This window comes from Falco punctatus, assembly GCF_963210335.1.
Source record: "Falco punctatus genome assembly, chromosome: 5".
Taxonomy (NCBI): Eukaryota; Metazoa; Chordata; class Aves; order Falconiformes; family Falconidae; genus Falco; species Falco punctatus.
Genome location: NC_137584.1, coordinates 62281418 through 63434850, shown reverse-complemented (window position 1 = coordinate 63434850; position 1153433 = coordinate 62281418). Strand labels below are relative to the sequence as shown.

Sequence of the window (1153433 nt, the reverse complement as noted above, 5' to 3'; positions counted from 1 at the left end):
TTATTCAGTTTTCATCATGCTTCCTTTCAATTTAAGCTAATTCATCCCTGTTTTATGACATTTTTTTTTTTCTGAAAATATTTTACTACTGTTTGACATTTTAAATCCAAAATAAATAAACATTGGCTGCTATTATCAGCTAGGTGCCCTTCCACTGTACCTGGCTTGTCACTTTCCTGACGGGGCTATTTCTTTTTAATCTCCACTTGGTTGCTAATCTGGTTTGTCATTCTTCTGTTTCTATCCCTTTTCACTCTGGATCTGCAATTGACATAAAGTTTCATCGACTTGCGTTTCTTTGCAACTTTACCTAAGGACATTTCACCTTGATTTCTGTGTCGGGCAAAGTTCCCAGGACTGTGTTCCCTCTTGCACGATCTCTCTTTCCCTTTAAAAAGGAAAGGAAAACTGAAGAATACACCCATGTAAATCACTGCATTAAAGTTCATACCATTTTTTTCCTAATAAAATCATTATTAAGATATTCCCTCCTTAATGTTCATTGCCCTTTAACGTTTCCTGTTGTCACAAATTAAGACAAGGAAAATTTGTCCCCAATGTGTTAGAAATCATAAAAACATGAAAAGCTTTGAGCAGTTCAAAGTCAGGAAAGGAAATTTTATTTTCATATAATTTTTAAATATTACAAATGTGTTACATACAGCAGCATCTTCCAAAGGTCATTCAACTGAGTCTTTGTAAGCAAAGCATGGTGGATCCCATTTCGTTGCTGGCTAAGATCTCATTCACCATTACCCCACAGCAGTGGAAGTTGATGGAGCTAATCAGGGGTGTTATCAGCTCTGACTTTTATTGCTACCACGTAGCAAACCAGGCAATAAAGAAAACTGTAAATGCAGGATTTATTCTTTACAGGGGTATACCTCATGCTTGGAAGATTAATGAAGAATTCCTGGTTCACTGTTTACTAAAGACACCTCTGTTCTATAGTATTTTAATTGTAAATCCCTTATTTGACATCCTAACTAATGGTTCCTGCTGAATTAATAAAAGCGACATATTAACTTTAAATCCCAGATAAAGTAAAGATTGCCGTTTTAATATCCCATCCATATCCTTTATCTTTCTACAGGGGCTTTCAGGCCAGTAGTTTTAATAACATGCATGAATGAAGATGCTCTTTTTTAACACAAATGGTGGCAAAGAGTTTTTCCTTTATATTAGCAGGCAATCAATTCCAATAGCTTTTTAATGCTTTCTTAAAGAATCAATTTTAAAGCAGAAGCTCTTCAGGGGACCCTCTTAAACTTCTTCACAGCCAGTCTCCTAATTTTCTATTACAATGCAATCTAAAGCAGCTACAAAAATAATGCAGATAATGTTTGCTGGGTAATGATTTCCAATTTCCCCATTCCATGTACCCTGTTATTAGGAGGATCATCTTAGCTGTGTAAATTAATTTTCAATTCACTTCAGGGGAACATTACAATGATTTATTCAGCACTGGTGCTGAAGAAAGTGTTGGGAGGATTTTAGCAATCTTAGGAACAAAATCAATTTGTTCTGATTATCACCATGTTAAAAAATGGTAAGACAAAAGGTTCACAGGAATATGTTACAGGTAAGCATACATCCTACAAAAGCAGTCAGAGTGATCATGGGTATAAGTCACCTGACCAGTAAGGGCAAGTAAAATGTCTGAGACTTGCTGGTTTCTGCCCATGCTTCAACGTTTTGGAAGGACTGAGCAGGTTCTAGGGTTCTTTGTGTATTATACAACACAAAAAACCAGACCAACATTTCGGTTACTGTAACTGTCTCTGGTCAGTGAGGAACATGCTTGCTGTAAATTAGGCAAGGAGCAGACTGTTTCAAAAACAGCTGTATTGTTGGTAATGATATGCAGGATTTGGGAGAGTTCCAGACTGGGAAGAAGGATGAGAGGAATTTCCAGTTTTGCAAATAAAAGATCTGTTGTACAGTGAGCATCTGGTAACTAGTGCTCAGGGGACTTACACCGAAGTGCTCATACACTGTAGTGCTCATAGCAAATAAACTAGCACCTGTAAGTATGCGTAGCAGCTGAGATCTGAATGTTTGGTTATTTTGATTTACCTGTTGCATTTTTAAAAGTGAGACTCTTATGTCACTTGACTTTGAATGACCACAAAATAAAACTTGAATCAGGTGAGAGTCTCCCTGGAGGAAAGAGAAAGCAGAGAAAGTTTGAAGCCAATATTTCTGATTTATTTATGTGCCTCTAAGTCAAGCTCTGGCGTGACTACTTCTTTCCGGTCCCTCAGGTGATTATTTCAGACAAAATAGCAGATATCGACATAGAAGATATTTACATTTGATTTACTAATATGTTTTGCAGTGATACCTATGATATTACAACAATTTCTAGTAGTTAAAACAAGAGATCAAAGGGCAATATTTTTTTCCACATGAAAAGCTTTGAGAGGGCAGTTGGAATCCCCTAAGCCTGTCAGCATCAGCATGGAAGAAATTGCAGTTTTGTTTAGCACATTTTTTTAAATGAAAGCAAGTTTATTAAAAAATTCAAGCCCACATCCATGTAAAATAGAAGCTTGTGAAATTGGTTGGAGATTTTAGGAATGACCACATTCAATTACAGAAGGAAAACAACCAATACATTCTGAACTGCCAAACTGAAAAATGCCACTTTCTGTGGTTATAGTGGTAGGAAGGATACCCTAAACACAATGAATAGCATAAAATCAATTGGTCATGGCCCCAAAAGAATTTTTGAATTATAATTGTGATCTGTCACTATTGTTAGTGTTCTCACACATCATGCAATATAGAAATATTTAGTATTGAACTACTGATGCAGAATTTGATGCTGAAGAAAGCTTGATTTCATTGAGAGCTGTGAAAGATCAAGACAAAAGTTCTGCAAGTCCATTGCAGTAATGACTTCCAGGATTTTTCTTCTGCATTGACAGTATATTGGAAACCTGAAAAAGAGTTGTCCTTTTTGTCATGGGGCCATAGTTGGGTATTAAGAATATCACAAGTTATCATGCTTCCAGCATGCTAGTAGCATAATTGCCCAATTAAGTTTCTAACAGTGTGTTGGCAGGGGTCTGCACTGACATAATTTATTAAAAATAAGGAAGAAAAAACATTCAACAAAACAGCAAGTGAAGGTACTCTCTTGTAGGGTACGTATCTAGGTTGCCTGATTTCAAAGAAACTGAAGACTTTTCTGATTTAGAAAAAAAAAAAAAAAAAGAGAGAAAACAGTTACTGTGAGCCATAGCAAATTGCCTGTTACCAATGGAATGTGACTGGTCTTTAAAACATTTTCTCAGCATCAGTGAATATGGCTACTATTCTAAGTTTGTAATTGTAACATACTCAAAATGATATCGACCTTTACATTTGAGGATCTAGAATGCTCTGTGGTCACCTGAACAGTTATTTTTAATCAAACCATGTAAAGCTCTAATTGGCTGAGCAACTTTTTCTCTGTAGAGGGTCTTAGGAAAGTACACATGAATAGGACAACCATATTGTGAAATGTTATCTGAAATATCATGAAAGCTTTTGACAATGAGACATTCAGGGACTGAATGTGGAAGTGACTGTGTATGATAGACTTTGATAGATCCAAATACTTTCTGAGTCCATAAAAACATCTGTCACCTGCACCATCCTGTTGCAAGAGGTCTACTATTTCAAACAAGATAGAATTACGAAGTATTCCCTTTTTCTATTTCCAGCTTTTTCCCTAATGATCTCATTCTATTCCTCCAAGAAATGTAATCACAGGGAGCAATATTTAATTGCTCACTTCTTACTTTTCCATGTTTGTCATTATTCTCCATCATATTTGTTCCTCAGGTTGGAGAGTAATGATCATTTTAGTCTCTTCTAATATGTAAGCCATGCCAAAATTTTGATCATCCCTATTGCTCTTTTTGATACTGTTTCTGCTTCTAAATAGCTAGGAACTTAATGTTAATAAAAGGAAACTGAGACAAAGATAAGTAAAAGTCCTTTAGCTTTCGTGCCTCCCAGATCAGTGCCCAAGTTTCTGTTGCACTTTGTTATTCTTACTTCAGCAATTATTAACACTGTACTTTATGTGCATTTTTCATAGACTAATGAAGCTCTACAGCACATATTCTCACCTTGAAGGGTACTATTGGAAAGAACATTTCTTCTTTACCTGTAAATTAAAGTAAGAGATTAATTCAGTTTAATTACCTTGACTTTATTTGACAGTGTCAATAATATGAGGCATTCAGAAGGGAATTAATTTTACCTAAATCTGTCTGGGCATCCAGACTCTCTCTTACCAGTGCTAGGTGTCTACTGCTTCCTTTACAGTCAGTGGAGAGAAAGGGGGCATCTCTGGAGAGCTATTCATTCCATTTTAAGAGAGATGTTTGTGTTTTGTGGTCTGAATTGGTCCCTAGAGGATGGGAATAATTGCACTACAGAGGTCCCTCTCTTTCATTTCTCTAGCCTCTTTCAGTCATTGATGGTAAGTAATAACTTAGTTTGATTAAAATGGGAACTTTCAGGCAACTAATTAGATGAAATACTCCTATTTTCAGTGTCTAGGTTTGTAGGGGAGAGACAATACAACAAATACTGTGATTTGGTGTCTTCATGGACAGCGAGAGGCAGTTAAAGGGAGAGTAGGAAGGATTCCCTTCCCCCTGAGCTCCCAGAGTCTCCTCATAGAAGAAGGGGAGCTTTTCCTCTCTGTGATGTACTTGTCTTGCAGTGTGCGATCCTTCTTTCCACATATTTTAGTAATACATCCAGATGAGATTGCTCCCTACCTGCTTCCAGAACACACATTGCAGCGGCAAAAGACATCCTCTTGGATCTTGGTAAAGAGTTTATTAAAACATGTCCTCCCTCCCCAGACTCTACTACTCCTTCCCCAGCCTCTTGCAATTTCCTCTCTTTTCCTTTCGTGTCAGCAAAACAAAGAAATCATTTTTAGCAAGGCACATCCACAAGTTGGCAAGGATAACATTCTTAAATATCACAGTGCTATTATGATAAGCACAGCACATTCCAGGCAGAAAACCCGCAGATTATGGCAACCTTCAGTAAGTATGGATGATATTAAAAGTTCAATTTTTTTTTTTTTTTTTTTTTTTTTTTTAGCGCCCGAAAAGCCATTAGCAAGCCTGTCAAAAAACGAAGAGACTATCAGGATTTCAAATAAGAGAAATGAAAAATCCATTTATGAATACTTATCTCCCAGATCCTCTGTGCATCTTAAGCAGAAAACGATATATACTGACTTCAGAAATACAGTTACCATATTTGAACATCTGAGCTATAAGAAAATACCAGAACTACATATTTTTTTACTTTTCTTCTAGTTTTATTTGAGAATATGTAGGTGTAAAAAGAAAAAAATGTTAAAAATCTATCATGATCTGTTCCCTTCGGAAAAAGGAATATGACCTCTTCATTACTCCAGCGAAGTCCAGTCTTTTCATAAACAAAACCCCCATACATTCCATACTACGTGTGAATAAGGAGCGATGTATAAGAGAATCTAGCACTGTATTTATCAAAGAATATTGAGAAAGAAGAATTGACACTGTGTATTTCTTTCTGAAGCTAACTGAAAACCTGTTACTACTTAAATTCTTGAATGTCTTAAATCTTAGTTCTTTATTGGTTGCCCTCAAAAAGAGCAGGTTAAACAAAGAATTACTAACCGACAATTACTCAGTAATGAAAGCTGAGCTAATAATAGTAATGAATAATACTTTTATGGCTTTATAGTAGCTTGTAAGTCAGTAGACATTGAAGCCTTCATTAAGCCTAGACTATGTCAACTTGGTGTGCAACGGAATACCAAATGAAGTAGGACTGACCCCTTCTGTATAATTCCCCTCATGTACTCATCTAAGATATATCTGAAGCTCAAAGGTTTGCAACACCCAACTCATAGAATTGCATAGGTTTGGATGAATCCTAGGACACTATCAAGTCTGATCCCCAGCTCAAGGCCAGTTTAGAAATTGCATGAGGTTGCTCAGGGTCTTATTTAAGCTTTTCTAAGTATTTCCAAGGATGAAGATTCTACTGCCTCCCTGAACAGTCTCTGCAGATTTTGACCACTATCACTGTGAAGAATTTTTTGGTTTGGAAATCTGAGCTCAGCTAAAGTTCTCATTACCTCAAAACCCTGTTGTGCTATGTGATACTAGGTGATCTCCAGGACAAAACCTTCAGGAAGCACCAGATCTGCCTTGTCTTCCCTTTGATGGTTACATGGCAATAGGCCATCAGCCCAGGAACAGAATGCCAAAAGTCATTGAAAGGCAAAGCATAAGTGAAACACAAAATCTGGACTATCTCCAGGTGTCTTCTTTGCCCCCACAGCAGAACCTGGTTTATCTTCCAGAAGGCGGTAGAGAAGATGGACATTTCAGGACTTTAGAAAGAAGTATTGATAGTGTGTTCCTATGCTTCCACTTTTCTAAAGTTTTCTAAGGATGTTCTTGAAAACCTCCGCATCTGCAAATTACTGGATGGATCTTATTTCAGAGAAACCTATACAGCTGGGGAATGTTGGGGTTATTAAGGTTATAAGGTTTCCTGCAATGTGAGGATACGTTAAGGCTTTAGAGAAAAATGTCTCCTGGCCGAGTCTAGAAGAAAAAGGGGAAATGTCATTAATGTAAAACTTCATGCTGACTTAATGATTCATCCTAAATTTTTTTCTAAATATCATTCCATTTAAGCAAATTATGTTAATTTAATGAAAAATAAATCTTTAGATAAAGACACTGCAGATCCTAAAATCAATTAATAACCAGTGATAAAAATGATACTTAGGTTGTTTTTTTTGATCACTAGCCAGTCCAGTGGCGTCTGCCTTCATAAACCCTGATTATGTATCTGTGAGGTAAAAATGACACCTGTTATTTTGTTGTTAACCAACAAAAGGATGTCAAGTTGCCCCCAAAGTAAGGTACATTTCAGCCAGAGGAAGGAAAAGAGAACACTGGAAAAATGAAGCACACTCTGTCTCTAAAACTTTATTTTCATTTATTTATGACTGGTAGAGCAATCTCCTGTTGAATCAGATTTAGGCTTTGTTTTGTGTTTATTTTCTCACCTATAATCATTACTTATTTTGATAACACTTCTTTACAGTAATCTAGACAACACAAGATATATTTTATTTATAGCAAAACAAACCATAACAATATAAAGTGCATTTTAACAATGATGCAACATTTTTAATTCTTTAACTCAAATTCTGAGATAATAAAATAAAGCCTTACAAAGATGGCTTTGCTGAAAAACTTGTAACTGAACCTGCATGATTTCAAAATACTCAAAAGAGAATACAAAATGAATATTTATTTTTTTAACTAAAATCCCACCAAAAAACCTCCTTACTATATCCTTATTAGCATTTTGCTAAATAAAAAGGATAATTATAGTCTTCAATTATGTTTTTTTTTTCAATAAAAATAAGTAGGGTTTAGTTCTAGATTAAAAAAAACCCCACACCCCACTTAAAAAACTATTTGTAAGCATAGCTCAGGATACTACCATTTTTCTTGAGACTCTCTTTTCAAACCTGGTTATTTTTCTTTAAGAAAGTCAGTTTGGCAGAGATATTTTAGTATGTAAAAGGTCTGGCAAGCTAATTGTGAAGGATGGATAGGCTGACTTTCTTTTCCTATTTTCTGTGCAATGTGAGATCACAGCGTGTTGCACTGGAGATGATGGCCATGAATTCCTGTTCAAGAAAATTTAAAAGGAGCAGCATCACTGACGTTTCCTGTCTACACTGGGCTTTTTATTTTGCAATGAAATGCTTTTACTTAAGGGCTTTCTCTAGTCCTATGTGCTGATTAATTATTTCAGCTTGTAACAGTATCTGTCCCAAATAATTCTGGGCCTATATTTTCGCAACGCTCAGTGAACTAACAGAAGTACAACTGATGGATAAATAGATTAGATTTAATAATAGAATCATATGTCTGGAGTCAGCTAGCAGTTTTCTCGTTTGATGAAATTAAAACATTAGATGTAATCATTTTTTTTGTGCAAGCTTACACAACAAAACCATTTTGTCATTAAAATTACAGTTTGTTTTCAACTCAAATTGCAGCAGTATCACAGCTGTGTTTTATGGGAACACGCATAAATTCTTTGCAACCATTTTGGGCTGGATTGACAAATGTCATATTTCTATTTCTCTTTAGAATGATGCCATTACAGTTGATTTTCCATTTTGACATGTAAGTGATAAAAAAGGAAGCAAAAAAGCCACACAATATAAAATGAAGCATTATGAAGAACATTTTTGGTTATTAGTCTTGGGACTTACAGCTTTTGTTTTCCATGGACCTTATTCAGCTATGCTGTCATTCTAAAAATCATTTCAGATGCAAAGTAAATGGAAGCTATTTTGTAGCACAAAGACCATTCAGTTAGTATCTGTACATTGTAAAGAAAGTGGCTTGTTTTCCATCTGTTTGTTACTATTGTCACTACCTTAAAAAAATTTAAAAAAAACCCACAACAAAACCCAAACCCAACCCAAAAACCTGTGTGCTTTTGCTTTGTTTTTTACTGCACACTTTGTGATGGTGTTTAGTGACTGGAATACGACACACTGGGAATGGTAGTGCTAAATTACTTTGACCTTTATAATGTTCTTAATTTTGGTTGGCTACTCATTCCACTCATCAGCATTTACAGCCGTACTCATTTCTGGGGAAGGCAGAGCTAGGTACTAAAATGGAAAATGTCAAATGCTCCTGTACTCCAAGGACATGTTAGACATTCAAATTCTCATACTTTATTATCATAGCAAAAGACTGCAACAAGAGTAGGAAATAACCTTACATTCATCTACACACATGACAAATGGTAACAAAGAGGACAAATGGTAACAAAGAGGACAAATGGCACAAGCCAGCCTGTTACAACTTTAAGATACTAATTTTGTGGCTACATTCAAATGCTGCTCATTCTTTCCCAGATGAGTCGTAAACAGTGGGGTGATTTCTGGTCTGAGGCCACTCTGCTGGTACTCCTGCAGTCAGACCTGGAAGCCACAGTGCAGGCTCCCAGCAAGACTGCGCCTGCTGCACATTGGTTACTCTGGCACATCTGGATCTGCCTGCGATTACACTCCGCTTCAAGTGTGAGCGCCGTTTCACTTGCACTTTCCTGTCCACTTGTCTCTTCAATTCTCAGTTTGTAACTTGTTTTCTTATCTTCAGCCCCATCTTTCAAAGCTTGCCTTGTTTCTTTTCTCCTGTCCTCATTTATTAGCACGAAAATACTGGGGTCACATTCTAGCAAAAATGAAATAGCTTCAATGGCATTATGCATATTTCACAAATTAGAGGGGGAAAAAGTCATGTAGGAAGAATCAATGGCAGAGGATTTTATTCTAAAAATTTAAAATTATATATATATATGATTTTAATACACTGATTAGCCAAATACTTAGGAAGGTAGTAACTTTGAGATAGCAGCACACATAATAACATAGATTATAAAGGCTATTCCTGCCTGAAAGAAGATATAGCAGACAGATTATAAATTATGTTGGGTTTAAAAATTTCATATTGATTGCAAGTAAGCAAAACCTTTTTGCACACCTCCCTCCTGCCTCCAAAATGTATAATATATGCACTGAACAGTAATGACGTAGTCAACATAGAAAGGCAAGGGGGCAACAGTATATCAAATTCAGCCAGGAGGGAGTGCAGTCTGTAATTAACAGTTTGATCTAATTATTTATTTACTTTCAATGGCCACCTTATTTGTTCTGTCATGAAAAAGTATTAAAGTGGAAATAAACCTCAGTAATTTATCTTGCTGCATCAGAGAATGCAAACTCTGTATCAGGGTACTCAGTCTCTGTCAGACCAGTACATTATTTCCCAGTCATCTTGATATTATTCTTAGCAGATAAAACTGGATGAATATACAGGTCCTGTTATGAGTTCATAAGATTTTCACAAGACAACAAACCTCAAAGAACAGGGAAAAATTGTCAGATGAAATGCACCTTAAATAATGAAGTCTGTATCATCACAGTAAGTGTTACCACATCCAGTTTTAACACAGGATGCCTTTGCAGTACATTATATTGCATTTTGTGAAAAAATGATGTTTGTTTACACAACAGATATGCTGTACAGAAATACAAATACCCTCTGTACAGATACAGAGAGTGCACATACAATCTCATGTAACTGTATGCATGCAGTTACAGAATCCCAGAACGGTTGTGTTTGGAAGGAACCTCTGGAGGTCATCTCGTTCAACCCCCTTGCTCAAGCAGGTCCACCTACAGCCAGTGGCCCAGGAGCATTTCCAGTTAGGTTTTGAATATCTCCAAAGATGGAGACTCCACAACCTCACTGGGCAACCTGTGCCAGTGTTTGGTCACCCTCACAGTAAAAAAGTGTTTCCTGACACTCAGAGGAAACCTGTTTCAGTTTGTGCCCATTGCCTCTGGTCCCATCACTGAGCACCGCTGAAAAAAGCCTGGCTCGTTTCCCATTGCACCATTGCACTCTCCCTTCAGGTATTTATATACATTGATAAGATCTTCCTGAGCCTTTCTCTTCTCCAGACTGAACAGTCCCAATTCCCTCAGCCTTTCCTCATAGGAGAGATACTCCAGTCTGTTCATCATCTTCAAGACCCTTTGCTGGAGTCTCTCCAGTGTGTCCATGTCTCTCTTACACTAGGAAGCCTAGAACTAGACCCAGCACTCCATCTGTGGCCTCACCAGCACTGAGTAGAGGGGCAGGATAATGTCCCTTGACCCACTGGCAATGGTTTGCCTAATACAGCCCAGGATACTATTCACTTCCTTTGCTGCAAGGGCACATTGTTGGCTCGTGTTCAACCTGGTGCCAACCAGGATCCCCAGGTTCTTTTTACTAAGCCGCTTTCCAGCTGGGTGGCCCCCAGCATGTATTTGTGCATAGTGTTGTTCATCCCCAAGTGCAGACCCTTTCCATCCTCCTTGTTGAACTTCATCAGGTTCCTTACCTTGTCGTGACTGCCCTTTTTGAGTAATTACACATAAAATAAGCACAACATTTGGCATACATTTTTTCTGCAAGCTGATGATTAAATTATGACATACCAGAATAATCATATTTATGAAAGGGGTATAAAATATGATAAATATGTAATTTGTCCATATGGTATTTACTAGGGGCCTGCAGTCTGACCACCTTAGTTTGTGTTCTTAATAACTTTAACAAACCAAATAAAGTTGAATTGATTTGTTATTTTCCTATGGAAAACTTAGAGAGCTACTTTATTTTACCAATGGATCTGAGCTAAAGAAAGTCTGGCAAGCACCGTCTTAGGCCATATGTTTCCCTTCAGTAAATGTTCAGATATTTTGGGGGTTAATTCTTCCCTTGTGCATCAGTTTTGCTATCTAGAAGTCCATTGATTCAATAGAATCATGTTTGTGCAAAACCAGAAGTAACCATGGGAAAATCAAGGTTTATCTGTCATTCTGTTAAGGCGACTTTTTCTTGCTTGCCACAGGGCAGTCACTTACATACAGGCAATAGTTTTGCCACCATTAAACATGCAATAAAGCTTTTCACAAGCGTACAGCATTAGCCAAATTGTCTTAACCCTGTCGAGTGTTTACATGAGGCTTATGGAAGCTTTCCTTTCATTCTGAACAATGTGTTAATCTTAATTTATTCTCTGAAACCGTTGTGTGCACAGTCAAACAGCTGCTGTGTTCCACCCCAGGAGGTAAAGAAAGTGATTCTTGACAAATCCCAGGGAGGGTAAGGGTGTTAGGATGTACAAAATTTATATAACTCACTCATTAAGATTGGCTCAGAGGAGATTCTAGTTTTGCAAGATGGTTTGCAGTATAGAATATGGTAAGCTGCTTAGTTCAAGTTTTTTCATTTAAACAGAGATCATATCTGCATTATATTACAGCTGTAACTAGTTCTGTAATGTACTGAGAAAATCATTGATAGAGTAAATCTTGAAGGACCCAAATAGTATTACACTTTTATAGCCACATCTCTTCTGAGAATCAGCATAAGCATTTCTTATTGAACAAAAATGTTCTCTTCACATGGTAGAGTTGCAAATATTCAAGCAGTGAAATATATGTCACATTTACCCATAACTTTTCTAAATATTGGATCCTATCTTATGGTAAGCGACTTTTAAACATCCATCTTTAGTTTAATATTGAAAGTAGAGGAGAATGAACATAGGGTTGAAACTAGCTCTTACATGGAAACAAAGTGAACACCTGGCATATATTGTACAACAGAAAAACTATACAGACAGCCATTTCAGGAAGAGTGAACAGTCTTGTGAAACTGTCAGAGAGTAAGGCTGGTTCCCATGTGAAATCATGGCCCTAACTACAAAGGACTGGTTGAAGTACCTACCATGTCACACTTTCTGTACTACCTCTTCCTTCCAGACTTCCCCAGAGAGGGAATAAAGTCTCATTTATTTCCTCAATGTTTTTCTGTAGGGATAGTAATTTGAAAGATTGGGTTAATAGCTACAGCATTAATTTGGCAAGCTAGCATTCATTAGAAGCAGTCTTCTAATGATGAAAGAAACTCTAGCCGTCTAACAACTTTTTAGCTCTACTAAAGAAATTTTTTTCCATGCCTTCTGGGGAAAGACTTTCAGTGTCTTTTTGTAAGCTCAGTTTCTCCATTTCAAATCTCCTCTGGGGCATGTAGGAATAGAAACAAGAAAAAGTTCGGCAACAAGAGATTTTTCTAGTCTTTCATAATGTCCTTTGTGAAAAAAACTTGGTCAAGAGTGAAGAATTTCCACATCTATCAAAAGAGAAAGAATGTACTGAGGGACAAGTGATGCATCAAGAGATCCAGAGGTAGTGCAATCTGTAAAAGGTGAAGTTCTAAGCATTAACTTCAGTAAATGGCCTGGGGGAGGAGGGGCTGTATGTTTGGCTGGTTTTTGTTTTGTTTTATTTTTTAAAAAGGAAAATGCACTAGTGAGTAACCCACTGTCCGTGCCAAGGGCCCATCTGAGGATGTTTTTCAGTTACAAATCTTTATCTCCCAAACACTTATCTCCTTACATCTTTAAGCGTATCTCCCTACATTTTTGTCTTTCTGAACCACAAACATCCATGCTCTCTGCTTCTTTCCACCTCTTCCGACCTCCACAAACTAGGGCTTCAGCTTTGAAGTACACACTCACCTGCCACAGCTTTCCTTGAGGCCTCTGACTGCCAAGTCCTTACCTGGAGGAGAGGATCCTGGCACGTTCCTGTGTGTTGAGCAGAGAGAGACCACATATGGTCATGGGTACTAATAGTTACTACGTGGGTTTGGTCCCATGCACAGGTTGGTTTGTTCCAAGCCGGGGATGAAGGCTGCTATCCCTGCCTATCTCCTTACATGCTACCATTCCTATCTTCTGAGGTCCTGAACTTCTTTAGGAGGAGAGTTTCCACAGTCTCTTGCACAGTGTTCCTCTGAGGCAAGCACTAGTAATTAGTAATGAAGGGTGATCAGACATGGGCATGTGAAGGGGAAGAAAAGAATAAAGGAACTAGAACTGGGGGTACTGGGGGGAAGTGGGAGGGAGCTGCTCACTAAAAACTGGGTAATGCAGTCTCTCCTGGATCTTCCAGTAATAGTTGCTCTGAGAAAACATAGGGCTTTGAAACAGCATTAAGCAAATAAATATAGATGCAGACATTCACACTGGGAAGTGACAGAAGTAAATAAAAATTCAAAGTCAAAGCAAGATGTTATTTACTGTAAAAATTACTTCTGGCCATTTTTATGCTTCCAATGTCCTAAGTCAGGCTTTATTTTTTTAATACTGAAATTTGTTAGTAAAACCAAAGATCATGAATTAACCCATAAGTTAATCATCTGGTCAATTGTCTAAGAACTAACAGGACTCAAGGTACAGTTCCTGCAATGAGGAGACATAAGTTTCCATTCATCTGTTCAATCTGAATGAGATCAATTGCCAGATGTCCTGTTCTCTTTTTTTCTTTGTTCTTAACAATGAAATAAAGTTTCAGTAGATGTATTTAATATTCTTCTTTATAACACCAAAGTATATTAAGTTCCAAAAGTGTATCATGTTCACTTTTGTGAACCTGGTGCTCAGTTCTTGCTTTATTGGACTTAGCTGTGTCATTCAAAAGTTATGAATTCTGAATTCTGAGTGACTGAATCAGCCTGACTTACTGTTTCAGCATCTGAAATTAATTGTATTGTTGATTTTCCCCCCTCTGTTGGAAAGTCAGTAAAATGCTCAACCAAATTTTCAGCCATTGTAAATTGACAGAACACAAGTAGAAGTATGTGGGCTTGCACTAGTTCAGACACAGGCATACCATATATTTTTCTGTGGGCAATGAGAGAGAAAATAAATTTTGAATCCCGGGTTCTATTTATTGATATTTTTACTTTGTATGAGAACACCACAGAAATATCAAACCTACTCTGTTCTTTCTTGTTTAAAAGGCTTCCTGCACTCCCTCTTGGACTGTAATACAGCTGTTGTAACATATAGTTAAACTTCAGACTTAACTGTAGTGAGTGTTGTGGTCAATTTGGTGTGTAGTGTTTCACAGTTGAATTCAATATTGTTTTTCCTCAAGTAAAAAAAAAAAATCTAACCTTTCATTCAGGGATGATCAGACTTGTTTAACTAACAGCATTAGGTGCAGCCAGGCACTAGTTCTTATTTTCTCCCTGAGTGAGTTCACTGAAACTTGTCTTGATGTATAGAAGATCTGAGCAGAACAGCCTTCCTTTAGTGCATCCCCCAGGCTTAGCACTGGTGTGACTCACAGTCTTTGCTGAGGACTAGGAATTAAAATAGGATGGCTGCTGAAGTTATGGCTGGTGAGCCTTGGAGCAGGAGAGATTATTTGCTACCAGGGCCTGACCTGTGACCTATCAGGGCTAATGGTCTTTTGCTTTCCTTGGCTTGTGCAAACAGGAATCTCAAACAAGGATAGCCCAGGGAATGTCCATGAGCGCATACACTTTCCTTGGACAGATATTGAAAAGATTTAAAGACATGATATAGGAGATGTTTTACAGCCTTCCCCAGAGAGTCCATGGAAAGACTAGAACAAGCAGAAACAGGTTTCTTGGTTTGTGCTGTTACATGGAGAATGTGAAAGCAGAGTACTACTTCTTCCAGAATAAACAAGAGTATTTTCCCTTCCTTCATTCCATTTCTTTTTTAAAATGCTTGGGATCAAAATGATGTCATGAGAACAGTAATGTTGTGTTGCAGTGTCCTTTTACAAAATTACTCTAAAAATCAGCTATCATTTTACTTATCTAGAGTGAAACTAAGTTGCTCCATTCAGTGAAAGTATCTAAGCCTCAGAGAGATAACCCTGGTCCACTGGTCCACTGCCTTTTTACTCCATGCAATGAAGGAGAGCAATAACATGGTCCTGGATTTGGCACAGAAAAAGAGCATCTGTATCCACCGTTTAGTGGATAGGAAACCTGAGACTCCCAACTAAAAAGTCTCTGGAGACCCCCAAGACCAAGTACAGGAATGTAGTTTAAAAGGAACCAAAACAAAACCACACACACATATCCCCCCCACCCGCCACCCCTCCCACCACTTGTTCCTTTTAGGCAGTGAAGGGTAGAACTGTAACAGTCTCTAGGGTCAGCTTGGTACCATGAAGTAACACCACCACCACCAAAAATCTTGGTGTTGAACAGGAAAGCTTCTCACAAGGACAGATATTAAAGACTCTTTACCTGAAATAAAATCTATGGCACGTGAGGTACAAATCTCCTTCTAGGAAATGACAAAACTTGAAAGGTAGAAGCACTTGGTAGGCTGACTGAAGCTGGCAAAGGCTTAAAGAAACTCCCAGGTGCCCTAAGCCAGTGATGCTCTCCTCTCCTGTATAGGCCACATGGGTCCAGGGTCTGATTCTTAAAGTTCTGCAGGAGATGACTAAGGAAAACAAATGTATATAAACTACAAAGGAATCTGAAAAACCTCTAAAGGAGTCACAGCTCCATGGGAAAAAAATTAAGGAAAGTTCCCAAATCCAAAAGTGGCAATTACCAGCATTGAGCAATAATATCAGGTGGAAATAGAAATGTTATTTGATATTAAAAAGGAATATGTGGATAACAGCATGTAAAAAATGATGTATATCTAAAGATATATCCAGTTAAACTGTGAATGTGAATATTTGAGATCCCTTCAGAAAGACTGTAACAAAGGGGAAAGAATTAATTTCCAATATACAATCACCTAACATTTGTTTCAAGGAGTATTACCTGCCTCCACTGCTGTGAAAACATGAATCACTTAATGAGAGCAATTAGGATATGAAATGTTGGATTGTAAGTGCAGAGATCAGTTATTCTTCAAATTTTTTCCTCCCTCACGTTAGAAAACAGTCAATGAAGTGCTCATATAATCTAATAAAATACATTGCGGGTGGTTCCATAGAGATATTTGCCCTATGATAAAACTGGAGATTATGACACAGAACTTTGCTCATAGGTAAAAATTCCTGAAAGGCTGAAATTATACTTTGAGATGAAAGATGCTAAAGACATAAATGATTTCAGCCTAGGATCTCTCCTGACTTGGCAATAGGTCTTATCTCATCAGAAGCCTCACAGCTAGAAAACATTAAAACGGCATCTTCTATAGGGAGCAAAAGGCAAAGGCAAAAACGAGGACAAGCAACCAAGTGTAAAGGAGAGACGATAATTAAGGGGAAACATTAAAGGCCTTCTAGGACACCTGCAATTCTATAACTTTTCTTTTTAAAAAAATAATTTATATAAAGCAGTGTCAGTACATGAGTCTACAACAGTTTTATGTAGAGCAGGTAAGAAAACAGTGCAAGGATTTATCACATCAGTTGGCAAGGTGAATTCAGACTCAAGAGGTAACTGCAGGTAATGTTATGTAGTATAACAGTAGGAAGGGATGTACCACGATAGTTTTTGTTATCCTTATTCTATAAACAATAATGTATTTCTGCTGCTAATCTAAGACTGGACACATATGGGAGAAATAGATTCCTATTGCAGAGCGTTGTTTAAACAGCCCGTAAATAAAAATATTTATTTGCCATCTGTAGCATGAGACAAAAAGAACTTGTCTGTTTATTTCAAAGGATGTTGATTCCCTTTAAAATAGCAAATGTTTTCAAATGTAACTTTCAAAGCTGCTAATAAAAAAAATCTCAAATCTTGGGGAAAAGTAAAGTTCTCTGGAGCATGATTGGCAGGAAAGGATGGTAAATTTTCTGAGATGGATGTTTCTCTGAAGAAGGAGTGAGCTAAGAAAATGAAATGGCAAGAGGATGCTCAGCTAGCATACCACTAAAAATATGGCTGGTCTAAATGTGAGAATGCTATAATTGAATTAGCACTAAAGGGAAAAGAATCAGTGAAGACAATAACTTTGTGCTTGATAAGAGAGCATTATGGCATCTGAACAAATACAGACCTAGGTTAGTGACAGTCTGTACTCCTGTATTTCAGTGTATCAGTTCAAACAGCCAGGACTGTTTTTTTTTAAAAAAAACTATAAAAACCTCTTTTTTAAACAGATACACCATCTCATAAGAAAATAAAAAATATATGATATGATGGTTAGCATAAGAAAGAACTTTATGTATCTCAAAGTGATAAAAAATATACAAAAAATAATTTCATTATGCTGATTTAAAGATAGTTTCTATTTGGAAAAAAACCCAAAAAACCCAACCAAACAACAAAAAACACCCTTGTGAAAGGTAATAATGTTAAAATTTATATAGATGAGTGCACAGGCAAAACCCCCCAACAAACCACCTAACCCCCATTATCTTGCAACAAATGCATAGATCTGAATTTGAAGACAAAATTTTTGTATATGAGATATATTAGATATTACACTAGACAGATACACTTTGCTGCTAGTAAGAGATAGCATAAAGTTTGGGAGTGGAAATTCTACATCCTGGGAGGGAAAAAATAATCCTGATTTAAAAGATTTCTCCTTATTTTCCTACACTGTTGCAATAAAGATTTAATGCAGTAATACGTTCACTCTTTCATGGCCATGAAACATTTAACAGCCACAGAAGAGAAAATGAATGCTTTTCTAAATGATACACTACAACAAATATTTAATAGAATATAACCAAATCTAACTGTTTGATGAATAATAATGTGACAGTCACATTTTCAAAGTGCCTGTAAGACAGTTTCTTAAAGTTGTTTGCATGTCTACATGTTTCATGCATTGTTTCAATTCATTTTGGGAGTGTTTTTTTGGGGAGTTTTGGATTTGTTTCTAGGAGTTTTGGGTTTTGGAAATTCAAGCTGCTGTTGTTACAATGTCCACATTGTTACCAAAATTATAGAAACGCATTCCACACAAAGCTCAGAGAATGTAACTTGGGTAAACTCTGTAAATCCATGATTTTTTTTCAAATAATTCCATATATTTCAGAGACATAGGGAAATAACTCAATCACCAAAACATAGGAATAAAAGGATATTTTAAAATTTATTTGACTTCTGGAATTCTAGTGCACCAGGCAAGACACCACATGATATTAGAAGCAAAATTCAAAAGTAAGAAAGGGTATTAATGTGAAGAAAAATAAAGATGACCAAACAAAACCTGTGTATGAGATGTTTCCTTGTTTGTTTTTATTCTCATTTATTCCTAGGGGAGAAATTGTCTAAAGAACACTATTTACCATGGGCTAATAAGTAATGAGGTGGAAGATAGTGTGCACCAAGTCAGGCAGAAAAGGACCTTTTTGTAAATGGCACGACATCTATTGTCTAGACTGTCGTATGTGTTATAAAATGGTTCCCAAAACTGCCCATTTGTTTAATAGTTTCCTAGAATCCTCTCAAATTCCAAAATCAATGAACAATTCACTGAAGTTGAAATCCAACAAGACAAAATTGATTGCACCTCTCATGCATCTGTGTCTGTAATAAATACTAATGCCCAGCTATTTGCCAAAGTCTTGCTAATAGCTTCAACTCTCAGTTGCTGCAATTAATTGAGACCCAAATAATTTATTCCAGGAAATCCTGAGTGAGGGATAATAATAATATCATACAGAGATAGAGATACTGTTAGGGCAAATTTGAGAACTTCAGTGGCCCATCTATATGCCTTTTTAAGAAGCCATCCTGAGGACCATAATTCTGCTTGGACATGCAGCAGGAAGATATTGGCTGTTGAGAGCTGATCATATCAGACTCTCTCAAAATGTATGTGGAAAGTAATTTGATTCCTCCAGCACAAGCAGTAGCTTGGTGTAATCTCATCTTCTATTGGATAGGAATATAGGCATATAATGAGCTCTGGAGATAATTAGGCAGCAGGAAATATGTAACCAGGAACATTGCAAAAAACTTTAAATGCAGTTATTGTACCAATGTAGTATATGGTTATTTATAAGTGATTAAAACAATGTATATCAAGAATGGGAGGGTATAGGAAGCCATTCATAGATTTCAAAAAAAAGCAGTAATGAATTCTCATTATATTTTTTTCCAGTTCTGTTTAATATAAAATTAACATTCTTTTTCTGTGTTCCACTTCAAAATAAGTTTCGATAGATGCGAATTAAAAGAGGATAGAAACCTCACTCAGGACATAATGGGTGAACTATGAAGATTCATAGAAGCATAATTATTACATTGTGCCAACCAAGACAATGACTGCCAAACCCACTTAGGTAGAAGGTTTCTTAATCAGTCTTTTGAGATGCTAAAAAAGAGGGCAACAGCCAGCCCTCCCAAACTGGGAGGAAAAGAACATCTGCTTTCCTTTACTAAATACATTAGAGTCCTGCTATTCCTCTTCTGAAAACAAATATAGTGTATCTAGAAGGACATGTACCAATTTGCCTATGGAATATTAACACTAACATTAATAATTCCATTACTATTATTATCATGATTACTACTGCTACTACTACTACTACTACTACTACTACTACTACTACTACTACTATTTTCTGGGTTAGAAGTCTTTTAATTCGGTTCATGTGGGCTTATTTCTGGAACCTGAACCTACCATTCTTACCAGGCTACCTATTATTTCAGGTCTTCTCTGGACCCAAACAGCCTGTCAGAACTTCTATCAGTGATATATTTTGCGTAAGTTCATTTCCCATCTTCTACTTGACCTTATATAAATCTATCTTCCGATGGGCTTCAATGAAGGTCAAGCACAAAGTGTTGTGTTTGATGTATTTAACTCTTGTAACATCCAATACTGTGCACTTCTAAAAGCCTAATAAAAACCAGATAAATATTGTAATCAAAACACATAGGTATCCTAAACTAATTGTTACAATAGCTGAGGAAGAAATAATGGTAAATATCTTTAGATGGTAATTATGAATTGGATCATTACAGTTTTAATCGTAAATTGTTATTATATTACTATTACTATTGGTATTCCTTGTAGTCTATTAAGTGTAAAATTTGCTATGTCTAAGAAAAATGATGAATATGAATCCATTTGCCATAAAAACCCTGTATTAACTGTAAAAGTCTATACTTTGAAATGCTTTCAAAATGTATCTCTTCTGAACCAAATGGCTAGAATAATTCCACTTCTTTAAGTAGGTCTAGCACACTACTGTAAACGACAGCACAAACTAGTTCCAGATGATTACAGTTATCTCCAGACTACAGATTTCTACCGGGCTAGAAGATTTTATGTAGATTTATCTTCTTATTAGTTAAATAAATAAAAATCCCTCCTCCTTCAATGTATCTAGCTTTAAAAGGAGCTATAAAATACAAATTTTGTTAATATAGAATTAATTCAGGGTACATAAACTATCTATGCTTCTTAGAATCTGTGTCCTTTTGGATATTTTTCAATACTTGACATTGAAAAGTTTAATGGAGAAGAAAAACTTTGGGAAAGCAGTACAGATTTTTATATTTGATTTCTTTAAATAACAACAGTCAGCTCAAAACAGAATATTGATTGCATGAGAGGGATCACAACTTGATTCTACTGTACTGTAAAACTGTTAGAGTAGATTTTATTGTATCATGCTTTAGTAAATACATCTTGGAGAAAGAGTGTTTAGGTTCCTGATGTGGTGCCAATTGCCATTTCCAGTGCCAAGAAGTTTGTGTAAAAGAATGAAAGAAAAAAAGAAAGAAAAGGGGGGGAAAAAAAAAGGAAAAAACCCATCAGCACTCTGATTTCAGTGCCAGTCCTTTTCTCTTTCTTTGGTTAGTATGACAGTCATTCGTATCTATGTCATTTATCTCTCCACAGTTGACAGATGCTGTAGATGCTTGTGAGGTCAGGAAAGAAGATAAATTTTCCAACTGTATCAAAAAAGAACTTAATGCAAACACCAAGCAGTGAAGCACTTAGTAGATGCAAAGCCAAAGGTTATAAACGATTGGTATTCAAGGAGATGCTTATTGTGTTTGAGGGCTAGGTGGCATAGTGGGCCAAACACACTGCTCACATGGGAAGACCCAGGTTCAGATTGCACCGTTCTTGCCCGATACGATGAGAATGCTGCCAAGAAAGCACCTACAAACCCAGGATTTACATATGAAAGATATAACTGGGCTCAGCTAATCAACTGTCATAACAACAGAAAAGGAACATATACAGGTTGTTAGAGTGTCTCATCTGAGCAGCAGCAAACTCCAGCGGTAGGAGGTATTTTCATTAAACAAACTCACTTACTCACTTGGGAACACGTAAACATACCCTCAGAAACAAGTAGACAGAAGTTAACTCAAACTCTGAGTAACCTAAGCTCTGATGCTTGATGTGACAGTTGAAGAAGATGAAGAGAATAAAAATGACTCAGAGTTTGGAACTGGAGATTCTAAGCACTTGTGGAAGGATAATAAAAGAGGGAGGAATGGGGAAGAACAAGAAATGTGCTGTAGTGATTCATTATGAAAAGTAATGCTATCCATTCCACAGTTTTACAAATGTCATATAAAAATTTCTAAGGCGAATACAACTCCTTCCATAAGTAGTGATACCTTAAAACAGGAAATTCCTAGGTTTGCCTAGGCAATCTGCAGGATGTCTGTTCTAAAACAGCCTGTATCTAAGAAAGCAGAGCATTCACCATGGACATGAAAAATAAATAAAAATTCTATGAAAATGTTATTTTAGGAAAATTTGTATTTCATAATGGGGAAGAAAACCAGGCCTGAAAACACCTTATGATTTTTCCTGGATGAATCCAAGTGAATAAAAAAAAAAATTAAAAAAATCAACCGCTAACATAGATGGGGTCTTGGAAAGGTCAAATAGCGTTGAAAGATCAAGAATCTGAGAACACTTCCATAGAAGACAGTGTTGCTTACTGACTGTGGTGGGTTTTTATTTAGATATCACTTATGATTGCAACTAAAGTACTCAGATCCAGAAAGAGATGAGTTTCCAATGGGAGATATTTCTTAGGAAGAAAACTAGGCATCTGACAATGCCTAGTCCTGATATCCAGTAAAAAGTATTTCCCCCCCATATCTGTCTAGCTTCTATACTGAGACATAGTACTGGGTTAAAATTCTTTTTTAGAAATTTAGAAATTTCTCAGATCTTCAGAATCACCTCCAAAATTTAGGCAGCCTGGCAAGGAAAGGAAAAAAAAAAAAAAGAAAAAAAAGAGGAAAAAAAGGAAAAGATGGAGCAAAGGATTCTGTCTAGAGAAGCTATAGATAGACCAGGCATTTATTATTACTTCCCCTTTCAATGATTAATCCCAATTCACGCTACAGCAGACATTCTAGAGGGTACTGATGCAAACAAAGGTATGAATCAATTACTGAATGCACCTCTTGTTTACACATAATGACTAATTCTAATTTAAACCAGGAGTTAACCTAATAAGCTTTTGCATTTTCCATATAATAACTGGTTGAAAAAAACATTTGGTTTTCCCCAGTATTCACTGTTCCCTGTAAATGATGCTAAACTTTTTAAAAAGTTTTTTATAATGTGCATGTCTACACAGGTGAGCTCATGTGAGTCAGTCACTTCCATTAGTGCTCCAAAGTCATTGGATTCAGCTCCTTCCCAGTGGTGTTGAGACAGCTGTATTGTCTTCCCACTTTTTAGCCAGATATGGAGAACTAAAACCAGCCTGGAAGGAATTATTAGGTCAGTTCACTACTATCCTTACATTCTGAAGTGCTCATGCATAGTGGCTAGCAGAACTGGGTCTTTGATTTTGATGCATTCATTATTGTCACATTTATGGAAAAGTTGACAAAAGCACAAATGAATGGATTTTTTAGGTTCCATCTCACCATGATGGAGGGAGCACAGTCCTGACAGAGAGTTAAGATAAATCAGTGCCTTGTACATTCAGCTTTGTTTGTGTGTTTTCATTAGACTGATAATTTCCATGTGTAACTTCATGAAAAGCGTCATTCAAAAAGTTAAACTTTTAAATCACAGAGCATGTTAATCTCTTTAATGCCTTTGCAGTCTATTGAGTTCTAATTTAGGTACAAATCTAGCTGCTTTGTAATTAAATTTCATCTGGAGAGCTGGTAAGAAAAAAAAAAAAAAAGAAAAAAGAGTATCCAATATACAATAGGTGCAAATAATCACAGCCAAAAGTCTGTTTTGTACAAGAGCTTAGGCAACTACCAGTTCCTCAGAGCCTGTCTCTGACGCTTGCTGCTAATCATCATCAGGTCATGCTTGTTCTCTTCCCCTTTGAAAAGAATGAAGTGCAGCAAATTATCTTCTTAGGTCTATGTCAGCATCATACCTTTTCCCGCTGAGCTAAGCAAGGTGATGTTTGTTTTTCTCTCTCGAATAAAGCATTCCAAGATCATTATTTGTACAGAAGGCTTTATATAGATCCAAGTTTTCTACTGTGTGCTTTTTGTTTGTCCATTTTTTTATGATTATCAATGCAGCAGTGCTTTGGATTAATGCATCATCACAAAGCAAAATAATTTTTGCTCCAGTCTTTGAAAATGTCAGGGCTTTTGCATTCCTTTTTGTTAACAAATTGATATATAACCACTTATAAACAAAATAATCAGTATGTGGGGCTTTGCTGGTGATCTTCCTATGGGATAGAAAACAGAGGCCAGACTCAGATATTTCTGCAGCATACCTGTGTATTTGCAAGGAGTGTACAACAGTGTCCTATGATTTCCTACACAGACTCAAGCACTCCACAATGCACCTTCTACATGAAATTTGCTCTCCAAAATTTTTGTCAAGTCAAACTATTTCACCCATATCTAATTCTTCTTTCTTCCTTCTTTGGGAAATCCTTGCCTGTGGGATTTTCTTTCCCTCTTTTTCTCATTTCCACATAAAAATCCTTTTTCCTGCTGCTTGAAGCCAAACATAAGAGGTAGCCAAATCAACTGCATGGATCAGATTCTGCTCCAGCTTTCAACGGATCTAATTATTTTAGCAGCCAATTGTATGAAGAAATGTAACTGCTCTTTTTATGTTGATCCTGCAAAAAGTGGTGTACCATGAGGAGGGTTGAAGAGGGAAAAATATGAGACAAAAAGATTATGCTCCTTGGTTTCAACAAGTAGGGTAGCAGAAAATAAAATGCTGAGGAAACTCACTCTTTTCCAGGACTAACACTGAAGATGGTAAATGCTCTTTAACCTGTGTTTAACTTATTTTTTTGCTGTGGTTTCAAGAAAATGTCATTCAGCTATATACATTACAAGAAATAAAGCAGTCCTGCCTTTTAATATCCCACTATATAACCCAAACCTCTGTTTGTAACTAGTTAGCTGGACCAGACCTATATGAAAGCATGTAACCAGGTAAATGAGCACTGAAAGGCACTGAAAGAACAAATAATTTTTTTAAAAAAAGAAGAAGTTGCAAAGCTGTTTGTATGATCTCAGATCTCAGCTGTATGGAAACCACACTCATAAGATTCAATGCATGTGACTGTAAAAATGTGCTTCCAGAGAAACTAACACATTCTGATAATTTCAAAGTACAAATGTACCTCTGTGCATTCAAAAATATAACCTAACTAAATCACAGGCCTACTGAAGAAGTTGTGTCACCGATTTAAACAGCACTGAAATTTCATCCATTTTCGGAGATTTAGAACTGGAATTGACCCCAGAAAAGAAATTATCTCCATTTTCACCATGTCTTTCAGAATAAAAAATGCTATGTTCTTTAAAAATTGTTAGCTTTACTATCAGAATACTGTATCTCAGAATATAAAAAACTAATTCGGAAAGTTACTTCATTCATTCATGTAGTTGTTCTTATATTTTTTTAATTTGATTTTTTAATTATTTAATTACTTAATCCCATAAGGCAGATGGCAAAACCAAAAAAAATCAAGCTCGCATGTTCCACTTTAGCACTTGCTTTTGCCCAAAAGGTATTATTGTGACTTCAAAACCAGAATTACGTTGTGATTTAATTAACAATTAAGAATAAATAAAACTACAAATCTGATATATCTTTAATTTACACAAGATTTGTGATCTCTTTTATATGAAAGATGCGATGAGAGAATATAAAATATTCTCAGCATATCATATCTAGATGGGAATTTTAACTGGGAGGTACTGGTGTTGCAAAAACTAACTGTGGGTTTCTAGGTAAACTGAGTACCAGATTGAATCCTTGGGTGCCATTGTGTTTAGAAACCAGTCAAACTCTGAAGACTTTTACAAATGGGGACAGCTAGATGATAGCTAAAGCAGTATGACTTAGGTATAGCTGCCTTTGTCAGATGTTTTTCTGTCTTCTGGCAACAATGATGCTTCCTACAGAAATCAGGCCTAGAAATACAAGGATGGTTCTGTGCCCAGGAAAATGTGGATGCTGGATAAGAGTCAGGCTTCTCTTTCCATCAGGATTTCATTTTAAAACTAACTTTTCTTACATCTGGGATCTGCAGGCACAGAGACTGTGCATTTGGTCAGAAGAGTCTTCTTACAGAAGAAAGAAAGAACCAGTAAAAATATTAGTTATGCTGTTGTGCTCACATTTAAAGAACATGGAAGAAAGGACTTTTTACAGATTCAACCAGTAGTCAAGTACTGTATGATGCAAAAGGGAAGGAAACCTTGGCTGCCTCCAATAGAAAGAGGTGGGGGGGTTGGTGTGTTTTTCCACTTTTTTTTTTTTTTTTTTTCCTTCTGTGTGGGTGGGGGTTGTGGGATGGTGGTATTTGCATTGAGTTACAGTACCAAAGTATATTCTATTGTATACACATATACTAGAAACACAAAACATTTTCTCACAAATGCCGATCTTCAGAAAATCCCTCCAGAAGCATTTTACCACTGCAAGACAGTAAGAATTTCTGTAAAAGATCACAATTTAATGAAAAATGTTACTGTACCTAATGATTCCTAATTTTTTTCAGCTCTTAAAGCTTCAATTTTACCCTGCACAAAAATTTTTGAGATTTAACCAGGTATTTTTCCATGACTCATGAAGTCTTACACTGTCACTCTGTCTACAATACATGCATTTTACTTCTGCCTGTAGCTTTCTAGCTCTGATTCATGTATCTACAGAACAGCACAGTACACTTGGAGGTGGCCCAGGAGATATGCCCTGGTCCGTTCTTAGCAAGTAAATCAACCACCCAGGGAAAGAGATCACCAGATGCCAAACATACATGCATTACTGTACCATAGGCCCACTCATGTAATGCTGACTAGTGCAAGGAATCTTAAATGCTAGGACTAAGGAAAACTGAGTCTACTGTACCAACAGAATCAGCAAAAAAAACTTGTCCAGAAACTCTTCCATTTGCTACTGTATCAATATTAGACAATATCTGGAAAATCAATTTCCATTTGTAACAAAACTAAAACCGTAGGGGAAAAAAAAAAAAAAAGATAAAAAAGTCAAAGCGCTCTCTCAAACAGAATTTCACATTGTGTCAGATAAAATTCAGGAATGTGTACATAAAGGAAAAAAGGGCAATTCAGAGAAATGATGAGTGGTCTACCAGAAAAAGCTTCATAATGTTTAATCAAGGTTCGGCATAACCTAAAATTCCCTCAAAACCAAGACTTTTTTTAAAACCTCTGTGGAAACAATCCCTTGCTTGACTCATTTTTTGAAGATAAATAATGGCTTTCAGCATTTTTTTAGGCAGGTACAATAATTGTGAAAACATTCCCAGCAATTCTATCAGCAATTCCATCAGTAATGGCAAAAGATGGACTAGATGACCTTTAAAAGTCCCTTCTAACCCCAACTGTTCTATGATTCTATGAAAATCCATACCGGCAGACATTGTTTTTTCATAATTTCTGCTGGGGTTTGCCTTTCTTTACATTGTAGAACCAAACTTGAACAGTAGAAAAAAATGTGCACACAGCATACATTTGCAGTAGTGACCTTGTCCCAACTTAGAAGTGTTGCAGAACCGTAAAAAAACTTTAAAGAAAGACTGGACTGTAACACTGGCCTTTGTGCAGACACAGCACAAGGTCATGAGTCAAGCAAAATGGCTATCAGGGTTATTCCCACTATGATAATTAATTATTCAGGTTGTGATGGCTGCAGCAGAGCTGTGCTTTGTCTTGTGCATGGCCAGACATGCATGGCAAGGAGTAAGGGAATTTCCTTCGTTCTTCTAGCATGCACAAAAGGGACAGGTACAGTTCTAGGTCCCATTCTCAGCTGAGCACCAAGACTTCACACTTTCTGGAGAGCATGTGGATTTAAAAAAAATAGACGTGCTGGTTAGGGGGACCTTGAGGGAGTGATATGCTTAGTAGATAGAAAGGGGACGAATCTGCATGTCCTCTAAAGTAAAGAACAGGTATGGTTGGATCCAGTGCAATGCTACGTCTTCCAACTTTCTGCATTATTTCCCTGTGAAGCTCAAGAAAAGGAACAGTCTGTGCCCCAGTGAGTATCTAATTTAGGTGAAGACACAAAGTCAAGTTGTTAACAATTAGAAGAGGAAAAAGGTGTCACAGAAGAAACTTTATGACTGCATGGTTGCCTTGGCTAGTATTCAGTTACCTATCTAACCTGAATTATAGACTAAAACGGGACCAAGATAACAGGTAAATGAGCAGTAATAGAGGATGTAATAATAAGTTTCCATCAGTAAGAAATAACTTCATTTTGTTTGGCGGTTATTTCTAATGACAAATACAAGAATAAAAGCTTTTGTGAAAACTTGCACTCTTATTGGCATTTCATCAGTACTTTTTACTAAAGACAAAATCTGCCCTTTTTTTCTGGTGCTATTTTTTATTAACCATCAAAATCACACTTTTAATGAGAAGTCACTTTTTTCATAATAATGTCATTGGAAAAAAATATCATTATGTCAAGTATGGCTAGAGTACAGGATTTCTATTTTCAAAAATTGAACTTTAAATTGATTGTTAAAATGTAAAAGTGACATATGACTTTTTCAATATACAATTCAAGCATATGTGTTGTGTGTTAGTAGGTACAGTTTGTCACCTGCTATTGGCACTATTACATCAGCTGCTAATAGCACGGTCTGGCTACTAGAGCATGGGCTGGACATGCTTCTTTTGGACATGGATTGGAGATAGTTCTACCTTTGCCTCTGTGTCCTAAACTAGTGTGTTGCAAGCCATATGAGTAGTTCTGAATTCACAGCCAACAGGAACTGTTCTGCCACTGTGTCAGTTGAGAGGATTTCCACAGCTGAAATCTGGTCCTGTGGATTAAACCATGCTAACTAAAACACAGCATGTGCTCGCGTTTCATGAATTTTTAACACACTGACTCTACATTAACATTTAATTAGAGCTTGATTGTATTTACTAGACTTTAGAGTAAAGCTTCTAAACAATGACCAGGTAATGTTTAATAATAAGTACATGGGAAAATAAACCTGCTTCTTTAATAAAATTTTGTCTTTTTACTTCTTTGCTTTTTCCCAAAAATGCAATTTTTCACTGAAGAGAAAGGAGTCATTGGCTTGCACCCTGTAAGTTTACATGCATTAGCCTCAAATTATCACAAATAAATGCAAAGTGCAGCACTGAACTTCCAGAAGACACATAATTGAGTCCTTCTATAGATGATTTGTAAGACTCATGGATCTTAGCAGTGAATCAGGTATTCATATCTCACCTGATCTCGGATCTTCATGTATGAACTTCAATTTCTCCCCCACTAATCTTCCTCTGGACTACCTGTTCCATTTTTTACTTGTTGGGTCTTAAAAATCTCCAAGGATGGAGTTTTCCCACCTTAGTGAATCTCTTCTTTTGCACGATTGGTTTGGTTCTTTTTTTCTTCTTTTCCTCCACTCTTCCCCTCCCTCAATTCTAAAATTCTTTTGTTTCAATTCATTGTCCCCTACCTTCGTACCATGCACTGCAGTAAAGAGCTGCCTCCATCCTCTTAATACTATCCTTACAGATACTGGAGGGCTGATGTTGGATACCCTGAACTCACCCAGTTTATCAATGTCTTTCCTGGATTAGAAAGCCCAAAACTAGATGTAGTAGTCTAGACATGGCTCAACAAGTATGGAGTAAAGGGTTACAATTGATTCCCTCAGTCTACTGGCTGCAGTCCTTGCAATACAGCCTAGGATGCTGTTAGACTTCTCTGCTCCTGGGGTGCAGGAAGCTCTGTGTAGCTGGGGTAGCTGCCTCGCGGGTTGTCCAGATCAAGGAGCATTGACACAGCTCCTTGCTAGAGAGAGTGCAGAAAGGACTTCACCGAGAGGGTAACCTCACTTTCTTGAAAGTTCTGTTATTTCCAACGTACTGAAAAATGCTGATGTCGTCACCCACATTCTGGCATTTCACAGAATGCATGCAGTTATTTTTTTCTGGTCAGAGCTGTATTCTGGCAGAATACAGACTTGGTGTGGTTGGATGCTGGCATGCAGCCACAAGACTTGGTAGGTAGTGCCCTGTCTGTTACACCAGGAGGAGCACTGGGGGATGGCACTGATAGTGCTGCTGCCTGGTCAGGAGCTCTGGGCTCTATGCTCATTATTAGGAGATGTGACAGGCTGCTTCCCAGAGCGGTAGTACTGTCTGGCAGGTACAAAGGCTAAACATGATTTACCCTCCCTTTTTAGCTGCAGAGGAAGGTAGAGATGAACAATAACTCACGTAGCACAGTGTTTTCTATTGGAAGCTACTCTGGGATACTTGGGAAAATGTAGTTTTGGATGCCTTGGATGTGGCCGAGGGAGGATATTATACAGTCCAACTGCAAGTCAGTACAGATTTTCTGCCCTGTAATCTCAGTAAGGATTCAAATTATGCAATATCACCTGTGTGATAGATTTGAATTCTTGATTATTCTTCATGAGCAAGCCAAAGATGATGAGCTTGCTTGTGTGAGTCCAAGAGCCATCCCTCACTTCTCCAGCTGCAGAACAAACCTGTGATTCCCACCATCTTTTTCTTTTGTCCCTGCACTGTGTCTGACTCCCACTGAAGCACTGCTCAGCACCACCTGTTCATCCTCAACATTCATTCGAAGGCAGAAAAGATGACCAGCTAAGAACTATGTCCATATTCCCAGAAGAAAGAGAAGTTGTCGCATTAATCATAAGAACAACGAGTGGTGTAAAAGTGCTGGCAGTGTGAAAGAGGCAATCACATGGGCAATGTAACCAGGCAGACGGGGCAAGAAAGGGCAGTTCCTATCAACTGAGATGTCTGGTTTGCACTCAGACTGATCTGTAAACCTGAACATCATACAGGTAGATGACACCCATTAACCTTCACATTACTGTGAAGTAATGAGCCACTTTCTCCTATGGAAGCACGCAAGTTACTGCAAATCAGGTCTGTGTGCAAGATTTCAATCTGTATTGCACTTTCTGGAGAGACAGAGTGAGACACCATAGGGAGAGTGTCACTAATTTATATAAATATGATGCACACTCCTTTATTTGTCTGATAAAAATCTGTTTTATTAGTAGTACTCTAGATGGGGGGAAATGGTATTTCCTCTACCTGCAGCAAGTTATTCTTTCATATCACAGTAATGCTAAATTTTCCAGAAGGCATTCTTCATGGTTCTATAACATTTTGTGAAATGTGTATACAAGATTTTCATTTGCATTTCACCTTAATACAGTATATAAAAAAGCAGAACTACTGCATACCAAGAAGTCTTTACATTTCTTTGTTATTTGGGGTTGTTCCACACCCCCCCACCCCACCCCAAGTACACCCCACCACCACTTTTATAAAAGATAAAAAAAATAAAAAATTTTTTATGGTAACATGTAGAACTGTCACCCAGTAATCAGGACTCCACAACAAATACCTGGAGATACACACTGTAAATACCTCTCTAGGTATACATGCACAGGTGAATGATATGAAGAGCTGGACTAAAATCTAGTGCAGCCTAGTTTAATGGTGAGAAACCTTTAGCTGTCTGATATTCAGAATTCTCTGAATGATACAGGATCTCCTCTCTCTCTCACTTCTTAATCCTTAAAAAAACCACAAACCCAAATCATTTGACTATGATACTTTGCAATTAACCTCTGTAAGTATCAAGATATTAACAGATTTGACTGCAAGAATAAGATGCAATGGGATGATATGAATGACATTGCTAGTGATCTTGTTAAGGTCTGGGGCATATGGAAACCCAGTAAAACTATGTTTATAAAGATAATGAAAAATGCCCTATCTTCACTGCTGCCAGCCTGATGTCTGAAAACTTTGCATCTTCTCCATCTCTATGTGATAAAGAGGTGAGTTGCTGAACAGATGGTGAATAAATGACTCTCACTTTTGCTGCTTTCACACTTCCCAGAAGCAAAGCTGGCAAATTGTATTTGGAGCCTGGAATGTGATTTCTTTATTTAAACTACATGCTTAGCACTAACAAGGGAGCACTCAGGAACATTAATTCAAACATGCCGAGTGTCTTACTCTGGGAACTGTGTTCAGCCTTTTTGAGAATTTATTATTTCCAGAAAATAATTTTTATTGCATCCATGTGCTAAAAACATAGTCACAGCCTCTTCATTCTAGTGTCAAAAATTACTAAAGTCACTGTATGTGTATACACGTGTGCATAAATAAATAGAAGTATGTATGCATTATGTATGTAGCAGATAACTCTTCAGAAAAATGACATTTCTATGCTTGAGAATGTAGCCCCAAAAACTGCAATACATTAATGTGAACAAATAACCTAATCCTTCAGGGAAATGCATTCTAACTTTTTCCTCTGTCTTTATTATAATGTCCTATTTTATCCTATGCATATTGTACTGCCTCCATCCACACTACAGCGAATTCAGTATTCTATCCCTTCAAACCATTAGCTTAATAATGTTATGTTCTGCCTCATTCCTCTTTACAGTGCTGCTGTTTTTACATTGTGTTTCATTCCTCTTTGCTCCCCAATCACATTCCTCAATGCATATTGCCCTGTCACCGAATCCTGCTTCATCCATCACCTGTCTAATGTTTTCTATTTCCTATCTGCAACAAAGAGCTTTTCCTCATCTTTGCTACTTTTGTTACCAGCTGAGATAATTGTTGTTTAGATTTCGGAAGTGCTTGGCACCATGTAAGGCAAAAGACTGAACTAGGAAGAGAACTTCTGCCACGCTTCTCTGTGGTACACTTCTCAGCATTACATTATTCCTGCTGGAAAGGTATTGGGCCGTGTAGAAAAGAAGCAAAACAAAACAAAACTTGTGTTGTGGATGTTTGCTGGGCTTGACAGTTTTCTTGGAAGGTAGGTATTTTAAGGTGCTGTAAGTCTGGTTGCAATGCATTCTTCTCCATTCTTCTCAAACACACAGACACTCCTGGATACAATTTCAGAAGTTTGTGTATAGTAAGTCTCTGCTAGAACACCTTAGTGCCATCAAGGCTTGGGTTCTTAACAGACGTGTGAAAGTAGAATGACACCACAAATTACTAAATAATCAAAACAGAACTCTGTGACCATAAATGTTTGTTCAGAAAGAAAACAAATAGTAGAGACATATCTTTGCTGTTTGCTTTCCTTTTCTACTACACCACCCATACAGTGATTGAAGTTCAGACTCCTCAAAACCGATTATATTCAGGTTTCCTTGTGATAGTCATAATTCAAAGTAAGTTTGTTTTCTCGTTTTGATGTATTCTCTTTTGCTTGCTTTATTCTATTCTGCTTTGCTTAATAATTTAAAAATTCCTGTAACAGTACTATTTTGAAAGCTAGTCACTAGAAGCTTATACTAAAAACTATACTTACTTTACTTGATCATGTGGTCATTTAGTCTCGTTTCTGCTATCTAGTAATGGTCAGAACCATGAAGGGGTTATTTTTAAAAACCATAACAAAGCTTAAAAAAGCAACTTGCCAGTAACTGGCCCTTCTAGGATGTAAATAAAGCATTTGCAGCTGCTGGATGTACATACCTGGGAAATATAATAATACCAGGGATATGGGGAAAATTGCATGTGTTTTTTCCCGAGCAACAGAACATCAAAGATCACCATCAGTGATTTGGCTACAGGGATGATCAGTTACAGTCTGTAAAACCTTGCGTTGGGCTGGAGGAAGACAGACCTTCAAAGCCAAAGCAGTAGAAAAACAGTATTCTCCCCAGTCTAGCTATTCCCAAAGAAATACTCTTTCTGTACTTCCACTTACCTTCCTTAAGGTCACTATGATAGTTTTTTTGCTATCTTTCTTAAAGGCTGGCAGAGTGCTGCAGGTGAATGCTGTCAAATAGCCAACTATTTTTTTACTGCATTTATTGCTATCAGTGCCACATAATAAAAGATTAATAATAACCATTTCCTCTTCTTTTTTTCTCCTCCCCTGCCCTGGTTTACTTATTGAGGCATTGGATCAGACCTTCAGATGATGTAAATCAATGTATGTCTGCTGCTTTTAACTATAACACAATAAAATCTCTTACATGACATTAATTAGCTCTAGCAGGCAAGTACAGTTATAGGACAGATGCAGCATAGGACTGTGCATTGCACTGACTAGGGATTATATTTAGTCTGCAGCTCAACAAATGGTAGTTGTTAAGAACATGTTAGGAGCTGATGTGAAAAATCTCTTAAATGGAGAACTTGGAAAATAGCTGAAATCTCTGGACTAACAAGGTAAATTGACTTTATTAAGCAGGTTTCCTGCTGCTGTGTGCGTTACCTAGAACTCTGCGGTTTTAGTGTATAAAAGGAGGAGGGCTGAATATTCTATTTATAAAATGCCTATAAGTGAATGAGCTTTTAAAGAAAGACTTCTGTGCTTTTTGTGTGCTTTCATGTTCCATAATATTCCACATACGCTGCACATCATGATTGATGGTGACATTCTCAATTCTGAGAAAAAAAGTTTGTGCTCTAATGAACACTGCAAAGAGTTATCTTAGAAGAGAAAAACACATAGCTATTAGTTTTTGCTAGGATGTACCTGTTAAACAATATTAATTCTGGCGATTGAGAAGGCTATAGTTTAATAATGGGATTTTTTATTTGGTGGTTTTGTTTGTTTGGTTGGTTGGTTGTTTTTTTCTTTTCTTTTTTTCCCAGAATGCTTTCTTTCTTGTACTAGCATATTACACAGGACCTTCTCCCACTAACCATAAGGTGGCACCTCTTCAGGGCACAATGACATCTGGAAGAAGTCCCGCATCCAGCCTTCCATCCCTCCTGCTTTCTCGCCCTCCTCTCAAGAGACTTCTCAAATCCACTGCCAGGATAAGTGGTTAAACTTTGAGGCATATCACCCCATGGCACTGTCCACTATGGCTTAGGAAGGAGGAACTTTTACCCCACTTCCAATAGCCATCCTGGTCAATGTAATTTCCTTGGATGTTTCATTTCAATCACATTTGCGTGGGCAGCTCTAATGATACCACGGATAATGTTTGCAGCGGGTTCTCCTAAACTAGAGTACAAATGAGCTATCTCTTTGCTGCTTCCTCCAAATCAGAGTTAAATTAACAGATTTATTTTTTTTTAAAAAAGAGAAAATACATGCTGAAAAGAAAATTACTCAGTCTAACAGGTACAACACACAAAGAAACAAGTGAAGACAGGGACAATAAAATATGCAGATATTAAAGAGCAGAGACATTATAGTAGGGGTTATAAAGAAAATTATAGCAAAATTTATCAATATATCACCTATGGAGCCAAGAAGATTCTGTTGCTTAGTGTGCATAGTCAAAAAAAGTGAAGCAGAACTGCACTCAGAATATATAGGGCAGTTTGCTCCCTTGGGGCTAGTTTCTTTGCATTAAAGGCACAGTTTTGCAAATGTGGCTTGGATAACTTATATGAAAATAATGCTGCATAGAAGAGCACAATACCATCAGAAACATGTAAGAACAAAATGGCATTTGATGAATTTGTCAAACAGTAAATTAGATTTGATCTTGAAGTGTAATACTGTGTAAAAGCCTGTGATTTCACATGCAAGGCAGAGTTATTTCACATCCTGAATGGCCAAGAAAAATGATCAGACTGGTCTAGCTTGGCAAACTCAGCAAGCACCTGAGAAGTACATGTACAAGGGGAGAGAAGACTGTGTAAGTTATTGCAAAGTATGTTATTATAGGAATGAAATGAAATAAAGCAAAGTAAAATCTGACCTACATTATAAAATAGATCTGGTATGTCTAAGGATGTAATGGAAATAGTAACAGATCAGCTGAATAATTCAGGGTTGGACTGGACATCACACTAAAAACAGTATATCACAGACAAGCAATATTGCTTTGGCAGAAGAGTGGACAAATGACTTGCTAGGCCTCTTCCATTACTAATTCTTTTTATTCAATGCTCTTTTCAGACCAATGCTAAGTACCTCTAAAAGGCACTGGAAAGATTAGACCTCCATTCACTTATCCTAAAAGCTAGTCTTCGATCACAGTGGTGAGATACCATGTCTATTAGATACCTTTGTTTACTCTGGAATGAAAGAATATTTAAAGGCAATGGATAAAATAATAGTTTCTAAACAATCATTGTGAATTACTCCAGGAGTTTATGCTGACACACTAACACCCCGTCACTTATGATGAGTGACGTTTTAGAAACAATTATGGTTGCTAGGTTATCACTTCATTAAGCAGTATCAAATGAAAAATGAATCCTCTGTCCTGGCTTCAGGGAGAGTTAAAGCAGCAAAATTTGGGGTTAATTCTATAGCAAAATTACAGCCATCTCAAGGTAAGTATAATTAACAGGGCACTTTAAGGCAGCATAAAAAATCATATAAGGTGAACTCCAAAAACTGCGTGGTGTACTTCAAGATCAACTCAGATTTATATATATATATATATATATATTTAATTTAGAACATTTCATAGGGTTTCTTACAAGAAACAAACTAATTAGCTACATCTGATATCCTAAAATCCATGTTAAGAGAACATATTTCCCTGTGTTCTGCAGTCACTCAAAATTTACTTCTGATCTATCACCCAACCTTGTGATTTATGTAAAATCTGTAAACTGTATAAATTTTTTATTTATTTAGCTGTTGTTATAGTGTGTGAGCAATTACAATGGATTAATAATTAATTTAATGTGTAGACAAAATCAGGCATATTGTGTTTTATCATTAATTGCAAAGGATTTTTTTTCTGGGTAAATTATCAATTAATGTGTTAAGTATTTTGTTATTTGATGTATTTCTTTCAATCTGCCAACACAGAAATTTGAAAACAGTGCTTTTGTGTATGCATTTTTAAGTATCTATTCCTGTTTGTCTTGATAATGAAGCCTTGTTTCTGAGTGTAGAGACAAACATAAGTGATATTTTAACATTGCTTTGACTAATGACAAATAACTATACCTTTGCTCCCTGAGGCAGGAATTGAGTTTAGTACAAGCTTTATACATACAGCAAAGCAGAGGGTAACTTCTCTGACCAAGTACCACCCAAATTTTAACACAGATCATCACAGACTGTTTTCCTATTTCCTTTTGTTTTGGAAAAGAGAAAAGTAAATTCTACACTCAATGCGTTCACTCCTCCCAGAGCTGGGTGTTTAAAAGGAATAAACAAGTTATATTCTTCATATATATTCTTCATATATACAGCAACCTGCAGCTGTAGTACACCAATTTTTGTCACTTTAGAGGAAGAACTCTCCTTTTCAAGATTCATTCCAGTGCTAAGGTTTGCCTTACAACCCCTTACTCCCTGAGGTAGGTCAGAAGGCTCTTAGGGACCTTTCTGTCAAGAATGTGTTTATAACATTCAAGGGAAATTTTCATCTTAGTGTACTTATTGAGACAAGATTCAAGATGAACATAATTGTCTCTGTTCATTTGGTTTCATAGGAACAATAAGGCGGATAAACTATAGCACTTTGTAGCTATGCTAGAAACATGTAAGTTTTGAATAAATTTTTGCTCTGTGAGCTAAGAGAACTAAGAGCCTGAGGCTGGAAGTATTTTATTTACGTGGAGGTCACATAGTGTTGAGTGTCAATTAATGTCAAGTTAGATGACCACTGGCTGGATCTTCCCCTGTTCTGTGTAGGCCATAAAATTAAACTGAAAAAGAAGACTAAAAAAAACCAAAAAAATACTTTGGAGAGAATTTTAAATCTGCAGTGTGTTTTTGTTTCAGGGCAGTTATTCTTTTATAAATTTATTGGTCTAATGTTATATACCTAATTTTCCAATGTGTTACTTCATCAAAACAAATGTAACATTTATTACTTTTTTTTTTAAATCCTTAATAAAGTCTCTCTGAAAGTTATCTAAAATTCTGAATGTCATGGACTTTATATTGCAGTTCTTAAAAAAAATCCCATTGGGAATCCTCAAATATCCCAGGGAGTGGGGGGAATTGTGTTCCCTATTGTATAAACATGCATACATACACAGGCACACTGCCATACATATGTGTACATATATGCAAAACCAGAAGTTTTGTTAGCAGAATGAAAACATAGACTGGAAAATATAGTGGACTTTTATATTCAGCAGAAAATACAAAAATAAAAATACATTTTGAACGTGCCAGGGTTTTTTAAATTATTTTTTAATGAATCCCAATTTCAGAGACTGAATTAAATATGCAAATAAAACAAACTAGTGAATAGCTACTATAAGACTTGTCCTGGCATGGGATTACCTAGAACTATATGCCAGTGCAAGCAATAAATATGAAGGATATATAGATACTAATCTGACTAGGACAATATTTTCTTTTAAAAAAAGATATAGAAAAGCTTGTGTCTCATTCCTTTGGGAAGTGAGAGTAAGAAACAGGTTCCTTTCAGGTTTGCTCACTATTATTGCATGAAGAAGGAAGTTGCCTACAGTCACTGATTTAAAAAAATGCAAGAACTTGACAATTGACTATCGCTCATAAACAGAGTAAATTTAGACCTAAGGAAGCACAGTCATTACTCACAAAACAGAAACTCATCCATTTTCAGGAAAGAAAAGGTTTAACCTCCTAAGAAATTCTAAAAAGACCACAGATCCTTCTAGAAGAGAAGCAACTTCAGGAAAGGATGTAATCCATTAAAGATTTCCAAGCCAATTTGACAACCCTTGAATGAGTGAGAACAATAATAATACTCGTTTGCAAATGGCTTAAATTATTATTTTTCAGTCTTACTCTAGAAAGGAATGGAAAGAAACTCCTGAAATCCGAAATATTTTTTCTGGCATGACACAGGATTGAACTGGGCTTTTAAAACAGAGTGAAGTGTTGGACCATTAGGCTTTGGAAAATGTCAAGAGAAGAAACATTGTACTTTCTGTGATATTCTGTTCTCTGCCTGTTTGGAAAATATTCTCTGTGCTTTCTCAGCTTTGTTACAACAGCATTTCACGTATTTTGGGACCTGTTTTTTCTCCTTTCTGCATCCTGTGTACCTGCAGAAGCTAGCAGGACCCTTACCCTTCATGAATGAAATATTGCTGGTATTTAAGCTAACACTTGGCTCAGCTGCAAGCTGGTGTAAAAAAACCAAACAAACATACGTCAATGAAATCTGATGATACGGTATTTACTAATGTATTATTAATGGGAAGTTGAATGGCTTCAATAATAATTCTTAGTATTTATCATCCACTACAAGGGTAACACAGACAGGTCCCCCATTAATCTGGGTTATTTTAAATGAGCTACACAAAAGAGCTAAGTGGGCCTCTTATTTCCCTCACATCATCCCATAGCAAGAAAATAAAAGGTGACAGGGATTTGCCTTGACTTATATCATATGAAGAACAGATCTGACGTAGAAATAAAACTGCCTGTATTTAATGTCTTCTGATTGTTTCAGTGAATTTATATTGCTTTGGAGCATTAATAATCAGTCTTTGAGAATTCCTTGATATATCAGCTAGTTGTCTCCAAGGGACTTCTGTATATCAACCTTGCAAGTACGTTAGCTTGTAGTAACTTTTATGTGCTTAGCTTGGAAAATTAATCTTAATTTTTGATGTATTTACCAACCATGTGTCTAGATTATTTTGTAATCCTGGGTATAAACTAAATTTACAGTATTGTTCGTAATATTTACAATGTTATTACTACATGATGTGAGCAGGGTAGAATAATCAGAATTCCCAGGCTGACTAAAACTTTCCAAGAGACTAATTCTGTCTGTACCTGACCAGCTAGACGCTTGCTCCTTTACGAAAGTTTTCTGTTTAAAGTGTTTGTTTATGCCATAGATACACTCATCATTTCTTAGAGTAATACAAATGATGGAATAAACTACGGTAACTTCTTAGGCTAGATTCTCTTGGGTTTAGTGCTGAACAGAAGCTCCACTAGAGGCTGCTTTAGAGACGAGAATCCTATAGTGAGAGGGTCCTCTGCCCACCGGATTTTGTTGACACTGCAATTGCATGTCCACGTGGGTTTCTAGGAGGACTAGAATAGTTTAGGATACCAAATATCGTTTACACTCATTTGATGACTTGATGGGTCACAATGCAATTGCATAGCTTTTCAAATCACACTCCAGCTTCGGCTTTAGTTATACTTTAGCTTTTAATGATACAGCTATCAATTAGGAATGAGTAAAAAGAAAATTTGGCTAGTATCTGGGAAAAGATTTTGATCTTAAAGCTTCACAGTCTTATGGGAAGATTTCCAAAAATATTTAACCCCCTTGAAGATCCATCCTTAAAGTAAAGCAACAAATTAAGTACTTCTATTTTTATTTTTCCAGATTGGAAACTCAAGCACAAAGAGAAAAGACACACTTAGAGAATCACACAGAAAAGTCAGAACTAACTTTGGAGTCATAAAGAGTTAAGGACAAGGCAGGTTGCTCTGCTCCACAGACACTCTTCAGCTTAATGGGATTAATAATAGTCTGGCATGTTAGAAGACTGGAATTTATTGTGTACCGTCGTGGTATTCTGTAAGCTAGAGCTGGCTGCAGACTACAAAGGATGGCAGACATGAAACAGGAGAAAGTACTGAATTTCCCCATTTAGTATCCAGAAAAGTGTTTTCTGTGGATTTCTACAATCAATTTAGTTTTATCAGTACTGCTCTGCATAACCATGTCATTGCTCTGACTGATCTCTGAAGGACTCTTCACTCCTGGTGAGTCCAACCTGAGCCTACAAAGTTACCAGATCCTTGGCCATGGGGCAGGTGAGGATGAAGGGCCTGGTTACAGAGGCCCTGAGTGTGTCTCATAGCTATTCAGTGAAGTGCCGTCACTGGTATTGACTAAAAAACCCACAACATGCCAGTGTGTGTGAGGAGGTCCTGGGCCGAGAACTTCTGTTTGCTGACAATTTCAATACTTTTTTAAAAATTTTTGAAAACAGTTTCCTACAAGCCAGTATACTTGCTGTTTGTCCCACTCTAGTTATTAATATATAAAAGTTCCAAAATCCAATAACATTTAATTTTAGAAAAAAGACAATGAGCTGGCAGGATCTACAAAGTGAATGCCAGATTTTCAGTCCTATCAGTAACAGTAAGAAAATCTCTAAGTACAGATTTTCAGCCTGAAAATATATAAATAAACACATAAACGAAACAACAAGGAGACTATTATCAGTTTTAGTAGCAAAAGGTCAAAGTCTTCCAAATGAAAAGCACTGATACATCAAGGACAAACAAACAGACTGCCTTGCAAACCATGTGGATTTCTATGGCACTTCAGTTGCGTATATCCTGGGGGATCTACAACATGTTAAAAGAATGTATTTGATCCTTGTATCCTAAATAGATGTTTCTGTTGCTAGGTGATGTAATAACCCTGTAACCCTATGAACTCCAAGAACGATGACATTCAATGACATTTCTGTTGTCAGCAGCAAGCTGCTGGAAAAGTGGAATGGAAGCATTCTTTTGTTGACATTTGTTCTGCAAAACTTTTCAATTCAATATATTTCAATTAATTTGCTAGATTTTTAATATTATTTTTCTGCTAAAAGCATAGCTATACTCTTTTCACTCTTGAAATGTTAGCTTTATTAGCCTTTGGAAAGATTCAGCATTTAGTTTTAACCCAAACTTTATTTAATCCCATATTGGAGGGAAAACAGGCTCTTGAGATACAGAACTGACATCGGGAGGAGTTATTCAGCTGTTGGCTGTGCGGTAGGCCATCCACTGCAGTGCTTCAAAGGTCCTGATTATTCTCCAATGTGTGTGCTGGGAAGGGAAGGAAGTGGAGGGAAGAGGATGTTAGAGAAGGAATGATAATAACAGAAAATGAATGTTGGCAAGGGAGTCAAATTTAGTTTAATGTTCCCTAGTATGTGAATTAAAATATATTAATCAGCTTTGAATTTGTCATTTCACAGGAAGAAAGGCAAAGAGCTGCAAAATCACAGTATGCTATTGGAGATATCAAGACCACATCTGTATCATAGTATCACAAGTGGGAAGAATGTTGAGTGAAAACACTCACTTAAATAGGAATATGAGAGGAAAATGTGTTAGTGTTAATGATTGGATAGAGCTTATTTTACATTTTTGTTGTTAATTGTTATAATATTAAAACCAAAGGGAATATAAATTCCTTAAAAAAACAACCTTTGCAATTCAAGTATGGAGGAATGTCCTTTTTAGGATGTTTACTTAAATTTAGTCTGAATTGTGGTGGTTAAAAGACTTCAAAATCCTTTGGCAAGCAGCCTCTGACATTTCTGCACTTTGTACTGTGTCTGAGCTGGATCCAAGTGAACAACAGGAGGAAAATGCAAAGTAAGGGTGGAGGAATTTATTTTTTCTAAATCTTTACCAAGTTTCTGTTGGGTTTGATCAATCTTTCAGCACTTCTGTTTTACTAAACCAGTTAGTTGACCTTACTGAAAGAGAAAATCCAGACTGAGACATTGCCTTCCATGTCACAGAACCCTCAAGTGAAATACCTTAGTTTTTTAAACAAATGCTACAGTCATGTTCAAATTACGTGATATACAGTAGATTATAGACATCAATGAGAAAATAACAATAAGACTCAGATTTTCTTCAGTTAGAGACAGTTCCTCCCCGGTGCAAATACCACCCAAACTTAAGGCTGCTCACTCAATTTTTATAATGCTACTCTAATTTACAGATTATTTTAATAGTCTATGACTGCTGCCAATAGCTGCTTACTTTATTATATTCATGCACTAGTTTCTTCTTTCCTTCTTTCTTGCAAAGCGTAATGTGTTGAAGTGGGTTACCTCTTTGGATCAGTAATAATTTGTTCATAACCAATAAAAAATGTAAGCCCTAAAGTTTTCTTAGATGAGTACCAGATCGGCTATCTGCCCTGTTTTCTTTAATTAATAATTGCAGCATATTAGATTTCCTCGGTTTGTTTTCTGTATTCCTTCTGAAATACTGGCTATCCTATGCTTCTACAGAGGCCTGGGTGTGAAGGACTGTACTCAAGACTCTTCACAAGGGAAAAGTACAGTTCAAAAAAAGTCCAGACTTCTTACAGGCATTAGAACATGACCTGAGACATGAGCATGATGCCTACCTGTCTAATCCTGCTATTTGGCATTGTAAAACCAGAAGCTTCAGAAGCATGGCTCTGGTAAAATGGTCATGGAAAAGAAAGTAGCAATGCTACTACTGAGTAAAATATGGAAAGTGTAAAATTAAGCAACTGTGTAAGACATGCCAGCCTACTGGAAACCAACTGGTGATAACAGCTTTTGCCATCTGTGATAGGTAGCGTAACTGTTCAATAGATTTGTTTACTGTTTATTGTGGCCTCCTGCACTTCATTGCCAACTGCATTCTGGTCCAGGTACACCCTCTTGGGATAACTGCTTCTTCCCTGAGAGCAATGCAAACTGCTCCATTTTGGAGAAATGTCTGGGATATAGGAGGGCAGAAAGGGGAGGATTAACACAGAAAATTGAGAGACTGCAGGACTGGAAATAGGGAGGTGGTGGGAGGCATAAGGGATGTATTAGCTCTGGAGACTGTCTCTATACCAGTCCTCAGAGGTGGTGGAAAGAATTACTTTCCTAGGAGGTCAGCACAGCCCTTCTGCAGGTAAGAGTGTAAAGGGTAAGTCAGGCAACATCTGAATACTGTTTGACTGAAAAATAAATCTGGAGAACAGGAATGTCTCTGCAGAGGGATCTAACTGTGGTTAAGAAAGCAAGATTTGTTTTCTGAGTTGGTTTTTTTTTTTCCTCCCCATTAATGTGCACCATATCTTGTTGTTGCTTCCTTATGTTTTTGGATTAAAAGTTGGGGTTTTTTTTTCCATTAATAATAAAACCTAATTTTAGAGACTTCTGGAGATATTACACTAGAAGACTCCAGAAAAAATATGAGCTAATTGTACTTTGTATCTGTCACACAGTCCAGTGACATACTACAGCAAATAAGCCAAATGAAGAAACCGTCTGCTAACAGTTGAAATCTGCGAATCTCTTTCAGTTATAGCAAACCACAGGCTTTTTTACAAAGCATTGTTTTTCTAAATTTTTTGGCATCTGAAGATGCATTTTTAGCTATCACTTTTACCAGAGGAATCTAACAGTAGAGAAAATCTATTAGAGAATAGAAAAGGGCTTTTCATATTTATGCAGCACACAGGCAGCACTCCTATCTGCTCCAATAACAACTGTGCCACATCTACATCTCTCAGATAATCACTGCCCTTGTGCAATGCCACCTTCAGCAGCACTTTTAATCTGTGCCAAGCTATTTCTTAGCACAGCACTGGAGGTACATGGATTCATTTATCCCACTCCAGCTAATGTTGCATAATCTTTGCATGGAGGCACAGAAGCTTTGCTGTCCAAGCCCAGCAGTTTTCAGACAGGAATTGCTCTAGCTGGCAGGGAAACTGCAGAGGCAAGTGTGCAGGTACCTGCACTGCACAGCTCACCAAGAGGGTCATGCACACCAATGGGACAGCTACAAGGAGGCTGGATGCAGACATGTAGATGGACTTGGACATAAAAAGATGCCCCTTTGTGGGCCAGAAACAGATGGATTCAGGAAGAAGAGTTTATCGTTTGCACTTTATAGCTTTGTTTGCATATATACCACAAAATGAGAAAAAAATATCCATTTTCTTCTGGCTGCTTAAGCTTGTATTTCTATTAAGTCAAAAACTCTCAGAAATAGGTGTTCTGTGTACACCAGGGTAAACACTATGAAGGCAGCAGCAATAAACAAAACTAAACAGACATTATCTGAAGAAGCATTTTCTGCCTTTCATTTTATTTATATACTATGCAGATATGTGGCACAAATTCTTAACTCATCACCACTATGCTGGTAAAAGCTTTCTAGTTTTTATTTATTACACATCTCATTCCTTTTAAAATTTTAGATCTGAGTTTGCAGAAGAGTAGTGACACTGACATTGCTTTATTTAATTTATAATTTTTCAATTATTGTAATTCAGTTAAAAAGATGATGGCCTGAAATGGAATTTGAGCCATTATTACAACCCAAAACTTAGGATTTCAAGATCTACATAAAAATAATGTTTCTAAAAGCTTTGAGAAAGCTACATACTACTAACCAGTTTTGACTAGCTTGGTGAATCATATTCATCCTTGACATATCCTTAGTGAATCATTATATTAGGAGAAATCTGAATTACCATGCTCTAAGAATTTTACACTGTCTAAACTAATTTCTTCCTTAATAAGTAAAAAATGTTGCCAACATGTTGCAGAGGAAAAGCCAGTGCCTTCAGCTTGTCTCAAGATTGTACTTGTCATTTATGACCACACACGGATTTGGGAATTTGAGTGCTACTTGGAGAATGCTGTACATCTCTGCTGCCAAGGCAAGGTAGGATCTCCTCAGACATCTGTTTTCACTGATACTTACTCACTTTACAATGGGAAGTCTTTCAGAATTCTCAAAACATAAAAGTTGATTTTTTTTTGTACTTTATCATGTTTGAGGCAGAAGCGTAGAAAACCTCTTTAAATCAAACTTCCTTCTTCTGACCAGTATCTGTATTCTCTGATTTCAGATAGTGCTGATTTTCATTTGAAGCTTATGATAATAATCAAGTTTATCAGGCATTGATCTTGCTTTCCACATACAAGTTATTGGGCAGTAGTGTAATAATTCTGTGCTTTTGACATAATCTGTCTTATAGTTGTATTTCATTTTCTTTCCCAAAGAATCATAGGATGATAGTGTTCCAAATGATGACTTAGTACCTTAAATATTTTCAGGGTGAGGGGAAATACGTCACTATATTTTTAGGAAAATAACACAAATGCAATGACACCTTTCCACGATGCCGGCTTAATCCCTACAAGTTTACATTAAAAAAAAAAAAAAAAGTTTTATTATACACACAATGAGAGTAACTGACACAGTTTGACCATTTGCGTATTTTGATATGCAGTTGTATAGTTAAAAGTGACATTCTAAGTTGCTACTATTGAGTTTCTGAATAAAAAGAGCGCTGAAACATCATCACTGCTTTGGAATTATTGCTTTGTGTTTTGAACATTCAGCAAGTTCAAAGACAATGGTTATAAATGAAGATCAATGCAATTCACCTTCAGTAACAGACCAGCTACAAAATGTTGAGACAGCCATGCATATCTTCAACTCTCTATTTAGAAAGGGAATTCCAGGAATCCTGGATGAATTCTACAGGGCAGCCAAATGCAAAAGTCTAAGAGATGACAGGAAGAAAACCCCAGCTATGCTGACTGTGAGAGCCCAGACCTATGAGCGGTGCAGAGGAGCATTACCACCTTTCATTCTCAGCAGGCTTCTTTCTAGAGTTCACACTCTTTAGCTTGAAATAGGATGTAATGGATGACTGATTAAATACATATTCCAAGAAGTATACAAATCTTTTCTAGTTAGGAAGAAAAGCAATGTAATATTACTACCATGGGTGCAAATGTCACATGCCCCTATCACAAATTCCTAGTGAACTTCCAATGCGTTGATCACATCTTGCTCAGAAATAAATGATCTAAGCAAACACCTAACCTTTCTCCAGTCATCCCTTAATGAAGTAAAAGCAAGTCAATATTAGTTATTTTCTAATTTCTTAGATTTCTGCTGGCTAGGTTCCACATTTTACAAAGACAGTAATGGACTGATACCACATCTGTCATCAGCCTTTAATACCAGAAATTACTGTTTATGGCATGGAATGCTACAAGGGGAGGATATTCCAATTATTTTTCCTTTTTCTAGCAGCTAATGTTCTGAGTAGCTCAACTGAGGTCAGTTCCCATGAGGTGATTACATTCAGAAGAGACTACATTCTTTGGCAGCAGGAAACACTTGGATGGACTACCAAGGAAAATGCATGTCCCCTCCACTGAAAACATGGGACAAAGGCCAAACTCCTCTTGAATGAAAAGTCACCAGGTGCTTGGGTTTTTATCCCAGTACAGAACTCTGCCTTCTTGGTTTACTGAGCCCAAGCAGGTTCCAGGCATCACTTCTAATTTAGGGTGTATTGTCAAGGTTGCAAAGACAGCTTGACTTCACAGTCCAGCTATCTCTGGCTGAAATAAATTCTATCACCCCTAGATTCTCAAGTGTTTAAAAAAGGAAACTAAACACCAAAACCACAAAACCTTTTCACACCTTAAATATTAGATTGATGGTTTATTTGATGGTTAATCCTTCAGATATGCGTGATAGATTTTGCATGGGATTTTTAACACATATTGCCTATTTAGCATACCAGCACAAATGACACAACAAAAACTGTTCCTGTGCAAACCCTGCCTTGGAGATCAACACCAAACAAGTCTCTCTGTTTGGTTTTGTGAAGGGCAGCTTGAACGTGTTTCCTTTCAGCCTTCTGGGCCAACTTTGGATTTTCACTCCAGTAGTTCAGCCTCATATTCTGAACAATCAAGTCATTCTTGAGTCAGCACCCCGCACCCCACATCCCTTGTTGTCTGACTTTTGACTTTTCTGTCAGTCCCAAAAGTTTCCTTTCACTCCAGCAGTTTGTCTTTCTGCTTCTCCCTTCCTCCTCTTCAAGTACAGGAGTGTTTCTCCAGCCTTAAGCATGGGAACAAGCAGTTCTCCTGGGGAATTATTCTGCTCCAGCTTCTGTAGGAAGAAGACACATCTCCCCAGTATTTCATCCACTCTGTTCCAAGGCACATTCATATGAAAGACAGGCATTTATTCTGATGACTTCAAAGACTCCTTTGTCCCCATAATACCAGTCATGTTGGCTGATTGTTGACTGTGTACTCTCAGGCATGACATGGCATCACAAAAATCACACAACTGTCACAACTCATGTCAAGCTGTTACAGAATCCTGGAGACTTCCCAGCTCTTCTGTAGTGAAAACAAATGGAAAGAAATGCTTTCCCTTTTTCTGTTCAAAACAACATGACCTTCTGTTTCAAGTTCAGATTGCAAGATATTTGTCAATGCTTTAGGTCTGTCCAAGTTGGGACTTTCTCTCTGACTTCCTGAGACTTCTACCCAGACTTTCATATGAAATATAGTGAAATCTTGCTCTTCAGAAGCTTGGAAAATAAGGCAATATAATGTTTGATCTCCAGAGGTTTTTATTAGGTTTTAATTTCAGATAACCAGTCCCTGTTATCTTAGGGGTATATGTCATTCAGTTTCTTTTCACAGCATCTAGAATCATTGTACCTTGTTTTGAAGCTTGTAGGTGTTCAAATTTCATTTGCATGTCCTGGCCTTCATGTACTATCACTGTATTTGCTTATAAATTTCTGTGGAGCTCTATGTTTTAAAAATATGGTTTGACTTTTACCTTTTCAACAAATGAGGCATAACACCATTCATAGCCATTAAAACAAGAAGTCAGGCTCCCTTCTCACTTTCTTTTACACAGCAGTTGCAATGGAGATTGAATGTAGTATGATTTGTTAAAATATTTTTTCCTTACTCTTCATGAAGTTAAGTACTTCGTTTCCCTTTCTCCTGACAACAAGATTGATTATTTTAGTTTTTCCCTGGATCATTAATAATGCAATTATGAAATATGCTATTACAGAGGAATGTGGGAAACGATAAATATAAGAATAACATTCACCGGAAAAAAACCCCAGACTTAACCATAGGCTATTTGATGTAAATCAGTTATGTTGTGAGTGGAAGCACAGAAGGCACACTTTGGTGCATAGCATACCAGCTCTTTCCTTCCTTAATGTGCTTTACAGATCTGGTGTTGGCAGAAAGAGAATATGTAGTCTTTGATGTTGCTGAATCAGGCTGCCTGGCTTTTCCATCTTGCAGTGTTTGTATTAGACCTGTGTTACCAAACCAATGAAAGTTTTAAATCCCCTTGCCTGACCAATTTTTATTAGATTTATCAGACAACATTTGCATCTGGAATGGAAACCTAAAGTGATTTTATACAGCCGAGATACTAAACTTTCAAAATAAAATTTCCAAATGCATAGTCAAGAAGTAATGTGGTAATATACTTCATGAAATAATATTCTAACCAGAGGATAGGACACATGATCAAAACCAAATTTTCAAATCTTAAATTCTGTATTGCAGTAATTTTCAAATTGAAACAACCCAAAGCCACATTTCATGCTACAATGTGACAATCTTTCCTCATTTCTAAGCATGAAGATCTTTACTTTAAATTTTTTTTAAAAAGAGGCACAAGTCACAAAGATTATAAGTTTATATTTTCTAACTGTTCAGTAACAATTTATTAACCACAAACTGAGTTTGCATATCAGCTGAATACTTCTTTCATGAGGAGGGGAAGATTATATACTTTAAAAGTATATCAATCTACACTATCTATTTTTGAAAATACAGATTCACCAGGAATGCTGACAGACATTTTGCCTCAAGGCAGCGAAGTGCTGCTGTATAACATCTCTATAACATGACTAAAGGCATCATTTAAAGCACATTAAGAAAGCGAATCAGGATACTGCTAAATAATGTTGTATCCTAAACAAATCACCATTTTAATGATGTTAACTATTAAAATGGTCAGCCTTAATTCAAGTTCAAACTAGTTACTGTAAAAGTTGCAGTCTAATCATAGTTATTTATAGGATGGAGGGTGCGAGTTCTTTTGCCCATCCACACAAAGATTAAACGTGTCCTAAAGCGAATCACATAATAACTATTCAAAATAAACTATACTCGCCTCCGTCTAGGTTTTACTGCATTGTTCAGAGAAAACATTGGATTACCATTTGTGCTTCTTGACATCTTGTGGAGACCAGACAGCAGAAAATGCTTCAAGACCATTTGTTCTTAATGAAAGCAATTTGTTACTAGCTGAAGCAAAGTGTTTTTTGTCCTTCTGCCAAAACCGCCTTGTCTATTGTCTATGTTTGCTGAGCTCACACACAATAATGGAAACACTATGAGACTTGCTTAGAACAACAGCATTACAAGCAGGACACACTTCATTGTTCTAAAACAATAGACATGAGTATGTTCTTCTTCGTCATACTTTTATCAACCATAGAAGTTTATTGACACAGTGGAGGTTCAACATTTCTTAATTGCCTTTTTAATTTAGTCCACTTTTTCCCCAGGGCTGATACACTGATTCCTCTCATTCCTCCCTCACTCCTTCTCAATAGAGCTGCGTTTACAAGATACATTTGAAAAAGGCTGCTTCTTTATTACGTTCACATATTCTTATATAACTATATTTCTTTATGAATTTAAGAAGAACTTTGAGGCATGTGTTAGGACTACTTAAGGGAAATACAGATATCCTGGGAGTAGAAGCTTTTTAAAATGAGGCAGGACTGAAATTTAAAACAAAACAAAACAAAAAGTAATAAATAACCTAGGAAAGAAAAGGATAGGTGAGTCATGAAAAATACAGATACCAGAATGGTTCTCAGCTAATCCCGTTACCACAGGCAGCCTTAGGAGAGAAAATTCGCACAATTTCATATATACGGCCTTTGTACAGAGACAGCACTTCACAGTGGCAGCCCAAAAAGAGCAGGATTTGTGGACATAAGAATATGTAGAGAACAGATCAGTTGTCTAATATAGCCCTCATTTCCTTTACCATGTAACTTTTTGAGTGGTCTAACACAGTTTTTTAAAAATTATAGGAAAGCTCTTCAGAGATCATTAAGTACCTATAGGACACATGAAAGGGTATATATGAGGGAGTTCAGACTGGTAGAATTAAGAGTATGCTTCACACTGCTGTCTTTCCATTATGAATAAAAGGAAAAATATCATATATTGTAGAAAAGGAAGTGCACAGGAACATGAAATATTCATGAATTTCACCCTTTGAACAAGTGTGGTTAAACCAGTGAGTTAACGTACACAGATAAGCCAAAGAAAATGTTATATACTACTGAAGAATTAAATCATAAAGGAAGGTACTCTATAAGGTACAGTGGGTGTCAGTTGTATTAAAACCCACAGCTTGTGCTGCAGTGGAGTATCCATTTTCTGTGCATATGATATGCTTGAATCATACTTAATAGAAATAGAAGGGATTCATCCAGATGTTGCCAAAAGTAATGTAGAGCAATTGGCCGCTGATGTATGTCACACATGGCATTATTAATGACAGTATACCTAAAGAGCCATTTTTAAATGAATCAAAAAAAATTCAGATTCTTGAAAAACATGAACGAAATTATTCATATTTATATATTATGTATTTTGGGAGAATGAGAAAATATTGTCACCAATATTGTGAAACTTCTTTATCTACTGCAATGAAAGCCAACCATGCTTAAAATACAGGTTTGCAAGATTAGTTAAATGATTAGTGCACTTTGAAAGTGCTATTTAGTACTTACCAAAGATGCTGACTAAACTAGAGTCACCACACCATGGGACAATGCAATACTAGTTTTTAAAAAGCCCCTACTAGCTGACTTGCTTTTTCTCTGAAAATGCTGCAGACTGAGTCAGCTTGAATCCTTTCTGTATCGCAGCTGCTAAGAATTAAATATCATCCCTGCATGTCTGTGAGTTTACTCCTTGGTTACAGAAACCAGTATGCCATCACAGGTCAGCTACAACATCTATAACGAAGAAATGTAAGGTTCAGGCACCTGTCAATGAGGAATGAAACTCCCTTAATTTATTTCACATGGGCTACAAAATGGCTACAGTATAAATTCATCACTGAGTTATTGTCACTGTGAGCTGGGTTTGAGTCTGTGGTGTATGAACTTCTGTATGTGTCTTTGCAGGTAAGTGACAGGTTTGGTTCCCTACCATAAACAGGAATTAAAATTAGCTTTCAGATTGTATCAAATAAAATTACATAAGGGTTTTCTTTCATTAAAAGAGTTCTTAATGCATCACTGTTCTTGTTTCCTTCTATGTGAACCTTCTCATGATCCTCCACACATCTTCCATGTTACCTGAATTAGAAATAAATGCTGGGTTACCAATAATTTTTAAATGTCTACACAACATGGAGTAAAAGGTTATAGAATTATTTGTTAAATTATGGTTTTTGATATGACTACATGCTATATGTATACCATAGGTTGTTACTCATCCCTGCTTCTCCTTCTTCAGCTGTCATTTCCTCAAATACCTGCACATTTCACTTTCATTTCCCTGACCTGAGCCGGTAACCTGTTCAGAAAATAGAAAATATCAAGGTGCTACTGCTCTAAAAGACTGGTGCCTTTTGAATGCTGCAGTTCTTGTCCTTACAGCTGTAGATGAATATGGCAGAACTAAGGAAGGAATGGAGGAGTGCAAGTGGAAAGACCTTGTCTGCAAAGAAAGCGGTTCAGCAGGTGATACCTCCTCAGTTCAGGAAAGAGGCATTTGAGGAGGAATATCATGGAAGTTAATGAAATCTTTTGTAGCATGGAGAAGGAGATAATAAATTGTGGAACTTGCTGCTCTGGGGTGTTGTGAAGGCCAAAAAGATAATTAGCTTTGGAAAGAGATTTTAGAGCTACGTGGAAGATGTGCTTATGTGTGTATATATATAGTGATTTACATCACTATATATATATACTGGTGGCTATTAAACATCATGTTAAAGATATATTGGTGATAAAATGTTGACTGCTGGAAACTGGTAAGGTGTGCCACCAGTGAGATTGTTCTTTTCTTGCCTTGATTATTGTATTTTTTTCTTAGAGACAATATTAGCCACTGTCAGGCCAGAAGGTTAGGTGGACTTTTGGCCTGACCCAGATTGCTCAGCCTTGTCCTGTTGTAAATAACATACCCTTCTCTCTGCACACCCCCTATTTCTGACTTAATGTCTGTACCAGGTCATGCTCACTCCTTTCCAGACTATTTTGCTCAGTCATTAATCCCAGTAACCTTTTGCAGTGGACCCTTTAAGAGTCCTGCTTCCACTGTTTTTTTTTTTTTTTCTTTTTTCCTCCTCCCACTCATCCATGCAAAAGTTAATTTATGCAAGCTAAAATAATGCCAGCATTTTAAAAATGTGAACTGTTATGTAAACATGTGAATATGGTCCTGTTTGTGTTCCCCTGAGGCCTGGCCTGCTTTAACAGAAAAACATGCACAGCAAAAACTGCATCCTGTTTCTTTTGTGGGATTTTTTTTTTTTCACTCTAGTCCACTGTAAAAACTGTATTTTTTGAACCTTTTGCAAAAAAGGCTGTTTTTTAATGTGGAGGTTTGAATGTTTACAAGAGAATGACCATTTTGCTGAAGGTTTATACCAAGCCTGGTTACATGCACAAAGAAAAAACATTGTTTTGACGATGTGATGCTATCTGTAAGGTATTACAGTAAAAACGGAGATGGGAAGGACTACTGGCTTCCAGATTATTTTTTTTGTTTATTTGTAGTACTCAATTTGCTTAGTCCAGGCAGAAATGTGAGTACTTATGAAAGGCTTCCTGTGGTTTCCAAAGTGGAATCCAGTATACTCTAAGGCACATCTCTATTGGAGCTTCTGTCATGATAAGGTTGATTCACTTATTGAAACCACCCTTATTCCCAACTGTACCTTCACTAGAAATAGATCCTAATCGCTGTCAGTTCCCTCAGGACTTGAAAAAGCTGAAGCAATACAAAAGTGTGTATAAGTTTTAGATAATGTAGTCACATTTTTCTAATCATATTTCTAATTTCACTAGCTTGTTACACAAAAGCACTGATTGGGGAACAAGATCATAAAAGCCTAAGAGATAATACTGAATCACTCACACACTGGAATGTAATAATAGTAGAGTTGCTTAAAGAGCTGGCATAAATATACAATGAATCCCCAAAGCTGCATTTGCAGGGTACTTCTAAAGAGGAACAAATAATGCCCAAGGGTGGGGCATGGGGAAGCTTGTACAAAACCAATGATTTCTACAATAATTAAAATTTTAATCAAACCATTGATTCCCTTCCCCATCCTGCAATACATGCACATTTCAGTTCAAACAGGGAAAGGGCTGTTTGTCAAGAGGCACCATGCAAGTGTGTGCCCATGCACATGTGAAATAAAAAACAAGTGTACTGTAGCTGGAAAACAGATGCCTTCTAATGAAGGCAATACCTTTATAGTTTGGTTTTTTTTTTACATTTTACATGTCTTTAAAGAACTGGAGTCACTTTGAAGCTTAAAAAAATCGGTGTGTTCTGATTTCTGAAGATTGCCTAATAAGATAAAGTGCCATCTTTGATAGTTCTGTATTTATTTTTTCAACACAGTATTAAATGGAACTCTTATGTATTGAGAAGGGGGTTGGAGACAGTCTGTCTTTATGTCTCTGTTTTCAGGATAAGACTGTGAAATGCTTACTGGCTCTCAATTTTCCTCATTTTCGGTGTGTATCAAGGCATGTATTAAAGGACGTGATGGGTCTAGCACTCCAAGTTACACGAAAGTGAGGATGCACAGTACTATGTGGCATCTGGAGGACATCCTTTGTGTCCCTTCTAGTGTGAAACCCCCAAAGAAGTCACAGGTCTCATGAGAAGTACAGAACAATGAACTCTTTCCTCTCCCACTGCCCTCCTATTCCAGGCACAGCTGCTCACCAGATCAGGAAATGTAATGGCACTTGCATGACATGCAGAAGCACTGCAGCACTGTAGTGAAAAATGTGAGCAGGACTTCCAGTCTGGGAGAACCTGAGGCAAGACCATGCACACAAGGGCATGAGGCTTGTGCTGAGTGCGCAGGCTGGGGGAGGTTCATCCTCAGAGCCAGGTTCCCAGGTCCAAGCTCTTGCAGCAGCAGGCTAACATCAGCAGTCTCTTGCTGCAAAAAGAAAACTCCTTCTGCCTTTCCGTGTAGAAAAGCCTGAAAATACAACCTGAGCGTGTCTGTCTGGAGCTGCTGATACCATTAGTGTAATTATTAAAAGACTTGGAGCCTGAACAGATTACTTGTGGCAGTTGAAGTTTTTATCACTTGGGACGGATGTAGCATTTCAGCTTGATGGACCCAAATGGGAACTGGGAGGTTAAAGCAGAAACTCCATTAATTCATTTTTATGGGGCGGGTATATTTCCAACATCAGGGGATCTGAGGAGGTTTCACACTTCCAGTCTGCCTTCTCTGAGGTATAGCAATATTCCCTAGAAAAGAGGTGAAATCAAATAACTTGAATCAGTGACACAAAGCACGCCATCCATGACATTTACATAATGTCTGTCTATGAGTTAACTTACTTTTTTTTTTTTTTTTTTTTCAAAATTCAGGCCATTACCTCTATATCCAGTGGGTAAAAGTAATATTTATTTTCATCTTTTTTATATAAAAAGACAGATGTTATGTCTTCACTCTTCTTTGGATGAATAGACGTTTTTAAACCAACTCAGAACTGATTGCTTGCTTGAACAGGGCTCTGTAGTTAGCCACCACTGTATGAATGGCAATTTCCAAGAAGTAAATGATAAGAGCCTTGAGAGGTACATGCATGGCTTGTTCTATTTTGTCCTACTAAAAGTCATTACATGCCCCCCCGTTAGTGAATATCTGTATATCTGTCTATGCAAGTATTTAATGGACTCTCCAATGTACGCAAAACTCACTGTTATGAACCAAATAATAATGTTTGGTATGGGTTTTGGTTTTTTTTGGTTTTTTTTTTTGTTTTTGTTTTTGTTTTTTTTTTGTGTGGGTTTGTTATTTTGGAAAAAAAAAACCCACCAAACAAACAAACAAGAAAACTTTGTCCCCCAAATCACAGGTCTTAAAGGCAGACCTACTGGTAAGTTTGGAGTGCCTTCCTCAAATGAGTATTTGCTGTTCTGGAATGAGATTGCTCAGACTTTTTGCTACACTCTGGTGAGCTAAAGGCTGTATGTTTCAAAATCAAAGCAAAGAGTCTCATATAATTGTTAGACTGTAGGAGCTAGTTTAAAAAATAGATGACAAATACCCCAACACTTCTGATAGAATTGCAGGAGGTGACCAACCTTGAAACTCAATTCATGGTGTGTAATTGCCTTGGCAAGGCACAAAGTAGTAAGAATGTATATTTCTTGTACCATATGGGGATGCCTTGAATTCTTGAATTTCCTACATCTACACAAGCAGCACAGTGCAGGGAATTGTTAGGTAGAGCTCCTTTGAAAATGGAAAAGAAACCCTTTCAATGTGCTTTTGTCTCCATATATAGCCTTTACAACCTACCTGCACATCACAAATGTCATAAAATCAAAATCTTCACAGGTAAAATGCTAGCCTGTCTCTAACATAGTGCAATAAAAGAAATAATCAGTAATTTTACTGTGAGCCTTCATTACACCATTTGTATGGATCTCTCCTAGATAGCAGTTGGACTTATTGCCATAACTTTTTCAGACGACTGGTTTGCATTATTTTCTGTATACAATGTAGAGGAAACAAACATTGCCTCTATACAGATAGGAAAAAGGCTGTTATTTCTGTAGGTTTAACAAGATTTGAAAAATGTATGGTGCCTCTCACAGGATTTGGGGTTTTGTACACAACTATTGCTTAAACTTTTCAAGGATGAATAGTACTATAAAAATTCATGTTTGTTTAAAGGTATAACAAATCAAAGTATGTTTTAAGAAAGCTAGAGATTAGTCTTAAATGTATATTTTTCTCAATTTAATTAAATTATAGAGGATCTATGAGGAGGAATGGCTTGTGTTTGTGCTGTCCTGAACAGCAGGAAGCAATTCTCCAAGATGTGTTGAGATCAGTGATACTGACACATAGCAAAAGAGAAAAATGACAAAAAAAAATCCTGTTAGTTTTATGATGGACTAACACTTACAGTAAGATATGTAGACTGCTCCACTTGCACAATGCTAAGGTGCTGCAAAGGCAACGGTAATACCACAGTAAAGAGAAAATTAAAGTACTTGTCTTGGACTTCTCACCATATTAAAGGCAATATTTGTTTGAACTTAACGGAGGTCAAGTGATGAAGAAAATGCAAAATTGAGAGTATTGGTGTCATTAATATTTAAATGTGCATTGCAAGTGGATACTATGACTGCTATGAAAACCTATGGAATCCAATCAAGTCCCAGACTTTGGGTAGGGAATGATTAATGTAGCACTGTGTAAACTGATATTAGCGAGTTCCCAAAGAAGGCAGTGTTACTTTACACTGACTGTTACACCTTTACCATAAGTCTTGGTAGTTCTACTCTTGTTCTACAGAGGTGTACATTGTGCACGGAAGAGTATAGAGTTGTATGTCGAACTGTTTGAGATCTATGCTTTCATTTTATTATAATGGATAAATAAGTTTTCTCAGTCTACTAGACAATGGAAGACATTTTCTGCTATGCTAACCCATATTTGTGCATCCTGCAGCCTGTTTTCATGACTGTAGGAAAACCATCAAATGTATTCTGATACTTCATTGGATTAGGCCTGTTTACATGATCCCTCTTTTAGAGCATGCCTGAAGACAGACAAAATAATGACTTCCCTAATGATCTGTAATTTCTTCAATTCCTTATTGAGGCAGCCAGCTGTTGGAAAGGCTAAAGAAGAAGCAGCACATGGACTGGCTTTAATTACAAGTTCCAGTTGCTTTAGATCTAGATGAACTGTCCCAATGTCCCTGGATGGTTGTGTCACTGAAGTTCCTAGATTTGTAACCACATAACAAGGATTTTATGCCATGAAGTAAAGTTTTGGGGTTTTTTTTGCAACTTGTTTCTGACCAGAGCTAACAGAAATACATGATGAAGCAATGGATGTACAATAAAATTTTCATGGAATTTCAGGTTTCTATTTATTTTTTGGCTGGGCTTAGACCATGTGTATTTACTACAGATTGAAAATATGTAGTCAAGTAAGGATGTCTCACTAGTCCAGAACAATTCCTTTCTTCCCTAAAGACCATAAAGATTTGGAATAATCTATTAGAGAATGGAGTTTCTATTGGTTCAAGGAAGCTCCTCTTGCTAATGGAGAAAGTATTGGAAAAGAAGACATCCTATTTAACTTTATCCAGTGGCTTCTGGCCTTCCCTCGAAAAGACTATTGATTTTTTGGAAATAGATAAAGTAAACAGCAGAACTCAAGCCCAAGGTCTGTTTCCCTAAAGAGGCTACTATGCAGTCTTTTCTTCAGCTGAGCTGCGATGTGTCTCTGAGGATCTGTTCACAGACTTCCAGGCTCAATAGGTGCAGTAAATTGCTAGAGCTGAAGGAGTCTTTTATTTGATGGTGAAAAGTATTTGGTGGGTGTACTCGGAACTCTCCATCCCTTTCTGAAGCTTGGCTTGGCGTTTTTGCTTCTCATTTAGTACTATGAATTCCTACAGATACTGTTAGGGGTTGCCAGATCCAGGACCCCAACAAGAAATAGGCTGTTCCTGCTCCAAGCCCTCAGCTCCAACCAGTAATGTGGCTGATCTTGTATTCCTTAAAGGTATGCATGTGAAAGCACACCTATACAGCACATATATACAATGTGAATCCTCCAGCAACTGGGCTTAGACACAGTCTGCCCACTCTCCCCAGTTGCTTGCCGGCATCTGTGCATGCCAGCCCAAGGTCACAGGCTGCAGCCGCTAGTGCAGACCCTCACACACACACAGATACGCACTGTGTGTAACCTGGGCCTAAATATGGAACCAGGCCATGGGTCATCCAGCAGCTGTCCTGGATCCTCACCCACTGCATCCCACAAAGACGTGTGTGCGCACACACACCCACAACGGGGTCTCTTAGTTGACCCTCAGGCCCCATGGTCTCCTCTGCAGTTGGCCAAGGTGCTCTGGTCCCCCTGGTAGCCAGCTCCTCCAGTTGTCTGTCTCCCAGAGACAGGCATGCACAATCACAGGCTGACCCATGGTGTGCACGCTCCCCAGCTGCTCCAGGAGCTGGTGCGTGGTTGCTATGACCTCTGGTCCTGCTCCAGTGGCTGCACTCAGACCCCCTTGCACACACACACACACACATACACCCTTGCACACAGAGTCACTCATGCAGGAAAACAGGTAAAAATCAAGTATAAAAAGAAGCCAGGACTGACTGGAGAACCAGGCACAGGGCATGGCCGAACAAGTGTACTGACCTGCCAGTGGTTCACACTCAGCCCATTGCCTCTGTTTTCCCACACCTGATTCTTCCTGTCCCCTGCTTTCCCCCGCTCTGATTCCTCCTTGAACATCCCATAACGACTTTTATGCAATCTTCCCAAGCACCCCATAATAAGCCTATACCCCAGACCCTGTAGGTGACCTTAGAACAGGCTCTCCCACTGGCTCACAGTGGTGGGTCTCGCCCCTGGCCCATGGGGCTGATGCCCTCCTAGGGTGCCCTGGGTTGACCAGGGCAGGGGCTTATGGCCCTGGCTGCGTGGTTGGGTTTTGCCCATCTGGCACTGTGCCTCTCTGCTCTGTGCCTGGACAGATGAGCCTTTAATCACACATCCTAACAGACACATCAGCTGTTACTGACAGGGTCATGAAGGAAATAGTCTTCTGCTTCTGCGCTGGCTGCTCCAGGAGAGTTTAAGGAGGGAAACGGCCACACCTCCGCCATCTGCTGCAGTGCACAAAGAGCAGGGATGCTCAGCCTGTGCTGAATGTCTTGCTGTTGCTTCAGACCGCCTCTCCGCTTTAGTGTGCCCAACCCCTAGTCAATGGCCTGATCAGTGCCAGGGACTGTGGAAGGCTTCTCAAGCTTCTGCTAGCTGTCAGCTGCCTCAAGAAGCTGTTACTGTCCGCCATGAATCACTAGGAAATGGGTAAATATGGCACTTGAAGAGAAATGAAACAGAGTATTTTTCCCCCTAATGTTATTCTGTGACCATTTCAGTTACACTTCAGTTCTTCTCGTAGTGATGCCTAACTCTCACCAGACTTTGTGTAATCAGTTATTGAGAAATGCTTTCTCAACCCAACAGCTGAAAGAGACCCTTTTCAAATGACTTGATATCTCCCTACCTCTTACAACAAATGCAAAAAACAAAGGACATTTGGTCGGCCACCACAGCAGTTTCTGGAGTGTCTTGTGAGGGGCAGCCTGCCAGAGATCCCATAAAACCCCGTAGAAAACACCAGGAGGGATGATGGTCATTGATAAGAAGAGTACAGATCAATTAATGCTGATGAAAATAGTGGGTTTTTGACCACCATTTTCATCAGCAGGAACTGATCTGTATTCATACTAAGAGTGGGTTTTATCACGGTAAGACAAGGGGGTACCCCAAGTAGTGTCGCCTGCTGCACTACATGCTTTTCAGGTTATATGATAATACAGTCCCTACATCTAAAAATGGAATTCTATCTGTTGCCTGAAAAGCAGGTTATTTACTCGGCTTTCATTTGTTTAAATATACATACGTCTGCATGACTATGTGATCATTCTTGTGGTCTCAGCTGAGCCACAGCATGTCTGACAATTAACCACATTTTCAGTTCTCTCTATTGCCATGTTAGGACACAAAACCCCTGACTCCAGATTTCCCTCAGGTAATGTTTATGAAACGGGAGGCAGTAACTAACAGGAGAGAAACAATAAACACCTGATTCTTAGGTCTTTTCTCTGTAGTCACTGGCTCTGGATTGATTTCTCATCCATTTCAGAACAAAATCAAACAACTAACAGAGTGGTGAGGGTAAGTATAGTTATCAAGTTTGTGCTTGTGATGTGCTGTGTTGCTGGACAATGTTCACTAAGTGCTTTGCCTTCAAGAATTATTAGTATAAAGTCCATGGCAGATCTGGACACAGAACTCAGGGACTGCTTATTTAGCCATGAGACAACTAGACATCTACCACAACTGACAAAAATCTACTAACAATCACAATTGAAATGAAATATGCAATTTTTTTGTATTTTTTAAAATTTCAGAAAGATGTTATCAATACAAACCTGGTGGGTTTCACAGAGAGTTCTCTATCAACAACAACAACAACAACAAAACCAACAACAAAATACTTTAAGTCTGTAATTAAGAGATATTAACAGAAGTATTTAAGTATTGTATATTTACTCTATATAAATGTCCTTCAATGTTATTTAAAATATTTGTGTTTGGGACTTTTTTTTCAAAATATAATATAAAAGTACAAGGAAAAATAAATTCTTCAGCAATGTAAATTAGCTTATTTTGATTTGCATTTGAACAAGAGTATACACACAGAATTTAACAAACCTGATTCACTCTCTCAGGACAGAATAAAAATTTAATTCATTAATTGGTTTTCACATTATTTACAGGTTAAAACTCCACTGAGACACATCATTTCACACTTAGGAGATTCTGGTTGCATGGCTATCAACCAGCTGTACAAATTAGTTAAGCATATAAAAATTACTTTTACATTTTTTTCTCCCAGCTTGCTGAAAATATTCAGCCACAATAAATAAATCAAAACATCCATGTTTTGCTCTGCATAATGTGACTTACAGCTGTCAGTAGCCTCAGAGCAAGCAGGACACCTAGTTAAAGATAAATTAGTCTTCAATCAAGTGGCAATGACTGTCTGGCACTTTCTGGTAGCTGTGTGCACTCTGTGGAGTGCTGTACCTGAGTGAGGTTGCTGAGTACTTATCTTGATTTTCCTTTTTAAAATACACAGACTTTTTTTCCACAGAGGCAGACTTATCTGCAGGTAACTCAGTTTTGCTTGGACTTCAGCTGAATAAATCCTACCCCTACTCATGTTGAACTATGTCATTGACTCCATGATCCACAAAAAGGTGAATAGAAGATGAATTCTTGCTTTGTTAAGTTTTAACTAACAAAAATTAAAAAGATCACAGGACTACAACAGAGATGTAGTAACAGAAATCTAGGACTAATGAAACCAGGACAACCTCTTGGAGGAAAAGTATATTTGCAGATGTAGCCTGAAGCCTTTTAAACTTAATGATACTTGAAATTTAGTCTGCAGGTAACCTGGACCTTTGTATAACTCACCCTGACCAGCAACAGAGGCAGAAACATATCATGATAGGAAAGCTTTGGACAATAGAAATGAGATTAAGAGGAACAGGAGAAGATAGGAAAAAAGGTACTCAGCTTTCTAATATTCATGTGTGTAAACTGCACTGCTGCTGATTAGTTTCATTACACAACAATTCATGTCAATGCATGATCCCCAAATATAGGTACAGAAAGGAGAATCACAGTGTTTCTTCCATCACACAGCAGCTTGAAGGAAGTCAGAGACAGGCGAAAGCATCCATCAAGTAGGGCTTCACACAAAGAAACTCAGGCTATAGTGCAGGCGGGAAAGGTTCCACCAAAGGTTCTGCAGGAAAGGGCACAAGAATCATCAGATGTGTAATGTTTTCATTAGGTGTAATGATGTGGAATGGGTATATCATATAAATCAGCAGAATTATGAATGGTCTGGGAAGATTAAATATGAAGTTTTCGTTTAGTGGTTCATAATAGAAAAGTGGAAAAGGAATCAGAAGAAATGTTGAAGCAGGAGATTTACAATAAATGAAAAGTAGTAGGGTTTTTACCCACGTGAAACTGCACTTTAGATTTCATTACCAAGGATAGTTGTGGAGACCAAAAGTATAAATGGATTAAAAAAACAGCTAGGCAAATTTATGAAAGCTATTTCCATAGTAAATGCAAAGAGGAGAGGTCCAAATACAGCTTCTAGTTCTCAAAACCTAAGCTGTATCTTTCCATTCACATCCTGTTTTAAATCTTTAGAAGTCTCCTGTTAATTATTGAGAGATGGAGTTTTGGGTCAACCCTTACATTCTCACATACTGGGACGGCAGCAAGCGGTTTGACTGTGTCATGCTGGATCCTATAAGAAAATGCTTTTATTATCAGTAGGAACACTATTATAGCATTTAACTCAGGATTCAGATGCCGTTGTGCCAAACAAGAAATGCAGAAGCCTCTTCTTAAACCACAGTTCACAAGCTTTTCTTTAGTAATGGGGCATATTTTACTTAACCACGTGCAAATATAGCAGGGGCAGTTATCCAGAAATTTAATCACAAGCAATTTGTCACCCTGGTTTTGTAGTCTCAGACTTCCAGTGTGAGAGCAGAGCTGTAAGGATGAGAAAACAGCCACCTTAGTTTCAATGTCACAGGCATCTGAAACGGGAGTAACAAGTTGTACAAATGCTGAGGACTCCAAATTAGGTGCTTGAATTTATTTCAGTTTTAATAAATCAAAGTTCTTGCTAGAAGCTCTGAGATAGAATTTTAAAAAGTGTGGTATTCCTTTCTCAGCATAGACTCCCTCCCCTTCTGAAACAAGAATGCATAAATTACAAATGGAGGTCTTCTGGGGCAGCACCGACTGTTATACTAAGAGAACATTTTAACTAGACTTGTCAACAGGTTGAGATCAGCAATTTTTACAGGCATATCACTTCTCTTGCTATAAAGCTGGCATAATAATTTCCTTCACAGTTTGAAAAGTATTTAATATTTGCTTCCCTGAAATAAACTATACCTATTTGAAATGAAACCTTAGGTGTTCTTAATAATATGAACCTTAAATTGCAGTTCCTTTTTGGCTACACAGGTAGTATGAAATAGATGAATTCTACTGCATGCCAGGAGATGAGTAGAGAAATGCTAATTTTCAGCTTTTCTCTTCTTTTAACAGTTGTGTATTAAGAAATACTATCTGTCCCTCTTCTCCAGCCAAGATTAGCATTCTTTTCAAATCAGGCCAGATAACTTGCATAAACACCTCATTATTCCATTGCACTAAGGTGACTGAGTACCAAATTATTCAGTCCAGAGGAAATACTAAAAGCATGTTTTATGTCTATATAGATGTATATATTTCAGATGTGGAAGAAGTACCAGTAGATGGTGCTCAAGAATATATTGCATAAACAGTTATATGTTGGTTGAGAATAGAGAGAGGAAGTAATGAATAATGCCTTTCTGAAGCAACCTTCTAAACAGCACAGTAGAGTCAAGTAACCTTACCTATTCCAAAATGTAAATGGGTAAGAGTGAGGAAGGTTTTGTGTGACAGAGTAGGGGAGATCCCGCATGAACAATTTTGTGGTATGAGGCTTAATCTGAAAAAATTATCTAACATACTTTTACCACAGTGTCTAGATCAGAGCTTGCTGTTCAGACTCCCTTTATACACAATGGGGAAAAATAAGCAGTACTAGCAAAAGCCACTTTTTTTTTTTTTTTTTTTCCCTAAGGTGGTCTTCTTGGATTTGTAGGCTCCATTGAGCTATGTTGTGTGCAACCTAAGGCCTATGTGCACAACAGTTCACACCAAATACTTGAGAAAGTCTCCACTGGCTTCCCTCCCCAGGAAGACCACAGACTGGGTATTGTCCTGTACCTCATTTATTTCTGGCTACTATAACAGCTCTTGTGTTTGACAGGGAGCCATCATTACTGTAATTCTGAAACCTCTATTGGATATAGAGATTGGAGAACATGTAACACAGATACTTCAAGATCAAAGAAGTTCAAAGAACTTTATGATCATCAGAGGACTCTGTACTCCATTTATTCCAGCTGTTCTTTGGACATGTATGGGCTCAGATGTCCATATTCTTATAAAAAAAAAAATAATGGAAACTTTAAATATTCCCTCATGTTTTCAATGTTGAAAAAATAAAATGAGCCTCTAAATAGGTATTTGGGTTTTTTTCAAAAAAATAAAAGTAGATTTGATACAACATTTATATGTGTATGTGTAGAAATATATAAACGCACACAGACATATGTGTGTCTCTATATATGTGTACGTATAAAATTCCTTCACTTTGCTGAATTATACAATTTAAAATTAATACCCCAAACATTTCTAATAGGAAAATAGAATGGAATTTTTTACTTGATTAGTCTTTTTTACTTGGCATTGCCATGGGATATTTGACACCTGGAGCAAGATGCTGACTTGGCATTCTTCCCTATTTTAATAAAGGATTGGGAGCAGGATTGTGTTCAAAGGAAAATTGCATTGGGAATCACTCATAGCTGGCCTCTTGTGGAATAGATATTAAATTGAAATTCTGTCTCTGCTGGTATATTGCCTCCTTTTTCAGAATCCTTTTACTTAAGACGTGTTGCAACCTGATGAATTCAAGAAAGAAATCCCTGGAACAATGTTTACAGTGACCTATATATGGATTCTTGCTATACCTTTAAGTTGAATGTTGCAAGGTGATCTTCCTGCTTTCCACTGACTTGAAACACCAAGGTGATTTCTGCCCCAGGACTAATAAATATATTTCATAAAGAATACTAATACTCTTGAGATTTCATTAAATACACAGGTCTACAAAGGTTTTTCTTGTTTATTGTTCTGAATCATTATCTGGTGGCCACCCTATGCAACCTTTGCAAAAGAAAATCTCTCTTGATAGCTCCACCCTATCAGAGTCTTCCAACTAAGCATTTCTGATGGGAATTTAAAGATAGAAATTAATTACAAGCTTGAATTGTTTCACTGCAGTGTGCTGCCACGTTTGTCTCATCACTTTCAGCTTCAGTGCTTGCTGTCACTTGTCTCTCAAGAAGTATTAGATATTAGTAATTTTAAAAATATGTAAAAAAGATGTATCTGGAGATGCATTTCTGGAAATTGGAGCTCTGTTGGTGGGTCATGGTCAGGGGAGATCTATTCAGGTTTTCAAAACCCTGAATGAATGTAATTCCTTTGAAATGTGACACTTCCATCAGTGGCCAATGAGACAGAAGTATTCAGGAAGAGGAAAAAGCCAGCTGGCCTGTGTGATGGTAGCACCATGTAATTCTTGTTTTTGAACATTCTATGAAATTTAAGTCATTCTTTTCTAAATGCATAGTTGTCACAGACTTTAAGCATCCACTATGGTTGTGGAGATATGTCTAAACGTATGGCTTGCTTAGCCTCTGCTCAGCAGCTTTGCCATTTATTTTGACCCGGTTCATTTTTATGTTACTACTAGTAAGGGTTGCATGAATTGTAAGCCCAATCTAACGTGATTTTTTAAAGAAACAGCATTGTGGGGCTCCAAGTTAATTTCTGACACAGTAACCCAAACCTCAAAACTACTCTCATATGTGTTTCAAAGGAAGAGAGGGAAGGAATGTTCCTTTCCATTCCTCCTTGCTAATGTTTTTTTTTTTTTTCATTTTTCCTATGTTCCCTACTACATAGATTCTGCAGACTCAGCCTGCAGTCTAGAAGACAAACTAACTTCTTTCTTTTTTGTCACCATTAGTTAAATAGGATTCACCAAACCAAAAGTTAGGTTAGTTTAAAACTTTTTTGTATTTAGTTTATGAATAATTCATAGACTGTTTCCAACATTTTGAACATAGACTTTGTCATTCTTGTTTGGATGTACCATCAATTTTAGGGTCAGTTCATTGTGATTATTTACTAATTTTGATTGTGAGTTCCAGTGATATTGGCACTTCCGCAGAACTCCATGTCTAACACTTTTTCATGGAGAGACGAACAGTAATAAATTATTCTACAATATATTATTATCCCCTGCTTGGAATTCATGAGGCCTTATCTGAAGTACTATGTCCAGCACTGTTCCCCACAGTACAAGGGAGATAATGCAAATGCAGCAAAAGGCCCTGAGATGATTAAGGGGCTGGAGCACAGGGTATTAGAGGAGAGAAGAGGAAAGGGGATAAATGCCCTCTGCCTAGAGGGGATTTATAGAGAGATCAGAGCCACATCAGTCTCAGAGGTCCCTCCTCCATGCAAGGACAAGAAACAATCTCCCTATAGGAAATTCTTGCTGGATATAAGGTAAAAGATTTTTTCATAAAGAGTATGGTCATGCCCAGGAGCAGGATCCTGGAAAGATTTGGACCTTCATTGCCGGAGATTTTAAAAACTTAACTAGACACAGCACTGAATAATCTGCTATAACTTCAAAGTTGTCCTTGCTTTCAGCAGAGATTTAGCTTGATGATCTCCAAAATACCTTTCCAAACTAAATTATCATGTCAGTCTAATGACTACTCATTTTTCTCCCTTAGATTTCCCCTAAATAATTTCCTCTTTCCCTTCCTCTGTCCTTCCCCTTTCCTTCTCATTTGGTTCTTCCTTTGTTGCTCCCTCCCTTTACTACTCTTCCCATATTTCTTCTATAGCATTACTTCTTCTTTTTTTTTTTTTTCCTTTTCTGTTGCTTTTGTCATCTTTCTACAACACTCTATTTGCCTGTAAAACCTCTGCAGGCAGGAAAAAAAACCATCCAGAGAAAAAACACATGACAAAATACAGGGAGGCTGATTATAAAAGGATGTACAGGTCTCTTTTTCCCTTCTTTTATGGGTAGGTAACTTATACAATAGCCTGTGAGTCTGACTATTTCTCTTCCATTTTTCTTCTCTCCTGTACTTAATAGGTGCCCTCCTCCTACCTTTGGTAACCTGAACCCCTCTGCCCAATAGTTCCAGTACCTAACCCCTATACCCATCCTGATATTACTGTTATACTTCACTCAGTTTTTGTCTCTGTGTCCTTTCCCCTGCAGTGCGTTCCCCCTTTCAGGTCCTTCTTTTAAAGTCTCTCATTTTAACTTTTCTGGCCCATTAATTCTTATTTAGTTTCAGGTATTCCTTCTCATCCAGCTTTGCAGTAGTGAGAAATTCCAGTCAGCATTTGCAGTTTTTCAAGTAAAGCCTCCTTACCAGACTTCCCTTATTAGTCTGCGTGCTTTTCCAAAAACTTTTGACAATTCCAAATGTAACTTTTTTCATAGAAAAAAACAAGAAAGTGACCATATAACTTGCAGAAAAACAGTTCTGCGAAACATCAATGCACAGCATGGAAGACCAGAGCTTGAAAAAGTGAAACTTTTCCAATGACATAGCTGTAAAAATTTGTTATCAATAGCGAAATGACATATTTTCTCATTCTCAGAAATGGCCAGAGTGTATTTATGGAAACCTCATGAAGTGAAGTTGCCTCGAGGCAGACACCTGGCATGGGAAATTGGAGCAAGAATACTCAACCTCTGTAAAGTCTATAAATAGTTGAAAAGTGCATGTCAACTAAAACGGTACTGCATAGAGGAGACATTTCTAATTTGACTTATAATACATTGTTGCACAATTCTATTTTTGTTCAAACACAATGTGGTGTTTTGAGATTCTATTCCTTCTCCCATTTATTGCTAATTTCATACTGGACACATGCCAGTATTAAGTCTTGATCAATATGTCTAAAACCACAACTGTTAATTTTCTTTTTCTTGGTATTCTGATACCATTCCAAATTCTATTTTTATGTCTTTATCTCGTGTGATAACCACATTTTTCTTTTTGCATCAGTCATGTCATATGTATGTCATTTGATCAAGACATACTGAGACCACAGGTTAATATATGGAAACATTGCTAACTAGTCATCAAAAAGACTCATAATGAAACCCTTTATTTCACCTGTTTGTTAAAGATCACAGAATAGTGACAGCCTCACCATGTGGCTAAATATAATTCTATGCTTGGAGTCCTTCTCATGGGCTTAAAAGCGTTTGTAGGATTTGGTCTCATTGCTACACTTATCTGTGGTATGTGTCCAATCTGAACACAGCAATTTGGTTTTGAATTTGCTTGTGATTAGCAGTGCACTGAAGTTCTGTTCTGGATGGTCAGAATATGTGTGACTGCAGTAGACATACTTTACATTTTATCTTTGCCATACCTCACAATGGAACAAAGAGCTATCCTTGCTAATGCTCTATAAGTCTGTGCACAAGACTTCACACAGCACACGGCTCTGCCAAAAATATCTTACATATTTAAGAACAGTAGTATATGGATATATACATAACTTCCTTTTGAAGTTACAATGGAAGGTAGTCCTGTAGGGCACTTAAAATCTGAGACAATGGGAGCTGGGACTAGCAAGGAAGGCAGAGAGAAAAGTTACAAAGGAAGCAGAAGCATCCAGCTAGTGCTTATTCTACATAGCAGGAGATGTCTTCTGCGAAAAGTTGGCTTAGGTAGCTGTTCCTTTCTGGATATGGCTGAATGCTGTTTCAACTTTACTTGTAAGGTAAGCACTCCACTAAACCAATAACTGACCTAAAATGGTTTATTTTATAGATCTGGAGGGAAAACTGGTGAAATCTATCATTATGTAGGGATGAGGCCATAGATAGGCTAGAGATGGGGGTTTTTTACTAGTAAAATAAGTAGTCAGCTTTAATCTGGAAACTGAAATGTTGGTTACCTAGGTCATTTGGTTCCTATTGAGCTTCTAAAGAAAGTGTTAGGATCTGTTGTATGCTAGGGAAAACCCTACACTAAACTTCAGGATAGGTAGATATTGTTTGTATTTTATACACTTTTAAAAATATATTGTATATGTTTAAATTTTATATACTGATTTTTTATTGTATCTGTTCCCAAAGTCTACACACTTCTTATCCATTTAAATTGGTCAACTTGTTGTTGTTGTTGTTTTGGTTTTTTTTAACTGAGAACTGAATAAGATATGGATACGTACCTTAAAGGAATATTGGAGATGTCCCCTGCAGTAGTCAATGTGATTAAGCACATCCATAACTGTTTCTTCTAGACTATAGCTGTACTAGGGAAACAAATGACTATTATCTGAGATCATTGATGCAAAATTACAGATAGATTAGGGCACTCCTTATATTCTTTATCCACCCAGTCACCACTTACCTTTGGCCTAGACAAGGTAGGAATCTACTTGCTTTGTGAGTCAGCTGTTTTCCTGTTTACTTTTGCAGACTGAGACATTTTTGTATTGTGTTTGTAAAACACAGAAACACAAAACCATGTGCAAGACAGATCCACACTGTTACATCATTGTGATTTCATTCAAAATGTTGTTCCCTTATGATGTCATGCAATATTTTTTTAACATAACTTTAATTAGGTGAATGATTTAGATGTCTTATCATGCTAATCTAATGTATAAAAAGCTGTCATAAAATATATAAATCTGTAATATTCTGAGTATGTTCCAAAGCAAAATCGGTTGCATGAGCAAAGAAATAGCTACTGGTATGTTTTCCGGAAAAGAAGAACTGTATATTACAAAAACCAAAGTAGTCCCTATTGGAGTATTAGAAAGTCTGGGATTTTATGTTTGGTTCTTATGACTAAAGCATTTATGGCATCATAAGAACTGCTTAATGAATGTACTGCCTAGTAATATCCCACAGGGCATACTTCATTCTCCCCCTGTTACTGCTTTTGTCCCTGCAGATAATTCTACAAGCTCACTGTTAAGAAAGCAGAACTGTTACAGATCATGTATGTTTATTAGAAGTGGTTGGTCATGGAGAACACCAGTGGCTTGAATGATTCAAACTTATCTCAATATTTTACAGGTAATTACACACAAATGAGAATTGATGACTGCTGGGATTTTCTGCATTTTGCATATTATACTTGATAATATATTGGTATGCATTGAAAAAACACTGTACCTACTCCTACAATGCTCCTGGAGGTGATCCAATGTATAAGCTCATGTCCTTAGATTTTCCTCAAGTTGGAAATTTATAATGATTGATTCTTTTAGTTCTCCCAGGAATGTCTTTCTTTTTTGATGGTTTGATTGTTAAATCCAGTATTGTAATTTAGTTAATAATCTTTTATTCTGTCTTGATTTAAGTTTTATGACTAATACTTGAGTTTCTTTCTAGTTCTAATATATTACATGGCAATTTAATAGCTTTAAAGCATGGCTAATTCTGGACTAATTTGCTACCTACGTATTAACATGTAGGACTGATCAACGGGAGCAGTTCGACAGTGTGAATTTTATTTAAAAGTCTAAGTGCACAGATTACATGTGCAAATAATTTGGGAATCAGGACTCCCATCCTCTGTTAATTTTTTTTTTTTTCCTGGCTGAGGTTATTCTACTGTTTCATTCTGTGTCTCCTCAAATTTATGTTAAACATAGCTTCTTATTTTTCACACTGTATTATGGAGAATAGTGCTGACTCCTGAGTGTAAAGCTTCTACCAGCAGTAACATGGAAAATCCTTCTTTGCTTGCGTGAAAGAAATGAATATATAGTCTCAACACAGTCCCAACTGAGGTCATATCGGTGGCAGGCCACAGGGCATACAGTATGTTTGCTAAAACATCAGCAACAGTGTTTCTGTTTGTTTGTAGATAGGAAGAACTTTTATTTTTTCCCCCTTAGTAACAGCAGGGCTTTTATTTGGCTGGTTTGCTACAACACAATAAATCATGCTTTCATGGTCCAAAATCTGATCTTTTTAAAAAAAGCTATTTTGAAATATAGTTACATATATGCGTTCTTTAAAATGTACTGATTGGAAGATACTTACTGTCAGTGAGCTTCTCTCATTGACAGGAAGAGCCAAAATTTCAGGCTGGTGACCAGCTAAAGGACAACACAGTACAGCTGAGTTCAGCTGGATCCTAAAATAGTCAATAATGTAGTGAAAGGTGCATGGCACTCTGGCCAAATTTTGAAGAAAACCATTGAGTTCTTCTCATTTCCTCATACTGATTGGGGTTTTGGTTTTTTTTTTTGTTCTCCTTTTCTAACTTCTATTTCAGGAACACATCATCCATGCAAAACATACACACATGTATACATGTACGTACTGACATAGAAATACTTGATTGTGTACATCTTACTTGATGGATCTGCGAAGCTATGTGGAAAGTTACTGTAGGAGTATCTCTGCAAAGTTGCTCTGGGTATCATTAATTGGAGAGCCAGGATGGTGTTCCTATATATTAGAGCAGAAATACTAGAAACTTTTACTGCGTGAACAATTTGCCAGCAATGCAAGGACTGAAATATATTGTATTAAACAGTTGATTCAATGGTCTGTATAAATCTTAGCCTCTTTGTACACAAGTTGATGAGATCAAACATCTAAATTTGCTGTATAAACTACTACTTGTCAATTATTCACCCCATATTCTTGAGCCAGTGTTTCACAGCAGACTTTTAAATTATTTTCTTTATATGGTCTGCTTGTGACTCTTTGGAGCCTGAGGTAGTGAAATATACCTGTTTGTCCTTTACAATAATATGGCTTTCTGGAAGACTGCATTCCTCCAGCACACAGAACCACCCTTCCACCTTTTCTTTATCTCTTAGACAAATTATACCCACCTCAGAGGAGACTGCAGTTATGAAAAATATCCTAAAAAGTTTTTAGATGATCTTTGGTGACCTCAAAGTAAATAACAAATATTTGTCAAGCTTTACAGATTTCTTCCTGTGTTTCTCATTGCTATTTCTCAGTGAACCTTTTTCATGCTTTCAGGAGTTTACTGTCATAAAGATGCTGATCTGTGGGTATTAGGCGTAGAGCTTCTACTTTCTACTCTCTGTGCCTGTTGATCCATCATCCCGGGAAGCTGATGAACACCACTAGCAAGTGTAGGAGCACAGAATGAAAGGGGAATTTATGAAGGTTGTGTTGCCTAAGCAGTGTTAGCAAAGGGAAATTTTTGTATATCATGATATCCAAGGAGCGCGCACATGAGCTAAGATAAATTAAAGCAGTCCTTATTAATGAGGACACAGCATCTTGTATGGGGAGGATCCTCATGACTAATGTTGCTCTCCAGGAGGCTGCAGTGAGCTTGCCACACTGTTGGTCAGTCACTCTGACTGTAAGGAATAGAATTTGGAGGCCTCAGCTTAGGTAACCTGTGCATCAAAGCATCATCACTTTTGGCTGAAGAAGTGAGTTAAAAGCCATCTCCAGCATGAAGTAACTTTGCAACACCAAAAAACACCCCAAAACACAAAACAAACCCCAGCCAAAACAACCAAAAAAACCCCAACCAACCCCCCCCCCCCCCCAAAAAAAAAAAAAAAAAAAAAGAATACAATAAAGAAATACTAGCATAAACTAGGAACAAAATGTTAGAATGATTTAATTCTAGAAAGTTTTTTTTGCTTTAAGTTTGGACTTGGGTTCATATTCTAACATGTCGTGTGCATAAATACAGTTAATAAACAGGATACAATGTGTTGAAGCATGAACATGGAAAGACCTTAGGATCATTTTAGCCAGATTTAAACTAGAAATAGAAAAAAAATATTTAAAGAGAATGTGCAAAAATGCCAGAAAACTTTTTTTTTTTTTTTTTTAAATTAGCAGGGCAACACCTACCAATTGGTCAACACAGGATATCCTGTAAAAGCACAGATCTGCAAACCAAACTTTTCATTTGGTGTTTCTCCTTCCTTGTAGTTGTTGATCAAGGACAACATCTCTTCAGATGCCTGACAGGTAGAGCTTTGCCAACAGAAGTCAGTAGCTTAGACCTGGCCATAATTACCTGATGGTATCCCTATTAAGTGGAATTACTGTCCCCATTAAACAGCAGTTATTGCCATTAGGTATCATTAGTCTTAAATTGCTTCCTTGGGAAACATCTCAATTAAGCAAATTTCCCTGTTAAGTGCATCCTGATTAACTGAAGTGCACCATGCTGCTTTGTTTCTTCATGTACCCTCTTCAGTAGCCTTCATCCCTCATTTGCAACTCTCACACAAATTAGGTCTGGCCTTTCTAAGACTCGCTAGAAAAGTACACCCAGTTGAAGTACTGACTGCAAAAGACCCTGATTTTTACTGTCTTGCCACATTTTATTAGTTGTATTTGAAATCCAGGTTCCACTTTTCCAAGGTGTTAATCTTTTTTCTTTTTTCTTTTCTTTTTTTTGGAATTGTGTAGTCTTTTTAATTAGTGTGTAATTCTCCTGTTACAGAACAAGGGCACATTCCAATTTCTGAAAAGGCTGTGAATTATGGCCATGCAAGAGAATTAGTGATGTAATTTTACTTTCTAACTTATTTATAGAGAAAGGTATAAAAATAATGCTATTGCTAAAATGATGTCATTTTTCCTCCTCTGCAATGCTTGTGCTTCAGAGGTCAGAAGCAGTGGTTTTAAAAACAACACAGCAATGAATCTCACCACTTTTATTTGTTGAAAGAGCTGTTTTATTACAAACATGTTAGAGGTGAAAATAGAGCCAGATGTATTTAATGTGATCATTAATTCAGAGTTCAGTTTTTAACAGTTAGCATAGTCCTGAATGATGCTGAGGAAAAAAAATATCCAAACAAACCATTAAATCAAATCAAACCTTTCAGTCAAATTCAAGCCCATGAATATCAATGTGCTTTCAAGACAAGTTAAAACTAGAACAGCATTCTTTTAAGAAATTACTACGTTTTCAAAGTTAACATTTTTTTGCTTATGTAGCAACTTCTTACAAATACAAATTAAACTCAAATTATATCAATAAAAATTAAGACACATTAATAAGTCACATTATTGAAAACTGACCTGCTTTCCTTCTACTTGTAACAATAGCCTTCCAGAGTGGTTGAAATGCATTCTTAACACTAAATAAATTTTGGTTAGAATTTCTTGCAATCTGTCTTGTCACTGAATTCAACTCAAAGGCACCATACCTCTATGATTTCTCAGACCTAGTCAGGCAGAAGAAAAGAAAATGTCAAATGTACTTGTTCAATCCTTGCAGTGATTCTTTGTCATGCTGGATGTCAACCTAGAAATACTACACAATTTGATCTTTCTGACTTCTGAAGTTTTGCAATGGTGAGCACACACATATGCACAAACATTCCTGAGAATATTTGGGAATGCTATCTATTAAGAACCCCCCTCTTCCTTGCTGGGAAGCTGGCAAGGCAGTAGATCAGTATCTTCCATGAGAAGACTTTTCAGAAGAGTGGTTTTCATATTTTTGTAACAGTATTGTATTTTATCTGGATATTTTCATAACTCTTCCTAGACGTGCTTAATGCAGTCTAATATGATTTTTAATCATTTTTCACCCTAAAAGTCAAGATGTACCACTGCAGTCATCTCTTTTCCTTTTCAATAAAACAGATGGGAAGGTGTCCATAAAAATAAATTCCTTTTTTAAGAAAAATGGAATTCAAAGTAAAGCAGACGCTTCTGAATCTTAAAATTGCAAGTGATGGAGAACTCATTGTAAAACATGAGAAACTACCCAAGTGGTCTCACTCTTCCAAAAGTAGATAAGAATATGCATGTGTTTTTGCTTGGAATTTATTTTCCTTCCATTTCTAGTCCTGAGTTTTGTTTACTGAACTGAAGAAATGTTGTTTCCTATATTTAAAGACTGTACAAATACTCCTTGATTTTTTTTCATGTGACATCTGTCTGATCTATATGAGTTTTGACAATTATATTGTCAAATTTTTTAATGACTTTCATAGATGTTTGAATTGTCTCCAATATTCTTCATTATGTCTGATTAACAGAATTGGACAGTAAAAAAAAAAAAAAAAAAAAAAAAAAAAGCTGACACTACCACTCTAAGGTTATCTTTCTTGTTCAATCTTCAGACTGACAAATTTCATTTGAGCAAAACAGACTACTACTTTCCCTCCATCTACCAAGTATGTGTGTCTTACATCCTGTATTCCCAGCTGTAATGTGTGCTAGGTTGTAGAAGTACCAGTTGAGAGCTTTTCTGCAATGCAGATGAAACTGAGGTAAGGAACTTTGTGATAAACACGCACAACAGGGACCTTGTGATAGCCATGTAAGAACTGAGGAGGTAACCTTTGGCTTTCAGCCATTACCTCAGCCACCCATCCCTCATCTGTCTGTGTCTGACCAGGACCTTGTATGCAAATCCCATATTGCCTGTGATCACTGAACTTCCACCTAATGTCCCTTTCTTAGCCAGTGGTGTTACATATAAGGCAAAATACTGACCTCCTACTGGGCTTGTGAAATCATCTTCAGCAATGAATTAACTGAGAAATAGTCTACTTGGCCTCTAGGTGTGGTCAGCCTGAGTATGTTATTTGCTTGCTCCCAGCCCATGTGGCAATTCAAATGTGCCACATGCTCTTGTTTCATACTATTTCTAAACTCAGGCAGTATTGACTTTTTTTTTTTTTTTTAGGTTACTGAAGGAAAATAGATGGTGTATGGCAAATAAATGCATTGGACTTCAGTAGACCTGTCTCTAATAAATCATGTCATGATAAATCACTTGAAATTGCTTTTAAGGGCCCATCCAGATAGGATCTTGCTGTGTCATGTTGAAGTTGTTCATTTACATACTTTTATCAAAATGTCATGTGGTAATTTAAATTTAACTATAACCTTTGTGTGAGAAAAATGTTTAATCAAGAAATGACATCAGCTTACTTTGACAGGATCTGTTTTCCAAACACATTAATTATATTTCCACCTTTAATTCTTTGCTAATGACTTTCAGATTGGCCATTCTGTTAGTTCATCTGAGACTGACAGCTGTAATACAGCTAAATATTTATGCAGGTTTCTTCCTATGTTTTTATTTAAGAAATTGTGTTGTGTAATACTTAGAAAGTTTGTGGATGTTTTCATGGCAGCAGTCTGAAACATCTAGTACGTAACCTTGGACTGAAGTTCTCTATGAGCAGTAACTTTCTTCCAGACCTCGTTTTCTGCTTTTATCTGGCAGTTTCATGCATGCTTTATCTGTTAGGATGTGGATCCGTAAACATTAATTGTCCTGTTCTCCTGAGTCAGCCATAGTGCAGAAAAAACCCCACCTCTCTTGACAGAGGTCCATTCTCCATTGCTTATTTGAACCTTCCTTAAACACACGTTGAATGCTGCAAGGTTATTCCATGTTTTACCTAAAAAGAGAATTTTTCTTTTTTTCTTCTCTGTTTGACATATTGATATGAGACTTAGAGAATTTTATGTCTACTTTGTACCTCTCAGAATTTATTCTTTTTCTTACTACACTTTCCATTACACTCGATCTTTAAAGGCCTTCTACTGAGGCAGAGGACATTTGAACTGTGAAGTCTATCACCATGGAAGGTAGTTAAGCTTGTAAACCAGACTGTTTTGATTGCCTTTTTCTACTGTAATGAAGGAGAAATCTAGGAGGGTCCCTGGGCATTTATTTCTTTGCAACATCTTTGAGTTCAGTGAATTTTTCTGAAACCTGTAAGTTATGCGATTGTCTGCATGTACTTGGCTTCTGACAAAGTTATTCATCACAAATTCTGCTTTGGCTCAGGTGATACCGCTTGTGATACAGTCACCGGTTAAATCAAGTTATTCAGAGCAATTGTGAACTATTTCTGACACGTTTTAGCTTCCCACATCAAACACTATTTAACATAATGCACCTCAACTTTATCTTTTAAAAACTCAACTTGCGACTTGGCATTTAATTACATTGTACAAACCCATGATTTTTTTACTTTTATTTTCCTGGATGACCAGCCTTGCACTAATATGAAATGTTTTTTGGCTCAGACTTCTATTAAGTCCGCAGTTATAGGACTTAATAGGAAAGATGCTGTGATCAGAAAAGCAAATCACTCAGTAAAAGACGAAATATAGAAAACAGTTAAATGACCTTTAGTGGTAGCTGACAATTCTGTTTCTGTACACTGGAAAAAGGCTGGGAGCTGAGCAGTGGCGAAACATCAAGCTTCAAGGAAAAGGATGAAAGACTCTTCCTGTAGCTTAAACCTTTAGTTCTTCTATTCTTGTTTAGTACACACATTTTATTGGATAAAAGCTTTTCTGCTTGAATAAATTAGAAGAATGGCTGTACCATGTAAACAGTTGTGAAAGTTACTGTAAAAGATACAAAGAAAACCCCACCTTTCACTCATTCCACAAACAAATGAAAATCCAGAGATTGCTTATAAACAGAGACATAAGTCCTTGATCGATTGCTAGGGAAGTACACAGATATCAATGAACCACTACTGAATTGTTTTGTATGAATTACAACATTCCTCATAAAGGAAACACTTGAAAAGCTGGCTAGCATATGACTTAAATTTTAATAGCAAAAAATATAGATAATTAAGAACAGAGGCTGGAGGAAAACAGAAACTTACATTTCCCCAGCTATTAATCATTTCACATTGAAGGTTGTAGGTTGCTGTATGTCATCTTAGGACTCTATAAACCTTAAATTCTTTCTACAAATCTTATTAGAAGTTTACAGAAGGTAGCTTCTTAATGAAGAAAATACTAGGGAAAGCTTCTTTGATCTGTGAAAAAGTGGGTTAGACAGACAACAGCTTTCTGTTCTGCACTCAAATATCCATGTCTTATGAGGAGCACTGTATAGATTAGCATGTCTAATATGTATTTGCATTCTGGTGCTACTGTCGTCACAGATGCCTGAGGGATCTGTATTCCACTACCTAGGGAGATCTGCCTGACACTCATGGCTGTGACTTGCTTTTACAAGTACTAGGAAAGAATGATTTTTATTTCTTTACACTTTAGTCAGATATAGTTGGGCAATGCTACAATATACTCAAGAAAATGAGGAAAGGAAGGGGCAGGTTTAGAAAGCAAAGGCGCTGGTGAAAAGTAAGTGCATTCTTGCATGTCTTAGGCTACAAATGTCACTTTAAAATTGCATTTGCTATGTTGTCCCGAGAGAGAGGGAAAAATGATACCTTTCCTTGGTTTTAGGGTGGCACCGGGGCTTGTGGGTGATTTCACCCCTTGAACATTACCTGCAATTTTTAACCAGCAAAATCACTTTATTTATTTATTGTTTGTCAGTTTTAGTTTCTTTGGCTGATCTTGTGAAAGTGTTTAATTGAGTCTTGCCACCTCAGAGTGGAATAAAAAAAAATGCTGTATGCTTTGTTTTTGTGGGACAAATCAATAATGCATTTTCATTAAGTTTTTTTTAGGTAGCCATAGAAGATATATTTTTGCTTAATATTATTATCCTTAATGGGTCTTGTCCTTGTGGCCACTGTAGTAAAGTTCACACAGACTAAATTCCACTGAAACCTCCACATTTACAAGCCTGCTAAGGGCAGCTTCCTGCTGATTACCAGTATCTTTTCAAAGCAAAATAATAAATTTCCTTAAAGAAAAGTTTGGCATGGTCTGAAGAGCAGCTCACTGCAGAATCTACTTCAGACAGACTGTATGGATGCATAGCATCAAAGATATGAATGACTTCCCTAGAGAGTAAAATTAACTGTATGCATATCGGGATGCAAGTAGAATTTAAGCAGTCTGAACCTAGTCTTATTTGCTTGGTTACTAAAGGTGACGATCAATGGTGTTCATATAGTTCCTGGGGAAAAAAAAAAAAAAAAAAAAAAGATCACTGCAAAAGGGTTAGTGGTGTTATTTTTGTCTAATCTTCCTGCAGTTTTGTTTAGATGGAAATATGTATCATGACTGTGGAAAAGGCAAAAAAATATAAATGAGTGTTGCCACACGGACTGACATTTAAAGTAGGTAACATTGTTCGTATCTTCTCTGTGTTGTGGCTTCTCTCCATAGCTATCCTTACTTCAGTTAGGTGCTGACAAGTAGGACTTAACCCTGGACCCAGCTGTTTTTTTCACTTGCAGCAGTAGCAGAGAGATCAGACAGTACACTTGTATATAATTTCTGCTCCTGATTTCTGCATGTCTGAACAAAAGAAGGTGTGGAATAAATGAAACCTTGTAAATATTTGGAAGAGATGAGTTTGCAGAAGGAAAAGCAATTCAATTTTTGATTCTCTTTATACTGTATTTTGTTCAAATACTTGCAGGTGATTGTAATACTTTCATGGTACGTCAGTTACAAATGCACTTTTTCCTTTCCATAAAGGAAGACGTTTGAGGCTTACCTGGAATTTAAAGCATTTCAATTCCTTTAAATCTCTGTCTTGGTTACCGAAGAACTACATTAGTCTTGTCAGCAATGCTGAGCACTGTAAGCAAAAAGCTCATTGGCAATGTTTAACAATTTTATTGACTTTAATACTTTATAGATGGTACCTACTGGATTTACATGCAGTTATGTAGGTAGTTATATGAGTATTTTCTGCATAAACTTTCCACAGTGTACAGGCATATCCTTTTATTTTATTATTTTTATCTTATTTATTTGTTTTAGTTTTGTTTAATGGCTCATCAAGGAAAGAAAATCACAGACTGAATTTTAAATTATACACTATTCTTTTACAATTTGCCTGCCCCAGAAAACGACTAAAACTGGAAGGATGTGATGGAAAGGCTGGGTGTTATGCATTTTAAACCGTTAATCCACTGTGCTACAGTAAAATGACCATGAACATGGTTCTAGTGCATATTTAAAGACATATTTTGCTACCCCTACTTATTATGAATAATAACTTTGCTTTGCAGCTGACCTTATATAAGTTAATAGGGCTTCTTGTAGAATTAGACACTGCTTAACAGAATACGATCAAAATTTCATGGTTATTGAGGTTAATGAAAAATTCATTAGTCATGGAATGGAAATTAAAATACTGCACAGTTTAGAAACTGGGTAAGACAGAAAGCTAAGCTTGGGTGGAGGAAAGAAAAAAGAGCCCTCACCCCCCCCCAAAAAAAAAAAAAAAACAAAAACAAACCCTGGAAATTATTATTAAAATAATCTCTTGCTGGACCAGCCTAGAAGGTAGAACTGCATAAATGAGAAAAACTCTTCTGAATTATCTGTCTTAAAAGCTGTATCTTATTGCTTGGGCAGATACCTCAACAACATCGTAGATCACACAGTCAAAACATTAGCTCATTGTGGGACAGTAGCTCAACAAGTTGATAAAAAATTGTGAAACATGAATAGTATGCAAGAAAAGTAATGAAAAACACAATATTATGATTCACTGATGCATTATTATTTGTAATTGTTATTCACTTAGACTTGGATTAGCAGAATTACTTAATTAGTGTCCAAAATATCTTTTAAGAATCTGGGATAATACCTTGGTAGAGATAATCCAATAGCAGAAATCACTATTCAGACATAACATAAAAAGAGTAGCTATAATAGAGAAATTTTCGTAATCTCTCATCTGATGAGTTTAAATAAAAAGAAAGTGGTAAGCAAAGGATGTTGCTGATTAACTATGTGAACATACACTCTGTTATACTGGGGTGACTTGCAATGAATTCATACTTTCTGATATGAGAAGCTTGATTCAGTGGCTCAAATACAGACAGACAGCCACTGGCGACACTGTAGGATACCTGAGACATTGCTGTGGGACCAGCAGGAGTCAGGTAGATCTACTGTGAAAACCAGGCACCACTGTGGTGGCAGCAGGAAGCTGGGAAAGACATCTTGAAGTACCCAAATTGCGATAGGTGTTCATGGGTGCATGCTGAATGTAACTGAGCACATAATGTTCTCATTAGGAAATTATGCATTCTGGTTTGCAAATAGAGTTGGAACTCACCTGAAAGAAGTTATCTAAGTGAAAAAAATCCAACATGCCGTTTTAATATAAAATATGGTTGTATCTTTACTAAGGGTGTATGTCTTTTTTTTCTAATGCAACTAATCACTTAGCCAACAGGCTAATTTGCTTTTAAAATTTAGTCAAAACTTTAGAAAGGAATCTAATTAGTTTATGTGTTAATTAGGGGAAAATAAGCAAGACATGAATATCACTTTTAGATTTTTTGACATGAGTGAAGCATTATGTTAATCTAGTCTTGACCTTTATATCAAAAATCATGGAAATACTTTGAGATCTCAACTTTCTAAATGATTGGGAAATGTGCATAAATATTAGCCCAGTCATCTGGAGCCTGACATTTAGTTGTTGACAAATTAGAAAAAAAAAGCTGGGATATCCATTTTCTTCCTTATTTCGTTTTCCATTCCAGGCACATGAAGACATATTTATGAGAAATTCAAAAGTAGGAAGGAATAGGATTTGCAAAATTTGTGCCAGCTAAATATTGCTCATAAATGAAGGACATACTTTAAACACTTAACAGATGTAGTTAATTTTTTTCCACATAATCTTAAGTATGTTTCAAGTTTGAAATAATGAAGAATCAAGGGGCCATAATGATTACAAAAGTGGAATTTTTATATGTAACTCATTGTATCATGCAACTTGTCACACTTAAAAGGTGATTCTCAATTAAACTCTTTCATCTGAAACATGATCCAGAAGTGCTGAAGAAAAGACAGCTCTCCCTTGAGTACGCTTTCCTTGTTACATTTCTAAAGGTATAATGTTTCTTAAAAATCAGCAAAATAACTTCTAGTTTCAGGAAGAGGAAACTCCTGTTCCTGCTTTGTTTCCTTGCTATTATTCAAGCTTCAAACTTCAGTATTTATATTGTTATGCTTAATTTTGAGAGAAGCATGCATTTCCTAAGCCTTTCGGGGTGAGTTTATGGGCTCCCATCGGTTCAAAATACTATTTCAGAGGAAAAATTAATATTTATGATTTGTTATTGGGTACTAAGACCCCAGATTATTACAAAATGAGTCAAATGTTTGATACTGGATTTTTTCCTTTATTAGATGAGACAGTACATTATTGATAGGCCAATAAATGTGTTTTGCACTTGAAATACTGTGCAAGTAGGTCCTCTGGGAAACCTCTACTTATTTATAGTTGAAATGATCTGCAAATAAACTCAATAGGAAATTTCAATATATTAAGCAGAGAGAGAACACTGAAATGACAGCCTCAGACTATATAGAATTTTGGATTTAATTTCTCAGGTCTATAAAACAATTAGAGAATCAGTGATGTGGGTCTCACATTTTACTAATGGGAACAGCTACACTGCCATCAGTGAGATATTTTAGGTTTATACCAGCTGTGTGTCTGGCTTATTTATTTACTTATGTTGCAAAGCTGAGATAACTTCATCTAAGGGAAAAAAAAACCCACCCTTATAAATTCTCTAATATGTGATAAGGGAAACGGGACATGAATTATTATGCACTAAAGGCAGGGTTTCCTGTGTTTAATGTTGCTGAAGACTTAGTAGTCCAGACCACGATGCCAATAGTTTTGCAAGAGTTTAATTTCCTATGTTAGGTATTCCCTGATAAATGGTTATTAAAATATGAAAAAATGCACAGACAAAAAAATAACAACTGGGGTTTGGGGATGGAGTAGAGGAATAGCACAAATTTTGGGAAGAAGCAGTGGACAGGAACAGTAAGGGGACAGGATGACAGAATGTCAGGGTACAATTAAGGTGTCAGAGTAACTGATACAGTGCTTAAGATCAGGCATCAGGATGGTGTGATGCAGCAACTAAAAAAATGCACTGAAAAGAATATAAAAATGACAGCATTTGACTCTGAAAACTGAGTATAAAACCCTAATTTTTTAATGAAGAAAAACTTTTTTGTATATATGAACTCACAAAAGAAAGCAGACTCCAAAGCAGGGGAGGGTTAGGTATTAAACTAAAGCAAAATGAGCAACGATTCTCAGTGGCCCTCCACTGTGAGCTAGCTCAAGAGGCGATGATGAATTTACCAGCATAGCAGCAGGGACAGAGTGAATCTTGGGAATCCTGATTTCTGGAGGTAAAACAGCTCTGCTGAACTTGCTTTCATTCTCCACATGCATGGCATTTCCTTAACTTGGTAAGGTACAAAGTAGTCCAAATTATTTTCCATCCCATTCACCATGAAGGTATTAGATAGGAGTTGATCTGTTATAATGAAAGTAACTAAGGTAAAGAGTGCATTAGGTGCTCAGTGCTAAGTGCATTATCCAGATCAGGTTTACAGATGAACTCTTTGACAGTAGCGAGACATGTGTGCTCTGGTCACCACTGCTAAGCCATCTCTGAAAGGGCATGGTTTGGGATGTGGGGCAGAGTGAAAGTTATACAAAATGATGGTAGGAAGGCAAGGGAGGAGGGACTGGTGTCCTGTTGTGAGGGCTGGGAGGTGGTGGAGTGGGGACATCATAAACAGAAGAGGAACATGGTACTGAAGGCTTCATTTGTATGGTAACAGCAATATTGAAAATGGGATTTTAACAAAATTTGAGAGTAGGAAAGGGATAAGTAAAGTTTTCCATAAAATAAAAACAGATAATCTTATCACCAAAGCTTGCTTGGGGTCGCATATCGATGTATAAATGTATAGGTCTTTAGATGTTCCACAAGCTGCAACTTGACTGAAGGAAAGCTTGATGACCTTTTACCAGAAACGAGAGACTTCTTGAGAAGAGAGAAAACCAAAGTTAATTCTTCCTAAGCACCCGATTTCAAGAAAGTGGGAGGTTATGTCAGCGCTACCATTCAGTTCATACCCAATTCTTACATTCTTTACTTAAATGTGTTTTATTGCTTGTCGTTGGAGGAAATGTTATTAGGATATATGCCACTGCAGTTTTTCTTAAGTTTTAAAGCCTTTTTGGACATCCTTTAACATTTGTGCTTGTTGTGATGATGTGTTGATGCTGAACTTCCTGCCTCAATTCCAATCTCTTTTTGTCTCCACACTTTGGGATTTTAGACTTCATAGCTAGGCAGGCTTAGATAAGTCTCTAAGTCACGTATTCTTTTTCTTTACCTTACGGAAAAATCCCGATATCTTGCTGCAGAGAGCAGTCCTTACTGATGCTCTACAGGCAGCGGTGATATGTGCGATACTCTCTCTCTGTTTCACACAAGGTTAACTTAGTTGCTTTCAGAAAATCCTTCGTATTTTTTTTTAAAAAGAAGACATCTGCTTTTCTGTTTTGCATAATACTAATAATTATGTAATTATAGTTCATTAGCATGTACACGCACATGGTGTTTTGTTCTGTTTTGTGGTGTGGCATACATAAACCTCACTATTTGGAAGATCATTTAAAAATAAACCATCATTGAACAAGAAGCCAGAAATATGTGACAGGCTTTATTCAGAACAGGATATTCAAAATTTGTCTTGGCTGAGGTTTAGCTGCTGTTTAATAGACTATTAGCTCCAATTTGCTACTGCTTTATTTGTTCCAATGCACTCTGATCTGAGCATTTTTGTGAACTCTTTTGCTCTGAATATAGCTAGGAAAACATTCTAAAAATGGCATTCAGTGTGAGATGCAAGTTGAACTTTTACGTGCTTAGCAAGACTTGCATGCCATTAATTGCAAGACACTTTCTACCTCTGACTGAAAGCTTTCAGATGAACCATTTTTAGTGAGAAAAGGGAAAATATGTAGCAATTCTGCAGGACGATGTTGATTCCAAGTTTTCACTAGAAACTTCCAAATTATTCAGAATTATGCTAATAATTTTTCTGATCCTGATCAATTCTTTACAGCCTTAGTATATTTAAACATTATGTCTTTGTTATACTGTTTGAAATAGTTTTCCAATTTTTTCAAAATTAAGCTTTTAAAAAATGTTTTTGTCCATTCTTTACCAATCTGACCCCACCAGAGGTGACACCCTCCCCTCTCTTTTGGTCTGCTTTGTTCCAGTGTTGAGCCATACCTTAATTTTTACCCAATTTTTAAATCTTTGAATTTCTGGTGAGAGGCAAATATCATTAACTGACATTTGTCAGTATATTCTATTATGGCTACTTCCAAGTCAGTTAGTCTTGTCTGTCCCCTCAAGAATCTGTGCAGGATGCTAGGGAGCACAGGAGATGTAATCTCTTCTAATATACATCCTGCATAAAAGGGTCTTATGCATTAGCTTGCTGACACAGCTCCCAGACAGCAATTCAGTTTGTCTACTTTCCTAGGCCAGAAAGTTTCCAAAGAGTCTGTGTGAGTACCATGGTGCAAGTCAGAGTAGTCCACCCTCCTGGTGGACAACACATATTAGGAGACCAGAAGAGCATTAGGCGTGAGCAGTTATGTTTTTATGGTACTTGTGCTTGACCTGGTGTGCTTGAACTGTTCATAATTTCTGATCCTGGGGTTATTCACACATTTTACTGTTGGTCACCAAGGGACAAAATCATACCAGGGAGCAGCTGTTACCCTTCTTATAGCTGAGACATCTAGGTAAGTCATAGCAGGGTTTAATTCAACTCCTAGTTTGAGTATGACTTCAGCATCCCTGTCCTGCAGAGAGGATAGGTCTCAAAAAAAAAATAATAAAAAAAATCATTGCTATCACTCAAGATATAATACTCTGGTGGACAGAACAGGTTACTGGACAAAGTAGGTTGACTCTTCTTCAGGAAGAATAAAACTTAAAATTCAGGCCCCAGCTTCCTAGCAAAGTTCTTGAACTGTGAAACTGTTCTGAGAAAGTGGACACAAAAGACCTGAGTTAACTGACTCCTTTGTCTACTGGGGTACTTAGTATCTGTAGATGTTTCCTTACACTCTCAACAAACTGACAGATACCTCAGCGTCTCTTAGGTGTCTATTAATTACATAATTGCAGTCCCTGAATTAGCCGTGCTGCATGCTGCATTCAGTGTTTGAGCTTTGGGTGAGCTACACATGTAGTAGGTGAATCTGTCATTTAGAGTTTTTCCTATCATTTACTTCTCTTATTGCCTCTTAAGACTCATAAAATAGTAGGCAAAATTATTTACAGTACTCAATTTGGCATCTGAATAAGACACTGCGTCTAAATCTGGGTTTGGAATTTGCTGACAGCTGTGATTATTTCTGTAAAGTGTCGGAATCATAGACAGAATTGGAATAATTTAGGTTGGAAAGGAGCTGAGGGAGTTACCCGGTCTAATCCCCCTGTCCTGGTTTTGTCTGGGATAGAGTTAATTTTCTTTGTAGTTGATAACACACTGATGTTCTAGTTGTCGGTAAGTAGTGCTCACTCTAAATCAATGACTTTTCAAGTTTCCCATGCTCTGCCAGGAAGCAGGTGCACAAGAAGCCGGCGGAGCAGAGCCAGGACAGCTGACCTGAACTAGCCAAAGGGATATTCCATACTGTTGAACATCATGCTCACTGTATAAACTGGGGGAGCTGACCAGGGCTTGCCAGTTGCTGCTTGAGTGAGCAGCTGTATTGTCCATCACTTGTTTTTTGTTTTCCTTTGGGTTTTATTCCATTCTCTCTCCTTTTCATTACAATTACTTGTTGTTGTTGTTATTATTATAATTATTATTATTCTATTATATAATGATTTCATTTAAATACATTGTTCTTACCTCAACACACGGGTTTTATTGAGTCTCCTCCCCATCCTGCAGAAAGGCGTGAGGAGCGAGTAAGCAGCTGCATGGTACTTAGTTGCTGGCTGGGGTTAAACCATGACACCCCTGAACACTCCCACCCCCAAACAGAGGTGATAACAAACTCTGCTGTAACCTGCCTGCATGTTACCACAGCTGAGACCTGTGTTTCAGAAGACTGGAAATCCACTTTGTGCCAGGGAACCACCCATTATTCTGAACAGCCAAGACCCTGCCTTCCTGCTTTTCAGTCTTCTATACCAAAGTCTAAAGAAGACATCGGAGTTAGTTATCCTACCCAAGAACTGCTGGTGATTTTACCACAGAAACGTTTAAGGAAACCTAGAGTTTCTCATCTCTGTTCCTCTTACACAACCTGAAGAGAAAAAACAAAACCAGTCCAAAGATAAACAAGCCTTCCCTGTGAACAGTTAATTTCAGACCAGTGTATCCACTTTAAATTGCTTGATGACTGTCTGACAAACATACAAGTCCTTCTTGAAATTGGAGAGGGAATTTCTAAAAGCATCTCCCACCCAGCTCTAGTTTTAGCTTTGCATAGGCAACATGATCCAAAAATAAAAAAGAAAAGCATTCTATTTTTTGACTGTTCTGTACCAAGTTATAGATGTAAGGAAGGCTGCAGGTAGCTTTAGGGAAACAAGTTTATCAAGGATTTTGAAACATTTCTTGCTGAATATAAAAGCTCAGTGACTCTATACTATTTAAATAGAACTTTATGAAGGTCTGGACTTTAGCCAGCTACCAGAAAATTTTATTAAAGAAGTAAATGAAATGGCAGAGAAAAAAATATTATATTCCTGTGTTACTCAGTAAGAAAGATGAACATGCTATTTATATATTCATACCAGAAATATGTGTCTAGTTATTAGTAAGCTATTATATCAGTGTGCATTATGTGAATTTATATTACAATTTAAAATAGTTTCTTAATCACCTTTTTAGAAAGACACCTCATGGATTAATTAAGGGATGTCTTACTTATAAGTTTGGAAATACTTCTTCATTGACCACTGTGCTCTGGAAAAGTCCATTATTGGTATTTTCGTTCAGCTTTTACACTGACTGTTCCTGCAATTACACATTCACTTTCTTCTCTTTCTTAACTGAGGTACAAGATAATATCAGCAACAACTTTAATCCATTGACCTATTTCAGGCTGGAATGTTATCTGTCTTTGACAAAATACTTTCAGCATGTCTCTGATGGTATCCATAAGCATAGAGTAAATCAAATCACAAAAGTGCTCAGAATCTTGTTTTGGCCAGTCTAACCTAATCCATCGATATTGGTGTCCTTCTGTGTTATGTGATGATTGCTCCAAATTAGAGTTCCCTATGTTCACTTCTAACAGGAAACTTAAATTATTCTTTTAATTCTGATGGAAGTGTTAGTGTAAATGGGTTTTACTTGAAGTGAAGCAACCACAGTGACAAGTTACCTGTTACTTTCCTTAAATGCTGCTGTCACCGTAAACTGTCCTTAACTTCAGGAAGAACCAAAAAATGTGAAGCTGTAAAAGGCAAACATCATTACCTGATAAATAAGCTGTATGTACTTCTGTTTGCCTACAAGAATTTCTGCTGTTTGAACACATTGAAATAGTAAGTTCTTGATATTACATTCTAGTAATTTATGACTAGTGTATTACATCATTTAGAATACTGGTGAACATTTTTGCTTAAGCCAGTCTGTTAAATTCTGAAAATAGAAATCAGAATGGGTGGAAATAGATCATTCCTCTGCTATGTGACTCAGACTTCACTATTAGTATTTTCAGATTGATTACAAACAGATATGAAATAGAACATACCTGTTTTCCTTGCCCCTGGAATTTTTTTAGGGATATGCATAAATAATTTCAATAAATTACATAATGTTTTCCAGCAGCATGGAGGGGAAAAAAACCCCAACTTCTCAAGGGTTGGTTAGTTGGCTGGCCTTTTTCAAAAGTACACTTGTTGATTTTTTTTCACAGTCATTGGCAAAAGTTCCTCCCCTCTCTCTTCCCCTGGACTCCTGCTTGATGAAGGTAGCTTACACAGGCTGATCATCTTCTACGAGAGGAATAAAAAGGAAAATATGAAAGGGCCTCCCAGGGTTTGGTGGAGGGAAAAACATGTAGAAAGAAGTGTGGTACTTTCACTGTTAATCTGCACAGTAGCTTTTCCTGCTTATTACTGCACCCAGAAAAAAAGATCATTGAGCCAGAACACTTAAATGAAAGGCACAGACATCTTTTCATTATTGCTCCATCGAAACAACCCTTCTACATAACACTTGGACAAGTACATCAAGTGGTGTCAAAACTGTAGCAGATTTACAGTTCTGTATAAAGTACTGCAACTGAGGACACTTTACCTGTATATTACCCAACTTGTCAGATAAATATTAAGAATGTTCTCATGGCAGCACCCTCTGGGATACTCTGTGGAGTCTACAGTCTCAGGAGCATTTAAGTAACTCCTTCCCATGCTACTGTGCAGTAGCGATGTGTAAAGGGTGCTTTCCCATTCACTCCTGGATGTATCACTGTTGGAGAAAACATTATCAGCCCATGTTTGTCCCTACCCTTACCCTTTAGTGCCCATTAGTGCAGAAAAGATGCAAAAAGGAGCTTAATATTTGCATCAGAAATCCTAACCAAACCTCTTCTGGGAGCAATGCAGCTCCAGACAGACTGTCTCCTGGAAACTGGAAGCAGCAAGATTAGTCAGAAATGCAGGGCTAAAAAGAGTTGTCTATCACAAAGAGGGGAGAGGGATGTGGGATTCAACATTTCTTGGGCAATAGAGCTAACCATTGTGACTACCCCTAGCATTTTATGCAACAAAATCCAAGAACATGAAGAGCTTTTGAAATATGACGCTGTATGGGGGTTTTACTGGTAGGGTAGATGTCAGAAATTGTTTTGCAAGCATTTGCTGCCAGGTTTCTGTGTAGATATCACCAGTCTGTTGGGATACAAAATTTACAAATTTGAGTCTGGTGTAATACTGTCTACCATCTACATCTGTTCTTTCTACAAGAATGTTATTGAATGAGTATGGAAGCTCTTACTCTGAAACACTTGCTACCTTTCATGTCCCCTTAGATTAAGAGAAAAGCACTTTCCTTACAAGTAAAAAACTTGTAAGTTTACTTTAGTAAGTAAACCTAGAAAGCTTATCAGAAGTCTTCAGAAGATGTATTAGAATTTTTATCCTGTTGTTTGTCCTGGTTTCATCCTTCTGAGATAAAAATTTCCAAAACACTGCAAAGTTTCTCTGTCATGAATATTAGTTTTGTGAGAAAGAAGGAGGAACATGATAACCATCAATCAGACTGTCAGTTTGAAGGAAACAGGTGAACAATGATGTAGCAAAACACTACAGGATTACAGTTCAATGCAGTATATTGTTAGAAATAACTGAAGTAGTAAAAAGTTGGCCATTTATTTCAGATTATAAGCACTTCAGAGTGGACAGCTGTGTTGTGTTGAACATATTTATGTTGTGCATTGCGTGCATAGATAAATAGTGATATTACCAGATCAACATAAAGAGGTAATGAGAAAAAGAAGTTTTAATAGACATAGAGTAACCTGTAGTGACATAAAACTTTTCTGTAATATTATTATGCATATCCAGCATTATGTAGTATTTGCAGATGAGCTAATAATAACACTTCCATGATTTATTTTGGATAAATCTGTATATATCTCAAAAACACTCTCAGCAAAGCATCATTATTACTTTATTAAATACTACTTTTGCCTACTTGAGCTTAACAAACAAATCTAATGGTATGAAAGAATTTAATTTCAGAGCTGAATGATAATTTGTCAGGCATGGTTAATTCACATAATTCAAAGTTAATTATGTTTGCAATATTAGAGAGTGCTGTAATTTTGTTCTGTTCAGCTGCAGCTTTTATTAAATCTTACATTTTGATTAGGAAATCCAGGCTTTAAGAGTGCACAACAATTAAAAAAAAAAAAAACCAACAAAAAAACCAAAAAACCAAAACCAAAAAAAACCCCATACAAAAAAGGCAAGGTATGGGAAAGGGGTTTTTAAGTACATGCTTTTGTGCATGTTCACACCCCTTCTTGTGTTACACCACTTTGTCAATCCAAAGCTGACTGAGATACACTAAAATATTAACTTACCCTTCATCTTATATGTGTTTTCTTTCTGTTTTTCAGCATTTGGAAATTTTACAACTAATGTTCCCAAACCAGTTGATATACTAATGTACAGTAGGTTCTTCAGCTCTGCTTTTTGTACCAAGCAATACTTTCCCAGTTACATTCCTGTGTGGAAAAGAAAGGCTCCACACAACAGAAATTTACAAAATCAATTAGAGTGTTAGAGACCTTCTGGCACTGGATCAGCTCATTTCACTATTGTATTTGTGGCATTGATTAGATATGGCTACACTTGTGTTCAATAAATACATTTAAGTAGTAGTAAAGGTATAATATGCTGTATAATCTATATTTCCAGAACAAGAAAGGTAGGTGAATGTGTGAAATTGCTGGGTTTTTACAATCTGAGAACATGTGGGATCTATCCAGTTTTGAAGACATTCACATGGGTTAAAGCAGGGGTCCTCAAACTACAGCCCCCGGGCTGGATACGGCCCCCCAGGGTCCTCAATCCGGCCCCCGGTATTTACAGACCCCCCCGCCGGGGGTTGGGGGGAAACCAAGCAGCCGCAGATGACTGCCTGCCGCTGCATCCGCGCCGGCCCCCTGGTTAAAAAGCTTGAGGACCCCTGGGTTAAAGCCTCCTACTGAATTGCCTTCCTGTGTAATTTTGATTATTATTTTTTAGACTGATGTGACTAGGCTAAGGTGACGGATATGAATGTGTTATGTTCATTTGAAGTGAAATGATCTTCTTTTTCATATATGCTATAGAACAGGAGCAAAGTAATTGTCCTGTCTCACAGCAATGCTATGATACTAAATACAGCAAGTTGCTCATGTTCTCCAGTCATGCAACAACATTAGTATTGTAGATAGCTACTGCATCGAGGTGTAGCAAAAGCATGTTTGGTCTCACACTGTGCTAGAGGTGATACAAATTTCCGACTCTTCATTACAGGGGCTGATCCAAGTTCTTCCCAGGGCTGGTTCCATTATCACTGGGCTTTATCTATGGACGAATACATAAAACATTAGGCACCTCCAACATAAATTTCTCTCCTTCTCAATGTGGCTTTGAACTTCTTTTCACTATGGTGCTTTTTTTGTTTATTCATTTGTTTGTTTTTCTTAAAGTAAGCTTTTGCATTACAGTTTTTAGTTTTGATTTCCTTATTTAAAAGGCTACAGATGTTTCTATATTTGCTCACATGAAAAACAAAACTACGGCAAAGAACTGTAGGTTCTTAGACTTGAGTACTTGAAAGGAAGAGGTGAAGAGCTGCATATACTAAGAACTTACAGAAAATAATCTTCCCTAAGCAGCTTCAATTAATCACAGAAGCCCACCATGCCCTGAATAAGGCAGGATCCTACGACAAAAGCAAAATGGAACCTATTATTCATTAGCTGAGAGTTCATCACATACTGGTGGAGTCTTAGCTACATCAATAATTCTTGTGTCAGGGGAGGAGGGAAGCCTGAGTAAAATCTTGAACACGTAGCCTTAATTCTGGTATTTCTTATCTTTTCCTGTTCTTCTAGTATAGTATTTCTGTGCACATTGTGTACTTATATTTGGTCTTGGAGTTAATTGCATAGAGTGTGTCATCGCTGCTGTCAGACTGCAGGAAGCTGAGAAATAAACCAGGGCTCTGAACCTAGCAATTTTATGAAAGTGTTAACAACCAGTGAATATCTGTGGACACTGAGGACATAAGTCACTTAATGACTGTTAAAATTCCAGGCCAAAAGATTTCCACAGACCTGAGAATCCCTGCTGCAAGGAGGATTGTTATTAGGATGAAAGCCATTTTCTCTCCTTGTGCCAAATTTAATCACATAGAATTTTGTTCTCTTCTGTTAAATCTTTCTCATGCTTTTGACAAAGCAAATGTAGTATTTGATTATGCTTGGGAAGAACGTTAGCAGGAAAAAGGAAAACTTCTGAAGAACGGTGAGATCATTTATGTGTAATTACAGCACAGTGTCAGGCTCTGTGTTGGCTCTGAATGGATTTTCTAATGCAGTCATCATCTTGTTGTTTGTAGTCAGAAGCCATGCTGCTTCAGCTGGAGCTAGAGTAATAATAAAGCCACAGATATTTTTTTCAGAGGAAAGTTTCCCAGTGTCTGACATGTCACTGGTAATGACTGGGGTAAAATGTCAATGCACTGAGCTCTCATGGGGTGCAAATATTAATCTCCAGAAATATGAGTTATTACTTTTCTTTGATTTTATATATATATTTTTATATCTATATATCTTGACATGAACATGAAGAAATCACTGGTGTAAAGGGATTGTCTGTTTAAAGCAAATTATATTGTCTTCTTACTTAATATATCTTTGGAAACAACTTGTGGACAAGTTTTCATTCTGTCATGGCTTTTCCAGAAATTTAGTGTCTGCCTTTCAGCAAAACGGCTTCTCTCCAGGTACTGAATGTTTTTGAGTTTTGAATATTTTTCAACTTCGTTTATTTTTTTTTAATATTTTTAAACTAATAAGAAGTGATACCTTGAAGGCATTCTTATGGCATTCCTACACTTTTTCCACACTGGTGGAAACAAGGTACAAAGAATCTATATTTATTTTCATCACTTTCTCAGAATTGCTGCATTTGACTAGTGCTGCCACATTAGGCAGGGGGAGAACTAGAACACAAATAGATAATACTTGCCAGCAGTGCACTTTCTGAGAAGCTGAAAGAGGAGTTAATTGGGAATGGAAAAAACTGAAATCCAGAAATTGGGTGCTTTGAAGTAGTATTTTTATAAGAAATCCTAGCATTATAATAGTGCTTGCGTGCTCCTCAGCTGTGATCCACAGATGCAGGGGATTACTCCCCTATCATCAAACTACACACAATTTGTTGCTCAAATTAATGAAGTTCATATCTGCTGGGAAGTCTCTAGTGAAGAAACTTATCAAAGTCCACTTTTTCCCTGCGAAAATATCCACATCTTCTTTTCTTCAAAATAAACACATAAGCAAAGAAGCAAGAAAAGCAAGAAAAGTAACTTACCATTTCCACAATTCATGTTTGGGTAGAACAGCAAAATGATACCCTTTGGCACCAGAAAATGTTTTAAAATCTGAGAAGATGAAATGTTTCTCCAACAGAATGTGGTGGCGTTTGATAAAGAGTGCCTTACACTGCACAAGCCCGCTGGGGTGGTGCCTTCCAGCTTCACTGCTGGGTTTTCACTCACAGAATTCATGCTGCCATTTCCCTGGCAGCATGAGCAGAGGAGAGCTGTACTATGCTCAAGAGCCCATGTTATTGCACTACTCGAAAACTTGCAAATCTTTGCTTTTGCTCCTGCACTACTTGCATAGCTACCCATGGATGCTCAGAAAGTCTAGTCTATTGGGAAAGCTGGTTGCAATAAGTTGAGGCTTTGTGCTTTTTATTGCTGAATTGGCCAGCGACTTACCTGTGAGCTTAAGCACACTGCTCCAATTTACACATGTCCAGTGCTGACCTGCTTTGTATGATTGATAACTTCAAATCTTGGATTAATTCTGCCAGTCGAAGTTCAGCTAAAATCTCTGCTTTGCTTCTAATGCTCCAGACCTCCAGGAGCTCTAGTTTATCATCTGGTGACATGTAATAGCTGAAACAAATGGGAACAGACTTTGCAAAATAATTTCCAAAGCCAATTGTTTTTCACATTACAAAGTGTAAGAAAAATACACATCTAAGCAAAAATAGGAAATGCCAAAAGATCTCCTACTGCAATTTTCTGACTGTTACTGGGTGCTCTTTATGTTTAGTCAGAATGTGTTATGGAGTCAAACATACCACAGTAAAAGGTATCTAGGTCTAGAGTGGCTTTGTGGGTCACTGAATCTAGTTTTCTGCTGATGGGGACAAGGGGCATCCCAGTTTAAAATTACTCAAAGACTATCCTGAAATGTACTAAGAGGATGTTCTGGAACATGAGTCCTCTCACAACTATAAATGCCCTAAACTGAGGAGCACTTTATACCTTTATTTTTTCATCCAATGTGTTCATTAGCTGGTTCTTTTCCTCACCTCATATTTACAGTCATCTTAGTGTAGAAATAGTTAAGATATCTCCATTCAAGCTGCGTTATGCTATAGGTTCTGGTATAAAGGATTTTGTTAATACATTAGTCCCTTTATCATCCTTCTGAGCACGTAGTTTTCTTATCTCCAAAGATCTGGGAAAAGCTATTTTCTTGCAAATTTCAGCCACCCTATTATTTCATTCAGGTATGGTCTATTATCTTGCTGGTAGCACTTAACCTTCTTTTTCATACTTTCCCTGCTCCTAAACACAAGAAGTGGGTAAAAATGCATCAGTAACAATCATAAAACGGCAAATATGTAATACAATTCTAGATACAAAATACAACACCTTTTGAATTTTATCAGCAGCTTGTCAGAATTTTCTCAAGGAATACAGGCTTTCACATCCTACCCTGTTCTGATGGGTTTTCCTATATATTTTTTTGTTTTTTTAATTATTCCAGAAAAACAATGCACATGGAGATTCCTTGATACTGTTTCTTAAATTCTTGATCTGAACACAGTGAAAAGGATTTAGGTATATACAGAAATATGTAATATCTGAAAGCGTAATTTCCAAAGGCAAGGAAAGATGACAGCCGGTTAGTCTAGGTTCTCACTATTTGGGAAAAGACTTGTAGAAGTTATTGAAAGAATGTTAAATTCTGCTTATTAAACTAAGCAGCTGGGAAGCTAGAAAATAACATTCCCCATTTTTAAGAACTCTTTCCATTCCCTTGATAAAGGAGTTATTTGCTCAGTAAGAACTGAAGTACTTATCTAAGTAGTGTGGAATGATAAAACTCATTGCTATTAATTATGGCCCTATCCTCCCACACCGTACTCACTTCTGAGTTTGGGCTGAAGCAGCAATTCCAATAACAAGTATTAGATTCATACTATTCTCTTTCTCTTTTTTCGTTATACAGGAAGCTTCACTTGGTAATGCTTTTGCATTTCTTATACAAAGTATAAAAATAGTATGATGGGATGACGTAATAGTCATTTTTGCTCTGTGAATCCTCACTGAGGATATATTTTTTTTCCCTTTGGTGACTAGATGCCCCAACTAAAATTAAACATCTCTCATAGTAGAGACATATATATGTTGAGAAGGCAGGTCTAATGAAAGAACAGATCTAAATGGGCAAAAACTAGGAAAAAGGGAACCTGATTATTTCCTATTTTATAAAAGGTTCTGCAGCTCAGTGAAATAGCAAGCCAGATTTTCAAGCATTTAACAACCTAAAGATGCAGATGGTGCCTTTGTGTTTTCAAAAGCACCTGTCTCTGCATTAATACAGCTGTGTGTTAACTGGCTTTAAAAATCTGGGATGGAATTGGTTGTCCAGCTTATAGGAAATCTGCAGTAAAATTAGGAATCAAGCTCTAAATCAGGTATTTTAACAGTGATCTTATCTCTCTCTCTCTTTTTTATATATATATATAATGCATGAAAATGCATGAAATGACTCTTCAGCTGACACAATCTCTGAACAGAGTTTCTGCAATTAAAGCTAGCATTCACACATGCTGGAGTGCTGGAACATTTTCTCAGATCTTTCCTCCTGCAATCCTGAACTCCTTCCTCAAAGTTCCCTGCGGGCTGCACTTTTTTCCCTGCCTTGACTAATCCCTTTTAAGCTTGTCTTCCTCTTATACCCAGAAAATGGAAAGTGGAAGTACATTTGTATGAATTCTGGAGGGCTGGTTTTGTTGCAACTCATTTTTAAAAGGTCTAATTGCATTTGCTTACTAAAAGCACATCAGGAACATCATTATAAATCCAAATGTACCTTTAAAAATTAAACATGACATAGTGCTTATAAACGGGTTACTTCAAAGACAGGGAAATGCTACCTTGGAAAAGGGCTGAGAAAGCTCTATTTCACATGTATTTTATTTTTGCCTGATTCCAAGTTTTGAAGACACACCTTTACATCATCTCTTCTTTCCTACCAGTGTATATGTACAGGTAAGTTCATTCTATTGTACCTGCTTTATTTTTGGCGATTTTTTTCTCATTGTTTCTTGTGAAGGAGACATCAGGTAAGTGCTCTGAGGAGCAGACCAGTCTCTTGAGTGTCCACTAACCCAGCTCTGATTACTACTAGCATTGAATATTGCAGATGGGATAGATACACTGAAGCTACAAGCAGTACTATTACTATAAACGTATTATTCCAGGACAAATCTGTAGGCAGCCAGTATGAAGCATAATATTGTGTGTGTTAGAAGAATGAGGCAGAATTTTAAAGGCAGAATAAAGCTTACATCTCCACTAATTTATCTCAAAGTTTTAAATGCAGATGAACATTTATAGAAGTAACCCCCTGGGTACATCCCAACATTTGCTATAGATAAAGGAGCTTTCCACTGAAGCACCATACTGTGTCCAGACTCCATATTCAGCTGTGTCAGCAGGTTATGTTTAAAATCCACTTACCCAGTAAACTTGGGGTCTAGGTATGTTTTCCTCTTAATTAACCTGCATAATCTGTTTTTTTTACATAATTCATCCCTTCATTTGCATTTTAATTAGAGAGTGTGCAAAATGTCAAGTTTAATTGGCTCGGGAAGGCTTGGTACAACAAAGCCCTGGACTAAATGTAGCTGTGGGCAGTGCACCGAGCAGCTGGCTTGGAGTTCAGGTTAGGACTTCAGTAGACATCAGGGGTTTTCCCCACCTAGCTTTCTGTGACTAAGTGTGTCAACACTAATTTCCTGAGAAGGAAAACTGGAGACCTTGCGGACCCCCTGTTCCTGGTTTTGAATGACTCGTAGCCAGTTTCTTCTTGCACGTGTGCATTCCAGATGCAGCCCTCTGATGGACTGAAATCCTGGTCTCCTCTGGGTTTCTGAATCTGTTCCTTCTCAGCCAGTTCTCACTGGTAATCTTTACAGCAGATGCAGAAAGGGAGAAAAACTTGTATTGTGCTCCCTAATATATTTTAATGAAATTGTCACTTCCCTGCTGGCTGAGAGATGATGCTCCAGGGTCCTCACAGTGGTTCTGCGCTACCTTGACCCATTTAACCTTGCCATGTCTCTCCCTCATGAAGGGATCCCAGTAAGTCATGTTACCCTTGCCCTTCAGCAGAGATATCAAGAAGGGTCACAGGTTTCACTGCTAATACTGGGGCATAGCAGTAAGCAGCATGCAGAGACGGAGTGCTGCTGTGAGCTGGGAGGAAACCACAGGCTGCCAGCACTCCAGGTTTGTGAGTCTGGGACAGGTCTGGTGGCCAGCAAGCTGCAGGCAGACTCCACCTTGTGAGTACATTTTTTTGTGGAAGTCTTCAGAAAAGAGTTTAACCCCAAGTGCACCCTGTTGTCACTTACTAAGGAAGTTAGAAGTTTTAGTTTGTATGAATATGGGACAGTATCTGGTTTTCTGTTCATTCTGAATTTTTCTTCTTTTCAGTTTACTCCCTTGTCTTCACATCTCTTTATTCCCTGCAGCAGCTTTTTTAAAGTAGATACCATCTAAAATAATTGTTTATACTTTTGAGGTTATATTGAAGTATTTTCAGTTCCAGGTGTGGCAAGCATAAGGGTTTGGTAGGTAGGTGTAAAGTCTTTGAAAGTAGGAATGGAAAATATGTTACAGATTTGTTTCTACTATACTTTTTTTCAGATGTCTGGAATGAAACATTCTGTGTGTAGCTGGAAAATAGAGAACACTCAGAGACAGCCCTTCTTTAGTTAAAATATTTCATCAAAGGTTTCTCAGACTGAAAACCCAGCATGGTGCTCTTACAGTTTTGTTCTACACTACGTTTTTTCCTTAGTGCATATTATTATGTGATGGTGGAAAATTAGGAACAAAACTGGGACACTCACATTATTTATACAGTATTTAACTTTCAACCTGATGAAAGTCTATAAAATATTTTATATTTTACTTGTTTTCTCTTTTGTTGTAGATTTTGATTAAGGGATAGATTTGAATCACCTCATTTACTTTTTATCTTATTTCTAGAATCACCTCCCCAGTGTGAATGAAAAGGGCTGAAACTGAGTCTGCATATTACTCATTCATGCCCAGTACATTCTTACCAAATCTCTTAGTATGTTCATATACTGCCGCTGATATTTTTGACATTTTAATTGATGTTGTTCATGTTAATATATTAGACCTGAATAAAAGCTTAATAAATAAAGGCTTCCTTAGTAAATATCAGGTCTTAGAAAAGAAGGGTTTTAAGATAGGTTTTCAATTAACTTGGTGACAGACACAGGTGGGAAAGAAATTGATTTAGAGTTGACCAACATCATAGGCAATTGCACTGGGTCAAAAAGATCACTTTAAATTTTTAACTAACTTGTACTATCACAAGTAAGTATGTCTGAGCCTAAGTATCTCTGCTATCATACCAGGCCTGTGTTCTTCTACAGCATATCACCAAGCTAGGGCCATAAATCTTTCATTATGTGTAGAGTAACTACTTGTTACTATGTTCTATAGAGAAAATATGGTTATAATCTATAAAGATAAGCAAAAGTAAAACAGATCAGCCATAGCCACCTCATCATTAAAAAAACGTCTGCTCTTACAGCTAAGCAAGCTAAAACAAAGCTCCAGACAAGCCAGTAAAAGATTAGACCAAGCAAACCTGACAGCCCTCAACCCTGAGGCAGTGTAAAGCTACCACAGAGGCTGTGGCCTCTTACGAGACATAGCAATACTTCGTGCACTGGGCTACAAGTCTACAACGTCAAGGGAAGGTACAGCAGTTCGGCAGCTTTAGCAGGTCCAACATCATCAGCAGTACTTGGCTGTTTTTTATTTTTTTCAATTAGAAACTACCTAACAACACATTTTATTTTTCAAGCCCTTTTGTATAAACTGCTTGTCACAGTCCATGCGCTATACAATTTCATATGCATGTGCAATTCACAGTGGATATTATAAAATTATCTGCTTTCCCCTAACTTATTACTGAAAATAATGCAATACACTTGTTCAGTAATACCCAGGGCAGTTTAAAGGTGTGGAAAGCTTGATATTAAAATTTCTTACAGCTGCCTTCACTAGAAGAGGTTCCCCTGGAAACCCAGTTGTTAACCAGATATTTTTTTTGGAGGGCTACTACAAAGACATGTTTCTATTAAACAATTTTCAGCTGTCAGAGCACACATCAAGCATCATGGTGTTGATTTTAGTTACTGTATTGACAAATGCTTTGTAGTGGTATTAGCATAATAAAGCTCAGTGCAAGATCTTATGGATTGGAAAGATGCCTTTATTTTCAAGGTTTAAAACAAAGTTGATTTTATGTTTTCATATTCTCTCACTCACATACTCACAAGAAGCAGCATGTGTGTGTCCAGGCGATCTGACCAAGATCACTTGTGCACAGTACAGAAGACAACACACATTATCTGACAAGGCTTCTGCATGTCAGGAGCTCTTCTTGACTGGTGATGACAAACGAGTCTTTGGACAGATCCCCTTCAGGAGCCATCAGCTATTTTGGGGTAGATCTTTGCTTCAGATCTTGCTTACTTCAGCTGCCTCAAATCACTGTGCACTGTCTGGTTTTCCTCTTTTGGTATATGTGTTGAACACGTGTCTCTTGCCTGCTGTCCTGGCAGGTGGGCAGGGGAAGGCGCGGTGTACGTGGTGCTCTGCAGCCTGGCTGCTGCCCTGCCAGTGCCAGAGTGCTGGCCCTTTGGCTGAGCAGTCGTCTGCTTTTCAGACTGCAGGCTTTCTGGTTTTGACATCAAGAACACGTTCCTCAATTTTGCTGATGGAAACAGTATCCCTTATTATCTAGCCATTCTTTTAAGCCTTTGTTCTGCTCTGTTTCATGCTTACATACACACATTTCCATTTGGACATCCTTCATGCTGATCTTAATGTTTCTTACGAAACTCTACTGTGTAAATAAACAAAACTCCACTTTTCTTGGGTAAATCCTTTTTCCATAAAACTATTTCAGATTTATGAAACCAGAAACTACTGTTTGGTAGATACTGCTATGTGGCAGTTTTTCAAGGGTTGTCACAGGTAAAATAAAAACAGAAATTACCACAGAGATAAACAAAATTCATGCCATAGTCAGCCCAGGCAAGTCACAGATAATCGAATCTCATCATAAACCCACAAAAATGAGTGTCCTGCTAAAACACAACCTTGCCTGTAAGAAAAAAGCTAATCCAAATATTGTATGATGGCTGTCCAGTAGCATTCCTGTTGCTGATTTCCTCTTCCTTTCTTAGTGATTGCAACCATTTGTTGGGCCTTGACTTAAATTAGATTGTGAAAGGTCTCAGGGCAAGGTCATGTCATTCTATGCATTTGAACAATGCCTGGCACAGTGTTACCTCACTTTTGACAGGTTTTCCAGGAATTGCTGTAATAGGAATAATAAGAAATAACATCAATAATAACATTTGACCTAATAGGATTACAACATAACATGTCATAATATGTATTTGTTCTTTTAATCTCTTGTAGTTTGGTCAATATGGGATTCTTTATCTTTAAAAACCTTAAAACTTTAAGCAATTTTGGCAACAATAGCACATATGTTTCCTAATGTTTCTAGCATTGAAATTGCTCCTTTATTTTACACAAAATACCATTGTACTTAATCATTCTGCAAAATCAGTGTATAGATAGCTACACATCTATTTTCTGTAGTTACTTGCTCTTCCTATTGATTGCTCAGACCAGAGGACTTATGATAAACTTCAGCTTCAGCTTGCTAAGGAATAGAATATTTCTGTTATAATCTTCTGTTCAGTTTTCCATAGGTTGGTACATTCCTATGTATGACACCAATTCAGCTTTACAGCTGGGGAAATCCACATTTCCAGTTTATACCTGTTAGAGACTCATGTGTGACTCTGGTGCAATGGGATTTAAATAAAATTGTGCCCAAAACCTTTTATGTGAATATGTTGTTAGATTTCAGACCATATGAAGTCAGAGTTAAGAGGCTATTGCACTGTAAAAAGAGCTTGAAAAATTTCATAAAAATATAGTGCATGAAAGAAAGAAATTAACAGCTATGCTTTCAGCCTACTGAGAATAAAAGACAACTATTATTAAATGCTTTTACACCATTAATATTGCTTTAGTTGCAGAGATGTAATCTGCAAAAAGAGGAACGGCTTCATAGGGGCTCTTTTCTTACCTTTTTCTTTAGCAAAAGCTAAATACTTATTACTATAATCTGTAGCTGTACTCTTGCACCATACAATCAACTCACAGATCCTCCAAACGATTTGTTTTCTCTGTTTCTAAAGGGTTGTTCTATTAATCCTTTTGGTTCTTAGATTGTTGTCCAATTGAAAGTTATTTTATTTCTGTATTAATTAACTCAGTAGGATTGAAGAGAGACACCTCCACTGAGCAAAAGCGATCTGAGATTCCACTGTGCACTTGTAAAGACACTACAGATCCTGCGATCATTTAAATCATTTGAACTTGCAGGAGACAAAGGAGGGTGATTATCATCAAAGTCCAGGGATAAGCAGCAAAACAAACCACAAAATAAGCTAGCTGAAACCCCTACTTGTTGTAGACTAGTGTAACATTCAGCAAATGGCAAGTTTAAATCTAAAACATAAGTGTCAAAATACCTTCCAGGTGTTCTCTGCTGCTCAGACAGAACACAACAGCTGGAAAACATGCTAAATAAAATGCGTCCCAACCCCCCACCAGCTTCAGCCTGCTAGCTGGTTTCCTACTCTGAATTTGGCTTGCCATTTTACAAATATCGCTATTAATCAAAGAAATACACATTTTCTCCCACTATTTGCCACCTCTCTCCCCCTTACTATGATACTGCAAAGTCAGTTTAGGACATCTAAAATGTCCTATCTGCTTTGACCTGCCTAGTACATTTTGCTGTCTTCAAGCAACAGTTCACTGCTGTTTTTACAGAATGACACAGAATATCTGTGATCTTTTCAATCCCCTGAAATTCCAGCCCTCTAGTATGGTTAACAGATGCTCTAATGGTTTTTACCACGCCACAGATTTGCTTCAGTTTTAACTCCACATAAGCTTGAGGGAATACATATCACTTGCAGATCCCATTTAAACCAATGGGAAAGTGTTAGACACAAGTTGCAAGCATTTTAGTAATAGAAATACTTTTAAACCCAGGAAATATTAAATTAGTATTTAATTAAGCTATAGTTCTCCTGATCTCCTGGAAATCTGATCGTTATCTCTGTCACATAGATAGGTGTGGGATAAACATTGCAGGAACACTTCCAACCACTTGTGTTTTTCTTTGAAGTAAAGCAGATATTAAGGGAACATATCTGAATAAAAGTCTGAAGTATTTGCTTAAGTCTGGTACCTTTGTTCTTCTGGAATTGAAATGGGCAGTACTAAAATTATGCAGGATGCAATTCTTAAGTTCTTAGGATCAGCTCCAAACGTGATAATGTAAGCCCCGATCTCACACAGAACTTACACGCAGACTTAATATCTTTCAAGCAGTTTTCCTGGTTTTGGCTGGGATAGAGGTAATTTTTTTCTTAGTAGCTGGTACAACGCTGTGTTTTGGATTTACTACAAGAATGATGTTGACAACACACCAATGTTTTAGTTGTTGCTTAGTTCTTACTCTAAATCAAGGACTTTTCAAGTTTCCCAGTGCACAGGTGCACAGGAATCTGGGAGGGAGCACAGCCAGGACAGCTGACTCGAACTAGCCAAAGGGGGGTATTCCATACCATAGAATGTCATGCTCAGTATATAAAACTGGGGGAAGAAGAAGGACAGGTGGGATGTCTGGAGTGATGGCATTTGTCTTCCCAAGTAACCATTACGTGTAATGGAACCCTGCTTTCCTGTCAATGGGAAGTGGTGAACAAATTCCTTGATTTGCTTTGCTTGTGTGTGCAGCTTTTGCTTTACCTATTAAACTGTCTTTAATCCAACCCACAAGTTTTCTCACTTTAACTCTTCTGATTCTCTCCCCCATCCCACCAGGGGGGAGTGAGCAAGTGGCTGGGTGGGGTGTAGTTGCTGGCTGAAGTATAACCACAACAGAAGTCTACTAAATCAGTGGGATATTCAAATACCGTACTGTTCAAGCATGCATGTCCTGTGTGAGAGCCCTGAATTAACATCTGACCATACTGTGAAAGTAAAACCCATAGGTTTCCTTCTGTGCACTCTTCAAAACATCTCAAGCACTGTTTCATTCCATCCAGCCCTGGAAATACTAAAAGATACACTTGGGTGTTGGCAGAGCCTTTGGCTTTAAGGTTCCTTTCATGTTGATCTACTCCAGTTTTAGACTTCTGTAACAGACAAGATTTCTCAGATTCCTTTGAGGAAAGGGTTATGTTACAGCTTTTCCTAGGCATATTTTCCTTATGCTAAGATAAAATTCCGCTATTTCCTCCTTTTTTTTTTCCTTTTTTTTTTTTTTTTTTCCCTAGAGTTAACACAATTATCTAATGAACCCATAGAGAAGTGAATGCTGGGTTTTTTCTTAGTAAAATCACTTACATTGAGACTGTGAACAGTACTGCACTGGGAAACACTATAGTGCAACAAATTTTTTTGTTTGTTTTCTTTAAGTTCTAGTTCTAGCTTTAATATATATATCTCTTTCTGCATTACTTTTGAACAATGCATTTCACCATGAATGTTGACAAGCAAATATTCAGCAACTCTACAGGAAGGATAAAGAAGGAAAAAGCCAGCAAACAACCACCTTCCTGCTGCTATCGGTTATGAGTTATCGATTTCCAAGAAAAGAATTAAATGACAATAGAAATATGTGCAAACAGAGAAAGAGCTGCTCCCCCTTTCCTCACCCACAAAATATATTCCAAAGCATTTGTCCAGCACACAATCACAGCACTTACTGCCTTAAAGAAAACCAAATGCTTCTCCAAATAAAGTCAAGGTTTTAGCATAGCACAGTTGAATTAAAATGTCTGGACAATTACACTTTTTTTATAGCAAAGCATGAAACATTTAATAGACAGACTTCTTTTCATTCAGTACCCTGGGGCACTCTGATCCTCTGCTGAAGTCCCTGGTCTCATCTGCTGTAATTGCATGTGTCACAGCCTTCTTTTAGCTTATTATGTATATTACAGGGGTTGCTACAAGGAATTTGTACTACAGGAGTTGAGACTAAATCTCTTTCACCAGTTTTACATTTTAGTCCATGTCAATGCTGCCAAAGCAGCAGCAAGTGGAAGTGGCAGCTGGACCTTTTTTCTTGACACTGCATCTAGTCACATGCAAAGACCCCTGTAGAAGGTGGCTGTATTTATGCTAGATAAAATTTGAATTTTATGATATAGAAATTCAAAACTTTCCCCTGTCCAGAAGGATTTCAGATCATCATTCATGGACCAACTAAATGTTAAAATGCTGAAAATAACTAGCATTCAGCATCTGCAAATGTCTTTTCAGCTTAAGTAGTCATCTTCATTTGTATTTATTGCATATCTCTCAAAAGTCATATCATGCCAGAAATCTTGTATATTCATAATGAATACAATAAAAACCTATTTCTCCCATGCATGAGTGCATTCATTCATGCTGACAGAAGAAATTTACTGATAAAGGAAAGAGTGAGGTGATTATTGTTAACAGAAGAGGGACCCTGCTTCAGTTTCCTTTTGCTTCTATACTCTGTCTTATGTTACACTTCAAGCTTCCTGAGGGAGAGAAATCACTGTAAACAAAAGGTGCTGGTTATCACTATACAGCCAAACCCGCACTCACACAGAGTTTAGGATCTTTCAAACTGTTTAAGTTACCCAATTGTGTAAGTGAGCAATGTTTAAACTTCATAGTAAAGGACTGACCATCCCATAGGCTTCATAGGTAACCTATGAAGTGGGAAAAGAACTCTAAATACATGTCCTGTGCTCAACAATGATTTTTTCTTAACACAGTAGAAAGATTATTTTTTTTTGTTGTTAAACTAATGCAGTCAAGTAATGTCTAATGTTTACATACATGCAAAATCAGTTAGATTTTTAAAGCCTAAGAGAAAACTCCACATCATTGCCTAACCTGTTTGGTAACTAAGCTCTTACCAAAAATTGTCTCTAAGTACATAAAGCAGTGTTTTTGTAAAAGGCCATCTGCTCTTTTTGAAAGGCTGAGCATCTGGGTTCCCAACTTTTGCTACTTACCACCCCCAAGCTAGACATTCCCCCATTTAGGTCCCCTGAGAAGGGCCCAGTCTGGTACGTCTGCTTGCACATGCCTAATGCATACAGACAACTACAGACTTTACATAAGCCACGTCGGTCTTGGTCGTATTTTATTAGAAATTCTAGCAGGACAAAAGAAGGGAGTGCTGCTGCTTTTCTTCTATTTTAGTTGGATTTTAATTAGGCCGATTATCTAACTTCAAAATAGACAAAGCACTGAAGCAACTCACGAGGATACTTATGATGATGATGATGGATTATTCCGGTACTGCATTTTGTTATTTTTACACAGTTATGACTTTTTTCTCTATTAGTAAATTTGACCTGTTAACATCAGTTTGTTTTTCAGTAAATGTACTATTTTAAGTCTCTCTTTTCTTAAACCAGTAGTCTTGTTTACACTGAAAACTGTAAGTGACAAATCCATAATTCAGGTGTGGACTAATCAAATTCTTCCAAGTCCGTCCTCCACCAGCTTGGTTTCTGAAAAGTTTTTAAGACACCCACAAGTGGGTTGTACCAGTCTGGCTGCAGGTGGCAACAGATTTGAACGGCATTTCTTTTCAACCAGAGAATAAGATAAAATAGGGACAGCCTGAAACATGTGTTACTTACCCTGTGACAAGAGTGGTACTTATAGCACCTCCCCAGGATTATCTCCAAAGCCTCAGGGCATTTATACTAACTTCTTGGACCAGAGACTAGTCAAAGTGGGGTTATTTGCCATTATTTCTGTCAAAACTATGCAATTAGTTGCAAAGAGTTCAAAATTCATTATGCCATTGTAAGAGTGACGGATTAAATTAGCTATGTGGGATATTCCTTAGGAGAGGGAGTCTCAATTTTATTTCAAAACAAAATATTTTTTCCACTGACTGCAACACTCGGACATCCAACTGTGACCGGTACCCCTACTCCTGGTCCCTGGTAATATGGTTAGCATAACTAACACCATTTTATAAGGCAAATGGCCATTCTGTGTGACTCAGATGGTCACATATCAGCCCCCTTTCCCTTCCTCATCAGGCCATGAAGGTCCTGCATACCAGGCAGACTTCTTCCCCTCCCTCTTAACCTCAAGGATCCTGGGTGTCAGGCTGACTTCTTCCCTCCTTACCTGCCTTGAAGGTCCCAGGCATCCAGCCAACCAGGTAGTGGTGATGGCCCCATCACAGAACAGGGAAGCATAACAGCACATACAGCAATGTCTATAAAATTTAGCAGTAGCAAGTCCTAAGTGGGACTTGTACCAGAACTGCTGCTGGATTGCAAACCCCATGATCCCGCAGTGGTCATGGACACTTCCACTTTCATCTGCTTCCTCTGAGAACTGAATGAGTGACTCATACTCTTTTACATGTTTTCAAGTCCAGATTATGATATTTATGTTGATAGGGCAAGCAAAGTATTAAGAGTTGATCCAGTCTGCAGATGGTCCAGGTGATTGGGAACCATAAGATAAGCTGTGCTATACATTCTGTGCTATGCTACTTACAAAATTCTGCCACACTGATTCTGCATACTCTGATCATACAATTCTGTGATGTGCTAATCATAAATTCTGTTAAAAAATAAAGCTTTAATAGTAGCTACAACTTAGTGCCATCATCATTCTGCCCAGGATCCCCGAAAGAACCTGTCTGTCCCTGTAGTGTCATCAGGTGACACCGAGTCTTATCTATTGGTTATATATTTCATGAGTCTTCTGTATGGTTGTAAGAAGGAACTTAAGATTCTGCAATGCTTTGAGCATTAGAAATATATACTTTGGAAAATGTTACTGTTGTCCCCAAATTCTCTGTTTATGAATGGGTAAGAAGGTGCATTGGTGATTATTATGTGTGGTACTCTGAAAGGCGATATTAAAAAAAAAAACCAAAACAAAAAAAAACCACAACAAAAACCAAACCACAAAAGCAAAACCAAACCCTTTAATTTTAGCATGTATAATCTAATGCTTTTCTTCATCAATTAAAAAAAATGCCTTTTCTTTCCTGCTGTCTTCTGAGCAGATTCCAGAATCTGTCTCCCTGTTGCTATTTTAGTGACAAAAGATTTTCTGAGTTTTGCAATTCTTGAGTTCCATGTCAATCACCCCTTGTATTTCAGTTCTAAAGTTAAATGTTCATGAGTTAATTGCACTGCTCAGAAGACCTTCTACTGAAAATAAATGGTTGCTAGTAGGTGTGCTACCTTCTGTGATTTATAAGTAGGTTTTAGAACTTAATCCAGGCAACTCCAGTTGTTATTTGCAGATATCATTCTACCTGTTGATTAATACATACTTACTTAATAGTTCCTTTACTGCAATTATATATTACCAGATATAATACAGGTTAAGAAGTTAGCACTTAAGCATCCTTTATATCATGCAAATCCTAAAATTTCCATCTATATTAAGTATCATTTTAGATGACAATAAAAATATGCTCTGAAGCACATTGTATCTGCTCTGTTTCATGTTTGGATATGGCTAGGTAAATAATGAGATACAAGTCTGCTTATTGTTCTTACAGGAGTCTAGGCATATTTATGCCAGACTTTGTTCTGTTATTCTTGTAGTTTGTGTCAAGGTAAGGCAAGCTCATGATGCCAAATGTCCAGCATGCAGATGTAGCTTTTCAAGCAAAAGTGGAACAAGTGTCTCCTCAAGTACTTCTTGCAGATACAGTTATTGTTTATCACAAATGTGAGTTTTGTGTATCATCTGCCTTACAGGAACATTATACAGGTTTAGTTTCTAGACTTCCACTGAGGTTATTCTTGAGGCAAACAGAAATCAATACTTTTCTATAAGTCAAAGTAACTGCCCAAAGAAGAGTAATATTCAACACAAAACTTCTTTCCTACATTACACAAGCAAGCTCTTTGTTTTGGGGAGTCTGCAGAAACTGAGGTTTGTTGTAAAGAATTTAAGTCGGGTCTCAGTTATGTTCAGGATGCATGAAACTGTGCATTGTCAGAGAGCCCACCTGTCTTCAAAAGCTGTTGTGAAGTGTTGTGAACTTCCTGAAAGTTTGCTTCTGTGGAGTAATCATCAGCATATGGTGGATGCCAGAGGCAGAGGAAGCAAAAATGGACATCACATATAGGCAACAGGGGACACCTACCAAATACTTTTGGGTTTTTGGCATTGAAGGAAAGCAACAGTATCTGCCTCTAATTCTATTTATTTGACCTTGCATTATGACAAGGTTTCTTGTTGACCAGATTTTCCTAAACTCTCTGTTCTTCTGAAACACTGTTGTCTGCATTGCTTTGATGCTATCACTGCTATTCTAGTCATGGGTACAGTGCAGCGTCGCAAAATCTGTATGCCGGAAAATATTCTTAGATAGATGTGAAACAATGGCCCATGCAGTTAATAATTTCAGCCTGCTGGGTAGGAATACAAAATATTATTTCCAGTTCAAGCATTGGCATACTTACCAGTTGTGTAAACAGAGTAATATCACATTTTTTTGCCAGATCTTTGTCCTGCTCTTTGGTGCTGTATGAGGGAACACAGTGATGAAACAGTGATTATCTCTGCAAGATGATAATGCGTTTGGACAATCAGATTCAGTATGCTTAAATCATGATGTAGACATGGCTCATTACATGATTCTCTCAATACCTAGTGAAGGAGTCACCAGGTCCTTTGCTGCTGTGTACCATTTTTATTCCTTTTTAATTTACTAGTAATGCCTAATTACTCTTGCATAGAAGTATTTCTAAATGACATCATTCTAGACTCAGTAATATGTTACCTTTGCTAGTACTTCATTTAAGTCCCTGTTTATTCCCTGCCTTATACTCCCCCACTGCTACCCTCCCCCCCCCCCAAAAAAAAAAAAAAAAAAAAAAAGAAGAAGCACAAAGCGTGAACTGTGTTGTTAAAAAACAGTGACAGAAACCTTGAGGGCTGGATGCATCCACATGTACTGCACACATGTGTGTACATAGTTGGTAGGTGGACCTAGGGACACAAGAGACAGTGAGCTGGATTCTGGCTCTGGCTGAACCACCTGCAGTCTTAGGGGGGATCTGCAGATGTTACTGGTGCACTACTGTTTAGGAGTTGGGCAGGGACAGACTTGTCTCTTTCATCACCACTTTTGTTTCTTCCAGTCTGTTTCTGCCAGGGCCTGCAAAATTAGTGTCAGAATGTTATCAGTGAGGTTGTGCTGAAGTGATTATACGCTACAGATGCTGGGGTGTCTTTTTTCCCCTGAGAACCTGCTTCCACGGGCTTCATGTAAACAACCATGATCAGAGTGGCTGTTCTCTTGTTCACTTGTTACAGACCTGCACCACCTCCTCTATCAAAGTGTAAAAATTCCCTAGTTTGTCATTTCCCACTTAATAGTATCTTCAAACATAAAACTAGCTACCAGTGAAAACACTGAAACCGTATATATCTCTGTGAACTCATGAGGGAAGTACCACACTGCTGATATGTGGTTGCTGTTAAATCACCATTACACTTCTACCCTTGGGCCTTTTTTCCAGTCTTTTTGCCTTGTAGCCATCAATCACAGAGCTCAAATCAGGACTACCTATGACACAGACTTTTTTCTTTTTTTTTTTTTAAATCTCCCTTATGTGGCCAAGATTATACAACAGATAACAAGTTACACTAATATGTTAGCCCAAAACCAAGTTAGGAGAAATCTTTTAATTAAAGAAAGAAAGCAGTTTCAGGTTGTGCTGCTATTTGGCAATGACATAGTTATTATGCTGCATGGATGCTATGATACTTATACCAGTTTAGTCACATGATGAGATATTACTATATTTAGTAATTTTATCGTTAGAAGCTTTGGCAGTTTTTCTCATCTATGGAACAGAAGTCAATGAAATGCTCCCAAAGGAAGATAAACCATTGTATAGAACATTAAAAAAAAAAACAAAAAACAAAAAGCAACAGATGCAGGGAAGAGCTGTGCCACTTATGGTCATCTGAGATTCTTGGTGCATTTTTTTATTTTTCCAGTATGTTTAATAATAATAATAATAATAATAATAATAATAATAATAGTTTTGTTTAAGAACTTTATTCTTACTGTGACTTGTACTATGACTGTTGTTGCTGGTATCCTCAATAATGGTAATTTCTTTTTTTCATCCTTGTTTAGGCTTAGCAAGCTTTAACCTAGGAAGATTTATTGATGTGTTGTGATGTTGAAGTAAAGAAAAAAAGGGAAGCTACCCATTAAACAAAACATTTGCAGTGACCAGTAACCCCTCTCAGTTCTTCAATCTAATGTTAATGTTGCATTAAATTTGTACTTGTCTTGAAGATTAAATGAGTTTTTTCTGAAGTTAACATTTGTTAGATAAGTTTTACACTGAGATTTTAGAAGCCTGTGGATTTGCATTCCATGTCTTCCTCAAGCTGTGGGTCTCTGTCATCTGCTTAATGGATTTAAAAATCTGTCCTGATGTTTTATTGTTTTTCAACAGCTGAACTTACTTGATAACAACTGTCTTTTTAAATGGTACATCTAAAACAGTGGTACAGAGCACCCAGCTGTTAGTAACAAGGACTTAGTGCTCTGTGTTGTTCTGTATTCTGTTTTGTAATATTATGATCACAAATGTTAGCTATTACTAGCATTAGCAGACTAAATGGAACAAGTAAAACCAGAGCCAAACTGCAGGTGTAAAATAGTTTATGCTATCATCCATTCCATGGTGCCCTTCTCAGATGAGTTGTATAAGATCACTTGGTTTGATGCAAGGTACAGTATATTGTACTAATATATATGTGTGATGTACTTCTGTGTACAACTAAAACACCCTAGAAAATTCTAGTACAAAATTGGAGTCTGAAAGTATCTCAAACCACAATGAGGATGATCTAACACAGAAACTTGGCATAAGTGACTGTCGATAAACCAATGACATGTTTTTGTTTTAAAAGATAATACAACTGTAGTTGATTGTAATTGTGTCTCCTAGGGATCTGGGATACACTTTTTTTCTGCCTTATGTTTAGTATTATGTCTATTTTCCTTTAGCTATCAAGTAGCATGAATTCGTCAGCTCTTCCATTTTCTCTATATCTGACACATCAAACAACAATAGGTTAAATTTGGCAGCTGTGGTTATATACTGTAGGCTACCATTCTTTAAGAGTTCTTTTGCATGCTTTCTTCATTCCTTTTGTCAACACAGAGGCTTGTTCTGATGCTCAGACAAATTTTTTAGTCATCCAGTCCATAAGATATCTGTGCTCTGAAGCAAACAGATGTTTTCACTTGACATTAATGCCACCCCAATCGTCCACTGTTCTCTGTCAGTGCTGTATCAGACATGGCAGAAGTTGAACAAGAACTGTGAAATGTAGCTGTTGAACCACGGTAGACTTACTTGAAGTCAATCTTCATCTGTGATTGAAATAAAGATCTGGACTGTGAATGGCAATGCTGAGCTGTGGGAGTGCGTTTATGTTTGTCACTTTGACAGAGTGGTAACTTGCACTGGACTAGGTGGTTGCATGGGAAGGTCCTGCACAAGGTTAGCCAAAGACCATCTACGAGCAGCTAGTCTCCTAAGTAGCCTGGGCATTATAAGAAAAGGTAAAATCTAAGCACTATTACATCTGGGTCTTAACTATTCTGATGGGATGTTTTTAAAAAACTTGGCTGTTGGTAGTTTATTCAAGCTCACAAATTTTATGGTAAGGAAGGGCACTGAATCTCTGTACTGACTTACCGTACCTTCAAATATTTAACCAGCTTCCTTTACAGAAAAGTGAACACATTACTTGGAAATGTAATACTGATTCATCCGTTAATCATAGAATAATAATCTGAACTATTTCTTTGTGAGAAGATGAAGGCACCTGAATGTGCTTTGACCTCTTTCCTATCAAACCTCCAAGATCTCTAAAGCTATGTAGACATCTCCCCATACTCTCCTCATTGATTTTGGCTGGTTTTAAATGGGCACAGTAACTGCCTGTATGGATTAAAATACAATTCTCCGAGTCACTACAAATAACAGGAACCTAAAAACAGGCAAAAGCCTTCAGCAAAAGAGAAGGAGCAGAAGGTATATTTTGGGGTTTTGAAGGAAAAGGGAAACTGGTCTGTGTTTTCATGGAAGTAATTTCATATCATTTTGTTTGTAATAACTCTAAGGAATTTAGTAAATACACACTCTAACACATTAATAATTATTTTCCCCCACATAGTTCACTGGCTCTGAAGAATAGCGAACTATTTTGTTTTTTCTCTCTGATAGCCACTTGCCATGGCCAAAGGTAAGTATTCTTAGATTCTTTTCAAGTCTGTGTGATATGTTTGCATTATAAACATTTTTTTCATGTTTATTGCCTACCTGTCTTTGTGTTCAAGCAATTTTCTTATAGTGGAAGGTTAAGATCTTGGGTAGAGAAGCAAAAGCCCAATTTAAGTTCATGAGGTTTTGGTGAAAGCTAGAAACTCATTATTTCCTATGATGTGTTGAGCGTTATATCATTATCTAGCAAAGTAAAATTGAAGCCACTGAGCAAATGTTTTTGCCCCTAGCCTGTATAAATGCCTTATTTTTTTGTAACTGAAGACTGAAATTAATTTCAGGAGTTGCTTGAGTAGTCTGGTAAATATATATGACTCCCAGAACCCAGAAATGCCATGAAAAAAAAGTGATCTTCAACTTTTAAACAGGACATCGCTGCAATTTAAATAATTTTATTATAAATGTTGAATGCATTTTAGCAAAATACGACCGAATACTTCCCACCATAAGAAGCACTTTTTCATCAGTAAAAGATGCATAACATGCATAGCTAATATATTTTCTGCTGTGAAGTGTAAAAGAGAGCACTGTTAAATCTTTTTTTGTTTTGAGAGAGCACTTAGCCATTTAAGATGTAAAAAGGAGCAAACCCAGTAATATGAGCTCAAGATAGGAATCAAGAGAGATCAATTATTTAGACAAAGCTTCCTCCAGCTTGCTTGACATCAGCGGACTAATCAGGTAGTCCTTGTGCACCTTGAGTATCCCATCTGCAAAGTGGAAATTGCCAAAATGTTCACCTTAGCAAATTTTGAGATCTGTGACTGAGAAAAGGCTATGTAAATGCAGTGTAAATTTTGCTGGCTTTTGGTTATATATTTCCATTAAATTAACTGCCATGACTTCAGGAAGTCTGCCTGAGTGTGTGTCTACTCTAAATCAAGAAAGATATCATAACTTAGACAAACGGCATATTCTAGTGTGTTTATGAACTTCTTTTCCAAAGACAGTACTGGACTATAAAAAAGACAGAGAAGTGAATTGTTAGGGGTTTTTTTTGACACAGGCTTAGCAGAAGAAAGTTAGAGGTTTTTCTCTGTAGGTCAGTATCTCTTGTGTTGAGGTCTCTGAAAAGTAAAGTAATATAATTTCTGGACTAAGCTCTTTATCAGATTGAAGACTTGAGTATGAAATAATTACAGTGTGCTGGTTCTGTACTTTCAAAACACTATTGTGAAGGAATAGGTTCATTTATTCTCGTCAGTAGATTTGTTACGTGTTTGCAAAATTCTTTTTACTGTCTAGTCCGTGTTTTCTCTAGTGATTGCTTTTGCTACATCTCTGTTTATTTTATAAGTAGTGGTTCAAGAGTTTTGTAGTTTGGGGGCTTACTGAGCTTGTGCCTGATACATTCCAGTAACATCCCAAACACAATAATGTTCACATGAGGCTTTGAAGGTGTCCTGTTTTGCATGGGACCTAAACAGCATTTTACCTTTGGTTTGCTAAGGATAATACAAAGATTTCCTTTCCTCAGTAGACAAAAACTTTAGGACTGTAATCCAATTCCCTTTTGAGAGCCAATTTCAATAGAATATATGGAAGAAGGGCCAGAATTGCCTCCTCCAGGTTTACACTGCTGTAACTCTTGATTTAACTGTGTTTCATTAAAATAATAAGGAAGTTCCCCAGAGGTAGTGGTGATTAGAAATATAGTCTGGATTGTATAAATATCTGAAAATTCATAATCAGTTTGGACTTCCCCGAAAGAATTGAAGAGGAGTAAATGTAATGCATCCCATTAAAACTATCCTGGTTAAACAGAATTCATGTGGCATGCTGGGTACACCATTTTGATATAATTAACACAAGGAAAGCTGTTGGAGACAATGATTTTCTATACAGAAGCTGACATGAAACCTATTTTAAGCTGAGATAATGGTCTTTCTTTTATGGGAAAACTGGCTAAAAATCAGAGGTCTGATTTAGCCCTACAGGTGTATCAGGGTAAGATCTCATGTAAATTACAGTGAAATCTGGAGGGTATGTGGGAAAGCATGAACATATTATGCCTGTAAAAGATGTCTAGGCTGTGTCTCAAAAAATGATAATACATTTGTGATCTCAAAAGGCTTTGGCAGAAAGTAATGTAAATTTTTCAGGTTGCTTAAACTTCATTACTGACACTTGCAATATCTCACATGATGACTTCTTAAAACATTGCTAACTGTATCATGTCCAAATTGTTCATGGTCTAGGGTGACTCTTTTTCATTTTCTGGAACAAACCCACAGTTGATCAAACTGATAAAAAGCATTTATGTTAACATTTTCATAGTGTCTTGAGACAAGATGTCTTTATCAGGCAGTCAAAATAAACTGTTTCACAAGTAGTCTTAAAATGTAGAAGGTCCATAGAAATGTTAATTATTTTCCCTTGACCCCACACCTCTGTAAGGTGCCATCTCACTGCACCTGACAAGAGTGAGGTACTACACAAGTCTTGTCACCCCAATCAGCTACTGCGAAAATAATAAAGTATCAATACCCGCTTCTTCTGGACACATAGAGATGTTAGCTGTTCTTCCACCTGCCAATGTCCAGCATAACTTTATAGATATTTTCAAGGATATTTATAGGGATGTTTAGCACTCTAGGGAGTAACCCTAACAGAGCCATGATTTAGGTCTCTGTCATAGGACTGTTCAAACATTTTGATGTTAAAGCTCATGTAAAGTAGACTGTACTTTAGGCTCACTTGCCAAGAACAAGTTAGTGACATAAGCTGCCGGGTAAGAATTATTGACATAGACTGCAAGTATCTCTTCTTCCCTTGGGCAGTTTTTTTTCTCCCCAAAAAGTTAAGAGCCTGGCCAGTTATAATCAAGGCGAAACAGTACTTTTCATGTGATGAGTGTGTATAGAGGTAACAAGTTCTTTCAGAAGCCAGTGAAAGGTTACTTGGTAATTTCTGTTCTTCTATAGAATTTGGCCCTTTCACCTCAGTTCGCATACTTGTTTGACCTCCTACATAACCTGTTTGTGAGGAGATTTGGTGCTGTTCAATGTTGCCTGCTTCATCTTATCAGAAAAAAAGTATACTTTTAACCAAACTTGATTGCAGGTAAAAGTCCTAGTTGAGAAAATAGCTTTGTAGCTTTGACATAGCACAAAGTTGGCATGGTCTGTGCCTAATTTGTAGGGAAACCCTGTGAGCACCCCACATTACGTTTCTCTCCATCGTGTAAATAGGGCAGGGGAATAGGGATGAGACAGGGACCTTTCTAGAGAGTCTCTGTATGCCCAGCTTTTCATTTAATGAAAACCAGGGCACTTGGGAAAGACAGTGATAGATGGAGAGTGGTCATCTACCTCAACTCGTAATATAGGCGGCAGGGTTTATATCCAGATCCAGAAGTTAGGAAGTACTTTCAGATCCAGCAACTTAAATGTACTGTTAGAGATTAAAATGTAGCGAGACTGCTAGATAATATAATTTTTCACAGTTGGATGCTTGCAGTCCTGAGATTCCTATCTGTCTTCTCATTATACACCTTGGTCGGGAGGCTGCTGTACCTGAACTACTATGAGTGGTATTGAGAGGCAGGACACATTAGCTTGGACACAACCTTGTGTTTCCCCAGCTACGTGGTTTCTGAAACTAAAATGTTTAACCAGTTTGGAGGGCTGGCAGTTGTGCTTTTGTCTACTTTGTACCCATTCAAAAAAAAGTGACACCAAACTATTCATGAAGAAGTAGATAGATGCGCAGCCTGAAATTGCTTGCCTTGGTTGTACACTGGAAAAATGTAGACTTATATAAAAGTAGAAAATGTAGAGATTCTGTCTTGGCACACATAAGACAAGAAACTTCATTTTTCTCTTAGAAGCTGGAAATGAGATGGAAATCATTCTATTTTAAGAACAAGCAAGAAACAGGAACTTGAAATTTACCCTGATGTCTAATACAGAAATTAGAAGCATGTCAACTTATTGACTAGAGTAACCTTGCATCTTTATTTCCCTTTCTTGGCAGCTTGAAGCCTGCTAATTTCTTGGCTTCCAAAGCCTATAATATCTGTGCCATGTTTTCAGATGCCTATTGCCCATTGGGATTAAAAATGCAATAATATTTGTTTAAAAGATGTTACAAGCAGTGATTGGAATTATATAGAACCATTAATATGTTTAAAGATGCTTTGGAATAATCTAATTTATAGTTTATTGTAGAAAGCTGTACATTATGTCTTCACAAGCTTTTCTATTCTAGCAACTTGGACATCATGTATTAAATATTGTTATTTAGCTGTCATAATGTTTTTGCTTCACTTAAGAAGTGAGAAAAAGATAGCTCATTCACAGTTCTCCTGTTCATGAAGTATCATCATAAAGGGCAGGGTTATCTTTAATATGTGATGCTACTGTCAGACTTTAAATACAGTATATTTTATGTTGTTGGTGCTAGAATCAGTCTTGAAAAGATAGTTTTTAATTCTCATTACATGACTTTACATACTTACAGTTTCTCATAAAACTTCTTAAATTTGTTTCCAACCTTGATTGTATTTTTAAGTTTAACAACATTTATGCTAGTTAACATGACTCTCTCAGGTAACGCTGCATGTTATGTAACTCAGCAAAGCCTTTCTTTTAAATTTCAAGTTCAGATACACATTATTTACATCTGTAGATGGTAGTATAAATAAGTCTAGTAATTTTCCCAAGAAACAGCTCTTGGATCCAAAATTACTCTTATTGGGAATCTAGCAGTGAGGATCATACTGAAAGAAAAATTAAAATGCAAAAATTTGAACAGGTGCCAGAAATGTAGATTAGGATTTTTAGTAAAATTACAGTGCAGTTCTCAGCTACTCATGGATTGGCATGAATAAACAAAAAAAGCTGAATTATATCCCTACATCTAAGTAAAAATAATGTAAGCTAAAACATAGCAGAGACACGCAAATGTTTGAGCACATTTCTACTTACTTTTGGCTGGGTTTGCCAGCCTAGCCCAATGCCAACCTGATACCCTGAGAGCCATTTGGGTACATCTGCACTGTGATCTCCAAGAGCCTATATCACCCAGCTTTTTAAGTTACAGAGCTATCTCTGCTCATAATAATTAAGCCCTAGCCGTACCTGCATTGTGGTGGTGTCAGAAGACATGGCTCAAAGGGGATGCAATGAGGGGTTTGAATTTTGAGGATGAAGAAAAGAGAACGCCAGATTTTTCTCTTTGAACCAATGCATGGAATTGCAAATAGGTCTGGGAGTTAAAACGGAGCTAGGTTGGATACAAGCTATATCATTTGAGGTTTGGATGGGAATTGATCTCTTTGTAAGCCAGGAAAGCACAGACAAACCCTCAACAAAAAACAGCCTGGACCTGATGTCTGAGGCAACAGGGAGCGAATGGATGCTAAGCAGTACAGGTTAGCCCAAGGCAACCATCTGGAAACTGTGGATGTTGAAGTATGTTGGGATCCAGCAAATAGTAATGTTGTAGTCTGGCCATCCTGTAAATATAACACAAACCCACATTATAGTCTTTGTAGAGATTGTGTGATTGAAAGCCATGTTAGACTTGCATAAACCATAATTTCAAAACTCTTTTGAATTTTACATGTATATGTTAAGAGTAAATATGCCTACTGAAGTAAATAATCTCCCCCTCACCCCCAACCCCCCCATTTATAATAGGATGAGATGGCAGCTAAGGCTATGAACACAGTTGCCTTCATTATTAACGCAGTTTAGCATTTTCTAAGCAAATCTTGCAATTTTCCAGTAAAACTTTATGAAAAAATACAGTGTTTTTCCACATTTTGTAGCCATTTTTATTTGGGGACTTTCAGCACATAGTTGTGTTGGGTAAGGAACTTACCATTTGGAAGGGACATTTTGTTGACAATAACTGGGTCTTCTAAACCTTTGAAATATTTAGTATGGCCGTTCTCAGTAAAGCTAGTCAGCACTATGCAGGTGAGCTTCCTTATCAACTAAACTGTTTCAATTTCAGAGGAGTACAGGGCTTATACTAACATTTATCTTCCCATCCTTCAAGTTACCCTTTGTCAGGTACCCCAACCTAGAAAAAGGAAAAGGAGTACTGTCAGGATGCTTCCCACTGATGAGCTGAAGAAAGCAGAAGCTGCCTTCTGAGAAAGCAAAAGAAAAATTGGGTCAAGGAGACAGGGGAGGGAGCAGGCAGTCACACTTTTGTCCACACTGAGGATATAAGCACCAGATTTCCTATATGTGATATTTTTTCATGCCTAGTGGAAACTTTTTGCAACTTGCTAATGCATTGCAGTTATAAAATAAGTAGAAAATCATGTAAGTACTGGCATTATTGCAATTTAAAAGTATACATAATAATCACTTGGGAACCAGACAGCATGGCCTTGGGTCTTTTTGGTTGCAAGATCATTGAGTAGATTGTTTCATGGTACATACTTTAAGAGAAATCAAGTGCAAGAGAGAGTAATTTCAGTGCACTGATTAACACAGAAGAGCTTCAAGGTATCATGATTTATTCAAATGGCATTGTCAGCTTTATCTGTATTTGTCAAAGTTTCTGGTCTGAAAAGTGAGTATCAATCTATATTTCATTGAATATGTGCTATCAATTTCTTGTTAAGATTTCTTTGATATGACCAATGGTATTTCAAATTGTATGTAGTTGTTGCGTTAGAAAGTCTATTAGTGTGATTCTTCTAATGAGCACGGTACTTCCAGACTATAGAGGAGTGGTAGGAGATACATCCTGTAAAATAACAGACACCGTTATTTATAACCTTTGTTACAGTTTTTGGTGTGTTGCCTGTAAGGATGCAAAGGTCCTGTTGGGCCCCCTGCCCACCGCCTCCCCCCCCCCCCCCCCCCCCAACACACACACATTTCTCTCACTAAATCCCTTTTGCTCCATTGGTTGTGCCTCGTCTGAAACTTTTGTCTATTTCCCATTCAATTTCTTCCTATTCTTTCAGCTTTGTGGTCTCTTTATGACAAAAAAAGGAGGTCTTATTTTATGTGGTGTTTTCAGTGAGGGAAAAACAGATTATCATCATTCCCACTTGACACAGCTTCTTTCTTTTCTATTCATGATGTGTTCTCCACTGTCACAGTTAAAATAGTTTCATTGATTTGTCTTGTTTACCTTGCCTTCTTTAACTGGTTAACTAAAATTGTGTTCACCATTGTACCAATTCCACTAAATGTTTATACTGTTACTGAAAATATTTGTGAGAAGAGGATTAATGAATTAGCTCATGATGCCATTACAGCTGCAGTATTATATCAGTCTACTGAAATATTATTAGGCTTCTGCAAGACAAGGAGGAGGGCAGAAGCCAGTAAAAATCTCCAACACATAAAAATTTTAATAATTGTGGCCATATGGAAATCTGCTGCCTTATTCTTGTAGCAATGTTGTAGATATGACTTCTCTCAGCTTTTATTATCTGCAATGAACTTTTTAATAAGCAGTAACAGAGGGATACTCTAGTTCATTTGTTACTTAGAAGTACAGTTTCTGGCTAGTATTACATTGAAAATAATTGATTTATATTTCAAAGAGGTACACTGAATGCATTATTACACGAAGATGATCTACTGAAGTGATCTCAACGCAAGGATGACATTGCAAAATTTATCCCTAATATGCTGTATAAAAACTAAAGTTAGAATTTTTTAATGTTTTGAAATTCACTGGAATATTCTTATTGAAGACATGTTTTGCTGACAATATTTTTCAATATAAAAGGTGTTCTGCAAGCATTTCAAAGCTGAATTTTTCAAGAGATGGTTTTGAAAGAAGGCATATCTGTGCTTTTACACTTGCTAAAATAAGTTTCCAGCTAGCAAAGTTTTTACCATCATTCAAATTGGTTTTGTCAGCAGTTGCTTTTTAATAGACTATTTTTGCTATTATCGTCCTTCAGACTTACAGTGGTCTTATTTAACAGCTCTTCAGGCTTTTACAGTTGGGGCAACCAAAGATTTCACATATTCTGTACTATAATTAAAATATGTTTTCTTCAGACTTCAGGGATCTGAACTCATCTTTAGTAAAGGTTGTCTTGTTTTTTTCTCACAGCTTTCCCAACACATCAAATTGCCACTCAAAGGTCACATTTACCACAGAAGTGCTAAATGCCCTTGTAGCTTAGGTTTGAACAGACACTTAGTCCTTTCTCGGAACATTTGTGTTCTTACCACCTGAGAGCCAGCAAGACTCTCAGTGTGGGGGAGAGGAGCTAGCAGCACTATAGGTGGTGAGATGCCCTTTCTTGCCTACTCAGATCCTGCCGTTTGGCAGAGCAGAGGCATGGATGTTTCCTAGAAGAATGCAGGCTGCAGGATCCAAGTATGAAAATTAATTGTGTGCCTGTTGGGTGCAAGAGGTGAAGGCCCACTCAGCTAAAGATTTGCTGGTGAAATTAAGAGGGTTTTAAAATAAGTAGGTTGTAGTAAGACCTAACTAGATAATATTCTGTTCTGTTTTCTTTCATGACACTTGATTTAGTCAATTAATCCTTTATTAGATTGTTTTACTGAAATAATGATGACTTTCATATGCTGTGTCATAGGATATTTGTGCTGTCAAGATTTGCTGTCTAAAAGAGCATTTAAATGGCAAATGTGATTTTAATTAGGTCTAGGAAAAGAATTACAACTCTAGATCTAAACGTGCAAACAGCTGAGATAATAAATCCTCTGCAAGCTTCTCCCTACTTTATAGACAGTATGGGTAGATCTGGCAAAGCAGTTACTTGGACCTAAAGACCACTTCCACACACAGGTTTCCATATTCCATACTCCATAACAGGAATACAGAAAACCCCAGGGGGTATGGCATAATTATTGCTGTGGTGAGGTAGGCTTTTTATGTGATAAGGAAAGGACTTAAGCTTGTAAAGCTCCATCATTAGCACTGAAATCAGATTAGTAGCCTAGCCAGTTAGGAAGGTGGCCATCACTAACCTACACCACTTGAAACCATTTTGACATTCGCTGTCTTCAGCATGAAGGCTCTTACTGACTTCTGGGATTTTGAAACAGCCTTTCAATCATTTGGTTTAAAGTTGTTTGAAGCTGATATCAAGAACATGTTTAGTTATTTGGTGGTGAGAGTTTGGATCAAGGAAATTCAGTAAACTGAAAAAAAAAAAAGTTAAATTGGAAAGACTTCTCCATATGTTAATCACTGCATACTTGATATGGTATCATTGGAGTTCAGTGAAATTTCAAAAGTTAAATAACCCCAAGGACTTTGGATATCAAATATTCTGTCTAAAGCTCATTGCAGTGATATATTGTTGCATTCACTGACTTTTCATTGCAGGCAAACTCAGATTTATGGCTGACTGATATGATTCAAGTGCCCTTTTCTGGCTATGTGCCAAAACTCAATTTAGATTTAATTATATTGCTCACCTGAGGCTTGTTACGGATGTATTTAAATGTTTGCATTGCAGAGGGGAAGGAAAACATAACTGTGTTAACAAGTAATCAGTGATCTTGGGCTTCTAAAGATGTTTAGTGTTTCTTATATTTATTGAAATTATGCAAAGACTGAGGTTATTTACTCTGGCTTTGGATAAGATACTTCCCTTAACTAAAGAATTTCTAAAATATTTTGTTCCTTTTTTTTCCTTCCCTGCCTCCTCCTTATTTTTAATGTATTGCTTTCCTAAATTGAAATCTTTTAAAAGTGCTGGTCTGAGAAGCCTGAAATAGAGACTTTATCCTATATTTGCAAAGCAAATAGGATAGGTGATCTTCTTCCCAAGTCCCTGTCAATACCAGTTACAGACTTCCCCCACGCCCCAAAATATACATTTACAGATAGAGGTTTCTTGCTTTTTCTGTTTGTTCAGTCTTTGTGTTCTCTTTCACATTTGCTAACCAAGAGAATAATTTGAAATGTATCATCCTGGGCATTTGTTGGTATACTTCACATGGCTAAATCCTTGTAAACTGGTGAAAAATTGTACTTTCTCTGGTCTGAATAAAACAGATTGATTTCAAGGGAAAAGTCCCTTAGCTCTGTCAAATTTAGGTAACTCACTCTGAGTTTTTGTCTTAATTTTTCTTGCTTTGGATTGGAGCACAATTATTTAAAATTTACAAGTTGGTTCAAAAATATTTTGTTACAATTCATATTCTATACCAAAAGGAAAACTTTTAAAAGAAATAATTCTTACCTTCAAACTTCCTCCAGAAAGTTCTACAGGTTCTTCTGTAGAAACTTTGTTTTAGAATTTACTGTCATGATACAGGTCTGGAAACTATCTCCATGGTCAGTGAATCCAATAATGCAACCTTCATAAGTTTATCAAGTCATGTAGGACTTTCCCACCTCTCCTATGCTACTGGAAACATGGCTTTAGGGCTTCATTCATCTGATGATTAGAATTCTTTTTATGTGAGTCTAATTAAATGTATCTATAGAGAGCTTGTTCCTGTGAACAATGCTTTTTAGCAGAAGTTCGTTTCCTGGGTATTCGTGCTTTAATACTTTTAAGGTGAATAACCTTATCCTGTACAATTGTATTTTTCTGAGCTAACCAAGATGAGCTAGTCTTGTAGGCTCCTTACTATGGTTCCTGTTATCCCACCCAACTTACTCTTTTATTGCACTCAGTTGCAGCTGAAAAATACCTTTTCAAGCACACTTAAGCAGAATTTTGCACAATATTCTGTGCAAAATCTCTGGGTTTCCTCCTGTCATCTTTGTTCATCAGTGTCGTCAGCAGCTTGTGGACTTAAGTAAACTAACTTGCAGGTCATTTGTTTTCACCATCATTTTCAACTGACGGACCTGCCATTTAACTACACCACTTTCTATCATTCTAGTCCTCACTGTTATCTTGCTCTTTCTGTCTGTTATTCTGAGTCTACTGAGTTCTGACGTTACCTCTTAACAGTGTGTCAACAACAGTTTCTCTGTGCCAACCTCATTTATGAAAGCACCAAATAGTGTGGTCTGGCAATCAGTTTCAAAGCCGTATCACCGGTGATAATATTTCAACTTACTTCCAGCAACTGTTTAACTCCTTTCCAAACACCTAGATTTTAAGTCTTATTCTAATCATTGGTTTAGCTTTTTTTTGTAGCTAGATGTGGTCTGAGCTCTCCACATGCCTTTTATTTTCCTCTTCCCTTCCTTTTTTCCAGCAAGATTAATAGACACTCATGGCTGCTGTGCAGTGCTGCAACTCTTCTGTTTCCTCTGCCTCCTTTGAGCACACCATGGCCCATGTTCTGTGGCCCAGCGTAGGTACATGACCCAATGCCAGGGGGCTAGTACAAACTAACCTGTTATCCTTAGGGTTGTACGAACTCCTACTGTATCAAATGCTTTAATGTAGCCCTTGTTCACAAAAGACTTTTACTGGTATAAATAGGTGTGTTACTTATAGCATTAGAAAGTGAGAACAGATTCTGAAAAAAAACTTGCACTTGTAAGCAGTTATCCAACTCTGGAATGAATTCATAGATACAGCAGCTGAGTAGCCAAGCTTTTGGATTTTATATTATGGGGACAACTTATGTTTCATTTCCTCTGCCATCTCCAAGTATGATCTATATACAATACAGTGATACAGATCTCACTCAGTTTGTCCACTGTTCAGGTTGAAGACAGTGTTGAAAAGTCTGGGAAGTTTATATGTATATATATATATATGTATATATATAGGGAGTAAATTAAATTACTGTGAGTCTGTGAAGGACTGAACAAGATCTAATAACATCAAAGAAAGTTGTGCTTTATTGGGTTTGGAAATTGAATTTTAGTCAGACAAAATTAGGTTAAAGGATCAATAGGGATGGATTATTTTAGACAGAAAACATAGATTTATGTTGGTTCTCACGCTACTTAGGGGAATGTTCATTATCTAGTTTTGGCTGGTTTTTTTAGTATCCATTTATTTTAGCGTGAGTTTACACTCTGATGGGTAGAATTAAGATAGCACATCACCGTATCTGTAAACACTGTGCCTCTGCCTTCCAGTGACAGTCTGGAAGCACATCCTCTCATTTGCAAAGTTAGTTAAAGAGCTGTCTGTACTTGGAGAATATCATCCCTGAACTGATGAAAAGCCCAGCATTTCTTTTGTTTCCAAAGACATGAGAGTCAAAATTTGCTCCTACGATGTAATAAGTTTTGGAAAAAAATTTGGCTAAACTAGAAATAAAGATTTTGCTTTAGCTGTGTTTAAGAATACTGTACATGGAACAATTAAATTATTTGAACTCAATTTGATATTTGACGTTTATCTGATTTCTCCATGAGGTAATTGTTAATGCAATCTAGCACATCTTACCCTGTAACTTTGTTATGCTTCTCTTTGATAATTAGAAAAAAATATTTTGCTTTTATGGACTGCATTTTACAGCTATATATGAGAATTCTTGTGCAGTACTTTTATAACTTGAGTGGCCACTAGCTATCACAACAGGTGTTATAGAGCAGCATCATAAGTCACTCAAGCCATCGTAGGTTTATACAGTAATTATAATTACTTGGCACTGGTGAGATGAGACTGCACCTTGAATATGGTCTTCAGTTTTGTGCCCCTCAGTACAAGAAAGACATTGAGGTGCTGGAGCGTGTCCAGAGAAGGGCAACGAAGCTGGTGAAGGGTCTAGAGAGCAAGTCTTATGAGGAGCAGCTGAGGGAACTGGGGTTGTTTAGCTTAGAGAAAAGGAGGCTCAGGGGGGATCTTACCGCTGTCTACTACATGAAAGGAATCTGTGGTGAGGTGGGTGTTCGTCTCTTCTCCCAAGTAACAAGTAATAGGACAAGAGGAAATGGTCTCAGGTTGTGCCAGGGGAGGTTTAGATTGGATATTAGGAAAAAATTCTTCCCTGAAAGGGTTCTCAAGCATTGGAACAGGCTGCCCAGGGAAGTGGTTGAGTGTCCATCCCTGGAGGTATTGAAGAGACATGTAGATGTGGCTCTTAGGGACACAGTTTAATGATGGACTTGGTGGTCCTGGGTTAACAGCTGGACTGGATAATCTTAAAGTTCTTTTCCAGCCTAAATGATTCGGTGACCCTATGATTCTATAACTTCCTTTCCAGAAAGAGATATCCCAGAATAATTTGAATTACTGCCTAAGTACATTGCAGAGATAGCACTGTGCAGTACCCTTTATGACATCTTTGATCTGTATCAGATAAACCACAATTTTCTTAATGAGACAAGGTGTTTATTCATTGAAAATCCTGCATTAAGATATTAACAAAAAAATCATGCCTAAACATGGATAAAATGCATCCTGAGTTCTAAGACTTTATATATTTTTTATTTTTTTTATTTTATTTTATTAAAATTTATATTTTAAAAAATGTTCTATGTGTATACATGGGCACACATATAAGAAAGACTGAAAATATATGCAAAATCATACTCTATTAAATATTTGGGCAAGTGCTGAAATGCCACCTGTTTGCACAATGTAAAGGTTTTCTTTCTGCATGCCACTTTCCACATTTCCAAAGATTCTTTACACGCTACATCAGATCCAAAACATTATCTGAAGGGCATGGGCTTTCTGGCATGGGCTTTCTTAAAGGTTTGTTGTTTTGTCACCTAAGCAGATAACTGAGCTGAATGTAAAGCTCAAGCTTTGCAGAAGCGCCTTGGATGTTGGCTACCCAATGAGATTTAAGGATCTGAATTCGCAAGGCACCTCTTTAAATTCCCTGGAAAAATATATCAACCCTCCCTTCAGCTTCTCTATGTGTATTTTCAATGTCTCAGCAGAAGTGACAGTTTGTAAAATGAATCTTTCAAGATTTTTGGTTTTCCTTACACATTGCCCCCATACATACCTGTTTGAACAGTGCTTAGACTGTTACAAATAAAAGCTTACCTATATAGAAAAATAAGCCTTTAATGTGTGTAATAAACATTTGAAATTAAAGCTTCTGTAAAACGAGATTCTTTCAGTGGGGCAAGTTCTCTTGAGTGGCAGTATTAACAGGACTTCACACAGGCCTGTTTAAAAAGAAAACAAAATCTTCTGTCGAGATTATCAGACCACAGTAGTGTGATAATGTCAGTAGTACGAGGGTGATGATCACCAGTAAAGCTGTGTTGGATGAACCCTAATAGTTTTTAATTGCTGTTTTACCAGGAAGAAATATTTTTGGTGTGTTCCAGTGCAAAGCATTCACAAGTCCCCCTGGATTCACTGGGGTGTTGGTGTGGCTAACATTTCAAGAGCTCTTAATGTAGCGTGGAATAACGTAGTGTCTTGATTTCAAAGCATCTTTGAAGTTGACTAGTATTTGCTTGGAATCTGCTCTTGAATTCAGACTAGCAGATAGGAAAAAGAGTAGATTCATATTAACCAAAGAGCTATTAGATGAGATGGGTGCCACAAAAAATTCCTCACCAAGGCAGTGGGAAGGACAGAGCTTTCCGTCAAAACAAAAACAAATTAAAGCAATGGTGTTTTACAAGTCCTTAAAAAGCTGCATTAAAGTAGTTGTGCTCATCTAGGCTAGAATGATGCAATAGTTACAGAGTTAAGCAGCTTGCAGAATTCAGAAAAATTTCTGACCCGGTAAGCAGTGTCATCTTGTTAGCAATTGAGATTAAAGACATAAAGATAGGTTATAATGTCAATTGAAATGATTATTGAGTTTTCCTTCCTAAAAAAGGCGAAAATGCACCTTTTTCCCAACTATCTTTTCCTGATGCCTCCACTCTTCTCATTTCTGTTAGCCACTTATATTGCTGTATATAATAGACATAGGCAAGCTGTGTTCAAATAACCGCTTGCCTTAAATACTAGCTGAGTTTTCAGTGCCTAATTGCGGAACCACAGAGTGCAGAGTTTAGGGACTTGTCCACTTTCCTGATATACTGGAGACAAGAGCACTCACAAAACACTTTCAAAATTATTAAATCCACTTATCCTCTTTGACTGAAACCTGTACTTGCTGTCACAGCAGCTGCAGTAACCTTTTCTTTTTTCTTCTCCCCCCCCCCCCCCCCCCCCCCCCCCGCCTGCATCCTTTGGCACAGTTTAATGCTGAATGGGGAATGTTTTAAAAGAAAAGAAAAAATAACTAAAATCATTCCCTCTGCTGTGGAGGAAAGGTTCTTGGAATTCAGAATAAGTACTCATGAGCAAAAGGTGCATTAAACAGAACATAAAGTCAGTCAGCAAAACACATTTGCTGTGCCCTGCAATGGACTACAAAAGCACTGTGTCTTCTTAACCCCTAGGCATCTAAATGTAAACTTCAGAGGAAAAAAAAAAGGTTTTTGTTGGGGAATAAACTTTTCACCTGTTTTTCTCTAAAAATCAGAGTTTTGTACTTTGCCAAGCAAGCTTAAATGAAGTGCTTTTTCCTCCTTTTATACAGGAAATGATGAAAAGTGTGGAGCACACCTTCAAACTTTAGTCAGAGAACCTCACTGAGTACCAGGACACTGTAGAAACCTTGGCTCCTTAGCTTCACAGTCACCTGAAAAAAATAAGCAAATAAGTCTTATGAAATAAATTGCCTGTTTTCACAGAACATCAGCTTGCTGTAAGCTTAAATATTTTGGCCTTTGGATAGCTTTTCTGTACCTTATAAAAGACAGTATAGTTTCCCATGTTTTCCTTCTGTTCTTTTGTAACTGCAAGGCTAAATGAAAGTCTTATGGAAAGCATTAGGATTTTGAGCAACCATTGAATTTTTGAAGGCAGAGAGGCTATTCAGCATTTCAGTTGGCATTCTTTAACTTTAGGGCTGGGTGGCCATGCAGGGCATTGTTGGGAATTGTATTGATCTGCTAACTTATTTGCTAGAACCATTTTTTCCCCCACTTGTCTGAAGCACTTTGTCACTGCTTTGGAATTTTTTCTCTGGGCCAGAGAGTACCCTCTACACCACTGACACATAAGGAAATGGTGTTTCATCAGTGTAAGGCAAGAATACTTGAATGTGCACTTGATAAAGTGAATCTTGCAAGTGGAATTCCCCACCGTTCCCCCCCCTCCCCCCGTATTGCTGTTTCTTATTGTTGTATTAATGTTTTCTCTGTGTACTGTTTAATGCTATGCAGTAACAAAAGTATTTTAGCCTTTCACCTTTTAATCTGATGTGGTTTCTTGTGGTCTAATATAACACAGCAGCAAATTTCAGACTGGAGTTCAACCTTTGTTCAGCTAATTCACTTCAGCTGACGGGAAAGAATACTGAAAAGGAAGGCGCATCTGTAGGCAGTAGTTATCCACATAAAGTGAAGAAAACAACAAAAATCAGCTTGCTTTGGCAATCTTATTTTTCAGTATTCCATATTACACTAATTCACAAAATCTAACTGGCTGAGGTGACAGACACAAGCAAAGTGCTTTTCTTTAGTGATCTTGCTTATTATTTTTTAATAGGTAAGATTTTGAAATGTCTGGGGTATTTTTCTTTGAAACAATAATGACTGAAAAGTCTTTATTAGGAGCTTGGGAACTTTACTATTGATGTAAACTGATTCTGATAGGAAATTAGTTCCAAAATTTAGTCCACAATCTGAAAACAACATTTCTTTGTATGCTGTTTCTTTCTAGACTTATGCTTTGTGATGCATATGTTACTGAAATCTCGGAATGAAAAACTTATCGACACCAATGTGATGTAGATAACCAGACACTTCTTTATTAACGGTCAGGTGCGTGAGCGAGTCCTCTCACGATCAACGCACGCCAGGTCTCAAAATCAGACACCATATATAGAACTTATTCATACATATTCATTAAGTATTCATGCATAAACATATTTCTCATAAATCATTAACATATTCTCCTCCTATATCCGATTCTGCGCAGTAGAGCTTAGAAAGGTCTAGAAATGGGTCTGGGGTACGATTTGGGTAGGTGGTATATGAGTCGGTGGTCGCGATCTCCCCCTGCCGGAATTACCTTTTACTAAAGTTCACTATTTCTTGGCAGGTAACTACAAGCTGTTCCAGTCGCCTCTCCCCGGTTTCCATTAATCTCATATTCTGACATTTCAATACACTTCTACATACAGAAGACTGGTCAAATACAAAGAAACCTTTCAAACCCTAAAGTTATTACCTAAGTTTTAACAATGGTTCTAGCCCCTTCTTCTAGCGTTGGTACAGGATGTACAAAAGATCTCATAGCAGCTTTTACTGTGCAGCTATAAGTTTCATTAAAAATATTTCTTATCCTTCTATTTTTCAATTTTATAAAATGATTTTATAAAATCAATTAATCAATCAAATAAAGTCAATCAATCTTAACTTATTAACAAATCGATAACACATATGCAAGTATGTTGTCATATTTTGCATTCCTTTCTTAGCATGAACACCAAAAGAAGTAATACAGTCTTTAAGCATCTAAATGAAAGTTTAATTTCATATTAACTAGTTACTTCAGACCTACCATTTTCAATAGTGTGCAGTGTAATAGATTCAAGCATACATCTTTTGCTGGAGTCCCTCACGATTCTACTTGGAAGGACAATACCTGGTGAATGAGGAAGGAAGCACCAGAAGAAAGAAAGTGCTACCATGATTGAATACTGCAGCAATAATACAAGCTAACACTTCCTGAATGTACTGGACAGGTCACTTAATCCAGACTTTATGCAAGCAGTCAATAGTTACATGCTCATTAAAAGGCAATTAGTTTGGAACAAAACATCCTGACGTGCAGAGAAAGCTGCTGCCCACAGTGGTGCTCTGAATAAATACAATCATGCTGCAAGGGATCACAAAGAATTTTGTACTGCCTTATGCATAATATTGTAGCGTCTCCCTGTGAAAATTTAAGGCTTGGATTTACTTGGAGATGGGCTCCAAGTTTTCTTCTCAGAAACTTTTTTTAAAGGTGATTATATGAATTATGTTTTCTGGAGTCAGAGGAATTGTCACCAGTTGACAGGTAGCTCTAAAGATTTGATTATGCTTCTGTGTTTGGACTTCAACTCCCTCCTAATTGGTGCATACAAGTACAGATAATGTTCCCAGGTGCTAGTAATTTCTTCAGGCTAGTGTTGTGAAGCTTCTAGGTTTTGCTACTAACACCTGAAGTCATAAACCAGAGGGCTAAAGGAGAGAAATGGGGTTTGTAGTTTAAGTTTATTTGCACAAACTAATGGCTAGTTTTGGAGACTGCGGACACAAAGGAGATGAAAATCTTGGAGATGAGCATGCAGTTTCTCGTTTCCACCATCCCATCATGATAACATGTGTACTCATGATTTCAGTGCCAGGACTAGTATTTCCCTGCTGTAGGAACTGCCAGCAACAAGGCGTAGAGGAATTTAATAGCCTAAAGGACCAAACATGAGCTGAACCTCTTCCATAGCCTAACTACAGAATAAATATTCTCTGGACTTCAGCATTCAGACTTCATGACATAACTTCCTGCAGCAGCAAGGGAGCTTACATCAGCAACTGTAATATAGTAGTTTCAGACACTCTGTCCCTGCAGAAAACAAAAAAGCACTAAGAAAAAATCAGATTTTTGATCATGAATGGTTAAATCTTTTTTCAACTTGTTTTGTCTTTGCACTTAGTTTCTAAATGATGCTGGATTCTTTGTAACAGCAATTACAGTGTCTAAAAATCTCTGCATTTTTATTGCCGTTTTTTATCATTTGTCCTAATAAACATTGCTAACAAGTTGTCTTCATGTCAGAGGCTTTGTGAAAATGAATTAACAACTGTGAACCAGCTGTAGTGATGAGTGTTATAGGAAAGCCCACAAGGAACTGCATAATGCTGTAGCTGGGTTGGGGCACAAACAATAGTCAGAAAATAAAGTGTAAGACCTCATTTTGAGCTATGAATTATAGAATCATAGAATCATTTAGGCTGGAAAAGAACTTTAAGATCATCCAGTCCAGCTGTTAACCCAGGACCACCAAGTCCATCATTAAACTGTGTCCCTAAGTGCCACATCTACATGTCTCTTCAATACCTCCAGGGATGGACACTCAACCACTTCCCTGGGCAGCCTGTTCCAATGCTTGAGAACCCTTTCAGGGAAGAATTTTTTCCTAATATCCAATCTAAACCTCCCCTGGCACAACTTGAGACCATTTCCTCTTGTCCTATCACGTCTTACTTGGGAGAAGAGACCAACACCCACCTCACCAGAACCTCCTCTCAGGTAGCTGCAGAGATGACATGATCTCCCCTGAGCCTCCTTTTCTCTAAGCTAAACAACCCCAGTTCCCTCAGCCACTCCTTGTAAGACTTTCTCTCTAGAACTTTTCACCAGCTTCGTTGCCCTTCTCTGGACACGCTCCAGCACCTCAATGTCTTTCTTGTACTGAGGGGCACAAAACTGAACACTTTTTGAGGTGTGGCCTCACCAGTGCCCAGTACAGGGGGACAATCACTGCCCTATCCTGCTGGCCATGCTATTTGTCATACGAGCCAGGATGCTGTTGGCCTTCTTGGCCACCTGGGTACGCTGCCAGCTTGTACTCAGCTAGTTGTTGACCAGCACACCAGGTCCTTTTCTGCTGGGCAGCTTCCAGCCACTCTTCCCCAAGCCTGTAGCGTTGCATGGGGTTGTTGTGACCCACCGCTTCTCCTTTTTGAATGTCATACAACTGGCCTTGGCCCATCAGTCCAGCCTGTCCAGATCCCTCTGCTGAGCCTTCCTACTTGCAAAAAGATCGACACTCCCACCCAGCTTGGTGTCACCTGCAAACTTACTGAGCGTGCACCCAATGTCCCCTCGTTCAGATAGTTGACAAAGATATTAAACAGAACTGGGCCTAATCCTGAGCTCTGGCGATCATCACTTGTGACCAGCTGCCAACTGGATTTAACTCCATGCACCACCATTTTTTGGGCTTGGACACCCAGTCACTTTTTACCCAGTGAACAGCACACCCACCCAAGCCATGAGCAGTCATTTCCTCAGGAGAATGCTGTGAGAAACAGTGTCAAAGGCTTTATTAAAGTCTAGGTAGACAATTTCCACAGCCTTATCCTATTGGCAGGTCACTTCATAGTAGAAGGAGGTCAGGTTGGCCAAGCAAGACCTGTCTTTCATAAACCCGTGCTGGGTGGGCCTGATGTCCTGGTAGTCCCGCACATGCTCTGTGATTGCACTCAAGGTGATCTGTTTCATAACCTTCCCCAGCACCAAGGTCAGGCTGACAGGCATGCAGTTTCCTGGATCCTCTTTCCAGCCCTCCTTGTTGATGGCTGTCACATTGGGTAACCTCCAGTCTTCTGAGACCTCCCTGGTTAGCCAAGACTACTGAGAAATTATGGAGACTGGCTTGGTGAGATCTTCCACCAGCTTTCTCAGTACCCTTGAGTAGATCCCATGCAGAATGAAATGATAGTAGAAATGGAACAGTGTAGAACAGTGCCTTATGGTCATTAGGTGCATATATCCATACACTGACTGAAACAAAGGGTAACGTAATTGATAAAAAATTACCAAGAACAATATAACAAAAGAAAGAACATAATGTAGAGTTCTGAAGACTACCTGAACTGAGACCAAATATGTAATCTTAATTAAATAATTTCCTTAAAATTTTAGGGTTTGCCTTTGCAGTGTATTAATATCCTTTTAAACTTCCTTTCTCTAAGAAATACACTACACCTTCATAGAAAGAGAAAAAACTGTGTTTGTTTAATATTGGTAATAGCATTTTAAGTTATGATGCTGTCCATGCAGGACAAGTCACTCTGTTGTATCTCCACTTTCAGGCTATTCTGATAAATCAGTATTCTCAAAATATCTAAAATAACACATAATATAACTTAAAAGAATAATTAAGTATTCTTGCAAATGTCATGACAGACAATACTGATAGAGCCCTAAGCAGAACCTGATGGCAGGAGATAGATTTCTGCTATGTATCATAACTTATTGAATTGCTAAAGAGAGCTCATAAATTTAACTAAAATGATGGATGGAAAGTTAATAAAAACATAATGGCTTTTGATTGTATTAACTTCCCAGGTGCTTATATTGCCCCAGTAGCCATAGAAGAGGTTCACCTCTCGTTCTGCTATTAAGTTCCATGAGAAGAGCTTTCTGAGTTAAGAGGATATAACCCTTCTATCCTTACTGTTTGGCAAATGGACCACCAATGATCAAGCTATATTGGATAAATAACATATCTGGGAATGAAAAGCCAATTTTGCCTCATCCAAATAAGAATCTTAATCTCTTCATCTTTGAGGATCAAAGATATTTCAAACTAGCAAAGGATTTCTGAACATTTTTTTTAATCAGTTCAGTTTCTGCCTAAAATTATGACTCACCAGGGGAGCTGAGATTTGCGTTACTATGTTAATATTTGCAAACTGATTCTTCACTTGAAACCTTCCTGATACTTAATATAGTAAATTTAAAAAGTTTAATGTCTTTTAAAACAATCCCTCTTTGTCTAAATAAATGTGTTTCTTTCATAGAAGAAAGCAAATAGTTTGAGTCCTGCTGGTGGCATGATGGTCACATCAGCTAATAATTATCTTATGATATGAGAAGTATTGATGTTGTAGCTGATGCTGGTACTAAGCAATTGTAAGGAAATGGACAAATAAGGAATAAAGGATATTTCACATTAAATTCTGCAGCAGGTTTGCAAAACTAAGCAACCAAAGTTGAGTAAATCAAATAAAATTGAAAAGATTTATATTTCACTCTAATTTCCTGAATATAGAACAGACATATGGTATCTCATCATCCACTTTTCCTCTAAGTTACTACATAGAAAGCCATAATTTGGGTACTTTGGGGTGGGTTGTTTTTTTTTTTTTCTTTCTTTTTTTTTTTTTTTTTTAAGGATACTTACTAGTAATATTTTGTTTTAAATTAAAGCTCTAAAAATTACCTTTCCACTCTGTGGACTGCACTTCTTCCCATGGCTTATTTACCCTGCAGTGCTATTTCCATTCTTGATGCTGTACTCCAGGCTGAGACTGTCAGTTGTGCTTTCCTTTCACTGACAGAGAGAGAAATCCCATGGTTGCCACTGTCAAGATCATTTCTCTGCCTTCATTCCACAGGGACATCAACAAGATGTCTGATCCCTCTCTGTGCACTCCTCTGTCATAGGGGTGATCACTTGAGCTTGGGCTGCCTTTACTTCTTCCTTCCATTGACAGCCACTGCTTGACATGTTATCATGCATGCAGAATCCTGCTCTTCTCATGTGCAAAGGTCTAACTGAGCAATAAAAATCTTCAGTCAGTCCTTGCACCTCCTAGGCATTGGGAAAAAATAAATAAGCGATAGCCAGTGTCTCAGAATCAAACTCTGAGATGATTTCTAGTTCTCAACAAGAAGGAAATAAGTTTAGAAAAGTAACCTAGAAGAAACAGTAATACATTATGATACTTATTTTATTTATATGTGGTCCAGCATGTCTTAATTAATATGTACTATTTCCAGGATAAAGGTAATGTTGTTTTAGTTTACATAGACTTCCTATAAAACATTGTACAAAACTGTACCAAAACTAAAAAACAATCTGTCAAGATCAAATTCATCCTATAAAAAATGGTTCCACTCCTCCCGTTTACACTCAAGGCATTCTTTTATCATAGTCTGGAATAGGACTCACCATTGAATATACCTTTTAAGTTCTAGTATCAGCTAATTCTCCATCTTCCATCCCTGCACCTTTGCCCTTTTCTTCCCCTTCTTTCTAGCAGTATCCCACTAGTTCATCCTTACTGCCTAACTGATCTCTCCCATCTCCCTTTATTTCCCTGAGAATATAATATTTCCCAATATGGATAAGATTACTTTTTGAGAGATCCCAGCAAAAATATAAAGCTTGGTTCAAATTCAAGGACTTCACACTGAGCGTACTTTGCCATCAGCCTCCTCCTGTTCATTTATTACCATGAAGGGGCTTTTAGCTGAAGTACCTCAGGTGACTTCAGCTGTGCAGGAGACATAAAAAGAGAAAGTCTGATTCTTACCTAGATGAATCCCAAACCATTTTAAAAGTTATTTAAGAGGTCAAAACAAACTACTTTCTACATGAAATGCTACTAAAACAGTGGACTAGGATGTTCTGCTCCATCTACACACTGCATCTTGAAGGCATACCCCATGTAGAAAGCATTGCAACAATCTTTAGTTGAGGCAACAAAGGTGTTGTGAAAAAGGGGATTGTCTCCTCACCAGATATTGAAGTAATTCTACTTGACAGCCATTGTTGCAGAACACAGTATGACCAGGCAACCAAGTGCTGTTCCCTGAACGTGGTACCTCACAACAGTGACTGAAAAAACACCAGGCATTGTATCAGCACTCAGATCAATGTACCTGTACAAATAATTCAGTTCTGTTTCTTTTTGGCTATTTGTATCATGACCATGTAAGCAGAAACTAATCCTATAATTGTTTTCAGGTTAGTATCTTTCTATTAATCTTGCATTAATTTATATTTAGACTTTTCTTTCCACTGAATCTGTTTAATTTTCTCCTTGTGTTTTTTTTTGATTGCTTCGCATGAAGCCTAGCTTATTCTTTTTTTTTTTCATGCTCTATTTTATCTTGTGGGTTTATTTCCTTACTACTTTATTTCTCTTTGTTCCCCCGAATCATTCCCTTTCTCTTACTTTGTTTATTCCATTTTTGCAATTTAGCTTAATCTACCTCCCATTCCCAGTCCATGCATTTCTTCCCCTTTGGTATCCATTCAGCCCACCAGAACTATTCCCTTCTAATAGTTCAGCCCAAATTACTCATTTCCTTTTCCCATTCTATTTCATTGATAGTGAATAATGCATACCTTTGCAATTGCAAATCTTGCCTATTTTAGTTTACTCTCAAGTAGTTGAGACTGAGCAATAAAAAAAGAGAAATAAATTGCATTACACTGGAATCAGAATACAAGCAACTTAACAAAACTTGGAAGTGTAAAAGTAGCAAAATGGAATGAAATTCAATGAGGTGAGAGATGGACTAGAGAGCAGTAGTGGGTAAAATTGCGCACACACTTGTATGAAAGGGCTACACAAATACTTGGCAAAGTGACTGAACTAGAAACAGACTAGGGAATTAAGTCCAATGAACTAGAAATGGAAAGGAGTAAATATGGTCCAAATTCAAACTAAGACAAGAAAAAGATCTCCACAGGAAAGGAACTGAACCTGGTGAGATGAGGGACAAAAAATACAAAAGGCTTTAATATCTTCAATTCCCACTGTGAGCAGTGTTTTTGTTTACTACCTAGTGAGTGATAACTCTGCAGCCCAGTAGAGAGAAAATGCTTCATTACAAATATAGTCAGTGTGTAATTAGAACTGTAGCACAGCTAACGGTAACATAAGCATCAGCTTGAGGAGCGGCTGTGTTGCTGCTAGAACAGGCATATGTGAACACTTAATATTTCAGCTTAGTGAGGAAAAGACCTGAATATCTGATTATTCGTTGATCTTGTTCCTATCAGTTATATTATGAAATCTGCCTTTTCTTCAAACTACAGATAATTTGACTGTCATAAACTGGCAGTGTAGTTTTGATTACATTGTTGCAATAAAAATGTACCTAAATTGGTTTTAATGGAATTCTGACACGTTTGTTAAATATTGTTAAATATCTGCATTGAGTCAAAAGGCTGAGAATTATTTCAATTGAAGCTGACTCACAAATCTTCGAAAAACTAAAACTAGCTGCTACTGTTGTAATAATGTCTCCACTATGTACATGGACTACATTGTTGTAAGGTACTCTGTGTACCTGTTTTAAATATAGCTTGATGAAAAATTCAAGGAAGGTACCAAACTGACCCAGAATTATCCTTAGTGTGTTCAATTTACAGATAAGCCACTAAAACAGTCAGGTTAGTAACACTTAAATACCTACAGTATATTGGACCCTTTTGGCAAAGGTGGCTAATGGTATCCTGGGCTGCAAGAGGAGGAACATAGTCCATAGGTTAAGGAAGGTGATCCTTCTCCTCTACTCAGCACTGGTGTAGCCATACCTGGAGTACTGAGTCCAGTTCTGTGCTCCCCAGTACAAGACAGACATGGGTGTACTGTAGGAAGTTCAACAAAGGGCCTTGAAGATGATGAAGGGACTGAAACATCTCTCATATGAGGAAAGACTGAGAGCTGGAAAAGAGAAAGCTTAGGGGCATCTTATCGATGTATCTAAACACCTGAGGGAAAGGTGCAAAGAAGATGGAGCCAGGCTCTTTTCAGTGGTGCCCAGTGACAGCACTGACCCAGCACTGAGTTCCCCAGGGAGGTTGTGGAGTCTTCATCCTTGGAGATATTCAAAAGTGGTCTGGAACAGTCCTGGGCAACAGGCTCTAGGTGGCTTTGCTTAAGCAGGAGGGTTGCACCAGATGACCTCCAGAGATCCCTGCCAGACTCAGCCATTCTGGGATCTGACCACAGTGTTGAAGACCTGGGCTCAGTACTGCAGTGGAAACAACTACTAGGTAAGACCTCTGCCTGGATCTCTCAAGCATTTTGACTGTATCTGGAATATTTTACTACTTGCTGTTAAAAGACAAATAATTTGTTTGTTGCCTTTTAAAGTAACAAATCTAACTTAAAACATTTTAGAAGAGATAATATAAATTGTTTTTTCCCCCTTGTTTTATATCGATATAATTTCTGAGTTAACCATCAATAAACAGTATTTTTATACAAAACTGAGAACTTCCATATGGGTATATATTCATATTTTTTTAACCTTTATATGGATACCCTTATCTGTCAGTTTACAACCAATCTTCTTGGCTTGTAACAATCTTACTGCTTCTCAATTAATCATAGAGTAGCAAAGACTAGGAGAGGAAAAAGAAAAAACCTGAAAGCAACACTAATCATGTCTTAAATGCCTTAAACCTGTGAAAAATAGTATTGAAGCACCTCTATGAAGTGTGGCACATTCACCATATCTCTGTTTCATAAAGTACTCTTTAGGCATCATGTTTTCTAAAGACAGTGTTAAATGTGTTAGAAAGTTTCCTAAAGGGAGTTGAAGCTTAGCCAAGATTTGCCAAGATTTTCAAACAGAATGGTTTGAGGGTTTGGGTAAGCCCCAGAAGGATTTAATCTGAAATTTGGGTTTCAGTGTACATAAAGTAAAAATTCATGTATGAACTTTGGTCCTAGATCAAAAAAGATTCCTTGTGTGGATTTGTTTTGGTTGGGTTTTTTTGGGTGGTTTGGTGGGTTTTTTTCAGACAAAAGCTTAACCTAAATTTTTCTCATCTATTTCTACAGTAGCTTGGAAAAAAGGGGGAGGATGAAGAATTTCAAGACTTGTCAAAATCCTCCCCCTCACTCCCACTCCTACTAAATAAATAAATTAAAAAATCTAGGTAAATTTGAGCATATTGTCACAATGATAAATAAGCCAGCAAAGAGTTGCTTTTGCCCATGTCTTTCCCAGATGAATCCCTAAAGTCCAGTCACAAACTTTCATGGAGAAGTGGTATATTCCTGGACAGATAATCTACAGATAAGACGTTGCAAAGCAAGGACATCATATATAGCTTGCTGCAAATTCTAACCAGTGGTGGGATTTCATAAGCTGCACTTACAGAGAAACTCTGTTCAGGATTCTGAAGAAGATACTAAGACACAGGATAGTGGGTGGACAGCTGCTGCAGTGTGATAATTGTTGAAGCATGGGTTTGGGCCAATGTTAGGAACATGACTGCCTGAATTTTGAACTTGTTTGACTACAGTCTAAAATGTTTATTCATTTCAGTTCAGCTGTACTTTTGGGAGGAGTTTGGTCAGATGCCCGATAACAACTGCAGTACAGCACCATAGCTGAAGCCAGAAAAGAAAACTCATATGGAATAAATATCACTTAAATATCTGTAGGCATGTTGTGTAGCCACCAGAATAGCATGAAAAGCCAAATTCCCCAAAGTTCAGGCAACAGAAAAGTGTAACTTACAAAAATACAATAAAAATACTCCACTGGACCTCTGAAAGGTGCTTTTGGAGTCAAGGATTTCTTATAATGGTGCTGTGGGAGTGTGGAGGGAAGTCCCTTGCACCCACCTACCAGCCAGCTACCTACTGGCCTGTGTCTGGGCAAAATCCCATCACTCTCAGCACAGCTGCTAGGCAACAGCCAGTCTTAAAATCATGGATAGGTTTTTGAATTTTTTTCCCTTACTCTTACACAGGTGAAATACTGTATTTTGTTAAGGTGATATTATAGCTTTAGGATTCAGACTTATTTTCAGCTGTGTTGTTGAAATAACCATGAAACAAGCTTAAGGAAGGTGAAAATGTACTTTGATATGTAAGCACTGAAGAATGTAACTTCACACTCAAAATATTTGTTTGCTTCCCTGTATGCCTAAACCAGTATCATACATAACATGCAAAAGGATATGGTGTACTTATTTTGAAATTTGGAAGTCTTGTTCCAAGTTTTAATATTCAATAAACTCTTATAAATGGAATATATTTTTAATTAATTTAGCTACGGTCATAGATCCTGTGATGTTAATTTTCTACAGCTTTGTCCCTTACAAGAACCCCTAAGGTATTCTGCTAAGGTCTCAGATGTGCAAATCTGAGTTTTTTTCAGGTGAGGAAGTTCAGTCCTCTGCCTCCAGACTTGAATTTACAGTCATGGTCCCCTTATCCTCCCACCGGACCTTAAGATACCTAATACAGGTTGGCAGTTGCCCTGTGGCTCTCACAGCAACATGGTAGAATTTATCTGTGGTCAGCCAGCTTTCAGAAAATTTAGTGCTATTTATTTTAGGGTGAAAAAAGACAATGTAGAAAAGTATATCACAAAGCAATCTCTCTGCGGTTATTGCACATCAGCTGCACATTTTACTGGCAAAAAGAAATAATTTGTTTCTCTAGTCTGTGTTGCCAGCTTTCCCCACTTTGACTCAGATATGGGCTGACTTTTTTAGTCCTTTCACCAGCTTCTGTGTGATACTTTTTAAACTGAAGCAAACTATTTCCCCAGGCTTCAGGAATGGACTGCTTTGTCTCCTTCACCTTCCTGCAGTAACCCAGGATATCAAAGCTGTGTATCACATTTGTAGCCGTGATACATTTTGGCAAAATCATACGTATAAGTCTGTAGGTATAATTCAAAACAATAATCTTCAAAGTGTTTGTATTTGCAAAATCTCCCCTGTCAAAAGCATCAAAAATGTTTTTTAAAGGCTTTTTAAATTAGTGTCAGAAGTTGAGCTTTGCATCACTGAAAGGATGAATAAGTTCAACAGTTTACATCAGTTCAGGAAAATTACAACATCTCTTTGTGCAAGGTGGGCTAAAAAACCTGGACAATTGATTTGGACAAAAAACCTTGTCCCCGATTGATTTCCTTAGGTTCCAAGAATGGTAGGTGAATGGCCCTATGTATCAGCAGAACTCAAAGGTTAGAAGTACATTCAGGTTTAGGTTCCCCATGAATCCCCATGCAAAATGTATCAGTATGTTCCTGTCTTTTCAGAGCTATTCCAGAGGTGTTGACCTACCAGTGAATAAGCTGAATTTAGGCCCTAAGTGCACACATATCTTTAATTTACAGGTAGTATTTTGGTAAAGGTTGTGAGCTAGTCATCAGCTGGGTTACAATGTGTCCCCAAAATATCACTTCCTATGACAGATGGTACAGTGGTAGCTTCCACATATAGCACTGTCTTAAACTGTGACAGAAATCTCTTCTGAAACTGAAAAGTTTAACTTCACCTTTCAGAAAAAATGACATTTGTATCTTGCCTACTGTAACAGCTAATAATAGTTACTTGTCTGCTACTGGATGACAAACTTGATTTGCAAGTTGCAAGACAGCTCTTTTCACATGAGTCTTCCTAAATCAGCTGCTTACCCTAAAAAGAAATTGTAATGGGTTTACTACTTTGGGGCAACAGAGGGGAGATGACAGGACAGCTTTCCACTGAGTGAGGCCAGAACTAAAGAAAAGTCACAGTATTTTTATCAATCATGTCAAGATCAAATGGAAAAAGAAATATTTTACCTGTAACTAAGCAGTGTTTTCTGCGGCAGCAGTCTGTATGTAGTACGCACATCACAGTCAATTCTAAATATGTAATCAGTTCATTCCTTTTGGGTTACTTGACTTATCTAAATATTAATCTTTTATTCACGTACAATGTTGCAGCATTCATAATTATATTACCTTCCCACTCAACCCCTATAAAGACACTACAGACTGAGGGTGGAATTCATTACTTAGTACTATCTTAGCCTCCATTTATGCAAGTCTTCTACTGAATTTACCTATGTCAACAAGTAAATAAGGAATCTAATTGTTTGCATTTGTAAACTGCTGTACTGGATTAAAGAAGATTTCTTTTATAGTGAGGTGAACAAAGACAGTTTGTTGCAGTACAGGATTAAAGAAAAGCATGAAGTGAACAAAATTTCACACCTCTTCAACATATTTGATTACTGATTAAAAACTTTTGATTAAACTATTGTCAATGGCTGTCCAATTGATAGCACAGAGATACTTCACTTCTATTTTTAAGTAAAGGAAAAGCTGAGTTGTTTAACTGTTATAACCCCACCACTGCTATGTTAATGACAGGGGGGTTTACATTGCATCATATAGATAAAATAATATTATGACAAGTGTCACTACACCAAGTGTCTGTATTTAAGTACATATATGAGAAGCTGCCTCTCACCTTTACACTGCAGTGCTGCAGTGCAGTTGCTGAACAAAATGGAAGTATCCTACCTCCTCTGCCATTTTCACACCACTTCTGCACACTCAATGAGCTCAAGCTAACTTGCGTAATTGTTATTATTTTTTCACAATAACTGCATAATATGTAGTACAGTTGGCTTCTAGGAATTATTGGCTCAGGCATGAGGCAAGGCAACAGAAATGTAATTTTTCAATAGCTGCTATGTGATGAAGTAATTGTCTCAAAAATGATTTGTTGCTTGAATCCTAAGCCTCTGATTTGGATGCTTTGTTTAGAATTTAACTTAATAATTCTCCACAGAAACTGCCTCAGCTTCACTACCTGGTTGATGAAAAAAAGGAAAAAAACCCAACCATCAGACAAATCAATCACAATTCCCAGACCTCTTAATGTTAAAGGAAGTGAATTTAAAGATGATACCCTTATTTCTACATGTTAGTAAGTGAATCTTGAGAAAAGGCTGTGTTTCCAACTCTTTCTTTCTCCTCCTGGGTATTTGGGAATGCTAATTGCTTAGCTGATTTCTCTCTTCTCCCCCCACCTGCTTTTGTTTGTTTGGTTGGTTGGTTTGGTTTGTTTTGCTAGACCCATGCAAAACATTACTTTTCATAGCAACATCAGAGTTGTGTTGGTATTGTTCATTGTATCCCCCAAAATGTCTTGAAAGTGTCTTAGGAAGGATGACATAATGCAGGTATTTAGTTTTACAGTAAGTGTTACTGAAACCTGTAAAATGAACCAGCTGTTTCAACTTTTCAATCTCAAACTGTTGCATCTTGTCAGTATTTTCCAAAGGCCACATAACGTGCCCAGCTCTTTTCAGGACTTAACATCACCCATGCAACCCTGTCAGCTTGCAGAGTAGCATCTTTGTTTGCCAGTCTGAAGCCTCAACAGGGTGGGTCTGCAAAGCATGGCTTCAGGGTTGATCCTCAAAGGCTGGAATGTTTGTAATGTGCCTTAGCTTGGTTGGCAAGCCCTTTAAATTTCATTTCTTCTCATTCTTAAGGTGTTTGCTGCAACCATTACTTTTGCTGTTGTGTCTCCTCTTTGCTGTAGCTGCTCTCTGTGAAGTTGCCTGGTAAACAGCGCTGAGCTTACAGCTTCTCTCACATCCCATTGCATATGTTTCCTTAGAAACAGGGAACCCAATTGTTAACAATATTCTGCAAAATGCAGCCTGAGATAAGGTCCTGAAAATATACCAAAATATTTAAATATTATTTTAAGACATTTTAATAAATGTCCAATCATATATATTTTTAATATATATATTGCAGATTATATATTAAGTAAATACAGACTTTAAACATTAGGTCAATATAGTTAAACATTAAGTGAATATAAAGAAGGTGGAAGAGTAAGGAGAAAGACTGTGATATGTTACCAGTACCGTGTCTGAAATAAATTCTGAAAATATCACCCAATTTTTGCAAGATGATTTCTAATCCAAAACCTGAGCTAAAGTTTTGTGAGTGTAAGGGGTAAAATCTTTTCTGTCTAAAGTAAGTAAAACTGACATATAGTTCCCTCAAAATTTTAATGGGTACTGAAATACCTTATTCTCCTTGGAAGAACCATAGTCACACATAGTAATTTCTGAAAATGTTACTGAAATTGCTTCAGCTATCATACTTTGTGAAACATGATCTTCCTCTGTAGGTCACTGAGAGTTCTTTAAGATATCTTGATTTTCAGCATGACTTCATTGACAGTTGCTGGATGAGGTCATACAAAAAATACAATGAGGAAGTTTTTTTCCTTTTATAAACTTCTACTGAATAACATAAAACAATCCATAGCAACTTTAGGACATTTTGATTTTATTTAATGCTGTTACGTAATCAATCTTTTCTCATCATTTCTCACTTCACACCCTCTACTCACTCCACCTCCCTCCACATTTCTACAATTCTCTTATTTCTTCAGTACCCAGTGAAACAGAATGTGTTCATATTTCCCAATGGATTTTTTTTTTTCCAGACAGCAGTAATCTATTGCTACATAATATGAACTTCATTATTTTTCCACTGTGTTAACTCAAAGTGCCTTAAGCAGAGTTTGTGTATCATGGGACTAAAATGGCTGGAGTTTATGAAACTGTGTGTGTTTGTACAATATACAAATATGTATGTGTTTGTATGTTATTGACGTATTAATTTCATAGACTTTTAGGTATATGAAAGATTTCCCAAGGAATTTTGGAACTTTGCTGAGCAAAGCAAAAACCACTGAACAATGATTTTTTAAATGGATAAAAATTCAGTCTAAAAAGTAGTAGTAACATTCCTGTACACGATTTTGTGACCTCATTATTTTCCCTTTATTTTTACCTTTTAAATCTCTATAACTTCTCTGACAGAGCAGTAAATAATTGTGCAATTTATAGAAAATCAAGAATTTTACTTCTGTAGATGCAAGATAATAATTTCTAAGTGTATTTTGGTTTACTTAAACATTAAATCTTATTATTAAATTCTATTCTTAATATCATCTTTCAGTACTGTATTTGAAACACACTGCAAAATATTATTAATAGAGGGGATGTCATTAGAATTTATGTAAAAAGAATTTAGCATATTTTTGCATCTAGGAACAGTTTAGATTATAGTAAAACAGATAAATGGACAAATCTGTGCTCTTACAAGTCACATAAAAAAAAAAAAAAAAATCCTAAAAAGTCTTTTAGCTGAGAAACACAGGTGAATGACATGCACTACCTGCAGGTGGGAGGCGAAGGCACAACCGCAGGTGCCGCTATTGCGGCAGGTGGGTGTTGTGCTGCTTGGAGACAACAGCTTCTGGCAGAATCCCATTCTGTTGCAGTCAGAGATCTGTGTTTCTGAGGAGTCCTCAAACCTGCACGTTACACAACACTAGCATGAGAGTTTCACTTGATCTGCTTGTGAGTTACATATCACTAGAATCACATTCTCCGCTCCACTTAGAGTAGCTAATACAGTCTCTGTAAAGACTAGATTTATAGCTAAGAACTCAAAAGTAAAGAGAAGGCTGAAGGAACACTGATATTTGCAAACAAGACAATTGAAAAAATGTAATTTCTTTTGTTGGCTTTTTTCTTGTACTTCTCTTTGTGCCCTCTTGAACTTGAACGTGAATAGTTATGTTGCTGTATGAAGTTATCTGTAATATTGCAGCTCAACATAGGCTATTGATATTAAATATTCAAGATCTGCCTTATTTTGAACAGACACAAACCATATATTAGTTGGATGAATGTAATTATCAAACCAGGTTTTTAGGGCAAATAGAGCTTCATCCTGGACTTTCCTTGAATATTTCCTCAAGATTTCTGGTGCAATAAGCACAGTCCTCAGAGTATAACTTGAAAATGAGCACAAAGCAAATTAGTTTATTAAATTTAGATGATGACCATGACCAGTATTGATCCTGTGTCTGAATTAGACACTTAACTTTTCTAGGAAAATATAATTGAACTCCAATGTATTGATAGTAGGGGTAGATTATTATTAATATTTTTTAAAAATATAAAAAATTAAACAAGACAGGTTTGAGGGAAAAAAGAAACCCTATTTTGTCTGAAGATGTGGGGTTTCCTTCAATTTCTTTCTTTATTTGTGTTGTGGTAGGCTATCCAGGCTGGATGATAGGAAGATAGGATGTAGAGATTTATAATACCTGAATGCTGCTCTAAAAGATTTGTCACTGTGAACTTTTTTCTTGTGTTTACATTACTATTTTCCAGATGAAGAACTGAAATAAAGATGAAAGACATGACTATTCCAAGGTCAGAAAGACAAGAATAAAAAAAGCTTCCATTTCTACTGTTTCAAATGTTTTAGCCTCCCTTTCAAATATTAATATGCTCCCTCTCTTTCTTACTTTGCTGAATTTTCAGCTTCATTTGATTTCTCAACGGTGGCAGAGACACAATGAAGGATTATATTTAAACAGAGGAGAATGTGGTATTTCATTCATGTACACAACATTCTGGGAGTGCAGATTTTTCTATGAGATATGTAGAATCTGTAGAATCCCCAGAGCTGCTAGGAAAACCAGATATAAGCATTTTTTTGTCAGATGCTGAGAATGAGCCTAACATCTTTCCTGTCTCTCATTTACTAATAGCATAGTTTGAAAATGGCTACCAGACCCATGCAATTTTCCTATATATTGGATAGCCTGTAATACTATCTGTATTTCAGCTGGACAGTCTGGCATACTGGTAGTAGAAATCATTACTGGCATCAACTAACACAATAATGACTGCAGCTCTATTCAGTTTATCTTCCGTTACGTAAAAAGGTGCCACTCTTTCTCAGTTGATTTCAGAGTTTTCCAGATCCCCAAAAGCTTGCATGAATACAAATAAGTAGTGTGCTCTATACCTTAAGGCGAGAAGTCTAGGGATATTTTATTGTTTTTTTTATTTTATTTAAATCTTTGAACTAGTGAAGAGAACATTACTAAATCAAAATTTCACATTCGGTGCCCCGGACTAATATTACACTGACATCCACTTGGAATTGGCTACATGCAGAAGCTAAGAAATAAAAGCTGTGAAGAAACAAGTGTTTGATTAGTTTTGCTTCTCCTATTTTTAAAATTAATCTCAGAAGAACACAAGACATACGTTGCAGTGCCATGTGCAATACACCAAGGCTAATAAACTTCTCAAATAGGGCTTACATTTGCTATTCATTTTATAAAATAGTGGAGCGTATGCTCACATTTTGTTTGAACAGAAAAGGGTTTTTTTAATATCCTTTTTTATATGTGTTTTAATATTTACCAGCTAACAGTGTGCAGGTAAGGCTATTTACTGAGTTGCTCTATGTGCTGTATAGCTCCATAAGGTAGAATGTTAGTTTCTGAAGGGGTTTTGTTTGGATATATTTTTTTTTTATCATTTGGGGGTTTAGTTGTTGGTTTTGGTTTTTTTTAATTTTATTTTTGTTAGTTCAATTCTCATTGAGGAGTCTTTGGGGTGTTCTTAAATATAGTGTTTCATTCTTCTGCTTCAACGTTAAACTAGATTTTAGAAAGGAAGGTGTTCACACACCAATCATAGTTATTAATTCCTCTTGCCACCCTCACGTTTCAAACACACAGGGACTGCTTGGGAACTCAGTCCCAAGGCCATCTGAAATATTTGTCAAAGATCAACTTGTTTGATTAGACTTTTACTTCATTACTTTCACATTTGACAAATGCTTTATGAAGCACTTGATGACCCATATAAAGACTTTTAGGATAGGTTGCATTCATGTGCAAAGATCCCCTGTGACAGGGGAAAGGGAAGGCTCCTTAAATGAACAAAGCTAATTTCACAAAACTTCAGGCAATCCACATCCTTCCTCTCCCCTAAACGAACCTATTTGGTTCCCAGTCTCCACTTTGGAGCAGTCCTGGGGGAACTCTGGAGAGGTGCAGACAACACTGAAGGGGTTGAAACTTACTATTTACAAGAGCTGAAAACTTTTCCAGGTACAGGTTCATGGAGGTAAACATTATTGCTGTAATGATCACCACTGAAACGTGATATTTATCAAATCTATAGGCAGCAGGTTATTTGTATTGCATACAGTAATGATTCCTTATTTACTTTGTATATGAAAAACTGGCTGATATTGAAGATATTACAACACAGAATATATGTAGTCCATTCTCCAGCTTGACCTGTCACCAAAGAACCTTGAACTCCTAAAGCAGGTAAAGGAGATATAGCAGAGGTATATGCCTGTATGCTCTTATCTGTGTTACCAATGTGTTATTACTACTACTACTATCCTTCCATTTCACTCAGAAATTTGTGTTAGGCAAGCTAATACATTATCGCTAAATTGTTATAGGGCTAATTGAAAAATAGCATTTCAACATTTAGTGCTACAGTATTCCAAAAACTCTCAGTGTAATATGTAAGGTATCCTACTATGTTTAAAAACAGTAGTTGAAACTCCACTTATTTTCAAAGCTGTTTTCTTCTGTAAGCTAACTTGAAAGTTTTCTTCATGACGACTGACTGATGCAAAACAGTTCTGAAAAAATCTGCAATTATTTTTGCAAATGTTGATGCTATGAGCTGTATTTGTCAGTAACAATCATGACCACATCTGAGAAAAAAAACAACCATCCATTATTGAAAAGACAGTTATTCCTTAAAAGCTGCACTTCCTGAATAACTGAACCAATTGCAGTTATTTATCAAAGTTAATAATTTTTCCTAAGTGTACATCTAAGTGTATATTGGAAAACACAAAATTTGATAGAATAGGATAACACATTTGTCCTTATGAGCTTTGGACAGCTGGTTCTGTTTGTTTGGTTTTTTCCCTCGGAACTGATGAAGCAGTGAGTGAATTATGTAACTCATTCCAAAAGCTAATAAACCTTTTATACTACCCCTGTGTGTATTCTGCTTAAGCAAAATACTGAAAAGAAGTGTATTTTAGAAGTGGTTTGGGTTTTCATTATAACCATTTTTCAGATCCCTCTGGCTGTGTTCATTTCTCTAAGAAATACAGACAGAGTAGGAGGAGAAAAACAATACATTAAAAAGAAGAAAATATCTAAAACTTACCAGCGTTATTTTTCTATTGCAGTACTTTCTCTCTCAAAAAAAAAAATAAAATCTGCCACAGCTTTTTAGGTGGTATTTATGGGTAGTTAGACTATCAGTAAATGTTATTTCCTATAAAAAGTAGGTTTTAATGTTCTAGTAATTTCACATGGAGGACTGTGTTACTGGACTTTATTCAGCCACTGCTTCTGGAGAAATTGTACTAAGCTTGCGTAGCAGTCTACAGTAACTTTGGAAAGACAACTGTACTTTGAAGAATCAAATAAATATTTCTTTGGGGTTTGGCATTTGGGTTTGGGTTTTTGGTTTTTGGTTTTGGGTTTTTTTGGGGGGTTGGTTGGTTGGTTGGTTTTTTATCTGTTTGTTTGGGGGTTTTTCCCCCACTCCTTGTCTCCCTATGAAACAATGTTCTTCTGGACATGATTTGATGAATAGAATGAAAATGGAAATTTAGGATAATGTGTAATGCATGAATCTGATCAACTTTACTGTTGTAAACACGACTACGCTTACTGAACTGTGAGCAATTAGCATTATGGTTCTTTTTTGAATGTTTTTAATTTACAGTTTTATCTTAAATATTACTTCAGAAGAGAGGGATTTGAGAATGGGAGAAATCTGACGGGAGACCACAATATGAGATATGCAAGAGAGAAGATTTGAAACCAATCACAAAATTCCTTTTTACAGGAATCACTCCAGGGAAGCATCTTTGCTTTAACAAGGCTGGATGCACTGAATTTGCAGGGGAAAAAAAGGAAAAAAAAAAAAAAAAGTTCATGGACTGAGAGGAGAAGAGGATAGGGTTTTGTCAATGTTTTAAAATATAATTTTTCAGAAATATGCCTGTTGAAGCCATAAACTGATTGGCTATCTTGGTTTCACATCAGTGTAATTGCTAAATATAGACATAATATGTGCAGCAAGGAAAAAGAGTTGAAGCAGAGCTTTTAAAAAGTTTCTGTGTCCTCAACAATAGTCAGTGTACTCAAAAGTAACAGAATTTTAAATGGAAGGTAAATACTAACACACTTGATTGGCATGAAAGAGTGGCAAAACACAGCCTCTCAAGTTATTCATGTCTAAAAAGGTAAGACTAGGCCAAAGATGAGACAGAAATGCTGTTTTCTCAAATATGCTCAAGCATACTCAAAAACAGTTCCATGTTTGTAGAACATAGTCATGTTCTTCTAGAGAGGAAGATGCCAGCCAAAATCAGAATCTTCACAACACAATAGAACAGTGCAAGCTGAAAGGATCATGTTCAGCTTTCTCAGGAGGAAGAAAGGAGGGTCTTGAGTAGTTCTATCCAGGTAGGAGAAGAAGCTAAAGAAATAACAAGTTGTGTTTTGTACACTTAATTTGTTTAAGTTGTTAAAAACAAACTCTAAAAAGCAGCAGAATTTGAGTACAAGCTGAAAATAATATCAGAACTATCATGCTTGCTGACATGCTACTCCACTGCATACAATGAATTAGTTATGAAAGATTTATAAATATTTCTTAATGAAAATCAAGCACATACAAAAAGACTGAAAGCTTTGGGGAGATGGTAAAAGACATGAAGTGCTGACACTGGGCTTCTAAATGTGTATAGGCAACATTAGACAGACCATCCTAATCTGTTTCTATTTTTAAATATTTTTTTTCTTTAACAACCTGGTCTTATCCTTGGTATCTACATTACAAAGGGCTATATGTAATTTTGTCATTCAAATCGTGCTTGTAAGTCTCTGCATCTGGATACTGCAGCATCTTGACACTGTTATCAGGTTAATTTCTGTATATGCATCAGATTCACTTACCTCCTTTTTCTGCTTTTGTTGTGAAGGAAGGAAGCCCAGACATTTGCAATGAAAGGATGCCTCAGCACACTCTGTCCATATCTCTGACCTTGATAATGGAAAACTAAAATCCTGGGACCCACAGTGAGATACACATATGTGTATGAGCGCACACACTGCTTGTTCTAGGAAGATGCCATGGTGAGATGAACACTCTCTGAGGGTATCCTTGCCAGAAGCAGCTGTGCTACAGATATTAAGAAATAAATCTGTGAACAAGTTCCCCAAATATATAGAAATCCGTAGATTCTGTATCAACAGCCTTGATGAATGAATTCTTGGTTTTCCAATCTCCAGTTATCCTTATTGAAACAACTTAAATGAACTGGAGGTGAAAGTGAGGGGGAAACATGCTTAGTTCTTACTGAGTCCACCAGATAGCATGGCTTTTCTCTGCTTCTACCCTTGTCCATACCCCAGCATGAGTTAGCTAGCTGTCACGCTCTGTGCATTCAACAATCCATTCAGTTCTTTGTGAATCGGTTCAACTCTACTGCAGCACAATGAAGTGTGCAACAGAGTTGTCAGCTGCTGTATGACTGTCACACTGCTTTGTGATTGGAATACTAAAACATATCTGCTACCTTTTCAAGGATGTCTTCGTGTTTGACAAGAAGCTTAAGATAAGATTGCAAGTGAAAGGTTAATATCTTCCAGGGTATTTACATTTAAAACACTTCCAAATATTTATACTACTGCTAGTTTTGGTAACTGTTAACATTTTAAATTCTCCTAATTGATTTCTAGAAATACTTTATCAAATTTTTAAACAGCTCAGAGATGACTGTGTTTGGATTGCAGTACTTGTAACAGCAAGAAAGTGGTTGCTTATGTTGGATTTTTATTAAGCCATACATTACTGCATCTTCCTACTGTGAAAGAACCCCTGCACAAACTTTCTAAAAAAATTAAAAAGTCAGCAATTATTTGATCAGTCTTTACATTTTTTTCCCCATCAGTTCACTCTCTGTTGGCTACACACTTTGTTCATAGTCAAGTGCTTCATTCAAGGACATGACAGTGAACTACTCAACAATACTTATTCCATTACTTGTTCATTAAGTGGTAATTTCAGAGATACAGTGTGAAGGAGTATAGCTTTCAACCTTTAACAGTGTCCTCTAAGATACTTTATCTTACAGGTTTTTTTATTCATTTCAACATATTAAGTGCAAAGCTATCTTCATGTTGAATTCCTTGGAGGGAGGGGGATTTTTCAAGGTATAAAAGTTCATATCTCTCTCCTGAATGCAATGCTATTTACTGTCCTGAAGACTCTCCGGAGCACCTCTTAAGGAGCCTTCCCATAAATGTCTCTCCTCCCTCAGGAAATGAGCAATCCTTTCATCAGAGAGGTGACAGGCACGCCTCTGTCATTTCTGTAGTCAATAGAAATGTGAGGAAACCCTCACTCTAACAAAAAAAATTGTCTTGCGACCAATGCTTCTGCCAGGTTGTGAAGGCAGGATCAGGACCTTTTTCCAAGGCCCTGGGGGCACCCTCATGCTTTCTCCTCCAGCCTATGGCTCAGGACACCACATCAACCCCCAGGGCTGTGAGCCCCTGCCCCAGTGCTGCCACAGCAGGGCCAGTCCCCAGCTCCCCATAGCCTTGCCTTGCTAGGCTCACCCATGGGCCCACATCCCAGCCGCAGCCCGTCCCCATCCCTGTGGAGGTGCTGGGTGCCCAGGGCTGGGGCTGCCCTGGTGCCCCCGGCTGCCTTGCTCCTGGCTGGGGCAGCGGGACAGGCCCTGCCAGCCCGGCCCTGTCCTGGAGGGGCTGCCACTGCTCCTGGCCCAGGGAAGCCCCTGGCCCTGCTGTGCACTGGCAACTGCTGCTTTCTCTGGTGATTCCTCCCTTTCTATATTTTGAATGCAATTATCTTCTTTCTTTGTTTGCTTTACCCTTTTTAAACAGAAAATACTGCAGCAATGAGAGAGCAGGCAATATGGCAGCATCACAAACAGCAATGCACTGCTACCTCCCAGCACTGCCACCTTCACCTGCCTTTCCTGCACCTTTATAATTTTTACCTGCATGTCTTGTTGGATGCTCACTCTGTTTCCTTTAACACATTCCCTCTTGTCAGTGCAAAGATTCTCTGTACCTCTTTGTGCCAGCCAGGAGTCCTGCCGTACTTATATTTTCTATGGCCACTCAGGGAGTTTGTTTTCCCTACCGCATAAGAGCACTATGTTAACCGCTGCTTTGCACTACATCCAATGGACAGCTGATGAAGAAAAATTGTAATGCAGGTATTTATTACCCAGGGATTCATCCCAAAGGATCACAAAAGTTCCCTGCAAATTATAGGCTTTGTGCTGCTGGGCTTTCTCATAACCCCTGAAATTTAATGGCTGCTCTGTACAAAGCTGTGAAAAAGCTTTTTATTTATCTATACATTTAGTCTACACTAAGCTGTGATTCTCCAAACAACCATAAATAGGTTGGAATTGTATTCCTTGCTAAATGAGAAAATCTGTACCTGTTTCAAGAAATTTATTAATAAGCTATTGTGTAGGGAGTCCACTAGGGGAAAAAAACAGGGCTGCTCAGAATCAAGATGTTTAAAATGGAGTTGAGTTAGAAAGAGTTATTCTCGCCCTTAAATCCAAAATACATGGTGCCTTCAAAGCATTAATTAAAAGCAGCTGAAGGAACAGATAAAGACACAAAGCCCCATTGGAAGAGAGTTTTATACTAACTGAACATGAACAGCCTATTTTCTTTTCTGCTTAAACAGGCTGTTATATCTGAACAACCAGATCAAAAGCCAACTGACTGAGTGCCAGTTCAACAGCTTTAGAGGCTTCTGCCATCTGCGGATGAGAGGCTGACAGGTTTTTTAATCGCAGTGCATAGGCTGGGAGGGCAATACATCCCCTAATGGCAGCTAGAGTGGAATGACTTGTGGCTTCCTACTACTGCAGCAAAGTGGAATTATGACTCTGAACAACAGGCCATAAAGTATTTTATTACGTGGTCATGACTGTAACTTTCTATGAGGAACAGAGTGGTTATTTAGTGCCTTAAATTATCACTTTGTGAAATCACATGTAACAATGAGCTCTGAACTAACTTTAATTGAAATGGTCTGAAACTATATGATGCTTTACTGTAGGCCTGTTTGTGTATGTCCACACACTTGCAAAATATTCATGTTTAAACTCCATTCACATCTGGACAGCAAGGAAACTTGGGCCCCTTGGTGCTCATAGTGCCAGAATTCCACATGCTTCCTGGAAAATAAGGGGGGATGTGGGGTGGGTGTGGGTGTGGAAGAAATCCCAGTATTAAGATTAATATATTTGGGTTCTGAGGACAAGGTAAAAAAATCAAAGCCAAGACCTCATTACATAAGCAGAAATTATCCTTTCTCCTTTTTCTCTTAAAAACAAAATACCTTCGGCTTTTCATCTGGTGAGAAATGTAATTAATTTTTAGGGGTCTTTTTTCCTTTTTTTTTTTTTTTTTTTTTTTGTTAAAACTACCCCTGTCTTCTTGAACACATGTAGCAAGATTTTTCAATTAATAGTTGTCTTTATGCAATATTTGTAATCCTTTTGTGATGGCTCTGTGCTAGTTCTCCAGTTTATAAACCAGACATCGATACATTACCAGAGATTAAAGTGGACAAAGAACATGGATAATGAAAAAGCATTTTGTCAGGTTTTCAGACTTTTCACAAAATCAAAATGATTTATCAGTCTTTTTTCAGTCAGATGCAGTGAAAATAGATTGTCTTTCTACTTCTGCTGCATTTGGTATACACTTATAACCCAATGGAAGAATTTAGGTTGTGCATGTGTGTCCCAACTCGCTTTGTAATGTGAACTGAAGATATAGACATTAAAGCTTTCCTAACTCCTCTTCAGTTCCTTCTCCGTTCTTTCAGCTAACAGCTATAGCAACACACAGACTGGTTTGTCTCCAGCACTGCAAGCACCTTTTTTCATTCTACCTTTCATAAACAAGCAAACAAACAAATACGTTCTGGGGAAGTGAGAATTGCTTTTACCTTTTGAAACCTGAAATATCTGGCCCCAGGTGTGAATTGTGAATGCCTCTTGATTTCAAGCTTTTTTCCTCCTGAGAGGTCATCATGCCTACTAAGAAATCTTGGCTCATTGCTGATACAGAGTAGTGCAGCAATGGGCATAGCAGATCATGCTCAAACAGATCTTGAAGGTATACATGTTTGAGCAGCATCCTTATCCTGCTTTTTGAGATATAGAAAAATAAATGTTTCCACTAACATCTCTGGTTCTGGTTGAGACCTTAAAGTTTGAATAGTGGTGACACTAGACTTCCTACACAAGTGGCAGAAGGAACTGTTCTTCTCTGTCAGAACATTTCCATAAAATCATAAATGCTGTAAGAGCTTTAAACCAGCTAGTAATGAGATCCAAGAAAGGTATCTCGCAGCAATAAATGAGATAATTTTCCTCATGAGTTGATCAATATGAACTGACATCTGAATGGGCTGCTGACTGACAAAGAAAGAAAAAATTGTCCTTGATTGGTACCTCCTTGTCAGGTGGTGGCCAACTAGGTTGGTCTTAGTGCTGCCCTTACTCATCCCAGTGGCATTAGGGACCTTTGCGTTTCATACAGCAGAAGCATGTCTCTGAGTTCCCACTCTGCTTTAGTGCCTACCATCTTTGCTAGCTACAGCTTTTCTTCCAGTGTTGTCGACTGTCTGCTTATTAGCAATGACCATTACTCTGTGCACTGAACTATAATAGAATTATCATAGATACTAATGAGGGCAGTCTCTATTTCATTCCCTGCCACAAATTTCAAGAATTGTCAAGTGCTGAAACTAGACTATGCCTGTTAAAATATCTGTTACCTCTTTCTCCTCAACATCATTCCCCTGACACAGACCTGCAAGCCAAGAAGGGACATCAAGAGGAAATCCTTAATTCCAGCTTAGGCACAGCCAAGGTTGTAAGTTTGAAAATGAGTCACTGGGTTGCCATATATTTTCAAATGTCAATGTCCCTGGCCAAAAACATTCCATGTGCAGTCTTCTTTTTCCCCTAAGCTTTTCTGAACAAATTTTATGGATAATGAACTCTGCCCCTCTATGTAGATTTTTATTGACTGTGTACGCTCTGAGAATGTATGTCAGCAAACAGACTTTAAGATTTTTCCAAAGTTTCCAGAAGACAGACCATGCTGTTTGGAATTTGTGAATATGAATGCTCATCAAGCATTACTTCGAAATACTGTTATATTCGTTGGGCTATCAGATCCTGTGTAACTCAAGAGGAAATCACGACTGATTCTGAATACTGCTGTCTGTCCAAGAAGTACAATTAGGCTGACTTAAGTATTTTAAAATAGAAAACAAAAAACATGTGTCCTATTTTCCATTTTTCCTCTTTTTCAACAGTCGCCAGTTCTGAGTACAGTCATTGAATAGATAAGAAATATTTTTCCTATATTTTACCTCGTTCTACAACAACATGTTTTTAAAAAGCCTATAACTTTGAATGTGCCTTGAAGAACAAATTCCTACACAAGGAACAAGCTACTTTAAGCTGACTGCAACTTCTACACAGACTTTTAAATAAAATTTAGAAATCAAAGGATTATGAAATTGTATCACAAATGTGGTGTACAGGTTACCTCGGTCTACATCTTCTGATATTAAATAATTTGGATCATTTTCCTTTGTTCTTAACCATGTACTTCAAAACTTCAGAATGCCACTGAAAATTTGCTGTTTTTTTCTGTTCATTAGTTGGTTCCAATATGATGACATTGTGCAATTTTACACTTTTTAATAGCATATACTGCAGCCTTCCCAGCCCCTTGCCCACCCTTTCACCCCCACCCCCACCCCCAATTTGTTGATTCCTAATGTCCTGATACATTAATATATTTACTTGACTTGTATGTGGGTGCTGAAAGGGGAATCAAATTCTCCCTCACCTTTTTCCCCAGCCTCAACATGATCCACGTTGTATGAGGCCGGCTGTGAATCTTTCTCCTTCTTTCCCTTACCCTTCCCTCTGTATAACCACTGTATTGCATTAGGTTGCAGTATACACATAAGAATTATGTGCTTCACTAAATAAAAAAATCACACTTAGCCCATCTCAAGAGATGAGCTAATAAATGTCTATACAGGAATAATGTGAGAACAAGTTTGGTATACAATTTGAAGTGAAAAAAACCCCAAACACCACCAAAAAACCCAACAGATTAACCACAGAGCCACAGAATAGTTGAGCCTGGAAGGCATCTCTGGATATGTCCTGGTTTCAGCTGGGATAGAGTTAATTTTCTTATTAGTAGCTGGTGCAGTGCTGTGGTTTGGATTGGGTGGGAGAACAATGTTGACAGCACACTGATGAGTTTGGTTGTTGCTGGGTAGGGTTTGTACTAAGTCAAGGAGTTTTCAATTTCTCAGGCCTTGCCAGCCAGAAGGCTGGAAGAACACAAGAAACTGGGAGGGGACACCGCCAGGACAGCTGACCTGAACTAGCCAAAGGGGTATTCCAAACAATATGATGTCATGCTCAGTATATATAAGCTGGTTGAAGAAGAAGGAAAGGGGGGACATTTGGTGTTATGGCATTTTTCTTCTTGAGTATCCATTATGTGTGATGGAGCCCAGCTTTCCTGGAGATGGCTGAAAACCTGCCTGCCGATGGGAAATGGTGAATGAATTCCTTGCCCTTCATATATACTGTTAGGATAGGCGTATAGGCATTTTTCCTATCTGTATGATATCTAATTTTACAGGAAGTTTTCTTCACAGCCTTTGGCAATAATTCAGACTTTGAGAGATAAAGAGACGAATGAGACCTCTGACATTATTATAGCACAAATGGCATTTCTAAGTTATGATCTGTATGTGATTTTGTAAATGTTCTTTGCAAGGTTATAGACCGTGTAGGAAAAGTCCTCTCCTTTCTCCTTCAAAAGTAAGATATTAAACACAGAATATGATGTCTAATTAATAATCCAGTTGTATTTGGATCTAAATCTCTATGTCTGATTTAGAAACCCAAGATATTTAAGTTTCAATATAAATATTTCCAAGGTGTTCAAACTTTAAATTACATTAGATTTTTGAGATCCTATATTATCTTTTATTATATCACAATAAAACATAGTATTTGATTGCTGGAAAATAAATTCTGGATCACATCAGCTACAAACTTTCTAATAACATATCAATAAAATAAAAAAATAGAAGAAAAGCAAGCTACTAACTGCAGATTTGAAACACCAATGATCACATTTTATTATTGAAAAGCTGATGCTTTAATATATTAAGTCTTTTTTTTTCTCTTGTTCTTGTCATCAATAAATACCTAGTTGGTCATTATCTGTTGGTAAGCATCATTTTGTAGAGGTTTATAGTTTACACTGAATTGTTTGGTTACCTCTGAATTTTCACAGGGACTATATAAAAATGGCTAAGGAGAAACACACTCTGGAATACAAAAAAGTGAAAAGAGAGTTTTCACAGAACAGGAAAAGTTGAATGGTAGTGAATGAACATGTGTCTATTATGAGTGACCTCAACAGCTTTAAATAAACTGCATGTTGAGAAATAAAGAGGATATTGGGACTGAAATGAGGCCAGAAATGAATAGCCCAAAGATACTAACAGAAAAATGAAATGATGCAGGCCTGTCTAACACAAGTGATCAGAAATCATTTCTGTTCCTGTGTGCATCATCAAATTGCTTTGTAATCATAACCTTTCTGCACAGCAGCTTCTCCATCTGCAGAGAGATAGTATTTCCTTTAAACATTTACAGGGTGCTTTGAGATATGTTGATGCTACATAAAATGTGAAGTATTAGTATAGCTAGCACTGCAGTAGTAGCTGAGATTTTTCAAATCACATCATAAGTGTCACAAACATAGGGATAACTGTGCCACCTATGCCCATAATGTCTTTGTTTTTCTGCAGTTTACTGAACTGTTCAGTCCAAGAGAAATATTCAGATATTGAACTATAGCACTAATTGCATTTCCCCACCAAAACCTGTCAAATCTTTATTATAAAAAATAATCCAGTAGTTTATATTACAATGCGTTAAATAAAATAACATATCCTTTCAAGATATAGCAATCACTCTTTTTAAGTTACTTCAGTTATTTCATTCTTTTTAGAGTTCATATTTATATATTTTCATAAATAAAATTATACATATATTATTTTAATATATTTATTCCTATATATATACACACATAGACACACACAAATATATAAAGTGTATGTTTTATATATATAATAGAATTTCTGCTTATCTCTTTGCAAACTGGCCTAACAATAAGCCAGAGACATAAAGGTATTGTGATAGCTCTTCTTGGCAGTGACACCACATTTATAATGTCATTGTAAAAAAAACCCCAACAAAACAAAATAAGAACACCCCCCTGTACTGAGTAAACCTTCTTATATTCCAAAGATAGAAACAATGGTAAATTCAGAAGAATAGGTGATGGGAGTATGAAGGGATATGAGAATTACATTGATATAAAAAAGCTCTTCCGTTTCTTTTTTCTTTTCCTTCTCCCTTCTCAGTGTCTCTCATTCTTTCCTCTTTATTTCTCTGACGTACTCTTTTCCTCACAAATCACCCTGCATATTCTTCTCTTTCTCTAAGTCTTCTATAACCCTATTTCACTATCTTCCTTCAAACATAAGGACAGCTGTTTTCTTTTTATTCCTGGCTTTATTATAACTTTATATTCTCTATGGGTTCCTAATCTCTCCCTTTCTCCCGGCAAAATTCAGCTTACATGCCAAGATACCAGTGTTGGTACTCCAGCATTAATGTTAAAATGAAATATTTCATTTAGTATCTATAATTCAGACTGGCTCTGGCCATTTCTGGTTTTAACCAATGAAACTTTTATGGTACCTGCCATAGGAAGTTGATTAGGAAGGAAAAAACAGCCAGCTGTTGTCTCTTGACTTTGGAGCTACTGAGTGCATGACTTGTCATTTCAAGCTAGTCAGGATTGCTCTTCAAGTCTCAGATTATTATCATTACATTAGAAGACCACCACCAATCAATCATTAAGGTAAAGTCTGTACATTAAAAGACAGATTGCTGGAGCATTTAACTTACACATGACCTATTCTGTAGCTGCTGCAGCCAAGATAGATCAGAAGAAAAAAAAAAACCCAAAACAAAAAACAACAGTAAAACGAGAGTACCATTTAATATTAGAAACTAGTACTGGAGTAGATTGCTTTTTTTTTTTTTTTCTTTTGTTTTTTTGGACAGACATCGGCTAGAAGGCTTAGTGATATTATAACTTCAATAATTTTTGGATGTGATTAGCATGTATCCTCATCCTGAAGGATAGTCTAGGATAGCAAAAAGAGAACCATTTGTTTTATGGCACATCCAAAAAACACCCATTAAGTAGTTCCTAACCAATTCACATTGTTTCCTGGATATATATGTGCACAGAGGTTGCTCCTTCTAACATGTATCTACCCATACTGTTTCCAGGAATAGACAGGATGCTAGCACTTAACAAACAAACAAATAAAACCCTAAGAAGACTAATGGTCTGATAGTCATAAAATAAATTAAAAACTAGCCCAGAGTCATAGTATGTCTCTTCTTAGAAAAGTGCAGAAATGTGAAGCTTTTGGCTTTCCTCGAGGATAGCTAAGGGTATCTGTGTAGCGTGTATAGGCATTTTGACAGTGGCCAAATATTGCAGCAATGCCAGCTTTTCACAGAGATCATCCTTTGGAAAATGACCAACCTCAATAACTCATGCTGGGCAAGTTCCCACGTCATTAGTTCAAGCACATCCTTGCTCACAGTCCTGGTGAAGAGAGCAGCTGTTTTGGTTTGTACTCTTTCTGCCAGAAATTCCCCTCCCAAATTTGACCCTTTGGGCGTGTTACTAGTCATATGGCTGAGGAGCAGCGTCATGTTGATGTTATTCCAGTCTCTTTTAGAACTCTTTCATTAGAAGAGCTAATAAGAGGAATTGTGCATTGTTGGTATTCAGCATTACCCCACCGGAGAAGAATATAAAACACATCGGACAGAGAAACACATCTCCTGCATCAAACAAACCAACTTGTATTGTTTCATTTACAGAGGAGAAAAATGGGATTGACTACTATCACATCTCAATGAAGCTGGCAGTAATGAAGCTTAGATCCACAAAAGACTCATTCTACTTTGAGGAATGAAAGTGGAAGGAGAAATGGTGCAAGCAGGGGTTGCAATGCTGGGCTCACAACCTTGACAGCAGGCACATCAAAGATAAGAAAGGACTTCAAGAATCCTGAAAAAAAAATTAAAAAAGAAACAAAGAAACAAACAAACCAAAAAAACCCCAAACCACAGGAACCTGAGCACTGTCTACAGCACAGTGATAACTAGTTGAGAGCACACAGCTACTGAACTCTGGTGGCTATTAATTCTGCCAAGAAGCAGGGAGCAACCAACGTAAGTAATTTAAATTGAAGCAAATGGATGCACACTACAAATGGGGCAATTTGTCCAAAAGGCTTCTGAAAAACATTAATGAAGATTTTCTGCAGGGCAAGCCACTATAATTGCGCTGCACTGTATATTGATTATACAAGAGATCTAAGCTAAGACTTCATGCTGATAGTATCTTGTCAAAAAGGACTAAATGTTGTTTCTTGGACTATTTATATTGAAAATTGAAGTACTGCTGCCATTTTTTAATGCTTCTTTTCTTATTTCTTTTGGGACAGCAGTTAGATATAACCTGTAAACATCATCTATGTTGCTGGTTGATTTTACAAACAAAATTATATATCATTGTCAAGATGTAGCTTTCATAGCTGGAAAGAGAAACTTAAACCATGTAAAATCATCAGAACTTCAATGGTAAATGGAAATTATACTACTCCACTTCCTAAAAATATATATTCAAAGCAAGTGAAAAGAATCAGTATTTGGGGTGATAAAGTTCTATAAACATCTTAGAATTAATCTCTTTAAAATACTATTATCTTTTGTTTGTTTGAAGGTGTTTAGTTCTTTTCTGTTGGAATACTCTGCTTTTTTACTATACAGAAAGGAAAAAAAGAGGAAATACTGGGATTGTGATCAGTGGGTGAACTTGCAATCTCTAAACTGGTTAACAACTGTTACACAATCAAGGTGCAAGACATATATGTTGATCCCATCTAGATGTTTCAGTGACAGAACAAAACATCTGGTGTAAGATTTCTTACACTAAAACAGTCCAGTGAGTCACTAAAATTCCAGATGTTATTGCTCTTTAGTCAAGTAACAGGAGACAACCCTTTGGCCTAACAAGAAGGTATTGTGTCTTCAAGGAAATAAAACAATTTTTATTATAATTAAGATATATGGCCAGCCTATGATTTCAACAAGGAGAAAACAGCATTATTATCAGAAAAATTAAAATCTATCTGACTTTTTGGGGCACTTCAAAGTGAAAATTGGCTTAAAAATTAAGGTGTTCCATTAAGATGAAGCATTTTGCTGATGAAGGCTCTCTGACAGGCAGCAGCTGGGTTCAACTTGTTAGGGCAGAATAGCATCTGGATCCTAGTGAGACATCTTCTGACCTAACAGGAAGCATGTGTTGTTTAAACAAATTTTCTCTTTCACTTTCTTACTCATATTACAAAAATGTCAATAACTTCTTCAATTAGTAACAGTGACACTGCAATAAATTATGGACATTGTATCTCAACCTAAGGCAAGTGCTGCTTAAATTGATAACAGTAGAGACTTCCTAACCACACACAGTGGTAATTCCATAAACTGTGCATAAAACTTTTTAAATACTCAGTTCTCCAGCACATTCCTTCATTCATTTAAAAGGCTGCAGTGTAGCCATAGTTCAATACAGGGGCTGGAAGAGGAACTAATACTATAGTCTTCAAGAAGGTAAGTGTCTTCTAGTAAAAAACACCCAGGAAGACTAGCATATCGTTGAGATCAGAGTGGAAACTTGAACTGCAAGGGCTGCCAGGGCACATGCAAGCTGTGCCTCTATGTCTCTGGACTCCTTTAGCTCATGTGCTGGCAGAGGTGAAAGAAAACACAAGTTCTGCTGTTTTTCTAAATGCATTGCTCACATTCTGTATGCAACCACTAGAAATGTTTTGCAGACTATTCTTTGGTCCAGGTTGAGTGGAGAGCTCTGTATACGGCATAAACAGCAGCATGTCAAACACGATCACAAATGAAACTGCATCTTTTCTGCTGCAAGACATAGAACGGGATAGATTTCTTACTGAATTCATGAGAAATGCTCACCTGTGACTACTCTAGCCAGTCAGGTACACTGTATAGGATATTTTTAGCTTAAAATAGAAGCTCTTAAGCAGAGATCTGTACTCTGAAGGTTCAGCTCAGATAAATACCAGACTCTAGGTACTCTTCAGAATTTCCTGTTGCTTCTTCTCTGGGCACTGTTATTGAATGATTACCAGGAAGAGAAAATTCTGGTCTTTCAGTAAGGACAAAAAAATCTTATTTTTGAAGCCTGAATTTAATAGCTGCTTCATCAGTCGTGTTTTCTTGAAGAGGTTCTACCTCAGTCAGTCATAACAAGGCTTTTAATAAAGCTCTAGATTAGAAGTGGACATTTATGCAACTTGAACAGAGTGCAGTGGCTGGACATAAACAGGTGCAAGTCAAATTGAAAGAAAGAAATTATAGATGTTAATATTAATATGCCATGGAATCTTAATACTAATATTAAAAAGCCATGGAAAAGAAACAGACTTTATAATGAAGTTGATTGACAACATTGGAAGGAAGCACAGTAAACACAATTATAGATTACCTTGTTATCAGATAGATCCTAAGACAATTTCAGCAAAGGTAATGAGCAATGGCGGAAAGCTACAGCTTGTTTATTAAATGCAATTAAAACAAAAGCTCCAAGTTCAATACTTAAAGTACAATAAAATTCTAAATATTTTGGGACTTAGCCTGGAGAGTTTCCTGTAACAAACACGGTACAGGAGGAATTGAGCAGAGCAGTGTGGAGGAAGCAGAAGAGAATGGAGAGGTAACATTAAAAACATCATGCAGGTAGTAAGAACACAGAAGCAGTACATGGAGGGGGGAACAAAACAGGATGCCATTTAATTGATTTAAGTTACAATAAAACTGAGCAGACATGGTGTAAACCAAAAATTTAGGAGACAAAAAAACAGATGATGACTGTAGAGTATAACATACAGTAGCAACTACATGTGAGTTTTGCTGGTAAAAATACTTTAAACTGAGCAGTACTAGAACATGGGAAGGTGGAACTCAAAAAGACAGAACAGCTTTCCATACTAGAAATATAGCCTTTTATCTTCGTTCTCCCAGTCCCTTAGACTAGAACATTGTAGTATTATAAACTGTTACTTCCATGCTTATTCCTTAAGTAGAGACTACAGGATCCATATGTACTGAGTAATAGTACCAGAAAAGATACAATTCATCACAACGGAGACAATTACTCTGAATTTTCATGATTTAAGAAAAGCATTTGTTTATTGCTTTGCTCAGTTTGTACCTTTAAACATAACGGAACATGAGTCCTCCACAGACGCTGGTCCAAATAAATGGGGTACAGCAGGCAGCTTGAAGAAGGGAGAAAACTTTTAAAGACATTTGAGAACTGATAAGTTGCATAAATTGGTCAATGATTTGACTTCATTCTGTACTCCTAAGAAGGCTCAGGGTCTGTATTCTACTTTTATTCTGAATATTAATCATGTAGAAGAAACTGAAATACAAGTCTTCTTGCACAAGCTGTGTCCTGATTACTGAAACTCAAGGCCACATTAAGAGATGCAGCAAGCTACAACACAGTGATTCCTCTCTCTGCAGGAGATGAGGTCCACGGCCAAGATACTTCAGCATGCTGAGGCTTGTGAATGCAATACACATGCAGAAGAAGCAGATGACCAAGAGAGATGCATTATGCTGATAAAGGCTTTCTGGCAGAAAGGATCTATCAGATTTAAACAATGCATACGTTTGGTTGTTGTGGTTTTGTTGTTGGTTTTTTTTTTTTTTTTTTTTTTTTCACAAAGAGGAAGCTTTGACTGCCAGCTTGTCAGGAGAGAACAGCAAACCTCTGAATGAGAGATTTCCTGATCCAACAGGGAGCCTATGTTGAATTGGACTGGCAATGTAAAGACATGACAGAATAGAGATGCAGCAATAGGTTGGACTGAACAAAAAAGATTTGTGGTAAGATCAGAGATTAAAATGAAAGCAAATCTGAATGAAGCTGAAAAAATAATTAGAAAAAAAAAAAAACAATAAAAAATGTACAAGTGTGATGTGCCTGCCATTACAATAAAAGCTACAGTTTGCATGGTCCTTGGGAAGGCTGGCTAATAATACATCCATTGATTACAGCAATTCAGCAATCTCAGTTATGGCAGAGGAAAACTTGAAATAAACAAATAAAAGGCAGAGAGAAAATTGCTCCAGAGGTTTGCTTCAACTTTACCAAGAGACAACTCAACTCAGGTTTTTATGTTTCAAATTCTACAGCCAAACTGTGCTATCCCCCAGCAATGTTGACAGCAATATTGTGACAGCATCCCAATTTACTAGAGCAGAAGCAGCTCTGATCATGTAGTCAATCAATGTAACTAGGACCCCAGCATCCCTTAGTTTCACAAATGAAAGCAAATAGGTGTTATAGCCTTGCCCATTCCTAGGGCATCAATGTACCACACTGAGATAATTCTCATCCAGCTATTCATACAAGGTAATACAAAATGAAGATACTTAGTTATAAGTAGTTTTCAAATGAGTCACATGGAAGAAAGATATTCAACAAAGAGGTTTCATAGTCCAAGGCCCATTGAAGTCAATGGCAGCCTGAACTGGGCTGTATACAAAAAATATATACAGGATTTTGATTCTTCTGAGCAATGCATTCCATTCATCTTATGAATACACAGATCAAATTTTAAATGAAATTTAGTAGTTGAATAAGTGTCAATTTATTTGCAGGCACAGACATAAGAAAATCTGGATATTATGAGATTTGGTTATGGTTAGATTTTGGGATTGGACATAAATATATTGATTTGTAGATAAACATGTAAACTAAGGGTAAACAGGTATTATAACTCAGGGCCACTGGTAATTACATCAAGATTAAAGAAGTAAATATTTATTAGCATATAATATTGAGAAATTAATGGGGGTTTCTTCTTTTGTTCTTTATGAACAGGGCATAGAAATTGATGAGTGTATCAATGTGATCAATGGCATACAACAGTGATGCTGTTTCTGTTCAAAACATAAAAGTTCCCCCAACATTACATAGAGTTTCTCTCTCTTGCCATTTTACTTTGTCCAAAGCTTTTAAATTCAATGTGTATAACCTTCTATTGACTCTCTATATAAGCAACTGTTATATAAACTTTGTGTTCGAGTATTTATCTTCATTTGTATGTTCAACGTTTAAGTAATTTTGATACCGGGAATTACATTTCTAAAGGATTAATAAAGCCAAATGCTTACTTGATTGCTTTTTAAAACAAGTTAGGCAAAGAAAGAACTAAGGAAAATTTTACAGAGGTGATAACTTTGCCACTGTACCATTAAAAAATAGAGGTCAGAATTTGCAAAAAAATATGAATTTAAAATATGAACCATTACCACAGGAAAATGGTTTGATGATCAAGTGATGAAAACACTATAAAAAATAATTCTGCACCCACAGACCAGCAGCGTGAGAGGTAATCTAGCAATGTTTCAAGGTAGATGCTGCTTTCTTAATTTTAGAACTCATATCATTAAAGTCTCAGTTTGGACATATGTCTCAGTTCCAAGAAAAAAATCATGAAGCTCAGTTCACTGCACATGTTTTTAATATGATCACTAAGATTTAGCTGAAATTCTCCAACATGCCATTTATGAAAACCACTCAAACCCTTAGTCACCCAGAGTCCAAGGTTTCTCCAAGATGCAGCTAATTTCTTCCATCAACTGCAAAATAGCTTCATGCCTTTCTGTCCACTAATATCGCTTGTAACTTTGTATAACTTATTCTGTCCTGACCACTTCAATATTTACAGTACAAATTCAAAAATGTTATTATTATCATTCTTTTCATCTTTACGAACATCTTTACTTTCAATAATGAACATGACCTCTAGATAACAGGCACAAGACTAGGCCAAATTCTAATATGCCACCTTGGAGAGATTTTAATATAGTTCATTTGTTATGTCTATGTGATACCTAAAATACCCTCAGGATTTATCCTCTTCTGGATTAGAAACCTTTTCTGTCCTACTAATTTCCAAACCACAGTTTATGACCCTTTATCAAACAGGTTTTGTAATACCACAATATCAAAGTTACTTTCCTTGACCATGCTCATAATAAGTGGCAATTTGCAAACCACAACATGCAGAAAACTCAAAGCCCACATATGTTTCACCCTTATAAAGCCAGCAACCATCTTAATTTAGCCAAAAGAAAGTACAATGCGCAGTCAGAAACTCAGATCACATCACATTTCCTCTCAGGGAAACAGATGAGGTACACACCTCCACAATCTAAAAAAGCTCATACCTAGTAGGAGCATTCCACCAGAGAATTAGATAAATATTTTAAAGGAGTTTTACTGTTTTGAACCACATTAGGATTTAAATCAACACAAGAGGAACCCCATGTCCTCACACTGCTACCACTTCCCCAGACACAGGCCAGAATCTGTGCTGGAAAATTAATTTTTCCAACAGCCTTATCACTAAATTCATCTTTCAAAAGAAGATCTCCCAAGTCTGATGGGCACTGAATGAATCTAGGTTGTGCCTCATGTCATAACATAACCTTGCCAAAGACCTCTGCAACCATCACAAAATACTCCCTGCAGCAGAGCCATCAGAATCCTCAGATTCTTTACTTTAGTTTCTTGAAGAATATTCTATTTTGTCGAGTGTAATAAACAACCATTATGCACCAGAATAAACTCATACAGACAATCAATAAAGAATGGGATGGCCAAGCTACTAGTAGGGAAAAAATGTTTCTGAGAAAATAATTTCTTGATCATCTCAGTCTAGATCTTGACAAAATAGCTTCCAAAGATGAGCTTCAGAACTATGTTCCTACTTTTATGAAATAGCAGAAGTCATGGGTTCAATAGGAATACTGGTTCTAGGGTGCAAGTACACACACACACAGCAGCCACTCCCCCCCCCCCCCCCCCCCCCCGCATGCATAATGTACAGCTAACCTGTATTTTAGCTGCTTCTTTCTCCCCCTCTTTGGCAGATAACTATCTTATCTCACCTACTTCCATATTGAGAGCTCCTTTTCTCTCAGGTCGTCTTGATGATATAATATCCAATTGAATCTAAACTAGTTTGTTCATAAATTGTATTTATCTTTAAAGTTTACTTTTTCTGCTTCAAATCTAAAAGGCCTGCATGCCTGAATGCTTGGTTTGCTGTATAATATACTATGTACTTACAAATTTTGGCTGGTGAGAACAACTTCTTTCCTTTTTGAAACTCTTCCATTTTAAATGATCCTTATAAAAACTGAAAACCAAATCTCTTGTAACTATCACATTTTAGGTGTCTGGGTATACTGTTGCCCATTCTTTACCTGACCTGTCTCAGTATCTCATCCTTGTTTGTTGGTAGAAGTATACTGAGCAGTGTTGTGCATGTCATTGATGGCTAATGAACCACCCCATAAAGCTCTTGAATTAAAAAAGGGATTGTTATTGTCTAAGCAGACTTTTTGCTAACAGATGGCATAGTGCATTGCATCCTCATTTCTGCGAAACAAGATGGTTTTGTTTGACTTATAGTATATTTTTAGGTACCTCTCTTGTGATGACTTTGGTCTATTTCATCTAACTATGGCTACTTAAAAATCGGGCACATAATCTAATTTAGTCATGCAGGCTCCCCTCTGGCTCTTGTGGGCTCTGTATTCACTGGTATCACAGACTTCTTCAGAAGGTGATTCATCCCATTCTGAAATAAATTTTAGGACAGGTGAGAAGATTGATCCCACAGGATTGGGAAGTTACTACCTCCCTTACTAACTTTTTTGAGTCATTGGTTATGGCCTCAGTTTACAAATAATTCACTGTATTACTGATCTGAATATTCTAGTGTCAGACTTCAACCTTTATGCCACGCCTTTGCCAGATTATATTTTTAAAATTTTATTGGGAAGATATTTCTATGTAATATGTTGATAATAAAATTGTTTTTATTTTATTGGACTCCAAAACTTTGTTATGCTCAGTTAGAAGATTAGCAGTCTCATTCTGATACCTGGAAACTCAAAGTTTTACAATCACTTTCAACCTGAATTCATAGATTCAATGAAGTAATTAATTTTCTTCATTAAGAACACTGACAAGATGGATATATTCACAAATAATCCTTTTTAGACCCTTAGAAATCTTTGTACAACCTTCAGGAAATTGCAACTTGGGAAAAAAAAAAGTGCTAACCCCTTTATTAAATAATAGTTTTATTCTGGCTACTTTCCAGTCCCTGCAGACTTATTCAATCAGTGGGAGTTTGTCTAACATTTTTTATGGTACTTCATCCTGCTTAGAACATGCCGGGGAGTCCTTATCAATTAGCCAGTTCTAACATTTTGAACAGTCATTCCTGGTCTACTCTGTAGACTTCTTATTTCCTTGTGCTGTAAAAGTGATATTGGCAAACATCCATTTTACTCATTTGTTGGAATAGGAAAAGAGGGAGTATAATTATTTGACCCCTGATATGGGTCACATTTCTTTTTTTTATTATTCTCAATAAATGAGCTGCATAAAGCATTGAACAAACTACTTTCTTACCCTAGGGAAAATCCTGTATTTTATTAAAGTTATTGACTTAAACTAACCCATTCTAATAATGCTAAACATAGTAGAATAAGAAATAGTCTCATTCATGTAGTGAATACATCTGCACAGAAATGTTTATACGCAGACGAGTTAAACAGAATAGTTGATCAGTTTTCTGCAGTAGAAGTCTTGATCTGTACCCATTCCAAACTTCAGCTCTATGCTAGAAATTCAGGACAAATACTACAGTAAAAGCTCTAAGAAATCCTGATAGACATTGTTCATCCATTACCAGTTGGTCATTTTTCCCTTGAGGTTTTATGCTCATTTCATCTTTTTGTCTATTCTTTGCTTTAAAGATCTGGTATAGAGGAAACAAAGCCATAAGATGTAGGTCTACCACAGGCTGATCAGAATGCCTGGGCTCAGTATTTTGACATACTACCTCAGCAGATCAAAGTGTTCTTTCTATGCCTCTTTGTGTTTTGCACAATAAATGGATTTTGCTTCAATTGTAAAATGAATGTTTGCAAAATATGCAACAAGGAGTTACATATGCTTGTGTACAGAACTTTTTGTTAAAGTTGATGGAATTAAATAATCATAACTAATGGGACTGTTACATATTTATTATTTAACTTTTTATCTGTGCACAATCTGTCTCTCTTCTTATCAATAAAATAAACAGCAGAATCTTTTTTGGTTGATAACTTTCCAGCTAAAGGCATTTACTGAAGCACAAAAGCTACCAAGCCCACAGGTTTACACAGCTTTAATCATCTGTGTTCCTTCCTGCTTCTCACTCTTGGCCACAGGTGTAATTAATATAACTTGAGGGCATTGCTCCTACTCTTCTTCATAGGATCGAGTTCAAGTATATAGTCAAGATCTTTCTTCTTCACCTCCCTTATTTGAGTATAATACAAGCATAACATTTTGGGATGGCATGGAGTAACTTCAGAGAGTGGACTGAACTGAAGAGCAGATGAAATTTTCCTTGTATAACAAATTAGGAAGGTACACAATTTTTTCCTTTTGCTTTTTCTCCCTGCCCTCCCCTATTAGATGGAAAAAATACATGTGGGACCAGTAAATAGGGCAGTCAACAAATTTTTGTATTGTAGCTGCCTTTTGACTCCATATGTGAAAACTTCTGGAGCACTTCTTTTACTGAAATAAGAACAAAAAAAAACCCTCGTTATGACTTGCACACTAGATTGTAATGTCTATGCAAGTTTATAGCTAGACTTGGAGAAAAGAACACTGTTTAATAGGTAATGATTGTATTACTATATGATATTATGAAGTGATTTTACTGCTGGTAGAAAAGGTGGTAATTATTTTGACCTAAACTGGTTAAGACTTCTTAAGAGCTAATGATAATAATGTGATTGATATAGTTTCATTCTTTGTCTTAATTTCCATACCCACTCAAATATTCACCTAGTTCCTGTCATTGTTCATTGAAAAAGTAAAAAGTAGAGTTGAGTTATCACTATAGGCTACCTTCCCATAAAATTAATGCTAAAAGAATGTGGTGTAGGAAGTCTACAGAAAGAGCAGTGCTTAGAATTAGCTGTTTCTGGGGATGCTGTATCTGCTGCTGAGGGTTATTTTGGTCCTTGCAGCTATGTGTATTCCAGTCAACACAGAGGGAAACCTATAGCTAGGTTAGGGTACCTTTGGTGTATAATGGATAAGCATCAGCTGAACCATTGCTTTACGAGGATCCAGACTGATATAGTAGTATAGTACCTCTAATGTTTGCAAAAATAATTGGGAACTAGACTGCATATCTCCCTTGACCTCAGGAATTTAGCTGCTTCCTCAAATGTAGTGGTCCCCAGTTCTTGCAGAAGTCTTGCTAATACAGATTGCCTGCACAGGGCTAGGATATCAATCATTGACTAACTGAAAGTAATTTTCTTTAAGACAGCAGCTACCAACCCATGCCACAGTATATGCAGATATTCAGCAGAAAACCTCTACCTGACCTTAATATCCCTCAACTATGGGAGTTGCTGCAGGCTTTACCATTGAGGATGAACCAAAAGAAACAATGGCACCATGCTACTTTGGACTCAAATGTGGCAACACCTCCCAATGCCCGAGACCATGATAACTCAGCTTCAGAAAGTCTTGTAGCTCAGGTACAGAATTTTTCAGATGTCTGTGGTGTTTCTGATTGCTATGCTAGCTTATTCTATTCAGCTGCAGTATCTTTGTTTTATTAATGTCTGAGCCATTCTCCTCATGCCAACAGTTAGTCCATGTTGATATTTAACGTGTTATTGCATTTGTATATGAATATTGGTGTTCTCTGAGGCTTAAAAAAACATGGAGCATGGCAAAGTGAAGGAGGAAGACAGTTCTTACCAGAATATGAACACACACTTGAAACTGCAGCTGCACAGTCCAGTGCTCACTGTCTACTTGCTGTCCCTCGGATAAGATATTCAGTATATCACTGTGACGGGCTAATTCAGGACACAATGTAGTAAATAAATCTAAAGATCTTTATGATCACCTGTTAGATTTTGTCCCAGAATGGATGAGAAGTACTTTCAAGGTCCAGTTCCACAGAGAGATGGTATAAGAAATTCTTCTTGTGCCTTTCAGCTACTGTCTCCCAGAGCAGATCTAGTAACTGACTTCACTGATAAATCTAAATTTGCTTGTCCTCTCACTGAAGTGTTTTTCTTCACTATATCATCTTTTTTTTAGAAGATTAATAACCTCTGTAGTGACAGTTTAACTGTATAACCTTGTATTATTTCATGCTATTTACAGTGAATGGACAGTTAAGTACTTATTTTCTTCATTGTTGTAACATTTTATGCTACTCCGGTTGTGTCCTGGGGGTTCAGTTACATTTCACTGGTAACCTTTGAGTCAGGGCTAGTCAACATTCACTGGGATCTACTAGATACTTTTACTCAGGTTAGTTACAAAACAGTGCTGGGTATTTGTACCAGGGTCTGCCCAGCCAGCTAAACTTTTCATGGCGGGGAACCATGTGCTGCCATTATGTTCTGCAGCCAGCTGCTCTCTGCATTGTTTGCTTGTTTCCCCTGATTAAAAATAAAGGTAATCTGAGTTCTTGTTCAAGCCTTCCTTTTTAATCAGGTGGAGTATAATCATAGAAGCGTTTAGGTTTGAAAACACCTTTGAGATCACCAAGTCCAACCATTAACCTAACACTGCCAAATCCACCACTAAACCACATCTACACATCTGTCTTGGTTTTGGCTGGGCTAGACTTAATTTTCTTCTTAGCTGGCACAATGCTGTCTTTTGGATTTGGTATGAGAGTAATGTTGGTAATACACTGATGTTTTAGTTGTTAAGTAGTGTTTAACTCTAAATCGAGGACTTTTCAAGTTTCCTATGGTCTGCCAATGACCAGGTGCACAAGAAGTCAGGAGGAAGCACAGCCAGGACAACTGACCCGAATTACCTAAAGGGATATTCCATACCATAGAAAGTCATGCTGAATATATAAACTGGGGAGAGCTGGCTAGGAGCTACTGATTCCTGCTTGGGGACTGGTTGGGCAGTGATCAGCAGGTGGTGAACAACTGTACGGTGCATCACCTGGGCTTTTTTTTGCTTGCTGGCTTGCTTGGTTCCACTCCACCCCACCCCACCCCTTGGATTTTATTCGACTGTCTCTCTTCTCTTCATTATAATTATTATTGCTGCTGTTGTTATTTTTACTTATTTCAGTTATTAAACTGTTCTTATCTCAACATACTGGTTTGATCTTTTTCCGATTCTTCTGCTCATCCTGCTGGGGGTGAGGGGGAGTGAGCAAGCAGCTGCATGGTACTTAGTTGTTGGCTGGGGTTAAACCACGACAATGTCTTTTAAATACCTCCAGGGATGGACACTCAACCACTTCCCTGGGCAGCCTGTTCCAATGCTTGAGAACCCTTTCAGGGAAGAATTTTTTCCTAATATCCAATCTAAACCTCCCCTGGCACAACTTGAGACCATTTCCTCTTGTCCTATCACGTCTTACTTGGGAGAAGAGACCAACACCCACCTCACCAGAACCTCCTCTCAGGTAGCTGCAGAGATGACATGATCTCCCCTGAGCCTCCTTTTCTCTAAGCTAAACAACCCCAGTTCCCTCAGCCACTCCTTGTAAGACTTTCTCTCTAGAACTTTTCACCAGCTTCGTTGCCCTTCTCTGGACACGCTCCAGCACCTCAATGTCTTTCTTGTACTGAGGGGCACAAAACTGAACACTTTTTGAGGTGTGGCCTCACCAGTGCCCAGTACAGGGAGACAATCACTGCCCTATCCTGCTGGCCATGCTATTTGTCATACGAGCCAGGATGCTGTTGGCCTTCTTGGCCACCTGGGTACGCTGCCAGCTTGTACTCAGCTAGTTGTTGACCAGCACGCCAGGTCCTTTTCTGCTGGGCAGCTTCCAGCCACTCTTCCCCAAGCCTGTAGCGTTGCATGGGGTTGTTGTGACCCACCGCTTCTCCTTTTTGAATGTCATACAACTGGCCTTGGCCCATCAGTCCAGCCTGTCCAGATCCCTCTGCTGAGCCTTCCTACTTGCAAAAAGACCGACACTCCCACCCAGCTTGGTGTCACCTGCAAACTTACTGAGCGTGCACCCAATGTCCCCTCGTTCAGATAGTTGACAAAGATATTAAGCAGAACTGGCTCCAATACTGAGCCCTGGGGAACACCACTTGTGACCGACTGCCAACTGGATTTAACTCTATTCAGCACCATTCTTTGAGCTCAGCCATTCAGTCAGTTTTTTACCTGGCGAACAGTATGCCTGCCCAAGCCATCAGCAGCCAGTTTCTCCCAAAGAATGCTGATGGGAAAGAGTGTCAGAGGCTTTACTAAAGTCTAGGTAGATGACATCCAATAAATGGGTCTCCTTGTCAAAGAAGGAGATCAGGTTAGTCAAGCAGGACATGCCTTTCATAAACCTATGCTGACTGATCACCTGATTGTCCTGTACATGCTGTGTGATGGCACATAACCTTCCCCAGCACCAAGATGAGGCTGACAGGTCCACCAAATCATCCTTCCAGCCCTTCTTGTAGATGGGCATCACATTTGTTAACCTCCAGTCAACTGGGACCTCCCCAGTTAGCCAGGATTGCTGATAAATGATTGAAAGTGGCTCACTGAGCACTTTAGTCAGGTCCATCAGTACCCTTGGGTGGATCCCATCTGACCCCACAGACTTGTGTGTGACTGAGTGGTCGAGCAGGTCTCTAGCCATTTCCTCTTGGTTTATGAGGGCTTCGTTCTGCTCCCCATCCCTGCCTTTCAGCTCAGGAGGCTGGGTACCTGGAGAGGTACCCATTGGGGCGAGAAGCCCTAATTCCTATGTGACCATTCTCAGGTGCTTCTGTGGTTTCTAATATATCAATAACCCTTGTATCTTTGTTGCCTCATGGATCTCTTTCCCCTGCCTCTACTGAGACAGCTGACTGAAGGATCTTGTTAGCATACTATCGATCAAATTGACACAACACCCCTGGGCTTATCTCTGATGAGCCTGGCTTTATCCCTTTCCCCCTTCAAATCTATTTTAAAGGTCTTTCAATGAGCCCTGCTAACTCCTGTGCAAAGATCCTTTTCCCCCTTTGAGATAGGTGTACCCCACCTGTTTCCAGAAGAGCTGGTGTCATGTGAACTGAGCCATGATCAAAAACCCCAAAATTCTGCCAGTGACACCAGGCTCAGAGCCAGGTATTGATTTTCTGGCTCTTCCTGTTCCTTCTGTCACCATTCCCTGCAACTAGGAGGATAGAGGAGAACACTGATTGTGCTCGTGATCCCTTAACCAGTATCTCAAGTCCCTGGTCTTTAATTATTGCCCTCAGACTTCTTCTTGCAGCTTCATCACTGCCTAACTGAAAAATCAGTGATGGATAATGAACTTAGGGCTGTACCAGGGTAGGAAGCTTTCTCTTCACATCTTTAACCCAGGCTCCAGGGAGGCAGCAGGCTTCCCTAGAGGAGTGGGACCGGTCTGCATATCGGGCCTTTCTTCCCTTCAGAAGGGAATGTCTCCCGTGATATTGACCTGCCTTTTTTTCTTTATGGAAGCAGTTTTGAAGCAGGGCATAGATCAAACCAACCTCGGTGACACTCCAGAGCCAGATGAACCATCATCCTCGTCATTGTTCAGTTCCACTTGCAGAGCCTCGTACTTATGCACGGGCACCCGGCCCGGTGGGGCAGTCACCAAGGAGACAGCCTGCTGCACCGGGCAGGAACCTGTCACCATTGCTCCCATCCCTTGAGTCACCACATTCAACCAAGTGGAGAGAGGAGAAAGAATCCTCCGTATCATGTGTCATGTCTGCCTGTTGGGCCTTCTGTATTTTTTTATAAAATATAAGCTCAGGTGGGTAAGTATATGTATATGTAATACATTTAACTGAAGTATGAGTTTATATGGAATACATTCAACTCAAATCCTGCAAAATAAGCACTGATGTGAATAAAACAAGAAACAGTAAATAAACACAAGATCATTGGTAGGTCTTACCATGCAAAGGAAGTTCTATCTTTATTTACTCCATAATTATAAATAAATTGATACTGCTCAAAGCCAGAAGCCAGTATAACAGATCAAGGTGCACATTTTCTTTATCAGCCAGGGGCTTATTCCACTAATTAGGCTTTCCTTCCTTTTCAGTTCATATACCAGTTTTGTTGATGGCAGAGAAAGACTGAAGCACTTCCTTTTTTTTTTTTTTCCCCTTCCTTTCCCACTCCCCCCAACCAAATAAAAAGAAAAAAAAAGAACAGGGAACGAGCTAATCAGTCATTAAGTAAGGACTTTGCCCTGCTTTCATCTGGGAAATGTCTGCAGGGACTTTTTCTTCCTACCACTTGGGAAGAGTATCTGAGGATACTTAAAGTCTGCCTCAGGATAAAGCATGTCCTCAAGTCAGATTACAGAGATCTTCTACTGAAGCCACCCTGTTGTTGTAATATATTCATATTCTGTGCTTCAGTTGTGAAACTGAATCACTTCAAAGGTGATTGAGGGATATGGGCAAAGAAAGAATTACACTAATGAACACCTTCGTCACAGAGACATTAATCAGAATTTTAGTCCCTTCCTGATTAGGGGATAAGAAGTCAAAGATTTGAGATAAACTGCACACATGAAAAAGAATATCTGACATTGTTGTCTAATAGTTTGATCAAAGGAAAAATTAGCAGAGGTGAGCAAACTCAAAGGCTTTGTAGAGTCTGCCTACTTTTGACTGCAGTCTGCTGCCCTCCTGCCTTCAGATGAAAAGCATGTGGATGAAAAATAATTGATAAGCTTGTTTTTGAAACACTTATTTAGCAGTGATCAACAGTTCAGGTTTAATTAAACACACATAAAGTAGAGGGAGTGGTGAAAGAAACTTTAATTTTTCAGTTGTATTTCTTACCAAATGCCAGTGAAGTCAGTGTAATAGGTTTTACTACATGTGTATCTGCATATTTTTGACATTAAAGATAAAATCCAATAAAGCAATGGAAGTAAAACCACAACATAAGTTGTTTAATTTTTTGAGAAAATAAGGGTAACTTTGTCTTTAAATTCTTCAGAACAAGAGGTAGGAGAACGACTAATAACTTTTGATGCTTGGGGTGTTTGCAGTGCCACTGTTTGTTATTAACTAAGACAATGGGCACAGCAGTAAGTAAAATTTCCAAACTTGTTTAAGAAGTTAGTATCTCTGAGAGATTTACTGGAGTTAACTTGTCTGCATTCAGATTAATTTTTAGGCTGATCAGTTATATCTACCACTAATAAAACTTAACCACTTGTATTTTAATTATATTAGTCTAGTTGGCTAAGACTTGATGCAACTTTTTTTTTCTTAAATCTTATTTGAATATGTTAGTACGTAAAAAAAATACAGACATCCTAGTAACATAAAGCAATCTCTCACACACTGATACAGAGCTTGAAAGTTATGAATTGTAGGTGGAGCGTTACCTGAATTTGACAGTCAGGAAGGCAAAAAAAAACCTGAAAATGAAGCTGTTGAATTGATTGGTAAACCCAAGAGGAGCTTGCAGCAAAGCCTTCGAAAGGCAATTTAGTGGGGTGCCCCATACTAATGAACATTGTTCTTGCTGAGTGTATGCAGTTTGTAATTTTTCTAGTCTTATTCAAAAATAACTCTTTAGATTAACTGGACACCTACCTTTGAGCCACTGAAAAGCAGCTGCCTTATTGAAATGTCAGGATAATTGGACAGTGGTATAAAACAAACAGTAAGTCTCACTATAACTTCCTATTGCTAAAGTACTACTCATCTAATTACATGGAGGTGTACTTATGCTCAGTGGTTAGCATTCATCAGCATACAAAGGGAAAAAATATCTCTTGACTCTCAGCTGCCACAAATAAAGCACATAAACAAATAAATAAAACATTTACCTGCTATGCTGGTCAGTACATGAACTTTACTTTCCCCGCTCTCCCCCTCACCCCCCACCCCCCAAAAAAAGCCCCACAACAACAAACCAAACCAAAAAACTTTAGGTGAGTGAATGCCTCTTCAGTGAAAAAGGTAGCTTGCCCTGCATCACTAACATTTAATTTCTTACATATTAGCTAGTACATTTTAGGAAATGTTAAAAAATCTGCAATTTAGCAAGGAAAGTCTCTCTCTCACACACATACACACACACACACACACAAACCAAAAAAAAAAAAAAAAGCTGTAACTCATTGGAAGACTGTTCCCTCCTCTGTGTAATTGCCAGATTTCAGTTCTTTGTTGCACATATATTTAGGTTAGTAACTTTATCATTCAACTCCCGGTAACAAGTTTAATGTCTTATTTCCTGCTGTCTTTTGTAAAGGCAAATCTTTTTACAGGGCAAAGTGCAACCTACTAGTCAGCTTAATCTCTTCTACTTTCACCTGCTTCTTTGCTTCTGTGACTGAAAATATGGCCTCATTATTGTATTCTATTCAGATAAAATATTTCGCTCTGGTTTAGGATTCTTGAGTGGGAAAACATAGTGCAGATGTCCTAACAAAGCTCTGCTTTTCATACTGATTTGAAGCTACAGAATCTACATGTAAAGCACATAGGTTATTATGCTGTGGACATCCCATGTTTACTAACAGAAAATAACTTGCTATAATGGGTGAATGTGGAAGAATTAAGTTCTTTGAGAGGAGATGGGTTTGCTTAAAATTTTAAAATGATAAGTTGCAGGAACATGTCCCACTTCAGGTTAACAGATCTATTGACCTTAACATCTTCTTATGATGGTTTCCTATTTCTATTTAACTATGATTTTTGTCCTGAAGAAAAGAGATATTGTATATGCCACTGTGTGTGTTGAATGTTTCCTTGGTGCCATTCTGTGGTATTTGCAGCCCTCTTTGACATTATCAAATGGATTGACATTTCAAATATTTGCAGTGCTCAGCGGGTACTAATTCAGTGAAGGTGAGCCATGGGTTGCTCACATAGTGGCACAGCAAGTGATGTGTGTCTATTTAATCACAGCTGCTGAAATGAGATCAAAAGGCACTGTGTTGTTAAACCCTTAAAGCTGCTGTCACAGCAGAGAGATCAGGAGGTGCCCACTGCAGGAAGCAAGCAAAGAAGAAACTTGGACTTGCTGCTAATGCAATTCCACTGCCAGCTGTGTCTCAGTCTGCTTTAAGTGGAGATGACTAAGGGAGAACATTCAGGAGAGCAGCTGTGCAGATGAACTGCACCTGGCCAAAACTCCCACATGGATTTTTCCTGTTCCAGGACAAAGAGACATTTCTTTAAATGAATTAATGTGATCCATTCTTCCCTAGATAAATGATGTTTTTAACCTCACTTTCAGTATTATTTAATTTTTTGTTTTCTCTCTGAAACAATACTTGTTCAGCTTTTAGCTGGTATCCTGCACCATGGCAAGGCTTCCTTCAACCACAACAGATACTTCTGTGCCCTGGACTGAGATCTTCCTGGTTGATTTTTTTTTTTTTTACTTGCTGATAGCATGCATTTAGTGAGCAGCTGTGCTGCACAGTTTCTAGCCAGGAGAGGGCAACAGCATCCACCAGCTACTGTGCAGGAGCAGAAGGCTTAGAACAGTTGGAGTAGATGATGGCACAGTGTGGGGAACGAACTGGTAATGCAGTAAGTGTTGCAGATGATGCACAACAAGTGTGACAGCTCTTAGGTCTGCTCAACTGTTTGGTCAAGATGCTGTTACTGCTTCAAGCTGTATCTTGGGTGTTGCTTATTTAATATACTACCACACATTAGTAGATGTGTTAGCACCAGCAAACAGAAGCTGCACTAGATAATTTATAAGAGCCCTCCACTGAATTGCATTAATTCAAAAGATCATGTTCCTTAACCTTTGCTGGAGCAAGCAGGGATAATGATACAGAGAATGAGGTAAGGTTTTCTATTTATCTAAAGCCAAATCACCTTGTTTTTAAGATTAAATATTGAAGACAAAACTTGACAGTGAAACTCCTATGACTTATGACTCCACACTGGTTATTTGGCTCAGCACAACAGTCTCCGCACAATGTTTTATGATTTGTGTTACATAGAAGGTCAGAAGAGATGATCTAATAGTCCCCTTGACTTTAAAATCTTGGAATCAGATCTAAACTAGACTGCAGTGGAATTATTTCTGTATGTGTGTATGCATAAACTAAATGTGCAAAATTTAACAGGTTCTGGGCCCATAACCTTTCAGAAAATGTCATCTCATTCTTCACACTAGCAGCACCACTTTTTATTCCTCTGAAAAGTGAGTCCCAAGTGTGGCCTTGCTGGTTTTTTTTACCTTCCTTTCCCCCCATGACTCCCATGCCAATGCCTTCTCATTACTCAGTTATACTCTGTCTTCAGCTGTGAAATGGCAGCCGTTGTCAGTCTGGGTGGTTTATTTGAGAACCACTGTGGTCAGGGGGTTCCTGCTCTTGCGATGACAGACCCACATGAAACTCTGAAGGACTTTCTCCTTTTTTCAATTAATTATAAACTACTTCTTTGTTACCTACCCCCACTGCAAATGCTTAATTCAGAGACTTGGATTTATCCAATGCAAAGCATTTTCTGTTGGTTGGTTTGTTTGTTTTTTAATCATTCTAATTGCCAATTATATCAAGGAAAACCCTACCGCAGGCCAGATCATACCATGAAATATCCAGCACCATTTTGGAAAGAAAAATGGAACTACACACACAGAATCATACTCAGTGTATTTGCCTATCCTGGCAATACTCAAGAAGTTCATGGAGCTCTTATTCTTTCTTATTCTTCATAGAAAACTGTCTCACTAAGAACTTGTTTGTCCCAAGTCTCTAGTGTTTTCAGTTTCTTATTCCTGGAAAATATAGCTGCACAGGTAACTAACTATTTTATTATTTTTCAACATTTCCTCTGGGATTTTTCTGCATCTTTTTAATCTCCACTGACAAACACCATCACACTGCATGTAGTATTCATTGTAGAATTAAATGAAGCATGTGCTGCAGCACCTGAGAGCAACTGAAAATAATTGAAATGAGCTGTAAACCCACATTACTCCCATTAAGGTTTATTTTTCATAAGAAACATTACTGGGGAATTTAATGCCAACCCTCTCAGTTCCTCTTGTGGGCTGGCACAAGACTGGTGCAGAAGACATCAGAACAGAACACAGCAGAAATGGAAATTGTTGGTGGTGTTGCATAACTGAGGGTGAGCTAGTAAAGGAGCAAGAATCAGAATGAAGCTGAAGAAGAAACATTGCTTATGTCTTTGTGTGGGAGGGGACTGAGCCCTCCACTCTCTGCCTTTGCAGCTGCTGCCTTATGAAATAATAAAGAGACACTTCCATGAATATGCACATAAGGTCTTTTCATTAATAATTCATAAGGCCATCAATCAAGCAGCTGCATATTCAACACAGGAAATTGAGGTTAGGCCTGTTTTACCCTGCTTTTTGAATTACAACTGGAAGCACAACGAGGGAGGGTAGGGGAAGAGGAGACAAAATGTTTATCAGGAAAGGGGTGGAGGGAAATGAGACATTCCCACAGTTTCTTGAGAAAATAACTGAGAAAGAGTATTTGAAATAAAAGTATTTTGACAAGTGTGGGGGAAGGGGAGTGCGAATGCAAGACAAAGTGCAACTGATCCCTTATACTGTTTGTCATACAGTATGTATTTGAGATGAAGATCAGTGGTGGAAAGCTACTCTGATCCTCTCATAGCAAGAACACTTTGTACTATCTGCACCTTGAAGAACTATTGGGAATATGGAAGATCATTCATGTCTTGCTTTCTAGCTATTTTTCTCTATTTGTTGGAAGTTAGCTTTAAAAAACCCCAACAAAACAGTGTGTTGAAAAAAGTCCAACCCAACGCAGTCCAAACACATCTTCACTAAAAACTGTAATTCTGTGAGTAAATCTGTGGATAAAATAATCAGCAAGTTTAAGAGACAAAATAAAAAGTGACTGAGGTTATGAATCTTCCTGCAAAACAGTGGTCCACTGAAAGATGAAAGCTTATTGGAATTAATCTATTGTACAACTCATGCACATAATAAACGCCTCCAACACTGGTCTGGCTCCACACACTTCTCGGTTCCAAAAGAATCAGATTAATAAAGGATGTAGAGGAGTTTTAAAAAAATGTAATCTTTATATTATCTGTCTTTGAATATCTGACCCTTTTTTTTTTTCATGCCACCACTTTCTGCATTTCCTCTGCTTGTAGTGCTAAAGCAGCAGGATGCAACGTCACATATCACAACACACTATGTATTGTTTTGCTACGTAGTACAAGTCATTAGGCACCAAATGGCAGCACACACCATAGCATTCTGGTAATGTCAGTTGAGGCTGTAGCTCATGTAAAGCACTGAAAGTTATCTGTCAAGTAAGGAAATATAGATTTAATGTAAAATAATGTAAAGCATGAAAAAGAAGAAGTTTTCAGTTCTTTTTCAAAGTCTGTTTTCTAATAGTACAGTCTAAAGTATTAAATCTGTTTGGCCTTGAAACTTCTACCCGCCACAGCTTTTAATTATAGAAGAAAGCTGCTTATTGAAACAGGAGTCTTTTGAGTTTTAAAATATTTTTGAGAATTTGAATGCAAACTTTCCGAGAGTTGTATGTTGGACTCAGTAAATTCTGCTCAATGTTAATATAACTGATTGGAATTCAGAGTTAGAACTTAAAGCAAGTTGGATGATCTCATTCTTCTCTGGCCTTCAAAATCTGAGTTGTCGATAACATTGCATTAAATAATTTTGACAGGTACTTACACTTGAAAAATTTCTGGGAGATTATGCTAGTTTGGATACAAATTGTCTGACTACTCTTATTCTTGCTATGATGATGGTGAAGAGATGGTAGGTATTCAATGTTTTTATGTGACCATTAATTACATGCCTGTTTTGACAAGTAAGCATTTGGATGACTTGACATCATAAGGAAGGTTGACTGCATATGTTAATACTGATGAAACTAGTTCTAAATTTGCCCTTTCTAGCAATTATTCCTTTTAAAATATTCACACTTTTGTGGTATATGTAAAGATAAGGAAGCTTCTGACTCATTGTGCAAAATATTGTGCTATTTTAAAATGGAACATTTACGTATTTTAAATGGTAGGGAAAGATATGTTACAAAGCATATTTCCTTCATTTAAGATAAGTATTACAAAGGTTTTTATTAAATCTGTTTTCTACTTGTGCATCGAAGAACACCATTTCACCCTCTTCTCTGCACCAGAGCTATATGCAGATTAAAAATAATTCAGCCCCTTTGGCAAATAGTTCCTGTTTCCCTGTCCTGTGGCTTTGTTGGCCAAGATATCCTTTATGCTCCCAGCTTGACGAAACTAGCCAAACAGAAAAGTAAGAGTGTAAGCTCTCTGCTACTGTTTGAGTTTCTCTTTAGATGGGAATGGACCTGGGAAACACCAAAAGCAAGCCAAGTACCTTAATGATTTTAAAACCTCACTTTGATTTCTTCAGCATTATTTTCCCAACAAATGCAAGCAGATGGAATTCGCACTTGTTGCCCACTAGGAGTGGAGAATTGAAAGTGGCATGCTTTCCTTTGTAAAGCATTACAATAAAAAAATGAAATCATCCTCACATCAAAAATAAAACTGCAGGGAAAGAAAAATGTGTTCTCATGTTATTTAATTTGATTTGATATAGGTGTGATATGGGGGAGAGGAGATGCAAGCTAGTTAATGAGATCTGCTCTTCTATCTTTTATGATAGTGACAGTGGGGATCATAGTAAAAAGTTTTGCACACATACCAGGTCTTTCCCCCTTTCCTCATGTTCCTTTCAAACGTGATGTGCTTCAGCCCTTCTGGCTCCTTCCAGTAAGTTTCCCTACACAACTTCAGCCCATCTTTCCACGTTATGGCCACAGCAACTCCACGGGCCTTGGCATCTTGTACTTTTTCATCCTGACTTTTTTCTGCTGACTTCTTCTGCACAACACAGCCAGAACCCTCGTTGCTTGGATGGATTATATCATTTCCAGAGGGAAAATGATTACATATGCCCACATTGCTATTGACAACTTTCCGATTAAATTAACATAGAAGATTCTACTTTGTGTTTGGTCAGTGGCCTATTTCTGAGGCTTTCCCAGGCTTTTCTGGTCTCTCAGATGGTCACCTGAGAAAGGTTGCATTCTTTATGCATAAGTCATCAATGATTTAGAAGTTGTATTACCTACAAAAACACAGGATATGTCTTACTGATATATTTGATAAGTTGAGGCCAATTGGCTGTGCTTGCATACTTTCCACCTACAGCTGGCTGGTAAAGTCAGCAAAATTTTTCTTTTCATTGTCACCTTTTGCAGAAATGTCTGTCGAAGTAAGCCTTTCTTTTCTTTCTACAGGACACCTTTCGTGGGAAAGCCCATAGAATCATCATCATTTTCCAGGGAGAAGAGCTGGGGCAGAACAGTATTATAATATCTCTGGCATGTGAAGCTGCTGGGAGCTAATTCTTCCCGCTAAATGACCTTACATGCTTCAGTAACAATCTGATGCAGGAATCACTGACATGGATGATTGTTCTTTGACTTTTAACCTCCAGATAATAGAGATTAAGTGCTACTTGGATGGAGACAGTATTTTCTAACATTAAGTTTCTAATAACTACACTATATTGCATCACCAAAAAAAAAATAATAGGGTTTACAATAGGTAGCTAGTGCTTCTTTTCTCCCTATGTTATAAGCTCCATTTGCCTCTGGAAGAAATTTATTCAGATACAATATCCACAGAGTCTGCAAGTTTTTCTGTGTTTTGTCATCACAGATACAAAGTAAGATCACTTAACACTCATGAAGCGATACTGTTGTTATCAAATCTCATTTAAATTACACTCCAGAAATTTTACTAAGGTTAGATGGCAAAGGAAATAATATTCTTTTTTTCGTGTAAGGAATATATAGAAAAAAAAAAACCAAACAGTTGGTGAATTAGTTATTAATATGCAATAGGGTTTTTTAATCAGCTAAGTAATAACTTCATTATACTGTAAACCCTTGTTGCTCTTTAAAATTCATTTTCTACTGAAGCACATACCATTTCTCCTTAGCAGCTGCTTAACTTTTTCTTTTGATGAATATATTATTTTCTGAAATCCTGGTTAGTCTTTGTCACATAGCAGAGCTCAGCATTGCTCTCTTCCCATGATTTCTGTTGTCCTCAGTACTCCAATGGAAGTATTCATTCTATGGGGGAAGAATGACTTTACTTTTTCAAGCTGATCAGTCTTTGTCTTTCAAATGAGAAAGGTGGACAAATACTTTTCTTTGTGGGCTGAAATCTCTGCAGTCTGTCCTGAACTGATACAGCTTCCTCACATCACACAGGCCAGAACAGCCTTCACGAACCATGGTAAATTAAAGATCCATGATACACATTTTATTGCTTACACCTTAGTGACCTTATATGCACTCTGCTAGACAGACGCAGGCCATACCTAACTGTAGCCTCATGCTGTGGTGCAGCACATCCAGTTACGTCATGCAGGATATTTTACAGCAGGTGAGATGGGTTGTGCTGCGACATGTCACCAATAAAGGGCTGGGGTCTGATGGCTGCTGTCCTTCATACAGTGAAAGCTCCACCTCTGGCAGACAAGCTCACCTGTGCTGTAAATCATCCTCAGCTTCCACAGATCAGAAGAGTACACGATTGCATTCATTTTCCAAGGGATGAACACACTTATAAATGTCTTCTTTAACATCTAGAGCAGCAATACCTAGAGGCCACTGTTTGCTGTAAGGAGAAAAACTTTGTATGCTTAATAACCTGCTCACTAGCTCTAATTAATGAAAACTCAGACTACCTCAGTTACAACTAGCTGTCCCAAACTAAGTATTTGATAAACAGCACCAATAAAAAAGCTGTTATTTCTGCATGGGCCAAAAAAGAACATCAGTGATCAGCTTAGATGGCCTGGGGAGCCTGGGGGGAAAAGTAACACAAACTCTAAACCAACAGTATAAACTAGGTGGGACAAGCCTACGAAAAAAATTATTTAGCCCTGGCTATGACCCAGAGTAGCATAAATGCTGTTTCTCAGGGAGGAGATGTAATCTCTTTTACCTGCTTAAGTGGAAGGAAAAAGGTATACTACTACCAAACTTGAATATTTAGTAGTAGTCAATGACTTCCAACAACAATCTTAAGCTATAGGTATATGTATGAGGTAAACACAGACTTTATTCAGCATAAGGTTTTCTGAGTTTATCCAGATTGCTGCACTGATCAGCGATTGACTCAGTCTTGCACTCTGAATGGAGGGATCTTTATGTGAAGTGCAAGTACCAGTAATTACGATAATATTTGACCCCACTAATGTTATGTTGACACCACATCTACAAATCTGTACAGGCAGGAAGGAACTTAAGGGGAAATCTAATAATTGTAGAGAAGGACTAGATTAAATGAAGGGCCATAAAAAATGCATGTAATATACCAAATAAGGAAAAAAATGTGTCCTTTATTTCTTTTTCTTCTTTAACACACCAACACATTACGGATTATAGAAATTTAATGTTCAGGTTTAAAACCAAAATACCAGACATCTGACTGACTAATTACAGGGCATTTGTGGATCAGACACTAAGGTGATGAGGCCAAACATTTATGCTCAAATAGAATGAAATTTTCTTCTTTGACAGTAGATTCCAATAAGGTTACAGCAGATTTATCTCATTTGGAATTGTGACAATGGTTTCAGTATTGGCAATACATGAAAGTTACCTAATACTTATTAGCACTTTTTATTTAACATATTCACTGTATCTTACTGACACACACACCCCCAACTTTCTTTCCAATTTTATCCTGACATCCGTGGCTTTATATAAGGAAAAATAAGAGGAAAAGCTAGCATATCAACCTAGATTGTAATGAACTGAGATGATCATGAGGGTGTGAGGCTTGAGATACAAACTAAAACTTTCAAAAGCATTTAAAAGAAATTGAAAGTTACTTCTAAGTCAAGTGTCATTTTCAGAAAAATCCTAGATAATTAACATTAATTTTATAAAAAATCAATAGGAGATAAATATCAAGTGCCTAAGTCTCACCTGATGATGGGCCTTAAATATTTAACTTATTTTGCAGAGTTATTGTTCCTCCCATGGTTCTCCATAAGACTGCTTTGGACATAAGGTTCCTACCTGTGTGTACAGATCTTGATATTTCAACATATAAATACCCATTTGACTCTTTAAATCACAAGTAGATGCTTACTAGGGTTTATCTTTACAATTTATTATTTTCTTGGGAGAAAAAACCCATGCTTTATTAATTCTCAGCAAATTCAAAGCATAAGACAAGGTTCATTCAAAAAAGAGAAAAAAAAATCTTAACAATTAATATTGCAGTCCTAAAGGAGCAGGTTGGATAGTTTTAAGGTCAGAGAAGAATGGAAATGGCAAACAGATGTATGAGCCATCTTTTTAATTTTTTAACTCACTGATTACTCTCTCTCAGGAGAAATGATGAGCTCTGCAAAAGGAGAAGAAAAGCATACAGAATAAGCTCATTATCCTTCTTTACAGCTTTCTTCTCTCTACCTTCTTGATATACTGCAGTATCTTGTTGAGAAGAGAACATAAAATTTACTGTTGACTTTTCTATCAATTCTAACAATTTAAGTCCATATTATTTTTTTTTTTTGTACATGTAACATTTATCCCCAAAGTTAATTGTTTTCTCTACACTTTCTTCTGTCATTTCACATTTCCTTTCCTTCTGCTGCCAGGGACAGTCTGTTGTTTCAGTCTTGTAAATTACAGAATCATAGAATGGTTTGGGTTGGGAGGGACATTAAAGATCATCCAACCCCCTGTTATGGGCAGGGCCACCTTTCATAGACCAGGTTTCTCAAAGCCCCATCCAACCTGGCCTTGAGCACTTCCAGGGATGGGGCATCCACAGCTTCCCTGTTCCAGTGCCTCACCACCCTCACAGTAAGGAATTTCTCCCTAATATCTAATCTAAATCTGCCCTCTTTCAGTTCCTCCTTGTCCTATTACTACAGGTCCTTGTAAAAAGTCCCTCTCCAGCTTTCTTTTAGGCCCCCTTTAGGTGCTGGGAGGCTGCAATGAGGTCTCCCTAGAGCCTTCTCTTCTCCAGGATGAACAACCCCAACTCTCTCAGTCTTTCTTCATAGGGGAGTTGCTCCAGCCCTCTGATCGTCCTTGCGGCCCTCCTCTGGACTCACTCCAACAGGTCCATGTCCTCCTTATGTTGGGAGTGCCAGAGCTGGACGCAGTACTCCAGGTGTAGTCTCATGAGAGTGGAGTAGTGAGGGAGAATCACCTCCCTTGACCTGCTGGTCACACTTCTTTTGACACAGCCCAGGATACGGTTGGCTTTGCACAGGTTACTTAACATAGCGGTTGCTTAATATGTGCAAAGAAAAATCTTTTAAAAGCTAATATATCATGCAAAAAGTAGATGAAGCTGCTGTGTGCTCCCTAAGGGATAATGGACTTCTCTTACACTGCACAGAAGATCATGGTGCCTACATTAAATAGTAAAAGAATAATATATTTTTTTATCAAGTGGAATAGTCAAACTTCTTGTTGTCTACCTCATCCGTAAACAATTGCTTTAGAATTCATGTCAGATAGACAAAGAATGTTTAAAAATCTACTGAGTATAAGAAATTATTTCCATCTTTTCTTCAGTTTTAATAATACACCTGACGATGAAGGATACAAAGAGAAGACAGTTTCTGCCCTATGTCCCATTAGAGGCAGATGTGAGATACCATAAACTTCCTGACAAATTAAAACTAGTCTTTCAAGATAGAAATATATAAAATGTCTAAGCAACCTGACAGGAAAGGAGAGATGATTTTTCAGTTCCTACATGAAATAGCAATACTTCACAAACCTAGATCCTTCCCATTTAGTAATGAACATCACTCTTTAGAGTGGAGAAGGACCGTGCCTTCTGAAAATACAATTCATTTTATCCACACTGACTTTAATCTGTATTGTTGCACATTTTCTACTAGCAATTGATATCAAATGCACATATTGGCTTTAAATACGGAAAAAAAGTTGCAACAGGGAAGTATTGAAGCATAAGGGTGTTTTTGCATGCCTTTTAAAATTACCAAATGATTATGATTTTAAGAATGATAATTTCATTCTTGCACTGGTTTTTTTTTTTTCATTCATTTGATTCTACAGTTCTTTCTGAATGGTTTCTTTCTATCCAGGGCAGTCAGTCAGAAGGAGAAATCACCCTTTGTTGTTTCTAATACACACTGTGCACTTAGTCATCAGAACCAGCCAGTCAGTTGCCAATGGTTGTCCCACTGCACTGGAGAATGAAAACTTTAATGCTAAAGCCATAAGTTTCAGCTTGAATCCTTGTCTGGGGTAAAGTCCCAGAACAGAGTGGAGGTCAAACTGGACAAAGATCAAGTACTTTACACCACAGCTGTTTTGCATGGCTTTTCCTATGTAGTTGATTTTCCAATACTACATTTTTCAGAAGAAGCGGTGTTGGAACAGCATGTCAATGAGCCTCATAAAAGGCTTTGCTGCATGTACTATTCAGTGTCCCTGGGTAGGTCTGGTCTCTTTGAAGTGCCTTTGTGGGAAAGGAGAGAACAGTCTTCAAATAAAGATGCAATGTGGATAAATAAAGCCTTTTTCTGGCCTAGTGCTCCCATGTCAGAGGTAGCAGAGAGGAGACAAGCACAACATTAGGAAGGTTCAATTCCAGATTACTTTTCTGCATGATGTCTTACTGTATAGTTTATATGGTCTCACTCCCTCAGAAGCAGGTGTTCCAACACAAAAGAAACTGGACCTCTTTGGTTAACCCCTTATTTCTTCCACAGAAATGTTTGATTGCCCATCAGTATTAGTGCTTTAGGCTGACTCATCAATACTCGTCTCTTTTTCAGGCCCTAGTAACTTCTCTTTCTAAAAAGCTGTTTGCCAGGGAATTACAGAATTAATAGAAAACATACAAGAGAATGTGTAGAATACCTCATAAATATCTTAAAAAGAATTCATGGTGAATTTACAGAAAAATATAGTTTTATCAATGATTGCTGCACTTACTTTAAAGGAGGTTAATTTCATTATAAACTATTTTGAAAATAATTACAGAGTTCTGTTACCTGCATGATTTCTTGCAATGGTTTATGGAAGAGTTGTTACTGCATGTGGAACTGAGAGTATATTTACCTTTTTTAAGGAGCATGCATTTTGTTATAAAATGTTTAATAAGAAAAAACACTCACCCATTTGAAATGAACTGTGAAAACCTGGTTTAATAGTAAAGGTATTTGCAGGGGACCTGTGACCTACCCTTATAAATATATAAATATAAGCAGTGATTTTGTTAGAAAGGAGAAAAAATCTGACCCTTCACTGTATGTGTGGCCAGAAACCTCTGGTATTTAGAAAAATACAGATAGCTTTTATTATGGCTTTTCATTTTTAATTTCCTTTTATTCTTCCTGGACCTCAAACTAAGACAAGGAGCCAAATCACTCTAACATGACAAGAAAAATTGTTCCTGATGTCTTTACTTGAAAAAACCTGAAAGAATGAGAAATCATGTTTGGAACTTTTGAATTACATTTTATTCCTTCTCCAAGTGTATGATTAAAACAGCCAGTATTTTTACTTTCAAGTTATAAGAAAAAACTGTTTTCTTTGTAAAACTCTCAACAATCTCTTTAATCACATAGGTGACCTTCACTGATCCTAAATTAGTTAAGTCTCTTACAGATATTCTTTCCTTGATAATATTTTATTATAAGACCACCATTTTTTGAAATTACTAGATTTGGACGAACAATATTGTTAAACTGTTTGCTGTGGAGTGTTTCTGCAAGTGTACCTAAGGATGCATTGTCCAGCTCATGTTTCTTTTCACAAATCCATGCAATAAAAAGACTTCCTACTTCATTTGACATTCATTCTGGTTTCTAAAGTAATTTTATTATTTTCTTTAAAAAAAAAAAAATATTTCAGTGATTACTGGTGAAAGCTTTTAAAAAGTTATAAGAAAATGTTTAAATACAATATTTAAACTAAGTAATGGAAAATATATACTTAGAAATATCAGCACTGGAGATTCTGTTTTAAGTATCTGAATTCTAAAGCCAAATAATTGTTAGGACATTTTAGTTCAAAGTTCTTTAGAAGATATTTTTTTTTCTCCTTAGGGCTGAAATATGAATTTTTAGTATGTTGAAAATGGGGATGGAAATGAACATTCTCCTTCAGCTTGAAAGTAAAGCAAATATTTGTCATAAGGACAAAAACAATATTGAAGATGAATTGGATCAAATAATTTGAATGCATGCAAGAAAAATGTTATTAAAAAGCCCTTCATTGTGCTGATTTACTGATTAGAAGATATTGTTACAATAAAAGCCGTTGCCTGCACACTGAAGGGTTGTGTAATTTATGAGCAACAGTTTTCTGATCACAGACTTGGTAAGTAGTTAGTCTGTGCAAAAGCTGTAGGGCCCTGAAGTCTCAGTTGCCTAGTTCCATTTAAAAGTAGTATACAAGAGAATTAAAAAGTTTTGGTGTCTGGGATAAGCTTATTAGCATAGTAAATTGAAATGTGAAGCGAGAACGGAAAAGACTCATCATACTTTCCCTGATTCGTGATTTTTTTCAGGAAGAAAATGGAAAAGAGAACGTAGATAGTAACATAACCTACAAAAGCATACAAAATCCTAATAAATGGTTTCAAGTAACTGTAAGTTAAGTCTAGTGAAGAACTTTCATAAGTAAAAAATGTGGACTTAAATTTCCTGGTTTATATGAGTAAAAAAAAAAAGATAATAAATCACATAGGAATCAAAAGTGGAAATTTTATGTAGTTGGACAGCTATACAGATTATAGGTGTGTGTGATTGAGGGTAGATGCATACAGGTTATATAGTAACAGCTGGTCATCTACTAAAGCTAAAGGTTAGTGTCCCTTGATACATTCTCCCATAGCACCCTCATAGACAAACCGACAAAGTACAGGATATGTAAGTGGGCAGTGAGGTAGACTAAAAAGGGGCTTAACTACCGGGCTTAGAAGGCTGTCATCAACTGCTGAATACTGGAGGTCTCTACTGGGGCATATACTGTTTAAGATCTTCATTAATGGCCTAGATAATGGGACAGAGGACACTCTCTGCATGTTTCAAACTATATAAAACTGGAAGGAGTGGCTGGATATCCAGGTGAGTTTTAAATATCGCCAGGGGTGGAGACTTCACAGCCTTTCTGGGCAATGCATTCCAGTGTTTAGTCACCCTCACAGTAAAAAAGTGTAACTGCTGTACCCACAGGGTTGATACTGTGGTCAGTACTGTTTTGGTTGTGCTGCTATCCACAGGGACCTCAAGAGTTAGAGAAATGGGCTAACAGGTACCTCATGAAGCCCAACAAGGAGAAGTGCAAGGTTCTGCACCTGGGAAGGAGTAACTCTATGCATCAGCATTGGCTGGAAGCAGACTGTCTGGAAAGCAGATATGTGGAAAAGGCCTTAGGGGTCCTGGTGGACACCGAGTTGAGCATAAGCCAGCAATGTACCCCTCTAGGAGGGAAAGCCAGGTCAACAGCCTCCTGTGCTGCGTTAGGGTGAGCACTGCCAGCAGGCTGAGGAAGATGACCCTTCCCTGGGAACAGGCTGCTCAGAGTGATTGGGGAATCTTTATCCTTGGAGATACTCAAAACCCAGCTGGACAGGTCCCTGAGCAACCTGCTGTAGCTGACCTTGCTTCAGCAGGGCACTCTGACTACATGATTCCCAGAAGGGCCTTCCCACCTCAGCTACTCTCTGAGTCTGTTGTTCTGCGATTCCTAACCATCAACAGTTTTCTTTAAAAACAAAGCTGGAGGAAAGTACACAAAGGAGCAGGAAGAAGGTTGAAATGGGTCACTCTCTGTCCTTCATCTTAATGCTGTTTCATTGTACCAAAGGAATGCAGACCGATAGGCCATAGAAAGGGTAAATAAAGGGAATTGGGACTGTATTGCCTATCAAGGTGCCCATCAAGGACAGGAATCACTGTGGTTTCATTCTTAGGAAGAAGCTTGAAAAGATACACCACTTAATCTGCTGTATATTTGCCCTGACACAGTTTAATGGTACATGTCTAGAAATCTGATGATGATAAGGTGAAATTCCACAGACAGTCTAAAATCAAACAGTAAAGGAACAACTCCTGAAGTACAACATTGAAAACCACTGTGCAATATGTCTGCAAATTGATAAAATACAAAATTTATACAGGCTGCCCCAGGTTAAGGTTATATGTAAAGTCATTGTTAGGGAATATGAGGAAACATTTGAACTTCCCTTAGGTATTAAATTTAATGTTTTAAGATATTTTAAAATCTATATACTCCAAAGAGCACATGACAGTTGTACTTAGAAAGCTTTGTGTGCATTGTATGATCTGTTTCTAAGACAGCATAATCCTGCATATAGAACCAAGTACAGAACAGTAAAACCAGACTAGAACAATAATTCCATCAGCCAGCCCTAGATGAATAGATAGAAAAGTTGCCAGGAGTGGAAATGGCAGGTGTGCATTTTCAGTGCTAAAATTTAGCACTTTTCGCCTTCATGGCAGTGAAGGTAGCTCATCTATAACTTCATATTCATAAGCCTCAATTTTATTTCAGCAATTAATTTTTTGCACTACTGACCTGATTTATTTTCCACACCTCATTTTCACTCCCGGTTTATGTTTTAAACCTAGTACATGCCAATAGTTAAAATTAGCACTCCTCATCCAGCTTTTCTTTGCCTGTCTGTGTTGTAGTTACCCAATGCTATGAGAGAGAACATATTTTGGTAATTTATATGTGCTTATAAATTAATCTTAGGAAAATACAATGTGCCCATGTTACTAACTCCTATTATTATTAATGAAGGCTTTCAATAGGAAACTTCATCATTATGAAGAGGATGGATCTGCTGGGGAATATCACACAGAGTAACTCAGCATCAGACTCAGAAAAGAAGGCTTTAATAAGCATCCCTACGTGCAGGAGAGGGGAAAGAAAAATATGAAAACAGTATTGTTGGATTTCTGGAAGAATATCAGCAAACAATGCCCCTTTGTGTGATTATATAGTGTGTGTTTTTCAGGACTGCAGTCCGTGGAGCGGGTTCAGCCTATTCGATTTCCTTGGATTCTTTCTTCTTGTTATATTGCCTGTGGACAATACACTAGAAGAGTAATGGGGTTTCTGAATGCACTGATATATTTTCATAATAATTTAACATTATATTTTTCTCTGTCTTCTTTTTTTTTAAAAAAAAAATGCATTTTTAAAGTTTATATGTATAAAGAATGCATGCTTAGCTGGAGGGAATTCTAACTAAAAATTAGCTCCTTCTGCCTCATTATCCTACTATTTCATGCATCTCTGAAACTCCACATTATACTCTAAAAAGCTTCCTAGAGGAAATTTATTGCCATAAGGCATCAATCAACATATCTTGTGATTAACCTCATACTACAGAATAAAAATATGTCAAAATCTTTTCAGGAAAATGCCTGGTTGTGTACAGCATAGACTTTCAGACATTTACCATGCCAGATTCCATGTATATTTATATTGATCTCTTATCTGTCCTGGCACTGTGAATGGGGGAAAAAACCTCACAAAAATCTATTTCACTGAATACATTATGACAGACTGTAGTAAGTGTGAAAAACCAGACCACAATCTCTTGGTGCTCCGATTTCATGTTGCCTAGAGTCACTACTTCTTCAGCATTATGTTTCTGTGTTTGGACATGTCTGGGCAGCTGGCTTTCAGAGAAAAGGCAAAGTCACAGTGAAGAGAACAGCTTTAGGAGGAGAAGACGCTAACTGCAGGCAGGGAGATGACTACAGGAAGAAATGTGATTCCTATCAAGCAGCCAACAGAAAAAGAAAAAAGAAAATTCCCAAAGACCTGAAGAAATCATGCATGGAAGAGAAAATGAACAAGTAGATTAGGACAATGTTGGATATCATTTTCCAGAGCCTCAGGATAAATGAAGTAATCCTTCTTTTAATACGAAATACACATAATTTACAAAGAAGCAGAATAGATTGCTTAAAGCATTTTTAGACATTTTTTTGAATATCAGATGAAAAATATGTGGCTATAGTTAGGTGCCCTTTAAATTGTGCATTTCCAATAAGTATTTAATTTATTTGAACAGCTTTGATAAGACCTCACAGGAGACTGTGAAGAAAACTTGATAGACCTGGGGTGAAAGGTAAATGCTAGTATAGTTTAAAACTGGGTAAGTGAGAGATGGGAAAAGAAGCCAATATTAGGGATAGCGCACTGTTAAATTAAGGAAGGAGTCGAATAGTGAATTGCTGCAGATAATTGCTACAGTCATTGTTGCTCACTGCATTTATTGATGATGGGAAAGACTCACCAGCGGTCAGTCAGTTTGATAGTGTTATTTTTGTTTCCTACTGGTTTCTTCTTTTTTTTTTTTTCCTACTGGTTTCTTCTTTTGTGAAAGATTGGGGGCGGGGGGGTGGGGGGGGTGGGGCGGGGCAGTGCACGGCAGTCCTCAGGAAATGTTTATGCTTTGCTCTGTTCTCTGTGTTATGCTTTGCTCTGTTCTCTGTGTCTGCTATGTGGTCTTTCTTTGTGAAATGGCATTTCAATTTTCTTTTGATTTCCTTAGTGTTTGAGATTTACATCTGGAATACCTCTTTCTATGTAACTGTGCCAAAACCAAATTTGTACTACAGAGGCAACTGAACAAACTTTCCCTTCTGATATCAGAAGAGATAAGTACTGCTGAAGTAATAAGCATTGTACTGTTTTACATCCCAAAGAAAACAATAATGACTTCACTGATTCAGACAGGACATTTGTTTGGCCCACATTCTTATTTCCGTAAGTGAGCAGTAGCAGATGGACAAAGGAAAGAGCTTAAGAACAAGGCATATTTGTGGTTCTGCTTCTCCAATATACTCTTTCATGACTTGTGAAGTGGGATTTTGATTGAAAGTAATATATTGAAATATTTAATAATTCTTGATTATTTTTTTTTCTTTTAGTTTGCTCAGTTGCAGAGCTAAACCTAAGGTAAATACTTTCATTTATGTGAACTACATCATCTGGGACGGACAGATGCGTTATGAACCCTAGATAATTGCTGTTGCCTGGGACTTGAATTTTGGCTAGTTCTAAGTCTATGCAGAACTCCATTTAACAGTGAGCAAGAAGCTTTCAAATGGGAATGCAGTGTGTATTAAAGCACTCTTTGAAGTTCAAGAGTGACTAACCTGGCTTTCAACAAGTCTCAGGCACAGCTGCTGGCTTACTGAAGCCACATAGCCACACATGGCAAGTTCTCAACTTGAGTAAAGTCACCTGCATCTACTTGGAGAATATGCCCTAGACCTGGACGTATCTTCGAGTCAATATCTGGCACTCTATCAGATTTCCATTCATGCAATAGATTTATCGTTTTCTCTTTGTCTTCACAAGTACCATCCAAAAGTCAGAAATTGAGAAGGCCAATTTCTGTATTCTGTGCGTGTCCACAGTCTTTAGCAGAGCAGGACTAAATATTTAGAGGGAAAGATGCACAAAGCTGTTTCTTACCTTGAAAAAGTGTACGTCTTTTTCCATCAAATATATATTTAAATGCAAACAGGTATCTCCAGTGCAAGCAGAAGTTCATCAGGCTAAGTTACAAAGTACAAACAGATTACAGATCTGCTCCTACATGTTTCTGCTTTAGATTCACATATCAATACAAAATACACAGCATGCCATTGTAAACAATTTGTGACATAAAGCTACAAAAGGTTGTAAATAGTGTTTGGCATACATGCCTCCAAAACCCCAGCACTCAGGGAAGACCCTGCACTGATTATCATGGTGACATTTTTTATGCCTTCATATAGTGCATGTTATGATTTGAGTATTAGTTTTCATGATCACTACCGGTTTTGATTTTTGTGCATACTCACTTTTTATGTATCTGTTATTAATAGAGGAGTATTACAACCTGTAAAAAGCATATTGAAGTGGTTTATATCAGGTACTTCAGTTAAAGGCTCCCAGATCAATAGGTTTGTGTGACTTGACCGCACAGGTGTGTGCTTTTGTGCATGTATGTTTACAATTTTTCAAAACCAAAAATCAAATGGAAGTCCTTTCACCCAAACATGAATCTTATATGAAATCTTTACCAAAACAGCACATTTATGAGTCTGTTAAACAGACATTTCTAGATCATCTCTCTACTATAATTCTGTGATATTTTCTTCTTACTGTTATTCCTTTTTTCCTACTGACATGTAAAAGTACAAACCAAACATTGTTCTGTCCTATGGATGCCATGAAATAAGAGTGCTGATGAATGACTCATGTAGTTGCCACATTTTTTTTAATTTTCTTTCTACATTCTAACACCTGAAATTTTCTTACCTAGTCTTAGTCACAAGCATTCTCCCCCTGTCAAATTCTACTTGCAGAAAACTCTGACTAAACCATTTAGTTGTACTAGTTAGATCTGATGAGACACATTAATAGAATTTGATGTAATCCATGTATTGAATGTATTGCACAAAATGGATTCCTTAGCTCTCTGGAGAATATTTTGCATGTATAGTGAGCTGGGAGTGAGAGAGAGTGAAGTTTTCAAGACCAACAGGCATTAATCCAAATCCCCCTGTTGACTTCTCTGGCCATGAAACCCTGGCAAGCAAAACATTATCATCTATTTTTGCCATAGGCTGCAGCCATGTCAGCAGCTTTGAAGAGAATTATATGTTACATGGGGGAAGGAATTAATGCAGGTTCCTGTATTTGTCCATCATAAATTACATGAATCACTAAGAAACATAAATGCATGTAGCATTTACATTAGAACTTGCAGAAAAAGAAATGCCAGACTTCCAAAGGGAACCTGCAAAGTTTCAAACAATTTTTGTTTCATGATTTTGGGGAACACTTTTAAGATGGCAGTTATCTGAAATGGGATTAAAATTTGGCTTCAGGTAATAATCATGATCATGTTTCTCACTTTTTTCCTATACTTCTCCATGATCCCTTTTGCCCTCTTTTCCCTTTTTCTTGTAAGACATTAGTAATAGATGGTTTAATTTTATCAGGGAATGTATGTATATTCTTTAAAACTTATGCATTCAAAGAATAAATGTGTATAAAAGAAAATAAAAATTCTCAAGTACTTTAACTTGAGAAACTTTTGAATTCAGTGTTTTAAAATGTTTGTGATCTATGTGCAACTTCTTGACCAACCTACTGAGAAATCGTTAGCAGTGAAAAGAATTAAAGCCAATGATCCAATTATTCGCTACAGATAAATCCCCCAGCCCTAGGCACAAAAATAACTGATAAATTAGATAATATACATAATGCAGATATAGAGATGAACAGTAATTCAGCTACTGCTCAGTTCTATATTATATAGTACAAATCAGAGAGAATTAAATCAAGTTTCTCAGCAGCACAGCTTTGACGAGGTTTGTGCATGTATGTAGTTTTGCTTTTGCTAATACACTCTTATTCCATGTTAATTTTATCTGAAAATGTGTTTTTTCCTTTGGTGTCAATTTCTATAACAAAAATGGCTATAAATTTTGCTTTTGCCTCTCAAAATCTTTGGTGAAAATCTCATGTAAAGACTTACAGTGCTTGATTTTAAGACAACCGTTCTATAATATATTATTTTAAATCTATTGTTTAAGAAATTAGTAATATTTTTAATTGAATTTAGTAGACAAAATCAGTGACTGAAATCCAGCGTAAACTGCCACCTTATTTTTTCATATTCATACATATCCACATTCTAAATGTGTGCCTCTTCTGAATTTCCTATTTTAAAAGTACATTCCTTACTTCAACATTAATAATTCTGAATTTTTTTCTAAGTATTTCTTATTTGTGAATTGTCCTTCAAGTCAGTATGTTTCTTTTCCTTGACTGTGTGCTTGAATCTTTTAAAAGGTGAAAAAATTAATTAGGATTAAGGTATAATTGTTGGTATTATGCATATGGGCAAGGATCTGTACAAATAATACATAATAAGCAAAGTTTAAGGGAGAAATTAATCCTGTAACTGTTCAGAGAGTTAAAAAAGAAGGTAAGAATTAAAAATTAATTTGTTAGGAAGATCATGTGAACTACTGAGGTATATATATTGCTGTTCTGTGATAGCTCTAACTTGCATTCACTGAGAAGTATGTAATTATTCTTGATTCTGGTTTCAATTCACCACTGTTTCACCCACATCTGGTCACTCTCAAAACTTCTGGGCTTCCTGGAGAGTTCCTGGGAAGAAACGTTACTCCGCTTTGCTTTCCATGTTCTACTTTCCTTCCTGAGAAAGGAAAAGGGAGCAGTGGGAAAAGAACTGGTGGGAAAAGGGATGTTGCTGTCCTTGCACGATGAGGAAGTTTGCTGCAACAAAAGCATGAACTTGGGATGCAGGCAATGGAAGCTGAAGACTACTTCTGGGTTAGTGTCTGTAAAATCAGGCACAACTCTGTTTTCAGCAAGCAGATGAAGCTGAAATTCCCACTAAACTTATCTACAGACAGAACTACTGTACCCCTTTGAAAACACAGTATGACTTTCAGCTTTGTTGTTGCTGTGTGTCTGGCCCTTTTGATCTTTTTTTTCCCCTTCATTGTGAAGCTGTCCTCTCCTGACTTCACAAAAGTCAAAGAAATCAGCAGAAGGCTTTCAGATCTAATTTGAAACATTTCTCATTTTGAGTTTCATTGTTCAAATCCTCTGATCTGATTTTCTCATCCCTTAAGACTCTTCACAATCTCAAAGGAAAACAGCTCCCAGGCCACAGGACTACATCTATAAATCTTCAAAATCCTGTGTCTAGGGCTGTTTCATCTGTTGTAAACCTGCAGCTTTGCACAGGCGAGTAATCATCTCTGCCCTAATAAAGTTAGTAATGTCGTTTAGAATGAAATTTGGTTCCTCCCTTTTTGGAAGGAGCAACACTATTTGAAAATGAAATAGCAGGCCATTTGTTTGACGGCTACTCCATTATATTAAAGTCATCCTTCCTGTAGTCATACAAAAAGCAAAATATCTTTTCCAAAAAAAAATACCACTTGGTAATTGCACAAGGAAATGTCAAACCTAAATTTTTTTAGGTGATATTAGTAAGCAGATTCTTTCTGAGAAACAGCTTTCCTGACAAAATCAAATTATACTGTTGCATTTCATGCAGGTCTTAAGGAGACAGTACCATAAGCTTAAGGGTAACTACATATTTGATGTTTCAGTTCAAGTTGATATTGCATAATACAGACGCTTATAAATAAACTCTTATTCATGGAGCAGTAGTTGAGTGTATAATTAAATCATGAAAATTCCTACATTTCCTAAGCTGCCTTTAGTGGATTTGTTAACTAGAATTTTTTCACTGCCTTGACATTAAATTTCTTTAAGGCAAAGAGTTTAGAAAAAAAACTATTTTTTTCTAGCACATGTAGAGACATTGAAGTGCAACAGGAATCAAACCCACCAATCTACATCTTTGGCTGGTGCAAACCACTGGTAAGCTATTGGCTGCAACCTGCAAGTGCTTATTTGCCCTATCTGGGTTGAGTACTCTCCAGCCACATTGCATTCTACTCTACAAGAGCCTCTCAGAAAATATTCTGGCTCTATTTGTTTCTGTGTTTACTAATGAAATTTATTTATGAAGTATTTCAGTGAAGAGTACCGTCCAATGTAAACTGAGTAAACTCCATTGACATCAATGGAGTTTTGCTAAGTGTACACAAACTGAGGCTCTGGGACTATATGCATGCATGCTGTGCTGATTTCTATTTGCACATGATTGACATTCACTGATTTCCTGAGCTGCAAGAAAACACCCAAACCTCTTGCAAGTGTTCAGAAAGTCCCTTTTTCCTTTATTGTGCCCTTCCTGTATTTTCTTGTAACAATTTCAACAATGGACTCTTTTTAATATTTAATTATTATAAGATAAACCCTGCCTGAAAGATCCAAGCAATAGATTTACCCCCCTCCCTGTCTTTCCATTCAAACAGAAAAGCTATTAAACCAGGCAGAAATCTGATTGCAGTCTCTGTTTTGAAGCATTGTGGGAATTGGTAAACACATGATATTTATTTCTGTGACTTGGGGCAGGGGGTGGGGAATATTAAAGTGTACATAAAGTAAATCTAGGGTTTTTTGGGGGGGTGAGAAATATATTTGTGCAAGTGCTCTGGGCAAGAGAAAGTAATCATTTATTGCCCTTTCAGTTCCTCCCTCTTGCTATTTCATCTCCTCCAGTCTATTTACTTACTTTCACCATCCCTCTCCAAAATACTTAAAGATTCAGCTACCTTCTCAAGCTTCCTTTCAAGTTATTTTTGTTAGATGAACGAAGTAGGATGCTGAAACTGTACCCTACAGTTGTCAGTACCCAAAGACAAAGAATGATTCAAATATCAGACAATGGGTGAAGTCTGAATATAAATTTGGCTAAAAAATAAACCTGAATAAATATTCAAGTTAATCATGGACAGCCTGTGATTTTGGAAAAGAACCTAAATGAACTGAGTATATTATTTACTCACTGAATTAACTGCTCAGCACCAGTTACAAAGGCATGCAGCTGGCCTCTCCTGCTGTAGCCAGAACACTTGTTTGTGAGATACCTGGTTATTCCAACAGCACTGAATGCGCAGGTTTACTTCAGGGAATATATAACAAATTCAGTATGCATTCTTGAAACACAGTCATATTAATCACACTTACAGGTACACTGCCAGAACAGAGGCTCATCTAATTTTTAAGGATTCTTCAATATATTCTAGAATATGTATTCAGAATTGCTCTACTTGTATGATAGAGATGCCCCAAGACATGCAGGCAGGCTTTTGAATACTGTATAATCTGATTAATATTTAAGATCTAAAGAAAATGGATAAGGCAGCTGAAAAAAAAAAAAAAAGTGAAATCAAATATAGAGAAACATTTCCTTCCCTGGAGAGCTTTTGACCAACGGAGCTCTGAGCATTTTCTTACCAAATGTGAATATATCAGGCTCTTTCAAGGTAGTTTTGCAGCAAGCATTCAACTGCATTTGATGAGCAGCTGTTGGGGACATTTTCATCTCATCAGATTTTGCTTCCCATTTCTAAATAGATTTCATAGTTTTCCTCATTGAAAGAGAACAAAATTACAAGGGATATAATTTGCAGTAGTATTTTAAATGGTCATGCTAAAAGATATTTACAAATTCATAGCCTAGATAGTACTGAGCAGCTGTTCACCCAAGAAAAAATGAGAAGTTGCATGTTTTAGGTGTAATAAAGACAAATCACAGGTCTGCAGTTCAATCACCTTGAAATCCAGTCAATGTATTTAACTTCATGATACAGATTTTGTGGTAGTCTATGGAATTTAAGGGCCCAGATACTCAAGATTTATCCAAAATGTTTTAAGATGATCTTTTGTTGGGAAATTTCAGCTCATGGATGCAAACACCTGCAAGGATTTCTAAAGGTTCTGTAGCTGTACTGTTTGCAATCCAAGTTAGTATTAAAAAAAAGAATATTCAATAGACTAATATTTCATTTTAGTCTTGCAAAACCCTACAGACAAAAGATGAAATTGCTTTTGAAAATAATTTCATACACTTGTGCTTTTTCTGCACAAATATGTGTCATGGTACTAGTAATTTTTTCACATGAATATATGTTTATATTTTTTTCTCTATCTGTTAGGAATTGAACACTGGTAAAATCTCCTCCTCTGAGAGAAATTAGCAGAGATACTCAGAGGCCCCCAAAGAATGCTGTGGAAAGAATTTGTAAATTAATATCTTCTGTAATTGCTCCTTATTTTTCTGGTTATTTGCTTTCTGGAAATGCATTTCTGTTTCCTTGAATAGGCTCCTTACAGCCGTACACTATTTTAAAGAGTTTTTAATTTTCCATATATGAACAATTATCTTATATGTATTGGAAGTTTTCTTGCTTTTGGACGCAGAATAGTCTAGAGTGTATGTAGGCAGGGCAAGTTCTTTGGGACAGTGTCTGTCTTCGTAATGGGTTTCTGTAGTGCTTCTGCCATAATGAGGCTGCAGGCTGGAGGAACTGTAGTAATGAATCATCCTCACTGGTACAGGAGCCTGGATAGGTGGGATGAATCACCCCCTGGAGATGCTTGCCTCTCCTCATTAGATGAGCACTAGAGGAGAGGTGACAGCATGGACCAGACAGCTAACTTTCAGAACGTTAATGTTAAATGACAAATTTAAGAAAAATAGTTTTAAATTTTAAGTAAGTGCTCAGAATATTTTTTATTTTCTCTGTCATTGGCTATCTGGAGAATATTTTTTCTTTCAGTAATATGCATTTACTGCATAGGAAGTACTCTTCACTAGCTCAGAATTATTCACCTTAAAATTTTAAAAAATAGTTATTATTGTCAGAAAGTTTGTTTATATTAAAGTGTAAAATATTTGCACATGAAGTCTTAATTAATTTTAATTCACCAAAAATTAACATTTTGCTAAAAGGCTTAGGCTTCATCTGTTGCCAAATGAAAGAGAATGACACCTCACAGAGATAGTTCATCCCAATGTGAGCTCAATGGAAGGTTTTTTCTTACACCTAGTATTTGAATGATATGAAACTGGGTGTTCTGAGCCCTACTCTCCATCATGATAAATGAGCTCAGATAACCCTTCTCTCTTAATTGCAGATTATAAAAAGAACCAAAGATAACTAAGCTTCAAATAATGATTTTTAACTATACACTTAAAACTCAGATGTAGATTACACTTTTATGATCTATTTATCAAATGTGAAACCCACAGTGGAGACTTTCAGAGAGGCAGAGAACTACACAAGTATTCCCATGCAGCCACCCATCTTCCTGCAGGTACAGCTCCTGGTGTTTGCTACTTTGGCACTTTTACAGCAGCTTCTTTTTCTAGGAACTGCTTTTTTTGGTAGTTGTTTTGCAGGGTGCCATTATTCACACAGATTTTTCTTAAGAAATAACATGTCTCTCAGTCTTTGGAAAACCATAGGAAAACAGTTCAGTGAAATCACTTTAGTAAGTGCCATGTAAATAAACGTATAGTGGCTGACAGGTTTTTGCATGTTGTTGCCTGGACCATTTGTTTGCAAATGTGGAAAGCATGTGGTAAAACAATCCTTCTGCAAAAAAGGACCGCATGAATTAGCAAAGGGTAATGCATTAAATACAAATATAAACAAATCCTAAATTTCTTCCTTTACCCTGATTCTTTCTCCTTGACTTTTGGCCTACACAAAACCCTACTGGACTGATATAAAATCCTTCCCTCATACAAAAACTTGTTGAATCAAACTTGCACACTAAACAGAGAGATGCCCTTGAAGGCTGATTCAAGTTGATATAATACAGTACACTCTCTATTATATTATTCAGTATCAATTTTTATCATATTATTCAAATACTCTTTTTGTTACCTGCATAGTCAACCCCTCAAAGCAGTGCTCTAACCAGTAGACAATGAACTAAAACTATCAGAAAATAGTGGATGTAAGAGCATTCCTGCATAGATTTGTGCCTGGCTACACGATAGTGATCCATTTGGTTTTTAGAGTGTTGAGCCCACATAAGTTCCTCTGAGATCACACAGCCCTTGGTTCTGGGCTCACTATCCAGTACCTTTTGCTTGTACGTACTGTCCACTGACTCCTAAATGGAAAATGTATCATAAAACCTTCAAACAAGAAACAGAAACCAAACCTTAGTCTGTTTCAAACATCCTAACAACCAGTCTTATTTCGTATAAGGTCATTTCCTGCAACGAAAAAGAAAACAGGTTTTTAAGAAGTATTCCAACATTGACTTTAGTACATATGTCTCAGATTCTTGTAGGATTAAATGTATTCCCTTTATACATGTTAATAGGATATGAGGTAGAGCCTATGCAGGTATAAATTAGTGTTCAACTAACATGAGTTTTATCACTTTAAACACTAAAACCACTAGAGAAGTGATTTATAAATTAGTACCATTCCACTGAAGGCACTGGGAAGATGCTGAGGCTTTGGCCTTGATTGCTTGAAAAGATTATTGTTGTTGTAATTCATATATAATGGGAATTTGACTGAGGTGTGAAGTACGGTATTGACAATTCCAAACATGTATTCTTAGTAAGTGTATGATTTTTCTTAATGCTTTTAGAGAAGGAGGACAAAAGTATATGTCTATTATAGCCCAGAAAGCAGGTGGCTAGAGAGCAGAGTTGTGGTACAAAATTCGGTGCTTGTCACATATTATAGCAACTTAATGCATTTCTTTTACTACTTTGTTCTAAATACAGCTTATTTTTGCTAATTCTCCAAGATTTAGATTATGAAGAGGCAAAATCTGATCAGTTTCAGGAATGTTAAATTTGCAAATGGATACATTTTATGCCTCCTTAACAGCTTTAAACCTTTCATTTTCTTTTCAGCTATAAATATTCTATAATGGAAAAAGAAGAATTTAAAGCAAACTCAAATTCACTAACGCAAACCTTTTTATGAATAACACTTGCATTTAATGATACATTTAGCTGATACTGAATTACAAAGGAGTTCCAACAGAAGTACATATGACATCTACATTAATATCAAATTAATCCTTTATGATCGATGCTATTGTAATGAAAACTAGACAAATTAATTAAATAAGTCACTTAAAATAAAGAGTTTCTTCTTTTATGTAGCTTTCTAATCCTATTTGGGTATTAATTACTCCTTTTCCTGGAATCAGAAGATCCATTTGTTTCCATTCAACTGCACTCATTGAAGAGGAACTTGAACTGCAGTGTACTCTGGTGATGGGGAGCACATTACATTGGTGGTCAGCAAAAATCAGAAGTTATCCATTATTAGCCACTATTAGAGCTAGTGAAATGCAGTAAAAACGGTAGTGAATACTTTTCAAAACTGGAAATGAATTTTCATTAGGCACTCCTCAAAATCAACACCTAACAGCCAAAACTAATTAATTTGTGATCCAGTCTTTTTAATGATATTACTTGTTTTTTTCTGAGATCTTGGAGCAGATAGAAAGACTACCTTTCTATAGTAACAACTGCAGGACATATGACTTTATCTCTGAAAAAAAACTTTCAAACCAGTGTAATACTTATGCATATCTTGGGGTGTGGGACCACACATCAGAGGGACAGAAGTAATCTTAAAAGACCTGTGAAACCGACCATCTCTCTGAGAATGCCTAGCATGCTTTGACATTGCTGCTTCACAGAATTCAGGTAACACAAATCACCAAAATACAGTGAACAACAGCAGCAACATCAGCCGTTGCAAATCCACCACAGATATGCTTTAGAGAGCAAAACATGTCCATTGATCTAAAACCCACATAGTTCTGTAAATTTCACTGAACATAATAACCTCTTATCTTTTAGAGATAAGGCTAACTAATATGACTTGCAGGCAAAGCAATTTTTATGTTCTTAATTTATTTTATTAACTTGGCTGTGATTGTTATTACAAATGGCCAGAGGAGAAGTACTGAATTCCATGTCAGTCATCAAGGTACCAGAATGTGATTTTTCATTGCAGTGAAAATGAATAAAAACTTTTTGCTATTGCTGGGGCCTTGATTTGAGCTTTTCCTTTCTTCGCCTTTTTAAAAAATGAACCATGCTGAAATGGGTAACTTCAGAAATAAATTTACATCTTTTCCTAGGAGAAAGCTTTTAGATTACAGCTTCTTTTATCACCAGAGGAGTTTTTAATTTTTTTTTTTTTTTTTGTATCAGTGGAAACACTGGCTTGAGCCTTAGCACATCTCTATTGTAGCTGTTACTATGCTTCAAAGCATTTTGAGGTTAGATTCCCCTAATCCAGCAGTTAAGAGCTTTAAACATAGGTGTACCTCAGGTGTGGAACATGTGGAATGAAGAGTCCAGAATCAAATCCTTCTGAGGGAGGTTCCAATAAAGCTTAGAGAGCCTTTGCAAAGTGTTTCAGCATTAACTATTAACAGTGTTCTAGTGAAAAGTTTTTTCAGCTGCAAAGTGCTTTCAACACTGACTTATTTCAATCAAAATCAAAATATTGCTAAAGTGTTTCAGGCAAATGTAATTACTATGTAATATTTGCATTTGATTTTCATGAAAGAGAATATATAATAATAGATTGTAATGCTCAGGTATCCCAAGTCTGACAGCTAGGAAAAGGTCATCAATTGACCCCTATAATACAGGTGCAGTCTTCAATAAATATATATAAATCTTGTATCTTATTGAAGTTGCAATATTCCACTCTTTAGGCTAGGCTAGGTTGAAATAACTTTTCAAACTACTAGTGACACACAAGTGTCTAAAGATTCATTCTGTGATAAGATACTATTATAAATGAGAATGAAAGCCAAAACAGCTTTGTAAAGCACATTAATATATTTGTAGCATATCCGAGCAATCTATTTTAATAAATTGTTTTAGGGGTACATTTAAACTTGACTCATGAGTTAGAGTGGTGAGTGTCATTCCAGGCTTTCCTAAGCCCATTTAACTAAACTGTTTTTGTGGGAGGAAGTTATATTTATTTGGTTCATTTCTCCAGCAGAAGTTTCTTGGACATTTCTATTACTTCATATGTCCAGGAATACTAAAATCACCCAAAGGCTCTTGAAGTTGCCCATTACTGAGTCTTTCCTTGGAGGAATAGTAACTTCATCACAGATTATAGCTTAAACTCAATTTTCCACAACATGATGGTTTATAAAATTATAGCATGTGTTATAACATTTGTTGATTCACACTCAGCCTGAGGCAGAAACTCTGCTGCCTTACAGGAGAAAATTATGTTTCCTTGAATGAGAACGGTAGATGACAACCATAAAAGCAGGCACTAGCACTTTGATTTCAAAAAAATTGTTTGCTCTTATCTAAATATTCTGCAGATCATGAAGCTACACAACTATTAAGTGACTTAACATTCTAGGTACCTTCATAGAGAGTAGTAACGTCACCATGCTATTTGCTGCAGTATGTGCACAAACAATAAATTCTGTGTTAATGGTGGTTTCATGCACACCAATACCATTCCAGAATAACAGTACAAATCAGTAAAGCAATTTCTCTGGAATTAATCAGGTTGAATACATTTGTGAGGGCAGAGAGTTTAGCTCCACCATGCACTTTTTCAGTGTCCTTTTGGCTCCAGAGTTCTGTTTACTGATTAGATACAGGGAAAGGGGATGTAAAAAGAAAGTGCAAACATAGTATTAAGCCTTTAAATAAACCTGGAGTAGCTATGGTTATATTGACTTTATCAAGTACACAGACCCAAAAGTGTTTAGGAAACTATCAATGTTTTTTTTGTATGCATGCTGCTGTGTGAGAAAGAATGTGGTATGGAAACGTTCAATCATCTTTCAATCATCTTGTCTTCTTTTCAGGCTGAGAAATTGAGGGTCTAAGATTTACATCAGACAGCTTCTGAAATAAATGATATTAATCTCATCTGAGGGCTTAATTTAAAATATGAATGTCTGAAAGAATGAAGGCTAGTTGTAGGAATTTATCCTAAGTTTAACATCCAGAGAAGGATTCATCCTGTGCTAGTGTGAAGAAATCGCTTCATATGCTCCAGGGTATCAGAGACATGTCAAAGGGCTGACAAATATGACCTGGGACTTACTAAAGACTCATGCTGCCGTAAAGAATCAGCTGAGAAGGAATGAAAATATCCTGGGGCACCTAAACTGCTATTATTCGCCTATATATGGGCAATTGAAACCCTACCTCTCTTAAGTGAGTTTTAGACATTTGATATTTTTAAGTGGAGGTAGTTTTGATTTGATTTTTGACATTGTAATGTTCAAAGAAGGTTTGACTTTACTGAAATCAACTTATTCTAATGACAGGATAATATTCTTGGGTAATTCCTTCTAAGGCATAAAATAAGGTGAAATTACAATGTTTTCTAAGTAGTTAAAGGCTACATTTCACTTTGCATATTAGTTTCAAAGATATTTGAGAGAGCTCAGATTATCTAAAACCCCACAATTTCTTTGTTTCCAAATTTTACATAGGAGTTTTATAAATATAAGCTATCTGACAGCTTGGGCAGAAATTTAGCAATGATCCAGACATTTCAGTGTCATAACTCTAAATCCTGCAGCGATTCTAAACTCCATTCCCTAATCTGAATTTAATTTCTGGATTTGAGCACTGCCTTTTTAGCTCTCATCTAGATTGTGAAGCAAAATCATTCTGTCTACAAAGCCTGTTTGAACAATTATGTTTTATCTTGTTGTTTTCACCATTAGGTATGAATCTGAGTAATTCAGGACATAAAATTACAGGATGGGCAATTTAAGTTGAGTTAGCACTGCATACCTTCATATTTTGAGTCTCCTGACTTGCGCATGTCTGATTACTCAGACTAAATGTTACATTAATGTTTCTTTATTTCTATTTAATATTAAAAAGTACGTCCTCCAAATCCCATAATTGTGTGTTTACAGTAAAACTGGCAAATATTGTTCAGTATATTAATGTGAATATAAATAGATTCATTGGAAATATGTACTGGTTACATTCCATATGTTGAAAGTAACTGTCAAAGCAGTAAGTACATCTCTGCATGCTCAAATAACGTCTTTGGATTAAGTGTTTGATGTAGGAAGATTAGATGGGAAAAATTAATTGATATGATCAAGGAAAATTAGCTTTAAGAAATAGCTCTATCTGAATAATTCTTTTTTCTCCCCATATGCATGGGAGATTAATGTTTCTTGGACTCAAAAACTGATTTCTTGCAACCTTCTGGGGAAAACTTAGAACATTCTTTGAATATCTGTAATCCTTTGTAGTCTAGGTTCAAGGTCTATTTTAGGACTCTTTCAGGACTTTTCAGTCTTGAGAATAAGAAGTATAGATTTTGTTTAAACTTTTTTTTCTTTTTGCATTTGTTATAGTCTCTCTAAGCAGTCAGATACTGTAATAAAAAAATGCCAACTTTTCTGTAGCATGAAAAGAAAAAAAATAACAATAAATGGATTTTACTAGCCATAAAGGAAGAAATATATATAGTTTTACACATTCTAATCATCCTATTGTAAATTAAATCTATCAGATGAAGGAGTTAGGTCTTTTCTCCATAGACAACATAAGGATCATGGAGGGGGCCCTCATCACAGTTTTCCAGTACTTAAATGGTGGCTACAAAGAGGATGGAGTTTCTGTCTTCGCAAGGACCTACATGGAGAAGACAGGGAGCAATGGGTGTAAGTTGCCCCAGGAGAAGTTTCATCTCGATACAGGAAAGAAATTTTTTACAATAAGAACAATCATTCAGTGGAACAACCTGCTGGGGGATGTGGTAGCGTCCCCATCACCAGAGGTTTTCAAGACACAAGCGGACAGGGTGCTAGGTAACCTCACCTGGGCTCCCTTTCCCATGAAAGATTGGACCAGATGACCGTTTGAGGTCCCTTCTAACCTGGGCTGATCCATGGTTCTGATCTATGATTCTGTGAACTGACATGATCAGAAAGCATTTTGAATCAAGAAAAAGAACTTTGATTGGAAAACTATTAGGGGAACACTTAGCAAAGTCCTGGGGAGAAGGATAGTCTATCTTGTGAGATTAAAATATATTGGTTTATCTAGCCTAGAAAGGGGTCTAAATGAGCTATAACTGTTGTTTTTAAACAAAACAGAAGCTAAATGCGGGAAGATATACAAAAAGATAATTGTGGTGCAAAACCAAATGAACATAGACTATCCTGGATACATTTAGGCTGAAAGATTTAAGAGGGTTTTTAACTGCAGAATAAATTATATTCTTCATGTTCCAGTAGCAACCAGAAGAGTAGGTACATTTACAGGTGAACCGTAGCAGCAGTAAAACAGAGGAGGCTATAGTGAGAATATCTGTTGTCAGAGGTCAAGTAAATAACAGGCGTTCTAACTTGATCCTCATAACTAATCAAGTAAATAAAACAACCAAGCCCTCAAAATTCCAACATAAAATATGATGTGCCCTGTTTTTAGCTTTTAATTTAATTAAAGCAATTTAAAGGAAGCAGCTTTTCTTTTTTTCTAGGGCTTGTTATTTTTACTCCCTGAAGGTCATCATGACGCACCGCTCAGTGCCCTGCAGGGGGGCAAAGTGCCACACAGTAAAGGGGTGCAGTTCCACACTTGCAGCATGATTCCATGACCATTCACTTTGGATGGAGGCTGAGTGGTGTGTGACCAGCCTGGGTCTGTCTGTAAAAATTCCCAGGACTGGTACTTCACAGAGACATCTGGGGACTGGAATGGCAGAGCCCAGAACATGTGATGGAGCTGCTGCAGAGAGGGAAGTCAGGGAAGAGCCAACACTTCTTTCCTCAGGAATCACCCTACTCTGTTCCTCAGCCAGCACAATACTAGTCCTTTAGTAAAAGCTGGTTATATCACGTCATCACAGCCCGTTGTACCCCCGTGAGTGTCTTTATACCCTGGGAGTCAAGAAAAGAAAAAGCCTCCAAGCATAGAAGGGTCTCAGTGCCAGAAAAAATCATTAAAGAGACTCTCAGGGTATGATGAGATTCCCATTTTAAAATGCCAAAAAACAATGCAGACAGTTTGAATCTTAACCCACAGATAAAAGAATCTCATTTCATATTTCCGATGACCCAAGTTTTGAGCTTCTGCTCATCATTCCGTATTTCCAGGTATTGGAGAACAGAGCCTCCAGGGCTAAGAGGGTGAGAGAATCAGGGGCATTCAATGGAAAGCACATGTTTCATTGTGTGTGATGGGGGTTAAAATGCTGCCTTTTATTGAAGTTACATTTCAATAGCATTACAGTTTTTGTTATCAAATACAGTATTTTTGTGTTTCTGTTGCAAACTTGAGTTTAGGTTCACTTTCTGCAGAAATGAAACTTTGAATCGTCTCAGGGAAAAAAAAAAAAAAAAGTGATTTTAATCGAAATTCTGTCTGCACAAAGCTTTATTCATTACAAGTCCAGAAGCCAAGCACAACATATCTACAACATTTGATTAAGATCCACTGAGAATTAAGTATAAATTTACAAGCATAAGTTTCCTCCTGCAGTGCTGCTGCTAAGATGTTGAATGCTGATCTCTTCCTTTGTTCTGAAAGACACTTCTGTCTCTCTGGTATCCTATGCTAAAAATAAATTCCTTTTCATGTAAAAAACCCTAAATCTGTCATAAGAAACTCTGCTGAAATAACTTACTGCAATACATTAGAAAGAAAAATCCACTGAGAGAGGAATGGTATAGAGGTAACCTAGAGGATTAGGAGTGACAGAGCGTCAATCAGCACTTAAAGCCGTTACAGATGGAGAACTAGCAGAGGTATGAGTAAGACAGTTATGACAATTGTAAGGTTCACCGAGATGAGCAGGTAACATGAGCATGAACAGACATGTGAATTCTCAACCACTATGAAACTCTATTTGCTTTTTAAAATATTTTTTATTATTTACAGTTAAAAAGAAAAATGTCAAATGATACTGGCAATCAACACCAAGTAAAATTGCATGCTTAGCTTAGGGAAATCAAAAGTGCAGAATGACATACTACAAGTAGATATTTTGGTAGTTAGAGATGGGGGCAACTTGGAGAGATTGTTTTGGTTTTCACCAGCTCATGTCTGTTTTCAAATCGAATACCTTTCTGTATCTGTGGAGCCAATGGGAGGTACTGCAGCAAGATACCATAACAGCTAGTTCTCATTAACATTTAAGGATCCACTGCATCATTTCTGTTGTGTACCAAATCAACAAATTATGTGCGGTAGGGGGCTTTGACAGAAGCAAAATCAGGCTACCTAGTCTATACTATATGCATATATGTGCATGTCATATGCACATTTAAACACCATTTGGTTAGGGTTTGATTAAGGTTTTCTCCCTTCAATTTTGCACTCATAAATTAGGATGAGATCATTAATTACATTCATTCTGAGCAGCCAATGATCCTTCTTCACTATAAGTCAATATGAGTGAGAGGTAGCTCATATATATAAGTAGCCTTTGCTTGTGCAGAATTGAGATCCAAATGACAGAAGACTGAATTCTGAACACAAAAACTCTGAATAGAGGCGGGGTTTTACATATAATATTAGTAATAGAGGTTTGGAGGTTATCTTTCCTTTTTAGATTACTGCTTGGAAATTTAATTTATCCTTAACACTTAATAAATCATACATACTTTGTTCAGGCAGCAAGACACATATGTATAGTCTTTTTGCCTGAGGGACAGGATACCACCCAGAGGGACCTGGACAAACTCAAGAAGTGGGCCCACGTGTACTTCATGAGGTTCAACAAGGCCAAGTGCAGGGTCCTGCTGGGGGATGACGGGATTGAGAGCAACCCTGGGGAAAATGACTTGGGTGTACTGGTGGATGAAAAGTTGGACATAAGCCACCAATGTGCACTCACAGCCCTGAAGGTCAACCATATTCCGGGCTGCATCAAAAGAAGTGTGGCCAGTAAGTCGAGGGAGGTTATTCTAACCCTCTGCACTGCTCTTGTGAGATCCCATCTGGAGCACTGCGTCCAGCTGAGTGCCCTCAGCACAGAAAAAACATAGATCTGTTGGAGTGGGCACAAAAGTAGGGCCACAAAAATGGTCAGAGGGATGGAAAACTGCTCCTATGAAGAAAGGCTGAAAGAGTTGTCGTTGTTCAGCCTGGAAAACGGAAAGCTCTAGGGAGACCTTATTGCAACCTCCAAGTACCTAAAGGAGGTTTATAAGAAAGATGGGGACAAACATTTTAGCAGGGCCTGTTGTGATAGGATAAGGGGTTATGGCTGTAAACTCAAAGAGGGTAAATTTATACTAGATATAAGGAAGATATTTTTTTTAACAATGAAGGTGGTGAAATGCTTGAAGCAGGTTGCCCCATCCCTGAAAACATTCAAGGTCATCTTGGACAGGTCTCTGAGCAATGTGATCTAGTTGAAGTTGTCTCTCCTCATTGCAGAGGGGTTGGACTGGATGACCTTTAAAGTTCCCTTCCAACTCAAACTATTTTATGATTCTATGATTCTGTTATTCATTGTTCTATCTTTAATTTTTCCTCAAGCAGCTGAAAGAACAAGTACTAGTCTCCTAGCACAGCTCTATAAGAGGAGCAATGTAATTCAGAAACCCCTAGATCTGCTGTGAGGGAGAATTATAAATTAATAAGATTCATTTCTTTGGAAAAGACCTCCACAGTTTTGTGGGGATTTGGGGTTTCCTCATAGACATCAGCACTGTTTGCATTTTACATGATAATAGCTGTTTAAAGATCTATAAATTATTCAGGCAAGACTTTTATCTCCTGGTTTTGTTTTTGGGTTGTTTTTTGGTTGTGTTTTTTTTTTTTTTTTTTTAATGAGACCAATACCAGTTTTAGTTAAAGGTGATGTTACAGTTTGCCAAAATTCTATTCTATTTAATATTTATTTGTAAAGGTTAAATGAACTGTCAAAAAATGCTTAGTCAGAGATGTCTTATACAAAGTAATTTTCAGAGATCATGTTTAAGAAAACATTAATTCCCATCACAACATCCAGTATAAAATAGTTTCATTCTCTTACTGATACTTATAAAGAACTTCTCTGGCTGTGGAATAAACTAATGAATAATAAAATAAAAGGTCACACAATATTCTCTGTTTCTATTGCCCTAGTCATTAAAGCAGTCATCTGTCTCTTCCTGATTAAAGCAGCTGTTTCTGTACTCTAGGTGACTTTTGGCTTGTAAAATACCTGTAAACAAATCTGTCAGACACAAACACCATTCAGAAAGGTTACAAAGCTTCCATTTTTAAACTAACGGGGGCTTAAATGGTCCCATCTACATCCACAACAGGACATCTTAAGGCCACAGCCGTAAAGTCATTGCACTTGCAGGGATGGAGAGCAGCAGAAAACACAGGCAAGGTTTGACCTCGTGACTCAGCACGTGGCTGTGATACTCCTTGTAGCCTTGTACTTCATTCTTCCTTTTTCTGATCCCACATGGAAGACCCTCTTCCAAGGACTACTTGTACACAGTGATATATCTGTGCAAAACTACTTGATACTGGCTCTGAGATCATTATAAACTTGACCCTTACAGCCTAACTGTCAAATCAAGGCTGCGATCCTTATCTGTGTCCATACTACAAAATTGCAAAAGACTGGATGGATGTATTTTTCTCCAGGCTTGGCAGGAACTTGCTATATGTGAACGATTCTATTTGATGAACAATAAATTTCATATCTATAAAACCTCTTCTCTCAACTGGTCATAGGAAAAAAACCTAAAACACTAATAAAAAATAAACACACACCCCCTCTCCAACAAATAGAATCAAAGATAGTTTATAATTTAAATGTGGTCTAATATTTATATATTTTCTGTTCTTGCTGTGCCCTTTTAAGCTTTTCTAACCATTCCTGTGGCTCTAGATACACTAGAAATCTCACAGGTTAATTAAGCTAGTTCTTATCAGAAATTACAGTAATGGCCAGCTAGCCAAAATACTAATCCCCCAATGTGAGGCTTAAGCTTTGTATCTGAAATCAATCATATTCACAAGCAGGCTGAAATATTAATCACACTGCAGCCTAGTGTTAAATACCCTCCCGTATCTAGCTTTTGAATTTGGCTCCCGGGACTCACCCTGTCATGTTCAGAAGCATTTCACTCTGCAAAGAGGCCCACAGATTTCCACAGAATATATGGTGTAGTCATGCATGTATCACCTAAAACAGCTCTGTCTTTGGGCCCTATAGTATCTCCCACAACACAAGCAGTACAGTATTTTCAGTGTTAACCATGTGGGCTGTTCATTGCATCCACAGAGGACTGTGCAACATGTCATTGCTTCAGCAAAGATGACTTGAACTTTGATTTCATGCAAAGGACGGACAGTCAATCTAATGTAATACTCATGTTCAAGCTGTATACCTTATTTTAACACTGTCTTGCTCCTTTTTACTTTATGGCTTCACATGCAACTGTGTCCCTGGATGGACAAGTTTAAACCTGCTCCTATTTTCACAGTAGGATTTAGCTTCTCTGAGTAAAATCCGTTCAACTTGATAAACTGTACTGGTGTGTGGAACACAGAGGGTTGTGTCTGTGTGTGTTTTTGTTTTGGTTTGTTTTTTTCATTTTGTCAGCCACTAAAAAAAATAAATATGACAGTGATTGTTCATTCTGTGAGATCTGTTCTGGTTTGCTTTAATTTCCTTTCTAAACAGCTATGTTCATAGGAGAAATCTCTGGTCTGAGGTACGGAGTGGAAAAATCCCAGAGGTACTTTTTGTATTCTACAGGGAATCAAAAAATTGCAAGTACTCAAAAGCGTTGCTTCTGAAGCTTGTGTGGAAAGAATCATGGGGCTTGCTGAATCTCACAGCAAAACCTGCTGTCTCAGCAACAATTACTGTAGATGTGCTTACAAACTGACACCACTGATAATGTCAGCGTGCAGCTGGGATCTTAAATGGAACCTGCTGCTCCACACCAGTTTATTCAAGCAGATTACAAGCAGGAAAAAAGCAGGCAAAGGGGCAGTGAAGATGTGACTCTGTGTGTGCATGTGTATGTATGAAAAAGCAGAGTCATGCATTTAGAAAAGAAATGTATAAAAAGGTGAACAGGGTGAAAGGATACCACCTGCCACTCAGCAGGGGTTTCGGGGCATCAGGAAAGCAGGGCAATGCCAGCAGGTGAACAGGGCAGCAGAAGCCTGGTAACTGGCAGCCAACACGTGGCCAGGCCAGCAGGCAGCAAACACCTGGCCATTTCTTTGTTAATCAGTCAGTGGGAGCCTGGTACAGAGCAGAGAGCAGGTGGATGGGGCAGCAGCCAGGCTGGGTACCTGGCAGCTGCTCGGGGGTCAGCTTGTAGAGAAAGCTTGCTATACAGAGCCGTGACAAGGGCTGTTTACTTTTTCTCTGTAGCCTTAGTTTAACGGAAAGATGAAACTCGGCTTCTCAGAAGTGCCTTTGGTGGGGAAGGGGAAACCTGTGTCACAGTCTAATAAATTTTCCTACACTCATTTTCAACAAGATCTTTAGAGGCAAGCATACACGATGTTCATCGGTGCTAAAGAGCTGTCTCAGTTTCAGCCTCTCTTGAGCAATACTGGGATGAAATTTCCTTACTCACATTGGTCAGTCATTAAACGGTTCTGTTTTAAGTACCATGGTCTGTGTTTAGACCTCCAGACAAGGAAAGCTAACACAGTGTAAAACTAGCCACCGCAGTAATAACATTGCAAACATCCTCCAGTGAGCACTACAGCAATGAGATCACTTTTCTAATCTCCAGAGGAAAAAAACAGAGATTATGAAACAGCTGATGGCATTCATTATAGCTCCGTATATTTTAAAGCACTACACCAACTGCCACTATTTAGAAACTGGGTTTGTATGTCTGTCGGTCCTGTCCCTGATGAGCCCTGCCGAGCATGGCAGCCAGAGAGAAACTAGTACTATTGCTGCAGTATCAAACCTCCCATTGTGAAGAGGACTAGCTGGAGCCAACTTGCAAATTGAAGAGATTTTAAGGTTTGAGGTTACGCAGCTCATTAAGCTTTTTTAATGAATTTTTTTTTCTATGCATTTTACAGACTGTAGTCTTTCCCCAAAGAGTTAACCATACAGCTGACCCATTCAATTAAAAAATCTTTCACTGATTTGAATCATCTGGGATAAAGCTTGATATACATGAAATTAATTCAGAGTTTTTTCTTTGGAGAGAACAGACAAAACTTCTATACTGATCAGAATGTTGGTTTGGGTTTTTATTCTCTCTTGCTCTTTTCATTGCTAATATGTCACCCTCTACAGAGTGCATTTGCTGCAGGAGAGTAACCTCTTTGCTCCCTGGCATTGACATGCTGCAGGGACTAACACATTTCTTGGATGTATAAGCAGATGGATATTATGTAGGAAAAAAGAAGTGGCACTACTTCTGACCATTACTTTGGTGGAATTCCACAGCTAAATCTCCTGTTTGCATTATAAAGAAAGATTTTCCAAATGAATAATTTAAAAAAAGATTTGTGAATATAACCCAGTTCAGTGCTTTAATGGAAATATATCAAGTCCTAAGAGGAAGAAAACTGAGGACAAATCATGGGGAAAAAACCAAACTAGCTACATTGACAGAAAAATGCTAACAATTATGTTGCTAATGGTATTTGTTCCAGAAACAACTGTTGAAATGCTAAAATAATGCATTCCTGTCAGAGTTAGGCTGCATAAATAACAAAGCAAAAATAGTTTGTTCAATGGATGGCACATTATCAGAAGACTGAAATATACAACCTGGAGAAAAGTGTGAAATACATTAAGAAGTAATCTGCAGGTAAATACTGCAATATATATTTACAAAGGGCAAGAGTTAAGATTGTGCAAGCAACCTTGGCTGTTAATTTCTTGACTGGAGTGCTTAGCTTCACAACCTTTGCATTTTCTTCATTAAAGCATTCTAAGTAATTGGTCATTTTTATGGTGTTCAGAGGCTCAGATACCATGGAAACAGACTGAAACTATGGGAGTGGTTATAGTGTTAGAATAATCAGCAGTGAGTTGTGGAACAAAGTTGCTGATCAATGCTTATCCCTCCCAGTTCAGTCACACACTGTGACTTGGCATTATTTGTGGTGTGGTTTTTGCCTGCATTCTTATGTAAACCTGTACATGTTCCTATCTGCCAGTATGTACACATATTTTTTCCATGTACTATAATATGTACTTGATCTCAGAAAGCATGCTCTGTGATGTAAATGTAGTCTCACACTACTAAATGAAAATTAAATTGCCAGTGAACTACTTCTCATTAGAGTGGTTTGCTTTCCTCCAGAGGAAATCCAATAGTTATAGGCACTTGTTTATCAGCACCATTCCTCCTTTTTGGTGTTATGACTATTTGCATAATGTGGTCTTAATGTTCCAGATCTGCAGCTCAACATCATGATATATTATTAATAAGATACCTTCCTCACTGTGAAATTCTCTGTAAAATTGAGAAACAATGTTTGTTGGAACTTTCAGAGGGGGAAGGAAAAGGGTTTCAATATGATTTGGAAGGAGTTTGGTGTTCTGGAAATCCTCAAGTTTCAGTTTAAGGAAGAAAATCTCTTCAATCTACTATATTTGCTCCAGGAAGAATATACGAATGCTATGTGGTGCAGCTATGCTCAAGGTGTATTGGGTAAATCAGAGAATAGAACCATAGAATCATTTAGGTTGGAAAAGACCCTGAAGATCATTGAGTTTAACTATAAACCTAATGCTGCCAGGTTCACCAATAAACTATGTCCCTAAGTGTCACATCCACATGTCTTTTAAGTACCTCCAGGGATGGTGACTCCACCGCCTCCCTGGTCTCCCTGTTCCAGTGCTGAGGCAGCCTATTCCAATGCTCCTGGTACAGAAAGCACCCTTCTGTTTGTGTTTTTGGCAAAGATCTTAGAAATTCTACCTAGAACCTGGGAGGTAAGAAAAGACCAAAAATTATAATTTTCACATCCAAAGAATCATGTAATGTTATAAATCCAAAGGCATAATAACAATGCTACACAATTTTATTTTGAAATTATTTTTAAAGCTAAAGTTTCTAATAAAATTGGTACTGTAACTAATGAAGAGGGAACTGATGTTTTTTGGTTTTGTCAAGAGATTGGTGTTATCAACAAAGAGTGTTGTTGTCAACAAAGTGGGCAAAGACTTATTTTTCACAATAGCATTTAACAATAGATGCTTTTTTCCCACTGAAATCTTTTACAAAATTTCACACATATTGTGCTACAAAGCATATTCCTACTGAAAATATCCCCACAAGAATTCATCTTAGTAAATTGATCTAACCCTAAAACCTTCTCTTGGCTTGGCAATTAATGAAAATGACACATTGTCAAAATGGTTGAAGTCAATGATGCATTATAGGAATTTGTAAAAGAAACTGAGGCTTATTTTCTGTTCTTCTAATATAAAACTCAGCAGACTGTAATTCATTTAAAGAAAATGAGAAAGGGGTTACTTGTTCTTTCTAGAATGTGTCTGTGCTCATGCACACAGGTGCACTTTCCATGTTATACAGACACTATATTTTTTCTTGCAACGATCCTATCAGTTTAGCAATAAGAAAAAAACCCACAAAACTGCTGAGTAATATCTTCCCATCCATCAGTCAATATGCATTTATAATGAGTATGCAGCATGCAACATGGCCCCTCTGCTGATAGAATTATTTTCTTTTCCATGGGATGTATCCTAGAAAACACAAATCAAGCCAAAGGCCAACTGGATTACACTGATTTTACCTGAAACTTCAAGACAAATATCTAGGTAACTGTGTTTTGGGAGAGGAAGAAGGTTTTTTTTGGTAGGTTTGTTTTGTCTTGTTAAAAAAAACACTTCAGCCTCAAGAATTCTCTCTGAAAAGGAAACCAAAAATCCTTCATTTATGTAAGGAAAATATAACAAAGTTGGACACATCTATACTAAATTATTGTGAATGCAAAGCTAATCTTTGTGAAACATCAGGAAGATATTTGAGCAATCCCTATTAACATATAAGCCCAGCTCATAGTAACACACTTTAGCAGCTTTTTCAAACGGGGTGAAACACCATTTAGAGATACAAAACATCATTTTAAGGTTTTCCAGGTATCATAATGATAGTTTTTTCCTAACACTGAATATTCATGATCCATCATAAAACTAATGATAAACATAAAAACTGATGTGAACGTTTGACTAATCTCTTCTTATCTGTTTGGAAGAGCTGTAGTAATTGCCTGGTTTGTAAATTAAACATCTGCTATGGGAATAAATAAAAACGTAACTGAGCATATTCAAATAAATTAAATTCACCTTAGTTCCATAAATTTTATTATATAGGCTCATCTATTTTATTACACCTGAGTGCTGTATAGCTATAGAAGGCAGTACCTAATTTTTGTTTAGATATCCTATTTGTAATAATACATTTTTCTGGTTATAATAAACTATTGTTCTTATTTAAAGGTTTTGATTCACTTTTTTTTTTTTTTTTTCCTTCTCCTCAAAAAGATGGTTAATAAAACAGCTGACTTCCTTAAGGAAGTTTGGCTACCACGTTAGCTTATTACCAAACTGTTACCCAGGACCAACAGAATGTCAAAAATACTCTCTGTTTGCACAGCAGTCCATTTCAGACATGACATAATTTCTGGTACACATAAGAAATTCATTTGGCATTTAGAGTAGCCCTATTTTGCTGCCTGCCAAGTTTCAGATGGTAAGAACTTAGGACAAAAGCCAAACAGAAAGACCTTTCTTTCTTATTATTTTTATTTCTTAAAGCAGAGACCAAGGGGATTTTTTTGTTGTTGGTCTTGTTGGTGTTGTTGTTTTCTTTTCTTCTAAGTAAAAAGAGAATAAACTGTCTTGGACCAACAAAGAGGTAGTTTCAGATCGCAACCATTACTACTTTGCATGGGCACTTGAGGTAGAAGACCTGCTTCCTTGATTCTTCCTCTTGTTACCAATTTCAGAGTATAAAGTCATCATGGCTACCTGTTGCATGGCTGCACTGATCAAGTAGGGTATCCTGCTACCCTAACTGCTAAGGCTGTGGAACAACAGTTGGAAGCATTCCTACTCAAACACTGGAAATGCAGTGCTGAAGGCTCCCTTGAGACTCCCAAGCCCAGGACTACATCTCCACAGAAAGCAAAGTTTAGTATATAAGTAAATAGCTGATGTAGGACTAGATTTTTACTCTCCATAAGGTTTATGAAGATCCATAAGCATGAACTTGAATCAAAAATCTCAGAAAACTTTGTTTCTCTGCTTCAGAAGGGTTTTCCACTTTGCTTAGGACTGTGCTTAAGAGCCTTACCCACTTGATGTAAGGTAATTTTTGAGCACCAATATCATCATTTTTTTACACAAAAGCTTTTTCTTCTCAGTGAGGAAATTCCTCACCAATTTTGATGTACAGCAAGGAGATGCCAGAAGAATTCACCAAAATTGCCTTTAAAAAGGAGGACTTGCAACACAGCACAGAAGCTAGTAATCGCAGACTGAAATCTGAGAAGTTCAGTTCAGAGAACATGAGTTGATATTTTCATCATTCAGGTACTCTCAGTAAGGGACACTATATCCTGGAGGTAAGCATCATGATTTTCAAGTCAAAGACAGTTCAGTCATTCCTCCTGCCAATTCATTCAGACTTGTAGAAACAAGTGGGCCATACAGGTGTGCCTCTGCCCAATACTCTACGCTGTAGTGTGGTGTGGAATTGTGTCACTACATTCAAGAAAACACCCAACACTCACCAGAGTAGCAATAAAAATTGTGCCTTTTAGGAATGAACAGCCAAATTGCCATTGGCTTCCGAAGCCAGACTCCTGCATCCTGCATTTCTAATGTTTTGTTCACAAATGTTAATTGTGTGTCATGTGAAAGAAAGATCTGAGCCTACTGATTTCGAATAAATGGGTGCGTAGGGAATTAAATGGTTATTTTACGGTTTCACTTTCTTTTATACTGTTTTTTTGTTGTTTGTTTGTTTGGGTTTTTTTTTGTGAGATTTTAGGAAACAGAGGCCAAACTCTAGCAAAAGAATCACCTCTTTCAGAGCCTGAGAATCTAATCAAACCACTGTTGGACAGCAGAAACGTCATAAAGATGCATTTGTCTGTGAATATTAAAACCATCTTTGCTGAGTGTGGTGGCAGATATTCAAATCACCATATCTCTTTAGAAGAGTTTTTCATCGATAGCCTAGTGACAAAGTACCCCTGTATAGCCAACATACCATACTTTAGGAGCCAAGCTCTCACCATAAGCAGTACATAAAACTTTACATCTCTATTCTACAGATGGATTTAAACATTAAGTGAGCTTTGGGAATGGGTGAGGAGTGGACTGGCAAGATAAATCTGTGCGATACTTAGTCACTTATAAACCAAACATCTGTACCTAACTTGAGGCAGTTGAATCCCACTCTTGAGTAGTAAGGAGATATAAATTACAAGTCAGAGGCTTGATCATTAAGGTATACAGTTGTCTAAAACTGCATAGTAATGCATAGTAATGTGACAGATATTTAAAAAAAGCAGGGCTTGTTCGAACACATGAAAATCACTCCTTAGACATTAGGAGAGATACAGTGACCATATTACATGATCATCCTAGACCTTCACATTGCTCTAGGGTTTTAGGTTTAATAGCAACCATTACCCTGAGAGAGAGAATATTTCTTGTTTTCATTCCACTATCCAGAACAGCTATTTCTTAATAATGTAGCTTGGTACAGTGGCAGCAAAAATTAGAAAAAAATTGTTCTCATTTCGGGGGAAGGTAAAAACCCACTTTCTCTCCCAACAGTGTTTAAACTGAACACATCACAAAAGTATAGAGTTTTTTATTGTTTTGAAGTATAGAAATGTACTATATACATTTCTGATTAAATCTGCTGCATATGAAGCAGTAAAGGGCAAAACCACAGGTTAATCCTAGCTCTGGAACAGATTTCTAGTACCACCTACCCACCTCTGTGTAGTGCCTCACTCCCCATTGTCACCCACTCTATGCACAAGATGAATGTGGCTTGTAAAAGAACTCCTGGACTGCTGCTTCTTAAGAAAACACACTCTACATCATAGTAGCTCTCTCATCACTCTGTAGATACAATCTCAAATGACCTCTGCTGGGTATAATCATAAATTTTGATACATAAAGGCTTGGAGGAAAAGAGCCTTTTTTCTCCAGAGTTAGACTTTTTTTTTGTCAGTAAGCCAAAATAATTCTCTGTGTAATAACCAAAGCTTCCCTTCCCTTCTCTGTTACTGGGACCCATTTGTGTGCTCTGGGATTTGTAGGACTGTGGACTTTACCTTCTACACACTGGCCTGAAGGTGCACAATTTTAGAAAGTCTTACCTCTCTTCTACAAGGCTCAGTACGTGCAAAGAAATGTGGGCAGTATTTGCCCTAAGAACAGCACTGAAAAGCCAGTCTTACCCAGGGCCAGCTGCTATCCTGGGTTTCCGAGACCCCCTTAGTCAAGGGGCAAAGTCTCTGTCTCACTTCAGTATTGAAAACATACTTCACTTTCCCACTGGCCACAGGGCAGAGAGTCCTTCAAGAGCTGTTGATAGCCCTTCATGACTTCCCCCCACCCACACCAGCAAATTAAAAAGGAGCGTGACTGGGTTGGTACAGCTCTTAAGTGCAGATGGCTAGCAGAGCTTGTCAGCTCCGGCTTGATGGTTCACGTCTGTGGTCATGCAGTTCTGGAGGGTGAGGTGAGCTCAGGCCCTGCCATGTGCACCTGTAAAGGCACCCGCAGGTGTGTCTCTTGGTGCCACCCGCAGGCTCTGTGCGCTTGGAAACCTGGAACTACATTATGTATAAGTACAGGCTTGGAATTTATGATAGCTTGGAAGTAGCGTGTTTTATGCTATAATTCTCTGCAGTTTTTCCACACTGTTGATTGCCTGCTTTGGTTTCTCTTGTTATCCTCCCAAAGGTAGTGTCCTGAATGCTGATGGCAGAAAACTTGGCACTCCCCTAGGCTGTAATTCTATGGTAGCAAATATTGGAGCTGTAATTTGCGATATACAACAACTGCAATAATGGTACAATGCCTGTGGGTAAAGGAGTGGAGGGACCATAATGCAGCTAATAACTATTCATTTGATTGGGTTTTAATTTGTTTTTTTCTGAATGCATGCTGTGTGCAATATTTTAACTATTTTGCAAGATTTTTGTGAAGATACATGTTTATAATTACATTTATATCATCTGCTGCACTCGGCTGCCTAAAAGGCAGGCATAATCTTCCAAAGTTTTCTCATTTTTAATTTTTTTTTTCCATCAATTTATATTTGCTATTTTGAGGTACTTATTTTGTACTAATAAGAGGCAAAGATTACATACATATTCCTTTCGCCAGTCTAGCTCTTTGACATTTTAAAATGAGCTGTAAGAACAATGTGGTTTATTTCTACATTTCTTTTTTAAAAGTGTTTCATACCAATAGTTTATGTGAGGAATTCTATAGCTCTCCTCTGTACCATAATAATATCTCTTACGTTCTATTAGAGGGCAGTAGTAGCTCAGAGAATACTAACCAGACAGAAGGAAAGAGTTTCTTAAAGCCTTTGCTCGAACTCTCATCTGCAACTAATAGCACAGGACAGCAAAAAACCCCTTAACAGTGCAGTGCTTCTGGGACTAAAACCGTTGCCTGACACAGAATGATAATTTATGCCTGTGAACAGCCACTGGGATGTTTCTAACATGTAAGTGATAGACAGTAATAACTAAGGATTTGTATCTGGAGCATTAGCAGATATCCATGGCTTGAAGAATTTCAGGTGCTTTATACAGGCCATCAGGGTAAAGTGATGTAAAGTAGGTCAGGTGCTAGGAGGAGGGGAGCGAGATGGGAAATCATCAGTTGGTACAGACATTAGCACATCGTGATCTCATCCGCTGCTGTGAAGCTGTAACACAGACTTGATAAAGTCTGCCAAAAATATTTTTCTTCATGTACCTGTCAGTGACTCTGTCTCCTCTCTACAGCTGTTATGTCTGACTGCAACATGTTCTAAATAATAATGAGCTGTGTGGGAAAGCGTTAACACAATTTGTATATGAATGCTAAGTAATACATTTTGGACAATTTTGCATAAAATTATATATTGATAAACATGAACTGCTACAATACTTGTCTTTTGCAGTGAGGATTATACACATGGCCAAACACCACGTCAGTGTATATAACCAAATATTCTGTCCATGAAAGTTATCTATTGAGTATGAAAATCTGTCCAATCCCTTTATTTGCTGTGTAATTTTATGTAGTTTATGAGACCGTTCTCTGACTTTCATTACTCATTCTGAATTCTTAATAAAGATGAGGACAAAAATTCTAAACAAGATGTGCTGCAATATTTTTAGGATTAATGCTAATTTTCATGATCCTTTTCTATAGATTCTCCACTTCTTTCAATCTTGAATCCTGAATGAATCTATTTGCTTTTAGTTTTCTTTATAGACCTCTGTGTGCGTACACAAACACTCATACAGCTGCATACATTCAGCTGTGAATACAGATTCCACACAGCGGGTGTGATATAAGCATCCCTATATAGGAAATAATTCTTATAAGGAACAAAGGACTGTGGCAAGTAAGATAAATGCAATTCAACACAGAACTCCTCTACAATTAGCTCCTAAATGCCTCCTACACTGGTTATTTAAGAGCCATCTTCCTCAAACTTAACCTGACAAGTCATATTGTCCTTGTTTAGGTACTGAAATATTCATGTTACTTTCTTTTCCTTTTCTTTTACCTCACTGTTAAAGAAACGCTTCATTAAGGTGCCCTAAGACCTCATTAGACAAGTGTGTGAGTGTGGAAGTGTGTGTTTAAAGAGAAATATCTTCACAAGTCCCTGCTTCTGAGTAACTTTGAAATAGACAGAGGCTCATGGAAAAATGACACTTTATAATACAGACCATTAAGTGTATTTATCTGTCTTTTGCAAGAACTACTCTTAGGACTTGTAATTTTGTGCAAGATCATTCCAAATAGTCAGCTGCTGTGCTAAACATGGTTTATCTTATCTGCATGCTTCTTTGTCTGCTTCTCCTGTATATTTTATAAAACATGGATTTGACTGATCATTTTAGCATGTTACTATTTGCATATTCCAGGTTTTATACATTGCAGACAAAACAAGAATCTTATGGGAAAAAAATAAATAAATTTACCTTCAGGACAATGTCAGGCATACAGCTGACGTGAATTTAGTTAAGTTTTGCAGTTTTAAAATTAATTGCCCTTCCCACAGTGATCCTTTCAAGCTCCTCCACCAGATGTACAGAGGAAGATATTCAGTGTAACAGATGAAAGAGCTATTTTACACAAAGAGACGGATGCGTTCCAGATGAATAAAACCGTCCACCGCAGTGAAAGAACACACATTAGCATGTGCCATAATGAAGATATCAGGGAACAGTCTAGAAACTCCTCCTGAAGCTGCTGAAAAATTCCCTTCAGGGAAAAAGAAGATGGCAGTTGGAAAAGAAAAGATATGAATCTGTATATCCATCTAGTATTCATCCATATTCAGAAAGCTGAAATATTATCCAAAAAAGTGCTTACTCCCAAAATATCTCTCAGCGATTCTCAGACAACAGGCCACTGCTTTATCTTTGTATTAGATAGTGTCTGTTTAAAACACTGGAGAAGGTGACAGCAGAACCATCCCCTTTCCTTCCTTCATCACTCCCGGACATGTTACTGAACATGCTAATATCTAAGAGTGATGCTCACTGTCTTTCTTTCCCTGTCTTGCTTGTAATATTTTATCACCATGTTCATCAGGGCGGGAGATGAGCACCTCATCTAATGAATATTAACACCAAGATTGGCTTCTGACGGGTGGGAGATGAGAACAGATATAGGAGATATCTGCTATGTAGAAGGAGACATCACTTCTCCTACACTGTCATTTTAAACCAAGATTTAGGTATTTGCTTTTTTAGTAATGAAACCGTATCTCTCTTTTGGCGCTGGTTTTCAACGCCAAATCCCAACAGATAAGGTGTCTTTCCATAGCTTTGTTTAGAGCTCCAAAATCCTAGAAAAGCACAGGATTTCAAACACTCCTGTCTTCCTTGTTGGATCCCTCTTTAAAGCTGCAAACTTAGTTTAAACCTACAGCCAAGGTAAAAAGTAACCTGCACTTTAATACCTTAGTTCTTGGGGAAGAAAATGGTGGCAGTTGGGCTCTATCTTGGGCCCAGGGTGAGGTGATGTCCCGAGCAGGATGGTCTAGAACCCCCTCAGATGTAACACAGGCAGCTGCAGTATCCTGCTGAAAATGTGCAAGCTGTTATTTCACCCCCCTTTTTTTACCATTTGTTCCTGACTGAGAAGAACTTCATGTATTTAATGTTCAGAACTCAGCATTTTGAAGCATGAGGCATCCTGCTTCCTAGCTATAGCCCTGAGACAAAGTCATCCAAAGCAAGAAGCTGTGTGATATGACCTTGAATCAGAAAAGCCAAAACAACTGTGCCAATAATTGTCTATAGCCAAAATCATCTTTTAAGTACCATTTATAATTGTTCCTTCCATACAGTGTGTGAAATATCATTGGCTCTGATAGTCTGGGTATCCCACTGTTCTGACAGTTTCATTAAACCCTTAATAATCCTTTAAAATGAGCAATGATTAATCTATTCATTTGTAAGCCTTGTTGTTGAACACAGTGATAGACATCATGTTCTTTCACTGTTAACAAGTGCTAATTCTTGGGCATTGTGACAAGTTTCATTTGTCAGTGTTCCTGCAATTTTCCATAGAGTTACCACTGTTTCCATCAGGGTATCCACATTTGGACTAAGCAATTTTGCCAAAAAAATCCCACACAGTTTTTCACAATTTCTTAATAAAAATAGTCTGTTAATACTTCGTGCTATCAAGGTGTATAAACATGATTCAGTATTGTGTTTGGAAGGAAAACAGAAATAAACAGATTTACAGATGAATTTCTCTTTTGGACATCTACCTAATAGCATATGTCTCAATTGTTTGGAAAGCCATTACAATTGTTTCCTGAAACAAAAATCATGGCTTGATAAAACAATGAAGAAAATTGTTTGCTAGGGAAGGAACTGCATGACATTACTTTTTCATGAATAAATTCTGCAAAGTAATGAAACAAGACAAAAGATTTAAAGGAAGAATGTTTGTTTCACTCTCTCCAGTCTCCTAAATTAATACCTAGAGATACAATCTCACCTAAAGATAGCTGTGCTATTATTGCTTATATCTTTTCATATTTCATTTATACAGTGGAATGTTACAAAAATTACAGAAAAACAAGACACACACAAAAACCTTCCCAAAAAGAAAAAAACTCAAACACCCAGAAAAGAGAATAAAAAAGTCATAGGACAATTTTCTGAAGGAAAATCTCTAGCTCTCCAGCTGGCTCTCCCCTTGCCTTGCTTGACTTCCAGCAATGCCACTGGCTGCTTCAACGCTTGCATATAAATTGCAGGTTGCTCCTCTTCTGATTCATCTGCTCCTTTTTCAGTCTGCAGAAGTCACTCAAGCCTGGTGAAATGAAGAGACCTGCATGAGAAGACTGCTACAGACATATTAATATGTCTACATCAGTCACTCTCCTCAGAAGTGGCTCTTCTTCAACAAACACTTCAGTGATTTTGTAAAGAATAGCAGAAGAGTGATGTACCACACATCTGTAAAGCAGAGGAAAAAAAAAAAAATGGTCTAGGAAGAGTCTTACTCTGTAGGTGCCACTATGGAAGCACTTTCAGATCTCACACCCAACGTGGTGATTTTTTTCTGGTACCAAAATGAAAAGGAGAAACAATGAAGTGGGTATGCTTCCCTGCCTACCCAACTGAATCTTTTCCTTTAGATGAAACATTTGTAACTCATTGCAGCAGTGTGAAATACCTGATGCCACATAATGTATGTATTCCTGGCTCTCATCATGTCTTAACTTCATACCTGAGGATTAATTGCAAGCTGCTGCTTCTCTGATTAGTCCTGTAAGTTTGGTAGGGCTGTGATAATTTCTCAGGCTTGGTGAACTAAGAAGCCTCTTAGTCATATATGTATGGGTTTTCTCTCCTTTACCTGCTAGCACTTTTCATGAAACATTTAATTTCCTCAGAGATCTCTAATCCTGGCTGATATTGGCCAAGATATCTCCAAGTTAAGGGAGAAAAGGAAGACCTATATAACTACAGATATTGATCAAAGATGTGATTATGTGAGCCTGAATTTCCTGAGGAGCCAGGCTAAAAGCCATTTAATGGCAAGGTTTCTGAGCTTATGAATTATTATTGCATTTGATAACAGTATACAATGACTAAAATGTCTTTCATTTCTGACTTCCATGTCCCTGACACTTTGATGTTGTTCTCTTAAACCATATATCAATATTTCTTCTGAAGCTATAGGGCTAGTTATTGTGCTTCTGCATGGGCCAGCTTTTGCTGGTCTGACTTACAGATATTTGACATTAATGTTTTTTCCTGTAACTTTTTATAACTTCATTTGATATTCTCAAATCACTTTGTTGACACTAGTTAAAACTGAACAACAGCCTTCTGAAGTAAATACTGTATTTATAGTTTTCAAATGAGAAGAAAAAAAACAAGAAAAAAAAAAAGAAAGTAAAAAAAATATAAAAATAAAGCCATAATCAGAAATTCTGTTCTGATCATATTTGAGCTGGAGCAAACGATTGCTTGTTGCCTGCCCATGATTACCCAGGCCTCAGATCTGCCAACAGAACTGCACGAGTGGTGCCTAACCTAGTTCTGTCAGAGTAATCACAGCTAACTTAGTCACTTGCAATAACAGGGCTTGCTAACTGGCATTATTTTGATGGGACAGAATTTATGGCATAATTATATGGACAGTTATTCCAGAATGGCTAAGGGGAAGGTAACCTCTGGCAGGGAGTCAATGTTAAACTTTTGTAGGTGGAAAGGGAATGCTAGCCTCTTAAATTGCCCAAGTTACAATGGAGCAGTGTCTGACCACAGCCTCAGCTCCCTGAGAGCAATAGTCCACAAGGCCATGATTCAGGTACACTGATAGATTAATTGGCTGTGCTGTTCATTTGATATATGAAAATATGTCTTTCAAATGCCTTTTCACATTTTGTGAGAGAGTTGACTCATTTAAATAGACAATCTCTTCTTTAATTGAAGCCACGTCTAGAAGGAAGGAAGGATTCTGAAGGGTCTACTAGAACCCCAGCATCTCCAGGTATGTCATTAGCCAAGAGCTAAGGAGTATTGTGGAATGAAAAAGAAAGCCATGACTACTAGCAGTTTTAATCTGGATAACTGTATCAGAAAATAACAACTGCAATGTCTAAGTCATCGTAAGATACTGCAAAATCCTTTTGCATAGCAGAGAGTATAGCACATAAATATACTTCATAATTGTTACTGCTTTAAGCTGCTAATCAAAATAAATATCCCAAGTAAGGCAATTAGAAGCTATCATCTCATGAGACTGGTTAGCACAACCTGACATTTTTAAGAATAACCATTTAGTTATCTTTGTATTTCACCATAAATGCTGTCAAGTTTAGGCCATGTTGTGATCCAGTTAGTCATGCTGATTAATATTATTCTGTAAGCATAATGCCATTTATTAATTAGGATGAGTCACTGAGTAATGTCCTATTCAATATAAGTAACAAAGCAGGATCTGAGCCTTTTGGATTCCTCCCACCCCCCACCCTATTTAAAGAGCTCACTGGGGCTTCCTCATTGGGAATTATATCATCAAGTTCATGCTGGTCTATCATCCACCTACACTGGCTGTATAAAAGGGTTATAATTTTGTTTAATATACTTTTAAATTTAATATCTGACCCTTAAAGAAAGAGAAACTGCAGCTAAAGCAAGCATTTTTTAGTATTTCACTAAAATAAGCATACAAGCGATACATGGACCAGTAAGTACAATATGGAGACAAACCAACCAACCAACCAAAACTCAGTTAAAACCAGAAAAGTAAGAGTTAATACTTCATCTATTGACTTTTTAAAGAATAATAAATTCACAAAAGAATTGGATTAAAAGAAAGAATTGACTAAGTGAACACAGTGGGGAAAATCCCTATTTTAAAAAAGCTGACTTTATTTACAGGTTTTGTTATATGGTATGAATATTCACCAAGCCCTAAAATGCTACTCTTCAGGAAACTGCTTATTTCTTTGTCTATTGGCTTTTGAATGAAAATCTGACATACATAGTGAAATATTTGTTTAAAACATCAATTTACTTGCTGTACAGGCTTCCTTGTGCTTATCTATCTCTAATTATTCTTCTGCTGAAGTTGCTGCATTATCATAATAGAAAACCCATTAGTTACTTGTGTAGTGTTATCTTCCTGTAATTGGTCTCCTCCTGAGTTACCATATACATTATGTTTTATTTCTCTGCTGCACTCACAATAGGCTTTTCCTGCAGTACTTCACAGGCTGAAGATACATAATATTATTATTTTGTTGAACACTATCATACTTCAGCAATGAATAACAAGGCAGTATCTGGCTCAGTGCATGTCAGCTTGAGCTTTTTTCTATATGCTGTCAGGCCAGCAATGTGCTGAGATCAGATCGAACCATACAAGTGTACCCAAGATCTTCTACCATCGATGTGCAGATTGTCAGTGAAGCCTTCAGTGGTGGATTCTTGTATGTGTGTGTGTGTGTGTGTCTGCATGAGCACATAGAATTCCTCAGCCCAAACTCTCAAGCTCTAGAACTGCAGTGGTTCCTTGTAGTGCTCACTCAGCAGCCTTGCTTTCACCAGTTACTTAAAGGAACTCATCGTTAGCAAGAATTAGCAAAAATAATAGTAGCACTATTTTCTAGTGTTTTTTTCACATCAACCTAAGTCAACATGAAGTTCAGTTTAGCCTCTGCCCTGCCATATAAGTTGTCTACTTGCACCTGAGTTACTGTTCATGCAACCTCCCTTCACATGCATAGAACAGAAGTATTGCCCCCGTGGAGAAGAGCCCTACTGTTTGTAAGTGACATGCTATAAACCAGAGCAAAGAAAAATTCAGGCATGCTGCAAACGTGATAGATTACCCAAAGTTTGTTTCCTGGACAGCTGTCATCCTTGAAGCAGGCAGCAGGCTGTCACTGCTGTTCAGAAGGGCAAGTTGTCATATGTCTTTGACTGACCAAGTTGCAGGCTTTTCCTGGAGCAAGGTCTTGGCAGTCCCGGGATGCACTGGAGCAGAGCTCCACTGCTATTGTTTCTGCTCTGATACAGATATTTTGACCTGCTGTTCAGATTTCTACCAGGGCCAAGAGGTTTTGGATCATGACTTCACAAACTGTTCACTTCTGCCTCCCTCATGGTATCTAGATAAAACTTGGAAATAGATAATAGCAAATACCAGTGTGTTTAAACAAGTTAATAATAACCTCTGCCAGTGAACCTCAGGACCTACAGATTGATATTTAAGAGTTCCATGTTATTCATATGAGAAATGTAAGTTCAAATGGAAAGCCTATCTATTCTATTTAAATTACAATCTCTTCCACTAAAATATTGGGACTAAAATAGGGGCCTGTCTCAGTTTTGGGTTTGATTTCATTCTGCTGCATGTGGGTGGTTTTGTGTTGGAGCTGCGTGGTTGGAAAGCTGACTCAGGCAAATGCATTTCCACTGCTGCAGAAGAGCAGGGTCATTAACTAGCTCATGAGACTAGAGTGCAGCTATCCACAGTATTTCCAAGTCATCTTGAGGATGACTTTTATCATCAAGGCACTTTTGTTGGTTTAGAAAGATGGAGAGAAAGCCTAGGGTTTCTAAGTAACTTTTCTTATGTTGCTGTTTTTCTGCAGAGTAGGGATATAATGTGTTTCTCCAAGTTTATCAAGATGACATAGCAAGTTAGTAACTGAGTCAAAGCTAATTCTCCATTTTTTGGCTAAGAACTCTGTCATTTCATAGATTAACATTAGACTACCATATTACAGAAATACAAAAAAGAAAGCCTCTTTCATTCTACCTAAAATTTATTCATTATATAGCAGACATTTCTTCTAGTGATTAGCTTTCAAGACATAAAGCTTATGCATTTCAAAGACAATTAATTTTGCTTCAGTACTGCTCAAGTAGGTAAAGTGAAGGATATGTGCTGCAGAGTGGATTTTTTATTTTATGGAAAAATTTAACTACAAATTTGGCTTCCATAGTCATCAGTCTCACTTCAAAGAGACTGACATCTGACTTTTAGATTTCCAAACAGAATTTTCAGCCACTTTGTTGGAGATTAAAGACAGATGTCCCCTCTACTCTTTACCTGTTCAGACCATGACATGTTATGAAGAATAGTTTTTTAAAATCTCAAAATGGCATTTCAAGTTTTTAAAGCTGTATAAAGGACCATGTCTTCCTTCTCAAATGTTATAACTTCTTAAATAGAATATATTTTAAGAGGTAGAATTATCCTGTATACTAGACAGGCACAGATATTGAAAAAAAAATGTGATTTTTGTGAATATGAATGAGAAGTCCTATTAGTTTACCACATAGTTCTGTGGAAAGATGACCCAGCTGTCCAAAATCAGAAATAATTAACTACTTAAGTATTTTCAGTTAAAATCAGGTCCACAGAATTCTACATTTCAGCCATTCTTACTGGTGACAAAGTTACATCTTTGGAAGACTGAAAACATATTCGTTCCCATTTAAGTCTCTCCCACTTAGGTTAACATTTGGCAATGGGCAGCAAAACCTTTAATACCCACCTATGATACCTGTCTACAACTCTTCAGGGTGGTCATTGAAATTATGTAGGGTTTTCTATTGCTCAGGAAGTGTGAGTTAGATGAGTGGACAGTGAGGTGGGCTGAGAGCTGGCTGAATGGCAGAGCTCGGAGGGCTGTGATCAGTGGCACAGAGTCCAGCTGGAGACCTGTAGCTCACCATGTTCCCCAGGGGTCAGTGCTGGGTCCTGTCCTGTTCAACTTACTCATCAGTGACCTGGATGAAGGGACAGTGTACCCTCAGCAAGTTCGCTGATGATACAGAACTGGGAGGAGTGGCTGACACCCCAGAAGGCTGCGCTGCCATTCAGCCAGAGCTGGCCAGGCTGGAGAGTTGGGTGGAGAGGAACCTAATGAAGATCAACCAAGGCAAGTGTAGGGTCCTGCACCTGGGGAGGAATAACTCCACGCACCAGTACAGATGGGGGGCTGACCTGCTGGGAGGCAGCTCTGTGGAGAAGTATTTACGTTAAGGTTGACAGAGCCCTGGAACAGGCTGCCCAGAAAGGTTGTGTAGTCTCCTATGGAGGCATTAAAAAATCTGCAGAGTGTGACTGCAACCTGATCTAGGTAAATCTGCTTTAGAAGTGGCATTGGGCTACTTGGTGTCTAGAGGTCTGTTCCAACCCTGACCATTCTGTGATTCCATCACTAGACTAATTATTAAGTCATCCAATAAAATCTGGTCTTCTGCTCTCAAAGATAAAGTCTGGTCCCCTAGGAATGTCCAGTTCTTCAGGTAATTTTTCTGCAATTTTTATACCACCTTATTAAGTAAAATTACAACCAAATTGCAACATTTAACCAAAGGCAATATTTCAGATTACATAACACGTTATTTACCACTCTCTATTTACTCAACACAATTTACCTCAGAACACATGCCTGGATGATTTACAGAAAGAAATTAGAGAGTATGTGACATCTTAATTTCAATGAGGATATATCTGAAATGAAAGGTGGTGGGTTTAGGGCTGTAACATAAAGTTGTAGACAACTCACGTAAATTTATGCTTTCCTCAGACTTTAGTTCTTAAAACTGCTACTTTACTCCATGTTTGAAAATGTTTGCAGAACTTTTAAGTATGGGTACATCATGTAATTATCTTTAAAATCTTCAAACAGAATTGAATTTACTGAAAAACAGATTAATCTCTGAGTGTGTTGTGGATGAATTAGCCAACCATTTGAAAGTCTTGATTTAGATTAATATTTATTAACCTGGGTATTGATGTTAATATTCAACTAACCCTCATTTTTAAAAAAGGAAACAAGAAGACCCAGGGAACTACATGCTTGTCAGTCTCACCTCTGTGACCAGCAAGATTAAGGAGCAGATCTTTCTGGAAACTATGCTAAGACACATGGAAAATAGGGACGTGGTTAGTGACATCCAACATGGTTTCACTAAAAGCGAATTGTAGCTGATAAATTCAGTGGCATTCTACAACAGGATTACAGCATTGGTGGATAAGGGAAGAACAACTGAAGTCATCTGCCTGGACTTGTGCAAACCATTTCACACTGTCCCACATGACATCCTTGTCCCTAAACTAGAAAGACATGGATCTGACCCATGGATCACTCGATGGATAAGGATTTGACTGGATGGTTATACTCAAAGAGTTGTGCTTAATGGTTCTATGTCCACATGCAGACCAGTGATGAGTGGCATTCCTCAGGGGCTGGTATTGGGACTGGCACTTTTCAGCATCTTTATTGGCGGCATGGACAGCGGGATTGAGTGTACCTTCAGCAGGTCTGCTGGTGACACCAAGCTGTGTGGTGTGGTTAACATGCTGGACAGAAGGGATGCCATCCAGCAGGACCTATAGAGGCTTGCAAGGTGGCCCTTTGTGAATGTCATAAAGTTCAACAAGGCCAAGTGCAAGGTTGTGCACATGGGTCAGGGCAATCCCAAACACAAATACAGTCTGGGGGGAGAATGGATCAAGAGCAGCCCTGAGGAGAAGAACTTAGGGATGTTGGTGGACAAGAAGCTCAACATGGCCAGGAAATGTACATCTGACATCCAGAAAGCCAACGTTATCCTGAGCTGCATCAAAAGAAGTGTGACCAGCAGGTCAAGGGAGGTGATTCTCCCTCACTACTCCACTCTCATGAGACTACACCTGGAGTACTGCGTCCAGCTCTGGCACTCCCAACATAAGGAGGACATGGACCTGTTGGAGCGAGTCCAGAGGAGGGCCGCAAGGACGATCAGAGGGCTGGAGCAACTCCCCTATGAAGAAAGACTGAGAGAGTTGGGATTGTTCATCCTGGAGAAGAGAAGGCTCTAGGGAGACCTCATTGCAGCCTCCCAGCACCTAAAGGGGGCCTAAAAGAAAGCTGGAGAGGGACTTTTTACAAGGACCTGTAGTAATAGGACAAGGAGGAACTGAAAGAGGGCAGATTTAGATTAGATATTAGGGAGAAATTCCTTACTGTGAGGGTGGTGAGACACTGGCACAGGTTGCCCAGGGAAGCTGTGGATGCCCCATCCCTGGAAGTGCTCAAGGCTGTAAGCAGCCTGGTCTAGTGGAGGAAGACGTCCCTGCCCATGGCAGGAGAGTTGGAACTAGATGATCTTTAGGGTACCTTCCAATACAAACCATTCCATGATTCCATGATGCTGTGAAGTTGTGAGTAACTATTTTGACTGATGATTATTTCCCAGTTCCAGAACTTGAAATAGCATTGTTGGATGAGATCAAATCACACATTGAGTAATATTCATTGAGTAGTGTCTCAGCGGTATGATCTACCTTGCTTTAATTAATTAATCCCTCAAAAATTGCAGCATTGAACGTCCAGCTGAAAAAACAACTAATGTCTAAAACAAATTATGTCAATATTCTGTTATGTTTTCCTCATATACAACTTCACATAAGTTAATTAGAAACTAAGGGCTTCTAATTCTTCTGTTCTTTACAGCCTGCACGTTGCACACTTCATTGACTAATTTGAACCAAAAAAACTGAAGATGTAAAAGTATCTTATTTTGATTACTTAAAGTTGATATTCTGCTGACTATAGCTTATACATACATACAGGAAGCAGTGTCAGACACACTGCAGCATGGTATGACATGTTTAATAAAAATCAGAGAAAGCACAAGAAAGGTTAATGTGCTGTGAAATAGAAACACACCAATCTTTATAAACTGGAAATATTCAAGGAAAAAACACATGAGAGAAAATTAAGAGCTTCTCATTTTTAAATTGAAATTATGACAAGCAGTTAAGATTTCCAGTTTTACTTAGCCTTGTGATCTTTGCCATCTGAACCCAATCACTAATCTGACTGTTTCATACATTAAGCAAGTAGCCAAAACAGAGATTTCAGTTGACAGCTTGACTTATTTTGCCATCCCTTTAACTAGTGATGAAAATTTGTGATTAGGAATAATCATTATTAATATGAATATCACAGCAGCTCCCATAAGCTTCAACTAAAATCTCCATTGCAGGAAGAACTGTAACAGTACAGAGTCAAATGCAACCCTTTTCCCAAGGGTTTGGAAGGTAACTGGTCAAGATTTTTTGAACAAATAAGTAGTATTCCTGTGATGAAGAATACACATTAAATGCATTAAATGATTTGCCAAAGATCATACTGTTAACTCACACATTCTTCTTGATCACTTAGGTGAAAATTATCATGTTTAACAATGTTCTTGAGTACAGTTTGTATTTGTGAATCATGCTAACTATCAATATGAAAAACCCTGACTTGCATTTCTATTTTCTGTGGGTCTTGGTAAGTATGGCAAGTGATCATTATCCAGTCAAAACAGGAGTATTCTAAACTTATATTTCAGAGCAAAAAAGTACAGCATACATCCAGGGAGACCTTATTGCGGCTTTTCAGTACTTAAAGAGGGCTTATAAGAAAGATGAGGACAAACATTTTAGTAGGGCCTATTGCAATAGGACAACAGCTAATGGTGTGATACTGAAAGAGGGTAGATTTAGACTAGATATAAGGAAGAAATTTTTTACAGTGAGGGTGGTGGAACACTGGAACAGGTTGCCCGGAGAGGTTGTAGATGCCCCATCCGTGGAAACAGTCAAGGTCATGGTGGACGGGTGTCTGAGCAACCTGATCTAGTTGAAGATGACCCTGCTCATTGCAAGAAGGCTGGACTAGAAGACCTTTAAAGGTCCCTTCCAACCCAAAGTATTCTAAGATTCTATATTAGACATCATAAGTTAGTCTAAGTTTGATATGTTATTTTTGTTTGTGTAGTATTATAACAATAAGCACATTTAAGAACCATTAAATTTGCATATCCTTGTTGATTGTTTTTGGATGTCTCCACATTTTTAATCCTAATTGTGATGCGGATTAAGATACACTTTTATCTAGCCTGATGTTTAACATCTACTTGATTACCATTGCCATACTGAGAGCCTTCTTAAGCCAATAATTGTCTTTTCTGAAGCTGTACCTGTCTGGTGTGTCCCTGGTTCATAATGAGAGCCTTCTACCACTATTGTAAAACTTCTGCTATGATTTTTCCTATATCCAAGATGTTAATCACTCTCTGTCTGCGTTTAACCAAGATCAAAGAATTCTCATACATTGACACTGGAGATACTGCAGATGCTTAGAATGAATTACATGGGGATTCACTTCAAACAAAAATAACATTGAAATCTGAAGGGCCGGCAGTGTGACAATCTGTAGTATAAGTACTATGATCTCTTCACAAGAAGAAGTCCTGGGTTGCTTTTGGACATCACCAATGCATCACAAGTGGATGGGTTAAGGAGAAAACAAAGGAAAAGAGGTTTTTAACCATAAGATGAAAAGAAGGAGCAGGTAAGAGACTCCAAAACCTATGAAAACTGTAAACTTTGGAACCAGCAAAGGCTTGATCTTAGAAAGTTGTACTGTAATCTGGATCGTTTAGTATCTAATAAAAAGGCAATTGAAACTTAGATCTGTCCTTTAATTAGAACTTTTATGATATGTTGCTTTGGTATGGATTGTGTCGTGTCTACTAACTGGAACTCATGGAACACACTTTCCCTTAGTGGGTGTGTAGTTGGTTTCTCTCTCCTATACCCAGCTACCTACTTGCAAGACCAAAGTCTCTTTGAATTGTGTACTTTCTTTAAAATGTGATTGGTCTTAGCTAATGGATTCAAAAATTGTCTGGAGTCAGGATACAGGTAGACAAGATGGACAGATGTTCATAAGCACATACGAAAATTACAGAAGCCATGCTGTCTTAACAAACAGGGTTAACCCCCTGAAAAAGTACATGTAATTAAGTATTGCTTTTAACTCAGAACAGTGATATAGTATTCCCCTTAGACTTTATTAAAAAATTACAGGTTTGGTCAATTTATGCTTACCACTATTCTTGTACTATCCTAGTACTGAAGATAGAAATAGAAAATACAGAATATTTTATAATCATCTTTGTATCATAAGGGAGCTTCTCATGCTATCATACAAAGTTGGTTCTCAACAAATAACTCAGTCCTAAAGCTGTTATATTATTTTGCTGGCCATGAGATCCCTACCCTCTCCTATTAAAATTACATGTGGTTCTGTAGAAAATATTCAAAATTATTGTATCAAAAGCTGCTATAATAGCTTTTAGTGGGTACTTGCTAAGTGTTCTTTTGAAAATGATGCCATGCACATCTCAAATAAAGAAGAAATTGAAAGTAAAAAATAAAAATTCTGGTAAGAATACTGAGAAAATCTTAATGTCCTGTAAATAGACACATGAAAACAACTAACTTCACTTTAGACACTTGTACATTTTGTCTCCATGTGTTCAACTCTCTCATATTTTTTCCAAGATGATCAGTAATCTGATTTTTCTCCCAAATTCAAATTAAATTCCCTCCCTACCTTCTGTTGAACAGGACTTCATCTTTGTAGTGACTTTCAAAGCCACAGGATAGTCCTAAAGTAATTGAAATTTCTGATTCTGCTGTTAAAATGAGAGAAAAAAATATCTGCTGTGCTTTGAACTCTAACTTGGGGATTATGTCCTTTCTGCTCCATAAATCAACAACCTGGACTTCTGTGACTTGAACTGTATTTCCAAATCTCACTGACTATCCTACATTATGTAAATAACTTTAAAAAGTACAAGGACTGCTAAGCAAAAAAAGCAAACCAGAAATTTAACTCCTTGGCTGATTGCACTTTCCAGATCCTCAGAGGGCTTGACAGGAGTTTCTGAGAGGTTTTAAATGGCAGCTAATATCAAAGCCACGCCTCTGTGTAATAGTGTGGGTCACAGCAGAAAATACATTTGCCTTGTTTTCCCCAAAGTCATTTGTTTATCAGTTTCCTCCCTGGTGTACAAACGACATCCAGTACCAGAGGACCTCACTAATGCAGTAATGCCTAGGCAATCTATATACTGTTTGTACTCTTCTTTGCATCATTTAAGTCCTGCTACGAAGGAAAATACAGATTATGATGTCCCTCTTTTCAGAAAGGGCATTTCTATTAACATTTTCAGACTTGAGTGTTTCTTCTTGTTCTCCTTCAGACCCATATTGTCCACCTTATTTTTCAGACTTCTTGAAGTTTGGTGAACAAAACTGGACCACAATGATGAGGCTTTTCCAAATGCAGACTGTATTTGCTGTTGACCTGTAAGGTCAGGCTGTATTTCTATTTCCATACCTATCTCTTCTTGATAACAGAATTTCTTTATTGACGTGTATTCTCATTGTGATCTAATATATTCAGTACATCTCCCAGACTTTTTCATATGAATTTTGCCTTGATTCACCTTTACTAAAATATGCAAACTTAATTGCAGCATCTCCTCCCAACAACTTCACATTCTTTTTTGCTAAAACCCACAACTAATATCATTTTAACATGTCATAAAAGTGGACTAACATTTTCTTTGCAAATTCCACAGCTAAAAATGAGGGAGAATGAGAACCTTGTTTAGTAATTTTAATAATGCTCTAACTTCTTCCTCTGCATTTCTGTTTCAGTATAACTTCTAAGAGCATTTGTTTTCCATAGAGCTAAAGAGGTGAAAGTTTCTTTATTGAAGACCTCAGAACTGATTTAATAGTTTTTTGTTGGACAGCGATGACATCCTGTGACATATTTGATTCTTTACAAATATTCATTATCTTGAAATTAATACAAAAGGTCCCCAGCCATCAAGAGTTTGCAATATGAACATAAGAGTTGAGGAAATAAGGGAAATATGAGGTGAAAATGATAAATTTATTTGATTCACACAAGTATAGTTACAACATTCCAGTTACTTCTCCGGTTTATAGACCTTATAGGAGAGAAGATTTTTAACCTGACATCTGAAGGTGATTAATGCAGTGACGCAGCAGAGTCTTAGAAGGAGTTGCTCCGGTATATCAGTTGTACCACGGAAGAAAGCACACAGATATTCGAAAGAAAATTGGCTTGATGGGTGATGCAGGCTGGCATTTCCTGGCACATTCAGCTTGATGACTCAGTGGCAAATAAAAGATAGGAGATGGGATGGTTTTAATTAAGGGCCTTAAAAGAGAAAATCTGTAGTTTATAATTACACGTTCAAATGTATCGTTTCTTTCTTCTGAATACTAATGGAACTTTTAAATTTGCTTTCTGCAAACAATCTAGTGCAATTCCATTCCCCAAATATCTGCAGGATGCAAACAATCATTGAAAGTACAGCCAAAGCAAATTTATTGAAAAGTGTGTGTTGCATTGAAATTTGTTGTACTACACTTTCAGGCCTTCATTTTAACCTGTACTTTCAGTGTCTTTTTGAGTGAATCTCTTGAAATTGTATAGTTATTTCCTGGTTCTGCAGACAATTTTTTTCCTTAGTGAAGTAAAGAATAGTAGATTCTGATTCACCTCCTATTTTGTCACCATCTTCCTGCAGCCCTGAAGCACCTATACCTTACAATCGAATCCATTTAGGATGCTTCAGAGTAAATATTCTTTCTCTCTGTGTCATCTCCAGTGGAGCCCGCTCCAACACAGAGGCTCAGATTTCTTTCTGCTAATATTCTCATTTGAGTTTGACATAAGACAAAGGTATTTTGGGGCTTTTCCCATGGTAAATCAAATATGGAAACAGGCACTTGTATATTAAGGGCTGGTATTAGATGTGGAAGAATCTCAAACAGTATACGGCCAATTGAACTAAGTCCCTAATCAATGCAGACAATGAAGGACAGACACTGATTAAAGTCACCCTAAGACAGCACCTATCCACCCACTGTTTAGGCTCAATTGTCTTGATATGGAGAAATAGTGTGAAATGGGGACAATGGACATCGATTGTGATTGTAAATGTCTGCTCAAGGAATGTGGGTATGGTGACTGGTCATGGGTGCGGTGTCTGGTCACATAGGCACACAGCTCTGAGGAGACAACTACAGTTTTTGAGGAGACGCCTGCCCCTCTTCCTCTAACAAAGGGGAGACGGGGAGACGCCTGCCCTTCTTTCTCTAACAAAGGGGCTATTTAAAAGAGAATGAGAAAAGGATGAGAGACATTCAAATGCTATCTAGAGGGAGGGAGTGCTAAGTCTCCTTGCTGAAGAAGATCGGATGGTCACAAGAACATGAATCACCTACAAACCTGCAAGACCACCACATTCCAGGAAACGGACTGATAAGCTAATTAACATACGAAGCGGGGTTTAGGTAACGAATATGTATAGGCGTTAATTGAATATTCATTTGTTTCATTGTATAAATGTGGGATGGTTCGTCACTTCGGGTATGCACGCTTGTGGAGGAGCGATCCCCCGTGCATCTGCGCGCAATAAACATACCTACTTTATAACTTTCGAGTTATAGAGTCTAATTCCGCACGTCAGTCTGCATTGATCAGCTTTCTGCTGGCTATAAGGGGAACTTAGAAGCGGAAGTCTTGAAGTGCATTCTTCCTGAGAAACTATTTTGGCCTAGTGGAAGTAAAACTTTAAGGTTTTCTTTGCCCTCTTCCTACATCTGCAACCATCCCCTACTGCCCTTAGACCTCCATTCCCACACCCTTGGCCCCTTCAGTGCCAAAGCCCTGAGGCAACAGGGGGAGGTGGGTGTCCTCTTTCCCCTCAGTGTCACTTTTGCTGCATTCCAGCCCCTCCAGCACCCTTGCTCGTAGCAGGTCTTTCTTGCTTGTTTTCTCAGTAGTGTAAAACTGACCATCTAGAAGAAGATTACTGTGTTTTTATCATTGGGATAATTATAACGGTTTAAAAAAACACTGATAGATACAGGGATGTCTGATAAATACTTGTGAAACCCATAAAAACAAAAGCAACATTTCCAACAGCATGTATAGCATTCCTTGAGGTGATTGATAATCTGATTTTCTTCCCCCCCAAAATTTAAAAATTAGATCTCCCACCTTCTGTCAAACAGAACTTAATCTTTACAGTGACTTTCAAAGCTGCAGGGTAGTCTTTGTAAATGAATTTCCTTGTTACATGATAAAAATTACACCGAGTTCTAAAACCTAATTTAGGTTGTATGGACTTTCAGCTCCATAAATCATCATCATGTCCTTCAGCTGAAGTGTGCTCACCACCTCTCACAAGCTGTAATATATTACATGCTATATAAAATACAAGGTGCAGTAACAGACTCTTAAAAATCAAATTCAAGACAAAGCTTATATATAGATATAAAAATACATTTTATTGGGATAATACTATAATATAAAACTTGAAACCGAATTAAAATTACTTATGCTTTCAGATCCTTTTTAGAGGTTGAGATCAGTTAACAGGAGAGAGACTTTTTAACCTATATAAATGCCACAGTACACAAAGATACACTTTTGAAATTGCTTTCTTTTAGGTCGTACTGATTACAAAGACTTATTATCCCTTGTCTACCTCACTATTCCCTTTCAAAACTGGGGTACGCAGAATCAAAAGTACTGACCATTTATCATGATTTTTAAGTATTAACATCCTTGTGCAGGATTTCCCTCACAAAGAAGGGACAGTTACCTTTGCAGAAATTCTTTTTCTCAGTGTCTTCCATTGAGGCATCAGGATACTGATGGCCAGTTTTAGGGATGTGTATCTGGGTAAAAAATGTGTGCTGTGCAAGCTGCATGGCAGTGAGGTGGCTGCAACTCACTCTCTATCTATCTCTCTAGTAAAAAGAATGTTTCTTCTTAAAGATGTGCATCTTTCTCAGCTTTTCATTGGTTTGTGCAATGTAATTGTTAGAAATAATGGGAAGTCCTGACTTGCAGTCAGAAAATCAGGTTCAATATCTGCCTTTGTTCATTACCCCTTCCTACACAGTCAATATTTCACTGTTTCTTTTACACTTTGTTATTATCAGCTTAGTGCTTTTTCCCTTTTGATACATTTTTTGAGACTGCTGGACTCACTTGCATGAATTTGTAAGTGTTTTTAAGTATTTCTGCCCAAAAAGGTGACTAAAAATCAAGTTCACAGGTACACAACTTGCAGTTCTAGGCTATGAATGGAATTCATCTGCCTGAGACCCTGCATTCTCCTAAATAAAGATTATCTCTGCTGTTATTTGGAGCAATGCCTGAGTGCATTTGGAATACGTTCAGGCTCTCAAATGAGAACATGTATCTTGAAATTGGATAAAAACTAGTCAGTAAGCTTTCAGATGCATGCCAGATGGAGGAATCACAATGGTTGGGGACAATATCTATTTAATGTAGCAATAAAAAATGGTAATAAAATTGGTACACCTGCAAAATGCAGATAGCACCAAGCTAATGCCAACTGAGTACAGGGCCACCAGGCCAAGGACCACCCTGGAATGATAAGCCCTGTGTAGAGATACATGGCTTATTAACTCACTGAATACAGTTATCGCAAATCCAGGGGCAAGTTAAACTCTCTACATGTCACCATGGTGAATGCAAGCACCGGGATCTCCGCAGCCCAGTGTAGTATAGGCATGCCCAATGCATGGTTCGACCGCTTCTGTTCATAACCTTTCTCTAGCAGCAGTCTTTAACGTAAGTATGTACTGGGTCGTGTTTTTCTGTTATTGCATTTAATGTCTTGTCCCAGCTACAAGAGTGAATTCTACTACAAGATCCAAATCCAAACATATATTTTCAGAAAATACAGTCTATGAAATGCATCTAAAAATGGAAAAAAAATATTAAAGCTTCTCTGATATAAGAGAAAGCCTTTTATTTTAAATAAGTATTTGTAGGGAGACTGAAAGAAGGCTCTCTAGTGCTATTCGGTATATAGTCTAACTGCAAAATCATTACTTTTGATGTGGACGCCTTATCTCTTCAAGCCACTGAACTACTTATATTTTACTTTAAACACGCTGTATGTTGTGTTCTGAATCTCCCTATCCTCATCTCCTGTTACTTCTATGTGTTAAGGTAAGAGCGTAATGTAATTTAGCTGTTGAAATTCCCTTTGCAGTCAATGGAGGGAGGCAAGTGGTTTAGATGGGCATTCCATCCTATTCCCAAAATCAGAATTCCACTCTGCAATTCAGAGACAAAGGATGGAGTTCTTTTGATCAGAAGTTGGCACCAGTCTTGTATATAGAGTCATAGGAACGCATATCCATGTCTGATCTAGTTGTCTAAATTCTCTGCATTGCGTGTAGTAAAAAGTAGATTGATCCCAAAGTAGATTCCAAATAGGACAGGTCAGCTGGGTGTTAAAGTTACCTTTCTTCTCATTTGACTGTTGAGGGAGATGCTGGGCACCTGCCCTAGGTGTAGAGATCAAAGATACCTAACATTAACACCTTCTGCCTTGATTACAGATTGCCTCATCTCTTAACTGAGCCTAAGCTTCTATCCTTGATATTTCAGATAAGCTAAATGCAAAATATAGGTGAGATGAATCCAGGCTTGTGTGCTTCCCCATCCGTACCTCGTATTTGCAGATGCTTATCTATTTAATTTTTCACCCCTAATTCCCATCGAGCCTCTGCTTGATTCCTATGTTGAAATTCTGTGTTCATATTAAAAGTTCCAGAAACACAGGTGTTAATGATAATTTAGATAATAGTCTAATTTCTAGCTATGATTGTAGATTATAAAGTACTTCACACAGGGATCTCTCTCCTTTCTTTGTACCTGAAGATTGTAGCGGCCATTTGTGCTTCATCCTCCCTCTTCCAAAGAGAACAGGTTTTCAGGTCCTTTTCACACCTTTCCATTAGACAAAATGCAGGTCTTCCTGAAATATTTGTGTGATGCATGTATTCCTTCTGAACTGTATAGTAATGAAGAAAAAAAGTCACAGTTCTCTTTCGTGTCCCTTAGATGTTGTTAATTAATGAATATCACATGGTTCTCCAATGTGGCTTACATCATTACTGTCTTTCTGGTTCCCTTGCAATATGAGATCAAATCCAGCACATCCAGTAATGGATCACCTAATGTAAGGGGGGAAAGTGTCTGGAGGCAGGGAGGGAAGATGTGTTTTATCGCAGCAGCTCTGTTTTATATTATAACCCCATCTGCCTATGCTGGACCTTTGGATGACATCTGACAGTGAGAGCTAAAGCAATGATCATTCAGAAAACACTTCAACAGATCAGCTAAATAATCAGACTCAAACCAGATGGTGCTGCAAAAAATAAGTAACTTTTTTTTCTACCAGTTTATGAATAACTACTCTCATAATGATGACAAAAAATTACGTACAAGGCTTCTGTGACATTAGAAACACTTGATATTGGGTTTTTTTATATTTCCCAAAAAAGCAATGACAGGATTGATCTAGTACTGTACAAACCACGTACTGCTAACATGCCATTATCCTAACATTTTGGATAATGTATTGTCTCCTGTCAGTCATGCTTTGGTTATCTGTCTCACCAGTCTGCAATTCCAGTTCTGCAGGACAGTTCATGGGCAGTACATTACTTGAATTGACAACTCTCTAACAAGATCAAGAACCTAATTTACAGTCAGATACCACATGAGAAAATAAAGAGGGAGGAGGTGGAACAAAGGCAAATATGGCAGTAATGTGATCTTCTCCTTGTACAGTTTAGTAGTGAGAATGACTGGGTCATTCTGAATAATTGACACTTTCTGATGTAAATGAATCCTTATCAGCAGTCTGCATCTGCCTTCTACTTGCTTTACTAATTGCTAGAAGGGAAGTGTTTGTGACAAGGGTTTTTTTGACCAGTGGAAAAGGAAGATTTTTCTGTCATCCTCTACTTTGTCCAGTTATTGAAATTTGCTAGTCCGGTGTTATTAGCTCTCTTCTTTGCTAAAAGATAGCAAGAGTAATGCCTTTTGTGTTTTACTGTTGTATTTTTAATGTTCTTTCCTTCATCAGGCTGGGAGATCTTTAATGTTATTCTGGCCTTTGCATGCAATACTGTGAACAGATTGGTGTTGTCAGGGAATTACATCCAATCTGTGTTGAGCTTTGAAGAGGAATTGTTTATGATTAGGAGATTTACACTTGAAGTGGGCAGAAGATGGCAATGCCTATAATTAGAAGGAGGGAAATTTATCTCCCAACAGCATGTTCCTCCCTCTGAGCAGAGCCCTAGAGTCAGAAAAGGGCAGATGTAAACACACTTCTCCAAGCTGGCTGGTTCTGCACCTGGGTTTGATTGAGTCTGGGTTGTTGCTGCCAGGAACAACAGTTGGACTTCAGCCTGGTTAGAAAAGGCAAATTCTGTCACCACTGTCTTCTTTGCTTAGCTTATCTGCTGTGTTTTATAAAACATTTTGTTGAGGCACATCTGCCTCTTCTGACCCAGTTGGCTAAATGTGCATGCACAAGCTGCAGCACATTACCAGCTCTTGGATTTCAACAGCCATAGGTCACTTGAAGAGCAGAAAATGAATAAAAAAACCCCAACAGAATAACCGTGCTAAACAGCACCTGTCTGAAGATTAACTAAGAGACATTGTCAATGTCCTAACTCTCTTCCTTAAATCTGTGTAGCTGTATCCCACCCCTGTTCTGCCTGTAACTGTGCATCAGGGATGTGACTCTACCAATGTGGCTGTGCCAGTTCCCAGTAGGAGACAGAAGCTATAAGACATTTTACAGATATCAACCCCATGTTTAGGATTCTGGAGAATGTGTTGGGTACCATGACAAAGGACTCATGATTCCCACTTCCAGGGTCTACTGAGTGTTACATTAGTTTGCTATCTGACTGCCTTATTGACAACTTTGGTCACCTTATGGGTGTCTTTGAAGCAAAGTGTCTGGCTTTCTGCAGCTGGCTTCTTTGTACACCAATATCATCCAGCTCCTATGGTCTACTCTGCCATTCCCAAGGGTATCCTAGAGAGGAAACATGAAAAGAACTTCTGATTAGGAGAATATCCAACAATTCACATCAACTATGTTTGTTCTTGGACCAGTCCAACTAATCCACAGATTATTTTTATTGTCCGTTTTAAAAGTCTGTATAACACTCTGTAAAGTTCAGAATTTAGCTCAGCTGAATTTTTGAAGTGATAAAGTTGTATTTTGACTGCAAAATCACCTCCAGCTAAATGTATTATTTTGTTGAACAGGAAAGTAAAGAATAAATGACAACTAAGGAGATTTTCGTATGGGCACAAGTTGTTTTGTTTTGTTTTTCCTATCCAGGAAGCCTTTTCTTCTTCAGCTTTTTTCCTTCTCCCTCAGTCTAACCTTGAGAAAAATATTTAAAAAAAAAAAAAAAAAAGTATTCAGAGATATTTAAGAAGTAAAAGAAGGATGTATGCTTATGCTGCCAGACTAAAACTCCATATCTAAAAAATCCCAGCCAATCCTGAACTTCAAGTCTGTATGATTTCTCAGCCAAGCCAAAGCTACTATTGTCCAAGAAGCTGTTAAGAAAAAGAGGGAAAAGTTACATGGTAATTTGCTTTTAAAGTAACCGCTTTATGTAGATCTGGTAAACATGGGGTTTTTTTGCAACAACTGTTTGGGTTTTTTTCTATCCCCCTTTTAACCAATTTTTCCAGTGTTCACCTTCACCCAATTTCTCACAGAACAGAGATATTGTAATTAGTTTCTATAGCTCATAAAGGATTTTCTGCAGGATGCATTATAGCCATAAAAGGAGACTGATTGTATTCCATTGTGAACTCTTAGAGAACACAGGACGACTATTTACAGTGTCTTCAGTCTCCCTTGTGCTCTGAAGTAGGAAAGAGCTCCCAGGAGTTGGCTGACCTCTGTATGTCACCAGCAGTTCTGGTCCAGAGGTTCTGTTAATGCTCATTGAGTCTGAAGAAACAAAAGAAATGGTTTCACAGAGACAACCAGCTTCAATAAACCAGGTAAGGAAAGGTTATTTATTAAACGTGCACTTTTAGGAAGGGTTGCTGATATTCTTTCTATATAATGGCCAGATGGAAACTGGAAAAGGAAGCAATGTGGTTAATATAGTGATAAGACAACAAGAATTAAAAAAAAAATAGTCTGTATCTCAGCAACAAAGATGAGAAGAAAATAGAGGGGAAAGTAATAATAGAATTGTTTCGGCAAAGATTGCACCGAGGACTTGAATTTTATTCTCCAAATTCCTTCACTGATAAACAAAAACCAAAACACCTAAAAAGGCAAAATGCAGAGATTTCAAAGTATCAGATTATGCTGTGGAAAAATTACGTAACAATATATAATAATAGAAGTCATTGTCATGCAAAAGTAACCTGAAGTTTGAAAAAATCACTTTCATAAAATCCTCCAAAATTTGACATTTTTAAAGTATCTGTGGCATCTGAGCATTAGCAAAGGTTTCAAAGACCTTTCATATTCAAGACTAGATTTCAAGAGAAAGAACATACCAATTCTGCTGATAATAACTTAGATGCTATATTGCCTTTCATAATTAATTGGCCAAAACCTGCCAGCAAGGGCATCATTTTCATAAGCCTTAAACTTATATTTTTGCTACCAGCAAAACTGACTTAAGCATGCTGACTTTCATAACTTCTTGTTATTGGATTAAGAAACTTGGCAGAACTTTTCAAAGGACAGAACCAGAGTTTTTCAGGGTATGGAAGGCAAAGGATTTCGGAAGTAATACATGTCTAGCTTCCCCTAAATGCCCACCTGCCGCTTTATATCACTATATTTGAAGATCTGGTGTCTAGTAACTTCCTGACAGAAGGTTTTTCTTCCTCTTGGCATGTCGCACAATGTGCCAAAAATAAGATAAGAACTCTGGTTTTATTTATTTATTATTTTCATTTTGTTGTTTGACTGACACCAAATATCTGAGTCATTTTCTGAGCTCTAAGGGACTTTCTGGATGAGTGACAAATTATCTTAAAATACCATACAGTTTCAAGTCAAATCTGAAATAATTCAGAGTGAGAAGTCCTGAATGTTATTAGAGTGTTAATTTTTTTATGGTTGCTATTTGATGCTTTTGAGCATTCTGGGTCCAGCTGATTTGTGCTGCTCTTCAGAAAACAGCACACAAGCTACTAATAACTCTGTACTCTAGTGTGAAAATTAGCTCTCTGATACTAAATGCAAATCTGTAGAGGTGAATTCTATCGTATGAAGGATGGATGCATCCATGATATAAATGGTGACTAGACACCCACTGCAGGTACTGTACCCTGGTGTCTCACCTTCTGCCACAGCCCAGGCTGTGCCCTGTAGCCCCAACCGCAGCAGGCTGCCTGCTCTATGCGGAATTAGCCTGCAGCTGGCAGAGACACAGTACTCACAGACCTTCTGCCTTTGAGGCTGCTCTATCCTCTCTCCTGCCACAGCGCTGGCACCATTTCGACTCCCAGTAGAGCACCAGAGATTCTCTGCGGAGCCAGAAACTGCAGGGATGTGCTGAGTGGACTGAGTGATGCCAGCACTGCAGCAGGGGAGACGGGACTAGCATGAAAGCAAAAACCTTCATGGTCTGCCCTGCAAATCTGTACTTGGCATTACATATTCAGTGTCCAAATGCCTGGCGAATCACAGGTCACATTCATTAATTTAGGCTTCACTTCAGCTAGCTGATTAAACACATAAAATAAATGAATATTCCCCTTGATTTCAATTAGATCATCCAATTTAAACCTAGGCAAATGCTAATCTTTGCTGAACTAGGATGATTACTGTTCCGTAATAAAATCTTTTACTTCATTTGAAGGGGCAAAACTGGATAAAGCAGGCTGTGTGTTGTAATGTACAAGCAAAGAGATGCTCAAACCCTGGGTCCATCTCCAGTGTTTGTTCTCTGTAGGCTGCAAACACAACCTAAGCTGCTAAAATGACAAAATCAAATGTATAATTTATGGAGTAAGACACACTGATGACTTCTGTTTCATTTTAACTCTTTACTTAGGAACTGAGGCAAAATCACACTGGCCAAAATGAAAAACTGAGTGGTCATTCTGGGTGTGTCATCCACCTGTGGATCAAAGTACTTGCTTTGGTGCTTGCCAGCATCCTTAGCTGCAGACCACTTACAGCTGCCAAAGGTTTACAGCAAGATGCTGCATATTTTGCTATTCTGAATTTCAACAACACATTTCAAACTGACCAACCAAAGGTAGCAGCCTCCCAACTTCAGTGAGTTCATTGTGGACTTAAATGCCCATTTGTGAAAGGAAAGTCTAACATTCGGTTCATTTGTATGGTTGCCATGAGAATAGATTAATCAGTGCTTTTGGAGTACATGCCATACTGCTGAGCACCATAGAAATGCCTGCAGATAATTTTTTTTACAAAAGTAATTGTCATCATTCTCTTCACTTGTGCCCTGAAAGCTCTTAAAAGCCCTCTCTAACCCTTTCATATTCAGTCATTTGTCTTGCAAAATCGGCTGCTTACTGTGTTTGTGCAGTGCCATCAAGGAAAGTGAAGGCTGAAGCTCTAACTTAAAAGAATTAAAGAATAGGTGTTATATTCTGGTTTTCTTTCAGAGCTGAAACTAAAATTAGATGGGTGAGATTGGAAGGGAAAATGATTATAAAAAGGTGCAGTGAAACACAAGAAGAAATTTGCTTTAAGCTAAATAGCAAGGAACAGAACAGAATATGATCTATGGCCACAAAAAAGAGAAGAGGGCTGGAACCAGTGTCCTATGAAGAAAGACTGAGAGAGTTGTGGTTCTTCAGGCTGGAGAAGAGAAGGTTCTGGGGAGACCTTATTGTGGCCCTTCAATATATAAAGGAGGCCTATACAAAAAATGGAGAAAGACTTTTTACCAGGCCATATAGTGACAGGACAAAGGGCAATGGTTTTAAACTGAAGGAAAGTAGATTTAGATTAGATATTAGGAAGAAATTCTGCAAGGATATGAGACACTGGAACAGGTTGCCCAGATAATTTGTGGATGTCCCATCCCTGGAATTTCCAAAGACAGGTCAGAAGGGGCTTTGAGCAACCTGGTCTGGTGAAAGATGTCCCTGCCCATGGCAGAAGGGATGAAACTAGATGCTCTTCAAAGGTCCCTTCCAATCCAAAACATTCTACGATTCTGTGATTCAATGGATGACAGAATCTACTTGATGAGCAGAAAGGACCCGCAAGACCATGAACTAACTCAATGAAAAATTGGAGTTAATTGATAATCAAAAGCCTTGTTAATAAGACAAGGCAGGAATGTGACTTGGGTAGGGAATAGCTGAATAAACAGCAGCCTGGATGTTGAATATGCTGGCTAACAAAAGACAATTAAATGAAAAATGTTTGTGATGGTATTGCATCTGTGCTGCTGAAGACTAGAAGCTTGGAATAGATACCACCTCTCCATTCTGTGCATTAAGGAACTCCATAATAAGGGTCATTTCTCCCAAGGAACAGTAATTCTTGAGTACAGCTGGGAAGCAGAAGAGTATATTTAAACAAAAATTAAATCTACTTTTCAGTGCAATCGTCTTTGCAACAAGGTAAATCTGCATAAAGGAGTGCAATAGAAACAAACCACAATATCAATTCAAAATATTAATAATATAAAAAATGATGGATGGAAGCAAAATTATTAAGAAATCAAATAAAATTAGCATTGCACTTTGAAATGCAACTCTGAAATGTACAGGCTCTGCAGTTTTTTAAAAAAAACAACCAAAAAGCAGGACTCATTTGCACTAAGCTGCTGACTGCATTGCTATGTACATGAAATACCCACTGATATAAGTATGATGTCCGTCTAAATCTGATGAGTTTTATTTGGAAGTGTAGGTTGGAAAAAATGAAGAATTTTTATGTGAAAATGTAGTAATTACATATGTAACTATATGAAGGATATGTTTATGATTAAAAGAAATATTGCCATTAATACAAGGCAATATCACGGCTACATGTTTCTCACAAGCTCCACACACAAGAACTCATATGAAAGAAAGCACATGAAGACTAGTTTATACTCATTATTTATACCATAGAGTCACTATTAGTGCTCTTAATAAGGCTACATCTCAAAAGCTGAAAATGAAATAAGAAACTATACTTTCCCAGGAAGATGAAGGGAAATTATTTAAATATTATAGGCATGCATCTTCTAAAATAAGAACATTTACAAATTGACAAAACTATACAGCTACAAAAAGTGACATTTTCCAATATCCAGGAAAAGAACATTAGATTTTTTAGAAACTAAAGACATGATTATAGATAATTTATCTGAATGAAAAATTGCCTCAGAATTGATGAATAATGTGCAAAGCAGTATGTTATACCTCTAACTCTGTTAGTTCACACAACTAATTGGACAGATCTGGAGCCTACAATGTTGTTTAATATTATTTCCCATAGCTACTCAAAATCATAGATCTGTTTACTCCCTAGCAAAACATCTTTGAAATATCACCTTTCTATACAGAATATGGATTTCCAGTTTGGCTTTGTATGCCAATCCTGCTTGAATTTATGTTGCCACATGGGTTTTCTTAGCTTTTTTAAAAATAATTATATCCTAATCCAAAAAGCAATGGATATTTCCATTCTTTTCGAGTGAAGATTAAATTTAAAGTTGAGAAGACTTTAGGTTTCCACTCTATTCTGATTTATTAAGACAGTATGTGCTTGCGTTCTTTGGAAGCATATACAGTATCATGAATGACATAGATCCAGTCTGTATCAGAAACACTCTTCAGTATCGTATTTAGACTCATTGAAAGAAAAATGAATGCTATTACATTTTGCAGAATAAGAAAGAGGGAAGGGCACTCTGATAAAGGTTCATAATAAATTAATGTAAAGATATGCTTAGAACTGGGCATACAAAGCCACTAAGTTTCTTCACTGTACAGAACTTGCCCTTCAGATGGCAAATCTGACAGTTTCAAGTAGATGCCTCAGATAGTGTGACATCACAAATGGTACTAGATGTCTACATTTGGAGAATTTAATGGAACATAAGAGCTGAGATTCAATAATAGATTCAGATGTCTAAATTAAGATGTGCATTTGTCTAGAATCATGTTAAAGTATATGGAATCTGCAGAGATACTCATTTACTCAGAGGCTGTCTTTGTTTCAGGTTGAAGTGAGTAGGAATGTAGGCTCAGTGGACTTCATTCATTATACTTCCATTTGGCTATAATGTCCAACTCACGTTCAGATTCTCACATGTAGTTACACTTGGATTGCTGAAAGTAAAGTGTCAGTAGTCTGGGCATGGTCATGACTTTCAACAAGCTTCACTAAAGCCCTTTTCTAGATCAGAGATTGTTGCAATCTCAAGAAGAATAATGAGCATGAAGGTGTGACTAGAAAAGGCTTCCAGAACAACAACTTAGGTGCTAGGGGGCTAGCAAGTGGCTACACCACTTGGAGTGCATCTCAAGGTTCACATGCAAAAGAACAGAAAACTCCAAAATAAAACACAACTCCCACCATAGAACCGGGACGTTAACCTCACTTCCTTTTTTTCCACTAGTAAAGTTTCTGCCATTACATGCACTTCAGAAAGAATAAGGATGTAAACATTCTCATCCTATTTCTGCCTACTCACAATGGTAGAGTAAAAGTGTAGCAATACTTCCCTAGCTAGTTGAAATTACTTGTACACTCAGTACAAGAGGATCCACTTCAATAGCTTGTGATTTTCTGGGTTGGTTTTTTTTTTTGTTGTTGTTGTTGTTTTGTGTTGGTTTTTTTCCTGAATAGCACACCACTATGAAAAAAATTTAACTGAAAAGTTCTTAATTTTAGATAAAACAGAAACTAAAGCCATGGGAAGAAAAGCAAGAAAACAAATTTAAATTTCAGAATTTTTGAAAAAAAGGCACAGAATGTTTAATTATTTCCTCCAAATTGAGTTAGTTACATGACCGGCAGTTCCAGGTTTTGGAAGCTACTCTAAGTTACACATTTTTTTCTCTATTACCTCAAGAGCAAGAGATATACCCACTAGATTTATGAGAATTTTTCAGTTTATGGTGATATTGTTCTGGTTTTTCACCTTCCATGTCTTTGAATATTTGAAAACAGTCTTGAAGTTAGTATCTAAGAAGAATGAAGCTGCTCTCAAAGATATAACTACCACAATTAAAATAAATTAGATTCAGCAACATCACCAAAGTGAAATTTCTCATGGAAAAATCATATATTTTTGCTAATTCCTGCTATTCTTATAAACAGAGTTTTTTAGTTTAAATTACCCAGGAACAGAATGAACTTTTAGTAAAATTTACTTGAAAGAATGAAGTAGCAAAGAATAAAGTTAATACAGTACTTTAACTACAGTAATAATAGATAAGTCAATAGTCTGAAGCAGTAAAAACATAAGATCATACCATTAGAACGTTCATTTATTTGAATTAGGCAAAAGGGCTCCCAGCTGGATTCAAATTGCTCAGTCTTTAAAGAGCCCCAAAGCCCTTCCTAGGGCGCTATATAGGATGAAGTGACTCCTCCCCCCTTTATAATTATCTCTGGCAATGCAGAATTAAATATCTATTTAGCTAAAAGAAAAGAACATACTTTCTTTTACACACACACACGCTTTCCTTTATTTGTTTAGAAATAATAATAATTGAAAAATAATAGAAAAAATAATGAAAGAAACCGAGCACATTTTAAAATATTAAGCTAGCATTTCAATGTCTCACACTTACTACCTGCTCTGCAAAAATAAACATATGAGAACCTTAACTTCTACTTGATGTAAACAAGGAAAATTTGTAACTGGCAATTTTTTTCATTAAAAAAAATATTTCTCAGGTTTTAAGATAAATTCTTTTTTAAGATTTTGTATCATCAGATTGGTCCCTTCTTTAGAACAAAAAATGAAGGTAATAGCATCTGGGACTTTCTGACCAAAAGCTTTGGGCTCTGCTGGTTTTTATCTTCTTTTATCACTGAGCACAGGATTTCAAGCAAAGATCAGATGAATATGTTTGGCAAAAAGCAAGAGTTCTAGAGATCACCTATTGTTCAGATCATATCTGCTCTCTAGCTATTGTCATTAAAATATTTTTTTGCAGCTAATGTTCTATAAATCCCCAGTCCTGAATTTCCTTTTTTTCTGCATATTGTCACCAAGACCTTAAGAGTATGTTACTCTGTCTACCCCAGTGAGAAACTGAGAAGCCGATGAGTATTAATGTACAGAGAAGATGGGTATCTCTGGCTATTTTTCTCTATTCTTGTGCCTATATTCCATATCCAAATGCAATATAATGCTTGAGTCAAAAAAGTAGTCACATTAGAGCAAGAATTAAGCAGTGTTGTTTACAAGCGGACAAATGAAGAAGGCAAACTGCCACCTTCTGACAAGGTTTAAATTCTAGCTTTCTAAAAAGTCATTCAGGACCACAATGCACATGAGAGCTTGTAAGGACCCCAATTAAAGACAGCTTCCCAAGGCTGATCTCTCTACTGAGACCATTTATAATTTCTTTTCATCAGCTCCCAGCCTTGAATTTGCGATGGAGATTGGACAAATCAGAGCCATTAAAGACCACTCCATACCCTGATCCCTGCATATTTAGTCACCATCTTCTGCCCCATGCAATGTTATATACAGTTAGAAAGGATAAAAACATTCTAATCTCCATGCAATAAAATGATAAAGGACATAATAATAAGAAACTTCTGTTAGAACTTTCCCTACTACCCTGTACTTTGTTAACCCACAGCACCTATCCTTTAGCACTCTGGAAGCTAGGAAACAGTTTTCATGCTGTTATTAAAAAATAAATTTTAAAAAAATCAAGCAGTATTTTCTAGAAGTACACAGGTTTGAAACATTGGGAAAACATTTCAACATTGCAACAGGGCAATGGAAAATGAGATCCAGTCTTCAGCTGAAGAGTAAACATTCAATTTTCCATTTTGTTGGATCGAAAATTTGAGTAGAAGTGTCAATATAATGGATGTTGACCAGATTTGAAAGTATAAGGATTTAATTTATCATATTTTTAAAGGAAAATGCTCTGATTTGGAAAGGCTAAAGTTATATTTCTACTAATTAATGTGTTAAATACATAAGAAAAATTATATAAGGATAAATTTGCTATGTAAAAAATTCTTAAAGAAAAAGAATACATTTGCGTAAATAAAAAAGTTAAGTGTTTCAGTGTTTTCATATCAAATACAGAGAGAAATTAAAGAAATCTTTTCCTTTTTTTTTTTTTTTCCCACCAAGCCAGGAAGTTTTGAATATTCTTCAAAGTCCTGGTAAATTTGTTCAGAGGATTCTTTATTTTACTGGGGTTTGGGAAGAGGAACATTTGATAAGTTCATTGGTTCAATGTCTTGCATGGTTTTGAATACAGTTGAATTAATTTTTTATTTTTTTTTTACTTTTTTTTTTTAATAAGCTATCAAGTCTAAATAATCTTTGTTTGCATTTCTTCGGGAACTGTAACAGAGTAATCTTTTGTAAATTTAATACTGGAAATGCTTAACATAGACTGTATACTAACTTTCCCAGTTTCATTCATTGTGAAGTCTCAGGAAAACTGTTTTATCACGTTTTCCCCCTGCTTTTACCTAGAAGTCCTCCTGTTCTTTCAATTAAGTCAACTCTCACAGCTTCTTTGTAATCATACCCATGACTGCCTTTCCCTCAGGAATAATGGCAGCTGCTTTCTGGTGAATTTTAAATAGTGCAATTATATTCTCAAATACTATAAATGTCTACTTAATTCACTAAATTGTCAATACTGTTTGTAAAGGATAAGTGAAAAGAAAAATATTTGCCCTCATGATTTATTTAGCATGCAAGCTATTAGTGTTGGGGGCTGTCTCCATGTACTTGGGCAGTAGCTGGCACAATAGGGCTGTGATGCTCATAAAATGCTATGCAACTGGTAATGCTATGAACTTCTTAATTTTAGAAATCTAAAACATTTTTGACTGCACAAGAGATTACAAATTATAGCTTTCAAGTCTTAAAATTGCAACACGATGCCTAACAAGAGGCAGCCTGAAATCCTTGACACTCTTTCGCAACCAAATCTAAGCTGCTATTGAAAAAGGAGGTACATTTCGTTTTTAGTTACCATGAAAATTTTATTTATTTTTTTCAATCAAACTATTTGTTCTAAAATTCCTTCTAGGGATATTACATTTGGATATCTGTATCATGGTTGAAATATTTTATTTTTAATGATTCCATTATATGTAATATGATTTTCATTTCTCCAAGTTTGTGACAGGATTGTGATATAGCAATAAAACTGAAAGCAGTTTTAACAGTGTTTTCAAAAGCTATTGAAATTATTAGCTTTATCCTGAAATGTTTTAAATACAATAGATTATGAATATTTGAACAGACTTTTCCATAGGAATAATGAGAGATATATAAAGGTAATGGGAATGAAAAAAAAGCAAGAACTAAAAACATATGTGCTACCCTTACATGGAAAGAAGTCACCTAGTAGGAAACAGGCAGAGAAACCTGAGAGACATTCTGAAACTTTGGAATACATGTCAATCTACAATTAACATACTCCTCCCTTTTAAGAGAAAAGTTAAATTTGCTTTTAGCAGGAATAACTCTTTTCAGACAATGAGACCACTAATTAAATACTTAAATCCTGCTGGTTCTGTGAAGGTTGAATAGCTAATATTACATGTATTGCAAAGTGATCCATGTGAAAAGTAATTTCTGAGAAGCTTGGGTGCGGACAGAAAAGTCCATTGTGAAATCAGTAGCTATAAAGAAAGTGAAAAAAGCACTGCTAAACCATTGAAGACCTGAGCTCTTGGATCTCATGACAGTAATGTGAAAAATAATAGTCTAGCCACTTTTAATGCACTGACAAATATTTACAAGTTAAGAAATGCAAAGTCATTTCTTAAAATAGAGAAAAACTAGCTGAATTTGAACAAAGCATATCTTTAATTAGTTATCTTGTCCATAATGTAAAACTCATTCTGAGCAAAAAATTCATTTAGTTTTAGCACAAACAGCAGGCTTTTTCTGCACTGGAAGTCTGTGATGTCTTTTTTCAAAATCAGCTTTCTATTTGTGCCAGGGTGTAAACCTGTGTTCCTGATTTTTTATTATTTTTTTGTGATTGCTGTGAACTTACTTAAGATCAGCTTTAGTAAGGCTTAACTTTATTGCAAAGCAATTAATAGGTACAAAGCATTTAGGTAAAACTATTTTTTATAGTACAGATCTGCAGAAAAAAATTGTTCTAAAGATGATATGACAGGGAACAAAAATATGGAGGAACTGGGATTTTATCTTTCTACTTCTCTTAGAGAGTAATGTAATACAAGTTTCCCCAATTGCAATTACACTTTACAAAAGGTTATCACTTTTTGCTTACAAGAAATTATACTCATCCAACATTAGACACAAATTTGATAACTAGAAATGGATGTTAGTACTCTGTATTTGCAGTGTAGTTTTAATCCACAAATATCCTAAGTGCCTTGTTAATTGTGCATAAAAGCAGAGACTGGTATTCCTTAAAATCAATTTATATCTGTTTTATTCATATTGTAACTCAAATTTTGTATACTATATAAACTAAGATATATATTCCAAATAGACTGAAAAGAAACATTTTCCTTTATTCAAATGCTTTCTTAAAAATGTATCTTTCATTTTGAAATGTCATTACTGTTGCCACGTTCCATGAACATTTCATATTTGATTAACATTTTACAATTGATCCTTCACAAAATGTCTGAATGGTTTCACAGAAAAAAGCCATGTCTAATACCTCTGGGAGAAGAAACAGCAGTTCTACTGCAGCAGCAGTTGCACAGTAGCTTTGGAAAGAACCGGGAAAGAATAATTTCTATTATTCAGATTTCTATAATTCTAAAGAAGTAATAAATAATAGATATGTTGATGATCTTGTTACCTCTACTTGCACACAAAGTGAAGTAGATTATAACCTCTTTCTTGGACTTTTTTTTTCATTATTTGGGAAGAGGCACTTTCACTCATTCCATGCCAGAACAGTTTAATATTACTCCAGCCAGAAGGGTACCGTTATTATTGCAATTTCCAAGATTTGCTGGAACGTAATTCATGATACATCAAGCCACAATGATAATAAAACTAAGGTTTTCTTAGGTGATGATTTGTAAGCACAGGAAAACAGGTTTGCTAATTTTTTAATTGACACTAAGTTTATCTTCAGAGTTCATGACACAAGGTGTAATATAATAGAATGAATAAAATATCTGTATTTTTTTATGGATTTTATTTTTAAAAAGGTGAGTAAGCAACTACATACTTAAGCAAACATTTTACTGAACTAGTTTATGACAACTTTACAAAGCTAATTAAAGTTGGAATGATACAATGATCCAATCAAGTTCAGAATTAAGAGTGAGTCAATAAATCAATATGTGAAATTATCAAATCATCAAATGAATATAGCAAGTAATCAACTGAAATTACAAGGCTGACACCAGAAATAATTATTTCTAGTAGTCAAGTGGGAAAAACCTGAGATCACTTTTAGTCTAAGACACAGATGAGTTTTTAAGGCAGTAAGGCAGTCAAGACCACTGACGTAGTTTCTGAAGTTCTTAGATTTTTGCCAGGAAATTTACTTATCTTGGTTTCACTGAGAAAAGTAGACAGCTGAGTCTTTTGGCAATTCCACTTAGTAAGTTTTTTATTGATGCTTTGGTTTTATTTCCACTTCTGTAAACCAGCATTTTAACATTCACTCTAAGTATACATGAAGTGATGGATAAACAGTGTCCAACATGAGATTTTCCATGAAGTTGTTCTTCTGTAATCCAAGTGAAGAAATGACAAAAGAGCAGAAGGAAGAGGGGCTGATATTCATATCTAGAAACATTTTTGTAGCAATGGCTACTCTTGATTACTTACCTTAGAAATACACATGCATTAGTGGAATAATAGCGGTGAAACATTCCTGCATCAAAAAAACCCACAACATTCAAGACAAGCTATGTCTTGGGAACCTTGATTTACATGGAATCAAGAAGCACATGATGTTTATAACAAAAGAAACATCTTACACAATCAACAGAAGATTAGGTGGTGGGGTTGGGAGGCAAAGACATTAAATCTTTCACATGTCTGTCTAGATGATCCACCCAGAAACCAAGCAGCAGGTGTCTCCAGGGATTGTGTTAATCCAGGCAATATGATATGAGCAAGTTTTCCTTCTGAATTGCCTTAATCTTTATCTTGTCACTTTCCCTTTCACTTTACTTCAAAATTCTGCATCGGTTGCATCCAGTTAAATAGATCTAAGTATCGATCTTAAGCTTTCACAGCAAGCAATCTGTTAGGCCTTACACAGTAGTGCAAAGTATTGTCATTACTGACCTTTTACTTGAAATCCACTGATATTATTATTCACAAATATTCTTCTTGAACAGGAAAACGGAGTCCAGAGGTGTATAAGAAATCTAGCTGAACCAGAAGAGATAAGACCCACAGCAAGAGGAAATGATGTATCATTTCATGAAAAGAGGGACATAGTCAATGTATTTAGCAAAACATTCTTTTCCTTGCACTTACTTCAGCTTTCATTAAGTTTCTTTAAATACTTTGAATATTTACATTAGATTAATTAGAGACCTGTCTGTGTAAATTCAAAGCTCCTCCTAAAAAAAAAAATTAACTTAAACATATCAAAGATTACATTTTCAGATGAGTAATTAAATTATTAAAGTTTTTCCTGCCCAGTAATATTTGGAATCTAATTTCATATAGTTGAAAAGCCTTAGAGTGAAACCAGAAGAGTACCAGAGTAGTTTTCCAAGTTAAGACAACTGTACATATGACCAAAGGTCCAATAACCTAGTTTTTAGCTATGAATGGTAGCAAAAGCTTAATGAAAAGTTTAAGTCCCAGGAAGGATGCAATGACTTACATTTAAAGAAAATACCTTTATGCCAACTCCTTTCTGAGGGTTGGTAAATTTAAGAATCTATGATTGCCTACAGTGAAGAGTTTCATAATTTAATTAAATGTGTGAAGATGTCGATATTTTGAGGGGATTTGAAGCTGTTATCTGACACAAATACATCCAGTATTGCCCTAATTCTTGCTCAGTTCCTCAACAGATTTTCTCATTACATGAGTCTGTACTGTATTCTCCTCCACCTTTCCTAGGCTGAAGAATTCCAGCCTGTTCCATCTTCCTTCATGCAAAGGCTTTTCCATAGTGTCAGATATCCTTATCCAGCTTCTACACAAAGGTAAAATCTTGGAAGTGATCTTTTCTTCTTTACTTTTTTTTTTTCTTTAGCTGGTTTTCTTTGCTATTAGAAAATACTTTCTTGCTAATGGATTAGGCCAAAATTAAACCAAACTTTAGAAAATTGACACTGCATTTTCTAGTCATAGCAGCTAGACCGCTGAGACTCAGATCAGTGCTGTGGTTTATCCCCAGCCACCAGCCCAGCCCCATGCAGCCACTCACTCACTCCCCTGCAGTGGGATGGGGGAGAGGATCAGAAGGGTAAAAGTGAGAAAACTCTTGGGCTGAGAGAAAGACAGTTTAATAAGTAAAGCAAAAACCACACACAAGCAAAGCAAAACAAGGAATTATTCACCATTTCCTATCATCAGGCAGGTGCTCAATCATCTCCAGGGAAGCTGGGCTCCATCACACGTAATGGTTACTTGGGAAGACAAATGCCATTATTCCAAATATCCGTCCCCCCTTCCTTCTTATTCCTGAAGCTTATTACTGAGCATGACATCATACGTTATGGAGTATCCCTGTGGTCAGTTGGGGCCAGCTGTCCCAGCTGTGTCCCCTCCCAGCTTCTTGTGCCTCCCCAGCCTGCTCGCTGGTGGGGTGAGGAGCAGAAAAGGCCTTGGCTCTGTGCAAGCACTGCTCGGCGATAACTAAAAGCTCCCTGACTCCCTGACTTATCAACACTGTTTCCAGCACAAATCCAAAACACACACCCATACTAGCTACTATAAAAGAAATTAACTCTACCCCACCCCAAGGCAGCACAGTCAGGAAGCAGACTGAGGGTGGGAGTGAGAGATCAGAGCTGTGTATTCATTCATGAGGGGACAGCCTGACATTCGGGGTGAAGTGCTGTGAAAAAGGATGCATGAACACATGGCATTAAGGAATTAGTATTATTAGCAATGTTGCAGCAAACCTTTGCTGGCATATTAGACTTTTTTTTTTTTTATCTCTCAACCTTGATCCAAAAGCATTTTGCAGGCTAGATTTGAGATTTGAGTAAAATATTTGAAAAGTGTTGGCACATGTTGATGGATCTATGATGTGTATTCATACAGGTTATTCTGTTGTAGGATAGAAATTATCTTGGGTAAGGAGAATCCATGTCTAGGATACAATGATGATTGCAAGATCAGATGGAAAAAAAAGAAACACCACTATTTTTTCTTTTTTTTCTGTTTTTTTTTTTAACCTCTGTTTGGTATTTATTTCCTGAATCAGGACAGATCAAAACAGGCAGATCTGAAGTAGACATAGTACATTTTATAAAGAAACTCTTTTAAAAATAAATAGAGAAGCAAACTTAAAAAGCAAACAAACAAGTACAACTCTAAATCTTAATTTTCAGTCCACAGATTCGATTGAGAAAGATTCCAATAGAAATGAGGTGGGAGAAATTAGATTTCTGTTTGATTACATCTGGATACAAATTGGTTTTAAATTAGATTTGTGCTGCAAAACAAAGCTTGCAGAGAGAACTGATGTATGTGCAGTTTTCAAGTTCACATTGAAGGTCCATTTTTTTCACATTTGAGGTAGTGAATTAGTGAAGTACTTAATTATGTGCCAAATTATGTTGATTTTATCTTTATCTTGCGAAAGGAGTGAAACTCAAACTCTTCTAATGTATTCATCCATCTAAAGTGAAAAAATGTTGTGGATTATTTTTTCTGCCTTTTGAGAGAGCCAGAGAAGAAAAATATGCATTTAAATTACCTGAAAATAACGCAGGATGACTAATTAAATATGACTGAAATGTGTATGCATTTTTCACAGTTTTAATAAGTGAAGTTCTGTGTGAAATGGGATGAGAAATGGGAATATAGCAAGCAATTCTTTACAGTGCTTAGCTAATATTTTCTTGTTGAGCTTCACTTTTCCAGCAGAAATGCATTTCATGTGCTTCACTACAAAAAAAAAAAAAAAAGGAACTTTAGTAGCAATCTTTATTTTAAGAAGATGACTTAATTTATAGACCTGTGTTATGCACTATACTGATGGCACATTATAGATCTATAATTACACATTGTATTCTGATATATATAATGGTATCTTCACATACTGATCTTCTCTATACTGAAAAATCATTTTAATTCTGCGGCTCTTGTAATACATGACCATATGAAGCTTCATTAGTGTTAATAGGCTCAGACACTTCTGTGAAATCTTTTCTACACCTTGTAAACAGATTGTAGAATGCTAATAACACTTACACAATATTTTAAGGAATAAAAGAACAAAAAATACTGTTGAAATAAACACTGTATCATCATTATTGTCATCATAGGCTAGTGAAAAAGTGAAGAAGTATCACACATTAAAGTACTTAGAGATAAAATGCAAATATTAATTCCGGAGCTGTAGAATACACTCAGTATTGTTTTACTTAATTTCAAATCAATAAACTGATAATTTAAAATTACTTGCTCAATATGGAACAAGGAATTAGTGAAAAATAAGGGAATGAGGAAGAAAAAAAAAAAAAAGCAGCCATGATTGCTTTGACATATGCTCTCTTTTCAAAGCTACTTTTCAATATTAAGCTTTTTTTCATTAGACTGAATAGCCAAAGTTAAAGATCAGATAGCACAGATATTTAAAATTTTCAATTGTCCAAATGTTATTTTCCCATTTAAACAAGTGATATATATTTTTTAAAAAAAGAGCACCACCCACACACGTAAGATTTTTAGAATTATTAATCTTAGGAGAATTTAACACATACACTTGCACATGCACATACATATACACATATATGTACACATACATATAAGACCTCAGGGTTTTGAACAGAATTTGGCCTTGTTGTTTCGTAAGATGAAAGCCAAGTTTTACTGTATTATCCTATATACTAAAATCGTACACAGAGAGAAGATCCTTAAATTTTTCAGGTCTAGGAGAATTCATGGAAAAATTCAACTGTTGTAGTGAAAGAGGTTAGACAAACTTATTCTACACTCAGAACCATTTTCACAAGGAAAAAGTTGTGGAATTCAATTATAATTCTCTTCAGAAGCAAACTAATCAAACTGTATGAACTACCATTCATCAAGGTGCTAACCAAGTGCAATCAAATGCTTTTGTCCTCAGCAGTGATTTCAAATGCTTTAGAAGAAGATAGTGGACTGTAATTCTTGTCTTTATAGTAAATAAATAAATAAATATCCACAAGCACTTGTGGAAAGGCATGTCATCCTCTGAATTCAAAGAAGCCCTTCTTTACAGTAGTAAGTAAAAATTTTGCCAGATATTTAAGGCAGCTAGGGAAATGTGACCACAATCTTGTTTACATCTACTATACTTTTCCAATCATTCTTTTACAGTAAACAAGTTGGCTTAATAGTTTTGGATGTCCATAATGTTTTGTTACTTACAATAAAAACTTTAAAAGAAACCCCTAATTTCACTTGCTGGCATATAAAAAATAGCTGCATTTTGTTCTGTAAGCACATTTTATTTTTTCTTATCATGCCCTTGGTTTCTGACACATTCATTCAGTCCAGGAATTCAGATGATGGATTTATGAAATGTCAAGTTTTCTTCCAAAGCATTCAGAACTGCAACACTGACTACAGGACAAATATATGCTATTTAGCAGAAATACATCAGTCATGGAAATGAGCAGCCTGTAAGTCCTGGTCAATACCTTATGGCCTATTAAACAGAAGAAAGGAAAGCAAGTTTGCTTAGTTTTATTATGACAGATTGTGAGAATGAATAATAGTAATGTATTCCTGTAGTCTTAGACTGCCAATATTAACATGAAAAATTATCAATCATTAATCCATCAAAGAATGCTGAGTTCCTGATTCTCAGTTATTATTGAGCTTCTCTATTTAAAGGAATAGCAAATATAATGAAAAGTTTTAGTGATTGAGTTTAATGAAGCATCATACTGGGTCGTTATATGAAATAGCTTTCTTCATCACCAATAAAGCTGAAATTTAAAAAAAGTATTTCATACTAGATCACAAAGATAATGAACGATACCAGAAGGTCTCAATATAATGGACCTCCAGGAATATCTGATTATGGGAATATTTATTTATTTTTCTTTTGTCCTGGAAGCAACTAATTCTTGTGTGAGTTCTGAAAAATTTTTTTCAGCTTAAACATCTTAAGTTTCTGAGCTAAAGAACTCCTGTTCATTAAGGAGAAGTCATAAATCATTTACAGCAAACCACAACCAAAACCACTATTCGTTGTGGATCCTTGTTCCAAATCCACTGGAAGCCCTCCTGTGGTTCCCTTTAAAATGGGCTCTGAATCATTCCTCCTGTTGTTAGGGTGATAGAATACATGCAGAAGCAGCAAAAGTTTGAAATTAATGATCTGAATGATATAATCTACAACATGAATGGTGTAAGAAGGGAGGCAGACTGCTCTGTTGAAAATGTCTGTATTATTAAAGCTGGCCCATCTGGTCCATTGCTCATATCTTTCATATTTCCCTTCTAGTGTCAACGTGTGTGTGTGTGTGCGTGCGTGCGCACAATTTCTGTATGTCTATATGATGCATTTTATTCTTCCATGAGAGGCAAAAAATATCTCTGGCACTGAATTCCTAAAAGCCAAATGATTCTTTTCTAACTTAACTGCTGTCTACAAAATGTTGAAATATAGCTGTCCTGGAAATATATAGATACATATATATTACTGATGATGGCTGCCGAAAAGTATTTCTGAGCTTGATCTAGCAAAATAAATATGTATATATGTATGATGCTGAGCATAGGAAGATTTCTGTTGTCTTTCACATTGTCATATTGACATACTTTTACAGGGAGAAGGGCTGCCTACCTTTAGCTTTCTCTTTGACTCCCTTTCCATACCAATAGCTCATGTGGTACCTTGCAGTGTGGCATCACTCTGGAGCAATGTCCAAACTACTTTCTCATCCATCTTGTAGACAGAAAGAGGAACACCAAATTAGGACAGTGCCTATGGCTTAAGTAGACGTGTAATCCAGCTGATGTTAAATTGGCATACCACCATAAAGGGACTTACTGCCAAAAGTAAAACATGAGGTGTTTGTATGTCATATAATGCTGTCATGTCTGAGAGTGCCTGGTTTACCTGTGGATGAGATAGGAGCTGACAGTGGTGTGCTGTGGGTCCCAGCTGTGCTAGCAGCGCTCCATGCATTCTCACAGGAGCTGATGCATTTAGATGCTTAGTTATCACTGCACTGATGCACTTTAATAACTTATGGGTAGAAGAATAAAGAGAAATCTGGCCGGTCGTGTCTTACCAAGTATAACTTGCTGGATTCAAGGACTTTGGTGACTCAGTATGGAGAAAGTACTGGGGAAGTAGGAAGCAGCTAAGATTTAAAAAAAAAATATTTTATTTAATTATGAAAGAAGGAGGAAAATAAACCCACAAAATTACTTAAATTAAAAATGGTAAAAGACCTGTGTCCCAGTAGCCTTATGGTAAAGTGAGTCGAAATATAGAATCCACATTCCCGATCTGATTCTCGTCTTTAATTGGAAATTTCAAAATAGGTCTAAAAATTTTGATGTTTTTTCTTCCACCCCACTCCTCCCCATCTCATCTCTGAGAAATTTCTACCTGGAATCTACCTGAAATTTTTCAAGAGGATGAAATGGAAAGCATCTTTCACAGTAAATACAGCAAAATGTGTTTTTTAAAAAAGTTTTAAGTTGTATTTGCTTTCATCGTGTCAGTGGGATCTTTGAGGTTATATCTCTGTTTACTAATGCTCTGCCTTTTTTTAACAGCAGTACTGCATTTGAAGATTTGATTAGAGCAGGTTTTTCTTTGAATCAGAAAAAAAGTCACAATTGTTCTCTGTTTCATCAAACCATGTAAAAGAAAAGTGAAATGTATTTATTAGACTGCAATAATATAACGTTGAAATAACAAGCAATGTCTTTAAAGTTTCTTCAAGGTTGAAAGCATATTAGAGTAATAGCCATTAGTCTGCATGTATTGGAGTTCTTTATAGGAGTTCTGCAGTACAGTATTATATTTGATTACTCAACTAAAAACAGTCATCCATTAACCCCCAGAGAGTTAGAGCTCCCTCAGCATGCCACTTACTGTGTCCCCATTATTCTAAATGTTACAGAAAGAACACTAAGCCATACAGAAACATCCTAAGGTCACTCTTTGTCATTTCGATAAAAGTTACAGGAGAAAATGTATCCTGTTTGCAATGTTGTGGCAGCCAGCAGCACTGTAAGATGAGGGAGGAATCTGGCACTTATATTCAAGGGCACTCATGGGTTAAACATCAATAATACTAAAAGAAAGGCTATGGAAAAAAACAGACAGCATTGTGCTTGTCAAAACAGAGCTGGTATTTCCACTTTTCTGGAAGTATGAGGGGAATTCACTACTCCATCTCCCCCAAAATATACAGAATTATAAATGATTCCACAGCGGTTAGTTGATATTACTAGTCCTACTAATTAGGGCTTTCATTGTATTAGAACCTGGAATTTCTAGTAAAGGTTGGGTGCTGTTCTTGTGGTTAAGAAGGGTAAATTTGGAACTTATTTTGAAAAATTTATAATAAAAAAGTACGTGCAAAAATATGGAGAAAACAGAGACTCAAACATACATGCAACATTTACTTTAAAAGCTTTAAAATATTCCATAAACAAATAACTATATCTTATAACTATTTTTGTAGCTTTTTATCTCCCCCTCCTCTCCCAGCAGAAAAAGGGTTTAAAGAAAGCATTATTAAGCTGGTAAGAGTGTACTCCATCATCATCACTACCACCAGCATTATCATGCTACACATCATACAGTACAGTCAGGAGCAGAGTCCTATTGTGGAAGATGTTTTAGCATCACAAAGGAGCTCACAAGCCAGGGTACAAAATTATTTCAGTATAAAAATCCTACCCTGCCATTTTTTAAAACACCCAAGTAACTCATGCAAACACATATACAAATATGTTGCTTAGAATAAATCATAAAAAAAAATTCCTTGTTTCCAATATTATACTATAGTTTCAATTTATTTGATTTATTTATCAGTGCTCCATTTTTGTCTATCCTCCTAACGTTTTCTTGAAGCAGATATAACTGTGGGCAAAAATCATGACTATATCAAGGATCTTGATCCATTGACATGAGTTACAATTTTGGTTCTATATCATCACAACAGTGATGTAATTTAAGAGCTTAAATACTGGTTCATCAGCCATGATGTGATCTTTGACAACAATCACTTTCAGCTAGTTTTACTCAGTAAAAATTGTGAATACTCAGGGTATAATTCCCAATTTTTATGTAAAAGAAATATTTTATCTACTGTACACAACAAAGAAATTAAACTTCTTTTACTATGTACTGTGGGGGTTTTATTATTTGCTTTTAATGACTCATAGTGATAAATCACCAGTTTTCTCAATGATTTTACATTCTTTGCTTCATTTATATCCACAAAATGAAACAAAAAAGAAAATGCAACAAAGCATGTCTCTAGGGGCATGTTCAAACTTAATCAGCTACTGCAGTGACTTTAAAATAGTTGTTGGAACCTATGGTATAATTTTAATCACGGTCACACCACTTTATCTATATAACAGAGACAGTACTGAAAGGCTTAATTAGTTCTTGACTGCAAAACACTTAAGAAGCCTTTGAAAAAATTGCCATGCAATCCAAAACATCATTGTTTACAGTGGTGACATACAGAGGTCTTAGTATTTTACTTGGTAAAAGAACTAATCCTTTCTCTGCTGAATTTTTGTGGGATTTTCTTTTTCCCCTATATTAGGTTCAAATTCAAATAAAGTGAGCTTTCTTGGGCAAATCAGGGCAGCTGGACATAAAAGCCTATATGCATGCTGTCTTTCCACTCAACCATATAATGCAACATTTTGCTATCTCCATTAAAAGACTTACTTTGTACCATATCATGCGTTTCATAATATTTCCATCTAAATGCAGATTTTTCTGTTCCATGTGTAGCATCTAGTCAGGTTTTCCATAAAAATACCAGCAGGACAGAACATTGAAATTCATTTTGCATATTAAAGAAATCTCTCCCAGATTCCTTCTTTATTTGTTTTATCAACTCAAGCAATAAGTAAGAAAATTAGAGTTTCAGCAATGATGGAGAAAACATTTATGATTTTATCAGACTTGCTTTTTCTTTCCCCTGCTTAGACAATTTCCAGATTCTCAAGAGCAAGTAATTTTACAATGTTCCATTGATAAGTGACATAAGTCCATCTGTACCATTTAACCCAAGTACAGCAGTAACATACATTGCCCAACGACAACTTCACTTTGAGTAACACAAATACTGAATGTTTCTCTTCCCAATATTCACAACACATTTAATATGTCCTATAGGAATTTGTTTCCCTTGAAAGCATTATTGCAAATGTCGTAATATTTTCTGGTATAGCTCTCTGGTGTGCACAGGTGAAAAAAATAATAAATTAGAATACATTAAATAGCAGAGCTGTCATTGCAAACACTCTGTTCCAATTCTAAAAAGAGAGGACCATCAAAATTGTCATTGTCAAGCTGCATAAACAGAGCTGGAGCAGATTTATACTGTAATAAGTTGTTTATTAGAATTTTTTATATTGCACATTAATCAAAAAATGGAAAAGAATGCGATTCTACTTTAAAAAAGCAACAAAAGAGAATGATTATTAGAACCTACCATATGTGAATGTGTTTATGTATCAATAATGTTATAACATTATATAAGACTATAACAATAGGAAATATATTTGACTTTTACTTATTGATTTTCTATATTGTCTGATATCTAGTAAAAATACAATTTGTGTTCTAGAGAAAGACTTTTTTTAAGGTTTGCACGAAAATACACTATGATAATGAATAACAGTGGCCTGTCTTACGATACGATACATCCGTGTTTAATTTATTTATTATTTTTATGAAGTCCTCCCAAATCACCCAAAATTTTACCAGATCAACAATATTTACTTTATCATCTTACTACAGCTGTAGCTCTGCCACACATAGGTAAGTATGATGGGTCCAGGATAATATTTTTAGAACTTCCATTATTAATAACTTCTGTTATTTCACTGCAGCTGATGGGGTGCCACAGAGGGATAGAAGCAGCCACACATTGGTCACTGCTGGCTTTGACCCTGCAAGACCTTCAATTTGATTTTAGTTCTGAACAGAAGGGGAAATGCTTTTCTCCCCTGAAAGACCAAAACAGGGAGCACACAGGCAGGAAACCTGGATTCCCTTCAGCCCTACAGCTGCCATCTAGGGCAGCAGCCTGCTGCTTGGGAGGGCACCAGCTGCCATCACCAGCCCTCTGCTTCCTCGGACCAGCAAGCAGGAACCCGGAGATTCCCAGCTCACTTGCTGTACGTTACCCACCTCTGCCCCTTCCTTTTCTGCTTTCTTCCTAGTAAAGCAAGCAAGCCCTGGTCCTAGCAGGAGCGTTTTCTCTTGTCTAAGTTTTCAGACTATACAGCCTGAGAGCTGGTACACAGCTAAGTAAAATTTCCAGCACAGATGTGGCTGGAGTGAATTCCCAGCCATGGAATGTGCAGGGAAGTTGTTCACTGTTTTTACAGTGTTTGCTGTCACTTCCAACAATAGTAGATTTATTAATACAATCATATAAATAAAACTAAGCAGAAATAATACTTTTCTAAGCTTTCACAGCCTTTTGCCAAACTTAAGTGAATTTATCTCACAGTTCATTGGCTGGACGGTATTTATCTCTGCGTAACTGTACTGATTTGCATGGTGTTTTATCTTGGAGAGAACACTATTTACATGCTTTAATCTTCATCTTAGTTTGCTAAAATATTCTTATTCAAATCTGCTGAGAATGCAAAGTAATATGCAATTATGTGTTATAGAGGGAAAGTGCAAATTCTGGATCAGAGAACATTTAGGTTGCAAAACTATCATCTTAAATATCAAAATAAATATTAAGTCCATTAGCATTTGCAAATACTTTAAGGTTGCTTTAATATTCATGGGAATAATGAATATAGTTAAGATTAAAATTATTCTGCTTTTATTCAAGCACAGAAGAAAAGAAACAAGATTCTGTCTGCATTTCACAGGAGAATTGTGATACTGAAAGGTTCTCTTGGCATAGCGATGGTTTGAAGTTTAAATGGTCAGGCTACAGAGTGCATGTGCTGGTGACAGGAGCCCTGGGTGAGAAGAGTGCACAGTGGTTTCAGACATGGACAAACTGGAGCCGGCTCAGCATAGAGGTGCCCAGGTTGGTCGGGGCTGGAGCAATTGCCCGGAGAGGAGAGGCTGAGCGATGGGGCTGGCTCGTGGGGAGAGATGGCTCAGGGCGTCTGGGGAGGGGGCAAGGGGGAGAGTGGCAGGGGAGCTGGCAGCAGCCCCCTGTACCTGTGGGATTGTGGTCAGGTACCTGAAATCTTCTGACTGAAATATTACAGAGACATTTTTGGTTTATGAACCAAAGTTACCCCTAAGGAGTTCATTCTGTCAAATCATTTCCCCAACTCATTTGTCTCTGAAAATAATGAAGAAATTTTCATCTGGAAAAAAAATATTAAAAGAGGAGACTTGAAGAAAAGGAATAAATCCATCCCTTGAATGTAAAGGAGCTGCTGTTTACACCCAACTCAGTTGCCACAGTTGGCAGTTTCTTCAGGACAACTCTGTCTGCATGACTGTAAGAGGTATCAAGTAATGGGGGGGCTCATTGATTGCGCTGGAATTTGGAGTATAAATGTGGTACGCAACCTCTCCTGCTCTTATTTCTGTAGAAAGAAAAAGAAGGTTCCACTTTCTGCTAGCAGCACATTCGGGGCAAATCACGTCTGCTGCTCTCACAGTAACACCTGCTCACAGTGCAATGCACACTGCAGCCGTAGCACTCCCCTGGGGACAGGACTTCTTCCCTGATAGACTGCAGCCATTTTAGTGGATATGAATGGATTACATGAGGTTGTTTTTTTTTTTTGGGGGGGACGGGGTGTGACTCACAAGAGTATGGCCTGAGGGAGATACAGATCTGTGACATATTATATCTTGGGATGTAATGGTTTCACTTTATTCCCTCCCATGATTTTTGTTGTAATGGTCCAATATGTGCAATATAAAAATAAATACAAAATAAGACCAAAGATCTTGCATTCCTTCTTTACTTTCTCAATTTTCTCACATTAAAAATGAATTATTTTCTTCACACTGGCTTTTTCCTGTTGTTGTGGTGCGTTCTTTTTCCCTATCCCTCTTGTTTTCTCTTAGAAAAAAAAAAAATTGCTCTCATACATTAGAAGCATAGTTTTACTGTGTGTATTCATATGCATACTATAGTCTGTCATTGTCTGTCATGACCATCAATAGTTTCTTTTTCACATGAATTTTTTTTTCTTAATTTAATGTCAAAGAAAGGCCAATACTTTCCTGTACAGAAGACTACAGAGCACTCTGTATAGTTTTGGCTTTCTTCACTAGTTCTAAAAGTTATTTTAAATGTAGTTAGAGCATAACATGTTATCTTTAGTTGTCATATCAATGCATACTCTATTTTTTTTCTTTAAATTAACCTTTAGACTGTTCTTTAAACTGGCAATTACAAAAGCATGTGCTATGTCTCACTCTCCCACAGGCTTCTTTCTCTAGATTGTTTGGCATGAGAGTCTTATATGAGACTGCCATGTGCATCGGTATGTATGCTATGCCATCTTATTCTGGTGCTACCGTTTGTTTGTGTATTATTTACTTGCTATAGTGTAACATTTTTTAGCGAAGATGTCTTGTCACATCTGTTATGTCTTCCCGTTTAATTTGGGGCATTTTGTTCTGCTAACTATATTGGTGATTTGGAATTAAAGTCAAGTGACACATTTAGCATTTACAGTGAAGACAGAATGTCATCTAAATAAAAATCTATCAAAATAAATGGAAATCCATATGATAAAATATTCAGAAAAAGTATTATATGATGAAAAGTTGCACTCATGCTTACTAAGTAATATAGCTACTGGTGTTAATTTGCATAAAGACCTGTCACTGTTGTTAATTGATTGCATTACTAGACAACGATTTTTTATAGAAATGCAACATAACGGAAAGGTTTGTTTCTCTGCAACCTGATACAATTTGCCTGATCTTGCCAAACTTTCTGTTCACAAGAGAAAAAAAAAAAAAAAAAAGCAAGCTATGGATTATTTTCAAGCACTATTTCACCTTGTGACACAAAGTACTAGACTAATTTGTGTACTTGTGATAAAAAATCTGTGGTTTACCTTTACTTATGGAGTAAGAAATCTTAAACAAAAATAAGATCCAGGAACAGGTAAATAAAAGCATACATGGTATGTCATTTTACTTGTTTCACTGCTGATGAAAGTTACCATAAATGTACTAATATTTGATGCCTCTTAACAATATATTTTTTCTTGTACTTCTTTCATCCCTGTTCAGCCAGTTTACTGATATTTTGATAGCACCACTTATATATAAGGTTGTCAAATAGCTAATCATTTTCAATCACTGATCACTTTTGTATGCCTTACCTTTCCCTGACAATCTGAGGTTAATATTGGGTTTTCACATAGACATACAAAAATTTATTTTTTTTTAATAAAAAGAAAAAAAGTAGGGTTTTTTTACTATGCTTAAAACAATTCTTAGAAGAATGTCATGACCATAGTTTGGGGCATTTCTGTTTTGGATCAAAGGCTTACCATCTGTAGTTTGGAAAAGATGCATCTGCATCTCTGGTGCTTCTGATGGGAAAAGTGGGAAAGAAGAAAACAGAAAGAAGAGGAAAGGTCATTTCAAAGAATTAAAATGAATTTTTTAATGGTCCTTGAATAAAATCTCTGACTTTGAAAATTTCCACTGTGCCTGATTTTGCCTTGTTCAAAGAACAAGTGCTTACATGTATGTCCTGTCTCAGCTGCCAAGTGATTTTGAACTGTTGCAGGTTGAACTGTTTGTTCCCAGGCACTGGGTTATGTGCTGAGCTACAGAACAAGAGTTCTGGCCCACCTTCTCCCTCCCTCCCTGCAGACACTGAACTTCAGTCTCTACACAGTGAGACAATTTTCATATGGATGCAAGCACAGCAGTAGCAAGGGCTCAATCCAATAGTGAGTGAACCACGCAGAGACATACTTTTCTTCCTTTGTTGTCAGCACCAGACCAGGCAAAAGAAACATGGCAGTCAGCATCCTCACTTCAAAGAAGAGTATGTAAGAGTTGAACTGAGGTAGCAAGAGGAATATCTGAGAGTAGGATGCCTAAAGAGGCAGCCAGAGCCTCCTGTACGCATCAAGAGACTGTAGCAGGTTGGCTAAGGAAAACAGGGTAACTGAAATCACCAAATAGCTGCTGGGAAGAAAGCTGAGAGAAACCCAGAGTGGCTGGACAAGAAAGTTTTCAGTGGGAAGATTTTTATTTAAGAGAATGATATGCAAGTCAAGGAGATTGGGAACTGAATCTAACACTGCATTGGGAACCTGGAGGGTCTCTAATGATCAGGAGATGGAGAGCAGAACAAGAAGACACTGGACATAAAGAGATCCTTAACAGTGCATAAGGAGAGACCACAGAAGGAAAGCTGGAGAATCTGGAGTAGAAACAATGTTTGTGGGAACATGCAGGAGCTGAAGTGAGATTCATTATTCCATTTAGTACTAGTAGTCATCTGTAGAACTCATAGGTTAAATGTATTTACATACAAAGGTAAACATATCTATTTCTGGCCCTTGTATAAACCAGGAACCCAATACTGTGATCTCATAAGTAATTAGTTAATGGCGGAAGCTCTGAATACTCTAAGCCAGGCTCATGGAGATTTTAGCAAATTAAGTTCTGTTCATTCACCCTTGTCAAAAACTTTAAAAATCCTTTTTCTTTCCTGTTCTCTCCCTTCTTCTTCTTCGGTACTAATAGACACAAGTCACAGTAAATGAGGATTTTCAGGATTTAAAACTAAGAACTTGAAAGGTTTGAGGGTTTTTATGAGTTACTCCTCACTATGCCATCGTGAACCAGGTTCTCGTGGAAAAACTCAGACACAGACTGGTTTTTCAGTGTTTTTGAAATCACCTTGATATTACTATGCTATACTGAACTGCATTCACTAGAAGATATTTTCAAGATAGGAGGTTGTAAACTCCCTGAAGTTATTTTGATTGTTGGTTTGTTTTGATATGCTCAGTGTATTTCTGCCTTGTGTGTGTTCACTGCTCTTCTTTCAGGCACAACTGGCCCCCATCCATTAGCTCTTCTTGGCCAACGCTTGACCCAACCTTTCTTTCTCTGGTGAAGATAAGCATGATGAGACCTGTGTAGTTGCTGCACTAAGTTCATGATGAGTCCACCATTTCTGGGATCTGTCTGTAGATATTGAGTAGGTTCAAAAAGAGAAATGATAATTGTGAAGTCATGGGACAAACATGACATTTCCTGCCACCTTATTAAAGGTGTACACCCAAAGAGATACTAGATACTTTCATTATACAGCCTTGCTATTTCCTTCAGTAATCTCTCATGATCACAGTCTGCATCAAATGTTGCAAATAGGTCAGCAAAGATGAGAAGTGATGTCTGCCCTCCATTTCACACCATCAAGAAATCATCCATCACTGCCATTAGTATTTTGAAATCTGGGATCTGATTTGCATTCAGATTGCATTGAAGCTTGCACGCTTTCTACAGACTTGTTGTTTCTTCCCCCAATAGTCTGTCATCGCTATAAGAACATCACAGAAAGTATCAGTAATGTTGTGCCCTCTGTGCTGGAGCTGCTGTCACCGAGACTCAGGGATCAGCAGGAGTGACTGAGGCTGGTTTCTGATTTCTTTCTTGTCATGAGTTTCAGGTTGACATGCATTGCAGAACACAGGCCTGTGACTGTGAAAGGAGAGGAGGGACTACAGTGAGAACCAGAAATAGGAATATTCAGAAAACAGTCAGTCACAAAGCCCAACTTTGTGACAGCTTGGGGATGAAGTGAAATGGAAATCTGTCCACTGGGCAGTGGGCCAATATGCAAAAAATACTGCTTTGATTTGTGAACTGTGCTATTAACTGTAGATATAGCACCATGTAAAATTCAGCTTCAGTGTTATAAGAAAAGCTCTGTGAGAGGAAACTTTCAGATCTAGGTATTCACCTCAGTGTATCAGAAATAATGGCAAGTAAAAAAGGTTCTGCCTAAATTTTGGTTGCAACAATTAGCAGTGTTCAGACCAACTCCGTTGTTGAAGAAACTTTCTAAAGATACTTGGAAATTTTATAGTTCACATTAAAGTTCTTTCTGGAATTGTACTCAAGAGATTAATTACACCCTCAGTTCAAAGAAACAAGCATTTCTTCTTGAGAAAAAGACAAGAGAGGAGGAAAAAACCAGAAACTCAGTAACTGTTGAATCTCATTTTGATACTTTGAAAAAGCCAGGATGTAAAATCACAAGATGCCTGCACAGTCTTTGGCATATTCAGATGCTGAATTTTTCTGTCCCTAGAGTATTAGCAGTAACTCGATGTCAGATGTCAGAGGGGAAGAAGAATCTAAAGAGTATGACACTACCAGGTTTAATCTATTAAGCAGACCAACTGGATGACAGACTGCGAAGGGGAAAGTTTTTCATTCACTCATACACACACGCCAGCTGAGACCTGCCATGGGTACAGTGAGAGGATGCAATCAAACCAGGGGAGATGCAGCACCTCTGTGGCCCATATTGGGCTCTGAGTGGCAGCTTGGCCCCAAAGCAAATGGTTGCCACCTCAGGCCCTCTGCTCTTATGTGGTGTCAGGCATCCAGGTAGTGGTGTTCCTCCCAGTTTTCACAGCAAGGGTTTCTTATAGCCAGATGCTAGCACAGACTGACAATCACATCAGTTCACAATGACATTACAGGACACATTTCCAGCAGTTTCAGGTGTTCTCCCATCACTTGTTGATCATGGCCCACACCAGAGCTTCTTACACTTGGTTCTTGTTTGCATTGTTTATTTACTCTTGGTCAATATGGGGCCATGATGCCCTCATGTTAAACAAAAGCCTGTAAAATGCTTCAAATAAAATATTTGTTAGCTAGAGGCTATTCAAAATGTAGAAAGTATGTCTCCCCTGGAATCTAGTGACACCTTAGATACTGGGTTTTTTTCATATAAGACCCAGGGATTTAGTAAAACAATGCATGGCATACTTAAGCATGAATTTTAAGACACTCAGATTTTAGATGGAAATGCACAAACACATCTGGACATTCAAGTTCCCTTTAAAGTGCAGAGACACAGCTGGGTGTCAGCTATGGGCATGTTGAGACAGACACCAGCATGTATGGAAGTCACTGGGAAAGGTCAAGACAGACATGCAGAGAGGTCTAATGCAGAACACCTTATGGAGATTATTACCACTCAGTGTCTTGAAGAACATTAGATAGTAAATATGTAATCCAAAGAACACTTGAAGCCATCTTGTTCTCTCCCATATGAAACTTTAGCCAAATTTTACTCAGCTCTGAGAACTATCATGCAATTTTTGTGTTTACTTAGACCCTGACTTCTTAGATGACAAGAGCAGAAATTATGTATGGTTGTCCACTAGCAACTTGGATTATTAACCTACATTCAGACTACTCTAACTCCTAAACTGAGGCTTGAGAGTCTCAGATGGCTTCCCCCCCCCCCCCCTACAATTTCATTAGCTTCTTTGAAAGAGGAAGAAAATTTGCATTCTTTTAAAGCTCTGAACCAAACTGATACAAGATGTGTGCCAAATCATATCACAGATACAAAGACGTTTTGTGGGGTTTTTTTGCCATAAAGTGGAAACAGCAAGACAAAAGAAGGACTCAAAACAACTAAATCACTCACATTAATATAATCCCTTGGAAAGCAAAGTGGACACTCAGATATTTGTACCCTGTGAACTGCTGAATATAAGCATCTGTTTGCTATTTAGGGATTGCCTTTGCGGTGGGTTTACACTGGCTGAGTGCCAAAGACTTGCCATGCCAACCCACTACAGCCTTGTCCTCCATTCACCTTCAAATGAGATGTCTGGAACTCTTAAAGTACAGAAGAAAATTATGAACCTCAGGATTAAGGGATTTACAGCTCATGTTCTACAATTTAACCTCACCAAGTAATGATAACTACTGAAATTGTCACTGTACTCTAATCCATCCTGTATGTCATAAGCTTTATATCACCCAGCTAGAGGTTAGTCTACTATCATAAACCGCAATACAAGATTTAGCAATGCAAGGGTTTTGTTCTACCAGGTTTTACCTCAGAGTTGGCCTAGCTAGATGTACAAACATGGATATTCATTGAATCTCAACTGATAGCAACTTTTGCTATAGTCATGTTCAATAGCATAGCCATAATTTCATTTGAAAACTTAAAAGAAATTGATGCACAACCATATTTTATTTCAAGCCACATGCTTTCGTCATTCAACTACATAGATAACTAGTGCAAATAGCAAAAAGGTAGCTTTTAAAGATGTTTTCAACTGATGAAGTTCTCCAATATTCGGTTTTTAACTAACCCATGTTTCTGGGTTTCTGTTGTATATTTAATTTGCAGGACTTTATTTCCAGGCTAAAAAAAATATAGCAGTTAAAATAAGGGTTAAGCACACTGATGTGAAAATTGAAACCTAAAAATGCATCAAAACCTTTTTTCTGTTTTCCCATTTTACCTAGAAACCTTTTAAGAATGCATAATGTAAAGTAGGGAAATTTCCATCACAAATGTATGGACTGAAGATATTTAAATAACAATAGTACCATTTAGACACTGCCTGAGTGAAAAGAATTTCCAGGCTTTTGAGGCTCATCTTTCAATAGTCAAAATGTAGCTTCTGGCAGTTTGCATGCTGTGTTGCCAGATTAAATGATAATGTTCCTTCATATAAGTGTTATATCGGAGAGAAAAAATAAAATCTTGGAAAGAGATTCCTGATCCTCCTAGGTTCCTTTTATGATAGTTTAATGACCAGTAAAATGGGCTAGAAAAAAATCACCAAATCTTGGAGATGCAGGAACTGAATCCTTTAAAGACCTTTCCACAAGCTCTGGCTCAGCAATCCTGGAGATGGGAAGATACATCAGGAAAGAGTCACAGTCTGTCTCTGCGCATTTCTCATATGGAGTGGGCACCAGATAACTGTTACAGTGTGCTAGATGGCAACAGCCAAAGGCATTTGCACAAATGTCTGCAGATTACTTATTATACTCCTAGACTTCTGCTTCTTGTGGCTCTGGTCATAAGGGATAGCAAATTACAAAGGTGAGTGCTGCTAGGACTGAAAGAACAGACTCCTCCATAACTTTTGAGCTTCAAAATCAGTATATTTTTCCTCCCTTTCTTTTTAAACTGACTCAATGGTCCACTCAGCAGCAGGTACTCCAGTCAAGAGGAGCAGAGAGAGCTTGGCTTTAGATACGTGACCTGAGCTGAGGTGATCCAGGTCTCCCAGAGCATAGAACACAGCAGGATCCTGGTGCATCCCAATCTCTCACAAGCTCAGGCTCTGCTTGGCAAGCCTGAGCAAGGTCAGCTGCCCTAGCCAAGCTGCAAATGACTACTGCCACAGGCACAAAACCCAGGCAGAAAGCATAAGGAAAAGGCTTGACTTCTCCCATCTTCCACTCTAACATCATGGCATTTGCTTTATTTCTATTGCAGCACAGGCACCAGGGACACATGTTCCAGCAGTGCAGGGGGACTGAAAGGAGCAGGGGAGAAAGGCTCATGAAGGAAAATATGGGGCAAAGAAAAACAGTTGAAGAACTTCACCAAAAGGTCTATGCCTCAATTCTCTTAACTGAAAATCTAAGAAATAATTGTTCATTGTATAACATGAGCTTTAAAGTGCTCCAACCTTTTCTTGTCTCATGGCAGTACCTCTTGGAGATACATTCTCAAAGGAGAACATCACTCAGGAATGAAAACTGAACCTATACTAATACGAATATCAAATACAGGATACTCAACTGAATTGAATGAACATCTACATACTTCAGGTTCTACTTTTGCCACTTTTTTTTTGTTCAGGAATTCAGAAATGAAGGCAAGAAAGCCAAGTGACTACATTGGCCGTGGATCATTCAAGGCCCCTTTCATCTCCCTGTAATGTTTTTTATCATGTTGAAATGTGAGGAAGTCTATTTGCAGCAGGTGCACACAAATATTACTATCCCAGCTTGTCTAGAGGTAAAAGGGAAAGCAGAATTTTCCTTAGCTGAAGGGCATCAATAAATTCTGGATTACAAAGTTCTAAACTCTGTGCACTAGATCAATGATTTACCATCATGTTCATTTATTTAACGAACACTTGGCAGTCAGCTTGACAACTTGTGTTTGCTCCAGCTAGTACGATGAGTTTTAACTTATCAATTATTTTAAGTGATTAACTACACAAAAACATAGAGAGTACATAACAATTCAAAAGCAAGAAAAACAAAATATAGAAACACCATGAGTTTTCATACATTGCTATAATAATGTTCAACACCTGTCAATATAATGGCTTCAGTGGAATCTAAAAATATGTGAAAAATCTGTGGTTTAAATTATAATGTATAAATACTCAAACTAGGCTAGACTGGAAGCAGGCTAAAATGAGTTATACAAAGCTCTGTACTTTCATAGGTGGGTGCCTTATGACACTTTACAATTTAATCTGGTTAGACTATCATACTTTAAAACAATATGTGGTGTACACTTACTGTAGAAGAGAGAATGTTGAGAAAGGAGACAAAAAGCGCTGTTACAATTTTATATATCTACTTGGATCTAGCTCAGCTAATGTTTGAAAGAAAGAAAAAGCTATTGCCTTTGTGAATATTGGGATAGTATTAGGACTGGCTTTCCTTTCAAATAAGAAACAGCATTTTGTTAATGTGAAGCAAAGAAACTGCATGCTGTACTGCTTAAAATAAAAGTACATATTAAGTTAAATTAAATTGCCTTCCTGAAGGGGTGGATGGTGAAGCTACTTTTATACAGGATTGAAAGGTGTATTAGAAATCTCCCAGATGGAAAATACATGAGATTTGAATTTTCTTTTTTCAGAGCAGCAGTTATTCTCTTCTACTGTAAACTCATTGCTAAGGCTTAGAATTTGTTCTTAAACAGAGGTGTACAAATGTGCTTGTTTACTTCTGCCAAAAAGTCTGGAAGTGAAATGCTTTATTACATATTCTTCAGTGACTTAAAACAATGTGATCATCTTCCACAAGACAATATATGATAATCATGCATCTGAGTGTAGTATGGCTTTAGGCCCAAGCACCCATCTTATGCTTGATGTGAGGAACAGAATGGTTTTGTAACTGCTGCTGTATTTATTGATCTAATTAAAAGCTTTTCAGCTGGTGGCCCTTGAGGTAGTGAGCGTGAGAGAGTATTCCCTATTACTTTCAGAATTTCTTACATAATTGTGCACAGCTGGTGACAAAGTAGATTATTATGAGTTATTACTTATAAAAATGGACATAAGCAGTATAGGATTCAAATTTATTTAGCTTCTCTAGGCAGATAGAAGCATTTCAGTTAGCATTACTGGTCAATTACAGTGATAACTTTTGATCAGAATCTGCTTTTCTTTCCTTGATTTTCTTTGTAACTGCTTAAGTAGATCTATTGGAGGTAGCATTCCATGTTTTCATCACTTGTTCTTCATTTGTTTGGTCAAAAAATGAAGCATATTTCAATTATAAATTTGGAAAAACTATGTCTCTGGTTGGTGCTCTCTGATTTTACTGTAGACTGAAATCTCCTCATATCTTGGCTTTTCAGACTTTTCAAGACATTTCTCTATTAGACTTTGGAAACCCCACTCCTTTCATTTTCAAATAGATTTCTGTATAATTAATCATCCAAAAGGTATACTGCTATTCATCCATTTGACATTGAAATTGATATTTTGAAATTCTACATCATGTATTGCTATTATTACTTATATTTAGCAGTAGCGTGCTTCTAAATGATTATCCCTTGTCCACATAGTCTTTGGTTTACCTGCAGTTTGTGGGCTCCTGCAGGCAAGGACAATTTCTGTTCATTTGTTTTAAGGTCCCGTGTGGCCATAACAGATGAAATGAACAGTGCAATTTCCACAATAGGTCTCCTTCACGCTAAATGACAGTCCAAAAGGTCTAGTGAATGCTGGAGACTGAACAATAAAATTTATTGTTAATACATACCTCTTGCTGCCTGGAACTCAAAACATACAAGCATTTATAGAGTTTGGGGATAATGGAAAGTGTCTGTGATTGATTTATGCTATATATGACAATGCATGAAATTTTTATGTACCTGGTAGAAATATGCTACACTATAAGTGCATTTTTTAATAGAATTATCATTCTATTTTATAACTCCATGGATAAATGTTATCTGCTCCTAGAAACTGTTTATATAGCAGCTCTGAGATAGCTTTCCTGCTTGCCATACATTATTTGAATATTTACTTTTTTGCAGAACTATTTGTAAGTGCTTATTTTATTACAGATAAAATTGTTTTCACATCTTAATTAGAGTGGCTGGGTTTGGGTTTTGTTTTTTGGGGTTTTTTTGTAGCTTTAGTTTGGTTTGTGGGTTTGTTTGGGCTTTTTTCCTTTGGGATTATACAGGTACATTTTGCACTGTGATTAATTTCCTTTTTGAAACTGTTGTTAAGCTCTGTTTGCTTTTCAAAAACAGAAAGCTGAGATAATAAAATTTCCCATTCTTTTAATTTAAGCAAAAGCAATGTAAAGTTGTTTCCTCAAGTAGATTTCATTAAATATGTTTTTTTCACAACTACACCACTCAATAGGTTTATCTCGATTTAGCATGTATATGTACGGTTTTGAAGTGTGTCAGTTTAATGGGCTGGTAGAGTACTGAGGGGTTGTGGTTTTTTTCATTTTATTTTATTCATATTTACAGCTTGGGCTTTGATTTAATGAAGATCTGATTTCCTTTGCTAAAAACTGGATATGGAGCATTGTTCACCAATCATGAGTAAAAATGACAACATTTTTAATGAACTGAACATTAAGTCAGTTATCAATAAATTAAACATGAACTCAGTACCTAAAGGTTTAAATAAATGTTCTACCTAAAAGTAGTGGTGATGACCTTAAACTCCTTTTGAAAATACTGTTTATGGGGTTATTTTCCCAGTAATAATTTAAAACCACAAACTAATCAGAACCAGACATATATATCTGTGTGCATGTGTATCGTATTTAAATGTATATGCTCACTGTTAATAGGTATGTATGTAAGTGAAGTTGTGTATTCTAGATGTACACACACACACAAGAACCCACACTCTGTATAGATAGGAATCACGTTTCTTATATTTTCAAATGTATGAGGTTTATCTGAGTCACAAAAAGTAAGAAATATTTCCTGTGGTCACAGGCCTTTATTTCCACTTAGAACAAATGCTTTCTTATCTTTCCCTGCATAAATACAGAAGAACTCAATCAAAACATATATAAGCAAAGAGTTGAATTTTGCCTTATGCCTTTAAAAATATTCATAGGATCATAGAATCATTTAGGTCAAAAAAGACCATTAAGATCACCAAATCCAACTGTTAACCCAGGACTGCCAAGTCCATCAATAAACCATGTCCCTAAGCACCACATCTACATGTTTTTTAAACACCTTCAGGGGGGCAGCCTGCTCCAATGTTTAACCCCCTTTTCAGTGTTTTTTTTTTTCCCTAATATTCACTCTAAACTTCCCCTGGCACAACTTGAGGCTATTTCCTCTTGTCTTGTCTCTTGTTATACAGGAGAAGAGACCTAACCCCACCTGCCTACAACCTCCTTTCAGGAAGCTATAGAGAGCAATATGGTCCACCTGAGCCTCCTCCTCTCCTTGCTAAACAACCACAGTTCCATCAGTGGCTCCTCATAAGACTTGTACTCTAAACCCTTCATCAGCTTCGTTGCTTCTTCACTGGACACTCTTCAGCACCTCAACATCCTTGTTGTTGAGGTGGTTCCAATGTGCAGTTTGGGTATAGCAATCATATAACTCCTGATTTTTTTTTATATGTCTGCTATTTTTTTTCATTCTTTCCAGACAGACAGCTACATCAGCTGCCAGAGAAGAAATACAACCTAAGTCTTCGTTTGATGCTATGCATCCACACTGAATTTACCTCTGTAGGGGCAGTGCAGATATCATTGCAGCACATCCAGAAATACCTATGGTAGGTTCAAGTGAAGTACTAGGTATAATATCTGCAGCACATCGTCAAGACAATGGCTGCAGATGTTATTCACTGAGGATTTTGCCCTGGATCAAAGGCACTGAAGATAGACTGATGGTTGTTGTCTATATTTTGCAGCTCTCATAGTAGGTCATCCTGCCTCTAAAATCAAGGTATCTGCACTGTTTCCTGCCTTTAAATGGGAACCCAGTGGGCCCCTACACTACGTGGTTTAGAGTTGGTGCACATGGAGCTAGTGTGAAATAGGTGTTTCCTTTCAAGCTGATATGAAAGTGTACATAAGTTGGTTTTACTTGAGTTTACTTTCTTGGACTTCAAAAGGGGCTACAGGCACCAAATTGGCCAAAAAATTATTTGTGCCTTACTCCTAGGTGAAGTATTACCCTTAAGAACATACATATCTTGAAAAGCAAAGACAGCCCCGTGACCTTTACCAGAATCAGAAAAAATTCAAGTCACAAAGCAGCCAGTGAGACAGCAGTTTAAGCAGCAGTCAGCCAAAGAAGTTCTCAGTCTTTAATCTTTGCTTTCAGCTACTCATTCTTGGTTGTGGCAGTAGAAGAGTATGTGGGTCTGTGACCCATACCATAGATCACACAGAACTTGGCTGAATTCTCTGAAAGGTGCGCTCATCAGCTGGTTTTTACTTTACCTCACTGGTTACAGGAATTGGTAAATAGCCAGATCCAACAAGCTCTGAATTTCAGTTCTGAAGCAAAGGCTTTTTTTCAGTCTCTTACCGCAGAATGTGCAAGTAGTGCACTAAATAAGGCTCCATTCATTTGTAAAATCACAGCCTGTACAGTTACTCTCTATTTGACACAAACAACTTTAAATTACCTGATCATACTCTCCTTTTGAAAGCTTAGGCTGAAAAAGAGAAGGATTTACAAGTACATTCTGTTGCTATTTCTTTGTCCCATCATTAAAAACGAGGTTGTAAATCAAACAGTGCATGGTTTTCCCTTTTGGCACATTTATCCCCTACAGGTCATTACTGGTGTGTGGGCAGAAAGTGTTGTTGCACTTCAAAGCTATTATCAACCTTCTGTTAGTGGAATTAGAATTTTAGCTCTGAACAGGCCCATACTTGATTAAACATTTATTGTTTATAACCTTTTTTCACCATAGAAATATAAATGAGCTGACAGTGAGAAAAGTCTGGGGGGTTGTGTTAAGAATAAATAAGGGTTCTTTTGGTATAGTTTTTCAATAAAAATACACAGTGCTCTCTGCACTAATACTAACTTGATACTATTTTTATATAAGCCTTGGTCATTTCGCTCCAAATTTTTCTCAAAATGAAAGAGACATCACTAATGACTTAAAATTGCAAATACAGTTTTCAAATTAAGAGACACAAACACGTGGCAGTTACTGTATGGAAACAGATCACTGAACCATATGGTTGCTTTGGAAAAAGACAAAGCAGTATGACACATTTCACAAAGTAACACTATTCACGGAGAAAGACAATGAAGTGGACAAATTCCTGGTTTTCCCTGTAATGACCATCTTATTCCCTGAAGCATAACATTTGATTGCCCTCATCTTTACAAGGATAACTAGAAATGTTATTATTTGCCATAAAATTATCCAGCCCTTCTGAAAAATTCATCTATAGCATCTGCCTTGCCTATTTCACTGCAGCCATGAATATCACAGGCTAAACACAGTGCAAAGGAATATGTGCTTGCTTCTATCTATTTTTCAAGTCTATTTTCTCTAGTGATTCCCTTGTCTTTAGAAAAACACTAAAAAAAGAGACTCAGTCAGGATTCAGTTGCTTACCTGTAGGTTTCCAGCACTTAATATATCCCCCCCTCCCCCTTCGTCTCCAGGTGTCACTCTAGAAAGGTTTTCTTCTTGCCTAGTGACTGAGTCATATCTACCCATGTCCAGTCTGGATGTTTTGAATGCTGCAGGGGAATTAAAATGGCTCTAGAAAAACCGTGCTTGGAAAACTAAATTCTAAATTTGGTTGCCTGAAGACTGTAACATCTGGAATGTTGAAGAATATTCTATTTGGGTTTAGCCATCTAATTTTTACTGGCACTAAATGGCATAGTCTAAAATGGAAATACCAATATTTTTCCCCCAGTATACTTCAGCCTATATTCAGGAAGTTTCCCATTCACTAAGGATGAAGAATTTGCACTAAATTATATGGTACCTATATATTTTATCTGTCTTATTACAAACTTCCCTCTTTCTTGTTGTCACACCAGAAAAAAAAAGAGCAACAAGGAGCATTTGTAAGATATGATGAGCAGTTCATCTGCCCACATATGAAGGAGCAGCACCAGAGGGGGGCATGCAGCTGCAGTAGCCACACCTGTCACGTGCCTGGTTTCAGCAATGTTTAACATTATAAACACTGATATCAGTTCTGCAGGAGAAAGGACAAGGGCAAAACAGATTGAAGATTGTCTTGGTTGCAGTAGCACTGGATGCATAATCTACAGCAAAAAAAAAAAAAAATAGTATGTCACCTAAAGTGATGTTAATTAACAGCAGTTGTACATTTTTCACAGTTCAATAGAATATTTGCTTATATAATGCTATTTTAGTTGCAATATCTCTTGTTCTTTATATGCTTCCTTTCTAACGTGCAATTAGTCCTTTTTTGTGTGACGAATTCTCCTTTACCATTTCTATAATGAATCCTCTTGCCTGACTTAACCTGTCTAGATACTAGTTACTTCAGTGTAATGTAGTTCCCCACGAGAAGCACCTATCCTACTGCAGACACTTATTTTATACTAAAAAAAATATCCACACATTCATCATCTGTCCTTATTGACTATAATGAGGCTAAAGAGATTAGCAGATCCAGGGCAAACTTTTTGATGTGTAAATTAAATGTGCTGTAACACCGTGCAGAATGTGATTTGCTACTCAATGTGCAGTACATAAATCTATACATTGGGCCTCCATCTTCCTTCTTTCCAGGGACTGGAAATGCAAATTTTTGGAATACATGTGTTTGTAACTATATCCATATATCTGTGCTAATAGACCAAGGCTTTAGCTGAATAAAAAATGCCAGAAAGGAAAATCAAGAAGGAGCTTAAGATCAGAAATGTCATTTTTTTTGCTGAACTGCAACTGTCTTACATTAATGAAGTATGATGAATATATTTGCCAAATAATTCCCACTAAAAGTTTTTGGTAGAAGTTGTTCCTTGTAAGCAGCTAATACCTAGGTCTTGATTTGCTTAAGATAAAAAACTTTGAGAAGAATTACTTTTCTATATACTCCACAAGTAATGAATCAAATTTCTGAAAGCATAGTAAAAAAATGCTATTCAGAAAAAGGCTGTTCAATATTTGTTACATTTGACCTGTTTTGGAACACAAAGCTAGGATTTGAGAATGCACTTTGTTAACATCTAAAAAAGGATGGGAAATTCATCCTTACTTAGAATAGTGTTAAAAATATTTGTTTCAGTTCGCTGAAATAAACAAATATTACTTCCAAGAATTCAGTAAGTCCTCAAGTGCTACAAAAACTGATGACTTTTCATTGTTCAATGAATTTAATCAAAGGGTTTCTCACAGGAAAAGAAAAATGAAGCTCTGATATTTTAATGGAATATAGTACATAGGTCAATGTGCAATGAAAAACAAATGCTATCACACAGCTCACTAATGCGCCACTGCAGTAGGACGCGGTGCAGTATAACTCCATTCCAGCAAAATAGCGTTTGAGGCTATTAAGTCAGCCTGTGCACAGACACACGGCCCATTGACTAGATCACACCCAGTACCCAGCTGAACTTGCTTAGAGGCAGTTTAGGTAGTTTGAAACAGTGCCAATGTGAGCAGGGAAGAGTAGCTTTAAAAAGCATGTTGTTCAGCAAAAGGTCCTCTGGTCTTTCTGTGATGTTTTAGAAGGAATTTCCACTCACAGGTGTTGGTTGGGCATAGTTCATTAAACCGATGAAAGCATTGCACTGCATTAGCAGCTCCTACTTAGCTAATCTAAGGAATTCTAATGGTAAGAAAGTAGCACATGAGATGTAATTGAGTATGATCTACATTCAGCGGGGGAGTGTCTACATTCAGTGGGGGAGTGGTGTGGGCTGTGTGGGCTGTGTGTCTAACACAATCCTCAGGAAGCTTCAGAAACCTTCAGGAGAATCCTCTAGCCATCAGCTCTGCCTCTGCGCTCGTATGTCACAAATTGCTGCAGACGGTTCTGTTTTCCTTTGGAGTCTAACCTCTGCACATTTATGGGATGAATCTTTGATAGATGGGTGCAACCCATTCATTAGATTATGGATCATAGTTCTCCCAGGGGTAGTTTCAAATCCACATGGTGTTCTTAATATGCTTTATTTTGCATCTGAATCCATGATTTATTTGAAAGATGTGTAGATCTGTATGTAAGCAGACAGCTCCCTATTGGACAATTATACCAGCTATTCATACCAGAGATTCATGTCTATTGTTTATTTCACCATCATACAGAATTATTTACATTCTAAACAAATGCATTCCTCATTCACTCAGTGGAGATCATAAGGTATGAACAATAATGTTTAAGAATACAGATTACTTCTTTGCACAAATCTTATCACTGGAGAAAGAATCTGATCCTCAAAACACTGTAGAGAAAAAGCTTTGCATGGAAATACCATTCTAAGCCAGCTCCTTCATTTTTTGGACTCTATTCTGCAAGGTGAAAAGCACTCTAATCAACCAAGTACCAAAGACATGGTCAACTGTAAGTGTATGAATAATAACACTGATATAGGAGGAAGAGGAGATGAGGTCAACCCATTTGTGACCTAAAAAACTCCGTGTATCTGAGACATCTGAGAGAAGTATCAGGACTTACAGATGCTTGAAGAAAAAAAAACACACAGTGTTCGATGGAGAAAATCTTGAGAAATTCCTTCCTGCTATAGCATCTTTTATTTTCTTCCACAGACCTGATCCATTTCTCATTGCAAATCAAAGGACAAGAAACAAAAAATAATACCCTCATTCTTCCCTAAGATTTTACTTCATGTTAAAAGAAAAAAATCCTCAAAACACTGGGTTAAGAAAATGTCTGCAATAGGGCATGCTTTCATTCTTCATAAAAATGCTGAGGTCTGCTAAATCCTTATGTTGCATACAGTGCAGTAAAACTGCATTTAGCATATGTGTTAGTCCAGAGGCAGAAGCAGAAATTAAAACATGTCATCTAGGACAGTTAAATTTGCATGAACTAACCATTAAAGCAAAGAATGCATTCATAGGGATTTATTTTTATGTGCTTTTCAGAAGGATGCCAGTGTGCAATCTTTTTATCGAATTGCCAAAAACATTACCAGGATATTTTGCAGCAGTTACATTTAGAAATTAAGACTTTAAGACTTAGTTGGTTCATTTGTTGTGCTAGGGAAAAGGCTCAGGATTTTGTATATTAGGAAACTATTTTGGCTTCAAAAATTGGATTGCATCAGAAAATGAGTATCTGTTTTTGTACAAGATGATTTGTTGGCATTTATAGAAACCACAAATGTGTAATCAAAAAGGTAATAAAGCTACTTGTAAGAAAAGTAATGTCTAAGTAAGTATTGAGAATGCCTGTCCAGTAAATACTTCTAGAACTTTTTAGTTATACTATCACTTTTTTATCTGATAACATAGTCAACAGGAAACTATTTGACAATATCTGTGAAAGAGACAATCTTCCAAATTCAATTCAAAGAATTCCCAAACCTTATCTATCATTAGTTAAACATTAAGGTATCCACAGCCAATATTTTTAAAACTTTCTGGTTACAACTGATCATAAAATGCATACTGCATACAAGCTGAGAGCTAGCTTTCAGTATGGAGCCTACACAGCATTTTATTGGAACACTTACAGTTCTACTTCCCAGAGAGCTGTTCTCCCTAAACGGATTTCAGAAAACCAAAACACAGAGGTTTATTTTTTCGTTGTTGCTGTTTAATCATGACACAGCAAAGTAATTGATTTTGAAAACTGTTCCAGGACTCTCAAGGTCATTCACAAAAGGAGCCTTTATTCTTTCAGTTTGTACCAAGAGGTATTTGAATAAGACAGTTTGTATTGCTGGAGAAAGAAGATTTGACGAGTTATTGTAGGTGCATTTTGGTATGGATTTATTACATTAAAATATTGGTAAATATAATGAAAGTAGTTTATAGTACTTACCTGATGTCCATGCTACTTCCCATCTGGTTTTTTTTCCATCTGGCCTCATCTACCCCAGCAGATCATGGTACAGCCAACCCTTCTGACAGCTGAGTGGGAGCAGGGTGGCTGTCATCTCCAACTTCACTTCAAGAGGCATTGCAAACTCCAGTGCCACAGTGGCAGTTCTTTGAAGCGACCATCGGGTGGGTATAAATCTTTCTCTTAGAGAAGGAAAAAGTAGCTAGACCTAACTCCCTGTTTTAGATGTAAGCTTTCTAATTTTGATACCCTCCTGGTTTCCCCACTAGCTCAGAAAGACTCACAAGCTGATGCTGTTAACTCTGAAAGTATCATTTGACTCAGGGTTGAGCAAGGCTTATAAAATGTGACAATTTAGTGCACCTTGCGTAGCTTGTGCACCTGGTCTAACTCTGACAAACCCTGGTAATTTTATACCTTCTCTGATATAGACTTCAACCATTTAGGCTTTTAAGGCTGCATAAAAATACATCAGTTATTCATGGCAATTCCCTACAGTTATTTCCTTTCTGATTTTGCCTACATCAAATATATACCTGCATATATACATGGGCAAAATATCATTACCATTTCTCATGCTCTACATTTTCAGGGAACAGCCATCTTCACTAATGATTAAAACATAGATCAGATGTGTGGCTGGTCAATAGGAGCATATTAAGTTTTTGGGACGGTGCCCTGAGCACCACAGTATGAACTTTTACTATGAGAGATACAGTGAACAGCATCTTTTAGCAAAAGTACTTCTTGACCATATTAATTCGGGTTTTATTTATTAAATAAAAATAATCAATAATGGTGTTCAATAAGGGTGTTTATCCATGTAATGAAGAATCATAGAGATAAAGAAAATATTTATATATTTTAACAATATAATACTATAAAATTTAAACTTTTGTCATAAAATATTATAAAATATTAAATTTAAAAATAAATTTTTTTTATACATTATTGACAATATTTTTTTTATTTTATAATAGTTGTCTTTTCCTTTGCTACCAATGTTTATAGTCTTTAAAAGGGGCCAGTGTAACTCATCAGTGGCATGGTGAAGGTGTAAGAAGGCATGTAATTTTACTAATGTTGGAAAGATGATCAAATGAGAGATATTCTGCATTTGATTTGTCTTTAACATAAGATGAAATACTGAATACAGATTTCATAACTTTCCAGGAACATCCTTAAAGAAGCTGTCAATGTTTTTACTACTGTTGATCAAATTAGGCTAACATCTTTTGACAGCACTTGGAAAACAATAACATTTGATTTACATATAGCTTGAAACTTACCTGTGAAATATGTGACATTCTGAATTACATTCTGTTCTGGTTTATGTCTTCTCAGATTAATTGGATAGAAGTGGAAGTAAAAGAAATAGAAGAATGACACTTTGAACATGCACATGGGTGCACAACAAGGTTTATGCAGTCATTGCAATGTATGTAAACCCTTTTTCATGAAAAGACAAAAGATGAGAATATATATGATTGATAGGGTTTGGGTTTGCTTGTCTCTTACCTGTGCTATGGCCTTCAAAAAGAGGTGGGGGGTGGGCGGAGTAGAAAAGAAGATTATTGTTTGTCTTCTGCTAGCTGGTGAATTCTTGGGCAAGGAGAGAATTGGGATGGCAGTCCAGACTGGTGTTACCTGGGAACAGGAGTTTCCTGGAAAATCAAAAGATGGGTCAGAAACAAGAGTTAGGGAGACAAAGCAGTAAAGGTATAATAGACTAGAAGACATCTGAAAGGCCAGGCCTGAGAGTTGATCAAAAGAGCAAGGTTTTCCCTAGGAACACAGAAGAGATGGTGTAGGGTTTATTGCAACCTGGAATTACTGGAATGGGAACAGGCCTGACAGACAAGACAGAGTAGGCAGAGAGAAGTGGAAGACTATTGTTTCATTATGTCTCCTTTATTTGTTCTCAGTTTTCTGTATTCTGAATTATCTACTATCTAGCTTATCTTCAGATCAAATGTATTTTAGCCTGTGATATACATGTTTCAGAAAAAGACACAGCTGAAACCTCTGGTAGTCCCATGTCCTCAGGAATACATGAACAATGTCCATGACTTTCATGCTAGAATCACCTAAACGCACAGAGCTGTGTGCATCTCTGTACACAAACACATCCATAATCGTGGAAGGTATAGTAATAAAATGGTGTGGATGAAGGTATTTGTCTTTGAATACATAACGTTGGTAGGGTTTTATTTCTACTTCTTCCACATTTTTTTTACATTCAGGTTGGTTTGTGGTTTTTTTCATTATAACTTTTGAAAAAAATATTATTGAAAAATTAAGTTTTGGCACACAGTAACTCATAATACGTACTTAGAGATCGAGAATAAACGGTGAGATCCAAATTAGTGTTCTACCTCATTCAGACATGACTGACAAGTTCTGTTGTGTATTGATCCATGAACCTTTGAACCTTTTTTTAGGATTGTCATGGTTCAACCCCAGCTGGCAGCTAAGCACCACACAGCCACTCACTTACTTCCCCTCCAACAGGATAGAGGGAAGAGGACTGGAAGGGTGAAAGTGAGAGAACTTGTGAGTTATAGAACAGTTTAATAACTAAAATATAATAATAATAACAACAACAACAACAATAACAAATATTAATGAAAAATAAACTAGAAAAGAGAGAGAAATAAAACACAAGAAAAACAAGTGATGTAAATTAAAACAATTGCTCACCACCAAATGACCGAGCAGCAGCCCCTACAGCCAACCTTCCCCTTAGTTTATTGCTGAGCATGATGTCATACGGTCTGGAATATCCCTTTGGTCAGTTGAGGTTAACTGTCCCAGTTGTGTCCCTCCCAGCTTATTGTGCAGACCCCAGCCTACCCGCTGGTGGAGTGGGGTGAGGAGCAGAAAAGGCCTTGGCTCTGTGCAAGCACTGCTCAGCCATAGCTAAAACATCCCTGCATTATCAACACTGTTTCTATCACAAATCCAAAACATAGCGCTATACTAGCTACTATGAAGAAAATTAATAGCCAAAACCAGCAAAATTACTGTTTTTTCTTTCCTGAAACTAGACAGACTCAGTTTACCCGAGCAGTGAGTTACTGAGCTTCGGCTTTGACCTCTGCCTTTTTCTGAGCAGAAATCAGCATGAATTTGATACACCACTTGACTATGCTGCCATTCAATTAATGTTTTATTACCAACAACCTGAGAAAATTCATAAACTTCCATTCACTTTCCGGGTTTCTTTTATTATTTTTATTATTACAGCAGTAACATTTTTCTTTATTAATAATGAAGTTCTCAAGTTTCCTAAGGACACAAACCTAGCAACCATGCTACTGCCTTGCACTGCCTGTGTGCTCTATTGCCTGCGCGCGCCTGGTTTTAAACCTGCTTGCAGATTTGACAGGCCGCGTTCAAAAACATTATCTTTTTCAGATTGCTCGAGGGTTGGTGCCTGGGCAGAGCAGTCAAACTGCACCTTCTAGTGCGAGCAGCCCTGGAGCGCCGGGGCCCGTGTCCTGGGTGTCCCGCTTCCCCTGGCCGTGAGGCGGCTGGGCTGGGCGGCAGGGGGACGCGAGGACGCGGGGGGGACGCGGCGGGGGGGGGGGGGGGGGCTGGCTCTGTCCATGGTGCTGATTCACGCCGCTCCCCACACCGTGCTGGGCAGCCGGCTGAGAAAGAAGTCGGAAACGGAACAGTAACGCACCTGCGTTTGGGCAAAATAAAACACGTAGCACAAATAATGTAACGACAAAAGATAGTAAATGAACCAGAAGTACTTACAGGAGACATAATTTCTTCTTTAATGACACATTTTTCCATTTCTATCTGGGAGTACAAACAATAGCAGAGGCATTCCAGAGATTTTTTTTTTTCCTTTTCTGTAATCTCAGTTATTCTGAGTGCAGCACAAAGGTTCAGATATTGGTCAGGAAGAATGAAGAAGCGTTAAATCACCTTTTTGATGAACATTTTGCAACAGAATGAACTGGAATCATTTCAGGGATTGTCCAGACCGAAAGCAGACAAGCCCAAACCTTATATGACAATGAAAGACAGAGAAAGAGGGAAGCTGCAATCCCTGCATGGAAAGAAAAAAACAAACAAACAACAATGAGCCCCACACCCACAAAAAACCAAGCAAAACACCCAAAAAACACCACAACAAACAAACAAACAAAATTATAATTCTTCAGATTCTTCTACCGACTACACTAATACCTTTTGATGAGATCTTTCAGCTGTTCAGGGAATTTCAGAAGTGTTTAAAATTTCTTTAGAGATAAAAAGCTTGTCATAGATTTCAATGAAAGGCTGTGGAAGCTTGAAAACAAACATTCACAGTGAACTGATAAAAGCTCAGCTAGTTTGCTATTTCTCAGACCTGCTCTAAACTCAAAACCTAGAAATTTTACTGAAACATAAAATCTCAGGTTTTACATAATTTTTCTTCTTTCTTTCTTTCTGACTTGGATTTCCTTTTTTTCTTTCAGAAGTAAGGATGAAAAGATCTGCTTTTATACTTCCCATATGAATGAGCAAGGCAAACTATCTTTAGAATAAAGGCTCTTTTGTTGAGGGATATATTTGTAGATTTTAAAGTTTGGTCAGAAAATATGTAGTTAGAAATATACAACCTGATTTTTAAACAACTTTAAATAAATTCGAATAAATTCTATATTGGAAGACAAAATCAAAGCTATTTATTCAGTTCAAAGATGCAATCACAAGATATAATGCAAACAGTCAAATTATTTTGAGGCATAGCAATCTGGTCTTGAAGAAAGATCATTTGCTGAGGGAAAATGAATGATTGTTTTCTATCTGTTGGTGGTTTGGTGGTTTGGTTCCCTCCCTCTCCCCTGCATTATTTTGTAGAATAGCCCACTGGGGGGTCCACTGAGTAGTGCAGACTTTCATGCAGCCAAGTTCAGTGGTTTCAGGTTTTTTTTCATTTTTGGATTTCTAAATATTTTGATGCTGCTTATCCATTAATACAAATGTGAGTTTACTTATATTGGACTTGTTTCTCTCAATTAGTTACCTTTCTTGGTAGTCTCATGGGACTCCAGGACAACATCTATGGATGGCTGAAGAGTAATTTGGAAAAACATGTTTCATTCCTCAGGAATGTCTCTCTATGCAGTTGTCTGTTAAGTCATTAGCTCTGACTCATTGCTGCATTATTGATCACCTTGTGATGTGGGAAGGCTGGGGCTTGAAACACACAGACACATTCAACTTTAAAATTCCAGTTTGCATAACCAAATGATACAAAAAAAGATAATCCTTTACCTGTGGAAGCTGAGTTTGCAGCAGCAAGATGTGGTGAATGACAAATCAAAAAGCAGAGCTATGTAAGATATAAGGGTGGATCCAGCAGATAAATAATGGCATTAGTTAGGGGTGGAATCCTTAACCAGGGGAGAAAAGGCAGGGTAATTTGTCTCTGTCTGTTTTTCCTTTGTTACCATTCTTGTAGGGGCTGTAGCTGTCTTTTTTACTTCTTGTTAACTCCTTTGTGTTTTCACCACATATAGGAAGATTTATGTATGCTGAATACATTTTATTTTCAGTCTTTCTTATGTGCTAAAGCCAGTTCTACCTACTATGGCAGGTTGATATGAGCCTTTTCTGATTTGTATTTATAAACCTCATGCCTTTTTGTGCCTTTATTTTCAAGGCTAATGTTGTCACAGCTTAATATGAAGTACATAATAAATAACTGGGGGTGTGGTTGTGGGGTGGAGAGGGTAGGAGGGTGAAGAGGGGAGGGGTTGAAGTGGTATCCAAATCAGAGCTTTCAAACCATGTTTTGAGTTCCTTTTTTGCTGCTTTTGAACTCCATTGATTCTTGCCTCTTAGACTACACCATGGCCTTATTTTAATGGGGTGGATGAGAGCTCTATTCAAGAATCTCCATAACATGATAACTAGAGCAATCTCCTGATGTGCAAGTCATGGATTCAAGCTTCTTCAGACTCTGAAGAGGCCAGAAAGCACTGTCCTTGCATATGGATATGTTAGTGGCAGACACACAAAAGCTGGGCATTGCTTCTTCTTGCAGAACTTTCCATGGCTATACTTTATACTAACGCAGTCCTCTTGATTCTCCACATGGTCACTAGATCAAGTCCTAGAAGGTCTTAGAAAGAAAATACATACATAAAATGCATATATTTATATACACAATATTCAGTAAATACATACATAAAATACAGTTCATATTAATTCTCTAGTTCTGTAAAAGTGGATCTCTTGAACACACTTTCCTGAACTTTCCAAGTAGGTAACTAGACAGCTTTTTATATAATGTGGCAGTCTGATTTGCTGTATTGCTTACACACATCTAAACTTCACCTATATTCTACCTCACACAATGTGTATACACTTTCAGGTTTACTATGGATGCCAAACCATATGACTGCAGGACAGTATTTTCTATTTAGGAAGTCAGTGAGTATAGCTGTGCTAGGGGACATTCAGTAAATTAGGAGACAAAAAGTAGTGTACACTATTTTGCCTATCTTCTGAGAAGGCTCTGCTTACCTAGGTTTGAGCATTACTCGATTGCAGACCACTTAGTATTACCTTTGTGAAACTCTCTATGGTCAGTGCTGCAGCTCGTCTACTGCTACCATAAACATAACTGGAATCTTACTGATAATAACAATCTCAGAGTTCAAAAATCAATAACAACAATCATGTTTAGATAATATACATCACTGCAAATGCATAAAGCTGACAACAAGCTGCATTTCCAAAATGAATAATACAAAGCCAATTATAAATGCAATAGCTTTCAAAATAAAGGAAAACACTCCTTCATTCATATTCTGGAAAAACTTCCCCCAGAAAGAGAAACTCAGGAAACAATAGAAAATTTCTTTAATGATTTATAATATTTGATGTGAAAATAATACTTCTTTATGTCATTGTCAAAATATTGAATGAAAAAATCATGTTTGGTATACTGTCTTTTTTTAGAAAAAATAATGATAGCTATAAAATGAAACTGTGCCAAACTTACAAAATAGAATAAAATTTAAAATAAGACATTTAGTAATGAGGATGAACATCAGATCATCTGTTGACTGTGAGCATTAAGCTTGTTACTAGCAGAAGAAAGCAATTCACCTGCATATTACAAAATTATTCAGGTTCTGAAACTAAAATTTAATCTTTCAAACATTGGTTAATACTATCAGCCACAAGTCTTCTGGGAGTTTTAATTGTCTTATATAAATTAAATGCTTTTTGCTAGCTTTTGTTACCACCCAATTAATTTTCAAAACGAATTAAGGTAAAAATCACCCATAATAATATCATACTTATTATTAAGCCTATAATTTTGCCAATCTCATTTACCATTTTTGACCTAGCATTAATGACTCCTGATTAGAGGTGAGCATAGATTCTATGGTTTGTGCCTGTGAATTGTTGGCATGTTTGGAAAAATATGTCCTTTTGAATTTGATATTAGTTTTGCTAACTGCAGAGGTGAGTAGTTTACAATGAATAACTCATTTGACATGTGTAACTTATTTAAGGCTAATACAATATCTGCAAGTGGATCACGGTTTCCTAAAAATATTAATTGAATGTGTGCAAGATAATTCCTTTTATATTTTGAGTTCTACATGAGAGAATAGATAGAAGTAAATATGAAGATGCTTAGTGTTGGTTCAATAATTTTTTCTGTTTCTTGATTGGGAGATTGCACAAGGATATTTGGTGTCAGTATTTGAAGTCCCAGTGTTGCAAAGGTTTTTGTGAATACTGAATGATCATAATGGTGTCATTCCAAGTCCCAGTGGAAATAGTGTAATTCATACTTATTTTCTGGAAGCTTGCCTTCTGTAAGGTCTTGTTGCAAGACTTAAGTGCTGCAAGTATGGATAAAATGGAACCATTTCAAATGAGAACTAACACCCCATGGAAATAGTTCATATTCTTTCTCCAAGCCTAACTGAGCTTCTGCTTCCTATTTATACTAGCTCCACTGTCTTATTGTATTTCTGAGTTCTTTTGTAAGTGGTTTAACATTACTTTCCATTATGATTAGACTGTCACATTTGCGTATGATACAACATGACATTAAGCAACGCAAAGTGAATAACCCAGATGATCACTTGTTGTCAACATATTTCATGCAAATACAGCTGAAAAGCTCTGCATTTCAGAAGAAGAAACATTTTTTTTCTCAAAGGGCTGAAAGTCAGAATGCAGATAATTTATCATATGTTTTTCCATAACCTATTTTGCTTTCTGGTTGCTGAGGACTAGATGCTTTCTCTGCTATCATTTCTGTATCTCCTTTTCCTACAGTCACTAGCTGCTCAGAGTTATTTCTTTATGCCTGAAGATAGAATGTAACTGAGTATTTGCATTTAAGAAAAGAATTTCTATAAAACAGCTATCAATCCTTAAGAATAATCAGCAGCAAATCTGCACATCATTTATATCATATGTACCAACACTATAAATAAGTCCAAGAATGAATTTATAATTTATAAACCTGAGGAGTTTTTCAGGTGTGAATCTAGAAGTAGTTTAGAGAACCTTTATTTTTCTTACTGCAAACATTTTATATGATAAATGGATATATTTTAAAAAATATATTTGTTGTTGACCAAACTACTGACATCCAACAAAGATTTTTATTTGGATAAATACAAAAATAAGTTAGTGGTAAAGCATGAATAAATATTTAACTTGAGAAATGTTGAAAAAGCAGAAAAGATGAAAAAGAGAGCAACTGAACCATCTCAAGAACCATTTGCCTGTTTATTTCAAATTGTTTTCTTCACCTATAATATTTCTTTTCTCCCACTAAAATTACCCTCACTGAATCACAGGGTTTCACTTTATTGCATCAGATGAAAAAAGTTAGCAGCTTCCTAACTGGATCTTTCTTGACTATGATCCATCTCTTCATTAAACTTAAAAATCTACAGCCAGGGAGAATTAAGCCTTAAGAAGAACTATAGAGGGCTCATCATTCAAGTAAATGAATGTTCTGCACGAGTGTTGGAAGGAGTAAGAGTGAAAAGAGTGAGCCATCTGTTTTGGAACTGACACAGGATTTAGAAGCCTATATATCACAGGTATAGCTCATAAGTCAGATCTGGCACTTACATGTTTCTATGAATATTACAGGGCCTTTCTGAAATTAAACTGAGGCAAAGGCTATACAATCCAAGCTTCCCAGAGATTAAATTAGACTAGTTAGGGAATGTGGTGAAATACTCTGATTTATATCCAGAAAAACTCTATTAATCTATTACCCAAGTACGAGATAACATAAAATAATCATCATAGCAAGTCCATCTCCTCTGTCACACCAGCTGGTTATGTGGAGGGAGAGAGAGAGAAAAATTAATGGCTAGCATCCTTCTAGTCTAGAGAATGAGGAAGAAAAGTTTAAATCTCAGGATTTTGTAATGGGAGCCCAAAGTTATCAGTCAATGCTCTTGCTAGTAAGATTGTATGGGTCTATCCTGAGACAACTCCAGCAAAATTTCTGAAATGTTAAAAAAACCCAAAGCCTCAATTTACTTGCTAGAGATGTCCAGTTATCATTGTTTCTAGATACTCTGTTCCAGATAGAAATAAAATACTAATATACCTTGATGAGACTAAGGAATAGGAGGATTTAAAACCCTATTAGTCCACAGTGTGTATATGTTTCATATTTCAGCATGAAGAATTTGTGCACCAAGGCTCATTTATAGAAAGAAGGAGTACAGTGAAAGGTCATACCTAAAGTGTAAGCTTGGCCCAGGAGTTGTTCTAAGAAGCTTGAAGACCCGACTCAGCTAATAGCAATGGAAGTTACCATTTATTTCAAAGATTTCTGAGTTTCATTTCAAATGACTAATTTTAATGTTAATCTGCACTACCAGGAAGCTAATGAGTACTTCTGTGAATTTGCAAAAACTTATTTGCTTTCAGTACAAACTATATGCACATCCATCACCTGAGCAAAACAGAGTGAGCCAGTGGAGAATAGTATACAAGCAAGAAATCTCTTTCCTTTATATGAGCTCAAAGACTGTAGAATTTTATCTTTTCAATAAACAATCTGTACCACAGGGCAGACCACCTGAAAATGAACTTAAAAGGCATTACACCAAGGTGTGAGAGAACCGCAGTAACACTTCTAAGGCTTTACTCTCAGGAACTAAACTGCTCAGCGAAGATAGGGGAGGGTCATATCCACTTCAAACTACTGACACTCCTAACAAATTAAAGTTTATGTACAAAATATCATGTTGTATATTGAAAAATCTGCTACCTGACAGTAAAAAAATACACTGTGTGACAGAAAAATCTTTATGCCTGATTGCCTTCAGCTTCAGAGCAGAAAGTTTTCTACGCTTCTTCACTTTCCCATCATACCTATTTCACTGTGTGTAATGCATTTTCCACAATATTAAACTACCATATTAGTCTCAGGTTTTTCTTCTGGTTTATCTACTGTTATGAAGGAATTTTTATTCTACATCCTAACTTTTGCATAAAACTGGCTTACCTTCTCAACTAATATGGTCCATTTCCTGCAAGATACTTCATCAAGTATCAGAAAAATACTTTCTTATACCGTGAAAGTTCTGGCTGACTTACTGTACTGCTTATTTGATCTAGGTATTGCATTGCATATTGCCCAGAGAACCTGTAAATTGATGTAAATTACAATCTCACTGGATAATTTTTATCTCATACTTTAGCCCGATATTTTCCGAAAGGTAGGGTGCAGATTGGCGTGGGAGTCATCAGACTATATTAGGACTATCTTTGCATTTATCACTGAAAACACGTTGCATTTTCATTTGTATATACACAAACATTCAGTAAATCATAGGGAGCGGAATCAAGTAAAAGGAAAGACTTAAGTGTTTGCAGGAAGAGATAGTATTCAAAAGATCTGTTAACCAAGTAATAATTACCCTATGTTCCTACATTTGCTGTTTCAATATTTTAAACTTTACCTATTCTAGGAAAAAAACCCACACATTTCAATATTTAGCTAGAAAGTCATATAAAATTAGTGACAATATTTTTAAAAAATATTTTTTTCTTATAATAGAAATATGTTTCAGTTTGCACTTGTTAATTTTTCTATATAAAAGTCGACTTGCCTCTCGTAGTTCTTTACTGATCCTCTCTATTTCTAATGAAGTCAGTGAGTCTACATGAATAATAAGAAAAATTATATGCATAAGATTTTCAAAATTAGACCATTTCATATTAAATTAGTGAAATAAAATAGCAAATTCTTATCTGCTACTCTCCTGCAAAGGCTACTGAGTCTACAGTGTGTAAGAGGGTTCAGTCTTTTCTGTTACAATATTTGTTCCTTTTTCCCTGTGTGAAAGAGTGAAGCAAATTTTAAATGATACTGAGCAGGGCAGACTGCATTTGTTTATTTCTAACAGTGAGATAAAGTAAAAGGAGTCAGTCTGCTAACACTGTAAGCTGTCCCCAAATATTAAGTCATGGATTGATGTTAAGAAATTTAAGAAGCTTATAAGAAATTCGGGTACATTTATTTATATAAAGTTTATTTGAAATATAAAATTAATTGTCTAAATTACTGGACTAGAGAGGAGCAGCATAAGACAATCAAATGAAAGGCAATCAAATAAGTCAATCAAATGAAAAGCAGAGCAGGAATTTTATGACAAAATGAGTAATCAAAATGTTGGATCACTGTCAAAATTTCTGTAGTCAGCTTGCTATTAGACTTTTCCATTTGATTTAACCTTTGTATGTAAAAGTGCCTCCAGCAAACAGGGAATGAAATTCCAGTCACAAGCTGCAGAGCCAGGTATGTGTTTTTCTGCTTCTTCATTGTGTACTCCTATAGGATGATGATTCAGTGTGAAAGAGCAAAGAGTGTAATCAGAAATCTTTTATCTGGCAAACAGGTGCAGTCTACATATGAATTAGAGTTATGAGATGGGATCTTAGACTTACACTCATCCTAAAGAGAAAAAACCAAATTCTCTTTCTGTGTATGTATCTGTTAATTATTTGTGGGAATGTTTTTCAAAGTCTATGTAATTATATGGAAGAACAGAAAAATGTCAGTGTTACCAAGATTGTCTTAGCTTCATTGCTATTTTTAATTCTGTTTTTTTCACATCTTCTTTTCTTAGCCCATAACTTTGATAGTCCTGAAAGTTTTTTTCCAGTATTTTGGTATAAAAAAATTATGACCATGAGATGTTGCGCTGGTGTAAAAGAGTTATCCACATGATAAATGTTCAAGGGAGAACATTTTAGTCTTTAAGACAGACATATGGATTTCAGTTAAATAAAGGACTATAAGTATATGGCCTTCTCTAATATTTGAATACCAAGGTTACAAACGTAATTTCTACTGTGATCAAGTAAACATCTACTAGAGTGATGGTATGATGTACTGACTGGAAGATACTCATCTGCATTTTTGTTATTCATCTATCGGTAAGTATGGAAAAGAAGAATGAACAACAAAGCTGTTCTGTTTTTAAGAAGGATTGATATAAATGAGGTTAGCTGAGGGTGCCTGAAAAAGCTTTAGAGATTTTGAGGAGCTAGTGTTCGCTTTCTTGGAGCTCAATTTAGCCAACCGAGTTTCACAGCCAAGACATCTGGGAAAGTGAAAACTGTTTACCAAAAATAAAATATAGGTATATAAATATGAATTTAAAAAAGAGCTTGTTCAAAATGTCTGGAAACAAACACGATGCTGTTGCTTTCATCATGACTTTCTGGGCTCAGCCTATCACAGATGAGTCTTTAAGAAAAACTGATAAAGACTCCTTGGTGGCAACAGTAATCGGTTTTACTTGAGTGGTTTCAGATATTTTCACTGGAAATCATAGCAGAGTTCTTGCTCCTCCTGCACCTTTGGGTGGCCAAGGCTGTCTCCCGGCTACACTTCCCCACTAGTTATGTCATACATTCACACCCTTCTGTTTCATTATACCTTAATTACTGCCATTCCCAAACAACCATTTCAAGAATATGCAATTCTTGTATTATGACACATGGAGGACAGGCTTTTCTCCCACTTCCACGCCCTGACTTCTGCTGCTTTGGATAAAGTAGCCACAAGATGCAAGTCTTCTATTCTAGAAAGGCTTAATTTGTAAATCTGAAGTAAAAGTACACAAGTTGAAATTGAACATCAATAAGCTCAGATATTGTCAGTATTTTCTCCAGAACTGCTAGAATTGCTTATTTGGAAATTGGAGATAAAGAAATCATGACATTGTGAAGTTTATATTATAAATGTAGAACAATTGCTTAAAGAAGTTACCAATAACGGGCAGGTAATCTTCCTCAAGACCTTTCCAAAGCCCCCCCCCCAAAACAAAACAAAACAAAACAAAACCACCCCTGAATTCTGTTTTCTTCATAATAAAACTAATTATACATTTTATCCAGGTGGTAAAGAAAGACACAGATGACCTTTAGCAATCATAACAATATTAAGTGTAAGAATCAATAAATGCAATGTTGGAATTGCAGAACATCTTTATATACATGACAGTAGCCACAAATGATTATAGAATTATCAAAATCATATGTTAGTTTGTGTGAGATTGCTCGGTAAATTCCCTAGTAAAAGAAAAAAGAATAGTAGGCAGAGTTCATGTAAACAGAACCAAAAACATCACATAAAAGAAGAAAAGCAACAGTGAGATAAAGTCAGTGTTGTTTGGATTCTGACAATATTCCTGGGAAAACTTAAACTGAACTTGTTTAATATAAAACGTACAATTTTTCAGAAGAAATTTTTGAATATGATCTGCTTTTATATCTACACTTATTTGTTTATGCCTTCTTAAAAATTACTGCTTATCAGGTTGCTGTTACTGCACCTAATTGTATTATCTATGAATCTTTGCAAAATAGCATGGGGTCATTCTTGTGGGTATATTATTCAATTTTCATCTTGCATATGTTTGAAATTGCTCTGTATTTCCATTAACAGCTCATGTGAATGGAACTAGTGAAATAATTCCCACTCTTTTTTTTCTTCTGAAAAAAGTGTGATAATAACCCCATGTTTACATAGTGCTTTCAAGCCCTACATGTTTTACAAACTGGTAATTTCAAGGCATTAAAATCTTGAATTTGAATTCACACCAACATTTTTACCTTGACTTATGGTGCACTTTCAGATTAATTACAAAACATCACACTAAGAAAGAATACTGCATGACTGTTTATATGAGAAACAGAAAAACAAACTTACAAAATCCTCAGGTATTCTTATTAAACTGGGGAGAGTTGATATAGACAGAATGGAGCTCCCTGAACTGGAATTTGACCAAGCTAAAAGGATTAACACTCTTTCTTGACCAGAAGGGTACCAAGGGAACTGTAACAAGGAGACACATCTAGCAAACCGGCAGCATGCAGGCTAAGTAACACCATCCTTCATCAGCTCTTAAAATTCCAGAGACCTGAAGAGTGTAGCTAGAAGAGTTCCTAGGAGTGATATTTCACTGTGCAACAATAGAATGACTGGAGTTATGAAGCCAGAGATAAATCACATTGATGGTCATATTGAAACAGTCATGCCTGGAAGGGAGGTGTACTCTCTTCCCCAGACACAAAGAAAGCAAGCTGATGCAAGAAGCAAAAACTCTTGTGCTCTGGGGACACTTAAACCTGCCTTTGAACAATGATTCTTCTCGTGAAAGGAACATGTTTTAGTTATGAAAAAGGGATTTTCAGGGCAGGCAAAATGAATTAAATTTCCTTTAGTATTTGCATTTGTCTGCGTGGACATGTTTCTCAGTCAAGAAAATCTCAATGTCACAAATCCATGTATAAAAATGGACCAATAAACACAGTGAAACTCTCATTTTCATAACTTTTATCAATTAAAAAAAAATCCACTCTAAATGTCCATTAGTTTCTACTTAATCTCTGTAATTCATTTGTTTTACTTTAAAAAAAATGAAAAATAAAAAAAAAAAAAAAGGAAAGGAAAAGAAATGAAAAAAGGTGGAAAAATCATACTAAGCATATTGGAAGTGGGATTTAATCATCAAGGAAAAGGAGTTCAAGGTCCATGGGAGTTTCAGGTTTAAATTCAATACAAGCTTCTTTTTTTGCCTTTTTTTTTTTTAATATGTTTTAGGTTTCTGTGAAAGGTCGCCATATGGAGATAAAAGAGCAGATGAAATAAAAAGCAATAAGACAAAACAATAAACCTGTCATTGTTTTCTTGACCTTTTTCAAACACATTCATCATAGAGTATATGGTAAATCTTGTTAGAGCTTCGAAGCTACTGTTGCTCTGAGTGGAATGATCTCCAGCATCCACTTACCAACAGCCCTTTCTGCCAAGGTCAGATAATAAGAGGCCTTTCTCTGAACTGAAATTCTACATACCCAGTGACTCAAGATAGGGATTGTTTGCTCTTTATTTTTCACTCTCTGGCAGCAATAACACAGACTAGGCCAATTTCTGTGCTTCTGTCACTTGGCTTTTTGTGAAATTATCATGATAACATGCAAAAGAGCAAATGTTACATTTGTCAACTGTGTGGCATGCAGTGGGAGGAAAGGGTAGAAAGCAAGAAAGAAGCTTCCTTTCTGAAAAAAGGCATCCTTTCATTAGCTTCATAAATATAGCAAGAGAGTACAGTTCCCATGTATTACAAGATGTTATCTATCATGAAGTTAAAGATGTGCCCAAGTGTTAGTGACGCTTACTGCAGTTTCTAAACTGAAATATTTGGCGCTCTGTCCTTTCAGAGGGAGCTACAACAAGAAGCATATGTTCTTTTCCTGTTGTTTTCCCAGAGCTGGTTAATCCTTCCCAATAATCATACTTTGATTAAATATGAATTTTGTTCTCGGATCTCTTCCAACATTGATTTTGTTAGTGTTTCTGTTTCATACAGCTTGTCTTTTAAACAGAGAACACATTTATTTGCTATTATATATACAAACTGTATTTTTTAGAGTGTCAAATCTAATGCTAGACATGAGTTCAGAATAATTAACTGCTTGCTATGTATAGAAGAGCTTTTGAGGGCAACTGGCGGGAAAGAAGTGTTATTTTCATCATACGCACCGAGCTGCAAAGCCATGTTTGAGGCATCTGATAAAAATATCCGTATTTGCAAATGAAATAGCACAAAACCCATATAGCCAACTCTTTTTTTATTAATTTTCTGTCAAACTAATTTATTTCCAGCCTAGTTGGATATAAGGTTCTCCCTTTTAATGTGTTTGGAATGGCTTAATGCCACGGTGTGATAAAGGCTATAGGACAATCAGTCTAAGATGTGAAAATCTCAAAGTGGTACATTTCAGTATGCAGCTCCTACCTTTCATCTATGCTGAATGTTTTTAAGGTTGGAAGTGAAAACTAGAAATTTTCCAGGGGTTGAAAAGGAAGGAAGATTGTTGATAAGAGTATTTTTGCACTCTGGAGATCTTTATCCAATTCTATTCTTAATTAACTCACATAATTCTTATTGTATTTCCTCCATTGGCACTTTATGATGTCACTCAAGCACTTTAAACTTATCACACTTTGACAAGGACCCCTAAGAGTATGCCTATTAATTCAAATTATATTCACATACCATATTCTTATTGCAATTTGTAGTAAGGTAGAAATTTCAAACTTTTCAATCATAATCTCCTTCCATTTGTAGATATGCTTCTTATCACTGTCTTGCCTACTTACTGACCCTTCCAATAGGTTTAAGTTATTCAGGATCTGGCATCTTGCAGGAGATTGTTGTCTGGCCTTCATTTATGATTACCATAGATTACAGTTGGTAGAGAATCCTGAGGAAATGAATGCCATAATTGTATCTGTTGCTACTCATATTTTTTAATACAGTGAAAAAGAGATAGAAATACCCAAGAGACATGGCACTGAACTTGGAGATCTTGTCTTCATTTGGCACACACTATGCAGTGAACCAGTGAGCAAGTTGGCTAAAGTATTAGCAAGCTCTGCCAGAGGCAGCAGTTTATGACCTTATGTGTGCTTCCCATGGCAAAGGGGAGCTGAAGCTGGAGGGGATCAAGGTGTATTCTTACTGCATAGGTAATTCATAATAATAAATAATGTTAGCTGACATTTTTGATTTGGGAATCAAAATTATTTAATGGCTGGCAATCATTAGATGAAATCTTTTAGAACATTATATCCTGCTTTCTCTGAACACTAGTAGTAGCTCCAAAAACTAGGTGAAGGCACTTTGGTTATAACATTCTGCACATTTACTTTATCCTTTTATGGAAAGAAAAGAATCATCGGGGATAAATGGGGTTTTACGAATCAACTATGGATCGGATTGTTCTGCCAGGTAAGTTAATTAAATAATTTACAATTTTATACCTTTGTACTGCAATGAGTTTGTGGAGAGATTCCAGAGAAGGAAACTCCACCTGCATCTTTCGTTACTTTCTGTATTTCTAGTTGTCACATTAGAAGATGAAGGATGATGGATTGTTTGTTCAAACAAACCTCTCTCATAGCACTTCCACACAAGTTTAAGGGACTTTTAATAAATTTACCTGCTCCTGTTCTTATACAATTCTATCTTAAATCCTCCATTGACCTCAGTTGGGCAAGAGAAGACATGACACTTTATAGTATCTTCAGATTCTTTTTTGCTGCTTGTGGATGTCTAAGAGACCTGCGCTAGTACAAAATTAGTGTACTTGTAAAAAATTAGGTTGCTTAAAACAAATGTATGTGCTTTGGAACTGGACTAGCCACAAACTTGAGAACTGAAGCAGTTTTATTCTCCCTACTGTCAGGAGACAGAGATTTTTACATTAATAAATCCACTATCTGATCTGATTGCTTTCAAATGTGAAACAATCCAGCTTTTCCATGTGGAAATTTATTAACTGAGCTTTCTGTGATTTCTTTATAAGGCATAGAAATGTGAGTAACAAATAATACTGTCCAAATGGTTCTGGTGTGAAGGAACTATAAGTAACTGGTTCAGTACAAAAGGATCACATTTTTGGTGTTTTGTTGGTTGTGTTTAGCCCCCATTAGTCTTTGTGGTAGTTCATAAAGGGAACATACAGAATAGTATAACTCAAACAGGAGTCTCTGGAAAATTATTTTCCATCCAATTTTTCTGATCACAGTCTTTATCTTTTACAGTATAATCTTCGTCAACTACACCAGGTTCATGAAGTCAAATGCCAGCTCTCATTTCAAAGATGAAGCCTTTGCTAGGATTAGAGTACACTATTCAGGAGGTGGTCATATTTCCTGGTTTTGATATTCAGTATAGGGGAAAGAGTCATTATATCTATTCCCACTTCCCTGTCTGAACTGCAATTCAGTTCAACAACCTGCCATAGCTTGCTGTAATATGTTGCAAATGTCTCTCCATCTCCAGGATATGCCTCACAGTAATGAGCTTTGCTTAAATATGTAGTGGGGTAGCTAAAACACAGCCTGACATTCAGTTGGTTTGTTACCCAATGTCACAACCTAACCTGTGACTTTTCCCAGTTCTTTACCTGTGTCTTCCATACTTCCTTGTGGAAAACCTGGGCTCTGCTCTCCACTTCTGCTATCCAGCAGTGCCAAGATCTAGAGCCTCCCTCAGAAAATACATGGACCGCACTTTACTTTCTGGTGAAGTTGTATCAGTACTACTCAATCCCTTTACTTTTGAAGTTAACACTCTCATGTTCACAATGCATGGAATTATACAGTTAAAGCACCCTCAGAACTCAATAGTAGTATCTCACTGTCAAAAAGATACAATATTCAGGATATTGTGTAAATGTCCTATGTCAGTAAAAACCATTGGTCAAGACTGAGGCAATCTGAGTAGCAGAACAGAAATGCTTTTGTCATTAATACAAATAATGATAGAATATAAAGCTGGTTTATTATAAAATTAATTTCATTCACATGTTTCAGTGAGGTGAGATAAAGATTCTGTGATAAAGTGTATTCCTCTTACACTGGAGTATTAGACAGTTGCTCTGAAGAATGATGTTTTACATGTTCAGAGGTCAGGGACTTGACTGTATAGGCCAATATTCTTAGTCTGACTCTCATCAAATAACAAAGGCAAAGGTTTGCATTTACAGAAAAATGACCCTGGCATTACATGCTCAGATTAGTCTGCTCTCTTGTTTGCATTTGCATTTGCAAGGGAAAACCACTTGCAGCCACTGCAGAGTTGGAGAGATAAAAAAGGGCAAACGTCTATTTCCATGACAGCCTGAGCAGTTATCCAAGAGAGTCAGATTCTGGGTATATGAAGTCTTACATCAGGCAGATCCGCAATAACAGTGCTATAAGGGATTTAGCAACAACTAAGTAAGCTTCAAACTCTTGTAAGACTCCTCCTAATGGTATGGAGGAGGTACACAGAGGAAATCAGACTTTTACACAAACGTTTCTGAGATCACTGTAGTAGAGAATATAGGTATTGTTTCTCAGGTTTAAAGTTCCTGAAGGAGTCATTTTCCTTAGAAGATTAAATCTGTAAATTCAAAGAGGCAGAGTCAATGGCCAGTTATTCAAGAACCAGATTAAAATGATTAATGGCAGTAAAGGGCTCGGTAATGGCTGAAGAAAGTCACAGCACAACAATACATATGTTCTTCATGCGTGTTTCAATTTTGACTAACTTGATGAATTTCATTTGATTGAGTTACCACAATAACACAGCAAGGAAAGGTAAGTAATTCGTTAGCCACAATCACATGGGTACTGGCCTTATTTTTCATCAGTACATCTTTCGGTACTTAAGGGACTTATTCTGCACACATAACAGAAAGACCTAATTGTCTGACATCTTGATATAGTCTCAGCACTAGCATCTTCCAGACCCTGTGTTTTGAGACATGATATCAAATCACACAATTTTCTATATCCCACGGGCTGGAAGATACAATATTTGGAAACACCCAGGGGTAACAGACGTTTGCCAGCTGCCTCATTGCCACTGGCAAAATCCTAACAGAATAATTCTTTAATTGAAGAAGTGGTGAGATTGAACAGCATCAAGCTGTTACATACAAAGATACAACTTAGCCCCAGCTGAATTCCCTCCCGGGGCTTTGCAGCAGCAATAGCCTTCTATTCCATTAAACACGGAGCCAGGTCACCATGCGGTACCACCACTCAGATGCCAAACACCATTATACTACAGACAGGGGAAGAAGAGGGAGGTGGTGTGCAAGTGGCAGTGGATTTTTAAACCTGATTTTACTTGAAAGGATTGTGTACTGCAGTTTCTAGAATGATGAGGTTTTCTTCCAAATGCTAAGCACAAAATCACTTTTCAGAAACTGATTTGAACAATAATCTTTGTGTAAACAAGACATTGACTTGTATTTTGTTAATTATTTTTTGTGAGTTAAATTTCCGCTGTTGTTGCAAAAGAAAAGAAAAAGTGATAGCCTTAATTGTACAACGTCATTAAAACATTTGGACTGGTAGATTTCAGGACAACATTAAATGATAGCAGAAGTTGTTACTATGCTTCAAACGATTTAGATGAGTCCCTGCACTTTGAATCTAGGTCATATCCACTAGCAGTCTCTTATGTAATATAACAATCTATCCAAATACAAACAAATTACAGAAATGTCTGGGGTTTTTTTCTTCTTTTTTTCACTGCTTGGTTTCTTGAGAAATTGAAAATTAGTAATTTCTAGTTGTTGCACAGTGGCAAGTCTTACAGATCTTAAATAATAGAAATGCAAGAGAACTGATGTCATTAAACAACATAAGTTATGGCTTTTTACACCAGTGGCCAGAAAATGGCTAATAAAATATGAGCTTCACATGTATGGTGGAAAATGAAAAAGCCAGCAGTGGCAAACATGGAATAATATATTGATGAGAGTCAACAGACCAGCTGCAATATGATCATCCACTTACAAATATTCATCCAAGCTGTGAAAACATATATCATCTTAGCACAGTGGAGAAGCTTTGATTTTTGGAAGTCAGCAATAAGTGGGAGATGGTGAACATCACTGCATCCAACTTTAATTCTGTTATCTTACCTTATTTCTATAGAACCAAACAGGCCACAATCTGTCATTCAGCTCTAATGGGGATCTAGTTTCATTGATAACCACAAATGTTTAGTTATTTGACAACTTAGGGTGGATATTAAAAAAGTGACCTGTTTTGTGAAACATCCTTTTTTTTATTAGCTGTTACAAACATAGTAAACATAGCGAAGCTCAGATACCTCTCCCCAAATTAAATTCTAAACTAAAAATATAGAAAAGGCAAAAGAGAAGGAAACATGACAGGAAGGAAAGTTGCTCAGAAATTAGTAATTATATATTTGGAACGGAATAACGTGTGTTGGAAGGGACCTCAGGAAGTTCTGGTACAAGCTGCTGCTCAAAGTAGAGACAGCTTAGATGAGGTTTTTCAGGCCCTTGTCCAGTTCAGTTCTGAATACCTCCAAGGGTGGAGATTCTAGTACTTTCTAGTCATTCTTGGTACCTATTCCAGTGTTTGACTAACCATATGTGATGAGTGTTGTTATTTTAATTTTTTCTTACATTGATATTTCCCTTGTTGCAAGTTAGGACTTTTGACTCTTGCTCAATTGCTCTGCACTCCTGAGCATCTGGCTCCAACTTACTTTATTGTAGATATATGAGGTAGCTGAGGAGCAATAAGATCTTTCCTTAGCACACACTTTTTTCAGGCTGAACAATCCTGACTCTCAGCCTGCTATTACATGTCTAGCGCTCCAGCCCCCTAATCATTTTTTGCCCCTCCATTGGACCTACTTCAGTATACCGGTATCTTTTTACTGTATGTACAACTGTATGTATATTTGTATATGTATGTGTGTATTTGCATGTGCGTGTATTTGGAAATGAGTTAAATGAGTTTGAACATACTTCTTCAGATGATTAAGTTTTAAATCCACTTTCTGATACGCATAAGCTACACACAACATTCTGTTGGTGAACAAATGCGTGTTATTAAAATGTGAGCAAATGGTTAGAAGCAATCAGTTTAACATGGCTTAATAAGTTATCATGTATCAATGGAGCTACAGAACTCCCTCCCTCACCTGCAGAAAATGCTAAAGTCATCATGAGGATTTTGTTGCCCATCTCTGTAAAAAAACATAGCTGTTGTTGGAAGAGGTAATAACAATTGTTTGCTCAGAAGGGTCAAACCTTTATGAAATAGATTTTCTTTTCTATTTTATGAGATAGATTTTATATCTGTGACATTTCTAGCTGTTGGCGTCTACTAAATACACATGACAATTTAGCATGACAGTATTTTGAGCTCATATGTTTCTTAGCCTGCTTTTGCCAACAGTTGGGAATTTCATGTGCCTCAATTACAAGGCACCGTTAATAGGTGCACCTTACGAAGCTTGGGTAATTCAACTGTTTGTCATTCTCTTGCTGTATCCTTCAAAACAGAAAGAGAATGACAAGATAAGGTTCTCAGACACTGTTTCTGTGAAGACAATGTAAATGCTGGTGTAGCAAATTAGGCAGATCATCAAACATAAAATCATCAAGCTTATTTTTATTCTGTCAGCTGTGTATTTATTAAGAAGTGAAGGGGCCATTGCTGGAATCGGTGCCTCTTGTTCTCAGTGCAGTTTCTCACTGACTACACTGATCTACAAGGTGAAGAATAAGAAAGATGCTGTGGAATGGAGAACATTGGGTGTATGTGGGCCTGCCCTTTCTTAACCTGCAACTTAAAATAAGTGAGAAAGGGAGACTTCCCTATTCATATGCAATGTTATCTCTCTTGGCCACTAAAGCAACATGTCTTTTTAATAAAAAGTAGATCCATATTGACTTTAACAAAGAAGCATACTCTTCTTATGGAAAGATTAGGAAATTTTAAAAAATATAAGCAAAGCTAATGCAAATTTTGGGATCTGTTACAATACTCGTAATCTGTCATCCATACATAACAAAAGAACCCTGTAACTGGGCAGCATATAAAAGTGCATGGCCAATATTTTAAAACACACATCTTTCAACTTTCTTAGGGAACCAAGACTGCTTTGTATAAGGTTCCATCTAAGGAGATATTTGGATCCTATCTATTCACATGCCTTTCTAACGCACAATATCAGAAAACTTTTTTGAAAAAAGTATTTCCATAACTAGATTGGTTTATCACAGATCAGAATCCATGGATGTTTGGGTCATGTTAATTTCAAAAACTATACTTATCAAATTAGTAAGCAATTTCTAACACATTCCTCTTGCTAGGTGAAGTTTGTGAAGTACTTGCTTTATTGATGAGTTATTAACTAATTTCTGAGAAATTTGCTTTGTGCTCAGAAGATGCTCTCCAAATGGCAGAGAGCTGAGACAGAAAAAAGCATGCACAGTTGTGACAGTACTGTTATATTTTCCAATATGATTGTTTTTATTTTCCCTATTTTCAAAATTCCGATCTTTTCTTTAAGTCTTTATTTAAAAGTTTGCTACAAAGAGGAGGGAAGTTTTCTTTTCACAACAAATCCACATGAAGAATATAAGGGGCAATGGGTAAAAGTTGGATGGGAGAGGTTCCATCTTGGTATTAGAAATACATTTTTTACAGTAAGAATTATCAATCACTGGAACAACTTCTTCAGTGATGTTCTAGAGTCTCCTTTGCTAGAGGTTTTCAAGATGTGTTTGGACAGGATGCTCATCTCATCTAGGCTCCCTTTCCCAGGAAAAGTTGGACAAGATGATCTTTCAAAGTTCCTTCCAACCTGGGCTTTTCTATGGTTCTGTGTTTCATTCTCATCCATTTTAATATACAGATATGGCACATACTTTAATTTTAGTTTCTTTAAAGACTTCTTTGTTAGCTCAGTAGATTTCTAACAGTAAAAATGGATCATTCTGAAATTGTGGGAAGATTTTACGTTGTAGAATTTAAATGTACTCTACAGATTCAGGCATTTGTTATCTTTTTTTTTTTTTTTTTTTAATGAAAGATGCAAAACCTGCATAACTGAGTTTTCCAGATGACATTTTTGGTTTTCTGTGTTTTAATAATGAATTTGTGAATCAAAATCCTTCCAGTTGCCAGACTGGATCAAACATTCAGTTTTGTGTCAGTAGAACAGTAATCTTCCTTTCCAGAATAGCTGTGTTTGGAGGCATTCATTCCAGTCATTTTTCAAAAGGCAAATTTCATAGTTTATGTAAGTATTCTAGATTCAATGGAAATTAAAAGCAAAACCACCATTGGTTTAGAATTACAAACCAAAATATTTTTATTCAGAAATGCTGACATATTTTGATTTTGATTTTGGCAAATGCAAGTAATATTCTTATGGATATTTTTGTCCTGTTAAAAGTAGATTTTATATTTGTGGCAAGTAGATCAATAAAACCATCATTATTCAACATTATTATTATTTTATAGAAATAAAAATTTGGAAAACAAATACTAAAATATCAAAGTGTAGCATTTTAATATCTGGAAATGGAATAGGAAAAAATATCTGAAATGTTGTTTGGAAGGAATTTCCTGAGATTTTCTAGTCCAGCCTCCCACTCAAAGCAGACGTACCACCAACACCCCTTCGGCTCAGCCCTTCTTTTTTCTAGACTAGGCCAGCAAACCCCCAGAAAGAGAGAGGCAAATGGTTTCACTGCTGCAATACCTGAAGAAACTAAGAGGTTTTCCCAGTGATAAGCCTAAACCTCCCTAACTACAGCTTGTAGCCTGTGCCCACTCTGATAGCTTCCAGCACTGCTGGGAACAGTTTGGCAGTCTTCTTTATATCTCTCCTTCCAGATGCTGAAGATAGCTAGCGTTTAGCTTCCTCTTCATCAAATTAAACCTAGTATTCTCAAACTCTCCTTGTTGGCTATGGTTGAGGCCCTAAACACTGACTTGATAACCTCTGAAATCTCTTCAGTTACTCCTCATCCATTCAATGACCTGGCAAGCCCACCACTGGACACAGTAATCCTTATGGAGCTCAGCATCCTGGTGTAGCCCAGTGCACCCTACCAGCAACAGGCTCTCAGGAGGGAGCCACAGGAGTGGCTCATATTCCTCTAGCTGTCCCCCATAACACCAACGGGGTTTTTTTTCAGTATGACTGATAATCAAACTGTTAATGTCCCAACCTTTACTAGAAAAAACAACATTCTTGAAAGTTAATGGTCAAAGTCTTGTATTTTAAACTTTTTCTCCATCTATACATTCCAGTAGTCATTTTACAGTGGTGTGGGGTTTTTGTTGATTTATTTGGGGTTTATTTTGTTTGGGTTTTTAAGACCACTGGATACTTTATTGGTATAAGAAACTGCAGATAATTTTCTCCATTTCTTTTTTTATGTTTGACTGAAAGCCATATATGAATAACTTTTATGCGTGCCTAATCTAGCTATGGTGACCACTGTGAGTAAAATATTTTTCTGTGATTAGTGGATGCCAGAAATACTACTACCATCAGAAGTAGAAAAAGTCATAACACCTAAACTGAGAAGAACAGATTTTACATATCAAAATAATTTTCTTCATTGCATCCCCATGTAGTTGAACCTTGATCTTAAGCACTATTGGTTTTGTGACAGATAAGTTAGATGCCTACACTTGTAAGTCAAAATTGAATCATGAGCGCTTAGGAATGAAACCTGCTTTATTACAGATACAGAAAATGAATTCTTAATTTTTCCCACCTTGTTGAAGGCCTCACTAGAGAGAAATAGAAAAGAGGAATTACAGCTGTGTTTGTTCCAACTTTGTGCTTATTGTGCTTATAATGATCACATACATAAGAGAAGCTGCCTATCAGATTTAGTGAAGAATTTCTGCAGAGGGCTTTTCACTGGGAGATTTCATACAGCAAATTCCAGTGAAGAGTTTCCTGAATTGGTTCAAGGTCTTTGTTTTTTCATATTTTCAAAACTGAAGAATGCCTAAAATGATGAAGTATGGAAACTATCACAGTTTCTTCAAAATACAAATAATTCCAAGTAAGCTTTACAAGTCTGTTCAGATCCTTGACAGTGGCTTAAAAGACACTGAATGAAAGCAGGGAAGTAGTAGAGTTAAACTTCTTTTTTTTTTTTTTTTTTTTTTTTTTCAATTTGGGCAGGAAGTGCAGAATGGAATTAGTCTCATTGAAAGGCCTGACTTTTGTTTACGATTATCACCTCAATTTAAGTGTCTAAAAAGAAGTGTCTACATAAGCATTGTATGTGTAAGGTCCTAGTAGGATCCACAGAGATCTAGTCAGAGCTGTCAGTGGAGCCGGCCACTCAGCTCATGCTAATAAAAAGACCTGGGGCAGGATGCAGTTTCTGGTTTCTAATACTGGTTTCTAATACTTTTGGGTTTGAGTTGCTTAATGTATCTGCTACTGCCATTCAGGGCTGGCAGACACAGCACAGAACCTGTGGCAAATCTGCACACTTTGGGAGAGGGAAGTTAACACATTTCTGCGGTATCTAAGGCACAGAAAAGTTTAGATATTTGTTTAAACTATGGCGTTGACCCCTTCCTTATGGGTCCCTTCCAACCTAAGATATTCTATGATTCTGTGTTTCACAGCTGGTCAATTAAATTCCAGTGATTGCATCGACTGTGGGTGTAAGTTAAAGCTGTTACATGTTTTGTGCTGTTTGAAATGCCATTTGAGTCCCCAGAAAGCTGTAAAAATCCCAAAGTTCCTACTTGTATCTGCCACATGTATCTCCAATACCTGAGAATGTCTCAAACAACAATGCTCAGCTCTGTGGAGGAACTCAGTCAATGGAGGACTGAAGGCAGTGGGTTGATGGGCATTGATAACATGCAGCTGTGGCCTTGCCTCAGAGGCGGTGGGTTGATTGACATGGATGATGTGCAGGTGTAGCTCGTTCCTGCCAAGTGGTTAAATAGCCCTGAGGATAGGGGAGTGGGGTTGGCTGGAGGAGGAGTAGTGTGGTCTGACCTCTGGAGGAAGGAGATACAGTGTGGCTGGTAGAATCTGACTGAGGGTAAAGCCTTGTTGCAGTCTACTAGCTTGTTTGTGCTGCAACAACTGGTGGCCCGTGTGAGGCTGACTGGGTTGGACTCTGACTACAAGAAGTCAAGTTCAAGATCTCTCTTGTTCTATAGAAACCTATATGTATATGCATTCATGTACATTTCTTAACCCAGAATTGAACCTCATTCTTGGGACTTTAAACATGGAGGGGTTTGTTGTTTGGGTTTTTTTTGATTTCTGTGTTTTTTTCAATTTGCAGATGTTTTCAATCTTTTTACCTATGCTTTAATTCATCTTTCATCTTCAGGATGCGCACTAAATAGCACAGCAGGGAGAGTGACTAGTCATGATAGACAACACATATCTAGGTAAAGTGACTTGCTACATGAAGACATTAATTAGCATGAAAAATTACTGAAGTACAATTTAAATCATACTAATAATTTTGTGTAATTACTTGGATACTCCTCCCTGTAGTTACTACACTTAAAAAATCCAAATTAATTTGCTAATTAAAAATCACATATATTAAGTGAAGTCAAATGCTTAAAAATGTAATGACTTCATTTTTATCACATTTTACATTGTGAAAAATCAATGAGCCAGAGTTCAGTAATGAACCAGCTTATGTGTGACATTTCCAACAGAGCCATTGAATTTTCTTCTGATACTACTTTTTGTATTTTGCTAATTGCTTTGGAAAGGATTTGTGTTCAAGGTAAACAATCAATGAGATCCTCTTTTAATCTGAAGATATCAGTGGTTACCTTCCTCCTGAAGATGAACTTAAACTGTGAAGTTGTAAAGGACACAAGATGACAGGTTTTAATGTTTTTTGAATACTGTCACTTCTTTACGTAACAGGGTGCCTATCAATTCTGTGTTGTATTCTTTAGGAATAAATAAGAAAGAGTGGGATGCAGCAGTTCTACAATTGCAGCTGAATTTTTTTAAAAAACCTGAAATATGACAAATATGGAAGCCTATTTTAATACTTGGGTGATAATGATCGAACGGGAATTGAATTAGCTTTAGCCACCCTTTGTTGGCTTATAAGGAACATGTAGAGAAAAGATATCTGAATGTGTTTACACCTGGGTAAAACAAGGTGGAACTGAATTATTTGGGTTGTATTTCCACTACCAGATGACTGTCATGTGGAGCTTGTCTATCACACATACAGGTTGGTCATATAAGCATTTATTATTTGACAATAACTGCTTGGTCAGCTGAACTTTGCAACTAGAGATTCTAGGCTTGCATGATAATAGGACTGAAAAATGTGAATCTCACATTTTAATATTCATCCCAGCTCTACCACATGGACTCCAGCTCTGCAAGCTACAGCTAGATTTGCCAAGTAAATAGCTGTATTATAATACTAGCCTCCTAGCTTCATTTTTCATTAGAAGCAGAGACTAGTAAGCTTTTTGCAAGCTTTTTGGTATTCTACTGTAAGCAGTCTACTCTGTAGTCCATAATATATTTTTTAAAAAGTTTATTGTACTACTGCAGGTATGTACAGTGTGCATGTCTCAGCCACTTTATGAAATCATGATTTTTTTATTCCAAATTATATGTAGTATAACTATAAAACATCTCAGAAAGCTGATATGGATGATCAGGAATATACAGTGCCTTCTGAGTAAGAAAAGATTAAACCTGGAAGGATTTTTCAGCCTGGAACAAAGACAACTTGGGGAACATTTTATAGACTTTTTTAAATCATAAATGTCATAGAGATGGAAAATGAGGCATGATTTTTTCCTGTACTTCCTAACTAAACAACTCAAAAGCATTAGATAAAATCTATCAGAACAAACTGCATAAAGGGACCACAGAACTCAGTGCCACAAGGTAGCAAAGAATATGTATATCCAGTGACAGGCTATGCACATTCATGGAAAAAATCTATCAATGGCAATGAAACAAACATTTAGACATAATTTCTAGTTCAGAATGTCCTTGAAAGACTTTAACATGGGGATAGGAGCTACTGTTTGGCAGTTATGTGCTTGGTTTATTTTTATATGCTTTATTTAACAGTTCTGATAGCAAGGTGATTTTGTGACCAAAAATCTGCCTACACTAGTCGAGGAACTGTTCGATAACTCTGTTGCCAGAACAAAGAGGTCTCTCTCTGTTACTCTGATGTGGAAACACAAGTCTGTTAAAGAACTCAGATAATGTTCACTGGCTGAAAAAATTTTCAGAGCCTGTTACCAATGCAATATTTCACCATTAGCTTGTCAGTAGGATTAAAATTTATTCCCTTTAAGAATCTACCGTTATGCACAACTGGAATTGACTTCATTATATACAGCAAATTTTTATTCTTTTATATAAGATAAATAGATAAGTAATTTTAAATATTTTATTCTCAATAGATAAACATCTTAAATACTGTGCTAACAGAAACCTGTACAGCAGTAGAAATTAAACAGTATTATCATAGCACATAGTATAAATCTGCAATAATCTTTTTTTTCCTTTTTTCTTTTTCCTTTTTTCCCCTCTCTTTTTTTTTTTCTTTGTGGGGCACCAGAGGTCTTGATCCTTTATCAAGGAGTTTTGTGTAGAAAAAGAGAAGCTTTGCAAGACTGAAAAATCTCTGTCTTCTCTGGATGTAATGACCATCTCTAACCTGCCCAGTGACTCTAGGCTTACCTATACAGGTAGTAACAGTAATTGCACACCCCTCCAACTCACTTTTAGTTGAAGTTGCAGAACATAGTGGCAAATAGGATAAAATCAGAACCTTGAGCTAAATCCCCAAAAAAGATATAGATGTCATATGTTGCATGTGATGACTGATTGGTGTGGCCAGGTTTTTGTAGCACGAGGGCTGCAGGGATGGTCTCTGTGAGAAGAGGTTGGGTACTTCTCCCTGGCCCCCACAACCATTTCCAGCTAGCTCCAAAAAGGACCCAAAGATAAGATGATCCACGGCACTGGTGGCACCTCTGAGAACAGGTAAAAAATGATGTGCAGCAGCTGTGAGAGAGATGAGTGAGGAAAAAATGTGAGAGAAACCACCCTGCAGACACCAAGGTCAACAAAGAAGGGGGGGGAGGGGAGGAGGTGGTGCCCCATGTGCTGGAGCAGAGGTTCCCCTGCAGCCCATGGTGAAGCCCATGGTGAGGCAGGCTGTGCCCCTGCAGCCCGTAGAGGACCCCACGCCAGAGCAGGTGGGCATGCCCTGAAGGAAGCTGCAGCCTATTCAGAGCCCACGCAGGAGCAGGCTCCTGGCAGGAGCTGCAGCCTGTGGAGAGGAGCACGAACAGCTGAAGTTTTCATTTGTTTTTTCTTCCTTGTTTTCTTCTTTACTACCTGTAATAATACCCAAGATACATCTAAAACTAGAAAAATGCTGGTACAGCACCTTTACCTTGTTTTATAGGCTTGGGAGCACTTGCCAACATCTTACTATATTTTATACAACTAAACTGGCCTTTCAGAAATTAAAGATCCTTCTTTCAAACACCTACATTCCTCTTTCACTGCCTTGGTGATGATGTTTTACAGAGTGTAATCTTTCATCTCTTGTCCTTTATATCACACTCTACTGGAGCTACATAGTTAATGTACAAATCAGGATTTTTACTGACTTCAGTAGGAGCTGAATATATTCTTATTATTCTACACAGAAACAGATGATAAAGAATAATTCAGTGAAAATAATGGTAGAGTTTTGAAATGTGACCACCACAAAATTAAAACTGAAAAGTCACTAGTCAGGAATTGCTTATAGTCAGGAATTCCTTAAAGTTTTTGTGAATTGTTATCATGCTATATTTATAATATTCTGACAGTGAGCAAAATGTCATGTTATTTCTAACATCAAACAGAAATTGAGTGCACAGGTAATGTTATTCACAACATATCTTTGTTTCCCACATTCAAGAGAATTCTGGTAAGGCATACAAAAGTGATGAAAACGTATATCAATGCCTTTATGTGTTTACGTGTGTGTAGTAACAGGCATAAGATATATTTTTTTAATATTAAAATTTAAATAGCTAATAAGGGAGATATTGTCTATGTGTTACATTCATAAAATAGAATAATCAAGGTCAGATGTTTTCTCTGGACTCCTATTTAAAAGAACAATCACTACCTGTGAGTAAGCTGAATGTGAATTACCATTATTTTTCTATAGCTCATTTTATTTTTACATACTTTTGCAATGCTTTGTATTAAGATCTGTATTACTGATAGTAGGACCTGCAAACATATTTTTATGTGAAAGCTATACAAAAAGCATTTTTTGCTATTCATAAACATGACTGAGTACTTCTAATAGCTTTTTCTACTTATGTCTTTGTAATATGCCTTTTTCTTTCTTTATTTGAATTGTAATAGCAAAGTACCTTGTTCTTACTCCATAGAAACAAATTCAGATATATGGCTAATTGGTACCTATTATGTGCTCTTACTTAAGCAGGTTATTATGAAATTACCTGTGTTCTTACTGCGCTATAATATTATTTACAGGCTGGCTGATTTCTCAAGACATAGAGACTCATCCAGAATTGATGGAGGAAGCTCATGGTACGATTTCTCATTAGTAATCAAAATTATTGATGTTTACTGTGTTATAGCATGACACAGATAATAAATATATTCGGTCCAAGATACCTTTTTGTCATGAAAATGTTACCTCATGAAAGAATAGATTTAATATTTGTTTCAAATGCAAATGTTATGATGATAATCCATATTTTACTTTATAAACTGTTACTTACTTTTTCACAGAATGTAATTTTAAAAATATGCATATTTGAGGGCATAAAAGCTCTGCTGTGTTTGAGTAATCCAACAGATGAAAAATGAGTTTGCTAATCACAGCTGCCCCTTGTTATAAGTAATGTAAGCAATGATTTACAGAATAGGGATACCTCTGAGTACTAGACAGATTATGTAGAAGGAATTAAAATCCTTCATACCCCATCATACACTTACTGTTTTCAGCCTGAGGCATCCAAACACAATATTAAAATGGTGTACCTTATGTAGAAAATTTCTGATTGAAACATCACAAACATTTAAAACACCACCACTATAAGTTGTTTGGATCTGTAAGCACATAATATAACTTCCAGTGGAAATGGGAGAACACTGAAAGACTAGATTAATAGTAGTCTATAAGGATAATTTTGCACAGGATAAATTTAAAATGTAATGATGCACAGGTAGCCAGGACCTTGCTTTTCCTTTTCATTTGAAGAAATCACATGTAAAAAAACCTTACACAGTCAGGTATTTCAATGATTAAAAAATGAAATTGTAAATTGGAGCATGTAATTCCAACATTTTTGCGGTGAAAGACAAATTTTGCAGTTACCACTGTAGTGCACAGCTGAAAGATCTTCAGAGGAAGTCAAAAAGAATCTGCATCTGCTAACATGAGCTCATCTGCAGTAACAGGTCAGCCCCAGGTTGTTTCAGGGATGTTGTACTTCAACAGCTACTTCTTAAAAAGACAAAAGTGAGATGGGATCACTCTCAAATCAGCCACTAGGGAAAAGCAGAATTTGGGGACAAACACCATGTTTCACAAACTTTGTGTTTTCCTTGGATGACGTTGCTCCAAGTTCTCATGCAATAAGGCTCTTGATCTGTATTAGCGCGAGAGGTCAACGCGACTTTCAAGCTGGGACTACACACCCAAACACATAACAGAAAAAATTAACTTCCACAGTTCCACTCTGAACTATTTCTGAGTCAACTGAAGTTATTTTAGACTTTTGGCACTCATTACTGCCCAGTAGAATTAAAACTGTGCAGGAAGTACACTTTAGAAACATTTTAAAAAGCAATCAAACAAGCTGACAGAAACATCTATCCAGATAACTCTACCTGTCTATGTCAATGAATATTAATCTTTCAGAACTTTTTTGTAACATTTGCAACTGCCAGCAGAGGACATAATTCACAAGATGACCACTATTCCTCAGTTTTTCATTATATCTATTAAGGAAATAAGAACTGATATTTTTGTTTTGGAGTTATAATTGCATTGCAAAAACTTTCAACTAACAAGACTTTATAGGACATTAGAAGTAGATATGTTTCGTGATTAGGAATGGGTCAATGGTCAATATTTCAAGAGAAATGGGTGAAATATTCAAATATTCACCAAGGCTTCCGCTGCAGTCTTGTTGCTCTAAGTGGTGTGTTTTCTACCTAGTGGAGAGTTACTTTCTAGAAACCATTTGAATGCTGAAGCCTCTGACGCAGGACAGTAACATAGCCTATGCACTTTCATGCAGATTTAGTTCCTGTTCTTTCTCATCCTATTGTTACTAAGTAATCTTTTCAATGAATGAAAGAAAAAAACAAAACCACACCTTGCAACACAACAAACAGCTTTTTTGTCTCAAAAAGACCATTCCTAGGAATGATGGGCAATGGCAGAAATTGTGTATTAATTTATAGGACAAGGACTCAAGTGACCTTAAAACCCTCAATCCTGAAAAGACATTCACACTGCTTAGTAAATGTACATAGTGCTTTTTATGAGATGAGGCATTCATCTGTTATGCCCACTAGAGATAATTGCAAAGCTCCCAGGGACTTTAATGAGATAAGAATAAAGTCCCCAGTGAGTCTTTTCACAGGTATGTACATCTTTACAGGTCTTCATACTTCATCTTCTTCCTCACCATTGTCAACTAAATATTTAAGTGCTTTGTTCTGCTACTAATAGATATCTCTAGCTGAAATTATATTTTTGGATAAATGACTGTTAAATGTGAACATAAAGAATATGACAGTCTAACCTGGAGGAAGCAAAAATCTTTGTAGAATTTGCTTCAGCTGAAATAGTAACACTTACGTAGGAATTCATGCTGAATTCATGCTGAAAATATTCATCCCACTGGACATAATTTGAGATCTCACTGTATATCCATAATCTCAATTTTCAGACCATTTGCTATAAAGCATCTTACAAAATTTCTCCTTCTCTAATCATGCCACCCTTCACCCCATGTACTTTTTTTTTCTACTCTTTCCTTCAGTTGTCTATAAAGATGACAGTAGCTCTAACTTTTTGCAATCCAATTCTTGTCTGGGTCCATTAAAGCTTGATATATTCTAGCAGTAGAAAATCAAGCAAAACCCTAATTTGCATAAAACATGAAGCAGCATAAAAGAGACTTATTCTGTTAGGGATTCAGGCATGTATTATTGACATTTGCAACCTTAATTCCTATGGTGTATAGAAAAAGCTTTACCAGTTCAGACATAAAAAACAAGAGAAAGCACAGCCTTGTAAACAGCAAATTATTTTCTTATTCCTAGGCACTACAGAAGCAAGGTCTGCTTTCAGATATGAAGGCACTATGTGTGTCTTGTAAAATCAGTGACTGTGCATGCAGATGCAAGCAGCACACAGGTTTTTGGGTCAGGGTTTGGTTCCTTTTAATGCTTTTTTATATATTGAGTAGCCAAAAGGCAATTTACAAAAGAAAAAATTATTAGTGATGCAGGAAGTTTTAGGTATAAGAGCATAATTTGAATCATTCTACAATTTAACCTTAATGTAACTGTTACAGTTGGATTTGAATCACAAATTCACTCCCACAGTCAAAAAAAACCCAGAATCTAGTGGTTTTACCTGGACTACTGCATGGTTAAAGAAATTAGTGGGTTAAGAACAGTCTCCCTGCAATGTCAACATAGCTGTGTCCAGCAGTTAAAGGGTTGAAAACTGAAATACAAAATGTAAAGGTATGTAAAACACATAAGCTCATTTTATCTGAGGTCAGAAATGGAGTCTGAATGGAGTTACAGAGAAAATGCACATTAACGATGCAATATGTGAAATAAAAATTAATTGTATTGCAGGAATATTTAGCCTTGCAAACGTGACAAGTCTCTTTCTGATTTATTCAGGAGTGCAAGAGACGCTACTTGGTGATGAAGAGGAATGCTCATTATCAAGTGTCAGGAGAACCCCCCCAATAAGATGCTACTGTGTGCAACTCTTACACTGCCAAGATGGAAATAATGAGTGAAAGTAAAATTTTTGTTTGAGATGTAATTCTATAATAGTTTGCCTAAATAAAGAAGTCTTGGTAAAAATGAAAAAAATAAGATTAATTCCAAAACTACCCATGTATCATAAAATTAATGACCAAAATGCAAGGGGGGGTGTGGTTTATTATTTCTTCAGAAGACAATTTTATAAAATCATGTGGGAAAAATGAGACAGATACACAGCGAACAAACACTAAGAAGTCCCAAAGAGTTTGGACCGTTTTCACTTGCTCAGTAGTGCCATTTGGCAAGCCCAGTTCTGTCCTACAGCTGCCAGGGCTTTGTAATAAAACATCAATCTGAATAAAAATTTTACAAAGGTAGAGGGCCTTCAGGTAAGGCTGCCCTCCGCATGCAGTACAAGGCTTGGAAAGGTCTGGTTCATCCTCCACAACTCACAGTTCTTTATGCCCTTTTAGTTATCACGAGACCCCTGTGGTGCTTCAACCTATCTGGCCAATTTACCAAAGAGGCGGAAGGTACATATGACTATTGCTGCTGCCTCTTGGGCATGCAGGCACACTGGGAACACAAGACCTACAGGATAACTCGTAGTATGCGGAGTAGGTTTTTCCCTTACTGTACAGGCAGTAGTTTTGTATTTTCCTTGGTAAAGATATAGGATCACAAAGGTTTACAGTTAGATTATTTTCTCCAGTTTGGTAGCTTTCAGGTAGCCATTTTCTACCATTTCTACAAATAAAATGGTTCTATGGATTCCAATTATGAAATAGCTACTTTTCTTACAGGACATTTCTTAACAGAATGTTGCCTTTCCTTTCCTTTCTAGATGTCTTCAAGGTATGTTTCTTCTTGTCTCTGGTCACATCTCAGTTAAGTGACAACCTGAGACAAAACTGTATGGGGTAGAAACCCAGGGTACTTTGCAGCTCCTTTCTGCTCTTAGACACTCTTCATGCAGAGACAAGGTGTAGGGTTGTCGGTGTACTTCTGGTTTTGGTGCTGATATATCCTGGAAATTCTCCTAGTTCTATCAGTGTTGACACAGCCTTTGTCTAACTGTAATTTCAATTCAGAAGACAAAGCTGAAGACAAAAATGTCAAAGAATGTGGGTGAAAATTCAGAACTATTTCTGCAATGAATTTTTTGTACATTTGCTCTGTTTTGTCTGTACCTATGATTGTTGGAACTTTCTTTAACCTTTTTCATGTACAGTCAGGACCTAATAAGCTGGGAAAAAGGAAAGAAGTGGGCAGTATCCAATAGAAATTCCTCTATGTAGCATATACACCAAGATGAACACTATCTGCATACCAGCTCACACAAAATCAGTTTGCTGTCTTTTGTAATTAATGAGGCAGTTCATCAAAAAGTGGAAAAGCAATTTACAGGATGCTCAGAATTTTCAAGACTCTGGACCACTATATTTCAAAGCAGAGTCTATATAGGAGTCATACTGATCTTTTTAGAAAAAGGTGATCAATGTTACATATAAATGTTGTGGACCTTGTTTTTTACATCACATGTTTTCTCATTGTGTCAGTTGCTACTAGCAGAAGTTAAAGAGTTATTCCTGAGTTATTTCTGTTTATACCAAATGGTATCTTGGTTCAGTGTGCTTCTGCTCAGCTGATTTATACACATTAATATTGCCAAGATTGATCTCGTCTTTGTTCCTTCTATATAGAAGGTTGTTAGGAATGTTCATGAGATAAAACATACTTGAAATAAAGGTGACACTATGTTTTATAAGTCCTTTGAATCAGATGCAGCAGCCTTAGCAGAATGACTAACTCAGTGCACAAATGAAATCAGAGACTGGACAAAGTCTCACTGTCTTTGTTCATGGCAATGAGGAAGGAGAAAGGCTACTTAAAAGTTGGCACCCACAATGAGATTCAGATGCAGAATATCAAGTGTAACATCTGCCATTTCTGCTTTAGATTTGCAATGGGATTTTGTTATATCCAGGCATGTTTTGAAAAGATCAAACAACAGCTGTGGGCAGAAAGATGCTTTTTCATGTACTTCTAAGTAGAAGTTCATGGTATTTCTTTTCTGATCCCAAACATATTACCATCCTGTATATTGTTACTAGTTTGGCTTTTCTATCTCTGCTCCGCAGGGGCTGTACACTGATTCTACTCAGAAGTTTAAGCTAAGAGGAAATACAGCTATCCAGCTGTTAATATGTGAATGTTGTTGAAGACGGGACAGCAGTAAAGTATGTGAACATGTGCAGCTGTACAGGGGAGAACATTCCCATGAATTTTTGAAGAAGGTAAGTTAAACTATTAAACTCCTTTGTAGACACTGTTCTCTCGGCTAAGTAGATTCCAAGCTCCTTTTTTTGGGGGGGATAGTTAATGTAACACACTCCAAAATACACTATGCAATACAAAATACAATGCACAGTATTTGTGCATTTTTAGTTTATATTAAATTTACCATCTAAAGTAGCTTCAGTGCAGCTATAATTCCCAATAAAGTGAACTGAAAGTACTGCTTTCAGCATCATGGATGATGCAGGCATAGAGGTAACTATGCAAGCTGTAAGACTGAAAAGCTGGAGACTTCATAGATTTGAACAAAAAAGAGAGGACATAATAGAAGGAGAAAACAAGTGATTCGAAGATGGTAATTTATCTTTTGTCTAAGTCCTAAATCCAGTGGCCACACAGCAATGCTGAATGCTGACACATCTCAAAATGATAATATCAGGTATGTTTTTACAGAAACATAATTAACCTCTCACACCCCTGGGTAATATCAATATCATGAATTTAGAAAGTAAGAAGCAGAGATTACAGATATACGTGGATAGCATATATATTTGTCATGAGGTTGTAGAGAATGTTCTAAAAACTGAAGGAGTATTCCAATTGTATGGAGAAGTCATCTATTACTGGCTATGGGGAGAATAATAAAATCATTCTTTACAGTTTTTTACTGTACTTGAGCTCAGCTTGTGGGTGAGGTCACACACTCACTAGGCTCAACGGCAAAAATAAGTATTGTTTGACTTCAGCAGCTGAGTTTTCACTTGGTGCATTTAGTAAAACGTAATGGATTTAGATTTCACAAACCTTTCGTTCTACTCTTGTCTCTTGAGGCGGCACAGTCAGTACTGCCTAAATTCAGGAAGCCATTGATTAGATCAAATCAATGTAAATGGGGAGAGGAAGAAAGAAAAGGAGCACAAGTATAATCTGGGGAGCTGGAAAGTTGCAGTTATTTTTAAATCTTATTAAAAAACTCTAAGGCATATGTAAATTTGAGATAACACACCTCCCTGGCCACAATGTCTCAAAGGCATTTACTTCAGTAATTCATATCCAATTCCATAATTATTAAGCTGCAGAGTGGATTTTCCATATTTAATACTATAAATGCTTAGGTGTTTTCAAAGTAATCTTTTATTTTGGTCATCAAAAGTAAAGCCTTGATTAAAATCTCTTTATGTGTTTCCTATTCTGTTTAGCGATAACTACTTTGGGTTTTCTTTTTTCCTTTTAGTGTTTCAGTACTTTTGGCCACCTGTCAGCAGATCAAAATTAAAACCAGAGGCTGATTAAATGACTCTCTATGGTGCTGTTCAGGCAGTTCATTAGTGCTTCAGTTTATGACCACTCAGTGAGCCACACTGCTGTAACTTCTGACAGTTTATGGAAGCCGATTTGGAGGCACAGGATGTGGGGTACACAATTTTGCACAGTTGCAAAGTTTTGATTGCATGAATTATACATGAAGTCCATTACTGTTGGTGCTCACTGGTGGTAACAGTGCTCTGATGGTGTAAAGCAGTTTTTTTCTTTGAAACAAGCAAAACCCAGCCGACCAAGTACTAAAAGCCACATAAAGGAGGAAAATACAGAACAACAACAAAAAAACCCAAAATATACCTTTCTTTATTTGACTATCTATGCACTTGATAATATGAAAAACAGCTGAGAGCTTTCCAGCTCATTTTGATGGTTTTCAGGTATGTTGAGAACGAAGGTGGCAGGAAGGGGAAAGGTGATAGAGAGAGAAAGAAAGCTTCAAGGCTATGGCTGCAGATTATTGCACACACAAAAGATTTCTCCAGCATGAACAAAGCAAGCATCTCTGAAAGCTCTCAATGTCACTTTGCCAAAGATGTCTCCTCTCTTCATTAGTTGTCTATCTGCTCTGTCACATGTAACACTTTATTAAAGCTTTGGGGGTTTGGGTTTTTCCCCCCCCTTTCCCTCTCTCTGTCTTTTCAGATGACAGGAAAGAAAATTCAAAGGCAAAAAAGATGAGATATAAAGCAAAACTAGCTCTTATTTTCAGTATATACTTTACTCAGGTGACTTACTACCTCCTTGCTACTTTTTCATTGTGTACTACAAGGAAAATCTTTCTTTTTGTGAAGATGTGGTGTTAATTGTTATGAAGATACAGCTTAGTGTAGTACTATATAGAAGCCTTTGACCCTCCCTCTCACACACCACCTGAACAAATTCATTTATCTATGGCAGAGCGTTCAGTAATGGCATCAAAACATGTGTAACCAACACTTACGGAGATGCCTCTTCCATTGACATCGGTGGGTAAACCGCACCCATGTAAACTATGGAAGGGTGGCACACCTAAGTAGTGATATCAAAAGTAAGCAAAACTGATCAGGCAGTGTGAGCTCCATCGGCTTCACACCAAGGGGATGTGTTTCCTGTTCCTGAGCACTGACTTGAATAAGTAAAGCGGCACATGTCATACTCTGAGCCGTATTTATACTTGTTTCCAGTGTAAATTAAAGCAGTCTCCACTTTCAAGGATTCTTATTACTCATCCCACATGCCTAACATGCCCTTTCTGTCTGAGGTTAGATGCAGAACACTGCTCGTGACTATTCATTGTAATGTCTTAGCAAGACATTCACAGCCTTAATGTGTCAAAAAAAAAAAAAAAAGTTCATGAGGTAATATTTGTACCTTGAAGTGCTTGTGTTAGGGAAAAAAATATTGGCAAATTAGTGTAAGGCAAACTGCCTAACCCCTCAAACCTTTTTTCTGTGTTTTTAAAACCCCAGGATATTTGTTTTCTCAGTATGTTCAGAAGTTCTTTTAGTGTGCCACGTTAGACCAAGTTCCACAGTTTTGCAGCTAGTTCTTGTGTAGTCTACTCCTTGTACATAACTTGCATTACGGAACTTCTGAATTAATCCAGCTATGGACTTTGCATGGGTAAGCAGGTTCACCTCTGTTGCAACTGCTTTCCACAGGCAAAGTCAGGCATAAGTCTGAGAAGCCATGTACCAAGTGTGCAGCAAGGATGCTGTGCTTCCCCAGTCACCAGTACCAGATCTCCCCACTGTCACGTTACCCAGCAGCAGTAACCTGATCTAGGCCAGACATAGGTACACAATCACATCCTGTAGAATTAGCCAGAACACATGATGCAGACCACCCCTCAGAGTATTCTGGCTCCCTGTTTTTATGCATGCTTTATACCACCAGCACTTGTCAGAAAACATTTGATTCAGCGCAGTTAGAATAGTGTGGAGAGATAAATAGTTGCCAAAAAGTTGCAAAAGCAAATTAGCCCACCAATATTTTTTGGACATATCTGAAAAAGAAATGCAAGCTTGTCTCACTCTGCAGCAGGGTGTCTCTGCAACGTTTCTGACCCCACACTATAAGACCTATGTTAAGATTTACCATTGACTGTATTACTGAACCATGGTCTGAGAAGACTCGTAAGCATCAATTTGTATATACTAGAATTTGTAAAAGTTGCGCCTAGAAAAAAATTTCTTTTTTAAAAAAATATTTCTGTATTTTCTCATATCAAGCAACGGAAATCTTTCGTCCTTACTCCTTACTTTTTTCCTATTTATTCAGTAGTAAAGACATCAATATGTTTTTATCAGCTTTTAAATCACAATAAAGTTGTATAGGAAAATATATGTGCCTATAAAGAAACTGGTGGTGTCTAATGCAACAGAAGTTCTTCCTTAACTAAAAGGTATAATTATGAGCAGATAGCCATGACAAATGCTGATGCAATTGTTCTGTTTCTGCTGTAAGCATGCATGTTTGGGGGCTAACAGCATACTTTATGTGATGACATGCCCCATCCCTCCCACTGCCCACCCCCATCCCCCGCTAATGTAATCCTGCAATTCTCATTCATAATACAGTAGATCAGACTATCATGAGATCACAACAAATCTATTTCAGTATGATTGCATTTTATCTGCAATTATATTCCTTTCGGAAATCTGGCCAGAATCAGCTGTTCACTTGTTGGGAACATTGATGACACTGATTTCCCTTCTCTTTCCTTCTCTTCCCTTCCTCCCTTCTACTCTTTTATCCTGTATATGGTCAAATTCTATTTTTAACCCTTCAGGGGAAAAAATCTGCGTCAAAACTGGACTTTGCTGCAAAGATACTTACAAGGAAGCAGAATATCTTATATGCCTTTGTGTTGGGTCTGCACAGCAAGATTTTGGTAGCAGGGGGGCTGCAGGGGTAGCTTCTGTGAGAAGCTGCTAGAAGCTTCCCTTATGTCCAATGCAGCCAATGCCAGCCAGTGTGAGAATACATGAGTGCAACACCTCTGCAGACACTCAGGTCAGCGCAGAAGGAGGCAGGAGGTGCTCCAGGTGCTGGAGCAGAGATTCCCCTGCAGCCCATGGTGAGGCAGGCTGTGCCCCTCAGCCCATGGAGGGTAACACTGGAGCAGGTACCCACCTGCAGCATGTGGAGGACCCCACTCCAGAGCTGGTGGATGCTCCAAAGAGGCTATGACCCTGTGGGAAGCCCACACTGGACCAGGCTACCAGCAGGACCTGTGGCCCCGTGGAGAGAGGAGCTCAGGTTGGAGCAGGTTTGCTGGCAGGACTTGTGACCCTGTGGGGGACCCCAAGATCTGTTCCAGAAGGGACTGTGCCCTGTGGAACGAACCCACACTGGAGCAGTGTGTGAAGGACTGCAACCTATGGGAAGGACTCATGTTGGATAAGTTCTTGGAGAACTGTCTCCCATGGGAGGGAGCCCATGCTGGAGCAGGGGAAGAATGTGAGGAGCCTCCCCCTGAGTGGGAAGGAGCAGCAGAGACAACATGCAATGAACTGACCACAGCCCCCATTCCATGTCCCCTGTGCCACTGGTGGGGAGGACGTGGAGAACTCAGGAGTGAAGTTAAGGCCACGAAGAAGGGAAGGGTAGGGGGAAGGTGTTTTAAGATTTAGGTTTTGTTTTTCATTATCCTGGTCTGGTTTGAGGAGGAGAGTGACAAATTCGCTTTGGCAAGCACCTGGCATCCAGCCAGGGTCAACCCCCCACCCTCATGTACTGAGCTGAGGACCTGTATTTTTCTCACAGCTGTAAAAATGCCTCCACTGTGGGAACTGTAGGAGTCAACAAATGAGAAACGTTCTTCTTCAGACGTGAAAGATAACAGCCATCCTTCCAGGTTATACTCTCTCTTCCAAAGGCTCAGGGCAGTAAAGTTTGGAGGTTACTTGTTGTAAATTTAGTTTTAAATATATTGAATATGTGAACATGAAATCTGCAACTCCTCTCCCTCTCTGATAGTAGGAATATGTCCCCCACTGAAGTCCAGGCTGACAAGAAGCTTTGACACCTAATAACCTAGAGGCCTGAAACATAAAACTTCCTCTGTTTCTTAACAGAGGCAGCTTCCTCCTTTTTTTTCACCAGGTTTTTCTTGTGGAACAAAGGTAAAAGAGATCTCGTTTATCTGAGATGCATTCCAGGGTAAATTTCTTTGACACAAGGGGATTCCTTAATGGCAGGAAACTATTGTTTAATTCTGTGCTACGTGCTTCTGTTCTGCCTCCAGTTCAGGAACACACTGGTGGGAAGTAAGACTAACAAGGATACTGCCACACCAAACAATATTCCAGTGACTAACTACAAGCAAGCAAAAAGAATAACAATTTCAGTCCCTTAAATCTGCTCTAACATTTAGTAGTCCTCAAGTCAACTTTCAGTAATCCACAAATGTCTGAGCTAACCAGTAGCATTATCACTGTTTGTGTACTGACCAGCTTGACAGTATCAAAAGTATGGTGTAATATTGCTCATTGTTTTTTTATCTAGCAATGTATTTTTTTCTGGAAGTACACATATAAAAGAAAAGTTGGGAGAAAAAATGTTATTTTCAGTAGGACACTTGCCATTAGAAAACTGGTTTCATCTATATAGCTTCCATTTGCTGTTTTGATATTGTGAAAAAACAGTAAGATTTCTTTTAATGCCCATGGATAAGTGATGGGAAAAAGAAATCCTCCATCTAAATGGTAAGGTAGGTAATACATCTACAGAAATATCCTAGCAGCAACTACAGGTCATGGAGTTAACTGTAAAACTGTTCCCTGTTACCAAGGTACTATTACAAGCTTGGGTCTGGCAAGACTTGTAGAGATCCTCTGTTTTAGCTGCACATGCTGAGCTCTGAGTTGTTGCATGAGAAGAGCCAAGCTAGCCTCAGTGTGCCTAGGTGAGCTGCAGCCACTGCAGTGAATGTAATACCCTTACACAGCTACCAGCCATGCTGACTTGGACCATGGTGTGCTGTCTAGCAGATTGCATTATGGACTTCTTGGCTGTTGGGTTTTTACAATGCATGGAAACACTCATTAAAAATAAGATCGTTGACCTGAGATTCCAGGCAGTTAAAATTTTCAGTGAAAATAATTGTAGATATTGAGGATTATGTAAGGATAAGACAAGGAAGCCGCCAAAGCAGTATGAATCAGAGAATCAAACCACTATCTTCAGTATATACATCTCAGTCAGCAGAAAAAATAGAAGGGTGCCTGCACAATACGTGTACAAAAATACTTTGCACATCTCTAGTGAGCAATGAAGCAGTCAAAGAATGTGACCATTTCTTGGAATGGTGAACAGACTGACACATAAATTGTCTCATATTTTGTATTGAAGTGAGGATGAAAGTCTTTGTTGTAGTTCAGGGGTTTTCAATGTCGATTTCTAGAACACAATATTTCTTCTATCTGCTTTCTACAGGTATGGCTAATTATATACATTTCAATCATGTAATATTAAGAAAGTTGGTTTTAAATGATCTGTGAGAAAACTAATGCTACTTTCCCTCTTCCAGGAGTCACAGCCTTAGCACCTGTTCACACCCTTCTCCTATGGCTCTCATGGGACTCTACAGTTCAGCAGGACTCCCAGGTCCTTTCCTCAGAGTAACTTAACTAGACTGTATTCTTGCAGGAGTTGGTCCACCCCAGATGCAAGACTTTGATGAATTTCATATGGTTCCTGTTAGCCCATTCCTTTAGCCTGTCTCGGTCTCCAAACAGCAGCCCTGCCCTCAGACATGCAGGCTGGTCTTTCAATATTAATCTGCTAACTTGACAAAAAAGTACATTTCCTTCCCTCCTCCAGGTCACTGATAAGGGTGTTAAGCAAGGCTAACAGGTCCCAGGAAAGACTTCTGAGGAACTTACTTGTAACTTGCTGTCATACAGATTATAAACTATTAATAACTACAATTTGAGTCTTGCTTAACACCCTTATTGGTGACCGCTGGAGCCATGAGTATGCCTGTTTATTCATCATGGTCTCCTCATAAGGCTGCTTGTTTTTCTGAGTATGAGGATGGATCATTCCTGTGCTTGGAGGAGACTGTTCTGAGCTCTTCTGCCCTTCACAGCTGCATCTCACAGGATCCTGTCTACCATTTCTGAGCAGACTAAAGTCTGTTCTAGTGAAGTCCAGGATCTGTACTCTGCCTCTTGCCTTCCTTACTTCCCTCAGGATTTTGAACTTCTATATGTCATATACATTATATGGCCATAAACAAAGAGAGGATAAGGCCAGAACGAAACACTACATGCAGAATTGACTGCATAACACTCAGCTTTATACTTGTTTTGCAAAGATAATAATGCTAGTTTAGTAAAGAAATGGGGAAGAATTGAAGCCATCAACTTTGGTATGAGGAAATCTTTGACACTGGGGTTCTTTTGCATGGAGTAGCTGAAGGAAGTATCCAAGGATCATTATAGAAACCTAAACTGTTGAAAAGATGACACATTAGTGAAACCACAGTATGATCCTTTCTTCATAATGTTCTTTTAATCATTGCTCACATCTCATGCTTAAATGTCATCTTGTCTGTTAATCTAAAATTTATCAAGAATATTCAGGTCCTCTAACCATCATTACTTGTGAGGATTATTGAACTTAACCTTACCGGAGTTTCCTCCCTGGAAAGCGTGATCACAGGTACATAATAGCATCAACCAATTATACATGAAAGGTGCATATGAGATCATTGGGAGTGTCAATATTGACTTTTCTTCGGGCTGTAATGGATGAGTCATTCTACCTGATCTAATGATTTTTATCATAATTCTAACCACTACATTAGTAAGAGGTAGCCAAATTGAAATGCTAGACAGATGTAACCTTTCCTGATAAAATATATGTATTATTAACTTCATTACAAGCAGTTTTCTTCAAAGTTTCTTGGAAGCTGCTAATGATGTTGAAAGAAATAATGGATAACAAGTCAGAACATTTTCTCACTGTATTTACCAAAGTGATGGAAAAAATACCATAGGATTAATTCAAACCACTAACAATTAAACATTCCTTTACCAAAACAATTAGATTTTTTCCCACTCAGCTATTTTTCCATTTATATAGGCAACTTCTATATTTTCTCAGCTGCATAATTATTCATTCCCTGAATGTCTTTTATTGATTAATATCTTGGGGGTGTGTGTGTGTTAGTCTTTTCTGTATTTTTTCAGAATGGCTTCTCTCAATCAGTATTACTTCTCCCTCACCACATACTTATCACTATCTCTCGAATAACATATAATAGGCCTCATTCTAACCATAACCCAGAGACTGATCATTTTCAGCCCGATTTTGCTGGCTACATGGAACTTTCTTAACTTAGATAGGGCTCTTCAGAGACCTACCAATCAAGCCATACTCTATCAGTGCCTGGACTGAGTTTTCTTTCAGTTTCTAACTAATCATTAGTCCAGTTTCCTTTTGCTGAAAACCATGAATGAGAAGTTCTCTTTGTTCTCTGTTTTTCCCCTCGGTAAACATATTCTTATTGCAAATTTAAACTCTTACCGGAAAACAGATATATATGCTATCTATGTATACATGTAAATTATTTTATCCTAATAGCTTTTTTCTCCTTTCATTAACTTACTTCAATATTTTGTATAATGAGCTGCCCAAATTTATTGTTCTTTGGCATAGTCCATGTTTCTAAAGCAGACAAATTTATCATTAAAATTACTGTAACAGATAAAACCAAAACTATATAACAATGAAGCATTCACAATATAATACAGTCTTGCTGAAAAGCATTAATAAATAACTTTAATTAAATTTTAAGGGATACAAGCAGAAAATTTCCAGCATCTAGGGTAAGTTTCAAAACCAGATTAGGAATCTGCATGTCATCTCAATTTCTAACTCCTATTAAAGTCAATGGAGCTCTAACAAGTAAAGTCTGAAGGACTCCAGAGGGCAATTCAGTTCACCTGAAGTTCTATTTCCTTGCCTATATTTAGCTGTCTAGTGTAAATTGGGAATTTATTGGATATGCAAAATATCCACACAAGGTTGAAAGATATGATACAGGAGCCATGTCAGAGCATTCCCCTTCCAGAGTAGCAGAGGAAGGGCAGGTGGCGCACCCTAAGCATCTCAAATGGCAGTAGACAGTTATGTTGCTTCTACCACAATAAATTCAGCAAGGCTTAGATATCCTCCTGGCAGTGGAAAGCAAGTGTCTGCAACAGCAAGCTTAGAACATTTCCTGCCATTAATTTGACTCATTCCAGCCATCATTAATCTTGGACAATTCATGACATCTTCTAGCTATTAAAATGGTACAGGGACTGTTACAATAGACAATTTGTAGGTTAAAACACAGGACTTTTAACTGGCACAGACACATGCCAGTCTCTGCCAGGTGACCTCAGTGCCCAGAATCTGCCTAGGCAGATTTAATTTATTAGTATGAATGGAGCATTAGGAGTTGCTTATCAGAATAAATGAGCTTTAAATGTATTGGCATATCCTCTAGTGATTATAATCCAACCTTAGATGTCTATTCCACATATAGTTATTTCCATGTAGACACTTCAATTTATGTCTTACACCTTAAGAGCTTAAGTCCTCCTTCATGTCCAAGTCTGTATAATATTCTAACGATGTATGTGGTCAAGGTACTCCAGCTGACCCAGACGTTTTTCTTTGACATCTTAAGAAAAACACAATATGCAGGTGTACTCCTTTTCCTGGACATCCATGGTCTGGTGGTTGGCTGCTTGATCAGGTAACTACATACATATGAGTCCTACAAACTTACAAGTGAATTCTTAAATCAGCCATGTTATGTTATTTATTCTTGCAAACTTCAATGACCATCTGCTTTACTTCCAAATTGCTGAGTTTTTTGCTTCCCATACATTCACATCCCAGCTGTTAAATGACAGTATTCAACATTCATTACTGACCTGTTATCTATCATTGGTGAAGTATGGAGTTCATATCTGTGCACACTAATCAGAGAAATCTGGTTTATCTTCTGAATATATTCTAGTCTTTCTTTCTCTTCCACATTTTCACTAGTCAACAAATGCAAACAAGATAAAACTCCATCACGAGTTTTATCTTTGCTTTCCAGTAAACATGGAATATTAAAATAGTATTTAGATCAGTTGTTCAAACGTATTGAAAGTTAGCAAGCAGAGCGTAGTTATACCTATAGTTAATGGCTGTGCAAGACTCCCAGATTATAAAAGCTGCACATTATTAATCACCCTGAAATTCAGCAATGAGGAGGTAGTGAACCATTCTTATCATCAGTCGTGAACAATGCTTATGTGCTGTCTAATTATGAGACATAATAACATTGCTATGTAAATCAAAATTCCATAATACTAATGAAAAATTCCAGAACTTATGAATAATAATTAGAAATCTAAGTCATAATAGAATGTACCTATTAATATTATTCATATTCATATATGTAATAATTTAAAAGGTTTAAAGCTTACATATTTTGTAGCTGTAGTGGATGACAAACATGCAGCTAACAAATATAACTATTCAAAAATCTGTATGATCTCTGGAGATTTTTACTATTTTGTTTGTTTTCTTTATTATTTGTACTAAAAGTTCTGAAGTAAAATATTTACAAATTAATTTTTAAGGTCAGTGTTTTGGGGTTATTTGTGAAAATCAAATACCTCAAGATCAGAAGTAATTTGATTGTTTAGAACAGAGTTTAACATTTATTAGAAAAAAAGTAGCTTGAAGGCTAAAACACAGAAAAAAAGTCACGTAGATATCAGGTTTTAATTCTATACATCTACTTAAAATGAACCTCTATATATTAACGCACAGTCATCTTGAACTCAGTGCAGGAAAATCTTAGTTTCAATTAAGCCTAAACACATTTATAAATCAATTATAGTCAGTCCTGTCCTTCTAAATATGATCTGCAATTATATGATAAACCTACCCATGGTGATTCATTAAACCTTAATATTTTTTAACTTCAACTTCACTATCTTCATTTAAGTGGCCTTCTACAGCCACTGACATAATTTTCTGCCCTATTCCTTGAGTTTACTTAGCACACAAAACTCTGATGGGAGCATTTCAACATGGTGATTGGTGACTTAACTGTGTGGTTTGGCTACCCAGCCTTTCACAACTTCTTTAAGAAATACATGAGCTGCTTTCTCACTCATTTACAATTACATTGGAAAGAGCTGGGGGGTGGAAGAATGTACAACTGTTCCACCTACCGTTCTTCCTATGTAAATTGGTTGATCTTTGCAAGTAATTTCCACCCCCCCACCCCCCACCCCGCCTTACAGCTATGTATATGTATGTCCAATGACATTTCTGCATTAGTAGAGAGGTATCCAAGTGAAGGTAGAAGTGCATCTTTAGAGTGCCATGGTTCAAGCCCTTGTGAAAATACACAATCTGGGAGGCGCTCATAATCTTTTCTGCTCTCTTAGGTTCAGAATCTGTAGTGACTTGTACACTGTAAGCTGATCACCACCACAGGGTACCATCAATTCGTAGAATAGTGTAGGATGGAAGATACTTGAAAGATCACCTAATGCAACCTCTTCTTAAATCCAAGGCCAAATCGAGTGAAGTTTTGGACTTCACCAAGGACAGAGATTTTTCTGTTTCCAGCAGCACCTTCCAGAGTTTGGCCAACCACTCAGTGCTTTTTTTTTTTCTTTTTTTTTTTTTCTAATACCTGGTCAGAATTTCCCATGACACAACTTGTTGCCCCTCATTCTGTCACTGCCTATCTCCCATCAGAAAGTGGCGGGTGGCAATAAGATCTCCCCTAAACATTTGTTTCAGGCTGAACAAACTTGGTTCTTTCAACCTCTCCTCACTCATTACATGCTTCAGTTCCCTGACCATCTCTGTGCTCTTCCTCTGTATTTATTCCGGTTTTCATTGTCTCTTTGTAGTGCCCAAACTGAATATGCCACCCCAGTAGTGGTCTCACAGGTGCACAGTAAAGAGGAAGGATCACAGCTCCATTTCTTGGCTCCTGCTAAAACCGTCCAGTATTTAGTTGGGATTCTTTGCTGCAAGGCACTCTAGCTGACTTACACCCAGCTTGTCCAACAGAACCCCCAGGTCTTTTCTTATAATATTGCTTTCTACTCATTGAATAGCCAGTCTCTGCCATTGCAGGGTGTTACTCTGTGCCAAGTGAAGGAGTCTACATTTTATTTGGTGAACTTAATGAACCTTTTGTCTCTTAGAAGGCAGCAGAAGCATTTCTGGTCTATGACAGAAGATAATCTGGAAGCCAAGGATGACCCTAGCTCAGTCTCTGCCCTCACCACTTGGCACCATCTCACAGGGTCTGAACAGAACGGACAGACCCAGTTGCTGTTAACAGGGGTTGTTGTCAGCTTCCAAGACAGTGAGTGATGAAACAGGTCCAGGGTCCATCCAGGAGGATGGACCAAATACATGACCAAATAAATGACTTGAAACATATCTGTTAAGTAGGTCTGAGGTCCATCTGGAGAAACAAGGTCAGTTAAAGGGATGAAGACAGGTACACCTACAGCAAACAGTATTGGTCCCACTATTGATGCCTGAAGGACTGCACTAGTAAGCAGAGAGCAGATGGATTTTCTGACCCTGCTCACACCACTTTCAGCCTGGTAGTCCATCCCATTCTCCACCCACCTCGTTGTTCTTTGATTAATATCTCACCAACCTGGCTACCAAAAAATTACTGGACACCCTTTCAAGGGCCCTGGGCCACAAAGAGATTTATCTAATTAGAGTGGACAGTCAGACTGGTCGGACACAACCTGTCCTTGGTAAATTTATACCAGCTCTTTCCAGCTATGTCCTTGTCCTCCTTGTATTCAGAAGCAGGTCCCCTCAGTCTCTGTCAGCTCATGGAACACAAACTGCAACATTCTCTCTCAACATGTTTGAACTGTGGCTTGTCCATATGAGAACGTTTCAGATCCTTTGTGAGGTGAAATGGCAATACCCCACTTCAAAAAAATGGGGCTTTTCCTAAGAGATACTTGAGAGTTTCATTTTGGTGCTAGTCACGGATTTAAAGAGACTCAAAGAACTTAAAGAGTTGGTGGTGTTGCTGAAAAGTTTCTTAAAAAATAAATTAGAACTCATTCATCAGGTCCCAAACCAGTAAGTTTTTCTCTCTGGGACAGTAAGTCCAGACATTGTCCATTAATTATGAACCTGTAAATTCTGTTAACCCTTCATCATATGTTTAGTATTTTCCATATGCACTTTTGAGTGTAGTTAGGGGAAGGAGGCGGTCTATAGTGTCATTGTCATAAACAGTCCCATGACTGTTAAACACTTAGTGCCTGGCTGTGTAGTGGGATGAAGAGTCTAAATTTGGAGGACTGTAGGAAAAGGAGGAAATAAGGGGGGGGGGGGGGGGGGGGGGGGGGAGGGATTAAAACAGTGGTTCTCCTTCATAGAGTGACCTTGTTTTAATGTTCTCCATGCCATTCACCCTCCATAGCTGATCAGCCAATTCCATTTATCATTATAATTAGGCAGCATCTTGCCAGTTCAATCAGGCTCAATTACTTAGGCCTCATTAGTGACTGACATACTATAACAAGTGCATCTTTGAATGAGCAAGGTCAGATAAAGAAAGTACAGTACGCAGCCAGCAAACACATTTATAGACCATGACAATACAATGCTTTGGACATTGAATAACTTTGCATTCCCCCTTTTTAAGAAGGCATGAAGATAATGAAGCTAAACGTAACCCTGCTTAGCTTGCATTATTGCAGCTCCTACAAGTTCTGAGCAGTAGTGATAAGAGGAAAAGCTTTAAACGGCTCAGGAAAAACTTTGGGGCTGTTAGTAGCTCTCAGGTTCTGGAGAATGGCAACTTGTCCAATGCGTCAGAGCAGCATGAGAGCTACAAAACTGCAGTGGAGGGAGCTGGAAGTTGAGATTGCAGTGCTACAAATCCTTCCATATTAGTGACAGCAGGAAATGGTTCTGCTTGTAAAATGTGGAAGAATGTAAAGGGAACTGATTGCCTTTTACAGTAGACAGTATTCTCGAGTTTAAAATAATAATTGAAGTTAGAGGAAGGCAAGTTTGAAGATATTATTGCTTTCTGTATGTAGCTTGAGAAGCAATCTCCAGAGATTAAGAACTGTATTGTAAGTATATATATATACATATATATGTATAAACTGACATCAAAGGGAAAAAGTCACATTTATGAACTAGAAATTAGAGTTACTTTCACACAGGAAAGTGATGGTCTACAACTATCTCCCAATATGAATAGTGGAGAAACACATCCACAATATTTAAAGATGGTGTTTGAAATGTTTATAATTTTTTTTTCTGTCATATTGGTCCAATGGAGCAGGGAACATAAATCATTAGTCTATTGGTGTGCTCCAGATATATGTCTTCTAGGTATGACCAAAGGCATACTTTCTAATGGAGGTGATGTAATCACACATGCCACTATTCCATATTTAGGCAGTGGCACAACTGAAAATTGTGTGTTTTACATGGCAAGAGGTTTTTTTTATCTAACCTACTTCACTGCAAAAATCTATTTTTTGCCCATTTGGTCATGCTCTTTCCTCAGTAGACAGTGGTAACCCTAAATCTTTTTTTTACCTCTAAGGCATGTAAATAGAACTTACTTTAGTGTTGTTGTTTTACCCATAGTCATGATCCTTGGAGACAAAATTCACCTTTTGCTGAGAACATGGTACTCAGAAGACAGACAAAAATTATGATCATTATAGTGCCTGTATTTATTTTTATTCTGAATTATTTTCTTAGATTTTTCTTAGAATTTTTGTTGTAAAAGTAGTGGTAAAGAATACATACACCAGTTTTCTGGGACATCCTTTTACAGTCTTTTAAATATTACTAATAATTGTTTCAAATATTACTTTATATTTTTAAGTTATATTTTTTTATTTTGAATTAAGGTATCAAGTTGTTCTGCAGTCATAATATTTAAAAGGTAAATGAAAAATATATCAAATCCACATAGAATATTCTATATTATGCATTAGAGAAAGCAAATAATAGCTGCAGTCGACTGATTAGTATGCATCCAAAACCACAGGATTTGATTATCTTAACAGATATGTTCTGAGTCATTATTATATGGTTCTCTTTTATTCTTCTACACAATATTTGAGTACATTATAGCCAGAGGTATTTAATTTCATAAGCTGGAAGTGTGCTAGGTGAAGTGTTTCTTTCATTTGTTCTTATCTAATCTTTTATTTATTTGTTTGTTTATTTATTTATTTATTTTCCTAGGTAACTACTACCCATAACAGCCAAGTATTAAAATATAGTATAAAAATATAGGAATAACAACATCCCACTTTTCCTTTTCTCCCCACTTGAAGACAGATGAGCTGAACTGTTTTGTATGTTCTTGAAAACTTCACTGAGTAAAAGTTGATTAAGGGAGAGAATTTTGTACACAACTTAGAAAGTGGTTCACACTATGGTTATTCTCAACCTTTGCAGCAGTTAGTTCTCTAGCCTAGGCTGAGATCTTAGAAAATATCCACCTCAGATGTTCATGAGATAGGGACACTATAGAATCTGACACTTCCAGCCAGTGTCATTACATTTGTCTTTTAACAGGTTTTGATCAGAGGCAAAATATGACATATTTACTATGGTAAATAGTAAATATGACATATTTACTATTCTGTGCAATGGACCAATGGGTTGCTTCTGCAATGACTGCTAGAACAAGCATTACAAACCACAACAGCTTACATTCACAACAGTTTGCCATTGCCACCTTCTTAAAAAGAAATGTAGACTTTTACATAGACAGTAAAAAAAAAAAAATAACCCACCACCACCAAAAAAACCCAAACAAAGAAAAAAACCCACACCAAAATCTTTAGAAAACAAAGTATTCCACTACACTTTTCTTCCCTTGGAGAGAGAATGAGAGAAAGATTTGTGGCGAGCATTAGATACGTCATTAAAGGAACTCCTGGGAAATGTTCAGATAGTACAGAGGTGAACATGATGGAGGTATAGCAAAATAGCTTAGAGAAAGAGCATTCTTGTGGAATTATGAAGGCGAATTTTTGGTGGATATATAAGCACAGTAACTCATAACAGCTGTCATGGATTCATGCAAACCATTTGGAGGATCCTTTTGGAAAGCCAGTCATATCCTGACCTGCATAAAAAGAAGTGTGACCAGCTGGCAGAGTGAGGCGATTCTCCCCCTCTACCCCACTCCCATAAGACCCCACCTGGAGTACTGCAGACAATTCTGGAGCCCCCAGTACAAGAAAGACATAGACCTGTTAGAGCAGGTCTAGAGGAGGGCTGCTCTATAAAAACAATTAGAGGGCTGAAACACCTCTCCTGTGAAGACAGGCTAAGAGAGTTTGGGTTGTTCAGCCTGGAGAAGAGAAGGCTCTGGTGAGACCTTATTGTGGCCTTCCAATATATAAAGGGGGCTAATAAAAAGGATGGAGAAAGACTTTTTACCAAGGCCTGTAGCGACAGGTCAAGGGGCAACAGTTTTACACTGAAAGATGGTAGATTTAAGTTGGATATAGAGAAGAAATTATTTCCTGTGAGGGTGGTGAGATACTGGAACAGGTTGCTCAGAGAAGCTGTGGATTCCCCATCATCAGAAGTGTTCAAGGTCAAGTTGGGCAGTGCTTTGCACAAACTGGCCTAGTAGATGTCCTGGCCCAAGGCAGAGGGGTTGGAGTAGATGACCTTTAAAGTTCCCTTCCAATCCAAACCATTGTAAGTTTGTAGGATTATAGGATTCCTTGCTCTCTGCAGCATCTCCCAAAAAAATGTGCATGTGCTTGCTGATTGTGTGCTGTTTCATTGCTGTAGAAAGGGCTTTCTTTGTATCGTGTTCTCGTCAACATCTCATTAAAAAGTACTCAGGAATTTGGCAACTGACAAATCATATTTATAATTATCACTTTCTCTACTTTTTTTCTTAAGTATTCTTGAGGACCTTACATGAAAGAAAGGAAACCATCATCTGTAGCTAGCAACAAGATTGCTAGAAGTGAAGACAAGGTTCTTATAAACCGATCCTGAAATTTTTTGGTATTACCTATGAACATGTCAATGGAAAGTAAGATTAGAATAACCCTGCAGCAAATCACAGCAGCAACAGAAAAAAAATGAGTTTGGTGCACATTTCAAATTGTGAAAAAATTATTAAATTGTATATAGAAAGGTCAATATTTAAAAGTGACCAGTATGGCCACCTCTCATCCATTGCACATTACCACAATAGGGGCGGAGCTAACTTGCATTTTCAACTGTGGATAACTTTCAGGCTTCACAGCTTTCTGAAACAGTGGCAGTGTGATTTATAGGAATTAACATGCCCATGTCTCTAAACCCTTATTCAGATCATTAAATTGCCCTTATCAAAGAAGGCATCAAGAATTTATGTTTGGAAATTTTCTGCATGCCCTTTATTATCTGTAATACCTCAGTTAAAACAGAGGTCAAATTCATAGGCTCTGAACTGTTGCCATTAATGATTATATTCATCTGGTGTAAATGAGATAGGCTCCTAGAAATGAAGTATTTGATATACCCTTCGTTTTATGAAATGAAAGGTCATAGATGGATATGGGTGAATTGCTTTATGCAAACAGTTCATAGTTCTTTAGAGTAAGGGATGCTTTGTTCTTTCAGTGGCAGTCTTTGTTTACAGAGCAATTCATAGCTCAGGAAAATTTTGGCACGTATGAACTTTATATTTACCTGCCGTTATTTGTGCTGTGCTTTTCTTTTGTATCACAGCCCACTCACAGTTAAACTCTACATCAGTTCTTACCATACATGCCTGGGTCTCTTGATTTCATAATTTCCCACTGATGCTATTGATTTACCTCCCCTATATGCTGCATGCTATACATAGAGTACCAGATAAAATCTGAGATTCTAAGTGAAGTGAATTTAGTAGTTTTATCTCAATCCCCAGCCAACAGCAGATAAAAACATATGCAACACTGTTCAGTTGACACAGTTTCTTTCATCTGTGCTGAGGAAATGCACTGGAACACATCCAACACTGACACTAAATTGATTTGCACCCTTGAGATGCTGGCTACTCCTGTCAGAATTGAGTTTGTTGACAGATGGCAGGCACCATGGAGAAACTTTCTGCGGAATTGCTTATATGTTACTCAGAAATGAGTAAAAAATCGAATAGGGTTATGGCGGTGGAAAAAAGACTGAATAGCTGGATTTATTATAGCCTCAGGTTTTTTTACTTCCTAACAAAATTTCTGGTTGTCCAAATGAAGCAGTGTTTCAACACTTATTTGAGTTATTTATTTTTGTTCTCTTTTACATTGTGGTTGTGCATTATGTTTTACATGGAGGAATTAAGAAATATATCTGACATACAGAGATTAAAGTATGCATTTAGTAAGCAAAGAGTATTTTGCATTCTTCAACCATGAAAATCCTCAAAAAATTGAAATATTAGTGTAAGAGTATTTTTTCTGGTATTTGACATAACAGTAAACCAATAGACATTAGACTTTCTATTTCTGATTTTAAAATTAAATCTTAGATTTTGTGGGAAATCTTTTGTCGCAATGTGACTAGGGATTATATATTTTACCTAGTTTCTAATAATAGCCTGAAGACTAATGTTCCAAATTTCTATATTACCTTTGACATGGATTCTGTGTTTCATGCTCCCATGCAGATTCCACAACCCAAGACTTAATCTTAAAACTGTGTCATGGTTTAATCCCAGCTGGCAACCAAGCACCACAAAGCCACTGACTGTCTACTCACTCAGCCAGAGGGATGGGGAGGAGAGTCAGAAAGGAATGTAAAATTCAAGGCTTGGAATAAGAACAATTTAATAGGTAAAGCAAAAGCCATGCATGCAAGGGAAGCCACACAAGGAATTCATTCATCACTTTCCATGGGCAGGCAGGTGTTCATCCATGTTCAGGAAAGCAGGGCTCCATCACACGTAGTGTTTACTTGGGAAGACAAATGCCATAATGCTGGATGTTCCCCCCTTCCTTATTCTACCCCCAGTTTACATACTTGACATAACATCCTACGGTATGGAATACCCCTCTGAGTAGTTCTGGTCAGCTGTCCTCACTGTGTCCCCTCCCAGTTTCCCATGTGCCTCCAGCCCTCTCACTGGCAGGGCCCAAGGAACTGAAAAGTCCCTGACTTAGTACAAACCCTACCCAGCAACAACTAAAACCATCAGTGTGCTGTCAACATTGCTCTCACACCAAATCCAAACCACAGCACTGCACCAGCTACTAAGAAGAAAATTAACCCTATCCCAGCTGAAACCAGAACAAAGTGTCAAGGGCAAAATGATTCCTAAACAGTGTACCCTACCTAATTTTTGCTATTAAAATTAAGAAAAGCTATCAGACCATTTCATTTCCCCATAGTGCTACTGACTGTGACATCAAATTAAATTTTGAAACCCTTTATTAAATTTATTTTAGATTTCAACTAGAAAAATTGCATACTAAAACGAGTTGTTAAGTGGCAAATGAATGTGACAGTTGTGAGGAGGGGCTATGAAATACACTGGTAATACTTGGGAGGAATAACATGAATTGTCAGCTGGCTTTATTTTGCTTATATTGATGGTTAGTGGGGATACGGGATGAAAATTCAAGACTTCGCCTGTTTACATCCCAAATAAATTTTATTGTTCTAAAATGGTTGGACCAAGCTCAGATGCTGCAAGAAGAGGGGAATAGCTAGCTACTCAAGAAGAAAAGATGTATTGGTAAGAGGCAAGTAAGACACAAAGAAGGAGAAAAGAAGAGCAAGAAAGAGAATAATGAAAGAGGGAAGGAGTAATGAGATATGAAAGCCATGAGAGAGGCTTGTCTTACCCTTAGGTGTAATAATATTGAGAAAATTTCATATATTCAAAGAATGGGCTTGTTAAGCAATAAGATGCAGGGACAGATGGGATGAAGGGAAAAGACAGAAACCTTTGAATTAGAGATCGTACAATGTACACATGTACATATTCTGATGGAATACTGTCAGCTTCATTATTTATTTTTGTTAATGCTGATGAAAATCATACAAGGAAATAGGTTGGCGAGACCAGCTACTCTGCCTCCTGGGCAGCTTTCCTGACAGCTAGATGCTTGATGAGTAGACCGCCAATCTTTCCAGAACATCTGATTTCCCACCTGTTCACCTGGTGAGCTGCTGGCCTCCCAGGCTTTCCAACTGGCTGTTCCACAAGCTCTCCAGCTGGGAAGGGGGTTATCTCATGTCACAGGAATCAAGCTTTCTTGCTGGAGTCTGCATTGGCTGGGGTCTGGGAGCATATTTATTTTGGAAACTCTGAAATGTTCCCAGTGTTTCAGCAAGCAGCCTGGACAATATCAATATTTTACTGCTCTCAAAACAAAATCTGTCAAAATTTGCAGTGTCACAATGAGAATCGTAGTTTTGTTGTTGCTGCCATACTGGTTTTCCTTTACAAAAGTGCTATTTTTTGTCACAAATCAGGATGAAGGGAAAAGAAAAACACTAGATTTCTTGTGAGAAAGCAATACCATTTCCTTGTCATGTTAGTGGTAGAAAGATATCTTGATTTCAGAGAATGGAGAAAATTGGAAGCATATTGACAATTGCTTCAGTAAAAGACTGTTCAGTTTTTGTTCTGAATGGCTTTCATTTCAGGGGACATTTTCTAAAATACTTGGGGTTTTGTTGTAAAGTGAAAAATTGAAATCATGGTCTTATTATGTGAAATTAACACAAAGTAGCCCTAAAAATCACATATTTGTAAGAAGTGTAAAACTGCCCTTGCAGAGCACTTTTAATCCTTTTCTTGAAGATATGAAAAGGAAAGCTGGTGTTTTTTTCAGAGGTAGCTCTTAGCATTTCAGGTCATTTTCTGTTTTAGCTAAGTGTCTGCCTCTGTCTGGGAGTTGCACTGGGCACCTCTCCTGCTGCCAAAACAATTCAGAACAGGCTTGAAGAGGGTGAGATCACTAAATGCTGAATTAGCTCATACATTCTGCAGAACTTTAAGGTTTGCATAGACACTATCCTCAGACCGATAGTTCATATTGATTTCTGACTGAAAAGGGCAGCTGCACTGCTGTTCTTTTTAAGTGTTACTCTTCCAACATGAACATTTACAAATTAATGTGCTATTTTCTCACACCTCTTAACTTCTCTTTTCTCACTTTTCCAGTAGAAAATGAGGGGGAAAGGATTTTTCATTTCCAAGTGATTTCAGCACCTGGTATTTGAAAACTAGAAAAGTGGGTTTGGAGCAACTTTTTTCTGTCAGGTTGCATTTTTTTAAACATATAGATTGGGGGCCAGTTCTGTTTAACATCTTTATCAATAACCTAGACAAGGACATTGAGTGCACCCTCAGCAAGTTTGTAGATGACACCAAGTTGGGTGAGAGCATTGATCTTCTTGAGAGTAGGAAGGCTCTGCCGAGGGACCTGGACAGGCTGGACCGATGGGCCAAAGCCAGTTGTATGAGGTTCAACAGGGCTGAGTGCTGGGCCCTGCACCTGGGTCACAACAACCCCATGTAACACTACAGGCTTGGGACAGAGTGGCTGGAAAGCTGCCTGGGGGAAAAGGACCTGGATGCCCTTTTGGCCAACATCTGGCTGACTATGAGTCAGCAGTGTTCCCAGGTGGCCAAGAAGGCCAATAGAATCCTGGCTTTTATCAGAAACAGAATGGCCAGCAAGACAAGGGTAGTAACTGTCCCCCTGTACTCTGCACTGGTGAGACTGCACCTCAAATACTGTGTGCGGTTTTGGGCGCCTCACTGCAAGAAAGACTTTGTGGTATTGGAATGTGTCCAGAGAAGAGCAACGAAGCTGGTGAAGGGTCCAGAGAACAAGTCTTATGAGGAGACACTGAGGGAACTGGGGTTTGGCCTGGAGAAAAGGAGGTTCAGGGGAGATCATATTGCTCTCTGCAGCTACCTGAAAGGAGGTTCTGGTGAGGTGGGTGTTGGTTTCTTCTGCCAAGAAGTAATTGTTGGGGAAAAAGAAACGGCTTCAAGTTGTGCCAGGGAAGGTTTTGATTGGATATTAGGAAAAAATTCTTCTCTGAAAGGGTTCTCAAGCATTGGAAGAGGCTGCCCAGGGAAGTGGTAGAGTCACCATCCCTGGAGGTACTGAAAAGGTGTGTAGATGTAGCACTTAGGGACATGGTTTAGTGGAGGAATTCGAAGTGTTAGGTTAGTGGTTGGACTTGATGATCTCAAAGGTCTTTTCCAATATAAATGATTCTATGATTCTATGATTTCATCTCAAGAGAGGCCAGAATACATGACAAAGCTTTACGTGAGTAATTGATTCTAGTTTAAAAAGGAAAAGTGTAACTTGGTTGTCTAACTATGAACATATAGAGGCATACTGAAACACCATAGATTATGCAAGACATCTGAAGGGAATTATTTGATGTAATGACACATGTATGTATGTTCCCATGTCCTTCAGTAACAACAGAAAGGCAGTCAGGACTTCCTCGCAAACAGTAAGAGATGCCTACCGATGGCTAGGCAATTGAATTCTGCCAAAATGCCATTGATCAAAATTCTTAGCATAATCATTTTCTTCTTGTTCTATTATTCTATCTGAACACTGAAAACATGTACATTTATAATGGTCAGATTAGAAACATAGTCTTACAAAATTGTGCTTCCTCTTGTAAAACCATGGTACAATATGTTATGGTTCTATATTCCCTAACAATCATCTACAGAAATTAAACTTAATATTCCATATGAACTCACAAATCGATATACATAAAAGCGATAATTAATAAGGCATGAGAAAGGTATGGAAATCTTCATAACGGCTGCAATTAAATTTACCCTTCACTGTGGGAAGGACTGCTCCCAGTTATGTGTTGACGTCTGTAGTTCTCTGCCCTCATGGAAGAGAGATGTTTCCCAAAATGAAACAACACAGTCAGCTTAACTAACACTTTTATGAATGTAGTCTGTTTGGTATTTTGCATTGATACACCATATGCAAACACTAGAACCAACCAGCAAGGCATTTAATCCTTAGCATTAAAGGAAGACTAAGCAGTTGAAAGTTGTGATATGTATTTACAGTCAGCCAGTACATTTCAACAGGCTTTTCCTCCAGCCTTAAGAAACATTGATCACAAAACAGGCGGCTCATCTACTCAGGTTTTGGAACTCACTAAAAAGAGCAAGCCAGGCTTCAGCAGTCTGGGGATGGGAAATCCCAGCTTGAAGCAAAGCTTCAGTCACATTAGTGCTATGTTTATTAATGAGTTAATAAGGAGAGTATCAGTTTGTACCATGCTGTGTGTTTCAGAACACTAGGCAAGGAATTTGCTTGCATGGAAGGAGAAAGGCTGTCCTTGTAAATAAAGCACAGTGTTTTCACCCATCACAACAATTCGGGTGCCTACAGAAAGGACCAGAGTGCCTTGTGTGAGCGCAAATGGGTATCACACAGCAGCATGGAGCAGGCGAGTGAGTATCTGTAATGACAACTTTCTGTATAAATGCAGTTGCCTTAAAGTAGTGTATGTATATATAGTATATAAAATTATTGAATTGATAGTTTCAAAACCATTGTATCTGAGTCTTGACTGTGTCAATTCCTGCACTTAAAAGTAGTTTGGTATCTACAAGGGCAGAAAAGGGTTTGCACTCAGCCAACATAGACATCGAGGTGCAGTAAAGAGTTAAGGAGGTGAGTGGTTGAGGTATCTGACTGTGAACAGGTAGTTTAGAAAGAGTTTTTTGAAATGACAGAAAATTGTCTCAGACTATTTTTCTAATTGAGAATAGCTTTTTTCATTTTCTTCATGAATATGCATGCATGCATCATTTTAATAACATCTCCATGAGTAGCTGGGATTTTTATTTTTTTTTTTATTACAACTTCTGAGCATTCCAGTGCTGAGTTGAAAAAGTAACAGGCAGGAAAACAATTTACTCTTGTAAATTTACATTTAAATTCATTTACAACAAATGCACTTTGTGTGTGTAAGAGATTTCAGTAACTGATGACATTCTATTACACAAAACCACGCAGCAAGTAGCCGTCTCATGATATCCAAGCTGGATCAGAAGTGAATTGTTATGAATATTCATTAATTCTTCTGCGAATTTGAAATACCATTTTACAAGGGACTGAGCAGCTGCAGTACCTACCCAAGTCCCAGGAAGCTGGTAAGAGCAAGCACTTTGCTGAACTGGGAAACATGAGTATCAGTATTAAAAGCAGGGCAATATATGGCACAATTGCATAGCTGAGGAAAAATTGCTTTCATTAAAGCCAATAAATGTTTTGGGTACTGAGAACACTGAAAGACCTTTAGATATTTCAGTTTATCTTGCCTTTTAGCTCAGGCTGCAGTGTGGAGACATGCAATGATTAACTATTATTTTCTTAATGTTTTAAAAATTGTGTTAATTAAAATGTCTTTCTATAGAAAATATTTTGGCCAACATGAATGCTTCCTTTTTTTTTTTTTTGCTTGCCTATGGATTCTGCAGTGACTGAAATTGTGTCTGTGTATTTTTATTTTTCTTCCTGTATACATTGTTTTTAATCACAGAACATGGAGAGGAAGGGGAAGCTGTGGAATGCATTCTGTTGGGAGAAGGGAACCTGAAGGAACGACCAAGAAACAAATGAAAATGGAATGAGGCTACAGAAAACGTGGCTGTGGTGAGAGGTGCAGGGGGAGATAAAAGTGGGCTTGTGCAGATTGGTTATGGTTAATGCTGTGTGGACAGCTGTGAAAGAAGAACATGAAGGGATGCCAGGTGAAAGTCAGAAAGGAAGCATGGAACAAGGGAGACCAGAAAACTGAAAGAAAATAAGAAAAAGGGCTGGGAGAAACCCAATATAATCTTGAGGAAGGGGAGGAATCTCATTGCATTGGTTTGAGTATGGGGAGCGTTGCTGAGGTCAAGAACAAATAGGGAAGCAAGAACTACCTTAAAAAATTATATAGGTAAAAACGAGGGGCTTTCACAAAAAAATTAAACAAGAAAAAATACAGCATTTTTTACCTTGCTCATCTGACAGTCATTGAACTTTGTGAGAATTAACTAATTAGAGCAAATATCTATTAATACAAAGAACTGTCAATCCATATGGTATTTTTCTTGGAAAAGGCAAATGCAACATCTTTCAAACTGCTTTAATGACATTTTGAAGATACAGAGTACCGTATGAGGAGTGTAGATTCATCATGATGCTGAAAGATCTCCATACAGTCTCTCAGAGGGTACCCTGAAGCTGCTTCAGGCCTAGCATTGTTTTCCATGAAGGTAACAAACCTGCAAGCAGAGTCCCAGGCACAGCAGGAGGCTGTTTTCCACAGACAGCACTCTCCAGCTGCACCTGAGCATGGTGCTAGTGTGACAGCGGGCAGCTCTCCACACCACTAGGCAGGTTTAGAAGAACCGTCTGTTATGGGCTTCCTCTTCTTGAGGTTACTCAGGGCAAAGTCAAGACAGTCTCATTTGGGATCACAGTAGTTCCCTTGCTTCCTGAGTGATCACTCATCAGGACTTCAAATCCAGATTATAGAAACATTAAAGACAAGGGATATGGTTTTGGTTCGTAAGATGCCATGTGGATTTCTGAGTGGATGAGTGGCTTTTGGAGTGGAGAGGTTCCCAGCTAGTCCAAAGGTGCTTCAGGCATGTGTCATGCAATATAACCTACGTAAGGTAGCCATTACAGTGTAATGCAGTGTCACAGGGGTTTTGAGAGCTGGTTGATTTTTCTACATATATCAGGTTTTTGTTCTCTTGAAAGCCCGCACCGCTGAGATGAGGTACTAAGGGTCTGTCTGGCAGAAAGCAGCACCTGTGAAAATATATAACCTTAAAATCTACATAAAATTATTTTTCTGTATTCTCACATAAAACAATAAGTACTTGGCTCCCAAATAACATCTAAGGAGGACTTGGCACTCAACTCAGACAAACTACAGTTATTTACCTATATAGCCGTTAATGGTGTATGCTAAGGTCATAATGCTCAGTTTCCTTTTACACTTGCCATTCAATCTTGCCATTTGTACCTTTCTCCTTTCCCCTAAACTACAGCCATAATTCTTTATATTATGGATTCCATACTGTATGACATTGTGCTCAGCATATAAAGCTGGGGGAAGGAGAAGGAAGTGAGGGACATTCGGCTTGATGGTGTTTGTCTTCCCAAGTAACTGTTACACATGATGCAGCCCGGCTTTCCTGGGGATAGCTGATCACCTGCCTGCCGATGGAAAGTGATGAATTAATTCCTTGTTTTGCTTTGCTTGTGTGTGTGTTTTGCTTTTCTTATTAAACTGTCTTTGTCTCAGCTCATGAATTTTCTCGCCTTTACTCTTCCAATTCTCTTCCCCGTCTCACTGTGAGGGGAGTGAGCAAGCGGCTGTGTGGGGTTTATAGAATCATAGAATCATTTAAGTCGGAAAAGACCTTTAAGATCAGCTGCCAGCTGGGATTAGACCACAACATTGTGTTGTATACTGACAGACAGAAATAAAAATTATTGGGTAGTAGACCTACATAATTATTACTAGTATTGCAGTAGCATCAGAGGTTACACTTATACTAACAAAGGAAATAGACTGTGCGCCATTTTCTAACTTAGAAACTGCTTACACTTTAGCCTCTTTTCTTTCAAAGTGACATGGCCTTGTCCAAACTACTGATTGGAAGTGGCTATTAGTATATGAACATGCTACTACAGGCTGAATGACTGTGGGACTTACTGCTACTCTAGGCATTGCTAGACGGTACCATTCAGGGGCCCAACTGGACCAGACTCTTGTCACATATGAAAAAACACAAAAATAGAAAGACAGGATGTAGCCAGGAATAGATTCAAATACATTCACTATAGAATAGTATCAGCACATTTGCTTTTTTGTTTTGCTACTTTTTACCTATTTATACAGATTGAATAAAAATATGTATTCCTATATGTATATTAATATATACATACATAAAATATAATACGTAAGGCACAGTCAGATAACATGTAGAGATGCACATGAAGAGACAGGAAGATTTTTAAAATTAATGCCAATCTTGTACTTGGTAAATGTATATACAGTTCTTTTAGATTTTGCCAAAATCTACATATCTGAAGATGGAATTCAGCTACAATATCCTTAGCACACCTTATAAGCCCATATTTTGTAGTAATGCAATGTTTCTAAGCATCATCATCATACGTTCTAAAAAGATTTTTTCTTTACCCTGTACATAAAATTCTGCAAAAGATAACATCTGAAATGTTTACATTTATTTGGGAATGTTTTTTATACTACACAAGGCCCCAATTATATATTCTCACTGCATTTCTAGACTATTAGGCTTTTCTAATTCCTTGCATGTGATTTCCAGACTGTACTGAATACCAAAGAGAATTGTACTCAAAAAATCACAATTTTCGTTCCATCAAAGTGGGCTTCATGGAATATTTTCCTTGATAGTTTGATTCTTGTTCATTATTTGTTCATGAAATAGTATGTTTTACGCATGACAGATGGACCTGTGTCTATGAAACTTTTTTGGTTAAAGAATGGAAAGAGAAAGTATTCTGGGAAAATCATAAGGAGGACCACAACCCTAAGTGCTGAAGTTCTGGGTATAAAGAGTAACATGATCTGCTGTATAGCAAATACTTTTTTCTGAGACCATATACCCAGCCATTTCCATTAGGTCACTTTTATCTTTTTTGTTTTGTTTTGTTTTGTTTTGTTTTTTTAATTAGTCACTCTGTATTAAACAACATTACCTTGAAAGTCTCTTGATGAAGTCCCCCAGGACCAAATATCTCCAAAGTGAGTATTAAAATATACAGTATGCATATGAGACTGCAGCAATGAATTTTTGTCCTATTTTTACATGACAGAAAACTACAGATTTTAACATGAAAATCAGAAGTGAGGCAGAGTTGCCTATAGGCATTGGGCCAAAACTGAACTGTGAATATTTAAACTCTTGTGTAGGCTGCAAGATTACTTTCGATGGTGTGATTTTTGGACTTGATGTTTTCCCCTCACTGTTACCGTAATCTTTATTTCAAGAGACAATAAATTTATTAAGATAGTGTTTCCTCTAACATTCTTATCAATATAAAGGATTTCTTGTGTTAATGGAATACTACATAGCAATATTGATATGCGGAGAGTTCAGATTTACCTTTGCCTTTTCACAGGATTTTGTCCTGCTATGTTTTACCATTTTCTTCCCTTGTGTTCTGCGAAATACTTTTTCAGGTCCTGTGTCAGTCACATGCAAGTTATCATCCGAAAACATAAATAAAAATTTAAACACAATGACTGTGCTAAAACCTGAAAAGCTAGAACACTTTCACAAAATTGAACTGGAAGTAATTACATCTTGCGCTGTGAGATCTTTGCATAAAAATTAGTGTTCCAGTGATTATTTCTGTACTTAACAACCAAAATTCCATAAAAGTTAATTACTAAAAACAGCATTGATTGAGGGATGTGAGTGTAAGCACAGGTTTACACTCCTTATTTTTCCTTTCTGTGATAATGAACTTGGCGTTGTTAGTCCTACGTATAATCCTACTCACCTAAGTGCATATATAGACAAGACCCATTATCTAGGTCTAAAACTGTGTCATCAACCCAAAAGTTACCGTCTCTTTTGAAGATACTGCTTCAACAAACAAAATGAGCACAAAGACATTAAGTGTAGTACATACTTAAAACAAGCTCACTAATTGCTAAAACATTTGAAAAATATATATATAAAAAAACCACTTCAATTGCATTCAGTATAAAACAGTTGCATCACTTAGTGTGTCTGAAATAGAAGCAGAAACTCTTAAGAGAAATTCCTACTAGTAAAGATACCATGTGCAGAATTCATCAAGGTCTCACACAGCTTTCCAGCAGGCAACGGCCATGCAGATTTACACTTTCTCTGACAGAAAGAGGACATAATTTGGCTTTGAGGTGACCTTTTGACCATCTTTCACATCTCCTGATCTGAGGGTTGACCACCCCGCCCCCACCCCCCACCCCCCACCACCACCACCCCCACCACCCCACCACCCTTTATGTCAGCCAGAATCCCTCCCTGGGTTGGTTTGCAGAAAAGCTGTTTGGGTTTTGTGTGTTTGGTTTTTTTTAAAGCAAGGAGTACCGTTTCCCTTTAAAGACTTTTTTTTTTTTTTTTTTTTAAGCTAGTTATTTGTTTGGGTTCTTAGCCATGGCCTCATTAGGCACCACACTGTTTCTTTTCTTTATTTTGTTGCTGATAAGCTTAATTGAAGCACAGTGGGGCAGTACTGTGTGCAAAGTAGACAACATTGTTTCTGCATCTCTCTGGCACAAACACAGGGAAAAGTTTTCAAGGCAAATAGCAGAAACCTGTATTCATTCCTGCACAACAGAATGTGAGTATTCATGGAAGGCGCAGACATTTTTCAACATATGATTGAAAAGAAGCCCCATAGGCAAAGAATATATTCCTAGCTAGCTGAGTACAGAGATCTGAGAGTGATAGGTGCTACAAAAGGTGTTATGACTGACAAAAAGAACAAGCCAGGACTCTTACAGAGAAAATAATTACAAAATGTTCATGAATAGTTATTTCCTATTAGAGCACCCAGTTGTAGTGGAAGCACTTAAAGCGATTCATTGTTTCTTGAACATCTTCAGAATGCAGAAACCTTTACTGAACAGCAAGCTTTTTCTGATTGCCTGTGAAGGCTTATACTTTTCATTCCTGCCATCAGTGTCCTTGGCTGTTTATTCGAAAACAAAATGCTCAGCTGGAATTGGACAACTCCTAACAATGTCCAAAATTATAAGTGTAGAGATATCTTAATCGTATGTGAATAATACTTTTAATTTATTTTCATAGTTCATGTGCCCTTCTGTTTTTTGCTGGTTTCCCACTTCACAAGCTGACTGACCATGGCCACATTTGCAAAGAGACTGAGGCATCAAAGATATGTTTCCACAATTTTCATAAAAAATCTGCAGCTGGAAGTCCTCGACAATACAAAATTAATGATTCCTGTATTAGTTTACAGTTTGATTTCGAAATTAGAGGATAAATGTAACAGCCATCAGTGCTGTTTAAGTGCCCTGCCAACTCATCATGTGTACTGCTGCAGTGCATGATGTCTCTTGCTCAGATGGCAAGTGGGAGGGCACAAGAAGGAACTGAGATTTTTGCAGTGGGGTGGTGAATAAAAGAATACTGGTTGGAAGGAATCTCTGGGAAAGGGAGAGTTATAAAGAGTAAAGGACTAGACCTGTCATGATAAGGATACTCAAAGAACCTTGGAGAACAGTTGTATACGACCCAGGATTCTTGACTGAAGCTGGCTGCAAAACAGTCTCTCTAAAATTCTGAAGAAAATGTTGTTACTAAATTCCACAAGTGAAGGGATAACTTAAAAATATTAAACTCATTCTCCACTCTGTCACTGTGCAATGAAATGCCCAAGTTTCCAAATGCCTGTGTTTATACGGAAGCTATCGAGAAATAGTTTTCAACTTTCCATTGAAAGTCTGCTTTTGTTGGAGGTTTTGTGTTTTTTCCTTCTCCTTGAGATGTTTAGATTGAAAAAATGACTAACAAAGACATACAGGTCTAGCAGAGCAATGCCTGAGTGATTATAGATAGGTTTATGAAGATATTAAGAACGAGAGCAAAACACAAGGAGAGACAGACAATATCTCAACAAAGTCTTCAGCAAGCAAACAAACAAGCAAATTGTCACTGTGAGAGGAATCAGGTATTCCTGGAACAGGAATAAGGGTTCCACCTGTTTCATGATACAGAGTACCCAGTGCCTGCCTGTAAAGTCACAAATGAAATGCATCAACAAGTTAAACAAAGAAAAATAAAATCAATGCAGTATGTTGAGATGATGAATACCACTAGGAAACTTTACTGTGAAAAGCAATTCAATAAAGACATCCTGTCAAGAACCGCAGTTTTGAAAAGGTCTGTTGTGGTTTAAGATTGAAAAAACATCTTCAGACATTTTAAAACTTCCAGCTTCTGATGGATGGGAATGTGTTTCCTCCATTTACAGTCCCCTAAGTATGTTAGTCAGTTTAGTGTTAGTTACACTGATGAAGTTAGCTGAACAGACCCCTGCCTACTCACTCCAGCACCCACTCTTGTATGCAAATGTCCTACACTTAATGAGGGTATGAACAGGAGGGAAAAGAACGATGTCTGCCTCCACCTTAATTATCTATAGATGTGCAGGAGGAGAAGGGAGCAGTGTACAGTCTACTCAGATGGAATGTGACCACTCTTCAATGCCTGTGACATGGTCTACAGTTTGCTATGGGATGGATTTTTGTCAAAGACAGAATTTTTCAGTCACGTCCGATCTGATGTGACTTATCGGCTATGGCATGGTTCCAGCCCTGCTGGCAGGGCTAGCAAGCTCCTTGTGGTACAGCTCAGGAAACTTTCCACTGGAATACTCCAAAATCACCAGTCGGTAGATGTTGTTTTAGCTCAGACACAGAGGCATGGTGTTGCTTGTGCACAGTAGTTCACATGAAGCCACACATGAACAAAGAATTCTTCCTGGAACTGGGAGCATGGAGGTACCTAGAAGCAAATTCAGGTCAACTCCAAAAGCAGTTTCACCTGCTTTGTAAGGATGTTTATATTATCAAAGATACTTAAATACTTATTAGCCCAGAGAAAAGGTAATTTACTTTAATACCTATTGTTTCAATGAAACACAATTAGTCATGTTGTTCTATAAGTGTATTTGAATGACACCACTGACCCAATTAAGGTAATGCTCTAGCACTCCCACAAAACTGTCTTTGACTGGCCAGCACAGTATAACTTCATTTGGCACCTAATCATCTCTAGTATTTCATGCTGAGAGTCTGGTATGAACCAGCTGGAAAACTTACATCTCAAAAATAAGGCAAAGAGATGAGGATATTCCAATATGAAACAAAACAAGATTATTGAACTCTTCTTTAACTATGATTACTGATTTGCTGTAGTTTTGGTACTGTCATTCATGATGGATACAGTTAATTTTTGCTGTTTTGTATTTATATTGCATGTTGTCATTTCTATCATTAATCATAAACATAATTGTCATAGAAACAGAAATGTCTTTTCCCAGACATTTCATTCTAAAATATAATTATCCAGACTTCCTGCTGCTAATGGCACAGAATTCTAATTACTTCAAAATGAAGCCATTATTCATAAACTTCAGGCTTGTAAAGCACATGTTTACAGTAGATGGAAACTATTACAGAATTTATCACTGTGGAGCTCTTACTTGCCACAGGCTTATTTAACTACTCTGTTCCTTAGTACTGCTTTTGTCCTAGCCCATTAAGGAATGATTAAGTACTTATCTCCCTGTTTACTCAGAGAGATATGAGCAGAAGTCCTCCTTCACTGACAATGGGCATTCAAATTTTCTGCCTGTAAATAAACTACAGCTGTGCTTTCCTGTTCTACGGAGTCCCTTGAAGGTGGAAATGGCATCAGTTTAATTATCATCCTCTAGTTCTGAGTTAGATAATTCTCACAGTGGCTAATGTATATGAAAAACTGAAAATCCTTAGGGTAATGCAAACTTAGATTCATGAAGAAGAAAGAGAAAAATGTTGAATTAGGTATTTTTTCAATATTTTCAAGCTAAGTTGTAAAAAACAGTGTTGTATACGAGGTTTGTTTTCATAGAACAATGCTCAAATTTTGAGAGCAAACACAATAATTAGCATGTGAAAACAATATTTTTATTGCTATAGACAACCAATTTTTATCACATCTAGAATTCCTGAAATCTTGTTATTCTTTTCTAAGATTATGTCCAAAAGCAGGACACCTGTGATAGAAAAAAAAAATACTATCATTAAAGAAATATAAAGTAAAAGAAAACAAAATGTAAAGTAATTCCCAAGAACAAATATGAAAAGACTGTAAGACTGAGGAGCTTTTTGTTTTTTAAGATTAATCATTCTAGTTCCTGGAAAATCCTACAGGCATAACTTAGACTCACTTGTTTTCCTTGGTCTTAATAAATAGCAAAAAAGAACACTGCAAGATTTAAAATGTAGGTATTATTCCATTTGCATATATCATGCTATTATTATGCATCAGTTTGGAGAAAAGAACAATGAAAGAGAGTGGAAAGTATCAACCAGAAGATATCAATGAATGGATAACAAAAGAAGATTCAGAAGATAATTCAATTTTGGAAAAAATCAGGTCTCAAAGAAACTAATGAAATAGAAGAACAGAGAAGTTTGCAGTTCTTTACTCTGTGTTTTGGAACACAAGCCTTACATCCTAAATATGTTCTGAGGAAGCAACTACTATAACCAATGCCAAAGTTTTCAGCAATATCTTCATAAATTACTTTTTAATAACTGTAGAGATATTGAATATTTTGAAGACATTTAACTTATACAAAAGTACCTTAATTCTTCCTTCACAGCGAGCTTATACTGTATACATAAAAATTACATGTAAGCAGTTTTACCATTCATCTTATGAACAGACAGATTAATAAATGAAGAAGGATGGAAGAGAGGTGGAAATATCTTAAGTAGTAAGCACAGAAAAAGTAGTTTCCAGATAACTCTTAGATTAAAAAGGGGAGAAAAAAGACCCAAGATAACCAAAGATAAACTTAGTATACTGGATGGAAAATAACACCCCGATGTCTTTTGGTATCTTCTAAGATTTTACTGGGGAAAAAAAAAAAAAAGAGAGACATTTAAATTTTCTATTAGAAGCTCTGTAATGAATTATTCTTTTCACTCTCTGCATTATTAAAATATTCTCAAACAATAAGACTCTTACATGAGCACCATGGCTCTGTAATTTTATAATATTTATATATTTATATAATTTATATATAATTTATAATTATTATAAATTATTTCCTTTCATGACCCTGGTAACCGTAGGTATATATCCTGTTGTATAAAGATCAGCAGGGTTTTGAACAGTTAGAACATGAGAATTAATTGCTGTTAATTTTTATGTGCTTGATGGACTAAAATTATTATTCTGTGTTTAGAGATCTCCATGAGTAAAAGATTCAGCTATACTGTGTTTTAAAACACTGTGTCCTACCTACTATATTATAAAATATTGTGTTTGTTTCTTGGTACTGTACTAAGGAGGGAAACAGAAAGTAGGTTCCTTAAAAGGTCTATTTTCTGGCTAGTTGCTATTTTAGAGCATATGTGTAAAGCTGTATGGAATATAAAGATTATAATAAAAGTAAAGGCTATGTGAAAATTGAAGTAAAGGAGATGTAGAAGGTACAGGAATATACAGAAGGCACAGAAGATGCCTCAGATATAAGGACATTTGGGTTGTGAAGATGTCTAGTAAATGGTTATTCAACATTCAAGAAAAGAAAGAAGAGAAAAAAGACACCCATCCATAGACATATTCTAACAAACAAGAGAGAGCACAGAAAATACTGAAGATTTCAACTTTCATATCAGTGGGATTGATGGGTCATCAAAGCCTTGTTGAGGTTGAGCTAGACTTGATAAGAAAGGGGAAACAAGGTGTCACGGGAAGGAGCACATTTATTTTGAGATGTTTGAGGAGGGCTGGAGGACTTTTAGGATTATGTAAAATTTGATGTAAGACATTTTAAGGAGACTCAGGGTGTGTCCAAAACATACTGTGAGATACTTAGGGGAAGGACCAAAAGTAGGGAAAGGGAGGGGTCCAGGTGGATCTGCATCTTTGGTGTTCCCATTCAGCCTCACTGTTGGCTGGCCCTGCAGGCTGGTACTGCAATAAATGAATGTGAGAGAAGAAACCCCCTGCCTCTAGTTCACTGGATCTAGTTCCGCTTAACATCAAGTGTATTTGAACACTGATGTGATAGATGATGACTACTGATCTTTTACAATTCACAACATTTCTTTCACTGATAATAGCAATATTTCTGGTATCACAGTGAATTGTATGTACATCTGTGCAGCTCCAGATTGATAGCATACATTCGGCTTCTAAGCTGAAAATCCCAAAATATGCTTAACTGTGTCCATAGCACTTTATTTTCTGCATGCAGTTCATGCTGTTCATGATCTGTTAGTGCTTTCATTCTCCTTCAAAGAGATGCAACTTGTACTTTTTTCAAAAAAACTTACTTTTTTGACTCTTTTCACACATGCTGTGTCTGTATGAGGTTTACAACATACAACAGTATGCTTGAGACTTATGTAACAGTCTGACAATTACTCTCATCTACTTGATTCAATGGCAATATCACAATATCAAGTGCTTTGAAAATAATTTCCTATAGTATATGATACATATTTCCACACATAGATATCCAATCTAATTTATTAATCTAGTTAGAAAAGACAGGCAGGTACTTCCAGGGCATGGTTGAGCCCATGGCAACAAAACTAGCTAAGGCAGAAGGGAAAAACCGCCTTCTAAAAGTGTTGATTATTCTCTAAGTAACTGTTGAGAAAATCCAGTTGACTTGATCAGACAGTTTAAAACACTGAGATGAACCTTATATTCTCTGCCAATGGGTGATACTAACTACCTGTAGCTACTAATATACCAGAACATCTCAATCAATGCCAGACACCTGAGCATGGCTTCCAAAAAGCCCAAGAGCTGTTATTTACTTCTTCCACCGTACCTCCACAGCAGAAGGATGTAGCCATCACAGAAGCCAAATTTAATTCTAAAATTTTGAAAATAAAAGTCTGATTTTTGTTAACTGAAGTATGTATACAAAATTTCTAATTGTACATGTTGGAATATGAACTCATTCACTGTGTTTAATCTTTTCCTTTAATGAGTACTAGTCATACCTGACATACCACGAATGATAGGTTTGTAACAGTGCTGCTTTTACCTCATTTTACCTTCTACCTTTACATTCTTGACCTGCTCATCATTGAGAAAGATCACTATTTCAACTGAAAAGTAATATAAATGCGTAAATGATGCTGATTATTTGTACATTGCCGTAAATGAGGAACAATGGTTAAATAACAAGTATAAGGCAGTGAAAGTAGATATGGGGTCTTCACTTTGCACCTTATTTTTAGTGCCTCCCCTGTATATTCTGCAGATCTTGACAGGCGGTTAATCAATTAATTGTGGGGAATTTATTGTTGCAGAGCATTTGTACTTGGTTTTCATTTTCGCGTCTAACCAGGAGTTCTACTGCTACACATACTGACCAGCATTCGCACAACATTGTAAAGGAAAGTGAGAAATTTAAGGATTAGATCAGGCCCTACTCCCCCAAAATTCATGTGCAGTTTGATTGAGATCTATTACATTAATGCCCATCTCCACTTGACCCTCATTACTGACAGCATCAAGCTGGATTAAGATTAAAGCAGGGGGGAAAAGTGTTAGTATACTACGTAATAGTTGAACCTTACCAAAATACAGAAGCCCACAGCCATGTCCTGTTATATCAAAGAAGCACCCTCTCTTTCCCAAAATTACTGTTATGGGAAAACTTTATATATTTAAAAGTACCAGTTTAAAGCAAGCTATAGAATTTGGAAAGCAATACCTGGTTTCAAATGAGCTCTATCTACAATATTCCTGACATATTGTTGCAGTAGATTACACCTTCTTTTTAAGCTTTTGATTGTAAAATAGGAGATTTCTATAAACACCACAACACTTCAGTGAGAGATCATGTCACTGAGATGTTTGCTCTAAGTGGTTTTGTATCAAAGGTTTGAGTAGCTGAGCACATCAGCTTTAAGAAGACTTAGATAAATGGGACACCTGAAAAAATACAAAATGGAACAGAGAAAAAGTAACTTTTTAAATTTATGTTTGGACTAAGCCTATAGCTCAGCATACAGCTTGGGCTATGTTTGAACTTCAGGTTAGTTTATGTTGTTTGTGTATGTACCGAGTCTGGCTGGGATGGAGTTAACTTTCCCAATAGCAACCCTCATAACGCTGTGCCTTTTATTTGTAGCTAGAACTGTGTTGATAACATAGGCAGCCACCCAAGGTCAACCCACCACAACATAAAAAGCTATTTGGAGAGGTATTTAACTTTTTATTTCCTCGGCTACATTTTTCAATAATTCTTTTGTTCACAGCCCAGATTGTAAAGCCAGGTTAGTAGCATACAGGGGTGTCTATGGATTTTACTTTTTTTTTCCCCCCTAAAGGCTTGTATATTCAGAGCTCAGAAATGTATCACAGCTTTCATTGAAAATATGACATAATCACAAGTTGCTCATAAATGTATTCAAGCTAAGCTTCTTACCTGAATATCTAAATGTTTTTAAGGAACACGGTTTTGAAGTTTTTATTTCTTTTACAGGAATACTGAAAAATGATAGCTGAAGCCAGTGCACTCAGATTGCATGACAGGGACAATAGAATACTGTCTTTACTTTTTTTTTTTTTCAGACTGATCTGTTCTAAAGGTATATCCACCATAAAACAAGCTGTTAAATATGAAAATCCCTTTCCAACTGGTTTAGCTTTCTGCATTTTTTACTTAGGCAGGCCAGGTCTGAGGCCAAGAGTCCAGGTTATGGTGCATTTGAAGGTCTGGACTGCTCATATCTCACCGTCCCAAGGGACTCCTTGCAGTACTGTCTCTTGGGCTGGAAAGGAAAGCCTGCCTGCTGTAGAGTTTGAGGCTTAGGCAGGTGAGGAATGGCCAGCTTTTAACTTTTTTGACAAAACTCTTCTTGCTGTCCAGGCACTGAATGCTTCTTCTTTAGTGAACCGTCCCTTTAAACCCCTTCTTTTTTCCTTCAAAAGAAGTGAGTGAGGAAGCACAGATTTCCATACTCTTTCTGGAAGTACGCAGTAGAAGCAGGCTATTTTTAATCTTTACCTATGGTTTTAACTAGAAAACAGACTCAGTCCTTCAGAGCTACTGCTTAAAAGCTAAATACAACTTCATTCTTTGTTACAGATTTAGAAGTTCCATTTAAGTCTTTAAGATATTTGCTTGGTTTTATTACTTATTCCTGAACCTGATTTTAGGATTCATCTGTCTACAAACTTTACCAGCTCATGGTAGAATTCCTTGAATACTTTATCTCTGAATAGTGGATTATTTTCTTTAATCCACTGCTATAGCCATGCCCACCTCTAACATATAGAAGTTTTTAGTGCAACATTCAAAATGACATTAAAAAAACAAACCAAAAACCACCACAAGTTGCCTCAAATTAACATTCTGAATGGCATTTATTATTGTTTTGACTAAAACAAGAATCTGAAAATGTGAATTAATGAATCACATTTTTTTTTTATAATTGAAATAAACCATTTCATACTACTTCAATGGAATTATTTGATTTTAGGTTCTTGAAGTAATTTTCAAGATAATAGCTAGATTAAGAAGTGGAGTAACAATAATTATAGTAGCAATATTAATAGTAAAAGTAATACTAATAATAGCCAATCTGTTGCACATCACCTCAGTATGGGCATAACCGGGATGTCCAAAAGCTGGGTTTTGTTTTGACTGGACTTCAAACCCTGTGAGAGCTTACAGGAGAGGTAGCTATTGTCATATAAAGACATAGGTAGACACAGGCGTGGGGACTGGAACTTAAATGTCTCATTGATAGTGTAAGTGACATAACATCCATGCCAAAAATTCATTTCTCAGAGTCTGGCTCTCCGTATTTCCTATGATGACAGGCTGAAAGGGCTGGGATTGTTCAGCTTGGAGGAGAGAAGGCTCTGGGGAGACCTTATAGCAGCCTCCCAGCACCTAAAGGAGGCCTACAAGTGAGCTGAAGAGGGACTTTTTACAAGGGCACGTAGAGTGATAGGACAAGTGGAAATGGCTTTAAGCTGGAAAAGGGTAGATTTAGATTAGATATTAGGAAGAAATTATTCACTGTGAGGGTGGTGAGGCACTGGAACAAGTTGCCCAGAGAAGCTGTGGATGCCCCATCCCTGGAATGGCATCCCTGGAATTCAAGGCCAGGCTGGCTGGGGCTTTGAGCAACCTGGTCTAGTGGAAGGTGACCCTGCCCATGACAGGGGCCTTGGATCTAGGTGATCTTTAAGGCCCTTTCGAATATAAACAATTCCATGATTCTATGATTCTACTTTATTGAATATTTAAGCAGCCTGTGCTCAGTGGACTGGAAAAACAGTGGAGATTGGTAGCCTCCTCCCTCCCCTCACAACAGAACTTATCCCACCAGAGGGAGTTGAGAAGCATAGGAGTGCTTTCAGTCTGCTGGTGGGTGAAAGGAGGCTGTAACCATCTCCTTCAGATAGGCTTCTGAACCTGTCATTTCTGAGTTGTTACCACTCAAAATTACTCAGTGAAAGAATTCCTGAGTTCATGAACAATTTTAGTATTATAACAACTGCTTTTCTGGCTAAGAACCTTTTCACCAAAGAAATTCTCAAACACACTATTGCACTCTAAATAGTTATTCTCTCTAGTTAACCTTAGACTGCTGGGTTTTTTAATACATAACTTCCACTCAGAGGATTTATGACACTCTTTCTCATTCAGTTTAGTATTATGAGCAGCTGATACTCACCATTTACACATACCATTGACTTTATTAGTGATTCTTATCTTAAACTTTGTCAGTAAATACAGAGCTGAATAGGCAGCTCCCAAAGTTTGTGGGTTGTTGGTTTTGTTGTTTTTCTTTTCAATCTATTTAGAAGGTACTTAAGAAGCATCTTAAAAGAAAGCTTTGGCAATCTCATGATCAAACTACCTGAACAACTGAGCATTGTTTTAATTCTGATCCTCTGAATATATGCCAGATTTTTAAGCACAAAATAATATAGGGAAAGAGTAAAAAAGATATTAAAGCTTCTTAATATCTTTTCTATTCCTGAGCATGGATGTTTTATCCAATCTTCCACAGTGCTTCTATCCTCAAATTTCATTGAAAAAAAACCTTTCACTTTCATGAGTTTGTATATTTTTCTGCCTCTGTATAAAGCATTACTTCTTGAAAGGGATACTTCCTCTGTATGTGTTAGGCCAAGATCTTTCTTCTCTACTGAAGGTTTGCCATTTCTTCTCAGTTGGGGATCACCCCTCAGATTTGTAACACCAGTCGAATATTTCACAGTATGTGTATCCACAAACTTTTTGATCTTTTCCACACTAGGAAAATCTGAAGTCCTTTAAAAAAAATCAGACATACCATCCACTTGGAGTTTAGGAGAGCCAAATTAGTGCCTCTGCTTTACTTTTGTCAGGACAAAAGTAATTTTAAACTTTGGTAAAAATTCAATGTATAAGCTATGTTATACATGTGCACATGCATAGAGAAACACACATGAACAAATACAGGGAAAGTATTTTCTGAAATATTTGTATTCTTCCTGAAAATAAAAAGGCTTCAGAGAACATTAATGCTACTAACATGAATATGGAACTTAAATATTAAAATTCATGAGGACCTGTCAACTGAACTGATGTAAACTCTATTTGCCAGAAATTCATGATGACATTGCAAGCTGGCAAAGATGAAAACAGCTCAAGAAAGCTCTTCTTGGTGCTATTTCATCCCCCTGAATGTCAAACAAGCTGTCTTTCACCAATCTGGAGCTACATACAGAGAGCAATTCTGTGCTATTTGGTGAAAGTGTTCTCCTGAGTGCAAGGGATGTGCCTCTTTCTCTGCTTCCCAGACACCAGACGGCCTAGGATTTGGAATGACAGTAGGCTGCCAACCAAATTCTGTGTTTACTCAAACATACGTTGTCTTCTCTTCCAGATGACTTGTAGTGAAATTTAACAGGCGTCATCCATATGTTCACATTCATATTCCACACAATACTTGCACGGAATATCAGCAGGTCCCTTTCAGAGAGCCCTAGATGGCTTCCCTAACAAGGGAGGCACTATGCAATATAGAAAATACCTGACAGAGTCACCATCCAGCTAGCAGAACTTTGTCAGTCGGTGTAAGGTTTTAATGTAAGGACCTATTCAAACATGGTTGTCATGGTGAGTAATTTAAATTGTGGACCATTTAGAGTTTATACCTTATTAGAGAAGTTTATTCAAAAATAGTTTAAAGTCTACAGCTTTGTTACTAACAAATTTTTTATAAAAATCAATGAATCACTGTTCTCTGCTGCAGCAAGCACTGTGTATAACATGATATATTACGTGCAAACATCTGGTATATCTGAATTCACAGATGGTAAAGATGCTAGACTAGAAAATCTGAAGTATTTTTAATATAAGTTTTATTAAGTTAAAGTATTACCTCTCTCATCTAGAAATTTTGTTGTTACATTTTTACGCAGTGAACCATACTGAAATTACTTTTTCAAAGGCATCTAGTTATTTCAGAAATTTCTGGGTTTTTCACTGAATCCTAAACAGTTGCTTGAGTGAACCATTCTTTGACAAAGTCATTTTAAGGCACAAGAATCATATCATTTCCCTCTTTCTGTCTCTTCGAAGCATTCAGTTACCCTGAGAACTTCAGATAGTTCATCTGATAGCAGCCTGGATTAATAGTTTTTCTTTTCGTTTGTGGCCAGTGATCACAGGTAAATTTTATCACCATGCTGAGAAAGTCAATGAAACCTTTCATAAAACTTGATGCCCTCTCAACACAGGAGAGAATTCTGAATATAAAAGGAATATTTTTTAAGTGCCAGAAGAGTGAAAAAATGAGGAATTAATACCTCATAAGATGAATGGGTGGGACTGAAGGCATGGGTCCCCTTATAAGTCATCACCTGGAACAAAGGTTAATCATATTACATAATTTTTGTATTTCCAGCTCCCTTCTGACATTAATTTACATCTCAAAAAAGTAATTGTCACTGAATTTGTCCATCTTAAATGTGAAAAGTTTAATTTTCCTTTTGAAACAAATTATTTCTCACCTATTAAAAGGAATAGTTGAAAATGAACTTTACTGGGTAGACTTAAGTCCCTTATCCCCCAAAATGTGATTTACCTTTAACATTTGTGGAATAAGAGGAGAGAGATGCTTTCAGCCTATTCTCATTCTTAAAAGTTTAAGCTTTAACATCTATAACTGTGAAAAGTTCCCAGCTCACAACAAAGATAATATAGGCAAGCAAACTACTCTTCTTGGAGCAAATTTTCACACAACATCATATGGAAAAATAATATGCCAATGTTAATGACGTTCCGTAAGACAATCATTTTCAGGTTGTGTTGTGAATAAGGTAGGCCACCTTTGCACAGACAAAGCCAGCATGAAACAATAAGCAGCTGAACAAATTGATTTGCCCTGTACCTGAAAGAATGTAAATAAATAAAAGCGTCGGTATTGCAAAATTTGCTTTAGTTCTGATTCTGTGGCATTTGCAGACATAAGGATGACTGAGATGCCATCAGCATAGATGCCATACAAAGACAGTAGCAGCACTGAAGTGTTTACAGTTTGTATTTCAGACAACATGAAATGAATACCAGCAAAGAGTGAAGGAAAAGACAAGCAGGGAAGACAAGAATGGCATTGCACTACTCACGCGTCACCTCCAGATCATTTTTATAGACATACATACACACACACACGACACCACTTGCATGAAAACAGTATTTATCTATTTCCAGTTCCTATGTTCAGAGCTTTAATTTTCTGCCATTACCTGTATTTTGTATCTACAAATGCCAAATAGCACAACAGCTCACCAAGGGTATCTTTGTTGCCCTATATGCATATCTTATCCAATGTAGCCCCTCAATAATTTCAAGCACATTCTTCTAAATCTGCTGAAGTCAGATTGTACTACTCTATTCAAATCTGTTTCATTGCTTGCTGGGATAGTCATTTGGCTGTGAGCTGTTACAGTCCCAAGGTAACTACCAGATACATATTTGGAGTTTACAGGTCAATAAATAGAAGGGAAGGCCAGAACTTCTTGATCAGAAGCATGAACACCAGAATCAAGCTTTCAAACTATTTTTTTTTTTTTAAACACAAGAAGAAACAGAGTAGGACAGCAATATAGAAAGACGTTTAATTTTCCAACCCAAAAGTTTAGTCTGCTTATTACACTTCCTTAACAAACAGGAGGGGAAAAACATACAACCAGAAGCTGCTTTGCAGGTAAATTCAGCGCAGAAAACTAAACTGAAGGTGGTGGCTCCTCCAACAGTTAGGTGTCTTAAGTTACACTATATAAAAAATCACTCATTCTCAGAAACAATAATTTGCCCTGAGTGCTCTGGATAGGAAAATGATTAATTAACAATAAGAGGGGCAAATGGCAAGAAAGAAAAGAGGAAGAACATGGTCTGGCTAATCACATGTAACTGTACCATATTTTGAAATATTCAGGTTGAAATGTATATATGCCTATAAATGCAGATATACAAATACACATATCTATACAGTTATGCATTTGATTCAAAGATAAAAATTAATCTATTCTGTGTTTTCAAAATAAATCCAAGACAATTTAATAATATCAATATCTATCTGCCTGGCATTTTCAAATGCTAGTACCCGAGAGCTGCATGCACAACCATGGTACCTTGTGTCCAGATGTGGACTTTTAAGTATTTTAAAATTAAGTTTTGCAGTTTCATTTGACATTTTCACAAATAGAGAAACATTGTCTAGAGTAGCAGAATTCACAGTTAGTATTTTACTGGTTAATAAAGAAATAGCAGGTGTTCTCTTTTAGGTCAATTTCTTGCAACATGTTTCTACCCCAGGTATAAAATCAACTGACATGTCATCTTGAAAACACGCTACCTCTGCACTTTTTCCTGGATTACTTACCCGCTTGACTGTTGCACTCTTTAACAGGGTTTTCATGCAGAGAAAAAGATTGTATGAAAGTTCCAAGTAATATATGTCTGGCTCTTCCTTGTGACCTAGAAAGTCATCTGAACTGCCTTTCATGAAGTAGTCCTTCAATGTCATGTTACTGAAACTTATCCCCCTGCACTGGAGAAAAGTCTTGAATGACATTTATGCATGTGCAACCAAGTTAGTCAACTATTAATTGACCTTTTCTATAAAACTATAGTTTGGAAGTAGGCTTCAGTACATGTGTTCATGCGTATATATATAAAGACTGTTATTCTGCCGTTTTCAGGATGAGAGAAAGTGTTACTGTCCCCTTGCACAGCAGAAAGAAAAGTCACATTCTTCTGCAAGGGAAACAGCTACTGCTCTTATATATGAGAAACATTAATATTACTCTTAATTTATTATTTTTTTTTAGTAATGTGGTATTTACCATGGATCTGACCCAAGCTGGCTTGTATTATACTAGGCATCATAGGAAAATGTAATTCAAAATTGTCCAGCACCAGGAGTTTACTACATAAAGTGTACTGGATTCCTCACTAATCATTACTGCCTTTATAACTAAACCTATTAACACAGCTCACACCTGAAATATAAATATTTAATTTTCTGTAGGAAAATATATTTTCCCCTTGCAAAACACATCTCGCCATGGGCACTGTAATTCAGCAGGTAAGTCTGGGTTCACCTGCTGTGACTTGGCTGACTGTGACCCAGTTGCTACCAAATGGCACTGGTCCTCCGCTAGTGAATTCTGCAGCGATCAGGATATGCTAGGATCTTGGAGCATGCAAACTTGGCTCTGCAGGTTTTGATCAGTAAAGAGCACAGTCACAGACTGCTGAAGACTGCCTACAATATGGTGGCAGACAGACCCCATTTGTAGATATCTTCACTTGGGAAACATAAGAACTGTGGGTCTTCCTTGTTAACTCCATCTTGCAAAGCCTGCGTGAAGACACTTAAAGAGCAGCATTTTCTACTTTGTGTGTGAGGTACAAGGTAGGGGGGAATTTATAACAATAATTTCTATTTAGAATGATGAGAGTCTTAAGCTGTCCTTGTTTTGAAAGTTTTTCAACTGCCCGTATGCAAAAGCTTATGTGTTGGATGATGCAGAACCTCCTAGATCCTTCACCTCACTGTGGTTACCTAAATATTTTCTGTTCCATGTAAGAGTTCTGTGGAATATGCTTTGTAGCATCAAGAATTGATAAATGGTGTAGATAATAATCTATATACGACTGCCATTAAGATTCAACATTTGTCAGTCATGATCTGTTAAATACCATTGTTTGCTTAAATTTTCTATGTAAGAAATAACTGCTGAATTGATGTTTGGCAAGCATGTTAGCCATTTAAATAATTATTATATCATAAACTTTTTTTATTGCATCCCTATAATTTGCATTGTTATTAAAATATCAATCTTCCTTCTTTTGTCATGAAAAATCTCAGTTAGAAGAGCTATCATTTTTTACAAAAATCTGATTTTATAACAGCAATTATTTGTCACATGCTGTTTTTTAAAAAACGTATAATAGCAGAGATTCTGGAAAAGAGACTTTTTCTAAAGGAAAATAAAGAGAAGTAATCATTCATAATTGCTTGAATTTTGGTAGAAATATTATTCTTGATAATGTGAAATTTATTGTTGTGGATTTGAAACATGAAAGTTGACAGCTTTGCTTATCAGTACCTTCAAACAACCCATAATTTTCGTGTGATAACATTCAGGAAATGTTTCTCTCAAACCACTCATAGACACATTCTTAAAATAAACTAAACTGCTTTACTTTCATGAAAGGCTAATTCAGTACTGAGAGGACTTATGTATGTAATTATGACTAATGATGGTGGGGTATCATCCCTTTAAATCTCCTGCAAAGGACTGGAATAAATCCATTGATAGTTTTAATCAGTCTTCAATATAACAAAATGTATGTTCAATTTAAATACATTCTCCAACAAATCACCATTCCTCCTCATTATCTGTGCTGAGCATGAATCCAATAATCACACTGTGTCCATACAGACATGTAATGTTATAAAACATATTTGGTGGCTGGATTATCTTTATTGGTCTATACTCAAACAAAAATGAATCCAAAACTTTTGAACAGAACCCTAGAAAAAATTAAATTTTGTTACGAGTAAACAGAATTAATGCTTCCCAGACAAAACATCACAAACGGAGAAAGCACTATTTATTTGCTTAAACACCTGACAACAATTCAGCAACCCTTATATAATGTCTCCATCAAGAATTTCCACCTTTGCCTGGTTAGGAAATGCTAGGGTCAAGAACAGGCATAGAATAAAGGAATATAGAAAAGATTTTGGTATATCAAAGATATGAGTATTTGAAAAATATGTACTGTCTTCCAGCTGTCTTGCAGTAGGATAACAATCACAGCTATAGTAACTTTAATGTTCTAAGTAGATCTTAATACGCTTTTGGTGAACCCAGAAAGTAGCAAGATGTTTGCACAGTAAAAAAGACAGCTCATTTCAGATACCATAAAACAGATACTAGGTGCAGACAGCAAGCAGACAGAAGGAAATACCAGCAGCAATTCACATTAAGAGAAAAGAGATTCCATGGTATTGTGAGGACAACGAAAGAAAATTGTGTAGTCAGAATGGTTACCTACATGTTAAGTTTGAACACTGAAAGAGCACCAGTAGAGGCTAAGAGATGTGAGTGGTGTTTGTATTAATTTAATTTTCTGAGTCTTTTCTTCTTTGTAATGCAACTCCTCATTAGTAATTAGAATAAAAAATTGTCACAGAAATTGCAAATAATGATTTGTGTACTTTTAAGTAAAGAAACAGCTGACAGAATTTCCTGGATGAAATGTTAAGAAAAGTCTAAGCCAGGACAAGAAAGAGAAGGTGAAGAGATACTGAGAGGGAAGATGTCTACCTATAGCTGACATGTTGTTTTCCAGAGCTTTATTAGATAACAATAACAATTACAGAAAGTTAGGCCAGCTATAAGATCAATTAACAAAACATATAATTGTAAACAGCAGAAATTTTTTCCAAAGGCCTTTATGTGGGCCTTTAAACAAAAAAAAAAATCAGTTTTGTGATGCCCAGTAAGGTAGATGTTGCACACAGGATCTCCATTTTTCAAAAATTAGCTAGCTAGTTTTGCTGCCTAAAAAGCTGCAAAACCTACTAAGAAACTGCAAGTGAGAAAATCTGTATGGAGAGTATCTTCGCTGAATTACTTGTACATTAAATATTCTCATATAAGGCACTAACAATGTCTTGACCTTGCATTCTATTAAAGTTAAGAATCATTTCACCACTGGATTCCTAAGACTTCGCTCTGTGTTCACAGAGCAGTGAAACATAGCAGAACTAGCAATTAAATGCACAGAAACGAATTAAAAATAATCAAATGGGGTAAAATTAGAAAGAATTCAGATGATATTAGAGTAAAGTGAGATGCCACATACGAATATCCACTCTGTCATTCTGTTCTGCAGAGAAAGTAAACATCCGGCTATTGCCTTATAATGTATAGTAGGACATAAGCACGCACAAGAAAATGAAATAGTAAAAGAGAAGTTAACCATCTGCTTGCTATTAAGCAGGAAAGAATTGGCTTTCAAACAACATAGAATTATGGATCAGCCTCTAGTTCCCTATTCCTCTTCCTCCTATAAAATTCCTGCATATAAAAACATCACAAAGTGTAAGCTATTTTAATACACAAGTAGCAAGCAGGAAGTGAGTATGTCATAATGGAAATTATGGCTAAAATAAAGAGGAGGAATGTAAACAGAGAAAAAATTACTATTTTATTAAAATTCATAGAGGGAGTTCTTGTCTCTGAATAGACACCATGCCACAGTAAGACACAGCTCAGAGATCCAGCCAGCACTAAACAAGTCTATCCAGTGCTCATGATTGGAACAGGGGTATACAGAAAGATAATGAGAGCAATGCAAGACTAATGTTTCATTTCACAGATTTCAGAGCAAAAGTCATCATCAACAGGTATGTCAAAATCTTTTCTGTCACTAAAGAAAATCTCCAGCTTGGGAAAGTAGGTAGTGAGTCTTGCTCACACGAGTTTCACAGAATCATGGAATCATTTAGGTTGGAAAAGACCCTTGAGATCATCGAGTCCAACCACTTGCCACAGACTGACCTAGAATCAGGATACTTCTGAAGTGTGGGAGTTTAAAAACATTTGAGTATTTAAAAAACCATCTCTTTCTTTCTCCTGGGAAGAGGAGAATAGCAATTTTTGTAAGACATTAGCAAAAATGTAGTATTTTATGCTATAAACATATTCTTAGGAACCGGGTAGTTTCAAGCTTAAAAGAATAAACACAGTCTCTTCTTCTTCCAATGAATATGCTTCTTACCTCTGAGTATGGGAAGTTTTATCGTGGAAGTGGAAATAGGATGACAAGGTAGGAGAAGAGAGGAACCAAACTCCACAACCGTACTTTTTCTACAGTTGCTGTCTATTAATTTCTCAAGAAAACACAGGAATCAATTATTCTGAACTCTTTCTCTCTGATAGCACAAGTACATTCTACTTGAGTATATATACAGAGTTTGTGCTTAACCAACCAAAAGTGTCAGGAAGGACAATGGAAAGACTCCAAAGCTGGTTCTCTAAAAGCTTCTCTAGTGCCATCTCAACAAAGCTTATTAACATGTACATAAAACCAGGGGCAAAACAGGCAATTTGCTAGAGCGACTAACTGTCATAACAACAAAGATGCAATGGTCCCACTTTTCTAGTCAAGAAAAAACAGGTTTGTTGCTCTTTTGGCTGTTATTTCAATTGTAACTATCTTATGAGGTTAGGGAAGAGGAAAGAGCAAACACAGAGAGAGGGAAGAGGATGGCAGGTTATGCTAAAGTGGCAGGGCTGTCTGCACAGTGCTGTAGTAAACTGTATGGATTTGTCAGCTTGCTTAGTTAATAGTAGGTTGAGGACATTTTTTCCATGCTTCACTGTGTGCTGTAGACATCTCTATACTCAGCTGTACCACCACACCCAGGAGAAGCTTTGCTGAGCTTACTGAAAGGACTGTGTAAGGCTAAATGAAAACTTAACTGCTCTGCAAACTGCACTGGAGACTAGGCTCTGCATCTGTGATAATTTTGCAATTGACAGAGTTTTAGCAAAGACAATATACAAGTATATTTAGGTATTAAGATGTCCATTACTGCATTTCTTTATTGCTATATAAGTCTGCACAGCTACCATTTTTTGCTAGTAGAATCAACACTGGTAAAATATACAGGCTCCTCTCTCATGCATACTAGTTTAAATAGTTTCTGGGTGCACAATTTCTACATTTCTGGTGATGGTAGATTGAAAGAGCTTGAATTTCAGATCTCAGTGGGATGTTCAGTAGAACTAGCAATTAGGAAAAAGGGAACAGATCTCCTGTGAAATAACTGAGAGACTGTGAACATGGATCCCCATAGTCTTCCTTTTACTGTCACTTTTCCAACCTGAACTGCAGTTTAATGAGACCAGGTTTAATTTTTAGACATGAATTCTGAATCAGCTGTTAAAGGAGTCTATATCATATCTTTCCTGTGCCCCATTTGGGAACAAGTCAATCAACTGTTATTGCATTGCACACATTACAAAGACATTGAGATCATTCTTTAGTCTCTTAAACTTACCACAGCAAGATCTAGGAATGGCTCATGTATGAATCAGAATTTTTGTTGATCTGAGTCTTGATCATATATTTGTTTGTCTCAGGCTTCTATAAAAACTACATTTTTCATAATTCTCCAAAATGAAAATCAATTAATGTGAACAGAAAAGCGAGCTATATTCCTATCTGTAGCTATGCTTAACACCTATGTCAGTGAGCAAGTTATGCAAGCTAAACAGATGGTTATACTCCAGTCTCATAACTCTGCTCAATTACAAATCATGACCTTTTCAACAGAACAGTTTTTTTTAAAATTTCCAAATTCTTTGTTAAGCTACAATAAACCCCCAGCAATTTAAAAAGGGAAGTAGCTTGCTGAAGTTCTTAGTCATTTGTATTTTAGCTGTTTTTCATATAGCTAAACGTGACACAAATGTGATCCTGACAACCTGTAAGAGTAAGAACATGGGCAGGAATGCTCCTAAGATGACCTGCAGGATGCTTCTGAAGTAGAATAGCCCTGGTAATCCATTGAAACTGTTCCTGTCTCAAAGTCAGCAGAGCTTGTATATGGAGACACGTTTACTTTGCAATAGAAAAGACTTCCTGTCATATTTGTTCATAGAATCATAGAATACTTTATATTGGAAAAGACCTTTGAGATCATCAAGTCCAACTACTAACTGAGCACTGCCAAGTCCGCCACTAAACCATGTCCCCAACTGCCACATCTACACATCTTTTCAATACCTCCATGGATGGTGACTCTACCACTTCCCTGGGCAGCCTGTTCCAATGCTTGAGAACACTTTCAGGAAGAAATATTTCCTAGTATCCAATTGAAACCTCCCCTGGCACAACTTGAGACCATTTCTCTTGTCCTATCACTTCTTACTTGGGAGAAGAAACCCAAAACCCATCTCACTACAACCTCCTTTCAGGTAGTTGTAGAGAGTGGTAGTTGTAGAGGTCTCCTCTGACCCTCTTTTTCTCTAGGTTAAACCACCTCAGTTCCCTCAGCCACTCCTCATAAGACTTGCTCACAAGACCCTTCACCACCTTTGTCTCCCTTCTCTGGACACGCTCCAATACCACAAAGTCTTTCTTGAAGTGAGTGGCCCAGAACTAAACACAGTATTTGAGGTGCGGCCTCATCAGTGCCGAGTACAGTGGGACAATCACTGCACTAGTCCTGCTGGTCACATTGTTTCTGATACAAGCCAGGATGCTTTTGGCTTTCTTGGCCACCTGGGAACACGCCAAAAGGGCACCCAGGTCTTTCTCTGACAGGCAGCTTTCCAGCCACTCTGCCCCAAGCCTATAGTGCTGCGTGGGGTTGTTGTGACCCAGGTGCAGGACCTGACACTTCTCCTTGTTGAATGTCATACAATCAGCCTTGGCCCATCAATCCAGCCTGTCCAGATCCCTCTGCAGAGCCTTCCTACCCACAAAAAGATCAACACTCTCTCACCCAACTTGGTGTCATCTGCAAATTTGCTGAGTGTGCATTCAATGTCTTTGTCCAGATTGATAAAGATATTAAACAGAACTGGATGGGGAACACCACCTGTGACCAACTGCCAGCTGGATTTAACTCCATTCACCACCACTCTTTGAGCTCAGCCATCCAGAGAGCTTTTTACCTGGCAAACAATATGCCTGCCCAAACCATGAGAAGTCAGTTTCTCCAAGAGAACACTGGTGGGAAGAATGTCAAAGGCTTTACTAAAGTCTAGGTAGACAACATCCACAGCCTTTCCCTCATCCAATAAATGGCTCTCCTTGTCAACAAAGGAGATCAGGTTAGTCAAGCAGGACCTGCCTTTCATAAACCTATGCTGACTGATCACCTGATTGTCCTGTACATGCTGTGTGATGGCACATAACCTTCCTCAGCACCGAGGTCAGGCTGACAGGTCTGCAGTTCACTGAATCATCCTTCCAGCCCTTCTTGTAGATGGGCACCACATTTGTTAACCTCCAGTCAACTGGGACCTCTCTGGTTTTCCAGGACTACTGGTAAATGATTGGAAGTGGCTAACTGAGCACTTTTTCCAGCTCCATCAGCACCCTTGGGTGGATCCCATCCAGCCCCATAGATTCGTGTGTGACTAAGTGGTGTAGCAGGTCTCTAACTATTTCCCCTTGGTTTATGGGGGCTTCATTCTGCTCCCCATCCCTGCCTTCCAGCTCAGAAAGATGGGTACCTGGAGAAGAACTGGTCTTATTATTAAAGACTGAGGCAAAGAAGGCATTTAAGTACCTCAGACTTTTCCTCATCCTTTGTCACTATCTTCCCCCCCCCCCCCCCCCCTCCATCCAATAAAGAATGGACATTCTTCTTAGCCCTTCTCTTGTTACAAATTTATTTATAGAAAAATGTGGGGTTTTTTTTCTTTTAGAGCAGTAGCCAGATTAAGCTGTAGCTGGGCTTTGGCTCTTCTAATTTTCTCCCTGCATAACCTCACAACATCCTTGTAGTCCTCCTGAGTTGTCTGCCCCTTTTTCTAAAGGTCATAAACTCCCGTTTTTTTTCCTGAGTTTCAGCAAAAGCTCTCTGTTCAGCCAGGCAGGTCTTCCCCACAGGCTCATCTTTTAGCACATGGGGACAGCCTGCTGCTGCACCTTGAAGATTTCCTTCTTGAAGAATGTCCAGCCTTCCTGGACTCCTTGGCCCTTCAGGACTGCCTCCCATGGAACTCTGTCAACCAGGCTCCTAAACAGGCCAAAGTCTGCCCTCCAGGTATCCAAGGTAGCAGTTCTGTGGTCCCTCCTCCTTACTTCTCCAAGAAAAAAATGCTTATTTTTTCATGATTGTTATGTCCAAGGCATCGTCCAACCATCACATCACCCACAAGTCCTTCTCTGTTCACAAACAGGTCCAGCGGGGCACCTTCCCTAGCTGGCTCACTCACCATCGGAGTCAGGCAGTTATCTTCCACACACTCCAGGAACCTCTGAGACTGTTTCCTCTCTGCTGTGTTTTATTTTCAGCAGACACCTGGTAAGCTGAAGTCCCCCATGAGAACAAGGGCTAGTAATATTACACTAAGAAAGGATATTCCCATTTATGATTAGACAGGGTTAATTATGATTACATAGGGTTGATAAGGCCTGTTGTGTTTTTAAACACAACAAAGAAGCATAGTTATCACATTAAAATAAATATTTTTTTAAAAAATCTAAAAACTAGATGAGATCTTTCTTTGAAGTTCAAGTACAGAAGATAGATTCAATATTAAGAATGTGGCTGGGTGCCATAGCTGAATCAATACTAGCTTCTTTGATAGCTTTATGTGATCAATTAATGAGCTTCAGTACAATTGTGTACTGTAATTTGTGTCTGCCAACAATTCTCCGTAAAGTCAATCTTCCAGGCTCTAATTCTGGAAATTTAAGATCTCCTGCTTAGAAGATGATGATACTGACATGCTGAAACCCTGATATGAGAACAGCTAAGACCATGCATCTTCCTGATGCTTTTTTCCTGCTTTTAAATTTATAGACATAATTTCAGAGAAAGTCAGGTTACAAGGTGAACAACAAAGGCAGTTTCTTGGACCTTAGCAAAGTTCCAGAAAAATGCAAGTCACCCTTGTCTTGAGCCCTTTGTCTCAAGACTCTGAACAGTATCTGAACAACTTTATTAATTCTCCAGCACAGAGGCGAAGAATGGTCTGTATTCATAATATCAAGCTCTCTAACCCTGCAGCGTATGGTGGCCACACACAAAATTCTTTTTGATAATGGTCTCTGGCTTGCATCAATTCCCTAATATTGTCCAGGAGCAGCTTGTGAAAGTGCTAGCTGCTGAAGCCAAAAATGTGCCATAGATCACCCTAACAATTTAACTGTATAAAAGATCATTTCCAGTGGCCAAGAACACTCCCTGGCACTATTTCTTTTGCTAGTACAGACACAGCCTATGTCAAACACTAGATTTACGTACAGACTATGCTGTTAAATGGATGAGAGCAAGATTCAAATCTGACTTTCAGAATGAGCTCCACGTGCTACACATACATAGAGATTAAATATAGCTCAGAGGCTATGCATGCCAAAGGATCTGTTACTCTGTGACTCCTTGACCTGTTACGTTTTCCTCATATTTGGGCCTTGGCAAATACAGATATAGGGACTCCTTGCAAAATAAAGGGTTTTTTCTTTCTATTTTTCCTTTAAGCTCAACATATAATATCTTAAATTACTTCCTAGCATTCCTCACCTTCTTCCAATGATAACAGTGTTTTGTCCTCAATGTGAGGTCTTCTCCGTGGTTTCAGCTATCTCAGGCCAAGCCTTTCTTTAGATGTACTTCTCTTTCCCTGGGGAAGTAGCTGCTATGAATTTTAGGGGAGAGAGAGGCAGACACACACACACACAAGGCCCTATGGGAGATCAATAATCACACCTGACCATGCATGTTTTTATCCACACCATAAATTATTCACAGATGCACAGAAATAAGCTTACCCTAAGAGTTCATAATTAACTAAAAACTAAAGGAAGGCATTTGTTTCAGGATATGACACAAACACTCTAAAGTACCTGAACTAAAGAAAGCAAGGTAAGGAACCAGGTGTGATAGAGAAATGGCCATTAACAGAAATATGTCTGTATTTCACATTTCATAGGAATGTCACTGTACATTTATTTTCATACCAACCGTTTTCTTCATTCTCCACAGAACAGGCATGTACAGCAAACAAGACAACACATTCAGAGTGATTCTGAATTTGAACACTGAAATGTGGTGCTGGAATTATTTCACCTGCCTGTAATATCTATATAGCAAGCAGAGATCCACTTTACCATCACTTCTCTCCTTTCCTGACTACCTGGATGTTTAACTCATTTTCCTGAGTTTTTAAAATGTGATGAGAATTAAAAGCAAAACAAAGCCCAGATGAATTGCCCTCCATCTGAACCCCAAAGTATAATAAAATCCTTAAAAAAAAACATGGGCCCACTCGTTAGAATAAATTATTTCTGTTGTTGTCCATTCCTTTACACTGTAAAGGCTTTCAGATTATTTTGTATTGGTCTTGGCTCAACAACAATGTTCTTTACTCTGAAGGAGTTTGTCTAGTTTTCAAACCTCTTAAGTATAAAATAAAGACAGTGAAAAATAGCTAACATACATAGCCACAGCATCTGTATCAAGTCTTTGCACTGTATCACTGCTCCTAGAGTCTTCATTAAATCTAATCCATTGACATTGCATGTAGAAGCTATCTTTCCTCAGGAAGTAAGCCTGTAGAAAGCCTTTTACAAAATCATACTGCTGTAGGAACCAAAAAATGGAGACGGAAGAATTACACTGAAGCTAGATTCAGAGCAAGACATTTGTGAGAGATTCAAATTGATAAGCAAATCTCTGTGGGCTAACAGGGTTACTAGTTTTTAACTATTCAAATGTCAATAATGAAAGAGTCTTAAAAAATTATTGTTGACCTTTTGTGCACCAGCAGCAAGTCAGCTGGAACGTAACAGAAAACAAAAACTAAGATAATTTAATTCAGTTAGAAATTAGAAATATCTCTGATATTTGTTATATCTGACACACACACCCCCCAAGTGAAAACAACTAATCCACTCTCTGTTAAGCACAATTACCAGAAGCATAACAAAGTCCTAAAGGCATGAAGTAGGTGCACAGTGGGATTTAAGTTGTAATGACAATACTTTCTGCATTGTCTGTGGCCCCTCTTCTCAGGTATACAGGGCACCAAGAATGAACGCCACACAACAGTGATCTTCCAGGCTAGGAGCTGTAATTAACCCTTAGAAGAAATTAAAATTTCTTTATTCCCTCCTCAAATGGCACATAGTACAGAGGCATCACCGCTTTATTGCAGCTGGATCTGTTGATTTGGAAACCATGAAATTCTGTTGTATGGCACCTCAAAGTAAAATGTTCTCTTTTACTGCCTATTTTTTTTATCAACCAGTAAGAAAGTTAAACTAGTGCTCCCCCTTATAACATCCTGATTTTAGCCAGTCATTACTTTGCCAAATCTCAATTGATTAGATGTAATTTTCCAAGTCATGTATTTTCCAGTGTTGCTTTTCTGTTGCTGTTGGGTTTATTTTTTTTTCTGGATGATCTAGTCTAGCGTCATTACTGAAAGATCCATGTTAATTTTGGGTTTAATTTATAATTTAAATGGTTTGTCCATTTAAAAAATTGAAGAAATATAACCTTATTTTACTTTTATAATGTAATCATTTTTTTTCTTCTTGTGAGATTCAGCATGATTGTACATTTGTGCACCGTTTTGTCTGGCCAAAGCCTTTAGCCATTACTATGAAACAACTCACCCCAGACTGACATTTAAGCTATATTATGCTTTTCAAAATATTTCATATTGCACTTGCTTAGTAGAAGTTACATTCTTCACATTTTCTGGTAGTCACCAGGAGATAATAGTCACAAAATTTGCTCAGCAAGATGTAACTGCCAAGCTGTTCTGGAAAGTCATGACCCAGACGTTTCAAGAAGGGCATGGAAAACCAGGTGGGTACCTTGTACTGTACCACTTATGCCTAGGCCGCTGCATAGAGTCAATACCGATTGATCTTATTGTGCTGCATTCTTTAATGTTTAAGAAAGACTGAGAAATTCTGTATTCTGATGAAAGTACAATTAATCCATTCAGGGATAAATTAGTAATTCTATATTGAATGAATATGAATCGACATGAATAGCTTTATACTACATAAATAAAAAAGTATTGATTTCACCAGTTAATTTATTCGAGTCTTATTAAAAAAATAGCATCAGTGTAAAACTCTTCTGTAGCATGTATGCACAAAACAGCAAATCACCATTTCAAGAGGCAAGTGTAAATTTACCATCTTCTAACTTTTGAGGGCTTAACTTTGCAGACTTAACAAATATTGCAATTATTTATATCTAGACAGAGATACACAACAATGACTTCTCCAGATGTCAAACAAAACAACTTGCATAAAGATGAATGGAGCTATTAGTATTTTATTCAGTAGGCAGAGTAAGAGTGGAAAACAGAAGAAATTCATCGGACTCTTCTGCAAGAACAAACAAAAAAAAATATCAGTGAGGTATGGGAAGAAGAAACCACACAGAGAGGAAATGTCTGTTATGTTAAAAGGGCTGACCAAAAATAAACAAGAAAGCAAGCAAGTTATATACTGTCTCTATATGCTGAAAACAAACTTGTATCAAAGGTTTCTCCAGACTATACAGCAAACTATCATTTCCATTTCATTTGTCAGTCATTCAGAATTCCTTCCTACCTTTGGTGATAAGGGAAGAAAGTTCCCAGAGACTACAAACCTCTGAAACAGAAGAAAGCGATCCATCTGTGACACCTGTACAGTCCAGCTCTGCATTTTGGGCTGTCTCAAATCTTTTCAGTGCAATGGCCAATAACATCCTTTTTGTTGTAGTTTAATGGGTTTTGACAGTTTTGTGCCTGGAAAACAGGAAAACACTCCAGCTGCATACCTAAGGACTAACTCCCATTCTCAAATCTTCAATAGAGTTTTTAAACTTTAGGCCATGATTGAGTAATAACTGCCTTTTGACATTCAGAGTTGGTTTACGAGTTGGGAAAAAAAGAAAAAGAAGAAAAAAAAAGAAGGACACAGGCAAATAAACCAAACAAGACAACAAAAAAATCCCCTTTTCCTTCCTTTACTTCCCCCAGGTGCTGTAGACAACCTGAAATTTGTCAACCTTAAGTCAGTCTTGCAGAGTTGGCACAGTACCACAGGTACTCAAGAGGCTGCCAGATGCAGATTCCATGGGCAATTGCACTTGTGGTTGTTAATTGTCCTTAGAGTTGGTTATGCATTTATAACGTCTTTAAAGGGTTTGCAAGGTGAATTTAACAACTTTGGGTGAACACTGCAGGCTTTGCAGTACAAAATTAGTGGAGATGATGAAGCACACCCCTTTTCTCAATCCATTCTAAAAGCATGACAAAAAGAACAGTTCTGTGGGATCAAAACTTCCAAAGTTTTTTTCAATTCACTTTCTTTTCAATTACTGGTTGCTGACAGACTTACACAAAGAATAATAGAGAGGGCACCTGGAAATCACAGCTTCTACTCAGCCTGAGTTTCCAGCAAATGATTTCACTAAACTACACTGATTCTTTTTCCTTAAGTGTAAGTAACAATGATCTCTTGCCCTGAGGTCACTGATAACCCACAGAGAAGTTTCTTTTTTATAGTACTACCAGCCTGTTCCATGGTGGAAGAATACTGTTTATCAGAAGCAATAAAATACAAGCAATAAGTAAGAGCTTTTCTGGAAAAAGTTTATGAAATAAAAAAGAGATGCTGTCAAACATTTAAAGCTTTCTCTTTCTCCAACATTTATTTGGTTTTCTCAAGCAAGAGGAAAAAAATTCCTTGATCAATGAGATGGCCTGCATAACAATCACATGGAAACTGTCAGAAAAATTTTTGCATTTTCTGGTGCCAGATGTGTTGATATAGTATCTGATGTTGACAGCTCAGTACTGGTGTCACATCAGTTGAAGATGAGAAACCACAACAGCAGAGTAAGAATTTTATTTACATGTATTCACTGACATAGTAATCTTACTTAAATTTTATCTTATATTTGGAGACATCAGAAAAAATAGACATGATATTTATCTATAAAAAACCGACCAAGAAAAAGCTTGCATCTGTCTTATAAATAAGACACAGCATTTTCTTATTTTGTCAAATTTTCATGTCTTAAAAAACAGGCTGAATTGGAACAAAATGCTGGAATATAAACTAATTTTCTATAAATACTTTTACACAATATAAAAGTAAATTTATGTCACAAAAAGAATCTATAAAATTTTGATATTTCAGTTCAAACAATGATTTTAGATGTCAAAATAGAATTTTCATTTTGAACTGATATTTTAAATGAAATATTGGTTCACACTGTTGATTAAATACCAAAAATCTATTCTATTTCACCAACTGAAACATCAAACACATTTAAAAAATGGTATTTCTTACAGATATATACAAATAATTCTGGCAAAATTGGGCTTTCCTGATCTGAACACTGTCAGTTAATTCAGCTGGATGTAGACCTGAACCTTTCAGCATCAGACCTTACCACTTTATCTGTTGCCCTAGTTACTCCTAAGGAGAGTTTAGCTTTAATTTTGGTCCTTTTGTAAAGCAAAGGTTTATCTGCACAATTTTTACAACAAAATAAACATTTACAAGAACAGAATGTATTGTGGTATTTTGAACTAATTGTTAAGACATTTAAAAGCTCATTGAGTTTCAGAGCATAGTCTTCAAGATGCTAGTTTTCCTATAAAAGTATAACACTAATTGTTCCAGCTGAAAGAATAAAACACACTAGAGTATCTCAGAGTGGGGGGTGGGGGAGGTGGGGGACAAACAAAAAACCAAAAAAACCCCAAAACTACCTAACAAAACAACAAAAACAAACAAACACACCAACAAACAAAAAAAAAATATCCCAAACTGACAAAACAAAAAAATCCCAAACAAACAAAATAAAAAAGGAAGGAGATTCTTCCAAGACCCAGTTTAAGTCCCAAGGAAGCTGGCCAAAGTGCACAAGGTTCATGTCTGCTTATGTGCATGTTCTTAAGTTTGCGGTAGAGGTGCCCAGGTACATTTGAAATATGTGTACACATATACATATACATGTGCACTTACATATGAGAGGCAATCCCTAGATCCTGTGTGACTGAATATTTCTTCTTCTGTTAGCTCACTGCAGCAGCTTCTGAAGGAATGCAGTTAGCTATTTATTTCAAAGACAGTAAATGAAGAGTAAACTGCCAAATAGCTGCAAAATAATAGTGTTATGGGTTTAGATACAGAATCATAGAGTCATTTAGGTTGGAAAAGACCTTTCAGATCATCCAATTCAACCATTAACCCAGGACTGCCAAGTCCATCATTAAACCGTGTCCCTAAGCACTACATCTACACATATTTTAAACACCTTCAGGGATTGTGAATCTACCACCTCCTTGGGCAGCCTGTTCCAGCGCTTGACCACACTTGCAGTGAATAAATTTTTCCTAATACCTAATCTAAACCTCCTGTGGAGCAACTTGAGGCTGTTTCCATTTGCCCTGTCACTTTTTATCTGGGAGAAGAGACTGACTCCCAGCTGCCTACAGCCTCCTTTCAGGTTGTTGTAGAGAGCAGTACGATCCCCTTGAGCCTCTTTCTCTCCAGGCTAAACAACCCCAGTTCCATCAGCCATTCCTCATAAGACTTGTGCTCTGGATCTTTCACCAGCTCTGTTGCCCTTCTCTGGACACGCTCCAGCATCTCAATATCTTTCTTGAAGTAAAAGGCCCAAAGCTGAACACAGTATTAGAGGAGAGGCTTTACCAGTGCCAAGTACAGGGGGACAAACATAGAAAAACTAGACAATTTATTGCTTAAATTGACCATACTCCATTGGGAACTTATAGCAAAAAAACCTACAGATAAAGTGATTATGTTTCCTACCACACTCTTTAGTAAAGCTGATAGAACTTGTCTTCTTTGTAGTGTGGGAGAAAATGGTCTTTGATGAACATGGTGTAAGCTTAACACATAGCTCTTTAAAAACTTTGCAAAGGTGTCATGAAATTAATGGGAAACCCCTGGTTTGGGCTTTCAGATTTTTAGTGCAAATATTATCACTTTAAATACAAAACAGATGTTTTTTCAAGAGTGCCAGAAAAACAAACCCGAATTGAAATATTGCTTACATATTTAGGTACTGGGGAAAGTCATGAAGTAGTATCTTTCTACAAGAAAAATGGGCTTTTCAGCAACTAAAGACCACGTTTGCCAGGCTCACCTGTAAATAAATTTTCATTCTGAAACACACTGAAAACACTTCTTTTACTCAACTAACTATCAAGATAACTAATTATATTGATTTTTAATTGTTGTTTCTTTCACTTGAAATCTTAATGGACTTAAAACTTCTGTAGAAGGTTCTTACAACAGAAAACTTTTAAAACTGGTTTGCTTGAATTTCTGTTTTCCTTCTAAAAAAAAGTTTGCTAAACAAACAAGATTCCTCAGTTTATCAGATTTCCACTTAATGAAATCTTGCAGAAGCACTGTATTGCCATGTAATTAAAGGCAGTATGATAATGCATTTGCACAAAAAAGAGTCTGATGCAAATTAGGTGCAGACATTTTTAATCTTGATGTTATTTAATTCTTGAGTGCTAATCATTATAAGCTCAAAAAGAGCTTTTATGTTTATTTTTTATTGTTGTGTATTACATTTATGTGAGTGATTAGCTCAGTAATGGTTTGAGGATCATAGCCCTTGAACGCTAAGTCCATTGATGACTAACAGCACAGAGGGTGGTAACTGAGTTTATCTGTCCTCCATTTTTCCACTAGGATTTAAGATGTAATCACTTCAGAAGTGAGAAGTGTTACTGAAGCATTCTTTGCTATTATTATCCAGGATGGTTGCCTGGTTGCACTTTGTAAGGAAGACATCTCTCACTCGCTGGGAATTATCCTAAAGCCAACCAAGTACATTACAGGAAATAAGGGGAGATTTAATGCAATTATCTAGGGATAAAAATGTATAATACTTTGTTGAACACTATGAGTAAGATGGTCAATGAGACAGTAATTCATTCCTATATTGGATTGCTAAATTTTTTCTGTATTCATATATTGAACTTGGTTAATAGTGTGATGCTGGTGAAAACAAACAGCGAAGTAAACAGCAGTGGCCACAACACCCTCCAAACAAACACTCATAGGGTAATTACAGGGCAACAGAAGAAAACAGCAAATCAAAAGACTGTAAAAAGGTAAAAAGTGAGTTGGCCCTAGGAAAGATAATGATCAAGAGTGAGGACCTTTTAAATGAGGTATTCCCCCAAGAAAGTAGGAAAAAGGGAGTTGTACATTAAGTGATAGATTTAACCAACTGAGGTCTATAGAAAGTCTGAACAAACATCAGCCTTCTTAGAAAAATGAATAGATATTTGCTAAATAACTGGGGGGGGGGGGGGGGGCAGCGGTATTTGTTTGGTTTTTAGCAAAACCTTTGCTTCTAAATACAGTCAGAATCTGTTTTGGAAATGTTGCACTGGATGGTAAAAACCATCTGTCTCCGGAGCAGTACAAAGCTGAATGATGCAATCACCGTAAATGCACAGACTCTCATAATGTGTTCCCAGAGAATCACATAATTCCATGTAGACACTGCTCATAGCATGAGGCCTACATAATAATCACTGAAGTTGCATGAATTAGAAAAGAACTGTAGCTGACCCATCAACTTTGACATCAGCATTGCAAAGACCTCTTTTCAGTGTGAGTTGGATTTGACCTGACAAGCTAGAGGTGAAAGCTATACATCCCATTACCAATCTCCAGAGACCCAGTACATCTTATATATCTTATATTGAAAGTTAATGGCCCTGTAGGATATTGCTAACAGATTTATAAAACCTCTAGGAATTCTTTAATCGGGCTTCTAAGGTACTCCATGTTCAACTTCTGGCCTCCTAATTTTGGTTTTCTCACTTTATGTGACTTTCAAAGTTGTGTCTTAATATGAAAATGTGCAACGTTTCTAGATGAAGTTTTAACCCATTCCACAGTTTCTGTAAGCAGTGACTTGCACTACTCTTTGAAATACCTAGTAGCAGCAGAAAATATCAAGAAACTTCACTGCCACCACATTTCAGCTCACATTTTTTATGTTCTTTCTCTTGCTGTGATAAGTTCAGTTAATTTCACATCAGAGACTTTATACATGTTTATGGCAGATTAACCTTTCTCTCTTTACCCCCTTATTTTAACACCATAGCCTTCAGGAAAACAATCCGTGTTGTTATGAAATACTAGTGTTTACTGAAGCTGAAAGAATATTTGATTCTTTTAGGAGAATTCATCTGAACACCTCTTCACTGGTCTGATCTGGACTCTGTTTGCTTTGGTCAATGCAATCATCTGTGGTCACAGGAGGTCCTTGTATTCAAGCTGATTCTTCTTTAGATATGAAGAAAAATCTGTTAATGCTTAGCATAAAGTAGCAGCCTTCCCTTTCATTGTAGTATGAATTGTGTTGGTGTTTTATGAGTGGTTTCCAGAATGCTTCTGGCTCCACTGGTAATGGTTCTTCACAGTAAGAATAGGGTGGAAAGGGAGGAAAAGAGTGTACAAGAGCTACAAGAAACAAAAGAAAAGGGAATATGGAGTTAGTGTGTCTCGTTAGTGTGTCTCCTTACCTGCCAACAAAGAACACAGATCCCTTTTTCCCACTGTGGTCAACAAACTGCACTGGAAAAAGCCTTGAGCAAGATCATCTGCCCTGGCTCGCTAGATATCAAAAACACTAGAAGAGCTGAAGAGTGAAAAATGAAATGTGACAACCACTCCATTGCAAGCATCCCACTAGATTCCTCTGTCAGTGCCTTCACCTTCCTCTTTTGGAGATTTCTCATCTGTCACAGCATTACCGTTTCAGAACTTAGGAAAAGAAGATGACCTTTCTTTCCACTGCATAGCTTTCCTCATACCTTTTCTACAGAGTGGATAAAAGTCTTCTCTGTAGTAATGAAAATTCACATTTCAGTGTAGGTGATGACATGTTATGATTTGTCAATTCAGCCCCTGCTGCTAATCTACAGTAAAGATACTTGTACAGTCCTCATTGCTCCCTTCTCTGCTTTGAGAAAGGTACATCTGTTCCTGCTAGGCAGATAGCTCCCTCTTCACTGAATGCATCTGGCTTACTCTGTATTTCTAAAGGGCTTATTTTTCCATGCTTCCTGCTTTTTTACTAGGCATTTTTATTATCAATAGGAGAAAAGTTGCAATATGCTACTCTTCCTCTTACACTCTTGTGTTTTTCAGAATCTACCCCAGGAGATTTCATACAGTATCCTAGGCTTCTGCTTCAGGTTCTGAGCTGTTTCTTGTAGGAAAGATAGCTAGCATTATTCCTTAAAGGTCCTAAATAACCAAAAGAAATAATCACAAAAAATGTAATATTGCCAAATATCAAAAGTTTATAGTCAGAAATTATAAAATTAAAGACTTATTTATAGCTAACTGCATTAGGAAAAAAAGCAATTCACTGAAATTGAGATACCAGTTTAGAACTATATGTTTTTTTGACAACAAGAATTGTGATAGCAAATATGTCTTTGGCTGCAATATTATAAAATGTGCTTGAGAGATTTAACTTTCGGATCAGTAGGATTGTTCCAGCTCTGCTGTAGTCTCTTCATTCTGATATAGCCAAGCTATTATCTCCTTATCTGCAACACACAGAGACCTAAGCAATCAGGCAAATAAAATGTTATTCACAGATTCTTAGAGACATAGATTAATTTATGGTCTCTGGAGGTCAGCTGGTCCAATCCCCTGCTCAAAACACAACCTGGTCCAGTGAAGTTTTGGGTATATCCAGGGATGGAGACTGCAGATTCCACAGCATCTTTGGACAATCTGTTCACTCACAGTGAAAGACATTTCCTTGTACTTCATCAGAATTTCCATGTTTAAGTTTATATTCATTGCAATTAATCCTATCAATGCACAACCCAGAAGAAGCTGGGATAATGGACTTCTGTGTCCAATTTACTAAAATGCTTCTGAACTGTCTTTCCCTTCTGTGGATAAAAAGCAAAAAAAACCTCTGTGGTCATCAAAGTTAGCAGCTTTAGAGACATTTTAATGTAATTAGCAAGCATATCTGCATTTAGTGAACTGTAATATTTTCTTCATTTTGACCACTCTTTCTCACCTTAAGAGCCAGTTCTCAAATGGATCCTGCAAAGAGAAAAGAGCAAGGGAAAGTATCCTGACAAAAGTCAAGATAGTTAATATGCCATATTCATTTTCACTACAAAACTACCTTTATATACAAGTCTACTCAATATTCTTTTTCCAGCAGTGTTGCTACAATTGTAATACCAATACATTCAACTGTTGTTTCACTTTTCCTGCCAACAGCTCTGCATTCCAGAATGCTGCATTGATTTACAGGAAAGTAAAACCTTATGGGTACATGTTTACAATGTCCAGAATTGAAAGTGCAACAGATAAGCCAAAAATTAGGATCAAGTTTTCAATTGAGATCTCATTAAATTTAAGATAAATGTTCCTCAAGAAAAAGCAATGTGAAGTAGGTGGCATATTCCTAAAAGATTGTAAAAGTTGTCATATATTTAAGAAGAAAAAAACCATGATAACCATAATGTAATGTGTTCAGGATGTCACTTGAAAATTTTTTTCCAATATGCCCTATGTTTTTCTGAATATTCTTTTTGCAGCTGATGAAAAAGTGAAAATGTGATGTTGACAAACAAGTAGCAACTTTTGAATTCTCTTAGTCTGCTTTGGATTACTCATGTAAAGCAGAGTAAGGAATAGAATAACAGTGCCTATAATGAAATTTAACGAAAGCAACATTTTCCTTTCTGATTGGTACCTGAGAGATAATAGATGGGTCAAATTGTATAGTAATAGGTGCAAGCTAAATTATTCACGGTATTCACTGAGGAGTGACTAACCTACTATTTATATTCTTTCTGAATACATCATTATGTCTCAGGCTCAATTTGCAAGGTTCTATTTGAAGTCAATGGACTCCAGAGTATACATTCTGTTCATCTAAAAATCAGATAACTCAAATTATTGGGCTATTGCTTAGAGTGGGGAATAACCAAAGAAGATTTAACTACTATCAGGGTTGCCTTCATCACAAGAGAATGTACTGAATACAAATACATCATATTTATATGATGTATTTGTATTCAACAGGTATAAGCAAAACATTCAGACATATCTACATTCAACAAGTGGGGGGAGGCTGCTTACATTTATGAATTCACTTTAATGAACATCTAGAAAATAGACAATAAGTTACCAGTTTTGTAAAGCAAGATATGCTTTACCTATTTAATTATTTTAAATACAATTCCTTGAGAGAAAACAAACAAAAAAGCATAAATTTAACAGTCTCCATTTTTTTCCTTTGTAGGTATAGAAATAGGATTTGAAGACTGTTAACACAACAGATTCAAGAAAGTTTTCTGTTTGTGACTGAACAAAACCAAATGTTTAGCCAATTCTGCTCTTGATTTGATTTCATAGAGAATGTTTCCTTGAATACAAAGCACCAATTATACAATTTAAATAATTACTTTAAATATTTTGATATTTGGAAAGTAATTAGAAAGAAAATATGCTGCAATGATAGCTTTGACCTTGCTACCAGTTGCATTCTTTTTTAGCTTTGGAGTAGCATATACGTTCTTGACTGCAACAGGAATGCTTTTGTGTACTGCAGAAGCATAATATGAAGTGTTTTCCACTTCAAAAATCAGTGTGAAAAATTTGGTATTCAAGATGAAACTTATTTTCTAAGGACACTGCTCTTTGCTTCTCAGTGTGCCTCTTTCTGAATAACATTTAGCTAAAAGGAGAACAACATTTTTAATTAAAAACACCAAAAGGGCTTAAATTAATTTAAAAAAAAACCCAACCACAACTAAGTGTCAAAACAGGGATGTATTATACAGCAACTATTTAATGATTATTGGCTAATACCTCATGCTTCTTTTACTTAATCTGGACTAGAGGCTAAAATTATGTTATAAGAGAAATGCAGTCTCACAGACTCTCCCTTAAGATCTGACTTAGGCTGAGTTAGTCAGAAATCTTTCAACACCTTAAACAGAGCCCAGTCTGCCCTTGCTTTTTCTTAAGACCTTGATATCTCGATGAGCATCTTCCTCAGCTCCTGGATCAATCACTCCCATTTCTCCACCACTCACTCCTGCAGTCCTTGAGATCTGAACACCAAGGGCTGCCAGGGAGGCTGGAAAGTGAGTCAAACATCCAGAGGTACAGACTACTGTCAAGTAGTTCAGCTTTTGATATCGTATGATGCCTCCAGATCAGAGGGAGAAAAAGAATGTGTTGTTAAAACAAAAAGTCTTAGGCAGTATCAGACAGTGTGTATTTCTAAATGTGCAACTGCAGAAAAGAAGTGTTTCATTCAGTACCTGTGATCTAGGAAAAATAACAACAGTGTGGGGTATGGCATTAGGTAAATATATTGGGAGTCTTTTACTAAAAATCACATAAAACACATAATCTCTTGTACAATCATGTTTACATCTGCTTCATTTATATCTTAAAAACAAGTTATATTGTGTATGAATGTACTAGGGAAAAAGTACATTCTTCTAAGAAGTGCAGTCAATGAATAATTCTTTCTTTTATCTGATTACACCTCTTCTTATCTTACTTTAATGCATCAGAAGCTAGATTATGATAAACTAGAAATGTTCTATCCTCTGGTACTCCCTTTTTCATCTCAATATGAAACTCCTCAATGCTCTTCATAAACCATTCAAGATCCTATCATGATTTTCATTAACTGCTCTTAAAATTACAGTTAACTTCCTAAATAGCAGCTGGTTTTTATCTTATTGAGGCAAGAACTGGTTTGCAAGGGTAACTATGTAGTGCTTAATCTTTCATTAGCACTGGTGAGTGCTGCACCTGCTGTAGCACTTACAAAAGGTAGTTGAGCCTTCGTGGGGGGTTCATCTCCCCCTGGCCTGCTTTATACATATTTTAATTCTCAGCAAAACCTAGACTACCTGAGTATAGTTTCAAAAGCTGTTAATAGACATCTCTTCCTTGCAAATATATGGAAGTTGTCCTAGTACTGACTTGATATTTATTTCCTTTTTAAGTTTTCCAGCTATTCCATTTAAATTGGTCATAGATTACGTTCCTTCCAATGTAATCCTACAGTCTGTAAAATTGGGAATTTTTGTCTGAATATCTACTTTAAATGTAAATCTCAGCTGGAAAAGCATTGTCCAAAGTGTCCTGCCACACTCAGCAAAAAACAGTATATTTGACTCACAAGTTATTTACTTACATTGTAAGGTCTTGGAGGACCAGAAAGGCATTTTATTCTGATTCTACATCATATGACACTGTATGTTCAGGTATTTGAGTAGGCCTGTTGTATACTGTAATTGCAGAAGTAATAAATATCAACATAATTTAGCCATTATTTAAGTGCTCTAGCATTCTTTCAGGGGGCGGGGGGGGGGGGGGGGGGGGCGGCGGGGTGAGAGTGCACACATTCAATGAGAAAGAAAGAGAGAAGTAATGCCATTAGGAAAAGAAAAATAAACTGATGTGTGTCTTCTGGTAAAGTTCATGATTAGAAGCGAGTATACTGTAGCACCTAAATTGAGTGATACAGAGAGATATCTTATTGGAAGTTAATTTTCAGTAGTAATGGTTCACTTCAGCTCCTATTTCAGCTGCAATATGGAGCTGTGTCCTTTAGCTCTGTTCTCTGTTAAAGACTACAACTAAATTCCCATAAAGGAGGCAGCTCTTTAAAGGTGGAGTATTCACTTATTTATACTTATTCCTTTGCCATTTTTTCTTGTTTGCTGCTTCGTATTGAAAAAATAGGTTCAGTCTAAGAAATACACAAACAAACCAACAGAGCTGAACAGAATTAAATAGTAGGCATTTTTACAGTAAAGCACAGAGCAGAAAGTTATCATTTTTTGTGCCTCCTCTGTTCCTTTGAAATGGTGTTGCAAAACGGCTTCCCTGAAGTATTTTTTTTCTTTAGAGCTGTAACCAAGGGTATTCTGTCAGCTTCCCTTTTCTTTTGTACAAGTTTATAGTTTTCTATAAGCAGAATGCTAAAAGCAGGTACAGTAAAATGTCAAGGCTGCAGTCATTTCATAACTATGGCAGGTTGCCAGGTTATTTACACATAATTCTGAGTATTCACTCATATGGAAGAATTAGTCTCTCCATGTCTTTAAAAACATGCATAGTTGCAATACATATATACAAATGGATGAAAAGAATATTATTCAGTCATTATGCTTTTTTTTTACTCACTAATGATTTTTCCAGATTATATTTCCTGTAAGACTTTCCATATACGTTCATAATACAACATTAAAATTCCATAATTCAGTTGTGTTTTCTCTTACAGATAACAAATGAAGGATTATCCCTTCACATTAGAATACACTGAAACAGAAAACACTATCTGTATTAATGAAAAGGAAGTTATGAACCTGAGCATTACAGAACATTGCCTGTGAAAGGTTGCTTGACTGAGATGCCAGATAAATATCACATACCCTTCCTCAGCCAGTGTGGGAGCATCAGGTTATCTTGTTCAGAAATAGAGACTTAGCTCAGGTGGGTGGCAGCAGTGACACAGTTTGGAATTACTGTCATCTCTATGCAATAGCTCAAAAACGTTTTAAAAATGGCAATTCATACAGTGTTGATAATAATTACTTGTACAATATCCTGCTTAGGTCAAAAGGACTAAACAAGTTAGAAGACTGGGTAGATTGGGGTGTAGATCAAAAAAAGGGATTCACTGGAAGCTCTTTTTAGTAGGAAAATAAATTAGATCTCTTTCAAGCAAGTAAACAAATATTCCAAGTTTATCTGATACCATGGTAATAAACGGTTAAATGCTCAAGTGGTCAACAAATTTCTCTCCCTGTCTGAACAGGAAGAAAATTAATCTAAGAAACTCTCTCTGAAAACATCTTGTTCCCAGTACATAAACTTCAACATGGAGGTTGTAGGCACATATACCTCTACAAGCTGAAGCGTGGAATAAGCATCTTGGAAATTCTTAAATGAAATCATAGGTTAAAAGCCATTATAAAAATTTTGCTATTACAGCAATAATTGTACATTCCTGATGTCGTAGTCACATCTTAAGTTCCAAGATAAGCTGATGCTTCATTGTTCAAGCATTGAACTAAATAGTATTGAGCATGATTAGCTCAGTTCTGCCTCAGCACAGGCAGACCTATGTTTAAGCAATCTCTTTTCTCAGCACATTTCCTCCTATCTATACTCCGTAGTAACACCTACTCAAGAACGCAGTAATTACCTAAATATCTGAGGAACATTTGAGGAAATATGTTGATATACAAATGTATACCTGAACATCAGCCTGAAAAAAAAAAACCAAAAACCAAAAACACATGATTATTCAAGTTACAGCCTTTGTAACTGGAAAGACAAAGAAAGACAAATGGATAAAATGGATACTGTTATTAGAAATAACTTAATTTGAGCAGCAAACTTGCACTGGAGCTTGCATGGCAGCACTACTGCTTTGGTGAGTAAGAGGCTTGGGCAGACAGGCAGTTTGTATGAGCTGTAGGTATCCCAGCCGCAGCAAGAAGGCTGCTCAGCAGCATGCCCAGATGTGAATCTCAGTTCTGCACTGCACACCCAGCTCACCACAACTCGTTTTCCCATTCCTGTCTATTCTGCCTCTGCTTTAAACAGTAAATCTGGTGCTTTTCCCTCCTCAGCTTGTATGCTCAGTCCCAGTCCTGCAACTGAAATACTCTCCAGTCAGAGCTTTCAAACCCTAAAGCCTAAAATTTTTAGTTCCCAAGTCATCTATAGGCTTTTACGTGATTAACAAAAGTGCTGAGGCCTGAGAGTTGCTGCTATAATCAGGTCAACTCCTACTTCCTGATGCTGCTAAATCACAGTAAACATCCCTTTTGCCAAAACAATTTTGCTGACAGCAGATGATGGGGAGAAGGGATATGCTTATTTATATTCCACCTTCTCCCCTTACACGTACCTAATACACTTACTCATAAGCAGCACTCAATTACTTCTCTGCTAATCCTTCACTGGCAGTTGCACAGGGCCAGCCCACAGGCAGCTAGATGCCTCTGGAATGGACAATTTTGTGTCATGCTTGACTGGCAATTCGTTCTCCCTCTTATGTTACACCATCTTTCACTATTGCAGCTATGCACATTGTTGAAATGTAAGGTTCTCCATCTATTGCTTGTCTGTGTTATCCATTCATTGGGTCAACGATGTGGTTTAACCCTGGCCTGCAACCAAGCACCACACAGCTGGTCTGCTCACTCCCTCCACGATGGGGTGGGGGACATAATTGGAAGAGTAAAAGAGAAAACTCATGGGCTGAGATAAAGACAATTTAAAGGTAAAGCAAAATCCAGGCATGAAGCAAAGCAAAACAAGGAATTCACTACTTTCTATGAGGAAGCAGGTGTTCAGCCACCTCCAGGAAAGCAGGGCTCCATCACACGTAACGGTTACTTGGGAAGACAAATGCCATAATGCTGAATGCTCCCCCCTTCTTCTTCCCCAGCTCATACACTCAGCATGATGTCCCATGGTATAGAATACCCCTTTGGCTAGTTCGGGTCAGCTGTCCTGGCTCTGTCCCCTCCCAATGTCCCGTGCCCCTCCAGCCCTCTCACTGGCAAGGGCTGAGAAACTGAAGTCCTTGACTTAGTACAAAAACTACCCAGCAACAACTAAAACCATCAGTGTGCTGTCAGCATTGTTCTCACACCAAATCCAAAACACAGCACTGCACCAGCCACCAAGAAGAAAATGAAACTTATCCCAGATGAAACCAGGGCCTTTTCTCTCAGATAGGGCTAACCACAGCTGCACTGATACCCCATAAATACTTCTTATTTGTTAAAAATTGTTTCTTGAACCAGTAAAGTATATCATTAAATCTATGTACACCATTTTCCTGCCAAAATAACCTTGATTTTTCTGCAAAATAGATTCTACTTTCTTGCACGAAAAGTACAATTAAAAGTACAATTTTTAGAAAACACATAAACAGAATCAAAGGCAGCATATTACTTTAAGTAAATTAGCTCTCTTTAGAAAAATAATCTTTAGAAAAGTTTGTCACTATGTTAAACAGTTGTACCTGGGAGACTGTAATGAAAGTATAAAAGCTTATATAGTAAAAAAAAAAAAAATTAAAAATTCCTGAAATGCTTAGGTTTTCTCAAAGTCCATTAGGCAGTGAAATAGTTCTCTCAGCACATGTCAAGAAAGCAAATATTATATATTGTGTATGTAATTACTATAATGAGAATAAAAATAAGAATGAGAAAAATAAGAATATTGACACCTTCACAATGAATGAGATCCTGTTCTCTTTTTCTTCTGACAATTTGAGAAATTACAATATTAATTTAAAAGCTTGGAAGAAAATTGTCTTTCACAGGTTCAAAGAAATAACAGGATTCCAGCTGTTTCAGTTTTAATGGTATTTTTTTGGTTCCACACATCTAAATAGAAAAGAACAAGGAAAATTCCTGTCTCTTCTTTTTATATATTAAATTATCAGATCAAAGTACAAGCTTAGTTACTTTTCTGTATTAGGGGAAAAAAGAAAAAAAGATTGAAAAAGGAAAAAAAAAGAAAAAGAAAAAAAAGAAAAAAAGAAAAAGAAAAAAAAAAAAAGGAAAAAGGAAAAAAACAAACTAAAAAGACCAGTCAATGCTTCACAAGAACAGATTTTTCTGGCAATAAAACTAATCACACACCTTACTTACTTCACTTATATGTCTAATTCAGGCCAAGGGGATTGTGATACATCATTACAGCCCCATTTGACACCACTGATGCTGTCAAGGTCAAGACACTACCAGAAGGTTGTCCTTACCTGATGGAAACCAACAGTTATTTTCTTTTTCAAATTGCATTTAGTGCTGCTGAATGGAGCCTACATATCATTCCGGAGCTGAAAGGTTTGATCTAAAGCCTGTGGGGAGTCTTTCCATCAGGCTTGGTGTGCTTTGTTTGGATCAAGCCCCAGGTATTTCATTTACCTCCAGCCAAAGAGAATGTGACAGTGGGTTTGTCCTCCAGAGATTCCTTTTAGGGAGGGGGAGCTGTGTTCTGTCTTTGGGCTGAGGGTGACGATTGTTCTGTCCTTGGGCAATGCACAAATGCATAGACATTTAATATTCCTTGGAAGCCCCTAGTTCTAAACTTAGTGATACATCTCAGATGCCTACATTCAAAAGAGAAGCCTACATTCTCCTATTCTGAGAAAAATTTGGATTTTTTTCAAAACAAGGCAAGATTTATTAATTGGATAGCTTGTGGAGGTCTTAAATGGGAACAGGAAGACAAAGACTAGGTGCATCCCCACCTCCCAATGCACTGCACAGAAACATTTCTTATTACCCACAGCCAAAATGTTTAGTGTGAGGTCTTGTCAAGCTTGTTCTTCACTATTGCCAAGGAGTTATAAAAAATTAATGTCTTCTTAATATGTATCATATCTCCAAGAAAATTCAATTCAGACACTGAAAATACCTGAGATACCATTCATATCTGTACCAAATAAGTCATATAATCATTTTCTGTCCCAAGAAAATCATAAATGTTTCACATCCACTGGATAAAAACACAATTAAGGAAACTGAATACAGTTTCAAGCAACCAGCACAGAAATTTGCAACATGCTCTATAGGGACTGTAATTCTCTAAATTAAAGGTTTACACCTGAGTTTTCAAGTGGGCAAGATGGGTGAGAGAAAGGACCCAGGGCAATGTTATTGATGTCTGTCCCACTGTACCAGAGACATTAGCATCTCAAGCCAGTTGATCTAGCAGGCACTTCACCGCTGAGAGTGCAATGCAGCACTGGGAGCCTTGCAGCACTGCTCTTTCCCACCCCGCCTGTCTGATGTGATGCATGAGGAAGAACATGTACCTTATAGTGACAGCATCAGGAGCTCTATCAGCCTGAAAGATCATCAACTACAGTGGCAATTGGACATGCCCCAGAGAAAGCATCACCTGAGCCATAACAGATACAGATACAGCTTTGTTAATCTCTTTTATGGACTGATGAGCTCTCTGCTATATACCAGCCTCAAGGTAAAATATTACTACTGAAAATGGACTCGGTAATAGCATATGCCATGCACAATAGAAACTTCAGGATTTGCACAGATATATAACCAGGAATAAGAAAGACAAAAAGTATGTATATCAATCACTTTATTTTACATCTAAAATAGCTCTGAAAATACCATCTGTAGAAATGAAAGATTTCTTTAACGGACAGTACAGAGGAATTTAAAACCTGATTATTAAGACCATAGTATTATTATATCATGGCCACACTTATGGTAATTAATCTTACTACTCTAAGTCATTCTGCATGAAATGGAAGAGATATTCCATGTGTTGACAAAATTTCTTTAAGTAAGTTATACATTTTCTGGAAACATTTCACATAGTCTAAATTAAAAAGGAAAAACATAAATTCCATTTTTAACAAGCACATAACAACAGATGCATAGAATGAAAATTAAAATCTTAACATCTACATCTTAACCAAAATAGTACTGCTAATTCTTTTCACATTGTTTTATTGCTTGGTATAATTGTATAGAACGTGTTTATTATGGTTCTCTTTCATTTACAAGAAAACTTTTATTTTCTGATTTGTTTCTCTTTACATATTCTTAAATGAAACCCTGGGCAACTTTTGATCAACACCATAATAACCAGTGATGTTCAACCAAAAATTTTTCTGCCGGTGTATATTGCTTTGTACAGCTTCCCTGCTTTTCCTGATGTACGGCCAATGTAGTCACCCCATGGAGTATTTAATCAGGTATGCTATGGCTCCTGTTTTTGTAATCTTCCCTGCCATGCATACCCACTACAGAGAAAAGGACTAAGAAGAGAGAAGAAAAAAGTGTCAATGAAAATATGGATTCTTTCTTGTGGGAAATAATCTTTTCTATGGACATACCAAGACAACCAATGACAGCCTTAGAGGATCAATTATTTTCCAGCTGTGTGGGGAAATGAAGGCAATGGAAGAAGAGCTATAGCAAACTGCTGGGGCATCTGGTGAAATTTGACAAGCAGACCCCGCAAAACTCTCAGCCTTAGTTTTTAGGCTTATTGCTATTCACTCAGTAGGGGCACTCATTATAACAGTCAAGGCCCTATGAACAATGTGGTGCATTAGAGCTAAATTATGCACCAACACCCTGATTTATGGCTAAGATCTGTACTAAATTAAGTAGGAATTCTAAATTAAGGAGAAAATCGGAAATTAAAAGGCAAGGCTAATTTATTAGGAAATCATTTTCTAACCACCAGTATTATGGAAATCGTTCTAAAAATAAAACCCCAGTGGAAAAATATATTACTAATGCACAGGATTTTTGAAATGCAAGAGCTCTTGGAAAGTTTAAGGACTCCCTAGGGCAGCTGTGCTTCCCCACCCTCAAATAGTAGATAATGAACTTAAACTTTTACAACTAAGATTTCTGAACAGCTGAAAGAGAAGATCTTTGGAAGTTAATGTTAATTCATAATAAATCTTGGAATAGTGAGGAAATTCCAGAGGAGCTGAAGAAAGCTAATTTTCTTCCAGTATTTTTAAAGGCTACATACAACTCAAGTAATTATAATCCTGTCATCATAGCATCAGTTAAAGGCAAAAGGATGGAACAATTCGTATGAAGCTCAATTAATTAAAAAACCAAAGTAGGATAATAATTTAATTGATATAAATCAGATCTTTTCAAAATAACATAATATGGGATTTTTTTATATTTTTTAAGTGTCTGATAAAAGTACCACTTTTAATTTAATATACCACAGCAACTATGTAATTTTACTTGCTACCCAAAATTAATATAGTATAAAATTAATGGGGCATGGGGTAAATGGCAAATTAATTAAAAACAGGCCAGCACATCTCTAAAAATAAGTGTAAAGGAAAGAAAGTTTTAACTTTTAAGAAAATACATTTCTTAATTATAATTTTTTTGGCAACCATCTGAGAGAAACTATACAATCGTTTGTTTTCAACTTGACAAGTAATAAGATTTATGGTGGTAAATAGTAAAACCAGACCACTGGTATCGAACAACATAAATTTCTTAATAAATTTCTTACAAAATGTATAATATCAATACAGCGAAATGCAGGGTCGTATATTTAGGACTAAGATTACTAACTGTACTTAAAAGTTTCTGAAAATTACTGCAATTTCAGTGTTTCTCATCAACACACAAAAAAGCTCCAAGAGTAAAATCCAAAAGATTAATGCAGCACTTGAACATATAAATAGAATCATAAACCCGAGAAATTAAATCATACAACTTCCATTTCTGATGTTGTCTTATGTTTCGATTACTTTCCAATCTGGTGTCTGCAGCTAAAGACTTGTGTTCACAAACTGGAGTTTTAGAGGAAAATCGCAGAATGCCTGGAAACTACTCATGATTATTCCATTTTTCAAATACTAAGTTAACAGCTGGTTTATGTCTTTATATACAGATGGGGGGTAGGAAATCACTGTCTACCTCTTCTCCTGCCTACCATATCTGCTGTATAAACATTCATGTCCACAAACTGAAAGAAGAGAAATCCAGACTGGAAACAAGACACTTTTTTTTTCTAGAACATTGAGAAATTTATGAGTGTTGGAAGCACAGGGTAAAGAGGAATTTTTTCATGAATGACTATTTTTGTATTCACATTATATTTTTTATACATACAAAATACATGAGGTATTTCAGAGAATATTCAAGAAACTTCAGTGATCTGGCTGATATTAATGAAATCATGGCCAAGGAACTGAATGGTTCACCATTAAAATCTATTAATCTATAAAAATCTCTGGAAGGTGACTTCATTCATATTGATCTTTCATTGCCTTGCACTTTTAATAATGCTTATGTGATTTAGGTGGGCTTCTTATGCATAAGCAGCTTTAGGGTTTGAAACAACCTCACTAGACCTAAGATTGTTTCTTATAGTAAACAATATTTCCTAAAAGCAAGTCCATTTTTCTAGAGAATGAGGATATGCTCTAACCATCTAGATAAAGTACATTGCACTCCTACGATCTACACATCACTTCTTTTTCTTTCCATGGCTAATTCTGGAGCTATTTAGATCTCATCTTTGCAACAGAATTCTTATTAAACTCTCCATTTGCAAGCAGCAGTTATACTTTTCCACTTGAGTTATTCTAATTTAGCTCTCATATTTTTTTGTTTCTGAGACTTTCACCTGTATTTAATGTGGTTCAAAACATAATGAACACAACAAACTCTCAGAAATGGAGCTGTGATACACAGAAAACAAGATCATAGCTATTATATTGTCATGTCAATCATGTTTGCTAGCCTAGATAAAGGCACCTAATAACAAGCTAAATGCATGATCCATAACAAAGTCCATGCATAATATAACATATGATATAACATGGTCATGCATAGCATAATCTATAAACAAAACTGTGATGCAATTGTGTGACCCTGGAAATACCATCCAGCCAATCAGCCTGTACAGATGGCTGGATAGCCAGCATAAACATACTGTCACTGAATATGGCCACAGATTTGAGGACCTCTTCACTAATTGCATCACCTGAAGATCATGTGCTTGTTCACTCTCTTTAGAGCAAAATTCTGGGAGGGTCTTCAAGACAGGCAATATAGGTTAGAAGTAGGCTCTTAGGTTGAGCAGGGATTCAGTTACCTTGGGAAGTGAGGCTGTGGTGGAACAGCTGGTCCTTGGATAAGACACTCCCAGCAAGGAGTTAACACCTGAAGGCTCTGCATACAGTTGAATAACATTTTTCTTCTACAGGGGTGTTTTACTGAGGTAGAAAGATGACATAGCCTGTAATTGTCAGGCAGGCAGCATGCTAAAAAAAGAGTCTGGGGACTCCCGGGCTGTAAAAAAAATGTGTATGGAAGAAGGGTGATCATGGGGTTGAGGAGCAATAAAGTTCATGACAAACCATTCTGAGGAAGTGAGCTATACAGGTCACCTGCAGGAGCCTGGAGAGAAGTCCACAGTAGTTTAAGGGCAGAGCTGCTAAAACAGAGATATACTTGAACACATTTGCAGAAGCCATTCATGTTTTGTAGAGGTAAGAAGCCCAGGTAGACTAAAGTGAGATGTATAAACCATGTGCCATTTTCTTTCCTTTCCATTTTCACTGGATTTTCAATTGGTTGGAGAAACTCATTCTCTCACAATGGAAAATTCACCATACCATCATGTTTATGCCATCCACAAAGTCAGGTTGGGACAAAATGTGTCCCCTTAGATGATGACTTTTCTTGGGCTAATATGTCAAAAAAGAAAATTGCATAGACTAGAAACAGAATAACTAGAAATAGATTTTTCATTTTGATATATTTATTAGAAATAAGAATCAAAAAGTTCATTAGGAATTGAGAAAAATTGGTAGCAGGCCAACAGATTATTTATTCATATGTATTTTCGTTGGAAATAGGAAAGTTGTTTCTCAGCTCGCTAAATATGCTCTTGCAATCACAGAAAGAAAGACAAGTTTAAGTTTTCTAATGTGCATTTTAACACATTAAAAGAGAGGAAATGAAGCTTAGGTTAGCAGCACTGCAAATCAGAGCAAAGGTGATTAGCTGGATTATTTATTAATTTCTGGGAAATAAATCCACATTGGTTCACAGATCTGCAAACAGAAACCATCCTCCAAGAACAAATCGCTTTCTTTTTAAAGAAAGAACAGGTCTACAAAGATACTCTAGGTGCTAAGAAAACACTTCATACCGCAGTGTCTAAGTCACCTAAGAAGTTATCAGAATGCCTTTAGCATTTTCTAGTAGCAAACGGGAGAGCTTATTTGAGCAGTGAATCAGCTTTGAACAAGAGGGCGAACTCAGCCACAAGACATGAAATCAATTTGTAATAAATTTCCTAGAGGAATGGTCAATTTACTAAAGGGCACAATACACTAACTTGTTAAGAGCATTTTAAAAATCAAAAGAGGGATCACTCCTGCCCATTCTGTGGGAAGTGACACATAGTGCAAGGAAAAAGGAGCAGAGGCGGCAGCCAGTATGCTGAGGTAGTTTGGCTCTTCTGCATGTAAGGAAACAGGACCTAAAGCTGGCTAAAGATAAACAAGACTGTGCGTTTCCCATGGTGGCTGGCATGGTCGCAGCCTGTCCTTGTCCCGTGTGCAGGCTGGCCGGCAGGCTGGCCTGCAGGTACTCTATTGATTTAGAGGATTGGAGGGACTGTATATAGTAACACTGTTACTACTCATATACTCCTTCTCCACATTCCCCCATCTATAGACACATAATTCAGTGATATTCATTAATGGCAGTGGTATATTTGTTAATTGTCTAAATATATGACTTTACTGTGCAAGTTCCCTTCAGTACGTTCATGAGAGGAACCTTAAAGCACAAGACTTCATTACTGAATTTGACAGTGGCTTAATTTATGGTCACCAGTCAGTTGCCACTCAGAAATCAATGAAAAGGCTTTTCAAAGAGTATGTAGCAGTGTTGCTACTAAAACATAAGGATTGCATAATCTATTTAAAACCCTTTCAATACCTCCATATTAAATTGGACTTTCCAAGGGAGTGAAAAGGACAGTTAAAATAAAAATAATTTCCAATGTTTTCAGTTGGTCTGCTTAAGACTTTAGTCATCTTGATTATGCAGATTCTCATTTCAGATTGAGCACTGTTATAGTCTGACATGTATTTGACCCTTTAATAATTAGGAATCAGGAGCAAGACTGCCTCTCAGATAGACTTTACAAAATTACCTGTACATCCAAATGTAAACGTAAAACCACTCAAATGTAAAACCAGTCAATATTGCACATAGAAGCATTCTCTGTTTCCTCCGCTGGAAGATGAGGGTGGTTTTGCCACCTCGTTCACAAAGATTTTGCTTTATGTCTTAACATTATATTACTTTTTCTTTAAGTATAGGCTATATTTATTTACAGAACAAGTGATAGGTTAGTTGCATTTTTTTAAGTTACGTGTTTGCTGAATTCTGATTTTTACAACATGCCTTCCACTTGTACATCTCTCACTTAAGTCTTCCCACAAAACTTTATTTCAGTGAAAAGATGTAGAAAATTACATCTCTTTATTATTTGTATTTCAAGAATTCTAATTGTAATTCAAGGATATTAATATTCTTTCTGAGTAATGAAGAGTATTACTCTTTAATCATTACTTGATGGATTGCAATCATCATGTCTAGACAAAATTCATATTTATCTCCCAGGAAAACTAGCAAGCAACAATTATTCAGCTTGTCCACTTTTTAATAAACATTTATTTATTTATTTTAAAAGGAAGGTTGGAGCACCTCTCTGCTTAGAAAGAACAGTTGGTCACATATGGAGATCAGCTGAGGAGCTGGAACAGTGGTGATACTAAATGTAAAGATAGTCCAGAACAGAAATGCTCTCCAGTGTCCTGGATGACGACCTGGTACGTTGCTGTTTTGGTTTTGACTGCAAACAAAATTTCAAAGGACAGAAGTTAATTGTGTGCAATGTCAGTTTAAGCTTTAAAGAACAATGATACAATGCAAGGCCTTCAATTCTTCTTTCAGATTAGGGAAACCCTTTCTGTGGTGGGTTAACCGCCCTGAAAGCAGAAAAGGTTGACCCCCGTGAAAGCAGGAAAAACACCTACCCAGCCCCAGGCTTACTTCCTTCTCCCACAGGATGAAGACAAAATAGAAGGAAGGCAAGAAGACTTGTGAATCAAGATAATGACAGTTACATAAGAAAAACAAAAGCTGTGGATAAACGCAAAGGGAAAAAAAATAAATTCATTCATTCACTTAGCAGGCAGATGTCAAGACACCTTGTGTGAAGCATGGCCTCAGCACACTTAACGGTCTGTTGAGAAGGCAAAATCTATAATCATGAATGTCCTCCCTTTCATTCTCCTTTCCCTGGGCTTTTATGGCTGAGCACAATGTCATATGGTATGGAATATCCCTAACCAGTTGAAGTCAGCTTCCCAACCTCTTGACCACCCCCAGTCTTCTTGCTTTGGGGAGCAGCAGGTAAAAGAGAATGACTTGATGCTGTGGAAGCACTGTTCAGCAATAACCAAAATACTGGTATGTTATCAACACTGTTTTAGCAAAAAATGCAAAGCGCAGCATCATAGGGGCTGCTATGAAGAAGCTGCCTCCATCCCAGACAGACCCAGTACAGGAATAGAGAGGTGGCTGTCATTTTCAGTCAATGGAGAAATTGAAGTTTCCAGAACATTGGAGAGATTTGGACTTCCAGCATAGGGACCTGCCAGTCCAAGGGAGAAAAAACGTCTTCCACTAGAGAAGAAAACAAGCAATTGGGAAATATAGCAACATCAGTAAATTAAAGAGCAACTTAAGTATTTCTTGGCATCTGTTCTAACTATATTTCTGCTAAGATAAAAAGTGATACTGTGCCTCTGTCTAGTGTTCCCTACCTTGATTGGCTTTGTCTTCATGCTAACACAACATATGTCTCAAGAAATAGAATATAATTCCTGGTGATGTTTTATTTGCATCACACCAACAGGCGGTATCATTTTATAAGGCAAATGAAAGATGACCTGTGACATTTGCAGTCTAAGCATATGCTTACATAGCAGTCAGTATGATACTTTCTGTGAAAAGCAGAGGTAACTGATGAAATATTTCAAGTACTGGACACAATTTCACAGCAGTAGCCAGGATGTGGTGGACTCATAAATCTCATCATAATCAGAATGTTCTTTCTGTGCCAAGAAAGCTGGATCCTTGGGATGTGTGTAATGGGCACAATTTCTGCTTCCATGGGGAAAAAACATATCTAAACTTCTTCCCCTCCCAGAACCTGCTCCCATTCTAACAAGTCCCCCAGAAAATTGCCAGACATACATGAATCACAGAACAGTTGAGGTTGGAATAGACCTCTGGAGGTCATCAGGTCCAACCCCACTGCTCAGGCAGGGTCATCTAGGCAAGGTTGCACAAGACTGTGTCCACTCAAGCTTTGAGTATTACCACAGATGGAGACTCCATGACTTCTCTGCACAATCTGCTCCGGTGTTTGACCACCCTCACAGTTAAGAAGTGTTTTCTTCTGCTCAGATGGAGTGTCCCATTTGTTTTTTTATTTGTGCCCATTGCACCCTTTCCTGTCAGTGGGGACTACCTAGAAGCATCTGGATCCCTCTTCTTAATTTCCTTCCATCAGGATTGTATATACCTCCCCCCAAGCCTTCTCCTCTCCAGGCTGAACAGTCCCAGCTGTCTTAGTCTCTCCTCATATGAAAGATGCTCCAGTCCTTTAAGAAGGGGTGGGGGCGAAAGATGACATCTCAGTATTAGTGGCACAAGAGCTGAATGCTGTTTACATTCATTTGTTTTAAAAGATTGATTGAAAAGTCTTTTTCTTTCCAGTTGTATGGATTGAAGACACCAAATGAAGCTCTAACTTGCTGTTTGTGCATGCTGCTCTATATACTGTATTCTAACCAACATTTTTCCTCTGCCCATGTTCATGCCTCTAGTAAGTGATTAAATGTTTTCAAGAAAATATAAAGAGTGTATTTGTGTGTGCGTATATTTTTTTTTTAGTAGATTTGAATCACTTTAGATGTATTTTTGGCAAACTTCATTCACTTCATCTTCTTGGCATTTCATTATATTTTACGATCACAAAGTCAACTCTCCAGCAACAAAGCGAAACGCAGCTCTTTGAAATAAATGTTGTCATTAACAAACCATGCCAGGCGCAGTGACAGATTTGCAGCTGTAATGAATAACATTTCCCACAAAGTTCTCCTGTCTGACAGAAAAGCTGTGACATTACTGCAGGCAACAGTGCTGGAAACTAAAAGATTGATTGATGCAAGTAGATAATTGAAACCTCAGTACTGTCACATGAATGTCAACCTAACAACTAAGCTACCACTCTAAGATAACATTTATCATGCAACAGCCTCTCCATGAATAACACACACACACAGACAGAGAAAACATGGAATATTTCTTCGTGAACATAATTTACTTGCTGATAATTTATCCTAAGTGACAAATTAAGTCTCGGTCTCTAAAACAAAAGTTAGTTCAGTTACTTCTGGTACTTTAAGTTTACAGATTCAGTTCAAAGCTGTTGGCAAAAGGCAAGAATACTTAACAGGAGGTAGAGATGAGTAGCAGCGGACCTTTGACACAGTAAGTGATACCATCATTGTCATGTCTGAGTGCCTGAAGTTAGATGCGATGATCCATATTTATTCCTGCCCAGGTAAGTGGCTGACTTTCAGAGGTTCTGTGATTGTAAAAGTTACGACTAATTAGTACCTACGAAAAAATGCTTAATGTAAGTCATCTAAATGATTGGATGGTTTTATTATTTATTTCAATGGATTTCAGATCATCCTCAAATTTGGTGTCATAACCAGAATTAACTTAAATTCCATGGTCATATTTGCACTTGTCTGTAAGGATACTTAGAATAGTTTTTAATTATTTATTCTTAATCCTATTAAAGCTCGCAACAGATATTTGCTCATTTAAAATAAATTTTGCACTTTCACAGCTGCTGTTACAGAATGTTTTTATTATATGTTTTTCCCTCTAGAAAACTTACAAACCAAATAACCTCTAACATACACCATCCTTGCGATGATAGGTGTAAAATGGATCCACATGGATCCATTTGCTTTAGTAGAATCACACTGGTTTACATCATTGAACAGTAATTTATATGCCTACCTAATCTTAACAAATGACTGATGAAAAATACAATGATATTTACAAAAAGAACATCAGTGTATGTGGCATTAGCAATTTATCACATAGCAAAAGACATAATGTGGAAAAAGTCACTGATAGAAATTCCAAGTGAAGAGGACTGAAATGATAAAAGTAAACCAGAAAGAAATTTTAAAAAAACCAACATCCCATTTGGGGTTATTTCTGACACTTTTACAGCAAATGTATTAGTTAATACTAAGAAGAAAAAACATACAAACCTGTTGGGTTTATACCTGAAACTAAACATACTTCCCTTAATAAAATATAGCATGAAATAATACTCCAGATCAGTTGTATAGATTTTACCCTGCTATCGATGCTAATTGTAATATATTTTACCATTTTTCATGATTCTATCATTTACTTACCACTATTCTACATACAGCTCTGACAGGAACAGCTCATAAAATGGGTTAAATTGTCAGCCTCTGCTGAGAATCTGGCCTGTCTCTTTCTATTTTTGTCTTTCACTGATTCTCTCTCTAGACATATCTTTCCTCAAGTTCCCCTTAGGCTTTTTTCAATCTCCTTAAGTTTGTTGTGTTTTTTTTTTTTTTTCTTTCTCTTCTCTCCATGAGCTTTGTTTCAACTGTTCTGACATTCTGTGGACTGATTCCTGCAGTTCTTAAGCATTCATTATGTTCTCAGAAGCAGCTTTGGTTGACTTCACCAGGGGCAGCACAATTTTGCCTGTGGTTATTCACTTTTCCTTACGACTCTTTTCCATTTCATTTCATTGACTGGAAATTTCATTCAATTTTTTTCTGCTCTGGCCTGGCTTCTTTCACTCTTGCAATTTTTTTCTTCTGCCTTTAATCTTCATTGGATTTCTGTCTATCTTCTCTCCTACAGGCAGAGTAAAAGAAGATCAGTGAATTAGGAAGCAGTCCTTTGTTTGGGTAGGACCACTAACAGACCAAGACAAACAGCGCCTGAACTCAGCAAAGAATTAAGAGCCATGGAGAAATTTCTTTCAATGAAATGTCTTGCTTCCTAACTTTAAAAGCAGATCATCCATTAAAAATATTCAATATAACATTCAGCGTGTCTGTTTATTTAAGGATTTTATAGTATTTTGGTTTTGTTTTTTTTTTTTGCTCACTATCATGTTACAAGGAGGGAGTAAATAGTGGTAAATAAAGGGTAAATACATCTGTGTTCTCTTTGAGTCTGTTTAGATTTTATTTCTTTCAGTACATTTTAGTTCAGCTAAAAACCTCACTAAACTTAAATCAGATTTTAATATTAGGAAATTAAATTTAAATATGAGAACTGAAATTTAAAAAAAATAAGTTTCCTTTTTTGATCAAATAATAATTTAGTTACTTTATACTCTGATACATTTTTCTGAAGTTCCTGTATGTCAGAAAACTGTCAGAAATGTGTTTTTATGAGCAATCTATCTGAGTTAACTCTGATTAAATCTTAAAACAGGATCAAGGTACTGCTGCAGGGCTGTCTCAGCTGGCTTTGATGCTTCACTGGACACAGCTCCCAGCTCCCTGTCTGGTCCTATTCTGCAGTTGTAAATCTGCCAGTGGAGTGGGAGCCATCCTCCTGGGACCACCAGCTCCCAGCCTTCACCATCATGGGAGCCTCCATTTCCCAAACCGATAAGCACAGACTATCTTCTTCAGTACAGTTGGAGGGCTCAGACTCTTGAAGCTTCATGGTCTCAGAGGAGATCCAGCTGCTTTCTTTCTCATCATCTCTGATACTGCAGCATGCTGACACCCTCTCACAGCTCCTTTGCTTGGTGGCAGAGATCCTCCACCAGCAGTACTCAGTCATGTGAATCTGCAAGGAAAGTAAAATAGATAGCAACAGCTGAGGCAAAACAGGATATGTGATGTGCTTTTCTTAGTAGAGGGAAAAAAATTCCCTTGAACTCTCCTCTCCTCTATGGAGACTCATTATATGGACCCACAGGATATGTTGTGGAATATCCTAGTAGGTGTAGTTTAATTCCTTAATTACTATGCAAAACAGTTTTCAAATGGCAAGAATACTTGAAATTAAAAGTATGATTGCTAGTTCAAATTTTAAATAGGATATCGCAAGTGAAAAAATGTAATTGTACATAATTTCTATGAGACAATACAGAGACTATATTTAAACATATTTGAATATATAGTGGAATTGTCATTAGAAAACCTCATTTCATAATGTGTTTGTATCAAAGATGCAAACTATGAAAAGGTGAGAGTAGGAATCTCTCTTCTTTGCCTTCCTGCAAAGAGGCTGGTTTGACCTCAGTCTTTGTATTTCCCTTACATTTCAAAGTGATTACCCAAATCTTCCACCATCTGCTCATTGCCAGCCCTCAAACTGGTAAAAAATCAGCCAGCTTTCCTAGAACTACACTGTAAAATGCCAAATGCCATAAGAAACACAAAGCTCCTTTATGAAAATTGCAATGTTATATACAATAAATAAATTAATAAATAACACCACCAGAAATTAACTCTTGATGCCATTTAAAGTAATGAGGCATAAGGTCAAAGGAAAGAAAATGGAATTTTAAATTAGTATTTTCACTGCGATGATGGAACCACTGCTGAGACCCCTAATCCGATCATGCTGATAGACCCATTATCTGCAATTATTCTTTATTCAAGTGTAAACCACCACTATGCGTGGAGCTGTTGCTACTGCAAAAAAATTTTAATAAGCCCTGTATTGTAAGTAGCAGCTGACTTCACCAAGCTGCAGGGGCCTACTATAAAAGCATATCCTTCCATTTCCAGTCACAACTTGGGTCTTATTGGGCCCTTTTCAGGAAATGAAAATAAAATATTTGAAACCTCTGCTTGAATCACAAATTTGCACCAGGGGTTAGAGTCAAAGTTTATTTATCTATATCCATGTATGTATACAACATTTCTTCTGTAATGTGTGGACTCATGTGAAGCTCATTGTTGAAAAGCATTAAACAAAGATGGATGTTGTGTTCTGAGCAGCCATAATGCTTTTCAGAGTTTTCTGTTGAGAAGAGCTGATCCTGTCTGCTTCCACCTCCTGCAGAGAGGAGAAACGCTTGCAGGTTATGCTGCAGAATGAAAACAAGGCTTCTTCACATTTTCAGTAATCTCATTAATTTCCAGTCCTGACCTTAAAAAGATAATTATCTAAAAATTGTTTGAAATCAAGGGCATATTCCATATGAAAGTTATTGACACTTCAATACAAAATGTTTTATAAACTTAGGAGAGACTGAAGAAATTTACTTTCAAAGAAATCATTGCCTCGTATATCTAGAAGAATTGCCAAGCATTAGAAAATTTAGGGGGGTGCGGAGATAGATCTTACTCCTGTCACAACCCTGATCACCTATAAGCAATCAGCGACAAGCAGGGTGAGAAACGCTGATCTGGAAGTATCTTCGGTTCTGCTATACACACTACGAGTGACTCGGTTGCCTACTGCAGGGACAGTTGTCATTGTGGATACAGGACAGAGATTTCACTGCAGCTCACCTGGTAGGATGAGCTGATAGGTTCTGGCAAGGGCTACAAGAAGACTCTTTAAATAGTACTGGACAAAAACGCATGGAGAAGTAGAATATAAAAGGAAGATGGCATGGCTGCAATACGGTCTGTACCACACAGGCCTAGCGTTTCTCCCTTTTTCTCTAGAGAGAGCTTGCTGGTTGTATGCTCTAACATATGCCACATGGCATAAACATGTCTAACTCAAGTCACACAGCACAGACATGTCCTATGAAGCTATTTCAATACTTCTTAAGTGGTTACCCAGATAGAAACATTTTGTTAAAGAAACCGAAGTACATTATCAATAAGTTGTACTTGCATTGCCAAGACTGGGCTAGTTATACAGGGAGAGCTCTGAGTACTCTAGCCTACTCAGGTTAACCCAAAGCACTTTTTTTGTTACAAAAGTGACCGTTCCAGAAGAAAGAGTATAAATGCTGCTTTTGGTGGGTCTAAGGCCACAATTGGCACATGGATCATGTTTCTGGAAGAACCTATAAAGATCCAGAGTGGATATTGCAGCTCAAGAATAACAACTTGGACCCAGCACAGAAATTTCTCTGAATATTCATTCTAGTAATGATCAAAAGACTTTATTATGAATTTTGAAGAATAATACTACAAAAAAATATTAAAAAAAATAATGCCTGAACTATGCCACTGTACACATCAAGATGTAATCTAACTTCTGGTCACATAATCCAAAATTACTTAGCTGAACTGGAAAAACCAAGTAGTTATGTTCACTTTCTCATTTCTAACTTCATTCCTGAGAAAAGCATAAAAAACCCACCGATAGGAAAATAAAGGAAGTATATATAAACCATTCCAGTGTAGAAATGTTACCAGGATAAAACAGATATAGGCATAATTATTGAAAATTAATAGAAGTCATATGCTCCAAGGTGTAAAATAGACATAGAGAGAAGTGTAAACAATATCAAAAATCCTCCTGTATTTAACATATATATAGCTTTTGATCTCATGATTAGTATTCTGCCCTGGTTTTATTATTTCTCAAGTCTGTCACAGCAATGTTTTTGCACCTTCAAATCTGAACCCAAATCCTATAATAATATATTAGATATATAGACTTCCTCCCTGATACCAGAGAGGTCCTGTCTGAGCAGAAGTCTAGTTCATACCATGGCCATTGTGTAAAGACATCTTGCACCAAAATTAATACAGGTAAAAGGATTATAAGCAACTCTGGAAAAGTAATAAACCAAAGAAGTAAGGCTGCCATTTACCTTGTTCAAAATTCCAGCTTTATGATGCAAAGGTTTTAACTTTACAGTCTAAAGACACAGTTTTTGCTTGATTTTAATATTATGAGTCTGCAGGAAGGATGAGGAAGCAACGAGTGAGACCACCTCCTAACCCTCATTCCTTGTGCCCAGCACAGTGATAGCACCAACAGCAAGACCCCTTTCAGTCACAGAAGGGCACCATGGTACGCTGTGAGGAGGACTGCATCTGCACTTATGCACACAGAGCTTGTCTCTTGGGTAGATGTGGTGGAAAGGTAATGTGGGCTTCATGCAGTGAGTGTCTCTAAAGAGCCTGACTTACAAATGTGGAGAAGTCTCATCCGAGGAGCTTATAACTTAGTTGTAGACAAGCATATTTTCACCAGCTCAGCAGAAACCACATCCAAAAGTCCAAGTTATCCAGTTTCCTCTGCCAGATTCAAACACATGGAAGGCACTAAAGATTTTCAATGAAAAAAAGTAAGAAAAATCTAACAAGCAAAGCAATATACTCTTTTCTAATCATGCTTCAAAAAAAAAAAAAAACAAACAACCCATGAGGTTTTATGGAACTGCTTCCAAAAATCTCTGTTCTGAACTGACACCAGTGATGGAGGATTTCAACCCAGATTTCAATCTATGTTTACCAAAGTAAAATAAACAAGGGGTTTTACACTGAAAAGCATCAGTCAGCCTGAACAGGATGAATCTGTGTTTCATCTGTCAAAAGCATACTGTCAAGAAACCAGAAAGAAAAAAAAAAAAGGGGAGGGGGGGCATCAGCCATCTTCATACTTTTATGCTTCTCAGACCCTCTTTTCTGGAATACACAGCCCTGAGCATGACACAGGCATTTGGGCATTGATGTACATCCTACAATTATTAATGTTACCTACTTCAACTTCATCATAGAAGGGTAATGGACAGTGGAAACAGGCAAGCTGTTATGACATTCAGTATGCTGGCTTTAGAATGTCTACAAACACTATGTTAAACATAATTCCTATTTAATTAGTGTAGGTCTGAAACTATTGCATCCATCTCCCAAGCACCTTTGCTGCTGAGCAAATTGCTTGTACTGTCTTCTCCACTGGAAGAAAGGCTATTGCTATAGTAGCCATGCTGACATGAGATATCATTTTAAAGGGAAATAGCCTGTACAGCAGGTGCACTTTGAATTGTGCAGCTTCATTTTTCTTATACTTTCAGATCATAAAAGCATTTCTGTGTGTGTTAAATGTAAACCATTCACATAAAGGAATATGAAATTCAATCCTTTTGGGGATAATATGATATGATTTCACAATTCTTTAAGTAATGTCTAAAAGGTCAAACAAGTGTGAAAATTGTAAAGGTAACTCATCAGAGATAGGAGTAACAGCAGTAGCCAAATGGAAAAACAGCAAAAAGAGATAAAAGACACATTGGGTAATTTATACAATAGATGTAATTTTTGGTAGATTAACTAAGTAATTTATGCATGCAGCTCTCTGAAAAATCTTACTGTAAACTTCAAAATTATTTTTTGAAATAAATTCTGAAATACTTTTTGGTAGTTTTGCATACCATGCCTTGCACATTTCCCTCCCAGTTATATAGTTAAAATGAACCGCATGCTAGTCTTTAGTATTTCTCTATATTGAAATAGACAATACAGAACTATATTTTTTATACTGAGGGGTTATGCTGTCAAATACTATATAACATTTCAGAATATTGGTTTCTTACAGAATTGTTTTTAGTAGAAGTGCTACACCCTGTCACCCGTGCAACCCATGATTGAGTTTTGAAATCCATGGGGTGTGAATTCACCCAAGGAGCACGGTGACGGTGTCAGGGAGAGACTCCAATGAGAGCCTGATAGAGTCATCACAGCAACATTTCTAACAGAGGGAGTATAGAACAGACAGAACAAAACCAGCAATGACAGGTTTGGTGATAAATAAGTGTGTGGCTTTCATATTTATAAATTTTCCTTTGAATCTTTTCTCTCTCCCATCATGTCTTTCAGCCACCATCAACACTTGGCCATTTCCCTATCAATCAAAACATCTGTATTGGCTTTGTTTTAGCATCTTTCACTTTTTTCTTGTAGTGCGGTTTGACCTTCCATCCTAAGAAACAGTCATGTTGACCCATGTCACCTGCTGTTAGATTTGTCTCAAATATATTGCAGGAAAGAAGAAAACACAAACTCATATTTCAAGGACTTCGTATTTCATTGATTTTACTCTCATGGTTTAAACAGGGAATATTAAGATCTTAGGGTGGTGATTGCTCAGTACAGCAGTTTATTATTTGCACATCTATGAATTATAGTGCCCTCTTATATCCACCACACTTTTATTACCATTCTCAGACAACAGCTTTTTCAAAATACTCAACAGAACCAGGTTGTTTTCTGAGACACAGACAGCTTCAGAAGCTGAGAAATCAAGCCTGACCAAGGTATTTTCCAAATTAACCAACACTGAAGTAAATGCAATTCCAAAGCAAGCTAGAGGCTACTGCAGATGTTAAATATGAAAAAAAAGGGGGGCAGGGGCATGGGATTAGTCTAGGACAAGAGGCTAGTGAACTGAGTGAGGCCCTAGAGTGTTTTGTTGCACAGTTAAAAAATTCAGTAGCTAGCTTTCCCTGTGCAAGGGCTTGTCTAGAAGCAATTGGACTCCAGATGTCTGCAGGAACAGCTCTCCAAACAGCCTCTACCACATGCCTGGGTGCTGCCAAACTTCACCTTTGCATTCAGCCACTCCTCACCTCAGCCATGTACTTTGCTACAGCTCCAAACTTTGAAAGAACAACAATATGCTGTAATCATGCTTTTAAACATCCTTTTGTTCAGCCCATCTACCAGGCTATGTGGAGTTTCCACCACCTCTGCTGCCATATCAGGGGAATGGGTCTAGTGTGATCAATTCAGATCTTTTTTTCTTGGGAAAACAACAAAACATCTGAAATTAAGAAACTTCTTTTCATGCCAATGGCCCAGAATGCCTGACAACAATTAAAAAAAAAAAAAAAAAAAGAGTGGAAGCAACTGTCTGCCAGTAACCTAACAGAACTGTTCCTGAATAGCTGAAAACAGTTCCTTTTCCAAACATGGAAAAGCAACATGAAAAATGTTTCTTTTCCAAACATTGTACAACAGAAGAAAAAGCCATTTCACATCACTGTTGTATCTCAGGGGACTGCCCTGATACTAACCATTCTGGAGCCTTCCTACTCTGGGTGCTCATCCAAATTAAACTCAATTACACATTTTAGCTATACAGCTTAGAGAGAGGTTACTAAAAGCTATAAGTCTTGTAGAACAGCACAAAGAAGGGTACAATTACATAAGCTAAATACTGCTTGGCAGGTATTTGACTGACTGATATCCTCATCCTCCAGCTGGGATCTGATAGCTTCTTTGAAGGAAGACACAGTCAGCCAATTTGTCTAGCACCTTGTTTTATTCCCTTTCTCCACTTTAGTCTCAGTTGGTTCCACTAGCTGAAGGAATAGAAGTTACAACACAGTTGCTTAATGACTAGAACAAAAAGGGGGAAAAAAATAATAATTTAAACCTTTTCTTCATGCATTTTTCCCCTGGAGGCAACAAGGAAGAAGGGATTTCCTGCAAGCCTTGCAGGTAATTTCTTTTTAAACCAATAGAAGCAGAGATATAAAGTCTTAGCCAACTCACAGTCTTAAGAAGTACGGAAATCCTACCCCATCTTCTGAAAAAGCCCATTCTGGAGAAACCTTTTAACAGAATACTATCTCCTGAAATTTTATTTTTTTAAACTCTTCCAGGGCACATCATTAACTTGGGTATCCCTCCATTCCTCCAATTTATTCATCAGTTGCCATCTAATACTGAATAACTTTGTTCTGTTGCATGTTTTCTCATTTGGAATTTTGTTCTGCCATAGCCTATGTTAGTGTCTGCAAGAAACCACTGTACTAAATTGCTGCTGTGGCACAGTCCCTTTCTTGTTAAATGAAGGTCAAGAACAAACTCATTTGTTTTTTTCTAAATGACTCTACTTAATTGCTCTTCCTTTCCACATTGATTCTGTGAAGGGATTCCAATTACATCACCTTATTGTGGAATATAATGCAGTGGATAGCAGAGGCCAGTTTTGCAGGTATCCTCTGGATTAGAGGGTCTTCATCAATGTAACTGAGATATAGTTTTCTATGGTATAGGTCAGACACATTAGTCCATCTTAATATTAAGAGAAATCACCACTACTATTTATTACAAGTCATGTGACCTCCAGTTCCTTATTTGTCTTTTTTAAAACTATCCTTGGAACATGGAGAGTGGGATGGCAGACAGGTGAGAATGGAATTCCTCAGATAACTATTGAAGGCATTGTAGTGGAACAATGAGAGCAAAAACCTGGACCAAGGATCCGATCTTGTAAATTTTAGAGTATTTTGTTCAAAACACATTTCAAACTTAATAATAGTATAGGCTTTTCTAATAAATATAAACAAATTTAATTTACAGCAAGCTAACAGATCAGGGATTGAGCTTTCAATCGTTTGTTTGCAAATTCATTTATTTCTGAGTGAAACTAACCTGGAAGATGACTCCCAGGAGTATTGTTAATAATGGAACTTACTGCAGAGTCTCAGATTAGAGAAAATCTGCAGTAAAGTCCACAAGTAACAGATTTCAGGTTCTCAACAGCAGTGGGTTTGCCTTCAGTATTGCATTTTATATTGCATCACCCAGCTTACTAATGTACACACAACAACCTTTTTTGTGCAGTAGTCTAACAACATGGTTAATATTAACTGTTAAATTTAAAAAATGCAGGAACTACCTGATCAAACACTGTAGAATTTCTATAGTGCTTTCAAATTTACACATCAGTATTTGATAGTAACAAGAGAAGAATAAATGAAACTGTGGGGAAGAAAGCAAAAAGTTGTGATTGAGTTCCACCTTTATGGTCCAGGCAGCTGTTTCCCCCTGTGCAAAGCTCTGTAAGAGTTTTACTTGTGATACAGAATTAGATCCAAAATGTATATAATCCATATAAATAAGTAAGGAATCTCACCTCAAACTCTATAAAGAAAGGAGACCACAGGAGAAAAAGGAGCATTTGAACATGGAACAAAACTGTGTTGTAAGGAAAGAATAAATAACACATATAGCAAGCCCTTTATACATTTCATTAACTATTCAGTCTAAAATCAAAACACTTTCTGTAGCCTTTCTTTTAAAATGTTATGTTCTTTTCTAAATCAGTGTTGCACATTTACTTTGGAGAAAAACACAGGAAAGGAAAATTGAGAAGGCAGTACACAGAGTTGGTTGGTGGTCCTTTATCAGCTGAAAAGCAGATCTGAGATTCTACAACAATTAAATATTCAATCAAGCAAAACCCCTTTCATATGGTAGAATCCTTATAATTGCAAATCCTAATCATAAAATTGGATGGTAGCAGTGACTGTCCCACAAAGGACTTTAAATACAGCTTTTAATAAATGCTATATCCAAATCACTAAAACCATAAGTCATTGTGGTCTCCCCATTGGTTTGATAAAAAGAAATGGTCAATATCATGAATATTATAACAGAGATTTATTTCTAAATCTTCACACTCTCACTTACTTTTCTTTCTCTCCAGGGACTGAAAAAATAAAATAAACAATTTCAGTGCTGTGTCACAATGACAGTTCTGTGACTAAATGAAGTAGTAAAGACTAAAGATTCTTAGCTGCTCTGAAGTAAAGGTGGAATTTAAGGCTAAACTATTCATACATAAGCCACAAAGTCATGCAAAACAGATTTGAAAAGGAAAGACTTGCCATTATCACTGCCTTGTAGTGAGACCAGGCTGACAACTAACCTATGGACCTGTTTTAGGGAATACTTACTGTCTTTCTTATCAAAGAGGTCCAACAGAGCTCTTACATCTTGGAGGTTTCCCATCAAGCTGTAAAGAATATTTCTGTGACAGATAGGCTCAACTGCCTTGAATCTAGAAAATGGCCAAAGGTAAACAGCAAAATTATACAATTGTTATAATATAGAATTGAAATATTTTATTTCTAAATGCATGTAATTTTTTAAAAATATATTAAAATCTATTATTGTACACAAAGTCTTATTTGTTTTCAGACAGCATTTAAGAAGTGCATCTGGGACTTCATATGCAAACATATGAAGTAGAAATAGTTTCTGGCCTGAAGATCAGATGGTGTAAACGTCACTTGAAAAATCTAAGAACGTGATAATGGAGCAAATGGAAATGGTCTGGATAAAACAAAAACACACACATGGGTTGTTAGACACCAAAGGCATGGGTCCAGATAGTCTTTTTTAGTAACTAGTGGTACTTGAAATAACGACATCTACTTTATTTCCCTCAGGAGATAGTCTCTTCCACTTTGCAAATCTGGTTAGATTTGGATCAAAGCCTTGAAATTCACTTATATGCTCTTTCCCAATCAAGCAGCTGCAGACTGCTGGTGGCAGGTTCAACCAGTAGCAAAGCTGAGCACTTGCCTTGGAGACACACACAGAGGACACAGGGACATACAACAGAGGATACTGACACGGCCAGTTACAAAGACTTCAAGACAAGGTGCTGCCTTCAACAGCATCCACATACAAGGCTCACATAAAACACAAGTACTGACAGCCACATCTCCTCCTCCTCCTCTTCAGATGGCAGAGGGCCACTAGCACAGGCACACACATATTCACAGATTCCCCTGAGTTCCAGCATGGCCCCTCTGTCCACCCAGCACCTCTACCCTGATACCAGCCCATCTTACCCACCTCACAGGTCCCCAGCTCACCAGCTGGACCAGACCACTGCTCCCTGCAAACACACAGCACCAGCACACTCCTCCCACAAGCACCCACAAATACCCAAAATCCTCACATTGCTCTCCTTTCCCCTTTACAACAAAAGGGAAATTTGGAGTTACAAAGTTCAGACTGGCCCTCTCCAAAGCTGTCACTGGAGTTTCTTAATGGCCCATCAGCTAGTGTCTGGAGACTTTGGATCTTTGGCATTGTCTCTGTTATTCCTTGCCTGCCAAAGGTGTGTTTTTGTTTATCAGTTCACTCTTTACTTATTATCCCCTTTACATATAACTGGTTTTCCTTGACTAGATAACCTGAATGTACCCTTACAGTACCCTCAGCTCCTCATCCCCAGGGTGACTTGTGAGTTCTGGAATGGAAAAAGAGCCCAACAGAGCTCAGCAGAGCCACTTGCTCCAGGTTTCTTCTTCATAGGTTGGACGCAGCTCCGATCACGATACAGCCTCTTCTAGCAGCTTTGGTATTTGACCCTTAAGACTGGTAATGACCACTGCGCTAAAAGACACGGGGCATGTTCCCTCAGGCATGCTCGCCATCTTCTCTGTGGCCTGTCCCCCTCTTGAAGCCACATGGCAAGGCTAAGCATACACCACTGGTATCTGGCAAGAAGCTCTCACAATGGAGTCTGGCCAAGCAAAGGATTTTGAGCTCATTAGCAAAGAAGCCATTAGGATCACTAGTTAAGAACATAATTATTGTTATAAGTAAAATAAAATTATCACATTTTTTTATTTTTCATTTACATTTTCAAATAATGATACCAGATTTAAAAATTGACTGTTACACAACTGAGCCTAAGAAGATTAGCATAGTTATTTAGAGAGGCTTACAGATGCTGTTTTGTTCCAACTCTTCAGCAGTGATAATTTTTTACTATTTGCCAGTGGTAGCACTCACTCTTCCTGTGTAGTACAATTTCATTACTAATTACTGTATTTCAGTACAAATTCATCCAGGTTTGTCAGAAATTCTGACGACAAAGCTCAGCTCTATCACAGCCATTAATGTTGCATTGAGCAATCCTCAGATAGTTTTTAATAAAATCTTTAGGTGACACTACAGACATTTAGGATTCATTCCAACTACCAATTTTCAGGGTTAAAGGAACTTCATTTTGATATCAAGGATGTTTGATAAAGGCTTAATTTTTACTCCCTGCTTCAATTTGAAGCAACACTCTTCATTCACCCCTCTTTACAGATGCTTCTGTTAATATTTTGTAACACTTAACAGAAGAAGGATGTAGAGTCTTGTTTGTTTTTTTAAGCCTAGTTATATTGCTCTATCACTTATTACTTTTCAATACCAATTTTGTAAACACTTTAAAAAAATCTGGCTTGGTCATCATCTTTCCTTTCTGTCTTCTTTTGCTGAACTGCTGTGTTTATTTGCTTTTTCTAAAACAGAACACATGCTTCAAGCTGTTGCCACAAAAGACAGAGGAAGTGCAAACCATATTCTGCTTTGTTAGCACAGTAAGTCAAAACTATTTACAACCTGCTGTTGAGCTTCCAAACTATGTTAAGTTGAAAAAATGTTACATACATTGTATTTTATCTTATCCTGTTTGGGGTTTTCTTATAATTTCTTGCTTCTTTAATAACAGTTAAGAAAGATCAGGAAGCTTGCAGACTGAGCTCTCAAGTCATTGTCACAAAGGTTACTGTGGATATCTGGAACTGTAAATCTTGGCTGTTCTGCAGAATGCTTGTAATCTTTCAAGTTAATCTTTCAAAGTCATGGTAGGATTATGTTTTAAATATCCTTATAAACTCCCATCAAGATGTTTTATAATTTTGTTGGAGTTATGTCAACAAACACCACCTATCCATTATCATGGTGTTACCATTGCTAAGTCTAAAAACCACAAAAACTTTTAAAAAATATCAACATTCTCCATATTTGTTAGGTTAAGTTAGTATAGAGGAGAATAACCATTCTCCTCCTTTTTGTTAGGGACTGCCAAATCCTGCAGCCTGACAGAGGTGAGATTGCCACAGCTCCATGTCCCCAGGCCCAGCCAGCAGCAAGTCTGAACTTGCATTCCCAACAGGCACTGATGCACACACACACACAATACATAAATACACACAGAAACAGCCAGCCTCACACAAAACCAGAAATGTTCAGCACTCACATAGACACAAATATCACCAACAGCTTCATCCCATTTCCTCCTTTGGTCAAAACTAGTGAAAACCCATTAACAAAAGGTATGTATGTTGCCTCATCCACCAACACATACATGTTAACAGCTCTCTCCTGTAGCTAGCCCACACTCATGACCTTACCCGTAGCTGACCACCAGGCCCCATGGTCTCTCCATTATCCAGCTTGGCCCTCCTGGCCCCTTCAGTAACCATCACACAGACCCTCTGTTTTCTACCATAACTGGCCCAGATACATGGCTGATCCAGTATTTGGGTCCCATACCTCCTACCCTAGTCCCTAGCTAGCCCTACGTGGCATTTGTCAGTAATCACACACTGGCTCAGGAACACCCCACAATGTTCATGCACCCCAGTCTCACCAGGTGTTGCACCTTGGGTGCCCGGGTCCCTGTGGCCTGAGTCCACCCAGTACTCACAGGTCTCTGTGACCTGGTCCCACTCCAGCAGCTGCACTCAGACCCTACACACACATGCATGAGGACCCCCTCAGCCAGGAAAACAGGTAGAAATGAAGTTGAATGAGAAGCCAGGACCACCTGCAAACACCAGGTGCAAGGCATGGCCAGGCAGGCGTACTGCTCTGTCAAGTTTACACCCAGCAAACCCCTGTTATGTCTTATTCCTTCTATATTCCCACATCTGTTCCCCCTCAGCCAGCCCTGATTCCTCCCTTTCCTTGCCTTTGGTTCCTGCAAAAATATAAATAAATACATAAACATAGCATAAGTTTTGTGCAATCCCAAAATGCTCTTTCCCTATCAATATGCCCATGCCCCCCAGCAGTGACCCTGCAGTCTGTAGGTGATCTCAGGACAGCCTCTCCCAGTGACTCACAGTTAGCAGGTGTCACCTCAGACCCATGGGGGCTGTTGTCCTCCTGGGATGCCCTCTGGGGACTTATGTCTCCGACTTAGTTATTGGGGTTCCCCTGCTTGGCACTGTGCTGCTCTGCTTCTTCCTGCCTGGAGAGAATGGAAGAAGGCAAGTGTCACAGCTGTCTTCAAGAAGAACTAAAAGGAAAGTCTAGGCAACTATAGGCTGGTTAGCCTCCCCTCAGTAACTGGGAACACAATGGAGCAAATAATTCTGGGAACTAGAACACATGAAGTATTGCAGCACTAGCAAAACCAGCCGGCTGCACCAAGGCTTTTACCATCCCATACCAGGTTAACTTCAGCAAGTAGCTCCCGGGCCCTGCCCTAGCATGGTCTCCAGTCCCCCATAACTTTTTAAAAGTTTATCTACTGTCCATGCTGTTTCTCCATCCTTTTCAGGACAGCCTACCCTGCTTCTTGCCTCTGCTGCATCTGGATTGCTTCCTTCTCTAGGCTCCTCTTCCAGCCAACCTCTTCTCAGCCCGGTCACCTTCATTCTCTCTCTGCTTCTCCCGGGGCATACTCTCTCTCCTCCCTCTGCTTTTTCCAGGTCTCTCTTCATCTGGTGCTCCTCTTCTCTACCCCTTAGAGCTATTTAACTAATTAGCAGGAACCAGCTACAGCTGCACATTATCCATGTCAGTCAACCCACCACCCCTGAAGCAAGCCCAACGTTGTATATTATCAATGTTAATTAACCTGCCTTCATTCCTCTACAATGAAGGATAAGAAGGTGATCAGGAGAAGTCAATATTGATTTACGAATGGGAAAGCTTGCTTAACCTACTTGATGGTCTTCTACAATGAGTTGAAGAGTTTGGTGAATTGGGGGGGGATGAGTGGATGTTGTTTACCTCTCTTTTAGTAAGACTTTCAACACTATATCCCATAACATCCTCACAGATAAAGTAATGAAATGCATCTAGTAGGCAGTGGGGTGGATTGAAAACTGGCCAAACAGCTGGGCCCAGAAGGTGGTGATCAGAGGCAAAAAGTCCAGTCTTTAGTGGTGGCAGGGATCAGTACCAAGTCTGGTAATACTTAAGCTCTTCATTAATTATTTGAATTATGGGGCAGAGCACACTCACAGCAAGTTTGCAGGGGATACAAAACTGGGAGGAGTAGCTGATACACCAGAGGGTTGTGCCAGCATTCAAAGAGACCTCCACGGGCTGGAAAATTGGGCAGAAAGGAACCTCATGAAGTTCAGCAAAGGGAAATGTAAAGTGTTCACTGAGAAGCAATAATCCCAGGCACCAGTACATATTTAGGGCTGACCAGATGGAAAGCAACACTACAGAGATACTTAAAATAATGGTGGACACCAAGTCAACCATGAGCCAGCAATGCAGCCTCATGTCAAAGGAGGCCAAAATCATCCTCAGCTGCATTAGGAAGGGTGTTGTCAGCAGATCAAGGGGAGGTGTTCCATCACTTCTGCTGAGTACTGCTGAGGCCACACCTGGAGTGCTGGCTATATAAAATATCCAGTTTCTTAATGCAGAAAATCACTACAGACCTCAGAATTCCATTTTCATAATCCAGGGAACATATTACTAATTTTAAATATTATGGTACTTATACAATGCATGCCCATTCCTTTTACACTACTGCTGAGATGTACAAATCAGTGTATTTTAGACTTTCAATTAGTACATATTTCTCTTGGAGCCTCCATTCTCTGTGTGGATGTGGATTTGTGTGTATGTATGTCTTTTAGGAAAGGAATATGTGGTTGAAGTGTAGCAAAAAATAAGAAAAAGTGACAGATTACTTTTGAGAATTGTAACATCCGTCCAGAACCACCCAAGCAGAAAAGAAAGAGCAAGCAGGGACACAAAGGACTGAAGAAGGGGAAATGCTTACTTAACTGCATCATTCCAGCAACATCCCAAGAATACTCTCTTGAGGCCCTCTGCTTCTTACTCTCCTCACAAAAGTAATAATTTCCTGTGGCCTGCACTAGTAATAGTTTAATATTCATTTTTAATGCATTCATTCATCTTCTCTGAAAACTACATCCTCTCATTCCCACATATCATTCACCCACTTGTTTTGCAGGAATCACACTCCTCACTACCGGAGCAGTGTTAATGCAGAAGAACCATCTTCCTCTTCTGCTCCCCTTTGTGGTATGGCTATCTCAGTCAAAGCCTAGCTTTCAGTAATCTGGAAATCCTACCAGGTTTGTTCTTAAATTGTGTTGGAGCAAATGCAAGCTATCAAGATAGACCAGTCTTAAAAGCTATTATTCTGTCATCTGGGTATTACACACTTCACTGAAATACAAGAACTGGCCTTACACTTAGTGTAAATTTAACAGATACACTGCTGAGTGCATTGCAATACGAAGTAAACAAATTAAGCTAAAGCTGCCACTGAGAGTGAAGTAGTTGATGCAAAATATTGATAAAAGATCTGGAACTATTACAACTTTCATTATATCATTAACTAATTTCGACTGATTTGTCAAGAAGATTTTTTCTTTTGTAATCAGTCTAATTCAGTATGAAGTCTAGACCATATTCTGCTTGGTGGAATCATGATAAATGCATGACCACAATACATTAGTAGAAAAGTTTCAGTCTAATGGATGTATAATCCATGAACCAAATATCTTTGAGATCTCATGATCCTGGAAAAGGTAGGTATTAATGGTATCAAGTGAGCTATTATTATCTAGTTTTCTTAAAAGAGTATTCCGATTACTCAGATTCAGGGCAATTCTATTGTAAAGAGTAACTTATACTTGAGCTAATATAATACTGGAACTGCCTTCACATAAAGTTAATTTGGAATATTGTGGAGGGATCCACAATATATATATATGTATATATATAAAATATAAAAGGAGACTTTAGGTATATAAGCATGCTGCGGATGGTTGCACACTATTTTTTAGTTAAGATCGCATGTGACAGGAGGATGAAATCTGAGTATGAGCCATTTATAATTTAATTCAATGACTATTTTGACTTATATTTTATTATTTTTCTTACTGCTTTAAACCACAGTTTGGGAAGTACTTAACATTTTGTCAGTGAGGCAACATTTTATAAATAACACTGTAGGTTAAGAATTCATATAATGCATTTAACAATTGATTTGCAAACAGTCTAAGACATGCTTTCTATAAAACCTCTTGCACTACATCAACAAGAGGCTGATTTCTGAAAAATGGCTATAAAACCCTGCAATTATAATCAGGTTATGAATGATGTTCTCACTTAATTACAAATCCTGATTAGGGTCTTTTATGCTAGGTTCCCTTTAATATTAAGATTAAATAATGAGCTCCATAAAAGCTATCCAGTTTGCCTGACCTTTATATAACACTGGGTCTGATATCAGCGTACTGTAAGTGTGCCTTTTATGAGTCTGTTAGCTCAACCTATGTGTCAACTGTATTTCAATTCCGTTATACATCTGCTGCCAGAACACAGTCTAATGAAATAAGACACAGGCAGAAGCTGGCAAAAAAAGGCTATTTTCTCAGTCTTATGACGTAAAAAAGTATCATAAGGGAAGACCACTAAGTAAATTAGAGAATTTTCAGACAACTAGGACATCTATCTAGTCAGAGTCAAAGGTGCTTGAATTTAACACCAAGTAGAAAGGTAATGCAGAAAAGTATAATTATTCATCTATAACAATCCTCTTTATAATTAAAACCTATTTTTAGTCTTCTTAAACTCATTGGTTTAATTTTAGGATTAATAAATTTATTCATTTTATGATACCAAAAAATTAATGCTGTAATCTCTCTACTGGAAAAATATCACTATTTTATAAGCGTTCATAGAATAATACGAGAAGGGGGAAAAAAGCATTGAAAAAAGGCATATACTCTAGTTGTGTTGTTTTTCACAACCATTTTCAATGATAAAGCTTAGCTTGCAGAAATTAATTGCCTGGTCACAGGCAGGTAAGTACTGGCAACAAAGTTTAAAACAAGCTTGCACTGTGATATGCCTGAGAAGTGATAGTATGGAAATATTAACACAGACTATTGGGCATAATTCTGCAGAAAACATAATGCTTTTAGGTCCAAAATAAATTGCAATAATCCAACTTAAATCTCAAATTATTTTCAAATGCTACGCCTAGATTTTCTGGGGATTGAGATTAAGATTATTCTTGCTCATTTTCTTCAGATTCTCTGGTCTTGGATTCTCTCTTCATCAGAAAGAAGCAGTGATTAAGCCTATTTGGGAAGTCTGGCCAGCAAAGATGAAGGGCATCACAAGACAGTGAGCTGCATTCCCCATTATGTATCGTTCAAACATGTTCAAAACTGCAACAGTTCTTTTTTTCCCCTCTTCATTTTCAGCACAAATTACAATACTCAGTTTAAATGTGTTCAGTGGTTTTCAACAAAAAGTTATAACTATGCTTTTTTTCCTGTTAGCTGGAATTTAAAAAATAAAAAGGCAAATAAGCAAAGTTAGTGAAGAGGTCTAAGATAGCCATAGCATTAAAAAACTGATGTTAAAAGAGTGATATTTTCAAAGTCCTATTGCAGAAAGCCGAATAAACCAAGTATATCTTGTTACTGTACCTCACAGTGGAGAGAAAATGGCACAAACTGCCAAATAAGGACTTGTAAAAAAACAACATTTATGATAGCAAGACTGGCAGTAGAAAGCATAAAACTGTTTTCCCCATTGATTTAATATTGGTTCAAAACCACTAAAACATGAAAAATTAAAGTGTTTTCATCATGACAGCCTGTGCCAGCCCTTTGCTTAGGCACAGAATATTCACTGTAACTAAACCTTTTATTTCAAAGCATATTTGTGGTTGTAAAAGTTTGCAGTGCCTATTGCAATTTTAGCCTGTAGTTCTCAAGATTTATTGTCAGATTTTATATCTTAGAAAAGATGTGTGCTGGAAATCTGATCCTGCTATAAAATTCCAAAGGAAAAAAATAATAAATAAAGTTATATAAACAGACCTCATACTTGTCTGAATAGTAATGCTATTAAGGAGTTAACTTCTGACATCTTTACTCACTTTTGAGTAAGTCCTATTTCAAACTAATCACAGAATGGTTGGGGTTTGGAAGGGACCTCTGAAGATCATCTCGTCCAACCCCCTGCTAAAGCAGGTTCTCCCAGAGCCGGTTGCACAGGATCATGTCCAGGCGGGTTTTGAATGTCTCCAGAGAAAGAGACCCCACAGCCTCTCCGGGCAGCCTGTCCCAGGGCTCTGCCACCCTCAGGGTAAAGAAGTTTTTCCTCATATTCAGATGGAACTTTCTGTGCTACAGTTTGGGCCCATTGCCCCTTGCCCTGTCACTGGGCACCACTGGAAAGAGCCTGGCCCCGTCCTCTGGACACTCGCCCTTCAGATATTTGTACAAGTTGATAAGATCCCCTCCCAGTTTTCTCTCCAGGCTAGACAGCCCCAGCTCTCTCAGCCTTTCCCCATAAGGAAGATGCTCCAGTCCCCTCACCATCTTTGTAACCCTTCGCTGGACCCTCTCCAGTAGTTCCCTGACTCTCTTGAACTGGGGAGCCCAGAACTGGGCACAGCACTCATAATACAACTTAGTGGACTACTCACCAGGGCAGAGTAGAAGGGGAGGATCACCTCCCTTGACCTGATGGCCACACTCCTCCTAGTGCATCCCAGGATCCCACCGGCCTTCTTGGCCACCAGACACACTGCTGGCTCACAGGCAACTTGCTGCCCACCAGAACTCCCAGGTACTTCTCCACAGAGCTGTCTCCCAGCAGGTCAGCCCCAGCCTGTACTGGTGTGAGGGGTTATTCCTCCCCAGGTGCAGGACCCTACACTTGCCTTGGTTGATCTTCATTGGGTTCCTCCCCACCCAACTCTCCAGCCTGGCCAGCTCTGGCTGAATGGCAGCGCAGCCTTCTGGGGTGTCAGCCACTCCTCCCAGTTCTGTATCATCAGCGAACTTGCTGAGGGTACCCTGTCCCTTCATCCAGGTCACTGATGAGTAAGTTGAACAGGACAGGACCCAGCACTGACCCCTGGGGAACACGGTGAGCTACAGGTCTCCAGCTGGACTCTGCCACTGATCACAGCCCTCCGAGCTCTGCCATTCAGCCAGCTCTCAGCCCACCTCACTGTCCACTCATCTAACTCACACTTCCTGAGCTTACCTGTGAGGATGTAATGGGAGACAGTGTCAAAAGCCTGGCTGAAGTCAGGATAGACAACATCCACTGCTCTCCCCTTATCTGCCCAGGCTGTCATTCCATCACCTCTGCCATATTCCCCCAGTAATAATTTTGCTTTGTTAAAGAATTGTGATTTTATCCTGCATTATATTATACCTGGGAATGGATAATCTGATTTCTTCTGTTGACACTACTGAGGTTCCTTTCAGGTCTTTCAATATGTTTATCCCACTGAAATCTACAGGAACAATCAAATCAGTAACTGGACATCCATGTCAAGCTGGAAATTCAGAGGACATTCTGGGACTGGGTACCATTCTGAAGAATCACCTGTTCTAAATGTTAAATTTGAGCTGGGACAAACCTGCCTCTGGAACTTGTTTTCTTCTACCACAGACTGAAAAAAACCAGACTAGTTACCTATCTTCTAAACATCTACCACTAGGTGAGATGACTCCTGCTTCTACGTGATGAACTATTTCTCTCCAACCCTTTTTCTCTCAGGCGAGGTAACATACCTATTGAGAGTGCTGACTGCAGTGACTGTCATTTAATACTCTCCCCATACCCTTCCCACCTTATTCTCCCTAGGAAACCAATGCTAACTCAAGACCCATACTCAAGGGCTCCAATTTCTAAGCCCTTCTGTGAGATTAGGTAGTAAACTAGTTCCCTTATAATATTTTTTTTTAAACTTGCAAGATCCTGTTTTGGAATTAGATTCTTAAACTTTATAGCAGGTTTTAAGACTTTTTTTGACACTCTGTCTGCCTCATAAAACCTTATCCAAGCTTGGAGATGTTCAACAGCAACAGTTCAAGAAAATTTGCAGGTTGGTTTAGTGCTACTGTGATCCTATTTATAATTCCCAGCTTCAGAGCTGCTAGTATCACCTGGGCAACGTACAGGAAAGAGCAATGGCGAAGATGCCCCTATACACAAGCACAGAATTAGTCTTGCATCTCTGTAGCTTATGATCAAGACAGCAGAAAAGGAAAGCAAAGCCACTTTGTAACTTACCTGGCTCTGGTGTACCTGTGCAGATGAAACACGTTTACCAGAAGTAAACCTGAAGAATAATGCTACTGCAAAGTAGTAATTTATCTGGTACATGTTTTTCTCATTTTTGGCCCCCATTGTTTATGGAGTTTTCTGTTCTATACAATTTACCTATCACAATCAGCAAACATACAATATGAAATTACTTTGCACACGTACGTTAGTTCCCATCCTCTTATTGCTCATATGTACACCATGTGGCACATGCTAAGTAGGTCAGTCTAGTGACTTCAGTATGAAACTCTTCTCAAAAAGGAGGAGAAGCAGGGAGAGAAATCCCTGTATTCAGATGACACAGTCTTCAAGCTGTCTCTGTTATTCTGACAGGTGAAGGTGATGATGAATAAGACCTCCTGTGGCTCACAATATCACCATAACATCTTACTAGATGACTGAAAGTACAAAGAGATCCTTTGACTTCAAAGGGGTCAGTGTTCTTTATGAGTGAACCGATGAAGTAGGTGCCTTACCATAAGAAAAACATGGGATAAGCTTTGAGCACAAACTGGACAAGATATCTAGATAATCTGGGAAAAGCTAAATGCTGTGATGTTGAAACTTCTGCATGTTTCAAGACTGCAAATAAGATGCAACAGTCTTTATAATTAGCAATCACAGTGACACCAGAACCAAGTACAAAACCAAAATGACTATTTGTTTTAAAACAACCTTGCTTAATCATCCTGTGATCGCTTAAAGAATGAGACCTTTTAGAAAATCATTAGCAGTGCTGTCTTGGCTAGCACCTTAATTAGACTTTATATGAACTTGGGAATTTCAGTAAAGGTGACATTTGCATCAAAGGATTTTCCCTTTTGTTTTTCAATGTATGATCATTTAAGAGAATACAGATCATTTATACTGGCATTAAGGGCTTTTCATTCTTCTCCAGGTTCCAGGTATCATTCATGCAAATTAATTCATACAGCCATTAAAAACCTTATTAATCTCTTTAATATCCAAAAGCCTAGTAACTTAATCATTTTTACCTTTTGCTATGTTATAAGGGCTTGCCAGTTTTCTTGCTATTAACCTACCAATTCTATGATTGCATTGAGGTAAAGCCAGTTCTTCGAGTTAGAAAGACAAGGGTGATACAGATAAGTTAAATGATTTCATTCTGAAATTATTGATCTTTAAGTTGAGACCTACTTGAGTTATGACATTCTTTTTTCCTTCCTTCTGTAAATGACATTTCTGTCATTGCACTTCTGATGACAGAACTTCATATAAAATAACTGCCTTATATGAAAGGAGTTTACTTTTTAAAAGAAAATCCAGGCATTAGAATATAATGGATACACATTTCCTTCTATTTCGATGGACATAAATGTTTATTTTAATGAGAATTAGGAGTATGGAAAGGAAAAAAAATGCTAGACATAGATTACATTAAGAAAAAGCCAGACACAGAAAACATCAGAAATAAAATTTTCAAATGTTTGTCATCTTAGATTTCTTCTCTGCCTTGTTTTTATCTAACACTTTAATCAGAATAACACACCACTTCGCGTATGTGAACAGCATGGCCCTGTGGGATAGAAGAGGTTATTAGCATCTTTATAAACAAGGGCTCATTTATTTAAGTGCTTAAATACAGATTTAGGAACTTTGGGCATAAAGTTTTAAAAATATTGGTTCAAATAAAACCTTGTTCTGTCATGGTAGCTCACTAGCTACGTTCTCTGAGGTATTATGGAGGCATTCTGATCCTGAGTTCATAATACTTGTGAAGTTCTGTTCTGTACAGAGGAAAGTGTTACCTGAAATACCAAAAGAAACATATAATGTGTTATACATCTATAAACTAGTGATACACTATTCAATAGAGCATTATATGAGCTTGAAGTAGCTACCTTTATTGCCACAGGAAGACTCATTTAAAGCGCCATCCCCTCCCCCTTTCTCAGTAGGTTTTGATAGATGAAGATTGTTTCGCAATGGTGTCTATATAAAAGGTATAGAAAGTAAATTTAACATGATGATAAACATCCTGCCAGTGACCTATGTACAGCATGTTTTTTCTGTCTTTAGGGATTAACAAGGATATTGAACCCCTACAATTTCCAGGAGGAGGTTGGTTCAATATATCCAGACATACCAACCAGTTTAACACAGAAATGATGAGTGATTCAGCAGCACTATAGGACATCCCACTCAAATCAAACATCAGAAAAGCAACTGAATGTATCATTGGCATAGGAAGGATAAAGCCAAAATTGTAAATGAGGCTCACCTTGCAGTCATGAAGCTATAGTATCTAAAACAGACTAAGAGCAAATAATTGTTTTTTTCATACTTACTTCAATATGGTATTGCTGCATGAATGGAGTAATGGCATTTTATTCACTGTTACACTAGCATCAATAAGAGAACAAAGCAAATAACAGCGGAAACAGTGGAGCATCAGCCTGCAAAAATAGCAGCCCAGATAATTTGACATAGGTTATCTTTTATTTATTTATTTATTTATTGCATAATCCCATTATTGTCATGTTTGAATGTTTAACCTCAAGACCTTCCTCTCTGCTCCTGTTCGCTACCTACCCTGCACCCTCTCAAGAGAGACAAACACACATCCTCAGTCATTTGGCAGCTTGAAGAATGGAGATGCAGAGGCATAGCAATTTGCCAAGGGTCAAATAGGATACCTGTGGTGAAGCAAAGAATCATATCCATGTCTCCTTGGAGCCAGATTAATTGGATAAACATTGGACTAGACACCCTCTATACACATTATCCGTTTTCCATAAAGAAGTTTCAAGCAACTGATTTTCTGTGGCAGAATCATTCTAGCATAAAACCACAAAATCATTCAACACCTTACTAGGATGCCTAATAATAATGCAAATAAGTATAAGACAAAATGGATACATATACTTATTTGTATAGCTATATATATATATATACACATGTACACACAAACACAGAAGATAAAGAACATGTGTTTATTCAAATAAAATAGTGTTAAATAGAGAAGTAAATAATGCTTTTGAGACATTAATCCAAATAAAGGTACATGTAAAACAAGATTTAGACCCATAACATCAGGCCAGGAAATATTAATATATTCCATATATGTTGATTTAAATCTGTATGTAACCTGAATGAAAACAAAATACTTGAGTTTTGTTTTGGCTTGGTTTTTAATAACCAGGGAATTCATTTATTGGTGTGAGCAAAATCTCCCTCAATACAGTGGCATTAAAAAAAATAAAAATTAAATTTTGGATTCTGAGCTCCACAGTATATCAAGCTTTCAATGGGCAATAGGTTTTTCACCTTCCAACACCTATCAAAAGTTTTATGGCATATTTGATATAACTGAATGTGGCAGAGACAAATGTTTTAATTTTCAGTAATTCCAATGCTGTTAACCTGTTCAGCATAACAAAAAAGATTGCTCAAAGAGAAGCAAACAAAACAAACCTAATCAATCAATCAGAAAATAAAATAAAGGTAAAAATCTATATGTAGTAAAGGTTTCTCAAGAAATGTTGCCTAAGCCACTAAAGCAAAGTGTCATGTCTGATTAAATAAATGGCTAATGTTTTTAATTTTTTCTATTCAAAATTATTGTAAGATTGCAGTGATGTAGAGCAGGGGTCTTCAAACTACAGCCCATGGGCCAGATACAGCCCCCCAGGGTCCTCAATCCAGTCCCCGGTATTTACAGACCCCCCACCCCGGGGGTTGGGGGGAAACCAAGCAGCTGCAGATGACTGCCTGCCGCTGCATTCACGCCGGCCCCCTGGTTAAAAAGCTTGAGGACCCCTGATGTAGAGGAATGAAGCTGGGTTAATTAACATTGATAACATGCAGCTGTGGGCTGGCTTCAGGGGCGGTGGGTTGGCTGATGTAGACAAGGTGCAGCTGTGGCTGGTTCTGTTAAGGGGTTGAGAGCCAATGAAGAGAGCAGCCGAGGAAGAAGCAAGAGAGGAAAGAGCAGGCCCTGGAAGAGTAGAGACTAGGAGAAGGCAGCAGAGGGGCTGGTATGAAAAGTGAAATGATATGGTAAAAGACTTTGTTGCAATTTGATAGTTTTGAGAGTGCTGTGACAGTTGGTGTTCTGTGTGAGGCTCAAACTCACAACCTTCAGATTATGAGACTGAGTGTAATGAGCGATGACAGTGGTGATGGCTGTGCTGGGGGATATTTGAAGTTTTGAACAGTGATGGCTGTGCCCAACGTAGCAGAGACAGGCAGGGATAGTCTGCCATCCAGATCATGTTGAGATAGGTGGGAAGAGCCTGGGGATCTGGATCAGACACCAGTAAAGGTGAGCTATTGGGATTGAAGAGAAGGAGCCTGACTGCTGTGGAGTTAAGAGACTGAGGGTAACGGGCAATAGTGGCAGAGTAAATACCCAGATGTGGCAGCAGCCCACAGCAGTGGCGGGTCCAGAGCAGGTCTGGCCAGACAGCGATGATGGCTGTGCTGGGGGAAGGCGCAGAAGCAGCACAGTGCCATGGGTGGCTCCCACCGCTGCTGCTGCTCGGCTTGGTGGTAGTCTTGCTGGTGTTTATGTGCTCATTAAAGGTGTCTCCACCCGTAGAAGAAATGGGAGACCACAAGGATGTTGAGAAGTTTTTCAGGACACAGAATGATGTGTTAGTGCTGTATTCTAGATCTGCTGCAAGCTCGCTCAGGTTACTGTCCAGTGTGACCCAAGAGGTGAAAGGATGAGGTACTATAAGTTCATCAGAACCCCCTCTGAAGAAATCAAAATCCCAGATGTTAAGAAAGCAGATGAGAAGAAAGGTGATCAACCTGTAGAAGATGAAAAAACCCAGATAAAAGTGAAGAAGGAATATGAGTATGAGTTCAGGGAGAAGTTGTCTGAATTGTATGAAAAGTTTATTTGTAAGAAGGTTTTAATGATTGTTAAAAACATAAGGTATGAAATGTTAAAAAGGAAAAGAAAAAAGAAAAAGGGGGGAGTTGTAGAGGAATTATAGAGGACTGTGTGAAAAGTTTATCTGTAAAAAGGTTTTAATGATTGTTAAAAACATAAGATATGAAAAGCTTTTTTAAAAAGGGGGGGATTGTAGAATGAAGCTGGGTTAATTAGCATTGATAATATTCAGCTGTGGGTTGCTCAATGTAGATAAGGTGCAGCTGTGGCTGGCTCTGTTAAGAGGTTGAGCAGCCAATGAGGAGGGGAGGAAGAAGCAGAGAGAAGAGAGCGAGAATGCATGCCCTGGATGAGGAGAGACTAGGAGAAGGCAGCAGAGGAACTGGCATGAAGAGTATGCTGGTATGTGATGGTAAAAGTCCTTGCTGCAGCCGGCTAGTTTGGAGAGTGCTGTGACACAGTGAGACAATTACCTAACTAAGTCCTCTAGGTTTCTTTAATCATAGCCTAAAAATCTGATTCAGAGTCCCTTGAAACCAGTAGAAAGAAGATAACTGATTTTTTGGGGCCATAGATCTAGGTCAGGATCTTACCACTAATAGTAGTTCAATTCCACTGTTTGTCTACTATTGGTTATTCCACCTATGTTGACACACACTGACTTTTTCATAACCCATTGAAATATCTATGCCATGTCAACTATACTTCTGAAGAAAATAGGGGGGGAATGTTAACCTTTTGATTGTCATCATGGCACTAGCATTAAGCCCTTAAAATACAGAGAAACAAAAAGAAAGTCGAACTTTCTCATCGGCTTTTTTTCCTGGAATGATTCAAGAGAGAAAAATGTCACCACAGTTAATAGTGTAAAGTCTCTGAGTGGCCTGAAGCAAAAGCTCCTGTCAAAATTGCAATCACAAAAAGAAAGGGTCAGCAGAAGGACAAATGCTGTATATAGTTGTATAGCAGTTCTTTGAAAATAAAGTTCAAATATGCTGCACTTCCACTATTACACAAATAAACCCAGGAATTATTTTTTTAAAATATGGAAATAAAGAATGTCACTATGGATATGAAGTCGGTGGGACTTGAATTGAAAATCATTACACAGTAGGCAAGCTACATTACTGAATGCCCAGTTGCAGTATTGAATTTGTGATTAAACTTGAGTTAAATGGAAGAAAAAATGCTCGTGGAATTTTAAACTCCCATGGCAAGGAATTAGGTTGTTTTCCTACATTTTAATGCCAACCTACCTAATGGATTTACTGTCCTCTCTTGTGAAATTAGAGACCAGGGAGGGAATGTTTGGTTTTTTTTCTTTCAGAAGTAAGAGAAGAATGTAGAACAAAAAGCTTCCCCTCCACAAAATTTCCAAATTCCACCTTAACTGTTTGTAAACGAAAGATTTTACTAAATGGAAAATGCTGGTTTATTATAGCACTGGAAGGAAACTATGTTATTTTCATTTCCTTGCCTCAGCACTCATAAAAACACAAACCGCACCAACAGCCTCATCCTATTCACTTCTCTGGCTGATTAGGATTAGTGGGATATATAAATTTCTAGAGAGAGATGTAAAAGGTGGATTCTTGCTATAGCTGGACTCAGACACTCAGTGTGCCCAGTAGCTGCCCCTGGATCCCAATCATCCTGATATGTCACACCTGAACTCCAGGGCTGAGGCTCTCCTGGGATAGCCCTGGGAGTGGACCCACCAAGGTGTCCTTCCTCTGAGTCCTTAACTACTCCAGGGCAAAAGGAGCAAGAGATGAGGAGACCTGTTCTGTGACAAATAGGCTCACCTGAGAAACAGATCCCAACTCTTCCTCAGACTCTGTACATCTGTTAGCTGATGAAGAACTGAAAAAAGGGAAGCAATTGTATCAAGTACTTCTGCTGTTTTCTTTTTCTCTTCCAGAGAAATTTTTGAGATATATTTGGTTCAAGTGGTGGGTCAATCAGAAGCCAACTGCTGTGAAAGACTCTCAGGACCTGACTGGGTAAGGACTAATGTGAAGTTTCTTCTTTGTTTCTGTTGTTCATAGACATAAATTGAGAAAGTTTTCATAAGTATTTAATCCAAATGTTATTCTACCTTCAAAGTATTTAAATGCCAATTTCAGTTATTGATCTAAAATAAATTTCTTTTATGGGGAAGACTATTTCATGTAAAATAAATTAATAACTGGAACAGTTCAATAGATGATAAACAAAATAATAGCCATACAATGAAAGTTAGAATATTGTGTGACACCAAGAACGTACTCATGAAAGCAAATTCTATAGAGGTTTTGTTTTTTTTTTTTCAGTAAAGACTAAATCTGCTTTGCTGTCTGAGGCCATTTAACCCAGGGCCCCAAGCACTCCAAGAGGCTGCTGCCCCCCTTCCCTGGAGGTCTGACCACCCACATCCACAGCCAGCTCTGCTGCTGTGTTGCTGTGACATCCGACTGCTGGGAAGGAGCTGCAGAGGAGAGCTCTACCAGCAGGCCTGCTGTGTTCCTCCATCACTCAAGGGCTGTAACTCAGCCCCAGCCCTTGGTCCTTGCCTCAGCTGCACTGCAGGCACCCTGGTGCCCACCCTTTTAACCTTGATCCAGACCATGACCTAGTGATGCAACTTCCCAGCTGGACAACAGACCTGCCTTGGCACTGTGGACTTGTGATCTGGACTCTTGGGTGGTCCCAGTCAGTGTCCACAGACCTGCCCTGCTCCCCTAGCTTGGTTACTTACCTCCTTCAATGCTCCCACACCAGTGAAGCCACTGGCCTGCTGGCCTTGGTACCCTACACTTGCTGAAGTGCTGAGCCTTGTGCTTATGATACCAAACCAAATTAATTGTCAAGAAAATTTAAATGATGACATCAGAATTTTCTTTTGCTTAGAGTTGTGCAACCTTAACGATAACAGGGGTTTTTATGTACTAATATCTGATTACATTATATTCACAACCTGCAATTGCTCCTTTTCATGACATTCTTTCTTTGCCTAGCTACTGTATTAAATTATTTTTCTCTATAATATGAGATAAAATAATTTCAATCTTTCTGAATGCAAACTCTCTGCATAGCATATTTGTTTGAGACACTGTTGTTACTAGAAAGTCTTAAAAGCTTTCTTTTCCTAATTAATCTTTTTCCTTCTTGTCAAACTTTCTTCTTGCATAGATGACGTGTGGAATAAATTTATATGCACAAAACTTGCCAAGCTGAAATAGCTGACTGTTCTCACAGTTCACTGCTTTAATCTGAAACTCCATCTGAGAATCCATCATTAGATTATTCAATAGAAGGTATAAGGTGGTGCAAGGATTGAAGCATATGCTCAATTTTGGCCTTTGGAAGTACTTAGTTGGAAGTCAATTGGACCATTCTTCGCCTCCAAATTTAAAAACATGCTGAAATTTTGTGTCAGAATCTAATTCATATATATGTATATTTAAATTCAAGCACATATATAGTTCTTGTCATGATTGTTTGGGTGGTATTATGTAGCTGGCCATCAAAATGGATGGGGAAGATCAAGCTGTATGAAATACAAATTTCCACTGAATTTTTTTCCGTCTATATATTTCAGTCATAAATATGACAGGTTATTTGCATTAAAAGCACTTTATGATATTAAAATTAATATATTAAGTTTCACAATTAATTTATCCTCAGTCATACAGTGATAAACTTCACCACTATCTAAATTAACAAATCAATGCTAATAAGAGAGATCCCAGCCCAGCTCACTGGCCTGAAACACAACATCCACAGGAAGTTAACACATCAGATTTAAGAGGAAAGTACTTTCTAAAAGGGTAACAGGCATAGGTTACATGACAACACTACTAAATACTCTGTAAATGATAGATATACTAATAGTATAAAACAGCAGTTGCAAAGGTTGGGTTCCCTCAGAAATAGTCCGACTATACAGCCCCTAGAGAAGAAAGTAGAATAACTTAACAATGAAATTCACAGATAGCAGTGCTGGGGTCCAAGTGTAAGAGGGAACGTCAACCTCTTCTAGTCAAATGTACCAGAAACTTTTGGCCATAGTCGTTACCTCCAGTACCAGGAACCTTGGGATCTAATAATGTCCAGTTGTTGCATTGTGTCACATTTGGCAATCACACTGCCTCCTTACAGGTGCCAATTCTGATTGTTTTTTCCAATCTGTGGCATCAAAGTAAGATTAACTCCAGTTTCTCTGTATTGCAGAGAAATTAAATTCTTCAGTGTAAAATAACATTCTCATACTCTCCCAAAAAGACAAAGCGATAAGGACAATCTGTAACCCCATATCTCCTTGTTAAAGAAATATTTATGCATTTAAAAGTCTATATGCATCTGGCAGAACCTGTCAATAACAACAGACTGAAACAAATTAATGCAGGCAGTTTATCAACACCCCAAAGGGAAGGCTGATGACTTCTGTGGGAACAATGGGGTTTCTGTTCCATGAGTAGATCTAAAACAAAAAAAGACTGCACAAACCATCTCAGTCTAATAGTACTCTATCAATATTTGAGATCAAGCTACATGCTGGATTTCAATCTGATACTAGGGCAAAGTTCAGAAGGGAGACTCCTACCTCCCTGTATTAAGGCAATGACAAACATATCCAGTGTGATTGCCAGTGCATTCCCGCTTCTCTCCTGCCAGTAGGGGTAGAGAAAGTCTTTATCGATTACAGCACACAGACAGCTCCTGTGCTGTCTGTGCTGCCTGACAGTGCACCAGACACCTTTTCTGAGAGTTATGGGTCAAGAAGGCAGTTCAATCCCTTCCAGTCCACAGAAGTGAGACCCCTGATTTTCAGCACTTCTTGTAAAGTTGAGTGTCAGAGACCAGGTGCCCAGGGACTAGATCCCCAGGTGGCAGCTCCCCAGTGCTCATAAATCTAACTGTACTTTTTCATCTAACCAACCCCTTTTTTCCCTTGCCACTGTGAACAGTGGCTGATTGAAAGTGATCAAAAGCAACCACTTCAGAGCAAAATGCTTTGTAGCAATCTACCCAAAAGTGTATAGCATCCACAGAAAATGAAGTAGGATATAGACTATTTGTATAATTTCCTTCTCCTAAAGCCCACTTTTTCCTTGCATGCTCATTCAGCCCACTTAAATCCAACATTTGGATGAGAAAAGCAGGCTGCTTTGCTACTTCTTCCAGATACTCCCTTCCATATGCTCCTATTAATCACTCCATTGTGTTTTCCCTTTTACTGGGAACTTTCTGAAGCAAGGATTGGTCTTTTCTGTGTATATTCAGCCTTGACTAAGTAAATGTGTAATTCTACCCTGATCCTCAAAAATAGCATTTTCCGAGTTAACTGTCTAGCTGCTATAATCTGTCTCCAAATTTTGTACCTTGGTTCCCTATCTCATTATAATTTCATTTTCTGTTTGTGCTCCCTTTAATAGTGTCCTCTGAATTCAATATTAGTAGGAAGGATAGCATTAAACATGTAAACTAAGTTGCTTTTAGTCCTAATTTAAAAGAAAAAATCCTGATTTTACAGTTATTGTCTACATGCTTATATCTAGATTGTTTCCCTTTTTGTGTAAAACTTTTAATTACGTAAGCTTCCTTAAGCAGCTATTTATTATGGAATACAATGGCAAGCTAAACCCAAAACAAATATGATTGCCCCTTCTTTGTTTGCAGGGATTGCTTTATGTCTAGCAGCTCACACTGTCAACAAGTATGATGCCAATTAAGAACAAGATGTTCTTCAGAGGCTGAATCAGTCTTATCTTATGGATTTTTCTTGTATTAGTCTTAGTGTTATGGTTTCCAGTTTCTGTTTCAGAACTCAAGGGAACATTTTGCTTTGTTTGGTATTTTTTTTCCGGTCACAGCCCACTGGGTTGTCAGCAACACTCTCCTCTATCGATTCTGACTTCTCCATTCAACTGTTGTCATTGCTGAATTTCATGTAGCCTCTAATCTTCAGTCCATATTAGGCTACTGCATTCCTAACAGCAAAAAGGACACATGTAGGGGCAAGGCAGTTCACAACATCCCTAACCTGAAACTGAGAGCTCCAGATTCCCATTTCTCCTTCCTCAGATCTACTGTTTTGCCTAGTCAGAGCAGGTACCCCTGGCCTACCATAAAACTTCCACTCATTTCACCCAGTGAACTATATCTCTTTTTTCACATCATGTCCCCAGATTCCTCACATCTCCAGTGTACTAAGCACCTTATTCATACCTTTGCCTATTAACCTTCTAAGTACCCTAAAGCTTATGACTCACAATATTAAAATAGGGGGGCAGGGTGAGGTAAAATTATATATTTCATTTAAAACATTTAAAAAAAAAAATAGATGTATGTTGAACTATCTCCATCTTCCTACTGCGACTTTGTTCACAATCAGCTCCCCAGCAATTCACTTCTAACCTCCTGCTCACCACATTCCCCAGGATCCTGGCATTTGATGCCAAGCTCCCAGTGACAGCTGAAGCCAAGCCCACAACATTTCATAGCCCTTCTTGCAAAAAGCAAGTGTTTCTGGCAGGAATATCAAGTAGGCGCTTCTGACAAGGAAGCAACACGGCCAGGACTCCAGGAGTTGAAAGAGATGATGTGTCCAAAAAAAAACCACAAACTGATCTATAGTAATTTAAAACTCATGCGAATTTGGAACATCTTAAAGGTCTCCAGACGCAACTGTACCTCATATTACATTAAAAAGTCATATAATTATGCACTGTAAAACATATTTCTTTGAAAATGATCTGTATTTTTTTTTTTAGCAAAACCTTAGGTTTAGTTGCTGTTTCTTTGCGGTATTTTGTGCCAGTACTAGAAGATGTGTGTGAGAAGTACTACTGGATACATCTATGTGGCTATAAATTCCTCTGAGATGTTTATCAATAACAGCTAACTCAGTTAGTGCTCTAATTTTTTTCACACCATAAAACAAACCTCTTCCTTTCCTGTTCTGGCATTTTTTATTATAAACTCAATTTCTGTTTAATAGACACTATTAAGCGAGGAAAGATTAGTCCAAAAAGCTACCCTTAAAATGTACACTCACAAATACTTTGTCCAAATCCATCCACTTTTTAAGTGATTATACCCAGAGTGGATTAGTGCCTTGCAAATATAGTGACTCAGCTGCCTTTCCTATTTCTCCACCACTCTGCATTGTTGTCACACTCCACTGTGACAGGGTCTCATCACACACATTTGGTTTAGTAAGTGAATTTCTTCAAGTAATCTTCAGTCATGCCTAAGGCTCACGGGCTCTTTGCCGTCAGCATTCCTTTGGACTGCTCTGTCAGCAGGAACTGGAAGAAAAGCTCTCGCTTATGTTTTGAATCTGGGGCACTGACTGCCTTGAAACACCAACTCGAAGCTCAAATGCTGCACACTCAAAAAAAGGAAATGTTAGTTTTGCTGGTTTGGCTTTTACCTTACACATACCACTTTTGCTGTGACACCTCAGAGGCACTTGAAATTAAGAGAAATATCACCAAGGAATACATTCCCTGAACTGTTGCAGTAAGAAAACCAAAAGATTAGTACTTATTTCATTATGCTAAATTACTTGCAAATTGACTTAAATATAAAAATGTTTACTGCAGCATTTAACTAGACATTTCAGTAGAGGAATTACATATTTGTTTTAAAATGAATGTACAGCTAGTAGTGATTTTAACAATTAAAAACATGCAGGAACTGCTTTAAGAGTTTGAAAAATAGTTTTTTAGTAGTTAAAAATATAGTATACTTCATGGGTCAGATTCCCTAATTGGAGTTGTGTCTTTCGTAATATTCATTGGCCAGAAAGCCTTCCGGACCAGGTCATGCATTTCTGAAACTACAGAAGCTGCATTGCACATATTGAGGTAAGGGAGGAGTCCCAGAACATGGAGAATTTGTTCCTTTCCTTTCTACCTGCTCTCCAGTAGTGTATGTGCCTCAAGGCAAGCAGAAGAAGAAACTGATACTAAATAAAAATAGTTTCCTGGAAACTTCAGTTGCATTTCTGTGTGCAGATCTATGACACTGAACAGAGCCTGTCTCCAGGTATTTATTCTTTTGAATCTCGCACTTCTACATAAACAAATCCATTTGCATAAAAGATTGAACTTTTTTTTCTTTATAATTTATAATTTACTGCATGTTCCTTGCTGAAATGTTCCTCTTCAAATACAACAGCTGTATGATGACACGAACAGAAGACCATCTTAATGAGAGGTAAGCAAGGATCACTGATTAAAAAAATATCTGGCAATTAGATTCTGTGTTGCATTTTCTACTGCTCTAATCAGTGTTTGCACTTCTGTTGACTGAATTAGGACCAAATTTCAAGAGGTGGCACTAACACAAGGAGAAACGTAGGTGGCAGTTGAATTCTGAAATTCTTTTTAATGCTTTCAAATAAGATCTTTTTAAGACAACTTTAATTCTAACTGAATAATGCAGAGCAGTTGCAGAAAGTAAATTATAAATTAATAATCACAAGTCTTCACAGAGAAAACCTGATTTTCTCTGAGTTTCATGTGAACAGAAATAGCAACGTGACCTACTTTGCTAGTCAAAAGAGTCTGAATAACAAATACTCCCAGCGAACTTCTCACGGATGTCATATAATCTATGCATAAGTTTATTGACAGAATCTGAAAAATTGAAAATGATTTGCCTTTCTTTAAAGCAAACCAATACAACATGTACACACACACACCCCACATATATACTTGCATGTGTATGCATATTCTATATATACTTAAGTATACTATGTATATACTTGAATATCTGTGCATATAAACTTATATGAATGTCTTACTGAATTATAATTTAGTAATGGGAAAACCTAGACTTCTTCACTGTAGCTTCTGCTTTTCTGTTTGATGAGAAGTGATGTGAGATGACTGGCAGAGAGTGGGTGAAGGCATTCAAGTACAAGATCATTTAATTCACTCCTTACAGACAGTTCCACTGTGCTAGAAAAATATGAGCTGATTCAGCTGAAACTGCAGCCACTTTCCAAATGATCTGGCATAAATTTCTTTCCAACCTCACACATACCTACACATGCTGTCCCTTCTCCTTGGAAGTCAAACTATTCGCAGGTGCCTTCTGCCTTTGCTGTCTCCTCTGTTGACCCTAGAATTACGTAACTCTTGAAGAACTTAGCAGGAAGCTTTCTCCCTTTCATTATTTCTTTCTTGTTAGGTTTGGACCTTTGGGCCAGGAAAACCCTGCCTGCTCCTTTTCAGTGACCAAGCCATGTTTTCATGTGCCTTGGTTGCACCCTTAGACTGGAGGTTATAAACAAGTAGAAATTCCTGGAGATAGCAGAAAATAATTCAGGTAGCATTTTTGAAAAAGCAACACTAAAAGTTTGACAGATATTGTCCTGGAGAACATTGTTAGCCACACAGGGAAATAAGTCTCTGGCAAACATTTAAAACTATTTCACTAACATAAAATTATATTAAGCTTTGGTAATTACCCTCATGATTATGTAAGAAATTATATCTTTTTTTAACAAGCAGCCAAATTTTGATCTTTTCCAGGAGGCATATGCATTTGAATTTGAACACACTGAGAAATCAATTAGTGGCTACAAGGTTTTTATTCTAGAAAATGTATAACATTATATTAATGACATGAAATTATGTTCAAATATTTATGGTTGCTTTTTCCCATTTTTCAGTATTTGTAATGAATAGTATATGGGGAAACTAGGTGCTAACATTTTTGCCTGTTACAGTCACTGTTGTATTTATGTATCAGTCTTTTCAATGTGAGCCCAGACTCAACTCCACATAAGCTTATTTATAGCTGCAGAAAAGGTGTAACTGGTCTTCCGTAACACTGTGCATAGAATCATTTTTAGACATTATGGTATAGCTGAAATGAGAAAACACAGAATATTTCATGTCTTTTGGAAATAATGTCAACATATTAATATGTTGTCATTCACTGATGTTTAAGCCTTATGCCTCAGAGACAACCAAGATAAATGGCCACCACCATGTTAATCTTCAGAAAGAACTTGTTCTTCATGTCATGAAAAATTCTTTCTTTCAAGTGATGGAGTTTACCCTGTAAATTAAATCTCTAAAGTAATGGAAGAAATAACCCATGACACTGGTGGGGGAAATTAAATTAGAGTCACTAATAGCAGGTCAACACAGTCTGAGCAGAGGTAATAGAAGTGACCACATGAATGATAAGCAAGCCTTCACTAGGCTGTGACATCTGTCTACCAGAGACTGTGACAAACATTCATCTGTGTGGCAAGCAATTCACAATTCAGACACTAGCATGTTCATATTGCAGCCCGACACCGGCAGAGTCAAAGCATGCTAGTCTTTCTCAGTGGGATGCTCTAATTCCTTAATGAAGACCATTAAGACAAGTAAAAGCCTTTGACCCCAGTCTCTCTGCTAAATCAGTCTGCCACTGCTCCAGATAATCTTTTTACTTGGTTTATTTATTTAATTAATTATAAGCATGGAAGATAATTTCTGAACTAGCAAAATTCCCATTCCTCCCAACATTGCTAGACTACAATAATTCTACCCTGAATCAGTAAAATACAAGGGAAAAAACGTAGGAAAATATAAAAACATTATGTTTTGGAATTGTAAAAGATCCAGTGTGTCCTTTCTCGAAAGACTATCATCACTGCAATAGCCATTGGCAAAACAGCAGGGTAAGCTGTTAAGGTAAAATGGACTCTTGCATGTCATGCAAAGCACCTCTGACATTCAGAGCCTGGTTTATTTCCTAATACCTGAGCATGATCACTGATCTTTTGGTGCAAATCTAATAATGTAATAAAAAAACATATGTCCAGAGAAAATAGAGGTTTCTATAAAATACAAAGCTATGGCTAAGGTCATATTCTACAACCTCTTTCCTCTGCATTAAAACAACTTCTTAACGCACACCACCATCATTACCAAATTTTTCGGGAGGAATTAAGAATACAGACAGTAAAAGTAAGGGAAGTAGAATGATAAATTTCAAGGTGCTTCACAAAATAAGTATGCAAGTAAGTAAATAAATAAATAAACATCACAGCTTATAAGCCTCTGTTCAGATAATAAAAAAGGCTAAAAGAAATGCTTGTTTATATTATCCACAGGATATATGTGATCTTAACCTTTTAGTCATTATGTTAAAACAAACAGCATATTAAAATGGAAATTTCCCCAGAGTTACTGATTTGCCAAGTGAAATAATGAACTTCATATCCTTCGTTTACTCACACTACTTGTTTCCATTTAAATGATGATTAGGCTTACTCAGTACTAATGATCATTTGGCAGTATTATTACATGGTTTAAAAATTCAGAGGTACAACTGCAAGGATAAAATGCTACTAAAAATGCCAGTCAACATTTTCTGGTGTTGTAGTAGACACTAGCGCTCTGAGTTTGGCCTTTCCAAATAGTGTTCTAGCACAAAAGTAGCCCTTGTGCCAGGGCTCTGGCAGTCTCCAGAGGTCTCTCCAGCTCTGCAACACCCTTCCTCCCTGTTGGAAAGTTTCTCCTACGGACACTGCATCCCCCTGCATGCACTGATGTCTGTCCAGAACACGTTACAAGCTGGCATCAGGTCCAAAACCCCACTGATGACAACAGGAGTTCTGAAGAAATGGCTAGCTGAAGATACACAAACAAAATGAAAATAAGGTATGCTGCAGAGGGCAGGTGATACCCAAAAAAATGCATGCATTAATTAATTAAAACCTTCTCAAAGCCTAACTTTTGTATTTTCCATAGGCTGGATTTCAGAGCTTGCTAACATACAGATGCTCTTAATTTAATTTTTAAAACTGTTGACTATCAGCTGCTATTAAATTTAATACTTACTCCTCCTTTACACAGGGGCAGGTAAAGAGCCCAGAGGTCAATACACAGTCATGCCAGGTACAATTCAGTCATGACAAAAAAGAGCCCAACTTGACCAGACCCTGAGGGCATCCTGGGGCCTGCCAAGGGCCCTGGACCCCATGTCAGCCCCTGTGGCCATCAGCCCCTGCCCCAGCGATACCACGGCAGGGCCAGTGTCCAGTTCCCCACAGACCAGCCGGCCCAGCCATGAGCCCCCTGAGCCAGGCCCACCCAGGGGCCAAGGCCCTTAATGCAGCCTCAGCCAGGGCTGGCAAGGCCCCCAACAACTGTGTTACCACACTGACCCTGTCCCTTAGGGACTGACCTTGTCCCTTAAGGAGCTACCAACACCAGTCTTTTCGGGCTCTGGTGTTTTGACAACAGGTCAGCATTTTAACCATAAAAATTTTCCTTTTCAGACAGCCCTTCCCTAGATTTGAGAAGCACTTCTGTGCTGCTGCTCCTCAGCAGTTCCAAATTTACTCCACGCTTCATCCCCTTCATCAGAGAAAGAAACTGAGACTAACCCTTCTGTGAGGAAAAAAGATAGGAAAACGGGCAACACCAGCCCTTAATCCTTTCCCCTGGGAAGCCTACAGTAGAGGGCAGAAAAAACTTGGATCCCAGAGTGATTTCTTTTATGAAAAATGGCACCACAATTAAAAGTTTTGAACTTTTTTACTGGATGCAACATTCAGAAATTGAAATTATCCTGGGAAATGACTCCTTAATATTGCAGCTGTTTTACAGTACTCCAGCTCATGGTCCTCAGCTGACAAGAGCCAGCATGACAGCGGCCCATCAGCAGAACTGACAGGTGTCAGAATGCTTTGGGTAATGCACCCAGGAGTCCAGGAGAAATGGACATGGTGGTGGTCACAGACCAGAAAAATGGATGAGTACTAGCTTGTTTATGCCTACTACCTGCCTCTAGCATGAATTAAGTTATCTAGAAGGACAGACTATATTCTCAGACTCCCACACACTCAGCTGGACTTTTTGCTAAACAGAACTAATCGCAGGAGAGAAATATTTAATCTCATTTATATTTACTTTCCAATGTTAGTTTAGTACCTAGCAAAGGTAAGGAGGTAAACAAAAGAGGTGCTCTTCTGAGCTCTCAATTCACTTGGGGTATGGAGTCAAAGCAAATTTGGTTCTACTCTGTAGACAAGTGGAGATTTTAATGAAAGCCCTGTGGCTGAGCAGAGAAAAATATGCTTTAGTGGTCATGTCCCTCTTTGCCTTGAGTGAGAAGCATTTGGTGTACAAATGTCAAGATACTCCAAAATCCCAGGTCTTGCTCATTTCTGGAAAATAAAAATTTTGATCACAAATTGACCTTCTGGGAGATGGTAAAGAAAAAAGTGCATTATATAAATGAAAACCAGTTGAAAAATATCTTTCTGTTTTCTCCTTTTTCCAACATAACCAAACTGAAACCTAAAAACTGAGCAACAAGGGAAAAAAACTGACATGCCTTATATCATGTCTAGTTACTTGAGTGCATTTACACTTGTACTGGCTTGAGATCAGACTCATTTTCAGAGAGACTTAGCTAATGACTTAATTTAAAATTCAGCCTAATTCAGTTCACTATTCTTGCAATTTTGAGCAAGCAGCATGCAAAATGTGAGTTTTAAGGAAAGGTGATAACTGTGGTTTAGTTCATTAAGGTCTACATGATGCAAAAAGGGACAGGGGAAAAAACAAAATTAGTTGGCCATAGGAGTACAAAGTCCTAGAAAAGAACTTACATGTTTAAGTGGTATGGTATATACAAAGATGCTACCCATGCTTTAGACCTGAAGATTTTACAGACAGCTTTAGCTGATCTAACTGTGAGTTGTGGTGCAAAGAAATGGCCGGCTTTATTAGTCCATCCTCAGATGTGAGTTCCCACTCATCCTTTTGGGATGCCTCTGGACAGTGTACCTTTGAGATGCATTCCATGAATTCTCTGGTCTAATTTTAAAGGATTTTTGGTAGTCATTTTCAGACCAGCAATGAATCTAAGTCATGCCATGTCAAGCACCATGAAGAGAAGACTCAAGGGTGGAAGCATGTGGCCAGGATCAAGTGAGGTTTCCCCTTTTCACATGGACATAGCCTTAGATCAGTAAGTGTCAGTGCACTTGAGAGTGCACCCTGAGTGGTGTGCCCACATACAGCTCTGGTGGATTTCTAAAATTTCCTCAAAGACATATCTTTAACACAGAGCAGAAGTTAATAGTGTTATTGCTGGATTATGCTGGCCTAGAATCAGGCCCATAGCCATATGCATGATTGTGTTTAGGCATATGTGTATATATTTCATTATATCTTAATGATATGACACACCTGTTTGTCTGCATAGGTTTATAAATATATGCTGATACATATATATACAGACCAGATACAAGATATACACAGTCAGTACACACTCTTGAAAGCCTACTCTCCTGCACTAGCAGCAAACTATTTCCAATATCGCTTTAATTTGCAACGCTTCTCTCACCTTCTAAAGCCAATTAAGGAGGGAAAAGTTGCACATTAAGTGGTCCCATTATGAATTCATTTGCTAGGGTTTTTTTATTAGCACAGAGGATGATGAATTAATTTTGTATTCAAGTAATGCTCATTTCTACCTCCAATAAGAGTTGCCTTATAACGCACCATTAGTTAAATGTACCATCACAATAAAAATTAACAAAAAAAAAAGCCTTTATGTTACTTTAAATAATGATCTAACAAAAAAAAAAAAAAAAAAGCTTTTATGTTACTTTAAATAATGAGCCCTCAGAGAAGCTAAATTAGCACTATAAATTAAGAAATGTTGCATTATGGTAAGAATATACTCTTTAGGTAATGTCCATTCACAAGAGCAACAGCCAAGTTCAATCGTTCTGTCTCCCAATTTAATTGTAAAAAAAAAAAAAAAAAAAGAGAGAGAGAGAGAAGAAAAAAAATAAAGGAAAAAGAAAATCCTTCTCTAGGGCCCACACATACTCCCCCATATACCCCAGATGGATAAAATGAAAATCATAGATTCTAGCTTCAGGATTAAAAGAATAAATGCCAGCCACCTACTTACTCATGTGCTATTATCAAATTTCATTAGTACACGCCTACTTGTGTGCCAAAGACTTTAATAGAAATATTATGTAAGATAACATTGAAGAACACTTTTAATCTATCCAGATGTGAGCTCTCTGTTGAACATAACCAGCTGGACAGGTCTCCTTGAGCTGGCTTCCTAACTATCTGACAATGTCTGTACAAATCACCCTCTTACCCTTTTAACTGGCACCTTCCTGTGAAACAGCTTTAATTCAAAGAGATTAGTTTTAATACATAAACATCCTCTAGTGTAACAGAAATGTGACATACAGTTCTCACTGTTTGTGCCCGTGGCATACAAAAAAGGTAGAAATTCAGGTATGTTTATCTTACTCATTAGTAAAACTCTACAATATTGTGAAGGATTGGTTTTTTTCTTGTTCTTGATACTTCACTGTTTTTCCTAAAATTTAAACCACTTACACTGAGATTTTTGCTCAGATTTCAGATTGCATCAGTCTACAGGTTGGGCAGATAGGAACAGTGAATATTTGTCCTGAGCCACAGTGATTTTGATAGATTTATTCTAAACAAAACAAAAAAAAATCAAGTTTAGCGAAGAGATTCAATGAGCCTATGAATTTTTAATCCATATCTCACCTGCTCTCCCACACGCTTATGTAAAAATACAATCCAGTAACTAACACTGGCAGCATGATAAGCAGAGAACAAGACTCAGTCTGTATACACAAGCTACATCTATGCTAGTGAATTGAAAACACAAGTATGAGTTCCATGTTGTAGTTTTCCATACTGTTAAATGATTAGTGCAGTTTTGGCCTGAGTCAATCAGTACTCTCCTTAGCAATGCCCAGGGTACTTCTAGAGTTGAACAGACTGAGAACCATTGCTAACAAACCTCTCCACTGTGAAAAGGAGCAGGAGAGTTTAGCTATGTGAATGCAAATTCTGCCATGGCAGGCAGCCTCAGGGCAAGAGAACAACCTCTGGCTCATTTGATTTGTTTTCTGAGTGTAAATGTAACTACTTAATTGTGCCAGTAGTATACACCTCCTAATAAATAGAATTGTTCAGGAAATTCCAGTGAAATAATTTCTTCTTTGCTTTAGAAAGCTCTGGTTCATTAAAACTGAGATCTTTTTGCAGGAATGATCGTATCCATTTCAGCAAAGATAGAATGGCTAATCAAAATTAGAGACAAGAGTGACATTAGCAACCAGAAAGGGCAACAGTTGATAGGATATTTACCAGGCATGTGAGACAGTGAAGCTGAAGTCCCTGTTTTGAATCAGCGAGAACAAAATCTCATGTTCTCTTCGTATTCAGCCTGCACCACCCTTTTGAACTAATAGTTACTCTGAGATGAAGTACAGTTATTTTTTCATTCCCTGCTTTTTACCAGGTAAAGTTTAGATTTCAGTCTATGAGGAAGGGATTTTTTAAACTATTTCCCACAAACCTTTAACCATAACTTATATCTCCACCTTTATCCATTCTTTTTCTTTACATCCACCAAACACCAACTCAATCATCTGTATGTTTTCTTATAAATACTTAGGAGTTAAGCACATAATTTTGATCTTTTATCTGATCCTGCAATGGGATCTAAATATAGTTCATAATCAGAGGTGATTAACAAGAATGGCATATTTTAAAAAAGGAAAGGGGGGGGTGGGGGGTGGTGGTGGTGGGGGGGAATACCTAAAGGAAATGTAAGCTATATCCAGTTCCTTAAGAACATCAGTCAATATAATTTGACTTAGAAAAGATGCACAAAAAGGGATATGTTTCTGAACACAGAAATTACACAAGGACTCTGTGAGAGGTCATTGGTAAAATTTGTGAGGTATGGGCATGGATACTCTTCTCCAAAAAGACACCATTTCAGTTGTCTTGGGAGCCTGGGAACAGGATGACTTCAGCAGCGCAGACACAGCCGTATTAAATCACTGAGCAGACACAAAAATAGATAGCACAACTGAAATGATGCACATGATTCAGTGAGGTTATACAATAATTTACTACAATGTAGCTAACTTTCTTAAATTTATGATGTAGCAAACAGTGCTGAAAAAGATAAAATGAACAAGACAGGTTGTACTGCAAAGTGTTATTATTAAAGTGCTCGCTTGCTTGTTGTATTCTCTTAGATTCTGTTTACTACCGGTATTTATTGTCGCCTAATTTTTCCCTAGATTAGATGTAGGCTTTTATATTTATGCTGACTCAATTGCGTTGCACTGGAAGCAGAGATCATGCTGTAGCCTTGTCCCAAAAAAATCATGTCTTCAAACTCATTCTGGACTGATGACATCTGTTGATAATCACAATACCTTATAGTCATTCCTGTACAATTGTCTCATCCTTCTGCTGTACAGCAGATTTAGGCAGTTTCTTCAAAGTCATAGTTCTATAACACCTCAACCACCTCCGGTGTTCCTTAGCAAAATGTCAGAAGGCTCCTGCTCAGTTTGCCTGTATATGAGGCCATGAGATGCGAATGAAGACAGTTCTCTTTACTCCTTTGCATGTGCATGTGTCTTTCTTCTCTGTGCAGGGCTTTCCTTTCTTATGATTTTTCTTCGTTTTACTTTTTTCTTTTTTTGGCACAAAAGAAGAAGCTTACATCTTTTCTTTTGTTCTCATCATTTCATGCTCTCTCAAAAAAAAAAAAAAGGGGAAAAAAAAAGACTTAATTTAATGCTTCTGTACTAGAAGTTTTAGCATGCTTTTCAGCCTGTCACTGAACTGATGAAAGGCAGCACAACTACACACTTTTCCCAACTGAGCTCACATAGGTTTGTTCACTAGAGTTCAAGTCTCCTGCCAACAACTCACTGCACTTTCAAATTATTCTCTTTCCATATTCCATCTCTAGGAGTGGATCAGCCCATGCCCCTTCTTCCAGGCTGTAAATTTGCCAGTTTTAAAGATTTAATAGCAGGGTTGTGGCAGTGACAGCTCTATTTGTGGCACACCTCTCTTCCCACAGTTGATAGAGGTCTGCTGCTCAGCCATAAAGTTCAGCTCTCCAACACTTTATCAATCAGCCTCCCTGTGTGACCCACTTCAGGACAGATTTAAATGAGGAGTGCAGATTCTTCACAGTGAATATAATAATTAGAGGGAAGAGAAAACCTTACATTGTTCCTCCAATACATCAACACTTTCAATGAATTGTTGGGCCCTGATATTAATTCACAAATGGTACAAAAGTTAGAATCTCTGGAAAGATATAAAACAAATTCTTAAAGAAAATAAAACAAGTTTTCTTTGAGAATCCTAATGGCTTCTCCCAGCCTTAAAAATGTCCTGTTCATGTCATGAAGCAAACATCATTCTCTGTGCCTTATGCTTCAAATCAGCCCATTATGGTTCCCACTGTGAAATTCAAAAACAATGGGCTTTGCTCCCAGTCTTGGCTTATGTCTCCTATTCCAGAAAATCAAGTGCAAAGGGATAGGGAAAGACTACAGGCTTGCTGAGAAGTGGATTTCTCTCTCAAGAGCAAAAGAAGTTATCTGGCTTAACCAGTATAGACTTCCTTTCTGTCTGTATTGGTACAGACATGGCATATTTAATGTAACTTACTAGGTAGGTCTGCCTGAGATCTGTTTTGAAATGACTTGTTGAATAAATGAAATTCTAGAGTCAGAGAGTGGCAAAAAAGAGGACAATTGGTCTCCAAAAATGGAGACAAGGGGCAGGGAAAGCACAGTCTGCAAATCTCTCCTACCCCTTCATGATAAAGAGAAGACTGTAATGAGCTGTTTGGAAAAGGAAGCAAGGTCACCTTCCATAGCAGCTACTTTCAGACCTACCAACTACTGAGCAGTTACTACTGCTAAAAAACACAATCTATCGTAATAAAGGATATGACAAAACTGTCAGTGTTAGGAAACAACACTCATAAACTAAGCTGTATCCAGGAGAAACACACAGAATTTCAATCAAAACATATTGTTTTACTGATTGTTCTACCTATTTTTGTCTTTCACAATCTTTATTGTGAAATCCCTTATAATCAAGAGTATTATAGGGTAGTAAAGCAATCCATTTTGCAGATAGCATTACTGGGAAGAAGCAGACAGTCAGACAAGAAAACTAGGAAATAGAGCAAACAAGAGAATAAACCAAAAGATTCCTACATAACACACTAAACTCACCTATTTTACCTCCCTTCTTGCCCATTTCACATCCTTCCTTAACCTACTCTGTTACAGTTACAACCTTTGCTCAAGTCCCTGTACACTCTCACACACTCTTCTAGAAATCAGTCAAGAGGTTAAAACTTCTTTCTTTTTTTTTTTTATTTTTAGATATAGTTACTTTAATACCATTAATCAAACAACACCTTTTGGGAAAGTCATTAAATTCTGTTCTTGTGCATAAGTGTCCATTTTGGAAACAGAAAGGGGCACTCACTTAGGTCTCAATTGCTTTCAAAGTGTAAAGCTTAAAATAATAGAAAAAATTTAAAAGTCAAAGTCAGGTCCAGTACAAGAGCAAGGGTGTGATTTCAAAAGGAGAATCTCGAGGATCTAGATAGAGACATAAAACAAATAATCTGAGGGCAGCTAAGTTATGTATTGACCATTTGTCTGAACAGTCACAATAATTGAGACCTCACAAATTCAGCCCCTGCTTCAAAACAGGTCATTCATTTCCTAGGTATTTAAAATGAATACTGCACTCCAGCAGTAGGGTTTCTTCAGCTTCCAGTGAGAAATAGAGAACTGATCTTGAACAATTAACTATAGAATATGAAAGACTAAAGATCTAGACACAGTGAGGCTCCAAGAAGAAATCCTTGGCACATCCTTTTCAGTAGATTGAGCATGTTATTGAATTCCTTTTTCTGGGAATATCAGCCCAACAAATGTCTTAAATCTGAGCTCACCAGTGGTTATTTTTTGTTTATGTTTTCAATTTTTCTTATACAATAAAAAGACGTGACTAGTGCCTTGCCTACATGTCTGTGTAAACATTCTCAGTACTGTGGGGTTGTGGTGCAGAAAGGTATAAGACCTTAGTAATATTAGTTGCAACTTCCTTGCTAACCTGTTCCTTGAGGAGAATTAACACTTCTCCGTCTCATGCTGGTTCTCTCAGTTGCAAGACTGTCCATGCATCTGAAACTTCAGATCTAGATATTTTTTATACATGTGAGAGAAAAACATGTAAATTAGTGTGAGAATGATGGAACAGCAAGATTTTCATACAGTAAGAAACATACAGTGAAGTTGTACATAATACTTACTATCAATTCATTAATTTCTACATTAAAATTGGTTATGCTTCTATTTGTTTCATTTCCCATGGGTTTAGTGTTCTTCGCGCTCATTGCGGTTTAACCCTAGTCAGCAACGAAGCATGACACAGCTGTGCACTCACTCCCCCTTAGTGGGTTGGGGAAGAGAATCAAAAGAGTACAAAAGAGAAAACTCTTGGGTTGAGATAAAGTTTAATAAGTAAAGCAAAAGCCACACAAGCAAGCAAAGCAAAACAAAACAAGGAATTCATTCACCACTTCCCATCAGCAGGAGATGTTCAGCCATCTCCAAGAAAGCAAGGCTTCATCACATTAAAAGGTTACTTGGAAAGACAAATCACCCTGAATGTGTGTTCCCCACCTTCCTGCTTCTTCCCCAAGCTTTATAGGCTGAGCATGACATCACATGGTATGGAATATCCCTTTGGTCGGCTGTCCCAGTTGTGTCTCCTCCCAGCTTCTTGTGCAGCCCCAGCTCACTTGCTAGTGGGGTGGGGTGAGAAGCAGTAGAGGCCTTGGCTCTGTGCAAGCACTGCTCAGCAATAACTAAAACATCCCTGTATTTCCAGAACAAATCCAGAACATAGCCCTGTACCAGCTACTATGAAGAAAATTAATGCAAGCCCAGCCAAAACCAGAACACCACTCCCCATCAATAGTTATCCTCCCTACCATTCTCTACCCACTACTGGCAGAAGAGATATTTATAAACAGAAAGCAGAGCTTATTTGCAAATTTGTGCTTGGAGCTGACAGAAACCTGCCCAAATCACAGCAAATGTTTTGCTTTTCCTTTTAACATCACCTCAAGCGAGACCTCACACCAACAACTCAGGCAAAAGGAAGGCAAACTGTGAGCTCTGGCTGGTGCAAATGCTGAGAACTGGCCCTTTTGAATAGAGGGTCACTAAAAATGAGCAATTAACTAGTGCACTCCTCATTGTCATGCATTTTGTGTTAATGAACTGTTAAGTCCTACATCAACTCAGAGATACTGATTGTATTAATAATCAATCATTGGAAGTCCCTCATCTCTGTTTGTAGTTCTCCTTGAATACACCCTGACATGATCACCTTGTTTCCTTGCCTCCACGAATCAATTCTGACAGCAGTCCTCAGATCTCACCCCAGCAACATGGCTGCTTGAGGTGCTGAACAGAATGGAAAAGAAATGTTTGGATGGAAAAGGCAAATCGAGAATGACCATACTGAAAGGTCTGGGTTTTATTAAAAGGAATGAAAAGGCAAAATAAAGCACAGTTGTTCTAGCTGCTTTACAAACACAAAAATTTGCAAAGGAGACTCAGTTCTTCCTGGTAGGAACACAGAGGAAAAACAAGTTTCTGGAAGAAATATTCATTCCATGAAGCTCAAAGCATCTTTTCATCTTTTCTTTACTTGAAACAAGCAGCAATAGCTCTTCCTATCTACTTACTTATATTTCTTTTACACAGTGACCCTCATTTCTTCTCTTACTGTCATACTTTGCTCTGTTTTGAATCAATCACACATTGGATGTGTCAATGTTGGAAAACCTTTTTTCATGTATTGCACTTCCTTTCAATTTCTCTGCCTAGCTTTCTTATAGAATAGAAACACTAGAATGGAATACTATGTTATAGAACAGAAACAATAAAAAGCTCTCTGGAGCAGAATTCTGACTTGGTTTTCAGAGATGCTAAAGACTCACACCTCACAATCTCTGAATATCATGTCATTTGTTACACTTCAGTTCTGCACAGTTCTGCAAGATGCTTACTCTCCCCGTTTCTCTTCATCAGAACACATCTATTCCTCTGGGTTTGTTTTGTTTGGGTTTGGGTTTTTTTCCCCCACTTAATTCCTTGCTTTTTACTGTTTACATATACTCTATCAATTTAACTTAGCCTTTTCTTTTGATGTTTTCAGTAAAGAAACACTCATATGCTTTTATCATTCTTTCAACTTCTCTCACCACAGTCCTTCCTATTCCCTTCAGGCTGAACACAGCCACTTTTGATCTATCATTCATCCACATTAGGATGAAGTCACCTGTTGCAAGTATGATGCATTCTGGAGTATGTGCTACAGCTCAAAATTTACACTGCACTCTGGAGGGTATGACTTTGCTGCTCCTGCTGCAAAGCCTTGGTGGTTAGTTAACGGCTTGTACTTTTAGTTCAGGAGACTGTTCTGTAGTCCCAAGTGAAAGATAGCACCATACTCCAGAGCAACCAATGGTCTCCTGCCCAAGGCATGAATTCAACTGTTACCCACCTGAGCTGCAAAGCAAGAGTATCACTGTAGCATATATGGCTTAGTACTCTTCCAAAGAGGTTTATATCTTCCTGTGGTATTCTCTTACTTTTTCCAGAAAGTTTCTGTAATATTTTGACTGCATGTTCCATTCTGAACCTGAGGAACTTTTCCAGGAGAATGCCTACAAATTGATAAAACTAATGTAAAAGGGTATGTCACTGTAACTGGCATATTCTTAGAGCTCTGGTTCAGTCTCATGCTGTCAGCCAAGAGGGCAACTATCACACACACATCTTCACAAGTCCTATAAACAGTAGCAGGCAAAACAACTCAATGAATCTTAATTTAATTTATTCCAAATAAACACAAACTCATAATCACTGATTCCAGTATAAAGAAAAAAGAAATATTGAAAAAATGAACACTTAGACAAATTTAATTTGCTTAATTTATTTCTTTAATTAATTTTTAATTACTTTATTTGGCTTAATGTAAGCCAATCACCTCTTCTTGCTCCTTCCTAGTCTTGACAGCCATTGTTTTGGCCATACTTTATGTCAGTCCCTCCCAATTCCTTTAACAAGGTGACAGGCAACACAGGAGATTGGAGTGGAATCTAATGCTTTCTGTTGTTCTTCATTTCCTAGTGGATTTCTTCTGCTCCTCCGTGCTCCTTACTGGGTTTCCTCCACTACTCTGTGCTTTTTAATTTCACTCCATAGGCAACAGTCCTTTGGGGGCATACCTGCCCTGCTTTGGGTCCATCAGCAGGCCAAAGCCCCTTCGGGCTGGAGTGCTCCTTCCAAGAGTGCACCCATGGCCACATGTTTCCTCAGCAGTCCCCCCTCTCCCTCTGTGTCCAGAAGTGTCTCTTTACGTTCCTTGCAATGTATCACTTCACATATCTCCTCATATGCCTCCTCCCCTTGCGGCTGCTTGCCCCTTCTGAAGTATGCTTGAGCAAAAACCCCATGTGGCTGAGTTTCTGGTACATGATGGGTTTGGGCATGTGATTGTTTGATTGTTTTATTTTTAAAATGTATTCCTAAATATATTAGAAATAAATTCTAAAATTTATTCCTAAAATAAATAATGTCATAGATACATTGTGCATCCCTTTTTTAAAAATTGCTGAGATAAAAAAGGCAGAAACTCTCCAGCGATATTAAAATTATCCTATAGGTTAGCCATCAGAGTTTGCTCAAAGAATGACATTGAGCATATCCTTTTGTTTCCAAATTACAGGCCATAACATTAATTTCAGGGGTGTCTTAGCTCCCTGCCTGCCTATGAAGTCTACATGAAAGTCCTATGAATCAACCTTTTCTGTGAGGATAACATAATATTTTGGTGTGAATAAGTGTTCCCTTAGTTCAAGGCACATTTAAGCTTTCCTAATTTAAACTTGTCACATGCAAAAAAATTATAGCAAAACCCCCTGAAATAAATGTCCTAATTACAATCAAATAAAATATTCAAGGAAAAAAATTAGGCAAAGATGAAGTTTCTATTCCAAACTCTATCTCTAATAGAGATAGCTCTTTCAATAAACACTTCTCAGAATGAAGCCCAAATCACATTGCATGGCGTTGACTCTTACAGCAGCAAGTCTACTATCCATCACTATAGCATCCAGAGCTGTAAACTCAGGAATGGGCATCAGCTTGTCAAATTGTCACAAAATATGTCCAGCATCTCTCATCAGTCACAGATGTTGAAGGACAAATGCTACAACAGCCGCCTGGTCAAAGTCGTTGAGATGCAGGGGCAATAAAGTTAGTTCAAAGTTTCCTACTTTTCACCTTCTCAGCTAGGAGAGATTTGCATGTTTGCAAGATAAGCTGTCTGTACTCTATGCGTTGTATTGACTTCAGAAGTAAGGATCAAAGGGATTTCCATATTCAATTATCCTTTACTCTTTTGTTAATAATATAAGAGAAAGGAGTGAGAAGGCAAATCAGCTCTTTCTCCTAATCTCTCTGGGTAACTAGGTGGAAATCCATATTGAGAAAACCCATGGACAATTGCTATTTTGCATGAGTAAAAATACTATTAGTCTGTCATCCTTTATCATACTTGGATGATCATTAAGACAAGCAGGCAAGCTGTTAAAGTTTACAATATCTGATATTCCCCAATAATACACACAGACAGATCGGAGGAAAACAATTCTAATCCTGCTCTACTGCCAATGGGGATGAATTTCATTCACATAAACATGTATATGAAAATAAAGAAAAATTCCATCTGCAAACAGCTGGTTAAATTTGACTTTTTTTTTTTTAACTCATCCAAAAAGACCAATTAGACTGGGTGCAGTAATTGTTCTTCCCCCCCTGCTGATGCTTTACTAATTGCTAATGTTGGTGTGTGTAAATATCAATTAAATCTGTTCCGATTTACTCTTTTTAACTGGTGTTTAGATTTTAAGGGGAAAAATGTTTTTTTAAATTTATATAGACAGTGTGTGTCCTTTGTGATTTCCACAGCCTGTTCCAGTTAACAACAAATGAAGATAAATGCCAAGCAAAATCTCTTTGGTGCTTCTATAGAACAAATAGCCCTATTTACAAGGTGTTACCAAATACTTGGTATTCTATTATCCTTTATTTATTTATTTATTGACCATTAAATTCTAATCTTCTAGCCCATTTGGTCATTTGCTTGTGATTTCCTATGTATCAACCACAGAATAATGACAATGACATCGCAAATGTTATCTCACCATTTTACCTTGGTGTTAATTGCCAGTGATTTGTTGGTAAAAAGAGACAGTAATGACAATGGGAGTGACAAAGAGGAATGTAATTCATGTGCAGCTAAAGAAAGTATGAAAATACCTCCTTGGGCTTTATGTGTTTTACTTGACCCAAGTAAACATCATTCCTTTAAATCATCATTTCAGGTGGCTTTCTTCTGACATTTGGAGGATAATTTAGCAAGCTGGTTTGGTAAGGTTGATTGACTACAGATGTAATAGTGGGTAGACCAAACCAGGGTTGAAACAAAAGGAATAAGGAGTAGAAAAAAAAAATACATTAAGATCACAGAGATAAGACAGTAGATTACAAATAAAAACTGTATATGACATGTTTAGACTTAACTGCTATTAAATAGTGAAAGCTGGAAGGAAGCTGAAAATGAAGTTTCCTCTGTGGTGGTTGTTTTATTAGGTTTAAAGCAGTGAAGCTCCATCATAGTCTTTTGTAATCAGCAGTCCCATCAGTGCACCTCATTCCTGACCTGTAGGGTTCAGCCTACAGCAGACCACTGGGAGCCATGCAGAGATTGTAGATTCAGCCAGATCTGAGATAACCTGCTGCTGAGGGCAACACTGGGAATTGGTGGGCAGCAGCAGAGTGGAATTATGAAATCAAAGGAGCTTGTTCCATGCTGGATCCCTCTGAATGAAGATTTTTCTTTTTTTTTCTCTTTTTTTTTTTTTTTTTGGCATCTTAGGTCAACATCTTTTCCAACATCCAGTCATTGATTGGCGTTGCAATGGTGCAAGGTGGATCTGTGCATTAGAGCTGTGCTCACTGCACCTGTTCAAACCAGAACTGAAGATGGACACAGCAAAAAAAATGCATTAACTTCTGCTTACAGAAGGAAGACAAGAACTGTCTGGTTTCTGTCAGGGACTAAGATAAAAAAGTCTCAAACATTTAACAACTACATGGCTAGTTATATGGTTGTGACTGATTTCTGGTAAGCAGAGCATTTGCTCTCACTCTTAGTTTTAATGCAATTCTAATGCAGCATTCTTGATTCACCATTTCCTAACATGCTAATAAATCAAGAACAACCCCACTGAAGTCCTCATTTTCAAATTGGCTACCCCTGTGAAATATTCTTAGTGGAAGTGAAGGTCTTCTATAGTGTCCTGACAGCTGTGTATAGTAGGCTTACTTTTTTTTGTTATCTTCAATGAATCCTTTAGAAGGATTTAGAGGATACCTTTTAGAACAGAACCTGAGATTCCTTCTTCACAGGTTGGATGCCAAAATAAAAAGGTTGTTTATATTCTAAGCAGGATCCCCATATATATTGATAACTTTATAATATCACTAGTTATGTAGTAATTCCCAACCTAGATCAAAATGAATGCTGGTTTCTGTGGTGGGAGTTTGTAAGGCTCTTCCTCAGGGATAGGGCTATATTATCCTGCCACTTTTTCTGGTATTTGGTCAAATCCTATGTTAGCAGCATAAAAGAAACAGCATCTTGAGACTGTTCTTATTTACACTCTGGTCCAAACTACATAGTATTCAGTACCTGAATAAGGAAAACCTAGTTAGAATAAAGATCCCACACCACTTTTCATGTCATGTAAGCAGAGACAAAATTGTAGCAATGGTAAAATACAAGTGATGTGCCAAAAGGACAGAGCGGGAGCTTTCAGAAGATTTCAGAATGTAACCATTACTTTCTGTCTTCATTGTCCTAAATCTGGCTTCAGCTTGGAGTGAGACAGCTCATCAGTAAAAATGAGGGGTAAGAACATGGTCCAAACTGGTATATTGCCCTAGTACATCAAAATACCTTACAGAACAGCCTAGACAAATCTCCAAATCAAAGTATGGATTTTTTTCTTTTCAGGCTTTTCATGTCTCTTCATGCTAACAATGTGTCTCTGTATTCCATTTCTTCTGCTTTTTAAATAAGAAAGATAATTTTGCCAGTCCTAAACCAAGGACGTCAATGCTCCCTCAAAATCATATTCATAAAGGTATAAACACTGCTATGTGTATTTATTAGATTGTAGTCTTCTTTCTGCCTACATTTGCATGACTATCTTGCTCTTTCCAAATGGGCTTCTGTTTGCAGGACGTGAGGGATAGAACACAAATCCTCAGGATTATTTTTCCTTGTTTGGGTCTTGCACCATCACAGACATTTCTGTACTGAATAAAGCTATGTATTTTCTGCCATTGTGTAAGTGCTTGGTCTCTTCATATAATTTTATATCTTTCTTAGTATAATGCTTTATTAAGATGTGCAGTGTATTTTCAGGGTAACCCTAAATGTTAGTGGGCTTGACTGTCTTTGTTGCAAAGTCATTTTATATTTCACCTTGACAAATGCATCAGAGGGCTTTCCGTGGACACCACAGCCCAGAATTGTCTTGGTTCAAACATGATGTGTAGCACATTGCAAAACATGGAATAACAAATAGATGCATTGGTGAATATAAAGGAAAAGTATGAATGATAATGGGGACTATGTCATTGTCTCAAGTGGTGTTCCCCAGGGCTCAGGATTGGCGCCAGTTCTGTTTAATATCTTTGTCTTTTATCCTTTAATATCAATGATCTGGACAAGGTAATCAAGTGCACCCTCAGTAAATTTGGAGGTGACGCCAAGCTGGGGGAGGGGGCGGGGAGGGGAGGGGACAGTACAACTGTTGATCTGCCTGAGGGCAGGAAGGCTCTGCAGAGGGATCTGGACAGGCTGGACCGATGAGCCAAGGCCAGTTGTATGAGGTTCAACAGGGCTGAGTGCTGGGCCCTGCACCTGGGTCACAACAAACCCACGCAGCGCTACAGGCTTTGGGCAGAGTGGCTGGAAGGCTGCCCAGCAGAAAAGGACCTGGAAGTGTTGGTTGACAGCTGGCTGAACGTGAGCCCACAGTGTGCCCAGGTGGCCAAGGAGGCCAAAAGCATCCTGGCTTATATGAAAAACAGTGTGGCCATCAGGACTGGGGAAAATATTGTCCCCCTGTACTTGGCACTGGTGAGGCTGCACTTCAAATACTGTGTTCAGTTTTGGGCCCCTCAGTGCAAGAAAGACTGTGGTATTGGAGTGTGTCCAGAGAAGGGCAACAAAGGTGGTGAAGGGTCCAGAGAACAAGTCTTATGAGGAGCAGCTGAAGGAATTAGGGTCGTTTAACCTAGAGAAAAGGACTCATGGGAGACCTTATCATTCTCTACAACTGCCTGAAAGGAAGTTGTGGCAAGGTGGCTGTTGGTCTCTTCTCCCAAGTAACAAGCAATAGGACAAGAGGAAATGGTCTCAAGTTTTGCCAGGGGAGGTTTCAATTGGATATTAGGAAATATTTCTTCCTGAAAGTGTTCTCAAGCATTGGAACAGGCTGCCCAGGGAAGTGGTAGAGTCACCATCCATGGAGGTATTGAAAAGATGTGTAGATGTGACATTTGGGGACATGGTTTAGGGGCAGACTTGGCAGTGCTGGGTTAATGGTTGAACTCAATGATCTTAAAGGTCTTTTCCAACATAAGTGATTCTATGACGCTTTGATTCTATGTTTTGTTGACCTCAATCCTTTGCTTATAAACTTAAATGAAATCAGTACAAAAGGTTCTATTTATTTCTCAGTCAACCCTCCAGCAAGCCTGCAGCCCATATCTACTAGGTAATAACTTGCAGAACCTGTGTATGAAATAACTTTTTAAATAAGGGTAATCAACATCACATTATATGCCTGTTTTCTTCCTTCCATTTCCACCATCTTCTTCCTACACTGTTGAGGAAAGTTAATATTAAACATTCTGTTAATGGTTGTCAAATCAATCATGGTTTTCATTGAGTTATGCTAGAAAGAAGCAACACACTTTATAAGAAATCAGAGAAGGGCTGAATGAGATAATGTAAAATCACTTATACAGGCACTCTGGAGATGGAACCCCGTTTAATATTTAATGTAGTCATTAACCTGAGAGTGGAAGGAAGAAGGTAATGGATGGCCTATTGCTTTTACCTACAGGACAAGTTTCTAAAGCGAACTGTCTCCCCTGGGGCAAGTATCACACATGCCGAAAATCTATAAAGAGGGTCACAGATGAGAGGAGTTTGAGCAGCTTCAAAATTCCCATGAGATCATTGTGAAAACTGCAGGCAGACCAGGTGGTGAAACTTGCCATACTATGCACAGCTGTGGTCCATTGCCATCCAAATGTTCAATTAGTTTATTATGGCAACAGACACACCATGGTAGTCAAATAACCCACACATCTGTAGAAACTACAGAAAATAATCAATTATTGAAGAAAACTATCTACAAGCAACATTACTTCCACCCTTTCTTATTCTTCTCTTTCTTTTGTTTTTAAATCTGCCTAGATGCCCTTCTGTTAGAGTTTACCTCTGAAAGCCAGAAGTCCATGAATTAAATTTAAGTTTGAGAAGCATAGGGGTGGGAGGATTGTTTGGTTTGGTTAGTTTGTTTTGGGTTTCGGGGTTGTTTGGGTTATGTTTTTGTTTAAGAAAAATACTCAAAAGCACATTAAACATTTCCAGGTGACCTTCTAAAAACTGTAAATATTTCCTGTCTGGCAACAGCACAGCATACAGTATGTTGCTATGCAGTGTAGCCAAGTTACATGGTAACCATTGCGGTAAGTCAGGGCATGTGCCTCACTGTCACAAGGATTTGTGCGCAAATATGAATTTGCCCCAAAGGCTCAATGGGTTGTAGTGCAATGGCTCCCTCACCAGCACCACTAAGCATGGCACCCATCCTCCCAATCATATAGACCACCTAACACCTTTGCCCAACAAAAATGGCCAGCATCCAGCCTCAAATTTTATTCCTCTGCCTCCTGCTGATCAGACAAGCTATCAGGTTCTCCCACCTCCCTTGAAGTGACTGTTTAGTAGCTTACTGATGAAGTGGGGATCTGCTATCATGCTGGTCCGTCTACTCTTACAGTTACAGAGAGCCACCGTTGCATGTCCTCCTACAAAGAAAGAGTGTGGAGCCTGATGTGTTCCTGTACATGAATGGCCTTCCCCACCAAAGGGGATATGGTGGATGATGTTCTTCACTGCTGATCTGATAGTTGTGCAGCTGATATATCTGTGGGTCATACAGACAAAACAAATATCTGACCTAAAGGAGAGCAGAAAGATTGACATTTCTCAGCAACATGAGTGACAAATCTTTTAAAACTGCAGAAATACAGATTTGTTTTTTTTTTCCCCTGTCTAATCCCTAACTTATAGCACAGTACAGGGCATACATTGAGCTACAAGTTAAATATCATGTGATATAAAAAACATAAATTACTAAGTACTACCATTTCATAAACTTTTGCCACAATACCTTATATTGCACTAAACTCTATGTAATAGAGCCAGTTTCTTCCCTCAGGAACTTACTGCTATAGGCAGCAAACACAGAAAAGTCAAGATCATCCCTGGTCACACCTTAATTGCTACTTTTCAATGAATGGATTAGTTTGGTAAATACTTTTTTTGAAAAAAAACCTCATAGTAATTAATGCTGCAAAAGAAAGAGTAGCTTTCTTAAGAATGGTCTCTTCCTAAAGAAGTTTCTTTTCCACAGAATCCAACACCAAGGTCCTGTATTTTGAAATTTCATTTTTTAAGAAGTCTACTTAAAAAAAAAAACAAAAAAAAAAAAAAGAGGGGTAGAGGGTGTAGTATTTTATTTCCAGAAATGAGCAGAATGTTACTGCATCATTAAACTTCCAGGATATGCAATAAATCTGATATGACTGAGAATCTATGCAAAGAAAAATGCTAAGGTTGGATCTACCATGCTTTCACATCTAAAATCTAGCCTGTGTAGGCAGCTTTGAGATGTTCCTATGAATTTGCTTCACAAAGATTCTGGTACAGCTCGTCATCCACAATTCGCATTGGATTCTATGTGAAGAAATAGAAAAAAAAACCCACACTAGCAGAAACACACCAATGTAGGATCATAAAAAAAGCACCTTTGCCTTGTTATGAAAGGGGTGGCATCATCTTATCCTTAGGGTCACACCATTATTTGTCACGTGTACTATATGCTGCAACACTTTCCAGGTAAATAAAAAAGGCAAGATATTTGCTACGGGGAAATTGCAACCTAAATTAGTCCCATGAATGACAATCAGCAGTGACGTTCAGAGACAAAAAGAAGCAAAAGACAAGAAATACTGCTCTCCAGGGACAGTACATTATTAATGAGTAAATCAGTACTGCATGCTTACTCTTAGCTCAGTTAATTTATGATTACTAATATAACAACAATATTATGGATGCTGTAGCAAGTTAGGTGACGAGCACAAATGCATATAGTCAAAAGAAAACAGCTGAAAGTAGGCACATGTTTTTAGTTCTTAATTTTGTTTAGCAAATATCCTAGTACCAATGAAATTCTGTCTTTGCTGGTATGGTGACTCAAATAAGTTGTTATCCTGTGCCTCTCTGACTATGAGGATTGTTTTCATGGCTGAGCCTTTGTGAAGACACTGACTGTATACTGAAGCGCCTACTCATTCAAGCGTACAGTGCTCAGAGACGACAATATAAGGTAGGGATCCACCGTGTTTATCCTGCTTATCCTGCGGGATTGGATAGCCTGCAGAAGACTCTTCCAACCTCAGCCCTTTTGTGATTCTGTCTAGAGCTGTAACCTTAACACTGGGTGCCACAAACAATTTGGTCATGCATTTGTACATGAGAGGAGAGTCCTTTGGAAGATGTGGCTACTGGATTAATTAGCATAAAGTGTTTCTGGTGGCTTTGTCTCCATTGGACCCAAATGTCTACAGCAAAGAGAGCTGATGAGTTCACAGCCAATATTCACCTATGACACTGTTTGAGGACAGGGATCTAAGTGAGTTCATCACACAGCTGCTTTACTCTCCTGATGTTATGCTAGGGAGTCACTTGTTAGAGCTGAAGATTCTGTCTTTCTAATAAACATTTTTCTCTCCGATCTTTCAGCTTTTGTGGTTGCCAGACTACACTGTTTACTGTATTGGGTAATAAGAACAGCATGTCAAGCCACAGCAATAGAAAAACTATAAATAATTTGATAACGTTAAGAAATTATGGTTGAACTCAGACATTTTCATAATGGTTTAGTGAATCTAAAGTGGAAAATAGCTATATTTCTTTACCTGTAATTTTTGCCCACATATGAAAAATGGTAAAAGAGGCAGAGTTCAGAGCCAGAGGGAAAGTGGCCTTTACCATGAAAGATTTTTGTATAGCAATAATTAAAAATATATTTAATCACTAAAAGAGGCTGATGAATCACAGCATTAATGAAATCATCTACTAAGGTCAACTGTGTTATCCATACTTATGGAAAGCAATGGGGACATTAAGATGAAATACTAAACTCTCAGTATCTAGGGTAGGAGTAAGGAGGATATTTTAAAGCATGACAACCAAAGCAGACTGCTTTATATGTCTTTTTTTTGAAGTTGCACTTGAAATCAATAGTAGCTTCTAATGCTGATAAAGTGGCAGAACTTTATCGTTTACACTGCTCTCATTATGTTTCTCAATTCATGGTGAGCTTTGGTATGTGTGAACATACAGTGTAGTGCCAGGAAGCTTTAAAGGTTTTGGGATAGATACAATAACATAGGCTTTTGAAATAAAACAGTGATACAGGATGGTTAATTTTACATTTCAATTTAAAACTAAAAGGAGATGATAGACACACAGATAAGTAGATAATATTTCTAATTTCTTTTAAGAACCCTGGATGTTAAACAATGCTGTGGGCCCTGATAGGATGCACCCGCAAGTGCTGAAGCAGCTGTCTGATGTCACTGTGACACCACTCTTGATAATCATTGATAGATCACGGCAATTGGGAGAGGTGCCTGAGGACTGGAGGAAAGCAAATGCAACTCCTACCTTCAAGAAGGGCAAGAAGTATCCAGGGAGGCCCGTAACAAGCCATGTACCCCAGGTGTCAATACTGTGTTCAGTACCATTCAATATCTTTATTAAGGATCTGGATGATGGGCCAGAGTTCATGCTCAGCAAGTCTGATGATGATAAAAAACAGAGAGGAGTGATTGATATTCCAGAGGGTTGTTCTGCCCTCTGGAAGGTCCTCAACAGAAGAAATGGGATTACAGGAATGGCATGCCCTTCAATGAGGAGAAGTACAAAGTCCTGCACCTGGGGACAAACCACCACAGGCACCAGTATATGTTGAGCATCACCCTGCTGGAAAGCAGCTTGGCAGAAAAAGACCTGGGAATCCTGGCAGACACCAAACTGACCATGACCCAGGGAAGTGTCATTGTTGCAAAAAGAGATAATGGTATCCTGGTTTGCATTAGGCAAAGTATTAACAGCAGGTCGAGGGAGGTGATCCTTCCCCTCTATTCAGTGCTGGTGAGGCTACATCTGGAGAGCTGGATCTAGTTCTGGACTCCCCATTATACAAGTGATACGGAGCTCCCGGAGCAAGTCCAGCAAAGGGCCATGAAAATGATGAAAGGTCTGGAGCATCTCCCTTATGAGGAAAGGCTGAAAGAGCTGGGACTGTTAAACCTGGAGAACAGGAGGCTCAGAGAGGACCTTATCAATGTATATAAATACCTGAAGACAGGGTGCAAAGAGGACAGAACCAGGCTCTTTTCAGTGGTGCCCAGTGACAGGACATGAGGCAATGGGCACAAAGTGAAACAAAGGATGTTACATCTGAACATCAGGATACACTTTTTTATTATGAGGGTGACTGAGCATTGGTACAGGTTGCCCACAGAAGCTGTGGCCCTCCTTGGAGCTATTTAAAAGCAGCCTGAGCAGAGGGGATGGACCAGAAAACCTCCAGACATCCCTCCCAAACTCAATCATTCTGTGAACAACAGTTCTGGTCTCTGTTAGAAAAGGATGCAGGACTTTGGCTTTGATGTCTCTGTAATCATGCTTATGTTCTTTGAATGGAAAACATCTTACCCAGTTATGTAAATTAAGTGCTGGATTTGGTTCTTTATCAGGAATACAAAAAAGAACTGTCGGAGGTAAGAACTCTTATTCACCTGTGGTACTATCAGCATGGAACGAAACACCCACTGGGGCTGCCCATCTGTCATCAATGGAGCCCAGTCACTTCAGGGGGGAGAACTGTCTGTACTGATGTTGAAAATCATGCGTGCAGTGAGTCATCTATGTCAGTGGACGTGACAGCAGAGGTTGCTTCAGTGGTCGGTCACCAGCAGGTAGGCTGAGAATATGTTCTACCCAGGCTTGAAGCAGCCTTTACTATTTTTCCAGTCCAAGGACAGCTGAGTATAGCTGCTTTTAAAAAGCTTAAGTATAATCAATATATTATTTACCAAGAAAGGGATCTGGTTTTCTTACCATATTTTCCAAGGCTAGCATCCCTGGTGCTTAAAATCCAAACCACAAATGGATTTTCTTTTTTCTTTATAGTGAAGTTTATTACATGGTATTAATGAAGCTTTCATTATTGGCATTTATTCACAACATTTTCAGAGATGCCTAAGAAATTGGAACATCTTGGCTTCGTGAATTGCAGCTCATATTGCATATCCCAAAGACAAAAGCAGTCACAGTAATAAAAAATATCAAGTTTAAGAAGTATGCTAATACTAACTCTTTTCTTTTTTTTATAATTAAGATAATGTAATGCAACCAGTATTTTCTCCAGACGAAAAAGAAAATCATTTAAAGAAAACCAATATTTATTTTATCATCAATGAAAAAATGAATAAAAATTGATCATTTTTAATAACAGCACTGGATTTCTTGTATTGATTTTATCAAAAGCAACGTATGCCATTATCACTCTTACATACAAGCAAAATCTGATGATTTTATGTTAGGAAATGAATATTAACCATTTTAATTTCTTGCATTGCTACAACAATAGATTTTCCACAGATAATTCAAGTAATAAAAACACATTCTCCTTCCTAAATAAAATTAGTTATAAAATACTGATTCCTTCTTTTGACCAGTACCAGTATTAAACTAAGATATGATGTATTCAATATGGAAAATGAACATATCGGTAGAGAGGATGTTAAGTGATCTGTATGTGCAAAAATAAGAATTATGAAAAAAGTGCATATGGCTTACACTATTATCTGATCCTTATTTTTCAAGGGAATAGTTTAACATTATTTCAAATAAATTATATTAAATCTACAATGTTTTTTATGTATGATATACCTAAAATTATGTCAAAACTAGAGCAAATACTTCTTTTTTTGCTTTTAATAAAGCACCTTTAAACAGATGCTCATGGCCTAAATAAATTGTAATTAAGCACAGGAAAAACATAATTAAAACATCCTCACTGATGCTCAAAAAAAACCCCAATCCAATGGTGCAATGAAAGGAGATGAGAAGGAAGGATATTAAACACTGAGCTAAGGGTAATCTTAGTAAATTCACTTTTGAATTCACATTTTATATGTGGTAGGAAAGAGCTTAGGGTTCTGATTATACTAAGTGCTTAAGCATCTGTCTAATTTCTTTGAAGCCAATGGGAGTTTAGCAGGCGCTTCTCTGAGGCGAAACAGGCTCATACACACACTTTTGACAAGTTAGAGCCTGTATGGACACATTCCTGTTGATCTTTTAGAGCACTTCTGAGACAGCAGTGTGATGGAGACCAGTCTGGAGCAGTTGTCTGCATTCACAATGTAGCTCTAGGATATTCCATGCATACTCCCATTATGGGATCTCCATAATAGATGAGAGATTTCAGGGATAACACCAGTCCCTCAAGCCCAGGTACATGACAGACATTATTTAACGTTTAAGTCCTTCCAATAATTATGTACATCTGGGCTTATCTGTATCATGCTGTACTTTGCAACATCCTTCGTTGCACAAGGAGCCCACTGCTCCTCATTGTCCACCCTGACACTGATACATCAGCAGGCTTAGCCTAGCAATATTAATAGCACAGCGGAAAGACATGAAACAGAGTAGGAGAAATAAGCCAGGAGCTAGTTCCCACACAACCTCATGGCACTGTGCAGGTAACCATGTAGTTATCTGATCATCTTATCTCTTCAAGCTCAAGCACCAGCCTTGTGCCTTGTCCTAGGCACAGTAACCTGTATTCCCACACAAAGGCACAGTTGTTGGAAATTGCATCTCGGCTAATCGTATCTTGACAATTTCAGACTCACAGCTGCAGCAGGCTACAAATGTCCAGAGACAAAAAGACACTTTCACTGCCTTCTGAAACAAAAGGGGACCCATTGCAGCAGTCTGATTTCTACATCTAAACTTCGTCCAGAAATGATCAGGCACTAGCTTTTGGAAGACACCTATACCAGGTATGAACAGAACCCGTGGAGTGACAGCTCTATCAGCAAGTCTGTTGCTGTAGAGTGTACAAAACCATTTGCTGCTCAGTCTACTTCTGTTTGTATCTGTGACATCCTAAACATCAGCACAGTCCACAAGCAGGAAAGTAAATTGCACCAGAGTCCTGCAAAAATATTCCAATCCAGGATCTGCTGGGAAGGTTGGAAAGCATTCTTCGATTGTATTCTGACCCTAAAAAAAGTCACATTACAAGTTTTTCATGCATGGGTAGACCAATTTTAGAGGCCAAGGGCAAGGGCAAAACACTCTCACATTTCAGAGTTCTGGTATATCTTTCCCTGTACTACACTCGCATTATACTGCACGGATACTGATAATGTGAGGAAGACTGCATGCTTCATCTTGTTGATTAGAGGAAAAGCTTGCTTGACCCTGGAAGATAATTGGTTTTTCCTGGCACCCACACAGAAACACTTGTAATCACAACACATAGAGCACTCTAATGTATCCAAAAGACTTGAGGATCTAACTGTACCAAAACAAGGCATTTTCTCTTCATAGTCTACCTCCACCTTCCAGCAATTTCTACCTGAGACACAGTTCTGTGTTGCTCTGATGAAAGCTGACTCTGTTCATAATGGGAAGGAGAAAAGACCTTTCCAAGGTCTTAATAATCCTTCTGCCAACTGTCTGCCACTCTGCTATCACCTCAGCACACAAAATAATGGTGCCATGACCAATGCCTGCCTAGAGATTTTCATACATCACTTCCCACTCCCCTGCTGAGTCGAGTGTTGCTGCCCTATTTTACATCCTTCTTCCATTCTCTTCCACCTGGTGAACTCTACCATCTACTCCCACAAGAAGCTGCCGCTGGGTCCACCTAATGGTGCTGGTGGGAGACTGTTATTTTTGCAGATTTTCACACGTATTGATTTAAGCTAATAGATATATTATAAACTGTAAAAGTAAATTACAATTTTCATTGCTAAGAAAACACTTTCCTGTTTTCAAAAGAAAGCAGAAATGGTGTTCTCACATTAAAAGGTTTTTATGAAGGAATAGGCATAGAACTCCTATTTCAGCCTATTTCTTACAAGATTTTTTGTTCTTTTGAGAATGAAAAAGTCCATATTGCCTTTGTGCCTATCGAGATTAATCAGAGCCTACACTTGGAGAATACATTCATGTAGGCCACCTTATTTTAACAGGACAAACTCAATTTAGCCACAATCCTTTCTAAGGCATGAGATGAGCCTTCATTCCCGGAATCATCTAAAATCATATACATACAGGCTTTCTTGTGGCTTCTCTGGAACAGAAAGACAAGAAATATAAAAAAAGAGATTAGTCTCCCTTAGCCCTTAAAATATGATTGTAAAGAAGATTCTGCCATCATTATCATCTCTTTTTTATGTTGAGGATAATGGCAAACCATTTCTGCCATCTTCATGTTCGAGTTATGTAACGTCATCTATGCCTTGTCCCTGAAATATGTTCTTAAATTCAAATACCAGGGAAGATAGGCAGGATATCAAGATGGATTTGGGGATGAGGCATGGCCCTAAGACCATGTCATATTTTTGCCTCTTCCTCTGCCTCCCCTCATCTAGGCAGTGCGCAAGAGCTGCAGTGTGTTGTGGCCCCTTCCAGCCTTTCCTTCCACCATCTGCAGAATAGGGTGGCCATGCTTCTCAGGAGGTAGTGAACAGGCTCCAGCAATGACATATATATACCGTTGTCTTGCAGGTTGAGAAGTGGTAAATATTCCTCTGCTTCCACTCTTTTAGGAGATGGGCCTGTAAGTCAATACAGGCTACTTCATAAAGTTTCTCAGGGGAAGCTTGTTGGCTCATGAGAGGGACTGGCAGCCTGGAAAGGGCCACCATGAGGGAAGGAAGCCTGCCTGCTATATGACATGTGAATGGGGATGGAGGCTTACCTGTATGTGGTGGCTGACTACAGCTTCAGTGCATTTAGTGATTTGTGCTCTGGGATCTCTTTTCTGATCATCCTGGCCAGACTAGCAAACTGTTTATAACTGATACAGAGCCCAGGGAACCGGACACCTTCAGTGAATGGAAGGCCTATTGATTTGCAGAGGTTTCACTTTGACATTTACACACTTCCCAAGTGGAAGTGACTCACTTGAAAGTGTTCTTCATTCTTTTTCACCTTCTTTCAACTTTGCCCCCAGATCTGAAGGTAATCCTACTGATCTTCCAGTGCAGCCCTACAGATCCAACGTGTGCCTATGTTAAGAAAAAAGAAAAAAAAACAAACAAAAAAACCAGACACATAAACACCACCACCACCCCCAAAACCCTATCCATACAAATAATTACATGGAAGAAAAGTTTTGTGTTCTCCGCTACCATATTATTTTGCACAGCTGAGGCCCAGCTACAAGTTCTCTCTTAATCATTTTATGTGGGAGGTGGGGACAGTGACATCAGGCTACGGTTATCTGTTGGTAGCCTGACCCCCAGATGTATCCCATCCAACTTTAGGTAATTTTATATTACAAGCCAAACCTAAGTTAACTGCCCAGGCTGCCTCAGTAATCAGTGTTCAGAGAAATAATTCCTTCTCCTGGGTTATTAATCTCTGGCACCTAACTTGGAATATCTCTAACTTTTAGGTACCAAAAGTTAAAGGTGAAGAAAGCTCTCAATGCTCTGTTCAAAATTTTCTGACAAAAGCCTTATTAGCTGAAACATAGGTCTGTCGAATTATACTTTAATATTATACGGAGTACTCTGGAGCATTGGATTGGCGTACCAAAACTAGAATAAAACCTGCACTCAAATAAAAGGACAAGGGATCTTTCAAACCCACCTCAATTTGAACTGAACTATTAACTTTTATTCCTTCTGGGGCAAGATCTGAATCATCCTGATTCTTCCATTTACACCAACCTCTACTGGGATTGTATCAAGTCATTGACAGTGCTGTATCTGCTGAGACACACAGTTTAAGGATACCACAAATTATGTAGTAATCTTCCTTACATCCCTGCAGAATAGAGATGTGGTAGCAACCTCAAAGAACCAATTCTAATGTAAATCTCCAGACAAATGTTTCTCAGCTGTGTTAAATACAAAATGTAGCCCACATTCAAAAGCATTACGGAAAAAGACAGAGCTATAGTGTGTCAAAAAAGCACACTTTGAACATTAAAAATTCTGCTATTTCAACGATATTTTTGTTGTTACACCAAAAGGGGTTAATCTGGTTATTAAGAAACTGAATTTCTTTCTAATATACTCTTTTGTTGGAGAAGTTAATTAAGGTAAAGAAATGCAAACCAGCAATTATATTCCTCCATTCTTAACCACTATAACAGAAAAACTGCTGAACTTACGTAAATCTAATTCTTTTTAGCAGACACACATACACAGAAAGACTAAAGTTAAACCCAGCCTGACAAATTCTACATCACGTTGAAGTACATTGAAAATAAGTAGGAAGGAGATTGCAAGCACACCACTAATGCTGTTCAGAATGGATATGCAGACCACACTATACTGCAAATCAATCTAACATGTTAGAACAGTAGGATAATTAACTACAAACTAATGGCCAGTAAAGAATTAGGCACACAATAAGCCAAATTCTCAGCTATGCAAATTGACACAAATGTAGGACCTGGTCTGCTCTATGCCTCATAAATCATTGCAATTATAGACAGCAAGACTAGAAAGCAACAGCCAAACTGTTTCGTTTACCCCCTGCCCAAAGGTGGGATCAGTTGTACTGACGTCACTCCCCATAAAAGCCTGTTCAGTCTGTTTTCAAAAATGTCCAGGAATATGAACTCCTCAACTTCTCAGCAGCCTGCTCCTAATTTTAACCATGAGATTTATTTTTTCTCAATGTCTAAGTCTTCCCTGATGTATTGAAAGCCTTCTTGTCCTTATAAACACGAGACAAGGAAGAGATTATTGCCTCCCATGACATAGCCATCTTTTATGCATCCTTCTGCCTTTCCATCTCTTGTCTAAACCATCCCAGATATTCCTGTCTCTCTGCATCAATCATGGTTTATATATCCTTTTTGCTCTGTCCTCCAATCTGTCTCACTAAATTCTTAATCACAGAGAAGAATTACAATAACAGAATTCACAGAAACCTCTGCATAGTTAAGACTGAGCTCTATAAAGGTACAGGCCTTTGATTTGCTAGATCAAGCTCTTTGACTGAGAAGGTTCTCATACATTTTGATTAGAAATAAGTGGATAAATAAATCTGAGTATCTGGACTTCAGCATATTCTGATAGCAAGTATCATTGGACCTGATCCTGCTGTGTTTGAAGATTTAAATTCATCCAAGAATGCCAACTCAATCTCACTATGAGTGGGAGTTTAAACATAGGAATATGCATAAAAGGACATAATTCTATTTTTGCCCCAAATGGGATGAAAGTGCTTTTATGCTTATAGTATATTCTGATCTGCTTTGATACTCCGCTTCTTGTGAAGGGGGTAGTTTCCTTATTATAGACTTTAAAATTCTTCCAGATAACACGTCATCACCTGGTGACCCTGATGATTAATTTCACCATGGTGAATTTCATCTTGGAAAAGCAGACATTTGAGTTTTGACCCTTGCTATGTGATAGGAATGTATAATCTCTCATAATCTCACTCTGTCACAGTGTAAGAGCAGGAAAATTAACAGAACTTGTAATTATATTTACTCAATAGTGCAGCCCTAAACCTTTGCCATTGCAGTATCACTGCAGTATAACCTTGATCACTCCTTTCCTTCAAAAACTTTATTAATTCTTCAGCTGAATTCTCATGTTGTTAAGCATAACTAATTTCTCTGTGTTTGTTTCTTGTTTAGATTTTGCTGCACTTCCAACTGATGAAGTAATTCCTTCTTGCTTTAAACAAAGTGAACAAGAGGGCTACTTTGTTCACATTATTGATTTCAGAAATATACCTTGATATTAAAATCCTGCTTTGATAACCACAGGCCACTGTGGAGTTTTTTGGAGTGAAGGGATTGAATGGTATAGCGGTGGCTCCCTGAAATCTCTTCACAAATGCCATTCATTGGCAAAGTTTGTTAGTCCTGATCCTTTTGTTCTAATTTCTTACTATTGTTCATTTTATTGCTAACTTTTCACCTGTTATCACACAGCTATACGTATCTTAAGATACCTTCAAGAACTGTCATCTATCTCCTTATATTGACTCTAGTAACTTACAATATCATACTAACCTCCAGCTATAAAAGCCAGGGAGCTTTTATAGCTCCCTGTTTCAAAACCAACATCTTCCTCCTGGTCCCTCTGCTAGCTTTGACTGTCTTGATCTTGCAATAGAGCACAGCAGAGCACCACACTCACAGCCGTATTACCTCAGACCCTGAAAACAGTGAACACTTACTCAGGTTCAGTGCTGTGTTTATTCAATTCACAGTTCAGAGTGAGCCTGCACAGTACCAGCTCTGTACAGAGCATCATAAGGAGATGCAGATATGTTCTGGTTTATTTCTTTTTAGCCAGGAGTATCCCCAGCTCCAGATTCTGTCAATGTACCACTATGTATTTCAACTGTCTTTTTGCAGTTCCCCGGTACTGATGGAACAGGTTCCCAACACAATCTTTCCTATGCTCATGCTCTAGTTCCCTTGGGAAAGAAAACTGGGCAGGGTTCCAACTGGGAAAAAAAATGCCCAGGTTAGAAGTCAACCACTACACACTTACAGCTCTTCCAGGCTGAACAGCAAATCACTAGAACTGCAGAAGAAATACTCTCATAGGCATAATTTATTCCTATGTTCTTTTGGATATTTGTACTTTTGACGTGATTCTTAATTAAGAATGTCCCTCACTGCAAACACCTCAGCACTATCTGTATACGCAGTGCATTCTTTTGCTCTCTTTGCTTGAAACACTCTTTGTATATTCATCTTATCATGAATAGCTGTTGCAGACAGACACACACACACAAAAGAAAAAGAAAACTCCTATTGCCTAGGCTCCTAGGCATCTGCATGTCTTTCCCCCCCCCCCCCCCCCCCCTTTTCTTTTTCTGCTTTTTCCCTTCTTTTCACAGCTTTTGAAACAGAAGGAACTGTAGCAATAGGGCTTCTGACCTGCTGTCCATATGGGGTACCACTGGTTGGGAATCCTTGGCATCCAACGCATAGCTTTATTTAAGCTTTAATATTTTGTTCCAAATATATGTTCTTAACTCGAAAATCACAAATAAGAGAGAACCATTATCTTCCTAAACCATTGAAAAGAGTTTTGAACTTTCCAAGTCTGAGTGATTTATATGATCCACTGTAGGTGAGGGCTGCAGGACTGGAATTAATTTGTTTTATTGGTTAGACTAGAATCTGTCCCTGTGATAAAATTTGGCTAATGCAGCAATAGAAATAAAAGGAACCAGTTCATTTTCCCTGAAGCATCTTGCATCTTCTAAGACATTTTTGGGGGAAAAAATGAGGGGGGTTTTAGTGTCAAAATTCAGAACTGACTCTGAATATACCCAGACAAACCTTGAACACAGGTAGGTATTTCAGGAGCCACTTTTAAGACATACCGATATTTAACTTGACAGATCAAGACTGAAGTGAAAAATTGAAACCTTTTCAGAAGGATCACACAATTCCAAAAATTACAGGTGAAAAAAGTATGTTAAGACAATTTGTTACTATTTCTACTAACAAAGAAATGTTCTCTGCAAAGCATTTCTGGCTGCAGTGTCCTTCCTTGCAAGACACTGCAGATCTACTTTCCAAACCTGTTCCTTGAATTTCCACCAGTTTGTGGATTGAAGGTGAAGAAAGAAGGGAGAGTGGAAGTTTTATTCTATAGCTCAACAATGAGCATTTTTTGTGTAAATATATCTCAAACATTTTTTGGTCATTTCAAGACAAATACAGAGTGTTATTATGGATTCACTGCAGTGTAAACTAAAAGGGACAATTACACTCAAGTCTGTGAAAAAATTAGAACTGACTCAGGCAAACACAGCAGTGCTTAACTACTTATACTGGGTTTTGTAAGCAAATAGCTTATCCATAAGCACGAGGGCAGTAGAGGCAAGGCTTAAAGATCTACTTCAGTCTCCAGCTGGTTTGCTTCTGTGTATGCCATTCAAGTTGCTACAAGCATCTAGAGAAGCCCAACAGCCAAGAAGGGGAGGAGAAAATTTTCTTAACTTCTCCAGGACATACTTACTAATACAGACTCAAAGAAACAATCCCAGGTTTTGTTTCCTCCCTTGACAACCCTGAGTTTACCCAGCATCATAGAATCATTTAGGTTGGAAAAGACCTTTAAGATCTTCAAGTCCAACCATGGCATTATTATTACCTTTTTTCATTATTTCATTATATTATCATTTTATAATATTTCATTATATTATCATTACATATTCTTCAAATTATCCCCAGGAAAACCTCATGAAGAAGGCATTTCAAGGCTTAAAAACATAAACCTAACAGAAGCCTATACTTTGAGGACATGGGCTCAAATCCACCTTCCTTGAAGCTGGGTTTCCACAAGGTGAGAATAATGGAGGAGCCAGGAAAGGACTGGGACCTTGCAAGGCAAGATTTTCTGGCCCAGTATCTTAAGAATTCAGCCACCTTCTTCAGTGTAGGTATTTCTGCCAAAGAAATGTATTGAAACATTAGACTCTGTCTGATGCTCTTCATGTGCAAGTTGCTTGTGTTTGCTGTCTGAGCTTGTGGACATTCATTAGTGGCAATTGGTGACAAAGCACTTTGACACCTCTGTCCCTGGACACATTTCAGAGAAGCCAGCATGCATTATCTGTTTTTTACTGCAGATCCTCTGCAGAAACTAATATTTGTGAACTTGCTGGCTCCACCATGTGTCCTCCAGAGAACACTGCAAGGGGGGAAACACTCCAGATTTTTCACATTTCTAAGCTTAGAAATGAAAACACGTTTGTTTTAAAACAAACACTTTGAGTCACAAAAGGCTGTGCAACACCTCTGATGACTACACCTGCACTGCCTGGCTGTGAATGAGAAGGCACACCTGTTCTTTATGATAAGAAAATCAACCAGAGTAAACAGACTATCTTTTGTTTTGTTTCATACTGTCAAAGCCGAACTAGAATTTTTTTTTAACTTGCCAGTATTTTAGAATAATTATGATTTTAGTTTACAGATTGAAACACGGATGATAGATTCAGCATCAAGCTTGACTCTGGTTCTTTTTCATTAGCTTGCTATGGTTTTATGCAAGTCATGATTTTCTGCCTCAGTTTATCTGCTGTTAGCACTTTGCTACATGACAATCAAGTTTGAAGGTGTATTCATGCAGGTCATGACAGAGATTTGGAAGCTTTGGAAGGAAATCACTACATGCCTTGTCACAATGCTCCCCAATAAAACCTATGAATAACGGCAATAATAAATAGACAGCATTATTAATGGATCATAATACATAATATATATCATGTACTCAATTAAAGTAATTAATTAATTCGTGCAGATTTTTATGCAAGAGAACTAAAATCACTGATTCTTTTCATGAGGCATCTTTCAGCATTACGTATTTTGATGAAAGAGAAAGTACAGGAGGCAATTATGGTGCTTGTTGGAAAGTGTTGCTCAGAAGCTGCCATTTCTGCTTGGCATAACACAGTTAACATACAATCCTACAGGCAGCACACTTAGTAATTAATGTGCAGATGCAATTAATTAAGTGTGGGATTCATCTGAATAAATGCAGTTGTCAACACATGTAGATGTATACATCCAGGTTAGTTCCCCCGGCTCTCTTTGCAGTCATCAGAGAGAAAGTATCTTTAGGGAGCAGTCCATCCCATTCTGAGACAACTAACCAAACCATAACACACAAAGTACAGTCTAAAACTTCCTTCCTGTTTCTGTCCAATAGCTACAAAAGGAGCTGCAATGACTTGTCAAAATGCAGACATAGAGACTGTAGTTATCTAAAGACAGCTGAACTGAAATCTACATCAGAAGTTGGAGTATATCCACATAGGAACTTGATTCACAGTTCTACCTGAAAATTATTGGGTGAACGAACTTTCATGCATTCTGTTTTGCTCCCATTTCTTCATTTGCACAAAGGTGATCATAAGATTATTCATTAGGAAGACCTTTGCAGTATTCTGATACGAGGAAATATTTAATCTCAAGTTATTATTATTATTATCATCATTATTATATTTATTTAGTTAGTTAGTTAGTTAGTTAGTTATTCATTCATTATTATTATTGTTGCAGGTGAATCTTCTGAAAAAGACTGGTTTGGTTTCAGCCAGGTGCCAAAGACGAAATACTCACTGCATTCACTTCTGATCAGGTTAACTTTTCTTGCTGAACATTTCCAGTCCAACCCTACCAAATAAAATTCCTCTGAAAATATTTTAAAAATTACCACATAATGTGGCATTAATCATCAAAGTTACTTATTTTGTTTGTGCATCACTTTTTTTCTGTACCAGGCAAGTATTGCTTTTTCATAGCATGTCTCCTTTCAGCATAACACAAGCATAACAAATAAAAGGCTGGATCTGAACGCAATCTATAAATGCTTAGGAAGGTGCTGCATCATTTTTATCCCCTTCCAGCTAAACTTCCTAATTACATATTCACCAAGTAAGGCAATGAAGTACAGCAAGACTGGGAGTAGCAGGAGGCAGTCTCTTACCTGGCCTTGATCCAGGCCTATAGGTATCCTGTGATCTGAGCGTGGAAATCAAAGCATGAACTTTAGATTATGTAGTAATGGGAGCACTAAGTGATTCGAATGTCAGTAATTAGTTTGCCATTGTTTAACGCAAGTACAAGAGAATACTTAAATAGGTATAATAGAATTTTACTTTATAGAGATTTTATATAACTCTATTAGAATCCATTATGATCCCAGCAACATGTATTCCTGCTTCTGACAATACAGTTTCTATGGCTGGCTCACAGTAAACAGCCATTACTCATTTCAGATGGCATAGGCTACCACCCAAAATCTAGAACTGGATGTATCTGACAGACGTTAGACTCCAGAATATTCTCTTTTTTGGCAACAGGACTTATACAAACATTGCACTGAAGAGCAACAGTGTCATTCTGAAGTCAGCACAAAGGTTTGGCTGCTAATAAATTACATAAAACTGGAGCAGCCAGTTATCACTCCCAAACTTAAAGAGATGATTGACTGGTTTCCATCTAATCAACGAGCCTGTGGGAGGAACACCAGGGGATGAAGGAGGAAGAGAAGTTGCAATGGCTTGAGGACATGGATTAGTGTGCAAGGAAGAAAAGAAACCACACTGAGCTGAGAGCTGATCCAGATGGTACCTACACCAAGTAGAAAAGTCCAGACTGCAGTGGATAGAAAATTTCCAATTTTGTTTTTTTAATCGGAAAATATCTACTTTGGTAATAAAAACTTCTGATAGAAATATACCACATTGAATTTAGTTCTTGATAGGAAAATATTTTGTATGATGCAATTCTGATCAAAACCAGAGGGGGGGAAGGCAGAAAAGAATAAAAATCTATCAGATAATCACCAGTGAACTAAAGCACACCTCTTAAATATGGAAGACTCAAGTCTCCCATTCTACATTCCACTCTTTCTGAAGAAAACTAAATCTTCTTCATATCAGTTAGATGATCTGATCACTTCAGTTTTAGTTACTTTTTGGACAGAGGGGATGGTAGCTGTAAAAGTAGGGAGCTTCAGTAAACTGCAGGAAAAGTATTTCTGACTCAGGTTTTGCCAAGCAACAATAATCCTATCATGATAAGACAGGATCAAGTCTTCACTGAGTCCACAGTGCACACAAACCTTCACGAATAAGTCAAAACCTCTGCTCTTTCATGTCAGGACTACCAGCTGATTCACTTATTTGGCTTAAAAAATATTAATCCTGATAGATCCTGCAATGTGGAGGTATTGCATTGCAGTAGGGAATGTCCATGTGTGTCTCTTTCAGAATCACATTATCCCATTAGTATTATTTTCTGACATAGATTGTTTAGTCCTAGGGTAATTTCCAACCTTTCCCCAGAGGTAAGGAATTGTTAAAGAACTGCAATGTTTTTGCATCTTATGGGTTCTCCAGCCTCACATGTATATCCTTCACCTTTATATGCTTTCACCTTCTCACCTTGTAATTAAAATAATTTGGATGGATATTAAAAAATTAAACTTTGTTGCATCTTGACAAAAAGTTGTGTTTAAGCCTCTTAACACAGTTTGATTGTTAACAGACCTCACTGTGATCAATTTCTTGCCTTTGGTAATTGGATACAATTCTTCCTTTTTGCATAGGACTAAAAATATATATTGAGCAATTAGTGAAACTTCAAGAGAAAACCCTGTCTGAGAAGCGTAAAAGAAGAACTCATCCTTCCTTCTTTATTTGTCATAACGGGCAAATATTTTTTTGGGGTGTATCAGCCTGACTTCATTAGAGTAAACAGCAAGTGTGCACAAGGTTTCTTTGTTTCCAGTTACCTTTTAAAATGCGTTTTGAAGAGTGGCTAAATAACAGGGAGACTTATGCAAATCTGTGGTTTATTATTATTGCTGAATAGATTTTATCTGTGCTCGCACTAGAAATACAATTAGAACTCTCCCACCAAGGGAAAAATACAGAAGAATGAAGCAGGAAAACAGCCACATTTTATCTAGCCACGCAAACAGTAAACTGCACTCCATTTTCACAATACACTCCTCTGAGAGCCCTTCATCATGTCTGTGCTTACATACACTGGCTTCCATTAGATATTTCTGGAGATGCGTGACACTTAACATCCATACATAAAAGGCCATTAAAGTATTAAGAGCAATAAGGGGCTAACCAGGCAGTTGCAGAACACAAATATCACTGCTTGTGTATCAGGGAAATGAAATGGCAAGCACAGTCTAAGAAAATGCCTTGGGAGCTCAGGATTTATTTTTCTGCCTCTTATGAATTTTGTGACTTTTAAATAGCAAGACCAGACCAAATTATTCCACCTGGTAACAAGAGCTATGCAGGGACTATAGAACATTCTGCAGGAGTTCACATTTCTTTCATAAAAAGCAGCTCTGTGCCTCATTGTCAAAGATGTATTAAGGGGTGAGCCAGTCCCCAAAGAAGTCAATGACATTTCTCCTACAGCTTTTAAGGCAATTTGGACAATTTTCAATATACAGACAGTAGAAAGATTGCCAATGACTTCAGCCTGGACAGACTGTCCTTTGGAAAGAGAATGGGGGAGACAAGCCTTTTCAACTCCGTCCTCTTTACCAACTTCTTTTGCATATCTTGTCCTTGGTAAGAAAACTTGAACTGGCAAAACTATGCACACATTGTGTGTTCAGACAGAATCTGAATTACGTGCCCTGACCTGCTATATCACAACCATAGGTAGGCACACAGCCTAGCTGGGAAACGGTGGCTCAGCTGCCCAGATGTGGTTTGGAACTGAGAGAAGAGTTTGTCTCCTTTCTGAAGATTAGCTCTGGAGATTAGCCATAGTTGGCCAAACCTGAGCTCCTTTATACTGCTCCAAAAGGGACCAAGAGATTACAAAGCCCAGGATAGGTTTGCAACAAGTGAGAAGTTACCTAACATTTAAACCCAGGGTTTAAACCTGGAAGTGATGTGCAATGCAAAGGCAGCTACAATGCTGTGTATCATAAGATTTTGGGTTGTTTAGTGCTAGTCCAGCTGTAGCGAGTTTTGATCACTTAGGAAGAAATAGTGTTTAGACATACACAAATAAAGGTCTATTGGTGGAGTACTTAGAATTACTACAGCTGTAGAAAAATAAGCAAAGCACAGAAGCGCTTTCTCAAACCATTATAAGGTCTCTACATCCAAATACTTTCTGTCTTTTCCCAGTATATTAGTGGGTATAATAAAAAGCATTGTCTGCATCCACAGATTTTATCCCACTCTGTGTATGCACTTTGATCTACATCTAATAAAAGCCTAAAGCAAACTGTAAGTGCATCCTTATATTGTTGTAAAACTGCTTGAAAAATTTCTGACTGTGCTTCAAAGCCAAACAGTTCAAGAGGTACCAGGTTCTCTGCTTTGGGTGCACTATTTCCAGCATACTCACAGAGGCTGGACAAAACAGTTCTAGTTTCCAGCATGATACATTGAAAGTATGACTACAAACAGTGAATTCTCCTTCCAAACTAGATGACTGACTAAAGATTAAGTCCAAGCAATATCTGAGCTTGTTCATAAGTATTCCTGCTGAAAAGGAGCAAAATATAAATACTTGCTCAGCAACGAATTTTCTAAATGTGTGCCCATTTCAGTTAATTGCTTGATTTGTTTGGGTGGCTTTTTTTTCAATAGAAAACAAATTATGGTAAAAAGTAAACAAATTTCACACTTTCTTTCAAAAATAATCTATTTTCTTTTTTATGTTGCACAATTCTTCATTTCAACATTGATTTCATTATTTCTATTTTACAGTCTTTAAAAGTTGACAAGTAAGACATCTTATTTTGGGATGTGAAAAACTACAATTAGTTTCTTTTTTGTTTTACTTAAATGAAAGTTTCAAAGGGTTTTTATTGGAAGTTAATGTGGAATTTCTGCTATTGTGTTTTTATGTTAACTATCCAGTTTTATTGAGCAATTTTTAAATTTTTAATTTAGTTCTAATGGCATTACTTTTTAAAAATATAATTAAGTGGAATACCACCTTAAGCTGCATAAACTCAGAAATTACTCATTGATCTAAAGTAATATAGCATTTGGTAGTTCAGGGGTTCTATAGGTTAGAGATAATTCATTTGACTGCAATATGAAACAGTATTTAATATATTAATAATATAAAAATGTGATTTTTAGGTGTCTAAACATTCTCTTCAGTGTTCTAGTTTCTTTATAGGAGTTGAATAATCTCTTAGAGACTAGCTGTGTGCATCAAGTTGTTTAAAGGAAAATGACATTCCCTTTCTTTAGAGATTTTAAGATTTTCCAGTTGGCCTATAATTAAAATGAGAAGCAGAAGTGCTCTCTTTGTTCAAAGCAAATTCCAAAATCTTAGTATAAAAAGAAATTAAAGGTGTTTCAATTTCTAGTGAAAGAAAACATTTTAACATCTGAAGATAATTTAGTCTCAGTATTTCATTATATTGTTAAAAAATCATATTGACATTTTAAGACAAAATATTTATATTTGGATGCACACTTTTAAAATTCCTCTGATTAATAAAAGCTTGAAAGATATCAGAACTGGCATTTTCTAGTGTCTTTTTTCATCATAACATATTTTTCAAATCTGTGTGTGTGTCTCAAGAAATTTTGAGTAACTGTTACCTAACTGTTAGGTACAAACAGCATCTGACATTATCTTTTTATGTTGAACAAGGACAAACTGCTTTGCATAGATAGTCTTTTCAGTGGTGATAGCTTTTCTACCTTAACCATTTGGAGCAGCAGGATGTTCAGAGCTCCTCTTTGCTCTAATATATCTGTTAAAAAATTGCACATATTTCTTCCTCAGATTGTACAGAAAATATCTTCAAACTTTAACACAGGGTAATAAAGATATTTAAAATCCTGTTGATGTTACAGGTTTGCCAGCCCACTAGCTGCAACTGGTGGAAGGAAGAAGTCACCTGAGAGATTCTTGACTTGAGAAGCCTACCAAACTCTTCGGGTTTATCTACAACCTGCTCAGCAATCTTGTGCCTACTGGAGATGAGAAAATGTCATTTATGCTTATTCAAGGACATCATGAAGGACAGAATACTGCACAGCTGGTTAAGGAATTCCAGCAACTTTAAAGAGACAAGAAATGAGCAGCAATCATTTCCCTCAGCATGTTTCTTTTCTGTGTGCTAGGCGTTTTGCTTTGAATGCAAAAGAGCTTAAAGGTGGGACTTCTGGATAGATACCAAAGGTTATAAACCTTTTGGTTAGAAGAGCTTTCAATTAAGCACTTCCTTCGCCTCCAATATGTGGCCTTAAATTTATTTTTATTTTTAAGGGCCATTCTATTCTATGAAATAAAAATTAGTTACAATGAAAATGTTTTTCAGGTAGGTATCTTTTTTTCACAAAAAGGTAACTCATAAAAAATGTTACAAAGAAAATTATATACAAAGGGAGTGAACTTGCACGTATTTGTTTGGTCTGAATGACTACATACAATTAGATATTTGAACCATATTCTAAATTATAGGTGAAAAAAAAAATAATAGGCAGTAAAACTAGAGTTTGAAATTGAAAATTGACTTAAAAAGAAGAAATTATTAAAGGTTTACAGAAAATTTAAAAAGGGAAAATTATTTTTCAAGTGATATGTAGGTATCTGTTGAACCTGTTGAACAGTAAAAGCAATCATTACAGAAAGCAAAATTTCTTTAACATATAGAAAACATTGTGAAAATTGCTATTCTTTCAGCTGTTTGTAGGTTACAAAGTAAACAAAAAAAAAAAAACACACCAAAAAACCCCCAAAACACACAAAAAAGCACTCACCCAAATAAAAAAAAAAAAGATCAAAAGAAAACCCCACAAACAAACCAACAAAACCTACCTTTGGCTAAAATAAGCAAACATAGGCATTAAATTATTTTTTTCTCTTAATATTATATGGATGGACAATTTGCTCAGAACTGAAGCAATTGAGTAGCTATCATAGCCTGACCTCACATTCCCAGCTGTCTGCATGTGGGGATTTGTCCCTATGAATAGAGTTAAAAGATGTTTTGCTCCATTTTTCTACTTAGAATTGCAGTAGAAATTCTGTACATAGATCAGTTTCAGTAAGCATAAAGGTGCCACACTCTGGGCATCTCTCCTAGTATTTTCTTCAATATTATGATTTGGAAATACTTTATTTTTTCTCAGTATAGTTAGAAAGCCATAGAAACTGAATAGTATTTTCCAAACACTTTGCAACATATGTATTTGCCCCAGGTATCACTCCTCAGTTGTGATTCTTGGCATGTGATATCCCTCTTCATTGTACCATATAGCACGATTCATGTCTATAATTTCTTTTCTCCTGAATTCTCTTGAGAGCTTTATGTTTGTCCTGAGCTACACAAAATGAAGAAAGTTATTAATATTATACCTGCTGCAAAAGCAGAAAATCTACTCTATAGCCATTAATGAATGCTGTTCAAAAAATTCCATGTTTAGATAGCAGCACATCTCCATTTGTCTTACACATCGTGTTGCAATGGCCCATTTGGTTCAGAACATTACAGTAAGTCTCAGGCACAGAAGGACACTGGGCTCAAGGAAAGACGAGGTGGTATCTGGCTGTAATTTAGACTCTGGCAGCTGGCACCCCCTTACATGCTAAATTAAAGCACTTTGCAGTGATGCATCAAGCAGATCCAAGGCCAGAATATAGCCCTGAGGAAGCAACAGTTTTGAGAGATGGAAGATGCCATCTGCAATTGTTTCCTTGTCTTAAAGACAGAAAGGCACTCTGTTTTCCCTTTACTCTCCACAATTTCCCAGCACTTTGTGTTTTTATGAAAGCTATCAGCATTAGATACATCAAACACCATTCACTCCAAGCACCCCTGGATAACTTGCTTATTTCCCCAGCCTCCAGCCTGACTTGCTGGAGAAGGTCTGCCAGCCCAGCCTGTTCAATAGCCATCTCTGTGAGTCATAACACAGCAGTTCCAGATGGAAGACAGGGCAAACATCTCCCTCCAGAGTTCTCACCAGTTCAGTTCCCATCAATCAACCAGCAGCTGGGAGTGAAGAATCATTCGCTGCTTTGCCTGTCTCACTCGTGCCAAAGACTCAGCACATTAGAGCTGCGCTTTCTTGCACATCCAGTCCTTGGGGAAGGAAAAGCCTGAAGCCTCTCACAGATTTCCCACACAGCTACTCAGCCCACCACCTCCAAGCATCATGCCAAACTTAGTGTGCAAAAGGAATTTTGTCTTAGCACTTTGACTTGGTGTTTTTACTTCTGAGAACAAAGCTTTCTGGCTTGTCAGGCCAAGCATGTGGTTTACAGGTGAGATCTAGTCACTCTTGCCCCCATCCAAAAGACAGAGGAGCATTAGATGTATTATTTTAATGGCACAGGAGCAAGTGATTGGTAAGCCAAAGGCACGTCTGGGTTAACATGTGGGAAGCAAGCACACTGAATAAATGTGATTGCTCATGCCCGTTCTGCAGTTGGTAGAAGTAGTAGGAGTTGGCTGGTGAACTGTGATAATGGTGAGAATCTAGTTTCTGCTCTGTAGTAGCAGACATGACAGGAGGTGGCTGTTCCTTGAGCCAAGACAAAAATGGAGACTGAACAGTTGGAGCACTCTGGCAGCAGAGTTTTGGCACGAAGCTGCACAGCAAATGCTACATCGTGCCAGCGTGACCCGCTGAGCGGTGCTCTCAGCCGTCACCTGCGTGTGTGGATGGCTGGATGAGCCGATACCTTGGAGCATATGAAAGAAACAAAACTGCATGAAAAACAAGTACATAGCCTGCGTAGTATCTTCTAATCTGTTACAAACACAAGCAGCGAACACCAGAGAATACTTGTCTGCTCAGAATTACATGGTCTGGCAGATACAGCCCTTGGTTCCCTTTGAATTTATAACCCCCTGCCCCTGAACAAGGATGTTCGCTTTTACAGGAGATCGTGGGCCTGCCTAAGTGGGAATGGGGACCTGGTCTGCCGGGGAATGCCTGACTGGTGTTCCCAGGAAAGACATTTAGTGCTCCAAATTTGCTCCTCCATACTGTGAGCAGGCCTGCTTTCAGGGGAATTTTTTAAAGCATTAAACTAGGCATTTCTGCCATGCGTTTGATAACACACAGGAGCTGAACCACATCTACACCACACAAAGTATTTCCAATTTGGGGGCATCTATTTGATGAAAACTGAATCAAAGATGTAGTTCTGATTCTTACCTTTAGCTAACTATGAAATGGTGTTGCTTTACTGTGTTGCCTGGGCAAATTGGGCAGGATGACTTTGCATCATTTTAGATGTATTACTCTGTTAAAAAATTGACTCAAATATTAGCGCATTGTATATCTGGGGAAAAAAGAACAGTGAGTAGATAAAAAGAACATCATACACTGCAGGATAAAGAGAAGCAAAAAAAATCAACCCTAGAGGGGAAAAAACAGTAAAGAAAGAAATTCAGCTGGGAAACTAAATAGTACTATATACAAATTATATATAGAAAGAAAAAGAGAAGGAAATCTACTTCTGTCGGCTAGCCTTTTGTGAGCATCGCTTTTATCCCTAGCTTCTATATAGGTAGGCCTTGCTTTTGCAGAAAACCGTGCATTAGGAAAAGAAAACTTGAATCACCTATGGGGAAAAAGCGAAAGGCCATAGGGGTAAATCATAGGAGTCAAAGATTTGAAACACTGAAGTAAAGGTACAAAGCCAAAAAATATGGTGACAAATTCATAAATTCTACATAGTTGCTTCATTCAACGTAAGACATTGTTCACTGTCTCTAGTCCTGGGAGATGTTTTATTCACCTAGAAACCTATCTTCAGACAGTCTGAAATAGTATTTTAGTTCTAAGATACAGAGATGTCATTAAATGGAGGGCATCTGACATTGCCGTAGGGCTTCCCAATTGAAAAAAATGCTCTATCAGATGAGGGAATTTGGCATTGTTGTATTGCTACTATCTACTGAAGTTAAATAAAAAAAATATACCCTCTTTGCACCTTTAGTATTTCAGTCTCCAGGGAAATCAGGCAAATCACAACTGAGTAAGAGTCCAAACTCTCAATCAGAAGCAAAAGGGGTTTTCAACATTTTAAGCAGGGCAAGTGGATCACTCCCCAGTTTTAACCAAAGGATGGGAATAGCAGAAAAATCCAGCTGGACTCTGACTCTGACCCTCTTTCTGATTTCCCATAGCAGCACTGAATAGAAATTTTGTAACCTATTGACAAGACTCTCTGAAGATTTTAATATCCCCTCCTCCACCCCCATCTCCCTTTTTCCCAAACTCACAATCATTAGAAGCCTGTATGCAACTTGGTGATAAAGCAGGCTTGTTTGTAGTTTAAGAAAATGTTTCTGTTTCCTTAGAACCGTGTTCTGCTCATTCTTAAGCTTTTTTCTCCCACTCACCCACCACAATTCAAAAGTGTCATGTTAATGTTTTATAGGCAGAGTCCTTCTGGCTTCTTCTCAGAAACAGCAGCATCCTTGAATAATTTATACCACTGCATTTCTGCTCTACTGTTGGGTTTTGTTTTTATTTTTTCCTGGTCTTCAGCAAGCTTCCATGAAGGAGAAGGAATCAAATAAGCAAATGCTAGCAAGTATCTGCTTCTGCATCCAGCATTTGTCCTTCATCATCTCCCCTGTCTGGAAAGATGGGAAAGGCAATTCTTCTCTCAGAAATGTTAAGGGTTGGATTCAAGTTTAAGACTAGCAGGGCTTTCCAATAACAGCTACAAGGATCACAGCAGGTAAAATGCAGTTGAGCAAACACCTGCCTTTCAATACTGTGGTTAGCTTCATAACTGAAAGATGTTTTAGTGAAATACAGGGTAAAGAAGAAGTTTGACCATGCTGGGGGGACTCTCCATCCAGGGTTTTATATTGCCTCTCAAACTGTTCTGTAACTTAAACCATTTATACCTGTGCTGAGGCAAATTTAAAACCAAACCAAGCCAAAGTGAAGAAAAACAAAACCACACACATACAAAATCCACTATAAAAAACCCAAACAAACCAACACCTGCAAAGGCTGCACAGCTGCTGGAGCATCCCTTCTCTAAGCTGAAACACAGAGAAATAGAAAAGGGCAGGGAGGCCCAGGACTCAGGGTCAGGCTGGAAACTCCCTGGCAGTGGCCACTGATGGGGCAGCTGTGCCCTCCTCCTGCTACCAGCCCCCCTCAAGAAGCAAATGCCCCCCATGAGCAGCAGCGGGGCCATGCGGGCAGCCCCTGCCTGGCACCCACCAGGTTTCTGCATCATTCCACCACTGCCTGACACAAATCTGGCATCGAGGGCACTCTGCTGGCGAGGGCTAACTAGCCCCTGTTCCCTTAACCACACTGTGCAACCTGGTTGCAAACAACCCTGGTCACAGTAACCACTCCGCTGCCGCCATGTGCTTCTGCCAGGCTGCCGTTGGCATGTGCCAAGGATGAGCCACCTGAGCAAGGCACTTTGGGTTTATGACTAGCTACTCCAAAGGAATGAGCTCCTCGGTCACACTTTCTAAATATATTTATGAAAACTTGAACTATGTCATTATTTCATAGCTTCCTATTTGTTGCAGTAGAAACCAAGTGGTTAACGTAGGCCGTTAGGTGCCTGGAGATGTGGGTCTGCCTGCCAGCTCTGCCCTGCACTGAAGAGCCCAGGGGTTCAAAGTAGGGAGGCAGAGGTGGCTGTTTCTAATGCTGCACAGGGCATGTCACCATGTTCATTACAGAGACGGGTACCTAAGCCTTGCTCACCTCAGGAGCCATGTAAACTTTGAAAAAGCCTTTTGTAAAGTTTACACCTTTACTATTTCCTATAGGCAAACAGCCAAAAGAATTTGTGTCTTTGAGAAAAAGCTTGATGGGCTTCTTTGGATTATTTTTTTCTAGTCCAAATCAACAAATGATATCTAAATCCTTCTGAATTCACATGGTGTCACAAGGAGACCCAGCCTGTTAGCCTCATTATATTGAAACATCCAGAGGAGGACTCCAGGTAGTGCTGGTCTTTAGACCAGAACACTTTATCACCACAGGCATTCTCCCTTTTTGCCTGTCTTTTCATCTCACCTTCACCCACTTAAGGCAGACAAATTATTTTCAGTGTTTTACACTGCAAATCAAAAGTAAGACTGCAGTTTGTACAGGCCATTCTTAATCTATTAATTGAAGCCGGTAACAGCACATCTGCAGTAACACAAGGTAAAAGCATTCGGCTGAACAGCTGCAAACTACTGAGCTCTGAGTTACCGATGATGGGTAAGAAACAACAGCATTTCAAAAGCTAGCCCAAAATGCCACGCAGGAGACTATTTATTAAACTTTCATCTTTCACTTTTGAAACCAAAATCCTGAACTTGGATGACTAAGTGATTTAGCCTTCTCCTTATCAATTTCTCAAGTGCAGAGAACATATGTCTTCATTGCTGTTGTTGAAACTTATGCTGGCCTACCTGATATATTTTTACCAGCTAGTGTAGGGGTTGCTAACAGTAAGGCCGAAACATCACAAAACTGCAGACTAACTCCATGATTCATTTCTCCAGCTTCCTCTCTGAGGCTGGTAATAGATTCATTTCCTACAACTGTTGTAGTGGTACCTGAGTTACCTTGTAATGTAAAGCTTTCTCTGTTACATCCACACAGAATGAAGTCACACCTTTGCCTGAAGCATGGAAATACCTTAAAGAAAATTTCTATTTCCTAATTTCAAAAAGCATGTTTGAAATACCGGAAGGTTTCTTAACTGTTTTCATAGCCACAGAAATATATTGATGTTGAGAGTATGCAACAGTAAATTTTAATTTTAGAAGGACAGAAGTTTAATTTTGCTCATAAAATATAAAAGATAATAAAGTAAGAGGTCAGACATTTTTAGCCTTAAGAAACAGCATCATTATGATTTAAGTATCAGTCATAAGTTAACTCCAAATCAATATTTGACACTTGCACTATATTTAAATTATATTGCTGTAAGGTACATTAAGAACTCACTGTTGAGAATACAGTTATTCCATGGATCAGACTAAAGAAGGGCCAATTTAATAAACAATTTATAACTGTAAGTATGTTTCCAGCAATAAAGTTCCAAAATCCATCCTAAATAAATCTTACATTTTATCTCATTATAACTCATAATTTAGTTATATGAAGAATTCAAGAAATAAATTATGGTTATTCTCTAATACTTTGGATGTTTTATCTCTGCCCTTAAGAAACATTTCACATGATAATTGATTGCTGGAGCCACATCTCTTATCTCAAGGGTGAATAAGAAAAACTTCACAAAATTATTTTAGAGCTTTGGGACCTATAAGAGGATGTGATATGTGCTTATCAGACCTCCAGAAACCACAAGTATAGTGACATCTCTTATCACTGCATGAGGCAGGGATTAGCAAATACACTTCCTTTATTAGCATGACAATTGATTAGAGGAAAATCATAGCTACATTGCATGCTCCTGAAGTGGCGTGGGTAAGAGTTTTCTGGAGTCAGACATGCAGTAATACAACGGTGTGCCACTGCGGTGCCAGGATGGGGAGAGCTGCTGGACCACCCTGAAGCTGTTTCATCCTGCCACTGACCCTACATAGCAAACTGTGGCATTACTGGACCATACAGGGCTAAAGCTACAAGCACGATGGGGAGTGAGCTTGGCATAGGAATACTTCCAACACTTGGCTAATTCATTTAGTTTAACACTAAAAAGTTACCCTTGCCAAGCTAAATTAAAATTAGCTGGAGTGTTTTAGACATTAGTAATGGCTTTGGTTTGGACTAGGTTTTCCTGTGAGGCCAAAACCAAACTTAATAAAAGTGGAAAGGATAAAATGAAACATCCATACAAACCTAAAGATGTAGGTAACTGATCCAAAAAAACAATTAATTTATTGCTCTGAATTCTGTTTCCTTCCTCATTGCTTTTAGTTATATTCTCCTGAGAAATTGTGTTAACTTACCCAAGTCCTTCATTTACTTCTGCTAATACAGAATGTCAATGGCAGCAAGAATGGGCCTTCTGCTGCTGCAACCTGAAATCTTGTAAGATCTCTCAAAGGTCATGGGAAAGGAGCTGAGCAAGGTATAAACTCTTGCCAAAATGAAACCTTTCCCTGCAGAATTTCTGGGGCAAGGACATTGTCTAAGTTGTGTGAGAGCTCCAAGACACACCAGTGGTGCTTCAGAAATCAAAGCTCTCATCCACATCAAAAGTCTGAACATTTCCATTTAGGAGCCGTGTTTTTCAAATGGCCATAGCCAGACAACAGCAGCCAACCCAGCTTCTTCAGGACAGCCTGAGGCTGCTTGGAGCATTCCTATACACATCCAGAGTGTACAAACACATACTTACAGTTTGTCACCAGCATTTGCTTTACAGGACTGTAAGCAAAGGCAGAGGTTTTCTTAAAGGCAACAGACAGTGATGAAATTTCCTCTCAGTTTTGGTCTCCAGTGTGTGTTTGCTTTTTGAGGCAGACTGCCCAGGAGCCAGACCCACATGTAGTCACAGAACAAGCAGAAAAAGAGCATACCAGACTGCCCGCTGACCCAGCCACGCTTGCAGATTGATACTTTGCTAATAGATTATAGTCATGCCCTGTCTCACTGACTTTTCCTCCACTAAAAGTCTAGCCCATTTTCTATTTCTAGTCTCACAGGAGAAAGACAGGTTAATATTAAGACCCTGCTGTCAGATGTTTAGGGAACCATCATAGTCTCTTGGGCTCTGCCATCAATGAATTTTTCTTCCCACCACCCCTTCCTACAGAAACAGGCTTGTGATTCTCTTTCAAGGGAGGCTGTTGTGAAGTTTGTGATGTAGCAGCTCCCATACATCATTTCTTCCCTTATTAATCTGACTATAGTAATTGTTGGAAATTTACCGGGGGCTGGAATTAAAGCAAACTGGGACCTAATAGAAGCATAGTATTACAGAAAGCTTTTTAGGGTAAAATACAGCCATCACTTTCAGGGCAGTTGGCATGCATGGAATCTACCACAGCTCCCTCAGCAGCACACCCTGCCATCTCAGCACATGGTGATGGGAGTAACAGAAGGTGGAGCGGAGTGGAGACCCCAAGGTCACACTGTTGTACTCTGCATGAATGGGAACTTGAAGTACCCCTCAGCTGATAAGCTGCATAGCGGTTATCAAATGAAGATTATATGAGATGTCCACTGCTGAGCCAGTCGCTGAGGTGAAATTATTCTCCTCAGGTGAAATAATCTCATTGTAATACCAATGCACACCTCCATCCCAAAGTTACCTGCCTCCAAGGTACTACCACACCTCACTGGGCACGTGATAACCAATCAGTAACAAAAAAATGTATGACTGGAGTCATTCAAGTTCCATCTAAATGTAAAGAAAATGAACTAGTCTTAGGCTGAAATGTCCAAAAAGGCGCGAATTGCTATCTAAACTCCCAAATTACCAAACTCTGATTTAGTGTTTAACTATATATGTTAAGCAAATCTGTGCACGAAGTTTAGGTCAAGCTGACCCACTCTCTAAAGTCATCAAAACCGATGAAAGCAATGACTTCTAATCAAAGGAGTCAGCCTTGGGAAACAAATAACAGATGGGGAAAGGAACACCATTATCTAAATTATGCAAAAAGAGGCCTCCAAATGAGAAAGTTCTGGCTGTAAGAGGAGACAAACTGATAAGGTGTTGCAATCCACAGAAAATTAGTTGAAAGTAGGACAAAGGTAACTGTGGCAGTGGGAGATCGTGACCTTTGACTCAAATAGACCCTCTGAAAGAGGCCAGAACCCTGCCTGGGGAGCATGCGTAGTTACTAAAGAACTTCAGTAGCAATGTCTGAGGATGTATACTACTTTGCATTAGAAGCGAGAAACTAGCAACTAGTCCTGTGTATGATAATGAATATGCTATATGATAATGAGTATACTATGAAGTATAAAAAGTGGACAAATGAGGGGAGAAAGGGAAGACTCTATCGTAACTTCTGGGATCAGTCAATGGGCTGAACCTGTCTTCTCCCCCATAGGGATGGCTACCAGGTAAGAACTTTATTCCATGGCTAACTCATGCTAGCTGTTTTCAAGTGTATTGTTCTAAGCTTGTTTTGCAGTCAGTGTATTATCACCAGCAATGTTTGAACATTATTCTGTCACAAACTTGCATTTTGTGTAATAAAAGTCTTCAGCTGAAGTTCATTTTGTATAAGTCTCCAGAGATTTGAGTAGTTGTTATAAGGGATTTGACTCAGTGATGCTGTCAGTGGGGGTCCCTAAACAGGTTAGTTGAACGACCCTCCGATACAGTGAGCTGTCAAAACACAGGTAACGGACAGGCTGGTTGGACACAAGGGTCTTGTCTTTCTTGGTAAACTGACAGGCTGACCAAATATAAAGGGTTTGAGGAACTGTCCCTTTTAACATGACACTAATATTATCCATTCGTGGTTGAGGGGTCCCAAAGATATGTATTGAGTCATTTCTCATTAACTAACTCTGTCAACTATCATAGGAGTATATCTTATTATCTTAATTCAGTGTTTGGGTATAGGGCAGAGTGACAGTTAAATAAACAGAGACCTGTGGGCTTCTAACTTGTTACTTACTGTATGTCTCTCTTTCCATAACTGAGCTGGTATCTGGCAGGGTTGACAGTATGGATGAGAGTCAGCTTGCTAAGGAGACAGGCAATTCTGGTGGTGGAACTGGAAGAGGCGAGACAGTTATTATCAGAGTTCGTGATAAGAGTGTGGCTTTAGATGACATCACTGGCTTCAGAGAACTGGTGCCTACATTTAGAAGAGGATGTAAAAGGAACAGGGAAATAAGAACTTTCAAAACTTTTGAGTTTGGTGTAAAGTAACCTAGAGCCAAGGAGTTCTAGAAGAACATGCAAGTTTGGTTTTCATTCTTCTGGCTTCTGAGAGGGATGTGGAACTGAGATGCTGGTGATGGCACAAGGTGGACAGGTATTTGTTTATAAGAAGCTGCCTCATAGGAAAAAAAACACTGAATGCATTGTGTTCTATTTTTGCTAATTTAAAATATTTGGCAGAGTAATGGAGCGCTTTGGAATACAAACAGGTTTCACTGTTTGCAAATGTAAATAAACTAATCAAAGTATAAAAACATCCAAGTAATTTCTTTTAAAATATCAAGAACAGAAAAAAAATAGTGAGAGAAAAAACAATGCTGAAAACCTTAATGACCAACAAAAAAAATGTTAGCATGTTTCTCTTTTCTTCTAAGCAGAGATATAACTATCCAGCTATAGAAAGACAGGAAATAAAACTGTTTTGATATTGCTGTATATATATGTGAATTCTCTAGTATATTAAAACACAGAAGTCCAATCGGTATACTCTGATGTTTATATCAAAGTACTTAGGGAAACAAATGCAGCACGATATGCTTTGCTTTTCTTTAATAGTGCTAATAGCACAACCAGCTTATCCAAAAAGTGTTTTTTATAAATTCAGCAGCAACTTTCTGTCTGCTCTGAAATGCTTTATTTTTGTCTTTTCTAATGAACAATTGTAAAAGCATGATAATCTCTTCCTACATTTCTTGGTGGTGTTTTGGTTTGGATTTGGTTTTTGGTTTTTTTGGTTTTTGAAGGGTAGTTTTGGGAATAAACTTCAAGGCTTACCTTTTTCTTTTTTTTACTTTGGAAAAAGAACAGAAAAAACTCATCTTTCAGCATAACTAAAAAGTTTTTTACTCTGTGGGAATTCTAATTCTCCTGTAATAATACTGGTAAAGAACTGTGGAGAGTGAAGAAATAAAGTTGTCGTATAGTGTCTTCTCATATATCTCCCTAATTTTAGCAGAATTTGTCAAAAATCGTGGTAGGAACCAAGGCAAAATTTCTATCATGTCTTTCAATTCTAGTGCTATTTAGATCAAGGAATTGGCTAAGATTCATTTCTAGGACACTGAATGCTTCAAGTGTTCATTTTACTTTTCTCTGTACCAAAATAAGGAAGGACTGAATTCTTCAGCATAATGTAGCTGTGATTAAAAGGCCAAAGCACTTTTCTGTGATTTCCCCAGCTTGCTTACACATGTCATTGATTTTTTTTCTTTTGTGTTAGTCATTTCTGAGAAGTCCAGGACTGAAAAAATAAATTATATGGACATGCTAATAGTAAGCATGGATAGAATTAAGTGTCTTTCACCAACCCCAGTTCAGTATTTTGTTCGAGCATATGCAGAGTTCTTCCAGGCAAACTTTTGCAGCAGGTGACTAAGTCAGGGGTCTGTTACATACTGGAGAACACATCTGGCCCAGATGTTGTTGGAACAGAATGGAAGCCACACAGCTTTCCATAAAAATATACCACACATCTGTATCTCTTTGAGCACAGTGGCACAACTCTTACTTGCAGCATTCTTGCCTGCTCCAAGATCCATACGCTACAAATGGCTGACCAGTGAGTTGCAATGACCATGGAAGCACTGAGTGGACATGATGTTACAGCACTTTTTAAAGGAGTGAAACAGAAGCACATCAGAGAGCATAAGGAGCAATCACTTGAATGGGTCATGAGCTCCATTTCTGTGCACTCAGTTTGCTGAGTCTAAATCACAATAAAATAATGCATTCCGCTGGTTCAGTTTCTTGCATGCTATAAGTTACAAATCTACACAAAGAAAATCGCTGCTCATAGTCATTCAGAGAGCAAGCACAAGTTACAATGGACAAAAAAAAGAAAGTGGTACAAGTGATAGAAGCTTCCCTGTTCCCTTATCACCTGTTTAGTATCCCTGCAGATCTTCTTGAATGCAGATTAGGTGAGCAAAGGTTCTCCAATAGGAGTCAAAAATAAACACTAGGGACTGACTCCCTAGTACCTACAGTTCAATCGCATTGCTCCACAACTTCCTGAAAAATGGAAAGTTTAAGAAAAATAAAGGTTCTTTCTTTCTGGTTGGACCTTTTTTAAGTTATCTTTTGTAAGACCACATAAAATGATTTAGTTCTCAAAGAATAACTGAATTACATAAATAAAACATTGCATAAAAGACATCTCAGTACAATTTATGTGAAGTGAATTTCACAAGGAACAGTCTATTGTAGAAAATTCAACTTATCTCTTCCTGATCCTTTTATTCTATCTAAACATAGAAATTTATGTCAGTTCAAAAAAATCTATTACCGTTTCTCATAACTGAATCCATTATTTTTCCTCCATGATCCGTCAGGTAAAAACAAGTGCAATAGATAGCTCTAGCAGTATCTTGAACATAAAAGGCCTCAAGAATAGAATGAGATAAGTTAAACCCATCTCTCTGTGCACTATAACTGGAAATGATAACCTTGATGTTTAATTTAAATCAAGTCATAGCAAAGACTTCTGACTATAATTGTTATCTGTCATATAAATAAAATTATAAAATGGCACTGGACTTCTGAAGGTATAGTTTTGCTTGTTGCATTGCCTGTAAGCAGATTAAACTCTGAAGCTTTATCACCCTTTGCCTCCTTCTACCTTGCAAAAATATGGAAAGAGTTGGAAAACAATGATTAATTTTCCACATTACTCTTTATTTCCAGAGCTTTGCTTATTCCATTGCATTGCTGATTTTTCTCTCCTTTGCTTGCCTGACAGCCAAGGGAAAAAAGAAATCAAAAATTAGAGCTCATATTAGAGTGGCAGCATCTCACTGGTATAACAAGTTTATGGATAGGTAAAATAAGGGAGCAAGTGCAAGTGCATGGATTTAAGCCAGAAAAAGGGACCACTTGATCTCATGGCAACACCTGTGGTTTCCAAGCTTGGCCTCAGCCACGCCGATGATAGTGGCAAAGGGGTTCTACCAGGCACCAGACTTTCTCAGAGCAACCCAGTGCAAGAAAAAAAATTAACGTCCTGGCCCCATAATATACCTGCCTCCCTGTCTTTCCTTGCTTTCCACTTCTGCTAAGAAAAGAGGGTGCAGTGGTTGCAGGACACACAACAATGGGGTGGAAATGGTGTCCAGGCTTGGAAAAGACTGACTGCACCTCTTCACCTACAGTACATCGCCCTAGGGAGGCCAAATATGCACAGGCTGCCTCAAAGATGAAAACAAAGTGAATTAATTTCTTTGATGCAGTGCCTATGATGAGACACACCAAAGTGAACCTACCTCCTGCTTTCAGATGCTGCCTGTCTCCCACCCTGGGCCAGCACATACTAGAGGCAGCTGGCAGGTCCAGACTCCGTTAACTAGCTGTGGTTGTGCAAGCATGCAAAGAGAAAGCACCAGAGGGAAAATGGCAGGATGCAGCAGCAGGGGAACACGCCTGCCAGCAGCATCTCAGCATGCTAGGCTGTATCACCTGGAGGCCATCACACGTGGGTGCCTGCTCCTCACAGAGCTCAGCAGGGTGCAGCTCACTTGGCTTCTGCTCCTTTCAGCTAAAGGTGGTTTGTGAGGCCATACTTGGTAAAGGGAGCTTGAAAGAGCGAATTTGATTTTACATGTGGGCTATTACACAGACCCCTCAGCAAACAGTCTCCCGTCTCCTGTATGCTTTTATAGCAGCAAACAGAAAGAAGCCTGCCTGGAGTGCTTCAGAGGAGAAATGCAATTTTGCTGCATTGATTCATCATCTCAAGGAGCCACTCCCTCTCTCTCTCTTTTGACTAAGGAGAAATTAAGGAGACAAAGTATTCAACTTAGCTGGACAAACAGACCTTCTATTGCCTATACACTGGTTTAGGAAGATATTTATTGCACAGGTGTGTTTTCTTCAGAATTACTGGTGTCACTTCAGTGGAGTCCTATGAGATCCTGCTGATTTCCATCTGATGGCAGAGGTCACCACAGAATAGTTTGGATCACTTGGTATAATCTGGAATTCTGAAAACTTTGCCATTTCCCTGCTGTCATTTTTTTTTTTCCCCTGGCAACTCATCTCCTGTGAACCGCACATGTCTGTGCTTTTTGAGATTCTATTTCCTTTATCAAAAGTTTTTTTGAGTTGGCCAAACTCAACTTTTATTTGCAGCATTCTTAAAGTTTTAGGTCTGAAAAATCATGTGAGAAATAGTGCTTGAACATCAAAACTACATGTTTGAGGCAGAGATCTTTCCAAATAACAGCAGTCCTATTCTTATATACGTATAAACCTACTCTGTGGGATGTGCTAACCTCGTACTGTAACAGTAAATACAGCTCCTAGCCAGATGAGAGACACATGGATTGATGGAGGTCTGATAATCATAAATAACATCTTGTTGGGGCTGTGAGCCAGTAGCTAGCATGAGTCTCAAAACAAACATGGACAGAGGACAGCAGGAGACTTTGCCTGGGAATCTCCCAGTTCCTTCCATGCCAGTTCTTATCAGGATGGGCTTGGCAAGGCCGTTTAACATCTTCTTCTTTCAGAGTGGAAGATTAATTTCCAAAATCACATGGATGCTATGACAGCTGATTAATTATCACTGTATTGTGCTTTATATGTATAATTAGTATAAAGAAGGTTAGTAGGGAGAAACACTGCACAGAATATGAAGGTGAACGGAGACAGAATGCTGGAGACACTCCAAGTGTAGTAAGATAGAAAGAGGAGAAAAACAATAAATAAGGAAAGGAGTTTTGAATAGTGAGTACATAAGCGATGTGTATGAAAGGAAAAAAAAGGTGTGTTGCCTTCCAAAAGTAGAGGGGAAAAGGAAATTAAAAATTAGAAGCAAGGCACTGAGATGAATGGATTTGCAGTATAAAGAGAAGAAAAGAAAATGAAAAAGATGTAATAAAAGCCACCCAGCCTTTAAAGTAATGAATCTTTTCATTTATTTATACCCTTTTTTGATATTAGAGGAAAATGGTAGCACATTTATACTGAGCTCACATTATGTTAACACAGTACAGCTCTTAATTCCTAGATTATGTTGTTAAATAATTAACTGATGAATTGTAAGTAAATAATTAAAACTTGGTTCTCTAAACCTCACAATTGAGAACATAAAACTGTCACAGTGATATCAGATTTCAGCAGAATACATACTGTAGTTAATTAGAAAAACTGGCAAAAAAAATTCTAAAATCTGTAGCTGTAAAGACTGCTAGCAGAAGCGCCTGGGCTCCATTTCCCCATGGAACAAAGTAAAATAGATCATCTGTTATTTAAATGTCCTATAAGAAAGTCACATTTGGAAAAGATGGAAGCGTGGATTGCTAGTCCCTCTGCAAAATACCTAGACCTGCCCTCAGCCCTGTCCTGTTGGTCTGTGTTTTGGGCAGCAGGACAGGAAAGGGTGTCACTCTGAAATGCTGAGGCAGTCTTGAGTTCATGTTGAAATATCTTTTCCTCCAATACCCCTAAAATGAAGTTTGAATTGACAATAATTCATTGGTTCTGTGGCAATATTTAACAACATTAAGAACAAACAGCTTCAAGAATCTAATAATAATGTTTACTTTTGTAAAAAAGGAACAGCAGACAAACTAAAAAAGATTAAAAAAGATTTGCATCCACAAAACAAAATTTCTTTTCTCCCATGAACACCTGTTTTATTTTCTGATACAGCAGAAGTACATGTACTTGAAGTCTAAGCAAGGCAATTAATCTGGAGTCTTCCATCATCACAGTCATGGGGTTATTTTTTTTTTTTTTTTTTTAACAAGAGGACTCTGGAAGCACAGATCCTGCTGTGCAGAGCCATCACATTCCTTCATGAGAACAACCTGGTGGGAACAAAAAATCTAAGGAACAGCATATAATTATTCCAGTAAAGAAATGACAAAACACAACAATGGTTATTGAGTGACACTCATTTCATTTGTTCATTCTTACAATCTGTTATTTAAAAAATAAATAGAAGACATTTTATTTTTTAGAAGCCCCCACCCCTCCAGCTTCCTGATGCTTAGTCTTGCAAAACAGTATCTTTGAGTATCAGCACAGGGATGAAAACATACCAGAATTCCTCAGCACCCCCTAATAACCTGGCTGACTTCACAACACTCCCTTCAGCCACGTTGGCTAGCATCTGCTCCTCAGCCCGTGCCTGGGAGTTCATTTCACCACAGCCTGGGTCTGAGCGTAGGAAGAGGAGCTGGTCTCAAAGTAGCACTCCAGCTGCCCGCAGAGGGCCTCGAAGGTGGGCCGCCCGTCCGCCTCCACGCTCCAGCACTGCAGCATCAGCTGGTACAGAGACGCTGGGCACGTCTCCGGCTGAGGAAGCCTGTAGCCCTTGTCCAGCATCTGGATGACCTGGTGTCCTGGCATACCTGCAATCCCAAAGGAGCTTGACAGACTACTCAGGGTCTACTTAGTGACAACACATGTCCTTATCTCTGACTGAAAGGAGGCAATGGGATGCCCTCCCTTGAGGTACACGTGCCCGGTGAGGGCAGGGCTGGCACAGCAGGCCCCCCTTAACAGCAACAGGCCACAGGAGTCACCAGAGAATCCCAAGCCATCAGTTAAAAACCATCTCCAGCATTTCCCAGCCCACTCACCCCAGCTGAGCCACCCGAAAGGCACAGCAAATGGCTCTCTCTGGGTATGAGGCTTTTTCTCCACCACCTGGGTTTGCCAAATTTTTTCTGACATCTGTTTCACTTAAATTGTTCCTAAATCACTCTAGTCTAGGCGAGTCCAAAATCTCCCAAGAAAATCTGTCCTGCTGCTGAATTTTCCTCACATTTAGAAAGTTTTCACTAACATCAGCCCTAAGTTTCCTCTGGTGAAGCTATGCCATGGCATCCTGCCTGCTCTGTCACCACACATCACGGAGAAAGCCTATTGTCCTGTTCCCTTTCGGTTTTCTGCTCTTTAAATTACATCTTGAGTTGCATAATCTTTACTTCTTTTCTCTCTGAATGTAATACCAGGTAAGCAAATAGGCATGGCAAAAGGTTGTAAAGTTACAGGTAAACTCTGCCTTTGCAAAGGGATAACGCTGAACATATTTTCAGACAATATCAAGAATCATGATGTTATGTATCATTTATACTTGAATAGTTTATTTATGTGTGTGTGTGCATATGCACACATCTATAGTTTATACAAGGAAGAGTTGAGGATTTTTGGCTTTGATTTTCTTTTTTTCAGAACAGTTTCACAGGAGGTGACAGTGGGAATCAAAAGGCAAAATCAATTTTTGCTCTTACAGGAAATACTAGCTTGGGATCCTGTGAAATACAGTTACAGCAAACACACCACCCCTCAGGCCTGTGCAGACACAGAATAACTTTCTTTTGCTTTAGTCCTTCCCTTGTGTTCTCACCAGCACAAAATGAGCCACAGTCAATCATCTCACTGATACCTTGTGTTATTGGAGCCACAGTTCCCTGAGCATTTCTCACAGTGCTAGGAATAATGGCTGCTCTCATACCATTAAATCTGCTTTTTAGGTTGGTGACATTTTGTTCCTAATCCTTGTGATCGTTCTCTTTATGAAGACTTTCCACTGCAATACTCAAATATGAGGGAAGGGGGTAAAAACACTCTGATACATTTTTCAGACGCCTCCTTCCTCAGATGCCTGTGCAGCACTTCACACATAATAGTCTGTTCTTCCATCAGATATCCTCAAGAAAATAAATTTAAAAAACCCAAACAAACAAGGGCAGGATGGGCAACAGGAAAACCTTCCCTTTTTCCACATTCTATGAGTTGGCATCTTTCGTCTGATGCTGGAGGGAAACAGCTAGTTGGCTTAGGTTTTGTGCAACGCAGGTTGACTCCAGTGAGAAGAAGCTTGAATGGCTGCTAATCACAGCCTTTGGAAAGCTTCCAGGGAGCCTGGGGCAGCCAGAAGGTCTGACCCACTAAACTGGATCTCATCTTTCTGTATTTAACAGTCTTCACCGTTTAACATGCCATAGTATGGGTGTTGGACTTTTTTGGTTCTCGTTCTTAAAGCAAGAAAACATTAGACATCATTCTTTTGGTAAAAGCACTTACCAGCATAAGGCATCTTCCCATAGGTGATTATTTCAAACAAAAGTATTCCAAATGACCAGACATCTGACTTAATGCTGAATTTGTTGTAGCGGATTGCCTCTGGGGCTGTCCATTTCACTGGGAGTTTTGTTTCAGGCCTAGCTTCATACACATTTTCATTTTCTACCTGTCATGGGTAAAATGAAGCAAGCGTGATTTCAGATCTGCTTCAGCAAAGTACTTAAGCACCTGACTAAGCTAAGCATGTGTTTAATCTTCTCTTTTAGCCAAGTACTTGCCTTTCATGGTATTAAAGCACACACTTTCTGAAGTCTATTGTTGAATTGGACTTCACAGTTGAGAAATGCTACCGTTCATCAGAGGCTTTTCTAAAGCATTTATCATTTCAAGCGAGCGCGCAGTGTTGGAGTGGCTTGTGATTAATTATGACCTGCTACTGTGAATTCTGGACATGGCATGCAAGATTTCAAAAGTCTGTCAGGAGTGGCAACGTAAGCATCCTGCTGACAGCAGAAACCAAATGGCTCCACATCTGGTCTTCAGTAAACAGAGAAGGCAAGAGCAAGAGCTAATGAATTTCAGAACCTTTCTTCTGTGATTTATTGCAGTGTTGAAGGGCCATTGACTTTGATAACAATCACTTAAGCAGGTTTTGGGGACCAAAGAACAAACTCCAAGTGATTCAAATTAACATATTTGCTTACAGTGGGTCCAATTAATTCATGTAAAATGAAGATGAAAGACACATAGAAAAAGAGAAATTATTTACTTGCAAATTTGTAGAATCATGTCCTTAAAGTTTTATAGCACAGATACCAAAACTTTGTGAACTTTTATTCTCTCTTTCATTCCTGAAGTAATTTAGTGTACATCAGTCATATCCAAGCCTTGATCAGGTTTTTCACATGCAAATCCAGGCAAATGTGTATAAGATTGTGTTTGTTTGATTAGGTTTTAATACAGAATGTACACTTCCCAGATGTAATGTCCTATAGTTTTGAAAAGACTGGTTGTTAGTGTTTTGTATCTACATACTGATACAGTTCTATCTAGGAACATCTCTAGAAACAAGAAATTATTTCATTATGCTAATTAACACATCCAGAAATACAGATTTCATTTCTCACACCTGCTTCTTTGACATCTTTGCATGTGACCGTATTAGTGCTTTGGCTTAGGAGACAGAATATTCCCAAGAAAGTCTGCCGAGATAACTTTAGGACATAGTATTTTAGTAAAGTTCAGTTTTAACAAGAAATGTCAACAGCTGTAAGTTATTACCCTCTCATGTGAGGACAGAGGACAAATAACTATTGTAAGCATTGTTCATTTAAAAATATGTATTTTCCATGTTAAAAAATGTGCAATCTGAACTTAAGCATAACTAGAAGAACCAAAATTAAGCAAAACCCACTTTCAAAGTCCCTTGATGCCACTGTCAAGCCATTATTCTATACTTCAGTATGTAATAAATCCAACTCTGTTATGAACTTCAATTTCCGCTGCTTGGATGGAAAAAAACAAATGACAAGCAGAGGGCTTTTTTCTCTGTTTTTCTTTCTCAGTGCAAGAACATAAATCAATAAAAACAATAACAAGACCTCAGAAATTATGGATCACATATTGAAATGCATAAAATACGGCAAATCAAATCTTTCCAACTCTGATCCAATCATTTTCAGAGGTAGGAAATCTCATTTGTAAACCATGGCTCTTTTCTAGGGTGATCTTGGTCAGCATTATTCAGTGTTCCATGTTCTCAAGAATTAAAGAAAAAAAAACAGTTCAATGGCAAAGAATTTGAAACTACATCAGATTTAAAGCTCTGAGAGCTCACTTTATGAACTCCACTGTTAGTCATGGAGAGGAATAAGGTCCTTTTATGATTGTTACCTGCACTCACAAGCATCATGGAGGCAGCGGGGAAGTAAACAGGGAGAGAATAGCTGCCAATACATTTTTACACACCTTCCCTTACAGGCTCAGGGAAATAATTTTGCCATCATTCCTGTAATCTCTTTCCATGTGGCAGACACGCATCTTGTGGATAAAGTTTGTGCAGCTAAGGGTATTATTGCTTGCCAAGCTCCTTCCTTGGTGACTGACTAGGAGCAGTCACAGGGATGCCATCTTCAGACTGACACAAAAGCACAGGCCAGCTTCTGGCCTGGCATGGGATAACTCAGGTAGAGGATACAAGTGAACATATTAGAGGTTGTTTTCTCCCTGGGCATGCCTTTTGCCTGAACTCTGCAATTCAGAAGCTACAGTTTGCTCTTCCACCTTGTTCCCCACAGTTAAAGTAAAGCCAATTCTGCCTCACAACCTACCTTAAAAACTCTTGCAAGTCCAAAGTCTGCCACTTTGTAAACACTGTGTTCACCAACAAGAACATTCCTAGCTGCCAGATCCCGATGGATATAGTTCTGAGATTCCAGGTAAGCCATCCCAGAAGCCACCTGAGCAGCCATGTCTACTTGATGTGTCAGGAAGATTTGGGAGCCTGCATCTTCTGTTTAAAAAGAACATGACAAGGATAACGTACTATTTATGGTACTTAGATATAAATAACATAACAGTTGACTGGTTCAAACAGCCAACACAGATCAACGAAACCATGCAATACAATAAAGTAACAGCTGGACCAAATGTCACAGGTCAGTGAATGATACTATTTAAAGTCATACAGATAGTTTCACAATAACTGAGTAACCTGTCCCATCTTCTCTAAAAGAGTAAATACTAAATGCAGCAGTTGACCTAGGCCTGGAAGGAGCTGCTGACACAGTTCAAAGAAAAAGGCATTTATCTACTGATAGCAATGCAATGTTTGCCTTTCTGACAGGTGGATAACCTGTTCTAAACTGTGAGTAAGAGTTAATGTCAGTACTCACTGGGTGTAGCCAAAACTGACTAAAGATGGAAAAGCACAAAATTATCCTTGTTCCCTGCTCTCCAATGATTCCTACTAGGAAATACATACATCATCTGCTGTGAAATGTAATTCTCATTTTCACCTTCCAGTCCACTTGACTGCTTCACGCTGTTATCTCTGTTGCTGCTACTGAACAGTAGGACTCCTTGTGCTGCTTTCAAGCTGCCTGCTTCTCTAGTAGAACTTTCTGAAGCAATGCACATGCCATTCCCACCACTGTAAGATCAGTAAGTCCCAGAAACAGAGATTTGGCAACCAAAGATCATCTGTTCAGACTTAGAAGAACTCTAAGCAGAACAACTTGCCTCCATAAATGAAGGATAGAGCCCAGGTCATTAAAAAATGCAGCCAAAAACTGTAAGACAGGTACCCCAAAAAAAAGTAATTGGGGTATAACTTATTAGGATACAAATTCAGGGCCTTTGTGGCATTTTGGGGACAGCTGACCTCCTCATAGCAAAGAATTTATAACCTAAGGTAATCTAGGTAAGCCAAATCAGTGCTATATTCAAGCATCAACATCACCCATACCCAAACACTGCATCACTGAAGCGTGAGTGCCTGCCTCTGTAGAACTAACACTCAAAACAGTTTCAACCTGGTTTCAGAATCGTAATAATATCAAAAAGCTGAGTGTTTGCTGGTAGGTTTATTGGCAGTTCCTGCTTCTCATTAGGATGGTGACTTTTCCTCACTGCCTCTGTGTTAAAGAAATAAAACATTTGTAGCTGGCAGTTTTCTGATTGTTATTTTGAATTGATTTGTAGTGAAATTGTGTCTCAGCATTGTTTTGCATAGCCTCTTCCAGTTCTGGCATTTTATCTGACCTAACCTTGCAATCACCCCTTATGAAGAGTGTGAAATTCCATTGTTTACTAATCTATTCTGCAATCTTCAGGTCTTGAATTTCCTGCTCATCTGAATGTTCTGAGATGAATAGGTAAAAGAAATGAATTTTAAATTATTAAATTTGCCCTGTATGTCTATTATCCTTTCCTTTTTGAGGCTAAACTCATTGTCATGATAATCCAGTACTAAGATTATTTACTTCTATTGTTGACTCAGAAAGTCTTTTCCTCTCCCACACATATGTTTAATAGTTGCCTTGACCTTTAAAAGAGAGAGGGAGAAAAATCAGGCTAGGTGAAAATCCATGGCATAACTATCAAGAAAATCCATCATCAGGATAATGTAACACTGAATTTTTGCAGTTCTGATAACCAGCTGACATCAACATTTATTATTCAGCTTGCTGGACAAAGACATAAATCCACAAATGACACTTGTGTTGTATTTGGTCAGAAAATAACTGAACGCGTACAAGCACCTTGCATAAGTACCTGGGTTTTGGAAACCAACTTATGTGACTCAGTTTAAAATCACTCTCTCCATGTTCCCTTTCACACTGCTTCTTCATCTGCACAGGCTGTGGACTACCTCCTGGTGAAAGCAGACAAGGATGCAGACAGACTTGAGCACAGGTTTGTCATTGTTCTTCCTGTGCTCCAGACTAGCCTGACACAAGCTTGCTCCAAGAGGCAGAACATAGCAATGTCACAGGGAAAAAAAGTATGACTCATAAGCCTCGTGTTTAATGAGCTGCTTCAGTGCAGAACAGGAGTTAGAGCTGCTAAACCCTCCCCGTCTTATGCCCTGCAGGACTCACAGGTGCATCCTTTTAAAGGACAAGGACAAGAACCACCTCTAATGGTGCAACTGCAGCTGAAAGACTATTTCTGCCACTGGGAGCTGCTTCGGATCCCAGACCACACTGACCTACTGCCTTTAGCATGTGGGCTGAGGGAGGGGAAGAGGTCACCATTGCCCCAGCTGCTGCAGTATTTCTTGGAGGGTTTCTCTGTGTGAGCTCGTTCTGTGCTGCTGTTGTTCTGGAGCTGAAAGGAAAACTGTAAGGAGGAGCCTCAGCTGATCAGAAGCTGCAAACTGTACACAAAGATAGAGGAAAGCATGGGTCTCTCTGGGATCTGGAGTACAAATCCTGTATGGTTGTCTCATAAAGATTTCTGACTATACTCCAAAATCCCAGATTGGGCCAGCCAAAGCACACAAGTTCAAGCACAGCACAGCTTTAGTACAACTGTGGAGGTTTCCAGACCAGAGCCAGCTCCCATCTGGCTGGCTGAGAGCAGTTCAGAGGAGTTTGCAGCTGTATTCATATGGGTATACATGTGCTCTAGTTTTTTTAAAACTGGTTTAAAGGAAGAAAAACTACAGCACAAAACCGAAGTTAATATAACTTCCACACCCAAAACTAGGTACTACTGATGAATTTAGAAAACCTTCCCATGGCTTATTCTTTATCCTATAAAGAAAACGTAGCACCTCCATGTCCTTTTGAACTAATCTTTTTTGACAAACCTATCACGTTTATATGAAAAATTTATTAGAGAAAATATTAAAGAAAGCTTAGGGTCTGCACCCTGTTCTAAGTAATCAATATCAGTATCTTATACAGGAAAGACAGGAAAATATTCTCATTGACAGATGCCTGACAATAAAAATAAATAAATAAAAAAAAAGCATCTCTTTCTCCAGTTGAGAGCACTGCCTACATAATAATTCAGCAAACTTCAAGACTGAATCCTTGCCAGAACAAGCCCCAGGTCTATCAGAATTGATAAAAACACTCACACATTTATGACAATTTCATTCACATCCAATAACAAACAAAAGTTTTCTATGGAATTTTTCTCATCCTGGTGGCAGCTCAATAACTCTGCATAGCACTGATCACCAAGAAGCATCCCAAAGTACATTCACAAGGTGCACAGGGAATTCATATGCTTGTCATCATTAAGTAGCTGTCATTATGGTGGAATGAGATAGTCACTATGCATGAAATATTAGGGATTTTTAAAGCTGGAAAAACATTCCATGCATTTCTAGGACGGGAAACTTAACCAAAGAATGATCTCTGGACTTTCCCTCCGTTCCAGTTTGCCATATCTACCCATATTGCATACAGAGACAGCAGCCTTCTGGAAGTGTTTTCATGATTCCTGCAGCGGCTGAGTCTCAAGAAAGCTTATAAGGAGTTGTGTGCTGACCTCCCACCAATACAGATCACTTCCAGTCACAGAGCTCTATGCAAGCTTAAAATCTCTTTTCTTATTACTGTCACTGATGGCAATGACTTTTCTCTGACCAATACCTATAAAAGCACCCGGATATCTGCCTTTACCTTTTAGTTCTGTTTATTCCCCTGTGCACAGGCCATCAGACAAGATACCACTAGGCTGGGATTCATCTGGCCATTTTTACCGTTATCTTGACGGCTGCCTGAAAACCAACTGACCTTCCACAGTCTCTGGGGTGCAGGGCTACAGAAATGAGCACTCGGGCAAAGATGAGGCTGCAAGGGCAGCTGCTGTGCATGTGCTGGCAACTGATGCACACATAGGCTGCAGTGCTCATGTGTCCCGGACATGTTGTACACCGTGCACAAAGAGGATAATTTTCACCTCTGCAATAGCTGTGACTCATCCTGGATTTCTTAGAGCTATTTCTCTGGTGCAATAAATGTTTTCATGCATAGCAATCGTTTCCTGATGGGACAGGCTCTTTCAATCAGATAAGCAGCAATCTGCACACAAAGGCACCAAAGATGAGAATTTAAAGGAAATTTGTGCCTTGCTACCTCTGCTCACTAAATGCCTACAAAACTGCAGATGATCTGGCCCAAGCTCATTGCAGCCCCTCTCTGTGTAGTTCCTGGTGGGACTGTCCCTCTACCAGAGATTTCTTTAGCGTAATTGTCCCTGGGCTGAGCCCCACTTAAAAAATGGTTCCACAGAGAAGATGAGGGAAGGTATGTGTCACAGTATATAGTCTGTAGTATTTCACAGGGCTTTACCTTATGGGCTGGAGACAGAGAAGAAATTTAGCAAGATAATCACAGTGAATATTTTGTCTTCAAGAGATCATTACAGCTCTAGAGATATTTGGCATCTCAGAGACATCCGCTAAACTAAAAATGGGGAACAACACTAAAATCAAGCATTTTTTGATACCAAGGATGAACATAAAGTGCAATCATTACCCTAGTCTGTTCCAGGCTGTACAACTTTATTTTTAATTATTATTTGCCTTCAAAAGAGCACTTTTAAGTGCTGCTGAGATAAAAGCCCTGATGCTATAGGCAGGGGACAAATTCACAGTGAAAGGCTATCCCTGCCTAGTAATAGATTTCAAAGCTGTTAGGTACATGTTGTGGAAGGGCCTCTATTTCATGTCAAATATGATGACCTATCCTTCTGGATGCTTGTATTTTTATTCTGTCGGTCTATGTTCCCATCTACTCATGGAACCGGGGGGAAAAATATGGGTCATTCATTATAAGGCAAGAATCAAACTGTGAATGTGATTCTCTCCTACTTCTCAAATACTTTGGCACATTAAAAATTCATAAATCTCTTTTTTTCCTCTTTTCATATCTCCACACATGACAAATTATGTACCTTTTATATTAAACCAGGGTGTTGTACTTCTGTTTTCTATGTTAGTGTATTTACTAAACTGACGGCTGTGGCACCCCTTGAAATGAGTTTATAGTCATTTGCTTACTTTGAAGGTATTCTAGAAGACTTCCATATCTCATCAGCTCAGTAATAATATAAATAGGGTCCTCCAACGTGCAGACAGCATAAAGCTGTATAAGTTTTGGATGCCTCAAGTTCTTCATTATTTGTGCTTCCCTCAGAAAGTCCTTTGGATCCATTGAACCTGAAACAACAGCATATAACAAAACATAAGCTGAGGTTATTAAAGGCCTTCCTACCAACCTGGCAGTCTTAAGGGAATAACTGAGATTGTTTTCTGTCTTTCAAAGTGCATTAGCATCTCAAATCTTCACAGATGCCACAGAAAACAGACAGTGCCCCTCAAATAAACAGTTAATGAGTGAAGCATGCCAGTTGCACAAGGACAGAGAACATATTTGTTCCAGCTACCAGAAATATAAAGGCTTAAATTAACCATCCCCAGGCCTTTCCCAAACAGAAAAAAAGTGAGGCTAGAATGTTAACTGATATAATTTAAGCAAACAACGATGTTACAACTGGTTAACAAAGTGACCCGAAACTGAGGTAAGTGTGCTTGGGTAGTGACCATAAAGTTTCTGACAGAAAAATAGTGCTGCAATAAGAATCTGTTGCACTATTTTTTCAGCTTCAGCAATCAAAACCTGAGAGCACTGAAATCACTTTAGCATATGAAGAATAGATGTGTGCATTTTATATACATAAATACAATAACTATTTATAATTTTAATATATGTTTATAATGTTATATAGCATATTAATATAGCATATTAATAATAACATAATAGCAACCTTATTAGAAATACGAATGTATGGACATATGCAACAGCAATTTTACACTCTCTTAAATGCAGAATTATCTTAGCAACTAATGATCTAAACTTTTTAAGTGTTACATAAGGTCGTAATATCTCTAGTTCTATTCCTATACACAGTAAGCCAATGCATAAACCATGTCAAAAAAACCATGAAATGAAACATACAGAAATGGCACAGAGAGCTAAAGTCAGTGGCACATTTAGGATTACAGCTCATATGTCCTGAGTAGGGGATTGATTAGAAAAAACATGCACAAATAAATAAACAAAGCTTTCTAACTGGAATGATCCAGTAGTGATCAGATATTCTTAGATGTTTGAGGAAGATGGTAAACAACATCAACTTCACAATACTTGTATAAACAAATGTGAAATTATTCAACTACTCAAATGTTTCCTTTCTCCCAAATCAAATTAGAAAAGATCACAGTGACAGTTGGGGGGGGGGGGGGGGGGGGGGATGGCAGGGAGTCTAATCTGCTCTATTCCATGTTTAAAAACAAACTTTTCCTAGTGTAAGCAGGCTGAGTCATTTGAGAAGCCAAGGCTGCATGATTTTTAGCATTAGGTAACAAAAAGGTTTCATTTGGGAGCTGGCTCTGTTGCAAACATGGATGTTTAAATGAAGTGAAATGCTAGGAGGATGCTAAATGGCTCAGCAATAAAACTCCACCAGAAAATCTGTTCCACAGAACTGTCAAATGAGCCTGGGCCACCTTCACTCAACACCTACCCTGAATGCCACCTCCTGAAAAGTGCTACAACCTCTTCCAAAACATAGCAATAATGTGTGATTTCATATCCTTGTATCAGTGTGAGAGGAATGACTCAGAAATGCTTCTGACACAGACTTTATGAAAAAAGAGCCATTTGACATCACAACTTGTGAGAGCAAGGATTATTGCAAGGGCCAGGTGCTCCACTCTGTGTCCTGATACTTCCTTGGCAATCCCATGGGGTCCAATTTCATGATACCTTATATAATGCTATTAGGAGGGATGGTGAAAGTTAATAGATTTCCATGCCATCAATAAATGGATAGCAACCAGTAATACATCTCCTCAACAGGTACAGGCTATACCCATGTCTTTTTGCAACTGTCAGAGGAAAGTGGGGGTCTGCCTGAAAAGTTAATGACTTACACTTGGTCTGGATAAAGCAGAGATTATGACAGGTAAAAAAAATATATCTGTAAGGACAATCCTACGTATTTTTCCTATTTAGAGCTGCACAATCTTCCTTTACAGCTTTATTTGAACTTTCCACCAATCCTAAATTTAAAAAAAAAAAAAAAAAAAAAAAAGAAAAAACAAGCCTAGGTTTGTCTTTAAAGGGTTTGGACTCAATTTGGTACTGATTTAATATTTTGGTTCATTTGCTTACTCTTCAAGATACATGCATGTGTCATGGAAATCATCTGAAAGGTTACAGAGAAGCTGCATGGTGTGAAGTATTCTGCCTCCACAGGTAAATGCATAAGCATGACTAGTGATTTAGCATGGGTGCCAAAATTTTACAGGTTTATCCTAGAAAGGATAAAGCATTTACTAACTTGAGGCCTACTAAATCAACTACCCTTTACGGAACATCATACGGGATTTCTTCATACCATAGAAAATGACAGTCTGATTTGTTCCTGTCATCAAAATTTGCCTACAAGGAATCTCTCAGTTTAATCATGCTATAAACTTCTTCCAACAAACTGAAACCAAGCAACATGTGTTTCACATATGACAACTTCCAATAAATTGATCAGGAGGGAAGTATTCTATTAACTGAATAGCAGCAAATCCTTCTTTATGCTGTAGAAGCAATTAATAATAATAAAGATAAGAAATCAGTAACAAAGATCGATAAGAATTATTTTCTGCATATTTTGAAGAGCATATGTAACCTTCAGTTTTACTTATATCTTTAAATAGCACAAGTAGCAGATAATGCCCAAAGCCCCCCAGAGCCCTGTAGCTCTTATACTGTAGCTAGTAAGTGGATTGGATGCTAACTGAAAGTGTCTTTATCAGTGTTTTGTCTAAGATTAGGTTTTAACAACTAACTAAGCAAAGTAAAAACTGCCTCTAAACCCAAGCAAATATGCTTGATACAAATTAGTTAGATAAAGCCTGTCACAATAGTGGGAAAGAAGTTACAATACAATTTTTGAGGACGGTTATGTAAGTAAAATACATAAAATACATGCCGCATGGAGTTTCAAATAACTTTTTCTAGTTTGCGGTTGATTAACATGTGTTTTTAATGAAATATATGTTTTCAGCTGTAAATGGTAAGCACAATATGAAGAGCAGATTACTGTAAGTAGAAACCACTTGACCAAAAAACTACTTAACAGAAGCATTTACTGAAACAAGTATCCCTTGTGTAAGACACCAATTTGGGAGTAGATTGATCAGTACGTGAAGAAAATAGTTTTAATAATTTGCTTTTTGAATTAAGAATGTCTTTGTAAATGTCAAAGTTCTTCAGAACAAAGTGTTGGAATATGTTTCTTTGATGTCTTCTATGATGTGCTACTTTGCCAGCAACCACCTCTAATTTAAGACTACTTAAAGCAGATATATCAGTTCTGATCATTTTCTTTCTGAAAATATTTTGTTCTGGAATTGAGGAAACTTCACTTTATAAGATGAACACTGATAATTTGGAAATGAGTTAGAGAGAAAGGTCAGTTATTTTCCATATTCCATTGGCCTAAATGTAAGTGGTCCTTAAATATTTGATAAGATCCACCCACGACCCTTTGCAACTTTCAATAAACCTTCCCAAATAACTACAAAGTAACCTTGTACTTCAAAGCCACCTTGTCTTCTGAATAAGTTTATACAAAATGAAATTGTGTGCAAAGTACATTAAGCATATACTGTGATCTTCTGAATAAGTTTATGCATAATAAAGAAATAATATTAAAAACATCATGTTGTTGGTAACACAAAAGAACGAGTGCAAGCTATTCACATTAACAGGAGAATGAGATAGGTATCTGACAATCCTCAAGTAGCTTTCTCACCATACAGAAGTGAACTGAGAAGTTAGTTTAGGGTTATGTGCTGAACTAAATGAAATAAAAGAATTTCTTTGTTAAGAGAAATTGGGAGATTCTCCTGAGGGCAAAGATTTTTATGTGGTGTATGCACTAAAGACATGACATATTGAAGAACTGAAAATATTATTAAAACCTCCACTGACAGTACCAAACCAGTAACTATTTTGACAAAGCCTCCTGAAAAAAAACTGTGCTTGGGCAGCTACCATGCAAAGAGAGAAGCTTGGGAGTTGTTTTACAATATGATACTGACAAATGCATCCGTCAACTTGAACAGGCATAAGGAATTTTCTCAGATACGATTAATTGGTAATGATAGATGTCTGCTTTTTATGCTGACAGCTGAAGAAGCCAGCTTGCCCAGACAATAGGTTCCAGAGAATCCATCACACTCAGCATAGGACAAAGTGCAAATCTCTCCTGCAATGATTTCCACTTAAATAAAAAAAAAAAAAAAAAAAACAATATATCAGTGAGAAAATAAAAACAAAAATGTGAAACGACGTGGTCAGGGACCTACAGCAAGACAGTGCTGTGCAGAGCCAAGAACAGAAACAGCAGTTGCTGGCTTCTACACCATTTTCCTGTCTGCTGATCCCTACACAGAGGTGGATAACTGTGGGTCAACAACTCACAAGTCAGAGACCCTCCTTAAGGCAAAGATGTTCTTGTGTTTTGTTTTTTCATTCACACACCCATCACTATGTTATTTACATATTTACAGGTCTTGTAACAAAAACGTGGTTTTGTTACAGGTCCTGTAACAAAAACGTGGTTTTGTTACAGGTCTTGTAACAAAAACGTGTCACAAGTGTGGGCTCCTTGAATCAGAAAAGAAAAAAAAAAAAAAAAAGCCAAATTGTTACTGAGTCTGGATTGTGGGTAAAGAGCTGATGCAAAGGATCTCTTTAAGTCCTGATCTTTAGTCTCACTTCTAGCCCCATGCAGCTAACTAATTCAGCATTTTAGAAAACGGTACCTTTTAAGACAGAGAGGCTAAAAGCAATCACTGGGGTGTTTATGAGGGCAACAGCAGTATTGCACTGCTGAATGCCCCTAAGTATAAAAGATTTTGCATTTGTCCATGGCTCAGGAACACCTGATACGTGCCCATTTGCTGTGCCAAAATCTTTGAGAAGCTATTATCTTGTTCTCCAGCATCTCAAAACTATATTTAGGACAAGAATTCTCTAGTTACAGTCTTGTGAAGGAAGATCCTCCAAAATGTGAATACAAAGTAAACAAAGGATTTGAGTCTGCGTAAGTTTGCAGAACAGCCAAAATGAAGTATCTGTTCTGTTTCATGAGATCCAGCACTACCTGGAGTACCAGTACGTTGACCATTTTATTCCTCATTTAAAAGAATGCCAGGAAATATCATTTATTGTGAGTGGCATCTCACTGTGTTACTGTACGTGAGAGATGGGTGAACTTTGCCCCATTTGCCTCTTCCTGCTTGTCAAAAAGCCATCAAACTGAACAAGGCTACTACAACCGACAAGTACGTTCAAACTGCTGCTAAAAAGCCAGGCTCAGTGAACACAGTGGAACATGGACACGCTCTAAGAACATCCTGAATATCTGCACAATTTGCTGTGCATGCCATCTCCTTTGCCAACTCATACGGACTGATTCTGCGGGGAGAACACAACCATCTTTGATGCATTAATCTGGCCCTTTTACGTTTCTCAATGTAAATGTAATTTTATTGTATTTGAAACACAAAAATCTGCTTCAAATTTGGTCAAAACTTTTTCAGGGAAATGGTTTGTCTTTTGAAACATGCCTAATTCATAAGACAGAATTGTTTGCAGGAGTGTTTTAAGTTCAGCGAAAGCATCATCAGACAGCATTTCTACTACAAACGTATCTCTGGTCAAGACACTTGCATCAAGTAACGAAGGCCTCAATTCACGCCCATGTTCTGCCTGTATTTAGATGATGCTCCCTCTGGCATTATCTTCTTTCTGTGAAGGAATTTTGGAAAAGGAGGGAAAAGTGGTAGCTGAGGTAAACTATAAACCCTGTAAAGAGTTTCAGCTTTACAAAAAGGTGAAATACTTGTAAAAAATTTTTGCAAGATAGGATGGTGTTTTCTCTGCAGCAGTACGATGAATAGCAACTGTTTTTTACTGTTTTACTTTGGTACTGCACTATGAATTATCCTGAAGTAAAAAGCAAGAGGTAATACCTAAGGCCATCACATGTGCTAAGAGCAAGCATTGAGTCAGAAATTCCTTCAACAGTGCCATGATAGTAACAGTGTGTCTGAAATGCAACAAAACCACATAATTAATGACAAAATAAGACTGTTGGCTTCACATGCAAACTTATATTCTAACTAACCGTTCTATTTGCATGACATCAAGGCTGGCTGTTACAAATTTAGAGTTCCCTATTCTAAAAGTAATCCCAGCCTTCTTGGAGTAAAATATTACTTGACATGAGTACCTACAATAGTGTTTGGTCCCTTCGTTCTAGAAAACAACAGCTTTTTAGTTTAACCCATCACCATCATTTAGCAAAATATTTTCATCTACTTTGCTCATCCTGTTCTTAAACAGACTCCTCTCAAAGGCTTGATCTGAGAAGATCTCCCATGCACAAAGCACCCAATTAAGTCTCACTAAGCTCACATGCAGTTTAAAGTTGAAATTAAGTTCAACAGCATTTATAAGGTTTGTTTGATACAGGACCTAAAACCGACAGAGCTTTGGTGCTGCCATTGTACCTTTAATTGCAGAAATGCAACCTAATCAGGTAGCTCAAATTCAGTCTTGGCATAATCTCCTGGCATCTCCTTTCACACCCTGGAAAACAGTGGTGCTGTATCCCCATAAACAGCCCACTCCCCCGTAAGACACAGAACCTTACGTTTTGTATCGGTTAAACAGAAATGCTACAAATGTGAAAACGCACAAAAGCCTCTTTCCCAGCAAATATATTTTTCTTCTGTAGTTACATTACATGCATCACTCATTTTCCCTCCTACTGCCAAAAATGTCACCAGTTTTCACTGTCCTATTATAGAGATACGAAGACACTCAGAATTAATGGTTGTGCATTTGCTATCGCTTTGAAAATACATTTAGATGCACACACGTCCTTGTCATCTTCAGTTTTATCAAATGGTTCATGTGGCCTTCAATTCATAAAGCTTGGCTTCCCTGGTTTGAGGAAACTGATGCAATATTTTGTTATGTACAATACCTCGTTTTGTGACTGTGTTGCCTCCCGTTTCCCATTTCCCCCATATGTATACAGCATAAAGTCTTCACTAAGAAGCTTTCTGGAAACAAAAATAAACTACAGTTCTTTTAACAGTCTAGAAAGCAAGAAGAGTCAAGAATCTTGGTAAGTACTACATTCTGTTAGCACACTCATGCTAAATCATTATGAAAATCCACAGATGTGAAACAAGATACCTTAAAATGAGCTGCATTATTTGGAACATAAGTTATTTTGAAACATTTTAACTAAAATACCCCTAGAGTAGGATCTGAACAGACCGCGTTGCATCAGGGCCTGGACTATTACAGGCTCAGGAAAGAGAAACAACAATAACAGACAAATTTCCTCAAATACAACATGTTTAACAACCCTCCCCCCCCCCCCCCCCCCCCCAATAAAAAGCTAACACTGAACTGAATTTGAATTGTCCATAAGGATTTTCTGAAATGTACTATATTGTGCTGCTAATAAAAAATTAATTGAAATAAATTTCTTCATAACAAGAAAAAATATTACTCCCTTCTATTTGTATCATAACAGAGACAATGTTTAAGAGTAACTTTGTAATTACTACAATCTGCCATTTAAATGTTTTCCTCTGGGTTTTTTTCAGTACAAAAATACTCCTCTGTATGCAATTAACTCCCAAGACGGTATGATTCCTTAGAACACTCCATCACATACTTATTTTTCTTCAGTTTTAGAAGATACGTTCCATTTCTGGTTTTAATTGAGTAAGAAAGATTGTCATCTGAATGCTCCTGGAAACAGAACAAAAGATACCACTTAATCAGGTGGTTTTTCTACTTGGTTGTGTCCCTTCCATGTTTTGTTGGAGAAGAGCAGTCCAGCTACTACGTATGATTTAAGTGTCTACCAAAACACAGATTCCTAACCCTCATGCCTTCTATATTTTGGCCTCAGCAGCACACTTTATGTTCTTCCCTGTGGAAAGTTTAAATTCTATTACCGTATAAATTTTCACTTGGAAGGCAGAAGGGCACGGCCCATGTATGCACTCCTTGTCCAATGACCACACCGTGTTTCCTGACACTCCTTATGTTAATCATTGGTAGCCGGATGAACAACTCACAGATTCTACCTTAATTGGTTTGCACAAAGATGACTAATGTTATTTCATTAACAGTCACTTCAGTAATGGACTCGTTACCTAGCACAAAAGAGAGTTACCTCAGAACTGAAGAATTAAGGCTCAGATCTTTCTCTTTTAACTCATTTGTTTAACTTGTGCGACTCTGTGGGACCGTTTCTACAAAGCAAGCACCAGCCCTTTAGGTGCTACATGGCTGAAATCCTCCGGTTATCCAAAGGCCAGGTTCCATGAGTAAAATAACACATACAGCATGGTTCAAGTTCAACATCTAATCCAGCTCAGAGGAAATGGAAATAGTCTTTATGTTCCTTCTCCCTCCTGTTTTATAAGGCTGTTAACAGCACTAGAAGCTTGAAAGGTGCTAGCTTGGACCGAAATCCCAGACATTTGGGGAACAAATATACTCAACACTAGTTGAAAACACTAAGAATCTAAAGAATGAGTGCAGGGCACATTTCTTCACAAAAATATGTATACTATACATTGCGTGTGTGTGTGTAATACAGGGCAGTATCAGGAAGAACAGCTACATCAGAAGAAAAAATCAGGTAGAATGACAAACCTCATGAAAAAATGGGTGATGTTTCTCTCTGCCTGTCAGACTTCGAGGAATAATTATTTCTAATGTAGAAAGTCTGGATGTCTGTTCAGAAGATACACCTAAAAAAAAAGTTTGAAATGTCTAAAGAATCAGAAAGGGTAAGTAAGCTGTTACGTTGGCAGCTGCACAGTGGTGATTGCCGAAAGACCATTCTAATCTGGCTGTAAATGGAGAAAGAGTAATTTCACCAGTACAGGACCTGACTGCCCATGCTTCAGTTTGGGCTGCTCTGTGCCAGAGCTCTTGGATTATGCTTGGAATGTCTCAGAAATCAACATTTTGATTCATGGCCATGTTAATCTTAATTTCTGAGTGTTTAAAATGTGGCCTCATGCCGTTTTGACTGTACTCAAGGTTACACCACTCCAAACAACTGATGTAAAGTGCTAAAACCTGCAAATTCAAGCAAAACTTTTCTTTAACAGGGTGTTCAAAACTGGCTGGCAATCTTGGCTTTGACTCTTGGTCTTAGTTACATTATAAGCTTGGATAATAGGTCAGACTCTTCTCATTCCTTCATATAGACAGTATCAAACCAAATAGATTAGTCTTTTAAAAAATAAACCCCTCAATGAATATGACACTAACATAATAGAGAATTCCAAGAACAAGAAAAATTAAAATAAAATAAATAGATGCCTTCCTGTATTCAGTGTATGTTTTGATAGTGACGAAGAAAGTTTAGGAATAGTCAAATTGATTAAAAAAAATTAACTTCAGGTTAAAGCTGGGTTCTTCTGAAGCACATAAAGAAACACTATCACATGATTTAAACAATCTTAATTCTCACTTATTCTGGATTATTAATTTTGTAATTTTGTCTATAATTTTCGAAACATTTTTTTTCTCCCATGACTTACGCTTTTAACCTGATGCACGACAAAAAAATTATACAGCTGCCATCTCTGCCCACCTCTCTGTGCCATCACAGTAATTTTTTAAGTAGCTGGCCAGTTAAAATTAACTGCAAGAGATGCAAACATCTCAAATGGAATTCAGTTCCTTCAAGCTTTGTGAAATCACCTTGTTGGTGCCAGGAATACTGTGCTGATCCGTAAATCTACAGCAGGGCTCTCTAGGCGTGGCTGGCACAATGGACCTGGTGTAATTGTATGGTACAATTGTTTTCAATAGTGGGTCCAACTTTGCCAGGATATTTCAGAACTTGTTAGACAGATAATTGGAGAATATTGTATCTCCAGGAGAATAATTTCAGTCCCTAAATACACTGGGGGATGTTTCTTACTTTCTTCAACTACTTCGAGTTGCTGTTAGGTCCTGCACTTGCTCTTCTCCCTCTTGCTCATACTTCTACTTCTTTCGGCCCTTTCCTTGATTAAATCAACTCTCCCTTCAGCCCTCTCGTTCCACATAAATGCCTTTACTTGTATTCCTTCCCCCCTTGCCCTGAATGAGGAATACTTGCAGTTGTCCTCTGGATATAATTCTGCCGCCCACTGCATGTATAGTCTTGGCTCACCATGCTGCCTCCTGCCATCACCTAACGCTGCATTTTGTTTGTTCAAGTGACAGTCAAACCTTTGCAAAAGGTTTGTGGCCATTTAAATCATATCACAATTATCTCCAGAACATCATGCCAATGCAGGAAGCTAAAGATGAGAAGTCTTCCACATATCTGGTTTCAGGTAAGTGGTTTTATAAAGTCAAAACCAACCGCCAGTGACTTTAAAAAAAATTGCGTGAAATTGAATTCATCTTCCTTTTTCTTGTCAGCTCATCAGTCTGGTTTGAGTGTTGACTTTAGTCAGCGGAGACACAACTGTTGCTATTAAACAGGCCACAGAATCAACAACATGGGTTTTAACAACAAAAGTGGTTTCTTCCCTCTTAAATTGTTCTTTCATAAGGAAACAAAGAGATTTCTTCTCATTTATGGCAGTACAAACTCACCCTCAGCCTCCCACGTTCCTGTGAAAGGAATTCACAATTGCAAAGAAGCCACGTAATCACCCATTCAAAGTGGGGAGGAGGATTCTCCAGTGTAATGATGATCTCTACCTATCAGGTAACATCAGGGCTTTTATAAGCTAGCTGCAGGCTGCACATGTTTAACATTAAAGACTGCCATTGCAATCAAAATGTGGAAGTTGCTGTTAGTGAACAGGTCTGCAAAGAATATTGGCGCTCAGTATTTACTTCTGAATTTGCCCTTAATCTTCAATAATTTCACTACCTAAATAAAACAATCCATTCTGCTTCATGAGTTAAATGTGTGTTGAGCTAGCAGTGGAAACGCGGTTCTAACAATTTAAATTCTGACACCTGAAAGCAGGTCTTTAATGTGCATCATAAAAATATCACTTTCTGAGAAATATTTCGGTTCTTACAGCTAAATCTAAAATCTGAAGACAAATCATAAATGGAAATGAGTTAATGAGGCACTGAAACAGAACTGTAGGCAATTCCTTCACAATCCTGAAGAAGAAATCTTTTTCTACAGTCTGTACTATTGATGAAAGTGACAGTAACTGCAGTTGTCACCACCCGTGTCCTGTATGGAAGATGATGTATTTACCTACCTATACATCCTGGAGAAAAAAACCCACAACAAACACAAAGAGCTCAACTATAAAAAGGTTCAACACGTAATCTTTTCCAGACACCTTTTTCCCGAACAAGATTTTCTCAATTAGCAGGTCAGCTAATAGCCTAACAGCTGGGAAGAGCCATGACTCGATTTGAAAGGTGTGCATCGTTATGATCAGGACTGGAGCGTACAAGAAGACTTGGAGAAACTTTCTGAGTATGTAACAAAAGCTGAAAACTTACCTTTTATCCAAAAAGGTTTTCCAGTTAAAGTTAGTCCAAAAGTGAACAAAAAGAGGCTGTGTTTTAACATGATTAGGTTTGCTGGAGAAACTAGTACAGCATCTGAGCAGACTGTGTACCTGGCTCTTAGCTGCTCTGCACCAGGGAACTAGAGGAACAAGAACCGTCTGCTCCGATGGTAAACAACAGAAAAAGTACTCCGATACTTCGTCTCTGCTAAGGAAATGGGAAGTAAAATTTAATCCATTAGGCTTGCAAAATAACCTGGTTAGGCAGCTTAAGGCAAATAACAAGCAGCGTGTCCTTAAACGCTGATTGGAGAGAGGACCAACCCATGCTGGGATCAAACTGGTTTGTTCTAAAGGACTTTGATACCACAGTGAGATCATACGAGATTAGAAACATAAAATAGTGCTACCAACGTATACAATGTTTAGGATGTTTATACTGGCTATTATCAGCTCAGTTAAAAAACCTCTAGCATAAAACAATCTACTGTTTGAAATTTCAGCTTGTTGTTCTCCATTTTTTCATCTTTACTTTAAAAATATCAAAAATACAATGTGTATGAATGCATGGAAATCCCATAAACATGTGGAAGTCCCCCAAACAGGGATCTTACCCAGCCCCTTCTATGTTAAAGATAATTCTCCTCACCAAAGTAATTTTGTGCAGCTCATTGCTCTTCCAGGATCAGAACAATCCTCCGAGGCATCCTGCAACCACATTGCCACCAAACGCAGAAAAGAAATGCCTCTAAACCAGGATGAATTTGCTATGTGTTTCTGAGGTGTCAAGCGCATTCAGAAACTCAAAAAGGAGACCGAGACAGCAGTTTTCGTTCTAAAACATTTACATTAATTAATTTTAATTCATTCATTCATTAAAACAGAGCAAATCCGTTTTTTCCATTGCCAGTAAATTACATCAAACAACGGCTTAAGTGAAAAAAAGGGGAGAACCGACTGCATCAGTAAATATTAGCTTGTACAAAGCCTGCTCAGATCCACTGCCCCGTTTGCACGGCCTAATTACGGCCCCTCGGCCGGGCACCCACCGAGGAAGGCGGCACCCGCGTCCCCGGGCGTTCGGCCGCCTCGCAGCGCTCCCTGCCCGGCAGCCGGGATCCTACTGGAAATGCGATGAATCCCATCTTTTATTTATCGCCTGTCTCCTATGCGGTGCACCGTCGGCGGGCGGCTCGGCGGGCCGTGCGCTCCCCGGGGCAGGCCCGGCGCTGGCACCTGCCGCACGCCGGGTGTGAGCTCGGACGCCTGGCGGACAGCGCCAGCACCGCCGCTCCCCCCGCCCCAGCCTTCGCTCCCCGCGGGAGGGCGACGGGACCCCGGCAAGGCCGATCCCGGGACGCGAGCCCCGGGCGGGGGTCACCGACCCGCCCCAGCCGCGCTCCCGCCGCCCGCGCATGCGCAGCCCCGCCGCCCGCCACCCCCGTGCAGGCGCCTTCCGCCCGCCCCGCCCCCGCCCCGCTCGGTTCCGGCCGCGGCGCAGCGATGGCGAGTGGCTCCGCGGCGGGGCTGGCGGCCGAGCCGTGCTGTGTGGCGGCGGGGTGCTCCTGGCCCTGCGCGCCGCCGGGCGGCCTGGCCCGGGCGCTCTGCCTGCGGCGGGAGGCGGGCGGCGGCGAGGCCAGGTGAGGGTGGCGGCGGCCGGGACCCTCCGTCGGCCGGGGAGGGCCGCGCTGTCCCCCTGGGTCCCCTCGGGCGGCTGCGGCCAAGCGGGCGGCGTGAGGGGGCGCCGGGCTGGGCCGGGGTGGGCGGGCGGGCGGGCGGGAGCGAACCTGGGCCTGGCGGGGCAACGCGGCCGTGGCGCTTCCCCCCCGCAGCACCGAGGCCGTCGTCGTGGAGAGGCGGGCGGGCGGCGAGGCGCCCTGCGTGCTGCACCTGGAGTGCCGGCCCGGCGGCGCCGCCGAGATGGTCTCCGTCGGGATCCTGAGCGAGGCCCGCAACATGGAGGTGTACGTGGGCGAGGAGTACTGCGGCACCGGCCGCGGGCAGAGCCTGGGCGCCGCCCGCACCGCGGGGTGAGTGGGGCCCGGGGCGGGCGGCGGGTCGCTGCTGGGTGCCCAGCCAACGCGTCTGGCCCTTCTCTTACTGGCAGCCTCCTTGTCTGTGTGTCCGGGAGGTGCCGCGGCCGGTAAAGCCCCGGTGTCCGCCCGCGCCAGCCACCCGGTTGGGGCTTTCTCGGAGGTCTGAGCAAAAGTGGTTCATTGGGAGCGGGCACCGCCGGGGCTGGGGTCCCCGCTGCGCCCCCCGCGCCCCCCGTGCCTGCGCCGGTGCCGCCGCCTCGGTAGAGCCGGAGGGCTGCAGGCGTGCTGCCGCCATCTGCGTTCTGTTACTAGTGAAACGTTTGATGAAGTTACAAAGTGCCACTTTGAAATTGCGTTGCGTGAGACCACAGCAGGAGTTTAGGACAGGTGCAACCTTCCTGTGCTGTTTGCTCTTTCTGGATGACGGATGTGCTTGTCTCTTCAGCAGATCTCTTTTAGCTTATCTTTATCAAAAGATCTCTTGTCTCTTTGGTAAGTAGGCATTACCCACTTTTAAGGAGAAGAGAGAAAACAAAAAAAGGATTTGTTTTCCCCTTTAATACTTCCATGCTTTCTTAGGGGAATTAAGGCGGTGTGTTCTCTTCTGTTTTTAAGTCATTACATGGCACATCTGCTTAATTAGCTGAATAAAAACAGCTGATGCAGCCTCAGGGAAGATGCATGAATAATGTACTGAACCTCTAAAGCTTCACTAGCAGATAATGTAAGTAACACACAAAGCCATTTTTATACACTATCCACTAAGATTCAGTATGAGTTGCATATAAGCGTTAAAACTGCTATACCACATTAGAAATATTTTCCAGTCACTCATGTTTCTTATCAAAATATTTACTGATACAGAGTATTTCTAAAGAAAAAAGTACTTTATGTAGTGATGTCACAGCTCATTTATTTTATTTTTCTAGCGAAACTGACAAGGTTACTTTATACAAAAAGTACCTGAAGTTCGAATGCCCTGCAGCCTCCTGTAGAATTAAGGTAGGGACCTGAACAGAATTGTTCTATTTTTCTTCATCTTTTTAATCACTTAGTCGACTAAATTGCATTGCTCTTAGTCAAATTATTGGTTTTACACACTTTGGTTTGTATAGTCACTTAAAAATCAGTTAGATGGCGCTTCGTCTTGAAAGCAGAGTTCTCCTTTTAAATTTGGATTACAGATTTCTTTTTATGAAGACAATATTTATATGAGACAGAGAATGCAGTCTTACAGGAAAAAGCTTCATAAACCAGATAAACTGCAGATACTCAATAGTTGCTGTGTAATTGGAACTGTGAACTCTGATGCAGTTAAATAACTAGCCTGATGTATCTAAAATGTTAGATGCCTAAAACCAGGAAAAATGTAGCTAGTATGCTGTGCATCAGTGTTTCTGAAAGAAAGACTTGTGAAATTTCCAGTTTGTGTGCAATATCTGAGAAATTGGCTCTTGCTCCAAATTGGAATGGAAACAGATTTCTCAATACCTTAATTACTCACAAGTGGGGAATCGCACATTTGCAGCAAGTGAGAACTGGTTCTAGGAAAAATCCATCACTGCTATCTCACCAGAATTCTGGGAGGTTAATTTTTCCTACAGGTTGGAAGGTCATCTACCTAAACACAACCATTTTAAACCCTTTATCAGCAACAGCTAGAAATTGGTGTCAGTCCAGAAAAAGTATTTGAGAAATGAGAATACCATATAACAAGAAACTATATTTAGCCCTTCTAAAGACAATTGAAAATTGGTTTAACCCTGTCTGTATGTAATTCCAGAGTGGAAATAAAAAATACTGCATATGAGGAGGCTTCTATTTCATCACAAGAACACATGACAAGAGTTACAGAGAAGACAACAGGTAAATCCAGATGAGAAATTAGGCCACATTCTTACAGGTATAGGAGATACCATTAATACAAACTGTCAAAGACAGCAGAGGCAACTTCTCTCTGTGCCTCCATCTCAGGACTAGAAGAATTCTAGTTACCTAGTCAAGAACAAGCTGTGTTTTGATTAAATATTAATATCTCAGAAGAGGGGGGAAATGTAATGGCATATAACAACAGCAAAGTATTCACACTACACATGATCTAGGACAGAGAAAAACTCCAACCAGCAGAAATTCCTTCTGGTCTTCAGGCCTATAAATCTACGACATACTGATTGCATTATGCTCTTCTATATTTTTTACTACATGATTACCTTACTTGCTTAACCTGCTGTTGCTTGGTAATGTGAGCATGGTTCCATGTCACAAAATTCTCTAGTGGTAAAGCCATTTTAACAGAACCCTACATTTGTCAGATCACTTTCAGCTTATCACACTATTCTCTTGTTCTGATTGCTTTCTTTTCCAGTGGGTCTATACTGTACAGCAGCTTAGCAAAAAGACTTTGATTTAAAACATGTCCCCTTCTCCCTCAGTGTAAAGACAACTGATTTAGATCTTTGAGCCAAGCAATACAAGAGGATTGTTTTACAGTGTGTTACACTGGGAGCCTGAAATGATGTCTATGTGAATATTAGAAGCTTCAATCATCAACATGATGTATTTCTTGATTACTCATGAAGTACTGTGTTTTCCATTCACTTATCTTCATATTATGATGAATGAAATTATCAGACCTAGCCTTTGCTGTAATTTTATTAGTATGAAGCTAAGCATTTATTACTCAGACTAGGGTGAGGGTAGTGGGGTTTTCCTTTAATTATTGAAAAGTTATTCCTCATGGGTAACGATGAGAACAAGCTATGGAAAACCAGTGTAAACTGATTACAGTAAAGCATGCCAAATGGTGAAAAACATTGTATAGAAGAAGATAATTCCCTAGAGAAGTGTACTACAAGGTTAAATGCTTCCATTTGAGATTGTTTGAACCATTTTTGTAGAACGAGATAGTTCGCAAAGTACAGTGATAAGAAATTAAGTATTACCTATCTAATTTATCAAGATGACTTGGAGCATCAAAGTCTTCATTCTGAGCATCATTAAGTGCAATGCACAACTTCCCTATCACAGTATTAGATCACAAACTCTCTGCTATCCAAGCATCACATCCAGGTGGGGCTTGTGTCTGCCCTGACTCAATATAACTCCCTGTGAAATCAATGAGACTACTACTGTTGACTAGAGTGAAAAAAACCAGAGATGGAAAAAGTATTGATTAATCAAGCCCTTTTTTCCAGCTGAACTATGATACCACAAAAAGTATCACAGTTGAAGGGGCTTCTTCCATTATACTGTGCCAGTCTGTACATAAAAATGAGTCTGCAGCGAATATTATGTTTATTCCAGTGTAAAAAGTAATTTTTAGCTAGCAAACCTATTGAAGAAGTTTATATGACCATTTTTTTCTTGTTTTATAGTCTTCTGTATGTGCATTCTTAGGATATCCTATTATTATAGAAACATAAGAAAAACCCCTTCCTGCCTATGCGCTCTAAAATTATTGTGTTTTCTGCAAGCTTTATCAGCAAGACATTGAAAGGATACTGAATTGAACAACAGTCAAAGAATGGATCTCCATAGATCAGTTTGGCCTTGAACACATTCAAATGTTTCAGATAAAAAATGAAGGCAAATTGCAGCTGGAACTTGCCACTAGAGTTTCACATATTTCACGGTAGTCTTGTCATTCTGATTCAATCCATTATTAACACAGAAGTTTGTTTCACAGAGAAAAGTATTATGTACTGTCCCCATTATACAGAAGAAAAAGCTGAACTAGTGTTGTTTTGAATTTAATTATTAAGAGGAGATGAAATATAATTAAGATAGCTTCCTATTTTTGTATATGCAATACCAGATAAATGTCAGCTGCACTTCCCTGCTAAAGAAAGTTGAAATGTATGCATTGCCATTTGTTCAAAATCTAATTCTAAAAGAAAACTTAATATCACAAAAAAAATTGAGATATCTTAGTCTTGTTCTTTATTCCAGCTTCATTTATTTCCTTCTTTAAATATCATTTAAGAAATTTCACACTTTACTAAGGACCCTTCAGTCTTCTGCAATAAAACAGACCTTTCGAGATGTTGCATTAAATCATTTAAGGAAAGTAAACTCAGATGGACAAATTAGGTTCTTATCTCATGGAGAAGAAAGGGAAGCATCATATTTGATTGTTTAAGCAGAGGTCTAGACTGTCAGAAATACGAAGCAAATCCCTCTCTTTACACATCCAGACTTGTTCTTTCTTTAGCACCATACTAAGAAAAAATATGGTTACCGCAGCTCAGTGAAGGTCTTCTGAAAACAATGGGACATCTAAAACATCTGAGATACACAAAGAATCTGGCTGAGCTGTTTAACCTAAAGAAAGGAAGACCAAAGAGGAACTTGATAGTTTTTTTAGTATGTGCAACACTACTGTAAAGAGGAAGAAAACAATTAGGTACTCTTTAGTCATTGTGTATAAGACAAGAGGTAATGGGCCTGTACTGCAAAATGAAAGACTCAGGTCAGACACAAGGAGAAAAAGACTGGTATCAGACTTGTGGTTTCAGAAATCAATAAAAATAGGCATATGGATCCCTGGAACAAAAGGCATAGGCTTAGTGAATACCATCTTAGGAAAGGGAAATAGACAAAGACATTTCAAGACAGTTTCTGTGTTTACTGGGTCACTAGGGAGATGGATCAGTTCTCTGAAAAAAAGTATGCTTTCACATGAATCATAGAAGGACTTTAGTATGAGCAGTTTCTCTAATTTCAGTTAAGTAGAGAAAAAAAAAATGTGCTTATTTTCTTTCAATTTGCAAGCCCCAAACCAAACAATATCCTGACACAAGATAGCCCTAAAACACATGCTTAAATTCCTCCCTGTTCAGGAGACCATTCAAGCAGAGCTCAAGCATGTTTTTGTTATTCTGAATCAAAGATCTGAACCTGTTATGCTTGCTGAAACATGATCGTTAATGGCCAACACAAGCTTTTTCAATTAACCACAATTTATTATATTGTTATGTCTTTTTTTAAAAAAAATGTGTATCATCCAAGCTACTTTATCTATGTGGTTCTTGCCATCTGCTGGCAGATATTTTATGTTGTCAATTTAAGGTTAATGAAAAATAATTAAGAAAAAGGTTAAAAGCTATATTAGTATATGTGTTTCAAAAACTTTGAGAAATTTTATTCAATCAAATTAAGATTAAAGCACTTCTTAAATACAAACTTAACATAGTACCTATTCTATATATTACCTAAGGAATCACTATAATATAGCATCTAATCACTAGAAGAAATTCTACAGATGACAAACCAGTAGTAAATCAATTACTTCACCTACAGATGAAATGTAGTCATTCAGTTCCATACAAGCAACATTGTACAAAAGAGATGACCTTGCTGGGATAGCATTTTTATGTAATATAGATGTTGCATAAGAAAGAATTCAGCTCATATGGAAACAGAAAATTGTATAAATTTGTAATTTCAAATACCAAAGAACATCTGGACCTTGAGGTTTACTAATCTTCATGTTTAAGTGCATGGATTTTAAGACTGATTGCATATATGGATAGGGTCTCTTTTCAGTAGCATTTAAAAAATAAATGAGCACCCTTGCTAACATTTCACATTATTAGCACTTAAGACTAATTCACATACCTGGTTTTAATGTTTTGATTGCCACAGGGGTGGTATTGTTCCACCGTCCTTCCCATACCTCACCAAATTGACCAGATCCTAATTTTTTCAACAATTTCAGAGACTGCCGGTCTATCTCCCACTGATCAGCAGTTTTATATGACAAATCAAAAGTAGTAGGAATTTGTACCTGGTAAAAATAAAAATAATATAGTAATTGAGACATAATATTTTTCAACAGCATATGTAAGTCATTTTTAACTATGTCATGTTTAGTCACACCCGATATAAATGTTTCCTTAGAGTACCCACACATGATAAAGTGATCTGAAAACATAAAATACAGCCCACATCTGGGTACTTTTCTTAGAAATAAGAAATACTCTAAAGAAAATATCCTGCCATTAAAAGTAAAAACTAAAAATCATCCCTCTAGTAAGCCTTTTGAATAGTGGCGTATTGCTTGCCTGAACCTTGTGGGTTTGTCTCAGTAATTATTTATGGACAGCTAGAATTATGAAGTTGGAGATTTCATCTCCATATACATTTATAAGAAGGTATTTATAAATCATGATTTGGCATATTTTCTGCTCCAGCCACATATGATTTGTCCAAAAGGGCATGGTATTTTTTTATCAGCCTGTTAGCTTCAAGAACAAAACTGTAGCGCTGCCCAGAACTTCCTGAAAATAAGCAGATCATCAACATCTTGAAATAGTAGAAGCAGATACGGGGATAACACTTTCTGACTGTTGAGTTAGCTTACAAACAATAGGTTGCACAGTTTAGCATCTACTCTTACCTTTAGGCATGGCTTTCCCAGCACCACGCAGAGACCATCACTGTTCTTACTATAATAGTCAACAAACTCATTCAGAGTTTTGAAAGTCTTCCTTCTGCTTAGGAAAAAGCCTCCTTCATCCAGCTTTCTGATCCTGTAGTGCTTCACAGATACGCCATCAAAAACTAAGAAGATTTTAATATATTAAGTTTCCAGGAATTATAGCAGTGGTACAATACAGCTTATTGCCAAACCATCCTAATATTCCTAAATGTATTTATGAGGACCTTAGAATAAATTATTTTAGTCTCAAAGATGACAACTATAAAAAACCTCTTTCAAACCAAAACCCACTGTTTACATAGCTTAACGTATCTAGTCTATCGGTCTTCAACCATTCAGGTTTGGAAATTCTTGTTTGCACCATAAGAAATGACACAAAACACATAAATGCATCTTCTGTGAGGCAGCTCTTATTTTCCATCTTTTAGGACACCAGAACCAGCCAGGAGCATCTAATTCACAGTAATCATTTAATCAGTTTTTAATATTTCATTTGTCAGTGTTAACGTTCCAAATAGCAGCTGCTGTGCTGGCAGGCATTTTAAAGCAAACAGAACTCCACACAGCCATCATTCTCTGAAAAGCACTTACATTTTCCAAGGGTTTTACTGAGCTTCCCGTCTGTTTGGAATATGTAAAAGTCAGACCAATAATGCTCTTTTTCAAGTAGCTGATGACTCCCTTTCCATTGAAATGTGTTTTATTCTGATCTGTTGTTTCCTAATCAACAAGACGTTTCTCTCCTTACCTCCTGTAGATTATTTACATACTTGTCATGATGCCCAAAGTGTCCTTTCCTGTGAGTGTCAGAGTACCCTTTAGAGGCGTCAGAAAGAAGGCTGGGCCACTGCATGCTGGGGCTAGACCTGGACCAGCAGCAGGCCAGAGATGGACAAAAAAATGCATTGTCACTCACTGTGTGCATTATTGAAGGAATATTAGGTTTGTAATTGCCACTTTTGATGTCTCTGTCATATATGGCTTTGAGTAGTGGTCTTCAAAGCAAGGTGTGTGCAACCCAGACAGTGTGCGCAAGACAATCCGTTGGGGTGTGGGAAAAAAGTATTTTTTTGTACCATTAATAAGACAAAATAAATATTTTAAAAATACTGATTATTTCATCTTTATCTCATCCTTTTTAAATTTTTTTGTATTTCTATAATGTACATAACCATACCAAAGGGTAACTGATTTAGCTCCCATCAATGCCACAGCTGTTAAATCTAATAGTAACAATGTTCCTCAATGAACCTAGCTGGTAATTAGGAATCCTGACCACATAAAGCATAACTTCAGAGGGAAGGTGTTTAAGTAGTAGGATAAATTTGCTGCATCTCAAACAGAAGATGCATGCATCAGTGAAAGGAGGTTTTCTGATCCTAGGAATTTCAGATGGCAAAATGCTCAGCGCTCAAGGAATGGTACCAAGCGGTAATGAGATTGTGAGAGACAAATATTTGAAAGTGTGGATGGGAGGGGGGTTGCCACCTGTTAGAGCTGGTGTGGGAGCAAGGTGAAGTGACACAGGTTGTCCAGTTAGGGCGGGGGCCAGTGAGATTGAGAATTGAGCCAAAAAGGAGAATGGGAATCATCTAGTGAGCCTGGAGAATGGCCAGAAGGAGAAACATTGGAGCAGGACTAAATGTGAAGCACCACATTTTGGAAAAATACAAGTAAGAATAGATAAAAATGGGAACATAAATCAGAGGGGTATCTCACGCTCCATTTAATGAAACAGCATAGTGCTTTTCCACGATGAGTGGAGAACAAGCTCTCAAGGGGAGAAGGATGCTCCAGTTGCCATCCTGGTCACCCAACATTACCCCTTTTCAATAGACCAGGTGGCTCCTTCCACACCCATTGATTTGGGAGGTTCCATTGTCCCCTTCTCAGGCTCCTCGCACAAGACAGAAGTGTGAAAAGCAACAGGGAGACATAGAGGAAAGGTCTCCTGCTGTTTACCTCCAGTATACCTTTTATTAGCCAAAATTCCAACAAACATAGTCAATTTGGTCATGTTGACTAGTGGGTACTCTTAGCTGAATAATTGAATTGAACTGTTTTTCAATACTAGAAGCAGCCTCAGTCTGGTACATTCGAAAATCTCATTATAAAAAAAAATTGTTATTGCTCCCCTCTGGAGACATTATAGCTGATAGATCCTTGATACTGTGACACTGCATGAATGTTCGCAATCACTTTGGTCACAATAACAGAAGAATACACAGCTATACATAAAAAAATACAGAAAATTGTTGGTTGCATGGAATTAAAAAAGCTTACATAAAGTATAATTTCTCTCACCATTTAAGTGATTGAGTTAAAAAGGAGAATATGTCCTTCCTCAAGTACTGTCATGTATAATCAAATATTTTTCTACTGTACTGTGCGGCTGTCATCGCAGACCACCAGAGGGCATATAGGAGCTGCTGAAAATCTGAGGGCATTTACTGTCTGCCACAGGTAATGTTTTGAGACCTGAGAACTTACAATTCTTCACGAGGACCAGAAATGAGAATATTTGTAAGTATAACCCCATAGTATAAAGACAAATACATCACACTTTTAAAATGCCATTTCTTTTTAATTAACACCCATAATTAGCATTTTCAAAACCTAAAACACACGTCTATTTTTGTGATGCGTCATTTGGAAATGGGGCTGAAGCAAAATGAAAGAAAGAGTAATTCAGTAATGACAGACTGAAAATTTAATGAATTTTGTAAAGTTCACAGGAAAGTGCATCTGGCCAAACGAATTGCTATTTATGTTGTATTGAATAAAAGGCCAGCACGATCACTGTGTTAATCCAGTCTCAGTCGTATATCACAAGTGATAGTAGTTTGACTCCCCACTTTATTTAGTAGCAGTATTACAATTATTACTTGTGAAGCAGCTAATATTAATGCAAGAGTTGGTTCGAAGGATGTACTCTAATTTCTTAGATGAGCCTTGTATGAAGCCTTACGATTGGCAATATCCAGGTCAGGTGGTGATTTGTGTGGCAAAGCTGGAGAAAATCTCTGTGCTGATGCCACCTCTTCCTGTGATAAGCAGCTGAGATTAATGCAGTATTTGGCAAGGGGCTGTTTACTTGCACCCCATGGCTGAGTCTGGCTGTACAAGTCCTGCACCGCACGCTCACAGCCCTGCAGCACGGTGCGGTTCCTCTGCCCAACAGGATGCAGTGCACATCATTCAGTGAGAACCTAGCTGAAACCCCCTCTGTGCTTAAAAGGATAGGATTGCAACTTTAGCTTCACACAGCTTCACAGCACCTGCATTTGAAGACTACTTTTCTCCTCAGCCTGCCCTTCCCAACAGAATCACAGCTCCCCATTAGATTTCTTAATGATTTCTGTTCAACAGAAGCATTGCCCTCTCTCTGCTTCCCATCTTCATAAGGTTGGGCCATGCAGAAGTAGATTTTGCCACCCCAAGGATGAGAATAAAATAATTCACTACTCCTTCCCTATTGTAGTTGGAGCCCAACCCAGTCAGCCTCACACGGGGCACCAATTGTTGCAGCACAAACAAACTAGTAGGCTGCAACAAGGCTTTACCCTCAGTCAGATTCTACTGCCCATGCTGCTTCCCCTCCCTCCAGAGGTCAGACCACCTCTCACACCATCCTCAGGGTTATTTAACCACTTGGCAGGAATGATCTACACCTGCACATTGTCCATGTCAATCAACCCACCGCCTCTGAGGCAAGGCCACAGCTGCATGTTATCAGTGCCCATCAACCCACTGACTGCATTCCTCTACACTTCCCCAGGGTAGAAAAACGTATGGTGACATCAGCAAAGTCCACATCTTCACCAAATGAATTGTGGAGACATTAAGGCACCATTACCACCAGTGTCCCAGCATCTATCCTGTCTGCAGTCCTCCTCCAGCACAGGCAGTGCAGCGCTACTGGCAGAAACTGTGCCTGGTTTCCATCCCAGGATGGATGTGGGAATGTGGGAGGAGGGTGGCTTATGAGATCACCCTCACCAGCACAGAACAGGTGCAGGGGCTGATCCGAAACCATTCTCCTGCTAAGGCCATGATTCTGCCACTCCTACCAGCCTTCTGCCTTAAACAATTACCTATTTTTCCCTGTGCTGAAACCCAATCTGGCCTAGAGGAAGCCACACAATCTTTTTATAGGAGCATGGGGGAAAAATGGAAGAAAACACAAACCATTTACATTGTCAATGCAATCAGTCTCTCAGATACTATTATTCAGCAAGGGGGGAAGTAGAGAACCTCCTGCGATCATTGGCAATGACACTCAATTAAGCTGAGCACATCTAAATTATGGCTTTTAATTAAAAAGAGGCAATGTCTAAGATGGCACCAACATGTTTAAAATTTAATACATTTCACACCAGATGCTGCAGTTATCAACATAAAAATCTGTCGACAACATGTGCATTTTTAAAATGGGAAAACCTATTTTTAAAATGTCAAACACTTTAAAATTATAGCGACATATCTCGGTGGCCTATCTGGTTTGATGAGCTTTCTATTTAACCATTCACAGATGAGAAAAACCTTTCTGAACATGACTTTTTGTTTTTAATTTAAATGGTCATTTATCATCTAAACCTTACAAATTGTGAGTTTTCCCATCAAGGCAAGTTAGAAGTGAGAAGTGTCATTATAACAAAAGATAGGATTTATTTCTTTTTGGTTTTTTTTTTTTTTTTCCTAAGAAGATCCATTTGTCTCCCTCATTAACATTAAGTCTCTTATATATTGCCTATATGAGTATGAAATCAAGCATGAAAGTAATAAAATCAGTTTATGGGTGCTTGGGTAAAAGATCTCACTTCATTTTCTACTTCTTTTCCTTTTTAGCTTTATTACATCTAAATGTTAGTCCAGAGAGAGAATTACAGTATTTTCTTAAAGACCTTAACTCTTCTAGACATTACCATCTACTCTGGAATGAAACCAAACAACAACAGAAGGTAGAGAAAACCCAACTAGTCCTACAGAGAATGGGAGTTTGGGGTCTATGCTTTCTGCAATGAAAAAATTGGAAACAGAAATTAAGGACATAATTATGTCAAAATATCACAAAATATCAGTTTGTGACTTCTTCCTGTCAGTGTATCAGCTACCATGGAGACAGAAGCCACCCAAGACCTTTCAAAAGAATAGTTCTGAACTAGTATTCCTCAAAAACCCACTACTTCTCTGCCTCAGCTTTGAGCGTCTCATAATTCCTTCTGACGGAACAAAGAGGAGAGAGTCAGAAAAAAATGCCTTTCCATAGCATCTGGTGGACTAAACAACCTTCATTCCAATCAATACTCCCCACAGTACAATCCACTTCATCATTTGCTGTGGGATGCACTAGCTTTCCTAAAAGTAGACATAAGTAATGACATTATGGACATACAATGTCTAGACCGTTATGTCTATACTATTAGGTTGGAAGCAAAAAAGCTTGCACAACACAAACAGGCACCACTCAGTCAAGCCTATTCAGTAAGCAGCAAATAATATTTAACTCTTCAGGATGAAGTAGCATGCCACGGCTAAATTACATTCAAGTCTGGGAAACTACTAAAAGATCTAGCAGCACTGGTAAATCATGTCACTAATACTCACTGTCTACAGACTTCTTCAGAGTTTATTCTCTTTCTTTGCCTAAAAGAGCACAAATGTTTAATAAATCTGAGATGAGACATACACACATGCCTACATGCTCAGAGGACAACCCACATTTGTGCATGAAGGAGGGCTGGCTCCTATATCTGGAGCTTTGCCTCCCCATGTATTACGTTCTTCAGCACCACATCTCCCTTCCTTCAACAAACAAAACGACCATGGAAGAAATCAGCACTGATGGTTTCATATCTTGCTGTTATCAGCCATCATCAAATCTCCTGTTCCTGAATAAGCCTATTCAGAAACCTGAAAAATGTCTATGACAAGCTTTTATAATTTAATCAAATATATAGAATCATATAGAATATAGTTTCTGTCCACAATTTGTAAGGAAAAAATTAAACAGCAGAATCAAAAGATGATCTCATCCTGCCACAAATACTGGCCTAGTATTTATTTTCATTCTTTTGGATTTTGCTCTGCGGTACTTCTTGGTTTAAATAAGGTACTGCTGCTTTCCTGTCACAGAAGTAGTCAGTACACAGTGTGAAAAATTAAGAATTTGAATCTTTCCTAGAAGGCTAAATTTGGAGAATAATCAAAAGACACTGCATTTCTACCCCTAGGTGTGCAAGCACAAGATTTTTCATTGATTTTTAGTAAGGTGTCATGTATTCAAGTGCCAACATTAAGCAGATAATACAGGTCTATCTATCCTTCCATGCATAACACCATGCTGCTATCGGTCTAGCCCAGTCCTTGGATGAAATCCATTCACTGATGAAGAACATTTGAAATCATGTGAGACAGGGATAAGCTGGCATAGAGAAGGAAAGCATTTTGAAAGGTCTGTGGCTATAATGCAGTCATTGGATAAAAATGGGCAGCCACAGGGGTCAGTTCTGTCACAATCTGGGAGCAATCTGATTCCTTGGTGTTCCTTATCAGCACTTCTTGGCAAGAACAAACTTCCTTGAGGACAAACTGAAGATTATTTAATGAACTCTCCCAGAACTTGAAATATCATATTTATTTCAAAAACTTCCCTGTATTTCACATCACAGCCAACGTATATTTCTTTGTTTTGGCAAAAAAAGCTACCCTCCCATTACCACAAGACATTGCAGGTATAGACCCTTTCCCTAGGATTTGGAAAGAGAAAACAAGAATGTGCCAAAAGTTCATTAAGCTGCTTAATGTGTTTCTGTGTAATGCTCAGGAATGTGACTGACACATAAACATCCAGGCAGAAAAGGAGTCAATACAAAAGAATCTGGTTATGCATAAGGTGCCTCTCATTTTACTGATACGACTGCATGTGACAACTTATGGTTTATTCACAAGCATCAAGAACCTTTACTAGCATACGGAATTTTATAGGTAAAGCACATTAGGAAGTTTATGTGTATAGCCCTGTTGTCTCAGGGATAACGTTACACTCTTGACTCACACTTGTATGACAAGTTTGATAGAAAGTGTTCACAGAAAACAACCGATGGACGGTCACATTTACTAATATTGCAAATATCTATGACTTGAAAAAGATGACATGTACACATATGAGTAAGTAAAATTACTACCAAGTAAGAGTCAATAAGAGTCCCTATTTTGTAGTCTTTTGGATTAAAATAAAGGACTTAAAATAACTTTCAAAACCAATCATCATCATAAATCTAACTTTTTACTGATGTTTATAGCTAACTTTTCAAAGAAATATAACTAATTATAAAGTACAGTTTTGAAGATCTTTCTATCATTTTGTCCCTGAAAACCAATAAATATAAACCTAAGGGTGTGCTCTAGAATAAATCTCACTTTCTTAAACTGCAAATATCTGCCAATATGGTTTATTTTTTATTTTGTGTACTAATCAGAACAGTAGTGTACAACTGTGATGTATTTTTTGGCATTTTTATCATGAAAATAGTTTCTATTTAAGGTAGCTGGCATGCTGGAAGTACTAAGCATAAGAAAGTTCATTTCTGTTCTGAGCATATTAATAAACAAAGCCTATAAAATAAATGGAAGTAAAAACTCAAATTACTCTTGCCAAGTTTTCTTTATATATCCTGGGAAAGAAATATTATTATGAACTTAATTTCATTTTCATGCTCACAGTTTATTGTTCTCAAAAATGGAAGAGTCCAGATTACCTGAGAAATTTTTAAAACATTGTTTAAGATTAAAAACTAGAAGTTACCTGAGAGTGAGTATTCGCCTTTTAGACTTTCACTTTCTCGGATTAGAAAGGCTCCTGCCTGGTTGCCAGGGTATAACAGTTGTTTCTCAGCATCTGCTCGTTTGATTGGGCCAAAAAACCATCTGAACAAATAAAAAAACATTAATTTTACCAGTCAATGAAACATACCAGAAAGACAATTTAGCTTTTATAAACATCCTGCCTATTTACTAAAAGATAATCTGTGCTATGCTAATTAAATTCCAATAGAATGAAGGGAAAGGCCAACAAGATCTGCACAATGAATTTATTGCTTAAAATATTTACATATTTGAGTGAAATCTGGATTTTACTGCTGATGAAAAGTCCTACTGATTTCAAGGGAACAAGAATTCAGAAGTGACAGACTGGACTTATTCCAGGAAAAAAGAAATTTTGCCAAGGCTGCTGTGGCAGAAATTCATGCCAAGTCCATTGACATCACTTGAACTATGTAGAGGTGCAGGTGTGTTAACACCCTGAGAACTTAAAAGTCAAAGATCCCCAAAACTGCAGAAGGGCTCTCAGGTTCCAAGATGTAAACCACCCTGCAGCCTTCCCCATTCCACTGACATGTCACCATGTCATATGAGTTACTGGCACTGCTGCTAGATAAACAAAACCAGTTATTTTCCCCAAGTCACTGCAAACATCTCAATAGCCAGGTCCTGTGAAAATCTGCACCTATGTATGCCTTTTAAAACATATCTTTCCTCCCTCACTAAACCCTGTAGTTTACAGGGACTTGGCCAAGCAATAGTTTTAGTTTGCTCCTCTGAAGGTACTATTTAGTTCTTTTGTTGCTTTGTGCTGAGTGCAAATTAAATGGAAATAAAACTGAAATGAGTCAGCATTTTCAACTGGGGCGGCATTCAGCTTCCATCCAACAAACACAGAAAGCTTTTTCCAAGATTAGCTCCACCCCTTATTTGAAGTAAATAATGATAAATAATAGATAATAATAATAGATAAATAATTAGATGCCATACACTCATAGGAGAACTCCTTTTACATTAATCGTAACTAAACCTATTATGCAAACGTTTAAGATAAATCAATGTATCGCACCACACGTAAGTTGCTTGTTCAGTTAACTATTTGATTTATCAATGACTAGTGAAAAGTACAGGAGGAGTCATCAACAAACTACTTTAGTATCTGTAAGGCTTGTAATCACCAAGAGGAATGGAGGAAATAAATGAGAACATTACGTGACACCTTTGCTGAGCAAGCATGAGGAATGAAAAAGGGTTTTGTATGAATAAAGAGGAAATAAAAAGAGGCAAATACAGATGGTGCTAACCCATACTGAATATGCTTTGTTAAAAGAAGAAAATGACATCCAGATATTCTGGACTGCATTCCTGTCCTCTGACTTGAAGATGATTTCTATAAAATAGGCCTTGATACATATTTGGCAAGGAAAGGAATCTCATTAGAAAGCTGGAATGTGTTAGTAATAATTTTAATTAGTTAAATGTGTTCATTCATTCAACTAATTAATTAAATTCATTAATTAGACTGTAGAAAAATAAGTAATCAGTAAATGTTCAAATCCTTGACTGAGGTTCTTGTCAAAGAAATGAGAAGACAGAGTACAAATTCAACTCCCAAAGAAAATTTGCCTGCCCTAAAAACTGCATTAGAATCTTTCTGAAATATCTAAACATATCCACCTTGAGAATAACATCTGAAAACATCACTTAGTAATGTCCAAACTGACTGATCCTCATAAAAGCATATAAGAAAAGGTGTTTAATTTTGCGTCTCCTTTCTTCATGGGTTAAGAGGATATCAACCGTTCAAAATGATTTCATTTTGTACCAAAGCCAAAAGAGCTTTCAAGGCATTGTTAACGTTGAATTTTATGTTTAGGATAGTCAAAAGTATAGTCTTTACATGACCTAGTATTCGTACATACAATGCTAGTAACTCAGTCAAACATGCTAAAGCTGAAACCGTGAGCAGTAATGCAAAGTATGCAACAAGAGGAAATTGTTGGTCTATTTGGGAAATACAATTTAAGATAATGTTACCGTGTGTATGTAGAATCATGTCTACTATATAACTATGATTTTGGGAAAAAATACATAAGTGCATATTGTATTTAGGCATATGTACCTGTTCCTTTGAATTAAAAATATGTAAAATTAAAAGATTATATGTTTTATTAAAGATTATATGTTTATTTTTATTAAACTGGAAAAACAATTAAAATCAATATGAATTTACCATTAAAGGTCATATGAAGGATATGTCATATGTAGGTTCTGACTCCAGATAAACTTAGCAGTTAAAAACATCCTGACTTACAAAATAAGGTAATTAAAGCAACAGTATTTGAGAAGGTAACTGAAGCAATTATTATGGACAGTGAAAAGTGAACACATACTGTATATTACCTCATTTGCCTGACTTTATATGATGTGATTAAAATATTTTAGAAGAATATAATGAAAATCACTTTTAATAGCAATTGAATATGGGATTCTTAGTTCAAAGTCATTGGGTTTGCAATAATAATCATAGAGTACCAAAAGCAATACTGGTTCTGAAAAAATAACCCCTTAACTTGAAAACAAAGAATTTAATTTATTTGCTTTTTTTAACAAAAGCGCATCTGAATTTAAAGTACTATTTTCATTACAAATGGAAGTTCAAATTTCTTTTTTAAAGCGTGAAGGGCTTATTTTAATTTCTAGTGATTGAACTTATGCGTCAAAGGCTTAATACTTTATTTCATCCAAATGTGTGTATCTTATGGGGAAAAGTACTCTAAAGAGTAATAATGAATCAAAGCAATTGCTCACCATGACATATTGTTCCGCGAGATAGGAAGGTCAGACCAAACCAACATCCAAACCTTAGTAAATGTATTTCTGTTTTATAGCTCAAAGATAGATGAAGGTTTTGAAACAGAACACTTGGAAAAACATAACTAAAACATCAAGCACTATCCATTGCACAAGTTACTTAACCAGCACTTTTTCTGACTTCATTGTGCTATAGTGGCCCTAGACAGTTCAGGAGAAGGTTGAATTTGCAATTCATACAGTTTCACTCTGCACTTCGGCTTGCAGCCAGATCACTTTGGGTCGGTTGTCAATGCAGGACCAGTAGATTACCAGGTATGGCACAAATAAGTGCATTTCAGACTTGGGCATAAGTTTCCATTTCTAGCAAGAGCTGTCTCATTAGCACAGCAATAGTATTTTTCTGCCAGTGAGACTCAGGAACATGCCTTCTTGGCCAGCACTGTGTCCAACGCCCCAAAGCCCTTTTCAGTATAGGATACCAGATCTGCTTTTTGAGGATGGTTTCTAGCATTTTCCTCAAAATCCCTTGTTTCCACCATCATTCATAGCTCTCAGAAATCCTTTCATTAAAAACTTAAGGATACTTCCAGGTCACTTCTGGCCAACATATATAGGAGGACTCTGGGGACAAAAAAAGATGACCATCATGTAGGTTCATAACAAACACAGTCCTTACTTGGTGCAGATGATGTCCAATACTGGAATACCAGTAAGGTTTGTTGTGGTTATTCAGACCATAGTAATCCCATCTCTACTGGCCATCAATTCCACTGGCAGGTTTTGACACAGGATCATCATCGCAGGTCACAGCAGGCTTTGTCATGGGATGTTCCCTGACTGTGACAGTATCACTGATGAGACCCATACTCCTATAATCCTTTTCTTCCATCAAAGAAAAGATGTATCTTTATAAAGCTGAATGCTGGTGGTCGTACTTGAAGGGAAATTCTTTTAAGAAACAGAGATCATGTCACCTATTGCTCACTTCTGCCTGCCCATTCAAGTCCAGCTTGAATAAAAATGGATTCATGAGTTCAACAGAAATTGGTGGTGTTACCTCTTTCCATTACCACCTCTGCTCAGAAGCCCTCTGTCCTCTAAGGTGCAATGCACAGCTGATCTCTGTCTAAATGTCAAAGCCCCATTTACCTGGCTCTGCTTTGTGTCTCCCTGTGCTTTGCTACATAAAAGTCTGATAAAATAAAAATAGTTACTCCTACTTCTGCGCTTTTTTTCCTTACAGCAGGAATATACATAAGGAACTTTTAAGCTGGAAAGTAAAAGAGAGGAAGAGTAACATGGGCCAGGGGTTATCACTTGCCACATAGCCACTCACAGAATCACTAAAGCGAAGAAAGATAGGGAGGCAAAGTTCTGCAATGCTATACCACTGGTAAAGCTTCCAGTGCCTAGCAACATGCCTAAAAGACAACAAAATCCCAGTGGAAAAAAAAATCCTCACAAATATACCAATTCAAAAGAGTATGTAAAAAGAGTTTTCTTCCCTCTGTTCCCTCCCATTAACACAATATCCCCTTCTGATCATAGCAGTGCAATGCACTTATTCGAGGTAGAGATCCCAACTCATCTGGAAAGTACAGGCTGCTTCTCTCCCAAAATTAGCTCTATCCAACAACCCAAATAAAAGCTTTCCCAGCCATGGTCCAGATGAAAAAGCTCCCAAGGGAAACATTTTTTAAGCATCCTACTATTCTTTGGATAGCCTTTTTACAGCCTCCGCACCCTCCCCCTTACACTAGAGGTCTATGCTTGGTCTCTCCTAAATCCCTAACATGCTAACTGCCAACTCTCATGAAAAGTGTGTGCTGAGCCTTAGACAAAGCCCCACAGGCAGGGGCCAGACAAAACACTTCTTGGGAGTCTATGGGAGACCATAGCTCTAGAGTTTGTCACCCTCCTAACTTTAAAACTAATCCAAGCCCTAACACTAATCCTAGACCTGGTTTAAGCCTCAGCCTAAAAGCTGCTTTCTGCAGCTTTGATCTTCCTTGGGCTGTCCCTCAGCAGCCACAGTCACGCTGGAACTCTAGCATTCCTCTCTTTCCTAACCCTAACTCTAGGCATGGGCTGACCTCTGCTGAAGATCCTTAGTCGTGCCAAATGAACAAGCACCAAGGCATGTGCCAAGTGCCATGGAGGAGTACCCCTCAGCACAGGCCAGACACAAAAGTCCTAAAGCGACAAACCTTTCTGCAGCCTCAACCTTCCCTGTGTGGCCACTGTGCCACCCACCTCCAGCAGGAGCTCTTAGTATTTTCCTTTCTCTGAACCCAGCCTCTTGCTTTTGCATTGGAGGAACAACAGCCACAGTCCGCCAGCCACGATCCAGGTGAAAAATTTGTTACTGGAGAAACTTTTTGACAGCACAGTCTTTCCCAGGGCAGCTGTACAGCTGTACAACAGAAACTCTAAACTCATGATTAAGGACTCTGTGTGCATCCCCCTTTGGGGTGTGGGTAAGACCTTCATCACCAAGCCAAACACCAACTCTGAATTAACAGCTATGATCTTTGGCTTTCTTGGAAATTTCAGCAGATCCCTCACTGCTCTTTTGTTATCCATATGGAAGGTCAGCAGAGAAAATGAAGTAGAAGTTCTGACTGCGTCACCCATTTCCATCAGGGTTTACCAGAGCACAGCTTCCCACTTTTATCCTCTACCTTTAATTTTATTTAATATAACTAAAGAGCAAAGTCAGAATTAGCTCTACAATGTCGTATCTGAAGTCACTGAATTTACTTAATAACTAGCTGTAGCTGATATAAGGGGGGATTATTTCAGTTTCTCATTCAAGTTGCAGGACACTGGAGGTAAAATAAGGCTAAAGGCAGAGGTCTGTGACCTACTCTGAATTTTGTGAATGTCCAACTTAAAGGGAAAATCCTGAGGGCTGAGTCACCAGTAAGCTACAGCCGCATACAGAAAACATGATCATTACAATAGGAATGAGGAGGGAGGAAAGTGGACAAAAATTGCTGAGAAGGACTACATGGCAAGGTCACTCAAAAAGCATGGAGGCATAACAGAAAAAATAGCAGGAAAGCAGTCACATGAAACTTATTTTCAGAAATAACTGAAGATGTTAAAATGGATAGCATGATCCTATCCTGGATCAGCACTCTGCAGCATGAAGGCATCTCACTTAGGTTTCACAAGTGCTTGCAACTGGGATTTACCCTCTCATGTTAGAGTAAATCTCATGAGACCATTAAATTTCAGCAGCTGGGAGGGTTTTTTTGAGATTCCTGTGGTTCCCAACCAAAAGTCTCTGTTACGGAAGAAATTACGATGACAAACAGATTAACCACCCCTCCAGAAGATTAACTGGAGTGTGTGTGTAGTACTAGGCTCTAAGGAGAAGTAAAGGTCTTTTAGACTGAGAAGAGCAAAGAATTACTGTAATTAGAGCAAAAGTCTTAGGTGAAGACAATGAAAAATAGATACTATATATATTGAAACCAAATATATCCCAGTTTCTTCTGGAATGCAGAAAGCTATTGCAATAGTTAAAAAAAGCCAAACAACAACAAACCAAACAAAAGCTTCAACAGTATATAAAGATTAAATTTTAAATGCCTCAAAATCTCTAGTCATAGAGAGCTGCAACTGCAAAATCAAGAACTCCAAAGTTAAGAGATGGCAATATTAATATTGTTCTCATGGCCTCAGCCATTTTCAGGAAAATCCAGTATGATACCATCTTTAATAACATTACCACATCCAGTGCTTCCTACAGTCTTAATATGAATGCTGCTCATTGAATAGTTACCCTCTATTTTGTTTTGTCATTGCGCACTTAGAGTTATTTACTGTACATTGTTTAGTCTCTGCTCTCAATACAAGTTATAAAATTACATGAATGGCTAATTTCCTAGCAGCCTCTACTACAGCGTTCATGACTATAATATCCGAAAGCTTTATGAACTTTCATTAATTTCTTCTTGTGGCACTTCTGCTTGTAAAGTATTTTTTACAGTGGAGAAACACCACAGAAAGGGACTAAGACAATAAGACATTATTATAAGTATTTTCTACTAGTTTTGGATGTCCAGCTTGAAATGCCTAGGGCCTACCTTTCAGGGAATTTAGCATTGTGCAGTATGTGATAGTTTATTTGGACGGCAATAGCTGCTAACTTCAGTGTCACAGAAGACAAGGAGAGATGCATGGGAAACTCAAAAGTCAGAGAAAGAGAGACAGAGAGATCCTCCAGGGTCTTATTCAATTACTTTCATCATATGACCATCCTGTGATCACTGCCTACTCAGCACATGGAGACCTGAACAGGCTTGCGTGCACCACTCTTCACTGCTGTCATCCATGCAGGACAAAGGGGGCTGCTGAGCCAGCTTTCAATCCATGCCAGGTTTGCACTCTGCTGTGGGTAAACAGTAGTGTGGAAGCAGGGACAGAAGTTTACAAAGAGCACCACCAGCATGTCCTCCTCATGGTGAGAGGAAGGCTCCAAGCACTTGCTAGGTTTTCCCAAAATATCAAAAATATAGAATGTAGTTGTCAGATTCTTATGATTATGGTTGACTACCACATATACAGTACATTTTTTTTTTCAAATGCTTGGTTAGTTTGAAGCAAGATTTCCTTAGATTGCAAAAAATCACACACTTAATATAGCAATCTCCCCTACCAAGTATCAAGCCCTTCCTCCAAAGTACATCCGCAAAGAATTTCTTGTACTGTTCTGAGTCACATCTTTTGCTTTCAGGGAGCCAAAAAGGCAGCCTGTGCCTGGTATCAACCCTGGACAACCCAAATTCAATCAGGTAGAGCCTGGAAAAATTATAAGCAACTAAACAAGCTCTTCTGATAGAAAATATTAGGCTGCCTTAATTATAAGACTAATGAAGTAATATCTTTTCTCCAGGAGCTGACATTTCAAGAAATTAGGAAACATCACTGCAAAGATTAAAGCCTTCTAGATATAACACAGTTAAGAAACAGATGTGCTTTACAAATCATGAACTGTGTGTGTGAAGGAGAGCATGGGAGATGAGCACTGGCTGCTTCAATTTTCCCTTTATAGTCTACAGTGAATCTGATTATGGCATAGGGAAAAAAAACACAACCCAAAACAAAACAGAAAAAGCTGTAGTCAGGCTAAACCATGAAGATGAAAACTTGCAAAAGACTCCTTTTATGAGCATTTTGGAAAACACAAGCCTTCCTAGATACGGCACAGGAATCTACACAGGGAAAGGTCCAGGATTACTCTAGGTCTTGCAGACTTTCCCTGTGCAGAGGTTGGAAAAGACAAGATTGGGCTTCAGGTCCTTTGGAAACAGAGCCCTTCCTCCTTACTTCCTTCTACAGGCTCACCTGGGATTGTTTTTAATGCTAGCTCTCACTGTCATTTATTATCAGACACTGAAAGATGCATGGGACGATGGCAAAATTTAAGGTGAAGGAATTTAAAGCTAATGACAAAGGAATGCATAGGAGGGAGGGAGAAAATAGGACAGGAAAAATTCAGAGCAGAGAGGACCATCGAATATTATCAAGGGGATGGAGGGAGAGAAGAGAGGAAGTCAGAGCTAACAGTCAAGAGAAAATAAAGACAAGACAAAACCAAGGCTGTAACCTGCTGCTGCCTGAGCTGCTGCACCTGCTCAGCAAATGTTGGTTTCCCAGTTATCCTGCCCCTGTGGGGCATGTGTCCTTGGCAGCAATTTTAGTCCTACCTGGGGAAACAATTTGGTAGAGTATCTCTTGAACCAATTTCACAGACTAACTCTTGCTGTAAGGATTGATCTCTACAGATCTTTTCCCTTTTTTAGTTCATCACAGCACTCATGTTTGTGCTTGTAGAGAGAATTTAACATTCATTTTCATCGTAAATTTATTGAATAGAGGTCACCGCTAAAAGTATTGGTTTAAACCTTACTCACCAAAGTACTATCAGCAACAAGTGAGTCAGATGAATTCTTTAAAAAAATGCTTAGGCAACAACAGCCTTCTCTATCTATATAAAGAAATAGTTTGAAATCTTAATACACTGCTGAAATTACCTGACTCAGACAATACCTGAAATAAAAAATCATTTTAAATGCACATGTATAGTGACACAGATCAGTTCTGATTACTTATTTACTATAATCAGAAACTGGCTTCCTCCAAGTGAAACTAGAAATTCAGGTTTTCAGGGATGGTTATGTAGGGCGGCACACTTAACCTTGCGCAACCATAGTGAATTTGCTTCATACGTAAAGATCTGAGTCACGTACATTGCTCAGATCCTTGTTGTTGAGTAACTTACCACAAACTAAAATGAAGACTATCTGCATGCATTGTGTGTGTGGGACCCAGAACTTCTGAGTCTTTTCACAATGATGGTGGGTGGAATAAGTCTGTTTTTCTTTCCATGAGTGAAAACATAGAACATGTGAACAGCTGTGAAAAACTAAAGGCTCATTTCTACTCTATGTAAACAGCAGAGATCTATCAAAACGACAGAGCAGCATTAGTTTATGTTATGATTGTATGTAGAAGTCTACCTATATGTTTGAAAGTGAGCCTGTAGCAACAGACCACAAGTTCTACTGAATTTTCCATATTTTGAGATCAACAGTGTGTTTTTTCTTTAAATAACCACTGCAATGTGAAATACACAGTTTTGGAAAATAACAGATCCCATTTTGCTCTTGGCTTTTGGGTAACATTTTGCAAATGTTCCTGTCAACTGATTATAGCTCATTGGTTGACACTTTTCCATAAATACTAAATTTATGATAGAGTTGAGAGAGTTCTATTGGTGAGATGGCAGAATGTAAGAGGTGATAATGAAAAAGACACAGAAGCAAAAAAAAAAAAAGGGGGGGGGGGGCAATAAGATTAAGTTCTACCTCTCCATATATTTCCTAAACAAAATATTATAGCTTAACTTGAGAAGGTACTTAATTTAAAGAAAAATCAGATTTAAAGGGCTTTTTCTTTCTGTTTTCAAATGGAGTTTCCATCAAAATCTAAGCATTATTTTCTTCTGATTTTGTTCAGAAAGGATTAAGTTATCTGAAAACAAGATACAACCAAGCAATACCCTTCATTTTGTTTCAGGCCATGTAAAATATTTTGATGTGATACAAAACTACAATGAAGGACTCTCAAGAAATGTTGCTGCTTCTTTCTTCCAGGAGACAGCTGTTTTCCCCTTCTTTCTTTCCTTATCTATTTGATCGTGAATGTGAGCGCTAGGACACAAGTGATACATTCATCCACAAAAATAGGGGATCTTTAGATAAAACAAGGCAATGTAAACCTATGTCTCTAATATATCATAGTTGCTATTTTGCTGGAACATACAACATGCATAGATGCTTACACACAGTAATTTGGAGAATATACCACTGTTATAACAGAGGTAATCTTTTTGGGACTAAACATACATAAGCTACCACCAAAACTAGGCAGAACCTTTGCTACCATTGTTTTTTAGCAAGGTGGGAAATTTGCAGGTTATTACCAGAAAAAAAGCATTTTACTTCCAGACTTCAAGGACGAGATTCACCACAAAAAAGGGGGGGTTAACTTTTCTACTCACCAAAAACTTGACTCTAACACTGAACAGTAGCTTACTCCACACACCCCAGTGACTACAATGTAACCGCAGCAAACAGGTGAAACACCCACCCCAGCAGACTGACCTTGTGTCTACCTGAGAGCCAGAAGGAGCCCCGGTTTGCACTAACAAATCACTCAGGGAGCACAGCTGAAGAGAATGTAAGAGATTATTAGCTTGTGAGAAGAGGGCAGCAGATGTGTCAAAAAGGACTCTGAGCCTCTAAAGTCTGTTTTGATCTAAGAAATAGCTTTGTTTTGTGTTAGTCCATTGTTTTCCTTAAAAATAATAAGCTGTGCCCTAAAATAAGGGCCTTCCAGAGCCTTAGGGACTTTTACAGTAAGTAACTGCGTGGGGTAAGGTAACATTCAACAGGGAATGAGTGTGATAAAACCCACCACAGAGGTAGGCATTTCCTCTTACAGTCTAGAGCAAATTTAGTCTTGCAAACACAAACACAAAGATTACTTGGGCATTAGTCTAAAAAATCCATGACGCTTTGCGTACAAACCTTTTTAGTAAGTCCTTCAGTGGGCCATAACTGTACTGTTGTATGAATCTGTTGTAAGGGATTATGTATAATACTACATTAATTTTTCAGTGGTTGATAATAGCAGTTGACTGTGCTGCAAACATGGAAATTAATTTGGTCTGAGTCTGCTTCAGGATGACAAACCGCCGCAACTTTGGCTACTCTTGCACTCTGTAATGACTGAAGTGACTATTTCTCCTGTAGCGCTAGCATTACAAGGCCAAGTGCCTGGCTGTAAATTAGCATAGCTCACCCAATGCTAGTCTCACTGCACAATAGGAACAAAAGATAATAAACCAGCAACCAAATCACAATCTGATGGAGTTAATTTGTGGAAATCTCCATAAATAAATCTCATCCTTTGAGCTACCACTTCGTTATTGTGTAATTAATTTCAACATTTGCATTCATTCTCCACTATATTGGTCATCTGCGTGCTGTATTATCTAATCTGCTCTGAAGTGCTACTACATGAGAAAATAAATGATAGATGAAAGTGCTATCGTATTACTTTTTCTGTGGCGTTTTAGTTATGTAAGTCCCTGCTATTTCTCCAGTTTGAGACTAAATTCAATCATCAAAGTTTGATCTCAGTAGTGGTTCTATACCTGGATAAGGACTTCATTGCATTGAAAACTTGTTCTAAAACAGCTTGTCTTTGGAGTCAATGAAAGGCTACCACTGGCTTTAATAGGCATAGTTTTGGGACACTGGCTGTGAAATATAACCATATAATCACCTCTTTTTTAAAAAAGAACAACTTAAAATGTGTTCCTCAGATCCTATTCCTGTTGCACAGTCTTCCAAATAATATTGTAATATCTTGTATCAATGCTTGTAGTACTTGTATGCATTTGTTAACACATACATGAACAAAAGTACTGCTATACTGCCATTATATACTCTAAAAGAAGCAATAACTCCGCTGTTCAAAACAACTGAGGAACAAAGTTGAAACCTTGAGGTAGCCTTAATGTTAACATGGCACAGAGAACACAACATCAATTGATTTAACATTAAGGGAAACTCAAAAGGACAAGAAAATGGTCAATCATACATTCACTTAAACCATTACAGCTTCCAAAAGCACTCAATTGATTTTCCTGAGAAAATCATTCCTGAGAAATTATTTTCTTTTGTCACAGGGAAACTCATCTCAGTACAGAATACAGAACCCTTGGAAACAAAAACCTTGCCTGCACAGGACACTGGTGGCAGAGCAGATCTCTCCACCCGTTTTGTGCAGAGCTGTCTTTTGAACATTCATATGGGCACATACCTCCCCAGCCTACCGCCAGCAGTCTGAGCAGACTCATGCCCTTTCTCAGGTCAACTTTCAGTGAACAACCAGGTTACTCTGTCCCCAGGGGGACTCAGAAAGGAACTGTGCAGTCTGGCACCTCCATGTGACCCTGAGCCAAAGGAAAGACAGTTTTTCACATGCGGACAAATTTCTTAACCAAACAAACTCCTAGTTTTCAGGGTAATCTCTTCAGGGTGACAGATGAGAAGTGTAAGACATTAAAGACACTTCTCATTTCCAGAAGTAAAGTGGGAGCACATTAAACTGTATCAGTGTGTATATTATGAGCCCAAGACCCACACAGATGGTTTCTTTCATAAGAGGTCACACTACCATGTCAGAAAGGTATGTCAGAAAACTTCAAAGGAAGTTTCTGCATGATTTTTTGAACATTTTAGCTCTGTAATAAGAGTAAGATCTCATTTTCTCTTTTCTTTCTTTGCAGGTATTCCAAAAACTACTAATTATCTTTCCAAGCCTTTCAAGTTGTTATTTAGAAATAGCAAAAAACATCAGGTGACTTTCAATGGATAAAAATGATACTGATTCATCCATGTCAGTGGCTGGAAATATATACACACTTCTAAACATTCATAAATCAGTAGGAGATTGGGAAAAGTATACAATAAAAGCAACATAAAGCCAAGACTCTCTCTTTCGAAGTGGAGGTAAAGGAGATGACTAAGGGAACTGAGGAGCAGCTGCCTCCTCCAGCCACTGTGGCACAGAGACCTCCTGCTCAGCTACTGGAGCTCAGCCCCGGGACACAGCATCTCTGCCCATGCTGAGGGATGTGGCTGCCGCTTTCCCGTTTGCATTTTCAACCGGTGGTGCAGCTGAGCATGTGTCTCAGAGACACACAGACGCATAGGGAAGACACAGACATGGCCGGTCACACAGACTGCCACAGACAAGGCACTGCCTTCAACAGCGCCCATGTACAGGACTCATGTAAAACACAAGCATGGTCCCCTCCTCCTCCTCTTCAGCTGGCAGAACCAGACGGTCACTAGTAACTGTGTAAGCACACACACACTCTCACTCACTCTCCCTCCCTCTAATTTACAAGCACATGCACGTTGCAGATCCCTCCTTCAAATAGCAGCACAGCCTGTCTCTCCATCCAACAACCCTGCCTTGATCCCAGCCCCTCACCCACACTCACCTCATGCACGGCGGTCCCCCAGGAGCTGGTTTCCAGACATTCCCCAGTGGCTGGTGGCCAAGACCCCCACCCACTCCAGCATCTGGCCCTGAGACCCCACTCGCTCCAGCAGCTGACACCACAGACCAGGCACACCCACACCCTGCCTCCAGCTCCCGTTGCTGGCCCAGTACCCAGTCACACCAGTCCCCCTAGCAAGTGGCACTTAGTCCTTGCAGCACTCACACATGAGACAGAGGGTAAGGTTACACGGAGAGAGTCACAAAAGGATTTAACAAGAAGACAGGGCAGAGTGCGGTGACCAGGCACAGGGCTCAGCCAGATTAAGTGTATTGACTGGCCCCATTTTACACATGAACAGCAACTTTGATACCCCTCTCTGTCTACCCCTTCTTTGCTCCTCCCTGACCTTTTTCCTTTGCTTCATCACTGACATAGCCCCACAGAATCCCCTCCAACATCCTGGACCCCCAGGTTTGCATCCTTATCAGTTGCAAGGACAGAGTTTGCCTGCCATTTCTTGATAGCCCATCAATTACTGCAACTGACTGGATTTATTTCTGATTATTGTCTTTGTCAACATTAGTTGGCCAGCTTTGTTGTCTCTGTGTGTTTCTCTCCCTCCCTTTCCTTATTGGCAAGGTCCTCAGGTAATGATCCTGAAAAACAAACATTCCCACACTTGACATACCCTTATCAGCAAGTGAGACTGAGCAGGCTTGTCCTCATCATACCTCTCTTCTCACATGTCCCTCAGATTTGTCTCTGCATGTTCTTGTGTATGGCTTCTTGCACCACATACGCTTAAAGGAGCAGAGACTCCTTCCACATACCCTTAACAGAAACCTCCACTAACTGAAAAGATCAGTAGTTTCAAAAGGAAGACTGAGGTTTGTGACTTCTCATCATTTCCAGAATTCATAGTACATATTCATTCCCACATGTGAGTCTCAGGTATCTTGCAGTGAGGTTAGAAAAAGCGTGCTGTAAAATCATTTGTGCTATAAATACAGGGGACAAAAATATTAATTAACTAGAAATGTATCTGCTTTAGTAAGAAAAAGCTAAGGGAATATGTTTACCAACATTACTGCAGGTAAATTTATAACAAAATATTATAGGTTATAGAGCAGTCTGCGCAGAAGTAATGAAAATGTCAATTAGTGCAATCCTTTATGGAACCATCACTTATTATTTAATTTACTGCTTTCTTTTTCCAGTTTTCATCAGTTAAGGTTAGTGTATCAGCACAGAAGAAATGTATGTATTTCCATTTGGTTTAAGTGATAAAGAAAAGGAATGCACTCATGATCAATATTTTGTTTGATCTTCTGAAAAGCTATTTCCAGATGAATTCTAGGCATCTGGAGAATTGAAAACTGAAAAGATGTGCTTGTAACTCAAGGGTTTTTTTACATAGTTATGAGGTACAAATCTGAATGTCAACATATAAGAAAACTCCAATGGAGAATAAGCTTCTTAACTAAAAAAAACCTAATCTCTTATTCTTAGAGTTCTAACACAAGAAGGGTCTTCAAATATGTCCTATATAATACTATTTATATAATATTTAATATTTATATAATATTTAAAAATCACTGAAAATTGTTTTTTTCCTCTTACATACATTAATAAATATGTAATAATATTTTGGGGATTTTTTAAATATCACCTAATAAATTGTGTTCTTTCTTTGCTATGTATATTTTGCATAACTTGAAAAGTATCAAAACATTACAGAAAAACACCCGAAACCCAATTAATCATATTTTCTCTACTAATGTGTTTAACAATTATAGTGCAGGTAAATTTTGTGTTGTCTAAAATAGGCTACTGGAAGTCTGAATAATTATTATAATGTTTGCACAAGGCACCTCTGCTATAACCTCACATTAGAAGCTAATGTCTGTAAGATAAAAATAGGACATATCCTGGATTTAGCTCTGCATTTTTGGTAGGAGGTAAAATGAACTGATGGGTAAATCTGTGAGGGTAAAGTCACTGAGGTCTGCAGCCCTGGCTGACTCGGGTGCATTAGGTCAGACAGGACAGATCGCTGTGACATGTAAAGGACTGTTCCCTGAATTTCACAAGGACCTGTGCGGCGCTACCATTTCCTTTTATGCCAATTTATTTTGAGCATGGGGTTTTTTGAGTCACTCATGACTAAGCAATCACCAATCCAGAAAAAAAGCCAAACATTTGTTTAGGATTACTTCAGAGATGAAAGGGGGTTTTGGTGGGTTTGGGTTTGTTTGTTTTTTTTCTCGATAGCTTGCTCATTGCCCACAGACAGAAATAAGGAACTGTGCAGTGTCAACACCTACACTTTTGCTAAACAGACTTGACAATAGGTCCATAATTAGACGTGGCTGTGATGTACCCTCTGACACTGCTTATACAACAGTCCCAGCCTCTGCTGAAGTACAAAGGGAACAGATCAAAGAAAGTGGATGGGCCTGTGCACTTTTCATAGAAACCTTTCTGAAACAGAGTAAGGGGGTTAAAGGGGCCATTGGTTTGACCTCATAGAGTATCTCTTATGTTTTTATGACTTAATCTTTTCAGTACAGATACGATCTTACACAAAGAAAGCCCCGAAGTCCTCTATAACCAACCATGCTTTTTACATGTTACAAAATAATTCTTCACAGAGAGACCTGACCTAGTTTGTTTAAAATCAGCTCAGCTTTAGGACTTCTTAGCCTGGCTGAACTGTTGGTTACTATTTTTCAGTTCTAAACCTGCTCAGAGATTACTGAGCTCTGCACAGCTCTGTACTGTGCTGCACGGAGAGCCGTCAAAGACAACTATTGAGGAAACAGTAACCTTTGTACAATACCTGGTAAATGTTTTTGCCAACAACATTGCTCAAGACCAACTAATCTAGGCTAACACACACAATGCTTATTCCTACTGAGTCTGAAGAAAAAATATCAAACAGGACTATTGAATTATTCTGACCAGCATATGGTCTTTGTTTTCCTAAAAGGCACTGTAAAGGCCACCTGGGCTTCACAGTGCCATAAGAAAAGCTACCTGACTATTTCTGCAGGTTTTAAGGACATTGTATCTGGTCTTTGTGTGATTTATTGTCAAATATTTCACAAGGTAATGGAAAGGAGTATATAATTATTATAATGTATAACATACACACTAACTTCAAATAAAGACAAGGTAGGAAGAAATTTCTTCACTTCTCAGACTTTGAATAGACAATATTATGTGTGTAGAAAACCACACTGCCAGAAAATAGGTGACCTAAATTGTACGAGTTGGCATGAACTGCTCATCTACAGTGCCATAATTCCTTCTACCTTTCTGAGCAGAGACATACATTTTCTGAACATGGGTATACACATAGATGTGTAAACAGTGCTGGCACTTGACAAAATCTGACATTTCACAGTTCTGTAAACCATCTTCTTTTGTCTTCAGTGTACCTTTATGTATTTAAGAAGTAAGCAGAAATGAAGACAAAGTTTGAGATGTGATTGAAAACAGCACTGGAATGGTCAACTACAATTAAAGAAGTTAAGTGATTAAAATCATGGTCTTTCTGTAGTATTCAATCATTTAAATTCAAGAGAGGCACCCCAAAACATGCCTGGCAGTTCCAGACTTTGGGTGCTTCAGATGCTATGTACCCAAGGCCAAAAAACATCAAAAGCATGATCTTCTGGCTTTGCAGTACACACCTTGTCTCAAAAGGCTGTTTTGCATGGCCTTAAAAGTATCAATCTCAGAAACTTTCTCTACGTTGTATGTATGTTCACATGCATACACAAAAGCACATACATAAAGTATATCGATTGAAAGAAAAGATGGAATTTCAAATAATTTCATATACAGCCATTTCAATGATATATAGTAAATACAAAAATTGGTGATAAATAAATCTTTCCTACCAAAACACTATATGAGAATAGTTTTCATAATTAACATAACAGGTTCCAAGAACAACCTACTACCACTTTGTGTAGTCATGTTAGCAATGAAAAATTTGTACAAGTTCCTTCCAGTATGAGGGTTAGTGCTGATTCTGGTGGTGTCCTCAGGAGTTTGTACTGTAACAGAGACAGGAATTAGCAGAGGGGGAGAGATGGAATGCACAGAAACCACTGTGGATTACATTGTTTTCTGAGGTGTTCAGTGGAATATAAGGCTTCCCTTCTAAAATAATCTGTAGACATTTTTGCTCTAAATGCCACTTTGAAAAATGACCCACAAGAACCAAAGAAACCCCATAAGCCTGACTTTGCAGAAAGTCTGAAACAGGTCAGCCCAGTGAACACTTTATTATTCACATAGAGTAACTAGGATTCAGTCAATGTATGAAATAATTAAAGCTGAATCAGGTCACAGAAGGTGAAGGAATTATGGAGATTAACGAAAATAACCTTCAAGTCACTTCTGCTTTCAAAGGGTTGCTTAAAAAACTCATCATGGAATTGACTGGTGAGGTTTCATTGTTTAGGTCTAGGGCTCGATTTCCACCAGCTGGAAAATACCTACATAAAAAATCTTCTGAAACTGGCAAAAGTTAAAAGTAATTGTAGTGATCTTCTTTGACCTAATGTACTAGGAATTTGTGTGGATTTACTTCCCTCAGCACAGCAGTCTTGTGTCAATAATGTTGGCATGAACATATGGAATTAAGTTAACTTTCAATAAACAGCCAACAGGTCCATCAGGATGGCAGGTGAAAGCCCGCTCTAAGTAAACTCTACGTTTCCTCTATATAAAAAAAAAAATAAAAAAATCATCAAACTTGAACAGCAAAGGGTGGGTTTTTATTCTGCTTCATTAAAATTAACAGTACAGCTGGCTATATTTGTTGTCCATAACTATTTGCACTATGTCATTTTCTTGTTTAGTTAAAACAACTGGCAGTAATAAAATAAGGGCAGGTGGATATGTTACTATGGTTCCTGTTTATAGTGCAGAATAACAGGCCTAGAAAGAGTACAGAGACAGTAAGGTCATGCTCCTTGTCAAGGAAATTTATATCTTATTCAGATTTTGGTGTTAGTCAAATTGGTCTTTCCGATCTTCCTCTGCTGGACATGCAAGTTAAATTATATGACTGTACCTCTACCTGCATTTTTTGCTTTCCTTTTTCTAAATGTTATGTGTCTAAACCCAGAAAGAAAAGCATTCCTAAGTCATGGATGCAGCAGACACAACCTCACTCAAACTTCCTTAGAAATGCAAAATCTGTCTGGCTCGTAGTTTTGACAGCCGCCTGTGATGCAGAGAGAAGAAATGCACCAAGTGTACTTACAGTTGCTAATTTATCATTAGCATAGTCTGCATCTGCTTTTGGTCAGATATTAATTACAATAAGGTTTTTGTAGTAACGGATTTATTCCTTCATGAAGTGGAAGTTCACTGTGTCACTACAGTGCTAGATGAATGCTTCCACTCCCCTGCTGCCTTGTCCCACCTACCCTGGGTAGGGCCAAGAGAACACATCTGTCTCCAGAGATACTAGGCACCATCCTTTCACAATCCCTCCACCTGACAGGTTGTTGTTAGTATAAGGAGTACTGCAGGTGCTAGAAAAGAGCAGCAATAAGAAGATGCTTTATTGGTAAATATAAAAATGAAGGGCCTTGTCTCCTCAGTCTATCCAAAACAGCCTTCGTGATAGCAGATGTGCATTTCTTGGACATATTTAATCTTATGCAGCACACATTTGGACTGCAATGCTGCAGCAGGCAGAACCCAAGGCATGCATTTACCTTCTTTTTCCCCTTCCTCTGTTTACACAGACTGTTACTGATTTAATCCGAGTCAATCACACTGGAAGTGAACACGCAAGCCAAAGGACAGAAGCACGAAAAGCTTCTTTTTAACAAGATACCTTGCACAAAAAAGAAGTGTTTGATTGTTGGCATAAGTTAATTTTATTCTATTATATAAATATTACATAAATATATTAGCAAAATATAACATCAACAAAGTCTTACTCCAATTTCAGCATACAATTTCTACCAATAAACTTTGATCTGAGGAAAGCAACACAGTAAAGAAATCTCATTCTTTCTTAGTTCTGCTTGAACATTCTGATAGCCAAGGATACACAAAAATTCCCTTTGTTACAAATGGTATTTAAATTTTGTTTTCCCCAGACTGGAGATATTGCACATCCTTTCTGCCCTTTCATCCAGTTATTGATCCACCTTATCAGCACTACCTCAGTCATATTGGATGGAGTCAGAGAGACATCCAGAAAGAAAAACTGTTATCTAAATGAGGACAAGGAAGAAAAGTTTCTCATTTTCCTTCTTACTTTTCTTCATTCTCTTTCTCACCAAGGAAAAGTTCAAAAAAGCTCTTCTTCCTGAAAAAATTCACAGACACTTCAGTGAGGAGACAAAATGGTCTGCTGCAGCACTTGCTGAGAACAAGCAATTACCTAGCATTATCTTCTGCCAGAATGGACAACACAGATTCAGATGGACTTTGTGATCTCTGACTGCCGCTATAATAAAGACCATGTCAAAATGTTGATAAAAAAGGCAGGCCCAGACATATTTTGTTGTTAATAATCTTGAAGGCTACAGACAAAACTGAAATTATTAGCAAAAGAAATGTCACTGCTCTGCATGCAGCTTTCAAGCATATATTGGCTAAATGTACACAGTGGCCCTGTCATCTGTAAGTCATCCCGTGACTTAAAGAATATTTCATGCCCCTCTACCCCTTTATTTAAGTGAATTTATGGAGTATCCATGCATGCATATGAATGTCACTTTTAAAAAAATTATATACAAACATGTTGAAATCAGCTGCTAAAGAATATGGTCAGTTTGGTTTTCTTAGCTTCCTAAGAGTCATATCATGAATCAAGTCTGTTTTCAAGAACAGCTTAGCCAGTTTGTCTTGATCTAGTAAAATAGAGATACTGACCAGAAATAAGCTAAAATTCCTGTTGTCTCTGCAGATATACTGAACCGAGCTGGTGCTAGGAAATGTGGATTCAGCTAGCTCAAATACTGTTGATCAGCTGTGCCTGGCAAATATTGCAAAGCTTAAACAACACACTGCAATATATGGTATATATGCATTTTGGCAGGTGAACATGAGATTGTAAGTCTTCCATTCTTTGTCAATTCTGTGACTGGCATAAAGGGTTGGTATAAAGGGTGCAAGGATGCAATAAAAACTTGTCCTGTTTCCACAGATGTCTATATTATGGCCATGAGCAACTGGCCAACACCAAAGGGGAGAGCTAATTAAAAACAAAATAGAAAGATGAAAGAAGTTAAATTTAAAGTTTAGGCAGAGAATATGATTAAAGGATTGAATTTTAATTAAAGAAATGTTAGAATAACTTTTTTCACCGTCTTGCTTTTACTTTAGGGACATAGGTTAGTTCTTTAAACCATCGCTACTGTTGCTCTTACTGTTTCACTAGGACAACAGAGATGTGAAATGCAGAGGGTGGGTGCAAGGGAATTCTTTTTTGAAGGAAACTGTAGCAAGAAATATTCCACTTGGATACAATGCAAAAAAATCCTCACCACCAGGATGAAAAGCTCAACTGGAAATGCTCAACTAAGCAAATGGATCTAATTTTATTTTGGCCATGTCTGAGTTGGGACAACTGCTTCAAACGACCTTCAGAGATCCTCTCCAACCTGAGTTAGTCTATGGTTATATGTGTGTAGCATGACAGCAGTCTTGTATATGTACAAAGAGCACTAAAGCAAACTGACTTAGAAAGAAATCTGAGAAAAGACGACATGTTTAGCCTGATTAGTTGGTATGAAACTAAAAACTTATTTTGGAGGAATGACTTCATCTGAGAGCTGTAAAAGCTCTCTGTTTCCCCCTCTCCAGTGTTCTAACAATCTATAAAGAAAAATCTTTCACCAAAACATAGTCTTTATTGATAAAGGGACAAAGGTACATTAAAAAGAGTAAAATGAAGTAAAACTGATTCTTTAACAAGAAAACAGCAGAGGTTATGCAACAATGCAATTCGGCAAATTTAACTTTCTATTTGATACTGCAGGTATATAAAGGGAAGAGGGACCTTAAGAGCTGAGACTTTGTCTATAACTGAACAAAATTACTTTCAAAGTATTAACAGCAAGCAGAAATCTTAGATGACTTGTAATAAAACTAGTTCTTGAAAAAGAGCAAAGGCCAAGCTGAGTTGAATTAGAGCCTGCCACCATTTCTCTGGTGGTTCAGAAACTGCCTTCCCTGCAGATTAATTTCTGCAATTGGAAGAATTCTTTTGAACACAACCATTGAAAGGGTTGTCTGCCTGAATACAGAAATAGAAACAGCTGGTCAGACTCTGGAAATTAAGGTCTTCAGGTTAGACAGAAATCTTCCAGTTGCCCTAAGATGCCTCTAGCACAAATTCTACCACTGGTAAAAGACTGGCATAATCATATCTAAGCCAATTTTCCTAGTCCTTGGCAGTACAGCGAGCAGATCAGATTGGAGATGATGTTTCAGGTTCAAATGAGATTTAAATGAAAGTCTGCATCATCCCCCTAAAGCCAACATTAATTCTGAGACTAATAATGAATGCCAATTCTGCTGTCTCTTTCCACACTGATAATTTTTGCCAAAATATACCTCTGCAACTGCAGTCAGATCTCTTTCAGCAAATGCTGCCTCTGATTTCAACACACATAAGTAACTCTGCATCCCAGGCTGACTCAGACCTTACTCATCCTCACTAGGGAGCCAAGTAACTGATTTTGTGTGATTTCTGCTCTAGTTCAGAATATTAAATAAGATTGGACATGTTTTGAAGGGGCAGAAAACCATGTGCTGCATAATAAAACTCTGTGAAAGTTTAACAAATTAAATTTGTATTCCATTGCTATATCCACTCTTTTGCCCTTTGCAGTACTTAGTCCAGTTCAGTTTGTCCTGAGAGTAGAAATTTGCCTCCAAAGAAGAAATAAATAATATAGAGGAAAACATTAAAAAATAATGTTAGAGACTCACTCATTATTTGTAAGAAGATGTAAGGGTGTAAAGGTAGCTTCCTGAAACTCTGGTTAATTGATAACTTTGCAGCTGATTAGGCTGAATGCTGTTTGGGGCAGAAGTCATATCTTTTCACCCTCTGGGAAGCATTTGCCACACACTTACTCTTATACAAATAAAAAGCATGAACCATCACAATGGTAACCAACCTGATGTTCCCAGATGCTTCTTAAACAGGTGATTAGGGAAATTATTTAAACCAAAACAAATCCCTCAACACTCTGCCTTTTGTAATTGATCTTCTTGTGACCAGTCTTTTCCTTGCACATGCCAACTAGCACTATCACCAGTAGGACCAGGAGGCTGAGTGTGGCAGGGTACTACTCAGCAGAGAAAATGCCGTAACCTCCTGTCCCAAACCCATTTAACCTAACAGAAAAGAGACTGAGGTGTGCGTTACGTGGGTTACTCACGGCTCAGCTTCGATGCTCTGGTCAGCAGCTATGTAGTTGGCGGGGATGTAGCCCTGGAGCCTGCAGCCAGGACGGACAGACCCTGTTGGCAGGAGGAGCCTAGCATACCACCAGCCCTCGTGGGATGCATCCAGCACTTCAAGCTTATCCCCAGCTTGGAAGCTCAAGTCCTCCTCAGTGCGAGCCTCATAGTCAAAGAGTGCCACAAATCTACAAATATTCAACAGATGCTGGCCAGGCAGTGGAGGTAAAGGTTTTTCTTTTGTCTTACTGTCTCCATCTTTCTGTCCTGCTTGGAAGTCATGCCTTACCACAGCAAGGTTAGCGAAAACTTGACCAACTTTCTCATCCTGCTCATTGTCTCTCCCCGAGAATAAGCATGGGATGTGGGGCTCCAAACAGGCACAGTGCTTCTGAAAGAAGTTTCCCATCCTGTTTCCTTGTGCCTTCCTCTGCTTCTGCTGTACTTTCACTTTTCCCAGTTGCGATACCCTTAGACCAATTTTTGCACCATCAACATTTTAGCTTTTTGCAGGACTTCCTCTCCCCCTCCTCCTATGGCACAAAATGAAACAACTCTTGGCACAGCTGGAAGCTCCTTTCCAAGTCCCACTGAGAGCTCATTACAGGCGTCTCCTGGATCCAGAGTGAAACCTGAGTATTCAGGTGCCAGAGCGTGTGTGGAGGGAATTTCTCACTTCCTCTTCGGAACAGGAAAGCAACACCACAGCTGTGCTGGTCTGAGCTCTGGGATCAATGTGGGAGTGTGGACCCTCTTCTCCCACAGCAAAACAGTCAGAACATCTAAGCATGGGAGGCTTCTCAACTCTTACAGCTTGCTGTGGGTGTTTTCTTCTCTCAGGTGGGGTCCTGTCACACGCTCAGCGGTGAACGTCTGTGAAGCCTGTCTTGGTAATGATTAACCGAGCTGACCTGCCTGTTCCCTTAGCAGTCTCTGACGTGGACAGTTTGAATATTTCTTTTTGTTTCCTGGTTTGCACTGGTTTCAGCTCCCGGTGGGAAGTCTTTGCTCGCCTGAGGCTGGCAGACGCCCTCACCTGGACCGCACCTGTGGCCTTGGCTCTCACTCACACCCAAGAACTTTCCCCAGCCAAGCACGCGCCTTTCAAACCAGTCCTCTGACTTTTTTTTTATTGACCCGGGTTTAGCACTTCTTAGAAGGAAAAATAAATATATGGGGCTTATAGTAATACAACGGTATATTTTAGCTCATTCCTTATTTTCATATTAAGGAAACAAAGGCACTAGCAAAAAAAAAAAAAAAAAAAAAAATGCCCCAGGTGGTTGGCTAATTATATCAACCGCATATAAAAATAATGGCTGTCTTCCAGTCACCATGTAAGCCGATGAAACTACATTGACCAGTATGTTCCCATTTCTAAAGTGCCTACACCCCGGCAAACAGAACAAGCCTGGGTGTCTGGATACTGCTGTTGCAAAGCAGCCTGGAAAGCCAACTGCCACATCCCAGCAATGCAACCCAAGCTTTATAACAGCTGGAAATCACCACAGCCCGGGGGACACGCAATGCTTGGAGCAGGAGCAGGAAGTACAGGAGATGGCCTGTCTGCACCATGTGGTAGCATTTCAGTAAAAGGCAACTCTTATGGGTGACAGGTCAATCAAAACTATACATGGACCTATAGCTCCTGGTGATAAAGAAAACTGGCTCCCTGGCTCCTTTTTTTTTTTTTTTTTTTTTTCTCCTGTCAGGAATAACTGCTGCTTTCCTAAACATTTACACATGTCTCTCAGCTCTGTTTAGAGTTGCCGACTTCTGCTGCTTCACTTCACTAGAAAGAAAACCCAGCTGAATAACTTCAAAACCAAAGCCACTTGTTTTCGTCATGTCTCTCAGTTCTTTGAATGGGGAGAACAGTGGCACAGGCAGAAGACTACTGGTGGACTAGGGACTGTGAGATGTCCGAAAGAGGTCTCATTGAAAGTTTATCGCTATCAGGTGCGTCTCTACTGAAGACGACTGAGAAACTGCTTACTCACTCCTCTTCTGCAACGCTGCAAAGGAAACCGAAGAAAGGAGAAAGTATTGTGCATATTAAGTGACCACCGAACCTCATTATCCGTAATGAACGTTTTGGGTGTGATAAAAAAAATGGCATGCTTATTTTTCAGATTACTAAAACCATATTTAGTTTCTGAAGCACTACTGGAGATTATTTTGCCCCACAGCAATTACTAATCACTACCTAGATCAATAAGAACACAGATATGCAAGAGATACTTAATTTTCTTAGGTCTGAAGGACAATATCCAAGGTCAAGAAAGGTCTGTTTTGAAAAATAAACTATCTTCATTAGTCTTATTTAAAGAATTATTTACATTTACTGAAACCAGAGAACATTAGAAAAGCTGTTTTAAATAATCTGGGGGGTTTCAGTTTGCATATTTGATTGGCTTTTCCTGTAATTTTTGTGGTTCTGACAACTTGGGCATTAATCTGGCAAAGATCTGCATATGCATCTACTGCATAGAATAGTTTCATCATGACAATGGAGCCGCTTGCATCGCACAGAATCAGTCTCATGCACTGTTCTTTTCAGGATCAAGACCCATCTTTACACTGAGGCGCCAATATATATATGCATTAGAAATCACTGCATTCACTGAGACCACTCAGATAAATATTTATAACTGCAGCTAGAATGGGGCTTAAGCCTACAAACATTTGTGTATATGAATATCTTATCTCAAATAAACCCAGGCATTAAATTCATCTTCTCTACCAATTCAGTCCCGTGCTTGGCTTTAGAAAACCAGAAAGACTTTTGCTGGAAGAGATCAATAAATATAAAACAGATTGCCTTCCTCCCAACCAACTCTTCAGGATCAGTTTTATTTGTGAAACAAGTGGACTTTAACAAAAAGCCATGAAATTCATTAGTCAGATTTAAAACTGTCCTCAAAAAGAGAGAGGAGTGGGGTTGCTGAGAACTGCTAAGCAGATTCCCAAGCCCATGTGGGGCAGGAGCGTGGCTGAGCTGTGGTGGCCGCACTGCAGCAGTGCCTCTGCCAGGGTCTTTGTTCCCATACTGGTGACGTTGAGGATTCCCTGCATTTCTGAAAATAAAGCAGTACCATTTATGTTTTAGAGACTATATAATTTTATCACAGGCAAGAAAAAAATGAACATCCAATAAAAATGTTCTTGCTGGTTTTACTGAAAAAAATAAAATCTGACAAATCCCATAATCCTAATTTTCATGCTCATAGTTTGGAACAAATGACAATAATCATGTATATTCAGGGGCTTTTCCATATAAACTATTGTCTGAGTCCTCAGCACTAGTATTACATATTTAGCAGGATAATCTTTGCAGCACCTATTTCTGGACTTAATTTAGGTGTTTTGCCTTGCATCTCACGATATTTTCTTTTTGCAAAAGGAGGCCAAACAGATCTGTATTGCTTCCTGGCCCTCTGTATCTTTACTGAAATGTTTTGGAAGCTAAGTGTCAAACCAGAAATTATCCAAATATATAAGCTACTGGATGTAAAGTGGCTGTGAAAGACTTAATCAGATATATTAATGAATTTTATTAGCAAAAACGCTTTGAGAGGGACACAACAGTCTCACCTCATTCTTACAGCCAGCAATAGCTAGTGAGAAAGATGAATTTATTATTACCAGAACAGCACATTTGTGGTATGGGTACTGAAATTTAGATTTCTGGTCCCTATATTATTTTAAAAAATCTTTAATAATGCAAGTAGTTTCTTGAAATATGCAACACATTAAAGCAAAGATGGATCATTTACAGAATGTGTCTGACAGGATCATATAAACCTAGATTTTAGAAAAGGAACCAAATCTATTCAATTAAGTAGTACTTCTCCCCTTCAAACTAGGTAATTCCCCATTGCTTTTAAAGTGTGTTTCCTTGTTACATTAAAAAAAGAACGTCCACACTGATGCTATAGGTTTGAGGATGACAGATATCTGAAGTTACTTTTTATATTCTATATGTTGCTTACAAAGTCCCATACAAGTTAGACTCTTGCAAGGAGCCTTACCTCTGCTTAAAGCATAAATTTTCAGTCCTTTAAATCCATTAAATCAAATTCTAATTAACTTAAAGTCCGTACTCTTTAGGCCTTGTTTATTCGGCAAAACCATCACGTTTAAACATGATCGTGAAACAGACTTCTCTAACTCCCCTGAACAGACAGAAAAGCAATGTGTTAATACACTGTGTTTTAGTAGGCCTAGTACAAATCTACTCTGCAACACTGATATTAATTGAAGTGCTTTTGGAATGGCTACTGCTCTGCATGAATTAAGGTGTCAGACTGAGTCATGAATAAGTACAGATAAGTCTTGAATCCATAATATTTCAAAAGTCTTGTTTTGATATAATTTTAATTTGTATTCAATGCTTTAAAAAATTTTGTATGAGTTTTCACTACAGATATTTCCTATGTTTATTGATTTTTATCTGCTCTGAATGGAACTATTGGTATAATTACATAAAAATTTAGAGCTTTAGAAAATATGAACCCTCCTCCACCTCATAAATATGCTGCTTCATATTTCAGAGGCAAGGAGTGAACATCACTGAGCATCAGGCTTTGGTACTGATGATACATGATGTTTCAAACAATTCCCCTATGCCATGCAGAGAAGAATTACAGTTAGAACTGTACTCTGCTGGGGAAAAAAGAATATTCAAAGGCAACAGTTTTGTTAAGAAATATGAGTCAGTTCAAACTGGAACTTGAAATAGAGAGAATTTTTTCTTAATAATAAGGTGAGACCACAAGAGAAACATTCATTTTTCTCCGCAGTTTTTTCAGATTTTGTAAACAGGAAAAAAGCACCATGTGGCAAAATGAGGAATTAAGATATAAAATACAAGAATCATAATTAAATAGTGTATGAAACTGCTGCCTGTTGCACCAGTTTCTATACTGTTTAATCTTTTTCAAGTCAGTACTCATACTGCTGCATTAATATATGCTAATTTAAATAGTTGACATAACACATCTTGCTTAGAAAAACTTCTTAATACATTATGATAAGGCAAGTCAAATATTCCAGAAAAGTACAATATTCAAATAATATGATCTTTAAAGAAATTCAAAGAAAAGCAAATACATGCTGCTCTGAATCTGTGCTTGGGAAATAATTTAAATGATTAAACATCTTAAACTTGTGTTGTTTTTTTTAAGGTAATGAATTGAAATGAAGCACAGTGATTTTTTTTTTATTACAGCTGTCTTCTCAGCTATATTTCTTTCCATTTGCACATTAGAATGGCACACATTACCACCACTTTGTAGCTTTTTTATAATCCTTTTAATCAGCACTTCCATTTTGTTTCTGCAATTTGCAAATTGCCATTCTTTTCAATGAAAATAAATTATGTGTGCAGTTTTACTCTTGACAAAATTGTTTACTCTTATTGATTAATCACTTTCCTGGTTTTGTATATTATCTTAAACCATAAATTCACAAAGACACAGAGTTATATTTGATTCGGCATTTTCCAACCTTAAATCTTTTGCATTTGTAATGAGAAAACTCTGGCTATTTATTTTCATAAGGCTGATCCAGTAATCCATCTCTACTCTAGAAAGCATTAAAAGTACATATTCAACTGCTTCAGTGATGAGGGTTGCTTATTTATTAGCTGAATTTGGGCCTAGAACAGGCTACGTCTGAAAACAAATGAACACAGAGGAATAAGGCTCTGTCAAAAACTGACAGAATAGAGACTTTCTCTATTTGTTCAAACAATAAGACCTCGCTGCTTAAATTTAATGTGAATTTTGCCATTATCTGCAATGGGACCAGACCTCAGCCATTATTTTTCATTTTATCGTACATTATTCTAAATGACATACAGCACACACTGTTAAAAATTGTAAGTTAATTTGCTTTCTATGAAGCAGCCTTTCTGAATAAAACCATGCTGTAGCTCTCTAAGGCATGAAAAATACTTCTAATCGAGCCTATCTCTGGGTGGAAAAAAATATGGTAAATGGATAACAAAGATATATCAGCGAACACGACTTTGCCATTCTTCTAACAAAATGTATTCCAAAACTGACCCTGTTATGGATAGTTTTTAAATTTAGAAAGTGTATATATTTATGAAGATTTTATGATGGGTCAAGATCGTTTCTCGCATAACTCTATCAAAGTCTGCATGCTATGCCACAGATGACTTATGAACATGATTTACCATCTTTATCTTCAGAAGCTGAATTGCATCAAGAGAAGCAGAGAAATCCAAAGAGCGATGGATAGAAAGGAATAGTGTATCAAAGTACTATACTCATTATTCCCCCTGTGAATGAAAGTGGGTGCATTTTTTTTCCCCAAAATAAAATCAGCACTCTCTCCTGACCTGTGCATGTGGGAAAGGCAACATCTTACAAGGACCTAAAACTTACAATTAGAATATATTGATATACCATATAAAGGAACACATATTTTTAATTACTTTAAATTACTGAAATATTACATGTAAAAGTGGTAGAAAAACACTATGTATTAATTTTTAAGTAGAATACAACAGAATAGAATAGAATAGAATAGAATAGAATAGAATAGAATAGAATAGAATAGAATAGAATAGAATAGAATAGAATAGAATAGAATAGTTCAGTTGGAAGGGACCTACAACCACCATCTAGTCCAACTGCCTGACTGTGTTGGGGCTAACCAAAAGTTAAAGCATGTTATTAAGGGCATTGTTCAATTGCCTCTTAAACACTGACAGGCTTGGGGTATCAACCACCTCTCTAGAAAGCCATTTCAGTGTTTGACCATGCTCTTGGTAAAGAAATGCTTCCTAATACGTAGTCTAAACCTCCCCTGGTGCAGCTTTGAACCATTCCCACGTCCTATCACTGAATGCCAAGGAGAGGAGATCGGCACCTCCCTTTCTCCTCCATTTTACTTTTATTCTTCCTGCCAGATAAACTGTATTTATACACATTGCTCCACATTACTGCAAATTGTGCACACACTAATATTTTATACAGCTAAAATCTCTCTGTAGGAAAACGGCTGGGTCTATAATCAGTTCCTGTGATTGCATGAACCCGGTGCACTGTCCATCCATCTTTCCAGACTAGGTCCCTTTCTCCTTGTGTATTTTCTATATAGTTTCCCCCCTCCTGATTTTGTTCTGCTGTATCTCTCTTTCATAGGTATGCAGTGAGATGCTGTGCAGAGAATATTACCCAACATGGAAGACATTGTCTTCAAAAAATAGAGGAAAAGGGATCAGCAGTGCCCCACACCAACCTTGGGATGGGCATTTGCACATTTTCCACATGAAAAGGAAAGAGTACGCAGAAAAGGAAGGCATAATCCTGGGGTTTACTTAAAAATGATGTTGGGAACCAGTATCCAGGGCATGTGTTAGACTCTGGAAATCATCTCAAACACCATAGCATAGCCATGGCCAAGGGCACAAGTGATTTAAAAACTGTTATCTTAGCTATTCATCTTCAGAAGCATAGCTATAGTCTGAGGGTCAACAAATACCAGTACCTAGGTGACTAATTTCTATATTAGATTTAGTATAAAAGGTCTTAAAATCATGTTTTTCTTATTCTGAAGTCAGTGACAGTATACTCATTGGTTTAACTGAGAGCAGGATTTCATTTTTACCCTTAGTTCATGTATCATAATTTTTGTATCAGTTTTTGGCTCATGTTTGAAATAATCTTTATGTAATGGTAAAGATGCAGTATGTGAAATTATTTCTTTACTATGTTGCAGCAGCAGTCTGACCAGTTTCGTGTGTGTTCAAATGTAACTGATGCAACTTCTCCTGCAAATATGTGTTCTCTTACTTTTCTTCCTTTCCTTTTGTTTCTGTGTTCTTCTCTCCCTCTCTCCTAGTATCTTTTCTACATAGTTTACTAGCTAATCTTTTCTTTCTGCTGTATCCATCTTTCACCAGTATGTAGTGAGATGCTGTAAAAAGAATATTACCCAACAATCAAGACATGGTGTTTTTAAACTTCCCCTAAGGAAATGGGATAGGAAGTAAGCACCTTTAGCGATACGCATTTTCAGTGAGCATTTATGATACAAATTTCTGTTGTTTTAGAAAAAATAATTTACTCCCCTTCTCTGACAAAATTTTCCCAAATTCATATTCCTCCATCTTCGTTTCCACAGCTTTAAACCTTGTCAGAATTCTGCCTCTCCCTGAGAAGAGTATAAGGCTCAACACAACACAGGTAAACCTGAACATACTGTTTTCCTAAAAAAGAAGGCATTGACCCTCTTCACAGACTCACATAGAAACAGAGTACTTAAAAGTTACATCAGCATGATGGAATCTTCTCGGGGCTTCGTATTTACTTAAGAGTTTTAGAATATATTCTTCTGGATCACTTCCCTCTTATCAAAATCCAGCATACTTTTATTCTTTCATCCAATCATTACTAGACACCCTCTAGAGGCAGCAGCAGAACAGTAAATATCAAATGCAATTTACATTCAAAATAAGCTCTTATGAGTTTTATAAGCATTACTATTAGCATTCTGTTATGGCAGCTCCGAAGAACATCACTCTCAGTTTCCAGTATACTCAGCTATGAACACATACAGAAGAAAATATTTCTTAAATAGAGGATCAAGCACTCCTTAGGAAAGATGACTCCTCATTAAAAGAAGAAAAAAAATTGGTTTCTTTACTCATCATAGTGATAGGATAGAATTTGATCTTGAAAATCCTAACACTGTGATGATTGCAATGAAGTAACTAACTTGTATGCTATTTTTCGAAAGCCCAGATTGCTGTGTTACATTACTGTGCGTTCATTATTTCTGTACTCAGCCCTAGTAAGGCCAAAACTGAAGCAGGTTTTGATCCTGTATTCCAGGGAAAAAAAGTATATGGACCAATTTGATAATGAATGAGTGATGAATTAATAGCATCCAGGCTGAGAATGAAAGATAAGGGGGCTCAAAACTCCTCAGCTTTTATGGAAGAACCTTAAATAACTAAATAAAGAGTCTGTGGGAAAATATGAAGTAGTGGCTGGTGTGCAATGTACATGGTTCGCACATGTGCTAGGACACAAGAAGAACAGATGCATTACAGCAACGGAGACTTTGTTTTGACATGAAGGAGGGGAGAAAACTCAGGGTGTTGTGTGTAAGGACTGTTAAACATTGGAAAAAATTGCCTTGGTGGCTCTTTGGTCCTCTTTAAGAGGAAGTTAGACAATTTACTATTAAGGATATTTGTAGTTGGATTGATCCTGCCCCAGGGCAAGAAGATTACTGTCTTTAGGTCTTTCCTAGTTGTTATCTTCAAGTCCATAGTTTTATAGTTGTGGCATTTCCCACTGGCTGTTCAATAGCTGTTCTTTTGCGCAGACTGTGTAATGAAATGCATCAGATTTGTCTTTAGTGCAATTACTAGCAAGTGTCCAGACTTGAAATGCAAGCCTGTAACCTACCTGAAGAACCCCGAAATCCTCAGAATGTCTGAATTAGACATATTCCAATTTTACTCATGAAGAAATCAAAGCCATAAGTGATTAAGGTATCTGCCCATAAAGACACTGTGAACGAATGGGAAATGAGGTCTGAGAACTTAGGAGTCCTACTCAAGATTTTATGCTTAAAATTGTAAAAATAAAATAATGGTATGTTTAAAAAACCATAACAAAACAAAACACATAAGAAATAAGGCAGTGTCCCCTAGATCATAGAAACTGTAGTTCTCTCGCCATAAAATACATACAGGTCTACTTTGGAAGTATAGTTTACCAAAAAGTCCATAATTCCAGTGCTGCAATTTCTTTTGACTAAATATAACATCCACCCAGCTCAAAAAGAAAAATCTTTTGAAGTACCTTTAGACAACTATTCAGAGTTTTAAAATATATACTCACTAAGGGTCCAGCAATCAGTCGTGGCTATTAATCACTCTGACAAAATCATTGATTTTCGTTCCTTCTTTCATGTTGTGTGGGAACAGCCTGAGTTAGATTACAAGATCTGAGAGAGGCGATAACGACAATAAGCAGGCTTTTGAGAGATTCTGAGCATCCTAGTGGATTACTGTCTATTTAACCTGTTAATGCACTCTTGGGTTTAGTTTTGGGAATCTGCTTTCTTTAGCAGCATGAATCTCATTTGTAAGCTGGTGAGACAGAGAATGTAGCCAATGTAGTACTGAGGTGCCAGATGTAATCAGATGTTGTACTCTCAGCAGGATGCTATAAATTGTACATATGTGATTCTACTGAAAAAGTTAATGTGTCCATATTTTGTGCCATATAAAAAGGCTATTAAACAACCCAATAAACTTCTGAAATAGCTAGAATTCAATCCTGATCAATAGGCAACTATGTTCACCAGGATTCTCTACCTAGTAACAAAGCACCCCGTGTGTCACAGAGGGACGCCTTGAAAATTACAGAGTATTTTGTTAAACTTTTAGAGGTCTGCTAAAGAAATAGCACATGCTAGTTACTGTTTTTCAAAGCAAATATATTCTTATCAGATTTCATTCTCATACAGAGAATCAGGTCAACCTTGAAATGAATTAGTGTTGCTAGATGTATGTCTACTAAAGCATCACTCTGCAGTAAGTCAGAGGCCTGCTTCTGTATATTCTTAGCTTATTCCCCTCATGGTTCCTAAACAAAAGTGTTTCCTTCTAAGTGTCCTAAACTTAAAAACATAGAACCAGATCCTGCAGTCCTTTTTAACTTTAAACACATCTAAAATCCCACTGAAAGTATAATTTCATGCAAAATGAAAAGTATTGTACCTGCATGACTACCACCAACTACTAGTAAGTTATTCTTTCAAGCTGCGATTGCAGTGTCAGCGATGAAACCAGCTTTACACTCCCTTCTGAGTTAAATAGGTAGAGCATCGTTATGCCTAAACCGCTGCACTGTATTTGAATCTGGTTATTGACCCACACATAAGAGAGGAAGCAGAAGGGTAGTGGTGCATTGTCAGGAACTGCCTGTAGGATGGGAGCTGCGTGATGGCTTTTCAGGAGTTGTTAACAAAATGGCGAATACACGGGTCTACCTGAGATGGGAGTGAAGTTACAGCAACAGCACTGTTTGTCTGGGGGCTGCCCCAGGCTGTGGGGGGTGGGGGTGGGGGGTGGGGGGGATTGTAGGTAAGGGGAGCTCTCACGAGACATGTATGCAGGTCTCACTGAGCTGGGCCAGCTGGTTAAGGCTGAGACGTGGTCTCTGTCCTCCTGTCAGCCTGGGATGGAAGTAACAGTACTCAGATGGGGAGTATGTACTGTGAAGAGCAGGGAAGCTATCCCAACAGGGAGAGCGGGCATCGTGCTTCGGGGGGGATAGAGGTCAGTGCAGGATGGGCATGCTGGGCTGTGAGGCACTCTTCTACCTGTGCATTGAACAAATTCATGTGTTAAAAGCTAAATCAATTGCAAATCTGAGGTTCTAGCTCTCGCTAGTCTGCTAAAATAAAATATATATTTTAAAACCCTAACACTTTCTGATTTATTCTGCTTCAAAAGTATTTTAATTTGTTTTTAAAAACAAACAGGGAAAAATCCAGAATTTTCTGAGCTTACTTTTTAGTAAGAAGGTGTTACTTGTCCAAAATGAAAATGCTTCATGTTTGTTCCAATTCTTGTTTTATTTTCACATATCACTACTGCACGCTCTTCTGTAGCAATATGCGGGGCCCTTTCCTTTTTTTAAACGAAACTCTTAGAACCTTTGCTAAATAGGCAAATGGCTGCAACTGCATAGTTGGACAAAACACCACTGACAAAGTCAGCTTATACAGCCTTAGGAAAATAAAACCAAAGGTTAAGGAAAGTAAAATAGATTAAGGTGCTGATGCTTCAACGTTAACTGGGAGGGACAGTCCACTGTATCGTAATGCTGCCCTCTTAAGGACAAAGAGCGCAAGGAGCTGGAGTACCTCTCGCACACAGGCCTACAACTTCTGTGTGACAGGTAAGATTTATTTCAGGTATTTTGACATAGTTCTCATGCCTTTATGTATGTTGCTGCACTCCGTTACGTTCCTTTCACCTGCCAGGGCATGTTAGTAGACTCCTGCACTCCAAAACTACACGGTGGTAAGAGCCTCTTCTGCACGGAAAGCAGGCATGAGGCACGACGAAAACCAAAATGCCCCTTTGTATGTCTAGAAAAGGCTTTGATGCACCAGATCTCACACGTGTTTCCTACAGATTGCTAAACCCAAGTGTGCCAAGCATGGACAGCACCTGCTGCCCTGTCCTGCCTGTCCCATGGGGGTCTCTGTACCCCCCACCGTGCAGCACTGGCTGGGGAGCTGGGGGGAGTCCCTCCAGGTGGCCTTTCCGCCCCATGCCAAGGGATGCTGCCACTGCAGGAGGCGAGCCATGACACAAACACCTGTATCTCCTTCATCCTGACCAACTGGAAATTTCCCTTGCTAGGGCAGGATTTATGATTTTTCTCAGTGGATTATTACCACATATTTACAATATCAAATGATTACTGTGATGCATAAATTAACCATGGGGAAACCTGAAATATTATCAGTTAGGACCTGATAACCCAAAAGGCAAACTTTAGTTATGTGGACATCTCTGAATGGTGCCATCAAACTTGAAAGACAGAACTGAAAAAGTAATTTGAAAGGATGCTGTTAACACATTAAGGTAGTTCAATTGTTACAGAGGATTTTGATTAAAGGCAGCTCCTTTCTGAGAAAGGCCCTAGAGTGGGATGTCAGTATGTTTAAAGGATTGATCTGAAAGGAAGAAACTGAGAGACAAAGCAACCCTTTTAAGACAAAAGAAAAAGAAATAAAATTTAGGAGTTCTGTGCTAGAAGTAAACAACTGAGACTTCCCTGTTATCAGGTTTGTGCTGTGAATGCTGAAGATGGTGATATTCTCTCATTTATCTTCGCTTCTCCCAGAACTGAAAACCAATTATCTTCATCCATATTTTCTATATTTCTTGTTGTCATACTTCTAATTTAATCTTCAGTTTCAGGTACCTGAAATTTAGCTTGCTGAATCTCTCCAGTGGTGTGTATTGTTCCTCACGCAAAGTGGTTTAAAATTAAATATGATTCGTACTTTTGTATTGCAGATTCTAAGACAGCTTGTCAATACTGCCAATATAATTGTTCAGCATTCACAAAATCTGGATTTTCAAGATTACATTCATTTGACAGGGAATACAGTGACCAGAGGGCTGGACTAGATTATCTTTAAAGGTTCCTTCCAACCTAAATTATCCTATGATTCTATGTTTTATGGGCACAGCAAGCAAAGTTATCAATTTAAAATGCCATAATCTAAACACAATTTTGGAAGCTACATGAGTCCTTTGGGGAAGGGGGGTGGGAGGGGTGCAGGGAGGTCAGTCAGAATTGTGGCCATTGACCTCAGTGCAGCAGGAATTTGTTTCATATTTCCTAAGGTGAACAGCTTTAGGAAGATAAATTGTCTTGTGCTCTGAGTTCCCAGGCTGCTACCTCATCCTGATAGTTATAACCCCTGTTGCGTGTGAGATCCTGGATGCATCTTCCTCTATGCTCAGGTTTCACACCTGTTAATTTGGATGTATTTAAGTATATATGCATATATATATATATTTATTGGACATACATATCTCTAAAACATATGTATGTACCATTGTGTATATATAATTTATGGTCTATATATATAATGTATGGTGTGCAATATATATATAATATATAATATATGGTGTGCATGTATATACATACACAACAGCATTAGAAAGCATAATAATGTCTGTAAGATACCAGGAACCTGTGAAAGAAGGTACTATACAATAGGATGAGGTAAAATTATGCAATCCATTTCTTTCTTGCTTTGACACCTTAAGTGCTCACCCTGTCCTATTATTACCATTAATGAATTTTATTCCCGATTTCCATGTATTTTTCTGTCTAGTCCACTTTCTAATCTGATACTGAACTTCTCCGTAGAATTTTTAAACATATGCAATTGGTCATGTTATTTAAATTTCTCTCACCTGTGTCTATCTGAGCACAGCAAACTGGATTTTAATATGTAAGTACATTGTATCTCATTCAACTATTTGAATGCATTTTCAAAAGCATTTTGCTCTGGAATACGAAATTATCATTGAGCCATCCTGCAAAAATCAAATCATAATTTGGTATAATCAAAGCATAATTATTTTGATATAATCAGAACTGCTGCTGTGCACTGCTGCCATGGTTATGCACCCCAACACCCACCTGCAAAGCACAACCCTTACAGCTGTGCACAGGAAGGCAACACTGGCAAAGACAACTTGCATTAAATGTTTCATAACAACTTCTCTTAATTCAAATATGGCTTATGTTATTATTTTTATAGAAATAAAAGATTTTTAAAAAAATTATAAGCAGCAAAACGAAGTTTTGAAGGTGTACAGGGAGACCAGAACTGCAGAGAGGACTAAGGGGCCCTGCAAGCACGGCTGCCAAGTGCAGCTATTTCAGCATCCCCAGGCCAGCCTTACTGCAGACTAGGTTCAAGTTCAGCTCCGGAGAAGAGAACGAAGCCACCCCAGCTCATCCGTTTGCTTGTCCCCAGACGCGGGGCTTCCTCTCAGCCAGCACCTTCTAACAGCACTGAGGCCACCCTTGTTGGGCAGGCGCCCATCAAAATACCCCTTTGACTCCGTTACGCGGGAGCAGACCGTACTCCTCCCCGTGTTGCCCTGGTTCCCGATTGCCAAAGCTGTCAGGAAGTTAAAAGGTAGGCAGTGACCTCCGGGATTTTGTTTTCCCACAGCTAAACGCGCAGGGCAGCGTGGTTCACTGCGCGCCGCTTACAGCCTGCAGCGCTGCGCGCACCTTGAGGAGGCCGCAGGAGCGGGGCCTGTCCCCTCACGGGGGGCGGGGGAGGCTGTCCCTGGCAGGGCACCCGCGCTGGGGCACCCGCCGCCGGGCTGGCGGCTGCCGCTGCCCCCGCCCCGCCGCCCCCGGCCCAGCACGGCCCCACCGGGCCGCCTACGCGGGACGCGCTCGCCCCCCGACAGAGCCCTGGCAGCAACGCGCCCCCCCCCCCCCGTTTCCGCGCCCTTTCTCAAGCGCACAGAGCCTCGGCGGGAAACGGACATTTTAAACCCGAGCGCGGAAGCACGCCTCCGGGCGGCTACCTGGCGCCCGCCCCTCCCAACCCCGCCTTCCCTGCCGGGGGCTCGGCCGCCCAGCTGCCCTGGAAGCCCCGGTTCGGCGGGGGAGGGTGCGCTCGCACCGGACCCAGACCCGGACCCCGCGCAGGTGAGGGCGGCCCCGCCGGGCGGGGCGGGGCGGGGGCGGGGCGGCTGCGACCGGCCCGCCCCGCGCCGCAGGAAGCACCGCCCTCGCGCCTTCCTCCCCCTCCCCCTCCTCCTCCTCCTCCTCCTCCTCCTCCTCCTCCTCCGCCCGCCTCCGCGCGGCGGCCGCGGCGGCTCGGGGATGCAGCGGTACTTCTGCCTGGCGGACTGCGACGTGATGGGCTTCGACCTGGATCACACGCTCTGCCGGTACCACCTCCCGCAGAGCGCGCGGGTGAGTGCGGGGCGGCGCGGCGCGGCGCGGCACGGCACGGCACGGTACGGTACGGCACGGCTCGGCTCGGCTCGGCTCGGCGCGGCACGGGAGCCGCGGGCCGGGGCCCCCCCGCTCCGCCCCGCTCCGCTCCGCCCCGCTCGCCTCTGCCTGCCCAAGCGAAAGGGAAAGTGCCGGGAAGCGGGGCGGCGGGTCCTGGGGGGCGCGGGCGGCCGGGAGGGCAGCGATCCTGAGCCTGCTGGCGCGGGTACCCGTGCAGGAACCCGAAAAGCCAAGGGCAGCACAAGTGCGTGTTCGCCGGCCGCTTCCTCGCAGGCCTGTGCCCGCGGGGGGGACAGCCATGTCTTCCTCCTTGAGCGTGGTGCCGCCTGGCAGCTTCCGAACGGTAGCGGCGCTGAGGGAAAGGTAGAGACCCCCCCGAATCTGGAGGTGCTGCAGACAGGGTGACAGGAGCCCGCGGCGCTCGCCGCAGGTGACCTTTGCAAAGTTTCTGGTGCTTAAAATAAATCGCCGAGCTTAAAGGCAGCCAGCATCTCTGGCTTAGAGGCAGCATCCCTGTTGTGCCTTACGGAGAGGAACTACTGTCATGTGCTGTGCCTTCCCGCCCTGAGCACTGTTGGGGTTTTTTTCGAAAAAAAAAAAAAAGGACATTATTAAAGGACATTGACTCATCCTTCGTCGTTGATGTCAGGACTTTGCCACAGAGCTGTCCTGTGGCAGGGAGCTCGTGTTGTCCCCTTCTCCCCTTTTATTTGCCTCCATTCACCTACAATATGGTTTACACTGTACAGGATTCCTGCGCCAATTGCCAGATACTTCAGCATTTCATATAGAAACAGATGTTTATGAGGTATCCCATTTATAAACAGGCATGGTTCCGTGTGTACTGTGTTGAAAAATCGCATTGCTTCCTTTAGCTGTGTGTGACTTTATGTAGAGAGGCATCTTCCTAGCAAAAGAGGGTTCAATAGTAGCAAGTTATAAAATGTACGTGCTCTTAAGTTCAGGCTGGAAGCTACAACTCTAGGCTTACCTTCCATGTTCCTTCTGTTGTGCCACACACATTACACCTTATACAGGTACATTCTTCCTAATAAGGAATTTTGCCTGTCAGAGGCAAACGTCAGATAATGTATAACTAGATTTTCAAAACAAAACAACAACCGAAGAAAAGAATAGAAAAAAAAAAACAAAAATATTTACTAAACTGTTCACTCTGCATCTTCTCACAGCACACAGACTGACACATGCCCATTTCCTGCCTCCTTATCTATTGGAAATAAAAAATACTTTCAAAGGCTGACAGGCACAGCTGAAAGTGCAGTTAGTGCTTACTCTTTCAGCGCTGGCCTTCATATTAGTCTTTCTCAGACATTATTCATATTCATTCCAAGATCAGCTTTTGTAATTAAAAAAAAAAGGCCAGGGAACAGCATTAATGAAAGAACCATGAGAAAAAGGGAGCAATTACTATTTCTGGATGGTCTTTTAAGGACCTGGCAGTATCTGCATAGAACTTGTACAACTTTACCAGCACATTACACTAATAAATTGCTGACTGATGACCAAGCTTTAGCAGAGTTCTTTCTGAACTTAGAAGTAGTAGCAATTCACTTAGTAGTTGCCTGCCTCCTTCAAAAATATGTTCCTTTGAATACTTTTAAAATATCCCCTAAGGTTAGTTGTTTATTGGTTTGGAATTTGCTTGTTCAGTCTGGTAACCATGACATTTAAAATTTAAAAAAAAAAAAAAAATAGGTTGGGAAAGGGAAGTACTGACTAGTCTTAAGTACTTGCCATCTTTGTTTCCCAACAGTCTTGAAGCACAGGGGCAATAAGGTAGAATGCTGTAAACTTGGTTAGGCTGGACATATAGCACCAGAACTGCTGTGTGAGTGTCTTGAGCTGTTTTCCATCTGTGACAGAAACAATCTCGGGCACTATTTCCCAGTAGCAGAGGCAGTGGGACAGGGCCTCTAGCTCCCTGGTTTGATTTTGCTAAGGAGGCACCAACACTGGTGTCTTGCCTCTTTCCAAAGAAGCAGTAACTTTGGTCCCATTTAATCAATATAATTAATGCATATATTTTTTTCATTTGTAGCTAATATATGATAGTTTTGCCCAGTATCTGGTAATGGAGAAGGGTTATGACAAAGACTTGCTGACTCTAGCTCCAGACAGCTTGGACTTCTGGTGAGTACGTTGAAAAAAACAAGAAACTTTCTTCATAACTTCCTTTATGCCATAATTTTTTACAAAGCTTGGAAAATAGCTTCTCTTATTAGGTAGTTGTTATGATTGTCAAACCCAACAAAATTACAGTTTTAAATACTTGTTCGAACAAGTATTTGTCACGGGATACTTCTAACATGGTATTTTGAAGAGAGAACTGAGCATTCAAGCTTGATTTGTGCTTTCAGCTGTTTCGACACAAGCCTTTTAGTCTGATTTACTCTCTTATTTTATGTATCTCCTTTGTCTTCTACCTTCAATTCAACTGGAAAATCCAGTAACCATCAGAATTCAGTAATTTTTATTTTGACAGATGTGGTTTCGTTTGTGTAAGGCAAAATAACCTCAACAACCTTCTGAGGAACTGAGGAAAGGTGATGTGCCAGGAGGTAGTCCTTGGGTGGCATGTCATGCATAAAGCTGTGAGGCAGAAGACTGAAATGCAAGTTTCTGCTCTGAGCTCAGTGGTCTCTGGGCAGGAGCTTAAGCATGAATCTGTGATCTTCCAACTTTAACAGGTTATAATCTAGGCCACGAAGGTAGGGACTTGATGGCCAGGTAATCACTACGTTTTTTAAGAGAAACACAGGGGGAATTGAATAATGGGTGTATTATTGTATAACAGTTTTGATCAGGTTTTTTTTACAATTCTGCATTTGACTGAACAGTTTTCAACAAGATTGTTTTCAACTTCCATAAAACAAGCGATGTATCTGTATTTCTCATATTTTGAGGTCTCTGATATGTAAAATCCTTTGTTAAGATCTAGGTATCTCAGCCTCGGTCCCTTATTGGAGCTGGGAGGTCCATGAATGTGGACCTGCGAGTCTGCAGTGTTGGTAGCTGCGTGTCAGTTTCTCACCCAGGTGTCCTTTGTGAAGGGGTGGGGTCCACTTGCTGCCTTCATGGCATATCTTCTTTTCTTTGGGTACCTCATAAAGGAGGATGAAGATGCCATTACTTTTTCAGTATTGTTTATACATTATTATTTTAGCCACTGAACTCTGAATGAATTTTTCAAATAACCCAAGTGAATGTAGATTAAATTATCTGGAAGGTATAGATTTACCAGGAGAGTTAGGAACTCCTGTTATCTGTCGTATGCTGTCAACTCTTCACTATGGCAGTGCTTCTGCTTTATGTGTTCCTTGGATATGCAGTTGCCTCATTTAGAATGATGTTCTAGCCCTCTGTCACTTAATAACTGGTGTTACCAGTCTAGTAATAATAAAAACTTATTTCTTTAATAGAAGTGGCTTAAATATCACATTTCTTAGTTGTATGTGTTTGGACCTTAATCCTCCAACCTTATCTGTATGAACAGTCACTGAACAATGGAACTGTATTTATTTAGTAGGAATTTGCTATGTAAGTGAAATGCAGTCCTCATGGTAGTAATAAAGTATTTCCATATATAGAGTATTGTTAAAAAATGGAAATATTTGAAGGGTTGTGACTTTGTTTGCTTTGTGTAGCATCATTGTGTAGCTTCTGTAGCTGCATTTTGCTGATATAACAAGGCATTCCTCTGAAAGCGTTAATTGTTCGTTTCTTCCTTAAAATCATTCTTAGTTGCAAAGGCTTGGTGTTGGACATTGAAGAAGGAAACTTCGTGAAGCTTGCAGAAGATGGAACGGTTTTGAGGTAATATTGACAGTAAGTTTATGTGTTTAAACAAATACCAAAATCTTACCCTTTTTCTGAAAGCCATTTCTTAGTTTTATTAAATATTTAAATACTAATTTCAACATATATTTATTTATTAGATGTAAAAGTTTAAATACTCTTTGGTAATGTGGTGCTCAGTTTCTCTTAATGTTGTGTAGGCAGTCTAGTTAGCTGCTAGTAAAGAGTATCTCTGTTTTAATAAATATCTAAGACTCTGAGGGCATACTGATCTTGAAAGTAAATTCACTTTTTCAGTGGCTACCAGTGTACTTTTAGTCCAGTTCTCCTAAGATCCAGGATAATGTTTTTCTTTGGATTGTGAGCAACCTGACTGAGTCAGCGCTCCCATCATTAGCATTAGTCATTAGCACTACTATCTTTGTACCATACACATTCAGAATTTTGCAGGCTTAGAACATATAATTTAAATAGCCTGAGGTAAATTAAACACAGGAACTGACAATCAAAATTCTGGGTTTATTTCCTCTTAAAAGCTATGTTTTGCCTTCAGTCATCATTTCAGTATATCCTTAGTTCCTCTTTCCTTCCTTTTTTTTTTTTTTTTAAAAAACATAGAAGACTGCTATTTTGAATCACAAATCTGAAAAGTAGATATATTTAAGTATATCAGTCCCTGTCCTGTTTCCCCCTTATTTTTTTCCAGGATGAAAGTCTGTGTAATTTAGTATGCAAGATAGACTCTACTGCTTTGGTTGGTGTTTTTTTCTGATAGTATGTGGGAGAAGGAGCTTGAAGATGCTAGGGAAGGTCGGATCTTATTGAAAGGAGGGAAGAAATTCCTGTGTGCCTCTGCTGTGTAACCCAAAATTCATTTAGTACCATGGATTTCAGAGTGCTAAATGCAAAATTCAAGACTAGAGGGTATACCACGTTACAAGGAAGAGTGATATAGGATTGGTTCTCCTAGCATTGCCTGTATTTGCTTCAAAACTAGATTCTGTGCATTCTTTTGAGGCCTAATTTGATGGTCAAGCTAGTTGATTTTTATCCCTAAAAAGGCTTCTGCACACTTCTGTATTACACAGCTGCTTGCAGAGCTCAAACTAGCACTTTTCCATAGTTCTGCCCTGCATTCTGTGAATGTTACCAGGCTTCAGAATGATGTATAGGCTTTCTGTACTGTGTTTTATTGTGCAGCGTATATTGATAGTTCAAGTATAGCGAGTGTCCTCACACAATTGAGAACATTCGAGCAATACAGAGTGATTGTGTTAGCAGGTGAGGCACAGTAGCTGTGCCCCCAGCCAACCAAACCTCTGTGTAGTAAGGCTTTTATTGAGGACTGCAATGTATATGACAAAAGCTTAGGTTCTGGGAAACTTCTAAGTTATAAAGAGAGTTACTTTTGATCAACTTGCATGTACTTCAGTATTCAGTTGCAATGCATTACTTTACACAAGGAGTAGTTTGGCTGTTTTTAACCTTTTTTTGTTTTGTTTTGTTTTTTTAACGAATAACCAAATGCATCGAATAGGGCAAGCCATGGTACAAGGAGCATGACACCTGAAGAGATCCTGGAGACATACGGAAGGAAGGAGTGGAAGCACTTTAATACAGTCAGTGGCATGGTTTCCCGCTCAGGTAGCTATACCTTAGCACATCCTCTTCTTTGAAATTGCTCTGGCCCCTTCAGCGCCTCATACTTCTTACCACAAATATGTAAAAATACTTGAACTGAGAATTATTGGAATAGGTGAGGGTTTTGTTATTTTCAACTTCTAATACTAGAGTTCAACTTAAATTTAGGTCACCAATGATGAGACAAATGAGCTGACATAGGTGTGTTTTGGTTATAGAAATGGGCACATTGTTCCTTGATGAAGTAGGCTGATAATCACAGTCTATCTCATTTAGGACGTGTCAAATCTTAATTTTTCTTAACTGTTGACTCATCATCATCCGTGCTGTTACTGGAGCCCTAGGTGCAGGTGCAGAGAACAGCGTGGGTCTGGAAACAAAACTACTCCTCCTGCAACTGAAATTTCTTGATTTTAAAATGGGAGTCACTTTGAAGGCACTGTGGCTAGGTTTGCGTTGTGGGTCTGTACTTCCTCTCTGTTTTACTTTGATCTTGGCAATTGTGAGTAATACACATACAGTGCTCAGTTAAGTTGCATTGTGCTATGTAATGGAGGTATTTTCCTTGTGATTTTTCTGACACAAACTTGTTTGTGATGCTTATTATAAACTGCAGGTGATCTTTTGCAACAAGGTACAAGAGAGGTTTTTTTTGCTTCATAGAGCACATGTGCCTTTCTTTTTCATTGAAAAGTGCACTTGGTCTCTCTTCTGAATGTTAATCCCCGTTTTGCTCAATTGCTCTTTAATATATCTAAGAGACAGCATAGACAAGGTCATGAATACAAAAAAAAAAAAAAAAATCACTAGTTAAGTCATTTTGCTCCTAGGAGAGAGTTGTTGAACATGACCTTGGTCTGGGGGGACATTTGCACCTCCTGATTTAGTTCTGTTTTGGGGGGTCATGTAATAGTGTGGGCATGCTTCCAGTTGCGCTAAGGCACTGTCTGCGGTGTTTGTGTGCAAAGGGCAAGGCTATGTGTGAGACGTGTCCAAATGTTTCTGAAACAACTTCTCAAACCCTTTATTTGTCTTTCCACTGTTAGGGAAATAGATATTTTAGAAGAGTTGAATGATACTGTCCTGACTCTTAAAATTCATAGTTCTCTCCCATCTCTTCCACCTTAAGTTTTAGAACCTTAAAATGTAATTTTAAAATCTCACTGCCTTGATATAGATGAACAACTTTCAGTTACCAATTATGAGAAGCAAAAGTGGGGATAAAGGCTAACAAAGATTGGGCAGCAGATAATGCTTGTTACCAGTAAAATCCAAATAGGAGCTTATATTCTTATTTAAATGTGGTTTTTATTTGTGATTAAAGCATACAGTATGGATTAAAAAATTTAGGTTTTTTTTTTTGTTTTTTTTTTTCCAGCTAAATACTATTTATATGATAACTATTTTGACCTGCCAGGAGCTTTCTTGTGTGCAAGGGTTGTGGACAGCTTAGATCAGGTAAGAACTGTATTGTTTGAAACTAAGTATTGCATTATCATTCTCTTACCCACCACAGATCTTGAATATATTATTAAATGCGTACAAATAGAGTATTGAACAACATCAAGGTTTTTAGCTTTTTTTTTTTGTTTGGAATTTTTCATATTGGACTTGGTGTGTTGGCTCCAAAGGTATTGTGAGCTACATGGCATGTTCAAAATACATGTACTTCCACCAGAGGGCACAAATAACTAGGATACGAATAGAAACGCACTGTTTTCTCAAGTTCACCCTGCAATATGTAGAATATAGTTCTTAACATCTCCTTTAATTATACTTGATGATACTTCAATTAAATCTAATGCAAGTCTTCTGAATGACATGGTTTCCTAGTTTGCAAAGTGTTAATGAATTGAAAGCTTCATTCCATGCTTTTTTAAACTTGTTTTTGTCTTAAATATATTGATCTGTGTACACAGATGTGAATACACCTCTAGAATAATACGATTTTTTTTTTTCTCTGCTAAACAGTAAGTTATATTCTCAAGGCATAAAATGCAATTGCTTGAACATTTTTCAGTGCTTTTTAGACAGAATGTCCTAAATCCTACCTTTGAAGTTTGATGCTAATTGATTTGATTGTGTTAAAAAAGGCTTGAATCTTTAATTTGTGTGCAGCTGGGAGTAGGAGGGGTTTCTTCTCATACACAAGTATATTGATGTCAGAGTACTGATGTAGTCTTCTAGCTAAAGATACCAGAGCACTGCAGCACTGAAAATTGTCAATACTAAACTTTGTCTGCAGAGTGAAATCCAGAGCTGTGGGATGGGTATCAGGGATTGCTTTGCGTATCAGCTGACTTGATGCTTTAGCTTCCACTCCAAAATAGCATGCTTAGGGGATTGCTGCCTAAGTCCAAGTGCTGCATGAAGAGTTATCTAAAGCTAGCTTATCAGGAAGCACTGAGGATGGGCGCACTATAAGACTCTTAACTTTGTGCCTGATTAATCTCCTTCCTCTAAGCTGTTCACAGCTTAGAACTGTATCTGAGATGTAACACCTGTGTTGTATTACTTTCTTTTGTATTTAATTTAGACTTGGCACAGAATCATCTATTTATTGAGAGAGGAAGCATGTCATAGCATGTGTGTAGTAAGCTTTCAAATTCAGTTACTAGTTCATGAGCTGGAGCGTTGACCCTGGATCAGTGCTGTCTTCAGCCAGAGAGATTTCAACCTGTGCTGTTTCTCCAGAGAGCTACCAGAAGTGGGTCATGAACCCTCTATCTAGAGCTAGCAGTTCCTGAATATTTTACTGAATGTTGGTGGGCTACGGTAATTCCAGGGAAAGTTAGCATCAGCTAGATGAGCAAGATGAAAGGCAGGAGCTGGTAGTTCTCTCCAGCACTCATGCCTGCAAAATCCTGCATCCTAAGGGTTAGAAACCATCACATTTTCTTCCACATTTCTAAAAGGAAATAGAGGCTTCTGTTTCACGTTCTGGGAACTTGTTTAGTAAAGACTACTCTCTTACATTTTCCAGACACTGTTCTAGAATCAGGAAAGCTTTCTACTGGAAACAGATGGGAGAACTGCTAGGTTTGGATTCAAAATGAGTTTAAATATGAGTTGGATGCTGGCCTGCTCTACACTGTTAAAAATGAATCTGCTTTTGCTGTATCCAGAACCAGAACTCTTATGTATTTTCAGACAAAGCAGAGGAGCTTCTTGGTGTTTTGGATCTTCACACTGAAAAGCTACACAAAGTCCTGCTTTATCTGGTCGTTAATGAAAGCACATTTGACAGTTACACCAAAATAATGGTGGACTGCACGGGCATGCACAGAAATTTCTTCCTGCTTTCTGGCAATTGGTCTGTTTTCTTGTACATCTCATATGCAACAGCTGTAGATTTGCAAGCAATTTGTTTGACAATTATTTTAGTCTTCTCTGAAGTCAAATGTTTTGAAGGAAGTGTACCCACTTTTAAACTTGTATCCATCTGTCCTCAAAACAGGGCTCTGAGAAGCTGTTAGCTCATTGCACTGTTTGTTTTTTTTTTTTTAAAGAAACAAAAAAAACCAACTCCAAACTAAGGAGCGAGTCAACCACATGGAGTATGAGGGGGGTGGACATTTGAATTTGTCTGTCTCTAGATTAGTGCTAGTGCCATTGCCACTAGACAGACAGGTACACCCTAGCACCACCTGAACATGGCTTTGAATAATGACCTTGGTTACCAGCTAACTGAAGTTTGACATATATGAAACCTTTTCTTTTAGTTTTTAGTTCTTTTATGTATTTCTGGGGCTGTTTGCTATAGGGACAGATTAAAAAAAATATTTGAAAGCCACAGCATTGTATCTTTCCTGCTCTTAACCTGTAGAGCTGGTGGATGGTAAGCAGACTGTCATAGTGCTTGTCAGTCATGCACAAAAAACCTTGTTTGTGTGACTTACTGGTTTTGAAATTGAGTGGATCGTTCCTCTGGAAGCCTCCGTGGCAGATTAGGCCCAAAATAGCAGTTTACTTCAGTATATATAAACTACATGGGTTTTGTTGGCAATGTTAAGGGTTTGTGGTTTTTTTCAGTTTCTGAATATTTCCCTCTCTAGAAGATGCTTTATGCTTACAAAATGGTTATTGTTCAGGTATCAATGCAGTGGTAGGGACACAGAAGGTGCCAATGCCATGAAATCTGTTAACAGTTACCTTAAAATTTATCGTAAGGTAGGTGTTGAAAGCCTGTAAAAACACTCACAAAGATACTTCCCATGGTATACAAACTCAAAGAGACTGTACCACCTGCTTTACTGCTGCCAGGTTAGCTTGTAAATCTGAGCATCTCTTAAGGAATCCATAGCTGATCCTCTGCTCTGTAATACTGGGTGGCTGTGTAATTGCATCTGTTTAATACAGCACTCCTAGAATTCATGGAGTTTGAGAGTGCTGTGGCACTCAGCTCGTTGGGAAGCTTTTCCTCTCCCTTAGTGAGATGCTGAAAGGACTGTTGAGGTCAGCTGGAGCTCATCTGTGCCTGGGCAGCTTTCTAGGAATGGCGAGAAACTCTTCACAAGCACAGATCGCCTTCCCCTGTCCTTCTGCCAGATCTGGGGTTTGGCAGTCTGCAGCGCACAATGCAATGCAGTGCTGCTCAGCCTGGCTTCTGGATGGATGTTTGATACAGCGTTTGGGGTGGAGTTGTTGGCAGAAGGGCATTACCTCTAAATTATAGCAAAGGAGTTTGCTGGTTCTGAGGGTGGAAGGTGATATGGATGCCAGGCTGTAGATAATGTCAACCTGCTAATTAAGTACTGTATCTGCAGCTTTAGGCACTTCTTTTTCCCAAATGTCACTGGGGATGGCTCATTCAGTAAGTTGCTATTCTGTCTAATGCCCCCTTTTGCTGCAATGTTTTAGAGTTCCTCACAAATATTAATCCTTTCTCCTTTTGCCTTCCTCCCCCCACCTCAGCCATAACCTTCTTAAGTAGGGAGATAATTTGTCTGTGGTTACCCAAAGTTAAGCTGGGTACTACTGAGTCCTGAATCCTACTGTCTAAGACTGTTTTACTCCAAATACTTATGTTTATTAATGGCATTGCTGTCACTGCTTCAATATGAAAGCTCAAAATAGCTGATACTTAATATATTGACTAGGTTCCTTTTGACACTTACAGCAAGATGGTCAGAAAAAGTATGACTTCTGGAAGGACATGGTGGCTGCCATCCAGCATAATTATAAAATAACAGCTTTTAAAGGTAAGTGGGTTCACTGAAAACTTACTATAATAGCTGAAAATATTACATGCGCTTGCCAGAGCAAATAACATTTGCGAATACACTGTAGGCTACTTGACACAGCTTTTACTTTTCAAACTTACAAATAGTTGTATAGCAGACATGTTTATCCTGGAGTAGAACATCTTTATGACTACTGTTTCTATTTCATTTAGTTGAAACTGTTTTGCTGTCTTTAGTAACATTTGTGATGTGCTACTTCACTGAATTTAGAGGAAAAATGATTTCTCACAGTGATTGGTATGGTAATGTGGATAAACTTGAACTGTATCTTGATTCTATTCCTTTGATTGTAATAATTCCTTATGTTCTTGTAATCATAAATATTTGGTATTTTCCTTTAGCATTCTAGTTTTGGTTAGAATTCCTCATATAGTATTGACACAGTAGTGAGGAGATCGTTATTTTGTTATAAGCTTACTAAAAATTGCAGAAATAATAGCCTTTCCTCACCCAAAGCGAGCCTTATAATAGTGTAATATAAATTAGATTTGGAGATCTTGGCTACCCTTCAGCTAGAAATTATTTCCCTTCTTTCAAAGAGTAAACTTCAGAATTTCTGTTAGGCATATGAAATAGTTGATAGTAAAAGCTAACAATCTTGTGTGTGCACACAGTTAATTGAAATTATTTTTAACCATGTTTTTTTGTAAAAAAAATGTTATGCAGCTCAGTTCAGAATCCTGTAGCATTTTGCTGACAGCGTTTTCTGGTAGAATTGCCTCTGTTAATGCAACATTCATTAGGCACAAGTGTAGTTTGGACACTCTTAAAACTTATCTGTTCAACCAGAGCTGTAATACTTGCTGTATTCCTTTGAAATGTAATGGACAAAATTGTCTCAGAGAAGCTCCAAACAGAAACAGAAATTGACTTCAGGATGCATATTGTAAAAGACAGCAAAACATTACTAAAATGCTTTGGTTGTTGTTACAGTGTTTCCATTGGAGCTTAGAGTATGATTGGTAGTTAAGGGTTCTTCTAGGAACTCATTCATACATGGAATAAACATATCCTTTCTTTTCTGCTGATATTAAACCAATCCAAATCAACTGTAACTACTTTTTTGGCATTTTTGTTAGTTCTTTTTTCAAATCATGAAAGCCTATTGTTTTAAAAGGTATGGATCCTGCAGCATTTGGCAAGAAGAATAATTTTTAAAAGTGTTTTTTGGAAATGAATTAGATCAAACAAAATTTAGTCTGATCTTTGAACTCACTTAAATAATTGCTCAGTTTTATTTATATGTAAGTGTCTGCTTGTGTGTACATGTGTATGTTTATGCATATACCTACCTATCAAGTATCTCTTTGTATACGTAAGCATGGAATCTGCGTACAGATGTGTGATAAGACTTAATCCTTTCTAACTCCTATCAGAATTGGTACCTAATTTAATACACCTCATTCTCTGTTATAAGAGTCATGAGGCACATGCACAACAGTGTTGAAAATGTAAGAAAACATAGTAACTGATAGGCATGAGTTATTTTGGATAAAGCTCTGTAAAATCAGAAGTGAAATGGTGTAGATTTTATACCCTACTTAAATATTTTAATACATGATGCATGACAAAGCACAGCATTTTCGCTTTGACAGGCTGCGTAGTGGTCTTATTTTCCTTTTAATAACATGGTCCGGTAGATAAAGCACTGAACAGGGAGTCGGAAGAACCAGAGATAATTTCTTCCTTTATCACCTACCTGTGATATTCCGATGGAGCGTGTCTTTTTGCTTCAGGTCACTCTGTGAAATGAGAATAATGGTACTAATCTTCTGTCACAAGTTTGTGGCAGAGATTATTTTTTTTTTTTTACCTTTTTTTCTTTCTCAGTTGCAAACTTAACATAACTTCCTGAAGAATCTTAAACCTGGCTCCAGCCCAACATCTACATGCCAGGAAGCCCCACGGTCTTTCTTAGCCCAGAGCCTGGCCTGAAGACCACAGCTTCTTGACTTAACTCTCTGCCCTCATGCCTTGTAGAGGGTTTAACCCTTTAGAGAAAAGCAGAGCTTATTAGCAGTTAGTCAAGGTAAAATGTCCAAAGCAAACTTACTAAGCCGTCAGTTGAGGAGACACAAAGTTCCCAAGTCAAATGCTGTCTTAGTAGTGCCATTGTCGGTGATGGAGCAGAACGACTGACCGTTTATTTTTTCAACGCTATTAAAGTATTTGCAATTTGCTTTGGTTTGTTGTCGATATGCCCTTATTTCTCTGTCCCTTCTCTTTCTCATGATTTCTTTGATCAGATGTCTGGTGAATTTTGCTTTTCATTGTCTTAGCTGTGGTAATTGCCTTAGATAATTGCCCTATGATATTTTTTTTGGATGGCTTTTTCAGATAGGCATGACTGTCCTGACTCAGCTTAATGAAGGGTATTAACCTACTCATCTACTTGTAAAGAAGTGAAGAACTGAGGTTTGCAAAGGGAAAGTTAGAGGGTTCCAAAATAGGCTTGTGCTATTTAGACCTTCCTTTGTGAAGAATAATTCCAAAAACTGAGAGAATCTATTAAACAGTACTATCAGAAAAACATGACGTCAGATAGTAATGAACACAGATACTCGTACTTGCAAAATGGTAATTTCTAATTTAATAATACCTGCAAGAATGTCCTCTGCAATTGATACCCAAGTTGAGCACTAAATTACTTGAGAATCCTTTTTGTAAGTCTTTCTTATTTTTTCTTTTCTTCTGTGAGTCTTGTATTACTGGAATATTTTGCAGCTTTAAGGTGATTAATGTTACTTTGTATGTGTATCATTTAGTCTATGTTTTAGAGACTTCAAAGAGTAATTTTAAATTAAATGTGGCAATGTATTTTACACTGTATCAAGTGGACAGAGTTCCACAACACATTATGGAAACAGTTTGATCTTCAGAGGAGTAATGAGGTCTTGAAGTATTGTGTATTTATTCCCATGTGAAAAATCTCAGATTTGGTGATTTTTTGACATAAAAATCAATAGTGTTTGTTGGAGGAAGTTGCCTAATGTAACTTCTCAAAGCAGGATTTTGTAAAATTTCTTCTGTTAAAGGCTGTTCACACTCTCACATGATTTTCTTTCCTTATGATTTCCCTGACATTTCGAAAACCGTTGTATCTGTGGTTGTATAATACAAATGATATATTTGTAATATTTTCAATCAGTTCATAAGATTGGATTTCATTTTATAAGTAAGAAGATCATGGCTAATATGGTGGCAGACTTAATAAGTTGCCCATAAAAACGCTTGGTGGGATCTGCTCTCACGTTTCAAGGATGCATCTGAGAAATCTGTCACTGATGATCTTTTATGAAAATGAAAATTATCAGAGAAAATGCTAAACTTAAAACATGTTTTTTAATAACTTGCATTTGGTTGTTTTGGGGTTTTTTTTTGTGTGTGCTTGATCAGTATTCTGAAGTGGCATGCTGATATACAGGAATTTGGGAAGGAAAATTTTGGATCTTTCTGAACTACTCCATCCTCTTCCAAAAAACATGTGCGTGCACATACACACACACACACACACACACACACACACAGAGGTTTTTTGTTACAAGTTTATGGTATTACCCTGTTGTCTTGGCAGAAGATACTGAATCTAGATGTCTGTGATACATGTGTTATATCTTTTATATGGAACTTCAAATACATCAAAAGAACCCAAAGATGGTTTTCTGGCCAGAAAGAATCCTCCAAACATTCTGCAAAACATTAGAAATTTCTAATGTTGATGCAGTCCAGTGATCAGTGGTCTTTATTTGTCTTAATTGTGCAACAAAGATAGAAACAAGTAAATTTGTTACACTTCTATTCTGCGCTTTCCAGCTTAATACAGAAGGAATTATTTGTGTGCTTTGTGTGTTTGACCACTTAAGGCTTCAAAAAATTCAGTAGTTTTTTGGAAGTGAGTTAGTTTATACTATTACAGGCTCTTATGTTTTCATTTTAATCTCATACTGGCTTTTCTTTCCTGTAATGCCTATGACACAGAAGAGATGTGGTTTCTGGAAGAGCTTTATCTTTAGGTAGGTTGCTGATCTTCATGTGGAGAAAATATTTAAAAACAAACTTAAAAATCTTACAGACCTTTTCAAAGTCCCCTCTAAATTGAGAATCCAAAGCTAAAATCATGGTTGTGCCACAATTCTTATCTGTATTCTCTAGCTTTTCAGTGTTGCTTTCTTAGTGACTTAATGTCTAAAAAATTACGAAAACTCTTCAAAGAGGCTGGCATATGAGGTACAAAGCTGTAGGCTTATTTGAAGTCCTATGTGCTAATTCAATAAACAAAGACATTAAAGGACAAAATGTGATTTAAAGTGGATGGACAATAAGGGTTAGTGAACTATGCTTTTAAGAATACTGTCTGAGCCCAGTTTCTGCTGCAGAGACTAGTTAGTTGGAATCACGAGACAGTAGTGTACTGCTGAGCACTAAGCATCTCCATTTTTACATGTGCTTTAGCATATGTTTCATATGTAAAGCAGTTGACCAGAAACTTTACAGCTACTGAGCAGTATTTTCCAGCTGCAGTACCCAGTCCCTGTATTTGTTTCTGAAACAAAAGTGCCAGATGTATGGTTGAATGTATGGGCAGCAGCACATGCTGTGTTTAAATATTGGAAAGTGCTGTTAACTAATGCAAGTGACTGCACAGGAAAACATCTTTTATTCCAAAAAAGAGATCATTCTTAGGAGATCTGTACTTAGTATTTGGCCTAAAACAGGAAGGTAGAAGAGCGGGTTTAGACAATTCAGACCCAAGTTTCTTGAGCTTTATATTGGCTTGAAAGAAAAGTATAGCAGAATTGCTACTTATAAATGGTGATACTGTCCACTTTAGTATTTCTATACAAAGATTTGTGTGCAGTGTTTATAATAACAACCAATTTGCTTGCCTAGGTCTACCTGGCTGCTAAAATAAGCAGATCTCATGTTACACTCTTTATTTAAGCATTTATTAATTTACCAAAGTATGGCCTAAACCACAGGCTTCTTTATCCAGCAGCACTTAATAGGGGGAGAAAAAACAAGCTTACTTTCTTGGTAGTTCTTTAAAGTTTTCAAAACATTATATGGTTTTGCTAATAATGGATCGACCTGAAAGTGTCCTCGCTTTTTTTATTAATCCCAACATATTATCAAGGACTTTGGTGATTTCAAATGTATACAACATAACAAGTCTCAGGTTCTGCCTTCATGAAGAAATGGTAATATGAGAAATTTTTAAACTTAAGCCTATGTACTTTTAGTGTAAGTGGTTAAAAGCTTCTGTTTAAAAAAAATGAAGCTAAAAATAATAGTTGAAGGGTTCATAAGGTTTTGATGTATATGAGACTTCTAAAGCATGTGTGTGGTAGTTGTCATTGGAAGAAATGTTTGATCAGACTACTGTGGTTTCATAATTTATAAGCACTAATTTTACTAAGCTGGTTTACTTCATACCATTAACTTTTCATGGTGTTTAGAGCAAATTAATGTTATATCTAATGTTTGTGAGGCATGAGTGTATGTTGGTATGGTAAATATGATTATGTGTACTGACTAATTACTTCCATCATCTGATAGATTTACCGTGTAAGTAAAATACCTTCCTCAGACTATTGTGTTTTAAAGGAAATAACTGTTCAGGGAAAATCAGTTCAAAGATTGTCTCCAATTTTGGGGTGGTAAAGCTGTACTGATTTTGTGCATGTCTGCGTACTTGTGAAGATATGTTCTTAATGTCTGGATTTGCTGATAATTCTTTTACAGTATTCTGTATATTGTAGTTTTACAGAACATTAGGAGCTTAAAAGTATTGAACTAGTTCACTGCTGCAGCTTAGAAAACATGCATTAAACAAAGTTAAGTGGATTTCTAGGCTTCAAATCTGGTTGGTTTTTCATATTGCAAAAGTCTTAGATCTTCAGTAACAGGTAATAATTTATCAGTCTACCTTTCTCTAAGGTAGTTCTTAATAAGAAAAGTGGAACTAAATTAAAACTGTGATGTGGCATGTATTATATTAGAGTTGTTTTCTTGACTCCTGTTTGATAGCTTAAAGATGAAGCAGACAGATAGCAGAATGTACCTGAAGTATAATATCCAAATTTTGTGATGAATGTTGTGTATCTGAGTCTTTACTTTTAATAATACCTTCAATTAATTCAAGTTTAGTGAAATATAATCTAGAGTCCTGAATGAGTACTTTATGAGAAGCGATAGTTACAAATTGTGATTTTCCTTTGGGGGATGGGGGTACGGTTGGTGCAGGGAAAGAAAAAGGAAAGAAAAAAAGAGGGAGAGTCTGGTGCATTATATTAATTCATAAAATTTTAATGTTGCATTCAGTCAGACAATTGCTCCATCATTTGGAAACAAATTTATTGTGACAATTCTCTAAAAATATACAATATTCTACTGGGTTTGAATGACTGTCTTTCACCTTCTCACTTCCTTCTCCATTTCTGTTGCAAAATTGAAGCTGCATGGCCTGCTAATGACAAATCAGATCAGCGCCCAGTCAAAATGGTCTGAAGGAAAGAGTGTCAGGACAGTGTAAGTGGGATGTTGTTAGATATGAGCAAATAGGAAACCTGAGAAAGAAGAGTGAACATAGTCAGAGGAGTAGAGACCATTAGATTCTGAATTGGGCAATTGGAGCCATACTTGATCATTCTCCATGAGATCAATGACAGCACTGCCAGAAGCCTGATCAAGGTATCCTTTCTTGTATTCATCATAAGTGTACATGAGTGGGGAACCATTTTTGTAGAGTGCAACCCAAACATTTGTTCCTTTTGCATGTACGTGGTAGGAGAAATAATACAGTCCAGGGATCCTGCAGGTGAAGATTCCTGTTCTGGGGTCATAGTGTTGCTGCCTATTGTACAGGATTTTATCAAATTTGATGGGGACTGTTGCCCCAGGGTAGGCTTTGGAGAGGATGACACTGAAAGCGGACACTGGCATCCCTGTAAGAGCTTGGTTTACTCCTCCTTTCATGAAAGACATTCCTGATAGCTCCCGAGACTCTCCTGCTTTAACGTAGCTTTCAGGCATCTGTGGGATTACAGCTTGGCCGGGGGGACCAGGAGGACCTGGGGGGCCTGGCAGGCCAGGCTCTCCATTGTTGCCTTTAGGCCCGGGGGGTCCGGGGGGTCCCATGGGTCCTCTTAAGCCTTTCACAGCAATACCTGCTGGGCCTGGCAGCCCTGGTGCTCCTGGCTCACCTTTCGCACCAGGGGCTCCTGGCAGGCCGGGGGCACCAATGGGACCTCTGATCCCAGGTATTCCTGAAGGCCCTCTAGGGCCTGGCTCACCATTGATCCCTGGCACTCCCTTAACTCCTTGTGGACCCATTGGACCGGGCAAGCCAGGTAGGCCAGCATGGCCAATGTCACCTTTTGGACCTGGGAAACCTGGGTGCCCCTTAGGACCAGCAACACCCTGTTCACCTGGGTATCCTGGTTTTCCCTCTAATCCTGGTAGACCTCGTTCACCCTTGGCCCCTGGGAATCCTGGGGGGCCTGCAGGGCCCGTGTCACCTTTTGGCCCTGGTAGGCCATTCTCACCGGGCAAGCCTTTGAGTCCTTGAGGGCCCATGTTCCCTGGTGGCCCAGCAGGCCCTGGCTCACCTGGCACACCAGCCGGGCCTTGATCTCCTTTAGGTCCTGGAAGGCCAGGAGGACCTTCAGGCCCTCTGTGTCCCTTCATCCCTGGCAATCCTGGCTTTCCAAAGCCTGGAAGACCTGGGGATCCAGGCAAGCCTGCAGGTCCAGGGTGTCCCTTGGCTCCAGGGATGCCTGCTGCTCCTGGTGGTCCCATTGGCCCAGGCTTGCCAATGCCAGCTTCTCCAGGTTCTCCTGGGGGACCCTGGGGACCTGGGATACCAGCTGCTCCAGATGCACCTGGTAAGCCTCTGTCACCTTTCATACCTGGCTGACCTGGAAGACCGTTTTCACCGGGCTTGCCTACCCCAGCAGGGCCAGGGAGGCCCCGGGGTCCCTGTGGGCCTGGAAGGCCCCTGCTACCTGGGCGGCCTGGAACACCGAATCCACTTTCTCCCTTTTGTCCGTTTATACCAGGGATACCTGGCTCTCCCTTCTCACCGGGGAGGCCCCTCGGCCCTTGAGCTCCTGGAGGGCCTTGTGGTCCTGGCTTGCCAGGAACAGACAGTCCTGCAGGGCCGGGAGTGCCAGGGGGTCCTTGTGGCCCTCTTGCTCCTGGAAGCCCAACAGGTCCAGCTTCTCCTTTCTCACCATGTAGTCCTCTGTCTCCTGGCTTTCCTGGTAGACCAGGCACGCCTGGCTTTCCAACTGCAGAGAATCCAGGTGGACCTGGGGGACCAGGGGGGCCTTGGGGACCAGGACTTCCAAACCCTGGTTTTCCTGCAGGACCTGGTTGTCCTCTTGGCCCAATAGGGCCTGGGGGACCAGGGGGTCCTTGTTCACCCCTTATCTGCACACCTGTAAGAGAGAGGAAATGGGTAAACCAGGGCAGTTATAACATTTGCAGACTTGTATTGTGGTGGTGAAATGTGCAAAGGGTTAACCTCACTTGAACCTATGGAAGTCAAGCTTCTTATTAATATACTGTGTTTGGTCGATGAGAGCCTGATGTTCAGAGCAAAAGTGTTTCAGAGCTCTTACAAGTGCAAATTTGTTGGAGTTGTGTCCTGAGTTACGAGGTCTCTAGAATTATTTCTTTTTGGCTTCAATACATTTAGGGTCATCAGAGAGCTTAAAAAATGCTGTGCAAGTAGATGCAAACTATTAAGGAAAAAAAAACAAACCCTCAGGTAACTGATTTAACAAGTCATTAGACTTGCATCTTGATGATGAACAAAACCAGAAAAAGCTTCCTGTGCAGGTGTAGCTGCTTTTCTGAAACCAGTTCATGCAACATTTAAGTAATGAGATTTTATTCCTTTCTCCCCCCAACTTTCAAAAGTGGGCTATGGCTCTGGTTTTTTTTTTTGTAAACATGTGAGTGTTATATTTTCAAATACTGTCTTAAAGATTTGTGTTTGTCATTAAAAATGTCACACAGTGGCAAAGTCACAACTGATAATTCATCTTCCTGCAGTCAGAATTCTGGCATGGTGTTGCTCTTTTTAATAATGCTTCATTTTCTTAGTTACCAAAACAGCAGGTGGAGCCACTTAACCAAATGTCACAAATAGAGGAATAAACAAATAAGCTCACTACTTAGTTTTCTGTGCACTATGGGGGAGCTTGCAGCTTCGTGTTGGAATTAGGATGCTGGTTTGTGGGACATTACAGACAAGATTAATATCAATATTGTGAGACTAATTCAGTAGTTTGAAGCAACTGACAACTTTATAGAACAAAACACCATATCTATGATGAATGTTAATTTAAGAAGTAATTACAAAAATAAAAACTGAGGGATATAGGAACAGCCTGGATTCAGTTTTTTATAATGGCAGCATATTCTGTTCAATACTTGTTTAGAAAAGATTGATAATTGATCAACAACTGGATCAGCTAAAAATTGCATTTCAGTCTGACAAAAAGAGCAGTGTTTGTATATATATATGACAGTTTATGCAATGACTGTTCTCCTGTCTCTTGGGTAATTGCTTTTTCCAGTCTGTGGCTAGTCTTGATGAAGCAAACATGAGATGGAGGAAGAAAATTGTTCTTGTACATATTCTATTTTAAAAAAATAATAGAAATGTGTATATAAATATATTTGATTTTGGTTTGATATTGCATCTGCAAAGTTGCTGCCTTCCTATATTGCCAGGGAAATTGTTCTTATCTACCAAGTATAGAGAGTGCATTTTCTTTTTTGCTGATGCATAAAATCAGTGCAAATGCATATCACCTTATTTTGCACACCTTACTATCTCATCCTCCTTAAGGCAATGAAAAGGAAGATAGTTGTTAAAATCCTACACATAGAAAGAAAGCAGTATCTGTGATTTATGGAAAAACTGAAAATGCAAGCACACATCCTTCTCAGCTGCAAAGGCAATTGTGGATTCTGTGAGTACCAGTCATAAGCCTGGTGCAGTCTTCCCTATCTAACTCATATTGTTGTATTTCTTACTACTGAACTCCCAGATTCAATAAGGTGCAATTCCAAGTTGGTTTTCTTGTTATATAGGTGATATAAGATATGGCAAATTTTAAGAACTACATTGTGAAAAAAAATTGGGAAAGGCTTAAAAGCCTATCAGAATTAACATGTACCCTGCAGCAGAAGCAGTGTTTAAATGTTCTTTACATGTTACATTTTCTCTTTACCACAGGTAAGAGAACTGCCATCAGAGAAAACAACTTACTTGGCTGGAGGACTCAATTTATTCCATAGGTTCTATATATGAATAGAACTTCAAAAACTAACTGTTCACATCAGGGAATGCAGGCAGGTCAGATCAAAGCCTCAATACAAATACCTAAGCAGATTCCTGAGTTAATGCTGTTTCAGTTGTGAAGCATTAGGGGAAAAATACTAATAGTTTTCTACATCAGCTGCATCAAATTCAAAACCAAGCATTTATGTGGGTACTTTGGCAGAAAACAACAGTGACCCCAGTTAGGTCTGCTCTTTCATAATGATAACTCAAGGAATTTTATTCAACATTGATTTTATTCAGCTGTGTTTAAGTAACATGCAGTTATTGCACTTGATCTAATATATTTTATTTTTTTGGCAAATTGCATGTGGCTTAAGCTTCAGAGTGCTTCTCTTTGTTGCTTTTTACCATGTATTAGATGCAATTTCATATCAGTGCTACGTTCACAAAGTGGTGGGTGCTGCCTTTTTGGCATAAGATGCTAAAGCTTTGTCAGTGTTCATGTTATAGAAATTTTCTGTGAGGAGCTATAATGTTTCAAAGCTGTGCTGCTTTTAGATTAAGATGTCTGGTAATTGTGCTGTCTAGAGACAACAGTAAGCTTTCCGAGGAAGGGATAGCTGAATGTATTAATAAAGTAGGATTTTTACCAGGAAAATTGAAGTAGTGGTTGGCTACTTTTTTGTATGTCTTGGCACATATCTTGATGCAAAATTGGTTTACATTCTCTGAATGCAGTCAAAACCTATTTATGTATTGAATTAATTATGAAGACTTTAACATAACCTGTAATAATGGCTTATTTTAGCATTGCTGAACAGTCATGATTATTCTCAACTAGGACTTTTCAAACATTCCAAGCCAAAGAGCTGCTGGCTTAAAAATGATGTCCTGGTAATGTTAAAAAGCACTAAATACATACAGAAAAGGAAAGTATATTCTGATGGGGGAGCTGTCAAGCAAGATTTTTAAAACAATGTCACCAAATTAAATGAAGCTTTAATAGGTTTTGATTACCAAAATAAATATTACATGTTATCCTGAGTCAGGTTGGGCCTACACTGTCAAAAAGCATCCTGGAACTAAAATTTCAAAGTTGTACAAAGCAAAAAGAAAATTTATTAGTAACTGAATCTCCAGAAGCCAATGTTTGGTGATGAAATAGGAAAAGTAAGCTGTGATGAAAAACTTGCCATATGCTACTTGAGTTACTTGCATATAGAAGAACTCACTAGTTAGACAACAGTTAGATTACTTTGGTTCTGTAATATCCTCTTTCATTCTTCCATGATCATAACAGATCAGAAATTATGTTTTCTAACAGTCTACCTGGTTTTTTTTTAATTCTCCTAAAAACCCTCTGTAGGATGGTTGTTTTCAAGAGTGGTTTTCCAGTCATCCATTTTGATGCTTGTTCACCAAATGAAGATTTGTCACGCAATTTTGGGTGACTGGACTCCCATGTCTGTAAAACTATAGGCTGTTCCTGCTTTTAAGGTCTAGTATATAGTCTTTACTACCTTTCCTAAATAGAGAACATTTTATACTCATATGTTGATATAATCATTTTCGCTCTAAGTATGAAGTTTCACACACATTAGGTTGTGTTGGTATATAAAGTGGAAAAATTAGTTCAGGACAATTAATATCCCCCTTTCACCCCATTTCCTGTCTACCCTGCTCCTCCCTTAATTTGCTGCTGGTTTCCCCCTTTCCCAATGTTTTCTATAGAGGGGAACAAAAGCCACTATGAGAAGAGAAGTAAGGGAAGTATGGTGGAGGATAACCAAGTAAATACTGTACTTCACTTAAAAAATATATAAATGATACTGAATAAACTAATGGAAAAACACTATGAAAAGTTAATGAGGGGAGAGGGAAGAAATGCAGCTTTAACTTATTTGGAATTCCAGTTAGTAAGTCTTCAGAGTAGCTATTTATGTTCAGGTACCTAAATTCAATCTGAGAGCGCTGGTAGGGTTCTAGAAAGTTCTTGTGCTGAAGGCAATGGATGAAAACTGTGATGATGGTATTTTGGTACAGCCCAGAAGAACATTTGGAGGGTAAGTTTCCCAGCCATGCTGCTTTCACTTGGTTCTTATTGCAGAGTGTTCTTGGAGCTTGTAGAATGGAGCTGGTTGGGATGAGACCAGGGCTGTGTCTTTGGGGTTGATGTGTGCTGCTGTGTGTGCTGTTCATGGGCATCCAGTCCATAGGATCAGACTAGAGCTATTCTGAAAGGAAACCTCCTAAATGAATGTAATGTGGATGCAATGTTCTGAGCAGCAACTCTTCTGCTTTCCAGATCTACTTCTGTTGTGCTACCCTATTTTCTAGTGCAGATGTAGCCTAAAATGTCCTCTTTCTGCTGAAGAGAAGCTTATTTGCAAATGCTATTTTCTGAAGTCCCTCATTCAGTTTCCTAATTTCTGTCCAAATATGATGATTACAACTAAAAGTAGATGAGACACAGCAAAGGTGAAAGCTATTCTGAATAATCTGTGATGTCTGAAAGAAATTAAGGGGGGGGGGGGGGGGATGGTTTTAAGGAAGATTCAGTTCTCTTCAAAATTATCATCACTAAAACAAATAGACTGCTGATCATACTTTGGGGGACAATTCATGAAATAAAACCAGTACCTAGGAAGTTAGAAGTTTTGATTTCAAGTTTGGTTGGTTTTTGTTTTTTTTTTTTTAAGGCTTTAGTCTAAGTATGGAAAAAAAAATACAGAGGTCAAATAGTTTCAAACACTGGGTATAGCTACCCATTTCATTTCCAAGATCGGAGAGGATACCCAGAAATAAGATGTCACAATGTATAGCATTGCAGTTCTGTATGGCCTATACAATCTGCCATAGGACTGATTTATGAAATTAAGAGTACTTTTTATAATAAAGCTAGAATTGTTATATTACTATGAGATTTGTCTGATAAGTATAAGCTTAAATCACTTATGAAAAAACTGTGTAGAGGTTTGCCACATTTTTTACAACTGGATATAAATTTATTTTGCCTTTCTAGACTTCAAACAGGTCTTCATTTGGCCATGTGTACCAGATATATGTTTAAATTCACAGCTACAGTCTGTTTTGAGTAGAGATAAAATGACAGAATATGTAACAGTTCTTTCTGAATATTGTAGATGACAGGTCTATTGTTAGAAACCCCTGTGTTTAATCAAGAAATCTGATAACTAGCAGGTTGTACATAATTATGTACACAATCACGTTCTATTATTCCCACTGCTGAAGATCAGATCTGTAGCAGTGATTTTGTTTCTGCTTTATATGCTTTTAGTGATGATGGTGTAAAAAAACTTTGTGACAAGTGTGCATCTTTGTAAATAGGAGGCAACTGCCAGAACCACTGCCAGTTCTTTCTGCAGTGGTGACATTATTTTAATAAAACTTAACTGCTAGTGAAAGTTGAATACTGTGAAAAGTAGTGTAAACAAAGAGCTTTTGTCATGTATTGACCCACTAGGAACAATTGTGTTATTAAAAATAATAATAATAATAATATACTTACCTTGACTCTTTACATTGTATGGTAGAAAATGTGGCCCCTTGATGCTGGATTGTTTCTGATATCGCTCAGAAAAATATCCATCGCTACCATGGACAATGTTCAGACAAAATGGCAACAGTAAGGTTATTTGTAAATGCATGTTTCCAAATCCGTTCTGTGTTAAAAGGGGAGGAAAAGTTTGTTATAAAGAAGAGCTGTTCAGTTCTGTTTCTGGTGTATGAATGAGTTTTCTTAAAGTATCGGTATTAAAAGTAACGTTATTTGTGCTTACTTCCTCCTGCTTTCACTAGTTGTGAAAAATCCTCTAAGAAAAAAGGAATCGGTATTCCTATCACTTTGAATGCTAGAATCTTGTATAGGTAGCCTAAAGTTAATAGTCTCACTCTTAGGAAAAGAGTAATTTTAAATGGATGCCAGCATATTTAAAACCACTGTCTTCAGAAACAGTGATTATTTTCCTAGTTACACCAGAGCTCCAAACGTAAGTTCGGAGTTGCATGTATCAAAACTCATGAAATGAAGCACGATATCCTGGCTCCTTCAGCATCAGTGGCAAAAATCTCACATTGCCTTGCTTGAAGCCAGGCTTTCATCTGTAGCCTTTTAAATAGCCCTGGTGGCAGTAAGGATGTTATTACTGGCCCTTAAATATCAACCCCCTTCCCTCCCCAGTCAGAAGACATGTATCCTATAGAAGTTACCTTCAAAACCAAATAGAATGAAATGAAATCATAACATACCAAAATGTTGCAGAGCTCCAATGCAGAGTGGTAGAGCAGTGAAACCTCTACTGAGGAGTTCTTTTGCCACTGGTGAGTGAGCAGAAGCTGATGATTTCAAGTGTAACCCTTGAGTATTTATACGATTTTCCCCCTAGTTGGGTGACTGCTGGTCATAAGCTCCTCCCCAAAAATCAGTAAGCAGTAATTATCTGTGTGTCTATGTGTGTTTTTTAGGGGTGGGGGAAGCTATTTTGGGCGGTCATCCTAGGTCCTGTTAACGGGGTTTTGGGGTTGGTTGTGGGTTTTTTTCTTCCCTTAGATTTCTTAATTGTTGATGGAATTGTATTGCTTATAGCTTTTATTTTCTAAAATTTTATGACCCCTCTTTTTTTAGAGCTTTTAGAACTAAGAAGGATAACATTGGAGAAAAAAAATAATGAATTTAAATAAGATGAGTAATTCTAAGTGTTTCATTTGGATTTCTTTGTAATGTTTTAAGGGAAGAACTATACATTTTGAACTATGGTGAGCTGTTACTTTCAGGAATAACCCCTCTGAAGTCTGTAGAGACTACTTATGTGAGTAATTCTTCGTTGGGATATGAGTAGAGAACTTGAAATCAATTAACTTGTTAATAAGAGAGTTTTGTGAGAACCTGAACTTTTAAGTAGTTATTTTAGGTGATTCTTAGTTTCACATTATATTTCTAGACTTCTGTTTTGATGCTGGAGGCACAGTACTATGTATATGATGTATTCTGCCAGTAATGTTTCGGCATTAGGAATTCTTGAAATGCAAGCTTACCTGACACAATGAGAACTTCATTGTGTCTAGTTGTAACAAATACATTGAAATTCATACTGTTTAAATTTGCAAACGTTATACAGGCTTATTTGGGGCTGATGGAGCTTTTTTTAGCTTTTCTGCTGTCAGCAATTAACTTTTTTTTAAGGTTTGTTCAATCAAATGCAGCTATTGCTGTACTTCTAAATGCATGTGTTTCCTGTTAAATGGTTTCAGTTTAGTAAATTTAAATTGCTGCTGGTTTACTGCTGGTGGATCAAACTTGATTACAGCTTATCTCTCTTTTTTTTTTCTTTTTTTTTTTTCTTCAGATTATAAACCAGTTATAGCCGTTAGTTTGTTAAACCAGTCTTGATTAATGGACTTAATCCACACATTGTGACTTCTTTTTTTTAATAAATAATGGAATCTTACAGTGTTTCAGCGTCACTTTGATTTATGTTCAGTACTAAATTGTAATTTTCAACCCTTAAATTGTTTGGGATGCTGAAACATCATTTAAGATCAAAGGGCAGAATAAGAGAGAACAAAATATTAGTGTACTTTTATCAATCATTCTCAGTGAAAATCCCTGCATATAAATTATTTATGTATTAAAATTCTTCTGCTAATTGCAAACTTTTTTGACATTTTTATATGGTATTCAGTCTTGCAGGTTTTTTTGGATGTGTTTGAAATTCTTTGTTTCCCTTGCACCAAAAACTGGTTGAAAAACAGAGATAATTTATATGTGTTGTTACTAAAGGAAGTTGAGCATGTTCTACAAGTTATAGTGCTGATGAAATGAGCATGTATTTATTTTTCAAGGTTATTTATTACATTTATGGAAGCTGTCTGAGGAGCTTTTTGGTGAGGTACAAACAATAACTATGCAGAAGAACATGTATGCATCTGTATCCTAATACCAATTGTAGAAATACTGTAATCAGGAAAGGGTACTAGCGTGTTATGTTATAGGAATATGAATAAATAACATGCATTACTGTTCTCATGCACGGTAGCTACAGAAGGGACACCTGTTACTGTTCCAACCAAAAGACTGAGCTGGTAGCTCAGAACTGTGTGGCTATCCCGTGGAATGACAGGTTAATGTGGGCTGAATTTTACCTGCTTTGTGTCTTTGTTTAATTCCACACTCTTCAACTTTTTTGGCTTTTATGTATTATGGCAAATATCCTAGAACACAAGTTACTGTACTGAAAGAGACCAATGGACCATCAAGTCTATTTTGCTTACAATTGTGCTGATACCTTTGCTTACTAGAGGGCTGTATTAATGTTGTGACTTAAAGGCTGCTGCAATAATTTATTTAATGTATTGTTGAACAGTTCTTTTCTTCTCTTCTTCTTCCTAGGCATCCTCTAAAGAGCAGTATGTTCCATTTTTGTAAATAAACCTTTTCTGCTGCAGGGGTCTTCAGACTGAAGGCTGCTTTTTCCATTAAGCTTGCATGCCCAATCTGGTCAGTGGTTTTCAGAGAATGTTTGCATGTCTGAGATAGCATTTTTACCTCCCATACGTGCATTCGGTTCCTTTTTAATATTTTGGAGAAGGAAGGTTTGTCCTCAAGTTGTTTGTGTAACTTCTCAAGGTGTTTCATTTAAAAATTAGTATCTATAAATTCAAGTAAGCATCCGGTCATTTGCTTTTGACAGAGGCAGCAAATGTATGGGCATAGAGTTTATTTCCTCCTTGAAGAAATGCAACTCCAACCCCTTTTTTTGGTTCACATAAATCTAAAAATAGCTTTTGATTTTAAAACATTTAAATATACAGCCCTCAGTGGGAAGTGTGGTTGTTGCTAATTTGACAATATTTGGTTAAGAACAGCAGGCGACAGTTTTGTGCACACACAGGTTCATGCTAATTTCTAGCCTAATTCATAAATACCCCCAAAGCAGGCACACTTACATTACAAAAGCACCAATAATGTACACTGATATTTACCCAGCAGCCTCGCTTCCTGCTTTGGCTCCTTCTGGGCAGGAAAGTGAATAATCTCTATGTGTTTCTGTAAACAGGGATGATTGTGGGCTCAAAAGGCAAACCTGTTGTCCTTGTGTTTAACCTGAGCTCCACTCTATTGTGCTATCTTATGCTACTTGTTTGGTTTGAGGTTTTGTTTTTTGTGGGTATGGGAAACTGAGAACTGGAGTTCACTGCTTTTTTATGTTTTCCCTGTTGCTGTGCATATTTCCTATTGGCAGAGCACTAGCACATATTTAGCTCTAAGCGTGCATATAAAAGGCAGCCTTCGGTATATTTTGCATGTGCAAAAATACATGCAGTAGACATACTTGTATATACCTGGTTATAGTAACAGCATGTTTTTAAACAGGTATGCAAATAACCTTTCTTGTTTTCAAAGTATAGACATTCAGATGTTTTTGTTTTATAGTTATGCATTCAGAAAGTTGTTTTTGCTTACAAAGGGAGGTGTCTTTGCTCCCTCATGCTCCCCGTCCTACTACTGTAATAGTGAGGAATAACATTTGATCCATTGCACCATTACAAAACATGCTTTTTAGTTATGTACTGGCAGCTTCTTCCCATGTAGAGGTAGCCGTGGTAGGTGCTACAGTGATGTAATAGCTGAAGTCCTAAGCTTAGTTGCAATAAAAAGACTCAGAATAGTTTCTTTGGACCATTTGAAATAGGTACTGGAATCACAGTGTCTTTAATGCCGTTTGCAGCAGCAGCAGTGTTTGATCGTATTTGCTGACTGAATTTCCAGTTCGCTGTTGAATGTTGTTGGAAAGCAAGCGCTCACGCGTGCTTTCCAACCCCCCCTTGTTGCTTCAGTGTCTTATTCCCACAGAGTCGGTATGAGTGACATGGTAGTGATATCATGATTTGGGAAATGGGAACTGACTTTCACTGCACTCCTGCAAGTTTCAAAGTGACTTGAATGAGTCCCACAATAAGTAACTACTTCCAAGGGCAAAGTATGGAACGTATTTATTAAGCATAAATTTTAATAAAACAAGCAACCACTCCCTGTCACCCACCCTATCACCACCCTCACACATACATACCCCAAAAAAAGGGAAGAAGAGAAGCAAAACTCAGAGAAAGACTGGGCTAGGTCCTTGTAGTAGTTGGAAACTGGCTAAATATGTAACTGATGCTGAGGAAAAGAACTGTGAGTCCTTTGAAAGTAATAATTTACAGCTTTAACTCGGAATTTGTCTTATTTTTAATAATTGGCTTTTAATCTTAATCCTGACATTTTTGTACTTTATAATTACTATTTATGTTAAAATATGGTACTCAAGGAACCTGGTGGGTGTTGTTTACTCCTTTTGTTTGGCTGGGTAATCTCAGCTGTGAAGAAAGGGACGGGAATGCATTGGAGGGAGATTTTTCCTGTAGTTTAAAAAGTAGTCTGAAACATTTGGAGTAGCTTTTTATTGATGACTGAAAATCTCAACACAATTATTAACACAGTTAAGACAACACAATTATTTTGCTGTCTCTGGCTCAGTATTTATGACTAGTGCTTTCTGATGTTGTTGGTTCCAGTTTTGTTATCTGCATGAAGTAACCTTTGAAGACTTAACCTTAGTGTGTGAAAAGTTTTCCTCTATTAAAGTGCTTATACCCAAAACTCATGGTAGGTTCCACTTTGCAAAATATATGCAAAATAATATGTATATGACAATATATATGTATATGACAATATACGTATGACCATAATAGCTTGTAGCACCATCTCTGGTGAAGAAATTCTCCAGTCTCCAATTTTAAGTTCTCAAAGAAAGGCACTCAGGAATTTCTAAAAAGTGTTTGAAAGCCTGCCATGAAATTAAAGGAGTAATTGGGTTTCCTAGTCTGTGGTGCACTTTATGACACTCTGGAAGCTCCTAAATCATCTCAACTCCGTATTTTAAAACTGTCCTCTCTTTCTTTCTGTCACGCTATGGTGAAGAGTGTTTGCATGCTCCTGTGTTAGTGGACAGGTAAGCCCTCAGTGGAAGTGCAAAGAAACGTGTTCCACTGTACTGTAATGGGGGAGACTAATACAGAGGTTTTGCAGCTGCTTATTGCTGACAGTCAAATGAACCCAAAGTAGTAGGAAGGAGAAAAAATTATGAATTCAATACCTGTGGGAAATCCGGGGGGTGGTTTTTGGGGGGTTTTAAGTTGGCTTTGCTTTTGTTTTGTAATTGTTGGTACTTTGTATTTACATGGAGGGTATTTTCTGTTCCAACACTAACCACTTAGACTGCATGGGACTAGAAAATACCTTGGTGAAGAAGATACTTACCTTGCTAATTGCAAAATAAATAAGATTTCTTTTGCGTTTCAGAATGCATGTCATCTTTTGAAATCAATAGAGGCTTGTTGAAGTAATCTGCAGGGCTGTGTAATCCTATCTATCTAAATATTTTGAGGTACAATAAAAAATTCTCTCTTTAAACAAAACAAAGGAAACTGTTTACTCCTACAGTCCCGTACTAGTCTTTTTATAGATTTAAAGTCCTTATACTTTTAACACTTGTAATTGTGGTTGAATAAATGTCCTACTTTCAAGTAGTAATGGAAAGATGGTCTGTATTTATTCTGGCACTGCAAAACTGACTGCTGACCAGTTTGTGCTGTTCAGCTCAGATAACTGTTGATCATAGGAGCTCTACTTAGTATAGCAGTATATTTAAATAGATGACACCAAGTTAAATATCTGTAGTTGTATTCTGACTGTGTTAACTTGCAGAGGCACTGAATGACTACGCTGAAACCTCAGGAAAAGTGTTCCACATAGGCTATAGAGAAAGCTCTGATTCTGACATGAGTTTCTGTTTATACATTCCACAGTCAGATAGTATTATTGCATAATGCTTTCTAACAACACTACATTTTTTGTGGCCCCATTTCATTATGCTTCTATAAAGATAAAATAATTTCCACCCATCTTAGAGAATTTATGAGACTAGAGTAGAAGATACAAAACAGAAGTACTGGTGTTAGGAAGGATGTTTTGCAGTACCTTGGGTATGTTGCTGGCCTGTCTATTCCTCCCTCATTTTTATTCCTCCCTCCCTTGCCTCTGAAAGTAAAAACAACAAATATTGTTTAAATTAATGCATTAATTTGAAACTCCTATCAGATGTCTGGCTGTAAATGAAAACTGATCAATTTCCAAGACATGGAGAAGACAAAGCTGGTTTTATATGTTGATATTAATCCTTTCTCTCAGAAATGCTTTTCTAGTTAAGTAGTTTAAGTGTTCATGTCGCAGCACTCTCAAAACTATCAAGCTGCAACATCTCATACCATCATTCTCTTCATGCCAGTCCCTCTGCTGCCTTCTCCTCATCCAGGGCACGTTCTCACTCTTCTCTCTGCTTTTTCCTCTTGGCTGCCCAACCCCTTAACAGAACCAGCCACAGCTGCACTGTATCTACATCAGCCAACCCACCACCCCTGAAGCCAGCCCACAGCTGTATGTTATTAATATTAATTAACCCAGCTTCATTCCTCTACATGTTCATATATTTAAAGTTTTGGATTTTCACTAGATCTGTTTGAAGGTGTAAACATGCAGGTGATGGCAGGACTTGTGCCTTCCTGATGGAGGGGAGGAGCAGCATTATCCAGTTAACTTTGTACACAGTTTAGGAAGAAAAATTTTCAGGAGGCCTGACCACTGAGTAACCTAAGCTAGTACGAAAATGTGACCTTGGATTTTGATGAGGGGGTTCCACAAAACTGTTTCTGGAGCTGCTTAAACATAACCAGGTGAAGAGAATTCCAGTTCCTTCTGCCTGGAGATGCTCATTTTAAGCCTTCTGCCTGATGTTCACTGCACTCTCAGTTGTGTCAATACAGTGGTTTATGAAGCTTTCCTGTAAGCTAAACGTAAGAATTTGATTGGGAGTAAAATGCAATCAGACTTTCCTGGGAGTGATGGAAGGAGGGAGGCTTGTTTTCCATAGGTCCAGATCATTTCACAGAATGTGTTAAATTATTTTTCAACACCTGAAATATACAGTTGGTCTTTAAAGATTGCTGCAAGTGTTCTTTCTTTTTTAGTAAGTGCCTGATGTTTAAAAACCTGATATCTAACAGTTTAAAAAGCATTCACATAAAAATGTAAAAAAGCTAAATAGTCATATTTTCCTGGGGGGGAGTAGTTTTGTGGCTTTTTTAATTATTTTTTTATTTTTATGTGACTTTTATTAGATTATTTAATACCTTGTTTTACCTATGTGCCTGCTGAGCACAAGGTTTCTGCAGACTCCCTGGACCACAGTGAATACTGTAGAAGACATGGTAAAAGAATGTAGGAACCACTCCTACTTTCCAAAAGGTGAAAAAGTTCAAGCAGCTTCCTCAGGTATTCCATAATTAGGGGAATCTTCCAAATACTTGGTGAAAAATAGGTGTAACTGAGCTGCTTTTTCAAGTGTACCCACTGGAGCAGGTAGTCAGCGAGCTGAATAGTCTCATTCATTGACCTTACTACCTGCTGTGGTTTGGACAATTGGCACAGAGCTGTTTTTTAAACATTCATGTTTAAAAACATGTGCCAGAGGTTGGGGGGTGGGGGGGTGAGTGAAGATCCAGACTTTTACAGCCAGAACAAATAAAAGTTGTCTGAGTTCACTTTAAAAATAAGGGATTTATTTGTTTTTTTAAAACTGGTATTTTAAATATTGCTGTCTTCATTTATTTAAATTGAAACTTAGGAAAGTTCTGTCAGTGGATAGGCATATGGTGGATGCAGGTCTTGTGAGGAGTGGCTGAGGGAACTGGGGTTGTTTAGCCTGGAGAAAAGGAACATCAGGGGAGACCTTACCACTTGTTAAAACTACCTGAAAGGAGGTTGTAGTGAGGTGGGTGTCTTGTCTCATCTCCCAAGTAGTAAGCTATAGGACAAGAAGAAATGGCCTCATGTTGTGTGTAAACTCATCAAGTTTAGACTGGATATTAAGAAAAATTTCTTCACCAAAAGGGCTGTCAAGCGTTGGAACAGGCTTCCCAGGGAAGTGGTAGAGTCTTCTTCTCTGGAGGTATTTAAAAGACTTGTAGATGTGGCATTTAAGGCAGTGGTTTAGTGGTGGACTTGGCAGTGCTGGGTTAACAGTTGGACTTGATGATTTTAAAGGTCTTTTTCGACGTAAACGGTTCTATGATTCTATATAAACTTTCTATACTCTCTCCCTTATGCAAAGTAAGTTTGAGTCCATGGAGCCTAATTGTTCCTTGTGATCATTAATAGGACTGGGTTTAGTTTCACTTAGCTGAGATTGGATTTTTACAAGCATTATATTGTCATAAAGGGGAGTCATAATTACCTGCTTGTAATAAAGCGCTAATGAAGTGGCTGCTTTTTATTATTACAGAAAATGCATCAGGGCTGCAAAATTTTATAGGTGGCACTTACTGTATTACCTGATTCAAATGTACAAACTTCAATGTCTCCTGCATTTAATAGGAGAAAAATCACATGAATGTGAAGGATGTTTTTTTATAGTACTTTAACCAGTAGGCTCTCATATTCAAAGGCTTGAGGACTGAAAGATAGTTATATAAAAGTGGTTCTTATGTGGAGCAGATAAATACTTCCCAAACTATTGATACAAAAAAATATCCAGATACCAGGGAAGGACAGGGACTGCTAAACTCATGACAGACAACCTGACCAAACTGTCAGCTTGTTTCCAGTGGTGATACTTTCTGATCCTGCTGTTACTGTAGAAAATGGCAGAACCAAAAACTGAACTCCTGCTGTAGGTGATGTTCGATGACTTCTGCACCCATTGATGGTGAGATATAAGCAAGGATCTCCACAGGGTTAATGGATAAACCTGATGTGTTTCTGCTGCATACAGAAGTAGAAGTGGATAACTTTGCAAGCAAAAATTAAGTGCTTTGAGATTTTGAGTGTGTTGCTCTTGGATTTAGGTGTGCAGGTTCCACTAAAGCCTTTAAACCTTTCTGGACATTCACAGTAAATTGACCGCACCTTTGACTTTGTAATTATCACAGCTTAAGAATATAGCTATGGAAAGGTAATGCCTGCTTGACTGTATGTGGTTAAAGTGCTGTAATGTGGATGTGTTTAAGTCTTAATGGATTTACTAGATCAGAGAAGTTGTGAGGCAGGGAACTGAATCCACAAATGTCAGGTCCCCATCTGATTCGTTAACAAGTGAGACATTTTATTCTGTGAGATCTGCAACCAATAAGCCAGTGGTTTTTTGGTAGTAACTTAGCTAGGGATGTGGACAAAGGTAAAGTTTGTGGGACTCCTTTTGTTAAACAACTCATAGTCCATAAGCAAGGAGGAGGCTGCTCTGCTGTCAGCAGCTACTGACGATGACATATGCTACAGCAGAAAGCTGCTGCCAGATTTTAAGGAAGATTTTCTGACATGCAGGTATTGCTGCAGGTCTGGAGTGGAATAAGTCTTCCACCAATCTGCAATAACCAGGATAAAGAGTTAGGAACTTGAAGGGGGGATGAGAGAGTCCTATAGGATAGGAAATGGTGTATGGAGGGAAGGAGTCATTTATCTGATTGTGATATTGTGTCACATATATCCAGATTGTGATGTGGAGTCTGATTTTTATGGTTCTGTCATGCAACATCTTTCTTGAGAAATTCTTGTAGAACCTGTGGGTTTCTTTTAGTAACAAAAGATCAAAGGAGGGAGGACATGGCAACTCCTGGTGCTCAGGTCATCTGTTTTCTGATCAAACTTTTAATGAAATGGGAAGACCTTTGAGCAGTTCACCATACTAGGTGAATGTAAGCCTATATAATACACAAATTCAAGAGAAACAAATGATGTTTGGGTACTGCTGAGTTGGAAATTAAACCATCTTAAGAGTACGTGCCTTATCCTGGGCCTGAACCCAGCCTTTCTGGCTGTATACAGGCTGTTGGACCTTAGTACTGAAAAGATGAAGAAGTTTTACCATACTTAGCTGGCTGGAACCTGTGTTGAGCTGCTGGAAAACCAGAGGGACAGACAGGGTAAATGCTTTGTGGTTAGCTTGCACTGTGCTCCAAGGTGTAGTGGGAATGAGCAGTCTCCATCTACAACCAGTCTGGGATTGTGTACTGTGCGTTTGCATCTGAGGCATGCTCATGGGTGTACTCATTTTGCTATACATTATACTGTTGTGACTGAGGTTTGAAACTCACTATACTCTGAGTATGAAACTGTATTTGTTTCATTTTGTTCTCGCTACTGAATGGATTTAGCAGGTCCTTACAGAGCTTGAAAGTCAACTTTAGAAAACCTCTGGCAAAGGAAGTCTGTTGTCCAAATTGCCTTAGTTCCATGTTTCTGATTAGATCTTTAAAATGTTTTGGGTTTTTTAATGTATGTTTCCTGGCTGGGAAATGTCTTTAAATGTTGCCGCTATGACATTGAAATATAAGAGCATGAGAACTGATCAAGATCTGTAGTGAACATCTACTCCAAGTATCCTGGAGTTCTTTACAGATTCACCTCAGACAGAAGTGAAGAGGGGTATTACTTAAGCAAGCGCCTGTCTTCCCTAGCACATATTCCAGACTATTCAAATGGTGCAAAGATTTGGCCTCCCACAAGCTGTAGATTCCAGTTTGAAAGCTGCTATAACTACTTGTCTGCAGAGGAAAAAAGTATCATAAATTATTAGGAGGACATTTTAACATGTAAAAAAGAAGGCAGGATACATGTAAACCCTGAATGTTCTGAGACAGCTTGCCATGTTACGCATAAAAAAAAATATTTTTCAACTTAAAAGTGTGGAATCTGGGAAGATAGGGCTAAAATGAATGCTGTTATTTGATACGGTTTCTACAGTTTGCTTGATACATTTTGTCCATGCTACTTACATCACATCATTTATCGTTAAACCTGGTAGAGTCGATTCAATACTGCCTTATTGCCATGGCTTATCCAATTAGTATTTAGTTGTCTGATTCTGCACTAGAAGCAAGGCAAAATTCTGTCTTTATATTTGCAATTTTATTCTGCTTGCTAGCTTTTTTGGATGTTTTTTTTTTTTTTTTTTAAAGGTACTTCACAGTTTTGGGATAAGTGAGAAATAGACTTCTGTATTCAATTCAGATGCAGTAGCATCAAAAAGGATCCTTATACACAAAAGATCCATCTGCAAATTCACTAGAAGTTACAGAAATGACATTTGGAATTTGGGTTTATGATTGAAACCTTTTCATTTACCAGCTTGAAATATTTTTATATAAAGCTGAGCATCTTTAAACATTCTCATTTTTTCAGGATCTAAACATAACACTGTTTGTCTGTTGAAGTATTAGGTCACCAAGAATGCATGTTAGTTTATTCAGAGAGAGATTATTGTTTCAGAAAATAGACTTCCTATGTCTATAGACCTATGGTGGGATGTATTTGTTTACCTACCTATTAGTAAGTAAAAGTAAAATTAACATTACTAGCATATTCTCCTCCTTGTTCCTTTTTATACCTGTCTAAATCCAGATCTTTTCTGGTATGTCCTGTGTACATAAATTGTATTGGGTTTCAGTGTTGGATTCCACCTTGGGCTGTGCTGATGACCGCAGGATGTTTATGTGAACTATGCTGTTTCTGGCAGATTTCTCCCTCTGAGGCCTTCATGCGGTACTCTGTGTCAGAGACACTCATGTTATTTAGAACAGGTTTTTTTGTTTGTTTGTGCACCAATAGTTTGAAGGTACTTTAAGGGAAAATATATTTAGGCTAGTCATGTAGGGAGTGTCAACACTGCTGGGAAACCAAGAGCTGGCAGGAGCATGAGCAGAATTTCTTTGATATGTGGAATAATCTGTGGGCAACCTTAAATTATTTAATAGTAGTATAGGATAATTTTAATACCTTTTACAGTTTTTAGGGATCAAAAATGCAAAAACAAAGATAAGACAAACTTTTGCATTGCGTTACCTCACAAACTTAGAGGGGGTAATGGACATATTTTTGTCATGTTCTTTCTAAAACTGCTTTGGAATACCTGAATTTCTACTGGATCATCTTTTAGAAGCCGAGAAAGACTTCTCTGTAAAGGTTCATATTATCTAAAAACACAATCTGTAGTTTCTAGAGAATTTTATTAAAGTTGTCACAGTGATATTATCTATAATCTCCCAGTTAGGTCTTAATGATCTCATGGGATCTCAAAATCTTGGTCTTTTGAGAATGGAAAGTCAAAAACAGCCATAGAGGTAAAGGATCAGAATATCTGTCTCAGTTGAGAGGTCACTTCTGCAACCTCAAGAGTAGAGAGCAAGTTAACATTTCAGTATTTTCAAACTGTCCTTCTCCTGAAAGATAGTGTGGGTCACACTACCATCTGACTGTTCTGATGGAAAACTGCCTTGGGCTGTTTGTTCAGAGCCCTGGGAGAAGCCTCTCTCCTGAGTTATTAACATGCTATCCTTGGGAGTCCTTCATTCCTAGGTTACATGAAGGACCAATATGACACCTAAGTGCATAGATGCACATGCTTATTTGTGTCTACTAGCTGTGGGCAGTTATTTTGAATATTTACATGCATACAACTGCAAAAAAAGTGATAGTTAACAAGACTACATATTGTGTTTGGATTTATTTTATGGCCTACATCTAAAATGTCTACTGAAACAAAACATTTTTTAGTCCTCGGTTTTACTTATGGTCAGGAAAAGACTGTAGTGCTGCCCAAGTCTCAACAAACAACTTGCCACCAAGGTTTGATGGCATCATGTTACATTTAAGATGACTGGACAGTGAAAAGTAAAATACTAGGTTTTTTTGGTTTGGGTTTTTTTTTTTTTTGGCAATGGGATCTACACTGGTTTATGCAAATGTGGATAAAATCTCTGATGGCTTTTTAAAGGATATATATGGCCCAAATCTCTATTTAACAGAAAATGAGTTTATAGAGTCTAAGAACCTAGTTCTGAGTTTCTGCAATCAGGTTGATGGCCCATCAAAAGTCTACCAGCTCCCTGTATGCCTACAGCACAGTACTTTCCTTACTTCTGCATCTATGCCTTGTGCCACATGCCTGGAAGGCACATAAGAGGCATCTCAAGTTTCTGTTCTTGTGCTTGGAGGAGAAAGCAGAGGCAGTTATACTCTGTTACTGTCTCTTCCAAAAGAAAGTCTGTTTCTTTCAGAATGTAGTCTGTTAAGCAGTGAAGTAGATGTGAGGTCTTGAGGAGCATTTAGCTGCCAAACTGTAATAAGTTTTTATTGTGCAAATGCAATCTGAAATCTGTAATAATTGTATAGAATTTCATGACAGTGGCATAATAGATATTTGCACATTACACCAATATGTGACAAATTCCAAACCTATGGAAAGAATGAAGGAATTGAAGCTGCTTTGCAAGATGGATGCACAGAGCTAGGGAAGAAACATTTTTTTCCTGATAGTTTTATTAATGAATGGAAAACAGTTTTAAACAAATTTTTCTGAAAAAGCAAAAGCCCAGCGTATAAGAAATTGAAGTTGGACTGGTGAAAATTTGACAATGTTTTAATTATCTGAAAACCTAATCTTGAGGAAACCTCACATTTTCCACTAGAGACGAAAAAAACAATGTTATAACGTTGGGTAATTATTTTAATGGTCAGACTCTTTTCTCTTATGATTTTATAATCCAGGGCACCATTTTTTTTTTGTTTTGAGGAAATAGACTTTTGCAGTCTTTACTAATTATTATTGCTATTACAGACATAATATTTAATATTATTATTAAAAGCTGTTTAATCTACAGAAACTGATGTTGGAAGTGCTGTGTGTTAAGACTAAATGACTATAAATTAAAATGAAATCTTCACAAGAAAAAAAGCCAAGAATACAAATATTTCATACATGTCCTCTATGTGTCTTTTATATTTCTGTAATTGAAAGCATAGTCATTTATTGTCTCTGCATTCTCTCTCCTTACTGATATTTGCTTCCTCTAAGAACCTCTTGCCAAACAGCTCCTAAGAGTAAGAAACTAGTACTTTGGAAAAGTTTAAATTCACAAGTACGCCAGCTTCAGGTCATCTCTTCCCAATGGGGCTTCTTCTTTTCTTCCTCCCAATCATTTATGAAGCTTGCATCTGGAGAACCTTTTAAAGATTGGTATTGCAATGTTCCTGGCTCTTCCTGAAGAACAATGTTTTTTACTTTTGAAGTAAAAAAAAAAAAAAAATGACGGCAAAGTTGTTAAGAACTGGTTTTTTGAATTGTGTTTTCCCAAGGTCTGGCACTTGTTTGCTTTAGTACAGAATGTTTGCTCTGAATTTTAGTTATTGTCCTTCAGTATGAGGACAAAGTGCTTATAATATATTCTATGTTTTGGAGCTGATTGAACTGTTAATCTTGTATCCTCCTATATGTATGTATATCAGAATAATCTGTAAAGAACTATAAATATAGTTAGGAATATCAGTATATCTTCTAGAGTGCATCTTTTGGGGGAATTGTAATGTGCTTTTGGAAACTGCTTGGTCATTACAATATGTAAATACAGAGAGAGGATAAAAGTTTTAAAACTCTGTGTGTATGTGTAGGTGATCATTCTTTGGCTTTACCTCAAAGTAATCGGAATACAACTATCAGATAACCCTTTTTCTGTGGTTATTTTTGGGGGTTTGGTTTGGTTTTGTTTTGTTGGGTTTTTTTTTCCCCTGCGCTTTGCTTCCCCTCAATATTGTGGCTAGGCAGGTATTGGAGATTTCCAGTATTATATAGACCTCCAGATTTTCTTATTGCCCTCATGCCAGGAATCCTGGATGACAATGGCATGCTTATACACACACACACAGGTAGGCATGACCACTGCTGTTTCAATGGCAGTAGCTAAAATGGTAAATCAAAGTACAGATGTTCGTATATCAGCGTGCTCGGTTCGTACTGTTGTCTTTTAGCTTACTATAGGCAGCCCACAGGTCCAACGCTGCCCAGAGAGATTTGGCCTTACTGCCCCCATACTGTGCAGTGCAGTCATGATGTTATATACAGTAAACACAAAGCTTTCAGGAAATTTTGTTACACAGGTCAGCTAAACTGTAGATCCTCTCTTGGAGGCCTTGGGATTACTGTGTGCTACAGTCATCTGGGAAGCCTGGGTTGTCAGACACGAGCTGTAATTCAGAAAATTAGGGATATATTTTATTCCCCTTGCAGTCAGGAAGGAGCCAGTGTCGGGGGGGCAGAGTAGAGCAGAATGGGAGTCACTCCAAGGGCAGGGGTTTTTGGTGATCAGCAATAGATGGTAGAAGTGGAAGAAAAATGAGAGACAGAATCTACTCTAGTTCAGTCAGGCTATGAGAAGGTAAGAAAAGAGTGCATGCTGACAGAATTTTTAGACCCATTCTCATAAACTAAACTCACTGTGCAGGCTTTATCAATTTCTCTAAGCACTGAAGTTCTTAATTCTGAAAGCAAAGTGTAGTTTAGTTTCTACTGGAAAATAAAATACTGAAAGGGATTTGAGTAGGTGTCGCTATTGCAGAGAGTGCCGTCTCAGATCAATAAAACCAATGGCTTTAAAAACTGCTGCCTTCTTAGGCATCACACATTTTGACTTAAATTTTGTAGGTGCTTGAAGTACTCACAAAATTACCTCCATTTAGGCAATGAGACTCAAGCCCATGCCACAGATAGCCTCAATCCTAGGGGACAGGCACTTCCATGTTCTGAATACCACTTTTACAGAGGCAACTAAATGCTGTCCTCAGGATGAGGCTGGAGATAAGATTTCAGATACACGCCTTTCTCCAGGTGGCAGACTGAGGCATTGTGGCACTCTGTATACTGCCAGTTATAAATCCATCCTTAAGTGTCTCACGCTGTCTGTTATTCAGTGAATTGCAGGACTGAATGCTCTGTGATTCCTGCATCTCTCTTTGCATCTGGACCTTAGCACCCACTGATGACGAATGGCTTCTGCTCCCTCTAGGCAGAACCACCCAAAAGGACTAAAACACACCAGATGCTGTCCACATTTTAGTCAAACCTTCCTAAAATGCAGTTGCAAGTACCTTCATTGATGGAGGAAGATAAGATCATACAGTTGAACACATTTGTATTATAGTTAGAACAGTTAGGCAGTTATTTATGTTATTTATTGAAATATTGATATTGATGTTGATATTGATATTGAAATATTGAAATTGATGACAGCCGAAGAACTGTTATTTAGAACAGTTAGGCAGTGGAAGATGGGGGAGTAATTTTATTTTTTTGGACTTCGGTGTTATGTTCTTTCCCTGTCTTACCTCCCCCTCAGCATCGCTTATGGCAGCTGTTTAAGGCAGTATAGTAGAATAGGCAGATGTTTTGATTGGACCCATTTTGGTCACTTGTGAATTCTTAAAGCATGTGTCTCACTCCCCAGCATGTTTATCTAATTCCCATGCTATGGATTGGACCAGATTAAAAGCAGCTTTCTATTCTGCTTCTGACAAAGCTGGATTACTGCTGAAAACCATGAAATATTCAGGGAGCCAGAAAATGTTTGCATAACATCTTGTTTGTACTGCAAACTTCAGTGTTGCTGCACAGTGTAAGACATTATTTCAGAAATGTTCTGTTAAGCAAAGTAACTTAAATGGCATTTAACAAGTATATAAACACTTGTATAAACAAATGCTGCCATATCTATGATCCATGCTGATTCTTCACCTGTTTGTTTAAGGAGCATAGGAGCATAAGGACACATTGCAGCAGCAGAACTTTCTGATATGGAGTCATAGAATTCAATAGAATCATACAACCATAGAACAGCACAGCTTGGAAGGGACTTCAAAAGATCATCTGGTCCAACCTTTCATGGGAAGGGAAGCCTAGATGAGATAATCTAGCACCCTGTCCAATTGCGTCTTGAAAACCTCCAGTGATTGTGACACTACCATGTCCCTGGGGAGGTTGTTCCAGTGTATGATTGTTCTCACTGTAAAAAAAATCTTATGTTGATATGAATATACTTCACAGCAGTATATCAGTGGATCTTGTTGATTCGTGTTCTTTTGTAAATTTTGGGGGGTTGGGGGTGTAGTGGAATATAATTAGTATTAAAATAATAAATTTTAAGAATACCTCCTTTTCCCTTTCCTCTACTGCTAGTTTTTTCCTCAACCTGTTAGTTCTTGAAAGTTGCTTTCCAAAGTTTGCAAAAGGCTAAATGGCAAATCATAAGAAACCAACAAAGGAAACCTGTTTTGCTTTGAGGCTGTCCTCTTTCCAACAGCACATCAGAACGTGGTTTTAATCTCTTTAGAGCTGCAGGATTTCTTCTCCTGAAGACTCTCTGGTCTGATGGAAGTGGGTGTCTTTTACCTAGAAATGTGAACGCTACACATCTCATACATCAAACATGCAAGCAATGAATTTTAGAAATGAAGGCTTATCTCTGTCTTTCAGTGATTCTTTCTATGCATTTCTTTCCATCTTCCATACCTTTAGCTTTGCTGTCTGCTTCTCTGTACATTTGATGCTTCCTCACACTATTTACTATGTTCTATCTGTGCCATTCAGCATGGTATGGGTGGAAGAATTTGTTGCTTCTCCTTGTTGTCAGCTCTTGATACTCATGCATTATCAAGCAGGAGCTCCTTGGAGCCAAGCAGCATCAGTAGAGTAAGAGTCTTTTTTTGAGAAACGAGGCCCAGAGAAGGAAATAAATTTTTGAAGTTGGGTAGAATAAAGGCTTTAGATAGCAAGAAACTGCTGCATTGCACACTATATTCTTGCTGCAAATTGCCTGACCATATTGACAGAATCACTGTTTTTAAATAGAATAATTTAACTAGCACATAGTTTAGGTCATATTTTACACTTCTTCAAAAACTATATCCAAAACTCAGTATTTAGCATTTAGACAGCCAAAGGTGCTGGTCTGTCCATTGACTCACTTTAAAATGTGTTCCTGTAAAAATGCAACCTGAGACAAAAGCCAGCAATCCTGAAAATTCAGAAGCAACCACCATCTATTCCAGGTGAAAGTTTTGGATTTTCTAATTTTATTATTATCATTTCTGTCATGCTGTCTGAGAGCAGAATTTTCAGTCTGTCTCATCTTAAATAGCATGTTTCCCATTCAGCAGAACTGAAGGTCATCTGCGTTTGAGTGCTAGCCTGGGTATACTTGGTAAAAATAAAGTTTTAGATTTCCCATTCATTTTGCTTGTATACACACAAAAGAAAAACCTGCCTCTTAGCTCTGCGAAGCTGCAGAGTGACTCAAGCTTGTGATGAAATGTTTCTGCTGTGATGACAGCCCAAGAATGCTGTCTGTTTGATCAGGTCAGCTTTGGAATTCAGGGCACTTTTTGTTTATGTTTGTGAACTTGACAGGAGCTTCTTCCAGCGGGAAACAAATACAGATATTTTTATGAAATGCCACTCGTTTTAGGTTTCTTCTTGCAGTTACTCAGTCACTTGTTTTCTTCAATTTTATTTAAACTCTGAGACACAAGAGCCTTCTTGCTATCAGAGAAATCACTACCAGGTTTCCCAATAATTCTCTGGAGTCTTGACATGTGTCTCCAGCTTATTCTCCCTTGAGCAAAACATAATTTTAAATATTTCCAGTGGTTAAGGCCAGACTGGGTCATTACAATAATTCAATCCAACTGTCATAACACAAGCCAGAGAAGCTTGCCCAGGAGCTTATGTTTCTGTCCAAAGCATATCTTTAAGGACGTAACACCGTAGCGTTTATTTAGCTGTGGGTTGCTCCGGTTGCTTCACACACTGCTCCTGATTCTCAGGAGGAGAATTCTTACTTCACACCACATAGGGGAGCTCTCTTTAGATGGTTAGTTATCACATCTGTCAAATGGTTGGCAGGAAGTTTTTTTGGTTTGTGGGGTTTTTTTGTTTGGTTTTTTTTTGGGTGGGTGGGTTTTTTTTACTTTTAGATGTGAATTCTGCATTTGAGTATTGTGGAATACCATTTTAGGATGCAAGGAGATCTGATCTTTGTAAAACTATATGTCCTCCTTTTGATTTTGGAGAATCTAAGCTGGCTACTTCAGTCACACATTCTGTCCTATAGCTGCAAAGGAACTTGATTTTTCTTAGTTTAGTGTTCAGAGAACACTTTTCACTCTTTCTCAAATACTGCTTTAAAAATCAGTTCAGTGGTTCCATTTTCATATCTTTCTTTTTCTTTTGAATTTTATCCTGTCTTCTCTTGTTTGGGTATGATATATATTCTGTCTCTTTGATACAGCACATGTATTGCTGTTAATATATACCTGTCTATATCAACATAAACTGTGTTTAAGTGTACAAATTGGACAATAGATTTGCACAAATAAACTCTAAAAATATGCTTTTTGGTAAAAGACAACTTCTGCGTATATGGAGATAAAAAGTTGCCTAGCATCGACTAATTCTCAGTATTTGTTTCCAACACCATTTTTAGGCCACATATAAAAATCATAATTTTTTTACTACAAAATAATCATTAGTTTTGGAAAAATGATCTAAAAAATAATCTAGACAAAATTATGAAGTTACATAGAGATCAACTAGTTCCTGACTTAAAAATTCAACTGTTACACTAATTGACATCGCAGAGATAACTATCAGAGCTAGGTAAGCTGTAGCAAAACTTTGTAAAAAATCTATTAAATACATTTACCTGCAAATTCAAAAGAAAGAGGAGCACTTTTTCCTTATCAAAGAAGGAACATTCCTTGAACTATTCTTGAGACTTTACCCTTAGGTGCATCTAAATCCTTGCTTTTTCAAGTGTCTTTTTCCTTTTTTTCCAAAACAGTTTTAAACAATGTAATCATCTTTTGAGAATTATTAATACTTTTATTTATAGACCTCAGTTAACTCATTCATTATGCTTTAAAACAGGGTTGTTTCCAAAAGCAAAATTACAAGCAGTTTCACAATTGTTTCAGGCTCCACACACTAGAACTTGCCCCCTTTGCAAATGATGGGGAGGAGAATGACCAACCATACTATTCACCAAAGCAAATGTCTAGACTGGCTCCCTGCATCTGTCAGTAGAGTCTGTTGGTTCCTGACTTTGTCCATATTGACAAAGGTCCTGCCCTTGTCAAAAGTTTCCTATTAGGATAGTCTGCTAAATTAGTCTGAAGTGTATCTTTCAAGCTGGAAAATGAGTTAAAATAGGAAAGGTTAAGGTTGAAATAAGGCTGTGGCAGCAAGTACAAGTCAATAAAGGAATGCTGTTAAGCCTGGCAAGCCCAAAGCCTACATGACTTACATGAAGGATTTCAGTGTTTCTGTCGACAGATGCATGACTGAATTTGCATCTGGCAAGTTCTACTGAGAGGCACCAAAACATCTGGGTTTTTTTGTTTTTGTTTTGGGTTGGTTGTTGTTGTTCTTTTTGGCCAGAAGAGTGGATATAAAACCCTTTCTGTGACTTGCCAAATGCACACAAATAAACTTGGGACACCAATTTCTATTTGAGACCATGGTAGCAGGTTGTACTTTTCCTCTCGCTGTCATTATTAACTCTTCACAAGTGCTACAGCACCTCTCCATTGCTAATGTGTAGTTGACCCTGTTAGATTTATTGTACTTCCATTTGAGTTATTGGGAGGCTGCCTCTTCTCTAGCAGCAGCAGCTTTACAGGAGGATGCTCCTCAGCATATTTCATGCCTCTAGCCAGCTACACAAAGCAAATTCTGCTTTTTGATATTTGGGCCTCTGAGGACATGTCTGTACAGCTGGTACCACTCTTGCGATACTGTGGAATCCAGCTGGATGTGAAGCTGGCCTCAACTGGAAGCTACCTGATCATCCTAGAATGGTGCAGCACCAGAGCACTGATACATCTGTTAGTGAGGGGGCATCCATGCTAATGCAGCTGTTTCCAGGCCACCACTGCTTTGTATGTAGCCAGCCCAGGGTGTAAGCAGACTCTGTTTGTACCTGCCAGTGTAGATACCTCTGCTGTGTCCAACAGATTGTGTAGAACTGCCAGTTCTGGTCACCTAAAATTAAATGATCAAATTACAGCAAAAAGAATAGTTGTGCCATTACAGAATATGAGAAGAGTGGAAAAAGAATGCTGCTGGAAAGGGAAAAGAAGTTTTACTTTTACACCAAACTATTTCCGTCAAAATGCCAGAGCATACAAAACTGGGAATTGGCAGGAGCCTCCTCCACGCAGCAGTTCTCTGTTGGACACTTAGGGGAAAGCAGCTTTGGAGCTGGATGAGCGGGGAGTCTGGAAATGCTATTGTGTGCGCGCTTACGATTTTGAACTGAAGAATTTTTTCATTCTGAACTGCAAAATATGGTAGTTGGTATGTGGCAAATGGTAAGGTTTGTAACAAATACACACAAGCAATTGTGGGGTACACTGTGAAGCAGTGGATCTAGAGAGAAGAGCTTTGGTGTCTGTTATACTGCATTCCTAGAACTTCACTTGATGATTGAACAATTTTAAAGAAAGTGAAAGATAAATACTTACAAACCCATTGGAAAAGCAGATATTTTCCTTTTAGCAGAGAACATCTGTTGTGGTTACCCTTATATATGAAATACTTTTTGCTGAGAAATCAGAGCTACTGCAGTTTTTACAAACAGTAAAGACTGAAAAGAGGATAGGAGTCCTTATGAATTAAAGGTCCCCTTCTATATAGAAAATAAATGCTTTGTTTATATCAACAAAGATTTTACCACAGCCTTCATGGCTCACATTGGTTTTGTTTGGTTGATTTGTTTTCTATCTAACAAAAAAACCCAATCAAAACAAACAAACAAACAAAAAAAATCAGAATCTCATCCCCAAGAAGAACTCTAGAGCTGTTGCTTTCCTCTTTTTAAATAGGTGTGGTCTGTGTTAGTATTCTGGAAACGCAGATATACCAAAAGCCCTGCTTTACACACTAGACAATGTGAACAGCTAAATATTTGTGTAAGTGACATTAGGTAGCATTAGTCTTTGTCTCCTAAAAAAGCTAGTCTAGATAATAGTATAAGAGCCACCTTCTTTAGCTCAAAAGTTGACTCATGCTTTTAGTTACTGATTCAGCTGAACATGTTCTGTTTACGGCACATGAACAGCCCCATATAATCGCACAAACTGCTCACGTGATTCAGAGAACAATTATCGTTTTGATTAATATGATGGTGCTTTTTTTCCCCCTCCATAAAGAAGGTCAAGAGTCACAGAAGGCAGTTTAATTTATCTTTTAAAAATGTTTGATGCTGTACTGATAGAAGCAATGTTTTGGGGCTGATTTATGGCAGAAGTAGCCTCTAAACATGGATTAGGAGAAGTAGCATCTACTATTAAATCAGCCAGCACTATTATAAAAGACAACTTTGGGGACTCAAAAGTAAATTTGATGAGCGTTTTTAAAATATATATATAAATTAAAGCTAATCAGTCCTGAAGGCTTTTTTACTTTTTCTAGATGTTGCAGTTAGATAAATAGGTAGTTATACATCAAAAAATGTGGAAGAACAGAAAACACTATAAATGTGCCTTGTTTGAGGACCAACCACAGCTTTGATACTTGCAACATTGACTACAATTAAGTGTTTTATATAGCCTGACTTAATTCAGTAGCGTATGGATTTGCCCAAAGTAACTATTGATTAAAAAAAAAAAAAAAAGAAAAAAAAAAAAAGAAGCAGTGTCCAAATTGTTTAGTGCTGCTACAACTTAATACCTGGTTCAATCTATGAATTTCCAGTCCATCTATGCATAGTTTTTATCCTGTCATGGATTAGTTAAAGCTTCCAAAATAGTCTAAGGGAAATGCAGAATATTGATTTACAGTGCTACTAACACAATGTTAGCGATGAGCTGTTATGCCTTGAAAGCACAGTGGAAGCAGTTATATGCAAGATGTGACTGTTTTTATGTGAATGGAGATAAAAGGGACGCAGTTGATGAAGTGAGCTGTTGGAAAATGTCATTGTACTCCTCAGTAACTAAATTCCCTCTGTACCCTACAAATGGAAAGAAATCTCAATGTTTTAAAATCTGGGTTTCTTTTTAAAAAGCACTTTTCAATTAAAAAAATCTCTTGTTAGGAAAACTTTCTAATATTTTTTTTTCCCTGAAACCCTTTTTCTTCTAAATATTATTGTGAAAGGCTGGGAAGCTTGTGGCTCAGTTTCGTTATTTCATATGGTCTTCATTTTCTCTTGCTAAAAGCAAATTAAATTTTATATGTATGTATGTGTATTTATAGTGAGAGAGTAAGGAGGGCAACCTTAACCTGGAAAAGGTGACAAAAGACTAAGAAATACTGCCCCATCACTAATTTAGCCTTTCCAACTTAGTTACATATGGTCAACTAGTAAATTTCTCTTTCCAAACTGGCTCATGAAACACAACATGTTTACTTTGGCTGCAGGACCTCTAAGGAGACGTGGTACGAGAGGTGAACAGTGCCAAGTTAGTTGAAAAGTCTATTAAAACATTTTAAAGTGGGCAAGGAGGAACAGTGCTACTTATTTATTTGAACTTAAAGTATGGAAATATGGAACTTCTTCATGTGGTAGTAGAGAAAGCTTATTTTTTCTAGTTGAGAATGTAAGATAGCATTGGCAGATGGCTGTTACAGGTAGAACTATTTGAACTTACCCTCTTCTATAAACCTATTTTGTTTACTTAGCAGTTTGTGCAAGAAAAAGAGTAAAATTTCGCATTAACACTGAGGATGGAGAAAATATTTAAATTATTAACAGTGGTTTGAGTTTAGCCTGGGAGGATGCTGGTTTTTCTGAAGGTGCAATGCAGTTGTTTGCCTGAGGACTTAAGTCCACAAAACATGGCAGGTCCACTGGTCTGCAAATAGCTTTTAATTTGTAATGCTTAATGCATAAATTGGTATTTTTTTTCATTGCATATTAAGTTTCAACTTAGATTTTAAAAAATGATGTGCTGAAATACAGAAAGATATCCACAAAACACCTTATAAAAAGCAACAAGGCATATGTCTGTCTCTAAAACTGAGTAACACAGTTTGCCCCTTCTATTTCACTTTCCTTTGCACATCTTTGTCACTGTTACCTGCCTTCCACCTTTCATTAGTCTTTTTTTCTTTTGGTTTTCCTAATTTTGTTCAGATTGTATTTTTTTATTGTCAACAACATGTTTTATTACAGCCTTTTTTTAAAATCTGCATTTATTTTTCTCATTTCCTGTATGTAATAATATTTTATATGGTATCACATCATTACATATGTAATTATTGCATTGTCTGTTATGTATGCCTAAGGATAAAATGGAAACAGGCCATATCTCTTGTAATCCATTTGGCTACATAGAACTAAATGAAAATAGCACCTTGTTGGAATTATTTGTTGAGCAGTTTATGTCATTTTATGAATATGAGAAGTCTGCTACTGTCTTCCATTGGTTTTGTGTAATGGACAAGAGACATGGTGTTTTGGTGAAAGCAGAAGAAGTAACTCTTTTCCAGAACTGTAAGAGCAATGTGGTTGTGAGACATAACTGATTTGAATTTTGCTTTAAGCTGGATCATCACAGCACTAAAATTTCTCTGCATGACTTTTTGAACACCTATATGTCCAATTCCTTATTGCAGTAGGACAGAGGAACTGCACAAGGTATGGAGTGGACTGAGAACTCCATGGTCAGAAAGAATTTTTTGCTTATTGCAGCACATCCCAGCCATCCTATCAAAGCAGCTTTAGCACCCTCCAGTAGCATTCCTATATTCATATTCAACATACAAATTATTCCGTATGTTCCTTTACATTATGCCTTCTCATTATAATAAGAGAAATGAACAGAGAAGGCCAGTTCATACACAGGGCACCACAGCTGACATGCATCAGGGTTTATCTTCTGCCTCCAGACTCAAAATCTGTCTTAAAGGAAAAAGTGTTAATAAAGAGCAAAAAGAATACATACCTAAGTGCTAAAAGTATTCTTATGTTTCCATTTAAAGGTGTCTCTGAGTAATTCCCACAGATATAACATGTTTTCCTTTAATAATAACAGCCTACAATTTCACGTGTGTTTTACTACAAGAGTTTTAAGTGTTCCGTCTAGCACAGAAAATGTCATCTGCATGCAACAGGAGAGACTGTGTTTAGAAAATTTACCCCTTGACTATTGGAGTACCAGATTCTTGGCCTCTGAGTTCCCATAGTGCCTATTTATACAGGTAGTACTAGTTGGCTTTAGATGAAGGATGGCAAAAGGGGGCTCTCAGCTTACATTGTAGTAGTGTAATTTGTTTGACAAAAAAAAAAATCTTTAATAAGAAAATACCAGAAGCCAAAGGCAGTAATATCTTCAGCATTTGTGGCATTTGCAAGTTACTTTCCATATTTTAAAAGCATTCCAGCTCTTTTTCTTTATAATATAATGCTGCTTCCTAATTTAATAACTTTCAAGATAACCTTTAATCTAGCAAATGATTGTAAGAAAACTGTAACGTTAAGAGACATTTTTGCAAAAGTTAACCTTAACATCTAAAATGCCAAGAGGAAAACTATTCCAAATTGGACATCTGTCTCTTATTTTAAGCAACAGTTTGAATAATTTCACATTATACAACATGATCTTTATCAAGTGCATGTTTTTATACTTCCTAAATTTCCCCCTACATTTCTGCAAGGTATCTGCTTCGTTCTTACTGAGTAACCCTTTCCCCCCATCTCCCCCAAAGTGTCATAACTATTGGAATGGTTTATGTGTATTTCCAGGGGTAGGTACTTGGAGGTTCACATTTTATGAGTAATATGTGCTACTGTGGTGTTAATTCAAAGTAATTTGGAGGCAGAAGGATAAGCCACCAGCATGTAGTCCAAAGCGCAATGCTAACTGTCATCCCTCTTATTTCTGTGCTTTAACTCTGGGACACACCATGTAATGAGTTACCTTGCATCAAAACAGCAGTGTGTGAATATATGCTTAGTAGCCTGTGGTAAATGTGAAATAATGAGAGTAACTAATTCTAGTCTTTATGAGCTAAGCCAAAGTTTCATAGCTGAGCCCACCCATTGGGCTGCTGCTGCCAAAAGTTCAGCTTCTCTGCCCTAGCTCTGTCCTCTCCTCCCATTCCTATGCTCTCCTCATTCCCTTACACCATGTGTGGCGATTGCCAGGCTCTTCTGGGACCTGCTTTAGCTAAGATAGCTAAAACTAATCAACCTTATTCACTGGTTTAGTTTTCTTCCATTTTAGAAAATTAAAGAGCATTACAGAGACATTTCATCAGCACTGGACTGAAGAAGTGATCAAAGAAGGAACAGGTCCATAAATCACTTAGCATGTTTCATAGTCCATATTTTGTTTCAGGTCTTTGGCTCTGGCTCTGAGCACAACAGTATGATTTAGCTGAGTGGTGCGATTTTTTTTTGTTTGTTAAATCTGCATCTTGCATGTGAAACAGAGCCATTTATTTCCTTATATGGTTAAAAGTAAACTGAAGTCCTGAAAATTATCTGTTGCAATTTAGCTTTAGATAACTTTATATATGTGTGTGTGTGTATACATACGTGTATATATATATTTAAAAAAAAAAACCAGTTTAGGTTTATTGTATGTCAGTGTATTAATGCATTCTAGATATTTGAAATCCTTTTGGGTTACCTAGCAGTTTGGGGCATCTTGAGTTAAGATGTATGTTCTGCAGGAAATCAAACCAGTCTGGGTTCAGATCTGTGATGGCCAGTTATTTCAAACTGCTTCATGCTGGAAAACAAAACTTGGAGAGAAGTGTATGTTGGAGGAAGAGGTCCCGTGCTTGGCCGGTCCACCTTCTCCTTTCCTCTGTACATCCATGACTACATACAGCCACCACAGCGGCATCTGAACAAATCGGATAGTCAGTCCTCCAGTGCAGATACACAGGTGTCCAGGATGTGGCCACCCTCCTACCCATGCCCACAGATTGGCCAGAGCTGGTTGCAGGCAGCTGCAGATGGACCACACTGGTGGGCTCCACTGGGTACAGCAGCACAGCGGCCAAGTGCCAAGGCTCATCTCTTGCGTGTGCCTTGTACCACAGCAGGGAAGTAGGACAAGCTGTGACCTTATCCTGTGCTAGAGACTGCAGAAGTTGCAAACATTGTAAATATTAAGGAGAGCTGTTTCTTAGTTAAATCACTTTCCTAAGCCTGTAGTGGGTGCAAATGAAACTAGGAAACTTCCATTAGTACAAAAGCAACTATACTTTTATATAAAACTTGGATGCAAAAAAACCCATATATGTACTATTTCACATCATTGTGTGAAGTCTGGGCTACGTGTTGAGACAGTTCTGAAAGTTATAGACAGAAGATTAGAATATAATGGGCATTTAATTTGGTAAATAATACGGTTGTACCACTGGGTACTATTTGATATATTCTGCATGTTTTTTAAGATCTAGGTCTTATATAATTCAAATATAAAAGTGGACTCTCTGATGTTATATTAATTATTCTGAATACCTCAACTTTTCAGTTTTTTATTTAATTTTTAGTTCCTGCCTTTAAACTCATGATATTTGCTTTACTGCAAAATTGTTACCATTTTCCATCCCTGTCCTAGACAAAGATGGACTGTGCTGTTCCAAGGGACATGGAATGAGGTCACCTTATGGAAATGTTTGTCATATAATAAACAAACATAGGAGGAGAGTAAAAATGGAGCATAAAAGTGACAAAAAGAAAATTGTCAGCTATTGGCAACAGCTGAGAGGAGTAGAAGGAAGCATGTGGCAGCAGGAAAGTAAAGGAGAGGGAGAGCAGTGAAAAAAGAGATGGACTGGAAAGTTGGAAATGAGTTCCTGTTGTTCAAAAACAATATCATGGCAGCTTTGCATACACCAGCAACAGGGAAGGTCAACATATGTGTATTCACTGAAATACAGACAACAGGTTTAAGTCTGTATTTAAAACTGAATGTTGGCTGTAGCTGATCCAACTAAGAAACTGTCAGAATGCAATGATATACTTCGTCTCTACAACCCGGTGTGCTGACTTACAATAGTCCTAAGCAGATGCTTGGAGAAGAGTTTGAACAGGATGGGCATCCCAAAGCATGAAAAGGTCAAAAGGCTGTTCAGTTTGGTTTTAATTTCTTGTTTCTTGGGATTTCAGTCACAGTTTTTGAATACTTGGAGATGACAATACTTCTGTGTCTAAGTACACTTATCATGCTTTCCCCTTTTTACTTCCTGATAAAAATTCAATTTCTTGGAATGTCTTGATTTTGTTAGAAAAAAATATTAAAGATAATTTTTAGATAATAAATAATCTCCTCTGAGCAATTTTCCATGTCTTAGATTTTGAAAATGAGGACACTTACTTTTTCTGCCAGAAAAAAAAGCAGCTAACCAGCATAACTTCAGCAAAGTATTGTGTCTTTTTCTTCGCAGCTTTTTGAAAGGAACCGAATACTTGGATAACAGTAGTGCTCCTAAGGATTTAATAGTCTGTTTTGGTTACACAGATTATACTTAGGCAACTTTGACCCAGTGGATTGTTGTTTTCCTCTCATTCCTAAAAAGGGGTATGTTTCTTACGTACTGCTCATTTTGAGAACAGATTGAGCTATTGATCACTGTTTTCATCAAGACCCCAACATAAGAGCACCTGCCAATTGCTGTGTATTACACACTGCCATCTGTGGTATTATACACTACCATCTGCAGAGTGGCCTAACAGAGGATTATGATGTTCCTTAACACCGCCCATCTGGGTGGCTGTCCTAAAAATAACAAGATAATGCTACTCAAGGTGATGCCCCAAGCACATTGACTGCAACCATTGCCTACTGCCCTTCCTGATAAACACCATGCTGTCACCTAAAATGCAGATGAGTCACATTATGCTTGTTTCGGTTCTTTCTGCTTTAGAGTTGATCATGGCATGCAGTTTTGCTCTCCACAGTCTGTTTTGTCATTTAAAGAATCCAATGTGTACAGTCTCTTCCCTTTCACCTATTTGTCACATTATTGGGGAAGACAGCCTCTACAAAGGATCCAGGTATTGTTTGATGCCGGGGTAGGGAGCTATGAGCAGTGGCATTTGTGAAACATTAACCCCCAAAATTACTACCTAATCATGTTCTGACACTTAAACAGATTTTGTCCTAATGGATCACTTAGTACAGGCCCGAAGCTTGTCTTTGCAAAAGGCAGACATTCTTAGTTAAAGATTATCATTGTACTTGTACATGTACATCATGATAGCACTTGGAACTACTGATGTGATTGGTAACAAATAATGCACCATCCTGTGAGGAACTGTGCATGGGACATTGATAAGTGATTTATAACTGAAAGATCAGGCTGAGTCCACTGGAAAACAGTCACAATAAGGAAAAGGCTGGTGATCCGCAGTCTCCCATACCCTTGTAGAAAGTCACTGAGCTTGAAGAGAAGGTGAGAAGCAATTCAATTCTGACACTGGAGGAGCCACAAATAAGATTTTTTGCTGTCAGAGTTACTCAGACTTCTTATATTCTGTTTAACTTCAGGCTGTCTCCCTGGTGCAAGGTTTGCTTACCAGGTTAGACAATCCAGAGTGGAGTATTTACACGAGTTATAATGATAGTTTCATTGCTTTTGGTGAAGCAGTTGTGTTAGTTTGATCTTGCTAATTCCTTTATGCTATAAGTGATTTGCAAATCTCTTTGCAGCCTTTTGAAATTTCTTTGATTTGGTAATCTTAGGCTATGCCTGTATGAGTAAATTGAGCTGTGCCAGGTCCCAAGCCCTGGCCCCAGCAGGCAAAGTGTTAAACTCTCCTTGTCCTCCTCCCTGCAGCCCAAAGCAGCTGCCCTGCTCCCGGGTAATCCTCAGGCACACTTCAGGGGTTAGGGAGGTGGCCAGCCTGGCAAATGAATCCCACTTCGCATTTGGGTGGAGCCTTTTTTTATTCTTTTTTTTTTTTTTTCAATATTTTCTTTTGTATGGCCAGAGTGTGCCAGTTGTGCTCAGGGCCAGAGGGCAGCAGGCAATGGCCATGCCAGCATCCTGGCCTGAGAGGTGGAGTGGGAACTACCAAAGCACACCAGAATGTTCTGCAGCCTGTAAAAGATACATTGACAGCAAATAGCAAGTACTGTAATGAAAAATGTCATTGAAAAAAAGATGTCTGGGCAAAGAATATTTGATAAAATATTATTAATTTGGAAATTCCTAAATGCAGCTTCATATAAGGTAAATTTTATTATGTCAATCCATTCCATAAATATGTTAGAAAACATTATTCATTATATCCTCAGATAATAGCTTGAAGTAAATTGCAATAATAGCTCAAAGTTGTGGTGCACTGCAAATAAGTCAGGTCCTGATGGAACACAAAGATAAATGAAAATCTTGGAGTTTAACTGATGTGTGCACTCATATGCTCTGGAGATCCTTAAGGCTACCAGTGGAAGATATGCTGAATCTTTAAAAATTGAGTTCAGTAGCTGACTATTATGGGAAAGTAACGCTCGGTCAGCAATGGCTGTGTTTAGGAGAAACAATATTGTCTGGTACATTTCTCTCTCACTCAATCTTATTTTATTGAGGATATTCTCCTTTGATTTATACCACAAAATTATTTAGGCCATGATTATTAAAATGCATACTTTTCTTTCTCCAAGCCACTTTTAAAAGGCAGAATTACCAACTTTCATGGCCAACATTTTACCAACCATAATTTAGTCATAAGCCTTCAATTTTAGGAAGGCTGCATGCTGTATGATAGACAAATTTCTGGCACATCCATTTTAAAACGAAGGAAGAGTGTTTTACTCTTTGTAACAGGCTGCTTAGGTCTTCTGCACAGATAAAAATTATGTTACATTTAAAAATATGTTTGACATTTATATGCAAATAATTGTTTAAAAGTAAGTGCTTTAAAATTTCTAATGCTATCGGAAGACGATACTGATTTAGGCATAAAGGAAGGACATTTTCTTGGGGTGCTCTGCAGCTTTCTTTGATTTTTATACTGCTTCTGGTAAGGTGTGTGAGGATGAGCATGGGGGCCGGCCTCTTGCTCATTGTGCAGGTCTTTCCAGGTGATGACTACCTGCAGCAGACCTCCCGGATCCTCCACCCCACACTTGAGAAGGCCCTAAGAACATGCTGGGATGCAGTATGACCCAATTGAACAGAGCTCCTTAAAGAGGTGGCGAGTTACAGAGCTTGTATTATTAATATAACCACAAATGCCTGGAATGAAAGACTATTAATTAGCTTTTCTGAAGCACAAATGTTAATATTCAGTCGTGAGCTCTGCAGCCCAGCTAAGGTTAGAGTCATGCCTAACTTTAGAAGTGCTAATCCCCTTCTAAAAGTGTCTTCAGTGTTTTATTATACAGAAGTGGAAACGCAAAAAGCATTGAGCAATATTGAGTAATTCCAGTGTCAGGAGCCACAGGGCTAGGCTGGGGAAAGGTGGGGTTTGATATGAGCAGGTTTCAGGTGCAGTGTGGGGTTGGAAGCAGTGGATGAGGAAAAGGATCATTTGAGGAGGGTACTTGCATGACACAAGCTTCAGTGGGAGAGAACTTGATGGTAAAACCTCAGAGGAGGTGCAGACTTGACATTAGGAAGCATTTCTTTATGAAGAAGACAGTCAAACACTGAAACAGGATTCCCAGAGAGGTGGTCAATACCTCAAGCCTGTCAGTGTTTAAGAGGCATTGGGACAAGTGTCCTTGATAACATGCCTTAACTTTTGATGAGCTCTGAAATGATCAAGCAGTTGGACTAGGTGCTCGTTCTAAGTCCCTTGCAGCTGAACTTTTCTATTCTGTTCTGTTCTATCCTGTCCTATCCTGTTCTGTTCTGTTCTGTCCTATCCTGTTCTGTTCTATTATATTCTATTCCAAAAGGATTGGAAAGGGATTGGATGTGGAGGGGGAAAAGCAAGAGGTTTTGGGGGATTGTTTTGGGAAAACAAGATAGAGTTTAGTTAGAAGCAGCAGTGGCTGGCATGGCCAGTTTGGGAGAGTGGAACTTTGGGAGGCAAAGCATTGGCACTCTGGAGTGAGGAAGGTTAGATTTTGGAGTAATTGGGACAAAAGAAGTAAAGCCAGGGGCTTTAGGGGAGAGGAACCTGGGGGAGGAAGACTGGAGAGGTGGGAGGTTCTATGGCAAAATGGACCCTGAGTCAAGATCAGCTTCAGCTGCCAGAGGCCTTTTCCCTCTGCCAGACATATGCATGGTTTTGATATATCTTTGCCCTGACATTTTGCCTTTGTAAAGCCCTATGTTTCAAATTTCAGGGATGTGTTTTCTTAAAACAAATGCCAAACAGCTTTAAGATTCTGATTTTCCTTAAATTCCAAAGTTAAATAATAAACTCAGCATTTGTATTCTGTTCTTGAATCTCTGCTTCCCCACCCCTCCTGTACAGAAGGAGTGTGGAGTGTAACTGAGAACATAAGCCTTGACAGCTTTTATGCTTTCCTTTTACAGACTCATTTTGGGGCTCATTGATTTATGTGTGTCCTGGTGTGTAAGTTCCCACACCAGGCTATGATACATCCAAGAACCACTTATAATGAAAGCTGTAGTAGAACTGGGTCAAATGCATTTAAGTAAATACACTAGAGAAATAACACAGTAAAAAAAATAATTTAAAATAATGTAACGCTAAAAAGATAATAGTCTGCAAGATGATTAAGTGTGAAGTACTCTTGTTAATGTCGAGCAAACTAATGAGTTCTTTTGAGTTATCAGCATGCATTATTTAATTTCAGGTATGAAGGAAGTATGTATGCAAAGGTAAGCCCATACTTGCACTTTACAATGTGAGCTGTAAGATAAGACATGGAAGAGGTTGTGTTGGTGGCTTCCTACACCAAATTTGGGCCCTCCTGCATTAATATATAATACAGCAACGCTCTCGTAAGACAATTTTTCACTTTATTGAGATGGGTACTTTGAACATTTAGCAGCTTAGTCTAACTACAGCAGAGCTGTAATAGTTGGCACAGTGAGGGTTGTCTGGTATCTGCATTGAAAGTTAATGTTTCTCCCTTCAAAAGCCAATTTTCAGGTCTTAAATTTTTAAGTAAGTAAGGCAAACACAACAGTTGGTTGCTGAGGAGCCTGAAGTTCAGAGCAGGATTATGGGATCATTAAATGGTACTGGGTAGACTGTGAACAATACCTGAAGCATCTCCCCCACTTTGGCCTAAAAATAACCAAATCAATTTAAAAAAATATCTTGGGAGGTGGGGGAAAAAAATAAAGACACTTTTATGCAAGGTATATGTTCAAATCTTGTTCAAAGTAAAATAAATTAGACTATTTTTAATGCAGTCTCCGTTCTATAGCTGTGATGAGCTGCTTCCCCAAAAAAGATGGTCATCTTTGTAACCCTATTTTTACACTTTCTCATGTAGATGCATTTCCAATGTATTTAAATAATAAGGGCAGACATCAAAACAGATAAAACAAAATGAAGTATTTGTTTTTAATCTAATTTTTCAGCACTTCTGTGCGACTCACACTGTTTTGTTAAGCTCAAGCAGTTTTGCCTACTGCTACTGTAAGAGTTACAAGGCTGCTCTGGAATATTTTAAACAGAAGCCTTTTGAACACATAGGAAATATTCATTGTTAGTAATTTCTTAAATCATCAAGCTAGTAAAAATCTAATATATGGTTAACCTGGGAGACAAATATTGTTTCTTTCAGTTGGCTTAATGAGTAAGGATAAAACCCCCATTCAAAATGCATCCCCTTGGAAATGTGAGTGAATTACAGCAGAAATAGTTTTCTGATTGTGTACATTGCATGAAGGAATATTCAAAGCATTTGAAGGCACAGCTAAATCATTCTGTGATTCAAGCACTGAATTTAACATGAGTGGAATGTTTAGTGCTATTTTAACATTTTTATCGCTTCCCAAGACTTGAATGGAATGTCTTTTTCCAACTTGCAGTAGTGTTTATTACTCAATTATTCAATGCTTGCTATTATAATCATAATATAGAAGAAAAAATCAGCATATTTTATGAAACATCTTGTTTTAGGTAATAAACATTTTTCTTTATAGAAAACAGAATATTGGATTTTTTTCTTTAAAAGCTCTATGGTTAGGGGAGAGTTGTAATTGCTATGTATTTTAATCATCTATCTAAGTCCTTTTCAGTGTCCAGCTACAGGAATTTGGGTTTGTCCTACCTTTTAGTTGAGTGAAAGCTGTCCCTTCATAGAGGGAGTGTCTGCTTGCCAGCTGTCACTGAAAGTCCCTGCTTTCTTAACTCAGAGGTGCTCCTCTTGCCGCAGGCATGATTCACAGGAGTGCTCAGCAGACATTTCAGAAGAGTTAGAAGGAGGCAGCCCTCTCATTCAAAAACCCTTTTTTGGTGGCTTTTGGACTTTTTAACTTACTGAAAAGCTGAGCTGAATCATATGCTGGCTACCGACTGACGGGTCTGCCTTCTGATTCCGTTCCAGGAGAGAATAATTTTTTGTTTCCCAGCAGAAAATGGCTCTGTATGAGAGGTGGAAGGGGACTGGGGATTTTACTCATTTAACCCCCAAGTTCTTATTCATCTGTGTTAAAAAGCAGCATGAAATTTATTTGACATTTCTCTCTAATGGGATGGGCTTTTTTGGAAAGTAGAAAACAAATTCCTTTATGTTCTGTAACCAATACAAATTGCTTCTTAGGACAAAAAGTTACATGATTTTCCCATGTTTGGTACTCTGTTCATATTCTTGTAGCAAAACTCAGGTTTCAGAAAGGGGAGACAAGCTTCCTAGAAGATCTTACAAATCCCTTCGTGTCTGTTATCCATTTTTTCTGCTTCTGTGAATGTACAGGTCAGATACAATATCTGAATTTTTTCCATATTAAGGAATGATAGGTAAGTCCAAAGTATTAGTGTTTCCTGGAATCCAAGAGAATAATTTCAAATCAAGATCTTCTCTTCCTTTCTGTTACCACTTCTAAATCTATTAATTCAAGTATTGGATTCGGATAATTTGAAAATTCCATCTTTTAAACGCTGGTTTCATGCCTGTAATAGTCCCATACCAGACTTTCAAAGATGTCTATGCTGTGCTTTATTGAATCCATGTTTTATCTCTTGTTGTCTTGGTTTTATCTCATTGACATATTGTTTATGCTGATACTTATATTCAGCTAAACAGTTCTTCATTATCAAAGGAAAAAAACAAAAACCAACCTTGCTCTTGAAATACATTGAGTCATTGCCATAGCCCTTGGGAGAAAAAAAAATATAAAATTAAGTATAAATGTTGAAGATGGCAATGCAGAGTACAAATTATCATCATATCCCTTGGTTGAGGCAGATTCGGTTTTTTTACCATCACTGGTTTGTTTTCATATTTCTTTGATGCGAGACTTGTAACTACATCTTAAGTGTGCTTCTTAAACACTATTGGAGTTACTTTATTGTGCTATTTTAAAATGCAGTATCAGAAAAGTTACATACTTCTGTTAATTCATACAGACAACTCTGTCATGTTCTCTGTACCTTAGTTTCAGAGGTATTTCAAACTTTTCAAAATTAAGTGCAAAATACTCCAGTATTTCGATACCAAAATTGTAATCAGCTCCATGGCCTTGAATTTTACTGGCATAAGAAATACTTTTTACTTCTGATTATTTTCTGCACGTCACCAAAATCTTGTGAGAGTAGTCAGTCCTACATCTTTTGATCCTGCTACGTGGAATGTATTCTTCGAGAGCTGCTTATCTGCCTGATTTATTGCAGTTTAACATAAGTCTGTCCATTCTAAGGATGAGCAATTTTCTGAGATAACATTAGCTTCATTCAGATTGCAAGTCAGTTGCAGCTCTAAACCTGAAATGAAAATCATTTGGCTGAAAATTTTAATTTAGTGCCATGGAGAAGACTAACTGGGATGGCCAGTGTTAGGGCATTGCTTCTCTGGAGGCAGCAATCCTATTCATTTCTGTGACGTTTTTGACAATGGCTTCAGGAGAGGCAAGCTTTTCATTGAACTGCAGAACTTCTGTACGTTGAGAGGCACAAGGCTGACACGAGGCACATCTCTTTGCAGGTGATCATTTTTTCTGGACCTTTTTTCATCCTTCAGGGACTGAGGGCAGTAGAAGGTTTGAACAGAAGAGTGTAATACAAGTGACTGGGATTTCTGTTTATAAATAAGTTTATAAGAAAGAAAAAATATGTCAAGGGAAGGCATTAGTTTTTAGGAAGGAATTATATCCACCCAAAATTAGTGGATATACGTACCACAGAATCTCTTTGCTTCAGGCACCTGGGATTCCTGTAGCATTGGGATAACAAAATACCAGTATCTCATAGAAATCTGATGAATGTTCATAAATGTTTGTAAAACTCTCAGATGCCTTGATGAGTGGTAATGCTGACAGTCATAAGAAAGCCAATATTAACAGATTGGTGTGCCAAGTATATGCATGTATGTAAAAAGCATATAGAAATAGGGTGGTGAGCCTGACATTAAGAGGAAAAAATGAAACTGCATGGTTATAAAGTAGAAGGAATAGAACATTATTTTTCTGGAATTTCAGTCTCAGCTGTTTGCTTCACATAGTGGAAGCATGACTTGACTTTTATGATAGATCTTATAATGAAAGTGACATTCCTGTCCTGTATTTATTGGGCCGGCTCTTTAACATGTTTCTGAATATCCTTAATGCATCCCTTTAAATCCACAGTTTGGGACTGCCGTATCTATAGAGTGGTAAGTGCTGCAGGACTGTTGAGAAAGACAGGAATTGACAGCAGGTCAGCTACTGATCTCCATGAAATAGTTTCTGTATATGTGGGCCTGAATTCAGTCTTTGTGAGTTCCGAATTTTTTTGAGTCGAATGCACTAGACCTTCACCCATCACTGCTGGGTAGTTAACGTGGCTGGGATGAGGACAGGATAAGCCATCATTCCTTTGCAGTAGGTCATTGCTTCTTCCCCTCTCCCTTCATATTTTCCTAGCCCCACTTCCCATGTCTGTTTCTTAAAAATTTGTACCCTAATTGTCTTCAAGATGTGTCATTACTTGAGAGACTCTTGTTCCTTGCCAGAATACCAAGGTAGCTGAGAACTGAGAAGCTCGTTGCTCCTACCTGTGGCTGCTTCTCCACTGGGGGAAAGAATTGCAGATGAAGTCTTCTTTGTGCTTAAGGAGACTTGGAACAGGGTGTGTTGTTTCTAGGCAGGAATAATGAATTATGTAATCCTACTGGCACGGCAGCACTACGTGAGAATAGAAAATGCATAGGAAAGATGGAATCTTTGAAGAATTTTACTGCCTCAATCCATAATGCAAATTTCAGAAGTGTGTATTTTAGATTGTTGCTGAAATGTAAAAACAGAGCACGTTAGCACCAGGAGACAGCCTGTGCTGTTACATAAATTTCAAGGACCTATATTATAAAAAGTAAGAGTTTCTTATTAGTATGATTTGGTGGTGGTGGTGGTGGTGATCACTGCTGTTGTTGTTATTATCATTGTTGTTATTCTGTGCAAGTAAAACAACTTTTTCTTGTTCTTTGCGTTCATGGCAGTGGTCAAACCACTTTTCTGAAACTCTACAAATAATTTCTTTTTAAAAAGTAAAGAAATTCATCATGATGCAGCCATCTGGTGTGGAAAATCCTGACTGGTAGAAGTTTAGCAGTCACTCACTTTAGGAATGGAAATGCCAACCCACCCTAGCTGTAGGTATGGTGCTTTATCTATAGATAAATTATTTTCATGCCCTTTTCACAGCGAAGGAAATCCTTGAAGGACAAATATTTTTAATCCTGTTTACAAATCTTGCTCTGAATGTAAACCAGACCTGGGTGACCTGGGTTCTCGTCTTAAATTACTTATCATTGCAATACCTGTAATACTAGAAAAGACTTCCAAAATCAAATCATTGATACAAGCTGACTTCATTACAGTAAATCCTGCATGTAGCAAAGTGTATTTTAGCAATCACAGCTATGTAACTTTTTAATAGGCTTTTATCTTAAATCAAATCATGTTGGCACGAACGCTGTAGTCATATTTCTTTTCTCAATTCATACTTGACATTTAAGCACATATTTTCTTTCCTGTTTTAATTTAAATATATCATTACACCTTTTGATAAATGTGAAATCAGTGCCATAAAACACATACACGCAACGTCACTGGTCAATTCTGATTGAACTTGCTTCTTTACTCTGAATACCCAGTTGCTAACCTTATCAAAATGAATTTAATGGCTGTTAGTTTTGTTTCCATTAGAGCTGCGGAGAGGTTGGACTCTGATGCTCATTGGAGAATTCTGGGTATTGTCTGAGTCATGCTGGTCTGCTTTGGACAATGAACTTTGCATTCAAAGTGGAATTTGTGTTTGATTTGCAGACACATTGATACATTTATACATCTTCAAACTTGATTTCTGTAATTCACTCTTTTAGTCAGGAATCATAATACAGATTTCAACACATAGATTATGTATCAGTTTGAGGTGGGTTGATGCTGACTGGATGCCATGTGCCCACCCAAGTCACTCTATCACTCCCCTCCTCAACTGGACAGAGGAGAGAAAATATAACAAAAGGCTCCTGCGTCAAGATAGGCAGAGGGAGATCACTCAGCAATTACTGTCACCGGCAAAACAGGCTTGACTTGGGGAAAGTCTTACCAGATAGATCAGAGTAGGATAATGGGAAATAAAGCCAAAGCTTAAAAACACCTTCACCCCCACCCCTCCCTTCTTCGCAGGCTTAGCTTCACTCCTGCGTACTCTACCTCCTCCCTGCCAATCACACAGGGGGACATGGAATGGGGGTTGCGGTCAGATCATCACACATTGTTCCTGCTGCTCCTTCCTTCTCAGGGGGAGGCTCCTCATGCTCTTCCCCTGCTCCAGCATGGGCTCCCTCCCATGGGAGACAGTTCTCCATGATCTGCTCGAACATGAGTCCTTCCCGTGGGCTGCAGTTCTTCACACACTGCTCCAGCGTGGGTCCCTTCCATGGGGTGCCATCCTTCAGGCACAGGCTGCTCCAGTGTGGGTCCCCTGTGGGGTCACAAGTCCTGCCAGCAAACCTGCTCCAGCCTGGGCTCCTCTCTCCAGCAGGCCACAGGTCCTGCCAGGAGCCTGCTCCAGTGTGGGCTTCCCACGGGGTCACAGCCTCCTTGGGGCATCCACCTGCTCTGGCGTGGGGTCCTCCACAGGCTGCAGGTGGGTACCTGCTCCAGCGTTACCCTCCATGGGCTGAGGGGCACTGCCTGCCTCACCATGGGCTTCACCAGGGGCTGCAGGGGCATCTCTGCTGCAGTGCCTGGGGCACCTCCTGCCTCCTTCTGCACTGACCTAGGTGTCTGCAGAGTGGTTGCTCTCACGTACTCTCACTCCTCCCTCCAGCTGCAGTTTCTATTGCAGAGGGGTTTACCCCCCAGACTTTGCAAATACACTATCCCAGAGGTGCTACCACCATCACTGATGGGCTCAGCCTTGGCCAGTTGTGGGTCTTGTCTTGGAGCTGGCTGGCATTGTCTCTATCGGACATAGGGGAAACTTCCAGCAGCTTCCACAGAAGCCACCCCTCTAGCTGCACCACTACCAAAACCCTTATGGCGCAATCCCAATACACAGTATAAAGTACTTCCAATTGTCTTTTGAGATGTTTTGTTACCAGATGCATTGCTTTTTATTCTCTGTTAATGGCATTAAATCACATGTGACTGTGCCCCAGTTCTCAACAACAATGAATGCATTTAGAGCTGTGGGGTTTGTTTCCCAGCTAAGCATGAGTACATAGGATCCAGTTCTTCTGTAGTGGACAATCCATTGGATTTTAGTTGCTAAGGAGGAAGAACCTGAGGCCTGAAATTGAGATGTTGTGGAGCTGTAGCTTCCTTTAGCCATTGACTATGTAATTCTTACGAACACAGAGAGTTGATCATTAAAGATCTTACTCTGTTTAAACAGAATTATTTTAGTTTCATGGACCAAGCTCTTACCTTGTTTTCTGTGAAACTTTCTGTACTGTTTCTGGAGACAAAGAGATGTTAAAACCAAATCATCACAGAAAACAAGCAGATAGCAGCCAAAAAAACTGAGGCTGGGTACCACCAATCTAAAAGATTTGTTTTAATTTAAATAGATAAACATTGCATTTGTAAGAAGAGGAGTTTTTTCCCTTTTTCTGAATTAGAGTTTATGCATTTTCTTTTTCCTGTCTCTTGATTAAAGCTGTCTCAATTTTTTTTTCCTAAATACAACTGTTAATTATGATGATAAATGCATTTCATCTAAAACATGTTATTTTGGGAAATACGAATATGTAAAAATTCTCTTACATCATTTAGTTTTCATCTTTCATTGGAGATCCTTCTTCTTGCCTTGAGATCTGCCTAAGAAAGCTATGAGTAGATTTCTGCTTGGAAAGGAGAAGTGGTAGTATTTAAGTTTTTACTTTTAATTTTTCCTAGCCTGGAGTGTCAATAAATATTATGAAAAGTAAGAATAAAAAAACCAGGAAATAAAATTACGAGCTGGCAAAGTTCCTCACAGTTTTGGCATCTCATAGTGTTTGACCTGTCTCTGTCATTTAGAAAGGCATTTGTTCGTTACAATTTACTTGTAAAAAATATTTAAATACAGATTTTAAAAGATGTTGTATAAATGGGATTTATTTGTGATTTACTATTTTAATACTGAAAGTTAAGAGAGCTCAAGCAAAGGATGAAAGTGACATACCATAATCTGTGGCAAACAATGATTTAGGAGACTGGTCATGAACTAAGATCCAAGGATTATGATTTCTGATTTAAATTCACATATCGGGTATTCACTGAGAACAAGTATTTGATAACAATAACTTTCCATTAATCCATTAGTTTTATTTCACATTACTGGAAATCTTGACCTTATATTAGGTACAGCCTGATAGATGGAATCATTCTCCTTTTGTTACTATCCGTGTGTCTTAAATGGGAGAGTTTCCATTTTTCAGGGGGTGTACTGCTTCTGTACTGCAGAGCTAATGCCAGAAGACACTGCTGTTTCTGTTGCTGTGTCATAAAACTCCTAAGATCATGACCAATAGTCTTGTACATGAAATTGCAGAACAATGGGAACACATATGGGTTTATCATGAGTGCTGTCAGTCCTGCTGACTTAATAAACTGCTGTAGGCTAGGACAGATTGCCTATAACTAAGCATCAATACGCATAATAACCTTGTTCACAACAGAAAGGGAAGCTATCTTGCAGAAAAATTTGTTCATCCAACAGCTTAGCTTTGAAGTGTGAAATAATTTTAATACATAAGTACGATGAAGTTCAGAATGTGTATACTCTGATTCAGTGAAGAGAGTCTATTCTTACACAAAAGTTAAAATGACTTCTTAATAAAGAAGAGAATGTTCTGTTATGTGGGAAAGAGAACCAGATGCTTCTTCAACAGTGGAAAAACTTGTGGTCTTAAAAGTTCTGCCTTCAATTTTGTCTTCTTCACTTTCCTATACTTAACTGATGCTTCTTTCATCTGTATGCTTGACGACTACAATCCCACTCATCCATCAGATATGGTTCTCCCTTATCTGTGTTCTTACTTCCTTCACATACAGCCATCTCTCATCAATCAAGCACCAAGCTATAAATGCATAATAAATTCTACCTTGCAAAAATATTTTAGGTCCTTAGACACTCCTAGATCTTCATAAAATTATTCTGGCCAAAGCAGCTTTGTAAGGCTTTGTGCTGTATAAAAATGCAAACTAAAAAAAATGAAAGAATATACATACAACACACATCTGAAATGAGAAAAATGGAAGAAATACACTCTTAGCTTGGTGTGAGCATTACTTCTCAGTGTTTTCAATTGCAAAATGGTAGAAATTATGTGTAAGGAAGTTTGTTAAGTACTGCAAAATGTTTCCAACTGCTTTGCTTAAAAAAATATTCCTTCTTGAAAAGTGTAGTACTAACATGGGAAACTTTTCACCCATTAAAAAATACCTGCCCAGAGCTTACCCTACTGTTAATGAGCCAGAGTTTGTTTCATTAGCACAGCTGCTGCCACAGCTCTTGAAAAGAAAAGGGAAAAAATAAGAAGAGAAAAGAAAATAATAAAAGCAGTCTATTTAGAGCTCATTAGGAAAAGCTTTGTAGTGAATACTACTCTGAATGCCAAGTGACATCTTACCTATATGAAATGGGGATGCTGTTAGCGCTCTGGAGCAGGAAGGCATGCCAGTCATCTGGCCTTTCTTCACATTATGCAAATCAGTTATCTCTGGACCTTAGTCCCATAGGTAGAAAACAGCTCCCACTGTATGCGCTTGGTTATGAAAATATTGGGCTGGAACTCATAGGTATGATAAGCCTTTAACAGAAAAAAAGACTAATGTACAAAAGCTGGAAGAGCAAGCTTGTCATCTCAGGAGAAGGATCTGTGCATCTCTTGACCAGGCTGCTGAGCACCTTCTAACCATGGCAACAAGTACTTCCAGCCTGAGGGTCCCCATGCCTGTTACCAGCCAGATTTCCATAGAGCCCTTGGCTTGTTTGGAAAATAAATGCATTAACATTCATAAGAAACTAGACATTTCGGTGAGGTTCTTCATAGAAACACACAGACAGATAAGCAGGAGGAAACAGAAGCGCTTGGAGGGAGCTTGAAACTGAATTTGTCAATAGTAAAGCTAAGCTAAGGCTTCTTTCTTGTTCCCTTAATTGAGTTATCACATGATATTAAAGTATATTAAAACTAATTACAAAAGATAGATAGACAGAAATAAGATAGTAATGGCATATGTAGTTCAGTCCCTTATTTGTCTATATATTTCTGTTAAAAATATGGAAAGTTTATTTTGTTCTGAATGTATATGAAATACGAAGACATCCATACTTGCAGTGATTTTCTGCTGTTCTAAAAATTGTATGGCTTTGCTTCAAAACTTAACCGTAAAACCATACAGCTAGGCTTCAACGTATGTCATTACTTGTGGCAGTTTCACATGGGCTCTATTTTAAAATAATTTATCTATGCAAGATATACTTATTTAATAGCTAATATATCTAGCAACAAATAAGAGACCCAACAGTGAAGACTGACTGGCTAAATAGATTTGTGTGTCTTTTTTGGATGAGATTGCCCCTAACATAATATCCTTATATCTTCCACATGAAAGAATGACACTGTAGCTTCATGTAAAGAAACAGAGTGAGTTCACGCTACAATTGGTCATTACCTCTGCAATCATTACCATGTTCACATGATACAGTTTTTTCTTTATATACAGCTGGCAAGATAATGTATAGTGTGGAAAAGTCAAGTTACTAAACAATAAATTAGTGCACGTTTCCTGCACACTGATTTTCCAAGGAAACTCTGCCTTCAATTCTGCCCTGCTTTGCAGTGTTTTCTCTTCTTTGTCATCATATGTAGATGTCACTTTTCTATACAATTTTGGCTATAGGTCACTGTTTCAATGGTACACTGGTCCTTATCCTGGCCCCTTTGAGATTGGCAAAACGATTCTGGATGGAACTATTTGAGGTCTGTTCTCCTATCTTTAAATGTTTAGCTTGACTTTCTAAGAGAACACATATGGAGTCTATGTGAACACAAGAGGGTAGCTTGTGTGGGTGTTGCAGGGTAAATTGAACACCTTTGGGAAATTTCAAAGGATTTTTACAAGTTCAGATGTGATTAAATTCCTAAAAAGCTTCATTAGAATTGGTAACCAGATGAAAGAAGGAGACCTGGTTTACTACCTTTACATTTGCTAACAAGCTCTAGGAAATCCACGCTGGGGAGAGGCCATAGGAGCTTCAGCTAAAATTCGGAGTCGGTCTGTGCAACAGAAACCCGTAGGGTCATCGGATGTCCTCATTTTGATTATGCAAGCAAAATCCCACCAGATATATGGGAGCAGAGGGGGGGATAAGCATGTAAGGGATACACAGCCACAGTGCTCTGAGTATGGGGAAAACTTCCTTGCATGAAAGCAATTCTTCAGACTGTAGTTAGAGGTAGCAGGCCATATGCCTACAGCAGCCATATAGCTCTGACTACACAGATAGTATATCTGAGCATAGAGCAAGCAAGATCCCTGATAAAGAAAGAAATTAACAGATCTAAATTTTTTATGATATGATTGAAATAGTTTGTAGAACAGTGCAGCTAAAATAATTAATTTTAAGGTGTGCATGTCCCTGTGAGTAATGTAATTGATATTCTTGAGTTTGTTGGATGACTTCTGCTTGTTCAGACACAGCATAGAGAAATTTAGAGATGTCTTGATTTTACCTGTATTTTCGGTTTTACAGAAGGCTTATTGTGTGATTTTGGATAAGCCACATAAACTTCTAATTTTTCCATTTCCCATATAAAATCAAGATAATGTGTTTGCCTTCAGGGACTTTTCAAATATGCATGAAAGAAAAGGTGCTATATCAAGTGTAACTTTATTTATATATTTTAATTAACTACCTTCTTTTTATTGGGTGAGGTAATGTAATGCAAGGTTGGGAATTGAAAACTAGCAATTATCTTTTTTTATCATACATTTATTTTACAGTTCCAATATTTTTGTCTATGCTTGTTTCAGCATGTGCTACCCAAGATCTATGCTACAAGAAGATGCATTTATAAAAAAACTTAAGATTCAGTCCATAGCTATTTGATACTGCTACAGTTATGACTGGCATATGGCAAAATGACAAACTGAGATTTGAAGTCCTAGGAGAAGAAATAAAAACTGATTATTCACAGTTGTTGACTCTTACACTGAGCTGATTTAACCTGGACATGCTACAAAACAGTCTGGTGGCTATGTTGTAAGCTTTGTAAATTCAACTTTTTGATGAAACTGTTCAAGGTCTCTTTCAAATTTAGGTAAGGACATCAGACATTAAGTAGATTTATCTCATAATTAATCTTAAACCTTCTATTTCACATGAAAAAGTTACTGAAACAACTCAAGTTACAATATTTAATTTAGTTATGGTTTATATTATTTTACTAAATATTAATTTATTTAACAATGTGTATATACCTGAAAAAGCTCAAGGAAAAGAAAAAAGTGGGAAAAAAATACTGTAATAAAAAGTTCATGCGCTTGATCTGTCCAAATGAAAAAAAAAGGGGGGGGGGGGGGGAAGCTGTAAAGAAATAGTGCATTTGAACACATTTCAAGGGAGGTCTCATCTATATTGTTCAAATCACTTTGTTTCTTTCTAAAACAAAAAACTAAAACATAAAATCAACAACCAAATGTTTGATATGATTAGATTAACATGCCCCCATAAAGTAAAAACATTGTCTTTGGGTTCAGGCATTTGGTTCTGTTACTGTCATCAGAATTGACAAATCTGTTATTTCCCTCTGAAAACCTGTATAAATATACTAAGGTACACTGGAAAAAATATTTTAAGAGCTTAGAGATGGATCTTGGGTGGGTTTTTTTCAGTTTAAAATAAAGATTTTCCAGGGCTTTTCAGCCCATTTCCAAATTGCATTTAGGAATTTAGCTTCTTGATTATTCTTTCAAGCAAACTTAAAGCTAGCAAGATCCTTCCAGTGCACCAAGTACAGCCTCTTTTTTTCAGGCCCTGCCTCATATAACCTATTTCATAGAACTGTCCAGCTCATTCTTAAAACTCTTCAGGTTCCTAGCCTTCAGTAGTTTTTTGAAAGGCAGCTCCACAACCTCACTCTTCTGATGGTTAAGAAAGTATCCAGCCTAAATCTGATTGTGGCAAGTTTGTAGCATTTTGCTCTTGTGCTTTTAAAAGATTAAATTGTCCTTCTCCCTTGCAGGGAGGTCTAATATTAAGATGTATTTAACTGTTCACATAGTTCTTACTCTTGCAGTGGTTTTTTGCAAGACAGGCTGGCTGTGTTTTGAAAGACTCTTGCAGAATATGGACAGCCAGGTGCTTACTCAGATGAGGTCTCACTAGTGTTTTTTACGCTTGCACTGACTCTTTGCTGTTTCATTTGAGTTTACCTTGTGTAGTACATCTGAAGAAGTTATTTGTATTTTACAGAATCCTGGATCATATAAAAAATAGCATGTTTTCCTCCTGTCTAATTTCTGGCTGTTAAGCTACTATAATGAACATTTTCAGTAGTCTTTGGGGAGATTTTTCACATCAAATTTAGAAGTTTGTAAGTTAGGCACATAAGTAAGGCTTCCAAGTGTCCTTTATGAATGACTGTAGAAAGGCGGAAGAATCTCCAGAGAATCACCATTCATTGCATATAGACGTGGGTCTAAACTAGGTAATGTGAAATTACCAGAGGACTTGTTCACATCTTTGTTGTGATTATACAAGGAGATTCAACAGCTGCAAAGACACAGAGCTTTTAGGTGTATTGGATGAGATTAATTCCATCTTAACTGCAGATGCTGTACTTTGTAGTATTACATTTCATCCCACATTAACTGTTCCAGTCCATTTTTCCTTTCGCAGGGTGTTCTTCCCCCTTCATAGTTGCAGTGCTTCTCATTTTTTTTCAGACTTCTTGCATTCATTCCTATTTTAGGGGTGAAATCACAAAGTAAAATAGTAAACCAAATGAATGCTAAAACTAATCCAGGAGGAGCACTACTGGAGTTACCTGTTTTCAGCCCAGAGGTTCCCCTTTCAGCACAGTTTATTGGCATTTCCTCTGCAACAGTCACTTTAGTTGGCACCTTCATAGTCTTTTTCTAATCTTTTTTTCCAGTTTACCTAGTAATCTCCATTGTGACACCTTACCAAATGTTCTGCTGAAGTTCAGATAAAATCTAATCTCTCTGTGCCGTTCTTTTGTGTGGAAAACCAGGTATCCTATCAAAGGAAAAAATCAGGGTAGTCTGACATGACCTACCTTTACTAAAGCCATGTTACATTTTATTCTATTTTCCATTTACCATCAAACCATTAATTATTCTTTCCTTCAAATTCTATCCTAAGATTAACATAGAGCTTGAGGTGTGAAAGGATAGACAGTTTGGAGTCACTTTTTATTCCCTGGTGTTGGCACACGTTCTGTTATAACCTGAGTGTATTTTGTAGCTCTACAGATTCTGACATGAAAGCAGGCTTGGGGCAGGCTGAAATGCATTAAACTCTTTAAGCTTTGCTTGTGCCTTGACTATGATTATGGACATATTTATCTCACATATATACCACATTGTCTTCACTGAAGACTTCCATTTAATTTGGGGATTTCTACTACAGGATTTTCTGCTTCTTCCCTAGAGCTCCTTTTTTTCCCCCACTAGATAAAAGAGTCATTGGCATTTCCTGGAGCATATTTTTTTTCAAGGAGTACTTAATTTTGCTATTTTGACAGTACTTCCTTTTTCCAGTTATTTTAGGCTCTCTGGTTTTTCAAAAGTCATTACTTCTCCATTTGGATCTGGAGTGTTTGTATAAAAGGATTTCCCTTTCCTTGAGATGCAAGTTCCAATTAATATGTGAATATTTGATATAAAGAAATTCAGGTGTCCTTCATCAATGTGGTGTTCTTTATATTTTGAAATACATCTCAAGGGAGTTTTTTGGCAAAGGTACTTTGAAGTATGTCCTCTCTGCTGAGTAGTTTATTTTACAGGTAAAATAAATAGCTATGCAAGTTTAATAGTAAATCTGGGCTTGTATTACTTGCACACTTTTAAGAGAGTTTCTGGTTAGTCAAAGCTTGTTTTCAGTGACTGTAGCATTGCTTACGTAGAAAGCAAAAGTCTTTGGTATTAGTGACCAAATGACTTTTAGAAAACACTTTGGCTAAGATATAAACACAGTATTTTAAGTCATGAAAGCGTAGTAGACTAAAAGACATTTTGCAAAGGAAATACAAGAAATAAGGCATCGCTCGATAACAACCACAGAATTATTGTGCTATAACTTCACCAGAAGGATGTGGAAAGGTAAAAAGACCAAATGCCTGTAGACACGTGCCCCACACAGTGGATGTGACTCTCCCATGACAGTATGGGGCCTTTTGCTGTCTAGATTTAGAAGTGTTTTGAGAGGTCAGCATGTTGAGCTGTTTGCTTTACAAGAAGGGATAAATACGATTGATTAATGCCATTTTGGACCACAGCTGCTTTGTTTGCTCCTTCATTTGTTTCTCCGAACTAACTGGACCATGATCCTAGCAACCTAGTTCAATAAACAAGAGAGTACAGTTACAAAGAATATCACAACTGAATGTTTTATTATGAAATCAAAACACCTTGCCATCAATGACACTTGGCTGCATATTTTTTTCTTCTGTATTAAGTGGACAGAAAGAGGATTATTTAGCTCAGAGAAAGAAGATTATTTTGCTAGTTTGTTCAAATGTTTAGTCAATGAGGTTTGGAAAGTTGCTAATGAAGTACAAAGGCCAATATTCTCTTTTGCAAATATGAAAGGAGGCTGTTGTGTGCCCCACTGGGAATACTCTGCTCTATTTGCTGTGTGCAAAAGGCTTTGCATGACAATCAGAGGTCACTGGGAGACCCTTTTTCAGCAATCTCCATATTACCAGTTTCTTAATCCAGATTATGGAATGAAACAGAAACACCTGTTGTTACCTGCTGTAGTATACTGATGTTTAGGACTGGGATCACCTAGTTACCCTGGGGGTTTTTATTCATTTTAGCCTAATCTAAAATTAAATACAGATAATTAATTGCAGCATTTGCAATAAAGAGCAGAGCTGCAAAACTGTATGAGAAAATTGAATGCAAGTAAAAGAAGTTAACCCACATGACTTCGCTTAGCATAAATATTAGTTTAAAGGTCTCTTTCATCTCCATGCCCTTTGACAGTGGCTGTATTCAGGCTAAGATATCTCGTTTTCCCCAAATTGTGGGTATTTGTAGAAGACAGTCAAGATTTGGGGCATGTCCTTTTTTATCTGCATAGTCAACGTTCATCTTTCATGAAAGAAAGGAGGAAGAGGATGGAAAAGGAGATCATTCATATTCTGACAGTCTTATGCCTCTAGTCATTCAGTATTCATTAATCCAGTTCATCCTTGCCTAATCATTGTTTGCTATCTCCTATTTTAGAGATGTCCATGTTTAATTGGCCCAGCTGAACAAATTTCATCCTTCCAGCCAGACTGGGTTTCATGGGACTGAACACTGGACATCAACAATTAGGCATCTGTTGTGTAGATTCCTTTTTTAAGCAAAGGAAAGAAACGGGCATTTGTAGCGTATGACTCACATGATCTATTTTAGGCATCTGTGTACACTGGGATGGGAGAAGCAGCATGCTAGAGACACCTGTTTGTCTCTACTGACTATAAAAGAAGCCTTGCCATCCTGCACAGATTTAGGGATCGTCAGCCTTCAGTGGGGTGATTCCCATCCTTAAGGATTGTTCTTGTGTTAGGCTGTTTTTATCAAAGCAGTGATTCATGAGCAAGTCCTTTGCACTTCTTGCAGAGCTGGGAAATTTCCATGTCCCACAGAGAAACTTCTCATCCTCTCTCTTTGCTCACCCCACGATTACAGTGTAGCTGTACCTTATGTATCTGGGAATGTATATGCATTTTGAGGGACAGCTCTTGTCAGGACCAGTCCCAGATGTGACCCATCACTGCTGGCATTAACTCCTTTGGGAGCTTCTTACTCTTCTTCATAACACTGTGATGAAGGCAATGAAAATCTGCCTTGGAAGACCTGGAGGGCAGACAGGAGTTCCCAGCACTGCTCTCCTCCATGAGCTCATATAGTTCCAGGACTTTGCCATCATTGTGCTTGCACCTCCAAATGTTCCTGCAGCAAAGGGAAACAGATTAGAGTAATTGGTACAGAAACTTTAAGCGAAGCTTTTACAGAAACAGTGTTTGCAGTAAGTAGAAACCATGATAGATGCTCTAAAATTGGTGTAATTGTGGACAACTGCAAAAGGGAGCATTTAGAAATATCTTTAGTGTCCAAGTATGAGCATCTTCAAACACTTCCTTTCGAGTTGAACCTGAATGCATGTGCTCGTAGATTCAGTGATGAACTGAAGCTGGCTTAAGGCTCCTAATGCCTGATCCAGAACACCGCATGACATAAAGCACTGGTGTAGGGTAAAATCAATTTGGTGACAAGATTTCTCTCCAGAAATATAAGGTTAACTTTGTCCCAGCAGGCTTTCTTTGAGGCCTCCGTCACTCAAACTTTATAAAGGATCAGGTATTTATCTGCATTTAGCATAAAATCAGCACAAAGTTATGACGTGAGCATAAAGAGCTTATTATAGTGTGCTTGGGGAAATGTGAAAGTAATGTGATTACATCCACAGCTGACCTGGTGCAAATCTGGGTGATCTGCTAGAGCACAGATCTGATATAAATGTCTGTGGAGCTTAGGTTTTATCCTGTGACATTTCTGTGAAATTACCTGCCTATTCTAAAGAAAATAAAGAGTGATAAAAGAGAAGCCACCTGGTGAAGGTATTAAGATGACAAAGGTGCTCATATTGCAACTGTGCTAATATTCCCTTCCCTAAGAAAAAGTGAGTATTGTTCTGGTTCCTGGGAGGAATGACAACAGGGGAAGATTCTTATTACAATTAAAAGAAAATAAAAGCAAAGAAAAAAAAAAAAAAGCACATTTTAATAAGACAACACCACTACTGCTTGATTTATTCATTTTTAGTTCTAGATTACCTAGCAGGAAAAAAAAAAAAAAAGGTGTAAAGAAGAACTAGAGACACTGAGCCTTTAGTACCCCTTTGTGGTTCAAACAACATTACAAATTTTTGCTGGTGTAGATTTCATTAATTAAAAAACAGTAGTATTCTCAATATCCTAACTGTTCCTCTACGTTATAAAGCATACTAGGGCTTTGGTTTTGAAAGCTAAAATACTGCAAGCTGTAAATGGAATTTTATATTTGTGCACCCAAGAGATTTAAATGAAGTCTTGAGGGTAACCACAGTCCCTGGCGAGAATCCTCTTTCCTATTCAAACTGACCTGGACAGGACTTGCTTTCATGCCACATTTAAATTGTCCAGAAAAAAGAATCATTGTGGGAGACATCACACATTCTTCTTGCCTCTGTGCCTCTGACCAGCCTAGCAGAGCCACTGCATCTTAGTCATTAGCAGGGGAGAGAAGGAAACCAATACTTCCCAGTTCTGGAAAAGAAAACCCTTCAAGAAAAAGTACTTAGTAGATCACACAAAACTAATAATGAAAAGTCTGTTTGATTGCCAACTTACTCCTGACCTCACAAACTAGAAAATTTTTCTCTTCTCCTTGGGTAAGTCTTGTCAGTGAATTGTTTCAGGATTTCTTGGGATAGATGAAGTAACTTCAAAAGTTATTTTTTTAGGTTTTTTAACTGTTGGTTTATTCATTCAGTACACTTCAGTTTGCTAATTATTTAGCCTGAGCAGAAGCCATTAGCTGCCAGTAGAACACTAGCAGTGAGCTTTCTGTGATGTTCCCTCTACAGAGTTAGCACACCTGTGTTAAATTGTTGTTCTAAAGCACCACCCGGACCTGCCTCAGTATCTGCATTAATAACTTAGGAAAACCGGTTTGGAAAAGTTAGACAATATAAAAAGCTCCCCTTCTAAAAAAAAAAAGAAAAATAGTATGTTATTTGCATACTTTTTTATATCAAATAGATACTTTAAGGTACTTTTATTTTCACATTTACATAGTCTGAAGTTACTGAATCTGCTTTATAAGTCCAAAGCAGAGATTTGCTAAATTTAGACTTGCTTGCTAGATATAAATCTGGAGTGAATTTTTGTGGTCAAATGTATAAATAATAACTGTTATTATTTATTATACTACTTTTTAACGAGGTTAAAAAACAAAAGAAAGGATACTGATGAGATACAGGATCTAACTCTGTATGGGATCTGACTGTGTGCAGCGCCATGTACTTTAGAACTGCTATCAAACTTAAGGAAAGAGGTCAACTTCTTTTTAAAAAGAAAAAAAAAACAGAAGACTTGGAAAAGGATGGGAGAGGAAAAGGAACCAGAAGTAACGTGTGCCGTTAAAGAGGACTGAAAAAAAAAACTTTAAATCATTTTCCATTAAAAGCACATAAGTGTCTGCTAAATATTGATACTGGTGGTAACTGATTTTCTGACAAAACTAAAACAAAAAAAAATATATATGATCATGTGCTATTTTTGGAGGTATATAAGTTTCAAAGAAATCTGTCAGGAAGACAGATAACTACTTTAACACAAAATTACTTGAAAATTCTTGCTGCTAAATTTGAAAGCAGTGTGAAGTATGTTCAGTCTCTGGGTGCATGGCATACATCCACCTTCCATCATGAAAGCCACTATGTGGCGTTAATGTGTATTTCAGAGGGAAACTTCCAAACAGCTGGAGGGTATCAACCAGCTGCCTGCACGGAGAGTATAAGAAACTGAAACCCAAAGGGAGAATGCCACTGCTGAAATCCTTTAAGCCTCCTGTGCCTTTGCACCAACTATTTGCCGTATAGAGCTCTAAGCAAAACCAAACAGGAAAGATCTTAGACCTGTTGCACTGCCAAAATATTCTGTGGTCTCTGGGAGCTGGAGAGTTGAACTACAAGACCTGTGCAGTATGTGAGAGGGCTGGAAAGGGTTGTTTCAAGCAGGGAGGCAGTGATGGCACTGCTGGATCTCAGTAGCCTGCATAGGTGCCAGACAGTCTCTTCCCTGGAGTTTAACAAGGGCAAGTGAAGCGATCCAACAGCTAGTAAGTTTGTCCAGTAAGGTCAGGTGAAGAACAAACTCCCTAATTACAGTGACCTTTCTGCTTACCAGAAGAGGGTAAAAAGCTCTGTGGCATTTATGAAATCAGAGCCATATTGTTTTCATTCAGATACACCCTCCAGTCTTTAAAACCTCACGGTTCTTCCTTAGACCTGGTATACCAGTTTTTGATGGAGTTGCGCTAGTTGCAAACTACAGTCCCAATAACATGTCTCAGAGAGAAAGATGCCTTAGAAAAAGCTTGTTGCAGGGGTGTCCCACCCAGAGGTGGCCGTCATTGTACAAATGGCCTTTCTTTGGATGAGGGTTGCTAACAGTGCTGGCCTGGAGCCCTCTCACCACAAGTTGCCACTGTATCAGATACATGAGCAAACCTAAGAGCTCCAGTGGGACAAGGTAAATATCAATGATCCAAAGAAAAAGAGAACTTAAGTGGCTTCTCATAGAAACATTAAACTCACATAAGAGCACTGAATCCCTGGGACTGCATGAGCTTGGTACTCTAGATGAGAAGGTATGTCCAGAATGGAGAGCTGCCATGCCATTTGTGGAAGCTAAAACGTGGTTACTGGGCTACAAGAGCCATATACTCTTTTTACATACTGTGAAGTAAAACTCAGAACTTCAAACTAGTTACGAAGGCAACTCCATAAGAAAAAGTTCAACACAGTGTTTCACGACACAGTATTGCCTCAACAACAGATCTTCAAATACCAAAATAATGGGAAGGAGACAGAAGGATGTAGTTTGTGGACAGAGTTCAAGAAGCCCAGACCTGGGTTTGCTTAGGGTTCCTTAAAATCTTATTTCAGGACCTCCCTAATTTCTGAACAGCCGATGTACAGCAGGGCAGTGTAGTGGTGATGCACCCCGAGCAGAGAAATGATGCAGCCCAGAGATGATGAGGGATGAGCTTCTGAAGATCTCTATCGCAGAGGGCAGGCCTGGCAGGGCATGACCTTCTTCACGTATGTACCTGTCTCCTGTATTGCCCCAGTCACTGCTTATACCCCAGCAGCCCTCACGCTGCCAGATACTGTGACAGTTTTCCTTTTTTTCAGTCTGTACTTTGGAAGCAGGAAGACACTGGGGTCTAGGCATTAGAAATCCTAATGCTGCCTAAAGGCAACTGGGGGCAATAAGGCATTCTCTGACACTTTTTTTGTTTGAAAAACTTTTGACTGACTTAAATACAGCTACAGGGCATGTTGCAAAGTGCTGTCTTTTCGTCATTCTTTTTGCTTGCTCCTTGCACCCAAATCTTTGTTTCTTGCTATAATTATGATGATCAAATCCCTGGGATGATTAGTGCCTTTCTCCCCTGTCATCATAAAGTGTTTGGAGTAATGTAATGTGAGCCAGTTTGCTACTACAATGTCAAATAGATCCGCTCGAAATAAACCTGTCACGAATTCAGCTTTCTGCTGCCGTTGCTGCTCCGTGACCAGAAACCCTATTCACTCGAGGGGCAGCTCCTTTTCCCTTCTCCCTCCGCTTCCCAGGCTTGGCTCTATGACTTCCTCCACTCCTCCTCCCTCTTTTCTGAAACTCATTGTTCTTACATTGAAAGCAGACTCCAAAACCACCACAAACTTTTCTGCCGTTTGAAACAGCCATTCCTGTGCATCCTGTATATACGGAGTGACTTGCTAAGTCTGGATCAGGCGCCAGGCGCCAGGCACCATCTATAATAAATTTCAGGAGGCAAAGGGAATTAAAATGAAAAAAGCTTTATTTTAAACTAAAATGGAAGACCACCAATAGTCTGAACAATTAAGAAAGGTGAAAAATTCTCCATGAGGAGAAATTCCACTAAATGGCAGTGCAAAGACGACTCCTGACTTGAGAGGCCCCCCTGGAGCAGGGCACCACCAGCAACAGGACAGCAGTCACGATGAGAATCGCTTGGGATCTTACCATGTAGTGGGTGGCACTGTCTTCTGGCCAGATCTGGGCCCAACGTAATGACGTAGAAGGATTTGTATCATTGCTGAATTTTAAGCAGTACCGGTGATGCAGGCATACATAGTCACTTCATCAGTCCGTAAGAGCAGCTGAACAGTTTCAGTTCCCAGTTAGGACTCACCACGGGGTCACTTCTGATTCAGGTCTGGGTTTTTCAGACACGAATCATCAGAGAGACAACTAATTTGGTGGGCTTTTTCTTTTGAGTCTTGTCTAGGTTTATGTCCTAGTGGAGGACAAGAGAATGTGTTTTTTCCAAGCAATTCAATTCATCGCATAGGTGGGTTTGACTTTGATAATTTCTGTGGCTTTTTTTAAATCTTTTGCAGGAGGTATGAGTCACAACTGAATCTATGACTTTGTGCTGTGGAGGAGGAGTGTGCGTCAATTTTTAAAAATCTCTCTGTGCCAAAATAAGCTTTATTAGACAAAGACAGCAAGGCTGTTAGGTTTTCATCCCGTAGTCAGTAACAGAACATTTTTAAACTTCACGTGTAAAAACCTGTAGCCATCCAAATGAAGCGCATCCTCCATTTTTCTGATGTTTCATGACTCCTTGTTACATATTTCATCACAAGTTGAAGACCTTTGCTTCACTGGTGTATCCCCAGCTGTTCCTGGTAATCTGACTAAATTCCTTTGCATCCTACTAAATGACAAAACACTGTTAGTAGCCGGGAGAGTCTCAATAAAAGCGTTCGCTCCTCTGTGAAACTTGCTCCCTCTGGTGTTTCAGCAGAGCCAGTGCTTGGTGACATTTGAATCCAGCTTTAATTATGACATAATTTAATTATGTCATAGTAATGAAGGAATTTTTTCTTCACAAGATCTGTAAAATTATTTTAAAACATACTGTATCTTATTGTAAAATAAGATTTTGTTCAGTGTTCTCGTAGAGACACTCATGTGTCATTACAGTGAATACAAAGAGCAATACATATACCTTCCCATATTGCTCTGAGTGCCATCTTCCCTATAAGTAATCTTTTCACTTTATTCTATTATTTCATTGTATTCCCAAGTTTTTGCTTACATACTTAAAGAAAAATCTTTTGTCAGTCTCATTTTGGAACATTCATTTAGAAACATAGCTTGTTATTTGGGGTTTTTTGTTTGTTTGTTTTTGTTTATAATGTAAAGCTATTTGTATCTGTCAGGCTAGAAAAAAATGGCATGTAAGCATGCTTCTAATTTAAATTGTTACCAGAATATTTCTAAAAAACCTATTTTGGGAATATAAATTATCCTTGATGCTGAACTAGAATTATGTTTAAGAATACCAAACTGTGGAGAGGGGGCAACTTTCTGCATCCATCTGACATGAGGTATTTTAAGAGTTTAGTCCTACTCCCAGTGAAACTGATAGTACAAATCCCTTTTACTCTTCAAAGGGTCAGGACCAGGCTGTCAAGAACAGGTAGTGTGGATAGCAGTGGAGGTGATAGAAAGTGCTTGAAAAAGCAGGAGTTTGACTGATGTCTGGGAAAGGCAGATTAAAGGTAGTCATAGAGAGATTACAATCTCCTTCACAACTATCCAAATTATTTATCTTGTATCTATTTTAGTACATTATTACATACTTCAGTTGCTCTCCCATTTAGATCAGGAAGCTGTCATTACTAAAAACTTCATTGGTGAACAAGCAAGTTGAAATTTCTCGTGAACTTGAACAGTTTCTGTAAAAATGAACTCCGGCTTCAGTTTATCAGTATAAGGTGTGTTATGGTCCTTCAGTTCTCATCTACTACACACAAAGCTGATATGCCATAGTATGGCATGATTTGGGGGTGGGGGAATTCTCTACCTTAACATGATACAAAACTTTGAATAAGCCAGTTTTCTGCTTCAGGTTGTTTTTTTTTTATTTGAAGTGATGTAGTTAGAATTTGAATATGTGCTTAGAACTCAGATAAGGTTGACTGAGTAACCTGAGACACATACCATGTAGACAAAAATTGTATGTAGCAATTGAAACGTTTCTTGCATGCCTAAGATTGTAAGTCACTCAGACAAGCATCTTACTGCACCATGGGGAAATACTGTCACCTGTTTGGTTTAGTTTTCAGCGCTTAATAAGCCAGAGTGCTTTTCCCAGACTTGTACTATATCCGTTTTGTTTGGCCAACATAAGGGACATTTTAAAGAAGCTGGAAAGGAAGAGTTTAAACTTCCCAGATGAGTATTGTGAAAGGTGTTTTTAGATTGGCATGTTACATGGGGCATGTTCCTGGACTTGCAAGTGGCATAAAAAGTTACTGCCTGTCAGGTGAGATGGAGTGACTGATTGTGTATGTGCACATTAAACCTGTCCCCATGGTGAAATAACACATTTGCCTAAATGAGGGAGAAAAGAAAACAGGTATGCAGGTACAAGTTCTCAGCTGCCAGATGGTAACTGCTTAGATTTGCTTGTTTGATCACTTGCAATCGTCTGCAACGCAGGGAGTTAAAATGAGAGCAAAAGTGGGAGCAAAATCGGCTTGTGTCTTTTGAATATATAAAATTTCAGTAACTGATGCTCAGTCTCTTTATCAGTCCTCGAAGACCCTTATCCCTTTGAAGTCAGTGTAAATTCTGTCATGGGAATATGAACAAATCCTTAAGATGCATGCTTCTATCAATCTATAAAATATCTCTTAGTAGTGCACAGTCAGCTGTGGTCAAGTAGTAACAGCTACACACATATCAAAGCATATAAAGCTAGAAAGAATCAGATAGAAATTGCTTAGACCGCTTATGGCATGATACATTTTGTTTCTATATAGTACTCCCACTCTTTGGGCAAAAATATTTAAGCAAGAATGCAACCATAGCTCCAGGATAAACCAAAAAAAGACTTTTATTACCACAGTGATTGTGATGAGCTAATCATGAAAGAGCGTAAGGTTAAATAAAAATTCCAAGAAAAAATTTATTATAACCTTTCTATATTTTTCCATTCATAACAGCATGTGATGCTGTCCTCATACTTTCTAACAATGCTTTTCTGTAGATGAATGATTCTAGTCTATAAATGCAGCCACATTGCTGATTTCATGAACAGTAACCCGTCACATTATAACGACAAACGAGGCATTCATCTTTAGCATCTGAATAGCTACCATATCAAAGCACCTCACAATTGACTAATCTTTCCAGTCATATTACAGCTTACCTAAATATTGACTGTTGTTCAGTGCTGCTTGTACCAAATCTGTCCACGCAGGTGACTCTTGGATAGTTTTCAGTTCTTCTCACTTATGAGGATATATTTCATTCTTCTAGACCATCACGTATTTTTCCATTTTACTATCTTGTAATTGCTGTCTTATGAGTTCCTCCATTTTACTTTCTAGTATAGTTGTTATTGTACACTTGGTCATTCTAGCCAGCAGTAAAATTGTATTCCCACAATTTGAATTTCTGTGAAAGGCAGGTTGAGGCTGTAACAGCTGGATGCAGGCACTGTGTGTCTGTCCTCACTTTGACAACTTATATTCAGTTATGTAAATGCAGAAAACATACCACTGACAAAAACACCTGTGTCTGATTTCTTAGAGACTTTATTTCTTGTATGCAGTGAGCAAAGGAAATAAACACTAACAGCATTAAATTAGATTTTCTGGCTTATCCCGGGATACTGACATAAACAGTAGGCCAAAAGTTCTGAATTTTCAGAGAAAACCAGCATCACCTTTTACAATCACAGAGACTTTGGCTGTCTAACCATGGGAAGAGTATGAATGTAAAAAGAGAAATTCAAACATAATTTAATGTATTTTTTTATCCTTTTTCATTATAAAACAATGTGCAAGCATATGCCCACATTTCATTAAAAAAAATTCTATTAGCAATTATGTCAAAGATTACATATTATCAAGTAAATACTGTGTTGCACCTTATACGTGCAGCTTCTTTGGCAATTTCGTAATTTATACTACTGAAGCACCACACAATTTCATAGAATCGTAGAATGGTTTGGGTAAGGAGGGACCTTTAAAGGTCATCTAGTTACTCTTTTTAGTTTTCTAATGTATTTATGGCATTCCAAAATGCTTATCTTATCTACTGGTCTAACTCTGTACTAAGCTGTGCATCTGGTATAGTATTATCAGACAGAGTTATGTCTTTGATACTCAAATGGTTTCTGATGTCTGACAATTTCCATTTTAAAAGGAAAAAGAAAACCTTATTTCTACTTCTTTTTCTTTTTGAAGGAGTCTTTATACAGCAGGGAAATTCCTCTTTAAAAGCAATTGTGACGTAGCTATTAGTGCTGATGCAATTTAAGGTTGGTTCTGATAGGTGCATTTTAATGATAAAAATAGAGCTCTGCTTTGTGTCCTGTATCACAATAAACAGTCTGAGACCAGCATTATTTATAGTTATATGTTTCATACTCCATTCATATCTTCTAGTAGAAAGGAGGTAATAAAAGAAACCCCATATTACATGATATTAACAGAAGAATCTGACATTAATGTTCAGGTGTCAGTCCAAAAAATAAGTGAACAAGGATGAAAATGTTAAGTCTCATTGCAGAATGTATAGAGCTGCATGCAAACACGCTGTGCATATGTCATTGCTTTTGGCAGGAATGGTAATTTAAAGTCTAAAGCTGAAGCAGGACTCATTACATGTCTGTTTTCTTGGGATTTAATAACCAGTCCTGCAGTCTGAAAAACAAAAGAGCTGTTTGTGTGGCGTCTGGTTTCTTCATAAATATTTTTTCTCCTCTTTCATTGTAAGGGAATGTGCAATCATATGCCCACGTTTCATTATTTTGTTTTGTTGCTCTGTGGAAGCTGCCTCTACAAACATTTTAAATGTGTAAGTACAAATTTTTCATGCAGTCTTTACTTTCATAAATACTCCGTCCTGTTTGGCCCCATGTAAGTGGGCTTCAAATGGCAGGACTTTCTTCCTTGCAGATTAACGAGGGTTCAAGTGGTAACCAGGCTCTTGCCTACTGTTTTTTCCCATCAAATAAGTGTTTAATTGAGGGGGGAGGGGCAAGGAATTGGAGCAGGGCCGTTGGTGGTGGAGAGGAGATCCACGGAAACCCTCCTGCTCCACAGCCCACCCACCCTGGAGAACAGCGGCAGGATGCCCAGGAGTGCCCACTGCTGTGACGAGTGCTGTGGGTTCCCAGCACCCGCTGCCTGCCAACCACCGCAGAAGACCTGAGGGGTTGAGCCCGGTGAAGTGTGCGTTAACAGAAAGAGCAACAGGCTTTCAGCTGTAAGGCACATTCTGTAGATACATTGGAAATGTAAGAAAGATTCTGTAGACACTTTTAATACTTTTTGTCAAGCATATAAATTGCCTCAAATTACGAGAATTTCCTGCTAGCAGCTGCAGACATCAATGCAAAAATGGCCACAGAAAGCCAAGAGTTCTCACTTAATAGAGCCTACGGATGACCTGAAATGGCAAGGTGGTTTGTCCAAATAACATGCAATCTATCCAGAGTACCATCCGCTTGCTGTAAGAGGTCTCTTTTAAAGCCAGAGCACACTTAGACATGTATCAAAATGTATCTTCAAAAAAGTTTGGACTCTGCTGTCCTAATTGTAAATGTAGCTGTTTAAATGTTTAACAGCAAGTTTCTTGCAGCTTGTATGCAAGATTGCTATCACCTTGAATCGCCCATGCTAGCATCTCTGCAACTCTGGCATAGAAACAAAAAATTGAGATACTTCTTACAAGAAAATGGTAGTGGAACTGGCTGAGGAACAGTTACTTAATTTCTGATCACAATGAGGCAAAAGGAGAGATCAAGCTTATCAGGTACCCTTAGTCAGATATTTATGTGGCATGTAAGAAGGCCTGTGTTCACATCATTCCTTTTCTGCCAGATTTAGGTTGCAGTTTTGACTAACAGATTTCCGAAGGATAAGCTTGAAATACAGAGACTAATTCCAGGTTTGATGATTAGGACACCCACACGCAGAGAGGTATTGTAAAGTTTGAGTCCCTGTTGCCATATGAAGTGGCGAGGGTCAGGTAAATGAGATTAAAGCACAAAACCAAAATCACATCAGCACCAGGATTCATCAGACTGGAACCATGTTTCAGCAACAAAGAAATAGTACTTCTGCCCGACTTGCAAAATGGACTTGTGCACAGTAAGCAAGTCCAGTCCATGTGCACATGTGTTTCTCCATTCTTTATTTTTCTTGTTTTTTAAGGGCTTCTGTTTAATCTGGTGCAGGACAAGGGAAAATCTGGAATCCCAGAGAAATTTGTGAGCTAAAAATAATTGCTTCTTGCACAATTCTGCTTACAGAAACCCTTTTTCCTCCTCATGCTCACTCCCGGAATTATTCTGGGCTAGCCACTGTTCATTTGGGATCTATTTTACATTAAGTGATACTTACAACTTGACTTTTGATCTGTTTGCCCATGTTTGGATAATGTTAAAACAGATGAAGAATCAAACCGGGAGAGAAAAGAATGCAGAATCCCAAATAGAAGACTTGGAAGATTTTTCTTCATAACTTTTAAACAGATTTCCCTGGCCTCTAAACTAAAAAATTCTGGTAGACAGACTGACCTGCAAGGACCTTTCCAACAGAGCTTAAGGAATCATTGTAAAGAATTTCTTCATTTCCATTCTCCGTAAGAGAGTGATGAACTCAACACACAGGCTCTGCACAAAATTAGTTAATTTAATTTTGCAATTTTAAAAACATTCTTATAGGAGAATGTACATCTTAATTTCTAGAAAGCCACTTTTTCTTCTTTGTTCTCAAGCTGATAGCACTACAATAAAAAAAACAGGTCTTTATGCTCAAAAGAATGACATTAGAAATTGAATGTTCCTCTCTCAGCCTTCCTATGGAGAGTTATCTGGTACAAACGGGAGAGGGATGGTCTGCAGTGAAAGCAGGATCAAGTCAGTAGTCTGTGACTCCCTTTTGTTTTGATGAAGTTGTCAGACCCCTGGTTTGTGTATTGTTCAGATTGGCAAAACTGTGTTGTTAACAGCAAGAAGTCAAAAGCTATGCTGCTGCTCCTTGCTGAATTCATTCCTTTTACTGCCTACAAGGAAATTTTGTTTCTGACATGATGATAGGCATCATTATCCATAGGTGAGGTGGATAAATAGGAACACTAGCATCATTCGTTAAAGCAAAGGGTGGAGATGGGGGTACCTATGCATCTGTAATATGTAATAATAGTACTTTAAGGAACTATAGAGGGTATCTTGCATTTAGCCAACCACTACCAAAGGGATGGGTTAGGTGTGCACTTCCTAACAGATCACTTTCTAGCCTTTTTTTAAAGACCTGAACTTGCAAAGATCATACAACCTCCTAGGCAGCTTTTCCAGTGCAGCAATAGCCTTGAAATTAGGAACTTTCTTATCATCTGTAATCTAGGCTTGCAGAAATACAAGCTCACTGCTTCTTGAGTCATTGACCTTGGTCTCCGGGGACAGATAATTCCTTTTTTCTTCTTTTTTTCCCCGAGCAGGAGCCTTCTACATGTTTGATCGACTGTTATTGTTTCTCTTCTAGATTTAACTTTAAACTGTCAAATCATGCAGTCTTTGCTATTAAGCCTTGCCTCGCACCCTGACTTCTGGTGGTTGCTGTTGGCAGATCATTGCCTTTTGGGGTCATTTCTGCAGAGTTGTTTGTTTCAGCTATGTTCTGTCTTTTAAAAGTTTTATCTAAAAATTGTAGGGGATTTCCCAAGGCCCTGCTGCCTTCACGGAGACCAATAAATAGGGAAAAGGTTAACCGAAAAACTGAGCAACCCAGGAAGCAGCAGGGGTTTACCCTCCCGACACCCGTGTTTTGATGGGTCTTGGTAACCGAGAGGCGCTGGTGCTTGGAGATGCAGCTCCCCACCCGAGGGCATCCTCCTACACGCCGCCTGCGGAGCTGCTCTCCCGGGGCGCGGGGCTGCCCCCAGGGGAGCGGGGCTGCCGGCGAGCCGGGTCCCTGCCCGCTAGGTGGCGCCACGCGCACGTTGTACCGGAGAAATGCCGCCTGCGGGGGCGAGTGTCCAGCCTGGGAAGTCGCTCGCGCTCCTTCCAGTGCTGTATGGCTGAACTGTTCACATGGGAAACATACGCGTACCTGTAGGGTTTGTTCCCTCCAGCTGTGCTGGCTTCTTAGAGATAAATGAATGCCTTTATACTGCCTCTCACTGCGGTGTCTAGATGCAGCCTGACTCTCTTCTTGTCATTTAGGGCCTTTGGATCTTATCCTGGTGGTCCTTCTTAGTACATCATCCTGTTAATACTTCTTGAATACATGGGGACTGGAAATACACTTCTGCAGTCTCATCCAGTGGTTCATGAAGCTCTATAGGTCAGAATCGCAAAAAGTACTTGGTATATATGTCATTTCAGACCTGTAGTAACAGGACAGCTAGTGTGAGATCCCAGGCAAGAAGAGTAAGTCTTTCATTATATATTTATATATATTATAAATTTGATAATAAGCTTAACAGAAGTTGGTACATCACCTACAGAAGAAGTAGTTGTTACATTACTCGTAAGTTAGAAAAATCATGAGATCACAGAAAGCACACGTGATTTGTAAATTGAATTTTCTGGATATATAGGTTAATCATAAGATGAAAGGTAAATAGCCTGTTACAAATCTCCCTTACTGTTACACTCTTTTGTATTGTCTTTTGTTTTCTGCTGTGTTTTTTTGATTCAATTTAAAGTGCCTCATTTTACACCTAGTTCTTCCCCCTATCCCATTCTTGTGGTGCTTTTTGCTTGCAGTTTCCCATTGCCCATCAAGTTGTTGTTGAAGTGTGGATGTGGCAGCTGTACAGGAATGCTAAGTAGCAAGCAAAACTGGAATCTACATACAGCTCTTGGTACATCTGTACCCATTTGGAAAATTTGCAACTGCAGACACAGAGGATGGAATTAACACCATTTGTTATTGTCAGTGTGGAGTTCCTTGGGAGTCAGGAAAAGATTATTTCTTGTTTTAAGAAAAAATACAGGGGTTTTGTACGATGTGTATACATACATATGTATATATCTGTTTGTGTGTCTTTTAGTATGTGCATATGCATATATAAAAGGTATATGACACTACTGCTTGCAGTAAAAATATTTCGGACAACTTTTACTTCATTCTTTCTGCAACAAGTGCCTTAAAGTAGCTGGTGCTTTCAAAGCTTCAAAAAGAGTTTCAGTTCCTCCCCAGAACTATTTTAATTTGAGATCTACAGAAAAGGGGATTTCCTGTAATGTCTTCTTGGTGGAGCAGTACAGCTGAATAAACTTTTAGTTTAAGTTTATCAGCAACCTGTAGTCTGGGTGTCATTATAAAATATCAATTGACTGCATTTTATTTCTCCGTTATGCATTTCATTTCCACACCAAACACAACAGCAAGTTTCATGCAAGCCAATGGACTCAAGCAAGCCTCATCAGATGAATATACAAAAATGTACTCTAATATTTGACTTCCTCTGAAATTAGGTGCCAACATTTCTTTTAGACTACAGCAGCATCCTGAACAGATCCCATTTCCCACCTGCATAGTTGTAGTCAGTTGAACAAAACAATTTCCTCCTTCTGTCCTAAATTCTTTTGCAGTTTTTTTATGATGTGTTATACAGGGGATATATTTTAAAGGTTTGTGAATTGGCCTCAGGTAGAGTTTAACAGTCATTTAAGTACACAAAGTTTGTTGGGAAAAGAAGGTGTTCAGTGCAAATAGTTACAATGTATATCGAAGAATAATCTCAAATATATTTCTATGGAAAAGAGCAAGCTGGTATGACAAATGAATGTATAAGGATTGTTAGCTTCAGCAATCTGCATATACATGAAGATGGAGATCTCCAGAATACTTATGATGATTTCTCACTGATGGGTTGTCGTCCTCTAAATATTGGTTTATATAACAAGTGATCCATGTAAATCTTTTAACAGGAGGAAAAAATGTGGGTTTTATCGCTTTGAGTAATCACTATATCACCCTTCTGTCTTATACTTCTGATCATAGCTAAGTGTGTTGCATGAATCCTGTAGGAAGACATTCTTGACAATCGAACAAAACGTATTGCAGTAGGGATTATGAAGTTCTGGAGAATCAGACTGATTTAACTGAACGTTTGTCCAAAAAATGGTAGTTGCCTCTGCATGGGTTTAGTGCTCAGCCTATGGGCTACAAGATTGTCGTCACAAATTAATTGACCTCATACGGTTTGATAAATCTGGTCTGTTATACTGCAAACTAGCATGGTAATGTAAAGCAAGGAAGTGAATTATTTTGAGAAAGAAAGATTTTCTTCTAAATTGTAGCAGCAGATCCTGTCCTACCTCCCAAGTACATTCTTCCTGCTTTGTAGTGTACTGTGGAAACAGTGCTATGTTGATGTAAATATTAACATAAAACCAGAAGGAAAAGAAAAAACAAGGAAAGAAATGCTGTTTCCAAGTTTTGTTTATACAAAACTTTGGCAGGTCATTTGAACTACCCACATCTAGACTCCTTTCTAACCAATGTCATGTCTTAGCAGTCCACGTGAAGTCAGTCTGAAAATTTTGCAACTTACAAAGTGCTTTTCATTACTATTTTTAAATTTGTGTTGTTACCCTTTACTAAAGGAAGGGATCTGCAAGCATGGGATAAGACAGGACAAGGACTGCAGAGTGGGGCTAACTGGTAGTGGGAGCAGTTGTACCAGCAAGGTAGAAGTGGTCTGGGCTAGACTCAGCCATTTGGGAATGCTAAGAAGAACAGGTAACATATGAAAATAGCCTGGCTTTCTCTTCGGGTGTCCATGGACCTCAACAAGAAGCAAGAATAACTCTACATGCAAAAAAACATTCCAGTGTCTGACTGTAGCACTGCACTTCAAGGAGCCTTGATGGTTCTGCAGCCAGAACACGGCTGATGCGATGGGAGATGGGGCAGGATTAGGAAGCAAGAGGGTGAAGGTTTGAAGCAGACTGAATGGGGTTGTTCTTTCAGATAGGAAGGAGTGAAGCGTTTCAGGAAATGGTAGATTTTAAGCTTGCTTGAAAGGCTTTTGGGAAAACAGTAGTTACCAGGTTATGTTTTCAAGAAAAGATACATCCTCATCTTGAAGCTGGCTTTGGTTAGGGCCAGCCCTGAAACTTGCAGCCTTGAGGTTCTGGGCTGGTCGTCATAGGTCATTGGTCTGCTGTGAAACACAGATAGTGGGGTAGGGGGTGTTTTTCAGCTGTGAGATGGCAGAGCGGCAATAGCCTCTGAATTTGACATGATGATTTCCATTTAAATATATCTAAAGGTCCAGTACTGTTCCTGACAGCCTTTGGCATGGATGTCTCACCTCGGAAACACAAGGGTGGGAGGGGGTGTGGTGGTTCCTGCATCATTATATCAGGCCAGAAGAAACAACAGCTGCTCTTGCCTTCCTTCGAAGAACTTCTAGGCATTCAGCCTCCTTTTAGTTTGAGACCTATCTTTAGCAACCAAAGCATTTTAATTTTTGCTTCTCGTAGGCCACAGGAGTAGAAAATAAGTAGAAGAGGAAGTGACCCATGAAGTGCTTGCAGAGGTGCTGTTTTGTGTGTGTGTCCTGCTAAAGTGTTTTGTTCAGTATATTAAATATTTGTATAGCCCTGCAGTCACTATTAATCCCAGTAGTCATGTTTTCCCCAGCCCACCGCAGATCCTTACCTTATGGTCACCCCCTTGAAAGTAATCAAGGTGAACACAGAGTTGTCATCACTGGGAAACAGTTTATTATTTTAGAAAATATGACCTATCATATTTTATGATAAAATATGATCTTATCATATGAGCCTGACAAGAGCTCAACGTTGCTAAAAATATTAAGAAGGTTAAGGTTATATGAGCTGTATACATTTTCTTTAACAGATACACAGGCAAAAGAGGGAAATAGAGGATCAGTTGATCCTGTATTTCCATCAGTAGTACGTGATTTGTTCAAAACTGAAGGGCCATATGCAAAGCATTTACTTTGTGATCATAAAAATCCTTACTTTTCTGAGAAAATAGGAGGAAAAGTTTTCTCATTAATTTGATTTGCCATACTGATACATGTTCCCTATCTGTAGGTATGCGTTATTAATAGAATACAATTTATCCTTAATACTGGTCTATTTCTAATTGCTCTTCGTATTTCCTAGCTCCTCTCTTCTGTCTGATTTCTGTCGTTTTTTCCCTTTTCTTTCTCATTCTGTTCCACTTGTACATACAAGAAGAGTTTGAAAGATACTCTGCTTTGTAGGCAACCACTCATATATCAGGGCACACAAGCTAACTCTTAGCTACAGCAAGCAGGGGTCCATCATGCTATGCTGCTGAGTTTGGCCTCATGACAGGCAGCAACCCACTGAGGTGTCGTCCTGCATTCTTGGTCTCCACTGGGCAACCCACCCATACTCCTTTTTTTCCCTTCTCTCCTCCCAGAAATACTGCTTCTCTCTTTTTTTCAGTGAGAATGAGAGATTTGGTACCATAATACTAGCATCTCCTTTGTCTCCAAACTCAGTATCTTCTTTCCATATTAATTAAGAGGTGTAAATAACTAGTATTCTTCCTGCCTGAACTGGACCAGGATCCTTGAGCCTCTGGTCTGTTAGGAAACTGCACAGTAAGGAGTTGAGACAATTGCAGAAAACTTAAAAATACATAATATTTTACATCCACCACACTTCTTTTTTTTGCTCTTATGACTTTTGCCTCTTCCTAACCTCCTATCTTCCTGGTGTCTCATCCTTTTATTCTATTTTTAACATCTTTATCTCCTGGGGGAGGGATAGGGATGATTTATCTCTTCCTGCTTCTCTCTGCTCCTGGTATCTGCCTGAACCCAGGCCTCCAGAATGTAACAATATTTTGCCCAGTCATTCCTGTTTCATGCTTCACTCTGCTTTCTTATCTTGCTTTATGTTAACATTTCGTTCCCTCTGTCTCTCATTTTGCTTCTGCTGCTCCTACTAGAATACACACTTGAGCTTAAATGAAAGGAAATGTAAGACAACTTGTCTAATGTAATTTCAGCTGTCACCCCCTTTCTCCTCTGCTTGCTTAGATGAAATGTAAATTCTTTTGCAAAATCTTCTGTAATGAAGGTACTTTTCTTGTGTTTCTGTTGAACCTTACATTAGTTGTTGGATGCGTTTGTTTAGACAAGGGAAGAAGACAGCAACAATAGTCAAAGAAGTGTCTCTAGTAACTAAAAATCCTGAAGTGCTGTAAGAGCACAGTGGAAAGCAATATGCAATGAATATAGTTGTCTGCATCATTGTCAGTAACACTTTATTTCAGTTCTACTCTGTTTATCGAATTAATAACTGTTACCTACAAGCCTGCATTCAGACAAAAATTAGGGAGGAGTTGTAAGTTCTTACTTGCATCAGAGCTGCAGAGAATCTGGCTATGGGTATCAATAGCTAAGCTATCAAATTGCCTTTGAATTTGAAAGAGAGAAAAGTCAAATCCCCAAATACTACTTTCATTGTAAGAGATGGTTAGTTGTTAAAGCCACTAAATACAAGCTACCAACTGGCAGCTGAAAGTTTATTTTTCTTGGCTGAATTCTCAGATTTTTTTTAGCCTCATACCCCTCTGCTTAGCTAAATCGAATAAATAGCGGATAAATTATATTTAATTCAATCAAGTAGGTGCCTCTTAGAAGCAGTGACAATACTAAAAAATACACTGTGTTCCTGTGTTTAGTTCTGGATTGAAACCTAGCCAGAAACATGCCTCTTGAACAGTTGCCTTTTTTATAATCCAGCTAAAAGTTAAGGGATGAAAACTGCAGTGTCCTGGCAGTGCAGATTTACAGACTTTGAATCCAAAGGAGTCCAGAGCCAGTGGAGTGTCAACTGACCCTGCCAAGAGAAACGGTGTAACAAAGAGCACAAAAATCCACTATTATTTTTGTCCCCAAATACAGGTATTATATTAGAACATCAAACTGCATACTTCAATGACATTATTTTGTGACCATAGTAGAGGTGGGTGGGTGGATTATTGTCTGTGCTGGAAGGCTTCTTGACAGTCATGGCAAGCACTGTACAGGCTCTTTCTGAGTTTGGTCTGGGGGTTCTGCATTTCCAGCTATACGTAATTCCCATCACACTTGCTATCACAACTGAAAGACGATGCAAAGAACATCTTGATCAAATTACAATGTCAGATGAGACAAGAAAAAACAAACTCCAAACTGGACACTAAGAGAACCTCTGATAATACACAGAGGAAATTATATTGCTTTGAAAATACAACAGGACATAGATCTGATAAGAGGCTTTGCAGGACTTTAATATGTGGCAGTTCTAGACAACTCATTTTAATTGCTTATATTTCTATCTTCTGCTTAAAAAGGAAATACATTTTTCTTAAAGGTTACTTAATGGACTTCAAAGGCAATTATTATTTTTGAAAGTGTATTTGGAAGATGCTTATAAATTCCTACAGAGGCTAATTGCTAATTTGCTATCCCAGGCTGTATTTCAGAGATTTCAGATAACCTCCAGGTCGTTCAGTAACAGGAATGGAAATTGCAAAACTGCATTTGTTCCATGGCAACATACATGTAATAAATTACAAAGTTGTGCATTAAATGCTTAGACACTTTCCTGCTCCACATTATTGGATTGAGTTTTCTCGTGCAATCGCAGCTGGTAAATGTCTTGATTGCTATGTTCATTGTCAGAGTCTTCTTGTTTCCATGTTCTTTATGAAATGTTTTCTTGTATTTTGCGAGTGTTCAGACAGCCTAAGAGCCAGAGGTTACTAGTGTAGGCTTTGGCATGCATGCAGATAACTGAAAACAATAGAGACATTCAAGGTGAAAGTTGGGACATTTGTTATTGTCATTTTGCTTTCACTGATTTGTGGCTACACATTAATACGTGTCAATGTCCATATAGCTGTATGTTAAGTGATATTCATAAAACAGAGAGATAAAGACATAGATATTTTAAGTGGTGTACAGACAGTGAACTGTCATTTGTAGATCTGGTGGTGACCACAAGACCCCCATTTCGATACAGTGAATTTGTAGACCAACAAAGCTTCTCTAAAGCATGCTTATAGTTCCATTTTTTAAGAGTATTTTGAAACTTGGGTGGCCCATAAGGATTATCACAAAGGTACTGCAGGCTAAAGACATTTCTCAAGAATGGTGTTTGTCTGAAGAATTACTTCTTTGTTTTTCAAGAACAGAAGTGTATGACAGTTCCATAAAATCACATTATTACCATTAACTCACTTTCTCCTTTCCTCTGTTGCCTCTGGTAAAATTAGTTCTTTTCCAGTTTCTCACTGACTCTTTGCTTGATAGAGGTTTTTTATTATTTTTATGGTTTTCCTGCTTTAGAAAAACAAAGTGCAGCATATGGCATAATGGTAATATATAACCTTGGAAAAAATGCTTTATTTCTCACTGTCCAATCAGTCCATTTGATTGTGAAAGCTTGACATGGTGCTATTTCTCCATCACATGTTAAAACTTCCACAACTTTTTTGCCAACAAGGTGCCTGTGGCTCTGCTGTCCTCCTCAAAACTGGCTCTTGCCCCAGGGTAACGAGCAAGGGTTTCAACTTTTATTTTGTTTGGCTTTCAATACAACCTTGCAAGCTTTGGCTGTTAAACTCCGTTACAGGTATGAGTATATATTTGACCAAACTGAATTCACCAGACACAATAGTATGTTAGGAATTAAGTGAAACTCTGCTTTCCCAGGCCATGTTGGTCTAATTACAATGGGGTATGCCTTAATGAGAGTTCTTCTGAGGTACCTCTGCCTGATATGGCAAACAGCCCAGAGGCAAACTTCAGATCCCAGCGTCAAGAACTGATTCATTGGTTGTCTGCAATTAATAGTTGGGCTTCAGGGACTAGATAGAAAACTAGAATGAGACTGTCTTTCAGCTCATATGTTGAATCCAGAGTTGTTGACCTTTTCCAATGCAAATGTAACTCAAAGGCCAATATCATAGATTTATCACGTAGCAGATACTGCGTAGAGTATGAACAAAGAAGACAGTGTTGATTAAATTAACTCAAAGTCTTTAAATCAATTGCACATTAAAGAATGGTCAGCAGAATGTGGGAAGCATTTGATAAGGAAAGAAAGAGTGTCCAACGGTAAAGATCATTTAAACATAGCTTTTTACCTTTGGGTAAAAAGTGAGAGATCACTGTATATATAAATGAACTTTTCCATCTTTCTTTTAATTGTTTTAACCTGAGAGAACTAATGCCAAGCCTGCTTTGTTTACATCCCCCTTCATTCTCATGTATTGTTGTGTGTTTTCCAAAACAACGAAGAATTGTCATAGCATAGAATATGAAATATAATTGCTAATGATAATACTGAAAAAAATAATGCAGCTTCTTCTCCTGAAAACTATATTGCTCACCCCAAACAATATTCACACCCGAGGAAGGAGAGGGGAGAAAACACTACAGGAAACGTTCTTTTTTAAATCTGCTTTAATCAAGAAAATCTTTGGTCTTGGCTAGCTCTCAAGGCAAATGTCATGGCATCCCATAATGCTGGCTGCAGGAACAGGCTCATGTTCCCCTGGTACAGGCTGTTACACAGCCTGACCTAAATACTATGAAGATCTGGAATAGTGACCTGGTTATGAGTTGCAAGATTTTGTTTGAGAGACTTTCTTCAGATGCGGTACTCCACTTCGTAGCTTATGGGAAGAAATCTGTCAAGTCACAGTACAGAGAATAAGACGCTTTCGTCTCCCGTCTAGTGGCAGTGATAACAGCCACTTTGAAACTTCTTTTGGGAGAGTTTTTTTCCCTGCCATCTGTAGATGTTTGAATGTGTAATTTATGAAATAGTGTTATGTTTAGCACCCAGCATCTTTCAGTCTTTCTTTGATACTACTGTTTCAAACATACATGTTCTCTTTCATTAAATAGCTAAAGTTCAAGTGGTTTAAATCTTATTTTTTCAAACTAGAGGACAGCATTACTCACATACCAGAAGGCTAAGTAATGTCTGGGATTTATTAAATCATTCAGCAAAGTTGACCACAGACAGTTGCATATAGAACAAATGCTGGAAGAAAAATAATCTTCTATGACGATGTTCATTATACTATAACACTCACAGACTGAGAGCCAAATACTTGGTATCGTTTCTGTCTCTACAATTATTATATTTCTTTTTAGACCTTTAACTGGCTTGATATTTTTGGTTATAGAGGGTTGAGAACAGGGGAAATATGTAGTCTTAGATCATAGGAATGCTAAAAAAAAGGTAAATTTAATGTTAATTTGACCTCTTGATAAATCAGCTGTTGGTTGTAATAAGGTAAATATTTATTGGTGACTTAATAAGTAACTTTTACTGCCAACTTAGTGTTATTGCACAGTTTTTAAAAACTTACATTCCGAGTGTATTTGCAAAATTCTGCTGCTGTTATATTCAGCAAAAATAGGATTATTGAAGATGGAGTTGGAATTGTTTGGGGTTTTTTTTGCGTCAGTTCCTAGTATTCCACATACCTGTGAATCCTTGCCAGTTTGTTTTATCAACCCTTCATAGATAAAGTGCTAGTTGTGAAAAGTGCAAACATATTAATATGGATATTATCAATCATACAATGCAAACCTGAAGTGTCAGAAGTAACTGAACAGGTGTTCTTGGGAATTTCAGGTTCTTACTATTTTCTAAACATTAAATTCATTTTAAAATCACAAATTGAGTATCCAAAAAATTGAGCAAAGGTAACAGGAAGTAATTATTTGCTATGTAAGACTACAATCTGTAATTTATGTATTATTTACTCTTATGAGCAAAAGAACATCAAACAAAATTACTATGAAAATAGCTTAATAAATGAGAAAAGTCATACAAATGTATTTCTGCTACAGTGTATCCTCTTGGTTTGATTGGGTTTTTGGTTTATATTGAGTTACAACCCAGGGAAAATTTTAGACTTTGCTTTGCCTTTTTGAAATTGTATTGTTTGCACATAAAAGGATGTTTGTTGTGTGGATTAAGTGGTTTGTGAGCAGGATTGGATAATACATAGTTATGTTTTAATTTTTTAGAAGACTGTGGGACATATTTCCCAGAAGTGAAAAATCATCCAGACAAATATTTACAAAGATGTCCCGAGTCTGTAAAAAAGTGGCTGAAACAACTGAAGAGTGCTGGGAAGATTCTGCTATTAATTACTAGTTCTCACAGTGACTATTGCAGGCTCCTGTGTGAACATATTCTCGGGTACGTACAATGTCCATTTGAAATTATATCTGCCAGACAGCAATTGGAGATAAGCCTGAGCTATAAGGAAGTTAATTTGAGTTTCTTTATTTGGATCTGAGATTTCTGGTGGGCCTCTCTCTAGCAGAGTGCTACAGGGTACTCAAGGCAAAGTAGTCCATCTGTGAGCCTGTGAGCTGTATCTGACCCACAGCATACTTATATCCTGCCTTTTCTCTGGGCATCACAATGGGATTGAAGATGACAGGGAATATCTTTCAGGCCAATACCAAATACATCATCTGAATCCTAATTTTATTGTAAGTTTTTGCTAGACTGCCATATTCAAGCCACTTCTTTCCTGTGCTTCTCCAGTGGTGAGTGCAAGTAGTAGTAATATTTAATTTCCTTGCAGTAAATCTGCATGGAAAAGCTTACAAATACTTCTTCCCAATGGTGATTTCCAAGAGAAGGTTGCATGAGAAATGTGCATATACACATCACAGAGGAAGAGATAAAACAGGCAATTCATTGCACTTGGCAATTGGTTGAGATCATAATTGCTGATCACAACAGCTATTTTTAGTTGTAATGTTAAGAACGTGACTGGTCAAGTAAAATTCAGTGAAATTCAGTAGAACCATCACTTACCTCCCTAGAAACAAATCATTCAGTGATGCAAATAGCGAGGTGGGTTATATAGTGAGACTATTTAATAAATGAATAAAATAAACAGAAGTAGTGCAATGTGAGCCAACCTTGGCTATCTGGATATCCAAGGGAACAGCAGAGTGAGTACAGCGACACAGTAAGAAAACCACAGGTAAGGTGAAAAACAGAGCTCAAGTCCAAAACCAGTCCTGCCAGTATCCCTTCTCTTTTGTACTTTCTGGGTGAAATGCTAAACAGAGCATCAGCTGTGCTTGTTCTCACTGCCTTGCATGAACATTGTACTTGCTCATTTGAGGGGGGAATCTACCTCCGCACAAAAAGTAATTCTCCTTATGAGTAAGAGGCCTATGAATTAACTCTTCTGTATAGATCTGTCTGGTTGCTTTCTGCATGAAAATTCAGTATAAAAATAAATTCTTGGCACATGAAATGATTTTTGCTTTTTTTTTCCTTGGTGAATAATGTTTCAGCTATTTAATGCAGCTGTAGAGATCCTGCTGGAAGGCATAAGCAAGGTAGCAGAGGGGGTCAGTTGCCTTTCAAAAGACAGAAAAGAGATGTTCTGCTAGGAGGAGACTGGATCACTCTCTTTCCACTTAAGTGTAGGATGTTCTACAGTGTTTATTACAATCATATTTTCCAGTGACTCATGCAATGTGGCTTCCAAGACATCTTCTGGAGAACTGAGTGCTCCACTTCCCATTAGATGTTTCTGAAGATGTTTTTTCCCTGAAAATAACTCAGAATTTTTTATTGATTTTGTTTGTTCCATGCCTCTTATATCAGACAATAAGACTGTACACACCCATGCTGCTTTTTGCGGTACTGGAATATAGTCTAGGTTCACACCTGTTATCTCTGCCCTTAACTTTAATTTGACCAGGGTTTTGACTGCATTTTGTTCTTGAACTCAACCCTTATGAATTACATCTATGTAGTCCTTTATTAATTTCTCTTGCCACTTCTTTCAGTTAATCAATATGATAGCGAGAAGTTCAGAACATAATAGTATTACTTAAAAAACCCACTGAAGAATAAAGATGAAAAGAGGACATGTGTGTGAAGTTTTAGTCTCTTACTCCTAATATCCTTACCTTTTAACTGTTAACTTCTTTGCACTTTATTTTAGAAGTTCCTTTTTGGCTAAGAAATTATCGTCCACATAAAGTCAGCGCTGGGAAATTCATGCTTAAGTGTATCATTTACCATGTCAAGAGCAAACTATCCCAGTTGTGTCCATCTGACCAAGTCATCCTTGATTGAAAGACATTTTGGTAAGGAGAGAGGAAGTCTAAAGGAAAATCTCATTCTGGAATAAAGTGAGAGCCATTTCCCAGCCAGAGCACACACATATTGCTGGGATCAATATATAAGGCGTGTAAATCTACAGAAGCAACTGCCAGTCATTCACACAAGTAGCAACATCATGGTGTGACTCTTCAGGCTTACCTACCATGAGGACATGTTTCCAGTTAACTGAATGTTTAAGTGTTGGCAGGCGCACACCTAAAGACAAGTCAATAATCACGTAGTCACTGGAGCAGTGACATTTCACCTTTTCATGTATGTTAGCCATCTAAAAGCTAGAAGTTTTTTGAAGCTGGTCATTTTGATTCCCTCTGTGGTTAGTGAAGAGAAAACACTGGGTATCACCCTTGGTAATTCATTCTGTACCATAGAATTATGTCTGAAATAAGTGGGATGAATTGCCTTCTAAGAATGTGGATGTTTCTCCGTTGGCTCTGTCTGTGGTATAGATCAGTAGCTGTGAATTCAGCATGCAATTTTCAGATGGCTAAGGTTATGTGAAATACATCTTACCCTTTGTCTTAGCCGTTTACTGTAATCACAGGCCACTATACCAAGCACAAGCAGTAACTGGAACAGATTTTATCATGTATAATGCTACGTAGTAATGTAACACAACGCATAGGCTCTCATAAAATCAGTAGCTTTGTACATGAGATTTAGTATGATTCAAAAAAGGCCACAGGTAACACCTCTTTTCACACAAAATGTAGTTTTTTCTTCAACAAATCAATAAAACGTTAACTGAATCTTGTGAAAACTCTGTTTATTCCATTTCAAAGTTTTTACACAAAGCACTTACCACTGCTCCCCCAGGTCTTTGTTGTGCTCCTGACTGTTGGCTTTATTTTGAAAGTTCAAGCTTAACTTACACCTTGGAAGCATTATTTGCACAGTATGCTAATTTGAAGAGTTTACTTCTATTGATACTTTTCACCAAAGGACAGAAGAGCTATGCCTGTTTGTTCAACTTCTGGAATCTTCAACACAGAAGCTAATTTTAAAAACACACCATTGTCCTGTTTAATACTGGTTCTTTTAAGAAGGTAAAATCTACATGTGGTCACAAGTGCAGAAAAATAGACAAAGCTGAAATTTCATTAGAGGAAGGAAATTTAAAGACATTCTATTTTAAGGCTGGAATGTAATTTAGAGCACAAAATAAAAACTTGAAGATAAGCTCATAGGGAGAGCATTCAGTTTTTTAATTAAGATATCTCGGTCTCATGGCAGATTGGAGATTATTTGAAAATGACACAGTTAGATAGTTTACTTCCAGTAAACTTCCTCTACTGTTGGTAGCATTTTAGTGCCTGTACCCATGCTGGACTTGCCGTCTGTGACTTCTTTGTTCTGTGCCAGAGTACCCATCATTTTTGGGGTAGACATTATTTATAGACAATAAAATCACCTAAGCAATGAAGCATTTCTAATAAAATAAAATCAGTCAAAGGTGGGGAATGTTTACATCTTCCAATAACAACAACAACAAAAAAAAACACAAAAAAACCCAACCCTCTTTAAGCAACATTTGACTAATTTTATATTGTATTAACTTCAAAACTTGTAAGTAGGCATTATTGTTATTATTTCTTGCTCAGTTCCCAGCTTGATGATGCAATAAGTAACGTTAGATTCCTTAAAGTAAGGAAGACCCTTGCTAGAGTAGAAATAACTGGCATCTCCAGAAACAGTCTGTCTCACAGTGGGACACTTGGCCTGAATGTTCCCCAAGGTTGCCTGTTTTTCCTATTGGCTTTGTAATGTTAATGACTTGTATACAGGTCTCTAAAAAACACCTAAATGTAAATAAGTCCCACCTATATACCATGCTGAAACACTCAATCCCATTTAATGGGATTTCCACAGTTCAGATATCAATCTGTATTCTTACGGACCTAACGATCTTTGAAAAATCTGAATCTAGTGGTAGGATTCAGCTGGCAGATTAAAACTCGTCCTTGGTAGGTGTTTATCTGTGAGCCACAAGTCTAACCTCTCTGTAACCAGCAGGGATTTAGTCAGAGCAGCCAGTCAGGTCTGAAGAAAGAGTTCAGCTAACAACATGGCATTTCAACCTCAGGTTATGTGAAACCATCTTTTAGATTGCATTGGCTATGTTAATTAGATCTCTGTTGGCTACCCGTGGCATCTTAGACACCTGTTACACCTGTGCATACGTACAGTATGGATACCAACAATACAAGCACCTGTCTTTAAGTGTCTTCAGTCTTCAGTTACTTCCTACCGTATCACTTGACCTCATACATTCTGCTTTATGAAGAAAATCCCTCATTTACACCTTTCTGTACTTGTCTATGCATATGTTGTCGCCTGAGATTAAAATACGTGATCTGTTACGTGTTCTCCTGAGATTTAAAACTTCCTGGGCCAAGGAACATCTTTTTACAAGTGGTGAGTGATCCTGAAGGCACAGCGCTGTGGGTCGTCAGCCAGCTGCCTTCTCACTTTTGACTGCCCCAGGAAAAGAAGGGCAGTAGTGACACTGAACAAGTACTGGGGGAAAAAGTGACAAGGAAGGTGCCTTAAAGAAGTGTTTTACTATTTTCTCAACTCTTAAAGAGTATTTAGTGGTATCTTAGCTAATTCATTAGTTTAACTAATTCAATTCCCTTTACTTTCTAGGAATGATTTTGAAGAGTATTTTGATGTTGTGATCACAAATGCTTTAAAACCTGGTTTCTTCTCCCATACTCCAAACCAAAGACCTTTCCGGATTCTTGGTAAGTTGTAGTCGTGACTTCCTTCTCATGGGCTTACCTCTATTAAAATTTAAAAGAGAGAGAGAGAGACAAATAAAAGAGAATTCAACGACATATTTTGAATCTAGCACGGGGGGTGAAATGGACTATACAAAACTCTTCCAGAGATATTAGTAAAAGATTCTCTTAAGACTGAGGAGCACGGAGAAATGAAGAACTACAGTGCTGAGGACAATGAAAAGGCAGAGCTGCAACAGTAATTAAAAATGGCATTGGGGCTCAAATATTGCATCATTAATGAAACAGTAAGAATCATTTTCTTCGTTATGCTGACAAGGTCATACACAGAAAATGAAATTTAGTTTTGGGGAAAAAACGTAGCCAAAATATTTCAAGAATTTAATGGAAATTCACAGAACAGTACAAATAAAATTGCAAGGCTGAAGGAAATTATTTTTGATGGAAATCTGGCAGTGTTAAATCTGTGTACATTGGCTAAATAATGACAGAGTAGGTGAAAAGGAAGTGCCCCTGTATTCACTTAATTAAAACAATCTGAAACATTTGGCAGTGTTATTCATTAGGTGATTAAGGTTGTAACAACAGGGGTTGATAAGAGCTATGTTCATTGAACTACAAATAACAATAGAAACATGGCTGAAGACAGTTAATTTTTTTATATTTCAATAAATACCTTTATGGTTGTTACCTGAAAATTAATCTTGTATCCAAAATAGCACAAGTTGACATATATTGAACTGTATTTTAGCATTTTGTGACAGGAAAGTCAGCTGTTCCAGCCCAAAAGAAATTTTGCCTGTGGAACTTCTACAGGAAAACTAAAATGAGCAGCGGAAGTACATATTAAAACTGCATTTTAATGTTTCACATATTTATATAGGAAAATAAGTAAGAAATATCTTAAATGTGATTTTTAAAGGATTAGTTCAAATAGGAAACTGCCAAGTTGACAATTTGAGAAAAAATAAGCTCAGAAAGGAAATTGAACCTATTTATATGAAATGAGGGGGAGGGAAGCAAAAACATAAAGGGTGAGAAAGGCTCAGTTCTGCAAGCATTTTATTTAGTTTCATATAATGCAAGTTGAAAATAAAATATAATTCACTTTGGATATTTTTTAAACAGTCAGATTAGCCTGACTTCCTAAGGAAATCCTGCTGTGTCCCTCTGTCTGTAATCCAGCCAGCGACTTTGGAACCTGTTGGCCAGTTTCAGTAAGTTTAATAGGCAGCCAGAAAGTTCCAAGATATTTTGACAAGGTTTTTTTCTGCAAACAAGGGCAGAACAGAGGGAGAAGACTTGATATTACTGACAAAATTGTGTAGGATTAGCTTAATGACCTTATTAGATTGTAAGTACCAATTTTCTTGAAGCTATTTTTTTTCTCATGAGTTCAAACAGGAACAACATTCCCTGGAGTCCTCTTAGTGACTTACTAGTTTTCAGTCACTTTACATTTTGTCATTGCAAGGAGGCTGAAGTGAGGGTTGATAAGTCATTACATTAATACCTTATTAATGCAGAATAAAATGTGATTTCTGTTCTGGAGACCTCACTATCTAAATAGATAAAGGACACAAACATAAATAAAGCAATCATCAGATAATTTGCTTACTCACTAACCTGTGAGTAGGTATTTTTTTACTATCTTTGTATTCGATTGACAGTAACTGGTTTCTTCTGAAAGACCAGCCTGAATATTCAAAGCAAAAAATTATACATATAGGACAGGTTTTTAGAGACATGTTTTGAAGTAGTAAAGAGCTTGTTTAAGAGTACATGAAATTTAAACCATCAAAATAGGAGCAATTATATGAGAATATAATATATAATCATATATTTTTATAATGGATCTTTTGCTGCCCTCGCTCTGTGTTCCTCACAACAGCGGTATAGCATCAGGTAGGCACTAGGTAGTTTCACCCAGTCACTGCAGGCAGCCGGGAACGCAGTTCATTTCTGAAACAGCATACAGTGGAACTTCTAATACATGGGGCGGGGGAAGTTTTCCAGTTTCCAGATTTTTTTTTAAGGCTTTCTTTCATATTGTAACTACTGAAAATTCAAAATTTCGGCTTCAAGTTTCTATCTTCCTTTTGCCACTATAGATTTTGGGCAGAAGAGTTTAGTCACTGTGCTTCAGACCCTCTCTTCTCCGAGACCACTGGAGATAATGTATCAGGGAGACAAAATTTCCTTAATTTTGCTTTTAAACAGGGAAAAAAATTAGGGGTGGACATCATGGTAAATATTTTCATGAAGCACAAAGAATAAACTTTTGCAAGTGTAATTTAGGGAAAAAAGTTCAAGTAAGTGAAACAAAGTTTGTTCGTGAAGAAATTTGTTGCAGAAAATGAACTAAAGTAACTGCTTATCAATCCTATCCATTTCTCCAGGGCTGAGTTTCAGTTATGTTCTTCAATCCATCAGCAGGTCTGAATTACAATAAATTCCCAATAATACCATATTCCCTTCTAATCCAAGGTAATTGTGTGGTGAATGGACTTCAGGCACAAACTGTGGAATGTGTTCTTAGTTTCAAAACCGCCAAGTGTTGCATTGTTATTTATATATAACAGATCTTTTGCTACAGATTTACAAAGAAAAATGTTTTGAAGTTTACTACAGAGAAGGATAAATTCTTTTCAGTGAATAATTTCAAAAAGGCTACTGTGTTCAGCAAACATTTGAAGGAGAACAAGAGGCAGGACAAGGTGACAAAGAAGGCATTGTCAAGAAATGTGATATCGGGTAACTGCTTGGCAGAGATGTTTTTTCAGTAGACAAGTACTTTTAGAACTAATCCACTTAGAAACCATGAAAAAATATTTTAGTTGTGCAATTAAAAACGCATCACTACTTCATTTGAGTTTCAAAACATGCATCATTTAAAGCAACCAAAACTTGTTTGAAATATTAAAAGATTTGTGTGACTGCTTTTTATTGGACTGGGGCACTGAAAGACACAATAATTATTTCATTTGCTTAATGATCTTTCAAAGTACTGTTCTGTTAAATGGAGGAACAGTTTTACATATCTTTACAGATTTTTGAACAGCTACATTCATTTTTACCTGGCAAAACAGTTTTTATAATTAGGGGTAGCTTCTATACCAAAGCACATAGTCTATGAGAACAATGCAATTAAAAAACCAAACAAATTAAATAAAATTAATAAAACCAACTATACTACCATAATATTAATATCCGATAATTTACTTGTTTTTCATATGGTTACATTTTCTTTTCCACAGGGGAATTATTTACATGATTCTTGAAAGTATTAATATATTGAGCTATTCAATCTAAGAATCAGGTCGAAAATGTTTTTGTAAATCCTGTGTTGAGAATGTCGGATTTTCTTTGCTTTCAGCAGCTACATCCAGCTTAAAATAATACATTGTTCCACAAAGGACTTGAAGGAACAGAAATAGCAAATACAGTTGTGATTTATCTGATAATCTGCAGTACACCAAGATTTCTGTAACGTTTGACAACACAGCTTTCCCTTTATCACATCACTCGTTGATGTATGTCAAATTACTAGCCTGACTGCCAGTTCTGATCATTGTCTCATAGATCTTTTTAGAATTCAAAATTAATCGAGAAATGCTAAAGATAACCCTAAATTCCCTGAAAGCCTTTGGTAAGCCTGTATGCACAGGGAATTCTGACTTGGTCCTAAATAAGACTTTTATATCTTTTATTTCCAGCTCAGGATCAATACACAGCTATATTTTTTATCTGTTTTTTTAACTGAAAATGTGTTGCTGATTGTTCAGTGTCTGAATGTACAATGCATATTTAACAATTTATATATAACTTCATATATATGTATATATATGTAGAAGCTAAAATCAATCCTATATATGGAGTGCCAGTGGATGCCGTATTTCTGTGAGATCATGTGCCTTTATCCAATGCCTACAGAAACAAACCCACTCTCCTTCTCCTGCAGAGTCTCAGGTTTTCAAAGCCCATTTTCAATTGCACTTCCAGACTCTCTGCCTTATTCCTGCACTTGAATTTCTGTCCAGTTTATGGTGCCTCTGCTATGTGATCTCCAGATCTTCCCACCCTGACCATTCCATGATTCTATGATGTAGCCCCCAGTTTAGGAAATGCTTTCAGTCCTCCCATTTTTTACAATTCTCTGGTAACTCCCAACTCATTGCAGAAGCTTTTTTCCTGCTTCGGTTATTCTTCTGTAGCCTTCTAAAAATACAGGGAACTTCTATAAACTGAAAGGACCAATTAGAAAAGAAAATAAGGGGACAGGATGTAAAATTAAATACTTCTAGACTGAACACTGCCTTTGACTATTAGGGCCTGCAAGACTTCAGAAGAAGGAGGTGATCCCATTCCCATGTCTGCTATTTAAGTTTTCTTCCACCATCTTCTGCGACATCTGGGCTTGACTGTTGCCAGAGATGGGATACAGAACGGGGTGGAGAATCAGGGCTGGTCCTACGTAACTATTTTTATGCATTTATGCTCTCTGACCTTTCGGGCCTGAGGAGGGGGATCAGGAAGGGCGTGCCTTCATTTTCTTGGAAGTTAAATGTGTAAGCCATGTAACTTCTTTTTAGGTCATTCTTTTTATTTGAGACTTCTGTCTTTACCACCAGAAGAATACCAAAATACTACCCAGTAAATTTTAAAAGACCTTTTAGTGAAACTGTAGAATATCTAATAAAAATGTGGAAATTTTGAAACAGATGATATTGCAGCACCATTACAAGGGACTGTATCATTTAAACAGTCTTGCATTATTAACTCATCTGACGAATGTAAATGCCAACTCTAGAAAATTCTGATTCAATTTTCAACCAAAACACGTTGAATTGAGTCTACAATGTAGCTCAGTTGCTCTAACTGCTATGTAATAGGTATCTCAGTTGCTACCTCTACAGTCAAGGCCACCTTGCTAAGATAAAAAATGCTTCTTTCTTTTACATCAGCCTGTGAGCTTAAAACTCAAGAGACCATGTGTACTCTTTGCGTATGCTAATTGTTCCAGTCGTCTCTTCTTACCAATCTTGTCTTGCTTTAGGTCATCAGATCTTCATATTTAAATTTAAATGTAAAAATATTTCTGGATTTATCCTTTAGTTTATCACAGATACAACAGCACAGTTGTTGGTGTTTTCATGCAGAGACTTGATACTTGATGGAGAGCTCACTCTCCCAATAGGAACCTGGTCTTCTGCTGCACCTGTGAATCCTTACCCAGATGTATTGGTTGTGGTCTTCAGTCTGCAAAGACTTTCATGTTTTCCAGATTTGGTCTGTGCTGAATTCCTCCAGCCACCGGTAATTTCTGGGATTAAATAGGACACTTTTCTTCCTTCGTTTGACATGGATCCCTGGTACATCCTTATCACTGAACTCTGAAGCTCGGCTGCCCACTGCTCCCTCCATGAGCAGCAGAGGAGATAGGGGGAAGGAAAATCTCCAGAGGTAAATCAGAGCTGCACAAGGGCATGTGTGTGCAAGGGCATGTGTGTGAGACAAAGATGAATCAGAGAGGGGATGCAGAAGCTAGGTGATGGGGAGGAAGAGCATGGGAGGAGGCAGAGTATGAGCCAAGCAGCACATGTACACACACAGAGGAGAGGGATTGCACTCTGATGGGGGTTTCTGAATTTCAAGTCTTTGCTTTTTGGCTTCAGCCATTGCCTTAAGGAGGACTTTTGAAATAAGCTGAATGTGTCAGACAGCTTAAAATGATTTACCCATGTACTGCACGGATTGGTGCTCCCAGCTTGCCCTCCAGTCACGGCAGGGAATGCAGCACTGCCCTCCTGGAGGCTCTCTGGGTTCAGGAAGCCTTTTGCAGGGAACCCCATGAAAGTCCTCTTCTCCCTCAAAAGACACAAGCAGAATAACACCACCATCAGCAAAGGACACTTGTGTAACCTACTCCCTCAGTGACTCAGGGTGTTCCATATTTAATGCAACTGTGGTTGCTGCCATTCTTCTGGAGATGGTGCTTCTTCATATTAGCCTGCCTGGAAATACTCTTTACCATAAGGCCACATAATAATGCACCTTTGCTGAAAGTTTGTGACAGAGTAGCATGTAAAGTTGCATTGCCCGCAGACTGCGTTGTTCAAGCAAAGTAAGGTCCATAACTGTTTCCTATATGTCTTCTAAAATGACTGCCTGTATATTGGTATAACATCCCACAGTGGCATATAGTTTTGAAAGCAATGCAATTCTTTTCAAGAAAATCCTGTTCAGCAGTTCTTTATAGTGTATTTGCACTGTTTTCATGTATTTCCTGGCTATTTATGAAAGAAAAAGAGGAGTTATAACTGATAGATAATCACATTTTGTACTCTAGTTTTCAAAACTAGATCTTTTGTACCTCTTGGGTTCGTGATGTACATCATGATGTTCAAGATACATATATGATGATCAAGAGTCTCCTAACTCTTTAATATCAGAAATAGGTTCTGTATGTAGCTGGCAGTAGGAGGTCCAGTGTTTTAAGGGATAAAGTATCCAGTTCTGTACCCAAGCCACCAACGAGAAATTCCCTACTCTAACCTCAGCTAGAGATTTTGATTTTATCCATCATTTCTGGAGAGGGAGGAAGTTCTTTTTAAGCAACTAATTTGTATGAATGATGATATAGAAAGATCTTCATATTCAGTAATAGAACCTGACCAGGTTTATTTTCGTGAAAACCAATAAGGATTATGGAAGTACCTTATAAAGATGATTCTTTCAGCTGACATCCTCTTTGGCAGCTTGGTCAATGCCGGATTCTACTTTCTGAAAAGCAGTTTAGGGTAGGCCAGTAGGGCTGTCAGTGGGACACACATACAAACAAATTTAATCTCATGTAGCAGGGTTTGTTTTCATACAGATATTCATCATCCACCAGAGAAGTTCAGAGGTTGTTTCCAAAAATCTACAAGGACAGGCTCCTTGGTTGACTGTTTCACCTCCCATCTTTTGTTTAAATGATCTTAGTCTAAAACTACTCCACTTCATATACTGCGTTTGCACAGATAGCCACTCAGTAGATTTTTTTCTGACAGTGTAAACAGCTGCCTCAGGGACTTCCGTTTTCCCAATATTATTTATGTGCTGAAGGCAAATATTTAAAAAATCAACATATGTTACCTTGTAATCAAAGGGATTTACCAATTAATCTTTTTAAAGTTTGCTAGATAGCACCTGTGTTAGTCTGAAATCAACAGTTTGGGAATCATTTGAGAATAGAGGTGATCATTTCCTATCATGTCATCAATGTTTCTAATTTTAAGCCATGCAACAGGTAAGACAGGAGACTGTAGTTAAGGACCTCTTTTTTTTAACAGTTAAATTTTATTTCATGTTTTATAAACATAGTCTTAGTTGACAATAACAGTCTGGATTTTGTTTTTTACATGTTCAGTACTGTGGTCTATGTGAAAGCATTTAAAACAGATGCAAAAAGCAAAATAAAGTTGTACCAGCGCATACCCACATCCTTTTGCAGAATAGACTATTAAAGTCACAGACAGACAGAATACGTTTTTAACAGATGGTAGCAAAATGTTAGCATAAATCATTATTTTTTTGGATGGTTTTCAAAGTCCTTGGCCACCATATTTGATGTTCATTGCATCATAAAAACAAGTGTTTTGAACATTTTTTGGTTCCATTGCAGAGGTAAAGAATTAGAAATTGAGAAGGTACATTTTATTACTAATTGGAAGTGTGTCATTTATAACTCTTTTGTAAAATGATGCAAGGAGCCCTCCGCAGTTTGCACTGATGGTACATGTATCCACAGTGACATAGTGTAATTTCCATAGGTGGCTGCTTTGTAGTAGTTAGACTGCACGGCATCCAAAGAGCAACTTTCCCTTACAGAACAACCTTCTCACCATCTGAGCAGGGAAGCCATTCCTTTCTCCCAGGAAGAGGAATGGCGGGGGGTTGTTTTGTTCTGGGTTTTTTAGAATGGGCTTTATTGGTATTTGCTTCAGAAGTGTTGTAAGGCCAGATTGTCATTGCATCATTTATATGTATTCTCAATGATGGGTTTCACTCAGGCATTTTACAGAACATCAGAAGCTAGAGGCTGAGCTGTTTCTACCGGGAGGGCACAGTGGTGGCCTGACCACAGCAATTCACTGTAAACCTGGGGCATGGGCCGAGTGCTGGGATTTCAGCTGGTGGTCCCTCCTAACTGGCATGGGAGGCACCTGGTTATCAGCCAAGCCAGCCATTGGAAATTGGGTTGGATGCTACTTCATGAGCTCCTTTGGGTTATGCCTCAGCCATATTAGCCAGAGGAGCTACCAGGACACAGGCTACATCTTTAACATTTAGTCTGTGTTCCTAAACATTGATGCTTATGTAATCACATAGCATGTGTGAGTAGGAATTTCTGCACATCTCCTCCTGCAAACCTCTATCAGTAATGCAATTTCAACCAAAACTGAATGTGGCATAGTATTCTCAGACATAGCACCTCAACAGGCTGGGAGAGGAAAAAATGGGTCTGTCACTGCCAGCTCAGAGAAAGGCTGCAGTGTGAACTTACCCCTGATGAGATAGCAGAGCATCCATCCGGGATAGTCTGGCCACAAATGACCCAGCTACTAGAAAAGGATCCATGAGACTTTGTACCCTATTAGACATTCAGTGAATCCAACGGCAACATACAACTTCGTAAGAAGATAGGACCCATTATTTGCACTGTTGTTCATTAACAACCCCCTGTTAATTTAAATAAATAAATAAATAAATAAATAAATAAATAAATAAATAAAATTAAATCGTCTTTGAAGTGTGGCATCTGTTTCTGAACATGGAGATGAATGCTGAACTGTGGATGCAGTCTCCAATGCCCATCCTTCTTTAAGAGAAAAAATTAAAGTAAATGTGTTGATCCAAGTTCTTTTTGTGTTTGCATAGTGTTCAAAGTACCTCAGAGGATAAAAGGGTAAAAGCAGTAAGAAGTTATTCATCAAAAAATCAAAACAGTTGAAAACTGCAATGTGCTTCTGCATAAAGACAGCAGGGGTTGCTCCAGCTGATTACCTTTGATATTAAATACCGTGTTTGGCACAAAGCTGATAAGAATATTACAGAAAGCTAGTTCAAAGAAAGCTAAAGCTGCTGCTTTCAAAAGCACGGTACCAACAATATTCCTTTTGTTAAAACTCAAAAACATGTTTAGCATAATTGCCAAGTATCCAAAACCAGAATTCTCTGTATTTTCATTTTCAAAAGGAGTTACAGAAACAAACAATACTGCAAAATCCTAGTTATTGACTATATCGTGTTATATTCAAGGCCTGGATAAAACTCAGACCCCAGTTCTTTAAGGTATTGTGCAGGCACGTGATAAGAGTCAGTCTCTGTCTTCAAGGAGCCCACAGGCAGACCAGATAAACAAACAGTGGAAAAACAAAAGCTCTGGCTCTGACATTAAAGCCAAGGAACCAAGAGATTGAATGACTTACCCATAATCATATCTTTAGCAGATCTGCATATTTAACAAAGATTTCTAATGTCCTAATCCAGAAGCAGTGAATAACTGTAAACTGAAGTTTGCATAAGGACCTCCTGAGAATCTTGACTCTGAAATCTTTCCAAAGATTTATCATAATGGGGAAATTAAGATAACATAATTGCAATTAATTCTGCTGGATTTACTTTTTATGATTCGGCGATATATCCTTTATAAGTTCAAGGAATTGGATCTACGAACTTGATGTGTTCTATACTGAAATTGTTCAAATTATTCAATAATTATTTCAAATTATTGAAAGCAATAAGCTAGAGTAGTTGTTTGTTTTGGAAGACAGTTCCGTACCAATGATTTCTTAAAATTGGTTATATGTAATCAGATCATGTTTATGTTTAATTTAAATTATTTTTAATGTTTATATTTAACTAATTTTAATTTATTATTTTTAATTAATAAAATCTAATTATTTTTAATTTGGAAATTTAAAATTTCTGTCTTCATAGAGAAGCATGTCAAATGCTTTCTTGATATGGTGAATTATTTTAAGTTTTCCAAGCCTGTGTACCTAAAAGTTTATCAAATAACCACTTTTTGGGAAATAGGTTGCAAAATCTGTAAGTCATGATGATGTTTTAAATATGGTTGCCAAAAAGGTGACATCAGGATTTAAAAGTAACAGCTGTTTTAACAACAACATTTAGTAACTATATAAACTGTAGATAAAGTGAGTTAAATATAGAAGCTATATATAATTGCATTTAAACATATACACCATGTGATTAGGAGGTCATTAAAAGTCAAGTTCTATAGAAAATTCTGAATCATAGTTTTGTGATCACCTTCTGGTGTTGCTATATTATTTTCTTTTATTTCAGGATATTCACAGAGAATGGAAATGTGACACAATCTGATCTGCATTGTACCTGCAGTACCAGAGAGATAAGGCGTGAAAGCTCCCACGCTTAGGAGGCCAAATTCACCCAAAAAATGCAACTTGTTTTTACAGCAAAATGAGCTACTAAGGGCTTGTCAACCCCATCTTCTCCCTATAGTGAGTCCCCACAGAACGTGAATTGCCATGCCCTAGCCTGTATTTTTGCAACCCAAACCAAAATGCCTAAATGACCGGTTTGTACTCCAGACAAAGCTGTGTTCCACAAACAGACTTGTCTGGCTTAAGGAAATTCGCCTCCAACACACAAAAAGATTATTAAAAGGAGATTATTTTTTTTCTCCATAGTCTCTAAGAAAAGACAGCCAAACAGTATGCAAGATTTAGAAGAAAGCAGTCAGCACTCAACATAGATTGCATTTATAGTGGGATAATACTCTAACAATGTGTGATGCTGAAAAAGACTTGGGATTTATGGAAGATTTTGTGCAGAATGTGAAGAACCAATTCAGTGTGGAAGACAAAAGTGAATGCACATCTTCCATACGTGATCAAGACTTGCAGCACTAACTCTCATTGCAGCATTAGTAGCAGCCATTCTGAAATAATACCTTCAGGTTCTCATATTTATACTTCCATAGAATGCTGCAAGTTTAAAAGGGTTGGCTAAGCAAAGGCACCTGAGGGGCTTGCAAGCTCACTTAATTATATTTATTGAAGAGCGCATTAAGATGTAGTCTTAATGATCAAGTAGTTTGTGGCTCCTTTACTTTGGATGCATGGGAGCTCAGACTACTGTAACATAATACCTGAAGAATGTCTAGAAATTATTTATACAGAGAATTCAATATCCAGAATTCTAGACTAGAAGGGGTTTTTTTAATATTGCTTCTGGTTATATGAAATAGTTATTTTCACCTTCATTCTATTTCCCAGCACACATAAGACTTGTCTGCCTGTGACTGGGGGGGAAGAGCTAAGTTGGAAATATCAAAAGACTGAAAGGAACACTAGGGAAACAAACCATGCACAAGTCAGCAGCTGTTTTGGCATTAAGAGAATGCATATTTCATTTTGATCTGTTTTGTGCATTTTTAATATAAGATTGTTAAACAGATATGTTTTATTCAGTCTGCAGAATAATAAAGGTCCCACTGGAAAGCTTGTTAACTCATGCAGATCATTACCAGACCCTACTGCTGTTTATAAGGAGGATGTTAGGACATAGCTTAGTTCAAAATGTGGCTTCTCTTCTTGCCAAACCTGTATCAGAGAAATGGATAGTTCTCAGAAACTGATTTATTACATCTTGTTGCAGACCTCTCCCTTAAACAAAAATTGACTCACAGCTACACTGTAAGGGTGATACCATATGCCAAAAATCAGAGGTTTATTTTGAAATAAGTACCAGGAATGGATGCAGAAACCACAATGTACAGAAACTACTCTGGCTGTCCATCATTTGGTATTCCTCAGCCAGCTCCCCGTGTAGGCAACAAGACCTAGCCAGCACAGTCTGGAGAGCTGTATAGCTGCCCAAAGAGCAGTGCCTACGCCGTACAGAATGCATTGCCCACATTGACTCAGCGCTGCAATCCGCAGTAGCTCTACTTCCTATTGTAGAGCCTTTACGTTATGTTTCTGCATCTGGGGCTGAATCCCAGCCATAGTGCACTCATTGCCTAATTATAGGCCTCCAGTGCTAACTGAGAGCCCCAAGGAACCCAAGCACAGGTCTTACAGAAGTGGCACAGGACCTATGGAAGACCCATGCCTTGCCAGCTCAGACTAAGGTGCTGGAGGACCTTAGAGCATCTCAAACATCTCTAACCACCAGTGTTTTAGCAACTGAATAGAACAGGGCTATGTGCTGAGTAGAAAGCTGTGATCTGTGCAGGTCTGCTCCTATGCCTAGAGCAGGCAAGGTCTGAGTGGCTGCAGGATAGGTCAATACAACTTCATAAACCAGCACTCATTCAGTGCAGACCTGTGAGAAATGACTTCACATTATAGTTCTTAAACGGCTGTCAGAATCCACAGGGAATTTCTGGAAGAAAGATTACCCATGTCACGGGGGGCTTACCAGTATGACTTTGCAGGAAAAATATTATTTGACATAGATCACATATGCGTAAGCAGTAGGTGATAGAAGTTGGGGAGTTTATTCATCTTTGTTCTCTGTGTAATTGTTTTCTTCTGTAGGATTCAAAAATAAGCAGATAATTAGAAAGAGAACCTCATAAAGAGTTACCTTGTGATTTGATCTGTAATTAATTTGGAAACTGGGATTGAGGCAGTGTGTAGTAGAGCAAAAATAGAGTTGTGTATGGTACATTCCTGGCAGAACGAGAGTTGGCAACTCCTGCCGAAAGCTTCCTTTCAGCATAGTTTCCACGAGTCTGTATGTGCTGGTTTTCATTAAGGAGCTTTAGAGTTCTCTTGTGTGTTCTTCCAAAATGTCAACCTTTTATTAATGCTAGCCTGTCGAATTGTTTTTTCTCAGAAAGCACACATTGATTTTTGTATTGCAGACATCAGATCTGCTATTGGAAGCAAGTAGTGAAAGGAGCTGGTTAGGAAGCCCTAGAAATGAAATGAGAACACTAGGAGAAATCATGACCAAAGCCTGGGCTGAGATCTAGTTCACTTTGATGTGACAGTGAATCTCTGCCTTGGTTTCTCAGTTTCTAAATACCAAGGCTTACCTGATGTTTACGAAGCACCAGGGAGAACTGCAAAGCAGTGAGTGGCAGAGGAGAGCTGCAACAAATAGTGGGTGTGGATTTACTGGGGCAGGAGGGGGATCTCAGGTGGGTAAAGAGTTACCTAGTTCAGGAGCAGCTCTGCCTCTCCCACCCAATACAGGGAAGTAAAAGGACAGAGAACACAAAACTGGACATTTCTCAGCTGGCAAGCGATCATGGGACACTGCGTTTTTTAGATGAGTACAAGTCCTCTGCAGCTGGTGTTCAGAAGGGAATTACTTCTTGCAAGCTCAGGAAAAGGTAAAAGTGATGTACCTACCGTCTTCTCCCTAACTCTCTTTGTTCTTCAATCTTTTTATTATTCACATAGGACTCCAGATGTCCTAAACTTCAGTATGTATGTTGCATGTGTTTACTAGGTAGAATTAGCAACCCCAGGACTTTTTCTCTTCATTAGTAAGCACGTTCATTCTAACCTGATACTTATCTGCTGTGAAACCACTTTATATATTATTACTGTCCACAGATCCCAGGTGTCTCTGTGATACTGCCAGACTAAGGCTGAGCCTTCCAAGATGACTATTTTTTCTGGAATAATAGTAGCAAGAGATTTTATCTGTGAAATTCCTGCATACGGAGATCTGGCACAATACACTTGGCTCTGAGAAACAAGGTGAAGTGCATTTTTGTATAGACACTATGTGGTTTTGCAAACTACACAAAATACACAGATAAGGAACTTGAAAAGTAATATAGGAAGTGTCACAGGGATCATTTCTTTTTCACTTCTTCAAAAAACTCATCACTACTAGTCTTTCATGTCGGTCTTCCTATCAAAGAGCAACTAAACATAGTTTGCCAGAAAGGAATAGTTTCCATTTTTCCTTGCCATCTCCAGCCTGGTTACTTTGTTCTGATATTTACAGTGACTGCTTTACACATAAAAACTTTTCCTCTTTGTTAGAACATTTATTTCCTAAGGTTTTTTATCTTTTTTATTAAATATGTAAAGTTCTACTATACCTCAACAAATCTAATAGGAACATGGTTTCTTGTTCCTTGTCATTCTGGAGTTCCATGACACGCCTGGCCCCACAGCAGACCTTAAAAAGCATCCAAAATCTCTGCCAGTTGTTCTAACCATTCTTTGTCCCTTCTTTGAGTTCATCCACGACCGTGGTCCACAGGGCCATGAAATTGTCCCCAGACCTCAAGACTGAACTCGCCATCACCTTTCTGTCTTCTGTCACACACACACACCTGCCTTGTCCTTCCCTTCTGCTCCCCATCCACCACAGGCTGTAAGTCTCAACAGGGAGCTCAGTGTTCACACCCTACATGGACAGGAGCTGCAAAGGGGCAGAAGAGGCACAAAGCAATGGCAAGAAGATGAAAACATTTCTTAGATTCCCTGGCCCCCAAGAGAAGTTTTCCCACTGTACTCTCATCTCCACGTTCATGGCCTGAGCAGCATCACAGCACAGTTATTTGTTCTTTTATCTAGTCCACATAAATTGAGTTCTACCTCTCTCATCTCCATCTCATTTTGCCCTCTAAGCTACTTAAATAGCTGTTGCTGCCACTGTACCAAAATATATCATGCACATTAATATATTTATTCTCATAAGACTTCTGATATATGGGAGCCTTAGCACTTATATTTACATAAAAAGCACCCAAGCTCAGGTAGGAAATCTTTGGCATAACTGGTGAATCCCTGTCCCAAATGCCAGACTAATGCAAACCAAACCATGGATGCAGCATCCTCCACCCATGCAGCTGACTACAATCCCCCAAATGCTAGCTGCATTAGGATGCTTTTTCCCTGCTACTCCCCCAAGGACAAGCACTTTTCCCAAGGACATCCTTGGTCACGGCTCCCCCATACCTCTTGGCAAGGCACGTGCTCACAGAGCCGGCCGCAGCTTGGCCTGCTCCCCAGCTGGTCCAACTCCAGCACACCTATGGTCTGGGGAGGTTTTCTAGTTTACATTCTCCTCTTTCTCCTGTTTAGCTGTAACTTGTAGTGCCATCTAATTACTCACCAGCACAGCTCCAAAATATTTGCTTTCTTTAGCACAATTTTCTTTCTTTCTTTGGTTAAAGCAGGGGTCCTCAAGCTTTTTAACCAGGGGGCCGGCGCGCGGATGCAGTGGCAGGCAGTCATCTGTGGCTGCTTGGTTTCCCCCCAACCCCCTGCGGGGGGGGGGGGGGGGTGTCTGTAAATATCGGGGGCCGGATTGAGGACCCTGGGGGGCCGTATCTGGCCCATGGGCCGTAGTTTGAGGACCCCTGAGTTAAAGGCTTTCTGTGATGGACCCTAATATGCATGTTGCTCATGGCAAGTATGCATTGCACAACCCCAATTTTTTTAAGGATTGGTTTGGGTTTTTTTCTAGAAGGGATGCTAATGATATAAAATGCAGTAAAGAATATAGTAAAAGCATCTAAAGGTCCTCCTTATTGCAATAAAATTGCAAAATCCCCATTGGAGTTCATTGATGATACACAAACAGAGGTATGTCTCCAAGAGGAGATTCTCTGAAGCTAAAATCAGTGTTAGGTCCTGAAGTATCTTTTGGTGCTTCTTGAACATTGTCTTAAGCAAAGGGAAACAAAATATAAGCTAAAAAATGGATCAGGAAAAAAAAGTCTATTTGCTACTGAACAAGACCACCCACTGTGATTGTTTTGATATTTTTTTCTTTTCTGCTGTGTTTGATACTGTCATGTCTATGGTTTTAAACTATTAGTGGTCATTTCTGTATTTTCTAATAGAAAATGGTCTTTAACTATTCCATCTATTCCTTAACTATGCCATCATATTCTGATAGTAAGTAAAGATTTTTTGTTATTATTACTTGAACTGCTAAATGTTACTAAAAACCTATAAAAATACTCACAACTTAGTACATATATGTACTCTCTTCCCTGACAGCCATATTCAAATGGTTTTAATACGGTATGATTTTTAAGTATGTCATGTAATGCTCCTCTTCTACCATGTGATAAAAAGAAGTCTTGGGTCAACAGGAGCCAGAATCCCTCTCTCAGTAGTCTCAGGTGTTATCTTTCATTTCCATTAAAAAATGATTATTCTAAGGAATCCAGTTTTGTTTAGAAATATTGGAAATGAGCATACTTCACAACTTCTAAATAGCAGGATACCTGTGAAGCAGTGAGAGAATAAGCTATTTTCAAGTTCTCGCTCTTTTTTCCCTTTTTTTTCTTTTTTTTCCTTTTTTTTTTTTTTTTTTTTTGAGAGAGAGATTTCCCCTTTTCAGACAGGAAAAAAAGATATTTGAGTTTTTTAACCTCCACACAGCAGCAGGGAAATGCCTAGGCTCTAGCGGCCAGGCCCCTGCACCCCCCAGGAGTACCCTGGCTGCGCTTGCCGGGCTCAGCAGCAGCGCTGGGCGAGGGAGCGGGGCTCTGCGTTTTTAATTACTGAGACACAAGGTTTTCATAACTGCTATCTGCAGCTATAGAATGCTTGTACAGTTACTAATAGGCAGAAGGCTAGGTGGATCTATTTATATTTTTTTAAACTCCCAGATTTGATATTTTTACTTGTGGAATCTTGACTTTTAAGTTAGTCTTTAAAGGTCGATATAAAACTGCCCTCTTCAGAGACAGCCAATATTTGGAGAGCTAGAACCTCAGACAGAATTAATCAATAAAATTAAAGTAGAGATTTGAGGTAGTGTAATAAGTTAGGAAAAAAGAATGGCGCTTTCTTATAAATCATAACTCAACTTGGCCGTATAAATAGTTTTCACATAAAAGTTAATGAAAATGTCTTGCGTATTCCAGGCAAATGAATATGTGCAATAACCATGCATGCTCATGTCTACTTCACATTTATTATGCCTTTGGAAATAATGTATTTTAGGGAAATAAAAAACTAAAACAGAAAGACCGTTGCAGCAGAATCTATATATTGCTTTACGGAGATACATTTGTTCAGGATCAAACTGTCTATTGTAGTTTATATATATACTTCATACCTGAAGTACTAAGATGTAGGGAATAAAAATTTTTAGTCTTTCTGTAACTGAGAATTAAAAAATTTTGTTGTTGTTCTTTGTTTAATGTCTGAGGCCAAAGCGAATGATGGCAGGAAGCTTTTCCCCACTATGCTGCATTGTCGATTTTCAGTGAGGAAGAGCACGGTCCAAAAGCAAATTGCAATATGCCTTATTTCAGTAGGTATTACTAGAGAGGCTTAGAGGGCTGGGATAAACTGAGAGATTACAGTCTGCACAGTGCAAAGAAGATGCTTTGTGTGTCTCAATTTTATTTTAATTACGAAATTTGAGGCATTTTTCCCAACTGACTGGTGGCGCTTATCTCATCTTCTGTGCTTCCCACCATCTTCTTCTTCTATCAACTCTTCAAATTTTTGTACAGCAATGAAGCAGACCCTAGTAGGAAAGGTTATAGACAGCTGCTTGAACTGAACTGCATATTCCTGAAATGATTATGTCAGTTTTTTCTTCTATTACCATACCTCTCCTAACTTATTTGAATTCAAAATGCTTTCTGGAAAACTTTGTTTCTCTCCATAATTTTATGGGGATCTCTCCGATGACTATGATATCAGTATTGATAGGGCTATTTGAGGACCTTTGTCTGGATATCGGGAATTCCTAATTTATAAGGCTCTGGAGCTTCTTACAAAACTAATGAGATCCAGAATAAAACTGTTCTGGGGAGGGAATTTATTTATTTTCTTGCCATTTTGTACCTCTCCAAGATCCCAATTAAAAAAAAAAAAAAAAACCAAACCAAAACCACCAAACAATTTAAAAAGTATGTGCAAGGAAGAAATCAAATTCTGTATTTGTGCCTCTCTTACCCTTCCAAAATAGAGGTTCTCTGAATTATAAATGCAATTAAATAAAATCATGGAAAAAGCTTCACCAAATCTGTGCATGAGCTACATTTTAAAATGAACTTGCAGATTAATCATTTTCCAAAAAGTGATTTTCCTTTTCCAGGGAAAAAAGGCCTTGCTTGTATTTCATCATATCAATGTTTTAAATAGAAACACTTTGTTCATTAGCCAGGCTGTTCCTGGGAGGGTATAAAGTTAATGGTTTGACAGATTAGAAAACAAATTACTAAATCTGCAGTGATCCGTAATTTTCAGTTCCTGTAACACAGTAATCAAAACTTCCTAAAGAAACTTACTTGCTGACTTCTCTAAAGCAAATACTGATTTTCTTACAAACAAGTAAAACTTCAGTCTTTTCTCTACATAGCCTGTTACTTGGCAAAATTAAGCAGTAAAGCAGATTTTAGTAAAAACTAAAAATGTAAAACTTTTTATTCACGTATATATTTATTTCTCCTCTCTAAGGAGTCTGTGGTTCTTATATATATGCCCAGGGCAATTTGAAAATACACTATCTTGTACTCTGGTCTCATCAGGCCTTATAAATGAGTGGAAGAGCAGAAGTCCATTGTGAGAAAAGGAATTGTTAGTAATTGATAAGTAGCACTTATGAATTATTATGAAATAGTTTATTTTTTTCACAGGATGGTATTTTTTTTTTTTCTCTCAGCATTATATATGATGTTCTTTCGGAGTATTGCCAGCTTTTAGTAGTACTGTTATTTAGTCCTCCATATGAATGAGCACATATATGTTGGGATTTCCAAGTGTAAGAAGGATGTGTCACTGCCTATGTAAAAGTGAAAATCATGTTCCAGTTTTCGGAACTGAATTTCTAGTTCGATTATTTCAGCCTTTGTCTCGCCAATCATAAGCCACCCTAAAGAAGGCAGAACAATGCAAGGGCAGGAAGGGGAGCTGAGTTTCAGGCTTTTTCGGAGGGGGCAGGGGAGTGGAACTAAGCAAACCAAAAAAAAACCCAGATTGGACAGCCAATCATTAGACAGGCTGAAATCACTAATCACTTTGGGAATCCTTAACCTTTTATTTCAGCACATCACACTAAGGGAATAATTTGTTCCTTATCACTTCCCTGCAGTCATCCAGTCAGACAGGAGACTGGCAAGCGCTGGTGCACGTGTCAGGCAGATGGATTTCACAGCTGCTTCCAGGGCACAGGAGTAATTCAGGGATGGCGAAACACACAGTACTACCTGCCAGAATCCTGGAAACCACCCAGTAAAGGTGGTTGGTCTATACATAGGAATTCGGGGTGCTATGCTACAGAAGGGTGCCCATAGGGTATGAAATTTTACCTCCAGCAAGCTTGTAAGTACTTGCTTTCTTCATGGAGAGCATGCCCACAGGGGAACTCTACAGCTTATGCCATCCTGCCTTATTACCTTTACAACTGGAAGAACCTACCAGAAAGATTTTACTTATGCAGGTCCCTTTGTCTTTCCTGCTTTCCTGCCCCGAGTCTCCTTCTGGAAAAAGAGTTTGTTTTTCTTAACTGAGCTCGAAATGCCATCTAAAATCAGACTGTGCTTGCAAGCTGGGCTGGAACAGAACCCAGCTTTTATATTAATGCCCTCAGGGCCCGAAATGGCATTATTTTAAATTGCAGAGAGGCATATCAGTATGATAGTTGTGCATCATAAAATGTACTTGTTTTACAATAGCCCCCTGAGGTGGTAACCACGGCTTCAGCATGCCAGACACATATGCCCATCTGCGCTGAGCTCCTGCATGCAGCGAGAGCCCATAGGAGCTGCCCATGGGTAGGAAGAGGCAGGAGCAGGTACAGGCACGAGCAGCGACAGAGTCACTGCATATTTTTATTTGATTGTGCAGTAGGAAGGAACAAAAAATATCAGTAACGCTAATAGCCTGTCTAACTAGATTTGTATGGAAACGAGTAAAAGGCTGTCAGGAGAAAGATAGAAAGGCAGAAGAAGGGGTCGCTGGGATGCTGTACACACACCGCAGCAAAGCCTAGCACATCTGTGGCCAGCATGGCCTCTGGGCACTTGGAGATGCTTCCTTAGCCCCATCTCTGCCCAGTCAAGTAGGTGTGAGGCATTCTTGGACTCTTGGGTGAATCACTGGTGGGTCCTGTCCCCAGCACATAACCAGCAGTCACTGTAGGGCACCCAACCCGAGGAGCAGCGCACCACGGCGGCCTCAGGGGCGGTGAGCTGATGAAAATTAACTTTGGTTAATTTGGTGGCTGAGTATAGGTGAATAACTGTCAAAGGGTACATTCGCCCTCACCCCTTAGCTTCTCTCTTGACCTTGGGCTTCCCAAATGAGAGCCCCATCCCATGGGCTGGGGATTAACAGTGTAAACAGCAGGCAGGTTAGGGATAGAGCTCCAGGTGCAGACCCTGAGCTGAACATGCAGTGTGGACACAACCTCTGCACTGCGTGTGTTCAGGTTTCCATCTCAGCGGGTATAACGCTTTAACGATAGCAAAGCAGGCGGCAGTATGCAAGCATGTGCAGAGCCTTTCCCAAGGAGCGACTCTGTGCCAAAGTAAATTACCGTCAGTTGTCATTTAAATGGAAATAAGCTTCGCTGATTACTTTTTGCATATTCATTCAGAACAAAACCAGATGTTCTTCAGCCCATGTTATAAACCTGCAATGCACATTTAAAGGCAGGCGAGAAAATTCTCACAAGGAAAAGGATATTGAATCTTGTCTGTGAATCTGTTTATCTGAAAAACTGTATCTGCTAATGGTGATGGGAGTACATTTCTGATTCCGAAAACATTTCCCAAGCTGTTAGACATAGCAATATGCAAATTGCCATTCCAGCAAATATTAATATTGCCCCAGCATGAGTCAAGCTTTTGTTGTTGTTTTTTAAAAGGAATGGTAATTTCCCCTCAGGAAAACTGCTCTGAATCACTGTTGAGGTTTGGGTGAGTGTTTTAATAGAATGATTTTCTGGGTTTAATTATTTTAATTTTAGTTGCTTGCTACCTCTACACTTCTTGTCATGGCATGTTTTCATTCTACATCCAGGAATCCAGGTTGCAGTGATATATTAGACTTCAGAAGGAAGCAGGTCGCTCTATCTAAATCATCTGAGAAATTCTTTTCAGTCATCCAGTCTGTTTGAAATTGTCAGGATGTCTCCTTTTCCTTCCAGCTTATAAGACATGAAGCATTAGCATCCCCGCCTATATATGTGTTGCTTCCTGCTGAAGGAATATTTATAGCATTTCTGACCTTTACATGAACCTTTACAAATCAATAACAGCAAAGTGGGAGGAAAGTCAGCAGCAGTTTTACTCTTGTCTGAGTGTAGTTAGTGTTAGGCCTGGAATATCTAAAATACATTAGGAACTACCATGATGACAGGCAGCATTTTTTTCAGGAAATTCGCAGGTTTCTTCAGCACTGTCACATAGCTGCTGTCTGAGGGATGCAATACAAGCCAGAGCCAATGGTGTCATAAATGGGGTTTAAAGTTGTTGTGTATCAATTTTTATATGGCAGAACTACTACAAGAGGCCTTAAGAGCCAGTGCTGAAGAATAATTTTCTTGACTATATTTTGCCACAGGGATAGCGTAAGTGGATTAGAAATTGTTCTTATTAATGACTGCAAATGAAACACCATTAATTTCCTCCCACTTCAGGTTATAGAAATAGAATTGACGTGGTCACCTCTAGATGGGTGAGCACAAGCAGCTGTATGAGATGGTTCGAGGCAAGGTTTGCCAGTTCAGAGTCATTATCCCTATGACCCTACAACTGAAACATTATAAAAGACCTTTCCTAATTCCTCAGATTTCTAAAGTTCCTTCCAAAATCAAGGTTTTCCCATAATGAATTATACATCTCAATGCTGTTTGCTGCCTCCAAGCACAGAGGAAGAAACCAGGCTTCAAAATTTCCCTTCTTTTCACAGCCTAAAATCAAAGTTCCTAACTTAATTAAATCCTTTCCTTCTCCAGAGCTGGCACCTCTAGAAAGTGCTTCTTGCACTCTCTTTTGCCTACCAAGGGATCCTGGCCAACTAGTTCAGACTGTAACTGTAAATTAGAAGCCTAAATTCCAGATGCATCGAGTTAAGTGAGATGAATCCCATTGCTAGGGGTGACAGTAATAGTTCTCACAGAGTGAGAGATCTTCTACCTTGTAATTAGAGTGAATTTTTTCAGTCAAGAGTGCCCCTCATGCCTTTCCACAGAGGTAGCCAAGCAGGGTCTTTCTTTTTGCTAGAACCTTCTGGTGCTACTGTAATACGTAGGGCTCCTATCTGCAAATGCAATGCTGTGCTTTTGACAATCCCTCTCGTACTAGCTCAATTTTTCTCTAGTATTTTCCTCATTGACTGAATGGAGAGACAGTGATAGCTATACTTCACAAATTTCAAGAAAGTTTTGATAGCAGCTCTGAGGACTTTTTTTTATAAGTTGCTTTTTCTATGTCCATATCATTTGAAGATTGTGTCTGCTTGTTCAGTCAGCCTTACAATTATGTCTAAAAATACAGGGCAAATAAAACAAATTCACTGAAGTTTGACAACTTCTGTTTGATCAAAAATTGTGCAGTCAAAACCATTTTAAAAGTCAGGAAATGAAGATTTATTTTTCATGGATGTTATCTTATTATTATTATCGCTAGGTTCCTGAAGAAGAACAAAGGAAAACTTTTCCACACAAATTCTACATGAATTGTTAGCATCAACTTTGAATTTCCTTGTTTTTCCTAGTTTATAAAACACCCTGAATATGGAATCATTTTGTCTGAGAATAAGTCCTGTGTTTATTCAAATCCATAGATTCATAATACTGAAGAGTTATTTACTGCCTCTCTCCACATATCTATTTCTCTCTTTTTGCTTTTTTTATTTTTCAAGGACCAATGTCTGTGCCATGTACGTCTTCAGTGCTCTTAAACATAAAGCTCACTGTTCTCCAAAATCTGCATTCCAGCTTTCAGCGGTCTCTAACCAGATGATGTTTGCTCTTAGTCTTCTTCATAACACATTTTGACTACTTTGAAACATTCTATAAAGCAGGAGAAAAACGGAAGTCTGGATGTTACACCTAAGTCAGGTCAAAGTACTGTATTGGCTTCTAACCCCTCTGTCTCCAGCATAAAAAAAAAAAAAAAAGACATGTTTGATTGAGACTGAATAAAAAAATCACCATTTTAAGTACTTCAATAGACAGACATTAATATTTCTGATGAACTCCTAGTTTATTGGTTCACTAAGGCTCATATTTTGGCTCCAGCAAGAAGCTAAAAGGAGTTCATCTGGCAATAGCACATAGTTCTGAATGAGCAATAAAGTTACGTGGACACCAGAACAGATCCAGCTGCTTTGGGACCAGCTACAGACAAAGCCTATGGCACAGTTGGGTGATGACCGGGGGGTTTCATTTTCTACTGATTTTTCCACTTCGCTGACAGCTGCCAGTGTGGATATAGATGCCAATGTGGATTATACCACCAGCAGCAATATTGCCTGCTCATCGTTTCTTCAAAACTGGATGATAACTAGAACAGCTCATTGTGCTGATCTAAGTCTGGCGAGTGCCCATAAGAGCTATCTCAGTCTGTTTTGTTATATTTATGTCAGTGTTTAAAAGCAGTAATCATTTGTCTGTGAGGAAGGGTGCATGCTGTCTCTTACAGTCTGTCTCGACCCATGGTTTCACCTTAGATCTGTAGCAGCTCCTCCATCGGTCTGGTCCATGTGGTTTCCTGCCGTCCCTGCTGCAGCGTTTGCGGGGCAAAGCTTATGGCTGATTCTCCAGCTCTTCTGTAGCCCTTGCAGGCAAGGCTTGGCTGCTGCCTGTCTCACAAATGTCTGCCTGCCTCCAGCTGCCAAACACCTTGACTGAACCCACAGTCAGTACCAGGACTTGAGCCAGACACTGGAGCTGGTTTAATGCCAAGGCAGACCATGGTCTCCAAGATGTGCACAGGCAGTTCCTGACACATCTCATGAATGCAGGCGCATGGGCTGCCCTCACTAACGGCAGGTGATTTTGCTTGGTGTTTTCAGAGAATGACGAGGAGCAGGAAGCTCTGCTATCACTGGACAAACCCGGCTGGTATTCCCAAGGGAATGCTATCCAGCTTTATGAACTACTGAAGAAAATGACTGGCAAGTTGGATCCCAAGGTACATTAAAAATGAGAGTAAATCTTTCTGAAAATACCCTGTCTCAGTCTAAAATTCACCAGACAAATTTTCATTACAGTTAGGGATGTGATCGGTCACAAATTTTTGTTCTGGTTCACTTGCTGTTGTCTAACAGACTGCAGTCCGGAACTGGAAGGAGCATATTAGTCTTCTTATCGGTAGAATATGTCAGCTTTCTAGACGTTTTATTCTTTGTGCACAGTCACACACTTTGGCAGCTTTGGGGAGAATCAGACTGTAATCAGGAAATAAACAATCTCCCTGAGGAAACAGATTAAATCGATTAAAAGGTGGCATCAGTGAAAACTAGGATCACGTTATTTTAATTACAGATCTGGATGGGTGAAAATGCTACTGAAGATGGTGGGACCACATTTTCCCTAATGGGTAAAATGGGCAAACCACCCCCTGGGCACAGAACAGAAGAGTTCTGAGTCACCGAGAGGTGTTCCATGTTCTCCCTTGTTTCCAAAGTTGTCCAAAATTCATTCCGGTTGCTCAGTATATTGTCTTGGTAGCCTTTTCCACTGGTTCCTGGCAGGCTATTTCTGTCAATCAAAAGACTCAGTAGTGTCTCTGTGCCAGTCCCAGCCAGGGATTCCCCGTCCAACACCCCTGGCGGGTGGGAGCGAGGAGGGTGTGCAGGGCCGGCCTTTTCCTTACAGAGCTGGTCGAAGGTACAGCTCCAGGCTGTGACATTAATAAGATCTCTCTCTGTGTGTCTTGACCAACCATAACATGAAGGAATTTTTATTAGGTTGTTTTAAAGCTTTTTCTCTCTCTGTGAAATAAAGTTTGCTTGTGTTTTCCCCATATACAATGAACTTATAATTTGCTGCTTCCCTCATAGGTTGTTTATTTTGGTGACAGCATGCACTCAGATATTTTCCCAGCTCATCACTATAGCAACTGGGAAACTGTCTTCATCTTAGAGGAGCTTCTAGGGGACAAAGTTACGGTGCCTGCAGAGGCTGAATCTGAGCCCGTGGAGAAGAAAGGAAAATATGAGGTAAGGGTTCCTTGCAGGTGTTTCCTGGAACAGAATAAAGTAAGTTACAAAAAAAGCCTCATGCCACCTGCGCTGAGAATGAGCCTGGTTATCTTACCAAGGTGCTGGCAGCATCAGCATCCCTCACAACTGTATCCTCCTGGCTGCACCGGGAGGGTGCCATTCTGTCCCAGCTCGGCATTGCACGGGTGACACAGAGCCTCTACCCAAAGCTAAATCACAGATCTCAGAAAAAGGACTGTATGCTCTTTCCCTTAACAAAAAAATGTAGTCTTCTCCATTTCAGTAACAAGAACCTGCCCTCCGTCCTACAAGGAGAAATTTCATGGCCACTTACGGCAACTCCAGCACCTGAACTCTGCCGAGTTCATGACATTGCCCTGCATGTTGTGGCCAACTCTGAAACACAGAGGAATTTCTATTAGGCTGTTTCGAAGCTCTCTTCCTCTCTGTGTGAAATACAGTTTGCTTGTACTTTCCTTATATACAAATAACTTTTGAGTTGCTGCTTCCCTCACAGGTTGTTTATTTCGGTGACAGCTGCACTGAGGTAAGAGGGGCTGGTTTGAAGTCTGGTCCCATGCAGACGGCTCATAGTTACCTCAGATAAATCATGTGAATATTCAGGTTGATCTGGGTTGATCACAGCTGGGAACCAGTGACTTAGCACTACTGCCACTCTAATTCTCCCACAGTGGAGGGTTACTATGGTTTATCATTTTTCCACTGCCAAAGAACTAAACAGATGGGGAACGGTGCTCAGACGGCTGACATGGCAGCGCTGTAGCTCCACCATGTCCTGTGTAGGAACTACAGTGAAGCTTCACTCTCCATTTGGAGTGTTACTTCTTTTTTGTATGTTCCTAAATAAATAAGTCATTTTCTTCTAATTGCAGAGAGATATATATGCTTTTTGCATGATGCTTTGAAAAGCACTTAACTTTTTTTTTCTTTTTAAATAATTACTCTTTGTGATTAAAAAGTTAACTTACTGATAAGAAGATTTTTGTGGGGTGTTTTTATACTAGAGATGCTTTTGATCTGACTAAGAAGCCTTTTAAAAGCTGCTGGGTTTTATGGAGAAAAGGATATCTTCAATGAAACTAAAACAATATAGAAGTCACATCGAATTCTCTAGTTTTTTCAATAGACTTATCTAATATTTTCCCCCACTATCCTGATTTCTAAACTAAGGTCAGACAAGGGCATTTCAGTTACTTAAATAGGGAAATTAATTATCAATGTTTAGGCTTTTCCCCTGAGTTGCAGAAAAACAAAAATGAAGACAAACAAATTCAAGTCTCTTTATCAAGAAAAATGTGTTTCTCAGTAAGAAAGCAGGGGGGTGGGGGTGGGGGGGTGCGCGTGCGTGCACTATTAATAGGTTAATATAATTTGATTTAATTAATGAATCCTATGAAAATAACTCATTTTCCTCCATAAATCTGTTCATTCTCTGACTGGAGGCTCTGCTGCATTGCTGGTAGATCTTACATCTCTGTAGGACTGGGGGGGGGGGGGGGGGGGTATTCAGCCATGGTTTCTTAAGCATGTTCAATATATGCTTTGAAAGCACACATTTTTAATTTTTAAAGACAACCAGAAAATGTTACTTTTCCTGGAAGTACAAAGAAACAGTTATAGAGTGATGCATTTCTAAGCCCTTGATGATGTTTTGGTTTTCTTTTGTTGCAATACTTCTGGCCAACTGCTCACAAGATTCATCTTCTCTATCACTGCAGTTATCGAGCAGGAAACTGAGACTTTTAGACAGGTGCTTGACATTTCACTAATGCTGTAGTATTCCTGATAAGAGATTGCAGTATCTCGGGGAGACACCACCCCTGCCACACACAGCCCCTGTTCAGCTTACATCCGCTACCAGTGACAGCAAGCAAGCAAGGGAGAAATGAATTGCGCTGATTAAAGGAACCTGAACCAGGGGGGCCGTGGCAGGTCAGTGGTGTTATTTCATTACCACGCTGCTCACTGGAGTCTGAACAACAGGTCACATCCATATCTCTGCAGTTGACTGGACACCACTAACTTAACAGGACTAGTTCAAAGGGACTCCCTTTACAAGCCTATGAAAGTTTTATTTTCATTCCCCCAATCAACTTCTCCCATTAACCCTTTGATTAAGAAAGGGGAAAAGCCTATTCAAAGGACTGTAGAAAGTCAGCTGGGTTTGGAAAATTAGGCATTAGGAAATTAGATTTAGTCTTGTTCATCAGCCTTATCATTCATTGGCAATAAAAAAAATACACTACTATCGCAGATTTTCCATGCCATGCCGTGTGTGCAGAGGGACTGAAAATTTAGTATAAGATGCAGTCCTCCCTTCTATCAGTCTTTACAAAATATTATTAAAGAGATAAAGTATTAGTTCTAATTTGCAATTGCATCTTTCAGAAAGATACTGCAAAAACCTGTTTTCAGTTGTTTGACTGGTATTTCATCACTAATGGAGAGAGGGGAAAAAACCAACCTCCTCAGACACAAACTGGGAGGCTTGTAATTTCCATTTTCATTAGCAGTTTTTGTCTTTTCCCTTCAATTAAATGCATGATATAAGCCAGTTACACATAACTGAAATTATGGTAACAACTGCAGTTCTTTCAAGTGTATGAGTCATAACCAAATGATCAAGAGAAAAGCTATTCATGCAATTACTCGGCTCCTCAGCGAATTGCAGCATGCAGCGGGGGGAAAAAATACCAAGCATTGTGTTGAAACAAGATTCCCCCCAGATTTGGGGGGTTGTTTGCTTGCCTGGAAGCTTTGGTTTTGCCTTCCATTCTTTAAATATGTGATCAATTCCATCAATGAAAACTCAAAGAAAAGCTGGAATTTGTCCCAGGAGTTCGAGGGAAACAATTACAGAGGAGCTAGTCAGTGTGTAAAAACCTTGGCCTATAGGAATGAATGGAGCAGATATTAAATAATTTGTTGGTGGATATAGATGAAATTTTTCCAGTTAAAAGGAAAAAATAATTTTTACAGTATTGCCTAGTGTCTGATTGGTTGGGGGTGCGTCAGGGCCCTTAACCCCCCAATTTCTGAGACTCTCTCTGGTAACCAGGGAGTAATTTAAAAATAAGACAAGGCTAATTACTCTGTGCCTTTTGGCTCTGTTTGTTTGTCTCTTCATTCCTGTTTATCTTGAACACAAATCTAACAGTACTTGCAAGAACAACCTGATGGGCTGTTGTAAAGCCTGGCGAGTTAAAGCAATATCCTGAAGTGAAATGCATTTTATTTTAGTCTGCTTATAGTGATCCATATTGTACTTTAGGTACAATGATCATGGATGAAATGTTTTATATTTGCGCATGACTTGTTGGGGAAAGATTCTGTGCAAAAGTCAGACCAGTGGCAGACCTGCCCATTTGTGCACCCAGCTTGAGTGTGTTATTCAAGGACATCTGATATGTGACCAGCACAGCTCTGTTGGTGGAAACAGCTCAAATACTTGCTGTTATAACGGCAAAACCATATTTTGAGCATTGATTTTTACTGGCACTAAGAGTCAATGGTGGTGTTGCTACCTCAGCACAGAGCATACAGCCATCAGTACCATCCATCACATTGGATGCAGTAAAGTAATCACAGTGCTCTGCACTTGGTACAAAGACAACGGCATAGATGGCAAATCCCCATCTAAATAATGCCTTTAAAAAATACTGACAGCAGCTTGATTTTTCACTTCTGTCTCCTTTACATTCTTTTTTCTTTCATTGCTTTACCAAATGTAGAAAAACTTCAGAGCTCGGCTCCCTGCCTATTTGTGTTTTAGAAAGGTCACTTGTAAGCTGACAAATCTGCGTTACCCTAGAGTCCTATTAACAGATTCTGTCTGCTCTGTTAACAGACCCTATTTGTCTGCAGTTAATAAAGCAAAGGTGATAGTAAGTACTCCAGGTGGTTTAACTTAGCGGAAAGCCCTGGGACCTGGGGAACCCTGGTACCATCATTATTTCTCTAAAGTCTAGACATAGTCTTCGAGGCTTTGTACCCTCAACTGACACAATCAACATCTGACCTGCTACTGTCTGACCAATAAGCCTGAGAGCAAAACCACATGCTTGGGGGTTTTGCATAGGAAAGAGGGATTGCTCAGTAATTCCCAGGATCTACTGTCCTATTGCAAGAGCAAACCCCATGTGTGGGGACTGCAGGAGTGGCTGATGCACCTTCCAGAGCTCCTCAGCCCCACTGTTGAATGTGTGCCTTCAGGTATGTGAAGAGTAGTGATGTTAAAAGGGGACTTTTGCCTCATTTCACAGATGTATAGATTCATGGTACATGGTCTTTCCTTTATTGCAGGCTATCTAAGCTGCAGATGAGATATGGACATCTTCTAGGCATCAGTTAAGGATGGCAGGGGGAGCTATGTCTGATGCTTCCTAAGGATGTGGGCATAGTTTTGACAGCTCTTCTCAGATTTGAGATCCAGATTTAGCCTGCCAAACTGCCCGTGTCATGTGGTGATAAGCCAGTAGCAAAATGACAGTTCTCTACCAAGTGGCTTGATGACAACTCTCCTACCTAGCTAGGTTTGGTTTTACTAAGAGCTTGGGCTGTAAATGCAAAATCTAATGTTAACTCCCTCCTCCTTAATAAGGAAGAAATTCCCACTCTGAGAATCAGACGTCTGAAAAAATCAATTCATTCCTCAGATTTCAACTTTAATTGCCTGTTGAACCAATCATATGTTTCAAAAAGCAGTAGCCTCAGATTTTTTCCCCTGTTGATAAACAAGACCCTGTATTTTGTGTAAATGCTTATGCTGGCCAGTACTGGGGTTGTTGTTTGGATTTATCACCTGCACAGCTGTAATGGCCATAAGAGTTTTCTGCTTATGTCATCCAGCTGGCAAACATTTTAATTCAGCATAGCATCTACATTTAATTATAACTAATGTAAAGTCCTGGGATTTGCATGGAAAGGTAAGACTTGTAAAAAAAAAAAAAAAGTAAGATGCTGTCCTTTTGTGTGAGGAAGAGAAAAAAGGGAAAAAGAAAAAAAAAAAAACACACACACAAAAAAAAGCCCAGCTCTTAATACCTTGTTTTGAAACAAAATGTATGGATTTTTTCCCAACCTATTTGCATCAGAAGCCAGAAACCAGTATCTGTTTGTCCAAATCAATACTTCCTCCCCAGCCGCAGCTATGATCGGAGAAAAAACTGTTACACAGAATCACAAAAAGAATGGCCCTGTGTTTACTGATGTGGTCTGCTCGGCTAGATCAGCAGCTGACTTGTGATCAAAAGCCACAGACCTCTTTCATAAACACAAATTATTCCAGCAGATTCTCAAATCTGTTAAGAAAGGGGTTAAATGGGAAATAAAGTACAAAAGTTCACAGATCTGGAGGCACACGCTAGGATATCTGTTCTATGCTTTACTGGTCTGAAAAGTTAATTTGTACACAAATTACTTTAACAGATTTTCTATACTGTAGTTCACACTTTTGTTTTCCAGCTTTTCATCTTTCTGCAGAGGCCTCCTGGAGCTTTTTCTGGCTGCTTATGGCAATATATAGCAGGTTTCAAGATGAACTGCTAAAAAAATCAGTTTTCCCAATGCTGCTTTAATGCTCTCTTTAAAACATGAGTCTACATGTTGTTGTCTGAAAAAATACATGAATAAAAATCATTTTTTCACAGTTTGCTAGGCAACTGAATGGCTCTCCATGGATCCTGCGGCTCTGTTCTCACTCATTCCTCAGCTCAGAACCAGATAACACAACACAGGTGGCATGATGTGTTCTTCCCAGTTACTCCATCTAGCACCGGGAGACTCCTTTCTCCTGGGAGGAGGTCCAGGCTGGGTTACTGACTGCGCCTCAGCTACCTAGCTTCTCTAGCAAAGGCAGCAGGCTGTTCACACTATCAAACCCAGAAAAATGGGGAAAATAAAGGATTTTTTAAAGGACAATTTAATGCCAGCTTTTTATATTCTAGGGAATCCATAAATTGCATAAACAGGAGCTTGGGGACTTATGGGAGGAAGATTGTTATTGTTTTTCTTTATAATATTTTTAAAGTTATATTGCTGCTGAGGTACAACACAGTTTTCCTAGAGAATCAGAGAAATGCTGATGTTCCTTAAACTAACACTTGTGGTTGGAGAGAGAAAGAAGATTTTTTTTTCTTTTTCTAAGATTACATGTTTCTTTTTCTTTCAGGGAGATTCGCTCAAAGTTCCTTACTTTGCTTCTAAACAGTGGGGCTCCTTCTTCATGGACAGATTGCCAGGCCTGGAAAATGCAGAGGAAACCTTAGTTCGCACATGGTCCTGTAAATGCGTTAGCACTTACAGCACTATTGCAATCCCTAGTCTTGAAGCAATAGCAGGTAAGGAAGATGGCTTTTTTTTTTACCCCCCCCCTAATGAGCATGTAGTATTCATAGTAACCTTGTAATACTGTGGATATATTTTTGAGATTACCTGTATCCAAAATGCATTCAAAAATACTGTGTTCATATCACACAACACGTAATGTTAGTGGCTATTAATTACTTTGATATTTGCGCTTTTAATAGTTCTCTGATACACCATTTTTTTGTTTGGCTCTGGAAATTTTAGATATTTAATGTATCCTATGTTAAAAATAGGATGCAACACTTACCAGACTGTAGATTAGTTCCTGAACTTGGTCAGGACTTCCTCACAGTATTTTGCTGTTTCTACTTTCAATGGTGAGTTACTTTAGGAAACAAACGCATGCAAAGTTACTTGGGGTTTTTACACTTGCAGATATGTTTCCTTCTGATCTGGCTTATTATTCTTCCTCAGTCAACCCACTTATCCCATTACAGTTGAAATGTAGATGAGCAAAGGCAAGAATGTAATGAAACCAAGAATGCCTAGGACTGTGCTTCTCTCTTTCCTTTGTATTTAAAATGTGTGCATTGCTTTTGAAACTGCATCATTATGGATAGAACTGGAGCCTAAAACGCTCTCCTTGTCTGGAAAACAAGGCCATCACAAGCAAAGTCTTGTTCTCCATAAATTCACCTAAATAAGAAACCAGCTCAGACTTTCTACCTTCTTACATGAAGGCTGCGTTAAAGATACAATTACGGCTGATCTTCTGATTTCCACTGTTTATCCCCGGAGGGACCGTACGTTATTTTGGATGGTTTGTAGCCATAGTTGTAGCAGTAATATGGCAATAACTTTGCAGCTGCAGTACATATCAGTTGATTATGAAGTGGTGGTGAAGAATCTCTTTCCATATATCCTCAGTCTATCATTTTGCCTTACTGAACTTCATCAATATACCATATCTAGAGGAATAAACGAATTATTAAATGAATAAGATGCTTAGCTGTATGAAGAACACAGCAGGTATTTCCTTTACTGACCCCTCTGTTCAGCATGTTTCCTCCTTCACGCATAAGACCAAGAAATAAGTAGTTGTTCTGTGAGAGCATTTTAGATTTGCCCAGTGGTTATTTCTACACCAGAACACGACAGACCTGTTCTTTGCAGCCATATTGTACACATGTATGTACCTTGCAAGGAAATCTCAAAACAGAAAACTCGTATGGTGCCACAAGTTATTCATACTTCTGATATTTGCCATGTTGCAGTCTGTATGTCAGCCTAAAGGTACAAAGCCCAAATATACCAAGGGAAATTGCCAAGAGAGAGGTAACTTCTGTAAAACTTCCTTCTAATACCTCTTCTGGAGTAATTCTGTGGCTTGCTTTGGAAGCATTGGTGTAGAGCAAACACATTGGTCAGCCACACTCCGTGAGACTCTGCCTCCCAGCCAGCTCCCCCCAGCCACAGCTCACTTTGCAGGGCCAGCAAAGGCTTCAGACCACAAACATACCGCCAATTTTCCAGCTACAGATGAAGGGGTGAGAACCAGAAAGGCATATCTGTGGAAATTAGCAAGTAGCATAGCTGCCTGTCATGGGCGGCGGAGCCCCCGCAAAGTCTGGGAGGGACACTGCGAGCCGTCCCTTGCTGCGTCAGATCGCTGCTGGGGCAGGGGCTGGTGTCTGCAAAACTTACCTTCCAGAGCTAAAGGACAGGGGAGAAATAACGTTTTTAACTTGCAGCTGTGCACCTGAAAGCAGACTCAAAGCTGAAGGTATGAGAACATCTCTGGTTTCTTACAGAGAGAGGTATTTGTTTGTTTGTGTGGAAGAGCAGATGTTCATTATTATGGATGTTGAGGAATTCCTGACTCCTCTTGAGTACCTTGTCTGACTCCTGTCACAGCAAGCTGTGAGAGCCCCGGCTTTGCCAAGCCCTGAAGTTTTTGGCTGCAGTTGTAAGTCATAGCTTAGCTGCAGCTATTTGGGAATAACTAGCTAGAAGAGATTCAAACGGGTTGTGCAAGTTTGATGCACTCCAGCTTTTCCTTTTCTATTAATCTACTTAATTACCAGCAGAGGACTTTCCACTGCCAAGCTACAAAAACACAAGCCTTTCCTCAAGGTGCCCTGAGCCCCACCAGGCTGCCAGCGTGCTGACCATAGAAGCCCAGCTCCTGGTCACCGGCTGGCACGGCACAGCAGCACTGGCTCAACCCGACCCCGCCAAAGTTGCTGCTGCCTCCCTGCAGGTGTGCTGCAGCCTCCCGTGAGCTGTGGGCTCACCGGGGCTTCTCTGTCAGCCATGTCTGACCTGGCTTTTGTACATCTACATGAGCGATAGTAAGTGCCACATACAAGTAAATACCCCATCAGCTTGCAGCCTGCAAAAATATTTGGTGAAAGGCAGGCAATTGCTGCTATGCTAACTTTTAATGAATTTATTCTTGTTGTTTGGATGCAACATATATCTGTGCGTAAAGAATGGCTTGGTTTACTTCTCAAGGCACAGCTTTCATTGAAAAAGATTATTCAAAAAATTATGGAATGTTATTCAACACTAGTGGTGTTTTACAAAAATAACTCAGTTTTCATCAACATTCATATGAGAATTCTTTTGAGAGAGTTATCAGAAATTCATTTTGGGTCATAAAACCCATCAAGCCTGTTCCCATTTCTTTTTTAAATAGAGGAAATATGTAAAAAAAAAAGTAAATAAACTAAGCTATAGATCTGGATTGAGAAACTGAAATGGAAACAACTTTGACAGTTCTCTTTTTTCACCAGTATGTTATACATTTGGTGCGGATGCCTTCTGATAGTTTCATCTGAAGAATTTAAAAATCTAACAAAAGGGAACGATCTGATACTCACTAAAGAGCATTGTAGGAAAAGGCTTTCACATGCTGCTGCTGCAGTTTTTGTCCGTTCAGAGCATAAAATAACAACACATACACACAAATTGTGCATGTAATTAGTAAAATGGCATCTTGTTGATAAGATGATCCAATCCTTTCTTCATTAGCTTTCTGTGCTCATCAAATGTAGTCATTCTTCTATACTTCTGCCCCCATCTTTACTTGAAAATTCAGTATTTGACTCAAAACGAGTTTGGTTTCAAAGATGCATCAGCAATTCTGAACTTTAATCTCGCCTGTGACAAGGGAAGTATTAGTGGGATTGTGGATTACTGCATCACAGTTTGTCATCTAAACTCCCCTGACAGACTCTGAAGAGAAATTGCCATTTTCCTTGTGCGTGAAAAAGGACATTTTGTTTAGTGTTAAAATTTCCCCAAGAAATGGGGGATCTTGTATAATACCTTCTGTGTACTTTCCTGTTTGGAGTGGAAATCAGATAAAGGTCAAGTAAGACTCTTAATTTAAGACACCTTGACATTAAGATGATATTAAACAAATTAACCGAAGAGCATCATTATGGTTATATCATTGTAATATTAAGAGAAGATGAGTTAAGTTTTAAATTTTCTAAACATCTTGCAGGACCTTTATGAGCTAGTTCTCCTTACCCACTTTCATTAATCAGGGAAGTTTTTCTCAAGTATTGGAAAGCTGATGAGCTCATGATTATATTGGCCAGTACATGGTTAATAAAATAGTAGAAGCCAGTGTCCCTACTCCTGTTCTATGTGCCTCATTCACAAATCCATGTGTTTCTTCACTTTTCTGCTATTGAATCTCTCCTCATTTACAGCTCTCTTACAGAGTTTGACCATTCAAGCACAGTGACATGGTAAGCCAAATTTTCCATCCCTGTGGGAACATTACATTTGAGCTCAGACACAGAAACTGAAACGTGTAGGGGTCTGTGTGAAAAATGGCTTTTTGCATAAACCACAGCTTCTAATACATCCTCCTCCACTTCAGAAAGTTTGGTATGAGCCAAGTAGAGGCGAGTACTCTTATCTATCATATCTGGATAATCTGAACTTTACCTCCAAGGGGCAGGCAACTACTGCTCTGTGGCCATTTGATCAAATTTCCAGATACCCGTGTAAATAATTCCATGTCCTGCATCACCTAGGTATTCCAGCAATAATCACAGAAAATCTCTCAGATTTACAAAGATCAAATATAAAATCAAGGTTTTTTAGGAAAAAGTCACTCAAATAACTAGCCAGTGCTTCCATTTCTGATGGATATTTGATTAACAATTCTTTGATCCCCAAAATAATATGCATATTTCAAGCTAATACTTTTCCTTTGAATCTCATTATGCTTGGTATGTTTATAAAAGTCCCACTTCAAAAAATTCTGTGAACAGTAATTGTGGAGTTTTAGAGCGTACAGGGGAATTTTGGTAAGTTTGTTTTGCTCTTCATTGCAAAGAAAAGCTTAAGAAAGTTTTACAAAGATGTAAATGCTAATAAGGAAAAAAAAAAAAACTTTTTTAGAATTTTGTAATTGTTAACCTCATCTACTGAACATGTCTCAAAAGTGCTGAATGGTGAGGTCTGTCGTAGGATTAAAAGTCACTCTAAGCAAGAAGAGGAGATTGAGCAATGTTGCAGCTCAAGATAGTTGAATTTCAGAGAAGAATGAGTGCAAATGTAAATGTTTTATGGAGACAGTTCATCTCACACTTTGGAGATTTGATAACCAAGATTGTGTCACACATGAGGATAATGCATATTTTAAATCTTGCGTGCTGTATGAAATCTTATCATGCTTTGCCCATAAGTTTTCTCTTCATGCCTTATTGTTATTTCAATCAGCTAGTACAAGAGAAAAATCTCCATTATAATTTACCAAAGCTGTCTCTTTAAAGACGCCTACAGATCTGTATGTACCCTGCCACTTTCTGCGGGAGCTTGAGTTGTCAGCCTGCTTGCTGTATAAATATAATGATAAAATTGCCAGTGAACCATGGCAAAGAAGTTCATGTTTCTGCTTAGAGTTGCAAATTATCTGCACAATGGAAAGCCCAAGGCAGCTGGGGCTGGGGCACCAGAACTGGCAGCGTGCAGGTCGCAGATACACGGGTCTGCCCGTCACAGATCAACTACGAACTGCAAACCTCACACTCTTTCTTCAACAGGTACTTTAAAGATGAATGCCCTTGAAGAATCAACTATTACCATGGAAGTCATGAATTTCTATATCCTGAACAGTTTCATTCATAATTATTGCTGAAGTGAAACAAAAAATCCCCTGTATTTTAATACATTAGTTCTATTTTTTCATTGACATTAAATCATTTAAAGTCAAATCCAGCTCCTATTAAAACTAAATTAGTCTTTCCTGTAACTAGAGTGATAATTACATGCTCTTATTCAAATAATAATAGCATATAATTTCCTTAAACATATAGAACTATCCATATTATACATGACTTGTTAATTAGCAGTAAACTTTTCTGTTTAATGCTTTACCTTATTACAACCACGCCTTTACTTACCAGCTTCAGTTTAAGAATGTATCTATACAATATCATCTAAAGACTAAGTTTATCCAAATGCTTTGAGGATGTAAACTGCTTTGGGGCTTAGCTGCTATAAATACTAGTTGCTACTGAAAGGCTGAAGAAGTTACTTTTATAATGAAACTTTTTATGCAAGAAACGTATTTTTACATCTGGTGAAAAATCGGTATAAGTCTACAACGACAACATTTCTGACGTTTTCTGATTCTGAGGTTTTGATGCAAGAAAAAAAAGCAGATAGCAAAGGTAACTGACTAGAGAGAAGATACATGTTCTGAATGTATGAACATTGTATTAACAGCATCCTGCTCTGTGTAAACTGAAAAGCATCAGATAAGGTAAATCTGATTCATCAGTTCCATGAAAATAATTTCAGTGTTCTTCATTTAAGAGAAAGAAAAACATACTCAACACTACAGATAAATGTAATGCATCTATTTTGTCAGTTGCAAAATACAACTGAAACCAACAATAAACTGCATTTAAACCATAACAAAGTAGTATTCAATAAAGCAGAACTAGTTTGTAAAAAGCCTTCAGAACACAGTTATTTCCCCAAGGGTTCAAGACCTCAGCTTTCCCAAAAGATTTGACTACTTGCTAGTAATTTTCAGCACAGAAAGGACAGCTGTCAGTGTATTACAATTTGTTCAGCCTTCCCTTCCTCCTCCAGAAAGGTGTATTGACTTGTGCCCCTGAAGGCCGTGTCAAATCATGCAGAACCCAAAAGATTACTTCCTAGCCAATAACTGACAGAAATGTTCCTGCCATCGTTACTGTGCTCTGTGAGATGTCAAAGTACAGCCACCTCTAAAAGATTAAAGGGAGAACTCATGAGCAACTCATTAAGAAAGGGGGAAGCACTCAGTCAATTCTGCTTTAAAGTTATCCTTCAACTCAGGCAGCATAATTTCATTTGCAGGCTGTAATTAAAGCTATAATTGGGGTTTGACTAGATCACGGACTTATGGGGTGAGTTTAGATTGCTTCTTTAAAAACACTGGTGGTTACAAAAGTGTTGATAATTTTTGAGTGTGAGAAACAGTGAAAATAGGTAGGTCACCAAGTACTGGAAGTATTTCTTTGACCAGGTTGCAATTTTACATAACCTACAATCTCACATGCACAAGAAAAAGTTGCTGGAAGTATTTACATACCCTGGATTGGTGCCTTACATATTCCCTTTGGATTAAGGTGGTAACTCACACACACACGAAACAATGTAGGCTTTGACTTCACTGCTTAAAAAGCTTAATGTGTGTCTGTGTGTGGCTTTTTACCTTAAGGTAAGTAATGTTTGTCACCCATCCAGAGGAAAAAAGTAGGGAGAGGGAAAGAAAACATTTGTTTTACAAGAGAGGGGAACATCACAACGTTAACTCAGGTTTTGAGAGTAAGGCTGATCTTGGTGAGTTTATCTCAAAATGAAATAAATATAGCTCCTCCACAGTCTCAAAATGCAACTGACTTCTTTTCCTTATTCAAAAATGCCTGTCATCTCAAACAATTGCTTGTTTTCAGGCTAACTTCTTCAACTTACCTCAGAAGCCCTTCCCACCGCCCTTAGATCCAGGATGAGTCAGTCAGAAATTAATTAACAGATCCCTGATAGACTAACACCTGCTAACAGGATCTTGGCATTCTCTTAGGATTTTTTTCAGATTAAGTCTTCATATAAATGTTTTAAAATATTATAGTCCAATATTTTCTTTTGATCAGCTCCAGATCAAGCAAAGAACCAACCACACAGGGCTATTTTCTCAAAGGAGCTCCAAAAATTAATATTTAAACTAAAAAAAAAGAGAAAAATTACCTTCATGTACAAATAATGAGTTTTCTCACATAAACAGAAAACATGGAAGGAATTTCTAAGGCTTTCCTTCACTGCAGACTCTATCAGGCTCAGATGCAAGTTTAGTGCACACCTTGTGCACAGCTGTTTTGTTCCAGCCAGCATCAGCAGTCCCTTGGCCGTAGGGTAGACCCAAAGTAACGCAAATTGTTACTCCCAAGATAATTGCAGTGAAACTGCATGCCACGGGCAGTTGCAACAGCCATGACGGGATGGTCTCTCCATCCCCCCGGCACTCATCCCTCTGCAAAACTCTGATAATGAAGCTGCTGCTCCACATCTCCCCACAGCTCGCCACTTGGGTTTTCTCTGTTGTCACCATCTTCCGTGTTAGAAACAGCAGAAGAGTAACCAGTGATAATCCCCAGGGGCAGTAAAACTCTTCCTCAGGCCAAGCTCATGCTGCAGATGCCTACTGGCAGAGCCACAGGCATCATCTCCGACCAATACAGCTGCGTTGGCAAAAGCTCGTGTGTAGGTGCAATTAAAGCAGCAAAGCTGCACTTTCACTGAGGCTAGTTTTAGTCTAGGATACCCAGGAATAAACTGCACTGGCTTATATCACCAGATAAAACTCAGAAGTTTTATTAATTTCCTTCTGCAGAGATAGCTATATTGAAGAGTCCCCCCCGTTCCCATACGACACCACACAGATACCCTCGCTTCTCCTCCTCCTCTCTCACTTTTGATTGCAGACAGCAGCAATGACTTTCATGTAGTTCATAGGAGGAACACTTTCCTCGTGCTGACTTCACTATTTTGGGAGCTTTGTTTTAGTACAGCAAACGCCTAACCTCCTGTTTAGGAAAATCAGCCTTAGAAGTATGGCTAAAAATAACCGCTATCAGATAAACCTGCTTGTGACCTTGGTTTGTTTTTTTCTTTTTGCCACTAGTATGCTCCCTACATTTTGAGCTCTAAGTGCAAGCGCTGCTTTGACTGTTATAAAACAGAAATGGGTCAGGAGACAAAAACATTTAGTATTTGACAAAAAACCCGACACCTGTTATAGTTTACTTGCAGACTGGCAATTCAGGTCACTCGACAATGCAGCCAAACTGGTGAGTTCCCCTGCAGCAGTTGTGCTTACTCCATTGTTAAGAAATTATTATTAGAAATTGTTACCATTAAGAAATTAATATTTTCCTTTTTCTTCAACAGCAGCTTTGAAACACAAGGAAAGATTTATGGCAAAGCTTCTAGGCCTGTAAAAATTACTGGAATTTCTGTAAAAGCTGAAGAATTAATACTGCCTGATGGTTTGCCCTTGTAGTTGTACCACCTGGATGCTGAGCTGTGAGATAAGAGCTCTGTCTGTGTTTTCTGAGATTTGCCACCATTAAGCAGTTTAAAGATTTTTCAAGTTAAAACTTGGATATCGCTAATGAGGTTTTAGTTCTCCTCCCTGTGCCCTTTCCTTGGTGGTAATCGGGAGGACACATTTGGATTCACTGAGGAACACAACCCTGCTGTTTACTAGGAGGTTTATGCAGCATCTGGCTCCAGCCAGGGAGCAGACCTCAGAGAGGGGAGGGGAGTTCTGCTTTCTGCAGGGCTTCTCACTCGTCATGGGGATGCTGCTGTGGTGTCATCATTAAAAAATGTTGGCTTTGCTTTTGTTGGTCAATACTGCAAAATGATTCCTGACATTTCTGCTGTGTATTTTGGGAGAAATCTGTTTCAGTCTTGAACTGGGCTTTTAATTCAAAAAAAATGCCTTCCATCTAAAGAGATTAAAGATCATATTTGTTTAATGTACTGGTTTGTTCAAGGAAATCTCCAAAAATTATTAGATGTGAGAATTGAGTTTATCATGCAGGCCTGTGTCTGGATTAGATTATAATTGTCTTCCATTCAGTTACTCAGATACTTTCCTGATCACTCATCGAGAATATTATTTTCCCTTCTTCTTGTGGTTTCCTTTTCCTTCCTTGTGGCTGGAACTCTAATTTTACTTCTGATAAAAGCTTGTGGCTTTCATTTAGTTGGCTTACACTAACTGAACAGCACACAGACTGAGATGTTGTCAGTTTAATAACTATGAAATAAATCCATCCATAACGCCTAAATACATGCATGGGTAGAGGTATGCATAACCATCAGAGCACAATGTTGTAACTAGTGTCACTTAATACCTGGATCTGGATAACTGGGACACAGTGACTTAAACACAGTAACTGGCGGTGCTTGCTGTTCAAACATTGCCATTTCATTTATACCAGGGCTGCTGGAGTCCTGCAAGCGAGGTAGGGAAGGGCAAGAGTCCTGCCTTTGAGCTCAGGCTAAGGCACATAACCTGCCAGAGCTGCCCAGGCCATTGGGAAAGGCTTGTGATGCTGAATGGTCGCTGCAAAGGAAACTGGTTTTCCTCACTCACTTGCACTCAGGCTCTGGTGTGGGAGCAAAGAAAGGAGTGGCACAGAAATTCAGGGAGATTCATCTAATAACTGACATTTCTGTAGATCTAGAAAGGGACATAGACCTTGAGACCCTCCATGTCTGACTTCTAGGAGTTGTTGGCTCTGAAAGTGAACATCCTATTTGTCTTGGGAACAAAATGAGTCTGGGTTGAATTACCTAAGTATGATAGAAAAATTCTTGGATTGTGGTCCTCAAGCAATTGGGTAGAGAGAGCCAGCTAGTTCATTCTTTCAGCCTCAAGCTGTTTAGTTTGTTCAGGGCTTGGTTTGGGTTTGGGTTTTTTTAGGATAGCGATAATATTGGATGAGTTTTATGCTGAATTCATTATCAGTGCAGGTTAGGACTCAGTAGAGCCTTGCTGTCAAATTATACCTCAGAGAGGACTGGGTATCTGCCCCCTGCCTAATTTATGACCGTCCATCAGGGTTAGGTGAGAAGTGGGTGCCAAGATGCAAAGGTCTGCCACAACAGCAGCAGTTCTGAGCATGCACAGTAGCAGAACCTGAAGAAATTTACTTTCAAAAACACTAGGAAAATTAACAACTTGGAAATAAGCAACTAGTTTTTCCTGAGACTGCCTTTATTATCAATTACTGTATCTTAATTTTTGCATGGTTTTGCATCAAGCTGTGGCCTGTGCAAGCATTTCAGTTTAGTGAAATGGAGCTGCTTATTTCTTCTCTATGTCATCAGTGATAATATGGAATAAGACCAGATATGAATCGCTGCTATATTCTAGGAGGCAGACTCCAGACCTCTATCATTGTTCTTGGTGGATAAGCCAGTATTGCTGGACCTAGTGAAACCATGGCCATTTACATCAAAGAAGTTGGACTGAGCTTTGGTGTGCAATTCACATATTTTTGCAATCCGGGGCAACTGTGCTTTATTTTAAGTTGAAAAGTTTTCAAAGAACTTCATTTAAATGAATAGTCTTTATCTATAACATTTTCTGGATTTTCATTTTTTCATACACTTTGCATTCCCCCAATTAAAAAAATCTTCATTTCTCTTTCCTTGTATACTTGCCCTTATTCCTCACTGTGTTTATTTATAGCCACTGAGATTCCAAGTATCTCTGGATCAGCCCAGAGTTTTCTCATAAATACATCACACTGAAATCAAGCAATAATATAAAATGTTGCGTATTCCCAGCAAAGGAGGTGGCATTGATGCAGCAAATGAAATCATTGATGAAAACAAACCTGGAAATACAGGAAGATCTTTCCTATGTGATACATAAAATCTGCTTCATAGACAAAGAATAGTATCTGCTTCATGCAGCTTTCAGTGATGCCTTGGGCAACATTTTTAAATATGGATGCCTTCTGGTCATCTTCCAAAGTCAGCTTGCTCAGACACAAGCAATATTTAAATGGATAGACTGGGGTTTGAATGTGTAAAAAAGTGATTATTCTCCTCTGGAGCCTTATGCATTGTATACAGAATAGGTTTGGTGTTTAAGCTGATGGTGTAAAGCTGGTTTACCAGGAAATATCAACAAAATTACCATTTTGATCCAACTGATTCTTGACTTCAGCATAAGCAACTCTGCAGCATGTCTGCCCCATTGCTGCTGCTCTTTGGTTAAACTACTCTTGAGGGACTCCAGACTGCCAGACTGAAGAGCTAGTGAAAGCTTTTATATAAAAGTAACTGTATGGCATTTGTTTTTTATAGATCATAAAGATATTCAGAAATATTTGCTTTCTTTTTAATTATTATTTGTTATTCTGGAAGCCTTTGTTTTAAACAGAGCTCTCGTAAATAGAGTCAGCAGCCAGTAAATCCATTGGGCCCTCCACAGACTAGAAAAACATCTTTATTCTACTGTGCTCAGAATGAGCTCCAGAGATTCCCCTGACTGACAGAATAAGAAAATTTACTTCTTTGACAAGCTGAAGTAACCCACATAATAAAGCGTAATTCACTTCCAGTCAATCTCCTCCCATTCCTACTTTGTTCCAGCCTCTATCTGATTTTTCAGCTGGATATAAATACTAATTTACTTGCTTCAGTTATGTTTAATATGGTTTTACAGCTGCAGACCTGGATGCTGTCCTGTGCCTGCCTGTGAATCGCGTATGAGACAGCCCTGAACTTCCTGTTTATGCTGAAACCGCTAAAATTGTGTTTTTCTGTTTTACAAAAGTTGCTAAGTGAAAAAAATGTAGCATATAGTGACAGGATATCATCACCTCGATTTTACTCCATTTTTTAAAAAAACAGTGTTCATTAATAACAATGTTCAGAGAAATACTTTTTATGTTTTGCTTTGATTCTAAACAGACAACTTGGGAAGGAGCTAGCCCATTTTTATTGGGTTTGGGTTTGTTTGTTTTTTTCATTTACTGGAAGGGTAATTGCTTCTTGAATGAAGTTTTATTTGTGTGTTTTTTTAATTTGGTTTCTTGAACTGTGAATAGGAGGTGAGCATGGGAAGTATCAGTTTTCTGGCTGTGAGGGTGGCTGGGTCACTGCTAGCAGCAAAGACTTTTTTAAAAAAACTACAGAAAAGAAAGCTTTGACTGTTTAGAACTAGTTTAATGCATTCAGTGTTCTTTACAGACTGGAAGTGATGACTACACCAAGTTACAAGTGCAGATTTCTAAGGATGCTTGGTACAAAATTATGTTTTTAACACTGGACGGCAAGAAGGTCAAGAGCAGGTGCCTTTGGGGAATCTTATTATAATAGCCCTCGAGTAGATTGCCCAGATAAAAAAGAAAGGTGACAAATTGACGAATTAACTTGAAAGTGTTCTAGTGGGAAAATTCCATCTAGGCTCACTAAAGATTTTTTAGTTTTTAAGCATTAGTTAAACCATTTTCTTTCACTAGCATTATTTCAGCAATCAAAGAACTGAATATCCTTTACTGCAGTTGAGTAAACTCTGAAAGTCAATCCCTTGGACAGCTGAAGATGTCAAATAAATACGTAATCACACAATCTGATTGGGTTCTAATGCTGGTGAGCAAACAGCTCAAGGTCTTAAAAAGTACTGCTGTTCACGACAGGCTTATTTTTTATGTGATATGGACTGTGTTGCTAATCAGATGTGGTATGTTTCTGTCTTTCAGATTTACCACTGGATTATAGATTTACACGATTTTCCTCAAATAGCTCAGCAACTGCTGGGTACTACCCAAGCCCTCCAAGAGCACTGCTGCCAAATGAGGAGTCAGTGACTACGAAATAGGTTGTCGGCTTTTTCCTTAAATAACCCTGTGGCCCTTACTTAAAACTGCTATCGAATGCTAATTGGTGAAACTGCTGTGTGATGCTTCATAAAATGATGGATTAAAGCAGACTCCTGTGTAGACTTGTGTTTCACTTGTTTCTCTAGTCCAGCCAGAGCAGGTGAGCAATGCATCCTTCTCTCTAAATCTTCTGACCACCACTACCTTTCACAAAGTGCTGTTGGCTTTTTCCATGCACTGCCCAAAGCCTTCAAGAGAAATGTAATAGTAATAACTCATCCCAAGTTACATCCCAAGTCTACATTTTCAAGGACATTTTCAATACTATCCCTATGTAAGGTGACGCTGTTGGCTACCGTAAGCCCCAAGAAAGCCATGAACCAGACCTTCAGCCTTAATTCATTGAGAGTTACCTTGGATAGCCCAGGTTATCACTGTAGATCAGATCGTTTAGCAGGCTCTGAGGAATTTATTCTCTCACTGTAACTGCTGGAGATACAGAAAGACTGAGGCCCAAAGAGAAAGATGTGTCATACCCAAAAAGATACTGGTATAGGATTTAGGCAACTAAATGCAGACTGATAGTCCTGGAAGCCTTTGTCACGTGCTTTGTATTCCTGAAAGTGCCTAACCACTGTTCAACAATAAGGTTCCCTACTTGCCTTTTCCTTCTTCAGTCTTCAGCACCTCAAGAGTCAGAGCTCTTCTGCAGGAGGAGGGAACCCTGTGTACAGTTCCCTTCTCAGCTTGGGTGGATTCAAACCCACATTCTCCAACTCCCTGCGAAATCCTTCCAAGAGTAGGAAGGATATAGCACCCAGCTATATAGAGCCATCTTTGCTAAGTACAGGCTGAAGACATCAACTGAATATGTGCTTTCTTATCGGCTAATTTCAGAAAACGGGCATCCTGTTCTCCATGGATTCAGTTCCAAAGACCCATTCCTCAGTGCTTGGACAGGGAACCTTTGGTAACTAACACAGGGTAGCGGATGAAAAAACATGTCAAAGACACTTGTTTGGGCAGCATTTTTTTCACACTAGGGTGACAGATTTTTGGATAAATTTCCCCAGAAGTTTAAAGAACAATAAACAGAAAAATTATTTTCTTTTTTATAAGAGAAAGAATTTATTTTCTTAGGCCTAGACAATTATCAGAATGGATTTAACTTGGGTTAACATTTAACTTGTGTTACTGCAGCTCACTCTAAATTTTTGCAGCTTACCAGTTAAAATACTTTGTGTCAGACACAAACACCATTCCACCTCATTTCAGGGATATCAGCTTTTGTTTCCATAATTTTTTCCTACCTTTACATAGGATGTTATTTTTACATTCTTGTGGTCCAGTATACTTACAACTAACATGCAAGAATCCCAAATTAACATTAAACATTATTTTTTTGAAAGGGAAACATGAGGAAAAAAATTATATAAACTTTCCTTTAAACAAGGTGAGTGAGGAAGGAAAATGAAAGCGCCATTCTCCTCATAAACTTTAGGTTGAAAATGTTTGACTCAGGAAGCTAACATTAAGTAATACTTCGGCTTATTTTGAAATCTTGAGATTAGCATCAATGTCTTGGGCAACAAATGTAGCTCATGATGAGGGTATGATTAGTATTAAGCAGAGAGATATCCAGATTAAAATCTCAGATCCCTGATTACAGCATCATTTGAAATTCTAACCTGACTCAAGTAATCCTCTGAAAAGAATTTCCAGTATTTTAAGCCCTCACACTTATTGTTCTGAATTTGAAACTGGTTTTTGTAGGTTGGGGTTTTTTTCTTGTTTTTTTAAAGAAAATTAATCAAAATTGAATAGTTAATGAAAATTAGAGTGAAAACCCTCTAAGTGAGTCCTTGGTTCCTGGCATCTCAGTGGAGAAGCAGTATTTTTTTTTTTGATGGAAAGGTGACACATTCTAAGGACAGCCTGAACACAAAGCTCACAAGAAGAAATGCATATATGGACTTGCTCAGCTGGTAGGTAACGGTACCCATTTCTGACAAAGGCTGTCACCAGCCATTCGCTGCCAGAAGGACCACACAGTAGCAGAGAAAGGAACGGATAACAGAAGGCTCCTGTGAGCATGACTCAATGTGCCACCACAGTCTCCGGCTGCAGGAAGACTTAGGAAATATAACTGAAGGATTTGCCAAAATGTCAAAAGTTCCTCTGAAATCAGGATTTAATGACTCTTACTAAGGACTTCTTATTCAAGAATCTCTGAAAATTATACAGGTCTTACTACAAAGCGGAGGTTGGTAAAGGAAGAACTTCCAGGAGGACAATTGGTGCTGTGGCAACAGGAGAGCTCTTGGAAATGGAGGTGGCATGGAGACACGGAGAAGAAATGCGCATGGCAGAAAACTGGTAGAGAGCTGGCCAAATTTAACATGACACTATAAAGACACCGTCTTTCCTTCTTCCTTCCTTCTCTTTTCTTTTTTTTTTTTTTTCCCTGACCCCTGGAAATCTCTGAAATTTCTTGGATTCTCTTGTGAGAGGCCATTGTGAGAGACAGAAAGATCTCTGAAGTGCCTGCAAAACTATCTTGAGTATCAGCAGGGAGATACAAAGTTGCAGAGATTCTTTAAAAGCACTGTGTCTGGTTATACAGCCCTGAAAGCCACAGTTCTGCTTAAACCCAGACATGAATACCAAGTCTCTTGGCATCTGTTTTGGTGTAAAGCACGTGTCTGAATTTTAAAATAAAGAGAATTTATTTCTGAAAAAGATATACGTTCTCTGAATTTACTTTATAGCTGACAAGCAAAAAGAAAAAAGGGAGACAAAGTCATCACAAACCAGTGCAAGGAAAGGATCTTGCTACAGCCTTGAGCAAAGCAAAATTTGACTGACTCTGAATAAAAGATACATAAATCAACCAAAAACTAGTATAAATTAATACCCTTAATACCTATAGGGAAGTCAGCTTTGATTCAAAGCAGAGCTCACTGCAAGGGTTTCCTGAACAGGGCTTGATCCTGGAAACTAAAGGCTTCTTAATCCCCAGGGAGTAAGAGGTAAATAAACAAACACAGAGAGCTTATCCACGATGGATACAGGGCACTGCTGGACACAGGCCTTCCTGAGACTGCTGGGGTTCTCCAGCTCGCCTGGGTCCCAGGTGTGTGATAATGCAGCAGCGCTGGAGCAATTTCTAAGGGAATTCACAGGAAAATTTGATTACAGGCACCAGGAACCAGCACTCCCAAAACTGGTTTAAATCTGCGTAAGCAGCAAGCAGCTGTTGTCCAGCCTGGTGTGACAGCCTACTGAGGGAAAAACCATCTATAAAACAGGGTTGCAGGACCATGAAAAGGCAGGTTTGTACACAGATGTCCGACAGGAAGATCTTTTGGCATGCAGAAGGGCTCCCATACCCCAGGCAGGGTGGCTGGACTGGCCCTCCAGTGTCCTAGGGTTTGAAACACTGTGTAGCCACTGGTCTCACCCATCCCCTTAATGACCCGTGATGCTCCAAATGTTATCTGTATTCAAATAAATAACCTTTAGCCCTGCCCACATTGCCTAGCATGATGTTTTATAGCAGTAGTTGGCTATAGCAATTGAAAACAATATGAACTTTTCGCTATGACAAGTGAACCTGTGCATGCCTTGTCCTCCCAGGTCACGTTCTCCCAGCAGCTTGACAGGCTGCTGCTGCTGCAGGGTCTTAGTCTTTTTGACAGATAGTTTAGAAATTGAAGAAATGTAACCTACTTCACTGGCAAGTTGGAGGTTACTTATCGGTTGCTATATTATAAAATAGGATGCAGAAAAATGCAATACACAATACTGATCTTTGTTTGAAGGGCAATAAGTATCAGCTTTGGCCCAGCTCCAAGTCATCGGCCCTAACACACCCTGAATCAGACCTGGCTACAGCCAGGTTGCAAACCATGTAACCCTCTGTAAAGGCTGGCTCATCATGAGGTTGCGCTAATTCCAAACTCTTCACTTGCATGTTCCTGAGAAACTGTCATTCTCCCATAGGAACTCCAATTATTTTTTCCTTTTCAAGAGTCCTAATCCAACCTGAGAGTGGGGTATGGCCAACACCTATAGCCCTAGAAAAATTAATGATTTCCAACCTGGCCTTGGAGTGCTTCTCTTTCCTATAGACATATAGTTTTATTTTCTAGCTACGTAGAACAATATACAATTTGTGCAATATACAGTCATCTTTCTTGGCATCAGTAGAGATGTGATCTTAAATTTCTCACAGTGGCCTTGTTTGAAGTGTTTGTCATGACTTGTCCAATCACATAACAAATAAATATTGTAGCTTCACATTTAAGTCTTTCCTCCTGGGGCCAAGTATGCATTAAATCATACCAAGGCCAATGACAGCAGAGAGTGAGAACATAGACCTTAGCAGAGAGATGCTGTCAGTGAAAAGGCAGTGTCTGCGCTTCCATGTCAGCCTTCTTTTGCCACCACAGGGATCAAAAATGCAGTAAGTGTAAAACATACTTTTGTACACAACCTTGATGTTTTACAGTACAGTTTCTCAGAAAGTCAGGTTTAGAGATAAAACCCACTTCTATGCAAAAAAGTAAAAGCCTCACATGCTACACCATACAGCGAGGGATCTGGTAGGAAGGTGTTGCCTCTGACTCCCCTGGTGAGGGGGCACGGCATGGGGCAGCCTGCTGATCCTCAGCATCGTGGCAGGAACACAACATGTTTTCTGGTACGTTTACAAGATTAACTTTTCAAACAAAATATGCCTCTTTTTGTACACATTCTTGGAGGCAGATAGTATTTCCACTGAAGCATAGCATCAGATCTAGGAGGGAAACCACACGGCTAAGCTGCAGGAACCTTGTCTGCAGAGTGGCAGGTGTAATGGCTCTAGTGGTGTAGCCACAAATACCTTGTTCTTAACAACTGTCCACAGACCAGCCCCTCCAGCAGGCACAGAGCTGATCCAGAACACCCTGGGGGAAAGGTTCAATCCCATTACGAATCCAGTTACCTATAATTTTGTTTCCTGCAGCCATGAATAACAGGAACATCAAATGGCCTTGGTGAGTGATGGGAGAGGAAAAAAAAAATCAAGGATTTCTTCAGAAAGTTTTCAGTGCAAGAAACAAATCCCACTTTTCCATAAGCATTATAAATAGAAATGCTTAACTTGATAACAGAGCCTGAATTAGGGCCAAAATAAAATGGAATCCAGGAAGTTAAACAGACTCAGAGGTTTCCAGCTCGAAAAGCTTGCCAGCATCTTTACAGGGCAATGTTCTAGTATTCTGTGACCAGCATGACCGATCATTTTCTTGAATATAGATCAAAGGTGTAAGGGAAATCTTTTCAGTATGAGCTGGGTACCCACAGCAGTTCTCTGGCAAGCTTGTCAAGACCACAGATGTTTGCAGCTGACCAGGTGTCACAGTTCGCAGAAGGGCAAACATCTGAAGCACCGTGTCTAACTTCTGACCTGCTGCAGCTAAACTGATTTGATCAGAACTGTGCTAAAAATCCCTCTTGCTTCCCACTCACGCTGCCAGAGCGCATACGTAGTTCTCTCACACATGGTCATAATGACTTTTAAATACTTGCACAGGGGTGAGAAACGATTGCAGCCACTTCAAAACGATGTTACGGCTTCCAGCCCTTTTTGCAAATTAGAGGGTGCAAGACACAAAATGGCAGCAGCACAAATGGAATAACAGTCTGCACAGCCCCCACCACAGCTCCGATGGCCCAGGCCAAGCAGATTCTGCCAGCCAGAATGGTATTTCTATTTCCCATTGTACAAACCCTTAAACACTCAGTTTGATTTCCTCTTACATGGTTGAAGAACTTAGGTCCCTTTCAAGAGTGAAGAAAATCATAAACTATCTTGCACTGTATACAGGAGGAAAAAAATTGATGTTCTTGTCCAAAATTTATGAAAGCAGTATTTTCAGTTTATATCTTAAGAAAACAAGTTCACTAACTTGCAATAGCCTTTGTCCTGTCACAACACTAAAACAACTCCAAAAGTTGTGGCTCCATGTGCCTAATAAATTTACATTTAAAAAATTACTTTTTAAAGCCTCCACCGCCTCTGAGGAATAAAAGTATAGGTGAATACAGCAAGTCTTTTCTTGCCTTATCTCAAAATAACACCTGAGAATTGCAGTTTTCTTGCTATGCCATCCCCTGGGACCTCACCCCACACCGAGAATTTAAATGGGTGCTCCCAGGTGCTGAGCAGCCTGCAAATTACATTAATCCAGAGAAAGAAGATGCCACTGTAAATTTTGCAAGAAGATACATGATATTCTGAAATTGAGAGATAAAAAATTCATCTTATACTGACAGAAGGCCTCAAAAATACCTACTGAAGGGCTGCTGTTGAAACAGCAGTGTTGGAGACAGCAGCAGTGAACTTTTATCCCTATTTTCTCCTTCAAAGCTGCCCAGAAAAAAAGGCATGACTGCCCAGATATATATATAGACACACAAACAGGCAGCAGTTAAGGGCAGGATCCCATGACAGGGAATCCCAGAGACTAAGGGAATGAGGGAATTATCTGCATTTCACAGGAGGTCTGGGGTTTTACATCAATTAAACAAACTAAGCACTCTTAGGTAGTAAGCAGGGAAATCTCTAGATCAGTAGTAGACATGTGATGGAAAACGGAGTATAGATGAAGCTCAAGAAGGATAAGTTTGAGAGTCAGCATGAGCTGACATTAATAGCTCAACAGGGCAATAGATGGCTAGAGGGTATCAGGGAACCTGATATATTATTTACATATATTACAGTGAATAATAATTACCAAGATATATCTATTGTGTGGTGTTTACCTCTTTCCTCTAACCTTTCTCCTGTTACTGCACAGGACTTGGAGTACCTGGTACATTACTAATATTAATCCACACACAAAATTGAGAAGGGGGGGGGGCGGAATTGTAACATGAAAACAATTACATTCATATCAGAAAACAGATTTAGTAACCATTAGTATGACCACTGTCAAATAGATATTATTAAAAGTAACTGCAAAAGTTTTTGTATATATGTATACACATTTAGAAACTATTGCTGTGTAGAGTGACTGCCAGTGACTCACAAATATGGGGGCGTATGAGTGAATGAATTATAATGAAGCAGTTACAGGAGCCCCTGAAATACTCAACAGCAGTGCCCCAAAAGCCCCAGAACTATACACACAATAACCAACTATTGATGCAGACCAGTGCAACAACCTCATGAAGCCCCTGAAAACTAAGAGCAGAGACAGCTGTCTTTAGGGAGTATGTATGACTACAACAACAGCAACCAGTTGGTGAACACCATTGCTTCAGAATCAAGTGTGCAGAATTGATCACTACGGTATCCTCTAGTGCTGCACAGGTAAGTATTTAAGTGGGAATTAATTTTTAATGCCTGTGTTTGTGTTTGATCAAATGGCCCACCTTTGAGTCTTGGCTGCAACTAGGATGCAGCAAATCAGAGTGAGATGGTTACAAAGAGAAGTGGAGAGTCAGCAACAAGTTCAAATACAGTCTCCAAGACACACCTTTTCATTTACACATCTCTAGTGTAAGGAGGAAGAGAAAGACATGAGAAACATAAGAATCAGGGGTGGGGATAAGTAAGCAACTTGTAAATATTTTCATTAATTCCAGCAGTTGTTTAGCCATCTGCTTGGCTTTCCACATATCAAGTGAGTCCATAAAATAGGTGGATTCTAGCCTTAAAAATACCTGTCACTGAAAACAGCGTGTTACAAATGAAAAATATTATTGCAACATACCTGGCATCTAGAGAGGGAGATTGTGGCAGTCAGCTCTAAGGGAGCGCTCACCGAGCCTGTCTTTGGAAGGTTTCTCTCAGTATGAGCATTAATGGTTTGTGCTCCCCAGGGGATACCGCTCGGTTTACAACATCGCAAAAATTTGGAAGGAAAGAAGTTGACGTGTTGAGAAAGGTCACACATTTGAGAACATAAAGTAACAAGCAATTCAGCTGAATGAAAAGCCACATGCTGCTGGGTGCCCCCCCCCCACCCCCCTCCAACCTGTTCTGATCATTACCAGAGGGAAGAAAGGGTAAGTGCTAAAGAAGGAGCAGGCCAGTTAGGCAACCTGACAGCTGCTAGAAGGAGATAAACATAAACCCAGCTGATGCCTACACAAATGTAAAAGCAATAAAATGGATTCTGCTGTTGAAAGGCACAGATGACATGATACATGTAATTTTTTATTGGATCCAGGTATTTTTTGGCATTTCACAGTATGTACCTATGTCCCTGCTTTGTGGTTGCTCTCTTCCTGACATGTCTGAGGACCATGAATCTGTCTCCATTCACCAGTGTTTTACCTTGTTACTGATGCTGCCCATCATGATGTTACCCATTCCCTAAGAAATCTACAGGAATTTTTTCTCATCTGACTTTCTGTCTGCTGGCCTCGGGCTAAACCAGACTGAACACATGGTGAGAGCAAGAAAGGGGGAAAGAAAGGAAATGTAAAGCAGAGAAAGATGTTCTATTTACATACAAAGAGCTGTTTAGGAAACACATCTAGTGCTTTCCCCTTCCAGCTACCCTACTGATAATTTGGCTAGCACAGTGTAGGAGGGTAAAACGCTGCATCTGTGGAAAGAGAGAAGCATTTCCAGTCTGTCGATGTAGCAGCAGACAAAGGAGGGAAGAAGCAGTTGTTGCACTAACATACACTTCCAGTCCCATAAATGTACCTGACACCTGATAGAGCCATAGGAAACAACTGGCTAGATTTTCCTGTGAGATAAATTGCTTTGTGCCACACTAAACATGCCCCAGGCAGGAACGTGTCCTGATGAGCTTAGGCAAGATTTCCAGATTTCCAAGTCTTGCTGATTCTCAGGGCTGATTTCAGGCTACTTCTTTTCATTACCCAGTTTTGGAGCTGTGACTGTTTCTGCCCATTGCCTGCACAGTGAGCCAGAGCCCCAAATCCCCAAGTAGTAAATGGTATGAATCATGCAACACTCTCATAAACTTGAAGGACATAGTAGGAACAACAACGAAGTTAGGACACTGTCTGGTCCACACCCTGGCTGGAAAAGAGGAGATAGCCAACATTCCCCCATATGAGGCTGGAATTGGGATAAGTTTTGAAAAACAGAGCTGCCTTCATGTGGCACTAATAAAATCCAGGGGGAAGAGTTAGAGAGAACAGCTCAGATCAAGGACAGCAGGGTGAGCATTATGCAAGTATCCAGATTTGCAATTCTGCAGTTCAGCTCCAAGGAGAGATTGGCCTAACACTCTTGTCCTACAGATTTCAGCTCACAGGGCTAAAACAGAAATCACCACAGCTGGACACAAAAGGCAAAGGGAACACAAGGGTTATGGTCATAAGAAAATTAATTGTTTTGGAGAATTAGTGAAAGAATCCAGAGAATTTTGTATTTTTCTCTCTTTTCATTTGAAGAGGTTTGTCACTTAATGACAAAAGTAGAAGTGCCTCTTACATGGAAATTAAGAGACCAGACAGATCACACAGAGAACAGGACTTCAGTGCTAGGGAGGTACCTTAAAAAAAAACAGAACAAACACACAGAAGAAAAAAGGAAAAAAAAAAAAAGCTATTGCATAGGCTGGGCAGGAAGAAAGAAAAGAATGGCCATGGCTGCGTATGTGGAACAGACTGAATGACATACAGCTTCCCTCTTTGGCCTAACTTCTTCAGTCACAAAGAAAGAAAAAGGAAACGTCCCCCCATTTTCACAACTAAGTGAGAACCAAAAGCTTTAAAATGTATGAAAGATCAGCAGATACTTGGTGTCTCCTCCAGAAAGGATAAGTTCTACATCACTGGCCTACCGCCCTGCTGCCTTCCTTTCTCCCTGCCCTTGCACAGCGATGGGGGCTCGCTCTCTCTTCATGTCCCCATGACCCAGCTCCTCAATGCAGCAGGAAAATAAAGCGCCTTTCCCTTCCCTGCAAGCCAGACAACCACAGGGTCTTCTCGGAAGTTTTCACTTCTCTAACTTCATTTACTATAAGGTGGAAAAAAATTAGATGTTACCAAGATGTTACCAAGAGCTGGTTGCTCACAGTCTCAGATGCCAGAGACATTTTCAAGACGTGCACTGTATACTTCGGTGTCTAAGGCAGTGACTTCTATGTGTGTGACCTACAAAAATTGCCATTGTTGTAAAAGGGCACATTTCCCACATACATTTGGCTCAGTCACACAGACACCAGACATTTCATGTTCCTGGTAATGTTGCTTGCCATAAAAGCCAAGAAAAAATAAATAGCATGTGACGTATGAGTAGAACAGTGTCTGACCTGAACACTTTTCAATTTTCATGGAACATGTTCTGCACAATTGGCCAAGTCAATGGTCTTTAGCTCCAAAAGGCAAATTTAGCTCCTCTCCTTAATCCATTCTGGAGCAAAGCCACCTGAAAGGTCAGTTTGCTGTATGTTTCAGTGTCTCATGATGTAATTTAAGGAAATGACAGCTACAAAAATTATTAACCTCAGTGAGACCCTTCCAATAAAAAAGAGAGAACAAATAAACTAGCACTCTGATACTTGGGAGCAGAGAGGGAGTGAGAGATTTCAGGGACAGAAGCACCAAGGGAGTGGAAATTGTATAATGGTATGCTACTGAGTCAGTCATTTAAACCAACTTTATGATTGGTGCTCAGAATAGGTAGCTTGGGGACAGGATTTGCCACATCTTAAAGAAGACATATAAAGCAAGTCAGAATAATTCTGTCCCAAAAGTATTTATTTTTCTCTGCAGTCATAAAGAGAGTCTAACATGACTAGATCAGAGGTACTTATCAGTCAAGTATGGAACAAAAGTTCATGACACATTCAGAGATTAGACGGATCGGACCCATGATTTCTGCTCCAGAGTGACACTGTTCTATTGTTTAAGTGTTTTCTTCTTGCTGTCAGCAGCAACAAATTCACTGGCATGCAGCAAGGCTAGCAAACCACCAAGAGAAGCTCAGCCTTAGCAAGGGAGGTTATACCCATTGCTAAAGAGGTGAAGGGCGCAGGAAGATCAAAGAGGAGCCATAATCTTGCCTGTGCAAGCAGCATTTTGAACAAAATCACACAAAACAGGACTGCAAAGGACTTTGACAGGTCATCTGGACCGCCCCTTGCTTTAAGGCAAGATCCATCAGACTTTCTAGACCTGAATTGTTCTTGTCAAATATATGTCCAACTTGTACTTTAAAAGCCTCCAGGGACAGAAGCGCCGTTCATTCCTGTTTTGTTTACCCTTATAGATTACTTTTTTTTTTCTTATTTAGCCTACATTTCTCTTACTGCAACTTACATGCTATTCTCAGAGGATGTGGCTAAGATCTTATTATCTACTTTTGAGCAGTTTTTATTTAGTTGAAGGTTGTTATCACATCTTCCTCCAATCTCATCCTCAGGCTAATTTTTTCAGTCTTTCCATATACATGATGCTTGCTAAACCTAGGGTCATTCTCATTTCAAAATTGTCAGTGGCAACGCTGAAATTAATTTAGAATGGACAGATCTTGCCTCTCTTCGATATCCCTAAATCATCCTATGAATTTTCTTTATTTCTTTAGCCTGACAAGCACTCTGTGAGTTATTGGGAAGTAAAGCAAGCCCCATGTTACACAAGAGGACATAAGGCAGAGAGAATCTGTGGCTCTCCACTCTGTGTATGTACCTCCACCATTGTCCAACTGCACAGCAGAGCAAGATCCAAGCACATCCAAGCTTATCCTCTATGAGACAGAAACCCAAGCGCCCAGGGTGTAGGGGAGCCACAGTGTGCTTTGCCCAGGCCAGGGTAAGGCAGCACAGCACAGTTTCTCTACGATATAGATAGATACAACCACAGACTAAGGTCAGGATTTCAAAAGCTTTTTGGGCAGGTGACCATTCTGTTCACAATTGTAAGGGCTAGTTCCATTTAACTTGGGGTCAGATACTTAATATATTTAAATACCATGATGCAGATACGTGACCAGTACTTAGATACCTCCCTCCTCATCACTTTAGGCATCCCAATGATTTTATAAATTCCAGCAGAATTGTCCTGTTAGCCACATCAGGCCTGACTGAGGGACTCTGTAGCTCTTCTCATGCTCATTCATGTCACAACATTAATATTTTCCAACTCTACTATCAATGCAGTATAGCACAATACCGTTCAAATAGGTGTTTAGAAACGTATCTTCTAATGATTAATTTAGTGTTTGCATGACTGAAACTGAAGCACTTACTGCTTTTAGGCATGTCATTACTGGTAAAAAAAGCAAGCCTTCATTCCAGGCTCTGGCATTGCTCTCGGAGTTTGCAGTAACAGCTTGCGGATCCCTATTCATCACACTGTCAATAGGTATCGCTGGGAAATACAACAGGAGTGAAGGGGTGAAGGGAAATGTATAGCTTCTAGTTTTCACTAGTTTATTAACCTCGATAGAACAGCAAGAAATCACACTGAAAACCACGAAAAGCCTGTATAAAACCATCCTCAGAAAACAGCTTTTACATTTGAAAGCTGAGGAACTGAGCACTTCGAGCCCACTGACCGATTCAGTAACATCAGCAAACACATTATTAAAATGAAGAATAAGGTTTGTGAAAGGCAAACTTCAGGTAGGACACCATCTTGGTCTGTCACATGCATTTTTCTTTTCATTTCAGTTGAGTAGTCAGAAGATGATAAAACACGCTTAGTTTTCAGAACCCAACAAACATTTGGAATTCTTCACTTCGTACTTTCTCTTTGTTCTAGTGGCTGAGAAAGCAAAGAGAACTGTTCCAAAGGACCATTTATTTCATCTTATATTTTTATATTACTTTCCTAAGTATCTTCAGTAGTGCGGCTGCAAAACACGGCGGTGAGGCTGCCCTCGAATGGTGACGGTGTTGCAGGTTTTTGTTCTACACGGGAAACGTTGATGTAAGTCACCCCGCACCGAAAGGGGCAGATTGAGGAATTGGCTTCTTGCCTCTTTGCTGGCTGGAGGGACCTTTGGGACGGGGCCCTTGGCTCTCGTACAGCACGGTGGCAGCGCGGGAGGTGGATGCTGCGGGTGAGCGGGTCACCCTGGCGGCTCCCGCCTCCGCCGCCCCCCTTGCCCGAGCCGCGGTGCCGCTGCCCTCCGTCTCGGTGCACAACCCCGACCTGCCGACACCGCGGTGCGGGGCCAGCCCGCTCCCCGCGGAGACACGGGTTCCCCCGCCAGAAGGGGAATTCGGGTATTTCTGCGCAGTACGAGACGGGGAGGAGCGGGCCGGGAGGAAAATCCGTGCGGCCGACGGCACCGAGTAAGAGCCGAGCGCACGCAAAGCGAAACCAGCGCCCGGGGGCTGCGCAGCCCCGGTGCCGGCCGCCAGCCGCGGCGGCGGGGCCGTGAGGGCCGGGCGGGCTCCCCCGCCGCCCCCGCCCAGCGCTGCGGTCCCCGGGGCGGCCCGAGCGCGCCCGCGGCCGCCATGGCGTGAGGGGCCGGCGGGCCGGGGGCGGAGGGCCGGGAGAGGTAAGGAGGGAGGGCGGAGGGCGGGGAGGCGGGAGGTGGAGCGGGGGGGAGTCACTTTCTTCCTGAGTTGAAAAGCGCCCCCCCCGCGCCGTCCCCCGCGGCTGCCGCGGAGAAACTTTCCGGCTGCGAGCGGCGGGGCCGCGCCGGGCAGGGGCCGCCGGCGGTGAGTGCCCGTGCGGCGCGGGCAGCGCTGCCCTCCGCGCCCCTCCGCGCCGTCCCGACCCTCGGCTCCGCTCCGCTCCGCTCCGCCGGGCGGCCGCCCCCGCCCCTCCTGCCCGCGGCGGGCCCGGCGGTGGGGCGGGCCCCGGGAGCGCCCCTGCGCCCGCGCCAGGCTGGGGCGTCGGTTACCGGCCGATTCGGGACGGGGGAGGTCGGACCCAGCGGCCCCGTCCCCGAGGCGCGGGGCCCGCGGTGGGCGCTGCCGGAGGCGTTAGCGGGGGCACCGGGCGTCGGCGGGCGCCCCGCGGCAGGGCCCCCAGGTCGACCCGGGGCGCGGGCCGGGGGCGTCCCGCGGGCAGCGGCCCCCGGGCACGGGATTTTCCGGGCTGTCCGCGGCGGTGCGGGGCGGCGCGGTGGGGGTGCGTTCAGGGCACCCCGCCGGGGGTGCTGGGCCGCCCGCAGGATGGGCCCCGCCGGCGGCGCGGTGCGGTGCGTGCGGGGGGACACAGCTGGCTCTGTGCAGGCTGCGCCCAGGCTAACGGCTCCCTGCTCTCCCGTAGCACCATCGCCGCAGGAGCCTCCCAGCCGCTTGCTGCCCGGTGAAGCCTCCCAAGCATGCGTGTGTGAAAGGTAAGCGGTAGCATCCTCGTCTTGCACCTAGGGAAGCTGAGAGGCAGGAAAAGAGCCATCTGCCCGATGCGACTTCCAGCCGCTTTTTTGTTGTTGGAAAAGTCGTTAAGTGACCTGGGACCACAGCTGTTGACGCAGGCAGTCCGCTCTCAGCTCCCAGGACGGCAAGCTGCAGCTTCTTTAGCCATTATGGCATGGAATCGGTGCGTCGGCACTTGGTGGCATCCAATGCCAGCTCCTAACATTCACGTTGGTATGAATGAAAGTAGCCGCTCTCTCTGCTTTTCTGTCCATTCCTCTTGAAACCGTGTAAAGCTGTGGTGTACTTCCTGCACTTTTCAAGCTGGAGTGGCTTCTTTGGATGTAAGCAATGGCAATGTAAGAAATAGATAAAATTGTGAATGAAATACAGGAAATATTGCTCAACTAGGTGGAGATTTTTGGTTGCCCTAAGAAGATCAATTGCAGTTTAAACAACACTGGACTTTTAATACGGTCTGAACAAAGACAAAGCAAACCTCGGCTAAATATTGCCACATTATGTTTATCATGCCAACAATTATTATAACTCATTGCAGTATTTCAAAAAAGGAACAATTTAGCTGAAGGGCAGCAGTGGGAATCAATAATTCTGATGCTGTTTATTACTCTGAAAGACTCTTGTTGGGTAGCCTTGGGCAAGTCACTCCACCTCTCCGTGGCTCTGTTTCCTTCCCCATAAAACAGATAAATGTGCTCGCTTGCTTCACAGGGGTGTTGAGAAGTTTAATTAATTTGTTTCGTAACTACTTGGAGATCCTTGGGTGCATTTTTCTACAGAAGCGCTAAATATTTTTTCAACTATGAGTTCTTTTACTGTGTGTCATTGCTTATATGTGTTTCTTCAGTGACCTAAATTAGCAAGGTTTTTACTTGAAATCTCCAAAGTAGCAGTTCTGCGTTGGGGTTCTCTTGGCTGTCTGTAAACTCCGCTAGGATGCAAAACTAGAATATACTAATCACAGCGTGTTTTACTGAGACTGAACTATTTGTACTTTAAGAAAGTGTCATTTTCTTTTCTTATTCGAAATAAGAGCTTCCTTTTTGTTGTTTTGTTTGAAGCATTGTGATACTTCACATAATTTTGAATTGCCATGGAAAGAACTGGGTGCCATTACTTAATGCAAAAGGAAGAGATGAGCATAGTTTATAAACATACCTGTATCCTTTACTGTGGAGACTGACCTCACAAGACACGTGGTGCTGGTTTTCCACTGCATATTTGTACACAACATAAACCTATTCTTCAGTCATAGAATATATGGGTTGCAAAGGAAGAACGGCAAGAGCTGAACAAATGGTCTGAACAAAAATTGAACAAAACAAGTTGATAGATTTTGGTTGCCTAAGCAACTTCGGTCTTTACTACAGTGTATATTATTTACTCTAACTAGATATTTCGTAAAAGTCACCACCACAATGGAGAGGAAAATGTGTTTAATTACCTGGCAAAATTTTAGATGTGATTTCCATAGGTTGCATACAGTTACAAGTAAAAAGGAGTAGCTGAAAGCTAGTTTTAGAGTGACATGTGAACTTTGGTACTTTCTAAAGGCTCATAAGGTCTGTGAGTACCATTTCTTTTCCTCAAGTCCAGTGACCGCAAGTTTTTTTTTTCAAAACTGAATGCAAATAAAGCCTAGATCAGTGGTGGTAGAAAGTCATTCCCATCATCAGGCAGCTCTTGGGTTGTGACTGAACATAGTATATATGCTGGTGGAGAAATGGTCGCATCCATCAGTACTCAGCAGTCTGAGCAGTGATACCTAATGTTAAATGAGGCTGTAAACAAGTCTCTAAAACTGAAGTGTCCCTTCTCAAAAGTGATTGCATTTAGCTAAAACTGAGTCACATTCTTAGGCTTGTGTGTGAAGACTTGCACATCTGGCACCCACAACATAGTCTAGCAATGACCAGAAAGAAATTTAGTTACTACTGCTATTGTTCCTGGACATTTTGCAAGAAATAAAGCCCGTTTTCCCTGGGTTTGGGGTTGGGTTTTTGTTGTTTTTTTTTTGTTTTTTTTTTTTTTTTTTCTGAAAGGATTGAAAAAATAATTAAGCAACTTTCTGTAACCGTTGTTTCATGGCTTAAACTTGGTAATCCAAGTGTTTGTTGGGTGAATGAAAATATGACTTTTGCTTAGCAGGTTATATTTAATTGGTAAGTATGATATCTCGGCAGCAAGTTTGTCCTGGCTGTTTACACCTTCTTTTCTGCATCCATTCAGCTGGAATAGATAGAAGAGCTTAGTTACAGTAGCGTGGTCCCCTAAAGCTGTTAAACCATGGTACCAGTGACTGTAGCCAATTATCTATTATAAATAGACTCAATATATGGTGGAAAGCCCTTCCTTTGAGCTACTTTTCTGTTTAGATGCGTAAGCTTTGTACCAATGTCTGTTAGCCCTGCTAAGCCCAGCTGGGATATGGTGAGTGTGTGACAAAGCTGTATTAGCAAAAACCCCAAAGCCTTGTGTACTGCGCTTTGGCGGGACTCAGTTATCTGCTCAGGATGGGAACAGAGCAGAGGATGGGATTAAAGCCTGCTAGAAAAAAAGCTGATGTCACCTGGGACCTTTCTTATGAATGCTTTGTCAGTAGGTGTTTAGCAGGAGCGTAGCGTTGGTAACAGACTGCTGACCAGAGGGGTCTGGTCATTTTGGGAATGACACGAAGGTCAGACAGAAAGCTGGAAGTAGTTTCTCACATCAGGTGCTGGCTGTCACCTGCTCTTGGGACATAGTTAGGTGTGAAAGCCCAGGCACAATGCAGCCATTATGTACCCAGTCTGGAATTACCTTTGTCTGGTCTTTCTTTCCCCTTGCTTAGACTCACATAGTATAGAGCAGGAATTGGCGATAGCGTTGTTTACATCAGGCAATGGGTTGTAGGGACCCTGGTCACTTGACTCAAGCAGGTGTTGTATCTCAGTACCAGATAAACATAATTCTAACATAAGAGTTCTTTCACCACAAGTTGTCCTGGTTTATGTTCATTTCGGGGTGTGTTGGTTTTTTTATTTATTTATTTTTATCAGTAATGTTATAAATACTGAATGGGTTTTAGAAGCCTGGTAACCCTCTTAAGTCTTCTAATCAAATGGCTGCCTAGAGTTGTTACAGTATTTTCAAAAGTGTTTGAAAGTATTTCTGTGGATGTCACATCATTTTAAAGCATTTTAATCAGATCCTTGCAACTGTGGTGCATCACACTTTTTTGCCAAAGCAATCTGTCAGGTTTCGGTTCTGCTGCAAGAGCTATGCCCGCACAAACCCAAAGGTCAGGAATAACATGATACAATTCTAAATTTCAGAATTAACCTGTAATTTTGTGGTTGTGTTGACACATACACGAATTGCTCATGCCAACTCTGAGTAGCTGAATTTTGCAGGAGTAATATAGCCAATAACTCCATCTGCAGCTGGAGGCTCTGTCCATGAAAATTTGTCTCTTCTTATCAGGGGTATTCTGGGCAGCAGTGGGGGCATTAATAACCCCGAAGGAGCTACAGGACAATATGTTTCATTGTCTCTCAAGTTTTTACCTTGAAAATATAAGCTGCACCTGGGTGTGTATATATATTATATCTATCAGGAGAGAAAAAGGAACTATATGCTATATCTAGATGTGTATAGAAACCATAGATAATGATAACAGATGAAAGCAACAGAGGTAACAACAGAATTGTACCAATAATAATGAACAGCATATTGATCTGCAGAGAGATGTACCTACCAGGTAGGGTGGTGCAGTTTAGGCCTACAAACACAGACACATTTATCCTGTAGCAAAAGGAAGAGTAGTTCTTCTGTGTGAATACACGTTTGGGGTCTGTGTACACACATTGTAAGATTATGTGTAGATTATATAAAAGCAAGTGTTGATTAAATTGCTTAGATTGCAGTCTTTGTAGGTTCATAAATTGACTAGCATAGGTGCCTTTGGACTTTGCTGATGCTCCTATATGCTGTCACAATACTAAAATGAATAATTGTTGTGGTTTAACCCCAACCAAATGAAGCCCAACGCAGCTGCTCACTCACTCCCCTTGGTGGGACAGGGGAGAGAATTGGAAAAGTGAGAAAACTCATGGGCTGAAATAAAGGCAGTTTAATAGCTAAAGCAAAAGCCATGCACGCAAGCAAGCAAAACAAAAACAAGGAATCCGTTCACCACTCCCCATGGGCAGGCAGGTTCAGCCACCCCCAGGAAAGCAGGGCTCCATCACGCATCACGGTTACTTGGGAAGACAAATGCCATCGCTCTAAATGTTCCCCCCCCCTCTTCCTCCTTCCTCCCCCAGCTTTTATTGCTGAGCATGACATCATATGGTATGGAATTTGGTCAGTGTGGGTCAGCTGTCCCAGCTGTGTCCCCTCTCAACTTCTTGTGCCCACCCAGCCCTCTAGCTGGTGGGGTGGGGTGAGGAGCAGAAAAGGCCTTGGCTCTGTGCAAGCACTGCTGGGCAATAGCTAAAACATCCCTGCATTATCAACATTGTTTCCAGCACAAGTCCAAAACAAGCCCCATACTAGCTACCATGAAGAAAATTAACTCTACCCCTGCCAAAACCAGCACAATAATGAATACAAATTTAATAGTTTTGTATGTAAGACCAATTCATAAACAGGATATGGAAACTTAGATAAAATGAGTTTTGATCCCATAGCAACTGAAGGATGTGATGCATTTTAGAATTCCTGTCTATAAATATGACGTCCTGTGGAAATGCTTTACAAATACAAATATTTATTTGGTGTCTTCAACTACTGAAGTCTGTAGATAGATGTACAGAGAGTGAGAACTGGTTTTGTAAAACTCCAACGGAAACACTTCATCTGTTTCCAGCGTCGTGGAGGCAGCTGAATGAAGGACAATTAAAACAATAAGCAGGAAAGATTAAAACTGTTAAATATACACAGTAGAGGAGAACAACAAGCCAGGGGACTTAAAACATTTAGAAGTATTTGGAAGAGTAAAGGTCAAGGCTAACAAAGAAGTGTTAGTTGGAAAAGAGGATAGAAATTAAAGTCAGAAATAGAAACACTGGTCTCACAATCAAGACATTTCTGGTGCTGTAATCAACCTCCCGCGCAGTGAGGGCAGCAGCTGCACGGCATGCAGCACTGAGTGTGCTGGATTAGACACAAGGAGGAATTCTGCTTTGACAGCAATGAATCTGGCTTCCTCCTTTTGCATATATGATTCGCACCCCCAACTCCCCGGCCCAGTCCTTTATTTGTGCATCCTGGGCATTGCGATCTCACTCTGAAGATTTCCCGGCCCTTCCTGTGTGCTGTGGTTGTACCACTCGATCCATGTAGAGCCCACGGTCTCGGTTACCTGGGATCCTCTCTTCCATTGCTCGCTTGCTCTTGTGAGGCACAGTTGTGCTTCCCGGTTGTAGGCTGCTGTCTGAGGAAACCCTAAGTGTGGTTTCCGATACCCCACAGCGAAGGGTTCACAGCCTTGCAGACCCCCTGAATGGGTCTGTGTGCATGGGCAAGGGAGATCCGTTACTTCCAGGCAGCTGCCAAAGGAATACTGTTTCACCACCCAAATCGCTACAGGTGCTTTGTGTTTCTGCTGTGTGTGTTACCATCATAGTCCTAGGCACCAACAAATGCCCTACGTGCTGTAACAACAGAGTGGATGAATGAGTGGTTTGATTGACTTCTGGGACATTAACGGAGCAGATGAACATAGTTAATGTAGCCTTTTGGCCTATAGAAAAATTCTCAAACTGTCTTCTGTGAGTGTTGGTGTCTCTGAAAACATTTCTGCAAAAAATAACTGTATTTTTAATTATCAAAATGGCCTTGTAAAATACTTCAGCTCAGGATAAAATGCCAGTGCTCTACAGGAAATCCTTCTGCGGTAGCTTATAGTTTTATGCCTTTGATGGTAAAAATGACTGAGTTTTTATTCACTGAACGTAGATGCCTTGACAGGCATGCCTGTACTGGTTGGGAATGATCAACTTCAGGATTCTGGATACAAAATTACTTCCTTACTCACTCTGTACAGTGAAGTGTGGAATAAAAGATCCCAGTAAGGGATAGTAATGTTAGCGCAGCCAAAAAATTATTGAGAAAGCATTTATATAGTAGGATACATTATAAAATAGAATAAAATTCCAAATTCCCGGATTATGGTTTGGGCATGCAGACAATTTGAATCTTGTTTTAGCTTGAGGCAGAGAGAAGGTTGTGCATTCAATGTGCATGTGTGTATGCCCCATTAATTCATACGTACAGCAGTAAAATAGACAAATAAGCTTTTAAATGAAAGGAATTAAGAGATGAAACTTCCATCGCTGATACTTTATGCATCCTACTGTAAACTTATAAAAATACTTTGCAGTTGCTGTCCTGTCTGTAGCATGGTGGTGAGTGAATGCAACCCTCCGTTCTCCCAGAATGATGGTCTCACACTGCTGTGTACTGCTCTAAACAGAACCATTGAATTTTGTGCATAGATCAAAGGACAGATGCAAGTTTAAATCTTGACTGCTGACATGATGTCATATGCTGATAATTCCTATAGGAACTGCTTGTTTCTGGTTGCCTTTGTAATTTTCATAGCACAGCTGTTATTCAGGCATATAAGTTGATACAACGCTTCTTTCAGGGTGTTTCAGATCACTTCAGAACAAGTGCAATACTAACACCTGGGTACTTGAGCTGTACTTGATTTATTGTATTTTTGATTCTGAATTATATTTGGGATTTCAGTATTTAAGCTTTTAAATACCTTTGACATTATATAATTGTCATGTAGCATATTTCTCGTAGTGAAAAAATCAGAGGAAGAAATGAAGTAATGTCCCCTGGTGGTTAAGGTCATAGTAGGTATTTTTGAAGTTGTAAGCAGTGATTTTTATAGGTTCCCAGCGTTTTTGTTGGAGAGATAGATGGTCAGTGGTTTTATCTCGCTGACCAAAAGGTGGGTGGAAGGACTCCCGACTGCTCTTACTTTGGAACGTGGGAGTTCCTTGCACTGTTGTCCAGCCCTGCAGCTTTGAAGGGACTTGGCAGTACTGCTTGCTGGTGTGGGAATTATACTTTGGTCAGTAGTTTTATTGTGATTGTTACAGTACAAAAATAAGTATATATTCCTTGGTCCCAACTCATTTGCTACCTAATTTTGCTGTATCAGGTATGTTTCTGTGAGTCAGTAGGAACCAAATGGCAATATGTATGGGAGTTTGTTTCTACGGACCCTTCCACCTTTCTGGTTTTGTGGACTTAGCCCATGTTTTTTAGTACTTAAATGTCATTGGATTCAGTTAGAGGACTTTTGCTCTCCCATTTCTAAATCTGTTTGCAAAATAAAAAAATTGCAAAAAAAATATAATTGAGTAGAAAAGGTTGCTTTCACTTTCAATAATTTATCAAGAAGTGATGCAGAAAAATTGTGAAAGTTAAGTCCTTGCTGATTCACTGGTCATTGTCTATTGTAAAAGTTTGTAGGCTGAACCTGAAGATTTGCTTTTTGTCAGTATGGTGGAACAGATTTTTCCATTAAATATTTGAACACAGTTCTTACCCAAACACTTGTGGAGGTAATTGGGGTAGCAATAATGAGAACTGTAGCCTTTGTGGAAAACCGGAGCTGCCCAAAAGAAGACAAAAAGTTGTAGAATCTGTGGAGATAAGTCTTTAAATGGTAATTCTGAGTTTTAAAATAGTTTAAATATACTAAATTTTTTTCTTACAGGCATAGAGGTGGGATACCCAAGCTGAGTGTCAGGGCTTCTCTAAAGGCAGCTATGCTCTTTGCAGGGGCGTTCAGAGGAAAGTCAGCATGTCAACAGTAGAGATGCCAGGAGTTTGCCTGCAGCATCTCCTGAGCAATCTAGAAGAAGACAGCATGCGAGTAGGAAACCCACCTCTCACTGAGGGTGTAATTCCATCCACCACCTTCTGGCTGGAGACTCCTGTTCCTGTTTGAGTCTTAGCCTTCCCCAGGGTACACAGTGAGGTGACTTCAGCGGGTCACGCCATGAAGTAGAAGAGGGCCCGTGGCCTCCTCGATGGTTACGCGGTGAGGTGTAGGAGGGCCCATGACCTCGGCGAGCATAGGCAAGAGCAGTGCGCTGTGACAGTGACTCCTGGTGTGACCATGTGGGCAGGTCTGACTTGTTCATGTCCCAGCCCTGGGCTCTGGGAGGCTGTTTCATTCAGAAACCTGAGTAATCTCTGGTGTAGTGATGCCTCTGGTTCATAGAAGTTTTGGTCACCAGAAAACCCACTTTTTCTGTTCGTGGCTGTAAATGTTGATGAGTTACCCATGTCAGAGGTGAGTCATGGGCTGGTGTTGGTGATGCTGGCAGAGACACCTGTGATGTCTGCTTTTTAAGAAGTGATGCAAATGTTGTCCCAACAAAAAGCATCCACAAAGCATAGTGGCTTATTAGAAGTGATACTGCAGAAAGCCATGATTCTTCATGGTTTTATTTTTTTGTGATCCACAAGAAGGTCAGATTGCTTCAAGGACAGTGCTGCCAGCTGATGGTCCTAATGGTGCTGTCCTTTCCTCACCCTGTCCTGCTGCCCCTCTCCCACTCTGCGCTCACTGCTGGAGCAGCCTTTCTGTGCACCAGTGGCAGAAATAAATGGGGCCTCTCTTTTAAATAGTGTCTCAAACCAAGTTTGTTTGAACTTGTTTGTATAAACCAATGTCCAGTTCAGTTACTGGCATCAGTTTTACGATACTGGTTTTTTTTGCTGCAGTTGAACATCTACTCATTGATGCATATGGTGAGAACTGAAATAGTTAAGGTTTAGTGTGGTTTTTCTAGAGTAATTGTTGTTCTTTACTGTTTGTTTCTGCTGGCAATGGAGTGGAAATCGTGGCAAATGCTCTTTCAGTCTAATGCTAAGTGACAACCTTTTCAAAGCACATTAGCATTTTCATCCATGGGCAAGCATCCTTCACACTCCTTTTAATTTTTCATACTTTATCAGATCATGGTTTCCAAACTGAATAAAACCACCTCATTTTCAGAAAAGGTTGAGTTGCTTGGTAAAGTTTTTCTTGGAAGTTGTGGCTGGTAATGATGTAGTGTAATATGAGAGTAAGGAATTCTTTTAACTGTAAAAAATAGTATTGAGTGTGCAGTTTAAGCAATCAGAAGGCCCAGGCTCCTATTCTTTTGAGCCCCACATATCAGACTTGTAGCAGGGTCACTCACAACTGGTAAATTGGAGATTATGTGGCCAAGTTTGTGCAAGTCTGGCTTCACCTAAGCCAGGGGTTCTCAAACTATGGCCCGTGGGCCAGATACGGCCCCCAGGGTCCTCAATCCGGCCCCCGGTATTTACAGACACCCCCGCCCCGCCAGGGGTTGGGGGGAAACCAAGCAGCCGCAGATGACTGCCTGCCGCTGCATCCACGCGCCGGCCCCCTGGTTAAAAAGCTTGAGGACCCCTGACCTAAGCTATGCAGATAATTGAGGTTCGTATGTGTGTCTTTGAACAGCGCTATGTGTTTCTTTAGCTTTTAGTATGCAAGTAAGTTAACTAAAGAAACCTCAAAGTATGGAGTTCAATACAGTTACATTTGTGTTCTGCTTCAGTGGTTTTGGCTTGTTTCCACACCCCACCTCCCCACCCCACCCCACCCCAGATACATTTATGCCATTCTAATGAAATCTAAATAATCCCTAAATGTTACCAGTTTGGGTCATATTCTTCTACTGAAGGTGCTTTGGTTCTTTTGCAACCACCTGGTAATTTTTGAAGTGGTTTTATAGATCTTATCCATCAGTGTAGTTTCTAAAGAGCTACTGAACAGAGGAGCGGTGATCGTTCCCGTTAGCCCGACGGAGTCGCATGGATGAGTCAGTAAGGCAGTGAAGTGTGTGGTCAGGTCTGGTCCTAGTCAGTGAAGGACTTGATGATATGCATGGTTGAAGGCAGTTCTGCCAATTGAACTCCCTGCAGGGGTGGTTTGTCATGGTTGTATCCAGAACCATCCGATTTGTATTTCCTCACTATCTGGGTGAGGATATCCACATGTTTATTCCATGTGGAGCTTTGTGATTGTTTCTGTTACTACTTTTGCTGGTCCTACTTTGAAGGACATCACAGATGAGAAAATGTGGAACATCTGTCTCTCTCCTCGCTTTCTGTAGCACAGTTTGAGCTATAGTCATGCCACCCTGAGGCCTCATCTGGGTGATCCTCTCCACATAGGTGTGGCTGGTACCTCTACAGAGGTTTGCATGGAGAGGAAGGTGGACTCCTTTCCAGCTGCCTCCTCCCATCCACCAGTCACACCAGCCTGAGCCCTGCAAAGTTATGGGAAAGGGCTCACTGGCCTTATGGAATTGTGGCTGCCATGGGTTTTCTTCATGTCACAGGAAGGATGTCAGTATGATTTAACCAAGAATAAATAAGAATGACTTTGTAGTCCTGCTTTTGTCACTGCCTATTGACTTTCTTCCAGACCTTGACTCTGAATGTGCTGCCTGTGAATATACTGTAGATCGGTTTTCCAGTTATGCTGCTGTTAATCTAAACTGTGTGGAATGGTGGTTGCTTCTCATGTACAAGGTAAAAAAAGGGTTTACCTTGTCTATTAAATGCACGCACACATAAGGGGAGAAAAAAAAGGGGACTATTGAATTCTTAAAATATGGACTATGAATTTTAAACACCACTGGAGGTGTCTGATAATGAGGAAATGCTGGGAAACGTGTGTCCAGGCTTACAAAGAAGGAGTTCTGGGAAACCTTACTGTATAATCCCTAATCTCTAGTCAGAAAGACCCTAATTTAGGGAACTCTTAAAACAATCCCTAAATTTGTCTGTGTGCTTAATTCTCGTTGATGTGCAGAAGTACTTAGAGAAATCAAACCAAGGAAAAGAATGCATGAAGTCCTTACTGCTAGCCAGGATTTTTTTCTGATTGTGTAAGCCAGGAAACTTCTTTCAATGTACAATCATCACAGAAAAAGTTACAGGCAATTTTTTGTGGTCTTTTTTAGATATTTGCGGGGTTTTTTTAAAATATTTTTTTATTATTATTCTTTCCTCTTCCCCCAGTTCTAAAGGGTCATAGAGGCTTTAAAAAAAAACCTATATTTTTCTTTTTTTTTAGTTATGAAAATGCAGTTCTTTTCAACAGTTAAAAAAATGACATCGTTTTTCAAAACATAATGTGCTGGTTTGGCTGAGTTTTACCTGCTTCCTTTCAAAATATACTGTTGTATAGTTTCCTTATTTATAGATGAGAATACGAGTAGACTTGAGTATGTTTGGGTAAACTGCGGTGCATGTTTCTTTGTATGTATGTATGTGGTGAGAGACTATGTAGATATAGTAAAAGTGTTACCAAATAAACCATCCTGTGATCTGCGTAATGTGTCCTGTAATGACTGGTTTACATCCAAAAAAGGACAAAAGTTACTTGCAAAATGCATTAAAATACTATGAAAATGTCATTTTTCATTATGCTCTGTTAAAGCAATTATGCTACACACTGTAATATATAAATATAGGCGGTTACGGGATGCAATATTATTTTTACCCTAGGCGGGAATGCATAAGCAAAGATGTACTTCTTGGCCAAAGATGCTTGCTCCCAAATTCAGTTTAGGAGCTGAAAACAAGTACCTAGAGAGTCTATGTACCCAGTAGTCATGGAGGACCAAGTCTTACCGAGGTTGGCTCATTGTCTATGCACGTATTAATGACATTGTTGAATCAGGATGTGGGTCTCCAAGTAAGGTTTTAGCAGCCTAAGTTTCTGTTAGAAAATTTTGGCATCTATAGGTGGGGAGCTGTGGGGAGAAATAAAAGGTTACTTTGTACTTCAGCTTCTTACAGGTTTAATGACTGAACCCTGTGAAACAGGTTTTCCATGGGAAAAAAATATTTCATGTTTGTTTTTAGGTTTTCCTTCCTTCTGTCTATTTCTCTTTTCAATAATTGAAAACCACTGTTCGTTATTTACATAAAACTGTCTCCCTTGGGTCTGCTTTCTGTAACCTTTCCCCTCAGAAGAATTCTAGGAATTCGCTAGCTTTCCTCAGGGGGATGCTGGTCATGTTTTATCTGAGACTTCAGGCTAGATCTTTGGTAATTTTTACGAAGTAATTTACTATGTTTAAATACTTGCATTCAACCTCTGCATAGGTTTGCCATTTGAGCATATTTTGAGAAGTTGTGTATGTAGGAAAATATATGCTTTAATTCAGTGTTCATCCTTGGTAGCTGGCAGTAAATCTCCACAGGCAAAATGGAGAGCCCCCTAGAACAATAATAATAATAATGATGCGAAAACCCTAAATGCCCTGAAGGCAAGGTATTTCAGCTGTTTCTCTAAGGCTTTGCTGCTTTCTCTTTCTCTTTTTCTTTCTGACTTCATTTTTTTTTTTTTTTTTTTTTTCCTTCCCCTGAAAACGAGGACGTGTCAGAACCGGAGGCCTCAAGCGCAGTATAAAATGACCCCAGTGCAAACCTCCAGCATTCCTCGTCCTTCCCTCTCCAGCTGCTAACATCAGCCAAGGCAGCACGCAGGCTTGGCTGCCGCCAGCACAAGTTCCTTGGCTCTCCCCCTTCTTCCTCCCCTCCCACCCTCCTCCACTTGCCAGTACAGTCAGCACTGCTTCATATTAGGCGCTGCTGCAATTATTTGAAATCTTGCATACAACAGTGTGTTCCTTTGCCTTGTATCTAGAGGGAAAGATGTGGGAGGGAGAGGCTTTTCTTCAAAGTGTACAGATTTTTTCTTTCAGATGAATCGCTCAGTAGGTATTTTGTCCAAAGTATTCATATAGAAATGATTTGAAAGCCACCTGGACAGTATGTGGGGTTCTTTAAGTCTAGATGGAATCATATTTCCTAGAGAACATCCTGAATTACGGTGTCTTACAGATTCATTTTTTAACTCTCTCTTTCACGTCCATCTGCCATAGGATATTTCAAAGATGGTTTGGCTGCCATTGAGACTTGGAGATCTGATGCCACGATGAGGACTCACACACGGGGAGCCCCAAGTGTGTTTTTCATACACGTGGTTTGCTTCGCCTTTGCCTGCGGTGCCAGGGAGGACCCGGACGTGATGGTTCCTTTTGTCAATGCCAACTATGACAGCTACCCCATGCTCTACTTCTCCAAAGGGGACATGGAGGCCCTGCGTCTCCAGGCTGCCACCACACACCAGCACATTGCAGCTCGCCTGACTGAGGCAGTACAAACGATGCTGTCTAACCCCCTGGAGTACCTTCCTCCCTGGGACCCGAAGGAGTTCAGCGCTCGGTGGAATGAAATATATGGCAACAACCTTGGGGCTCTGGCGATGTTCTGTGTGCTCTTCCCTGAAAACATCGAGGCCATCAACATGGCCAAGGATTACATGGAGAGGATGGCGGCTCAGCCTAGTTGGTAGATTTTTGTCTTTTTTTTTTTTAAAGTTGTCCTTACGGTATAAACTGCTTGCAGTTGGAGGAGTGAGTGGATGAGTGAATCACTTAAATTATTTCAGTTGCTTTAATATTCACTTTAATAGTGACTTACTTGCTGAGTGCGTTTATCGTCATCTGGACCAGCAGTGACACACAGTTTTTCACCTTCGCTGGACTTACCCTGTTTCAAATTAATGCTGAAAGAAGGAGCATGATCCTTTGTGTACCACCCTAATTTCTGTAAAGTAAAAAAAAATATGTAATTCAAAACTACTCTCAATCAGAAGACAGGGTTTCACATCTGATTTGTGTTGAGAAGTGCTAAAAAAGTGTTATTTTTTAATCATTTCTTTTTTTTTTCCCTTGGACTCATACATATCTTTTGGGTAATTCTTCCTTAGAAAGAATTCAGAAAAAGGGGGACCTATGAAAAGGTATAATTAGGTGCAGGTAAAAATTACACTCTTGAGTTTCTGCAGTCTCCTCTAACATGTGTCTGAGCTTCAGTTCAGACTTGCAGCTCTACTTGGCTGTACAGTTCTTGGGACTCTTCTTAAGACATAGTAGGACATGATAAAGATAGTTGTCCATCTGATTATTTTACTGGAACTGCCTGAGTAATTGGCATTTTCATGACTCCTGGATTCATTTCAGCTGGATGTGAGTGGTCATCCACACTCTGTCCTTGCCGTGCCACAGTCTATGGGGACAGAAGTTAATGTTCTCACCGTAGGAGTTAGTCTAGTAATTGGGACCCCAGGATCAGTCTCCTCCTCATCTTCCTATTTCATATCCACCAGCAATTTATCGCCCTTTTTTTCTCAGGCAGCCGCATTTCCCCTACCCCCTGGAGCCACTGCCACTTGGTGTACCTTGCAGACTGTGGTCCAGGGTTGCTGCCGTTGTGAGGAGGTCAGAGGATGGAAACACGGGCTTTGCCAGGACAGTGGCTTCTTCCCAAAGCAGTGAGCTGGAGCTGCAATGGGCACTGCTCCCCTCTGTCACAGCTGCTGTCTTACAGCTCAGTGGTGGCAGCAGCTCAGCAGATGCCCGAGTCAGGTTTCAAGTCAGTGCAGAAATAAGCATTAGCTGTTCAAACAGTATTCATTGCTCCAACTATTCCTTACTTTTTCTGGGTTAAGACCAACTAGTATTGTCCTATAAATGGCATCCATCCACAGATTGTCATTGGAAGTATGTTGGATTTAAGCTAGCATTACTTGGGATCTGTATCCTCCTGATGGGCATGCTTTAAAAGGCATTACAGTGTTGGGGTTCCCCTATACCAAGTATTAAAGTGGTGAATGCCACCGAAATACAGGAACCAGAACAAGAGAAGTGGTGGGAGAGAAAGGACATGCTGGGCTTAAGTTGCTTGCATGTCACAGAAGAGGGGGCATGTGGGAGCGGGGAAGAAGTATTGCCACAACGGGATGGTGGTGATTTCCAAAATCTTCCACTGAAGCACAGAAATACAAAGCTTCAGTCTTACTTACCTCCAGGAGCAGTCTGTATTTCTCCTGGTGCACTGGCAGAGGGCTAGAGCTGTACAGAGGTGACTCCAAGGACATGTAACCATCTCCAATAGGACCTATGGACTGCTCCAACTAACTCCAGCTAGCTCCAACACTCTTTCTCAGCCTGCTCTGGGTAGTGTAAACACATAGTTAACATCACCATCTGTTTTAGTGGAGTAAGAAAGAGGAGCAAGTAATACTCTGAGTAGTGGAACTTCCTTGTGTCTGTCTCCGTTTCCTGTGCCTCACTCGCTGTCTCAATAACCTCATTTCGGTTCCTTCTGTCTGGTGATTCCTGCCCTGGATTAATTGTTGTTCCTCTGTCCCTTGCTGTAATACTCTCCTTTGTCCCATCTGACCAGATACCGATCAGAACTGAGCAGATGCCCTATTTCCATTTGGCTTTGATGATATCTACCTCCCCAAACTGCTGCTGTTCTTAAGCAAGCTTCTTGTGTTACCTTGGTGAAAGTGAAGTCATGCTTTTCCTGTCTTTCCCTTCTGGTGTAGACATGTCATTCAGCAAACAATGACGGTTTAATCAAGGTTCTCTGCTTTGCAAAAGAAGTGGGTGCACTGTGCTTAGTAGGGGAAGTACAGGAGGATGAAATCAGAAACACAGGCCATAGGGCTGGGGTAAGCTCCTCTTTGTATAACCTCCAACTGGCCAGCTCTTCAAAAGCTGTGACAGAAACGTGGATCCGGTTTCCATTTTTGTTTTTCCCCTGAGAACCTATGGCTGAACGCTGTCAACATGGAGTTTACACTATGGCTCCATCAGTGATGGCAGCAATACAGATCTCTGCCTTGTCCAGCAGTGGTTTTCAGGAAAACCACGTAACATCTCTGAGCTTTGTACCACTCCGGCTTTGCTGAAATAGGTCAGCAGGTTCAGAACATGAAGGAGTAGACAGACAGATTAAATCAATCTGATTTTCCTAAGGAACTCAACTAAAATGTGCCAGAAAACATGTTACTGCACACACTTCCCCGCTTAGGATAAGACTAGGAGAACAAACATGGTAAATAGGAGAGTTGTGGTTGTTATGGCATGTAATGACATTGCCAGAACAGTCTTACGCAATGCTTAGTAGTGGAATTGGAGAAAAAAAAACCAAAAAAGATTTTTCCAGGCTATTTAGGCATGTTTAGTTTCCCTCAGACTTTGGCAAAAATATCATTCTGGATATATGGTACGAATGTTATCCTTATTAAATAATCTGAGAGCACACATGTTCTGATCAGTGAAAAGAAGGAGCAGTTTTGATGATGTCCAGGTTTGGAGCCTTGAATTTTAGAATACTCATGGGCCAAAACTCCTTATGTCATCAGTGGAGAGGGCTTGTCCAGAGACATATCAGTAAGATAAGCAAATCAAAGGAACTTTTCTCTCCCTAGACTTCCTCCATAATGTAGGTGCTTCAACTGCGATGTAAAATGCCCAAAAAATGTCTTTTTATCACTGACAAATTCATCAGTGTCTGTTGGAAAGTTAAATCTGGCAGTCATAAAGATTCCTTGTTGGCAGCCTGATTATTTTGACAGTATATTCTGGTTTTGGTTTGTTTTGTTTTTACTTCTGACATGGCATTGACTCTAAAATAGCTCTAGAATTTAAAAAAAAAAAAAGTTGGATGAGTTTCCTCTAATTTTTGTGGTGATATTAAATAAAATTTAAGCCTTACCAGAAAACAGGAGTCTATTTTAGTAGTGTGTGCAGTAGTTTGATAAAATAAATAGATTTTTAAATGTCACTAGTTATTTGTCCCAGAATGCCAGACGATTAAGGAGACTAACATTTTAAATTTCATCTTTACATTAATGAGAATTCTCAGTAGTCCAAATATGGTTGAATAACTCAGGATGCAAATATGATAAAATCTACTGGTAATTGATACATGTGTGGAAGGGGCATGTAATTAAGCACTTCTGTCTTTTCTCATCTATTACGATAGTAATTTTATATCACATAATAAAGTACACCCTTAAGTGAGTTCCCATTCATGTAGGCTAGCCGACCTCAAGCCGTTTGCCATAACAACCGATGTTGATAGGCACGCTGCTCATAACAGAGCATCTGTAATTGCTACATCCTGGAGTAGGTTTACATTTTAAAATAAACAAAGGGGCAGTGGCTAATAGCTAACTATAACAATCAGCCAAAATAGTATGGGAACAGACAATGTTTTGGAGACTTGCAAAGGCAGGGAAATGTAGTGCATTAATATTTCAGTAAAAATATATTAACTTTAATGGGTTTGCCTGTAAAGATTCAAAGCTGGTGTTAAATAACTTCCTTGGTTTTCCTGGGATTTGATATCTAGATGCTGCCTAAAATCTTAGGGAAAGCTTGTCCTTATATCTAAGCTGTATTATCTTATTTTACAGAGAACAGAGGATATAGATGTGTTCTGGCATTTTATCTCTTGACTGGCCCCTAGAGCACTCCCCACCAGAAGTGCGTTTTGGCCGAGGAAATCTGTACTCGTGATTCTTTCCATATGCTGCCTCGGCCCGTTCCCGTACTGAGCAGAGTGATGTAATTGGAGTCACACATTGTGCAGAAATAAGAGTCCAGTCAGATTCTGTGTTTTGGACAAAGCAGTAAAAAGCTTTCTTCTTACTAAGCCTGCCTTATAAACAAATGCCTTAGAAGTTCACAAATTCTGCACCTTTCTTACAGCAGCAGAGGTGTCCCCATTTGCAATTGCCAGACAAGAGATTTCTGTGCTTTTTTTTTTTTTTTTTTTTTTTTTTTGGCACATAGTTGACCCACCGTTTTTAAAGACAAGTATGTTATCAATGTGCAGCAAGGTGTGGGATTTGACAGTAAGCCTGGCTCTGTGGGTCTCATAGGGGAGATAATTACTGTCAAGCACATGCAAACATTCCAAGGGAATAGCAGCGAGTAAGGAGAAGCTAATGGGAGACTTTAGCGTAACAAATCTGTGACCATTCTGCTATTTCTTGTTAACCAGCAATCCTATAGTCTTCTGTTAGTCCCTGTTTGTTAAAAGTATTGGAGCACGCTATAGGACTATTGCTGTTAGTATCCAGATAGCGCTTGGTGTTGAGCAATACGGAATACAAAGTAAAAATACAAAAATATAATGTGTAGATAAATGCATAACTAAAATAAATTCACATGTGCCGGGTTGAAATAAAGCAAGTCTCCATGCTGACACTACAAATTTAGACCATCTGTTTGACTCCCAATAATCAACCGGCAGTCACATTCAAAGAAAACTTAGGAGGGTTTTATAAGAGTGCAGCATAGCAGTTAGTATAAAAGAAGCTTGGGGGATGCTGAGATAGTCTTCTACAAGGAGGAAGAAAAGGAAGGCTAGGAGGATGAATTTGGTATCTGGAATATATATTATTTTAGTAAGTGAAATATCAAACCCTCATGCTGTTTTTATCTTTTTCATATGCAGCATTTAAAAATAGAAGCTGTGCATGACTCTGAAATTCAATGGCTAGCTGGATTCTGAAGAGTTTCTGTTATACTTTTTTTTTTCATGGATAGGATCTCTGGGAGATAAACTGGCACTAAAGTTCTGTGGTGCTACAGGGAGCTCGCTTTGTGGCATGCCTGGTATAAAAATTTGCTACAAGAGCTAGAGGTAATCTGTTGAAATAATAACATAATTAAATTTCAGTGTCTGCTTAATATGGCACTGAGAACTACTAAAACAGACTCAGTTCTTGTTTATTAATGCCAGCACAGAAGGATCATGATTGATAACCAAGAGCAAGCCCAGTGTGAAAAGGACCCTCTTGTGATCAAAGCTAAATACAAGAGAAGAGGATCTGAAAAAAGCTTTAGAAGCTGCAGAAAGATGATTATAGACCTGTGGAGGAACAGAGAACAGAAGATAGAAAGTAGATGAAGATTTCCGAAGGAGTAAAGTTTTAGTTGTCTCGTCAACACCTAAGCAGGACAGCCCTGCTTTTATAGTAAGCTCTTAGCACTTCTGAAAACTTTGTTTACACATTGCCTCTTTTTTTCCATAAAATGAATGTGGCCATTTATATTTAACCACTCCTTTCCCTGTATTCCTGTGAACCAAGCTGCAATGAACACAAGCTTGTCAGTGGTTGCTGCTAAAGCACAACTGGTAAAGAGATAGGGGTAAACTTGCCATGTTTTACCTTAGACACTGGAAATATAAATCATCAATTTTTCAAGGACGTTTCTTGTTCTTAACGTTTTGGTTGTTGCAGATCACTGAGCACTTAGGTTGTGCAGATACCGGGGGTTTTGTTTTGGCAGCCAACCAGAAAAACGTGAAAAGGGTGAAAGCTGAGAGGTTGGTTTGGATGAAACAGATTTTTTCAAGGATTTTTCTTTTTTCTTTCCAAAACAAAAATTGGAAGCTATTCTTCCGTTAGTGAAGAAAATACTCCATTTGAGCACAAGAAAATATTTTGTTTTGGAGGCTTCTGTAAGAAAAATACTGGAAATTGAGTCTAGTTTATAAAACAAACGTTGGTGGTCTTATTCCCCTTGGCAGGTAATACTCCCTCTTGGTATGTATACTCCCTCTGGCCATGGAAGAATACTTCTCTCCTTTGCCTGACAGGAGGTTTAAAACTGTATCTCTTTCCCCCAGAAGTGGGTGAGAACAATAACAAGGGTCTGTGGAGTGCCAGGGCATTGCCATTGAAGACTGTACAATTACACAGTTGATTTCAGGATCAAGAGGTCAATTGCCCCCATTACACACCACGTTTGCATCCACACTTGACATTTAATGTGCATTAAACTCAATCATGCTGTTAGCTAGCTACCATGTCTAAGGTAGCTTGCATTGAAATGCAGTAGAGGGCTGTCCTTGGACCAATTTTCACCTGTAAGCCTTCAGAAGGGAGCCCTGACTGACTTTGCATCTACCTAGTGAGGGTGAGAGGCTGAGTGCTGACTGAGGAGGAGTGCCAGCATGCTTCCTTCAATCATGAGCTTAATCTGCCCTCAACCTCCAAGAGTTACTCCGCAGTAAGTAATTTGTCACGGGAAACGCTGGAGCGTTAAACTTCAGGATGTGGATTACTTGTCTAATATATGTGTCAGGATGTGCTTAATGCTTCATTTTGTGCGCAGCGATGCCATATTACTTACTGACACAGAGGCCAGAAATCAGATCTGACACTGCCTGGGAAGGTATTCTGTTTGTCAGGTTAGAGAGTGTTATTCTCCTATGTATTTCCATTTGGTTTTAAAAACTGGATACAAAGTGAGGGAAAGGTGATTCTAAATATCCCACAGGCCATGATCAGGGAACTCACTTAAGCAGGAGAGTTTGATTTGAATCCTGCCTTGAAGTGGGCAGATGGTGGTTTTTTTCCTTATTGTATTTCTTAGGGAAGTGCTAATAATTCTGGTTACAATAAGGAAATAGTTATTAATAGAAAGAAATTAGGGGAAAATACAGAAAACCATTGCTACTGAGAGAAGAGACATTAATAGCATTAGGAATATTGTCGTGAAATAGAGAAGTTGTGGTAATCTTACCACAATTTTTCTTGTTGTTAATACTGATTTTTATTTCCCATCCAAAATTCTATACAATTGCTATACTTACTCAGAGCACAGGACCACATTTAGTGAAGGTGGTATGTACACTCTTAGCTTTGGACAATGCAGTGCATGCATGATAGTTCTTGACATCACAAATTGATGGCTGAAGAATGGGGTCTTAACCTCACCTTCGGATTCATTGTTCATTGTAGAAGGTGGTAAATCTAAAATGGATGACCACATCGCACCATGCTGAAATTCTCAACATGTAGGAAAACCATACTACTTATCCATAATACCAGCCTTATCCACGATCTCTTTATTTCTCCAGTTTCTTCATGGAGGATTTATATCAAACTCAAAATGTTTGTAATGAAGTAACAAAAATATTTTGTATGACACAGATGAAGAGAACTTAAAAGAACACTCCAAGCATGTATTTGTCCAGTGCTGTTCACAGCATTTGCCCAGACAGCAGCTCTTTGTGCAGAATGATGCATATGGCTTTGGATGTTTATGGAGTTTGATCATTAGGCAGCAAACATGTTCAGCACTTTTTGCTCTTTTATAAACCACCTCAAGTTTCCATATAGGTACTTCTTCCAAATACATGTATAGCTGTATAAGTGTGGGAAAAAATTTTTTTTTTTTTGTACTATCTGTAGGGATGCATTTATGGTTTAGCTGTTACTTTGAAGTATGTTTTAGAATTTTTGGAACAGTTTCCTTTGCTAAGTGTTTGTTTGCAACTAAGTAGTTGCTCTGCACTAAAGAATCCATTATAGATATTTCTATTTACTTTGGATTCTTGTTCTGTAGCATCTTACACCTTTAAAACACCGAAGAGTGCAGCATTGAGGTAAACGTTACTTGCTGTCTCCAGACACAGTTAATTGCTAACCTGGGGTTCATACTGTCTGATGTTAAGTTTTTGTCCTAAGAGGCGTAGAAAATAACTGTTTTCCAGTGCAAAGCATTGGCATGTTTTTACCAATCTTTATTTGTATAAATACACACAACTTTTCTTTAATATTTCAGAGCAGAGTAGCTAATTGATAGCCCTGAAAACTCTTTTTTTCACATAATACATTCAGTGCAGGCCTGTGGTACCATGCTTTCCCACAGTTTATCAGCCAGGTTGTTTACCAGATCTGACACTGGAGATCCATTTGAAAAATGAGAGTATAATTCAGATACAAAAAGCATTTAATGCTTGCTAGTTGTCATTCTTCTTGTGACTCATGTTCCACATTGTTGTTTGTACATTGCTTGGTTCAAGTGAAATTCAGTTAATGGAGGTGCACTGATTCGTATCAGCTAAAGAGTTGTTACTTCAGGAGAGCTTAATTTTAAGAACAGATGTTGACTGTGGTTTTGTATGTTTAGAAATGAGGGTCTTTAAATCATCATCTTTAATTTTCTGTATTACTTGTGTGCATCTCCTCTGTTAAATTCTAGATGAGCCTTACTATACAGAACTGCAATTTGAAGGAAGTTAGGACAGAATTACTTTGTCTAACCCAAGGTGGGCAACCGTGCCAGTAAGTAGGCTTAGGATGCCTAACATAACGTATTTTACACTGAAGGGTGTTGTCTTTTTTTTGCTTAAATGCAGTTATAAATGATTCGTTTAGCACTTCCCGTGTAGAAAAGTGCTTTCTATTTTGTCAGAAATGGTGCCACAGAGACTAATACACACTTTTATACTATAGAATTTGATGCAGCATTGCATTTGAAACCAAACATAAAGTTAGCATACAGCTTAACAATGAAAGTTGCAATCCATCAGTTCCACTGTCAAATCCTATTTAAGACGAAGTCCAGGTAAAGATCATTAAATAGCTTTAAGCATATTCTAATTAGCAATTTGTATGTTGTTATAAGGATACTGAACTTTGAATTAAATGTTTTCAATTAACTCAGATTCTTTCATTGTTCTTTTCTTCCCCCTTAATGTATGGCTTAGCCTCAATTACTTTTTAATTGTTCCAGGCAGAGGTGTTTAAAGGGATAATTCCTGTACACATTTGAACTCTGGTTTCTGAATGTCCAAAAAGTTTAGTAAAAAGCAAAATCAAAAATAATTTGGAAATTAGGATTCATGATCTAGCTGGTCAAAGGTATGTTCACGTGTCAAATGATTTCCAATACCCAAGCACAGTGCCAGGGTGTTGCATATAACCAGCATAGAATATAAGTTTACTTTTATATGTAGGACTAAACATTTTAAGAGCTTTTTCAATTATAAAGAAAAATGAAAAAGCAGAAATAGAGATGGAGAGAATTAATTGTGGTTGACAAATAACCAGTTAACTCAGGTTTTCCATTTTTGTGCCTCAGTAACACAGTATAAATAAATCTGGAGAGTCAGAATAGTTGCTTACCCAGTTCAGCTACATTTTCTCCCAGTTTATTGGAAATACAGAAAGAATGAGCATGTACAAAAAACATGTAAATGTTTTGGCGTAAAGGTCTGTAATTTTTTTGCATAACAATTAAGTGAAAACATAAATAAGAAATTTTACTATACCTGGCTGGAAGTCTTCACTAATAAGTTTAGTGTTTGAACCAGGAAAAAAACAACAGAGAAATTCTTGACATTGATCACAGAGAATAGCAGGTGGATGTGGATGTGGAGAAGACAAGTAGTAAATTTCTAGAATTTTTTTTCCTCATGCTTTAACAGTTTTTTATTACCACACTCATAGCTGTCAGTCTTAATGTTGTTCACGGTTTTCTGTCAATGCCTCCCAGTTAACCAAGAAACAAAATAGTGTAAATAAAATAACGTAGTCCAGTAAAACCCCAGATCAAATCCTGCTGCTCAATGCTGAGTAAATTCATGTGTTTAAAGATTTCATTTAAAAAAAGGAAAAATGAATGTATAACTTCACTCAGTGGAAGATGGGATTGAAGCTGAGAGGTGAACACTTAAAACTGTTAGAAATTCAGCTAATCAAAAAGGCTAAAGAGGCTTTCCTTCTTTACAGATATGAATGTGCCAAGTTCATTTGAGTTCTTCCAATAGTGTTAGCTATACTGAAATAAAAATCAAACGTCGTTTTTCTCACTTGTACGTGTTGTGTTCTACCATAGTTGCAGTGCCCTAGGCTGTTGGTCATAATTTCTGCGTGGTTCATTCATGCATTTTGAATGCAAATAAATGCTCCTATAGCAGAATGAAGATTTTTTTTTAATCTTGCACTTTTGGTATTTTTTCTTATCAGCTCACACTATTGCTTACACAAATTAAGATTATATTTGTAGAGTCATAGAATAGTTGAAGCTAGAAGGTGCACATCTTCAGGAGCACAACACAATTCCTATTGATTGCAGTAGGATATTCTCTCATCTCAACAATTTAAAATTAATTTCTGTAATTAAAAATATATTGCAAAGAAAGGGAAATAAGATAACCATGAAAGCAACTGACTGTGCAGTTTATCAAAGACTTTTTTTCATCATATATTCCTTCACATTTCCTTTTCTTTAGAACCGTGGCCAGAAAGTACTGTCAGTACTGCAAAACTAAAGTGTTTGATTCACAATATATGCTTTATTTAAGAGAAATATTTGTCCTACAGTACCTCCACCTCCATTATGAATTATCTTGGTACAAATCTACTATTTTGCTAAGTTCAGTGTAATCATTGGGTACAAGCAGGTAGTTCCTAGACATTAATTTTGATTAGTGGCATCATTTTACCTCTATTTTATTTTTTAATGCTATTAAGTATGTTAATTTGAACTGTACTCATGAAAGTAAATTTAATCATTTCTACTTCTATTGAATGCATTTGGGAAATGAAGAAGCAACATAGTGTGTTTTATTACATTTTCTTTAAAGACAACTTCAGTTGCATAGCCACCAGAAATTTATCAACATTTGGCTCCTTCAGAAAAGAAGAAAGTTGTTACAGAATTTTAGAGGAGTGTAAACTCTGAGATAGTACTTTCTCGCAAAAATGATGTGAACATTGCTTCAGATAAATAGATTCCATTTCTTTACAATCAATATTCTGCATATCTGTTTCTCTTAGGGAAACACAGAATATTGCAAGCACTGTTTTAATGTTTAACAACTTAATCTAATAAAATTAATGAGCTTTGAAGCTTAATGTTGTCCCTACTTAGGAAAGAAAAAAAATGGTCTCAGAGACTTGGTAAGTAGCTTACTACTGTGTTAAAATTAAACATGAATTGCCTAACTTCAGAGGCATAAGACATACACACCTCAGTACAGTAATGGAGAAAATAAGTAGGTGAAACTCAATTAATTGGCGTATTTTTTATTGACAGGTTAGTGAAGGATGCCCCATGGGATGAGGTCCCTCTTGCTCACTCCTTAGTTGGTTTTGCCACTGCGTATGACTTCTTGTACAGCTACCTTAGCAAGACTCAACAGGAGAGATTTCTTGAGGTCATTGCCAATGCCTCAGGATATATGTACGAAACATCATACAGACGTGGATGGGGCTTCCAGTACCTCCACAACCACCAGCCTACCAACTGTGTGGCCCTGCTGGCTGGAAGCCTGGTTCTGATGAATCAAGGTATGTCCTAAACTATAGCAATGTTTTTCTGAAGTGTATCAACTCAATCAGCCGTTTATGCAGCAAAGCTCAGGAACAGATGGAAATACTTCCAAGAGTACAGCAGTATGGGGTTTGCTCTTTGGTTGCTTAGAAAAATTCAGTTTACTGAGAAGAACAAAAGTCTGTGAGCAGATGCACGAAGTATAATATATATGTATATGTACCCATGTATATAAATTTGATTCTCTAAGTGATTCTGAAATTCTTACCTCGCTGTTTATAAGAGTTAAAAATCCCCTCGTGTATAGTCTGTCCAGTCCAGATTACAGGGTCTTTCAGGACAGATTATCGGTAAAGAGTGATGCACTTGGTCTCCTTAAGCAACACACTGAGAAGGTCAGTAGTCAGAAACATCCCACGCTGTGAGCTGGGTGCTAGACAACAGGATAACCTGGAATTTCATACACAACTTGTCTCCCTGAGGGAGCTGCAAAGGTGTAACTTTTATCCACCCAAAAGCTCAGGACCTTTCTTTCCAGCATCTTTTTCTATGGAGATGAGTAGGGCTTTAACTTTCTCCCTCTGAACTATGCCCTTGTGCCCCACAGCCTTCATCCAAGAGGTGTCTGTGCCAGGTGTCATTTCCTTTTTTGCTCCAGGACTTAAACCCAGCCTTGCCAGTTCCCAGGTGAATAACCTTACCAGTTTGCTTTTGGCTGCTCTGACTGGGGGCTGTCCCTCTTCTCCTAAGTGCTGCACAGTGTAAACAAGAATGCAAGTCACAGAGTCAGAGGGAGAGCAGATGAGATATCCTGACTTTAAAGCCCAGTGGTACTTCAGCTGAGAGGTGGAACTCATGGAGCCAGCTCCTGCTTTTATAAGAATGCGTCAGTATTTTATCAAGTGATTATTTAATATGTGCTAGAAGTATTTTGAAAACGTGATGCCCTATGGAACTACTTGCTGCAAGTTAAGGAAAATAGTTTATAGATGCTGATGGTGTTGCCAAGCTGTTCAGCTCTGCCAAGCAAAGGCACATCTGCACATCGTTGGAGCTTTCAGATGCCCACAGAATTGTGCCAAAAAACTGTGGCACCTACTCTGTTTGAGGGGGCATCTTTTTGTTAAGTGTTTGTCAAAGCAAGCTAATTCACTGATGTGCATATACTGAAAAGCAGCAAGAGTATGTGTGGAAGCTGCTCCCATTCCTGCTATCTTGTCTTCTGCAAATGGAAGACTCGGACCATGTTTATTCAGTGGGTTTTGCTAAATTCCTTGTAATTCCATCCTGCCCCAAACCTCTGTTGGTGCAGAAAGCTGGCAGTTTGCAAGATGACTCTGCTTTTCATTAGAGTATAGACCATAGGAATGCTTTGTGCCAAACAATGGTAACATCACAAAGTTGGGCAATATTTCTTTCACCAAAGGTTGGTGGGAATTTTGGAAAAAATTAAAAAAAAAGGGGGGGGGGGAAATTCAGCAACATTTGAACAATTTGAAAATAGTGATGATATTTCAAATGAAAATAGGTCAGAACAGACTGTATTTCTAACTGAAAACTCAGTTGTTTTCAATATAGAGCAACTTCATTTTTAAAAAATGGAAATTTAAAATAAGCTTTTCTGTTGGTCTAAAATCAAAAAGAAGTTTTTAAAAAAAATTTCATTCCAAGACAAAAGACTTTTTCTGAAGGAGAAAAAAAAGGGGGGGCAGGAGGAAGAAAGTGAGTGAACATGCTATTCTTCCTGTATCAGATCACAGCAATTGCAAATGGTGTTGTATCCCAGTGTATACCTTTCACCCCAAAGGTTTAAATTCCAGCTGATTATTTTAAACACAATTCAGCTATTGAAGCATGCAGAGACAAAATAGCCAGCTTAAAAACATGTAAACATTGTCATAGGACTGACAAATGAAACTAACTGAAATGAATTCTAGGCACACACATATATTGAAGTCTTTGTAGTTAAGGTAAACAGATATTCAAAAAAGAAAGTTCAGTAACACCTAACTTGATATAGATACTGCTAATTTTAGGTGAGATTTGTTCTGTTTTGTTGTGTAGCCAGACAGAGTGTTGAGTGTCTTACTGTTTTTTCATTCTAATATATTATTCTTTAATATACTACAAGTATAGGGTTATAGCATAGATGTACACTAAGTAAACAGAACATATGTACATTACAATGATAAATGCACTATGCTGAACCATGGAAAATACCATTCTTGCTAGTGCAGTAGTCAAAAGTTAGCTATTGTGCCTGTTAGGAGAGGGAACAGTGGAAGCATTTGGGATTTTACTTGGACATACTGCTGTGCTGCCAAATCCCATCAGAGTAATGAAGCAGTGTCAAGACAGCTGTAAGTAAAGTAAGTGGAAGTAAGTAGCACCACCTGCCCCTGTTGCTCAGGTTTTCCCCATCGTAGTTGTCTCTTCAGCCAGCAGATAAAAGCATCATGTTAGTTTAATTTAGACATTGCAATTTTTTTTCTCTCTGTTAACTGAGTAGCCTTGACTAGTAGGATGTCTGAATTGCTCGTCACTCTGCAACTGTGGCAATGAAGTGAAACAGTCTCAGTAACGGGTTTGAAAGGCAGATCATACTCCCTTAGCCTGGCACATGCATTTCATTCAGCAGGCACTGCTTCCCACGTAATGGGGTGTAATGTATGCCAGCTGAGCTCTGCTATAAGTCTGTAATAAGTGTGGAAATAAGTCTGGTAAAAGCTGTGTCCAGACACTTTGAGTTGAGTGGACACTAAGCTGCCATATACACACACGAGGCAGTTGTTCTCTGTTAGTCCTGCCTCTCTTGCCAGTGAATCCAAAAGAAAGTAAGAGAAGGCACATAGCCTTTCCTCTGCTGGGATCCACACGCTGACTTCTGCAATACGTAAGTGCAGTGCTGAGGCTCTTGTGCTTGTCTTTGTTCCTTAGTAAAGGCAGACAAGCCCTGAGAAGGTCTTCTCACAACCTTTTCCCAGTTCTTGATTTTCATAGAGTGCACAAAAATAGTAAGATGTCTGAAAGTCTTTTCTTTAGAAGAAATACAACTGTTTAGGGCTTGTAATATGTGGAGGCTGAAAGTTATCCTAGCTGAAAGGTTACCTTTATTCTGGAATTAAAGAATCTGCATTTGGAATTAACCATGCAAAACTTTCCCAAATTAACTTCTATTTGGATAACCCTTCAGGTCGTACAACAAACTGAAAGTGTAAGTAGAACAGAGCATCTCTTAAATTAGAGCATGAATTAGAGTATCAGTTAACTGCAGCTCAAACGTCAATTTCTTTGTATTTTTAAGCTCTGAGGATCTCCTGACCATGCTGGTGATCAAGCCAGTGAAAAATGACTGATTAGAATATTTGCATTATTGGAGCCCTCTAGTGGGGACCTAAATTTGTTTTCATAGGGCTTTAATTTGAAATAGAATAGTCTTGACTGGGCTCTTCCCTTTTTGCATATCCAGAATGCATTAAAGAAATTTCCCTTTAAGATGGAAAGCATAATCCCACATTATCAGCGAAAGGTGGTTGATAGGATTTTCCCTGCTCAGGTGACCTTGCTTTGCTGTGTTTAAATACAGTGTTTTATTTAACACCCTAGAACTACAGGGATGCTGCAGCACTAGGTTGTATTATAGAGCTCTGGATTGCAGATTCCATGCTGTAAAGGATACCATTGTGGGAGTACAGATGACATACTCTAAGATCCATGGTGGTGTAATTAGATTTCCCAACACCTTTTTCTTTCAGGCTACCTTCAAGAAGCTTACTTGTGGACCAAGCAAGTGTTGGCAATCATGGAGAAGTCAGTAGTCCTGCTGCAGGAGGTCACAGATGGCTCCCTCTATGAAGGCGTAGCTTATGGCAGCTACACAACCAGATCGCTGTTTCAGTACGTGTTTCTTGTCCAAAGGCACTTTGATATCAATCACTTCAGCCATCCCTGGCTCAAGCAGCACTTTGCATTTATGTACAGGACTGTCCTGCCAGGTAGGTCCTTTGGGTGAATGACGGTGAATCTTTTAACTTTTGAAGCAGCAGTAAATTTTGTGCTTGAAATAGGCCTTTTTAAAATAACATTGTACTTGGGTTTTTTAAAATAACCTTTTCCTCAGATTTCATCTATGTCATCCATCAAAACAATGACATCCTTGTTTAACACTGCTTATTAAAGATCATTATTAAACTGTGGCTTTTAAAATCAGTGAAAAGATAGAAACATCATTTGGGAGAAAAAGCAATGCTTCAGAATTTTATTTCTGGATTTTTGAGTTTGAAACAGACCTGTCTCTGGGGTTGTCCATTTGAAAAATAATATTCTTCAAGATTCCTATTGATATTTTCCTTTGCCAGAAATTATCACACCAGAAGATTAGGTAAAAGGAGAAAATGATGAAGCTAGGGTAAAAGCATCAGTAAAGCGTAGGAAAGTTTTACATGATCACCAGTTTTCCACAAAACAGTAAAATCGATTTTTATACCATTTTAATAAAAATATTTTTCTTGTAGAAAATGTCATTGACACAAATGATAGGTTTCTTTCTATGGTCCAGGGGTACATGAACCATTTTGTTTTGTCAATGTGAGAGTTAATCTGACATCACCAATGGGTCTATTTTGAAGACTTTTAATGTCTCTGTTCTCTTGCTGGATCTCTCTGCTGTCTTGTAGTGTGTTTTAGCATCTCTGATTTGAAGTCCTAGTTGTGACTAAAAGATGGAGATGTACAAATACAAAACCAGTTATAAGTTAATAAATATTGCTGACTCCTCCTAGCCTTCAGAAGAGATTGAGTTTCAGGAAGCCTTGCAAGATTTCAGTGTTGGTTATTTGCAGGACAATCAACTAGGAGCTTACGTTGTCCAAATTTCTGGTTAAAAAGACCGTGATAACTTTAACGGCTGTAAGAACCCCAGATCTAGCTGTGTATGTAACAGTGGCTGAGCACAGCTTTGGCATGGCAGCACAGGCACATACGGAATTGCATTGACTCCACGTGAGACTGCAGGCATCTACTGTGGAGAGGGTCCTAAGAGCAAAGTGAACTCATGCTAGCTGTTTCAGGATGAAGCTTTTTTTTTTTTTTTTTCCTTGGGACACCTCTGTTTCTTGCTTTGGAGAGTTTGGATTGACATAGGAAAAGTGAGAGCAGTAAACAGAAAGTTACCTTTGCCAAATTTGAGTGAGAAGAGGCAGTGGATGGGATGTTGCTTCTTACATTTTTTGTAGTACTTTGTAGCCCAATGCCGAGGAAGAAAGGTGGGTATTCAAGTTAGCTACAGCAGAAGGGAACAGCTCCTGTGCAACCTGTTTATGGCTCATTTACAACTAGGTCTATAAACATCTGAAAAGGCTGCTTCTGTTTGTACCCCTTGGTTTCACCGTGATGCTCTACAAACACATCTTTGTATGTTTATTTGTTCTTTCTTACATTCCTTTGCACTTTTTCCCAAGGGTTTCAGAGAACTGTGGCCATCGCGGATTCCAACTATAACTGGTTCTACGGGCCAGAGAGCCAGCTGGTGTTTCTTGACAAATTTGTCATGCGCAACGGCAGTGGGAACTGGTTGGCAGAGCAGATCAGAAGGAACAGAGTGGTGGAGGGCCCAGGAACACCATCCAAAGGGCAGAGGTGGTGCACTCTCCACACTGAATTTCTCTGGTATGAAAGGGAATGAGTGGGCTCAAAAGGAACCTGACAGCTGTTTGCTCTTAGTGGTAATTCATTATCTTAGATTTGTACTGTAGAAGCCAAGATTAGGCTGGCCATGTGTGAACCAGAGAGTCCTTAGTCTCAGAAGAACTTCTTCACTTAGCATAGATGCACAGTATGTGTTGCTGTAGAGAACATGTGGTCTTGCTCTATATCTGCTTTTGCATTTTGTTTCCATTGTCTATTGCTTGTACAGAATACAAGCAGTTCCAAAAGAACAGAAATTTTGCCTGCCTGTATTCTTTGGTTTATTTGGTCCATTGAATGGTTTTTAATCCTGTTGTGTTCTTTAATAATAAAGAAAATTTTTTCTTTTAAAAGCTGTAAGTAATAATATAAACTTTCTTTTAAAATCTAAAGTAATGTAAGTGGTAAGGCTACTATTCTTTTTGCCCACTAATTTGCAAGTTATGCTTAGGAAAAATATCATGATAGATGACTGGATCCATATCTTCCATGTAATTTATAGCTCTGCTAACTTGTATGTCAGTCTTCTAGGGGTAATAAATGAAAAGACCCAAGAGGCTTTAGATATCCATATAAATTCCCTCAGTCAGAGGAGAGAACAAGTACATTTTCAAGGAATCAGTGTCACTCAGTTTCTCTCTCTTAGAAGAAAAGTATCATTGAATATATATTGTTTTACATTTTTTATATGCACATTAGAATGCATGTTTATTGGGCTCCAAGCAGCCTTCATCTTGTTATTTGCAACGTACAGAATCTCTTCTCTACAACCCCATTCCATCATTCTTTACTCCTGCATCTCCATGGAAATCTTGAGAATTCATACTTAGGAAATTATTTTCAATGTCAAAGGGAAAGAAATTTTTAAGAGCACCTGAGTAAAAAAGAAAAAAAATCAAATTACCTGACTATTCCAACAGTTGCCTTTTCCCTGTGCTGCAGTGTTGCTCTTCTGATGAACATGTCCACTTGCATTACCGTCTCAGGGAAAAGACTGCTTTTAGGGGAATCTCCATCAAGGACCACCAGATACAGAGCAGGCTTCTGGCACTGGTTGGAATTACCCAAAGCCCTCTGCAGGACATGAGCTGTGATTGTCTAGCTCAGAGGACCTCAAGCTTTTTAACCAGGGGCCGGCGCGGATGCAGTGGCAGGCAGTCATCTGCGGCTGCTTGGTTTCCCCCCAACCCCTGGCGGGGCGGGGGGTCTGTAAATACCGGGGGATGGATTGAGGACCCTGGGGGCCGTATCCAGCCTGCGGGCCGTAGTTTGAGGACCCCTGGTCTAGGGCTTGACAGAGGCTCCTGGCTAGCTATAGAGAATAAATCTGATGAGGAACTATCTAACAGAAATACGACTGGGCTTAATGATGGCTTTGTTTATTTTGGTTGCTTAAATAAAATGCCAGAAGGTTAGGTTTTTGTTTTCCATGGTTGTTTTGGGGTCTTTTTTCTTTCAAGATCTGTAGGTCAAATAAAACAAAAATTATAAGCATTGTGACTTTTTCTGGAATGAAGACCTCTTTGTAAACTGAATGTCTTGCATCTTACAATTTATATAAGAAAGCCATGCAATTTTTTTCTTCGACCTAGTTGCAGAAGGAAACTAACATACACTAAGCGATATAAATAATAAAAAATTATCCTTCAAAATGCCTTTTTATTAGTTTTTAGTTAATTGCTAATTCTGTTTGGAGACTCCAGACCTCTATAATCATCAGTTAGCAAAACCGATACTCTGCTTCTCTTGCTTAAGAAGTTAGTAATAGGTGCTGATGTTGATGTCTAGTGCAAAACAGACCGTGTCTACAGCTTGGTCCTAATGTGCCTTTTTTAGAGATTTGTGTTGCAGTCAGTAGCTTTATGATATAAGAGAAAAGGTGGATAGTTTGAAATTAGTGGTACTCTTACTTTTTTGACTGCAGAAGGATTACTGGTTTTAAATGCATAGCAGATGCTTTCAGCTATTATTCTATAAAAAGCGCACCAAAAAAAATTGTAGGGGGATTTGTATGATAAGTATCATTAGAACTGTATGATTAGTTCAGTCAGGAAGCACACGTGTGAGCTTTATATAGCTTGCTCCTTGATGTAAATATTGCATCAGTTTTGGAGTTTTGTACAGGTGCTGATAATGGAATCAGTCGAGTGATTTTTAAACCCATTTTCTCGATCTTTTTGGCAGGTATGATGCAAGTTTGCGCTCTGTACCTCCGCCAGACTATGGGATTCCTAAGCTGCATTATTTTGAGGACTGGGGAGTGGTAACCTATGGAAGTGCTTTGCCAGCTGAAATCAACAGGCCTTTCCTTTCCTTCAAGTCAGGAAAGCTGGGAGGACGTGCAATATATGATATTGTTCATAAGAACAAGTACAAAGAGTGGATCAAGGGGTGGAGGAACTTTAATGCTGGCCACGAACACCCGGACCAGAACTCCTTTACATTTGCTCCCAACGGCGTACCTTTCATAACAGAAGCTCTATATGGGCCAAAATATACTTTTTTTAATAATGTGTTGATGTTTTCCCCTGCCGTGGCCAAGAGCTGCTTCTCCCCATGGGAAGGGCAGGTTACAGAAGACTGTTCCTCGAAGTGGCTTAAATATAAACACGACTTGGCTGGTGACTGTCAGGGACGAGTGGTTGCCGCCATGGAGAGAAGTGGGGTGGTTTTTATCAGGGGAGAAGGAGTGGGAGCGTATAATCCTAAACTGAAGCTGAGAAAATTGCAAAGAAACCTCATACTTCTCCACCCCCAGCTTCTCTTGCTAGTGGACCAAATCCATCTAGAAGATGACAGCCCCCTGGAGGCAGCGACCAGTTTCTTCCACAATGTGGATGTGCCTTTTGAAGAAACAGTTGTTGATGATGTCCATGGGGCCTTTATTAGGCACCGTGATGGGATATATAAGATGTACTGGATGGATGACACTGGCCACAGCGAGAAAGCTACCATCGCCTCAAGGATGTATCCTCGGGGCTACCCGTACAATGGAACAAACTACGTGAATGTAACCACCCTCCTGCGGCACCCCGTCACGAGGGCCATTTACCTTTTCATCGGGCCCTCCGTCGACGTGCAGAGCTTCACCGTCCGCGGAGATTCTCCGCAGCTGGATGTTTTCGTTACCACCAGTGAGCACGCCTACACGGTGTACCTGTGGCCCATTGAGGATGGGTCCCGCTCTGCCTTTGCACAGGTAATTGCAGACCGCCAAAAAATTGTCTTTGACAGAGCTTCTGCCATTAGAAGCTTCACAGTGCCAGAAGTGAAGGACTACGTAGGGATCGTGGAGAGGAACCTGCAGCATTTTAAGCCTGTTTTCCAGCATCTTGAGAAGCAGATTTTGTCTCGTGTACGCAACACAGCTAGCTTTAGGAAGACTGCTGAGCGCCTGCTGAGGTTTTCAGATAAGAGACAGACAGAGGAGGCCATTGACAGGATATTTGCAATCTCACAGAGGCAGCAGCAGCAGCAGCACGGCAGAGCAAAGAAAAACAGAAAGGTAGCCAAAGGCTACAAATTTGTTGATGCCGTTCCTGACATTTTTGCACAAATTGAGGTAAATGAAAGAAAAGTGCGACAAAAGGCACAGACTCAAGCACAAAAAGAGTTGCCTGTAGATGAAGATGAGGAAATGAAAGATCTTCTGGATTTCGCAGATATCACTTATGTGAAGCACAAAACTGGGGTCTCAGTCAAAGGCCGATCAGGGCTGGCACAGATGGTGACAACTGCTCGAAGTAGTGCCCCATCAATATCAGCTTCTTATACCCGCCTCTTTCTAATTCTCAACATTGCTATTTTTTTTGTCATGTTAGCAATGCAGCTCACGTATTTCCAGAAGGCAAAGAGACTGCATGGCCAAAGATGTCTGTATGCAATACTTTTAGTAGACAGCTGTATATTATTGTGGCTGTATTCTTCCTGTTCTCAGTCACAATGTTAGCAGGAGACCTCTACTAGTCGACCAGTTTATGGTCATATATGTCTATGCAAAAGCATTAACCCTAATAGGGCCAAAATTTATCTTCTTTTTTCTGAAACATTCCAAAAACAGCTGGGGAAGGATTGGTTTCAGACCAGAAGGGATGTAAGAATAGGGCAAGCAATTAATTATCTCGGAAAACTAAGTACTTAATAAGTACTCCTCCTTTGTGTTTTGAGTTGGGCCTCACATCTGAGGGAATGTTATGCTTTGTTCATCAGAGTTCAGTAATGTAAAGTTGTAATTAATTTTTGGTGAGAAGAGCCCTCTTAATAGATTTGTTTCTAAGGGCTTTCTTTTTTATACAGAACTGGGTTTGCATTTAGTGAGTTTTCATTTCAGGCTGCTATGGATGTCTCTGGACATTCTCTTAAGAAAAGAACATTCAAACACAAGTATGCAAGGCAGATCTTAGCAGTACACTTCCTTTCTCTCTGCCAAACCAAAGAAAGCTTCAGTGTGGGACACTCCTGTATAATTATTGCAGACCCTTACATCATGTCGTCTCTTCCGTGCTTTACAGTCTGGCACAGTGCGAAATGGCAGTCATGTCAGTACTTGCCAAGTGAGAGGCACAGTGCCTAGTAGGCAGTAGCAGAAGGCAAATATGGGGCTAACTCAAAGTATAAAGGAACAAAATTCTCAGGAAAAATAATCCTTTATCTTTCAGTCAAATGTAGACTGTAGAAGGATGGATGCTGTAGGGTCTGGTCTCAGTTTTACAAGGTGGAGTTTTCTATAGTTTGAAGCACAGCTTAGTAGAGAAATAATGTCCTAGATCACTGCCCTGCCATATGCAATTGTAAAAATACAAACGAAAAACCAAAGCAATTGTGTGGTAACCTTAGCAATTGCTGGTATGAAAAAAGAGGCATTAAGGAAGTATTTAATGTCTTTTTTTCTGTTCACATGGCTAGAAACAGAGGACAGTTAAATTGTGTGAGCAGCCTGTTCTCTATAAAGCACCAGCAAGGGTTCTGCAAGCTCTTGGTGGCCCCGGGTCAATTATTTGGGGATTAGTGGTAAATGGAATCATGTGGTTTATAACACAAATAAGTTTGACATCTCCACATATATCCCCTTCTGTTCATTAAACTGATTTCAAAAAATCGTAGCTATTTGAGAGAATGGAAGCTTTGTGGAATTGGGGCATATCTGTACGTCTTCACAGAAAAACAATTCTTCCAGTACATTTGCTAAATAAAAACATTGTAATTGTCTCTGTGGAAAAGTTGTTTTTCTTTGATTAAAATATTTTTCCTGATAATTACAGTAATGATATTCATCAGCACTTTGTTCAAACCAGAAACCTGTTTCCTCGTCCTTATACCCATTTAGGTATCTGTTACCTACGTTGCTGCTGTTGTGTTGCGAGTCTGTGTGTTGAAATGTGATGAGCTTTCTTTGTCTAAACATCTTCAGTGAACAGGTCAGAATATTTTCACCAGCTTCCAGCTGCTGAGCCATTTCAGAGCACTGTATTCACATACATAAGCCCTACTACAGTCTCCAATGCCTGGATTTGTCCAGTGACATTTGGTGCATTTAGTCTAAGCAAAGATTTAGGATCCCAGTTAATTTCTGATCCTGTGTATAATCAGTGGAGAAAGAGAGCCTTCAGATAGATACTTAGGCTACCTAAGACCTTGAAACTCTTTCAAGACATAGCTTTCCTTTTTCTCCAATTGCAAAAGGCATGTCGGGTTGTTAATCACCTATTTCAAACCACCCACTTAACTGCTTAAGGTGAAGGAAGGTGGGGAACGTCACCCAGTATAGCTCCATGTTTGTAGTGGTGCCTACTGAAAGTGTGACTAGATTGTGGCAGACTGCGTGTCACTGGAAATGTCCTTGTTTCTGCCTTTGTACTGTGATGACGTGAACACAACTGAAATAGCTGTTGGGTTATGTTCAGTTTCAAGGACACTGTTGGTTAGTTTTTCAATATTAGGTGATACTACTGTTGGCCATGAAACGCTGAGAAATCCAGGTACCAACGCAGTTTAGCTGAACGGCCTGGCACATCCCTCCAATGGGAGCTGGTGCCATAAAATTGCCCCAGGGTAATCCAGAGAGTCATTATGCCCTATAAGTAAATAACCTGTGTTATCTCCATGTCCTCTGTGAGCCTATGAACCTTCAGGAAAATAAAGACCTGTTGTAGCTTTTAGCCTTTATCAGGGTAATGTCAACAGTGGAGTTAATACAAATATTTCACTTTATTTCATGTCTATGCACATTTACCCTGTGTCAATTTGCTATTGCTTTGAACAGTCAGCTATATAGAAAGCCAACCTATAGTGTAGAAGGCTTTTGAGAAATACCTGCATTTCTTGGTCTGCTTTGTAGTGTGGCATCTGAATTCTAGCACTGGATTTGTGTGACTGTCAAATGAAACTGCAGAATTACAGAGGTTGGGAAGTAAGGTATGGTTGTGCACCTTAGCTCTCATTTACACTATACTCCTCTGCACCGTTACAGCAACAAAGGGTTAAGACGTGGTTGCAAGAGCTGCCCATGTTCACAACCAGATCTTAAAGCAGCTTTTAAAGCAAACCAGCATTCAAACAAATAGCGTACATGCAGTGGTGGAGGGAAAGGAAATGAAATGTACCACTCTGTCCTCCTGAATGGGAGACCAGACCCATTTCAGCATGAAGCGGGAATCCAAGGTTTTTCCTGCCTGTGCTTGGTTTGCAGCTGATACCTTTCTGTTAAAGATGTATGAGTTACCTGCATATGGCTGTCATTACTGGCCACTCTGAACTCCACTTACACAGATGTAGCTAATTCAGATAGGGCGACTAATGTTTGCTTCAACTAGCGATGAAGCCGTAATTGTATGCTTTGTAAGCTGAGTGTATTTCAGATACAAAAAGAATCTTGCGCATTTTCTTATTCTTTTCCAGGCCAGAGCCTTTAAAAAGTCCCTCTGCAATGGTCATATAAGTTTTGTTTCCAATGTTCGCTTCCATTCTCATTTGTCCTTCTCATTCCTTATCAAAGATCATCATTTTTTAATGGAATTGGAAGCAAATGGAAGAACAGATGGTTGCATGCCATCAGCAACCAGCAGCTCAGGCTGTTGGGTGTGTCTGTGTCACAATGAAGAAACAGTTGAAGGTCTCAGATGGCAGCATACACTGAAAAATATGAGCTGCCCTTGCTGTACTAGGAAGTGTGGTGAGGAATAGCAGGTATGGGATCAACCCATGTAGTCCTAATGGCTGGTGGGAGGGCTGGAGAAGATTGGTGTTCTTTAATGTTTGCTGACAGGAGAGGATGCTGTCCTCACCTTTGTGTTCTTTATCTGAAATGCAGGAGAGAAGCAGTCTCAGTGGGCTCTGTGGCAGGGACACTTGGCACTAGTTTCATCTGGATTGGGTATACTGAACGGCTTTGAAATGTCACTGTATGGTGCCCAGTAGTGAAATTATCTTTCACTCCCTATTTACATGGAGTCACAATACTGAAGTGTTTCCGGCACTTGTGGTTTAATGCCAGTCTGCAACTAAGTACCACCAGCCAAAACCAGGACAGGCACATGCCTCTGCTCCCATTCTTGTTCTGCTGCTTTCTGGTTTCTAAAAATGTTAATTTGCTGCATCTCTGGCCACAGGAAAAGATGGTTATCCTACAACTGGGTGTATGTGGATGGGTTCTTGTATTCATCTGAGACCCCTGCTGACTTCACTCAACTTCTCTTCAATAGCTGAGGTTCAGTCACGCATGCTTTATTTCAGAGCTGCAGTCTAAATTAGTCTAAAGTTAGTTCAATGTATTCTGAACGAAGTGAATGGCAATTCATCCCACAGGTAGCGGTGTATATGTTTGAGTGTCCAATCTGGTTCTTAGATTTTTTTGATGATTTTTTGAGTCCAGCTAAAAATTGGCTGTGTTATATACATCATTGTGATAAAGGAAGCAAAGGGAATGGAGCACATTACCTCATTTCTTAAAACTTGTAAGATCAAAGCTTATTCTGAAGGATTATGTGTCTGAAATAGATCAAATTCTTCTGTCGGCCTATGTATTTTCCACAGATGAAAAGTTTTTTCTCAGTGTTTGAAAGCATATAGTATTTGGAAAATAGCTGTATTTTCTGCACTGGGACATTACATTTACATTTATTTGGTCTGCAAAAATCTTAGTTGGGATCAAACATACCTTTGTCTAATCCCTTTTCTCTGGCTACTCTGTTAAAATTCAGTAGGGTACCTTCAATCTGGTAAGCCAGACTCAGCTAATGAAGCCAGGATTTTATTTTCTGCCTTTTCTTGGCAGTTGACTCCAGGAGCACTCTGCAGCGGGAGGCTTGTGTGATCCAGTGCTGGTTATGTCCATACTGTCATCAGTACAGAGACTGATTTCTAAACGAGTTCAACCTTCGAACAAATAATGTCAAAGCACTTCAAAGAAAGAGCCTAGCACCCTTTCAAGGAAGGAATATAGTTGCTGTCTGCTTGAGACAGGCAGGAGAACTGGACCTAACTACACAATATATAAATGCATTCTGAAAAATAGTCTGAAAAACAGGTTTATCACTGGGTCTTCCTCAAAGCTGGCATCAGTTTTTCTCCTGATAATAACGTAATACAGATGGGTGACTAAATTTGCGCGTGCCTTGGTTTGCTACTCCACACTAGAGTGGCTGCAGCCATTTAAGTTAATAGGAAAACTAATAATTTCATGAGAATTTAGATTTCATCTTCAGATTTCAGTGAAACTGAACATGACTACAGTGGCCATGAGATACTAAGGAACACATGAATCCATATATACAAGGCTATATCCTCTCTACTTCTAATTCCTGTTCATAAAAATAGCAAGAGAACAATGAAAATTATGCATTGTGGTAGTAATGTTCTTGTGGTAATGGAATTAGGCAGTTAAATCCCACAGATCTGTTGTCAGTCAAGTTCTAAAAGGCAGAAAATTAGGAGAGATGCTGTCAGCATGCCTTTATATGTCCATGCTCTCCACAAGAATGCCTGCAATGCTACCAGAGTTACTGTGGGAATCCTCACGATACTGAAGACGAACAACGAGATCCTAGTAGTCCCCCTGGGCCTTAGTGATGCTGTGAAAGCCGTGTTCTTCTCATCTGTTCTCAGGTAAGCTTTAACTTGTAGGTGTGAGGTGCTCTTGGACTTCAGAGCTCTTCAGCTCAGCATCTAACTCAGGGCTGCCCAACGTGCAGCCCCATCCATCTGGGCTGCGATATTCACCAGTCATAGAAAGGAAAAGCACTGTGAGGTCCCCTAGGAAAGATAGCCATGAGGAATGGGCTGTGACTACCATTTGTCTAGCTGGTAGCCTGCTCTGGGTATGAGAGACCCTTGGGGAAGAGCATCTGGCACAGTGGTGCCAGAAGACTTGTCACAGTGGTGGCAGCCCACTCCCAGCTTCCTTTTTTTCTAAGAGCCTTTGACATATGGGCAGGCAGCAGTGTACTGGTGTCCACCTGCACAGCATACACCCAGAAGGGTTGGCATGTGTCAAGCGTACTACACGTGAGTTGTACCACATTCAGTCATCTGACAGGATGGGATCCGGTATGTCCTCCGTGGTATATGGAGCCATGGTATATGCAGTGTATCCCACTGCAACAGTACAGCTGGGCATTGCCACCTCAGCAAGGGGCACTCGCTTTTTCCTCATCCATAGGCCTGCTGTAGGCAATGAGCTGTGGCACAGGCACATGCCTTTATGAGGAAATCCCAGTCCTGTTATCCTGTTTGCCATTTTACCCCAGTGTTATCTAGTCATTCCTTCAGCTAAATGCATGTGTAGCATTTCCCCCAGATGCCACATTTCCTGACAGGTTCCTCAGGCCTGATAAAAGACGACAGCATTTGACTCAGAGAAAAACAGTTTAGCATTTGAAATGTGTTATTGTGTAAGACTTCCCCTTTGACTTGTGTCCAAAACCACCAGTGACTTTACTGGTTTCACTCCTGACTGATGCTGGGACAATCAAGAGGAAAGCTGTTCTCCAACTCCCAGGGCTATGCTACCATGAACAATAATCCATAGCAAAAGGATATATGAATTTGTGACTGTCCCAAAATATTACTATACCTTTTTACACCAGTAAGTACTTTCACTCCAAACATTACACAGTCAGCCTAGCTATGTACCTACCACCAGCTGAAAGGCAATCTTCAAGGAGTTGGATTGATTCTAAAATCCTGAGTATAAAATCCCTAGTTTTCCACTTCGTCTTCATAAAGGTTGTAACACAGGAAGCTAGGAATGCCGGGAAAGATGGTCCTGTTGGATCTGCCATCAGGAAATGCCAACAAAGGAAACTTGAGGAGGATGGGGTGAGGAAAATTCCCTATAATGTCACACCGCTGTAAGAGTAAGATTAATTCAGCCTGTGGCAAAAGAGTAGGTGATCAGCATATACATTTCTTTTTCTCCCTAAAGAACAGGACTATCTTTAGGATGAGGAGCTGAACTCCCCAGGACATGCTAAGTAAGGCCAAGTTGCTTCATACCCTAGTGAAAATGCTAAAACAGTTATAGTAGATCTTAACTGATAGTTATAGATTAGAACTATAATCACTTATCTCATGCTTGTCTTTTTTTATATGGCATAACCCTTTTTTTCAAGCAATCAATTTTGATCAAGTAATTGTATTCTTTCATTTATTAAGTTTGTCAGGTAATTAAGATGACTGTGACTGACCCATTGGCAGCGATGAGATCCCATTTCCCCAGTGCGTGGTGAACAGTATGCAATGTATCAGCCTTAAAATGTCATATATTTTACCCTGCCTCAGAGGGCCCAAGGCTCCATAGAACATTGCTTCAATAAGCTGTGTGGAGGAGCTGGCTCTGACAGCACAAGTGGTGAACTGGTAAACACAGTCTTGTATGCCTCATGAAGTTTCCTCTTGTGGACTCAACTGCAGATTGCTAGCAATGGGAAAATGGGCAGAGGACCACAGTCCCTGGAAGGATGCTTAAATAACTCTGCCTTTATGTAAGGTAAAACAATACAGAAGATGTTCAATAATGCTACAAAATACTTACAGCTGCAAATGCCTTGCAAATAAAATGATAAGGATGCTGAAGTATTTGAGCATTACAGAATAAATGAGGGTAGACCCAGAGACTTGGAAACTTACTGCTAACACAAAATAATAGGCAACTGAAAATGCTTTCTCCTTGTGTCCCATCTGTCATTCTTTCCTTTTGAAGCATGTCTTCCTATCAAGAAAAAAACAAAACTCTCTGCTACTTACAATCTCATAGATTCTCCCAAATGGCAGGACAGGCTGACAGCAGGACCAGCTGCATATAAAAGGTAAGTACTGAAACTGCACACCCAAGTGCTGTTGAGTGTAATAGAGTTCAGCCTCTAATACAAGCCATACATAGCTACCATAGTCTGACACAGCTCATACATTTCTGGTACGCTGAAACACCTTCTGCAGGCAAGGAGTAAGATTGCCTAGAAAAACTGTATGAGCAAATGAGATTGAGGACCAGAAGCCAGGAACTTTTCAGTTCTCTAAGAACAAAACTCAGTTACAGGAGACTAAGAACATTACTAGATCTCCCTTGTGGTCATCATTGCTGAATGAAGAGCAGGATGAATGCTTATCCTGCAGAGAGAAATGCAGAATAAATTTGAATTATATGCTATATCTAGTATAACATGTAGGTTCTTTGGTGAGAGAAAGGTTGAAAATCTGCAGTGAAACCTAGTCACCCATCATTTCCTTTGACAAAGTAGTGCAGAAGAAGTGACAGGCATCCCTTCACAGGAATATTCAGTAGGTTTCTTTTTTTCATTCTTAACTTGCTCCCCTGATTTTACCCAGAGAAGGCTGTGAATTTGTTGTCATAACTAAGACAGCTGCATGTGGACAGCTTTGAAATTGATAGGGTCTCAGCTCTTGCACTGCCTTACTGTTAGAAAAAAATCCTTTAAGTAACAAAATTTGGGCAGCAAAGGAGCCCAGGATGGGAAACTGGAGATGGGGGAAAGGGCCATACTACCATGAGCTGAAGAACTAGTTAAAGTTTAAAAAGAAGAAGGATTAATGGAATTAAAATTACGCAGCATATTTTGTAGCATACATGATCAGGCAGCATTAAGCCACACACATGCACATGCAGCCACGCACACACACACACACACAGGAGGAGTCAAACCAAATCAAATCTCAGCCATTCAGCAATTCCAAGACAGCAAGATGCAACGGTGTAACCTGAAGAAAGCAAGGACACGTGGAATACAGAACATTTATAATAACAGCATAGAAATATTTTGGGTTTAATGTGCTTAAATTTGCAAATAATTTTATGGCATTTCATTTTCCACAGTAAATGAAAAAGACTGTTTTGTAGGAACTGACTAGTTGACTACAGGGTAATTTACCTGGTAACAAATGAGTTAACCCTATAATCTGCCTCACTAGGGCTCCTTAATTTCATCATAAAACCTGACAATTTCTACCTTTATAATCCTATGAAAATACTATATATTTTCTTATAAACTCAGCAAAGATTTTTCACTTAATCCACAGCCAACACTTAAGAATTCCGCAGACTACTTTATGGCACATACTGATTGTAGCTTAGCGTAGGCTGAACAGTAAAGCACTCACACTGCTGGTTGCTGTAGGACACTTGGACTGGGTTATAGGATGCTCCTCATACAGAAATGAGACCTGCAGTGGACCTGTAGTGTTAGAAGAGCAGCAGTAAATAACAGCAAGAGAAAACAGTGCAACGGCTTGTGTGAGTCTGTACCAGAGCTCACTCACCAGAGCCTCCTTTAGAGCTACACTTGGTTTTGCAGCCCTGGATCCTGCCTACCCACTAAAATCTGTTTTCAGCCAAAAACTGCTAATAAATGTAATGCCTTAAAATAGCAGTATAATGTACACAAATGCTTGTAAGCTGTGCATGCCCAGTCACAGTGCTACTTCTCAGGCTGCTGCTCTGCCAAGTATTAGTATTATTAATGATTTATGTGGTGCCACTGAGCTGTGTGACACTCCACAAACATGTAAGAAGACTGGTTCAATCGTAAAGTCAGAATAACTTCCCCGGTTTCACAAACTGAAGTAATGGGCCTCCAGGGGAGGTCAGTCCACCTGGAGGGTAGGTGCAGATCTGCTTGCAGACAAGACCCCCACTAGTTAAGCATCAATTTCACCTGCAATGAAACAAAAGGCATTACAAGAATTTTCCTAGAATAAGAAAGCCTTTTCCATGTCTTTCTGAACTGAGCACTGAGAAATGCAGCTTACAACTCTTTAACCTGAAGAAGCAAGTCCAGTTGTTATGAGAAGGAAACCAGTGCCACGGTGCTCTTTCCCATCGCACCCGTGGATGCACAACATCTTAGATTAATCCTGTGAAGAGGAAGCTGCTCTTGATAAGACTCATGACAGGAATTCGGGACAGGATGGGCCTTGGTCGAAGCAGCTAGAAATGGAATGATTTGTGTAAAAACAAAACCAGTTTTTTGCTATTCCGAGCTAATAGCAAATGTCTCAGCAAAAGAAAAAAAAATAAGCAACTTATTGGAAGCAGTTACTAACATGAGTAAAACAAGATCTACTCAGTAAGCACTGGCGGAGCCTCCATTGAGCAGGCCTACACACAGACACACGCCACTTTTCAGACCAGCATTACGCGTCTGAGGCAACCACAGGACTAGTTCAACTGCAGCTGTTTCTGCCTAGGCAGCGTTTGAGATTCACTCCGCTGCAATTAAAAGGATAGAAATTAAAACATCAAGGAGAAACTTGGTAAAATATTAGAGTCAGTTTGTTTTCAGCTGACCCCTTCATTTAAATAAAGTATATTTCAAAATGAAAAGATGTTTCAAATAACAATCATTTTGTTCTAAAAATGTCTGTCTTTGTCACCCTGGCATTGCTTTCACCCCCCCTTGGAAGGCATGAAAATCAGCGCAAATCAGTGCAGAAACGACCGTTACATGGGAGTTCTGGGTTGTTTAACAGGAAACTTATTTTTCTGAACACTCTCCAGTCAATGCTTTACAGCTGCTGGGGTGAGCCAAGGGGTAGCTCAGCGGGCAGGGATGAGTCGCCCCGGGCAGACAAGGCCCCGCACTGCCCTGGCCCGCCCGGCCCCCGGCTCCCGCCCGGCTCCCGGGGCCGCCCGCAGCCCGCGCCCGCCCGGGCCACGGCAGGGCCCCGCTCGGCTCCCAGCACTGCTGCTCTGCTGCTTCCCAGCCGGGGTGGTCTCTCCTCCCTCTCCCTGCCAGTATTTACTGGAAACATGTTTGCGTGGAGGCGAGGGTTAATCCTTTTTCACACAGCGCTCCCCTCCCTTTCCCAGGAAGCGTGTTCCTGAAATCGTATTTTATGACAGATAAACAAAACACTGCTAAAATCAGGCTCCAAAGGAGAAGTAGCAGGGCTTCTTGGCGGCACTCTTTCCCCAGTGTGGCCGTCACCTGCTCCAGGTGGTCAGGCTCCCTCGTTAAAGCGGTGGCTCCTGGAGCAGCCCCCATCCCGGCCTCGCTGCTGTTCCTGCTGCCGTCCCCACACCCGCCGAGACTTTTCCAGACATGGTATATTCTGGCTTCAGGGTACACTAACCGTTGCCTCTAGCAGTCTCTAGGTGAAAATCAAAGTAACGATATTTGCCAGTAAACAAAGTTATTCTGGATATTTTAAAACTAACCTCTGCTTTAAAGAGCTGCAGATAGATTTTCGTAGACTGCCCAACCAGAAAGGAAAATGGCGGATCGAACTCGGCCTAGAGGGAGTGGTGTTTGAACTGAAATCAAGTCCTGACACTGACAGACTCGGAGCCGACTGGGATTACCCCTCAGGACTGAGAGTTTTTTTGTTATAATACATAGCTCACTGAAGTATCAACTCCGTGCTTCACAGATGATCAGAAAGCAGTTAAAATTCTAGAAATGATTACAAGGAAATAGAAAATAAAGTCATGTCAGTATGCCATTGTAGCAAACCAGGATTCAGCTGCACCTTCAATGCACTACAAATCTAGCATACCCTCCATTTCCCCTCATGTGAAAAATGATACCTGAATCCTACAGAACGGTTCAGGTGGTGACATGGATTTAAAAAATATATATATATTCAAAGGTATACATCAGATAAGGAAAGCCCTACATTACAAGCTCCTCAGCCTGGAAAAGAGGGGGCTATAATGAAGGTGCACAAGATCATGAGCTGATGAAGGTACCAGGTAGGGATCCAGTGTTTTATCTCTTCCCCTTCCAGAACCTGGGAGCATCGAATGGGCTGGTGTCAGGTTTGAACGAAGTATTTTGTACAGTATTTTGGATGCTGAAAAATCTGCATGGGTTAAAACTGAAGCCAGACAAATTTACAGAAGATACACCTCAACAGATGTTAGATGCAGAGACCCCTGAAATGCAGATTCACAGGGTGCGAGTGCATTCCTGAGCTTGCTTTCCCTGTCCCCGTGCTCCTCCTTAGCTATCCGCTGTAACCAAGAGGTGACCAGACTAACTCAGCCTTCAGTCTGATTTACTCTTGCTAGTTTTATGTCCCTTTTGGTTTTATGTCTTTATAATACACTGTTGCTTAATAACAAAGCAAATTCTCCTTCAGACCAAGGCAAACATTTAAGTTAGTGGTATGTTTTTGCCTGCAGCAGCAGCAGGAGCTCGGTGCTGAGCACAGAACGTCTGGTGCAAGCCCAATGGGCAGCCACACCAGCGCTGCCTATTCTGGCATCTCTGTGCCACCTACTCAACTGCCCAAAGAGCTGCAAGGACCCTTCTTGGAACGTTTAAATGACCCCCAAAGTTCATTGAAAGCAACTTAGGCTCTCACAGAGTTTTGACAAGCCACTGTGCTTCCACTGTGCTTGGTTCCTGCAGCCCCAAGTATGGCATGGAGTCTAGCAGCATCATACCTTGCTGTCTTGCCTGAAGTAGCCAGTACAAAAATCAGGCTGGCCCAGCTGGAGGCAATGTTTCCCTGAGCCTGGGGTGAGGCTCTGGCTTTGCAGTTAACCTCTGTGCTGTGATAATGCCCAGGAAGAATCAGTGCAGTGTAAATTATAGCATTTCAAATCTGATCAGGATGAAATCATATTGCTGATCCACCCAGTGAGCTCCCAGGTCATGCAAGAGGCAGGTAATTTTGACTAAAATCAGAGATAAGCGGCTGCAGCAGAGGAGACAACGGTGACCACCATCCTTGGCTGGCAGCTCATCTGGGTGTCACCAAGGATATGATGACAGTGAACTACCACACTGCCTACATTGCCTCAGAGATCTTCAGCTACATGGCTACCAGCAAACACAAAGCTTCAACTTCCTTAATTCTAAGTGCCAGTTCACCTCATCTGGATTTAGACAAGACAAACCTTAGCTAGGAGCCTGGATGAACTCCCTCAGAGTGTGAATGAAACCTGGGGTCTCTGGGAACAAATGTTTTCATATGCAGCCCAGTCTTCCAAGCCCAGAAATCCCTTCCAGATTTTTTTTCTTCATTATGCAATACTTTTCCATCATTTTTCCACTTCATGCCACCTGCTTAGTTTCTGCTGGTTTACGAGTGGGATTTTGGGGGGGCTACAAAGCTGCCACCACCTACTACGGAGAAGGAAGTCCAAAGTCTGGTTCCTGGCAAATGGTACTCTGGTAGGTGGAGCTTCAGTGGAAACCACTTGCTGGGCCATTGCTATGTGCGTACTGCCTAATTTGCTCTAACTGCTTTAAAAAGATTAATTTCTTAGCTTGAAAAAACATTATTATAGTTGAACTTTCTTCCATAAGGGAACAAGCCATGTTGTATTGCCAATAATAAGGCAGGATAGAAAACTGTACATGGTCCTGGATAGATTTCTCAAATTTTATTCACACTTTGAATCTGTTGCCTCACTGAAAAGATGATGATGAGGTTTAAGCCATTAGTACTTGCAATGCATGTGCGGACAATCTATTTTTATAGGAACAAAGATAGATCATTGTTGTTTTGATGTAGATTACTGGGCTGAGTTTCGACCGTGGTCTCCACATGACCTTGATACTCTGCAGTGGGCTTGTGCTCTTCTGTTTCCTCCGAGAGCTGCTTCTATGCCTCTTTACGTCACCACCAACAGGAACTGAAAGCTCCATGAGCTTCTCTAAGTCGTGGGAGCTTCAGGACACTTGTCTTCCGCTATTCCTTTTCTGACTGAAATTTTGCTCTCCTCAAAGTAAGGGGAGACAGAAAATGGATAAGTTACACTAGGTGCTGGATTTCTGCATCCGCCACCAAACTGTTCTGGGTTACAGCACTCTGTCCCTGCTGACAGCTGCCAGTGAGCACATCTTCTCGTCTGTGGTGTTCAAGTGTCCTTGCAATTCTGGGAACATGCTGTATGGCTCCGTCTTCCTCATAGTGCCTGCCTTCATCCTCTTTCTGCTTGGCTACATGGTGAACACCAGGACATGGCGCCTGCTGACAGGCAGCTGCTCTCCGGAGAAGTGCTGCAGCTGCAACCGCTGGGGAGCCTGCACCCACTACTGCTTCGTGCTGCTGATGGTGACAGCCAAAGCCTTAGTGGCCCCCCTCACCTGGATTGCGGTGGCCCTGCTCAGAGCTAGCTTCTACGAGTGTGCAGCCAGTGGGAACAGCCTGATAAGGAACTTCATGTGTAAAGGCAAAGGACAGGAGTGCCACAAGGTGCTGGTCAAAATACCCTGTGATGAGAAATTATCACAGAACATATCGACTGAAGTCCTCAGCCTGAAGGCACAGTCTCAGGTAAAGCCTCTCCACTCTTCACCCTACGAGCCTCAACCCTGGCTGTTCTATGTATGGTGGTGCCTGCTGGGGCTGTCAACAGCCCCTCTCTTTCATGCTATGTAAGCACCAAAAGTATACAATTAGCAAAAAAAAAACACTAACAGAAAGGTAATAAGTGTATATTTGTGCTAGTTTCTGGGTTTACATGGCAATTGTTTGGCATTGCCATTTACAAAACCCCTTTCAAAGCTGGGCAGGGAACCTGCCTAGAGACCAGGACTTTCCACAGGAAGTTTTCTTCTCATTTAACTTAGCGAGTGAGTTCTTCTCTTTTTACATTTCTATCCCTCTAAATACCAAAAACTTCCGTAAGTACACATTAGCTGAGGGGAAGCTGAGGTCACAAATAGACAGGACGCTGATGTCTCTTTGCAACAGAGAACCAGCAAGTGAAACTAATGAGGACAGTTTGTTTGACTATTAATCTCAGCACTTGAACCTATCAATAATTTCATACTGGTGTACTAGAATCATTGAATCCCAGAATGGTTTGGGTTGGAAGGGACCTTAAAGGTCATCTAGTTGCAACCCCCCTGCCGTGGGCAGGGACACCTTCCACCAGACTAGGTTGCTCACAGCCCCATCCAGCCTGGCCTGGAACACTTCCAGGGATGGGGCATCCACAGCTTCTCTGGGCAGCCTGTGCCTGTGCCTCACCACCCTCACAGTGAAGAGTTTCTTCCTAATAGTTAATCTAAATCTACCCTCTTTCAGTTTAAAACCATTCCCCCTTGTGGGATCACTACAGACCCTACTAAAACGTCTCTCCCCATCTTTCCTAGAAGCCCCCTTTAGTTAAAATATGTATACATCTTGTTAGAGTGTTCTTGTGCTGAAGACAAACTGCATGATCAAAAAAATAGCATTTGTGGGTGGATTTTTTTTTGTTTGGAGTGAAATGAAACACCCAGATTTTGGCAGCACTCCAGTTTTGTTTCTAGTTTTGTTTGGTTGTTGTCTTAATTCCAGTAGAAAAATCAGGTTTTACCAACTTTTTCTCAGGAAAACATCAAGTCTGGTTAAGGGAGTTAAGTTTATATGAGATTATAATCACTTGGATTTTAGTACTTCCTCTTTACTAAAAATGCTTATTAAAACAAAAACAACTGTTTAGATTCATCAAATATTTAGCATGCTGCTGCTCCAAGAAAAAGACTGAAATGGGGCAAACTCTATATCATTTAATTCAGATAGGGTAGAGAAAGGAGCAAAATCAAGGAAGACTGTCTGTTACTGATACTGCAGTGAAATCTAAAAGAAGCAAACCAGTCAAACAAATCAGAGAAAGTATGAGAGCATTTTTGTTACTGACCATCATTTTTAATATCTGATCTACTTCCAAAAACTTTAAGAACCAAAAAACTCATTTTTCTTTAGCACTCAATGTTTTCCACTTGAAAAAAAATCAGCCAGATGTGAAAGGGAGTACTGTGAGGTCTCTGCCTGGACCTTCCAGCTATGTACCACTGGGTACTGGAGGGACCAGCATCTACTAGGACACTTGCCTTAGGTGGGGCCTCTGTGACTTGTCTAAGGATGTTAAAATCGTGTATAAAACAAGAACAAATTCCAATATTCAATAGTCAATCTGTGTCCTGCCTACAAAACATACAGGAACCAACTTTTCTTGTGTACTGTGGCAACTGGCTATTTTTTGCAGACTCAGACATCGGGGAGAGCAGTTACTTTCTCAGAGCAGATAAAACACCATTTTTTCATTTGCAGCACCAGAGGCAGACAGGGTGATTCTGCACCCTCTGTACCGTAAACTTGACCACAACTGCAGAAACTGCTGGCCAGTATCTTGCCTTTAAAGTTAAGAAAGCTGGATATAACTGAGGAAAGAACTTCACTCTACCTGCTCTTTTTTCTTTCTTTTTTTTTTTCTTTTTTTTTTTTATATTCATCCTCAATCCAACAAAATCAGCTCAGGGGTTCATAAGCTCTGTAAGGCTTTCTGAATTGTGTACATGTGGTCCCCTCTTCCCAGAGCAAGCAGACTGTTAACAGGCACTCCAGAACATCTTTAACAGTTTTCATGTCTGCTTCAATATTAAGTTCTATACTCCTACATATGACCATGAAGCCCACCATTAACGCATCTATCTCTTTTCCAAGCTGATAGGATGGATCCTGGTATCCAGCATCATGACTGTGGCACTGATTTCAACATGTGCCAGCCATTGTTACTCCCCAGTTAGCTATCTTCAGCTCAAGTTCTGGAAAATTTACTCAAAAAAGGAAAGGGAGCTCTGGGAGATTAAGGCTAAAGAGCATGCAACCAAGCTGGCAGAAATAAATACGAAGTGCTTTTTCGAAGCCACTGACCCAGCACCGTTCCAGACTCCCAGCAACGAAGACTGGAGGAAGATTTCAATCTTGTATACCTTCAATTCACAAGAGCAGTATTACAGCATGATACACAAGTGTGTCAACACAAACAGAGGCAACAGCGTCAGATTCAAGCAAGGGCATCAGAATCTCCCTGTTTTAGAGTTTGTGGATGAAGCAAGTGCAAGTGAGTCTGGGTTTTAATGAAACAAGTCCTTTGCAACGCCTGCCGTCTTTTAACCCTATTGATAAAAGAATCTTAGTCTGTGCTTTACTGAAATCTATGCATATTGTGTGTAAAAGCTGATAACTGTAACTCTCCGCAGATTTGGTTTTAAATATACTTGATAACTTTTGCTTAAGTACATTTAAATAAATGAATCTGTCACAATGGGAGTTTTCGTATGTTGTTGTTCATTGAGAACAGCCACATGTATAAAATAATAATCATCCACAAAGATGTCAGCACATACTATGTCAAATTATTACCAAACACCATAAGGGCATTTGGCATCTGGAGTGACAATAACAAATCTTTGTACCTGGCAGTATCAAAAAGACAAAAAGGAATGGAAGTTTTCATCAGAAATTCAGCTTAGTTTATTAGCTCTCACTTGACCACATATTCTTCAGTGAAGTTTAGAGCAAGCTCTAGACTAAAATACTTACTTTCAGTCAATTAGTTTCTCAAGGGAAGGATGGTATCTTTTAAAATCTGGGAAGCAATCAGGATTTTGGAGCTATCTGTGCATAACAAAGGAGTCCATCAGAATGGCTTCAGCTGCTTATCAGTTTGATTAGATGAGCAAAATGATTCCAGTGATTTTACCACTACATGCTCAGCAGCTTTAATAACAGTGAAACTAAAGACTACTATGGTGGTAAATTTTCTTTACCTCTGCCTGATCTTGATCACCTTTTGCAGCAGGCCTTCTTAATGAGCTCCACTGCTTATTTCCTGTAATTGTACAGCTTTTTATAGGCATTTGAATGGTGCAGGGGAAACACACAAACATTAAATCTTCCTGTTTACATTCCATTTATATTTTTTCTATTTTTCCTGAAAAATCCATAATTATTATGCTTTTTTAAAAAATATATAATATTATATATAGGGGCTTGGCCCTGGCATCAGTACCTAAGCTACAGCTGAATGTCCCTGCCCAATTCACTATTTAACTTGGTCCAGAATGGAAACTTAACTTAAATTTTCATGTCTTGTGTTAGGCTTACGCATAGGATGGCAGTATAGGTGAAGCTTATATTAACAAACATTTATAGCGCAGCTACATACTTAAGGACATTATAAATCCACAATCCATATTAGCAAATAATCATGTTTTCATCAAAGGACACCTGATTATAAGAAACAAAGATAGAGATCAGTTTTGAATGAAGAACAAGACAGTTCAGGTTTTCTCTGAAAAGTTTTTTTTTTAGAGAGGTGAGTCAGATTGTTTGGTCGAGGCTGTCTTTTCATTTCTCCCAGAAATCTCTTTCTAGACAGTAAATTCTAACCTGGAAACTATTCAGACAGACAGAGTGGAAGCCCATGAAATTGTTTGTTACAGTCATTTTCCAAGGAAGAAGGAAGGGAAAAGCCTATTTTAACTAGATGAATATAACTAGCTTGGAAGCTTCATTCTTATTATATAACACATATAACATATGTATAACATGACATAGACAACATATAACACATAAAAGGAAAACAAGATTTAATTCTGTAAGTAGAAAGGAATTTTAAAAAGCATTCATTTTGTCACAGAGCCACTGACTTGCTCAGTGCTATTTTCCTTCCAAGAAACTTGATAATAGAGTAACAAACATCCAGTTTGGTATTTGTGACCCCAGAAAGCATGGTTCAGTTAAAAATATTCCATTTTACCTTTCATATTGAAGAACTCATTTGCTCATTGACACGTAGAGAAAGATAAATCTCTGGAATGTTGCAAAAGGGAAGGAAACAATATCCTGGCCCCACTGCAATCAGTGCCAAAACGTTCCTTGACACAGAGGGACTAGACTTTACCTTAGAGTAAAATACTTCTGGGTAGACTGAAATCTACCAGGAACAAGCTGTGCCTTCTCTTCTTTCCTTGACGAGAAGCTGCAGCTGAAAACATCCTCAGATTTTGTGTTAATGCTCTCAGCTGCATCTGGGTGGGCTTTTGCCACTTTCCACAAACAGTTGCAGCTGCTAGGGTCTCATTACCAAAGCTGCCTTAGCTTTCCAGGCAAGACACAGAGCCAGCACTTTTAATTAAAATCAAGGAGCAAAGGCTTCAAATGGGACTGCAATACATGCCTTCAAGTTCGCTGGAAATGATGGCAGTCTGTTTTTCACAGGTGAAGTGACTTTTGGGGGAAGGAAAAAATATATATCTATGTACAAGAACAGAAGCAGATGTGTATTGGTTTTGTATGCAGTCATGTTTGAATTTTGATTTTTCCTCACTTTATGTAACACTCTTATCTTCTGTATGTAATTACATTTATAATGAAAGAAATTTTGAAGAGAAGCTTCAGCACACTTGTGAGTCCTTCATTACACACCTTCAAAAGAAGGGCCTACACTAAAACAAAACACTGAGGAACACTTCTGTGAATATGCTATCAAGCGAGACAAGCAAAAACTGTATGTGCATAGGGTAGCTAATGTCAGCAATTAATGGTAACGTAGCATGGGTCACTTTTTTCTGTTGTTTATTACCATTTTTCTAGCTAATATTGGTTTATTCCATATTAGAATACAACGGATGAGGTGATCCAGTGCAGGAAGAAAATACAAGAAATGCTAACAGTAAAACATTGTGCATTCAGCATGTCTGCCCAGCACAGAGCTGAGCCAAGAGGAACAACTGCTGCACAACCAGATGCACAAGCAGAATATGAGTATGAACTAGCACCCAGCCTAGTCTGGCAGTCTTATGTTGCCTCTTGGCTTGATCTCAATCTGTGCTGCCTTGACTGACTCAGGCATTTCTGCTCTATGTTCAATTGCACAGTGGAAACTCATCCTTCAAAACTTACTGTGTCCAAATAGAAGTAAAGATTTCCTCAGGCTGTTTATTCTGAAATATTGAAACCTAAAGAAACAGCTTTGATGCCCTACACGGAACATCACTGCAAATGTTTGATGCTAAAGGAAGGGGAGAAAGCCCTGGCCACACCACAGCCAGTGCAGCAAGACTGCAAAGGCCCCAGCATGATGCTCATGGTCCTTGCTTTAAAAATGTTGAAATACCCAGCCCTGACTTTGCTAGCTAATGCCTGCAGGCAGAAACTCTTTAATAGGTCCTGAATACACAGGAGTCTGCCTTCCTGTCACTGCAATGTGGTGACTGATGCTTTTTAACTAGTGCAGACCTCGACAGAAAATGTTACCATAGATGTGTGCATGCACACAGACCTGTGTGCACGTCTAATGCAACAGAGTTTTAAATAAGATAATTGTATCTTAAAAAACAAAAACAGTATAGGTTATTCACTTTTAAGATAATAATAAAAAGATAATATTTGGTTGGTAGGATGTTACTGGAAAGAGCAAAAATGGCCAATGCCTTGTAAAAAACCTTTTTGTGGTCAGCCAAAATCGCCACATCTCCATCTCAGCCAGCTGGGAATAACCAGCAAAACCCTACCAAGGGCTCCTGCACTGGCAGTGAAATCAGGCAAATTGCACCTGACATTTCAGCCCTGATTTAAAAAAAAAAAAAAAAAAAAAAAAAAAAAAAGGCAGGGAAACTTGTTACTTGTTGTAGCATGTTGTCACATGTTGTCATTTGTTACGGATAGCATGTAACAGCATGTTGCGCTGAGCCCAAGGCTGGGTAACCAATAGCATAGTTTTGTTCTGTACAAAATTGTTCTCTTAAAGCTGCATTACAGTATGCCACCACTGTACTACCTGTTAAGACAAAAGAAGGGAGAAAGATTATTGTGAGGATTGTACAGTTCTGGTGGGAATGAACCCTGTTGTCCCCAAGGTAAGAGGTGCCCCTCAATTAGCAGGATTAAAAGGTAAACAGACTGAGGGAAAAATAGGAGATGAGGGTGCAAATCACAGCAATAAAATCAGGGTTAACGCTAGGCTTCATTGAACTGAATCGAGGGTTTGTATTTCAGTTTAAAACAAGCTCTTTGGTGGAAGAAGGTGAGCTGGCGTTGTGGACAGGGTATTTGGGGGTTTGTCCAGCCCTTACCCAACCCAGACATCTTGCATTACACTGGACAACATTAACCTTTCCTATAACTCAGGTCTCTGTGAGGCTGCTGTTTCTCTGCTTTGCAGTCATGTTATGGTAACAAGTGCACTGCCAAGAGGAAGATATTCAATAACCAGTGGTGAAGGTCAGATAAGAACAGACATAACAACCAGCAAACCAGTTGTGTGGCAATCTCTGAATTTTTATTCAAGTTTTCTTAGGCAAGTACAGATCCACGGTGACTACACATTAAATACATCATGCTTTCTTCATTTTGGTCATAAGATCAGTGCTCTTGAAGAGAAGACTAGTATGAAAAGGCCTATAGCTTGAAGCAGCACAAGCACTGCTGCAGTTGTCAGAGTGCTGCAGCCTGCCGTACGTACATACGGGGCTGAACAGGCATGCCAGCAAAACTGCATGTGCAGCCTGAAAGAGACTTAATTAATCAAACCTGCTCCTGCCATCAGTGAAGCCACATCCCTCCCTGGTTTCAAAGGGAGCAGGATGTCCAGTGTGGAGGACAATGAACAGCAAACCATTACACATCAAAACAGGCACCCGACAGCGAGACACTACATACAGCTGTCACAGTAGATTAATTAATTACAACATCCAGGGAAATAAAGCTGCCATGCTTTGAAACATTACCAACAAACAAAATGGGAAAAGGTGATCATTTAGCTGAAAGCAGCTCGTGTCTGAAAACAGTGGAATGAATATTTTGCATCCAGTGTGCAATAAATATTGAGATAATCTTCCACTGAGCTCAAAAGCATGGTTATGTGAGAAGGAAGGGCAGGACATTTTGATCTTTTATACTGATATCTGTGTCATGACAATTAACATTGCTTTGCCCCTGCTCTGCCCTGCCTGTTTGCTGCCTGGCTCTCTTCACCTTTCAAATGTATGACAGGTGCAGCTGGCTCAGCGAAGCCATTTTCACCCTGCATGTCTTCAGAAACAAAAGGTGCAAAAAATCCCTCAGAAAGGTTTCTTCCAATATTTCATTTATTTCTTCTGTACTTTCTGTCTTCAGCCTTCCTTAAAAACCTAATTCCTATTTCTGTCACAGCATCACCCTTCAGCCTGTCCTGGAGAAAGGTAACTTCTGCTGTTAAGTGAACCTGGAAAGAATCAGGTCTGATCAGTTAAGCAAAGAAATGCCCAGTTTTTTCCCTGTCCTCCAGTTTAAGGAGCTTTTTCTGTCTCTTACCACAAGGGGACACCCTTTCTCAGGATTCATAAGAAAACAGATTTCTAGCTTGTTTTAAAATATCTTTCCCAACTAAGTTAATAAAGAGGACGTTTATATACGCTGGAACTTGTATAATACATTACCCTTCATTCCAGTGCTTTGCTTTCTTCCGAGAACCTGAATTATGTACTTGATGATTTTGTGATCGCAAAATTTCCTGCTGATGTGCTAATACTTATACTACTTTTGCTATTTAGTCCTGTATCAGATACTATAATTCTGAGACTGATGTACATGCATAATACTTGTACAGCTTCTGTTTTCTTGAAGCGTAAGATATATGACAAATTAGATATTGACAGAAACATAAAGCAGCCCAAACATTATCTTCCAGAAAATGCCATAGAAGCTCTACAACTCAGTGAATTTCAAATGATGCCCTTTGTTTATTTTTTTGTAAAAGTCTTAAATTTAAGAACAAAATTTGGAATGCCATCTGATACACTTCTGATGCTTTAGCTTTAACATTATACCCATCCACACTTTGTTCTCTCTTTCAGCAGGTGCTCTGGTAACCTGAGAATATTACTCATTTTCGTGTATTTGGCAAGAATCAGGAATGGCTATTACAGGTTACACCTATGCAAGAAAGTAAGACAGGCTCAAGGAGCAGCTGAGGAGTCCAGCAGGCCCCCCTGGCTCTCTACATTATATGTCAGCTGGTTCCCTGATCCCACCTGGCTTTTGCACCCAAGTTAGATACTGAAGAGCCAAGTAGGGACAGTGTGGGGGTGAGCTAACCTGTGTGCTACTCTACCTCAGGATCCAGGATCCGTCTGGCCCTTTAGATACAAACATTTAATCTGACAGAGAGGTTAAACATTACTAAATTTCCTTCATTTATCTGAGCAAGTGGTTTTGCTTTCCTGCATATTAGCAAAGAATGGAGAAAACAAATGTGCACTTCCTTACCATTTCCAAGGCACCTCGAATCACCCCACAGAGGAGGTTGCAGTAGCAAAGTGATGCCCGTTCTGCTGGCAGCTCCTCCACAAAGTCCACTAGTGGGTTTTTGTCCAGGATTAAGGAGAATTCATTTCCTGCAGCACTACTGCAGCTCACACTAGGGGTGACCCCAAGGTACATCTTGAAAGCAACCTGCAAAAGGATGAAACTCTGCTGCTTGAATCTGTTGTGTGCAAACCAGACATGAAACTTTAGGATGCAGCATACTGTAGACTAGCTTTACCCCAGGAAAATAGGGAGAAGGGGCAGACAGGCTGGAGATCAAATTAGATTTGCCTCTTCTGTGATCAGCTTGAGCCAGAAACACAAATCTGGACCTATGTGATACTTCAGGGAAGTACAACAGAAAGCTGCTTATTGTGTCTTTGATGTTCCTACATTTACAACCCCATACAAAGTGGTTTTGTTGTTATCACTCACCTGCTTTCAGTCATGGCACACTCCCCTGGGACCATTAGCATCTATATTAGGTCCTTCACTACATTGCCAGCAACTTTGATAACCACAGCTCAAAAACTCCTGCGACTGGTGAGTGTGTGTCTTTACTCTGACCTCCATCCACCGTCAGAAAAACAACCACCAAGAATAAGACTGCCAAGACAGCAAACTTATTTGATTACATAGAGCACTGCTTGCTTTCCTTCTATTACTGATGAATGTTACTGTAAATGTGCAACATCTGCTCTGCTAGTGGAGGGGTCCCCTGTGAGCATGTTTCTCCAGACAGTGACATCACGGCATTATCTAGACAGCGCATACGCAGGCAGGCTAGCAGCAGGCTGTTCTTCCTCTGGAGAGCTCTCCCCTGCTACACCACTACAGACTGCTATGACCAAAGATAAACGTGTCTTGATTTTTACCTCTTTAGTGAGCATGAAACATGGATGCTTTCCAAACAATCCTGAAATTCTTTATGAACCGGAAAACCGCTATAGGTTACAGTTTTATGGCACTCCTGACAATGGGAGGTGAGCGTGTGTTTTCTCTTGTTGCTTTCAGATGCCCCTGCAGCAATGAAAACTTCAGGTACGGTTTGGTATTTCTCTTCTCCCCTGCTTTTGTTTTGCTAGTTATTGGATATTTCTTGAACAGCAAGACCTGGAAACTCTTTACAGGCTGCTGGGTGAATCCCAGAAAAATATTCCCCAGAGGGAATATCTGCCATTTTTTTTACATCTTTGGACAAATCACTTTAAATGCTCTGGTAGCCCCAGTGATGTGGCTTTCTGTGGCTTTGCTCAACGGGACTTTTTACGAATGTGCTATGAGTGGCTTGAAAAATCCTGCCTACTTGAATGCAGTTTGCCACAGCAAATCTGCAAAGTGCTTTGAAGAGCTATACAAGGTAGCCTGTGACAAAAGCTCCATGCCCTTTTCAGAGAGTGACGAGCTGAAACGAACTCTTCAAGCACAGTCCCAGGTAAGAAAAATAAATTAAGAACATTATGCAGTTTGTACTGTCACTGTGATTTATCTGTGGATGATCCTGATGTCAGATGCTAAGATAAAACTGTTGATTTCACATAAACAAAGTTTTGGCATGATGCAGCCTTGCAAAATACAATCAATCCATCTTGTAGTTCAGTTTGAGCTGTGCCATACTTCGGGGGCGGGGGGGGGGGGGGGGCACTGACAGCAGGATCAATAAGACAAGATAACTTAAAAGATTTCTTTCTGAATGAAGATTGCTCTAAAGAGAAAATGGATTGTTTATGAGGCTGAATTAAAAGATGTCACCCCATTAAAGGGATCTATCCTATTACAAAATCCATACCACGCTCTCCTATTTTATACTATCATGATAACTGTAATGAAATCTTAGGTCACTAATAGTAGAAAAATACTGGAAAATAAGATTAGTGACAGATTTGTAACTGCTTGCATAATACATTTCTGTTTGTGTTTCTCATGTTCATGGTGCCGGATGATGACATGATTTTGTCCTGCTTGGAGGAAGGAAGAAACACTAAAATAAAACAAGCAGAACATGCAAGCTGAGACTGCATTACCTCTTACTGTATTGCTGTGATACAGTTCTGTTCACTGCCTTGTAATGTAAATAGAGACAAAAAGTCAAAACAAAGTGGGGGGGGGGGGGGGGGAAGTCTACAGAAAATGACAGAAAGATGAGTATTGGCAGGAAGAAACAACCCCCAGTGGAGCCAGCAAGGTTTTGTCAGGCAACTGTATCCATCTGCAACCATTTCCTCCCCAACAGCCGGTTTTATTTTCTCATGCAAATAGGACTGGTATGCAGACAAAGCCTGTGCTGCAGACAAAGCAATTTACTTGAGAGTTTTAGAAGGAAATAACAAATAGTACTGAAGACTTTAAGTTGTATGTATGGGAAATAGTGAAAGACCAGTGACTCAGTCTATAGCATGGGAAAACATGGGTCCTTTCTCCAAGAAAGTGAAAAGCTGCTAAAAAGAGCAGTTTCTCAAATACCCATAGAAATCATCAGTCAGTACAAAGTGACTGGAAACATAAAAGAAATAGCAGAGCTATTCTTCCATACCAGTCCCTAAGAATAATTGCTTGTCAAGGTTCTCTGTTTCACCTATTTCCCTGAGGAAACTTTCTATATTCCCTCAGCTAAATATAGACTTTTACTGGTGGTTATTTTTTTAATATTAGTGCAAAAGTTCACATGAGAAAGGTTACAGATCTCCATATCATCACCATTAAAGCATGGGAAATCAGTTCCAGTTCATATGGGTCTCTGAAACCTAGATTTGTTCCACTGTTTGAAAACAAGTTTGTTTGTTGCTTTTTTTTTTTGAAGATGTTACACATTGCAGTGGAGTAGGTATGTAAAACTATTGCCTAGGCCAGTGGCACTAGGCATGAAAAAATTGTGTTCACACCTCTGCTCTCCTTAGAGGAGAACATCCCACAATAACAATTTCAAGTAAGTTTTTCCACCCTCAGCCCTTGCTCTAATCCTAGAAGTAGCTCTTTCTTTGAAAATGTTAACAGAATTTTGTCAAACACTGAAGTTGCTACAAAAGAAGGTTGAGTTATGCTGGAAAAGCATATTTCAGCAAAAAACAAAGCTTTCTGAAAACACAACTGTTTCTAATCAATGTGTAGATGAATTGGGCTCTATTCCAGTGCCAATACAGACCTGCCAATGCGCATGCTGGTTCTTCTTTCTCATGCCCTCTCCACCCAGCATTCTCACAGGACTGGGCAAGAAGGTGATTTAAAACCAGTTTTGGCATAAAAATTATTTTCCACTACAAAGGGCTGATTCATCGAAGTCTAAAAAAGTTCACAAGAATAGCACAGATTTCAGTGAATCTCCTGGTAGAAGACTTGGAGAACACTTCTTAAATTTAAGAGAGTCTTTTATATTCCTATTAGCTAATTAATGCAGTTGTTGGTTTTGGTTTGGTCTGTGTTTTTTTGAGGTTTTTTTCATTAAAAGGAAGTCTAAAAAAACACATCTAAAAATGGTCACAGTTTAAAAGGTTGATTGATCTGAGACAAAAGTTACTTTTTTGGGGTTTGTAGTTCATCATAATTCAGAATTGTGTCTTAATCTTAATTCTTGCTGGGTAATTTTATTTAACACTTCCAGGAGACAGAAAACCATTTACCATCTAGTGATTGGGATGTTTTATTCTCTTTATGCACTTTTCCCTTTTTGTGACAGGACTCTGTGAGCAAATCCAATACACTTCATGCCAGACAGTTATAGTAATAAACTCTCATCATGCAGGCACTACTCCTGCTTTCAGGTCCTCTCCATTTTCCTGCTTTCAGGTCCCCTCTGTTTTCTATATAGCTCTATTCATTTGATTTATCATCAGACTTGAGTTCTGATTCGAGATCATCTATCCCTGAACCTGCCATTGCTGTTATGCTGGAGACATCCCTTCAGCTATTTTTATAAAATGGGATGGGGAAGCAGCCATACTCTAGTATAAGCCAAATTTTCCTGAGCATTTTACCTTCCACTGTAAAAATCAGCCAGCTTTTGCCTTCCTGAAAAAGACACACCAAAATAAGCACTATTGAGAAGCCTCAATCCTCATGTCTTCTGCTTCCCACTGGTTCTTGTATGGATGCCCCATCAACACTAATGCCAGGCACGAAATGCAAACTGGGATGAGACACTGCAGTGGGGTCCCAAGAGGGCCCTCTGTACAAAATGTGGTCTCTCTCTCAGACATTCTTGATTTAAGTAGCATTTTCACTTGGGCCTTTTTAACCTGAAACACATTTCTTTTGTTTTCCCAGATTTTAGGCTGGTGTGTGATAGTTACCACAGCTCTCCTCTCCCTGCTAACAACTTGCTGCGTCAGCTGCCAGTCAAAAGTCAGCCACCTCCAGCTGATGTTCTGGAGGGTGTATGCGGAGAAGGAGAAGGAGCAACTCGAGCAGATTTTCCAGCTGTATGCCACCAAGCTGAGCGAGCGAAACCTGAAGTGCTTTTTTGAGAACAAGGAACCAGAAACAATTCCTCTGCCAGCTTTTCAGGCATGGGAGGATGCTTCCCAGCTCTACTCTTTCAGCAGTAGCAAACAGCATTATAGCACAATTCACAGGCTAGTTGAAGAAGGCCAGAAAGAAATCAATGAGGAAAGAGAAACAATGCTGGACTTTGTAGACAGAAGGGAAATACCATAGATCAAATATATTTTCAGCTTTTTTACATCTTGCTTATATGGCATATTTCTAGCTGGTTTCGTCTCTGTATTTTTTCACAATGGCCTCTTCTTCATCAAGTTCCTGCCTAGTTACAAACTTGCTCCAGAAGGATGGAATGAAATTATTTCCCTACATCAGTGAAAAAGCTGCAGATCTCCATGGCACCTAGGGTTCACACTCTGCTAATGTTGCAGACTCCAGATCAAGAGCTGACAGCAAAGAGATGAATAAAAAAAGAGGGGTTTAGCAATATCCTATGTAAAAGACACTATATTATGCTCATCCTATGTAAACCAAGAGACCATCATAACGTAACACCATTTAAAAGGTGTGAATATAATAGGGGTGTGTGTGAATACAATAATAGAGGATGTGTGTGGTTTTCTGCCAGCCCACAGAAAGTAAAGGTTTTGCTTCCAGGTCATTTCCAGGCCATTTACAGATACAGCATTGTTTTGAGGCACCAGTGGTCACACAAGGCATCTCAGTGTCTTTGGACTCCTATTGCACCTACAATGCTACAGACGGTCACAATGATCAGCCCTGGTCCTCTAATCCCTGAGACATCTGCCTGGGGACGTGACCTCCACTGACAGTGAGGTGCCATGTAAATTTTTAGACAAATCTTACAGTTGAAGTGTAGGGTACCAAGAACTTGAAATTACCAAATAGCTCGGCATTTTGTGTAAAAATTAACATGCTATTTTGAAACATAATCAGTTGTTGTTAGAGCTTTGTTACAATAATGAAAATGCATTACTAATATTTTGCATCTATAGAGTACTTGGTATTATCTTCTCCCACTGAGAATTTCTCTTTGTGTGGGTATAAAGCTCCTGTTTTGAGTGGGGTTTGGGCACTGGGTGCAGCCTGTAGAGCTATGTAATTATTGTTTGTACTGGGCCAAAAGCCAGTGTACAACAGAGGGCCTGGAAGAAAATTCCACATTTTAAGACAGGAAAATATTTTTGTAGCAGGGTGATTTTCACTTTTTCTGAGTATCTTAGGAAACTTAATGTCTGGAGCAAGAGGAACTGGCAGGCAATGCAGGTGAGGTGACTGCATGATCAGTACTTCTGACAAATGCATTTCACCCCAGAGCCCTATGCTTTACCTCACCTACTTGGAATTCACCACATGGCTCTAATACGGGGTGTTTAGAGTCTTTGCGAATACTCTATAGAAGGAGAACAAAGTTTCTGCCAAGTTCCTTTTCCTGGGGTGACTGGGCAGGCTTTTATGCAGCATTTTACTGCCGGTCTCCCCAAGTCTGCAAAGAATCATATTTTTTTGCTCTGTTTGAATCGGGCTCTTATCCACAAATCAGGGTACTCTGTCCAGCTGTTCTCATTCTTGCTGCTCTTCAGCAGAAAAAACTTCAAGAAACTATTTGTATTTACTCTTTGTTAAAATAAAATCCACGAGCTAACTCCACTGTCTGCTTAGAATTTTCTCTGTGTTTTTTAATAACTTGTGGTCTTTGAACAAACAGTTTAAAGTTTTTTTATCCCAGCTGACCCACTTTGCATCAGACTTAGAATGTATGCCTGAATGCACCTGCTGCAACTGAAAGCACAGATGTGACACTGTCAAAGTGAAAGTCACAACAGCAGACATGTCTGACACCACGTATGGCACGTGCATTTTTCTCCCCAGGCTCCTCTCCTGGTATAGCAACTACCTACTTCCAGGGTACACATCCCTTCGCATTTGTCTGCTTTCTCGTTTTTTACAAGATGCCCCAACATCTACTGCCCAGCCCCATTTCATCTCCTCCCGACCCAGTAGGGGAGAAGAGACACCACCTAACAGGACGTCCCCACTGCCTGGGCCACTCTTCCCTTCCCAAAGCCACCTTTCCACCTCCTTCCTCACAAGTACCACAGAAAAACAAAGCAAGAAGGGATGCAAAGGGGAGGACTAAGTAGGTTAATAAGCTGATCACAGAATATGGGAAACAAGTGTGTTGATATAAGGAGGAGATCTCCACTGTGACATAAGAGCTGGGACAAGGCAAAAGCATAGTTGGCAGAGGGAAAGGTGGCAGGACAGATGGGTTCTGTTTTGGGCTTTTGACACCCTCTTTTTCCTCAGGAGAAAGCTCAAAGCTCTGCACCTGAGTAGCCAGTGCCACCTGAATCAGGAGTGTTTTCCCAGCCTGGTCTTCTCCTTTATCGTGGAGGAACAAGACCAAGTTATGTTCTCCTCCCCTTGTCCGTACCCTGCTTCATGTTCACAGGTAACTCATGTTCAGTGTCCCCAGCTCCAAGAGCAGCTGCTGAGCACTTGGTGCTGCAACATGTGCCTGGTAGAGGCCCAAGTCTTTTGCTAACCCTTGTTCTTAGGGCTGTGTTACTCTGTGTTGTCTTGCCAAAATGCCTGCAACTTAATGCAATTTCTGTGTGGATGCTGGAATACTTATATAAACCCAGACAAAAATAAAAGCCGGTTTGACCCTATGTTTTCAATTGGAAACTGGTTTTGGCAAATCTAACCCTGCCCCTGAAGCAGCTATGGCAAAAGTTCTTCTGTATCAACATTGTCCCTGAATTAAAGTTCAGCAGCTACCATAGCAGCTCAGAAAGTGGTGAACACTATTGTCAACACTATCCAAAACAAAGTGGAAAAAACCCCATAAACAGCAGAAGCAATATTTCTCTCTTGGAAAACTTAGATTTTCACATTAATTCCAATGTCCATCAAAATATGAGTGCACAAATAAACAGGAATCTTCTGCTCAAGTCTCTGTGCTTTGCCCCTCAGTTTACTATTTCTTCTCCTCTGTGAGAACCCATTTTTTTCATTTGAATTCTGTTAACTCTTCTTCACCTACACATCTGCTGCTCCATCCAACTTCAAGTCTGTTATAAGAACAAAAACTAGTTAACAATGCTAAGCCCTCATATGCTTTCAATTTAGTTTCATCTGTATTTTGCATTATGGTATGACGAATCTGTCCAAATTCCATTGTTAGAATTTCCTGTGTAAAAGAAAACTTGCATGGAAACTATGCAAAGCCAGTAGCTGATTTGCAATGGAATACCAAATTAAACCAAAACTGCAAATTTAAAATTGTAACAAAGTCTCAGCAGAAAAAAATATAATTAAGTATAGATAAGTAATTCAATGGATATGAACATTTTTTAAAAAAACAGTCTATGACTGGACAGAAATTCCTTTAAAATTAGCATACACAGCTTCTCAGAAGGTAAAACAAAGGTCTGCTCAGTCTTTTCTTGTGACTGAAAGACAGGGAAGTAAAACAAATGAGAGGTTTAGAAAGCTGCATTCCTAAATCTGTCTCATTTCTATCTATATGAAAAGGAAGAAAAAATAAATCTGTTTGACAAGTATGTAGGCTCACCATCAAAATGACACCCATATAAAGCAAAACCTCTCTTCTGAAAATGTTAATTGCAACTCTATGGGATTATATATTGCTTAATGTCAAACAAGAAATCTGTGCAGTCAGAATTAAAAATGTACCACTACACTTTTTCAGTCTTAACCATAATCCTATCTCTCTCAAGCAGCAAGAATAAAATTCATTAACATTTTGATGGTGTTCAAATACAGTCTAGAATTACTGAGATATTTAGGAGGCCACTAACCTATCAGTCCCTTTATATACTGCTGGGGACTCTTCACTGCAAAATGCTGTATGTGTAAATAATGTTGCAAAGTGATAACACAGACTGTTAAAACTGAAACCATAATTTCAGATAACAGAATAACAAGATTAATTAAGGACCAGAATTAATCTGCTTGGAAGGTGAAAGACGGCAAAAAACCTATTTTTGCTAGCATACTTTTCAATCTTAGTACTTTTCTACAGTCGCTGTTTGGGAAAAGCAAGATGCTTGAAAGGTTTTGCCATCTGTTGCTGTTTCTGTGTATTCACAAACTTTTCTTCACTGTTTATAGTGCAGTTCTCCAATTTTTTCAATTTAACTGTCTACTGCTTAGCACAGCAACCTGCTATATGCATTTCCCTCTCACTTTTAAGACGTGAAAAGCAACATCTACCAGCTTTTTAAATCCTGCCAGCTTCTGTCAGACTTTCAAACTAGCCATATGTCAATATACAGGGACCTTGCTGGTCCATTTGGTTTCCATTTTCTTATCCCAATTTGCCAGTGAGCAGAAAGCCTATTTCTGCGTGGCCTGTTTCAACTCTTTTTTATTCAGTCCTGGCAGTAACCTTGCAAAGTCACAGCACCGATACACGAAGTCAGTGAGCACCGTGGGAACTCAGTGTAGAAGGACTCACTTTGGCTCATCATCAAAACTGGGCCCTCCTCCAATCCAGTATAAAGTAGCAGTAAATCCCAGGCTTTGCAGTCTGAACCAGTGGTTGAAATTCTAAGCCCTCAGTCACTGCCTTAGGTGCACCTTTCCTTCAGTATTTATTTCTTAATATGGCAAGCTGACTTGTACTCCTCGTTTTATGTTTTTTCCCTTTGCTTCATCTCTTTCCATTTCCGCAGGGAACACCCACCACCTGATCTGACTTATCCTCTGCTTTCCAAAGGGCTGCAAGGTAACAGCTGTGTTTACAGGATGTTTGGCTCTGACTACTTGAACTGCTTATCTGCCTTAATTACTTTAACTTTGAACTGGTTTTACTCTAACACACTCATCCTCGAACAGGTTTCTGCCTTGGAAGAGTTAGTGCAGTTAAGTATTTAAGCACTTTCTCCTGGCTGAGGACACTAGTGTGGAAGGGTTGAAGAGATCATGGGAAAAAGCTGTGTAATCCTGAGCTGATAACTTTAACAGCATATTTGCAGTTACTTGCTGTGTCGCTTTATGTATGTTTTGTTGGTATGTGCCTCGGACAAATGTGCTTGAAGACTACTTAAAAAATGTTTTGCCAAAGAATTGTGAAAATACTTTCCATATCACATTTTGCCTCAGAAAGGTTATACTCCTACTACAGAACTCCACTTTTAGTTTGCTAAAAATAGTCTTTTCAAGAGACTGTGTGCTTTAGTTTGTTCCAGTCTTTCCAAGTAATTTTATTTTTCTCAGCAATTATCTTTTGAAGTACAACCTGCAGAGAAATAGTGTCTTTTCCCTTAATTTGATGGTTAACTTCTCACAGTATATTGGTGTTGAATCCCCTGTACTCAAGAATGTACTTAAGTTTAACTGTACTAAAGCATTTGTAAATAAGGGAACCATAAGGAATAAGACCCAGAAAACCAGATATGTGGCACATATGTGAAAATCCAGGAAAAAATTACTTTTAATATTAAAAAAATATATTTAAAAATTTAAAAACAATCCAGAAAAAGAAGTACACAAACTATCTGAAGAAGAGCATAAATGAACACAACCTTGATTTTTCAGCCTGGTATTGTTCTTTTAATGAGACAGTGTATTTTGATACAGTGATTGAAATGCTGCTTGTCTCATGGTTTTTATTCAGCTGCTCTCACTACTTCAATGGATCCTCCACTCCAGCTCAGCTCCTCCAAAGGAAGAGCTTTGTTATACACCATCCTGATTTGAGACTCCAAAATACACTTCACTTCAGTGTCCTGGTTTTGGCTGGGATAGAGTTAATTTTCTTCCTAGTAGCTGGTACAGTGCTGTGCTTTGGATTTAGTATGAGAATAATAACAACAACACATGATGTTTCAGTTGTTGCTAAGTAATGTTTACCCTATGTCAAGACCTTTTCCGCTTCCCATGCTCTGCCACTGAGGAGGTGCACAAGGAGCTGAGAGGGAGCATAGCCAGGACAGCTGACCCAAACTAGCCAAAAGGATATTCCATACCGTAGAATGTCATGCTCAGTATATAAACTGGGGGCAGTTGGCCAGGAGGGGCCCATCGCCTCACAGGGACTGGGCACTCATTGGTCAGTGGGTGGTGACCAGTTGTACTGTGCATCACTTGTCTTTTCTGGGGTTTATTTATCTCGCTTTTTATTACTTATCATTATTATTATAATCATTATCATCATCATAATTATCATCATCATCATTACTATAATTATTATTATATTTTACTTTGATTTTTAAAATGTTCTTATCTCAACGCATGAGGTTTACCTCTTTCCAATTCTCCTGCCCATCACATGGGAGTGGAGAAGCGAGTGAGCAGCTGTGTGGTGCTTAGTTGCTGGCTGGGATGAAACCACAATATTCAGGAGGAAATTTAGTTTCCAGTCTTTCATGAGCTAATGGAATCTGGCTGGCTTTTAGTAATGTCACCTGTTTCTGCTTTAAACTTTGGCAGATCATGGGGTGTGTGTACTTTATAGCCCTACCAGCAATAGCAAATGCAAAGAGGTCCTTTCCCTGTTTCTGTGACAGCCATCAGTTCCTCTATGACAAGCATTTTGGAATGATAACATAACTTCTGTCCCTCTATTTCAGTTAGTTGTAACATAAGTGTCTCTGACATGGTTAATGTGAGCAGGATCACACATCACCCGGTAACATACACTTTGAACTAAGATAATCCTGTACAACCTGCATATACTGGTACCTTATTTCACCGTATAGAAAGCCTGCTCTTCCCCAGTACATCAGTCAGCAGTTAAACATAATGCTTACATTTAGCTGATGCTGCTGGTAATTCTCAAGCATTCAGAAAGTATGCCAGTCATATTTTTGTCTCCTAAAATGAAACAATGGAAATGAATGCCAGTTCAATTAACTGATGCCCAGATCTGTTAAAACAAACTACTACCTTGCAAACTGTTCTTTCTAATAAATTGTGGTTAACTTTTGCCATTGGGGAAGGCTAGGCACATCTTCATCGGCAATGCTTCATAGCTGAAAATCATAAAGCATAAAGGGCTCATTCATCATGACCTGAGTGTGTATTAGTCTGAGCTAACTCAGTATCTATGAACTACTACCTCCTTTACAGTGACTCAGCCGTCTAAAGGGGCTGAATATTCCTATGGATTTCTGTAGAGGAATGAAGCTGGGTTAATTATCATTGATAATATACAACTATGGGCTGCTTCAGGGGCGGCGGGTTGGCCGATGTAGATAAAGTGCAGCTGTGGCTGGTTCTGTTAAGTGGTTGGGCAGCCAATGAAGAGAGCAGCCAAGGAAGAGAGAGGAGGAAGAAGTAGAGAGAAGGGAGAGAGAGCGTGCCTTGAGTGAGGAGAGACTAAGGGAAGACAGCAGAGGGGCTAGCACAAAGAGTATGTTGGTATATGACGGTAAAAGACCTTGTTGCAGCTGGCTAGTTTGGAAGAGTGCTGCGACAGATTTCTCCTTGAGCTTCCCCAGGAAATCTGACTTGCCATGGAGGCAAAAATAAATCTTTAAACACCCATGTATTGCCACTAAATTTCCTCCTAGATCTTTCTTGTCTGACAATAGTGTGAATGACTGATTAATAAAAGGGAAATTTCCATCAAAGAGAGCAAAAGCACTCACTCTGATTTTATCTCTTTGATTTTATTATTAGACTTGTGGGTAGTCAGGAAAACGTTCTTCTCATTTTCTTTTCCTTTCTTCTATTTCTTCTCTATTACCATTAAGTCTCCCTTTTGAAGAAAAACCTGAGGCTTATTTCTATATTACCATTTTAAAGTTAAAAAATGTCTAAGATAATTATGGAGACACTGAGGAGATTTAGATGACAGGGTAAGAATATCAAAGTTCAAGATCTGTATGAGATGGTTAAGACTTATGCTCCTAGAAAAAGAAAATAGTGAGGGAATATATGATTTCCAGTTTGTTAAAACTGGATCATTTTTTATTGTTTGCTGCATTCTCTGGCAAGAGTAGAAGAAATCAGCTTAAGCTGCATTAAACAAAAAGAAACTCTTTAGTTATTCTAATGGCAAAATGCCCCTTAGGCTACTAGGAATAGAAGAATTTTAATTTCAGCGTAGCAACTGACTTTAAGGTCAATTTCGGTCAGGGTTTGGCAGCCTCTCACATTTTGTGTTCTCAGTCCTCAGATACAGATATAAACTCAGATATAAAACTAATTCACCATTAGGTGAATGAATACTGTGGTTTTGTCAACCTTTTGCGGTAAACTTACCACTATGGGTTTGTCAAGACCATCCACAAAATTCTTGTCTCACTAAACATCACGGTTTTTGTGTTCTGTTGAATGTGTTTTTTTCACCAGCCTGACGTAGCACTATGTTACAGAGGTAGAAACTAATGTCTCCTCTCAAGGCCAGCCTCTGTGAGTTACTAATTGACATGAGGTAATCGACATAGATAAGGAAAAGCGTGTATTTCACCCAATGGAAACATAGGTGTGATTGTAGAGATATGTTTTGATAGCAGTATGGCAGAAAATGTAAGTAACTCCTGGAGCAAAACTATAGAGGACGAGGGAGAAGCTGAGACCATTGAAGCTGATGAAAATATAGAGAATGTAAATTTTATCTACCTGTGCAATCATGTCTGCGGTTTCAGAATAACTGCGGCACTTTTTCACAGCTGAATGAGCTAAAAAATCATCAATCAGCCTTATGCCAATGCTGTATCCCCTAAGGAGAAAACAAAGAAAGTTAATATTCAAAATGGGGGACTTCTTTCCACCTACCATCTCCCTAATCTGTCTCTTGTGCTTTCTCAGCAAAACAGCTGCATGTTCCTAAATGAATTGCTTTGAGGACAACAGAATTTGCTGGTCTAGATTCTCCTTTCTACCGCATTTTGCAGTGCAGTGGGATTGCTGTTCATGTAGTCATTTAAGGAATCAGACTTCATTATGCACAATACTCCTGGCAAGGATGATATGAATGTTGTTTACATACACATTGTCTATACATACATTTATATTGACATATATGAATAAATATTATATGTGAGATATGAGTATAATATATAAACATATGCAAATAATACAAATAATACTTCTTTGTCACTAAAAATAGGATAGGATAACATTGCACAGTATTTTCACCATTCCTCTGTGATCCCCAGAGTTCATCTTACATTGACCCTGTCAAGGAGAACAAAGCAACTGCCCCTTTAGGTCACAGCATTCACCTCTGGGCTGGCATGGAGTTCAGCAAATCCTGGGCACCCTCAGTGCAGTGGTCAGGTGCCAGGAAAATCCACAGGAAATGGACTCACATCTGATCTCTTTCTTCTTATTTCTTTACCTCATTATTTGCTCTTTCCTCCACATTTCCCTAACACGTTCCTATTTGCAGAAACAACTTGAAAGTTGCTAGTCAATACACAGTTTCACTACACCACCAACTTCATTTTGCATTTAAAACGCTACGGTTTCAGAGAAATTAAATAAAAAGGGATGGAAGTTAATGGATTTTTTTATAAAACAAATATTCATTCCTAGCTCTCACAACATTCCTCAGATATTTATTTTATAGTCATCTCTCATTCATCTCTGGTTAAAGTAAGAAGTTTCAAAAACACACAGGCTTCTTTACGATGCTATGGTGGAAATTACTAAAGAGTAGTTTTGGAAGACGTGGAGAAATTTTTCCTCCTTGTGTTTTTATTATTATAGCTTTTTCTATAAAATATTTTGAGGTTTTGTCTTGATAAAGACTTGATGAAACAATGACAGGTTTCATTAAAGCAATACAGCTATTTTTACTTCTATGAAGATGGAAACAGCCCATTTAGAGGAAGAAACCTTACAGATTCATAGATGACCTGTGACAGTTGGCGACAGTATTCTTAGCTCTCTCCACATATATATATATATATATGTATGTATATAATCTGTAGTGAGAAAGGTGTTTTTCACCATACAGTTGCCAAATAGTTGCTTGTCAATTTGTTATTCATTTGACTTTGCAAATCTAAGGCGTAACAGTTGAAAGGAACCTAAGCAGTCTTGTACATCACCAATACATACCTTGCTAACTGATGATGACATATTTACCAATGTTATTGATACTGATACTTACACAATAAATAAATATTTCATTTTTTCTTGATGCATGACATACTGCAATTTTAAACCTCATGCTGTCAAAACCACTTTTTGATCCTGCCATCACATTATACATCAGATCACTTTTTGGCTTCTTGTCAAAGACATGGTACAAAATCAGTAAGAAACTTCATTGAGTTCAGGCTTCTTCACTGAGGATGAAGGCACTGACAAACAGGCAGAGGCTGCCAGCATCCACATAAATGGAAACAAAAAATTCCCTGAAAACATTTCTGAGTTCACATTCTTTCATAACATTTGTGTCAATCTCTTTCTGTATTTCAAAAAATGCTTGGAGGTATTAACTATTTTGTGTGCCCATTTTGCCTGAAAACACAAGCCTTACTCTTCTGCCAAAGATCTTAATCTTCTTATTTACCAGCCCAGAAGTTGTTTCTTGCTGATTTTCTGTGATACCATAATTTTTACTGTGGTAATGCCTAGGAATCTTAGTCAGGATGACAGGATCCTATAAACATAGGATCTCAATTTTTCAAAGAGGTTATCCATATAGAAATCAGTTCCTCATTGACCATTTGTGCTAACTCACTCATTGCTGTATGATCTTTCAAAGGTGAGAAGCCCATCTGCCCCTAACCCAGGGAAGAGAGCCACCTCACAGGGGACAATTCAGACCACCCAAGTCAGTCACCTGAATTACCTGCTCTGGGAAGGCAACTGACTACAAAAGGAAGCTGCCTATTGACTGAGTCACCTAAGCCAAATCCCTACAACCTGGAATTGCAACTGCTTCTTAGCTGTCCAAGTCACAAACCCAAGGTATATGAGTGGGAGGCACAGGAAGGCCACATCAACAGTGAACACAGAAATGCATGTTAACTAGGAAATACCTGTGAGAAACAAAACATTTGTCCCGTTTGAAATAATATGGGTACAAAGAAATAGAAGAGGAGAGTTAACATGGAAGTTGAAATTGAATACACGGATATAGGAGATGAAATTTATAAGTTTATATTACCCATTAGCATAACAAAGGATCAACAAGGACCAAGTGTAAGCTATCAAAATAATCCTGACACTTTTCTTCTGAGAATTCAAAAAGAGAATTGTTGATCTTAATTCACAAATTTGTGTTACTTCTGTTGACAGAATATTGAACCTTATCCTCATGATCTCTGTAATCCTTGACAGAGGGCTAGAACTCATAAGATAGCTGACATAAAGCTGAAAGGTAACGTATAGGTGGACAAATAGCATTATCGATAAAGCTGAACATTTAAAACAGTACTTACATTTTATCTAACCAGGTGTTGACATCTTCATCTTTTTCATAGTCCTTGCACAGCTGGGCTACCAAAGCCCCATATGTGAGTACAAAAAGTTCTCTGCTCTGAAAAGGTCGAAATTGAAAATGAAGCAAACTAGAATCAAACTTTCCCACACTTTTGAGCTGCTACTGCATTAAAAGCAAGCAACATTAACATCTCCATTAATAAAGAAACTTCTGTCTGTGGATGTGTAATCACTGAAATCCACAATTCAGTGTGACAGAAGCTGAACTGATCAGCACTTGAGTCTCTGCACAGGGAATTTGCTTGTCAAAAAGACTTTCTTGGGATACAGCTACTTTCATCAGGTGCATTCTTGCATCCTATAACCACACATATGTATGCTTGATTGATAAATGCTGTCAAATGCCACCCAAAATTAATGACAATCATTTAGTTGCAGGGAGAATTACAGAGGCAATGAGCTATTGCTCTGTTTACAAAAGGAATAACAGTATATACACTGAAATTCCAGTTCCTTTACAAAGGTATGGTTGATCTGATTCAGATCATCAGCTGCTTTCCCAAGAAAATAAAAATTAGATAAAGAAATTAGCTCAGAATAATGAAAACATACTATAATTCAGCACAAGTGTAAAGAATAACAACAAGCAGAGTAGAAAAGAATCAGCCCCATCGATATTTCCCCTCCTTTATCAGTCTTTACAAGTAACCTGAATCACCGTCAATACTAGCTCTCCAAATTCCTGGACAATCTCGTTGCTACGTTATTTCCACTACCTGAGCAAGATGAAGGGAATGGGTGAGGATTACAGCCACCTGCCCAAGGAGCATGGAGAGCAACTGAGGAGGTCAAGGGCATATCTCTGCACAGATCCTGTCACAAGCACTAGTCTGGGATCTTCAGCTGCACACCAATCCAGAGGAAAATTTTCTTCCCTCCCTGCCCTGCCAGATCACCTCCATGGCACTGCAGAATTGACTGTATTTAGCAGGAGCAGCAAGTGTCCTTTAGGCGAGAGACTGGGTTGACTCTCACTAAACTTCTTGGGCAAGAATTAATTAAAGGAAGTGCTGCAGGCCTGAGACATGTGGGCAGACTAGAGGTGCTTTTGTTTATAGCCTGTGGAAAAATAATAGTGAATACCAATGAAAACACTAGAGCAAATCACAGGAAAGGAATAACAGCTTGGTAGAAAGTCTTCTTCCTGCTCCTCTTGAATCAAAAGCTTGGAGTTTAACCAGTATGTCCATTTCACCAAGTCACTGTTCAAAATCTGTAGTATGGAACCATGTCCTAAATTCACCTTGGTGATAATTCCTATTTACAATAATATTGTTCACTTTGCCAAATTCTTGTTAAGAAGTTTTTAATGGAGTAAATGGATGCTATACAGGTTCTGTATTGTTCTAATCTCAGCAAAAAGTCTGATTTGTGATAAGACAAATACCTTAGAGAAACATAAGCATATTCTATCAACATGAGTGCATTTATCAGCCACTCTTGCTATCTGTTGAAGTACTTTTTGTCCATAAACTTATGTATATTAAGTTTAATTATATCATATTCTTCCATTTCTTTTTCAGTAGAAACCTCTGTCCCCTTTTCAAAAACTGACATAACATTGTTTGCTGTGTCATTCTGGAACTTCTCTACTGCCTCAGCTCCTATCAAAAATCACCATTCACCATACAGAAAACCCTAAGGCTCTAAGTTCCTGAACAAAGATTTGTGTGGAATTGAACCATCCAAACACAGGACAGACTTTGTGTTTCATTTAATATCTAACAACAAAGGCATATAAACTTACCTGACATTTCTATCTTTGACCATAAACTTCTCTAAGCACTTAGACCTCTGCCTCTGAACAAATCCCAGTCTCAGAAACTTTGTGCCCATCTTTCCTAAGCCTGTTCAGAATCTCAGTACTAGGGATAAAGTAAAAACATGCAGTTAAGTGCCCAGTGAGTGAGATAGTAACTTTTTGTTACCATCTTCTACAGTTGTCTATGTTCTCTTTTCCTTACTAGCAACTTCCTCTCTCTTCAGTTTGTTGTACATATGTATACATAGATATGTGTGTCATAATTATACTTTTAGATGCAAACATATTCTCTTCAAGAGACAATACTATCATTGGGTATTTTAAACCACTGTGGCCTTATTTCTGCATTTATGGCATTTTGGTTTTTTGGACTTGTGGTAAAATAGTCCTATACATTTCAAAATTTTCAACCATAGATAGAGTTTCTGAGGAAATTGGCTATCTGAATTTTTCCTATTTAGACACATCACTGCCAGAGAACAGGAAGAATAACCAATATCTTCAATGACACAAAATAATGCTTTTTGTGACCATGCAGTTTAAGAAGACCTGTTGGGAAATCTTGTATGCAGTATATTTAAAACAACTGCTGGAGCTTTAGGAGAATATGAACATGAAGTACAGAAAAAGAAGGAAGTTTTGGTCTATATAAATTCTACTTGATAGGATTCTGTGCTATGTGATCAATGGTCAAAACCAACATTCAAAGACAATGGTTACAGTTTAACCATTGTTTCCCAACAATCAGATTTTGGCCTTAAAGCCAGCATTGAGGTCCTGTGATGGTGCACTCCCTATGCACAGCAAAATCATGGCATTAGGAAAATTAAGAAGGACCCCTGCTCACGCAGCATCACCACCAAAAGAAGACATGGTATGGTGTGATCCCAGATGAACCATCTCTTCCTGTAATTGTTCATGGGATAGAGGTGTGGCTGACGCAGCTTCTTTTCTCCAAAACAAGAACAGAGTTTTGGCCTCAAGGATTCATGTTGAGGGAGAACTGTCTGAAAATAATTTCATTTTATAGTCAAGGTAGCTGGAGAGATATGCAGGCTCCTAGAGCAAACCTCAGTATAACTGCTCAAACAGACTCCAAGTCCTATGGGCAGGCTTTTTTATGTCACTACTTAATAGCCGGCAGATTGTTGGCAGCTCACAAGGGGGTCCCACTGTAGTCATAAATGCTGCCAGCACCTCTGCTCTGATACTGGCAGACTCATCCCCATCCTTCCAGCACTTTTTGGAAATTAAGGCTATTTGGAAATATGCAATGCATCAATACAATAACAGTTTATTCCTAATCCATGCACAATTTTAACTTAGAAAAATGTCTTACTATTTTGTGGTTGTCCTTTCTTCTTGGTGGCCGAGACATGTTGCTTGTGTAGCACCTGATGTACTTGTCAGTTTATGTCTTTTCTTCCTCCAGCAGCATAGTTTTCTCTCCAGTCACTGTATTTCCTCTTTCCCTTTTCTAAAGTTTTCTCCTTTCTGCTGTTCTGCCTTTTGCATGAGGTGCGTTTGCTGCAATCTGTAATGCTGCTGATGCTCCTCCTATTTTCTACGTGTACTGAGCCCTTTGGGAGGAATCTGACTGGCAACAGATCTGCCCCTGTACACAACATAAATAACAGCTCCATCCATAAGAATGATCTGTAATCAAATACACAGCTAACAGCCATATGAAGTCAAACCAGGCAGCCCCGAGAGATTCACAAGTCTTATGTTTTTAGGGACAGCAAATTCATTCTGTTGTTTCTGTCAGGTTTTGGTGTTTGGAGAGTTAATAAAAGTGCCCTCTCTGAAGAACAAAATCACAGACTCAGACTCATGGAATTGTTTAGGTTGGAAAAGACCTTTAAGATCATCGAGTCCAACCGTATACCTAATACTGCCAAGCCCACCGCTAAACCTCGTCCCTGAAGATACTGTTGTATAAGGTGATTAAAAATTGATCATTTTCAACTTAAAGGAGCTATAGTCTTCTGTCAGCTCTGACTGCTTTAGTCTGGTGAGTTAATGCCTGCCTAGGCAGTAGCAGTATATGTTACGAGGCACTACTACCACCATGTTTCTGAAAAGCTGGCAGGACAGCCCTAGAGCACCAGACTCCCAGAGGAATGAACTGTGTACCTGCCACAGCTGCCAGCTTGTGCAAATGGTACTGTCATTAGCAATGTTTCTAGGTGATTTTATATCGTTCTTAACCTATTATAACCCCTATTTGTAAACATGCCTGCTACCAGCATCTAGGAAGGTTTGGCTTACTTTTTCTGTTTTCCCCTGAGGTAAATTTGGCCTATTCCATTAGTTTAGATTTGCAATAAATTTAAACTATGATCACTAGTGAATTTAGACATTAACTTGGTATCTGTCTTTCCTTACAGCACTTATCTTCACATATACGCCCACTGAGTCCTCTCGGAAAGGAAGTAGAAATTCATGGCCTCATCTGAATCAATGCTGTTATTAAATTTCAATTAATTAATAAATTTGGTGCTAGAGTAAAATTAAAGGTGTTTACTACTCCGGATACACAGAAAGCAGCAAATGTGATTCATTTTGGAGAAGAAAGATTCATTTACTTTAAAAAATGGTATTTTAAAGTTATGACACAATGCCACAAGAAAAAATAGAACAGATAAAAGGATTTTTAGCTTTTTCTGTGGAAAACATAGTCATCCTAACAGCTTTAATTTTACACAGAACAAGCTGGTGTTGACAACTTTACAATGCAATAAACCTCTTCCATTTTTTTCCAGGAGCTTTCCTGGCCCTGTAAAATCTAACTCGATTTTATAAGTGAAACTATTGTAGGTACTTCCCGTATCTAAATTTAAATAAATTATAAAAGCCAGCCATTACAATTCTCTAGATAATTACTTGCATTTCTAAATTGAATCTGAGATGGGTTTGTTCTCAGATTGTCTCCAACTGGTAACAAGCACCAAATGTGTATCTTACTGCAAAAGACATCTGATATTCCCTAAGAAATTGTGCTGCATTGTATTTTTAAAAAATCTCTAAAAGATTATCATTAGCATAATTTCACTGCAGTGAAGCCATCACAAAGCACTTAAGGCTTCCCATAAATGAGCACCATTTCATTTATCCAGTTCTGAATGTAAGGATTAATTACTTCAGCCTGCATTATTACTACTACAGTCATGAAAGAACACTGTGGACTGGACACTGCAATGCATGTAATGATGTAATAACACATCAACATCGTTTGGAAAATACATATATGCACATATATATACATGTAAGTTCACACATATAATAGGAAGCCTTTCATAGAAGGTACTAAGTTTTGAAAGGTTTGCATGTGATTGAGAAAATGAAGCTGAAATGGTGTGACCAAATAAACTGGGGATTCAATGGCTCCAGTGAGGGAAACAAGTCAATGATGGACTGCACCCACATCTTCAGGAACAGAACAAAACCACCTTCTTAATTATCATCTGACTTTCAGCCCTATGAAAGTAGTAGAGGCTGGCACGTTATCTGGCACCTGCTTTAAAACTTAACATAGATTTCACAGGAATCATCCAATGACAAGCAAATGACAAGCAAAAAAAAAAAAGACAAGCAAAACCATGGCTAAGGTTTGCCCACATATCCTGTTTGCCTCAGATGTCAGCTATAAGCATCTCTCTGCTTCAGAGGCAAGGTGGCTGTCACCTCAGGTAGTGGTATTTTGGATTGCATTCAGTCCTAACTCTTCCTGGGCATTGGATAAAGAGCCTAAGTGTCTACCTCAGGACTCCAGGTTCCTCTGCAAAGGCAAGTACTTAAAGGTTTGATGTGCCGCCCAAGCTCTTAATTGGATCCAAACCTGTAATTTGTTCCATAATAGGATGACCTAGCAGGATTATTCACAGCACAGCATGAAAGTAAATGCCAAAGAAGTGAAAATGCAGCAGAACAAAGTTGTATTGATTGTATAAATTGCCTCATTAAACAGCCTTAGGCTGACTATGAATATTTCAGTGTTGTACATCTCTTCAGTTGCACATCTAATGCGTTTCTCGAGTAAACAAGTGATGCTTGGGAAAGCCTTCCTCCCTTATAAACAAAATAAGACATGGGCTCTCAAAGAAAGCTCAGCAGCAATCAATTAGAGATTTTTAAAGAACTGAGGCATAATAGAAGACTCTTATAAAACAGATCTTCAAAATAATTTTGTAATAGCCTGATGGGTTTATTTCACTGAATTTAAAGGAGGTAATTTTTTCCAAAATATAATGCCACCTGTAAAAAAACAAAAAAAACCCCAAAAAACAGTTATTGAAAATCCCATGATACTGAGAAAATGAAGCTTCAAAATGGCAGTGTTCAACCAGCACTGGCATTTTGTTGTGCTACTTCTCTGCCTAAACAACCAAGAACTTAACAACAGGTTCCAGACAAGCTGTGGCAAAGTGCTGCTGGATGTTTCAGCATGTTTCTCTATCACTTTTAATTTTGTGTGATAGTGTCACATAGTTTTGAAGGCCAATTACCAGCGAGAACCTCTTTCACAGATTGTGACTGGAGATGAGACAAGCAGATGTCCACCCTAAAAGTGCACTGGAGGAACAAGGTCTTGCCTAGTAAATAGGCAAGACATGTATAACACACCATCCATGCATGTAACAGCTGTGAGACTACCTCTGCCACGCAAGCAGATACCATGGGTGTTAAAACTATTTTTTGAGCTGAAAGTTATTATTAGCAATGCTCTCTGCAAGGGGAGAGAAGAGACTGTGCAGTCAAACACTATTATATCATGCGACCAAGTCCACACATGCTGGAGATAGTCTTCCATTACAGATGGCTATTTTCCTCATAGATTTTCTGCCTAATGTTTTTTTCTGTTCTTGGTAAAAATATTTATATTAAAGGCAGTTTGACTTCTCAGAACTTAAACACAAGTATTTGCATATTCAGATCAGCTTAGGGTATGCAATGTATAGAACTACTGGATAGCATGACCATAGACAAAGTGCAACCCTGAGAAAATGAGCAGGAATGAAACGTTTTAAATTAACCTCTGTTTAAGGCTTGATTCGTGACAGATGCTGACAGCCCAGATCACGACTCCCAGTATTCAGAAAACAGTCCTGGAAATGTTTAACTGAAAAACTTCTACCTCTGTCCACAGAACGAGACTGACAATACTGACAGAAAATCTTAGAACTTGTAATCGCAAGCATGCTATATAAATGCCAGCTATTATCATAAGCATGTCTGAAGCTGGCCTGACGCTGTGTGAATAGCAGATTACACATTACCAAAAAGAAAATCTTTCCAAAGGAAACATTCAACAGTCAGAAAAGAGATATGCTAGCTTCTTGCCACCTACAGGTGAAACACTAGAATTCTCACGGTCCAGTGCTAACTACATCTCAAGACTCCAGCGTTTGGGGACCAAACTGCCCAGAACTTACATTAAATATAAATAGCATTGGGATTCCAATCTTTATGCAACTTATGGCCTCTTTCCTGGTTACATTTTAAATTTTAAATTCTTCAGTTTCTATAATCAATCCACTTGACAAGGCTTGCTTTGATTGCTTTTTTATGAAGAATAACTGAAAAATCTCCTTTTTTTTTTCCCCTTGTTACTCCCCTGCCATGCTTCTGCTAATTACCATTGATTAGCAAACAGCTTGCCAATTAACCCTAACAGGGTAGTCATTGGTTTGATAGCACTGCATGTTATCCAACAGGTAGGGAGAATTTATTATTAGTTTCAGGCAACTAGCAAGGGGCTGGCAGAGCTCACAATTGCCAAAAAGCTGAATGTTCCAGAACTACTGAGATAAATTATTGAATCAGTTAAAACACATGATTGGAAGTTTGTAAGTATTTTTAAAGCTAGTAAACAAGCTTCTAGTTATCATAGAGTAGAATCAAGAATTAGTGGGAGCAGCAAGACTAGCAGGGCTGTTTTGGTGTTGTGTTTGGGGTTTTTGTTTGTGGTTTGCTCAGTGGTTTTGTGGGTTTTTTTTATTTATGTTGTTGGAGTTTGTTCTACTCTAGTCTGCCATTAATGTTAGTTAAATATAACTAAAAGCTAGCATTGACTTAAAGCAAAAGATCTAAAATGACTTTACTTCCAAAGTGGTTAACTTTTCTGAAAGGCAAAGAGGTTGTTATTGCTAATGCTGTAATTGCAATATTGACAATTGGTGGGCAGCAACTTTTCTCTTTTTTTACATTCAGCTGTCCCTGTCACGTTGGGCAGAACCTTATCTATGGGCTGGCTTTCCTAGGAGTTCCTGCACTGATTCTTCTGGTTGTTGGCTATGCTCTAAATAACCAGACTTGGAGGCTGGTTACAGGCAAAAGGTCTCCTCTTGAGGAAACAGCTACACCAAACCGGTTACTGCAATGCAAACTGGTCTGCTTTGTCTTGTGCAGCATCACTGGGAGAGCACTGGTTGCTCCAGTAACATGGCTAGCAGTGACCCTGATAAATGGCTCATATTATGTCTGTGCTGTGAGTGAGTATGTGTCTGAGCATTATTATGGAGCTAATCCTAATATTACTGCTAGTGAACGCAGAAGGATATTGGCTGCATTTCCATGCAGTCAGTTAGTTCCTCCGGAGCTGACCCGGGCCAGAGATGAAGTGATTCTTCTACTCCGATACCAGTCACAAGTGAGTAACTCATGTTGCTTCTATTGCCTGCAGAGCTAACGATGACAACTAGAGTTAATTCAGCAGACCAAGTGATAGGAAAAAACAGTATCTTCTGCCTCAAGTGCCAAATCTGTGTTTTGTGAAGCCCACTTTGTTCCTCTAAGTGGAACTGAACTTGAGGTATATAAATTACTATTTGTGGTTGTCCTGTTTATTACTTGCTACTGGAGGATGTATTCTTCCTTGTGTAGTATCTTGAAAAGTACTGTCAAGCAAGACAAACAGAAGTTCAAGAGCCAGAGAGGGTATGAAGTTCCTTCATTCAGACCTAAGAAACATGTGACTAAGGGGCCCAGGCTGTGAGAGCTCCACATGAAGCGTATTAAAATCTTGGGTTTAGATCAGACTCAATTCTAAAAACTTACATACTGGATAAATAACAGGGTGACATTTATATATATATGTTTGTTTTTATATATAAATAACATTTAGTTGTCACTTCAGAGAAAATTGGGTTTGAACAGGCAGGCCTATAAACTAATATAGGCTAGGAATTGGATGGCTTCCGTAATAGCTGTGGAGGCAAAATCCTTAACAAATTACACAACAGAACTTTGTTAAACTTGACAGAAAGAAGCTACTTTACTACATGGCTACCTCTAGGAGGCAAGTACTGGGTTTAATGGCAACACACTATCACCAGGCTTGTACCTTGTTAACCTTATTTAGGAAAAGCAAGATAATCTTGCAGATTTTTCTGATGCTCAGAAGTTACTACTGTATTTTCAGCTGTAACAGTTCTGTTCTTTTCTTCTTTTTAAGGTGGCTGGCTGGCTTCTAATTGCTGTGGTAGTCATCACTGTCTTCCTGTCTTACTGCCTGGCGAGCTGTTTCTCCCCACTCAGCTTTCTACATTTCAGATACTGGAGCAACTATGTCCATAATGAGCAGGAGCTCTTTGATGAAGCAACAGACCAGCACTCCAGGCTCTTTGCCATGCAGCATGTAAGGAAGTTCTTTGGCTTTGTCCCAGGGAGTGAAAATGTAAAGGAAATCCGTATCCCATCTCTGAGAGAGTGGCAAGCCATTTCTGGTCTGGCCTTTCTAAAACGAGTGGATGAGGAGCACTACGACTACAGCCTCCTCCATGACTGGGCTCTCAAGGAGTCTGTAAATGGAAAATACATGAAGACTGATGGGGACCCTGTGATCAAAACACACCACTGAGTGTCTGAGCCCCCACCAGCACGCTGCAGAAAAACAGGAATGTGTCTAGCTTCACATCAGACCTGAGCTGTTCTGGAACTTCTCAATGCCCGATACCATATTACGCTGCTATATGATGTCAGCAAGCATGTCTTGCTAATGTAGTCCTTTAGCACATGCTTCCAGAAGCCTTTTCTGACTGTGTGTGATTCCTGTGGGATGTGATGGTCTAGGTCTAGATTAGGGTAGGCTGTTCCAGGCTGCAGCTCTCTGCTTTCTAATATTTGTACTAAAAGGATGAGTACGTAGTGGAAGAGAACGTTATTCCCAAATGCTTTTTCTTTCCTTCCATAAAAAAAAAAAAAAAAAAACAACAAAACTTTGAAAATACTAGCTAGACTTCGATTGGATCTTATGAGTTCCACTCTGCACAGACCAAAAGAGGTTACCCAGCTTTACTTTAGTGACTCCTAGCAGAAATGCCTTCTCTTCCACATTTTTCTTGTATTATGTGAATAAAATGTACTGAGCTAAGCCTGTGGCAACAGCAGCACAGAAGAAATGTATAGGGAAATGTCAGCAACAAAGGCTGAGTCTACATAGTGATGAGAGAACTTTCAGTTCTGGTAAGGAGATAAAATGCTCACTGAAAAGCACAGGATGGAGGGCTGCAACAGCTGTATGAACACCTACTTCACCTGTAGAAAACTGAGTTCAAATGTATTCTGGGTGAAAGCAATAGTAAGGTCAGTCTCCTATTCCTTTTGGATATACTTCACAATTTGTCAGCTGTTTGTGTGCTTGCCTACTGTACAAATAGCAAACCAGGATGGGAAACAAATCTCACTCTGCAGTAAGGTTTGCTTTGTCTGCGGAAAAACTTACAATCTAGCTGTACTACTGGGCCCATAAATACTACTGTGTTAAAAACTTCTTGCTGAACTTAGTGAAAGAAAGCTTAGTAATATTTTTGTGTTAATTCAGTGTGGTATGATGTGCAGTTACTGCATCTCATCTCTCCAACTCCCTGTCCAGAAGTTTCTAACTCTAAGGGCGGGGGAATGCATACCATAGTTCTTCCTAATGCTTCCTGGATTGCTATGCCATGTACATATGTCCATATGTGTGCTACAAAGCCATATGCTAGATTATAGGAAGTTATCTGCTGTTAATAAGTGACCCCGGAGTGTTGAAATGGAAAAATATAATAATTTAGTACATTTTGCTAGGAGCCAACAGTAAGCTAAATTGCAGATCTTGGTAAAGTGTTTGGTCTTGAAGATTTAAACTTCTAAACAAAAGCAAGCACTTCACCAAATGCAAATAATGTATGTGCTGAATAACTGGAAAATTATGCATATTTTACATCACCAAACAAATTCTTACAAATTCTGACGTGTATTTCATCTGAATCCTAAACTTTTAGGTATGTGGTGGGTTGATCCTGGCTAGATTCCAGGTGCCCACCAAAGCTGCTCTATCACTCCCCTCCCCAGCTGGACAGAGGAGAGAAAATACAACAAAAGGCTGGTGGATCAAGATAAGGACAGGGAGAGATCACAGGCCAATTACCATCACAGGTAAAACAGACTCAGCTTGGGGGTACTTAATTTCTTACCAATCAAATCGGAGAAGGATAATGAGAAATAAAACCAAAGCTTAAAACACCTTCCCCCCATTCCTCCCCACTTAAACTCATTCACTAAGTTCTCTATCTCCTGCCTGCCAGTAGCAGGGGGGCGGGGGTGGAATGGGGGTTGTGGTCAGTTTATGACACATTGTTCCGGCTGCTTCTTCCTCGTCAGGGGAAAGGCTCCTCACACTCTTCCCCTGCTCCAGCATGGAGTCCCTCTCACTGGAAACAGTCTTCCATGATCTTGTCCAAAATCAGTCCTTCCCGTGGGCTGCAGTTCTTCACACACTGCTCCAGCATGGGTCCCTTCCACAGGGCACAATCCTTCAGGCACAGGCTGCTCCAGTGTGGGTCCCCTGTGGGGTCACAAGTCCTGCCAGCAAACCTGCTCCAGCCTGGGCTCCTCTCTCCATGGGGCCACAGGTCCTGCCAGGAGCCTGCTCCAGTGTGGGCTTCCCACGGGGTCACAGCCTCCTTGGGGCATCCACCTGCTCTGGCGTGGGGTCCTCCCCCCGTGGGCTGCAAGGGCACAGCCTGCCTCACCATGGGCTTCACCGTGGGCTGCAGGGGAATCTCTGCTCTGGTGCCTGGAGCATTTCCTCCCCCTCCTTCTGCACTGACTTTGGTGTCCGCAGGGCTGTTAATCTCACAATCTCACTCCTCTCTCCAGCTGCAACTGCTGCTGTGCAGTTTTTCCACCCTCTTTTTAAATACATTATCCCAGAGGTGCTGCCACCGTTGCTGATGGGCTCAGCCTTGGCTAGCAGCAGGTCTGTCTTGAAGCCGGCTGGCATCGGCTCTATCAGGGGAAGCTTCTAGCAGCTTCTCACAGAAGCCACCCCTGTAGGCCCCCCACCCCACTACCAAACCTTGCCACACAAGCCCAACATAAGGTAACAGAACTGCACTCTTCGTATGATCTCCCTAGGAAGCAAAGTACCACTATTAGTAAACACAATGTCCAATTTAACTTTAAAAATCTTTGTGTGTTTTTTTTATTTAAGTAAGACAGAAGTGTAATCTGTAATACATGCACCTGATTTGTGTATCTGAAAGTTTTGGCAAAAAGAACCCTAAGCCGTGTCTGGATTTGCATGACAAGATACTAACTGCTGTCTATGTGGGTTCTTTCCACTTCTTGTGTTTTACAGTGCCACTATAAAATGATGCAATATTTGCAGCTAAGAGAAAAAGTGAACTGTCAAATTACTTTAATTTCTTGCTAAACTACCTTCTAAATTAAACTTCATGTTTTCTGATTTTGCCTACCTACTATTTGCCCTGTATTTTTTTAATAGTTTATAATTCAAAATCCTGATTGGAAGTACTAGCTGTATCTGTCATTCTGAAGTCAGCCTACCAATATATAGACTATAAATAGACTATCAACCCTGTTAGCATATATTAATCCATAGTACCAAATACAGCTTTAGTACTATAGGTGATTTGGTGTATTTCCCTTCACACCTCTGCTCCCTGAAACATGTCATCGATTGGCAGTGAAGGCACAGCTTTCAAAAGAATTCATGATTACAGAAAAATGAATGGGCTGGTACTACAGAGTCTACCTGTGTCTGCTAAAACCTGAGTCATCTTACCCAAAATGAATTTAGAAATGCAGTTTGCTCACTTGAGGTGAAAATTATTCTATTCATGTCCACGGTAAAAGTTTTCTGGAAACTCTGGGTTTTTAAAGGGCACCTAGGGGCAAAGTGCCAGCCATACATCCAGCAAACTGATGCACTTTAAAGCTACTCTGTGTACCCAATATCCATCAGGGTCTGCTGTTGTTTAACCCTCAACAGTTTTGAATTCATCCTTGCAGGTAACACCCGCCAAGCATGGGAGCTCCCAATACTGCTAGCCTTGGCAGCTCCTGTTCTGCACTTACATAATGATGCTGCTTATTTCTGAAATCAGCGAACGTTTCCTGGGAAGCTTGCAAGTGCTTTTTAACTCCAAGCTGTACCACCGATTTTTCCAGCTCACCAAATGAACATCCAATTTCAGGCTGAAATGGCATTCAGCTGCTTCCATGGCACTCTCACACCACTTCTAGAGGAAGTTTTGAATCCCCTCCCGTTTGCTGACCCCTAAGAGTTTTCAACGAAAAAAACGATGAAGAGTGAATACCTGCCTAACAGTGCACTTTTTACAGCCACTCTGAAGCCTGCCCTAGGGGGGAGTCCACACACCTTCAGAAGCCTAAGTAACAGAGCCTGCAGCCTCACGCACTCAGAACACCGCCGTTCCCAGCAGGGCCGGGTCAGGTAACGCACCAGGGCCGTTCCGCCCAGAGCTGAGCGCCAGCAGCAAGTACAAGAATTAACTGACCAAAGGGCACCGCGCTTGATCGCTCTGTGAAGACAACCGAAGATCAGTAAGGCAAAGCACAACCGCTTTCTACCTCAGGCGCGGCCCCTCGCCCGAGCAGCGTGCGCGCGCGCAAGCGCCCGTGCGGGACGTTCGCCACGTGCCGCGCGGCCTCCCGCCCCTCCAGCCCAAAGGCATCCACCGCCGATGGCGCGCGGGCGACGGCAGGCATGCCTAGCCGCTGCCGGAGCGGAGCGCGCATGCGCGGGCCGGAGGGCCGAGGCAGGGGGCGGGGGTCGCGGCTGGGGGCGGGCGCCCCATGGCCGTTGGCGGCGGCGGGCGACGATGACCGACTACAGCGAGGAGCAGCGCAACGAGCTGGAGGCCTTGGAGTCCATCTACCCGGACTCGTTCACGGGTGAGCGGCGGCGGGGCCCGCGCCTGGCTGCGCCGCAGGGCCGCGGCCGTGTGAGGGAGGGGCGGGAGGCCCCGGCGGGCGCAGCCGCCCCCTGCGCCGTGCCCGCCCGGGCGCCGCGCGCTATTAGCTGCACGCGCTCAGGGTATCTTTCTTTTTTTTTTTTTTTCTGGTTTTCCCTGGACGGGAAAGCAAAGCACTTGCCGGCGGCTCTCGCCAGGTGCGCGGCGGTGCGTGCGGCCGGCGTGGCGGTGCCGGTGGCCGGCTGGGCGGTGTTTGACGCCGTGGTACCGCCGCCCAGCGCGGGCACCGGCTGGGCCCTGGGTGGCGGCTGGTGGAAGGTGCTCTTTGGAGAAGCCTCTCCGAAGACGCGGGCGGTGGCAGTCGGGCCATGGGCTGTGCGCTGCCTGGCTGTCCTGTCCGGCAGCGGCCCCTCACAGCACCGGGCGTTCGGGTGTGCTTGAAGGTGCCGGTTGCTCTGTAAGTGCGTTGCCGATGTCTGCCATGCTCCATCGCAGACGTGTGGTGGAGCAAAGGCCAGCTTTAGTTCCCAGGTGCAGTGTGTTAAATTGTTAAATTGCTAAAACTTTCGTATGATGGATACATTGGTTTGTCAGATGTTCAGGACTTCCTAGTTACCGTCAATTAAGAGTATCTGCTGTGGCAGCTAATCCGATGTGATTTATGGTGCTCAGTATCCAAAGAATTTTAACGGTGAAAAAAACTTTTGTATTTTCTGTTTCTTTCCTGCACGGTATCTACTCTGCCTGAGGTCCCGTAGTATCTTACTTGGCAGCAACTTCATCACACAGACATTTGCCCGTTACATTTGCTTTTGCTTTAATCTAAAAAGCTTTTAGATTCTTCAGTTTTACATTAAAGGTACACGAATTGATCTCTGGTAGCTGGGGATGCTGAATCACTGATACCAATATGGAAGTAATATACTTTCATATAGCTTCTACGCTGATACTTACTCTGAGTTACTGTTCGTTTATGTAATGCTCTTGCGCCCAAAAGAAGACGGAGGAAAAACATTGGTGGTATGTTAGGAATCTGGCAAAATTCAATTAATACTGTGAGAGCATATATGTAGTAGATCTGGTACAGGTTATAACAGTGACACAGAGCAGTCCTTATCTGAGGATAGGGTCTGCAACCCACAATTGTGCAATGAGGCTTCTAGTTTGTGAAACTTTAGATCACAGAGCTTGCGTTTTTTGCATCTCTGTAGAACTGCTTGTCTGTCTTCTAGCTGCCTCATTCATGCAGTTTCATTCTAGTACTTACTTGGGTAGTACGTTCCTGAAGAAAAGCACTATGTGTTTCTTTTCTGGTTTAAGAAGCATTTGTTACATTAAGCTGTCCTAAATACAGAAATAGGTGCAGACATACTACAAAATAGCCCAGGGTCGAGAGTGCAGTGGATGCTCATCACACATACCTGGTGCAGTAAAGCAAATAAGCTTTGGGAGCTTTCTCCATGCATCCAGTGCATGAACAGAAGTTGTTTGATGGTGGGTGGATTTGCATTTTTTGGAAAAGTGAAACTTCCAAACGAGAAAACTTTCCAAGAAAGAAACTTTTTGATATTATATGGTTTCATTCAAAGAGCACTCCAAACATCACATCATATGGAAAATAGCTGTTTACTGAGAAGTATTTATTAATAGTGTAAAAAGGTGCTTAACACTGTATCAGGAGCATCCTTGCTTCATTTGTCTTTGAGAAGTTCAGTTTTAATGATGTGAAGAACTTGCTGTCTGATTTTAAGGAATCTCTCCTTTTCTTTTTCATTCTTTGAACAGTATTGTCAGAAAAGCCGACGACTTTCACAATTACTGTGACATCTGAAGCAGGAGAAAATGATGAAAGTAAGTTGATTGTTTCTTAACATATATAGGAGGAGTTTCTGTGTAAGCCTAATTCTATCACCAGCAACTAGGGATACCTCCACCTAAGTGGAGGCTCTTGGGGGCCTGATCCAGCAAGCATTCCTCAGAAAATGTAGTTCAAGGATTCTGGTGATTTGTGTTTAGTTCATAGAAATACTGTGCACTCTCACTAGGGCTACTTTCTGAGATGCTGAACCTCAAATACTTTGTAGCATAGCTTCAGAAAGTATTACGGATTGTCATCATCCCCGTAGTAGTTTACAGCCACGTTGTGAGGTGATTTTCTAGCCACTGTATGTATGCCAGCCACTTGGGAGAGCTGAGTCTGTGTACTGTGAATATGCAGTCCTTAAGAGCAGTTTCAGCATGAAGAGCTGTGGGTCCTGACTCCCTATGTATTTGTTGGTATCAGTGATTGCATGGGCTTTTTGTAAGCAAGCCTTGCCCCAAGTAAGTTTGAGAGCTGCTCTTCTGGGTTACTGGATCAGAAGGAAGAAACTGGTGCTGTCTGCTTCAGTTTTAAAGGAGGAAGTCCTGCTTGGAGCAGGTGTCTGTGTTGAAGAGACTGCTGGACTGCCAGAACTGTGAGTCTGGAACTAAAAGGTGGCTTTTCCCCTGGTATTCTGGCAGTATGTTTGAAAGGAACTTGATTCTCTTTTGCCTTGTTTCTGTGTTATCCTGGCTCTGGGTGGCTTCAGGTTGAATGCATTCTCAGCCAGTTCTCTGCTTAATAATAACTTCTACTGGGCATTGTGTCCTTGTCATATGATTTGTGTGGAGCTCTGGTACCCAACACGGAGGTTGATACCCCAGCCAGACACACAGTATTTGATGCATTAATATGCTAAGATTCTCTCTAGATCTGTTGTTAGGACTGTTCCTCATTTTCTCCAGCTTTAAGTGGAATATGAGGGAAAAGAGGTTACTGCTGTAGTACCCACTGTACCACAGAAGGTTTTCCCATTAATGGCCTTTAATAATTGGGTAATATAAGGATAAACATAATCTTAATTTCTCAGAACTCTTGCATTATATTTAAATCTGTTCATATAGTTTAACATCTGTTAAAATGTAAAAAGTAAGATGACCGTTCCTTTTAGACAAGAGTATTTTATATAAAAATGTTTAGGCTGCTGATGCAATAGAAAAATATACAATGAAAGTTACAGAGTTAACACTGTAAGAATATATGCTTTTTCATCTTGTAGCTGTCCAAACAACCCTTAAGTTTACCTATAGAGAAAAATATCCTGATGAAACTCCACTTTATGAAATTGTGTCACAGGAGAATCTTGATGATAATGATGTCATGGACATAATAAAGCTACTAGAACAACAGGTAAGGAACACTTAATATCTCTGTTCGGCTTGATATTACTTCACACTTTAGCCAGAAGTTCTCTCTCAAATCAGTTATGTTCTGAGATGTGTGCTACTGATTTGAAACCTATTCCATACTGTAGGGACTGACTTTGAGGTTTGAGTTTGGTAAATGATACTAAGGTAAATGATGATAATGAGGTAAAATATAGGGCTAATTCAGTGTGCACAGATACAATAATGAAACAGAAGTGCTCTAGGTCTTCCCAGCTTTTGCAGTTCTAGTTTAAGGTGAATTTGTTTAACTGTATATATAGTATTTGTGGAAATAAGCCACTTTAATTTTCTTTGGAAAGGTTAAAAAATGCTACATCGATTTTTTTGATTCTTTCTAATAACATAACTGTTTGAGGGGGTGGATCTCTTCAACCTTTGGGATTTAGCGTTGTGAAGGAGTGAGAAGGAAACACTTCCTCTGTTTCAGGAATTCTTGACAAGTCCCCCCTGCCTTAAAATGACTGTAATATGTTAAGTAGATGTACGTTCCTTCCGGTTTATTTCATATAACCTTCCTTCCATCAACTTATGTTTTTGGGTTTTTTTGGGAAACTGTCCCAATTCAAAGGGGCATAGAGTGGCATTAAGGAATAAGCCATTTCAGGAAAGCAGGAGTTCTGAGTGACTATTGTCCTGTTGTCTCTTATGATTTATGATACTCATATCTTGGAGTTGTATTCCTACTATAAGTTTTGTTTTATTCATGAAAAAGCCTTCCAGATGTCTATAATATGTTGATAACCTGAACAGAGGTGTTCATCATTTGTGTTTTGCTGCGCACCCGTTTGGGAGTAACTTTAACTGGGCAGTTGACTTGAATTTTACAGCCAGCTTTTGAGGATGGCACAGAGCGCCTCAGCTGTGTTACCTGCCTTTTCACAGCATACTGCTTTCTAAACACACTTAATGGAATTCAGCTGCTGAAGGTTTGAGGTTCTCCTTGTTTGAAGTTGACTTCTTTATGTTGTAGGCAGAAGAAAATTTAGGAATGGTAATGATCTTCACTCTAGTCTCAGCAGTACAGGAGAAATTAAATGAAATAGTGGATCAAATAAAAACACGAAGAGAAGAGGAAAAGAAACAGAAAGAAAGAGAAGCAGAAGAAGAAGAGAAAGTATGTAAAAATAATGTTTTCAAGTAAAAATTTCCCACTTTTTTTAAATGCATGGTTTTGATGCAGGAGAAATTCTCAGTTATGCTGGGAGAGGAACATCAGTCCCAAAGCTGACACATTTTAAAACTGAAGGGCTAGAAGATTCTTTAGTGCATTTAACTGATAATTTTTCCCCCTCCGTGCTCTAAGGCAGTCTTTTCAGAGATTTATTGCATGTTTATGATCATTTCTAGCATTACTTCCTAAGGCAGGGGCAGAGGTTTTTCCCAAATGAAATCAAAGTCGCTGTAGCCAGTTTTTTGCTTGAAGAGGCAAGAAGGAATGGGGAGCAAAAAAGGCCTAGAATGTGGCGTGCTGCATGCAGGCTGCATGGTCTGAGGAAGTCTGTCTTCCTTGCTAGACTGAGCGGGTAGGGTGGAAGCAGTGGGACCAGTCTTCAAGACTGGTTTGTCTTCCCTGCTCCTGTCTTTTCTTCCAGCCACTGTGAAATAGTTTTTCCATTCATGGAATGTGCCATGATAAGTCCAACAACTGAGTCTTCACTTCCTTCCTCAGAAATAGCTAGAGCGTGATGGTACTTGGAAGATTTAGTATGTCTGAAAATGGCAGAAAAATAGCTGGAAAAAAATATCCTTTTTTCTGTCTGAACAAGACAGAAGGGCTTATGTATTTTAACAGACAATATTTCAGTGTAGATTGCAGTTAAGAGTTGATAAGAAGTTCTGTATACTTATGGTTAACCTGTATTAGTGGTGTGTTCCTAATTATTGCATTGTAGGTCCAATACTAGTACGCAGGGCTTTTCTGTAAGAATTTCCACCTCAGTGCAGCTCTCTGAAGGGAGAGTCCCATGACAAAAAAACAGTAAGAATGTGTTCTTTGTATATTCTCAGGGTTAGGATTAATTTCTCAGAATACTTCACAGCAAGCAGTGCTTCTGGAATGTTGTGATTTAAATAATTATGAGAATGGTCGTCTTTACTTGTAGATTTGCAAGTTATGTTTGCATCCTTGTTTTCTGTTCTTTCAGCAACGTTTTCATGGCACCCCTGTTACCATTGAGAACTTCCTAAATTGGAAAGCAAAGTTTGATGCAGAACTCCTAGAAATAAAAAGGAAAAAAATGAAAGAAGAAGAACAAGCGGGCAAAAATAAATTAAGTGGTATGACTTAAAACTGGTCCTGAAGTTTTTGCAATGTTATTGGACTACAGCTCTTAATGCAGTATTTCATTATTGTACTCCATGTCATGTGAAATCTTTGAGTGCAGAATTTGAACTAAATACAAAGCTAATAGATACAGGATTTCTGCAGAAGGCATAAAAGTTCCCAAAATGTGCATTTAAGCTTCTTTGTTCTGTGCTAGACAGTATATCAATTGGAGCTGCTACTGACAAGTGTTATTCTGGTAGAGATAGTTGGGGTCTGTTAAACAACAGAAAGAAAGAATCTACATCAGACAGTTTTTTGATTTTGCCTTTATTGCACTGGATCATACAGTGACTTTAGATTATTCAAGCGCATGTGGCAGTTTGGGATGCTGTTGCAGGACTGAAGCAACACAGAGGCTGGCTGCTGCTGTGACAAGCTTAACAATGCCTAGTGAGAATGGCTCTGATATTTTTGGGGAAGAGCTTGTCATATCAGTGGTTTTGGGCTCTGTGTTTTGCAGATCACGATCTGTCCAGCAGAAAGCAAATTCTGTATCCAGTGGGCAAAATGTGGAGGAAATTTCTTACCTATAGGTTCTCATAATAGAAGTAATCTTGGGCATTCTCCTCCACACTCCATGGCTTAGCTTTGGACCTGTTCTCCTGTGACACTGGATCTACTTTTTAACCTGATTACCTGAGAAAACATGACCATGTGATCATGCTGTGTCTCTGTTTTGTTTTCTCCAACCTTCTGAAGGCTTTTGAAACTTTTGACTAGTTTGGATGAAATTTGACAGAGAGATAGAAATTTTAATGGTAGGTAGTTTCATGAAAAGCTGTACAGGGTAGGGGACATGTTTGCTTCCCCTCTGAAGGGAATGCATTTGGAAATCTGCAAAGCTGAAATAGTAGAAATCAGGCTGCTTCTAGTTTTCTTGTTCTTAAAATTGTTAAGATGCTGTCTCTGTTTTCCTCTATACAAGTCTAGTTTAGTTTTCTTTACAAAACTAAACCCAGATTTATTCTCAGATGTCGTGAGTGTAACCCCAGTAGAAGTAAAAGGTGTCTTAAATGTTTTACTGTGAACACCAACCAGTCTTGCTGGCAGAAGCTTGCATAAGCAGTGCAAATATAGACAGATTATGGTTTATGTGGAAAGAGTCCTGAGCTTTTCTTCCCCTAGCTCCCAATTAGAAAGGCTTCTACTTTGCTTTGTGTAGTATTTCCTTCACAGATACGTGTGTATAGAAGCTGGTGATTTGTGTGTAGATCCAAGTTGCTTTTCGAATGAGGAGGATATATGGAAAATGATGGAGGAGGCAGCTAATTTCCTTTCTTGTTCCCACAGAGGATTTCTTGTGGAATACAAGATGAGGACTGAAGCAGCAACAACTGATCACAGGCTCTGGGGCAATATGGTGTAAAATTTCCAAACCCCCATTATTAAAGCCTTAGTGACTGTAAGAAACAGTAACCCGTTTCACATGTGAGAGCAGGAAGCCTGCTGGCATGGAAGAAACCTGGATGAATACTCAAAAAATTAGAATGGGGAACTTACAGAATAAGTAGCTTAAAAAAAAACAGAACAAAACAAAAAACAAACAAAAAAAGCCCACCTCACCCTGCTCAAAATGGTTAATGTTAAAAGCCTAAAATACATGTGCTAACTATTGTTGCCTTAGGTTGGTCAGTATTTCAGATTTCAACTTGATTATATGTTATTTTTTACTTTTATTTGTAGGTAAGCAGCTGTTTGAAATGGATCACAACCTTGACACCTCTGACATCCAGTTCTTGGAGGAAGGTAAATTTATGTTTGTTTCCACAACTGAAAGACAGTGGCTTAAAATAGGTCAAAATTCCTAAGCAAAATCTCTTATTATATTTCTGTCCTAGTATCTTACCTTGATACCACTTTTTACATTAGAAGAACTTTAAAAGTATTGTTTTGCAAATTGAAGTGCTTTTAGTTTCTTTCAAAAAACAAACAAACAGAACAGTTTCAAGATGCTGAAGTGTACTTATTTGCAGTTTGAGTTGGTTTTACTTCTGTTGCTTCTATTCAAGTTTTTGGACTGGAAGCAGAATCAAAAACAAGTAAAGCAAAACAAAAAAAAACATAACCGCCAGCCTTCTTACCCCGGACTTCAAGCACAGATCTTGAAATTCTGTCTCCTTTCTGAATCTTAACACCAATTGTAAACATCTTGCAGGTCAAATTAAATGCTGATTGCATCTGTGCAACCCAGTTCTTAATGGTTTTGTGCACACTTATTTATTGTCTTACTGAAAACGTCTGACCTGGTGCCAGCTGAAAATTTTGTAAACCTGTGCCAAAAGATGTTAAACTTGGAAAATATGTTGGTGGTAAATCAACTAAATCTACTCACAGTCACGTATCAACTTAATTTTCTGTACTGTCTTTTAATATCCTTGTTTAAAAGACTGATTTTTGAGTTAAGACAGCTATTTAATAATGTAGCTGCATTATCTACTGGTATTGCAAAACACATGTGGAAGAGTCAACAATTTTCTCTTCAAGTTACAATGTAAAAGTCGTTTATGAACATCAGTGAGTATAAACTTGAAATGGTAGTAATGAGGGAGTTGAGTTTCTTTTAGTTAGGGGGCATAATTTAAACTTGTCTTCCTCTAAAATGTCTGAAGTGAAGCTGGGTTGTTGATAGACCTCTGTATTTGGGCTCTGTGCCCAAATGACTTGCGATTAATGGATTAATTTTTAATCCTGTTTCTATTGTGATTAAAAACTCCTGTTCTTATTGCTGTTTGCATTCTATCAAAAATGCAACAGGTTACTAACTGCAATTTAATATTGCAATACTGTGTAATAAGTAATTCTAATTTTCACAGTTTAAACAGGATAATGCTGTTATCTTTTAGAAGGAGATGGTTTTAAAGGCTCTTTCAAATCTAGTGAAAGAAAACAACATTACTTAGTGGCCAGAGGATGTCACTGATGATAGTCACAAATAAAACAGCAATAATCCTCCAGTTTTACCCTTAGGTCAGCATCATCTTTTTCAGAAGAAAGTGTGAAACCATACAAAGCTTTTAAAATTTAAATCTGAAAGCAAATGTATGTATGTAGGCATATAAAATGGTGTGTAAGGGTTGTTTAGGTTTTTTTGGGGGGGTGTCTTTTTTTTTAATAAACCCTGTGTTTTTGTGGCTATGATTGTAACTATTCCAGCACCTGAGATCCTGAGCTCATACTTTGATGGTACCTGGGAGAAAAGATCTCTGCTTCTAGGATCTATAAATTCTCCCAGTGCATTCTGAGGTCCTGTGTGACTTTTGTCTTGTCTGAGTTTTGGTATGAGGGAAAAAGTTTTTATATATCAAATAGGCATGTGGCTTTTCCTTTTCCATTTTATCTTTTTACAACTAAAGTGAAACTTAAGTCAGTTATCAGCTACCTACATTGAAGAATAAATACAAAAAAGCATTGTTTATTTTGTAGTTAGGTACTGGTTTCCTACTTGCATGAAAATAAATTATTTTTCTGTTCTTTGCAGCTGGAAACAGTGTGGAGGTCGATGAATCTTTATTCCAAGAAATGGATGATTTGGAGTTGGAGGATGAAGAGGATGACCCTGACTACAACCCTGTTAATTTAGATAGCGATTAGACTTTTTTGAACTGGCTCTGTCATCAGTATGGACATATGTAAGCAGAGAGGGACAGGCAGGAAAGCCACAGTATCTGTGGTTTTAGTAATGTGTATTGGTTTTCTTTTTTTTTTTTTTCCCAAAGAAAATAACCAAGATATTTTAAATCCAGGAGAATGGTCTTCTGCTGACTTTCATAATAAATAAATTAACTTTAATATTTCAGATGAAAAACTTTAGAAATTTTGATCTGTCTGAAAATGCTATTCTACTTGCTCTTATTTTTTCCTTCCCACTTCTGTAATTGTCCTTTGAAGAGACGTGACAACGAGCAAGATGGAAAGATGTTATAGCAAGTACTGAAGACACCTGCTTCTGAAGGCTGGGCAGCTGTTCTGCTATCTTCCACCTGGGATATACATGGGCAGCTTTGGTGAATAAAAGGGATCACATACTATGCAGTTATTTTTTTTATGTTTTTTTCTTGTGTGGAATTTTGTAACACTTGAAGTCAGTTCTGGTACCCCAGCCTAGCAGCTGTAAATAGGCAGTTCTAGTCACCTTTTAATAAGGCATCACTTTAATAAAGTTGAATGGAAATGCTTTCCATACCACTACATAGTAGTAGAACTACTACATAAAATCTTCTGCTGTCCTTGAGTACAGTAGATTCAAAATGACTAGTTCAAATCTGTGGGGAAAAAATCAGAATGAGGTGGAAGTCCTCTTGAAAAGTTCGGTTGATTTGTTCAGAGAGGAAACATAATAAGTGAAGTGCAGTACCAGGATTTATAGGGTTCTTAAAGGTCTGAATGTAATGGGTGTTGTTTTAGAAGCATCGTGTTGGCAGCTTATAAATGCACAATGTACAGGAAAGCTACACATCCACTCACGGATGTTAACCATCCTGCAGAGTTGTGTATGGAGCTAACAGCTTGATGCTAGACTCCTCCTCCCTTCCCACCTCCAAAAAAAACCCAAAACACTGCGAGAACTGTGGTGTTTAAACATGCAGTGTTTGAGACTGCATCAGCTAGAAGGATGACTATGGATGAAGGTTTCAAAAGACAACTCTCCAAATGGAGAACCACCAGGCGCCTCAATGATTAAACACTGTGCTGAATTTTGAAATACTGTTCGTAGACTGCCTTAACTGCACCAGCTTCAACCTTTGAAGAGGGTTGCACTAAAGTATCGCAGTGTTTAGAGGAATAATAAATTTATGAATTCAATATTTGGAAATACTGTATTCAGAATTTAATTCCGGAAATAATTTAATGGTGTATAAGATTCTCTGCTCATATCGCTTGAGAACACCTGTTTAGGATGATCTCCTTTAACATGTTTTCAGTAGTCTTTTCGTTTTGTATTCAAGATGAATGAGTTTCTATTAGGTAGAAATAAATGTTCAAGTACCTTGTAAATACTTTTATAAATTAACCATGTGCCTTTGCTCCTACTGTCCTCTATTTGATCTTTTTAATTTTGGCTACTAAGAGCTCTAAACAAGCATCTAGTTTTCAATGATAATGTTGTATGTTTCAAAGCAATAAGCGAGATCTGTGTTCCAGCAGTTACCAAATATGTTAAAAAAATGTGAGCTAATGTGATATTAAATTTGAATTTTCCAAAGATACAGTTGGATTGAAAGATTCATAGTGACTACATCCAGCTTCCTGTGTAATTGCTAGGATGCTTTAAAATGCTCTTCAGTACTGATCTTAATTTACTTCTGGTATGTCTCAATTCAGCTGCATAAAAATATTGAACTCCTAAGGCTGCTTTTCATTTTCAGCAATGTATGTTTAAAACTGGCATTTTTTCATAGGAGTGAATTAGTTCTCTTTACATCTGAACTGAATCCAAGAATGCCGTGTAGTCTGTGCAAAATGTGGTAATCTGAGAAAATTTTCCAAGTGGGTCACTGACAAGAATGATGTACGTATGAAAAAATGTTTCTTGGTAATGGTATTTCTAGATTAATGAAATTTTCTAGTCTGTTTTCACACTAACATATTTATTGGTTTTCAGGCAGAGGGTCTGTAGCTTAAACATGTTAAAATGTGAAAACATTTTCACTGTTACATCTTATATTTCAAAGCAGAGGAAATAAGGTTTGAAGTGACAAAAAATTGCATAAAGTCTGTTCCTCCAAGTCTTTGGAACAAGTTTCAGTGACTCAATCTGAACTTTCATTTAGCTTTGTTAGCAATTAACATCTGTGAAATAAAAGGGAATTTGACTGAGAGTAAGCTCGGCTATGTTTGCGTGTTTTAGATTGCTGAAATGGAATGAGGTAAGGTTTCTTTGGTGGTAGAAGCTTAGGTGAGATATTTAAAGTTTACTTATGCACTTTGGATTAGATTGAAGTCTGATTCGTATTAATCTAATAAAATTCCATTGATGAACTTTGATGAGATTTTAGTAATTCAGAATTATGGTGCTGACAGCCTTGCTTGTACCTTGCTTTTAACGAAATCCAAAGCGTACTCTGTAATGCATGTAGGGAGACTATTATGGGTTGCAACACTGCACTACAACCAGAGCTAATCTAGTTTTGCTCATGCTGAACTTTCTCAATAGTGGTGCCTGAGCTCTAGTAAAATTCAGAGGATAGTGCTGTAGGGGAATACAATCTTGGGTATGCTGCAAAACCTAGGATTTTGCATCCAAATTAGGATTGTTTTATGATCTGCTTTAAAGCAAACAAACTCCTAGTATGTGTCTCTAGGGTTTTGGGGTTTTTTTTTCCTTGTCCTTTGGCCAAAAATGGAGAGCTCGAAATAACATCTCCTGTGGGGAGAATCAACTTCTGCCCTTTTCCTAGGGGACTTAAAACCATCAGGCTACCTCCACATTTTAAACTGTGTGGTTGCTGAAACAGATTCAAAGCTTGTTGGACAAGGCAGTAGACTCTGCGTGGATCCAAGATGCTGATACCCTAGATCCTGAGGGAGAGCTGTCATGTGAGTGTTCTCCCTCTCTTCTTGCAGAATTTGACAGGGTGTGAAATGCTACTTCACTTTTTTTATTATTTTTTTTTATTAGCCCTTCAGAGGCTTGCAACTTGGCTGGGAGTAGGAGGGAGAGGCTTTTCAGTTGTTTGACACAAACGCATTTATCACCGTGAATTCAGTTTTACTTTCTGCACTACATGTTCCTGGAATCTGGAACTGATCGAGTGAGCTGATACCATTGGGCTGTGGCAGTGTAGTGTGAGGTTTATGTGGCTTGTATTACTATGCTGGGACTTCCCATCTTCGGAAAAAAGAGTAAAGATCAAGGTCCTACTTGTAATCAGGAGTTCTGTTCGTACTTACAGCAAACTCAGCAAAAGGCCTGCATTAGGCTTCTGACTTTGAACTGGTTTTACCTTCTCTGTGGCCAGGGTAAATATGTGCATGTGGAAAAGGGAACTTTCCACGAGGGGTCCAGTGACGACTCGGAGGTTGGGGGATGCGGTGGTTACACAAGTCACAGAAGGGGTTGTTTTTTAACTTGTTTTCTTGGTATTGGGGATGCAAAGTTCCAGAAGGAAAGATGATCTGACTGTATCATTGAAGCACATGGAAAAGGATGTATGCTAACAAAACACTGGTTACGTTATCCAAAGGCTACATCCTGAAGGCTGCTGAAGAAAATGAAAGGATGATGGCAGAGGTTCCCAAGAGCACAAGCAGGCTAGCACAGCAGAGGCCTTGAAAGTACAAGCACAGATTAGTAGCTGAGATGTGAAAGCTTTAGTCATAAATCACCGCTGAATGCAAGATCAAGTCATTAATTACTAATCACTAAAGAAATGGAGTCTTGAAAAATGCGCAGACAGCTTTTAGAGCATAAAGTGAACCTGTGTGGAAATACACAGGTCTAGGCATGTCAAGGCTTTAGATATCATGTAAGATGACGGTGAATCCAGGTGGTTGCTCAGTTGCATTTGCTTCAGAAATAGGAATGCAGAATTCATCACAGCAGTGTCCCCTGTTGCTGGGTAGGTAAATAGTAATTTATTACCTTTGAAAGGAGGTATGTATCATTGACTCACATTTGCTCTGATCTCCTGCTTGATTGTAATTTGGATGCAGCAACCCCCAAAACACCGCCATGTGAGCCCACAAATCACTCCAGATATCCCACAACCACCTCCAGCACTCATGCACCCAGCCCTACCAAAACTACCTATGTGTTTTGAGAGGCACAGGAGGTCGGTTTGGTTTGCGTGTAGCTTGCTCGGGGTACACCTGCATGACTGAGCCCAGGAATGAGGTAGACCCGTTCAGTCGGACCTGAGCAGGAACCTCGTGTGTGGGCTGTTCAGGCCATGGCTGACCAGGGTTTATACTTAAAGCTACACTGCATGTACTCGGAGATGATTCAGGTCTAAAAGCAGAGGTAACAACCCTAGGTACTTCTGCAGTTAGGTAGCTGAATAAAGGCAGACTTTCCCCCTCCTTTAGTAACAATTCCATTATTTCCTGATTGTGGGTAAGTAGTTATGAATGTGTCACTATCTTTGATTTCACAATCCTTCAGAGAAGCTACGTACTCAAGTGAAGTATTTACAGCAAAATAAAACCCTTTGTACCTGATGGTTCCATTGTTAATCTGTTGTCCTTATAGGTGAAAAAGCTGCAATAAGAAAACATAAAAGTAAATATTTTTCTTTGGTTGTCATCTCAGAAGCAATTAAGTAATTAAAACAAAGAATCCAGTGCTGGGAAATTTAAAAAAAATGCATCTCAGCAAAATTCTGGAAACAATACAGTGAAATTTAGCTTTCAGATTTTCACAAGAACATCACTCAGGATACATTTCTAGTGAAAAAAACCAACAACTCTATAGCAATACCTTTTACTCATATACTTATTTACATGCTATGTGCATATAAAAGCTAATGAACTAAAGGCAACCTGTATAAAAATCATATGTCAAAACTCCTCTAGGATCTGAGTGGCTGTAGAGTTTTCTTTGGGATGTCAGTAGCTCTTGGACAGAGCTTAACTACCAAGCTCTCATTCTGAGTTTTGTGACTGAAACTGTGTTAGGAACATTTTATTACAATTTCTGCCTCCTTGTACTTATTCTCTGTCTCATTACTGACGTTTCTCCCATGGTAAGCATGAGTTCTGAAAACAAGGATGGGTAATTGTGATTGTGTGCTATTGTTATTTTCTTAAAAATGCCTACTGGTTTTATGAGATTGTTGTCTTGTGTCTCATTAACACCATTGCTGTGTATTTGCCAGAAAAAGACATTAAACATCATTGTGGTGACTAGAGAAGAGCAAACGCTTAGGGCGATAGAGGAAAGAGTAACAGAGAGACTGACTCTGGTAGCTGAGCCAGAGCCAAATGACACATCTAGGTCTGGAGGTTTTGATCTGTGTCTCTTCTGCAGTCTTTGGGCTAAACAACACATCCATGGACTTCAGTGAGCTTAACATCCCAGTCTCTCCCTCCCTGCTCTGTAGTCATCTGAAACTATGACCTTCCAACTTTTGTTCTTATAAGTAACACTTAATAAAAACACGAAAAAAGAGCAGCGAGGAACAAATTCTAGAGTCTGTTGATGTAGAGGCCATCAATTAATTTGTGTATCAGTTGATACAAAGTCTTCTATGGGTCTCCCAGAACATGATCAACATATTTGTCTTTTTCTCCCTTAAACCTGTGAAGCAAATACCCTTTGCTTGTCCAAGTCTTAGTTTGGCAGAAGGAAGTTTACCTGCACTTTCAAGGTTTAGACAGTTTCCTCCTACCTCTTTTCTTTTGTCTAGCATTAAGGACCTTTAAGTGACCTTCACGTAATCTTTTATCACTCTCTTATGATATTCTTCATCATGCCTAAGACAAATTCCTTCTAAATACCTACAAAGCAAGATCATTTTTCTTCTTCAAATCCCTTCTTCAGACAACCCTATGCTATGATGCACGTAAACCACTTGCCAGCAGATCAACAGTCATTGCTGTGATCATTGTCTATCACACTAATTCTGTCTCCTTATTTCCTTTTTCTCTGGGACATGGCTATGTCCATCTGTTGTTTGTTGTCTTATTTTTAGATTGTAAATGCATTAATCATCTGTGTGTGCCCTTGTTAGCATTCTGGGCTTTGCCTAGGTATTTGGGCTTTTAGGCATTACTTCAGAATAAATTAATGTTTTTTTATAATGAATTGATAAAAGAAATGTCAATAGTAAATGTTAATAAAGCATGATAAGCTTTGGGACTTTCTTTCTTTGATCATACCACAGGCAAAACAAATGCATACACCCAGCTATGCTGGCCACAGATGAAGGCAACAACATACAAGATACTGTTGTGATCCCAAGAGAGAGGAATGGGCATTGAGATGGAGATGTAAAATGGAGAAAATGCCATCGTGTCAGTCACCCTGCTCCTGTGATCAGAACAAAGACAGTTAAAGAAATAAACCAAAAGAATGCTGACGCAGAGTCATACGGAGAAAGTTTATTTAACAGAACCAACAGCATGTCATTAAACTAATCAGCCTTTATTTTTTTTTCTTGGAATTTCCAGGCAGTATCTGAAAGTTGCATAAATTAAAAAAGGGACCAAAGTCAAGACAAGGAGGATCAGTCTTACCTAGGTTTCATGATGAAATCTATGTGCAGGTTACAACTTCTGTTATGAAGCTCTGTGCAGATTTAACTCATTTTCCTACATCATTTCAACAACCTCTTTTGATCTGAGGCAATAGTTTTCATTCTACCACTATCAACACTTTATTGAATTTCAGCTGCTTACGTGCTTTTGGCACATCTGGTTGTAAAAGTAGCTTATTGTTACTTCTTGTTTAATGCTTTCTTCATAACAAAGAAAAAGAGTAATTCCTGTGCATACACTAACCTTTACCTTGATCTAACGAGATTGCCGTAACAAGTAGAGGAGCAAAAAGAAACAGAAATAATCTACTAATGTATGAACTATTGTGAACTCATGGTATGTGAGTGTCATAAGTCAGGTAGGACAGTAACAGGGAACTGCTGCCATAAACCTCACCCATGTAACATTGCTTTTATTTCAAAATGATGAGGAGAGGGAAAGGAAAAGAAAAATCAGAGGGAAAAGAAGAGTTCTGAAGATAAAAATTAGAAATTGAGAACTGTTAATTGAGAATTGAGAATATAGTTAACATTAAAGGAGGTTTTAATATTTTTTTTGCTTTTGGATTTTTTATTGAGGTATGTAAAGAGGCTATTTATTCAACTTTAAAAAATATCTATTAAGTAAAATATCATAATTCCCGGATTCATTGTCAGTAATGGATGTGCTGCATGAAAAGCAGGAAACCTAAGGGAGTATTTACATACTGATGTTTTCTTCCTTCTTCAAGCAAGAGCTTTATTTCCTCTCCTATTTATTTAAGAGAAATTTAATATTTTACACAATAATAACTGCTTTGCTTAAGTGAGAGTGAATAGACCTGAATCTTTTATTTCTTCAGGAAATTCACTAGATTTGATTTTTCTGACCTGATTAAGCTTTTGAAGGAATGAATAAAGAAGACTAATAGACATAGTCAGCAAGAAAACATTTAATTTACTTTTAAACTCAGAAAAGATACATTACTTCAAAACGTTAATTAGATGTGATTTAGAAACAGACACAAACTCTCCATGAGGATGAATTTATCGCCCAAGATGCTAGAATAGGCAGAGACGTATACTGACTTTGTGCTGACACTACAGAATAATGCAACACTGATGTATGACACCCGACAGTTTTTAGGAAGTGAAGTGAAAGCCTTCTTAGCACTTGCTGGTATGAAGAATACCATTTCTATAACTGGGGCTCAAATGGTAGTGGTTCCTCGTAGTAATACCCTTCTCTAAACTCTTCCTCTCTAGAATCTGACTGCCATTAAAAAAACATAACAAACTGTTATTTGCTGTGCTTGCAAGGAAAACACAGTGTAATCCATGTAGCGTTGTCTGAACGTGCTCTGCGTATGAAAACTATGACGAAATAACCATGAGATGGCATTAAAAGTTATCATTTCTCTCCAGTCTACAGATGCCTCCTGCATGACTCCCTGGGATGACCCCCTGTAGAAAGGAGAGGAACAGAACTGAAATAAAATGCTAGAAACACCCCATACAGGCAAGCTCTTGTCTGTGCAGCAGAAATCAGCACTTTCAGGGCTGGAGGGTGCAATGAAATTCACTGCCATATAGCTCAAGGGAATAATTAGAAAGTGTTAAAGTTGTTTCTGCGAGAAAAACCTAGGGGTCACCAAAATCCACGTTTTTCACTGGAACCTTCAATTAGGAACACTTAATCTGAAAATGCCTATCTATAAAGCAATGTTAATTAGTGTTAAATACTAGAATTACTAGAATATTACTAGTATACTACAATTAGATGACTTGATTTTTAAAATAAAGTTCACATTAAACTATTTATAAGTTCTTACAGTACATATAAAAGTATTTGGACAAGTCTTATATAGGATAAATTGAATATAAATAGACAAAAAAGAATTAAACATTTTGCTCCCAAAATTTTGGATTTACAGGGAGTTTTGACATTGTTCCCAAGGAGAAATGAACACATTTTGAAAACCATGGTACACAATTAACAGCTTCTGACAATCCTGAGTAGCAATTATAACAATAATCAACTGAAGCTTTTCTGAGAGTAAATTTACTTCATGTAAAGAATAAACTGCTTCAGCACTTGATGTACAGCAGACTTAGGAGGCTTTTCAGTAATTAATTTGTGCTCTATCTTGTGTAGGTTCACAGACACTTCTTCACTGTTTTTTTCAGAAAACAGTTTGCAGCTGAACACAAGCAGCCAGGGCCCCCAGCAATGACAACTCCCTGTGATTTACTTCTGATTACGGAAGTGTCCTACTCCTTTTGTTGCCCAGCTGCCTGGGAAAAGCAGATCAAAGTCCTTCTTGGAATTTCAAGAACATGCCATCATTTTCTTCACCCAAGCAGTTAACCAAATATTCAGGGTCTTGCAAATAGATCCAAACAGGTTCCCATTCTTTATTTGAGGTAGCTATTTGCAAAGAAAAGTTTGGCTTCTGTGAACCCAAGGGAGTCTTGATGATAAGAGACAATATCCCTCAAGCAATTACTTTGATTAGTATTGTGCTCAGATACACTCATTCTCTCTCTCAGGGCAAACTTCCGGTAGTGATTCATGCAAAGTCCTGGGCCTCATTAAGGTTATTTTAATGTTTTGTTACCCCACTCCTCCCTTTCCAGCCGTGCATAGCTAATGTTTGAAAGTTACCCCATTACCCTGCTCCAGCTGCAGTTCCCTGAAAAGGCTATTATTCGTTATACCATGATTACCTTGGTCGGTTAGATCTTTACATGGCATCCCTGGGGTCAAGCTGAAACAAGTGAGACACCAAGAATATGACCTTAATAAATCTGTAACTAGGCTTGTGCTATTGTGACGCTCCCAGAACACATATTAAAAAAGACCCCAACCAAACCAACCAACCAAATAAAAGAACCCACACCGAACTAAACCAAAACCCAAACACAACAACATTTATTGAGGTCTTGGCAGAAGGTCATGCTACACAAGGAATAAAGTATCCCGAGTGGTTGGTTGCTGTCCAGATGGTACCAGGAATCACCATTGCAAGAACCCTCGCAAAAGCATCTTCAGCTGGATCAAGTGAGACTCCTCTCTTCCATTCACTTTCAATCTAGCTGCCCCATGGTGATTACACAGGAATCAAACAGCATGCACAGAGGTACTGCAAATCTGGCACGTTACAGCACTTCGCCAAAACACTTGCTTAGCCCCAATGGCAGTTTGAACACGTAAGTGAAGAGCTGGGGCTGAGGGTGCAGTTCCTCCTCCTTAGGCATACACACCTGGGCAGTGTCACACTGGTAATGAACATGCTCAGTCTGGAATGAGCAGAGCCTTAGCCAGGAGTAGATTCGGTTCCAGTCACGGGAGGTGAGGGAGCAGAGCAGAAGAGATTGAAGTGTGTCTGAGAGGTTAAGTAACTGCATGGCTGCAAACCTTCACATGGCACATAAAAACATATGCCACACAAACCAGGGCTAGTGTAGGAGCTGGTGGGCCCTCAGTTCCCAGAACTCTGTCCCTACTCTCAGCCCCTCCAGTGTCCTAAGTATTTAACCCTTTCACAGGTTATAGGCCACTTCTACATACCTACTGAAATGAATTAATTTTCATAATTAAAACTTCTTACTTTCATGCTTTTTTGAGAAAATTATCTATTTATGGGTTGCAGTATCTTTGTATGTTCACGTTTCACTACTACCAAAAATTACTAGTTCTTTTTTCCAGAGCATATTAAATATGAGAACAACAGTAACATTCCTACACCTACACCTAGATGTCAACAAGTGAGAAAGCCTAAATGAAAGGGAAGTATCCAAGCACTAGGTACAGTAAATGGATGCTATGGCATGATTCAGTTGCTTAAGCAGAAACATCTAGTGCTGTCTGCAGACACACCTGACCCACCCCTTCCAGCCTCCAGCTGCCCTACTCTTACATTCAGCCAGAGCAGCACATCTTTGACACAGCAGGGCACCTCAAACACCCAAGAAACTCATCTCAGCGGATAGCTACAGTCTCTTCAATGGCATTAACCCTGCACAATACAGCCCCCAGTCAACAGTCAGTGCAAACGTCCTTTTGAGATGCCTCTGGGACCTAGGGGATATACACTACAAAACATATACAAACCCAGAAATAAATAAAAGGATTAAATAAAGATGAAATAAAAGACTTCAGAAATATTTTTTATTATTTCATGTATTCATAGTACAAAAGAACCATTTTCTTCCTATACCCCAATGGATTGCCTTGTGCAGCCCCTAAAGCACCCCCCACCCACCCCCACTTTGGACACCGCTTAGACCTCACAGCCAATGCTAACGTTGATCCACCACACAGGCACACATGTTCATGTGTACAAGAAATACATCCACAGAAGCCAGCTAACTGAAAAGATCAGTAAGTAAACTAATCCCCAGTGGAACAGACTGTATCGTGAAACCATCGAACTGTCTCTGTATTTTGCGAACAGTAGCAGAGAATTTGCTGAGGCATAATAGATATGGGTTGACCAAATTTTGTAAGAAACAGAACATTGGCCACAGAGGCAACATAAATATACATACAGAGGTAAACCATGTCCAGGCACTCCAATAAAGTAGTCACATAGTATCTTTACGCGCTGCTTATTGACAGTTAACTGTGGTGCATAGTTGGCTGTGGGATGGTGGGTGTCACTTGGCAATTTCAGCAACTAAGAAAATGCCAAATCTTCTAGTAAGACAAGGACTGTAATACTTCAGAGTTACAGATTCATCAGGAAGGCAGAGTTCTGACTGAAGATAAAAACTACAGATTTACACCAGTGCTGTGCTTCTCCAGAGCCCCCAAGCATTTATGGAGACATAGTTTAAGTCTAGAAACTGTTGAGTTAGGATCTCAGTCCAAAAGTTTAGTATTTTACATCCAGTAAATGCCAGAAAGAGGTATAAAGGCATCCTTTACGGAATCTTCTCTGATGTTAAGACCTTAGAAGCACGGCAGCGAGCCTATAAAAAGTGGGGAGAAGGGGAAAAGAATAGTTTAAGGAATGAAAATATCACTTTAAAAAGCATTTTTCAAATTATTAGTTTAATAAGCTTAACAAGTATAAGGGGGTTGTATTTAGTCTTAATTAAATGGGAGCTTTCAAGACAAAATTCAAAACCCCAGATATTTTAAAATGTAAATCACATCTTTGAAAAGAGGAAAAAAAACCAACCCCCACCCCACCCCAAATCCCATACAATGCTCTTTTTACTGGGTCCTGAGTTTTAAAGCTTTTGCTAGGAGGAAGAGAGGATGGCTGTGTTTCACTGATATTTCTGACATGTTCAGGCCCAGAAAACACTTAAGGCAACACCTCATTTCAATACACTGATGTTAAATACAGTTGAGCAGGTGACTCAGCCACCATTTATTTCATAGTTTAAATAGAAGTGTGTCCTGAACTTGAACATGCTGAACAGTGCTGATAAGTCACCACAGAATCAGAATGTGGGTCCTCAGAATCAATTTGTTAGTGTAGGAAAGAGAAAGCTTAAGAAACAAAAATTACATCTGACATTCAGCTGAAAACTTCTACGGTCTTAAAGAGTAACTATGCCCAAAGTGAAGCGTGTGGACAGGATTTAGAAAAACGCCAATGTAAGACGCTTGGAACTGTGTTTTAAATATACAAAGTTCTAAGTACTTTCAGAAAGCAGAATGCACTAGGTTCTAGCATCCAAGATGAGGAGACATTAGATGGTTAGGCCTCAGTATCTGTGTGCCTTGCTCTTCAACTATCAAAGGCTGATAGATGCCACACAGTTTTACAAAATTGCAGTAAAAAGCCCTGAACATAATTTTGGACTATGAATGTTTTGTAAGTACCTTATATACCCACAATAAGTTATTTAGGGGAAAATACTGTAAGAAAATTAAAAGAAAAAAAACCACAACCCAATTTACATCTGCGAACAGTGCAAGCTTCATAAAAGACTCAGAAGTTGTCAGTTACATCAGTATGGCGCTCATTTACATGCAAAACTGTTTTTGGTTTTGATATCCTGTGACTACTCAATTCACAGACAAAATGCAGAAAGTAGCAGAGAAGATAGATGAGGGAAGCGAAGAGATGAAAAAAATCCACCATGCAACCATATATGCATATCCATTTGCGTATTAAGAGACGCAGATTCTCTTAAGCTTTCTTAGACAGAAACTATTCTCTGGAATACTTACAGCTTTCTCTTCCAATGACAGTACACCATCTACAGCCACTATCTGGTATTGCTTTTCTTTTAAGCTACCCACAAATCTTCGAAGCTGTCTGAGACTAGTACCATCACTGTTCTGTTTTAGCAGTTTCTGCATTTCTTGGGAAGGACATCCCGGGTCAAACAGCAGCAAACATAAGTTTTTATTCTTCTTCTCTTCTATTCCAACAACAGTACGACTATGACCTAATTGCAAAATACAGAGTTTCAGTATTTTAAAAAGCACATTTCCTTGTAGCATACTAGATTTCAGATGAAGGAAGACATTACTTGAAATTTAATAAGGCAGTTACAAGAAAAAGAGCAGATGTCAAAAAGCTGAGATCCCAATAACATCCAGGTCTTCTATGCAATAAAAACACAAACTTTAATATTGCTTTTATTACATAAAACAGTAACAGCAAATAAAAGCCACATCTTCAATTAAATGAAGAAGCAATGTAAAAGGCTGCTCTGAATTGCAGCACATAAAGAGAACAGTAAGAAACCAGCATATTGTGATACTGACCTTGATGTTGCAAGTAGATGGGTGGTTTGGAAGTACACACTACCTTTGTACCACCTTCATTATCTGTAGAATAGTAACGCAAAATCCACTCAAATAAACGAGGGTGTGTACCCATAGGGCCAGTTGGTTTGTGAAAGTCAATGATTTGACACCTACAGAACATTTAGAATGGAAGCAAAAATAAAATTTTAAGCAGGATGTTACAATTTTTCACCTCTCAGCCCCTTCCTCCTGCACCAAGACTGTTTTGTAAACAGCAATTCCAGACATCAAGTGGTTGTTATCACTTTTTTTTTTTTTAATACAGGAGGAAGGGACACATAATTATAAGGCAATGCAATATATACTGTTCAAACTGGAAAATTTACTCCTTAACAATGAAACACTCTGATCAGTCCAACAAGAACTTGTGAAACTTGCAAAAATTATAATGTTAGATTTTTTTTGTATGTGATATATGTACAGTAGAGAGTCCAATTAACAGCTTTCAGAATTATGCACATGAATAGCTGAAATTCAGGTTCTTCTTGAGAAGAAACTTCCAGAGACATTAAGTTTTACTCAGTGTTTGATTGTATGCGTATGTGGCATAATTTTTCATCAAGTGTCAATGATCTAAGTAGTTACTCAGTTTATGTACCTGCATAAGTAGTTACACAGCTTTATATTGTGCTGAATCAGATCTGTTTATAGGTTGGTTAAATTTAAAGCCACTAAGGTGGCTTTATCATTACACAGCTGGTAATTCTGACTTTTAGAGGTACAGCACTTAAAAATAAAGCAATATTTACTTTATCCGGAGATTGGTTAAGAGCGAATAGATTTCACATGCTCCTATCCATGCTTTGGAACCATGTAATCTGTTGTTGAAGTGAGATGCCCCTTGAGGATCAAAGCCTTCCCTCCAGGCGTCTTCAATCATGGACTGAATCTTTGGTATACTAGGAATTAGTGTAGTATCTGGAACAGAAGAGCTTTTGAGTTGTGGTTACAGTTACTGACATAGTCTATTAATTAAAAGTATTCAGCTTCTTTTATAAGGTTGACATTACAAAGATGCACCAAAAAAACTAAAGCTAAAACTTCAACCACATCACGCCTTGCCAGTATTCACCTCTGATTCCTTCCACAGTTAAGCTCCAGCGATATAACATACATTTAATAAGCATCATTGACCTAGTGAGCCTCGCTGCGTAAATTAAAAGGCAAAACATCAATCAGTAGGTTGTCATCCAAGGTATGTGAAACAAACAGGCAGTGTTTTGTTTAATACCTCTCAAGCAGTCATTATACAAGCTATTTTGCAGCAGTGAGGAAAGGAGCATTTGGAAATTCCTGTAACCACAACCCCAGCCTCTGTCACCCAAAGATGACTGGAAGTGGTCTACTCCTGCTGAAAGCCATACATGTCTCACATCTTTGTTTTCGTTCTGATAGTACTTGCACAACGCTTCAATGACTCCTAAAAGAAGACAAAATATAAAGTTTATCTGTAAAATTAACTACAAAATTTGCCAGAAAAAAAGATTCTTTACCCAGCTTAGAACAGATACAGATTATTTTACAAACAATTTATTTTAAAACTTCTCTGTGATCCTACGTTACATCTGGAACGCAAATCACAAAATCAGTGGACACTGCACCTATTTCTTTTTTATGGTCTTTACTTCAATGAATTTATGAATACTGAAGCATTAAAAAAAAATAAATAATCCACTTGCTGGATATTCCACATCCCCCTTTTTTACATGAAAGAACATGCTTGCGAATGCTCTGTCCAATTTGTAAAGTTAAATTCTCAAAGGCTATTAATTACCACGCTATTGTGAAGACAATCATTCCATAGCCATGACAGATTTTTTTCTGAATTCCTCTCTGAAGTCTAAATATCTACCAAGAATGAAAACTTTAAATGTATTGTCCCCACTCAATACATTTTATAGAAGTAATTTTATTTTACCTGTCAAGATCCAAACAGCTATTTTGTGAGCTAGAACCACTAGCAATTAGGTAAAACACCTTTGAACTGTGGTCCTGACAAGTAAAGACAAGAAAGCCTTTTCAAAGGGACACAGAAGTCCACTTTAATTTTGTACCAATTATAAAATATTTCAAATAAGATGTATCAAGTAAATATCTACTCCTCCTAGTAGTCTTTTAGACCTTGTAATCAGATGAACACCATGCTCACCTGGGACAAACTTACACAATACTTCAACTAATTGAAACACCAGATAAAAAGCTATTGTAAATTTTAACAGCTACACTAGGTTAGGAACAAATGAGTACTAAGTAGTAAAGAAGCAAACGCTTAAGGACAACCAACTTGTAATAAAACATTTGCATCTTTTGAAGCATATTGTATCTGGGCCTTTAACCAGACAACTTGGTTCCATAGGAAAAAAAAAAACCAAACAAAAAAAGAAGAAAAAAGTCTACAGGTTAGAATAAAGATTAGAAATACACCATGCTTTAATTTGCCTATTAGTTTAGGACTAAAAGGCTATAGATTGATCTAGAAAATAAGGATTAGAACTAGGATGCAACCTGTTATTAAGCACCCAGTTATATGCTTTGTTAAAGAAAGGTTTGGTCCCTACAACCGAGGTCTACAAAAAGTCTTCATTGTATAATTTCAGCAGTTTTACCTGAGGTCTTAGTTTTCCCATCATCTATACCAAAAGCCAAACATTCCATCATGTCAGCTTTCCTCTTGTGATATTCAAAAGGCTGCATCTTTCCCCTATCAACTTCCCTTTCCATATTCTTTAGGAATTGCTGCTTGTAGCCTCCAGAATTATCCAAGCCATATTGTCTCTGTTAGGGATGGAATGTGTATGATTTAAATCACATTTTTTGAATTCACTGCCAGTGATTTTGAGAACTGCATGCACAATCAGTAACTTTAAAAAACAGTGAACAATAAGACATAAAAACTTCAGATGTATGGTATTTTAGAGCTGAAGGCCAAGACTCACTCCTGAACAGGAATGTGGGACTAGGAAAGCCACACCTGGAAAAGCAGGCACATCCCTCTGCTCCCTCTTGGGCAGACAGCCATTGGCACAGAGGCAGTCAACGGCCAGGAGGTAGTGAGAGCGGAAAATGAGCTATCAGGGCTGTCAGGTGGCAGGGAGAGGGAAGCAGGATTTTACAGGGAAGTTGGTGATGGTATCCAGGAAGAGAATGGCCAGGGTGCTCAGGGCCTTAGGCATTCTGGCAGGGAATGTGCTCCAGGCTGTAACGCAAGGCAGAGCACCAGAGCTGGCTGAGGCACAGTAGAAGACACCCAAGTGTGCCAGGGCCCCTGGTGAGAGCAGTACAGCATGCACAGGGAGCACCCAGCACCACTAAAGCAGTAAAGCCAAATAGCTCAAGGCAGGCATGCCCAGCACGAGTGCCAGGATCAAGGCTGCCAAGAGCTTGCATTTGCCTGCAACCCACTCCTGCACCACCACCTCAACACCGCCTGGCTCACTGCACAGGCCTGACCTGGTATGGCCATTCCAGGTCATTACAGTTCCAAGATGCTCAGCTTCTAACGCCACATTTGTTCCAAAGTTTACCATTTAGGAATATCGCTGTACCTGCAGCTTTTTAAATTCTTCCCTCTCTTGCTTCTGTTCTTCTGATTTCTGCTGTTTATCTTCTTCAATTTGGAGCTGTTGAGCCAGTTCTAGATCTCCTATGTTTCCACCTACTCAGGAATAACATTTCAAAGAGAGAGGACTTAAACAGGAGGTTAACAATGCTTTGATGGATCATTTATTTAATTTTTTAAGATTCTACGTGTGCTTAGGAAGCAGACACATGTAAACACAACTGGACATTAATTTTAGGAGATGCATCCCACATTTTTTTGAGTTATTAGCAACAAACACGAAAGAGGACTGACTGCATTCAGTCTACTAAGATTCAGACTCTTGACGTGGACAAAGTTTATGCAGTTACAGGAGCAATTACTTGGCAAATAATGCATGTACCGTACCTCTACTACTACAAAAACAGCTTTTGTTTATGATGTTTCACTTATTGTTAGCAAGAAGTCCCCATTTCTTGAATAACACACACTTACTAGCTTCTAGGATCGCTGGCAGCAGTCTCATAACAAAGTGACAAAACCAAATTTAGGATCAGAGAACTGGATCAGGAATCTCTAGGATTTTATTTGCCATGCTAATAAGCAAAATTAATTTTTATTCCTTTTTTTGCTATGACTAAATGAATTGGCATAAGCACTGAGAAAAAAACCCTGTAGTTTTCATAAGCTACATATTTCTAGCTCATCATACTGGAATGTGCCACAATAAATTCCATGTATTCTATGGAGCTAGAAAAAAAAATAACATGACTGTCTTTTAAATATTTTTCACTCTAAATTTTAGTTTTGGCTGACATACAGTGCATTTACTTAATCAGCACACATAGACAAATATTTATTTTAGCGTATGTAATTAATTAGAGCACTTGGGCAAGTGATAGGATTTGCTATTAACTGTGTTAATTATATACATGTCCAGTTCTCTTTTTAAATAAGGAAATATTTAAATTTTGTCTGAGATTCTATACTACAATATGCAAATACTAGTAAATGCTTTCAAGTATTTTCAAGCCTGTATCCTTTCACGTACCTTCTGAAAAGCTATGTTCCTCTAAGTGTAAATCCACATGTTCTTCAAGTATCTGTATGTTTGTACAGGTAAGACTGCACATTGGACATTCATATAGCTGTTCACAATTTCCTGTGTCTGAAAAAGAAATGCAATTTCTTGATTAATGGAATTCCATTTTTTTAGTGAGAATCATCCCCGTAATTGATATACAGTCTAAGATACAGTAATGAATTTTGTGTTGCCATCAAAATTCCTCAAGTGAAAGGCAGCAAGTTCTAAACAGCTGTTGCTCCCTTAATAATTTAAGAATTTCTGTCTAAATACCTGAAAATTAAGACGCATTTTCCTTTTGTCTATTTATCACGTTTTGCCCCATTTAACTTATAGATCACAACTTGCTAGGATAGTATTTAAGAAATGCTTAGTCTAACTCATCAAACAGTTAATGAAAAGATCTGCCCTGCTAACAGAAGAACATTTCCTTACGAAACTTATTCATTCTGCCCACAAACTGCTGTGTTATAACACCAATATTAAAGTAAAACATGCTGCTGTTCTTACTTTGTTGGTCTTTCTGCATCTCCTCAAATATTCTTTCTGCAGTTTTAGTATTATTATTGAAAAGCACCATAGAGAATAGTTAATGTTCAAAAAGACTTCATCATTTAGTTCCTCAGATTAAGTTGTACAGGGCCTTTTCCACTCAGGTTTTTTACTAACTCCAAGGAGAGACACCCTACAAGCTCCCCAGAGAAGTTACTTCAGTGTTTGACCACTCTCACAGCAAAATAGAATTTCTTGTATTTAAAAGGCATTTCTCATATTTTAACTTGTGCATACTGCCTGTTGTCCTGCCACTGGGCAGCACAGAGAAGAGCCAGACTCCATCCTTTTAAGTCCCTAGATTTTACTTGCACCTTCCCAGGTCACAAAACACAGGAATTCATATGCCATGTTAGCTGTTTCTGGAAAGCATTTGCCCAAGCTGAAAGTTCATGACTGGCTGGGGGGAAACTTGATGGTATAATACTAAATTCACTAGCAATATTTTGAATAACACTGCATGCATATAGTTTCCTGAAACACACTACGCACAAAAAAACCTCAAAACACCCTTAATACAACTATTTTTTAAATAGAAATCAGCATGCAGGCAATTTATTTATTTATTCAAGGTGTGCATTATTTGCATCCATAGAAGTAATCTATTATTCAAAGCTAAGATTTGGTGGGGCTTTTTTTTTTTTTTTGAGAAAACCATTTTTAATCACAGACTAAGCTGTGTGGTTGATCATACTGCCAGATTATGCACCCTAATCACCGTTTGTATTTCTTGTCAGTATCAAGAATGCCAGTTGTCTAAGAGAAGTACCCACTAGCAGAGATGCTGTTACTTTCTGAAACAGTTTCTGAAATAGCTACCAGCAACTTTGGACAGTTAGAGTAAAATTCTGGCCATTATTCTTAATGTTAATTTAAATATTAAAACATCTTAATATTCAAATAAATAATGATTTTCCTTACTCCAGCTTTAGCCTCCAAAATATCCTTGTGGTCTCCAAACCAATGTTTAGTACTTCAGAATACTTTGGTGCTGGATGTTTCCTAAGTCTCTACTTCAAATTGAAAACTACCTTTCCCTAACATACACTGCAACTGCTCTACAGGATCCCGTCAAGGATGAGACTTCAAGAGACAAACTCAAACTTTTGCAACCAAACATATGTCAAATAGGTAGAAACCACCTCCCTATCACACCAAGACGTTACTATCTGCTTTCATTGATAGGAATGGTGTATTTTGGGCACACAAGACATTGCAGGTTCATCTGCATTAGTGTTTTCAGTTCTGCTCTGGAGCAGATTTTTTCAAGCTACACCTTCACCATCTTCGCTCACTGTCCCTTTCTAAGTGACTCCTCTGCCGTCTTCAGTCGCTGCCCCAGCACACACTGAGTGGCCTCGGAGTGTAGTCCACTGGCTCACAGCTATGTGACTAATAGACGGCCAGTCTGTTATTCAACTTGAAATTTAGACAACATATGTAAATACCTATAGCGAAAAACAAGAAAGAATTTGAAAAACAGAGGATGTTAGCTAATCCTTACAGTTAGCAAAACAGGGCCTTGGGAGAAGCAATAGACACCATAAATAAGCGAAGAAGTAACAGGATAAGCTCGAGGACAACAAAAGGATTAATGAAACTAAAGCAGAAAATTACTTGAACTATGCGTGAACTATCCCAACCGGTGTACTAAAGACCCACCCTCAAGAGAAGGAAGCCCCCTACTAACACCACCCCCCACCCCCACCATGCGCTGTGGAACACCCAGAACGCTGTACTTTTACATGGAGACGAGACTCGTGGAAACCCAAAAGAACTAAGTGTGACGAACCCTAATTGTAAACTGCTGTTCAAGGCCTGTAAAGCCCTGATGGTGTGTGTTGGGGCCGGGCCGGCGCGGCGGTTCTGCCTCCTGGCGCCCACCCGCAGCCTGCGAGCACCGCGGCTCCGTGTGCGGACTGGGCCGGGCCCCCACGGGGGGCACCCGCTCACGGGGCGCACCCGCTCACGGGGCGGCAGGGCCCGCCCGGACCCACAGGTCGCTCCTGGTGACAGGGCTCGGCCGAGCCAATTCCAGGCCTGGGCACGACCAGCCCCGGAGCCAGGTGAGCAGCAGCGCTTTGCAGACGCATGTCCCGGTGGAAGGGGGTGACGGGGTACGGAGAATAGCAGCAGGACTGTGGGGTTTGGTTTGGCCTCTGCATAAGGTGCATCAAAACGACACAAAGGAGCGTATATGTTTCTACCCATTGGTGACAGCATGCCTTGGGTTTTGGTATCGCACACCCCTTTTCACATTTGGATTTTGAATGTCCGTGAAAACTTGGGAGTGAGGTGTATGCACCTGTAATTAGTGCATGAACCATTGGGTACATTCTTTTCGGTACTGAAAGGGGTTCCTCTCCTGCAGGAATGCCCCTTTGCTCTCCCCAAGTATGCATCCTAAAAGAACTCGAGTAAGTTCGGAGGGGACCCTATGACAAAGAATAAATTGAAACAATATTGGAATAAATGGTGGCCATAATATGAGTTAGATGATGGGGGAAAATGGATCTTTAAAATACATTACAGTTGATGTTATTTTGTAGGAGGCAAGAGAATAGGGATGAAACTCCTTATATGTTGATTTGTTCTTTGCTGTAAGAGAAAATGTAACTTAATAAATGGAATATTTTCACTGTCTAAGGAAACTAAGAAAACAAATTGAAAGCTTAAGTCTTGTGTTAAACGTGATGTTGGGACCCGCCTTGGACTAGGAAAACAAAGGTGGCTAGAAAGTGAATTTCATGAAAAGGCTGTCTCTGATGCCAGTCCAGTTTCAAGCAGAACTAGAGGAAAAGAAAAAAACGGAACTACAGGCACCTTTGAGAGCAGCAGTGGTGCCTGAAGGACAGGTAGTAAATATACATGTTCCATTCACTACCTCGGACTAATTAAATTGGAAATGAGATTGGATCATACCGTAGCAACCCCAATGGAACATCGAGCATGGTTAAAACAGTGATATTAACACACAATCCTAACTGGGGAGACATTCAGGCTCTGTTGGAATATTTGTTTATGTATGAGGAAAGACAGTCAGTGTTGGAAAAGGCCCAAGAAGGAGTAATTAGAAAAACTGGGGGTTTGGGCTTAAAAGTCATGGGAACTCCTAAGACCCAATGGATTTCCCCCCAAGGAGGATCCAAAGTGGGATCCAAATAGAAGCGGAGGATTAGATCAGTAGAAAATGTATAAAATCAACCTTTGTTATGAGATTCAGAATGCAGTAGAGAAACCTAAAAACTGTGTGAGGTGAAACAAGGAAAAAAGGGATCTCCCTTAGCCTTTTATGAGAGACTGTATGAAGCAGCTTGTAAGTCTTGGACACTGAAAGTGAGGGAAATAGAATGTTATTTAATATGCTCTTCACTAGACAGTCTGCACCACATACTAGAAAGAAGCTTCAAAAAGTAGAAGTGGCAGATGGGATTGTGCCTTCAGAACTGATACCATACACCTTACAGGCAACAGACAACAAGGCTGAAATAAAAGAGGGATAAAAAGAATCAAGCTAAATCAATAACTGCCCTAGATAATCCTAATGGCCAAGAATGGAGAAAAGGAGTAAGTGCCCGAAGGCAAGGAGGATTGAGAAGATGAAGTCAGGGATGAGGACATGAATTACCCCTCCAAACCAAGGAATGTGCATATTGCAGAAAAGGACAACACTGGAAGAGAGAAAGCCCACTGCTTAGGAGTGGACAGAACAGGGAAGCAAAAGCTGTAGGAGTTATGGCAGAAGTAGGTTTAGACTGAAGGGGACTGGGAGACTATTAATATTTCCCCAGCTGATCCACTGGTTCCAGTTCAAATGGGAAATAAAATTATTAACTGCTTAGTCGATACAGGAGTGACATACTTAGTTGTAACTAGTTGTAAGAGTCCTTTAAGTAATAGCTTTATGCTGATTGGGGGGGTCATGGGAAAGCAAGCTTTGAAACAATTTTTAAAACTGATGGAATGAAATATTGGAAGTAAAACTGTAATTCACAAATTCCTCTACATGCTGGAATGCCCCTTACTTCTAAGGATGCAATCTGTTTAGTAAATGAAGAGCATATGTAACTTTCTCTGATAAGACAATGCAGCTACACCTGCCAAAGGAAACAGCTTGGAAGACTCAAATCCACTTATTAACAGAGAATCATCAGAGAGATGCAAATATCCCTGAGAAAATTTTGGATGCTGTAATACCTACTGTACAGGCAACCAACAGACCTGGAAGAGCAAAGAACACAGTACCAGTAAAGGTTGAATTAAAACCTGAAACATAACCGGTAAGAAAAAAAGCAATATCCAATTAAGTTAGAAGCTTGAATGGGTTAGAACCACTAATAAATGATTTTATTCAATATAAAGTATTATATTCAGATTCAATAGTCCGATCTTACCAGTTAAGAAACCCTAGACTCAAGAATACTGACGGGTGCAAGATTTGAGGGAAATTAATGGAGTCACAGTTGATGTACATCCTCTGGTTCTGAACCTTTATACCTGGTTCTCATCTTTACCTAATAACTGTTTTATTTTACAGTATTAGATTTTAAAGATGCCTTCTTCTGCATATCCCTAGAAGAGCAGGTCAAAAACTTGTTGTGTTTGAATGCAAATACCCAACAACAGGACTAAAAGGTCAACTCTGCTAGACTGTGTTACCCCAGGGATTCAAGTATAGCCCTACTTTGTCTGCTAATGTATTGGAAAAAGAACTGGAAGATTGGCAAGGTTAGAACTCCTCAATTACCTTGCTTCAATATGTAGATGATATTCTGCTGGGATAACAGAAAAAAAGCACAAATTGCTTAGACAACTGTAGAATATCTGGGGTTTGAGATTTCACAGAGTGAGAGAAGACTGGGAACAGAACGAAAAGAGGCCATATGCTGTGTAGCCCCTGCAAAACCAAAGAATTAAGAGGATTTTTAGGAATGGCCAGGTGGTGTCGCCTGTGGATACCAAATTCGGTTTAACTGCTAAACTGTTTTATGCTGCCATCAATGAAAGGGCCTGAAGAAATTCTTCGATGGATTCCTGAATGTTGTAAAAGCTTTGACACTATAAAACTGAAACTTATGAGGGCCCCCGCTCTGCACCTGCCAGACTTGAGTAAGCCTTTCACTTCATATGTGTAAGAAAAACAACATGTCGCCTTAGGAGTTCTAACTCAAACTTTTGGAGACTGGAAAAGGCCGGTGGCATACTCCTCTAAACAGTTAGATGAATTGAGCAAGGGATGGCCAGCACATCTTAGAGCAGTGGCAGCAACAGTCTTAATTAGTACAGAAACTTGAAAATGGAGTTTGGGACAACCTATTATCATTTTTATTCCTCATGCTGTTTTGGGACTGGAGCAGAAGGGCCATCCCTGGTTGTCTTCAAACAGACTGATTCAGTATCAGGCATCCTTGATTGAACAACATGATGTCACTTTGAAGGTGACCTCTGTCCTGAATCCTGCACCCTACATCCTACTAATCAAAACAATGGATTGGAACATGACTGTCCACATGTCATAGAACAGGTGTACTTCAGCCAACCAGATCTGAAAATCCAAACTAGGAGTTATTCACTGATGGAAGCAGGTTTATGGACAATGGGCAGCAAAAAGTGGGATATTCTGCCGTAACTTTGAAAGATGAATTAGAAATTAAAACACTGCCTCTCAATGCACCAGCTCAGAAAGCTGAAATTATTGCATTGATTCTAGCCCTAGAACTGTCTGAAGATAAAAAATTAAATATTGATATGGATTCAAAATACAGTAGTACATACTCACAGGGCCATTTGGAAAGAATGAGGGCTTTTCTCATCACAAGGAACTCCAAACGTGTGAAAGAAATTTTAGGACTCTAACATCCAGTTCAAAACCCAAAAGTATCTGTGATTCACTGCAAGGCTCACTGGAAGGTAAAACCAGATGTAATTAGCTGAAGAGCAGATGAAACTGCAAAACAGATAGCTCTATTGAATTCTGTAATGGGAGCTTTGATTCCTATTGAGAAGTTAGTATTAAAAGAGCCTCCAAATTACTCTGAAAGGGATGATCAATTGGCAAAACTTCTGAATTTTACCAAAACTGAATATAGATGTTGGACAATGGTCATTGGACAGATGATAGTTACTGCTCCATTAATGAAGGAATTTGTAAAGAAAGCTCCTGAGGAAACCCATATGGGATCAGAGGCAACAGTGGCAAGCATAAGATATTATGCTGTAGGGACGAGAATGCAACAGCTTGCTAATATTATTGTGAAACAATTACTAATTTGTTGCAGAAATAATCCAAAAATACAGAAAAGACCCCTCCAGGACAAATTAAGAGGGGACATACTCCAGGCGAACACTGGCAAATAGATTTCATTGAGTTACCAAGATGTACCAGCAGGTATGTGTACTGATTACTCATCAATACGTTTTCTGGATGGGTATCTTTCCCATGTCAAACCAACAAGGCAAGAGAAGTAATCAGAGTGTTACTGAAAGATATTACTCCTAGGTTTAAAATACCTGAGGGGATAGCACCCAATAATGGGCCTCATCTTATTGCTAAGGTAGTACAGAAAATTGTCAGGTTCTTAGGAGTTTGATTGGGACTTACATATACCCTAGAGACTGCAATCTAGTCAGAAAGTAGAAAGAATGAATCAGACCCTGAAAAGACAAATCTCAAAATGATGCCAGGGAACTCAAATAAAATGGGTAGGTGTCTTGCCCATAGCTTTACTATGAATCTGAATTACCCCGAGGGTTCAAGAAGCAATTATTCCTTTTGAAATTTTATATGGCAAACCATACCCTGTAAGTAGATTAACAGGGAAAGGTGATTAGATGCATGTAAGCAGAAATCAGATACTTACTGAATACATGTTATCATTGGGGGCATATTCTATCTTCATTTCTTAGGTACCTGAATGAAAGAGTACCTGTACCTCTGGACACCCAGTACATACCTTCCAACCAGGAGATTTAATTTACATCAGAACCTGGAAAGACGAACCTCTGAAAGAATGCTGGAAAGGACCATATTTAGTATTATTAATCACACCCACGACGATCAAGGTAAAGGAAACAAACTCTTGGATTCACTATACTCAAGTAAGGAGTGCCTCACTGGAAGAGGGGAAGTCAAGAGAGACCGGACTTCTGAAACTGAAATTACCACGGCACCAATGAAATGCGCCTGGACCAACCGGGAATCGAGCAACGACAGAGCCTCGTACGAGACAGCGGGTGCTCTCCAGCGGCATCCTCCGGTATGAACACCGCAGAAGAGGCGCTCCGGCTGTACCCCCGGCACGGTACAGCCACCCTCGGGCAGTCAGTCCCTGGCACAGCGGCAAAGCGCTGCAGGCTGGTTTTCCCTTCACCGCCGGGCGACCACCACGGCCAGCCCCAATCTCCGCCATGCCCAGGCGCGCCGCCCCGCGCCGCCGCCGCTCACCTGTGCCCGGGGCGCCCAGCAGGTGTCCGTGCCGCGCCCTGACGTGCGCCTCCAGCTCCCGCCCCGCCGCCTCCCCACAGAAGGGGCACTCGGGCAGCCCCTCGGCGAGCTCGGGGCGGTGGGCGCTCGGCGGCCCCGGCTCCGGGTGGGCCACCTCGATGTGCCACTGGAGCTCGTCACAGCCCGGGGCGGCGGCGCCGCAGAGCGGGCAGCGGGGCTGGCAGCCCAAATGCGGGCGGCCCTGGTGCCGCCGCACCGCCGCCTCCGTTGACAGCGCCTGCCCGCAGACGTCGCACACCAACATCGCGCCGCCGCCGGCCGCCTCCCCCGGGAAGCAACACAACCACACTTCCACCCGATGAGCGCTCCGTGCCGGCCGTTACCCGTGACGTCACATCCTGCCCGCGCCCGCTGCCTGCTGGGAAGCGTGGTTTCCTTGCTGAGGGCGGGTGACCGCGCGCGCAGAGCCTGCTGGGAACGGAGGGGCCCGCCCCCCACCCAGTGCGGCGCGCGGCGGGGCGGCGTCCGCCATCTTGAACTGCGATCGGCTGCCGCTGCCGCGCTCCGAAGCGGAGCGGGGCTTTCTCGCTTGGAGGGCGGCGGGTGCCGTGCGTCTCCGCTTCGATGGGTAAGAGCGACAGATCCCTGAGAGCTGGCGGGGAGGGGAGGGAGGAGGAGGGGCTGTACCCTCCTCTGGGGCGGAGTGCGGCGCGGCGCGGTGCCCCTTGCCGTAAGGCTCCCCGGCGCAGGCCGGTCTCCTGGCAGCTCGGGGGCGGCGGGCAGCAGCCGGGCGTTGCCGCACACGGCGCCTCGATCCCCACCGGGCGCCGTGGTCGGTGCTGGGACGGGGTCTTCCCGCGCTGTCCTCCGCTGCTTCCTCAGTCAGAGGGCTGCTGTCTTCCCGCTTCCCTGCACTGCTGCCGATGGAGGCGCATTTGCCACCCCCTCTTTGAGGGACGTGGGTGAAGAGGTTCGCTCGCCACTGTGCGGCCGGGGCGGGTGGCCGCTGGCCGGGCAGCCGCCCGGCGGACTTGCGCTCTGACCCGGCCCCGCGTCCGGCTCTTGGCTGGGGCGACGCGTGCGGCAGCGTCCAGTGTCCCCCGGCGGTGCCAGCCGGGGAGGGGGCGGCGGTAGAGCGAGGCGCGGTGATTAGAGAGCCTTATGTGCGCGGGGGGGGGGGCGGGGGGAACCCAACAAACGCATCATTTAGTGGGATAGGTCTAGGCACAACAGGTGGGCGAGCTGCAGGATGTGGAGGGATTTAGTGTTAAAACGAGTTTAGTTTTGCAGAGCAGAAGTGCAGACTTCCTTGGATCTTCATGCACAACTCATGAAGCCTGAATAGATCAGAGGCTGCCAGTCTTTTTGCCCTTACGATGTTTATACCAAAATCCTTGTGGGGTGAATGAAACTATAAATTCATAAGCTTTCCTTTTTGAATACGGTTTTGACGACAGCTTCCTCCCAGTTGAGCCTCTGTAACTCTTTATAGAGATGGTGACCTGACTGGGATACTTTGAGTCCACGCTTCTCTGGTTCATTGTTGGCCCTGACAGTTTTATTGGTGCAACTAAACTAGCAAGGCATGAATGATTAAGGAAGTGATGATGTTCTGGGACTAGTTAAGCCTGTAGTGTTATTGGAAAAATGATCTTAAATTGTACCTCGGAAGTTAAATGACAGCTGCTAGAAAATTGCTTCCGACAGTGGCACACTTAGCATCGTGGTCCAGAGATGGCAGTAGTTACTAAGTTTCCTGTGAAGCAAATGTATTTGGGTGAAACAGGCTGTTGAGTCCTTTGTGTATTGTTGATGTCAGCCTAAGTCTGCAAACTGTTTTCCTCTCCTAGCTTGTGTTTATTGCTCGGCAGACCTTGTTACCACTGATACAAAAATAAAATTGTCCCAGCATGAAAGTTGATAAGAGAATTATGCACAGCTCAAGAGCTGTAGTTGAGATGTTTTCATGTTGTGGAAGAATTCCAGACAAGTGAGAGTTTGTGTAGAGTCTTAAATCACATTTTGACAGTTAGTTCTCAGATGAAGACTACAGTTCTAACTTTAAAAAGTATCACCATACTATTAATAATATTTTCCAGTCAGTCAGTTTGATCATTTCAGAATTAAGTTTTATCACTTTTATTTTTTCACAACTGATATGCCTGAAATGACAGTCAGTTTCTAATCGTCTAATCCATCAAAAGAGCTGTTAATTGGAATGAATCAATAATTTTGTTAGGTATACCCTTTCCCATTTTACACTATCTGCATGCTACTGATTCTTAATTTGTTTTTCTGCATACAGTTTAGAACAAAACACAGGATAACCTTTAGATCTTTACAAAAAAAAAAGAAACAATGCAGTAAGTTATTAAATGAAACAGTAATTACTGCAGATTTTCTTTTTGGATTTGTCCTTATTTTTTAATACATGTAGTATTTTCTTTATAAAAGGAGGAAGCAAATTCCCTTACTTGCTGACAGAATCAAAATTTAGAATCATAAGGTTTTTTGTTTTTCAGTTTGCTCATAAGAGCCATAATTTCTTTTTGCAGTAGCTTATGACCTTTAATGAAGTATCTGATCCCTGAGATGAACTGTAGTTTAATCTGCCATTAAGAAATACCTAGCTAGGCAAATATTTTCCTCTGATTTTTATTTTAGAGATTTTTGCTGTTGAACTGGGTATTGCAAGCAGCTACAGGAATATATAGCTGCTGCAGTAGATACTTCTATGATACAAGAGGTGGAAGGTTTGTCTTGCAGGGTTTAGCCTTTTGGAGTAATTTTTCTTTTTTTCAATAGACAACATGGCAAGCCCAGGTAAAGATAACTTCAGAATGAAAAGCTACAAGAATAATGCACTTAATCCCCAAGAAATGCGCAGACGAAGAGAAGAGGAAGGAATTCAGCTTCGGAAACAGAAAAGGGAAGAACAGGTAAGTATCTTGGTGAACTGTTAACTGTTAAGGGCTTGTGAAGCTAAATTCAAATATATGAAAGGACTTGAGCAGGCTACTCCTTGAGCAGGCTACTCCTGTGGAGCAGAATCCAGAGTGCCAGGTTGAATATCTGTTTTCTGTGCAATCTTGGGGAACACCAGGCACCTCTTGATAGGATCATAAAAGCAAAAAGTGAACAGAAGCCCCCTTGAGTCACAAAGGCACTCAGAGGAGAGACCTGCGTCTTAAGTTTAATCCTCAGACTAGGTTTAGACATGTAAGACTGGGCTGAAAGGATACCCGTATTTCCAGTAAGAATTAGAAACATTGCATTCTCTTCCAGAGCTTGGGCCAAAGTTGTCTGTTAGAGGAGAGAGGATTACTTTCATCTTTGAAGCCATATTTCCTCTCGTCCAAGAGCTTTTTCTACGATAACTTATTAAAGTGTCTACCAACTTCTGATCCCTGAACCATTATACGTAACATTTGCCGTTGTCGTTACTGAATTTTTACTGATCAGAGTACATGGAGCATTGTGTAATTTAATGGTTTATGGTAGTTCCTTTTCCCAAAATGTTTAATAGTTTCTTGCCAGGAAGGTAAGGAATGTAGTTTATTTTTCCTGCTTGGTCTAAAGTGGCTGAATTTGTCTCCCACAACCTAGAGAGTGTCCCAGACACTGATCTACAGCCTTCTCTGAGGTGGGAATGCTTACCCTTCTCCTGGGAAAGTGGTGCTACTGCATGGAAAAAGAATGTAAATTAGTTGGGCCAGAGAGGTAAGAGTAAGTAGTACAATACTGGAGCATTTACCTCTGAATGGTAACTGCATTGCAGTTCCTGCTGAAAATTCTATGTGCTTTGTAGTAAATACTCCCTAGGTAAATTACGAAAATAATGAGTGTTTCCTTTCCCATGCTTACTGTTGTACCAATGAGAATACTGTTATATTCTCCTCGATCCTAATTTGTTGGACTGGTGGTTTTCAGCTCTTCTTGAATTGGAGAGAACAAGTTTATGCAGGGAGATGAGACTGCTTTTGCTCCAGAAGAAATTGAAACTGGTATATAGGCCATGATGCTAAACAATAAGAGTTTATACATTCCAACCAAGAGCTTCTCTGTCCTTTTTGAGTGCTAGAAAGAATGGTCTTCCAAAAGAGGAATGTTGTTTCTTTTTCCTTGGTGGGTTTAAATGGAATTAAACCTTGTTTATGTCCAGTATTCTGCAGTTGTTTTGTGTCCCGGATTGTGCCCAATCCAGAAGTGCAAGGGAGAGAATACCTTGTTTTAGGTTCCTGTTTGAAATATAGGTGGATGTGAACATGGAGTTGCCTCTGCAGGTGTGGGCATATACAATCACAGAAATCTAGGTGTCTGTAGACACCTACAGGACAAATCCTTCAGGATTTATTAAGAGGTTTCATTATTATGCTTATAGGTGAAATCTTAGTCCATGGACTGAGATTCTAACATTAATTTCTAGAGATACCAATAAATATTTTTAGAATTATTAATTACGGTAGTTGTAAGTGTAGTACTGGATTAAAAATGAAAATTTAGATTTGGTTTCTAGAAGAAAACAGCCTAATATGAATGTTTTGCTTGAATGCCAGAAAATAAAGAGGTGCTCATTAAACATAGCTTATTAAATATTACAGTGCAGATACATATTTTAAGCATAGGCAGTACATGCAGTCAACTGTAAATCAATTTTTGGACACGGAGAATATTTAATGTTACATAATTCAAAAAGTTCACCTTGAAGCTACGCTATTTTTTTCTCCAGCTGTATTAAAATAATGTTTCTGTTTTAATCTTTCTGCAACTGTACATGAAATATAGGTGCTGTTTAGTTGTCATGCAAAGAAAGTACATAGACCCTCTCTTGAAGGGAGGAATATTGTGTGCTAAAACATAAACTGTGTTGATGATTTTAGCCTATAAACTAAACCAGGAGAAAGTAGTTTGTAGAATACTATTTCCTCCTTCAAAGTAAATGCTAACTAATCATGAGGGTAAGAGGCTAAAAGTAAAAAGATCTGTGTCTTATTTTTCTTACATGTGCAAAAATGTATGGTTCTTTGCTATTTAAAAAAAACCACTTCATTTTTTAAGTGTCTCTCTGAAGTATTGCAGTGCAGTTATAAGATATGGACATAGTATTGTTTTTCTCCTTGATGTTCTTTAAACTTACATATAGAATTCCATTTACATGGATGAGTAGGAAGGTGAGTATTTGAAATACTTTGACTAGTATTGGTGAAAGCATTTCTTGAAGTGTTTGTCATCAGTACCCACTCTATGATAAGTTCTAATGTCTCCCAAAAATTTCTTCTTTGTTTAGCTGTTTAAACGCCGAAACGTTTCTCTCCCAGGAAATGAAGAATCTATGGTAGAAAGTCCAATTCAGGATCCTGATGTCAGCTCTACTGTACCTATTCCAGAGGTAATTACTTTAGAGTGTGGTTAGAATATTGTCTGTTAATGTGCATAGTACTAAATATAAGAAATCCTCCTTTCATTTTTAGGAAGAAGTTATTACAGTAGATATGGTACAGATGATTTTCTCAGATGATCCCGATCAGCAGCTCACAGCAACTCAGAAATTCAGAAAATTGTTATCTAAAGGTACATAACCATTGCCTGATTATTTTTTTTCGTTCCTTCTGCGTTGTTATTATGAATTTTAGTCATAGAGGCAGTTAACCATTAGTTCTGTTTTACTTTAAAGTAGAGCTTGCTGAAATTTCTCTTTATAGAGAACTGTGCCAAATCTCTTCCAACCTAATGACTAAATACAGAAAGCTTCATTATTCTAATGTTAAGTCTTTTGGACAAAGTAACAAAAGCAAGGCTATTTTGATTGCAGTGTCCAGGGCTGTAACTAACTGCACACTAACATTACTTATCGTACTTGTTGCAGTGATTCAATTTCTGATTCTCATCCTGTAATTGAGGGGAGAAAAATTAAATGGCTGCCAAAGAACAGTTGTAACTTGGTTTTGTTGAGACTGTAAGGCATGCAGTCTTAAATTAATGCTAGTATTTTTATAGTATGATAGGTAAAGGTATGCTTGATCATTTAAAATAGTATCTAATCCTAATTCTCTTCCACTGCCCTGAGCTACTAACCGAGGGAACAATGTTTTGTGATGTGTTACTAACATGCCCATGGATAGTAGTATGTGTTACTATTATTACACATAATATGGTGTTTACTAGTCGTTGCACTTTACAGAGATGATCCTAAAGTCTTCTAAAGTCAAAAGTTTAGCTTCTTCATTTGAGATTAAAATAACTGAATGCTAAAAATTGTGTTGACCAGAGAATCATATTAATGTTTTGTGTCATACTGAAAAAGTAATTTAATTGGTCTTTTTTGTTAGACCTACACACGTATGTTTGTTTTTATTCCGTAGAGCCTAATCCACCTATAGATGAAGTCATACAAAAACCAGGAGTAGTACAGAGATTTGTGAAATTTCTAGAGAGGAATGAGAATTACACTCTGCAAGTGAGTTTGGCTGGTACTCATTGGGGGTTTGGGGTGGGATTAGAAACCTCCCCAAAAGAGCTTCGGAAAATGAGTGGGTTTGGTTTTTTTTTTTTGTTTTGTTGTTTTTTTTTTTTAATAACCAAATTTAATTATTTTTAATCACCTAAGCTGTATGTTTTAGTTTTCGAATATGTCAGTGATTGCTGCTGAAATTGTGACTTGAATCTTGTGAATTTCATAGTAGTCTTTAGGGTCCTGTATTCAGCTGGTCAAATACTTAGGTCTTGAAAGCAGAATGTGCTCAAGAGGGTTTCCAGGGTGGTTTATTAAGATTATTGGCACTGATGTGTGAGCAAAATCTGTTCTATTTGTTTTAAGTATACTTTTCAGTTGAAATCTTGGAAAGTAAAAAAATTCAGGAAACTGAAAAGCTTGTATGAAACTCTTTTAGAAAATCTTTGAAAAATCTATAATTAACAATAGGAGTAACTAGTTTTGTCTACTTGTGGTAGCCCATGGAGTGGCACTTAGGCATTGTGTACATTCACTAGAGGAATTAAAATATAAACAGAAGGGATTTGTACTAGTTAATAGAGATTTGAAGTCTTCCTTACAGTTAGTGTGGCAAGCTAAAACCTAAAAATAATTTAGATACAGAAGGGTCTTATTAAATAGAGATTTTGTCAATGCCAATTATTTTATTGTATAGAAAGTACAATAATATAAATAATTGCATTTCAGTGGAAAGGAAAAGAAGTGGTAAAAGCAACCTCTGCAACTCTCATGTCAAACTGCTTTTCATGAATTTAATTTTTACTGTTGAGTGGTTTAACACAGTCTCTGTGCTCCTCAACAGTTTGAAGCAGCTTGGGCTTTGACAAACATAGCATCGGGAACGTTTCTACACACCAAAGTTGTAATTGAAACTGGAGCTGTTCCAATTTTTATTAAGTTGCTTAGTTCAGAACATGAAGACGTACAGGAACAGGTAACTTTTCTTGGGGTGTTTTATAACTACTAAAAATTAATTATTAATTTCTGAATGTTTTGGAGGGGCAGGGAGGTGGGGTGGCTAGAGAGGCTTTGAGCCCCATTTGCGTATGAGCCAATTGATCTGACTTCAGGAAGATAAAAATTTACCTTTTACCTTCAGGGTATTCCTCCCCCCCTGATTGTTTCAGGTGTCTTTGAACCTGTTTCTTATTTCCTGTTACTGAATAATTTCAAGAAAGCACCCTATTTCTATTGTGGCATTTACAGGTGGACAGGGTCTAAAACACCGTAATAGAAGTAATATAGTAGAAGACAATATGGATTTTTTTCCCCCCCTAAGTTAACTTGCAGTTTTATTTCCTGTATCCTTCTGCTCTTCCATCTTACTGTGTTACAGTCTTCATTAAAATTTTCCTAAACTTCAGGTTTTTTGGTTTGGTTTTGAGAGGGTTTTTTTTTTTTTTAAGAGAGGGGATTTTTTTTGTTTGTTTTTGAATGATAAACAAAAAAGATGTTTAAGAAAGGCTGTGATTTACTGGCTTTTATTTAGCATGTTTCAAAGTTTGTATAGTGAAAGTTCATGATTTTACTTTTTTATTCCTTATACATCGTTTGCAACTTTGAGCCAGTTCTATTTAGTCTATTACACATAGTGAGCAAACATAAATGTTGAAAAGGTGTGTGTCTTTTTTTTAATTGCAAACCACACAAATAAACATACTTTCATAATAAAAAGTTTTTCTTTCCTTGAAAATCTGGTGTTCAAACGTAGGTAATTGACTTTGAGTGCAGTATAGAAATCAGTAGTCTTCTGAAATTTTATATTTGGAATGATAACGCTTTTTTTATTCTGGAATATTTGCTGTAAAAATGTATAGATGATCTGTAAAAGTTGATTTGCAAGCATGTAGAAATTCATTTGGATGCTTTGCTTTTTAAGGCAGTGTGGGCTCTTGGTAACATTGCTGGTGATAATGCAGAATGCAGAGACTTTGTTTTAAACTGTGGAATATTACCACCCCTCTTGGAGTAAGTATTGTAAATTAATACTGTAATTGTAGTGCACAGGTATATATAGCTAAACTTCAACTTAAAATTTACTTGAAAAGAATATAAGATTTTTGCTAAATTGATGATGTTTCTAGTTTTTGTATTACATTGCTATGAATCTAACATCTTGGAGTACCTAAGCATCATGTATGTCTTTAATTAGTCCATGACTGGCATCTTTCCAATGTTTGCAAAAGGGGAGAGGTGTTATTTTACAGGTATGAAATTTCTGTGTTGTGCAGAACTCTAGTGTTGTCAGAGTTCTGGATATAGAGGGTGGAAGAGATTACGTATTTCACACTTGAATTTGTGTGATTCCAACTTGCTGGGCAATAGGCTGGTTTCTTCACCTTTGTCCAGTAACTCCAGGCTCTGGTCTTGCTGCCTATCCATTTGCTTGTTGAGATGAGCCGGAAAAGTAGTTGTTACGTGAGTTGTGTTCCACCAGAAGATTTCACTTTACTAGGAATATCATTCCAGCATTTACTATATGCTTAAAATGGCAGATAAGGTAGTTTCATCGCAGAAAAAATTAAGACAAATTCTTCAATTTATTATTGCTTAAAATAGTAAAATGCTTTAAATAATTTGTAAAATAGATTTAAAATAAGAAGAGGAGAGTGATTACTTTCCTCAAGGATTTAAAGAATTAACAGGTTTAGATGTTTTGGTATGTATCTGAAAGTGAACCTGATTTTTCAGGTGTTGAATCTTTTGCATTCTATTCAGAAAACCAGTAAAATGTTAACTTTTTTAGATGGTCTTTTAAGTTCTAACTTTTTATGCAATATTTTTATTAATTGCATTCTCTGAATGAAAGCATCAGTATTAATTCAAGGGAGGGTTGCATCTCCTAGCCCCCTCTGAAGACCCTCAAAAAAGATTGGTTGAATGATCTTTTCACATGAGCAATGGTTTATTTTATATGTGTATGCTTGATTTGGGAATGAGATGCCTGTACAAAATCATCCATTCGGATTCAGTTCATTCTAAGAAAAATTTGCTGCATGTAAGCTATGAAGAGAAATAAACTGAAATTAGTGCCAAATAATATGGTTTCTTTTCCTGATTTGAGGTACTCTTGGTAATAATAGACTTAAAAAGACTTAGCTTTTCAACAAGAAATGATTGGGTTTATTATTGTTGTCTCTCTGGCAGACTGTTAACAAATTCAAATCGTCTTACAACAACTAGAAATGCAGTCTGGGCTCTCTCAAATCTCTGTAGAGGAAAGAACCCGCCTCCAGACTTCAGTAAGGTATAATAAAGTATTCATTTTGTGCAATCAGAAAGCTGAAGATGATTTACGTTTGTAATATGTTATAACACACAGAATCCTTGAATCTGGAGATAGACTCAATTTTATCTTTTTAATGTAACCACACAGTCCTTGTAATCTTGTCCATCTGTTGTATCTGCAAAATATCATCTACTTTGACACCTATCAGCAATAAAATTAAATTACTTAAAAACTTGAGATTATAGTTAGATGCAAATAGTCATTCACTAGTATGAAATAACAGAAATAATGCATTCAGCACTAAATTCCTTGGGGCTGTATTTTCTCTAGATCTATTTTGGAGCATGTGAGTTATGTTTGAAGTTTTTTTAAAATTTTACTTGTTTATTATGCTTATGAGTGCATGCTGCAGGAACAAAATTTTGAGTTTTCTGTTCCATCAGATGCAGTTAAATCAGACTATGATGACAAAGGTGATCTGCTTGTATGCCTTCCCTTCCTCCTCTCTCCAGTATATGGTTGCAAAGACAGGAAGACTGTAGTGGCTAGTAGGAATATTAGCTCCTTACTTCCAATATGAAATTAATTTCTGATAAGGTTAATGACATTAAAAATTAAAAGAACTGAACATTGGATGTTCTGGTAGAAGAGGCTGAGGTTACGTGATGATTACAGATAATTTGGAGAGGATGTACATGTCTTGAAAATTACCTCATGAGGTGTTAATTACTGTCATTGCTACTTAATAATTCTGGGAGAGATATTAATGAAAAGGCGGTATTTCTGATGTCAATTAATTGATCACCTCAGTTGCTTTGCTTAAGTTACATCCTTCTGTCCTTCAGTAGTGTTTTGTTCTGGCAGTAAAAAACCCAAGGTTTCTTCCTGCTTAAGCACTTCAGTGGAAAAGAATGCCCTGTAGACGGCTACTAGTCCTTTGCTCTTTGCCCTTTACAGTAGCACCAGTTGGACACATAAGGGAGGCTGAACTGCATAACTGATGTAAGATAAAGAATTAGGTTCTACAAAGAATATGAAATTCCCAAGCTGTACAGCTGAAACCTGTCAGGTTCCAAGTGGTGTTAAGGTGGTCAAGTTGGCTCTGTTTGGAACTTGTATGAGATTAAGACTAGGCACTACAGTTGCACTGAGAACTGAAGTCAGACATTGCTTGTTTTGGTTCAGTTAACACTGAATCCTCTGTGAATTACTTTTGAGTTTCTTTGTGGTAAAGCAGTTGTAAATTGGTTATTACAAATCACCTCCAGTACTCCTACAAGGACAGCAATATAAAAAAATGTTATTACTTTGAAATTCTGTTCCCCACGTGATTAAAAAAAAATGACTAATTCCTGATCCTGTGGTTACCTGTAAAAGCAAATGTTTTTTGATTAGGCTGAACAATATATTGTCTCTAAATAAATAGGCTATGAATCAGGATTTATCCAATTTTCCAGCTTGAATTGCTAGTTTAATCAGAAAGTGTTCCACCTAGGTCCTGATTCGTTAATGAGGTCATGTGCTTTGACAGTAAATAGTTTCACACCTTCATGCCTTTGCAGAATGTTCTCTGAAACTTGAAAAATACGAAATACCTAATTTTATGCAATATTTTTTCTTAACCTAGGTTGCTCCTTGCTTAAATGTTTTATCAAGACTGTTGTTTAGCAGTGATCCGGATGTATTAGCAGATGCTTGCTGGGCCCTCTCTTACCTTTCAGATGGTCCCAATGATAAAATTCAAGCTGTTATTGATTCTGGAGTATGTCGAAGATTAGTAGAGCTGCTTATGTAAGTCTGGTTGTCACCAAATAAATGTCTTGCTGTATTGTTAATGAATTCAAATGGAGTTGTTTCTTCTCACCTGAAGTGTGAATGTATTTTGCGAGAAGTGATAAACGTGAACTCGGTCTGAAACTTTAAGTTGCTTGCTAGGTTGCTTGGCTCCTGAAATTTTTCTTGAGATTGACAGTGAAAAAAAGTTTTCTCCAAAGTATTCCTTTATAGTCTTTAAAACTGAGTGTAGGATTTATTTACATGGAGGAATAGAAGGTGAAGACTGAAAACAAAGCTTGACTTGCAAATTAATTCCTCAACTTTTTTTTTTTTTTCTCACTGTTGTATTTTGTTTTCTTACCTTTCTAGGAGATGTGGTCGCAATACAGACAGTTCTTGGACTCACGGAGTCCAGAGGCAGGCTTGTGCCACTTTTGAACTGTTCCAGTATATTTGGTTTATGGTTCATTATTTTCCTAGAAAGGGAGACTAAATCCCTGTGTTCACATGGAGACTGCAGAGTAGGTCAGGGATAGTAGTTCCCAGCTCTGACAGCTCAGCACAGTTTGCTCTTAAAGCTCATTTTTATAGCTGTCAGAGGGTGAGGGTGCTTTTTCTCCTGTAGAAGCTTTAGGATGACTGAGTAATTTCCTACTCCCACAGCTCAGACAGTTGTATATGGGAGTGCGGGCTTCATGTACTGGTTTCTAGGGTTATTGACTTGGAAAAGGGAAAAGTTGACTTACAAAGATGGGCTAAGTTTTAGTATACAGCTAATAATGCCCCTTTTGTTTCTGTAGCTATTGAATGATGCAGGTTCCAGTATTGTATTCAATAATACTTGAGCTGGGTGAAATTAATCTGCTGGACAGATAGGTTGCTTTAAGTTGAGTTGTTCCATAGAGATGCCCTTTCCTTGAATCTGCAGTTCAGTTGTGGGCTTGCAATTGGCGAATTTGGCTAAATAGGGGGAAAGTGTAAGAAGTGATTACATGTGTTCTATCACTATAAATTTAGCACCTGAAGTAAACCATTGTTCACTGAAAATGCAAAATTATACTTTTAACACTGGGTAATAGAAAGTGATTTAATATTTGTCTCCAGGCACAATGATTACAAGGTGGTATCCCCTGCATTAAGAGCAGTTGGCAATATTGTTACCGGAGACGATATCCAAACACAGGTAAGATAGATGATTTAAGAAAAATGGTCTGGCAGGACAGAATTTTGTAAAAATAGTGACAAAAAACCTGTCTAGTACAGGTATCTGTGTACGTCAGTGAAAGAGGCTCTGTACAAATCTATATTGTTAATTTGACAGTTTAGGCTGCTATTTTAAATGTTAAATTACTGCATGAATAAACTTTTTTTTACAATACTGTATATAGTGGATTGTTTCATTCCTATATGCCACTTTGGCTGTCGCTTCCCTATTGGTTTTTTTCTCCTTAGTTGAGACTCAATTATTTATTATTGTTCCCTTTTTAAAGTCTTCAAATGCAGTCAAATTTTTCACTTGTAAGCAAAAGTTATACTTGATTTGTCCATGAATTTGTGTTTGATAGTCTTACTGATGCAGTTCTAAAATTTCGTTTTTCAATTTTGGGCACTGGAGTTGAGTTTGATGCATTGCAGAAAATACTAAGATAGGTCCTACTTTAAAGAAAATGGTCTCTCAAAGGCTGACAGAACTAGTGTAAAGGGAAAACAAGGAAATAAGTTAATCACAGAATTTTTAGTTGTGAGCTCTAGGAGAGGATTTTGCTAAGGAATTATATAGAAAACATCTATATTTTAAAAAACAAATGAATTAATAACTATACAAATTAAATTTGCAGTTCTCCGTTATTCTTAGTTACTCATATTCTAGGTTTAAGCAGCCTTATTTAGTCTTGTGGTTGTCAGTCTTCTAGTCTGAACTTAATTGAGGGCAGATTCTTTCAAATTGTTGGATTGTCTATTCACACACTACAACGTTGAACACTTTAGCTTTGCAAGATGTTACCTATGATACTCTGTATGATATAAATGTGTTGCAAAATCTTCTTTTGAAGTCATCTGTAAAAGTGTTTTAAAATATATATATATTGCACAAGCCTATATATATATCTTATGTATATTGTACAACTCAGTTTTCAATTCTCAAATTATTTTAGGTGATTCTAAACTGCTCTGCGTTACCCTGTCTCTTGCACTTGCTTAGTAGTCCCAAGGAATCTATTCGAAAAGAAGCGTGCTGGACTGTTTCTAATATTACTGCAGGAAACAGAGCTCAGATACAGGTAAAGCCAGTATATTGGTTACTTGGTTGATTTTATTCTCATTTTACTAGTTCGCTTTATTTTCCTTCACAAGGAGAAATATGTAAATACTACACTGACTCTGAATTACTTGTTTTAGGTAAAATTATAGACAGTTAGGACTAATTTAAATGTTTTCTTCTGAATTGTGGAAAATTATTATAAATTCATAAAATAATACTTAAAATAGCTGTCATGATTTGTACTAGAGAAACTGGTTAAATTTTCCCAGAGGGATTTGGTTGATGCTTGTAAAACAAGTAAAGGATACTTCTCTTGGATCTGATATCAGTAGTTGTAATTTTTCCCTGTGGGAGCATCATCTACTGGTGCATTCCCTTTAATTTTGTTCTGCATTGTAATGTACATGGTAAAGTACTAAGCAACTTTTCCTTTTTTTAAAAGTTGAAACAAAAAATTTGCATAAATTAGCCCAGTAAAAAGTGGACAATTCTACTGTTTGGAAACGTTGAACATGTTGCTTGGGTAAAAAGCCTGCTTAATGTCATCAATACTGAGTCGTATTCTGTGGAAACTACTAAAACCTGACTATTGCTCCAGGTGTCTGGAGTTAACTGAAAAAAAGGTTCTGGTCAATAAAAATGAGAATTCTGAATCAGAGTACATATGTTTCAGGGTGATTTTTTTTTTTTTCTCCTCAGTCAGAGATTAAAATGGAACTTCTTGATGTAATTTAAAATATGTAATGTAGTCTTAGTCTTTCTATGGAGACTGTAAACCTGAATAAAATGGACAAAGTGAAATTTTGTTATGAGGTTTGATCTGAGTTCAGAAATCAGATATAGTGCTTATGTCATGGTTTTTAAATGGACCTATCCAGTAAGCAGTGTTCTGTCCACCAGAGACAGAGAAATCAAAAAAGATGATACTCTGATAGCTGTTGCAGTGCAGTGTTGGAATGGTTCTGAATTTCAGTTCAGTGTTTCTAGTTTGTGTGGTGCCTTCTAACGAAGCATTGTTTGCTTTGATATCAACAGGCATCACTGACTTATGTAGCGAAGGGTATTAATGTACTTTGCGTGTAATAAATCTTTATCATTAAATGTTACAATTTAATCTCTTAGGCTGTTATAGATGCCAATATTTTTCCAATATTGATTGAAATTCTTCAAAAAGCTGAATTTCGCACCAGAAAAGAAGCAGCATGGGCCATAACTAATGCAACATCAGGAGGAACCCCTGAACAGATCAGGTAAATTTATATATGTTACTATTTTCTCTGCCTAAGCACCTTCTCTAAGGCATTTTTATTTCTGCATTTGAATCTTGACAAGCATAGCAACCAAATCCTAAACACAACTGTAATTCCTTGAAACTCTGTCTGTACAGGGACTAAACATGTAGAAACTCAAAAAAATGAGTAAAATATATGCAGTAGACTTGATAATAAATTGACCAATACTGCTTTGTTTCAGTGGTGTTACACCTACAGCTTTCACAGGGTTATCTTCCAGAGTTCATGGTATGCGCTCAAACATGATTGAAACAGTTGATGAGCAGTTTCAGTGTTGGAGAATGGAAAACTTTGGGAGAGTTGTTTAGAATGTGTGTGCAAGGGGATTGTATCTTTGTGGAGAGACTTCAGGAACTTCAGTGGTTTCTTTGTGTATTTTAAACTCCCTATTATTTTTTAAAAAATTTTAAAAGAGGATATCTAGCAAATTGAGTTTGATTACAATTTCAGTCAGCAGCTATTTACCTGCTGCAAAGATTGGACTTGAATGACTAGAATATGACGGTCTACAGTATCTCTGAGTATCATCAGCATAGCAATCAGTTTGAATCAGTAGTTGATAAATGGATTTATAAGTGACGGTGTATTATTTGGAAGCCAGAACTGAAAGTGATGTGATAACTCTTCCAGTGCATTTGGGAGATCTGTTGCAGTAAGTGCATGCTTATTTATTTCAAATGTAAACGTTTCTGGTTTCCTTATAACCACTAAGTGTTATCAGAGGTAAGGAAAGTTTGTTGGGGTTTTTTGCCATTATTTTGCTTGTTTGCATAATGTAACATCTTAAAATTTAGCATATATTAAGTGAATTTTAATTCAGGGTCTTCAAGTAGGAAATGTGTGTGTAATACCATAAAAGTAGCTTCTCTTCACAAAATACAGATCTGTTACCTGCGTCATGAAGTTCTAGCCTTTTTAACGTTCTAAAGGTACTACTGTGTAACTGCAAGATAATTTAAAACCACTAAATAAATGATATTTAAGCAACCTTTTGATGCAGGCACACATTACTGTCTTCATTTTACTTATACACTAGAAACAAGAACACAGGTTCTGACTTGGAAAAGTTCATACACAATTTTGTGTAGAATTGGAAAAAGGAATAGGTTACTGAGAATCCCAGTATTTTTTTACATTTACAATTATGTCCTTTTTATAGTAGGTAATGCTACTATCTTAATGGACTGCTGTTGTGGACTACATTAGTACAAAGCAGTGTCCGGTGTTCTTATCTGTCTCGTGTTTATTCAGTATTTTTGTTACTACAAAATGTCAAATGTTTGAGAAAAGAACTTACAGCTAAAACTATTTTTCTTACATTCCATTACACCCATCTGAAGATCCTAAGTGAAAAGGTGTTGAAAAGACTACAAATTCCACACAGCAGTTAGGAATATGCATATTAAATTTTCTCATTAGGATGAATTAGAGTATTTATTCAGTTTCAGACTAAGCTTATCTTAGTGTTGTTGCATGGTTTAGATTGTTGGTTTTTTTGTTTCAGCCAGTTTTTTAAGCAAAATTAAAGACTGATAGTGATAAACTGGTGTGTCACTGTAAATGTGCTGGCTTATCAGTCCTTTTCCACGCCCCTCCCCCTTTTTTTTTTTCTGCTGTTACAAAGGTATTTGGTAGCACTAGGTTGTACCAAGCCTCTTTGTGACCTCCTGACTGTGATGGATTCAAAAATAGTACAGGTGGCTTTAAATGGACTCGAAAATATTCTGCGTCTTGGAGAGCAAGAGTCTAAGCAAAACGGAATGGGCATTAATCCTTATTGTGCCCTTATAGAGGAAGCATATGGTAAGAAATTACTTCTTGTAAAACTACATACCTGAACTTCCCTATTTCAGGCTGTAAAAACAAAACCATTGTGAACCATTTTGAAATTTGTAGGTAAGTTTTATATAAGTAGGTAAGTTTAATATAAGAACGACTTCAAGCATAAGTGAACATTAAAGCGTCGTCAAGTAAGTAATGTAACATGGTAGAAAAAGTAGTTAAATGCAGAAAACCTGTGGATGTGTGTCTGTGGTCAGTTTATGGAGTGTCTGTCTAGAGAAACATTTTCAGAAATACTTAACATACAGATATCCTAGTCTGTTGGAGCAATGATTTGCATTAAGTTTATCAGACACTCCTAAATACATTTTTATTACTTTAATACATAGTCCTGTCTGGTGCAGTGTCATTACCAATAGGGATGAGAGATCAGAGTTTGTTTTACTTATTCCCAAAATTGGATCACTTTTTAGCGTAGTTAATATCGGTATTGGCAAAATCAGCTTCACCTCATAAAAATCAGATAAGTTTTACTGAATTTGTGGGAGTATTTTGTTCTGTTTTTCCTTTCATTAATCAAAATTAAACCCCATTTTAAAGGCATAGTATCAAAACTAAATTGACTGGGATTTCATGACTAGATGATTTTGGTTTAACAATGTTAAAACTGGCGTATAATGAAACTAGCATTATTTCTGGAAGGTTGTCTTTGTAGCTCTGAGAAAACAAAATTGGTAGACATTGGTGTTTCAGAAATTGCTAATAACAATTCTAGTTGACCACATTATATCTGATTAGACGATACTAACTTCTCTGTAAAGTAGCCTTTAAATCTGAATTCCATGTTACAGTTTTATTTATAAAATCAAGTGCATACTTGGAGAACTTACTTTGCAATCTTAACATGTAAGAGGAGTAAGTACTGACTACTTCAATGGAATTTACTCTATTCCAGATTTTGAGTCTGTTTATTATTTCAACTATTGAATGTCGAGGTTCTGTTCTTTTCTTTACCAGTTAAGCATAGGCTGTTGAAGAGGTAGAGTGTAAGTTCAAGTAAGGGAAACAGCTAATTATATCACCCTCGTTGCTTTGGCCTCTGTAGTCACCAGAAGGGTTTGTATGACCTCTTCCTAATCCAATTTAAGTAAAAACTGAATTGTCTTTAAAAGAGTTTTGAATTGGCCTAACTGACCGCCAAGCACTTAACCTCTGTTCTGCTGGCAGGATTATGTCCTCTAGCTTTCAAATGATAAGGCTTTGGCAAGATACATTAAAATTAAACTTGAAAAAAGATACCAGACTGTGCCCAGTGACGACTCGATAATAGGGGATAGAATTTAGAGTTGGGGAAGACTCAAAGAGTAAAAGAAAAGAAATGAGGATATTGTAAATCACTATAGCAAACAGTTCTATGCTAATTCTTTACAGATTCAATTTCTTTGTAGGGATGGTGTATTTCTTTGTAGATGCTGCAGCCTCTTCCTTCTCCTTAGTTTAAATGGTAATTTTTTTAGCATAGTTTTAAAATTCATTTGGATGACAGAAAATGCTGCAGAAAATGAAGACTAGAAATACATGAGTTAGGAAATAAAGAATCAATGATACCAAGTTAATTGAGATTATTTGGAATTGCATTTTTTTATTTAAGAATTTCCATTATGCTGTGAGCTATACTATAAGCTCTTTCTTTTGAATTCCTCATTCATTTAAGCAACTGGATTTTGAAAATGTTTTGTTTTGAATTTAGGACTTGATAAAATTGAATTTCTTCAGAGACATGAAAACCAAGAGATCTACCAAAAGGCTTTTGAACTCATAGAACATTACTTTGGTGTTGAAGAAGAGGACTCCAGTATTGCACCTCAGGTGGATGAAAGTCAGCAGCAGTTTGTGTTTCAACAGCAGGAGGCTCCAATGGAGGGGTTTCAGCTGTAAACTACTGAAGTGAAGACAACTACAAAAAGTAAAGGCTTGTAGGGTTTGGGGTTGGGTTTTTGGGTTTTTGTTCCCAGAGGTCTTTTCTTTATGGCCAAAGTTAGAGGAAAAGTTGAGTATGTTTTGCAGACATAGATGAAGAAGCAGCTCATGCACTTTTATATATTGTGTTAGATACAACCGTTCTTTGTTTTGTATTTGTGTTTTTCATTATCTCTTATGTACAGAAACAACTGTGAGTAACCCTGTCTACAGTAAAGCATTAAATGTGATTTAACAAGAAGTGTTAAGCTAAGTCTTCATAGGATTTTAGGTAGTGGTTCTGAATTTTTCATGTAGTCTCAAACTGCATATCAGCAATACAGTTATGACAGTTGCATTGTGGCAGTAGGCTTGACTTGCCCAGTCTCTATCAAATCTACCTCTTGTATTGAAGCAAAAACATTGCTTCAGAACTAAGGCATGAAATAAAGATGAGCTTGTAAGAAGCTGAATTGGAATGTGAAAAATATTTATTTAAATTGTGAAACTTTATGCATTACTTACTTTACAACACACTGTTGGAATTTATTTATAAAACGTATTTAAAGACCTAATAGATATACATATATAATGCTAATTACCTAATATAATATTGAATATATGAAAAAGCTTTTTCTGGATTTTGTGGGAAGAGGATTATTTCAGAGGTTTTCAAATTGGAATCAGCAGAGAGCTTGCTGGTCATTTGATGTTGGCTCTTGTAATTAAAGCTGCTAAACGGTATTAAGTCAGCCACAAATACAGTACTTTGCAGTGGAAGCAGTTGCTGTAGTTACCACAGGAATGCTGTGACTATGAATGGCAGAGATGATGATTTGCACAGATCCCAAAGCAGATGGTTTACAGCTGTCTCCTGTCAAAATGTGGTAACGCCACTTCAGTTTGAGAAACATGGCAATGTTTGCCTTTCTAGTACAGTAGCTTCTTAAAAGTTAAGACATTAGGTGTTATTTTTTTGACCAAATATGCTATTGTCACTTGAATTATTCTTTTAAGTTAACCAACTCTTTTCTTTTGGTAAGACAGTAAAAATACTGCAGTGAAGAATGAATAGTGAATCACTCCTTTGTAGTTGAAGGAGAAGTTTGTTGTACTGTAAATATCATTAAGTATGTGGGACACCAAAACTAACTAGAATTCATTGTCATCTAAATATTTAGGCTCTACAATATACAGTGTTTGCTGTTAAACACTAAAAGAAATAGAATTGTGATATTTACTTTAACACTTTTGAATACAGAAAAATGTATGCTCTGCTTCAACTTGCATATAAGTAGTGTTTCTGGTGTATTAGTAGTATATCTCATTTGGAGAAATGAATACTTTGGGTTAACTCTGAAGTATGATTATTTTTTAATACCTGTAATTAATGTATTAACATCAGACTCCTGGGTTAAGTGGAATCCTTGACATACGACAGCATTTCATGCTTCATAAAAAGCTGCAATTTAAACTTCAAATTACTTATCCCATGGCACTGTGCTTGTCACTAAATATTCTAATGCACTGAAAAATACAGGTTAAAGGTGGTATCATTTACAGTACCATTTGATATTTAAAATTTTTTTACATGCAAGTTAAGATTCTAAGATGTTTCACTTCGATGTTACAGCAATATATACTATTGTAATTGAATGTGGGACTTAGAAGTGGATTTTCTAAGACTAATGGTCAGATTTGGCTAAGATGTACCTGGGAGGGAAGAAACCTCTTTTTGAAGTCTTTTTAGTGGAAGATAAAAGCGTAAGCAGTGTACATAGGAGTGCTGTTACTATATGAACTCCAAATAGTGAGATATTTTAGTAAATGACACTTTAAACCTAGATTTGTACAGCATACAACAGTTTTGAATAGTGTGATAATACTGAGTACAGCTGCCAAATTTTCATATAATTTTAGATGATTGTATTTGTGCCCTTTTTACTCTCATAGTTTTAGGTTTTCATATTATGCTGCCCTTCCTTCTTTCCTGGCCCCCCTCCCCCTTTCCCCCCTTTCATCTGTTCAAAGTACAGGGTAACAATCATGAAAAACTACCAGGATTACTAGTAAACGCTGAATTTCAGTGTTCTTCTAATGTAAGAAAATTATTCAGGTAACAGGGTATTCCATTGTTTCTAACAATCTTGTTTTGATAACATAACCAGCTGTGCCTGCTTTTTGTTTGGAGAACCCTGTAAAAACTGCATTTATAAGCCTCTCTCAATTTAAACCAAATCTGAACTATAAACATCTTGATTAAAAGGAGTTGAAAATGAAGAAAAGAGGGGACACCAAGTGTATTTGTTTTGAAAGAATGTCTTCAGTTGTGTGGATATATTATTCTATATGTGTGAACGGTTAGTGACTGCACTTTACGCATTTAGATAAACTATTTCATGCCTCTGATACATTTAATGGTAATGGTTTAAAAGGGAACTAAAATTGATGGACTTTGGCTAATGAAAATCATTATTTAAACTCAACATCTGGTTTACCCTAAAATTGTTAAAAAAAAAATCACTGAAATTTCTTCTTTAAAGGAATGAGTGTGCAGCATGGCCTCTCCTATTTTATCACTGGGTTTACACCGCACTTTGCTAAAACCACATAAATGAGCAATATAAAACCAGAGATGATGACTTAGGGTCAGCTCTGTGGTGTCATTTGCAGGTAGAGGCATGAATATGATGATGTTGCCTAAACAGATGAAACCAATCTGTAGAGGAAAAAAAAACCCAACTAATTGCGAGAAGGAAATATTTAAGTTTGGTATTTTATGTGGAATCTGAAGTGCCCCATCAATTACAAAGTCTGTTTAAAAATACAGGGGTTTGGTTTCAGTTAAAAGGGTACCATTTGTTCTGCTTAAATGTGAATTCTAACTAGCTAATCTATGCAACTATGCAGAGTATAAATAAGACGGATTTTTTTTTTTTAGTTCCCTACTCGATACACTGAATCATATCTGATTTTTTCATCGTTGCACTTTTATCTGAGGACTGGTTCATACAGCTTTTTAATTTTCTAGTATTTGCTTTAAACGCTGTTGCTAGCAGCAATCAGACAATAGTAATAATGTTGGCACAGAAATAAGTTAGCTATAGAACAAGGTTGCAACTGGAAAATATTTGTCGGGTCTGTCTTTAAAAAAAATAAAAAATAGAAAAGATGCACTATTGTCTTTCCTCCACAGTTAGTTCTCAGTTGGTGTAAATTTCTCAAATTGTACAACTGAGGCATTTTGTAATAGGTCTGCCAATTGGTATGTGAAGTTTAACTGTGACTTCAAAGAGTTCACTGAAATCTGGAATGGGAAATTTCAGTTACTTATGGCACAATATCTTCATATAATGTGTGGAAACTAAATTACCTGTATTAATTTCAGATAGTAATAGTGCATCTTTAAATCTAGGCCAAAGGCCTATTACTGTAACAGAACACATATGAATAGTATGCAATATTACGGAATGTTAAATCTCAAAATACCATACAGAAACCAATAAAACCTATTTTACAGATGTTTATTGTATTTATTTACTGGTTTCATAAGTGTGGCTTCCTAAATGAGAAAACACAAATGCCAGTTTGAATACAGCACTGAGGCAAATAATTCAAAGTGGCTGATTTGTGCACCGTAGGACTGCACTGTCACCAGAGAACTCTGGCCTTAAATGTTTCGTAAATAACTAACCAAACATACCTGATGTTCTTGGGTAACTACCTCATCTCCTTGGAAATTAGTTGCTGCTTTTAATTAAATGCAAAACACTCTTAACTCATTTTAATTATATGCAACCAGTATATCAAATATCTCTCTCATAGACTGTCCACTTCTTTTTGTGATCCTATAACTACCCTTATTGGCTCCGGTATGTGTAATACTGTGCTTGTCCATTTATTGGTGAGATTCATGAATCGCTCGCGGTTAATTTTGCTCTTAACAAGGACATTTGGCATTTTGTATGAAGTTACTTTGTCTTCGACTCTGCTGCTAGTGCAGCCTCCTCCCGCCACTTGGCCTTCTTTGCCAAGTTCCAGCTCGTTAAGGACTCATGACGTGCAGCGGCCTGCGGAAGTAAAACACCTACTTAATGAGCAGCGTGGCAAAAGTAACGATGTACCTCAGGGAAAGCTACCTGGTGTTGGGAACAGCTGGTACCTACTAACATCAAGGGTGACAGGCACATCAGTTAGCTGGCACTAGGGTAGGTCTAAGTTGCTGCTGTTCAGGTTTGGCTACTTTTCGTGGCTTTCCATCATTTTTAAGCATGCCCCCTGATGAATAGCTTGCACTACTCACCTTTTTAGCTGAGGCAATCACTGCAAAACAAGCAACAATTGAGAGTCCGATCATGATGTAACAAGCTTTAACTCGAGCTTTGTTTCTTGCCCTGTCTAGCATCTCTGGCCTGCAATGAAAGTTATTGAATTGAATCATTACAAAACTGTGAGGTACCTCTTTGTCAAAGCATTGTAGACATATCACAATTGAAAAATTAAAAATAGAATTGGCTTCTAAAACAAGCATCTTCAGCTTGCTATGACTGGTTATGTACCACCCAAGAACTTTGTATTTCCTGACCCTAATCCATTTGCAGTGGAAAAGCAACATCCAATGGATTGAAGCTGATTATTTTTTTTTTAAGCTGAACAAAATACAGTAATTGCTCATGCAGTAAATATTAGCATTTAAATACTTGGGGTAAATACACCAGAAATCATACCTTAAGCTTTATTTAAATTGTGAAAATTAAGGGGGGGGTTACCTATTTAAACAGATGGAGAAGTGTATGTGGTGTCAACCAGATGTGATGAAAGCAAGTTCCTTTTATTCAAAATTAAGTTTTGAAATCAATTACTGTCATATCTAACCTGTTTAGATGGTGCCTTGTGTACTGTAGGCTAGGGACTTCGTATATATTTTCATAGGTGATTACAACAGTTCTCTGGAAAAGCAACAGCTTGCTTTAAAGTGGGCAGCTCATGTTGGCTTTCTTACTATTACAGGAACACACACCTAAACTGGAACAATCTATACGATTATTTTCTGCTGGTCATCCAATGCAAAAGCAATGAAAACTTCTGCCCTGCGGTTGGCAGTAGCTGCTGCGAGAGAGGCATTGTACAGCCCAGCAAGGCGCGTTGGTACAGCTCCCTTTCCTGCCCTCCCGTGTTCTGAGCAGGCTGCACACCCGAGAACCAGCTGTACAGGGAATCTCTGTATCACTAAAACAGTCTCAAAACTTCCAGCTAGGTCTTTTTCTGAGTCAGATGTTATACTTGGGAGTACAGTTTTAAAGATGTTCATTGTAATGCTGGCTGTGCACTATTTTCCTTTCATACGTCACACGGGAATGCTTTATATGGATAAAGATACATATTCCTAAGATACATAATATATAGAATTATGGGGGTTTATATATTATGTAAAAAGGATAGTTGCAGAAAGAATTGATTTTATGTGGGGAGTAAAGATCTTGTAACAATCTCTTTCCTCCAAAAAACCTTTAGCTTTACTTTGAAGAGGATGTGCAGTGGGATGGGGCAGAGCTGGAGTTCATACTGGAAGTTCTGCCCGTGCAGCCTGTTCCAAGGCTGAGGGCCGCAGTGCTTCTCTCTAAGGCTTAACGCAACAGAAGAGGGCAAGCCATACAAATGGCTATGCCACATCTACCCCCCTCCCTGCCAAGGCACGCACAAGCACGTGTGTGTGCCATGTTCCTGGCTGATGGCTGACACTGGCTGCAGTTCTAAGTACCTGCTTTTGTTTTGTACAAAGGTAAAAATAATCTTTAGAACAAACCACGCATCAGACTAGCACATAAAATCATTAATCCACTAATCCATTTGTAGCAACAAAAGCAAAACCGTAAGTGTTATTAGTCTGCTTTATTAACCTAATTACATTTCACAGTGCACTAATTGAAAATCTGCTTCAGAAGAGTTTCACTTTCTCCCTGCTTTCTGCCTCTGCTTTAAGGAAAACAGACCTGATTATTTTCTTCTCTAATTGCACATTAGGGCCTTTGCTACTCAACCCTTAAGCAAGACTCCGAGTAAACCTCTGCTGAAGTCAGTAACAGCTGTTCTAAAACAAACCACCCACCCACCCACCCACAACAACCCAAGCTCGAATAAAGATTGCAGATTTTGACTGCCTTCAGCAGCTGGATTGTGTTCACAGTTAATATCTTGCATTATTATTTTTTTTAATAAAGCAATGACAGTGTTCAGCTTCAATGCCTCACAATTAACTTCTGGTAACATAACAATTATAATTACCATATATGAACTTGCATTATAAGAAGTCTTTGCTCACCCAGAAAGCATAAAGTGGTGACACTGACTTGCCAGGCCAGTTACCACACAGAAATGAGCGATTTCTGTGTGTGTATGGACTGGCAAATGCGTGTGTCTTTATGAACACTTCCTGACGACTCCAATAGCTTTTAGAGCTTCTGAGACCTGCCTGAACCTTTCTGTAGCGGAAAATGGTCAGGCAGCACAAGAGAGGCTGGACCGTTTAGAAAGTCACTGTCTGGCTCAGCAAACACCAGTGGAACCATCAGGAACCAACAGCAACAGGCAGAGGATGTACCTGTTGCTTGACACGGCTCTGCACACTGCTTATGCTCAACATACCACCCAAGGCAGGGACATACTGCGATGATAAAAAAGTGTCCTGGAGAGACATGCTGGCTAACATCCTAAGAAAAAGACAGCAGCTGGTATTAGAGGAGTTTCATGTGCTCAGTGACTGACTCCCCTGGGGTATGCTAACTTTCAGGGAGTCAGAGAACCACAGAATTGGCACGGTTTGGGTGGGATGGGACCTTCAAAGGTCACCTCGTCCAGTGCGTTAACAAGAATGGGAGGCTCTGTCAAGTACTCCATTTTCCTTGGTGGGGAACTTTTCTCATAATCTCTCTTTTTTTCCTCAGATTCTATAATAAATCATAATTTACCGCCTGTAGTCATTCAGTGGCAGCTCCCTTAGAACTGTTTATGGGAGCTATAAACAGAAAATATTATTTAACTATAACATCCTTTTCTCTGATCACACATTAGGAATAAGCAAAATAAACAAGCGAGTACATAAATGTAACGGAGGCTATCTGCTCAGATGGATCCAGCTCTTAACCCCAGGCTCTGGGGACTCCAGTAAGGAACATTTTTTCATCCTAACCTCTAACCAGGACAGGAAATTCTTTTGCCCTCTAATTTGTTTCCAAGTTTTCAGCGTTGAAAAACTGACTGGTTCAACCTCTGTGGAAAAGCTTTAGATGAGGGTCACGGCACTGCTTCCCCTTCAGCTCCAGTTCCCCTCGGACAGAGCAGCGTACTTACGGGATCCGCAGCGGAATCTCTTCTTCTGTCTTGAACCGGCCAGTCCAGAGGAGGATTTTTTTGTCAAACTTCGACGGTTTGTAACTTGCAACCACCTTGTGAGCCTGCTCAGCTTAAAGATGAGGATAAAACCACTCCGTCAAACCACGCACTGAGAAGGAAAGATGTGCGCTAAACCCCCCTGCCCGGCCTGGTCCTGGGAAGAGGGACTCGGAGATTAAACTTCCCGGCCCCCGGCACGCCGTTACCCCCACGCGGTCTCCTGAACACCCCGTACGCAACGAGCGGCTCTGCGGGCGCGGTTCGGCCGCCCCGCCGGTGCGGGTGCGGTACCCAGGCCAGCAGCGCAGCACCGCCGCGACCCCGAGCCGCCCGCCCGCCCGCCCGCCGCTCGCCCCGGCCAGCCCCAGGGCGCTGCCGGCGCGGTGGACCGCCCCCCCCCGGCCCCCAGCCCCGCTCCCCGGCGCGGCGGGCAGCGCCCCTTACCACGGGGGATGCTCGGGCTCCGGGCGGGCTCCCCGCCGGCGGCGGCGGCTCCCCGCAGCGCGGGCAGGCGGGGCGGCGCGGCGGGCAGCAGCCGCCCCGGGCGGAGACGTACCGGCAGCATTCCGGGAGCGGCTGGAGCCTCTGCGGCGGCGGGAGCGGCCCCAGCCCCGGCCTAGCCTGGCCCGGCCCGGCCCGCCCCTCAGCCGCGCCCGGCCCCGCCCCGCCAAGCCCCGCCCCTCAGCCGCCCCCCGCCCCGCCCCTCAGCCCCGCCCCGCCGAGCCCCTCAGCCGCGCCCGGCGCCGGCCGGGGTGCCGTCCCCCTGGAAGCCGCCCGCGCACCCACCGCGCCCGGGGGCGGCGCTGGCGTTGGAACGTCAAACGTTCGGGTGGGAACTCGGTTACAGAGCAGCGCGGTGGCTCAGCTCCGCTCTCAGGGCAAGGGGGGCTCCAGTCCCGCAACACCTGCCCGCCCGCCCGCATCGCTGTCTTTGAAGGTGCAAACGCACTGAATCCCGTCACGCGCTTTTCGGTTTACTTCAACCGAAAAACTTTTTTTTTTTTTTTCTTTCACGTCCTGCTCAGAGTAAACCGTTACTAAAAAAACCTATAATTAAAAATTCGATACCAACATATCCTTGGAAAGAAAATATTCAGAGAAGTCAGCCCGGAATACATACTCAGTAAGCAACAGCCCGTGTGCTCACGATGCAGGTGGCAGCGAGCACGGCGTCCCCGCAGAGGTGTCGGGGCACAAGCAGTGCCAGGCGGGACACCCGCCCCCAGCGCCGGAGAGCCTGCGGATGGACGGGAGGGACCCGCTCCCCGGGGATGGGTCACCCCCGGCAGCGGCTGAAGCCCTGCGCTCAGCGTGGCAGCGCGAATAAGGAGTCTTGAACCTCCAGTTAGCAGCTGTCAGGAGCAGAGCCAGAGGTAAGAGCTTTATCCACAAGCAAATTGTTGAGTAGAGGAAATAAAACAATTTGTCGGCCAAGTGAGTTCTAGCATCCTCAATAATAAAACTTCTTTAAAAATGCCATTTGGACAACATTTCACCCTGGAAAGTTATTCAAAAAAGCACTTTCTTTTCAGTAATTCCCATGTTGATGTTTTCTTATTCACACATGTACAGTTTCCATTCCAAAATCTTTAATATAACAAAATATCCTTATTATTGATAAAACATCAAAGCCATTCCTACCAACTAAAAAAAATTAAATTAAATTAATCTTCCCACATTCTATTTCAGAACGAAATTTCTATGAGCCATTCCCTAAACAGAAGAACCCAGCTCCTCAAATCAAAGTCCTATACCGGCTTTCTCATGTCCTTCTAAAAATAACAAAAAGAAAGAGTATGCGCACGCACACACACCCCCCACACACACCCCACACACACCCCCCACACCCCCCAAGTGGCTCTGCCCAGCTTCAAAATGTTGTTGGGGAGATGAAGACACGCCGGCAGCCACGACCTGCAGGGTGACACGGGGTTGTAGCCTGCCTGTAGCCCCTTTGCCTTCTTCCTGCTCCAAGCGAGCGGCATGGTGTCTGGCAGAGCTCCTCGTCTCTGGAGACACAGCTGGGAAGGGTAGAAAGGGTCAGGACATCTGGGCTGGGCTGCTCAGCACCATTCGTTACAAGCAGCGTCCCAGAGGTGGCTGTGAGTTGCTGGTCCTGCTGTAACCCGCACATTCAGAGTCGTTGCAGCTCCAGAGGCTGTCAGCGGAGCTGCCGGGAGGAAGCCTGCAGCTCACGTCAATAGCTCTGAGCGCTCACTGAAGATTATGGGCAGCTGAAAGGCGTCTGCACAGTTAAAGCTACTGAAACCTTGAGAGAATTACGCCCTGGAGGAGAGGACTTGAAAAACTTGATGTCCGTAATAGGCTTCATTCTCTCTAAAGATACAGTGCACTGTGTGAGAGTGGCTTCAGAATGCGTCATTTAGCATTATTAACAATGAATGACATAAAACTCGAAAAGGTTAAATAGTGTTTACATCCAGAGCAGCCTCCCACTGCCCTCAACAAATGGCCATTTCACGCTTCACCTCGCTGTGGACAGCAATGTATTTGGGGACGTTTGTGCTGAGACTTTGCTATGACTCGGGAAGGTGATTTCTTTTCTGTGCTCTGGGGATGAAAATCTGTTTCAGGCTCATTTAATGTCCACGCGCCTGGTAACAGAAATAGTTGGATTGCTGGAATACTTACTGTTCCGGGCAGGGGAATGTGTGCAAATGCTCCCTTTAGCATCACAAATCCATATTTTCAGCTTTTCCATACCCTCTGTATAGGATAGCACAATCCTTGTATATTCTACCTACATACGATCACTTGCTTCTTGCAGACAAGGCATTTAAAAGCATATGTAATACATCTTGGTACAGTGTCTCTTTTTTCTGCCAAGCCTAGCTAGCAAATCTGTTACATTGCCTCAGCTCTACCACACACTACTCCTTAGGACAACTTTCCACGAATGCCCTGCTGTACGTAGCTTTCAACCTAAAGGACATTTCTTAGAAACAGACTGGTTTATGGCAAAATCAGAGGTCATGGGGAAAGATTAGGAAATTAAGTAAGCAAACTCAATTTTAAATAACAATATGGCTTTAATCATTCCCTTTCATATATCTTCAAGGCATGATACGCTTAACACTTTTGAAAATGATAAATACAGGTATGACGGTCGAACCAAATTAACTTTTCTAACCGTCTGAGTGCTGAAAGTTGTTGTGCAATGTAAGCTTTGCTTCTCTCTTTTAGGGAGAGACTTCTTGCTGCATTGGCAGCCACATTGCAGGAATTTTAACCTTATTGTACATAACTTCATATTCAGAACAGTATTTGTGATAACTGACGCATGAACAGCATTCATCATATATATGCATAAACCTTCATTCTTCCAATCAGCTACAGAACTTGAGTAATTACTCAAACATGTAGTAAATTGCACCCTTGCCATTCAAATGACTTTAAAAATGTCTTCACAAGTATGTAGCACATATGTAGTCTTCATGTCACAGTAATTTCATTGCCTGTGTCCATTGTTGAAATGTGATTTGCAGCTATCTTGTTCAAAATACAAGTAGAAAAATCATATGGATAAGGGTTGGCAACATATAAATAGAGGTGATAGAAAAATAGATATATTGTACATAACTATAATACAATATGCATGTGTAACACCAAACCTACTGAATTTTATTTTGGCATGCTACAACATCCAGTTATTCCAGATCTAAATAGAAATACGGGGAAAGACTCAAGGAATTTAGTATGATTTCACAGTAACAAGGCACAGAAGTTAGAATAGCAAATATGGTCTAGGCTTTATGAACACAGAAAGGTATTTCTCATGGTTCTGGATTGGCAGCAGAGCTGTGCTGTTTAGAGTCAGAAAAAGCTCTGTGGTACCGTTGTCCTGACAGAAAATTTCCTCCTCTGAATGTGCCCTTTGCCTCTACAGAAGGCACAGCACAGCTGTACTGACAGAACTACAGAGCAGAGGCTCATCCAGTGCGGCTCATATTGGTTCATCCTTGTGCTATTTCTATGTATCAGAATGGTGCATTGTCATTTTCTTTTTGAAAATCAGATTTTTAAAATATGTATCAAAAAACCTAAAACTCCCAGGATGCGCTTGTGCTGATCCTAGTCATTGCATTATTTATGCTAATGAGAGTAATCCATTTGCATTTATCAGTTTTGACATTACACATTGACATGACATCCCCAACTAAGGGAACAAACATAGTGGCTCCTCTCCTCTTATGCATCAGAGGAGGTGGATGAGGTGAATCACTGTACTTCCCCTGAGTATGGGCAAAAAAAGTAGATTAACATGCTTATAACTGCAGAGCTCGAGAGAAATTCTTTAATTTTTAGATAGACCCATCTCTAGTTCATTATCATCCTGGTAAATACAAAGAACTTTAAATGTTACTGCAGCACTTGTCTGGAATAAGGTGGGCCGTTTTGGGGAGTAAAAAAAAATTAATAAAAATATTCACTGATATCAGGTGAAAAGGATTACTTTTAGATGTTCAGGAGAAGGGAAAGCCTATCTTGAAAGTGGTGACTAAAGGACTGAGCTTGTTTATCCCAGCAAACAAAGGCTGGGAGAGGGTTCTGTTTGATCTGTAAAGCAGAGCCAGGTGAGAAGAGCTCCTTAAACATTTGAGCATAGAAGATGCAAAAAAAGTGGGGCACACCCATATGGTACCACCTATGTGTCTGTGAGAAATAATAATTTCCTGATGCTTCTGCCTCACTCAGGGAAGTGAGATTGTGGAACAGGTTCCCACAGGTCGGTGTGAGGGGGCTGGGAAAGGAAGGGAGCTGCTGAAGGGGACTGCACCTCACAGTGCCTACAGGAGCAGGGGCTGGCCTCTGTCAGCCAGGAAAGCCTTTCAGATCTGGTAATGGATGACTGCTCAAGTACCAGAGGAGGAGGCATTTCATGTGGCCTTCTCTCCTTGGAGATGCCAAAAGGAAAGAGACCTGAAAGAGGAATGGCTCCCTGAGATGGCTTTTCATCTTTTGGTACTTTCATGCCGGCCAGTCAAATGCTGGAAAGTCTTTTCCTGACCATAGTCCGTGTAATATTTTTAGGAAGAACTTTCCCTTTTATTAGTGTCTGCCCAGGCACTTGGAAATGGCAGTTTCCATTCACAGAGTTTTTCTCAGGTTTACACGAGTCTGAAATAGTAGCTCGGGGGCTGGAAGACTTTGAGTCCAAAGAAATCTGACTAACAGCAATGCTGCCTGCGCTCTTGGAGGAATATGTGTAAATCATTTTGAGAAAGGCAGATTTTGTGTTAGTTTCTTGCTTGAAAATGATGATATAGCACTTTGGAAGAAAAATGCAGCAGAGGATTCCATAATTGGATATTAAAACAACAATGATTTCCACTGCTGGCAGGTATTTGCCAAATGTAGTTGCATAGACAGGGATAAACACAATCCATGCTATAAAGTAAATTAGCATGCCAAAGGTGATGAATTTAGCTTCATTGTAGTTCTCTGGCAACTTCCTACCTTTAAAGGCAAATATGAAGCAAATGAAGGCTAGGGCAGCAATGTAGCCCAACATAATTGCAAAAGCCACAATAGAACCCTCATTGCACTCCAGAATTATTGCTCTCGGAATTGAGAAATTTTGCGTTACAAAAGGTGTCCTAAATACTAGCCAGAAGGTGCAAATGATAACTTGAATTCCAGTGCAGGTGACCACAGCGGGAATAGGTTTATACATGCATTTCAGGAAGTTTTGCAGCTTGGGATCAAAGCTGAAGGCTAGTAAAATTTTTAGTGACTTTATTAAAATACATGAAATGCAGAGTGCGAAACTTATCCCAAAGAGGGCTTGTCTAGTTTTACACTTGAATTCTGTGGGTTCATCTATGAAGAAGACAGTGCTTAAAAAAATTAAGAAGTGGCTGAAGAGAATAATATAGCAGACAGTTAGACCTCCAGATGCCTTTACAACTGGCGTGTTCAAGTTTTTAGTAAATATTATACTAACTGACAAAACCAACACAACCCCAAAAGAGGAGAGAAGGAGGAGGAAAATAGCAAACCAGTCAGTCCAGGCGAGGAAATGGATTGTCTTTCTGTAGCATGTGGTGCTATTGATGGGAGCCCAGTAGGTTTTGTTGTTACATCGGTAGCAGTAATCCATATCTGGAAGCAGAAAAAAGGAAGATAACTTAGAAATCCGAAGTAAATAAACTTCGAAGTGGGTTACGGAGGCGTGAGATGCAGGAGCAATGTGGGAAGGGGTGCCGAGTTGATAAAGCAGGGCTGACGCTTCCGACTATTGCTGCTGCTGCCCAGGTGGAGGAGCTGCAGGGCTGCGGGGGCTGCGGTCGCTGCGGTGCCATGGTGGCAGTGGTGCCAAAAGGACAAATGCTTGCAGCCAGGGCCTGGGAGGGGACAGGGAGAGTGACCAGGGTCCTAACACTGCCTTAGTCACCGCTGACCAGCGATACATGACCTGGCCAGAGCTCTGGAAAGGCAAACTTTAACTGAAACCTGAGCAGTGACTTGGGAGTAACTAAATTTTTGCAGAAATTGAAACAACGTTGCTTTCATTTATCTATTTTGACAAGAAAAAACCCCAACCTTTCTCTTTACAGATAGCTTTTGAAATACAACAGCAAGAATAAACATTGCTTTATATTATGCTTTGAAAGGTTACTTTTGCTTTAAGATTCCTATCCTCTGGTACGGAGGAATTTCACAATTATTTTAATTAGAAAGATAAGATTTAATTTCCTTCTGCTCTCAGGGTATTAAAAGTACATTGTACCACAACTTTCTTAATTCCATATTTCTCCTCCATATTTAATTTTCCCATTTAAAGAATTTTGCTCAAATCTGTAAATGAACAAGAGGTAAAGTACGCATCTGATTTGATACTAGAAAATATTACTGTACAATTATATCAGACTTCGCAGTACTCCCTGGTAAGACAAAAATAGGCTGGTAAGGAAAAATACATAACCCTTGAACTTTGTAGACTCATAGAATGGTTTGGGCTGGAAGGGACCTTCCAAGATCATCTAGTCCAACCCCATGGCCTGGCCAGGGACACCTCACACCAGACCAGGTTGCTCACAGCCCCATCCAGCCTGGCCTGGAACACTTCCAGGGATGGGGCATCCACAGCTTCTCTGGGTAGCCTGTGCCTGTGCCTCACCACCCTCACAGTGAAGAGTTTCTTCCTTATTAGACTGGGTGTACTGCGGAAAGACAGGGAAGCAAGGCTCTATTTTAATGAAAGTCAGTCTGATAAATCATCCAGACTTTCCATCCTAACAAAGGATAATGCCAGTCATCTGGACAATCCAATTGCTTTAAGTTTTGTCTTCTAAAAAGCATTTAAACCTGTTTTATAGGCCAAACACTAGTATTTGGGAAACTGAGCGTAGACAAATATGTCCATTTGTCCCATTCCAAAGATTTACCCAAGGTTGCAAGGCACATTATACCCAAACAAAACAATCATATTGATGCCTAAATAAACCTTTATTTGGATCACAATTTCTTACCTGTTTGATTGCTGTAATGGTTTTCTGGGCAGTAAACACACTCATAGCAGCATGTGTGTGGACTCTCTGTAACCTTTTTCATCTGTCCTGGCCTGCAGTGCTGGGAGCATGTTGACTGAACCTTCTGCAGCGTGCAGAGGACAAAAGAAAAAAAAATCAGCTCAGGCACAAGTAATTACTTAGAAATGTCAAAATAAACCTCCAGTAACTCTGTGATTTGCACTCTCTTGTATCTAACATATTTTAAGGGAATCTGAAAATGATGCTGAAAAAAGGCATTGTAGACTCCATGTTCTTCTGTTTTCTCCACACAGTCAATAAGTGACAGGATGGGGCATTATCTACCTGATAATTATATTTTTTGGCCCCGAATGCCAATCAGTGGAATCGTCTGTACCTTTAAAATCCAGATCAAAGTGTCTCATCCAGCTTTGAAACTGGAATTTATACTGCTAATGATTAGCTCCAAAGAAAACTCAGAAGCATCTGATGGATCTGATGGAGGATTCAAGTGGACTGCTTCACAAGTGAGATCTTGAAATGCCTTTCAGCTGCTCTGAGCCTGGGGGAGACACCTTGGTGGGTGCTCTGCACTGCAGCTCCGATATTCCTGACCCTCAACAGCTCATCCCTGAGTCAGGAAGCACCACTCTGGGGTGCATGATCAGGGCCTTGTCTCAAGGTCTGGGCTCCAGTCCTCGTTCCAAAGACAATTTTTTGTAAAATGGAGAAGCAGTCCTAAGGGACACTGCTGTTTCTTCTTTCTTCAAGATGCCTTACAAGTAGGTAGAGACATTTGCTTGCCATCCTGGGCAGCGCCACAAAGGGGGACAAGATCTGAGGTTTTCTTCAGTCCTCAGCTGAGTCTGCGTGCTGAGACTCGAATCCAGCCCACCTGGTAGGTAAGCAGCCTCACCCTGCCCCATTAGTCATGAACACAGACTTCCACCCATGCACAGATAACACTATCCAGCTGTAGAGACACCCACTAGTCCTGTCAACGCCAGTGCCGGGGCTCCAGGTGGTACCACCTACCTCAGACTCCTGTAGCTGTGCTGACTCCAGCTCTAACAGAAGCAAATAACAACAAAACTTTTTTCTTTTTTTTCTTTTTTTTTCTTTTCTTTTCTTTTTTTTTTTTTTTTTTTTTTTTTAATACAGATATGAGTCTTCATCTACAAAATAAATGGTGGTGGTACAAAAGAGAGGGAGCTTTTACAGACAGTCATTTTTTATTTTAAACCCCCTTTTCAAAATTCTGAAGTAGCATCCTTAGGACAGACATAATTTTTCATCTTAGGAAATCTCCTAGGAGCATTCTGGAGAAATAACTCTTTTTCAAATCACTGAGCCTGCTTACAGGCTGACAGGCTTCTCAGGGTGCATGAAAGTGGTTGAATATCCCCAGAGAGGGTTTTTTGCTCTGAAAGGAGAACATGAAACCACAGGAGAGATTTCTAGCTGACACATACTTCAGTTACAAATACTGTAGGGAGAAGAAAACATATGAAACAAACTTCACATGTTTTTTCACAAATTAAAAGTTACCTTTAAATCCAGAAATGCTTTTTTTTGGTCTTCATCCTCAAAGATAAAGCCACCTTTCTCTAGGTCATATTCTGCCATGGTGGTAATTTCCATGTGGCCATCAATTTCTTTCCAAAGAAGTACATCGTAGCTGGTGCTCATATCTCCGTTGGAGTCAAACTTGATTTCTTTATCATCATCAATGACTGTAACTTTTTTAAGTTCTTCAAGGAGCTGAGCATAAGTATAAGGAATGATAATATATATCAGTACCATATCAGTGCAATAAACTCAGTAGTTTTACATCTGTATGATGATATCAAGTTAAAAAGACCTGATGATTTTTAGGAGTAAAAGAAACGTTAAAATTAAAAGTCATCTTTATAACTGTTTAATTTGATGTCTGACACAGAATTACATTATTCAGACAGTCCTGTTGACCTTAAAAATCTATTAATAAAATATAATCTTTTCTTAACTCTATGCAATGAGTACAAATACTCATGTTAGTATTTTGTTCCAGCCTTGGCAATTCTGGTACGATGATGGGAAAGAAAAGATTTTTGCTTGCAAGAACTAATGGCCTTTTGGAAGACTCCTTCTTGTAAAGAATGACTGTGAGTGATGCTCCTATTGTTACTTTACTGTCACCAGAGTCAATCTGGACAATACTTGCTCCACAGAAACCTCCCCCAGCCTGTCTGGAAATAGGTAACATTGTTTTCAGCTGTCACTCTGACTGATACTATGCATTGCAAGGTGAGACTCAGAACTGTTAAATGCCAGTTTGCTCAGGTGAAGTGATCAATGGCACAATGGCAATAAACAACAAGGCCGTATTTTATAGATCATAGGAAATATCAAAACAAGCATGCTTTGTTAAGGCAACTGTCCAGCTTCATATTGCAAGCCATTCTGTTCAACAGGGGGATATTTCTGTTTCTCTCATGACAAACAGCCAGATAAAAAGTTGTGTGTGAATCTAGAAAAGAACTGGTTAAGGTACATATAACCCACCCCCAGTTCATAGGGAGACCATAGAATGACTTTCATTTGCCGCTGTAGTTCTGAACTGAAGCAAAGGCTTTATGCTTTTGCAGGCCTAACAATTTTTGGCAACAGGGATTAATTAAGAAGAAAAAAACCCCAGGTTTTGGTGACAGGCTGAATTTAACTGCCCCTTAAAGCATGCTCTTGCATGGATCCGTTTGTGATATTTGTAGCATTTAATGGACATGCTGATAAATCTGCTACTTAATAGGCTTTGGCAAGTATATATATGCATATAACGTCATTTTCTCATGTATAACATAGTTGTTTTGAGAGTTCATATATATGCTCACTGCATCTTTACCCATCTGTGAAGAATCAAAGTGTGCTTCTAACCAATATTGCATTTGAGTTGGATGTTGTATAGTTCTGTTGGACTGAATAGGATTTTTTTTATTGTATATATTCAGGCTAGTAATTTAATTTTTCTCTTCTCCACTTTACCAATTTCTCTAACAATGTGGTAACAACAGAGCTTTCTGAATATATCTTGAGCTTCAAACAGAAGGACCTAATAGTAACATTTTGATGTAACTGATAGCTACTTCAGCAAAGTCTGTAACACTGATTACCCTTGTTGCTTCTCTGTGTGTGGAGATGTGTGACATGGATTAGTTGCATCCTAAGCTTTGTATATGTATATCCATTTCTAGAGGCTTTAAATTTAGTGTACAGAAATTCTATTATGAAAGCAACACAGGAGGTATAACTATCTCTTTCAGTTTTCTTCGCGAGTTCTTAGCCTCGTAACGGTAGTTTTAGTTTGGGTTGTTTGAGATTTAATTCAGCAATGATGTAAATGCAGCTCAATGAAGTTGCAGCCCCCTGTAAAGCAGTCCTGAATTTGTCCTATTCACATTTACAAATTCATGTAAGAGTCTGATTGTTACTGTTTCAGTATTTTTTCAAAGCCCCTACCTTGGTTTGACCTGCCCTGACCTAGGATAAGAGGTCAGAGCAAGTCAGAGTGCTTCAGTGGTTGATTGACTTTTAAATTAACTTTTGTTTAGTCCTCTGAGTATAATTGTGTAAAAGTGAATACTCCTGAGCAAGTTCTTGGGTAAAAGGTCAGGTCAGGTTTACTTGTCTGATTTTTCCTCTTCTTTTCTACCCAGTAGAGTTTGATAACAAGTACCTCACTCATCTTAAAGGCTGTGTCTAATTTTCCTACCAGTCACTTCAGTAGAAATCAAGATCAGACAGAGGAACAGTTTGTTCCATTTTCACTTTCAAATAAAGATTACTTATAGAGAAAAATACCTGAATTCAGATGAAACAGAGACAATGGTGAGAGAGAAATTGGAAAATTGAAACTCTTTGGTGAACACTCCTATCCTGCTGTATCCCCATCTCTCAAGAACACTCATTGCTGTGTATTACAGTGGTTTGCGGCAACTGGACTGACTGCTAGTAGCTGAATAGCTGGTAAGTCAACTGTAGATTGACTATACATTTTATTCTATCTCACATGAGTAGCTCGCAAGACATTCCAGCAAGAAGCCTACAGACTGGAGCCTTCACCCAAGTTAGTGCCTATGCTGTGTGCTCTTTGGAGGTGATGGGGCAAGTGTTACAGTAGCTAATGAAGCCCAGCAGGTAAAGATCCCTTCTGCACCTGTGGAGTCATGTGTTTACAGCCATTGCTAATGTACCCATGAAGGAGGAGATGGTGCATATGCAGTTATTCACCATCAGCTAGTTGTCTGTACGTGAAGTGCAATAATCATTCTCTACCTACAGCAGAATATAGCCACAGCTCAGCACCAGGAGCCTCTGCACCTACATGGGCCAAAAACAGGGAGACAAACCTGGAATCTAGTCCTTATCACTGCAGCAGTTAGATACTGCTGCTCTAGCACACAGTCTGTTATTTCAGCCAGTGAAGAAAAGAAGGAACAGGAAGAAAAAATCATTTAGTAAAAGGACCAAGCTAGTGAATCCAGGGATGTGGGAGCAAAAATGAGATGAAAGTTATGCAGAGAATAAGACCTGAAAGAATTAACGTCATACCTCCCATGGAGTGAAGGCAGAGGGATCCTTGCAGTTTCTGTCTTTGCATTGCCCTTTAATGGCGTGAGCAATGGCATAGACTGCAAGTATAGTACTATGGATAAATCCCGATTCAACGTTAGCATTCAAAAAATCGTCTCTCCAGATCTGATGTTTATTCTCAACATTTTGCAATAGATCATCCTGGGACTGGTTTGAAATGCATGTTTGAAAATCATGATATTCCAGGTGTGTACAGAGTGACAAAAGTGTAGTATATTCATGTAAAAACTTGTTGTTGTCAGTGGGCTTTTCATGAAGGTTTCTTAGAAAGTCTTGGAATGTGGAGACATTGCCACTTTTAAATCCAAATCCCACAATGGTTCCCAGTTGTCTGATATTGGGAATTGTACTGATTTTGACTGCAGCCGACCAGTTATCACTTGCGATCCAGATTTTATTTACATTTCTCTCAACTGCCTTCTTAAATAGTTTGAGCACGTGGAACTGTCTCATAAAGACAACAATAACATTTACTCTGGTTTCCTTGACAATCTTCTCAATTGCACGATCAACTTTGATGTGAAAGGTGTTGTCAGAGAGATAGGCAGGTAGCATTTCTTTAAAAGCTATGCAGACATTGTTTGCCATGGCCTGGACTCCAAAGCTCTCCAGAGCAAACCGCCCGTTGTCATCATCAGTGGCTATTATTCCAATCCAATTCCACCCAGACTCACAGATCAAGTGTGCCATTGCTCTTGTCTGATGAAAATCACTGGGGATAGTCCTGAAGAAAGAAGGAAACCGGATTTTGTCACTGAGGATTTCAGCTGATGATGCAGGACTGACCTAGGAAGAGCGAACAATTCAGTTATGGAGGCAATCTCCTCCAAAGGACACCAAGAGATCCAAAGCTGCCATGATTGCTCTTTCATCCAGCCTGATGCAGTCTCCCTCCTCCTGTGAGTGAGTGTCAGCAAGGTGCAGCCAAATGGGGCAGGTTGCCTCACCCTGCTCTTAGGATGCAGACTCATGCCCATTACCAGTTCCACGATTTTCATCCTGATCCACATAATTACTTCAGTGAAGGCAGAGAATAAAACCTTTCAAAATGGATATGACAATCATGCTGGTAAGGTTTTTTACTCTGTTCAGATACCATCAACATGCTATTCAAAACAATATTTAAAGCATTGGAAACATTAACCATTGTTTGAGTTATTATTCAAGTTGCTAGTATCCTTACATTTTGCAGTATTTTAATATCACTGAATATGTTAGTATGGTTCACCTGCATATATATATTCTCTCTCCAAGATTTAATTATTGTATTTTAAAAGGATCACTAAGCCTGTTAGAACCTCCCAGAAAAACAAGCAGTAACCAATACTACAGAATACTATAATTCTTTCATATAAAAGATGTATTACCTTTTCCTTGTGAATGTAGCTAGAAAAACATAAATGGAACATTGCTATTTAAATTTCTCTAGTTTTAATCCTTTTCTATTTGTTTGTAGGAACTTTTCCCCCTACACTTATATTTCCTACATTGTTTGACGGTTCTTAAAAAAACAAATCTAAGGTTTCCAAAATGAGTCAGCTCTCTGAAGGGGATACCAAATATCTGATATCAGAAGATTACAGACACTATGGATGAGAAAAATCTGCTGGGTCATCTTTTCCATCTCTGTGCCCCAATGCAGATTTGTTTCACCACTTGCCTTTTGGTTATGTTCAGGTGTGGCATTTTAATTTTCATACATACTCCTCTGCTAGAGCTGGAGGTCATAATTACTTCCTACCACTGCAGAGGACAAGATTCCATTAGAAGTTCTGTTTAGTTTGGATTTTCTTCCTTTTCCACGTGTTTGGTTACTATGTTGCTGTGTTGAAGGGAGATAGTTTATGTCAAATGGCCAAACCCATCCTGCAACACAGGATGGTGTGGAAGCGGATCTCCTTTTCCCTCGTTGGTCCTGGCCTTGACCCAAACTCCGTTACAATAGTGAAAGCAGAAAAGTAAGGACTGGCCTAAGTGCAAGTGCGGGACTGTACGAGTCCTAGAGAGGTCAGAAATAGAGAAGGATGTTTTGGGAAGGAGCAGCATGGATCTAGAGAGTTGTATATTTTCTCTTCTATAAAGAGTAACATGAGTAAAACTGCACTTTACAGCAATATTCCTCACTTCCCTGTCCAGAATTACCACAGATTCCAACATCTCATCTCTCTTAGGCGAGAGAGAATTTCCAGATTTCTGGCCAAATTTTATTTAGCCTTTTTTTTTTTTTTTTTTAAGCTCAACACCAGGTATTGCCATATTCATCACCAGCCAGACTAGAGGCAGTGGGTGTAACTTTGTTGCCTGAACAGAATCCTTGAATGTCATCCAAAGTACACTGGAGTAACTGGCACAGCCGTGCAGGACTGAATAATGGTGCTGCCAGGCTGACAAGAGCCCAGCATCATCCTGAAATAGCACTTGGAGGCATGTGCCTTGGGCATATGAAGTAGCTCTTATTGCCTTTGTTTAGGCAAGTGAATTAAGCCCTCCATTTGAAGCTGAATCCCACCCCTCCCGATGTCCTTAGGTTGGGCCAAATCCTGCCCTGTAGCAAACGTGTGGCTTTCACAGTCCCTATGATCAGAGCCACACCTTTATTCCAACCTTGGTAAATTTGACCTTCTGTCCAAAACGACGTAATTGCCTCACACCTACCTGTGGGATTAGTTGCAAAGCCAACAGCCTTGAAACTGCCATCGACACCTCTGAGTAGGTGGCTCCAATAACTGCCTTAATTCTTGGGATGTAGTCTGAGTAGTTACACTTGAACTCCACAACATCCTCAGAAGAATTGAATTTAGACAGAAACCTCAGAGCAGATGCCATGGCTTTGGTGACTTCTGCACATGTGTCATAGATTTCGTAGCCCAGAGTTACTCCAGATAACAGCGTTGAGTTGTTGATCATTTCAATAGCATGTATCATTGCAAGTGTCTGAAGAAAAATTTGAATTTCAAAGCTGTCAGGAAACACAGAAGTTTTGCTTTAGAAAGACATTTGTGGGAACAAGGCTGAAGCAAAGTCCATTTTGAGGATATCCCTCAGAAATTGACAACTACTGAAAAGACGTGATGGATAGTATGTTTTGAGTGATTAACTTAAGAAAAATAAACGCAAAACTTAAAATATACCTGAATGAAAGTTGGTTTATTGGTTTTTGGGTTTTTTTTTTCCTGAAAAAAAGCAGCTACTAAAGAATTAATTTTCATGTTAGATGAAAATTTGCCAGTAATATCTTCAGGAAGCATCTGTCAAAGCCAGTGAATCTATTCCAATTTACTTCACCTGCCCAGTAAGCTTTTTTAAAAATGTATTTATTTCCACCAAAACATGTAACAAATCAAAGAAAGGACTAAATATTTCAGAATAGAAGAAAATGTTTCAGAGGTTGAGGTCTTATAGTGTTCCTAAAGTCTTCTCTAAACCTGATGAAGTTAATACAGTTATTCCCCTTATCTCCAGGGGATATTATAACAGATGCTTAATGAGAATTGTGCTAGCACAAAATGTCTGCAATACAACAAACCCCCCTCTCAGGCAAGGTTCTCTACAGTTTACAAATCTTGCAAACTAAATTAAATTTCAAATCGACCTTGGACAATTTATGACTCCATAGAAAAATAATGGAAGATTGGCAAAATGATCGACTTCATCATTTTGAAATTAATCAAAATGGATACCTGAATGTCCAGGTCACTATTAGATTCAGATGTAGGATTAAGTTGCATGCAAAATTCAAATAAAATTTGAGGATTTGTACCTGTATTATAGTTAAAGAAAATGCATATTTGGAATTCCTGGGCTTAGGAAGGCTTTATTATATACTTAAAATGAAGTCCTTCACCAGGTTTCCTTTGCATTCTTTCCAGAAAAATGGATGTTTCAAGCACCGTAGGATTTGAAGACAGCAAAACAAATATTCTGATGCACAGTCTGAACCTGAATCCATATGTAACATGGTGTTCATGTATAGTCTATCCTATAGCATAATGCCACAAAGTGTAATAACTACATAATTAAAGTAATTATAATAGTAACTACAATCTAGTCAGCAAGGTACTATCATAAGTTGCAGCTGAGCTGCCTTGTGAGGCGGGGGACATATTTTAGTATGCGCTTAGGTGAAATGGAACAGTCTGCCTGTGTTCAAATCAAAAGTAGATGCAACTTCACAAATAACGAACAACTGCACAGCAGAGTGCTTCAGACATATAGCAACAAATTAGCATTTACATGGAAATTAAATGATTGTTCAGCACAAACCTCCAGGGCTATTTGAATACACATTAAGATTGAAATAGGATCCAATGCTCATTCCCTTCCTCAGGCAGCCACAGTATTTTTTATAACTGCAACTTTGCCATACTTTATCATCCTGTACTAATTTGCACACAATTTATGTGACATCCAAGTTCTTTTAAAAGACCAGGAAATTCAAGAGAACCAGCTTTTGTTGATAATGTAAGAGGCACATGCCCGATGTCAGTGACCTTTGTTATATGTATAATTTCCAGTTTTACTTACCCAGCGCAGTTCTGAATTACTGGCTTGATGGGATATTCTTCTGGATGCAGCATTTCGCTATGAACTGCAAACAAGCCTCCAATAACAATGTCCCCTGGAGAACTGGCGCCCACAAAGTCATCAGTACTCTGGCAAGAGAAAGTGCTATCAGTGCCGACCACAAAGCAGAGGATCAAAAAGCTAACAAATGCCATGTTTCTGTTTCACTTGCTCGCTACCAGCTTCAAGGCAAGTAAGCTGCAGGGCCGACGAGGCTCCTATGTCATCTGTAAAAAGCAGCAAAGGGAAAAGGCTGAGCTCGTTAAGTTAGTCACACCTTGTAAGGTGCTTGTATTTGCTCCACTGGCTGAGGCTATTTTATTGAAACTACTACAGCAATGCTGTCACACAAAAAGTGAGGGTGCAGGTGTGTGAGAGTGAAGAGGGAGGGAGAAAGATAAATGAGTTTAAGAGGAAATGTTGGACATAAAATCTGTTTTGCTGTGTTCAAAGTTTATTATGCCTTATCTGAAACACATGGCAAATATTTTGGTATAAATTTGGGCTTGTCTTGAATACCTTCCAACTGAGTGCAGGGTGTGAAGAAGCAATTGCATAATGTGGTGGTTATATTGCTTTGACCATATTTTAAGGGGCTAGTCCAAAGAATACTGAGAAAAGACTCCCCCTGCCACAGTGTGCTTTAGATCAGACTCTGATGCAGGAAAACCCAACCCAAAACTGTTGAAAGACTGCTTTTCTCTCAACACTTTTCTTATAAGTTTTAAAATCTGTGTATGAAAGTGGTTAGGATAAGCTAATAATCACGGTTCTGATGCATGCACAGCTCCTAGGGACTTCTGCGAGCTTTGGGTCAGGTTCTGTATTTACAAGCCTGGCCATGTCTGCTGCTGGTTAACCTGATAAAAACGGACCAGTGGGGAAACGTGATATTAATGCTAGTTGTTTTTTTTTTTTTTTTACTCTTTCCTCTCTCTGACTGAGGACACCAGCATACAAGCAGCTCCTGTGCTGCGGGAGGACAGGGAAGCAGCTGTTCTCGGTGCCATCATTGCCCTCAGGTTTGCAGGAACTGGATGCTGAACCAGAAGGGAACCAGGGGAAAAGAGAAGCAGAGACTGCACTCTCAGCTTTCATAAACTCCAACCATAAACTTGAAGGTGAACCTCTTTTGGATGGAAACATGGCTGATGCTACTAGACAATACCAATTTACGTAAGAGATACAGATTTGACAATAATCCTTTTCTGTTCTTGATGTTGGCTTCTTTATATATTTTCTTGTAATGGCTTCTTCAAATTTTTCTTCTTTTGGTAATATGCCAAAACACTCTTAAAAGAATGGGCTCAGTCATAATGTTTATTGTCTATGAGTGTATTATAAAAAATGCTGGGTTTTACACAGAAAATTTGAATCAAGGATTTTTTTCTGGCAAGCAAGAAAGAGAAATGGGTTCTCTGTTACATATTCTTTCTGATAAGCATAATGCATATTATATAAATTATCTGAACTGTTATATTTTGCTTTTTCTCACTAGTCTTTTCATAGTCAGAGTATCCATTTACAACAGAGATATTTCTTGCAAATGCAAATGCAACAGACATATTACTTGCAAATTTTAATCACTAGTTAAGTTACCATTCAGCCTTTTCTTTGTTATAATATAACAGCTTGTGTATCTTTCATCTGCCTTCTTTCTTTCCATGTGGCATTCTCACTGCTGGGTCAGGGCATATAGTAAACAGCTGCCTGCAGTTTCTTTCATGTATCTGATCACATGCATTTCTGAGCACATGATAATATCCATTTATTCTGCTTCTGCACTGACTTGTGCAAATTCCAGTTACTTCAAAGGTTTTCCTCCTGACTTATAGCAGCGTAACTGTAGTCAGACTTTGGCCCTGAGTTAGGAGACATTCAGTTGCAAATATTCATGTAGTCATTCCTTACCATCCATGCAATGCACCCTAAAGCCTAGTTCCACATACTCTGGTGTTTCCTTTATGCAGACTTTGCATATAGTTTTGTGTACAAAGCTTCTGTATACTTAGATGTAGCTAAAGCATAAGACTGGAGCTAATAATTTCCTCAAGCAAGCCACAAGAAATATTCAGCCATATGCCTTTAATACAAAAAGTAACTTTTAAAGACCTGATACTAAGTATTGCATTAAGGACTCAATGGAAATACAGCACTGATAATTTCAAATTTCAGTTTTGTTATATTTACAATTTAGAAGCAGAAAAGAAACTTTACTCCAGCCAGTCTCTAAAAAACTATCAATTTCTATAGAACATTTTACCTACAAACAAAAATCCTTACTTGGTCTCTCTCGAAAGTGGAAGTTGACAAAATAAACATCACATATAATTGGTGCATAATTTCATGTTATTTATAAAAACACCATGAAATGAGGCGTGCTTCAGATTCAATGACATAGTTTATGTCACAGTGTAGAGTATTTTCACAGGGAAAGGTTTTTATTGTTATCATTGGTTTTCAAGACCAGTGTATCTCATAAATGCTGCTAGTGACGAGAAGTACTTAGAAGCATTACTGAGATAGCTCAGCCTCATCTAGTACTGCCGAATTAACTGGAACTGTTTGCAAATATCGTTTTTAATTGACACTTAAATACCAATGAAAATAAGTGTATAGTACGAAATGTTCTTTGCCTAAAATTTAGTGATGTATTATTGTAGCATCACTGGATTTTCACAGTTGTCTGCATAGGACTATTTCTTGGCAGGTAGAATCAAGTATAACGGTTCAGAAGAATTCTTGAAGTACCATCATCTGTAGAAAGCAGCCTTTAATGGACGGTGCAAAAGCAGAAAACAGGACCTACCAAACCTGAGTTACTCTGAGAGCCATAGATAAATTCTAAGAGGCTTTGGAGGATCTGGCTGGAGACAAAGGTACTCTGTTAGTATCTCTGTATGCCCCAAAGGTACTTGCTGCCATGCCAAAATGGCTACTTCTTCCACCTGTTCTTTAGCTTCCCTTCAAGAAGGACTGAAACAGGTGGGTTTTGGAAGATGGCCCTGTCAAGCTCAGCACTAATCCTGCAGGTGACTTCTTGTAAATTTACAGTTAATAAATTTTTTGCAACAGTGCCATACCTATTGAAGGGATCCATAATCAAAAACGTGCAAGAGAAGCTGGGGGACTTGAGTATGAGACCAACTGAGTGTACCCTCAAAGCAGTGGACACCTGTAAATGGACCATCTGCCTCTCCCATCTTCACAGCTTCTAGACGTGGACAAGTTATGGCTTTTGTGCAGAAGGAAGTTCTGTAACTGTCAGTAACTTGGTCAAGCAAAGAGAGACTATACCATGCAGGAAACAAACACCAAGATTTTGGCTGAACTTCTTTGTCCTAGCTGTTGTTTTTCATGGAGAAGTTAATGAGTTAGATTCCAACAGGAATATCTTTTCTCTGAAGCCCATTCAGTCAGATACTGTTAAAGGAGAAAGACGTTTTTCATCACTTTCTCTTTTAAACTGATTTTAATTGTGCTGTTTTCAAACCAACATACAGCAGAGAGCTAAATACTCTGCTAGGCATATGCAAAAGTTAAGGAAAGAAAGAAGAAATTTGGTTATTCAAAAGATTGGGATAACCCCTCCTCAGGCTGGACCTACCAAGGGAGATTGCCCTGTCTGGAGAACTCAGCAGCATTTAAATAAAATCCCATCATGTGCGGGGAAGCTGATGTTTGTGTAAGTTAGGAGTGACTGCCCCTTCTCAAATTATTCTTGGGGAAGACATGAGCCACAAAGAAAGGAAGATGACCCAGAATTTTGAACTGAGTGGCTTGTTCCCACTTCTACCACTGTTTTCTTGTGCCTGCACAGATTTCTGCCATGACTTCCCAACCCTAGTCAGGGACTCATAGCCAGGATTCTGAAAGGTGCTCTCTCTCAAATTAAGTAGTAGTCTCAAATTAAGTAGGCCAAAATGCCTTAAAACTCTAGATTTAACCTTCTTCTGATTCAAATCTGTGAAGCAGAGAACAATATTGCCTTTCCATTCAGATCACAAACTCTTTAGAATAATTACTGTCCTTCACTTATGGTGAACCCCCAGATTATACAAGGTATTTTGATACAAGCAATAATAACATAACAAACAGGCAAGATAAAACAAGCTGAACTAAGCCAAGTAAGAGTGCAAATCAGTGCTGCAATAAAGGAACATACCTCTATTTAAAAGAGTATTACTTTTCATTTAACTCTGAGCCTGGAAATATTGTAAATGCTGTGGTTGCAGAAGCTGTAACCCACCAGGAAGCTGTTCAGTCAAAATGCCTCTGTCTGCTGCCATCTCCTTTCTACTCAAAAGCTGATGTGGTATGTGATTGCTTTGGCCAGCAAGCCGCTTCTCAGTTTGACTTTGTTTTGGGGCAGCAAGAAGCATGCTTGGAAGGCTTCCATGTAGCCCAGCTGCTCACTCATGGTCTTACTGAATCCCATGAGAGCTGCTGTGCCTCACAACCGAGGCTGAAAGGCCAGCTGACGGCTACTCTACTGAAATGAAAACCAGAGAGTCAATGTGAAGCTGTATATATATTGACTATAAGAATAATCTGAGAACATTTAAAAAGATAGAAATACCAAGGACATAATGTGTGGAACTGCTCTCTAAAAACACCACTAAAAAGCCTGTGCAATTGGAAGCAACCACTGCTGCTAGCAGGGAAGCCATTACAAATGAGTACACCAACACCTTCCAGGCCAGGAAGAAGGAACTGTCCCTTGTGAAATCATTGTATTTTCCATGCAACCAGTTTATGGAGCCATTTCCTTTCAATATGATAGACTACATCTATACTAATAAAGACAGTAGACAGTGTTAAGGTCAGAACATTAAGAAGAGTAAATATTGGTTAGGATTGCCAGCTTTCTAGACCAAAAGAGGCACTATATTTAACCCAATGATTTTAGATTACTGAGTTTCTCTTAAGGAAGTTTAAACAACTGAGAAGAGAAAAAAAAAAAAAAAGCAGCAGCTATTGCATTACTTAATTTTAATTATCTTTTTAAAAATTCTTCTATTTACTGGGCCCCTACACAGCTTAATATTAAATATCAAAATTAAAGAATGGCAAGGAGGACAGCCATTACTTTGATTTGTGGTCTGTTATAAAAAAAAAACCCTTAAAAATTAAAAACACATCAACAGTGCAATGGAATTTGGATGGAAGCCAAGTGGTCACATTAATTCCTGAGAAACAAACTAAGTTAATTTTCAAGTTCATTGGGTTTGTCCTCTAGAGGGTGTCAGCTGAGCTGCATGATGGGGAGGACGAGTCCCGTTTTTCTTTATCAGGTCACAATATTACAATGTTCCTCCTCACATTCTCCGAAAGCTGAATTTCCCCTGATGCAAAAGGCCTTTTTGGAGTACTTCTGGTGAAAAACTAAGGTGCTGGGACACCCGCCTAGAGCAGGGCTGTGACTGTGTCTTCAGTGTCCTGACTGGACTGCCAAGGCAGTCCTGGGCAGCCCCACAGTAATTTCTTTTTCAGAAAGTGTTTTAGTCCATAGTTGGTGTTGTGCATATTGAGTGCACCTCTGCTGTTTGTGCTACAGTAGAACTACAAGAAATTAAAGCAGAGTTCTGAAGGGGAAACATTTTTCTCAGTTCAGAGGAGAGATGTTTGTTTCATTTAGCTTCTTTCTCTGATATCTTATTATACTTAGAATAAATTACAGGTCAAATACAATTTTGACATGAAAAATCAGGTGGATTTGAGTTTTATGATGTTGAGGACAAGTACTTTTAACCATTGAATTTCTCTGTAATTGAAATAAAATTTCTCTGTAAATGAATCATTTTTTCAAAATAATCTAGCAAGGCTGTTCCTGTCCCACACAGCCAAGAAGATAGAGAGCTGCACAGGATGGATACAGAAGAATTTTTCACAAAACCCAGCGTGGTAAGCATGACCCAGTTGATCGAGATGCCATTTTCAGAATTCTTCAGCAGGTTTTATTTCTTCCCTTTGATCGATCTCCTCCTCTCTTAATTGGAAAACAAGAGAGCAAAAATGTCATTAATCTACTGACAATGCAAACATTTGGCCTGACCTGTAGTGAAAGGGCCATTCAGATGGAAAGAAAACCTCTAGCTTAGGTATTTGGGCTTTCTCCTGAGAGGCTGGAGGCTGGGGGGTCCAATCCTTCTGCAAAGACTGTTTGTGATCCTATAGCGAGACCTTTGCTACATAAAGGAGGGGACTCAAGTTTTCCTGTTCCCAGTGCCCTCTGTTCACTGGAATGTCACTGACGATTTGTCTGAGAAAGCCCTTCCAGCCTGAGCATTAAGAACCCTCCTCAGAGGGTCAGTATATTCAGAAATTCCAGAGGGTGTATTGCCTAGTATATTTGGCACGTTCTGGAAATGCCTATCTGCGAGAAAGTCAGGCTGGAGATCATCTCACATGAAAATGCTGATGTCAAGCAGGTATGAAGCTGATACTAAACCTCTCAACATTATTAATACTGAACACCCCTTAAAATAAAATTAGGCTTATAAGTATTTAAAAATATGAGTGGCTATAATTTTTAGACATCTCCAAAGCTGTGGACTGTGGGGGAACTGAGTGTGTTAGTTTTGGATATAGGCTGTTAAAGGGACAGACAGCTACACAAATCCAAATAGCCATCTTGGTGGCCTTATGTTTATTCTCATTAAACCACTTCTGCAACAGTACTCACTGACTTTTTAACTCTTAAAGTACTTGTCCCACATAAATGCCTTTAAAAATGTAAGCACTTTTCTTCAGTCATTTTGTAGCTGAAACAGAACTGGTAATATTAATCAGTAATTAGAATAAGACAAATGAAAAAAATGTTCAGTTTGGGGACCAGGAACTGAAAGTCAGGTGGACCCTAATTTTAATAGAATGCCTTCAACACTAAAATATGTCATGGAAATTTTCGCTGGGTTCCTGGCCTAAGCCTTCAATTACTATGTGCAAATATCAGCACAGGAAAGAATGAGAATTCATTTGCTTCCCTCTCTTACACACTTTATCAAGAACCTTTTGGAAAACACAGGTTTAAACCTCTTCAGACAGAAGAGAAAATCGAGTCCATGTCTCCCAAATGTGCTGACTGATGGGATCTAGAACGGCACACCAGGGAAAGGGCTGGTTTTCACTTGCCCTGGTTTCATACAAGTCCCCATCTTGTCACTGTCTTGAAACCACACACCTGAGCAAATACATACCTTTTTACCTTCTCCCTGAACACTGAGTTATTTGGCACAGAGAAAGTTAATTTAGGATTGGACTAGATGATCTCCAGAGATCCCTTCCAGCCTCAACTGTTGTGTGATGCTGTGATAATGCTACTTGCAGTGGTGTTTTGGGGGGAAGAGCTGGTGTCCATAGCTGCCAAACCGAGGAAGAGCTGAGTGGGATTCAAGGCTCCTCTCAGTACAGGCTATTGTAGGCAGTCCTGAGTTCAGGCAGCTGGTCTTGGGGAACTCTATTTTTGAGAATCTAAAACTGCTCATGTTCCTACAGGAGGTAAGATGTTAGAAGCTCTTCATTGAGCTGCAAGGAACTCTGCAGGCAAGGGACAAGATTTATGAAGGTAGATAGGTTTTATGCCTTAGTTAACTCCATTCATGTTCAATGCTTAAATACATTTAAAATAGACTCTCCAACTTTTTGGACCCTAGGATTTCAGCTCTCAACTTTTTTTTTTTTTTTTTTTTTTTTGAATCAATTCAAGGTTGTCATTGTCACCCTTATTCTGGACTTTTTATTTATTTTGGTTTACTTTTGAGATCTTAAAAGATTTCAGCTCACCTTACAAGGTTTAACTGATTGTGTTATAGAAGTAAACATACATCTGCAAAGAGAGTACAGGCAGAACAGGTGACACTCATAAAAATTCCTTTCAGATAAGGAAAAGAACCCCAAGCAGCAAATCTGCAGGAGTCACTCTGGAGACTGACCTCAGTCATCAGAGTGAAAGACTGAAAAAAAGAAAGGTTTCACAAATTAAAAACATTGGGAATGTTTCCTGCTAAAAAATTCACTTAAAACCTTGTAGTATAACATATCACTCTACACACTTCCTACAGAATATTGTGCATTGTTGGTTAAGGAGAGCTCACATACACAAAAATACTGCATTACTAACTTTGGCTAACACGAAAATAGGAAACAAGACTTTGCTTTAAGTCATTTCTGCTCCTTGACAGGAAATTGTTTTTGAAGATATATCACAAGAATGGATAAAATCATTAATCTGCAGTTACTTCCCCAAGCATTCTACTTATCCACATCTTTTCAAAATACAATATAAAGCAGTTAACAGTACATAAACCCATGACTGATCTTAAGTTTGGTATTACATCTCTTTGCAGTCACCCAGCCTTTAAAGGTGAGAGTGGTAGAACAACAACCATTGCCTTCATCAACTAGAAGAAGAAACAAGTTATATCAGCAGTTATCCAAAAGACAGACAGAATTGGCTAGAATCAACCAAGGACAGAAAGAAAAAGGCATTAGCTATGTGAATTTTTCAGTTTTTTGTTTTACTTCCCTCCAGAGTATTTTAATACATTCAATTTCCTGCAACTTTCAGGTACTCCCAAGGTGACCTATGCTGATGAAATGGTTATTGCCACACAAGACAGAAATTGTGTGATTTCATATAAAAGCAAGGAAGTTTTATATGAAAAAGAAAAAAGAAAGTTAGCACTTTCCTAGAGGTATATTTAAATATCTGTACTTTAGTTTTATAACTGTATATATCTTTATCTGTGTTTTCTGTTACGTGGACCCACTCAAAAATCTGAAAGGATAAGCATAAAACCTTGTATTATAAGTTGCTCTAAAGATTTCCCTTCCTTCAACAGCAAATGGGTTTTGAATCACCTTCATAATTCAGAGGGGCAGAGAAAAAAAATAGAACATCAGGAGCTTGAGGTCAGTGCATGTACTGTTTTCCCATCTGTTTGTTCTTGTTTGTTTTTTTTTTTTTAAATCAGTATGGTTTCCATCTTTTCACACATCAACTTGTTTACATAGATTTCCATCACTCACTAGGGAAGTTCTGTTTTTGCTTTTTTCCTAGTAATAAGAAAAATCGTATTTGTGAGGTACCTCAGTAAACCAAAACATCAACTTTAAAAAAGTCTTGATTTTAAGGAAACTGCAGCTGTGATTTCATAACCAATGGCTGCCGAAGTTGTACTGTGAACTAATAATAACTTTAAAATCCAAACTAATTTAAATCCTTTTTCTACCTCAAATACATTGAAATGCAGGTATTACTTTCTCTGAAACTATAGAATAAACGTTCTTGCTTACATGGATGCAGAATTCTTTAACTTTTTGTCTACGAAGTTGTATGTGGGCAGCAGATTCTTAGACCCATAGAATGGTTTGAGCTGGAGGGGACCTTCAAAGATCATCAGTTCAAACCCGCCTCCCATGGGCAGGGACACCTTCCACCAGACCAGGTTGCTCACAGCCCCATCCAGCCTGGCCTGGAACACTTCCAGGGATGGGGCATCCACAGCTTCTCTGGGCAACCTGTGCCTCACCACCTCATCGTAACAAATTTCTTCCTTATATACAATCTAAATCTACCCTTTTTTGAATTTAAAGCTGTTGTTCCTTGTCCCATCACTATGGGCCTTGGTAAAAGGTCTTTCTTTGTCTTTCTTGTAAGCCCCCTTTATATACTGAAAGGCCACAAAATTTTTCTCATTGCTCTTGAGACAATGTTTGACATTTAAAAGGTAATGTCATTATTTCCACTTACAAATATTCATAAATCATCAACCAGGCACAATAAAAACATGATGACAGTGATGATGATGATGGTAGGTAGCATTTCCATTAGCTCCCATTAAAATCTGAGAATATATCTGTAGGTTAGTGAAAGGTGACTCATAATTACATGATTACAAGAGACGAGGCAGTAAGAAAGGTCTCTGCACAGGTACCACATCTAGCCCTACCTCATTAGTGAGAAATTAGGAAACAGAAAACTAAATTACTTTCTGAATTGCACCAAAGTAATTCACAGCTTAATTCTGCAGAGGTGTTTTGGCTACACTAGACAGATCTGTACCCTCAAGGACTGAACCATGATAGATCTGTGAGATTAACTGTGAGACTGTCATATTTAGGAATGCACCACATACCTTCAAATTCAAAACACAATGCAATCTATTAGCTACCAAGGCCTTTGAAGACAGCTTTTTGAATGTATGGCAATGTAACATATGCTTTGCATTATTAAGATATAAATGTTAATGGTAGAATGAAAGAAAAGAAATGGAAAGAGCTCATCTGCAAGAAACGCTAGCTTTGTATATGTATGCAAGTAGCAAGCAAAAGCAAGCAGCTAGAACAAGAAAATCAATCACAGAATTATTTTGTCATGAGTATGACTGTCTATTATATTATAGTATTCCTGGCACAGCATTCAGTATATGTATGAAAAACTGTTCCTTACCCCTCCCATTCCCTGTCTTTGCACAGATCATGCATTTTGATCATACGCTAGTGTTCAGTGCTCGCTGGTGGACTGACTTAAAGCGTAAAGAGCAGTAGACAATGAGGTGTCAAGTTGGAATGCCAGTAAAAGACTACCTTATTGTATTTAAATATCCCAAGACTACGATGGCACCATTATTGTTTCTCATGCACAAAACCCAAACTCAAAACAACAAAAAAATCAACTATAATTGCAAGTGAGTCTTCTTAGTAGTAATTATTATACAACCTTTATTTTGATACCTAAATGACTAGTCCACTGTTAAATGACAGGCAAAACAAATCCCCTTCCCTACCAGTACTGACAAGAAGTACTTTTAAAATTAAATGGACTTGTTAATGACAGAACTTTTTTAAACAGTGCAGTCTCTGAAGGGAGGCAGAGTGAAGAGATGGATGAACCTGCTAACTTGACCCAATTTTTTTCCTAGTTGCCTAACATGTATCCAAAATGGTGTGGCCAGCAGGACTAGGAAAGTGATCGTCCCCCTGTACTGGGCACTGGTGAGGCCGCACCTTGAATACTGTGCTCAGCTTTGGGGCCCTCATTGCAAGAGGGACACTGAGGTGCTGGAGCGTGTCCAGAGAAGGGCAATGAAACTGGTGAAGGGTCTGGAGCACAAGTCTTATGCGGAGCGGCTGAGGGAACTGGGGTTGTTTAGTTTGGAAAAGAGGAGAGTCCTGGGGGACCTTATTGCTCTCTACAGCTACCTGAAGGGAGGCTGTAGGCAGGTGTTGGTCTCTTCTCTCAGATAACAAGCGATGGACAAGAGGAAATTGCCTCAAGTTATGTCATGGGAGGTTTAGATTGGATATTAGGAAAAATTTCTTCACTGAAAGGGTAGTCAAGCATTGGAACAGGCTGCCTAGGAAGGTAGTTGAGTCACCATCCCTGGAGATGTTTAAAAAACACGTAGATGTGGTGCTTAGGGACATGGTTTAGTGATGGACTTGGCAGTCCTGGGTTAATAGCTAGACTTGATGATCTGAAAGGTCTTTTCCAACATAAATGATTCTATGATTCTAACATGTCACTAGATATCACTGAGCCAGACAATGATTGTTTTATCACCTACCTTACCACTGATCAACAACATAAAAATTCCTTTATAATAGGATAAGAAAAAGGAGCACTCATCCTGGGCCTGTTCAGCTCTGGACAGTGATCTACACAGAGAAAAGTAAAATTCTCTACAGCAGTTTTGCATAGAAAATCCCGAACTCTGCCACCAGGAGGTTGCCTATAGTTCTGCTTCTCAAGGGTTGAAGTCATTCTGCATTTTCTGGCATAGCAACCACACAGTAATCAGAAAACAAAAAATTGAAAAGACATTCAAAGTTTATCTAGAGAGGATCTATTCAAACAAATATTCACTTTAAAACCAATTTTATTCTGTGAGATAAGTAAAGAGGATGAAAGGAAAACATCCCTGGTTCATGTTCACTAATTGGAAAATTATGTTTCAGAGGATTTAACACAGATGCACAGCCACTGGCGATTTCTCTCCTAAACCCTTTTGCACAGAAGTACACAGCTTCCTCTGTGCTCACATTACAGACAATGTCCTTGTTTGAAGACTAACTTAGGCACAGACATTTCAAAAGTACTTCTTCGAACTGCCTTTCCAGCACAACATTAATAGAGGGTTTGAGGAAGTTGCTACTGTTTCAGTAGCTATCAATGTGCCTGCTTTGACTTATATAAAATATCAGAGAAAAAAATCATTCATGTAGGTATTCAACAAAAGTTTCATATGTGAATTTTAGGGTCAGAATTGTTTAACACCATCAATCCAACTCAAAGTGTTTTGAAGAAACATAATCTCCAGAGTTTCTCATAATGAATTTCATTCCCATGAAAGCTTTCCTGTTCTCACCAGGTCTAGCCCTTATTCAGTCTGTTTTATTTATGTTATTTCCCATTTGTAAACAGTGCACGTCCAAGTGCCTTGTTTTTAATGAAGTGTAGCAGTAACATTTGATTGGAATTTAGATAAATGAGCAGATTGATCCATGTCTTTTTTCTTCAAGTTTATAGGCATGTATATGAAAAATGATAATGTAGCTAGATAAAGACCAAAGGCTGGTCTTTGTTACCACATCTTACCATTTTTCACCCCAAAATAGGAAGTATTATGGGATCAACAAAGTTCTTTGTGAGATTCCTCTAACTGTTGAAATACAAATATTATGAGAAAATATTTTGTGGAGACTTTATCAAGATTAATAGAAAGGCTGCATGGAAAAGTCAGAAAAAACTATGCCTATAAAAAAATAAGAGCTTCTTTGTCCTGTGCAAGATTATTTTAATGGTTCTTTTTATAAATATCAGCATATACTATAATTTTTATAGTTCCATAGTTTGAGACTGTAAGCATCTATAGCATACTAGACACTATACATACTAAGAAACAGTTCTTCCCCCCCAAAGACTTACAGGCTAACTGAAGATAAAGAACCCTTTAACTTCATTTTACAGACAGAGCAGGTGGCTTTTCCAAAGGCAAATCAGACTTGCTAAAAGCAAGCAATAAGACCTGTCTCTTATAGCACTCTTTTCTGAGTACCATCATCATAACCCACCCATCACTTCAGTACGCCATTAATTTGAGCACACATTAGTTCAGATTGCAGTGGGATGTACTGCTAATCCTGCACAAATGTTCTGTTCACTTAATCTGTTGATAAGACACACAGCAAAGACCTTCCTGATGTTTTCAAAACATGTAGCAGGTTGAACAGGTGGTGCTGAAGGTGTTTTCGGTGAAGGAAAGGACTAGCTGAGGCTGGCTGGGGCTGAGGAGATACTCAGCCTCCTTTGCCTTGGTGTGTTAGAGTAGGAAATAAGCAAACTTGTTTATTAAACATCAGTGGTTTGGAAAGCACCCTTCCCACCAGGAACCTGACCATTACTGAGCATATCTAGCATCCCTTCACGAAGCAACCCATATACACACAGATCCTCTGCATCATGTGGGGCTTCACAGTGTGCCCTCTCCAGGGCACGGCTGGGTTTCTGTCCACTGTCCTAGCTATCCCAAGGTCTTGGTTTTGGCCAGCATTTACACTCAGAAGCTCTGAAAACAGTGTGACTGCTTTGTGGTTGAAGATAAGAGACATTTGACATCAAGCAACATTGCTCCTCTGACACAGACGACAGAGTTAGTTTTCCTCCTGAGCAGATTCCAGAATCTGTTACTGGCAAGAACCTGTGATTTAACTTAGAGCACAATATTTCTGTGATTGTGTACACATGACAAACTGAACTTCTATCTATTGTTTATTTTGCAAAAAAAAGGAATTAATCAAGAGCCCATTGAAGCCAGTGGGAAGAATACTATTGCCTCTGGATCAGGCATTGAATTGCTCTGACATTGTCTGCCATTAAGTATAATATATATAAAGAAAGTTTTAAAAAATACTGTACAAATATATCATGCAGAAAAAATACATATTTTTTTCTTCTGTCCCAGAATTTAAAAATAATTGGCTATAATATACCCATTTCTGGCAAGCACCATTTTGTCAGTGACAACCAGGAACAGGTGACTGCAGACACTTGGTTCCTAACCTTAGAAAACTCTTGCAGGAATTATTATAACTCAGAGATGAGTGAGTGCATGAATCTCTCTCCATCCAGGAAACTGAGATGCAAAGCCTCACCCCTGCATCCCAATACAGAGCATATGCTATCAATGAGAATGGAAAAGGGCAAGCAGTGATCTTGTTTCCAGGTTAATTGAGGGCCTGAGCAACTCCCAAGTGAAGGCACCATCTGTCTCTGAGGCTTTCTGTAGACTGTGGCTAACCAATCTCTCTCAAATAAAAAAGATTTTATGGAGTGAAAAACAGTATTATCCAAAGCAACAGAACATCAGACTCAGCTACATGAAGTCATTAGCACTTAGCAGATTCCTAGTGCAGCATGATTCTGTTCACATCTAGCAGGAAGAACGTTGGTAATATTCCATGAAAGACAGAAGACAGAAAGTCAAGCCTGGGATTTAAAAAAAAATATATATATGCATTACAGTTACAGAACTGTAAAGTTGCACAGTAATTGTGTGAGATCATTTGTTCAAAGAAGGCTACGTAAATCTAAAAAGCACCTTTTATCAGATGCACTTCACTCATGACAACTATGAATAGGTCTGTGGTTCCACAGGCAGTTCAGCAGATCTTATTGCTGCAGAAGTGAGGAAATCTTGCTCACCTCCACTCTCACATATCCTCTCTCTCTTCTATCCTACCCCATCCCTCTTCCCTTTCCCTCAGTCCCAGCTGTACTGTCCAACCCATATTCTGTCTCTCATCACACTCCCTTGCTGATTTAAGTCATTAAAAAGTCAGAAAGCTCTTCATTGATTTTTCCTGGTCTTTTTTTTCTGTTACTTCAGTGAATTAAACTGACACAGAAGTGTCTGACAGGTGCTGAAGCTGGCACAAGGTTAGCAGCTGGAGTGTGCGGCCAGGTATAGGGTGGACAGAGAGACACAGAAGGGGAAAAAAACCCGTTTTCAGCGGTGGTGAGCTGTCCGTGAATACAGCATTTTAGGGAGCTGTATCCAACTGGTGGTACAGCCTTTAGGACTCAGCTTTAAATAAAGAGAATAGTCCCCTGACTTTAGTGGTTTGCTTCTGTTAACACCTATTCAGCAGTTATTTGCAGATAGGCTAGGTATACAAGAACAAGTGTTGCTAATAGAGCTGCTTGGAGTATCTGCAGAAACTCTCAAAACCACTTCTTCAAGGGTGAACATATTGTCTACCCTCAGCTCTATTCTTGGATCATTCACAGGGAAACTGGAGATGTTTGTATAGCTGCCCAGTGAAAAACTCAGCTGGTCTCCTTACTTTTCTTTTCCTGGATGCTGCCCACCAAAGCGCAGTGCAAATACATGAATAGTGAAGTGGCTGTTCAGTCTGCAAGCTTGTAGGAGCACATACTTATATGAATACAAACATTTTCTCCCAGTTTGGCAAAGGAAAAAAGAATACGTACTGAAAAATAGTGTTTTAAAATCAAGATAAGTAACCTGAGACAATTGTCTAACATCACCTTGAGAGAGAGGTAAGCATGGGAAATTTTTACTTCCATGTAGCTACATAAGGTCAGACCATGAAGTCTCCACCTGCAGTTTACCTTGATGACCTACAGTGTGGAGTTTCCCTGTGTTTGCAGAGCATAGAGACATGTGAGCAGTGAAGGAGTTAGTGTAATACAAACATATAATGATAGTTCATTTATTTCAAAGTTTGCTCTTTGGAGAGAAAACCAGAAGTGTCCACTTCTATACAAAACAGAAATGGGGTTTCATTTAAGGATCATAAAACCAGGTAATAAGTAAAATACCTAAACGTAAAGAGACAGACAGACAGTCTGGCTTTATCAGCTGGAGACAGAGCAGGGAATATATTATTAAACATCACCATCTACTGGATGCCAGCATTTGTTTCTTACAAAAGGAACTCTAAGCTTCTATGCTGGACTGACTTGTCAGACAAACTTCTGCTTTCGCAGTGCTGACACTGCTCATATAGTCAAGCAAGCCAAGGTTTGTGGACCTTTTCAGCACCAAGTTGGGAAAAACCCACACCCGCACCCACCCATCCACAGCCCCCACCACTGAGCTGCATGGCTGTCCCCCTGGGTAGTTTGTGCTGACTGCATCCATAGTTCTGAGCATTATCTGCTCACTCTTGGCTGCAAGTTCAGCTGTATTTGTGTGATTTTACAGCATCAGGACTAGCAGCAAGGCTCACAGAGCTTGTTAGAGGGAAAAAGGCACCAGTGCAGCTTGCGCTCCCCTGCTGCAGCTGCTGGGCTGGACCAGCTGGACAGTGAAGGATGCTCCTTCCCTTCCCCACCGAGAGCAGAAGTCCCTGGCTCCACAGTTAAGGGTGGCCCTTTCCTTCCCTGATGCCCGCCCCCCCCCCGCAGCTCTTTGCATCTCTCCCCACCTTCCTTTTCTTCAAGCTTCCTAGAAGTCACAGTGCTATGTGGAAGCAATGGATGATATGAGTATCCTCCTTTGTGGTAGAAGAGACATCTAATGGAGAAGTGCTAAAACTTCGAGGGCCCTCCTCTTTCTTTCCCTTTGCTTTCTCTAAGGTTTCATTTGGTTGCATTCACACAACTGGTGACTCAAACCACCAGAACTAAACAATTTATTTAGAAAAAGTTGCTGAGGAATAAGCACCTTGAGAAGGGCTCAGAAAAAAGCTGCAATAAACACGCAAAGGCAAAGAATTTTTTCCTTATAGTGAGTGATGAACTAAAGCCATCATTACAATTAGTTTATCAAAAAGAATGACTGGATAGCTATTGGAAAAAATAAACCTAAGATTATGGAGGATTCTTCAATGCTTTCTCCCTTTAATTCATAGATACATATTTCTTGAAAGACATTTGTGTGATTAAAAAACTTATTCCTGGTTATATCCTTTCAAAAGGCATTGGCAGGGACTGGGCAAAATGCACAGGGGCTTTTAGCTTAGTGCACTGTTACTTCTTTTTGTCAAGGGCAAAATACTCTCAACAATTAAACACTGAGATGTGGCAAGGACTAAAACAAATGGGAAAGCTGCCTGGTTTGAATTGTTGGTAGCTAAAACTGTTCATTGTACCGAGTCACAGGAAACCAGAAATGGGGCTTCAGAAGGAGCTGGATTCATGCTGTGTCAAGGCAGAGAGAATGACAAACACTGATGATAATGAGAAATTACTTTATAATTTCCTTGAGGAATACTGGTACGTACCCTACTGTATTATTGTACTGTCAGGATATTTGGAAAGAAATAGGTGTTAGAGTGTACTAAATAGTCCTGAGGTCAACACAGCATCAGAGCTTCTGTATAGTTCACATGTCTGGCGAGGATAAGAGGTGAAACAGTTTCCAATACTTAGGTAAACATGGTGAAGTTACACAGGAACAGATCAATAACAAATTGTATCTCTACTGCTGCATTTATCTTCCCAACATTTTTCAGTTCAACACACAGAATCCCTCAAGCAGATTGCTGTTTCTGGCAAGTCACACTGACATAAATGAGGTTGAAAATGTTTTGTTTCAATGTGCTGTGTTGGCAACAAGAAAAAAGGAATGATGCAGTAAGATGAAATGATGCAATCCCTGAGTGCTGATATAAAAGACATTTCACATGTAAATTATTGAAAAATAATTCTACTGTGCTACAGGGCACATGCATCTGAGCATTTACTCTAGACTGTACAGCAGAATCTTTTGAATTTTGGTGGGATTACACCTTTACAGAAAACACCTAAAACTAAGCAAGACTCCCTGGACTCTCAGTACAGACAAGGAATAGAAGGAGATTTGTGAAAGGATGATTTGTTTCTGTGGCTAATGTGCCTGGTATGAATTATTCTTGGGAGACACCTTTTCTTCTCCACTGCCTATAATGGGAGACTGAGGTGACCAGAGTAGACTCAGAAAACGAACTCAGAGACAAAGGTAGGCGAGAGGTATCCCGTGTTTCAGGGACAAATCACAGAATCACAGGATCATAGAATCATAGAATGGTTTGGGTTGGAAGGGACCTTTAAAGATCATCTAGTCCAACCCCCTGCAATGAACAGGGACATCTTCAACCAGATCAAGTTGCTCAGAGCGCTGTTCAACCTGACCTCAAATGTTTCCAGGGATAGGGCATCCTCCACCTCTCTGGGCAATGATTGGAATTAAATACACACACACACACACACACACACACACACACACTCTTATACATACAAGTGCAATTTTTGAACAGGAATATAATAAAAAGCTAGGTATATGTAGATATATCTTTCAACAGTTCTACTTCATAATTTAGACCACTCAGTAATAAGCAATATTGACAGGATCACAATTCTCAAGAGAAACACCACAAAATGATAATAAAAATTCCTAGGCACTAGCAATGCTGTAATGTCCATGGTACCTACGGCTCCAGCTAGCCCAGCTCTGCACCTGCAACCTCCCTTCTATCTCCCAAAAGCTGAGACCATACATCTTGGGTGGACTGTCCACTCCAGCACCATGGAGCATAAATGTGGGGCAGGATTGTCCACCTGTCCAGCAATGAGCTGGAGCACACAGAGCTGCTGCTCAGATGGGGTTTGTAGGTCTCAAAAGAGGATTGAGCAAAGGAGTGGTGTTGTGCTGGGATAGTCAGTGTCTCAATCCTGGGAACAGGAGAACAGGACAAGGAGTCTCAGTACCCTCTGGTTCAGCTTATTCTGCAGCCTGTACCAAACAACAGTCAACAAGAGCTCAAATGATAGTTAATAGTGAGAAAAAAGAAAATTATATCCCAGACAAACACAAACCACTCTGAGCCTCCCTGGACTCATCTCCCAACAGTTCAGCAGTGCACAGCGCTGTTTCATCTAGTGTCAGGAAATGTTGAAACAGTGTTTCCCAGCACCCTGTCTAAGGCCCCGCTCAGCAGAAACCAACCACCTGACTAAGACAGCACGGACGCTGTGTTTACAGCTTCCTGGGAAACTTGAAAGCTACCTCTTCCCAGCAGCGAGTGTTTGAAACACAGATGAGAATCAGATTTAGCCTTTTCTTTCTTATGGCATTACTAGCTTAAATATCTATTTTTTAGGCACAATATGAAATATCTTGCTGTAAAATTACTGCTTCTTTGATACCTAAGACACCTATAGAAAATCTACCTGTAATCAACTGAAGTATGGGGATATTCTCCCCATCTGCTGCATTACTTTCTAGATGCTACTGCACTGATTCATGCACAGTTCAGGAAGAAAAGCAGTCCCTGCTGAGGAAGGTTAGTCCAAGAGTCCATTCTTCTAAGTACATTGAGGCAATTGATGGACAATAGCTTAAAATCTGAGTTAGATCCCCAAAATTTGTTTCTAGCATGGAATCCATATTGGAAATTTTGGGTTTGCAGCTTAGAGATATTTGCTAAAATGGACTCAGAGCACTTTCATAGCTATACTAGCCTTGGAAGAGAGTGCAAGGATAAGAATGCTAAGCGATAATGAAAGCAGTATGTTTTGTGTACATGAAATATGACCTTTCCATCAGGATGAATGCTTCTGAGATTACACCAAACCCCAGAAAACTAGGAATTAACTTCTGAGGTAAAAAGAGTAGTACACAGTGTGCTAGTTATTTTGTAAGAGATCTTTTCAGTTGCCTCAAATCAACACCTTCAATAGGCAGGTGAGACAACTCACATTGAAGGTCCAGTAAACAGAAGATGGACTCGTGGTGACTCTCTTATGCTGGAATATACTTCAGAATGCATCAGTGAGGCAAAGGCTCTAGGGAAGTCAGGTAAATAAACAAAAATAATATAAGTGTCACTGAAGGCAGAGCTGAAGTCTGGTTTGGCAGACTGTTAAAAGGACTTCAAAATGGAAGCAACATGGTACAAAGAGAATGGTAGGAACTGGATGGAAGCAGGAATGGTCTGAAAGAAGGTATTGAAGGACGAAATAAGTAAGACAGAAGATGAACCAAAGCTAGGGCAATTGTTTGGGTTCCAACATCATGAAGGTATCATGCTTCAAAGAAAATTGTTAAGTGTGAAGAAAACTACTTGAGACTGCAAACCTGTGGACAGCTCCCTGGGCTTTTTGGCTGGGTTTGGCAGTCCATCTTGGGAGTTCCACAGTGCCAAGTAAAATACTACAGATGTACCATGCAGGTACCAGAAATATGATGATTCAAAATACTCTGAGAACTCCCTGAAAGCAAAGCATGACATGTGACTACTGAGTAGGTATACCCTGAGGAATGGAAAATAAATCCTCCGTGGTGATACAAACCAGCAGAGATAGGTTCAAGCAAAGAGTGAAAAATAAGTTGAAAAGGGTTGGGAGACAGAAGCAACACTGGAAGACACAAAGAGATACAAGAAAATGGTACAGTCAATTTAATCATACTGGTTTGTTTGTAGTAATGAAATTACAGAGAGTCAGAAGACATGGTAACAGTCCTCAAGTACTGAAAAAGTGATGAAAATATAATAACAGTAATCATGTTCTTAAATAGACAGAAAAAAGAAGCAATGGACACAAGCTGAAGGGAGATTAACACCAATTAATATTTTTTATTGCCAGATGACCTGGGTGTGATGTGATCCTCCATCACCGGAGATTTTTAAGAACAAGTGAAACAAACAATTTTGGGAATCACACAGGTATAATGATACCTGTCTGTAATCCTGCCTTGTTTCCACTGGATGCGGTGGGGTGGACAAGATGATCTCTACCAGTCCATTAAGTCCTTCAGCACTATAGTTTATGACTGTGAAAATGAAACTGAATAAGCAAAAGTTTCAAGAACATCACCAGGAATAAGATACTGAACTTGAAGTCTGTCCACATGGCCAAGCACACCTACAACACTAGTATCGATAGGAGGGACAGGCCCATAATGACAAGAGTCTTAGGCTGGCTCAGCTGAGTAGCAGTCCCTGTGACTTTGAAACAGACACAGCACCAACCTCTGACTATAGAAAAATATTTTCTATGAAGCAAAAGGATTTGGCTGTTTTATTGCTGCATGAGTGATACCGCAATTTCCTTTTGCTTGCCAGAATTTATCTTTCTGCCCTATAAATTACTTTAATTGCCAATGATGTCATATAGAACCTTTTTAAAACAATTTGAATTTATTAAAGAGCACTGTCGGTCCCCTGTCAAAGGAAATTTTTTATATTTAATTTATTGTATGCTACTTATTTAAAAAAATCCCTTATTTCTATTAATTACAGAGTAGCTATGTTTGCTCACGTATTGGCACTGGATGATGAACCTGTACCATGACACATGATTCTCATGCATGCTTTAAATATGTGTTTACTTAAGAGCACCGGCCTATACACTCTTCTTTCTTTACTACTGCAAACATAAGCTAAGTTTTATACAAAGCTGGTAACACTGCACAACAATCTTTCACTGGCTTTGAAAGAGCAAGTAGGGGACAGTTTGTATGAGCCAGAAAAGGCTACTAGGTCCAAGGAGAACTTCTTTTTACTGAAAAAACTCCTAAAAACATCATCAGTTTTAGGTAAAGCTAATTAAATCAGTGCCTGGCCCTCAGAAGGGACAGGAAGGCACTACAAATGGTCGTTGCCCCAAGATGGAAACTAACTGGTCCCTGGACCAGACTCCTCACTCTGTTAATCCCTTTGTTGGTGATGGCTAGAATTCATAAGCATCACTGAGGATATTATACGAACATTTATAACTACATTCAGCTCCATATTACCAAAAAGACAATGGCACATAGTTTTGCTCACGAAAGATTCAACACAACAGTTAGTAGCTGGGAGGTTTACTTGTACTGTAGAAGTACTGATCCTTGTGGGCCAAATTCTGAAATACTGGGATCAGCCAAAAGTCACAGAGAAGTCAGAGGGACAAATGCAATTTTACCATAACCTCAAAACAAAGCCATTGAAACCAGAAGCTGAACTATCTCAGCAAGTTGTACTAAGAACTGATGCACTGACAAAGTCGTGTATAGACACAGGCATATGGACAACATCATGTATAGTATCACACATGATGTATGAAGGGGACATGGGAACAGTGAATGAATGTTTGAATAGAGTAACCAGTAAGGAATTGGATAGAGTAACCAGTAAGGAAGGAAATATATTTTACACAGTTAAGGGAAAAGGAAAAGGTGCAAGTAGAAGCAGCAAGAAGTTCAGGCTAAATGCCATTTTTGACTCTGGGCCTCTCTCACAGGTCTGCCGCATTTCTGAAGTCTGTCATTCATACTTATGACGTGGTTTTGGGCCTTTTGGCAGATATGGGCATACCTGGCATTTTGTTAGATACAGATGCAATAGCTGGTCTGGTAATGCATCTGTGCACGAGTCAAAGTGGTAACATTCTGCTGCTTTGTACTGCTGGTGGGATCAATGACTTGAGGTGCAACAGCGATTGGAAGAGTAGAAGGAAGAACAGCTCTTCACAAGCTTTGTGCCTGTGACAGCCCAACGCTACTTGGTGGCTAGATGAATGACTAACATTCATCTGATACAGCATTTCAGGGCTGCTTGCCACCACAAGCCATACCACGATTTCCCAGCCTTTACCTGGGAGGAGACGTGCAAGATTTTGCTTTAACGGGGATGTATTTAAACAGTGGCTGTTGCAGTGATCAGGCTCATTTTCCATCCTACTGAGCACTTTGCTCTCTGGAAAAAGCAGAGACCACGGTTCTGTGATCACCCCTCGCCATCTATCTCAGTCAGCGTGCCGGAACGGAGCAAAGACACGCCTGCCAGATCTGCGTGACTTAGCTGTGCAAAATCTAGATGTTTTGTTCCTCTGTGTGACCTATTTGTACAAAATCTAGATGTTTTGTTCCAACACCCACGAGATTACACGAGGAAATAACGAAATACTGACAGCAACCGCCGGTGCCCGTGAGGGTCCCGCGGCCTGCCAGCCCGGCCGGCTCCCCCGCGGGGTCTTGTGGCTGTCGAGAGGCCGCTGCGAGGCGTGGGCCGCCCCTCGCCCTCAGCCGGCGGCCATGAGGGGAACCCCGCGGCCGCCCCCCGCCTCGGCCGCGACGGGCCCGGGGCTACCGCCTCAGGCGGGCGCGGGGCGCCGCGGGCAGCAGTTCGTCATCGGGTGCCCTGCCCCGCCCGCGCCTCCGCCCTGCCCCGCCCCTCCCGGCCCGCCCGAGCGCGGCGGCGGGCGGGAGGCAGGAACGGGGACACCTCCCCGCTGCCGCCCGACAGCGACCTCCGGGACCCCGTCCACGGCAGAGCCCCCTCCGCAGGCTCGGGGGAGCTGCCGGGAGGGAGGGAGCGGCCCCCGCGGGCTCGGCCGCCTCAGCCCGCACGGGAGCCATGCAGTGTCCCTGGACGGCGCCGTAGGGCACACCTGTCCCCCGCCGTCGCCGCCCCCGCATCGCCTCTCCTCCCTCCCCTTCACGCTGCCGGCGTCCGCGCTTCGCAGACACCGTCTCCCGCGGAGGTGACGGAGCCCCGCAGAAACGGCGGGCGCGGCCCATGCCTCAGCCGACGTCCCCCGCGCCCTGAGGCCGCCGCGCCGCCCCGTCCTGCGCCGTCCCCTCCCGCCGCCCATGGGCGCCGCCCGCGCCGCGGCGGGGCAGAGCAGGTGCCGGTGAGGAGAATGGCCAAAGGACCCGAGCCGGAGGGCGCCTTCCTGCGCCTCCCGGCCGCGCAGGCAGCGTCCCCCGCCGCGCAGGAGGATTGCTACGCGGACCTGGTGGGGCGCGGCTTGCTGCCCTACGCCGAGGAGGAGCTGTGTGCCGCGGCGGGCGCCGAGAGAGGGCACCCGGAGCCGGCGCTGCCCGCCGGCATCAAGTCCGGTAAGGGACGGGGTGCCGGCAGCGCTCCCGTCCAGCCCGCGGCGGGGCAGGTGCGGGCAGGCGGGGCGAGGCGCGGCTGGCGCCAGAAGCGCCGCTGCTGCTCAGGGTCCGGCGGGGACTCGAGGGGAGGCGGGTGCGGCTGCCCGGGCGCGGGGCGGCGGGGCCCGGCCCTCAGGCAGCGGCGGACCCGGCGGCCGGTTAAACGGGTGCCTGCGCGGCCGCGGTCGCGTCGGGGGGAGGCGGCGTGCTGCCTGGCCGTAACGATGCCCTCGGGTTTTTCTTCTTGTTCCCCCCCCCCGCCGCTCAGAAACACACTTTAACATCGAAGGCCTCTCCTCGGAAGAAGATGCAGATACCCGCGACGGCGCACTAAAACCCGCGGACCGGAGCCCGTCTACGAAGAAGAGCGTCACGCAGATGATGAAGGACAAGAAGAAGCAGACGCAGCTTACACTGCAATGGTAGGGCTCCGGCCGGCAGCCCCGCTGCCCTGCGCGGCCGCCGGCGGCTCCGGGGCGGGGTGTCCGCCGGGCCCCAGCGGAGCGAGCCGGCGAGGAGGGTTATCTCTCCCATTCTTCTAGAAACATTTGTCGTTTGTGAGGTTTTGGGGTGTTCTGTTAGTTGTGGGTTTTTTTTCCGTAAAGCTTCGCCTACAAATAACGACGTCTGCTTCCAGATTTCTGAATTTTTTAAATTAGCAGAGGTTCATCTGTTAACTGAAATCTCTGTCACAGTCACAGGCTGTCACAGTATTCTCACAGTACATGGCTGTCGATGAAATGTATTGAAAAAATGTACAAGTGAAACATTACTTAAGCATCACGTTTGTGAATGGATGTTTTAGTTATCCGTTAAGGCTATGACTGTTAGATTTTCACTGTCTTATATTTTTTTGCATTGTATTCTACCGTCCATGGAAGCCCTAACTTTACTTCATTTATCTGGGCAAGAATTAACCAAATAAGAAGTCAAATTCTGCAGATATTAGTTGAAGTTAGGGGGGAATGCAGCCGTATTAAATGGGAATTTAGTTACCAAATGCAGACTGTAAATCTAGACTTTTCCATCTAACTGAAAAACGAGAGCAATCTATATTGCCCAGTTTCTTAGTCTAGTTTACATCTGACTTCTGAGTATAAATTGTAAGGGTTTGAGTCTGGTGAGTCAATGCAAAATTATTCAGTATGCAGTGTTTACTACACGGTATTTTCCTACAGATTTATGTAATTTAAGAAATACATTTATTGCACACCATCCCAGGAGTAGCAAATAGTGTAAACTGATAAAGAAAAGAAACAGGACAACAGTGGATACCCAGCTGTTGCCAAGAGTTCAGTTCAAGTAAAGGCAGCCATTTTTTGCTTCAGTTTTTGGTATTTTACTTTAATGACTGTCACTAAACAGTTGTATTCTGTAAACTGATTGGGAAGCTACACAAAAATGCACATCCTTCAGAAAAAAGCCAATTCTTTGCTTTTCAGTGTGGTTTGGTAAAGAAACAGGTTCAGGTCCAGTGTGAAAATAAAAAAGCAAAACTAGAAGAAAAGTGGCGTTAGCCCAGGTGTTAAAGATACAGTGGGAACAAAAATACAAGTTCAAGCCCCTATTCTCTTCAAAGGACAGTCTTAGACCCAAGTCTTACATAGTCTAGTTAGTGCTCTTATTTTCAGAGCAAAGCTGGCTCTTAGGTGTTGATAATTTAATTATTTGTATAAAGCCTAAAAGTCCAGACATTGAAAAAGACTCATTAAGAAAAGGGACTTGGTCCCAGGTTTTCTGTATTCTGCAACTAACCTAAGCACCAAGTGTTGTTCAGAAGAAACCCATCTGTGTGTTCTTGTGAAATTCTTTGGTAAAATTAAAAAAAAAAAGAGGGCAGTACCAAACCCCAGGAGGAAAATAAAATCGGGAGACATGGCATATTGCTTCTTACTCTGTCAGTTTCTTTCTCTATCCAGGCTGGAAGAAAACTATATTGTCTGTGAGGGAGTTTGTTTACCAAGATGCATCCTTTATGCACATTATTTAGACTTCTGCAGAAAAGAGAAGCTGGAACCTGCCTGTGCTGCAACTTTTGGGAAGGTAAAGAATAAATGCCTTCATAATTTGCTAGATTAATTCCTTGACAGAATCACAGTTTAGAACACCTGTGTCAAAATTCCTCTCAAATTCACGTTTTCTACTGCTAATGTACATGGAATCAGACTAACTACACTGTTCCATATGAAGGGATGTCATGACATCAGCTTTAGGAAAATGAAACTGAAATTCCCTTTGATTTATTGTTATTTCATACAAAAAAAGGCATTCTCTTTGAGAGCTTTTTTTCTTTTCCTTTTTGATGGTGACATTAATAGGGTTCTTTCCACAAAACCAGATCTGACATGCAAGACACTTTTAATTATACTAAAGGCAGTGTAAAGTGAGATGTGACACAAGGAGCAATACAAGAAAGGGAGTAAAAATTAATAACACAAAGAGCTCCTGAATGAAGAATTGTTGATTCATCCTCTTTTCTTCCCTTCCCTACAATTAATCCTGAAATCATTTAATGAAAGGGAGATGTGAACTCTCCGAATTAAATCCTGAGTAGTTAGTGAAACAGGAAACCAAAAATGCTTCAGGGATCATCTTTTTTTTAAACACTGTTGATCTAGTCATTGTTCATACATGGCAAAATGCATTAATTTAATTAAATAATAATAATGGATTTAAAATCTTGTTCATAAAATGTTCACTTACTAATTTTTTCCTCTTGAATTGGATATACTGAGGAAGTATATATCTAATTTTCATTACGCAGTTTCAGTATAAACGAGGAAGACAATAGCTTTCCATTTATACATTGTTTTGACAGTGATCTGTCTATTAGATGTATCTAAGAGCTGTCTCTATTACTGAATTATTATTTTACTTAATAAACCTTTTGCCATAAGCGTAATTTTTTACAGGAAGAGTAGGATGTTTTTAGGGCACTAATCTCATCTCAGGACTCCAGTGACAGAATGTTTTGCTTGACTTAGATTAAATGACATAACATGAATTCCTTATGTGCAGCATAGAGCTAACAGAAACTTTCACAGGGTTTCAGTAAACATAAATAAGTTTAAGACTGTCCTGCTCTTTGATAGCGGAGGACACAGAAGCACTTGTGAGGTAAATATTTGCTTGCTTTAACCTTCAGATCACACTTTTCAAATAAAAAATGAATTTATTTTCAGTTGTTTGACTTTGAATAAAGAATAGCTAGAGGGCACTGCTTTCCCTGGTTCAGTTTAGATAGCTGAAGAAACAGATACAGTTGTACTTTAGGGAATGTAACAGGATCCTGGTGAAGAAAACTAGATTTTGAATTGTAGAAGTGAAAACAGAAAGGAGGAACAGGTGGGAAGGGTGGGAAGGAGTTTATGGATGGGAATAGCGGAGATACAAAGCAAGATGGATGGTGGTGGAAGGACCCCTGCAGTGTAAACCATGCTTAATTGTTTATGTTGTGACATAAGTATCGCAAGTATTTATCCATGGACTACATTAGACCATATATTCACGCTACCATTTTCCTACTAACGGATTGCTAAGAAAGCGTACCAGTGTTAGAAGTTAATAGTTATTTTATCTTTTAGACCATTCGCCAGAAATTCCCTCTCCTTACCACAAGGCGGCTTGGAACAAGGGGCCATTCAAAGTAAGGCGCAACTGTCTGTGTATCCATGTATAGAATACGTTCTAGAAATGACATGTATTTCCATGTCTCCATAATATATACTAATTGGCAGGGGTGTTGTTCAGATGACAAACTGCAAGTGGTAACTTCCATGGACATGATGAAACTGATAGAGTTTGAGTATGAAAATATTACTGCAGGCACAATTTCTAAAATAAAACTGAATAAGCTTCTAAAACTTGTTATATTTAGAGCCATGCGGTTATTGAAAATGTGTGTCAGAATGTTATATATGAAAACCATCATATAATACATGTATCTTTTTTTACAGCTGCTTGTCTTTCTATAAATAACGTGCAATGTTTTTATTTGTCTTTTGCAAACCTAACAACTTTCATTGTGTTCTCTACATAACAATATGGATTATTTTAAAGACACTAGAAAAAAGAATTGTATTAAATTAAGAAGAAGGTATACATCTGCTCTTTGCTGTGGATAATTTATAAAAACTCTGAAATGTACACAACCTGTAGTGCAGTCATTTCATTAATAATGTATCCAATTAATTTGTATATTTGATCTGTGCAATATTAGGCTGTAGGTATAAATCACAGATAATTATATATCACCTGTGATGAAATCTTTATTAGTTCTGGTTCTAGCATTATGCTTTTGACCATGATAAAGTTAGTGTAAAACTATGGTGAACAATGTAACAACATATTCGCTTCCATTCACCCTCCCTTTTATGTCCTGATACCAAGACTGCTGAGGAAGGACTGATAAATTGTCCCCAGTCTATTTTGGTTTTTAATAGGGGAATGCTGCTACTTAAGGAAATGAAAAACCATGTTGTGTATTGATGTAAGGAATGTAGAGAAGCTAAAATAATGCTTTAGGATATTACTAGTGTCAAGCTATGAGTTAGGCAATTCTAGGAAACTTCTATCCTTGTTTTGAGGGTCACAAATACAACAATTCTCTGTATTGCCTGAAACCAAGACTGGCTCTGAGCTTTTCTGAGTGTTGCACTTTCAACTGCTACTTCAGTGTTTATCTATATCTGGCTTAAAAAAATATTTAAACCTAAATATTATGCCCATACCATTCAACATAAAATAGGACTAATTAAATAATTTTGTTCTTTTAAAGTAACTTTTCAAAAACTTAATGGTTTTCAATCTCAAATCACATTTAGACCAGATCCTTATCTGTATATTTCTATTGATTTCAAAATAGTTTTTCCTAAAAATAAGACATTGCTGTGAGGAACAAATTAGGATAGGTATTGTGTCCATTTTTTTGTGTATACCCAGAAATTAAACATTTATTATTAATGACTATATTTTAGGTTATGCATGCTTTTAAATATGTGAGTAGCCCTAGGATTTTTCTCATGCTTAAATTACACATGTGTTTCTGTACTTACTAGATAAGATTAGTGAAAATAATCTTGACTTACAGAACAAAGCACAAAGAGTTGATGGTTTACTGAAACAAAACTAAAATCCAGAAAACCAGCAAGGAAACATTTTGCTAATGAATAAGAAAACAGAATACTGGTAGTAATGGAAGAAGCTCAAACATTCTGTTTGTTTGAGAAAACTTTTTATTTTGAATGACTTAGTCTTGAAAGACAAAGTTACTCTTGTCTTTCAGTAATTTAGAAGTAAAACTCAAAACAAAAGGAGACTGAAAAGGAAAAAACCTGCAAGACACTGGTTTTCCTAAGTGCTTTGCAATATACTAGGAATGTCTGAAAGATGCATTGTTTACTTTTATAATTTTGGGGGGTTGATTCATGTTGTTATGCTTGGTTTTCTTCCTGCCTTAGAAATATAAGAAATAGCCAGTCGATTCCACCTTAGTTTTGCTGAAGCATAGTAGATGTCATTTATGAATTTTAGGGTTTGTTGCAGTATAAGCAAAGGTGGGGAAGAATCTCAATTCCAAATTTTTGCAAAGACATTCTATTTCTTGAGTATGTCACAATTATTTATTTTAAATAATGATTGATAAAAATACAATCCAAAGGAAATAAAGCCTGCATAGAATATTTTTCCTTTCTTAACAGAGGACTGTTCTTGCATAGTTTCTGTCACAGTCTTACAAATTCATAACCCATGGATTGTTTTCAGGAGAGAGTACGCATTCTGCATTGTATTGAGAAAAACTGGAACTGAAGTTCATTTCTCTTTTTGTAGATGACCTATAGATGCTGAATAGAGGGGTTTTGAGGAGAGCTCCTATTAGAAAGCTTATTTATAGGGAAAAAGAGGGATCTCATGTATTGTTTGCTGTGGTGAAGTTCAGCTATGGTTATGGGCATGAGCTGATGTAGACTTAGCTCTGCAGATGGATGTTTGCTGCTGGTGTTTGTTTAATATTTTAGGAGATCTGGCATTCATAATCTGCACAGGAATATTTGACAATCTACTAATTCATCAGTGCCGTGGTTAAATTTTAGTCAGGTTCATGATCCAACGTATTTGGAGAACCCCTTTCAAGTTACAATGAATGAGATAATACAAAGGGAAAAGTCTCCCCAATGGTCATTACATTTTTGTTGTGACATACCTAATGAATTGATAAACAAGATCCGCTCAGGATCCAAAGTTCCAAAACATATCATGTGTCTGTATAATTTAAAGCACAGTAAGTCAACCTCTATTGAATAAAGGAGTATGTATCAAATCTGGTTTTTGACATGGGAATCTAGCTACAAAATTAATTGTGTTGTGACGTGTCACATATTCCCCTTTTCACTAAGACATTTAATAGTATTAGCACAGAAATACCTCATGCCCAACATTTCTTCAGCAGATCCCATATCCCTACTGACCTTGGTGGTATTATGTGCCATATTTTCATATGGATTAACTGTTCTTGAACAATTTCCTCAAAGGGATGAGGCATCAGCAGGTTTTGTTTGAACATCTGGCATTTGTTTCTCCTCATTTTTTTTCATCAGCGTTTTTCTCAGACTTTTCCTCTGCAGTTCTCATTTCCACTAAGATACATTTACATTGATCTTGCTGTGCAAAAAAGGGCCTCACAAAAGGCACAGGTGACAATAATTCCAGTTCAGAGACGGAATACAGCAGCGAGTAGTCATAGAGAAATGGCAGTATAAATAATGAGCTCTGATTATCTGTTTATCTATCTCTGACGTTGTGGACCATATTGACCTCAGAACCATAGATTCACTGCGGGGTGAATTAATTTCTGCTTTCACCAGGTAGCAGTCATACAGTATAACTTAAAGAATTATTTCCATTAAATTAATAAGCAAATTAAGGGACTGTTCATCAATTTCAGTAAATTACTAGTTACCCTCTGCTTTTATGTCAGCATGGACTCTAAATGTGGAACAAAGCTGGGTTACTGGGACTGGCAAGAAACACTTCATACTAGCAACTAAATCCTATTTTTTTAAGAATGGCAGTGTAGTGAAATTGTTTTATTTCTGTTGTTGCTATCATTATTTTGAGATAGTGTTAGTAGGAGCAGTAATAGTACTAACTATTCCTGACAGTGACGTTTCATATGCCAGCATTGCCTAGGAGCTCTGACCATTGTTCAGGACTCCTCTCAGCCAGATGCTGCAAAAATGTGAAATGAAAAAGAAAATTACTCTCCAATGGTACCGTTGTTCTTACATTGCAAAGAAAAGCTAACTCCTCAGGAATAAAGTGCCTTACTGGACATTGCAGACATACACAGTATCTGTCAATAAAGCCTGGCTGTGGTCAGAAGAAAGCAAAGAAAATCAGTTCCCTTTTCCATCACCTTCAAGATCACTTCAAGAAATTATTTTTCTCCCACACTGAGACAAGGCCAAGCTCTTTCTAGCATTCTCATGATCATGAATTAGATTCGAGAAAGCACTCCTGCTCTAAGGTGTGGGATACAGGTGCTGTTCTAACATGTGAGATACACAAATGTTAGTTCCTTGTCTGATTCCAAGCAGCATTTGTCATCTCCATTTCTAGGCAGAGGAGACACTTAAAAATGGGTCTGATAAATCCTCGAACTTTGGGTCAGAATCTATCTCTCTCTGTGTTTCTATTCAACAACGCATTTGTACAAAAGTGTCAGTACTAAAACACTCATTTAAATATTTGGCCGAGAAGGTAGAATACATTGGACATGGTTTTGTTAACAAAGTTCATTCATCTCCGGTGCCCATGCTAATCACTGCAGATTGCTGAATGTAGGGGAAGTTCTCTGTATTCCTGCTGAGTGAAAGAAGATGCAGCACAACAAATACTGCAAACTGCTCTCTTAGATTAGTATTTCACAAGCAACAGTTGTCTGTGCAGCAGGTCCTCTTTGCATAGGTAATGTTGAACACACTATGCTCACTCCTAGAATTCAGTTACAACCTTCTCAGTACATGAATTACCTGGAGCAGCTATTCAGGAAAATGTACATACTGCTCAGTCCATACACATAGAAGACTGTTTGAGCTCAAGTTACATTTTAATTTATTTGTAGACTTTGATCAATGATGAATCTTAACTTTTATCCATCATGTCTGAAAACTATTATATTATTTATTAGGAGTGATTTAGTGGGTTAATAAAACTGATATGGCAGCTGGCCCTGTGATAACAACTTATTGCGAGTCCCTGAACAGCTTAAGCCTATCATTTCCTTATCAGCTATCATTTGTGTCAGTGTATGCTAAAATCAGGGCTACTAGTTGCATAGGAACATATGTTGCAAAAAACCCACTGAATTTAAAAAAGGAAAGCAGTTCAGCTTGTTTTTTAAAAGGTTTGTTACAGAAATTGAGAATAAGTTCCTTATGGTTGCTGGTTTAATTTTGTTAATTATAAAATAGAAATATAAATAGTAAAGTGCATATATAATGCACATACACATACAGATATGCATATAAAGAGACAGAAAGAAGGACTTGAAATTGTAGGTTAAAGATGTTATCAGTGTGTCTGGGATGGGTATACTGCTCTCAACAGGGAGCCTAAAATAAGCTATTCAGCTAATGACTTTGGCTGTGAGAGAATAAAAATCTTCATACCTTATTACTCTATGAAGTATGCCAGAGAGAGCTTGAAAATTGCAGATTATAATTTTTTTAATTGCTTTTGTGTCATGACTGGAAAGCTGTATCTTTTAATGCTAAAAATTCAACTACGCAAATTGTTGAAGGAAAGCAGAATGATAACTGCTATGCCTTTAATACACACAGAATAGGTACTGAAACTATCTGTTCTCTACATAACAAAATGTCACAACGGTAAATTCTGGTATCTTGGGGCATTCCAGAGAAAGAACAAGTATATTGCCTACCACTAGAACCTGACAATCCAAATCATACAACAGTTCCTGTTTCTAGCCCAAGTATGTTGATATTGAATTAGATGTTGAATAACCTGGATATTGAATGCTAATTTTGTAAAGAAGTAATAATGCTTTTCCTTGCCTCTGGCCCGCTCTAACTTCAGCAGGAGGGAATTCCGAATCTGTGGTGAGACGGCATGTGATTGAAACTGGGAGAATTAGGGTGTTGGAATGAGATAGAGGCAACTGCTTGCTTACGTGGCTGATAACAAATGTGCAGATAACATTATAAAAGAAGCAGTCAGAGCTCTATTTTGTTTTTCATGCTGTTCAATGCACAACCTTTGCAATGTCCAGACTAAGTAAATGCTGTTATTTCAAAGAATCCATACACGTATATTTTCAATACCTCTTGTGTCATATTTTAAATTACTTCATTCTCATGAAAGAAGAAAAATGTTAATGCCTTTAGCATTTGTGTCAGAAATCTGTCAAATATTAGGAATTTCCAGATCTAGGTCTTTGGACCATGTCTATCTGTTTAATACTCCTAAGCCAAAAGTAGCCACTGAAAACTTTCAGGACTGTAGCTCACAACATAAGTGACACAATACTGTATGTGAACTGAAGGACAACAGTCTAATGTTACGACATTTAATGAAAGATCTCATTGGCATCCTAAACCACCCTGAGGTGTCGTGTGTCACTTTGCTTTGATCAGCCAATGCTGACTTTAATGGATAAAAAGGGAACTGTTATGAGTAGATGGTCCTATGTCTGAGCTTCTGAGTATTAACAGCTATTTAAAAATGGTCAGTTCACCACATCACCATCCCTCAGAAAAATACACTTACAGGGCAAGAAAACTAACGGAGAAACTTTTGGCCTTCCTGTGGGTTGCCAGGTACCACTGCGACCTAGTGGCATTATGTAGACTTAGTTTCAGGCAAGCAGTAAAAGCTATGATGTTTTAACAGCAGGCACGTTCTGTCACGTTTCTTGGCTGTATAATCCCGAATGCATGCAACAGACTGTCCAGAAACAGAATGACTATTTCAGCTGAGATTTTTCAAAGCTACCTAGGCTAAGCAAATATATCACCCTAATGAACATTTTCTTAAATATCATTTGTATCTAATGCCTTTAGTCAGGTCTGTAAATATAAAGCATTTGAGGTTTTTGTTCTTCTCTGTGACTATCCCATACAAAACCAAACAGTAAGATTGTGGGCGTTTTTTAATGGGCATCACCAGGAACAGCAGAGATGAGCTGAAACCTTTTGTTTATGTGTTCTATAAACTGTTTGCTGTGTGTGTGTCTTAAGACTGTGTTTCTTCAAACTTCTGAGAAGTGTCAGAGAAATCAGTGCAATACAATGCAAAGTGTTGCCTCTCTGTTAGTCTTGGTTTACTTGCAGTGTACTTGAACTGCAAGTGTTACTTTGAACCAGTTCAGTTAAACCAGCTGCCAGGGTATTTTCAAGCTAATTTTAGTAAAAACCGAATAAACCTGAGTATACTGTACATAACATCCTTAGACAAATCTGGTTTAACACAAATCAGTTTTTAAATCTGTTGAGTGGAGTTTATTAGACAAGGCCTATCACCTTTGATAGATGAACTCAAGCAAACTTTGCTATGACGGGTAAAGAAAGGGCTGCCCCCCAGCTTGCTCTCCTGCCCTTGTCTTGAAGGTCACTTCTTTTGTAGCAAAATCAGTGGAAAGCAGTTTTCTACTGCATAGCCAGTTTTCTTAGCACCAGCCCACCTTCTTTAGTGTCTTTGATTAAGTTACTGGGCTCAGCACTGCAAAGCCTGAACTGTAGGCACGTGTTTCCTTCTTCCAGCTCTATTTGGGAGCAATAATCTCCAGGACAGCAGCAAAGGAGACAAATGTGGGTGACAACTGCTTACGTGGCTAAATAATTCAGAATTGGTCAGCCTGCAGCCTGAGAGAAGAATGAATGAATGAAGTGGTAGCATTTTTAGTCATAAGAGGCTGAACACTACCTTACATAGGCTACAGTGACAAGTTACTTTCAGCTGGGAAGTGCTCTGTGGGATTGTCTAAATACGTAAGCCTGATAAAATAAACCTGGTAGATCAAACCTAGGACCCATTCAACAAATGAAGTAAAATAAAAGAGGATGCACATTAGGGAAAAGAGATGTAACATGTTTTCTAGGACATGTGCTGTTCCAGCTACATTCTTGTAAGAGAGAAAGTATTTTAAATTTAAAGGAGATCCTATCCTTGAATTTTGCATTAAATCATGACAATACTGTTTTCTATGAGACCAGATTTTGTTCCGTGTCAGTGAAAGGAATTGACAGACACTGTTAAGAAAAGTTTTCAGAAAGCATTGAAAATTAATTTGACAGTTTGCTTTACTTGACACTCTCCTTTTTTTTTTCTTTTTTTTTTTTTTTCTTTTTCTACAGGTATCACTATTATGGAATTGGCATTAAAGAAAGCAGTGCGTACTACCACTCTGTGTATTCTGGAAAAGGCTTAACCAGGTACAATAACATAACTTCTGAGACTTAGTGAAGGTCTTACTTTAACTTCCCTTTGGAAGGTATTTGTAGCACACCAATTTTTGTTGGTACCATAACCAGTGTTGCTGCATATCTCAATGTCTGGAATTTGTAGCTTTAAGTACCAATTTTCTCCGTGAAGACACTGATTTTGTTTTAAGAGGATGATGTATATCTTTTGCTAGTGACTTCCAGTATGGCCTCACCACAGTCAGTGTAGAGCTGCACTGATTTACAACAGCAGATGATTTGTTCAAGTTCATGTGAAGCAGCAAAACACCATTTCCAGAACACTTGTCTCATTTTGTTTGCTTGTGTGTCACCCTCTGAGTTCTTTCCCCAGGACAGCTTCCCATTATGAAACGTCTGGAGAATGGTGTGAAGCTGGCACCTGTGGGCAGGAGGGAGGGGTCAGTGTAGATTAATATTTACAGGTCTTTTGACTCGCTAATATCAGTTTAAACCTAACCCAGGAAGCTCTAATTATATTTATTTAAGGGACAGCTAGCAGGATCAATACGTTACGATAGCTGCCTGTTGGTTTGCCAAAGATTAATAGTTTGTAAAACAAATGTCTGTGTTCACATATGGCTTGAACGACGGCTTTCATTGTCTACAGCAGTATACCTGTAAAAGTGGAGAAAGGAAAGGAATAAATGAGTTTATAATCACACATAGAAAATTCAACTGCTGGCAGATTTAGGTTATATCCATATAGGCTTTTTCTAAACAATAGGACAAGTATAAAAATTGAGGGAAACGTTGCCAGTGATGCTTAAAAGGAGGGATCTCTCCATTGAGGACTTAAGGTATAACAGACTAGAATATGCCATTTCCTTGTCCAGTGTTTATTCAGAGCTGCAGAGGTCTTGCTGGTACACAGTGAGATGAGTTCTTTCGTAATACAGAATTATCTTGAACAAATGGCTTATTTAATTGACTAAAAGACAGCAATTTTCATTTAAGGGAATATAATCACTCTTAGTCCTCAGCTTTATGTCAGCCAGTGCTCTTTTCATGTAAAGCTCTGTCCTTGGGCAATCTAGCAGCAATGAATGCAAACAAACTGAGGGTTCTGCAAAATGCCCACAGCTGGATTTCTGACAGTATATACTCACATGAAGATGGAATAGATACTCTATTAAGATTCTCAGGATTACTCACTAGATTCGCTAGTTTTCTTTTGTTAGCAGTTGTGCTCTCATGTATGAGATGTTGAATTTTCAGGGTCCAGTAGTCAAATTACCTCCTTAGTTGATTTGGAACAGAAGCTCCGATGCTCATTTTGCACAGTCTTGGCCATCACTGTGGTTGGACTTCTCTGCGTGAAAAGAATGATGAAGTAGCCTGAGGTTAAGAACAAGCTTCTGGGTAAGGAAAGAGGCAGTGTAGGGTTCAAAATTGAGAGTAAATCTTCCAGTTGCTGGCTGCTGCATGTAATGATCCTTCAAAAAAATCTGTCCTTTGTCTGATGTCTGTTCTGATAGGTGAGCTATAAAAATGGTTCCTGGATCAAGCCTGGGGCAGAAATAGGCAGGGGAAATATATGTATTGATAATAGTACCAGATTACACCATGCCCACGTACAAATACAGGCATATGGAGTCCTTTACCACGAGGCTTGCATGTTAGATGGCAGCTTGTCAAAAGATCAGAAGGGACAATGGGCCTTGGTTTAGTTGCCTAAATATAGGCCTTTACTGCCATTTCAAACTTAATTTGCATTCATGTATTAATATTTAGCTAATTGAGCTGAGTACAATGGTCCTTAAATGCTGGGTTGCCAGTGCCTGAATCCTTACATTCTGCTGTAAATTTGACCTCTCAGTTCCTTTAAACATCAAGCCTTGCCACTGTGAAAGGAGCATACCTAACACAAAAAATAATTAGTATCCACAGTGCTGTGTAAGGGGTAGCTTTAGCTAGCAGTTAAGGCTTTGGAGGAGCAATGCTAGCAGATGCTGCCTCATGGTTGTGCTCTACATTCTGTGAATATTTTTCTGCACATGTGGAAATCCACAGTCCATAACAAATACATCCAGCTATGAAGCTAATTAGCTCAACATTGTAATCAACTGACTGATGACTTCTTTCATACTGATCTATCAACAACCAAGGGAACTCTGTAGGTAACATATGCTGGATCATCATGTCATGGGAACTGTCAGGCACCACCTGTGCCTGGCCTGAGCAGGAGGAATTTCACAACCACTCAGCCCCTGGTTTTCTGTCCTGCCAGCAGAGCATTGCAACAGCATGAAATCACGATATCGCTGCTAATAATTATAAGGCGTTGTGGTCGACAGTATCTTATCAGTTGGCAGCTAGCAGAACAAGAAATAACAATAATCAAACAACATTTATCATTATACTTCCATGAAAATCTCTATCATTATACATTTTCTAGTTTAGTAGTTATAATTTTAAACGTGCTTTCTGATTTCTGCACAGTTGAGTTGCCTGCTAGTCTTCACTTCACTGAGAATTTCCCAATTGGACTCTTAATAGGACAGTCACTATACTACAACACATTTTTGCCATTTAATGAATCTTTGATCTCAGAAATGTATTTCACCTGCATTAAATAATACTACGGTGAAAAAGAGTGGAAAATCACTATGATTTCTTCATTTTCCTGAGAGTTTTAAATTCTACATACATTTTTTTCTACTCTGAATTTACTCAGCTATATCAAAAACTTTATATTCCTAGTAAAAGACCTTATGGATTTGCACCTATGCTGCCCTTTAGTTGTGAAGTTGCAAAGATCCCAGAAAAAAAATGAAACCTGGGTTTTATACTTTACTGTTTGGTCACTGATTTGAATCTTCATATTTTGGAAGACATCAGTAGGTTTCCTGATATCCTCAGGCACTTGCAAACCAGTGGAAGAAGTTAGGAAAAAAGCATGAATTTTATTATAATTACATTTGAAGAAATGTGCTCATTTTTGTAATTGATCTATTTATATATATTTATATATATATATATATACAAACTCTGCTTATGAAAAAATATTTATTTTCAAAGGTTCTCTGGAAGCAAGTTAAAGAATGAGGTAAGTGCCGTAGTCTATTTACTTTCACTTCTGTTATAATCCAAATATTAAGTGACCTGTGGTTTTCTTCACATTCATTTCTTTGAAAATTACAACAATATATTCCATTAAAGTTTAGGCTGCATAACACTTTTTAATGAAGCTGAGTATTTGCTTCTCTAAGTATTTGAAGACAGGTAAGATTGGAAGAGACTTTCTGGGGTTCCTGTTCCAATCCGGTATCACATAACCAGAGGTTCATAATAGACTCTCTTAAACAAAGGATCAAGATCTAGCTTAATTTTTTGCATCCATTAGTTTTGCAGGAGGGCTTTTTCAGAATCTCGTTTGTCTGATTGGAAGCCAAAATATGGTTTTTTTATAAATTTATTTTTATACCTCCTGGTCAGGATTGTCTTCCTCTGGTTTTGATCTTTGTGATGTTTTCCTGTGATATGTCTTTTTGCTGCTTTTGCTTGCTAGATGGAGGTTTTATTCCATTCTGATCAGCCTCAAAGCATTTCACTGTACTTGTTCTGATTTGAATATCTTTATAGAAAAAAACCAATAGTCTTGTAAATGGCACATCATTGATTTCTATTGGAAATATCACTTTGGATGAACCTTAGAACTGTGTTTGGTTTTTTTGTTTGGTTTTTTGTTTTGTTTTTTTTTTTTTTTTTTGTTTGTTTTTTCCACAAGTAGCCTACATTTTCACAAACATATACTATGGTATAGTCACTGTCATTCTGGTCATATTTATACTAGTGAATTATGGATTATTGTTCATTAAGGGTTAAGGATTGCTCCCAGGATTGTTCTTTGACACTGAGTTCAACTGGCATGGAATAACCTGCATCCATATTATTAAACTCCTGAACATACAAAACAGCATAGGCACATCTCAGCCACATTGCCACGGAGAGAAGTCCCTAGCATGCAGTAACTGTTGAAGCATGACTAGGAATTGTTTGGGAGACTGCTAACTGGCATGGATGGGCCAAAAGAATGTCAGGGGCCATTCTGAGTAATACTGTTCCAGTATTGCCTAGGAATGTTTCCTGACACCATTTAATTTACTAGACTAAATATACCCTCTGTGATCAACTGATACATAGCAAGTCTTTCTCCTTTTTCATTTCCAGATAAGCAACTCCTAGCTGATAGCAGAAATTCTTACTGGTCTCTGAGAGTGAGGTGTTGCTCTATTGATTTTCATCCCCTTTATTGCCATTATCTCAAAGCCATCCAGATCTTTCTACATGACCTCTTGGTCTTCCTCGTTATTGATGATTTCATTAGCTCATGTCAGCCAGTTTAATCTATGAAATGTTCAATGAGAGCAGTCCCAAGCCGTTGAGAATCTTCACTTCAGTCACTTTTCAACCCAGTAGTTTCCCTGTCAATGCAACTTGTTAGCATTTCAGCTGGATTCAGTTTCTTCAACATTTTACATTCTTGTACTAATCCCCATTCTCCCCAGCATAAGTAGTCATTTCCCGTGGTGACACCACATCAAGTATTTTAATGAGGTTCATATAGATTATATGTGCTGTATTTTCCCTGTTCAGATAATCAGCTATCTTATTAAAAAAAAAAAAAAAAAAGATAGTGTTATGCCATGGGATATCTTCAACATATTCAAGGATTCATGAGCACTACAACAGCATTCATTCTTTCAGTTTTGAGTGTCTGGTTCCCTTGGCAGAAATGAATGCACATTTACTTCCATCTCTGATGGCATTCCCAGTCTGTTTGAGAGCTGACAGCCTCATAAACCTGTCTTGTTTCTGCCTCAGAGTTCAAGACCTTCATCCTCCAAGAAAATCGCAAAGAAGTCGGTGGAAATAAACAAGAAAGGGCACACAGTATGAGTTTTTGATTGTCTAGCTCTGTGCTGTCTGAAATTAGGCAGGCAGGTCTTAAAAGAAAAAAACCATCTTTCATGGTCAAAACTGAATTTTAACAGTCTTCACATACTGAAAATTTGGCATCATACTTTCCATTAAAGTGAACAGGGGATATATGCTTATTCATTTGCTTGAAAGTATATGCAATTAGGTATTGCAGAAAGATTTACAATGATTGCATAAGGTGTAATTCTCAGTAGGAACATAAAGACATTGAAAAGATGTTAAAGCACTGATTGTCTAAATATACTGAGTAAATGGCATTTGAATGAACACTTATTGAGTGCCAGGGACACTGTTTACTTCTGGTATGTTTTATCACATTTTCTAGTATTCTCTCTGTAGGGGGAGATATCAGCAAATTCTTTTATCTAAACCAGTTAGTGCACCATTAGAGTCTGCATGGTTAATTAGGCAGGTAATATTACTGTCATTATCTTAATGTTAAATGGCCATTAGAAACAGATGGCATTAAATTGAAAGGGCAAGTGGCAGTGGGTTAAAATATTAAGCCTAGAACTGAGACACAGTCATATAAGTCCATTAGCAAGGTAAAAAATTGCAGATTATCTTCTCTTAAACCTCCCACCACCATCACTGCCTTCTTTTAAATGAACTAATTCCTTTTAATAAGAGCTTTTAATACATTTCATGGGTAATTGCATAATAAAATCATTAAGATTACTGCTGTTATTAAAAAAACTAAACCTCTTGCTACTGATAGGCAATTATAACACAATAGTATTGACATGAAGAAATATTAATGTTTCTAAATTTCTACAATTTCTTTGACTTAAAGCTTTATATGTATTTGAATAGTAGATAGCACAAGCAAAGTGTGTTTACATAATGTAGGCTTTCGTCCCTTGCTGTCTGTTTTGGCAGACATATAACCCTATAAAAATAGGGACATATATCTGAAGTCAGTTACAGGTATAGTTTTCTGAATTCAGTATTTGGGAGAATTTCACTTGAAACTGGCATCTAATTCATGAGTCAACATCTATAGGAAAATACTCTCCTTTGCACACTTTTACATTATATGTTACACTATATTCCTACTATTCCCACTTCAGTGTAATCTGACTGTGCAGAGGGGTAGGAAAAGGCTGCTTCAAGTACCATTCAAATGTCTCGTGCATGGTCATAAATTCCATCCAATAGTATAAATGGAATCTGCACAGAAATATTGGATTTACTGCAGAAGTCTGCAGAAGACCTGCTCAAGGCTCTGTACACTGCCTTGACATAAGGACTGTGGGGAACAAAAGGTTTCAGCAAAATAGTCTTCTCAATGTTTGAATGCAATCCTATAAGAATAAGTACAATTCAGTCAGTAAGGACAGAATCATAGTACAGATTTTATTGCTTCTTTTGAGGATGAGGGTTTCATCTTAATGATACCATTTGAGAGCTTAATAAGCATAATGTGGTGTGCTTTATAAACATGAGCATTGCAACACTGTATCGCTACAGAATGTTACTGCTCAGCTTTACTGAGTAGACCGAATCAGATTTGGTGAGAGTTCTAGGTTAGGAGTCTAAACAAGTGTTGATTTACCATATATCGCTTCACGGTCAGTATCCACACATACAAGGCTGCTTGTTGTTTCATCCTTCAATTCCATCTCTCCAAAAACTAGCATCAAATAATTATTCAAGATCTTTTCTTAGTCTGTAACTAGTACAAAACATGTCTACAATATTTCAGATGTCACGAGCTAAAGAGGCTTAGGAAGTGAACTCTAAGAACTGAAAGAAACTCTCAGATCAGCAGAATTTAGCATAATTCAGGAGGAATTTATTTTGCCTCCAGATCAGTATTGACCGTATCTCAACAAAGTAACTGGAGAACACTAAGCAGCTGGGAATATCTTTCCTATTGATACATCTGAAACTGGGGCTTCATGTCAAGTCTTCCACAATCTAAGAGCTATATAATAAATACTTAGTTCCGAAGTGTTCATAGATCCTACATAGCGTCACATTGATAACACCATAGTATATGATCAAACTTTATGATAAACTAAAATAATGGTTACCATAGTAAACCAGCAGAAATCACTATTGCCATGCTATTAGAGCAGGAAGAGAGCAAGGAAGAACAATAATAATATCTCCACTGCCCTAGACCCTTGCACTGGAAAGATACATATTAAATAGAACTTAAGGTCTCCCTGAGGGCATCACAGTCCATACTGTAGAGGAGAGTAGCATTCTACTTTAGTTTTTAAACATGGATTAAATTCAAAGCTTGTAGAATTCCATGAAGTAATGTGGCTCAAAGGTTGCATCACTCTGAAAACTGTATTTGGTGGAGTTTAGATCTAGGGACATACTTAATTACCTCCCTGAGCTGGAATCCAGATGTGGATAAGCATCAATATTTTGGAAGGTTTATCTGAATGTAAATATTCTGGAACATTGAGAGACTTACGAGGTAATATACAAGTTTAGCATGAATCTGTATGAGCTATGTCAATGTTTCTGTTTTTTGCCTTCCATTTCAGGGTGGTTTCACTCGTAAATACTCTCTGAGTTCCAAAACCGGAACTCTCCTCCCAGAGTTTCCAAGTGCTCAACACCTTTTGCTTCAAGGATGTATTTCTGAAGACAAGGTAAAATGTGAGCTACTTCTCTTCTGACTTACAGATCAAAAATTACCACAGAATGTTTCTTCGTATCTTAGCCTTTGAGGTATTGACATGAAAGAGCCAGAAATGTCCATAATCAAACAGAGGTGATTGATTTATAGAGGGGGCAAACCTTTACTAACACCGATTAACTGGCTTTCCACTGGAAAGGTGGTTGAATTATTTACCTATTAACTGACCTAGTATTTTACAAACTGATGGTATGTAAGACGGGGAGAGCAAAACAAACAAACAACTGAGAGTTGTATTCATTCCAAATGCCTTTGGATTTAAGGTAAATTTTTCTCTGATTAGATCAGAACAAATAATTCACAACAAATGATTAGTTAAACTTTACTTGCTTTCATTAATTGTTTGAAAAGAGACACTGAAAATCTGAGCATATATGTATTTTTTTTTTAATTAGTAAAATCATATTCCTCAAATCGGTGTTCAGTATTACTCATCCTAAGGGTAACTGTTCAGTATAGAAGTATAGCTGGCATATGTTTTATGTCTTTGGCTCCTAGCGTGTGTGTTATATCTATGTTGTTTCTGGTCACATTACAGGCTACAATGTCCCTGAACTGTGCTAGAAACCTTTTGATACACATTATGGATTCTCCAGTTTAGCCTCCAGTACAGGTCATGATGCTGGCTGTCTTAACATAGGTTGCTTTAAAGCTTTTTGTTTTATAAGCCCTTCCTCTTAAGTTTGTTCTGTGAAAGTAGTGAAGTCTAGGATTCCTGTTATGAGAGGCTAACAAAAGGAGCTGTCTGTAGTTCAGAGATCCTCACCGGAAATCTTACAGTTCCTAAAGAAGGCCCAAGAACTGATGTACCCAGCAGTGTGCATCACCTGATGCTGTAGTGGATTGGCATCTCCCATATATACAGCATTCTCATAACATTTAAATCTGAAGAGCATTTGAGGTTCCTTGCAGACCCGACACAGCCATGTAAACAAACCTCAATTTTACCACTTCAACAGTGAAGTCAGTAAGGTCTGTTTTCAAAGAAATCTTTATGCTAAACATACTGAAATAATGTGGTACTAGGTTAATTCAAAATCTGATACTGGTTTGCCAGAGAAGTTCACAAGCTGTGACAAACTTTCTGTAATTCTGGACTATACGAATGATTTTGCTAGCATTTTTCTTTCCTTAAAATACTTTCTTGTTCTATAATTTGCTACAAATTTAAAATTTTATTACCATTTTTTACAAAGTCTTGTAATACTTCTGCACTGTTACTAAAATAATGGAACACTTAGAAAAATAAGCCTGATGACATGAAAGGGAGTTCTGCCTTTTAAAGTTCAGTTCATGTAAGGCAGTGATTAAACTTTGACCAAATGACTGGCAGCTATTTTCTCATTTGTCCAACTAGATGATGTTTCAGAACACTCATAGACGCCTATAGTAGCGTAATGATTAACTTGCACTACTCTTTGGGATTAATCTCAGCTTCAGAAATGTGAATTTACTATCGCTGGCTGATCTAGCTATTGCCTTACTTTGACATCCACATTTTCACAGTGTATACAGATTCAGATGGTACATTTTTGACAACAGCATTGAGATTTAAAGATGTAGGTAAAAACTAGAGAGGAGTGACCTCCTCATCACTTCTGGATATACAGACAGCCCGTTTGTAAATATGCATTGTAACACAGTTTATATTCTATATTTCAGTACTAGCTACAGAAAGCAGAAACTTAGATCAGTATAGCAGTAAAGAAGAAAACTAAGAAACTCTGTTTAATCTTTCTTTCTTCCAAAACAGGTAGATACTCTTATCATGATGTATAAAACACACTGTCAGTGTGTCCTTGACAATGCAATTAATGGGAACTTTGAAGAGGTAAGGTTGTTTAAACACACATTCTTGGTATATATGCACAGGGAGCCAAGAAAGCATTATTTATTTTCATGAATCTGGTTCCTACTCCTTTAGATTCAGCATTTCTTATTACACTTTTGGCAAGGAATGCCTGACCATCTTCTTCCCTTGCTTGAAAATCCCATCATTGTTGACATCTTCTGTGTTTGTGACTCAATACTGTATAAGGTAAGCATTTAGCTACATATATAGTCTTAATCACGTTACAGCTTTTGCTTGTGTAAAAATAGTGTTGACGTTAGAATAACAGGATGCCATGACTGCTTTCTGCCTCTTACCTATGTAAATCAGCAAGGATTCCATTAAAATCAAGAGCATAATACTGGCACATGTAAAAGCTGAACTGCAGTCTCAGCTCTGCCGCACACTTGATGTGTGACCACAGGCAGCACACTAATGGTGAAATCCTGACCTACTTGTTTGAGTGTAGCTAAAGGAAATGCTTTGCTGACAAGGCTGAGTAAGTTAAGCCTGGATGAAACTGAAACCTTGTTTTTACTTAAAAGGTTGTTGCAATTTCTGCCAGCAAAGAGTGTCTGTGGCAGATGAGTGAGGTGATTCCACATGGGAATCTGCTACTCACAGGTTATGTCAGGCCAAGGTTTCATGTTACAAAACTCGAACAATACTGGGTTAAGGTGTTCCTGCCTCTCCTGCCTGCTACACTTCATTTCTGTTCTTATGCTGCTCGAGGTATCAGAAAACTGCTGCACTCTGAACTGGTTTGGGTTTAAAAAAAAAATCTATGGAACATTTGCAGTTCTTGTGACATATGAGTTCTTTGATTTAGTTCATAGCATGATCACACAAATAGTTGAAACAAGTGAAAACAAAGAGTATTGCAAGGTCAGGATTAAGCATAGAGCGCTGGGTAAAAAATAAAGTAATGCCACCAAAGTTTCCTGAGTTTTAATTTGGAAAATCCAATCGGATCATGAATTAATAGCTGCAAATACTTTAAGTTCCTCTGATAGAACATGGTATGTAAACAGAAAAGGATTGTCATCCTCTCTCCTAACACATTACACAACCAGGTATCGATGGGAGGAAATAACTATTGGGATAACAGTAACACCAAGCAGTCAAAGTAGACACTTGGAGCTGTTTCAGCACGAGTGCCATATTGTCATCTATTCATCATTCTTTACTGTACAAAAACATGGGGGGAAAAATCCAGAAAAGACAAAACTACATATTTCTTAGAAGTATATCAAGCTATAAAGTAAGAAAGAAAGACGTGAAGGTGATTAGCATCAAAGATCATAATTACCACCCTGGAGATGAGCTATTAAGCTTCATTTACCTGTAAAGGTTATATTATACCTTGAGTTTATGAGGCTTTTCCTGCTTTAAACATGCTGTCTCAACAGATCCAATATTAACTTTGTTTGTAATAAATATTTAATGTGACAGAAGAGGAAATACTGCAGGAGCACTAAATTATAAATTGAATAAGAAGTTTTCTCAAAATTTCATAAATTCACTGTTGTTCCTTTTCTTTGTTTCTCACTTTTTCTTGCTTATAATCATGTTAGGTACTCTTGACAGCACAGCTGGCAGAAGGGAGGAGGTATTTTATTGTGTTATCAAACCATTTACATTAGTAGTGGAAACAGATTTTTGGGATGTAGGCTAACAACTTTGCCCTCTGCCATAATGTTTCCCAGAAGCCTCGCCAGATGGCACATTTTTTTTGCCAAAACAGTTTCACACCATGCTTAGCTATAGGGGATTTGTCCTAAATTCTGAACACCTTCAGTGCCACATCTGGTATGGCAAAAAGAAGAGTAAAGTGGCTAATAGCACCCAAGGACTTAGGAGATACTTCAGTATCTGCTTTACTGAAACTCACAGTGATGATAAAAAAGACAGAGTGTTTATGCATCTCTCTGATTTCCTTTCTGTAAGACACGAGTGATAGCACTTTCTTATTTTATTGACATGTGGGCATACATTAAGAATGGGAGCTATCTAGTGATATAAATATCTCATAAGTTCCTATCTGATAGTGATGGGAGAAATCTAGGTGTATAAATATCCAGACAATAGGTTGAATGGCTTTATTCTGTATAGATTTCCTGCCCTTATCACTTTGCAATCTAAGCAGACAAGATGAACATGAATGAATAAATGGCCAGTGGAAGCCTGATATCATTTTCTGTTACCTTTTTGAAGGTCCTTACAGATGTACTTATCCCTGCAACAATGCAAGAAATGCCAGAAAGGTAGGTATTTAATAATAATAATAATAATGCTAATTCTGATTGTTAGGCATATTTCAGGTAAACAGCATAAATTCTATATCCTAAAGGATTTTTCTCACAATGTTTATGTTCATTTTTAGAACAGTAGAGTATATATGGGAAAACACTGTCAGCTCTGAGGACAGCTATATAATAGCCTTAAAATACTACACAGTATTTTAATGTCCCATTTTACTGGCTTGTTGGATATTTTGAAATAGATTTCTTCTACACTAAAGCCCTAGAAGAGAAAAAAAGAAACAAATGTATTTGTGTTGTTTAAGGAAAAATAGTTGGTTTTCAGAATACTTTTCGGTTTTGTATCCTAGACATCACCATAATATCTAATCATTTTCTCAACAAAACATTAATAAGAGAATTATTACAAATTACCTCTGAATCCTCTCATCTTTCCTTTCCATTGAAGTGCATCTTGTTTGGGATTTTATGTCTGACTAAGGCCTTTAGCTTCAGGTATCTAACGGTTCTTGTGTTTCTTATGGTTTATTCTGAAAGCCACTGTTTTTCAATTTATTTCAATTTGCAGATGGCTTACAGTTTTTCTCAGAGGAGGTACAGATCAATATATAGACCATTTTAGCCTTTTGCTGACTGGTCATTTCCTGTTTCCTTTTGATGACCCTGAGGAATAATTCACAGATATGTCCAGGAGTGTGTTAGCTATAGATTGAAATGCAGTTATTTGAACTAATGCAAAATAATTTTTATTGATGTTTCTCTAAAACCCATTTTTTCCTATAGTTTACTGGCAGATATAAGAAATTTTGCAAAAAACTGGGAACAGTGGGTTATTTCCTCTTTGGAAAATCTGCCAGAAAACCTAACAGATAAGAAACTGCCTATTGCACGAAGATTTGTTTCCTCCCTGAAACGACAGACATCATTCCTACACCTAGCACAGGTAAACAGAATAAGACGATACATCAAAAAATTGTCAGTTATGTTCAGTGCACCTTGTTGGCTCTGAGATATAATGCATTATTTTTTCAAGGTTCAACATCAGCCACGGAAGACTTACAACTTGTAGTTTTAACTGTGTTAAAGCAGCCATAAATAGATGTGACCAAAACTTCAAACTTTTGTAGGAGAAAAGAGAGAAAAGACCATGGTTGTAATAAACTACTATCATGGGAACTTTTGGCAATCCAATGATGAAGTGAAATATATCAGTATTTGTTTTAGTTCCAAATGGGAAAATATCAGATGATCCTTCATGCCTAGCAAAGTTTCTCAGTCTTGTCCATGATGTTCTTTGGAGAGCTTATTTCTTTTTGGGTTTTGACTGAAAGGGGAACATGTGAGTGACAGGTACCTGAGGGCTCCAAGGCTGTGTTGACAGGATACAGGTATCTGCAATTAGGAGGCACTTCCGTGTCATGGTTTGGTAGATTATACAAAAGGATAAAATGCCTTCTGGGGAATTTAAGTGATAACAGCTTGTGTTTTGAGATGGTAGTCCTTGTGAGTAACTGTAGATGCACCATATATTCATAATCATTTAGTTTTCTCTTTCATAAATATTAAGACAGGAGTAGCATGTGGGTGAAATCATGAAGATGATCTGATAGGAAGGCACATTAGGAAAGCAGTAGAAGTCTAATGAGTGGGAAACATTATCTCATCTGATCTATGAAAAGCCCAGCCATGATAAGAAAATTAAACAGAATGTGATTCTTCTGTGAGTTATTCAGGTGATCTTCAGGTGTAGGTCTGTGCTGGTTTTGGCTCGGGTGGGGTTAATTTTCTTCACAGTAGCTAGTATGAGGCTATGCTTTTGGATTTGTGCTGGAAACTGTTGATAATTCAGGGATGTTTTCATTATTGCTGAGCAGTGTTTACACAGTCAAGGCCTTTTCTGCTTCTCATACCACCCTGCCAGCGAGTAGGTTGGAGGTGCACAAGAAGCTGGCAGGGGAAATAGCTGGGACAGCTGACCCCAACTGACCAAAGGCATATTCCGTACCATATGACATCATGTCCAGCAATAAAACTAGTGAGGAGGTTGGTGGGGAGGCTGTTTCTTGGGTACTGGCTGCGCGTTGGTTTGTTGGTGGTGAGCAATTGTTTTTGTTTGTATCACTTGTCTGTCCTGGGTTGTATCTTTCCCTTCATTATTTTTTTCCCCTTTCCCTTACTACTACTACTACTGCTACTATTTCTTAAAAAAAAATTATTAAACTACTTTTATCTCAACCCATGAGTTTTCTTGCTTTTCCAGTTCTCTCCCCCATCTCATGGCAGGGTGGGGAGCGAGTGAGCAGCTGTGTGGTGCTTAGTTACCAGCTGTGGTTAAAACACATTCAGTATTTTACCTTGCCTTCTCTCACAGATTGCTCGGCCAGCCCTTTTTGATCAGCACGTGGTGAATTCCATGGTGTCGGATATTGAAAAAGTTGATTTGAATAGTATTGGCTCTCAGGCACTCCTTGCAGTCTCAGGGAGCACAGACTCTGATGGGGAGGTCTACAGTGAATGTAAGTCCATGGTGATATATTTGTAACATTAAAAGTAACTCACTCTTTCGTGCCATGCCACACCAGTCGACTTGGAGATAGACTGAGAAAAGGCACACATAGACACTGCATTCTCTAATCAGTCTCAGTGTTAACTTCCGTAGTTTAAGAAAACCAAATGGTTTCCCTAGCATGTTCTACAAGAACAGAAGCTTGTGCTGGGAAGTCATCCCAGCTAGATGACTTTAAATGGTCGCTGAAAAAATCATTTACATGTCAGTTGCTAAGTGTAATAAAATCTATTCTGAAGTTTTGTCCTAATCATATGGGAATATTGGCACCAATCAGTTCTTGAAAGATGTCTCAAAAATTCCGTATCAACATGGCTTAATTTAATGGATATTTGAGCTAGTTTACTTTGCTTTTGGTATGAATATTTTTTCCCCCTGAAAGTTATCTTTAAAAAAATTCATATCTATAAAGCATAACAACTATTTTCATACACAGAATACAGTGAAATAAAGTACAGATTTTGAGGGTGTTCATTTACATATACATACCTGTTGCTGAAAAAAGAATTAGCCATTTTCTCTATTAAAAATATAATTTCTGTTATAGGAACCATTTGATCAGAGTTTGGAGAGCTGAAAGAAATAACAGTGTGTTGTCCTCTAAATATTACTACTTTTATCATGCACATTTATTCTCTGTAATGGTTCACAATCCCATTCACATTTTCATTTGAGTTGCCCATTTCCTACTCCTTGTGTAATTGTTTTTTATTTTGTTCTTTGTCTTCTTTCACACTAGTTAAAAAAAGAAAATTAGAAGAGAAATAACTTGTCATTCAGGCCTTTTTTTAAAATTAGGAATTGAGGAAGTTAGCTTTACATTATATTTTGAGAAATTTGTAAAGTATAAGGGAAACCTAAGATGTTTACAAATCTGCCACATTACAGATAAAGCTTTACTACTAAACTTAGTAACAGCAAGGTTTTCAAGACTGAATCTTAAAAGGAACAGAAAATATCAGAATTGTTTTTTACTTTTAGTTTCTTGCAAATCTTCATTGATTTACAACCTGAATCATTGTAATGATTAAGTAATTAAAACATGTATATGTGATGGATGTGTGTCTGCTTGCTCTGCTGGGGAAATGCTTTATTTCTTCACTGCTCTAATTCTTTGCTTTTCCTTTCCATGCTACAATATTGTCATATGGCTGGTGAGTGGCTTTTTCTCACATTCAGAATAGTGTGCAATGATATGTTCTCCTTTTTATATGGTAGATGACTCTATTACAGTGTTCCAAGAACTGAAGGACCTTCTAAAGAAGAATGCCACTGTGGAATCATTTATTGAATGGTTGGATACTGTGATTGAGCAAAGGGTTATCAAGGTACCTTTCAAATGTTCTGCCTGACTCAAGATTAAATCCTACTCCCCTTACTCCTTACACAGTCCCTTACTTATGCCATCCCATTGGTTTCCCCCATGGGATTATCATCTCTGCTCCCATCTTATTGTAACAGGGTAGTTCTTAATTTGGTGTGAAAGGTTCCAGTGCCATTAGTTCTAGTTAATCATGTGGAGTGCTGTTGAGCCATCTTTTAAGTGTGACAAACTAAAAAGTATCTTGATTAAAAATATTACAGTCAGTGCTGTCATAAACTGTACGTGAAAGAAACCCATCCATCTTATCTGTCTGTGTGTGCAGAATCATGGGGGTATTGCTCAGTGAGTAAGGTGAGCAAAAGTTGTTCCTTAAAGAAGCAATTCTTTCTTTCCTGCTATTTGGATGGTACTGTATGTGGTGTAAATTAGTGTACAGATGGATTCAGAAGTAGCTAACCTGTAGAAGGATTTCTACAGAACAGGATGGAAGATACAGTTTTGTAGCTTTATAAGGTTCTTAATGGAGTAATTGATGGTTTTGATGGGATACACACACACATATCACCCCACACACACCCCTGATTTACAAGATGCTTTATGATCACAAGTATTTTATATGCATGTAATTATACAGGAATGATTACACTATAGCGCAGAACAAAATAATTGAGTTCTGAGTTATAGCTCAAGAGATCTTTACCCAGTTTGTGACTGTAATGAATGTAAACTAGCAGAATAAAATTTTACACATTGCTTGCTAGTAGCTGAACACTGGTCTTCTCATCAGGTCTTGTTCTATCTGGAAATGCAGTATCTTAACCGTAATTTTAGGGAGCATCTCAATATATATGGATGCAAGAGAAGGAGACAGTGCAGTTAGTTTTGACTGGCTTGCAGAAGAGTGACTCTGCCACTTACAGAATAACCATGGGCATGTCATTTTACCTTTCTTCACCTGTTTTCCCAAATATCAATGAAGATAGTGATGATTTCTTTCTTTTTAAAGCACTCAGAGTTTCCTAACATTTTCTGTCATATGTGAGCAGCACAGTGAGGAGCTTTGGATGATTCAGGGCAGCAGAACCAAACCAAGTCCTCATACACACCTAGACACAAAAGTCCCACTGAAGCTGAGAAATCACAACTTATTTTAAAGCAGAATGGTTATGGTCTGAAATCGATTCCACAGTTTCAGAAGACAATTCCTGATAAACAAGCGAGGCAGAAAAGGTGAAGCACTCCCCCATTCAGCATCTTCTATGTCATACTGTATTATTAAAGTTAACAGGTATGATTCCTAGCATTGTTGTCCTGTAATTAAGGGTGAGAAATACCAACAGGTCCTAATATGAGGCTAGGTCAACTAAGCTGAAGCTAATAATTTACAGAACATGTAATCCTTCTGTTGCTCTCTGCCTTCTGTTCTTGCTAAATTGTGGTTACTGTCAAACTCACACAACAGATTCTTTCTGCTTGCTGTTTGAGAAAGCAACAGGGCATACCTTACCACGCAAACAAATCACTGCCAGAGCAAAGCAGTGGTATGAAATGAGCAGCATTGAAAGCCTCAATCTTATGATAGGAAATAAACCATTTTGTAAGAGGAAGTCTGGCCAGTATTGCACAGATTACATTAAAGTACAAAGACTAATATCTTTTCCCTGTTTATGTGGAATAACAGTGCCAGAGGGTGGGTGTTTTTTTTCTTTCTTTCTGCTCTGTACACCTGTATATTTACAGAACAATTTGGTACCTTTAATATTAGAATATGAGGTAAACGATATCTCTTCAGGCCACAGCACAGCTGTAGCAGTAAGCAGTTTGCTTCATCTAACATGGTCAGAGCTCTACTCTGGTTGCACTGAAAAGGGTGAATGCTGCTTTTCTTCATCACTTTAGGACACACATTATGATGACAGTTTGAATCAGGCAGCACCCTGCAACATCAGCCCGAGTCAAGGACCTTGAACTCTCAAGCATATTCATATCTCCTTTCTTCTCTTCTGTGTGCAGAAAGCAAGTTAACATACTTATTAAGTATTTTACTATTCTCTTTCAGGCAAGCAAGCAAAATGGGAGGTCATTAAAGAAAAGAGCTCAAGACTTCCTGCTCAAATGGAGTTTTTTTGGTGCTCGAGTGATGCATAACCTAACTCTAAACAACGCATCAAGTTTTGGTACCTGGGCTTTCTTAAAACACTCATATTTTGTACATCTGTGCTAGCACTTACCAGCTTTCCACCATTTCCTGAGCAGAGGAACCTGTCCTATTTTAAAGATTCTTTGATCAAAGCCACAAATGCTGTGTAATGTGTTTCTCAAATTAACATTTCACAGTAAATGCTAGCAATATTTTGTTGGTGACCTGTATCACAATTGTTAATTTTTTGAAGGTATTTTACTTTTTAATTTCTGTTTGACATTGCTTTGCCATTTAAGAGCTAGAAGGTCTGTTTGGTTTGATATGGCATTGGAATTGTAACTGCATATCTCATTATAGGAGAGAGAAGATTTAAATGACTAGTTTTACATGTGTAACAGTTTGGTAAAAAATTACTGCTGTATGGAAGTTCTTGTGCATGGTATGTTTTCATAAAATAAAAGGAATTTAGGAGGTCACCATTAATTTAATTCTGGGATCAGCAGACAGTCAGTTCAAGTGTGTTTATGGCTTTTAAAAATTAAGGTTCATATGTCCATCTTCAGAATGTTCACATTCTCAGGAAGAACCTTTTATAAAATAGAAGCTGGTACACAAAGTGAAACTCACTTTAAATCTAGTATATAATTTCCTAAGTTTAGTCATAGGTACATTGTTACTTAAAAATCAGAGGGTATTTGAAATGGCTGTAAGGAGACACATGTGTTTAATGTGATATATCCTTGAAATAAGGTCAAAGACTTCACCAGTTATTGTCTGGTTATTTAGCACAAGGCAAACAGAAGTAGAGCAGAGGCATTCTAGCAGACTTCGGCCTTATCTAGCTCCACTGTGTGCCCTCTTCAAGTATAAAGCATGTCTCACTTTCATCAGTATTTTTCTTTGATGTAATTAGTGGTCAAATAGCCTACAGGACAGTAAACAATTGAGCTAGGTGGGCCAGTGCAAAGAGAGATTAGAGCTAGAAGTCAGGCACTATTCCATGTTGGTCTTGCCAGGTCATTTAAAGTCCACAATTATTTGTTTGTTTCACTGCTTCTTGTAGAGTGGTGAGAGATGGTCACAAAGATAACTCAGCTACTCTCTCTCTCCTCCGAAAGGTTCTTTTCATTTGATCCGCATGCTACTAGATGAGTACATCCTGCTAGCCATGGAGACACAGTTCAACAATGACAAAGAACAAGAACTCCAGAATCTATTGGACAAATACATGAAGAATTTAGGTAACTAGAGCTTGGTTGTTTTGAATGTGCTCATGCGTTTTTAGAAATTGACATACTGGTTTAACTTTAAACAGAAGCAGGTTTACTGTCTTCTCTTGAAAATGTAGTTATATGCAACATTGTCAAACTCACCTGCAAAGCTTGTGACCATTCACTCAGCAATTCGTTCCCACCTTCCTGCCATAGTTCACTTAATAATATTTTGTGGGAATGTGAATACACTGGATCACTGAAATGATCTTGGATGCAACAGACACTTGTAGGTACATCAGAAGGGCCACAAGCTGAAGTATGAAAAGAGGTATAGGTAGCAGAAAGGGCAGGAATTCCTAGTCCAGTTTTTCTGCCAAAGAATAAATAAGTAATTACACCTTCCTTTCTTTTTAAAGCACCCTGAGTTTCCTAACATTCATAACTAGGAATGCATTAAATGTTTCCAAAATGCAAATATCCCTGCAAGGTTGGAACACAAGTTTGGAGCCCTGTTTAGCATCTGGCTGAAGTATTACTGTGTGGAAGAGAAACAAAATGAATTTAAAACAGTATCCTTAACATTTTCCATCTACTAGGCTTCTTCAAGGTTAGACAGTTTGAAGTTATATGCTGCAGGTCCTTTGCTATAAAATGAATGAAGATTGATTTGGATCAAATTCTGGTCCAAATTAATCCCTAAAAATCCTGTGGAACTCGACTGGGTGCTGCTGAATTATTTTTTATTAATATTAGCACCAGCAGTCAATCCGGAACTTTTGGTTGTTGTTACTTTAAGTCTACAGTTTGCTGCAAGAAACTTCCATAGAATTTGTCTGACAGTAGATGCTGCCCTTTCTAATTCAGCCTTCAGGAAAAAAACTTGTCCTATGTAGCAGTTGCCTTATCCTTGGATACTTAGGTGAAGTACTCAAAACCATAAGGTGAAGTCGTGGTTTCTGCTGAAGAATAGCAAAACTTCCACTGACTTTATGAATAGTCTGCAGAAAACTGAAGAACTACTGAGAATAACAAATGTTTTTCTCTAGATATCAGTATGAAAACAGAATTCAAACTTTCTAAAATTCCCGTTGTTCATTCTTCTTTGCTGACATCTACTTCAAGGGAATAAATCTGGTTCATACCTTCACCATGGTGGCTTTAGTAAGGAGCCGGTACTCTGTGATGTAGATCTGTGGTCAGAGAATGTGATACAAACAGTTCCACTGGGAAGATCAAGACTAAAGCAGTATTTGTATTCATTGGCTACATGCAAAATATGGAGGCTTCCCTGGGTTTTAAAATAAGCAACCAAAGAGACAAACAAATTGGGCAGCTCATATGCTGTCTGTATGCTAGTGGTGGATTTCTGTGCAATCAGCATACATAACAGCCACCAAGAGTTTTCACTTACTCTTCCAGATGCAAGCAAAGCCACCTTTACTGCATCACCAAGCTCTTGCTTCCTAGCAAATCGTAACAAAGCTGCTCCTCTGCCCAGTGACACTTCAGTCAAAAATGAGTGTCTAGCAGAGCAAACCTATGTGTCTGTGTCAGCTAGCCAGTCCAGCGGTGTGCCTTCTGGTCTGAACCCCTTCACCACAGAAGACAATGAGAATATGCAGCTGACAGGTATGTATCAGTTCTAGTTTCTCCTTCTCTGATTTGCTTGTTAGTCTTTCAGTCCACAGTAACACGTTGCTGTAGGAGGAGAAATGACCATATGCATTTATAAAAACCTCTAGTAAATAAGGTTTCTCAAGCTCACCCTCTGTGCTGATTTACAGGAGGCAGCAATTGTAGAGCCCTGTCAGTAGTAGGTTCTATTGGAACAACGGTAAAACTCTCCTGTACCTTTTGGCTTGGTGGTGATCTTGTAAGGTGAGAATGATCAGTAACAACTGGAGCACACCTGGCTGGTAACTGCTGGAATTTCCTAGTGAATGAGGCAGCCTTCAAGCTAGAAAATAAAAGTGGGAAGCTTTATAGCCTGAAGCCATGCATTAAAGAACATGTGTTGTATAGGTGGGAGCCCTCCTTTGTAAAGGTTTGAAATGGTAATGCACGCTTCACTAAAGGGTTAGTGTCTTAACAGATCTGCTATATTCAGCAGTACTGCAGTATGAACAGTAATCACGGCTAATGCTTATTTATTCCAGGTCAGATGGAGCTGTCTCAAAGCACTGGTCACCTGATGACTCCACCCATTTCACCAGCCATGGTCAGCCGGGGAAGTGTTATCAACCAGGGGCCAATGGCTGTAAGACCTCCAAGTGTAGGTCCAGTGTTATCGACACATTCACAGTGCTCTTCCTACTCAGAACCTCTTTATCAGACTTTGTCACAAACTAATCAGAATTACTATGGAAACAATTCCAATTACCAGGCTATGTTCAGAACTCAGGCTCATTCCACTTCAGGTGTTTACCACCACAGAGCAGAGCACAGTCGATTCAATGCTTTGAGTGAACAGCAATTCTCCAGAGACTACTTCAGCAACAGTTGTGCTGTGTCTCCGTACAATGCAAGATCCCCTTCCAGTTATGGTCCCTCACCCATGTCTCAGGACGCACACAATATGCAGTTTTTGAATACTGGGAGTTTCAATTTCTTGAGCAACTCGGTGTCTGCGTGCCCAGGAGCAGCATATCCCACTAATGCTTCCAACGGTATTAATATATATGTTCTTTCCCCCTTCTATTTCACTTTCCTTGCTGGAGTAAAACACTTTTTCTTTGATTTTTTTTTTCTATGGAAGATGTTTTTCAGCTCTTATTTATACCTTCCTGTTTTCCACTTCTCTGATGACATACAGAGATTGTAAAGCAGCTTAACAAGCTACTTAAGGATTTATTTTCCTCTGGTGAATCCTCAGTTGACCTCAAAAGCATCTGCTGCACCTATGCTAATCTTCCTTTGGCACCATCATCATGTCTTGCACAAAGGAAGCAGAACCAGGATGATCCTGTGATTTAGCAATCTCTTGAAAAGCCCCCAAAATATCTACTATTAAACAGAGCAGGCATAATGTAGCTTACCTCTAGGATCAGCATAATGGACCATTCTAGTCACAGGATCAGGATGGTGAAATGAAGTATAAAACTGTGTATTAGCATTAGTTTGAGACTTTGGCCCTGCTATTTCTTATACTTCAAGCATAAAGTTATTGCCACAATCTGCTTCAGAGATACGGTCAGCAAAAAACACCTCCTTCTTCTGGAGGAAAGAAATTGTAGAAATGTTGCTTTTATATGGATTTGTATGTGCAGTAAGTATGTATTACCATGCAGATTTGCTTTCCATGTATACTTTCCCTGATTGTGAATTTCAGAAGGGAGAACTGAACTGTGGCCAAGAGTCCCCACAGTATCTTTTATGGCCTCGGATTGCAGTCTGCTGTTTGATTCTGAACTTAGAATGGAAGGGCAGTTCTGTACTGAAGGCACGACTGAACTCTTAGGATCTTTGTACTGCCTTGTTACTGCCCCTCTTTTGGGTCAGTCACTGCATTACTACTAATGTTACTAGGCTGTACGTGTACATAAATAACCTTATTCTCAAGGGACTCAGCCAGTAACAATTATCTTTTGTCTCAGGTTGTCCCAGGCTCCTACCTTACTCTTTCTCTTCAACAGCAATTTCACTCTGCTTTTTTCCAATCTTCCGTCAATAGGATATTATGGAAACAATATAAGTTATCCAGAATCTCACAGACTTGGAACAATGGTGGATCAACATGTTTCTGTAATCAGCAGCGTAAGCAGCATTCGGTCATTGCCATCATACAATGATATACATGATCCACTGAACATCTTGGATGACAGCGGAAGAAAACAAACAGGCTCATACTACACAGACTCCTCACCTTCAATTGTCTGTCGGACTCCTATGCGTAAGTATAGCCAACGACTGAGGAAGAGCTGTAAACTTTTTAGTATTCTAACAAGTGCTAAGTACTAAACTGTAGTTCACATATATAGTGTATGAGATGCAATATAGAGATAAAATAGCTTGGTACCTAGGATGTATCATAAGATGTGTTTTCCTTAACATTGCAGGACAGTGGGTTTAATAACTCTTTGCTCCCGTAAGGAGGACTATGGTCCATTGTCCATGAGGAGTGGACTGGCCTGAATTGCAGAAAAATCTGTGTTAGGAAACACTTTCTAACTATTAAGTGAGCTAATAATAGACTGGGCTCTTCTAAGGGCTCTTAAGGATCCTCGCTGTCAAACAGATCAAATGAACCCTGGGTCAGGGATGTCCAGATGTATACTTCTTGTGATATAGTCCCTTCCTGTCCTATGCTTCAACAACTGTGTGTATTAGGCAGAGCTCCCACTGACAGTGAATTTTAGGTGAAGTTACCTAACCCCAAAAGATCTGTTTTGGTATATGCATTAAACAAATGGTAGCTGAGTTTGATCTCACATTCCAAAAAGGGTTGCGTGGAATATATAAACTAGGGCACCATTTATCTCTCCAAAGATCACCTCTTCCTACTACCTACCTGTTAACCTTGCACAGAAGATCAGACATTACTTGCCTCATTAAGGCTTTGCAAGAATTCAGTGCTCAGTCCTTTAAAAGATGCTAAAGAGGGGGAAAAAAATCCAGCACCACCACGCAGACTGTGCCCATCAGGTATCTTCTGTATTCTGTGTTGATGTGTGCCAGGTGGTGGCAGCGGTACCACCAGCGAATACGGACCTGAATGGTGCAAGATGTGGAAAGATGAGCATAGCACACAAATAGCTTTGCACAATTTTTGTAGATGTATCATATGCAAGCTGTAAACTTCAGGCCTATAGCTGGATTTTTAGCAGAGTTCACTTATACGTGGGTAGACCTATTCCCTGATGGTATGAGGAGCCACTGATGAAAAGTTACAGAAGTATGGGTAAATTGAGTGAAGTATGGAAGTGCTGACATTCCTGTCCTTTGGATGGTGTGCCTGGCACATAAGGGTTTCCATCAGATGAAATTGGATTGGTTTTTTTGTTAAATTTGATTGAAAACTTGGAATGATGGTAACCTTTTTCTTCCACAGCTTCAAACATACAAACCACATCATCTCAGTGTATGTATGGAACATCTGGTCAGTTCCCTTCTCAGGAAAACTTGGAGTCCCATGGCCCACCAAGCAGAGATATGGTGTCATCTTTACCACCAATCAACACTGTCTTCATGGGAGCCGCTGCTGGAGGAACCTAACTGGGAGAGAGTTAAACTTAAGTCAAAGTCTTAAGTTTACTTTCCAAATCCAGACATTAAGGCTATGATGACAATCCCCTTCAAGTTGGTGGAACAGAAAAGTATTACATACAGCCATTTTAGAGATATTAGCAGCTCTCCACACAAAAAATTAGCTATATTTCCATTGGGTCCTGCTTGTGAATTACTCAGGATTGTTCTGACCATGACAACTTTTCAGTCAGTAAATCAGGGTAACCAGAAAGAGCCAGTGATTCTTGCAAGCAAGACTGAAGTTGTAAAGAAATTATTACATCTATTTCTAATTTATTAAAAATCCTATTTTAATCTTTCACTTACATCTTTTTTGTATAAAAGTGTTTATTTAATGCCTGTGTTGCTCATTATTTATTAGGACCACAAAGTAACTGTTTACTTTCTTTGATTTGACGTATTGTCAAATGTATGTATCCTACCTCCTATGGAAATGTTTACAAGGTCAGTTTTTACTGTTTTAAATGAAACTAAGCCAAATTCTTAAGTTTTTTACTCTTGTGCTCTGGAAACTCAATTTCTAATGTTTAGTGCCTACTTGTGTAAGTGAAAGTCCTCAGGAAATAAATGAAACATATTGTGGGGATTTTTTTTTCTTTTAACATAAACCACTTTCTCTTAAAACCAACAAAACATGCAAATACCGTAAGCTGTCTAATTGCAGTAGCCTGCTACTGTAGCTGGACAGCTGAAACAAATGAAAGTATGCCACAAAATGTCATAGGATTTCAAAATTACTTGTGGTATGAGCCCAAAATTTCTACTGGTGGAAATCCACAAAAAGGTGTCCATCAACATTCATGGACTTAGAGCAACTGTGTATTGTGAGACCAAAAGTAGTAAAGGTGATTAAAAAATATTGCAACCCTTCAGATCAGCTATTTACTGAAAAAGTATTTTAAAAGTGCCATGAAAGGTTGTGGAGTCTCCTTCTCTGGAGACATTCAAAACCCACCTGGATGTGATTCTGTGCAGCCTGCTTTTGGTGAATCTGCTTTAGCAGGGGGTTGGATGAGATGATCTCCAGAGGTCCCTTCCAACCCTGACCACTCTCTGATTCTGTGAGTCTGATTTTCTGCATAGAAAAATAAATGTATGTTTCTGGAAAAGCTAGGTGGAGAATATTCACTAATGGTGTTAAAGAGGACAAAGATTCTTGCTTACAAAACAAGATTCTTGCTACACATTCATGAAATAACAGGTGTTATTTTATAATTGGATTGTCCCATTGTCAGATTTGGATTTGGATTTGGATTTGAATCCAGTCTTCTGAGGTTATTTGATGTCCATATTCTCATTCAGTCCATTCCATATATGCTGGATATGGTGGAATTAGGTTATAGGGTACTTTGGTGGAAGAAAATGGATGATACCTTGATGAAGTTTTTATTTCTAAACCTGTTGTAACTACACTTTAGTGTTTTCTATCATGAGAGGCGTGACTGCAGCAGAACAGTAATAAGGAGCATTGAGTAGGATAACTCATTAAAAATTCCCAATATGAAATACTTAATGCAGCAATGAGACACCATAGTTCAGTATTGAGATGTAGAAGACTTCAGCTCAATAGCTTCCTAGTTCAGGGTGAAGTTTTATACTGTGATCAAAAATGCCATAATGATGAAACTAAGTTTTGGTTTCAATAAAAATTCCCAATGACTTGTAGTAGTAATACAGCTGTTCAAACAAATATTTATTAAGCAAGGCAAGTGAAATAAGCAAAAGAGTTCTTCCTTCATGATTGTTCTGAAAAGGATGTATTTTCTTCTAAAATTAGTCCTGTAAAAGTCAGGTTCCCTATCTTAGCAGGTCACCTGTATAGCCAGTAAAGGAAGATACCTCCCATTTCAAGTGGGGTAAGACTGGGAGAGAGAGTATAAAGGTAAGGAATATGTCACTATCCTGAAATGCTGGAGTCCCTCTACTGACAAATGGCACAATATAAACAATTACTTTAAGCTAGAAACTTCCAGATTGTTGGACCTATGTGAGACCAACATACAGAATTTAGAGGAAGTAGGCAGCCACTAGCAGACAGAGTCTTAATCACAGAATGGTCAGGGTTGGAAGTGACCTCTGGAGATCATCAAGTCCAACCCCCTGCTAAAACAGGTTCTCCCAGAGCAGGTTGCACAGAATTATGTCCAGGTGGGTTTTGAATGTTTCCAGAGGAAACTCCACAGCCTCTCTGGGAAGCCTGTTCCAAGGCTCTGTCACCCTTGAAGTAAAGAATTCTTTCCTCATATTCAGATGGAACTTCCTGTGTTACATTTGTGCCCGTTGCCCCTTGCCCTGTCACTGGGCACCACTGAAAAGAGCCTGGCCCTGTCCTCTTGACACTCGCCCTTAAGGTGTTTATAGACATTGATAAGATCCCCTCCCACTCTCCTCAAGGCTAAACAGCCCCAGCTCTCTCAGCCTTTCCTCATGAGGAAGATGCTCCAGTCCCCTCATCATCTTCATAGCCCTTCGCTGGACCCTCTCCAGCAGTTCCCTGCCTCTCTTGAACTGGGGAGCCCAGAACTGGACACAGTTCTCCAGATGGGAGAGGGGCAGGGTAATCTCCCTCAACCTGCTGGCCACGCTCCTCCTAATGCTCCCCAGGATCCCACTGGCCTTCTTGGCCACCAGGACACACTGCTGGCTCATGGTCAGCTGGTTGTCCACCAGAACTCCCAGGTCCTTCTCCTCAGAGCTGTCTCCCAGCAGGTCAGCCCCAGCCTGTACTGGTGTGAGGGGTTATTCCTCCCCAGGTGCAGGACCCTACACTTGCATTTGTTGAACTTCGTGAGGTTCCTCTCTGCTCGACTCTCCAGCCTGGCCAGCTCTGGCTGAATGGCAGCGCAGCCTTCTGGGGTGTCAGCCACTCCTCCCAGTTCCATATCATCAGCGGACGTGCTGAGGGTACACTGTCCCTTCATCCAGGTCACTGATAAATAAATTGAACAGGACAGGACCCAGTACCGACCCCTAGCCCATCAGGACCTACACAAAAAGCAGTGTGCGATACACAGTGACTCATGTGTGATACATATGCATCACTTCCAGTAATTTTCTTTTTTTTCATGTGAACTATTTTGCATTGTGGGTTGAGGGTTTTTGTCCTAAATTACTTTATCTGCACTTTATCTGAGATAAGAAACAACATTGTATCATTAAACGTGCAGATTCTGGTGATGTCTGCAAAACACAGAGTAACATGAAGTATCCCACGCTGTAAATTGCTGTTCATTATCAACAACAGCAAAGAGCAGTTAAAAATACTCTTAAATTCAAATAGTCAGTTAAGAGAAATCTCTCATAGTGCTGCAGAACAAACCAAACCCGTAACTAGCAAAACCAGATGAGAATTTTCCATTTTAGGACCCATGAGTTTAGTCAGATGTGTGGTTTGACGAATTCAGTAAGTTTTGTCTGTGGGAAGTTGAATCATTCATAGCTTTTGTGGGTACCCCATGGGAAGATTTTTACCTTTGGTAGTATAGCAGCATTACAGTACATAATATGAAGAATCAATGGCTTGCCACTTGGTGGTTTTGTATTATTCAGTTGAGTTGCATTTTTATGGATGCATTAATTCATTTGGTTTAGTATATACATACTAGAAAGTCTGTGATAAAAAATTGTATTTATTATATACAACCAGTGTCAAATGAATATTGCCTAAAGGAAAAAAAAAAAAACAACAAACCTTTTTTTTTCTCTGAGAAGAAAAGATGAAAAATTAAGTCCTTTTGATTTATTTGCCAGGATCTGATTTTGAACTGCTGCTAGGAAAGGCAAAAAAGATAGATGAACAGATCAAATCTGCTTTAATTTCTAAAATAAACCTGATTCTAATACAAAGTATATCAGTCAAGGCAAAGAATACTGGAGAAGAACCGTTTGTCTTGTGTGCCATGAGCCCGTGCCTAGCAGCACAGAATTCATGCTGGAAGAAAAGTGCAGTTCTTTGAAGGCAGTTAGGGCCATGGCAATTTTGCTCTAGACTCAAACTTAGTGAAATAAAGTTTGCTTTGAAGTGTGTAGTGAAAACACAGTGAAATTTCTTGTAAAAAGTAAACCTGATTATCACACTGTCATCTCACATACCAAATGCATCTGGTCAGCCCACCATCCTGCCAGCTATCTCCGTCTAATACATGAGTGACCACTGGTCACAGAGAGGAAGGGAGCCTGCAGTGCTGTGTGTAAAGAGAAGCCATTTAGTAGACCCTTATATTTAAGGCAGACTATTAGAAGATCATAGATATGCTTGAATCAGAACAGATATTTTGTATGATACAGCACAGTGCTGTTTCCCTCTGTGTGGGATCAGAACGGAGTGGATTTTAGGCTTATGGAGCGAGTGGTCCAGAGAAGAAACAATGACAAACCCCCCTGCTCTCAGAGCACTTAAAAAAACCAACCCATTGAGATGTTACCACTCTTGGAAAACCAGGGATTTGATATTAAAAGAAATTAAATCTGTTAGGAACAGGACCAAATATCAGGCATAGAAATGCAAGAATCTGTAAAAGCAAGAGAGAAACAATGCAGGTCATTAGTGCCATACCTCTGGACAAAGATGTACTGCTACAGGGTGGAAGTACCTCAGCAGCCAATACTACTGCGCTAAAATGAAACGGGCCATCAAGCTAAACTGGAAATTGTTGAGGCTGCCTGGTAGCGATCAGATCTAGGTAATGCAGGAGGCCTTACCTCATTTTGAAAACTGAGGAGAGATTAGTTAGTTTTAGGGCTGATAGGCCCCAGGTTATAAGTAACAGCTTTCTGTATGAATATTTTTGGGCTATGGTTTAATTGGAATCACTAATCTAGCTTTAGGGATTGGATTAAATTTGATATTAGCCTTGGGGATGGAGTCCGGGCAAGGGTGGGCTGGTTAGTATGGGCCTTATGGCTGTTGTGAATAAGGGCCTATAAAGCTGTACTAAATTGCTTGTCTGAAACAGGTCACAGGTCTAGTTTTTGTGATGAACATTGCTCATAGGATTTGGGAATAGCTATAGCTGTGTTTACGTGCTTGTATTCAGGCTACGAAGTTGGATGAGCCTGCATAATGCCTGAGCTTGGCTTATGGCTCTTGCCAGTAGGGCCTGCATGGTATGTTTAACGTAACACGGTTAATTCAGGAAAGTTTGCTGTTTTCTTCTTAGTGAGGTACTCAGGGTGGTGCTTACATCTGGGTTAGTTTTGGCATTAGGGTTAACTTCAGGGGCTGGGTCGACATGAAGCCGAGACTATGAGTCAATATTGGATTTAGAAGGGGCTATCAAGCTTGGCTTTAAGGCTGCTGCTTAGAAGGACCCACAAACTATGCTTAGTTCTAGATAAAACAGAATGTAGGGAGACCAGTACAGATTAATTTTATATTCAGAACTTAAAATAAGATTTACCTGGTCAGGGACTAGTGAAAATGGATTGTTTCTGCATTTAGCAGGGGGGTTGTTGAGTTTATATGGAACCTACTGCCAGACCAGGTAATCTAGTTATGATTCCTTCAAGGTCTAGTCTTAAGAGTAGACTTGAAGTTGATATGAAATTTACATTCGGAAATGAAAGAAGATGAGCTATTTAGGTTAAAGCCAGGTCTAGAAGACTATAGTGAGACTAATTTGGGGTTTTAGGTGATGGAGACCACATTGTCAATCATACTTCTGACACTGGCACTGGGGAATTTAAAGTCGCGGTTGGGGTTCAGACACACATGAAGCAATGAATCTGAACTAATTATGGATTTAAGACCTGCAAGGATCTATGCTCATTGTTGAAATTATAAAAGTCACTAACATAGTCATTAGCTTCAGCTAAGACTTGCAATAAAAGGCTAGGACTAAGTTGGAATAAAAGGCTGGAACTAGATCAGTAATTGTGTAAGCTGGGATCAATGCATGTCTAGATAGCCATTAACTGAAACCTCTCTGGTGGAAAAGCGGTGCATCTTTCACAGTCTAAGAATGATATCCTTAATGGGAGGACTGTGGGACCTGTTGCCTCTAGAGAGATGCTGCACCATTGCTAATGATTAGACCTCTAGTAATCCACATTACTGGGATGGTGAAAGATCAGGGAAGCAGGAGATCCCACCACAAGCTATGCCACTTCCATGGTCACCAGACATTTGTAGCAATTACAAGGCTCTGCAGAATCACTTCTCACCAGGACCTGAGCTTGCCGATGAAGAAATGAGCAGGCAAAACAGGAGAAAAACAGGGCTGGGATGTGAAATGGAGGGAGGCAAAATATTGTGCTCATTACATAATAAGTGATACCAAATACCATTTCTCTACATTTTGGGTTCTTTGTTATTTGCACAGGTCTTCTCCATTTAACAATGGCTGCATGTTACAACACTGCATGGAACAATGGTTACACAATTGGAAACACGTAAAAGATTATATTAGCAGCTGAACTAGGAAAATCTACTTCCCTTCCTTTTGGCTTAGTTGATTATTATCCTTGATCAAATAAATGGCCACATGTTCATACTGCCCTTGTGCCCTGGTTGCTACAGTAAAAAGAGACATACAGTGAAATTGTACATTTAGAGTTTGACATTATATGCCTTTTTAATTCTTGCCATATTTAATTTTCTTATACCATTCAGTTTTGTTCAGAAGCTGACTATTGATTACTCACCTGTTTCACATCAAGATACATAGAGGTCACTCAAAATCTAATTAAAATGACATGTTTTAGAAAATCTCCACTACAGTAAAAATAACAAATGTATGTAATAGAGAGATGGACAATAAACATCCCTCCCTTCCTTCCTAATATGTTCTTTACCAAGCTCCATCTTCAAAGTATGATCAGTCCTCAAAAACCAGCCCAGACATACAGCATCCTCTAACAGCACCTTTACTTTACGCATTTTCTTCCGTGTAGGTGTGACATCCACTGACTGATATACTGGATCTGTCCTCCTCCACACCCAATCCGCAGTGGCTGTGAGTTTCTGACAGCCCCCAGCTTTCAATTCTTGGTAAGTACTGTAATTTTAGAAACTACATAGACAATCTTCAGGCATGCTTAAGACAGCAGTTATCTACCTTCTGGCTCCTGAAAAGAGTTGATGCTATCTTCAGCACCCTAGATGCAACAGCTCTCTTTCAGTTCCATTTCTGAAACTACCAAAATTCTCATCATTGCATAATTGATAGTACGGGTAATTTTGAAAGAATTTTAGAAAAGAATATAAAAAGTTACCTACACTATTAAGTTCCTTCTAAAACTGAAAGGTGAATTTCATTCAAAATGAAGGTTATGTGGAAAATTCTAGGGAAATTTATTTTTAAAAGAGTAAAATATTGAGGATGAGACAGGAATGGACTCAGTCCATTGTACTGGAGATGTAGCACTTTGCTTAAATAAATATGAACTCAGCCACAGATTAAGTTTGATATTGAGCTATTCCAGCTGATCATGGTGTTTGCTCATTTGGAATAAAACCAGATCTCTGATCCCACTCCAAAGTTTAGGTGGAGTGGAACAGTGCCATCAGCAGAAACTAAAGACATATTTATATAGTCATCTTGGTTTGCTCCTCAACTTTGCTGCGTGGTCTTTATCTTGGGATTATACTGTCCGTCCTGTATAACTGCTGGAGTACACCCTGGCTTCACTCTTGAGCCAAGCAGTTACCTCTGCAGCAAAATAGTAAAAACTCAAAAGTTTGTCCACTCCAGGGTCCACATCATTGATGTGAACCAATTTTCCTCCCCAGCCCTTCACAATCTTCCAAGAGTTGCCTTGCAGGTCTCCTGCTCTCTTCAGGGAGCTGGGAATGAGGTTCATGCCACTTCTGCCGGCAGGCAAGGCATGATCTATCACTCATAAGTGATATGCCCTTCAGTCCTGGACAACTCAGACACAAGCAAAGCTGAACTATTTAGGCCTGGAACTGCGTCCCTCTCATCTACCTCCAGGCAAAATAGAGTTTGGCAGTTGATTGTCCCTGAGGGATGCTTTTGCTTAGCAAATCCCTTTGCTTAGCACTTGTTGCTCACACAGATTCTTAGAGTTGTGGCTCACATGATTTCCTTGTGAAACATGAGCCTCTCCATACATCCTATGGGGATCCTAGGTGCCTCAGTTGAGATTGAGAAGTCTGGTTGGCAACAGGACATGTGGTAGTTATGCAGTTAGTATGTGACAAGCTGTTAAATCCCTTCATGGCTGTTGGCTCTGAAAAGTCTCAGTACAGTCTGCAAGGTCAGGGTGAGTTGTCTGCCCACCTGCTTGGGCTACTCTGTGAGCCCCAGCCTCAGGCTGCAGTCAGTGAGAGTTAATATCAACCTCCAAGAAATACTAGTCGCTTAGCAGAGCAGGTTGAACTGGGCATCACACAGCCTCGCAGCTGAAATTGGATAGTGCACAGTGGAGAAGGTGTGTTTAATCAGCATCTCACTATGTCTTACATGTCCTGGTGGCTAAGGTGAGAGGTGGCCAGAGAGACAAGCTAATAAGTGCCCGAGTGCTTTTGAGAATGGCGCTTGGAGTTTAGCTTTATTAACACAGATGGCTGCAGAGAGCTTTTGATACTTACGAGGATCTAATCCTTAATCTTGTGAGTAATAGAAGATACTTTCTAAAAATACTCAGGCATCTAATTTTTAGAAAACTTACTTCTATAGCAATACTTACTTATCTTTCAAGAAACAGATCTTCACCCTTGCAATGCTGAGCAAAACAACACAGGAAAACATGTAAAAAACCCCATGAGACTGTGGGTCCAATGCTTGAAAATGCTAACTTCTGTTCTTTCAGCTTACTGACGATCTGAAAGGTGAGGCAAGGCTTCCACATCTGCATGTAGCTTCTCAAGTAGGTAAACAGTTCTTCCGAAGTGTTGCACACTCAGCAGTTCCTGCTGACTGGCATTAACAAAATGGCTTTGCCAGCCAAGTGCACGCTGAAGAGCCACAGAGCCACAAACAAAAATCGCAGCGTGGGGGTGGGCATGGCAGGGTACTGCTCTTACTTCATGTCACTGGGCTATGGCAGCACCAGGTAAAATGCTATGCTTTTTCACAGCAGCTACAGCAGGGTCCTTGTTTAGGAAAGGAAATAAATAGAAACACGCCATTACTTTACAAGGGGCACAGAAATTTGTGAAATGCAGTATCATGGACAGCAGTGGTTATTGCTGTCAGATGGGACTGAATTAAACGGATATTTCTCACCCACCCACAATCACGCTGCATTGACCAGTTTTTCTTTCAGCCTCCAGGAATTTTGAAGAAATTGCCACTTTCATGAGAGAGGTTAATGAAGCACATCGATGGGGCAGGCCATGTTTGACACACCAAAGGGTGGCCAGCCCTCTACCTACACGCACAGATGCAGCCTCAGGAGTCCTGGTGTGCTTGCACTGCTTAACAGCAAAAAATCTGTCTTTCTCAAGCACTGCTTTATCTGCAGCCCCCAAAAAAGAGCTTCAGAAGCTATAATGCCAAACACACTTGGCCTGAGATCAAAGTGTAAGTCTGCACAATGTGCGTGACGGGCATGATATGTGGGAGAACAATTGGAGCTGATATTTAGGTATATAGAACATTTGCTGTCTGATTTAGCACTTTCATCTGTCCTGAAAGAAAATTCTTCTTTGGCAAACCAGAACAAGAGAAGAAAGTGAATTCTGGTCAATACAGTTGAGAAGATTCCCTGCCACTTGTATATCTCTCATTTTTTTTCCAATACCTCAGGTTTATGTGACAAAATGTGAAAATGCATTTCTCTCATTCACTGGTCACAAGAGCTCTGATGAGCTGACTGCCAGTAAGAAAATGTAGGTAAACACACAAAACTGAGGCAAGATGAAGCAAAATTAAATGACATTTTTAACTAAGGTGTGCACAAAGATGTCTGATCTAGTGATTGAAATTCAGAACAGCAAACCGGGAATCAAGAATCCAGACTTCTAATTAATTTATATGTGTAAATACAACTCCCCTTAATTTATCTCAGCACACGTTCAGCATGCATTTGGATCTCCTGAAACTGCAGACTAAACCAACCTGGTGAAACAGAAGAAAACAAAACAAAAGAATCCCACACAACTGGAAGAAAGGAAGAGATGCTGTTCATTTGTTCGACTGATACAGAGAAACACAGCCCCGATTTGAATACCTAGCAGTATTACTATCATAACTCTTTTTGACTAAGATCATCTTTCTTGCATTGACTTAGTTACACTGGTGAAAGTACAGAATTTGGTATTGACAAGTGCTAGGGCTCCTTTCACTGGGAATGCCAGATCATTATACCACTGGAACAGTTTGCTATGGCTTTCTCCATACTGACTTGGTGCAACTTGCAGGAACAGGCAAATCCTTGAGGGATTTGTCCAAGATTATACTGGCAGCGGTGCTACTGTTTGAGCAACATTGAGAAGTTCAGATAAAAGCTGTTGGATGTCCTGGTCAGCAAGGCTGATACACAGGTAGGTCAACATACACAAACAGCTTCACAAAATCTGCCGCTCTGTTTTCTGCTTTAACCCTTTCTTCTGATTTCTTTCCCCAAGCACAAATTGCTCAGGGTTTCTGCACATAAGCAACCCTGTTGGCCAGGCTCTACTCTGGTAGAGCAAAGGCTCCATCCCATTTCCTTACTTCGGCCAGTGAAGTCCCTGGGCTGAGCAGTCAGTCAGGAAATGGAGGTGGCCCCCTAAGAAGCCCTCTACTTTGTTGTTGGGATCAGGGAACAGGAGGAGCCAGGAGTAGAAGTCCTACGTGCACCTCCCCTCACAAGGAGTGAAAGCTCCACGAGCTGTTGCACGTTGTCTTAGAAAAAGGAAATTATCCTCATTTTCCCTTTCTACCCCCATCACAAGAGAGACTTTGCAATTAAAAACATGATGGCGTTTTGTTCCTGGAGAGGAGGGGTGGAGCAGGGGGGGTGGGGAATCGCCTATGTACCATAACAGATGGTTTAAGTATGGTGATTACAAAATCCTGAAGTTAAAATAGTTTAATTACAAAGTCAATACTGCCTCCAACCTCTGCTAAGCCTTTAGTGTAAAAACAACAGACGGTATAGAGCAAACGGCAGGACAATATTTAACCAGAACTTTGCATTAGCTACTGCAGTACAGCTCTCCATCAGGCCTTCAGCAAACGGAAGATCAACTGATTTTCCCAGCTTGTATTTGTTAACCATCTCTGCTTCAGTATCAATGGGCGGCTGTGAGAGTGCAACAAACAACCCTAAGGAAACAAACTGCAATACTATACTGCAAGCTGAGGCTCAGCAAGGTTGTATGTAAAGTCCAACATCGCAAGCGTACAACTGAGACAATGGTTAGCATCTTGCCAGGAATGAATACAGAGGTAAAAAAGATGGGCAGGTAAAGTTATTCACATATAAAATGGAAATAAAATCCAGTGAAATAAGCAATGTTTTGTTTAAGACTACGGATTTTATAGAAAAAATAACAGGACAGGGGAAGACACAGGGAAAGGAAAATTTGGGGATGATTGCAAATGGCACAGATTTGTTCTACTGATACAGAGCAAGACAGCCCATTTCCCTTTTGCGTGCAGGGAGAGCAGCAACTCTGTACAGCGTGTTGTAGCAAAGTCCCACTAAGCTGTGCTCTTGCAGCTGGGAGCCTTGGTCTTGATCTTTGCTGAGTGCGTATGTATTCCATATATTCTTTAACAGTGACAAACCCTCCCTCTGTTGGCTTGTGTCCCTTATAAACACCAACTCAAACATGGAGCTGGAAGAGTCAGAGGAATTGTGGCTCTGCTTTATTAGCAATATACTAAAATCCAGTCCCATCTGCTTCCACCACGACACAGTCCAAGATACCCACCATCCACGCTACGCATGAAGCGCTGTGAGGCACTGCACTGCTCTGTCAAATTTAAAAGCAAATTCATTGACTTTCAATTGCAATTAAGTGCAGGTTAAAGTGCTTCATTTGGTTAGCGTGGAACTGATCCTCTGTAATAACAGAAAAAAAACATAAACTAATTTTCTGTTGGCAACTATAGCATGACTCCAACATAACACTGACAACACCAAAGCAATTAGAATTATTTTTTTATATGAATATAAGGTATTTGTATTTTTTTCCTGAAATATGATAAAAAATGGTTTTTTTACTATCTGTAATAACAAATAGCTCTTTAAGGCATATTGTAGAGGCCTTCTGAACTTCTAATGATTTCTTTTATTCTCATGCTTGCCTTCCTTTTTTACCCTAAGCATGTACTTGTAACTAGGAAATCAATCCAAAGAAATAAGACACGGTCACAGCATTTTAAAAAACCTTAGCCCAGGGCAGCACCCACAGGTTTGTATCAGATCTCAGCCTCCCTTTAGTGCATGTGGGACACAATTGCCATGTCTGCTCTTGGGATGATTCTGTGTTGAAGTCAGTAACTCTTTAATGACTGCTTTCACCCAGAACCACTGGGCCTGATGCTCAGTCCCCAGTTCTGGGAGCAGGACTCTCCTGCACCAGGAGAGGAAGCCGATCCAGGCAGATACCTTGAGGGCGAAGGTGTGAAGAGAAAGCATCACCTCCTTCTCCTTCTGAACCCCAGCAGGAGCTAAGGACCAAGCTGCTGTCTGTGAGGAGCTGATTCCTACAGGTACATTAGGCAGGTCACATAAGTAGGAGTTCAGGTAGTAGTTGAAGTCCAGCTGGGGTTGGTACCTAAGCACTCCTCATCTCTCTTGCACCAGCACTTTACAACTGACTCTGTTTCTTTGCCCCAATCAAGTGTCCACTTTTTGGAAAGGGCTTTGTATCCTGAGCAGGATATAAGAAAACAGGTTGATTTGAGCGATTTCAGCTTAGGGTAGATGCTGCTAACCAGAGGCATGCTATGAATACTATAGTTCATCTGGGAATTTTGGCTGTCATCATTGCTAAATAAGCACATCACCAGGGAAAGCATGCTAACACAGCAGTTACAGTGATTTTCAAGAAACACAACTCCTTGGAAGAAATTACTCCCTGTCATCAGGTACAGTAGTGCTAAGGCAGGCTGCCTGGCAGTAGCTGTGTCACACAATGCACGTTCAGGATAACCTCAGTGGTCTAGCTAGAAACCATAGCATCCAAATTCTGCCTTTCTCTGCCACAACAGATGTTGATTTCAGTAGCGGTTTCATGAGTAGATCAGGCAGAATTTGGTCCTAAAGACCAGAGTCTTGACTTCACACACTCACAGGAGACTTTTCCTGCAGCAATAATTTTTTGTGGGAGCTCTGCACCCTGGAGATGGCTGATTTTGCTATGAATTCATTGGCAAGGTTTTGGATATGTACTGCCGGCACAAGGACTATCAGTGCTGTCATCACTGTTACCAGGGCTCTCAGAGCACTTGGTGACGCTGCCAGGAATTACGGCCCTGCAGTGCTGGCAGCTCCTCGGGCACAGGGAGGGGCAGGAAGGCAAGTTGTCACCACCCAAAGCCCACCCTCTGAAAGTTTGGAGGTGAAATGGCAGCACAGGCTTGTTCAAGGCCTCACCAAAAAAGCAGGGGATCTGAATTCAGCCTGAAATATACCTGTGCATTAGAAAACAAAATAAATTTTTAATAGAAGGAGTTATGTTTAAAAAAGCTAAGCAGTGGAAAACCTGTTGTAGACCTGATCTTTTTTCCTCCCAACTAACATTTACCCAGGGCAGTCTCATGACTGGTCAACTTTTGTAATCCATTAGAAAGCGATGCTGTTGCATGACATGATCAAACACCAAACACAGGCAGAAAGGCCATAACTGTATCTAAAAAGCCTTTGCTTTGTCAAAGCTTTTCACTAATGCTGGCAACAAAATTATTAGGGTCTATAATGAGCTGATCTCTTGTCAAATAAGCCTTCCTATGAGCAGTGTTAAACTTTATATCTGCTTTTAAATTAAACACTTCAGGTTTATTAATGTTTCCTTTCCTCTCTAAATTTCTTTGTCGGGAAGAGGTGGCAGAGGAAATGTACTAGCATCAGTAGGATGTGAAGTATAGTTTAGAATACATTAAACATATGTTGATGGGGCCATTAGCGGAGTTTATAGATACCACCACCTGTCTCTTATTCCACTTGCCATTACTTTAGTGACAGAAAACATACTGTAAGAAAGGTGGTACGCTACCGTTAAATTTTTACCCCTGTATTAGAGGGAACATAGAAGCAAATTCATACTTTATTACTAAAAAGATTTTCCAATAATAGCTCACTTATTGAAATAAATAAACCTGAATAAATAAGGGCGGTGTGGGCTTAAGAATAAATAGCACTCTGGTTTTGGATGTAAGAGAGCCACTGAATGTCTAAGAGGGAAATAATTTGCCATTATATATGTGCAGTGAGGCAGTTAATGTTTTACTTGTTTCTTTCAAGCTAGTAAGCATATCCCTTAAATCGTTACTGCAAAATGTACTCTTACACCTACCAAAAGTAGGTAGAGGTTTTATGCCTTCGGGCAAATCAAGTAAAATGGAACGAAATAATGAAATAAAATAAAATAATTAAAATAATCAAAATAAAATAAAACACCCCCCCAAATAAAATAAATTTAAATAAACCAAAACAAATTCCAGGCAAACAAGCACCCCGCGGCAGGCCGGCGGTGCCTTCTCGGCCCTGGGGCTCCCCCTGGCGGACGCGCTGCAGGCGGGCGCGGGGCGGAGAGCACGGGGCCGCGCAGCCGGCGCCGCGGAGGAGCCGCCGGCGGGGCAGGGGGCGAGCCCACGGCCGGCACCGGTTTCCCTAAATCCGCGGTGAGGACCGCGCCTCGCTTGCAGGGGAGAGGTTATTGCGGCGGCTGCCTGCCGTCCTGCCGGCGGGGCCTCCCGTGTGGCGCCGTGGGAGGAACGGGACGCAGCAAGGCGTTGCTGCAGCCAGGGGCAAGGGGGAGCCCACCGGCGGGGGCGGCCGGTGCCGCATCGTGCAGCCGGAGGGGAAAGAGAAAGATGGAAATGGCTGCACTGAGGTGGGGAGAGGGGAGGAGATGGGGCGAAGACCTGCAGGCCTCAGAGCTGTACCGTGGAGGTGGGCAAGTAGTGAGTACGTCAAGAAAGGTGGTTTGGACATGTAAAAAAAAAAAAAAAAAAAAAAAGGAAAAAAAGCCATCCTAAAAATCTTGGTTGAATTTCCTGAAAACTGCAATTCAGAGAATGTTCTTCATCTTCCCAGAATGGGCAGAGCCTTTGCCGGGCCCGTCGTGCGCCTGCGGGGCCACCCAGGGCAAGCCCCGCGCAGCAGCATCGCCCGCAGCAATGGTCCCCCGCGGGCGGCCCCTCCCCACCCCAGCCAGGGGACCCGGCTCCTGGTACCGCAGGTACCGGCGTGGCTGGGGACCGAAGGCCATTTACTGCCCTTTCTGGAAAGAGGAGGGGGAAAGTTGCTAGCCTTCGTCCCGGCCGGCTTTCAGCAGGGGAAGCCCCAGGTCTGATCAGGAGATGGCAGCACAGCCCCGGAGAGCATGGGAGACTCCCACACCAACGCTCCCTGTCAGCAAGGTCCCAGGAGGCTCGGGGAGGCAAAGCACCTTTGTGCCCCCTGGAAGAATAATTTAAAAGGGTAAAACCACGCACACATCCAGTAAGTATTTGAACTGAACTGCAAAGAACCCAGGTAAAGATCAAAACTGAAATTGCTTCTGTGCACCCCAGCAGTCCTCAGCCACGGGGCTGGAAGCGCGCACTTCTCCAAAATGTTGCAACCTGCCATGAAAGGAAAAAAATATAAATCTCTCCAAAGAGGGGCCAGAGATACCACTGGAGACTTCATTGCTTCATTGCTGCTATCAGTTTATGTGGAAATGTAGCACCAACAGAGCTGTAAAACTTCATAATAGAAAGATAAAACTGAAATTTCTCTTCCCTATTTTGTAGTATTTGCTTTAAATGAGTGAAAAAGATGATTTAAAACTGACAATGTGATAAACAGGGCTTTATGTCAGGTCTGCAAAGAATCTGCTGCTTGATGCACACAGAACTGATGCAGTTTTGCCATAGTCTTTGTTATTTCATTCCAAAAGAAAAAAAACAAACCAACAACTAAACATGTAGAAAACATAAAGTACCTGTGGCGACCCTGTTGCGAAGTCAAACAAACCTGAGCCGAACCAAAGTCACCACAAGTGGGCTGTTTCTGGCATTCCTTGATGAGCTTTAAGTCAGAAGCTATGGGCAGAGGTATTATTTTCAAGCCCTCCCTGTATTTTGCTTCACTCTTTCTCCAGACTCTAGGGTTGCTCGATCTGTGATTGGGGAATTCCCAAAGACCTGCAGGTGTTGCCAGGAAAAGCCTTGCAGTTCATTAGGTGGTGCTGAAAGACTTTGCTGGAAGTGCCATCATGTTGAACCTGTTAGCATTTTCTAGAGCTGGCCCACCTGAGACCTTAATGAGGGGAGATGCTATTGGAAAAGTTGTTCGGAGTTAGTTTGGCACAAACTCAGGCACCCTAGCCAGATTCAAGACGTTTTGGTATTCACTGAATATACAAATTAGTGCACATAACCCCTTTTTTTTTGGTCTCCAACATATTCATAGATTCATCTAATTTTTTGACACTTTATTTAGGATTGGAGATTTTCAAAGAGCCTAAGAAATGGAAAAATTAGGGTGTAGCCAGATTGTATCCATTGTTGGTATTGGAACATCAATGGAGCTCAGACAGGTTTCACTTGGCAGGACAGTTGTACAAAAGCATTTGACGTTGAATCACAAGCTGTTTTCAAGGTTCGTATACACAAAAGGGTTCAAATATAAGCAAATTAAAATCCCAGTATTAATGAAATATGTTCTCGTTTCCTTTCTGCTTGCCAACTATTCAACCTGGTCAGGAGACAAATTCACATGGAATTAATTCTATGCAGCCAACCTCAGATTCCTCCTGGGATTCCTTGAAAAGAGGTATCCTTCGCTTCCTATCCTGCATCGTTTTGTAATGCAGCTGCACATTGTTGAAAAATTGCCACAATTCATGGCAGGGTGGCTGCACTTCAGCAATGAGAGAAGTTATTTGGAATACATATATCTATATTTGCATGCTTGTGAAGCTTACATGTCTGGCTTGTTAAGCTCTAGGAAGCTCCTTGATGGACAACGCCATGATATACAGCGGATGGCAATTAAGCCATGAACCTGAGTGAAGAGAGCCTGATCCTCAGCACCGTGAGCTGTAAAAGAAACTTTGGAGCATTTTTGTAATTCAGAAGGGTAAAGGCTCTTGTAGAGTGGGAAGAAGTATAGAAGATGAAGAAGAAGTGAAAAGTCCTCCCCACAACAAGTGACCTCTGCGTGCTGTGTGGTGTGGGGTGATATTGGCCCTTAGAGCCAGGTGGCCTCAGGGGTCCCCTCTCCTTGCGCAGCACGCCCGCGAGTCATGAGCTATGGCTGTGGGGAGCTGGCTGGAGGCAGCTTCTGGCTCCGCTCCTGCCCCATGCCTGCTGGTCTGCCCAGGCCACACCAGGCTCTGGTGGGCACAGGGGGCAGCACGCTGAACTGGCATCACAGCCATTCTGCCCGGGTTTGCTTGCCTCCTCCTTGCTTCTGCCGTGTGACAGGGAGCGAGCGTTTGGCCTGGTAGTACAAACAGCTTCCATTTTGGAGCAGGATGAGAAAAGGGAAGGAGAAGCAGAGATTTTGGCTGTAATCTCAGTGCTCCTGGGAACCAAGGCACATGCCCACACAAGCACAACAAAGGGAAGGCACTCGGTGACTGCAAAAGACTCAACAGAGCCTAAATGACATTTACTCCTGCACATAAAGGTGTGATGACTGGGAGACGGAAGAGCTGGGGATCATTCAGATCCACAGTGGATTAACTAAATTTCTGCAAATCTCTGTCAGCTACAACCCAGGAACACAAGCAACAGATTTGCTCATCAGCCAGCTAACTGGGAACTGAAAAAAATCTCTTTGCAACACGTGGTGGCTGGCACAGTAACGTGTGCTCATCTGTGTTTGTTTGGTCCTCAAAGAACTGTCTGGTCGTCTCCCAGATGTGCCCATTCTCTAAGATCTTTTGGTACCCTTACGCCTACACAGGTCCTGAGAAAGTCATGAAGCAGAAGCCCACGCTTTTTCCATCTTTCTATTTAAACCCAAACAGTGTGTCCAGGAGCATTTTTCAGTCGCATGGTGAAGTCCTCCTCCGAAAGGCCAGAAGGAGGCGGGCACAAAAGGTCTGACAACACCCTTGCCCATACACACTCCCCATGGTGCTGGGTTGGTCCCCAGGCCAGCGGAGCATAGGCCCACTAGCCATCAGCATAGAAGCTGGGAATGGAAAACAATTTTGACATTGGCAGCCTGGAGTCCTGCCCTTCGCAAACACATTTGATGTTCATACATGGTCTCTTGGCTGCTGCTGCTGGGGACCATCTGTTGGGATGGCTTTGTGCCTGATCAAATGGTGGTATGCCAGTTTCACTGGGACATGAAATAGATGCCAAACAAAACGCGTCTGGTTTTACTTCTATTACTCTGAATTCAAAGCACATGCTAATACTAATCCCCCTTTTAACACTGTTGTGGTGCCAGTTAAACCTTCATTTTTTCCCACTGTCTGCCAGATTTCTACCACGAACTCAGGCACTTAACAAAATCCAGCAGAAATCGGCACTGTTGATTTCACACAGACAGGGCACTGTTTGCAGGGGTTTGGTGAGAGGTGTTAGCGCTAGCAACAGAGGAATGCGTGAGAGTTTCCTATACATGTAACACAGGATCCGTGAAGGAGTTGGACTAGGACATTTCTTTAAAACTTTCTCCTGAAACCACATCCGACTAACATAAACTTTTCTGCTCCATGGAAATGTGACAACAATTTAAAAATGCTGTGGTAAACTAGGCTTAGTTTTAAGAAAAAGCCTCTACCAAATGTGCTAAGGCTTTGAGCATTATCTGAGTACTAATCTGAGATGCTCTAAAGACATTTTCTTTTCGATGCGCTGTGAGGTTCATCATAGCTCCAACCCTGATCGGTAGTAAAATCTTCCATGCTGTGGCTGGCTTTGCCATCTGTGTTATGACTAACTCCCTTTGAATGTTCCACATTCAGAGAATTGTGTTCCTAACCTCAGCCAAGATTAATATTATTGTCAAACCTGCTGTAATTACAGCTACTGTGGGTTTTCAGATTCTTTTAGTGTTTGTGGGGAAAATCCATCTGCTACAGTTGTTCCCTTGAGTGACGGATTTTCTCCTTTAGTCCCATAGTGGGTCGGGAAAGCCTAAGGGAGCATCCCCTGAAGGGATTCCCTTTGCTCATCCTCCTTCTGCTGTGCAATGCTAAGAGGCTGGACATCTAGGACACCTCCTGCCACCTCCTCTTCCCTCTGCCCCCAGTGGGGGAGGTGACAAAGCCTTAGTGCTGGCCTCCCTTGGCTGGGTCCCCTTTATATGCAAGGTCCAGATGTGCCAGCTGAGGTTCCTGGTTATAGGAAAAGCTGAGACTTGTCCCCTTGGTTAAGTGTTTAATTCCTCAGCTCCTGGATTCATAATGATTTAAAGCACTTTGTTAATTATGCAGGAGATTCCTGTGTTACTATAATTTAATAACCTTAACTGTTTAACCACCTTGCTTACTTTGCCTTCTTGTATATTCTTAAAGTAAAAGTTACTATGGAAATATGAAAAAAATAACCAGGAACGGGTAAGGAAAGTTGGGGAATGTGGGAGTTAGTTTCTGTCCAATTTAGCATTGTACTACCAAGAAAAAAAAAAGAAGTGAAAAAAAAAAAAAAAAAAAAGATAATTATTTGAATCTCCTGAGTAAATACGGCAGGGCCAGGAGCACAGACCAACCGGTGGCATGTGGACTGGCCATAAAATTAAAAATAAACTTAAGACTAAATGTGCAGCTAAATGCAGTGGGGATAGGATGTGAACTTCAGCTATTTCCTGGAGCTAGTGTGGTTCCAAAGTTTAACAGCTTTAGCCTTTGGAGACCTGGAGGCGTGCATACTTGTTTTCAGTTTTGCCTCCTTTCATCTCCCCTCACTTGGAGCCCTACCACCTCCCAGCTGCCCTGCTTGCTCCATCTCGCCCTGCAGAAGGACACTCCTCTCACCTCTAACGAACATCCCACACGGCTCTTGGCGCAGAGCATCACCGTGCAGCAGCAGTGCCTCCCTTACCATCCCCGTGTCCTCCAGCCTGCTCCAGTAGGATAGGAGCCCGGATTCCCATTTTGCCCTCAAGGCTCACCAGTCTGCAAAGGATTGACTGCTACCTGCCAATACCATTCGGGGAGATGAGCAACTGCCAGCTGCTCCCTAGGCATGTTGGCTCATGCCTAGCAATTAAGATCTTTATGACAACTTTCAGTCTTGAACTTTCTTTTTTTAATGAGTTTTTTTTTGCGTTACAACAACCACAAAAGTAATGGAGAAGGGTTAATATCTAACACATCCTTATCTCACAGGAGCTGTATAATAGCAAAGAGATTTTCAGGCATGTATTTGTTATTAGGGGATATACTACAAAGCTTGAAAGTATCTCACTAAGCCTAGCTTGAGCTTTGTGTTCTTTTTGCTTGTGACTCTCGTGCCTGCATAGACTCAAGGCCAAATTCAATTTAGGAATGTGTTTCTAAAGCGTGCCTCGACATCTCTCTCATTTATGGTAAAACTTTTAATTTCATGCTCATTTCTTCTAATACTGTATGATAGTTTTCTTTGTTAAAATAGAAATGCATGTAAAAACAAATTCTAGTGGAACTCCTTGAATGCCTTAAAAATTCACCATGAATTATTTTTCATCATTCAAATTACATCGTTCCAGTAGTGCCAATCTCCTAACCAAAAACTCCAAGATACATACATCCCCAACTTCCCCCAGTTGTCAGTGGCACTCAGCAAGGTCCTTTCCATTAAAACCATTTGTGCCCTTGTCAGCTACTGAAATCCCTGAATTTTACAATAACAGACAAAATGGCAGAAAAGATAAATAGGAGAAGAAAACTGGGGCACATTTTTCATGAATTTTGAATAAATTTATTTACACTTTTGAAATGTATAGGAGGAGTATGAGCAAAGATGTGTACTCATAAACTTCATTCATTCCAGTTCTTGATTGTGCCTAGAAGAAAATGTGTTGAATAACACTGAAGAGTGGAAGAACAATGTAAACTGCAAACATGACAGTGGAGGCTTTCTTACAGGAGGCATAGAGAAAAAAAAAACACCACTGGAGATAATAGTATTAAGGACTTTGGATTTCTACATGCACATACCTGTACTTTGATACATGTCAATGTTTGTTGATGCTACAACCACATACGTCAGGAGACACACATTTTTGCTGTCTTTCAAGGTAAATTCAACATGCGCTTTCACCTAGCTGTGTCCCTAATTGAACACACAGTTACATTTATTGTAACTCAAAATTCATAGTAACATACATTCTTTCCCTAGTTCTTTGTATCACTCCTCCTCCAGCACCAAAAAGAAACTTATTATTAAGAAAGGAATAACAGAAAACAAACATTTAAGCATAATCCCTCTTCAAAAAATGTTCATAGCATTCTCACCTCCTTAACATTTTTCCTGAAGTGATGCATAAGAAAGTCCATTATGAATCCCTGCATGAACCAAAATTAAAAATTAGGTGTGCATCATACAGCAGATAATAAACTGTAGGTTAAAGTTCCCATGACATAGCAGGGTGAGTTAAAGACACTATAGCAACCATAATATACAACATTCTCTATTGAAGTATTCATAATTAGTTCTCTATTAGTTTACACATGAACGAGCTATGTATATGTATATGTATACATATATGTATATTCACATCACCCACATGTGATGTTTGTGCTTTCTTCTCTCACACAGGAATTGTTATCAAAGTGCTGTTTTACTTAAATATTTCCCTGTGCCAAAACTTTGATGCTATATAATTGTAATTTATTTATTGGAAATACATTGGCCATTGCAAAAGGCTCAGTCCTGGGTAGCAACTGGCAACAGTTTCCAGAGCTGAAACCTCAGTGGACATATTTCTTACTTTTTCCATGAAAAGAAAGGCAGAAGAAAACTTAATGTGCTCTTATAACACTATTTTACTTAACCATAGAGCCTTAAGATCCCATTAAGAATTGGGATGATATATGAAAAAAACTATGTCTGCTCTACGTGCTTTGCAATCCACTTTTATAATGGTTTTCCATATACACTATCTTCCAATGCTAATTTATTACAAATATGGTAAATAACATATTGTTGCAGCACATACCAGAAAATCGCCAAGATGAATAGTTGTATATGGCATTTGTAAGTGTTTCTGAGAATCTTACTTAAATGAAGGGTTTTCTGGTTCCTCCAAAATAATTTATTCTTTGCTCTGTAAGTCAGAGAAGACAGAGAAGTCATTAGCTCACATGAGGAACTTGGGAGACAAAAATGCCAGGTTTTTTTTGTTCTTTGCTTTTTCTCTGGCAATGAAGACTTAATTACAGACATATTTTTCCATATGATGCCTTTATGTTTGCATATCTTTAGCATGCAGCGATGCTATCACTGACCCCTTCAGGTCCATCACTACTTTGAGCTTACAAAACAGTCCTGCAAATGATCTACCAAACTGATGCCTGTGAGGGCAAAATCCTTCAATGTGCTTAAGCCCATGTGGTAGTAAGTGAAACAGTTCTCAAAACAAAGGGGCTAGAAGTAATCCTATATTTGGACTACTGATCGAAGTTTCATCACATGAAGTAACCCTTCATAAGTACAATCAGCTTCAAAATGTTTCAACAGCTGGGGCTGGTTGTCACTGCCAGGAGAACATTACCACCTGTGAAGGAGATAGAACATTTGGAGACATGCTCCACTTGCAATTTAGGGAGAACTTCCTTCCCAGGCACTGAAGCAGGGCGGGGAGGTGGCAGAACTGAGATTTTTTAAGCTGTATCATCCAGTGTGCAAAACCTGGACAAAAAAATATTTTGTAAGTGAATTGTTTGAGGAAGCATTCCTCTGCAGCAGCGACCTTTTCTGCTGCAATGCTTTCATGAGCAATGTGTGAAAACAGCAGCTTTGCTGAGCCTGTTAATAACACTGGCCCGATTTGCACACTGCAAACTGTTTCATGGGTCACCAGCGAAGATGGAGTTCATTAAAAGATCATTTAAGTTCTTCTACAGACCAAGTTATACTGGGGGAAATCCAATGTAAGCCGATGACTTCATGTCATCAGTTAAAACATGAAATTGCCTGAACGGTCTTAACTCTGCCTCATTGTATACATCCACATTGTGGCACAGCCTCGGAGTTCATCACTGTGTGCTGCTTCGCCCCCGCCCCAACATGTTTTCAGATGATGCTGATGGAATGATGAAGAGACATTTTAAATACTCAGTTTTGTACACAGCTTTCAGTGCATGGCCTTTGTCATAGTATACTGCAAACTACAGTTCCCCAGCACAGGATTCCTCTCATTAACTTTAAAAGTCAGAAACCCTAATTACTTAGCCTCTGTAGGCACCCTGCACTCCTTCCTCCAGTGGGCAGTTTGTCTCGCCTGTTTTAGACAACCACTTAGAGTGTGATGTGTCTCTTGATTTAGAGAGCTGCATTTCATGTGAAATGATCGAGTCAGTACCCTCAGCTTCAGATCAAACACTAACGTGGTCTAGGATGATCAAGTAATTTTTATTTTTATTTTTTTTCAAGATCTTCCAAATTCCTTGTCTAAAAAACCAAAGTCTCAGTTTAGGGCTATCTATAAAGTTATTAGATTCAGTGAAGAAGGTAAGTGGGTATAAAGAAGGTATCCAACTTTAATGAGAGAGCTGATGAAATGATCCAGTGAGGTCTTCTGAACGCTAGCACTTGCTGTCATTTCTGAAATCTGAAGCACTTGCTTACATCTTTGGTAAAAACAGTGCTCAATTCTTTGGACCAACTTTAAAATTCCTGATTAAATCATCTGCAAATGTAGGATGGGATCAGCACTCACCCCCAGATCTAGGCCCACGTGCACTATGTAAGGTCACACACTAAAAATGAACGGAATCAACCTTCCTCCAGAAAGACTGCAAATTCCTGAATTCCTTAAGCTGAAGTCACTCCAGAGTTCGTTCATTTTCCCTTTAACTGAGTTAAAACAAAATTTTAGTCTATTGACAGAAATTTCTTTTTTCTTCTTTTTCCTCCTAAATTGTCTAACCATTGAACATGAATATAATACAACTGTATGACAAGTTTTTTTAATCACACACATTTTTCAGACACTGTTCAGGGAAAGAAGAAAAATATCTTTTGTTATGGTACATGAATATTGGGTGTGTAGCATCTACTCCTTGCTCTGCCAGATGCTTCCCAGGGAGACTGTCTGAAGTCCCTCAGAGCCATCTGTACTGAACTGGTATCTCCAGTTGTGACTTTGTCTCCTCTGTGCTTCCTTGGTGACCGGAAAGGGACAGGCATGTCCCCAAGGGTGAGCCTAGCCTGTGGCAGGCTGATTCTCACTTCAAAGATGCTCCTCTCTCAATCTCTGCATGACGCAGCTTCCCATGTGTAAATATGAATAGGGATCCTCCCCTCCCAGGTAGCCTGGAAGTTCATGGCTGCAAAAACTGTCTTTTCCTGCCAGTCTTATTCTTTGCATGTATTACAGGTCTCTGTTCTTGTAATGTCTGTGTTGTAGTACTCATTACTTTTGTGTTGCACAGAATTATTGATATTGACATTGTCTATTAGCACTTGCATTAAAATTTTTGTGCCATGTTTTCCCCTTTCACTCATTTATCTTTTACACCCAGAGGTAAATAGCATCACTTTATTTCACGTACTCATCCTCCATCTAATCTATTTATTGAGTGATATGAGCTAGAAACCATGAAGTACCATGTGATTCAGCATGAAGAAAGAATATACTTTCTCATGGGTCATAAACCTGCTTGCCTCCAGCACATGCTTCCCAACCTGAGCAGAGCCACGGGTGTTGGAGCAGTGCACGCTGACTCTGCCATCACGGCATTACAGGCATTTCACTCATTGGTGGTAAATATCTAGGAAATCTCTCTGCATTTTTGGCACTGTGAATCTTATGCTCAGCTATAACTTAGAGATAAATTATGGTACATCCAGCTGCCATTAGTTTCAAATTAGCAGTGTTATTTAGACTCCTTTTTGTATAAATATTATTAAAGCTACAGATTCCAAAAGTTAGGATGTATATTAACAGAGTGTGCTTATTAATCCCAGGAAGATCATAACTCCTGTTCCATGGGATTTAGGCTTGTCTCTTCAAACAGATTTGTGATGTGAAATGTTAAATATTGCTGCTGGTGACTAGTTATTGACAACAGCCAATGCTAATACCTCATTTTTCTTGTCCTCACAAGTCTTAATTGCACTGGAAACTGCTCCTTTGAAAACAAAGCAACAAGTGAAAAAAGTCACAGTGTTTTCTTCCATGGTTAGTTGCCAGGAGTTGGCAAAATTAAAAGCCTGGACTGAGAAAGGAAGATTTTTCTGTTCTTATCCCTCACCGTACCAAAGGGGACTCATGACCTGCAGTACAAGTGAGCGGATTCAGACATAGTCCAGCTATTTCTGCCCTTCACCCTGCGCTGCTTGCTGCAGCCTGTGAGGCAGGACTAGAGCAGAGCCAGGCTCTGCTGACACTGCTTTCTGGTGGCGATCATCAAAAAACATTTAATTTATATGCTTTGCCATATGCGTACAGCAAGCTCCCTTGGCCCCTGTCAAGGCTCTGGAAGGGAGAGCCAAGTCATGTCACTTGGCTTTGCTCACCTTTGGCAGACATTCAAGCTTTCGGCTTGCCTTGAAGTAGATGACATTCACTTACAGCTATCGTTTGTAAATATTTGGCCTTCAGAAGATAGTTAATGGTCTCTGCTACTTTATATTGGTCCTGTTTGAAGCTGCTGGGTTTAGAGGCATGAGCACTTTCCATCCTAGATTATCATGTGGTAACTGGGGACATCTACGGGTTCTACGGCATGTCAGATTGAATGAAAACATTTTTCTCCTAGTTAGAGCTTTCTAAATTACTTTTTAGTATTACTAAGCGTGAGAGAGACAACCCAATGCCTTAGAAAAGAATTAATAATGTTGATTTGCACTGCATAAAATCCTCCTTTGAGATGGATACCTTCAGACACTGAGAGTCATTCATCTCAGGTCCCAAGCCAGCCTGATATAGGTCAGCAGATGTACCTCTGTTAGTGCTAAACTGAAACAGAGGCAGCAGATGCTACCTCTCAGCAGGGCTTATCAGACCATGCTCAACAGCAAGCTGACAGAGTTATGCAGTATCCCAACTTCTGGCCTTGCAACTGCTTAGCTCATTGCAAAGGCAAAGGAGCAGGCAACTGCACAAAACCTGGCAGACGCGTCTTTACTCCAAAGCACTGGGGTTGTGGAAGACTTTTTAAAGCATCAGGGGGAGCTGAAAGCTCTGTTGTCCTTTGCACTTTTGAAAAGTCTCCCTCTTGATAAGCGCACCGATCCCTACACTGTGGCTCTCAAGTCACCTGCATAGCAGACCATTTACTTGTACTGTAGGTGGAGTGTTGTGGTTGCACATGTACACTGGCTATGGAGCCAGTGTGTGCATTGGACATCAGATCTCTTACACAGAGAGGTAGTCATACCATCCAACTAGCATCCAACTAGCAAAGAATAGCTATCAGAAGTAAATTGAATGAAGGCTGCACTTTTATACACCTTCTCCCTTGCTGCTCCCTCTGTCAGTGCCCCAGGCTTATTGCATGCTGCTATATGTTGGTGCTTACACTAACAGTGCTTTTCATAAGTAGACAGCATATAGTATCTTGTGGGTACCTGCTGTGGCTTTCAATGCACAAGTGATAAATTATTGTTTCAATTTTTAATTAAAAATTATTTTTAAAATTTATTATTTTAGCCAAGTCTCATCTTGCAGCAGTGCCTGCCCAAAGAGCTGTCTTGCATCAAACTGTTCTATGGTATTATGACACACATAATCTGAAATTAAAATAGGTCATTGTGTATGTTTTACCTGGTAATGATCAATAATTTTAATTAATGTCTTCAACATTTTATGGAAGGGCAGTTTAAGGAATTTAGAATACAAAGAAGGTAGTTCCAGTACTCTTTTGGAGACTTTACCATATTCAGCAATTTGTACATTTCATGTTTTAAAAAAGTCTAGGCTTTATAAGGTTTCAGGATGAATCTGCTAAACACATGCCTGTGTTGCTGAGTTTAAAATTACAGCTAGCAAGCCAAAAATACCTGTTCCCATGTATTGACCAGTCTTGTGGGAAACTAACTCTGAGATCCAGGTGCTAGCTATGCAATCTTGATCACCATTGCAACTGCCTCAGCTGACACCAGCCTGTAAACAGGACTAGACAAAATGAAAAAAACCCTCTTAAAATCTTCCTCCAGCCATTTCTGGACTGCTCTTGACCAGGGACTGGTTCTGTTTGACATACCCCATTTGAAGAGTCTGCCTGTGAAGATTATTTCAGAGAATAACAGATGCACTTTTCCATAAAGTTTATTTTTTCTAGTCTAGTCTTTCCCCTGTATTCATTTTTTCAGTCATTCCAAGGCTCTAGTAAATGGCCAGAGAAAATAACAGCAGAAGTTCTGCAAGATGAAGAATGAAGAACTAAAGAAAAGGACACAGGGACAGCTACTGCTTGTGGAAGCACTAAGTAAAGGAAAGATTTTTGGTGAAGGCAGCAGCCAAGTGTGCCATACTTATCATTCTGTCACCTTTTCCCTGTGAGTCACAAGTTGTTTTCTTTCCAGACCTTCATTTTGTTTACCTCTACAGTAAGAACAAGCAGAAGGTCTGGGATAATTTGACTCACAGAGCAATAAGATATTTTCATACAGGAGTTCCCTGTGTCAGTGGGCATCAAGGCAATTAATGCCTAGCTGCAGTTAGCTACCCAGTCAAGCTTTTGGACAGAAATGACCATACTGCTCTACAAGAAATTGTGTCTACAGGGACAACAAGTAGCCAAGACTTGGACCCCCTCATCATGACTTGTTTGCCTGAACACCCGTTCCAGAAACCAGCTTAATCTTACCTTCAACTCATTCTTTCAAAGTTTATCTCTTTCCTGGGTGCATGTAATTTCAACATACTTTGTTTATTGTTGTGTCTTCGAACTTTTACAAGACTAATAAAATAATAATAAGAGGAAAGGCAGGAGAAGTGGTTTCTTTATATACTACAGCATCACAAACCATCTGAATGAACTTGATGCACAACAAGATGTTAGATTGGCTGTGCTTACCCCTACAGGTCAGGTGCAATCATTTAAAGGCACATCCTTATAGACCCAGTCTTTGATTTTAGCCCGTCCACCAAATCCCATCTGTTTGATATACTTTTATGACACATCTGATGACTTCCAAAATAAGCAGTCAGGGCAAAAGCTTAACCGTTGAGATAGCGAATATAGCATTCCTCAAAGTTATGAAAATGTAACATCTAAAGGCAGATGAAATGACAGTGACCTGAAATAACAGGAAGCTGGCCTCAGTTATATTCTGGCAGGGGCTGATGGTGATGGAAGCTTGTGAACTGTATCCAAAACTGTGAAATATAGCCCTGCCCCTGAATGCACTGGAAGGCATATTTCAGCTTACAGCAAGTCGAAGCACCACTGGCCTTCGGGACCTCTGTTCAGTCCTTGTTCAGATCCAAATACAGAAGCTTTGAAGTAATCTTTTGACTGCGTTGCTGAATTTGACTTGTCACCTAAGTCTTCCCATCTCTTCAGCTGTGGGCTTTCCCCAGTGTATTCACCAACGCTCATATTTCCCTCCCGAAAAATGGGAATAAGAGAGAAAAGTAAACTCTCACATTAACTCAAACTCTTTCTGGGAGTCTGGAAGGTAGTTCTGGAGAATTCAAACTTTTGCAACCCTTTTGTATTTGCCTTGGAATCGTTTTGTGAAATCTGTTCTGCAAAATGGTTAACAAGAGGTGAAAGGAAATCTCTAGGAAAAAAAGAAAGGTGCAAAGTAAAAACAGAGTGAGATAAGAAAAAAATTGTTTGAATCTAGGAATTTGAATTATTCTAACAGAGAGGAAAAAAGCAAATTAATGCTTTCTATGGAAAAATTGCATGACCTGATGCTTTACAGGGCATGAGCATTTCAGAGAGTCATAGGTAATACCTGCAGATCTCTGCAGACCCAGTGGAAGCAGTAATGGTGCTTAGTCTCCTTCTTCCCAGCACCTGCTCCCATTTTCCTTAGTGGGGAATGATGACTTTCCAGAAGGATCAGCAAGGGAGGCAGTATACACTAAAGGTCTGCTCATTTTCACAAGCAATGTAATTTCCATATTAAAATCTGCATCTGAGGAAGCTTGATGAGTAAAATGCTAACAGACAAAACCATTCTAACAGGCACATTGAGTCAAAAGGTCTCTGCTCAAAGTTAAACACGATTCTTCTAACTGAACACTTTTGTAAACTTCTGGTTGAGCCTCTGTGCATTCAGACATATCACCTATACCACAAACGCATGGATTCATGATGTGCTGAGGCCAATCTAGATGCTGGCTCTCCCCCAGAAGGACAGTTTTGTTGCTCCTGATCCCCTTTCTGTGTATCCTGCTCTGTCCCGTGTATCAGTTTAGTAAGCCACATCACTTCAGCCATCAACTGCTTGCTCTTCTTCACTGCCAGCCTCCAGTCAGAGCAGCCAGCAGAGGTGGCTCAGCCTGGCCATGCAGCAGCTGGGCACTGGTGAACACGGAGGGACGTGTAACCTGGACCAGAGCGGAGGAGGGCTGACCTCTTCCTCCATCAGCAGCTCATAGCGTAAGTTGATAGTGAAACTGCACCCCAGAGCTACCCGTTATAATATGATACCAGCAACTGATTACTTTGTGCTTGGAAATAGAAGACACTTCAGGGGACTGAGCTGTTGCTGCACACAGCAGTGGTATTCATGCCAGAGTCTCCAGTTAAAATTGCTAACGATAATTTATTTTGGTATGATTTAAAGGTTTTCTAACTTTGTTAAAATCTTCTTTGCTTTGGTGGGCCAGCACTGGATCTCCAATCTGTTGTGGATGGTCCAAAGTGATTTTAAAGTGCACGTTTATAAAGTTTCATCATGCCCCGATGGTTCCTTGTGGAGGTACAGTGGCGCTGGTGAAGGGAGGAGGTTTCACAGCCCTTCCCACCTCAGTGCTTAAGTCTGTTGTTTTTTTGGTGGTGATACACAACATTTGGGTTGGAAATAGGTTATGGAACACCACAGAACAAAGAACCATAAAAGGCACAGGCATCCTGCTATGTAAGCAGTATTTCTAGGCTTGCCTCCTATATCTCTGCTTAGAGGGGAGGACAGGATTTTTTTCACTGGCAGTTATGAAGATTTCTGCCATGGCCATTGGTAGGGAGCCAACACAGTGTTCCAAGATCACTGCAGCCAAACCTGACAGGCTTGTCAGCTCCCTCAGTTTATGGGCAATGTCCCTAATTCACCCATTGTAGGACTACAGAACTGAAGAAGAAATTTGCTTTTCCGTGGACTGAAGTCCTCAGCGCTGTACAGGACCATGCAAGAAACTGCTTCCCTTCAGCAGCTGTGTGCTTGTGGCTGGCATCTGCGGGTGGCACAGCTGGGGGTGGGTACTGCGTGAACACCCAAGAGCTTGGGGTGAGACACCAAGGTGGCTGTGACTGTGCCTTTCTGGAAAGTATTCTCCACAGGACTGCTCTATGTCGGTGTGTGCATTTGAAAGATCTTGCGCATGCTCACATTTTAAGCATAACCTGAGTCAGCATGAGAGATTTACAGGCCACATTCAAAATTTTAGCTTGCCCACTTTTAAAAATGGAAAGTGGTGGTTGCGTAAGCACTGTAACCATATGTTACAAAAAAATCTTCCTGATGTCTGAGATACCCTGAGTATAGTTCAGCTAGGTATTGTATTTCAAGGTCTTTCAATTCTTTCATTATTTGAAGATTTTTCCAGTTTATGAAGGTGGGGTTGTATTGTTAATTATATGTATACTCTGTGTGTGCAGATATGGAATTACAGGTAATTTCTCTCTGACTGTGTTTTGATACACAACACACAGGTTGAACTTTCAGCCTTCAACTTGTAATCTTTCCTAACAGTCATCTGAAAATTTTAAAAGCATTGAACCTGGCCACCTTTGAACCACCAATGTTATTATGGTGATTCAGGTTTTCCTTTGAAAATGCTGAAAGATCATACTCCAACAGGAGAAAGATGAAACTCAGTATTTTTCCTGTTGGTCTTCACAGTGCTCACATATTTGTTTCTGTATTGCTAGTGATTGATATCACAAATGCCTTTGTCCATTTCTCTCTTTTCTGCTACAATAGCCCAAGTAATTAACTAAGTGAAGAGGCTGTCAATTAAACACTGATACTAGTCTTGGCATAAAAGCTCCCTTAAGAAACACTGAGTTGGAACATATTTTACAGCGTCACCACTGCCTTCATTCAGCTCACTTCTCAGACAATTAAGTGCTCCAAATGTTTGTGTGTCATCCAGGCAGCATTAGTAGCATGAACAATCCCTGCTATAGATACAGTCCTTGCAAAGAATGCCTGGGGAATACAATGCCTATTGTGCCAGCAAGGCTGATTTTATCAAGCAAGGGACATTATATAGTTAATTAATGCCAAGATCTTTAATGATAAGATTGTCAAGGACAATTAAGAAGATGATTACAAGTGTCCTTGGTAACATGAATGCAATACTGATTTTAGCTTACTTTCACTAAGTGTGTCTTAAAGGTCAGTTTCTCTGAAGTGTGAATACTTAAGCATTCTTTGGATAGATGTCATTATACATTAATCTCAGGAGGAAAACACATGTTTTTAACCTATCTGTGCAGCAAACGAAAATTAATGTGAAACTCTTCGCGAGAAATTAAGGTAACATATTTCAATGAGAAACACCTAGCCAGTGTCACATCCTCAGAAGCAGCTCTGGGTCCATGCTCTGAGATGAAGTCAATGGAAAGCTAAATTGGCTAATTTGGGGGGTTTTTGATCATGGGTCATTTTACATGGCACCAGGCCTGCTGCAACAGATGGGCTTCACCTGTCTCAAAGAGGGAAGAGTATCCTAGGTCAGGAGTTAGCAGAGCTCATTGAGACAGCTTTAAACTAGATTAGAAGAGGGGAGAGAATAGACAAAAGCTCGTTAGAGATGAGCCTGGGGGTGGCACACCAGGGTTGGAGGTGAGATCCATAGCACAGCTGAAGTGCATCTGTGCCAATGCCCAAAGCATGGGCAACAAACAGGATGAGCTGGAAGCCATCGTGCAGCAGGAAAACTATGACATAATCACCATCATGGAAACATGGTGGGATAACTCGCATGACTGGAGTGCTGCAGTGGATGGCTACAAACTCTTCAGAAGGGGTAGGCAAGGAAGGAGAGGTGGTGGGACAGCTCTGTATGTTAGGGAGTGTTTCAACTGCCTGGAACTGAATGATGGTGAGTATGGTTCAGTGTTTATGGGTAAGATACAGGGAGATAGCCAACAAAGCGGATAATCTTGTGGGAGTCTGGGAGACCACCTAACCAGGATGAAGAGACAGGTGAAACATTCTTACAAGCATCTGGGAGAAGTCCCAAGTTCACTGGCCCCTGCTCTTATGGGAGATTTCAACCTATCAGATGTCTACTGGAAATACAACACAGAAGACAGCAAACAGTCTGGGAGGTTCCTGGAGTGTGTGGAAGATAACTGCCTGACCCAGATGGTCAGCGAGCCAGCCAGGGGAGATGCCCCTCCAGACTGCTGTTTACAAATGGGGAAGGACTGGTGGGTGATGTGGTAGTTGGAGGGAGTCTTGGGCATAGCCATCATGAGATGTTAGTTTTCAATTCTCAGAGAAGTAAGGAGGGGTCTCAGCAGAGCTGCTACCTTGGACTTCCAGATGGCAGACTTTGGCCTGTTTAAGAGCCTGGTTGACATAGTCCCTTGGGAGATAGTTCTGAAGTGCCAAGGGGTCCAGGAAGGCTGGACATTCTTCAAGAAGGTAGTCTTAAAGATGCAGGAGCAAGCTGTCCCCATGTGCCAAAAGATGAGCCGTCAGAAGAGAATACTGGCCTGGCTGAACAGAACGCTTTGGCTGGAGCTCAGGGAAAAAAGGAGACTTAACCACCTTTGGAAGAAGGGGCAGGCAAGACTGTGAGGATGTTGCAAGTTTATGCAGGGCAAAGGTTAGAGAGGTGAAAGCCCAGCTGGAACTCAGGCTGCCCACTGTCATAAAAGATAACAAAAAATGTTTTTACAAATACATTAGGAACAGAAGAAGAGCCAAAGATAATCTGCACCCTTTCTTGGATGCCACAGGGAACACTGCCACAAAGAATGAGGAAAAAGCTGAGGTATTTAATGTTTTCTTTGCCTCAGTCTTTAATAGCAAGACCAGCTTCACTCTGGGTACTCAGCCCCCTGAGCTGGAGGGCAGGCATGAAGAGGAGCAGAATGAAGTCGCTACAGTCCAGGAGGAAATGGTTAGCGACCTACTGCTCCACTTAGACATGCTCAAGTCTATGGAGCTGGATGGGATCCACCTGAGGGTACTGATGGAGCTGGCAGAGGAGCTTGACAAGCTGCTTTCCATCATTTATCAACAGTCCTGGCAAACTGGAGAGGTCCCATAAGACTGGAGGTTAGCCAATGTGATAACCATCTACAAGAAGGGCAGGAAGGAGGATCCAGGGAACTACAGGCCTGTAAGCCTGACCTTGGTGCCAGGGGAGTTTATGTAGCAGATCATCCTGAGTGACATCATGTGGCATGTGCAGGACAGCTGGGGGATCAGGCCCAGCCAGCATGGGTTTATGAAAGGCAGGTCCTGCTTAACAAACCTGATCTCCTTCTATGACAACATGACTCGCTTAATGCATGAGGGAAAAGCTGTGAATATTGTCTACCTGGACCTTAGTACAGCCTTTGGAATCCTCTCCCACAGAATTCTCTTGGAGAAACTGGCTGGTTATGGCTTGGATAGGTGTACTCTGTGCTGGGTAAAAAGCTGGCTGAATGGCTGAGCCCAAAGAGTGGTGATGAATGGAGTTACATCTGCCTGGTGACTAGTCATAGGTGGTGTTCCCCAGGGCTCAGTACTGGGGCCAGTCTGGTTTAATATTTTTTTTTGACAATCTTGATGAGGTGATTGGGTGCGCTCTCAGTAAATTTGCAGGTGACACCAAGCTGGAGGGGGAGTGTTGATCTGCCTGAGGGCAGGAAGACTGCAGAGGGATCTGGGCAGGGTGAACTGATGGGCCGAGGACAGTTGTATGAGGTTCAACAGGGCTGAGTGCTGGGCCCTGCACTTGGGTCACAACAACCACACACAGCGCTACAGGCTTGGAGAAGAGTGGCTGGAAAGCTGCCTGGCAGAAAAAGACCTGGGGGTGTTGGTCAACAGTTGGATGAACATGAGCCAGGTGGTCTATAAGGCCAACAGCATCCTGGCTTGTATCAGAAACAGTGTGACCAGCAGGACTAGGGAAGTGACTGTCCCCCTGTACTCAGCACTGATGTGTGAGGTTTTGGGCCTCACATTGCAAGAAAGACATTGAGGTGCTGAAGCACGTCCAGAGAAGGGCAATGAAGCTGGTGAAGGGTCCAGAGAACAAGTCTTATGAGGAGTGGCTGAGGGAACTGGGGTTTGGCCTGGAGAAAAGAAGGCGCAGGGGAGACTGTGTTGCTCTCTACAACCACTTGAGAGGAGGGTGTAGCAAGGTGGGGGTAGGTCTCTTCTCCCAGGTAACAAGTGATAGGACAAGAGGAAATGGCCTCAAGTTGTGCCAGGGGAGTCTGAGATTGGATATCAGGAAAAACTTCTTCACTGAAAGGGCTGTCAGTCATTGGAACAGGCTACCAGGGAGGTGGTGAAATCGCCATCCCTGGAGGTATTTAAAAATGCTTAGATGTGGCACTTAGTGACATAGTTTAGTGGCGGGCTTGGCAGTCCTGGGTTAATGGTTGGACTTGATGATCTTAAAGGTCTTTTCCAACCTAAATGAAAGATTCATTCCAACTTCAGCCCATCTGGTTCAGAACTGTGATTATACAGTCAGTAGATGAACAGGCCCTCCTCAGTCAGCCCCCACATGATCAGTAAGCTGCTTCTGTTTCTCACCTGCTCAGTGCTGGATCCAGCTTTACTGTGTCTCCCTCATGCATCAAAACCAAGCTCAAATGGCACTTGACATAAAACCCTTCTCTGAACTGGGTAAGCTCACCGAAGAAAAGTGATGGCTACTGGTAGCACAGATTGCACCCTGAATGTCAAAATTATGAGATGAATTCATTTATTTGTTAGAACTGGAGAATGATGTGCTGCAAGAGGGACTTCTAATGGATATTTTATGATGCTAGCAATGAAGCTCCTATAGCTTTTGTAAAAGGAATAAGCAAGAGCATTTTTTTACCACGCTATGCCTTACAGGATAATTCAGTATCTGCCTTCTCTCTGATGGTCAAAGTATTAATCACTGACTTAAAGATAAAATATAAAGAAAACAGATTTGCCAAGGTGAGATTATCATGATGTAATGTTCCTTTATGTGATGGGAGCAGGCTAAAGCAGAGATTGGCATACCTGAAACATGAATCTTCCAAAAGATTTAGTGGTTGCTAGCACACTTGGAAATCAATTTTAAGTGGGAATTGTTTGAGGAATGGATGACCAGTAAGTACATTTCCACAAATGTTAAGGAAAGAAAAATATGCTTAGGAAAATCTGTCCTGGTTAAAAATAGATATGAACATTTGATACAGTTTTTTAAAAATGACAACAGTTATACAGAGGGAAGAAAAGGAACACTTTCAGCTATAAAATGTAATACACAATTTCCATTCAAAGGAATGAAAGGAATAACTAAAATATCAGTAGCCATTTCATTAAAACTGAAGATAAGCCATTAAAAAAACTTGTACAATAGATAAATCCACACAGACATCAAGTTAATATAGATGTTATAATTAGAAATGGGGTACAGAAAAAATAAAGAGGTTTAAGACAGACTGCTGTGCCACCTTTAGAACAAATAATTCTATATGGAGCTGTGAGTGGAACAAGCAGCTTATTGTTTGGGGAAAAAAGAACACAAGGAAAACATTTGCTAAAATTACTTCTTTTCAAAACCATCAGGTTCAAACTTGCATCCAAAATCCTGAAGGTTAAGCTAAGGAGTTCTTCAGACCAGAATTTATTTTTAAGCACTCAGTAATAAGAAGATAACAAAACCTAAGAAGATAACAAAGGGTAGAAACCTGACCTTTTCTTTTTTGAAAAAAAAAAAAAAGAGAGAGGAGAAATGACTAAAGCAGTTGATCTAGGGAAACTTGTGCCAGTTACCTGGTGTCAATCCTGAGCAAAATAATGAAAGTCTGCTCAAGAGTATCATGAAAGAAGTATGTTCAAGTCTACCAAGACTAGGAAACTACAAGCTACGAAAATATGGTTGAAGAAAATCAGCACGTTTTGTGGAACTTCAGTTTTCTTAAACATAAAAAGCACTAAGATTACACATTTGGGCCATAAATGCAACTATTTTCTGAAAGTATAATTTGGATTTATCCCAGGTATCTGATACAGTACCAAATGCTATATTGATTTTAAAAACCCAGTTCACTCTGAACCAGGGACACATTCTGTTTGCCAGTGCCTGGTTTAATGGGTTGCAAAGCCTGGCCACCGCCCTAGCACAAGACAGGATATAACAGCAGCATGTGGCCTTGAAAGCTGCTTACATACAGCCTTGCTTAGTCACCCCAGAGAAAGTAGTTCTTTTTAAAGGGTTTTCCAGAAGAATCAAGATCTGGCCCTTCCTTTTAACACAAAAACACATTTCAAATAGTGTAGAAGACTGCAGTTCTGCAGTATCATCAGATCTCAGAAAATATATTTTCTTTTCACTTATTTCTTAGTTAATTATCTCCACTTCAGCTGAGATAATTGCTTTGCAGATGTTAGCCCCCACAACATAAACACATTTACCAGGACATACCTGTCAGTGTCTAAGCTGCTATGCACTGTGATGTTGTTTCTGCACCTGTTTTTATTTGGGGAGGTGATGTCCAGTCATGCACTTGAAGCGTTGTGGAAGCCATGAGTTCACCGCATTCTCCCCAGGCATTTCGCAAACACATGGATGCACACAACCCTACGGCTGCATCCCATCATCAGAAGATGGCTGCTTTGTGTAAGGATGTGAAAAGCTGGAAGCCACCAAAGGGCTCTGTACACAAGCATGCCACATCCTCATTTGACAGCCTTCTTCCTCCTTTTCCCATTTTTTCCTTTTGTTCCCTCATATGGTATATTTGTTTCATCTCTCTCTGTCAGGTCCTAAGCTGGTGGGCAGGAAAGCCTGATACAAAAATGTGGTTTAGGTGAACTGAGGCCCCACACCTCGGGGCAAGAACAGAGCTAGGAGTTGTTGAAAGTCAAACCCAGCAGTATGATATTGATAAATAACCACTACAGTTGCGACTACTTTTTCTTTCCTTTTCTCCCATCCCCTCCCTAATCATTATTTCCACTTGCTTCTGATCTTTCCTCTGCTCATCTTCACATTGAATACTCTGAAGACTACTTAGGGCTTTCTCTGAAGAAGTTGATTCAGAATCTTATTTTCAAGGGGGTGAATGTTTGTGTCATTGCATGTACCAGCACAGCTGTCACACAGCATCCCCCTTGCAGATGTATCACAATATACACCACTAAGAAGAGACTCAAAAGACAAAAAAATAAATAACATCGCAACTCACTAGCCAGTGACACTCACCACCACCACAGGGACCAAATTCTTTGCTGGTTTACTTCCATGCTCAAGCATGTTTCTGATTAGAGATGAGACTTGGTAAGCAAAAGGCTGAGCCTGGAAGCATAGACACTGAGCCCCTTCCCACCAGAAGCTGTGTGTACACTAGCAGCTTCAGACCCCACCCTTCAATTTACTCTGCACACTTAGAAAACTGAGAGGTTTGTTTGCATGTGAGAAATATGCAGAAATTTTGAAGCACCACCAGCAGAAAAAACCCACTGTGATGCTTTTTTGCTGCACAGAAATAAATCTATTTGCAGGAAGGTGGAAGAAGAGTAGTGAATAAAATCAGAAGTGCTAGGTTTTTGCAGAACATTCTGCATCAAAGCTATTTTGCCATCAAGGATATACTGATATAAGCAACCTCTGCTGCTCAGCAAGTCTGTTTTTCTTATCTGCCTTGTAATTCTTTATTATTAATCAATCACATTGTAGCCAAATTGCAAAGAAATTGCAGTTCTGATTGTCCATTGACACACGACAGTTTTATTCAGCAGGCTGCCTTCCTGGCAAACCGGTGCATTGCTTTTGCTGGCTCAGAAACCCAAACACGCAGCCTTTCTGATGCTGACAGATTCCATCTGCTCCCCTTTAATTAACATCTAATATGTAAACCATCTAATACATGTAACACTGCATAACAAGGGATTAAGAAATAGAAGGTAACCCTTCATCATAAAGCTGTGTCATCTCTTAGGATCTCGTTACGAACAGTAAACGGTACCAAAATGAAATGGGAACTACACAGTAGCAGAAACAGCAACATGTAGGTACTCTCACTGTGACAAGTATAAACATATATGAAAACAGAGAAAAAATCAAATGGAAGGTGTAGCAGCTTTCATAAATGGATTCACATAGGTACTGCTCCAGCTCAGACATCAGCAGATTTAATGCAATTACAAGGAAGAACAGGTTTTCTTCACAAATCTACTGGTTTGTGTTCCCAATTATTGCTAACTAGATAAGAAGCATTGTTTCTATAAGACTCTGGTGCAATCCATTAAACCCATTAAAAGTGTTAATTAGCTCATGTTCTACTAATGAAAGTGTCCAGGCTGTACTCTGCTATTACCTGCCAGCAGCCAAAAGCTCCAGATGAAAATATAGGAAGAACACCTTCTAGGAAATCCCTGTAACCAAATTAAGATGTCAAAAGGAAGGGAGATAAAATGCTCTTCTGCATCACAGCAGCTGATGAACAGGCACGAAATTTATGTGGCTGGGGGACAGGGCTTGCCGCCATTCATGGCTAGCTAAGTTATGTGAAAGGTCAAGGCTGCTATGTTTTCGTGATAACATCTAAGCAGAACACAAGCATTTGGAGAGTCTCATCCACACATCTAGTGAGTTAGATTAAACTCATGCAGAACAGCTGCAACAAGGCTTGCAATACTCAACAAAGGGCAGAAAGATTAGACACCTCGATAATAAGACATGAAAGACCCTAATGGCAAGAAGAGAAGGGGAACTGTGCTCACTAACCCACAGCAATGACAAAATCATTATTTGAAGCCTCTTAGAAATGACTGAAAGAGAGGGGGAGGGAGGAACAGGAACATGGTGTGAGAACACCTCCTGGCAGGGTTGGCCTTTGTTTTTTTCCGGAACGTGAGCTACAATCTTGCAGTATGAGCTCTTGAGCTAATAATGTTGTTTTAAATTGTACCAGTTGTTCTCCATTTGCTCGGAAAGGATCTTGGAGGCCAGTTTTCAAAAGCATTCTCATGTGAAAGTGCTCTACACTGCAGGATGAGCAGGTCTCTGAAAGGAGCGGGGAGAGAACTGTTCACCTGTCATTGAGGTATATACATATTTATTTGTATTTCCCTCTTCCCTGCTTCCAGTTTCAGGAGGTGTGTGAACAAATGCTACACAAAACAGCACAGGAACCCATCATTCACAGTATCTTCCATGGGGGCTGGTCAAAAGCTGGAGGTGAGGAACAAGGTTCACAGCTGGAATCTGTCCCGTTTGAGACTGATTTTTCAGTCACTGACTTTTGTCATCAAAGTGAGGAAAAAAAGGGGTTGCACTGGAGTCAGTGCAAATCCACATGAACATACTTTAACATGTGCCCCACATCTCTGTTTCTTAGAGCTTGGGTACCTCATAGTTTGCATATTTAAGAAGCTATGAAAATAAATAAAGTCAGAAAGACCACAGATGGCAATGAAGTGCCTCACAAGAAATGTGTTGATGCAACCAACAAAGTGCAGACATTCAGGCTTACTGCTGAGAAATGAGAAATATTTCAGCATGTCAGAGGTACTTGAAAAATAGTTCCCAAAAGTCATTTTTGCTTTTTTTTCTGTCCATCTTTCTCAACTTTTCTGTTTATAGCACTAATGTTTTTGAATGCTGGAAATGTGTATCGTTGTCAGATGATGCCAGATGAACTGTCTGTTCATGGCATACTTGTCCTGTCCTTTTCACTCCAGTTAATGGTCTTGTGTACACTGTTGCAAAGGCAGTGTCTGGGTGCTCCTTAATAAAACACTCATATCGATATTGTGACAAGGCACAAGTTTCGCTTGCATGAACTGTGTACTGTTCAGGCATTACATACTCTGTGCTGTCTGTAATTTAGTACTACCTTGAGAAAAGACCTAAAGGGGAAGCAAAAAAACCCAAAAAACCCCAACCAAACCCAAACCAACAAAACCCCAAATCCCGATCTCTATTTAGTTTTTCCTAAATTAGGTGGGTTTTCCAGTTATTATGTTAATTTGCTAAACAAACAGATAAATTCCTTTCCAACCCTATTGTTTTCTCTCAATGTTTTTGGAGAGAATGAACCTTCTACTTAGTTATTTATGTACTGAGGTTTGCTTCATAGTAGTTTTAAGATCAGTCCCGGATTTCCTAACCCCCTTTTTTTTTTTTTCCCCTGCCACAGGCTAAATGCATTAGACGGATACATGATCATTCAGAAACCATTAAATCTTCCTTTTGAGAAGAGACTTTTTAGCTAGAGTTTCACCCTTATCTCTGTTTCTGATCACAGGAGGAAGTCCTGCTACAGAGATCCTGCCTTGAAGCCTTCCACCAGCATCCTGCTCTGCAGGAGAATGTGCATCCTCTCCACAACCCTGTGGCATCCAAAGACCCCACTCACTAAAGTAAGCATCGATTATCTGCCTGATCTCTGTGTTTGCTGTCTTGCAAGCGGTCACCCTGGAGCAAGCAAACTGAAATGCACATTTGTTGTGGCCCGTCTTTGCTCCAGACAACATCCCAGACAGCGCAGGATGGATTTCTGGGTTTGAAGTCATGCTCTCTAGGGGAGGAACCTTATGGTTCCACTGGCTAATAGAGTATACACTTCAATAAGGGTGGGTAGTAGAAGTTAAAAGAGGCCTTTCATACTTATCAAATGAATTTATCAGAATGATACCATAGGCTTGGTGGCCACAACAGACATGTTTGTGAGTATCAGTCTGCAGGTTATCAAGCCCACAGTGGCTCTCCAATCAGCTGCTACATTCATAACTGCTGCAGCCAGAGCAGCTCCTCCATGTGTGCTCTAGGGGCCGGGAGGAGGGCAAAGGAAAGAGTTTGTTAGAAAGCAACACCTGCCGTGGAAGTAGAGGTTGGTGGAGATAGCAAACGCAACACTACCAGGAGTTTAAGTGGGTAATCCCATGAGCAGCAGAAGTCATGCAGAGAGGTTTTCTGTGGCTGCCTTGCGCAGATTTTCTGCTCCTGAGTAATGTGGTTGAGCTCAAATTACAACGTTTCCCTTTGGGGAAAGTACTAATCTTGTTGTGCTTTCTACACTTATCTGACAGCTTTCTCAAGATTTAGGAGTTCAGTGTCATGAGCTTTCTCAAGACAGGAGTTTAATATCATGGAGGTCTCTGTTCTTCATTCAGATGGTTTTGAAACAGACAACAGCCACACATACAGACCAGGAAGAGTTTACTTACTGAAATCCTACATTTTAGCGAAATAGGCTAAAAGTGGTTTGACAACATGCACTCAAAATCTAGTAAATTTCATGAAAGGCTGGAATATAGTTTGGGGAAAGATCTCACTCAGCCCTAACTTTTGACTACTTATTTTCATATTGATTTATCTATCTCTTCTTCTTTTTTCGTCCCAGTAGAATTTGGCCGTTTTGACATGACAATTAGTAGCTCTCCACTATAGACATACAGACAGAGAGCGCCAAACACCAGAAGGAGCCAAAGTCAAGCTCTGATCTGCAAGCAATTGAACTCATTCAAAGCATGTGCTTTGTACACCTTGGTAATGTCATGCCAACGGAAGGAAAAAAGCTGTGGTCGTGTGCCAGTGAAGTTTTAAAAATTGTTAAACAAAACTGAAGGGCTATTTTCCAAGCTAAGAATTATTGGGTTTTTCTTAGGAAAAAAACAACTTTTGCATGTGAGCAAAGAGTGCAAGCAGTTTGAACTCATACAGAACAAGTAGCAGAGAAGCTGTCAGCTTCTGCGTTTCAGGCAGGATCACTAGTGGATTTCAGGCATTTCTGTCTTATTTAGTCACCGTTAACTGCAGCCTGGAATGCTGACACAGTGTGTAGTGAAAGCAAAGAGTGTAAATTGGGCATGATAGAGGTTTCTTGGTCCAGGAAGGAAGTAACATAACACTGAACACAGCTCAAGTTGCACTGTGAGAACAGAACAAATGAGCAAACCAGGTCTCTGTCACAAGAAACAGAGAACAAAAAAATATATGATTAAAAAGAGGCTTAGAAGGAAAAGAGTAATGAAATACTTCCATTTTAGTTTACTTCCTAACCTAAACTGATATTTTGAAATACAGGAAGAATGGTTATAGCTTTGAAAGCATGTTATGCTTTAGTTAAAACTGTAATTTAAACAACTATGCATGTTGATTTTAGTGAGAAAAACCTTATGCCTATGTGCCAAAGTCTTTTTCCAAAAGTTTTCAGGAACCCAACTCTTGACAGCTCTCAGGGACACTCGCATTCAGAACTTCAGAGAGAGATCTTCAAACGTGCCTGCCATTTTGCTGAGAGCCCAACCCACCCACATGAGTAAAGGGTTGAGGATGGAGGCTCTACTGAGAAATCAGAAGCCTTATCCTGCTGGCTTAAAGTTTCTACAGTGTATTTTAATATGGAAAAAGCTTTTTGAAGCTTTGTCCTCATGTTTAAGACACTGTTGGTTGCTACAGTTTGAGCAAAATTCTTGGAAGCATAGTTCTTCAAAAATCCACATATCGTTACCTACCTTGCCCCCCCCCCCCCCGCCCCCAGCAACCCTCATACAAAGAGGTAACAAGTGACTGCGCGGGCCCTGGTAATGATCAGCTGCTGTTTCTTGGTGCCAGCAGACCAGCCCTTCTCCCAGCGCAGCTTGCCCTAGGAAGTTTTTCCTCACCATTATGCCCATATTATCACATGTTGTCTTTCACTTTGGTGCTCTTAGTAGCCCAGTGGGTCTGACATGCTTACTGGGACTCTCATGGGAGGCCACAGCCCTGGACTTGCCCAGAGCTAGTGGCTGTCAGTGGTCACTGCCCATCAGCTGCGTGGCCTTCACCCTCCACATCTCACTGGGGGCTTTTCACTAGGCAGTGGATGCTGGTACCTATAAGCAAGATCAACAATGGTGCAGTTAAACAATGGAAGAGATCTCAAGCACACTGGCAGGTGTCCACCTCGACTGTAAGGTACAGATCCAGAAGCCTGAACCAGTAGCTTCATGACTGGCAGCACGGGGGAACCCATAAGGCATCCCTGGGGCTGCTGCCTGCCATGGACCTTGCAGAGGAACTGCTGGGGGCTGATGGGAACAGTCTCCTGCACTACCTTTATTTAGACCAGCACAAGTGGGTGCCTCCCCATCAAGTGAAGACAATCATTACAGATCAAGAATGTTGGACATGTTGAGTACCCAATGACAAACTCTATAGGTTACAGGTTGCCTAGAGACATTGTGGAGCTTCTGACCTTGGAGATACTAAAAACCTTCCTGGAAACAGTCCTGGACAACCTGGCCTAGGTCACCTAGAGCAAGGAGAGTAGACTGAATGATCTCCAGAGGGGCCTTACTACCTCAGCTGTTCCTTGATGCTGTGAAACCCAGTTAGGTTACAGCAGAGCTTGTAGCCCTGCTCCCTGGTGGCACCCAGCACATCTTCACCAGCAGCAAGAGCAGCATGTGGACAACATGCACAGGCACCAGCATATGCTTCAAAAGGCTTGGTGATACATCTGTCCTACCACGCAGGACTGTACATGGGATGGCTGGTCCCATGGGTGCAGGTTGTTACTGCGGTGAGCCTTGGGATCCAACAGACCCTGAAATCTCTGTGGAGCTCAGGAGAAGCCCCATGGTGGCACTTTAAGCTTCTGTTAGAATAACAGAGAAAGGCACACTAAGACCCCAGGGGAGAGGGGACAACAGGAAACAGCCTGGCATTTCCCCCAGTTCCCTGTGATTGTGCTTCTGTCCCTAAACCCAAACCACTGAAGCTTCTCTTCAGAATAAGCCTTTGGAATCATTGCCTGCAGGGATTTTAGAATTAACCCTATTTTAACAATTAGGCTCACCCTCACTGGAACCAAGGGAGTTCGAAAAAAAAGATTCTTTTCATTGTACACAGCTGAAGTCTTGATGCCTTAGCAAGTATTTTTTTTTCCTGAAGCCAGTGAAAAACTCCCCAGGCTGAGCCAGACCAGGTCCTTTGCAAGCAGCCAACTCAGAATTACCCTGACTTACAGTCATGAAGAGGTACTGACCAAATTTTAAAATGATTCTTTCATCTCATTCACTCTTTTCAGAACAAAAAATACTGTTTAGATGCTCTGAGGTCGACAGCCTTGCTCAGATATTCAGCACCATATGAAGAATACTCCAGAAAAAACTGTCATCAAAGTCTGTAGTGTATTTCTTAGAGCTGTTACACTATAGACACCACATTGCTTGTTGTATCTAGCTACGATAAGCTACAAAAAAACCCTCTTCTTTTTGTTACATGCCACCTCATTTTACCTTCATAAAGAAATGTTTAGGTTTCTATCCTTTTGGATGTGGACTCAATAATGTCACTTCTTGTTTATGAACATATATTTTGAATTTCAACGATAGAACACAAGGACAGACCCAATGAACAGCTCTATTATACTTAAGAAATTGAGTTTCTATTCATAAAGAGCTGAGTAGCTCCTGCTAGATGGTTTCCCATACAAAAAACACTGAATACCTCCAAATGAGGCTGACTATATCAAAACACTAAAAAGTGAATAGGATTTCTTCTCAAAGGAAAGACCGAATCAAAGTACAGCTACACTGATGTATCTTCCAATACAGCTATTTACAACCTACGAAGTACCTTTACCTTGGCTTAGAATCACTCTGATTTCTGCCACAATGTTTTTGTCATAAATACGGTCCTTATTATACAGAGGAAGGGCTTCTGTGAACAACATAAAGGACACATTTACACACTGATTCTCCTAAACAGCATATGATGTTTGCCATGAAATAAAATACTTGCCATTTTTCAGCTTTAGAACATCTTAACTTTGTGTTCATGTTTTTGTTTTTCTGCTACTACTTTTACAAAATACGTACATGAACAGAAGTGACTATAATAACCTTTGATAATAATTTTTCAAAAGTTATTGAGGAAAAGAGAACCTAATTCCCTGGTTCAGTGACAAATACAGTCTCACAAGTGGCAATTTAAAAAAAAAAAAAAAAGGAAAATAAAAGGGAGAAATATTTTACTTTGTCTAAGAGCTCTTAGCAGAAATTTTCAGATAGGGATGCAAGCACATATTCCAGATAATACATATGGTTGTCTGTTTTCCCAAGGACAATTTTATCATTTTCAAGGGATGTGCAAAATATTACCTTTGATCTATTAGTGCTTAATATTCTTTCTGTTTAGTTTGAAGTCCAAGACAGTGTGCAGACTAATGGAAAGACTGGCTCAGCAGTTGTAGCAAATCTTTGGTGAGGATGAAGGAGGTGAAACACAGGGATCCCTAATTCAGCTCTGTCCTATGCCCAAAAAGCAGAAAGCAACATCCAGGGTTGGCAGGAACATAGATGGTGGCTATTTTGCTGGATTTTCCAAAAATGTAACCACAATAACCCATCCACTTACTAGTAACCAATAGAGAAAATATCAGTGTTTCTACTTTAGTTTTAAGAGTAAATGAAGAATGGATACTTCAATGCAAAGTGAATATAAGCCCAGAGGGGGGAACAAAAGTGTTTTTCATCCCCAGCCTAAAGTTTAAGGTAAAGCTCAGTCATTTTGTGATGCCACAAACTTCTTTTCAGTTTTGTCTAAAATGCTTAAGTTCTAGAAGGCTATTTGGCTTAAAAGGGGTTATTGTTGTTGCTTTAAAAGATCTAAAACTCTTTAAGCACAGTGGCCATGTACTTCAATGGCAAAGCCACTTGGAAATAGCAGTATTTCTGCTAATGGAAGCACTGTTCAAAGGAATAACACTATTCCTTAGTTTTCCTCCATAGCCAGCATTTTCTAGAAGGGAAGAGACATTGACCTCTGGCTTGTGGTGGGTAAATGTTAGATTACATTTAGCAAGTAAAAGTCAAAAGTGCTTTCTATGTTGCTTTTTAGTTAATGGCATCTGCTCTGTTATGACAGCAGCTGTTTGTTGCTCCTTCTACATTAAAATACATGTTTTGGCCACAAAACCAATTCAGTTATGTTTCTTACTGTGGGAGCATCCCACAGTGAATATTTGTGTCTACCTGTTTCTCTTAATTTCGGGGACATTAATGAGTTACCCTCATTTATGAAAATTACATAGAATAATTTATTTGTGATTAAGGTTTATGAGCCACAGTGTGGCTGTGATCCATTACAGACAGCTGGGAGTGGTGTTATTACCCACTGTTGATAAGTTTGACAGTGACTTGCTATGCCCTGCAGAGATTTTGCTCAATGCCCCTGTGGATTACCCATTACTTTGCAGTGCCAATTTTTTCCTGTGTTTCCCCTCCTCAGATGCAAGAGCAGAGTAGGACTGGAGAACTAGCTTTTGGCTGTGGGAGACCTTATTTTAGGCCCTTTACGTGGCACAGATTTCCTGTGCATTCTCAGAGAAGTTGCATGAGGTCAGCCCTACATGGGGTCCCAGCCCTAGGGGTCTGGAAGTAGATGTCATGTGCCCCATGAGACCCAGGGAGTTTGACACCAGAGAACAGGAACAAGCCACACTAATGAGCAAATCTGTCTCTGAATTTCTGCTGCCTTGCACAGCTTAAGGCCTTTACATAACCCATAGTTTCATAGCCCTATATCTTGTCGCAGAAGGTGCATCTTCTTTGATGGGAGCTGGCAATTTGTTCTCCTAAATAACAGTGCAGAGCATTGAGTCAGGGAATGGGAGGCCCTTAAGAAGGTTCAAACCCTCAGTGTCTAGCCTCCATGCTCTGTAGGACTGCATCTAGCCTTCATTGTCCCTGAGGGACTCAGCCAGCAGCTCAAAGGGTCAGCAAGACCCCTCTCATGCAAGCAGGAGCATGACTCCATAACCAGGTAAGTGCATTCACTCGAGATCAAAGTAGGAGAGGAGAGAGATCTGCTCTGACCTCCGATTCCTACTGACAACACTCTTGATGAAAAATGGATATGCGCTTCAGGGCCAAGGGCCGGAGCACAGGACTGTCTCCCTGTGGAAGGACTGCCTCACCACGCTGAAAAGCAAGAGCTGATTTTCTCTCTGACTGACCCCATTAACCTGATAGTCCTTGCTAAACAGTGGCAGAGCCTCAGTGCAGATACAGAGAGTACTTCTGACCCCTTGGTCTCACGGAGGTTTGATGGCTTACTCTTTCTTCTTTGTAGGTGCTTTTGTGTACCAGGGCTTGAATGTTCTTGTGCCTCAGCTCTCCCTCTCATGTTGCAAAAATAAGCATGTTAACCTTAGGAGCTGCACCATGGGAATCACAAAAATAGCAGGTTAGTTACAGCGTATCCCCTCAGCACAGAAAGCAGCTGTCAGTGCACTTCAGCTGGGTAAGTAAGCATCAGGTCAAAATACTTTTAGAAAAGAAAATAGCTGGCTCCAAAGATGATCTTGCAAAGTTATTGCAACACAGACCAAAATTTTCATAGAAAGGCAGATCTGCAATATCAAAATCTTTAAAAACCTCAAGTTTCAGAAAGCACAATAAAACAGAGCCATCAGAATGCATTATTTGTTTGGCCACTTCCTAATTTTTCAATTCATAGTAATATTGTCAATATTTCTCTACCACCATCTCACCATCTGGCAGAAAACCTGATGTCCCATGTTCTGCATCTGCACCCCCTTTCTTCTCTGGGAAGGGGCCTCGCTCTTCCCACCTACTCCCCAGCACAGGGATCCAAGCCATTTTCTTACCATTGAGTAATCCTATAAACAGGAGGATTTTGGCATTAGCCTTTCTTTCTTTCTTTCTTTCTTTCTTTCTTTCTTTCTTTCTTTCTTTCTTTCTTTCTTTCTTTCTTTCTTTCTTCCTTTCTTCCTTTCTTCCTTTCTTCCTTTCTTCCTTCCTTTCTTCCTTTCTTCCTTTCTTCCTTTCTTCCTTCCTTCCTTCCTTCCTTCCTTCCTTTCTTCCTTTCTTCCTTTCTTCCTTTCTTTCTTCCTTCCTTCCTTCCTTTCTTTCTTTCTTTCTTTCTTTCTTTCTTTCTTTCTTTCTTTCTTTCTTTCTTTCTTTCTTTCTTTCTTCTGCATTGGAAGGATTAGTGTGAATTTAAATTGCGAGTGCAAAGTGACAAAATAGGTCTCTGGCTTGAAGGTTCGTAGCTCAGGTTCAGCACACACAATACGGTCCCTTAGGTTTGTTTTTGTTTTCTTTTTCTTTTTCTTTTTTTTTTTTTTTCATTTACAGACAGCACAAGAATTTTAAGAATATGTAGAATGTCAAAATTGGCATCTCTAATCCTACCCGTACAAGGGAAATGGTGTTTCTGCAGCTCCCCCTCTTCTTCTGCCTGGATTAGCCATGGACTGACAAAAGCAGTGGATTTTCACTCAGGCTGGGTGCCTAAAACTGGGCTGGATGACATACAAGACAGGCCAGGTGAGTTCAATGTTTTGTCTATTGATACCTTGCCAGTGATACTGCTGCACCTTCAAAGACACCATGTCACTCAGCTTTCCCTCAGAGTGCTCAGTGCTCTGAAGCTGTATGAGTGCTTTTAAGTTGAAATAAGTTCATAGTGACAAAGACACTACATGTTTCACAACAGCCTCATGCAGCTCTCTCCCCCTGTAGCAGGGTATGTGAGAATTTTGTACCCACATAGCCCTTTTCAAGGAAGTGCCCAATTTGAACAGGACCCTGGGAGCCTTGCCGTGTTCAAGCTCTATTCACCTTTCACTGCAGAGCCTGTAATTAGAGTTAGAAACCATTTTTCCCTACTGCATCTTGTGCTTGATGTTGGACATCAGCTGATACAGCAGCAAAGGCCACTTACAGCCATCATGACCAAATAAGCCAGTCATTAATTTCCATTTCTCCTCCATGTTACATGCAGCTGACTGCCTCTTGTGTCCTCATACAAATAACATGGAACATTTTGGTATTACCAAATACTTTTATTAGCAAGCACCCTCATGCAATTGACCCCTACCTTGCAGGTATTCAGCAGCTTCTTCATAGAGAGGACAGAGCACAAAGGTTTGATCCAACAAGAGGAATGTGTATGTCATTATTTCCAGGGGCTCAGAGTAGCTGCCCTGCCTGAGCTGTTCTGGAGTCAGAGAAATTAAAGTAGCTACATTGTAATTGAAAGACACGCCAATCTACAAGTTAGTGGTGCCACATGAAAGCATTTTTCATGCTGGTGATATACTCTGGATGAGTTCAGAAACCAAGAGCATTGCTGATAAATTGTTTTGTGGAACTCATAGGTGACTGTGGAAGCACCAGCCTAGCAGAGTGCTTGCTGTGCATCTTGTACTGGGACAGATGTTTTCAGCCTTCTGGTGAGACCAAACAGAAAAGCTCCCAGCTTGGTTATTATGGCTCAACACTCCAGAAGTACTGCTGCATGAAGACTTGACAGGACTGAAATTAGTAGGACACTTAAGAAATTAATTTTACTTCATATAGCATTTTAATATTTTTTAAAAAAATAATTCAGTATGTTTCAGTGGTTCCATTCATTTTGCATGCAACAGCCAGTTTTAGGACAATTACACCAAAGTTTAACTTAGCTAGCCACATCCCATTTGTATATATGGTTATTTTACCTTGGCTATCATGACCAAAAAAGAATTAAACTTTTAAAAAGATCTTTAATAAGAACATAAATTTTCCAATGGAAAAAAAAATAACATGTGAAATCAGTTTCCTAGTAGCATATTCTTCATTAGAATACAGAGGCAGGAAAAAAGAAAGTAATCTTTCACATACAGGATTAAATACACAGAAAAGCTACATGCATGTATATGTATTTGTGTGTGTATTGCACAAGTTAAACACTTCAAAAATAGCTATTACTTTAAAAGAAAAAACAAAACAAAACTGCACAAAAAAATTGTACTTTCTCCATTTTCTAGCTAAAACTTGTAACTATATCTCGATTTAAAAACAGTGATTAATAAGCACATTAACAAGTAATCAATAAAGTGCACTGTCTATAATCTGAATGAAAAATCAGTAGGTTTTTCCTTATTCTTCAAAGACTTTATATGAAGATGCTGAAACTGTATGATATTAAACTTCTGTCATTTTACTAGCACTATGTGTGTGACGTATTACAAGAAGTAGAACTGAACTGCAGTTGTCCAGCTGAATCAACATTTTGGGACATTTTGGGGTGTGCTGTTCTTGTTTTCTGATTGTCATAATTGATCAGAAGCCAGAGTTTTACAGGTTTTTAGGCACTAGTCCACTGGAAGTCATGGAGTTTAGGAACATACGTCAGTAAAATATGGCAATGAGATAGAGGGCACACAAACATACCTTTTGAAATCTGGAAATAATTGATTTCTAAGATATCTCCACAAGTGTCTTCCAAATGCAGAGAACGTCTGCACTGTCACCACATCAGGGTCTATGCTCAGCAACCTGCCTGTGCAATGGGTCAGTTCCTCTGCAACATCTAAGAAGGTGCTGGGAGGATGCAATTCTTGCCTTTATCATACCACTCTCTGAAGCTGTCTTCTGTCTGGGCATAGAAAGGGTTCTTGGTGAATATGGACTAAGCCTACCTTTGCATTTAGACAGAGAAGAATGTCCTTGCTCAAGCCATAGTCACTTAGGTCTGCTTATTTGCACAAATACATGGTCAGTGCATACAGATAAGTAAGGCACTGAAAATGTTGAAAAAGCCGGAGGGCGGATGAACTTCTTAACTCCCTGAGCTGTCACACAGGATGTTTGGTTTCACTTCTTACCATAGATTGAGCTGTTTGATGCTGGATGAGTGACTTTATTTTGCTGTGCTTCTACCTCTAAAGCAGCATCCACAGTCCTTAATCTCATCAGTTTTAGGCATGACCTTTGCAGATGCAGGAACAACATCGTGCTGAGCATTTGAATGCACACATGACTTTTTCTAAATGGAAAGAGCACATTTAATAAGCAAGGCTGGGTGTTGGTGGTGAGGGAAGCAGGGACAGGAGTGATCTTTGTGTAGAGCACAATAAATGATCCAAGACACACCTCACACAGCAGGGGAACCATTTATCTTCATGTAACTGTCACTTTCACACCTATGTCTAACCCTGGTCTTCATGCTCCACAACATATAAGCAGTAAATCAGTGATAATATAAACCAGCAAGATTTATACCTTCACCAGCAGAAGTCAATGGCAGTTTGTGAAACAGCTTTCCAACAAGCTACTTCCTGCAGTTCATCCTCTAGAGTGTGTGTTTGAGGCATATTTGTTTTGAGGGATTTTAAGCTGTAAAGATGTACGAACACTAGCCATCCACTTAATCTCAGCTGTCAGAGACAGGTTACCAAGCAAGACGGATCTTGGTCTCTGACCCACCAGGGCTGACCGTGCTTGCAGCTGTATCGAAAAGAACTGAGAACTGAAACAACTTCTGTAAGTCCCACGACACAGTTTATTTTAGTCAAAACAGAAAAAAACATGAGGAAAGAAAATGTATCTGCTGGTTATGTTTGAGGGAGCAGGAAGCAAAGGGAAGAGCCACAGCACAGCAAAGGGGCAAGTGAAAAGCCATTGCTTCCTTCAGGATGCACAGCAGTGTTCGCTGTGGGGGCAGGAACCAAATTCTTCTTTTTATAATCAGTGTAATCCACCAGAAATAATATATAATTCCTTGTAACTGAACGGCTGTCTCACAGATGGATGGTGTAATGTGTCCCCTGGTTTCCTCACTCCCCCCATTCCTTTCTTTTCCTCACTGGAAGTTCCTGTAATTGTCACTTTGTAATGTATATTCCAGCACATGGATATGCAGAATGAACGCTGCATGCTCATTTCGCACTATAAATGATGTGTACTGCCTTGTGTCACAAACAGTAAATCCTTTATACCAAAAGCCTGCTCATTTTCACACCATTCACTTGTTCAGTAACAGTTGTCCAGATTTTTTAATTCAGCTCCTTACACTAATCCAGCAACTGCTGGTCTTAGACAGGTGCAGGGATCAAACAGGCTCAATAAACTGAAACATCTGGCCTGGAAATGATAATAACCCCTTTTACTCTCCAAGGCAGAGGAGGAATGCAAAGTTTTCAAATGTTAAGTCATGCAATTAGCTCTTGTAATATATTTTTTTAATTGAAATAGTAGTGTTTTTTTATTCAGAGTTTCATTCATGGTTTAGGTCTCTGCTCTCCTCCGTAGTGCAGGAGATGACAGGCCAAAGAGGTCAAAACATCATTTACTAAAAAAAAAGCCTACCTCCGCCCCCTCCCCCACCTTCACAATAGTAGAACTCGGTCATGTCAAGAGGCCCAGCCACACATTAAGTCAAAACCTAATTCTGAGGAAAAGTTTGGGAGGGCCTATGCCCCAGAAAATGGAAAAATTCCTGTGCAAGTCCAGTTTTGTGAAGCTGAGTCATCTCCAGTCATGTGCAGGCTTGTAGCAGGACAGAGCTAGTCGCAGACCATCACCCCATTAGCTGGATGATACCAGGGGACAGTTGTCCTCCCACTCCCCCCAGTGCAGAGACTGCTCTCAGAGCTAGACAAAACATTTCAAACTCTGAAAGTGCTTTCAAAAGTGTTTCTGGTCAAGGTTGTCCAGATTTGGAGCAGTTCTCACCACACTTGCACCTGGGTTTGGTTAGGCTGAGCCCAGGGTTGGGACACTCATCATGATCTCCTCCAGACATTGCTCCCAGCTACTGTCCCCCACCTTGGCTTGTACATGGCTGTCACAGTGCCTCTCAGACCAAAATCCAGACCTTCTGCAGAAAAGGAGAGCTGTCAGACACTTGTATGCCTATGGCTAAGGGGATTTTGTCTTCTGGCAGTCCAAGTATGTGGACAGGTCCAAGTATGAGGGACAGGTATATTCCTGTGCCTATATTAGAAAATAAATTTCCACCTCTTGTTCAAAAAGTTCTCCATCTTCCTGATGAAAATGCTTTGGCTTGACTAAATAAAATCCATTAAAAAAAAGCTTCAAACGGGCCTTACCTTGACTACTGGCAGTCATTAAATCTCATGCGAAGAGTGGTATTTTAGTCCAGCATCATTCCCAAACTATAGTTTTGGTAACTCTGCACTGACCAAGTTTTCCTTTACACTTGGACCTGAACATGGCGTATTTCTCTTGAGTAAACAGGAATGTTCATCCTGGGCCAGAGAAATCTGGACACAAATCCTGGGTCCCACTCCAACCTTTGACTCAATTTTCCTGTGAGGCCTGAATGCTGGACTTTCAGAAGTGCTGCAAGCCTGGTTGCACTTTGCTTAGCACATTTGGGGCCAGGCTTCCACAAGAATGTTCAGTTCTTCTTACTGGCAATCCAGCACTAGAAACCTCATTTGACAGCCCCACTTGAACTGTGAATAGGCTTGTCCTGAAAATACCGTCTTTAGGCTTTCAGGGCTTTTGCATTCAGGAAAACTGGAACTGTAATAGTAACACAGTGTATAGGCTCTAGATCACCTACAGTGCTGGTATCTTACATAAGACATCAATATATAAAGGATAGATGTGATAAAAATAAAAGAAGTGTTCCTTCTCGCTTGTGCAGGAACAAATGTTGCAGTGTTCCCACACTGCTGGGTGTGGAGGTGCAGCCTTTATGCCAGTGGCTGAATCCATCACACAGGTCCAGGCTGCATTTCCCTGCATGACTTCACTCAAAGGTCATGAGCCTTCAGCTAAAAACACCCTACACCACTGTAGTGCTGGTGAGCATATAGATTTCCCTCAGTCACTGTTTGTTGACAGTCTCCAGCAGCTGTAACAGACCTGGGTTCTCATGATGGAGTTGATAAAAGGAACTCATGAGCCTTGCAAGGAAGGACTCAGGGAGACTTCTTAGTTTACCTGAATTCTTACAGAAGGATTTCTTTAAGGGCACAAAGCTATGACAACAGGGATCTCTAAACACATGCTAAGTCATTGTTCACATCTGTTAACAGGATCTGCATGGCGTAAACAGGAGAGAGTAACTAAGAAACTTAGAGTTAAGTCAGTACCAGCCTTAAGAAGCAATGTCCCTTGGTCAGGGTCAGGCTTAAAGTAGCAAGAGGCTGTAGCTCAGAGCAGGGCTCTTAAATGCTGAGTTCTCGTGTGATGGACCTTGGACTAGACAATGAGGTTTACTGGGGAAAGAGAGGTACTGTGCAAATCACAGAGTCTCCATCATGTGCTCCCAAGGACATCGTCCTCACCTTGTTCCAATGGCTGGGTCAGACTCAAAACCAGTTACTGCATTCAGCAGCTAAGGGAGCTTAGGTTGAACCCTAAAGGATTGCCACAGGTCTGTCTCCATCCAGACTACCAGTAGAAGAGGGCATGCAGACATCAACCACTTTAATCCTGTACTCCAGGGGTCCTCAAACTTTTTAACCAGGGGGCCGGCACGCGGATGCAGTGGCAGGCAGTCATCTGCGGCTGCTTGGTTTCCCCCCCAACCCCCGGCGGGGGAGGGCGGGGGGGGTCTGTAAATACCTGGGGATGGATTTAGGACCCTGGGGGGCCGTATCCGGCCCACGGGCCGTAGTTTGAGGACCCCTGCTGAACTCCTTCCTTTAGGAATCAAAGGATGTTGGATCAAAACTTTATGACCTCAGAAAAGATGCTAGAAAGAGATTTCTTTGCACAAGGCAGATGGTACATCCCTGTGCACTTTGCTGCTCCTGGAAGCCAAGAAAATCCTTATAATCTTTGAAGGGATGATGCAATTAAAAGCAAAATTCTGTATTGTTACATGTGCAGCCAATCTCTCAAAACTCTGTAACTATGTATTTGCTGCTTTCCTCAAGTTCTGTTCACATTTACACTTGTAATGACTTGTTTCAGAAACACATACAGATGAAGAAGTCAGACTTGTGTGTAGCTTTCATTTTCTGATTTTGTGGTGTTTCAGCTTCCCAGGTAAGCCACAAAATTTTAACTTGTGACAAATCAACCAAGTCGTTTACTTCTACTGACTGCTACAGGGAAATGAAATTCCTCAACACATCCTTTGTCGGCCTCCAAGATCAATCTGCAAGTCATACACGTACTTCAAATAGGTTCAGTGTTCAAAACCAACGGCCTATGGCCAAACTTAAATTCTTTGTGAAGGAAGTTTATACCTCAGGGATGTTAGCATTGGAGATAAAGTCAAAGAAAAGTGCAGTATAGCAGTATAAAAGTTGTCTGTGCAAAAGCCAGGAAAAAGATAATTTCTCTTCAGTCATAGGTGAAAAAGTAGATGCTCAGCTTCTCTATCTGGTTACATGGAAGTCACAGGGTCAAGAAAATTGATCAAAGCTGCAACTAAGTGTGTTCAAGCATTCTGAAGGAAGGGAGAGAGAAGTAGTCTCTTGGAAAACATCTTTTCCTACCAGAAAACAGAGACCAAGCCTTGATTCATTAACACGTGGCTCCCAGTGGCACTACCAGCACTAGCCCGTAATTCTGTAATTCACCACATGAACACAGCCTATGCACTGAGGAATTATTTGATTTCACTTGACATGTTTGTGGGTGCAAAGACCCCACTCACCATAAATTGCAAGATCCAGGCCATATTTATTATTGCCTATTAAGTTTACATGTAAAATGAAATCAGGCCAAAGATGCTTTTTGTCAGTATAGGATTTTGTGTACATCTCATGAATTCAGTATTCCTTTTGACACGTTAGATATTCTTGTTTGTTTAGCTCTATCACCATGTCCTTAGAAGTCTTCAGTTCAAATGCTCACTTCTAGTACAGTAAATCCATCCTATAGGTCTGTTATAAATAGGGTACTACACATACAGCAAGTGCAGCCCCCACTACACACCCCTGTATGATCACTTCAAATAGCACACATATTCTCACGCTATATTTAGTGCTACATCCACGGTAACATATCATCACATCATTATATACAAAATGGCTTCATTAAAACAGGCATTGGAGCAGAGAAATGGGTTTCTTCAACCTGCGTTGAACTCTGCCAAGCCACAAAGTCCTTCTGAAAGTTTTATTATATTTAGTTTAATTTCATTCACATTCATCTTTAAAGTCCTAGTTGGTGAAACTCCCAAGTGAATTCAAACAACACTTTGTCTTAGCAGATATGTGCTACTATGTATTTTTAAGCACTCAGCTTACAAATTTGTACCCAGATTTTCAAAACATTCCAGATTTCATTAGGAACACATGCATAAATGGAAAAATATTCAAAAGCATTTGGAACATCAGGCCATAAGACATGGGAAAACCATGGAAACATTTTCAAAGACCTGGCTCCAGTGGCAGATATGGGTCACTTGGAGATATGATCTTGAATCCCTATTGAAAATCTGTCCCTTTGGGCAACTTCACCTGTGGAACAATGAAGCTCCTCATCTCTTCATACCTTTACTTTTTTCTTTTTTCTTTTTCTTTTTTTTATTTATTTTTCTTTCCATTTATTGCCACTTTTTATATTGTAGTTTATACTATTTAGTTTGTGATAAACAACCTTGTAAAAAAAATGACATTTGTCCAGATAGTGCTTATCCATTTGAATCTAGCAACATGAATGAGCTGTTTCACTCATTTTTGCCAATGCATATTGCCTTCCATTTTGAACTTTGGACTGAGTGTATCAGCATATGGGCAACCTTCACATCTAGTAAAGATGGAGTGCTCAATAAAAATGGAGCATTAAACTCCTTCCCCACCCAAAGTCAGAAATCTGGACCAGTATGCTACTCTGTTAGATATTGCATCAGCATAAAATAAGTATAGAAAAAGATACAAGTATGAGAAGAGGTACAGTAACACAACTTTGGCTGACACAGCAGTCTATAGCCTGAGCACACCAGCTATTTGTAATCTTTTTTTTCCCCTGTTGGTAGGTATCACAGACTCATGGATCTTAAGAAAGGGTCTCAGGGCGTATAATAACATGGATATGTGTGAGCTTCCCTACGTGGATAGCTGCATGAGCAAGAGCATCTTGAAATTGAGCCTACGATAGCAGTACGGCACAACTAGAGAAGAAAGCTGGTATTTTGAAAGTGATTAAGAATTGTTGAGTCAGGATAAAAAGCCCAGGAAGGACCCAGAGTTTGAAGTGTTTAGTACAGCAGAAAAATGGGGAATTGGTGAAGGGTCATCCAGGGAATGTGACAGATGAGAAAATGGTCTTTGCAGCAACACTAACAAGACAGGACGATGTTTCATCAAGACCAGGGAAGATAATTTTGCAGTTACAAAAGTTGTATGGTGGACAGGGAGGGCTACATTTTGGATAAATCATACAGAAAAATGTAATAACTTAAGGTACCCTTCTGTAGCACCTTAACCCAGCTGAAGTCCAGACTGTTTTCTCCCCAGGTATTGACACTAAAGCCCATGAAACTTCACAGTGAGGTTCTTCAGGGAAGCAACCCAGACTAAAACTAAATCTTCCAGAAACATTAGGTTTGTCTTGAAGCAGCATGACTCACTGAACTGCATGACATACTTGTACCAAAGCACAAAGAGCATAAGAGAGGGAGGAAGAACATGGGCCTGGAGTCAGGGTGGGCACAGTATCCCCCAGAAGGCTCAGGGTAAGATGTCTCTCATTCACCCCTCTGCCAAAAGCTAGGAGAAGTGTAAGGCTGAGATCAGTTCTGACCACAGGATGGTATGTTGGTACAGCGTTGGGAAAAGGTGTAGAAAGTAAAAAGGAAGAGTCATGTTTTAGCTAGATAATCCTGAAATGTTGACTAAACTGCCATTAAATGTTATAGAAGAGAGAAGACAAGATTTGAACTTGGGCAGGAGAAGACAGGTTAGGAAATAAAAGATTGATCTGTAAGTTACTGATGTTTTAAATCCTATTTAAAATAGCTCGTCTCCAAATGCTGCTGTTTGAGAGGGCACTGCCCTGAAACCAACAGTTAGAAAGATGGATCTCTTTGCTCCTACCTGCAGTCTTTTGCCTTTATAGCCATGTTATTGCCTTACCTCTTATTCCATTACTAATGTTTTCTTAAAAGCCTGTTGCGGAGGATGAGTTGAAAGCCCCAAATTTCCTGTTATTATTGCTGTAATTTCTTGTATTTGGTTATTGCAAGAAGATTGTTTTTAAAATGTTTTCAGCTGCTCCAAAAACAACTTAGACTGGGTTTAAACTCATTCCTTCTGATAGTTAATTCCACTCAGAGACTTCATTCAGTCATGCTTTTTCCTTAGCTACAAGGGGTTTTATTAGGTCCTATTAGCTTTGCTGGCTCAAAAGAAACTCTGCAGCTGAGACAGTTTCTAAAATACTCAAAAGATTTTTCATGGAGATGAGAACTTTAAATTGGCTTCAGAAACAAGGGAGCAAGTAGTTCTGTGGAACATGCACATACAGTGGTCCCACTAAGATGCCCAGCTGCTGACTGCTGTGCAGATCATTACTATAAAAAAAATAATCAAGCAATTCTCAAAGTCACACCCCAAACATAAAGGCAGGTAAAGAAGAAATTAGATAATAAAAGCAGGAAAAAGTGTAGTGAGCAAACATGAGGAATGCTGCCGTACATTGTGCACGATTATGGACAATAACTTCCATAAACTAATTTCAATTAAGATAAATGCAATTGCATGGGCCTTAAGATGTTATTTTCCCACCATGACTGAAGAAGTTTTCACAATCCTAAATTAAAAGCAAGCAAAGAAAACAAGAGCTTTATAAGTAAAATACTGGATTTCTTTTAACCTTTTGTATTAGAAGAGACACCCACCACAAACAGCTGACTGAGACAAGCGCTGCCCTGCCAAACCACTTCTCAGCTGATTATCCACAGCATAGCCCACATGCTCAGAGCTGGGCACAAGGCTTCTGCAGGAGACAGCAGAGCAGCCCAGATAAAACCAGGGTCAACTCACTCTGAGGCAGAAATCTCCTCTCACACCCATCTTCTGGCCTAGCGCTGGCATCACTGACTTCAGCCCAGGAGGCGAGTTCAGTTGAGCGGGTCTGGACCACAAAGCAGGTCTAGTGCACTGGGAGAAGACAACACAGGGAAGCTCAGTTGCTGATCCCTGTATCAGTCTATATGTAGAACAAATAATACTGGCTAAAGTCTTATTTCAAGGCTTACCATAGACAGAGCTACACCGGTCTAATATGTTATTGCACCCTTAATAATTTGTTGTCACGTCTGCTGCTGGGCACATCTTGTGAAAAATCTCTGCTCTGCTTCAGACTGAATTCAGCATGTTCAGTTAGGATGCAATTAGCTCTCACTGGTGTCCTTTGCAGGCAGAAGCTTGGGATGCTTAAAATATAAATACAGTTTGCTTATAATTTGGAAAGGACTGTGATTTAAATAAAAGATAAAAAATCATGTCTAATAGAAGTGCTGTAAAGAATACTCAGATTTTCACAGCCTTTTTCAGATATACCTGAGTGCATTTTACAGACAATGATCTGCTGAACTAGATCTGCTTCTTCCATAAGCGTATGTTGTCAGACATCAGCATCCTGGTTCATCGATTACCCCTGATCCTAAAAGACAGTTTCATTGAGAACACATTTTCAGAACACAGGAACAGATTTGTTTATCAAAAACTGTCCTTCACTCAGCCTATTTTTAGAGCATGGGAAATGCACTATAATCAACCCATAGCATATTATGGGATGAATTCTGAGATTGCTTCTTGCGCCCTCCAGAAAGTCTTCTTATGTACATGATCAGAAATCAAAAGTAAAAGCTGAGCAGGTTTCAGTAGCTCAAATCATGTTAAGAAGCTGGTCTCTTCACTTTAGTATCTGTAATCGATTTGTCTGGACAGAATGTAGTATGGGCACCAAAGCTGTAAACTTGTACTCAAGTCTCACACTTTAAATACAGGACTATCTGTCCACTAGCTCTTGTGTATTGCTAGGGCATAATGTGACTTCTCTCAGCTTCAGGATCCCAGTGAGCTGGATGATGAACCTGCTGTGCCTGGCAAGCAAGTACCAGAGTGAGAGGAGTGACCTCAGCATTACGCCACAGCTCTGGAAAGCATACGTAGGAGTATGTGCAGAGACATGCTTCCGAAAGACTCATGTTCAGCTCCAGTAATTCATCACAGCCTCCCTCTTTCGTGTGTGTGTGCGCGTGCACGCGCATGCATGTGTGTGAACCTTATTCCCAAATGACAAAAAACCTTTGTGGTCTGACAGTATTAACTAACAGTGCTGGGAGGGAAATGGCAGATTTCAGTTGCTTAGATATAGGTGGTATGTGAATCTGGCACATCCTAGCTACTTTGGAGCGAGCAGATTAAACACAGGATCGAGGCTGGGGACGTCCCAGTGCCTAAATGGCTCTTGACGCTCTTGTTCAGGCCCCTGAGCATATAGGATTCTGACTCAGAACCTCATCATAAGTAACTCCTCACAAAAATATTTTCTCTGGTTGAAAATTTAAATTCAGGCAGTTCTTTTACTTGCCTATTTTTTTTTAACCTGAAGACAGGATGGATGGGGAGGGAGAACTAACTGTCAGTGCCACATGGAGAGACAGACTGTAGCATCATCCTGGTGCAGACATCAGAAAATCCAGCCTCGAGGAGCAAAGCTTTACCAAACCAAACTTTATCAGCTTGTCAGATTAATTTTTTGCTCCAAGACTGAAACTGAAAGAGAAAGGTTTTGTTTAGCGCTTGCTGTCACTACTCAATGGGCCAGCGTTCTCCAGGTAACTAATAATTGGGCTTCTTCAATTTTCAGGCCTCCAGATCAATATCTGGATTCCTTCCAAGGGGTTTTCTTCCCCACTTCCCCAAAGTCACAGAACATGAAGCATCGCTCTGTGCTCCTTGACCATGATACAGGTCACAGAGTACAGAGGGATGCTTCGTGTTCTGTGACTGGGACCAAAATGTTGTGCTCAGACTGCCTGCCACGGCACTCAGGTTCAAAAAGACCATTTCAGCTGTCAGCTGTCTAAGGCTGTCAGATGCTGGATGAAGAAAGAACTTACACATACAGGTATTAGCACATCAGATACAGCCTCTATCTCTTTCCACTGGGAGCTGCTGTAGGAAGCCAGCAGTGCTGGTAGCTAGGGTTGTCTGCACATATGATTGCCTCTTCTTGGCCAGAGGTGCACCTCTGGTCATTACAGCCTCTGCGTTAGGGTGTCTGTGGACAGCTACAGCAATTCTGGTAAAGTCACTCCATCTCTCTATGCCTCAGTTGCTCCATCCGCATGACTCACACCAAATATACTTGGAGCTGCAAATGTGAGACATGATTAATTAAAGACAATAAGTATTATAGATCATCAGAGAGAAGGAGCTGAGGGAGTCCAACAGGACCGTTATTATTACCACAGAGTCAATATCTCATATTCAGTGATGAAAGCCTCTCGGAGGAGTAATGCAAACCTATTGCTGGAATTAATACTCCCGCTCAAATTTGATAGTGCCCTTTATACAGGATTTTCATTTGTATTCACAGAAAAACATAAATAAGTGCTCAGGCTGGCCAATCTATTTCCTCTGTAACCGGCAGCATTCACAGTCACTTTATTGTATGAAATAATGTCTTGTTTTTTTCTCCCTTTATCTTGCTTGTGCCTGACCTTCCATTAAAAGTTGCTTGGAAACTGCTTAGAGAATAGTCAGTGATGCTTCTTATTGATATCTTCCTTTTGTGATTTCTTTGCTATTCTATCTTCTTTTATTTCTTCCCAGAAGCTTTTTAAGCTAGAAGAAGATGAAAAGAAACCAGAGAATCAAAGCCTAATATTTTTCTTTTTAAAAGAAACAGGAAAACCATCCTCCCTACATACATTGACGTGTTAAGAAAGAAATGCTCTTCTAATAAATGCTCCAGCAGGTCTTTAACGTGTGTGTTATTATCAAGTGCTTTACACATTCTCTTTAGCACCTTGGTAATTAAAAACAGGATGTTTAAAGTAAGTTGTGTCCCTAAATACACCTTGCTATTGCCATTGTATAGAAACGGTGGAAAATGGGCACCTCTATAACCTCCATTTTACCAGAGAGGCTTTGTAAGGCTGGTCTCCTAAAAGAAGGCTGGAGACAAAGTGGCTCAGAGGACTAGCCACTGAACAGCAGTGATCATGGTGGATAGTGGGAATTTAAGTGGTGGGCTGAGGGAAGGGATTATTCCCTTCTGCTCTACTTTTGTGAGGCCACATTTGGATGTCACGGACCTCCAGAGAATGGGAGCTCCCCAGGGACCATGAGCAGTGGGGATTCTCCCAGGGTGGCAAGGGCAAGACGTGGTAGCCAGAGCTGTCCCACCATCCCAGCCAGGAGCAGGGCAGCCTGGGGGCAGGTGGGGGCAGCACCAGCCCCGGGCATCAGGTACCTCCCTGGGAACAGAACGGGATGCCATCCCTAGCTACAGTGTCCCCGCAGCACTGTCTGGCAGACTCTGCCCAAAGTCTCCAGGAGGATGCTGGTCCTGAGCCCCAGTAGCCCAGCTTGCAAGAGTGAGAATACTCTCACAGCCCTGGCATCTGTATCCAGTTTTGCACCTGTCTGCCAGTATAGGAGCAGTATGGTCAGTCTGGAGCAAGTCCAGCAAAGGACTAGCAGAACAGTTAGGGGTGCGGAGTACCCAATATAAAAGGAAAACCTGATGCAGATGTGTTTTTCTAGACTGGAAAGGACAAAACGAGAAGGTGAATCTAGTAGCAGTCTTCTACTGGTGTATCTACAGGGGATTACAGAGATGATAAAACCAGAAGTATAAATGAAAGGACAAGAAGCAATGGTTCCCAAGCTGCAGCAATAGAAGTGCTGACTGGAGATGAGGAAAATATCTTTTATAACAAGCACTGAAACACATATCCAGAAGAACTGGTGAATCTCCGTCCTTGAAAATATGGCTTGATAAAGCCTGGAGCAACCTGTTCTAACTTCAGAGCAAGCCCTGTCTTGAGCAGTGAATTAGATTGGATAACTTTTGCCAAACTAAATTTATTCTATGAAGCTATAGTTCAGTCTCAGAAAATATATTCACTGTGATAAATTAAATTCAGCCACACTTGTGAGTAGATAGTCTCTGGTGGGAAGGCTGTCCATGTGTATGTTCAGAGTGACAAATCTGGAGAGTTATTTCAGAGAAAGTGATTTTATTCCATAGCAAGGGATCTTACTGTGCTTTGCATGAGCTGTCAGCATTCAGGTTTTGGCCATATGCTTGCCCAGCACTTCCATACCAGGACACTAAACATCTCCATACAGACACGGAGGTCTGAATAGCCTTTCTCCCACAAACATTTTGTCTTCATTCACACTGAATTACATAATTGCTCTAATGCAAGTTGTTGTTAGAACTTGTGACTGTCATGGGCAGTAGCATAGTACTGGAAAGAAGACATAGCAAAGCCTGTGTCTGGCTTTATTAAAATCCATGGCAAAACTCCATTTTTTGGCTTAACAAGATTTCTGTCCCTGTTCCCAGATTTCCCTCTATAAATAACATAGGTTGACTACAAAGGATTTATAAATATTTATTTATTTATGTGTATTCTTCAAAACCATGGCATCTGAAAATGTTATTTGTCTTGTCTGTATTTCCTCATTTCTGGTTTTAATCCATAAATTAAGTCATTTGCAAGGCGAAAGTGCAAAGTACGGCATAGCTGTAGAGAAGACTAATTCTTTCACGTGCTTTTACTTCTTGGAACTGCAGATGCTGCTTTCTTGAAGGTTCATGACCAGTATACTCTATTTAATAAGATTTAGCATGTAGAAATAAAACAATAAAATTGACCAGGAAACAGTCCTTCTGTGATGGAGTCTGCAAATACCAAGTTGATCTATGTAGAACTGAAGTCCTTAAATACTTTTTTTTTGCCCAAATTTAACTCATTGAGTCCTTTATTAAGTGCTTCTGAACGTGTTTTTTTGCTGATCACAGTCTGATCAGCTTGCATGCAAAAGGTCACATCAATTCACATATGTCAACATGCAGCTCTTATCTGTGTCGATCCAGAAATTCCAGGAAATTATCACATGGGGTTCTCTGCATGCCCTTCCAGAGCACTATCTTTCAGGCTAATCTTTAAGATAGTTGTTGGGGTCAGATCTACACATAGTAAAGTGTTTCTTTCCCAGGAGAGATATACCCCAGCCCCCTGACCCTGAGAAAATTGGTTTTTTATTTTCTAAATTGTTCTAGTTTTGCTCTCTTCTGTTTTCCTCAGGTTTCCCTGTAGCTAGCTGGGTTACCTCATAGTTATTTTAATAAATGGGCACATTGCTGGAAAAAATTCTTCTTCTCAAAAACATGGTCCAGCTCTGACTTGAGCCTGAAGACAGATTTCTACTCACAAAGGATAGCAGTGATATTGCTCTGAAAAAACAGGCAGTAGTGCTTTATTGCTTTTATGTGTTTGCAGAATATCCTTTCACCTTTATAATACCCTCAAGTATTATGCTTTGTATATATATCCTTTGAAGGAGGAATATATGAATCCTAGATGTATTCTTCTGTACACAACTATCAGTATATTTTGTAATCAGCTTTCTGTTTAGTGAAAACAAAGCAAAGGTCTATTGCAAGTTAAGGGCACCGACCATTATGAGACCTGCAGACTTTCAGGTTTTTGTTAGTTTGGAAATGAATCCAGTTTTATTTTTACTGCCTTATTTACTCATTTTAAATGATTTCTAAGTACACCCCACCTGGTTCACCACAGTGGCGGTGCTCAGGTCACCACAGAGACACAGAGTTGCCCTGTCAGAGACCCTGGCAGGACAAGCAACTGACATGGAGGAATAAGACCTGTGTCAGTAGAAGCCATTGTGACCCTCTCCCTTCTGGGGTAAAGGCTAATAAGAAAACAACAGAAAAATGTATGCAGCTGGGCAGGTCTTGCTCCACAGGGCATGGGGCTCACATGCTGCCATGTACCTACCTCTTTGCAGTTCTCCTTTCTCCAGACCACACCTGCACCACCTCTCTTCCCTGCTCCTTTCCACCCAGGTGCCTTTGCCATGCTTAGCCTCAGTGCTGGGACGTCTATCAGGGCAGCTGCTGGCTGTGCTGCTGTGAACCACGTGGCAGGTTTTGGGCAGGAGCCATGTGGTTTGTTTCCCCCTAGCCCTGGGTGTCAACCCACCCCTACAGTGCTTCCCCTGCCCTTTCCACAACCCTGGACATTTCACGGGGACCGTGCCACTAACCTCGTCATAAGCAAAACTTCAGAGCCCATCCACGGACACAGCCCTGGGTGTGCGCTCAGCGGTGGCCACAGATGAGACTCCCTGTCACTTAGATGTTTTCTCAACTTGCGTGTACACTAGTTCATATACCCCAAGGAGAGCAGTGGGGGACAGGGAAGGGGGGACGGGGTGGGGTTTGGGGGGTGTGCACGGCATTCAGCTTGGATTGTCACCTGGCATTTTGATGGCTTCTTTGATGTTGGAGCATGAGAGAGGAAGGAGCGGTCAGCAGTGGTCTCAACCCACCCTCATTTAAGGACCTTCTGCTACACACTGAACCTATTACCAAATTAACCTCTTGCTCTTTGGGACTCATATTCTATAATACACTGAATCTCTGGCTTGCAGATGCATTTGTCTCTGGGAACTGGAGATGTGTGTGAGGCCAGGTCCAGTTCAGATACAGGCTAGCTCCTGCTGGCTAAGTCCACAAAGGCCTCATCAACCCCAGGGGAACAAGCTCTGTCCTCCAGGCCTTTTTTTCTTGGCTTGTACAAGGTTCTTTGAACTCCAAATTTAGGTATCCCTCCTAATTAATGATCATTTCACACTGTCTTCAAAAGCCATTGGATTTTGATTAGCCAGCAAATAAAGATGGCTTCATTTTCTCCTCCAGGCACATATTTCTTCTGTCTCCTTAGCAGTTAATTGAGTAGGGGAATAATAGTCTGTGCACTTTAACAGTCTGCGTAGGAAAGGCAATACCAGCCTGGTCACCAAGAGAACTTCACTGCCATTAAGCACTTAGCAAATTTGATCCCCCAAAGGGAGAGATAAGCTGCATCAGTGTGCCCTGTTACATGGAGCCCTGATGGCTCCTGTGCAGCTGGTACCTTGAAAGCACAGCACACTGCCTTTCTTTGCCATGGATACTTTAGCTTGCTCCCCCACCCAGACCTCATTGTGGAAGCTACTATTAGGGGGAAGCAGACAACATATTCTTGTTTCTTCTCAGCCAAATGTGGAAATATTCAAGTGGAGATGTCTAGGTCAACTCCACTGAAGTTGACAAGGTGGGTCTAGCATAACTTAGACAGAAATCTGCGAATCAATGAGGTGTTCTTCCTTTTATTTGTTATTACCCCTAAGATGTTTTGCATTTCCACAGCACTCCAGTGCCCCAAAAATTTTTCTATTCTCAGCATGGTGGTTAGGTAACACATATGTGGAAACAGTGAATGAATGTGCCAGCATCCCCGCTGCACAAATCAGGTAAAGCACAGCATTTGAAATCAAATAGGCATTAAATTTGTCCTGTAATTAAGACCTCGTGAACAGGGAGCACTGGGTATCCTTCACATCATCTTGATACAGGTTATTGGCCCTTATTCAAATATTGCTGTGGTAGAAAACTTACTGTCATGCTTTCCAATGAGGTGCTAAGTTTAAAGGAACAAGCTGAAGGAGAGAAAGCTTTCAGCAAGTGCTGCTTTTGAATCGTCTTGGCCTTGGAGTGTATTAAGGCATTGATTGTATTAAGTGTAAACAGATCCACCTACATATAACCAAATTGACATCAAGAGGTGCCGAACTTGCTTCCACAGCACTTAAAGCAGCCCTTCAGCTTTTATAGGGATGAAAGGTGCTTTTATCACTTGCTTCAGGCAAGACCTGGATACCAAACACTTTGAACTGTGCAGTGATTCGACAAGTAAAAATATTTTTAAACTCATTCTGGAATCCTTTTTATTGTTCAGTTCTGTTTGTTGGATTGTGGTAGAAAATGCCTAGAGTTTTCATGGGAGGTCAATGACTGGGAGATGCTTTGTTGCCAGTGACAGTTGCATATCTCTTCAAATATATTAAAAAAAAAAAAAAAAAAACCAAACAAAAGCAACCAAAACCAGAAACAAAATGTGGTGCACATTTCTTTGGGAAACTTAATGATCCTGTGTTATTTCCACGAACAGGTCCCACATTGCTACCAGCCTGCCTCTTGCTCAAGAGCATGAGCAAATACCTGACATTACTTTTTTATTCCCACTGTGAGGACTGCTGACAGACTTCAGAAGAAGCCACAGATCGACTTCTTCTCACCACAAAATCATGGGATTACAGAATAGTCAGGATTAGAAGGAACCTCTGGAGATCATCTAGTCCAAGCTGCAATGTTGGGGAGAATCATCTCCAGACATTTCCAAATTATGTGCTGTGTCTGATAATACTGACTTTAAGGAGGAAATTACAGAGGAACTTAACAAAACCAATTATTTAAGTTAAAATATTTGAATGCAAAAACATTTACAGAATAAAGTTTGCACATGTTTATCCTGATGGACCAAGGTGCTAGAGTCTACTTTGTGACCGCTAGGGAAGTCAGAATAGTGCTAAAAGAGATCTTGAAAGGTGATGTAGCCCCAGGGTAGAGAACAAACCCAATGACATTCACTTTCATACAAGCAAAGGAATTGACATCTTTTGTGTAGAACACACACTTAGCTTTTCCCACATGCAAATATATAAATTGCCAGACTACATCTACAGACAGTTTCAGTCTATTCCCTCACTTTTTCCTATACAGACATTCCCACTTTTCCCACAGAAAAATACATCTGTACAGAAACAGGTGCTCTGTCCCTGTCCTCTGTCCCCCACCCTGCCCCAGGAGCCAGGAGAAGATGTTGGGCCGCTGGGTGCCTCTCAGACCTCTGAACGCCCCCTCCCCAGCCACAGCCACCCTGGTTGGGGGCCAGGAGCTGCTGTCACCACCAGACCCAGAGGAGAGGAGGCACGTTCCCTGCTCAGCATGCCATCCAGTGCTGCGCTATGTGGGACAGGCAGGAGGACAATGCTGCAGAGTCAGGAGCTTGCCCCTGCTCTGCTGGCGGTGGAGCAGCCTTCCTTCCCTAGAGATGCTCCTCCTGTTTCACTTCTATTCTCAATCCCTTTGCTGACACGGATCACTTCAAGGACCCTGACCCATAACAGCTTCCTTTTTTCTTTGTTTTACTGCAAATAATAGCAATAGCAAATTTTTCTTTTCTTTAAAGACATAGCTGGACATGGGCTTTTGCATCACTGAAGGTTAGATAAGATAAATGGCCTAAAGTTCAACATAAAACACCAAGACCCAGCCTTTCAAATCTGTATACAACAACCTGTGTGCATGTATAGTCCCTTAATTGTCATACCCTACTAGGGATCTCCTCCCCTGCCATCCCTAGAGTTACTTCACGGAAGTCCCTCACATCCAAGGAAAACTCAGACCAGAGAACTGACAAACTCTACCTATCCTTTCCCTGAAACAGTAAGAAAGAGGTACTAGGAGGAGAGAGCTGAAACTGGACAGAACAAACTAGACATTCAGCCTTTAGGGTGAGCTTCAACTTCTCATACTTTTTATTTTTCCCCTGCTAAAACAGGAGTGTGCATCCTTTGTCATCATCAGATTCAAATTTCAAATCCTAATTCCAGGAACAAATTCATTTTTCCCTGTTATGAGCAGGAAATCACTTGGATGTATTTTCTTCCAGATTTAGGAAAAAATCTTCCTGTACCTGTTGATACTACCACCTAAAGAAAACTTTTTCAGGGTTTGCATGTGTATGTGTTTATGTCCTGTATCATGGAAATTGATCATAATGAAACCATGGTTTTATCTGGATTGTTCCATCTACTTATAAGATGTCACCAGATGCAAGGATGGGGTAACATGTTTTTAAGGCAGACCTCAAACCATGTATGCCCATGCTCTCATCACTGTTGTTGCTGCTTCCAGCTGGAAAAAGGGACTTTGAGTCCTCAGTGCTGGCAGTTGCTATTGGGACTGGGAGAGAAAGAGGAAAAGAACTGAAGAATAACTGAAAGGAGCTCAAGGATCATACATACCAACAGAGACTTGCCACAGTACACAGTGCAGCACTACCAGCAGCACTCCAATAGATGCTTATGCATTTATTTTGAGATACAGTACGGGAAGTACTGAATAGGACTTAACACTAAAGTGTTCAGTCTGTATTGCAGAAACACTGGGTTATGACTGCTCCAAGCACTACCTCTTGTCATTCTGATTAATAGTTCCTTCACGATGGCATGGTTTTACACTGAGATGCTTTTTCATTACTGTGGTGACAGTGTGCCTAGGAACTGCAAAAAGCAAAATCAGATTGGGAAATCCCTACTAAGTTTACCCTGAGTTGGCTGGAGGTCACAGATATTTTTTTTTCTGAGAAGATACCACCCTCTAGAAGGAAAAATATCATTCATGCCAGATCCAGGGTGAAAACCCCATACAATATCTTCTTTGATAAATCACATGCAGGAATTGGAGTAACCAGCGTTAGAAAACTTAGAGCAGATTATCTTTGGAGTCTCACGCATCCACCTCCTGATTGGCCAGTTTGAGAGCTAATCTGTGTCTGCCCTTCCCCCCCCAAAAAAAAAAAATAATAAAAAAAAAAGAGATGTAACCTCGTTATTTCACAGCACAAATAAATTTGTTTTGCAGCCTACTCATCAGTCCCAACTAATTGTTTTCCTTGGAAATCAATATTCATAATATTCAGAAGCACACCTGTCAGGAAGTACAATTTATTTTCACATGGATCTAAAATCAAGTAAAGGCAAGGTGGTGCATGCTTACAGGCAGCTCAGACCAGCATGCCTCTGCAGGCTTCTCTTACTGGTGAATGGGCAAGAGCATCAACCGTACATCCTACCCAGTCATCAAAAGGAACATAAAAGATGCCCACTAGCTAGAAGAAAGAGAAAAAGCAGTCTCTGTTAAAGAACACCTCATGGATCATTTAAAATAATTCAGGGTTCCACTTTGCTGCAGTTTAGTCATCCAGCTAAGGATCCTGTGCCAACAGGGTAACATGTTTTGCTTGTATCTTTATAGGCAGCATACAGGTGGGTTGAAAAGGACGCCTGACCAGCCTCTGCTGCATTCAGTGGTTGCATTGCTTTTTCATAGTGGGAGATCATGTGCCAGAAGCTCACAGCATACCAGTCCATCAAGGATCACATTAGCAATCGCGTCCAGCATCTGCAGTTACGGAGCTGAGGGGACCATGGCACTCTGGTACAGCAGGTGCTGCTCCCCAGACCTGGGGCACTACTGGGCATGGATCCTGGCAAAGAGGGGGACAGCACGCATCTGGGGAAGGATCAGACAGATTAGGGCAGTGGGGTGTTGCAGCTTGTCTGACTGGTTTAACAGTTTCCCTGTGGGTGGAAGTAACCTGCATGGTGCGGGTGGTGAGAGCAGGGTAGACTGAGCAGCTGGGTCTGGGGAGAAGGGGAGCGCCGAAGCCTTTGGCTGAATTCAAGCTTCAGGGCTGTGTCAGGCTCTGGAGCATGTGTATGCTGGCTGAGTGTCTGCGGCACACACTGGAAGGAGGAAAACAAATCGCTGAATTAGTGCTGTGGTCAACTGTATGCCAGAGCTGGGAGGTGGAAAAGGATAGTGACAACTGTGCACTGGATTGCCCATTCAGCGCGGAGAGCCCTGCTGCCCGTCCCTGCCACTCCGGTTTGTCCTGGGCACGTGAGGGCAGAGGTGCTGCACAAAACCCACAGCACCCCCTTGCTAGCCACTCGCTTTCTCCACCCTTCCCTGTGGAAAGTGGGAAGACCCCTACTTGGGGGCCAGCCCTGACTCTCACCAGGCACAGCCACATGCCCGCTGGCACCGACGCGCGGTTTCCACCGCGCCAGCCTGGGTGCTGCCCGGGGTCTGCGGCGCAGCCGGCCCCCCGCTGCTGTGGCTCGCTGCCTGCTGCTCAGCTGTCCCATGCAGCAGCTCTGGGGCTTGGGTTACAGGACGGTTTCTAACTTTGTGCCTGTCCCAAGGCATCAGGGCAGAGGCACATGATTTTTAATTTATGAGGACACCCATAGAGCTGTCACTTTCAAGGCAGGTGTTGAGAAACTGGCAAGCGGCCTGAGCAAAGAAAAAGACTGACCTCACCCCGAAATAATGGTGGCCAACATGGTCACAGGACAGAGAGCATTGACATAAGCGGGCTTTAAAAATAACTAGGTCATCCTGCTAGACTAGCTCACTGTCTTATACAAAGAAGCCATGAGGTACCAATTTATAGTAAAAGTAGGAGCGTAAACAGCTATTCAAGGGGTTGAGGAATGCGCAGCTTTTTGAGTCATCATTTTATATAGCATTTTTAATTCTCCTACTCAAATCAAACTTGAAGTCACACCACTAGGCATAGAATCAGAATAAGAGGCACGCTTTCAGCGTCCGTGTATGGTGGTGGCAGCAGACACCGGGCGGTTGTGATTGTGGAGTGGTCATTACTCTGCCTTGCAGCTGCAGCCACCTCATTTCAAATCCAAGTCACGGTAAAAACCTAAAATGGCTGTTGGACTAGATGATCATTGTGGATCTCTTTCAGTTGAACTATTCCAGTCTGAAAATGAAGCAAAGGCCACAAACATATAAACATTTTGTGGCAGAGGAAAGTTGCTGAATATGTGTTAATAGAACCTGGCCTGAGGAAGAAAGGAGAGGAAATCCAGAGGGGAAATTACTATTTCTCTACCTAATCCAAACTTTGGAAAAAAATCTTAAAGCAGGCTTTGTCCATTCGGGTCTGAGACAGGGCTGAGTGCGTTCAAACACATGTTGTTTTGCAAAACACGCTTCACACCTCCTAAGATTAGGACATTTTAGAATCATAGAATCATTTATGTTGGAAAAGACCTTTAACATCATCAAGTCCAACCCAGGACTGCCAAGCATTTTGCTGCAATTCATAAGAGGAGAGAAACAGGATTTGGCTTAGCCAGAAACCTCAAGAAGTTCAGATGATTATGAGAGTTACTAGATGCCAACAGTGATATAGGTTGTGATGTCCACATCCATAACACACTTGTTCCTGGGTTTATGGCATCCATTTAATTCCACACAAAGTTGAAAAGCACTTACTGCTGCTCCTGTTCTCTCCAGCTCAGCCTGCCAATGGAGACAGAAAAAGGGTGATTTCCCTATAGAAATTTCTTTTAAAATAACTCTTTCATATCACCTGAATGGTGCAAAGGGAAAGGGCAAGAACAGGGACTAGATACTGGCTACTGCAGTTCTGCGAGAATACAGACACCATGTGCCCAGGAACCTGAGAATTAAGTTAATGTACTGGTTAGTACTGTTGGCTTTGTCAGCAGTGTAAGTTCACAGCAAATTCTTCTTGGTTTTTGCTTCCTAAAGGAAAACTGCCCCTCAACAAGAGCATACAGCACCCTTGCATTTAGCCAAACCGTTTTTCTCAGCCAGGAAAGCAGAAAAAATAATACCAACATGGGAAACACTTGCTTTTGCTTTGATCAAGTGTGCCTTTGAGTCAGCTGTTAATGTTTTATCACATGGTGACCGTCCCTCATGTGAGTAACAAGCGAACTACCATAAAAAGTCCAGTATTGCTGGCATTAAGTTGTTTGTCAGGCTTCTAAAGCAGTTGCCTAAATCAAGACATCAAGTTACCACAGGTCAATAGATTGCTATTTCACGCTTGAATATTTCCATGCTCCCTCTAAAAAGTACTTGCTAATTTTCAGTTTCTCAGCTAACCCTTAATGATCTCAAATATGTCTTGTTCCAGTAAGGCATCTATTCTGCTGCTTCTCTCATTCAGTTTTAACATTCTCAGTGCCCTAGGAAAGAGAAACACTGTGTTCCATGTACCGTGTTCAATTTACACCTAATTTTTCCACCGCAGTTTACATCATGAGCATAACTCCTACCTTTGCAGTCATGGAAGACTTCAGTAGCTCAGTCCTGAAGGCACCAAAGTGAACAGCAAAAACAGTCAAAAAGCAGGAGAATAACAACTAGTTTGCATTTTAATGTGCTTTTTTTGGTCCAAAAGAGGAAAAGAAAACCATGTTTCTTGGACCCATTTTGTAAGACAGACTGAAAACAGGCTGTAAGCAGTTTGCAGCATTTCATGGCAAATTGTAATTGACAGGCCAATTAAAGAAGAAATACCCTCAACAAAGCAGATTCTGTGAGCCCAAACATCTTATCAAAGTGACAGGCCACCTAATTAGCTTCAAATGGAATTAGGAGCTTGTTCCCTGTTTCTTTTCCAGTAATATGGTCACTCTAATTATCCATAACCTATTTCATTCATTTTGACCGTAAACACCTTTCCAATACAATAGATCCCTTCTTAACCAGTGTGCTGCAGACTAGGTTTGAGAAAGCCACAGTGCCCGTGCAGTTGTTCTAAGTGGGTGCAACCCTCTTTGGTGTTTTCTCTGCTACAATATAAGTGAGAATTATATTGAGCAACCAAATGGCTGTAATTTCTGAACAGGTAAATGAGAAAAAATTAACCCTGGAAAAATGGCATCCCCAGGCATGTCAAAGAGCTTTTATAGGCTGCCACAGAGCAACAGTAGAGTCTACAAAGTGGTGACCATGTAAACTCTGTAATTTGCCAGTTTAGTCCTATCAGCAGATACTTTTCATAGTAACTGTCCCAGAAGAACTTTTTTTTTTTTTTAATGGCCTTTGCCAATTGCTTTAGTCACTTGCTCTGTGTGTGTTACATTCAGAAGAAGGAAACTAAGTTGGGATTTGGTAGCTCAGCTGAAACAATTCCTGGTAAGTGTTTTTGACCCTACAGCAACAAACAGAATTAAACAAGACATACAGAGACTATTGAAGTCTCAGCTCCCTCTCTGTTTGGTGGTAGTGACAGTCTAGACACAGGAAGATCAAATGTTGTACGTAATACCTACCAGTCCAAGGCTACGTGACGATATTTTACCAAGCATAAATGACTTCCCCAGATAATATCCATCTGCCTGTTAATAATGTCACCTGGTCTGGTATTACTAACCCATGTCCAAATATTGAATAAAAGCAATATGAATGGTTATTAAGTTGTAATATTTGACTTACAGATAGATGTGTAGTTTTCCCCTGTATGTGCACTGAATAGACCCTATATCCTTAAGTAAAGTGGAAGGACAAGTGTCCTTGACTTTCTCTAGACTTGTGCTGCTAAATTACTTAGCAAGAGGTGAATCTAACCAGTAAGAATTTTGTAAATAGGGAAAATTTGGTAAGTTCATGTCAATGAAAATATACAAAGGAGGAGTCAGTTAACTATTTCTCACAATACTGATTAATAGCCAAGAAAACCACCCACAAATACCTCTTGGGGCAGTGGGCACACAGAGTCTCTCCAGGCACAGCTCTGGAATTTACCTGTTGAGTCATTAAGCAAGTAGAGCAGGACTGAACTCAGCACTTCCAGTACTCAGTGAGCCCTTCTTTATCTCATGTCCAGGAAGAGAGGTGGCAGGGATGTGAAATTTGGTTTGGACTCCTTTCTTAAGCAGCCAAAAATAAGTTTTGGGCAAATTAACTAATAGCGCATACACATAATAACTCAATTTTGCTACAGCTAATCACATTTATGAGTCAACAGTAAACCATCCAGGCAGGTGAGAGCATTGCATGTTGGAGTTTTGTACCAGACTAGTCAAACACAAATAATCTCCAAACAATAGCCAGAGTTGCTGGGAAGCTACTTGAAGCTTTACAGTTATCCTCATTATGTTACAGGTTAAGTAGGTTACATGTCTGAAGGTAACCTACCAGCAGACATCGTGATTAGATATTTCCAGGCTGACATCACCCACACATTTCACTTCTCAATAATTAATTATATGCAGGACATTATTGTTGCAGCGGCATAAAAGCTTTCATTATGATCCTGACACCCTCGTTAGGATGGCACTAAATTTTGCGTGAAAGGAGGGATTCCTCTTTGTAGGGGGAAGTATGTGTTTTAGCAATTGTATACATTCACTACACAAAGAACAGGAGCTTTCATTTTGAAAGGGCACAATATTTTCAAGCAAAGATGCTCACAGAAGTACAATCTTTTTTAGTGGAAACACTACTGTAATTTAAAGATTATGCCAGGCAGAGGAGTATCTAAATTATTGTCCAGCTGTATGCCATTTTCTAACTATATGCTGATATAATGTGCATAACCTGTGGGCGAATTGATTAAAGCTTGTTGTATAAACATGAAAACATACAGAAGTCCATGCTTATCCTTCTCTTCCATTGGCTGAGCACATTAGTGGAGAGTCAAGGACAGTACTACCTCTGATTTGGAGGAAATTCCCCATCTTGTTCTTAAACATCTTACCTAGCTATAAATGCATTCAATGAAACAGTGACACTGTTTTTGACCCTAGTGCAGATTGTGAGTGTTCTCCTTGGCACCACAGCTATAAATGCTTCCAGTTTCCCCAGCACAGCCTGCAGTGCCCTCAGACTTGCGCTCAAGACTTCCCAGTATACCCAGTTCCCTGCTTGCTCTCATAGTCACTGAAGCATCTTAGCCACAGAAGAACAAACTTATGGAAGTGTTTTTCATCATGAAAATTCCTTTGCTGGCCTACTACGTTTTTTCCCTTTTTTTTCTTTTTTTTCCCTAATCCTTGCAATCAGGGATATTTCCAGCTCAGGCATTATTAGGAGAAGAGTACAACATAAATATCAAAGGTGCTGTACACCCAACTAGGTCCAGAAGACTTTCTCACTACCATGCCAGCCGTTTTCCAGCCAGCTGGATGGCCAAGAAAATAATAAACCTGATCCATGCAAAGCAGTTGGCCTGGAATGCCTCATTACCCAGAGGCAAGCATGGGATCCAATTGACTAAATCCTCATGGCATCCCAGAAGCCTGCACGTCTCCTTAGTCTTCACTCATCATCTGCAGTTCTTCATGGGTGCATCAATGGACTGTCCTTTTCCCGCCAGCCCATCTCCTTTCCCTTCACCGCTCTGAAGTCAAAAGATATTCTTTTTGCCAGCCAGAGGAATTCCTTTGTCCTGTCTCCTTTCTGAGGCTACTTTGTGCCTTTTCAGCCCATTCAGGATCCTTTATGTCCAAATCCACAGGATACTCAGGAACCTGAATTAGGCTGGCACTATTGCAGTGGGTGTTCACACTGAGCTTCACCCAAAGTTACTCTGGTGCTAGAAAAGTAATGAAGCATATTTCTAATTATTAAAGATGATGGATTACATTGGACTCAAAATTTGACTTCTGACCAGGAAGAACATACAGAAGCATCTCTGCTTAGTTTCCCTCGTATATAAAGTGTTCAGACGTTCATAGGTGTTTGAAGAGTTCAGATGATGTACTGTTCAGTAGCCAATACACAAAAGTTCAAAATTAGACTCAGAAACCTGCAGTATATGCTCATTTTCAGATAGTTTCCTTCATTAAAATATCCTCTTTCATCCACTATGATAATCTGTGCTGTCCTTCAGCAGAAAGCTCTGGCCAAGATGCTGTTATTACATTAACACCTGCTATATCCCTAAGGATTGTGTAAAGGTAAACTGATACCAATTCTAATGCAACACACTTCTCTTACTAAAATTCATTTCATTAAGGAATCATAAACAAAAAGTTCTTTTTTTTTTCTGTGGGAATCGAATCACAGTCAGCGACCCATTCACTGCATTGGGTAGAAAAAGAAGTAACAGAGAATCATAGAACAGTTTGAATGGAAGGGACCTTAAAGATCATCCAGTTCCAACCCCCCTGCCATGGGCAGGGACACCTTCCACCAGACCAGGTTGCTCACAGCCCCATCCAGCCTGGCCTGGAACACTTCCAGGGATGGGGCATCCACAGATGCTCTGGGCAACCTGTTCCAGTGTCTTGCCACCCTCACAGTAAAGAATTTCTTCCTAATATCTAATCTAAATCTATCCAAACTACTTCAGAAAGCAAGAGCCTAATATGTTGCTATAAACTCTTTCTCTATCTGGAAAAAAGATTTCTTGGTTTTCAAGAAATAACTTTAAAGAGAAATCACTGCAGTACTGCTTGTATTCATAAAAATCTGAACTAATTTAAAGAAAAGAACTCAGCACCTCTGGGAAGTAAGGCCTGGGAGGACCAAGTGGAATGGATATCTCTCAGTGGAGATCTTACAGGCTTATATTTCACAACCCTGTCTGTTCCCATTAGTTCCAGTTGCTAGAGGTTCTGAATGGACTTACCATTAAATGTTACATTTCGCTCCCTCCCCCACACCTTTTACGCAACCTCGCTCCTCAGAGGACAACTTGCTCCGAAGCAAATATGACTTGCATACAAGACTGTGTTTTGATATAGTGACAAAAATTTTTCACATGCTAACATGAGAAGAAAAGTAGCAAAGATCTCACAAAGACCATCCATAAGTTAAACACACAAAGCTGTCAACAGAACTTCATTTGGGGAATTAGTATGAGAGCTTTTTGGAAATGGGAACATGCTATAGATGTGAGATAGAGATAACACACACTGGAATTACTTATTATTTCTTTCAATTAAAGTGGCCTTTTTTTTTCTGAAATACATTTTAAACATTCAGGGCACAAAGTTGCAAGTTCCCTGGCTCTGTCTACTAAGATCTTCATTGTTAGAAGAACTTAACTAAATGTTTAGGTCCTTACTTATTCAAGAAAGCCGTTCTTTAAGTGCAGATAAATACAGGGATACTTAGGCATGTGGTTAGGTCCTTTTCTCAATCCCATTCAGCTTTTAAAATCTAAGAAAGCTGTTCTTTAAAGTTCATTTTGTGCAGAAGCAATTAGCTGTCATCACTTCTTGTGATCTAATGAGTAGAAAAGGCAGGGTTTAATTTGGTTACAGAAGAGAGCAGGTCAAAGCTTTTGACGACAGCCAGGTTTGCAAGGTCTGGCAGGGAATGAACTGTTCTGGTCTCAGCATTTCATGGCAAGCCTTTCACCTGTAAATCCTGGGGTGAGCAAGGCCAGCCTCCGCGGCAGCACTCAGGAGTTGCTGCCTCTCGTGACTGCAGCCTAGCAGGGAAAACTAGTTGGTGGTCTCAAACCAGGTGGCTGTGCATGGCAGAAGTCCCCAGCACTAAATGATACTGTTGATGGCAGAAAGAATCAGGACCAAAGTAAGCAGGGAAATACATCATCCAGCACAGGACCCTACTTTCCTCCAAAGAGGAAGGGAAGACGTGAAGGGAAAAGTTTCTGGAGCAAGTCATACAAACGAGTAGAGTGGTAGGAATCAGTGACAGTGTCCAGGCTGTATCTTTTAAACATACAGTGCCCAAAGAAAACCTGAGACACTTTTCTAGACAAAGTAAGATTTTGCACAAAGAAAGAAACAGAACACAGCACACCATACAGGCAGTCCGGAGATATCAAACAATCCCTAACTAATTCTGAGATGCAGCTGCAAAAAAAACCAGTCTTGTATTCCTGTGGGACAAACAAGGAGCTAGCAACCTGCTAACTTGCCCTGACATCACCTAGGAAACCAAATTAAAGCAAAAATTCAGGACTACCAACTCTCACCCCCACCAAAGTCTTGTCACTGAAACCACAAGTACAGCCAAAGTTTAATTCACAACCAATTTTTCTTTAATTCACCAGATGGTGAAGATATTGAAGGAGAAAGCAGCGGCAAACTTCCCTTCCCCACCATTAGGACAAACTGGTCAAAGGAGCAAAAATTTTTATGGCTGATTGTGCAGGGACAGTCAAAAGGTGGAGAATATTAGCTATTAGATAACTCTCCTGCTGCTCTCATCTAGGTGAAGCACGTGCTAGCACATCGTCTCATGCACATTCCCAGCCACCGCTAATTCATTACTTGCAGACCTGCCCCTTTCCCTAAAAATGACAGATGCCGGTGCTTTAACATGGGTCTGCCCAGATGCATCCCACCGCCGTCCCAGCCTCCGCCTGGCCAGCCCTGTGGGAGGCTGGCCGGCATGGTGAGTTAAGCCTAAGATTCTCAGGATTCCCCACAACATAACAGCAATGCTTTGGAGAGTTTCTGCAGCTTGTTATGGGGGATGCCATGCATGGTTACTAGAGGGTATATTTTCATTTAGTCTGAATGCTTGGCACCCTCGGACCGTAAACAGAAGCCTAGGTAGAAATAGATGGAATTATTTACTTCCACTCCCAGTGATGAAAATGATTAGTCAATTAACTTTACTAATATACAGTATCTTGTGAGAAGACAAGATGTCAACAAGTGAAGCTAGCCTCAAGATCATGTCAAAAAGAACAAGCCCGATGGCATTTAGGCTGATTTATGGTGAACTATGACAAGTATGCAAATTATGAGAGTTCCTTTTATGTTTACATTTGTGCATTTTTCTTTGGCTATTTCTGATGATAGGCAGATTAGTGCAGCTACTTATAGTTTGATCTCACTGACAGGATAGCATTCAGCCTGGAGAAACATCCTGCAGCCCCAGTTTCCTGTACTATAACAGGCTGAGGGCACCATATTGGTAAATACCTGCAAGGGGAAAACGGCAGCTAAAATTAGCCACGATGACATTGCAGGGATCACTGAAAAAAAGCCCAGATGAAAAAAGTTTATAACACGAGACAGGTTCAATTAGTTATTCAGTTCATTTAAGTAGTTCGGCTGGACAATTATAGACAGCTACCGATTCCATTACATAACCATGAAGCAATGTCCTTATGAACTTCTATTTGTGCATCACTGTATCCATCCAGGATCTCTAAATCTCTTTTCAGTTCACTTGTCAAATCCACCCCGCCCCTTGTAGAGGATAGCTCCTGCGCTATAAGCCTGCATGCATTATCCACACATGTAATATAATTTCTTGGTGTCTCAAGCCATGAAGGTTCTTCGAGCTTTCTCCATCTAACGGCCAGCTCAGGCACTAAGCAGGGTATGATCATGGATGTTCTGGACCAGAGGTTTCCATTCTTTTTATGAAAATGTAACTTCATCCTCTAACTGTGCACTTTCACCCTCCTGGGTGCTTTCACTCTCTCTCTGCTACTCTGCTGCTCTCATTCTACTGAAATGGACTCCTACAGATTACTGTCAAGCAACAGGGTTCCGTCAAAAGTATCTAGTTCAGTGAAACTGGTTAACGAATGAATTTTACAAACACTCTTTGGGTCAAAACTACCCCAGACTCTTAGTCTGACAAAAGTCATGTGAGAAGTCCTGCCACAGGAACTCTCTGAACTCTCCATGTCTTTGATTTTAGTGGGCAGTTTTGGTGAAGAGTAAATGCAAGTATTATGCTCTCCAGAGAGCACACTTTAGAGGTTTCCTGTAAACATTCATTTTCCATCTTTGACAAGAGTCACTCAAAACAATTTGGACTCCTTAGGATGTTAAGAATCCATTCAGATAATCAAGATGGCTCACTCCATGTCATGGTTGAACATAGTCTAGAATATGAGGAGCAACATGCCTATGCTTGTCCGTATAACCATATAAACCCCAAACTGCCTTAGTCTCCCTGGCCATTTCTGTGCCTCTGGACATCTCACTTGCACACTGGCAGATGTGGTCTAGCACCAGCACCAAGCAGAAATTTCTGACAATGAGTAGCCCTGATTTTGGTGTATTTGTTTGTAAGTACCTTTCATTGCACATGTGACAGCACAGTTTGAGGCAACATACAGGCCATTAAAAATACAGAATATTAAAGAGCATCTAATATTGAAATAAGGTTTAGTATCTGTGTAATCAGTTGCTCTGTGTGGGCCCATTTCACAGTGGATAGAAATATGTCAAAGCAGTTCTTCAGCTTCAGCTGTAGGGACTCATATTTTAAATTCATCATATCCCCCAGTTCAAGACCAAGCTGTAGATCAACATGGCCCTGACACAGCAAGGTAAATGGTGGTAACAAAGCAGACCCACTTTTAGTTCTTGTCAGATTGTACTTAACTAAATGCTTCATGTAAACTACCAGTTTTCTCATTTCTGGCATTTGTCTCCAATGTGCTGTGCTGTAAGATATTCCAGAGCTTTCAATACTCTCAGGTAGTAATTCCTATTTTTTCATGTATGTTGGTTATCCTCTCCCCATCCTGAAAATATTAATAATAAAAAATTACAGTTTGCATGTATATTACTTTGATGTAGGTATGTGCGGAATAGTCATTGATTTGAAAAGTTATTGCATCAGCAGGAAAAATGAAATTTTCCATTGCAAAGCTGTGTGAATTGTCTGGAAGACCCTCTCACTCCTGAAGTCAAATAATGCTGAGTCGCATAGCACTAGCCACTGCTGCCCCATTTCCAAAAAGCTGAAAGGTGGTTCAAAGGGCAGCCCACCGTAGCACAGGCAAAAAAGTAAATTCCAGCTTAATTTTTTCCAGCAAACAATTCTCCAAGGTGACCTACAAAGCTGTGTGGCCACCAGAGTTCCCAGCCACCAGTGAGAGCTCATGGGACAAGCAGAACCCACTCAGTCACAAGTGGCCTCTCTGGCGCAGTTACTCCATTCCCAGCCCATCCCCGTTCCTGGTGAGATGACACAGGATTCTCCTTTGGCCCTGGCCGACAGTTGGACATGAAACCCACCAGCAGCCCCAGGGTGTCCTACACTGTGACACAATTTCCACCCACGAGGAGTTTCCAACCGCTGCAGCCCCACACCTCTGAGAGGGTGCTGGGCTTTGGGATTTTTCTAGGCAGTAGGCCAGAGAAAAGAAGGATGAGATATCCCCATCCAGATTTGACTTACTGAAGGTAGATTTCAATCCAAGGAGAAGGCTAGGAGTCCCCAAAGACACAGGTGGATGTCACATGTTCTCTTCTCTGTTGGACAAACTGCCTCAAAACACAAGACACAGCCCAAGCCTTTGTGGCCACACATGGTCAGTGGTTGCAGGTCACCCCATGACAGCAAAGCCCTTGATGGTGGCCCCAGACCCTTCATCATAGTCACTCATTCTAGGGCAGGGTGTTTGTATATGTTCTAACTGGCCATGGGTTCTTCCCCTTCAACAGAAAGATAATACTAATACTAATACTAATACTAATACTAATACTAATACTAATACTAATACTAATACTAATACTAATACTGACATTAACACTAACACTAACACTAACACTAGTGAGGTAAGTGGAGGAAGATAAAAACATCTCACATGTTAGTAGCCAAGCAATGATTATAATGTCATATTCAACAGCTCTTGGCCAGAGTATGTCCTGAGTAACCTAGATTACCTGGATCTTATTCCAGTCTGAACCTCTCTCACATAATCTGTAAAAAAGTTTGAAGGGGGTTCAAAGTACAGCCTATCTTATCATAAGCAGAACAGTCACCTGCAGTTTAATTCTCCTCATTGGACACTGGCATCCCCAGATGTCATCTGTGAAGAAAACTGCACATGTCAACACTCCCAAGGCTTGAATTCAGATCTAAACTTTGAGCAGAAGTAGAAGGATGATGCAAAACAAGCTCTCATCTGAGTGAAACCCGAGTGTTAGCCAAGCACGGTCACCGTTTCTTCAGAGTACAGGAGTACTTCCACAGCAGCTTCCAGATGAGTGAAGGGGAAGAGGCAAGGTAACACCATTTGTCTTTGCCTTCTTGTACAGTGTCACACACTCCAACCAGCAACATACTCTCTGCTGATAACCATACAGGAGGAACAGCACTCCTGCTGGGACCCTGCAGACTGCTTGAAGGTCTGAAGATCTGGGAGAAAACCCAGAAGCTTCAGAATATGAAGCTGTTTTCTTGATATTTTTTTTTTCTGTGGATGGCTGTGCAAAAATTTGGAAAGCTTTGGAAAAATTAAAAGGAAGTATTTTCCATGTAGAGGGGATACTTTCTCTTAGAAGGAACAGTAAGTGAACCTCTAGAGTATTTTCTCAAAGAATGTAGCTGCTGAACGTTAAGCAATCGATGTTCCCTCTATAAAAATTAAACCTTTCACATGTTACTTCACTGGAAAACTTGCAGCTTTGCATTATTAAAATTCCTTTTTTCCTTAGGTCAAATGAATTAATATTGGACAGCGTTAGCAATACAGAAATTTCTCCGCATATATGTTCATGGGGTAAAGCTGAGTATTAGTTCTATTTTTGTTATTCTAACCCAAAGAACACATACATAAGCACAGAGTTTTTAGGAAGAGGTGATGTAGCTAGGCAAGCAGCTAATAGACATTACTTTTCTTGTGAAGTTTGCATTCCTTGTATACTTAAACCATCCAGGATTGAACACCAAGATTTCCACTATTTCCACTAGAGACATACACCTGTTTTTCTACCCAAACAGTGTAATTAACTTTCTTAAAGTTAAGAAAATTTCATTTTGGACACAAGTGAGTAGCCCACACTGACGTCTCAAACTTTAGTTACTAGAATATAAACAACTACAAGAAAACCTAAAAAGCCTTGGGGAGGAATGTTGCTTCCCTGGGCGTCAACACTTCCAGAAACTTTGTAGCTCTAGCTCAAACCAGAAGCCAGAAGAAAGTACCTAGGGCCTAAAAAAAATATATGAAATAAACTGTAGAGCAAATAAGTTATTTTGAGCATTTGTTATAATTATGTCATGGTTCAGTTGCTCACATAACATTGGAACATACTTGATATGAGAGAGATGTGCCCAACTTCATAAAGCAGAGGCTATCTCAGAGATGAAATGAAAGAGAAATCAAAGAATCAAAGAAATCAAAACAGGCATTTTCAGGATAATATAATTTACATATCTTCCTCCTTTTCTTGATAGAAAGGAAGAAAACAAGAGTAAAGTCACTAATTCTGAGAAGTATTAGGCCTCATTGGCTGTCATGAATATCTACACAAGTCACTTGGAGACATGTCTCTGCAGGTCCCTTTGCTCCTGCCAAATCACTAGTACATCTCCAGTATAAAAGAAATAACATGAAATAAAAATGTGAGCTCATCATATGAGCTCATTTATCATACTGTGTCCTAAGAACAGTAGTGTGAAATGTGAGAAAAGGCTGGGGAAGTTTCTGTTAACGGGTACAGTCACAGTCTTCTACTAAACATCCAGTCCTCACCCTCTCCATGGATGTCACCCGCAGTGAGGTGTGCAGTCAAAATCTTCAAGAGGCAGTAAGGCATTTCTGTCTCAAAATCAGTTTGGAGGAAGCCTATTGGCAGAGGCTGCAGGGTTCAGTCTTTGGATACAGTAAGTGTTTCAGCAATAAGAGGAGTGAGATCTTCCACAGGAGCCAGCCCGTGCAGCCTCCCTCAGTAACCACCAACCAGCACTACATGAGGTAGTCTCCGCTCCAAGTACACCGCTCACTTCGTGCAGGCTGGGCCGTGCAGCAGTGCGTGCACGTGGGTGTGTGCACACATATTACTTTCAAGATATGAAAGCAAAACCGCTCCACTGCACATATCTTTGTGGAGGAAAAGATGAGAGAATAAAAGTGGGATAAGTGTTAATTGCATTGAATGAAGCAATACTGTGAGACACTTGGACAGTCCGATGAGAAACATGGTAACTGAATATACGGGGTGTAGAACTGAATTTTAGCATAGTATCTCTGAACTGGAATTTGTGTAATCAAACTCTGTAAAACATGCCTAGACTTGCCAGCTGCTAAGAATAGCACCAATCTCAACATAAAGCAAACTATATTAATTTCTGTGTATACTGTGGTTGAGGTCATGCTGATGGTTGTTCATTTTAAAAGGCGAAGTATGGCATGTGATCTTACTTATTAAAGATCCAGCTCAGCAAGATATCTTAACTTTCAACATGGGCTTCGGCCCCGAGGAATGATTTGCTGAATGAAGGTCTGGCATGATTAGTGCAAGAAATGAGAGAGTTTCACAAGCATAAGACACACACTTCTGTAAAACTGTAACTTTGCAGGACAGCAACAGGCACCTCTCTTCTTACACAGGCAGCTGCTCCAGAAATACTCACTTGTTTACTGTCGGCAGTGCGTGCACAAGGAGAGCACGCCTCCGCTCCTGCGCCACAATTCAAAGGCGCGCGTAACGAGGGGGTGCGTGCCTGCTGAATCCTCCTGTCAGCAGATCTTCTCGGTTTTCACTTCTTCTTCGCTACTTTGCAAACTCTCAGCTATTTTTTCCCAAGCCGTAACACGGGGGCTCTTAGAGATTATTGCCATTCTCCCCCTGCCTGTCATACACCTTGTTTCCAAGTATGGTCACTATGAGGGGACTGTCGCTCGGAGCCTTTGTGGAAAATTAATGGCAGACAGGAAAGGGCAAAAAAGACAGGACAGATGGCTCTGTCACCACCACCAGCCTGATGCCATGGGAGAGCTTCAGTGCCTTTGCAAATGCCACTCTGTTCCACACACTTACTCTGAAGTTGATCTGATCGCACCCTTGGCAGCTGTCTTTCTTCTTTTTTATAAGATTTTTTCTCGTCCTTTGACTTACCGGGCTCATCCCTGTGGCAAATGCAAAAGGTCAGTTTTAAAATTAATGACTGGGTGCTGATGGTCTAAAACACTTTAACTATAAACATATTGGCATCTTGCTAGAAGTGGTGTTGAATAGTGTTGTTAATAGGGCTTGTTTACTCGCTGGTTAAAATCCAAATCAGGTCAGCTGAGACATGAAGGGGCAATGAGTAAACTTCTAATTTAGTAGGCAAATGGAATGATGTCACCTCACTTTATTCTTTAAATGACATTCTGTCTAGTTTCACTTTCACAGTGAAACACACACCCGTAGTATATTGGGTGCTCATTGGAAGCACAAAAAGATGTGTCGCCTTATGTTAGCAATGCCAGACAAACTGTGGTTCGGTTTATGTGCATACTTGTGTAAAGATATGATTAGGATTTTATGCATTTAAAACACAGTGAACTTCAATAGGGTGAATAAATTGTGGTGTGGCACCAGGCCATGCCGTCAGAGTCTGCAGAGAGAAAGTTAATACCCTGTCCTCTGGAGAAGCAGGAGATTGTAATTATAGGAAAAGTTCTACATTGCACACATCACAAGACAGTTTGCTGTTAAGAGAGAAAAATTCATGTCAAACGTTTACTTCCAAGGACTGATATGTTTGTTATATTATGTTAATTAGATGCAAGATTAAATGTTTTTCATTTCCACCACTTTTGATATTGTAGGAGAACATTTCCAGAACTGGGCAAAACTAAAAACTGTAGAATTAGACTGACGACCAGGAGAGCTAGTGCTCCAGTATGATTTGGAGTGGGACCTTTTGTCTACATGTGAAAATGTATCACTGTCCCAAATCTACTAATAGTATTCAACTGTGGCCACTTGACGTGAAGAAATATCTAAGATCTTGCGCATCCCTGGGGACATTAATGGGAATTCTGGGACAGAAGTAAACAGACCACCAGTCTCAGGGGATGTTTGCTATTCCTGTATCTCACTCTGAAAGAGAGATAAAGGCTGTTTCCCCACTACCAGGTCTAGTCCCTGCTTGATGTCAGCTTTTCCCGTGGTGGTTTTGCATTGCACACCAACACTACTGAGTACTGGAAAATACTCTGCTGGAAATGTAGCTACAGACTGCTTGCAGGAAAACAGCTGACACCCAACCTTCTGAAGGGGAAAGAGCTTTTTCTATTGCTGTGAAGCAGGGGTTTTTTTTCCATCATAGCACTGTATCACCAGGTCAGCGCTGTCATTCCGCGTGGAGAAGCCAGTTATTCCACATGCTCAAACAGATTAGTTTTGTTTTCCTAATCAAACTAATTTTCAAGTCTAATTAAATGAAAATTTACAATGTTGAAGTTTTAAGATAAAATGAAGATCTTGTCTGGGAAAAAAATACTCATTTTGTATTAATGGGTGACAACTATGTCTGAATATAAAGTATTAAAAGAATATACATGATCTGCCTGGAAAACGGACCTGAAATAACTGAGCTTGCTATTTTGTAGTATCGAGGTTGTCAGCACCCAGCTTCATGACATGAATCCATAGATCAGAGAAGACCACTTTGTGATAATATGCAACAGAGGTATACTCTGGATTTATGAAAACAAAGCAACATATGTAGCAGCAGGATTTCAGGAATATCCAGGATGAGGTACTCTTCCTATCATAAAGCAGTCACACAGAATGGTCGGGGTTTGGAAGGGACCTCTGAAGATCATCAAGTCCAACCCCCTGCTACAGCAGGTTCTCCCAGAGCCGGTTGCACAGGATCATGTCCAGGCCGGTTTTGAATGTCTCCAGAGAAAGAGACCCCACAGCCTCTCTGGGCAGCCTCTCCCAGGGCTCTGTCACCCTCAGGGTAAAGAAGTTTTTCCTCATATTCAGATGGAACTTTCTGTGCTACAGTTTGTGCCCATTGCCTCTTGCCCTGTCACTGGGCACCACTGAAAAGAGCCTGGAACTTTTGTGTGTCCTCTTGACACTCGCCCTGTAGATATTTGTTAACATTGATAAGATCCCTTCCCAGTCTTCTCTTCTCCAGGCTAGACAGCCCCAGCTCTCTCAGCCTTTCCCCATAAGGAAGATGCTCCAGTCCCCTCACCATCTTTGTAGCCCTTCGCTGGACCCTCTCCAGCAGTTCCCTGCCTCTCTTGAACTGGGCAGCCCAGCACTGGACACAGCACTCTGTATGCAGCCTCGGCCTCAGCAGGGCAGAGGAAAGGGGGTGGATGACCTCCCTCAACCTGTTGGCCATGCTTCTCTTAATGCACCCCAGGAGCCCACTGGCCTTCTTGGCCACCAGGGCACACTGCTGGCTCATGGTCAGCTTGCTGTCCAGTCATTGATAAGTTTTCTAGATTTACCTGAATCATTTTGTATTCCTCCTGTTTCCTCTTCAAGAAGAAGAAGTTGTAGCTCAATTACAGTTTCCAGCAGTCCTCATTTCTGCTTTATGTTCAAACAGATTAGAATGGGAGCGAATTTTTCTTGGGATTTACAAAGCAAGATGGTATATTTGCTTTGCAGTGACAATGTCACTTACAAGGTTAAACAGGGAAAGGTGTAAGTCACTTTATGCCAGCATATTTGCTGAATGAAGTGGTGGCCTTGTCTTGTTTGGGCTTCACTGGTAGGTTGGATGTGGCTTTGAGAAACTTGGTCTAGTGGTAGGTGACCCTGCCTATGGTAGGGGGGTGGAACTAGATGATCTTTAAGGTCCCTTCCAACCCAAACCATTCCATGATTCTATGATATATCAGCACTCAATGACATGAACAGTAAACATACTGCTCAGTTGCAAAGCCTACTGTAGACACCACTATTGAAACTGTTGCAACCAAAACAAGTTCCCAGAACCATTCCCTTCCAGGCCTGGGGATGTCTGTTTGTGTATTCTGTACCCTGTCCTAACTTTAATCAGAGGCTGAAACCAAAAAGATTGCTGAGGAGGATGTAAAAACATAACTGCAGTCTCATATTCACTCTTGGTAGTGGACATGCTGAGTATGGGAGGTGCCATGCTGCATTCCCTCATGTAGGAGCTGTGAATTAACCCATAGGTTCAATTTCATGTCTTATATTAATTACACTGGCAGCTTCCACACTCCCTAAATTCGCTGAGGGTCATTATCTTTGCCTTTTCCAGGGTAAACCAGAAACACCTACCATTCTTTCCTCATATATTTGCCTCATGATCTCCACTCCTGTACCTTCTTGTTTGTCTTGAAACTTTCCCTAACACATTACCCCTACTCCTCCTCTGTAACTGGTCGAGTATCCTGTCCTTTGCCCAGCTGGTTGGCTCGACTTTCTCAGCACTGGCCTAGATGTGACATTTCTACTCAATGTCCTTGCAGAATATAAATAATAAAGTCAATAGAAGACAAGCATGGGACTGCTGTTTTTGCAGATGGAAGCTTTTGTTCATGTTTCCACCTGCTCAATATCACTTAGACATATCAAAATGTATCAGATAATTTCCTACTATTACATTTCCTTATCAACAAATGCTATAATCCCCACAGGAAAGTTATGTCATGATAAATGGCAGGGAGGAGTCCCCTCTAATGTCTATAGGAGGACTGTGCCATTCCTTAGCTTCTCTTTCACATCACAGAAGCACGGCCACCTTGGCCATGTTCAATTCTTGTTCTGTGTTCCCTCTTTATATGGCAATAAGTATATGTCACCACCATGAGATCTCACTGGGACGGTTGCAGTGGGAGTTTAGGAATATCAGGTTCTTAGGCAATCCACAAAGCCTAACATGAGGTTACTTTTTCCAGGCTGCAAGCCTGAGTCAGGTGCTTGAATGAGGGTAACTAAATAACATCTGCCAGCTTAGAGCATATGTTTGAAAAACAAAGATGTTGTTAGAGTAAGCCCAGAGTTACATCTGCAAACTTGGACTGCAGTTCCCCTCCTTGGCAGTAAGCCTTGGTGCTGTGAAGAGCCTACATGAGGCCCAATGGAAGAACAGGGTGAATAATAAAAAAGCCCCAAACTTGTGATTTTAATTGTTTCATTTACTAGATAGATGAGGAAAGAACGTTTTTCCAGAAAAAGCCTCAAATCTGAGGATGAGGCTACATCCCAGGATTAAATGGTGGTTGTAACTTCTCAGTGGCAATGTGTAGGAGATAAGGACAGGATCAAGACTGCCTGTTTTAGGAACAGACAAACCCATTGCAAATGGGGAGGTGGAGCTCCCTTACTTCACCGGTTCAGGTGGGAAGGAAAGGATGTGCTCCCTGGACTGAAGGCTAGAAAGGAATGTCACCTGGAGGTATAGCCACAGGACCAAGAAGAGCCCCTGAAACAGTTGAGGGAAGACACATTGGCTCTCTCCATCAGCCATGTCTCCTTTTTTCTCCTGTTTCATGCCACACCTAACCTTCTGGAAGAGCAACCCAAGTGCTGTCAGTCTCGCGGCAAGAGAAAAGGAGGCAGAAATTAACAAATGAATAAAGTCTCTCCATCTATACTACTCAAAATTTCACAAGCAATACTGATGCGCTACTGCTAGCTGCAGCATGTTATGAGAAAGAGATCATACCGTCCCTTTTTTCAGCTAACAAAAAGTCTGGTCTGTATTAATAAGCAGACACCAAGCCTCTGCCTTTCACTGAATGCAGTCCTGTGGATCAGAAGTGATGTGGAAAGTCATGTCACGGTGACAGTGGACTCATTTCGGTGTCTACCTGACACACAACTGCCTCATACTCATTGTAGTCTGGAGAATACAAGACAAGGGCTATTGAAAATACTGCCTGCCAAATATCTCATCAGGTACACTGTGTTGCAGCAAAGAGCTGGAAAAAAGAAGGTCATGTGCAGGGACTCAGAAGTCATGTTCAGGGTAAGCAAGTAGTACAGAGGAGGGGGTTAAGAATGGGGATGCTGCATGGGGCTGGCAGAGAAAATGTTAGAAGTCAGGACTATATGAACATGACATGCACATGGTCTTAGTAACGCGGGATGCTTAGAATAGACAGGATGCCTAGGAGGACACAAGCAAGGTGTTGGATAACAAGTTATTAAATGTCAAGTGAATGAACACGTGTTCTACACTGGGTCAGGTGAGTGCTAATTGATTATACCTCTGTCAGCAAAATGGGTTAGCACTTACAGTTGCTCTTGAAGAGCAGTTACATGAGGCTGAACAAGATGCCTGTATCGCCTGGACGCTTAGAGCAAGAGACATGGTTTGCATGATGTGGTGGTTACAATGCCTTTGTGAGACACATTTAGTCCTTATGAGCAACAAATAAGGAAAACCGTGGAGACTATTATTGAAATAGGAAATGAATGTGGTCAAGATATTGACTTGATGGCTTCTGTAACAGAAGAAAATGAATCAAAAAGCAAAGCTTATGTAAAACGTAGCATATGTAGTGTATATGCATGTGTGTAGCCTAAGGGAAAAGGAGTGAAGAAACAAAGTCTCCCCTAAGATAAAACACAGCCAAGGACCTGATTACCTCCAGACTAACCTCCCTGCTCACCAGAATTTGGAATGTTTCAGTTCTTCATTCATCTAAACCTGCTCTCTAGTATCAAAGATGCATTGTTCTAGTATTCCTTCAAAAAGCCTGCATTGCCCTGCTAAGCTCATGGATAGCCCACACCTTTCACCCTACAGGCTGGTACTTGTTTTCCAAAAGAAATGTTTTGTTCATCAGTTTGGAAATACTTTTTAGCTATCTATCTATTAAGTTGATTTTGGAAGAGCTCAAGAACCAAAAAAGTGACATTAAAATTTCAGGGTGGCAGTGTGGGAAAAGAACCAGAAAAGTTCACCAACAGTTCTGACCATGGAGAGGAAGCTCCTTTGGTCAACCTGAACTGGATGCCTCTTGGGAACAGTTCCTCGCCAAGTGGGCAAGGTCAAGGATGGATTAAGGAGCTCCCACTTGCACAAGATTTAGGCAGGAATTGAACTATGATAATATTTCACAGCAGTCTGCAAGGTGCCATATTAAACTTCTTGCTTTGCTTTTCTTTCCTCCATTCCACCAGCTCTTTGTCTTAAGAAGGATACAGTGAAGGGCTGTTTTAAGGGAAGGGTGCTGTTAATGGCATGTTTACAGGTACAAATGTAGAGAACAAGCACATTTTTGGAATATTGTCTCCATGATAAGTCTAATAGTGTTCTACCAAACCAATGGAAATAATTCTTCTATATTTCCCAGGCCCTGGGAGTTCAGAGTGTCACTTAGTCACTACCAGCTTTTATTATTTGATCTGACTCTTAAAACACTGGCAGTTGCAATTAGTCAATACATGTATCCAGAAAAACAAGCATCAATAATGTCAGCCAAAAGAGATATGTGAGTAGCTTCTGTATATAGATGACATTTATTACTACTGTGGAGACTGAGACGAATAGCTCTGTGTGACCAGGCTCAGACCACAGGCTCTTCATATCTGCATAACAGCTTCTTAATGACAATTTTGCCATCTACACTGACACACTTTTTCAGAAAGCCACAATCAGCATGCTGCTTGATTCACTGACAGCAACGTCACTCTCCATTAAACTCTTGCTATAGGAAGTGCACCGTCAAAAGGAAGCAATAAGCAACTTGGAGGTGGCAGGAACTAGCAGCTGGGCCAAGACTGCTCAGGTCAACTGGCAATAGCAAGCAAGGAAGGTGAGAACCAAGAGCAACAAGAATGGATATTAAAAAAAACTTGAACAGAAAGCACTCCTATGCAATTAAACCTTATGTATTTGAAATTATTTAGCAGCTCAACTTAAATAGGTAATGCAGGCGCTTGAGTATTTAAGGAGGAATCAATCTTCTGGCCTCCCCCAGATGTTGATGATCTCTCTGCATCCTTGCTTTTCCATGGTCTTAAGCCAAATGAACATTAGCTCTCCTTCATCAAGTTCACAGAAGAGCACATACAAACCAGTTCTCAAATACTACCTTTTCTCTTTGACTGAGCAGAATAACAGCAGTGACAAAATTAAGTAGAAAGTTTGCTTTCATATAAAAGCCAGAACTAGGGGGTTCTATTTTGAGAAAGCTGTTGAAGCAATAGTTTAATGAACAACTAAATATCCTAAGCTACTTTTCCAGGAGAGAGGAATCTGTAGCACCTCTTGTAATAGCTTATCATTCCAAACAATCAGAAGCCATTGGAGTGGCACCTGGAAGGTCAGTCTTTAAATTTATGTTAAAGTGCAAACACATTACTTTTCTTGAAGAGAGAGTCAAATGTTCAAAGCTGAGAGAAGTAATATGCATTTTAATTGATTCAAAGAAGAGTACATTAAAAGATGCAGACCTTGCATCTTTTAAATAAAGGGGTTAGTGTTAAAGCTGGATTTTTACGCACTTTTTGAAACTAGATTCTGCTATTAAAACATTTTATATAACTTAACTGAAAGATATCAAGCAAAAGATTTAAGTCTTAAGAGTTAACATCTCATTAATGAGGATGTATGTATAATCATGAGCCAGGTCTAACTCCAGCATCTCCTCTAACCCTGCTCCCCTTGGTGACAGCCACCTTGCCAGCTGGACAGGTCAGCTCTGCCTTGTCTGGAATGTTCTTGATCTTCTCTCTTGACTGGCAGCTGCTGGCACCCTGCAAGGGCAAGGAATTTGCTGGCATATTGTGGGTCAGGCACAGCAGACACCGAAGCACAGCAGAAAAGCCAGCTGAGACCCTGCTAACTGAGGACGAAAAGCACTGAAAAGACAAAGAGGAGAGGAGGTTGTTACACCAGATCTGAAGGTCCAATGGGTTTTTAATTAGTTTCAGTAACCAACCCCATGTGCCATTTTCTCTGCCTGGACCACATTGATCAACCTGACTGCAGTGGTAGTGTATTAAAACACCCACATGCACACACATGCCCAGTGATGGCTAAATTCAGGTGCCAACAGGCACAGACAGCTCTCCATGGTGCCAGGTAACAGAAGGCAGAAATACTCCAGATGATCAAAAAGATTAATTACTACCTTGGAGTTGAGGCTAGTGCTTCAGTCCCCAGGTCCCCCCCTCTGGCTCTGCCCAGGCTTTGTTAGCATGGGCACCACGTTGTGTGGAGACCCGGAGCTGGCTGCCCCTCAGTGTGCCCTGAGCCCAGGGCAGGGCTGGGAATGCTGTGCTGAGGCATCTGATGTGGATCTGCCTCAGCATCCTCCCCTCCAAAGGACGGCACACGCTGTTGCACCTGAGTTGGCACCTGGAGTTTCTCTGCCTCTGAAGCCCAGCTTATACCCACAAAGTCATCAGCCCACACGTATCAGATGCACTTCCTTTGGCTTCAAAAGCTTTCATTAGACTGGAAGCATTTAAAATACCAGACTGTTAATAGCGACAGACATGCAAAAGCACAGCAGGCACATTTCTTACTGCTCTGTTGTTTAGTAAGTGTATTTCTTACTAACTTCAAGTATCTTGCTTTGTGCTATATCTGAAGACCTCTTGGAAATTTCTGGTAGAGCTACATATCTCAGGCTGTGTCCTTAGGAGAATATTCTACAATGAATACGTTACTCTAGCCTGCATTATCTACCGTGTTTTTCTCAGGGTAAAACTTCAGTCTTGTTTTTAATGTAAAATAGACATCTTTAAGCAGCTTGGGGATTAGTTCCCTTAGAAGTCAGTTATTTCTGTATGCAGACAGCAGAGATCTGATGGGGCATTGCCTGTCCCCAGTATCCCAGCGAGCTCTCTGAGTCTCTTTGCTGTGTGAAGGGGTACCATTCCCTGTAGAGGGGTATTTCGTATCCCATATCCAGGAAGGCAGTTGCAGCCAGGTGTGCTTCTGCTCACTGACACAACTAGCAGATACCACTATGCAGCTCTCAGGTCATCGAGAGGGCGATAAGACCTAAAATTTTACACAGGCTTGTAGGTTTTTTCCTTAGGGAGAGTGTTTCAGCAGAGAAACAGAGATGATCCTGTAAATACTGGGGTTTCGTTTGCAGATAATCTCATTCTACTTCCCATTGACTCTTTCTGCTGTTGTAGAGAAAGTCAGGGCTTTTCAGGAGCCTGGAAGAAGGCAGCAGTAAGGATTGCCTTGGGAAGTATAGGGCATGTAATTTAATACATCCCCTTCACAGTTAATACTGTGCAAATATTCATTAGGGAAAAGGAAATTAAAAGAAAGTGAAAGGAGAAAGGAGAAGAGAGAGGGAGGGGAGGGGAGAGGAGGTTGTACTAAATTCACCTGTTAAAAGGTTTAAAAGGCTGACTTGGGTGGATAGTTGTGCAATGCGAGGACTCATTACACAACAGAAAGGATTGGTTTGCAAGGCATCACCGTCAAACTCCTTGGTTCAGAGTCGTTAGTGAGCAACACAGATGCCAGGGGTGATGAGGAAGGGTATATAGTGCCTATGTGGAAATGCATGTTCACTTCCTAAACTCTCTATAATGTATTAAAACATTAACCACTACAATAGCCTGCTGACCCAGCTTGACATTCCCTAGCTGATTTCTTGGGTATATCTCAACATGTAGAAAATGCTTAGGAAGGGATTTCAAGGACAGATAACGGTCTTTCATGAATGGATTCAAGGAGGGCAAGTACGGTAATGCCCACAGAGCTGTGTGGGAGCTTGCCAGGCAGGCTGCCGTGGGTGGTGTCAGTGGCCAAGCATGCGGAGGCAGTCCGGATAGGAGCAGAAACAAGAGTAATGGCTATTGGAGTGCTACACCCAAGAAAGTCATCCATACATGCACAAGCATTTTGACTGACTTGGCAGTTTTGGCAAATGGAAACTTCTGATTACTGAGCAATCCAAAATGCATATTTATTAACCAGCTAGTCTGCTGCTGTTTCAGTTGGAAATAAACTTAATTAAAGTAGAGCCCTGTGGAAACCAGATGCCCTGGTCTGTCATTCTCAGGTCAGGAGAAGTCATCCATCATGCAACTACATCATGACAGAGTGAGAAGCCAGGGCTATGGATTTCTGTCATGAAAAAACTAATAACATAATCTTATCTGCAGCAATCATTATAGGAAGTCTTTGGTCAGAAGGAAGCCAGAAAATCCTGCTAAGTCCTCTCCATGAAGTAGATCAGCTGCTATCCAAATTAGAGGAACCCAAACTGATGAATTACATGGCGCTGACATTAAATCTTGGTGCTTCTAGCTCTTTTTTGGTTTTTAAATATGTCTACCCTCTGTTGGAGAGTCAGTATGTGTTGTCACAGCTCAGCTGCCTGATTTTAACCACTAATGGGGCTCACTTATCCCCAGGATCCAGATTCGGGCCAGAAATAGGAAGCCAAGTGATGGTCATGTGTTTGACAAGGAGCTGGGCAGAGGGCCAAAACACATTTGAGCTGGATGGAATTTCTTGCCCCTGTGAAAATGCAGCGCTAAATCTTCCTCCCCCACTCGCCTCTTTACACACAAGTGGATCCCTCTAGTACAGTGAACTGTCACCCGAAACTAACAAGGAGGATGTGTCTCCCGGCAATCCGAGCTTCGGTCAAAAGTTCACCACTTGCCAGCCCCCCTATGCCAACTTGGACCAAGATTTCTGGAATGGTTAGAAAAATATTTTAATGTAATTCACCTTGCTATGCTATTTCATTAATAACCTCTAAAAATGCAAAGAGTGCGGCTTTAAAATTCCTTGACATCCTCAGCATATGACTAATAATAATGAAACTTTCTCGCTGTTGGCGGAGCCACTCTGTGAACGCCCTGTTTTCCCTGGAGTTTCATGGAGCCTTTAGCAAATGCAGTACATTTGCCATGTCCATTTTTTATAGCCTGGTAACCGCTGTTCAGCCAGGCTCGCCTGAGCTAGCTCTTTGTCCACCCCACCAAACTGCACTTTCCTTTCTCCCGGCCCTCTGCTGTTTTTCTCACAAGAATATTTTGTCTGTCCATAATGTGGACGTGCGTGAAATAATCTTTTACACATTATGGCTTCCTTATTTTCTCTATATTTGTTTTGAATCCAGTCTCTCAATGTCTTCCAAAATATGCCGTCCATGCGAAGCATGGAGTTGTTACCAGCCCAGGACTGTGTGTGCTCCATACCGAGCTGAGCGAAAAGGGCTCAGCCCGCGGATGGGGGCAGAGCATGTCTGACATGCCATTATATAACATGAAACCAATGTATACAAGACCGTCTTTAAAAGTACATTTTACAGAGATCCCTATTTCTACATCTTGTTTCAAGCATTTCTTTCTAAAATAGCCTTTTGGGAGTCGGTGGACAAGACTGCTCACTGAGGGTAAGGCCAGGGCTACAGGATTGCTTTCCGCTCTGTGTCTGCATTCAGGCTGCTAGGACCAGGAGTTTATAAACCACTGGATGGTATCTAGAAATTAATTAATTCTAGATTAATTTTTTTGCTTTTTGCTCTAGATATTGCCCCAATGGCAAAAGTGAAGAGTCAAAAGTGTTTCACTCTCAACATCTCCCAAACTAGTAATGAAACAGAAATCCTCTTGTCCTTGGGTTTTTTTAAAGTGTGTAACAAGGCCTGATTACAGCCCGGACAGTGTACTCCCTACCCATCCTCGGTAGGTCTGTCTCCACTGCACACCCAAATCTGATGGGATTATGTTCCACAGCTCCCAGCTGACGCAGGAGTATTTGGAGATGCTGTACTACATGATTGGAACAGATCCTTTACCCGACCAAAGCCTGTTTTGGACCAGGGAGTTTTGCAAAAACATAGTTATTCTTTGGAGCTGGTGATTTTCCCACCATGAGAACCACTTGAGATCAAATCAAGATCGCTACCAAAACCCATGAGAGGCTGTAAACCAAAGATATTCTCTCCAGCAAGCTTAGCCAGAGGAACAGTTCCCTGAGGGCCGCCCCACATCATGCCCTATTTGTGTCAGGGGGGACTGTTCATGCCGCACTCCACCAGAGGCAAAGAGGCAGATCCAGAAAAGTGTAGAAAGGGGAACTGGCTAAAAACTATTTTTATAGCTGTATGACCTTCCACTGCATTAATTCTAAGTTATCCCCTGCCTAATGAATCCCAATTTTTTCCTAATGCTGCTCTGTGCCTGCCTCAATCAACAGTTCATTTTTAGATTAAGGTTGTACCATATGCACTAAGAATTTATTTCCAAGAACTTCACTCACTAACAGATGTAACCTTCTAGCACAGGTGAGGTTGACCAGTGGAAGAGTTTTCCAGAAGTGAAATGGAGATAGAAAATATTTTCCAAAATATTTCTGTATTTGCTAAGTATTTTCCTATTTGCTCAAAATATTGCCAGCCCCATTTGCTTTGGATATTGAAATAACATAGACAACTGACAGTGGATTTGGGAGTGTACTTTTTGTGACATGGACTTTTGATTTAATTTGTAGAAAACAGAGACTAGCTTTCCTCCAAAGTGTGGGCAGTTGTTGCACTTTCACCAAACACTGCTAACAGTGCTTTGGGTTTTTTTTCCCATTGGTTTCACCAACGTCTCCAATCCCTGTTTATAACCCAGTGGTACCTGATGCAGGAGCAGCTTCCGTCTGAGGCTGGGGAAGTGTTCCGTTGCAGGGGCTCTCTGGGGAAAGCCACTTTCCATGACATCCAGGAGAGGAAGAAGGACCTGCTTCTGGCATCTTCTGGTTTCAGAGAAGCATCATCTCCCAGTCAGCTATATGCTTTATGTTGAGGCAGTTCTTCAACTGAATACTAGGTTTTACCATTCTCTAAAAAAAGCAACCTTTTCCCAGTCTTTAGTGAACACTTTGTTGGTTGCTGACAATGTTCATCTCCAGACTTCCATTACGTTTGCCAGAGAATGAAAAAGAATATGTGTGTGCATATCTACCTGTAGATGATATATGTATACATGTTTGTGCATGTATATTTGTATATACATACAGGCATACACTTTTTAATCATTTTTACTGTCTTACTCACAACAAACTGTCCATTTGCGACAGTGTGTCAGAATATGTTTATCTGGTATTACATCCCAACTGGCTGGTATAGCAGTGGTGTAACGTTTTGAGCAGTCACAAACCCCATTTATGCAGAAAAGCCAAATGTGCATATATTGTAAGTTGATTGGTGAGAAGCAGTCAATACATATAAATCAATCTATAAAACAGTTTTTTGGAAGAGCTGTGTATATAACAAATGCTCCTGCAGGCTCATTCTTACCGCACGTGCTGTTGGCCCATAGCACCCATCCTCATTCACCGTGCTTCTGAAAACTTCTGTTCTGAAAACCGTATCTATTCCTCCATTCTTTTCCTTCTCCCTTCCCTGCCTATAGAAAACCATTTTCTTGTTTTCCCAACTGTTGCTCACTGTGGGTCAATGAGTCTGTGAAGCTGGAAACCTCAGTGCAGGTGGGAGCAGGCTGTTAGAAGCATTTTTCCCACAACAACAAGACATGCCCTGAGTAGGTTTACATAGCATGGTGTCAAAGCAGGCGGTAACAGGCAGCTGGCCATCCACGCCAGGAATGCTGCTTACACTGGCAGGGCTGAGAGGAGGGTGCAAGTTCAGGAAAACGTCCCAGTCCAACCCAGGCCCACCTGCTGAAGGAACACGCAGTGAGATCTCAGCATGAAAACTGAAGGAACCATACTGGGGTCTCCAGGGGCTGAGACTTCAGCTGACTCCAGAAAAAAGGGTGGAAAGGATGACTCTGGTAGAGGAGGGTGGCATAAGATGAAAGATCCCCTCCCCATGACAGAGGGATCGGCACTAGAAAGCAACAGCATTAGGGAAAGCCCTGTCAAAACTACCAACTACAACAGAACAACATCATGGTCAGCTATAGTGTTTATTGTATAGCTGAACACCAATTAACCTGTGCTAGGGTTTTTAAAGATGTTAATGTTTACAATATAGATATCCAGTCCTTCTTGAAAATAAATTCAAAAAAATAGGGGAGAAATATATTAACTCAGTAGAGCTGTGCAAAATTAATGATTTAGGTTTGAGCCAAATGTTTCCACAGAAGATGGAAATATTATGGGTCTCTAAAAGAGACTGGAGGTGAATTTTGTCCGTGAATCTGCTGCATATTAGCCTTCAAGCTGCCCAACGCTGGTAAGACAGAATGTTCTTTCCACTTCTTGGTTTAGATGTTCCCCAGTCATACCTTCTAGATATGAAGGTTTGGCTTCTAGATATTGGCTATTCAGCCTTCCTTTTCCATGAAATCCTTTTGAAATTGTCTCTGCTTAGGTGTCTGATAATTGTGACAAATTTGTATAATAAGCTAGTAGGTAGGTAGATAGACAATAGAAATATATAAAAATAAATAGATATTAAATGGGTAAATAATCTTGGCAGGAACAACCTAGCAGACAGATAAACTACAACTTCCAAAGCATTTGGGGATTTTCAGTGTGAAAGACATGTATCTATTTTGTGCATGCTTTTATACATATTTTAAATACTTATTATTTCTGAAAAACAAAAGGATTGATACTGTGTTGATAAAGAAACTTGTAACTGACATAATTTAGGAAAAATGGTGAGTACAGAGAATCAGAGTTGAAAAAAAAATATGTTGACTTAGAGACAGTTGCCTTTTTACAAAGTCAATGAGGATGGTGGAGTATTTTTTTCTGCTTAGTGTTTCTTGTATGTGCAGAATCACTCCTTTGGTATGTCCTCTCCCAGATGCGGAAGAAAGCACGGTTCTCACTAAAGCATGTACAACTACTTGGATTAAAACATGCAGTCTCAGGATGCCCTGAATACCCTTCGGAAAGTTCATTTTACCCTTGTGCCAGCTTTCTCTCATCTACGTAAAAGCTGTGAGGCAGCATCACTGATTTAGGAGATTAACACTGATACAATTCACGGAGCGGGAGTCATCTTGCTTTTCTCAAATAACAGTAGTGTACAGAAGAGTGCCACGGGGCAGTTGCTTTTGGGATGTTGCTGGGACTGAAGGACGGATATGCATTTTCCAGTGAGCTGCAGGAAGGATCCCTGGGCTGGGCAAAGCGGAGAACACTGAACTGATGAACACTACCCCATTTCTATGGGGCGACTGACTTTTGACACTATGCCAGTGCAATGCACAAAAGTAACATGAAAAAGAACTGGTGGCCAACCTTTGAAGCTCCAGTGAAGAGCAGGACACACACCCCAAACTGTCTGCAAGCAGAAAAAAAGCATTGCACCCATAATTTTGCATATGCAGACTACAAGGCAAGAGAAAGCACAGGGGCAAAGATGTTATGGCATCTTCTCCAACACTGGCTTTAAACAGCGTAACAGCACTTGCAGGTCAGTGGAGCATGGCACCTGGACGTGTTTTGCTGAATAATTAGAGTTCTGCTCCCCCAGGAGAGATGCTCATCTGAAAGAGAGCACAACACCCATTAATCTGCATGTGGTTTCCCCTGGAGCATGACCGCAAGCTGTGCTCCGTACGGGAAAGGGCAGGAGCAGGGTGTCCTGTGCTGCGGGAATGCGAGGACTGTGGAGTTTGCTTGGTGCTGGAAGGCAAGAGTCTGAAATATGGCTTGGCACGTGCCGGCTGGAAAGACACGGCATACTGAAAGACATGCTGCTGTCCTTGGGTGTGCAGGAGGCTGGGACACAGCACAGGGTGTGTGGGAGAGGAAGGAGCCATAAAGGATTCCCAAGGCTCCCCCTCATCCTCTGGAGTGTGGAGTTGGTGGTATGCTTTTCCCAACAGCTTTTTCTTGCCTGCTTCTGATTATCCTGGAAATCGCCCTCAGCCCCTGCTTCAGCTGCCTCGCGAACAGCTACCAGCCTGCCTCAGGAAGGTGCACCAGGGCTCCCGGAGGCAGCAGCATCCCTGCACAGCAAAACCAGTAAAGCCAGGTCCCAGACTACTCACAGGTCAGGAGTAGAGCAGCAGATCAGGAGAAGAGTCACGCAGACTGGTAAAATTGTCCCTGTGACCAGTGATAGGCAGTATAACAAAAATTAAGGGCTTAATGGTGGACAAGCCAGTTTGTTTAATGCAGCAGTTGTATTATTTCAACAGCCAGGGACACAGAAATAGCTTTGAGCTCCCTTCCCATTCCACTGGGCATTTGGCTAGCTCTTCAGCTTTCATACTCTCCTCTACAATAAACCATCCTCCCACCTGGTCAGTGAACTGTTGGTGAGTTAAAAATCAATTTCTGAAAACTTTTATTCAAAAAGTTATGCCAGATTTTGAGCCTAAATGAAGTCCTGCCTCTTCATTTCTTGTGAAGCAACACCACCAATTATTTATCACCCTGTGGTCTTTGCTCTTACCAGCTAATACAGAACCTCAACAGAAACTTAAAAGTAATTTTTAAGGTTTTCCTCAACAGGTTATTTTTCTGAATTGAAAATTTTATTTTCCTACCTTGAGATATAGAAACGAATCTGCATTTCAAAAACTTGATTTGTGAGGATGGTATCTCCATCAGTTTAACTCAGTAGACCAGAAGTCCTTTAATGCATGCAAACCTTCTTTAAGGAAGAAAATATAATCATGGAAGAAGTATGAAATGGCTTATGTTATTTAAGTTGATGGCTCTTACCTCCTCTGCCAGCCCACTGACTGATTTATATGTACAAGTAAAACTCTTTGCAATTCAGAACAGTGCCTACCTCAGCATGAGAAAAGCTCCTTCTTTAAAATGTACAGCCATCTTGTGTGAAAACCCACACATGATCCCTGATAGGCACTTGGTGATTTCCCTTTGAAGGTGTGTATATTTTATGGGATTTCGTAATTTCATCTCTATTCTAGACTCTTTATGTACAAGCAGGGGCATGGGGCATAGGTTACATATGTCCTCAATAGAGTCTAGAGCATTTTTATTACAAATAATTCATCTGTGTGCTGTTCTGTTGTCCTTCCATATTGAATGAGATGAATCTACACAGATACTAATATGAAATTAAGGCAGTTTCCAGCTGGGCTACGATATGGCTATGTATACACTGGTTTGCAGTGGAGTGGGCTACATTAAATATGTATTATTATGAAAAACAAATGACATTTTCTTTTGTCTCCTTCTCTCTCACACAGTGTATATCTGCAGTGGCAGCATCTTCCTTTATTCCTTTCTTGCTCTTTTCCTCTCTCGTTCTTGTTTGGTTTTCCAACTTGATTTCTAAAGATGGGGTTGGCTTTTGCAACCATCAGGACTAATCTGTCTGTTAAGTATGGCCATAAAATAGTTTAAATTTGGGCTCTGTTCAGTTTCAGAAGGTCAGGATATTTTCCAGCCCCTGCCATCACATCTATTTACACTCAACAAAGGAGCTTCGCTATTTGGGGCAATTCCAGGCAACAAGAACACAATTCCCTGTACCATGGCTCCACCTCCAGTATTTTGCTATGAATTTTGTTTTCACTTTATTTTGCACTTATCTTGCTTAAAATATACTCTGTTAACTTTTTCTAGTGACATTTTCTCAAGGCTTAGCCAAATGCACATTGAATAAACCAGAAGCGAACCAGTGAGCCGCCCAGTATTACATAACATTGCCCACTCTAAGCAATACATGTTTCCACTTTAGTAAGACTTAATCATGGAAAAAAAATAGTCTTTTTTTTCCTCATCCCAGCTTCATATTGTCAGTTTTATATGAAAGTCTGTACAGATAAAAAAGCATACACCTTACCCATTTGTGCTCTGTTGAGAACATGATCGTCTTGTTTCCTTGCATTGAGCCACTTACTCTCTCAAGCTGCAGTCTTTCTCTGCCACCTACCTCCCTCTGTTTGAAATATTATCTACAAAAGTGCAAAGACACATCTACAATTAAAACATATACAGGAATTAAGGCCTTCACATAAAAACACTTTCATTTTCAAAACAAAACACGCAAATGTATGACTGTGCCGTCAGAATCACTGAGACTGGATATTGCAGAGGATCTACATATCACAATTGCAACAAGAGTTTAGTGCCTGTATTAATTGGGCTGGTGCTTAAGAAAGTTCAACAGAGCTCAAATACAGCCTGTTTCTACTTTTACCTCACAGCAATAAAAAAAAAAGTACAATAAAAGAGAAAAAATACATTTTGTGCTTGGGGGGAACCGTTAGGGAACATTTTGGCTGAAATTGCCTCTCTGTCCCGAGCACAGATATATGTATTATATATCTTACATACAAATGCAAAAATATCTGAAGAGTGTCTTGGTGAATGAATCTCAGACCAAACCAGATTCACCTTCTGGTGGTTCAGTGCCAAGCGGGGGAAAGAGGTGCCCAGCGATTCAGCTCAGATCTGAATGTGCCACAATACACGCATCAGAAAAGCTGCTAGGTCTACCTCTGAGGGCAAAACTGAGCTTATTCCTGTGCTGATCCGTGAAAAAACTTCCATGACCTTTCATATTACAAAATCAAGCCCTAAATTCAATGTGTTCAGTGTGTTCTCACACATGTTAATATATTCCCTCATGACAGCTCTAGATTTCCCTTCCAGCCCTGCATAATGATCTCTTCATCTGCCGCGATCAGTAGAGGAGAGACAGGTGATGCCCTCGGCCCGTAAGGGTTGGTAGGACGGGTGAGTGACACACGCCAGATGCTGCACCCTGAGCAGAGCTGCAGCTCCCCTGTAAATACATCATGGAGTAAAAATCACCGTGTACATTCCAGCTGCTGCCGAGCGTGTCACTAGAGCAGACGTCTTGTCACATACACAAGCGCACACCAAATAGTATTTGTACATGTGGTTAATTAGCAGTTAACAGTTAATTCTTTGAGCCACGGGGAAAGAAAAAAAAAAAAGGAAAAAAAAATAGCACATCCTCAAAGGAAGATTAAAATTAACTATTCAAAGTCTCTGAGTTTGAAAATTAAAACCAAGCAAAACCAAAAATTAAAAACAAAAACCTGGGTTCCTCAGGACAGTGAAGGAGACAAAGAAGTCAGTGATATGTGTCTTGCTATTTTACCATACGGATTTTTCTTTAATTTCAGTTAATTCAGTGCCCGTGAAAACCAAGCCAGCAGCTCTTGAGCCTAAAGTCTTCTGCATCAATACAGACCCAGAGGCTGCACCTCAAAAACATCCTTGGGAACACCATGGTAACAGTTGCCAAGCCCTAAAAAAACTGGAAATGTTTTAGGGAGATGGAGCACAAAGACTGACAAGATAAGAAAGAAGAACAGCAATTTGTTTCAGTCAAATTTGACCCATGTAAGCCCACAAGTAGTGCATTCAACTGGAAGCTAAGTATGTGCTGAATTCTACAGACTGAGGCATTACAGAATAAAATAGAAAGCAGAAATAGGAAGTCTAGTGAAATCAAAGTTATCATCTCATAGAGGAGGCACTGCACGATATAAATGATGCACACAGCAAATGGACAAAAATTGCAAGCAACTGGAGTCAACAGAACATCTTTAGTATGAATACTGCTATATAGGAGCGTAGTATATGAACACTATATAGGAATATTCATATTAGCTACTTCATGAAATGTGCAAGATGTGCATTGGTGACTTGAAAGCTGATATAAAATCACACCAATAAATTTTGCAGGCAACATAGTGACAAGAAGACTGATGATTAAGGTGGTAAGTGGGACATTTGGAAAGACCTATGTCTGTTGCTAAGTCTCTTGGCACTCTCCAGAACAAACAGCACACGAATGGAGCTGTTTGCAACATTGCACATCTAGGACCAAGGAAGGCAGGTGATGGAAAGTGTCCTGGAAAGGATGACTCTAAGAGGCGTTGTCAGCAGGTGTCATAGGCTTGTGTGGGATCACCAAAGCTTTCAGCCTGGTTACTTGTAACCTCAGTCAGCTATGTAAGAGCTCAGGAGAAATGCCAGAAACATCCCTGTACCATCAGCTCCTCATCACCAAACAGTCCAAGGTTTTTTTCAGACTTGTAGTAGTGCTACTGAAAATACTGAGATGATCACAGTGGAAAAGCACGTCAGCATGATGTGTCTTTAAAATTGTGTTGTGGCAAAAAAGAAAAACCAACAGCAGTAAGCATCGGTTGCTAAGAAGTTACATCACTTTGTATATACCTTCAGCAAGAGAGATGTTAGAATAACATTAAGTTCTTGTGTCAGTATTTTTAAAACAATGTTGAAAAATTGCACAAGGTGCAAAGAAAAAAGGTACAAATGTTACCTGAGGGCTGGAGAAATTGCTGTAGAAAATTAAGGAGTTCCATCTATTTTGGCAGAGGTCAAAAATATTATGTGGAATAATGTAAGTTTCATAAGAGAAAATACTGCCATACAAAAGGACTGTTTAGCTAAGTGAAGTAAAGCATTACATGAACCAACAGCTGGAAGGAAGCTGACGCCAGCCCAACTCAAGCTGGAAGGCAGCTAAGCACAGCAGCAAACGGCTGCAGCAAGGGGCTGGACTCTTCATCCACCTCATGATATCTTCCAGTTGGAAGAGCATGCCTTTCTGGAACCAGCAAAGCTGGTCCCTGAGCTTCTGAAAAAATATGTTATTAACAGCATGAAGGATATATGTGGTCAGATTGAAAAAACAGAAATCTCCCTTCTAGCTAATGAATGCTTTATCCTTTTATTGAACATGGTGTTCACTGCTCAAACTTTTGCACAGTGGCTGCTGGCAGGCTGGCACTGGATGTAGGATTTCCAGGGAAGGTGAGCAACAAATGTGGTCAATGCTCTCATGTTTCTGTGACTTTTTGTCCCAATCTCTGAATGTTGATGTTTTGTTTGATGAGCTGTTTGCTTGTCCAGTGAGCCATTCACAGCAATACCCAATTCTTCTTTTGTGAAAGGTTCCAGCTTGGCTAGAAGATTGATTTCTTTTATAGGAATGTTTTCCAAGGTAAACATTGCAAGGTTCTGCATCTTGCTGTTTATCAGAACCCTTCATTCTTTATTCCTAACAGCAAGATTTTCTTTTTGCATTACTGCTGTGAAACATTACAAGTGTACGACCATAGGAGTAAGTCCATGCCAGTGTTTTAATGGTACACACCCAATTCTTAATCCATGTCCTTCCCAAAGGTGTGTTTTCCTTCATTCCTGTCATAATTTTCTCTCTGAGATACCTCAGCTGTTTTTTTCCAAGCCTTTGCAGTTCCTTGTGTGACTCAACCACCTAAAATCCTTTAGTTAGGATCAAGAAAAAACTATTTATATATAATTGTAAGGACACAGTGAGATCATTAGTGAATATAATTTCTGACCGTTGGTTTTCAGTATAATTTCCTATACCAGGACTGATTTCACAGAGTGCACCAAGAAGGCAATACCAGCCCTTTTGCATGAATGTTTGTATTGCTCTGCATTAAGGCACTAAAGTTTGCTTGTGTCTTACACTGGACAGTTTTACAGTCAAATAGCTATTTATAAAAGAAACTGAATTCTTACCAAGCTGCTTCAGATCCGATTCCCCTAACATACACTTGAGTATGGAGTAAAGCCCCGAAATTCAGCCCTCAAGGAGAGATTTTCCAGGGGACACAAGCTGGACCATCTGCCGCATCACAGCACCCAGTGGCACACGTTTCTTTGGGTTTTTCTTCATAAGAAGCAAATGCTCAGCCTTGACCAGTGTCAAGTCCTACCTTCACTATTGCGCAAAGCTGTTGTCCAAGAGCTAGTAGGAACAGCAGGAAAGCGTGCTGGGTCTTTGGAGCACGTGTTCAGACAGACTCACCTTCTGAGAAATGGGCTTTTTTTTGTATGTCACCCAGCATACTGTTACCTTTGAAATAGGCATGGACCTATGTGGTGGGAAAGCTCCCCATCTCTCGGGATTGGGGACACACAGAAGCAAGATCCCATCGTCCCAAGTGAGGTCCCTCAGTCTCCCACTCCAAGGAGCGGAGGGGCATTCCTTAGCTGGCTGCCTGATTTTGGATGCCAGCCACAGGGTGGGTCCTTCCCCGTACCGTGGCTATTTGCTTGCTGCTCAGGAGAAATAAAATGATAGAGTATGAGATAAATTTCTTTTTTTAAGGCCTGATACTAATGGCTCTTCCCCTTATTTTCTTCTTGACCACCAACATAAAATTTGTTCTGATGGGGGAAGAAGCGGTGCTGTGGCTGAACCCTGCAGCCACAGTGTTCCAGGCTGCACTGCAATATGAAAAACAAATTTACCAAACTAGAAGAGGGAGAAAAAAAAATTGTTTAAATATGAAGTTGAAACCTTGCACCTGGTGCAGAAAAAATTGAAACTTATGCTCATTAGGCACTGAAATATGATTTTGGTGAAAGACAGGCATTCAGAACAATTCCTAGCACTTGGAATATAAAAATTACATTTTGGAGGAAACAAAGTAGAGTCAAATACTGATCTTTGATTATGAAGATTTTCTGCTGAAATGAATTTAAAGATTTCCAGGTCTTTAAAAATCAAAATGTCAGTTCTTTTCAGATTTTTTCCCCATAATTTTGTAAAAAATCAGCATTTGAAAACCAAGTAATATTCTTTCCCTCATATTTTCTGTAAAAAAAATATTTTGCTTTACTACAAATGCTTAAAACATAACTTAAACCCAGTCTCTTTTCAGAGAAGTTGTGACCCGTACCATGAAGCTGAACGTTTCGAAGAGTCGATACTGAAATGAGAACTTTCATCTCTGTTAGAAACTAATCTACCTCCTATGCGTGTCCGTCAAAATCAGCAGTTAAGATACATCCACCTAATTACACCTCTGTGTGTGGTACTCAGCAGAAACCTAGGGAGCAAACCCAGTTTACCTGCACGATAATTTGTTCTTTTCACGTGCCTTTGCCGTCGGCGTTGTTTTAGTTTCTATTAAATGCAAAAGCATTTCCATTCCCGGGATTTGTAACGATTCGAAAATTCTGGGGAGATCCCTCCTCGGGAGCAACTGATTTTTCCTCCTTCGTTTCACCAGACCTTTCAGTTCCCGTAACTTCGGAGGCGGCATTTCCCGGCGGAGGCCGGACTCGGTGGGATTTGCGGGGGTCTGACACAGACCCCCGCCTTTCCCGGAGCTCCGCTTCGCCTCGGTCGGTGGCGGGGCTCGACGAGGCGGGGGGCGGCGGGGTGCCCCTCACCGGAGGCCGCGGGGGGACCCGTCCCCAGGGCGGCCCGGCGCCGGCGGCGGGGCAGCGCCCGGCACGGTCAGCGCAAGAAATGCAACAAATGCAATGAAATGAAAAGCAGCGGAGAGGGGCTGCCCCGCTGGGCGAGACCCCCCGCCGCCGCTCGGCTGCCCCTCACCAGCGGGCGCCGGCGGGTCCTCCCGCGCCCCCGCCCCGCTCCCAGGCGGCACCGGCTGCAGAAGGGGCTCTCCCCGGCTCCCCCTACCCCCGCCACCCGCCGGGCCCGGGGACGAAACTCCCCTGGCGGCCACAGAGCCCCTCCGGCCCCGGCGCCTCCTCAGGAGAGAGCCGCGCTATAGGGAGGGAGGGAGGGAGGGAGGGAGGGAGCACGGAAAGAGGGCAGGGAGGGGGGTGTCATCCCAGCCCAGCGCGGTCTCATCCCCCCTCACTCCTCCCACCAATGAGTGGTGACTCTTAACCCCCGGGAACCTCCCTCCCGCGAAGCACTGCTCCACTTTGCAGAACACGAGTTGATGAGAAAAAAAATAATTCTCGGCCGCGGCCAGCCATGAGCTGTTTGGATGTTATGTACCAAGTCTACGGTCCTCCGCAGCCCTACTTCGCAGCAGCCTACAGCCGCTATCACCAGGTACGCGCGGAGGGCAGCGGTGAAGAGGCAGAGGGTGGGAGGGGTGTCGTCTGGAGGACGGCCGTCTGGGGCCTTACCAAAAGGAAAAGGGAAAAGGAGAAGGGGAGGGGAAAGGGGGGTGGGGGGGAGGGGGGGGGAGATCTGGGAGCCTGCGATGGTGAGCGGAGCAGAACCGCATCCCACCTTGGCGCGGGGCTCGGCAGGGTACGTACCCCGGCGGCGACCGACGGGCTGCGGGATGCCTCGGGAGCGAAAGCGCGGGCTTAACCTTGCGATGGCTTTTTAGGGACTTTTTTTTCTTTTTTTTTCTTTTTTTAATTTCTTGTCCCCGTCCTTCCCTCTTTGCCGGGACGGGCTCCCTCCGGGCGCGGCAGCCCGGGGCAGCGATGCCGGCCGGGAGTGGCGGGGCACGGCTGCCCGGGGCATCGCTCAGCCCCAGCGCACTGGCATCCCGGCCGCCGCCGGAGCCGCTTCGGGCAGGTGCTTGACCAGCCGCCTCGGAGGGGTGCTGGGGGTTACCCCCGGGAGCTGCGGGAGGCGACAGTGCCGGGAGGCTGCGGGCTTTCCCCGGTGTGGCGGTGGTGGAGGAAGCCCCGGCCCCAAAGCGGGGCAAGGCTGCGGTGCGGCAGGGCTGCGGGGATGCTCCCCGCTCCCTGGGCGCTCTCGGCGGCGGGACACCCGCCAGTCCCCCGCGATCCCGGCGGCGACGGTCGCCTGCGAGATCCGCGGACACTTGGCGGTCGGGAGCCGCGTCCCGCCGCTGCGCTGCGTGCAGCTGCGACCGGGCTACCGCCGGTATCCATTAACCCCCGGATTTCGATAAAACGGTCCCGCCGGCCGCGGGGACCTCTCGCGGCACGCGGGGAACCCCCCACCCCCACCCCCGGCCGCACTGTCCCGCGTGGGTCAGGGCTCCTTTCCCCGTGGCTGCACCTGCCGCACACCGCTTTCTCTTTCGCCCTCTGAGCTTCTCTCTCTTTTCTCCCTCCCCCTTACTCCTTCCAGAGATTACTTCTTTCCTCCCCAGCAGAACGGGAGGATATCCCAAAGAAAGGGATGGATAGAGCCAGGCGCGGCCCCGGCCCGGGGGCAGCCCCCGCTCTGCAGGGCTGGTGCCGGGGCAAGCGGCCCCGCTCGGCGCAGCCCGCGGCGTGGTGGCTCGTGGGCCACCTCCAGCGCCTGGCAGCGGGGCCGGCATACCTGTTACAAATAGCGGATGATGTCTTCCCCCACCTTGCCGCTCCCCTCGTCAGCCCCCCCGCCTCCCGCACGCGGCTGCGTGACATTATTTGGGGGGATGACCATTACCTCAATGGCCGAGCCGGGAGCCAAGTGGAAAGGCGCTCGTCACGAAGGAGTGACATTATTAAATGTCTCGTGTGCCTTGGCCCCAGACCCGGACCTGTCTCCTGGGTGCTTCCCCGCCGCCCGTCCCACGGCGCTGCCCGCGGCCGAGCCCGGGCTCCGCGTCCCATCGCTTATTTCTAAGACACTCCCAGCAGCTTGCGGACACGCTAATGCGGATAAAGATGGGAAACATCCCGCGAACTTCTCGGTGCCCGTTGTTTTCCCACCCAGAGGAATCCAGTAAAAACAGAATAATCTTGTAGGAAATACCTGGAGCTTCTTGCTGGCCGGGGAAATGCTTTTTTTTTTTCCCCTGAAATGTGTTGGGGGCTGCCAGCCCTCCCACCCACGCCGCTGTGGGTTGCAGGACGCTCTTTGGGGCAGATCTTGGCGAGCGGCTCCTCCGGCACCCCGCTGCCTACGCCCCCTGCCTCGTCCCCCGCGATGCAGCGCCTCGGCGACCGCCATCCCCCCGTCGTCCCGTCCCGTCCCCCCCCGCAAAGTCCCTTCTTGTGCGGGACTTCGTGCTGGGGACCCGCGCCTGCAACCTCCTGCCCGGCAGCGCCTGCCCCGCACTGACGCTCCATCCCTGTCGACATCTCTGGGCTTTGGGCCCCCAGCCCTATTTGCAGCCCCTTCGCTGCCTCCCCCAGGTGGGGCAGAAATGCAGCTGCGGGGTGGGGGGTGCTGCTGGGGGGGCGGCGGGCGGCCGAGGACCAGGCTTTTGCATCCTCTCGGAAAGATCGCGGGAGCGGGCTCGGTGCTGCATCCCGGCTGCCACCGGCAGGGCCAGCGCACCTTGCTGCGCTGCATGACCGGCTCTATTTTCTTTCTTTCTTTCCTTCCTTCCCCCCACCTTCCCTCCAGAAACTCTCCTTTTTCTCCAAAATGCAAGAAGCCCCGGAGAGCGGCAGCAGCGCCAGCGCCAGCAGCTCCTTCTCCAGCCACCCCGCGGCCAGCATCAAGGAGGAGGACTGCAGCCCCGAGAAGGAGCGACCCCCCGAGGCCGAGTACATCAACTCCCGCTGCGTCCTCTTCACCTACTTCCAGGGGGACATCAGCGCCGTAGTGGACGAGCACTTCAGCCGGGCGCTCAGCCAGCCCAGCAGCTTCTCGCTCGGCAGCGCGAAGGCGGCGCGGAACGCCGGCTCCTGGCGGGGTGAGCGCGCAGGGGGCGCGGGGGGCGCGGGGTCCCCCCCGGGCAGGCACCTCGCCCTCGACCCGGCCGCACATCCCCTCTCCCTCCTCCCCTCTGCCGGCCGCGGGTGCCCGGCTGCCCCGGGCCGGGAGCCCCGAGCGGGTTGGCCCTTTTAGGGGAAAAAAGAAAAGGAAAAAGCCCTTCAGCTCACGCCGGGCTGCGGTGGCCCGGGGGAGCGTCCCGGCAGGCGGCTGGGGGACAGGGATCGCCTTTACACTGCCCCAGATCTGCCTGGCGGGGGCTGCAAGCAAAGCGGCCGCCGAGGGACCCCCAGCGCCTCCCGGGCTGACCCTGTCGGGGCAGCTTTCGGTTTAGCGCGGTCGTAATCCACGATGGGAACGAAGCAAAAGGCAGGTGTGGGAGCTGTCTCGCCAGCTTCCCAACGCTAAAAATTAGATTGCGTGTGCCGCTGTGTCTCGCCCTACATGTACCACCACCCTGCTTGCTGCTGGAGCACAGACAGGGAGCCTACATTTCTGAAAACAAGGGCTTTCAGACCTGCCCAGAGCAGTGGCCCTGTGCCAGCAAGGCCACGGCCACGGCTGATGTGTAGGTCTCCATAGCCGTGCCCAGTTCACCCTGGATGGGCTCGTGGGGGCACCCAGGGCAGAGGGGAGTAACCTTCCCCACCCTCTGCCCGCCGGAGGGTTAGGGCAGGCACTCCTCTTGGGGCAGTTTTGGGGACTCTCCCTCATGGGGCCACCCCATCAGCCAAGGCTGGTTTCTCAGCCCCTCCACGAATTTCTGTCAGTAGTTTCTGAGAATGAAATAGTAGCTTAAATATTTCACAGGTGAAAGATATTCAGCATTAGAACTGATGGCAGGAGAGGAGAGTTCTTTGCTTTTTATGAACAACTTCCTCTTCTCCTGAGTAATGCCAGGGTGTGGAGCTGATGTACCTCCCTGGCAAACATATCGGGAGCATGTTCTTATTTGCCTTGGGAACAGTGTGCATTCCCAATTAATAATGCATAGCATGTATCTGTGCTATTAATAATCACTAACCCCTCTCACACATTGCTTACTGGTCAAAGAAGATGTAGGGTCCTTGTCCTTTGCCCTGCCAGCCTCCGAAGATCTGCAGAGTGCTTCCCAAATACGTTAACAATATACCCAAGGAACTGGCTTAAGTCCAGTGTAATAGATGGGGAATTTCCCCCAGATATTTAGAAAATTCAAGCTGTTCCTTAGTTGCATCTCGCACTGTTCCTGCCCACTTTGAAACTGCACTGAGGCAGCAGCTGCTCTCCTGGTAGGGTCGGGCATCCTCTGAGGTGTTGGGCATAAATGCTTAGAGGGGGAGATTACCACTAAAACAAACAAGAAAAATCCAACCCCGGAAATCACTGCAGTGTGTCGTAGCTCTCACTCAGTTTCCACTACAGAGGAAAAGATATGTTTCCCTCACCTTAGGTAATAGCCTCTCCCCCACATACATACTACGAGAAACCTGGAGCAAAAAGTTCCAGTTTCATGGATAAGCCCTGGGCTAGGTGTTTTGGATGTTTAGCTGTAGAGGAATCTGTACTTGTTGGGAGCAAGTTCTTGTGTTTTGCAGTTTGGGGGGGATAAAGGGAATTCAAGGGCTGGTTTGGGGGAACTGGGGAGGGGCAGAGCCCTAGGGAAAGGAGATCAGGGCTCTCTGGGTTTGCTCATTGTTGCCTTTCTCTCCCACTCCCTTCACCCAGATGGCTCCTTTCCGATGAGCCAGCGTATCTTTCCACCGTCCTTCTGGAACAGCACGTACCAGCCCTCCTCTGTCCCAGCCACCCTCAGCAGCCCCCTGGCAGCTGCCACCCACAGCGATCTGCCGTTTGCTGCCACCGCCGACCCCTACACACCTGCCTCTCTGCACGGCCACCTGCACCAGGGTGGCCCTGAGCCCTGGCACCATGCCCACCACCACCACCACCACCACCCCTACATCGGGACACAGAGCACTGCTTACCCCCGCCCCGCCACCATGCACGAGGTCTACAGGCCCCACTTCGACCCCCGCTATGGCTCGCTCCTGGTGCCCACCGCCTCCGTCCGCCCCCACCGCCTCACCCCTGCCTCCGTACCCACACCAGTCAGCCCCCCCTGTGAACTGGGCAAGAGTGAGGCAGGTGCAGCCGCAGCCTGGACAACGCCGGGATCCTTCCCCAGTGCAGCTGGGGACATGGCACAGAGCCTCAGCCTCAACGTGGACACAGGTAAAGAGCTGCCCTTCATCCCTCCCTCAGCCTCACCTCTGCCTCCACACCATCCATAGAATTAGGGAAGGACCCCCCCATGGCCGGGCAGCTGGTTGCTGCTGTGAGGGAGTAAATTGGGGGTGGAAGCCCCGTGGGAGACACTTGAGCTTTGCCCTGGGTGCCCTTTTTGGAGAGGGCACCTTCTAAGGAAGGGGAGAGGGAGGATGGGACAGGGCGACACATCAGCACCCACATCATCCTTTGCATTTCTGGCACCTGCAGAAATGCCAGGGTACAGATTGCTTTGAGGTACTTTTGTCCTGACCCTGGCCCTGCTCTTGCCTTGAGCAGCGAGAGCCGGGAGCAGGACGGGGCCGCCCCCAAGGTCACTGCTTGGCTCCCTCCACCGGCTGCCCCGAGGGCAGGAGTGTGGGCTGCCACAGCAGAGCAGGTCATTTCTAGACCCCACACAGGTTCATGAACTACCTCCTCTCCTTCTTTATTTTGTCTTCCCAGTTTTTGAGAGGAAAGCACAATTGCATTTTTGCTGAGCAAAAAGGGCAATGTTTTACCCTGGTAGTGGTACCCTGTGCGTGGTGGGGTGCCTGAAAGTAAGGCTGTGTGGCCATAGCAGTGACAAAAAGGTGACACAGGCATAGCCAGCAGTGTCAGTTCCTGAGTCAGTAGCCGTGGGGGCGAGGAAAGCCTGCTCTGGTGACAGCTCTCCATGCTGAAGTCATCACAGCCACAAATGGCTCCTTACAGTGGCCTCACTTTAGGCAGGAGAGACATCTCCAGTCTAGCTCAGGCTCTTCTTCGTGCTTCATGGCCTCTGGGGAGCCCGTGCTTTAGACGGATTCTCTGATCTCAGCTGGCAGAAATGCAGTTTGTCTTTCTCTATCCTTAAATGCCTGTACCTATTTTTCTTCTTCCCTTTTTTTCTTCTCTCCGTTCTCAGGTTTGCAGCCTCAGGATAAAAGCAAGGATCTATACTGGTTTTAGAGCTGTCCTTCACTCTTCTTCCCCTGGCTCTCCCCTGTAGATCTCTGCCTGTTAGGCATGGTGGCATTCGGAGCTGAACTCGGGTCAGTTTGTAACAGCTTCTGATCTTGGTTTGCAGCTCGCCGTTACTCCTTCTGTGGTGGATCCCTTCTGAGCTGATGTGCTGACTCAAAGACTCTCAGATCCCCCCTTGCCCTTTTCCAAGCCCACCGTGGCCCTGCAGCTCGGAACAGGACTTAAAAGCACCTGGCATTGCAAAGACGGTACTCTAAACTTATTTTGGAGAGAAAAATCCTTCTGTGGCAAGAGGAGAGCCAAAGACATTGAACTTCTATTTAAGCAGACCCCACACCCAGAACTGCAGTCAGACTACTCTAAAAGAGTCAAATAGCGTCATGGATGGTGGTGTAAAACCACTGGCCTTCGTACAGGGGGCAAAGGAGATCACGGGGGTTTTTTTTTAGTGGTGTGAATATTTTTTTTATGGCAGCAAAAATTATTTCTTGAATGCAAACATGGGAAAGCTCCTTAGAAGTTTTGAACTGGATTTTTACTTTACTTTACAGAAAAGTAAAGAAGAAGAAACTGGAACCCACAAACATTTCGGACCATCAAGGAACTGGTCAGAATTTTCAGCTTTGCGGTTGTGAGTGGCAAGTGTCTGGCCGGGGCCACCTGCCCTGGGCTTACAGAGGTGCAGCTGTTCCACGCACAACTGCTCCAACCCCGGAAAGGCAAAACCAAGGTGGCACTTCTCAGAGTTTGGCACCACTTTTGCATTGGATATATAACAGTTGTTTGGTTGTGGTTTTTTGTTTTTGTTTTTGTTGGGTTTTTTTGTTTTTTTTTTTACAAGAGAATTTCTGGTGAAAGTAAAACCCTTTTAAAGCAGGGGGAGGAAGGAAACCCATGAAGAGTGGCTCGTCCTCAGTCCGACAGCCTTTAGGGAGAACACCAGAAGCAAAGGCACCTGATGGACAATAGGTCTGAGTTGCCTCTAACATTTCTCTTTGTCTACTTGTTGCTGTCGTTTTGTCACTTTAATAGTTGTTTTGTTTTTTTGAAAGGAGGAATATCTATTTTACAGTAGGAAAGCTGCATTAAAGATATTTCCTTCTTTCACCCTGTGTGCTTTTATGAAGAATTAAAGCTAAATAAGAGAAATGAGGCAAACTGGAAACTTCAGGAGGAAATAGGAAAAATACCTGTCATGTGGATGAAGTGAGTTATTTTATTACTTTGCATTAAAGATAAATAGAAACCCTAGCAGTTGAAAATACTTTCTTAGTGAGTAAAAAAATAGAGCAATGAATACAGAAGATAAGAAAATGCAAGATTGTTGCAGTGCTACATTTTCATGTATGGTGTATCTGTAAAATGGGTTAAAGTAAGGGGGCTGCTCCATAATAACGGATGTTTCTTCATGAAACTGATAGAAGAGGGGACAGTAGCATTTAGCATTGCTATTGCACTGGTAAATTAAAATGCTATTACAGGGTGGTGAATAATTAATGAAACAGTGCAGAAATGGCAGTTTCCCCCTATATCTAAAAGCTGACTTTTTTACAGATAAAACATCTGATCCAAACACTACTGTGTTCTGGGTTTTTTCTGTTTTTTCTTAATGTAACATCTTTGAAGGCTGACAAAGTTCAATGCGTGTAAAAGGAAAGTCCTAACATTACCCCCTTGACGTTAGAAGAAGCAGCAGAAAATGGACTTTTGTGCTGTGATGAGAGTTTTTACCTTCCAACACTCTCACATAATCTGGCATAATGTTCACCATGTATCAGAAATGGAGTTATGAATAACCCAAATTTACTTGTCCTAGGTTTCAGCTTGGCAATAACACAATTTCTGGGAAAGAATAGGAAACCTAATAGTAAGAGTATAATAAAGCAGTGTGAGTAAATACTGTGAGAAGCTGGCAAGGAGCAATGTGTGCAGAGCATCCCCGGCCAGAGCTCGGCAAATGGCAGGAGGTGACTTGCTGTGATTCCTTTGGCTAGACGTAGCCCTGAGCATTTTGCCCTCAGTTTCCAATTAGCCAGAGCCCAGGAAAGCTGTAAAGGGCAAGGGAAGGACTCCAGAATTTATGGTTAAACCAAAAATGTCCTGAGGCATCAAGAACGAAGGCAGCAGCACTTTGCAGGAGAAAAGTAACTAAAAATGGCCTTTAACTTTACTGCTGCAGAGGCTTGGAGATAGCAGGATTGTTTTGTGAGCATTTGCCTGTGGGTTTTTTTTAGGCTGTTTGTAAAGGTTTTTTTAAAAAATTATTAATCTGGCTTTATCATTGGTTCTGCTTCACCACAATTGTTTCTTTTTTCTTTCTTTTTTCCCCCTCCTCTGCAATTCATAATAAGGAGGGCTGGGCAATACAGCCCAAATACGTTTGGAAATACTCATGTAAGCATAAACCAGTCATTTACCTCATTGGCATTTGCAATTAATTTTGACTGTGAACATTTTCAAGCATGAGAATTTATGCTATGAATACATGAATACTGGTTTCAACATTTGTTCTTCAGGTACTCTTTTTTTATTGTTCTATTATGAAAACATCCAAACACAAAAGTCAGGATTGTGGCTCAAGGTGTTAGATGTGCAAACAACTTTTAAAATGCTCCTACTCCAGATGGACTGCAGTCAGAAAGTGTACATGCTCTATTTTGGCAAATCCTTGGAGAGTTTTGCTCACTTTGTGTTATTCTGACTCCAGGGAGATTGCTCACAGCACCTACCTTTAAGACTCATGCCAAGGGTCTTTGCAGAGCTGGAGCCACAGCTTCCAATGCAGTAACAGTACAAATAACTGCGGTGTCATTTCACAAGTCTGCTTTATTCCTCTTTGCATCATAGTTTATTAATTGCTTAATCATGAACGCTTGCAGGAAACCTGAAAATATAATAGAAACCCTTCTTAGATGTTATGTATGTCCTATCTGTCACATGCTTGTCACACATGGAAGAGCAGGGCTGTGAGCCCTGCAGCCTGAAGAGCAGATCCTCCTGCTGCCCCTTTCCAAGTGGCGTGCAGAGGTCAGCACCAGCTTGTGCTCTTTAGCTACACACCCAAGGAACAGACTAGCCTGGCTGGGACAGATGAACCAGCAGAGCTCCCTACCCGTTCATGCAGAATCCAGGGAAGGAGGCAGAGGGACAGGATCTGCTGCAGAGCGTGGCAGTGCTGGGCATAGCCGAAGTATCCACTGCTGCCAAGTGAGAACAGTTTGCAGGAGTTTGCAAAGTAAGCTCTGGGCATATTCACTGCAGACATTCATTTCCCATTCTGAAAATAACTGAAAATTAGCAAAGCATGAAGTAATATCATTTTTATGAACTCTGAAGTTAACAATGATCTGTCAAGGGAAGGATGGAAGTGGGGATGGGATATAGTATTTGTGTTTGTAGTCTCCACTTTATTTTCATGAGGGTTTTGCTTCAGTGTATCTGTATTTGCAAGAATACAGAGGAGAACAGTTAAACACATATATACATGCCCTTGAACTTGCAGTCTAATGTTGGAGAGCTTTAGGCCAGCGTTGCTTACTTCCCACCTTCTTTTCCAGTGGGTTTTCCATAGGAGCCCCCAGCAAAGGAGAAGGCTGGGAGAAGAGAGAGCAGGTGAAAGAGAGTCTGAGTAATCCCCTGTGCCTCCCCTGGACTGTGTGCTGCCCGTGTCTGGGGAAATGTATCTGCCCTGTCCCCTCCTTGGGTCAGGAGGGACTGCAGTCCCTTCTCACCTTCCCTTTGAAGTCTTATTTAGGTTCATGACAAGCTCTAGCAGGGGCTTAAAGGTTGGTCCCTTCCTGGAAGAGAGGAAAATGCTGCTGGTGGCTTTGGATGCACCAGGGTTCCCTGACTGGCAGTTCTCGTGCATCTTTTTCTGGGCAAGGGTTGTAATTAATGTGCCCTTTTGATTACAGAAGGGCAAACCAGCTCCTCTGGGGGATTGTGGTGTCCTGGCTGGCTTCCCTGGCCTGCCACCCAGAGGAGCAGTTGCAGCAGGGGAAGGAGAGAGATGTGATTATTTGGAGGAGTGAGATACTGATTTTGCAAACTAGGCAATTTTGCACACGGAAATACAAACAAGGGATTATTAAAAATAAAAAAGGGGGAAAAGGAAAAATAAAAAGAAGAAGGAAAAGGAAAATGAAAAGGAAAAAAAGGAAAAGAAAGAAAAGAAGTAAAAGAAGGAAGAGAAAAAGCTTTACTTCTGTCAGCCTCCAGGCTTTGGGGCTACAGCCTTGGGAACTATGTTGTTGATTTAGTTCCCTGCAGGGTAATGCTGTTCTCTAAACTGACTGTACTGACAAGTAGCTCAGGCTAGCAGAGTCCCCCTTTGCATGTCCATCTCTAATCACACAGAAGGAGTTACCTTTGCAGTGCACCTTCTACTGCCTCCTTAGCCAGGCATAATCTGTGAATAACATGCATCAAACCTGTGAGCGCAAATTATAACACAGAGGCACCAGGGTGCTATGTCCCTGTCCTCCTGTCCCTGCCCTCTCTACATCAGGTCCTGCAGGAGAAGGGGAAGGTGCTGGAGGAGCCCGTGAAGGGTGCAGCTTGCAGGGGTGTGCACCCCTGGGCCCTACTTTCATGCACAGGCACCTTCCTTTGCCGTGCTCAGCTGCAGCCCGCAGAAACACAAGCTGACTGAGGACTGGAGCGTTTCTTTAGGCACATATCAGTTGCTTATTTACATGTTACATTCATGATAAAGGCAGGATAAATACAAAACAGAAGACCTGTCCCTTTAGGTGATGCAATACTGGACATTAATGAGGGTGCCCCATCTCCCCACTGCATGGCACATTTTCTCCTGCCCCACCTGGCCTGGGTATGGCTGTGTGATGCCCCCCTCATTCACCACACCTCACTGACTTCTTCTCTCCTCAACTTCTGGCCCCAGCTCTGACTCTGCATCTCACCCCCAATCTGTTCTCCTGCCTCAACCAGTCTCTTTCCTCCTGCACTTGCTACTCTGGCTCCATGCCGCAGCAATGAGGAACAGAGGAACAGCATCGGGAGGGACACACGCTTTGCTATCAGTGCTGTTTGTATGCAGTTGAAGCATCAGCATTTCTATGATAAAAAGTATAGGACAAACATAGACACTCTCCAGAAGACAAAGCCCATTGGCCTTAATCCTGCACCATACCCCTGTGGTAGGAACCAAGTCCTAATCCCCGATCCAGTGGAACAACCCCTTTTTTCCACAAGCTGAGTCCTAAAGAGCTGCAACAGCCCCTGTTGCACACAGACACAAATGATTATTCTGTCTTGACAGACCTGCACAGCTCCCTCCTTGTATTTAACTGCAGTCCCAGTGAGCTGGATCAGGGAAGAGACACTTGATAGCTGCTGTTTCCGTGGTTGAAATATTTGTGAAGTTAGCGCATAATCTGAAAGCAGAAGCTAATAAATTATAGGGTGCTAATTGGGGCCGGAGTGGAGCCGTCAATCATATTATCCTAAACACACAGAGACCCTCATAACCTAAAAAGGCAAGAGAGCCTCCAGAAACAGCTCCCAGTTGTCACTAGCCATGACCTCCACTTCAGTGAGAGCACAGAGAGACAAGGCAGAGAGTTTATTCTGCTAAGAAAATGTAAATCCTGTGTTTAAGAGGGTGCTTATATTTGGTTTTATTTACCCTCTTTGGGAGTGTATTTCCCAGGGTGCTTCATGATTTTGCTGTGCCACTTAACTTGCCACTCTTGCAATGCTAAAAAAAAATATATAAATCAGATAAGAATTTGCAATATTTGTATTTGCATAGTCCTTAGAGTAGCAGTCCTAAGTTTTTAATCGCAGTCCAACCTCTTCGCATATAGACCTGTCTTCTAAAAGCCATTTTATTGCTCACATTTCTTTTCTTTGCTTCTTATGCCCCAGAAACGTATACTTTGAAGTTGCAGGAGCCTATGATCTGAGTCAAAACACAACTGTGCAGACACAGTAGCAATAGGGCACTTGCAGCTCTGCTCAATTTGTCACCACCTTTTCTGATATTGCTTCCATCAAGATCAAGTATTTCATTCATCATATAATATAAAATTGAATCAAAGAATGGTGAAGAAATTTTTAGTAATGCTTATCCCCAGAAATTCATTTCTATATGGAGACAGGTCGGCATTTTAGAAAGCATCCCCTGGAGAAAGATCTTAAAAAAAATGAGGAGCAACCCGAAAGTGAGGAGTGGAAAAGCTTGATTTTGGTGGAAGTATGACTACTGCAGGCAGGCGAGACACCTGAGCTACAGTAAGGTCAAACCCTTTTGCTGGTGACACCTCACCTAACCCTTAGTGACCATCTAAACTTTCTGCTGCAAGACCAGATGATTAAGTGTACAAAGACTTCTAAAGATCTTTCTAAACATGTCATTTCCCCCTCATTTTTGATGCCTGTATTAATTATTTAATGCCAACCTTGAATGCTGGCAAGGTGTAGGAGAAACAGTCCCTTCTCAGATTGCTTCTGTGAAAAGAAAAGACAGCATCTAACCTGGTGATGCCACCACTAAAGCCACGTGCCATCTCTGAGTGCAGTAGGCAAGACGATGTGTTTGCCAGCTGACTGTGGTTTACCATGGTCACCAGTTTTGGTTTAGTAGATTCAAGCAGAGGATAATTCTTTGTGCCTTAAGCAGCAGACTCAAAAATTGTGGAGTTATACCTGTTAAGGTAACAAAGGCTATGTCAGCAGACAAACTGAGGAAAGCACAAAGCTGGAAGGTTCTACTTGAACCTTCTGCTGCACTGTGTGAGTAGGTTTCTATCCTTGGAGATGTGGTGATGTCGGACTGAAGAAATACAAAGATGTGAGAGAAGATACTCTCATAAAAGGTTATTTCTGTGACTCCCAGCGTTTTGCCCCTCCTGTTTCTCTGTAAGAGAAAGCTAAAAACATTTGTGACTGGAAATTACCAAGAATATACACATGGTCAGCCCTCTTGGAAAGGTGTGAAAATTGGATATCTGAGCAGAAATACACCAGGGATTGATCAGAGTCATAAGGTTTTGGTGCTACAAAATGATATTGAAACTCCACTGATTTTCCTACAAGATGGATGAAAAGGCAGCTGTAGTTGCTTACTGTACTGCACAGGACAACAGAGGCATTTCAGTGGCCTCATCTCTAATGAACACTGGGTGACTTGTACTGTCAGGAAAGATAGGAGAGGAAAAAAACAGGAAAAAGAAGACCCAGCTATGTCAACAGCGTTACAAAAGGGATTGGTATCCAAACAGAGAGTGTCTATTTTACAGCTCCATTTTTACTGCAAAAGATAGAAAGCAGTGATGAACATTCTCCAAAGGGAAGACATCATCTGAACAAGAAGTTAACATGTTATAAAAAAGGTTATCTTACACGGCAGTATCAGTAATGTCACTGGCAATTATGATAATATTTTGGCATCGTCAGTTGGCTTTGGTGCACTGGGTTTCTGGCTATTTATTAGAGTTAAAACATAATGTCAGTTAGAGGTGCCAAGTGTCATTATAAATAGAGCCATGATCGTTTAAAAAATCCACCTGGTATGCAAGCTCCTGCAACTCACTCCAGTGTGTTTGTGTAAGAAAAACTTTGAAGAATCAGTTAAAAGAAACGAAAGATAATTAGAACTTTTTAATCATTAACAGACCTGTCAGGGCTATTTTACAGACATTCTTTTCTGTAATGACAACTTTCAGGTCTGTTACAGCTGAATTAAGATCAGCTTTGTGCAGAAAGAGGTAAATTTGAATCTAGAGGAAAGCTGCCTTCACAGTTATTAAAATGCATAGTCTTAAACCTGAATCACAGAGGATCAGTTTCACCTGGTTGTGCTCAGCAAAACCACACTTGAGGACTCAAACCATCCTAGACAGCATGCTGCAGATGTCAAAGAAAAAGAAGAAAAAAAAGAAAAAAAACCCTGGAGACATTAGTAAATTCAAATAGATAGTAAAACTTTCTCTGCTGATAGCAGCTGTGGCAAGAAAAGGTGCAGTGGCCCTGCTGTAAGGATATTTGTGCCCTTCCATGCAAGTGGTGAGGGAAGGAAATTCTGAGGGACCTTGTGATCTGGAGGATGTTACTAGTCTGTATTATCTAGGGTACCAGGAAAGGTGAGGAACAACAACTCCACTTTCAGCCCTGGGCCCTGGCTTGAGCTTCTAAGATAAGTCAGGTTGTGGTAAACTCAGATCTTGCCTTTCTTCACCCCACCACTTACTAGTTTTTTCAGGTGACAAAGACTAATAGAAAACACTTGCATTAGCCTTGTAGCTGCATAAACCTTTTGCCTTTCTGGTGGTCATTTTTAATTTCTCTGAATCTTGGGCTGATGCCACTGAATGACTGACAACAAAATCTCCCAGAGAAGACGAGACATGAACGTTAAGTATAAAAAAGGCAAAGGAATCATCTTGACACCCCATATTTTTCAGTCCTACGTGATAAAAGGAAACGTGTCTTTTGCCTTTCATATCTCAAAAAATCCTCTTTTCAAGCTGTGTAAGTTTTCCCTTCAGAGCTCTTGACAGCCACATTCCCATAGTTCGTGGCAAACTGCTGAGCACTCCTGTGGAACATGGGGATAAGCAAGTGATCCTACTGAAGCCTGGCATATCTCTCAGCAGCAGACACATGCAAACTTTCCGTAACTTTATCTTTGACCCAGTAAAGACTCAATATTTTTGTCATAAAGCCTTTTTTTTTCTTGTAGGATCTTGATCGTGGTCCCGAATGGAAGCATGAGGTACACAGCTTTTAGATAGATCTGGTCATCAGTATGTACCGGCTCAAAAGCCCTTGCAAGCAACCCTGAAAAATGAAAATGCGCTGATGGTCGGGTGTTACCACCTACTGTAGACCAAGGAAACTGAGACAGCAGACCTAGAATTGATGCAGTTGAAAATGCTGCCTTAGTACATAAGTAACATCTGCCCTGGCCCTTCACATTTGCAAAATAATTTACAAACTTTAATTAATCACCACAGCATTTGTGTTATGTTGTAGTAAATACTATTCATAGGTAGCAGTAAATATTTTTCATCCATTCATATGGATGTCAAGTCTGCAGCTGAGAGATTAAATAAGCCAACTAAAGCCACACAGTATGTCCATGTCTGTCCAAGCACAGCTCAAAGTTCAGTCATTGCCATTTGAGAGCCCAGCGCTAGCGGGCTGTGTATGGTATCACATCCTGAAGCATGCTCACTATCGTAGCTCAGTGATCTCGCCAAGTGTCTGTGCTGGCATCAAGGAAGAAGGAAGAGCCTGAGACAGTAACCGGCTGCAACCCAGAGACTCACCTAGGGCATCCCCTGATCAGTGCCCGGGGGCACGTCTCCTCTTCCCAGCGCAGGTTACAGGCTGTACTCAGTTGGAGTTTATTTTCTTCATAGCAGCTCGTCTTGTGCTATGTTTTGGGTTTGTGGCCAAAACAATATTGCTGAAAAGTGCTTGCACAGCATCAAAGCCACCTCTGCTTCTCACTCTGCCCGCCCCAGTGAATAGACTTGGGGTGCATCAGGGGTTGGGTAGAGGACACAACCAGGCAGATCACTCAAACTAACCAAAGAGATACTCCATGCCATGTAATGTCATGCTCAGCAATAAAATGGAAAGGAGGAGGCTTAGGGAGGTTAGCCATCTGTTGTTCGGGAACTGACTGGGCATAGGTCTACCTGTCTCAGGCCAAATCTTGAGAAGCTGAAGACTTGGAAGCAGTTTCTCCACTGCTGTACATCAGCATAGCTTAACGTATTTAATCTGATTTACAGCAGGTGAAAAGTGGGTCTGTAGAGGAATGAAGCTGGGTTAATTAGCACTGATAATATACAGCTGTGGGCTGGCTTCACGGGCAGCGGGCTGGCCGATGTAAATGAGGTGCAGCTGTGGCTGGTTAAGTTAAGTGGTTGGGCAGCCAATGAAGAGAGCAGCTGAGGAAGAAGGAGGGAGAGCAGAGAGAACACACATCTTGGATGAGGTGAGACAAGGAGAAGGCAGTAGAGGGACTGTATGAAGTGTATGCTGATATGAGATGGTAAAAGACCTTGTTGTAGCTTGGGTCTATCTGTTTTATACTAGCTGGAGAATGGGGGTTTTGTTAAGCAGCTTTTGGAATTTCTGACAGGAACCCCTATGCATTTATGACTTGGACTTCAGACTTCCCTTTCTAGTTCCTCCAGCTCTTGCAGAGGGGAATTTTCCCAGGGCAGGTTTCTCATCTTATTTAGGTGGCTTCCTCTGGTTTACAAGGGAATCTAGAAATAATTCATCTTACTACATGGTTATCACACCCTAGACTCATCTCCCTGTACGCTTTAAATGAAGAAGGTAATAGTGTATGTTATTGCCTCTGCACTTGAGGATGAGTCTCTCAGCAGTTTGTTACACAAGTGCGATCATGATGACTGCTTCACTAGTACCCTTATCTCACGTTTAACCTTCCTGATATGTCAAGAGTCTTTTCCCCCCCTAAAGTAATATTTCCTTTAAATGACATTATCACCCTGAAACCCATTTACACTTATTTAAAAACATATAGCCTTGAAAGTCAAGACACTTGAACTTAAAGCTTTCTCGACTCTTTCCCTTGATTTGCCACGGGAGGAGGTACCAACTATCCCAGACAAATACAGGCCGGGTAGCACCCATTTTCCTGCCCAAGAATGTGCCAAAAAGGTCTTTCATTCTTGTCACTCTTATGTGTGTATCTTCACTGCTGTCTTTAAAAGTAGCTATGAAAACTGTTATTAGGGGCTGGCTGCTTCAAGGTGAGCGGTGTCCTCCTGATAGCAAGTATGAGTTTATGACTAAAATTTGAATCATGAAGAGTTTGAATGAAAAGAGGAAGCATCGCTTCAACAAGATAGAGAAGGCGAAAAGATGAACATGTGTAAGGAAGCGTGATACAGAAACATGAGGGATTAAGAAACTCTTTGCAAGTAGCATTATGAGTGGATACAAGTGAGGCAAGTTTGCACACATCAAATTCAGCTTTACCACAACTCAGTGGAACAGTTGCGTTTGCTTACTTATTCCTCTAAGGCAGGGAAATGAGAGAGGGAGAACGGAGTGATGGGGAGGGCCATGCTCAGAGCTGACATTGTATCACTGAGCCGCGCCTCAGATCACTGCACTTACGGGGAAGGTTTGGTACTGTGTCTTCCACTGAATTCAGCAATTTACAGATCAGGACCCTTAGATTTGGACTGAGAGATTTGTGGTTTACGCAGTCCAATACATTTTTCATACTATTAAGTGCAAAAGACATAGACCACTGGTCAATATCTTGAGAGTTCATTTATTGGCAATGCATGAAAACTGATGTTTTCTTCATCATCATGCTGTGATAAATCCTCCATTAAAACTAGTCTTGTCTTGCAACACTTAGGAAATGTGGACAAAACAAAACTTACCTTCCCCTCTGTCCTTTCTCTGCTGCTTTGGGTATTTGTGGCTACTTCAAGATCTCAGGGGTGTTACTTCTGATTGCTGTCTGTGGCTGATGCTCACCTGGCCCTCTAACCCAGTTTACCCATGTTGGATAGGCTCTTGCATGATTCTTTCCAACTTGGACCTACACAAATCTGAATCAACTTGGGTTATCACATCACAGATGCAATCATGAGGCCTGTGAAATGTTTTGCCTAGACAAAATCGTGGCAGCATCGAAGGCTGTTCCTGCTAAAGAAAAAGATATCATATGAAATGCTGCTGGTTTTCAAAACCTTTGTGGCTGGCTGACTGAGCAGTCTTCTTGATGTATGAAGTCATCCAGGTGTGGTGACCATAGAACTGGGATCCTCCTGGTTTCTGGCTAGCACATGCTACTGGTTAGTAAACATTGCTCATGTTTATGTTATTGAAATGGAAGGAGTGGCTGTACAATCAATCGAGCAGCACTTGAAGAGGAAGGAAACTATTTATTTATTTGTCTGACATTCATGGTCTAGTGAGCATAGCGAAGTGCTGCAATTGTTGTTATTAGCAAATCTGGCTTTTACACTGATTTGCAGATGAAGAAAAAATATTCATGTAATTGTAAACTACGTGAATAAGCTTTGTCAGAAACTTTGAAGAATCCTAAATCAAAAGCTCTTGATTTCTATTTCGCTTGAGTAAAAGTTAAAAGCCAAATTTCTTGTTTGTCTGTGTTGGATCTCCATTTAAGGAACTTTTGAAGCTTGATTTCAGTGGAGTTGCATCTTAAAAATTTATACATTCTGACATCAGATAGTGCTTTTACTACTCTTCAGTGTCCCCTATTATCAAATATTTGCATTAAACCAGAGCATGTTTCTAGCTTCCTGACAGATGTCAGTGAATAGCTCTGCATAATTTGCAGACTATTGTTTTTGATTAAATGTTCCAAAAAGCTTATTGGTGTCTTTTATTCAGTAATGATTTATATATAATTTTATTATATACTTTGACTTGATCTCCAAACACATAGAGGAAAAGCTTCTGCCTTCATACAGTCTAATAAAAAATAAGCAAGGATGATGAAAGGGAAAGGAAAAGAAATGTAAGAAAACAGGACTGTCCAGATTCACAGATCAGTCGCTGTGCAACTTAACATTAAAGATGATTGCAAGTATTTGTTTAAATTAAACAGTGAAATAGACTATCCCCAGCAGTGGACAACCCAGTCACCCTTCTTTCTGACTTGGAGTTCATAAAAATACAACAAGAACTTATGTTAGTTTTTTGATTAGAAAAATCTTGTTTGTGCACCGTGAAGCTAGATTTCAACTGTTTTTTCCTTTCATGAATGAGTTCGTTCCTTCTTTGAAACAGTATATTAGTTCTTCCCTTTTGGAAAGACTGCCTGTGTCTGGGGCATATAAGATTGTATAAATTTAACAAACACCACAGTAAAATCACTTGCTGTCTAATTACATGTTTTATTTCCTTAAACTATCTCCTGTAAAACACCCAAACCATAACATGTAGAAAATAAAAAGAAACGTAATTGTTGTCTTATTCTGCTACACATCATTCAGTACCTTATGATATTATATGGTAGTTTTAGTATTTTAGGGAGTTGCTGTTTTTTTAAAGGCATCTCTGTAAGTATGATGATATCCAGAATATTTTCCTTGGCTTGTCTTCTTTGGTAGTTTTTTCTCTTCTCTCCCTCTTTCTTTCAAAGAGAGGGAACCAGACTTAACTAAGTTCAGCAGAGTTGATACTTCCTTGATCTTGGTTGCCTTCTTTGACTAATACCAAATAATTTAAGCCCTCTTGATTCCTTGTTTCCATTAGCATGGCTGAAAGAATACTATCCGAATCTGCACAAGGAACATCACTATCTGCATTTAAAAACAAAAAAAACAACAGACCAGTGATACACATATAATGTTAGATAGCAAACAAAATCAGACAGCTGTTGGAGAAAGTTGGTCTATTGACCGCACAAAGAGTGACTGATGAATCAGATTTATTTTCTGCTATTGCCTGTGTGGATTGTAGCTTTAAGCAAATCACTTAGGGAAGGTTGGTCGTCACCGTTCATACCAACAGGCAGCAATACAGTTATGAATACATGACTTGCTTCTTTTGGTAGTACAGATAGCTTGCATAAACCCAAAGTGATTTTAATCTCTACCTTTGTGTAACCCTGTAATAATACTGCTAAAGACTCCTGTAACACAGGCAGTTTTCTGTGTACTAAATCATTATATACTGTCTCTCTAAAGAACTTGTAATATTCTGTTTTTCTAGAAGCTTGAACTTGGTGATCCAGAGTGGTTTTCCCAGTTTGAAAAACTTTATATGTTTTCCCTAATTTGATTCTGTTCATATATACAGATTTGCCTGAAATCTAACGCAGGGGATATGTCTTTTAAAAAAATGTAAAAATTATTAACTGAAGGCTCAGGTCATAACTGTTGATATTTTCTGCATTTATTTTTGTACCATGTACCCTCTTTTATTACTGTCCCTCCTTATTTTACTTCACAACTGGAAAATTAAGGATGTGAAATTCAGGGTTATTTGTCCAAAAGAATCACAAGCATTGTCCTGTTGCAACATACAACTTGTTATGTCACTGTAATCACACACTCCCCTGAGCTATGAAGTCAGAAGTCTGTTCCACATGCTAGAGTCCATTAAGAAAGATTATCAGGAAAAGTCTGAAGGAGAATTTTGATTTTAGAAACCTATCAGCAAGATGGGGATTGAGGCATGGAGCAAACTGTGGTCACATACCACAGTGACTGACAGCTACGAAAAATCATTTGATACTCACTTTGTCCGTTCAGGACTATTATGGCAATATTTAGTAATTCAATCCCGACTAAGCCTTTACCAACCAGTACAGCTGCTCTTTGTATTTGGTTTTTGTTTAATAAAGCTTTTAATGGGAACCCTCAGGGGCAAGTTGCTTTGGGAAAGGCGCACTGGCAAATGCTGAGGGCATGTTTGCAGCAAACTCTTAAGAGAGAAACCTTAAAATAAGGACCCAAGTAAAACTGGGTATTTACAGACCAGACATACGCCGGCTGACCTGCCTAAGTATAGAACGCTAGAGGAGCATTCAGATTTGTTTCCTGTATAAGTATCTGGAACTGATGAGGTGATGTTTACACAAATGTGAGTATGAGGTCACTGAGATATTTTTACCAGATATATAGATACATTACTAATTCTTTCCCCAATAGGTCTGAAGAACTACTGAATATATAAAATATTATAATCCTTTTTCAGCCTATGTGTCTCTGCGTTTCTCATTATAGAGAAAAAGAGATAAAAAAATCAAACAACTTGCCTTGGTTTGACTTTTTGAGCTTTGAGAACAAAATAAGCAAGAAAGGCTATTTTTGCAGAATATTCTTATCTTATCCAAAGATGAAGAACATAATGCTGATGACCTTTCTCCTATGACATGACACATATAAGCTACATTGCCATTTTCACAATGAGACTTTTGACTACAAGTGCCCTTTCACTGTTGTGCCATCTCTTGGCGCAGTGTTCGGCACCTATGAAAGCTTAGCACCATTCTGCTGTACAAACCAAAAAATCCATGCCAAGATGTCAAGCTATGTAGTACAATGCTTGCCTCTCATGGAAGTCATCAAAGCAAGCAAATAATTTTTTCTCACTTAGTTAAACAATGGAGACAGAAGATACTGAAAATGAGGTACTAAGGGGAAAAGTGACTATATGTTGTGAAATTACTCCAGAAATCTGAGAGCTAGAAGCATCACGAACACCCTGGGAAGCCATAAGCCAATGCAGAGAATTCTGAATAATCATTGGAAGTCCTTTCCACAAAAATGTTACAAATTAGAGGGAAGATAGAGAGAAGCTGGAGTGGGGAGGCAGGTCAGTATATTAATGAGATATCATTCTTTTCTCTTCAATTTTAACATTGCTAAAATTAGTTGATTGATGTATAGTCATGCTGGGTTATACGTGAGTAAATGCAGGATAAACCATGTGATGTGATCCCCTCAGATTTCACAAGCAAAGCCTGGCTGAGCCAACAAAACACCCTGAGAGGAGGCGTCTGAGGAACACCTTCATGGAATCTGAAGTCGTGCTGGGGAGTCAACTCCAAACACTTAAATTCTGAGGAGTTCTCTACACTGCGGACTGCTGCATAGTGTAGTTACCAACATTTACTTTAAAGAACCTACCTCAGGGCATGAGGCGAGCTAATTCTGGCAGTCCAGAGCTTTGTATGGGCTGAAGCGGTACTTTGCTGAGAAGCAGGTTCCCACTGAACTCTGTGCTGACTCAGGTAGACTGCTTCCAATAACTAAAATGGCATGTTCAGAGCTCAGCACTGTACTTGCATAGATACCTGTCTCTCAGGTCCTAAATGCATGTAGCTTTGACCTTGCTGGACGCATTTCCTAGCAGTGGTGCGCTTAAAGCACAATAACTGGGCCAAACTGCAGGTAAATTAATTACAATGCATCTCTCCAGGGGTAGGCAGAAGCTTACTTTAGAGAGCCCAGCATTAATTCACATAAGAAACTATGATCGCCTGACTCATACTAATGAGGGATGGAGTTTGTTTGCTTAGCCTCCTCTGAGGAGACGGATCCTAACCTGATAAAATCTGTGCTTCCCCCTTCCCAATCTCAGCATCTCAGTCTGCTGCTTCCTGCCGCGGTGCCGAGCTGGCCCACGGATCCTGCAGTGTCTTTCCTTGCCTGCTCAGTAGGCTGTGTAGGCTCACAACATGTTTTGAAGTCCTGCCTGGAAGGGTGAAAATTTTTGTGATGTCCTGATAAGCAGACGGGGTTTTTTTGGTGTTTAAGTTCAGAAGGTGACAACATATAAGAAAAAAAAAGTGTCAGTAGAAAAGCTGATTGGTAGAGACTGAACAAACTGATCTAGAGATGCGGATCTTCTATTACATATATTTCAGGGCCAGATCCTCAGCTAGTGCAAATTAACAAAGCTCCATAGAAACCAGTGGGATGCCGCTGATTTACACCAGCTAAGTAGCCAGCCTGAGATGTTATTAAGTCTAGGTAACATAATCCCATACGATGCTTAGCACCTTCAATATGGTAAGGTATTTCGAAGTGCAGCCACATTTGCTTTTTTCCGTTAATATTCTCTTGTCTTTCTCATACATACTCTGCCCTTTGTCCCTGCCACACAACATACGTTGTAGTAAACAAGAGACTGGCTGACTTACATGGCTGAAAGATGTACCCCACAGTGAATGTTCAAAAGAAGCACTTGGTGACCTGTCTTTGTTAGGAGTGAAAAAAGTGGCTATTGAACCCTGACTTCCACACCTCAGCTATGTTGGCTAGCTCCAGGAGGTAGTTCCTGTGCAGGGAGTACTTTCCTGATACCTGCTGGCCACCTGGAGCTGGAGCTGCTGTTTCAGTTTCTGCACATTGCCAGTAAGGATATAAATAGAACAAATATATATCCGTTTTAATACTCCACTCTGGATTATATATCAGTGGAGATATATCTGTGTTTCCTGTCTAATGAAGCATATGATCTTGCATGGTTTGACAGTGACTCACCGAGCTTTGCTATGCTCTCAGATGCTAAAGGTGCTAAAAGCAAGAATTTTGTTCATCCTGCATTTCCAATGCACTAAACTACTTGAAGCATTGACTGCTTGTCTTTGTTTTTATTTTTTACTAGATTTTTCAGAGATCTGTGAATTGAAACCTCTGTATGCAAGAAGCTGTCTTGGGAAATACAGATATAAACCTGTTTATTATCTTGTTTGTTATCACTTATAAGAGCACCAAAAAGGCCACTTCCACATTTGCTGCAATACATTAAGGATATATAAACAAGAAAGCATCCCCCTTCTCCAGGTCACAAAGCAGGATTCATTTTACTAAGTTTTAATTACCCAGATCTTACATGTCCAATGCAAGTTCCTTCCCTAGGCAGCCTTTACAGTCAATGCAGAGAGAACAGGAATGAGTTGCATTGTGGACAGGTTTATTGCACATCCCTACCTTTATACAATAACATCCCCTGAACGTGTCTACAACTCTGGTGACTGCCAAACAGCCTGGACAGCCAGTGTAAACACAGCGCCTAAGTCTTAGTTGCTTATATCTATACACCCATACTACACAAATGTCAGCTCTTATGACATCATATCATCTGATTTTTATACCTCAGTCCAAGGCAGAGTATTAGCGTGACTTTCCTTGCAGTATCATGTGGCTCATGCTCACTCTCTGGAATTGAACAGCATTTTGTCTAGGGGACAAATAAGAAATGATCACACCATCAAGTCCACCTTTTCCCGCAGTGTTGTAACCACTCACTGTTTCGGAAGAAGCCTTTTTTCTGACCTCTGCTGGCTTTGGGTCAGCCACTCACTAAGCTAAGTGGGGAAGAGGATTACTGAATTTCAGAAAAATACAAAGGAGCCTAGATACAAGGTTTTAAAAATGTCTCTTATCAACACATCTGCTTTAGAGAAGCTTCCGTTTGTCCAAGTGATTAAGTTCAGAAAGGTGCGCAGAACAGTTTTTAAAAGGCAGCTGGATTTAGGAAAATAAACTGATGATTCTTACACAGGGAACAGCAAACCAGTACTACTCAGCTAAAGACAGCACAAACATATAATTCATGGTGAAATCATGGATTCCACATTTTAAAATCAAATCCCCTCAGTGCAAAGTTTTTCAGAAAGATTTAAAAAAACCTATGTGGTATTTTTAGCAAGTGCCTTAATTACTGAAAAAAGTAAATAACTGAGAGGCTGGCTTTGTAAGAAAAGTGAGAGAAGGAAATATTGCAAAATTCTGTTTTTTCTTCCCACATTTTTCAAGCTTATGGATTTAAAAATGATGGTTTTGAGGCCAAATATGTTTCCCTTTGGTCTTTAGTCTTTTACCCTGGATTTCCTCAGGCTCCCTCCAACTGCCCCGCATCTCCTCTCACCAAAGGAGCCACTTCTAGCAGTAAGAGCATGGTGCTCCGACACAGCTTCTGAGCAATTAATTTTTTCGTTATAGGTCTATAAGCATTTGTGGGGAGCAGCCCTGATAACAATAGTCCTCCTGGGTCATAAAAGCAAGGAGCTGCTCCAGCTGCTTAATGCCCAGCTGTCTGATGTCGGCAAAGATGTTTGCCAAAACAAACAGGTGTTTCCATCTGTAAAGGGGCACACTTGGGACCTGAAAAAATATAGTGCTGTCTTGTACGTGCAAATGTAAAAAGTTACATCTGAAAATAGATGGACATTATTTTTACAGCAATGGAGGGCTGTCCTGTTAGCACGGTGATTCATGACATTTCATTTGTGCTTCTTGAAACTTCTTGAAAGGGGAAAGGACAGCTTATCTTTCAACAATGAATGGGAACTCTGGTGGTGGGGCCTCTGCTCAATCAGTTCCCATCGGAAATAAAACTCCCACTGATGCCTCAGTCCTCCAGCTGGATAGTGCTTCCTTCACTCAAAAAAATGTTGTTAATGCTGCTTATTGCCCATGATCAATGTCCTGGGAAAGCCTGTAAGAGCAAGAAGGAAAAACTCTAAACTGGTAGACCCATGCCTTGTCCTGAGTTTGCTTCCCTCCCTTCTGAAGCGGCAGTGCCAGGAGCTGCTGGTATTGCTGAGGCATGTTTATTGCCACTTGATGCCTCCTTTAGAAGGGTAACTCTTGCAATAACAAAGCTTGTGTCCCTTTTGCCATCCCCACACTACCCTGTTAACATGCTGTCCAGACCACCAACATACTGTCTGTATTAGTTCACCCACACTTGCAATCTGTGTGTCATACTGCACCAACATTCATTTTGTTGAGAAAATCTAACACTTTCCAGCTCTCCCACCTATGAAATAGCACCGACAGCATGTATAGACCTGCTAAAGGTGTGGCTACCTACAAGTAGGTAAGGCTCAAAAAAATTTGGAAGATGTATGATTCCATGTAGGGCTAAGTATCACAGTTATTTTGAGGCCTGTCATTTCACTTTGCTTGACATTTGGCTCTCTCTTTTGGAACCAAGTCTCCTGGTCAGAGCAAGCATTTCTTGGCAGGAGGCTTATGACAGGAGTTTCATTACACACAAAGGCCAACGACAGCGTAACGTTTTTGGAAAATGTTGTCCAGGACAATCCATTATGGAACAGTCTTTTGGGTTATTTGCTTCAGCTGTCATCTTTGTACTACTACTACAAACACAAGAAGTACTTAACTTAGTCCCAGCTAAAAATAAATGCAAATTAAAAGAATTACTCATTATACAGTGTTTTATAAATCACAGGCTAAGGCATATTCCATGCCCTGAGCGTGCATTTTAGTCTGGAAGCTTGACTAGAACCCAGATGGTTGGTTCTTGCTTAAATCAATTGCATTTCTGGAGCCTGTGTTTCACTGAACTCCACTGCACGAGATTTACATTGCAGGTAGAAAAACTGTTGAATTAATTTAAGGCTGGAGAGCTACAGAAAACTGACATGCACATGTCCCTGATCAGATAATCCAGCAACATCAAGCCATCACCAGGACTCTAGGCCTTCAGTCAAGTACGCAGCATAACATTTTAACAACAGGCTTATAAAGGCTGTAACTGGGGAAAGAGGGAGATAACCTACAGGCAAACTATGAATATACAGGGAAATGAATATGTCCATTGTAGAGACCTGTAAAGAGGTTATCAAGCGTTTAGTCTTTTAAAACACATTTAAATGAAAGGATGACATGTAGATGAATAAAATTCAAGCTATACTGTTTCCTGATGGGCGTTTCCTCTATGAAAATCACCAAATGAGCCTGAGAAGTTAAGGAGGAGTTTTGAGAACTGAAGGATGGAAACTGGAAGCATGGAAACAGTTGCTTTGCCTTCCCAACCCAATGCAGATTCAGCAGTGGGTCTGTGGCAACAACAGCTGGGCAGAGCCTGTGGAAAGGGAAGTATGGGGGAAGCCACAAGAGGGAACAGGGCAGCTGGTGGAGAAAAGGGTAAGTAAAGCTCAGGGAGACTGTGCTGAGCAAAATAGGCTGGCTCTGAGAGCTATTGCCAAAGCCCTGTCTGCAATAAATTGCCCTGCTTAACACAGTGGGCCAGATTTTACCAACTAGGTTATAAACAGGCTTAACGGAGTCTGCTTTAAAAAGTGATTGTCACCAACATATTCCCTGAATGTAATGTACATTACAGAGTAATTATTTTGACAGGAAATATTTTTCATTAGAAAACCATAGAATGCAAACAGGTTAAATTAAAAAATCAAAATATTTTGTGAAATCAAAGTAAAATATTTCAACTGATAAAAACTTTACTTTTGCAGATTTTCAGATGACATTGTTTACTAAGACTGCAATTTTTCTCAAGGTTTAGCCAGTCAGGAATTACTGCAGGATGTGAAAAGCTTTTTGTTCTGGCCCAGTCAGGATGCTCAATTCCACATTTAGATTATTTGAATCACAGTTGCACAGACAACTTCAAATTTAGCATCACCTTTTTTTTTTTTAATTCCTGTCTTCACAACCTTAATAATGTTTTTATGTAATTGGGTTCTGTTACGTCCCATGTCTTAACTATATCCTCCTTAATATCACCTAGTTTTCTTCATTCACAGTGTGCAGAGCACAGGCATGATGCAACTCCTGGCTGGAGCTGTCACAGTTTGGACTGGGGTACAGGCTGCCTTACTTAGGGACCTAATTTATACCTTACTTTCAGACAACTACCGAATCAGGACTCCTAAAGTAATTGCCTAACTGCCATGTTTGGTTAATGGAGAGGGAGTAGATGCCTTTGACATTGGAACACATTTCCATTCAGAAGCCTTCCAAAGCTCTCCTGGCTGCACATAGAACTTAAGCATTTACTTTAGTGGAACAGGGTCAAGAAGTATCAAAAATCTAGATGCATGCTGGATGTCTTTGTGAGGCAGGCTCAGTTGCAATCTCATAGGGGTCTTTTTGCTTGGCTATCTTGTATGTGCTTTACCTAACACATTGTACCTAATGGCACCTAATTAATCTTTGCAAATTCATTATGAGAGGTAAATCTTTGCTGTTCCCATTTTATAGGCAGAGAATTTGAGGTGGTGATAAATGCAATGAAAAAACCTGCTGAATCCCACTTTGTTCTTGGGTAAGAGGTCATTGGGACAGCAGGTGCTGGCCCAGACTCACCTTCAAAAGCTTGGTTGATAACTCCAGTTGCTGCCTCTTTGTCTTCAAGGTAGTGGATGAAGGGCAGTGGAGATTGTCTTATCTCTTGCAGTTTGTCCTGAATATTAGAGAAAGTAGGTCTCTGGTGAGGTTCTTGGGCCCAGCAACTTGTCATCAAATCACATCTGGAAAAAAATTGTTACAATGCAAACATTAAAGATAATAGAATCATCCATCTCAACACTTATCATTAAATCATCTCACAAGCAAGTTTGGCCTAGATTTTCAACTTCTTAAAACTTTATATGCGGTACAAATATTATCTATCATCAGCTGCTGAGGGAAGAAAAAGCAGATTAAAGATCAGTTGTCAGGAATACTCACTACGAATGCTTTTAATTTTTCAAAAATGAATATTTTTGAGATTGGGGAGCAGCTATTAAAAAAAAAAAGAAGAAGAAGAAGCAAAGAAGACACATTAATAAGTGCTTTCGCAGAAGAAGTCACCAGTATTTTCTGAGAGAGCAGAATTCTCTTACAGGAGGTAATTCTCTTACAGAATTAAGAAAAAAAAAAGGGGGGGGGCGGGATATCTAAACCCAGAAACGAATGTGATGCTATCAGTTTATTTAATCCTCCTTCAACTCATGCTACCTCAAATTTAGGGGAAGTTCAAGGCAAACCCTCCAGAACAGAGAGGGCTAATTTAGACTTCTGCCTCCAGACCAAAATAAATAGGAGTAAGTTTTCCCATCAAAGGCAAAAACGGTCTGAGTTTCCTCTGGGTGCAGGGATCCTAGCCCACCTTGTACAACACTATCTGTGGCATTCAGCGGAAAGCTGCCCCTCCTGTTTGTCTAAAGGATAGGGCTGATTTATATTGCTTACTCAACAGGAGTCTAGGCTACACAAACCCAAATCCTACAAAAGCCAGGGGGAGCCAGGCTAAAAACCAAAACACATCCAGCACCTGGACATGTTAAGTGTTGGGAGCGGAGAAAGGTCTTAGTCTCAAAACCAGAGAGCAGCGTTTGAGCAGCCAGTGAAAGGCTGGTTCAGGAAGCTGCCACTGGAATGTGGAGTATTCACCTCTAAGCCCTAAGTTCAAATCCTCCCCTGACAAACAACCTCCCAGACCTGCTGCTATGTGATACCAGGCGTTACTGAGTTATGTGAAATGAATTGGCTTGCTCAGATCCTTGCTTATCCATCTTAAAAAAGAGACTGCTGTCCTTCACCACAATTGGGTATTTTATAAAGCCCTTGATGACAGGCCGGAGAAATTTCTTGACTTCTGATTTTTCAATGACATTTTTCATTAAAGTATTGGTGTTGGGTAAGAAATGCGAGTAGAAAAATTGTTTCAGATCCACTTTTCATTAACCTGTATCATGTGGTTGTGGAGCTTGACACAGTGATTTTGTTTTTTCAAAAGGATCCAATGAAGTCTTGAAAATCTGTTTTAAAAAATGGTAGTAACTTCCTAATGCTCTGAAATACTTCATCTTACTTTCAGGTAGGTGTACTGGTTATTGATGACACTGGAAATACAGATGGAAAAGTACTGAATAGTACCTAAACTGAGGTGAAATAACTATGGTTTTCCTTCTGCTGCCAGCAAAGTGTCTATCACATTGACTTCAAAAGCCAGCCTTGGATGCTGGCAGCTAAACAATCTGCTTTCTAGTCATGCTGGTTGGTAGGATATTCAAGAAAAAACATGAGTTCAGGTGCCATTCTCCACTAGGTTAGCACCTGGGCTTTCATAAGCCGAGCCTTGTGCAATGAGGAGTGGACTAAGTACGCTGCTCCTCTAATGGAAAGGAAGAAACAGACAGCCATAGGCAAGCAGAGGGAGAAAGAAACGGGAAATGATATGTCATAGACTCATAAAACAGTTCGGGTTGGAAGGGACCTTTAAAGATCATCTATTCCAACCCCCCTGTCATGGGCAGGGACATCTTTCTCTAGACCAGGTTGCTCACAGCCCCATCCAGTCTGACTTCGAACACTTCCAGGGATGGGGCATCCACAGCTTCTCTGGGCAACCTGTTGAGTGTCTCACCACCCCCACTGTAAAAATGTCTTTCTTATATATGACCTAAACCTAATGTCTTTTCATTTATGAAGCAAGAACATGACAAATGTGGATTCTGAATATTTTTGTATTCCTGAGACCAATCTCTACCTTTCTAAATAATTAATTTCTTATTGGACAATCTGCTTTATAAAGTCATTCAGTTTTGTTATTAAGTGGGGATATTCATTGCTGCCAAAACATTCAGAACTGGAGTTTTCTCATTTTAATTATATTCCATATTCATATTTCCTAAATCAGATTACTTGCTGGTTGGCTTAAAATATTAATACCAGATAGAACTGATATTGTTCACAAAGTATTTAATTCAGATAGGCTTTAGGTTTCTAATTACAAAAACTTTAACGGTCTTTCAGAATATATCTGCAAATTTTGCATGGACAGCTATTTGTGGCATAACATTTAGCTCTCAAGGCATACTGTGACATACAAAGTTTGAAGTCAAATGGCATAAACTTTCAGTAGCACAGAAATGCATCAGCATGAGACCAGTCAAGATGGTGAAAGCCAGGTTAATATGGCAAGATGAATGACAGCTTGAGCACATTCCCATATTTTGGGGGTGCCAAACATGGGGTAGCAAATAGTGCATTGCTTCAGCATGAGGAAGAGACTCAGAGGATTCCTGTACTTCATGGGGAAAGCCATTCAGGAAGAGATAAAAAATAACAGATCCAAACACAACTTCAACTAAAGGCTTATGTTAGGTTTAAGAACTAGCCTGTACACCTTCATGTACACACCTGGACTTCGCAACTGTGTTTTACCTGGGTGGGACAACTGGTAACCATATGTCCAATAGGGCTGCATATGTGGGGCAAATAAGAATGTGAGAGCCTGGAAAACCAAAGAGCTAATATTCAGTACTTAATATTGGAGGCTGTGCTTTAATGCACAGGAGCTACAGGACATTACCAGTTTTCTCTCACATGACATGGAAAATACAATTGATGTGGGGATTTTCTTAGAAAAGGAGAGATGCATTCTGAGTGATCTCTTCTCTCCCACCCTCCAAATCCCTCCAGGGGGGCATTCCCAGAACCAAACAGCCAAAGTTCTTAGTTACCAAACTAGTTTCTTCATCAAACCCAGTTGTGTAACTTTGCATGCGAATGAGCATTTGGTGAAACTGTAGCTTCAAGTCAGCAAGTGGCACCATGTTTGTACAAATTCTCCTGGCTGTAATCCGCAACCTTTGAGGATCTACGTTAAATTAGCTCAGTTCAGTCCAAACCTTGGCATGCTCTTCCATACAAGCCTCACACCCAGATAGCTGTGCCAGATATGGATCTCTGACTGCAAAAGTAGTGCCATCTGTACATCTAATTCATATTTCAATGAATGTGGCTCATTTATAGATCCCCAAGCCGCTTTACCAATTCATTATCAAGTTTTACATATCCACACTTCTTTGGGGGAAAGTAGATGATTACTCCCTGGAGTAACATCTTGTAGAGGTGAAGCGGAGAAATTCTCCCTGCTGCCAGAAAAAAAAAAAACTCCAATCCCACTTCCTTAGGGCTTTTACACCCCAAGGTTTCTGTGTCAGTCCTGCTTGCCCTTGCAGTGTAAGCCTACCACAGACTCCTAAACACTTCTCAGCTGAAGTAGTTTGGCCTTTGAACTCTCTTCCTATCAGTGATGGTTTGTTTTGTCAAATGACAATGAGCAAGTCAAAGTGCAGAGGAGACAATTACTGACTGCTGATGTCCTGATGCAGGTTCAAAACTACAAGGAGGGAAGCAGGAATGTCAAGAATCCCAGCATGCCATTAATGACCTAGCAAAGTAGCAAAAAGCTATTTATGTTACTGACAGAAGCTGCATGCAGGTGCTGAGTGTTCACCAAATGAGATAAAAGATGGTACAAGAGTCCACGAGCTCATTCAGCCCCTTGGCTTTCAAAAACTATGTTACTGCTATTAGGCCCTGATCCTACAAGTTACAACAGGCAGGCTAGCATTTAAGCCCTACCTGCTATGCTAAATTTAATATTGGGGACCCTAGAAATTATTTCAAGCAAAGTTTTCTTGATTCTTCTGAAGATCTGGTCACTTGTTTTGAAGGCAAATTATGAGCCTTTGTGTGTGAGCTTGAATATCAAACTAGTACATGGATAAGCATTAGCTCCTCTGCTTTTCTACCCATAGGATAGCTGCCAGGAATTTTTTGAGAAAAATTTACAGCAGAAAATGTTGAAACTGAAATTGCTTTGGGATCTCATTTGCCTGTGACTTCCAGTTTTCACTCTGTTCTCAAAATCCTAATCTCTTCAGCTCTTCCAAGTGCTAAACCTTACTTTTTTTTTGTTGCTAATATGGTGTTTAAGCTATACCTACATAATGATAAATAATCACCCTCTCTGGAACTCAGAGCATGGTTATTGATATGAGACCTATCACAAAGATCTGGGCTTGCCAATCACAGTATTATTCTCAAGCCATTTCCTCAGCCCCATGAGTAAGAACTGTGCATTTTAAGTAGCCTCTTCTTCCATTTGCAGGGCCAGCTGTCAAGTGCATTGCTGTGGCTGCTTATGCAGAGTGGGTGATACAGGACATGAAATTAGACAATATTGAGTGATTGTTTGGCTCAGGTTCAACTTCCTCCTTTATACACCTCTGGCCAGTATGGGTTTGACACACTACATGTATTTATTTTATTATTTTAATTGAAGAATTTTACAATTACACATGAATTTTGTGGTCAAGACAAATGGGAATTGTGAAAGCTTTGTTCATCCAGCTCAGCTAAAGACTAACCAGAAGTGTAGACTTCCCTTTTGGTGTACTGTTTCAGCTTTTCTTACTGGCTTTTGTAAGACCTTTATCTGCCAAGAGAGCACAGCTTATTTTCCACATATGTTCTGACATTAGCCTAATTCCTGCAGATACATTGCAAGAGCCAGTTGTATCTGCTGTTGCAGACACATGGTGTTCAGGGAACAGTAAATTCTTTCTTAAAGCCATCTTAACTTTTAAGCCACACCATCAGCCACTCACAGCCTGTTACTACATTACTACCAGATTTATGCCCAATACTGACTTTATATTGTCTCTGAAATCCTGCTTAAAAGACCACTATACATGTATCAACTTCAACACAAGTTATTACTCACAGGCTGCATTCCCTGGATGAATTAGTAGCAGGTTGGCAGCTACAAGTGCTAGATGTTTTATTGGGAAAAAAATGGAGGATGTTGAACTCTGCTTGGGTATAAGTAGCATTCAAAATTATGTCCACCTGACAATAAGTCTCTTCCTTCTTATATATTTAAACAAAAATAACTTACAGGTCATCAGGACAATTGTTTGGAGATTCTAGCCTTCCTCCTGATCGTACATGGTGTAAAACTTCTGTATTGGAGAAACCTGGATATGGTTGTTGACCCAAAGTTAATGTTTCCCACACTAAGACTCCGAAAGCCCTAAGAAACACAGACAAAACCACAGTCATCATGAATAATCTGCCTATCAACATTTAAAATGTCTCTAGCCTAAGAGCAAGACTCGGTTAGAAAAATTAGGAGTAAGAAGCTTTTATTTGTTGTAAAACAATCCATATGTCCTTAAGCCAGCCTCTGGAATAGCTAAAATAAATGTGTAGAACTGACTGACACACTTTCCCAGACTCACTGACATGCAGCTTAGAAGACCAAATATAGCCACAGCTTCCCTGGGCAACACTCTGCTTGAGCATGTCCTCACTTAAACAAGTGCTTAGAAATCTCTAGAGGTGCTGGAAATGGAGAAAGACAAGTTTTCCCCTAAGCACCACTCACAAAGCAATCAGCACCTCAATTGGTTTGGCACAGAGCACTGAAGACCTTGCTTAGATAGATTTAAGAGTTGTGGTGAAATGGATGGGCTGCTGTGGGTAAGGACTTGGGGTGGGCTATAACCCACCATGAGTACCTATGGCTACTGAAATCTAAACTTGTGTGGATCCCAGGTTTAATGGATCTGGTTTGGTTTGTTTTTGCATCCTGACAGTGAGTCTCTGCTTCTTCACCATAAACTCAAACCCGCCCAAATACAGACTCTAAGTAAACCTCCATGGCAAAGTACTATGACCTTCCGCAACGATGCTGAGAAAATAGGGCTTCAAAATAAAGAAGCCATCAGAAGAGGGTGAAATGGTAAGGGGAAAGTATTTGGCTGTAGGAAGGAAATGGCAATTAACCTAACGGAAAACAAAATGGAAAAGCATGCAGGCAGTCAATTCACTGCCCAATCAAGCAAGAACCACATTGTGGTCCTAACACAAAATTGTTTGATTGAGTGACACTAGCTCTTTCCAGCCAGAATCCAAAGCTAGAGCTCAAAGCATTAAGAAATATATCCATAGCAGGTACTGTCGTGGTGTCAAACTTCATTAGCTCATTAAAATATCACTTAGGAGGAAATCTGCTTTAGCTTTAAAATTATTAGAGATGGCAATATGCAACTTAATCGTTCCTCCTGTAAACCAATATTTTCTTGCTGTGAGGTTCAGCATGATTATTCCCACAGCTGTGTGGCTGCTATAACTCACCAGACATCAGAGCGATTTGTAAAGACACCATCAATGAGGCTTTCAGGAGCCATCCATCTGATAGGGAGTAGACCTTCTCCTCTTTTCCTGTAATAATCATTTTTATAGATATCCCTGGCAAGTCCAAAATCTCCAATCTTTACTATCCGGGAGGAGCTCTCATATTCCTTCTCAGACACAAGACAGTTGCGAGCAGCCAGGTCCCTGATTTGTAAGACAGAAACAGGAGGATGGAGTCAGCATTGCAGAATAATTCAGGTCAGAAGGGATCTCTGCAGGTCAAATGGTTCAGCCCTCTCTTCAGAGCAGTGCCAACCCTCAGGTCCAATCCAGTAGCTTAGGGCCTCATCCAGCTAAGTTTTGTGTATCCTCAAGACTGGGGACAACACAGCCCCTCTGGACGACCTATTCCAGTGATTGATCCTGCATGTTGTGAACAATATTACCTAACTTCCATTCCTGTAACTTGTGCCTATTGTTTCTCATCTCTTCCCTGTGTACCTCTGAGGAAAGTCTGGCTCTGTGTCCTCGCTATCTACCTATTAGCAGTATATGTATATATATATCTACCTATAAGACAGTAAATGAATCTCTGCACTTGCCCTTCTTTTTGTTGCATGGGATAATTCTTGCCTAGGGTGCAATGAGTCCTGGCTTCAGACTGTAGAGTAGCCCACCATTTTTTGAGAGAACTGTAGGTGATTTTTAGCAGAAAAGCATAAAACTAAATTTTACCACAGTTCTCTCACCTTCCCTATTACACTGTGACATCTCTCTAGGCATTTTTTCCCAGGCAAGATACTGTGGGTAAACCTTGGAAGACTAAGGAAATAAGTTCTGTACCTGTGTATAAAATGCATTTTCTCTAAATAGACACAGCCTTTGCAAATATCCAAACACATATCCAAGAGGTCAGTCACTGTCAGTAAGGGACCCTGGAGCTACAGGAAACAAAGACAGAAGGTTAGGCATGTCTTTCAGCTCTACAAACTCAGAATGACAACCTCCCTATGCAAATATGGTATTGTTTCCTCATTTGAAATGAGTAAGATATTTCCAAAACATGTGAAGCACAGGTGCAAAGTCTCTGTATGTCAACAGGGCAAATGCAGGGTAAACTGCCAAATCACTGCGCTGCAAGGCAGGTGAACACTGTTCTTTGACTGGGGACTAAGGCTATCCTGAGACTTTCAAAATTGTTTCTTCATCACAGTGGAAGGAATGGGACCTGAAAATTTCCTCCTACTGTCAGATCAGGTTAGCTTGCTGCTGTATTAATCAGTATCATATATTATCCTAGTACAATACATGTATATACATTTCAGTAGAGTTCAATACTGACTGTAGATTTGATCTGATCATGTAAATGAACTAGACAATTGCTATAATGCTATAAAATTTCAGTGTTGGGTCCTTTTGACCTACAATCCTACCATCTATACTCTTAATCTGCATGCTAACTACAGAAAAAATTTACTTAGTTAAAGACATGTACTCTTTATTCTTTTCTCCTCTTTCCTTCTAAAGAATTTGAGGATACAGGCACAGGAACAGCATCTTCTTACATGCCTGGACTGTGCCTAGCACATTAAGGATATTGCTGCTATTCAAAGACCAAAAAAAAAATCCTATGAGGCCCAATAGGCCAGGTACATGACCATCATTATTTATGATCACTTTTCAAAGGACTGATCATGGTATCCATAGTGAGAAACTCAGAAGACATCTCACAACTGAAAACACAGTTTTGGTCAGTGGTCTAATGACATTCACAGCAACTCTGAATGCAAGGTCAGCACTCAACATTGAGGTCTGAGGGTGTTAGGGCAAAGCCAGGTCAGACCTTGCAGGTACAGAAACAGCTGAACATCACCATGGCCTTTGAGAAAAGGAAAAACCGAGAAACTGTGGGCAGTTACATGTTAAAAATACAAGTCTCATGGTCTTTACCATACCTTTTGCTTTCTGGCTCCTCGTAAATAGCTAAGTAGATCCCCTCCTTCCATCAGCTCCAGTATAAGGTACTGAGGTTCATTTAACAGGCACACACCAAGTAACTTCAGAATGTGGGGGTGATCAAATTTACTAAACAGAAGCAAACAACTGTAAGATTATATATGGAGCATCCAGTTGGTTGATAGCTAATAAAGCGCACATAGCTGCAAGCAATGAATGAGTAGTCTGGTCTTTACAATCCTGCCTCTACCAACAACATGATTTAGTAACTCACAGTGCCTGGATTTGCTCAGTCACGGGGAGAGTTCAGGGCCATCCTTTCAAAACACAGGCTTACACTGCATTTTGATGGGCACTCTAATGCACACATGCGTATTAAAAGCACACTTCATCATATTTCCAGGAAGCAAAGAAACGTGGCAAACTCATCCAGGAATACATGAATTGCCACCTGTACATTAAAGCTGTGTACATTATTTTAATAGTGTACTTTTACTACTATATTCACAGTAGAACTGATGATTCAGAGAAATGCAGAGAAAGGTAAAAGCACAAGGTGCAACATATTCTCACAATTCAGAGAACTGTTTCTCACAGTACATTTTTAAGAGAAAAAAAATATGCATGAGGAATACTTGCAGATATGCTAGTAATTGCGTGTGTCCAAAAAGATGGGGATTACCACAGAGCAATTAGCACTCTCAGATCTAGTGCTTTTCATAGAATGAAGAATATTTATTGCCTGTGTGAGTGCCTGTGTTTTTACAATCACATTTCTTGTGTTAGAAAATGGTTTTCCCTTCACACTGCTGTGTGAAAGGACTTGCACCAGCACTCAGAAAAACTTGACTCTACTGTGGGAACTGGTGCTGTCCAAAACGCTGTTAAATGCACCAGTGTAAACAAACAAATAAAAGAGGGACATTTTCCTTCTAAAGTCTTTCAGTTCACATAATCTTAGGTGTGGGCAAAGACTCTAGCAAAGTGTGATTTTGAATTCGACATTTCCACTTAGCCCCTAGCACATACCTCTCAATCAGACAAACTTTGGCACTCTCAAGAACAAAAGAGGGGAAGGAGCACCTGGCACTTTCCTTATAGTTCAGCAATCCTTTCTCCACTGAGCTGTCATTCCTGACTTCCCAAGTAATGGGATCCACCCAAGAATTTGCTACATATATTTGTACACAAATGTCTCATCAATAACCTATATCAAATTACTTTTTGAAATACAGGCAATTCAATTTCCCCATTGCTGCATAGCAATACTAAAAGAAACAAATAGTCCTTGCTTAACTGGGACAGTATGCATAACAGTACAATTCAAATTTTAATGAACATCCAAAAAGGCAAGCAAAATAAAAGTTCATTTAAATATCTAATAACAGGGTTTGCAAACAATCAGGAACACTTATTTTTCATTTCTGCCCTTGGTTTCATTTGTTAGACCTTACAGATGAACATCAAGAAAAATCACTAAGGTCACCATGAGGGCACTAAATAATTCTTTCTTCACATTTAAAAAATGCAAGATTTAAAGAATAGAAAACATATAATTTTTTATTATTGTTTAATGACTACTGGGATTATATACTGTTTAAACTTTTCTATTCTTTTTATTTCTGTGTCTCATTGTATTAGTGGATATATATGGACGCACATCATTGTTTACATTTAAACATAAGAATTTCCAATTATATATTTTTCCAGTAATTCTGGTTTTGGATTATTAGCTACAACAAGAAAGCAGAACTGGGAAAGCTTCAAAGACTAACCATGGTTACATATAATTTCCATACTTCACAGAAAAGAGACCTAAACTGGGTTTATGACTGCTAGGTAGACTGAAGAGAGATTGTAGGAAGTTTATGCACAACACTTACTCTTTTTCATCAATTTACACTTTAATTACATGGTTCCATTTTGGTTTTCACAAGCTTCTTACCTCGTTCAATGCATAAAGTGTAGAAAAAGTTAGGTAAAAAATGCAAGATATTTTTAAAAAAATATGTAAACACAAAAAAAGAATGCTGTGAAAATCAATTTCAAATTTAATAACACTATGTTTTCTGTACAGGATATAAAATCCTTCATTTTTCAAAAGATGATTCTAATTCTGCACTCGTGAAATAAAAGTCGGAGAAGTGCAGAAGTGCATCTGAAACCAAAACCACACTCTCAGTCTCATGTTACCAGCTGAACTTCTACTTGTTTCTGTGGAGACTCTGGAAAACCAGATTTCTAGCTGACACACAGACCTTTCTGTGAAATCCTCACACCGGTACCGGTGAGAGATGCATTGTTAAAGTCTACCTCGATAGAAGAGGTATGTGGCAGCCTCTAGTGGCAAGTATGCACATTTTTTAAAAACAGTTTCTACAGTAAATTGAAACTTCAAGGTATCAGCTTGTTTTGATATATCTGGGAAAATTAGATTAGCCAAATGATTCCCAATTGTCTTTTACAGGTAACTTATTTTTAGGGGAGCAAAGATACTGAAATACATCAGTCCAAACACAAATAAATCCATGATGTGAGCACACTGAACTGGCACTCCGTATCTTAAATTTTGTTAACCAGATGTATAGCTTTATTTTCATAAGATTCATAGGGATTAATTTATTTTTTTAGCAGAAACAGGAGAACACCTCAAAAATACCACAGTAATTTGCTTAGAGGGAAGTGTTGCTTTCATTCCTCTTGAAGGCCATCACCCTCACATGCTAGTGGCTTCAAACAGTGCCCAGTGGCAGAGCTGTCCCTACCTCATTAAGTGTGCCTCCTTCAAGAATTCACTCTTCTCGTGGTCTGTCGCACCCTTCTTCAAAGTCTATTCAACAGAAAGGAAAAGTGTAAAACACTTAGGTCACCATCACCATGATCACATAGCTTAACTAAAGTGATCAGACATAGACATGACCTTAAATACACATTATTTTCCAGCAATCATTACAAGGAGATAGGCTCAGCTTTAACTGACTTGCAAGAAATACTGCAAGGAAATACCCAACTCTGTCAGCACCTGTTTCTGTGGTATAACTTCTGAGCCAAATCTCTCTGCCCATCCCATTCTGTTGCCAGAGAAATAGCTGTAATTACCTTGACTGCTACTTTGGATTCTCCACTTCCATCTCCCACGATATCTACTACAGTCCCTTCATACACCTCTCCAAATGCTCCACTTCCTAACAATTTTTGCAAGTTCAGTTTGTGCCGAGGGAAGGCTGGCAATGATTCAATCTCTGCTTGAGACGGAAGAGTGCTAGAAAAACAGCAACGCTGGTCACTTTTTCATACTAAGAATGGTTGAAATGTTATTAAAATTCTTCCTTAAAAGAATCTGGTACTATTTGTCTTATCAGGCACATTTAAGGAGAGCTTGGGTGAAGCCTGGATGTTTTGGAAGCTATTGGAAAACACCAGGTCCTCTTCCTTCCCTGCGCACTTGCATTTCTTGCCAGCGTTAGCGTGCAGGGTGAGCTGGGGCAATGCAAGCCAGGGCGCAGAGAGCCAGTATGGCAGGGTGGACTTCAGAGCAGACCTGCCCTGCAGTGCAGATGCAGCCCTTAAGTCCACCTTGAGGTGTCAGGGATGAGTGCATTGATGAAAACCAGTCCAGGGAAGCCTTCTAAGATGCTTTTGTCCTGAAAATACATTTGCCCCAAGGACATACCTTACAGCATAACAGGCATTGGCTAGTCCCACTGTCTCAGCTGTCCCTCTGAGTTGAGCTAATTCTTTATCTTCCTTGATAAATACCGTCTGTCTAGGCAAGGCTTGTTTTCTGGATTTCCCTCTTTGGTGCCATACTGGAACAGAAAAGCAGACCATCAGATACTTCACTCTGAGACCATCGCAAGCAGGCTGAAAGGCTACAGGTTCCTTGTTATTCTGTTAAACTGATGCCTCCCCCCCACACCCAGCAGCTTGCGTAAGCAAGAGATTTCCATCTGGCCACCATGTTTTTCCCACAAAACACAGAGAACTGCTTCTACAACTGAAAAATCAGTCAAGCATTCACTTCTGTATGTGGCAAGACCCAAGTTCAAAGGGCTGCTGACGTATCCCAGGGAGAAGATAAGGAGTGAGAGGGCAAGACCATCACATAGACAGCTACATCTCAGGGTAATCTCTACATCCTTTCTTTAGGGACAAAGTTTAAGAGGGGAAAAAAAGGAACCCCTTGGTGAATAAGCAAAGTACCTAACTTGAGAATTATAAGGTACAAGTTCTTAGAAGGATACACAGGAATGTCAGTTTCTTCAGCATTCCTGTGCTCTCCCTGCACAGGGAGAAATGCCTGAGGATGGAGTGAATATCCTGTCCTTGACACTGAAAACATAACCAGCCATCTCTAGAGCCTCAAAGGATGAAAATACGCAAAGTCCTGCCAGCTCCCACCCTGGGGACTCTTCAGCATTTCCTTAAACCCAGAGGCCTATCATCTCCTGCCATCTGAACTGTGATTACTGAGACTTGGCAAACCAAGGATATGCAAAAAACTCAGCCGGTTACCAAAACCAAATAGCATCACCACAGTCAAGCCCAGCACAACTCCGATCATAGCAGCAATGGCAATGATGGCATTTGGGGAGATCATAGTATCTGTTAAATAGAAGAGGAGAATTGATCAATGACAGTATACAAATGGTATCAATCCTATGGAGCTGAGCAAACTAGAACCCTCGAGCTGCCTGATGTGTAAATGTCTTCCTCTGCCCAAAGCTCTCTTGTAGGCTGTATGTAGATGTCTGCATTTCGTCCGAGTAATCCTCCTCCCCCAGTTCTTGGCCATTCCTGTCGTGATGACCTACTGTGTACATGGACAGAGAAAATGCTGAATTGTTTGATCCACTCAAGGTGGGATTTTCAAAAACACCCATAGAGTGTAGGTCTAATGTTCTGGCTGAAGGCAAAAAGTAAACCTCACATCCTTACCCAGTGTGGGAGCTTGCCTTTATTTCAAGATTCATACCATAATGCACAGTGCAGGGCCACAGAGACAAACTGGTATGAATGCACAGAAGCAAATTTCGGGTCTACTGTTCCATACAAAAGAGTCTGGATAAGCACCTGCAGCTGGGGTCACCATATAAATGTCACTGTTCATTACCTCTTAGACACATTACTTTACTTGTGTGCAGCAACATCATTATTAAAACAGCAGGTCTTTTCATAAATTGCTATAATTATTCTGAATAAAAAGCTTGATTAACATAGTAAGAAAGTACAAGATATACCTTCACCCAAAATTATATCCTTGCTTGTGTCACTGTATTCACCAAGTCCCAGCACATTTGCAGCTGCTGCTCTGAACTGGAAAGTTCCTTCTAAGTTCTCAGCCTTCCATGTGCAAACACTGGCACAGGAGCCATTGTAAACCACCTCCCATGAGGACTTCACTTTGCTGGTGTTGTCAGACTGCTTCCTGCAACAGGCACAGCAAAATAACACCGCTATGTCACTAACACAGGGAGGGCAGTTGACTGCTTCCCCCCGCTTTCTTCACTTCAGTTCCATGGCCTTCACAACACCTCTCTGCCTGCATGAAAGCTCAATCTGGTTGTGGGATTTTGGATAGGGAGAAGAAAATTGTACCATGCCACTTCAGCAATGTTAGGAATCACACAGCTTTAGCTTGGCATTGGACATTGAATGCTAGAACCTTTTAGACACAAAAAGCTCCAGCACTCTTTCACCCGTTTCAACATACACCTCACAGCCAAGATTTCAAAACTTTCTTATTTAGCTTTCAGAAGAAAAAAAACCCACATTTATTTTTGTGTCCTGTCAGAGGTTTTCGCTTTCCTGGGCCCAGAGTAATTCAGTGGCTCTTGTGCATCAGGTTTCACAAGCTAAACAGGAAGCAGGTCATTGGCAGTGAAGACCCAATTCTTTAGCTAGCCAGTTTCCCATAGCATCTGCTGACTGCTGGGTATATTTCTTCCTTTCCCCATTGGACTGAGATTGATGGCTCACAATAAATTCAGAGCTGATTATTCACCAACCAAAAGAGGACCATGTATTTAAACCTGAAAGGCCATATCTGAAATATCATTTCATGTCACACAAGACACTAATATTTCACGTGAAATGACCTTCATAAGCACGTCAATCATTCTCCCAACATTCTTTAACGCAGAAAAAAGGTCAAACTCTTCTAAACCAGAAAGACATGGAAAAACTGTGTTCATGTCCTTGGTGTGTACATGTCCCTACCAGAGCTGTATGAAAAACAGGGGTTGGTTCAAAGGGCTATGTAAATATTTTTTAGAACGCTATGCAACTGACCTAACATTTTTCTATCTGGTATAAAAGGACCATGAGGCTCAAAGTGAAATTCAGTCAAAAACATCAGCATATGCAGAGTCAGACTGCAGTAGAAAAGCTTATTTTATTTTAAAAAACTCACTTCACTTATGCATTGTGATTCTGGAGATGAATAAGAAGCTGGACCCTGGAGAACACAGTGGCTAATGCACAACCCTGGCACAGGCCAAGGGACTGTCCTTTCTTTAGTCATCCAGAGCAACCCAGGTACAAACTGGCTGTCGGCATATCAAAATTATTGTGGTCTCATAGCATGCAGGTCAGTGCTGCTGTATGCTCACAGGACTGTATGGAGGAAGCTTACAGCACCAGGAAAATATGTCTGGGTGAAAACTTATACAGGTAAAGTATGCCCAGCTCCACAGTGCTGTCAGCCTTTAGCTTTCATAAGGACAGACTTAACTGAGGAAAAAGGAGTAACAGCTGAGTTTAAAAAATTGCTTCCCTCCACCAATCCTGATTTCAAACAATGTCATAGGAATATCTCAGAAGATGGACTCTCCTCATTTTTAGATAATGCATTAATCAAGCCATGCACTAACTGCCTGAAACAGACCCCTCCAGAGTCATGGTCACAAAATGAGAAATTTCAAAGTCACTGCACACAGCAATGTACTCTAACCTGTCCATTCAGGCCTTCCAATGCCAGTGCAGGGGTAAGGGTGAATTGGCACTGTACAGATGCTTAGTGAGTGTGACATGTATAGTCTAGGCAATCTGTATCTGATGACAGAGCACTTTAAAAATTATCTAGTCATCCCATGTCGGTGGGAGTACCTTACAATTTTTTTCTGGCAACTTTATAATGATTTTTCAAAAGTCCTCTGAACACTAGGATATTTCTACATATATTTTAGCCAGAAATACATACTGCATGCTTGAAATCTGTGATTTGAAAATATCTCCAGATCTTCTTCTAATTCACTAACATATATCCAAATAAATGGTCTGGAATACTCATTAATGTGTATTTTCTTCTAAGTTTTACAGGAATTTCTGGAAATGATAGCTACTTAGTTTACCCAAGAAAGACATCCCATGAGAAGGGCCATTTGCATCATAGATATTTCACTCTTCCCATCAGAGCCCAATGGAAAGTCCCTGCAGACAGGGATTTGTTCTGGACTGCTCCCTGTGAGAAGTGTCTGCATGCATAGCCTACCTGCTTTCTAAGATGTAGTAGGTCAGGTTGCTTCCATTGTCATCAGCCTTTTCCCACTGTACAGAGTTTTTGGCATCTTCTGCTCTTATTGGAACTCCTGGCTTACTAGGAACACCAGCTTAGGACAAATGAGGGAAGAAACAGAACCCACAGAAAGTGTTTAAAGCAAGACAAAGGTCTAACAGGCACAGAGAAAAACTTAGATGTGCACCATGGGTGTTTAGACATACAGAAAGGTGGAAGACCTACATCAGAAATTCCCACGAAGAATGAATCTTTGGCCTTCTCTTTGCAATGAACAAATTTCAAAATTTTCATTCACATACACCCTTTCACTAGTAGTTATGAGTACACATGCATATAGGCATTTTGTTTCAGTTTCCCTCACTCTTTCTTCTGCTCCACTTGGAAGTGAATCTCATTTCTTTCTCCCTATTACTTTTGCAAATATGGTATTGTGCTATTTATTTTTCAAACACACACAACTACTGGCTCTTAGTATAAGAAAATTGCCTGCTAAATTTTACAAAATATTGTATTTGAATATTCACATCCTGAAAATAGTCTTAAAATCTTGTTACCCTACATTAAGTGCTTACCTGTGGTTTTAAAGCTTGTTGAAGAGGAAGTGCTTTTCACTCCTGTAACATAAACTACTGTTACTCTTACAAAGTAGTTGGTTGCAGGAAGAGTTCCTGTGAGATTGCACGTGTAAACAAGATCTGCTGTACATGTAGTGCTTGCAGGAGAAAACCAGTCACTTGTTGTTTGCCACTAGAAAAATAAAATATTATCATGGTCAACTTTCTTGCTCTGCTTAAAGTGTCTCACCATTCTATTCCTGGGTAGATTAACTACTTTGCCACTTTTTAATATCATCAGGGACAGATTATGCACACGCTGGTTCAGTCACAGCATTTTGTCCTCTTGGAGACCAAGGACACAAAACCTACGTTTTTAATTTGTTTTCAGAAGACTTATAAGTCTTGGCAGCCACAAAGGACAACAGATTAAGTGACCCCTTTACACAGCCAAAAGGAGCCTTCCCGTTGCTTATCTCTGTACAGCTTGTATTTCTGGATTACTGTGATGTTTCCATGCATTCAGCTTGCCATGATGCAACTGAAAGGAGGTGGTTTGGTAGAATTGTGCTATGACATTTGTTTCAGGGCAGGGAAATGTTTGGTGTAGGCCTAATGAATCCAATTATCTATATTAAGGAATCTATGTGATCCAGTTTAGCACATGACATTTTCTGTGTCCAGTGGTCCAGGCATTACAATCTGAAGCTTCCATCCATGCTGCTGTCACTGCAGCACTTACACAGCCTGCACTACCGGGCATTTTTTTGGCTCCAGCATTTACTCCTGTCTTCTATCACAGGAAAATAAAATTCAGATACTAGGTTGTAGCTAGTATTTAATGCTGAAAACCCTTTTCTTCTCTTTCTTGTGCAGAGCAGACACAGAATTTGTAGCTACAAGACAGGCTGGAGGAGGGCAGTGAGAAAAGACTCCACTGAAACAGGAGACCCAGGAGGAATTCTGGTGGGGTCATCCAGGATGTCCTTTGGCACTACAGAGTATTAAATGCTACAGCTGTACTCCCCCTTGTTCCTGGCAAACACTGCCTCCATCCTGCCCCTTTTGAGCCACTAAGACTGATGTCACCATGCCTAAATTTTCCACTGAGACTCTTCATATACACCCTGCCACCCTGTCTCTGCACACCAGGACAGAGTGGGTTAAATTTGCTTTGATGTGGAAAAAAAGTAAGGGGTATTTTTACCTTACACAGCTCAAACCAGAAGCTGGTTTCATTGACGTGCAGAGGAGGTTTCCATTCTAGCTGGAAACTGGTATTTCTGGGGACTATGTTGACAGGTGCAGGTGGAGTCTCAAAAGTTTTTGCAATAACAGAGACACTTTCAGAAAACCAGTTCTCATCAGGATGAAAAGCAAGAACCTAGTAAGGATATGGATGAACAATACAGTACCAGATCAGTTGGAAAGTTGGCTTTAACAACTCAAAGTGTTTGGAAAACCAGCTGTTTTTGAACAAGACAATATTCAGGCAATATAGATATAGGTGTAGAAAGATTACACATCTTCAGCATTACACATCTGCAGGCTGGAACTTCATGGCTTAGAGTCCCGCTCCTCAGTGACCTTCCTTAGTTTGTTGTTTCATCATTCTACTAAAACTCTTCTCTTTCTAGACCTTTCTTAAATGCCGCACACTCTTACACAGACAAGCAGATACCACATCACATGCTAGGCAGTGTTTTAGAATCACAAAAACACAAGACAAGGAGGTGCCTTACTACACTGCCTTCCACTATACCACAATCAAATATGACCAATACATACTTATAGGTAGGTGTGTATGTAGAGGAATGAAGCTGGGTTATTATCATTGATAATATACAGCTGTGGGCTGGCTTCAGGGGCAGTGGGTTGGCTGATGTAGATAAGGTGCAGCTGTGGCTCATTCTGTTAAGGGGTTGAGAGCCAATGAAGAGAGCAGCCGAGGAAGGGAGAGGAGGAAGAAGCAGAGAGAATGTGTGTCCTGGGTGAGGAGAGAGTAGGAGAAGGCAGCAGAGGGGCTGGCATGAAGAGTATGTTGGTATGTGATGGTAAAAGACCTTGTTGCAGCTGGCTTGTTTGGAGAGTGTTGTGACATGTGTATATAAGCATTCCCCACTATACCATCCAAATCATTAACATAGGTACAAAACCAAATTAAGACCAGAATAGATCCCCTCCAGCCATCAGCCAAATGTTCTCCCAGCCCATGCATGAACTTCGAAAAACGCCCTTTGACTGTATCTATGATGTACCCAGTGTGCATTCTGCAGACATGTTTACTTGGTTGCTTTTGAAAATCAATCTGGTGATAGCCCTGATGTCCAGATACATCATTTACTGTTCTTCTTTTAACCTTTCATCTGTAAAGGGAGAAACAGTATGTTTTATTCTTACAAATCCATCCTGGACGTTTTTATTCCTCTGTTATCTTCTACATGCTTGTATACCAACTGTTTACCATTTGTCATAATATAATCTGAATAATATCTAGATATGTCCTAATATAGTCCTGGTAAAACTGTATATGCCCTTAAAATAAGTTCGGGTACTGAACTTACAGAGTGGTCTATTCTTTCCTTTTTGAAGTTGTGTGACTTTTTTTTGCTAGTTTTATGGGACTTACTCTCTTGCAAAAGTTACATAAGCTAATTGTGAACATTCACAGACTTTTTAACCATCTCCTTACGTAGTTTAAGGCCATCAGATGCTGCTGACTTAAATATACATAACCTGATCTTTCCTTCTCCTGATCTGTTGTGCTATCTTTGGTTTCATGCAGTTGCATTAAACATCTAGTCACAGATCCTCTGTTCCTAAAAAGTAAAGAAAAAGAAAAGCACTAGATACTGCAACCTGTTCTTCCTTTTGTCTCCTTCTTCAGCATACTAACAGAGCCTTCCCAAACGCATTTTTAGTCCTTAGTACTTTCAACTCCTTTGGTTCCCCCACCTTCTTGATTTTGTCTCCATGTTAAGTTACTCTTTTCTGCTCATTCTTACAGCAATGACACGTGTGCAGGCAGACTCTGCTTCAGGATGGTCCTCCCCCTCCTGCCTTGGCTTTCCAAAAGGCCTTGCTGCCTGTGTCTGTGACAGCTGGGGGGGCAGCAGGGCTGATGTGTCTGCCTCTCTATTCTGACCGTTCATAGCCCAGCAGAACTATACAAGCCACCGAATTACTTGTGCAGTGCCAATGTGGGAGTCCAGATGAATTGCAGCAGCTGATGGATGGATATCCCATTCTGCTGTTTCTGCAAGCTGTCCTGGGGCTGACCTATGATTAAACTTCCTATTTCTATAAATTTCCTGTTTCAATAAGGTAGTTGAGAATCTAGATCTTTCTCTGTCTACGACTTGCCTGGACAGTGGAAGAAACTACTACTCTATAGCACTGACAGCATCATATTTCAATGAAATCCAAAATCAGAGGTTTTGTAACCACCTTCAATATTCTTGCCCACAGAAATTTTCTTCAAAGACCACCAAATAGCCAGGCTCCTACTTGCATTGTTAGTCCTCTGCATTTGTTAAATGGTCAGTTCTTGTTGTAAACCTTGCGTATATAATTTATAATATACTTTTATTTAAAATGTGACTGATGCAAGACAGAATCGGTCAACTATTAATTCCGTTTTGGTTTATTGGACTAAGAATATTTTTTTCCTAAATGAAAAATTATTTATTAAAAGAAAAGCAACAACTGGCAAAACGGCTGAGTCTGACTTTGATATAATATACAGAGGTTTCCCTTTTACGGAAGTTTCAGATACATTGCTTTCCTGAGAAAAGCCTTTATCTTTTGGCCATGACCAATTTGCACTCACATAGCCCTATTTATTGCACTTCACCTAGTCCTTCATGAGTAAGTCACAGTTCCAGGCACCTTCCTTTGAGAATAGAGAATACCCATCAGTTGACCCTCTCTTAACATGTTGCATCAAGTATCAGGGTAGTAACAGCTGGATTGCAGCAGAAAGTCCTATTTACTCTTGAGATCTGTGATGTGTTTCCCAAATAGAAAAGATCTCAGTTCTAAGGTTTTAATCTGAGCAACTCTTGTAGGAATAAACTGTGATGTTTAATTTTCCTTAAGACTAAAGGACTGAAAGAAGTCTGTCAAGATCTGAACTTGTATTTTCAAACCACACATGTAGCTTTATAGAAGAGCAACTTAAAGATTTGCAGGTTAGTGAAAAAAACAGGTAAAACGGCTTGTTACTATACCTTGAACAAATTGTTTGTTCCAGGTTGGAGCCCACTGACAGACCAGGAAAGAATCCCATTTGGAAATTCACTTTTTCTCAAGGGAGTTTCTGGGACAGGAGGCAATAAATAGACAGAGATTTGATAGCGGATGGACTCTAGAGGTCCATTTGGCTTCAGAGGTTCACTCCAAGATATACTGATGGTGGTGTCAGACAAAACCACTGTCTTAATGGAATTAACTGCTTCTGGTACTGAAACAGAAAGAAAAAACAATCCACTTTTAAGTACAAATCTTACTAAAGGTTTTCCTGTTTGTTTGCTTTCTTTTTAGAGAAGTCAAGAAATATCACTGAAGAAGGAAAAAAAGGTTATAAGTGTATGAATATGATCTATTTATAGGACTGACACTCTACACATGTAAAACTCATATTCCTGTACAGTCAGTCAGCTGCAGACAGGTTCAAAATATTTTGAGGACTTTTTTAGTATCTCCTTGGCTATTCTACCATGCAAGCAGACAAAAAATCTCCAACTGCTGTCCTATACCTCTACATTTATAGCCATATCACTGAATTTCTGTTCTCTCTTAGTTTACTAAGAAGGGTCTCAGATGATGTGAGTTTAATATGATACTTACTTGGATATACACTAAAACCAGTGCCCATGCACTATTCCAATTGGAAAGTCTTTATTGAACAGAAAAGTCGGAAGGAAGAAAAGATTAATCTAAGCATTGTTTTCCATCATTTACAATTTCGCTCAAAAATACATGGCCTGAGCTGTATAAGCAAGAAACTGGGGTGCTGGTTTGATGTTCATGCCAGCTGGTTATTCACTAATTGTGCTGGAAAAATCAACCCTTCCTTTGAAGCTTTGAGATCACAGACTTTGAAATAGTATATAACATGTCCCAACTCTATATTATTTTTTTTTCCTATTGAACTGCCCAGATAGTAAAAAGTTAACAAGTCATTACACTATCTATGTTCCAAACATATCAGAATGATGGGTATATATGATATAATTTATGCCCTAGTAACAACACTGCAGATTATTTAAATGAAATGTGCAGAAGCTAGACTAGTGAAGACAAATTTCTCATTTCACTAGCTAAGACATATGTGGAGTAAGAGTGACACTCTGTGGCAAGAGCAATGCATTAATTTTTCCAAGCTGTCTTCCTGGTTTTTTCCTTGCCTTTATCTTAGTATTTGTTGGAAAGTACAGATTAATCCAAACTTCTTTAATTTCATTACAAAATTGAGGGAAAGGCAAAAGGAATTCACACAGCTTGAGAGGTGTGAAATAGTTCAAGAAGCTCTAGCAGCATCTGATTACAATCTAAACTAGCAGTTACATTCATGAAATTGAGAACATAAGTGCCAGGACACATATACTGTTTAGAGGTGGTTGGAAATTTGGTAACAATTTGTGAAAAGCTCTCGGTGTTGATGCAAGTAAATATTAAAAATGTTTGGGGGCTGGTGTGATTTTTAGGTTGACTTTTTCTTTCTTGTCTAGGACTCTATTTTGATCCTGATGTTTTGGTTTGCCCGAACTCGAAAGCCCGTTCTGAGTTTCATGTTTCATTTTAACTTGAGACTGAAAAATTCCATTTCAGTGGAGCAACCCAGTCTCCAATTTCATATGCTGCCTTTATATTTCATCACTGAAAGGTTGTACGTTGCTGCAGGATGGTTCCATTCACCACACAAAGAAGCAACAGTATGAATACTTGCCACATCCCAATAGTAGTCAATCTTATTCAATCAGTGTGTCATACAAATTTTACAATACAGATGTGGATTCCCATGCAAAGAGTTGAAATCTACTGATCATAGGCTAGCTTTTCTTATTCTTTGCCATAGAGTCCTTAGGAATATGTTCATAATATTCAGAGATCCACACAGGATGAGAGCTTATTTCCTTGATGCTGCAGATGCCAAGAGATCTGACTGTTAAGAGAAAAAAATAAAATAGCATGGTTGGAAGAGAACTTCCAAAGTATAGTATGTCTGGATCCCAAAATAAGAGTGACAGTGTGCCTGTACCTCTTGCTCCACTTTCATTTGAAAGAAGAAAAGAGGTCCATCTTAAAGAGAGGTTATATGTTCGACGGATGAGCCTTTTACAGAAACCACAGGCTGCATCCCCAAAAGAAGAACAAAAGGGTTCAGGACCCCTTGGCATATATTTGTTGCCAGCTATTCTGAATAAAATGTTTCCTTGGGCACAGTTGATAAGTAAGGGAAAGAAACATTGAGACACGTAAGAAAAAACCACAGTGGTGGCTGTGCTTATTTCAATTCCAGTTGCTTCAGCATCTTCTGAAGCAGCCAAAAGCCCAGCAGAGGTAAAGGGAAAGAAGGGGAAACCTTAGGACTCCTGCTGTGGCACCTCAACTGCATGTCACAGTAATACCTACATAGTTGTGCAATCTGCACAGCTATATGTCAGCTATAGCTAGCCGTGCTGTAGCTGGGTTAAGTGAGAAAATACCCAAGGACCAGGTGCTTCTGCACCTCTCAATTTCACTCCTTCATCCTCTCTTGAAGGAGGACCACTTCCACTCTGCAGGACAAGATCCAGGCAGGAAAACTAGTGAGAGTGGGGACTATAGCGCTCCCACATCACTATGAGTTCACCAGCAAGCATCTCTAGGTACCATTTTCCCAGTCTTTCCTGCAAAACACAAACAGGCTGACATGTCGGCTTGGCTGCAGTTCTGCCTTGCTGACTTGGGTGTTATCAGAGGTGCCCGATGGCTCTGCAAGTGGTGAATTTATGTGGACCAAGCTGACCCTGGTTGGTGACACCAGGTGCAATAAATAGAGCACAGTTGCAAAGCAAATCTGACACAACAGAAGAGCAAGCAGGTAGTATGTGTACTACAGGGAATAGCTAGCTCATTATAGTTTTCCATGTTTCCATCAAGTGAGTCCAGCGGCATCACTCCAATGATGAGGAAATTATCTGAGGAGCAGTACAAAGGCAACTCCTCATGAAGACAGCTACAACTGTGCACGTGCACACATACACATAGAAAAGAAGAAAAAGTGCTGAGCAAGATGCTTCTGTTGGGTTGGGCTGCAAGGCAGACACCACATGCAAATGCATAGCATGCGTCGTCGGATGATGCTTTTCTTTCTGGGAAATGACAAGAGCTTCAGGGAGACTGGGACGGCAGCTGCCAACAGGCAGAGTGAAGCAGGGACTGAGCAGAAACACCTTCCTGCCCTAATCAAAGTATTTCTAACCACAGGAGGCATCTAGCTCAGACTAGTAGTACTCTCAAAGAATAAGGAGGTCTTGAACTTGGGCTGCCTACAAATCTCATTTGCCCTTGTAGCATTTGAGGAAAGCTTCTGGGCCATGCGGGCTTCAAGGATAGATGGGAGACATGCTGGCACTCACAGTGGAGCACTCACAGACCCAGCACCTGGGTCTGCATTAAAGTGCAGCCTAGACACATTTCTTGACCTACATCACCAGGTAATATAGCACATGTGTATCATGTGAGGTGAAAACTGTTTTATAAACTAGACATGCTACAGAAGTACAGGCCCAACTCTCAAATAATAAAGAACCAGGTTGAATCACAAACTATATAGAATGCTCCTGATCATGTTTTCTTTTGCCTTTCTTTCTATTTTTTTTTCCAAAAGCAACTTGTACACAAGAGAAAACCTTTAAAATAAAAAACACCTTTCACTTACACTGCATCTTGTCTCTTAAGGACAACACTGTATGCAGGTTTTCCCCAAATATAGCCTTGGTGTGTCACATCGTGAATGCCTCCTGCTTTCCCAAAAAGTGAGCTGTGATCCTGTTATCCATTTCTAGGCTGCAGCTACCTGCTCCCTCAGACCCTGCTTACAAGCTCTTGTCTTGTCCTCCCCCATTGCATCAGTGGGTCACACCTCATTACAGAGTACAGGGGTAGCTCTGCTTAAACGCAATTACATTTGGCTGCCTTGCTGTATTGGGTTTGTGTGGCAAGGTTTTATTGGAGAGGGGCTACAGGGGTGGCTTCTGATAGAAGCTTCCCTTATGTCTGATGAGCCAACGCCAGCCGGCTCCAGGACGGACCCACTGCTGGCCAAGGCCAAGCCTATCAGCAATGGTGGTAGCACGTATGGGATAGTGTATTTTACAAGGGAAAAAACAAAAACACCTGCACAACAAATTGTGGCAGAAGAGAGGAGTGAGAATAGGTGAGAGCAACCACTCTGCAGACACCCAGGTCAGTGCAGAAGGAGGCAGGAGGTGCCCCAGGCACTGCAGCAGAGATGCCCCTGCAGCCCCTGGTGAAGCCCATGGTGAGGCAGGCTGTGCCCCTCAGCCCGTGGAGGGTAACGCTGGAGCAGGTACCCACCTGCAGCCTGTGGAGGACCCCACGCCAGAGCAGGTGGATGCCCCAAGAAGAGACCCAGGAGCCTTTTGTTATATTTTCTCTCCCCTGTGCAGCTGAGGAGGGGAGTGATAGAGCAGCTTTGGTGGGCACCTGGTGTCCAGCCAGGGTCAACCCACCACACTTGCCATCATATCTTGACCTCTTGCCTTCAGTCATACCTCTCACCCATTCACTCCCACCAAAGTTTCTTAGTTTTCTTCTGCCATAGTTAGATAAGTTTACCAATGTATTTATTTACTTTTAGGTAATCCCTAACCAGACCACACTCTGCCCTAAATGACACAGTGAATGTTCAAGTTCAGAGCACTACTCCCAGCTTTCTTCTTCTAGTGTGACAGGGACTGAGAAGGGCACACAAAAATTCTTGAAACCAACTGAAAATGTGCTATTGACATAGGCCAACAGAAGTAAAAATTAAGTGCTGTCTTTTCAGCCTGGTTCACAATAAATCATACCTGCATTACCCTAAGAAACAGTAATTATGAGAATAATGTCAAGACAAGGGGGAAAATCTTAATGCTGAATGTATATGAATGATTATGTATATGAATGAATAACACACATATTTAAACATATGTAACCACATACACATTCAAATACAACTTCCTAAAAATGTGGTCCAAGGCAGAAACTGCAACTGTTTAGCCACTTTTAACCATAGTTTATCTTTCCTTACAAAGTCAATGAACAAAAGCATTAAAGAATACATAAATATTTTATGAATTCTACACATCCATTGTCTGGTTGCCAAAACCTTTTAAAGTTCTACACAGGTTACATTTTAAGCAGAAATTTTCTCTGCTTTCTGATTTGCAACCCGAACTTACACGCATCTTCTTATAACTGACATGAGGATTCTGTTCAAAATCAGAACAAAATGTGAAACAAACCTCCATATAGAGTTCTGCCAATCATCTCATTTCCCATAGGCACTTCTTCATATGAAAAGTAGTTTTTCACTGCAACTTGTATGGCATAACTTGAAAATGGCTGTAGATTGTCTATGACAGCTATAGGACCCTGAAATTCCTGTTATTCAAAATCAAATAATAAACATGTATTCTTAGAAAAGAGATTCATATAGCACATCAATCATGTCAATGAAATGAGTGTTAAAAATAATATAGTAGTGCTTTTGTATTCTAATATATTTTAGTGCTTAAAAAAGAACATTAAAATGATAATTTGCATAATAGCTCACTACAGAAAACACATACCAAAAAATAAGCTGAGATGCAATTAGCATGGCTACAATACTACATTGTTCAGTGGCTGGTACTTAAAATAGGAAATGGAAGAGTAAAGTAAAATGTAACAGAAAAAAATTATGAAGGAAAGTACAATTATCACAAAACACATAAAGGCAAGCCATATGGTTGCTGGACAGTCTCAAGAGTTATTTAAACAGATTAATATCCACCACAACTGCTCTTTTTACAAGTAGAAACTGAAGACTCATTTCAACAGGATTTTAGCAGAGGCATATTAAAAAATAGAGTTGTACTTGCACAAAGGAAAGCTAAGGGATCTACCACTCAACAAATACCAGACAGAAAGAGGAATTACTGTTGGGAATGCAGAAGTGGAAAAACTCCAGTAGAAAGTTACAGAATGGTTTATAAAATGACTAGAAATGATAACGCATTCCCTATTTATATATGGTATCATGTGCATTTTTCTTCCAAAAGAGCCATACCAATGTTTTTTGCTGTCGAGCAGACAAACAGTAGCTTGAGCTCCTGCAGTTGTTAGTCATTTGTCGGAGAAATACCAGGTATGTTGGTGTAGGCTGTGATATGCCGGGGCATAGATGCTGTGGTGTGACAGATGGCAAGCTTAACATAAAACTGGTGTTAGTCTTATCAAGGATAGTAGGTTTCTCAGTGTCTGGCAATAGAGTCAAGCATCTTTTATCTAGGAAAGACATAAAAAAAATAATTTAAAAAAATCAATTACTGCTATACCAATCCAAACTTGCATGGGATTCTACCACTGTTCCTATGAGAAAACATAACCACAAAGTATTCTTCCTGCTTTCACAAACTGAAACAGAAAAAAAATCCCACCTGAATGTACTGTATTTGATTACTTTCATGGACAGAAAAACAGTGGTCATCAAAGTAAAGTCTCATTTATCTTTGATAAGACAGAGATTTACTAAAAGTAGATTTCCTAAAGAATGTAGGTTCTTCTTTAAGTACTTGAAAACCTTGAAAATCCAGATTGTAGTTGCTGTGTTATCAAGGGCAGTACACACTGATGAGTCCAAACTTGCTTGTCACAGGAAAGACAGATATGCAAAATAGAGAGTACCTTTCTCTAGCAATTAAATGTTATCTCTTTTCTTCCAACCAGCTTCCTATGTGTAAAGTTCAGAGTAACAACAGGGAAATGGGAGACCAATTTTGGAAAGAAAAAACTGCTCTCTGACAGTAAGCAAGAAGCAACAAAAGAAAACACCTCATCACTTGATGTACTTTTAAAAACAAATTAAAAATATATTGAATGGACATGCTGCCAAGAAATAAAAGATTAAGGTACATGCATGGGGAAGATGGTACAAGAACAAATGTTTGCCCTTAGGCCACAACAACTAACCTCATTGTCGAGATCTTTCTCCCTAAATGAGCAATCCTGCCATTCCTGCCAAAGTCAGGTTTATGCATATAAGGGAAGGAAAATAAAAATGTCTGTTCAACAGAAATAAATGTAAGATTGAATCTTTGTCAATTTTACAGTTACCTAGAGGAGTAAAACTCCCATGGGAAAAGTCCCAGATGGAATAAAGAATTGAGTCATTTTCAGAGTTAAAGTTTCTGTCAGGCAGTTCCATAAAATGTGTTTACCCTGACAAGAAAATCCTTCACTACATATTCAGTCCCCTTCTTCCTAACCCTGAAGAGAAATCATTCTCTCACAGAATCTGTGACAGGACAATAATTTTCACTGAGTATTTCTGATGTGTTAAATGATCAACTGACATCACAACTCCGGATGGCAATTAAATAGGTTAAAATGAAAGGAAACTAGCAGTACTCCTTGATCACATCACTAAAGCAATAAAAAGCATGTCAGTCAACCCAGCTAGTCTTTGCAAACATCACTTTTTCACATATATACCATTTGCTTTCAATATTTCTTCAGGAGAAGAATTTATTTTTTTTCTTATTTTAGTATGTTCATTTACTTTTATCTGAAACTTGTGTGAATAATTCTGTGCATTGCCCTCCCCCTCCAAATGCCAAGGCTGTATGTTCCTCCAAATATTTTCAGCACTCGATGAAAATAAGAATTTCTCTGTGGGAATCTCTAGGTAGAAATAATCCCTTTGGACTGAAATTCAGTTCGTCCTTTGCTGCACCAGCTTGCAGGAAACCCTATACCTGGGGACAGCGATTGGCACATTCTGTACCAAAGCCAAACCAGGCTCCTGCACCAATGCCAAGCCCACACAGACCTCATGGGAACAAACTTGCCCAAAGTACTGGTAAGAATAGCCTGGACACTGGCCAGAGCAGCTGCAGGCAGGGGTAACTCTACTAGCTGTCCAGAACAATTCAAAATTCCTATGTTCCAAGTAAATCCATCCTGTTAAAATATTACCTTGTATATTTGTCAGATTTTTATGCAATACTGAAGTTAAAGAATTATTTTGAATATATTCATCATGCAAGTAGGTCTCCTAAACACCTGCATTTACAAAGATGATCCCTATAGGTACCATGAATCCTACCTCTCTATTAAAATTAATTTTTATTTCTTTCATTACTATTCTACTATGGTTTGTTTAAAATATTAGGAGTTCTAAGTAAAGCCTGTGTCTACTATAAGGTAAGCTGTAATTGCTTCTCAGGTACTTTTTTTATAAATCGTTTGCATAAGCAGAGTTCTTATCTCTGTCTTTGGAAAGGCAGACATTCTTTTTCAGCTTTGCAAACTTGTGAACAAAACCAGAAATCTGTATCATACTAGGGATCATTATCAAACTCTTGCTACAATCCTTTGTGGACATTTGCTCTTTTTCTGTGCTTTATGTGCATAACCTTTTCTAAATCTCCAGGTTTGATGCAAGTTTAAAAATAGGCGTGGTTTGGTGTTAACATCCTGAGCCTTTGAAACACAGGCAATATTCATCATCACAACCTTCCATGGGATTCAACACAAGGCCAGTCCTTACATTCATCCTTTTAAAAATGTGCATAGTGAATTGTTTCCCTCTAGAAGGTACCTGAATCCATAAAGCACATTTTACATAAATACACATAGCATGATCTGCAACTCAAATACATGCTCTGAAATAAACTTGCTACATTTACAAAACAATGCAAATCCCCTCTACCTGGATACAATTGGGCTGCTGAGCTGTAGGCTAAGATCTTCAGTTTGTTATTTGCTCTCTTCTGAAGGAAGTGTCTTGTACTTTCTTTATTTGCTAGCCAAATTTCAGTGTATTCCTTTGCTTCAGTGCTCCAGTAGATAAATTTCTTATCTACAGTCAAGCTGCCAATTTTCCTACCTGTAGGAAAACATTGTATAGTTAAGCTTCAGGATACACCCTGAGCACACAATTTTACAAGAGCAGATGGGTGCTTGTATTCACTGTGAGTCAATATAGGTGAGTATCTTAGTCATACCATGTCTTCAAAGGCCGCCCTGGAAAAGACATTACTGATATTTTCCAATAGGTCTCATGACACTGAAACACTATGTTATTTCAGTTTAGAAGTGTTGATTTGAAGGCTTTTTATTATCCATAATTATGAGAACTGCAATTCAATTAAGAAACATCAAAATAAAACACAACGGCTGTCTATAGAAACTTCCATATTTTTTCCAAGATGAAAACCACACAGGCAGGGCTCTGCCATCTCCCAGGAACAATTAAGACAGCTCCTCTGGTAACAGAACAGCTTTACCAGCACCCCTCCAGAACCCAGCAGAAAACTGAGCAACCAAGATTAAGTGTTATCGTTACAAGAAGTGCAACATAGATAAGTTGTCATATAAGACTCTACCTGCATGAAGTACCCTCCCCACGTGTTGAAGTCTGCAATGCCACTTTCAGGCATAGTGTAAGATGTTATTGTACCTTTTCATTGGGGTAAACTGTAATAGGTGTATCTGATACGAAACCCTAGTAAAATGATGTGTTAATACTATAAGTGAAATACGTTGGCAAGTAGCATTTAAGGCTGTAGCATCTCCATTTGATTTACATTTTACTAGAATATATATTTGCATCAGTAAATATCCTCACACTGCTCTTTCTCCTAGTTTGTATGAACAGGGTACACAACTAGAAACACAGAACACATTTTGACCATCTTGCCTGTAGATAAATCAATTTTGTAACAGAAGTGTTTCTTTAAAACTATTTTGTGGAAATGAACATTGTTTTGTGCAAGAGAAAGAATCACAAACTACCTAGAAACATAACAGAGTACTCAGACCTTGAAAACTTTGTATTTTGGTAATTTCCCAGCAGTGGCAAGCATCCATATCTGAGGCCCATATTTCACCTCTTCCTCTGATAAAGAGCAGCTGGGGATTCTTGGAGTCAGACACATCTATACTCATAGGTCTTCCTAGCTCTGCTTCTGCCACGTTACAGCTGCAGTAGTTCCTCATCTGTTCTTCTGCTGACACGTATCCCAAAATGTGGTGCACGGTGTCGTTCAGAATATCATAATAAAACATACGGCAGCCATAATCAAGCTCCTCCATCCAGTACAAGCGGCTATCAAACAAAATGCATTATTTACAGTAGAAAAACTTCCATCTGAGCAATCTGCCCTAAATGCAGTCCTGTAGTGACTACAGTCACAAAGATCCCAAACATTTAGAACACAGTAACTACAGCAGCATACTTGCAGAGTGATTCCAGGTATTTAAAGGGCATTTTTTAATGGAAGGTCACAATAACTGATTATTTATTTTGGATAAAACAGTTACTGTAAAAAGTTGTGGTCTGGTGCTGACTTTCATTTGCATCGCTTAAACAGAAGAACCCATTAGTATTTCAGTATCATTTGAAATCTTCACTCAGACACGGACATCTTGAAATTAGATATGTCCAAGCTCAGCTTGCAGTATAAAAGTAGAACTATGTCCAGATAGTTTCTCCATTTACACAATGCAAAACGCTTGTGTACTATAAAAAGTCCTTTTTGGTCCTTAACAGTGATGATTTGATGAAAATCACACTAAAAATATGCTTTAAAAAAGTAATATATGCCTTACCTTGACAAAGGATATGAAAACAGAGATGATACAGTTGAATTACTTTTACCCAACTGTATGTTCAAGGGTTTTAAAGATTTTATCTTGACCTCAAGATCAATAACAAACATTTGAATTTCATTCCATGGTGTTTTCAGGGCAACAAAGAGGTGTCTTGCAATCCAGTCAACTGTGATGGCTGTGGCATTGTGAAGATATGCATCTCTGAAAAACTTAAGAAAAAATTTAGAAAATTATTAAAACTGCTTGAGAGCAGAATTTTCCCACCTGACATTATGAAATTATATTTGTTTCCAAAATAATTTCTACTTGGCATGCAGAAGACAATATATAAAGATTCTATGCCATAGAATGAAGATTCCAATATTTTTATACAAATGAAAACTATTGTTTCACAAATATCAATTGTTGCTTCCGTGTTGCTTCCATATTCTTGAAATTAGAATGAAATAAAATTAAATTACATTTGATACATGAAATAAATTAATTGTATTTAATAGTGTGAATTTAAAATTAAATATCTGTTGAAATATCAACAAAGCAAATGTCACTAAAATCATACATGATTTAATAGGATACCAATGGCATACTCCGGCTTATTCTAATAGCTATTGCTGACATAAAAATTGAAGTCCAAATTTTATTATATTATACATATTTTTATTGCACTGCTAGAAAGGAAAATTATCCAGCTAATCTCTTTTATATTACATCTCATACGAACTGGCAGTCATTAAGAAAATTGTGTCTTTCCAGTTCTGTATTTTGCCATTAAATGTGCTTTGATCATCATGTAACTTTTTTCTGTTTCAAAAATGTAGTTTTGACGTCTTCAAAAACATAATTAGCCCCAAAATAATGACAATAATGGCCACATATTCTCCTAGATTCTCTCAAGCAAGGGAATGAACAAAGGAATACCTGAAACTTTGAAGCAGTCTGTATATTCAAAAGAAACAGAGAATCTTCTACGATATAGTATATTTTGTCATCATTAGCAGTATAACAGATGTCCTTTACATTTGCCTTTGCTGAAAGTTCCCATGTGGTATGATTATTGTCAATGTCAGTAAGAAACAACTTATTGGCAGAAACAGTTATAAGAGTTGGGACAGGGAAAAGATCTGGAAGGAAAAGGGCATAGCAGAATTTACAAAAAGCATTCTAGACAATAGCAGTCATTCATAAGGAAAGCAAGTACAAGATAAAAATAAATGATGGCCCTGCACAAATCGTATTTGGTCACATGTCACAACAAATAAAATAATGAGATACTTTGTTGTCATCACACACAAAGTCCTAAGATTTTTTTAAATGGCATTGTGGATGCTTACCTAACAAATTTAAGCCTAGTAAAAACATATTTGTTCACTTAATTACCTTTAACAATCCAACTAGAATTAGCCTATGATCCCTAGTAGATGTCTAACTCTCTTGGTTACCTTTCACAGTCCAAGTAGAAATATTCTATCATCTCTAGAGTATGTAGGTTACAGATCAAAACCTGTTGTTTCATACAACCCTGGGGTTCCCTAGAGAAGTTAATTTAGCATAGTTTTGAGAAAAGGCTTAAGATTCCTGATATTTAGTGTAATGATAAGAAATGCATTAGTCATTCCATGTCAGAAGCTGTAATTATTTCCTCTGTGGTGTCTACTGTAGGGTGGAACAAAGGTCACACAAAGTGTCAGAGGCTATTTATCAGATTACCAAATTCCTGTACTGTCAACTTTAGCAGCTACTACACACAAACCATGAGATGGCATCTCAATCATCCATACCTGATGAATTCCTCTCTGCTATATCAGACAAAGGTCCTGGACCCACAGAGGTGAAGGCTTGCACCTGTGGGACAGGAGTTTGTTAAATATGTCAAGTAGCAGCATAAATGATTGTGTTTGTAAGCCTGTAGAGTCATATAGTTAAAGACAAAACCAGAACCAGATCTCCTGGCTGCACAGCTAGGAACATATGCATGTGCTCAGTTTGACCTAAGGCTGTGCTGGTCAGTTCAAAGGCTACATTCAGGCTTGGACCATGGCAATGAAGAGAATTTTAAGCAGTGGACAGAGTGACAATTCATGCTACATCTATCAATTAGAGCTCAAAGAACACCAGACAGTCTTGTCTCCTTCCCCAAGCTGAAGCAATTCCTACTGTTTGTTGATGCTGCAACCAACATGGTATTCTCCTCCATCAGTACCTGGTCTGTTACATGCTCTCATACTTTTAACTTTCTTTCAAGCACACATTCCAAAACTTTTATTACAATGAAAACATGACCTCTTGACGAGTTTTAATATGGAAGTCTCTCTTTATAGAAGCCATGTGAGTCCTTGCATTTCTCCAGCAGGGGATTTTCTCTTGATCTGTGGCTTTTTAATCGCCTGTCATCCACCAGCTCAGCCCAATCTATATTTAACTTGCAGTTTCTAGCAGTGGCTTTGGGAGACTTCTAGAACAGTTTCTTTTGGGCTTTAACAAATCTGTACAATATTGCAGCATTGTTTTCCACCTTATTCAGTGAACAACACTACATAGAAAGGTTAAGCCAAGTATACAAGGGTGAGTCAGTCAATCAGCAGTTCCACAAGCAGAAACCACAAGTTCTTGCCCCAAGCCCAATACTATCTCCTAGGCAAACACATCAGGCTGCACTGATAATATCTACCATCTGGCATGGGATAAGCTCAGTAATTTTTCATACCTGAAACCTTACTGTGAGGCTGGGAAGCACATCCCCGAGAGAAAAGAGCATCAGGGTGGGTTTAACGTTGCTCACGTTCCACTCCATGAAAGCATCAGCAGTGCCACTCTGACTCAATAGTTGATAGTAAACCCTGAACTGTGTTAATACTCCATTGTCCCTTTCAGGTCTGTCCCACCTGAACTCCACAAGGACTTTCTCATCACTCTCATGTAGGTTATTTCGTAACACATATATTCTAGGCTTTGTAGGTGCTGAAGGAACTGTATAAGAAAAATGATAAAAAACACAAAGCAAAGTACTCCTGTTAAAACACAAACTCTACCTCATAATCAACTCTTTCAGTTTTGAGCCTGAACTTTATAACCCTGATGCTGACAGAGCCACTTAGCAATTGGTGAAGTGTAAATTACAGAAGAATATCTAAAACTTCACGGTAATTCCTTTCTGTTTTCCATTGGTGTGTGGTTATCTGATTTTAACTTAGCAAAAAAAAACCCTGTATAAACAGAGACAAATGCACTCTTGCACTCAGACTGGGACATATCTATTTAGCCTAGTCCTGTAGGTAGCAATGGAGCTACAAGAATTTTCACAACATAGAGCGTGCTCTTACCTCCTCTCCTATCCACTTCAAAATCTACTGTAGCTTATAAACTCTCTTTCAGCACTCCAGTCACTTAACGTTTTATTTTAGCTGACTTACCTTTGACCTGCATGAGAGCAAAAATAAACACTGAAGTAAAAAGTGCATAACATTTACTAAAAAATTAAGGAGTGGTTATTACATGCAGCCTTTGATGGTCATTGTAATGGATCTCAATTTCTTTTTCTTGCTCATAGTCATAGGCACATGGTAGGTATAGTCATACACTTTCTGTTCCAAATTCTATTGATGCAAGTATGTGCATTTATGTGTGCAATAGATAATTGCAAAGATACTCAGGAACTTGTCCTTGCAACTCTGCCTGCAGCTGACTAGCCCTGAAAGCTGCTCATTCCTCTCCAGGGTTTCACTTGCTGACATAGACCTGGTCCCAGTACCCATTACAGGTGAGGAATGGGATTTAAAATTCTAGTACCTCCTTCAGGGGCTCGAAGGGATGCAGATGTTGTTCGTGCCTTGCCCCAGTATGTGTATGGAGTGACAGTAAAATCAAAGAGTGCAAATGGTTCCAGCCAATCAACTCTGTAGTATGGCACTGTCAGGTTATGGGGATAGAGACACCGTTCACTCTCCAAAGACTGTGAATGAAATAAACCAGAATAAAATAAAACATTTTTTTCCCCCTCAGAAAGGCCCTCAGTTTTCCAAAACTCCCCTCAGCAAGCTGGTCAACTAAATCAAGGCAGAGCTTCTCTTCCTGTGAATGATCATTGTTTCACCAACTCCTGTGGCACTGTAGCAATGCATAGCAATCTACCCTTTGAATTTGAAGTAAAGCTCACCAAAGGTGCTAAAATAAAGTCTGGATGAAGGCTAGATTTCACATTCAGGCAAAGGCTGTCCCACTGGCAGCTCAGAGGGCAATTCTGTCTCTGAGTTATTGTGAAAAGCTTTCTCACACATCTTTGAGCACTGGAAACTCCTTGCCTGGCACTTCACACCCCAGCAGCTAGCCCAGAGCTACTGCCAAGACTGTATGCTGTATTCCTCCTGTGCTGGCCTCAGTGATGAATAAACAGGACAACTTGCTTTATATTTACAGTTTAGTCTGGTTGCTTGACCAATTTGTAAATGCTAAAGCAGAAACAAACTGTATTTCTGTTTAAAGACAGATTCATCAGCAAGTAGATGCAGTAATACATGGAGGTAATAGAGAGGGATTACATGAATATCCTCACTTGCAGAGCTTTTGATCCTACGCAGTAAAAGACAGATCCCCATTCCACGTTTGTGGAGGGACTCCAAGTGATGTGAAAACTTGAAGAATTTCCTTTAATCCTGAAGGAAGACTCTGGCACTGAATCTGGAATCACTTTTGGTGTAAAAGAAAGATTTCCTGTCCATGAAAAGAGGAAGAAATAATAATAATGTAAAGAATATGAGCAGTAGGTAGACTTTTCAAACCTGACTTGAAACGTTAAAGAACTATGGAAAATCTGGTAAGTTGTCATTAGGTAGAAACAATGAATAATAACACCATGTATTCTTTTTTGCCATACCCATCAGCTTTTATAATTGCACATTATCCAGCTATAGCCTGATATATTTATTAATGAGTTGCTGTTGTTCTTATCTTTTGTCAAATGACTGAAGGATTCTAAGAACAAAGAATTACAAGCTGACAGTGAATACCTTTCTTGAGGGGTTTAGCTCAAGAAAATAACGTACCTGGCAAAGGTTTAAGTGATGTATGAACAAGGGTAAAGGCTGCAAACTCTGCTGGTTGTGAGAAGGGAATGCTAAGGCTCTGGTTGATTTCCTGAGTTGTAATGAACTGAAGACTATTAATCCAGAACAGACGACCACTGTAGTATTGCAGTGTACTCTGAGATATTTCTGAAGTACTCCATGCTGCAAATTCTGTGATGATGGCATTACCACAACTGTGAAAACACATATGAAATTAGAAAACTGAAAACACACATGTAGAGAGAACAAGATTTATGCAATGTTTGACACACTGATAAGTTTTGCATCATTTAGATTCTTAATACTGATGTAGGAGGTAGGGAAACAATTCAAAAAGTTTTCTTTAAGTTCTCCAAAGCAGAATGCTTTTCAGAATGGCACATTGCAGAAAGACCTGTCAAAATTTTACAAAAAAAAAAAAAAAAAAAAAAAAGCAAAGCCTTGATTCCCTTGATTTCATTAGAAAACGTAAAATGGCTTCATATTCTGATGTATGGATGTAGAAAATTGAATATTTTGAAAAACCAGCCCACCTTCTCTCAGCAATTGCATTGAAACAGTAGAGTCTACTTCATAACATGAGATTCATTCTACTTTGTTACAGCAGGTCCTCAGATGAATTTGAGCCTGCTAGTTTCCTTGATAACCTTCTGTTATTTACTAAGCTCTCTTAGCATTTTCCTCCCCTGGGATCACTGGTGACTTAATCCGTCATGTTACTTCTAGTCAAAACGTACAGGCCTTTTTTGGAACAAATTTATCTTCTGGGTGAGAGATTAAATGTGTTGTAAAAGGCATCATTTTGCCATCTCAGAAATGTCTATCAGCTTAGACACATGCTATCCAAAACAAATTTGGAAAAGCTTTGACATGCCATCAGGTCCATTAGGGTGGATTATTTCTAATCTCTCTGTTCTGGCATGCCAGGAACAATGATGTATGGTTGTCAATTGGTTCACACTGGAGCTGCATGTTCTAGCTAAAACTAATCAACATATTTTGATTCCTTAAATGTTTACCATTAAACATAACAAGTCTAGTATCAGTCAGAAAACTCAGCTGATTCCACACAAAACCAGCCTGCAACATTATGAGCACATGCAAATACTGTTCAATTAAGTTTAAGAAGTTTATTATGATACTTGAAAAAAAAGATTAATCGCACTCTCCATATGAAAAGGAGCAAAAATGAAAAAAGTTTCATGAGCTATCACTCATCATGTACTTGGTACTTACAGAACAAAATACCATTTACAGAACAAAATTTTTCTCAAGGTCTTAGTATATATAAAAGCTGACCCATAAACACGGTTTTGTTTCGTTTTATTTTTTTAAAAAAATTGCCCTTCAGGAATAATGGTGCCATTGCATTCTTAGGATGATCGAGAGGAATGTCTGCTGAGTACTGACTGCTCAGGTAAGAAAGCAGTGTCAGTTCAAGTCCTAAGCTCCATGCAAGATGAACAAGTTACAGCTCCAGGCACTTGAAAACTGTCAGGTATTGCAAATGCCAAAACATAAAATAGACAATAAATGGCGATTATTTCCTAAAGCTAAGTCTAAAAATTGATGAGTATGACCTCAGTTTGGTTAAGCTTCCATACTGTGTTTCTCTCACTGTAAAACATGTTTAACAACCATCCCAACAGGTAGTTTGCCATCAGCTAGCTATGATCATTAGCTCTTCTTTTTGTTTAATGTTAAATCAATAACTAGTGTGCCCAGCATTGGACAAAATTTGTTTTTAAAGAATATCGCAAAAACTAGGAAATATAGACTGTCTTACCTCTGCTACACGTTTACTTACCCTTCTTTGCAAAGAGCAACTCTGTACAGGTTCAGGCATAGACTATCTCGCACAAGCCAGTAAAGAAAACCATAGGTGAAATCCAAAGTTAAACCAAACACCTAAGAAAAAAAAAGTCAAAAGTCCAAATAGCAATTTGAACACACCTTCATTTCTGAGGTAAAAGCTCTTAGGCATAACTGTTGTCTAGATAGCAACATGAGTAGCTCTTTCTTGGCAAAAATAACACTACTATCATGAATATTTATTTTAACACAAAAAGAGATAGCACTAGAAAATCATCAAGTCCTTGGTGGACACCTATTTATAGCAGCTGATGATTTTCTAGATAGCACTTTATGAGCACCTGTCACAGTGTTTATCCCTGGAGTATCTGCGCACTTCAGATATGATGGCAACAGTGTATCAAGTGATTAGTGGAACTACCTATCAAAATTCCCAAAACACCTCCGGTATTTTAACATTCTTAGTCTAAAACAGGTGGTGGATACCCAGTCTGAAAGTCAGAAACACCTTCTGAAAGAAGTACTTCAGACCTTTTGCCTTTGTTTTCTAGCTTTGATTTTATGAATGCAATATTTAATGAGTTGCGTTACTTATGGAAAATACATGTAAAAATTTTATTGATGTATCTGGTTAAACAGGAAATTCAAGCATTTATATTTTGGTAAATTATTTATTTTTCAATAAAGAGTGGGGGGGGGTGGGAGGAATGAAACAATCTTGCTGTTCATTACTTCAATATTTCATCCTCATTTAAGCTAGGTGCAAGATTTTTTGTTTGTTTTTTTTAATAGGACCTAATATTCGAAACAGAGCTTTCTTGCTTTTGCAGTAAACAACAGATTCAATACCATATGCAACAATAATAGAATTCAGACTTCTAATAATCTGTTCTGTGAATAACAAAGAATTTGCTTCTACGAATTAGTCTGCTAAATGTTATCAAGTTCAACCTATGTCATGTCATTAGCACAGCTTGCAAGTTGTTAGGGGCCTCTCTGAACGTTTTCCAGCAGCTCTCAAACTTCTTGTCCAAACACTAGTTGTAGCTATTCTTTTGTAAGCTTAATTTTCCATTATGGATGTAAGTGGAGCAGTCCTTTTTTTTTTTTTTTTTTTCCCAACTCTTCATTAATAAACCGCAGAAGATGATGACAGGAAAGCAAATGCCATATCACTTAGTTGTCTGTTGGTCCTTATGTAATCACATTCTTGACATATTTCTGTTGACATTGTATGTCAGAAAATCAAGGTTTGAGTGATTGCTCCTGTAGGTTTTCCTGTTAAAAATATCACACAGTATGTATGTGCCTGAGTGCACATTTAGTCAACCATGTTATATTTTATCCCATTTACCTATTCTCCCTCCCTTGCATAACACCAAACTACACCTTCCTGAATCTACCTTGCTTTTTTAAATGTTTGGATTTTCTTTTCTTGCCCTGCTTTTTTTTCTGGCACTATTATATTTTCCCCATAGGTGTACCCATTTTCTTTCTCCTGGTCCCTCTATCCCCATCAATAAAAGGCAAAGAAATATTTTTACTGTTCATCTTCACGAGTTAAACAGCAATTTAACACCTTCCTTCTGTTATGCTTCAAAAATAGACAAACTTTACATTTCATGGGAGGTATTAGTCTCTGGACGTGATATGTAGTTGTGATCGTGCAATGTAACTCAGCATCATAAGATGCAACCTAAATTTAGCTACTTGAGATACCTCTTGACTAGAAATAATAAGAGACCACACCTAGAGGGTCCTAGCCCCTCCTGAATGTAACACACTTTGCTGCTCCCCTATAAATTACATTTGTCCCAGGTATACTGAAGAAGTGTACTTACTAAGTGCATTGGAAATTCTATGCCATATCCTAAACTAGAATAAACCAGAGTAGCTGTGGCAAAATCAATCAAGCTATGCCAATATACACCAGCTAAGCTAAACAGCTGATTGGAAAATAAAATAACTGTCATAAAAGGGTTTAGCTCCTGCCAAAGAAATTAGACTATCAAAGCTCTCCCTTCAGATTTGTTTCATATTTGAAAACTGACGTCTCCATAGTAGTCTCTTCCTATCACTCAGGTTTCAAGCTAAAAGGAGATACAGCCATATACTGCTGAAGATACTGTACTGACCAGCTGAACAGCAATTCTTTATTAGAAAACCAACTAGTAAATACCAGTAAGAACAGTCATGTGGAGAACATGCTCTGACTGTTGAATAACAGCAATTAACTATTACATCTGTGTTTTAATATTGAAGTAAGAGGTATTCAGGATTGTGCAAGGAAGATACATATTAGCACTTGTGCAAACATGTATTTTCATGTTTATATGTGACAATAATGACCAGTTTGATAACTCCACCATTAAAAAATGTCGTACTGCTCTTTTTTTTCTGATGGGTTTATTTTGGTTTTTATATTAATAAACAAACACCTATCAGCTATAACTGGTCACTTCTCAATCTAGACATTTTTACTTGGCTTTTTTCCTGTATGCATCATGGCAGAAGGCTGAGTTCAGGAAGTCAGCACATAGTTTAGGGGCTGCAGAGAAGCAGGAGAGGAGATGATTGTTTGTAGGAGGTGTGAATAAGTGGATGGTTGAAGGCTGGTATCACTGACATAAAGAAAGGTGCAGAAAAAAAATGACAGGAGCAGACAAGCAGTCTTATTGCTGCCAAGGTTCCTGAAAACAAGAACAAGAAGTTTGAGGTTAGCATGAGGTCATTGAGAGAAACAGGTAGTGAATAAAAAGAGAAGGGCAAGGAAGGTGACACTTGCTGCTTAGAGTAAACTGCAAATTGTCAGTCCTTTGCAACTGGTCACTCAGAAGATATGTGGCAAGTTAAGTGTGCTGTTGAGCTTGGACAGCATAGATCTTCCCTTGAAGACAGTCCACGCTCGCCAGCTTCCACAGAGAGGTGTGAGGCTAGTACTGGAAGATACAATGACCCTTTCCAGGACAGACATTTCTCTCTACAAGTGACAAAAATTTTTCAGTACTTCTGTACTTAGCTTTAGAGTTTCCCTCTCCTTCCCAAACCCTCATGAACACCCTAATACATCCACCCTAATACAGCTAAAACAACAACCTCCCATCTCTTTCCCCCCTCCCCATACTGTCCACTAGCTTTACTCACTCTTGCAAGAAGTCCCCTTTCTTTCTCCCTGAGGAGCTGCTCTGCTCTGCAGCAGCCTCTTCACAGCCCTATGGAGCTCCCCAGCAGTACGGAGCAAAGAAAGAGGGGCCAAGCTGAGGCCAGGCCTGCATCTGACTCAGACAAGGGAGAAAGAGAAGACGGGGAAGGGAAGGGGCAAACTGGCAATGGAAAGCCTCGAAGATCCCCAAAGCACAGGACTTGCTATTCCTGCCACCACACAAGGGACAGGATCAGGCAGGATGGGGATTGTCAGTGGCAGATCTGGTACCCTCACCTGTACTGCAGCAGCCACAGCAGCAAGCTGTGGCGGGCAGTGGCAGGGGCCAGCTGTGCTGAGCACAAATATCGCACCAGCTGCCGCCGCCCCCCTCTCAGCAGCACAGGCAAAGCCTGTCTCTGTAGCAGCAATCTTTGCAGCCTGAAGTGCAGCTCCGGTCTCCCTGGCAAATATCTAGTCCCAAAACTGGCCCTCTGAGGACCCACAAGCCGGGGAACATCACAAAGGAGGCAGGATGCTATAGAGCTCTGGCTCCATGTTGTGATGGGAAAGCCAAAACTGACCATTAGATTTAAGTCATTTGGGAAAAGCAAGTGCCTTTCACATATGGAAAGGAGCAGCATTGCAACCATAAGGACATCTTTGATGTCATATTTTGTTGCAAGGGTCTGACTTTAGAAATGACAAGCCAAAGTTTTGGTACAGCTATTACATGGTTTAATTCTTACCCTGTTCTCAAAATGATTTAACAGTATTGCAAGAAAGGCATGTTATTCTTCTGGTCACAACATGTTGATTTTGACAGCCATGAACACTGACTATTAAAAGATTGAACTTCCAGAACACTCTCCTCCCCGAAAAAAAAATTAAAAAAATAAATAAAAAAAAAATCAGTCACCTGTTTACCAGAAAACTGTAGCTGCTCTTGTAACATAAGATACTCCTCTCCATTCAGTCTTGTGCTCTCCACTGAATACGTTGTGGCCCAGTACAAATAGCCATTTATGGAATCCACTACTAGATCCTTCACTAGGAACACAACATGAGCCACAACATCCATATGGCCTCCCAGCAGGGATTTTCTGTAGATCTAGGGACAAAAGAATTGCTTTTAGCATTACACCTAAATCATCAGCCATGATCAATTAAGTACATGTAAGTGACATTTCCACAGCCATTTATCAGAAGCTTATGCAAGTCTCAGGCTTTGAAACCTTTTGCATTCGAAGTATAAGGATGAATAACGAGGCAAAATTATTAGTTAATATTTGCCAGAAAGTAACAAAAGAAAAAGCTGAAATATCTCTTCCCCTTGGCTTTCCCAGCTTTGGCAGCCTTCTGTCTGACAGAGTTTCTCACCCACTTCATATTCACTATTCACAAGTGTAAATGAGGGTGCAAGGCAGTGTGAAATCTGGCCTCCTAGCTCCAGTTTTTAAAACAGCTTCTGATTTTGCACTTACAAGAAATGGAAGGCATAATTTGACAGCACTGCATAAATTAGCACTGCAGTTTTGAAGTCAGATACCTTTTAAATAATTCACATGTCAGTGTTCCTGATATGAGAGTGTACAAAGTGCAATTGTAATTATTTTTTTACCTGCAGTGATCTGCAAAATATAACAATACAGAGGCCAATCTTGAAAATCTCTGTGTAAACAAATCATGTCAAATTTGATTAAAATAAATTCCATCTACTTCTTAGTTGAGATCAGCTTGGCAGCCTCCATTTTCACTATCTTCACTTATTTTTACAGTGTTGAATCCAACAAAACTGTTGATAGCATGTTTGATTTGTCTGTTTTGCACCTGGAGTTCAGTATCCTGCATTAGTGAGTATTAGTGAACATCTTACCCCAAACCTTTGTATAACTCTGAAAATCACTCCAGGGAAGAAAGGCCTCATTGTTCTACACTACAATAGCAAAGGTCCAAATTCATCTCAGGTTGGAAGTAGTAAGGATTATCTTCCCAAATACTGTTTTACAGTATTTCTTTTTTACTTTAGGAACTTTTTTTCCTTTTAAGAAGTGCAACTATACCTACCGTATTTGCTTTGCCGGCCCAGTACAAGCATTGACCCAACCAATCAAAGGCCAACATCCTTGCATTTCTGACATCAGATATGTAAGTATTCTCAGTGGTACCCTCTTGTTTGTTCAATGACCAGGTCTGAACTTCCCCCATGGAATTAATCCAATAAAGAGTGTCATTATACCAGTCGAGGTCTTGATGAAAAAAAGGGAAGATATTAAGCATTTCAAAAATGTGTAAATAAAAACCCATTTTTTTAAAGAATAAAAAGTAGCCAGACATTTCGGTTATTTAAAAATCAATACAAATGAAGTTAGGCTCAGTTAACATGAAAATAGGGATTTCCTTATAGGAATACAATGTACATACGTAGTACGTTTATAGCCCTGATAATTGCAAATGTATGACATATATGGGGATGCTGAAGGCAGAACTATTTTAGAGAGTTGATTTTAGCTCTCCTGTAACTGTAGTGATGTCAGTAAGGTTTCACTAAGGATTAGTTTGGTCCATAAAGTAGAAGAAAGGATGGACACAAAGGCTAGGCTCAGTGAAGCTGCTTCACTGTACTACACCGCATTCAAGTCTAGACGGCTGCAATGAAAGCTCTTGTCTTTCAGTACTGTTGAAATTTATGGAGAACTAATCAACGCCGACAAGTCTGTAGCAGTAACATGCAACTTGTTTAGTATTTACCTGAAATATTTCTTATATGGGGATAAAGGAGTTCTCCTGGCCCGTAGCTATCCAACCGCTGCTTCCAGAGCCCTTCAGCCCCCACCGCCAACATATACGGTTCTTCTTCAGCTGATAAAGAAAACTGCAGTTGTGCACACCAACAAGAAACTAATGTATAATATTTGTATTTCAATAGCAGGGGTTCCTATTTCTCTAAAGTTACAGAAGTACAGTTAAAGCTGACCCTGCCCTAAGGAATTATGGACAAAGAAAAGCATGAAATTATCATAATCTGAGAAACTCAGAGATTCAGGTCATGTTTAAATCCAGAACAGTAAGGCGGTTTGGAACCCTATTAGATGCTTTAAAACCACTACAGGTTTGGACCTGGCCCTACTAAAGTCAGGCAAAAGTCACCCCTAACGTCAAGTTCGAGTCCAGTGCCCTAAACTGAAAGCTGTTTTCCCCACAAACATAGGTTATTATGGGTGAACTAGGTTTCAGAAAACATTCCAAAGATCTATAAATCTCAGACATCATGCACACATCCATTTCCCCTGTTACCTATGCTCAAACCTAGCCTTTTCAGCTTTTCGTGAGCCTGCACTTTCTCATAAATCATCATTAACCCTCAAGGCACTCCCCAAACCACTTCATCAAAGAAAGTGCTTTACAGAGCACAAGAGAGGAATAACACCTCTCATACCTGTTCATTTGATAGTGTATCAAATAGTGTGGTTAATAGTGTATTTGCATTAGAAAAATGTATATAAGTAGTATTAATACAGAATATACAGTACGATTATTGTAGTTGGAGAATCCTACTATAACTAAAAGCAAATTTACTTATCCTGTATTCTTCAATGTTTCTAAGACTATCCTTTTTGTGCTCCTCATTTTTCAGTCTTTGCCCAAAGCCTGGGTCTCACCAGATTGAAAGCTGGATGCATAACTCATTCTTCATTTCTCCTGGGTGACAATGCAACTCTCACCTTCTTCTAAAGTTGTGCCTCTAAATGACTCTGACCATGGCCCTTCACCACCAGGAGACACAGCTCTGACTGACACTTCATATTTTGTGAAGCTGGCTAGCTCCTTCACAGTAAGCCTAGTGTCACTAATGTTTGAAACAATCCATTCCTCCTCAGACGGATGCTGAGATGACACTTTCACATCATAGGTCCAGCTGTGCCAAGCAGATAGACCTGTGAGATGCAAACAATCATGTTATTACAGAGTAGGTGGCTCTAACAGATGATACACATTCTTTGAGAAAACTCTATGTTGGAGACTCATTTCAAAAATGCTAGTATCAGGGGAATTGGGAAAGGGATAAATTGAAAATTTACACTCGTCAGCTCTGTGACCAACCAAGAGCAGTAGTTCAATCCCCCATAAAGAATGAAGTTGGAAGAACCAAAATTTTCCCCAGCTACGTAATTTTCTTATGTTCAAAGACACATGCACAGAGGATGAAGACCATAGCACAGCCACTGATCAAAAGTCATTACATCTCTGGCATGCATTTTCTGTGTGCTATCAGCAACCAACATTACTGTTACTTCAGACCATACTTAAGATGGATCCTTGTTTAAAGTCCCTTGCAAATGACAAATGAGTTACCAACATAAATTTGTATAAATGTAACCAGACAAGCTATTTTACTGGCAAATCTTGAGTTAAATTTTTCAGACTGAGGTAATTCCACATCTTCCAACAGGATCTGCTACTGAAATCACCAAAGCCCAACATCAGGAAAAGGGAAACCAGGAAGTTATTTCTCTAGAAAGAAAACCAGTGGACTTTCAGGAAGAAACAGCTAAACTTACTGGTTCCAATAGTGTGTTCAGGTGGTCTCCAGCTGATCACAGCTTGGTCCAATCCAAATAGCACCATGACAAGCCGAGGAGGAGTTGGTATAGGAAAAGGCTGAGTTGATGTCCCATAGAAAAGCAAGTTGCCAAAGCCAAAGTACTCTGGATATTTCAAATTGCAATCCACAACATACTCATTGAAGCTAGACATCCCCATTGTAGAGACCTCCTCATGGAAAACTGCGCAGCCATCTGTGACAGTAAATGTGTTATCCTCATAAACAAAGCTCTCCGTGTTGTTAAGTGGTATAAGTGATCGCAGCGTGTGAAATTCTGAACCATCAAGAAAACCTGACACAAAGGCCTGTTCTGTTTTGTTGAAGAAAATAAGTCTCTTAGATTGGAAGTCGATCATGAAGTCTTTCAGACCACTTGATGTCACTACTGGTGAAGCTGTGGAGGCAGTGCCAGGAAAGAGTGGAAGGTTTGCTCTGTATATGCCATCTTCCAGGAGACAGAAAATATAGCTGGCCATGGAGCAAAATAGACCCAAATAACTACAGTGCAAGAACTCTGTAGATGAGTCACACATATTTTAACAGCTCAGAGATGTTCCTGCCTTTATGCAGACAATAGGAAAATGCTTTTGGCACTATTAATATACATCCTGGGAGAATTAAGCACATCACTTTTTACCTTCTGGGGATTTGGCTGGCAGACTATTGGAGAATATTCTTCCGTAATACCTCAAGTGTTAAGCATGGACATTTAAAATGCATAGAGCTTCATATTCATAAAAGCACTGAATGTCTGAATACCAAATTTCTGCATTGGAAATACTTTATCTCCTCTGCTAACACCCTAGGGAAGAAAATGCAAAAAACAACACTACATGGCATCACTCCTGTTCCAATTGTTTTGTAGTTTATTATTTGTTGCCAATTGCACTTTTGTTTTGGTAAGGCAAGTTTGAAACAGGAGCCTACAGATGACCAATGAAGTAAAGAAAATCAGAGAGGCACTTTATAGCACCTTTGA

General features: G+C 39.1%; 16 protein-coding genes across 41 annotated transcripts in view; 9 read left to right on the top strand and 7 right to left on the bottom strand.

Annotated features, from left to right (window-relative positions):
• Positions 1-507463: 507463 nt before the first annotated feature.
• FRK (fyn related Src family tyrosine kinase) lies at positions 507464-583163 on the bottom strand. The gene is made up of 8 exons (XM_080389716.1): positions 568295-583163; positions 545436-545557; positions 537587-537750; positions 536806-536974; positions 517559-517717; positions 512370-512551; positions 510040-510205; positions 507464-508358 (listed from the first exon to the last, which is right to left on the bottom strand). Exons 1-8 carry the CDS (start codon positions 568723-568725, stop codon positions 508144-508146), a joined length of 1608 nt encoding a protein of 535 aa, XP_080245842.1. The 5' UTR covers positions 568726-583163; the 3' UTR covers positions 507464-508143.
• On the top strand, positions 530006-533014 carry LOC308064762 (uncharacterized protein). Of its 6 annotated transcripts, none has more exons than XR_013928514.1 (5): positions 530615-530793; positions 530986-531681; positions 531805-531913; positions 532119-532191; positions 532973-532987. XR_013928514.1 is itself a non-coding variant. In XM_080389729.1 (4 exons), the coding sequence occupies exons 1-4, from the start codon at positions 530288-530290 to the stop codon at positions 532997-532999; spliced, it is 804 nt and encodes a 267-aa protein (XP_080245855.1). In that variant the 5' UTR covers positions 530006-530287; the 3' UTR covers positions 533000-533014. The 6 variants fall into 6 exon arrangements, 1 of the variants encoding a protein (XP_080245855.1); XR_013928518.1 differs by having other exon boundaries at positions 530620-530793; positions 530986-531183; XM_080389729.1 differs by lacking the exon at positions 531805-531913 and having other exon boundaries at positions 530006-530793; positions 530986-531183; positions 532973-533014.
• Positions 583164-583627: 464 nt separating the features above from the next.
• Positions 583628-780952, top strand: LOC308064753 (dermatan-sulfate epimerase). Of its 9 annotated transcripts, XM_080389711.1 has the most exons (17): positions 583628-583849; positions 585951-586042; positions 587654-587725; positions 589245-589351; positions 590727-590806; positions 594468-594549; positions 681477-681651; positions 686257-686354; positions 710357-710475; positions 711347-711505; positions 717699-717867; positions 730639-730734; positions 758000-758468; positions 769823-770076; positions 773815-774054; positions 775519-775726; positions 777929-780952. In XM_080389711.1, exons 1-17 carry the CDS (start codon positions 583757-583759, stop codon positions 779691-779693), a joined length of 4278 nt encoding a protein of 1425 aa, XP_080245837.1. In that variant the 5' UTR covers positions 583628-583756; the 3' UTR covers positions 779694-780952. The 9 variants fall into 9 exon arrangements, with proteins under 9 accessions (XP_080245837.1, XP_080245836.1, XP_080245829.1 ...); XM_080389710.1 differs by lacking the exons at positions 583628-583849; positions 585951-586042; positions 587654-587725; ... (7 more) ...; positions 717699-717867; positions 730639-730734 and adding exons at positions 741661-743800; positions 744964-745033 and having other exon boundaries at positions 775519-775782; positions 777929-778064; XM_080389703.1 differs by lacking the exons at positions 583628-583849; positions 585951-586042; positions 587654-587725; ... (7 more) ...; positions 717699-717867; positions 730639-730734 and adding exons at positions 741672-743800; positions 744964-745033.
• COL10A1 (collagen type X alpha 1 chain) lies at positions 596434-624969 on the bottom strand. 2 transcript variants are annotated; one of them, XM_080389712.1, is made up of 3 exons: positions 609158-624969; positions 608418-608571; positions 596434-603029 (listed from the first exon to the last, which is right to left on the bottom strand). In XM_080389712.1, exons 2-3 carry the CDS (start codon positions 608554-608556, stop codon positions 601135-601137), a joined length of 2034 nt encoding a protein of 677 aa, XP_080245838.1. In that variant the 5' UTR covers positions 608557-608571; positions 609158-624969; the 3' UTR covers positions 596434-601134. The 2 variants fall into 2 exon arrangements, with proteins under 2 accessions (XP_080245838.1, XP_080245839.1); XM_080389713.1 differs by having other exon boundaries at positions 608418-624969.
• A 4714-nt stretch (positions 780953-785666) lies between the features above and the next one.
• CALHM6 (calcium homeostasis modulator family member 6) lies at positions 785667-796247 on the top strand. Its single transcript, XM_080389728.1, has 2 exons — positions 785667-793483; positions 795644-796247. Exons 1-2 carry the CDS (start codon positions 793091-793093, stop codon positions 796058-796060), a joined length of 810 nt encoding a protein of 269 aa, XP_080245854.1. The 5' UTR covers positions 785667-793090; the 3' UTR covers positions 796061-796247.
• Positions 796248-800141: 3894 nt separating this feature from the next.
• Positions 800142-831821, bottom strand: TRAPPC3L (trafficking protein particle complex subunit 3L). 2 transcript variants are annotated; one of them, XM_080389732.1, is made up of 6 exons: positions 831734-831821; positions 821266-821582; positions 818104-818201; positions 815327-815426; positions 802235-802420; positions 800142-801191 (listed from the first exon to the last, which is right to left on the bottom strand). In XM_080389732.1, the coding sequence occupies exons 2-6, from the start codon at positions 821302-821304 to the stop codon at positions 801072-801074; spliced, it is 543 nt and encodes a 180-aa protein (XP_080245858.1). In that variant the 5' UTR covers positions 821305-821582; positions 831734-831821; the 3' UTR covers positions 800142-801071. The 2 variants fall into 2 exon arrangements, with proteins under 2 accessions (XP_080245858.1, XP_080245857.1); XM_080389731.1 differs by lacking the exon at positions 831734-831821 and adding an exon at positions 831291-831403 and having other exon boundaries at positions 821266-821541.
• CALHM5 (calcium homeostasis modulator family member 5) lies at positions 802446-808378 on the top strand. Of its 2 annotated transcripts, XM_080389725.1 has the most exons (3): positions 802446-803256; positions 803359-803708; positions 806534-808378. In XM_080389725.1, exons 1-3 carry the CDS (start codon positions 803169-803171, stop codon positions 806921-806923), a joined length of 828 nt encoding a protein of 275 aa, XP_080245851.1. In that variant the 5' UTR covers positions 802446-803168; the 3' UTR covers positions 806924-808378. The 2 variants fall into 2 exon arrangements, with proteins under 2 accessions (XP_080245851.1, XP_080245850.1); XM_080389724.1 differs by having other exon boundaries at positions 802449-803708.
• Positions 825666-827488, top strand: CALHM4 (calcium homeostasis modulator family member 4). The gene has a single exon (XM_080389730.1). The coding sequence runs from the start codon at positions 826021-826023 to the stop codon at positions 826615-826617; it is 597 nt and encodes a 198-aa protein (XP_080245856.1). The 5' UTR covers positions 825666-826020; the 3' UTR covers positions 826618-827488.
• Positions 831822-831974: 153 nt separating the features above from the next.
• Positions 831975-843548, top strand: RWDD1 (RWD domain containing 1). 2 transcript variants are annotated; one of them, XM_080389726.1, is made up of 7 exons: positions 831975-832130; positions 833936-834001; positions 835231-835361; positions 836370-836513; positions 837544-837676; positions 839409-839471; positions 841204-843548. In XM_080389726.1, exons 1-7 carry the CDS (start codon positions 832058-832060, stop codon positions 841314-841316), a joined length of 723 nt encoding a protein of 240 aa, XP_080245852.1. In that variant the 5' UTR covers positions 831975-832057; the 3' UTR covers positions 841317-843548. The 2 variants fall into 2 exon arrangements, with proteins under 2 accessions (XP_080245852.1, XP_080245853.1); XM_080389727.1 differs by having other exon boundaries at positions 831983-832130; positions 835308-835361.
• A 5287-nt stretch (positions 843549-848835) lies between these two features.
• On the bottom strand, positions 848836-867689 carry ZUP1 (zinc finger containing ubiquitin peptidase 1). Of its 2 annotated transcripts, none has more exons than XM_080389717.1 (9): positions 867291-867689; positions 859262-859378; positions 858218-858327; positions 857279-857447; positions 855904-856092; positions 855422-855590; positions 854631-854782; positions 854088-854308; positions 848836-852871 (listed from the first exon to the last, which is right to left on the bottom strand). In XM_080389717.1, exons 1-9 carry the CDS (start codon positions 867592-867594, stop codon positions 852824-852826), a joined length of 1479 nt encoding a protein of 492 aa, XP_080245843.1. In that variant the 5' UTR covers positions 867595-867689; the 3' UTR covers positions 848836-852823. The 2 variants fall into 2 exon arrangements, with proteins under 2 accessions (XP_080245843.1, XP_080245844.1); XM_080389718.1 differs by lacking the exon at positions 867291-867689 and adding an exon at positions 865626-867265.
• Positions 867690-867765: 76 nt separating this feature from the next.
• On the top strand, positions 867766-889605 carry KPNA5 (karyopherin subunit alpha 5). Of its 2 annotated transcripts, XM_080389714.1 has the most exons (14): positions 867766-867918; positions 870096-870229; positions 872578-872679; positions 872762-872861; positions 873653-873747; positions 874586-874717; positions 875663-875751; positions 876931-877030; positions 878640-878803; positions 879893-879971; positions 880945-881070; positions 882174-882301; positions 883968-884146; positions 885876-889605. In XM_080389714.1, the coding sequence occupies exons 1-14, from the start codon at positions 867915-867917 to the stop codon at positions 886061-886063; spliced, it is 1620 nt and encodes a 539-aa protein (XP_080245840.1). In that variant the 5' UTR covers positions 867766-867914; the 3' UTR covers positions 886064-889605. The 2 variants fall into 2 exon arrangements, with proteins under 2 accessions (XP_080245840.1, XP_080245841.1); XM_080389715.1 differs by lacking the exons at positions 867766-867918; positions 870096-870229 and adding an exon at positions 870898-871010.
• Positions 889593-896355, bottom strand: FAM162B (family with sequence similarity 162 member B). 2 transcript variants are annotated; one of them, XM_080389734.1, is made up of 5 exons: positions 895874-896355; positions 893921-895813; positions 893435-893546; positions 890388-890496; positions 889593-890154 (listed from the first exon to the last, which is right to left on the bottom strand). In XM_080389734.1, exons 2-5 carry the CDS (start codon positions 894039-894041, stop codon positions 890056-890058), a joined length of 441 nt encoding a protein of 146 aa, XP_080245860.1. In that variant the 5' UTR covers positions 894042-895813; positions 895874-896355; the 3' UTR covers positions 889593-890055. The 2 variants fall into 2 exon arrangements, with proteins under 2 accessions (XP_080245860.1, XP_080245859.1); XM_080389733.1 differs by having other exon boundaries at positions 893921-896355.
• A 10-nt stretch (positions 896356-896365) lies between these two features.
• Positions 896366-933296, bottom strand: GPRC6A (G protein-coupled receptor class C group 6 member A). The gene is made up of 6 exons (XM_080389735.1): positions 910123-933296; positions 908254-908557; positions 905557-906384; positions 902518-902730; positions 900970-901093; positions 896366-899599 (listed from the first exon to the last, which is right to left on the bottom strand). Exons 1-6 carry the CDS (start codon positions 910314-910316, stop codon positions 898479-898481), a joined length of 2784 nt encoding a protein of 927 aa, XP_080245861.1. The 5' UTR covers positions 910317-933296; the 3' UTR covers positions 896366-898478.
• Positions 933297-933317: 21 nt separating this feature from the next.
• RFX6 (regulatory factor X6) lies at positions 933318-1007884 on the top strand. Its single transcript, XM_080389702.1, has 19 exons — positions 933318-933995; positions 934303-934456; positions 935954-936077; positions 937619-937680; positions 945407-945484; positions 948533-948560; positions 952960-953067; positions 954868-954945; positions 955039-955152; positions 957160-957209; positions 957990-958149; positions 959578-959722; positions 960991-961100; positions 963156-963273; positions 964358-964480; positions 965873-966082; positions 966610-967119; positions 968124-968342; positions 969501-1007884. Exons 1-19 carry the CDS (start codon positions 933797-933799, stop codon positions 969662-969664), a joined length of 2754 nt encoding a protein of 917 aa, XP_080245828.1. The 5' UTR covers positions 933318-933796; the 3' UTR covers positions 969665-1007884.
• Positions 1007885-1046365: 38481 nt separating this feature from the next.
• Positions 1046366-1097880, top strand: VGLL2 (vestigial like family member 2). 6 transcript variants are annotated; one of them, XM_080389534.1, is made up of 4 exons: positions 1046366-1079200; positions 1081211-1081502; positions 1083230-1083736; positions 1084677-1097880. In XM_080389534.1, exons 1-4 carry the CDS (start codon positions 1078916-1078918, stop codon positions 1084718-1084720), a joined length of 1128 nt encoding a protein of 375 aa, XP_080245660.1. In that variant the 5' UTR covers positions 1046366-1078915; the 3' UTR covers positions 1084721-1097880. The 6 variants fall into 6 exon arrangements, with proteins under 6 accessions (XP_080245660.1, XP_080245663.1, XP_080245664.1 ...); XM_080389537.1 differs by having other exon boundaries at positions 1046366-1078996; positions 1084677-1097876; XM_080389538.1 differs by having other exon boundaries at positions 1046366-1078996; positions 1084839-1097354.
• ROS1 (ROS proto-oncogene 1, receptor tyrosine kinase) overlaps positions 1097457-1153433 on the bottom strand; it is an 80004-nt gene continuing 24027 nt past the window's right edge. Inside the window, exons 13-44 of the mRNA XM_080389549.1 lie at positions 1152411-1152922; positions 1151574-1151786; positions 1150600-1150710; positions 1149916-1150097; positions 1148768-1148959; positions 1144702-1144802; positions 1142874-1143088; positions 1142384-1142541; positions 1141621-1141783; positions 1140539-1140801; positions 1139613-1139676; positions 1138753-1138955; positions 1137832-1138043; positions 1137042-1137328; positions 1135931-1136107; positions 1133288-1133505; positions 1132482-1132620; positions 1127196-1127428; positions 1124174-1124350; positions 1122985-1123159; positions 1122386-1122503; positions 1120134-1120321; positions 1119409-1119498; positions 1118567-1118702; positions 1117993-1118155; positions 1117659-1117723; positions 1114893-1115022; positions 1113781-1113878; positions 1112938-1113141; positions 1111697-1111831; positions 1106329-1106492; positions 1097457-1098036 (exon numbers count right to left, since the gene is read on the bottom strand). Coding sequence (XP_080245675.1) covers positions 1097891-1098036; positions 1106329-1106492; positions 1111697-1111831; positions 1112938-1113141; positions 1113781-1113878; positions 1114893-1115022; positions 1117659-1117723; positions 1117993-1118155; positions 1118567-1118702; positions 1119409-1119498; positions 1120134-1120321; positions 1122386-1122503; positions 1122985-1123159; positions 1124174-1124350; positions 1127196-1127428; positions 1132482-1132620; positions 1133288-1133505; positions 1135931-1136107; positions 1137042-1137328; positions 1137832-1138043; positions 1138753-1138955; positions 1139613-1139676; positions 1140539-1140801; positions 1141621-1141783; positions 1142384-1142541; positions 1142874-1143088; positions 1144702-1144802; positions 1148768-1148959; positions 1149916-1150097; positions 1150600-1150710; positions 1151574-1151786; positions 1152411-1152922 — 5632 coding nt within the window. The 3' untranslated portion in view covers positions 1097457-1097890. The remainder of the gene's footprint in view (positions 1098037-1106328; positions 1106493-1111696; positions 1111832-1112937; positions 1113142-1113780; positions 1113879-1114892; positions 1115023-1117658; positions 1117724-1117992; positions 1118156-1118566; positions 1118703-1119408; positions 1119499-1120133; positions 1120322-1122385; positions 1122504-1122984; positions 1123160-1124173; positions 1124351-1127195; positions 1127429-1132481; positions 1132621-1133287; positions 1133506-1135930; positions 1136108-1137041; positions 1137329-1137831; positions 1138044-1138752; positions 1138956-1139612; positions 1139677-1140538; positions 1140802-1141620; positions 1141784-1142383; positions 1142542-1142873; positions 1143089-1144701; positions 1144803-1148767; positions 1148960-1149915; positions 1150098-1150599; positions 1150711-1151573; positions 1151787-1152410; positions 1152923-1153433) is intronic.

What these genes read in the sequence shown, in the direction of transcription:
- LOC308064762 (XM_080389729.1), top strand. Translation starts at nt 530,288, where the DNA reads ATGAATCCCATCTTTTATTTATCGCCTGTCTCCTATGCGGTGCACCGT. An exon ending in GGCGCCGCCCGCACCGCGGG is followed by an intron (nt 531,184 to 532,118) that starts GTGAGTGGGGCC and finishes TTATTTTTCTAG; the next exon opens with CGAAACTGACAAGGTTACTT. An exon ending in CAGCCTCCTGTAGAATTAAG is followed by an intron (nt 532,192 to 532,972) that starts GTAGGGACCTGA and finishes ATGTAATTCCAG; the next exon opens with AGTGGAAATAAAAAATACTG.
- FRK (XM_080389716.1), bottom strand. Translation starts at nt 568,725, where the DNA reads ATGGGAAACTTCTTTCAGAAGCACTGTGCCTGTTTGGAGCCCCACATC. An exon ending in TGGGAAAGCCATGCCTAAAG is followed by an intron (nt 536,975 to 537,586) that starts GTAAGAGTAGAT and finishes TATTTTTACCAG; the next exon opens with GTACAAATTCCTACTACTTT. An exon ending in AATCAAAACATTAAAACCAG is followed by an intron (nt 517,718 to 536,805) that starts GTATGTGAATTA and finishes CTGTTGTTTCAG; the next exon opens with GTTCAATGGATCCAAAGGAC.
- LOC308064753 (XM_080389711.1), top strand. Translation starts at nt 583,757, where the DNA reads ATGCAGCGGTACTTCTGCCTGGCGGACTGCGACGTGATGGGCTTCGAC. An exon ending in GAAGATGGAACGGTTTTGAG is followed by an intron (nt 587,726 to 589,244) that starts GTAATATTGACA and finishes TGCATCGAATAG; the next exon opens with GGCAAGCCATGGTACAAGGA. An exon ending in AAGACCTTTCCGGATTCTTG is followed by an intron (nt 686,355 to 710,356) that starts GTAAGTTGTAGT and finishes TGGTGTTTTCAG; the next exon opens with AGAATGACGAGGAGCAGGAA.
- COL10A1 (XM_080389713.1), bottom strand. Translation starts at nt 608,556, where the DNA reads ATGCATTTACAAATAACCTTACTGTTGCCATTTTGTCTGAACATTGTC. An exon ending in ATACAATGTAAAGAGTCAAG is followed by an intron (nt 603,030 to 608,417) that starts GTAAGTATATTA and finishes TCTCTCTTACAG; the next exon opens with GTGTGCAGATAAGGGGTGAA.
- CALHM6 (XM_080389728.1), top strand. Translation starts at nt 793,091, where the DNA reads ATGCTGTATGGCTCCGTCTTCCTCATAGTGCCTGCCTTCATCCTCTTT. An exon ending in GCCTGAAGGCACAGTCTCAG is followed by an intron (nt 793,484 to 795,643) that starts GTAAAGCCTCTC and finishes CTCTTTTCCAAG; the next exon opens with CTGATAGGATGGATCCTGGT.
- CALHM5 (XM_080389724.1), top strand. Translation starts at nt 803,169, where the DNA reads ATGGATGCTTTCCAAACAATCCTGAAATTCTTTATGAACCGGAAAACC. An exon ending in CTCTTCAAGCACAGTCCCAG is followed by an intron (nt 803,709 to 806,533) that starts GTAAGAAAAATA and finishes TTGTTTTCCCAG; the next exon opens with ATTTTAGGCTGGTGTGTGAT.
- TRAPPC3L (XM_080389732.1), bottom strand. Translation starts at nt 821,304, where the DNA reads ATGTCTCGGCCACCAAGAAGAAAGGACAACCACAAAATA. An exon ending in GAAAGGACAACCACAAAATA is followed by an intron (nt 818,202 to 821,265) that starts GTAAGACATTTT and finishes CGACCTTTTCAG; the next exon opens with AGCAGAGAACTTTTTGTACT. An exon ending in AACACCTGGTTAGATAAAAT is followed by an intron (nt 815,427 to 818,103) that starts GTAAGTACTGTT and finishes TTTTCTCCTTAG; the next exon opens with GGGATACAGCATTGGCATAA.
- CALHM4 (XM_080389730.1), top strand. Translation starts at nt 826,021, where the DNA reads ATGACTTTACTTCCAAAGTGGTTAACTTTTCTGAAAGGCAAAGAGGTT.
- RWDD1 (XM_080389726.1), top strand. Translation starts at nt 832,058, where the DNA reads ATGACCGACTACAGCGAGGAGCAGCGCAACGAGCTGGAGGCCTTGGAG. An exon ending in CTACCCGGACTCGTTCACGG is followed by an intron (nt 832,131 to 833,935) that starts GTGAGCGGCGGC and finishes TTCTTTGAACAG; the next exon opens with TATTGTCAGAAAAGCCGACG. An exon ending in AAGCAGAAGAAGAAGAGAAA is followed by an intron (nt 836,514 to 837,543) that starts GTATGTAAAAAT and finishes CTGTTCTTTCAG; the next exon opens with CAACGTTTTCATGGCACCCC.
- ZUP1 (XM_080389717.1), bottom strand. Translation starts at nt 867,594, where the DNA reads ATGTTGGTGTGCGACGTCTGCGGGCAGGCGCTGTCAACGGAGGCGGCG. An exon ending in GGAACATAGCTTTTCAGAAG is followed by an intron (nt 858,328 to 859,261) that starts GTACGTGAAAGG and finishes ATTCCTGAGTAG; the next exon opens with GTGGAAACATAGGAGATCTA. An exon ending in TTAACCAATCTCCGGATAAA is followed by an intron (nt 854,783 to 855,421) that starts GTAAATATTGCT and finishes AATGTTCTGTAG; the next exon opens with GTGTCAAATCATTGACTTTC.
- KPNA5 (XM_080389714.1), top strand. An exon ending in ATGAGAATTACACTCTGCAA is followed by an intron (nt 873,748 to 874,585) that starts GTGAGTTTGGCT and finishes GCTCCTCAACAG; the next exon opens with TTTGAAGCAGCTTGGGCTTT. An exon ending in GAGACGATATCCAAACACAG is followed by an intron (nt 879,972 to 880,944) that starts GTAAGATAGATG and finishes AAATTATTTTAG; the next exon opens with GTGATTCTAAACTGCTCTGC.
- FAM162B (XM_080389733.1), bottom strand. Translation starts at nt 894,041, where the DNA reads ATGCTGCCGGTACGTCTCCGCCCGGGGCGGCTGCTGCCCGCCGCGCCG. An exon ending in GAGATTCCGCTGCGGATCCC is followed by an intron (nt 890,497 to 893,434) that starts GTAAGTACGCTG and finishes CTTTCATTGCAG; the next exon opens with GCCAGAGATGCTAGACAGGG. An exon ending in TGATTGCCTCAGCTAAAAAG is followed by an intron (nt 890,155 to 890,387) that starts GTGAGTAGTGCA and finishes TTACTTCCGCAG; the next exon opens with GCCGCTGCACGTCATGAGTC.
- GPRC6A (XM_080389735.1), bottom strand. Translation starts at nt 910,316, where the DNA reads ATGGCATTTGTTAGCTTTTTGATCCTCTGCTTTGTGGTCGGCACTGAT. An exon ending in AAGCATTTCTGGATTTAAAG is followed by an intron (nt 901,094 to 902,517) that starts GTAACTTTTAAT and finishes TGCACGCTGCAG; the next exon opens with AAGGTTCAGTCAACATGCTC. An exon ending in CCATTACAGCAATCAAACAG is followed by an intron (nt 899,600 to 900,969) that starts GTAAGAAATTGT and finishes TTCTGCTTCCAG; the next exon opens with ATATGGATTACTGCTACCGA.
- RFX6 (XM_080389702.1), top strand. Translation starts at nt 933,797, where the DNA reads ATGGCCAAAGGACCCGAGCCGGAGGGCGCCTTCCTGCGCCTCCCGGCC. An exon ending in GCCCGCCGGCATCAAGTCCG is followed by an intron (nt 933,996 to 934,302) that starts GTAAGGGACGGG and finishes CCCGCCGCTCAG; the next exon opens with AAACACACTTTAACATCGAA. An exon ending in GTGACTCAATACTGTATAAG is followed by an intron (nt 955,153 to 957,159) that starts GTAAGCATTTAG and finishes ACCTTTTTGAAG; the next exon opens with GTCCTTACAGATGTACTTAT.
- VGLL2 (XM_080389533.1), top strand. Translation starts at nt 1,078,916, where the DNA reads ATGAGCTGTTTGGATGTTATGTACCAAGTCTACGGTCCTCCGCAGCCC. An exon ending in TTGGCGCGGGGCTCGGCAGG is followed by an intron (nt 1,079,201 to 1,081,210) that starts GTACGTACCCCG and finishes CCTTCCCTCCAG; the next exon opens with AAACTCTCCTTTTTCTCCAA. An exon ending in GAACGCCGGCTCCTGGCGGG is followed by an intron (nt 1,081,503 to 1,083,229) that starts GTGAGCGCGCAG and finishes CCCTTCACCCAG; the next exon opens with ATGGCTCCTTTCCGATGAGC.